This window comes from Sciurus vulgaris (assembly GCF_902686455.1).
Source record: "Sciurus vulgaris genome assembly, chromosome: 3".
NCBI lineage: Eukaryota > Metazoa > Chordata > Mammalia > Rodentia > Sciuridae > Sciurus > Sciurus vulgaris.
The window spans coordinates 126,367,316-127,520,748 of NC_136463.1; the positions used below are offsets into that span (position 1 = coordinate 126,367,316).

Sequence of the window (1,153,433 nt, forward strand, 5' to 3'; positions counted from 1 at the left end):
GAAAACAAATGATTAATGAAATGAAATAGTGACAGGTAATAGATAAATTCAGAGACAAAAAATTGAAGGGTTACCAGCGACTGAGGGTGAGTGCAGAACAGGGTGTTAGTCGTGTGTGCGTGTGTGCGTGTGTGTGTGTGTGTGTGTGTGTGTGTGTGTGTGCTACTAGGGATTAAACCCAGGGGTACCCTACCACTGAGCTACAACCCCAGTCCTTTTTATTTTTTATTTTGAGATCTTATGATCCGCTTGCCTCAGCCTCCCAATTTACTGGGATTAGAGGCCTGTGCCACCACACCTGGCTTGAGTTAGTGTTAATGGGTACAGAGTTTCAGTTTGGAAAGATGAAAAAGTTCTGGAAATGGATTGTAGTGAAGTTGGTATAACAATGTGAATGTACTTCACATTCACATGAGCTATACCATTAAAAATGGTTAATATGGCAAATTTGGTGTATTTTATGTTTTTCTACAATAACAAAAGTTTTAAAAATTATTAGAATAAAGCATTGTCTCAATGAGAAGACACTAAATGTTGTTGACTGTTTAGTTCAAGTGCTATCGGTGTGCACATGAAGAGTAACCAGTTTCCTGAGAACACATAATCCACTGCTGGCCGAAGGGCTCTTTTCCTGTGCTTTCCTGCATCCTGAAGCTGTCTCCATAGTGCCATGGTCAGGAAGTGAGTGACTCATGGGGTCTTTATGACAGATCCCTGAGTCTTACACACACACACACACACACACACACACACACACAGATGTGAGTCACCCCAATGGCTTCTAAGATAGGCGATGATTCAAATGGGGCACGCAGGAGGCAGCCACGAACCCACCCATTACCAGGTGCATTCCTGAGCAGCTTCTCCCTGGCTTAGTAATGAACTAAGCTATGGCTGCAGCTCCCAACTCCAGCCCTGCAACACCTCTCTCTCTGGCTCTCTTTAAGGACAACCTGAATGGCAACTGCACAGGAGAGTAGTAGGTACTGAAGTGTCTGGCCCTGACATGAGGGATACTGGATGTGGGCACATGAAGTGGCTGGTGTATGGTGGCACAGTTGGGTTCATCACAGGACTTGTCTTATGTCCTCCTGGGGGTTGTGAATTGGGTTAGGTATCACTGTTTTATTAACAAATGAACTGACTGAGGTGAGGGGACCTGAGTTTAGATTTGGCTTTGCCACTAGCTTGTTTTGTTAACATACTAAACCACACACACTCTCTGGCCTCAGTTTCTTCATCTTTAAAATAAAGGAGGTGGGCTAGATCAGGAGATCTGTGTCACCCACCCTTCCTATGCCACCCACCACTCCTCCTGTGCCCAGGGCAAACACCGACCCCTGCCTACAGCATTCTCCATTCACGGCACTTACTCCTTCTGAGCCCAGACAACACCTCATGGGTTATACCTCTATTGATGAATTGATATTAGCATCTGAACTGACACTTACTTGCCATCCTAAAAGCTAAAGCATTGGTTCTCAACTCGGGCTATGAATTAGAATCATTGAGGAGCTTTTAAAAAAATATAGATGTCTGAAACCTACTCATGTGGATTCTTATTTAATTGTTCTGAGATGAGACCCAAGCATTGGTAAATTACAAAAGCTCTCCTGGTGATTCTACTGTGAAGCCAGGATGTAGGGTAAGATGACTGCAGAAGAAGACCAACCACTCAGGCCTGATCTGGAGCTAATATAGAATCACACTATGCCCAGCTGTTGTATTTGAGATGGCAGAAATTATTGGGCCAGGTGAGCCAAGCTTCGGCGGCAAGCACATTAGGTTGTATATGGGGAGACCTTTTCAGGATTTTGTGAAGACTCAGAGCACACACAGTACCTTGCATGACATCTGCTTGATGTCCCATGATGTTTGGACATTTTGATGGAGGTTACTGAACTGTTTTGTTAGAACTGGTCCTTTATTTGAGTTTTCTGGAGTAAAAAATTTTGTATATAATGCTTGAAATATCCTTATTATTCAAACATTAAGTAAGCAGAGAAAAATCTGAAAACTCTCTTAACCTCCCCCACTCCACTCTCCAGAAGGAATTAGTGGCAGTGATTGAAGTGTGATTGTGTAAGCCCTTTTCTGTACATTACAGCACACACACACACACACACACTTAACTTTTTTCTAATAAAAATGGGATTATATTTCATATTGTTCTGCAATTTCCTTAACAAAATGTTGTAGGGATGTTTCCACGAGCTCTAGAAAGTTCCTTAACCCCTCACACCTCAGTTTCTTCATCTTTAAATGGGGATAATAATATAAGATCATCATAAGGACTGCTAGTTAATATTTGTAAAATACTGCCCCCCTCAAGTTGAATTCGGTAAAGAGGTTGTTTTGAAAGCATGCGGATCCTTTACTGACCCTCCTTATTTCACTAGATGAGAGATGGATCCTAGGACCCAGGCTTGGAGACCCTCATTCCACTTCTGTGCCTCCGTTTCTCTACAGGAGAAGGAGGTCTGAAATCCTTCAGGCAAGAGGTGCTAAGAGGAACTGGACCAGAAATGTTTATCAGCTCATGAGTGGGCAGCGGATTACATCCCAAAGTGTTGGTTTGTGCCACTAAGGAGCTTAGGTCATGACCTTATCTCCAACCTCTCTCCCTGTTTTCCAAGTGAAGGTACAAGAGAGGTGAACAAGTTGGCATTTTGCCTTTAGAAGAATTTTTATTAAGGATAAACATATTCCAAGATACTGTGAAGTTGAAGTCATATGAATGCTAAGTGATTTCTTGGCATCAAAAATCAATCTCTTTTATGTCAGTCCTAAAAAAATAAACACTTTTACCTTCTTCAGTACCAGAAATAGCCAGAGATACTTCAGCTATTACAGCAAAAGCTTTTAAAATAATTACTTCTAGAATTACGATAATATTAATGATTAGCTTTGTGTGAAAATTGAAAAGATAAGTAGTTAAATACTAGGAATAATAAACCTTGGAAGTGTCATTGTGTAATAAGTTTGCCCTTTAAAAGTATCATTTTTCAATGATTTTGCTCATATTGAATTGTTCAGGAAAAATTAAATCCCTCACTAAATAATCCTGTTTCTATGATTAAGGTGACTTCTGAAAGTGATCTTTGATTTTCATACATTATAGTCAGACTCCTTCAAAACAAGATGTTTTTAAAAAGTAATTGCACTCACTTATGGTGTACTTTCTATGTGCTGGACACTGCATGTATAATCCTGTTAACTCTGGAAACAACCCTACTGAGTATGAGTAATTTCACCCCATTTTAGAGATGAAGAAACTGAGGTTTAAAGAGGTTAAGTAGTTTGTTAAAAAACCAACACAAAAATGGCAGACCTGGGATTTAAAACCTCACCTGCCTATTTGGGAGTCACTTCTAATAGGTTGTTCCATAGTCAAGGAATATGTTATAATGAGACGAATTACTGCAGGGGTCTAGATTTGCCAGAGGTCAAATCAAACCCCTGAAACATCTGAGGTATGAGTAGTAAAAAGTGTGTGTGTGTGTGCGTGTGTGTGTGTGTGCGTGTGTAAAAATGAAGGTTAAATGAGGTAGGAGGAATGGGGATCTGGTAGACCAAATAAAATATAACTATTGGAAAAAGCTGTCTCTCCAAGTGCCTTGCTGCTGTCTGGGCCCAGATTGACTGGCAAAGGGTGGAAGCAGCTGGTGGCTTCCTTGGGCCGACAGACAGGGCTGGCCACCGGGCGGTCTCTGGGAAGAGCAAATCCCTGTCTGTTGGGAATGTTGGTTTTGTAATTAAATTAAGGGTAAAAGAAACCATACTAAAACTTCTGCTTGGTGGCTCAGAACTGAAACTTCATACTACTGCTCTGCTCTATTTTGTTGTTGTTGTTGTTGCAACTACTATAGTAAAAATCAGAATTTCTTTTTCTAAGGATAGTTAGAGATGAATGTGTAAACCCCACGTTTGCCTTCTCTGTCTCCACGTACCCACATGCACACATGAGAGTTAGTGGCCACCAGGCCACGTTTTCACCCTTTAGCATGTATCTCCTAAAAGCAAAGTTATTCTCTCATCATTTCTTACACTTAACACATCCAAGAATTTTAACATTGATCACTGCTAGAATATCATTATCCAATATGTAGTCCATATTGAAAATTTTCAATTGTTGCAACTATGTGCTTTATAGATTTTTAAAAATAATTTCATATCCAGGATCCAATCAAGACTTATACACTGCAATTTTTTTTCAGATCTTTTTAGCTTCCTTTAATCTGGAACAGTTCTCCAGCACCTTTTTTTTTTTTTTTTTTTTCCGGCTGTTGTTCTTTATGTCACTGACATTTTTGAAGTGTCCAAATTAAGAGGTGCTTTGCAGGATGTTTCTTAATTTGGAATTAACTGATTTTTTTTCCCCCTAATAATACCTAGTTGAGAGAATCAAGTAAGCTCACTGATACTTTTTATATTTATATATTAGCTATGTTTATATCAATATATCTAATATATCACAAAAGTCAAAGTACATGATTAGAAAATTTAAATGGTTTTTAAAAGTACAAAATAACAAATGAAATTTCCCTGTTCCTGTCCCTTTCCTCAAGGTGACACTATTGACAGGTTTTTATGTTTCTATTATGCCTGTACCAGCATATCCATCTCCACATTTCACAAAAGGGGCCGTGCAATGACAGGCATAGATCCTTGAATCACTTTGTGGTTCAATGAAGGACAATTCCCTGGGTGAAATAAGTCTTCCAGTTCCCTGGTTTGAAGAACATCTCTGCTCAACTGCTTTGAGAAGTCTTTGTGGGCTTGCATTGAGACTGCAGTCTTTCGATGATTAATACTGACCAAGGTCAAGGAACTTGGAAGTTGTCTGGCATTGGCCTACCTAATCAAATGTTCCCTTCTGGGATTGATTGGGGAAAATTGGCAGTTGATTCTGGGAAGCTTTAACGTATTTATTTATTTTGGAAGTTTAATTCTGGGAAGATTTTAACAAGAAGAAAATTTAAGGCTGAACTCAGGAATGAAGGCCTCAGCTAAAGATGAGAGTGAAGATGGTTCCCCTCCCCCTTCTTTAAAAAGCTTTTTAGTTGTACATGACAGTAGAATGTATTTTGACACATTTTCCCACCTTTTAAAACTCAGATTTAAACAAATTCTCATAATATAAAATTTGATATCAGTAATATTTGTGACAATCATACCATTCTAGTTCCAAACTGTTTTCACTGCCCCAGAGGAAACCCTGTGCCCATTAACGGTCACACATTATTTCTCTATTCTCAGACCTTGTTAACCGCTAATCTGCTTTCTATCTCCATGGATTTGCCAATTTGGATATTTTTATGAAATCATATAATACATGGCCTTTTATGGTTTCTTTCACTTAGCATAAGGTTCTCAAGCTTCATCCATGTTGTTCATATTGTCAGTGCTGAATTTCTTTTTTAAAAAGTATTTTTAGTGTTGTAGATGGAACAAAACATTTTATTTATTTATTTATTTTCATGTGGTGCTGAGGATCAAACCCAGGGCCACACGTGTGCTAGGCAAGCGCTTTGCAACTGAGCTGCAGCTCCAGCACCCCCCTGTATTTCTTTTTATGGTGGAATAATATTCATTGTATGAATAATTACATTGAAAAATCCATTCATCAGTGGATGACCCATTAAAGAAAAATTGCTTCAAACCTTGAATTGAAGGGAGCTTCCTGATTGGGATCTTTTTAAATTGCAAAATCCATGAACTGTGTCAGCAATCTCCTTAAGAGCTGTAGTTTAGGATGCCAAATAAATTGTTTAAAAATCATCAGGTCCCTGCCCACTAACAGCTGATAGTGCTGTGAAAGGTAAAAATAGAATGACTTCTTGACCAGAAAACAGAGCCTCTGAGGCTTGTGACAACAGTAATCTGTCTTCTCATGCCACCCACCCTCCTGTGCTGCACCCCCTGAGTGATAGGCCTGAGACCTCCAAGCCACTGCAGTGACCATCAGTCTCAAGTCAGACGGAGCAAGACGGCCATTCTGCACAGGCAGCTTGGGGGTGAGGTGACCAGGTTCCCTTGCCTTCTTGCCTGTTTATCACTTGAAAATCCCCAGGAAATTCCTCCTCTTTGAACAAAAGATTTCAAAATTACTGCTGTCAATACGGCACTGCCCGCCACTTATTTCAAACTGTTTCAAGCTAAGTCTGTACTGTGGTATGTGCATGTGTGTCTAGAATCACCTAGACAGGGATTAGCGAGAAACTATTTAAGAATTCATTTGATGGCTAATGATGGAAAATCCCAGGATTTAAAAGGAGCAGAAAAAAAAATATGCCTGACTTGTTCTTTAGACAGATGCGAAATATTCACCTTCTCTATAATTAAAGTCTCGAGGCCTATGGTGAGGCTGAGAGTGAAGGAAATACAGGCCCAAGTGCCAGAAGACAATGTCAAATTGCTGATCCGTTGGTGCCACCAAGCACTGTTTAAGAGAAAAAAATCTGAAGAGGAGTCACCAATTTCCCTCTTCCTCTCCAGCCTGTCTCAGTCGTTTCCAGACTTAACATTCTGAAGACTTCAACAAGAAAGGGGAATATCTGGGGACCCGAAATTAGTAGAGGCAATAAGACCAGCGGCATCCTAAAGGGGGCTCCAAGGCCTGTTTCTATGGCATCAATCCTGACGCTCCATGGAGATTGTTGCTTATCTTCCCACTGACCCCTCCTCACCTACTTTCTTTTTTCTTTTCAATTGTTCACCCCTTTTCTTTTTTTCTCCAAATCCCTCTGCAATCCTGACACTTGTTTCTCTCCCTTGCTAAGACATTGGCCAGAAGGCTGAGCTGTCTTTTTTCTCCATGGATCCTGGATTACATCAAGCTCCACATCAGCTGTCTTCCAAGGCCTCTGTGTCAAGGCCAGCCCGCACAGGAGGAGAGGATTTTGCTGATCACCTAGTCTCAGCTTTGAAGGTTCTGGCACATTAAAAACAACCAGCATGGGCTTTCCTACAGCCTGTTTTTAAGACTCACTTGAGAATTCGGGTGGAGTTGGAAGGAACCAAGTGTCTGGCCTATCCCAAGGGATATTAGTCACCCAAATTATGTTTCAGGTTTTAAAAAACATGAGACAAGTTCATACATGGGAGTAGCTGTCAGTGGCCACTCCTTGTTAAAGTTTGAAGTTTTGGAATCCTGACCTGCCTTCTCAAAGACCCACCTCCCCTCCTCCACCACCACCATTTAAAAGGCCAATATAGAAAAATTCTAGGAACTTTTTGGAATGTATACAACATTGTTGTTGTTAACAATGTATAACAACAGAAAAGAAAAGAAAAGATATAAAAACAGTTAAAAATAAGGAAGTGGGGGCAGGAGAAAAAGGCACGATTAAAATAGGTATAGACCCCTTTCTCTACAATCTCTGACTAATCTGTGACCATCTGCAGTTGGAGTCCTGAGTGGGTCCTGGTCTTTGTATGTCAGAAAAGATGGAAAATTGCAGAGAAAGACATGGAGACAAAAGGTCAGGGTCTCCTATATGAATCGCAAGTTCTTGAAAAGTTGAACCTGCTCATGGAACAGAGTCAATAGAGACTATTGAGCAAGTCAGAGACACCCAAGCACTCAGGAAAGGTTGACAGGTTCTTCTTCACCAAATTCCAGGAGACTTAAGCAGGGAAATCCTTGAATCCTAATGGGACTAGCTACAACCAATTAAAAAAAATCCTTCTTCATATACAGACTACTAAAACATAAAATAATTGCACAGGTTGAAAAAGAAGACATTCTATAAGGAAAAACAGAAGGGAAAAAAGCTTCTATCCTCCAAAGTTAGCATTGAGAGACAACTTTGCTTATTGACCCCTACCCTATAGCTAGCTAATCTTCACCTTTCTCTGGGGGTAGTGCTGGGTAGAATAAAGGACTCTAGCCTTACGGGATTACTGAGTACCCCAAATGGAGATGTAAGTAGAAAGTATACACTGGATTTCAAAGACTTACCATGAAGAAAAGAATGTAAGGTGTTTCAATAGTTATTTTTCATGTAGATATGTTAAAATAATATTTTAGGTGTATTGCTTAAGTAAAATATATTGATTAATTTTATCATTGGCATATTTTAATGTGACTACTAGAAAATTTAACAAAATTTGTATGTGGCTTATAATCATGGCTCACATTATACATTTTTTGGATACCTTTGCTAAGCATTGCTTTAGAGTCCTCTGCTAAGAATCATTGCCATGGTCGTGCCTATGAGGGCGATATCTCCTTTGTTAATGTTGGCCTAAGCATGTGTAGCACTTACCTCAGGTATCACTGGAATGTTGAGGAATCAAGGTACTGCAGGTCAGGCGCATGCCACCAGAGCAGAAATACATAGGATCTTGTTGATAAAGAGAAGGTTTAAACCTGCTTTTCCGGAGCTGTTTGGTTGAGACCCACCTCCCCCAACCTAAAGGCATCTCATAATAATAGATACAGTATATAACAGTAGTGTTTGGTTCATTGTTTAAAGGACTTCCAACAGGGCCCATATTAAACACTTTATAAACATTTACTATTATTTATACTTTTCTTGGTGAAAATGCACCTCTTTATAGAAATGGGCTCCCATAGGAGCCCACTTAGCATTTTCCTAAAGGTTATTATTTGTGCCGGGGATTGAACCCAGGGCTTCTTGTATGGTAAGCATGTCCTTTAATACTGAGCTAGACCCGGGTCCTGTTCCCCTAAAGCGTTCTTGCCCCAATAGGGGGGCACTGGTCCCTGCTTTGCCTATTGGCCTGCCATTGGTTGTGCCTACCTCATCTGGAACTTGAACCAATGGTGGAATATAGAACTTCTTTCTAATGACTAAAGTTTGGACACGGTCTACGGTCCATGCCACACACTCTGGGTGTCTGACCTGGACTTTATTTCTGGGCCAATTTAATGTAATCTTCTGTTTCCCCTCCCCTGTGTCCTGCCTGGGATCCTCACTCTTATTTCCCTTGGACATCTTAGTAATGATGTCTGTCATGATTTGGTTCCCCTTTTAACTGAAAGTCCTCCTTACTACCACCACACAGCCTGGCTCAATGAATGTGGGCACATTCAATGCCAACTGCATAAAAATGACAAAGAAATTTGCTTTTTAACCAGCTACTAGTAATTAGGTACTGTGGATCTCAGCTGTTCAGCTGCAATCAAACTCATCTAGATCAGTGCTCTGAATGTGGAGGAAACTTGGCCATGACTTGGGAGCATTTTTAAAGGACACATGCCTGGACCCTGTTCTTAGGAATTCTGATTTTGTAGATCTGAGGTACTAGATAATAATGGGAATAGGCATTACTTTACTATCATTTTAGGTATTAGCCAATTAATTTATTTGATGTCAAGATTAGATGGCTAATATTTTAGCTTGAACTTCAGAACATACTCATTTGTAGACTGTGTATATATATATATATATATATATAAATATGTCTGTGTATGAGATGTTTGTATGTGAGCCTGTATGTGTGAATAGATATAATTTATTATTTTATAATAATACTTAATTATTTTATAACATACAATATAATTATATTTATACTATAAATATAAATTATAGATCATATATATCTTAAATAATAAATTATGTATTGTGTACATAAATATATATCATATATGTTACATTACATTCCCAGCAACTAGCACAGTGCCTGGAATATAGCTGATGATTATTTTAGTCCATTTTTGCTGCTCTAACAAAATACTTGAGAATGGGTAATTTATAAAGAACAGAAATGTGTTTCTCACAGTCCTGAAGACTGAGAAGTCCAAGATCAAGGTGCCAGCAGGTTCATATCTGATGAGGGCAGCTCTCTTCTTTCAAGATGGTGCTTTGTTCTTTTGTCCTTACATCACAGAGGGCAGAAGGACAAAAAGGGCCTAAATTTGTTCCCTCTAGTCTTCTTATAAGGCACTGACTCTTATCCAGTAATGGGGTCCTCCTAACTTAGTCACTTCCCCGAAGGCCTCACCTTAGTATTACCACAATTGAGATTAAATTTTAACAGAGGAATTTGGGGTGAGATCAGACCATAGCAATGATTATGCATATTGAATATATATTTGTACAGAAAATAGCTTTAAAATGTGTTTTATGAAATGTTTTCTAGGTATCCTTAAAGTGCCTTTAAACATGTACTACCTATGCTAACTATAGTTAATAATACTAATGTAAATACGTTTTCAAAATTGCTAAAAGGCAGACTTTTAATGTTCCCACTATATATGTACCAAAGAATGCCAAGTATGCGAGGTGATGGAAATGTTAATTAGTGTGATTTACCCATTTGTAATATATGCATATTATAAATATATGCAATTATTATTTGTCAATTAGAAATAAAATGTACAAACATGTTGACAGTTTCCATCAAATTTCATGGGTTTGTACTGGGGTTGTAGCTCAGTGGTAGAGCGCTTACCTAGCATGTGTGAGGCACTGGGTTCGATTCTCAGCACCACATAAAAATAAACAAAGTAAAGGCATTGTGTTCATATACAACTAAAAAAGAATATTAAAAAAAATTCAAGTGTTTTATATAAATGAGCACTGTGCCTCCAGAGTCTGGCAGGTGGCCTGGTGGAGGAGCTGACTTGGGAGCTGACTCCTTGCAGAAGGAAGACTTGGAAGAGGCAGTTCACTTGTTTTCAGACACGCAGGAGGGGCGCCGCTGCAGGAGTGACCCCTGTTGACACCCAGCCCTTCTCTGCAGCTGTTAATTGCCTCTTCCTGTGCAGCACAGTGGACTGAGGCTGTCTGCACTTTGCGTCCCCAAGCGGCCTACCTTGAGTATGGTTTAGGGTGATAGAAGTTCAAGAAGAAAGAACGGCAAGTGCACCAGTAGAAACCTAGTGTGTGGGTCCCTGTTGGCTCCAGGTTTGATTGCTGCAGGTTAGGCTGACTTCAGGGGGGCCTGTCCTGCCTAGTGTCCCACCTGGGCCTGCAGATGTAGCTGGGGCGTGTTGGTGAGGCTCATCTCCCCGACCTGGGGGCTCCAGCCCCGGATGTTCTTTGATGGTTAAGTCTGGTGTTTCCACAGGCTGCTCAGGGTTGATGATGTACCTCACTCAGCCTTCCATTTCTTAGATTTTTAAAGATGAAACAACCCACAAATCTATCTAAAAACAGTTCAACTGATGCAGAATTCTGAAAAAAATGTCTGAAAAATACCACTTATGGTGCAGGAGTCTGTGTTCAGAGCAGTGTTTTCAAGGCCCACCTGGATGTGGATTTCAGTCACGTGGTGATTTTGTTTCTAAGGTCACAAGAGTTTGTTTAGTGATGTTGTAGTTTCACCACCCCCCCTTCCACCAGAGAAGGAAGAAGGCCATGTTCTCAAATAGTCTGTCTTTGAGAAACAGGCTGCTGTCCCCTTCCTTTCTCCCTTGCTCAGGCACACCTGCCCTCTACCCCAAGCCTTCACAAGTCTTTGTATCTGCAGACAAATTTGTTTGAGTGGGAGGTCAGCAGAGGCAGAGAGAGGAACCATGTTGAGCAAAGTTTTCATAAGTGACTCTGCAAGTCCCTGACTATACCTTGCCCCACTGACCCCCCTCCCCACCCCACCTCACTCCCAGGGACATCAGGTCAATGCAAAATATTCCCACATATGTCTTTCTCAACTGAACATTCTCTGCTGGAAGTCTACAATCATGGATGAAAACATCTTGTCTTAGATTCAGAATCCGAGCAGGATCCAGCAAGAGAGTTCGTGGATACAAAAATATTGGGCTTCTATCTGGAACCTGGAGGTTTCTTCATCTTGTTGCTGGTGTTGCCACTGTGAGGAGGGACACTCTTCAGTTAACATGTATTTATTGGGTACCTGCTATGTGCCAGGCACTATGTAATCTACCGGGGCTCCATTGGTGCGCGAGAGTCCTGCTTTCAAAGAGCTTGTAGCCAAAGCGCAGCAGTTTCGAAACTTTAGTCATGGCATATCCCTGTGGGAAAAAATTAAGCCTCTTTATTCATTTATTTATTTATTTTGCAGTCTGGGGATTCAATCCAGATCCTCACACTTACCAGGCAAGCACTCTACATACTCCCTATCCATTTTATTTATTTATAAATTATATAATGTATTGCTGTGCTATGCCCATCAAATAAAGTGATTTATATACATCACAAGTTAAACAAGCAAGATAAATTAATTCAGATGAGATAAAAGGGGGTATCTAGAGAACTACAGGTTCTGGGGTGCAGACTCCCATGATGGAGACCACAGATGGGATTAAGTGTGTGATCTATTTTCAGATTTTCTGTGTTTAAATCTTGGCTCCAACAGATACTCTTTGTGTGACTGAGGATTTGTTAATTTCCATAAATCTTGGTTTTTCCATCTGTAAAATGGGTTTTATGAGAATACCTTCTTCAGGGTTTTAGCAAAGATTAAATGAAATAATCTCTGTTAAGTGTTTAGAAGTTTTCCTAGTGTTTGGAAAGAACTCAATAAATGTTAATCATTAATATTATAAGTTTTACAGTCTCTTTGGGGAGAAAAACATTAATTAACCAAGTAAGTATTTAATTTTAATTGTGATAAGTATCAGGCAAGGCAAGAATAGGACGCCAGGAAGGTGTATACAAGGGGCCCTTCATTCACCTTGGCAGGTTTGAGCTGTGTTGACTTTAGGCCTGAGGAAGGAAAAAACTTTGCTCACTGCAGGAGGGCCCCCGTGAGGAGAGGACTCTGCCAGGTAGGAGGGGGGAAGTTTGGTGGGCACTGTGTCTGCCAAGGATCTTAGTTACAAGCAACAGAACCACTTCCTGTTATTTAAGCAGTGAAAGAATTTTATTAAAGGATATTAAGAAACTCTTAACATCTCCAGGAGGGTCAGGAGTCAGGCTGGAAGGCCAGGAGGCTCAAAACAACCCCAGCCTGGGAGTGAGTCAGCAAGGGACCTCTGCTGCTTCCACCAGGTCAAGACTCCATAGCACAGCTCCCGTGACATCACTCCCAAGAGCCGCCTACCACCCTTTTTAGGAAATGGATTCCACACAGTTGGCCTCCTCATGGGCTCACTGCCAATGAAGCCGCGTATAAGAATATTTGATTGGCAGTCCTTGGGTCACATGGGTGAGGCCCAGCTGCAAGGGAAGCAGGGAAAGTCAGTTTTCTGGTTTCTACTACGAGGAGGTAACTACCTCAAAGGTGGGAAATTCCCTAAATGTAGGAGCGATGTCAAGAATTTTGGGCTTAACTACTCTCACATCCTCAGATGGTCTGCTGAGGCTGGTAGTATTGGGAAGGGGTTGAACAATCTTCTTTGCAGAAATGAAAGAGGAAAAAACAAACCCCACATAACCAGGCCCCAAACCCAATGATATAGGAAGTGACAAAATTATTGCCTTTCATCCTAAATAAAGCAAATCCTTTCCACAGGTGGCAATGAAAGAAGCTGATGCGGTGATTTTGGATGTACGTGCAAACGATGCTGAACAAACATCACTCTTAAAGGGTGTGTCCTTCCTGTTGACAACTTCTCTCAAGGTCAGCGTAGATCTTCTCCCTCAAAGTCACAAACTGGAAAGGCCTGATTTAGGTGCTGAAGTTAGGTTTGTCTCTGTGGTGGTGGGTCAAGGACTACAAGGACCTAAAGGGACAGAAATGAGATGAAAGTGTTTGGACACTTAAGAGGAAGATGGATCAGGGAGGCAGGATGAAGGTCAAACAGGAGCTACTTTTTAAAGAAAAGTTGGCTTCTTCTTCTTCTTTTTTTTTTTTTTAAGTAATTCCTAATGATATCATAATTTTTGTTGATTCAGGAAGCTGGTTGAGTTGGCAGTGCATTTTGTATTAGCAGAAACAAATGACTGATTTAGTTCAAGTAATAAATAATGCACTTCTAAACATAGAGCAAAATATATTTAAAAAATAACTGCAGAATAGAAGGTCAAAATGAAACTGGGGTAAGATGATTTCCATGCAGCTCAATATTTTCTGTTTCATAGGCTGACTTAGGGCCAAAAATAGAATTTTCACTCAATAGAGTTTTTTAAAATAAAACGACCTAGTATTTTAAAAATGAAAAGCCTGATGAATCCTTTAGCATTATTTAAATAATTTAGGCCATTTTAAGAAAGTAGATCTTTTTTTAAGGTTTTAATTTGTATTTCTCTGATTTTTTTCTGTATATTTTATTGATGCATTATAATTGTACATATGGTGGGATTTGTTACAAATTCATACATGCACACTTAAGGAAGTAAATCTTAAATAATTAATGATTTCATAAAGATTGGAAATCCTTAACTAGTGATCTAACAAATTAAAAACATTACAAACCAGTTAAGTGAACAAACCTTTTCCTAACCACATAGGTACACACACATTATCTGTTACAATTTGACTATGTTTTCGGAAACAGCATCCCTTTGGGATGTTACTAATTTTGTTTCAGTGCTTTTGTTCTAAAACAATGGTTTTTAACCTTCTGGGGGACTCATATAACCCTTCAGTATCTGACTGTTTTTTTTTTTTAAATGCAGTCTCACCTTACACTTGGAACAAGATTGGTTTATAATTTCAAGGAGATTTAGGACTCCACATTAAACTGCCTTAAACCCTGTCTTTGCACTCATAAATCATGGTGAGGGGAGACAGGAAGATCAAACTGGTCATCAGCGATGATGTCCTTAGTGATGGACAGTCCCAACATGGCTGTGGCAGTAGACCTACTTGTATCTATTCCCCTGAAATACTGAATTTGGTGGTGCTGGCTTAATAACCAAGAGGAATTGTGCATCAGAAACTGATCAACTAATTTTGATTTTGATTTTGTCTTGATTTGTGGTACTGTGGATTGAACCCGAGTGCTCTACCATGGAGCTACATCCCCAGTCCTTTTTTTTTTAAGTATTTTTTTATTGAGGTGGGGTCTCACTAAGTCACCTAGGTTGGCCTCAGACTTGTGATCCTCTTGCCTCAGCCTCCAGAGTCACTGGGATTATAGGCATGCACCACTGCACCTAGCTTAAATTAGTTTCTTAAAACTGCAATGTGCTGGGTAGAATGGAAGAGAAAATGGCTACAGCAGTGCTGCCCTCGGGCTACCCAGACGCCTCTATTTCTGAGCCCCATTTAAAACGCAAAACAGACACAGCCAGGACCAATACCCTGCCTTCCCCCAAGGAATCCTGCGGTGTTGGCATTTTTGAATTATATATTCTTGTTAAGTTCTTAATGGCCAAAAATAGCTTCCTTATTGAGTTTCTCTTTCCAAGCAGACATGTGAATTTTGAAAAGATGGGGGCTTTAATGTCGTAACTCAAAGACGTGTCTAATGGCAATGTCTTCTCAGACAGGTCTGTGGTGGGGCAAATCATCGGAGCAGAGTTTGGAGATGGATCCTTGTTATTGCAAATCCTTGAAACTCCTGAATAGAAAACAGTTTTTACTGCAAAATAATACATCAGTGTGAAAATGAAATACCTTTTTGGAGGGTTAATAGGAAATATATATTTCTGCAAGGAGGAAGTAGCCAGTAGCAGTTCTCTTCCAAAGAGGCTGCTCAGACTTCAGGGTCTAGAGTAACGAATGTGGTTCTAATCCTGACCGTGCATTTTACTAACTCAGTGGGGATAGGGGAACTTCAGGCCTCCTTAAAAAGTGTTTCCACCCAAGTACAGCACGGATCTCCTTTTGTGGCACTGAGTTTTGAATATCGTGGGTGAAAGCATGATAATATTAACCCTGAAATCTCAAGTTTGGGAAAACTTCTCAAATTCCTGGACTCAGTTTCTTCATCTGTAAAATAATAATACCTACCTCTTAGTGTTGTAATTATGGAATTAAATGAAATGATATGTTATATATTTGATAAATTCCAAAATATACATTTCTATTCCATATGTTAAAAAGTTCTCTGAAATTGGGATGGCATCCAGGGGTAGGTCTGGGTTTTATGGGGCTTGAACTTCATATTGTTTGGGAGCCTTTGGAAAAAAAAAAAAAAAAAAAAAAAAGAAATACAAATTAATGAATGCAAATTAGGTAAGGATGCGAATATTTGTTTAGATGAAGAATCACAACAAATTTCAAAGTTTAAAAGGCTGATATAAGTCACAAACAGCATAAAATACAAAAACCCCATAATACTTAAAAAATTAACTGCCCCTGATACAGATCTATAATACCTCTTTGTCTTGTTTTGATCAAAGCGTTCCATAAGGCAATGAATCTGTTATTGTCTATGGAGAGAATAGTTAGGCAATTCAGCTTTCTCTACAGTTCATGGAGATTTGTATTTTACTGCTGATAATTTAGGGAAGTGTTTTCCAGGTTTGTAACTGATTTCTGGTAATGTCATGTAAATTTTAAGACTGTCAAATTTGGAAAAGCCTCTATGAAGTGTCTTTGATAGGTGAGTAGGAAGATTTGGAAGACTTTTCCACAGAATTTTCTGGCTCCATATACTTCGACCCTTTTTTCTTTTCTGTAACCCAGGTCATATTCTTCTGCTGAGCTCTCGGAGACATATTTATATTGGATATAACCTTGAGTCCTGCACCTGAGTGTTTCCCTGCCCCCGCCCCCAGCTTGCACCGCACGGGGTAGAAAGAGGTGAAGCAGTTTCTACACTATCATGGCCAGCAATAACTCAACTGCACAGACATGACTTTCACATGGACAGAGCCCACGGAGCCCAGAGTAAATGTCTCCCTAAGGCAACTTCCCCTTAGAGTCCCCAGATTACCCATGGCCCCTCAGTGCCACCTAACACAAGGGGAAGTGTGACAGAAGGGAAGTCAGAGTGGAGAGACAGTGGTCTAACGAATTGCAGCTAAAATATCTTACTTTAGCAGTTTGTTTTTTATAAAAACACATGGCCATGTGAACACATTGCCAGGCCCCTGCTGGACCGTTGAAGGCCTACGTAAGTGAGGAGCCCGGAGATGTAAGTGCTCACAGTGTCACAGGAAATGCACTGTGGATGGCATCCTTTGATGAATTGGAAGTATGTTTGTTTTCCTGGTGGCACATAAAATGTTGGCGTGTTACAGTTGGTGGCAACTTAGATTTGATATAATACATGTAAAGTACCCAAACAGTGGTCTATATTCACTGCTTGCTCTGTAAGTGTTCCCTCCCTACACTCCTTAGTGAAAAAACAAAAGCAGAGCTTCTTCAGTGGCAGAGAATCATGCCCTTCAAGTGCATTATTGAAGAATCAGCTTGGTATGAGTTGATATTCTATTAGTTTGCCTATAAAAATTTTAAATTGCAGTTTTCATGGATCTTAGTTCAAGGTCAATATAAAGTGATTGATGGGTAACCAGTGAGTGTCCAGGGACAGAAGATGTCCTGTTGTTTTGTCAGTGGTCGATGATAATGTACTCATTTCCAGCCAATCACCAACAAGGCAAGTCCTTCACTAAGAAACAGGAAAAAAAGGAACAATAACAATAAAATGGATTAGAACATGTCGAGGACACTATCTTGAATACACCTGAGTTCTGTAGAGCAAAGCAGAATTTTCCCCAGAATCAGTCCGGACATTGCCCCATCACCTTCCTGAAGGGAATATGCAGGGCAACTTGAGTTTGCATCTAGAGTCAGGACACAAAAAGTCATCGTGATTCATTTTCCCCTCACTTCACTCTTCTTCCTTTTCACTGTTTCCTTCCCTCCATCTTGCTCACATTTTCTAGATTGCTTGTAACTTTCTGGAAAAAGAACAGATTCCACATTCAGTTCCTTGCGAATGCTGTTTGACTCCCCACTTTCAAAGCTATTAATATATATGAAGGATTAGGGCATGAAGTGTTGAAATACACAGGGCCTGGGAAGCTGGGTTTTGAGCAGTTAAAAGACATATGTGTTTCCTGTGGTCCCAATTTAAATTTGCTGTCATTCTGAGGCTGCTAACCTGTTTCACTTGAGACTGTAAATGTGGCTGGTCAAGAGAATTGCTCCTTTGGCCCTACACCATGAGTCAAGATGTATTTCAGAATAGGTATACTTTTGCAGGTGTTCTGTGAATAAGAATTGTGAATAGTTAAGATTCATTCTAGAATGAACAGAGAATTAACTGAAATAACAAGGTGTAATGAAAAGGAAGCCCTGAACTTTCAATATCAGATGAGGAGCTTGGAGTGTCTGTAATCTGATTTTGGAACAACAGTTTTCCCTAAAGTAATTTGGATGCTATATTAGTCTTATTATCATGATTTCCTGTTTAGAACACAGATAACTTCTTGATATGTCCCCAATAGTGTATTTCTGGAAATGACATCAACCAATTACATTAACTCTTATTCCCTTGGTCTCTATGTGGTTCACCAGACAGGAACCAGGCCACTTGAGTGTGCAACCCAGATAGCACAGGGCAGCGGTAGAAAGAGTTTAAAATTACCCTGCAATGCTGTGTGGCCTGAAGGGGTGCCTACGTGAAGGCGTGTGGTCAGCTGATTCTCAGCTGATTCTGTGGGGGCGCAAGTTTTCCATGGCAGAAATGTCTGGACCAACTGGCCTTTCAGGGAGGATCCTGATGACTGTATTTCATCAGCATCTACTTCTGGCATTTGACTAATGAAGGTTACAGTGATGACAATGATGACAAATTTATTTTTAAAAAATTCCCCTTAAATGTAGCAGATGTGGCAGCACTGAGCAGAGTCCTCAGAACCTTCTTAATGTCACTGTGATTATAAAATTAATTTAATTGCTTTAATATCCACCTCCCCAGTGATGCCACACTCCATGCAGCTGTGGTGGCAGGGACTCATGGGAGAGCGACAGTCTTCAGCCCCTCTAGTGCACCCCTTTCCCTCTGAATTGCCAGGGGAGCAACACACTCCAAGACTGCTCCTAAGGAGTGCGTAACCTCTCATGGTCTGGTCTACACACTGGCTGTCAGAGGACTGGGGAAATTCCCAGGAGAGGGATCTTCCCAGCATCTGCACTGAGCCGGAAGCACTGTCCAGCTGCAGAAGGTGAGCTGGGATTTAGGGCGTTTCCCATGGAGAAAACACCTGTTTCTCCAGAACCGATTTTACCCATTCTACTCATGTCCAAGTTTTAAAAAGGGGAGCCATCAAGGGGAGCACCCAGTTTGAGCTATGTTAAAGGTGTGCATGTGTGTGTTTTTCCTTTTTCCATTTCTTAAGTCAAATTTAGTGGCCTGTTTGGCAGCTGACCATTGGAAAGCAAATGGTAATGACAAGAACTGTAAACAGGAGACAGCCCTGTGTGGCCTCTTCCTCCAGATACACCTAAGAAACACAAGGGCACTGTGGGAAACTTGAAGATTCAGTCTACGAGAACCAGAGTCAGGAAACAAGATACTGGGAAAGCAGCGACCCCTTAAACTTCATCTGGCAAAACCGATCCTTTAGCTGCTTCCCCACCCCGACTCAGGAGAGGGCTACCTGAGAGGGGAGAAATGTCATTGAGTAAGAAGCGGTTATTTACAGCACAGACAATAGGCCAGGCAGATTTAATTTCCCCTCAGCCCTATAAAAACATGTAATTTGCAACCAGTTTAATGAAGTAACTCCAGATTTCAGAAGCCTGTTGCTCTAGGCCAGAAAGCCCCAAACTGCCAAGGTTCCCAAGGATGTGGCCCATAGGGGCCTGGCAACCCATGAGGCTGTGGTAACTTTGGGCCAAAGCCTCATTCTTTGTCCTTCAGATAATGTCTCAGGCCTGGGAGTGTGGAGGCCTCTGAGAAGGCCAATGAGAGCTGCTGTGAGTCATAACTTCAAGGCCGTCATGTGACTGTTGAGCTAGAACCCCACACGCCTCTATGTGAACCTGGAAGACATGTCTCCTTGTGCTGGGCTTCTGGAGAGGCAAAATGAATATGGATCCAGTTGATTCCAAAGTGGTCACATGAGGGCAAGAAGTTCTCACCCTCTGTAGCTGTAGTCCACAACAATTATTTTATATATTTTATTTTGGGTACTGGGGATTGAACTCAGGAGCACTCGACCACTGAGTGACATCCCTAGCCCCATTTTGTATTTTTATTTAGAGACAGGGTCTCACTGAGTTGCTTAGTTCCTTGCCTTTGCTGGCTTTGAACTTGAGATCTTCCTACCTCAGCTTCCTGAGATGCTGGGATTTATTATATATTTTAAAATAGCTGGAAGAGTCTGGAGGTTTCATCATGTAAAGATGATAAGTGTCTGAGGAGAAGGAAATGCTTAGTACTCTGATTTGATCATTATACATTGTATGCATGTATCAAATTATCCTCTGCCCATGTACAAATATTATCTGTCAGTTGGAAATAGAAGAGTTCTTACCCTTAAATAAACAGAACCTGTGCTGTGCCCTCTCCTGCTTCTCCAGAGGGGGGAAAAACAAACAAAAAACAAAACAAAACAAAACAAAAACAAATGTGGCCACTGTCACATGTGCCATTTGTGGAAAGTAAGATTGGGGAGTATAGAGTCAGATGGGCCATGTTTCCAAAACTGCCCCCCAACCCCACTTTTTCAATGACCTCAGCAAATTAATTTTTTAAACCATCATTTCTTCAACTGAAAATTGGGGGGATACAATACTGATTTTGGAAAACTACTGGGAAGATTAAATAAAATGAAGTTTGAAATATGCCCATTCTATCCCTGGCCAAAACTAGGCAGTTGATTTATTTTGGCCATGGGGAAAGATTGTCTGCTCAGCTGGCTGAAATTTGCCGGAAAAGAGCTTAATACATTAATCTTTGTTAGGGGAAATTGGGGAGCAGAGTGCCAATCTCAAATTTTTCATTACTTTTATTCAGTTCATCTGACATATATCAAATGTCTTATATGCTAGGTGCTAAGGATTCTGAATGAACAATGCAGACCACTACCCTTAGCAAAAGTGACTTCTAGTGCAGCGAATTTCTAACTTTTGACTATGACCAGTGGTAGAAAATACCATGACACTGTACAAACTCACATCTCCAGATGTAAAAAATCTGGAGAAAAACTTTCCTGAAATAATCCTCACCCTTATATGCAAAGCATGCTGCTATTTTCTATTTTATTTTCTTTAATTAAAAAAAAATCCTATTGATGATCCACTAAATTAGTTTCATGCTTGATTATGGATCACAACCTTCCATTTGAGAAATAATAATTCTGATCTGTCCTATGATCTGTCCTATGTCCTCTGGAAAACTGAAGGGGAGTAGAAGGAGAACAAGTCAGAGGAGACAGGAGTGAACCTGGGTCTTGATTATTCTAAGTCAGTCTTACTTCTATCCCCCTTATCTGTGGTTAGGAATGGGCATGTGACACAACTTTTGCCAAAGAGACAAGAAGGGACATCTTCAGTAGGGAACCTGGGAATGGTTTTCCTGTCTAAAAAAGGGCAAGAGGAAGGGGAATTCCTTTTCCCCACCCTGTCACTGCTGTCTTGATGTGCTGTCTGGATGCGGAGCAGCATATTGGATACTATGATAATGTATTATACCAATACCAACCCCCGCCCTGGACATACAGGGTGTGATGGAGAGGAAGAGCCTGGCTTTCTGATGACATGGTGGACTCCCTGAATTGACCAACCTTGCAACTGCCCTACTTCTGGACAAGGTGTAGAAGATAATGCCTTTTTCTTATTGTTTAAGCTTCTCTTAGTGTCTCCACAAATGATAAGTTGCTTTAACCTTAAACCTTGTCTCTGGAACACATGCTATGAATCCCCTGGAAGCCAGAAGAATCAAATTAAGTTCACTTAATTGCTCCCTTAAAGATGATGTTTAATCAGAGTTACATTCTGTAAATAGGACACCTTCCACATCCCTAGCCCTTTTTTATATTTTATTTAGAGACAGGGTCTCTCTGAGTTGCTTAGGTCTCCCTAAGTTGCTGAGACTGGCTTTGAACTCACAATTCTCCTGCCTCAGCCTCCAGAGCCCTTGGGATTACATGCATGCGCTACTGGAGCCGGGCTCACCTTCTGTGTTTTGTAAACTGTGGAGTGACTGAATTGATCTTAAGGTTTCGGATGACCAATGCAATGAGTAATCTAAGTTTACTGTAGCTTTTGTGTTTGAACAGAAAGTTTCATTTGGAATGGGGTGGTGGTCATATTCTGAGAATGGGACCAATAATCAGAAGACCTGGGTTTAGGTCCTGGTTCTACTATTTGGTGGCAATAAAACCTCAGACTACGTTTTCCTCTGTGTATAAAGCTGCCTTGGGTGCTTTTTATTCTGTAGGAGGCTGTTTCCCTTCCATGAAATGGAGATAGCTATCAGTGCCTTATCTGTTGGGTTTTCAAGGTGGTATGAGAATCAGACTAAATACTTAGATAAAAGCTATGCAAAATATTTGTCCTGTTTTTGTAAATCCAAAGTGTACATTTAGCTTGTGAAATTCTGTGTTGTAGTTCTAAGGAACTCTCTGAAACTCCTCAGAGGTTGATCTTATGCTGGAGGAATAAGCATGTTCTTTTGGTGTGCTCTCTGGCTCTCCTCTCCCTTCACTTCTTTTATTTCTGGAGAATTGTTTATGGCTGACTAGCAGGCAGTCCATTGATTTTATTTCAGAAATTTTCTCACTTGCTGATGAATAACTTCCATTGTTTCTATAACCAGGGAACTGAGAAAATGACTTGGGTACAGAGATGAGTTTGGGGTTGGGTATAGACCTGCCTGGAGTTGGTTTTCTCTTAGCAAAATCTTAATTTTCATTCAAAGGCAAGTATTGGCTCAGAAATCAGAACACTGAGTGATCCTTTGCAGGAATCATGAATTAGACATAAGCAAATAAATATGTTAACTTGTTATTCTCTGATAATGTCAGCTGGCTTTTAAACAAAAGAAAAATAATTAGTATTCCAAACTAAATGTATGAAGTCAGACTCTTCCTGCTTTTTTTCCCCCAACATGAAATTCTACAGGACTTACTCATTTTTATTGGTGAACGAATCTGAAGGGCCAAGAGATTAAATGTTTTTCTGCACTGGTGAGTGTCTTTCAAAAATCTGTCACAGAGCTAGGCCCAATCCCTGGGCTCCGCTCCTGATGACCATCCCGTATGTATCTAAAAATAGACCATTATCAAATGCTTATCAGGCTTGGATTGGACAACAACCCCGACTCTCAACTTCCCTTCCTTCCATCTCATCTGCTTTTAAAAGATCTTTGGCAGTCAGGATGTGATAAGTCTACTGTGTTCAGAGTTCAGAGTTCTGAACACAATTTTCCAACATAAGGGGGGCTAGAAATACCTTTTTCAGACAAAGCATGGAAATCCTACCAATTGGTGGTGAATTCCCTCTGAATTTCTCTTCCCTGTCAGGAAACGTGCCTGGGGCTCCTGCCCTTGTCAGCACCAGCTTCACAGGTCATTCTAAGTCATCACCGTGGCAACGCCTCTGCCCCAGGTCCCCAAGCTGTGGGTCGCCAGTCTCTGGCTTGCCTTTGTCTTGTGTAAGTTGACCAATAGGGTCCAGAACTTGTGACCCTGCTCATCCCAGCTTTGTTTTGTCCAAAGTCTTTTGTGCAAAGAGGAAACCCAGCATTTGAAGCGTGCCCTGGGCTGTGCTGGCAAAGTGCCCTGCTAAATAATTACAACTCGTTTCTTTAGAGCAGCTGGAAATGAGCACTTTCAATGGACAGGGGAGTCTGGCTAAAATAGTCCTTGAATAAGACAGGATCATGGTTCTGAGAATGCCCATTCTGGGGAGAACACCTCTTCTCCATTTTTATGTTATCTATTCCCTTCCATTGCAGGTGGCTGCTGGGTTCAAGTGCTCCTTTGGCATGAGTCCTGCTCTTCCCGTGTTGTCTGCCTGGATTGGCAAAGCCTGTCTCTTTCCCTTATGCACAAAAGTCTGATTTGTCGTTAACTCCGCAAAATTCACAAGAGGAGGTTTCATTTAATTAAATGAATCAAAATATGACCCCAAATACAAGTGCATGAGTAAAACTTACTTTCAGGGTCAATTTTATTCTTACAAAGTTGCATTTCCCTCCTCTTTTTATGAATAATCTATATAAAATTCCTTTCTTGTGTTATCTACTACTTAGAGACTTTTAAAAAAATTTTAACTATTTTATTTTATTTGTTCTAATTAGTTGTACATGACAGTAGAATGCATTTATACATTTTGATAGATCATACATAAATGTAATCTCTCATTTTTCTGATTAGACTATTTTTTAAAAATCTACATAATTGGTTAAAGTTCTATGGATTCTGAATAGGATGGATTCAATGGTATTTTCTGTAAAGGAAAATACATTGGATTATAGATTAAACTCAATACCTAAATTTAGAGCAGGATCATTATAATGCATGTAAACTTTTTATTTTTTTGGTAGACTCAGATTTATTATTTAATTCTGATAACTAACCACAAGGAATCATTTTTAATAGATTGTTATTGATAAGGAAATGCCATGTCACTCAAGTCACTAAATTGATGTCTGGTAGGCAAATTCCCTCTTTGCTGGGACTGGCTGGGCTTTATGAGTCCTGCTGGAATTCACCTGGGGTTTGACTGGTCATACATCAGTCTTTCTTATGCCAGTTGTGTAGTAGGTAAGGTTCTTTTGGTGGCAAATATCAGAAACCATCTCCAGCTAGCTTATGCAGAAAAGTAATTTTATTGGGAGGATACAGAGAAATCTCACTGAATCCCAGGAATCATTAAATATCTAGACTTCAGAGGGGCTGGAAAGTTCTGGACCTTAGTGAGTTCCTATGCATTTGTCCTTCCAGCTCCTCTCTCCATCCTTCTCATTCTGTTCTGAGCTGGTTGGGACTGTATCAATGTGCTCCTGTTTCTTTTGACCTCTGGCTGGGTTTGGGCAATGGTGTGTCCCATCAGGAAATCAGAGGAAGAAAGAGAGGCTGTTTACCCTGGCTTGGTCAAGTCCCTTGGCCCACAGTTGAAGGTTACCTGCAGGTGGCCTTGATATAAGTCTTTTCTTCTAAGTTCTAACACCCTCTCCTGCCTTTCATCCCTTTGGCCCTAGATGTGGGGAATAGTCCTGCTTTTACCAGCCCCAGGAGACTGCACTGCCCCTTCCAGCTTCCTTACACCTTGCCTACTTCTGTGCTGGGCCATGTGGGAGCCTGAGGCAGGAGGAAATATCAGAAATACCCATCCTGTCTTTATTAAAATGTTCATACTTTGCTCACTCATAGATTTTTTTGCATTAATTATGATTTAAAAAAACATTGCACTAAAATATTATTTATCTTGATTTCTAAGACTTTGATCCCCCTTATAATTTCACCCAGAGGCAATTGCCTCAGGTTTGTAAATTGTCCCTCTATAAAACCCTCTTCTCTGAACCAACGATTGGTTTCCTTTTAGGTTCCTGACTGATTTAGGAACCATCTCTCCAAAGCATAGATAGTAAATCACTGACTCTCAGAAAGCATTTTGTCAAAGATATGATTTATTTGATCTGGACAGTTCTGAAAGTACGTTGACAATTAAAAAAAATCAGAATATCACATAAAAACCTAGATTTCTATCTTCTCTTGAAAAAAAAAAATCAAACAATGTAGCAACACTAGGTCCCTTTCCTGCATGGATGACAGGTTGGGGCTAAATAGCAACCTCCCCTTTTGAAGAGTGTGTCTCTCCGATTGGTGTTGGGAGGTCCCCACCACTCCTGATTGCCACTTCTCCACCTCGTACTGAGGTACAGTGCCCGTGACCTTCTCCATCATAGTGGCACCTTTGTTCTTATCACACCTGCCTGTGCGCCCAGCTCACTCCAGTATGGGGCCACGTTTGAGACACTAGTTCTAGTTCTTTGCCGTAACTCTACTCCTAACTCCCAACTGCTGCAACTTCCAGTTCAAGGTCTACATCCTCAAGATAGCAGATAAGGTCGGCTCGGCCTAAGGATGATAGCCATCTTAGCACCAAGTCAAATGGCCAGGACACAGGACCTTGTAGTGGAGCCCTTGTGGGGGCCTCTGGCCTGAGGATGGAAAACAGGGGTTTCCAGAGAAGGGGAACTGCTTCTGGAGAAGAGGGGGTCTACTACACTGCAGTGCTGGCTCTTAAACCAAAGTAACATTGTTCTCATTTTCTATTTACATCATCTTTAACTGTACAGAGTAAATACCTAATAATGTCTTCTTTAGTGGATTCTGCAGAGCAAATACTTCCGAGAGCAAAGATGACGGAAACAAATACAATTTAAAATATATTCTTTCTATAAGTAGTGTCTGTGAAAAGGGAGTGGGGACATGTCCCCATTTCAGTTTGGTGCTCCAGACTTCTACACGAGACAGGTCTTTTTTGGTCTAGTGAAGTTAAAGGTCTAACATGGTTCGTGCACATCTTAGGACACCCAGGCCGAAGATGGCAAATAGGTGGGCCCATGACTCTCTCGCCTGGCCCATGCCAGACATTGCTAATATGCTGAAGAACTTTTCTGCTCAGCTTCAGAATCCTTTCCAGCCCAGCCTTCCAGGCCACCAGCACTAACTGAGCAGTGAGTGGGTTTCATGTGTCACTGCTGCCTGAAAGATTTTCTGGGTGACTTATCATGGAGTCTCCTTGAGCCCACGGAGCTGGCATTTTATTAGGATGTGTGAAAGAGGGGGTGGGGACTGCCATGATGAGCAGATAGGGGCATCATCCCGCAAGTCACCAGCTAATTCCCCCTTCTGTAGGTCTTACAAATCCAAAGGAGGACGACTCTCTCCTTCTCCTCCTTCTCCTTTTCCTTCTCCTTTTCCTTCTTTTTCTCCTTCTCCTTCTTCTTTTTTAGTTCCAATGCAGGTAAGTGATTTATTGGGTCATAGTTGGGAAGGTAACTGAACAATTACATGCCTCCGGTATCTGTCCCTAAGGGAACGCTTCAGAGGGTTAAAAAAAAAAAGGCATTTATTTCTGGAAGCATTATTTCTGAGTCCTTGGAAGGGGCCAGCTGAGGAAAACCCACGGGAGAAGGCTGCTTCTCTTCTGCCGGGTTTCCCAGGCCTCCACCCACAGCGGCACAGTGCGGAGTGGCCTGGCCAGCCTCCAGACATGAACACTGCACAATCCATTATGAAGCCAGACCCGATCTCTGTATTCATCCCCTCCTCCCCATCCCTGCTTCCTGATAGTTAAGTAAAATAATCAAATTTGGATGGATTTTGTTTGAATGAGAAGCCTCAGAATTAAATGTTTGGTTGCCCTCAAGGGGTATGTGTGGGAAGATGTCTTATTAGGAACCACCTTTTTGACACATTGATCCTCTCTCATGTAAGCCACTCCCAACTCTCCAGCTTTGAGGAAAGCTCTGGAACAGACCAACGTGAGGGGACCTGGGCTGCCTCTATCAGGTTGGGTGCCCTGTTCAAGAGCCCTTACCTCTCTGGGCCTCAGTCACCTCATTTTTACAATATGGGGGTTGGTGAGGACTAAATTCCCTTGTAGCTCTCAAAACTATCGTTCTAAGATCTGACCCTCTTGATCACCTACTAGTTACAATCAGCAATATTGAGGCTTCCCGTCTGCTTGGAAAGGAGCTAAGAATTTTACATCCATCATCTCACCTAGTTCTCACAAGACATGGTTGGAGCAGTTACTTCATGTTATACCCATGTGTCAGTTAATAAGAAGTTCACTTGCTTAGATAGCAATGCCCTAAAAAAAGAAAGCAAGAAAGAAAACATCTGGAGGTGGGCCAGGCCAGGTATGGTGACTTAGTGGTGTCATCAAGATGTCTATCTGCTGCTCCACCATCCTTGGCGTATAGCTTTAAGGTCACTTCATGGTCCAAAGTAGCTTTCAGAGTTCCAGTCATCATATCTGTTTCAGGAAGTAGTTTAGGAAACAGGAAGAGAGAATAAATGACTGTCACTTTTTATTCCTAGAAATCCCAACAATATTTTCCTCACACTTCATTGGTTAGAACTTACATGTTTACACCTCCCTGCGGGGAAGCTGGGAAATACAGTATTGCTGTTTCCCAGTCAGTAACGTAACCCAGGTGAATATTGGAGTTCTGTTAAAAGGAAGAGGATGAGGGTGGATATTAGAGTAGATGCAAAAATTTTCTCTTAGTCACTGGTGAGGAAACAGGGCATGGAGTGATTAACCAACTTGGCTCTTAGGGATGGGCAGTTGATCAGTGACTGAGGTGGAATTTGGACCCAGTTCTGTGCTCATAAGTGCTGTGCCAGTCCCTCTTCCTGGAGTTCCTTTGCTGCTTCTTTCTCCTTCCTCTTCCTCCTTTTCTTCTCCTCCTCCTCTTTCTCCTTCCTCTTTTTGTGCTGTGGATTGAATGCAGTGGGGGCTTAACCACTGAGCCACATCCTCAGCCTTTTTAGGTTTTATTTAGAAATGGGGTCTCATTAAGTTGCTGAGGCTGACCCTGAACTCATGATCCTCCTGCCTCGGCCACCCAAGCCACTGGGATTACAGGCATGTGCCACCATGCCTGGGTCTTTCTCCTTTTCAGAAGCTTCATGAAGTCTCCTTGGCTTTAAGTTTAGGTCTCCTCTGTATCAGGAAAGCTCCATATTCACCCATTCAGACCAGATGGGCAGGCTGCCCTTCAGTCACTAGTGGGTCATCACTGTGGAGTCTCCTCTGGGCCTCAAGACATCTTTGGTCCTTTCCATTCCTCCATCCCTTAGCTTCCCCAGTTGTGTTCCTACAATGCCCCCGTCCTTCCCCTGAGTCCCCAGTTTATGTCTTAGTTCTTTTAGTGTTTCTATAAAAGAAGACCACAGACTGGGTAAATTATTTTAAAAAGAAATTTATTTCTCACAGTTCTGGAGGCTGGGAAGTCCAGGAGTGAGGCCCTGGCCTCTGGTGAGGGCCTTCATGTGCCATCAGAACATGGCAGAACGGCAAGCACACACAGGTGAGACAAGGGGAGGAGATGGGGAACTCATCATCTTTTTTAGGAACCCATTCATTAATCCATTCATGAGGGCAGAGTCTTCATGACCTAATCACCTCTTAAAAGTCCCACTTCTTGTTTTGTGTTTGTGGTACCCAAGGAGGCTCTGCCACTGAGCTAGACTCCCAGTTCTTTTATTTATTTATTTTTAATTTTGAGACAGAGTCTCACTAAGTTGCCAGGCTGGCCTAGAGCTTGTAATGCTCCTGCCTCAGTCTCCCAAGTCTCTGGGATTACAGGTATATTCTGCAATGCCCAACTTTTTTTGTTATTATTTGGAAGTCCTTCCCTGACAAAGTTCTTAAAATTACGTTACAAGGTGTCACCTTTTTTGACTTCTGCTCAGGTTGGTTTGTATGTTTCCTTATCTCTTCTCATTGATCCAGTGAGGCTTAAGAGATAGACACGCAAAGCATGCTAGGGGACCAGCACCCTTGGAATTACCTTGGAGATTTTAGAAATGAAGGCCCTCAGGCCCTACCTGGACCTCCTGAGTCTGAAACTGCAGTTTAAGAGGGTCCCCAGGTGATTCCCAAGCATGTAAATCACAGGCTTGTAAAACACTGACCTAGGAAACCCGAGTTATAGGGTTTCTAGTGAGTAATTATGAACCGAAGCTATTTGCCTTGGTGTTTGCTTATTAAATCCATCACTTGTTCTAGAAGAAACTGAACTGAGAAAAAGAAAGCAAGTGTGAATCAGGTGCTGAAATAAATAATTGTCATTTATGGCACTCTGGGGTGCATCATCTATCCAGGAAGTCAGGCAAATGTCAACTGTTCATTGACTGATATATTGGAAGAGGGAACCAGATTAGATAAAAATTCTCAAGCTTAGATTTCTTCTTAGATTCTCTGGGAAAAAAAAAAACACCCAAATTAGTGCACTTAAGTCTCCAAATAGCTTTTGCAAACCAGATAAGCTTGGCATTTTCAGTTCACATAATCGGCCAGTTTTGCAATGAGATTGCCAAAAGCAACGTGGTCTAAACAACTATTTTAGTTCAAGGATACAATCTAGGTTTAAAAGCCAGCATGTGACTCACTTGAAATGGTTAAAAGCTCTGAGGAGAAAGCCGTTGTACTTGAAGTCTCTTTATTTTTGTATCCTATAGTAGCTTAGACACCTGAAAGAATAACAGAGCTTTTTATTCCTCTGATCCCAGGCTAAACTGTGGAGCAAGTCAAAGAATTTCATTTGGCATTTAAAAAAAATACTCTGTCCTGTTCCAGGTTCTTGGTGAACAGAAAAATTCACGAAGTGAATTTTTATTTTTTTATTTTTTGTGGTGCTGGGAATTGAACTCAAGGTCATGTGCTTAGGAGCCAAGCACCCTACCAACTGAGCTATCTCCCCAGCCCTGGTTTTATTCTTGAGTGGGCAGCATGGGTAGTGGTTAAAAGCAAGGCCTGTAGCACCTGACCACCTGGATTCAAACCCAGGTGGGGTTTCCAGCTCTCTAAGTGGGAAATGACCTACCCTCCCTACAAGTCTGGCCTGATGGCTGAGGGGGATGCCTCTGGAGACTCAGAGCAATGGAAAGTGCTATGCAGGCACGTGCTAGTTCTGTCTACAACATACCTACACATCTGGCTTGCCTTTTTATTTTACAGTTACAGGCACAGAGACAGAGGTTCAAGGTGTGCCCACTGCATGGCTCAGTGAGGAATCCTGACCTGCTCTCTTGGGAAGGACCTGTGCAGGTCAGCACACACCCAGCTACTCTGGAAATTCTTTCACACAGATGTTCCCCTGGGACCCCGCTGGGATCAATGGCAAGAAGAGAATCTGAGGTCCATTCAGGCCCTACTTTTTTTTTTTTTTTTTGTATATGAATCTCTCTCTCCATCCATGCCCTCACAGAGTTATTTTCACCTTTTCACCCCTTGGGAGTTGCATTATGGTTCGGGATGTTGGGAGAAGCCAAGCTGGTCTGTGACATTAGAGAGACTGGGAAGCTGCCTTAGCAGAACACTTCCAAGGGACTAAACTCAAAGTTACTTCTTCCCCAGGGTTTTGATAATTCCTCCCATCAATTATAGCACTTTGCCAAGATTAACTAATTAATCCTCACCATACACCCCAGAGAGGAAATTAAAGCTAATTCTTTCACATGTGTAAAGCAGCTTTTGTCTAAGGATTACTAACACTGATGCATTTGTCTCCGGGGACGACATTGTAAGTTCTGGAGATGACAAGGAAAGTGTTCATTATCATTTCAAGAACTGGGAATAAAGAAAAGGATCTCCCCCTAGGACACAGGAGAAGACGAGCAGCTAAGCAGGGACATGATGCCAAGATCACCCCAGGAGCACACCTGTGAACTTCCAGGTGGGACTGTGCCCCTCCCAGTCTGGTCATCTCTTCACATTCACGATTCCCAGGGATTGTGCCCGCAGTAAGGAACAAGAGACAGGTCTCGGGGGTGTTCATGAACATGAAGGACCTCTGTTCCTACTCTTCCGTCTGTACCCATAATGCTGGTTCCTTGTCACTTCTATTTGCCAAATTTCTGTCTGGGATTGAGATGAAGTGGAGCCAATAGCCAAACAGGGTGGGAAGGAAAGTACCTGCATAAGACATGATGGACTCTTAAAAAGAAGAGGTGAACAGGAAGAGAGGAAGAGAGAAGTCAGTGTGCTAAAGTTCAGGAACCAGCAAATGGGGTAAAACTGGGGAAAACAGCCATTTGTGCCACACTGGCCAATGTTAGGTTTGCTATGATTCCTTTGTAACTCTCTGGGCAGCAGATTAGTTTTTCTTGACTTGGTGGCACATGTGGCTGTTACTGAGCTGCAGCCAAGGTGGGAACTACACCATCGTGCATTTTATCACGGGTGCTTCGTGAAGTGGGATCTCGGAAATAACCAGGGAGACGCAAATGGTCATTTTGGAGCTACTTCTCTCATAACAGTTAAGCAACCTTTGTTCTCAGCCCCAGGTTATTGTTGTAGACAAAACTCCTGGGTGTTGATTTCCCTTTCTGACCAACAGCTGTATCTCTGGAGCTCCGAGTCTTGGACCTGTAGGATCCTGTGTTTGCTGCTGCTGACAAGCAGGTAGACAGCTGTTCCCTCCAGTCCTCTTGGGAATAGGGGTGTCAGAGGGAAAAGCTCCTGCTGAGCTTTGAAGTCAAGAAAGAAAAGGTAAGAAGTTTACACTTCCTAGGGATTTAATTGTACCATCTCATTTAACTATATGCCAAGCATATTAGGCAGCACAGTAAATAGACGCCTACTTTACCAGTTTGGCACCCCTTTCTTTTGGAAACTGACTTTCCACAACCATTGTATTCTGGGGGATGCCAATCACCAGACTGTCCCATCACTCTGATTTCATCCTTCCCCACTCCCAAGGTCAGGCGTATAGATCTAGTTAGATCATTGCCTCTTTTTGTGGAGATTTGAATCTTATGGGGAGACACTTTCAGGGAGAAAGTATTCTTTGTAGATTCTGGATACCACTTTAATCATTTATACATGTCGCCAACATTTTTTTTTCCCTAGTCAATGCTTATCTTTTTGCTTTTTTGTTGTTGTCTTTGTTGAATGGAATTTTAAAGTTTATGCAATAAAATTTATCAGTCTTTCTCTTATGGTTTAACATGGCAAGATACTATGGTGTCCACAAAATCCTGTTTTCTTTTATAGTAGAGTGTGGTTACTATAGTAGAGCCCAGAGAGGTTAAGAATGTTCATCAAGGCCACTCAGTTAGTTAGTGAATTTGTAGGTTCTACAAAGAACTGGCATTTATAGTATTTTCCCCTAAAGTCCTATGACTCAGGAACTATGGTTAATATCCCAATTTTACATATGAGAAAAACAGAGCTACACTGCCAAGTTATCTCCATGCCTGGCTTCTCTATTGCATTGCCATGCCGTGAGAGAGGATTAAACCTAATCAAATCCAGCAAATCTTTACTAAGTACCTTCCCTACATAGAGCCCCATGATGGGTGCTGCAGGGCAGGCCAAGGGCACTAAGATGTGGCCACACAGACTCTGATCTAGGGACCCGACGATCTGGTCCAGAGGGTGAGACAGAACCACACAAGTGTCCTGAGAAAGGAGAAAGAGCCTCAGGGTTCAGGGTGAACACCTCCAGCTGAGGGTTCCAGGAAAGCCCTTCTGATATCTTAGATGCCATCATGCTATCTGGGGGAAGGGTTTTCTAGGGACAAGGAAGAGTTTGAACAAAAGCACATGAGCTGGAAAGCACAGGGATGTAGCCAGGCTGAGTTCGATTGGAGCCAGGCTGGGTGAGAGGCTGTGGGAGACAGAGCTGGACTGGTCCAGCCTGGGTTCCCCATTCAGTAACTTCCATGAAAGGGCAATAATGGTGACCAGGTGAGTGGCACTGCAGGCTACAGGGCTTCCAGGTGGAAACTTGAGGGAGGCCCTTAAATCTTTCTTGCTTTAACCACCTTTTAAAGTGTTAATGCGAAGTCTGTATCATGGTACTCTGATAGACTTTCTGAACTCTTCAGAACCTCATGCGTAAGGCAGTTGAGGAGGCTGCAAAAACGCTCTTAGCGTAGGAGTTCTTTCCAGAGTTACCTTCCCCTCCTGTGAAGCTAGCAGTGTGTTATCTGTTGTAGACCCGAGGGATCCAGCTACGGAGCTCTACTTGGTGTCAGCTACTTTCAGCAAAATTTCTTAGCTCTCTCTGAATTTCTCCACAAACTCACGCTTCTAAACTTCTTAACTTGACCAGCTTCTTCAACAAAAGGCTTATTCATTGTTAGGTCCTGAAAGCCTGGGTCCCCCCACCAGGCACAGAGCAGGTGCTCCGCATACATTTGGGGAGCGAGTAACTGGACATTGGGTGAAATGAAAGAAAGAATTCTTCAGCACCGTATGCGGTGGCGGCTGTGGCCCAACTGTGCACACAGGGGTCAAGATAAGATGCCTTATGCTGACATGGCAGGGGGCCAGGAAGTGTTCCTGAGACCCTATTAATTCAGATCCAGGCTCAACTGCTGCCACAGACCTGGCTTAAACTGAACTGAGTTGTAATTCTCCTTTGTGTCAAAGTCCAAACCAGGATATGGCCTAGCTCCCTTGAGTTATCAAAGATCTAAACTCTGTCCTTGTGGTTGCTCTGCCATCCTGAGTATTGCCTTAGCCACAAGACCTTCCATTACACCCACATTCCAGGCAGAAAGGAGAAGGAGAGAAGAAAGAGAAGACCTGATCCTTCTGTTAAAGGTGTGCTTTATATTGATAGGATAATTTTATACTGATGATTAATGATAGGATAATTAGTTGACTAAATAGAAAAAAAATGATATATTTATCCCTTAAACAGTATAATTGTTTTTTAAGAGAACTATTTTAAAAATAAAAATATATTAGGTATATATTTATCTGATCTTGGAGTAAGGAAGCAAAGAATAAAATCATAAAAGAAATATTGATTTGACTAAGATTTTTAAAATTTAAGTTAAAAAAACCTATAAATCAACATTAAAGATAATTAGGAAAAAATATCAAATAAGTAAGCAGCTTTAATACCTAAAGAGTTCTTTAAATCAATAAGAAAAACTCCTCCATTGAAAAATGATCAAAGGACCTGATAGGACAATTTGCAATAAACAATAAAAATACAAAAAAACTCTATCTTCAGTAGTGATCAAGTTAGCAATAATTAAAATGTCAATGTAGCATAGGTCTTCATTTATTATACTGCCAAAGATGTTTAAAAGTTGTCATATCTGGTAGTGAAGTGAAGATTCTTATATGTAGTTATAACTGATCAGAGCCTTTCTGGAAAAAGTTGGTAACGTGTATCAAAAACATTTTAAGTACTTACATTCTTTGGTTAAACAATACCCTTCTCAGAATTTATTGTATGTACATAGCTAGGGATCTTGCAAAGATTTATGTGTTAAGCATCTTTATTAATAACAGAGGAAAAAATCAATTTAAGATATTATTTGGACACGGGAATGAATTGGACATAACTATATGGTGTTTCAATATCTGATGATTGTTTCATGTGGCAGAATTTCAGAATTTTATGCTGCCTTGAAAAAATTATATTTTTGAAGTAAATTAAAGGAACTAGGCATGTTAGCTTTCTGTCACTGTGACAAAATATCTAAGATGATCACTTAAAAGGAGGAAAGGTTTATTTTGGCTTACAGTTTTGAAGTTTTCAATCTGTGGTTGGTTGGACCCATTGCTTTTGGGCTTGTGGTGAGGCAGAGTATCATGGTGGAAGTATGTGGCACAGGAAGCCCTCACCTCATGGCAGCTGGGAGGCAAAGTGAGAAAGAGGAAGAGGCCAGGGTCCCAATACCTTCTTCAAGAATATCCTCTTCAAGGGCACAACTCCAGTGACCTAACTTCCTCTCACTAGGCCCCACCTCCTTAAGGTTCTACCACCTCTCAATAGTGCCAACAGGTTGGGGCCTGTGGAGATATTTCATATCCAAACTATAACTCTAGTTAGATATTTCATATCTAAATGATAAGAAGATATCTATAGTTAACATTTCATATCTAAAGGAGGAAATGCCTACAGTGTAACAATAAGAGAAACAAAGCAGGGTATACAGTGACCTCCAGGCCTTCAATGATCCAAATGTCCTCCATTCTACCCCCAACTCTGATCCTATTGCCTACTACTCTGCCTCTTCCTCACCATACCATAGCAACTCTGGACTCTAGAATGTTCTTCCTACCTACTCAGTCTTCGGGCTGTGAAGGACTTTGCACATGCTAGTTTTTCTGCCTGAAACACTCTGCTTTGAGATATTGCATGGCCGTTCCTTCCCTTTCTTTAATCTCTAGTTGAATCTTGCCTTAGCCAGATGGTCCTGAGTACCACATGAAAAGAGTAACTGCTCTGTATTAGTCAGGGTTCTCTAGAGGAACAGAATCAACAGGAAGTATGATTATAACAAGGGATTTATTAGATTGACTTACACAACTAGAAGCTGGATAGTCCACAATGCCTATCTATAGGCTAGACAAAACAGCAACTGCACAGTTCAAGACACAGAAGCCCCAGAACAAGAAAGATCAACAGTGCTACCCTAGTCTAAGACCAAGGCTTCTGGAAACTACCTGGAGTCACTGGCAGAGTCCACTTTGGAAGAGCGAAGAAGCAAGATTCTGAAATCCTCAGATGTTCGAAGCAGTGATCAAGAACCCATTCAAGAAGAGATGAGCTTGTATCTGCATCTGCTTCCTTGTTCTTCTAACTTTTATTCCATCCAAGCCACCATCCTATTGGGCCATGCTGTCCATGCTTAGGGAGGGTCTCCACTTCAGTTCACTATCCCACATTCCAGTCATTCCTAGACACTCCCTCATTGATACACCCAGAGGCCTCTAATCATTGGCATCTCTTAATCCAATCAAGTTGACAATTCAAATTAACCATTACACACTCCTTACCACACACTTCTCCCTTTATTTCCAGTTCCCTTAACCTGCCTTATTTTTCTTAGCACTTATTGCTGCCTGACACATGCCGTTTGTTGTCTATCTCCCCTTAAGTCTCCCTTGAGTACAGGGAATATTTATAAATAAAATAGACCTATAATCAACAATTACTATGACTCTGATATAAAAACCTTAGGTGATGAGTAGATGGAGGTCAGGTGAATGAGGAGGTGATGCCAAATGTTGACTGTGACTACTCTTGGGTGGCCAAATTATTGGTGATTTTGATTTTTTTCATTATTCTTTTCTGCAGTTTTGAAACATTTTGTGAAAAAAATGTATGTTGTAATCAGAAAGAAATCAATGTGTTGTTATAATTTTGTGGTGCTAGGGATTGAACCCAGGGGTATTCTACCACTGAGCTACATTCTCAGCCCTCTTTATTTTTAATTTTTCAGATGGGGTCTCACCAAATTGCTGAGGCTATCCTCAAACTTGCAATCCACCTGCCTCAGCCTCCTGAGTCTCTGGGATTATAGGCACATGCCACCCTACTAGGCACCCTACTTGGAGGAATGAGGGGTGGCCTTTCACAGTCTCTCAGGTCTCCAAGGCAGAAGGGAGGGTTACTTAGGAGAAACTAGTTGAAAACAGGAGAGGGAGCTGGGACCACTGGGATCAGCAGTGGGAAGGATCACCTGCCAGCTCTTTAGGAAACCCCAGCATTGCTGCATCTGAATTCACCTACAGGGGCCTGAGCTGCAAGCTTCTGTCCTTAGGAGGTCTAATACCTTAGGACTCCCCTTATTCATCTCTCCATGCTTCTTCTAGCCTGGAGCACCCAGCTGCACAAGGTGAATGGAAGGTTATTACCCACAGACAGACCCTATTGTTCCACTTGCCACAGCACCTCATTTATTTAAAAATAATTATCTAAGTACAAAGAGTAGCCCTCACAGGGCAACCAGGAGCACATCTGTAATGACCAGTGGGTGCACGGACCTGGGCTGGAAGGAAGGAAATCGTCAGGAACAACAGGATAATGTGCTCCCCCGGGGCACCGACAGTGGGGAGCGTTTTCAAGGTGAGGTAGATGACATTCAGTCATTATTTATAGAACCAGCGTGGAGGGCTTGTGAGCTGCCAGGAAGCCTGGGGCGGTCAGGGACAGCACTGGCTTTGTTTGAGCAAGGATGACTTGTAGTGCTGGTGTGGGAGGGAGCCCTGTCCCAGGGCCAGCAGCTCCAGCCCCACCCAGAAGGAGGGCTTCCTTTGCCTGCCCCTTGACTGTAGCTCACAGTAGCCCTGATTGTGCCTTCTTAGAATTCGTGCAGTGTGTATAGCAGTCCTGCGTATTTCTGAACCACAGATGATCAGTAAAGAACCTCAAAATGTGTCCATTGTCCATAAGCCAATCTGTGCCACCATTTTAAAATCCTCAAACACCAAATTGGGTCCTTTCTCTGCAGTCTGACCATGCTGGGTCACTTACCATATTATATGTGAATGATCTGTAAGCATCTCCAAGAGAACAGAGTGCTCCATGTCTTAACTCATGTTTGTAGGTCCTGTGCCTGGCACCCAGTAGATGCTTAATTAAAATTTCATGTGCCAAATTTTGGAGTCTGTCTTTGAAAAGTGCATTTTAAACATTCTAAACAATGGTGATTCCTCAGAAAAATTTTCTTTTAGGGTGATATTCATGGGAATACTTCTTGGGAATTGCCTATTTCTGAGTTTTCAAATGCCAGAGGGGGAACGGGGTCTCTAAGTCCTTAGGGACACTAGGTGATGCTAAATCTGTCTCAACAATATAGGATTCTTTCCCTGAGCCAGACACTGTTCTGGGTGTTTGCACATATTAACTTGGTTAATCCTAACCACCCTGCAAGGTAGGGGATCTTATTATTTCTGTTTTACAGATGAGAAAATTGAGTCACACAAAGATTTGGTAATTTGCTCAACATTGCACCAATAAGTGGTATTTCTTGGGATTTTGGACTAAATATGGCAATAATAATAGCAACAAAGCACGGGGTCTTCTGCTACTGCCTTGGTTCCCTCCTGAGGTTAAGTCACTAATTTTTTTTTAAAATTATTTGTTCTTTTTAGAAATACCTGAAAGTAGAGTATATTTTGACATATCATACAATCATGAAGTATCACTTCCCATTCTTGTGGTTGGAGATGATGTGGAGTTACACTGGTTGTGTATTTATATATAAGGATAGGAAAGTTATGTCAGATTCATTCTACTATCTTTTCTATTCCCATCCCTTCTCCTTTCCCTACATTCCCCATTACTTATCCAAGGAACTTCTATTCTTCCCCTCCCTACCCTCCCTTGTCATGAGTTAGCATCCACATATCAGAGAGAACATTTGGCCTTTGGTTTTTTGGGGGATTGGCTTATTTCACTTAGCACGATAGTCTCTAGTTCCATCCATTAATTGGGAAATGTCATAATTTCATTTTTCTTTATGGTTGAGTCATATTCCATTGTGTGTGTGTGTGTATATATATATATATATATATATATATATATATATATATATCTCACATTTTCTTTATCCATTCATCTGTTGAAGGGTACTTAGGTTGGTTCCATAGCTTAGCTATTGTGAACTGAGTTTCTATAAACATTGATGTGACTGTGTTGCTGTAGTATACTGATTTTAAGTCCTTTAGGTATATGCCAAGGAGTGGGATAATTGGGTCAAATAGTGGTTCCATTCCAAGTTTTCTGAGGAATCGCCATACTTTCCATAGTGGTTGCACCAATTTAAGCCACTAATTTCTGGAGCCACTCCTTGAACTTGGCAGCATATTGAGGGCTCTTCCTGTCCAGATAATAAGCCTGCCTGATTTGTAACCCTGGCTGATGTTACCCCAAACAGTCTACCCTGGTAATGGTTAAAATAAGGGATTACAAATCTTACAAACTTGGGCTGTCAACTATTAGCTGTGCGACCTCTGCTGCTTATCTTCCTCATCTATAAAAAGAGGGAAATAGCCATTTCTCTGCCTCTAGGGTCTCTGATGCCAGCTACTTCTTGCTTACCCCGGGCCCAGCACACAAGATGAGGCCCCTGAGTCACACAGATGCTGAACATGGGCCAAGCTGGAAGCCTGTGGTGTTCTCTGGCATGATTGAAGCCATTGTTCTGCTGCTGGGGAGGGCCTTCTGGCAGGGAGGGGCAGAGGGCTTCAGCACCTTCAGCAGTCATCTGCCTCAGAGATTTCCTCTGCTTTGCTGTGTGGAGACAGAAGCTCTTCCTTCAGAGGCTGAAGTAAATGTAGTTTAAAGAAACTATTTTGTGGAAAGAACACTTGTGGCTGGCTGGGGGCTGGCACGGGACTGGAAGTGGCTTGGCCTGGGGGTGCGTCCCAGAGCTCAGCTCAGAGACCTTGGGGCCAACAGTGGCTCTCTGTTTACTCAGGGGTTTCCTCACTGGAGTTGCCGAGGAAGCAGCTTTGTTAGGAAAGGGAAAACATGTGGGTTAGACAAGGTCCTCGCGGGCTCAGCAGAGCTCAAGTGGCAGCCTACACCTGGGCTCCTGCCTCCACGTCGAGAAGGGCCGCAGGCTGCAATCCAGTCCCTGTGGACTTCAGGCCTGTTGTATGATGCAGGCCCTTCTGAGGGGCTGGCTTCATGGTCACCATTTCCTGGGTGATCTGCTACCATTAGGGGGACCATTCACTCTTCTGGGCCTTCAGTGATTTCTAGGAGGCATTACTGTCCGTCTGTTCACTCACTTTGTTGTGTTCTTCCTTATACTTGGTGGGAAGAGGTTTATAAAGTAGAATAATGTATGGAAATTATGCTGCGAAAGGTTACCATAGTAGAAGAGAAAGATTTGCTTTTTGAATGAGGCCCTTGCATGGAAAAAAGAATTCATACTTCTCTCCTGGAATGACGGGTGAGTTTCAGAAACCCCTTGACTCTGACTGTCTGGGAGATGCTGGGGATGGGGGAGAGGGGGTGAGTGGGCGCAAGGCAGAGGGTGAAAGGAAGGAGGGAGAGATGGAGGAAGGGGGAGCTTATTTGTATTCAGAGTCTGACTCTGCATGGATTGCAATAAGTCCATACTTACTGGAAGCAAATACGTGATTTTTGCCATCCTCTGGACTCTTGGCCACCTACAATCAGTTACAAGAAAAACTGGATTCTTTCTGGAATTGGACTGTGGTTTCTAGAGGGTGAATAGAACAGCAGGGACCATCTTGGTTCAATAGACTGCGTATCTCCCATGTGCTGGCACCTTGCTTCCTGAAGAGAGGCCAAGGCCCTCGGGGGGCTGAAGGGCTTCTGCTCTTGCCGGGGAGACTTCAGCAATGAACGCCAGAGATAGCAGTCATCGAAAGACAAGTGGGAATCTCTGGTGGGAGGTGATCCAGGGAGGCTTTGTAGAGGAGTCAGGTTTCCCCCTAGCCTTGTGGGGTGGCTGGACAGAAAGTGAGTGGGACTTGAGCTGTAACAGGGAGATCTCGGGGACGTTGCACGTGGAGATGGTCTTCAATCCAGCTATAGCAGGGTCTTCAAAGGAGCACTTGACTGCCTTGAAATCCTCCTCCATGGGTTACTGACCCCGGATGGGCCAGCTCACAGGGCTGGACCCAGGGCTCCAGGACAAATTGAAGGCCTGGGCATGGGGTTTCAGGGAATTCTCTGCACTCTGGGTTCTTTGACACTCTGGAAAATAGGCTTCAGTTATAAATTTACATCAGGAAATAAGGGAAACTGAGGGATATACTAATACCCTCAACAGAAGCTCAGGAAGACTTAGCTTTCTGGAAAACTAAGGCCTACACCCACAATAAGTGCAAATCCTGCCCAAACCCTTTTCTGGGGAAGGCTGCAGCTGAGCACAGGGCAGGTGGCCATAGTGCAGGCCGGGCTGATGGGCTGGTGGACTGGGCTCCTGCGTGTGGCAGTACTCCCAGAGCCTAGATTCTATGGATACCTGGGTGGCTTCACAGTGCCTGGGAAATCAGTCCAGCTTGGATTTTCAGGTCTACAAACCTCCAGGTCCCTCCTTCAAGGACTTATACCAGATGTGGCACAAGGTGACCTGGACCATTCCACCTTGGACCTCAGCTCCTCTGTACCACCCACTTTGTTTATCTGAAGGCTTTCCCCTGGGCACGATAAACTTAGATGTGTGTTTGATTTTGTTCCCTTTGGAACTCTTTCAAAAATGTCCTTCTTTTTGTTTTCTCCAAGAATTTCATAGGAAAGAAGAATCTGGGAAAGATTGGTGCAGAAAATGAGAAAAGCAGAATTGGGTGGGTAGTTAACGTCAGGGGATTTGGAAGAAGAAATATTTCTTTTTCTTTGTCATTGCACCCAGTGGGGAAATAGTCTCAAGCCATTCCAAGAAATGTGAGTATGCAGAGGGATTTATGCCGCTCAGTAGCAAAGTACCTCATACACATACAATTTCTTATATTTGCAAGAAGATTTTATAAATAATCAAGAATAACATTTTAGGGCTGGGGATATGGCTCAGTGATAGAGCACTTGTCTAGGCTCTAGGTTCAATCCCAGTTACTGCAAAAACATTTTTTTTAAACCTGGGAAATGTATAAGAAATAGATCTTGGGCTATTCCAGGTAATATCTGCTATGATGCCTACAGTCTTTGTGACAAATTTGATACCAGAGCTGAAAACACTTTGGCTATAGAATTCAGGAGGAAGGATCCAGAGAGGAAAGATTTTTCACTAGCTGAACCAGGATCATGAGATTTTTACACTTTAATCTGCTTTAATATGATCATCATTGCCACGTTCTCTTATGCTATGGACTGTTTAGAATTTGCAAAGTACACTTTTAGAATGTCATCAAATGAGTGCTCTGATAACACAATGTTTTATTTCTAAGTCTGTTTTCTGAGGTCTGAGATTATTGAACTCAAACCCTCTGCATAGAGTCTAGGTTAAGGTTTTCGATGCTTCTGTTGCCAACTGGAAAAGTGTTAATAGCAGACTCTTTTCCTTTTTTCATTTTAAATTAAAGCAAAGTCCTCTTAGTGAAAACCTCTCAGCAGTACTGCTGCAGTTTCCATTGCTGAGGACACGTGTGCTTTGATCCTGCCTCTACTTTTCAAAGGCACAGCAGCTACCTTAATTCAGGTCTCATCATCTCTTCCTTTAATTATCGTCATTACATAACTGCTTTTCTTACCTCTTCTAGTACTCCCCTTCCCACACGGAACTTTGTAATGTCAAACTGCACTTTGAAAGTACAGGTCGCAGATAGTTGACAACAGGCAGGCAGGGATGCTAGGAAGTCAGTCGTGCCATAAATGCTTTGGGTTGTGGGTACGGCCCAGCCAAGGGCAATATGATGATGTCTATTGAAGCTGGAAGTACAGACACCCTTTGACGCAAAGCTCCACTTCCAGGAATTTATCTTACAGATGTTCTCGTACAAGCAAAGATAGATTGTGAGGGTGTTGATTTTGGCATTGTTTATAATGACAAGATATTGGAAACCAGCTAAAGGACCATTCGTAGGTGTGATTCAAATGGACAATGGGCTGTATAAGGGTCATTCATGGGTTTCTACCCTGGCATCCATTTCCTCTTGCCCCTCTTAATGGTTGGCTGGGGCTGACCCCACTCCCATCTCCAGGTGTGGACACTACTCGTGGAAGCCATCATAGTAACTGTTTCCCGTATAATGAAATCTAGTCTAATCAGAAGACTCAGAATGAATAGGAGGCTTGAAATAGTTGCATCTACAAGGAGGAAGCCTAGAGGTTCCAGAGGCCTGAAGATGGAATCTAACCAGGACTCATGACAAAGGGCAGGACCCACTGATGTAAAACTGTGCAAGCTGTGTGAATTCCCTCTCGGGTTTGGTTGGTTTTAGTTTCATCTGGTCTGAAATAAGTTGTTTTTTCCTCGAAACCATAAAGATCCTAGATGCTGAAAAACTCCAAGTTGTCATGAAAGAGAAATCAGGAAGATTTGCTTGTGCCCATGTGGAATGATCTCTGTGATACCTTGCAAAGTGAAGGTATTATACAATGAATATAGAATATATTCCCTATATGTAAATAAAAATCTATGAGAGTGGGTGAGTGTGTGTGTGTGTGTGTGTGTGTGTGTGTGTGTGAGAGAGAGAGAGAGAGAGAGAGAGAGAGAGAGAGAGAGAGGGAGGGAGAGAGAAGTGTTTCAGTTAGTCCATGGAGTGCCTTTGAACAAATTAGGAAACATGTCCTCCTTGGTGTATGCACCCTCCAGTCAGGAAGCAATTTGGTAAGCCAGCCTGCGATGGATTTTAACTACCTCTGATCTCCTTGACTGGGTGGCCTTGTGCAGTATACAACCAGCACAAAACTATTCTGTGGACCTTTGTGTATAAATATGCATGCTTGTCTATGATACTTCTGGTAGGATTTGTTTATCGGTACTAGAGTGTGAACCTAGCAGTGTTTTACCACTGAGTTATATCCCCAGTCCTTTTTAATTTTTATTTTGAGACATCTTACTAATTGCCTATGCTGGCCTGGAATATTCCATCCTCCTGCCTCAGCTTCCCATGTCACTGGGATTAAGGGCGTGTGCCATCAGCCTGGCATGGTAGGATACATGTAGAAATAGAAAGAGAAGTTGTTTCTGGGAAGGGAGAACTGGGAGTCTGGTGGCATGGGATGGAAAGGAGGCTCATCCTTCTATACCACATTTGGAGAGTAATTTGTTCACAAATTACTTTTCAAATCTAGCTTTTTAAATAAATAAGAAAGCAAAAACAAAACCCACAAGCTTGATTTCAGCTCTTCTCTTGCTTAAGAAAAACTTCAGTGATTCCACATGGAGAAATCCCTGATGCTTGAGCGCTTCCTTCACAGGCCTCTTACAACTGGCCTGAGCCTGCCTGCCCTCCCTTCTCTCTGGCCACACCCTTCCCTACATGGTGCTTTCTGCAGGCAGGACTGTCATGACTCATCTTAGGATCGGGCTTGTTGGCCTCTCTGCCTTCCAAGTGCTGTTCTCTGCTCTGTCCACCCAGGGAACTACCTACCCATCATCCTCCCTGCTTGGGTGCACCCACCGTCCTTTGTGCCTTTCTTTTCCTTGCTTCTTGCCCATTTGATTGTAATTATGTGTTTATAATTGCAATTACAAACCTGCTATTCTATGAGTGAGTTCTTTGAGGGACCAGGGTCTCTCTGGATGTGAGACAGTCAGTGCCTGTAACTTGATAAGAATAGGTGCCTCAGAGCTGTTCTGTGATAGAATGGAGGAGGGTTCAGATTCCCGCTGTCTTTTTACTAAACTGTTCTATTCCTTTAAGATTTCTTTTTTCCTACAGCTCCAAATCCTTATCTATTCTTTGCCTTTCTGCTCAGTAGCAATTAGCCAGGTTGTAGCACATCTAGAGTTTCCATCCAGCCCCGAATGCATGTCCTCACTCACAGTAGCCCCAGGGAGTCCTCTTTCACTTCCCAGAGGATGCATCTGAGATTTAGAGTAGGTCCAATGACCTTTTTATTAACTCTTTTTCTGCCTCAAAACATATATCCTGTCAGGAAGGGTTCATTCCGTTCAGAAAATTTAAAAAGCTTGGGAAGAGAGAAGGAAGAAACGAGAATTTTTTAAGACAAGGTCATCTGTCCTGCCCTGCAGTCTGTCCCTTCCATACGCCTCTTTCCCTGGAGACATATTTAGGAGCTATTCCCATGGAGCATCCATTCTTGTTAAATAACCATCAAGCAGGGTAGAAATCTTCTATCTGTACTAATATCAGTACGGCAGAGTCCAGGAAAGAGACGCAATGAAGCTCACTCCTTCATCCAGAGGAGTAGCCAGGCTGCCTGGGCAGACCCTGACTCCCACTACTACTGCTGACAGCATTGTAGGTGTTCCAGAAAGACCCAGATGGCTATCAACTGGTTAATGATGGATAAATGACGGCCATCAAACCATTTCTGTTTTTTACCTTCAAGAGCAATGATTGGTCACAGGTGCAATGATTGGTCACAATGGTCTGGGAAAATGATACAACCAAGGCTTTGGACAACAGAATCAGGCTTCCTCTAGGCCATCTATTATCTTTGTATGACTCAGAAAGAAAGCACCCATCTGGGCTGAGACTGCACCACCACAGGGCACAAAGCCTACAAGTTTGCATCTCTGTTCAGAGAAAGAATGTTCCTTATTCTGGTTACTCTAGCCCCACACTGGGACCTAAGTCTCAGCTCCCACTTGCCTTTGCAGCTGGGAGCCATTATAGTGGTGCATGAAGTACACAACCGTACCATATCCCAGAAGGCAGAGCTTTTTGGGCAATTTAGAAAGGAGAGGTTAGAGACAAGTGAATTGACAACTGAGGTTTCTATTATTGTTCAGGGTTGTTTTCCTCAAAGTGTGGAACTTCCTATATGAATCACCTAAAGTACTTGATAAGAATGCATACTCCACAGACCTACCTCAGACCGTGTCAACTGGACTCTCTGGAGCTGGGCCCTCGTCTGGATTTTCTGCCAACCTCCAAGTGTTTCTAGTGCACTCTAAAGAACAGCCAGTTTGGCAGCTGTTCCACTGAAGGCCTTGGGATCTAGAACTACGACTGGACCGAGCAAAAACAGGCCATTTATTCCATGAGCTCTGCCGTGTTAGCCCCTCGTGTGTCCTTGAGGCCTTTCCCGAAGGTTTCTTTGCTGGGTTTTGGGACTGAAGTCATTGTTTTTCCTGGCACCAAGGCGTGACTGTTTCTTAAAAGGCACTTTTAAATGTAACAACTTTTCAGATAAAAACTCCAGGAATCTTGAAACAAAGAGTGGGTACGACTCATGATTCCACACTTTGGGCTCCTCAATTTGGCTCCCTTTCTGCCGCCTGGTCTTAAGATAGAGAATGACTTATTTGAAGGAAGCCTCCTGGAGTGGCCATATTGCCATTTTGGTTCCCATTCAAGAGTGTTAAATGGCATTATGTTAAATTCTGTGGGGCTGTGCAGATTGCTTTGCTGAGGTGGTTATTTCTGTCACTTTGAGTAATGCTTGAAATATGAATATGATTGACCATATCTAGCTATCCATTTTTTTTTTTTTTTTGGTACCAGGGATTGAATTCAGAAGCACTCGACCACTGAGCCACATCCCCAGCCCTATTTTGTATTTTATTTAGAGACAGGGTCTCACTGAGTTGCTTAGCACCTCACTTTTGCTGAGGCTGGCTTTGACTAGTGATCCTCCTGCCTTGGCCTCTCAAAAGCTGGGATTACAGGTGTGTGCCACCATGCTCAGCTCCATCTTTTATTTAGAGTTTCTCTGGAACTGAATTTTAGCTGAGCCAACATGTGTGTATATAGATAATTTATAGTAAAGATACCCATTGCTCTGGGCTGGAGTGGTGATTACATTGTACTTAGCCTCCTCCCCTTAGGGGATCAGAATCATTCACAGTCTTTACATTGTTGCCCTCATGCCAAGCATGATGGAAGTTATACTAGTTTGACAGTTCGAACCCATACCCTGCCCTCAAGTTTAATCTAGACCTACACTGTCCAATATGGTAGCCATCAGCTACATGTGGCTTGGGAGCACTTGAAATGTAGGTAGTTCCAGTGGAGATGTTTGGCAAGGGTAAATACACAGTGAGTTTCAGAGACCGAGTAGGGGAATAAATGTTTGTCAAATATCTCATTGACATTTTATTTCCATGTTGAAACAATGGCAATATGGGTATAGTATGTTAAATAAAATATATTGTTAAAATTAATTTTAGCTGGTTTTCCCCTTTTTTTGATGCTACTAGAAACTGGAATAAATGATGCTACTAGATGACTGGAATTATGTTGCTATTGGACCACTTTGCTCTAGAGGTCAAGAAAGATACATCATTGATGATCGAAGGCACATGATTACTGTTGGGATAATGAAAGGACAGGGTAAGCTGGCCATGGTTTGCAAGGGCCCTAACTTGGCCTTGGAAGCCAGGGAAAGACTTTGGGAGGAGGTGGTATCTAAAAGTAGGCATGAGGTACAGAGTGGCAGATGGGAGTGTGGGATGCGCTGTGTATTTGGGGAGCCATGAGCAGTTCAGTGGGACTGTAGTCAAGTGTAGGAGAAGTGGGGAGGAGGAGACTAGAGAACCAAGGAGGGGCCAGGCTGTGGGGAGGGGGACCTGACTCTTGGTGGCAGGGCTAGGACCTCCTTTTGCAGGAAACAGGTTTGGGAGTGTTAGAGATGGATGGATCTTTGGTTTCCTTTCCACCTGCAGCTAGCAGCAGGGGGAAGATGAGATGCTCAGTGGTACTGGCAGCGGAGAAGGAAAGGTTAAATTTTTGCCCCTTTTGCCAAGTTATAGGACTGATGATTAATGCAATTCTTACCAATCAGAGTATATGTAGGAAGGAGTTTTTTTAAATGTAATGTCCCTGTATAAGTATTAGTTAATTTATTATGCATAATTAGACCTTGATCTTACTATAAGAAGATTGAGATTATAAATTCTATCTTTGGGAAAGTTGGAATATTTACTCCAAATTTTAATCTTTTTTAATTTTAGAGGAGGCAATATTCAATAAACAAAACTCTTAATAAAGGTAATGATAACAGTGGTTCCACGCCAAGTTTTCTGAGGAACCACCATTTGACCCAGCTATCCCACTCCTCAGTTTATACCCAAAGGACTTAAAATCAGCATACTACAGTGACACAGCCACATCAGTGTTTATAGCAGCTCAATTCACAATAGCTAAAATATGGAACCAACCTAGATGCCCTTCAACTGATGAATGGATCAAGAAAATTATATATAATATATATATACACACATACATATATATACATACACATATATATGTGAGATATATATATATATCACATTTTATACACACACACACACACACATGATGGAATATTACTCACCTTTAAAGAAGAATGAAATTCTGTCATTTGCGGGTAAATGGATGGAGTTAGAGAATATCTTGCTAAGTGAAATAAACCAATCCCAAAAAGCCAAAGGCCAAATGTTTTCTCTGATATGCAGATGCTAATTCACAATGAGAGTAGGGAAAGGGAAGAATAGAGATACTTTATATTAGGTAGAGGGGAGTGAGGGAGAGGAAGGGGTATAGGGGTAGGAAGGATAGTAGAGTGAAACAGACATTATTACCTCATGTACATATATGACTGCATGACCATGTGATCCTACAATATGTATAATCAGAAAAATGAGAGGTTACACTCCATTTATGTATGATCTATCAAAATGTATAAATGCATTCTACTGTCATATATAACCAATTAGAACAAATAAAATTTAAAAATTTAAAAATATGTAATGATAATCGTAATAATAATAATCCATTTTAAAGCAAAGGAATCCAAAGAGACTGGTAGTGCTGACACGTATGATTCTGAATTTTAAAGGGATGGTTATAAACCAAGGATATTATCCCATGTCACCCTCTTGCAGGGTGCAACACATCCAGAAGTTAAAGGTCCAAAACTTACACCTAAGCCAGCAAAGTTTTTCAGCTCTTGTGGAGTGCATCTTCACTCAGATGGCTGTTGCCATCAAAATTCCAACAGAGTAGTAAACTGCTTGGCGTGGGATGTTCAGGAAGTTTCACTTCTGTGTGGTTTGGCTTCACTCTTAATGCTCAGTCAAAAATGGTCAGCCTCTGAGAGTTCACTTATCTGGAAGTGGTTAGTTTGCACATTGCCTTCTTTGCCCTGGGGCTGCTCTAGGGCTGGGGAAGGGTAGAATTTGTCCAGAGCAGAGTTTCCTGCAGATAAAAGTTCTTCAGTCTCTAGAAGGCTTATGAAGTATGCTACTTTTACCTAAGGAAAAGGAGGTTCTACCACAAAGGGGAAGTGTTTGGAGGTTTGTTCCATTGCTTCTTCCTATTTATTAAGAACCTGCTATGTGCCAGGACTTTATTAGTCACTGAGTATAGATAGATGAATAGCAAAGGAGCTCTTATTCAATGAAGTTCATAATTTGGTCTTGATTGAGTGAGGGGCATATATCAACGTATGTCTGTCATTCAGCTACAGTGTGGTTTAATATACTGTAAAGATATGTCTACAAAGCTATTAAAGCCCAAGAAAGCAAGACATTTGTGTCCTGTCTGGATGAGAGTGGGAAGAGCAGGAGGCCTTCACCTAGGAAGTGACATTCAAGCCTTGAATCTCGAGCAGAAGGTAGAGAAACTATGATGGGCATTCTGGGTGGTCAGAAAGCACTTGGCTTGCCTGGGAGTTGTGGGTGGCCATGTGAGACATATGAAGGAGACACTGTTGAGCGATGGGATTGACAGATAGGTACAAGACCCAGGAAGAAGCTGGAATGGGCCCCAGAGGGTTGTGGGCTTCTTGCAGAAGAAGGTTCAATCAGAGAGTGATAGATTGTCTGTGTTTTAAAGAACTCCAGCAGGGATGACCTGGATTGGAGGGAAAGGGTTTCTCAACAGCCCAGAGTCAGGCAGGCCGGAAAGCTGCAGCTCCTCTCTTCCTCTCTGGAAAATGTCCAAACAGCTCCAGGTGCCACTGGGTAAGAACAGGATTGTCTAAGTGCAGAAGAACCCTCCAGTCCTTAACTAGGGAGCGGATGGCGTTTGCATCACTAGGATTCATAGGCAAATCCCCACTTGTCTGCTCATGCTAGAGCCTTCCTTAGCCCCCACTCGGGGGCTGGAAAGAGCCTTAGTCACCAAGTGGGGCTGGCTTATTGTGTCCAGAGCCCAGCCTACTACAGCAGGATTTGACTGGCTGGTGGTTTGAGGCCCAGCCCTTGCCTGGCAACTATGTCTTCGGCATTGGCTGTGAAGCTGGACTCCCCTGGGGTGTGCTGCTGGACTTCAGGACCACGGCAGAGTGGCAGGAACCTCCGTGAAATGTGAAGTTTCCGCTGGCAGCCTGCCACTGTTCCCACTGCACACTGACGCTCCACCCTGGAGCAGGATGCCCTGCCCTGTGGAGCAGTTGGAAGTGATAAATACATTTGTTTTTACACTAGAACCTTTCCTGGCACGGGGAGGAAATGCATCTGCAGCCTGCTGGCCTTGCTGCTCCTTCCAGGGCCTCCACACAGCCTGGCCTGCCTGGCTCTGGTCTCACACAGTCTGGGTAATGATTACACTTGGCTAGAGCCCAGTCCTCCAAGGGCAGAGGTACCAAGATGAAGGGCCCTCTGACTGCTTATCAACATCAAAGGCGCCCTAATCACACCACTCCAGGTAATCAGAGCCCAGCCCAATCCTGCACCTCATTTCCCTTATTATGGCAATATGCTCTGTTTATCTCCACCCTGTGACTGGCAGGGGGTCATGCTGCCCCCAGAAAATCTTATGGGCATTTACCCAGGTGGAAGCAGCATTTATTTCACTCTTCTATTGCTTAGTAAAGTTGAGCAATTGAGTGCATTTAGACCTTTAGGGTTTCTGTAAACTCCAAGCCCCAAATACAGCCCTGCTAATAGGACTGTGGTTGGCATGAGCAGGCTTGTGAGAGAGATGGACCAGGCAAAAATGGCAGGGTCTCCTCTGGCTGCTGTGCAGTGCAGCTGGCATCCCACATGGTCAGCATCCTTGTGTAACTTGTCCATGGACAGATAGTTGCTGAAGACCTATGAGTGCCAAGTGCCGTGCTCATATGTGAACAGGAAACTATAGTTTTAAGTTAAGTTGCATCATGTGGTATTAACCAGAAATCCATTTAGATAGCCAATACTCTTTTGGTCGGCTAATCTCTGAGGAGCAAAAGCTGAGGTATTAAAAGTCATTTTGCTCTTCATTTTCCCAGCTTGGTAAGATGCAAACAAATAAACAAAAGCCCCCATAAGCTTACCCTTCTTTGTTTTGTTTAAGTGTAACTGAAAGAGGGCCCAAGGGTGCTGGCTTTGCAAGGCAACAAGCAGTACAATGGTACAGTTAAGACAGTTCCCTGCTGAAGACATACCAGCTAAGTTTAGACCTTCCCCAGGCTTTGTGGCCTTGGACAAATTCTCTACTTTCTCTAAGTTTAGTTTCTTTTTTTTTTTTTTTTTATTTTATTTTTTATTGTAAACAAATGGGATACATGTTGTTTGTCTGTTTGTACATGGGTTAAAGACATACCATTTGTATAATCATAAATTTACATATGGTAATGTTGTTTGATTCATTCTATTATTTTTTCCCTTCCCCCCCACCCCTGCCACCCTTCTTTTCCCTCTAAACAGTCCTTTCTTCCTCCATTCTTGTCCCCCTCCCTAACTCTAACCCTAACCCTAACCCTAACCCTAACACTAACTCCCCCCACTCTCCCCCTTATGTGTCATCATCCACTTATCAGCGAGATCATTCGTCCTTTAGTTTTTTGAGATTGGCTTATCTCACTTAGCATGATGGTCTCCAATTTCATCCATTTGCCTGCAAATGCCATAATTTTATCGTTCTTTATGGCAGAGTAATATTCCATTGTATATATATACCACAGTTTCTTTATCCACTCATCAATTGAAGGACATCTAGGTTGGTTCCACAATCTGGCTATTGTGAATTGAGCAGCTATGAACATTGATGTGGCTGTATCTCTGTAGTTTGCTGATTTTAAGTCCTTTGGGTATAGACCAAGGAGTGGGATAGCTGGGTCAAATGGTGGTTCCATTCCAAGTTTTCTAAGGAATCTCCACACTGCTTTCCAGAGTGGCTGCACTAATTTGCAACCCCACCAGCAATGTATGAGTGTACCTTTCTCCCCACATCCTTGCCAACACCTGTTGCTTGTATTTTTGATAATCTAATTGGGGTGAGATGGAATCTTAGGGTGGTTTTGATTTGCATTTCTCTTATTACTAGAGATGTTGAACATTTTTTCATATGTTTGTTGATTGCTTGTACATCTTCTTCTGTGAAGTGTCTGTTCATTTCCTTAGCCCATTTGTCGATTGGATTATTTGTATTCTTGGTGTAGAGTTTTTTGAGTTCTTTATAGATTCTGGAGATTAGTGCTCTATCTGAAGTATGATTGGCAAAGATATTCTCCCACTCTGTAGGCTCTTTCTTCACATTACTGATAGTTTCCTTTGCTGAGAGAAAGCTTTTTAGTTTGAGTCTATCCCAGTTATTGATTCTTGCTTTTATTTCTTGTGCTGTGGGAGTCCTGTTGAGGAAGTCTGGTCCTAGGCCGACATGTTGAAGATCGGGACCTACTTTTTCTTCTATAATCTGCAGAGTCTCTGGTCTGATTCCAAGGTCCTTAATCCATTTTGAGTTGAGTTTTGTGCAGGGTGAGAGATATGGGTTTAGTTTCATTCTGTTGCATATGGATTTCCAATTCTCCCAGCACCATTTGTTGAAGAGGCTATCTTTTCTCCATTGCATATTTTTGGCACCTTTGTCTAGTATGAGAAAGTTGTATTTATTTGGGTTTGTGTCCGTGTCCTCTATTCTTTACCATTGATCTACCTGTCTATTTTGGTACCAATACCATGCCGTCTTTGTTACTATTGCTTTGTAATAAAGTTGAAGTTTGGGTATTGCTATACCCCCTGCTTCATTTTTCCTGCAAAGGATTGCTTTAGCTATTCTGGGTTTCTTATTCTTCCAGAAGAATTTCATGATTGCTTGCTCTATTTCTGTAAGGTACATCATTGGGATTTTAATTGGAATTGCATTGAATTTGTATAGCACTTTTGGTAGTATGGCCATTTTGACAATATTAATTCTTCCTATCCAAGAACATGGGAGATCTTTCCATCTTCTAAGGTTTTCTTTAATTTCTTTTAGTGTTCTGTAGTTCTCATTGTAGAGGTCTTTCACCTCTTAAATTAGTTTCTTCCTTCGTAAAAAAAGAAAATGCAAATATGATCAATCTCATAATGTCATTGTGAAAATTCAAAGGAAACCCAGGTAAAGGAACTGGACAAGTATTCAGTAATATGATTAAGTAACTACTCTGTGCCTGGAGTAGAAGAGAATATGGCCCCTAACACAGGTGCCCAAGTTGGGGGGGAGCAGGTTGGGACACAGTGTGCCGTGCACAGAAATAGAGGCATGTGCAAGGCCTCATCCACTCAGGACGCTCTAACATCTTGGGGAAATCAGGGAAGGCTTCACAGGGGAGGCAAACTTTAGCTGAGTATAAAAGATGTTTAGAAGTTCACCACATAGAAGAGGATGGGGGAGAACATTCTGGATAGTGCCAGCAGCTTGTACAAAGACCTGGAAGCAGACAAGAGCGTGGTCTAATCTGAGAACCACATGAGTTGTTGAAAGACAATTTTGTTTCAAAAGGATCAAATGGGCACCGCTTCAGGACCCTGGCCTGACCATGCCCCGCACGGTCTCGGCGCCTGCAACCAGTGCCTGTGTTGTGTCTCCCCATCTACCAATGCATTTGGAAGCCTGTGAGCCATCTTGGATTATCCTGGAAGCAGAAGCCGCCATCTTTATGTGGGGCAACTCCCGTCCTGAGCTGCTGCTGGAGATTAGATGCTCATTGTCAGGTACCTCTCATGCATCTGGCTATTGAAGACTGGGAGGTTTGAATAGCATATGACTGTTATAGTGTAGATTTTTTTCTTCTTTTTAAAATTTTAATTTCTTTATTTTTCTTACTCTATTTTCTTTTTTTTACCTGTTTCCAAAAGGATCAAATGATGACTGCAATAGAATAAATTGAGGATCTATTAAAGATTGTATTTAACTCATAAAGATTGTATTTAACAATGATGGAAACAGTAAGATGTTACAAATGGTTCAAAGGAATTTATATTTGGGGTCAGAAACACCAAAAGAGGATGGGGTTATAGCTCAGTGATAGAACACCTCCTTAGTATGCACAAGGGCCTGGGCTCAGTTCCCACTGCTCCCCCTGCCCCAAAAAATAGTTGAAAAGAATTAACAAATAGATGTGAAAATGATCAATATCCATAGGGCAACAATTTACTACATCTCCAGGGATGTGATTTGCATCTGTACAGCCACCAATCATTTGAATTACTTCACCAGTCTATGACTTTTCCCTAATCCATTTAGACCCTTGATTCTCCCAAGCGAATGGACGTTCTTTTGCTGGTTTTTCTTCGATTGCCCTTTACTGTTCTTTCTCTCTCTCTTTCTCTCTCTCTCTCTCTCTCTCTCTCTCTCTCACACACACACACACACACGCACACACGCACACACGCACACCATTCCTTCTCCTCCTTTCTCTGCCCTGTGCTAGGTGAAGGTGACGTCCTCACATTCTACCAACTGGCTCCCTTGTCCTCTGTTTTATTGTTGAGTTTGGTACCTGAAAATCAAGATGAGAAAGAGGCAGGGGGTTCCCGTTCCTCCTACCCCCCCCTGCTGCAGTGTGGTACTGGTTCTGCTCTGTCCCTCTGATGACTGCCATTTCCTGACTTCAGTCCACACCTTCATCCTCTATCACCTCTTCAGGCATAGGGGTTTATTATGGGTTGAATTGTGTCTCACCAAAATGTGTAGATTGAAGTCTTACCCCTTAGTACTTCAGAATGTGGATATATTTGGAAATAATTACGTTGCAGATGAAATTAGTTAGGATGGGGTCATGCTGGAGTCAGGTGGGCTCTGCTCCAATCTGACTTGGACACGGACTTGGACACAGATATGGACATGGGAGAACACCATGTGAATATTAGAGTTGTGCTACCATAGGCCAAGAAACTACCAGAAGCTAGGAGACCAGCCTGGAAGAGATCCTGCCCTGGGGCCTGTAGAGAGAACACAGCCCCATGACCCCTTGATTTCAGTTCTAGATGCCAGAACTGTGAGAAAACAGATTTCTGTGTGGGTTTTGTGTGTGTGTGGTGTTGGGGATTGAACCCAGGGCCTTGTGCTTACATGGCAAGCACTATACCAACTGAGCTATATCCCCAGCCCAGATTTCTATTGTTTAAGCAACTTAGTCTGTGGTCCCTTGCTGTGGTGGCCCGAGCAAACTAGTGCAGAGTGGAAACTGCCTTCTATTGATAGTCCTTGGGCCCCTTTCTTGTCCTCTTAGATCCTTAATACTGTCCATAATGGCAGACATGGTTCTTTCAGTAAAAATCTCCTTAAGATTCAGAGCATGTTACTTCTAGTCAGGACCATTATTGATAGACATAGATGTTATTCTCCATCACTCTTTGCCTTCCCTCATAAAAAGTGTTAGATTTCTGGTCTCTATATGTTCTTTTGACTTATTTTGAACTGGAGCTGTTGTTTATGGTAAACTTGGGATAATTGTGGAGAGAAGTTTGCATTTTCTTAGTCTGCTGCATATGGCATCATGCCAGAGGAAAAAATGGTAGCACACACAGAGCTTAATAGGGGTTTTACCTGGAGGCCAAACTCTTGAATGCCGTCATCAGCCGTCTGGGTGACTGTTGCTTCCATCTCTGTACTGGGATCCCGTCCACGCAGAGGTCTTCACCTAAAGCTCAGGACAAGCATCAGTAGACCTAAGGAGACACATGAATCTGTGTGGAGCTCTAGTGTATCAGAAGGGCTCCTTGTGTGCTTGGGGTGTCGCAATGGCCACTGCCAGTTGGAAACACAAATATCTCTTTATCCCGGTGGCCCTTTCCTCTCTCCTTCACACCAGCGTCTGAACAAAGGTTAGCCTGTATTCTTTGGCCGGATTTCCAGATTGCTCCTCTGACCAACACAATGAAAAGATCTCTTCTTAGCCTAGTAGTCTTATTTATTTTCTCCACTCAAGACGAGACACATCAACAGTTATGATGAGGGTGATTAAGTGACACTTGAGTGAAGTTGTCTGATGGCAGATGTCCATTCTGCTAATCTTCTCAGAGTTGAAATGCCAGCATCCATTCTCTTAAGTGTAAATGGTACTTAGGTATTTAAAAGTTTGTTCAGTGTATCCCATTCCAGAACACTCCACATAATTTTGTGCCAAACAGGTAGATTTGTGATGGCCTGAAAATCCTCACAGCAGTGTAATAATAAAATCTAAAATAATAAATTTCTTTCATAGTGAGGAAGACTTAAACCAGTTTTTCTAGTAGTTTTCAGAATAGTCCTATTCATAAGAACTCTCTGGCCTATCAGAGTAGCATGGATCCTGGCCCCATATATCAACCACCCTTTACCTGGCCAAGGTTTCCATAAGAGAAGATAAGCAGGTGAATATTTGTTATTTTAGTATTTTTACTTTCTTTATGGCAGGTGATTCTGGCCTTCCATTATGAAGAGTCATAAACTGATTTTTAAAAAGGTGGAGGTATATGTTAATGTGACACTTTTGAAGGTGGCAGGACCAAAGTGTAGAAAATCCTGGTCTTTGAAAATGCAAATAATGCCTCATTCAGCAATTGGTCCAGTCCTTCTTCAAAAATATTTCAATACAGTTAAAGGAAAAAAAAAAGGTTTTCCCCCTTTGCCCAGCCCTAATGCGTCCTGTGTCCTGTGCTCCTGTGCTCCTGTGCTCCTGTGCTCCTGTGCTCCTGTGCTCCAACTGAACTCAGCACCAGCAGAGTTCCCTTCCCAGAGCTGAGGAGCAAGGAGCAGTTCAGGAAGCTGAGGAGCCCTCTTCTAGTGGCTCCTAAAGTTAACCTGCGCTCAGCTGAGGGTGGAGGGAACGGCAAATTGCATCAGCCTCTTATAAGACCTGCACATATTTATAGTTTTAGTTTTCAGCAGCTGCGGTAACAAGTCATTACACTCTTGGTGACTTAGATACTTGCTCTCTTACAGTTCTGGAGGCCGGACGTCTGAAGTCCAGGTGTAGACAGGGTTGGTTCCTCCTGCAGGTGCTGAGGAAGAAACCACCCATGCCTCTCACAGCTTTGGTGCTGGCCGTGGTCGTGTCCTTGACTGTAGATATGTCACTTTGATCTCTGTCTTCACCTTCACGTGGCCTTCTCTACATGTTGGTTTAAATAGCCATTTTAACAGGACCCTAGTCATTGGATTAAGACCCACTCTAGCCCAGTGTGATCTCATTTTAGCTTTAATCCATTATATTGTGTCTGTGTCTGGGAATGGAACCCAAGGCTTGTTCATACAAAGCACAAGCTTGATTGACTACTGAGTGACACCCTCAGTCCCTCATCTTAGCATGATTACATCATCAAAGATCTTATTTTCAAATAAGTCCATTTTCACATGTATCAACAGCTAGGACTTCAACACACCTTTGGGGAGACACAATTCAACTTAGTAACATTGTAAATAAAAGTCACAACATTGTAGAATTGAAGTATGATTTCAGAGGTAACTGAGAGTCAAATTCTGTCCCTGATAACCCCACCTGTGTTAGGTGCTGATCATGCTCAGTCCCTGTTTCCTTATCGGCCAGGGAAAATGACAGGGGTGTTCACCCCTGAGTTTGTGTGAGGATTAAAGAAGATAATTCTTGTACAACACAGTGCCTGACACAGAGGATACTCCAGTAAATACTATATGATCTTCTAATAGCCTCTGACTGTTTCCAGTTAGCTTCACACATGTGAGTGTGTGCCACATAGTATCCTTGACAAGAAAAAAAAATAGCATTTTCCTGTTGGCCTGGAAAACAGAAGTAAGCTTCTAGGATCAAGAATGAGTGCTCGTGTATGGTTTTATGTGCTTTGTTATACAACCCTGTGGTTTCTTGTATAAACTCTCAGAATGATACCTTATATTTGAATGAGGCTTCTAAGTTTTCAAAAGGTTTTCATTTAATATAAACACTGATATTGGCAGGATAGGTATTGATAATCCCATTTTATAGTTAAGAAAACTGAAACAAGGGTTAAGAGATTGGTTTTAGATCAGCGATTAGGGTCCCTAAGGCTGCTGCCTACCCACTCAATATTTATCAGTATTTGTTCCTTTTCCTTGACAACATGACCCTATATTGTTCAGAAAGCAATATATTCAGGTAAAACAGGACAGTCCCAAATCCCTTTGCTGACAGGGCTGGCTAGTGACATGTTAGCTGCAGAGTGGACGGGGTTGGTGGCTTCCCTTTAAAAGAGACCTATTCATCTGGCAGGGGCTCTTTTGCAACCAACCCACCACTACCACCAGGGTGTGTGTGTGTGTGTGTGTGTGTGTGTGTGTGTGTGTGTGTGTGTGTGTGTGTGATTAGTTCTCATCTAAAACCAGGGCTGGTTGGTTAACAATCAGTCTCTAATTAGGAACCTACACTCTAGGGAATGGTGAGTACATTTGAAGGGTCTGACAAGGGGCCCGCACACCCTAAATATGGCTAAAGACTGCTACTTACTCCACTCTCTATTATTAGAGTCTGTTAATTAGCATAAGGGATTTCAGAAAAGATTTTCATGGGCAAAATGTGAATTGACTACAAATATCATAAAGATACTTTTACCCATGCTTTGATGCTGTATTAAAATGAATACACCAGCTTAAGCCCTTTGAAGACTTTTGAGGGGCCGGACACTGTGAGTGCTGTGCCCTGCCAGGTACCCGAAGTTTCAGCTGCTCATGCAACTGGAAGTTGAATATCTCTGCTGCTGGAACGCTGTCACTTCTCTCTTCCTCTAGGGACATTTCCATGCAGGTGCTTGTTGGTTGCTACCTCTCTGAGTTTGTGCGAGCAGGTGGTGATGCCTTTGTGCCTGTTTCTTTGTACATGTTTGTATGTGTGGCAGAATTCTGAAAGAGACCTGCAACGCCCCCTCTGTCACTGTCGTGTTTGAATGGGTAACTACTTGAAGCAGAGGGAGACAATAGTCCAAGGAGTGCCAATCAGGTCCTTTTTCCTGACAGTTTGGAAGTAAGACTGAAAAATATTAGTCTTGGGTTGTACTTATTGCTACATTGGAGGTAATGTGAGGAGTGGCAAGAGGCCATGAGGATGGACAGGGAAGAAAGGCAGTCTGCTGAGAAGAGGAGGAGGCACATGGGCACATAGGGGCCCCACAGAATGAGGATGTGAGGGAGCAGGAGCTAGACTACAGGAAGCTTCCCTAGCTCCCAGTGACTGTCTGGTTCCAGGTTTCAGTTCCTTAGGACTGTCTGACTATCTTCCTGCCCTGGAGTTCCAGGACATAGTCTTTATCCTTATACTAAATTATTCCTTATTATTGCTTAAGTGAAGTTGAAGTCATTTCTGTTACTTTAAAAAAAAAAAAAAAAAAAAAAAAAAAAAAATCCAATGCAATTAAATATCATACTAAATGTATATAAATATCTTCTAAAATTCTTTGTGTATCTACAGACTCCATTAGTATCTTTTCTTCCCAACCCTGTTAATATACATCTTGGTGACATATGGACACACATGTACATGTGCACATACATGCATGCACACAGACACTACACATATCTTAGTTCAACTGCCAGGTTGTACCTTCTCTCATCCCTAAATGTCTTAGTAGCATGTTTATTTCTCAGACTCCATAGTAACTTGGAGTAGGTTTTAAGCAGACTGAATAAATTGATGAATAGAAAGAAAGTAGTGCTAATCCGTTCTTTGAAGTGCAGTCCCCTTCTTACAACTAAATTAAGTTCAAAGACAAGTTTGCAGCAGACCATACGAAGCATAAGAAAAAGAGTCGTGTGTTATGGTTCCATTCATTCGGTCATCTCTTTCTCCAACAGACGTTTCTTGAGCCTACCAACTGCGCTGCTCTGGGCCAGCTGCTCTGAATCCAAAGGCGAGTAAGGTCGAGGCTCTGGGTTCATCGGAACCGAGGTGGCTACTTGAATCTACTGCTACCTTAATTTCTCAGTTATATTTTCTGGCTTCCCAATGTTCCCACACTACCCTCATAATACCCGTGGTACAGATTCCATACACCCAGACTCTTTATCACTCCTTCTAGAAGGTTTTTTGTTATGGTTGTTGTTTGTTTGTTTGTTTTGGTCTAGAATCAGGGAATGAGTCTTAGAATTCTTGCCCCAAATATGTCAGCCTATCAAGTTATATGACCTTGAACAGATAGACAGTCTCACCTTGGGACCTTTACCCTTGCTGCTCCCTCTGCCAGGAAAGCTCTTGCCCAGATGTCCTATGGCTCTTTTCAAGTCTTTGCCCAAATGTCACCTTCTCCTGATGATCTTCCTTCGACATTCCTGATCCCCTATAGGGCACATTCTACTTCCCCACAGTACTTACTGCCTTCTAGTATACCATATAATGCTTACTTTATTTATGCATTACTAGAAAGTAAGCTCCCCAAGGACAGGATCTTGATTTTGTTCATGCTGTATCTCATGGGCCTGGAACAGGACCTGGCATATAGAAGGCCCTCAATTAACCATTGCTGGGTGAAAGAGTGACTGGTGATATGGGACAATCTGTATGTGTGGGATATAAGGACACAAAACTGGGAGCTCAAATTATTTACCCAGCATCTCCAGGTAAATAATTTTATCTTGTGTGAGCTTGTCAAGATCATCATCAACATAAGGGAGTTTGGCTAGATATACTTTCAGATCTCTTATAATGCCTAAGGTCTGTGACACAGGACATGGTGGGCATCATGCATGTGTTCCAGAGCCAACAGAAGAACCAAAACAATCCCAAAACCTCCTGGAGGTCAATGGGCAGTAGGTAAAATATGCAATCATTTCATTCACAGAGAGGGAAAACACTTCACTTTCTTCAATGAAAAGTCTATTGATTTAAAAATACATCTGGAAAATAAATATAAGACCATTTTAAATTGGAAATTGATCATCTAAGTAAAGAAAAATAAACCAAAGTAAAGGTAAGGTGGCACAAAGGGACCAAGAACATCTCCTCCCATGGTCAGATACAGATGTATTTCTGTATTCCTAAAACAACCAGTCGAACTCTTAATTTTTGTTTTTTTCCCAAATTTAAGTTTTCAAACTAAAGAATCTACTATTTAGTGGAAAGTTTGGAATTCACATGGAAAATGAAACATAATAAGGGGAGAATTAGATCACAGGTCGCCAGATAATATCCACCCCCTTAGAAGGGCCAAGACCACCTTTATGTAGAAATCATCTGAAAAATAGGGGGGCTATGTACCTATCCCTTTTGGTTTTTATGAACATTATCACATTACCTTTAATTTAATAGGCAATTGAATTTTGTGCTAATGATGATTTAACACTTTACCTAAAACATTTTTTTACACAGAAACCTTTCCTGTCCTGAATTTTACATAGGAAATGAGGTTCACTGATTAATCCTAGGCCACACATGCAGTATCTGGCAGGTCAAAGGTTAGAACCTTCTGCCTTTACGAGCTCAGAGAACCCCAGTGGAGTCCTTGGCTTCCGGGTAGGCAGATTTCTACAGAGCAAATGTGAAACCTACACAGTGGAAAAAGGCTTTGGGGTAAAGGTAGCAGACCCAAGCTTCTCTCTCCCAAAACTCCAGCTAAAAATTCCAGAAGAAGAATAAAAAGGATATAAATACACAAAATCAGATGCACCAGAAGAGAAGCTACACAGATTTTGAAGCGGGTACACAGTTTAGGCAGATGGAGAGGTGGTGGCTGCTTTGTCTGCAGAGGGGCATTCCAAGGAGAAGCAAGTATACCCATCTTCCACCTACCCCTCCACCCACCCTCAGCAGAACCCTAGAAAAATTGAGGTTCTGTGACACTAGGTACTGCGGCAGGCTGGGAGGAGCTGAGAAACAGAAGACAGAGGGTTGCCTGGAGGTCTGGGACTAAATGCCCAAGTATCCTCCTCTTCCCCTTCCTCTGTCACCTGACTGCACAGAGCTGGAAGTTTTTCTCGAGAGACGTTGAGCCAAAAAGGCTCTGGACACAGACACAGGATACACAGAGGCAGACAGGAGTGGGTTTGGGGTTGGCACTAGTGGGAATGCAAAGAGCTTGCAACGTCTGAATGGTGATGATTCCACCACGCAGCCCCTCCCCCTCCAGGACGAGAGCCAGTCGAACATCCTCTCCAGTGGAAGAGCTGGGTTTCTGCCCTTGGGAAACTGAGTGCTTGCAGAGAAGAAACCTGCAAAAAAGGTCATTTGGGGCCCCACCCTGAGAAGGCTGCCTCCCCAGTAGGCTTTTGTCAGTGAAATTCACCATCTGACAAGCCTGTCCACATGCCTCTAAGCAACCCAGAATTAGATTTTTGAACTTGATCTTCACTATGAATGGACATCAAGGGATTACCCAATTCTGGAGAAAAACTGTCAACAAGAAAGAGACCCATACTATTCAACCGGGGGATGGGGGGAGATTTTAGGAGGAAATGGAAACAATGCAGGAGAACAGAATAAAACTTTCTAAACACACAAAAAATTTAATATTCTTAGGGAGATAAGAGATGGTGATGTATCCATTAATCAAAAGCAGGATGCTTTAATTCTGGAACCATCAAAGAACAAGAAAGAAGAACTCTTAGAAGTTAAAAATAGAACAGCTAAAAGATAATTTGGCAAATAAAGTGGGAAAAATCTTCCAGAAAAATAAACAAAAAAGATAGCTATGGTCCATAGGGAAGAAATGATTAGCAAATGAAAGAGCTGATCCAGAGAGTCCAACTTTCATCTGATAAGAATTCCAGAAAAAGAGACTAAAGAAAATGAAAGTGAAAGAGTTAGTAAAGAAATGACACCAGAAAGTTTTCTGTGATTTTGAAAAGATCCACACCAGGTTACAGAACTTTGAAATTTCAGAACTGTGAATAAATAGAAGACCCTAAACATTCCCCGAAGGGGTTAAGACAACTTGTGTTCAAAGTAATAGAAATTAAAATGGCACGGGACTTTCTTGTTTGCATTTTAAAAATTTGTTCTAATTAGTTATACATGACAGTAGAATGCACTTTGATACACCATATATAGATGGAACATATAATTTCTTATTCTTCTGGTTGTACATGATGTAAAATCCCACCGGTTGTATAGTTACATGTACTCAGGGTAATAATGTCTAATTCATTCTACTATCTTTTCACCCCCTGACCAGCTCCCCTCCCTTCACTCCCCTCTACCTAATCTAAAGTAACTCTATACTTCCCTAGCCTGGCCCCTCTTATTGTGAATTAGCATCCACATATCAGAGAAAACATTCGACCTTTAGTCTTTTGGGATTGGCTTATCTTACTTAGAATGATATTCTCCATCTCCATTCATTTGCTGGCAAACGCCATAATTTCAATGGCAACCTTGGATGCCAGAAGACAAAGGAAATAAAATTATAGGGCTCTTCTGTCTTCAGTGTTGAATATCATTTAATAATGAAAATATGGACTGTCAATTTAACCAAAAATTACTATCTATCTACATTGAGAGAAAAGGGGGAGAAAAATTAGGGAGGAAGCTATAAGTATTTTCTAGCATTTTAGGAAACCAACAATTATGTCCCAAATGGATAAATCAATAGTAGTATAAGCATATGAATTTAGAAGGTTTAATAATATAAGAATTAGCTGAAACGAGACAAGTCAGGGCAGGGGAGCAGGACTTTTGATGTAAGACTTGGGTTTTGCACTTTCTAAACTACTTGCATGGAGTATATAAGAGATCATGTGAGGGTCTTGGAAAATACTCCTATCGCCTTTCTCTGTTCCCTGATCTCGTTGCGTTGCCTTCACAGAGGAAGCAGGATGACCCTAGCTGTCTCCTAACTTTATCATTGTCAGGGGATCTGGGCTCTCCTTGCTTAAGGGTACGGGGGCTTGTCTCATGGAAAAATGTGTTTATATACTGGCAGAGAAAAATAAGCCTCCAATGTGGCTATGTGGCTGAGCTCACATGGGCAGCTGAAGTACGTGAACACTGCTTTTTTTTTTTTTTTTTTAATGGAGATATTTATGCAAAGTTCTTTTTCCCTTTGGTGTCTATCTTTTGGCCAGGTTTGTAAACCCAACGGACTCAGGTGTGAATAATGGCTGAGCCTATCATTGCCCGTCCCACAGTCACCCCACCCCACTTGATTGACACGTCTGCTGTCTAGTGGGTAAAGCCAGCCTTGCCTTTAATATCCTATTGGTTGTAAGAAATTTTTTTCCTTGACATTAAAATGAATTTGGGTTTGTAAAAATCAACATAAGACGATATCGCGAAGAACGAAAACTTGGAGTTAAACGCAATGGCAATGAATCCACAAAAAACTTGGGGCGAGTGGAGGAGGCTAGATTAGGCAATAGGCTATCCTAGTTCTCCACAGCTGGTGTTTTGTTTTGTTTTGTTGTTTTGGATTCTAAGCTCTGAGAGCCCCTGATTTTGATTTGAATAGACAGATCCCTAGGCAGTATTGTAGCTTGGGGAAAAGAAAGAATTCAAATATGTACTGTAGATCCTCACTCTTTGGGGTTTGTGTTCTCACACCCAGGAGTGGTGTCTTCTTCCTGTTAAGTCAGGAATTCCTGGAGTGCCTCGGGAAGGGGCAGCTTCCTTGGGCCTTCCATCTGGCGGGAGGGCTGTGTGCAGCATTCAGCCACTGGAGGAGGAGAGGCAGAGGCTGCCAGCAGTTGCTGCCAAAGACAGGGACCCTAGGGAGCTGTAGTGAGCCTTGGACCTCCCAGCAACAGGGTGGCCCTCCGCCAGGACTAGGGCTTGCTCCTTCTACCTCTGGCTTCCTTCTCTCCTTGGGCTTCCTTTCTTCTCCCTTCAGGACTTGAGATCTATTGTCACTGGACCACAGGAAGAAGCTCCTACATATGATGTCCCCAGAGGTGGCCTGGGCTCTCTTTCCTAGTCTCTCTTTTTCTTCCTCTCTTCTTCCCCCACTCTCCTCTCCCGCTCCCTCTCTCCTTTATGATCTGATAAATATATTTTTTTCAGTTGAGTGCCAAATCCTTTGGGCAAAATAGATGTGTGCTTCTATGGTTTTGTGGGGGCTGGGGGAGGCAGGAGATTTATATGTCCTAAATTTGTTTTATTTATAATCCTCCTAGTGATCTAAAAGAGAAAAAGACCAAGACTTCCCTTGGATAAGATCCTGGCTGAGTTTAATCAAGAGCACGCCAATGTAGCTCAGCCTCAAACCAGAGTGTGTGGGAGCAGAACTCATGGTGAAAGCCGCATTTATCTGATTAAGAACACTCATTAACATTTGAAAAGCAATCCCATGCCTCCTCCCTGCTTCTACATGTCTGGTTGCAAGAAGCTTGTCCAGGCCCTGATTTTCTTTTCCAGAAGATTCCTCTCATGACTGTGTTTCTGCACCTGCCAATGAGATCAATCACCCTCATCTTTAACTGACTGTCTAGAAGATTCTAGAAGCTGCTGGTGTTTCTGTAGTGTTTACTAACAAACAAAAGTCCCATGTTTTCAGCAGCTGCCCAGCCAGAGGGGATTTGAAATAAATTTCAACATATCCAACTGGAATTACCAACCACCCTCCCTCTTTGGAGCTGCCAAATCTCCCAGTAACTTCAGCTTCTTATGGCAAAGAGGGTATAAAACTGGCAAAAGGCATATTCCTTCCATTAAGGAAAAAAGGAAAACAATATACCACCTTCTAACCTGATGCGGAAAACATTCAGTTTGGGTAAAGTGTTGTAGAATGGAAGAGAAATCTGACATTTTTATGTTGTATTTCTACAGTATTGCCTAGACAAAGTAAAAATGTACTGTTCCCTACTTCATGCAAAGGAATCTAGAACAAGACAAGTGCAGTCCCACTCTGTGTACCAACAACAGAAACAATTGACATCAGGATCACCCATGGTGCCAACCATCCTGATTTCATAGGACCACATTTTGAGAAATCCTGATCCTTAAACTTTGAGGGTCACAAAATTGGACCAGGCCTGAAAGCTCCCAAACGCCAACATCTCATTTTACAGAGGGAAGATTGGTACAGATACCTGGAGAAATTCTCCCCCCTTCTGTAGCTCACAGAGGTCACTGGAGGAGAATCAGGCCCAGATCTTGGTCCTTCCTGGGCCAAGCACTGACCACACTGTATTCAATTAATTTTTCTTTGACATCTAGTGGCTCCTCTCTGAAGGCAGGTAGTCTACTCTAATAGATCACTCTTTGTATTCCTCTGCACATAGCTATTCTGGTTAGCCGCTGTTGTAGGGGGAAAAGTACCCAAACTTAGTGGCCACAGAAACAAAAAATACTCAATATTCACAAATCTACAATAGGTGTTAAGCTTGGCAGGGATAACATATCTCTGCTCTTGCAGCCTTATCTGGGGCAACTCCCATGAGGTTGGTGTAACTCCTTCCAACACGGTTCACTCATGACTGACAGGTTGGTGCAAATTTGTCAGTTTCTATCCACGTGGGCTTCTTCACAGGGCAAACAGGGCTTCTTCACACAGTCGTACCTGAGTTCTAAAAGTGAGAATCCCTGGAAAATCAGGCAGAAGAAACAATCTTGTCTTTTAAAACCTGGATTTGAAAGTTATATAGTGTCACTTCTGTCGTGGTCACAAGTCCACTCATATTCCAAAGAAGGGAACTTAGACCCTTCCTCTTCATGGGAAGAGTGGCAGTCACTCTGTAAAAGGAGTGTGTAGGATGGGAAGTCTTGCTGGAAAAGGCAATCTGCCTCACTGGTCCAGGGCCTCTGTGAAGGGTTGGTAGATGAAGGAAGAGATGCATGAATACATAAGAGGCCAAGTAAAGCCAAAGGCCCCAAGCCTTTGCAACACTGGAAAGAGCCATAGCCCCTGAGGGGTTCTGTGTTAGGTCTCCTGGAGTATCTCTTTTAGGTATAATGTCTATAATTCAATTATTCAATATAATTCAATGTCTATCTTCAATTATTTTGGATACGGAAGTTTTCATATAATTAAGAAAATGGATTTGGAGAATCTCAAGATACATTCCTTTCTGAATTTTAAATTCTCAAACTAAGACACCAGGTGTCTATGGCATAGGGACAGGAGAAAGGCTTATTTTTAACCCTGTTCCTTTTGCACACTTTGTATATTCTACCATGTATGAATCATACGTATACCACATACAGAGGTCTATTTTTTAAGTTTTTCAATTCTGAAATGAAATTTTACATTAAAATTTATCACGACGGGCATGATAGATGCAACTTTCAAAAGATACAGAAAAATATATGTATGTAATAAAAATACATAGATTTTATGCTTATTATTGAGAGAGAGGGAAACAAATGGGCAAATATTAACAATAGGTGAATCTGGCTAACAGGCATACAGGTGTTCTTAGTATTGTTATTCTTTGTCATTGCAACTTTTCTGTAAGTTTGTCAATTTTCAAATTAAAAGTTTTAAAAAATCTTCATGGAAAGAAAGTGGGCCACAGCTGCAGGGCTATCAGCGTTAACAGCTTGTTTTTTAGGAGGAAGAGTCTTCTCAGCCATTTTCTTTGTTGCTTGCCTGGTGTGAATTTAGGCTTTCATTCACAGGCTCTTTTTAAATCATTTCCTGGAATAAATCCTTTGAGGAGTTAAACAATAACAAAAATTAGAGAGAAAATCGTGTTTAATATAATAATTCATTCTCCCCAAATCAGTAGCATCAAGTTTAGCAGGTGACATAAGGGTCAGTTCTGAAAGCTTCGTTAGGTGTTGAATTTTGTCTCCCTAATATTTAAATTGAAAATTCCATCAGAGAGAAAAGGGAAAGAGAACTCACATTTACTTAGGACTTCCTAAGAAGGCACTGTGCAAGGGGTTCTAAATGCATTGTCTCATTTATTACCTTTATTCTACTCTTGAGGAAACAAAGATACATGCAATGGTTGCATCAGTTCTCATGCTCTTGGCAAGTAAGTAACTTCACCTTGACCGGCAAAGACGTTTATTATCTCACAGGAGAAGAGACTGGGGCATAGGTGCCTGGGATTCTGCTAGCCTGGACAATGTGAAGATGAATAAGACCTAACTCCTGCTCACAGGGAACTGGTATAAGATAGGACAGGTAGGCAGAGCTGGTCTGTGAATTTGTTTATTGTTCACCACCAGATGTTATTCTGGTTTTATTTATTTATTTATTTTTTTGTGCTGGAAATTGAACCCATGGCCGTGTGGATGTTTAGTGTGCACTCTACCACTGGGCTACACCCCCAGCCTTCTGCATTTATTTTAATAGGCACATGTGATTATTATTAAATGAACACATGGCTTACAGATAGCTATGAAATAAGTCATTGCTTTTTAAGAGAGATATTTATTCATACTATAAACTAGTGATGTATTTTCTCATCAAGATTAAGTTTCTGTGTATCTACATATGATTTTATTGGCTCACATTTTGTGTAATCTTATGTCATTTTGCTTCTTGGCCTTATTTGAAAATTGGGCAATTTTCTGGTAATAAAAATCACTTTCATGTTAGGTCAAAAACAGTTTGAGTCATTTTAACATCTTCATTATTAAAAATATAAAAAATGAGAATTTCACCAGTTCTTTCCTTTGCGTGAAAACTGTGGTTGGTCTTATGAAAAATAGACCTAAAAATAGAAATATAGCACCGTGATACATTATTGACATTCTTCAGAAGTTCATATCTGATACTCCATTCAAATTCTTGATTTATTTTTCTCATGGTTTTCTGCCAGCCTCCCTTTATTAGATTCTGGCTTCAGTTTCTCTCTATTCCAATTTTATTACAACTTGTGTAGTAGAAAGCACAGTGGACTAGCGATGAGGAAACCTCAATACTATATTTTAGTTTAGTTATAATTTGCTCTGTACTTGGGCCTCAGTTTTATAAAACTAGGTGTTGGTCCTGGGTCAGAGATGAAAAATGGGTTTATCTCAAGATCTAATGCTGATTTGTAATGACTGCCTAGATGTCTGTGAGATAGACTGGCAATGTCTGCTATGGACAGAGAGTGTAGTAGCAGCCCTATAATAATGTGTTTTCTTTCTCAGGTTGCATAAAAAGTGTGTTTTGTTTGTTCATTGTTTTTGTTAAAAACAGCTTTATTGAGGCATATGATATATAACAAACTGCACAAAGTTAATATATAATTTGATGTATTTGTCATATGTATGTACCTATGAAGTCAACCACACTAAGATAATGAACATATTCATCACCCTCAAAAGTTTCCTCACACCCCTTGGGCAATCTCTCCCTTTTCTAGTCCTCAGCTTCTCCACACTCCAGACAACCTCTGATCTTCTTTCTGTCACCTAGTTAGCTTTTTCTAGAAATTTCTATAAATGGAATCATTGAATCCTTTTTGTCTGGCATTGTTCACCCAGGATAGTTATTTGAGTTTCAACCTTGCCAGTGCATGTAGTAATAGTCCATTTCTTTTTATTGCCAACTGGCATTCAGTTACATGAATATACAGTGCACTGAGATTTGATAACTCCTTCACATGTTTGTAGACATTAGTGCTATTTCTTGGTTTTAGTTTTTATAAATAAAGCTCTTATGAACTTTTAGTACATGTCTTTTTTGTAGACGTAAGCTTTCATTTCTCTTAGTAAATATCTAGAAGTAGAATGGCTGGATCAAAAGGTTAGGATGTGTGATTAACTCATTGAGAAACTGCCAAAATGTTTTCCAAAAGGGTTGTACCATTTGACATTCCTACCAGCAGTGTACAAGAGGTCCAGTGTCTCTGTAGTCCTATCAACAGCTGGTCAACAAGTGGTATATTCACTATTTTTAAATTTTAGATGTTCTAAGCTGTGTGATGGTATCTCATTGTGGTTTTAATTTGCACTTCAATATCAGTTATGTTGATAATCTTTTCATGTGCTTTTCCTTTTATTAACGTAGTAAAAAATGTATAATAAGAACTCCCTCTGAACACATTTTTAAGCATCTGATACTATATCTTTAACTATTGCACAATATTGCTTGGTTTTCCTGTGTTTTTTTTTTTTTTTTGCCATGCTCTGTGGGAAAGTGTTCCGATCCTTTGGACATTCTTAAATTGAGTTGTTTGCATTTCTATCATTAAGACATACTTTTATAATTTCTGCATACATGATCAGTTTCCCTTTCTGATACGTAATTTACAAATATTTCCTTCACTTTTCAACTTGTCTTCACATTTAAAATTTTTGTTTTGTAGTTGTAGATGAGCAGCAAGTCTTTATTTTGTTTATTTTTATGTGGTGCTAAGGATTGAATCCAATGCCTCACACATCTAGGCAAATGTTCTGCCCCTGAGCTGCAGCTTCAGTGCTGTCTTCACATTTTCTTGAGAGTATTTTTTGAAGAGGAGGTGTTTTTAATTTTGATGAGACCTAATTTATTAAGTTTGTTTCTAATGAATTGTGGCTTTGTAGTTATATCTAAAAAATCTTCACCTAACTCAAAGTCACAAAGATTCTCTCCCCTTTTCTTCTATAAGTTTTATACTTTGAGACCTCACATTTAAGTTTTCTGTCCAATTTGTAGTTAGTCTTTTACATGGTGCAAGATATTGATCAAAGTTCATTTTTTTTCCCACATAGATATCCTATCATTCCAGCACTATTTGTTGAAAACTTTATCCTTTCTCAGGAAAGACAGTAGCATGAATCTGAAATAATTTTCCTGTATACATATATGAGTACACCATAGTGAATCCCATCATCATATATATCCATAAGAATGGGGTTCTAATTAGAATAAGATATATTCCATGCTTGTATAATTATATCAAAATGAATTCTACTGTCATGTATAACTAAAAAGAACCAATAAAAAATAATAATGAAATAGCAAAAAATTATCTATTCTCTTATGGAATTGCCTTTTCCACCTTTAAAATCATCACATGTGTTTGGTCTATCTTTGGACTTGGTATTGTGTTACACTAATCTATTTGTGTGTCTTGACACCAATGCATACTTGATTAGTCTTGATTAGTATAGCTTTATCACAAATTTTGAAGTTAGGTAGTGGAAATCCTTTAATGTTCTTTTTTTGCCAAATTTGTTTTGACTATCTAGGCCCTTTGCAACCCTATATAAATTTTAGAATCAGTTTTTCATTTTCTCTCAAAAGAATAATGTGTGTGCATGTGGCAGGGAGGCAAGAAAAACTGCTGGTACTCTGAAAGAGGGTGTGGTATACACCCTCTTTCAGAGGGTGTATAGATGTATAGAATCTATACATCTATTTAGGGAGACTTACATGTTCATTTTAAGACTTCTGATGAACAAACATGGTGTCTTTCATTTAGGTCTTCTTTAATTACTGTCCTCATATTTTGTGTTTTTGAATGTACAGTCCTTGTACTTTTGTCAGATTTACCCCAAAGTATTGTATATTTTTGATAATATTATAAATGGCAATGCTTTTTAACTTCTAATTGTTTCTTGTTAGTATCTAGAAGTGTAATAAATTTTTGTAAATTGATCTTGTATATACTGCAGTCTTGCTACATTTACTTTTTAGTGAATGTAATAGCTCTTTTGTAGATTTTCTACAAAGGTGATCTATAGAGATCTTCTATACAGATGATCATGTCATCTGCAAATAAAGTTTTATTTATTCCTTCACTATATGTTGATTTTAAGTTCTTGTAACAGCACTTCCAGTATAATGTTAAATGGAAATGGTAAGGGTGGACATCTTTGTCTTTTTCCTGATTTTGGAGGAAAAACTTTTGTTCTTTCACTATTGAATGTGATATTAGCTATTAAAGTTTGGAATTTTAATGTCTCCCAAAAGCCATGTACTTAAGTCTTGGACCCCAGCTGATGTTGTTATTGGGAGGTGGCAGAAACATTAGGAGGTAGGCCACTGGTGGTATGCCTTTGAAGGGTTAATTTTGCCCCTTCCCCCTTGCTTTCTGGCCACAACAAGGAGAATAGCTCTGCTATGCTATGCCCTCCCTGCTCTGTCACCCCATGGGTACATAGTGATGGAGTCAGTCAACCACAGACTGAAATCTCTGAAACCATGAGCCAAAATAAATCTTTCCTCCTTTAAGTTGATTTTCTCAGGCATTTTGTCATAGCAAGAGAAAGCCAACTAACACATTAGCTATGGGTTTTTGTTTGTTTTGTTTAGATTTTTTAGTGATATCCTTTCACTTCAACTTCTAGTTTCTGAGAGTATTTATCAGAAATAGATGTTCGATTCTTGTCAATTTTTTTTTTTGCATTTCTTTTGAGATGGTCATGTGGCTTTTGTTTTTCAATCTATCAATATGGTGATTTATATTCATGGACTTTTGAATAATGAACCAGGTTTGCTTGCATTCCTAGGATAAACCCTACTTGGACACAGTGCATTATCCTTTTTGTATATTGTTAGATTCAATTTGCTAAAATTTTGTTAAGAATTCCTGCATCTTATTTATGAAGAATGTAGTCTGAGTTTGTTGTTTTATAATGTCTTTGTCTGGGTTTTGCTATCAGACAAATTTTGACCTCATAGAATGTTGGAAGGTATTCCCTCTTTCTTTAATTTGTTGGGTGTGTTTATGTAGAATTGGTATTGTTTCTTCCTTTAGTGCTGGTAAAATTCCCAAGTAAAGGCCTTTGAGTCTTTCATTTTCTTTGTGGGAAGGTTTTTAACTACAAATTCCATTTCTTTAATAGAGTCATTCAGGATATTTGTTTCTTCTTGAGAAAGCTTTGTTAGGTGGGACCAGAGCAGTGTTTAGTCTAGAGTTAATTTTACCCACTACCAAGTTAAAACTCTTCTAAGTCATCTACCAGATTCCCAGTGAATGACAGGGTGCTGCCTTGGGGCTGATAGGAATAGGCCCCCTTCCCAGCCCTGCGTGAGTTCCCTCTGCTCTTAGTCCTCTAATCCTGTCAGGTGGTTCTTCCCTGGAAGTTTCCTCTTATGTATGAATTGAACCATAATAAAGTGAAAAATAAATGGAATACTTATAATCTACCTCTGCAGAGTTCCAGAGTCCTCTCTGTACAGTGTTCTCTGCTTCAGTTTTCCTCCCTGTGGACTCTAGCCACCTTAGCTTTCCCAGGTTCCTCCACTCAGGGAGACAGCTGGACTTCATCTGGGTGCCCCTGCCTTGTGCTGTGGCCAGGAAATTCTCCCAGTGCAGATTTTTGAGGCAACTTTGGGGCTCACATCATCTGCTATTCCATTTTTCAGGGTTCACTGGCCTTTGCTGCCTGTTACCCAATGTCATAAGAAATGTTTCCTATATTTTGCCTGGTCTTCCAGTTGTTTTGAGTAAAAGAAAAAAACAGTTTCTGTTCCTCTATCTTGACCCTTAGTAGATGTCTGTGGGCTAGATAATTTTTACAGGTTTATATATTTTATTTTTATTTTTTCATTTGTTCTTTTTAGATCTACATGACAATAGAGTATATTTTGACATATTATACATACATGGAGTATAACTTTTCTAATTAGGATCTCATGCTTGCAGTTGTACATGGTATGGGGTTTCACTGGTCATGTGTTCATATATGAACATAGGAAAGTAATGTCCAGTTCATTCTACTGTCTGTCCTGTTCCCCTCCTCTCCTTCCCCTTCATTCTCCTTTGTCTAATGCAGTGAACCTCTACTCTTCCCTCCCTTCCCCCTTAGCATCTGCTTATCAGAGAGAATATTTGGTCTTTGATTTTTTGGGATTGACTTATTTCACTTAACATGATAGTTTCCAGTTCCATCTATTTACCAGGAAATGCCATCATTTCATTCTTCTTTTTGGCTGAGTAATATTCCATTGTGTATATATACCACATTTTCTTTATCATTCATCTGCTGAAGGACACCTAGGCTGGTTCTATAGCTTAGCTATTGTGAATTAAGCTGCTATAAACATTGATGTGGTTGCATCACTGTAGAGTGCTGATTTTAAGTCCTTTGGGTATAAACTGAGGAGTGGGATAGGTGGGTCAAATGGTGGTTCCATTTTAAATTTTCTGAGGAAACTCCATATTGCTTTCCAGAGTGGTTGCACCAGTTCGCAGTCCCACCAGCAATGTTTGAGTAAAGGTTTTTCCCAAAATCCTTGCCAACATTTATTGTTACTTGTATTATTGATAATTGCCATTCTGCTTGAAGTGAGATGGCATCTCAGTGTAGTTTTAATTTGCATTTCCCTAATTGCTAGGGATGTTGAACATTTTTTCATAAATTTGTTGACCATTACTATTCCTTTTTCTATAAAGTTCAGTTCCTCTGTCCATTTATTGATTGGGTTATTTGGTTTTTTCATGTTAAGTTTTTTGAGTTCTTTGTACAAGGAAGTGTTCCACCTTGTACACATCATGTACTCCTCTGACAGAGATAAGTGGAAGTGTACTGGAGTCTTCAGGGGCAGACACAAAATATGTGCAGTATGTATTATGGGCTTTTTTTCAGGCTGCAGATCTAAAATTGATTTTTGCCCCTCTATCAATGTGTCAAGAGTCATCTTGTTCATAGGAATAAGATTCTGCTGCCTTACCTTGGAGTTTTGGGCAGCATTTGTTTATTTAAGAAGTAGTGACTTCTGCATTGCTGTGGGCTTCTTCCTGAAAGCCAAAGTAAATACATCCATAGAATCTTTATACTACCTTGTTTTTTTTTTTTTTTTTTTTTGTGGTACTGGGGATCGAACTCAGGGCCTTGTGTTTGCCAGGCAAGCACTCTACCAGCTGAGCTATCTCCCCAGCCCTACCTGGTTTTTTAAACAAGTAAAATGGAGGTCAGTGGTGCCAGAGATACTTGCTACACAAAAAGAAACACCTAGATTCATGCCCCCTGATAGGTCTCTAAACTTTGAAATTGTTTTCCTGGGATGTGGGGAGTAGGGATGAGGGAGAAAATTCTATAGGAAAGGGAGGGGACAGTAAAAGATAATCCCTAAGCCCTTGGTTTTAGTAATTATCCTGTCTACTATCAGGGCTTGATGAGGCAAGGTTAGGGAGAAAGAAATAGACCACTGTCTCCTAGAAATAGTAATCTTAGTAATTAAGTTGACATTTCCAAAGTTCTTGTACTTTTTGTCACAGAAATTCAACAGAGCAAACTCGGAGGACCTGGCGAGCGTCATCATACCACACCTCAAGATGTGGCTGAGCCAGACCCACACTGGGTCTTACAGCTTTAGTGCACATCACCAATCGGCAGGCTTGTTTAAAAAGTCAGATTCCAGCTCCCGCACAGGAGATTCTGACTCAGAATGGCTGCGGTGGGTGGGACCCCAGCCTGTGTCCTTGATAAGCTCCCCGTGTTTCTGACATGGACCTCACTTTTGGAAACCCTGACCTAGATCTTTTAAACTAGAGTCAGGGACTTCACTGGATGCTTCCAGTGTTTCCTTGGAAGAAGGTTTTTCAAAACCTGGGAGGACTGTGAATAACTGAGGCACAAAAGCCAACTGGCAAGGAGCTGGGGGGCCATAATTGTGGAGTGAGAAGCCTGGTTCTGGGACTCGCTGGTGACTGTGCTTCCTCCTTCCCTGTGGCCCTTTGTTCTCAAGCCTCATCCCCTGGGCCCTGGGTGACACAGATAATGTCAAGGCAGCAGAGAAGTTGGGCTTTGCAGTAGGATTTGGAACTTGACCACATTTATCAAACAAAGGCACGACCTGTGACGGAATGCACCACAACTGCTACAATGTCCCACAAAGAGAGGTGGCAGCAAGGCCAGCCAGAAAGTCATGGGAGAACCCTGCCTGTGGATAACGTGCCAGGGCAAGGCCTGAGCTGGCAATGTCTCTGTCGGGCATTTGTGAGGCCTGTTGGCAAAACCTGGCACGCTGGGGCTGGGAGGCTGGCCAGCCTGGCCTGCTCTGTTAAATGGGGAGACAGCCCAATCCGGCCAAGTCCAGGAGGGTTTTCTCTGGATTAGGCAATAACCACCTTAGGAACTCATGTTTAATTTGGAAACTGAAGAGATTGTGTTAGAAGGGAGCCTTCTGAGGTCCCCACAAGCCTCGTTTGGTGACTGAATGAAATAAACTGGACCAAGTCCCTGGAAAGTGGGAAGCTGCTCCTCACGTGCACATTATCAGGGAGTGGACACGATCCCAGGTAACCTTGGTATTTAATAAGTCCATGAACTATTAAGGATGTAGTGTCGGGTAGTGACAAGGGAGCTCTGGGAATAGGCAGCTGAGTACCGAGCGTCAACTCGCAAGTGCATAGATGTGTATCTGTGCGGGTGTCTCTGCGTTTCTATCCTAATCTTACTTGTGAGCAGCTGCCAAGAGGAAGAAGAAAAGATTGTTTTGCTGTGAGGAAAGATTGAGTTCTACAAAGAAATCTCTTTTCAATGCAATCGGTGGGTTCTGTTCCAGGAACACAGACCCTCCCCAGGCCTCGCAATTCTGGTTCCAGTGTTCCCGAGCCCCTGCCCCAGCTTGGCACCCTCTCCTTGCCAGACAAGCATTTGGACAGCCCTGAAACAGTCCTCTTCCCTCCTGTTCCCACAACAGTTTTTATTCCCCTGGCTCCCCAAATAGTGCCTTTCTCCTGGCTCTTCCACTAGATCTGGTGAGACTCTCACTGACCAGGAAGACTCTCACTGACCACCATGACACCCTCACTGACCAGGAAGCCACTCAGTGCTTCTCTCACTTCTCTTTAGGCACCATTTGCTTTATGCATCATCTGGGACACAATGGTAAATTATTTCTAAATGAACTCAGTGCTCTTGTTGCCTCTTCTACCGACCATTTTCTTAGGTTGCTCTCTCTTTTTCTTGTGGCTATCAAGAAGGGCCTTTTAAAAAAAAAACTACCTCTCCAGAAACATGTGCCAAGCTAAGCTTGACATCACTGCAGGTGACTGTGGGCATTCTGGGGAGGTGACGTGGAGCGTGGAGGGTAGTGGCAATGCTGCACATGCCCCATATGGACCAGAGAGCAGAGAGGATCAGAGCCTAAGGCTGAGCGAAGGAATGGACAGACTTTTCAGGTCCCTGCAAATCAGGTGAATGTCATGGTGAGTTTGTCCTTTCATTTGAGGTGTTACAAATTCCAACAACTTGAACATTTCACAATGCCCTCCAGAAGCATTTCTGGATGGTTGGATGAATCACTGTTTTTGGGTGATCAGTTCTTCTAGCTTATCCCCTTCTGTTTTTATTTAAGCAGCAACATCTTAATGTTCAAGTCTTCATCAAGACCGTACTGAATGTAAGTAATAACCATGCACATGAGCCAGCTTAAGGAAGTTTCAGGAAGACCTGTCCAGTGTTGCTGAGACCCTGTGGGAGCTTGGAACCCAAAAGGTAAAAGCATTGGTGACCAGGACAGCCACTTCTCAGGCTCTAGGTTGGGGACACACAGGGTCTGGAGGCTGTTGCTCTCCTGTTTCTCCCCCTCCTTTTCCTTCTCTCCTCCTTACATTTGCATTTATAAGTGCTCTGAATCACAATTCCAAATTCTTAGGAGAGACTGACTCTGTTTGGTCAGGTAGCTACCCCTGATCCAACCAGCTGTGGCTGAGGTAAGGTGATGTTTATGGTATAGACATGGTGCCAGCTGCATTATCTGTGGAAGGAGGTAGTTCTCAGAGAAAACAGGTTATTGTGAGCTGGACAGATTGCCTAGATGTGTCTACCACAGCTGTTTGTATATTATATGTAATCTCTGCATCCCTTTTCCTTTCTCTCTTAATATCTATGTTTATCATATGTTTGTCAAATGACTTCCCCTCCTTTGAAAGTCCCTGAAGACCAGGGACCTGGACCACCCAGCTCTATACAGCAGCAGGTTGTTTCAGACAATGGTCTGATCTCCTGAGAGTTGTAGGGGAACATAAGCAGGATATTTAACATCTCAGACTTGTGCTTCAAGATTAGACACTTTCTTTTGTTTTAAAACTCAGAATTAATATAGAATTTTAAGTGGCTTGTGGTTAACATAAGACTTCTTATCCCTAATCAAAGTAAAAGAGTCTTATAAGAGGGTTTCTTTGATGTAAATCTGAGGAAAGAGGGCAGTCAATAATGATTTCTTCTGGTAGCCATTTTCGTGGACTTACATGTGTCCCTGTCCGTGGAGAAAGTTAAGTACTGGAGAAATTGAGAGACAAACTTTTGAAGTTATTGGTAAAGCTGATCCACAAATGGGACCCTCTGCTTAGATTCTCTGCTTTGGCCTCTGATCTGTCCCTCTGGAGTTGCTACAGACATGATTGTGTCATGCGGTGTTTCTGGGAGATACCGTGACCTCAAGGCACAAAAGAGACCTTGGGGCTGCTGATCTAGCAAACTGCATGACCTTTCCAACTCAATACAACCACTGGGCAATTAGAACTCCATTTTTAGAAAAGAGACCAGAATGACTGCAACTGTTCTTGCTGGGTTGTTTTTAACTTGGCGTTAGTGATAGGTCCCTAAAGTTTACTGAAATTGGTTGACCTTGAGTATCTGTTCCCTGTAACCATTGAAAGAGCAAGATACTGGAAGAACAAGTTAAGTTCCCTGTGTTTAAGAATTAACCAATCAAGTTTTTAATGGCTGTTATTTTTTACTGAATAGTCACCTTGCAAGTGGCTTGTGTCAAAAAGTTTTGCTTCAAACCCTAGTTTTTGAGTTATAGGTTTCGTCCCTTGACGCTGTTCAAGGAAATAAATGCTTATTGGTTTGAGGGAAGGAAATGTAGACTCTCAAGTTTGACCTCACTGATAAGATTCAGACAGATTGAGGTCAGAAGCAACCTCGAAGCATAACCATATATAGCAAAAAAGGCTGACGTGACACCTTTGCTGATAAGGCAGGTGTCTGTCCTATCCCCAGCCCCACTCCTGCATCTGTGGCCCCTTGGCATACAGACCTAGGAAAAGGCTGACCCTTCTCACTCACTCCATTATCCATTCACAGCAGTGACCCCACAGGCGTCTGCTGAGCCTGGGGTGGAACCTGCGCCTGCTTGTCCCTGTGGCATGCTGTAAGGCCACACATAGGTCTTTGCCGCAGCACCAGGCAGAAGAGGAACACCACTGGGATTCGTCATCAGCTCGTGGTGTCACGCTCTGTCCACCCTCACCCCCTCAGTTCAGGACTGGGTCCTTCACACCACTTCTGCAGTTTGGCCTCCCTGGCAGAGCCACAGGCATTGCTGCCTTCACGGAGACCACTTCAAGGCACGTCAAGAACAACGTAGGCTTTCTCTGTTGGCAGCAGATCCTGAGAGAGATGGTGTGACAGGTGCCACAAAGGGCTGACCTTGGCAGTATTTTGCAGAATAGAAATGGTTACAGCATGTGTGCTCAGGCAGCAGGAACAGAGAAGACGAAACAGACATGGAGACGTGGTTGATAAGGGTGCTGTGGCCCTCCCTGACCACCTTCACCTCTTTTGTATCCAATCAACAGCATCTTGAGAAGAAGTGCTTGAAATGTCACATGATCCAATGATCCACCTGTTGGGACTCCATCCCTGTTACGCAATACTTCCACAGCTGGGCATCTCTTTCCCTCCCCTAGCACACCATCTGATCTCTGGTAATGGTGGCTAAAAAGTTCTTCCGTTAAATGGGAAAAAACCTACATGTCCAGGAGTAGAGGAATGGTTAAATGGGGGATGTCAGATGTCGTGTGGAATATTGTGTAGCTGTTGAAAATATTACATTATATTTTAAAATAATTTGACGTGGGGAGACACTCAAAAATGTTAAGAAAAACAGAAACTAAACCATTTGTAATACACAATTCCACATCTGTGATACTCTTTATGTGCATATATGTTTATATAAATATATTTCTGTTAGCATTAAAAAGATGAAGACAAGCTGATTTGGTGGCACATGCCTGTAATTCCAATTATTCAGGAGGCCAAGACAGGAGGATAATGAGATTAAGGCCAGTCTGGGAAATTTAGTGAGACTGTCCCCAAATTGGTTGTATCACAGGTGGTTTTGTCCGTATCCCTTGCTGACCTCCTGTTACACAGGTTGGAAGAGCCAGCTATTCCTGTTTCCGCATCTCTTACCACTAGAACTGGCCATATAACTCAGTATGGTCAGTGAGATAAACCAGGACATCTGAGAAATTATGTCCTTTTTGACAAAAGAATAGCCCCATAAGGAAAAGTTTCTTTTAACTAGGTTGGAGGTCCCCTTATTGTCATCTTCACTCATTTCAAGTGCAGGTCTGTGTTATTTGCAGTTCTAGCAGCCATCTTGTGACCACGAGACAACAGACAGAAGAATGAGGTCAACGCCCTGAGGATGGTAAAAAGAAAGTTGGAGAAAACCTGGGGCCTTACCCACAGACTACTTCTAGGTGCCTTTTTAAGAAGAATTGTTTACATTAAGTCACTATTAATCACATGTTGCTTATAGTGAAACTAACACTAATGGTCATATTCGGTTTTTTCGTTATCCATTGCTCCAGTTTCTCCCTGAAGCATCCACCCACCATCCTGATTTCAGTCCTCAGAGAACACATGACAAGCCCAATCCATCTCCATGTGGCAGAATTTGAGGTATCTGTAGAGAATTCTCACTGTCCCCTGATGCTTCTCCCTGGCTAATCAGTAGTGCCAAGTGGGGTTCCCTGATCCCACTGGCCATTCTGAATGCACTCTGGTCTGCACCTTCTGAATGGCCATGGGCAGGTGGAAGCTGCCACTACAGGGATCTAGCCAGGAGGCATAAGGCTGGTGACCCCCTCCTTCCTTTGCATCCCTTTCCTATGAGAGCAACTTCAGATCCCACCTGTTTTTGAGGTGCGCTCTTCAGAATCAGACCCCCGACCCTTTTCCAGGCACTTGACACCATTCGTTTCATTTCGTTTTGTTTATTTATGTGTCTCAAGTGCAGGACAGGACATCCCCTTCATCCTTATTAAGTTTCCTCTTATTAAATTTGGGCTGGCAGTCCAGCTTGTTGAGACTTTTGTGGATTCTAATTATGCATTGGCTGTTCCTTTCAGTTTCCTGTCCTCCACAAATTTGATAAGCATGTCTCTGTGTCTTCATTTCAACTCCTTGATAACAAGTGTAACCCAGATGTCGGATGACGTCACCCCATCCTTTGAGAGGTAAATAAAATTAGCTCAAGCACCCCCTCACACATCCTACGGGAAGCCAGATGCACTGCCCCCAAAGACCTGTGCAAACTCTGAAGGCTTTCGTGGTCCTTTGTGCTTCCGCCTTCCTTCTGCCAGCCTCAGGCTCCTGTACATCCCACCTCTGTGGCTGCTTCCTATTCCTGAGTTCATGCCAACTGGGCCCTTCCCTCAGTCTCTAAAGAAACAACTGCTAATACAAGACATATGGGGAGGTGGTGGGCTTTGCTCAAGACTGGCAGAGGTGGGTGTGGGAGGCAGAGATTGTGGTTACAGAACACACACTCAAATCACTAGAATTAATAGGTATCCTTTTCTGTCCTTGAAAGCCCCTCAGGATTTCTCTCTTTCTCTCTGGCTTCTTTTCCTCATGGGTTCCCCCTAACTACCCAGAGATGCTGGTTCTAGGGTTGCCCACGGTGGCCCTTGTCCCAACCAGGGTTGGTTAGGATAAGGTGCTGCTCATGGGGAGGACCCTGGGCAAACTATGAAGAAGTCAAAATGCACTTAAGATATCGTCATCCTTCCTTTTTTAAATCAAATTTTAACAATATATTGTATTTAATTTGGTATGACCCAAATATGATTTTACCATGTTATAGGCTGAATTATGTTACTCCAGGATTTATATGCTGAAGCCCTACCCCCCAGGACATCAGAATGGGACTATATTTGGAGATGGGGCCTTTAAAGAGTTAAGGTAAAGCAAGGCCACGAGGGTGGGCTCTGATACAATCTGACTGCTGTACTTCTAAGAAGAAATTCAAACATATGAGAGGGACACCAGGGTGCATGAACACAGAGAAAAAAAATAAACATACTGATATAGTGAGAAGGTGGCCACCTGTAAGACAAGAGAGAGGCCTTGGAAGAAACAACCCAGCCAGGACCTTCAGGTTGAACTTACATCCAGAACTGTGACATGATAAATTCCTACAGCTTAAAACCCAGACGGTCTGTAGTATTTTGCCGTGGCAGCCCTAGCAAACTGCGACACCAGGTAGTCAAATAACTATACAAATCAAGGAGCATAGTGAGTTGAAAGGTCGTCCCTCAAAAGTTAGATCCATGTCCTAACCCCTGGGACCTGTGAATGTGACCTTATCTGAAAAAGGGTCTTTCAAGATGTAAAGTTAAGGGCCTAATGATGAGATCATCCTGGATTACCCAGGTGGGCTCCAAATCCATTAAGTGTCTTTATAAGGAACAGAAGAGGAGAAGACCCTGTGACGATGCAGGCAGAGACTGTAGTGATGGGGTCATCAGCCAGGGAACACCTTGAGTTGAGCACAGACTTGCTAAAATTTTGGTCTCAGACTACTGAGCCCCCAAGCTGTGAAGTTTCTATTGTCTTATATGATCTAACTTGTGGTAATTTGTCATTGGCAGCCCTAGGAAACTAATATAAGGAGGGACTTTTTGTTCTTTTTTCATTCCTGAAAATGTGATGCATATATATACATATATATTTTATTTCTAACTCCACTCAATTTCAGAGTAGCCAAATTTCATGCCAGTTTATTCAGAAAGCGATCCCAGACAGTTGGAGTGAGGGAAGCCAAGTTCAATGTCAAGTCAGCCACCAAGAGCATCCACCTTCCCTAGTATGTCTCACCTTGATGTCCTTGAGCCCATGGTGGCCAGCACTTCCTGGCACGTGGCACTCCTGTGGCTCCCACTTGTGCTGGATTTGCCATTCAGGGCAGCAACTCTCTCTTCCATGTGGAACTCAGATGCTACTAGCGCCATCTCTCTTGGGATGCTGGTGATCCAAGCTGAGTGTAGTTGGGATGCTGTGAAGTTCCTCCAGTGATGCTCACATACTGCCCCTTCCCAGGGGGACGGGGTCTGTGTCCACACTTCCCCATCATCCTTTCCCTCCTTATTAGTTTCTAGGATTGCCATAACAAAGGCCCACCAACCAGGTGTTTCAAGTAACGGAAATTATTCATCTCACAGTTCTGGAGGCTAGAAGTTCAAGATCAAGGTTTTGAAAGCGTTGGCTCTGTCTGAGGGCTGTGAGGTAAGGAACCATTCTAGACCTTTCTCCATGGCTTCTAGATGGCCATCTCTCTGTGTCTCTTCACATTGTCTTTCCTCTAGGGGTGTTTATTTCTGTATCCAAATTCCCCCTTTTTATAACAGCACCAGTCATATTGGATTAGGGTTCAGCCCAATGACTTCACTTTAATGTGGTTACCTCTTTAAAGAGTCTATCTCCAATTAAGATCACATTGTAGGTACTGTGGTTACCGATGTTATTTGGGGAGGGGGTCAGGATTCAACCTATAATGCCTCTTTTTAGATTTTACCTCATTATCAGATCCAATGTCCTGGAATCTATGACCACTTTATTTCTCTAACTCCAGGTTAAGTTTCCTCACTAGTAAAATGGGGACAATGATATTTGTTTTACAGGGTTGTAAGGGTTAACTGTGACAAAATCTGGGAATGTGCTAAGACATGAGCTGATGTTACAGTTCCTACTACTTCTGCCTTCCATATACCTGACCCAGGGGAGGGACAAGGCTAACTTGTTCCTGGGATCTGTCTGCAGCAGTGAAGTAGCCCAAACAGGCAGTATGACGTAAATCTGAGACAAAATTGAAAAATTCCAAAAGGAAACCCAATAAGGAACAAAGAAAAATATACTAAACACTGAATCATAGAAATCGAAGAGTATGTAGGACACCTAATATGGTAGTAATATAGGAAGTGTGAGTTCAGTCTGGCCTGACTGGGTGTGACTTGTCAACTAGTACATGTCAATAGGCTATTCTCGGGCCTCACTGTCCCACCCACCAGAGAAAGGGTCCCTTGGCTGGTGTTCACCACCCAAGATAAACTCAATGCTCCAAATCCTGGGACTCTGTGCCTTGCCTGCTAATTGAGGAGACTCATCTTAGCATGTGTGCCCGGATTGGCCCACTCACCGCATCCTCCCTTGTACTGGGGCCCCTCGAAACCTCATGGCCCAGTCCAAGGGATTTTCAACAGAGCCTATTCTGTTATGATCTACTTAGCCTAAGATCTTTTCTTGGGTGGATGGAGAAAATAAGATCTCATTTTCTTAACCATATTCCCTCACCAGTGTTCTTGAGAAAATACTGTCATAAGCTATCGAGAGTGGGAGATATTAAGAGAGATGATTGAGTTCTAGTAGATGTTTGTAGTATTATTTTCTAATGGAAGCACCGCTCTGCTTTGATTTTATTTTTATTTGTTTATTGGGGTAAAATCACAGAGCATAACATTGACTATTTTAGATGGAATAATTCAGAGGTGTTTAGTATATTCACAATGTTGTACTTAACCATCTCTATCTAGTTTCAAAACATTTTTTTTTAATCACCCCAAAAGGAAACCCTATACTCAATTAAAAAAAAAATCGACCATTGCTGTGATCTGAATGTTTGTGTCTCCCCAAAGTTCATATGTTGAACTAACATATGAACCTAAGGTGCTGCTATTAAGAGGTGGCCATTGTGAGTGATTAGGTCCTGAGGGCAGAGTCCTCATGAATAGGATTAATCTTCTTACAAAGAGAATTGAATGAACTCATTTGTCCCTTCAACTATGTGCTGATACGCTAGAAGGTGCCATTTCTGTGAGCCAAGAAACAGACCCTCATCAGACATGGACTCTGCCAGTGCCTTGATCTTAGACTTCCCAGCCTCCGGAACGCTGAGAAACAAATTTCTGTTGTTCATAAGCTACTCAGTCTACAGTATTTTGTTACAGGAGCCTGAAAGGACTAAGACAGTCATAAAATGAGTCAGCTGGTCTTGAAATTAAATCTTCATTTTAATCCTGTGTATCTGGGCCCACTCTCCCCACCTCACTACCAATATAAAAGACTGGAGTTGAGGGTGTCTTATAAGGCCTTATGTGAGGAACAATCTTTGAAAGTCTTGGATTGTTCACCCCTTTCCCTGAAATGGGATAGAGAAGAAAGAATTGACTTTTCCATTTAGATTAGATCAAAAGGACATTCACTGTAGCACAAAAGCATCAACCTTTGGCCAAAGTGAAGGTTTTCTTAATCTGATTAGGTGCCTGGCATTCAGAATCACTAAATGCCTATTGTACAAAATGAATAAAAATGTGCTGAATTTCAGCTGCTTAACAGAACAAATAAAATTATAATTTACTAAGTTAATACATCATAGAAACAAGGGTATTTCACTTTGGGGAACCTAGGGACCTGTGACTCAGAGCTGGAGACTGGACACTCTTTCCAAAGAATGCTGAAGAATTCAAACAGGGGTTAAGGCACAGGTCAGAATTCAGAATGGCAGCACGCCCTTCCCCACGTTCCTCCTCTACTCTGGTATTTACCACATCTGGGACACACCAGTTCTGATGATGTTTTTATAGGATGAGCTTGAAAGGCAATTACCTTAGACCATTTGACTTTTAGTATCCCAATAATTCCATCTAGAACATATAAAAAGGCAGGCGGAGCGGTGTTCAATCCCACCTTCCAAATCCTAATTTCCTTCCTTTTTAGCCAATTAATAGATCTCAAGAGGGTGATTTAAGACAATTATGTTCAGAAGCTCTCAATTTTTTTTCATTCTGTTTGAAACTTTTTCTTTCTGATTCACAATGCATCTCACCACCAAAAAAGCAACAGTTAAAATACAGCTACAGCTTTTCTTTGAAGAGGAATGGGGTGGGAACGGGGTGGGGCAAAGAGAGGCACATGAGCTTCATATTAAGTGAAGACATGTGTGGCCAATACCAACTCGAGCCTGGTGGAACATTCTCCATGGTACCCAGTCTTTCCCTTCTGCTGCCATCCACCTCCTCACAATGGGAAGAGGCAGAATCCATTATCCTAACGCTCCTGAGAACTACACCTGAAGCATTGCCGTTAAGTGAGAATTGATGTTGGTTTTTGCAAATCGTTCTTTGGCAAAGGAGCTTGGACAAAGAAGACCAAGGATAGAAATGGGTTTGGGTTTTGAGAACCTGATAGCTGAGCACTTACTGGTTAATTCACAGACACCCAGACAAGGATACCACGTACCAATTTCATAGTTATGGAAATCCACTGCTACTTTTGTTAGCTAACCAGGATATAAGGACCCCCAGATGGGTTTCGGCTGTTTTTTGTTGTTGTTGTTTGTTTGTTTGTTTGTTTTGGTTTTTTTGGTGGTGGAGGGTGGGTAAAGCCAACATCCAACGTCACTTTCTACTGCTCTCCAGCTGTGTGTCTTCTTCCAGCCACATGGGCCTCTTGGTTGTCCCTTGAACATACCAGGGGGGCTCCCAGGTTGGGGCCTTTTATTTGACCTTTCCTCTATGCAGAAGCTGTCTCTCAGGAAGCTGCACATTGCCCCATCACCTCCTCAGTCTTTGTTCAAATGTTACCTTCACAGAGTTCCATGACTCTTGACTCTCTGGCTCCTCTGATCACTCTGTTTTATCTTTCACTTATTTAATTTGCGTTTCTCTTTCTCCCATAGATCTGAGCTCCATGAGGCGAGGGAGTTTGCCTCTTTGTTCACTGTTCTATCTTTAACACCTAGTTTGGGCCTGGCACTTGGTAGGCACTAAATAAATATTCATGTAATAACTAAATGAGTGAATGTCTTCCCAAAGCCTCTTTCCTGGAGAGGAATGGCATCTCTTTGTATCATCAATATATTTTGAGGATCTGGGGCCTATATTGTACTTCTATTATTTCCATTATTACCCCAAGCAATGTTTTTTAAACAGGCTTATTTTCCTAGTGAAAGTAATGGAAATATAAGAAATTCATATAATCATTCAGTAAACCTTCACTGAACACTCACTCTACAGTAGATCTGCACTAGATACAAGGGGTTCAAAAATTAATACATAATTGTTGACTTCAAGAAAATCATGGGACTGCAAATTGGTGCAACCACTCTGGAAAGCAGTATGGAGATTTCTCAGAAAACTGGAATGGAACCACCATTTGACCCACCTATCCCACCCTTCAGCATATACCCAAAGGACTTAAAATCAGCACACTACAGTGATGCAGCCATGTCAATGTTCATAGCAGTTCAATTCACAATGGCTAAGCTATGGAACCAACCTAGATACCCTTCAACAGATGAATGGATCAAGAAAACGTGGTATATAAACACAATGGAATATTAGCCATAAAGAAAAATGAAATAATGGCATTTGCTACTAAATGGACAGAACTAGAGACTATCAAGATAAGTGAAATAAGCCAATCCCCAAAATCCGAAGGTCAAATATTCTCTCTGATATGCAGATGGCAACCCACAATGGGGAAGGGGAGAATAGAAGTTCTTCGGATTAGACAAAAGGGAATGAAGGAGAGAGAAGTGGGGTGGAAATAGGAAAGACAATAGAATAAATCGGACATTTCTATGTTCATATATGAATACATGACCATGTAACCCCACATCATGTACAACCACAAGAATGGGACGTACTCCATGTACGTATAATATGTCAAAATACACTCTTCTGTCATGTATGTCTAAAAAGAACAAATAAAAGAAAAAAGAAAGAAACTTCTAATGGGAAAAGAAAAACCAATCAAAGAAAGAATAAATAATACGTGTTACCGTGAAGAGGATGTTACATTACAAAAGTCAGAGCAGCTTTAAGAAAGAGATACAATTCTGTGGCTTAAAAAAAATTAATCCATCTTACACAACAGGGAGGGTGGCTGAACAAGATGCTCTGCTCCACCTACTCATCAAGGAACGTAAGTTGCTCTCTTATTGCTTCTCTTCCATCCTGAGGCTTGTCTTTGTCGCATGCTTGAGGTAGATTAGATTATTGCTCAGAAATACTTACTTCTTCTCTCATGTGGGGGGTATTCTGCTCTTCCCCTTGAATTTGGACTATACTATGTGACTTGCTTTGGCCAAGTCCAGCAGGTGTGACTCAAACAGAAGCTGGAATATGCTGGCACGGTTGGGTTGCCCTCTAATGCCCCTGACATCACAAGTAGATCTTCCCTAAGGAGCTGCTCCCCTTTAGCCTGGGCCTCAAAACAGACACCTGTGAAACAGATCAGTGCTCTACCCCAGCAAGGGGACAGGCCCTGCCAGAACCATAGCTGGAAGCCAACAATGTGAGAGAACAGTGATTGCTGTTTTCATGCTGAGGTTTAGATGGTCGTTACCATGTGATAGCTCACTATCACAGTGGGCAAAGCGGTTCAGGGTGCAACCATGCTCCAGCTCATAGGAAAGGGACAGAGCTTTGAGGTACATTACAGTAGGGCTTAGAGTGGCACAAAATACATCTGCTCACATTTTCCACGTGGTCACACATAGCTGCAAGCTGGGAGTGGGGGTGGGGCTGGGAGAGTTGGTCTCTGGGTGGCCTGAAGTTTAGCTACCACTCTATTGTATGTGAAAAAGGAAGAATGGATTTTAGGGGATGATTTGCAGGATCCGCTACATGTAAGCATGAAAGAAATTCCTTGCTCTGGAGAAGCAAAAGGGACCTTCAGAAGAGATTCCACAGAAAAACAAAATACTTGAGCTGAGTCTGGAAGGGATAAATAGGAATTTTCCAGATAGGAAATGTGGAGGAAAGCATATCTGGCAAAAAAAAAAAAAAAAAAAAAAAAAAGAAAAAGAAAAGGAAAAAGAAAAAAAAATGTATTAATTAATTACAACTTGATCATGGCATGGTGGAGATCCGACTGACTGGCTGAAGTGTCCTAGATGGGACTGGAAGGAGAGAACATGCTCTTGTCTGGCTTTACTTCCTAGCCTGATAGATCTTTATTATTTTTTATCCCATCATAGAAAAAATTTGGGGAACTGATGGTGTGCACCCTTTCTGTTCCGTCTCTTTTCCTCCCAGGGAATGAGGATGTGGGCATGTGCTTTCACCTGGATGCTCCCATAACTTTGTTACGATCCTCACCCCTGTGTCTTTGGGGGACCACTGTGTACCTTTTCCAAACCTCTGCATTCCCAGTTCAAACTTCCCATCTCCCTTCTCCAGATGCTATCTGGGAAGCACACACAGCATTTTCCCCACCTCCCTGGTTTCTCAATTCCATGCAGCAACTAAGTGAAACTGAAAGATGACCCTTAAACCAAGAAACAGGGCTTGTCATTTTCAATGCCTTCACTGTTGAATAGTAGAGATGCCGTAATGCAGACTGTTACAGGGAGTCATAGTTTGAGGGTCACATCCTTGACAACAGAATGAACTGACCCTTCAGTCCATTATCCAGGTAGCAGTCTGAACTCCTGATAGGTCCTTTATAATGGGTCTTGTCTGTTTTGGACTCTGTTTGGCTTGTTCCTCTCCTATTTCTAGCCACAGAAGCTGGAATCCATGTTTTACGTGGTTTCCTGAACTTTATTCCTTTTAAGCATTCCTGGCTGAAGCAGAACTTTATATATAGAGAAAATTTATATGGTATCAGCAGAACTCAGCTCCAGATATCCCAATCTGGAAAGAATTTCACCAGGCAGGTGCTGCTACGTGCCTGCTTCACTTAGGGTCTGATAAATCGCAGATGTCCTAACATTTTCAACCACAAGCATGAACTCCAGATACAATTTTTCAGAATTCCTGAACCCATCTTCTCCACACTCTTGTAAAACTCCCAACCTCCAGTATACTAAACCAGCCAATTAAGCAAATTGGGAAAAGACCCCCCCCCCCTCAAGCCATGAACACATTGTTTCCTACAGTAAGGCTGATTCTCTATCTAAATGATCTTTTTGGAAAAGATCCCCCATGACATAATGTGCCTAAAGCTAAGCCAGGAAGAGAAGGTAGAGAAACAGCCCTTCTGGAACCAAGGTGCGTCCTGCTGCTTCACTGATCCAGTTTTGACACCCAGACTGGTCTGTCTAGGGGAAGGTCCTGACCAGGGCTGCCAGTCTATAGGCTGGTAGGTCAACGGTTCATCCATTTAAGGGGAATAATGGAAATTAACTTGACCAATCAGATTCCTTTGCTCTGAAAATTTGAATATAAAACACAGAGAGTAAGGATCTGGAACAAACCTGAAGAGAAATAGAGACACCGAGCAGGTGACTCTCACGACTGTTAGAGACCTAAAGTAGGAACCAATGAACTCCCACAACTGGACCAAAGCTGTGTCACATTTTGGTTCAGGACTCCATCCACAAAACAGTAGCTAATGCTTGTGCAGCATTGCTGTGTGCCAGGCACCATACTGGTCACTTCACATATATGATCTCATTTAATCCTCGCAATAGTCACGTGAGGTAGGTGCTTGTATTCTTCTCTCCTTAAAGAAGAAAAAAGACACAGGCTAAGAAATGTTGCCTAACATCACACAGTTGGCAAGTGACTGAAGAAATATCTGAGCCTTGCATTTGGACTCTGGAAGTCATATGTTTTACTGTTCCCTGATGCTGTCAGTCAATTCCCAGTGTCTTTCCATTTCACAAACAAAATTTTTCTTATTGAAGAGGTACTACATACCTGCTGAATGGACAGCAATATTTCATTGAAAGCAAAGAAATCAATTCTATTAACATGAACCGAAGGGAACAAAATAGCTCAGAGAACTGAAGTTCAGAGTAGGACTTGGACAGAGTAGAAACCAGAACAGCTCAGATCTTTAGGTGTCAGGACTGAAAGGACTCTGTCACAGTGGGCTGAAGGAGCTCTTACAGTTTTCTGTTCTTGCAAATTCTTGGCAGATGCCTACTGGTCTACTGAAGCTTGAGTCCAACACCACGCTCTTCCTTGGAAGAGCAGGGCCCTGAGAGGATGGTCCTGCCAAGACCAAACATGCCCTGAGCAGAGGTGTCTTGGAAGGACAGCAAGGAGTCTTTCAGGCAAAACAAACCATCCATACAGGATCCATGGTGGTGAATTGAGGCAAAATCCTTGAAATGCTACCATTGGAGATAATAAGTGTGTGACATTTTGATGAGTACCTTCCAGTCCTTTCTCTCCCTGTGGGATCTTATAAAAATGGCATCACTTGGACCTTTCCATTTCCTTCTTCTCTTTTTCCCTCTCTCTCAGGCTCAGAATGTTACAAATACAGCTCATCTCTCCAGTCTTCCCTCCTTCACTGTGTCTAGTTTAGTGTTTTTCCAAAGATCTGAGGTGAAGAGTCAGTTTTGTCCCTTAAAAAAATTTGCAATTTATTCCTATTACTTTTGTAAAATACCATAAAATTACTGAGAAAATGAAACTGTGGAAACAGATATAAAGTACATTCTCAATTTTTTAATTATTAGACATAAAATTACTTGTTATGTGTGTGCATGAGGATAAAATGTGATTGAAGTTTCAAAATTCTGACTCTCAATTTCTCTGCCTACTTTAGTGCAACTGGTAAGAAAAAGCACAGACACTTTGAGTAGAATTGCTCTAGAAAACACTAGCCCTTTCTTTGAATGCCAGTTAAGACATCACCTCTTCCTAGAAGTCTTCCTGATGACCCTCTCCTACCCCACATGCGGACAGGGTGATCTCAGAGACTCCTGTGTGTTCCCCTATTGGAGCACTGACCAAGATGTACTTGAAATGGATTTGTCTTCCTGAGTTGGGGAGGGGTGTCCCACTAGTTACGTCTAAATTGTGTGAACCTTTTGCAAAGCTTCAGGGCTCCAGAAGAATCTCCACACTCTTTTCTGCAAACAGGTTGGACAAAGGAGGTAGGTCTCTGTTGACCTATTGGTGTAAGAGAAAAGAAGTGCCCTTTGTCATAAAATTTAAGATGCCATGGATGATATGAATGATAAGATGCCTTCCTCATTCATCAGTATGAAAACAAGAGTTGTAGGAAACATCCAGTTTTCAGAGATGATAAAATATGGGAACATTTATTTCTTTTTTTAAATTTATTTTTATTGTAAACAAATGGGATACATCTTGTTTCTCTGTTTGTACATGGAATAAAGTCATACCATTTGTGTAATCATTTACATAGGGTAATGATGTTTGATTCATTCTGTTATTTTTTCCTCCCCCCCCACCCCTCCCACCCCTTTTTTCCCTCTATATAGTCCCTCCTTCCTCCATTCTTGCCCCCCTCCCACCCCCCATTATGTGTCATCATCCGCTTATCAGTGAGATCATTCGTCCTTTGGTTTTTTGAGATTGGCTTATCTCACTTAGCATGATATTCTCCAATTTCATCCATTTGCCTGCAAATGCCATAATTTTATTATTCTTTATGGCTGAGTAATATTCCATTGCATATATATATGCCACAGTTTCTTTATCCATTCATCAATTGAAGGACATCTAGGTTGGTTCCACAATCTGGCTGTTGTGAATTGAGCAGCTATGAATATTGATGTGGCTGTATCTCTGTAGTATGCTGATTTTAAATCCTTTGGGTATAGGCCGAGGAGTGGGATAGTTGGGTCAAATGGTGGGTCCATTCCAAGTTTTCTAAGGAATCTCCACACTGCTTTCCAGAGTGGCTGCACTAATTTGCAGTCCCACCAGCAATGTATGAGTGTACCTTTTTCCCCACATCCTCGCCACCACCTATTGTTGCTTGTATTCTTGATAATCACCATTCTAACTGGGGTGAGATGGAATCTTAGAGTAGTTTTGATTTGCATTTCTCTTATTACTAAAGATGGTGAACATTTTTCCATATGTTTGTTGATTGCTTGTAGATCTTCTTCTGTGAAGTGTCTGTTCATATCCTTAGCCCATTTGTTGATTGGGTTATTTGTATTCTTCGTGTAGAGTTTTTTGAGGGGAATATTTATTTCTTTGACCTGATGATATGTAATTGTTAAAATCCCAATTGTCTTTCTTTGCGTGGTCTCAACTGTCTCCATAAAAGAGAATATTTTAGAAAGACAACCTATAGTAAAGCATATTTACATTTCTGTTAATGAATGTTCTTGGCAAAAAAAGGGTTTTTGTGGTTTCTTGTAATCTTCTACAGATATTGTCACTAATCTCTCCTTCACTCCTACAGATTATATATACCCTTGGTATTCTTATTTCCTCACCCACATCTCACCCTTCAAATCAGTAAAGGCCTGGGTGGCTAAATTAATTACCCAAGATGCTGCAGCAAGTGACTCACAGAGGAATGGAATTTCCGTTCTCTTTACCCTCAGGGAGAATTTCCTCGGGCTATGTTAGAACATCCAGGAAACTTAACTAACAGGACAGGTCTGGTCCTGACTCTGAATTTTTTCTTCTTCATATGGACAACTGATGAATAAGAGCTATGGCAGAGCCATCTCTAGTGTCTGGTCTGGGAAGCAGTTTCTTTGAAAAGCCCATAAATTGGCCTATAAAACTGTCACCAATGTTCCAGGACTAAACAAAAGCCACAGCCACAGTCTCCAATGACATATAAACATGAATCTATGTTAATTAGAATTTAAAAGGCCCAGAAATCTCTTGTTGGTCAAATTTGTGTATGTTTTTTGTTCCTCTATAACAATTCATAGCTTTTTTTACTTACTGGGTATCATTGATAATCAGATTTGCCAATCTGATTATGTTAAAATATCTACTAACTAGAATGATTTAGGATTTATCCAACTTGATCCAAAATCAAATTTGGCCCGGACATGGGTACTTCTTGCATTTCAGGGATAGCAATCATATTCGTGTTTAAGAAGGTAACAGACAAATGGTAGTAATATTGCCAAGGCTCCCAGGTAGACTAGTGATGCCAGAGGTAATGCCTGGAGGTAGAGGGCCAAGGGATATTTAGAAAATGGTCGATATAGAAAATGTGCTAGTTCCTTGATACTCGAAAAGCATGCTGCCATAGAAACAGCTTTAAAGTAACTCCTAAAGAGTCCCAAGCCTGTTCACCACCATCGTAGCCTACAGTGAAGCCACCTTCTTATCTTGATAGTAGTGATGATTTCAAGCAACTGCGACCCAGGAACCAGGAGGAAAAAGAAAGAATAAGAAGGTATTTGCCTTGAACTTTCCTTTTTTCTTGCCTTTTCCTCCCCAGAACCCCGTCCAGGCAATAGTACCAACCAGCTGTTTTATCAGGAACCTACCCAGACTGGTTCAGTTTTCCCAAGGGTTCCAAGCTCCTTAGCGACTTCCCTTCTTTTTGCCCTGACAAAACTCCCATTCCCTTTGGGCAACTTGAAAGTAATCTGATTGAATGATTGGCACCAGTTTGTGTTTGACTGATCATCTCTGACACTTGTCTGTTTTCCAGGTCTGCATGTTAGTAACTCTTCAAATCATGTCCAGGGGGTAGTCTTCAGGCATGGAGACACACAGAAGTGAAAAATATTGAGTGTGTGCAAAGGAAGGATGATATTTAAACACATACTCATAAACACAACCTATAAAGAAATGTAATATAGACATAAATATATTTGCACAGTATATCAGCTCTGAGTCTTATGTGTCAAGCAACAGAAACAAATTCTGACTAACTTAAACAGTAAAGCAAGTACTTGATAGGTGAGTTATTATGGAGTAACTCAGATTCAAAAGGAAAGCTGATGAATTAGACTTAGGACAGGTAGGAATTGCCAAGTTTGAGTTGAAGGGGAAGACATGTTTTAAACAGCAGAAGTGATGGATGCAATTTTGACAGAAGCAATCAACTTCAATAGTCATTTTGTCACTTTGTTCATGATTCAGACACCTGAAGAGTCTCCCTTGGATCAGAGACCCTGTTGGCTGCAGGTAGGAGAGACAGTTTGATTGATGGTCTTGACCAAGGGGAGAAAGTAGTTCACCAGTGTAAAAATCAGGGTACTGGCCCAAAAGAACAGACAGCCACAGGTTGGATGGTCCACTCTCTAATCGGTTCTATCGGCATCGACCTCTTTGACCAGTGATGTCTGGGACTATGTCATTGGGTTCAGTCCCCTACTCTGTACTTTTCATAGCTCTACGCTTTCTTATTTTAGAATCCACAAATCAGTTCACACAATAGCTCCCACAATAATAGCAGCTCAGGTAAGGTGCCTGGTTAGACCATTGTGCCCTTGGTCTGTAGTTCTTAGTAGGATATTTAAACACATTACCATAAACACAACATATAAAGAAAAGTCAAGTCATTAGAAAGTCTGACGGCTTCCTATACACTCAGAGGAATGGGTTGGTTTGGTTTGCAGGTATTGCAAGCTTCATTCTGTTCCTCTGGGCAGTGTTGCAGTAAAAATGAGAACCGGGTTAAAGTCTGGTGACAGTCCCATCTCCCCATGGAAATATATAGAGTCCTTTCTCTGTGGCAGCCATGGATCTGGCTTCTTAGAATGTGCAGAGATCCTTGCTTTATTTAAGGTAAACTTTCTGGAAGTTGTTTTTCAGAATTCTATGAACAAGGTCTGAGTAATGCCTAACAGAAGGAACAGTACCACCAATTAATATTTAACCAGTTGGAAGGAGTAGCTGTGTGTTTGGGGTTTAGTAAGGTCTGCAGCACAAGTTGACTTGGTCTCTGCCTGGTTGGCACTCCTTGGGTCACCCTGTTCCCTAAACCATGCCTTCTCCTTGCCTTCATTCTCCACCTCTCTTCCCCAACACATCTGGGAGGAAACATGGAAGGTAAAGCCTCAAGCTGTGACTTGCTAACCAAAGGTGTAGCTGGATTTAAATTTAATATTTGCTCAGCCAAAAAATGCTATAATTAAGACTAGCTCTTTAAGTCTTAAGGCCCCACCCTGGAAGGACAGAAATGACTTTTCCCAGAGGGCTTTGTCCTAGGGGATGAGTAATCCTCTCTGCCCTATACCCAGATGTCTCTAAGCTGGGGTTAGGCAAATACTCCTTCCAAACTCAAAAGAGAATATAACTAAGGTTATGGGTTGAATTCTCATGGGATGCCTGGATGGCTTCCAGAATAAGAACTGACTGAGTGGATCTCCAATCCCAGACCCCCACACCCCAAATAGCCAAATATATGGAGTGAAATGGAGATTTTTTTAATGTAGGGAGACAGTTTAATATACAGGAGTAAAAGCAGCAGTCTAATGTCCTGGGTTGAATTCTGCCTCCATCACTGTTTCCTGTGAGACTTTGGGTGTGACTCAAATATTTACATCTAGTTTCCTCATGAGTAAATTGAAGTAATAGTATCTACCTCATGAGGCTTACCTCATGAGGAGAGATTAAACAAAAATAATCCATGTACAGTGCTTAGTACTTCAAAATTGCTTAGAAAATACCTATCTTCACTTGATCATTCATGTGATCACCCATTCGAAAAATATGCCTCGTGCCCAAAATGTACCAAATAATGTGCAAGATAATAGTCATAAAGCAAAACCATGCTTTTCCTAAAGAAGCTCACAGTTTAGTGAGAAGCTAACATAGAAGTTATTCTTCTATGGTGTAATGACGCAACAAGGTATTATCTAAAAGTGCTATTAACATGCCAAGAGGGAGCTTCTTCCATGGAGAATATTAGGAAAGCTTCGTGGTGACATTTCAACTGGGTCTTTAAGGAAATTTTGGACTTTTGCATTCAGAGAACAGAGAAACATACTCCAGAAAGATGGAACAGTCTGAGCAGAAGCATGACAATTAAAAAAAAAAATCCTTGTATATTTGGAAAACAATTGAAAATTTGGCTGGAGTACCAGAGTATGAGATGGACTTGGTGGATGTTGAGGCTGGAGAGTTGGAGCAAGGGTGTCCTGGGTCGTGTTAAGGTGTTTATATTGGGGCTGGGAATATGGTTCAGTTAGTAGAGTGCTTGCATAGCATGTACAAGGCCCTGCGTTCAATTCCTGGCACCAAAAAAAAAAAAAAAAAAAGAAAAGGTGTTCATATTTATTTTGCATGATTAGGTTTCAATTAAGGAAGATAATTTATGTATTAATCTAAAAATATATATTAATAAAAAATGTAGAACTAAGAAGGACTAAAGGAAGACTGTGGCCACAGTCTACAGAAGAGACAAGGAGGGCCCAACTCAGGACCATGGCACGATAAAGAGAACAGTGAGGGGGATAATTGAGATATTTAGATGAAACTCCATTTAAAAAAAATTTTTTTTAGTTGTAGATGAATGCAATACCTTCATTTTATTTATTTTTTATGTGGTGTTGAGGATCGAACCCAGTGCCTCACGTGCTAGGTGAGTGCTCTAACACCAAGCCACAACCCCAGCCCTAGGAGAAACTCACCTTCAGTGTCTTAGTAATACTATGAACAAATCACTTCTGCTCTGCAACTACTGATCCTGCTTCCTTTATTTACAACTTGTATTAAGAAAAAGTTTGTGGGGGGAAAAATGGGAAATGGTGAATGTTTGAGAAGTATATTACTAATGCTTTTGGTAATTATTCATAAAGTTTTATTCCCAAATAACCAAGAATCTGTTAGGCTTATTGCCCACGTGAATTTCTCTCTTAAATCTGATCTTCCCTTATTTTCCTTTTCCTTCTTTCCCAGTGTTTTGAACTAAAGAGATTTCTGGAGTTTTTAGGGTTTTTTTTTTTTTTTTTTCCTGTTCCAATCTCTTTATTAATGAGGATTCTTGGTTACAAGTGGTAGAAACTAACTGGCCTCATATTGAAGAAAGAGGAGAAGGAGTTGATTAGCTTGTGTAACTGAGAGCTGAGAAGTCCAGAAGTTGATTTTATCTCAGGCAGAGGTAGTTTAAGGGTCAACACAGATTCCGTGGATCACCTGTTGTTCCCAGAGGGATGCAGTATTCTAATTTTCCAGACCAGAATCATATATGCACTCCAGTGGCAGAAGGACTGGATCAGTTATCCAAAAAAGGGTGAGTATGAAGTTTTAGACCAAAAGAAGAAAATGTGACCACAGTCCACTACACCAAAGAATTGGTAAATGAGAATGGTAGCAGCTACTTCTTTTTTGTTCTTTGGTCCCCAAACAAGAATATTTTTAGGCAATAAAAATATAGTTTCTTTGCTGTAGATTCAGATATCCAGAGGGAAAAGGTAGTATTCTTTGAGTGAAAATCTGAAAGGATTTTACTAATCATCTGGGTGGTATTACAGTCCTATGCTGAGGGGTGGGCTTACCCAAGGGGGAAACATCTTTGCATTTGCAGCTTGACATTAATGTTACCTGGCTCATTTTGTTTGTTTTGCTTTGTTTTGGTACTAGGGATTGACACAGAGGGGCTTAACCATTTACCCACACCCCCAGCCCTTTCTGGTTTTTATTTCGAGACAGGGCCTTGCTAAATTGCTGAAGCAGGTTTTGGACTTGGGACCCTCCTGCCTCAGCTTCCCAAGTTGCTGGGATTATAGACGTGTACCACTGTGTCCAGAAATATCACCTTGTTCTACCAAACTCTTGGAAATTCTTGAATTTAGACTATGGATTTGGGGGTTACCCTGGATTCCTGATCATGACCAGTTTTCTGTCTTGCAGACATTGTGTTCTGTTTTACTCTGAAATTCTTTTTAGTGCAAAGGAAAGGGTTCCAGCACTGGAACAATCCTCGACCCAGAAATTTGCTTGTACTTTATCCAGACCTCAGTTACATTCTGTGGGCACGAGTGTTAATTTGTGCATGTGCGCGCCCACACTCATTCACACACTCACACCCATCGGTGTGCTAGATTTGCTTACTGAGAGCTGATATTAATGTATTTTTTAGGAACTTAGCAAGACAATGTTGCATTGATATAAATGTGATGATTAAATTAATTACATTAAAAGCCAATATAATAGTTTTGGAGGCTGAGGCAAGAGGATTGCAAGTTCAAAGCCAGCTTCAGCAACTTATTGAGGTCCTAAGCAACTTAGCAAGACCCTGTCTCTAAACAAAATATTAAAAAGGGCTGGGAATGTAGCTCAGTGGTTAAGTGCCTCTGGGTGCAATCCCTAGCACCAAGCAAACAAACAAATATAATAAATTCTCAAAATTCACCATGTACTAATTATTTACATCTATTAGATTTGTATAGTGGGGATACCATATAGTGTGGTTTGCATTGCTAGCTTGAAATTGGCCACCGTGGGAGTATTTACATCATGGAAATTGGCAAGCACTGTAACAGGGTCTTTTTATTCCACAGAGTCAGTTATTAAACCTTTACCAGCATACCACTGTGTGTAGGCACATGCACACATACTCCAGTGCAGGCTTGCATGTTTTTTAACATAGATGTCCTCCCTTTACTGTAGGTCTCAGCACAGCATATCAAGGAAAACTTTGTCAAACATCAAAATATTATAGACTACACATCATTCACAATTGGAGTCTCATACTAAGATATTTATATGTTTGCTTAGTGCAGTAAATAAAATAACATTACTAGATATCACAGTACTTAGATTTTTTTCCTGAGCTTCCTTTTAGGAATTCCATATTGTGAGAGGACTCACCTAAATAAGAAACTTGCTATACTTAGGTTCCTAGGTGTGGTTATTTTTCCCCTTATTTTAAGATCACATTTAAGAACAAAAACAGAAGTCTTGCCAATATCCCAAGTCCTTGAAAGAGTAATCGCTCAGTAGCCAAGGATAAATTTACATTGGATGACTCTTTTGGCCTTTCTTTCTAACTGAAATGTATTTATGAATTCAGTGGCTTTCAGTATAATATTATTTCCTTGCTTAGTACAATTAAGCCATGTGTAAGCTCAAAATAGAACCAAATCCTGAATAAATACTGTTTTAAGGCTGATGTAATTTCTTGCTTTTTTGCAAGCTGCAATTGAACATGCATATCTAAGAGACCAGCCATACAGGGGGCCAGCCAATGCATTAGACTTTTAATCTGCTTAATGGGATAAAGGTTAGACATAATTAAATATCTTTGAGCTTGAATCTTTCAGTGCAATAAGTAAATGACTTTGAATTAAATCCATCCAGGGAATAAAATAAAAGCACTTATTAAGGTAGCAATTTTGAAGGAATAACTCTCATGCTAATCAAACTTAAGATGGTTTGGCACTTGGGCCAAATGTCTAAAAAAATGTATCAACTTTAGCATCTTTTAGTAATGGCATTCATAAAAAGTGTGGGTAGGAAGATTAATTCCTTCATCTCAGTTTTCTCTAAGCCCCAGGAGTTTCCTTTTGGATTTTTGGTTTCCATGTTGTCCTGTGAGTCTCTGGAAGTGGTGGAAGCAGCAAGTGCCTTGAGTGACAAAGGTCAGGCATCCTGCCTCAGACACTGAGGATTCTCCTGCATCTAAGAGCTAAAGGGCAGCCAAGACTGCTTTGGGAAGATTATATTGTCCTAGAACAAAGAAGCATGTGGCTCCTGAACTGATGATGGATCTTCCTGGCCAATGGAGCAGAATTCCAGTGAGGTGCTCATAAACATGACATGCTACTGCCTAAGGTCCTATCTAGAACTACTGTTCTGAGATCCTGATTCCAGTTCAACATGGAATTCTCAGTGCTGGTGAGAGCTGACCTGTCCCTCCTCTTGGCTCCTTTACCTGAGAAGACTGTGGTCTGAACAACTATCTTTGCAAATGTAGCCTTGCATCTAGGCTCAACACTATTGATCAGAAAACAATTCATCTACCTGCCAGCCACAGGAACAAATTAAATAGACAAGATTCCTGTGGGTAATTGCAGAAAAGAGTCCAGATTATCTCTGTGGAGAGATCTGCACTGCTGTGGGCAGGGATTAGAAGGCCAAAGGAAGGGAGTGAATGAAGGGGAAGGAGAAAAGGGGCTGGGTTACTATGGCCCTGAGTATGTAAAGACAAAATACATGGCATCACGTGAATGTAAGAAGAATATCTACTAGTTGTTCTGATGCCCTTGTCTCTAATGTCCCCTAAGGTCCTTTCTAACCTAAAATTTTCATGTCAGCCATTTCTTTGTTTCTTAGAAATAGATAATGAAAGAGAAAATGGTGGCCAGATCTTTCCCCGCTTCTACTCCTTTTTCTCTCTCTGTCCATATACATGTGTTCACACACACGTGTATGTATACATGTATACATGTGTACATGCACACACAAACCTACATTTGTGTGTGTGTGTGTGTGTGTGTGTGTGTGTGTGTGTGTAAAGCCTGATATGAGAGCTTGTTTCTGATCCTGTTCTGTATTATAAACATTTTTCTGGATCTCTCCTTCAATAACACTATATTGTCCTTTGTAATTGTGACCTGTATTCTGTGATCTTTCACCTCCACATTTATTTTCAGTTGCTGATCCTCAAAGCTAAGTTTCTAATATTCTACATTTTACTTTCTATCAGCGTGTTCTGTATGATGGAACTGGTTTAGGCCCCATACCCATAGAGAGAATGTTTGCTTAACAATAGAGTAGATTTTGTTTCCTCACTGACTCACTTCAAGCCCTGGCAAGTGGAATGCCTTGGCAGAACTCACCACTGATAACCATCAAAGTTGCCTTATTTGATTGGGGGTTGGATGTGAAGAGTGGACAGAACAAGAAGATGGTGTTTAACTGGAATGACCAGGCCCTTCCCTCAGCTCATATTATATGAGACAATTCTCCTTGAGGAATTATAGGAATATAAGTTTCCCTGAGATCCAGAGGAAGGGAGGCAAGTTCATGAATGACAAATACTGGGAAGGGGTAGACAGAGCTGCACCTGGAAAGAGTGTGCCCAGACAAGGGCTCCCCAAGTGGGAACCAAGGGGTGGGCTGTGCCTTTCACCTGCTGGGGAACCCTAGGACTCGACTTTCTGCCCACCCTTGGATCAAGTATTTCCTGTGGCCAGTGCTCTGCAATGGCACCATCTTTAAATTCCTGGACAGCCTACTTCTGAAATGTTGGCCTTGGGTATTTCCTTAGCTTTGCTGGAGAGATAATTCAGTCCAGTCATTCTTTTACAGCATTGTTTTTGAAGAAAGGGAGATGAAACTGGGAAATATGTGTGACAGACTTGATGACAGAGGGTCTCTACTGCCAGGGGTGCCTTAGTACAGACCAGAGGACACTCCTGCTCCTCCCCTGAAGCCCAAGATAGCCATGAAGATCCCCCTGTGTGGGACCCTAAGAGGGTAAGCTAGCACCTTACTTATGAGAACTCAGGCACAAGGACAAACTGAGATTTTTTTGTTAAAATCTACGAGATTTAACTTTAACCTTGACAAATCCTTTTTCTTTTAAAAAACAGACAAAACTCAAACAGCTGAGCCATTTCATGCCAAAGTTCCCCAAACCCACAAAACCCTTCTATGCAACTGTTCCCACTGGCAGGACTGTGCCTGGAGGTGATGCCCCTGAAATTCGCATCATCTGCAATTTCTATTTAGAGGCAATCCCCAGACAGAGAAATATTTGCCATAAATTATTACAGCAATGTGACATATGGCTTTTCTGCCACTAAGGTCACACTGCCATGGGCCTCTCACTTCCTCCTCAGCTGCTTGCTCATTCCACAAGGCTTCCTCAATTTCTGCAGTTCTCCTGGTGTGGAACCGCCTGCCTGGCCATTTATCACTTGTAATAACAAGGAGAGTTGTGATCTTTTACATCTCCGTATAGTGGTCTGATTTTTGGAAGTCTTCCCAAACTCCCTGTCCCCTCTGCGTGACCCAGGTCTCTTTTCCTTTCATAGTGGACATATCCGGAGATCAGATGCAGGGCTGTCCCGCTGCACAGGAGCTTGTAGGTCACAGTGACATCCAACAGATTCATTAGCATAGCAATCGTGGGAGAGAAAAAAGGCTGGGTGATCCTGGTGAATGCCTACTGGCCTTGTTCTAAATCCTCATATAGAATCCTGATAGGCCGAGGAGTGAGCGAGGGATTTGAGGCACTGTTTTGCAAAAGAATTTCAGAGCTACAGCATGGGAATGGAGCCATCAGGATGAAAAACCCTTGCATTGCAAAGCCCTACTGCAAACAAGCTAAGCTCTGGAGAGAGGTCTTAACTAAAATAACAGCATGCTGTGGTCCATGGGCTTCCCGGCTTCCTTGCAACAGGTGAAAGTTTTTTAAATTTTTGAAGAAAACGTAAGGATTGGAAGAATCGATTGCAGATAAAGCCAAGAATTCCTTTTCACTTCTCAATAGCTCTCCTGTGACTTACTCTCTTAGAATACAGAGACTTTTCTCCAGCTGGGTCTTTCAGAACCAGAGAATTTTCCTGCAACCTGCAGACATTTCCATAGATTTTGATGGACCCATGCTGGCTTTCAGGGTGGGAAGAAGAGTGTGTCAATCAAATACAAATCCATTGGAGATGCTCCTCTGGAAGAAGCAAGCCTGATTGTGCCTCCCTCATTTCCATTTTTCTCCCAGATGTGCCCTGCCCGAGTGGCCTTCCAGATGCCACCTATAATTGGCTTATACAGTGACCTGTGATTTTTGTCTGTGGACCCCAGCCAGTGTAGTAGTCCGTAGATAATGGAAAGCCGTAACATGGAAGGCCTGAACAACAGGTCACCTTGAATGCATAGCCACATTTTAGGAAAAAAAGTTGTGCACAGAAATTTAAGAAATTCAAAATTTAGATAAAAGAACTACAATGAGGGGGCACTGCTTTTTTGCTCTATCTACTTATCTGACTGTACATTTCCCAGAACTCATGGAATTGATATTCTAGAAGTGTCAACTAGAAGATAAGACAAAAACATTTTCTCAATAGTATGCTTCTAGATCAGCCACTTTCTACTCAAAGAGCGCACATGGCAAGTACTAGATTTGGAACTTTAGAAACAACAACAACAACAACAAATTACCTTTCCATACTTTGTGACTACATATATTCAAACACCCTAGGAGGTTGCATATTTGCTTTTGAAGTTGCTCTATTTCTTTTTCTTTACAGTTTATTTTGGTGACGAATTGTTGGAGAGAAATGCTAATGATAGCTGTGCCTGCTCCGCACTGGCATTCCTTCCTTAGCACCCACCCTTGCTTCTTTTGATCAAAGAGCAAACCAAATCTCAAGGGAGGAAAGAGGAGCAGCAAATGGCTGCCACTGGCGTGTCCCTAGGAGGCCCCCAATCACATGCTTCTTAATCAAAAGGAGGAGAAGCTTCTCATGGTCTCCTCATGTTATTGATGCAGGAGACAGCAATCCCACAAGAGCCCAGAATCGAAGACGTAGGGAGGGAATCGAGTTCAGGAATTGGAAAGATCTAAAACTGGGGCAGGGATACAGGGTTAAAAGTTGGTGACAGTTAACAGAAAGGCACTACATTTTCTATGCTTAAGATAAATAACAGGGACAGGAGTATAAGGTCAAAGCTTAAGTTGGAGACAGTTAAAAGAAAAGCACCGCATGCTTTATGCTGAAGATGAATGGTAAACGTCTTCCCAACTAAATCCATTGTTTGAGACAGACAAGAAAACATCAAAACCCAGGAAAGCAGGTCTGATCACAAACCTTTGACCCAAAGACCCTCATTTTAATACATTTCCATGTTAAAAGATTCCATGTTTCCAGCTAACACAAATTTAGACACATTTTGAACCAAGCAAGCATTTTTGACTGTGTACAAATTGGCAAAAGGAGCAAAGAGAGATTGCCCCATATCTTATTAATACATTAATTTCTAACTCCGGAAAATGTACATGTGTTGTTAACCCCTTGACTTCCTGGCTACTTTACCTATGAGGCAACCACATTGCAGTTCTAATCAATGCAAAGAGTAATTCTTTTGAAACCTCACTTTTTAAACCATCTTTGATTTCTGTCCTGCATGAACTAAAGGACCCACTGAACTGGTGACAAAACTTCTCCATGGCTTATTTTGTTACTCCCTCAGAGTGACAGCTTTGTATTGCCCTCTTTGTGGGTACCTGAGCTGTTCTCATCTTTCCTTGGCTCTTTTCAGCATCTCCCACCACCTGTGTAAATGCTCACATATCTTTTTTTTCCCTCAGAGAGTCCCATCAGCCCACAGATCAGGGATGCTCATGTCTTCTGCATACTCATAGCTCTGGTTCATTCATGGACTCTCATGCCTCCCTGCCAGCTGGTGCTCTTCTCTCTTATACTCAAACTCAACAGGAGACAGAATCTGACTAGCCAGTTTTGACACCAGTAATCCTCGGGATTTCATGCAGGACTACTCACAAGTCTGTGGAGTTCCTGCCTAGACCTTAGCAGGAAAGGGGGGGTCTTTCCCCTAGAAGAGGGCTGTAGGCTTCTAGCACTTGATGATTCTCTCAGTATGCAAGACAAAGTGTGAAAAGGAAGGAAATTATTTCTATGCCACAACAACCTGAAAGTGCCACTGATCCTGAGGCCCTTGGGAGACCACCCTTAGCAAGGTCCCTGCTATGTGTTCACCCATTGACCACAGAAGAGCCTGTATATTGTTGGCCTGAGAAAACTGCCACCCATTATCTGCCTGCCATTTTGTAAAAAAAAAAAAAAAAAGTAAAATCTAACTTTTGCTTAAGGCTGTGAATACTAAAATTTGCTGAAGGAAGTGGTGGAAGCTGCATTACTTAAATCCTTTCAAAATCCTGAATAAAGCACTTCACTCAGATGCATAGAGAATGGACTGGCGCTGACCCTGCGGGGCATCCAGAGATGACCCCAGAGCTTTTCTCCTGCATCTGGTTTCTATGAAGGAGAAAGGCTAGGGCTGAACCATTGAAACAAAGACGTTAAGTTCACACCCCCACCCGCCCCAAGCCCTTTAATCTTTACTTAGGTTCTGATTCCTGATCATTTCCACCAGAGAAGTTTTAAAAGCATCCACGCAGAATGTCACCCCCAAATATTGTAAAATCATCTTCTTATTTTAAAAGCAAGACCTCATTTCAAAAAGGTTTTCCTGTTTCCATTTCTTCTTCCATAATTGCTATATATGTCATCAGGAATAGACCTGAATAATTCTCCAGTTCCCTCTGGTGCTTCCCCCTTATGGCTGTCAAATACAGTAAAATGTTCCCTTGCATGGCTGCAGTGCCTGTTAGGAGTAAGGGTTGTTGGCTCTTTGGGATCCAAACAATTATATGACAACTTCTCAGGCAAGAGCTAGTGTCCAGAAAAGTAGCAGCCAAAGGAAAATGGGCATCTTTTGCAGGAGGTATAGCTCTGCTTCCTTTTCTTCTTTCATTCATTCTTACTTTAGAAAGCAGATAAGGAGGTATTATTTATTGAGAAGGAAGTGTGTGCATTAGCTACCATGGTAACTTATGTTACTATTGGCACTGTCCAGGCCAATTAAGGCCCTTTCATAATGCTCATGTTCTTTCTCTGGTTTGAGAAAGCCACTCAAGTCAGAGACAGATAAGTATCTTACAAGCACTAAGCATCAGGCTTCATATGTCCCTCTACTGACTTTCCTGGAAATCTTACTGTGAACAATGCAGTTGCATTTACTCCCAACTCTCTGGGAGGACCCTGGGTCCTGGACTAGTGCCAGGGTGGAGAGAGATCTCCTTTACCAAGGGTCAGCTTTGCCACTGTACCCATCTGCACCTGCTTCCTATTCACTCTGCAGTTAGACTCTGAGCCTCCCTTGTTTGGTTCTGTGGATATCATCTTCCCAGGGCTCTTTGCCCAGGCCAATGGTCTCAGCTGTCATATCTCTTTGGTGCTAGATAGATCTCACTGCTTCTCTGTGAGATCTATCCATTTACCTATCTACTATTGATCTATCCATCCATCTATTACCTATTACATACCAGGTGCTGTTTTTGGCTCAGGGATACTGAGATAAATAGGGCATGATTTTTGTCCCTAAGGAATTTACAGTTTAATGGGCAAAGCAGAGAAACCAAAAAGGCCAGTGATTTTATATATGGGCAAATAAAATTTACATGATATATAAGATTCTCAGGAAAACATTTCATTCCCACTTTTATTGTGCAGATTCCCTGTTCTCTTCACCACTAACTTCAACAAATTAATTGAAATTCTCCCAGGGATATGTGCATATGCATGCCCCAGGTGTCTGGGTTGGGTGGATATGTATGTAGTAAATGCCATCTGGACATGAGAACTCTGCTTGAAGTGGTAAGTGTACAGAGTCACTCGAGAAGGACCCTGTGGGGTTATGCCCCAGTCCAGTTATACTAGAAAACACTTTCATTCTTTTCAATTCCCACTTATGCACCTGTGGGTTAACCCTCTTAGTCGCTAAGTTTTTTATGATGGGTATCAAACTCTAATTGCCTTATTTATCTTGATACTTACTGTTTCTTCAGTCACTTCTTTGGAGCTCACACAAGGCACCTTAAAACTTGCATTCCGAAACCTACATGAGTTCTTTCTATTGCTTCTTTGGGCAGGCCCAACCCCATCACTTTACATTTTTTGGGCCATGATGGGTATTGACCATAATGTAAAATAAGGGGCAGGAAGAAAGACTACACCAGATTAAAAGGGTAGTCCTATAATTCCGGGGCATATAGCTGAGTATAGGTATAGGTGGTTGACAGCATAGAGAAAATACACACTCATAGAGAATTTCTAGCAGAGAAAAGCTTGTACGTGTTCAGTGCTTATATTCCTCCAGTATGCTCTAGGACAGCTACATGGGCTGTATATTTCTTATTACTTGGTGTCCATGCCAAACAGATTAGAAACTACTTCAGTGATTGATAGTGTTAACACAAATAAGTACTCATGGGACAACTTTAAATGAAGAGAGCCTATATTTTATATATAATCAAGCCTATATATTAGCCTGTAATTTTAAAAGCATTTTCTGAGCCACTAAAATCTTTCCTTGGGAGTGTCTCATGGGGACTTCCTTGGGTAAGTACTGGGGACAACCAGGTAAAGCCTTGGGTTTCCCTCCTCCTATCTCCTCTTCTTCAGAGCACTTGCTCTTTTTCCATTGATTTTTTTTTAGAATTTAACCTTTATTTTATTTCTTTTTATGTGGTGCTAAGGATTGAACCCAGTGTTTCACCCATGCTAGGCAAGTGCTCGATCATTGAGCTACATCCCCAGCTCTTCCATTGGGTTTTGAGTAATATTTCTTTTGAAGAAAGTACTCCATTAATTAGAAAGAAGATTAAAATCCTATTTAGAAAAAAAAATTTTTAAAAATGAAATCCTATTTCAGTTTCATGTTAAGTATACAATGACAAAACTCTAGTGATATTTCTATGGAGCCACAGGGATGCATAGGAAAGGCACCTAACTATTCATGGGAGTGTGGCAATTTTTAAGAGTTTCCATAAAAAGTGATTTCTGCGTGGGTATAGGATAGGGTGGGGAAATCGTGTACCTTCAAGGCAGAGGTAGCAGCATGTGGAAAGCCCCAGAGGGAAGATAAACTTTAACTCCTTTAGAAAAGTTGTAAGTCATTCAATATGGCTGGAAAGGTAGGCATAAGACAAGCTTGAAGAGGTGAGCTGAGGTCAAACCTACCATCCAGCACATTATGATTTGAATATGAATTGTCCTCCAATAAGCTCATGTGATATACAACATAGGAATGTTCAGAGGTGAAATGATTAGATTATGAGAACTGTGACCTAATCAGTGGATTAATTCATTTGATGAATTAATATAATTTGAAAGTACTAGTCTACTGAATGGTAACTGTAGGCAGGTAGGGTGTGGCTGGAGGAAGTAGGTCATTGTGAGTGTGCCGTTGGGGAATATAATCTTGTCCCTGGCTCCTTGTGCTCGCTCTCCCTTTACCTCTTTGCTTCCCAGCCATCATGAGCTGACAGCTTCTTCCACCATTCCCTTCTGCCATGAGGCCCATAACAGCGGAGTTGATTGTTCATGGACTAAACCTCTGAAATTGTGAGCCCCAGATAAACTTTTCCTCCTCTAAGTTGTTCTTGTGAGGTATTTTGGTCACAGTGACAAATACATGGCTGTCACACTGCCTATTCCCCTTTTCAGTGTTATACCCTTTAATCATTGCTCTGGAACTAGTTGTGCGTCCCAAGTTCTTGAACTTCAAACTCATTGTGGGTACCACATGTTCCTTTCAGTTCATGCAGCATTGCTAAACTTTAACCCCAATCACTTTCTCAGAACACTCTTCCCATATGACCCAGCCAGAGAGACTGGAAGTTGAATCCAGATAGCTTACCTGACATGTGCAGGCCACATTTACTTATCAACTTTCTAGATTGCTGAGGTCTATCAAAACTGAGGTCTAATTTGCATAAACCAAGTGCTGAACTTCTAAGCACTTGGTTTAAAGAATTTTAAATGCCAGAAATTCCCTCTCCTCACATGCTCTTGAGTACCATGATGGCCGCCAGCAAGGGAGATGTGTGCTCATCAAGATCATGGAGCCCAGTTCAAAGTCTTGAAGGAGCTGTCTTTTGTGGTAGAGAAACCATCAAGCCCTTTACTACTTATTATAGTCTCCAAATTGTTGATTGTGACAAAGCAAGTTTTGTGTACAGGAAACAACCATTTCCCTTCTCCTTTAAAGGACCTAAAAAAATTTGATCTTAGATAAGGCCATAAATAATTACATAAACAATTACTCAGCCTTTGCCTTTTTTTTCCTTTTAATCCTACAACGGTACTTTAGCAATAACATCAACATTACTATTTCCCTTCCATTTCCACAGTGAATAAAAATAGGAAGAAAACTTAAATATTATAAATCTTTGGTTTGGGGGATTTTCATTAATTGTGAGAAGATGCTGTTATGAATTCATTGCTGGTTCCTAATTTGCTAACTATACACGACTAGGCAACTAATCACAAAGTTTACACCCCAAGCAGAGAATGTGATCATTTTATAGTATGTCACTGGATTCATAAATTTCCCATCCAAATGAATCCTTAGAATAAAACCATGTTTTCAGATGTGAACTGTAACTCCAATATTTAATTTTGAGTATTTAAATTGAAACTTCTCCCTTGCTATAAGATGTTAAAAGCTTGGCCATTCTCTAAGCAGAGGTGGGCTTTCTAATATACTGTTATTTGGGATAAACGATGGCAATTCTCCATAAATGTCACACTGGCTTATCCTATGTCACTTTTCTATGAAAAATTAGGAATAAAAATAGGACCCATCAATGCGAGCAATAAATAGTTGACAAGTACACAGTGATAGATTTAGACATCCAGGGTTTGGAAATGTGCTGGATAAAAAAAGGCAGGGGGGATCATTTCACCATGGAGAATAAGACTATCATTAACATGGAAAAAAATTCCCGGATTTGAAGTTACTTCAGCAGTTGATTTAAGATGAGCAGTATATGTATTTGTGATATTTTATAATCACAGCAATACATGCTTATAATTTGGGTGTTTAATGCTATAAAATATGCTATGTATAGTAAAGCTTGCTGTACAAAATAATCAAGGCAGAAAGCTTCATTTAATGCCATAAAGCAGTTGTATAATTGTACCTTTTAGTCAATTACACCTATTTGCCTCAAAGTAGTAAATTTGATGGCATAAATGCCATCTCTATGCTTCCCTAGGATGTTTTTGTCATTCATTCCCTAGCTAATATTCATTTATTCTAATATTGGTTGAGCACTTACCTACAAAGAACTAAGCCAATCTGTAAGGCAGTAGGAGTCCAAGATTGGTTAAAGGAGTCTTTGCCCTCCAAGAGGGAAAAACTAGTGGAGTATTTGGTATGCTCTGATCCAAGTGTGCAGAGGAGGAACAGGGGGGAAACGGTTGGGTCTAGATGGACAGAGACCTTGTCTACCAGGTCTTAAAAGATGAGAAGATGTCATGAAGACAGCATCACATTGAGAATCAGAAGACTTGAGTTTGGTTCCTTGTCCAGCTACTTACTAGGTTTATGACCCTGGGCAATTCTCTTCAACCCCCTGAATTTTTCTCATCTATTAAGTAGAAATAATAATATCTGTGCAGCCATTCCACAGAATGAGATATTGCCCATGGAGATCTTGTATAAAGATAGCATATATATATATTTCCACATTATGGGTATTGTAGCCCATTCCAAGTATTATGGTCACTTCAGGGCTTCATAATGGAGACGTAGAATTGGGAAAGGACTCCGAAGAGATAGATAAGAAGATAAAAAAAGAATAAAACGGGACACCCTAGACAACATGTACAATAAACACAGGAAGGGCTCCAGGCGTTTCCTACCGTTACCAAGAACCAAACTAGGAGAAATGGATTTAAATGCCAGGACAAGGAATTTAGATTAGGAATAAGTACGATTTTCTTTCTTCTAAAGAGCTGTTGGAACATTAGAATTCCAGTAAAGGAAGGCTCTGGTTCTCTCCCACTGGGAGAACAAAGCTATCTCATGGTGGGTCACTGTGCAGCGAAGCATATATAAAATAGAATATAAATATGAGAAGCACACAGATGATGCGTGGCACAACTTAAAATTATTCCTTTAGGGGAAAACCTGAATCCTGAGAATCACGTGGGGTTCTACTCATTCTTTTGAGCACAGAACGTGAACAGATATGCTTTCTCTTCAGACCTTCCTTACTCTTTGTTCCTTTGTAATTTCAGATGTTTCGTGGTATGTCTGTATAGCCTGAGGGCCATGAAAGTCATTTGCTTCAGGATCAACCCAACATACAATTGCTTTTTTTTAAGCAGTTGGGTGGATCCCCATTCTTGGTGACATTCCATAACTTCATCCCATGCCATTCAGGCCCAGTGGACAACTGGAATAACACAAGTCTATGAGTGATAGTCCTTACTTCAGAGCGGGTGGTTCAGGGATTCTTGGTACCTGGTTGGCAGGAAGCCTGGAACATTGGGACTATTCGAAGTATCAGGGTATTGCAAGAAATCAGACACATACTCAAAAAGTTACTTGGCAAGGCAAGATTTTACTTCTGCAGAATGGTGTGCTACCAAAGAAAATCTGGCAAGCAAGCACACTGGGCAAGAAGTCTGCTAAGGTTTTTATCCCTAAGGCAGCACTACCCCTTGCTCTGATAGGAGTTCAGGGTTACAATCTATGTGATTGACTAATTTAAAATTGGGGAGGACAAAGGAAAGGGCTCTAGTTTGATTGGATCACCCACTACATTGCAGGCATTATGACTGGAAGACTAAGGACAAAGGGAGATATGTTGTGGGGGGGGGGGGCTCAAAGTGGCTACATTTCAACCACAAGATTTTGTAACTTAAAAATAGCTCCACCTAACTACACATTATGAAATTTAGGTTTTCAATTATAGAAAACACATTTTTGTTACTTATTAGAAAACTCAGACTATAGGTTTAACTTCGACAGAAAAGAGAACATTAATTTTATAGACCCTAAAGAAAACTGTTTGGTTATTTTCCAGATGCTGTATAGTGAACCAGATCCTTCAGAGTGGTGGATACAAACTTCATCCAGGAAGAAGACAAAGGATAGTTGGCACAACCAGTCCAAACTGTTGGACCTGTTCTAGAAAGTTCTTGAACAGACACCATTATTAAAACAGATTTCCATTCCCAAAAGTGATGATAGGTTACAAATGAGCAGAGGCCTACGATGGGTTTGCCAATCTGGCTGGGTATTCCACCATTACTGTTGCCTCTGCCTTCTTTGAGTGTGAGAAGAAGAATTCAGGCCCAGAGACTGCACCGATGGGGCTTCTACTTTCCAGTTGTGATGCTGGGGTCAGACTCATTCCTGAAATGGCACTCTCTTTCTTAAACTTATTTCCCAACATAATTTGGAGTGTGTGCTGCCTTTTTCCACCCTTCATCATTGGGGAGTCTGCCTCTGTATTTGTATAGCCAAGAGGGAAAAATGGCAGTTGTAGGAGGGAGTTTCTGTTGTAACTATCTATTTTTAGTGGCTCATAAACTCAATATTCCTTGGTCTGAAGTTGCACAAGCTTGGTCTCAGCCCAAGGGGAAGTTACTTTGGAAAGTTTGAGCAAAATCCTCTCCATGACTGCTTGAGTAGGTAAAGGAGACAGAAATAAATGAACTTTTGAAAAAAAAGATCTGTAACTTTAGGTAGCGTGGAAATGGCCACTAGAATACACCTACTATATTCTCATCCAGAGTCCCAGTAGAGGAAGAGCCACTGAACTGAACACTTATGATGCTCCTAAGTAGGCTTTCTTTTGGTCTCAGGAGAGTGGCAGCACCATAAGCCTGGGGGGAGGGCTGATAGCAGAGCAGTCAGCCGACTAGAGTGTGCTCAGAAAGGAGAAAGAACTGGATTAGAACTTGGGAAACTCCTGGTCTATTCAGATCACTACCTCTAACTAGTTATGTGACCTCTTTTTATCTATTCCTTCTCTGGGCTTCAGTGGCCTTCTCCGTCAGCTGCAACAGTTAGCTCTCCAATAATGCTTTTTCAAGTTCTAATTCTGATCTGGAATAAGAGGATAGCAATATATTTATTCTTGAGAGGAAACAAATGACAGGAAAATTATCTTTACATAGTATAGACATTGCTGATAAGACCAAAGGGCAGGCTTTTTCTGAAGCCCACATGAGGGAGAATTAAAAACTGGCACTTTAAAAAAGTGATACGAATATATAGATGATTTCTTATTTGTGGAGGGTAGAAGTGCAGGAGAGACCTAAGCACAAATTTGTTATACAAAATTTCCATAAGTTTCCCATAAGTAATGCTATTATTTATCAAAGCAGAGGAATACGAAGCACAACTCTTTATTCCAAAAAAATCCAAAAAATAAAAAATTTGTTATATTGTCTCTATTTCATCAACTAATATTTATTGAATATCTATAATATCTACCTTTCCTCTTGTAATGAGAAAGGAAGAGGTAAAAGAAGAACACTGGTGGGACTTGCAACTAGGGGAGCACACTGAACTTGAACCGATATCCTCCAGGAAGGACCAGAGCATTGCTGAGCAAACAGAGTGACCAGACACCTAGATTACATGTTTATGCTTCCCCTGTGTTTCCGGGTTTCAGAAGCAAATCCCCCTGCCAGGCTGACCAGAGAGATGCTGAGGCTCTGTACTGAGACAATTGGCTGGATGCCATCACACCTACATCAACCTTCCCACTTCCTTGCTCTGTCATCCATTCCCATGGGAAGCTCTGAGTTCCCACATCCTCAGCCAGGAAGGTCAGTGTGGACACATCTGTGGATGGTGGGGTGTGGCTGATAAGCACCAGCTGCTGGACCCTACTTGGCCTGAAGCGCCACATCAGCTCCTGCAGTAAAACCACAGACTCAACCATAGCCCAATCCAAGCAAGCTTTAGAGAAGGAGAAACATGAATAGTGTGGGGAATTTGATTGGGTTTCTTATCAACCAGGTTTTCTAGACCTGGTGTTGGTACTGCTGCTGTCAGAAGCAACGGAAGAATGGCAGCATCCTTCTTCTGAGGTTTGGCATGATACTATCGAAAGGAGTCCTGAACTTTCATCAGTCAGAGAAATCAATAATGGAGATTTTCTAAAAAATAAAAATTGTTTTGACTCAATATTTAAAAATATTTAAAAATGTGCATGTGTCAATCAGGGTTCTCAAGAAGAACAGAATTAACAGGATATATATATATATATATGTATGTATTACATATATATGTAGATATATAGATGTGTGTATATGTATAGATAAAAACATATATGATTATCAAAAGGGGATTTATTAGATTGGCTTACATGACCAGAAGCTATATAGTCCCACAGTGGCTGTCTGCAGGCTGGAGAGCTGGAAGAACCAGTAGCTGCTCAGTCTAAGCTAGAGCCTCAGAACTAGAGGGATCAGTGATGCAGTCCCAGTTCAGGTCTGAAAGCCTGGAAACTCCCTGGAGAGTCACTGATCAGAGTTCACTTTGGAAGAGTGAAGGAGCTGGAGTCTGATATCCTCAGGTGATCGCAAGAACCATCAAAGAACCCACTCAATAAGAATCGAGCTTGAGACTGCTGCTGCTTCCTTGTTCTTCCAACCTGTGTTCCATTCAGGCCATTGGACTGTGCCGCCTGCACTTAGGGTGGCTCTCTGCCTCAGTTTGCTGTCCCACATGCCAATCATTCTAGAAAGACCCTCATTGACATTCCCAGAAGCCTCTTAATTTTAGGCATCTTTTAATCCAATCAAATTGACAATTCAGACTAGTCATCACAGCACACATTTGAATTTCTATTGTTAACCAACTTTTAGGTAACCCCCAAGCTGTTGTCCCATGAACCACACTTTGAATAGCAAGGTTCTACTTTAGTCTCCCCAGTACTCCTCACCAGGGTAGAGTCCTGATCATGAGCCAAGTTGGACCAATGATAATATCTCAACATGGGCCAAGAGCGGTAACATGCCTCTGGGAAAGTCAGACAGCATTTTCACTTTTTTTACAATGAGGGATAGGGGAGTTCAATGTGGAACAGAGAAGGAAAGTTCTGACCTCTCTACCTGATAAAATGTGATCCAGAGCCACATGATTCCCATCTCTCGAAGGGATTGGTCTAAGCAGATGCAGCAGATATGTGGGAGAAGTGGGATAGAGGATGTTGACTGTTTTCGAAGTCCTGGCCTTTCCTGTGCTTTTCCTTTTATTGCTTAAAACAGTGGTTCTCATCCAGGTTGCCATTATTAGGATCTGATGCTGGGGACCCTCATCTGAAGATCCTGATTCAGTTGGTCTTGGATAGGATTTAGGCATGGGTTGATTTTAAAGGTCCACAGGTGAATCTAATGTGCTGCCAAGATAAAGACCTGTTGGATTAAGGTGATTCAAGTTGGTTGTCCATCAGCATCCTACAAGGGGGCCTAAAATGGGTTCTCAGGAACCACTCATCTAGGAGAAAAAGCAGACTAAGCAGGAAGGCTGGAGCCAGCTTCTAAGAAGATAGCATCTAACAAGGGCCTGAAGAGGAAGACTGAGGACAATGCTCCAGCCTTCAGTGACCTCTCTACTCCCTACACTCTGTGCCATGAGATACCATCTCTGGATTATGTGTAGTGCTCAGTCTTGCTTAGGTCTTTATTTTCAAAGGGCTAGTTCTTGCTCCTTAAGTGTAGGAATGCATCTTTTATTTCCTCCAAAGTACCAGCCACAATACCTGCATTTACTGGCATTTCCAAATACAGGAGATTAATTGGTATCCCAGCTCATGCCACCATTGACTGGCCTCATCTTTCAAACCTAAGTTTTCCCAAACTTCCGCCTTGACTGGGAAAGTCAAGAAGACTTTAAGTTTCAAGTGCCTAAAGCAATGTGCTAAGTTCTCAGCATGTTTTGGAGGAGGAGGAGGAGGGACCGTTCATCAAGTGCTTATTTTATAGTTCAGACCCACTTGTTAAGTCAAGAGATGGAACGTGCCAGCAGTGGGGTATCAAGGAGTTTGTGAACTCTATTCCCACTTTAGTTTTAACAGCTTGTTCTCTTGAACTAGAAATAACTGCTAGTAATTTTTTTTTTTTTTTTTTTTTTTGGTCCAAGTTCAGGCCCTTTTCTCAGAAATGCAGTTGCCTGTGGAAAACTGACACTCCCTCACAAGTCCTTAACAGCTGTCAGCCCCAAAGCAATAGTAATTATTCTGTAGCCTTTTTGTTAAATTCCGATGATAGTCTCTGCCAGGGCCCAGGAACAGATGCATATTGGAGTTGGCGGAGCTTCATGGAGCTCTCTGGGTGGTATCCTCTCCCCTGCCCTCAGGGGGATGTGCCCTGGAAAGCTTCTAAGAGAACCTTCTATCGTGGGTGTGTGCCGAGTCCTGGGGAGTGGGTGTAGAGCTCTCTGGGTGAGCCTCAGGGTGGTTCTCCCTGAGCTCAAAGAATCTTAAGCACAATAAGAAGCTGAAATGATGGTCAAACAGACATGGGCCTTGCCAGGAAAAAATGAACCTGAAAGCTCATTGACATGTAGAAAGTCTTTCACAAATGCAAGCACTCTCATTCTTCTTCAGTGTTTTGCATTGATGAAAGTAGTGACACATACAAGATGCCTTCTCTCAAAAGCCCTCTGTGAGGAGTTCAGAGCTTGGCTGTGGTCTTCGAGATTTTATTCTGCCACTAACTTGGCCTGTGACATCTGACAATTTGATTAATTTGTCTGGGCCTCAGATTTCTCATGACTGGATATCTACTGTCCATTCTAGCAACATTTTTATGATTCAGCAAATTATTCATTAACTAATGTCACTAACCTTCAAATAACATGGGGGAAACAAATTACAATTATCAGCAAGAATGGTAAGGGGTGATTTTCAGGTAACTTGAATGTTCAAGAATGTCAACTCATTTCATTCATGGAGACATGACAGAAATAAAAGACTAATTGGAAAGAAATTGTTACCTCCTCCTAGGTGTAGGCTTGGTATATTTAAATGGATCCCCTTTGGCTTAATGAGATAGAGAATTAATTTTTTGAGCTCAGTTAAGAATTTCTGTTGTGCCCTGTCTCTCTCTCCCTCTTTCCTCTAGGCTCAAAATAATCCTGAAGTGGATTCTCCCAGCACACCTGGGAAAGACATGGGTGTAGGGGTAGGGGTCGGTCACTCAAGTCAATGGCTATTCACTGCAGGGGTTAGCAAGGAAATAGGTAAATAGCAAGGGATATCTGCCCTATGTCCCAGGCCATTCTGTAGAGGCAGAATCCAGCCAGGTTTTCCCAGTTGGTTCTGAAATCAGATGCCTCAGTGATCGACATATCATCTGACTCTAAAGGACTGCATGCCAGGGCTAACAGGAACATCTCAAGAGTGTGATAATTCACGCTTCTTGACAAGGTGTCCAAACGCCATCTTCCAGGGTTCTTTCTCATTTGATTGCAGATCTTTCTGCTGATAGGCTGAGACCCCTCAATGTTCTATTGAGGCAAGTTTCTACTTTGCTCATTCCTAGAACATGAAGGATCCAGAATCCATGGTTTGTATATTCCAGGCTCCCATAGTATTTGTGGAGACCTCCCTGTTGCCATGTATCATGGTATTTTTTAATCATAGATGGCCTTGGACTTACAATAGTTCAACTTAGAATTTTCAACTCTGATTGTGTGAAGGCATCCACACACAACAATTCTGTTTCTCACTTCTAGTACAGTATTTGATAAATTATGAGATATCAAACTCTTTATTATATAATGGGCTTTATGTTAGATGAGTTTGTCCAACATTAGTCTAAGTGTTCTGAGCACACTAACCTCGGGTGAGCTAAGTTATCATGTCAGTAGGTTAAGTGTATTAAATCATTTCTGACTTGAGCTTATGATGGGTTTATCAGGACATAGCCCCATCATAAGTAAAGGAGAATCTGTCTCTGTGTGCTTCATCACTTAATAGCCATCTGAATGATAAAGCCTTATTGATCACTGTAGTCAGCAACTAACAGCACAAACTTCTATCACATTGTAGGTGTTCACTACATGTTATTTGAATGACTGCTTTACATCACAGACTTTTGGTGATCTTTCAGAAAGAGTGAGACCAGCAAGAGTAAAAATATAAAGAACTCCATAGTGTTAGGTTTTCAGTAGGGGGAACATACTCCACTCTATGTTCAGAAACTGTGTTTTCAGTAGAGTCAAATTATTGGTTAAATCCGTGTTCTGTCTTGCACATAATACTCCAAGGTCTTCTAAGATGAAGTAATCCTCTGATGCCTTAAATATATAGAAGTAAAAAAAACCCTGTGTGTTCACGATCTACTCGTAAGTACTTGCTAAATGAATGAAAAATGTGTCCCTTAAAAAGAGAATATATAGAAATTCCCTTTAACTTTCTTTGAACTCAGTTAATCAAAACAACACAAAACTGTGTCCTGAAATGAGATAACATATACACCTGATATAGTGTGTAGCACATGAATTGTAGCTATTTTTATTATGTTAATATAGATAAGGAAGTGGAATCCAATACAAGTCATAGTTAATGCCAAGAACTTCCTCACACTTTTGTTAAATCAAATGCAAATAAAAAACAATGTCTGAAAAATTCTCTAACTAAATATGCAGCATAATTTTTTTCCAAAGCACTTTTTATTTTGTAGTCTTTATTCTTCAGCAATTCCTTGATATAGCAAGGTAGGAAATAGAATCTTCAATTTGTAAATGGAAAAATCAGTGGTTTAGGAGCAAGACCTGGGTAGATCCCAGGTCTTCTTGCCCAATCTCTCTTCAGTGACTTCTTTCTGAGCTTGGTAGCCATTAATTCTCCTTTTCAGTCTGCTTCATTTTCTTAGCTTTCCACTAAGCCCGGTGAGGATGATTAACTATGATGCTGGGCCCCAGAAGCCCCTCTAAAATGGGGCTGGATTAAAGAATGAAGAAGAGAGGGTGTCTTGGTCTGTTTGTGCTGCTGTAACAGATTGGGTAGTTTATAATGAACAGAAATGTGTTGGCTTACAGTTTTGGAGTCTGGCAAGCCCAAGGGCTGATTCTGGCAAGGCCCTTTCAAGACACAATATGACAGTAGGCATCATTTGGTAGCAGGGAAAAAAGAGGCTAAGAGAGAACAACAGAAAAGGGAGTCCACTCCCATGGTAGCAACATTTTATAAAGAACCCACTCCCATTATAACAGCATTGTTCCAGTCATCTCTAAAGGTCCCATCTCTTAATATGGTTACATTGGCAATTAAATTTCAACCTGAGTTTGGACGACAAACATTTAAACATAGCAAGAGGGGAAATAGCATACATTTCAGTACTTAATGATGTCTTCAAAATCTTGAAGAGATTTGACCAACGCCCTCAGAGATCCAGAGGGTCTGGCGGTGTTTTTAGCAACCTCGGTGAGTGGGTGGTAGAGGTCTTTTTCCATGGCAGGCATTCCCTCACCATATACCCACCCCTATTCCCACCTCAGAAGTGAGGACCATCCATGCTTAACCCTCCCATCACCCTCCAAGTCTTGGTTGGGTATAGGTGTGCCTTGACCTTCTCATCTCTCAACTGTGGCATTAATTTAGGGGAAAAAACAGGCAAGGGGTGATGGGGGATGAAGAAAAGACAAACAGACACATATATAGAGAAAAAGCTGGGATCAGGTGGGTAGCCAATCTCTGAAGAAGTTTGACCCAGAGTTAGCTAGCTGAGCACTTTTGTTATATAGGGTTCATCAAAAGGTTATTTGTGGGAAAGTTTCAACAAAGCAGTAAGTCTGAAGGACACAGGACTGGCAAAACAATAGGATCATCTTGTTTTGCTTAGAATTTTCTATCCCTGGGTGCTGGTGCCTGAGCTCAAGGATCCAACTGATAGAGCTGTGCACCTTTGCACATAGCCTCCTCTGACCAGCATTGCCATAGCAACTGGGCCATTGGAAGTTTCCAGTGCAAACACAGCCACCAGAAAGTCAAATCACTGCTCTCCACATAGGTGGGTCTCTGTAGATCTCCCCACCTCCCTCTATAGGGATTCACCATAGTTTCTCAAGTCAACATCACCCTGGTGTTCCCAAATATGAGCACAAGAGCCTTGCCGGTTTTAGGGGTTATGCTATTTATGGACAGGAAATGACAATTCTCTTGAAGTGCATACAGTCACTTGGAAGCAGGGTCCAAATGAAGATGAGGCAGAATCACACTTGTGCAGGGCTGGACCCATATTTGTCTTCATTTAAAATGTTGATATTTTGTATTAAAATATTATCTTGCTTTCTGATATTTTTGATGTTCCCTTACATTTTGACTGAGTCAACAGTGTTTGAATCACTGTCAGGTTAGGTCTAGTTGCTGATGGGTGAGAGCTGATGGAGACCCTGGTGTTTGCATAGTACAAGGAGACATCTAGGCACCCACATGCATTTGTCCTTTTTGAGTTAACACAGATCACAGTGCCTGGCACAGGGTCAGAACTCAACAAGCACAGGACACTTTCTTCCACTCTTGAGGGTGGAAACATCTCACAACTTGAGGAAATCTTCTCCATCAGTTAATGTGTTTAAATGGAATGTGAAAGGTGAGTGTGTCTGTGGATCTATTCTCCACCGACATGGAAGGATTGCTTCCACTTCTCATGGAAGGCAGCTGTTTGCCCACCATCAGATCCTCCAGCACCTTACTCCCCCTGGATCACAGCTCTCTTCCGTTAGCATATCTGTTCACACGTGTCTCCCCCAGGGTTGTGAGGTTCTCTGTGCAGGGATGTGGTCTGACTGTTTCTCCTGAGCACTAAGCACAGAGCCTGGCCTGGACCTGCTCAATAAATGTTTATGGAGAGAAGGAATAAATTAGATATATTTTTAGAAATATTTCTAAAAAATTAGAAAAATTTGCAAATGCAAATATTTCTGGGAAATACCTTAGTACAGTGCTTTTTGTTAGTATGAATGTTTTGTACTAGAAATTCTTTAAAAATCAAAACCAAGTGCTTTCTATGAATGCTATCTAGCTCTGTCATCCAGTATTTCCATTTGTGAGAGTTCAGTCCAGGTAGCATCTAGCAATTTAGGGAAGGTAGCTTTGAGCATCTGATAGCTTTGAGCTGGTTTCACAACAAGTATCTTGGTAGAATGCTGGTCACTTGAAACCACTATTTTGGTGACTAAAATCTTTTTTTAATTAATCAGGACCTTCTGAGTTGCAAGTGACAGACTTCAACTCAAATTAGCTCAAGCAAAAAAGTGAATTAACTCAAGTAACAAAGAAGTCCCAGGATTGAATAGCGGCTTCTGGGGAGACCTAATCTTTCACTGCTGAAAATGGTTTTAAGCATCCCAGGGCCCACGTGCCTCCTGCTTAGCAACCCCAGGCAAGGAAGAATATCTTGATATTAACTGCACTAGGAAAGTCCTGAGAAGGGCTGACTGGTGGGGTCCAGATCATGTGCTCTCCATGAACACATCACTAGGGCCCGAGGCAATGGGAGACCTGAGCTGGGTCTGGGTCATCTTTCCACAGGACAGGTAAGGAAGGGTCAGCTCCATCTGCATTGCACAGCCTGGGCCCCTCACAGGAAAGGAAGGCTCCCTCACTGAAGAATGGGGGTGAGCCTTGGGCAAGCAGAATCATCGGATACCCACTACAGATTACACGACACATTACTCTGCACTGTCACATTTGCATATTTTTCATTTAATTTTTATTTTTGCATTCAGTCCCTATAACTTATTTTCACTGAAGTTACTCATTAGAGCAGTGTTATGGTTTGACTTCTATTTCATCCCTTTGGGAAATCTTTTTAGGCCTTTCCTGCGGCAGCCTATTTTCTTATTTTCCACCCTATGTCCCTAACTTACTTTTCTTTATTTACCAATCTCTTCCTTTTCATCCTTAGCACCTGATTGGTCTTTACCATGTGGGGTGTATCTCAGGCTTCTGGTTACTAACAATGACGTAGAGTGTGTGTGGTTCTGAGTCTTGACCATCTTCCCATGTTACATCTGATAGCTTTGAGCTGGTTTCACAAGCAGCTGTCTCCTTCCACTAGATTTGCTTCCGCTAAGCTCCCAGGTGCATGTGGCCTCAAAGCGGGTGTTTGTGAAGGGAAGCTTCATGAGCATTTTGCCTGTGCTGTTATTTCTGTCTGACATACCTTTGCCAGGGCAATTTCTGCTTGTCTTCTACATGTCTAATCAGGCCTCACTTCCTCCAGGAAGCTCCCTGGTCATTCAGGCCAGGCTAAGGACAGGATTCTTTCAAGATCAGCCATTACAGCCACTTATAGTGCCATGTGGACTGCTGGAGTCAGGTTGGATTGGGCAGTCAACTATCACCTGTGCTTGGAGCCCTTCTCTGAATTCCACCGCAGCCTGCATACATCCCTACTTGTCTGCATCCCAGTGTTTGCTATGCACTTGTTTGCTTATCTCACTCTTCTAGTAACCAGGGACTGTCTTTCAACTTTCTAGTATCTGGAACATACTAGGCTTTGTTGAATGTTTGGGGAATGACCTGCCCCTCCACTCAGCTCTTAGGTCCCTGCTGTTCCCAGCATGCACTTCTGTTAGTACACCATTGCCATTGTATGTGCCTCATTTCCCCCATTACATTGTAAAGTTTCTTGCAGTAACTGACTGTGCCTTTATTCATTTCTATTATATGAGAGCTAGTCCGTGCTTGGCATACACAGTAGGTGCTAGATAAGTGTAGAAAATATTTGAAAATCTCTATCTCTTTAAATCCTCCCCACCCACCCACTGAGGATTGAACCCAGGGGTGTCGTACTATTGAACTACATCTCCAGCCCTTTTTATTTTTTATATTGAGACAGGGTCGAGGTAAGTTGCTGAGGCTGACCTCAAACTTATGGTCCTCCTGCCTCCAGGCTCCAGAATATCTGGAATTATAGGCATGCACCACCTCCCCTGCCTGCATTAACTAAAAAATTTAACCCTTAAGTTTTTATCTCCTGAAGTGCTTGCCTAATTTAGTAAGAATGAAATTCATGTGGCTTGTCAGCATTGGTTTGAATATTCCTTAAATGTCCTCGGATATCAGACAATTAAGTAGCATTTTTAGAATTCTGTTACTCTTGAGAGTAGGAGAAGAACGAATCTGGAGACAATGAGCACAATCTGGGCATCTCATGTGTCCCACAGCCCTATTAGATCCTGAGATGTGGTTTATTAGGTCACTGTGGAGGGGCCCAAGACTTTGTACTGGTGTCCCAGTTCATCACCCATCAGATTGGTAAGGCAAGTGAATGGATTGGAATTTGGATCCAAAAATGAGTATCTGGCTGCATCAAGTCCACAGCAGAGAGCTAGAAATGGATTCAAGTAGACTCTAGAAAGAAGCTAGAGAAAACCCTGAAAGGAGGTACTAGAAAGATTTCCAGAGGCACTGGAATGCAAAGGGCCTTGTCACTGCAAACTTGTGATCGAGTCTAAGAGTAGAAGGGGATCGTTCTGGGCAGAAAGCAGCTGGTGACATGCAGTATCATGCTTGAGGGCTACCACAAACACGCCATGAATGTCAGAGCACAATGTGGACAATGCTCAGCCTGCTAGACAGGAGTTGCTGCTGTCTTCACACTGGGTTCTGAATAGCTCAGATTCTGAGAACAACGCTCTTCCTCATCCTAGAATGAGCCTGCCAGCTTCAATAAATCTGATTAATAGTGTGTCTGATGCAGTGTAGATAAAGAGGCACAGAGCAAGCCATGGTGACCCTGTGTTTGATTCACACTCACAGGATGGTGGTACGTGCACAGATAAATGAGGGAAGACCAGACGCTCCAGGGAGGAGAGAAGTAGAATGCCTCCAGGTTTTTACAATTCCAATTGGGTTTAGAAGGATTTTTAAATATGGAGAAAACAGATTTGATCCACTTTCCTCTCGGAAAGGGACACTTTCATTCCCAGCCAGCTTACGTCAGAACCCAAGATGAGGTTTTGATAAAACAATGTCTTTATTTCCTATGTATATTTCTTTGTTCCAAAAAGAGCACTAATGTGTTTTCATGTTGGGTTCAAAGAAGAGATTGTCCTGGAAAAATCACAACTCCTTTGGAAGGGCAACCAGGATGTGAAGTCCTTTCACTAAATCTTCATTCTACTAAACTGAGAACTGAATTTCCTGAGCCAGAGCGAGCTCTCTGGCTCAGGTGGTTTTTAATTAAAGCAATTTATATTCAAAGAACGTGCACATATGCACACTCACACAAAATCAATGAAGAGAGGAAACAGAAAAAAAAAAACTAATGTAACATAGAAGCGCTTATGTGAAAGAGCAAAAACAATTTTTTAAAATTTAATTTTTGTTTAAAATAATTGTGTACATAGCCTCCTCTCATCGAAAACTCAAGATGGACTGCACACTATTTTCTATTGTCCCCTTCCTCCCTGAGCTACTTCTACAAAATAAGGCTGTTTCATCCTAGGTAAGCACTGCTCCTTTTTCTTACATTTAAACAATATGTGGTTTGAGCGCCAAGTAGAATACATGGAATAATCGGCTGCTGCTTTCCTTCAAGCAACTCAGTGGGAATGAGGTATTAATAAGAGTGTCCCTTGAACAAGCTCTGCCGTTGTGTCATTTCCATGAAGTTTGTTGGCGTATAAATATAACCTCACATTCCTTTATGAAATACATAAATGTAATAAAATAGTTTCTTTGGTTCTTTTCTGGAGGCAGAAGGAGAAAAATGTCAAACTCTCATTGTTCAGTGTTCCTAACAGACCCCTTTTGTAAAACTGGTATGACTTTCCAGCACAAAGTTCTGAACTGCAGATAATAGCTTAAAAGGCTATCTGAACTCACTCTGTTATGTAGATGAAAGAAAGTCTTTAAAATTAATCTATGGCATCTCTGAAGAAAAAAGAAAGGCACTTATCCAACTCATTTCCTTGGGCCAAAGCAGTGAGCAAGCAGAACAAAAATGCCAAAATTCTGCTGCTTAAAAACCAAAGTTAGATGTGGCACAAGTACAGCAGATTAGCAACCAGATTTTTGCTTCTGACCTGTCACTGTTTGGAAATAGGCAACAGTATGCTGTTATTTGATGTTATCACTAAATTAAAAGTTAATGTAAGGCATAGGATTAAATACAATGTAAAGATTAGGAATTGTAACATTGCTGTTTTACAACAAAATATTATTTTATGAGATGCAAATATTTAAAGAGGTAAAATAATTATTATTTAAAAATTAGAAAACTACTAGAAAATTGTCTAAACCAAGGGAAGCAACAGAAAAACTATGTCAAAGTAGATGAATATCCTGGGAAACATGAATGACACGTCACCAAAGAGGGTCAATTTTATTGATAAAAATGTATCTCCAAATTTATTTATATTTCAACAAACACTACATTAAGGAACTGATTGCAAGTATCACCAAAAAAGAGAGAGTTAAAATTTCATATTAATAACATCATTTAAAATGGCATCTGCCACTAGTGGTAGTCAAGTGAAAAATTTTGGAAGCACTGGATTATCAGAACTAATAAGCAAAGAGAGAGAGATCAGTTACAAAATCATTATATAAGTTAATACTGTTCCCATATGCAAGCAATAAGCTAAATATAATAAAAATACATATCCCATCCAAAGTAAGATATACATACACCATAAAATATGCAGTGCCTTCAGTGGTAGGGCACCTGCCTAGCCTGTGTAAGGCCCTGGGTCTGATCCCCAGCATCACAAAAAACAGACAACCAAAAAAAAAAAAAAAAAAGCCCACAGGGCTATGGGCTGCCTGTGTCTGCCCCCTCCTCCCCGCTAATCTCCATCTTGATGGTGTGAGAAGGAGAGTGCTCTGGATGACGAGGGTTCCCATCTCATGAATGGGATTAGTGCCTGTTATGGTTTGGAATATGGGGTATCCCCCAAAAGCTCCTGTGATAAGTCAGGAATATTCTGAGGTAAATGATTAGATTATGAGCACTGTGACCTAAGCAGTCCATTGAGTTTGAATGGACTAACTGGGTGGTAACTCTAGGCAGGTTTGGCCTGGCTGAAGGAGGTGGGTCACTGGGGTTGTGCCCTGGACGGGTGCATCTTCCCAGCCCCTTCTCCTCCCTGTCCGATTTCTGGCCTCTGTGAGTGGAGCAGCTTTCCTCCCCTGTGCTCTTCGGCCATTGATGCTCAGCCTCACCTTGGGCCCAGAAAGACGAAGCGGCTGACCATGGGCTAAACCTCTGAAACTATGAACCTAAAATAAACTTTTCCCCTCCAAGTGTCTCTTGTCAGGTATTTTTGCCAGAGTCACGAAAAGCGACCACAGCAGTGCCCTTACAAAAGAGACCCCAGGAGGCTAGGCATTGCGCACCCCTTCTACCGTGTGAGGACACAGCAAGACACTGTCAGGGAGGAGCAGCAAGGAGTATCCGCTCCAGACACTGACTCTTGCTCTTGTGTTTCCTGGCATCTAGAACTCTGAAAAACAAATTTCTACTGTTTGTAAGCCACCTGGTTTATATATATATATATATATTTAACAGCAGTTCAAACAGTAAGACACAGCAATAGAAATAGGCTAGATCTACATTTAGCGGGAAAAACTAATATTTTGTTCATTTATTATTTAATTTGTTTCATTTTGGAGAAATGTAAAAGAGGATTTGAATACCTGGGGGAAAAAACCCCACATTTTCGCCAGTAAAGATGCAGTATTATTAAATCAACCCTCCAAATTAAGCTCTGATTTCTAACACCATGCTAATTAAAATGCCAATAAAATTTTAGAAAGAACTTGACAAAAATATTCTAATGTGTATTTGAAAAAAATTCACATGTAAGTATCTAGGAAAATCCTGACAAAGTTGAATCATGATATCAGACTTTCCCAGGTTTTAAAATGTATCATAAAGTTATTTTGATTAAAACAGTATGGCCTTATAATCCCAGCAGTCTCAGGAGGCTGAAGCAGGAGGATAGCAAGTTCACAGCCAGCCTCAGTAACTTAGCCATACCCTGTCTTGAAATTAAAAATATAAAAATAAAAAGGACTGGGAATGTGGCTCAGTGGCTAAGCGCCCCTAGGTTCAATCCCTGATACTGGCAAAACAAAACAAAACAAACAAAAACACAGTATGGTATCATTACAGGAATTGATTAATAGGATGCTAACCCTAATAAACCACCTGGAAGATAGTAGGGGTTCAATGTTTGATGCATGAGTAAATGAATATGTGAAAAAGTATGCATTTTAAAAGAAAACTTTAAATAATATTAGGAAAATCCATCAATCTTTGGTTGAAAGTTCCTGAAGAGCCACTTTACTGGAGGCACAATAGCACATTCCTCTGGTCCCAGTTATTGAGAGGAGTTCAGGGTCAGCCTGGGCAACCTATCAAGACTTCATCTATTAAAAAAAAAAAAAAAGAATGGAAATTACTGAGACAGTCCCATTATAATAGCTAATATAAGAATGAAAGTTTCTATTTAATAAGACCAAGTCCCAACTAATGCCTTCATTTAGTCTTTCTCAAATTTGATGAATTTATAGACAGGTTTTTAAAAACTATTTTTTAGTTGTAGCTGGACACAGTATATTTATTTTATTTTTATGTGGTGTGGAGGATCAAACCCAGGGCCTCACTCATGCTAGGTGAGTGAGCTACTACTGAGCCACAACCCCAGCCCTATAGATTGCTTTTAAAGCAAAACATTCTGATTAACCCAAATAATGACTCAAATTATTTTTTTGAAGTAGCAATACTTAAATATAAATACAAAATCAGTTATATACTTCTTGGGTCTTTGATTCAAACAAGTATAATACCAAAATATATTTACCAATTAAATATTCATAATAAAAATCATTAAAATTCGAATTGGCAACACTTTATTTTATTCTTTCATAGATTTTAATAATTTTAACTAACTTTTGACATAAAGATGGTGAAATCTCAAGGATAAGGAGGCAATGTATATGTCTCTTCTCTTCATTCTTCAGGATGGAAGGAAATTTCCAAAGGGTACAATGTGTGAAATTTAACACTGGAAAAATATTTATGAGACTTGTTTAACTGGCTGCATTTAGAACCAAGCACAACACGATGAATATAGAACTGCATAAAAATTTTTTAAAAGATTGCTGTGATTTTAACGCATTCTTACTAAAAAATCAGTGAGTAATCTGAAATTCCACAACACATAGGTGAAGGTCATTTACAGTGACCATCTAAGCATAGCTCTTCTAGCATCTTCACACTTATCCATCAACGTTCTTAGAAGGAGGAAGATTGTACATCTCAGTTTCAGGACAACAAAAAACAAACTTGGTCAGCTAGTTTCTTCATGTCATTCATTATGATCACAATCCTAGTTTGCTGATAGGTTTAATAAAAACTTAAATCCTTTTAATTTTCACTAGTCTTAGGGCCTCTGAGCAGGAGATCATATTGGAAGCAAACTGATTAAACAGCCCCATTAAATCCACCTCTCAAAGAATCATTGCATAATTCTTACCTGTCAATATTCTGAAAGGTTCAAAAATAGTCCTAGAGAAGAATATCTTTCCTGAATAGCAGGCCACTGTAAAACATGCAATCTGCAAGGATTTACCCAAAACTATACCTGAATTTTTTACTGAACACATCTTTCCTTTATAAACCAAAAGAAGTGCATTACCTAAAAATTTAAAAAACATACTGAGGCATGACATAAACTATTTATGCAATTACACTGTGTATTCGAGATCATGAGATATGTTCACATACCCTTTCCTTTTCCCAAAAAGGAAGTAGCAGTACCATCACTATGGGTCAGAAAGAGTTAATGGGGACTTGATGAGCAACACTTTTAAACTGTAATAGGAGTTGTTCTACGGAAATTGAATTGCTGGTGTTGGGATTCATAACAGGAAGACATGTTTTGGTGGTTTCACTTTGCACTGGGTGACTGGATTCTTTTGATGTTGAATGTGATGAACCTTTGCTTAAGTCTTCATTGTTATCACTGCTGTTATTTTTTAATTCTTATATTTCTGTTTCTATCCATTGATCCACTGTGTTGATTGGTCCAATCTGTTCAGTACATTGTCTGGAATAGAGTGCCATGTAGAGTGTGGTCTGGAAGGTTCAGCACCAATTCTCTTTGAAACATAGATGCAGATAATGAACTCAAGGCAGTATTTGCTTACAAGTTGGTCATCCTGATGGTCCAGAGCACTCTTCTATTACTTTTCTTAGATCATAAAATTCAAAGGAAAGTTCCAAATTTTAAAAACAATTCTTTAAAAAATTTTTCAGAATTTGTGAATCTTAGTTTGAGAAGCAATGCCCTAGCTTATTTCATGTAGTATTTGATTTTTTTTAATTCCAGGATAATAGAAATTGGAAAATCTTTTGATTTTAACAAATGATTTTGATTTGATCTATATTTCAGCACAATCTTGGGCATGAATCAGCTGCTAACATGGAGACTGCTAACCCTGTTCTGTAAATGCATACTTTGAGAGGTACTCCAGGGGCACAGGGAAACTGATGATGATAATTAGCTTAGAGGTCACAGTCATGCCAGAGAGCATTAGGGGTAACCACCCCCATCTTGGAGTCTTCAGCTTGCTAACAATCATTCAGGCTTTATCTTTCTTTTTCTGGCTGCTCAGGACTTGTTGGCCACAACGCACAGGGCCTTGTCTGGGAGTTGTGCTAAATACACACTCCCCGAGCCTCACCCCATGTGTCCTATTCAGCTGCAAGGGACTGAGAGGAAACTAATGTCTGAGACCATGAGAGCCAGTCAGGCTGCAAGGTGTTATCCCCTTCTAATTACAGGTCTGCAAGGGGTAGATGCTTACCATGAGAAGCTGAGCGCCTTTCCCAAGTACAGGTGTCCCTCCTTGAACAGCTGCCAGGTGCTCAGCAGCCTGGGGAGCCCTTCAGATAAATAGCACCTGAGGTTACATTGCCTCAACTGTGGCGTGTGGAGGCACAACTCTCAGATATCTGGGCGTGAACTTGACTGAGTCATAGGGAGGTTGGAGAGAGTGTGCCTTTCAATCAGACCAAGTTCAAGCCACCTCCCCACATATCAAGAAAACATTACCCTAGCCATAGTTACTATTGCAACCAAGAGAAATCGCCAGAGAATGCAAAGCACCAGAGAGACTGTGCCAAGTAGATTCATAATAAGTGTTAAATAAGAAAACAGTTAATATTAAATACAGCTTTCCTAAGCTCGAGACTTTTCAGCAACTCAGCAGAATAGCATTAGAAAATTATTTTAGCTTTATAGTTCTTATTAGTATCTGTAGTAAGAGCTGGAGTCCTATTTTTAAATGACTGAATTTGACTTGTTAGCATATTTGGGGTAACCTGCCCAAACCAAACCAGGTACTTATATTATCATCCTGTACTTATATTATTGTCTTTACTTTTGGATTCCCAGGGAAGGGTTTAATACATTATAAAGAGGGAGTCTGACTTGGGATCTTTCTAACATTAGTCAAAGTTTGAAAGTCAAATGCTTATAAACATGTTCCTACATGCACAAAAGGGAGGATGTAAACCAAACTGTTAACAATGATTATCTCAAGGGAGTGGTATCGGACAGGGTGGAAAATGTCACTTTCTGTTTTATACCCTACTATTGTCCAAGTTTCTTTGTTTAATAATGAGCATGTGACTCATACTTTAACTTTTTAAAAATATAGTTTATTTAGAATAACTTCATTCATTTATGAAAACTCAAACTGGATTCCTACTCATCCTGTGTACGCACAGAATGATTCAAGGCATATTAGAATAAGATTGTTTGAGCTGACTGAATTTAGGAGGAACTTGTGGAACTAGGCCTACACAGTGTAGAACCTATCCCTTTGAGTAGTTAGGGATGTTATTCTTTCTTTCTTCTTCTTTTCCTTTCTTTCTTTCTCTCTTTTTTTCTTTCTTTGTTTCTTTGTTTCTTTTTGTTTTTAATGGTACTGGGGATTGAACCCAGGGGCACTTAGCCACTGAGCCACATCCACATCCATTTTTGTATTTGATTTAGAGACAGGATCTTGCCGAGTTGCTGAGGCTGGCTTTGAACTCGTAATCCTCCTGCCTTAGCCTCCTGAGCCACTGGGATTATAGGCATACACCACCACAGCCTGCCAAGAGGGGTGTTTTTCAATGTTTGTTTCTCATCCAAATTCCTGGGTTGAGATACTGGGTTGCTTTACTGGGCAGATTGTCAGCCTGTGAATAGAGCCTCAGTGGCAGTGACTGGTGACTGTCATTCCCTATTAAAGCAAAGGACCTAGCCTCAGTGGAAGTATGGCACCAGGACACAGTCACGGAGTAATCTCACCTCTGCTACTGGTTTGCTCTTCAACCTTATGGTTTCTGGGCAGACACATCCATGGTCATGCGCCTGTGCAGATTCTGTGGATCCTAGTGTGTTGGGCTATCATTCAGAAGAGCATGCTACTTCCATTCTAATCTGGTTTCTTATGGGAAATACTTGCTAAGATGAAAGAGATTTGCAGTCTGTTTCTGGGTCTCTTCCTTCTCTTTTATGGGTCTTAGTTTCCACAACTCTATACACACAAGATTGAATTTTGTGTGATCTCTCTTTAGCAAAACACTTCATGACCCCTAAGTGGTCCCTACACTGAAAATTTGAGTCGTGAATACTGTACATTTTCTTTCTCATCCTTTTTTTAAAAGCCCGACTTTTTAAAATCACAGCAACTTTGTCAGATATGTAGTCATATGTGTCTATGTCCAACGTCATATGTACTGCAATATGTCAGTCAGAGACAAGTCAACCCAGCTTGCTCTTCATGGATAGAAGTGGAGAACTGAGAGCGGAATTGTGCTCAAGGTTGCTCTGAAACATATGGATCTGGATAAAGATTTCACCTTCAGTGCTCAGCATGCAAGCAAGGGGCCTTTGAGCTACTCTTCATCAGCACAGTGTTTTAGAAATAAGGACCATGTTACTTATTTTCCTTTAAATTACAACCTTGCTAGGGGACAGAGCTGTGTATGGTACAGAAGGTACAGGGTGGAACCGTAACTAATATTCTTCAAGTCAAATCATTTCTATTCTTGTGAGGGTCAATGGGAAATACCAGGTGGGCTCCTGAAGTGAGTTGTTGACTCATTCTTGGCCCGATTCCCTCAGGTGTGTAAGCTATCCCCAAGGGGGTCTAGATTCATGTGGTACTACTAGGGATTGAACCCAGGGCTTGCATATGCTAGGCAAATGTTCTACCACTGGGCTATACCCTTAGCCTCTTGCATTACTTCGAAGCAGGGATGTGATTTGATGATGATCTCCCTGTTACATACTATAATGTGCAAAGAGAGAGCTCAGAGGGACCTTCAGACATCATCTGAAAGGTGGATAGCACCTTGACGACTTCCTCTGACATACTGCCCTGCTTGGCTGACTTTTTCTGCTGTACTCTTTCTATTTCTTCCTTCAAATCTGACTCGTGACTTTAATGGCAGCCATGGACGCAAGCATTGTGTATTTCTATCTGCAGCTCAGATCCAAAGATGCCACTTAGCCCTATTTGTCAACAATTCCACTTCCAGGTGTTTTCTTTAAATTTCTCCTTGAAGGCCTCCAGGGCTAACAGTCCTTGGCTGTGTTCTGCCGACTGATCACAGATTCTTCCTTATGTTTGACAGAAGAGCTTTGATCAAAGCTCATTCCTACTTCTATGAATACAGGAGATAATTGTGATTTAAAACTTTCCATATTCTTAGAGACAGTAAAAAAAAAAAAGTCATGCCTTAGCTTTCTTCTCTCTGATCACATGGCATCGATTCCTTGTAGCTTTGATTGTATGTCATACTTTAATAATTTTGATTATTATTGGAACCCTTGCCAGGAGCTCTCTATCTCTTTTTAAAAGGGTAGCTAAAATGATGCTGTGTGCTCAAGGAAGATCTGATTTTTCTTTTTCTGGTACTGGAGATTGAACCCAGGGGTGCTCCACCACTGAGCTGCATCCCCAGCTCTTTTCATTATTTATTTTGAGACAGGGTCTCACTAAGTTGCCAAGCTGGTTTTGAACATGTGATCTTCCTGCTTCAACCTCCCGACTTGCTGATATTACAGGTGTATGCCATCACACCCAGCGAAGCATCTGATTTTTTAAAAGTAGGAAAACATGTAGCTCTTTGAAGATATTTATAGAGTACATTCCTTTACATGTACAGCAGCATTGTATCTTTTTTTTTTAAGCAATGCTTCATATAGGTAAATTGTTCTTAATTTGAGATGATTCTTCTTTTTCTTTTTGCACTACTTTCATTGGGAACACAGGGATTCTGCCCAAAAGTAAATGGTTTTTTATTCATCTGAGTTTTGGATTGGACTTTTCTGTTTGTATGGGACTTGTTTTAAGGGTATTTTGAACCAGCTCAGTTTTTGATGCCAGTCTGTGGAATGACTGTGACCCAAGGATGACCCAATACCCTCAGGTCAGGTGTTCACCCATGTCCTTATCTGTACTGGGCATGTGAGGTCATCATTCAAAGAACACAGCCTGGAGTGACAGCTTAGGCACTGATCAATAACCTCTTTGGTGCATCATAAATGAACTGAATAATTTTAATAGAACTGTTCTCCTGATTTTCTAAGAGTTCAAGTTTTCATTATATTGCAGAATATTAATAATTTCACTACACATTAAAATTGGGGCATATTCTCTAACATATTAATCCATCTAATACATGCTGATATTAAATAAGATAGGAAAACTGAACCCCATGTAACTTCCTTCAAAGCATCCCAGGGGGCCAGGTGTGGTGGCACTTGCCTGTAATCCCAGTGGCTTGGGAGGCTGAGGCAGGGGAATCAAGAGTTCAAAGTCAGCCTCAGCAACTTAGCAAGGTACTAAGCAACTCATTGAGACCCAGTCTCTAAATAAAATACAAAAAAGGACTGGGGATGTGGTTCAATGGTTAAGTACCCCTAGGTTCAATCCCAGGTACCAAAAAGAAAAAGAAAAGAAAAGCATCCCGGGTGGACACTGCCAGTGGAATGCTACTACCTTTGAGTTCAACCCATTAGCCTTAACATTAAGGCATACCAAAATGAAGTCAAAGATTAATACTGGTTCTTTATTGGTAGCTTAAAGAGTCACATGTTCTGGGGAGCAGTTGGTGTGGGGGTCATGCACACAGACTCTGGAGCCAGCCTACTTGTGAAAAAAATCCTGGTTCCAACACTTCTGAGCTGTCTGACTTGGGGACTTAAATATCCCTGATGCTCCTCACTTTTCTTGTGTACAAAATGAGACCACTAAGATTATTTAAGGTACAAGTTACTGTGAAGATTTAAAAATTTAATGAAGGGAAAATGTTTTGAACAGTATCTACCACAGGGTAAGTACCCCACAAATGTCAGTTTTTATTTTCATAATTGATTTTATAACCTTTGTTTAATAGCAATTATATAGCTTAAGCTAGTTTCAGGTGGGATTCTGTGGATTTTACAGTCATAATAAGCTTAATTGAGCAAATACAGATGGATTTCCTGTGTCACTTTCTATCAATCTATGTGACCATAATTTCATTATAGAAAGAAATTAGACCAGTTGTTATGCCAAGCTCTCTACAGAATTGCATTGGTAATTTTGTCATCTTCACATATATTACTTCATAAATTTTCTGTTATGAATATTTTCAACTGCCTGGGATCAAACTGGAAAGGATGGCATGGTTCTTGTTGTCTCCCAGAATATTAGAGATTAAATTAATTTATTCCAATTAAACTTTCCTTAATTCCATATGAAATATTTTACAAAGCTAATTCTTTGAATCTTGTAGTGACATTGCTCTTTGGATTTCCACCCTGTATTACCTCTCAATACAGTGACTTGAAGCTGTAAGAAAGTCTGCTGAAAAAGATACAACATGAGCTCTTGGATTCAAGTTAATGAACTGCCAAAAGTCTCCTAAACAATGAAATGTGCTGCTGCTAGTGTTCATCTTAACTAAGTAACAAAAGTTCTGCTCCTGAGTCTGTCACAATAAATATATTCCTCTCACTAAGTATACAGATCAGGTTCACTGCCTCTACACAGGCAGTCTCTCGTAACTACTGGTAAACATTTTGATTAGTGAGAAGTGTTTTTACATCTGCTTATTTCAAACACAAGTACTTTTCTCCTTCTCACAGAAAAATTGGGATAAAGCAAATATCATCAGCCTCATTCACTTCCACTTGCAGTTTCAGCTGGTATGTAAATACAAGGCTCGGAGGACCAGAAAATGTCTTAAATTAACACAGTATTATAACTGCATTGGCCAGTGCCAGGGAGTGATGGGAAATTGGCATTCCTAATGGAGCTGTGGTGAATATTCATTTTTCCATCTGGAGACGAAGCATGTACAACTTAGGAGATTGAAAACTGGTGTGACTTCGGTGCTACAACTGCCTAAACTTTGCAAACTTGAAAGTGAAATGAACATTTTAAATGAATATGTTTCTGGTCCAGAGGTGTAGCTCAGTGATTGAGTGCTTGCCTAGCATGCACAAGGCCCTGGGTTCAACTCCCAGCACTGAAAAAAAACCAAGTGTTTCTGTAAAAATATGTAAATAAGAAATAGAACTGAAACTAAGTCCATTTTTCAGAAGTAATGGGGGGCACAGCTTGTGAAGAAAAAAAAAACATTCTTGGGTAGATGATCCACAACTATATTTTGATCACTATTATAGAGGCCATAGGAATTTGGAGTTCTCCACTCATTTCTTTATAGGCTTCCAATTTCAACAGGAGTTGCCAGGATCTCCATAGAAATACGGAATATTGGGGAAATGGAAGGCAATTCAGTAACTCGGAGACACACCTTATGCCATAAATAAAATCCTGAAGTTAGAGTTTGGATTGAAAACCTCCTGGGGATCAACAGCTCGTTCCTTGGTTGGAACTGCTCTTTGAAAATTAACGGGCTTGGCTTTGTATCTCCAACTGTTCTGCACAAATGAACCAAGCTGGGAATCAGTTGGAGTCACTGAAGCTTAACACAACTCCAGCTATTGTTTACATGGCTCCCATGAAACCCCTGTGCCAAACTGATTAGATTTACAGTTCATTCGATAAGCTTGTCTGCTCCTGGCACATAAGGCAGTGAACCTAGAAACTAGAGCTGGAAAGGGAGAAAAACACACAAAACCTTTAAAGAACAGAGAGGCTAAGAGACTTTGATGGGGATCATTTAAGTTTTTAGAATGCCTCCCTTGTGCAGGGCTCAGTGTTGAAATGACACTTTGGGATTTACCCTCCTGCTTACTAGAAATGCTGCAAGTACCATCTTAAAATTCCTTGTGATCATGGGCGTGTTGAACACCGATGCAACTAAGTACTGGAAAAGACTCTTTCAAATAAAGATGAAGTGGATCTGGGAGCACTGAGTGGATCTGTGGAAGCCATCACCAACCACATAATGACAGAGTTGCTTTTGTCTCTGGTTCCTCCCCACTGACCCTAAACTAGAAGCTGGGCAAAGTGTATAAAACCTACCCCACTGGCACATGCTTTGGACTATTATTAAGTGTTTGAGAATTAGTCATGAAGTCATGAAATCATCACTCCCACTGATGTCGTTTCTCAAAATGAGTCAAAGAGACTCAATAGCTTTGTCAGCCAGGGCTAGTGCAGTGCACTTATTCCCACCATGAAAATGGCAGAGGAGGTGGCCAGTTAACACCAACCAGCAGAGGAGACACCCTTGTGGAAACTGCTTCATCACAAACGGCCCTGAAGCAGTTAAACACAGTTCTGTGGGTCTGGGATTCAGGTAGGGTGTGACCAAGCGATTCCTCTGTTCTATGCAGTGTCAGCAGGAATGACTCCTGACTGGTGGCTGGGAAGGTTCCTGGGGTCTAAGATAACTTCACGCTGGTGTGAACAGCTGGAAGGCTGGGCTCATCTGCAACCCTTCCTCTCCATGTGTTTTCACCATTCCATAGTGGAATTTGGATTTACTAAACAGTGGTTCAGGATCCAAGAATGCGTGTTCCAAGAGTCCCAGGAATAAGCTATAAGGCTTCATATGTTTTAGCCTCGAAAGTCGCAGAATGTCATATTTACTGAATTCAATTGGTCAAGAAAGTCATCAAAGCCAGTTCAGATTCAAAGGTAGACACTGACACTACCTTTCAATGAATGTAAAAAACATCTGCAGTCATCCTGAATCTGCCTCAGATACTTTCTTATAACATGAGAAAAAGAATTCAATATTATAAATCATTTTCAAATCTGTTGCCCAGTAATAGGGAAAAAAATAGAAGAAAATTCTCAAAATACTTTTATCTCACCCCAAATGAAAAAGGGATATTCTTTAATCAGAAATTTTATATTCATTGCCAGGCTTGGTTTTGGTTTCTCTTAGAACATAAATAAACTCTAAGTTTGGTTTTGTTGGTGCCCTCTCTTTTCAACGTGACTTTTAATCCTAGTGTGCTAAAACTGGAGAGATCCACTAAAGAGAACATATGACTGAGAGTAATTATATGGCTTTCAAGTGGATACCTTTTGGCTAGAAATTTTACTATCAACCTTGAATAAATCACAGAGAAAATCAATGTTCGTGCAAAATAGTCAGATCTAAGTGTTGAACTCTGGGACTCACACACTGGCTGCCTGTTCCCTCTTTGCTTCATGGTCTGCCATCTTGTCACAGTGACCATGCTGCATAACTCATCGGACAGGTCCAGTTGTGGCTTTCAATCACATCATATCATCACTGCGGTACAACCAGACGCTTATTTCCTTCAGTTGTTTTATTTTCATTACAATAAAAGATGTGACTTTAATTTTATTTAATACTGTATTATTTTATTTAACACTCTAGTATTCTTCAAGTTCATAGCCTCAGCCATCTTGTTCTAATACTCATACATACTTTCTCCCGGGAGTCTCTTCCTGAAAGCCTACCTAACATTGAGCTTCTTGCCATCTCGGCATGTGCTATTGAAATGGAGAAAGGATAGGGCGCAGAGACCACCCCATTATTTACTGCTGGGTGGGGTGAGCAGTGAGGGAATGGTTAGGGGAGTCTATCATTTGAACCCTTTCTTTCCTACTTTGCGTCTCCAGGTCTTGGTGGCAATAGGATGAGACACACTGAAGGTAGCAACTCTGTGAGCACCTTGCAATAGCAGATCAAAAAGTAAAACAAATATATTTCCAATTTAGGGAAATCAGTCCTCTTCGACCCCTGCTGTTTTGCTGAAAGGAATTCTGGATTTGCAACTGAAAGGCCCCCTCTCCAATACAAACTCACCCTTTCCAGGCTGTTTTAGTCAGCTTTTTCCCTGCTGTGACTAAAAGACCCAACCAGAACAACTGTAGAGGAGGAAAAGTTTATTTAAGGGCTCATAGTTTCAGAGGTCTCAGTCCATAAACAGCCGGCTCCATTCCTCTGGGCTCAAGGTGAGGCTGGACATCATGGCGGAAAAGCGGGGCAAAGGGAAGCAGGGAAGCAGCTCACGTGATGATTAGGAAGCAGAGACTCCATTTGCCAGATACAAAATAAATACCTCAATGGCACGCCCCCAATAACCCACCTCCTCTAGCCACACCCTACCTGCTGTCAGTTACCACTCAGTTAATCCCATCAAAGGATTAATTCCCGATTGGTTTGACTCTCATAACCCAATCATTTCTCCTCTAAACCTTCTGGAATTGTCTCACGCATGAGCTTTTGGGGAAAACTTCACATCCAAACCATAACATACACTCCCTTCAACCTCATCCAGACTCTGTACTAAGAATTTCAACTCTGTATTGTATACTCCACTTCACTTTTTTCTACATGTCTTTTTATTATTGGCAGAATTATAACATTTAAGACCTCAAGTCCCAAATTGTGCTTTGCTAATTGGCCTGGATGCAGGGGTTTTCCATTTCTGTGAGAATGACAGATCTGGGTAGTAACTTAGTGAGACCCTAGCTCAAAATGAAAATAAAAAAAATAAAAAAAAAAAACCTGGGGGTGAGCTCAGTGGTAAAACATCTCTGGGTTTTATCCCCCATAATAATGCCCCCCCAATACAGATTAAAGCTATTTATAAGCACTGAAGACATCGTTAGCTCACTGTAGCCAGCATATAAAGTCTTAGAGAAGTAAATGTAGTTTGGTTATTTAGAGTGTGAATTAGGAAATTCTAAAAGTTCTCCAAAATCAAAGAGATAACTGTATCCCATACTCTCTTCCCTTCTTTCCAACCCATGTGTCATTTACCCAACTGTTTCTGTAACCAACAGCAACTAGAAGTGGTTGGCTACTTTTGGGAATGTAAACTTCTGGAGCAGTTGGGTAAAGGCTCTTTCCTGGGAGGGTCCAAGGCTGTAAAAATTTCCTTTGGTTCGTGGGACTAGAGAGGGACATGAGTGTCCCCTGGCTCTGCTTCCTGAGTTTTCCAACCTTCTCTAGGCAGGAAAAGCAAGAAGCATGTGTTTACCTCTGAACATCCCAACACAACCGACAAAATGTTGCTGGTGGCTTTTTCCTGCCAGAAAACACATGAGATCAAGATCACACTTTGTGAATGGCCACAATTCCTTGTTTGGGAATAAGGAAATTTGGTCTCAGTGGACTATTTGTCTGCCAAGGCTGCAGAGGGGTCTGAAGGAGTGGTCTAGGTTATAAAATCAGAAGTCGGGAAATCCTGAATCTTAATTTGGTCAGAGATACTGGCAAGCTCTCTTACGAAAAGTCCCTGTTTTAGTGTCTTTGGACATAAAATGAGGACAATGTCTTTTGCCTTGTGGAGATGCAGCCAATTTAGAATTCCTATAGATTTTTGAAACTGAAATGTGATATAAGACTCACATTTCTTTCCTCTGTCACCAGCAAATGTCCAGAAACAACTTTTTGTGTGTAGAAATGTTTGGCCCTTCACTTTGGTCATATGGTCTGGGATAGCAAACTCATTGTTATAGGGACATTCTCAGCTATTTGGTGGTCTAAATTTCTGCATTCTTTTTCTCTTTTTTTATTTGTTTTATATAGTTCACAGTGCAGAATTTATTACATCACCTTCAAAGGTTAATGTAATAAATTGTTAATGTATTAATAGAAGAAATCTCTTAAATACCTACAGTGAGTCCTTAAGTAGTCATGTGCAAATGACTTGCTTTCTAGATTCAAACATTCTGGAGAAATTTTAAAGTTCAAGGTCTTGTTTCACTATCCAGTAGCATGTTCTCTTATCTATCCTGTCAATTTCTTTTAAGTAGTATAGGTTGCTTTAATATAGTAGCAAGATGTATTCAATATGATAAAGCTCCAAACAAAATAACAATGATTTTTAAGTTGGCTGTGATTTTGGATCATTCATAGCACGAATTCTCCCCCTGGCTGGACGAGGATAAGTTCAGAAAAGTTCCTCTGCTTTCAACTCTTTCCCCCACCAGGCCTCCTAGCTGACTAGCCCTCTAAATTGTCTCTTCTGAAGTTACAAGGCTGAGTTTGGAACTCCTGGCTGCTTCTCTAAACACTGGCAAGAGAGAAGTTGTTCAGAGCCTGAGGGAAGCACAAAGGTGCTGCTACCCAAATCTCAGGTGCCAAGAAACTGGGACCCAACAGGGACTATTTGCAAGCTATAATCAGAAGGAATGGTTTATTTGGACCATTTAGATAAAGTGAATGTGGGGCACAACTGACCTCACTTCCATTTTCTCTCCTCCTATGTTTAATTCCGATTACCGAAAGCTGTCTTGTTTCATTTTCTAATATGTGCTTTACTCTTGTTTTCACAGCTACTATTTCATTTAGCACATATTTAATAGTAGATACTGTGCTACATACCTCACACACATCATCCCATGGAATTCTTGTAACAACATGGTGTAAGGATTCTGGCCATTTAACATACTAGAAAACCAAGTCCTGGAGAAGTAGGGTAACTTGCTCTGGTCCTCAGCGGGCAAGCAGATGAGGCTAAGTTACTTTCCTTGAGTGCTTGCCGTGACCCAAACTGTCATAAAATCCAGAGATCACTGGTTTAAGACAATTCAAAATCAGTTTGTCTTTTAGTTTTTACAGAAGATTTTTTAAAAATAGAAAGCAAGTAAATGTTTTCCTTAAATAAATTAATTTAAAAATGTAGACTACATGTTTGGCCTTTCAAGATTATATTCTGGGTGGCACAAGATACATATAAACAATCTTCAGGTTTGTTTCTAATGATGGCTGGAATGGAAAACCAAATTTGCCAGGTGGAGATTTTATCCCATCCTTGGGAGCTCAGTTTTAAATTTAACTTGATTGATTTAAGGTTTGAATTTATTTCTGGCTGGCCAAATGTGGCTTCCAGGCTTAGAAAAATTCCCTCAAAACAAACTGGAAAAAAGAATCCCACCTAAAATGGCGAGGTGAAACACTCTACATTTTAATGAGCTCATTGTGAGTGAATTAGAAACATTCAAGTGCAATTTACTTTAAAATAGATCTGGGTGTTAAAATAAGGGACAGCTGGCAGTTTGGTTTCTTCTGATACAAACCAAAGGAAGGTTTGCCCCTATAAATATGCTGGTACTTACAGCACATAAATGTCACCTTTTCTTTCTTTCCTTTTTTTAAACAAAAGCATTAAGGTTCAGTGTGGAAGAGAAAAATCCCTGAACACTTATATAAAGAGACAAATAAAAGAGCAATGTGGGAAAACTTTCTGAAACAAAAACATCTGTCATTGATATGTAAAATCCCTATGTGATACTGTTTACTGTCTTTATCTAGTTCCTAAAACTATAAGTATAGCATAGCTTAAAATGCATAGCTCATAAAAGTCATATTTTGAAAGTCTACCTAGGTGGAAGTTCAGGTTTTGATACAACATTCTGAGTGCTTTATATCACCTTATACTCCTCAAGGCAAGGCAATTCTGGGGGCAGATCATTCCCACTTCATAGCTGGTAAAATAGAGATATAGATGGATTAAATGGTCACACAGTTAATGTAGAGCAGAGGCAGGATTTGAAGCAAGGAACTTGGATCCCACAGACTATGTGCTAACCACTCTAATATGTGGCCTCTCATTGAAAGGCTCCAGAGATATGTAAAACTGTATAATATAACTGTGGGAAAACAAGAGACACTTCATAGAAACTCAGTACGTTTCTATGTTGCATAAAAGCAATAAATATGATGTTCTTTGCTGTTGATGATGATGAAGTCCCAATAACAGTGAACTTAAGAGCACAACAAAATAGAAAATATATCAGATCCGACATGAGTTTGTCAGCCTTCTCCATGAATGACCAATACTTTAAAATCACTTGAAAGTTCCCCTACTGAAGGTAAAATATAGACTACACAATTTTCTTTTGAAAAGTATACTGGATTTTTAGAGCACTTTCTTGCAACAGGCTCCTCCTCCTCTTCCTCCTCCTCTTTTTTCTTCTTCTTCTCCCCCCACCCCACCCCAGAGTATTGGGGATTGAACTCAGGGGTGCTTAGCCACTAAGCCATATCCCCAGTCCTTTTGATTTTTTGTTTTGAGACAAGGTCTTACTAAGTTGCTTAGGGCCTCACTAAGTTGCTGAGGCTGGCTTTGAAATTGAAATCCTCCTGCCTCAGCCTCTATAGCCACTGAGATTACAGGAATGTGCCACTACTATACCGGGCCACACCTTATTATCTACAGCCATATCTGCATGTGTGTACATATACACACACATACCACACTCCATGTCCCTATGTGGCTAGCACATTTTTATTATCTAGCTATCTCTCCCTTTGGTTGCAAACAAGTATCTTCCTGTTTCCGCTTGCTTCCTTTAAAATCTATATCGCCCTACACAGGTTTTTAACCTCATAATTCTTAGGGATTTTGATTCTTCCATTTCTGGCCACAGAGACTGACACATGCTCAGTGGATCCTGAACAACTTCTAAATATCCCTTTTATAACACATTTTTGTAAAATACCCAAATCTGTTTTGCCATGGAAATAACAACTGAGTCACAAAACTTGATTGCAATAGTCAGGAAGAGATGACTATCTTCAAAGAGATTGTGTTAGGAGTCTGAGAGTTTGACTTCAAGTACGTTTGGCAATCTTGGCAGGAGATAGGCAGAAGGTGGGCCTATGGCTGCTGTTTTTCATGTGTGATGGACCCAAGGCATACTCCAAAACTCTTCTTATCCTCATTTTCTTTATCTCATCCTCCTCTCTCCCAAGCGTCATTTGATTCAGTAGCACTATATGTTTATGATATTTAAATTTAATGTGAGAATTTCAATTTCAGCAGAATCAGTGTTTGAGATCAAGTAGATAACACTGGCCATTCATATATCATTTACCAAAAGGAAGTGATGAATACTTCACAGAATTACTCTTAGAAGATACGGATAATTTTTAGGATAGTTAACTGCTGATGTGACATGGGCATACACAATCAAAAGGAGCCCTTCAGTGCTAGGGCTTAAGGTCTTGAGGAAATTGGTGAGTCCTGGGAAAGTGAGCAGGGTGGGGGCCGTTGCACTTGAGGAGCTCGGGGCAAGAGTTTTCTATCAACCAGATAGGAAGTATTTCAGCTACCACTGCAGCCATGTCACTGGCTTCTGACTGGGTAGCACCCTGCAATGAGTTCATTATGCTCAACCATAATAGCATGAACCATGTGTCTGGAATAGCATGTTTAAGAAGAAAGGCTCACTTGTCACTAATTTGCATAAAAAATCATACTGCAGTTATTTCCTAATGTACTAGATGATCATTTCCAGTAGTTTTCCAAACTTATCAGGATGCATTTGTTAAAACAGTGTGATCTCCAAGATCATCTGCTGCATTTAAGGCCATCATATCCCACTGGACATATTTGACTGGAGTTACTGATTGGCAAGGAAGTGGTACACACCCCTCACTTACTGAGGGACTCACACTAGCAGCTGCTACCACCTGTGAGGATTCTTGATGATTTTCACACAGCTTTTCTGAGTGATTCAGGCTGTTCCCTTGGTACACATTCTCCTGGAGGTGAGGAAGAATGCACACATAGCATTAGCTCTTCCCTGGAATTGTGACCTGCTTCTATTTTCAACGCAGGAATGTCAGGTTCCAATGAGGGCCTTCCAGAAGGTTTCAGATCAGCACTTTTCAACCTGTTCATGCCACAGATCCCTATGGCAGGTTGCTGTAAAGGACAGACCCCTCTTGGGACAAGGTTTTAGATGTACAAAATAAAATACATGGGTTTACAAAGGAAACCAATCATATTGTAATACATTTAGCAAAATGTTTAAAAATGTGTGCTATAGATATATATAAGCTTATTTTTTGACATACAAGATTTAGCTGAGGGTTCTTTCTAATAACTATTTACGTGTAACAACTGTAATGTCGAGTAAAAAAACTTACAGTTTCTACTGGCAACTAGGTCATTGATACTTATCCTTTTACCACTGTGCTTTGTTGCCTGTATTCATTAGTGTAAGGCTAAATGTCAGATGTTGGTGAAAATTAAAAAAAGTAATTTTTTTTCTTATTCAAGTTCAGAGCACACCTGAATTAATACTCTTTCCCCTGGTTTTGAACCATTGCTGAATGAAGTCGCCTGAAGTTTGCCTGGGAGAGGCTCTACCCTATGCCCAGGAAGCAGGAACCTTCAGGCCACCCACATTGACCTCGGAGCTGCCCCTTGGCCTAGAAGTTCTCCCCCTAACTAGACCTGGAAATTTAGGGCTATAAGGAGAGGGCAAGGCCTGAGCTCCTAGGCGCCACTTTGAAACACTCATCCTTTACTGCTGAGAGGTTTCTTCCCAGCGACGGAACACCTGGAAACCAAGTTTGAAATTTCTAACCTCAATGTGATTTCTAGATTCCTGGGTGATATGGGGCAAGGCTAACCTTCAGTTATCTCGTCGGCAAAAATAAAATGTCCACCTAATAGACTGTTAGGATTAAACGAGGTAAGGGCCGTGCTTTGTAAATTGTATAGCACACACTTTGATAAAGTGTGTGTACTATTATCATTTTTGACGGTTAGGTTTTCGAAGAGTCAAAAAGTATGCAGCTCCAGTCCTCAAGTGTTGGGACACGTTAAGCCCTCCATAAGCCCTTACAGAATGAATGACTGTGTATACATTTGCACGTGGGTCCACAGCTTCAAGAACAGGCTGCTTGAGGCAAAGAGGCCGGCACACCATCCGCACTTTTCTTTCCTGACAGGTAGTGATATCTTTCTCGCTCAGAGCTACACCGCAACCACAACTCAAGAGCTTCTCTCCAGAGGGGGCGGCCGGGTGGGGCGTCTCGGCCCCGAGCTCCTCTCCAAGCAGCATCGCTGCTTCGGGGCAGGTGAAGGGCAGCGGGAAAGGCAAGGAGGGGCCTGGCGATCGGCAGCCGCGGCTGGTCGGGAAGGTGCCGGCGGCTGGCCGGGCCCAGGGAGCGCGAGGAGGGGCCAGCGGGGTGGGGAGGGGCGGGGCCGGCGTCCTCGTCACTTGATAAAACGCCTGCTAGTCTCCAGAGAACAACGAGCTCATTCAGTGGTCGGGAGCTGCCGGCGAGGGGGAGCGGCAGGACGGAGAGCGCGACCCGTCCCGGGGGTGGGGCCGGGCGAAGTGGCGAGAGGAGGCGAAGGTGGCCGCGGCCGCAGCAGCACGGCAGGCAGCCTCGGACCCGGCCCGGAGCTCCAGGCGGCCGCTGCAGGTCCCTGCTCCCCTCTCCGTGCGCCCGCCCATGGCGGCCGCGGGGCAGCTGTGCCTGCTCTACCTGTCGGCGGGGCTCCTGCCCCGGCTCGGAGCAGCCTTCAACTTGGACACCCGCGAGGACAATGTGATCCGGAAATCTGGGGATCCCGGGAGCCTCTTCGGCTTCTCGCTGGCCATGCACTGGCAGCTACAGCCAGAGGACAAGCGGCTGTGAGTTCCCGGACTCTTCCCACCCCCACCGGGGCGCGGGCCCGCGCGAGGAGGGGCGAGGGCGCGCCCTGTTCCCGCCTGTCGGGAGCCCGCGGGCCGGCCCTATCCTTGCCCCTCCCGGGACTCCGCAGGCCTCAGGGTGCCGCGGGTCCCGGGGGTCGCGAGTAAGCCGCGCCCACCGCCCGCGCGCTCTGCGGCGCACCTCGCGCAGCGCCTCCCCTGTGCAGCCCCGGGAGGAGGAGAACCCGAGGTCGCACCTCGGCGGACGGCGTCCCGGGCCCCGGGGGAGTTTACTTTTTAAAAAGAAAACTTAGTGCCTTCTGCGGGTTCTTCCTCCGGGCCTGTTTGTTGGGACCCCAGCAGGTGGCACGCTTTGCTGAGCTTCACGTGTGTGTTTGGTGAAGGGGGTGGGATGTAGGTCGCAGCATCGCTGCTGCGGGGCTGCCGGGAGCGTCGTTCCGGGAGGATCCAGGCCTTTCCCAAACTCGCTGGACGCCGGGTCCCCTCGCGAACTCGCGCGCTCCGCGGAAGTTGGAAAGCCACTTTTCGTAGCGTCCGGCGTGACTTTCCCTTCAGGGGGTACGCTTCTGTAGGGGTACTTTTACTCGCTTTTTTTTTTCCTTTTGGAAGGTGGGATTAACCAAGCACCTGTTCACAGAACTAGATGAGTTAAGAGAATAAGTCTCTCCGTGTGGAGTGCCTAGCCCCCCACCCGATCCCCTAATCGATTGTTTGCCGACACCCGAGACCCGCTCACCCCTGCATTGGGCGGGCTCAGCCGGCTGAGGGGTTAAAGCAAAATGTCCGATCTGAGTTGGGGCTTGGCAAACAAGGTTCGGAATTGACAACCCCCCACCAGGGCTGTGCTCAAAGGAGAAAGTGGAGACCGCGCTCTTAGCCTCTCTTTTTCTTTTTAAAACTGGTTCCCACATGATCTCTTTAGACCGAAGAAGGTGTTCTGGAGCTTAGCCTCTTTAATCGCTGTGGGGCTGCATTCTTGATCCGTGCTATCAAAAAAACGGACTCTAACAACAAAAGAATCCCCTCCCCACCCAGGCCCTTAGTTGAACCTAGGTCCTTCTAGGACCAACGGACCAGAGAAAGCTAAGTGCAGCCACAGCAATGGAGGAGACTTTACTCTCCCTCTTATAGGACTTTGGAGCTGGTGGGAACCTTGATTTCATTGGTTAACATCATTGGAATTTGTGAACATTGTGTACTTTCGAATCTAAAAGTCGGATTTTTTTTTTTTTTTTTTTTTTTTTTCTTACAACACCTGCTAGGTGAAGCAGACACACTAGCCGAGGGAGGGGCAGCTGCAGGCAGGTGGTCTGAGTTTGCAGGCCTGGCCAGCTGCATATACCCTGCTTTCTCTCAGAAGTAATTGTTAAGCTGTAAATCTGAAATGAAAGGTGGTTTCTGCTAACTCAGTTAATGGATGACGTTTAGTGTCTTGGAATACTGTGTGAAGCTGTGCTTCCACCCACATGATTTGAACTTGTTAGTGCTGAAGTGACTGTGGGCCAGCAGAGGGAATGCATTCCCCTTGGCATTCTGAGATTGGTGGCTTTCTGGGTATATTTGTCCAAGCACATGTTGTGAAGGGGAAGTACTGGGGCAAGAAATGTCCTTGGGGTGGCAATTTGCGCAGTGTGCCTTTAGCCAGGAATCTCTGTCATGAAGGTGAGGGACATGCCTGCTATAACTTGTCACTGCTGCTGGGCTTCCCTGGTATTAGAGCTGCTGCAGGCCCTCCTCAGGGTAAGAAGCCTGTGTCTGGGGCTTGAGGGCTTCTAAGAGAAATGCTTTTCTTTAGGGCTCACTGAGGAGAGTAGCTGGTCAGACCATCAGATGGGGAAAAGCCCATGTAAGGTGACTGTATCTTTCCTTAGAGCCCAGGGGCAGTAACCACACTGTAAGGGGACTATGGTTTATGACTGGTGTTGCCCCACCCTTTCCTAGAGTACTCCAGCTTAAGGAGTAGTAATGGTCCTCCCAAGAGGACCTGCACGGGCATCTCTTATTGTATCCCTTGTCCCCTTTGACAGAAAAGGATGTGGGTAACAGCCAGTGAGATTAAGACAACTTCTGGTCAAGTTTCCTAAACTCCGTAGAAAAGATGAATGGGAATATTTCGGGAAACTTGGTGTAGAATGTCCCTTCTTGGCCAATTAGCAGCTGTTCATTTACTTTGAACTTTAGTTTCTTTATCTGTAAAATAAAGATATAATAATGGAGATATTACTGCTTAATAGGGTAGTTAAGAGGATTAAAGGGACATGCAGAATACTCAGTGCCTCCCCAGCAAGGGTACTTGCCGAACAAATGGTTGATGTTAATGATAGATTTAAAAGCAGTAACTGTGTTCCCACTGTGTGTTAGGTACTGTATAAGGTCTTCTGACATTCTGTGACTGCATTACTACCAAAGGTTGTTGCTTGGGTAATTCATGTCTTAAACTCTCACATTTATGAAACTTAAAGCAGCTTAACATCAATCAATTTAATTAGACTCATAACAAAAGTAAATTTACTGAACAAGTGACTTTGAGATAGAAAATATCACAGATATGTGGGAATATTAGATAAACCCGTTATAGATTTTCATGGTTTAAATTTTCTGCAATGCTATCTCAATATGTAATAACATGCATCTTTATCTCTAGTTAAGATTTTATATCAAAATAATACCATGTCTCAGAACCCTTAAACACATTGGATATTCCTAAAGCTTTGGGAGCTATCAAACTGAACGAAATAGTGTGAAACTTCATCCGGAAGCTTCAGATTCTAAAAGATGATCAGGTGGTCATCTGAGTGACTGAGGTCAAGGTCTGAGCACCTTGAGCTCTTTAATTTCTTGTAGGTAGTTAAGGTTGAGTCATCCACATAGGTGAAAAGTACGTGGTGGTGGGGACTGTGGGTATGTGCGTCCTATGAATCATTCCTCAACTCTTCTGGAGAGGTGGGCCTGTATGACCACAGTGCAGAACTTAGAAGGAGAAAGAAGTGTCAGTGATTTCAGATGGCTCTCAAGTCTCAACTTCTCTCTCTGATCACCACTGTCACTATTCTTCTGACTCCATGATGTTTGTTCTTGGATTTACTCAGACCTGCAATGTCCTAGCTTTTAAATCACATTTTCTGAACAAAATATCATTTAGTCTCATTCCCTTTACAGATGAAAAAACTAGAAGTTGTGAAGACTTTTCCAAAGTCTCACAGCAGCTTACACAGAATCTTAACGGATCTGGATTTGAAGTTGGTATTTCTGACTCATGCTTATGCCATCTCTAGAAGGAAACGTCAGAAATATCCTTCAGACCTGGAGAAGTTGGCAAGCATTTGAGTTTTGGAAATGTACTATATTGTATTAAACTTCCCATATGGGTCAGAGTTGTCTATTTAAATATCGGTGCCTGGACTCTCTTCCTATTGACCCTTATTCCAACTGGCCATGGATCAAGTTCTAGGACCTTACTTCTGAAAAAGTGCAGGAGAGTGGTACAGGGATCACACTGTGTCCAGGATGTGTACCTAAGCACTTGCTTCCTTGCATTCATTCATTCCTCATAGTGTCATGTGGCACAGGGCCATCTTCGAGGAATTGCTGGGTCACCTTAAGTCCTGAGAGCAGAGAAAAAGCCAAAACGGGAAAGGAGATTTGGAGGAAGCTTTACGAATCTGTAAAAAAGCAGAAATAGGTGAGTTTAATTTTAACACCGGCTGGTGTGAGACCATCCAGGTAATGACAGGTTTGGAAGAAAGTTAAAAGTATTTATGTTGTATGAATAATTTGTAGGGAAAGTCAGGTTAAATGTTCATAGAATAAGATTCTCTGACAAAGAAGCAGTTATTCTGTAATGTAGACTATTTAAGCATAACACTATGTTAAGATTTAATTTGTTTTTTTAATCAGAGTACTGCATCTATGGCACAAGGTTCCCCAAAGACCTTGACTTAACATCTTACTTGGTCAATGAACTCTGTGGCATTTCCAGGACGGACACTGGAGACAAATACTCTCATATGCTTGGACGGTGGGGCCAGTTGTGCCTGGAACACTGGTTAGTGCTGAGTGAACCCATCTAAAGAATCTAATCAAATCTCAAGAACCTGTCCTACCCCACAACAACTTTTTCCTTTGATTGTCAAGAGCACGTGTACCTGACAGTTACAGTGTTTAACTATTGTCCTTCATCTTCAGGGGATGATCCCCTCTCTCCCATCTGAATTACGGGTTATGTGAGGACAGGAATCTTAAGCTCATTTTTTTCCTTGATAGCACCTAGCATGTGCTTTGCAAATACAATGGAGTCATATCATACACTCAATTTAACTTGTGAAATCAACTCTTCTGTTGAAGGTAAAGGAAGGGAGAAGTCCCTTTATTTAACCCTTTGCTGTTCCCCACTTGGGCCTTGGTGTCCATTGTCCCTAGGGTAAGGGAAGCTAGAGCTGTAATGTGGAGACACACACAAGAATTGTTGCTTGTTGAGTTTAAGGGTCCTTGTCCCAGCTCAGGAATTTTCATGAGTGATTTTTTTTTTTTTTTTTTTTAATTACACTTGGCTTTTGCCCTAGAGGCAGACGTTAGAACTTAACCCCAGAGACACAGGTTAACCTGTACTGCAGTAGGTATTCAGGATGCCAGGTTGATGGTTAGTGAGTTTAGTTAGAGAAGCAGGGCTGGAGAGTTGCACTCCTGAAAGCAACTTGACTAGGTTATGGGGTCAAATGGAAATAAGCAGGTTAGGGCACTTGTGTATTGATAGTGAACAGTTTAGTTATTCAAGGATAGCAAGGGAATCTTAGATATATTTAACTCTTTAGGTGGAATAGTGGGAGGCTACTCACCCTTCAGTGGGGGGTCCTAAGAGCCACTGAATGGATGTCTGGAGCCCTGTTTGACATCCCACCAATCTCTTGGGAGGATGGTAAAGATTGAATACTGTAGGAGTGGGTAAGGGGCCAATGCCAGTCCCCATTGTCCATTTTTCCCCTTTTGGGTTTGGGTACAACTCTACAATCAAATAACTTTATATCTGGAAGGATCCTTAGAACTTAAGTATCATCAGGGTTGCTACTTGGGGACTCTTTAAGAAAGGTAGGATTCTTGGCTCAGCTCAGATCTGCTCCAAAGTGTGATCCAGGATTCTGTTCCTGCAGTTCAGGTTTGCACTAACCTTTCTGCAGAAGGCAGCACACAGTGTAGTGGGTAAGAACTGAGTCTAGATCAAATCTGATCTGCCATTTGCTGGCTATGATGTTATATAGATACCTAAGCTCTTCATGCCATCTCTCCTCAGCTATAAAGCAAGGATAATCATCCTCAGACTAGTTCTGGCCCACAGTAAACCCCTTGTTCAGTTAAAGAAATGTGGCCATCAAGGCCATAAGAGGGACGTGGCCATGGTGGATTGGGCAGATTTGTTCTTCTATCCATGTCCCCCATGTGCCCAGCCTATGCACTGCATGTGCTTCTTCCTTTGGGTTTGATTTTGATAATGTATAAGTATACAGTTTCCTTTTCTTTAGTTAAGTTACCTTATGTTGGAAAGTACATCTCAGAGGAACTATGCTTATAGCCTTCAGTAGTTACCAAGCAGTAAATCCCAGCGAGGTTTCAGTTTTCAGAGGTGATGAATGGGCAGATGGGTGCACAGGCATGGCGAGATGCCCAGAGGGCCAGAGCCTGGAATACCCTCTGAGGGTGGGTTGGGCAGTCTGGTTTCCAGGACTCCTCAGACCTCTGGCTCTGAAAACACCCCCATTCTACCCTTGGGAGGCTAGGTCATTTGCTCTCTACTCGGGGCAGGGTTGATGATTTCTTTCCTTTGTCCTTTGCTTGTCATTAATGTATGGTAGGGAGGAGCTCACTGAAAATAGATCTGATTGTTGATGGTGAAACTGCCTAAGGTTGGATGATTCGTGGTCAAAGTATAGGAGTAGTATTTTTCTTAGCAGGTTTGTTAAACTGGCATTTAGGATTGTAAACAGTGGTCTCTTGGAACTGAAGTCAGAGGCTAATTGTTAATTTGTCCTGAAGCAGGGCAGGTAGATGAGCCCTTCCCCAGACTCCATTCCTGTCAACCTAATAACAGGGTGGAATGACCACTATCTGATCTATTGCTATCTGGCTTTTCTGTTTGGATAAAGGAGGCAAGGCAGTCCCAAATCAGCATGTCAACATCCTGAGGTTGGCAAGGTTGTAGAACACCACCTACCCTGGAGGAGAGTGGAGCAGACCCCGCCCCGCCCCCGCATTCATGCTGGAGTCGGGTGTTGGTTACTGCCGTCAAGTCGCTGAATCCCAAAGTGGCAAAAAGACCGTTTAAAAAAAACTTGAAGCTTTTAAACCCAATTGGATGATAAAGAAGACTGTTCTGAACTTGGAGGTAGGGGAGAAGTGACACTAAAAGCAGTCACACAGGGGAAAGAAACAAGTGATATGAAGCCATGAGTATCTTCAAGTTTGCCAACCAGCTAGATGTAAGTTGCATGTCATATACTCCAAAGTTCACTTTTGGTGAAAAGCCGTGTCAAATATAGTATAAGAAAAAAACTTTTAGGGGAATAGGCTTTCTAAATCTGGGAGTATAGAAACAAAATTAAAGTGTGGAATAATTTCGAAGGGGCACTTTGGCTTGTGATATAAGGAATAAATGAAACACAGGATAATGCCTGTTTACTCGAGGTCTGTTTGCTTTGCTTGGCGATATCAAGGTCATTCTGGTTTCTTCATTTTGAAAAGCATCTTCATAATGAGGCAGTTTTGTTTATGTGGGTGTCATGAAAATATAATAAACTGTGACATCTTACTCTCTGGGTCTAATGTGAACTGTAAGCCTTCTGAATCAAATACCCACTTGGTTGCAGATCAGAGACCCTTTTCAAATCATGCTGTTGTTGATCAAAGAGTTGGTTTTCTGTGGTCCTGAAAAATACCATGAAATAAAATTAACTGAAGGAGCCTAATTGAATTATAGGCAGAGGTGTGGAATGAGTGGGCTGTCACAGCTCTGAGGGGCTTTCCTGTCCCCCTTTTTTCTTGCTAAGGGGAGGGAGAAGTCTTCCTTCACCTATTCCTGCCATGTATCTATTGGATGATGGCCAGACCTCCCTTCTACTGGCAGTGCAGTTGCTTGTTTCTTTAGAACAAAGGTATTAAAACATCAAAGTAGAGGAATGGAAATGTTTAGAAATCTCTAAGACTCTGGAGAGATTAGAGATAGGTAGGAAAAAGGCATGGAAGACCTGAGGAGAGGGTGAGCTACAGAGAACTTGTGGATAGCGCTTAAGGAATCCAGCTTTGCTGTGACACAAATCAGCTGGAGTTTTCAAAAAAGGGAAAGTTTAAAGAAGTTCAGATGTGATCAGATGGGCATTCAGACATAATTCTAGGTAAATGATATTTGTCACTGAGCCCTTGTGACTGCTAGAGATACTAGACTCAGGTGCCAACTTAAGACAATACTTGGAAAGAAGCTGAGAACTCACTTTAAGATTGGCTGTGTTAAGCAGCTTTCTGTTGCTGTGACAAAATACCTGAGAAAACCAGCTTAAAAGGAGGAAAGGTTTCAGTTTGAGGTCAGTTGGCTCCTTTTATTTATTTTTAAAAATTTACTTATTTTTTAAATTCCCGTGGTGAGGCAGAACACCGTGGCAGGGGGAACTTGGTAAAGCAAAGCGCTCATCCCATGGTAACCAGAAAACTGGGAGAGGCAGGGGTCAGGGTTCCCAGTACCACTTTCAAGGGCACAGTGACTAACTTCTTTCCACTAGGTTCTACCTGCTACCATTGGTGCCACAGGCTGATCACCAAGCCTTTAGTGTATGGGCCTTTGGAGGACATTTATGATCCAAATCATAACAACCAGGGTGATAAGATACCTTAAATGAACTTGCAAGTGCAGAGATAAATCTGGACTCTGCTGGGCTCTTCTAGATGCTCAAGGACCAGGAACTTAAGGAAGGCTGGAGAGATCTGCTGAAGTAGATGCAAAGGCAGAAGGGGATTAGAGAAGCATTTTAATGTTAAAACAAGGGAAGGCCATTTCAATACCTTATCGGATAAACCAGTTTAGAAAGAGAAGTACTTCCTAATGCTTGCATTGTGTTTAGAATGGGCCCAGGGCTGCTACTGAGGATAAACTGAGAAAGGACTTGTGAGGGTACAGGAGAGGCTTTCTAGGGACCCTCCCTGGAATGATCCCAGGAGGTGAGCTCTCATAGATGGTGATTCCTGCCCCCACCAAAAGCTTAGCAGCCAGGAACTGTCTGAGAAGGTTTTTCTATATCTTAGGATAAGAAATTGGTCTCTGTAAGATCATTATTTCTTGATGTGTGCATGTGTATTGACTTGTTTTCCATTTCAATCTAAAAGACATAGGGAGGGCTGGGGGGAGAGCTCAGTTGGTAGAGTGCTTGCCTCACAAGCACAAGGCCCTGGGTTCAATCCCCAGCACCCCAAAAAAAAAAAAAAAAAAAAAAAAAAAAAGACATAGGGAGTTTTATTCCTATTTGAACATGAGAGAGAAGTGAAGACTTTGAAGGGACTGTGCTCTAGATTTGCTTCAGAAATCATAGCCAGTTTTTTTTTCTCTTTGTAGAAATAGTTAATTCAACAGATATTCACTGAGCATGTGCTGGAGGTGTAGCAGCAAACAAAATAGCATCCCTATGTAGGTTCTGACCAGGAAGATAAACAGCAACAAAATAATAGATGCATAATTTCAGATGGCAATAAATAATACAGAGGAAAATAGAGAAAGGGAAGGGTGGTGGAGAATGGCTGGCAATGGGACAGCCAGGAAAGACCTCGATGGGAAGAGCATTCATGGCAAAAAGGCAATTGCGGGGGCCTTGTGGAAATAACATGCATGCCAGGTCTGTTCAGGAAAACGAGGGGGCCACTAGTCGTCTTGAGAGTAGACTCTGCAGGGCCTAGTGGTCATTGTATCTTGAAAGAGATGGGAAGACATTGGCAGGTTCTGAGAAGAGTGACATGTTCTGATTTGGATTTGTCTGACCGCTACATTAATGGTGAACTGAGCAAGAACAGAAGTAATGATACCGATTAAGAGGCTTCTGTAAGCCTCGTAATAAGACAGATAAGAGGGATAGTGTTTGGGACCAAGATAGTAGTGATGACGATAGTAAGTGGTTGGATTCTGGATATGTTGTGAAAGTAGCGTTAGTGGGATTTCCTGTGGACTCCATGGAGGTGAAAGAGGCAGAGAGCAGAAAAGAATGTGTTCAAGGTTTTGGCCTGGGTAGCTAGAAGAATGAAGTCGTATTATGGTTTGGAGAGGGTGGTAAGAGAGAGAGATTTTGGGGGAAGAGCAGGTGTTTCGTTTTAGACAGATTTGAGATGTCTAGACACTCAAGTGGAGTTACTGATGGACAGTTGAATGAGGCTGAAGTTCAGGTGGAAAGGGTGGATTGAGGACAAAAATAGGGGCTTCTATATCTAAAAACAACAAACTGAAAAAAAAAAAGGACTTCTAGGTTGTATTTAGAATGGTGAACTGAGAGCACCAAGGACTGTACCCTGGGGCTCCTATGTGTGGGAGTTAGGAAGAGGAGGGCAGCCAGCCCCAGCAAGGTGAGAGGACTAGAAGTACTATCCTGGAAGCCCCCTGAGGCAGGTGTTTCAGAGGCGATTGTGGGTCACTAGTGTTAAATGACACTTACCTAGGATTAGTGAGGAGGAGGAGGCCCTTAGCAGAGCACTGGAGGAGCCCAGGAGCAAACTGGAGCAGGTTTGTGAGAGGCAGGAGAGGAGACTGCAGGCAAAGAGAGGGAACTCTTGAGTTTGCTGGGGAGGGGAGCAGAGCCAAGGTGCTGGAGGGAAAATGGGGCCAAGATGGGAGAAAGTGCCAGTAAGCTGGCTTGTTGAGGAGGATTCAGTAGAAAAGGAAAAGTGGATGCAGGAGAGAGTAGAATTGCAGGTGGGATGTCTGTACAGAGAAGGGAGGATGCACTGGTGGGACAGTTAGCCTGGGTCCTGATTACAGTCTGAGAAAGGAAGGCTTGTTAAGGCACAGGTCCAGGTAGGGGGATAGATGTCCTGGTGGGAAAATGAGAATTTCTTTGGTCACTTCCAATTTCTCAGTGAAGAATGGGTCAACTACCCTTAAGTTACTCAGTACTTGCATAGAAGTTGGCCTCACAGGACTGAGAGTTTAGTCCTTGAGTCTGACTATGGACTTGAATCCCGACTCCCTCACCTTCTATTGATTTGACATTCTGTTGACTTGTCCTTGTCGGTAAAATGGAGGTGCTGGTTACCCTGCCTCAAGGGTTGTGAAGTAAATGTTGTGGGTTCTTCAGTAAAATATGAATGTAGTTCCTTCACACTAGGGCATTTTTGTAGAACTTGTCTTTACCATCTGGTAGACAGCAGAGGGTTACCCTTTAGGGCCAAGTCAAAGGTTCACTTTCCCTATGGGGGAGTGCAGTTGGAGTTGGGGGCAGTTCACAGCAGATGGGAGCCATACTATTGTCTGCTTGAGGAAAGGAAAGGGAAACGTGGGACTTGCAAGGTGAAGGAGAAGCTGGCAATATGTTAAAATTGTTTGACACATTCCATTTCCTTAAACTATATTTGAGCTACAGAGAATCACAATATTTTGTTGTGCAAAGTTCTTATAAGACTCATTTTGAGGTATGGCAAGAACTTTTCCATGTAGCTGCAGCTGTCTTGACTGGTGCAGTCTCTAAGTGCCCTGCAGAGGGGGTGGACACCAGAGTGTTGATGGTGGACGAGCAATGGGCAGGTGGAAGTGAGCACTGAACCTCCATGGCAGGAGAGCCTAGTCCTTGCTTCCTCTTCTCACCGGCTCAACTGTCTTTGTGATCCAAGTCCAACGGTCAGTGCACTGATTCAATAAAAATGACCTATGGCCTTACTGAGTTCTCAGGGGTGCAGAAAATGAGACCAAGTCAGCATTTTGGGTTCTAAACTACTTCAGTTTTCAGACTCTTCATTCCAGATAAGTGGTATGGACTTGAGGTAAATCTGAATCTGAAAGGAAATGGAATATCTTTGAAATGATGCAAGAGTTTGAATAATCAGGATGTCGGCATCCATTCCCCTGGGTGTGACACAGATCAAATATGGAACATCTTCCTGAGATGATATAGTGGTTAATTTTTGTTTTAAAGTTTACTTCATTCTAGCATAGGATGAAATATGTGTAAGTTTTAATATGAAGCATGAAGTTTTAAAGACATTGCAAGGTAGTCACCCATAAACACCCGCCTCCATCCATCATTGAGTAATTTTTGTGAAAATGAGAAGCACTGACCAGTCTAACCTTATTTCTGTGGAAGGAAGACTGAGACAAAGATGTCCCGGGGCAGCGAGTTAGTGGCAATTTGCAGCCCACTTCCTAGCTATCTGATGCCTATCCCACCCTAAGGCTCTGCCACATCCTTGCACCTTTCAGTAAAGCAGCCCATTCTTAGAAGGAAACCTTGGTCTCCCAACCTTGCCCTTCATGAACAATACGTTTTTAAATGTCTTCCACATAATGGCCTAGGATAGAAAGAGCAAATGTGCAGTCTCTATCACCCCTTCCCCTGCTAATTGGAGGTCCTCCAAATGATTGTAGCACTTTTTTTTTAAGCTGTGTCTCAGAATTCCTCCTGTCTTCAGTGGTCAGCCTCTGCTCACATACGGGTGTTTGCACATGCGGCAGCATCTGCTTGCCCTCTTGGCCCAGCCATACCCCTTGCATGTGGAAGACTTTCTGTAAATTTCTACCTGATGGATAAGACCCCCATTGGTTTATGAACCTCTAAAAGCCAGGCTACCACCTCCCATTTTGGGTTCAGCTCTAATATCCAGAAATAGATATTTGCAGAGCTCTTTCAAGTTGATTTAATTCCTCAAATACATCAAAGACTCCTAGATGATAGGAACTGGGCTAACCACCTTAGAATAATTCTTTACATCCTGATACATTTTTTAAAAAATTGTGGTAAAATATGAAAATTTACAATTGTTACCACTTCTGAGTATACAGTTCAGTAGCGTTAAGCATATTCATATTGTTGCGAGCTCCCCAGTACTACTTACACTTGTTCTGTAGTGCTCAGGAATGATGACCACTGTAAGATACTGGTAGGCCAAACTTTAACTCCGCTTAGAATCGTTCCAAATGGTCTATCATCTGAGGTTGTATCCTAATGTAGGCTAGTTGCAATGGAATTAAGTTTAACAAACATGGTAGAAGTTGAAATTCAGTCTCAGTTTAATGGGTTCTTCCCGATTGATAAAGGACTGCTGCTAGGTGAATTAAATGCTTGTGTTGAATTCCACCTGTGGGTCTTGGGGGGCTCTTCACCAGCATCCTTTGAGAAACCAAAGTACGTTGTCTTAATAAGTTTTTAATTGTGTTAAAGAGGAAATTGCAATGGCTATAAAGCCTGGCCATCTTAGCTTGTTTCTTACCTCTTGCTACTACTTCTTCCTAAATCTTGGTAGCTATAAAATGAAACACAGCAACTTTAGTCACACACTGAATGCTGAAGTTGGGTTTGATGTGACAATGGCACATTTAGGGGTCGAAGTTCAAAAGGAAGTGCCTGTTTGTTCAGGGAACACCAATTGCACTAACAGCTGTCCCTGGTGGTAAGGCCATCTTTAGCTTGTCTTGCAAACACTTTCCTTGTTCACTAACCCTACCCCCACCCTACTTCCTTTGGAGCCATGTTAATCTGTTACCCAGGAGCAGGTTTATATTTTTTTTATTCCTTTTCTGACCTTCATGTCATTGATTTTTTTTCCAAAGACTAATTTCTCTTTTGCTCAGATCCTGTTGAGGAGTTTAATAGGCTCTTTGTTCTTATATTTTCATGATGAAATTTTAAGGTTGTTTGAGAGTGTCAGAATAGAAATTTACTGAGGGTTTTGGATTTTGAGACCTTTGAAGGCAGGGGGTTGGGTCTGGTTGATCCTTGTTTGCCTATTGTAAAAACCCAAACACGGGTGTTCCTATGTGTGTGAAGAGAGTTGGGCATATTTTAGTACTACTACCCAGTGAAACTTACCTGAATTTCTTTATTAAAATAATTTACCAAAGGAAGCCAGAGAATGATCTAGAAAGAGATCAGGAAATAGCAGTCTAGGATTTGTCATAGCCGTGCACCAGCTCCTGATGGCCGTTTGTACAATCCCCTTCATGTCAGTTTTTTCCATTTGGTTTCCAACTCAGACCCCGGACCCACCCTCATTCCTACGCAGGGGTCCTCCTAGCCACTGTCTGTTTCTATAAAATGTCACCAGGAGCTTAAGCAGATCTGTCCAAGTCCCACTAAATTTGTCTGATCTCTCATCCTGAGAGTTGTGAGATAATTATTTCTCAGTGAGGCACTAGACCTGAATTTGCCATAGGACCACAAATGCAGAAGCATCTGTGTATTCCCCATATTGGTCTCTACCCCCTCTTACCTTTCTGAATTGGGAGTCTTGGTTTGCTCCACACCTCTCATTCATGGCTTTAGAGTCTATGGTAGGCGAGGTCCCTGACTCAGGCTGATTCATTCTTCTGGGTAGACCCGGCTCCTCCCTGCAGGAAGTGGTCACTGCAGGCAGGTTGGGCATCCAAGATGAAAGCCTGGGGACCCCACAGCTACTTAGAAGCAGTACTGTCCATGTTTTAGCTTCTAATATTGGAATGTCCCAGAACTAGACTAATTCATTACCTTCCAAAAGGAGGATTTGGGGGTGAGGAGTTCATGCTGGATATTTTTCCATAGCTGAGATGTTTCCCAGAATGCTGTCAGTGCCCCAGACTTTCATTGATGGCACCACATTTTGCACTGCACTTCACTCTTTTGGAAAGCTCGTTTACTCTTTCAGCCACTTGCACTTCCCTTCCTTAATATCTTGCAACCTCTGCCTTGGATTTGCACTTCATTGTCATGCCCAGATTGCCAGCCAGCACAGTGGTGGCGCATAGTAGGTGTGTTTATGTTCCTTAAGTGGGTTGTCATACCTCTCAAATGGGCTATAATTTTTTTTTTTTTTTTTTTGCCTGAAACTGGCTGCACAAGAGTAGCGAGTATGAGCTTGTTTTGTGCAATTATAAGGTTTACTTCAGGACTTCTGGCCACTGATTTTTACCTCTGCGACTATGTCATTTCATTTTCTTGGCAAGACTTCCATTGCATCCATTGTCCATTGACTGATACCATTTTTAAAATTACATTATAAATAGGTGATGCAATTGTATGATACAGATTTAAAAGCCACCAGGAGTTGCAGTGGAAGTCCTCCTCCTTTGCTTGGTCTGTAGTCACCCTGTTATTTCTGGAGACTACCATTGCTTTATCAGTTTGTTGTGAATCCTTCAGGGGTACCTACTGTGGATTGGATATGGGTTGTTCCCCAAAGGTTCATGTGTGGAAGGCTTGATCTTTGGTGTGATTATACTGAGAGATGGTAGGGCCTGCAAGAAGCAGGTCCAGTGGGAGGTCATTAGGTCATGACTTCTGGAGGGATTAATATAGTTCTGTGAGGCTCTGGGTTCAATCCCCGGCTCCACCAAAACACACACACACACACACACACACACACACACACACACACACACACACACGTATATTAGTTCCCTTGGGAGTGAATTGTTATAAAACAAATGAGCCTGCCCCCTTTCTCTCTGGCTATTATTTCTTTAGGACTATATGTACCCCATCACTGTCATGAGTTAGTCATGAATTTTATCAGAGGCCAAACCAAAGGGGCTCCCCCATTTTGGACTTTTAGCCCCTAAAACTGAACTAAATAAACTTCTGTTTTGTAAGTATCCAGCTTCGGGCATTTTATTGTAGCAATAGCAAACAGACAAATACATTGCCTATATATTTATAAGCAAATACATGCATATACATTTTTCACATGTATGGTACGCCAGGCATATTCTTTACCTTATTTTTTTTCTCTTGTCATGTTTTAGAACTTGTTCTATGTTGTATATAGCTTCCCTAGTGTATTTTTTCTTTATTCTTTTTTCTTTGCACTCCTGTGGATTCCACCCAGGGCCTTGTGTATGCTAGGCAAATGCTTACCATTGAGCTACATCCCCAACACCCACCTTGTTTTTTAAATCTTATTTTGAGAGAGGAGTTCATTAAGTTGCTCAGGCTGACCTGGAACTTGGAATCCTCCTATCTTGGCCTCCTGAGTCACTGGGATTACAGGTGCATGCCACTGTGTCCAGCTGCTTCCTTAAATGCATAACATTTAAAGGATGAACCATGATTATTTTAACCAGTCTGGATGTTTGGTAATTTCTGATCCTTAGCTGTTAAAAGCAGTGCTGCAGTGAAGAACTTTGTTCCTTCTGCCTTTCACCTTAGCTAGTGGATCACTTCCTGGTGCTGTGGAGTACCCAGAGTCATTGTTCCAATGACTGTGGCTGATTCTGGAGGAGCAACTGCTCTCATTCCTCTCTGTCACAAACTGTGTCCTAGTCATCTGATATTACCACTGACCACTCTACTGGGGGGTTGGTAGAATCTTTTGGACAATTGGAGCTGATGGTGTTATGCCCAAGCTTTTGAGTTCCTGATGGCTTCACTACCTCTACTTGTTAAAATGTACCTGTTAAATTTGGAGTGGCTTGTGGGAATGCATAAAATCATATATAGTGCCTCAGTACTGTGTTAGAGTTTACAGAGTTATTTAGCATTATTTTCTTTGATCCTTGCAACACCCCTTGAGAAAATTTTTATAGGATGATTTCAGATAACCCATATTAAAACTCCACTAACAGTGAGTACAGCTGGGACTTGAACCCATCTAGTCTTCTTGTAACTTCCTTGTTATTTCTGATTATGGTTTTAGTCTACCAATCTGTTACCAAGCAGATAAGAAGGTGTAAACTTTCTAGAGGTAGTAGTCAATACAAGCAAGTACCACATTATCCCAATAAGAGCAGGCCAAAGGAGGACTAATCCAGTATGTCCCAGTGACATACTAGTATTAGTTGCTAAAATATGGAAATACTTTCATGCAGGCTGGTAAATAACTTTGCCCCCAAATTCTTGCACATCCTTCCCCATTGCCATGGCAACCTTCCCATAGGAACCTCTGCCTCTCCCACCACATAATGTCCCCCACAAACCCAGTAACTTAAAAGGGAAATATCCTACTATGTAAGAAGCCCCTAGGTCATAGCCCTAGTGCCACAACCACCATCCATGCTGATTAATTGGTTCCCAATCTATATTGGTCCCTAAACATTTTTTTTAAATCTAAGTGTAGGAATAGAGTAGTAAAGGGAGTATAAATGTTAACCTCATAACTGTGCAAATTGCATTCTTTTCTTGTTCACAGTGTTCTATTTATAAATCTAACTTTTAAGAAGCCTGAAAGATCTCATTTGGTTTTGATTTTTGCTTTGCACTTTGCTTTTGTCTTCCTGGTCTATAAAAATCTGAGTAGCTGGAGCTGGTCTGAGGTGTCTGGACCCAAGACTCTGTCTTGTTGCTCCATCATTGGAGCCTCAACCTCATGATCCAAGATGACAGCATCTACATTCTAGGCATTTCATGAAAAGAAAGGAGGGTATAGCCAAAGGCACATGTGCACCACCTTTTAAGGAAGATTCTTGGAAGTAGCACTGTGACACTTCGCCATGCATCCCATTCAGCAGGATCAAGTTGTATGGCATGTCCAGCTGGAAAAAAAGGCTGGGATGAGGCCTTTCTCAGGGTGGCCTTATGCCCAGCTGAAAACTTTTACTATGGAAAAAGGAGAGAACCAATATTGGGCAACAGCTAGCAGCCCTGGCACAGCTAAGTCTGTTGTTTCAGTTATCTCATTTAGAAAATAAACTATGCGATCATATTAATTTCCTTTTCAAAACACTGAAAAATTTGGATTTCCTAAGTTATTGGAATAATAAAATGGATATGGCGACCTACCAGGTGTGAGCTTGTTAAACATACCATTTCTCTTCCTGATTTTCAATAAAAATATTTTTGAAAAATGTTAAAACTTAAAAGTCGTGTTTTCCTTTGCAAATGAGCTATGAGCTACTTGATAACAGCTTTTAAGAAATGAGTCTATTTTTTATACTATCAGTGCTTGTATACGTGGCACATAAAAACCTGCTTGATCACTATATAAGCAAAGATAAAATTAAGAATGATGACTAATTACAAAATAAACTTTATTCTCTTAACAGAAATTTGCTAAGCAACTATTGTGTGCCGAGCAGTTCATGAAGGTCAGTCCAGTGTATATAACTTCTTGGAGTTAGTCCCTTGAAAGGAAAATTCACTAGAGATTGAACTACTTTGGACAAATGTGATTTGGCAACTGAAAAGTCAGGTATCTGTTAATTAAGAAGCACAGGAAATGGTTAAATGCCACATTTGATAAGGTGTGGCAGTGACTTTGTGAAACTGAAAGAGCAGGGTTGCTTGGAGACGTCTTCAGAACTTGGGTCCTTGTCCTTTTCTCGCTGCAGTAGACTGCAGCATTTTAAGTGTGATTCTTTGTCTTACTGGTATGAGTTAGTCAGCTGAAAAACCTTTTAGAGCTAATAATGTTTTTTAAATGAACTGGTTATAGATTTATACCTGCACTTCATAAGCTTTTGTCAAAGTGGCCATCTAAAATACAGGCCAGTGGCTGTTGTGATTTTACCTTGTCAGGGATAATGGTATTCCTTTTCCTTGAGATTTGTAAACTTCTTGGAGGGGGAGATCAGTGTTGGTAAACCAAGGTCACACCAAAACTCAATCCCAGAGAGAGGAGTTTTCCCTTCCCATCCCCTCTTCCGTTCTGCTGACTTCACTGGCTCCTGTTGGCACTCCATTTCCGTAGCTGACTTGGATGGTTGCGATTTCACCCCTGAACCCCGTACATGGTAATGATTTCTGAGCTGCAGGAGTCAGAGTGTTGTGGATAATAAAAACAGGTTCTGCCTTGGAGGTTCCTTTTTGCAGGAGTGCCAGTGCCCTTAGTCAGGGACACACCTATAGGAAGGTGCTCTGAGTCAGGCAAGAACTAGAACCTGCAGGCACAAACGTCACACTTTTCATAGCCACTGGAACCTGAGTTTAGTTCTAGCATGCTCTGTCAAGGAGACAGGAAGAAAGGACTCTTGTGAAATTTTGGGAAGACCAAGACAAAATTACTGGTCTTGTGATCTAGCTAAAGGCAACAAGTAATTCTTTGGGCTCATGTGGCATAGATCATAAAGCACGTAATAGATTTTCATTATGACTGACCTCTTATAAATACTTTAAAAAAAAGTGGTTATTCAGGATTCTCTAGTGATGTTATCAAATCAAGCAGAAAGGCAGACTAGGGATATGCATTAGTACAAGATCTGGGAGCCAGGAAGTTCTAGGTATGACTCCTATGTTGTCACTTCCCTGCTGTGTGACCTTGGGCAAAGTACTTGTCCTCTCTGAACTTGGGCCCACGTTTGTAAAATGGGTGATGGTAATAGTGTCTATTTAATGAACTCATAGCAGAGTAAGAGTATGCAAGATGATGACTGTCAGTAGTTCCTTAATAGCTTGTTTGCCCTAATTTTCACGAAGGGTATGTTTCTCTTGGTGGGGGAATTCTGGGAAATAATTAGAAGTTTTGTTTTTTGAACATGAGGTTGTAGTTCATAGAAAAAGGGAGTCTTAGTCTTGTAATCAACATTCTATGTAAACATGAAAACTTCAAGCTTGGAGGTGAATGTCTTTGTTCCACTGTGAGTTTTAGCTCATACTTGCCCAACTGGATCAGCCAGTCAGTGTAGCTAAATAGAGATTTGGTTTTTCTTGACCAAACACCCTTCAGGTTACAAAAACTAGGCCCAGATTCTTGCCTTCAAGGAGTTTGTAGCCTTGTTCAGTGAAAGTGGGAGAAATCCTTGCCAGGGAAGCTCACTTTGGAGAGGGTGAAACTTGAGCTGGGGTCTTGAAGCAGGTTGGTAGGTACAGGTTGTAGTTGGTTGGAGCTTGGGAATCATCAGTGGGGTGGGGTTGGGGTGGCAGGAAACACATGAGCAGAGGCACCTTGGCCTTGGCTCACTTAGGAGGTAAGGGGAGAAGGGGCAGCATGGAGTGAGTGACTGGGCCATAGCCTGGTGTCGCAGGGTTGGCTCCAGCTGACCTGGGGAGAAGATGCCACAGCCCTTCAGGGAAGGGCATGGGGCCTGAAGGACTGCCCATGTCGGAATGCCTGAGCCTCTGCTGCTTCTCTCCAACTGCTGAGACGGACGTGAATAAAAATATATGCGAAGGGCTCTAATTGTAGAATGTCCTGCGAGTGTGAGGAGTTTGTGCACTGCTTGGGTTTGCTGCCTTCCTTGCCAAGAAAATTCCTGTGATGAATGAGTAGTGTCTTCCCAGAGTTGCACTTGTTCCATCTGTAGAAGGCCAAGGATATGCTGCTTTCAGGGGACAAGAGCACCTGCACCCATGGAGCGAGTAGCATCCTCATGGAGGAAGGAAGAGTGCCAGCGTGAATGTGGGGCAGATCTGGGGAGAGCTTTTAGCTAAGCTCATCAGGAGGGGCATCTTCAAGGAGGGGGATGGTTGGGTGAGCCCTGACGGGGACACAGGAGGCAATGCGTGTTGTGAACTGAAGAAAGCAGTCGCAAGATGATGGGAATGTGGTTAGTGTGCTCAAAAGGATGGAAGGTCTGTGTGGCCGGAGTGCACACCTGAGGTGATGAGCCTGCAGAGGCAGGTGCGCAGTTCCCCAAGGGCAGCGGCCTGTGGGAAACCACTGGGGGACGGTAACCAGACAGTGACTGATGTGACTTGAGATATAGGAAGACCGGCATCTGTTGTGTGGAGGATCCTCTGAGGAGGATGTGAGGGTGGCATAGGAGCAGAAGCAGACAGACCTGTTGCTGCCCAGGTGGGAGCTGGTGGTGGCTCAGATGCTCATTGGAGCAGAGGAGCCACCGAGAAGTGGTCAGATCCAGAGAAAAACCTGCAGGTAGAACCCATGGAACACGCTGATGCAAGGGCTGTGGGCGTGAGGGAAAGCGGGGAACCGAGGGCAGTGCTGGGTTTCTGGCCTGAGCACCTGGGCAGATGGTGTATGGGAATCGCAGGGTGGGGCCTGGCATGTTAGGTGTGCACTGCAAGTGCAGCCATCTAGTGGGCAGTGGGGGGTTTGAATGTGGAGGTTGGAGAGAGGTGTGGGCTTGAAAAGGGATGTTTTGAAAGTCGCCAGTGAATGGGTTTCCAGCCTTAGATGGAATAGGAAAGGGGCTAAGATCCAACGGAAGAGGAGCAGCCAGTGAAGATGAGGGTAAATCTGCCAGGCATCGACCAAGCTGCGCATCAGCCTTGCTGTCCTTCCTCCAGCTCTCCAGTCTAATCAGATTAGAAGGTCAAAGCCAAACTAGATGTGGGAAGCCACAGAGACAGACCCTTGGACCCCTCTCCTCTTAAATAAGGGAAGTTTAAATCTCCTCTTGTGGAATGATTACAGTGGTCACAACATCTACCTTGAAGAATATACAGGCACTGGGACACTCCTGAGAGGTTAGAAAGGCCCTGTGTTACCATTTGAAGTGCCAACAGCCAAGAGGCCCTTCCTGGTGCACACTGTTACTGCCAGCTTTACCCGGTTTGCTATTGGCCCAGTATGCTTTGTGTTTTACCTCAGGGTCACCCCTCCATCATTCCGAGCTGCAGCAAACTCCTCTAACAGTCTAACATTTTCCACTCATAAAATTAGACACCGGAGCAGTGATCCCACCCTTCTGCCATCTCACATATTTTTGAAATCACATGGTACTTAAGGCTATGTGTTATCTTGTCTGGTCTTTTCCTCCCTCCATTTTTAGCGTGGTGACTTTATAAAGATAATAAAGGAATGTGACATTCTGGTGATTCTACTTAAATGTTGTAACAAAATTTGGTTTTGGAATTTAAGTTAGTAGAGAAAGAGGTAGAATATAGCTAATTCTTTGTCTAGTGTCTCTCAGCTGTCTGTTTCTTCCTTCCAGGGGGTTAATTGATAAGGCCTTCAGAGGTCTCAAATGCAGGCTCATAGTTGATATGTGACCTGTGTAGGTCCTCTCTGAGCCTTCATCCCTATTTCTGTAAAAATCAGAGCTCAGATGAGATCAAGAATGGAGACCAAGGGGGTGGGGGAAGGTAAGACAGTAGACTGAGAGAGACATCATGACCCTATGTACATGTATGACTACATGAATGGTGTGGATCTACGTTGTCTACTACCATAGAAATGAAAAGTACCCCATTTGTACAGTGAATCAAAATGCAGTCTAAAAATAAACATTAAAAAAATTTAAAAAATTGAACATATGCACAAAGATCTACATAAAAGTGTGTTCATTGAAATATTCTAGTATAGAAGATGGATTAATAGTAAGCATGATGATGTAAATATATGCCTATTATATGGAAAGATTTGTGATATAAATGATAATAGTGTTACTAAAAGACTAGGGATGAGTATTAAATTTTATGAAACATTTTCCCATCACAAGTCAAAACATTCCTATTCCTTTGACCTGTTATTTAAAAGTGTATTAATTTCTTAGCACTGTATCACATTAACATCCCTGAAATAAACTGAAGCAGGACAGATCAGGGACCCTTGTTCAAGGTCGTACCCCACCTTGATTGTTATCCAAGGAGCTAACTTCCCTGAAGTCTAAAAGAGCTAGCAGTTTTTCAAAGAGATTGCCTGACCATCCAGAGGAGCATGAGTAGAGATAACTGATAAGGAAAAGCTTCTGTTCAAGGCCCCATCTTTAAAAAAAAAAAAAAAAAAAAGGAATGGAGATCGGGGGGGCAGGCAGATGGGTAGCAATTTTGCCAAGGGGATGCCGGGTCCAGTTACAGTGCCGACAGTGACATGGGAGGCGTAAATGGCAGGCTTTGCTGCTGGAGGTGGTGCTTGAGTTGAGAGGGGACTTGGGGGCTGGGTGTGTCATTCAGGTGTTCTGTCTGGTGGAGTGTAACTGGGCCCTGGAAGAGAGGTGATGGTAGTGTCACTGGGCCAGCTTCAGATGGTGCTTCTGCTGTATTTTCTCATCTCTGTGTGTCCAAGTGGAGAAACCAAAATAGTCCAGTAAAGACAATCAAAAACATGAAGGGACACGTTAGCTTGGTGGAAGAGCACTTGCCTAGCATACACGAGGCCCTGGGTTTGATGCCCAGCACTGCAAAAAACAAACAACATGAAGGCTGCCAGTTTAAAACCAGAAACAGAGTTCAAGTTTCATTTGACAAATTGGATTTCTTCAGCCTTCTCTTAACCATTCTCTTGGGCTCATTTTGGTGCTGAGCACCACTCACTGTGGCCGGTGAGTTACAGGTTGGGGCATCTGCCTTACTCAGAGCTGCCTTGGGAAACCTCTCAGCCCCTCTTTTGGTTTCCCACACTGTGTGCATTTCGGGGCAAACTAGTGCAAGGTGAAAACGTTCCTAAGCATTCAGTTTTGAGAGACGTTTTTCTCTGTGTCTTTCGAATGCAATTGTTAGCAGGCATTGCTGGAAATTAGAGCTACTAGCACCTATAAGTCCAGGCAGAGTGAGGAGGTGGGTTCAGTCACAGCTAGTGCAGAGCAGGCATTTAGTAAGGAGCTTGGGCAATTTTACCGAATGAATGAGTGCGTGGAGCGTGGAAAGGTTGTGCTCTCAAACTGGGAGCTAGCATCTCTGGGTCCCCTTTACTTAAAGATTTGCAGGCAGAACTTTTTGTTTCAAACAATACTATGTTAACTATAACCTTATGTGAAATTTTAAAAAGTCACAGTACAAATAGAATATACTTTCTAAGGACATGCAAGAGTCTTTGAAGGAGTCTCTGGCTCACTGGTATTGGGCCAAGGATAAGGGCGGGGTGTTGGAAGGTTCTGCCCATTTTCCTGTGCTTTTAGAGATATGTTTTTAAAGTTCCAACCCATTTTGTTACCTTATCCCAGATACATTTAAATATAGTGTATAATTTATATAACATAATTATATAATGGTGTAATATTACATAACATAATATATATACATGAGCCCTAGGTTATGATTTCCAATCTATTTTAATGCATCTGTCATTTCATTGAAATATTCATAGAATTGAAAACTTCAGACTTAATGGGTTAAATCTGCTGGGTTGAAATTATTAAAACTGGATTTTCTTTTATGTGTGTACCCTGCTTGGCTCATTACTCATTGAGCATCCTTTAAGTGTCAGGCACTGAGCTGGATCCTGGGAAAACAACAGTGAACAGAACAGATATAACCTCTGACTCTGTGGAGATGACCTTCTGGTGACACAAGGACATGGAGCATGGCCACCTGTGGTCATTGTGAGGAAGGAAAAGTAAATGAGAAATAAGAGGTGGGGCCTGGTCTGAAAGGCCTAGGAACATTTCAAGCAGAGACCTGGAGGGTGATAGGAGGATTCCATGGGAGAAAAGAGCCTGTGCAAAGGTCCTGGGTCAGGAGAAAGCGGGAGGAGTATGAAGAAAGCCCCGTGTGGTAAGAGAGAGAGGGTGGGTCAACCCAGAGTTTGCCCTTCAGAATATATAGCCTAAAACCTATTTATCAAGGCCATCATCAAATTCAAGTTCTTGGTATTTGAGCAGAATTTAATGTGAATGAGAGATACTATTTAGCTGTCCTACTGTGGTAGGACAGAATGATGCCCACAAAGAAATCTATGTCCTGACCTGCCAGGCTCGTGAATGTTAGGCTAAACAGTACAATGAACAGAACAGATGTAACCTCTGACCCTAGGAGGTGACCTTCTGGTAAGGGATAAGGACAGAGGAATTAAGGTTGCCAATTAGTTGACTTTAATTAGGGAAATTATCCTGAATTCTCCAGGCGGGCCTGACACAGACTCAAGGATCTTCATAATGTTGAAGAGGGTGGCAAGAGAAATTGGAAAGTGTTGTGCTGCTGGCTTTGCAGGTGGAGGGGACCATGAGGCAAGGACATGGGCAGTTTTGAGGCTGGGGAGGACAAGGAAACAGGTTGTTCTCAAACTTACAGCCTCGCTGAACCTTGATTTTTAGTCCCAGAGACCTGTGGGTGGACTTCTGACCTAAGTAACTGTGAGATAAATCAGTGTGTGTTTTAACCCACTGAGTTCGTGGTAACTTGTTCCAGCAGCAATAGAAAATTAACACACCTGCCCAGCGCCACTGCTTATGGCATAGATAGCTGTTATGCCAGGTCACTTGGTCATAAAGGCCCGTGGTACTTTCCTTGCTGCTCCGGGCGTGGAGAGTGCCTTTGCAAATCATACCCTCAAGGTAGCTGACCTGTGATCATTCCTCAGTCGATGTTTCCTGAGGGCCTGCCATGCGCCTGACCCTGCTCTTGGGGCTTGGATTAACTCATGGGTAAAAACAGCAAGAAGTGTGCCCTCAAGGAGCCTCAGGCTAGAAACAGCACACCTGACCCACCCAGAGGGCCTGTGAGGGTAGGAGTTCATGTCTCCACGTGAAAGCCAGCAGTGGAACACAGCAGAGCAGTTGTGACTAGCAGTGACTTTTCCCTGAAAAAGTCTTAACTACTTTTAGTAAAACTAGAACTTAATCCATCTTGTTTATACTTAGGGTCCTTTTAGTTTGTTTTGAAATGACTTTTTAGGACTGTTGGATTAGGACAAACTAATTCAATAAAGTTCACTAAAGCATAGCCCACTACTGCAGGATGTAACTTGGGAATAAGAGTTCTCAGATGTACTTTCTGATCTCCAAATAACTAGTCACCAGAATAAGGGAAATAGTCATTTCATAACTTGAAGACAAATATGTGTGTAGTGACTGGAAAGCCTACCACAGGGGCATTAGTCTGATGGATTGCATAGAGGTAGAGGTGCAAGGCTTAGATAAAAGCACCAACGATGCCACTTCTACTTGTCTCCCCCTACGTCAGGGGAGGAAGATCAAAAGGGGAGGGGAGTAAAGGGCAAACCCCCCCAGCAGTCTAGCCAGGCCATCATGTGTGGTGGTGGTAGTGGCCAGGGAGTGGTGGCAAGGTGGGGACATTCAGTAACCCACTCGACCTTGGAGAACAAAGCACAATCTCTTCCTCTGGAAGAGGGGCAGTACTTCTCTCCGTGGGCTCCAGGAGAGTAGGAGTGTGTGTGTGTGGCAGGGGGCGGGGGATTATAAGGGCAGTGGAGCTTCAGTGACCAGACAGGCTGCCCTCAGGTAACCTGATCATGTGGAGACTGACCACTGGACTCCCAGCCAGAACTCATCAGTGCCAGTGTCGCCACAGCCAGACACAACCACACAGATGCATTTGTGAGCAGGACTCACTGTGAATCGGTCTGCTGTGTCAGTCCCATTCCACAGTCAGCTCTGTATCTGAGGCTGGGGTGACCCTATCATTTGACTTCCAACCTGGAACATTTTTGAATGAATGGAAAGGGGCGGGGTGAGTGCTGAGCTTTAAACAACAGGTGGGACCAGGGGCTGTCCTGGGGAAACCTGAGTAGATGGCCAGTCTGGCTAAGCCCTGGAAGTATTAATCATTTCACTTGACAGTCTGACAACCAAAAATGGCTCAGTAAAGTGTGGGTTTTGTGCAGAAGTGCCCAGGATCCCCAGAAAGAGGATTGGCCCAGGTGCCCTTCCTTCCATGCCTGTCCAAAGCATAGAGAGCTTTCCCATGTTGGGATCCTAAGAAGGTCTTTTCTTCATACCTCTGAATATAAACCAAGATTTATTTTTTTACCCCCAAATTATTGCTTCTTATGTTTGAGTGTTTCACAAAATCCTTCTTAGGGGAGGTACTCTCTTGCTTACTTTATTCCAAATGACCAAGTTCTGTTTGTTATAAATGCTGTCGCAAACAGGGAGAAAGACATGTCTCTTCAAACTTAGAGAAATGAGGCTGGGATGGAAATCTGATTGCTTGAGAAATGACTGAATTTTACTTGTGGGTCCAGATGGCAGACTGGGTGTCCAGGTTTACTTCCAGGATCTTTAATGGCTGAGATTACCAAAGGCAGAAAGCAGATGGAATCTGGCAGATGACCTCAAGGGGACAGAACCACAGTTGGGAGCCCATTGTGTGGGACCTGGGGAGGAGAGGGAGATGGCTGGCTCTGTGATGCTCCCTCTCCCCAGTCGTCCTGTGAGGCAGGGGCTGGGAATGAGGAGTGGGTCTGGAGGCCAGAACATCACGACACCATCATTCCCACCTCTGTAGAGATTGCTAGCATTTATCCTCCTGGCCACAAAAGCTTATAGCCTTTTTTTTTTTTTTTTTTTGTAGTGGGGTGGGTTGAGGGAATGTTCATATGTACATTTTATAAAGTTTAAATTGATTACAATGCACAAGAAGAATGAATTCTTTTAGAGATAGGAAAGACCAACCCATGACACTAAGAAAACAACATAACCAAACCACTCAACCCCACCCCCCACCCAATACTAAGGCTTCTAGTATGAATGATAGCACTGGGAGAATAAAGCCCTCCCTCTGGCATTTGAGGGGTGGTGTGTAGTCTGATGACTGGCTGCCTGTAGTGAATCCCTGGAGCCCAAGGCCCCACCCATAACTCCCTTTCAGAATTCCTGCTTTGGGTGAGACCTACTCAGAAATGGAGTTTTTTGTACAACAGCCAAACAAATAAGGACTGTCAGGCATACAATGAGAGCTAGCAGCATACAGGCAATGGCCAGAGGAACCAGTGGAAAAACTAGAAGAAACTGTGCAGAATCACACAGAACTTCCGGAAAACTTTAAAAATGCTCAGAATTTTGAGAACATGTTGATTGCACAAAAGTAACAGGGTTTGTCATGTAAAAGGCACAATCAGAACAAAGGTGCTTTTATAGTTTACAAATATGACTGCTGAAGTTAAAGTTGTGGGTAAAAACACTGGAAAATAAAGCTGGAAAGAGTATCAGAGCCACAGCGGGGAAGGACAGTGAGACAGAAAGTAGGTTACCCCAGGAGGTCCAACACCTGACATTAACAGAGGTTCCAGAAAGAGAAAATGTAACACTAAGAGGTGTTTCCTGGAAGTTAATGTCCTCAGCCTGCAGCGTGAAGTACATGAAGGCTCACACACCACTGTCAAGCTGTCCAGGACACCCCGAGTAAAGTGGAAAGTCGCCCTCAGAGGAATGCGAAGCAGCAGAAATTTCACTGGTCACACTGGATGCCAGAATACAATAGAGCAGGATCATGGGGTTCAGGAGGAGTGTCTTCCTCCATGATTGCTACTCCAAACTCTCAACCTGGAATGGGTGGAACAGAATGAAGAGTCAGGGATGGAAGTGCAGTTCAGTGGGGGAACCCTTGCCTAGCTAGTACAAGGCTCTGGGTTCTATCCCCCAAATTATAGAGACTTGGTTTACTTATCATATACTGTTAAGATAATATTTAAAACAAATAATTCAAATAAGAGGAAAACATGGGATCCCAGGTCAAAGCAGATTACTCCTTGATAGCAGGGAAGGGGAATTAGCTTGACCCTTACAGCAGGCCTTGAAGAGTAACAGTCCTATGTAGCAGAAGATCCCAAGACTAAGGGGGTCAAGATGAGGTCTCCATTTAATATAAGGTGTGATTGGGAGCAGAGAGAAGTTGAGACTTAGGTAAAGGCAAACAATGAAAGAAAAAAGAACAATGAAAAATACCAAGAAAAGTGGAAGTCATGGTCCAAAGTGAAGCATACCAAGCAGTTGATAAGATGTAAGAGAAACAAGTGTTTGAACTTGACACTAGGAATGATTTCCTTTGAGATCAGGGGTGTCCAGTACTGGTCTTAGATGGAAAGAGGATAATCTAGGTACAATTTGGTTCAACACTGAATAATACTTAACTGGCTATGTAAAAGTAGATGATTGTGATTAGAAGATATAAGGGGCTCATAGTATATAAAAGTAGAGCGGACAGATGGTGGAACTTGGAGAAACCAAGAGGAAAGTGTAGGGGAGAGGGTCAAAATGCTGATAGCTTTAACACACTGGGGAATGGTGATTTTTGTTAAATGTTGAAGGGACAGTAGAAGTTTAAGTATTTAAAACTTAGAGTAACAAATAGAACTAAATATAATTACTAAACAGAGGGTGAAAAGTAACCAGTAAAGTTCTTCCATTTTCTTTTTGTGGGGCAAACCATTATTGCCTAAAGCTAGTAAATCAAGAAATAAACATAATCTAGAGTTAAAAAGAATTAAGTCCAGAATAAAAAGAGATTCACCCAGAAAGTAGAGCTTCACATAATGAGTTTGAAATCTGTTGCTTTCCACCAAGATTTCTTTATTTTTTGTAATTGATGTTTATTACCTAACCAGATATTAAATACTGAGTCTGAAGATGGGTTTAATGCGAGAGGCTGTTACCACAGTAATGCCATCTTCTAATTTTTCAGGTTTTAATTTGGATGAAATAAGGCGACTGTGTTTCATATTATGCAATAATGGTGGCCTTGTTCTAATGAAGTGATATTTCACATTGCCTGGGACAAAGTTGCATAGCTAGAGGCAGAATCTTTAATCCTTGAGGAAATGAATTACTGCCAGACAGTAAAGCAAAGATGCTATTGTCCTTAGAGTTTTAAAAGTGCCCCAGTGTCTAGAACTAATGATTGAAGTAGCTAGGCAAAAATAATCCAGCTCTCCTTGGGGGAGGGCTTGAGTATATGAATAGGAGGCTGGCTGGCTTGGAGATTTGAAATAAATTATTATTAATAGTATGGTGGTGTGTCCTGAACCTTTGTGCCAAGACTTCTAGTCTAGATCCTGAATATCTGATTCATATCATACCTTCAGTTACTGTCAAACTGGTGTAGTTAGACTTCCATGCATTTTGTTCTAAGTTTATTTCTTACCTTTAAAGAAGACATTGTGGTTTTGCAAATCAGGTCTTTTCCTTTAATGTGAATTTCCTATATGTTGAAATCTCTAGGCACTTTTTATTTCAGCACAGCTTTAGTCGGGGCAGTGGACCCTTGACTGTAGGGAAGGCAACCTGGGGAGCGATTTTGGTGTCTGAATTGATCTTCGTTCAAACCCAGATGTTAGCCCTTCATTTTTATAAATTTTCTTCTTTGACCTGGTGTGGGAATGGACTTATTGGTTGCTATTTTGTTAACTTCCACCACTTCCCTACAAAGGCGTGACTCACATCCCTTGGGTGAATGTAGAGCGGGTACTAGCTCTGGCTTCCTCCATCTGCTCAGGGAGGGTCAGTAATGAGTGTGCTGCTTAAGAGGGTGATCTGAACAGAGTGGTCACAGGAGCTGGCTGGATATCTGGTGCTGCCCAGAGAGCACCTGGTTCTCATAGTGAACTACCTGGGCAACCTGGGGCCTAGCACTTGGCATCAAAGGGTACTGATTGGAGAGGGAAGAAAGCCAGGATTTGAACAGAAATGGGCTGAGGGTCCCCCTCTGGTGGGCTGTCCCTTTTGTACCTGTACTCAGCTGGTTCAGGAGGTGAATTATGCTGGACAGCTAGACCAGCACCCAGGTCCCAAGTGACTTAGATTATAGGAAGTGAGTGGTTTATTCCCTGGTGTCACTGTTTAGACACAGCTCTATTTTTGCTTATTTACTTGTTCCTGCCAGAGATAGCTTTAGCTAGTGGACAGTGACCTCCTGCATTTAAGGCTGGTTCCAAACACAATTAAGAGCCCTTGCTTATTGTCTGAGCAGAGAGGGCAGCTTTGGGGTTTAAGGCCCTACAGTTGCTGAGTGTTGTTGGGCTTACCATATTCCATCAAGGTGCTGTTTCGCTTTTCTGTGACTTAGATTCTACAGGGTTTAGTGTGGTGGTCTCTGGCAAGGACTGCTGCAGAGCAGGGCGCCCTCTGCCGTCCGCATCCACTCTTCCTCCTGCCGCCTGCCAGGGGATTTGCCAAGGGCGGTGAAACACTTCTCTTCCTGTATCCCAGGTGGAATGCATGGAAGTGGAGCGAGGATGAGCCAGGACTGTGACAGCTAACATTATTCTCCATGGGACACATTGCCCATACTTTGTGGAGTTGTCTCTGAATTTGTCTCTATCCCCCAAACTGCCCTGATGCTTTCTTATGTGTCTTCTTCTCTCCGCTGTAGTAGCCTCCACATGTAAAACGGGAGGACCTTATCTACAGGAGCTTGGCATTGGCACAGGGGAAGTCTTGTCACTACAGCCCCTGAAACCAACCAGTGAATTTGAGTTAAATCCTGTGCTGCCCCTGTGGCCTCCAGGCTAGAGGGAACACGTTGAGGGTTAGAGGTACCCAGGAGAAAAGGGCCAGAGGAAGCCCGGAAGGACTCTCTCTTGAAGTAGACCAACTTCTACCACTTTTGAAATTGCAGGAAGCCTCAGATCCCTTGGTCCTTGCAGGGTACCAGAAGGGCACAAGAGATAGTGGAAGCCTGGGACTGTGCTGTTTGCCCTCTGACCCTTCTCCACTGGGCCAGAGTTCTGTCCACCAGGCTGCCCATCCCCAATCCTGTTTTGTCATGCTACTGTGTCCCACTTCTCTGTTTCCTCTAGTGCTTTCCCTCAAATCCTTTGCTTGTTCTGTGCCCCTCACCTGGCCACCTGCAGCTCTGCTGTCATCTTGTGGTGACACTCTTCCTCCCAGCAGGTGTTGATGGTGTCCTCTCATTGTCTCTCCCTCCCTGTGGTTCAGTATACTATTTATGGATCCAGTTTCCCCAGACCCAGAGTTTGGGAGGTGGATGCAATTCTGTGTTCGTCCTGGGGGTTCTTGGTGGGTGAGTGTTGAATGAGTAAGTGAATGAGTGAGCAAATGAGGTAAATGGAAATAACCAGCCTCCTGCCTACTGGAGGTAGCCCAGGAGCCTCCTTGGGTGTGGGAAACAAGAGGAAGTGGTTAGAGAAGACACAGTAAAAACACTGGGCCTCCTGGGCTGCTTTTTATAGCCTCCTGCTGGCAGTTGGTTACCTTTACCCCTCCTAGTTACAGTAATGCTCTGATTCTTCCTTCCCTCAACTTGTCAGGATTTAGTTTTAAATCTGTCATTATACAGAACAGTTCTGGTTTCAGTGTTTCATTGGTATATGTTGTACCCTTTCAACTAGGTTGTAAAATCCTTAAAATCCTGAGTTTTGTTTCCTAGGAAGCATTCTAAAGGAATGGAGACATTGCCTCGAGGTAATTTTGTCCCTGGCTACCAATTAGCTGTGAGATCATTCAGGCAGACGGATGAACCTCCCACCAGACCTCTGTTTCCCCCTCTGTAAAATCAGAGGATTGTACACTTACTCAGGGCTTCCAGAGTCAATGTCCCATCTCCTTGCTTACCCCTTTCCATGTATGGCACAGTTTCCATCCCCACATGGGATCAGGAACAACACGAATGGGATACATGTGGGGTGAACCTCTGCAGCCCATTCTTGTTTCCACCCTCCTGTGAGAAGTTTTCAGCACCAAGGGCACTGACTGGTCTCCAAGTTTCTGCCTCAGTTCTATACCTCGGTGTGTGCTGTTTCCTTCTTTCAAACAGGACAGCTTAGAGGTGGAGACTGGGATGTGGGAGGAAGGGCAGCTCTGGGTCTCCTCACTGAGCCTCCCCAGGCAGGATGTGCCCCCACCCTCAACCTGGTTTCCAAGTGTACTTGTCTCCTGCTGCACCAGCTGCATTGTATCAGTTTAAAAAAAAGTACATCAAATCCTTTATTGGGTTTGGATTGTGTTTTGTTTTCCTTTTGCACCTGAGTTTGTGGACTCTTGAAGGCCAGGAGTGGCTTGCTTTCTGTTCTGAGGGTTTGTTGTTTATACATTTCTATTCCCAGCTCCAGTCTTATTTCCAGAACTTTCAACCCTTAGTTTCTGTCTGCTTGGCTGTGTGTTCTTTCTGCTTCATCTCCTAGTTGTTCCATTAGTCAGGCAGACCCCAAAGATTATAAACTGATGATAAGTAAAGAACCCTCTGGCTATGAAACGGTAAAATTGTAAGGATTGTGTGTTTCAATTAGGGACCCTTTTAACAGGAACTCAGGGGGATCGGGGTGAGGAATATCTCTCTGCCTGGCACTACCCAATGAATCTCTGATCCTTTGTGGAAGAACTGATGGTGGTAGAGGAGAGTGCAAGAAGTAACTTAGGAAGACAAAACATCAAGTTTGTACCTGAAATAAATGCAGTTTCTATTTGTTAATTGCACCCCAATAGAGCTGGGAAGGAAAAAAAATTGGAAAGAGGCCAAGGCTGCAAAAGAGTAATTCAGTTGAGTTGTGTCTTAGGCAAAGTCAGTAGATTAATTGAAGGTCTAGAGTCTAGTCACAGTTACCATTGAAAAGTACTTCGGGAAAGCTCAGGGTCAGGAATTGACCTATCATTGCTTGCTAAATGTGGTGGGACTGTTTTCCTCCCAGGGGTTGCTGGTGTCAAGTTGCATGTGCCATCCTTGACTCAGGTGCAGAGGTCATATTCTTGAAAAGTGTCTTAAAAACCAGAATCATACCTGGCAAGAGTTGCTGATACCGTGAGAGACAGGCTTATTTCCCCTTCATTTTGGGCCCTTCTTCCTTTGCCTTACTGTGTTGTCACTTATTTGTGCCGTGTGAACCAGGGCTCTGCTTTTGTTCCCCTCTCTGGCTAAGAATTCATGGAGCCCCCTGACAAAGAATAATCCCAATAGCTCTGGGTTCTGACAAATTGAATTGTTTAATGCATATTCAACTGAGATCGTCAAATGCTGTTTCATCACCAGGTTGCTGGTGGGAGCACCTCGAGCAGAAGCCCTGCCACTGCAGAGGGCCAACAGGACAGGAGGCCTGTACAGCTGTGACATCACCTCCCGAGGACCTTGCACGCGGATTGAATTTGATAATGATGGTGGGTTCTTATGTGCTTGCTTGGTGTTCATTTGGCCAGCCCAGCCTGCACCCTACTTGATCTTTCCATGAGGAGGGAAAGGAGGGGATACAAGCATTTATTCTTACAGAGAGGACTTCTGGTCCTGACTTTATTTGCCATGAAAATACTTACTTTCTAACTCACACCGGGATGAGGCATTTTTGCTACCTCTTCTAACTCTGGTTCCTTAATCGTTATGGTGTATTGCTATTGCCACCTAGTGCTGTATTGAGGTTCTGCAGGAGGCTGGTGGAAAACTGAATTCATAACAGTAAAGAAAATTTGATGCGTCTATCTTGTACTCAAGCAACCAAAAGTTATCACTTGCTGTTGGAATATTTGGGAAAAAGATTTTTTAATTTTTATTATTTTTGGTGGTGCTGGGAATCTAACCCAGGACCTCACACATACTAGACAAGTGCTCTGCCACTAAGCTTCGTCCCCAACCCTGAAAGACTATTTTAAATATCCGACCAATTTGAGAGCTGATGAACACAGGTAAAATATGTCCTACTGTCTCAGAGACTCATTTTATGAGGACTTGGGTGTCTAGAAGCTGCCATAATGTAGGCCATGTTAACATTTAATTGGTTGAGCAGAGCCATGAGTGTACTGAGATGCTCCTGCCAAACCTAATTTAATATGCTCAGTCTAAGTAAATACATAGATTCATGCTTATGTTCTCTTCTTTACCTTATAGGGATAGCATTTTTCTTACTGATTTAAAAATAATTATAGAAAAACTTATAAAATACATAGACATATAAAGCAAAGCAAATTAAAAAACCCCAATAAAATCCACTGGTAACCTCAGTATTTAGATATGATCTTTAACATTTTGGCATTTTTTCTTCTGTCTACTTAATTATTTAGTTTTCATAGTTTTGTAATGATACAGGATTAAAGGTTGTGCGTGTGTTCTCATTGAAGGAGGCAGAAATCTGGATTTAGGATCATACTATGTGGGTTTGAATTGATGCTAAAATGACCACATGGTCATTTGTGCTTTCTCTTTTTTCTGATTGAGTACATCTTTCTTTTTCGGCACTGATGAAAGTTATCACTTATCAAATGTGAGTTAATCTGGTGCCTTATCTCTCTCTCTCCAATAAAGAAAAGGATAGTTCATGCTATTATGTAAAAATGGGAGTACATAGAGAAGCACCCACTTTTTGTTAGTTTGAATGGCAACAGGACTGGACTGTACTGGACTGTACATTGTTGCTTTAAGGACTACTCCTTAGCCATACGATTTTCAACTACCTTTCTATATGAAGGGTCTTGGGTTTCAAGGGAGGCAAAGGGGATTGTTGGATAAAATGTAAAATGGGCCATCATATAGAGAGATTTTTTTTTTTTTTTTTTTTTTTTTTTTGAGATACTGGGAATTGAATCCAGGACCTTCTGCATGCTAGGCAAGCACTCTACCAACTGAGCTATATCCCTAGTCCTAGAGAGATGTCTTTTATGTATAGACTTTTTATTTTTATTATTTTTTGCATTGTGGGGGACCAACCTTGGACCTATGCATTATAGGCTTCCACTTTGCCACTGAGCTACACTCCTAGCTCCATCTGTTGAATCTTATGAAAGCTTCTTACTAGTGACCATTTTTCTGTTTTCTTGAGATGAGAAATCATTTTTCTGCATCAAATAACTGAATTTACTGAATAGCTAGACTTGGAATTAAGGCAATTTGGAAACAGTTTCTTGTATTTTTGATCATCTGTGTTGTTTCATAATCTGTGAATCTGTATAATCTCTGTTGCTTTCCACAGCTGACCCTACCTCAGAAAGCAAGGAAGATCAGTGGATGGGTGTCACTGTCCAGAGTCAAGGTCCAGGGGGCAAAGTGGTGGTAAGTGAAGAGAAATGGTTAATTCCACAGTGTTGGAATGCCTGCTATGTGCCAGCACCCAGCTTACAGCAGTGGAAGACACTGGCAGAGCCCCTACCCCTGGGGCTGCACATTCTAGCAAACTTCCTACATTAAAGCAGGAATTGATTCAGGTAGAAACCAACTCATCATTGTCCCTGTGCTCTCTGATGTGCTTCGATGAAGGTCATACAAACTTTCACATTCAAAGAGCTTATTAATGAACCTTTACTAAAAGTATTCCTAAAACTCTAGATGGTCTTAAAACAAAAAAGCTGAACAAAACAAGACATAGTTTCCATCATAGGAACGGGATAGTTTTCCTCAATGAGTTATAAAAAAAATATGGAAATGATATTGAAAAGTAATATCAGGTCATTTTAAACTCCTGTTTATTCCAAACATGTGATTCAGTATTTTGTTGCTGAGACCCAAATTCTTGACAAGAACAGCTTAAAGGAGGAAGGTTACTTTGGCTCATGATTTCAGAGGTTCAGTCCATAATTGGTTGACTTCATTGCTTTGGGCCTGAGTAAGGTAGAACATCACAGCAGAAGTGTGTGGCAGAGAAATGCTGCTTAGCTCATGGTGGAAGCTGAGAGAGAGGTGGAGAAGCCAGGGTCCAAATATATAACCCCCAAAACCTGCCCCCATCCTCAGGCTACATTCCATGTGCCTATAGTAACCACTGAGTAATTCATTCAAATTAGTAATCCATCAAATGGATTGATCCATTAATTAGGATGCAGCTCTCATAATCTGATCATTTCATCTCCTACATTAGCTTTTATGGGGACATCTCATTTCCAAACCATGTAGTAAAGAAAAGAGGGTCTGTTAGATGGCCTTGGGACTGCTTCCAGGTTAAGACATGATGATCTTTTTGTCTCACTTTCAAAATATGATTGCTATAACAAAATTTATATAGAAACTGAGAAAAATGAGCATTTTAGTGAACACTGAATTTTTCTAGTTAAGGGGTACATTATGGGAAATTGTATTGAATATTTTAAAATATTTTTCAGATACCCAAATCATATTACATAGACTACCCTGTAGAGATTGTAGAAATTATTTCATCTCTTCTGGCAAGGTAATTCTCTCTGCCTTTTTAAAAATAGATACACTCCTGGAAATAATCTCAGAACTCAGAGTGTACTTTAGGACTTATTAGAAGGAAATAGTGTGGGGGGGAAAATGTCTTGTTTTGGCTGTTTGCTTGATTCCTATGAAAACAAATCCATGATTTCTCTCCTCCAGAATGTAATTATTTTCACACTGATGTAGAGGTTTCACAGTTGCTAAAAGTCAATTAAGAAAATGAAGCAGGAAGGTGTTTCTCTTTGTTTATGTGACAGGTAAATTTACAGATAAATTGCCTGTGGATACACTGGCATTCAATATTTGGATTGAAGCATTATTCTCTGAGTGAGAATAAGCAGAAGTCCTGGTTCTTATATTTTTGTTAATAGACTCTTTATTATCATTCGGGGGAAGATTTGCTGGTTTGGGATCAATCCCAGAAAGAGGACATGTTTAATCATCCTATTTAGAATTGACCTCTTTATTATTAACAGTTTTTTCAACTTGTGGTTTGTTCTAAAACAAGGTCTATAGATATGAATGGGCTACTTTATTCCGTGTGTTTGCAGACATGTGCTCATCGATATGAAAAAAGGCAACATGTTAACACAAAGCAGGAGTCTCGAGACATCTTTGGGAGGTGTTATGTCCTGAGTCAGAATCTTAAGATTGAAGATGATATGGATGGAGGAGACTGGAGTTTTTGTGATGGCCGGTTAAGAGGCCATGAAAAATTTGGTTCTTGCCAGCAAGGTGTAGCAGCTACTTTTACTAAAGACTTTCATTACATTGTGTTTGGAGCCCCGGGTACTTATAACTGGAAAGGTATGGTGTTTGTATTTACAGAAACAGAATGTCTGTATGATTCCTATAATGTGCATCACATTTAGTACATTTTAAATTAAAATGTGTTAGAAGGCATTTTTGTAGTATAAAAATGGGTAGGATGTTGAAATCTCTAATACGATTAAGAACAAATAATGAAAATATTTGTTTAAAATTTTTCCCTCTACTAGTTAGTATGTTACATTAATGTAAGTAGTTAACTTTTTTCTATAGGACAATAGTAATTAAGTCACTTTTATTGTTTTATATTTATTTCATGAAATTAGTTTTCATCTTAAGTGATCTGAAAACTTACAAGAATTAAGCCGTAGATATAAATAATAATTTGAAAAGAGGAAATTTCTTTCATTATACAGTATTTCAGAAGACCTTGTTTTACTAATAACAGTAAAGTTCAAGGGTCAGGTAATTGACAGACTGGGGAGTTTTCCTCAGACAATTTGAGGAAAAGTTGTTAAATGATATTGTTTATTATAAGGAGTAAAAGGAGACACTGATAGGAAAAGATAAAAATACCCACATTTTCTGACTGGATATACTTGATTGGTTCCTGTAATAAAGTTTAACTTCTCTGAACAAATTAAGCCACTATAGAAAATTGCTATATAAAAAATGCATGATGAAAAGAAATGCATCTGATTTGGACATTAAACTTTTTTTGAGAAATTTAAAATCATGTAACATTTTTATAGTCAAGAAAAACTTAGGAAAAATTTCCCTTTTCCATTAAAAATGTTTTCCAAATTTTAATTGTTATCGTAAGTGATTCTTGAGCACACTATTCTGTGTGTCAGTCATTGTAACCTCAGGGAGTAGTTCCCTGTGCCCACTCTGTCCCAAGAGTCTTTCATGGGACAGAAATCATTAGGCTGCTTTGAACTAATTGAAATAACATGTTGGATTTAGAAATAGTTTTATTTTGGCAAGAAGAGATGGGGATGTTTCTCCAAGGTAGTGCACTTGCCTACCATGTGTGAAGCCCTGGGTTCAATCCCCAGAAACATCAAATAAACAGTGAAAAATACCTGCCAATTATGTATTTTAATTCATGGTAAATATATCTTATCTGTTTTATCCATTCTGATTTGAAATATTGCCATTCTTAAAAAGTTAAATATTTATTGTATGAAAACTTTGTAATAACTATAAGATTTTTTTAGAGAAATTTCAGTTCAAGCAATTTAAAGAAATAATTCAATATATTACACTTTTACATTATAGAATAGCAAAATTGATTTAGGATTACAAAGAACATAAAATATCATTTATATCAAGCTTATGTTATCTAAAAATTAGTTTTCTGTAGATTTTGTTGACACAAACATTACATTTTCCATCTAATTTCATGGCATTATAAAGATGGTTCATAAAAATGCATGGGGCGTTTTTATCAATTATTAGAACAAATTTCATTCACATAAAAATTTACATGAACATGTTTAACAACCTTGAAAGTCACATCTTTCTTCTTTTTCTTTCTCTAAACTTTTCTTCCTACTCTCCATCATAACATGGGGGATGTTTATTAGGAACCATTTGTTTTATTTTGTTTCATCTTCATTTTTTTGTTGTTATTTCACCATCTCATTCCTTTAGGGATTGTTCGAGTAGAGCAAAAGAATAATACTTTTTTTGACATGAACATCTTTGAAGATGGGCCTTATGAAGTTGGTGGAGAGACTGACCATGATGAAAGTCTCGTTCCTGTTCCTGCTAACAGTTATTTAGGTAGGAATGAGTGTAGGTGGCTTGCCTACCTTTTCAGACACTGCGATTCTCCTCAGTGAGCCTCTGGGCCCCTGCACTTACAGGCTGAGATAGGCCAAGAGGAGCCAGGGGCCTTGGCTGCAGTTGCTGGAGCTTAATAAGTCTTGATGATCTTAAGGTAACCTGACTGCCTGGGAACCTTCTCTTCTGATCAGGGCTCCCTAAAAGTGGGGAGAAAAAACCTGCAATCGCCTAAAATCATCCATTTTCTCACTCGGAAGTCTGTCTCCTGAACTAATGGTGGCCCAAAGAAGGCTGTAGGCTGATCTGCCTTCCCTCTGCCTTTGAAGCCTTTTTCTAGAGATCCTGACTTACAAAGTTACTCTTAAGTGGTAGGTCAAGACCTCCAGGTCCTTCCTCTGTGATTGCCATCCTTTAGGGGTTGGCCCTTGCATCTGGATTGGAGCTCCCATGTCACAGGGCCCTGGCAGGTGGCACAAGGCCTTCTGGGCTGAGGGTGGGCGGGACTGCAAAAGCAACTCGGAGGACCCCCAGATTGTGTCTAAGTGCCAATTCCTTAACTCCTGAAGCTTGTTTGCATTACTAATGGGCGTCCTAAATTATTCCTGTGCATTATGGTAATTACACAAAGGCTTTTAAAAGCTTTAATTCTTGGTATGAGTTGACATAAAGAATAATTACTGTGCATTTCTTGGAAAAAATGTAAAAAAAATCTTCTAAACCTGAATAGTAACCTATTTTGAGAAAGACAAAAAGTACCCATATGCTAGAGATATTATTGAAACAATGGAAGGTTTAAAAAGAGGGGAAAACCTAGGGTATAGATACATAAATAATTTGAAACAATTGTGCTAGTAGACATACCCTAAGTTGTTCTGAATGTGCAAATATGTATGAATGGTACTATTAAATACTTTGATATAAGTCTTACTCTTCCCAAAGAAAAACTTGCTATGAAGGTATGAAAGAGGAAAAAATTATGCTTACTGTTTGTGAAAAACTCCTTGTGTGTTATACTCAGTGCTTTATGTATCTGTAAAATAAGTATTACTGTCCCCTTTTCTCTTAACTGCTGAGTGAAACTGTGGATCAGGAAGCTTATTTTTCTAACTCCAGGCCACACCATAAGTAATCCCTCAGCCAAGACAAGAAACACTCCTGAAAATGATGAAGCTGGGGAGCAACTAGGCATGTACATGGTCTGCTGGCATTTTTGCAGGACAGGAAGGGAGCTGGGGGTCAAGGGTTTGTAGCCTTAAGTATTAAACGTGGGTTTTCAAGGTGAGTAGCAACAAAAATATTTTATTGGAGGCTCTGTTAACCAATAGCCTTTCTTTAGATGCATTATTTAGGGATTATTTATAATGAGGAGCGTTTAATTTTAATCATTCTGGTCAAGAAACCAACATTTTGGCAGTTATGACAGATGCCTATGGATTTTATAAACATAGTTGCTGTTAGACATATGAAAATATGAAGCTTTTTTTTAAACACATTTGCCACTTTTAGAGTGGATTTCCTCCAAAGTGAATGTCTGAGAAAGAAATTATTTCATATTACATTTCACTTGTCTGTGCTGTGTGTGAAGCTGTCATTGAAGAGAAGAGTGGGTTTGGGAATACAGTGATCTGCCTGAGGTCTGGGGAGCTGGCGGGGAGGGCAGCTCACTGGATTTGGTGGCAGCCTCATCAGCCAGCCAGAATGACAGCGGTGCTCCTGCCTCTTACCAAGCATAATGATTTTTTTCTTCAATCTCTTCCGTTCCGTGCATGTGTACAGGCCTGCTGTTTTTGACCAGCATTTCCTATACAGATCCTGATCAGTTTGTTTATAAAACACGGCCTCCCAGGGAGCAGCCTGACACATCCCCCGATGTGATGATGAATAGCTACCTAGGTTTGTGACCTCTGAGATGACAAATAAATTGTCTTGGTCATGGTCATTTAAAAATTTTTTTGATCCATACAGAGCATAAATCTTTTTATTTTCTATTTCATTTCAAGTGAAGCACACACGAAAAGCATGCCATTGGTTGAGGCTCTGCTGCCAGATGGTTTTCAGAGCTGGATTCAATTATATCACCCTATTCTAAACTTGTGGCTCACCATATTTTTCAACTCACAATTTGAGAACTGCAACAGTAGTGGTGAAGCTTTTCAGAACTAAAGTCCTATAGAAAGGGTGAGCTTATATTTTTCAACATCTGCCTCACCCTTATATAGAAAGATTTTCTTATTTTGAAGAATTTTTATATGGGCATTTAGTTTTGCTGTCCAGCAAATCTCTGCTTTTGTAATCTGACATCCTATCTGATGCTTTATAATTGGGTATTTTAATGTTTTCTTCTCTTTGAACGAGAATGGAACTGATACCAGTGACACTTTATTCACCTCTATTGTTTCACACAAGGTTCTCAAATACTGTGTATCATCAGTCATGGTTTTGTTTGCATGTTTGTGTTTGAGAACTAAGTTTGTCCAAAATAATGCAGTGCTATCTATGGTCTATTAATGATGCTGGCATTTGTTCTTGCCTGATTACCAAGGAGACTGATGAACGTGGATTGTGTTCATGTAATGTAGTGATTAATACTTTTACAACAGAACCCTACAGTTTGTGCTCAGCAATGCTACTAGTCAGGTTGTATCCTCTGCATAAGATGTAGTGTTCCTGTGATAGCTCAGTATCTGGGTTGTTCTCCTTCTATCAGTTTTAATATTAAAGTAGGGTTTGAACTGATTCTTAAGATGCATGAATACTTCATAATTCAAATGCTAAATAACATAGGCACTTTTCTTTAAAAGTCTTTAAAACTTACAGAAACCAGAGAAACAGCTCTAGTATTTTGTTCTGTTGTCAAATATCTTAGCTCTATAACTCCCATTATATATATGGTAGCTGGGGAGTGGTCAGGAGGAGCCAAGTGGGAAGCCAGAAGAAAAGGTAATGATGGAATTTACCGGTGCCATGCACCTCCTGAAATACAGAATTGATGTGAGAGGTTCTATTTTGTTTTTCTAGGCTTTTCTTTGGACTCGGGGAAAGGTATTGTTTCTAAAGATGAGATCACTTTTGTATCTGGTGCTCCAAGAGCCAATCACAGTGGAGCTGTGGTTTTGCTAAAAAGAGACATGAAGTCTGCACATCTTCTCCCTGAGCATATATTTGATGGGGAAGGTCTGGCTTCTTCATTTGGCTATGATGTGGCGGTGGTGGACCTCAACAAAGATGGGTAAGGATGTAGGAGGTGATTTTATATTGTGAATCATGGATGCTTTGACCAACTTCTGTTGTTTTTGAGAATAGCTGTCCTTTTAGGTTAGTTGGTATGGAAGATTGTATCTACCATCAGACTTTTTCCATCCCACTCCATCTTCATCATTTGTATTCATTATCCTACCCAGGGCATAAGATTATACTTTTAATGCTCAGTGTTTACCCATGTCTTGGAAACATGGGTTCATAGAATTAAAACTTGAAAAAAATTTAACTCGGAAAATGACATCTACATGATACTGTTCTGTGGTTTCATAAGGGGTCCAAGAACATCCAGAATGTCTCCTAGAAAATGGGGATTGGTGACTGGGTGCAGCTCAGTATTGGAGTGCTCACCGAGCATGTACAGGCCCCTGGGTTTAATTCCCAGTGCCACCTGAAAATTAAAAAAAAAAAAAAAAATAGGAACTAGTGACAAAAGTCAATACCTAAATAATCTATGGTAGCTGGTGCCAGGTAGATAGGTGTGAATATTGGATCTTTGCTGGGAATCCTGCTATAATGTTTTACCTTGAGGAAGTGATTTTGAGTTTTACTCTCAATAATTTTCTTGGGATAATTATTACAGGCTACTTTTTCTTTAAAATGTTTTAACCCATGTTACATACAATCTTGATTTGAGGTCTTATTTTGTCTTTTTGTTTGTCTTTAATACTGGGCTGCTTGTCTTCTTCCCAGGCTTGCAGGTCTATTAGCCAATGGTTTATAGTTCTTTCCCCTCATGTTCTTAGGTGGCAGGATATAGTAATTGGAGCCCCACAGTATTTTGACAGAGATGGAGAAGTTGGAGGTGCAGTGTATGTCTACATTAACCAACAAGGCAGATGGAATAATGTCAAGCCAATTCGTCTTAATGGAACCAAAGATTCTATGTTTGGCATTGCAGTAAAAAATATTGGAGATATTAATCAAGATGGCTATCCAGGTAGATAACAAATTGTGAAACAGTTATGATTTAGTAGGTAGATTATTTGGTTGTTTCAATGAGTGTTTTTATGTCCTCTTATTTTAAAACATTGTATTGGAGTGTTTGTAAAACTGTGGTGTTATCAACAGATATTGCAGTGGGAGCTCCCTATGATGATTTGGGGAAGGTTTTTATCTATCATGGATCCGCAAATGGAATAAATACCAAACCAACCCAGGTAACCTGGATTTCTGTAAGTGGAGTCTCAGCAAAAAGCTGATGCTCCAAGACTTTTGGCCTCATAATATAATATTTAAGTTTAAGTGAATTTTTTTACTTACTAGTCTACAATAGTATGAAATTTTCTTTTTTTTAAAAAAATGTATTACAGTAGGGAGGATTGATTTCAAATGCTCTGATTTAGTATAGTAAAATAGACATAAAAATTTGCTCTTTTATCCTTTGAGATACTATGTAAATCATGAATTTTAAGAAATAAAATGTATGAAATGTTATATGTATATTTGTAATTTATAATTTAATATAACTTACAAGTGAACTCATACGTAAAAAAAAAAAAAAAACTTGGGTGTCTTTTTTCAAAGCATAGATAATCAGCTCATTTTGGTGGCCCAGTATCCATTCTGATGTTCTTTGTATTTCAGGTTCTTGAGGGTACAACACCTTATTTTGGATATTCAATTGCTGGAAATATGGACCTTGATAGAAATTCTTATCCTGATGTTGCTGTTGGTTCCCTCTCAGATTCAGTAGCTATTTTCAGGTTTGTTTTCTTTGACTTTGGTTAAGAATGTTCTGTAATCAGGTTATACTAAAGTTTTGATCTTTTGAATTGAAATTTGTAATATCTATGCTTAAAGGAAATGGTTTGTATGAATTTTAAAGATATTTTCTTTTCTTTTGAGCTGGGTATATAATAATACAATTACTTCTGTAAAACCCTGTTCATTTTGAAGTAATTGGGAAAAGGTAGGTAAGAATTAGTGAAATATTTTTCTCCATAAATACACCTCTGAAACCTTTCTTTTGATGAAAAACAAAACATAATATTTGACAGTACAAAATATGTAAAACAGCTGTTAGGCATCCCATGCGGGGTTCACGGTTTGCTTACCACACTGTCATTGGTCATTGCCATTGCTTCCCACTCACCATCCTTAGGTTTGTTCACACCCTTGATTATTTTCCTGTGACAAACTTCTGAAATTGAAATCACTGTACAGTTGTGAAGACTTGACTCAGTTTCCCCGGCTGACCTCCAGAAAGGCTGTGACTGTGCCATCAGCTGCCTTTGCATCTCCTTTCCCCAGAGCTTTCATTGCTATTGAAAATCACTGTTAAAAATTGATTTTAAAAAAATGTTTTATTATAAAAGCAGATTCTTATTTTTTAAATCTTAACAGAATTATAGCAAGTGTGAGTTCATAAGTATTTCTATCCTCCACAAAACAACTTTTAGCAGTTTTGATTATCTCTGTTTATTTAGAATCTTTAAAGATCACATCACAACTGCTTTTTTCTGGTGTATAAAAATGTCATGTCTTTTGGGCGCTTTTCCTTGTCAATGCAGACACATACACAGACATGTAATGTGACTTAATATTAGTCCATCGTATGCAGTTAGTGAATCAGTCCTCAGTTGATAAAAATTTTAGATAGTCTGTGATTTTTATTATAAACAACATACACACACAGTATATTGTTCATGTCTGAGTCATGGGCTTTTGCTTTTTTAAGAAATTCTTAGAAATAAAACTCCTGGAATACAGGTTAGTATTTTTTTTTTTTTTTTTTTTTTTTTTTTTTGCATTAGTACATATGCTCTCGGATAAGGTGTGACAATTTCAGTTCATAGAGGGCCTGTTTTCTCACAGCCTTACCAGTATTGAACCTAATGCACCTAAGTTTTGCCTGTGTATAAGTGATCTCACCTTTTGATTTAATTTGCATTTTTTGCTAGTGAAAATGAACCATTTGGATGTTTTGTTAACTATTTGTTATTATAGTCATTTTCATTTCTTAAAAAGTAACCTTAGAGAAATGGGTAGTAATGTATGGTGAAACTCAATCTGAAAAGCTGCATCTGTATACTGGGTGCCTTTATTGCCCTGTAGTCTTTTAGAATTCCAGGTGTAGAAACAGCTGCCACACCGAAAAGATGATCCACCAAAACCCTAGAGATTAGAAGCCAACCCCAGGACAGTTTTTGTTTCTTTGAGATGGGGATCTCATTACATTGCCCATGCTGGTCTTGAACTCCTGGCCTCAAGTGATCCTCCTACCTCAGCCTCCGAGTAGCTAGAACTATGGATTTGCAACACAGCATCCAGCTCCCAGGATGCTTCTGAAGAGAGTGTTTTGATACAGTGAAAGAAAAATAATTTTCTGGTTAAATAGTAAGATCTAGGAAAGCCATCTCGTGAAAACTTAAGATAGAAATTAGTTACAGATGGCCAAAGTAGGAGACTTGAAAATAAGTGGAGAAGAATATATGAAGAAGAAACCAAAGTAAACCAAATAAATAAACATGTATGTGACTTGGGAAGGACAGAGCTTGGGGGAGATGATGCTACATTGGTAGTGACTTGTGTTCCTGGTGAGAAAGTCTTGAGAGCCCCTTGACCTTTTGAGCCACCATGCTGGAGAGCAGAGCAGCGTGGCACTGTGTGCTCTCCCAGGTTAATGCACTCGGCAGGGGTTCCCAGCAGTTCTCAGACGTGTCCTTTACAAGCACGTTTCTCTCTGCTTATGCAGGTGTTGGCCTTAAAGTAATTCAACATTTTTAAAAGGTAGACTTTATGACAATCAACTGTTTTAGCAAGCTTGTTTTTAAAGGCAATTCAAAGTTCTAGTTTGAGGTATAGCCCTCAACTACCGAAGAACACTTGACCTCGTATGCCAAAATCTCATTACCAAGTTTTCCCAATAAGTAGATAACCAAACTTTAGATAAGCATTTTCCTGTCTAGGTGTAATTGATATTTTAATATCCTTACTTTGCTGTCCTCATAAGTAGGTTGGTGATTAAATTCTGTTAACATGTTCCTCCTTTCCTCATAGATAATGAGAGTAAATTTCAAAATCCCTTCATAACAAGAGAACCAATCCTCTTATTTTTCAAATGAAGAAACTGAGGCCCAGGACTTGATTGAGAGTTTTAAAGCTGGGTCCTTAGAGAACAGAATAGAGCACCTAAATATTTCCAAACTCAGTCCTGGGCATCTTTCCATTAAATCATACTAGTACTTCAGGGTATTTAAACACTGATTAAACGTGAGGCAGACAAGCCAGTAAGATTTGCCTTATGTGTTAGACACATTTTTTCATCACTTGTATATATGGTGTCCTTAAAACTGTGTTGTATGTTTAAAAAACAGAAGTTAAAGTAGGCCTAAGGCAGAAATGTGTTAAAATATTTTAGAATTCATGCCACAGTAATGCATTAATGCTGTGACATGTAAAGCACTCTACATCTGTGGCAACTGATTTTAAAATACTTACAAGGAAAAAAAGTGTAAGTTTTTGCCTTTTAAATATGTTCTCAAAACTCAAGAATATATTGAATTAGTGTCTTAGAAACCAGTAGCTAGCTAAATATAAAGAAAAAAAGGAAAGGAAAATGGAGAAACAGGAAGTGTAGGCAGTATTTGCCCTTTTAGTGGTCCCTGTCTTTGCCCCAATGGATTTGTGCCCTCTCCAGCCCATACTGTAGATTGAGTCGACCTTGCCATTTGGGGATTGGAACCCATTTCCCTGTAAAAACACTGTTCTTCAGGATGGCTGGGCTTACCACAAGCCCACTAAAAGCAGCCTCGCTGAATCCTCATGAAACCGTTGACCTTCTGAGTTCTGGCTGGGGAGTGATGGATGTGAGGCAGGATCCCCAGATAACCATGGACTGGTATTTTTTGTGGTGGTGACAGCCCTGACTCATGGTGACCTCTTTGACTATCTAGAGCAGGGGAGAATACTTCAGGAGAGAAAAGATGTTTCACATGTTGAGCAGGGCAGAGGTATGATTCCCCGCTGCTGAGTGTTTGTGGGCTGGGAGAGAAGGAGAGATGGGAAAAGGTGGAAGGATTTGAGTGTTTGCTCAGTTATTGTGGAGCTGGAGAAGTTGTGTGACTACGCTTTCTTAAGGCTGGGGTGGGATTTTGGTGGGGAGGATGAGGAAGGGCAAATGTTTATAAGAAGGAGATTTAAAAGTTCAGGATTGGCTCTGTTGCTAAAATTCACATACATACGGGGATAGCAGCCCCGGTTTAGGTGTATGCTGGTGTAAAATGTGGTGGGAGTATATTTTGGCAGGATTACCAGAGTTAAAAATTACTTCACCCCAGGAAGAATGGCTTTTAATAAATCAGAAGAAGAAATGAAGTAGTGCTGGCAAAAAAAAGTAGAGGAAAAGGAATGCTTTCACTGTGGGTAGAAGTGTAAACTAGTGTCGCCATCATGGAAAAACAGTACCGAGGGTTCCTTAAAATAAAAATAGCCTAACAAGGTAGTGCACGCCTGTGATTCCAGTTGTTTGGGAAACTGAATGAAGCAGGAGGATCCAAGTTCGAGGCCAGCCTGGACAATGTAGCAAAAACCCTGCCTCAAAACATAAAAATGCCAGTGGTATAGGCTAGGACTGTAGCTTGTTGTTAGAGTGCTTGCCTAGCATGTGGAAGACCCTGGGTTCAACCTCCAGTACCACACACAGGCACAAAAAAGAGTTACAATATAATCTGCAGTCCTACTATTGGGTGTATATCCAAAGGAAATGAAATCAGTATTTCAAAGAGACATCTGCACTTCCATGTTTATTGCAGCAGTATTCACAAGAGCCAAGAAATGAAAACAACCTGTGTCATCAGCTGATGAATGGATAAAGAAAATGTGGCTAGTATATACAATAGAATACTATTCAGCCAATAAAAAAAAAAGGAAATCCTGTCATTTGCGATTACATGGCTAGAACTGGATATTGTTATGTGTAGTGAAATAAGCCAGGCACAGAAAATTAAGTTCTGCGTGATCCCATTCATGTAGCATCTAAAATAGTTGATCTTATGAAAGTTGAGAGTAGGAGGGTGTTACCAGAGGCTGGGGAGCACAGTGGAGAGGGAGGATGGGGAGAAGTTTCTCAGTAGGGACCAAGTTAGTTAGGAGCAAAGAGTTCACATATGCTCTTGCACTGTAGGTTGACTATAAATAATTAAGGTATATTTTATACAGCTATAAGAAAGGATTTTGAATGTTTTCACCACAAATAAATGATAAATGTTTGAGGAGATTTGTGTACCCTGATTGAAGCATTTCATAGTATACGTGTATCAGAGCATCACACAGGATGCCATGGAATTTTTTATATATTTATGAATTATGTATGTAGAATTATATGTGGAATTTTCATATATTTATGTCAGTTTAAATAAATTTAAATAAAAAGGTTTAAATGTACATATTCTTTGACTAAGAAATTCTAGCATGTGGGAGGCATGCTGGATGAACTCAAGTGGGTGCATGAGTTTGTGCCATGATATTTGTCAGAATAGAAAGCCTAACAAGAATGAAGCCTACAAATTGGGACCGATTAAATAAAGAACATTGCATTGATACAGTACAGTCATTAGCCATGGAAAAACAACGAATGAGATCTAAGTGTATACATTTGAAAAGACCTCTGAGATGTTAGTGAATGAGGCAAATCAATATATAGAACAATAAGCATAAAAAGCTTCCATTTAGTTGACACTTTATGTATTTTTTACACTTGTTAGATATTTGTTACAAACAGACTAATATATGTCTAGAAGAACATTCAAGGCTACTAGGTTTGACTATGTTAGAGGCATAATGTTTGTGCTAAGACTCTGAAACTTGTTGCATGTATTACTTAAGTTTGTAAATTTTAAAATGTATAATATTAAATACTGTATCCTTCAAGTTACTTAAGTTTATATCAACAGCTATTTGTTTTGATGAGGGGGAGGAAGTCATATGTGCAAACTTTTGCTGTGAGTTTTAGGATGTACCAAGGCAGCTAAAGAGGCCATCTAGTATGTGAATGAATCTCGCCTTCAGGGAAACAAAAGACTGAGCTGTTTTTCACTCCTTTGTCTTCAGGTCCCGGCCTGTGATTAATATAGAGAAAACCATCACAGTAACTCCTAACAGAATTGATCTCCGCCAGAAAACAGTGTGTGGGGCGCCAAGCGGGATATGGTAAGAGTTCCTCCAGGTTCCAGGGAGCCTGGCTTAGTTTCCTCTGCTTTATGATGACCTTGTTGCCCTGGGGAGCTGCAGGAAAGATTAAGGGCATGCTGGGCAAAGGAAAGAGAAATCTGCCCAGTGAGTATATAACATTTTACTCATCAGTGGGCAGCGGGGGGACTGGAGAGCGTGTTGTGTTTTTTCCCGCGCTTCAGTAATGCATCTTTTAAGAAATATGTGTTTGATTTTATACAGCCTCAAGGTTAAAGCCTGTTTTGAATATACTGCCAAACCTGCTGGTTATAATCCTTCAATATGTAAGTACCAAGTACATTAAAAAAAATATTCTGTCTCTACCAGATTGAAAGTTCTGCATAAATCACAGAAAAACAAAACTGTGCGGTCCAAAGTGGGTCCATAAATTCTTGTTTAAAGAATCAAGTGTTTCTGTGGTTTCCCCTTTTAATCAAGAGAACGCAGCACAGTGAGGCAGGAAAACTCTCCATTTGGTCCCCATTTGAATTTTCCAGAGCAGATGGTTTGAGACAGAATGCCTTGAAAAAGTACTTATATGCTACCACAACGGTTTCCTCCGTTTCTGTCTTTGAAAAGCAGTGTGGAAAATTGGTTTTGTGGTTATGAGGTGGTGGGTGGTGGTTGTGGAAGGAGCCAGAGCAGGGTGTGGCTTCCTTGCCAGGTTATGCTCTCGCTCTCCTGGTCCCCTCTCAGAGGCCAGGACACACAAGCTGTGTACTCCCCAGGCAGCCCCTGCTGGTCTTGAGGGATCAGAGACTGAGGCTCACTTCTGAGGTTTCAGCAGTGTCCCTGACCCCACAGCCCAGGGCAAGTGCCCTAACCTCTGGGTTTTTGTTTTCTATCGTTAAATAGCAATGCCTCTACTAGAAGTGTGGTGGTGACCAAATGAAAATGTGATGAAAGGCAGCTTGTCCTTTGTATTATTCTGCCTCCTTTCTTTGTAATCCAAATAGGATTTTTTGCCACAAATTTTGAATAGCTAATGATGCTGTAAAGTACCGTTGGTAGCTAAGATTTTCTGTGGTATGGTTTAGTAATAGCTATACCTGTAGTTTTGAGCCACCTGATCCAGCTTTAGAGTTGAGGCAAAGGTGTGGGAATTTAAAGAAAATACTTTTCTGCCAGTGTGGTGACTCCCTCCTGTAATCCCAGCTCTTTGGGAGTCTGAGACAGGAGGACCACAAGTTCAAGGCCAGCTTCAGTAATCTAGCATAACCCTGTCTCAACATAAAAATAAAATAGGCCGGGGATGTAGCTCAGTGCTTGCTTAGCATTTGTGAGGTCCTAGGTTCAATGCCTAGTACCACAGGGGTGGAATCTTTTTTCCAAAGAGGAAAAGAATGAGGAAATTTCCATCTCTGTCAGCTCAGTGTTCTGTAATGTGGACACTATGAGGGAAGCTTTGGGAAGGACAGGGTCAGTCTGTCCTCATGTCTTTTGCCACCTGAAGTAATCAATTCTTTGAAGTTTCTTTTTGTGAGTGAAAATATTACTGTTTATTTTCTTAAAAAAAAAAAAAAAAGTCCCTTCTAATGTGCCAGAATTTAACCTAATTCAAATAAACTAAGGTGGTTCTTTGAAACAGAAACACATAACCACTTTGGGGACTAGGGTGCACAGTAGTGAAGAATCCTCTCGCACAGATCATAACTAGTTTTTTATTTTTTATTTTTTTTGGTACTGGGGATTGAACCCAGGGGTGCTTAACCTCTGATCCACATCCCCAACCCTTTCTATTTCTCATTTTTGAGACAAGGTCTTGCCAAGTCATTTAGGGCCTAAGTTGCTGAGGCTGGGCTCAAACTAGTGATCCTCCAGCCTCAGCCTCCTGAGGCACTGTGTGCACCACCATGCCATTCATAACTGTATACTTAGGGGTACTTTTAATTCTTATTTAAATTTATCATATAAAGTTTCTTGTAACAGTATTGAATATACCCAGTAAGGAAGTAGAATGAAGATAATGACCTATGATAGCATTCAATAAATTATGAGAAGTAACAGTTTAAATAAACATACTGTTTATAACAGTTTTTAGAATGTCTGTCTTTACCCAGTTCTCACTGTCGTAGGCCTGCTTAGCCTTCATCCTTCCAGGTTTTAAGCTGTCCCCAGGTGGTTTCTTCATCTCCCCTTCTGCCTGGTCTCTGAAGAGGGACCTGCGGAACTAGTGAGAAGTGCTCTTGATGTGGCACATCCCACTTGTGTGCAGGGGGAGCTGTGGCCTTTCTCTCCGCTCTGCAGGGCGGTCGGCATTTGTTGCACAACTTTTAACTACAAGAAAACGTACACTGTGACTCCTCTGGATCCCTCATCCTCTTGTTATCATTGGTGTTATTCTACCCAAATGCAGTACCTCACACTTACCCACCTGGAATAATAGGCCTTTTACTTTCTTTGAAATGGATTCAAGAGATAAGAAGCAAGCAATTCTTGGACAGGGAGAGGAAATGGGGAGACATTTTTATTCTGTGCTGACTGTCACCTTTTCTTACCTTCTCAATTTGACTAACAGACATGAAATCTCAACAGAGCACTCCCTCTCTTAATCTTTTATGTAAGAGAAATCACAAGCTTTCTTCTAGCTTTAATGCAATATTTGATGCCCTGTGTTTGCTTTGACTGTTCCATTAACCAGGTGCTTACTAATGTCCTGTTATGTTGGAACTTTTTTTTTGAAGACGTTCAGAGCACACTATTTTTCATTACTTGCACTTCCACATTATTTGGAACTGCTAAGTTAAATAGGACTTGCACAGAGCTGCATAACACAAGACATCTAGAACCTCCTCCCAGCATCCCCAAATGTGAGCTTATTATTTGACCGAGATATTTTAACTCACTGGCAGCCCTCAGATGCAGTATTCCATACATACAGATATTTATAATTGAGCTTTAATGATGAGCATTCTGTTTGGCTTCTCCCTCAAAAAGTCAGCAAAGGTGGCCTGCAGGGATTTTAAGATGATGTGGCTGTCTGGAGGGTTAGAGAAGGTTAGAGTGGGTTTGGTTCATAAACAATTTTAATGCATCCACACCCTCCCGTACTTTTGCTATGGGGGCATTCGGCATGTGAGCCTGTGTCTGGTTCATTGTGAAGGTAGAAGGTCACTGATAAAAGGATGGTGTCAAGGCTACAGAGGGCCTCAAATAGAGGAGCATTCCATTTGGAAGCTGTGACATTTAAGAATTCTTCAGATGGACACAGAAATGACTATTGAAACTGTCAGTGTTTCTAAACTCTGGTCTTATATATCTGAGTAGCTCTCATTTCGGCATAAGAATAATGTCAGTGTGTGTGTAGGTGAGGAGCCAGTTACTGCCACTTCTCTTCTATTGGGTATTGTGCTAGTTGCTTGGAATGCAATGGTGAGCAAGATTGATGTGGTTCCTGCCTCTGCTTGGCCCTGCTGTGGAAGACAGGCCACCGCAGTGCAGTGGGTGGTGGGGTTGGAGACATGGTGTACTCTGGGGTGCTGTAGGAGGTGTCGGCACAGACTAACTGGAGGAAGCGACATCCAGACTGAGGTCCAAAGAAGGAGTAGGTTAAGCCAGGGATGGTAGGAAAGGAGGGAATGCAGCCAACTGAGGAAGGGATGGGACCCATGTAGAAGTCTAGGGAAGATGAATCCTGGGCATCAAAGCGACTAGATAAAACTGCCATCTCTTGTGTTTATGATAGAGTCTTAGAGCTGATGATGCCTCTGTCCCTCACTATATGGCCCCAGCCTCCTTTCTTCATCTGCCAAAAAGACTATTAAAATAAATGCTGTAATAAAGGTTTCTTCCAAGCTGAGCATTACAGTGCACACCTGTAATCCCAGTGATGCAGAAGACTGAGCAGGAAGATCACACGCTCAAGGCCAGCCTAGGTAATTTAGTAAGACCTTTTTCAAAAGAGAAAAATGAAAAGGACTGGGTAAGTCCAAGGTCCCTTGTGGTTCATCCCCAGTACCAAAAAAATTAAAATAAAAAAAAAAAATAGGTTTCTCCCAACCCTGACATGAATATTAGAATGTCAGTTATTCATTTCCTTCATTTTCTGTGGTGGAGTGTTTTCCTCTGCTGCCTCTAGCCCTTTGCACATGTTGGTTTGCTTTCCCTGCCAGTGGTTAGTGAGTGCTTAATGAATGTAAGTAATTTAAATACTAGACCCTGAAAAACATAGTTAGCAACTACATCCAGTGACCAGATGAAGAATGCATTCCGAAGTCCAGAAATGAGATTTTGATAATCCAAATTCTGGCTTGCCTCCTGGCTCCTTTAGTAGAGGTAATCAAGATCAGGCTGTCCTAGACTGGTGAGGTTGGAAACTAGTTGTTTTGTAGGCAAACAGGCCTTCCAGCCTCTACAAGGAAAATCATTTACCATTAATTTTTTTTAAATGAAAAGTGTCACCTGACTCTCAAGACTTTTTATGTCTAATACGTATTATTCTTTTGTTTAGACAACTGTTCTTTATCAGCACGTCTTAAACTTTAATATGTATAAGGTCACCTGGGGATGCTGTTAAAATGCAGGTTCTGGTTGAGCTGGCAGGAGATGCTCTTCCTAGAAACCTTTTTTGAATAGCAAAAGCCTGAGGTCCTTGAAGCACAAACACTTTGAAGGGAAAGAGTCCTGAGGGAGTTTCGGGTGTTTCTAGCTATCCTCAGTATTCTCTGGGTTCCCAAAATCCATCCAGAAGCGATTGATTCTTAGTAGCTGCTGTGGGAAGGTTTTGGCTTATTCTCTAGCTCCCCCAGGTGGCCCAGTGGAAATTTAACTTCAAGACATTGCTGGCAGCAGCAGGGGAAAGGAAAGGACATTTTGATTTGAAACATCACAAATCTTTGAAATGTACCTGACCAGGAAATACGAAGAGCAGCAAAGGCAGTGAGAAAAAGTGTTATTCTATGAGGAATTAAAATATTTTAGAAGGAGCTCAACATCCTTGCGGCTGGATGGTGTGCGAATACCCTTTAAGTTAATATGATTTTGTTAACTTTATCCAGCCATTGTGGGCACGCTGGAAGCTGAAAAAGAAAGAAGAAAATCTGGGCTGTCTTCAAGAGTTCAGTTTCGAAACCAAGCTACTGAACCCAAGTACACTCAAGAACTGACTTTGAACAGGCAGAAGCAGCGGGTGTGCATGGAGGAAACCCTCTGGCTGCAGGTGGGGGCTGGGACCATCACTTTGGCTCTTACAGAGGGCAGCAGTTGGGTTTTATGGCCACACATAGCTTTCGGAAATTGATTCTGGCAACCTAGTAATCAACACACAGTCGTGGTTTAGGAGTCCCCTGCCTGGGTTTTCACCATGGTTAACTGTGTCACTGCATGCTTTGCAGGAAAACATCAGAGACAAACTGCGTCCCATCCCCATAACTGCTTCTGTGGAGATCCAGGAGCCCAGCTCTCGAAGGCGAGTGAATTCACTTCCAGAAGTTCTTCCAATTCTGAATTCAAACGAACCCAAGACAGCCCACACAGATGTAAGTCTCTGACTATGATTTTGCCAGAATTGTTGCCATATCATGATACTAAATGCAGTGGAACCATTGATGACTTTCAAAGTTCCTCCTTTGTATTTAAATCCTTTTTTAATATATGTGAAGTTAATCTCAGAAGACTTGTTTCCCAAATTAGCAAAGAATAGAGAAACCTGTGAAATACAATTGGAGGCAAGAGTATTTGTCTTCATTATTTTTGGCCACTATAATTTTTTTGAGACTAGCATTGGCAGAGCTTTTATTTGCAGATCTTTTTTCCTATAGCTATATGTAGAAAGAAAAACACATTGTGTTTTACCTTTGGGAACAGTAAGACATAGAAAACAAAATATTGTTAGGATATTAAAATCATGGAATATCAAAATTCTGCAAGGCAAAGAAGTATTTGCCATGAAATATTCATTTAGGGCCTAATGTAACCTAAGCCATCTTAGGTACAAAAATTTACATTATATGGCTTGATGGACACCTCATGGGATCCCCATATGAGATGGGATCTGTTTGCCTGGGCTTATACTTTTGAATACGTTGTGTGCTTTGATGTCATTGCTTGTTATCAGTCCATATTTCTGGTGTAAATTCCCAGGTTCGTAGTTCTGTTAAATGTAAAGGAAAGGAGACAGTTTTCCTAATTATTTAGCAGTGCGATTATTGAGTTAATTATCAAATACGATGCTAGGAACCCTGCCATCTGCCTTCCTAACCCTAAACTCTCTCCCCTCATCTCCACCGCGGTGCTCATGATACTGGGACCTTCCTCAGCTATCTTATTGTGAGGATCAAGTTTAAATACATAAACCATTTGTTAGCTGGCACTGTCATTGTTTTTGATAGTTCTTACACGGAGGCTAGAACAGAGAGTGTTGATGTCCCCAGTTGACCCATGATGAAACTTAGATCCTGAAAGATTCCGTATTGGCCTCAAGTCACACAGCTAAGTAAGTGGCCCAGCCAGGTTTTCTGTGGCTCCACTCACTACCCTCCACTCTGCTGCTTCAGGCTGCCTCCCTGCCTGGCCAGTGTTTTGATAAAGGACCTAGTGGGGAATTGAGTATATAGCAAGGTGTGCTTGAATTCTGCCATGGTAATCAGCATGCAGAAAATGGGTTGTATGGGAAACTTTTTCAGACGTCTGTCTGGTTTTGTTTTCCTACAGGTACACTTCCTGAAAGAGGGATGTGGAGATGACAATGTATGTAACAGCAACCTTAAACTAGAATATAAATTTTGTACCCGAGAAGGAAATCAAGACAAATTTTCATATCTCCCAATGTAAGAATCGCTCTAACGAAACCAACTCTGGCTTCTAGGTGGCCTTTTGTTAAGAAAGGGTTACTGGGGCTGGGATTTGGTGGTAGAGTGCTCGCTTAGTATGCGCAAGCCTGGGTTTGTTCAATCTCCAGCACAGTCAAAGAAGAAAATACAAGTTACTGTGCATGTATTGACGACTTTCTCTTTTTCTTTGCTGTTTTTTTAATAGTCAAAAAGGCATACCAGAACTGGTTCTAAAAGATCAGAAGGATATTGCTTTGGAAATAACAGTGACAAATAGTCCTTCCAACCCAAGAGATCCCACAAAAGATGGTGATGATGCCCACGAAGCCAAACTCATTGCAACGTTTCCGGACACTTTGACCTATTCTGCTTATAGAGAACTGAGGGCTTTCCCTGTAAGTATTTTCTGAGACTAACTGGGAGGGAAAACCAACACCATGGGGGCTCTTGATCCTGCTGTGACCTGGGGCATTTTTCTGTTGCAGGAGAAACAGTTGAGTTGTGTTGCCAACCAGAATGGCTCACAGGCCGACTGTGAGCTGGGAAATCCTTTTAAAAGAAATTCCAGTGTATGTGATACCTTTACATATTGCGTTTTACAATTCTAAATACCGTTTAAGTGCCCATGTGCTTGGCCTGCGTTAACAGCTATTTATTTTTTTAGGTAACTTTTTACTTGATTTTAAGTACAACTGAGGTCACCTTCGACACCACAGATCTGGACATTAACCTGCAGTTGGAGACGTAAGTTTTCTTCAACCTTCCCATTCAGAATTATTTTATGGAAACCCTGGCAGTCAATGAATTGGCACTGATCTAAGCCATAAAAGAAGTATAATTGAAATGAGAAAACTGACTGTTAAAATAAAACCCTATTGTTTCCTTTTCATTTTCAGAACAAGCAATCAAGATAATTTGGCTTCAATTACAGCTAAAGCAAAAGTGGTTATTGAACTGCTTTTATCGGTCTCTGGGTAAGTGTTTGTGTTTAGCATAACAAATCAATGTTTAAAAGAACATTTACAATCCTCACTAAAACTGGTGTTTTTTTAATTTAACAGAGTTGCTAAACCTTCCCAGGTGTATTTTGGAGGTACAGTTGTCGGTGAGCAAGCTATGAAATCTGAAGATGAAGTGGGAAGTTTGATAGAATATGAATTCAGGGTAAGTTGGAGCATTTGGGCCTTTTCTTGAACTAGAAGCTAACATATCCTAAATATGGTCCTGAATGTGTAATTTTAATAAGTAGTATTAACAAATACTCAGTTAAAAAATGATCTTGCAAGTTTTTAAATAGCACATTGGCTTATACTAAAAATGTCATCTTCCTGATTGTAAAACAGTGTCACTTAACATAGGCCTTTGGTTCAGAATCGGGTTCAGTTTAGTATTCTTCTTACCAAAGAGTTTGGTTTTTTGTTTTTTGTACTGGGGTGTTGAACCCATGGGTGCTTAACCACTGAGCCACATTCCCAGCCCTTTTTTATATTTTTATTTAGAGACAGGGTCTCACTAAGTTGCTTAGGACCTCATTAAGTTGCAATTCTCCTGGCTCAGCCTCTTGAACTGACTAGAGAGTTTTAATATGTGGTATAAAGTAAAACTTTATCTCCCCCAGAGTCTATAAAAGAGAGAAAAACCTCAGCTGGACGTGGTGGCACATGCCCATAATCCTAGCAATTTGGGAGACTGAGGCAGGAGGATTACAAGTTCGAGACCAGCCTCAGCAATTTAGTGAGATCCTGTCTCCAAAAAAAAAAAAAAAAAAAAGGGCTGGGGAGATAGCTCAGCTGGTAGAGTACTTGCCTTGCAAGCACAAGGCCCTGAAAAAAAAAAAAAAAAAGTAAATAAAAGGGTCTGTGGCTCTAGGCTGGGCATGGTGGTGCGTACCTATAATCCCAGCAGCTCAGAAGGCTGAGGCAGAGGATCTCTAGTTCCAAGCAGCCTCAGCAATGGTGAGGCACTAAGCAACTCAGTGAATCCCTGTCTCTAAACAAAATACAAAATAGGGCTAGGGATGTGGCTCAGTGGTCCAGTGCTCCTGAGTTCAATCCCCGATACCCAAAGAAAAAAAGAAAAGGGGATGTGACTGTAGTTAAGTGACCCTGGGTTCAATTCCTGGTAACCATCCTTCCTCAGCAAAAAAAAAAAAAAAAAGACAAAGAAAATCTCAAAACAGTTTATATTTATCTTTAGAATGTGTTAAAGGATTTATTTCTTCCTCCCTGTTCAGGTCATCTTTCTTATTGCTTATGGTTGAAAGAATATTCATGTTTGCTTACCTCTTATAAGCCCAGTTTTGTGATGACAAGCATAGATTTGGTATATGCTATTAAGGAAAGCTAATGGTTGGCTCTGAACCATTTCAAAGTAGGTGACTCTATGTCCAGTTGCATGAACATAAACACATGGTATGAAGTCCACTCATGAGTCTAACACTGGTTTTTGTCTGCATGCTCAACTCGCGTTCCTGAAAGCATAGTGAATGTTGAGGTGAAAGTCTGGAATAGCAAAAATGAGCCCACCCCTGACTCTAGGAGGACGAAGAGAGTGAATTCTCCACTGGTTTCACTTAGTCTTACATAAATAGCTGAGACAGGACCTGGAGGTGCTCATGATCTCTTTGCAGGTGTGGCTGGAAAAGAAGTCCACAAATGCACGCAGGACTTTACCCTGGGCTTGTTGAGGACATGGCAGACCAGCACCGCTGATGCTGTTGTAGACAGTAGTTGTTCCTGGATTAAATTAGCAATCTCTTTGACATTTTGTCCCCCCACTATTAACAGTAATATTTAAGCACAAATCTGTATTTTGCACACCCTATCAATAGTCCATTTTTGGAACCTTATTATAGTATTATGACAAATGTTTTAGCTTTTTTCTCTTGGCAACAGGAGATGCTCTTAATTTTACATTGAAAGGATTTCATTGGGATAATATGTATTATTTTCTAACAGGTGATTAACTTAGGAAAACCTCTTAAAAACCTTGGCACAGCAACCTTGAATATTCAGTGGCCGAAAGAAATTAGCAATGGCAAATGGTTGCTTTATTTGGTGAAAGTAGAATCCAAAGGATTGGAAAAGATAGTTTGTGAGCCGCAAAGTGAAATAAACCTCCTGAACCTAAAGGTATGTTGGGGGGGTTTATCTAACATCTCCACGTATGTAAATAAGAGAAGCTGACTTTTTAGGGGAAATCATGACTCTCCTTAGGAAACCAGCATTCTAGCATGTTGGCTGTTTCTTTGGTTGTCACAATTTCTCTTTTACAGTAAGGCACCAAGTCAGGCTGAGGCATTTTTGTTGATTAGTGACCATTATGGTGTGTAAGGCACTCAGTGCTTATTAGGACAAACGAGTTTTTAACAACCCAAAATATGATATAAAGAGGATTGGGACATGTTCCTGAGGAGTGGGCCAGCTGGTATTAATCCCACAGAGCATCATTAGGAACTCATCACCAAAGATACTGGCACCTTAGCAAATGACCTGGAAAGCTTTTCATTTTTTTTAAAATCACATCCCACCCTCTTTATCCCTCTCTCTACTGCTGTACACTTATGTAACTGGCATTATTTATGTTCCAGCTTGATGAAGATTGGCATTGTCAGTGCTGCCTGTTTCTTTCATTTTAAATTCTTAGGCAACTGGGTGTAAGTGTTCTTAGTTATAGGATGATAATACACTCCCTTACTCATCAAAACAAAATGGCCCATTATTCCTAATCTTCATTGCAGGTTGAGTATCCCTAATACAAAAATTTATAATCCAAAATGCTCCAAAATCTGAAACACTTCTGGTCTTAAGTATTTCAGATAAGGGAAATCCAGCCTGCATAAGGAAAATCAATTTAAAAAACTGACTCATGGCTTAGTTTTCAGGCTCTTTCCTGAATTGATCATATAATGGGTCTTTTTGCTTTTTCTGTTCTTCAGTTTCATTTAGTCATTCCAGATGTGCTGTCTACCATATGTTAGGTACTGAGCTGGGTGCCAAGGACATGTCAACAGAACTGATCCCTGATCTCAGTAGGTTCAGGGTTTGGTGCCACTTGCTCACATTTTGGTGGGGACACAGAGGAACAAAGGAAGCATCTTTCTTTTCCCTGAGTATAAAGGTCACAGTAAGAATAAAGTACTTAAATAATCCTGTGAATCGTCAGTGAACTTGAAGTTGGGGTGGTCATAACACTAGTTTTACACTTTGGTGGGAGAAGGGTGAATATTAATTGCTGGTTATATGAATTTGGCATTATTTGGGATGTTTGTATGGTGATGAAAAAGAACTACATAAAGTGGAATTGCTTTGGATATAATTCTTTTTAGGAGTCTCACAACTCAAGAAAAAAACGGGAAATTGCTGAAAAACAGATTGATGATAGCAGAAAATTTTCTTTATTTGCTGAAAGAAAATACCAGACCCTGGTGAGTGTTTTTCCAGAGCTGTGAACAGACAGAGGATGGGGGAAGGGCTTTCCAGGATGGTGGACTCTGACCACATCCTCCTCCCTCTCTAGAACTGCAGCGTGAATGTGAGGTGCGTGAACATCAGGTGCCCACTGCGTGGGCTGGACAGCAAGGCCTCTCTTGTTTTGCGCTCAAGGTTATGGAACAGCACGTTTCTAGAGGTATAACCCTGCCATGAGGTTGTCCCTGGGAAGTCATTGCCACCACCCAGGACATCTGTCACTTTCTTAATAATATTCACTGTCCCCCATCAGGAATATGCCAAACTGAACTACTTGGACATTCTCGTGCGGGCTTCTATTGATGTGACTGATGCTGCTGAGAATATTAAGCTGCCGCATGCAGGCACACAGGTAAGATGCTCATGGCTTTGCTCCTGCTCAGAGCCCACAACCCGAGGTCACGTTCTTTGGTTTCGTATCCCTTATAACCCTGTTATCCATTAAGAGAAAAGCAGATCGTCTTAAGGTGCTGCCACCCCACCCTGTATTTGAATAGAGTCATTGAAAAGTTTATTCATCACTCTGCAGGACCTGTGGCAGATTTGAGAGCTTTGGCTGTTGGGTACACTTGCAGCCCTATGGCAACCCAAGTCTGAAGCCATTCCTGATGCTGCAGCCCTTCTTGGAACCCATGCCAACAGTGGCCAGTTGTGGTTACTTGGAAAGGCCTCTTCCTATGAATCCAGAACTGAACGTTGTAAAACAAGGCATTGGTTTTGCCCCTTGCAGCAAGTCTAGAATATGTTCTGTCTCCCATCCATATAACAGCCTTTCCAATAATTGAAAGCAACTTTTCTGCCTCCTTGCACAGGCCACTCTCACTCTGTTCAGAGAGATCCACCCATTTCTTTAGTCATGCAGGACATAGCCAGAAGGGTTCCTAGCCTCTCCCCTTCCTGGCCCACCCTCGTTGGCAGTGTGATCCCACATGGACAGGGCAGCTGAGCTGTGGTCTGCTCTGTTCAGCTTACCCTGGTCCTTTACCTCCCAGCATCTCAACACTACGCTTCTGTCAGTCCAACCTAAAATGTGGTTTTCAAATGTTTGCTGAGCAGTGTGTTTGAATTTCTGGCAGCTGCAGTTTTTATGTTGTGTTCTGAAATTTCCAGGTGGTTTCATCAGAATTTGCTGTCAAGTTATGTTTCCTGTAGCTTGTTTTTGAGCAGTTTGAAACAAATCTAAATGCATGTGTTTAGATGTGTCCTCACATTTTATGTGATTTGCTTCTGGTCCATTGTTTAAATTTGTAATTTTGAATCTTGATCATTTCCTCTCTCAACTTTCTATCCCTGGAAACTATCTTTCAAAACTGAGCTGCATGCCTTCTATGTCTTCATTCGGACAATTAATAAAAATATTGAACAGGACAAGGAACAGAACTCTGGTGAACATCTAATGAGGGGTTCCTTATGGAGTGTCTAGAATCCACATGGACTTCAGATAAATAACTGTGTGCCAGGTGGGAATCACGAAGGGGAATGTTTTGCAAAAGACACCAGAGAAAGGAAGATTGTGAATTACCACTCTTGCATTCATCTGCTGGTTTGCTTATGGAAATGCTCTGGCTTTGGTTATTTAGGTAGCTGAAAATTCAGTGAGTCTCCCCTGATCATTCTGGCTTCTGAGATATAGTAAATATCCTAATAATTTATCATTCAAACCAGAATGCATTTATCTTGGACAAATGCTAAACTGGGAGTTCACTGGGACAAGTGGTATAAACCAGGGCTGATCCAGCTGCACTAGGACATATGGTTACCCTGGCTTTTAGTTACTTCTGCAGGTTGCTCCGGCCTATCTTTCTACATTTTGTCATCAATAAGGCATCTTATGGGAATTTTCAGATAAACCACTTCTCCCTAAGAATTTTTCATCTGCATCTTTGACTGAGGGCAGCTGTTAGTATCCTGCAACTCTAAATCAGCAACTCCAAGAATCATAAGAGTTGTTAGAGCTGGAAAAAGGTGAATACTTGGGAGAAAAGAGACTGACATTAAAATAATGTACTAGACACTTTATTTGTTTAGACTTCAGAAGAATACAAAGGTAGACATTGTGCTTACTTTACAAACAAGGATGCAGACTCGAGGGATGTAACTTCAAGTTCTGGATTAAACCCATGAATGATTTCAGGGCTCCTGTCTTTGGTCTCTGCGACACTTGGTCACTGTTAAGCCCTCAAATCTCAAAATTCAGAAGAGAAAATAATATAAGGAAAGTTATTCCACTCCGAGGTCCCATGGGCAGCAAGTGGAACTGAGTCCAGGTCTCAGATCTCAAGAGTCCTTAAGGTGATGAAATTGTGGGCCTGGTGTCCAGCCCTAATGCTGAGTCCTAAGTGAAAAGGAGACTGCCTTGTGCATTTTATGTTCTTAGAATTTGGAAGACTCTAATGGGAGGTGGAGTCTTGGCATGATACTACTTCGTTGAATAATTGGTAGATTTGTGAATGGATTACTAGTCTCTTTTATCTAAAGCCTATTTCTTTTGAAAATTGAGACATTTTTCTCATCTCTAGTCTTCTGATACCTCTTCTATTTTCTGTGATTTCTGAGATACAATAGCTCAGATATCATGCCTATACTTTTCTTTAGTATTTTAAGGTGGTTTCTGGGCCTGAAGATTTGAGCTTAATTCAAGTGTCAGACTGTACTTCCTTCTTTATTCCCTTACTTATTATGGGATGCGGTTTCATCTTCATCTTGGTTTCATGTATCCTTTCTAGTCTTAAGATCATTTCCTTTGGAGATAGAAGCATAAGAGGTAGTGTATTTGGTCTTCTTTTTGGCATTAACATCAAAACAATTTCTCATCGCTTTTATTTTAATGCTGCTTTAAAAAGTAACAAGAAAAAGTTTTTTCTTTATTACCCAGTTAATTTCAAGAGTTTTGTATATGTGTCAATAAAACATTTTTATATTAATACTGTCATAACAGAATCAGAGCAGAAATTACTCAGTTGAACTAGGTAAGAGCTAGTTGAACTAGGTAAGTTCAGCACCTGTTAAGGACACATGTGCCTTCCCTGTGCTAGATGCTAGGAGCAAAATTCAGTAAGATACAGGGTCAAGAATTTCATGATCTGAACAATTGAGCCAGGAGAGAATTGTTGAAGTAGGCTAAGGAAGGAGGGAGTGTTAGTTATGGGTATGTGTATTTCCACTTCATTCCTAGGGAAGCAGGTAGAGAATATCCAGGCTTCCTGGCTGCCAAATGTAACAGAATATATGATAGATAAAAATAAATACCTCCAACCAGACGTGGTGGCACATGGTTGTAATCCCAGCGGCCTGGGAGGCTGAGGCAGGAGGATTGCAAAGTTCAAAGCCAGCCCCAGCAACTTAGGGAGGACCTAAGCAACTCAGCAAAACCCCGTCTCCAAATAAAATGTTAAAAAAAAAAAAAAAAAAAAAAAAAAAGGGGGCGTGGGGTGGGGATGTGGCTCAGTGGTTAAGCACCCCTGGGTTCAATCCCTGGTACCAAAACAAAAAATAAGTACTCCATTCTTCATGGGAATGAGATTTCCTTTTTTGCCTCTAACTTTAGAGAAGACCTTGAGATATATACCTTTTATAAGGTTGGTTCTTACATGAGGAACATTTACTAAGAGTGGATGGTATCTTTAATAGAGAGCTTTATAAAAGATAAGAAATCACCTGAAGGGTAATTTTTCATATTCTGATGTTCAGTAAGAGTGGAGAGCATTACATTATAGAGTAATTCAGCAAAAGTATTTTGGCAGTTAACAAGCTAGTGTAGTCTTTGCACTGCTCACTGATGTGGAATTTAAAGTACCAATAAAGCTTAAGCCCTTTTCCCCTTATGGGCATACGATGGATGAGGTTCATGTGTGTAGGTTGTCTTACTGAAAATGCATAAATTTTAATGAAACCAAAGGAAAAAAGTTGTTTTCAGAGTTGTAATACGCTGTGTAACTTCTAATTATCTTAAGCTGTCATTGTTCATTAGTAACAGTTATGGTGACAAAACAAGATTTCTCAGAGCTAAGGATCACAGCCCACAGTTGGTCTCCCCTTAACTGGTCCTGCAGCCAGCTCCCCACATCCTCCCCGTCCCAGCTGGAGTGCCTACCATGCCAAAAAAGCAAAAACAAAACAAAAAACCCTTCAGTTGACAAAGTAAACAAACACCACCATCCTGCTGACTGGGCCTCTTACCTTCCCTATCCCAAATCACACATGTCCTTTAAATGTGTAGCCAGCCCAGATCCTGACTTGAATCTCCAGTCTCTGATACCCAGGGAAATGCTTTGTTTTGTTTCTTATAATATTTAAAGCCTCCCAGTTCTGGTTTGAATGGCGGCCAGACCTGGGGCTTAGTGATTCTGCTGGATCGCAGCCCAGGCCACAAAACCAAAAATTACCTTGTTCAACCCTTATGCTATTGGACAACAGCCACTGATGGACATGGTTTCTCCCATCCTGGGCCATTTTAAAGGCACTGGTACACAATGTGATTATCGTAAAGCTGATTCCCTTGTCACAGACCTGTCCCCACTCTCCACTTCCAGATTTACGAGAACTTACTCTTACAAATGAGACTATCCAGTGCCCACCTTGCCCCAAGGACACACTGCACCTTCCCTGTGTTAGGTACTAGGGGAGCAAGGTTAAATGAGGTCCAGCCTAGGCTGGTGGAAGTCATCGTCTTGTGGTCAGCTTGCAGCCCTACCAGTATTTCTTCACCAGTCTCTCTATTTCTTCTTTCTTCCCTCTATGGATGCCCCTGACCTGGACCTGGCAATCTCAAAAAAGGGTTGTTTGGCTTAAACTGAGACATCTGTAAGATGAGAGGAGGGGATGTGAGCCGTAATGTGACCCTGGAGCTGGGAGCTTAGGGGAAACCTCATTTAGCACACCAGGAACATGGCAGCTCATGAAGGTTTTAGGCCAGCCTGTTGTAGACAGTGTGGTTGGCTGCATACTCTACATGTAATCTCCTGCCTATTAAGTGCTTATAAGCAGTTCTGCTGCTTTTAAGTACTTTCTGTAAGCAAATGAGGTTGATGAGCTGTATTCTAGTGGAAGGGAGAAGTACTTTAATGAAGAGGTTTTCAAAAATGAGTTATAGTACATTATAGAAGTATTACAGCCCAGTGTAGACAGACACCCTTTCAGGCAGCATTCAGGGTTCAAGCCTAATACAGAATGCTTGACTTAAAAACGTGTCCTTCAAGCTAAGTACTCCCTGGAGTTTTGTTTACCCTTTGCTTTATAGTTTGGAAATATCAGAAACTTTTAAACCAGCAGCTCTTTAATCATTGTAGCAATTAGAGAATCTTTTGTGGGCTTTGAAAAATCATGCTTGGCATCACAAAAGTCCATTTGAATTTTAATGGACTTCCTTTAGACATAGTGGACGAATGTGAATGAGTAGTTGCAAATTGCCAAAAGCAACTCTTTAGGTTTCTGGGTAAATGCTATGTTTATTTTATTAGTATTTGTCAACTCTCAAATGTTTTAGAGTTTAAGCCAGGTTCGATGACACAGTCCTCAGTAGACTAAAACAGAAGAAATGAAAACTCAAGGCCAGCCTCAGAAACTTAATGAGACCCTGTCTCAAAATAAAATATAAAAAGGGCTGAGGATATAGCTCAATGGTAGAGCTCCCCTATGTCAATCCACAGTAGTGCCAAAAAAACAGTTGAACTTAAACTTTTCATCAGCTATAACTTAATCTCTAAACTGCCTCAAAATGAATCCAAAGTCTAGCTTGTTCACACACGGATTTGTAGGATTTTGTAGCCATTTCAGGAAATTGTATTGTTTAGGAGAACCCTCATTTCAATATCCTAAGAAAAAGATAAAATGCCACCTATTATTCATGCAGCTCCATCTCTTTTTATATTTTACATCTTTAAAATCTGAGGCTTGTATGCTAGTTGTGCACAAGCTGACCCTTTTCTTTTCCTTGCCAAAAGGTAATTAAAAAAAAGTGGGAAACTGCCCACCTGTAATCCCAGCAATTTGGGAGCCTGAGGCAAATTTAAAGCCAACCTCAGCAATTTAGCTTGACCTTGTTTCAAAATAAAAAATTTAAAAAGGGTTGGGGATGTGGCTCAGTAGCTAAGCATCTCTGGGTTCAATCTTGGGTACTAAAAACAACAACAAAAGTGATCTTCCTCAAAAGGGTACCAAGTTAAGAGCTGGAGGTGCAGCTCAGTGGCAGAGCACTTGCCTAGCAAGTGCAAGGTTCAGTTCCTAGCCAGACAAGACTAGGTTATATACTTGAAAGAAGATTAACTGTTTATTGATAATTGTTAAAACAGGGCAATGAATACATGATGGTTCATTATCGTTTTCTCTACCTTTGTTTAAAAAAAGTTTTTAAAAGATAAGTTAGCAAAGAAATAATCACTCTATTAGAGCATAACCCAGCCTTTTTTAGGCGCTAGGGAAAGATCTTCAGGGAATGTCTCTCAACTTCTCTGTCCATAGACTGTGTTGTCCTCAGTGTGTTCAGAATTAGAACTGTAGACCCCTGGCATTAACCCACATGTCAGTTTACAGCAATTTGTTTTCTTTTATACCCTATAGGTTCGTGTAACTGTGTTTCCCTCAAAAACTGCAGCTCAGTACTCGGGAGTACCTTGGTGGATTATTCTTGTGGCCATTCTTGCTGGGATTTTGATGCTTGCTCTATTAGTGTTTTTACTATGGAAGGTAAGTCGTATCCAGCATTTGAGTTTCCTGATACAAACCTTTAAGTTTTAAAATAGGTGAATTAACATCAATAGTAATTTTTTTCTCTTTCTTTGCTTCCTTTTTCCAACATTTTATAATGAAATTTTTCCAATATATAATAAATTTGAGAGGATTTTATAGTGATTACCACACAAGTTTCTTTTTAAATAATAAATTTTGCTGTCTCTTGACTATAATTCAGCATGTTTGGTCAATAACAAATTTAAAATTTACTACGTTAGCATTTTCTTCACTTAAGATCAAAGTCTGTATCTGAGCTAAATTGTCGGATAGAAGATTAATGTGAATCTGTATTCCTGCTAGTTTCAACTTTTATTAAAAAAAAAAAATGTTCACGGCAGCCATTGGGATTGGTTATACTTGCAGCTAGACTACGAATAGAAAACACTAAACAAATGAATACCACCATCTCAAAGGTGTCATCATAGCCTACACCAAACATGAGCGAGGTCTGGGCTCAATGTGATGCTCACTAGAATTTGGCCTCTTGACTACACATATGATATCTTTCCTTTTTCTCCCCACCTATAAACAATCTATATCATGAAAAGAGTGTATGAGATGGATACAAACCAACCTATAGATTTTGTATTATTCTCAGTGAATATCAGAGGTCTCCAGTACCTTATCTGTGATTCCAGATTCCAAAAGGTCTTTAATGACTGATTTACCAGCGAAACATGACGTTTTTATTACAGCAGCATTATGTATATAGCATAGTACATTTCTAAAATGCCCCAAATTCTGAATACCTAAACACATCTGTTCTAGAGGGTTTGGGCTGAATCAGTCACCTTCTAGGATCAAATGGTTCTTTTTTCTTTCCTTAGATCCAAGAGTATAAATGGACAAGGCTTTAAGGATATGCTTGCTTTCAAATATCAGGCATCTCTTTTTTGCTTTATTCTTCCAAGTAACTTCCTTTTGTCAGCCTGAGATAATTTTCTGAGATGCTCTTAACATGTGATTGATGCCAAGATATCAGCTCATACCAAGACGCCTGTTGATGGGGTGTTAGCCAGTTTTATCCCTGATGTTTACCTCAGGCAGTATGTTTCTCTGGCAAGCACAAGTAACCCATGTAGGAGTTGCTATGACAATTATCTCAAAATGAAATTTTGGGTTTGGGGTGGGCTTGTGTTCTCTTGAACAGGTCACAAAGACAATCTTTTCAGAGCAGATCTTAGTGGCAGTCTTTAATCCTCACTGAGACAAAGCAGTAGGTTGAGGGTTAAGAAACCACGCTCTGTATAATCTTGGGCAACTAATTTCACCTCCATGGGACTCTGGTTTGCTTCTGCTGTTTAAGCGGATTGGACTAGATGATCTCATTGGTTGTTTTTTTTGTTTGTTTGTTTTGTTTTGTTTTAGCTCTGAAGCTCAAGGGGACTCTAAAGTAATCAGATAATTTCTCCAAACCCCACGTGAAAGTCATTCTTATTACTCTATATTCTTAAACAATTATTTATTTTTAAAGTCATAGAATGTTAGGGTCAGAAAGAATTCTAGTTCAGTGGCCTTTAATTTTGAGTTTTGTACATCTGCACGGGTGGCAAAACTACTAAGCAAATGAAGATCTCCACTTCAACCAGAGCAGTTCTGGTTTTATCTGCTTTAAATATTGACTTTTGCATAGGATTTTGTTAGGAAATAAAAATCTTCAGCTGATCTATTCACCTTCACTTTTTAGATAGGAGATATTAAGATTATAGCTGGCTATGGTGGCATATACCTGTAATCCCAGAGACTCAGGAGGCCATGGCAGGAGGATCCCAAGTCTAAGGCCAACTCAGCAGCTTAGTGAGACACCGTCTCAAAAATAATAAAATAAAAAGAACTGGGGATGTAACTCAGTGGTAAAGTGTCCCTGGGTTCAATCCCCAGTACCAAAAAAAAAGTTGACATGTTGGAGGTAGGACACAAGAATCTTGGTTCCTCTTCTTCCTACTCTATTTACTAGTACTTAAAAGTTGACTGGGTGTGTTCACTATCTATTACGTTGGAAGTCATAGATGAATCTTAAGTAATCTAGTTCAGTGCTGCCTAACACAACTTTCTGAATGATGGAAATGTTCTGGAATGGTACAGTCCAATGTGCTAGCCATGAGTCACCTGTGGCCGTTGAGCACTTCGAATATGGCTAGTGTAACAGAAGTCCCGAATTTTAAGCTTAAATTTGAATAGTCACATGTAGCTAGTAGCAATCACATCGTGCAGAGTGGATCTAGATTTTTACTTTCATTAGTTGGCAGAATTTTCCAGGAAAGATTTGCTCAGCCAAGTTATATTTCAAAGGGCAGTTCCATGACCTTATGGACTAGATAAAAGTAAACAGAAAAAAGTTCTCCATTCTTGAATGAAGGAAATTATAGTAGAAAGTAGAATTAGACTTTTATACTTGGAGTGCCCTAACCTGAGGAACACCGATTCCTGCCATTTAAGGGTTATGTGGTAGTTCAGAATTTGGGAAAATGATAGCAATCATTCTTTCACGTCAGTTTATTCGAATTTATATTTTGATTCACCCCACAGTTCCAAAGGTCTCATAAAATTTACTGCTAAAGGCAGAAGAGTACAGTGTATCTATATTTTATTTGGATTTGTGCTAAATTTTACTTAGGGGATTTATTTTCTAATCTTTGTCTCAATAGACTGTAAAAGTCAATCTTTTGCCCTTCTGGAGTCTATTCTCCTGTGAGAAGAAATCAGCCAAAACTACAATCAATTGTGCATAGATTTTTTTTTCCTTTTTAGAATGACATTTGTCCTCAGGATTTCATCTACAAATAGAAAAAAATAGTGGATTTGTGTCATCCATGTAACCATTTGACCAGAGACCCACAGTAATAGCACATGTTGAATGCTGTCCCAGGGTAATATGTGCAGTGGCAGCTCACTTCAAAACAGGTTAAAATCTAAGATGTTCTTTTGTTTAGCTCTTATCCACAAAGCTGTAAAATTGACTAAATACCTTGCTTCCTTATAGTGTGGTTTCTTCAAGAGAAATAAGAAAGATCATTATGATGCCACATATCACAAGGCTGAGATCCATGCTCAGCCGTCTGATAAAGAGAGGCTTACTTCTGATGCGTAGTATTGATCTACTTCTGTAATTGGTAATTGATCAATGTTTTTTAATTGCTAGCTGTGGGACCTGCTTATGGTTGTGGTGGCTAACTTAAAGAGCGACAGCTTGCTGTGTGTGTCCCATTAACAGATGTTTCCAAATGTCCACACTGGCTTGCCTTGCTTGGATTTATTTTATTTGTGTCACTTGAAAGTACACAGGTTTTTTTTTTTTTTTTTTTTAAATGCACAAGAATCTTTTGTTGCAGGTGAGTTATTTTGAGTTCTTGTTAAACATCACCCACAGCAATGAAGAAAATTACAATCTTTGCACACTCAAAAGGAGGTTTAGACCTCCATAGTAGCCCAGTTTGCCCGTGTTAATCTGGTGTGTAGCATCCCACTTGGAATTTCAAAGGTGCATAAGAAATCTTCCAGATTTCTTGTCCATTTTGGAATTTCCCAGGGATAGAAGCTTGTGTTGACTGCCTAATAAACCTGTTGCATGTTGGAAACATTGTGTTTCTCTTGACAAAGAGGCTTCCTCACTGTCATCTTTTTGTTCTCCTTGCTATTCAGTGATGGGCAGGCTTGGAATGCTTTTTATGGTTGCTTGGAAATCATTTTATGCTACCTAAGCATGCAACTTCCTTTCCCTGCATATCTCCTTCAGGCCAAAGACCATTACAACAAAGAGCAATTATCAGCCTTAGGGACCTTATGACCAAGTTCAGAAAATGGTCCTCTGCCAAAGTAACTTTCTATATACAAAATTCTAGTACAAAAAAAGTTCTGGGTAGTTTTTATTTCAATATGTTGTAATGGAGTTTGACCATATTTCATGCTTATAGAGATTTTATTCTGCCTTGGGTCTCAGTTGATTTTGATTCATGTTTTGCTTTTCTGATTTGTAAAGCCATGGAAAGAGGAATTGTGGGCAATTCCTTTTTCCATTTCTGTTGGCACAAAAATAAAGGATGATTCCTATAATCCCTTCCCATGGCACTGTCACAGTGAATCCCCAGAGTTGCTCTTTTGACTTTACATTTCACCCTTAATTTCCTTTTTTAAAATGGAGCAGGCAGCAGTCTCATATTTTGTGATAGCTAAGTACACTGACTTTTTTGCACAGAATACTAAACAAGTCCATGTAGGAATGATCTAGAATAAAACCTTTTGGTCCATAGGCACATGATTTTTGTCTCGTCCCATGACATTTTTATAGCATGACATCCTTCAACATAAATGTTCTGTTCCTGTTGCTGTCGTGTAATAAACACATTAGTCAACCATTCTAAGTATCTTCCTCATCCTTCTAAGCTGCATTTTTAACTTGAAAACATACCTTAAAAAAAAATCATTTTATGCATTAAAAAGTTCAATCTGATTCAGAATTTCAGGTATATTCTCCACATGTATTTTGGATCAGATTGAATTTTTAAAAGTAAACAAAATATCTATTCATTATCAATTTAAATGTAAATGCTGTCTTTTTGCAAAAGAAGAAGAAAAGTTAGGAAATGCTCCAAAATTCAGTGTAGGGATACTTTTCTTGAACCCTGTGTGGTTCACAATTGATTTTATTGCAGGACACTATTGCATCATGATTTACTGCAGGAACAGCTTAATTAGAAACAACAGCAAATCCAGGCGATGTAAAATACCTTTCAGATAATGAGAAATGTGATGTGTACTAAAGCCTCAGTGGACAGCAGAACTCTTAAATTGATGTACTGAAACACAATATATTCAAATAGTATTTGTAAAGTGTGACCTGGTTTCCATCTTATTAGTGGGAGAAGGGCATGAAATAATTTTTGCTGTTTGTCTATTAAAAATCGTTCTTAAAGCCATTTAGAAATCTGAAAATTTGATATTTTACATATGATTTCTTTTTAATGGAAGTACTGCTTTACAAACTCTTGTCGAGAGATACCTTGCAGCTTGGCGTGCAAGTGCTCACCTGTAATCCTAGCAACTCAGGAACCTGATGCAGGAGGATCATATGTTCAAGGCCAGTCCAGGCAATTTAGGGAGACTCTACATTTAAAAAAACAAAAACAAAAACAAAACATGTTTTAAAAGAAGGCTGGGGGATATAGCTCAGGGGTAAAGTACCCTTGGGTTCAATTCCTAGTACTAGAAGAGAGGGAAAAAAAACCTATATTGTTGTACAATGTAAAGATCAGATAAAAATGGTCTTTTCTTGGGGCTGGAATTGTGGCTCAATGGTGGAGCACTTGCCTAGCATATGTGAAGCACTGGGTTCGATTCTCAGCACCACATATAAATAAAAAAATTAAAAGTCCATCAACAATTAAAAAAAATTTTAAAAAATATTCCCTTTAAGAAATTTAAATTTTAAAAAATGTACTTTTCTTCCAGTTTTAGAACTGTTCTCTTATTTCCACTGGCTATTATTTCTTTTCAACCTGCCAGTGCTTTGTTGAAAGAATATGGTGTCTTTTTCCTTTAGCCCAAAGGTAGATACAGCTGAACAGAAAGCTTAGCCCATTCCCATTTGATGTAGTTTTCTTGAGACTAATTAATTTGTGTCTGTTTTTCTCTCCCCGCTTCTCCAGTGTGGATTCTTTAAGCGCTCTAGGTACGATGATAGCGTTCCCCGATACCATGCTGTAAGGATCCGTAAAGAAGAGCGAGAGATCAAAGATGAAAAATACAATGATAACCTTGAAAAAAAACAGTGGGTCACAAAGTGGAATGAAAATGAAAGTTATTCCTAGGGGGCCAGAAAAGCTTCACAGTACCCAAAATGCTTTTTTTTTTTTTTTTTTTTTTTTCCTCCTTTCTCCAACTCAAATACAAATGGATTTAAGAGCCTGTTCAGTACCTGAGGATTAATTTCAGACTGACTACACACAGTACGAACCTACAGTTTTAACTGTGGATATTGTTACACAGCCTAAGGCTTCTGTTTTGCACAGCCAAATTTAAGACTGTTGGAATGGATCTTTCTTTAACTGCCTTAATTTAACTTTCTGGGTTGCCTTTGTTTTTGGTGTGACTGACTGACGCGCACTGGGGAAGGGCTTGCCCAGGTGCATTCAGGCAACATCCTCCTGGTAATGTAGCACCCACGATCACCTGCGCTAACAGAATGGCCGTCCTAGCCTGCTGCTGTGAGCATCCTTCCTGTAGGATCGGAGAACCTGCAAGTTAAAACGTGTCCTGCAGCACAAGACTCTGCCAAGAGGGCAGCTGTGTCTCAGTTTAAAGTGCTGTCTAAAATTAAATGTGCAATAGAAAGTGATGTTGCTATCCTGCCCTCTCTCCCTTCCCTAGATAGGACTCCTAGCTCACACCAAATGCACACAGGTTTCCTTCTCACCTTTCACTAAAAACACACAGGTGCAACAGACTTGAATGCTAGTTATACTTGTTTGTGTGTGATATTTATTTTTTCTTCAAACCATTTTGTTATTGACTAACAGGCCAAAGATCCTTCCGGTTGGTTTAAACAATCAGAATTAGAACATGGGAGATCATTGGTTGACCCAAGTTATTTCCTGCAAAAACAAAATAATCCTTTATAAATATACCAGAAAGTTGTTGTAATAACTTATCTGTAAATTATGACATCTCCCCATGACAGCCTCTCCCCCCCAGCTCAAAAGGTTTAAGGAAAAACAATCAACTGTAAGATGTTTAATTCTTATCTGACATCTGATATTATTATGTTTAGTTTAGAGCCCTGTGTGTTATTTCTGAATTTAGTGCTATAACTTTCAGGAACTTGTGGAGAAAATGAGTTTGTTCACTGAACTCTAGGGCTTGTTTACTCACTGCTGCAAATACTGTATATTCAGGACTTGAAATAGTTGGTGAGTGCCTATGGTGGATCCAAACCGATCCAGTGTAAGACTACTGAATGAGTGTCTGCTACCCAAATGGTGAACCAGTCAGATGGAACATCATGGCTCTTAACTTTTTAAATGTTATTGGAAACATTTAATTAGTGAGTCAGTTGTATATTTTGTTTCTTTCCCTATCTAAATTTCCAAGATGACTTTGGGACTACTTTAACAAGATCTTAAAATTGCTTTTTAATTGTAAAAACTGGTGGGGTGGGAGGGGAAAGACAGTTATCACTCTGTACATTCAATAGAGATTGAATATATACGAAAGCTGAATTTAAAAAAAAATTGTGCTTTAAAATGTTAAGTTATATGGGGAGCAAGAGCAAACAGGTGCTAATTCATTTGGCAATAGCATAAACAGTGTTGGGATATTCTAAAAGAACAAAATAGTTATATATGCCATTGTTGCTTTGGAGTTTTAATTTTTTTTTCCATAGATCTTACACCCTGAAGATACTAAGGACTTTTTTCTGGTTGTATTTGGAATTTTCATTCATAAAAATTTTGTAAATGATGTTTTATTTACAAAACTTTCTCTAAAACAGATCATAACAGTGTTTAAAGTCTGTTTCTTATTTGGATAGCATCGAGCCTAACACGCTGGCTGTATAGGATATTAATCCAGTATTTTGACAGTGTTTATAAACCTTTGTTATAAAAATGAATGTCCTGAACAGAGGGGGTGGGAGGGTAGTTCAAAACAAACAAGAATGTTTATGGTATTTAAATTTATAGTTGTTAAAAATGTCATCTCAAGTCAAGTCACTGGTCTGTTTGCATTTGATACCTTTTTATACTAACTAGCATTGTAAAAATTATTTCACGATTAGAAAATACCTGTGGATATTTGTATAAAAGTGTGAAATAAATTTTTTATGAAAATGTTCATTCCTTAGTGACACGACATTGTATGTGAACAAACTCTAAAATTATAAATGACACCTGAATTGCCTTTCTTATTTCATCAAGCCCACCTAAAGTTTTTGATATTTACTCTTAATGGCCCATATAATCCCAGATCAGCCAAAGATACTAGTACCCAAAGGAATTCAATGTCAATTTGATTGAGGTTTTTTTTTTTTTAATCCTCTTGAATCTGCTGTTTTTGATGTTTTTAAATTTTCTTTTTTATAAGTAACAAAATGGCTTTGTAGGTGGTTCATTATACCTATAAATGGGAATTGTTGGCATTGATTGATCTGCTTCAAAGGCTTATGTCTGAAAGGATAAGGTATTACTCAGCAATGAGACCATGGCATCAAAAATAAAAGTTCTTATGGCTTGAGTTACTTCCTTTCTAGAATGCATGTGAAATGTGAAAACAGTCCAGTTGTGGCATGTCATTATATTAATTACTGGGACTGGTTTGGCAAAATCAGTCAGAAAACATGTTCTTCACCAAAGCATTTTACTTAGAGAAGTTCCATAAAATTGTTTGCAATTTTTAGGGATAAGACCAAGCCTTTTACTTAAATGAAAACATCTTAATGAGACACTAACCCACGAAAGGATGTTGTGGAGGACAAAGTAGGAATGTGAGTTTAGTTTTAAAAGGAGGGAAGAGTGAAATGCTGTAGGTGGTTGGATTCTGCATGAGTATATCTTCAGGGCTGAGAAAACAAATGTGGAAGAGTTGTTTGGTTAGCTTGTGTAGCATAAAATGAATGATTAAAAGAAGTTCCTCAAGACTGAAGAATGGGGGCAGACCACTTTCACTGAAGAAAAGATGAGGTCCAAAGAAGTGAGGAAAAGGAACTTGAGAATGACCTCAAAAGAGTGCCTATTGTAAAGCTAGTGGGCACCTGCTCTTCCTAGTCAAGGTCAGTGTCAAGTATGCACTTGTACCTTAAAAATCAGGTTTTGCCAGCCTGGGAAAGGCATTTCATCCAGCTGTTAGAACTGGGGATTGCTCTTTATTAGGAGCTAAAGCAATGTCTGCAGAGGTATGACCAGCAGACTTTATTTAGGAGGAAAGTCATAAAGGGATGCATGGTCAAATCCTCAGAGGATAAACTAAAACACAAAACAGCAATAAAATTGGTCCAACCCAGTGCAAAGGAGGACCAGGCACCACAGAGCGCAAATCTAACCAGGTAAATGGTTGATGATTACATTGGAGTAAGGGAGTCAAGTGCAGTTTTTGTAGCAGTCAGCCAAGCGTAAGTGCCTCAATCTTTTCCCCTCGCCCAGAACCATCTTAGTTATGCTGCTTGTTCCAGGACATGGAAACAGACCCATGTTAGGAGAGATCAGATAATTTCTCACTGTTCAACCTGGAACATCTCCCCCAGATCTCAAACTATAGGGTTAGAGTGTGGTGCTTTAATTATCTTAAAGCCTATTAGGTAAGAATTCAATTCGCCAATGACCAATTCAAGTAGATAGTCTGTCATTGTGAGATGTGGTTTGATCATCGTTTTCCAGTAGGAAGTAAAAAATGCCTAGGAATGTTAAATTAAGCTCTGGGAATACAAATACCAATAAGATACTAGCCCTGACCTTTTATAGGAAACTTACAATCTAAAACAACAGATGGTACTGACAAGCATAAGTGACTTCACTTTTTATAGAATTAAAAACCTTGAATTAAGATATTAATGGTTGTTATATATAAGATGACCTGATCCTTTATGGGTGAAATTTACCCCTGGAAAATTCCTTTTAACATAAGATTTGAAGTAGACCATCTCAACCTGGGCTACATATTTGAATCACCTAAGGAACATATTTCTCTGCTAAATCCCAATGCCCAGAATTCTGTCCACACTAACTATCAGAATCTGAGGGTAAGTCCCAGACTTCAGTGCTATTTGAAGCTCCCAGATGGCTCAAAGTGCAGCCAGGGTTGAGACCTGCTTTAGATCATTGGATGGCCTGTGTATTAAAGGAGCTCTGCCCACGGAGTGGAAATGCCTCACCTCTGTGGTTCTCCCACTGCACAAGTAACAGGAGCTAAGCAGCTAGAGGTGCTTCTGCCATCCAGACATGAATGACGGCACAGAAGAGCATGGAGCATGCTGGGAAATACTAACTTCACCTCTTAAGATATAAACCAGGGGAAGTTATTCAAATCTTTGGTCTCATTCCCTTCATCTGTAAAATATGGTTGATAATATCTCTCATTGGTTCTTGTAAGGAATAAATGAGACGATTTGGAAGTGTTCATGTTACCTATTTTTACTTGTTTATGTAGAATCATAAAATGTTAGGAAGCATGGAAATTAGTTCTTCCTCCTCTCACAGATATGCAAACAGTAATTTTTGTTGTCACTGGAACTCCTCATTCATTAATATGTCAACCCGTGACTTACTGGTAGGTGTTGTAATTACAATCTGCAAGCCCAGATACCCTCTGCTAGCTAAAAATATATCCATAAGGCAGGGGCCATGGTGTTTCAGGTGATATGCACTTACAAGTAGCCACTTGGGAGGCTGAGGTGGGGGGATCTCTTTGAGCCCAGGAGTCCATGACCAGCCTAGGTAATACAGTGTAACCCAACTCCTAAGGTGTTCAACCACACGGGTCAATTCAAACAAGATTGACCTTGTTTCTTGTTAGACACTCAGCCCTTAAGACAATGAGCATATTATGGGTTATGGTCAGGTGGATTAGGATCAGGTCACTCACAGAAATCCAGTGTGTTACAATCATCACGTAGGTATCTGGACATTGCTATGTACTGATGATTCTTGATTTCCCTCCCCCACCTGAAATGGAAGAGTTTAAAAAGAGCAGATTATTCTTTTGGATATTTTCTTGAAGTTCTTTACACACTTTCAGTTCTTTGTTTCCTCTAGTGGGAAGGCAGGTTGCAGTTTCCTTTGCTAGGCAGAAGATGAAATGTTCACACAGCCCATCTCACACTAAAGTTACATCATGTTTGTTAGACCAGATTGAAAAATTCCATGTCTGCCTCCACACCCCAAAATTTATTGATTCAAAGACCTGTTAAGTGCAAAAATCATTTTTTTTTCCTCCAGGAAGACTTGTGGAATGTTTGATTCTAAGGTGTCACCAAATTGCTGGTGAACTGAAGCTCAGGATTCTTACCTGAGGAAGCTAGGGGTGGTTAGGAAGTCTCGATCAACAGGGTGTTTAAGAACAGTTGTTAAAATTTAAGATGTTAAAAATAACCTGAGGATCGCGTTCAGCTACAGGTTCTGGTTCAGGCAATCTGGAATGGGACTCAGCCTCCTATTTTAATAGGCTCCAGGGACTGGGATGCTGCTGACCCATGAATCACATTTCAGGCATCAAGGATCTCTGCAGCTAAGTTTTCATTCAAGTCCCTCTGTGCCACATTTTACCTGTGTGTCCCAGGCAAGTTTAAATAACTGATGCTTTAATATCCTCATCTGTAAAATGGTATGTGACATCAATAAGTTATAACTTGGGCCACCAGGGAATGTACACTATCCTACTTCTAACATCCTCCAGTGTGTGGATGAAGAGCATCAGAGGCACATCGTATTCTTTGTTGTATCTGAGTTTGACAAGATAGGTGACTTTTGTCTTAGGCTACCCTTGTGGGTCATGCCATCATTACAACTGAACAGGAAACCATGTGCCAGTTCTGGTAGCTGACTCACAAAAGCAGTGATCTGTTGATCTAGTTACAGTGACTCCTCAATCAGTTAGCAATAAGGCAAGTAAAGTTCAGGCCTGGCTCAAAGAGTTGAGCTTTTGCAATTTGATATTTCCTTTCCCAAGTGGCAACTATTGTTCCATTTTCCACTTTAAATAATCCAATGACTGTATCCTCTTCTTTGCAACGTTGAGCACTTTCTTAGATAACCTCATCTGTATTTATTATTTGTCTCTTAGAAGTCCCATGAAATGTGTTGGGGGCTGTGCCATGTTGGCGGCGCCAGGATGGCACCTGATCACATCGGCAGCGAGGCGGTTAATTGACATAAGCACACTCAGGTGATTCTCTCCTCCACGCACACAATGTATTGCATGTGTTCTCCAGCACTAATTGCCTGCTCAGAACTACTCGCCTAATCTCTGCGTAAGAGGCGTGACCCTGCTCTCCGCGTCCTGGAGGTGATATAAGCGTAGGCAGAGCGAGACAGACACAGCAGCCATTCCAAGCAGCCAGAGGGAAAAACACGCGGCAGTAGCTAGTAGGGACATACGCAACAGCAGCCATTAGCAGAGAAGCAGTAGCAGAAGACACGCGGCGCGGCATTAGCCAGAGAAGAAGACACGCCACAGCAGCCATTAGCATAAAAGCCAGAAGAAAGAATATAGCAGCGAGTAGGGGCAGGGGCGGAAGGCAGATTGCGGAACAGAGAACTGAGACGCATCACTAGGGCACCTTATGCAGGACTTTAAGGCGTGGCAGGCCTCTCTCCTTCTAAGCTCTAAGAAAAGCCTGTCTTTCTTTCAAAGTTTCTCTCTTAAGGAAAGTTTCTTTCTCTCTGATAAGCGGGGTCTCTCTCTCTCCTCTCAAAGCAAGTAAACCTCATTTCCTCTATCCTCTATGAACAAGCAAGAAAGCAGTGCACTAAAGAGAAACATAGAAGTGCCTCAGTTTCCACTCCACCACCCATAAGACCCGTGCAAGTTGTTGCTGCAGGCAGTGACAAATATCCACGGATCTTGGAACCGCAAAGAGACAGCGACAAAATGGGGACCTGAATATCTGTTCCCTGTTGTATTTCCAATTGCCTAACATGGGGTCTACCCAGCACAGAGCATGGCCTAAAAAAATTATTGAACAAATGAATTCCAGAAAAATAGGCAGCTAAGAACTTAAGACATGAAATAGAAGAAATAAAAGGAAATCTGGGCTGAAACTAGACATCAGACTACCCCCAACAAAAATTTTAAGAGAAAAACCTTATAGCATATGTAGGGAAAAAATAATCTTAGTTGGAATGGACACCTGTTACAAGAACAGATTAATAAAAGAAAAACAAGTTTATTAACATGTAATTTATGTGTACGTGAGAGACCCTGGGAAAATGAGTCATTCTTAAGAGCTACCTTTGAATTTCAGCTTATATAGCATCTTCAACAAAGAACAGTGAATTGAAGTGACAAGGAAAAACACTTTGAGTCAAGGACAGCAAATAAATGGCAGATAAAGGCTAGTTGGTGCTGGGGTTGTGGCTTAGTGTTAAAGCAATTACCTAGCATGTATGAGGCACTGGGTTTGATTCTCAGTACTGCATATAAATTTAAAAGTTCATTAACAACTAAAAAAAAATTAAAACAAAGGCTAGTTAGTAAAACGATGTAGATTCCTCTGGAATCATCTCTAGGCTGTTACGTATCTAAAGTTGGCTTTAATGGTTAACCATTGTTCTCCCTGGTAGAGGGTAGGAAACCTTGTCTTTTGAAATCCATGTCCTGTTTTTAGGCCAATGTACGGAGGGTGGAGAGCTCTCCTGGATCTTTCTTTTTATCGTCAGTTCAACAGTTCTATACATTTTGGGAAAGTGCATTCTGGTCTTGCACACGTGTATAATTCAGACCTTGCCAAGAGATTTCTCGACCTTCAGGCTTAAGCTCAAATCACTATTAAAATAATTAATTTGGAGGCCATTATATGTAAGGAGCCCTAGGCTTTTGGGTTCCTACATAAGCCAAGTAAAACCCAACCCAGTATAAACAGTAAAACAAAATTGAAGCTTAACCAAGCAGTCTGCCAAATAACCTCAACTAAGTATGTTCTTTCCACTGGAATGATCCAGATAAGCCTATTGATGGAGCATCTTCTTTCATGCCCCTTCAGTGGTACCTGGAACCACATGCTGACAGGAGTTGCCCAATGTATGAATTGCTGTCTGTTCAAAATCTTTACATTTTTAATGTCTAAGTTCATTTTTACTGGGGATTAAACCCAGAGCTTTACACATACTAGGCAAGTGCTGTACCACTGAGGTATGTCCCCAGCCCTGAGTTTTATCTTTTAACATCACCAATTCCCATCTGTCTTAAGTCCAGAGTTCTACTTGTCCCTGTCTATAAATTCTTAGGGCTTTACTACTCCATACTCCCCCCAACCTACCCCCATTTAAGCCTTAGGTACAAATGCTGTCCCGATTGGCTCCAATTTTCCCAGAAAAAAAAAAAAAATCCACCTTTTTCCTCCAATTTGCACAAAGGCACAACAGATGCAGTCTTGACAACATTTTACATTTATTTTTTAGTAAACTACTGAATGTGGGCGTTACAAGTAGTGCTCACTGCATGAACCAGCCTTTGCAATCTGCCCCCTCTCCTTCCCCTTTGCTCTGCAAAGTGAATTTCTCCCCTGACTTCCAGCAGAGCTGTTTGTGAGCCTTCCCCTGGGATTGCTCCTTCCACTCCAGCAGCATATCAAAGTACTTACTCCAAATAAAAACCGTGCTTCCCCTAAAACAAATCCTGGTGAATAGATGGCCTCCACACTGGCATGAGTAATGACTCAAATGACTACCCCTTCAAGAAAGCAGGCAAATGTATATAGGAATAAACTGTCCTTTGCTGGAAGGCTAAACATTACATAAAGCAAAACCTTCCAGGGTATCTAACTATCTTGGCAGTTTTACAACTCTGTAAATTGCAGATAACTAATAACAATGCAAATAAATCTGCCAGGTAGAGGGACCACCCTCCTTGGTTCCCCAGGGAAAAGTCAGTTTTGTAGCCTTTGCAAATTCCTTTCTGTATTCCTATTGTTTGACTTCTCCTTTGAACCGATTGTACCTTTTTTTCCCTGGTTCCCTCATTAAATTAATGTGTTAAATAAAAATTTTGGCAGGTGTTCATTTTACAGTTGCATGAGAGTCTTGATTTTACCTTTGTTTTGGAAAGTTATCTTTCTAGTGTATCAAACAGAAGTCTGAGGCAGGAAATGTTAGCACACTGAAAAGGGAAACTGAAGAGTGTTTGATGAAAGAACTATTTATAGGGATGTGGGCTGAGTTAAGCAGCCAGGGTTGATGAAGCACCCCATTAGCAACAGAGGAAAACTAGTACTACACGCTCATTGGGCATAGGGAGGGAACTGGAGCCACACAGAGGAACACAAACTGTGGCCTGGCAGGAAGGGACCAGGGGAATAAACATGACTCTTCTCTCCTTTCCTCTGAACCCCACAAAGCCAGTATGTAATAGGGCAATACAGCCTAACTTGTTTCCCCCCCCCCCCCGCAATCTTTTGAGTCAAACCAGCCCAATATGGATCACAAATTTTCAGTGACTTTAGATAGTCTGGCTATCTAAACAAAAATTTATGAAGTATGAGAGTATGGTTATATATTTATATCTGTATAGATAAGTAATCTATACAGATAGATCTATATAGATAAGTATCTCCTTAATAGAATCCCCTAAGTTTCTTTCCAGCTTCTGGACCTTAAACCTTTCACTAAAAAGCAAAAATCAATGGGGAGGGGGAAGGAAGAAAAGTTTTGACATATCACTTATATATGGTCTTATATAGTCATTTTCTGTGTATCAGGTAGAAGCTGAGAGAATATTTTGGAGGAAAGAAAAAAAACTTTATAAAACAGGTGATTTTCTAGAAGAACCTTGGAAAATTCTTATGACTTCTGCTGGGCCTTTGGACTTCCACACTAGTACAAGTTGCCCATTCAGCTGGGCACCTTGCATGCTCATGTGGAAAGCAACAGATTTGCAGATAGGAGTTGAGAGAACTGGATAATGCTGTGCCTGGGAGAGTAAAAAGAATCTGAGTTCTGGGAGTGATCTAGAAGGAAGGAGAAGAGAAAGAGGAAGGCGGCATGAGAGGTTGAAGTAATGGAAATGGTTGAAGGGCTATTTTAAGGATGTCTAATGTTCAACTTTAAATTGTTTTCTCCCAGAACTTTGGTAAAGTATGCTTCAAGCAAAACATGTATGTGAGTGATTCTTACAAAATCCTAATAAGGCAATAATCAAAAACAGCAATAGTGATAAAAATATGCCATTTATTAAGTATTTAGTATGTCTTATGCTAACAGTGTTATACAATGTCTCTGTAACCCAGTAAGATGGATATGCTCATTCCCCTAACCCCCCACCCCCCAGGGTAAGTAGATTGAGATGGAGAGGTTAAGAAATTCACACCAGAGCACCTAGCCAGCACAATGCAGAGCTAGAATTTGCAACCAGAACCCAGATTCTTTTCATTATGTTATCATTGGGATATCTAGTTGGGGTCCAATGTCCCAAACCAAGAATTCAGCAAGGCACCTAGAAGCAACAGGTAAGGTACAGATTTATTGACAGTGAAAGTGAAAGTAGCACTTCTTAAGGTACAGCAGAGTGGGCCAAGCAAGAGACAGAGAGAGGCTCAAGGGCCTGTTACCTGGAAGTGCTTGTCTTACATGCTGAGCTGTGAGGCATTCTCTTCCCTGTGTGGCCCTGATTGAAAACCTTATCCCACTTGCTCCCACTGGTTGCTTTAGAATACCACACCTGTGGCAGGAGTTGTCATGAGTGATGAGTCCTCAGTGGAGGGAACTGTCATGGTAATGAGACACCATAAACAGGGACATGATGACTCTTCTCCCTGTCTTGTCCTCCAGCAGCATTTTTCTTGTACCCTGCCTCTACCATCTTGGCATCCCTGAATTCCTAACTAACAATTACATCACCCTGCTTCCCCATAATCCTTTCTGTATCATCCTTATAGAGCTCTTGTCCAGACTCTTGACTAAAGGGCATTGACAAGATCAACTTCTTTCTCTAAGGCTGCTGCCCATTTCATTGTCAAATAGCTGCAACCATTGCCAATTCTTCCATGTTGAGTCAGATCTGTCTCCCTACAGTATCCACCCACAGGTCTTCCATCTGCTGTCTAGGCCACCCAGAACAAACCTAACAGAATCCTTCTTTCATGGAGCAGACTCTTTGACATTTGAAGATATGGTGTTGAAGGGTGACAGAATATACTACCCCCCAAATATGCTTCTTCTGGCATATGCATTATTTTGAGCTAAAGGCCACTGAAAAGCCAGCAGACACAGGGAAATCTATAAAAACAGGGCACAAATTGTTCTTCAGTAAAGGAAATTTCCATTTATAAAGGAGACTTCAAGTCCTTTTCCTACATCTTGACATCTCTAAAAATTTACTGTTCTTTGTTGAAGAGGCTCTATTAAGTTGGAATTCAAGATCACTTTTTGAGAATTACTTTCTGGATATCTCCCATCTGTACATGAAATATACATCTTAATAAACAACTGTCTTTCTATGTTATTCATCTATGTTTTGTTTCAGGGGTCTATTCTAACTAAGGGCTTATGAGGCATGAAGAAAAACTCTTCCTCCACTATAAACCCAATCATCTACACTTGTTTCCAGGTGATCCATGTTCCCCTTTGTGCTGAACATAATCTGTTGAACTAAAGGTATCTCATCTCATTCTTCCTATTTTTTACACAACCCAAGACTTGACCACAAATGGAGAAATGAAGTGTTTTTCTGTACTAGCAACTGCTGGACATAGAAATATAATAATAGAAATATAGATATGAATTCTATTTGATATACTTCATGCGAATAGTAAAGTCATTTTGATGCACCTATGACATACCTCGCTGGGATGGTCACAGGGGATAGGAGCAGTGGAGAGGGGACAGAAGTGCTTCTTACGAATAATTGCATCCTTTGCAGCTCTATAAAATAATATAAATTGTTTTGTCGGACATTTACTATTTAGAAATAGTAATTGGAAAGGGTGGAGCACCCATGCTGTGACCCTAAGAAGACAGTCAAGAGGGCAGTGAGAGTGGAGGGATGCTTTAAATACACTGCTGTGTATTTATTTAAATACGCTATTTAAATACACAGGAATTTTTGCAGAAAATTCCTGCAGAGAGCGCTTCCAGTCAGGCTGCCAGTACTTTTCTCCTGGGATAGCAGTCGCTGTGATGTTATTTAGGGACACCTCCTCACACGCATATGAAGGATGAGAGTGCTCATCCTTCGTATTTAGGTACCACTGTTTGGCAAGGGTGCTTCTCCGGGTCTATTTCATCACCGGTAAAATGCGGGGCTTGGCTGAGGGATGTAGCTCAGTGGTAGAATGCTTGCCTAACATGAGCGAGACTCTGAGTTCAATCCCAGGCACTACAAAAATAGATAGATAGATAGATAGATAGATAGATAGATAGATAGATAGATAGATAGATAGATAGATAGATGATAGATAGATAATGGTAAATGTGGGAGTTGTAGAGGAGTATTTGTGGAAGGGGCTCCCAGCCGGACACCGCACAGCCAAGAGTCTTTTGATTGAAAACTGGAAGGAAAGAGGAAGCCGGAAGGTGAGACTTGTTACGAAAGGGCGTGGGAAGGGTGCGCGCCACACACAGCGCTGGATAAGACGGCCCAGGGTGCTAACGGCCACCCGCTGGCTGCCCATGAGCTAGTGGGGTGCTACCCGCCCCCTCGCCTCCGGGTGCCCCCAGCCCTACCCCGACAGCCCGAGTCCGCACTGAGGGGGTTGGCGCGCCTGGCCACGCGCGCCCTCCCCTAACCCCTCCTCCCTTCCCTCCGGCCCCGCCCAGTGGGGCGGGGCTCCAGCGAGGGGGCGGTGGCCCCAGCGGTGACAGCCGCTCCCCGCCCCCGCGGCCCGCCACGTCCCTCACGTAGCGCCTGGCCGCGGCTCGCAGCGGCGAGCTGGCGCGGGGGGCTCCGGCTCCTCCGGCTGGGCTCGGCATGAGGCTGGCGCGGCTGCTGCGCGGGGCCGCCTCGGCCGGCCCGGGCCCCGGGCTACGCGCCTCCGGCCCCAGCGCCAGCCGCAGCCTCGCCTCGGATTCGGGCTCCGGCCCGGCGTCGGAACGCGGCGTTCCGGGCCAAGTGGACTTCTACGCGCGCTTCTCGCCGTCGCCGCTTTCCATGAAGCAGTTCCTGGACTTCGGTGAGCGCGGCCCGGACCTCGGGCCTTTGTGCAGCTCTGGGCGCGGAGCTGAGACCGGGCGCGGCTACCTCTGCCCCCTTTCTCCTCAGGCGCCCCCACCCCATGTTCTTCCTTCCTCTCTTGAGGGTGCTGGTACTAGCAGGCCGGGTAAATAACTGGGGGCGTGCAGCTTTTTACTCTGTGTTGTCGACCACAAACCGGGAGGGTGGTAGGCAGAATGACGTCCCGCCTCTCTGTGCACGTGTGCAGGTGCGCTCTTGGGACCAGGCCCCTTTGGAGGAGCCAGGTTTGGGCGAGAGAGTCCAGAGTGCAGGCACCTCCGGGAATCGCGTTCAGAACCTGCAGTGATGATAAATACAATCATACTATGATTGCATAGAATTGGCGTGAATATAGGGAAAGCAAGTTATGACTGGCCCAGTGTTTAGAATGTTTTCCTTGCTAGTGGCTTAAGACTGTTTCCACCAACAGCACATTCATTTCATCAGTAGCATAAACCTTGAGCGTGTGTGAAGTGCACAAGTGCAAGACTCTGGAGTTTACCACTTTTCATCCAGGTTCTCTGGAATCTGTGCAACAGATTGCAAAATTAATTGCAGTTAGGCATTTGACTTTGACTTCTCATCCGGGGGCATACGGAGAAAAGTGAAAACTCAACACAGACTCTGTTGAAGTCCTAAAGTTTGAGTAGAAAAAAATTATCTTCATTGTGAGGGCTGTGAGGTCACAAATATAGCTAGTGGGCTTGAAAGATAAGAGTATGGCTGCCAGCTTATCTTTTAGACAGTGGTTTCTAAAAACAGGTGGTTTCTTTGTTTTTTGGGTTTTTTTTTTTTTGGGGGGGGTTGTTTTTGGCTCAAAACACACACACTCACTGTCTCTTTTAAAAATGACTGTAATATGGTGAATAGGTGAATATGACCTTATTCACAAGTATGCCATTATTACATTTTCACAAGATATTTTCCTGTAATACCATAATTTCTGCTGTTGACAATGTAAGGGTTCCTTTGCTAAAGCAGAAATTTTCAATTAAAAGTTAAAAATGTGCTGCTGAAATAATATGATTTTTTGGCTTAACTTTAAGTGAAGTGACTTCCTATCCTGATATAGGAGTGGTAGGTGGCTTTCTGTGAATTACACAATTGAATAGGTCCTGCTAGAAGATGGTTGCTGAACAGGCATTGGTGGTTTTGATTTCTGTTGCCTGAAAGTTTTTCACTGTACTTATTCTTTGTTTATGGTAATTATTAATGGTTCTATATGACATCAGTGAATTTTCCCATGCCCAGGTCAAAAAAATCCTTGTTTCTTAGACTGGTATTCACACTATGAATCTAGCATTAGAAATAGATTTTCTTAAATGATAGCAGCAACCAGGTGTATAAGATGGGCTTTTTCCTGGTTCTGTTTTGAGGCTCTGAGCCTTAGTAAGACGTGCTCAGGTTATCTTAGTTCTAAGACAAATTGGAAGGATGACAATAATGGAGACAGAAAAGTACCTTTATTGATGTACAGAGCCATTGGAATATCAGGAATTGGAAGGTCATTCTGGATGCATGAAACTTTATAAATAGGTTTGTCGCATCCTTTGCCTCCCTCAAGCCTGAATTTATTTTTGCCTCCTAGACCCTTCTGTTGTTATGGTGATTCTTCCACTCTAGCCTGACCAGGTAACTCCCCCTGTGTTTCTCCCTACTTCTTGCCTTCTGGTGCCTTTCAATTTCTACTTAACTGTTTTTCCCTCTGTTTGTTTTCAGGATCAGTGAATGCTTGTGAAAAGACCTCATTTATGTTTCTGCGGCAAGAGTTGCCTGTGAGACTGGCAAATATAATGAAAGAAATAAGTCTTCTTCCAGATAATCTTCTCAGGACGCCATCCGTTCAATTGGTTCAAAGCTGGTAAACTTTCCATTATGTGTCTGCAGTTTTGATGAAGTTGTGGACTTTACTGAAGGAAAGCAAATGCATTTTTACTTTTCAGTGGAATCTTAAGATGGTAGCAGTAGTCCTCCTCTGCCTTTTTGGAGGGAAAGGGGACAGTTGTATATGTAGGCTTGTCATCTGAATCCTGGGCTTTACCATGCCTTGCTTTTGAGGTAACCAATCAGACCTGCACAGAAGTACAGATACCAAATTTAAGGTTTATGTTATTAAATTTGCAGAGATGTTATGACCTAATATAAGAAAAATATCTACCATTCGTTGATGGCTAAATTCTTATATACATTACTTTTATTTCCTTCAGTGACCCTGCTTGGTAGTTATTAAGTCCATTTTACAAGGTGAGTTATTCAGTCCATTTTACAAGGTCCGTTTTACAGGTGAAGTCTTTTGCCTAAGGGAATACCACAGACAGTGGAGTTGGGATTCAACCCAGATTCACTAGTCTCTATTATACCCTGCTGCCATCAGAATGATGAAATGTATTAAAGGGTGCATATATATGTATATATATTGTAAACTGCATTTATTTTATTGAATTATAGCTTATAAATCACAAAAGTTAAAACTTAATCTTTTTTTATTAACATGTAGTTAGTGTACACATTCATTGGGTTCAGTGTGATGTTTCAATATGTGCATACAGCATGTACTGATCATACTCTTCCATTTTAAAACTGAAATTATTGGAATTGTATAGAAACTGTGATTTCTCTTCCCAAAAATGATAGTAAAGGTCTTAATGGTGTATATTTATAGGTGGCCACCTATCAGTGGCCCTTGTTGTTGATGTTGCTAATTTTAAGTGTTATTCTCTTAAGAACTATAAATTAAAAAAAAAAAAAAGAAAAAAAGAGCACACAGTGTGAGCATACACAAACTGGCCAGAGTTAAGTCTCAAATAGAAAAGTTTAACTGTAAGACATTTTCCAATTGATTCATAGAAATCCTAATTTCCTTTTAAGGAGTTATAGCTTGAGTGAGACCATGACATCAATTTTAAAAATGAGCAAAAAAAAAAAAAAAAAAAAAAAAAATAGAACTGCTGCATATATGATAATCAGATGTTATCTGGTCCAAGTATGGAGTAGTTATAAATGTGTGTTATAGTGTTATATTTCTTTTCCTTTTTTTTTTTTTTTTTTTGCTAAGGACTGAACCCAAGGCTACTTTACCACTGAACTATATCTTTAGTCCTTTTTATTTATTTTTTTTTATTTTGAGATAAAGTCTTCTAAGTTGCTGAAGCTGACCTTGGACTTGCAATTCTCCTGCCTCAGCCTCCTGAGCCTCTATGCCTGGCATAAATGTGTTTTAAGGAAGAGGCATGTTTTAGAAATCATCGTGGCATTGAATGAGAAATTATAATTTTCCAAAGGAGGTTTTTTCTTAAAATTCTTAGAGAGGAAAAAGGGGGAAAAAGATGGGTGGATCTCCTAAAACTCAAAGGGAGATGAGTAGAGGAATGAGACCAAGAGGTGGGAGGATGGGAAGTTCCAGGGAGTGAAAAAAAAAAGAGTAGCATATACTGCTTTTTGAAAGCTGGTATTACAAGAGGTAGGTATTCAAATATCTTTTAAATAGCATACTTTGTCTTCCCAATGAAGAGAAAATTAAGGGTTAAAACAGAATAGCAGCTTCAGAATGCTGTTCTGCATTTTGGAATTCAGTAAAGCCTATTGCTTTTCAGGATCAGTCTTCTAAACTAACATATGGATTTACAAATTTGAAAAATACTTTCATTGTCCTTGTTGCCTGCTAAGTTAGGGCAGTTGTAGATAAACTGCCCAAGCAGAACTTACACTGTTGAAGAAGGTGATTGAGTGGTTGTGAGGTAATTTTAGCACTGGCCCTGTAGTGCTATTGTAAGTGGCTGCATGACCTTCAGAAAATCATTTGGCCTTTCTCATTTTGCTCATTCATAAACAGGTGTTTTGCTATCTTGAATTATTAAGTAAATTGAAAACTTATATTTAGTTTAGCTCTCTCTAAACCACATGCTGAAAGAACCATATGGTAGATTATAGGTGCTCAATAAATCTTTGTTGACTGCATATAAATATCTAAAATTAAGGTTTTAATATACAAACATTTAAGTTAGATTGTTAGAGCAAGGTAGGCTGACCTCTTCCTTTTACTGAGACTAAAACAAGCCATTTGCCCAGGATCACATAATTAGCATGACAGATTCAGTTCTAATGACAGTCAGTATTTATACTGTAATATACAGTGGAGTTTGAAAGATTTTAAAACTACTTTAGTGTATAAACCTTGAAATAGGAAATCTTAAAATGAAATTTGACCTTTCATTTACCTTTTATTTGCAGTGCTAAGGATTGAACCGAAGGAACTATATCCTATCTCTTTTTTATTATAAAATTTTATTTCATGATTTTTATATGTTTTATTTATTTTTAAATTTAAAATTTTAAGATAGGTTTTAAGCTGATTTTCACAATAATGAACTTTCAGAGGATGTAGAAAACTTTAACCCCTGCCAGGCATGGTGGCACATGCCTGTAATCCCAGCAGCTCAGGAGGCTGAGGCAAAAGGATTGTGAGTTCAACACCAGACTCACCAACTTAGCCAGACCCTAAGCAACTTAGAGAGACCTTGTCTCTAATAAAATATAAAAAAAGGGGCGGCAGGGGATGTGTCTCAGTGATTAAGTGCCCCTGAGTTCAATCCACAGTACCAAAAATAAAAAGAAAACTCTAACCCCTATTTGCATTTTAGGTATATCCAGAGTCTTCAGGAGCTTCTTGAATTTAAGGATAAAAATGCTGAAGATGCTAAAGCCATTTATGAGTAAGTATACTAGTTTGACACTACTTCAAGCACAATTTTTATATCCTTTAAGCATTACATAAAAAACGTAAATGTGTTGCATTTAAACCTGCTATTGGACCACTATAGAGAAATTGATGAACTTTTAGGTTCCCACTACTTTAGAACATAAAAAACGAGGTATGTATGTATTTATAGCATAGGCAAGGCAGGTAATGTCTATCAGTGCTGGGCTGGACAGAATTGCTGTATGTTCTTCACAGTAGGAGAAGACAAAGTTCAAGTGTGATGATCAGTGGAAATCTGGATATTGTCTCAGTGCCACTTGTGTTGTAAACCTGGAGAGTATATGGCCTTCCAGGGGACAGTAACCCCATATCATCATCATGTGGAAAAGCTGCTCAGATTATCCATTTTTCTGTTTTTAAAGAAAAACAAGTCTAGATTTTTAAAGTAAAATCTTCCAATTGTGAAAGACTGGCATCTGATTACAATTCTTTTGCTAAAGGACTATATAAACATGACTGCAGGTCTCTATGACATGTGATCTGTAAGATAATGTAAGTGATGTGACTAATTTCCTAACCAGTATACAAATTGATAAATCTGAGTAGTCACTTCAGCAGATTTCTTCTTATTTCAGTGAATATTGCTCAAAATGTAAGACTACCTCTTGTCCTCAGAATCTGCTATACAGTTTTGGACAGTCTTTAAACTGGATAGCAACTCTTCATATTTTAAACATGATTTGGTCTGAAATAAAATAAAAATTCACTGTGTGCCTGGTTGTATAGCAGACTTTACAAAAGTGATGTCATTTAGTGTTTAATGTTTTCATGCACAAAGAGGGTTAGTGACTTGAGGTCACATAGCTAGCAAATGGTAGGACTTGAATTTGGACCCAGGGAATCTTACTTAAAAGTAAATATTAGAATTTTCTATAGAAGCTGTGGAGCCTTCTGAAAGCAATCACTCAGAGCTGAATAGGATATAAGGTGAACAGTTATGCAGAATAATACTGTTTCATTTTTTTTAATGAACACAATATCTTTATATTATTTATTTATTTATTTTTATGTGGTGCTGAGGATCAAACCTAGTGCCTCATATGTGTGAGGCAAGTGCTCTACCACTGAGTCACAACTTTAGCCCAATACTGTTTTGCTTTTTTGTTTTTGTTTTGTGGTTAGAGGTGTCAAACCCTGGGCCTCATGCATGCTAGGCAGGCGTTCTACAGCTGACCCACAAACCCAGCCCCTATTGTTTTTTTAATAGAGCTATGATTTTATTTTATTTTACCCTAGGTGGTAGACACAAATAAAGTTGACAATTAGCTTGACTCAGAACATTTTTAATAATGCACATTAAAAAAATTATTCATCTTACAAATTGTTCTGCAATTCAAATATACAATAGCTTGGAAAACAACATTAGAAGGCAAAAGGCAATGTAAAAAGACAGATTAAAACAACCAGAATAGTACAGGCTTTATATGGCTCAGATTTTTACAGTTTTCTTACTGCATTATCAATGTCAGAAATCTGTTCCTTCAGCTGGCCCCATTGCCCAGGATTTAAAGAAATACCTTTTCTTCCTGATTTCATTTTACCTTCTGGATCCATACAGTATTCTCTAATATCAATTAGAACCTTCCATTTAAAATCCCGAACACTGACGTACCTCATTTTCCATATCTGAAACATGTTGCTCTGCTTGGAAGATGACATAGCTCTCAGAGTTTCACTAGTCTTTTGATTCTTTACAGGTTTTTCTAGAGCACCTTGCTTTTTCCCTCTTTAACCATTTCTCAACTTCACTATCAGAATCACTGCTAAATGAGCTTGAGGAAACAAGCTCCTTTGATTTAGGCATTGCTCTCCTTCTGCAGTGGACAGCCTTCTACTTGCTGGCTCGAGACTCTTTTATTTGTTGTTTTTGAGGAATCTCATTGTGTTTTGGCTTGATAGTTTCGTTTTAAAACTGATTACAAACAAGGAATTCCAGAAGTGTTTTGAGCAGTAAGAATATCATTGGAATAAGTTAATAATATTCAAGACGATGACTCTGAATGGGAAAGCACTCATTTGGAAGTGTAAATTCTGATGGGTGTGTTAGGAGATTGATTTTGTTATTTCATAATTAAGACCACTTTCCTCTTTTATTTGTTTCCTGAAATTAACCATGCCGTGTCTTCTAAGTGATAGAAATGCAAAAGCAGTATGAGTTGATTTTTCTTTTTATACTTTTCCTCTACTATTTTATAGACTCATGGGATAATGAAACTAGAGGGTTTGTTTTGTTTTGTTTACTTTTCTGTTCTAAGTGGTTCTTTTCCCTTCGAACTCTTGAGAATAGTTTCAATCCAGACAGACTTCATGGTTCATTCATCTTGATTTCATACAGAGCATGTACTCCCTAGAAGCAAGTGCTCTGCCTTTCCTTATGCAGAATGCCCTTGGAATACCATCCTCATAGAGTGCTTAGATGATTTAGTTGATAGTGGCTAAAGAAAACCATTAACAGTTATGATTGTGTTATGTGGCAGCCTTACTCTGAGGAGCTTTAAGAATTAAATTTGAAAGTTTCATTTCAGAGGTCTTATACCTTTTTAGATTCAGTATATTTTATGATCTGAAATTTGTTTAAGTAGGTGTAGGAAAACAGGCACTGAAGATCTTTTTACCGGACTAGGGATTTCTTGTCTATTATAGTTGGCTAAGCTTTTAGTTTATGTTTGTTTCTTTGGTACCCAGGATTAAACCCAGGGGCGCTTAACCACTGAACCACATCCCCAGCCCCTTTTATATTTTATTTTGAGACAGGTTCTCACTAAGTTACTTAGGGCCTTGCTCAATTTCTGAAGCTGGCTTTGAATTTGCAATCTGTTTGACTTAGCCTCCCAAGTCGCTGGGATTACAGGTGTGCACCACTGCACCTGGCAAGCTTATATTTTAGTATTAAATTCACTTGTCAACATATTTGACTGTTTTAACAGACTGGCTTTTTTAGCTTCACAGATACTGTCATACGGATCAGAAACCGACACAATGATGTCATTCCCACAATGGCCCAGGGTGTGGTTGAATACAAGGAGAGCTTTGGGGTGGATCCTGTCACCAGCCAGAATGTGCAGTACTTTTTGGATCGATTCTACATGAGTCGAATTTCAATAAGAATGTTACTCAATCAGCACTGTAAGTGTCCTGAGTTGAGAGAAGTGTCTTGCCGAATAAGTATGTTGGTTATTTTAAATTCATTTAGAAAACTGCCCTTTAGTGAGAGCATTTAGTTTGACATTTTGGCCTTATTTAATAAAAGTAAGTAGACTGCCATATAAAAGAGTATTTTTATTCAATATAAAATGCCAGTTTTATGCCTAAAGAAAATAGCTACTTATTTGGTGTGATTTGGAGAAACAGTATTCAAACCTGGAAAAGGGCATTAGGTGAATTTGCTTACTTGTTTTTTATTTTTGTTAGCTTTATTGTTTGGTGGAAAAGGAAGTCCATCTCATCGAAAACACATTGGTAGCATAAACCCAAACTGCAACGTAGTCGAAGTTATTAAAGGTAAATACGTTTTTCCCTTCAAAAGGTTACAAAAATCAAAATAGTTGAATGTTTTTCTTGCTACTAAAACAGCTATTATTTTATCATGAGACAAAATATTAGGAGCAAATATGTGGGTTTGAAAATCACTTTATAACATTAATTGTGTGTTACGTATAGGGTGAATGTTGTATTAATAGAAGTCTTTTGTTAAGTTTGGTGATATTTTTAAAGGTATCTATCTGTTTCATTTTAAAAACCTCAAATCCCTACTCTCCCCTTCTAATTCTTATTCTAGAAAGCAGTATTCATAACATTTTAGGTTATCATCTTTCACATTCTTTCTTTTGTACCATGTGTACAAAAGGGTTGATCTTACATATTTTTATTGTTTGGGAATATGGGATATACCATATGTGTTTCTACAAGCTTACAGATACCTTATAATATTGATACATATGGATACACCCTAAGTTCTTGAGTGGCTATGTAGAATTCATCAGTATGTATTAATCTGTTTTCCTGTTGATACATACTTCATTGGTTTCTTTTTTTTTTTTTTCCTGTTATCAGCAATATTGCAGTGAACATTCTTAAGTATATGCTGATATTTTCCAGTATTTTATAAGGCAGGATTCCTAGAATTAAAATATTTAAATGCATTTAAACTTTTGATACCTCCAAAAGAAAAAAAGGTATGAAACAGTAGATAAGAGTACCTATTTCTTAAATTCTCACAAAGTCTTAGTTTTTGATATGTGTATTGTAAATATTTTCTTTAGCCTGCTGTTTTCTTTTGCTGTGTTTATGGTATCTTCTTTTATACTGATGTTTTTAATTTTTATAATCAACCCGTCATTCTTCATGGCTTTTAGACTTTGTCATGTTATACTTTAAAAACATCTTCCCCTAAGATTATAGAATTTTATTTTCTTCTATAGAGAGTTTTAAATTTTCATTGTCAGTATTGTTGCCATCTTAATGCATGAAACTTATGGAGATTTATTTAATACTTTTTTTTTGTTTTGATTTATACTAGATGGCTATGAAAATGCTAGGCGTCTCTGTGATTTGTATTATATTAACTCTCCTGAACTAGAACTTGAAGAACTAAATGGTAAGCATGATGTTTTCTTTTCCTCAGTATTAATGTCATGACTACCTGAGAAGGAATCGTAGGAAGAATTTAGATTTATTTTGATTTAAAAAAAAACACTTTCATCAAATATTTCACTGGATATAAAAGCTGAAGAGCAATCATATAAAATATATGCAAGTATCCATACACACACACACACAAAATTTAGTTGGATTCTTTGTGAAAAACATTTTGGTTTCTTTATGTTCTGTTTTCCTTATTTTTAATTGATAATGTTGAGTCTTTGCTTGTATTTTATTTTATGGATAGAGAACAAAATGATGCCAAGAAAATTACATTTGACTTTTTAAAAAAAACATATTTTTTTAATTGTATATAGACATAATACTTTATTTATCTTTATGTGGTGCTAAGGATCGAACCCAGTGCCTCACAGGCAAGCACTCTACTCCTGAGCTGGCAATCCAGCCCTATGTTTGACTTTTATGTCCAGTTTCAGTTTTTTACCTTCCCGAGTTATAATCTTTTTTTTTTTTTTTTTTTTTTTTTTTTTTAATTGAGGAAGTGAAAAGACTGGGCGTATAAGAGAGGAAAGAAAGATGCTCATCTATTAGAGATCCCTTTCTGGATGGTTGTCTTTTCATTCTTTTGGGTAAAAAGGTCTTAGATGTCTTAGAAGATTAATGAGTCTTACTGTTTTTCCTGAAGGTATGGTAGTTTGACATATAATTTTAAGAAGATGGTAGAAAAATAAATAGGCTTTTACTAAGCCATATTCTGGACCCTATAATAGGAGAGTGGTGGGAGAAGTTACACCCAGTTGGAAATTGAATTGCTTGGTGGTTTTCTAAAGCCATGTTGACTCTTCTGAGTCACAACGTGCCATTCACTAAATAAGAATCTCAATGCGCAAATGATAGTTTGGGAACGTGAACTGCTGTGGGCAGTTCCAGATGATCCATTCATATTCCCAAGGGGGAGTTTATTCAGAGGAGAGTCTGATTTATTAGTTGAATTTAAAATTGATTTATTGGAGGAATTATTCTAAAGTGTGGTGTGTCTCATTCCTTCATTCTGCTAACAGTCTATTCTAGGTACATCGAATCCCCCTCCCCCACCTCCAACTGGCTCCTATTAAATGTTCGAATGTAGAATTATTATCCCTTGAGAAACTGATGCTAGCTTTTTAAAAAAATTATTATTATCACCTGGCTATCCATAGAAATGCCTGAAGTAAACAGCATTCCACCCAGATGCAAACTTTTAGAATATGGTTTTAAAAGATGTATTTATGTGAATAAGACTATGGAATCTGTAGACTTGAACATTTCTCTTTGGAAAGTAAAATTCCTGCCTAAAGATTGAGGTCTTTTAAAAAGACTTACCATTATAAAGAAGGATGGGAGGATGGGTTGGTTAAATTGTTAGCCAGATTGTGAAAATGACCAGAGGACTCTTGTCTTTGTCAGTTTTAAATGTTAGTGAGTGTGGGGTTCAAACACTTATACAGTGAAGAAATGTTGTAGCAATTCCTGCCCCAAATAACACTGTCCTCCATAGTGAATGTTTTCTTTTCATCACTACACAGTTTATTCTTAAAAATGCTTTAAGCACATCTCTCTGTACTTTCATATTTTTCTCTTCTGCTCTATAGCAAAATCACCAGGACAACCAATACAAGTGGTTTATGTACCATCCCATCTCTATCACATGGTGTTTGAACTTTTCAAGGTTTGTAAAATAGTATTACATAACCTTTATCAGTACTTTCCTGAGAATAGGAATCTGCTCTGAAAGTCAAATATTCCTCTGGGTTCTATTTCATTAAAAGATGCCATTTCATGTCAGCATTATGCCACATTGCTAGAGAACAGCCATTTGTTAATAAGGTTAGGCACCTCCAGGTAGTGGTATGCTCAGACTTTAGAGTCAGAAAGACCTGGGTTTGAATCCCAGTTCTGTCACTTAGTATGTGTGATGTTGGGCAAGTCACTCAACTCCTTAGTTTCCTCTCCTGTAAAACAAGGATAATACTATCCAGATTAGTTATATTCATGTTTCTGTAAACCAAAATATTTAGAAGCATGATCTTTTTTCTATCCTATGATTCCCATTGGTATGTTGGTAAGTCATATTGACTTAACAGGACTTCTACATTATGTTTGCCCTTTCTAATAAAATTTGAAAACTTAATAAACTTGTGCTTGGTAATGTTGAGGGTATTTATTTTTCCCTTCCAGTGAAACTTATTGGTTGTTAGGAGAGTAGATGAAGAGTGGCATGGTCCCTATGGCTGAAAACAGCTGCCCTAAGTCAGACGCCTATATTTGCCTTACTTTAGTTACCATGTCTTCAGCCAGCAGCAACTAGAAGAGATACGAGGTGGCTTTCTGTCTGATAATGTAAAAGAAAAACTACATTGAAAACACAGAAATTGACTGAATATCTCAGAAAAGCAAGGGTTCAAGAATGCTGTTCTGTTCTGAGACAGGAAGAATGTATCTAATACCTTTCAAAATCTAACAAAGTGGTTAAGTAGTGATGGGCACTTGAAGGATTAAAACATTTTTTCCTTGAAATTTCAGTCACATAAAGACCAATGATGCTTAATAAGAGAAACATTCCATATTCTATATTTTACATAATACCAGTGTGACAATGGCTTTCTGTTGGAACTTCCTCTTGAGCTCACTTCATCAGGGATAATGAAGTCTCTTTCTCAGGCTACTCCGTCCTGAGTGTTGTGCCAGGGCCAACATGCTCTTATTCCAAATTCAGTCCCGACTTTTGCTTTTTTTAGTTGCATTCCCCGCCTCCCCCTAGTACTGGGGTTTGGACCCAGGGCCTCACAGATGCTAGGCAAGTTAGGCAAGTGCTCTATCCCTGAGCTACACCGGCAGCAGTTTGCAGCAAGTCTTTATCAGTTTCTGCTTCAGTGCTCCATGTCATGTTACTCGTGTTCAATGCTCACAGTGTATTGGCTTTGAGTACCTCATATCTTTAGAAGTTGGTCAGTTTTACAATGTAAATATCCTTAGTTTCAAACTTGCAGTAAAGAAAGCTATCATAAGACCATTACCATTACTACTATATGAAAAGAATTTATTTTCTTTTGAATTTATGAAAACTGGTTCTTAAATGTGGAGTTGAAACTTGAGTTTTCAAAACTAAGTTTTGCTTAGTATTTACTAAAATTCTGGAAGTGTTTGGATAGAATCTTCTGCTTTAATGTTAACTAATTAAAAGTATATAGAAATCTACTTTTGGAAAATGTGCAGAATTTAATTGGAATCTTTAAATCAAAGTAGTCCTCAATTTCATCCCAAAATTGACTCAAAAAATTTTAAAAGTAATCCTTAATTATGATTAATAAGATTTATGATTATTTGAGATGTTTCCATGAAATTTTAAAACTTTAAATTCAAATAGTGCATATGTACTTGAAAATTATAATTGGTTTCTCTTTTCTTTAAAGTTTTATTCTTAACATAACCCTAATGTATTTCAGAATGCAATGAGAGCAACTATGGAACACCATGCTGACAAAGGTGTTTACCCCCCTATTCAAGTTCATGTCACACTGGGTAATGAGGATTTGACTGTAAAGGTAATTTTTTTTAATTGATGTACAGGCACGCAAGGGTAAACCATACACATAGTTTCTAATAGACATAATTTATTCTCAGGGGAAAGAAATCTAGTCTCTAATATAATAAGTACATTGCTTCATTTATGTGGCAAATTATAGAATTATCTCAAGTGTATTCCAGTCTGGTCCCTAATTCAGGTAGTTCAAGTTTAAGTAAATCCTAGGGACAGTAGTAACTATGAATATCTACTCTGATAACTAAAATCTAAAGCATTTGGTTATTTATATTTTGATGGAGAGAGTAAATAATTTTTCATTTTTAAACAATGCTTTTCATTCTCCTTTTTGCTTTGATTCATCTGGTTCTTTTTTTAAAATATATTTTTGGTGGTTGATGGGCCTTCATTTTATTTATTTATATGTGGTGCTGAGAATCGAACCCAGTGCCTCACACATGCTAGGCAAGCACTCTACCACTTAGCCACAACCCCAACCCCTCATCTGGTTCTTGTAACAGCTCCTAATTTAGGACACAAGTAATTTTACCTTCAGTTTTACAGATGAAGAAGCTAAGAATGATTATGATCAGCTTAGGATTGCACAGGATACCAGTGTCATGGATGTGAAATCCGGTCTTCTGATCCTAGTGTCTTCAGGCCTTTCCACTATGGTGTTCAGATAATCCAGTTTCTGAAGAGCATGATAGTGTTTCTCTTTTTAAAATAATTAGGTAAAATGTGGAGACTATAAAAAATCCAACAGGTTAGTTCCTGGCCATTTGTGGGCCTCACTATTCAGATAGTCTTTTAGTTATTTCTGTTATTTCTTCTGGTAGTTATTGCTTTATTTCTGAGGAGTATTCTGATAATACAATTTCTGAAGTTTTTTTTTCATTTTAAATGGCAAATGTTATCTTTCTGTGATGGTAGCCAAGGAGTTAGAGCATCAAGACATAAATGGAATACTTGTTCTCTCACCCCCAGCCACAAGTGCCACTCAGCCTGCACTGTATTCAGGTATTGAGTTCATACATGGAAAGGTGGAAATAATCCTGCAGAATTTTGAAGGTGCCTTTTCTTCCTTTTTTAAAGGCATACAATTCATTGACTTTTTTTTTTTTTTTTTTTTTTTTTTAGTATATTCACAAGATTGTGCAATCATCACTACTGACTAGTTTCAGAACGTTTTTTCTTTACTCCCAAGAAAAATCTGAATTCCAATTAATAGTTACTCTCTACTTCGTCTTCTCCCCAGCCCTTGGCAACCACTGTCTACTTTTTCTCTATGGATATCCCTGTTCTGGACATTTTGTATAAATGCAGTATGTGGTCTTCTGTGACTGACTTCTTTCACTTTGTATAAATGTTACAACATGTAACATTTGTTTTATGGATGAACAATGTTAGAGGGGCATGATGCATTTTGACTATCCATTCATTATATGATGGGCATTTTATTTTTTTCATTTTTTGTTTTTTTATGAATAATACTGCTATAAACACTCATGTATCTTAAGTTTTTGTGTGAATGTATGTTTCAGTTGTTCTGTTACAGGTCTGGGGCCTTTTGGGAAACTGAAGCAGCATGAAGGCTGCCCTTCAAACCCTGATTCTTGCACACTTGCTGGAAAGATTTCAGACAGTGACTCAGAGGAATAGGCATGAGTTTATTTAAAGGAATGGGAAAGGGGAAAAGGGGACACTCTCAAAGGAGAGAGTGGCTCCTCTTAGAAGGGGGACAGTGTGTCTCTCCTGCCCTCTGGTTTTATTGAGGGTCCTAGTGAAGTTTCCAGAGAGTCCTTCCCAGGTCCACCTTGAGACTTTTGGCTGATAGCAGGATGACATTAGACATTGAAATTCCTACCATTATGACTACTCTGAGTCACTTTGACCCATGCTGACTGATTCTAATTGAAACCTGTTTTTACAGATTTTATGGTTGGGGAATTATCCTCTCTCTCTGAGTTCTGGGATCTGGTTTGTGTAAGGGGTCACAAAATCCCCTCCTTCAGGGTAACTTGTATTCTTCTTACTTGCATTATTTCAGACCTGCATTTCTTCTGCACATAACAGATTTCTGAGGAATGTAACATATCCAGTCTCCTTAAGCTAGGTAGAGCTGCTTTTCAAAAGTGAAAACGTGTGGGGATCAGCATGGTGGGCCTACTTTAAATAATTATTCCCTTAACCTCATGTTCCCAAAACTCACATCTGTCTGGCCCCTAGCAGTCTTTGGTATATACCTAGGAGTTGAACTGTATAAAGTTTCCACTTTTTCCACCTTCTCACTAATAGTTATTTTTGTCTGTCTTTTCAATTGTTGTTTTTGTGGGTTTGAAGTGGTATGTCATTGAGGTTTTGATTTGCAGTATCCTAATGACAATGAGGCTAAGTATCTTTTCATTTGCTAATTGGACATTTGTATATCTTTGAGAAAATGTTCATAAAGATTCTTTGCCTTCTTATTATGTGGACTATTGGGTTTGTTTTTTTTTTATGGAGATGTAGGAGTTCTTTCTATATACATACTATATATGTGTAATATTATATATATAGGATACTGTTACCTAATGAGATTTGCAAATGTGTTCTCCCATTCAGTGGGGTCCTTTTTACATTTTTTTTTTTTTTTTTTTGGCAGTTTTGGGGATCGAACCTAGGGCCCTGATGCATGCTAGGCAGCCACTTGAGCCACATCCCTAGCCCCGTCTTTCATTTCTGATTTTATTAATTTGAATCTTTTTTCTTGGTCCATATAACGAAAGATTTGTCAATTTTGTTAATCCTTTTGAAGACCAGTTTTTTGGTTTCATTGATTTTTCTCCATCAGTTTTCTGTTTCATTAATTTCTACTTCTACCTTTATTTTTTTTTTTCTTACTTCTACTTGCTTGGTATTAGTTTGCTCTTATTTTTCCAATTTCTTAAGGTAGTAGTCTAGTTTATTTCCTTTGATACATTTTACAGTTACAAATTTTCCTCTCCGCACTGCTTTCTCTGTGTCTTATTAGTTTGTTTTGTTTTGGTGCAGGGATTAAACCCAGGGCCTTGCGTACACTAAGCACCTACTCTACCACTGAGCCTTACCCCAGCCCATTATAAGTTTTTTTCAACATATTGTTTTCATTTTCAATTATTTCAAAGTATTTTCTAATTTCCCTTGTGGTTTCTTCTTTGACCCACTGGTTATTCAGGAGTCTGTTGTTTGCTACTTATTTGTGAATTTCCCCCATTTTCTTCTGTTATTGATTTCTAATTTCATTCCATTGTGGTTGGCAGCATACTTTGTATGATTTCATTACTTTAACATCTATCAAGATATATCAAATGTCCAACATAAAGTCTAAATTGGAGATTGTTCCATGTGTACTTGAGAAAAATCCGTATTCCGCTGTTGTAGGGTGGAGCATTCTGTAGATGGCTGTTAGACCTCATTGGTATAGTGTTGTTCAAGTTCTCCATTTTACTAGATCTTCAGTCTAGTTGTAGCTATTGTTGAAAGTGTGGTATTGACATCTCTTAATATTGTTGAATTATCTATTTTTTCTTTCAGTTTTATCAATTTTTGCCTATGTTCAATGCGTATGTTTTAATTGTTTTTATCTTTTTGGTGTATTGACCTTTTATTATTAAAATGATCCTTTTAACAATTTTGTCTTATAGTATATTTTGTGTGACATTTTCATAACTATTGCAGCTGTCTTTATTCTTTTTTCATGGTGTATCTTTACAGACTTTTAAACTTTCAAACTTTTTCAAACTTTTAAACTTTTTCAATCTAAAGTGTGTCTCTTGTAGATAGCATATTATTTTTAAATTTTAAATCCATTCTGTTAGGGTGTCTTTTTTTTTTTTTTTTTTTTTTGGTACCAGGGACATTTGACCACTAAGCCACATCCCCAGCCTTTTTTTTTTTTTTTTTTTTTTTTTGTATTTTATTTAGCGACAGAGTTTCACTGAGTTGCTTAGTGAGTTGCCTTTGCTGAGCCTGGCTTTGAACTTGTGATCCTCCTGCCTCTGCCTCCCTAGCCACTGATATAGTAGGTGTGCCACCGTTCCTGGCTCAGTGTCTGCTTTTAATTGGAGTTTTCAAGCCAGTTATATTTAATGTAACTACTGTTAATGTAAGATTCATGTTTGCCATTTTGTTGTTTTTTTATGCCTTATATCTTTTTGATCCTTTATATCTCCATCACTGCTGTCTTTTTGTTTTTAAAATGTTATTTTCTAGTGTGCCGTTTGAATTCCCTCCTTGTTCTTTTGTTTCATTCTTTTTTATGGTACTGGAGATCAAACTGCGCATGCTTAGTAAGCTTCAACCACTGGTTATACCCTCAGCCTTGTTTCTTTGAGTTATCTTGTTAGCCGTTATCCTGGAGATTACAGTTAACCACTTAATTTATAACAATCTAATTCAGATTATACCAATTCAATGTTCAACATAATATCGCATACTTTGCTTCTATATAGATCTGTTCCCCCTTCTCAGTCCTTTGACTACTGTTGTCATGTGTTTATACACTGTGTGACCTTTTACACAGATTTGTAATCATTGTTCTGTGCAGTGACTATAAATCAGATGGGAGGAAAAAAAATGGTTACAAAGAAATACATACTATCCTTTATATTTACTTACATAATTACCTTTATTGGTGCTATTTGTCTTTTAATGTGGCTTCAGTTTTTTGTCTAGTGGTCTTCTTTTAGTCCTAGTATTCCCTTTAATATTTCTTTTGTGTGTGTGTGTGTTTCTTTTTAGTTGTATATGGACACGGGTGCCTTTATTTATTTTAATGTGATGCTGAGGATCAAACCCAGTACCTCACACATGTTAGCAAGAGTTCTACCACTGATCCACAACCCCACCTAATTTTTTGTTTTCTGTTTTTGAGTGGTACTGGGAATGGAACCCAGGGCTTGGTGCAAGTTGGTAAGTATTCTACCATTGAGCTACATTCCTCAACCTTTTTAAAAATTTTATGTTGAACAGAGTCTCAGTAAGTTGCTCAAACTGGCTTTGAACGTGTGATCCTCCTGTCTCAGCCTCCCAAGTGACTAGGGTTAAAGGTTGTGTGCCACTGCATCTGGCTTAGTATTTCTCCGATATTGATAAACTCAGTTTTTTGCTTCTTTTGTGAACATCTTCATTTCTTCTTCATTTGTGAAGTGAGAATAGTTTTTGCTGGTTATAAAATCCTTGTTTTGGTAGCTTTTTTTCATTCAGCCATGTTAATATGTCATCCCCACTGCCTCTGGTCACTAGGGTTTTGGTTGAGGAATCAGCTGTTAATCTATTGAGGATCTCTATTTGTGTAATGAGTTGTTTATCTTTCTGTTTCTCAGACTGGATGATTTCAGTCGATCCATCTTCATTATCACTGATTCTTTTTTTTTTTTTTTTTTTCACATAAGGGAGTTTATTAAGCAAAACAGAGTGTCTCCCCTGAAGGGTAAGAGAGAAAATGAGAGCGAAAAAAAGGGAATGAGAAAGGGCGAGTGCTAGAGAGTGAAAAGCGAGGAGAATAGAGAAAGTGAGTAGGCAAGAGAGAAGCATGAGAAAAGATGGCAGGGTAGCTACCATGAATCAGTTGAATTCTGCCGGGCTAACAGGGGACCAATAATGGAGAGGATACTTGCAAGCTGACTGATGACCAATAGCTAGCTAGGATGTTCACAGACTGACAGTAGTTGGGAGGCAGGGAAATGGCTGCAATGGAAAGGGTGGAGGGGAGCAGCTTTGTACATTACATTCTTCCGTTTCTGGTTTTATAAGAAAATCTTTTGTTCTCCAGTTCCTTCCAAAGCCTTCTCTCCCCTTCCTGCCTAAGTGACTGGGGCTGGTTTTGCAGGTGAGATGTAAAAAATCCATTCTCCTTCCAGACTTCCAAAGGCAGATGGTTTTCATGGACTTCATTTCCTCGATTTGACTGATCCCCTATTTCTACATTAACTGCCTGTCCCCAATTCTGGCTTCATTCACCCCTCTAATTTTAGAAACTCCTTCACTGCTGTAGGGAAAGGGGGTGATGACCGATCTGGCTTCTTCAAGCTGGAAGGGGGCAGCATGGGTCAAGCAGTTTGGAGTTCCCTTTTTAGAAATTGGGTTAATCAAGGGGTCCATGGTAGAAGTCTGGTTGGGGAAGAGCAGGTTGTAAAGGTATCAGGGGATGGGTGCTTCTATGAGAGAAGAACAAAAAGACATGAGTACTGAAATGAGATCAATACAATATAAATGTTGCAGAATCTGAAACATGCCAATGAATATCATAAAGATGACAGAAGTCAATAACCTGACAAGGGGGTGGAAGAACTGAGAAGTTGTTCCCATAACAAGGCCTAGCAAAGGCTGGAGAGGACAAGGCCTTTATTTGGGAACTTTAACATTGTCCAGGTTATCAGGAATGTAAATACAACATTAGTAGAGATCTCTATACTTCTGTTACTAGCAAACATAGATTAAGTTACCCGTGTCTGTAGGCCTTAAACTGACTAAAACTTCTGACTCTGGCAGTTTCTCTTGATAGTTATCAGGCACATTTGCCTAAGAATCTCCTCTTTTGTAGCTTTTAGTCTTTACTCTAGTGGGCTAACACAAGTGTACATCTTAAGTTACATTAAGTATTATTTCTTTTAAATGCCCAAGAATGGCTATATTTTGGTTTTAACTGTTTGCTAGGTGTTTAAGATCAAGTTGGTCAAAGTGACCTGTTCCTGTCTGTTAAAGAGTTAGCTGAGTTCCCACAGGGGTTACTCATAGAGAACTTAAGAGCAGCTTCTTAGCTCCATTAGTGCCATTGGTTAGGCAGGGTCTCCTCGATGAGGTGGCTTCCCTTGAAAGCACCAGGGATGTCTCCCTTTTTCCTTGACCCTCCTCTGCAACAGGTGCACTGAGTGGCTTTTCCTCTAGTGGCCTCATCAGTCTCCTTGATCAGGAAGTTGTGTGACCCAGAGTTGCAAACCTCCTTAGAGAAGTCCTCTTGTTCCCTGGGTTCAGGCCGACTTTGAGGGCAAGACCCAAATATGGACTTTTCTTGACCTCTGTATTTAATCTCAATCTCTAAGTTTGATTTTAACCATCAAGCAAGTCAGTCTCACAAGTCATAAAGCAAGAGTACTGGGCTTTAACTTCAATGTCTATGACTTTACAGTTATTTACCCCCTTTTATCTAATTGGGGTTTACATTATCTGTCCTATAGGTGATGGCATACTATTCCAAGTTAATTTACGGTGTTCGCTCCTGAAGCAGTACTTCTGCAAAATATTGATCAGGCAACAATTAGAGTTTACAAGGAAAATACAAAATGGAATCACCAACAGTAAAACATTCAGTTTGTGCAATAGCTGTCTTGAATTTTGGCTGAGTTATTCATTATATCCCCTGTTTGAGATCACAGTAATCTTTACAACAAACATCAAACTTTTGAACAAAACTTTAAATGAGTTAAAGTCTGACTTACTTTGGGGCCATACTAATGTGCAGTAGAGTTGTGAGGCAGAGCCTTATCTCGGGTAAGGCGGGGCTTTTAGTTCTGTTCTCTGATGGAAATGCAGATCTAAAGAGTTATGTCAGCAATCTTTATCCAAAGTTACTGTAAGGTGGGCAGGAACCAGAGAAGGGAGCTGATGAAACACTGGTTATCTAGCAAAAGAATTCCTTCCTGCCCCAGGGCTGTGTGCCTGAGATCAATGTACTGCCACAGCAGTTAGGCATCTTGTGCCCCTGCACAGGAGCACACCCAGGCACCAGGCATGCCACAGTCATGAGGTCAGAGACCCCAATCTCAGTCACTGTTGTCCCATTTTTGCTACTGCACATTACACACTTTCTTAAATGTCATTTTAAGAAATTTACATATATTGACTCCTGAGTCTATATGAACATTAGTTAACACAATTTAACATTATATCTAAAACATAAATTAAAGCAAGGCTGAGAGAGCTTTTAAGTTTCCTTTTGTGTGGCAAAGTGGTAAAATGCCTTCATGCCTAATCTTTAAACAAATCAGGCTCTTAATAACTTTTAGAAATACATTATACCCTATTGATGACAGGTCCTATATAGAACATTAAATGATAGGTTTATCATTACAGACAAGTTTAATTTGAAGAATAGCAGCTTGATAAATTTTCTGCTTTAAAGGCTTGTACACCTGGAAAATATGAACATATTTAATATACAAAGAATAATCTTTAAGTATGTTACCCCATGGATTAACTTTATAAATTAATCAGATGTCTCTAATAAACACGTTTGAGTAATTCCATACATGTCAACTCTAATTCACTCATCTTATTGTAAAAAAACCAAGATATCAGACAAGTGTAAAAAAAAACACAAGATGTCAGACAAGTGTAAACAGTATTTGCCGTCTCTTTCCTGTTGAAGAAAAGTCCTAGAAAAATTGATGTTAGACATTTTATAAACATCAATATTTTATTAGTTTGACCACCTAGAGACTTGTGAGTTAATTTTAAAGACATTTTACTTCTATTAGTTTACCCAATTTAAATTGAACCTTTTTAAATCACGTGAATAAAAATATTTGGATCCATTTTTAAAATTTTAATTTTTATGCGCGCTTATATTTAACACAAAAGCAAAGGCCTTGTAATGTTTATCTCCATTGCAATGTAACAGATGTTCAAAAATAACTCGAGTTGGATAAAAAGAACTGATCAAAAATCATTAACCTAGGTATGTAGGATCAAAATTGTGAGCTCAAAAATATAGCATTTAAGAAAAACAAAAGTCCTAGAAGAAAAATGATAATGGTCATTAATTATAACATGAGAAAATGAGAAAAAAAGAAGAGGTGAAAGGGAGAGAAAAAGTATTCTGAGTTGCAGCCCAGGAGAAATTTTAAATGGACACTTTTTCCTTGGGTTTGAGACTGGTCTCCCACTGAGCGTTCTGGTTTCCTCCATTTACATTTCAATGTAAGCCTTGACTGAGATCTGGATCTGAAAGGGGCTAAAATGTTCTAGCAGAAACTTGATGCCTAGGGCCTTTTAACCCTTTTTCCTGGTTAGTAATCAATTCAGGTTTGGACGCAGAAAATTGTGAAACAATTATCTCCCACTACTTGTGGAAATGGGGCTGCTATATCATACTCCTTACTGGGATATGCCACTGATGGTTGGGCTGGTTACTCCCTCCACACCGGTGTATGCAGGACCTCGTGGCAGGGGGAGTAGGTGGGCTGGGCCGGGGAATGGAAGCAGAAACAGAATGGGTAAAGGAGATGGAGAAGCAGGGGAAGATGGAGAAACGGGCCAGAGGCGCCTGAGCCTGCAGGAAGAGCCAACAAGCAAGAAGAAGAGACTTGAAGATAAGGAATCTCTTTCCATCTGCCCTGCTCACTCACGGAGAGCTGTGTGCCATTACACAAATGAATTTTGATGGCTTAAGCTGGGGGTGGGTCGGGTGAAGGGTTCCCAGGGTTGAATCTGCCAGAGTGGAGGACCCAATCCACCGTGGGGACTGATAAAGCCGAGTCTGTGGCCAGGGCATCCCGAGGCCGAGTACATGGGCTGAGATGAGGGGCAGCACATTGATTGTGTGGTCAACAAGCACCAATGTGTGTGCTGGGCAAAAGGCGAGAAATAGTTGAGGACCTGATATCAGGGTTGCGAGTGCGAGCGCGAGATGAGCCTCAACCCTGAGAGAGAATTCACCATAAAATCAGGAATCCACCTGGCACATAAGACCGACTATAGGGGCCAGCTGTAACTATAAAAGTTGTGGCTGGGGGTACCCCCACCCCTCAGCTGCCTCGAGAGCCCTGGACACTCAACGGTCACTTCTCAGGTCAGCAGAGGTGTGTTTTAAGTGGTCTAGAGTAGGGGACCTGTCTAAGGGAACTCACAATCTGAAGTCCCGTGTTGCACGCAAAAAGCTGAGCGTCCGGGCGAATGGAAGGTGGGGCTGTGTCCGGGGGTCACTGGGGCGTCAGATGGGTTTCCACTTGCTTAAGAGACAGTTTTAAGAGACAGTGGAAGGACCCATCCCGAGTCACAGCACCAATGTAAGGAATCCCACAAAAACCACGCCGGACACGGGAAATCACATAAGGGAGTTTATTAAAGCAGAGTATCTCCCTGCAGGTAAGAGAGAAAATGAGAGGAAAAGAAAGGGAAAGAGAAAGGGCGCACACGCTAGAGGGAGTGGAAAAGCGAGGAGGATAGAGAAAGTGAGTAGGAGAGAAGCATGAGAAAAGATCATCACTGATTCTTTCACCTGCATGTTCAAATCTGCTGTTGAATCCCTCCAGTGAATTTTTCATTTGTTATACTTTTCAACCCCAAAATTTCAATTTCGTTCTCTTATATTATTTTTATCTTTTTTTATTGCTATATAGTAGTCTTCCTTTCTCTTCATTTTTGCTTTCCATAGTTTTAGTTACCCATAGTTAACTGTGGCCTGAAAGTATTAAATGGAAATTTCAAAGTAAACAATTCTTAAGTTTTAAATTACATGTCATTCTGAGTATTGTGATGAAATCTTATACCATCCTGCCCCATTCTGGACCATCTTACCTTATCACTTCCAGTATATGAAATATTCCTTTATCCAGCGTACCCATCCTGTACATGCTGCCCATCTATAGTCATATAGTGTCTGTCTTGTTTATAAGATAGACTGTTGCAGTATGGTGGTGCTTATTTTATCTAATAATGACCCCAAAATGTAAGAGGTAGGGCTGTGGAGGAGTTAGTGGGGCATAAAACATGAAAGGACAGATGAACTGTGACACCGTGTGGCAATGCTGCCGGTCACATAGGAATAATCAAATATGTACTGGATTAGGTGCTTTCTGTAGTTTCTGCTGGGGATCTGGGATATTTATCTTTTATTGTTATTTCTTTTTTACTTTTTTATATTGCAAGACATCATCCTAGTGTTTTCTAATATTGGAATATATTTAAAAGAACTGCTTTAGGGCTGGGATGTGGCTCAGCTGTAGAAGTGCTTGCCTTAGCATGCACAAGGCCCCAGGTTCAATCCCCAGCACCACAAAAATAAATAAAATAAAACAAAATAAAATAAAATAACCACTTTAAGGCCTTGGTTTATTAAGTCTGAGTTCCCTCAGATACAGGTTTCTATTGATTAATTCCTTTTTACCCCTGGTTTATGGGCCATACTTTCTTGTTCCTTTCCATATCTTATAATTTGAACTAATCCTGTAAAGTCCATATTTTTTTTCCAAGTGGCTCCTGAGGACTCTGCTCATTTAGCTTAGTGGTCAGCTAATGACTGGACTGAGATTTCCTTAAATGACTAGAACCAGTAAGTCTCCTAGTCTTTGCCAGGAGACTGTGTTTGGGAACATACCTTCAGCACTCAGCCAAGCAGTTGACAACCCTGCCTTCACATTTAGATCCTGCTTGCATTGAACCTGAAGGTCAGTTTGGATAAAGAGCTTAAGGCCTTCTAAGGTCTTTCCTGAGCTTATGCATGCCCTGGGTATGAATGTGGCCTTCTAGATTCCCAGGCTGTCACTGAGCTTTTCAAAGCCCCATGGCCTTCTCATTTCCTCTTTTTTCCTGTTAAGCAATTTTTTTAGCCTCATTGTTAGCCCTGGCTTGTCCACTGCCTTAGGCAAACCTCACATTAATCTATTACTTATAATTATTTTTGACAGATGTTTTCAGGGATGAGGGGTGTATGCAGGATTTTTGAATTGGGAGCTCAGAGTCGGACCAAATAAAGACAGTGTTCCCACTACTGCCAGGCTGCTGGTTTCACACTGACACCATGTTTTTGAATTGGAAAGGGGAGGGGAGGGGCCAGAACACCTTAAAACACCACAAAACTCACTGTTGTTGCAGAGATTTGGTTGTTTTCCTTAAATAAATGTTCCCCCTGATGACTGAAAGCCTTTGGTTAATTTCTAGAATTCTGACAATTGGTTCTGCTGATTTTTGCCTTTCTTGGCATCTGGTTGGAGGAGAGTTTTTGGAGTTCCTTTTTCTGCTACTTTTGCTGATGACCCTCTGGCTGTTTCTTTTGAGAGAAGACATGTTTATTATAATTCCTCTTCTTTCATATGCAATCAATTTTTGCTGTTTAGTTTTGTATGTTTTAACTGATGTTCTCAAGATCTTTTTTCAGTTGTGTTCTGAAGTCGCACTGATCTGACCCACATGCCTTTTTTCTTACCTACTGAGCTGAACTCTTTGGGCTGTCCATTATTTCCTTGATGCTTTCCTTCCTACTGTTTCTTTTTTCTCTTTCTGTTTGCCATATTCAGAAGATGTGGGGCTTCTTGAAATCATCCTTTGATTTTTCTTATCTTTTTTTCCTCTTTTTTTTTTTTTTGAAAGTATATCTCATCAAAAATTTTTTTCAGTCACCAAAAATTCCAATGTGAATTACAATTACAAAATAAACTAGCTTTTTTTAAAAAGCAAGGCATTTTGTAATTTAACCACTGACCACTTTTTAAATACTGTGCAATGTGATGATATAAAATTGGTGATGTAGCTGTATCTTACAAATCACTTCATAAAGTTTAGGATTATTTGTAGGTCATGTCAACATTTCCTGTTCTTTTTAAATCTTTTCTTCTATGAGATTTTTGTGACTTTAAGTTCCCAGCCCTTCTATTGAATTTTTATTTCTTATTATCTTGTTATAAATGTCTAAAAACTCTCATTTTTATTATTTGTTTTCATAGTATTATGTTCTAGTTTTCTTGTATTGCCCTGAGGATATTAATTGTAGTTTTTTAAAAAGTAATTTGCCTCTGCTCTCTGCATTCTTCCCTCTGACTTTCTTTTTGTCTGTTTATCTTTCTTGGCTGTTCTTTATTAAGGCAAGGCCACAATAAATAAGTACATAGCAATCATTTTGCTCTAAAAATAATATGAATGTTTGGCAATTTTTTTTTTAACCCCAGATGATAATGTTTTTGTTTTTTGTTGTTGTTAATAGTGTCCAGTACTTGCCCACTGAAGTTTATTTGGTTCAGAATATATCCATCTTGTCTTCTGCTCTGGTGCTTATGTTGTACTATGGCAGGTTCCTTCCCATTCCTTTTCTTGTTTATGTTCAGTGCACTTCAGCACACTGTTCTGTGGCTGCCTCCCATTGGTTGAGGTCCTCCATCACCATATGGATCTAGGTTCCCCGAGCTCTTAGACACTTAGAGATTCTTTCTGTGCTGATGGACAGACTTTGCATAGTGACTCTGTTCATTTGATGTAAAGAAATGTATATAATCACCCAGCAATTCCATTCCTACAAATGCTATGAGTTTGATCCCTAGTGCTGCACACACAAAAAATATCGGTAAACTAAATGTGGTATATCTATGTGATAGAATATCATTTGGCAATAAAGGAATGAAGTATTTATACATGCTATATGATAAATGTTACCACATTAAAAAACACTATGCTAAGTGAAAGAAACCAGCTGCAAAAGGCCACATTATAAGTCACACTTATATGGAATGTTCAGAACAGACAAAGTCATAGGGATAGAACGTAGATTAGTGGTTGTCCAGGTGTGTATTAGAAATACTGAGGTGCTGCAGGAAATCAAACACGTGCTCCAAAGTGGGTGGACAAGGCACACTTACTTCTGCCAGAAGAGCATGCTAAGGAACCTGACTAGCACGCACACCTGGATGGGCAGTGTACCTGCTTTTATCCCTAACATAGCACTCTTCCTTGCCCTGGTCAGAGGAACTAAGGGTTACAGTCTACACAATTAGTGAATATTAAATTGGGGTGGGCAGAGGAAAGTTAAAATGGCTACAATTGGATCTTACATCCCATTTAAGGCTAAATATATTCTGAAAATGGACCACTGAACTTTCTATTTCTCACAGGTGTGACAGCTAAAAGTTCTAGGGTTTCTTCTTGAGGTGATGAAAATAATCTAGTATTGACTATGATAATGTTTGGACTCTTTCTGTGAATATATTAAGAACAATTGAAATGTATACTTTAAGTGAGTGTATGATAGGAAAATTATACCTCAGTAGCACTTTTTAAAATAAAATAGCAAGTATCATTAGGGTCTTGAAATGACAGTGCTGGAAGCTGCTGTAGAAGGCCTGCCTATATTAGGCTCTGCCTCCATCCTTTGCTCTTCCTCCTCACATCCAAGGTCACGGAGTGTATCTCCTCCAAAATCTCTCTTTGTATGTTAAGTGGCTGCTGTAATTTTTTTCAATAGAGCTTCATCCCCATTATTTATCCTGTATTTTCAAAATTTAGGCCTGGGTTTGTTTTGTTTTTTCTTCTATTCTTTTAGCAACATTCTGTCCATATTATTGACATTTTCCATATTTTATCCCTCTTGCTAAAAATCTTGTGGATGAGTTGTTTTTTTTTCTGTCTTACAACCCTAGCTACTCTTTCGGATTCTAAGTGTGGTCTGTATTCAGTAAATAAATATAGGAGTTATAGCCACATGTCTCTTCTTTTTTTTTTTTTTTTTAGCCACACATCTTTTCAATTAAAATGTAAATGTCTTGATTCATTCACTCCTGGTGATTTTACACACTTGACAGTGTAAAGGCTGTTTGCTAAGAGACGGCAGGGAATTCTGGCATGTACGGGGCTTGGTAAGTGCCCTGACTTAGAGCTGTCCATCAAGTCAATAGTGGTTACTTTCCTCTGGGTCTGAAATTCACATGAATAGCCCAGGGAGCCTCAATGTATGAGGACAGGAAGTTAGAGATGGCAGCTTAGATTACATTGAGAAGTGGTGATTTTGTTCACTGAAGAGAAAACTTAAAATAATTGGTAAGCTTTTCTTCATCAACCTTCCTGTTGGCATTACTTACCTCTTTCATTGTGCCTTCCTTGACAAAGGCTTATATTCACATCCTAGGTATTTCTTCTCCAAATTATTCTTATTTTATCCTTACTTTATGGTATGAGGATTGAACCCAGGGGCACTCTACCACTGAGCTACATCCCCAGCCCTTTTCCAGTTTTAGTTTGAGACAGCCTTTTTGCTAACTTGCCCAGGCTGACCTCAAATTGGTATCCTCCTGCCTCAGCCTCCTGAGTAGCTGGGATTGCAGGTGTTACCACCGTACCTGGCTTTCAAAGTTCCCATGGCTTAGTTTGCCCCTTTCCCCACTTGGAAATGCTGCTTGTCACAGTCCACTGTCCTTAATGCCTAGCTTCTGTGGTGTTCTCAGGCAGCTGACAGCTGGAATCACTTCTTGTTTTGTACCTGCCACATTGTTGCAGTCTCTCTGACCAAAGGTCAATTAAGGAAAACCAGGAAATATTTAGTCAAGTCTGCCTTTTTATCTTAATATCTATTCTAATATGTTATTTACTTACTTAATATTTACAGAACACCCACACTTCTTACTCATGTTACCAGAAAATATGCAGCAGAACATTGCATTAAAGCACAAATAAAACAAATCAATGGACTTCTGAAAATACCCAGAGCTCTTTGTTCATCTTACGAAAATAAGTCACTTTACAAGGCTTTGAATTCATAGTCAAGAACAATTTCAAGCATAATGCTATAAACAAGTTCTTAATAAAATATTTATCTATTTTTATACTATAATTAGTATTAGGTATATTAGAAGTAGATCTTCAAATGATATTTCAAGACAGATTGTTTTACAATTTAAAAAAGATATTTAAAAAAAGGTTAAAATAGGGCTGGGACTCTAGCTCAGAGGTAAAGTGCTTATCGAGCTTGTGCAAGGCCCTGAGTTTGACCCCTCATATCACAAAATAAAATAAAATTAAATTGTTACATAATTTCTGTTCTAAAATAATATATGCATACTGTAAAGTTTTTAAATAATATATAAAAACTGAACTATAACCTAGTCAGCTAAACTATAAATATACTACCTATATGCATATTTTAAAACATATTTGTTTGCATAAAATAACCACATTAACATGGTAGGTTATAGAATCAATTCTGATTTTGTGACAAATGAAAGTGGCCATAGTAGATTAGAATATTATCTGTATTATAGTTGAGAAAATAAGTTCATATTAACTGTAAAGAAAAACTAAAATAATGTATAAATAAATTACTCAATTCAATCTATGATATGATTATTTGAGTTGAAATGACATAAGAATAATATAAAGACTTACGTACCTTACTACTCACCAGAAAGTTGTCCAGTGTTCTGTTTTGTAAAACTGCTTTTAGATGTGACCACAGTGAGGGCTTCTGTTTTTTCTTCCCTAAAAAATGAAAATTATACTTTTTTAAAAAATATAATAAAAATAATCATGAAAAAAAATTTCAGAATTAAAAGCACAAAGAAGACAATCAGGTCTTCCAAAGCCAAGATTATATATCATTTTACACCTTTTTATGATATGATTTTACAAAATTTAGAATTATAAGTACTATTTCCTAACTTGCGTGTTGCTGCTGCCTAACAATATTCTGTAGACTTCTCTCATGCCAGTACAACTAGTTCTATGGAACATTTAAATGGCTAATAGTATTCTATTTTAGATGTTCTTTCCTTAACTAATCCCCTATTTAGGTTGCTGTCCACTCTTAGCTACTCAGAGCTGTGATGGATATTCTCATACTTTGCATACTTTTCTGTTTTTTCTTAATGTGAATTCTGGAACTGGCATTGTGGGATTACAGTGTACTTGCATTCTATTTGATCCTAGTTATTCTACTGCCTACCAGAAAGGAATAACAACTTGATTGTTAATCCAGGATAGGTTTAGCTTGTGCCCAGGTTTGTTAGTGAGACTTTAGGAATTACACACAGCCACCGCAATGAATTATATGTTAGAATTCACATAGTAGAGGAGTTGTTAGCTACACCATGAGGGAATGCTTGTCTTGCAGCTTGGACTGTGTGGTATTCATTTTCAAAGCAGTAGTCTCCCACCAGCAGTTAAACTGTAACACTGGGTCTGTGTTGTTATTTTGCTGTTGATGGGACTTGGTCACGGAGCATGATCCTTTCTTATCTTAGATGAGTGATCGAGGAGGTGGTGTTCCTTTGAGGAAAAATTGACAGGCTCTTCAACTACATGTATTCAACTGCAACCCCGGCCTCGTGTGGAGACTTCCCGCGCAGCGCCCCTGGTATGTGACCCAGAAATGAATGAAATGTGGTTTTGTGAATTGCCTCCGGCAGCCTCTCACTGCTGGATAAACCAGTTAAACCAATGGTGTAGGCCGTCTTCAGGGAAGAAGGGGAGCTCTTAAAACAAACACCTTTTCTCTAAATTTAAACAGCCTTAGGAATGCTGATTTATTTATTTTTAATTGAAATTGACACAGGACAGATTATTGTTTTGAAGTTCTTGTTGCCCGGACTTGATGGTGATATAATAGCAGATTTCTTGTGATAAACCATATTTTGATATACTATTTCTAATGTAAAAAATAAATTACTGGTTTATTAGTATTTGATCAATACTGATTTAATCTATAATGTTGATTTCTTCCTTCAGATATCTGTAATTAGAAAGAGCTTATGGCTGGAGAGATAGTTCAGTCGGTAGAGTGCTTGCCTTGCAAGCACAAAGCCCTGTGTTCGATCCCCAGCACCGCAAAAAAAAAGAAAGCTTATATTCTAGACATAGAAATAAGACTGAAATTCTGATCTGTTTAATCATCAGTATGAATTAGGCTCAAATTATAATTACTTTAATGGTATTTTTACTGATATTGAGCCCCAAAACAGCCTTTGCCAAATATTTATTCTGTAATTCTGGAAGAATTCTGTTCTCCCAGGCTTTGATACTTCTCTGGCATATATATTGGCATCAGGCTATCATGTATAAGAAGGACCTATTTTAGACCCTTTCCTAGGAAGTTACCAGGAGACTTCATTCTAGTAGTTTTACTTTTCACACAGCAGACATTCTGTGACTACAGTTGTAAAATAGTTTGCTTCTTACTAATTTGAAAGGAATGTGCTTCTCTAACTGAGATCTTGCTCCCAGGAGAAGACATCCATGTGTCAAGGGTCAAATGCAGGTGATAAGCATAGACATTTTAGAATTCTGACTTTAAGAAGGAAGGGAGAGAAGGGAGATGCTGCTTTGGTAAGTTGGAGATATTGGGGAATTTCTGTGGAGCGTGGCATAGTGAATGGGCCCAGACTCTGTATCTGAATTGTCTGGTTCCTGATTGCACCACAGCCTGGAAGTGTGACCTTGGGAATCATTCATTGAACGTTCAATGCCCAGTATTTCCAGCTTAAAAATGGAGTTAATTGTGAGGATTAAGTTAATTAATATGTGTAAAAAAATGCTTTCTGTAGTGCCTAGATAACATGCAAGTATTTATTCAAGATTTATGTGAATTTCTGGGCAAGGCTCCCTCTGTCTCTGCAGTCTTGGACAGGGCATAACTGTTTATTAGACTCTTATGGAGCTTCCCTCCTGCTGCCGTACCACTTTGTCAGTGGACCCAATCAGCAAGCACATGGTTGCTGGAGAAAGGCTGCCTGATAAACACAGGAGTAGCCATCTTGTCCACCTGATTATGCAGAGCTTCCTCCACATGGATGCCTGCTGGTGGGCATTTGCATGGACAGAACATCTTCACACCATAAACCCATTCAGAGAGGAGCATCCATAGATCTGTCTGCCAGGCCAACTTATCAGTTAATAATTTTGTTCTTTCCGAGTTCCTGACAAGCCAGCCAGCCAACCTGCCTGTTTGCCCTTGCCCATATTAGGGATTTCTATCTTTCAGGCCTTCTCTTGCCTCCAAAAGAGTTATAGTGAAGGGCAGCCCACTATGGATTGATACAGTATGCTGGGTAGATCCACTGGAACTAGGCCCATGTTTGTTTTCTTCTCTTACTGCTCATAGGAGACACCTTATGAGTCCTCAGGTGTGGGTCAAAGGAGAAGCAGTGATAAAGTGTATCAGGTACCATGGGAACCTGAGCTACCTCCTGGTGCATTTTCTTGAGGCCACTTCTGGAACCAATTAATGTATCAGCCAGAATCCCAACAGCAAAGACATGTAGCTCACTCATGATAATTCTCAGAAGGACTATTTACAGGGAACTGGGTTCCTGTACATCCTAACTCATGCTTATATGATTAGTCTTTTTGTAAATAGGCTTCTTTATTACAAAAACTGTTGCCACCCTGGATCAAAGGGACTGAAAGATGAAGTTAGCAGAACCCAGAAGGGGAAAGAGCTGCAGAGCCTCTGTTGACTCTGGAGGAAGAGCATCCTACCTAAGGCCCCTCAGAGGAAAGGAACCAGGGGAATGAATACACTTCCTTTTCTTCCTCATACTTCCTGCTAGGTTTCCCATTGATAGGACCCTCTGGAAGCAAAGGGCACAGGAATCCATTGACATAATCTCTTTAGGTCTACTTCCCAGAACAGAGAGAAGTGTGCAAATTAGATAGTTGATTTGGAAGGGTAAACAGTTCTGGTTAGTAAAGTCAACTGATGTTGCTGGAAGGTAAAGCCAGAGCCTGCATTTGTTAACAGATTCCTGAGTCCCCATAAATTTTTAAAGTTTATTTTAGTTATTGATGGACCTTTATTTTATTTTTATGTGGTGCTGAGAATTGAACCCAGTGCCTCACACATGCTAGGCAAACGCTCTACCACTGAGCTACAACCCCAGCCCCCCACCATAAACTCTTAACAACGCTCCCTATGGAATGTCATTGAAAACGAAACTCAATAACAGAAACTGTTTTCTTTTAACCAATATCCATTTTGTGTTGTATTAAAGAGTTAGAGTTAGTAGGGGCTGGGACTGTAGCTCAGGGTAGAGCACTTGCCTCACATCTGTGGGTCACTGGGTTGATCCTTAGCACCACATATAAATAAAATAAATAAAGTTTGTGTCCATCTACAACAATAAAAAATTACAAAAAAAAAAAAAAAAAAAAAGTTAGTAGGATTTTTTGGAGGCCAGTGCAGATACTGGGAACAGGATGAACAGTAAATGTTTAAGTAACACAAGGAGATGTGGTTCTGCTGGATTGGAAAGTGGAAAGCACATCTCCTTAAATTCCTTGAAAGCTCTTGTTAGAAGCTTGCCTTTTTACCTCTAGGCAGGGAGTAAGGAATGGTAGGAGTAGGGTGAAGCTTTGTAAGTAAGGAAGTGGCCTCAGTGAGATTTAAGAAAGTAGACCTATTACAGATGATCTCCAGATTTAGAACACAGGCTGGAAATTCATGGTGTGGCGTCATGAGATATGTATAAAGGCTACAACAAGGCTTTTCTTCTCCTGCCTTTTCAAAAGATAATGAGTTTTTATATAATATTGCCAAAAGTAGTTTGGAGTACCCTAGAGGAGCCTAGCAAAGGAAAGCAAATATGATTTTCCAGACCTCCATAAACCATTTTATAGAAAGAATGAAGAGTTTTAATAACCACAGGGGATTCAACTAAGCTTTCAGCTTAATCATTAATAATACTTACATATTAACAGATCTGTTAGATACATGCTCTGCTAGCCCTGGGGTACTCAGTGGTGTTTATCCTAATTAGAAAAGTATTTCAGTGGTGTGACTGAATAGAATTTTGTTTTTCTCATCAAACAGGCTGGTTTGGTTATGGATTGCCCATATCGCGTCTCTATGCGCAGTACTTTCAAGGAGACTTAAAGCTGTATTCCTTAGAGGGCTACGGAACAGATGCAGTTATTTACATTAAGGTAATGACTATAATCTTCTTGATTTAATAATATTTCTTTGATTATAAAAAAAGGTGCCAACATTTAATGTAATAAAATTTTATTTTACCTCATGCTGTGAAATACAATACAAAGCACCTTTAAATGGGATGTCATCCATTGACAGTTGATCCCCTGGTCTATAGGAAAACGAGCATTCTTATTTGTCATGATCAGGACTGTGCTTATTATTGGGAAAATATTGGGTTAAAGGAGGGAAGCATAAAGTTCTATATCACACAGCATTGATCTTAATATAACAAATTGAACCACCCACCTTTTGACACACTTCCAGGGCCTTTTCTTTCTTGCACAGGGTCTGCAGATTGGATTATCACATTGTCTTTCTCGAACAAGCTATACTTTCGGTTCATCATTTTAGTTCTTTAAACAAAGAAACAACCAATTGCTTAATCTTCTGGATTTTTATGCAGTCCTTTAAAGATAGCATCTCACTCTGAGTTGACTGAAATTTTTTGTGACTTTTCTTCATGAGTCTTTCCAAAATTTGTATCTTTGTTTTCAAAGAACCCTCCCCCTTTTTTTGCACATTGTTTATGTAACACTTGATTAAATTTTGTGATTACAATGACAGATGTAATTGCATAAACAGATTCGGAATAAGCTCAGGTGATTCTTGGTGAGCATATTGCTTACCTGGCAGAACAGCAGTGCTTGGCTTAGTGGCCTTGGGTGTTCAATGTGCTTATTGAAGTTTCAGTAGATTTTACTGGAATGCAGAAACATAGAGACCCATCACTAGTTAAAAAGCACTGGACAGGGTGACTCATGCATATAATCCCAGCATCTTGGGAGGCGGAGACAGGAGGATTGCAAGTTCAAGGCCAGTAATTTAGTAAGGCCCTAAGCAACTTCGTGAGACCTTGTCTCAAAATAAAAAAATAAAAGGAACTGGAAATAAAGCTCCATGGTAAAGTGCCCCCTGGGTTCAATCCCCAGTATCAAAACAAAAAGCACTTGTTAAGTGGCAGGCTGTTGGTGCCTAATTATTTAGTGATGCTACTTGCTCTTATGGCCACTAGATGGCACCTATTTTATAGGAAATGATGAAGAATTTATATGAGAAAAATAAACATTGGTAAAAAGTGTTTAGTTCGATCTTGGAAAAAATGAGAAAATAGTAAATCTTACTGAATCATTAAAATCATCAACATCAAAGACCTTAGTTTGCACTATCAGGCTGAAGTTTCTAGTTCATTATTTTCTACATCTTAGGGGATGCTGGCACCTTGAGTTTGAAATTTTTAAAAATCCTAACTTGAAGAGGATAGCAAGGAATGCCATTTCAGGTTCTAGTGGTTTATAGGAAGCTGAGATAGAACAGTGAATTGATGGTAACCATGTACTGAAACCTCAAATTAAGCATGATCTAGAAATTACTTGTGGTGTGATTGAAACTGGTGGCTTTAATGGCAGAAGAAAACACAAGACCAAAAACCCAGGACCAAGAATTGTTCATGCTGAAGCCAAAATGCCTTAGACATAGTTTTATATTTATTGATACTATTAGGATGAATTTTTTAGTGTACAGTGACTGTGCTGAAAAAAATATTTCTTCCAGTATTAAAATATATCTCATTAAATCTTTGTACATATCTTAAGGTACATATATCAAGGGTTTTTTTTGCTTTTACACTAAACTGACTTTTTCAAGTAGTAACTTCTGGTCTGGCTTGTGTTTTATAAGAAGCATCTACTATATTTGTGTAAAATTTGAATCCATCTGCTTCCAGGCGACTTGGGAAACTCAATCAATATGTACATCAATTGGTGCCACAGTTTAGTAATAACCTGTTTCCAGTGTGAATACTTCAAAATATATACATACATAAAGCAAAATATGTGGATGGTATTATGACTAACAATAGAGTTTTATTGAATTTATAGTAATTTTTTTTCTGTCTTATGTTTTCTCGACGAGAGTTCTCAAAAAAGCCAGACTTAGAGGTCCTGCTTTTTTTTTTAGGCTCTGTCAACAGAATCAATTGAGAGACTCCCTGTGTACAACAAAGCTGCCTGGAAGCATTACAACACCAACCATGAGGCTGATGACTGGTGTGTCCCCAGCAGAGAGCCAAAGGATATGACCACTTTCCGCAGTGCCTAAGGGCACTTGAGACACTTGGAAAGTTCAGTGTGGTTTTTGTGTTACATTTGGAAGGGATGGTGTTCTCAACTCCATTATACCAAATACTTCATGTGTCACTTTTACAATTAACTCTTTGGGTAGAATAAATGGAAACTGAATTCCATTTGTGCCTATTAAATCTCCTGAAGGATAAAACTATACCTATCTTACACATATATTTTCACAGTTATTGAACATATTTTAAACAACTGTAGTTTTGGTCAACTTTCTTCTTACGGTGGACTTCAGAAATGTGGAAGTCTTGATTTCTCACAGGAAGCTGTGTAGTTTTTTAAAAAAATACTTTTCATTTATGTCTGCTAGAGACATTTTTTTTAATAATACTCATTAGCTGGTTAGCCATCTTTCTGTTATTTGGAGGAGTTCTGCCATTCTTTATTGAGTAGTCAAGTAAGATGGTCAAGTTTCCTAGTGACCAACTATAGGTAAAGCAGAACACAGTTGTAGGTGTAGGCACAGCCACCACAGCATCCACATGCATTGTCTTTGCTCTGAAGTTAATTGAGCATTTTATTATAATGGATTGTAATAACTAGTTCCCTGTGAATCTAAGCCAAGATCAAGGATAATCTGTCCTGAGTGTGTTTAGGATTAATGTAAGGAAAAATTGTATACTAAAAACAAACTATCAGCTACTAAAATTACAGCCGTGAGTCCCCAAAACTGAACTCATTAGTTGTTGAAATTACCAGGGGGAGCTTTTTGAAAACATTAGAGTTTTTCTGTGTCCTATTCCACACTTGCTGAATCAGAACCTCTTAGGCTGCAGCCCAGAGATCACACATTTCCAGGGTGAGTCTGAAGCCTGGCCTGTTTAGAACTACTCTTTCAAAGTGAGTAGTGGTGACATTAGATTTGCTAAGGTAACAGAGATCTTTAGATTTGGGTTCCCACTTATTTGAAGGTCAGATTTCTAGACTCTGGGAGAGACATACTGAATCTTGAGCTTGGTGTAATTAAGAGCACGATGAGACACAGAACAGAAGGACTATAGGAGAACAGTCAGGTAACCAGGGAGTCACCTTGTTTTTAGTTTGTTTAAGTGATGACAGAGAATATGTATTTTTCTAAAAATATCCAGATTTTTAGGAAAATCAATTTGGGCTTATTACAACAATCCACCACATTCATGTGGTAATTTGTAATTTACAAATGCTTTATTATAACTTTATGGGTCTTCAGAACAAAGAGCTATATAGCAGGTGGTACCATCCTGTATGACCCAGAGTCAGACAGAATTGGAACCAGAGCCCAAGCTGTCCCCACTTGTCTCCCCATCCACTGGCAGGTCCAGGAGTCTTTGAAGTTCATATCTCATCTTCTTTTAAGGGAACAGGGAAATACATTGAACATAAATTTTGAAGTAAAAATGTAAATATTTAAGCACAGCTTCATCACTTAAATAGGGAGTGTTTATTATCTGCAGAATATATTGAGTTTAAACACCTCATTCTTAAAAGGATTATGTAAGCAATCAGCAATTCTATTTTATAAGTGTATCAAATTATCACATTACATCATTCATTACATGAATGATTTTTTTTTTTTTTTTTTTTTAAAGCCAAGTCCCACGGCACAGAATAGACTTTCTTATACCTGTCAGAAACTAATTACATACCTTTGTGGATTGGGAGTGGTGTCAAAGGGCAGTTAGTCCAGTGCCCTCATTTAAGAGATGAGGATTCTGAGACTTAGAGGACATGTCTTTGGCCCAGGGCTTAGCTAATCTGACCAAATATTGGAAAAAGAGATACTTTACCTAACCTACTGTTCCTTAATCAAGGATTGTATGAGAAGCAATAGGATATGTTAGTGCATGACTTGTGTTAGTTCAATGTATTATAATTTTTTAGTTTTAATTTTTTTTCTTGTAATGAATAGTTAGAATCCTTTGAATTAAAATATTCACTTTCTTTCCTAAATGAAACATTTGTACAACTAACATAAACTTGATGTTTTTACTTAGGAAATTTTTTTCCCTCCCCAAGAAAATTAGTATTTCTCTATTTAAGAGCTAAGGAATGCTGTTTTCAAAGGAAAAGTAAAATTACTTTCCTTTTGCTTCTTTTAATAATGACTTTTTTACTTTGTTATTGTGGTAAGGACAGAAAATTACATATGAAAAATATTTTGGAAGAGCTTTTTCCTAGTTGGTTTTAATCATTGAGCTACCTGAAAGGTTTTTAGATTCTTAAATGAGCTATTTTGTCTACCAGCATTAATGTTGTGCAGTGGGGATATAAAAATATATTGAAGGTCAGGAAGTGGAGACTAAGTAATTTTTATAACCTGGGCAGTTAATGAATGTGCCAACAGTTTTTAGGATGAGATAGCAAAATTATTCTGCCCTCTACTTAGGATATTAAGTAGAATGTGCCAACAGTTTTAAGGATGAGATAGCAAAAATATTCTGCCCTCTACTTAATATCCTGGCTGGCTTTTATGTCTTCATACCTAATAGTGATCTCTTCTTGCATTGTGAGGTTTTTACATAAAAATATTTAAGTGGAAGTCTACCATTTATTTTACAAAATGTTTTCTGTGTGGCAATAAACTGAAAACATGGATCAACTCTTATTTTGGAAATAAACTGAGTCAGTTTAGGTTTTTAAAAATATAATCAATCATGTCTTTTAAATAGGGTTCTCTTCCATTGAGGCTCATCATTCTGTAAACATTCAAAACATTGCAGTGAAGCAGCTTGTACTAAATCTCACTATCTTCAGTAGGAGAACTGTATGGAACTTAGATTTCCAATGTGTATATTGTCATGAAGAAAGCAAGAGAAGTGTGTATGTTTAAGTTTTCGTAGGTTTTTCATTATACAAACTTACCACAGATGACTGACTTATTGCTTCAATGGAGATCTGTTGTGTGATTTTGAAAGCTACAAATAAATTTGAAATTTGAATAACTTTTCACAGTGTAAGTAATTGTAGGAAAGGTCTTAATTTAACCAGCACTACTTTCTGCTTGTACCAGTTGAATGTCAGAACTAAACTTCCTAGTCAAAGACAGATCCTATTCTTCATTGATAAAATATAGGAACCACAAATTCTCTTCAGTGTTGAAACTAGTAAGTTCCATAAAGGACCTCCAAAGGGAGGGGAAACTATTAGTTTTATGAAATCACTGTGGCTCTGTGAATGGTTAATCAGAGAGGAAACCAAGTCAGTCAACCAATTTCAGTTTATGCCTTTAATTGTACATAATGCAAAGCTTCAAAGGATGGCTAATTAGGGTTGTGTTAAGTGGTTTGCAAGCATTGCTTTTGCTGGAAGAACTTTTCATCATATATGATTAACTTGTGGCTCCAGTAATTAATTTTCTTATAGTCAAGTCTTATACCCTTGAAAAATAATATGATCAATGCTGTGTGAAGGATTTTTTTTTTCCATGTTAAAACAGAACACACCACTAGTTTGCTTGGTTCTGACATTCCTTTTTATTTTTTTCCTGGTGCTGAAGATTGAACCCCAAGGCCTTATGCATGCTATGCAAAGTGCTCTAACACTGAGCTACATTCCTGACCCTAGTTTTGGCATTCTTAAACTACTGGGCCATTTATCCAATTTACATGTTTGGAAAGAAGAATTAAATACACTACCTATTTTTGTTCTCGAGCCTTCACATTTCTTTAGCAGTTATTAACTGTAGGTTTTTAATACTAAAAGGCAAAATTGTCAGTTTTGGATGCAAAACTTTACCCTTTTTATTAACTTGAAAAAACTGTTAGGGAATAGAGGTAGCTATTTTTAACTTTTTAAAACCAGACATTCTTGAGCAAAAATACACTGGTTTTGCTCTAGTAAGATAAACTTCCTTGTGAGGATTGTCTTCATTCAGGCATTATTTTCTGATAGTCCAGAAGCACACTCCCTGCAGTCACAGAGAATATTGTCAGAAATTTTGTAGTTGTGATTGAAATGTTGTTGTCTAATTACAATAAATTAAAAATACTGAAAAGTCCCTTTAGGAAACAGCTTATGAGTCTAGAACATTTCAGGTTTAACTCAGGTCTCGTGTACTTAGATGTCTCATTATGGGATTTAGAATATAAGTTATGCTATTACAGTACTGTTTAAAAATACAGGCCAGGGGCAGTAACTAATCCTAGCGGCTCAGGCTGAGACAGGATCATGAGTTCAAAGCCAGCCTCAGCAACTTAACAAATCCCTAAGCAGCTCAGTGAGACATTAAATACAATAAAAGGGCTGAGGATGTGGCTCAGTGGTTGAGGGCAGCTCTGGGTTCAATTCCTGGTGCCAAAAATAAATAAATAAATACAGTTACCAGTTATAGTTTTGTGTGAAAATACAGTATGAAATTGTCTAATACTTTACTTCAAAAATGATTCTTCTGTATTCATATTCTATGATTCTTCTGTAATTGTGAAATACAATAGGAGAATCATTTTTATTTATAGTATGAAAACATCTGATTTAATATGAATCATTTCTTTTTATCTTTTTACTCTTGTATACCTAATGCCCAGCATACAGTAGGCATGTATAATTGTATATTTGGTAAATGCATAATGATAATTTAATAACATTGTCTCTATTCTCAAAATAATATCTTAAGCAAAATTGAAAACTGGATAGTAACTAACAGTAGGAAATAAAGTGAAAGGATAAAATACACACTAAAGAGAACTTAGAGGTGTAGCAAAATAGCACAGCTAAAGCTGTGGGTGTATTTTAAAGTACAAAGAAATAAGTAAGCAAATACTCCCTGTGACAGGGCAGAAACCACAACTGAGGCAGCTAGTAGCTGGTGACGACCCTTGAGCTTTGTGGGCTACGTCAGAAGGGTATTTCAGACAAAGTCCTAGCAAGGAAAGAAAAAGGCCCAAGTGAACAGCATTTAGATTTTTTTTAAAAAAGAGACACAATCACAAATACATATTTTAAATAATTATAATACCATAAACTTGATAATAAAAATGTTGGAAGTATAAGAGAAAGAAATTGACCCATTTCTAGGAAAACAAGTGTTGCCAAGATCCAGCTAAGTCTTGGCAGTTTAAATCAACCAAAAGCCAGTAAGGAAATGGGATTAGTAATTGCAATTCCACCCATCAAAAGATAATTTCAACAGGTGAATTCTTTAAAAATATCAGATAATTCCTGTCATGCAGAAATTCTTAGGGAATAGAAAGAGAAAAACCACACAACCCATTTCCTAAAGTTAGCAGTAAATCTAAAATGGAACAAGGACATTATGAAAAATTAATTTATAGGCCAATCTATAAATTAATTTTTTCTATAGAAAAAATGCCAATAAAATGTTGGTGCATCGAATGTAATAGTCTATAAGAAATAATAAGTCATGCACCAAGGCAGGTGCTTCCCAGGGATGCAAGAATGTTTCAGTATCTAAAAATTGTATAATTTATCATACTTCAGATTAAAGGAAAAAGCCATATGATCAAGTCAATGAAGGCAGTAAATTCAGTATTTATGATTATGGGAATGGTTCAGTTGTAATTACAAGGGCTTCACTCACACAGGCCACTGTTGGGTGTTACAGTAAGCTTTGAATAGTGGCAGCCATATGTAAGGCAGATGTACTGGAATTGTCTATCCGTTCAGATCCATTACATCTTTTTGTAAAATATATTTCTTTAGAACTTTATTTTTATGTGGTGTTGAGGATCGAACCCAGTGCCTCACATGTGCTAGGCAAGTGCTCTACCACTGAGCTACAACCTCAGTCCTGGGTCCATTACATCTTTGCCATGGAAAGTTTGTTTAGTACTATGTCAACAGATGACAACATATGATTTCAATTCAGAAAGTCGGGATGGTGCTCTTTGTGCATGCTGTGACAAGGACACTCAGATCTTCCAGAAGATGATTTTTAAGTGAATTTGGAAAACATCCAAATGGGAAATTCTCTGTCTTTTAATGGGTGAACATAGTGGTGCTTGATCAAGTACCTGTAAACCAACAAGGTAAAAGACAGCTTTTACTACTTTTCAGTGTAAACATCAGACTTTTTTTTCTTTCAAGAAGTCGTGTGCAAATAACAATGTTCCAGTCAATATGGCCCCAAAAGATTATATAACCTGGATACACTGTAGTCATCTTAGTCAATCTATGATAAAAATCACCTAGATTAATTTCTCAGAATTATTCCCATTGTTAAACCATGAATAACTATCATATCAAACCCAATCTGAAATGTTATTTACTGTAAAGGTATGGAAATTGAGCATATAAGTAAAACTATTCTTGTCATACCTATCTTAAAATAATGCTGAGAGGCCATTGGGGGACAAAAGTGCTCAGGTCACAGAAGATTAATTCAGGAACTGCTTTGCTAGGATCATCCAGAAAAACAGCCTGCCGTATCTTTAAGACTGTATGTTTTTTCTTGCAACTGTTCACAGAACTGCCAACTATACCTTAAAACTAATTTTACATGGTAAATGCCACTGTACACCAATCAGAGCTCACCAGCTCACCCAAGCACTGAAAGTCCCAATGTGCTTTCTTCATAATTTGTGTAGATTTCTCTGTCCTGAGGAGACTTGCAGTCTTTTCCTTTTAACTCTGGATGTACCAGAGGCCTCTCCAGCCTGTGCATGTATTCCTGGACTGTATTCCTGCTCTTTATTGTCAAATAAAAATTCATTTATTGGGGATTCTCTGCATGTCTCTTTGGCATTGGCAAAAGGAAATAAGATTGTATTCTTTATTTAATTAACTTTTCTCAACATTCTACGTGAACTGAATTTGACTTATTGCAATTTTAGTATTGCTGCTGTTGAAGCAAAGGTATCCACTACACTCTACTAGACAAGACGATAAGAAATTATTAGGTTCTGAACAACCCAAAGAAATAAAAGGAAACGTTCCTGGATACGAGGTTTATAAAACAGGCAGTTTGTTTTGTTAGATGCTCATTATTACTGGGAGGCAAGACTATCCTGCTGCTTGTATTGGCAATATTGCCATTTAATAAATTCGAGTAGGCCCTGTGCTAACTTCAGTTTCCTGCTATTGAGTAAAAGTCACCGTAGCACTTTTAGTCACCATAGCACCATAGTCACCATAAAAGTCACTTTTAATTTGAATTAAATTCAACTGAATTATTTCTTGTTTGTCTATGTCCTTTGCTGTGAATTTTAAAAATGTATTATTTTAGGTTTGTACTATTCAGTAATGACTCTTCTAGATTTGTCTCTTCCAAAATGGGTCTATTGTGTCACTGGAGAAACAGATATGCAGTGTGTTTAGACACCTCCACCCATTACACCCTTTCAGATGTCCTATGGCTTCCCCTTGTATACAGGTTTTTGTAGCATGATGTCTTCCTTCTGTTTTCCACCCTGGGAGAAGTTTTTTCTCTGAGGTTATTAATCTGTGAGTTGCCTCACAATCACCTTTATTGTTTCTTCAGTTTCTATCATCTGTGTAATTAATTCCCTGTATCAAACTCCTCTACTTGAAATTCTTAATCTGTTTTCCTTCTTGGATCCTTAGTAAAACAGGTTGCCATAAAAATACAGGCTGGAGGGGAGCAACTCAGTGGCAAGTAGGAGCACGCTCAAGGTCCTGAGTTCTGTCCCCAGCACAGGCACACATACACACACGTACACACACGTACACACACACACACACACACACACACACACACAAAGGCAAATATACCTAAAGCATTATTTCAGTAGCAGAGGAAAATTTTATTTTTTTAGACTAAAATATGACTTCAAGTGAAACACATGGTTTTTGGGTCTTGGAATTCAGGTAATATATAGAGCCAAAAAAAAAGAAAAAGAAAGAAAAATCTGAAATTAGGGTGACAGGTGAAAAAAAAATCATCCACACTGCATGCAACAATAGTGTAGACTCATGATTAACAAGTCAAGTCAAATCTTAAATATAAAAAATACTTGACTTTCTATGAATTTTCTCTCAAATTATTTGTAAGATCTTCATATTTTTGTGATCCTCTCATTGAATGTTTTCCTCTTTTTCCCTAAAAATGAGGAGAAAAATCTCAAAACACCAAAACTCAACCACAATGAAACAATGTACATAATCCTTTAACCATTAAAGAAATTCAATTAGTAACTTAAAAACACTAAAAATTCAGACCCAAATGGTTTCACTAAATTATTACCAGTATCCTGATCCTAAAATGAAAGGTAGTAAAAAAAAAGAAAGAAAATTATAGAACAGTATTTCTTGTGAACTTAGATGCAAAAATCCTTAATAAAATACTAAAAAATCAAATATAACAAGAAGTACCTATTGTAGCCTCAGTGCTTTATTCCATACAAGCAAAGCTAATGGTTCAACATTCAAAAAATATCAATGTGGAGACTAAGGGGCAACCAGGGAAGTAGGAAGACCTCTAGAAGTATTCAACTTCGCAGGCTTAGGAGAGAAGAATGGCAACTTGAGAAAACTCGAGCTGAGGCAATCTTGATGTCAGTCTCTGGACGTGCTTCCCATAGAGCAGCAGGAAGGAGCTGGCCAGAAGAGGTGATAGAGACTGCTTCCATGAATCGGGCAGTGGTTCCCACAGGTCTGCCTGGAAGGGCTTTCACGAATCCTGTTGTATCTTTTCCCACCCCCACCCCCAGAACAAAATCCAAGGTATCATCTTTGATTTTGTCACTCAACAAGCCTTTGACATTGTTATCATGATGCTCATCTGCCTTAATATGGTGATAATGATGGTGGAGACAGATACTCAGAGCAAGCAGATGGAGAACATTCTCTACTGGATTAATCTGGTCTTTGTCATCTTCTTCACCTGTGAGTGTGTGCTCAAAATGTTTGCCTTGAGGCACTACTACTTCACCATCGGCTGGAACATCTTTGACTTCGTGGTGGTCATCCTGTCCATTGTGGGAATGTTCCTGGCTGATATCATTGAGAAATACTTTGTTTCCCCAACCCTGTTCCGAGTCATCCGATTGGCTCGTATTGGGCGTATTTTGCGTCTGATCAAAGGCGCCAAAGGGATTCGTACCCTGCTCTTTGCCTTAATGATGTCCTTGCCTGCCCTGTTCAACATTGGCCTTCTGCTCTTCCTGGTCATGTTCATCTTCTCCATTTTTGGGATGTCCAATTTTGCATATGTGAAGCACGAGGCTGCTATTGATGACATGTTCAACTTTGAGACATTTGACAACAGCATGATCTGCCTGTTTCAGATCACAACCTCAGCTGGTTGGGATGGCCTGCTGCTGCCCATCCTAAACCGCCCCCCTGACTGCAGTCTAGTTAAGGAACATCCAGGGAGTGGCTTTAAGGGTGACTGCGGGAACCCCTCAGTGGGCATCTTCTTCTTTGTAAGCTACATCATCATCTCCTTCCTCATTGTTGTGAACATGTACATTGCTATCATCTTGGAGAACTTCAGTGTAGCCACAGAAGAAAGTGCAGACCCTCTGAGTGAGGACGACTTTGAGACCTTCTATGAGATCTGGGAGAAGTTTGATCCTGATGCCACGCAATTCATTGAGTACTGTAAGCTGGCAGACTTTGCAGATGCCTTGGAGCATCCTCTCCGAGTGCCCAAGCCCAACACCATTGAGCTCATTGCCATGGATCTGCAGATGGTGAGCGGGGATCGCATCCACTGCTTGGACATCCTTTTTGCCTTCACCAAGCGGGTCCTGGGAGATAGCGGGGAGTTGGACATCCTGCGGCAGCAGATGGAAGAGAGGTTCGTGGCATCCAATCCTTCCAAAGTGTCTACGAGCCAATCACAACCACACTGCGGCGCAAGCAGGAGGAGGTGTCTGCAGTGGTCCTGCAGCGCGCCTACCGGGGACATTTGGCAAGGCGGGGCTTCATCTGCAAAAAGATGACTTCCAATAAGCTAGAGAATGGAGGCACACACCGGGAGAAAAAGGAGAGCACCCCCTCCACAGCCTCCCTCCCATCCTATGACAGTGTAACTAAACCCGACAAGGAGAAACAGCAGCGGGCAGAGGAAGGAAGAAGGGGAAGAGCCAAAAGACAAAAAGAGGTCAGAGAATCCAAGTGTTAGAGGAGAGCAAAAATGAAATGTTATATCAGTTTAAAACTTGCAAGTGAAAGATTGTTTACAAACTTCCTGAATATTATCAATGCAGAACAGCTGTGGAGACACTGTAACCTGAAGATCTATACCAAACTAGTCTGCTTACCATGTGACACAGTTGCATCTTGAGCAGTGACCTGCCAAGGGCAAAGGACCCTGCTCCCTGGACTCACAGATTTTCTATTGCTTGGGCAGGTGGTTACTGCATGTTCCACATTCAGTCAATGCAACTTAGGACAAATCTAACAGGATACAAAAACAGGAGAGGCTGCCGGGACCAGCATATTTCCGTTGCAGCCAAATGGATTTTATTTTTTCATTTCGTTGATTCTCAGAAGCAGAAAGCATCACTCTAAAAATTCGTTTGTTCATGCAAACTATATTTGCATTCTTACATTAGTTAAGCTAAGCAGCAAAAAGAAAAACACACACACTCACATTTAGCCCATGTCATTTAATTGTCAGTTTCTTTGACATAAACCGCATCTTCTCCACATGGGCTTCACGTGGTTTGGAGATGGGTGGGGGAAAACAATCAGGTTTTTTCAGGCTGAGGAGGACTTGCTCAGGCCAATTCCAAACATTGTGCTCGTTCAATGCGTAGAAATGATTTGCATGATGGCATGCCGTGATCAGAAGTCATGCATGAGATCCATACACCACAGGACACTACTAATCCTGTCCCCTGCATTGGGTCAGCCTTTGAACAGGACCCAGCCCTGCACCGTTCACTGTATTGGAGAAAATGGTAAGAGTTCCATATCGGCTGCAATTCTTTATGAGTTCCTATAAGTCTTTCATACACCTTCTGGGTAGGGAAACATAGTCACCAATTGACCACCACCAACAACAAAAAACAAACCCAATCCAACAAGCAGATGGATCCGTTGTGTGTATATGTTTAACAGACATCTCTAACACAGCCATTGTTGCACATTTTGCAAGACGAACTATTTAATGCTGCTCTGTGTCTAGTACATGGGGAGACTTTGATCCCGAATGGCTTGTACTATTAATGTCACTGTAAAACCAAATCCTAGGGCTAAAAAAAAAAAGTTCATTTGTATTTTGCAATATTTATGATGATTGTTTAGCCTTCATACTGGAGAACTGACACTTATATGGGGTAGAGATAAAAGTGCTATTCAGGATAGCATGTTATCTCTAGGGGGTATTTTGGAGAACTTAAAATGACGTTTTGTTGGGGGTCATGGGGTGCTCACTTCATTTAGTTTCATGTCCTTCTGCATTGTGGCTTTCTCTGGGCTTGGGTCGATATGTTGAAGGGTTCAGATATTCTGAACTGGCCTCTCTCCGCAGAGGGGTTGTCACAAGCTCACACCTGCATGGTTCCTCTCACCTTCATCACATTTCTGCACTGAGCAGGGCTTCCCTTCCCACCCTCAGAGGGCTGGGTGAGGACTGCAGCACTGGGGTGTGGCTGTGGTTTCTTTCGATTGTTATTAGAATAACAGTCACCAATGGGACCTGTGGTATAGATGGGATTATTTTTCTTTTTTTTTATTTAAAAAAAAAAATCAATGTAACCTACCACGTGAACATGCTAAAGAAAAAAATTATATAATACTATTAATTCACACAGAAAAAGCATTTGATAAAATCCAATTCTGTTCTAAATAGCCAGGGGTCCCCACTTGGTGATGAAGTAATACTGATTCTATTCTCTGGCAATTTTTCCCATCCTTGATACTCCCTGACAAGAATAATGTTTTCTGCATCTCATTGTATGAAGTAATGGGTCAGATTTTAAAAGCAATACATGAATGGAAATTATGTAAATCAAACATAGATTAACTATATCATAATTATCAAAGCCACAATTTTAAAAGGTGTTTTCTCATAGAGAAAAGAATGTTTTTATAAATATATAATGTAATTGGAAAGTTCACAACTACTTGTATGGCATACATTCTACTGACATAAATTTATAAGCACTATTCCATTTCTGTTCCCAAGATCCACCTTTATACATTAACATTTGAATGAATACATTCATTATATAGCCAAGATAGCCATTTCCACATCTAGTACTAATGCACTTCCTGGCTCATGCTGAAACTCTTAAAAGCAATTAACTAATTCATGAATTAATATTGTTTAGACATAACACTCTAGAACTGAATGAGATAACTTACATAAAATGCTTAGCACATTTCCTGGTATATAGTAAATACTCAATAAATAATAACCATTAGTATTAATATCATAAACCAAGGAAGTCATGAGATTTTCTACAATGATTACTGCAATAAGTTAATTTAAAAAAATTTTTTCAAGCTTTGGATACATTTCTCAAATTCAAGCCCTAAGGTGATGGGAATAGTTTCATGCTCTCCTAAATCCAAATACCAGTCTACTAACCCAAAGTTCATATTTGAAGACATCCTAATAGTTTTTCTCTGTAGTGGGCTTTAGCCCCATAGGTGCCGTATATGACCATCAGTAAAATCAAATGTTACTGGCCAGTATTTTAATTAGAGCCTAAGATACAGAAAAGTTGTGGCAGCTGAATCCTCTGGGAAGCAAATGCTGAGACAGACGTGTAAAAGGTTTATTGAGGTAACTAGGACAAAATGTAGAGAGGAATTGGGGAGGAAGCAGGATTGGGCAGGGAAACCCTCAGATGATGATGTAGATCCGCCAGTCTCACCAACAAGAATCACAAGTGAAGATTGCTAGTGAGGACACCCACTCAGTGCAGGAATGGCAGGAATCCTCCTGGGGGTCAGTCATTGGCTGGGGGCTACCCTGGGAAGGTGTGGCCTTGACTTGAAAGTTGAAGCAGACACCAAAGGCACCCATAGATGGAGTGGGTGAGCTCATTTGCAGTCCTCAGAGCCAAAAGGGGAATTCCTGAGTCCCACATCTCCATGACTTCTTAAAAACTGCTGGAGAAGATATGAGTCATCACTGTTAGGTGGTAGCTAGTGAGATGAGCAGTGAGATGCATGGCAAGGACACAGTTTAAAATACTTTCAAAGTAGTGAGAATGCAGATGGTGGCAGTTAACTTTTAGGAAATAAACAGAAGTGAAAGGAGCTAATTGGGAAATACGTCAAAAGAAAAGGATTAATGGGACTAACTCTTGACCAGGTCCCTTGAGGTTGGTGTGAAGTTAGGTGTTATGGCTATAGGTATCTCCATATGTCTGAGAAAGAAGATTCCTGTAGTAGCACAGGCACACTAAGGTAACTTCTGACTGACTACCAACTCCATTGCCCACACTAACATGGGTAGATGAAGCCCCTCTAAACAGGACGGCCACCATGACAGTTCCAGAGAGGACCAACTAGGGTCAAAAACTCCACCACTGGACATGAAGGAGGAGTTGAACAACCGATGGGCAAAGAGTATAGAAGGCAGATTCCAGTTTTCAAATCAACCATAAAACAGTAATAAATTTGGAGATAGCACTCTTTCCTTTGTCGTTCTTTGCTTGGAGATGATACACTTTCTTGACCGTGTTCTCTGCTTGATCCTTACTTTACCTTCACCTTATTTCATCTCACTTTCTCCCATACTAAAGTTCTCTTGCATGACTTTTGGTGACTGACTCTAAATTTTCATCAGGACACAAGAACTGAGGTATGGAGTTTTAGTTATCCACTCTCCAGTGACAGTTACTTCAGTGTGTATAAAGAAAATTATTTTTATTACTTTTATTAATCACTTCTAATGCTCATCCACATGAAGGGTACATGGGCCTGGACTTGTTCTGAGTCACTCACCTGTGTTCACACACTTCATGGCTCAGAGGAAAATGGATGTTTTGGTTTGGATGTGAGGTGACCCTCAAAAGTTCACGTGTGAGACAATGCAAGAAGACTCAGAGAAGAAATGCTTGGGTTAGGAGAGCCTTAACCCAATCAGTGAATCAATCACCTTATAGGATTAATTGAGTGGTAACTGGAGGCAGAAGGGGTGTGGCTGGAGGAGGTGGGACATTGGGGGTGTGGCTTTGGGTACATATTTGTATCTGGTGAGTGGAGTCTCTCTCTCTCTCTGCTTTCTGAACACCATGTGAGCTGTTTCCCTCTGCCACACTCTTTCTGTGATGTTCTTCCTCACCTGGAGCCCCAAGGATTGGAGCCAGCCTTCTATGGACCAAGACCTCTGAAACTGTGAGCCCTCAGATAAACTTTCCTCTTCTACAATTGTTCTGGTCAGATCTTTTAGTCACAGCAGCAAAACAGCTGACTAAAACAATGGAGAATCGCTGATCAGAGCTCATATCCAAAGCATCACAGAGCACTGCACCATCATTGTGCCTCCACTAAAAACAAAGTCAGTTAGAAGACTCAGGGAGAGGAACTGGGGTGTGGACAGCCAGAAAAATGGTCCCACCATGTATGACACAAATGGAGCCGATTGTGAGGTAGGAAGGAGGGCTATTGCAAGGGTCCTTCCCTTTGCAAATACATTGACTCTTAGACTCCATGTTCTCTTAAATATGTAGTGCTCCCCACTGAAAATGAAACCTAAAAGATGTCACATATTCATATGTTCTTAACTGAGCAGATTGATCCCTGGGAGTGGTTTGAAAGACAAGTAACCAGAGTTACATCCATACTGCCGGTGACACTGAGGACAGAAGCTGAGAAGCAAGAACGTGCTGCAGCCAGCATCAGTGGCCCATCCAAAGTTGGCTGATGACATTTCTGATGTTGTTAACTAGTTTGTAACCAGACATCCACTTAGCCAACTGCCTTATCAATAGTGGAACTTATCAGTAAAAGCTGACTCAAATATAAGGATTTTGACCATTCAATATAGTTGGTCTCTGTTTGTAAACAGAGGACCTGTGATGTCTGGATATTTGTTAGAGAGCTTCTGCAGCTGCCTTGGGCTTGAATCCACGCAGTGTTTACAGTATGGAGCTGGTTACTTGTTGATGTTTTCTTACTGTATCAGTGAAAGTATATTATCATGTCAGTTCTTGTCAGGAATTTCTCAACAAAATGGAATTTTTTCCAGTATTTCAACAAATATTGATACACCCAGCCTGATAATAATAATAATAATAAAGAAAGAAAAGAAAATGCTGGAGAAGGCAAATACAAGTAAAATCTTTATTGGACCTTTCTGGCTGCCAGTGACTACTTATTCCTTACTGGGTTGTCTTCTATTCAGACTCCTATGAGAAAGGTAGTTTTAAAATCATGGCCTCTATGGAACACCTACCAACTAAAGATGTCTAATTATAATTTATTTCTAATTCAGAAACATTTAGAGAAAATTTTCATTAAAATTAAGGTTATAGATAGAAATTTTCTGAATTTTAAATTCTATTAATTTTTAATAAATTTTGCGCCTTATGACATGTCTGTTTATAAGTATTAGCACGCGAAAGTGACAGGAACATTGGAATAGCTGTTTAGACTTTCTCTTGAATATAATTTTGTGGATATTTTATAGTTTATGCTATATTATAATACTTATTTTTCTGTTAGAAAAAATATTGCTAATTGCTAATTTGTTCATTGTAATTACATCCAACATTTCATGTTTTTTTTTTCCTGTCGTAAAACAGCAGCACTGTTTTTAAGTTGTTCAGCCACTAGAACAAAATATAGGTGCTGGCAATGGAGCTCAATGGCAGAGTTCAGTGGTAGTACTCAGAGCTAGAATATTTGCCTAGCATGTGTGAAACCTGGGGTTCAGTCTTCAGCACCAAAAATAATATTAATAATTTTAAAAATTTAGATCCCTTGCCATTAAAACTATATAGAGCCAGGCACACTGGTGCATGTCTCCCAGCACCAGTGGGAAGCTGAAGCAGGAGGATTGTGAGTTCAAAGCCAGCCTCAGCAACTTAGCAAGGCCCTAAGCAACTCAGTGAGACCCAGTCTCAAAATAAAATAAAAAGGACTGGGGATGTGGCTCAGTGGTTAAGTGCCCCTGAGTTCAATCCGTGGTACTAAACAAACAAACAAACAAACAAACAAACAAAAACTATATAGAAGCAAAATCCTTCTGAAAATAATTTTAACAATCATATGAATGGTTTTAGAAATAGAAAGTCAATTATGCATGTCAATTATCAATCACTTTTACTAAATTGATTATATAATGAAACTTCTTAAACTGCAATGTTAAGAAAGTAGGGCTGTGCTTCCCTGTGGTTAAACATCTTTCTTCAATTAACAAGTCCATCTCCTAAGTCTTTGCTACAGGAGGATTTGTTCGTTTAACAACAAACATTTAGGGAATGCCTACAGTGGATAGCACTGTGGGTATAGAACTAGGAACAGTCACTACACAGAGGAGAAACCACAGGTGGCCAAATCTCATATAAATAAGAGCTCAACGTGTTTAGCACCCAACGAAATGCAAATTATGACCATGCCGAGATACTGTTTTATGTCTTCTTTAGATTAAAATTCTAAGAAAGCCAAGAGTGAGAATATAAGCCAATATGAACTCTCATATATTGTGATGCATGTGTAAATTTACACAATTCCTTTCCAAGCCAAATTGACATTTCCTATAAAGTTATACATTGATATAACCTATGATTTAAAATATTACTCCTAGACTTACATGGTAGAGAAACTTGCATATGAATGGAATGCTTATGGTAGCACTTTTAGTCATAATAAAAACAACTAGATGTATCTCACAAATCCAATGGCAGGACATAAACAAATTTTGATGTATTCTATTTAGTCATTGAAATAATATGCAGCAGTTAAAATCAATGGGCTATACACACATGGATGACTCCTAGGAACATGATTTTGAGTGGTAACGTAATTCTTGGAAGATTCATATGGTCTGATACATCCCTCTAAACTCAAAACAAAGCAAAAGGTAGCTCGGGCATTTGAAAACATACATTTAAAAAAATAAGGGGATGATAATGCAAAACTCAGATTAATTGTTACATGGATGGATTAGAGAAAAGCTCACAGATAAGATTGTTATTAAAGCTGAAGGCTTTGTGCTGGATTGTCTGGTCATCAGGGTTCATCAGATTACATTTCATTGTACTACATAATTTATTTACATGTTATATATGGCTTATAATTGATAAATATTTTTAAATTTTTGAGATAATTTTGAAAGCAATAAGCTTGGATAGCATATTTCTACATCTAATTGGTTAATAGCTAGACTGACAGTGGAACCCATGTTTTCTGTCTCCTAGGATAGAGTTCTTAGAAAGTCCACTTTCAAACAGATAGAAGGACTGGGGTGTGGTTCAGTGGTAGAGCATTTGCCTAGGCCCCAGTTTCCAGACCCAGCACAATCAAAGAAAGAGAAAGAGAGGAAGGAAGGAAGGAAGGAAGGAAGGAAGGAAGGAAGGAAGGAAGGAAGGAAGGAAGGAAGGAAGGAAGGAAGGACAAGATAACATACACTCTCCTTTCTTGTTACTTTTCTTTCTTTTGAATTTATACAAATCATCCGTGGGTGTTTTTTTTTTTTTTTTTTTTTTTAAATCAAGTAATACTTAAGAGTATTAAATAGAAATACTTCCCCTCTGAACCCCTCAACTTCACAGTTCCTCTGACATAATAACTCCTCTGACATAAGAACTGTTAATGTCTATGCATTATTCCTGACATTTTCAAAACATCCATAAACATATATGTGTGTGTGTGTATATATGTATGCATGTATCTGTATTTATATGTATGTGTGTATACACACAGGTTAACCTACCAAATATATATCACATATTTTTTTGAAAATAAAAACATTGAATGGGGGGTGGAGTTCAGTAGTAGAGCACTGGTCTAGCATGCACAAGACCCTGGATTTGATCCCCAGCACCGCAAAAAATTAATTAAGAATTAAAAGCATAAAGCATGTTTGCCTTACCACACCTTGTTCTTTTTGTTACAATAACATTTTTCATGTCAGTACCCAGATATCACCTACAATACTTTTAGGGACTATAAAATTGTCCATTATAATAAATATACTATGATTTCAGCACTCTCTTGATGATAGCTCTTTAGGTTACTGCCAGTGAAGGGGACACTAAATGAGACTCTTTCTAAAATGCCGTTTAGTGGAGGCTTCCGAGTCTTCAATAAACGAAAAGCGCTAGACTACTTAGGTAGGACTTGCAAAGGGGTCTCTACAGACTGGGTTGGGACACTGATGTTGTTGTGCATCTAAGATTAAAAAAAAAAAATTGAAGTTTATAAGTCTGAAAAAGACAACTTAGGACCTTAACATGAAGTGAGATTTTGTGAAAAATGCCGAAGACAAAGTGAAGGATCCTTTTCAATTCACTCAAAAGAAGATGGCCAAGGAGACATCAGTCCAATGTTTAAACAATGTTGTTAAAACAATGTTTAACAAATGATTCAGTAGAGGCTAAGACATCCCATTTCTACTTTTCCCCTATCATTGTCAGATAGGTAAAGGCAGAAGTAAAACTGGGGTGAAAGAACCATAGCCAAAGATGAGTGAAGAAAAGGGGTGTAGGAATTTATCTCTGCATCTCAGAAAGTTAAGACTGAAGTAGAATTAGGAATTCTCAAGTTTTGGGCTCAGGTATACAGAATCTGAGGTTAGAGTCCCTAGAAACAGAAGGAAGTAGAGAACTGAGTTAGGATACTTGTTGGGGAGAGTTCTCAGAGCTACACCTGAGAGGAAGGGACAACAGCAGGATTGGAGGAGCCAGAAGCTTCTGGCAGTGTGGCTGCAACTGAGGGTCCACCAATCCTCCTGGGCACGCTGGAGCTGGGATGGCACTTCTGAGGTGTCCTGAGTTGAGGCAAGAGGGTTTCGTTCCTGCATCAGTCCATCACTGAACACACATCACCCCTGGAATGGGCAGAACTTTAGGTGAAACAAGTATGTGAACCTTATTTTATTTCCTTGGTACTGGGGATCAAACCCAGGACTTGACACCAGGTAAGTGCTGCACCACTAAGCTGCACTCTAGACTTCTTTTAATTTTGAGGCCTGGTCTCACTAAACAACCCAGGCTGGACAGTAATTTATGATCCTCTTGCCTCAGACTCCCGAATAGCTGGGATTACAGGAGTGCGCCAAGATGTCTGCCTATGGGAAGCAATTATGGATTTCAGCTGATATGCCCAGCGGCAGGGAGTAGATGCCTTGACCCTAATGAGGAGCCTGGATAAGGGCCATATATCCACTACGGAAAGGAATCCAGATTTCTTTCTTCCTAGCCCCCAAGAATTTCACTGAGACCCCTGTCTTTGCATTATTTTCACCTTCTGTGCTTCTCTCAAGCTTACGGGAAATTATTCTGCCATCTCCAAAATGCACCAGGGAGAGCAGAGGTGTGTGAGGTTGTCTTGGGCTGCTGGATGCATTTTTAAAAAACACACATCCACTCATTCTGCTCCTTCTGGGCAAGAGAAAACTTTCAAGCCCAGCTTCTTTCACAAGCTGTCCATATCCTCTCCTTGTTCAGATTTCCAAACATACCGAGCATCTCTCTTCTGTCCTCCATCCCAGTATGAGAAAATTTACATGCTCAATAGACCAGAGTGGGATGAAGGGAAGCAGGGGTGTGATAGGTCAAGGAAAAACAGTGTTGCTGGGAACACATGTCTCCCCCCACATAATTTTTATGACACAAGCTCTCTCTGGGTCTAGATTTTTTGTTTTGTTTTAATGTTCAAAGTCACAAGCTTCAAAAATTTAAAAATAATTTTCTTTACTTTCCTTCTATAACAACCTTTCCCTGAGGCAAGGATGCATTGACTAAATGAATAAAGGACAAAAAGTTAAAAAAGATTTCAGAAAGGGAATTTTGGGTAACATCTCAAAATAGTATCCTGTCACAATTATATCCAAGGACACTAACGGGACCTCTGGGTAAGATCAATGAGACCTTGTAACCGTCCTTGATGGTTCATGGATTAGAGAAATGGATTGAATGATCAAAGTCAGGAGAAAGATTCAATTTTTTTTTTTAAACAAAGGAATAGGATGCTACAAATTGTAGACTGGTAACCTTAAAGTTCTACATTGGAATGCCAGAGAAAACTCATCCTGTTTCTTTCTTTGATGGTCTTTCTTTGAGGCAAAGACTGTGGAAGTGACTTGACGGTCTCCTGAGATATCATTATTAATAAGATGCAAAAAGTGGGAACCAGAAAAGAGAAGGCTGGTAGATTTGTAATACAATGAACTACGATGCCCAAGGAGAACTGGAACTCTTTAACAGGAACTCATCGGAACAACTTATTTTGGGGAGTGGAGGCAGACAAGGGATCATTTGTACAGAGGTTGATTCCTTTAACATGCTTAATGATCCTGCTCTGCACCTTCAGTTTTCTTATTAAGCATCATTGGTTCCTGTTTGCTGGTGGCTCAGCTCATCCTCACATTGGAGGCCCCTGAGTGTCTTATTTATCACAGGAGGACCACAATTTTAAAGCTTCTACTTTGTCCCCATTTTTGGAGCATTGCTTCCCTTAAGCCCTATTTCGTTAACTGCTCATTCTGAAAAGCTAGCGGTGAGGAGATTGTGCCTTTCTTCATATGCGCTGTTCTTGAGCTTGCTAAACACACAAGAAACACACAGCCCCACATTTCTGTGTGAATGCAAGACAGGTGGGGCCAGCAGAGTACCCTTCTGGAGAGGGACGGAGGGATAATAGTGCAAATGGCTCAGGGTAAACCAAGCAGCTTTTTGTCTGTCATTTGAGAGCTGATCATCAGGCACAACCACCTTGGGGACAATAGGATGCAAACTCAGATGGTCCCAAAGTTGATCGTAGAGGATCTGAGGCTACCTGCTCATGAATACAATGAGACCCTCCCTGCAGTCCTCCAGTGGCATGTTCCTGTATCAACTCTTACTGTGTCCCACACAGCAAGGGATCAGTAAACTGCATGGAGCTGTGAACCTGCTGAGAAAAATTAATCAGAAATTATAGAAGTAAAAGACTCATTTACTAATTGAAAGTAGGGGCACAGTGGGTGACCAGCTCTGATGGAGCCTGGATCTAACCAAGAACAAGAGCCTGCATTTTTAAGTTTGTAGGTAGGACATCAAAGGGTTTCAGTATGACAGGCTTCTTGAGGAAAAACAAGTTGTTCGGGGCTTGGCAGGTTATGCCCACCTTCTCCACCGCCATTCTGAAATCAAGGCTTTTTGAACTAGTGAGTTCCATGGCAAATGCAGAATTTCCCCCATCAACAGGAATCACCTTGCACATGGGTGATCCTGGGCACCCTTGCACAGCAGGGTTCCAAAGAGCAGGGTTTCACTGTCCAGGGTTTCACATAGTTCAAAACAATGATTTATCAACAACCTAGGACAAGCAACCATTTCCATTTTACCAGAGTCAGCTCTTCCGGGAAACGACTTCTCAGTAGAGTGTTTCCCTGTCATCAAAAGTGCTTCTGGTTTCAAGGTGACTCTGTGTCCTTTGGTCCTAGTGGAAGTTTCAGTTTATTCTTCCAAACAGCAAGATAATAATGTATTCCCACATAAACCATACTGCCCCATCTGGAAATTTTCCCAAATCCCAGCGATCATTCCTAGGCAGCACCCATAAGACTTTGCCATTACCTCTGGTCCACGGAAGTTCAATTTGAAGATACTTCTGAAAACATATCAGAGTATGAACCATAAGGGACCAGTATTGATAGAGCTGTCACTTTTTTGCAGTTCAGACATTGCCTGCTGTTGTGAAGGTTGCTATTCAAATCCAGCCTTTCTCCAGGTAGTCTTAATGGATGGGAGATATTAACTTGTGTCTACTAAGTATAAACAGCCCAACTGGGCACTGTGTCTTTCACTGAGTTTCTGGGTACAGAACAACAGTAGTCTTATTCTGGAAGCTGTGGAATGTCAAAGGTGGTTATGCCTAAGAATTTCACCATTGGGTGGGCTCCAGGATTCTGTGGATTAGTCAACCCTCCTGTTAGTCATGGGTGTCCCTACTGCATGCGAGTGAGTCCTGGCTTGTTCTTCAGTTTCTGATGCTGCCATGGTATCACCAGTACAGTGTGTCATCACAACCATAAGCTGATGATGAATTTAGACAGCCATGTGACAATACGACAAATGTAAATTGGGACCCATGAAGGGAATCTGAGGTGGGCTTTTTTTCTGAGATCATGATCAAGAAAAAAAGCATTTGCAAGATCAGTCACTGGGTTCCAGTCCCCTTTGCCTTGTCATGTTTTGTGTCATGGAAACCACATCAGGGACTGCTCATGCTATAGGTGGCACTATATTCAAGTGCCTCCAAAATACTGTTGGTCTCCAAGAGTCACTTGCCTTTTTGTTGGTCCACATGATAGAAAGTTTGGTGGTACCAGCACTCCAATTTCTAACGTGTCATTTAATTAAAGTGATATTTTCTTTTCATCTGCTACTGTCTATCCAGTAGATAGAAATCTGTCTACTTCAGATTGACAAGTGATGTGAGCTTTGGCAATTCTATAGGTTTCCACTCATAACGACCTTCCATGCCTTTGATTTTACAATACTAGGTCTGGGAAGCATTCCCCAGTCAGACATAAAACCCATCTCAATGACACTTTCAGGTGGAGGAGACGGAAACATTTCTCATAAAATTGGCTCAAACATTGTTCCATAAAGGACAAAACTCATCTTTTTTTTTTTTTTTTTTTTAATAGTTTGACTTGGTCAGACAAAGCCTTTTGAAATAAGGTATTTGCAGCAAATAACTTGATGGGCTTCTAGTGAGATGCCATGGTGAGATGTCATGGTGAATATGATGCAAAAATGGGGACCAGAAAAGAGAGGGCTGGAAGATTTACAATACCAGGAGCCACTGTTCCCCAAGGGAGCTGGAACAAAGAGCAAAGTGTCAAGACAGAACTGGGTACACAAAACCTGGAGAAGAAGTCTCCAGAAATCAGGGAAATCTGGAGACCAGAAGTTTAGGGCTCATCCTATGTTGGTTAATTCTGTGGGTCTCAAAGGAAAAACACTTGGGCAAATTTCTGATCATTGGAATTTGTCACAAAAGCAAATAAAAATAACCAAAATCCCCTGAGAGGTTGTGAGGTAATAAGCTTCCAGTGGGGTGATGTACTCATTCCACAGAGCGCCCACTCTGCACTCATAGTGAATCAGAGAGCCCCGGCGATTGCTTCCCACTCCGAGGGGTCTTATGCTGTCCATCGGAAGAATCAGATAAGTCACAACTGATATGGAACAGGACTCTATTGGGACTTCTTGCTCAAGTGGAAAGGAGACAGCACTGACCAAGAGAGTGTCCAGATGGCTCTCAAGACAAAGGAGAGAGCTAGTTTTATTCAATATGAATGGGTGCTAAGGGTGGGTTAGAGTTTGGGAATGTTAATTGTCTAAAGGTTGGTTTGTTTGTTGGTTGGTTTTGGGTACTGGGAATTGAACACAGGGCACTTAGCCATTGAGCCACATCCCCAGTCCTTTTTCGTGTTTTATTTAGAGACAGCGTCTCAAACAGTTGCTTAGGTTCTTCCTAAGTTGCTGAGGCTGGCTTTGAACTCAATCCTCTTGCTTCATCCTCTGAGTTGCTGATAAGGTACATTTCAAAAGGTGTTTTTCTTTCTTAATTGCATTTTTAGTGCATGATAGATATACACAACGGTGGGATCATTTTGACATATTCATAAATACATAGAGTTTTTTCCACTTAAAAGGTGTTTTTCTTTTCCTGGGAAGGCACTTTATCCTCCAGGAGGGAGTAGTTAGCTGTTCATCCAGATGGCAAATATTACATCCTTCACGTTGACACTGCATCCTGTACAAACATCTCCACATTGTGAGAAGGACGAGTCGCTGCCGCTGGTAAGAGAACACAGGTGGGCCGTGGAAGAAAACACAAAGGATGGCAAGTAGCAAGTGAAGCCTGGGGTCTGCTGTTTTGGCGACTGCTCAGCACTTTTATCCCATACGTTGTTTGTCCTTGGAGAGTCACGCTGAAGGTGCCCTGGCTTTAATGACACACCTGTTTTCTGGGGCTGAGATGACTGTTCCAGGTAGTGAGAGGGCGTGGAAAGGCACACCACGCCCTTCCTAGCTCACAGGCTGCGTGAGGCGGGGACAGGGGACCCACGTGCTAGTTTCATACCTAATGAGCTGGAAGTTAAGGCCTACGAGAGCATTTGCTGTCTGTCCCCATGGAGGCCCCTGATGGTCTCAGAATCTTAAGGGGTGCTGATTTTTGTGGGGATCCCAGACGGTCTCGAGATGACTTTTAAGAGCATCTGCAATTCTGAGCAGCCATGATCCTCCTCTTAGAAAAGGCAAGTGCGAGACCAAAACCCAGTGAGTTGTCACTTCTTTTACAAAAGTGTTTTACATGATTTACAGAAAAATTAGTGATTCAGAAAGAATTTTACAAAAGCCTGTGGATACGCTCAGAGTCAATTTTATGGCTCATGACTGGCAATATTAATGGAAGCACTAATAAAAGTTATGATATGTAGTAATAAAAAAACCCTAAGCATGGACTCATAAATTACATTGCAACAGGATTTGCTAAGGCAGTTAATTTTTCCTTTGTGATTTAAGACGGAGTGGATTTTGCACTCAGCTTAGCTGCCCCTCAGGAGACCTATAAACTTCATTTTAGACTAAAGACTGAGGTGAAACTACACTGTTCCAAACATAAAACACCAGTGAACATATAGACGTAAAAAAATGTCACATTCTAGACTGACAAAATGGAAATGGTTGAGTCATTTCATTTGATAATAGAACATGGAGATGACTCACTGGATACTCCTAACATGAGATTTGGCTATTTTTGCCCCTTTCAGTTCTACCAAAATCGTGGACCAAAGTTTAAGGAGGAAAGGAAAATTTATACTAACTTTGGTGAGAGCTGTTGTTTTTGCACTTTTCCAAGCTTCTGATATTAGAGCCCTTTTTCTCTGTTCCACTTAAGAACAGCTCCAGGTGCAGTGGCACATTGCCTTTAATCCCAGTGACTCAGGAGGCTGAGGCAGGAGGATTGCAAGTTCGAGGCTAGCCTCAGCAACTTAGTGAAGCCCTGTCTCAAATTAAAAATAAAAATAAAAAGGAATGGGGATGTGGATCAGTGGTAAAGCATCTCTGGGTTCAATCCTAAAACCTTCCCTTCCCTCTGGGGTGTGGCTTTATCCAAATTCCCATCCACATGAGCAGTGACTAGCCTAGAGATGGGTTAGGGGAACATCTGATCCAAGGAGGTCCTTTTCCAGGGATTATTGGGGATGCCAGGAGGATGTGAGATCACAAGCACTGTAGACCTTTAGAGTGGAGGTGCTGGGGACCCATCCTTGCCACCACAAGGAAAGCCTCCCTCTGGGTAAACCAGTGCAGAGGAGAGGAGAAAGAGCAAGGGAAGGACAGAGTCTGAGGACATCATCCAGCTGTGGTTAATCCATCTGGAGCCCTAGCCTTTTCAGATTCACAAGAAGATGAATTCTTATCTCCAACTACTATGAGTTCAGTTTCAGAGCTTGTAACCCAGAGTCCTAGCTAATTAACCATGGCAGTTACTTTTATTTGGTAGATAAAATAGCTTGTCTCTAGTACATTTTCTGATAATTATCTTCAAAGAGTAGGAACTCTGAGTAGGAAGAGGTCTTTACAACTTGGAGAAGACTAAATATTTAGTCACTCATTGCATTTATTTATTTGGAAAAGTGACCTACCCAGTCCCACTCCTTGGAAAGGAATAGCACTGAGCATGAAAGTTGTCCTGAAATTGGAGCTTTTCTTTTCCAAGTGAAAGCAAGTTCGTCATTATGACAGATTGCATTTTCCAAAAATGGCTGCACTGACTTATCAATCCCATCCCACATCCTCTTTGCACAATGTGGCTAACACTCCTCCCACAAGAGATGGAATCTAGATTCTCTTTCCTTGGATCAGACAGGGGCTGTGACAAACTGAATTTCTAGGGTATGGTGTGAGTGATGCAACATCCTTCTGAGGCTGGGCTATAAAAGGATGGAACTGCTTGCCTCTCTTGGGATGTTGCCTGGGTGGAAACTCAAGGCATTCCACGGAGTGTCTCATATGAAGAGGAACAAAGGGACCTAAAGACAGCAGCATCACATTCCTAATGTGTGTGAACAAGCCTTCAAATGACTTTGCTCCCAAAACTTGGAAGCTCCCCATAAGGCCCTCCATATAGACATTCCTACTGTTCCCAGGAGCCCCTGTCTGAATTCTGGACCAATAAAAGACATGAGAGACAATAAAATACTATTATTTTGTTAAGCCAGTAGGTTTTGGAGCAATTTACCTAATAGTGGTAGACAATTAATACTGCTTATCTTGGTTGAGATGACATACATTGCTGAAAGAAAAAACATGGAAGTATAATTGTATGGTTAAAAACCTATTTTCTCAGAAAGTTTACAAAATGGTGGCAGAGTTATTTGGGAGGTTTAACCCTCGTGATTGCAGGGACTTCAAAGGAGGATGAGGTCTTCTCAGAAGTGAAAATGCTCAACTGTGAAACAGGGAATCCCCAGATGGCTGTTTAGCATTTGGATTCACTTCGACCTGGAAAAATGGTGAGAACAAATGCTTCAGTATTAGAACTCTGTCTACTTATTTGAAGTTCTGCTTTATTGAGCCAGTTTTGGTTGGTGACCATAGAAGAGATGATGCAATGTGCTTTCCAATCCCATTTCATTTTACTCCTGGGCACACAGCTTATCCTCATTTCTCAGCCGGCCTGCAGTTCAATGGGATGATTGAGCTCTAGCCAATGGATGATGAAAAGAACCAAAGTGTTCTATCTAATGGAAGGCATTTGAAGGCAAATATGCTTTCTTTACATTCTAACCTTTTGTTTGGACCCTAGGGTAGGTATGAATTAAAAGTAGAACAGCCTCAGTCAACCTGGATCCCTGAATGACTGGGTGGAGCAGATCCTACTTCCTCCCCACTCAGCTTTGAACTGTGAGGTAAGCGAGAAATAAAGATTTATTGTGCTAATCCATTGAGATGTTACATTTTAATAGCCAGTATCCATGAATCTATATATTATCCCACCACATAATTACTTATCACTATGTCTAAAATTCAATTAAAACCTGGCTTCAACTGCTTTCCCCCCATCCTACTGCACCCCAACTAATCAACCTGTGGGTTTACCTTTTACAGAAATCCTTTTTCTATCCTTATTGCATTACCGTCGTTCAGTCTTTAGTTGAACTCCTGACAGTCAGTAGTTCTCCATTCCCATTCTCCAGGCAGAGTGATGTTTCTGAAATGTTTATCTAATCACATCATACTTCTATTTGTAACTTTCCCCCTCCAACTTCATCTCCTTCTAGTCCCTGCTATAATTCCCTATGTCTGGAATACACTCCTTTTATGCTGTTCTTTTCATAGGATTGAATCCGATTCATCTTTTGGTGTTCTTCATCCAATAAGCCAGTCTTGAACTTCACTGGTTCATTCTAGTCAGGTGTCTGTGCTATGAGCTCCTTATTTGTCTTAGAGAAGCACTTATGACACCTTATTTACATTGTTTAATTGTCTATTTCTCCTGTCTGGATTGTATATGCTATAAAGACTTTTGTACATTGCACATTTCTGGGTCCCAGGTCTGGCACACAGTAGAAAATGTATAAATTTATGTAATATATATATATATATATATCTATGCCACATACATATCATATGTACACATATATGTGACTGATGGTATGAATCAATGACAAAAAAAAGCAAGCAAACAAAAATAAATACAAAACTCACAAAGACCTTTCTTTCATGTAAGTATATTAAGTGATGTCTAAACTAGAGTTAGCTAGGGTATAAGCAAGTAAAAACAGTTTCTAAAAATCTTTCAAAACAGTCATGTATTGGATTCTTTCCAACATTTTTTTCATTGCTTACTTGAGAGATGTAAATTATCAATTACTAACTGTTATCAATTATCAATTATCAATTACTAACTGTTGATTTGTTTTTTTAATTCTGAATTTGATTAATTGCTAAGATCCATCTAGTCTCTGAAAATGCATGTACTTAAAAAGTTTTAAATAGCCTAAGTCAGATATGTGCTAGATTTTAATTTGAATTTTTGACAGGTAGGGTGACAATTGGTAATAATAGGGTTGAATGAAAAGAAATTTATATATTTAAAATTTTTGTTAACATATCAGTATTTCCAACAATCAGGAAACATCCTTATTTTGGAGGAGAGAAAAGCTTTATAGGGAATGAAATGAAGTTACTATTACTTTTGAAAGAATGAACATTTTTTTAAGCTGTTTTAAAGAGTGAACATTTCTAAGCTGTAAGCTGTTCTAAAGAATGAACATTTTTTATCTTAACTCCCTAAGGTCTCCTGCCCATTGTCTTAACTCTCTGATGTCACCCTCCTGGTTATCTTAACTCCCTGAGGTCACCCTCCCAGTGATGGGAGCAAAAGCCCCTAAAAGCTGTTCCAGGAAATAGCCCCAAACAGAGGGTAAAAGAGTAAATTGGGCTAGATGACTAAATAGTGCTCAAACAGTAGGATTACCAGAAACTATTGACCAGAATCTTACGCCCTGTTGTAAAACATTGTAAAACATGTTGTATGTTATCAGACAACTTAGACCCCCTTTGGAATTTCCCGGCAGCTTTGTTCCCCCATTTTTTTCTTTTCTTTTCCCTTTTCTCCCTTTCATGTGCGACCCCTCCCGATGTGTGGTTTTCTGCCTTTATAAGCTTGTAAGATTTTCTGCTAGGGACTCGACCCTTGCACTCCTGCGTGAGTCACGAGTCGGGTCCCAGCGCGCTGGAATAAACACCTCTTGCGGTTTGCATCAAGTGACGCCTCCTGTGGTTGATTGGGGTTGCCGTCGGTCCGAGGGATAGAGTCGGGGTCTCCTTTTTGGAGGTCCTTCATTTGGGGGCTCGCCCGGGATAAGACGGCCCCCCCTCATCCGCGGAGTCGACCTTGGAGGTAAGAAGGGGTACCCCGAAGTTGTCTGTCGTTGTCTTGTGTTTTGTTTTGTTAGTTGGTCTGGTTCTGCGAGCGCGCTTTCGGTTTCGGTGGCAGCCGTTCGGTGACCCGTGAGGGTGGCCGGACAGTGGCCGGTAGACGTGCCTAGGGGGCCACAGGTTGCAGCCCTGGGGGACGCCCTAAGGGTGGAAGGAGAGCCAGGGACGCCTGGTAGTCTCCGTCGGTAAGGGTGCTGATCGGGTTCAACTGGTGGATCAGAGATTGGCACCCGTCTGGTTCTGGTTCTGTTGTATGTTTGTGGCGGACAAGGTGGAGTAGGTGGGTCCTCGTGTTTGTAGCATTTTTGTTGTTGTTATTTTTGTTGTTTGTGTTTCTAACGACGGACGAACTGACGATGGGACAGACTGTGACAACCCCTCTTAGTCTGACATTAGACCATTGGGCTGAAATTAGGGGAAGAGGTCGCGACCTATCAGTTGAGATCAAGAAAGGCCCATGGCGAACCTTCTGCTCCTCAGAATGGCCTGCTTTTAATGTAGGATGGCCAGCAGAAGGGACCTTTAATCTATCTGTCATTCTTGCTGTTAAAGAGATTGTTTTTCAGAAGGAACCTGGAGACCATCCGAATCAGCAGCCTTATATCGTGGTCTGGCAGGATCTGGTGCAAAATCCACCTCCCTGGATTCGACCTTGGGTGGCAAAACCCAAGCCCCGGCTAGCCGCACAGATCCTAGCCGCCCAATCTCCCAGTTCTGGGGGAAAATCCAGTCACTTAGAACCCCCCAAGAAGATCTATCCCGAAATCCAGGCTGACCACCTTCTCCTTGACTCACCTCCCCCATACCCTCCCGCCTCGGTTCCTGTAGGGGGTCAGGAAGAGCCAGAAGAACCGCTGGCCCCTGCAGTCGCCCCCTCTGCTCCCCTTAACGAGTCTCTGCCGGGGCCCACTCAGGACGCCACAGGACCTGCACGGGGCACCAGGAGCCGCCGCGGAGTAGTTCCCGACACTACCGTTGCCCTTCCCTTAAGGGCTTATGGGCCCCCGCCGGTGGCAACGGATGGTGGACCGGCTCCTCTTCAGCCCCTCCAGTATTGGCCTTTTTCCTCCGCAGATTTGTATAACTGGAAAACTAACCATCCTCCCTTTTCAGAGGACCCCCAGCGCTTAACCGGGCTGGTGGAGTCTTTAATGTTCTCTCATCAGCCCACATGGGATGATTGCCAGCAGCTACTGCAGACCCTTTTCACTACTGAGGAGAGGGAGAGGATTTTATTGGAGGCAAGGAAGAATGTACCAGGAGCAGATGGACGACCCACCCAGCTCCCCAACATCATTGAGACTGCCTTCCCCCTCTCCAGGCCTGACTGGGATTTCAACACGGCAGAAGGTAGGGAGCGACTGACAGTCTATCGCCAGACTCTAGTGGCTGGCCTCCGTGGGGCAGCGAGACGCCCCACTAATTTGGCTAAGGTAAGAGAGGTTATCCAGGGGGCCACGGAACCCCCGTCAGTATTTCTCGAGCGCCTAATGGAAGCTTTCAGGCGCTACACCCCATTTGACCCTACCTCTGAGGGGCAAAGGGCTTCCGTGGCCATGGCTTTTATAGGGCAGTCAGCAATAGATATTAAGAGAAAGTTGCAGAGAATAGAAGGGTTACAAGATTATACCCTACAGGATTTAGTTAAGGAGGCAGAGAAAGTGTATCATAAGAGGGAAACTGAGGAAGAGAAGGAGCAAAGGAAGGAAAAGGAGAGAGAGGAAAGAAAAAACCAAAGGGATCGTAAGCAGGAGAAGAACCTAACACGGATTTTGGCCGCAGTAGTAGGTGAGAGAGGCCAGGAACAAACACAAGGCAGGGCTAAAAAAGGGTCAGGTAACCTGGGCAACCGCACTCCATTAGACAAGGATCAGTGTGCCTACTGCAAGGAGAGAGGTCACTGGGCTAGAGAGTGTCCTAAGAAGATGACCGGGCCCTCCAAGAAAGTATTAGCCCTAGAAGAAGAAGATTAGCGGGGACGGGGCTCGGAACCCCTCCCCGAGCCTAGGGTAACACTAGAAGTGGAGGGGAAGCCAGTTGAGTTCTTAGTGGATACTGGGGCTCAACACTCGGTCCTGCTCGAACCGTCTGGACCCATCTCCCACAAGAAATCGTGGGTCATGGGAGCTACAGGGCACCGGCAGTACTCATGGACTACCCGAAGAACAGTAGACTTAGGAATGGGACGGGTAACCCACTCGTTTCTAGTCATCCCCGAGTGCCCTGCACCTCTACTTGGGAGAGACCTCCTAACCAAAATGGGAGCTCAGATTACCTTCACCCCTGATGGCCCAGAAGTGACCCGGAGCAAGAGAATAACTACTGCCCTGACTATGCGCCTGGATGATGAACATAGACTTTTTGAGAGACAGGGAGCAAAAATATCTCACATAAATAACTGGCTGAACAGGTATCCAGGGGCGTGGGCCGAAACGGCTGGAACAGGACTAGCCACAGAAAGACCACCCATAGTTATAGAGCTTAAGGCCACAGCTACTCCTGTGGCTGTACGTCAATACCCTATGACTAAAGAGGCCCGGGAAGGAATTAGGCCCCATATCCAGCGCCTCCTTCAGCAAGGTATCCTAGTGAAGTGTCAGTCACCATGGAACACTCCCTTGTTACCTGTTAAAAAGCCTGGCACAGGAGACTATCGCCCGGTACAGGACTTAAGAGAAGTAAACAAGCGAGTACAGGACACCCACCCCACTGTACCTAACCCTTACAGCTTGCTGAGCTCTCTTCCCCCGGATCATATTTGGTACACTGTCTTGGACTTAAAGGACGCTTTCTTCTGCCTGCAACTACACCCTTCCAGCCAAAACATCTTCGCATTTGAGTGGAGGGACCCTGACTCTGGGACAACAGGACAATTGACTTGGACCCGACTACCCCAGGGGTTCAAGAATTCCCCAACCCTCTTCGATGAAGCTCTCCACCAAGATTTAGCCCACTTCCGTGCCAGCCATCCCCAGGTAACACTTCTGCAGTATGTAGATGACTTATTACTGGCCGGGGCCACAGAGGAGGAATGCCAACGGGGCACGGGACTGCTGCTAGAAGAACTTGCCCGCTTAGGATATCGAGCCTCCGCCAAGAAGGCCCAGATCTGCCAAAAGGAGGTAACGTACCTGGGGTACGCCCTCAGAGGGGGACAGAGATGGCTGACGGAGGCCAGAAAACAAACTGTGACTCAGATACCCGTTCCTCGCTCGCCCCGCCAGGTGCGAGAATTTTTAGGGACTGCGGGGTTCTGCCGCCTGTGGATCCCCGGGTTTGCTACCCTGGCAGCCCCCCTCTATCCTCTGACTAGAGAAGGTGCCTCATTTGAGTGGGGTAACGACCAACAACAGGCCTTTGATGACATCAAGAAGGCACTACTTTCTGCCCCCGCCCTGGCTTTGCCAGACGTAGCAAAGCCCTTTGTTCTATTTGTGGATGAGAGGAAGGGGGTAGCCCGAGGGGTGCTAACCCAGCCTCTAGGGCCATGGAAGAGGCCGGTAGCCTACCTCTCCAAGAAGCTAGACCCTGTTGCTAGTGGCTGGCCTTCCTGTCTGAGGTCCGTGGCGGCAGTGGCAGTACGCCTTCGCTACTGCCCATGTCCACGGGGCCATCTACCGGCAGCGGGGGCTGCTAACCTCGGCAGGGAAAGAAATCAAAATTCTAAGCCTGTTAGAGGCCATTCACCTTCCTAAGAAAGTAGCGATTATCCACTGCCCCGGACACCAAAAAGTGGGGTCAAAAGTTGCCAGAGGGAACCAAAGGGCTGACAGGGAAGCCAAGCGGGCGGCTCAAGGACTTAACATCCTATCCTTGTCGGGGGAAAAACTGATGTCTCACCCTAAGGAGGCGGTATACCCCTCCATTAGGAACTTTGAATATTCAGAACTAGACCTTGAGGAAATGGACAGATTAGGATTTCGCCTAGAGACTCCAGAGGGGATCCGGGAAACTTCAGAAGGAAAGAGAATTCTCCCTGAAAAACAGGCGATCATATTTCTCAGACACCTTCACAAGTTAACTCATCTGGGCCCAAAACATTTAAAAACTCTTGTCCAGTCTTCACCGTATTACATCATGAAGCTCGGGGAGCTTGCAGATACAACTGTAAAAGAATGCAAGTCTTGCCAGATGGTGAATGCCCAGCCCAGCAAGCTACCTCACGGCAAACGGCTCCGAGGAGACCGTCCTGGGAGTTACTGGGAAGTGGACTTTACTGAGGTAAAACCAGCCAGGTATGGATACAGATACTTATTAGTATTCATAGATACATTTTCAGGATGGGTTGAAGCCTTTCCTACCAAGAAGGAGACTGCTCAGGTTGTGGCCAAAACAATACTAGAAGACATCTTCCCGAGGTTTGGGGTGCCCAAGGTAATCGGGTCAGACAACGGCCCCGCGTTTGTTGCCCAGGTAAGTCAGGGACTGGCCAAAATCCTGGGGCTTAATTGGAAATTACATTGTGCTTATAGGCCCCAAAGCTCAGGGCAGGTAGAAAGAATGAATAGAACTTTAAAAGAGGTCATGACTAAATTATCCTTAGAGACTGGCATAACAGACTGGACAGTCCTCCTTCCATTTGCTTTGTTTCGGGTGCGCAATACCCCTGGCTCCCTCAAGCTAACTCCTTTTGAAATCCTTTATGGAACTCACCCCCCCACTCATTACCATACAACACCTTCCGTCCCCAGAATCTTACTCCTCTCAATCTCTGTACACCAGATTAAAAGCCCTTGAGACTGTGCAGAGGGAGGTGTGGAATCGGTTGGCTGAGGCTTACAAGCCTGGAGACCTTCAGGTACCTCATCAGTTCCAGGTCGGAGACTCAGTGTACATCCGGCGTCACCGTGTGGCCAGTCTGGAACCAAGGTGGAAAGGACCATACATAGTGCTGCTTACAACTCCAACTGCAGTAAAGGTTGATGGCATCGCCGCCTGGATTCACGCTTCGCATGTCAAGCCTGCACCACCACCAGACCCAACGTGGAAAGTGGAAAAATTGGACAACCCCCTCAAGCTCCGCATCCACCGTGTTCCTGCTCCTGTTGATGCACCTCCCGCCGATAAGTAGCCCTAACCCTCATGCCCCCCAACGACTAACATGGCAAGTCCTCTCCCAGACTGGAGATATAATATGGAGCACCACCGGGGAGAAACCCCTTTGGGCTTGGTGGCCATCCCTAACCCCAGACATTTGCGCCTTAGTAGCTGGGTTAGATAATTGGGACATCCCTACCCTGACTTCTGAGGAGGCCCGTAGACATTGGCCAATATCACGCAGGCCTCTCGGGGGATCAGAATACCGCCTAGTTGAAGGGTACGACCCAGGATGTAGCTACCCACGCTCCCGTGACAATCTAAAACAGACCCCTTTCTATGTCTGCCCCCGGGATGGGAGGTCACGGAATAAGGCAAGGAAGTGCGGAGGCATAGACCATTATTATTGTGCTGCATGGGGGTGTGAGACTACTGGCAACACTTATTGGCACCCTACCTCCTCCTGGGATTTAATAACCGTACAGCAAAATCTCACGGCAGCCAAATGTTACAACCAAGGGTGGTGTAACCCTCTGAACATCTCCTTCACGGAAAAAGGAAGGCTATCACGTGAATGGATAAAAGGGAGAACTTGGGGATTCCGTTTCTATATGTCAGGGAGGGACAAAGGATTTACCTTCTCTATCAGGCTTAAGATTGAAACATTAACTACCGTCCAGGTAGGACCTAACCTAGTATTATCTGAACAGCGGTCATCACCCGCCCATATCAGGCCGCCTGTTTTCCGAGCCCCAACAAATAAGCCAGTTACAACCCCCTTGGCCCCCAACCCAGCAAATACACCCAAGGTACTGAACACAGGGCAGAGACTCCTTAATTTGATACAGGGAGCTTTCAGCGCCCTCAACGCTTCCAACCCTAATCTGACTGAGTCTTGCTGGCTATGTCTGGTGTCAAGTCCTCCGTATTATGAAGGCATCGCCTTCTCAGGGACCTTTAACAACACCACCTCCCATGACTCCTGTAGCTGGGAGTCAAACAGAAAGCTCACTCTTACAGAAGTCTCTGGGCAAGGTACTTGCTTAGGTACAGTTCCTGCAGACCATAAACACCTGTGCAACCGGATAATAGAAAGCCCTCAAACAACTACCAACTATTATCTGATCCCCCCCGTAGGCGGATGGTGGGCCTGCAGTACAGGACTGACCCCATGTGTAGCCTCATCAGTGTTCAACACCACCAAAGACTACTGTGTCCTCATACAACTGATACCTAGAGTTATCTACCATGAGGCAGGCTCTTTTGAGGCTGAGTTCGACCTTCAGCCCCGTAGACAGAAGAGGGAACCGGTCTCACTCACTTTAGCTGTCCTGCTGGGCCTAGGAGTAGCGGCCGGAGTAGGGACAGGGACCGCTGCGCTTGTTCAGACTCCCCAGTACATTGAAGAATTACAGGCAGCTGTAGATGAGGATCTGAAGGCTATAGCGCAATCAATCACAAAACTAGAGGAGTCACTGACCTCTCTATCTGAGGTAGTACTACAGAATAGGCGAGGCTTAGATCTCTTATTCCTTAAGGATGGTGGATTATGTGCTTCACTAAAAGAAGAATGTTGTTTTTACATAGATCACTCTGGTGTAATAAAGGATTCCATGTCCAAACTTAGAGAAAGACTGGAAACAAGACAACGAGATCGAGAAGCACATCAAGGGTGGTTTGAAAGCTGGTACAACCGGTCCCCCTGGTTCACCACCCTCATGTCCACCCTGATGGGTCCCCTTGTTATACTGCTTTTACTCCTCACTTTTGGGCCCTGCATCCTAAATCGCCTAGTTACCTTCATCAGGGAAAGAGTAAGTGCTGTACAGGTGCTAATGCTCAGGCAACAATATCAGTCCCTCCGCCAAGGAAACAATTTGGGGGAAGAATATGTAGAGACAGAAGTTCCATGATTAGAACTTTCCGAAAAGAAAATGGGGAAATGAAAGAATGAACATTTTTTTAAGCTGTTTTAAAGAGTGAACATTTCTAAGCTGTAAGCTGTTCTAAAGAATGAACATTTTTTATCTTAACTCCCTAAGGTCTCCTGCCCATTGTCTTAACTCTCTGATGTCACCCTCCTGGTTATCTTAACTCCCTGAGGTCACCCTCCCAGTGATGGGAGCAAAAGCCCCTAAAAGCTGTTCCAGGAAATAGCCCCAAACAGAGGGTAAAAGAGTAAATTGGGCTAGATGACTAAATAGTGCTCAAACAGTAGGATTACCAGAAACTATTGACCAGAATCTTACGCCCTGTTGTAAAACATTGTAAAACATGTTGTATGTTATCAGACAACTTAGACCCCCTTTGGAATTTCCCGGCAGCTTTGTTCCCCCATTTTTTTCTTTTCTTTTCCCTTTTCTCCCTTTCATGTGCGACCCCTCCCGATGTGTGGTTTTCTGCCTTTATAAGCTTGTAAGATTTTCTGCTAGGGACTCGACCCTTGCACTCCTGCGTGAGTCACGAGTCGGGTCCCAGCGCGCTGGAATAAACACCTCTTGCGGTTTGCATCAAGTGACGCCTCCTGTGGTTGATTGGGGTTGCCGTCGGTCCGAGGGATAGAGTCGGGGTCTCCTTTTTGGAGGTCCTTCACTTTGTCCTTAGAAATCCACTTAGACATCAATTTCCATTATTTTAAAGATAAAGTTTTAAAATTAAAGGGTTACACCATGTTTTGGGGAGGTCATAATTTACTTAAAAAACTAGTAACAAAAATAAGGAAGTAAGCTAATTTACAAAGAGATCATGGACAATGTCTTAAGGAAAGTGTAGCAAAATACAATGTTCCATCATTTTCATTCTTATCTCTGGACACTTTCAATTCACAAAAGATTACAAGATCAGTTACTACAGAAAGGAAAATAAAACTTAACAAATTCATTCCTGTAAAATTTTTAAAGTGAAAGAAAGGGCAGGGAGGAGAATGAGATTCTGGAAACAAAACAACAAAAAAACAAAAAAACACCAAAACTTCACAATTGCCATAGGAATTAAATTTCAGGTCCAGGCATGTGTGTGTGCAAATCATTTCTGATGCAGAGGATTGCGTGGTAGACACAGCTGAGAATCTGTCTAAAAGATTTTTTTTTTTTTTGTACAAGGGATTGAACCCAGAGTCACTTAACTGCTGAGCCACATCCCCAGTCTTATTTATTTTTTATTTTGAGTTGCTGAGGTTGTCTTTGAGCTTGCAAATCCTCCTGCTTCTGCCACCTGAGTTGCTGAAAGAATGGTATCTTAACCTGCACTCAGACTTGCTCTGTGAAGCTCTGTACTTCTCCGTTCTTTCATTCTTTAGTTCTTATAGTTTCAGTTCAACATTCAGACATTTTCTGCAATACAAGTTTGACAAAAGCATTATGTTCTCTAAGGAAATAGCTTCCGTGGAACATAAAATAGTCTGTTGTGCAAAAGCAATAGCAGCTGGTGGAGTTTATAGAAACTAGCAGAGCCCAATATGATGAATTATAAACATGCTTATGTTTTAAGCAAGCACTAGCATAAAAGAGGCAACAGAACACAGAGCATGCTTCTAGTTAGCTCAAGGAATATGCACAGTATCAAGGCAATTGTACAGAATGATTTGACGATCTGGAAATTCAGGAACAAAACCATACTTTGCTCTCCTTTTTTTAGACATCAAGTGTAGAGGATTAAGATAATCCTGTTCTTTCATTTATGGTATATTACTATTCTTCTTTGCAGGAACTTTCTCTCTTTTTAAACCTTTCATTCCTGCTCCCAGTTTCTCTTTGACCCTCCAGGTCATAGGTATCAAGAATAACATGTTTGGTATATGGCCTTCAATATGTAAGCATCTTGAAAAATATTGTACTCTTTCTTACGAGTTGATGTTGTAAATATATATTAATAGGATTACACATCTCAACCTGTTTCTTTTCTTATCAAACACTGGCTTTTCAAGTTCAACCCACATTACTTTATATAGTTCTCGTTCATTATTTCCAACAGCAGCAGAGCATTCCACAGCGTATCTCCAATTCCATTTTACTCCTCCATTGCCACCATGATAAACTTCCATTGCCTCTACATCTCTACTGTCATAAACAACATCAAGGCAGACACCTTAGATTAGTTGGTTATTTGATATAGATACTTAATTTCATGAGATTGCTTGTGAAAATCACTACACAAGTCTACTTCAGGAAAAGAACCCAGTGAGAGTGGCTCTTCCTCACATCCTCACTAACCCTTGATATTATATGACTTCCTAACTTTGCTGGAACTCTTCGAATAGTCTAGTTCTGGACTGTCCAGTATGGTAGCCACTAGCCATATATGGCTATTTAGATAGTTCTTCAGTTACATAATCTCCATTCAGTTGTTCAATGATTCAGTGTGGATAGTAGTATTATATTAGAGAGTACAGATAGAGAATATTTCCATCACCACAAAAAGTTCTTTTGAACTGTGCTACTAAATATTGATCTTTTATCAATTTCTTTCTTTTCTTGGTTTTTTTTTTTTTTTTTGAGACTGTCTCACTGTGTTGCCCACATTGACTTCAAACTCCTGGATTCAAGCAGTCCTCTTGTCTCAGTCTCCTGGGACCACAGCATGCATCCCTGCATCCTCTCTTTTCAGTTTTCAATTTTGAAAACATCTTCCAAATGGTCACCCAAATGTAAATATTCCTATTGTGTCATTCATTGTGTTAAAATCTTTGGTGTTTATATAGTCATACTTTTTTTTTTTTTTTTTTCCCCTCTAATGGGATCTCAGGAAGTGCTTTCCCACCCCACATAGTTAAGAAATGTTCTGTATATTCTGCTATTTACTTTATATCTTTACATTTCACATTTGGGTATTTTGTCCATTTGGATGTTATCTTTATAAGTAGGATAAGAAAATTCCAACTTTGTTTTTCTATATGCATTAGGTCTCTTTTCCAAACACCACATGTTAAATAACCTATCCTTTTCTTCCTGATTTGTGGGGCCATCTCAATCAAGTTGCAAATTCCCCTGTCTATTGTGCGGATCTCATCCTATTCTATTCTGATTCTGTCCCATCCCATTGCATCCTGTTGTGTTCCATTCTATGCTCAATTTGTTTGGCTTGTGACAGTTGTACACTGACTTTTGTTGTTTATTTATTTCTAGAAAACTAATCCTTCCTTAAAGCAGACTCTCCTAATTATGTATTCAATATGCATAGTCCCTTCTTTTTTTTAATCAAAAGAACTCCAATTCAGAGGAGACAGCAATGTGCCCCCACCCCCAGATAGTCATTTTCTCAGCCCCTCTTGCCACGGGACTTGGTGATGCAGTACAATTATGAACAATAAGGTGGGGACAAAACTCCCTCAGTATGGTTTTCTTTCCCAAGTTAGAAGGATCCCCATAGGGAGCCATTCATCTCTTCTGTCTTCTCCCCTTTTCTGGCCTAGATTGTAGACATGAGTCTGAAAGTATAATACTCTGAGGTGACAGACACGAGGACAAATGTGCACATAACTAGAAAAACCTTGATCCCCAACAGAACTGCTTAACTGCCATATCAATCCCAGGTGGCCCCTCGGCTTGATGCCCCATCAGGTCATCCTCTGTCTATAGAAGCTCCAATAATAGGGTTCCCTGACATTTGTGTCTGAATCTCTTCCCTACTGATCCAGTCTCCCATTTCTCTTCTCCAAAAATGCTTTATTTAGATTTTTATTTTCTCCTTTAAACCATATAAACTTCATAAACATTTCAAGTCCATTAAAATTTTTCCCTGAAATGTGATTAGAATTGTACTGAACTTATAGATTAAGGCAGCAGTAGCAGATTCTTTATAATATTAACCACCCCAACTACAAATATGGCATATCTTTCTATTTACTTAGGTCTTCCATGAGTTTTAAGAAGTTTTCCTTGTAAAGGTTCTGTGCTTTCTTTGTGATAAAAGGCACAGAATAGTAGCTTATTACATTTTGCCAGTTCAATTATGTACTTAGTTTTGGTTTACTTTAGAGTATCTTTGTATTGTGGATTCATATTTAGATTGATGACATGGGCAATATTTTTCTCCATTTTGTCTCCTTAGTGATACATAAAATTAGTCCATTGAACCAAAGATTTTTTCGTTTAAAGAAAAAGTGTATAAATGTGTATCTATCTATCATCTATCTATCTATCTACATATAGTGTGTGTGTGTGTGTGTGTGTGTGTGTGTTTATTTATTTTTTTCAGCATTAGGGATTGAACCCAGAGGCTCACAGATTAGGCAGGTGCTCTGTTGCTGATCTATACACCCAGCCCCCCCCCCCCTTTTTTTTTTTTTTGAGACAAAGTCTCACTATTTTGCCCAGGTTGGATCTTGAGATCCTCCTCCATCAGCCTCCCATGAAGCTGAGATTACAGGGGTGCACCACCATGCTCAATTTTGTGTTTTCATTTAATATCTTTTATCTATTAATTTTCTTTCCCTTTGATTTCTTTTGTCCACTCCCTTGGCACTTCTAATTGATCAAAATCAAAACTGACCACTATTCAGAAATGCTCATTAACTTTCCAAAAAAAAAAATTTATTTTTGACCAGGCATTAAACCCAGGGGCACTGAGCCACATTCCCATGCCTTTTTATGTTGAGACAGGGCCTTGCTGAGTTGCTGAGGTCCTCACTAAGTTGCTGAGGCTGGTGTTGAGATTGTTATTCTTCTGCCTCAGCCTCCTAGACACTGTGATTATAGTTAATCACCGCTGCATCCAGCAACTTTCCAAATTATTGTATGCACTACTTATTCTATAATTTATAATACTAAAAGCAACATATATTTGTAAATAAACCCAATCTGTTTTCTTATTTTGCTTGTAGTTTTTTTAACTATAGTTTCTTATTTTTTGTATTCTTGATGCTCTGGCATTTGGGGACCTTACAGACCCAAGGGGAGACTGCCCCACCCAGGGGTTGCTCGTTCCTGAAGGTAGAGAGTATTTACTTGGGAGCAAACCAGCCCCACCTTTTATCTAACTCTCATATAACAATCCAATATTACCCCTACCTGAACCATTCTAGGACCAGGTACCAAATTTGAAAAAATTTTTAAAGTGCAATAGATAATATTACACACTCCCATAAGCTAGTCTCCCAAGTGAGGCTTTTAAAAATTTCCTGTGTGTGTTTTTTTCCCAAAGAAGCAAGTACAACCCAATCATTTTATATGTACTTCAATTTTATTGTTTTCTTTTTAATTAATAAAATCATTATTTTATTAATTTATTTTATTTAGTAATGAATTCATTTTTACTGGTCAAGGTCCCTGTTTTTCCCTTCTAGGCTCATTTCTCACCCTCCCCTGGGCAATCATTCTCTTGAGTTTTAGGTGTAACCAATCCACATTTTTTTCTACTTTTACTGTATGCTATTTGATCCATAAGTGATTATATAATATTGTTTTCTGAGCTTTAAAATTTTACTTATATGACATCTTTAATATGTCTTATTTCATCAGTTTTCATTCAATATTGTTTTTAGTTCTTGCCTATCAGTGCATATAAGATTTAATCATTTATTTTGAATTCTGGATAGTATTTTGCCTCATAAATTTCTTTACTGAGAAACATTTGGGGGTTGTCATTGGTTTGTTATCATGGTTGTTGCTGTTATGGACTTTTGAAATGTTTCCTTCTTTATGTTCTGGTGAGAATTTCTTAGTCATATCCAGTCTCTCAATGAGTGCAATCTGTTCTTCAAATGAAAAAAAATAAAAATAAAAATAAAAATAAAACAGGCAAGTCCTTTTATTATTTTCAAGAAGAAAGTTGAAGCTGGGTGCAGTGGCATACATCTGTCATTCCAGTTACCAAAAAGGTTGAGGCAGGAGGATCACAAGTTCAAGGCCAGCCTGGGCAGCATAGTGAGACCCTGTCTTAAAATAGACCGGGACTTGGGATATAGCTCCACAATAGTTTGCCTAGCATGTGCAAGATTCAGTCCCAGTACTGCCAGAAAGAGGAGGAGGAGGAGGATTGATAACAAAACTCTAAGAATGTCTTTTCCCTCACTGTATGAAATAACAGGAGTGCATTTTAATGAAAGGATAATCATTATAATTACATTCCATGAAAGGATTCTTAAAATGTCAGCATTCTCTATTCCATTGAAAACTGATTTTAAAAGAAATCCCTGCATATGTGTGTTTTTTCCCTCAAAAAAAGCATAATTGTTTGCCATATATTTCCTTTGGTAAATGTAGACTTGCATAAATGCTAACATCAGAAATATTGAAATCTTCTTATATGTGCTTAAGTCTACAGTATCACTGCATTTTTCAATATGCAATGAGTAAATCTAGCACTTATCTGAACATCTGTACTACACCCATTTCTATAGCAACAAAATAGGACATTTCATACTTATTTCATAGCAATATTTTTAATTTTCCCCAAAATGATTATGTTTCTCTCATCTTGTGACTATACATTGTGTGTGTGTGTGTGTGTGTGTGTGTGTGTGTGTGTGTGTGTGTGTGTTTGTGTTACTGTGGATGGATCCCAGGGCTCTGTACATGCGAACCATATACTCTAGCACTGAGCTACATGTCTAGGTCCACACACAGACCCACTTTTTAAAGATTTTATTTTGAGACAGGGTCTTGCCAAGTTGCCCAGGCTGGCCTCCAACTCACAGTCCTCCTGCCTCAGCTTCCTGAGTAACTGGGATTACAGATGTGCACCACCATGCTCAGCTGTTTGACTATACTTTTTGCAAGCCTGTATTTTTCTGTTTGGCATCTATTTACCACAGCACCATTTATGTTAACTATAGTTTCTTATTTTTTGTATTCTTGATGCTCTGGCATTTGGGGACCTTACAGACCCAGGGGGAGACTGCCCCACTCAGGGGTTGCTAGTTCCTGAAGGTAGAGAGTATTTACTTGGGAGCAAACCAGCCCCACCTTTTATCTAACTCTCATATAACAACCCATTATTACCCCTACCTGAACCATTCCAGGACCAGGTATCAACTGCAGACCACTCCAATGATCCAAAGCCCACCAGAATTATTCAAACTAGTCAATCCTTAACTGTCCCCCTGCCCTGTCTTGTTGTTCCTACAGAAACCCCAATAAAGGGTGTGGCCTAGGATCTCTCCTTGCTGCCTTCTACCTCCTGATCAAACCTGGTCCTTCTCACGTGACCCTGTATGGTGTGGAGTGTCTCCTTCTTTTGAGAAATACAAGTAATAAATTCTTCTTTCAATGGCATTGGCTTCTCTGTGCCAGCCCCTGGTCACCTGCATAAATTAAAATCCTGTGAGTACAAATCAGATACATCTATAGGAGGTCCACCACAGCACCCCCTACCACCATCAAATAAAAATGAGTGTAGGAAAAAATCAAACCGTATCACAGGGCAAACAGTGAAAAATAAATCTTCTTCCCACTCCAGACCTTAAGTTCCCTAGAATTCCTGGCTTAACTTTAAAATATCAGCTGTTTATATAACTGTATATGACATTGCAGGATTTCGACAACAGGAGATAGAAGAGTTAGGATGAGCTCATGCATCTGCATTAGACCTACTTGAATGATTTCTATGTAAGGCAACGCTGTAGAAAACTTTTAAAATAGTTGGTGTTTCCAAATATTCCTCAGTCCCCAGCTTTGACCAAAATATATATGCCTGTGGTAACTGTGAAATGCAGCCTGTGTGGTTTTGATGCTCCACATCAGTTAAACACTTAACATTTGCTTTTAAAACCAGCATCAACCATATAAAGATGAAAGGAAAAATCCTGCTATTAATCTAAAATTTTTACTTAGAATGGCATCAAATAGCAAATAAAAAAAGATCATCACAAGATGAGATAGGAAGTTCAAATGGAAGGGAAAAGCTTTATATTTTAATACCTATAATGGCATTTTTTTTTCTTGCTTTTGCTTTGGAGGACTCCTCAGTTTCATTTTGCTGGGGTCTAAAAATTATGTAGGCAGCTGCAGAGGGAAGAGGCTTCCAGGGAGTGAGCTCAAGTCACCCAGAGCCAGAAGCCACCTGGATCCTGATAACCTGAATGACCAGCCCCTCAAGGCCTCCTGTTCTTCCTATAGGGCTTGATTACTTGATTGTTCTGCATCCTCATATGTCCTACCTATGTGTCTATTTTGTTATTTCTGCAAGATTTATAATGTTTCCCTAATCTGAGACAGAGTTCTATATTTTTTGCAATTGCAAGCACCTAACATAAAAGGTTTAAGCTATGGCATGATTTTTATTCAGTAAATTATGTATACTTGGGCTGGTGATACAGCTTAGTGGTAGAACACTTGCCTTGCATGTGCAAGGGCCTGGGTTCAATCCCCAGTACCACCAGGATAAAAAAAAATGTATACTTATTTTCATATTAATATAACTTCAGTAAGCAATGCTAACTGAAGTTATGTTAATAAAAGTTTAAATATAATATAAACTTATTTATATTAAAACTATATTATATGAAAACTCTGCATGAAAAACTTTGGGCAAGTGAAATATTTCATAACTGAAATGCTCTAAAAACCAGCAAAAATGAATGCAAGCCTTAGTACCTTTATCAGACTTCTGCCCCAAGGGACTCTTAAGCTTTATGTGGCATTCAGAAAGACATGCCAGGAGTTGCATGAGTGCTGTGACTTTGTTCTAGGCATTGCAGTGACATTTGCCCAGCAACAGATCATTAAATGAAGGGAGAAACAAATGTGAAGCTATGATCAAGGAGGGTAGGACTAGATTGTGGAAATCAGGGGGCAAACCAGAAAACTTGAGCAAATCAAATGTACAGTGTGATAAAGGTCATGAGCTTCTTCAGGGAATTCTATTTTATCTTTAAACTTTATCCCATTTTTTTTTTTCATTTTTCGCTTTGAAGAGGGATAGAAAGAGAATTTAAACATTTTAGTAAAGTATGGGCTTATCTACCTAGTGCACAGTATGTAGAAATTGGGAGAAACTGAAAAGGACGTCTTAGATTTATTTGCAAATGTATGCATAAGGTTGAGGTGAATATAGACTGTATATCTAAATTTGAGGCTTGCCCCCAGACACTGCAGAGAGGTCCTCCGACCAGAACTGCCTGGGAACTTAGCCTACTCAGTGACAATGGGTCAGCAAAGACAAAGGGCTACACGGAAGCCACAAATACAGACTGCAAGGAAAACTTTAAAAAAGATTTATGTATATATTATAGATTGATTGATAGTGTGTTTCCAGAGCTAAATAATCATTTAGAAATTTAATAGCGCTTTACTACCTTGGTTTGTTCAAGGTGCTTTGCTTAAGTACCAGGAGTACATGCATGTAGCAGGTGGCCCTCTGCACATAGCCAACCATGTAAGTCACCAGTCTTTCATGTAGAGAGGTAACCTGTTTTTGTTGACATAAGACTGTGCTAAAAATAGACACAGGAAGCATTTAGAGAACATTACAAATAACATATCCAGAAGAAAGTCATGTCTTGGGTTATTCAGGCTAATTATGAAAGTGGGTATATTTGGAGATTAGACTCCCATAAAACTTTTCCCCACACCACTGCGGCTGAGGAAGAATCTAGGGTTGAATGGAGCATCCATTTTGTTTGTCTGATGATAGCAACAAAGGATAAGAAGACAGATGTTAATTGTCATTAAGACCTTTAGAATTTATCATTACCTTGAAAAATTGCTTGTAGTTTTTCTTTTTTCGGTGCACAAATTGCTCTCACTGTTGATCTTAATCTCCTGTGTGGGTACTTGGTGTGAAATTGACTGTCAGTTATGTGATCAGGAAGGTGGGAGGGGAGCATTTGTAGACAGAAGTTGTACCATGGGCAGTACAGGGAGGGCCCTGGAAGTCCCTGGACCAGCAGCACCAAGGTCTCCCTGGGAATTCGTTAAAAATGCAAACCTTGGGCTGGGGAGATAGCTCAGTCAGTAGAGTGCTTGCCTTGTAAGCACAAGGCCCTGGGTTCGATCCCCAGCACCCAAAAAAAAAAAAAAAAAAAAAAAAAAAAATGCAAACCTCACCCCAGACCTACTGAATCCGAAACTCTCAGGGAGCCCAGCCGGCTGCTGCCTTTTAACAAACCCTACAGCTGAGTGTGACGTGCTAGAAAGTTCAAGAACTTCCAGGCCAGAGAGCATAACTTGGGCCTGGTGTGCTTTGTTGAGATATCCTCAGGTGTGTCTGCTTTTGGGCCCTCACCTCAGGGGCACTTGGTGTCTATGCCTGGGCTCTCACTTCATTCTATTTTTATCTGCTGAAATAGGAAAGTAAAGTGTTGAACCTTTTTTAAAAATTTTTTTGGACTGGGCTGGAGATTGACTCAGGGCCCCTCACTTGTTAGGCAAGAGCTCTACCACTGAGCTACACTTCCAGCCCTCAAACCTGTAATCTCAGGAAATCATCTGCTTTCACATTCCGTGAACTAAATACAGAAAATTTATTCAAATAATTTGCATATTCAAGAGAGGCATTTTGGAAGGAGGTAGCACTGAGTAACTTAAATTGTGTATAGGAAATCATTGGGGAATCTCCTGATCATTAAATTTGAAATTCTTTCTGGAATGTCATAATGTTTATTTTAAGCCATTAGCCAAATGGTACCACATTAACCTTCACATTGATCTTGTTGATATGAGGGGCTGAACATGTGGCTTTTAGCCATTGGCATGAAACTATCACCTCATAATGATGGAATTATAAATATCAGCTTACTACTTCACCTCATTTCATCCATTTGTTGAATACTTGAGTAATTTAAAACTTATGCCCCTGGGTTCAAAGCTGCACTGCAGGAAGAGCATACCCAAGGCTCCAACCATTGGTACCAACCCTACATCTGCACAAGGGGGAAGACAGGCCTTGATCTTGAGCTCTGTGCTTTGGAAGGCTGGACTTGGGTCCTATTCTAGACTCAGGCATCCCTTTTAGCCTCTAAACTCTGGAATTTATCAAACCCCCTGAGTTCACATCTAGGGCCAGTGCTGTCCTCCTCCTTAGGTCTATCTTTCTGGGAACAGCCCACAGCTCCACTGTAGGCACCTCTAGACCCAAGGTGTGGCCAGGGTGTGCTGGAGAGGGGGACCTACCTTGCATGTATGGGCTGAGATATCCACATTCATGTGTGCAAGGACAGAACTGGGGGTGGGAAGAGAAAAGGACAGACCTTGGGTAAGTTAGGGGCCAATTTTCTCTTGCTTCACTGTGAGAAACTCTGAGGAGTTCAGTAATTCTAAATTCAAATCTGGCCTCTGACAGCATTAGAAAGAGCAGAGTATATTTTGTTTAATAGTTTACTAGCTTGATTTATAATTATAAATATTTAGACAAATCATATGTGGGCCTCCACAAGCATTCTTGCCCCAGGGCCTGTAAATATTAGGGGTGGACTTGCCACCCACAGAGACTCATGAATGAACAAGTTTATAGACCCCATTATACGAAATCTGAATCTTCTGTTCCCATTGCTGAGTTCTCTGAGTGCCATCTGAGAACGGTTCATATCACATAGCATGACAGGTTTACAGCAAGGCAGACTTGAAGATGGCCCTGAGATAATAAAGCCGTCCACCTCCTCTGCTCAAGGTAAACACTTGGCTTTAGGTAAGAGGAAGGAGGTGACCATGGTTAGGGCAGGAAGAGAGACTTAAAATGTGCCAGGAAGAAGTTGAGTTGTAGCTCAGTGGAAGAGTGCTTGCCTAGCACGTGTGGGGAACTGGGTTCAATCCTCAGCTCCACATAAATAATTAATTAAATAATTAATTAAATAAAGGTATTGTGTTCATCTACAATGAAAAAAAATTTTTAATGTGCCAGAAAAAAATGTCAAGTAACATGATATGGAGTTGGGCTGCTGGGACAATGGAATCAGCCATCACCTTGGTGTGTTTTGGGACTTCCTCTCTGAAACGTGGACTTGGGGCTTAAATTCTTGCTCTCATGGTTATTAGTTGTGAGAGAACTTTGGGTAAAATTTTTCCCCCTTCCTTCCTTCCTTCCCTTTCCTTCCTTTCTCTTTCCTTCCAGGAGATTGAACCTAGGACCACCCACTAAGCTACATCCCTCCTCCCCACAACCCTTCTCTTATTCTGAGACAAGGCCTCATTAAGGTGCACAAGTTGGCATTGAACTTGTGATCCTCCTGCCTCAACCTCCTCAACCTCCTGAGTAGCTGGGATTACAGGAGTGCCCCCACAGTACCTGGCTTGGATAATTCTTTTTAACCTCCTCTGTGCTTGATGTGCTTAAATTTTTCCTTTCTTTTTTTTCTTTTTGGTACCTGGGATCGAACCAAGGGGTGCCTAACCACTGAGCCACATCCCCAGTCCTTTTTTGTATTTTATTTAGAGTTAGGGTCTCACTGAGTTGTTTAGGGCCTCGATATGTTACTGAGGTTGGCTTCGAACTCATGATCCTCCTGCCTCAGCCTCCGGAGCCACTGGGATTACAGGTTTGTGCCACCACAACTGGCAGTGTACTTGAGTTTCTTGCATGTAAAATGGGAATAACATTTGGACCATTTACAGGATGGGTGTGAGGATTAAATGAAGTGAAACATGTAGATTCCTGGACATTGAGAGCATTCAATAAAAACTACTATTATTAGTTCTCATGGAAAATGTTCACCTCTCTGGAGAGTAAGCAAAATTTCAAGTGAAAAGCAGATCCTTGGATGAAAGAATTCAGCTCTGAGCCACAGGATAAATGCAAATGAGACCCAAGAAGGAAGAGGCTTTTAGGTCTCATGGCCCCAGAGGGTTGGCTTCACATTCCAGTGTGAAGGGTAACTTTAAATTAGCTGTGGGGGGAGCACTTCTAGCTCAGAGATCAGCAAGCACTACACGTGGATATGCATTTAAGAGACAGCATCACAGACAGTTCATAGGAGGGACCTGACGGTGACTCAAGGATGGGGCAAGTAAACGGGCTGTTGCTGTAGCAACGGGGACAAGAGCAGCAGTTACTGCAGCCTTCTCCACCTCTGTCCGAGCCTTGCATTCTTTCCTGGTTCCCTGGAGTCAGCACAGTCCCTCACAGAATGGATATTTGTTGGCTAAGTGGTTGAATAAAACAGTTTGATCGTGCAGTAATAAAATCTCATATGAGACTGGTCACATAGTATCTTTTTAAAATGGAATTTTTAAAGGATGCAAGTGATGGGTTGACTGAGTCAGGCTACTAAGAGTAAATGACCAAAATATCCTTTCCTTCCTCCCTAAGCCTGTGCCTTTAACAATAAAGAAAACAACACCTTATTTAAAAATACTTAAAGTAGCATAATTGCACAGTGTGTACTGACTCACCTGGCTTATAATTTACTGTAGGGTTTCCTATGGTTAGATCGTAATGTGCAAAATCAATGAATTAAGACACAATAGAAGCTGTACACAGTGACACATTCCTGTAATCTCATCTCAGGAGGCTGAGGCAAGAGGATCACAAATTTGAGGCCAGCCTGGGCAACTTAGTAAAACACTCTCTCAAAATAAAAGTTAAAAGGGCTAGGGGTGTAGCTCAGTGGTCGAGCACCTGTGAGTTCAATCCCTAGTACCTCCTCCCCCCACGCTTGACTACTTATATCTATTGGAGAGTGATTTTCATTATACAAGGAGTTCAAGTTAAATGACACCTTAATTAACATGTATGTTCTTTTGGCATAGAAACTAATAAATTTCTCTGTGAGAAACCTAAGGAAAAAAGAAGTGGTGCTCGGTTTTGGAATATCTGTATCACTCTTGGCAAACAAGAATCCAGTTTTTTCCTTTCTGATTTGACAGCTTTACAGAGGCACTGTGACACATTTTTGGAATGGTTCAAATGATACTTGATAAAGGAGAACACTGAATTATGGGAATCTTTAGGTAAGCACATTCAAGAAAAAAAAAATCCCAGTCAACTTGGAGCACTTGGTTTAGGTAGGGTTTAGACTGGAGGGTGAATGGTGTTAGTTGACCTGTAATTTTTACTAACTACAATAAAATATGTTTACAGTGTTTCTCACACTTTAGCACACATAAGATTCCCCAAACATTTATTAAATACTGACTCCTGGGCCTTGCTCACAAAGATTCTGCTTCCCTATGTCTGAAAGAGGCCAAAGAACCGGTTTCTGGCTTCCCCTATGATGCCCATGGTACCTCAGATAGTGGATTTAGAGAACAAGAAGGCCCGTGCTCCCAAAACCTGGGACATAGCAGGGACTTCCAAGCTGAGGTGAGCCTTAGAATTGCCATCAAGTGAGTGTTTTGGTTTTTGTTTAGATACAGGCACACATCAAACTTCTCCTTCCTCTCCCCATTCCTCCTTCTCTCCTTCTTCCCTCTCTCTCCTCCTTCCCCCTTCTTCTTCCTCTTCCTCCCCACCTCCTCCTCTTCTCTGTGTTTTCCAGGCTGATTTCAAACTCAAGCAGTCCTCCCACCTCAGCCTCCTAAGAAATTGGAATCACATGCATGTGCAAAATACTTCTTTAAACAGCATTTTATCGACTACAAATTTCTTAGACAACAGTTTTCACATTTTCCCAAGTTGATCAAAGGGCAATATTGTCACTCATATAATTGTTCCAAGTCTCACTGATTCATTCCCAGGGGTTCCTTCTGGATATTCTTAGGGAAAGTTTACTTACTCCCTTGGTTATTTTACATTTTTTTAAAACTTTCTCTTCCCATGTGAAGGTGGCAAAGTACTAACCTGTGTTTTCCAAGCTATTGGGTCATTTGCTGGGGAGTAGCACTGTGGGGAAACGGCAGAGGTTGTAGTGATGAATTGAATTGGATTTGGTTTCTGGTTCTGACCTTTATGAAGAATGTAACCTCACCAGTCTCTTCATGCTTGAGTCTCAGTGTTCTCAACTACAAAAAAGACAAATGGTGCATAATTGTTATGAGGATTACATGGAATATGTATGTGTAGAATTGGAAAGTAAGTGTCTCAATTATTAGATATAATAAAAATTAAATGGTTCCTTTTTTCCCAGTCTTGGTGAAGAAGGGAATGTACAAGTAAAAGGAATCTTGCCAGAGTGGACGCTGTCCCTAGACCCACAGTACTCTGTGCAAATGGTCTACTGGAAGTAGCCTTTCTTTGAAGGAAAAAGAAACTAAACCAAGAACCAGGTCTCAAGAAGATTAAATTTACTTATGTCCTGTTTTAGATATCAGCTAATAAACTTCCTCTTGCTGTTAGCTTGTTTTTACTAAGAATGTCTTTAGATTTCTGTTGGTTAATCTTTACCCTTTAACTTGGGAATACATGGGAAAGTCATTAAACACACTTTTGTTAAGAAACAGTGGAGCTCAGAAAGTGTATGTTTGAACGATTGGTTCTTCCCTCAAGTTGTATATCACATCACCAATAGGAGTGGTGGGTTTCTGCTTGTTTGTATACTTGTTTTTTATTTGTACTATTTACATAAAAATTGAAAAGTTCTAAGTGAAGAAAAAACCATCCTTGATTTTGTTTTCCTCCTAGTTTTTAAATTTAATTTAATTTTTGGCACTGAGGATTGAACCCAAAGGTACTTTATCACTGAGCTACATGCTGTATCCCCTAATTCCTTTTTTTTTTTTTTTTTTTTTAAGACAGGGTCTCTGCCTGAACATGCCATCCTCCTTTCTCAGCCTCAAGTAGCTGGGATTACAGGAGAGGGCCAATGCCCCCAACTCCCTTTTTACTTTTCATTTTGAGACAGGGTTGCTAAGTTGCTGAGGCTGTCCTGGAACTTAGATCTTCCTGCCTCAGCCTCTGGAGGGGCTGGTATTACAGTCTGGCCTTTCTTGGTTCTTGAAGACGCCTCTTCAGTGTGAGTTTAAATCGCGGGGACTCCAGCGTCGAATGCAAAGCAAGCGTGCGGGACCTGGCGAGCAGGGAATGGAGCAGCAGAGGTCTCTGGGGCCACTGCAGTGACTGAGAGCATATCAGGTGGTGTCCTCCACTCGCAAGGATAGCAGGCACACATTACTTCCCCACAGCCTGGTTTGGATTGGATTGAAAATGCAAAGGGTCACAGAATGACGCAGCCCACTGCATGCCGCGCCCTCCTAGCTGTTATTTTAGACTAGAGTGTCGCTGGCCTGTTTTTGACACAAATCCACCATGAAACTTGGTTTCTTTAGATACACAAACGCTTTAAATGTGAAAGGTATTCGTTGTCTATTAGTTCTCTTTTCCTGGATCTCAGATATCACCTTACTTGTTTTGGAAGCTTTATTGCTCACATTAAAGTCACTCCAGGTTGTTTGTCTTCTCTTTGTGTGCAATCTTGTCCTCAAGTACAATTAGGCAGGTTTATTTTAGAATAGTGGTTTCAGAATTTGTGTTTTAAAAACTAAAACTATTTACCGAGCTGCCATAAGATAGAGGAATCACGCGTTAATACCTGACAATAAGTCATTACCAATTCACCATCACTTTCAGCTGTAAACTGCTGCTATCACACAGAAGCCTGGCTGATGTGTGGCCAGGTGTGGAAAGTACTCAGCAGTAACTGGGTCTCAGACATGCAGTGAGCCTGTGTCCCTGAACTGTGTGACCTTGTCTCTGTTAGGGAAGATTAGAAGACTGGTGCTGGGCGTTTGTGTGTGTGAAGGAGCAACTCTTTTGCTGCCAATGGAACACTTTTGAACACTGGCTACAAGGGACCAGCTAGATTCGGGTGACACTAACATGCGAGGTTGCCATCTAGCAGGAATCAGAGGGAGTGAAACACAGGGTTGAGGATGCTCTGATGCTGCTTGGAACTTCTGCTGGTTAAGGAGTCTGGTAACCATCTTGGGCAACCAGAGGAGCTTTTAGCAGCTTGTAGCTGTTCGGAGACCACAGTGCACTCTAAAAGTTCAATGCTAATGGACCAGGGCCACCCTCTGTGAGCAGGACAGAATTTTTGTTCATCCATCATAAAAACCTATGGTTAAGCAAAAATAAAGTAAAAATCCCTTGTACCCTACCCACTAGAGATAGCACTAACTCATGTATGTACATATTTTCAAACAAGTTTGAGTATTCTCACAATTGTGTGTGCCTGGCACATGTGCGTATGAAAAATAGCATTTGGAGAGCATCTTTCCATGTCATTAAATATTCTTCAAAAGTATAAACCACAATTGTTTCTTAGAAAACCATTGTGCATATTCAGTTTATTTGACCAGCCCTCAATGGTTAAACATTTGCTTAGTGGGCTGGAGATGTAGCCCAGTGATAGAGCACTTTCCGAGCATGTAGTGGGGTCTGGGTTCAGTTCCCAGTACCAAAAATTATTTGGTTCATTGCCAGTTTGTTGCAATTAAGAATCTAACACTAAAGGGAGAAAGAAAAGGAAGCAAGCAAACAAAAAATCCTAGCAAACAACACCACCACCAACAACAACCTTATACAGTTCTGTATAGCTAAATTATATGTCCTTTTTTTAAAGAGAAATTTCTAGATGAAAGGTAAACATACCCCTAAACCTTTGAAATATCTTTCCTACCTGTAGTATAGAGTGTCATGCAGGCTAGTGGTAAGTTAGAACCTAAATGGGTGAATGTCCTTGGAGACTAAAGTGATAGATCTTTAAAGAGAAACGAAAGATGATGGGTTGGTACCAGTGGGGTTAAGGCAGGAAGAGAGCAGTTACACCATTTTGCTGAGTGAAGAATTCATTCTCTAATTGGAATACAGTTTAATTTTAAAAAACTATCAACAACAAAAAAACCTTAGGCTTTGTGTTATTTCTCATATTTCTAGGGACAAATTTCTTTAACTCTTAAAAAATAGGGATTGTGATGCCTGCTTCAATTCCTATATAGGTTTTCTGTAAATCAAAATGAAATAATGGATATGAAAGTGCTTTATAAAATTCCATTAAACTTCCTAATTTTACAGACTTTCATAAATTCTGTGTTTATTCCTAGCATGAATCTTTTTGCTTTAGCAGAAAACAAAACAAAGCCAAAACAACAAACAAATAAAAAACAAAACAACAACAAAATGTTCATGTGACATAGAATTATTCCTATTAGGAGAAAGGAAAGTTACTTTTTAAAGTAAATAAATAAAAGATGAGCTATATGCCATTAAGACTTATTTTATTGGGCGCAGTGGCACACACCTATAATCCCACTCGGGAGGCTAAGGCAGGAGAATTGCAAGTTCAAAGCCTGCCTCAGCAACTTAGTGAGGCTCTAAGCAAGTTAGTGAGAACTTGTCTCAAAATAAAACATAAAAAGGGTGGGGATGTGGCTCAGTGGTTGAATGCCTCTGGGTTCAATCCCTAGTACCATTTAAAAAAATGATTTATTTTATGTATGTTTCTATTTTATTTTGATTTGCATAAACAAATCGAATATTTCTAAATCATACTAGTAATGTGTACATAAGTAGTTGACAACTGAAACAGAGTGTTGTAGTTTAGATTTAAGTAATGGATAAGAAACTGTCTGCATTTATAAGACTATAAACCAAGAGGTCTGCTTCTATACAAGTAGTCATTTAAAATTTTTTTCTTCCTTCTTCTTGGAATGCAAATGACATTAGCCTGACTGGTGGCCAATCAATGAAACAATCTTCGCCAAGGTTGGTTGACATCTGATTGCAGCCTGCAGAGCAAGCAGCCAGTGAGGCCATAATTTCCTATGAGGTGAGAGCAAGACGAGAGGCTAAAATAATTATTAAAGCAACATTTTAGACATATTAATACTGAAGCTACTACCTGTAGCTAAACAGCAAGAGTTCAAAATTAAATCATGAAGGGTGTATACAATTTATTTTGTTGGAGAAAAATAATAATCACAGGCGTGAATCACAAGGTTTATGACTCACAGATAATTACTGCTTGCTTATTCTAGGAGGTAGAGATATGGGTGGTGCATCTAGGAATAATAAGGATGTTGTAAGGGGACAGATAGATCAGGATGGTAGGAACGCGAGGTTAAGAGAATAATTCTATAAAATGAGCCCACTGTACTGACTGTTCACATGCTTTCTTTGCCTGCAGCCCTACCTGGCCTGCCGCCCCACCTGGCCTAAGGGGACAGGATATGTCACATTCCTCAACAAACTGAGGCAGGGGACAGTCTGCACAGGTAATGAATGATGGGCGTCCAGAGGATGAGGACTGGTTGTCAAAGACAATGGGTTGCTGACAGCCAACCTCTGGGATTACCCGCTGTGCTCCTGTTCCTTCCTGTCCTTAGGCACACAGACGAATAAAGAGAAGGTGGGGTGTTCTGGTATCTATAAAAAAGCAAGACACACCCACTCCCACAGCTCTGGCCCAACTTCTCTCCCGAGAAGTTTGCTACTTCTGTCCCTTTCTTAAATAAAACTTGCTTTCTATATTTGCCTTGGTGTTTCTGGATGTTTAATCTCCAACATTGGGGGAACAAGGACCTATTCCTGATCTTCAAAACCAATATCCATATGACTCTGAAGATTTCCTTGGATCTCTTAATTTTGTTTCATTGCCCCAAAGTTGAGTGACTGGTTTGGCTCAGTGTGTTGTAGTTTCCAAATTTCTCTAGCAGTAACTGGTTTGCAGTTATTATGGATGCTGAGGGGGCTACCAGATTTCTGAATTTCAATCAGCTTGCTATGATTCTTCTCTGGGAAGGAATTCAGTAGAACATTGCAAGTGCAGAATGCAGAAGTGGAGAAAAGTCTTCCTGGAACCTCCCTGAAACTCCCTAGAATCAGCCCTTTTGAATAAGCTTTTGGTTTCAGACTAGAAGTGAGACCATTATTACCTAAAATCTATTACTTGAACTTTCTCAAGAGCAGTTTCATACTTTTGCTCTGGTCAAAGTATCATCTTGTTGGATAACACTGTGTAGGGAGCATCATTTTATTTAGATTTACCACCATCTTTAACACTACATAGGGAGCATGAAGCCCAGGGTTGATTCCCAGTTTTGGTACTAATGATCTGTGCTGTCACTGGTTCCATTTAATGTTTTACTGAAACTCTCCATGACATTTATTAAACCTTATTTATGAAGAGGCCATAAGGCAGAAAGCCCAATACCAGAAACTACATTAATATCTAGGGATAATGCAGATTTTAATATTTGTACTTCCTTGAGAGCACTATCAAACAGAGATTCTAGCCGGCTACTTGGGAGACTGAGGCAGGAGGATCACAAGTTCAAGGCTAGACTCAGCAATTTAGAGAGACTCTGTCTCAAAATAAAAATCAAAAAGGCCAGGGGCTTAGTAGATGACTAGCCAGGGTTTAATTCCCAGTGCAAAAAAAAAAAAAAACAAAAAAAAGAAAAAGAAAAAAAAAACTACAGATTGCTTTATGAGTTAGCTTTTATCAACCAAGAATATGTTTTTAGATACTCTTCAGAGAAAACTGAGGTATTTACAGTAATGCATGTGAAAAGTATGTATTCTAGTTTCTGTATTCAATGCTTTGATATCTAGGGCATTGCTGTCATGGAGAGACCGCCTCTCTCAGGGTCAGCTAATTCCTAGAGATAGCAAACAACTCGCCCTTCATGTGCAGACCCACCAATTCAGAACTTGCACTTCACCGGCCGCTTTTCTGGGCTCTTATACTCCAGGCCACTATATCTTCCCCTGATCGACACAAGGCCAGGTACCAGACAAATGAGACAACCCCATATGAGATAAAGCCTGCTGAAACTGCTCAAACTAGCCAATCCTAAACCTGCTTCCCTGCCTGCTCCTTTCCTTAGCAACCACAAAGAAGGGTCTTGCCCATGTTTGTCCCTGTCTGGCTCTGCTTCCCACTGACCCACATGTTTTCCCATGTGGCCCTGAGAGTGTGGCATCTCCTGTTTCAAGGGATCTGTAAGTGCAAAAAAATGTCTTCCTTCAGAACTGAAATTTCTATGTGTGTGTGACTTACCACATGTCTCATTCAAACACTTTCTGGGCACCCTGTTATAACAACATATTTTTTTAAAAACAGAAATTAAGCATAAAGCATTTGGATAGTCCAAGATCATGTAGTCCATTTGAAAAACAATTACTCCTTACCTCCATGTTTATGGGTTCAATTCTTCACTCAAAAGAATCAACCAAAATCCTATTGAATCAGATAGGGTACGTAGGTCGTACAATAGGCAGACAAGGAAATGGGGTCCCCACAAGAGACTTGTCTAAGTGAACAGCCTACTCCACGAAATCAACCTGAGGAAACATTCCAAACATTCCACCCAACACCTTAACACCATTGTTTCAGGCAGCAGCTGTGGAGGTGTTGGGGTGGACAGACCTGAGTGACAGACTCAAGGCTGGCAGCCCTCTCTGTTTACCCACAGTTGCCTTCTCCCTGCCTCCTGACTTCCCGCATCAGCACTGCCGAGTTCTCTCCTCCTCCCCTAGCAGGTGCATAGCACACTGATATGCTTGGCACAAAGCTGCCACACTCACAGCCCTCTTTGCATTCCATCTCACCTGACTCCTGGAAAAGTAAGCTTTGCATTTCACATGGCAAACTAAAATAAAGAAGTGAATAAGAAATTTAGCTAGTGACTTATTTTGGTGGGCGTTTAAACATTGCTTATTTACAACCAAGAGGTGGGATTGTTATCAAATGTTAATACAAAAGAACACAATGAAGAAAAACTCATAGACTATTTAAGGACGGTACCTAGGGAAACGTCTATCACCTTTGTACCCCTCTTATGCTGCATATCTTGAGTCTTTTAAATATAACGTCTATACAAAGAATAGCATGTACGACAGCAAACTGGGTTCTGAAAATGATCATCTTTACTACTCAAAGGAGGAAATGCCTCAACAAATAAAGATATAAGTCATATTTACAGCTTTGGACAGAGACCTGAGAACATAGTACTTTAGTTAGGAAAGGGGCCTATATTTCTTTCATAACCAGAAATCTAGGGAGAGACCATCCAGAGCTGATGCAGATCTTCAAGTCTGCAGGCTCCTGCTCTCTCTTCTCATTTCATGAGAATGAAAATGGCATAAAGGAAGAAGGGCCAGAGGAAGAGTGGCAGACATGGGGGCAGGCTAGAAGGCAATAAGTTTTACCCTGTTAGGGTCCCTGAAGAAGAGAGACAAGTGCTGACACAGACCTGATATTAAAACTACAATCCTGCAGAACATGACACAGGGAGAAAAGACCTATGTGCACCCATTGAGAGAGGTCACCGGGTATTAGTAAAAATTAACCCACAATGAACAGTCTCCAAGACATGGCCTAGTAGAACTTAGATATCAAAGAGAAGTAAGCAACTCTTCAGGCCTCCAGGCAAAAAGACCAAATAGCTTACAAAGGCGAGAGAATTAGACGGGCATCAGACATTTCAAAACGATCATGGCAACACGGAGTGGCGTCTTAAAGCTTCTTGAAAGGAACTGTGAAGCCAGTGTTCTTCAAATCTAAAGCACATAGAAAAATCAACTTACAGGACTGAGGGAGTTAAGCCCCCAGTGGTCCTTTCTGGAGGAACTTACCAGGGAAATCAAATGTCAACTGGATAAACTTTAGCAAAAGGACTGATGTGAACATTTAGAAATGTATAAATGAGCACCTAAGGCTAAAATAGAAGGGTGTGAGAGGAAGAACTAACATACAAATGGTATGTGTTGCTAGAGAATAGAAAAAATTATTTCAAAATTAGAAGTTATAAAATTCATGACTGCTTCATCTATCATTAGTGAACATGAAAGTAATGAGAGATAGGCATTAGAAATATTTCTGAATCCAAAGCTAAATAGCCCTGAAAGTGAAAAACCAGAAATGGAGATGCATCAATGGTATGACCAGAAGAACTGGTCTGAAGACAAATTTAATAAAGTCACAGAATACACTAGAGACCATAGGAACTGGCCTTGAATGCAAACTCCTTGTGACACTCCTTACCTGGTGAGTGATCCAGGCTCACTGTCCACATGTCAGTCCTCCAGGCATAATGAGAGCTGACCCCATGGCAGTGCTGGTCACCCTAAATACTGGGTCCATCTCAATTTCTTCATTACTTGTTCTAACCTGTCCACCTACATATCCTCTCTCCCTGACACCATGAGGTATTTTTCCAAGAGAATTTATCTTGAGATACAGATCAAGAACACAACATGAAGAAACAGTTAAAAGGCAGTATTGTGCTTGAGAGACTGGTACCATGCTTTTGCTTATACAGTATTAATTTTCTAGAGGTGTGAATGAGCTATAGAGGTAGTGTGTAAAGACCACCTCTCACTCTGGCCTCCTTTCCTGGGTGGGTCATAAATTGTGAACAGCTACTACAACTTTTCCCACAGTAGCTTCGAGTACCATCAGCAAAACTTTCAGGGGTTAGCGTTAGGGTTAGGGTTAGGTTTAGGGTTAGGGATAAGGAGGGTGGTAAGAATGGAGGAAGGAAGGACTGTATAGAGGGAAAAGAGGGGTGGGAGGGGTGTGGGGGAAGGGAAAAAATAACAGAATGAATCAAACAACATTGCCCTATGTAAATTTATGATTTTTAATTAAAAAAAACAATATGAAAAAAAAAAAACCTTTCAGGTTTTAGTTTAAAAAAAAATCCTAGTTCTTAAATATGGAGGGTGGCAATTTTGTAATTTCACATCAATATAGTCTGTGTGCTAAAATTATGTATTATTCTGTTAGCCATTTAGATCCAAATAAAATTTTAAGTGTCCTTGTATTTTCTCCCTTGCTATGTTCTATAACTATTTGCACAAACTAAATTATTTCAATTTCCATGATTCATGCTCACTGGGCAGAACTTCTCAGCTTTAATGTCACCAAGCAAAGTATGAAAAGCAAAAAGTATTCCAAGGTGACAGGATTCTTCACATTCATCCACAGGAACCATTTGGTCTGTTTTTATTTTTAGCTGTCATTTTTACTTGATCTGTTACTTTAGTGCCTAAGTCTTAGATTCCAATTTTTTGATTTGTAAACTTTGCACAGGTTTTAAATACAAATCACTATGCCCCCAATTTTTCATCTCTTTGTATCTCTAGGATTGCTCAAGGGAACATTTCTATAATAGGGACTACCTGTGAAAGTGATGGCAGTATGATTAAGCCTTCCAGAACTCTCTTCCCCCATGTCATTGTAGTGGTTCAATATGGATGAACCACCTTCCCTTGTGATATTACATCTTGTGATATTTACATGTTGTACTGGATATTTGCACATTTCTATGATGGAAGTATCTAAGATTCTCATGGGATAGGCAGTTGTAGGAATCCATTTGGGCTTTATATTACTTTACTGGACATCATTGTTTTAGTCAGCTATTTTGCTGCTGTGACTTAAAGTATCTGACCAGCACAACTGTAGAGGAGAAAAGGTTTATTTGTGGGCTCACGGTTTCAGAGGTCTTAGTCTGGCAGAGGGAAGCAGCTCACATCACAGTGATCAGGAAGCAGAGGGAGAGACTCCACCATCCAGATACAAAATATAGACCCCAGAGCCATGTCCCAATTCCCACCTCCTCCAGCCACACCCTACCATTTCAATTAATCCCATCAGGGATTAATTCACAGATTGGGTTAAGACTCTCACAACCCAATCATTTCTCCTCTGAACCTTCCTGCATTGTCTCACATGTGAGTTTCTGGGGGACACCTCACATCCAAACCATAACAATCATCATTGATGACTTCTTTAATGATGGAGGGTTTCTGTGTGAGGAATGTTCACTATTTGTACTTGATCTAAAATTTAATTAATAAACCTTTAGACAATTAACATATCCAAGTATCCACACAATACCAGGAAAGTTTATAAATTAAAACTTCTTAATTTTAAGAAAACTAAATTTTTGTATATAAATATTAAGGGTGAACATCCTTTATTCATTCAATTGAAAGCACGGATGTTTTAAACACTAAAACACAGTAGCTGGGCATGCTGACTCATGTAATCTCAGCTACTAGGGAGACTGAGGCAAGAGGATTTCAAACTCAAGGCTAGCCTGGGTAATTTAGCTAGAACATGTCTCAAGATAAAAAAAAAAAAAATACAAATAAAAATGTTTGGGGATGTAGTGTACTGGTAGAACATTTGCCTAACATGACTTTGATTCCCAGCTCTGGAAAAAAAAAATGGGAACAATATTATAATGATTACAAAACTAATCAGTACACCAGGTTGCAATATAGTGTGTTTGGATTTATTTTTTAATTGCTTTTATTTATAGCTATTCTATTTTCAGGTTTGTCTCTCATGTTCTTTAAGTATAAGAAGGGTTGGTAGTCCATGATTCAGGGCTTGAGAAAAGCCTCATATGTCCTTTCCAAAGAGACTTACCTGGATCCATATCCAATTTGATGAACCTTTTAAAATAGACTTTATACATTGCCTCAGGAGCTACAAAACATTGAAATTATTGACTTGGAACCATTGGATGTTATTTGACTTTGTGATCTAGTCTTTCTCTCAAAATGAGTCATCTTCATTGGACAAATGATAAAAATATAATTTCCCAATCTGTTTTGTCTTTTTTTTAAAAAATAGCTCAGCTTAATATGTCTTTTGTTCTGAGTGCCTTTTTTGTATCCTACAAAAGTATTGAGTTAATCTATTTTGTAGTCATTTTGAATCATCAGGTTTTCTATAGGTAAATCTAAAGACTTTGGGCAAAGTCATTTTCTTTCTTACCAAATATTGAGACCCCCTAAGATTATGTCACCTTGATAATTTATATTATTTAGAATATTGAGATTTGGTCATCAATATGAATACATTATAGCTACATCATTTTGAAGACAGTTTTTGGATTTTTAGGTATTTTAAAGCTAAAATAGTCAAGGTAGATTGGAATATATTTATTAAGACAATGTTTTTTCTTTCATGCTCTTAGGCTGTTTAAGGTCTCAGTTGCTTCCTCAGAGGATTATAAAACTGCTTCTGTTGCCAATTTTTGACCCCAGTATTGGGCCCCTTTTCCCTCTCTGAATCAAGGAACCAATAAATGAGACCAAGTTCCTACTGAGCAGTGCAGGAAGGTTTGGCCAAGAATGAGAGAAGTGGGAGAGAAATTGCAAGTCAACTCAACCGGTGGGGAGTGGACAAGTCAGATAAAGAGGAAAAGAAATGAGAGGGATCGACAGGCTAATAAGGGGAGGAATATTCATGTATTTTCTGGGAATGGGTAAAGATTGTCAGGTGCCACTCTTTTTGCTCCTTTGATCGTTCTTTCTGGTAGTCTCCATGGCAACTGTCAAAAGTCATGAGGTGCATTTAGCAGGTAGATGGGATTATAATGAAGTGAGAGGTTGTCTGGCAGTCACTCTTGGCAGCCACCTTAGATCCAATGGGTTGTGGCTAGCCCACCTCCAGAGGAGCTGTGTCTTCAATGATGAGCAAGATTAGGGAGTGCAGAAGCGCAGCCTCAGCACACAGCCAGTATGCTGGGTAACACGTCCATCCTGGACAGGGGGCAGTTGTTATAAAAAAAAAAAAAAAAACAACTTGCACGAATGGTTGTGAAAACCCTTTGTAGACTGCTATCTGTTTGATTATATTTGGTATAAAGACTATCCCCAATGTGGAACATACTGGTCACGTGATAAATCAATACATCTGGGAATAAGTGAACAGTGTGGGGGTAATTACATCTCTCTGTTTGTGTTTCTATGGTGAAACATGCTACAGAAGATGAAGAGTCCATGTTTCTACCCCAAAGAAAATTTTATCATTACTCTCAGGATAGCCCAGATAGGTGCGGGAAAATCGAAGACAGGTAACACAGCAAGAACTTAAAGACATGTCAGAAAAGGCAAAAACTGAGACTTGGAGAGAGGTGGATCCTTAGTAGATATTTATTCATTGAATGAGTAAAGAAACTGGACAGGTCAGCAGAAGTCTGCAGTTTTGCTTCTTTCACTATTTCTGTCGAAAGCCTTGGGAAAGATGCAGAATGAGTTGGCAGAGGTGGAAGTCTTGAGAGAGAGCTTCCTGGATTTTGAAAGAGATGCAGTGTATTCTTGGAATGCTAGTAGGTTTGCAGAGAGGAAGACAGGGAAGGTTCTTCCCAGAACTGCTGAGCTCATATGTCTCTCTGAATCAGCTGCGGCTTTCATTTTAGTCATGCCCCTGCCCTTTCAAGCTGCTTGAGACTGAAAATTGGCATCATATATCAAAACAAAATCTCTGGCCAAGACATAACTCCCTTTATGCATTCAGTGGTTGTATTTTTAGCCATGAATCACCAGAGTTCTCTGGATGACAGACTTTTCTTTCCTCCACTCTTTGCTAAGTAAATTTGTTTCTGGTTTCAGCGCTTGCTGTCTTCATAATCTGAATGTCAGGCATATTTCCACAACCATCAAGGATTTGTGATTTCAGATCATGAGCTGAAAAGGCTTCTGAGGTCGCCCTATGCTTTGCTTTGGTTCCGAAGTCATGAAAAGTGTCGTTTTTGGAGATCATAGCATGAAACATTTATACTAACTCAGGTACAAAAAGTTCAGGAATTTTACTTTATTATTCAAGGTACAAATTTATCATGCTTCCCTCTTTCTTCCTTATTTTTGTCTGTTTTATGCTGCTGTAACAGAATACTATAATCTGGGTAATTACTTTTTGGTACCAGGAATTGAACCCAGGGGCACCTAATCACTGAATCACATCCCAGTCCTTTTTATGTTTTGTTTGGAGACAGGACCTTGCTAAGTTGCTGAGACTGGCTTTGAACTTGCAATTCCCCCACCTCAGCCTCCCAAACCCCTGGAATTACAGTCCTGTGCCACCACAGTTGGCAACCTGAGTAATTTAGTGGTTCTGGAAGCTGGGAAGTATAAGACTAAAGAATTGCATGTGGTGAGGGTTTTGCCTCCTGTAGTGAAGGCATAAGAGCAAGAGTGTCTTTGTGTGTGTGTGTGTGTGTGAGTGTGTGTGTGTGTGTGTGTGTGTGTGTGTGTGTGTATGAGAGAGAAAATATGCAAAAGGGGTTAAACTTACTTTTATAACAAACCCACTCTCAAAGCAACAAACTCCTTTCTGCAATAAGGACCTTCATGAATCCATCCCTGCCTCTTGGATGTCCCACCTCTCACTGTTGCATTAGGGATTGAAAGTCCAACACATGGATTTGGGGGGACACATTCAAACCCTATCATTCATATACTCCCTCTTGCTCATCTTCTAGTAGTTTTTTGTTTGTTTGTTCATTCTTGTTTTTTTGGTACTGGGGATTGAACACAGAGGTGCTTTACCACTGTTCCACAGCCCCAAACTCTTTTGTTTTGATTTTGAGACAGGGTCGCACTAAGTTGCTTAGGGTCACACCAAGTTGCTGAAGCTGGCCTTGAACTTCTGATTCTCTTGCTACAACCTCCTGAGCTGCTGGGATTACAGGTGTGCACCAACTTACCCGGCTTTCTAGTAGCTTTTTAGGCTATTTGCAAGGTACATATTTTGAGTCCTGAGTGCATTTATTCTGTCCTTAGTTTTGATTAATTAGTTGTCTGGGTTTAGAATTCTCTAGAGTGTAAAGAGAAGTCCCAGAACAAAAGCTGTGCAGGAAGTCCACAGAGCAAACAGGTCTGGATCCCAGCAGGACACAGGGCTCTAGGGACAATGCTGGGAAAAAAAAAATCCTCTGAAGTGTGTGAGTATTTGAGAAAATCAGTGCTCAGGCATTTCACAGCTCTGTCAAAGCATTTTAGAGGAAAAAAAGGTGCTCAAAGGATTAAACATATTTTTCAAAGAGGCAATGATTAACTCCAGAGAAAACAAAAAGTCGTATAAGAATAAAACAACATCATAGTGAAATACTTAGCAGTGAATAATACATGGTCAAAATAGGGTGAATATTGGTTATGAATTTAACTTAAAATTACGTAGCTAAATTGTGAGGATGAATTAAAGGGAAAGTGGAGGACTCAACAACATACCGGAAGTCCATAGATCCTGTGAGAGCAACAGACCATGGGGGCTCATTGTGTCAGCCATGTGATTTATCCTGGAGAGTCAAGGGGTCCATTGGTGATAATTTTGCTGAGACAATAGCTGTAAACTGAAATGATAAGCAAACTAGATATGTGCTCATTTAAATTATAGCATTTTATTTTAAACAGAGGGTTAAGGACCTGATAAGCCAGTTAGTTATTTTGAAAGTGGTTATCTCCAGGGAGTAAATTGGTGATGGGAGAGAATAGGATAGGAGATGACTGATTTTCAGTACAAGTCTTTCAGTATTATTTGATTTAAATAAGTGATTATGCATCATATTAATACAAAAATTAACTTTTATAATATATTACATCAGTCTTGCATTATGCTTTTTAGTATAGACCAAAATGTTCCTTTTATGGCAAGATTCATATATACCCACATGTGGTGGTACATACCTGGAATCCCAGCAACTTGGGAGGATGAGGCAGGAGGATCACAAGTTTGAGGCCAGCCTCAGCAACTTAGTAAGACCCTGTCTAAAAAATAAAAATAAATAAAAATAAAAAAGTGCTGGGAATGTAGCTCAGTGGTAGAGTGTCCCTGGATTCACTCCCCAATACCAAACAAACAAACTATTAAAAAGAAAAAAACCCAAAATTTTTATATCTGAATTACTCATCTAACATTTATCTCTTATTCTATTCATTTGCTGCTTTCCCCCTCTAAGAAAGTCTCAATTTGAGAGTATTAGGTTTTATTGTCTGGTAATAAACCTTGGCACAAAGTAGATGCTTATTAAATATTTGTTTATGAATAAAAACAAGATGCAGTAATATTTTCAAAGGTAAAAGAATCTTCTAGAAACCAGGTTTATCAGAATTTTTTTTTTTTTTTTTTTGAGCACTCTACCACTGAGCTACATCCCCAGTCCATTTTACTTTTAACTTTGAGACAGTCTTACCCAGGCTGACAAAATAACAATCCTTCTTCCTCAGCCTCCCAAATTGCTGGGATTGTAGGCATGCACCACTGTGTGAGGCCTGTTGGATGATATTTCTCAGTACAAATGTAACGGCTAGCCAGGCTTACCTGAGTGTGGGTCACCAGAAGCGGATCCTATAGGCAGCATGGGGCAGGGGGCCTCTTAGAAAATTTAAGCATAGAATGTAAAATTTTGACACTCTTGCAGAGATCCTTGAAAGACAATGGTACCTAAAATGCTTCGATTAAACTTTCAGAAATCGTGGCCTATAATGTATATCTTTATGGATGGTAATGATTGGTGGTCTTTTCTGCTGAATTGATGCTCTTTAGTCTGTTAACTTCCTCAAATTTTCATGACCAAAAATTATTGTATTTCTTGTTATTTCAACAACAAGGTGAAATGGTGAAATGTTGGGGGAAGGGAGAACCATAAGCATTTTCTTTTGAAAAGCATTTTTCTAGCCTAATGCCTTATGTTTACTGGGGTCAGTGATGACCACCTGTCGGTGAAAACCTGGTGAGAGTATTTGCTGGAGAAACACGAGTAGGTTACAAAATTGCAGTTCATTGTCTCTCAACGTATTTGTTCTCCAAGTTGCAATTATTATGGAAAAAATGGGGAGAGAAAGAAAAAAAAATTGAGAATAGAGGCAAAACAGAGACAGAATGGAGATATAGACAAAAACACAAATGCAGCTGTTAGAAACCAGGTTGAACTCAGTGCAACTAACCTGATTTTTATTGTATCTTTTTTATAACAAGAATTTTCTGCCAAAAACAAACACAAAAAATGTCAGAAAACTGGTCTCCTTAATTTGAAACCATTTCTTTCCCAATGCTTGAGATAACATAGCAGGTTATTCTGTGAGGCTTTCTTTGACCCCCAACCTCCAAATCTTAATATGCCAAATTCGAGCCAGGTGCTTCTCCCAGGCAACCTCTGTCATAATCTTTATCACAATTGTACACATACACACATAATTGTCTGTTTATTGGCAGTATCTCTAGCTGAATTGCAAGCTCAGGGAAGAGGCTTCTCTAGTTTATTCACCTTTTGAACATAGTGTTTGCTCAATGATATTTGCTGAAAACATGAATTATACTCTTCTCTTTTTTAAGTTTTGTATCTGCAGGAGCCACTGTCTCTGGAAACAACAGTGCACTCATTGATTCTGACAATAAATTTGTGAATCTGGCAATCAATCAAAGCTCTCTAGCCAGAGGGAACAAGGCAATGGGTATTGTGACAGCTTATAGGCAATTGTCCCAGTTTAGGAGAGTACAAGGCAGGTCTCAGGAGCTGCTGCAGAGGACCTGGCACCAGTTAGACAAAGGAAGAGCCTGGGATGATCTTCAGGTATTGACACTTCTCTTTCTTTTCAGTGACTGTTAGCTCATTGCCTGAATCATGAAGCAACGCATAAGCAATTTAGTAAGTCTGACTTATATCTGAGCTGGTATGTGCTGCCTGGATATTGGGATCTCTATTACTTTGGACTGTAATAACTCTGAGGGGTTTGCATTCTCCTTGGGAGCAACTCTGTAGCAATCATTTAAATCAGTCACTGTATAGTGCAAGTAGTCAGAAGAAGGTAAAATGAGGCTCTGAATCAGAGACAGTGTCCTATTACATAATGTTGCCCCAATCCCAATGAATAGGATCATTCTACTCTCCAAGAATAGACGTGTTCATTATGGAGCTTTATTTTTTAATTTTGAATTTCGTGTTTGCCGTGGGTAGAGATTGGTACCTGTTGGTGTTTCTTTTCTAATTCCCTTGCAAGATTTGGCATGTGTCCTAATGGGATGGAACATAAGTTATTGGCACCTACAAGATCTGGACATCATTCTTAGCTTTTGTCACTCATTGGACAAATATTTATTGAGCACCTAGTATAAATATCCCAGGACAGGCATTCTAAGGACTGGGACAATAACAGTAAATAAAATGCAGATTGTGTTCTAATGAGGAAGATGGACAATATACATAGTAAATAAATCGATTATAAACATTCAAAGGTGATAAGTGGTATAGAAAAGAAAAATCAGGGCAATGGGCATGAGAAGTGTGAGTGGGCCTGGAGGAGATTGCAGTTTTAAATGGGGGAAGTCAGTGTGGACCTTATAGAAAGGTGACATTTGAGGGGGACTTGAAGGTGGTGGGGCATGTGTACTGTCAGTATTTGGAAGAAAAAAGTCTTCTTCCTCTTCCTCTTCTTTTGGAGGGGGAGTATTGGGGATAGAACCCAGGGCTTTGCCCATGTTGGCAAGTGCTCTATCCGTGAGTTACATCCCGAGTTCTTTTACTTTTATTTTGAAACAGACTCAGTTGCCTGGCTAGCCTTGAACTTGCAATCCTCCTGCCTCAGCCTCTCTACTCGCTGAAAGAATACAGATTAGAGCCACCATACCTGGCAAACTTCTTTATCTTTAGGTACTGAGATTTGGTATTACTTTTGTTATAGAAATCTAGACTGCCCTAACTTAGAAAATGGTCAAGAGTGAAATCAAGAAGACCAATAAGGAGGCTATTCCAAGAGGCTAGGTATAAGATTGTGGTGCTTTGGACTTGGGGGTGGCCTCAGGGGTGGCACAAATGAAAAGTGGTTAGATGTTGAATATATATATTTTCCAGTTCTGGGTATTGAAACCAGGGGTGCTTTATCACTAAGTTACACCCACAACCCTTTTTAATATTTTAAGACAAGGTCTCACTAAATTGCCTATGCTGGCTTTGAACTTGGGATTCTTGGACCTCAGCCTCCTGAGTAGCTGGGGTTACAGGTGTGCACCACCACACCTGGCCTGAACATATTTTGAAAGTAGAGCTTAGATATTGATGACAGATTGCATGTGGGATATGAGGGGGAAAAAAGAAGAAGAAGAAGAAGAAGAGTCATTTGCCTTCATGTTTTTGTGCTGATCTTTTATTAAGTTGGGAATGTCAGGTAATGGAACAAGTTTAAGGGACGTCCTTGGCATTGGTTAGAGTTAAGATGTTATTAGTGGGGTTGGGGATATAGCTCAGTTCATAGAGTGCTTGCCTCCCAAGCTCAAGGCTCTGGGTTCAATCCCCAGAAACACCAAAAAAAAAAAAAAAAAAAAAAAAATGTTACTCGTCTTCGAGTGAAGACACGGAATAGATATGTGGATAAAGGTTTGTAGTTCATGGAGATGCCTTCCTAGGAATGTTGATTTGGAGTCATTGATGTGTAGACCGTATTAAAAGTCACAGAACTGGATGAGACTACTGAGGGAGTAATTACTGAAGATTTCAAAGGACTGAGTCCTGGGGCACTTCATCTTTAACAGTTTGGGGAAATAGGGAAAAATCAGCAGAAGTTACTGAGTAGGAGCAACCAGTGAGAAAATAAAAACAAAGAAGCAGATGGGAGGGTGTGGTGTGCAGGAGAAGGAGGGCCCTCTGTACTTAGCTGTCAGTAGCCGGAGCTGCTCGCAGCTGCACACGCAGCCAGGAGGAAGCAGGGCGTGGCTCCTGGCCGCTCAGAGCTCCAGGAAGCCAGGAGACTGCAACCTGGGGGTGATGGGGAGGGCAACCCTGAGGCCTAACGGAGCGGTAGGAAAGCGTTTCCATTGCACAGAATACCCTGGTGGGCCTGGTGGCAGGTTGGAGACATTTGGATTCTATTTCTTGAAGAGGAAAGGAAAGATACATTTTTTTGAGCCACCATAATAATCTGTCAGTTCTGTTTTAGAGAAGGAACTGGTAGCAGGGTGGAGGGCAGATTTAGGGGAGACGATGAAAACTTGGTAGGTATTTAGGAGACCCTCAGTCAAGCTGGAGACTAGTCAGCCACCTCAAGTGGCCGTGGAATCAATACCCCAGAACTTTAATCAAGCTGGGGTTAAGAGTTGGCTGTGAGTGCCATCTTCCCTCCAGACCCCGCCCTTCTCCTGTGTCCTCCGTCTCAGCAAGAGGCACCATTACCTACTCAGCGTTCTTCGAAGAACCTGTCATTTTGAACACCTCTCCCGCTCTCACTCAATGTCAAATCAATCACCAGTTGCTGAATATTTGGGCCTCATAAAGATCTTTGAATTTGCTTGCCCCCTTCCTGTGCTCTACTACCACTGGCCTCTTCAAAATGACTCCTGAAGGCTCCCTCTGCTCATTACACCTGAGGCAGTGGGAAAGTTTAAAAATGGAAATGTCACTGCCCTGTTTTCCCTTCCTCCTGGGTTAGAATCCAGAAACTGACCCTGAAGGTTCTCCGCAGTCTGATTTCTGTATCCCTCACCAGCTGGGACACAAACATTTGCTGAGTGAACGAATGAATGGATGGATGAATGAATGAATGCATAGATCAAGACAAAGTCTCACTTTGGGCATGTCACTTTAATATTCTAAGCTTCAGTTTCCTTATTTGGATAATGAGACTAGTATTTTCCTCACTGGGATGTTGCTAAATTAAGCAATAAGATACCACACTAATAAAAATGTGTTTAGCGTTGCATAATACATCTAATTATTGCAAATGAGCCAAAACAGCACTTAGCACAGAACCCAATAAATATACCCAGTGCACACTTGTTCATGGTAAATCGGCACTTTGGGTTCTAATTATCTTAGATTTTTTTCTATCAAATTACCTACAAAACTCCATACCACTTCATTTAATGCTGAACAGAGAGCTGTACATAGTTATTCTCAGCATCATATTGCTGCTCAAAAAATGTCATTGTTTCCAGTGCCTATGAAATCAAGTTCAAATTCTTCAGCTTGATGTTCACATTTTCAATCTCTTAAATAGATATCCTATGCTCCTGAGTTAATCTCAAACAAAATTTATAGGGTTTCTTCAAAATTCCAGGATCTATATTAGGTGCTGATGTAGTTTCAGTAATCAAGTGCTACTGCATTCAAAGAAACATCATCCAGGGAAGCCAAAATAGCACAAAAAAGGAGTTTCATTCTTTGTGCAAGACTCTCAAAGGATGTCAACAGGGATCACAGCCTGTGGTAGTCATGGAGGTGTATGGCTCAGGCTGCCCCTTCAGGAGAACCTGCTGCAGGGAGCACAGTTGATTGACAGCCGCCAGCTGCCACCGCTGGATTCCACAGGGTGTTCATGCTGTGGCCTGACTTTGGCTGGGTTGCGCTCAGAGGCAGTTTTTGGAGGAGTGTGCTGAGGGGTCAGGCCCACTCCCCTAACCAACCAACCTACCTACCTTCCTTCCTTCTCTACTTTTCTCCTACCCCAGTAGGAGTACTCCTGCATCAGTTCTACAAAGTGGAAATACTATCAGTACCTGTACTTCACAGGTTTGTTGTGAGAATTGAATGGGTTGATGGATGGAACGTGTTTAGGGTGTGCCTAGCATGTGGTGAGTCTTTGCTGTTTCTATAGGACTAGCACAGCTCCTCCCATATGTCCCATATAAGTCCAAATGAGATGGGTTAAGGGCTCAGGCAGAGGACACAGCTGTTATATCTCTTCTAAACCTTGATGAAGGTGTAATTAAGAGTTTGACTCCATTCTCCTCATCTTCTCTTCTTGCCCTCTTGTCCCACTGCTGAGCAAGTGAATAGGAAACCCCACATGCTCCGTCTTCCACTTGAAGAAAATTCAGTGCGCACAAGTATGCTCCCTAAGACTGCTTATTCATGACATTGCAATATTCTTGAAATGTATACAGTTATTCTAAAGTAATGCCACATCCTTGTGATTAAATGCCACAAACTATGAAGGTAGACTCCTGCTATTATTTTCTCCTGTAATTTCCAGTTTTCACAAACCTCTGACGTGAAGAATATTTCTTATGTAGATATTGATTACACCAAATATAGCACAGGCCATGATAATCAGGATGGATCAAGCAACTCTCCTCATCTTTAGAACATGCTTAGCTCTGATGCTCTACAATTCAAGTCAAGCTCAAAATGTCTGTGCTAATTAAAATACAGTCCTCTGAGACATTTAGAAATGATTCACCTTAAATAAGTTGGGTTTGTCCCAAGATAGAGTGTTTTAGTGAACTTTTTCAGTGTTGTGACCAAAAACTTGACAAGAACAATTTGAGAGGAGGAAAAGTTTATTTGGTGCTTGTGGTTTCAGAGGTCTCAGTCCCAGATGGTTGACTCCACTGCTCTGAGCCTGAGATGAGGCAGAACATCAGGGAGAAAGGAGGAAAGCAGTTCAGGCTATGGCAACAAGGAAGCAGAGAGAGCATTCTGCTCACCAGCCCAAAATACATGCTCCAAAGGCTTGCCCCCAGCGACCCACCTCCTCCAGCTGCCCCTGCCTGCCTACGGTTATGGCCCAGTTAGTCCCTGTCAGTGCTTACAATTCTCATAATCTGATCATTCACCTCTGAACTTCTTGCATTGTCTGATACATGAGCTTTGGGGGACATCTTATGCTAAAACACAACATTGAGGATCTACTTAAAAATTATTTTTCAATAAATAGGTATAATCCTTGTCTTGAGGTCCTATGATGGAAGAAATGTCCTCATGCCTAAAGTTCTGCCTCCACACAGCACAAGTCAGCTGCATTGCTCACTCATATCACATGGGACCACAGTTATTATTTTAGGAAAAAAACGCACGGTGTAACCTTGCCATATGCTACTTACTAATGAGCAGCATTAAAAATACTGTTCAAAAGGACTTTACCATGGCAACTACCAGAAGTACCTCATTGGAAAGCTGGAAACCCTACAAAATCAAAATTTCAGCATTTGTTCCTTCTGAAGTACAATCTGGGCATGAGACGAATGAACTCACCTTGGCCTAAAGTGAATCTCGGGCTTCTGTGTGATTTTTATGGTAGAGAAAAAAGTCAACAGGATATCCTTGGAGAGCTACATGAAATATTTCCTAAAATCAACAATTTAATTTTGCACTGTTTATGTGTACCTACATGCGGGTATGCATGTATACTAAGAAATACCCACTTCATTTTACCAAACACTCAGAACCCCTGATTTTCTTTCTTTCTTTCTTTTTTTTTTTTTTTTTTGGAGGGGCGGTAACTGGGGATTAAACTCAGGGGCACTCAACCACTGAGCCACATCCCCAGCCCTATTTTGTATTTTATTTAGAGACAGGGTTGCCCTGAGTTGCTTAGCACCTTGCTTTTGCTGAGGCTGGCTTTGAACTCGCAATCCTCCTGCCTCAGCCTCCTGAGTCACTGGGATTGTGGGAATGCGCCAGTATACTAGGCCTAGAGCTCCCAATTTTGATATGTTTTCCTTTTCTCTTTCCCAAGAATTAAGTTTATCTCATGGAGGAAATATCTATACAGGAAATATGTCTGTGTGTGTATATATATATATATATATATATATATATATACATACACACAGAGAGAGAGAGAGAGAGAGAGAGAGAGAGAGAGAGTGTTTGGGGCAAGGGTGCAAGTATCCCATCATCAAGGTGTGATGGTGTGATGCACATGCTGGGTAAATTTATTATAGAAGAAAAGCATCTTCCTCCATAAGGCTGGCCCGTTCATTCAAACTACTACCACAGAGCTTCCTTCACCCCATCTGTGGGAGTTCCCCATCTGTGTTCTCCCTCATTCATTAATTGCATTTTCCTGAGAATTCCTATTTTTATATTTTTTTAAGTCAATGGTTTGAACTGTAGGGTGCATCAGAATCACCTGGAGGGATAAAAAACGGATTACTGGGCTCCTCCCCCAGAATTTTTGATTCCATAGGCCTGGAGGAAGCAGAGGATTTGCACTGGTAATGAGTTCCCAGGTGATCTTGGTACTGCCTGGTCCAGGCACCACAGTTTGAGAACAACTGTTTTAGGCAGTGGTTCTGAACCCCAATTGCACATTGGAACTAGCCAAAGAGATATTAACACAGATGACCAGACTCCTCCCAAGATCAAAAAATCAGAACCTCTTAGGGGTGTGGGGTGGGTCCCAGAAATTCCCTTTTTTTTTTTTTTTTTTTTTTTAAACGAAGCTCCCCAGATGATTCTAATTTGTGACTGTCTTTTTCTAGACTAGTGCTATATGATCCTCTCATGATGCTGGGTGGCTAGGAATTTAACTATGCAACTTTTTATGGTGAGATAAATGTTACTATTTTCTGTGAAAGAATAAAAATTCGTACAATTTGAGCACATGAGAACTTAATAAATGGCATGGCGAACATAATCTTTATCAAAAGAATAATTCTCAGGAGACTTCCATTGAGTAGAACTAGAACTCTGAATCTGAGCTATAAACAAATTTGGTCTTGGAAACAGATTTCTCAATTCCTGAAAACAGTCAAATGAATTTTTCATATTTTTTCTAAGACACCTGATTTTGAGTACAGACATTGCCTGACTTTTTCATTGTGGTTGTGAAAGTTAAAAGCAGTACATCAGATTTTTATTTCAAGGGACCACCCAAACCCTAAGGAAGGAAGTCAGATGAGCTTGACTTATTTGCTGGACTGACTTCAGTCTTTTCAGATTTGTTTCCTGCTGCTTTGTACAACATTTGGCACATAATAGGTCCTCCACAAATATTTACCAAATCTAACTAGATATGATTGCCCTATTTCAACAGAAATAAGTGTGCTTTTTTCTTTTTCATTTATAATATAATTCTTATTGGTACAAAGCAGTAGATGCACATAGAAAAGTCATGGCTTTGAAGAAAAATCACTGACCATTTGTTCTTCCCACTCACCCCTCAGATTCTGCCCTCTAAACACAAGCACAATCTGCTCTGCCTCATGTTGTTTCTTCTGATATTTCTAGTCATATTTGTGTGTAAAGGTCACCACAAAAGATGGTCTTGATAAAAAAAGGATGTTTTAATTAAAACATCAAGCTGAGTTTAATGAAAATGTGCCAGACAAGTGGCAACTGTCCAAATGAATTTATTCAAATGAATTCTCCTAGTCCCCTGAGTATTTGAGTTTTATAAAGTGGTTGGGATGGAGTTAGTCATGGTGGTTGATGTAGGAGTTAGAGGCAGAATCCTGACAAGAATTAATGGACCTTTGAAAATCAAGGCATATCCAGGATGATTGACGTGTTGCATGGTGTAAGGTTAGTTGTTCAAGCAGTATATATTTCATCTTTCCAGAGCACAAGAGTCTGAAAGAGCTGCTAACTAGCTGCTATCCTGAATGTAGTTTTTTTGTTACAAGAGAGTTCTAATTCATACTTCCGTTTGGTTAAATTTTGCTTTACATATTTTGAGTGTGGACAGTCTCTGACCTACAATGGTTCAGCATAATGGTGTAATTTTTTAATGGTGTGAAATTAATGCAAACTGTACCTCGAAATCAGAATTTCTGTCTTTTTCTGGACTAGTGGTATATGATCCTCTCACGAAGCTGGGCAGTGGCAGTGCGATCACTAGAGGGAACAACCCATGCTCTACAGCCCATGGTCACTAAGTTGCGGTGTTCAGTAGCGTAGGAGCCTTGAATGCAATTTCAACTTACAATCTTTCTAACTTACAATGGGTTATCAGAATGTGAGCGGGGAGCACCTGTATAGCAGTAGATACTTACACAATAAGAACTGTTATGTGTTCCTGGTAAGTTGAGCTCTTTATTTTTGGGAGATGTACCTTTTTATCTCTAGGAATGTTTATTTTAAAGAGACAGTATTCATAATTAGACTTACATAGTTATTCACTGTGTTAACTGAAATCACTTTATTTTGCTAAAGAGTTCCCTTTAGTATTTCCTTTAGTTTATATCTGGTGACAAATATTCTTAATGTGTGTTTGTTGGTATTATTACTATTTCTTCTTCTTTTTTTCTTTTTCTTGAAAATATTTTTTAGTTGTACATGGACACGATATCTGTATTTTATTTACTTATTTTTATGTGGTGCTGTGGATTGAACCCAGTGCCTCACACGTGCGAGGCAAATGCTCCACCACTGATCTACAACCCCAGCCCCTTCTTCATTTTGAAAATACTTTTACTGAGTATGTTACCCTCCCTCTCAAAGAATTCACATTTGCTTCTGGCCAATAGCAACTAGGTTAGGGGCTCCAGTAATATCAATTTACTTTATTTGAATGAAGGACTCAAAGCTGACCTGGCTTATTTTAATTTTCCCCTGCTATGGTGTAGTGCTTCAGGGTTCCATGCTAAAGACAGAGGGGTTTACTGGGGCTCCCTCAATGCTGGATTCTGAATTACAACTGTTGTCTCTCTTACCACATTAGTCTACCAAAAGCTCTGCTCAGCTTCTCTGCTTTTTAACTGCCTTTTTTGAAACTGGCAAATGCCTCTAAGGGAAAAGTAGCCAAAAATATTGGGCTTCTCTCTCTGGGTTTCTTCCTTCTCTTGGATTTTGGCTCTATAATCCTTCACTTCTTTGAATGCACTCAGATTTTTTTTAAAAAAAATTACATTCAGCTTTTTCTAGCTGCTTTCAATGGGATGAATGGTCTAAATCACCTAGACCACCATGATTAAAGGCAAAACTATGGTGTGCTGTCCAGATCTCTTGGCAAAACCCTTTCCATGTCCACTGACCTGATGGTTATTTTATTGCATTGTAGACTGAAGTAAGAAGAAAAGTGTCCCTCCAAACTATCAGATTCTAGGGGGTGGGGTAATGCTCAGTGGTGGAACTTGTGCTTGGCATGCAGGAGGCCCAAGGTTCAATCCCCAGCACAAAAACCAAAACAAAAATATTAGGTTCTAACCCCTGGAATCTTGTGTGTGTGTGTGTGTGTGTGTGTGTGTGTGTGTGTGTGTGTGTGTGTGTGTGTGGTGGGGCACTCTACAAACGGAGCTGTATCCCCAGCCCTCCTGGCATCTTTTAATGTGACCTTGTAAGGAAAAATGCTCTTTGTAGATGTGATTGAATGAAGAATTCTGAAATACAGAGGTTATACTAGATTATGTGGGTGTATTCTAAATAGCATCAAAAATTTCCTATAAGAGAGGAGCAGAGGGAAAACAAGGTGGTGTGAAGACAGACCCAAAGAGTAGAGTCATGCAAGGCAAGGGATTCGGCAACCACCAGGAGGTGGAAAAGTCACGGAATGGACTCTTCCCTAAGTGCCCTGGAAGGGGTGCAGTCCAGGTGCCACCTTCAGGTCAGTTCCAGGATATTGACTTTGGACTTCTGGCCTCCAGAACTGTGAGAGAATACATTTCTGTTGTTTTATGCTACCAAGGTGGTGGTGTTTTGTTACAGCAGCCACAGGAAACTAATATGTACACAGATTGTGTCAATCAAAGTCATTTTTATATCTTTTCCCTCTCTGATTTAGACATTGAAGACTTGGGGGATACAAAGCCTTGAATCTGTGCCCTCCAGAAGCTCACAGCCTACTAACATAAGTAATTCTGACCCAAGCAGATGATGACAGGAGTTGAGACAACTAAAATGAGGATCCATGAAATATAGGGGAGGGAGAAATCCATGTTGGCCCAGGGAACCCAGGACATCACCTTAGATAGGGTAGTATTTGGTGGGAGGGTACCAGGGCTTGAACTCAGGGGCACTCAACCACTGAGCCGCATCCCCAGCCCTATTTTGTATTTTATTTAGAGGTAAGGTCTCACTGAGTTGCTTAGCACCTTGCTTTTGCTGAAGCTGGCTTTGAACTCGTGATCCCCCTGCCTCAGGCCTCCCAAGCTGTTGGAATTATAGACATGCGCCACTGTGCCCAGCAATAGGGTAGTATTTAAAGAACTTCTTTTGCCTTCTAGCTCCTGGTACTTTGCATTTTTATGCAGGGTTTCTTTACTCTTTGTCTCTTCTAGTGATTTTTGGTTCATTTAACAAATGACTGTAAAGTAGAGTTTAAGAGCTGTTATTACTGTTCCACTTCTCCTATGTCTACTCATACCATGCTTGACATGGTTTTAGAGAAATAGATCACTCCAAGAGTCCTAGAATGATACCAACAGTGAGACCTCTATATTCTCTGATACTCCTGAGACTCCCAGGGACCTCCAGTGAAAGAAAGGCAGTTGACAATAGCTGAAAGGGGCTGTTTTCCATAGGGGTATGAAAATCCAGACCCATTAATGCTGCTTGGAGGTCTGTGTCAGAATGACCAAGCTGGAGTAAAAGAGATGCGCCATGCCTTCCAAGAGTGTATGCAGCTGAGTGGGGATCTGAAGAATCAAAGGGAATGCCCAATCAAGTTCAGTCTCTGTAAAAGGCAGTAGCATTTTCAGGGGAAGCCCACAAGTGGACAGCATTATAGGAAGGATCAGTTTCTACATGTAGCAAGAGTGCAGGGGGGGATAAGCGCCAAAGTTTGTCCATAGCTTTGCCCATAGCCAAAACCCCAAAGCCTTCAAAGATGCCATGCTCAGCTGTACAAAACCCACAGGCTTATGTGTTTTATTTTATTTTATTATTTACCCATCTGATGATATATATATATATATATAGGAAAACTCCCCATGTATGTGTATAAAATGATAATCTGTGTAGACAGACTACTTCCCTAGGCTGTCTCCCAGTTTGGGAAGCTGAATAAGGACCTGGTCACAGAATTGCTGCCAGGATTGGGCAGGGGCTGTTCTTTCCCCCTTACTCTCGAGGTAAAAATGAGTGATGGAGTGCTAATATCTACGGAACCAAGAGCCATACATCAAAGTCAGGGATATGCCAGTTCTGTAAGGTCGAGGAGGAGAAGGAGACCAAGGCCTCCTAACAAACAGAGAAAACAGGGACCAGCAAAAGAGTTAACAAGTCTGTGGAACTCCACAACCAGAGAAATAAAGATTAAAAAATATGAATAAATAGACTGAGCAGAAATTGATAATCTCATATACCATTTTGTGTTAATGTTCATTGGTATGCTTGGAAGGGGAAGATTTGTTCAGAACTATTATTATTATTATTAATATTATTATCTTTTTTTTCTCTGTGGTGCTGGGCATTGAACCCAGGGCCTTGTGCTTGCAAGGTAGGCACTCTACCAACTGAGCTATCTCCCTAGCCCTATTATTTTTTTTTAATTGGGACTTGAACCCAGGGGTGCTTTACCACTGAGCTATATCCCTAGTCTTTTTTATTGTTTTATTTTGAGACAGGGTGTCACTTAGTTGTTGTGGGTCTTGATAAGTTGCTGAGGCTAGCCTCGAATTTGTGATCCCTCTGCCTCAGCTACCCGAACTACTGGGATTACAAGTGTATACCACCAGACCCAGCTCTATTAAATGTTCAGATACAATCACGTAAGCTTAATGACAGGATACATTCTGATAAATGTGTTATTAGGCAATTTTGTTATTATACAAACGTCATAGAACGTATTGCACCAGCTAAAACAGCCACAATGATACCATATTCTGGGACCACTGGAGTATATGTAATCCATTATTGATTGAAACATTGGTATGTGGTCCATAACTATTTAAGTCAGCAAGTTTACTTGTGGGGATGCAGCCTTCAAAACATTGCCCACAAAAGTACCCCAAGACATAAGTCCAAGGATTCTTTGGGCCTAAATATTTTCCTACATGTTGATCTTCCTATAGAATGATTCCTATAGGGATTCCGGGTCGTCTATCCCTTTGCATCATTTATTCTTGATGCTGTAACTCTGCACAAATTTTGACCTTTTCCTGTCCCTGAGAATCCTTGAGTGAAATTTTCTCCAGTCTGCTCTATCCTGCTACTGTTACCTAAGTACAGTTCATGCCACTGTACCAATAATTCCAGGACCTCTGAAAGATCTATTAGTCTGATACAAACTTTTACTCAATCCTGGTGTAGAGTAAAATTACCATAAGCTCCTAGTACTGAGATTTAATCTTCATTAGATTTAAATTATGTATTAGGCTGCCAGTTTTAATAGCACTTAATAAGACATGTTGAACAAGAAAGCTATTTATACAAGTAACTTCATGAATATAAAGTACTGGATTAACTATTACCCTTTGTTTGAAAAGGAAGAAAAGGATATTTATGAAGCAGTTCCTATACAATTTAAGTTAAATATACTTATTCTGTATTTTGCCTTCATAAAGTCTATAGAAAAGGGCATAGAATTCATTTATAACAGAGAATTGTGTGGAATTTTTAAAAGAAATATTTTGAGAACATTGTAGATTCACATGAAACTGCAAGATGTAGTATAGAGAGATCCCACAGACCCTTCCTCCAGTTTCCCTCAGTTTAAACATCTTGCAAGACTACAGAGTGATGGTCTTGACCTGCAACCTGTATGTTGATATTGATGCAATCAAGTTACAGAATATTCCGATTGTCACAAGGATCTCTCTTGTCACTCTTTCCATTTTCCTCCCAACTACTTAACCTTTTGCAGCAATGACTCCAATCTCCATTTCTGTAATTTTGTCATTTTCAGATAACAATGGAATTGGTAAAGAGGTGCAATGGGTAACATTTTAGAATTACCTTTTTCCACTCAGCCTAATGCTCCACCAATTCATTAGTTTCAGGTGTGTTTTATGTTACAACACATATTGTAGCATTTTATGTTAAAATCATCTCTGTTGTCCTGTCTTGGTATCTATTGATTGTCTTTTCTCGTCTACTTTGAGTATCGTGTTATATGACTCTAGACTCTGTTTACACCTTCCGTTCTAGCCATCTTCCAATTCCTCTTTGGTAGGGCAAGAGGGCAGGGAAGCTTCCTCATTGCTACAGGTGGGGGTAAGAGTCTGGGTTTCCCAGTTAGCCTCCATTAACACCCTTGAGGAGGGCCTCCTTTTACTGCTGGTGAGGGTTGGAGGCCTCTGCACACCCTGGCTAGCAGCAGGAGTGCCTCATCACTGCTTCCTGTGTGGCCTCCATTGATACTACAGGTGTAGGGAGGTGGCCTTGTGACCTCTGGGAAATGACACGGGTTCTGATTCTCTAGTGGGCCTCCTCTGATGGCACCTCTGGGGAGGTGGGACTTGGGGTGCTTTGGTTTTCTGCGTGAGAGTGCAAATCCAAAGTCCTTGCAAATCTTTGCATGGTCGCTATTGCCACCACAGTGGGTGGAGACTTCCCTACTGCCTGTTAGGGATGAAAATACCCAACCCCAACCTGGTCTTCTCTGATTCCACCCTGGGGAAAGGGAGGGAGGTTGGAACTCTTTGTCATTATAGTTAGAGGTAGACTCCCTGGTTGACCTTTGCTTGCACAGGTGGAAGTGGGACTATGTATTTCCTATGGGTATTTAATTCCATCCTAACTAAAGAAGCATAGATGTTGCCATTGTGGTTGAAATGATAACTATTCTAAAGGGTTGGCTGGGCTGAGGATGTAGCTCAGTGGTAGAGCTTGGTTTAGCATTCTTAAGGCCCTGGGTTCAATCCCTGGCACTATAAAAAAAAAAAAAAAAAAAAAAAAACCTAAAAAGTATTTAAAGAGACAGCTAAGTTAGGCACGTGGTCCAAAAAGTGCTCAAAAGCCATTGAATCCAAAACCAAAGAATGATACCCTAATTTTCAGCATCTATTCCAGAAAAAGACAAATAAATTCCTGTTTATCATTATTGAAACTGTCAAATAAGAGTAAAGTTATTGAGTAACTGAAGAAGAGCTTTTGGTACAGAGTTCAGGTTTTATGTTTAAAATAGAATGTTTAGATTAAATAAATATTAACCTCAAAATGCCTTATTTTAATAGGAGTTTCACTTAGTGGTTAAGAGTGAAGTGAAATGATAACAATAAACACTAACAAGAACACAGTGTCATTTATAAACATCATCAAAGGGTATCACTTTTATGGGGCTTGTAGAAGGCTGTGTCTGTGATTTATATGCCTAATAATTGTGCTTTCCTGTACAAATAAAATTCAGATGGTTAAAGTTAGAATGATTAATTTTCTTCCCCTCTCTCATCCCTCTCTCTACACACACACACACACACACACACACACACACACACACACACGTGCACACACACACATACGCACACACACATACGCGCACACACACGCACGCATACAATAGTCTTTTACATATTACATAACTTTAGATCTTACTTTTATGTGCTTCATTTGTATGAATTTGATAATTTAAATGTTGATAATAAACTTCATTTGGCTGAAACAGAGTGTGATTGTCTAAAAGTCATTGGTTGGTCAGCTGCTCTTTTCCTAGCCCCTAGCTGGAGAGTATGGCTTTGTTGGGGATCTGTTGTCAATACCTAGGGGCGCTGCCAAATGTCTAGCTGCTTGAGCTCCAAATCTGGGATGTATGAACAACAACAACAAAAATCTAAGATCTCGTAATTTTCCTTCCTTAGATCCTGTGGTCCCTGGCCAGTCTGCCTCCTTTATTTCATCTTTCAGAATCTCTTATGTTTATTTTATATCTGATATTCAGAGGTTTGAATTATACATAGTAGGAAGCATAGAAAGATGTATGTCTACTCCATCTTTCCATAAACAAAAGTCTTGAGAAACATGTTAATAATTTCTTTCTCTAAACCATCAGCTGATAACCGCGAAGCATATACATTTATTGTATGGAACTTCATTTGTTAGAAAGCATAGGTCTGTTCACTTTAAGTTCAAATAGGTACATATAAGTAAATAAAATTTCCACAGAAAATGGAATTTATGTCAATGGAATTTACTATCAATATTATGATAACTATTATTTTAATTTTTTTTGAACCCAGGGGTGCTCAACCTCTGAGCTACATCCCTAGTCCCTTTTATATTTTATTTAGAGATAGGGTCTCACTAAATTGCTTAAGACTTCCCTAAGTTGCTGAGGCTGGCTTTGAACTCCTGATCCTCCTCCCTCAGCCTCCTGCTGCTGGGATTACAGGTGTGCACCACTGCACCCAGTGCTAATAACTATGATTTTTACCCAACTAGTATATAAGAACCATGGAATAGGAGAACAGAGTGCTTCAGCAGTGAGGACTCCATGGGGAGAAAACCATTTAGAAAAACTGCCAACAAGACTTAGTGATAGGAACACAGATAACTAAATAAAAACAGTGGCTATTAGTAACTCTAAGGAAAACAAAAGCATTAATAATATTTAAATTGTCATAATAAAGTAAACACCAATCATTGAACTCTGGTGGAGGATACTATTAGGAAGTGTGAGTGAGACTTGGTTCAAGAGAAATCATCAACTACTTTCATAGTTTCTCACTAGATAAAGATGGTAATAGGTAAATTAATAATTAATGCTATGCAGATATTTAGGAACATGGAAATAAACCCTAGAAGAAATAGCTAAGAGTTGATTGCTGAGGCCTGTGGTAAATAAGAGAAGGGATTAAGATATGCCTGGGAAAGAGATTTGTTCCTTTTTTTGAAAACAATTCAGCATGATTTTATTTTTTTTAAACCTTGGCACATACAATGATTTCATAAAAATAAAATTTATAGAAAGTAGTGGAGGATATTTTTTAAATGATGGATGGAGAAACCAATGCATCTACTACCCCACCACCCTAAACTTCCCACAGGCCACCTTCTATCTGGAGCCTGGCCTCCTGCTCTCTTGCTGGACCACCTCTCCTCCCCACTTGCTTTCCTCCACCCCAGCTCCTCTCAGTTTCTCAGCTGCTCGCCATTTTAGAAACTTGAACTTCCTACTTTTCTATTCAGAGGAATACATGTTCTTGTCTTATATTTTATCAAAGACTTGGCCTGAGTGCTGAGTTCAAAGCCAGCTCTCATTTCCCCAGTACAATAAGCTTTGAAGTTGATTATTACTTGATTTTAGTAAACTGTTCATAGAGTAGCCCTCATCTGGCCTGGTTCCAATGCGTACCAATATCATTTACCACAGTTTACTTAAAAAGCATCGGTTCCCAACAGCACAGTTCAAATTTCAGTTGCCGTGGTGCTGTGGTTTGAATTTGTTTCCCATAGTTTGTGTGTTGAAAACTTAATCCCCAGCACAGTTGTCTTTAGAGGTGAGAACTTTAAGAGGTGATTAGGTCATGAGGGCTATGAATGGGTTAAAGTCATTATTGAGGAGGTAGGTTCATTCTCGAAAACGTGGATTTATTGTAAAAGCACGTTTGGCCCTTTCTTGCTTTGTAGGTCTTTCTTGTTATCACCAGATGTAAGCTTCTTGACCTTGGACTCCCCAGCCTCCAGAACTGTAAGAAATAAATTTCTTTATGAATTATCCCATCTCAGGTATTATATTATAGTAACACTGGTATTTTAACTGTGAGAAGCTGCATACTTTACAAACTTCACTGCAAGTTCTTCAGCCCACAAATCACTACGTAAATAACAGATATGCATCATGATCAGTGACTAATCACATCACGTCTTTCAAATTCTCTCTCCACTTGGTCACTGCACATCTCTTATTCCATTTAGTCAAGGACAGTCAAGCATGTAGTGGTGCTATCTGTCTTCTTATCTCCCAGTGGTAAACCCGTGTGACGTTTCACAAAAATGGATAAGTAAAAAAAAGATGAAATTGCAGCAAAGAAACAAAAATGATAATGCTGGGAATCATAATCAAACATAAACGGTTATAGAAGGAATAGCTGCCAAGGGGCACATTGATGTCACCACCACTGGGCAGACTCTCCTCACCCAGAGATGCTCAGTGCAGGTGAACTCACCAACAAAACCAAGAGTAGTGGTTGTGACAAAGGTGTCACAGAGGCAGTGATGCTGACAGGAAACTTCATACAGAACCTTTTGGAGATAAGCGAGCATGAAAAGCACAAGGTGATACAAACCTAACATGGAAAGTGCAACACATAACATGTTAGAAGCTGATGCAGATTTAGAAGACAGGACAACTACTCAAGGCACAGAGGATGCTTGCCTCCTATGGTAAGTGCTGTTCCTGTAAGACTGTGAGCACCATTCAAAGTACTCTTAATTTTTTTTTACAGGGGCTGGGGTTGTGACTCAGTGGTAGAGTGCCTGCCTGGCACGTGTGAGACACTGGGTTTCATCCTCTGCACGGCATATAAATAAATAAATAAATAAATAAATAAAATAAAGGTATTGTGTGCATCTACAACTAAAAATATTTTTTAATTTTACAAATAAATAAAACACTTTAATTCTCAATATTTCTAAAGTTTTCTGTGAAAGCTCGTTTTACTGGTTTTTTTTTTTTTTCATTTCTGCATACATACATAATGAACAGGAGTTTCAGTTTTTGACTGAAAGTGTTAAGGGTCACGACGACTCATAATCTTACCATTCATCATTGAGATTGCTTTGCACAGTTTTAGCTTGCAGTCATTTTTTATGTTCTGCACTGCTGTGCAAATCAAGGACAGCCTGTAAATGAAATCGAGAAATTTATGTTTCCTCTCTTTTCCCTATCCCTGCCTGCCCTCTGCTGGAGCTGCCAGAGATTAGTGAAATTCTCCAGGCTGTCAAGCTACACATGGGTGGTTCTCAACCTTTTCCTCTCCATTGCCCTCCCCACCACTCTGGAGGGATGCGGGGCATTCCCATCCTAAGCACCGATGCGCTAACCCTCCTCAGATTAGTCACTACATCCACACTGTGGAGAGGACTTTGGTGCCAGTAAGCAATCACATCATGTAACTGAGTTCTCTTAATTGAATTCTGTGTTCCTAATGTAATCTGATACAAGCCTATGATTGGAAGGGACACTGGAAGTTATTTAGTCCAACTGCTGGCTAATGTCAATGTTTACTGAAAAACTAAAGATTTTTTTCTGGGTTGTAAATGTGACCTCAGAGATCATCACCATTCAGCCTAGATTGGATTTCTGATTGACTCCAAAGATTTTTTGATACTTTTTTCTTTTGTTGTATTTCTGCAATGGTCCTCACTGACTGGTTAATTACTTCTGGAAATGTTCCATTTTAATAGCTACATAAAGCTATCCCATATATAGTATATATTCTATAGTATATAATATATAGTATATATTCTACTATAAAGAACTATACTGTTTCTAGAACCCCCAGATCTGTTCCCAGACTGTTTGAATTCCAAAATACTGCCTTAATTTCCTTTTACTCTGTCCTTACAGTTTATAGTCTCCAATAATGCAATATGATTCTTTACCCAGTAGTTTATAGAAGCGAGGTCCACCAGAAATGCTTAGTTAATAATTGTTGACTAAACTAACATATGGTCATGGACACACAATGATGGTTCAGTTGATGACAGACTGCATGTGTGATAGTGGTCACCTAAGATTACATTGTCTAATGACATGGTGGCATCTTAGATTGTATAAGAAAACCCTATGATGTTCTCACAATGATGAAGTCACCTAACAATGAATTTCCCAGAAGGAATCTCTCTCTGTCATTAATTTCCCTGAATTTCATTTCCTTAATGGACGTAACAAAGGCTATTACAGAGTAAAGAAAATAGGAATTGGGATACAGGCCAATTGTGCATGCATAAACTTAAACAAGACTGTCAAGAACCTCTCTTTGCTCAAAAGGAGGGGAGATGCTATAGAGCATTTAGGAATATGAACTTTTAAAATTCTTTTATCTGCCTATCTCGTATTTTTGCTGTTTAAAGACTGTAGATTTACATCATGTAAATATATTTACATTTAGTTATGCAGATCATCATATTTATACTTATTTATATAAAATATGTAGTCATATTGACACAGTAAAGGTTATAGGTTTAAAATATAAAGTTAGAGGCTATTGCCTTAAACCTCTGAGATTCTGAATTATCTGTTCTGTTCAAACCCATAGATTTTTAGTTTCTTGTAATAAATTCTGACAAATATAAAAAGAACAAGATAAATGAGTGTTTTTATTTCCAACCTATATTGATAGTTCACATGTAACTTCATATACAATTTGGCATGCTATTAAGTACAATTTTTTTCTTATAAGAATTCCATAGACACTGTTGGCTATAAGGAAAGTTATTATTATGCTCATTTTATATTTGGAAAAATGAAGACAGAGAAATGAAAAGAAATGACTAATACTAGGTCTGGAAACAGAACACTGGGACCATTGATTTATTTGACTTCATTATAGTAGTAATTTTTATTTTTTCTTTTGCTTACATACTCCCTACAATAGTTTTGAAGAGCAATATGCTTTCATATATTTGAATAATTTTCTTAATAAATTTAATAGCAACAAAGCATATAATCATATTGTAAGTTTTGACATTTTTAATAAAAACCTATTACAACACTCTTTTCAATATATATAATAAATATAAATACCAAAACATTTTATATGAACTATCATTAATTTAAAAAATACATGAACAACCTCTTTTCTAACATTAGCTAATTTTACATTGTTTCTGATTTCCCTTGAAGTTATATTTTCATTTTACTTTATCCACAGAATTTTCTCTTTATAGTTGAGAGTTTAAAAATAGTAATGGCTGTATCATACTTTTCTACCACAAAAATGTATATATCAAAATTTAAAATATATGTTTCAGATATTTTCTAAATTTATAAGGCTTTTGATACTCATAAAACAGAGTGGTAAAATTTTCCTCTAGATTGGATTATCACAGTTCTTATAATTGAACATAATATAAATGCAATATTAAATTTGATAATTATTAAACATAAGTTAAATATTACTGGAACTATATCTGTTAAGGAGATGAATGGAACTTTTTCCCTTCTTTAGTTTGTTTAAAATATCAATACATACATTTATATAATTTATTGCTAGAATGTAATTTAATTCTTTGGAAATTGGAAGCAAAAAAAATCATTGACTATTTTTACATACATGGCTTATACAAATTGTATTAATGACTATTTGTAGTAGGAGCCACAATCCATTCTCATTAAGTTAACATACATCTAAATAAGTACATTGTAGGATAGAATGAACTGGAGAAAGTGTTTGGCCAATAAGAGCAAGCAGTAAATACATCCAAGTGAAAAATGAATATAGATTTTCTATAACCAATGATCTGTTTTGTTGTTGTGCATGTGGATAGTGCTGGAAATCAAACCACTCAACTACCTCCCCAGCCCACGTAACCCATTACCTCTATGAAAGAGTTCATTACAAATTTTCTTTTTGAGTCGCACAGAATATACAGGAAACAATAAAACATTAACTCACTTCCAGTATGTAGTCCTGACACTTAAAACTGTAATGCGTGTACCAAAAAAAGAAAAAAGAAAAAAAAAAAAAAAAAGTAATGTTGATCGGTGGGATGATTGTGGTGGTTTTCACTTCTCCTTTCTTGAATTGCACAGCTGAGCCCCAAGCCAGTGTCTGATGGAGGCAGCCTCACCAAGGGCACTTAGACCCAGGGCAGGAGTTCCTGTGGGCGAGAGGATTGCTCTTACTTTGTGAGGTCAGGGAAAGGTGACTGGGCACGTTGCCTTGATGAAACACATGGTCTCAGGCAGATCAGATTTAGGCAGGAGTATGTACAGGAGCTGAGGACCCGGAAGATGATCTCCGGTAAAACCAGCCAAGATTGCGTGCCCTTGAGAGAACTCCCCCAGCTGCCCCAGTTTGAAGGCCACAACTGAGACCTCGGAGACCTGGGTGTTTTAAGTTACTGTCAATCTTTAGAAATCCAGGGATATGAAGTCGGCCTAGGAAGTTTAACCCGCTGTTCAATGAGAGACTGTCACTCGGGCTTGAATCATTGTGACAACTGCCTTGCTCATGGGACTGTGCTGACTGGCTGCTCAACCAGTGGGGTGGGACACAAGCAAACAGCTCAGTGGAAAACTCCCCTGTGCCTTCAGTACCTTTCCATGTTTGAAGGAACATTTATTTCCATGAGGAAAAAAATGAGGTTATACAGTATGAACTGGCTGCTCAATAAGAAAGAGAAAATAGGAAAGAAGCAGGGCTTTAATTTTTTAAAACATTTACTCAACACATTTACCTTCATATTTCTCAGTCTCCACCATTTCTACACACTTAACCAAAATACACACTTAGAAATAAAATATCTGCTGAGGTTGGCCTCATCTTCTGATTAATAATTAATTTTCCTATTGCTAAAATTAACATATACATAGGTATCCAAAAATTGTTTTACAGATTTACTTATACACATGATAATGTTCAACAGACCTTTATTCACATTTAATAAATCCAAAATACAGAGGTAAATATGGAGATTGGATAAACCATGATTCTGCATTTCAGATAATAAAATAATATTGTCATGTTGCTAAGTTTCTATTTAGTAGGAACAAAACTGCAACAGTGTTTTCCATTCCTCTCAGTTTTATGAAACAATTCCTTATAATCCAATAAAATTACAACCTGAAATGGGTTGGAATACTTATTTTTATTTACAAATGCAGAGATCCCTATCTGTTAAACCTACCCAAAGTTACTCCCAGATTCCTGATCCATAGAAACTGTGAGATAATAAGAATTTGTTGTTTTAAGCCTTGAAGTGTTTGGGTAATTCACTGTATAGTACCAAATAACCAGTTAACTACTTCCGATTGAACCTATTACTTAAAACAAACAAACAAAAAAGACATCATTACCCCCTGTACATGTATGATTGCATGAATGGTGTGAATCTACATCGTGTACAACCATAGAAATGAAAAGTTGTACCCCATTTGTGTACGATGAATCAAAATGCAGTCTGCAAAATTTTTAAAAAAATAAAAAAATAAAAAGTTTGTCCTTTAGTCCAAGTTGGTTATGTTTAGCTAGAACATTTCTTACCATTAAGGAAATATGTGCTAGCTTAGCAAGTCTTGTAGGGTGGTTCCACTGTCGTCCTACCCAAGTGGTAACTAGAGCTTTGTGAGGGGGATTTTCGTGGAGTTCACTGGCTTCTAAACCAGGAGAGGGGTGCTAAGGGTGTTAGATATCCTGCAATGCACAAGATACTTCATTTCAAGATAGGAAAACCATTGTGTAACAATTGTTTTAAAAGGAGGGTGTTGCTCCAATCAAGTTGAGAGCTTCTAGCCTAAAGAGAGGACCATCATACTTCTGGGGAAAGGACGATGCATTCTGCTAATGTCTCTTTGAAATGGCCCACAAGAGAAAGATAAAAGAATCCAGGACTTTTTTTTACATGAAATATAATTTGCTCAAAAACTGAAACTTAAGAGTAAAAACTTTGTAATCATAAAAATTCTATTTTAACATTTTTAAAGAGACAGCTATATTTAATTTTGGGTAACAGGATAGTTGGTGACAGACAGAATTATGTGCTAATGGAAGGAAATATGAGGCAAGTGAAATTCAGAGGTGTCAGTTACAACAGCCCCAGTGGTGCGAGCCTGTCTTCCCAGCTACTTGGGAGGCTAAGGTGGTAGGATCACAAGTTTGAGGTCAGCCTCAGCAACTTAGTGAGACCCTGTCTCAAAATAAAACCAAAACAAAGGACTGTGAATGTAGATCAGTGGTAGAGCACTTGCCTAGCATATGCAGGGCTCTGGGTTCAATCTCTAGTTCTGAAAGAATAAAGTGTCAACTGGGCATGGTGGCACATGTAATTCCAGTGACTCAGGAGCTGAAGCAGGAGGATTGGGAGTTTGAGACCAACCTTAGTAATTAAGGAAGAACCTTGGCAACTTAGAAAGACCCTGTCTCAAAATAAAAAAATAAAAAAGATTGGGGATTGTAACTCAGTCGTACAGGGCCCTAGGTTCAATCTCCAGTACCAAAATATAAAAAAGTTGGTGTGTGTGTGTGTGTGTGTGTGTGTGTGTGTGTGTGTGTATGTGTGTGTGTGTGTGTGTGTGTGTATGTGTGTGTGTGTGTGTGTGTGTCAGGTACAGTCTTCTTGTCCTTGTGGCAAGCTAAACTAGGCAAATCCAAAACTACAAAATGAGAGCAAAAACAAAAAGTTATCATGCTGTGATGAAGCTTTATTTTGGCAAAATTTTTATTTTCATGTGGACATTAAAATATGCATGCTATTGAATTGATCAAAGAGTGATTTTGTGGCTCACTAAATACTTGAAATCTGTAAGACATATTTTAGGAAAACTTGAGCATTTCCATATAGCATTCAGAGTAATTTTTTTTGGTAATACATTTTTAATCAAATATAATATGGGCTTATAGGATTTTTTTAAAAAAGTCAACTCTTAGGACATATCAAATGGATTGGGACTGTCTGGATTGCTCCCATTTGGGTAGATAAGGCAAGGTCCTCTAGTGAGGGGACCTAGGAAAAGAGAATATTTTGGATCAAACTATAATTGATCATCACCACCATCTTCTTATAAGGCAATATAATAAAGGATTGAAAAAGGTTAGGGGGGCAGAGTCTCTGCCTTCATTGATTGTATCTTTTATATGGTTACTTAATATTTTTTTAAGTCAAATATATGTTTACATTGAACAAAAAGATCACCTTCATTAGTGTGCAGTTCTATAGGTTTGGAAAAAAGAATAAAGTTGTAAAACTAGCACAACATTTGACATTTTGAATGGTTCCATCCCTATCAAAATTCCTTTTTTAGTAAATACCTCTGCCTACCACCAATCTCTGATCTGCTAACAGGATTTTTTGTTTTCTTTCTCCAAAATGTCCTATAAAAGAAGCCATATAGTATGTAGCTCTTCTTTTCTTCTCACGAGCATAATGCATTTGAGGTTTATCCAAGTTTCTGGGTGATCAGTCCTTCATTCTTTTACTGCTGAGTAGTATTCCTCAGCGCAGACATAGAAGGCTTTATTGAGACATTCACCAATTGAAAGACACAGTTCAGTTGTTTTCAGCTTTTGGTGATGATGAATAAAGTCACTATAAATATTCCTGTATAGGCTTTTGGGTAAATGTAGGTTTTTATTTCTATTGGATAAAAACCTAGGAGAGGATGGTTAGAACATATTTGTAGGTATATGTTAAACTTTCTAAAACGCCGCCTAACAATATTTTAAGGTAACTATATTATTTCTTATTCTCCTCAGTGATGTATGAGAGTTCTAGTTGCTTCATATCCTGACTGTTATGTGGTATAGATTTTTTTAAGTTTAGACATTCTGATAGGTATGTCATTGTGTGTCAGTGGATTTTAATCTGATGTCACATGTAATAAATCTTCATTTATCTCTGTTCTCATCTTGTTTTACTTCCAGAATTTCCATTAACTGTTTTCTTATAGTTTTTCTTTGCTGAAATACCATGTCAATTTATGCATATTGTCTACCTTTTCCACTACAGTCTTTAACATATTAGTAATAGTTATTTTAAATGACTTGCTGGATAATTACAACATCTTATCATCTATGAACCTGGTTCTATTGATGGCTTTATATCATGATGCTAATTTTTTTTCCTTGCCTTCTAGATTGTCTCATCATTTTTGAGACACCAGACATCATCATCATCATCATCATTAGTAGTAGTATTAGTAGCAATTATATCAGGGACTGAACCTAGGGGCACTAAATCACTGAGCCACATTCCTTGTCCTTTTTATTTTTTATTTTGAGATAGGGTCTCAATAAGTTCCTTAGAGTCTCACTAAATTGTCAGACTGGCTTTGAACTTGGGATCCTCCTGCCTCAGCCTCCTGAGCCACTGGTATTATAGGCATGGGCCACAGAACCCATCAGCAGACATTACTTAGAGGAAAAGAGACTGAGATACACAGTGTTTGCACTTGGAAATGAGCATACCTCTTCTGCTGCTAGGCTGTGTGGGGGTTGAGTTGATATAGCTAACAGATAAGCAGGTTTTGTTGTTTCTGTGGTTGGCTTCAATAACCACTGGCTTTACATTCCTATGGCATTAGCTTGTCCTTAGGGTGGGTCTTGGGGGCCAGAGAGTCTTTCTCTGTGTTCCTCCTTTACCCTTTATCTGCACTGCAGAGGGGGGTCTCTCTATATTCTTGCCCATCTCTGAGGTGTAGACTGCTCTGCTTATTTCTCAAGGTTGCCGTCCATTTTCTTTTATTCCTTTATCTTAGGAGTGGGGTTCCTGAGTGATCCTACCTCTCCTTCCCATGGCAGCCAAACTGCCATGTATCTTTGGCAGGGCTTAGGGGACTTTCCTGCACCTACCTGCTTAGTGATAGGATACCAACGGACTCTTCTCTGGCCCCCAACAATGATGGGGATTTTTCCCTTTACCCTTTTCCTAGCTACAGTGGTTCTTCACTTTGCCCGAGGTAAGTAAATTTCCTGCCTCTTCCCAAGTGACTTGAGGAAATTTCCTCAGGGAATCATCTAAATGGGGCTTTGTGACTTTCCCACAGCAACTATATTCCTCTCCTACAGGCCTTTACCACAAAGGAAGATTGCCTCTGGTCCCCTACCCTGACCTTGATCTTTTCCATGAGCACCCAATCAAGGCCTAGAAGAATAGTTAAGTATGAAGCCCCTTGTATTGATGGCTCTCAGACACATTCATTCTGTTGTTGCAGAGCAAGGTCTCTTTGGTCCTGTGGATGTCCCCTGTCATCAGTCCTTGTGATCATGCCAGAAAGATTTCAGATAAGTTGCTCAGAGTAGCAGGCAAGAGTTTATTAGAAGGGATAGGAAAAGGGGAAAAGGTGAAACTCTCAAGGAAGAGAATGGGTCCTTTCAGAAAGGAGAGATATGGCACCCCCTCCTGCCCTCTAGTTTTATTAGGGGGCCCAGGAAAGCTACCCCAGAGTCCTGTCCAGGTCCACCTCTTGACTTTTAACTGACAATAAGATTGCATCAGACTTTCAACTCACCACTCACTTGGTCTGATCCCAGGGAAGGGATATTTTACTATTATAATGACATGCTAAAGATCCAAGGCAACTCTGGTTCACTTTGGCCCATGCAGACTGGTTCTAATTGGAACTTGTTCTTAGAGATTTTACGGTTGAAGGGCTTTGCTTCTAATTATCCTGTCCCCTTGAGTCCTGGAATCTGGTCTGCATAAAGGTCACAAATGTCTCCATTTCAGGGTAACTTCCATTCTTTTCAGCAGAGAGAAGTTTTTGAACCTGCATTTCTCCTGCAGAGAATAGGTTTTTTGCTGAGGAATGTAACATATCCCACTGACTGAAGCCAGGAAAGGGCCACAGGTAAATTGCTTTTTAAAAGAAAGTGTGTGTGTGTCAGCACAGTAGGACCAATCTATAGAGTCATCCCCTGAACCTCAGGTTCCACTGCTCCTGTCTGTCTGTTATATATTATTGTCATGTTAGCTCGAGGTCAGATTTCTGCAATTTGTTAGACATTTCAGATGAATTCTTCTTACTTATTTGATGATAACCAGCATTGCTGCTTCTTGGGTTCTGTCAAAGGTGAGACACAGTTGGCATCTTTATTCTTAGAGGGACTTTGAATTCAGGTTACCTGATTGCTCTAGGATCTCAGATATGTGGTGGGTTCAAAAACAATTATGATTTGTATTTTATCTGTAGTTTTTCTTATTTCTAGGTCAGGAGTAGTGTTCTTGTCCACTATGTCCTTGGTAGGAGCAGAACTTCAATTGTATCTTTAAAAACACCCGAGAGACTAAAATTTTACAAATTCCCTCAATTTCATCTTCACATTTGGGAATATGAAAACACTCAACATTACAAGTGCCATAGTGCTAGGTAAATGAAAGTGTTGTCGTTATTCCCCTGTCCTACAAGAAGCCATGGGGCATCTTTTTGTGGGTAGAAATGGCTGGGTGACCACCAAAATCTTTATGTTACCTTATAACTGTGCTCTGGAAAAGAGAATATTGCAGAATTGAGGTGTTCCATTTTCAAGCTTGACCCATGAAAACCTCTTGTGTGACACTCCCCCATGTTCCTTTCTCTACTACCAGGTGGATACAAATGGCATCCATGGGGGGGGGGGGCGGGGGAAGTCAGATGTGTGAGATGGCAAAGGCTCCATCAGCCCGGATTCCTAATGGCCATGTAACCAGAGCTCACCACTCCTATGCTCCCAACCTGGAACCAACTTGGATTACTTCATGAGTAAGAAATATGATATGTTTTAGCTATTGTCACATTGAGATCAAAATGTCACAGCAAGTGGCCAACCTTAATATCCTTTCCTTTCTTTCTCTTGTCCAGTCATCTTGTCAACAAGCTCTGATAGGAGGTTTTATCAGGCTGACAGTTATCTGTAGGCCATTCATGAGAAATGCTCTTCTAAACCTTTACCATTCATGTGGTGGTGAAGATAAGAAACTAAAACTTAGTCAAAATTGAGAAAAATATTTTTTAAATGTTATAGAGGCTTCATCTGATGTATTGACTTCACATTATTATTAGGGCTGCCTGTAGTGCTATGTTTGAAAATTATTCAAGGCAGTGTCGAAGCTAACAGAAAAGAACATTGTGATTAATTAGCAATAACTGTCATGGGCAAGTGAGGTAAGAATAATGGCATGTGTTCAAAAACTTAGTCATCCCTGGGACTGAAGCCAACCCTTTGGATGTGCACAGTGGGCTGTTCCTAGAAATACAACCCAGATTTGTAAGTCCTGTGTAAGAAGCTCTGATCATGAGGCAACATCCCTGCCATGATTCTTACTTATATAAATTCAGTTCAGATATACACACCTGCGTTCAACTTGTATTGTATGCAAACAAAATTTCAGCCTAATCTCTTTAACAAAAGCATAGAGATTTTCTATTTTCATAGGAAATGGGAAAGAGTAATTCCATTTCAATAAAAAATAAAAACAATGAGTTAGTCAAGGAATTCAGGTAATTTCTAATTGTGAAGAAACAGACTTATCCCAATTGATGGATATTCTGAAAACAAAACAAAACAAAACAAAATCCTGATCTAGAATCTTAAAGAAAGGATCAATGTCACAAAAGGATTAAAAATAAAGTGCTAACATGGTGAATTGCCTTAGATCAAAAGAGACCAAAGAGCACAACTAAATGCAATGTGCCTCTCGAATCAAATAGAACACGCAAAGACAAAAATGGTATGTTTTGGTCTGTTGGAGAATTTGAATATAAACTTTATTTTAGATAATAGGACTCTATCAGGGTAATTCTTGAGTATGATGATTGTAGGATATCCTTGTTCTTTGAACACAGGTGCTGTAGGATTTAAGCCCATGGTGTCAAAGTGTCTGCACTTTCTCAAATGTTACACACAGAGAGGGAAAGCCAATGTGGCAAGAGTGGGTAAAGCTAGGTGAAGGGGAGACAAGCACTTACTGTTCTAGTCTTACAAATTTCCTGTAGGTTTGAATATTTTCAAATAAAGAGTTGATGAAAATAAATAAAGGGGCTGGAACTGTAGCTCAGTGGCAGAGCGCTCACCTAGTACTTGTAAGGCACTGGGTTCGATCCTCAGCATAAAAAAATAAATAAAGGAAAAGTTTTTTTTTTTAAAGAAAAAAAATGAAATGACAAAACATTTAGACAATTTATATTTTATTTTTATTTTATCAAATTAAATGTTTAAGATAGGTATGACTATTAGTAATTTTTAGATATTTTAGTTATAAAAATATAATTATTAAAAACATAGTAAGTAGATGGGAGAATTTACCCATTAACCCATCATTTATCTTTTCTAAAAAACTTATTTTTAATTTTAATTGGCACATGTTTAACAATCAGATCAAGGTACCCATTATCCTATCATTTTTAACATGGGTATTATACTTTTCCTTTCTAGTCTTTTTCTATGTGCATATGTAAGTGACATTACATTGTGATCATTTTCATCTACCCTTTCTACTTCATAGTGGATCTTCCTAAGAATTTACCATAATACTATATCCCAAGTACTCACAATGACTACTTTTGATGATTTCATGGCATAATTTGAGGGGATATATAGTTTCTCTAATGATTCCATATGTTAGATTTATAGTTGCCAATGCTTCAATAAGCATCTTTGTTTGGAACTTTCTCCATATTGTGGATTCTAATCTTGGTATAAAGTTCCATAGATAGGTTTCTAGATCAAATGACCATTTTTAGTAGACTTGAAACTGTACAATGATTTTTTTTTTTTTAACTGCAAGTGAGGAGTGGAAGTTTAATGAAAGTGAACCATTTCAAACAGTTCTATTTCTTTGAGTCTGAATATTTTTTGATTGATAACTTCCTCCCCAAACCCTCCCCAGCTAGTTGTGGGACTTTGGGGGTCTCTCCTTGGCATCCTTTAGATGAGGTTTTTTGCACTGAGAACCTGGATACTGAGAGGTCAATGAGAGTAGTAGAGAGTCTTTAAGCTTTTCAATATTAAATCAGTCTAATACAAGTCAGACATTACTCACCGTGAAACTCAGGTAACTGAGTTTAGAGGTGGGGTCTTGACCCCACGGTCCAGGTTGATATAACTCCAATCCCAGTCAATAGCTCAACTGCAATTGAGATCCTGAGCTAGAAACACCCAACTGAACTCTCCCCAGGTTCCTGACCCACAGGGATAATCGATGTTAGTTGCTTTGAGCTGTCATGTTTTAGAGTAATTTCCTATACAATAGATGACTAATCCAGATTGTGGAAGTGGGATGTGGTCATAACAAAAACATAAAATATGTACAAGAACTTCATAAAACAAGATACCTAAGCAATCCATGAGCATATGCAAAGCAGTTCATCATTAGTCATCAGGGAAATGCACATTAAAACCACAATGAGATACCTCTACACACCTACTAGAAAAGCTAAAATTTACAAGATTGGCAACTCCAGGCTTTGGTAAGTATGTGGAGTGACTGGGCCTCTCATATATTGCTGGCTGGAGAATAAAATGGTGCAGCCACTTTGAAAAACCAATAAACTAACCCAAAGCTATTGCTAGTGACCTAGACATTACACTGGCAGGTTTACACCAAGAGAAATGACTGCATACATCCACAAAGAGTATATAAATATTCCTAGAAGTTTCATTCATGATAGGCCTAAACTGCAAATTACCCAAATATTCATCAGCAGGAGAGTGGATAAAAATTGTAATGTATCCAGGCAATGGAGTACTAGTCCATAATACACACAGCAACTTGGAAGAATCTCAAAAGGATTATTTTGAGCCAAAGTAATATATGCTACATGGTTCTTTATACACTATTCAAGAACAGATGAAACAACTCTATGATGATAAAAGTGTGTAGGAGTTAACTCTGGTAAGTTGTATTGACTAGAAGGTAGCAGGAGGAAATTCTCTGGGGATATGGAAATGTTCTGCATTTTTACATGAATGGTAGTTACACTGGGCTATGGAGATGTTAAAAGAAAAGTCACAAAAACATACCTTTAAGATGTATTCATTTTACAGTCTGATAAAATACAATAAGTTGTCCAAAGTTCTTTCACTATTAGGCCCTAGTGATCATGTCTGTGGCTCCCTCTGACTTCATCTCCTTACATTCTTCCCCTTAGTTACTCCCCCAAAATGCTGGCTTTCTTCCTGGTCCTTGAATACACCAAACAAGCTGCCTCCCCAGGGCCTTTGCATGGACACTTCCCCCACAACTCTCTGTACGCTAATATCTGCTCAAATATCATCCTTCAACCTACCCAGGTCTCTGGTTGTCATAGTGATAGTTCTCTGGAAAATAGCCTCAGGCAAGGATTATGTGCTAGTGCTTTATCTAGGAAGTACACATCCACACAGCTGGTCACTGGTATATTAGTTTCCTAGGGCTGCTGTAATAAAGTCTCACCAACTGGGTCACTTTAAACAACAGAAATTTATTGTGTCATGGTTCTGGAGATGAGCAGTCAAAGTCAAACTGCAGCTAGGCCATGTTCCCTCAGAAATCTCTGGGGAGAGTCCTCCTTGCCTCTGTCTTCCGGCAGCTCTTCCTCATCACTGCAGCCTCTGCCTCCCTGTCCCACAACCATCTTCTCCCTGTCTGTCATTTTTTTCTTGTAAGGACAAGAGATAAGATTAGGGCCCTCCCTGGTGACCTCATCTTAACTTGATTGTACCTGCAAAGACCCTATTTCCCCGTAAAGTCACATTCACAGATACTGGGGTTTAGAACTTCAAAGTATGTTTTTGGGGATCACCATTCAACCCACAGGCTTGATCATACAGACTGGCTGAGTGGAGAATCTGTGAGCTGGAACAGTGCAACAGAGGAAAGAGGGAGAGGCAGTTTATCTGCAGAGTAGCCTACAACCATGACTCTTTGGTCAAAGTCCATTCATGGGGAGTGAAATCCTTTGCATTTAGGTTTGCCGCATTGGCACTTGCCTAGGAAACAAGATCCTACAGTTTGTTCTTTCAGCTGTTTGAAAGTGAAGAAAAGACCCAGATACTCTAGGCCTGAGACTGGCCTGTGTGGCGTCCTGCAGTTGCTGGCTGCTGTAGCAGCAGGTGGTCTGGGAGGGATAGGTGGTGTGGAGATGGGTCCCAGGTTCTCCTGGGAGGCTTCTGACTACCTTACATTTGGGAAATACAGGCCTCCCTCCCTGTCTCTATAATTTCCTATCTTGTTTACTTGTTCTTCATAGCATTTGTCCTCACTGGACATAGTATATGTGTATTTATTTGGTCGCGTTTCCTTTTACCACTACTGAAACATTGCGTGTGAGGAGGAAATTTGTTTTCTGCTCTTTCCTGAATGCCTAACACAGTGCCTGGCACAATGTGGGTGCTCAAGGACTATTTGTTGAATTGAATGACTGGGTGAATTAATGGGTATAGAGAAATGAAAATGCCAGGCCCCCATATCTCTGGGGAGGTGACTGAGTGGGTGGCAGTGGATTATCTTGAGCACAATCAGAACTGTCATAAGCACATCAGGGCCTAGGTTTAGCTGAAGGACAGTTCCATTTCCAGGGTTTAAATATACATCCCCTGAAGGAGCCTGGGTCATATCTGCAACCCCTCTAGGTCTCCAGGCAGAAGAAACTGCAGGCAGAGGGGGTCTCTTTTTTTTTTTTTGGATTTGGGCAGCTAAGTGGGGATGGGTGATCTTGCCCAGAGAGGAGGGTCTTGCACCCTGCAAGGTCAAAGTGGATAAAGAAACTGTCTTTCCACTTTTACCTCTTCCTAAGCCTCCTGAGTTATCATCTACCTCTGAATTGAACTAGTACTTCCAATTGAGAAATGCCAAAAATCCTATTTTCTTTACTAGTTGTGGCACTACCATGTTTTTAAAGCAAAAGTTACTGTCCCCTAGTCAAAAGTGTTCAGCTCCTTATTATTTTAGTCAGTCAAAATTTTATGTCTTACTCTAAATGACAGTTCTCCACTTTATTTCAAGTTCTGTGTGCTCTTGATTTAATGCAATCAATGACTTTCTCTTTCCTGTGCTTATTTTCTTTGTGGAATTCACTGTATAATCTATTTTTGAACTATGTAGGAGCCCGTTTTGGGTTATAGATGAAAAAGAATGATAAATACCAGGTGACTGTAATTCATTTGAAATTGTTTGTATGGTAATTTTCTCTATTAATGTGAAAAATGTATATAACAACACAGAGACTTTTAGAGCTGAAGAATGTACTATGGGACACTTCCACAATATCAAAAAGCAACGGCAGCTTGTTATTTCACCAAGATAGATAAACTCCACTGGAAAGTACACCTAAAACTAAAGCCATGACATGGTGACATTTTCCTTGCCCCAAATCATCTGCCCAGGCTCATTACTGCATCTTTACTGACCTCACTTGAGAAAATGGCACTCTTTCACAAGCCGGTAGGGGGCAGCCATGGTTTTGGTGAGGTGGAGCGCTGAGCTTGATTGGTCCCCTGGACCAGCATGATTCGCTTGTCAATGGCTCACCGTTCTGGGATTCCTGAGAAACTCTCCCTTTTGGGAAGAAGGTCAGGTAGAGCACTCAAGTTCACACAGTTAACTTCCTGAAAGGCAGAGAGTTCATATGCTATATGAACTAACACAATATAACTACCACTTTTCTTTATTTAAGAGATCAGTATGCTTCTCTAGCATACAATTTTACTTCCAGAGGGGGGAAATTTTTTCTTTCTTTTTTTTTTTTTTCTTTTAGAACTTGCTTCCATTGATAACTAAGTCACAAAATTTAACTGATTTATTTTAAAATCCGCAGTTTATGCTTCTTGACTACATCTTTCTATAAAAAAAAGGGACTATAACATTGCTTACCAGAAATACAAAACTGGAATTTTCCATTAATCCTTTATGAATCTGGAGATTGGAAGGCAATCACTGGAGGAGACAAGCCCAAACTGATTATTTTCTTGCTTTCATGATATTTGGTTGCTTTAATTCTAGTGCCCCAGAGTTGGCTCTATCTAAAGTGCATTTAAGACTAAATAGTTATCTACCCTCTGATTTAATTGAATTTTTACATGCCATAATTATACAAATATAAAAAGTAAAGCAACATAAAAAAATCTGCTTCTAAAACTCACAAAAGAACTGTAACAATACATAATTTAATACTGTAAATATTGAGGTTCTAAACATGGGTCTTTTATGACTTTTCCTTATCAATAAGATAAAACAGTAACAGGTTATTGCAAACACAGTTTTAGTCATTTTTATGTCCAATTCATTATCATTTCAAGATTTTAATCCAGTGGCTGGGGTTGTGGCTCAGTGGTAGAGTGCTTGCCTAGCATGTGTGAGGCACTGGGTTTGATCCTCAGCACCACATAAAATAAAATAAAGATATATGAAAAAAGACTTTAATCCAAATATATTCCCCCAAATGGACAAATCATCAAAGTTTTTAATCAAAACCACAACCTTTCTATTATAACTCACTTAATGGGGGATCTCCTCATCAGATAGATAGTTTTAATTACACATTTCTTCTTTAGAAAACCAAGTGCCCACAGAGCTGTATTTTCCTAATGAGTGTGGGATCCTTACTACTCCCATGTGAATAGCCTGCCTGGAGAGGCAATTCCCTTGGTTGAGCAGGAATGAATGTCAAAGATATGGAAAAGGAAGTTGATTGGATTCAATTTTCACCAGCCTAAGTCACAGATGTTAAATTTCAAGTTCATATGAGGCACTGAAGTGGAATAATATGAAATTCCAAAGTAACCATGATGCAGACTATACATAAAAATACCAAAGATCAGATTCATGAACCTAAAACTCTTCACCCAAAGGAGTAAATAAACGTGTTTAGGAAATGGAAATCAAGAACGACTTTGGGAGGAGTACCAATGGTTAGTTTTATCTGTCAACTTGACTGGGTCATGGGGTGCCCACTTTAAACCTGACTTTTGGGTATGTCTACAAGGGCTTTTCTGGATGAGATAGCATTTGAATCAGTGAACTCAAGCAAGTAGATTATTTTCCCTAATAAGTTAGACATCTTCCAATCTGTTGAGGGCCTCCACAGAACAAAAGGTGGAAGAAAGAGGATTTGCTCCATTTTTCCCTGTCTCAGTGCTTCAGATGAGACATCTTATTTCAGCTTCTCCTACCTTTGGACTTGGATTTGTATCATCAGCATTCCTGGTCTTCAGGCCTTCCATCTCAAATTGTACCATCATCTTTTGGGGGGTCTCCATCTTCCAGACAACATATCTTGGGACTCTTCAGCCTTCATGATCATGTAAGCCAGTATGATATAAGCGAAGGTTCAGTCTATGATAGAATTTCCAGGGATTGGGAAAATATGGGGTCTTATTCTTTCTCTATTAATGTGCTATTTATGTTTATATTACAAAAATTATTCAGTGCTATGTATGTGTAGCTCTCATATGAAGAATGGCAGAGATAGGCAGAGAGTAAATGGAATAAAGATTGTGACACCAAATCTGAAGTGGGAAGTTTTAGTGTTTCTCAGGGAAACCCATCTCTGTCATCCTTCACAAATTTGCAATTTACAGATGTTAAGGAAGGCCCTTTAGTGTAAGTGATGCTTGGTCCTTATCATTAGGTCCTTGTGAAATGCCGAGGCCGCATACTATTTATCTGTATTGCACAGAGAATAAAAGCTAAAAGTTAGCACATACTATGTGCTTAGCACTTATGTTAAATATCCTACAAGCATTGTGTTCACGTGTAATATATTAATTTTTCCACTTTACAGATGATGAAACAGTCTTAGGCTAAGTAATTTATTTTAGACAGACACTAAGTGGAAGATGGAGCTGCAATTTGAACTCACTGTCTACCTCCAAATTCCTTACTTAGAACCTCTGCTTAGATGAACAAAACTGTACCTTAAACATTAAGCAACTTAAGGGTTTACATGTTGTTCACAGACATGAGTCTTTTAGCAGCTTGTCCTCAACTCAGAGATTTCCAGTGGAGATCTTCAACTCTCTCATAGTGAGAGAGTTCACTAAAAGTACACACGAGTAAATTATAACTATACATTAGAATATGTGGCAGCCAGTAAAAAATCTCAGTAAGGATTTTAAAAGACATGTGAAGCATTTTTGCATTCCAGGTTGAAAAAGTCTATAAACTATTAATGCTTTCAATTCTGTGTGAATATATTTACATATATATATATATGACTGAATGTAAGCAGTGAGTTCTATGTATGTATTTATAGTTGTACGTATAATTATATCTTTTTAAAATGCAAATGTTTAGAATGAAATGCACTAAAATACTAGCAGTGTTATCTCTATTGATGGAATTATCAGGTCATAACCCAAGTTCCTGCACAACCATCTGGGTGAATTTGATTTTTGGCAGAGTGTAACTGAATAACTTCTAGGCATAACATTTGCTGTGAACACCTATCAGAGACAGGCAGTTATGCCCCCCATTCGACACTCCTGCCAGAGAAAGGATGGCATGCGCAGCCTGTCATCCAAGTCCATACAGTACCTTGTGAACTTGGTCGCTGACCTGAAACCTCAGTTCTGCTGTGGACCGCAATACTCCCCATTCTTAATTGTTTCTTTTCATCGTTCAGGTTGTAGAAGCCCAAGCAAGTTCAAGGTCCAAGGCCAATGACTTGAGTTTGTCATCCCCTCAGTCACCACTGGTCATCTGTTCAGGCCACTCTGGCTCATTGGCCTCCCTCTCCTCCCTGCCTCCCACCAAGCTTGCACGGCCTCCCCATTCCTTCCCAGCCCTTCCTCAACCTTCGGGAGAAATCGTCCTCTGGATTCCACAATCAGAGACCACAGTGTGCCCATCCCACGCCATTATAGTCCCTCCCTCAAAATCTCTTTAAAGAGGAGACAGCAAAGGTGAGCAGGAAGCCGCCAGCAAGTTTTGACAGCTGCTGGGGAAGACTAATGGGTTTCTAAGGAAACCGAGAGGCAGCAGCCATTTTAGTGGCATATGCTGTATGAAAAATATATAGACATTGACGCCCCCCAACCCCCGCCAAGCAGTCCGGTGGTGCCTGTCCTTTCCTTACTTCAGAGGCCCCAAGGTGAGGGTGGGGCCCAGGTCTTCGGGGACTCGGGGCCACCTGTCGCAGGTGGCCATCCCGGGATCTCCACCTCCGCCTCCCCGCACAGCGGGCGGGACCCAGGTGCTCCCCACCCCTGGCGCCGCAGTGCAGCGGCGGGAGGGCGGCTCGGCCCTCCGGGCGCCTGCGTCCCGCCCCTCGGGTCCCCTCCCTCGCCAGCCCCCGCCCCGCAGGACGCGGGAGCCCGCTGGGAGGGCGGCCTGTGGCAACCGCCGGGGAGGAGCAGGGTCGGTGCGGCGGGCGAGGCGGAGGCGGAGGCAGTGCGAGCGCGGGAGGTCGCTGCAGCCGGGGACACCTCGCGCCGCTGCCCAACATGGTCGCTGCGCACGCTGCCCATTCTTCCTCCTCTGCCGAGTGGATCGCCTGCCTGGATAAAAGGTATCTCCGGCAGCGTCCCCAGCCCCGGCCGGGCTCCGAGGCGCTGCTCCTGCCCGGGTCCCGAGACCTCCCGGGCACGGCCGCCCGGAGCCGCAGTCCAGTACCTGGGCGCAGCTGCCGTGCAGCGGGGGCCCGGGTCCCCAAGCGGGGGAGGGGCCGAGGTCCCCCTCCCGGATGCAGGCGGGCACAGACCCCAGCATTTTGGGGATGGCACTTGCTTGAGATTATCACACGTGGTGGGGAGAATGCAGCGCAGCGGGGGACAGAACAGCAGCCCCCCGCCCCTGCGACTCTAGGCTCCACTCTTAGGTGGGGGTTATTTTCTCTTGGCATCACGGGACGGAAGGATGGATACATATGGTCTTCCGGATTTTCAGACTATGGGAATGAACGTAATTTAAGTTTTAAAGAGGGGCGGGGGTTCAGGCAGGTGCAGAGTAATTTTCTTCTTCTTCTTCTTCTTCTTTTTTTTTTTTTTTAATATTCTTGAAAACAAAGTGTTAGGGTCACAGCGGAGCTGTCAAGTCCCTTGCTGAAATTCACAGCACTGTGCCCCCGCAGTCGCTCGCTCAAGGTCTGTGTTAGGAAGGTCACGCGGGAGGCTGCTTTCGTCTTAATACCTGCTTCTCGGGAAAAGACCCTTACTCTTAAAATATTAAAACCGTACAGCATGTAACTCTGGACGACAGCTCTCTTAGGAAGGTGCGGTGTGTAACAACGGACTACAATTGTTTCTAGGCTCTGACAGCATAATTTTCTGTTTGTCCAGATTGCAGGTTTAGCAGTAAACATTACACAGTATGTTAGCAATTATAGTTTATTGCCCTGATTAAAAGGTGATGCATCTGAACTTTTAAGAGCTGAGCAAGAAATCTTGCAGAGTGAACTGTCACTGAATTTTGGAGTTTGATGCGGAAGGGCAATGATTCACATCTTGCAGCTATCTGCGTGACATCTCTATTTGCATTTGTGTGAAATGTTTTTGTGCTCTGCCATATTGAAAAAATTTTCTATTAACAGATTCATAACCAGATCAAACTTGAGAATCTTAAGTGTGACATGCTGTGCATGCTCCACTGTTATAGGCCTCTGATGAAAAAAATTTAAGTGATTAGAGAAAAGCTAAATGTAGCTCATTTGAATAAATTAATATATCTGAGAAATATACTTGACTTTCAATTACCACATAGTAGCAAGATTTTGGGCAGGCAGTATCCTATTTATGTCTAAAACAATATGTACTAAAATTAGAAAAGTTGCATATAATAAATAATAAGACAATTGAACTGATGGTTAAATCACAGAGAATTATGTAGAGGAACTAAGAGCATATTTGATTGTAGAGGCTGCTAATGTGATAAGTGCTCCATACTAGTTCAGGAAAAGTGAATTGTCAAATCTTATTCTTAACTTATAAATAGTAATGCTTCCTTATGAGTGAAATTTTTAGATAATGAATGGCATATTTCTGTTTGTAGAAATGCATGGCATATCATTTTTGAGCAGTCAATAGTGCATTGGAAACCCTTTAGTCAATAAGTACTTATGGTAAAATCATAGAGCAGTACAAGTGGGGCATATTTGACTGTCTTTTCATAATGTGTGCCCACCTAAATGATTTTATTTGGAATGGATTTTTAGAACACAGTTCCACAATTTAATCCACCATTCATAATGGGGAAAAGCCTACTATAAACAAAACAAAACAACATCCACAAATACTGAGCCTAGTACTAGTTGAGTGCAGATGAGTGAATAGATCAATAAGTTGAGGATTTTAGGCCCAGAGCTATCACCAATTCTGATCTTGGACTTAACACTTTTACTTCTTTGAGTGTCTGAAAGAGAAGGCAAGGGCTATCTCAGGCTTATCTCCCAGGGATGAGTGGACGAATAGAAGAGTAGAAAAACTGGAAATGCTTTGAAAACTGTGAGGTACCATGCAAACATTTTATTATATGGTGTTAAGATGATCTTACCTGTTCTGCAGTGTCAATGTCAGAATTCCTATGAAATTTAGTAGTGGTAGTCTCATTGTAAGAGAACCTGAGGGAACATGTTTTGAAGTTGCATTTTTACTTAGATGGATATATCTGTTTATTTTTTCGGCAAGTAGAAAGGTTGAGAGTGCTACTGGAAGTTGACTGGAGAAGCCCCTGAAGTCCCTCAGTGGGATCTGACTGTCCTCAATATGTCTGAGCAATGCAATGTTAATGTCCTCCTGCAGGCACTGTGCTGGGCATTGGGGATGCTTACTGGCTTGGGGCCGGGTGAGGGCTTGGTGCAGGGACAGCTGCATAAGCAACTAACCATAATGTGATGATAAGTACTTTAATGGAGATGTGTAAAGTGTTTTGGGAATAAAGAGGAGAGTCATCAGGTCTGCTGGGGATGCTCCCCGAGAGTTCTTGCTTGGACCTCAGAGGCTAAGGGGCATTTAACCAGGCAGAGGATAGGGAGGGCATGCCAGGCAGAGGAACAACTTGAGCAAAGATACAAAGGTGAGGCAGGGAGTCCACTATTTTTTTCCCTTCCGCAAATTCCACTTGTGACTGAATCTAGAATATAGGAGTGTGTGCTTTCCTTTTTTCTTTATACACACCCTATTTTTATGTAGTTTTTATTATGGACATTTTCTAAGCATGAACAGAAAAAGAAGAAATCATACAATGAACACCTATGTACAATTTGAGGGTATGATGCTTGGAACATTTTAACTGGGAACACAACATAATTGGAAAATATAGTTCAAATATATGCATGATTTCAGTGACAATCATTGTGGATGGCTAGAAGGAGAGGTACCTAGGGGTATAGCAGTAAAAAAGGGAGTGAAAATAGAAAACATTGCAGGAAGAAAAAAGTATGCGATGAAATTGAAACAAAGCACACAAGGAAGGTAAGGCCTTAAAAGTGTTTTGTGAGGCATGCCTAGAAAGTTATTATAAACAGGATGATACTGCATAAACTTGTATGTAGGAAAAGGTGTTGAAAACATGTCAATGTGAGGATTAGATTAAAGAAAGAAAATGCAAAGCTTCTTACATATCAGCTATTCATATAATTGGACTAGGACTGAGGGGATGAGAACCTAAAATTGCTGATCTTGAAATCAGAAAGATAAACACCAGCAGGATGGATAACCAACATTGGAAAAAGTCTCAGTAGACACGTTTTGAAATCAAAGCAAGTTTACTACTGTCTTTTATATGTTCTAACTTCTTTCTTCATCACAGAGACAATTAACTAGGAATAAATTTCATAGTTCCCACTATTGGAGATTTAAGATATATAAGATAGCATTTAATTTTTAATTTTTTTTTGGAAAAGGGAGCAGTATTTTAATAGTTTTTTTAGAAAATTGTGTATCTATTTCTTATAAACAGCACCCAAACTCTCAGATAGCATTTAAAAAAATGTGCTGAACATTGTTTACTTTTAGTGAAAATATTTTTTCCCACAAGATTTTAACTTTTCGGGCTGTGGACTTAAAAATTATTTATAGGTAATAGATCTCATGGTTGATAGGAAGCATTATGTTAGGACAGGGACTGCGTATATTCATCTACGTCTTGGCGAGTCATTGCCAATGGAGCAGGGGTCACAAGCTATGGCCCATGGGCCAGATCTGGCAGCTGCCTGTGTATCTCCTGAGCTAAGAATGGTTTTTACTTTCTTCTTCTCCTTCTCCTTCTCCTTCTCCTTCTCCTTCTCCTTCTCCTTCTCCTTCTCCTTCTCCTTCTCCTTCTCCTTCTCCTTCTTCTTCTTCTTCTTCTTCTTTTTGTGTGTGTGTATGTTACTGAGGATCAAACCCAGGACCTTACTCTGAGCTACATCCCCAATCATTTTAAAATCTTATTTTGAGATAGGATCTTACTAAGTCACCTAGGCTGTCCTCGAGCTTATGATCCTCCTGCCTCAACCTTCCAAGTAGCTGGATTACAGGCACAGGCTTTTGCACCTGGCTCATTCCTGATTGGTTAGAAATAAATAAAAAGGAGTAATATTTTGTGACCTATGAAATTTATATGAAATTCAAATTTCAGTGTTCATAAACAGTTTTATTGAAACACAGTCACACTTACTTGGCTACATATTGCCCGTGACTGCTTTCACGCTACAGTAGCAGAGTTGAGTAGCAACAAGGGAGACTTGTGGTCCATAGAGATTAAAATATTAACTGTGTGAACCTTTACACAAAAAGTTTGCCATCCCTTGCTCTAGATGAAAGAAGCTCACCAAGTGATTGACGAAACCACTGAAGATGAAAGAAATTGTCTTTTTAAGGGAAGGAGTTCACAATGAATTGGTTTTGTTTCCTGTAGTTAGAGTTTGTGCATAGCTTGGAGGGTAGCCCTCAGAGGATTGGCTTACTTGAGGACCACTGGCCGTCACAGCCGTAAAGGAGAAGATGAAGTTAACGTGATCAAATGTAAAATAGGTTGTAATCTTTTAAAAGCAGCTAAGGAATTAATTTTTAAGTATTTGAGTTTCCTTTACAAAATACCTCTTGGACGGTCTCTTTGCATCTGACTTACTCCAAATAGATGTTATGTTAGCTATTTTGATGTGATTGAATGAGAGTGAAAGAAATCAAGGAACAAATTTGTTAAAACTAAAATACTTTGTAGCACACATGGTGTGAGAAGATGACTCAGATATTTCAAGTTTAATATCAAAGAAGCATCAGACATGGGCCCACCCTTGAGCAATGTAGAAGATCAAAGAACCATGCAGAACAGAAGCTCATCTCTGGGAGACATTAGTCTCCCAGGCAGGTCCCCAGGGTGGATATTACCCTGGTAAATTCTCTAGGGCTTAGGGCTGACCTTGCAATCTTACAGTCCTGATTTGTCAGCACATAAAGAATAAATGCATCTATTGGGGATGGATGCACAGGTACCAGACTCTCAGAGGCCTTAAAAATCAGTTCATTAATTTGACAATAAAATCTGTAATGTCAGAGAAGTGGACACTCACATCCTTTGGCTAATGTACTCTTTCTCTAGGCAAGCTGAATGGGAAATCCAGTTGTTACCAGAAGTACATTTCATGCATTCTTAAGAAGCAAAGCTGCCAGCAGGTCAGGTCACTTACATCTTCTGGCCTGCAGAGTGCATTCTTTTCCTAGAGCGATAGAGCCCAGGAATTCAATTTTAATCAGAAAGCAGTTCTGGGAATGCTTCAGGACAGTGCGGCCGTCACCTCTTCCAGTTAGATGACTGTCACAAGTGCTCCCATAGCACACTTTGTCCAACTCTAATAACGCAACACAAGGCAGGCTCCGTGGTAATGGCCTGTTTACTTCTCCTTTTGCATCCCTTGGCATTGGTTCCTGTATTTTACTCATCATTTTATCTCCATCTTCAGTTCAGTATCCTGACTGGAGAAGGTGCTAGTGGGACCAGGGTGAGAGGGCCACATGCATCCTCCTCCTCAAGGACAAAATGACCTCTGCAACCTTGTAGTGAGGTTCTTGCACCTACCCTCTTTACCTGGGAGAGAGCCCAGATGGGCTCTGCCAACATCTGCCTCTGCTGTTCCTTCTGCTTCCTGGCTCTTGTGAATCTTTTTCTTGAAACAAATGACATTTCATAGCTCTATTTTAAAACCCAACCCATTTTTATTATAGAAAATTTCAAAATATACAAAAAGGAGAGAACAATATGCTTTTCTTACCACCCCTCCCCCACTCCAAAAAAATATCAGCTTACTGCCAATCTTACTTCATTTATATGCCATTTGTTCCCCTCTGCCCCCAGGATTATTTTGAAGCAAATCCCACACATAGTGTTATTTCATCTGTCAATATATCAGCATGTATCTCTAAAAGGTAAGGACTATTTATAAAGAAAGCAATAGCATTGTTAAACATTTTTAAAAATGACATTAGTTTCCTACTACAATCAAATATCCAATCAGTTAGATTTCTCCATTAATTTCATAACTCTCTTTCTTGCAGTTTGTTGGTATCAGGACCCAAATAAGTTGTATCAAGTTGTTTCTAGGTCTGGGTTCTCCCTCTTTCTGTCTCTCTCTCTTTTGTGATAAATTTCTTGAAGAAACTGGTGTTTTTTATAGTCTGATTTTTAATTGTATACCATGATGTCTTTTAACATGTCCCATTGTCTCCTCTATTTCCTATAAATTGGTATCTGGGGGGCTGGGGTTGTAGCTCAGTGGTAGAGTGCTTACCTAGCACATGTGAGGCACTGGGTTCCATCCTCAGCAACACATAAAAATAAATAAATAAAATAAAGGTATTGTGTCCATCTACAACTAAAAATTTTTTTTTAAAATTGGTATCTGGGTCTAGAGCTTGATTAAATTCAGATTTGATTTTTTGGCAAGAAAGCTTCAACAGAAGTGTTATGTAGTTCTACCACAAGGCACATAATGTTAAGGGGTCTCTTTTAGTGATGTGAGCAATGTGTTGTCTTTCAAGTTCAATGCTGAACAACTATCTATTTGCAGCTTCTTGGAGGTTATCTCTTTGTGGCCCCAAATCCACAGGAGCATGTGACATCTACCTATATCTATGTAGGTCTACATCTATATCTATCTATCTCCATTGGAGGACAACACAGCCTAATATATAAGTAGGGTTAAATTCTGTGGTGCTGATTTTACTCTCCCTAGGATTTTAGGAAAGGAAAGTTTAGCCAGGCCTCAATTCCCTCAGACTTGGGGTACACACATATGATGGTGTACCCAAGGACCTCTTCACTGTTTCCTGTTGTCAGTCAAAAGACATGATGTCTCTGAATCAGCTTTGTTTTAGAGTTAGCGGATCTGCATTCAATGTCCTCCACCACCACCCACAAACCATGTAATCTCCACCCCTAGCTACCAGGTTATTAATCTTCCTGAACTTCTGACTCCAAATCTTCAGATGAGGCTTCTGATACCTGCTGTGTAGAAGTTTGTGGGCTAACACATTTGTAGCTGCATGGTCATCTTTAAGTAGAGAGGGCGTGGCATAAGGGTTAAGAGTTTGGGAACCAGAATGTGTAGGTTTAAATCGCAGTTTTGATTTTATTAATGATGTAAATTTGGGGAGGTCATTCAATTCTAGTAAGAGATTTGTAGATTCCTCAGGATTTCATGTAGACTACCTGATCTGTGAGTAATGGCAATTCCACTTCTTCTTTCTGATCTTTATATCTTTATTATTTATTTTTCTTACCTTTTAGCATTGACTGGGATTTCTAGGACAATGTTGAAGAAAGGAGATGAGAGTGGACATCCTTTTTGATAATTTTTGATAAGTTCTTTCAAGGAGTTTGTTCATTTAATCTAAGTTATCAAGTTCATTGGTACAAATTTCATAGTATTCTCTTATTGTCCTTTTAATGTCTTCAGTATATGTTGTAATGATACTTTCTTACCTCATACTAATAATTTATATCTGTTCTCCTTTTTGATCATTCTCCCTGGAGTTCCTCAGTTGGGTGAATCAACTTTTAGTTGATTCTCTATGGTTTGAGAAATTCAGTGATTTCTGCTAATTATTATTTACCCTTATTCTCCTTATTTTGGGCTTAACTTGCTTTTCTTTTCTTGGCTTCTTAGAGGGAAAACTCAGACGATCAATTTCAAACCTTTCTTCTTTACTAAAACAAGAACTTAAGCTATAATTTCTCATGGCCAACATAAAGAAAGAAGCACAATGGTTGCATTTTTTAGTGTTTCCAAAGTAAAACTCTTCTTGCTGGAGAAGAATGATTAATGAAGCTGGTGCTGGGACCTGTTGACCCCTTCAGCCTTATGGAGAAGATGCTTTGCAGCGTAATCAACAATATCCTCAACAACATCCCTACGGTGAATTCAGCAGTGGGTTCCAGAAGTCTCTTGCTATGCAGCATAATACTAAAGGGATAGCAAGGAGGACTAATTCTCCTAGGGGCCAGGGTAGTGTGTAGATTCCTAATGGTCTCACTAAGCCAAGGAAAGGTTTTGGGTTATTTTAGGTATAGATGGATTGCTTCTCTTTAGGAAATCCTCTATAGGTAACTTTTTTTTTTTCATATCTGAACCATTGATACTGATTAAAATTTAGTGTCAATGATTTTGAAGTAACATTTTCCAGTAAATACCTGGCACACAGCTAATCTGTGTTATTAGTTAGATGAAGAGTAACATAGCTTTGGAGTTGACCAAACTGAGGGGGAAATGATATCCTCATGTGTTAGCCAAACTGGTATGCCTTACCCATAGTTTTCCTCTTATCTATGGGGATGTGAGGGGAGGGCATAGTCTGAAGGTGGCATGTTGGTGCTACTCTAACACACAGACAAAGGGTGGTAAAGAACCCATAGAGTATGCCGCAGAGTGTGGCCCTCTGTAAGCATTGAACCCAGGAGCGTATGTCAGTTGCTATGGTATAATCTTAAGATGCTTAGTGTGAGTGACATAATTTTCTAAAAATGTTTTATTGAATAAAATTGATAGTAAAATGTAAGCATATCAAATAGGATAAACTGATTTATAGAAATATTGCCTATTAGCTGATTAAAAGTTCAAGATTCTCTGTTTTGGTTAAATAGAGAAATAATTCTTAAAGGCCCTTAGAAAAGCCTTAATAGTTAAGATGTTGATGGCAAGCAAGCATTACTTGCAAGTTAATAATTTGATTCCTAATATTATGTGAAATTTTAATTCTGTCTAAGACCTGAAGGAAGTCATTTATTTCCTACCCTTGTTTGGGCAAACTTATTCTAGTCATTGATTTCTTTCATGTTTATATGGGTACAATTGACAAATAAAAGTTGTACATATTTAAGAAGTATAGCTTGATGTTTTGATATACATATACATTATGAAATAATGTCCTTAGTCAAGCTTATTAACATATTCATCACCTCATAGCATTACCTGTGTGTGTGTGTGTGTGTGTGTGTGTGTGTGTGGTAAGAACACTTAAAAGCCAACGTCTTAGCAAATTTCAAATATATAATATAATACTCTTGACTACAGTCACAATGCTGTACTGACAGAACTTATTCATCACACATAACTGAAACTTTGTATTCCTTGACCAATGTCTCCCCATTTCCCTCGCCCCTGAATTCCTGGCAGCTGCCATTCTGTTTTGCTTTTATGAGTTTGACTGTTTCAAATCCCACATAGAAGCGAGATTGTGCAGTGTCTGTCTTTCTTAGCCAGGATTGTTTCACTTACCTTAATGTTCTCCAGGTTCACCCATGTTTTCACAGGGATGAGGATTTTCTTTCTTTTCAGGGCTGAGTGATATTCCTTTGTGTGTACATATCCCATAATACACATATACACAAGTACACATGCACATTTTGCACGTTCTTTACCCATTTATCTGCTGGTAGACATTTAGGTTGTTTCCAAATCTTTGTTGTCATGTGCTGCAGTAAACGCAGGAGTACAGATATCTGTTCAATATACTCATTTCCATTCCTTTGGCTTTATACACAAAAGAGGGATTGCTGGAACACATGGTAACTTTATTTTTGATATTGAGGAGACTCCGTGCTGTTTTCCATAATGGCTGTACCAATACCATTCCCACCAAGAGTGTACAAAGGTTTTCTTTTTTCCCACATCCTTGTTAACATGTTAGTTCTTTTTTTGTCTTTTTGATAATAGACATTTTAACAAGTGGGAGGTGATAATCTCATGTGCTTTTGATTTTCATTTCCCTGATGATTAGTGATGTTGAACATCTTTTCATTAGCGATGTTGGCCATTTTATATGCCTTCTTTGGAAAAATGTGTATTCAGGTCCTTTGCCCATTTTTTAATCTTTTTTTTTTTTTTTTTTTTTTTTTTTTTTTTGTTATGGGGTTGTATGAATTCCTTAGATATTTTGGACATTCACACCTTATCAGATATGTAGTTTGCAAATCTTTTCTCCCACTTTGTATGTTGCCTTTTCCCTCTATGGATTGTTTCCCTTTTGGGGGAGTTATTGTTTACTTATTGACTATATTACAGGAAAAGTTGCATTCTTGAATTCTGCACATTTTCCTTATGAACTCTTTAAGCAAAGTTGGAATATAAGAAAGCTCGCCTTCAGTGACCCTTGCCATTCCTTTTGACACCTTTCTCCTTGCCTATTTCTCCCTACCTCAGGCTCTGTTCTGTGTTCCTTAGCCCAAATGTGTGGTAGGAAAAGGCTCAGCTTTTAGTTATTACTTTCCTACTGTTCATTTGTTCGTTTATTCATTCATGTATTTTGCTTCCTGCTCTCCTGTGCCAGACAGGCTTGCAGGCTTCTGTTAGTGAGAAACACTGACAGGCTCTTGACCTCATGAGTTGGAATCCTAGAGGAGAAGATAGTCATTCATTCAGTTATTGCAGTTTTTGAGTGCTCGGCATATGATGGATACTGTTCCAGCTGGTAAGGAATACAGTGGTGAAAAAAAAAAAAAAACCACAGGAAAAGCTAAGTGATAATAAATGCCATGAAGCCAGACATAAGACACATGGGGACAGGGAGACAGATGTATGTATGCGGGCAGTCCATACTATTATGCCAGGTAGTGATAAGAACAGCAAGGAAAATAAAGCAGAGAAAAGGGAAAGAGACTGAGGGTATTGTTATTTGAGAGGGGATGACCAGAGAGGTCTTCTGCAGAAGTAACATTTGATCAAAGACCTTAAATGAACCGAGAGGCCACCTCATTTGAATTGAAATTAGTGCAGTCTGGGCTTTCCTCAATAGGTGGGTGAGATATTTTATAGAACAGCCGAAGCCTGGAGCCTGTGGTGAGGACACAGGCTGCATAAATATGGTGCTGCCTTTTTCTTTGATAACAAATAGCCTTATTTTGAGAAAATACCCATACTGTATTAATTACTTTTTTTTTGGTGAAAAATCTGGGCAATTTTATAAAATGGTGATAGTGATAAATGAAGGCTCTTTGGAATTTTGGTTTATTAAATGTTATTAAAGATGTAAACTATACTCTTCATTTAGTTTTTCTTTATAATAATTTTTCAGAGAAAAGGAAGTTACCTTTAGAGAACTGATAAGTACCATTCAGATCAGGAAAAGTACTATTGTTTAAATGAGATTATAAAGATATGGGGGGGCTGGGGAGATAGCTCAGTCGGTAGAGTGCTTGGGTTCGATCCCCAGCACCGCAAAAAAAAAAAAAAAAAAAAAAAAAAAAAAAAAAAGATATGGACTGTGTGCATTTGATTTTTGACTGTGGATGCATGGTGGTCATCATCCCTGACCTAGGCTGGGCTTCTTTTTTGGGGGAAGTGGGGAGCTCTTGTTTCTATATTTAGCCAGTTTATAGTTATCAGGGATGAATTTGTCTAGTTCCTTTGTGGAGTCAGTGTTCTGTTAGGCCTGTCAGACTAATGTGATAGAATAAGGAAATGGTTCCGACACCTAGAAATCCCAACAATTTCTCATTCAAAGACCGTGTTTGCTATCTTAATTTTTTTTTATATTACTATTCCATCATTGGCCTTTTGATGTGTTTTCATATTGAATTCTTATCATATTTTCCTCATCATGATATAGCAATATGTTCTAAATGTTTTTCATGTGAAAAGTTGAAGGCAAATTGAGCATAGTGAGACTCTGATGTAAGGGCACCATATGTACATCAGACTCATAAATATTCTCTGATGATATTTGAAGATCTAAGTTGCAGAGTTAGAACTATCTAGTTAGTAGCTAGATTTTTACTTTATTTTCCTAAAATCATTTTAAAACTTAGACCAGAATTATTCAGGTCATCAGAGCATAAATAAGGGAATCCTCTACTGATATAGCAGGTGCAGATACAGAAAATACCAAAGGAAGAATTTAATAAGTCAGTTTTATCTGTAAGGTAGATCTCCAAAGCATAGCCAAACTTGGATGCCCAACTGAGTGGCTGTGAATGGAATATAATTTTATTGTGCTCTTTCATCTCCTGTGCTGTAACTGTACATTATCAGCTTGTGAATGCACTTCATCTTCCCCTCAATTGGATTTTACATTATCTCTATTGCTTTGCTTCCTACCTTTTTGGCACTTCATTGGATGTTTATCTTAACCACTTTAGAGGTTCATTTTAGAATTCGACTTTGAACACATTATGGATGTCAAAGTAAATTTAATTTTAAAATCTTTTGGGTTTATAGGATTAACATGTTTATTTTTTGTCTCTATCATTAGAAGTTCTAACTCTGAATATCCACAGGAGAAATAAGCAATGAAACTGCTCCTCAGAGGAGCTGATAGAAATCAAAAGTGGACTTTACTTAACCTGGTAGTGTTTTGGATCATCTAAAAGCAGTCAAATGGTGAAATCGAAATAATTAAAAATATGTATATATTATTCATCACTTTTAGGGAAATAGAGGCATTGGTCAGAAGGGAGAGTGAACAGTAACAAAATTAAAAAATAAAAAATACCAGAATGGAATGATTTTTAAAATGGTGGAAAATAACATAAAAGGGAACTTTTTTTCTTTCTGTTTTAGTTGAACTAACCTCAAATTTATTTACTTGCTATTGATTTTTATCTGTCTACAGAGAATTATGCAGTTACATTTTGCCACATAAGAATGTTTCTGGAAACAGAATAACATTTGAATCTATTTTTTTCTGAATTGGGATGAGCGAGATAGGCATCCAACTGATTTCATGTGCTGAATTTTACTTATTTATACTCTTATATAAGAGAAACAATTAATGGGATTGTTATCTCATAGGATTGATGTTGAAGAAATTAAAGAGAGGAACTTAAAAGAATGAAAATAAGGTGAATTATAAGAGAAAAAAAAGAAAAAAAAAAAAAACAGTGACATTTAAATGCTAACTAGGTAGTTGAGACTGCAGTGTGATGTGTGGACCAGCACAGGTGGCATTATGGTGATGAAATTGGTTGCTTGACTAGAAGTTGAGTTTCATATCCTACTGGCCCAGTGCAGAAACTTCTTTAACTCAGGATTCACGAATCTAACGTTAGTCCCTTCAGTAAGGATAAAATCACTAAAGAGGAACAGTTCAGTGATATACTTAAAATCTTACTAAGTTTGGTCTCTTCAGATTTTGTGACTTTTTAAAATCAAAAAGTAAAAAGTAGAGCTAGCAACAATCATTTTAAAAAATGTTTTTGATTTTAAATAATTGCAGATTTACAGGAAGTTGTAAAAATACATACAGAGAGGTCCTATGCAACCCTGCACAATGGTGTCATCTCAGAGAACTATATTATAGGGTAATGTCAAAACCAGGAAACTGACATTAGTCCAACGTATAAAGTTGTTTTAGTCAGCTTTTTTTTTTGCTGCTGTGACTAAAGGATCTGACCAGAACAATTTTATGGAAGAAAAGTTTAATTGAGGGCTCACAGTTTCAGAGGTCTTAGTCCATGGAAGGCCAACTCCTCAGGGCTCGAGGTGAGGCAGAACATCATGGCAGAAAAGTAAGGCAGAGGGAAGCAGCTCACATGGTGATCAGGAAGCGAACAGAGAGATCTCCACTTACTAGATACAAATGTGTACCCCAGAGCCACTCCCCCAATGCCCATGTCCTCCAGCCACACCCTTCCACTTTAGTTACCACTCAGTTTAATTCCTATTAGGGGATTAATTCACTGATTAAGACTCTCACAACCCAATCATTTCTCCTCTGAACCTTCTTGCATTGTCTCACATGTGAGCTTTTGGGGACACTTCACATCCACACCACAAGAGTTTATTCAGGATTTATATGCACTTATATGTGTATGTGCACATATGTGTAATTCTATGCAATCTTATCACTTGTGTAGATTCATGTAAATATCATCATAGTGCAGATACAGAAGGGTTCCATCTCCACCAGACTCCCCCTTGTTGCGCCTTTGTAGCCATGCCTATCCTTCTTCTGTCAGTAATAACTTTTCTTTTTTTTTGTACTGGGGATTGAACTAGGGCATTTGACCACTGAGCAACATCCCCAGCCCTATTTTGCACCTTATTTGGAGACAGGGTCTCACTGAGTTGCTTAGTACCTTGCTTTTTGCTGAGGCTGGCTTTGAACTTGGAATCCTCTTGCCTCAGCCTCCAGAGCTGCTGGGATCACAGGTGTGCGCCACTGTTCCCGGCTAATAATAACTTAAAAAAAACACTAACAAATATATATTAGGAGATAGGTCTGACCCCACTTCATATGCATCATCTATTTCTATAGGACCCTATGTTCATAACTGATAGTTATTGCTTGGTAAGTGATATTAACTAGGACAGTTTAGTTAGCTGGTCCAGTTATGGAAGAATTTTAATGCCCAACAAGGCTGGCTTGAATTCCCAACTGAGGGCTGAACATAAGCAAACGGGAAAAGTGCTCTGTGTACCCAAAGCCCTGTACCTCCAGCCGTCTGCACACTCCCTTCACTTTCCCTCACCTCTCTGCAAACGCCTGGGACACCTGCAGTGCCCTGTGGTAGGTAGGACCACCTCTAGTCCAACTCTTAGCCTTCACTTGGCTCTTCGCAGTGGGAAAGCTTCCAGGGGCCCTGCAAGGAGCCATTCTCGACCCACTTGACCTGCTCAGGTATCCTTGGTTGGTTGATTCTGGTCCCAGATCTTCCAAACTTCTCGGGGTGACCTTTCCCCCATTAGCCCTTGTCTTGTATCTCTCTTGTAACCAATTATTGAAGCAGGAAAAGTAGGTTAGACATTTTGGACTCTTCATGGTGGTGGACTCAGAATGTTGGGTCACTGTGGCTTACTCTTCTTTCCATCTTCATCTATGGTTCAGAGTCTTATAATCCTGAATTTCCTCATGACTTATAAAGTAATCTGAACTAATGTGTAAAAGAGTTTATTGTGCTATCCCTTGTAGAAATGATTATATTTCAAATAAAGAATTCCTAGGGAAGTGAAACTCGTAACCCAAAGAAGATCAAGATGCAGCACACATACAGTAAGAGCCTGGTGGCTCTTTCAAGTCACTTCATCCAGATGTGCACCTTCTAATCTAACCCTAATTCTACTGCACCACCTGGGACATACCATTTCCCACACATATTGACCAATCAAGGATTTCCTTTACATGGTTTCTAGATGATAAGACCCTCAGGTTACCTAGACTTCTGAAAACCTGCTGAAATCTCAAAGTAGATTAATGTAAGATTAATTTGTGGATACACAACAATAAACAAATAACTGAAAGCCAAACGTGGTTATTTATAACGACTCTTCAGTTATCCAGCATTGTAGAGAAGTTAGTTTCATACAAGTGTATCCCAGTTAGTTATCCATATTTAGCACTATTTAATAATTCTGGTAGAAACACTTAAAATTTATTTAGTGTGACTGTTGCTAAGATATCTGAATATCTTTTTCTTTTACTTGATGATTGAGTCTCAGTATATGGAACATTAGTCAATTTTCTGTGTTATATTGTGATTCTGAAGCATGTGGATTATCTGTTTGAACACCAAATGCCCCCAGTGCCTGCATTTGTTTTATTTCTCTGTCTCCTTCCTGCTGCTCAGAAGTTGTTGCTCCTTGCTGGTTGCCCTTTACATTTCTGTCTCATCTCCTTCTCTTGCACAAACATACTACTTCTAATCCTTCAAAATTAGAATGCAAGTAACCAAATTTGTTGGAGCTTTAGATGTAATATGAATACATACTTTTTGCCCCTGAGTATTTCTTCTCTGAGTAAAGTGAATGGATTTCAGATTTTTAGTATTTGGAGCCTTGATTTTGGTTTCTCAAAGCCTTTTAAACTTACATGCCACATGATCTCACTTCTATTATTTTTTCAATAACTAGATTTCTAGATAAATATTCTCTGAATAGTTGAGGCATAACTGTAATGAGATTACTTTCTGCAGTCAATATATGTGTACTGATTGGGAAACATAAGTGCTTAGGATTCATCTGTGAGCAAAACAGGAGACCCTTGCTTTCACAGGACTTATTTTCGACAGAGGAAATAGATAATAAACAGTAAATCTAATGAACAAATTATCTAAATGTTGTGTTTGAAGGTGATATGTGTTATGGAACAAAACCAATGGAACCTGCTAGGAGGTTGGGAGTACTAGTATGGATGGTTAAGATGTGGCATCAATAGTATCAGAATAGGGGTCAGTGGAAGGGTGTTTTCAGCAGAGGCCGGGAGTTAACCAAGCATACATTTAGGGTCAGAATTCCAGGCAATGGGAGTGGCCAGTGGAATGGGTTCACACATAGATTGTTCAAGGACCAATGAGGAAGCTACTATTGTGGCTAAATTTAGGAAGAGAAAGAGTGAGAGAAGAAGTCACACAGGGAATGAGGGCAGATCATGCAGGGACTTGACAGCTATTGTATGGGTCTTGACTTTTCCTCTGAGTGAAATGGGGAATCACTAAAGGATTTTCAGCAGAGGAATGAGCTCTGATTTACATTGAAAAAATGCTACTGTGATTATAATGTTGAGACGATGTTGTGGAGAGGGGGTCAGTGGTGGAAGAAGGGAGGCCTATTAGAAAATCATTGCGATAATGCAGGTAAAAGGTGATGGGGGCTTGGATCACAAGTGGAGATGGTGAGAAGCAGTAGGATACATTTTGCAGGTGGAACCATTAGGAATTGCTCATGAATTGAATGTGGAAATGTGTAAAAGAAGAGTCAAGAGTTATTCTAAGGGTTTTGGACAAGGTAACAGGAAGTATCACAGGATCATCTCGGGGTCATCTGTTATGCTGGAGAAGACTGTAACAAATAAGGCATGTTTGGAGGAAAAGAAGAGCGGGCTGTGGATCTGTTGAGTTTGCATTTTCTAGTAGGCCTTTAACTAGAGATGCCAAGCAGGAAATTTGATACATGACTCTGGAGTTCAGGCAAGAGATCTGAGCTAGAGATATAAATTTGGCTATTATGAATACATAGATGAGCCTTATAAGATTGGCGAACACCAAGGAAGTATGCGTTTGAAAAAGTTCAGGAGGAATATGAGTACCTATCAGAAGAAGCTGAGACCAATGAGGTGGTCACTAAGGAGTGACCAATGAGGCAGGAGAAAAACCAAGAAATGTGGGAGGGGTCCTGAAAAGCAAGAGATGTTTTGAAATATTCAGAAAGATTTTGTTCTATTCATTCAACTGGAATGGAGGTCAAAATGGGGAAGTCCAAGTAAGGTAAGCTGAATAATCAAGGAATAGAGGTGGAGAGGGCAAGAGGGAGGATAACATGGATGCACTTATGAAATCACAGGGTATTACTTCTCTGTAACAGATGGGGAAGAGAACAGAGAATCAACATCACCGAGATAAATACTGAACAGCAAGGAAGCAAACTATCACAGCTGAGGCTTGCGGGCTGCTGTGAAACTCAGAAGTGATATTATCAATAAAGCCAGAGTTGGCAAGTGATTAACAAATAAACAACATATGGCTCATTGGTTGCCATGTCCCTGGGAACATAGCCTCTTAGAAGATATTGTGGCTCTGTAAATGAGTTTCTGGTTTGTGCACACTTGCTTTTGATTCATGTGACAGTTGTAAAAGTGTACTTACCCAGTTCACCTAAGAAAAGCTGTTACCAAAAAGGTAACTAGACATTTCTGGCTCTGGACAAGATGGAGCGGACCCAATCCTCCCTGTTTATCTTCTAAGGACTCCTATAAACCCTCAACATTATATGTAAAAAAAAATAGGAAAAGATTCTAAAAGGTTGAGAGAAAAAGGAAGACTGACTTGGGACTTCTCTATCTGAAGAATGACACAGGGCCAAGTTCTTTGTTTTTGTTTTGCTTCATGTGTCCCAGGATGGGTGCTGGCATGGACAGTGACCCAGAACCTCACTTTCTCTTGATGCCTTCCTCAAGAGTACACACCTCTTTCCCCACCATCACTTCACCATCAACCACTTTCCTTGTCTTGAGTCACATTGAAATAGGAAATAATTTTTGATTGGTGCATTATAATTATACACAATAGTGGGATTTGTTTTTATATATTTGCACATGTACATCAAACTCATTTCCCACTTCCTTCCCTCTCCCTCCTCTCTGGAAACAATTTCCAAAGAATCCTTTATAAAACCTTTGTGTGATGCATTAACTTTATATTGAGCAATGTAATGAAAATATTTTATGTAAGGAAAATGTTGTTTGGTTTGTCCTTTTTAAAAAATTTGTTATATTGGCATATGTTATAAAGTTTTAAATATATACATATTTGTGTCCCCTTTTTTGGGTATTTTTTTATCATGCTAAGAAAGGCAATGCCCCTCAACTTCTAAAAGGTACGACTGACTAATTATCATTTCAGGACTCAAGTCTTTCCTTTTTACCATTAAACATACCTTATCACCTTTCACGATTCTTGTACAAATTAGGTGCCAGGTAAAATTTCATTTGATGCTTGAACAAACATGGACCCTGCAGAAGAACCATTTCAAAATCCTTTAGTCCTACTGTAGGTTGGTAAACTCCCTGCCTTTATTTTGTTTGATTTTTCAATGGAATTTATGTCAAAGGAGAATAGGTGAGGTGGGGATGGCATAATGAGTGGAAGATATGATCTCACCTGTCCAGGTGAAAAGGAAGAAGGGAGTCCAGCCTCTGTGAGGGGCCTCAGGGAGGCTTCAGCTTGGATGCCTATGGAGGGGACACATTATATCTAAAAACATAGGAAAGGATTCTAAAAGGTAGAGAGGAAAAGGAAGACTGGCTTGGGGCCTCTCTGAAGAATGACACAGGGCCAAGTTCTTTGTTTGGTAGCATCTGTGGTTGAACTCTGCAAAGCAATGGCGGCTCCTTTTCTGGGGACTACTTTGGAGAGCCATATTCCACAGTGTGTAGGCACCGTATCTGTCTGAAGAGTCTCTCTTATTGGTGATGGAGACGGACAAAAGACTGTCCAGAGTGCTTTCAGGGTGATTTGTTATTTGAAGAAGTTGTTCGATAAGAGTATCTCTTCAGCTTGTCTGCCTCTTTTGGTGGGGCGTTGGGGGTCCCTATTTAGATTTGGATATAGCTGTTGAGCAATACATCACCAAATTTTCTTCTACCCTTTGAGTTTCACCTTTTAAGACAGTTCTGAAAGTGTCCTTAAGGAATGCTAAGAGCAATTTATGCATTTTCTTGTTTGGTTTTGGTTTTGTTGTCTTGCTTCTAGCCACATCTGCTGCTATTAGCTGCAAAAAATTCTGGCACCTTTCATTCAACATGTGCCTAATTGGCTTTCGGATGTTGTTGTTGGAGTCAAAGTCTTACATCTTTGTGGCTCGCCCAAAGAGAGCAAGTTTGGGTTCATTTGTATCAGACAATATGTTGATCTTAAATAAACACATAAACACATCCTTGGATTTTAGAGCTTTTGCACATACCACCAATGATTGTTTTGAGTGGGTCCACCAGCATCTCTTAAGTTCAACGTGGAAAGCTTAAAGATGACAGGTCCTGGGTTCGATACCCAGTACCGCAGGGGGGAAAAAATGACATGGTCTTGGTAGTTCATGTTGTTTTGATGCATGAGATTCTTATTTATGGAGATGTGCTACTTGTGCACAGTCAGTCCAATTCTCTATCTCATGGAATCATGGGAGTTATTAAAATCTGAGAGCTCAAGGTCATTGAAAAATCATGGGAGTTATTAAAATCTGAGAGCTCAAGGTCATTGAAAAAACGTGTGCACCAATAGATCGTTATCCACATGAAAACTGTATTTTTTATTGCCATTTTAAAATGCAAAAAGGAAACATAAATCTATATTTAAAAAAACCCTTTATTTTGGTTGGTTTTATATTAGTTGTTGCTTTTTTTTTTTTTTTTTTTTTTTTTTTTGGGTGCTGGGGATTGAACCCAGGGCCTTGTGCTTACAAGGCAAGCACTCTACCGACTAAGCTATCTCCCCAGCCCCTTGGTTGGTTTTATATTAAAGGGATAATCACTAAAACAGAAAGTGGAGCTATCTGTAGTCTTGCGCTGTAAATTAAATATTTGATTTTTCATGTTTTTGAGCAATCCCAACAGGAAGTTGTACTAGCTTGTGGGAGCCAGTAGATTTTTGCAGCCAAAAGTCGGGGGGGAGAAACAAACAAACCAAAAACACTTCTGTGGATTCATCAAGAAATCGCACTTCCTGGCATGAATACTCAGCAGAAGCATGCCAGCTGTATGTGCTGGTGACGTAGCATAATCAGTTCTCACCAAAAGCACTGCTCACTGTTTCTGCACCGTAGTGCTTGTTCTGGGGATCCTGTGTCACTCCAAAGGACCACATGTTACAGTCCCTCATGGCACGTAAAATTATTGTGGCCTACTAGTTTTCATGAAAAAAACTTGACTTTGGCCAAATGGAAAGCTGGAATTCTTTTGCATATTCATGTGACGTATTCTTTAAAAAATCCAAAAAATGCAACACTTTCATTCCCAAAAATCTTTCAGCAAAATTGATGCTGTGAGTAGATGCTTCCTTTTTACCAGGCGGCTCTCTTTGCACTCTCCCCCAGAAGTGAATAGTGTCAGGGAGTGGTTGAGCATGTGACCCTGAGAAGCACAAGCGTGGCAATGAGGAGCACAGGCTTTGGGTCGCTCTTTCTATTTCATTATCTGTAAAGGCGGAACAAAGTCTGACACTGGAAGAAGTGGGACCAGCCCTAGGATAAGCGAGGAGACTTCAGGGCAATTGTCTTGGGGCATTCATTTCAAAGAGGTTCTAAAACAGAAATAAGAGATGGAGAAAATGTGGCTTGCCTTGGGTTTCCAGAGAAAATACAAGACAATTAATTTGAATTTCAGATAAACAACAAAATATTTAAAAATATATCTTAGTTATTGCAACAGGACAATAAGCTCTTCATTGTTTATTGAAAATTTAAATTTAAGTGGGCATCCTGCATTAGGATTTAGAAAATCTGGCAACCCTGGTCTTGTCAGAACTCTTCTCACAAAATATACTTCTTAGGAATGAGGTGCCACTTCAATGTGGTGTTCAGAGGGTACATGAGTAAGCGAATAGTGACTAACCACAGACCGTCTGACTCTCTTCTAGAGAGAGCGGGGCTGGTTTTGCTGCTATCCTTGGAGATGAATGTGTTTGTGTGTTTGTTGAGCCGGGTACAGATTTAGGCCTTTCTGAACTGCTTGAGAACGTAGAGGAGATGCTGAGGGCTGCCCTTGGCTAGTCCGCCTGCCCTGCTCAGCTTCTCTGCAAAAATAAATATTGAATCAATAATTAGTGTTTGAAGTGGACTCTAATTATCTGCCTGCCTGGGGCAGTCGCACCTCTCTGGGTGGCCTTGATTAAACAGTTGATGGGTATGAGTGTGGTAAATGGACTGGGCTCCAGTCTGGCTTTTGTCCTGACCTTGAGATTTAAAATTACCAACCATCTCCAAGCTCAGTTTTTCCATCAGCAGGATTATACAAGTAACCTTATGAAGTTATTGTGAGGATTAAAAGAGTTAATGTATATACAGCCACTACTTTGGTCCCTAACAAGAACACAATAAAATGCCTGCTGGTTTTTTTGTTTGTTTGTTTGTTTGTTTTTGTTTTTTTCTTTTTTAAACAATTTCCCCAAATATTGTGCTTGCCTTGTTGTGGTAAAGTTGTTCATCTAATCTCTTTCTTACTTGAACACATGTACCTTGGGGACAGGGAGCCCATCCCGTTCATTATTCACAACAGGTATCATGGTAGCATACAGTAGGCACTAGATGGAAATTTGTTAAGTTGAATGACTGTTGATGTCTATTATCTCAGGGATTTTGCAAACAAATCCCTTGTTGCTTCCTATGAAGTCACATTTACAGAACTGGTTCTCTAGGCTTGAACTGGTTAACAGAGGTATAGTGAGTGTTGTTATGCCTGAGGGTCTGATTCCTGAAGACTTCGGGGTAACCTGAGTCTAGCAGGTGGCTTGAAGACATGCATCAGTGTACCCCAGTATGCCCTGCAAATATAACTTTCTGTGACTCAGTCATGACTTAAGGTTGGAAGACGCTGTTCTAGGTGTGTTATAAAACATTCAATCATTATTAACTATGACTTGGTGCTATAACAAACTGGCATAGAGTGGGAACTTCTGAACAATAGAAATGTGTTGTTCACAGTTCTGGAGGCTGGGAAGTCCCAGATCAAGGTGCCAGCAGATTTGATGTCTGGTGAGGGCCCATTCTGTTTTACAGATGGCACCTCCTTACTGTGTCATCATATGGCGGAAGGGCAGACGAGCTTCCTCAGGCCTCTTTTATAAGGCACATTCTTGAAGGCAGAGCCCTCATGACCTGATCACCTCCCAAAGTCCCCACGTTTAATACCTTCACTTCAGAGACTAGGATTTCAACATGTGGATTTGGGGGCAATACCAACATTCAGACCATAGCAGTACCTTTTTTGTTGTTGTTGTTGGTACTGGGCTCAGGGGCACTCAACCACTGAGCAACATCCCCAGCCCTGGTTTGTATTTTATTTAGAGACAGGGTCTTGCTGAGTTGCTTAGGGACTCACTTTTGCTGAGGCTGGCTTTGAAAAAGATCCTCCTGCCTCAGTCTCCTAAGCCACTGGGATTATAGGTGTGTGCCACTGCACTCAGCTAGTAGTACCATTTTGAAAAATAAGTTTTTGATTGATCTAGCAATCTGGCTAGATCAGAAAGATACGCAGTACACTGAAGTTATTTGAGAGGCTGTAATTGCAACTTTCCCTGATATTTTTCTCCAACTATGTTTCTGTAATTGGGAGAGGACAAACTCTCATAAGTCTTATATTTAACATATTAATGTTATATTAAATGTTAACTTATGTGCCCCTACAAGTAAGTAAACTCTAAACAATGATCAAGTAGATACAGTTTATACATGACACTATAGCAACCTTCAATGGGGGTTAAATACAGCCCACATTTAATCTAAAAGAGAAATGTCTGTTTTTCAAGGAAGAATGAAAAGGTGTCCATCCAGGAGAAAATAATACCTGTTGAATCTTATTGACACAAAGAAAAATTTTAATTCAGAGACTAAAAATAAGTGTATTTAAGATACAGCAAAAGTTATTTTAAAATTAAATGAATTTAATGATCAATGATTCATGAAATATCACATGCATTGAATTAATGTGTGCATAAGTACATACCTACTATGTGCTGGGTGTAATGCTGGGCAACCACGTTGTCAGATGTGGTTGCTGTGCTCAATTTTCTCCCAGCCTACGGGAAGACCAAAGTTTATTTCCTATCAAATATTTTATGTTCATTTATTCATACTAGTTGTGTTCTAGATCCAGGATTGCTAATAGTGAATCGCAGGTGATACTTTCTGAATCTGCTCAGCACCCAGGTCTTCCAGGAGGTATAAGTTATGACTCCTTGATCCCTATCTTTGGTTAAACCCATTAGGTTCACTTCTATGTGAACTTCTGGATTATTCTCTTTTTCTTTAACTAAGCTCAGCTCACCCATACAGGTAGTGCCATTTTTTGCACATTCACATTAGTTTTTTTTTTTTTTTATTGTAAACAAATGGGATACATGTTGTTTCTCTATTTGTACATGGAGTCAAGGCATACCATTTGTGTAATCATAAATTTACATAGGGCAATGTTGTTTGATTCAATCTGTTATTTTTTTCCCTTCCCCCGCACCCCTCCCACCCCTCTTTTCCCTGTATACAGTCCTTCCTTCCTCCATTCGTACCACCCTCCTTATCCCTAACCCTAAACCAAACCCTAACCCTAACGCTAACCCCTCCCACCCCACATTAGTTTTTAAAGATTATTTCTATTGGCTTGGTGTTTTCCTTCTCTTCAAATCTCATGGGTGGCTGAGAAATCCAGGTATTTTAACCTATTGTGTCCCATTTACAGAACACCTAAAAAACTTAATTGAGCAACTTCTGGTAACTTTGAAATAAATATTTATGTTTTTAGAGTTCTATTCTTTTGAGAAAAATAATAGGTGAATGATTAGTGATGATATTCATTATTATTATCATCATTAGCATTATTGATAATAAATTATAACAAACTCTAGATTATGATTTCCAATTTATTTATTTATTTGCAGTACTGGGGATTGAACCTAGAACTTTGTACACGCTAGACAAGCCCTCGGTCACTGAGCCACATCCCCAGGCCCCAACCTATTTTAATGTGGCTATGTCAGTTTCATTGAGGTGTTCCCAGAAATGAAAACGTGGAATCTAGTGGGTTAAGGTATCAGATGATTTAGTAATAATAGAAAGAGGCAGTGTTGTACTCAGATGGTCATGTATAACACACCATAATTATGAACACATACAGTTTACTGTTATAATCAAATAAAGCTATAATAAGAATGAGCTGGCACCTTTCAGGATTTACATAGTTGTTCTTGGGTGGCATTATAATTAGGGACAAATGGTTCATGTGATGTTCAAATAAATGACTATAATTAGTATTACTTTCATGCAGTCAAGCTACATTTTTTATTTTCCTGAAACAATGTACCCTTTCATCATCTTCACACGCCCACTGACACTTGCAGATGAGAAAAGATGAAGGTCTGGCATCTTACTCATCAACAATTGGAGAGTCCTTGTCTTCTACCACGACCTGCTCTGGGCTTAAGAGTCCATGTCTTCTTCTGAACCCCTTCCCCATCCTGGCTCCCACTCCCCAACAACTAGGAACTTTTCAATCAGAGCTGCATCCTTCTCTGCCCCTGTCCTAGAGCTGAGGAACAAGGAGGGAGAAGTTCCAAAGCTGGAAGGTTACCTGGCAACGTGGGGAGGGAGAGAGACTCACTGTGTCATTAACCATGCAAATGGCATGAATCAGCAATGGATCCCTGATACCTAGAGAGTGCCTGCAGAGGCGTAGAAGGAAGAGTTGTTTCTCAGTTAGGTCCATGTAATATTGATTGCCCAAGCCAGGATACTTTTGAGAATGAATGGGGGACTATTAATACTTTCACTGGGACTGTAGGTATAAGCCATGACTATCTTCAGAAAACTTGGACTTACTGTTACACCTCTTCTAAGTGGGCATTGAGAGAGAAAGTGCCTCGTCCAGCGAGTACAATGAAGACTTGGCTCTCAAATGAAGTTTTAAGGTCTTTATTTTCATGGGAGAGCTTCTGAGCCGAGTGCCTGGTTCTTCCTCCTCCTCCACCGCCGCCGTCTTCTTTTTCTTCTCTTGTCGCGCAGTCCTCTCTCTCCTTCTTCTCTTGTCGTGCAGTTTTCTCTCTCCTTCTTTTCTCTCGTGCAGCTGTCACTTCTCTCTTCTTCCTCTCTTGTTGAGCCGCAGCCGCCTCTCCTCTTTTCTCGTCCCACAGTTGCTGCCTGCCCTCCTTGCCTTGCTTGCTCTGCCTTGCTTGCTCTCCCCTCCGCGCAAAATACGCAGCTTTATGGGATATAACAGCCAATCACCTTAATGGGTCAGGCGTTTGGCTCATGGAGACTTAATGGTGGGTAATGAGGACATGTACTGATCACAAGCTAAGCACGGAGATCAGTCAGCCAATAGAAAGCACTTGCAGCTGGGCTTCTCGGCGCCATAGGGCGAGGCCAGCACCACTGCGGGCCCTACAGGGCAGCGGCCTCCAACAAGAAAGAGGTGGGAGTGACTGTATTACACACTGTATGGGCATGTGTGCTCTGTATGTGTCGTGGAAGTGGAGGTCGATGGTATTGGGAAAAGGATGCCATATACAGTCCTGGAAGCTGTTTTAATTAGTGTCCACACCTTTGTTCCTTTCTCCCCTACTTCTTTCCCTGCTAAAAGACTCATTTTCTAAAATAATGGCTCTGATTTTTTTCTGGTATCTCAAGCGCCCTGCCCCTTTTATAGACTAAAGTTTCCTTTGTTCTCCTGCTCTCTCCCCGCTTATCTTTCTCTTGTCTGCCTGTGTGACTAGGCCCAGGAGATGCTGGTAGGATGACCAGGGAGTGAGCAGGTGGGCTAGAAGGGTCAAGGTGGAGTCTGGGCAGGAAAGGAGCGGCAGCCCAGGGGCATTGATTAGTAGCTCCCATCTGCTCAGAAGTTGCTTCATTAATGACCTTTTTGGGAGGGGTGGTTTTAAAGGGCACTGGAGACATGATCATTCCAATCTCCCAGGGGCAGTTTCCAACTTCCCAGACTCAGATTAGCCTCCATTTTCTTGATTTGACCTGATTACCTATTCTACATTAACTGCCTGTGTTTAATTCTGGCTTCAGTTAGCAGAATACAACCTGTACCTGGCTGGCTGGCATCTATGCCCCCCACTCCCTAAATGACTGGAACTTCCAACACTGGGACTTCTTGCTGCTCCTGACCTATGATTTCCTTCCTCCACATCTTTGCTCATGTCTTGTCATCTCACTGCCTGGAGACCCTGATCCTTTGTGCTTACATAATTTCTATCCAATTTCCTTGACCCAGTTAAAAATATCAGCTCTAATGTTGTGGAAAGCTGAGAATTGGAAGAAAAGGGGTTCTCTGTGAAACCTTCTCTACTCACTCTTTACTTAACCCTTTACTTGAACTTCTAGAACTTGTGATACAGACCTCTGTATATGGAGCCATGTGACAGCTTTTATGCTTCATTACCATCATTTAAATAAATGTCTTGATTTCCTACTAGATCAGAAGCTGTTACAGGAACGAATCAAGGCTGGTTCTTCTTTGTAACATTTAAAAGAACTTTTTTTGTGTGTGTGCTTTGTGCTTGGTGGGCATGCAACTGGTTGTGGAAGGAAAGATCAGAGACTGAAATTCATAATTCCATTTCAAAATGCCATTTATCTCTGCTTGGGTGACGAGAAGTTGCATGACAATGCTTTGCTCGCTTAGAGACTTAGAACCAAGGCAGCGGAGGGTGTGGGATTCTTGCTGGCTCTCAGGGGTGGCTTCCTTTCTCTCCCAGGAGGACCAGGGGAGGTGGACCAGCTTTCGACATTTAGGAAGTCTGTTAGGACCTTTCAAACTGGAGCTGCGTCTTTGGCTTGGATGGGTAGTTACTATATTATTCTATTGCTGAATGGCCCATATGACTGTGGCAGGGCCCTTTTCTGATCGCCTGCTTTTCAGGATCTTGGTCTGCAGGCATCTTGTGACATGGCTAGTCATAATTGCTGGAGGTCATCCTTAAATGCAAAAATTTGAACTTTGCCCAAAATTACAAGCAAGGTCAGCCTTCTTTTTTTTTTTTTTTAAATGACAATTCTGGAACTAGCTTTTCTGGTCATTTCAAAAACCAAAATGACTAACAGTTAAAAAAAAAAAAAGAACTGTCAAATTGAATCTTCATCCCTAACGAATCATAATCCCTGCCATATGTCCTTGGCGCAAATCACGTTGCCTGGGGCTTTTCATTCTATGCAGTGAGGCATGCTGGAAATGTGTGTTGGAGAGAAGTGCTCTTGCCATTTCACACCCTGAAGGGGGTCCCAGAAGCTATTTCCCAAAAAGGATGAAATTCAGGGCATCTGTTTTCTCTGACATTTGGAGTTTTAGAACTATGGCAACGATATATATTAGAACTGGCACATATGACCAATCTTCATCTAATCAATGTTTATCAAAAATCACATCAGAAATTTTCTCTACCAGCCAACTGAGATTTTTTTAAGTCTGTTTACTACTAAATCCTGAGCACTGCAACAGAAAAAAATATTGTGGATATTTACTGTGTCTTAAATCTTCTTTATTTTACTAATACACTGATAGGATCCTATTACTGTAGAATCTAGCTTGTAGGCCAGAGCTTATGACACCATAAAAAGAACACCACTCTAAGCAAATATCTAAGTGTATTTTGACTTAGCAATAGATGTAGCCAGACATATTTTGGCTAAGATATTTAGATTATGAGCTGCCAAGTAATTACAGGGTGACACTTTGACATATCCTCCTGACTTGTTTTTATTTATTGACTCAATTTTTAACTACTCTTAGAATATAGACTTTTCAAAAGCTGAACAGAATCTCAGACTAAATTTAGCCTTATGTTTCCCTGTTGGATATGAGAAAAATCAAGACTCAGGGAAATTTAGTAATTACTCAGAGTAAGTAGTACAACTTAATAAAAATAGTGCCAAACCTAAGTGATGTAATATATTTGCTACAACATTATATTGGTCACAGGGTCAGCTTAGATTCACAAGTTAGGGAAATAAAAATAGCTCCTACTATATTTATTTATTTATGGATTGAACCCAGAGGTGCTGTGCCACTGAGCTATAGCCCCAGCCCTTTTTATTTTTTATTTTGAGATGGGATCTTGCTAAGTTGTCCAGGTGACCAGGAACTTGAGATCCTCCTGCCTCAGCCTACTAAATTGCTGGGATTAGGGATATGCCCTGCTGTACCCAGCAATCACATTTCTCCATGGAGATAATGACAAAGCATTTCTGTCAGTTCACCAAACTTATAAAGCAAAAAATTTCAAATATTTTAGACCTTTTGAGGTGTTTACTGCATTTTTAATTGGAAAAAAAAATTAGCCACTATTATGAAATATTTTCCCTCCATTTTACTTTCTCATTTTGTAAGTTAAGTTACATGTATATTAAACTCTCTTGGTTTTTGTCCCATAGACCACTGAGTCTCTGGTTTTCAATTTTTTAAAATTCCTTTTTCTCTGTGTTTCTCTGTCTTTAGTTTGGATAGTTTCTATTGCATTCTATAAGGCTTACTGATCTTTATTTTTTCCTGCAATGCCTACTTTACTCTTAAGTCCATACAGTGAGTTATTTTATTTTCACATTTTGTATTTTTTTAGTTTTAGAATTTCCATTTGCTCCTTTTTTGAATAGTAGTCATTCATTACTGTTTACTCATCATTATCTGATCTTTTCCTTTAAGTCCTTAAATATCTGTATCAAAGTTGTTTTAAAATCCTTTTTGGTATTTTCAACATTTCTGTCATCTCTGGATCTGTTTCTGTTGATATTTTTCCCCTGATAATGGGTCACATTTTCTTGTTTACTTGCATATAGAATAATTTATGATTGTATGTGAGACATTGTGGTGTTATGATATTGATAGTTTGGATTTTTTTTTTTTTTAAAGAAGGTCAGCTTCTTTTCCTAGGCAATTAACTTCTGGTCTATAAACTTGATTTCATTTAAGTTTAAGCTTTGTTGTGAGTCTAGGGCAGCATTTTTGCATTCTCAGTTGGATATCCAGGTGAACAGTGAAGCCTGTCTCCTTTGGCTGATCAGGAGTGCTGTGTCTCTCAGCACTGTGTGACCTGCAGAATCTCCGTTCAGCTGACACTGTCTGTGAGCTGTTGTATGCCAGGCCTCTCCACTGACATTGGCTTGCCTCCATTGCCATTGGCAATGGTGATTCAAGGAGACCCCTGTGCTAACTTTTAGAGGTATTTCTATGTCCTTTTCTATGACTTGCTTCACTTGCAAATTCCAGCTGCCTCACCATCCCTGAATTCTAATTGCTGCCACCAATGAGTGAGACTGCCATGCTCTGTTTGCCATGCTCCCTCTTTGCCTGTGTTCCAGAAGGTGTTTCCTGGCAAAACACCAAGGTTATTGTGTGAAAACCTCTTGTGTTCCCCATCTTTCTGGGATCACAGTTGTGTGTTACCTGTGGTCCAATGTCTGAAGGCAGTTGCTTCATAGATTTTGTTCAATTTTATATTTACTGTGGGGGAATTAGTCTGGTACCAGTTTCTCCATTATAGCCTGAGGTGAAAGTTCTCTTCCTTTTATGGTGACAATGTACTTGTTTTTGTTTTGTTTTGTTTGCAGTGCTGGGGATCAAACTCAGAACCTCATACAGGCTGGCTTGGCATGTGCTCTACCACTGAACTACATTCCCAGTTCTTAGGAATTTTTAATAGACAAAAAATTCTGTGTATTAGGAAAAGAACACATAAATTGCCATTCTACATACTGCATAAGTATCCAATCTGGAGCATCAAATATAAATGCTATCTACAGGGCTTTCTTTGACTTGTGGCTAATATGAGTGGTTCAGTAATTGTGAGCTGACACAGTGAATTCCAACTTAGTATCTGACCCACTTATTCTGTGGGTTCTTCAAGTTGTCACCCACAGGGGGACTGGCAGCAGGTACTAGATGGACATTTGGCGTTAGATGGGGAGGTAGCAAGATGCAAGGGGCATTTCATGAGTAGTTGGGATTAAAACAAATAACTAGAAATCTCTGAGGCTTGTAGCCTCAAAATAAGCCACTCCTCTCTAAAATCTAGAGATTCCCACCAACTGATCCAATTTGAGAAAGTTCTTTTCAAATCTTTCCTACTAAAAATGCATTTCCTCTGCGGCTTCTACTGGGTGTGTGTCCTATGACTCAGGTGAGTTGGGATCATTTTGTGTGTTGTTTGGGGTCCAGTAAGCATAAAAGATTGACAATCACATACCAAGCTAAGGGATGGCAGCCTTATTGGTTCAGTATGAAACTCCCCTCCCCCATGCTCAGTGTGCTTCTTTTTCCCTGCATTCTTTCTCCTTCGGATCTTCCCTTCTTATTGCCCTGGAATGGTCAGAGCTAAGAAAAGATTGTCAGGAGGATCCGACTCAGGGATTCACACCCTCCAACCCTCACAACCCAAGTCCCTTAATGGGCACTCCTAACTTTGGCTGCCGCAGTGCAATGATTTGGACAGGGTCATCTCACGTCCGAGTGCAGCACTAGGTACTGTGCATGATGTTGAGAGTCTCTGCTGCTTACTGTGGTGCACATGACATACAGGAAAAGAGTCATCAGCTCTGATGCCTGCACGCATTTTAAAGAAGCATCAATTATCTGACTCATCCCAGAAACTAAAGTGTAAGAAGTCAAACCAAGTGATTTTTTTACCTTAATGCTAGAATAGCACATATATCATAGAGAGCAAATGATGCTAGTTGTTCATTTTGTGTGTTGGTTGGGGTCCAGTAAGTATTTCTGTTTTGGCTGGGGTCTGAGGGACCTGTGGCTGAGGGTGTGTGAAGATCCTGCACCTAGTCTGGGGATCCTGTACTGACTGTAGATGCTCAGGCACAATCAGAAAAGATTTGGGGAAATGGTCTGCAAAAATTGACAAGGCTATCCTTGGGTTTTGCATTGCATTTTAATTGTAATGAGGCAAATTGCATCATTCTGAGCCTGACCAGAAAGGTTTTCCTCCCCGTCTATTCACTCACCAATGCAGGGCCAAACATTATTTAGACATTAGCAGGGCTGGTCCTGCCCTCTTCCTAACAGGGAGGTTTTCCACAAATAACCCTGGAACTCAGAGCTGCCATCTCTCTACTGTGGGACATGAGTGGTTGTCTGCAAAGGGGAGGTGGAGGTATTTATTTGGACTTTCTTATTTCTTTGTTCGGGACCAAAATGGTGGCCTGCAATGGCCACTGATCCTTCTGTCTCATTTGGGACCTTGAGATGGCACTTCATTGTTCTATGGAGACACAGAAGTAAATAGGCATGATTTCTAAACAGGAATTTATAGATTTCATGTGTGCTGCTTCCTAGTGGCAGGTGTGCAAATTTTGGAAGGGATGCAGAGACCTGAGCATTGCCCAGGTAATGATCAATCTCAGCTGTAAGGATAAAAATTGCAGTCTCCCCTGGCATCTCAAATTCCATCAAGGGGGTTTTCCCGAGGGTAACCCTGAAAGCTGGCAGAATCAAGGGTCTCAGCCAAGAGAGTTTTGGCAGGTGATTGAGTTGAGGGGTTTTTGTATGTAGGTAGGTGTGTGTGTATGTGAGTGCCTATGTATCTGTATGTGTATGTGTGTGTCGTGAGAAGTATAGGAATCTCATAAGGAGAGGGGTAAGGTCCCTAGGGAGAGAGGCTGCAGTGATGCATTGACCTTTTCAGACTAAATGACTAAACAGTGGTGACACTGTATTCATAAAGAGAGAAATGAGAAGGAACCAATTTTAGGGTGCTTTTACAGTGATGCTCTCATGAAGTCTTTGTGGAACTTCCATTCATAAGTGATCTCTCTTTGCTTCTGAATTCCCAGGGCCTCCTTTCCAGTTGTGCTTCTTACCACATTTCATCTTGATAATCCCTGTATGTGTACAACTCCCTCTCACCCATCTTTAGCCTCCTGGGTGAGGGAACCATGATCGTTGGATCACCCAGGTGCTTTATTCACCTCTCATACACTCAGCAAACATCTTCAAATTGAATATGAATGCATTTTCAACTCCTTCTCTCTAAATTTTGTTGACATTGTTGGAAAAACTTGTAATTAAGAAAGAGTAAACAGATCAGTATTCAAAGTGGCTAATAATCATATAATTAAAATGATAACATGATAAGTGGTATACATCTTGAGTTTCAGAGAATTTTGATATATCCATGTCATCGCTGACATTATAAATACACATGATTTTAGCAACTGATATTCGCCTAATCACAGTGTCTAAATGTTTTTGAGTGTAAAACAGGATTCCTAATACCCGCTTCATCTAATAGGTCTGTGATGATCACATTGTTCTAAAGGTATCAAAGCCCTTTGCAAATTTAATAGTGTTATAAAAAGACTGAGATTGTTGAGTACATTTTGTCTAACAGAGAAGAGAAAAAAAAACACATGCACATCTATCTAAAAAGCCTACAAAAACCACGAATGTTCTAGTATATGTTTTCAAGCACTTTATTTGTTGCTTTCACTGGATACATCTTTTAAAAGGGCCCGGTGGTGGCTGCTGCTGCTGCTGGTGGTGGTACTAGAATAATAGATTCTGTATAGCCTTTCATAATTTATAGAGTTTGCATGTATTATCTCAGATTTGATAGTTCCTCATTCATGAGGGAGTAGCTCTTTACATTGCTAACTCACTGTTAAAAAGAGTTGAACTGAACTGCAATGTCATTTTAATTCAGGTACATTTAGTTAAGATTGCAGCTAATGTTCTGAAATACATAGACTGATTTTCAAAAGACATCTGAAAGTAAAAACAATACCACAAAGTTGCTGAGGACACTCGATTTCGTGGGTGTTCCTGTAAGGTGACAGTGCTGTGATGCCAGCTCTGTTGTCTGTTTCTTGGCCAAGCCTTCTGTTTATGATTATGAAAGGCAGCTGGACAGAGACCAGTCCTGCCTCACCCTCCTTCCCCTTCCCTTCCCTTCTTTACCTATCTCCTGCATCTGCACAGGCCTGATATTGGGGTGTTGGAATCCATTATCCCAGGAGGTCCCCCAGAACTTCACAGGGTATACTCAGCTGATTAATGAAGGGGTCTGATCTCTCCACAGCAAAGTGCTTGCAAACACTGACTGTCATAGCCAAACAACAGAAGGCATCAAAGGGGTGATGTTTTGGCCGATTTTATAGTTTCCCACTTGGCCTATGGGGTGTTATTCCGTGCTCTGGCTAACTCAGAAATGCAAAATCTATTCCCTAGATAGTCCAGAATTGACTGAACGAAGATTTAAAAGCATATTAAATTGCACACTGCATGATGCATACGGGCAACACTTGAAATCCAAAACGTCTGCTATTCTTTTTGTATCTGATGGTAGTTCTCATGTTCATCTGCCTTCTGTAGTAAAACAAGGTCCAGTCCAGAGCGTTGTTGGGACTCACATCATGGGTACTTGCTATAGTATGTTCTAATTTTGGTTACATTCCCCTTTAGACTGTGAGCTCCTTGTACTTATCTTTATACTTCCTGGGAGAAGTATCTAATGAACAGCAGGAAAGCAATATGGCTTACTGGATGGATAAGTAAAGTGAAAGCACATTCATGAAGGGATGTGTTCAGTGAATGGAGAGTCATTAAAAATTTCATAGATTTTGATAAATCATATTGCAAGGTTAAGTTTTGTTAATTTGAATGCCAGTTAGAAATTGGTGTTAAACTAATTCTTTTAAGATCATACACACATTCTAATATCATGATCTTTTTGGACACTGCTAATAGGCATTATTTATCATTATGGCTTATAAAGTACTTAAAAGAATTTTATTTCATCAGAAATATTTTTAATCTGCTGACTCAGATTTGTTGCTGTTTGAATTAGGCAATTTTCCATTATTGGCTATGAAATTCATCTTGGAAGAGCTAAAGAACAATGAAAAGAGGAAAAGAAAACAAAATAGAAAACAAAACAAAACAATATAGTAACACATAGTGATTCACTGGTTTACAAGAAATAATCAACTAGTATTTACTATGTGCCTGAGTAGGCAGATGCAGGCATCTTAGTCTCTTTGGGTTGCTATAGCAAATTCTTTAAATGGACTTGTTGCTCACAGTCCTAGATGGAAAAGTCCAAGATCCAGGTGCTGGCAGATTTGATCTCTAGTGAGCGCCCACTCTCTGGCTCAGAGACAGCATTTTTTTGGCTATACCATCGTGTAGCTGAAGGGACTGCTGGTCTCTGGGGTCTCTCTTATGAGGCTACTGGTCCCATTTGTGAAGGTTCTGCCCTCATGACCTAATCATCTCCTATGTCTTCACCTTGGGGCTAGGATTTCAACATATGAATTTTTTTGAGAGGGGGAAGCAAGCATTTGTGCCTTCATAGCGATATCTCCAAGAAGACAAATTTTACATGGATGAAATGTGAAATAATAAAATGTGGGATTAGATGCCAAAGAGAAATGTTGGATTTCAGAGAAGACACAGAACTTTGTAAAGAAAAGTTCGAGGAAGGAAGTAAAATCTCACTGGGCTTGTAAGGAAATTAGTCAGTGTAAGAAAATAACTTTGTGTCTGTGTTCGTTTTCTGTGGTTGTATAACAAATTAGCACAAATTCAGTGGCTTAAAACAGCATATGGGTATTATCTCATCATTTCCATAGAACAGGAGCCTGTCTAGCCACAGTTTATGGGGGGCCCTCTGCTCAGGGTCTGGGAGACTGAAATCAGGCTGTCGACTGGGCTGGTCCTTTGTGAACCTTTGTAAACCTTCCTCAAGGCCCATTTGGTTTTTGGCACAGATCAGTGCTTTGCAGTTTTAGGACTGAGGTCCCTGTTTCTGCATAGACCATCAGCCCAGGCTGCCCACGTCCCTAGCCATGGGGCCTTTTCATGGGCTGTCACTCAGCATGGCAGCTCCTTCAAGGTCAGCAAAAGAATCTGTCACTTCTTTCACTTTTATTTATTTTAGGCAGTTATTTAGCCTTTAATTTTATACATACTTAAATATAGGGGGGAGAACACAAGATTTTAAAAATATAAAACCATGATAAATTTACAACAGTTTTCACATTTGTTCATTTTTAATAGAAACACATCATCAGTTCAAGTAACTTCTCAAAGCCACTCTCACAGCCTGCCAAGATGGCTGCCATCCATTCTCTTTTAAAGGACTCCCTTGCTTAGGTCGGTCCCACCCATTTTGATTAACTTAAAATCATCTGCAAAATCTCCTTACTTTTTCCTACTGTTTTAGTCAGCCTTTTTTTTTTCATCACTATGACCAAAAGCCCTGACTAGAACAACTTAGAGGAGGAAAAGTTTATTTTGGCTCATGGTCTCAGAGGTTCAATCCATGGTCAGCGAACTCCCTAGCTTTGGGTTGGAGGTGAGGCAGAACATCATGGAGGACGGGCATGGCAGAGAAAAGCAGCTCAGGACATGGCAGTATTGGAGAGAGAGCTCCACTCACCAAGGACAAAATGTAAATCCCAAAGGCACACCCCCAGTGAGTTTTTTCCTCCAGGCACATTATACCTGCCTACAGTTACCATCCAGTTAATCATATCCGTGCATTGGTCCACTGATTAGGTCACACCTCTCATAATCTTATCATCTCACCTCTGAAAATTCTTGCATTGTTTCACACATGAGCTTTGGGGGATACCGCACATCTAAACCACACCATGTATATTGTAACCTAATCCTGGAGTGAGCTCCTCCCACACTTGCCATGTTCCACTGGCTAAAAGCAGGTTTGAGCTCCCATGAGCACATAAGGGGCGGGTCACTAGGGGACACTTTAGAACCCTGCCTGTGACAGTGTCTTCTTTTGCAAATAATTCCTCTTTAAATTTGTATTTTATTTTATGTTGGTAAGAACATATAGCACAGGGTCTATGCTATTAGCATAATTTAACAGGTATAAAGGGTTGAATATTGGTACTGTGTTAGACCTCCGATCTCTAGAGAGCTTATGCATCTCGCTTGACTGAAACTTTATTTCAGCATTCCACTCTTTCATTCAGTGGCTTTGATGATTGTAGATATCTCACGTAAGTGGAAACTCGAATCATCTGTCTGTGAGTGGCTCACTTCACTTAGCTTAAAGTCCTCAAGGTTTATCCATGTTGTTGGATATTGCAGAATTTCCTTTTATTCCCCAAGGGTAATTTGTATTCCATTTTGGCGATTTTCTTTGTCTGTTCATCTGCTGATGGATATTTAGATTATTTCCACATTTCGACTACTGTAAATAGTGCTGCACTGAACATGGGAGTGCGACTATTATTTTCAGTATCTTGATTTCAGTTCTTACAGATAAATACCCAGAAATAGGATTGCTGCATCCATGGTAGCTCTATTTTGAAATTTTTGAGGAACCCCTAAGTGGTTTTCCATAGTTGTTGCTCCATTTTAGATTCTTACTGACAGTGTACAGAGATTCCAATTTCCCCATATCTTTGCCAACACTTGTTTTATTTATTTTTCCTTCCTTCTTTTCTTTTCTTTTCTTTTCTTTTCTTTTCTTTTCTTTTCTTTTCTTTTCTTTTCTTTTCTTTTCTTTTCTTTTCTTTTCTTTTCTTTCTTTCTTTCCTTCCTTCCTAATAACAGCCATCCTGACAGATGTGAGATGATAGTTCATTTTGTTTTCATGTGCATATCCCTGATGACTAGTGACAGTGTCCCTCTTTTCATATACTTTTGGTCATTTGTATGTCTTGTTTTTGGAAAATGACTACTCAGGTCTTTAGTCCATTTATATTTTAATTAATTAATAAGTAATTAATTAATTATTTTGGGCATGATGGCACATGCCAGTAATCCCAGTGACATACCTGGGCAATTTTGCAAGACGCTGTTCCATAAATAAAATAGGACTGGGGATGTAGCTCAGTGGTAGAGCACTTGCCTAGCATGTTCAAGGTTCAATCTCTAGTACTTCCAGGAAAAATGAATTATTTTGGTGCTGGGGATCAAACCCAGGGCGTCATGCAAGTACTTCAAGAAAAGTACTGTGCCACTGACCTATATCCCCAGCCCCTAGCCCATTTTAAAATTGGATTATTAGTTTTTGTTTTTGCTATGGAGTTGTAGGATTATAAATGATTCTTTTTGTTGTCATGTGAACATGTTTTTAAATGAATTTTTTTAAAAAGGTGATTTTAAAAATGGACTATGGGTAATAAATGCCAGACTAAGGAAGAGAACTCCTTGTACTTGGAGCTTTTACTTGGGGGACCAGCTGTCCACAGTTTTAAGGAAGAGGAAAGGAGCCTAGAGTGAGTTCTAATTAGAGAAACCACATCATCATCTCGGTACTCCGCAAGAACTTCCCAGCCGGTCTCTTGGCTGCTGGTCTTGCTTGTCTTCCATCTGCCTCTTCTCACAGTCCAGGTGATCTTTCCAAAACGTGCATCCAATCCTATCACTACCCTGCTGAAAATACTTCTGCTGACTCTTAGTCAGAACCCAGCTCTCCAGGCCCCAGGACAGGCCTGCCATGCTGTTCAGCTTCACGCCCCAACACGCGCTTCCAGTGCCCTTTGTTCATGCTCCAGTGAGACAGTAGCAGTGGGGTGAAAAGAGGGAATGGATTTGGGAGATGCTAATAAGTACAATTACCTGGATGTGAGAGAGGGTGTGAGAGGCTACCTGAGCCCATTTTGTGCTTCTGTAATTGAATACCTGAGACTGGGTAATCTATAAAGAACAAATTTATTTCTCACAGTTCTGGGGTCTGGAAAGTCCAAGATCAAGGCTCCAGCATCTGTGAGGGTCTTGTCCTTCCTGAATTACCACCTGGCAGAAGGTGGAACCCACTTCCATGGACCCTTTTCATAGCAGCATCCATCCATTCAGGAGAGCAGAACCCTTATAACTCAAATACTGCCTGGTAGGCCCCACTTCTCAGCACTGTTGAATTAAGCATTGAATTTCCAACATTGGAATTTGGGGGAGCACATTCAGACCACAGCAGAGGGGAAGTCTACTCTATGAATGGAAACAGGGCTTGCAGGTAGGTAGGTATGGGTGAGCAGATGAATTCAGTTTGAGGTCACAGTAGAACATCACACCCAAGGAGTTCTTGCATGCTTGACCTTGACTGGGTACTATAGGATCTATAAAGGAAGTCCCAGATGTGACCTTGACACAGATGAGAATATGTGTACCATTAGGAAATTGGAGATCATGAGAGAAGAGGAGCAACAGCAAGATCATCACCAGTGGTAGATTCCAGAGGTGGAACAATAACTATGTCACTTAATAGCTGAATGAAGTTTTCCCCACTCCATGAAGGACCCAATAAAAGTAATGACAGGTAACATGTTGTTTTTCATAGTTTCTGAGAATCAACCAAGAACAATGGGTGACATTATTAGAACCTAACTTGGGGGTGCACAAGTATATCAGGAGGAGAAGTTTCAACTTTGTCCTGAGTTATTTCAAATTGATTTTATCCAAGTCACTTAACAACCTGGCTATGAATCTTGAAGTTATTTCCTGCTTATTTTGGCCTGTGTGGAAGTTGATTTTTTTTTTTTTTTTTTTTTTTTTCCTTTTGCTTTCTAGCATTCACTTTTTTTCTGGAGAGTCTAGGGTCCAAAATCTTTTTGAGCTATCCTGGTCTGCCTTCCTAATATGGGGACATGCTCTGGGGACAATAAATAAAGAGGGCTGTTGCTTTCTCTCCTGATGCATGATGTATTCTAATCTCTGCTTCTTTCCTGTGTAACTGAGTAGAATCCATCACACTCACATTCAGTCAATTTGCAGGCTCATTTGGTCTTTTGTGCCCTTTGGTCATTTACACGCTGCCCTTGCTTTTGGGCATAAGACTAGTGCCCGTGCTGCTGTGGCAGTGACCTGACCCTGCTGCTACCAACACTGCTTCCCAGGAAGCACCCCCACTGGCTTGGCACCCCCTCCCGGGACTGCTTTGCCAGCTGCTGTTGTCTTCACTGCCTGGGAAGTGTTTCCCCCCAGGCACACAAAGTAAATAAAGCAGTTCTTTATTCATTGCTGAAGTTCTGGTCTCAAAACCCTGAACTCTGAGGATGTTGCCTCTGATCAGGAGTTCAGGAGTTCAGAAAGCCCTCCAAGGGGTGACAGGTGGAAAGAGGCATTGATACTGTTGTGCAGTGCCTTCCAGGTATTTTAGTCCATTTTTCACTGCAATAACAGAATCACCAACTGGGTAACTTATAAAGAAAAAAATTATTTCTTAAGGCTTTGGAGGCTGGGCCATCCCAGATCAAGGAACCCACATTTGGAAATGGCCTTCTTTCTGTATCATCACATGATGGAAGGCAGAAGGGCAAGAGATCACATGTGCATGTGCACAGGAGCAGGGTGGGTGGTGGGGAGAAGGAGAGGATGAGGGTGGGGAAGGGGAAAACTCATCCTTCTATCAGGAACCCACTCCTGAAATAATGGCATAATCTGTTTGTGAGGACAGAGCCCTCATGGGCTCTTAACGTTTCTACCCCTCAACATGGTTTTCAGGGGGATTAACTTTCCAACACATTAGCTTTGGGGATGCATTCAAACTGTAAGACTAGGTAAAGACTGTGAATCTGTCAGCTCTTTCAGGCATGTTGTTATCTAAAAAATGGAACCTTAATCTATCAGAATGTCCCCTCTGCTTCCCCAGGAAACAGAATCTAAAACCATTTTGCAGGAGTTAGTTGGGAGACCAGTGGAGGTCTTAGGCATTTTGCTTGAGTCTAGTTTTCTTGGGCCTTAAAGTGTAATGGGGTGAAAGTTGAGAGGGGAAAGTTTTGTCTTAGATCTTTACCTTTAGTGACAGGTCATTTGCTCATGTCCTCCAAAAATATTCGTTGCTCATGGCAGGATGTGTCTTCCTCTGATAATGTCCCAAGTTCCTCGGAACAAATGACACACCTACCTTTGCCTTGTGTATTAGTCTGGGTAATGCTAGGTGGTGCTGTGGTGACCCCTCCCCCCCCATCTCAGTAGCTTTACACAATGGAGGTTATTTGTCATGTACACAAAACAAAGTTTTTTTGTGGCTGTTCATTGTTCACCATCTTGTGGCTGTAACATCTGAAACACACACCTTCTGTATTAGTTCCCTAGGGCTGTCAAGATACCACAACTGAATGGTTTAAACACAACATACATGTATTCCCTCATGATTTTGAAGGTTAGTAGTCTATAATAAAGGTTTTGGGCATATTTTCTCTGAAGTCTCCAAGGAAGAATCCCTCCTTTTCCCTTCTAGCTTCAGATGCTTATAGATACATTACTTGCTTATAGATACATTACTTCAATCTCTGCCACCACCTTCACATGACAGTCTTTCCTGTGTCCAAATTTCCCTCTTATAAGGTCACCAGTTATTGAATTAGAGCCCATCCTCATCCAGTATGACCTCATCTTAATGTGATTGCATCCACAAAGACCTTATTTCCAAACAAGGCCACCGGCACATATATTGAGTATTAGGGCTTCAATCTATATTTTGGGGGAACACAATTTGACCCATAACACCTTTAGATGTGTGGCCAAGAAAGAGAAGAATGGAAGGGACATCCTCTGGCTATTAATAGTCTCCCTCAGAAGTGATGCATGCTAGTTTCATTCACAGTCTACTGACCAGAACGTGTCCCAACATATCAAGGAAGGCTGATATATTCAGGGGCACACGTGGGTGTTTGCTGAGCATTACCTGTTTTTTTCAAATCCTCACCAAGCTTTTTCCCTTTGACTTAGGAAGGCTCCAGGGCACATATGAAGCTGGGTGGTTCTGTATAATGTGAAATATCTTTCAGGAAACACTGCTAGACTTATAATATTGCTCATGGAAAAGCAAATAGTTTCTATAACTTATAAAACTACTTTTGTTTGGTTCTTTGGTTTATCTTAATCCAGAGATTATAAAATGGTGGTCAACAGGTTGAGTCTTTTCTATAGATTTGTGTGTGTGTGTGTGTGTGTGTGTGTGTGTGTGTGTGTGTGTGTGTGAGTGTGTGTACATGATGTTTAAGAAATGTAAGCTGGCTGGGTGTGGTAATGCATACCTGTAATCCCAGCAACTCTGGAGGCTGAGACAGGAGGATAACAAATTCAAGGCCAGCCTCAGTCATTTACTAAAGCCCTAAACAACTAGTGAGACCCTGTCTCAGAAGAAAAAATAAGGACTGGGATAGAGCTCAGTTGTAAAGCACCCCTGGGTTCAATCCCCAGTACCAAAAAAAAAAAAAAAAAAAAAAAAAGTAAACAAGCATTTAGATTATCTGACTTTCCTTGAACAAATGGAAGCTCTGACAACATCTGAGCCCATGTTTCCACAGAAAACCAGCAACGAGGAAAACAGCCAAAGAAGGGCTGCCCTCTGCAGACAGTTCCATCTCTGCAGCTCTCTGTGATCCTCTCCATTGCCTAAAGTGTTAACCAGCCCTGGGGCGGAGCATCCCTCTAATTGTCTTTGTACTTTCAGCGTTGTTTTCTGACAGTAGATATCCCCGCCTTATATTTATACTTTTTACTCACTTACTTTATCTAACTGGCCCTTGCAGGCATTTTTCTTTGTGACCTCAATTTTCAGTAAAATTCTTCATTTTTATGTATCTCATCACATCCTGGTGCTTCTAAGTATTCCAGCACTTCCCACAAACATCACCTTGAACTCATGACTCAGGGTAACTCCTTGGGTGGCCGTTTGTGATGGTAGCTATTTAAGGTGAATAGTTGACAAAGACCTGGAAATACCTATAATGGGGATAGGTGGATAAATATTGCAGTTGGGGACATTTGCATACATTCAACTGTAATTAGAAAGATGCCTGTTGGCTTGTTTTCAAGTGAATCCTTACTGACACAGCTTTTGTGCCTTTTCTCCCCTGCATAGACCACTGGAACGATCCAGTGAAGATGTGGATATAATCTTCACACGACTGAAGGAAGTTAAAGCTTTTGAGAAATTTCACCCAAATCTCCTTCATCAGATTTGTTTATGTGGTTATTATGAGAATCTGGAAAAAGGAATAACATGTAAGGAAGACAAGTCCAGTGATATATTTTTGTGTGTGTGGTTTGTGCTCATTCTGTGGCTACCCCATGGGGATAGAGAGCATGCAGAGGGTTTATTTATGTGCCAAATATGTAGACTTCAGTCGAAGTTAGGTGGGCCATTCCCCTCTCCGTTCATTCAGTTCCACATAGACATTCCCTTAACTCCTTTGTTCACAGCATGTTAATGAGTTTTGCATTCATTTAGCTGTATCTTTAGAAATTAAAATAATTATCTTCTTTAATTCAAAAGGTATGTGATCAATAGGATATTTAAAAAAATTTTTTTCCTAGTTAATGCTAGTAGTAATGTTTTGAATTTATCCCATCTAGTCCAGGTACAATAAGGGGCAGGGAAAATAAAATGATAAGGTGACATGTTGATTTTCTTTTTGTTTTTTGTAGTACCAGGGATTGAATCCAGAGGTATTTAACCATGGAGTCACATCCCCAACCCTTCCTAAAATATTTTATTTAGATACAGAGTCTGTCTGAGTTGCTGAGGGCCTCGCTAAGTTGCTGAGGCTGGCTTTAAACTCACAATCCTCCTGCCTCAGCCTCCTGAGCTGCTGGGATTGTAGGCGTACACCACCACACCTGGCAACACTTTCATTTTTTAAAAAAGCATTTTTTAATTAAAAGACTAATACTCCTCCATGTGTTGATATGCTTTATGCTGCAGTAACAGAAAACTCCCATCCAACTGCCTTGAATAATCAATTATTCATAGGAGAAGGAAAAAATTGATTTACTCATAAAAAGTCCTGAGGTAAGATGACTTTGGGGTTAATTAATGAAGTGGCTCGATGATATTACTAAGGTCCCAGGTCCTTCCTTCCTTCCTCTCTTGGTTTTTCTCTTTTTGGTAGGTGTCCTCAGCTGCTGACTTTTGCCCTCAGGCTTCTCACAGATGGTCCCTAGACAGCTATAGCAGTTGGAAGCATTTCATGCTACACAAAACATGCCCTGTGGAAGGAACATTTCTTCTCGTGTCTGTTTTTCAGAAGTCCCCAGCAGACTTCCTGTATTATCTGATTAGCCAGTACTGTATCGCATGCCCGAGTCCAAACCATCACTGGCAGAGATAATGGAATGAGCATGACTGATTTAGAGCAGTCATTATTCCACCAGTGAGGCTGAGGAAGGAACTCCCACACTCTGAGCACCTGGCCTATGACGGGTGGAAACTTACACGAAATGTGCTTCAGTTAGCTACGAGGCGTGAATCACTCCGGGGGGAGGAAGCAGCAGGGTCTGTCACAGCATCCTTATGGAAAATACAGAAAATCAACAAAAAAATGACCTACAACTCCAAACTCAGAGATTGTTTTTAACATTTTATATGCATCCTTCAAGATGTTTCCCATGTGTACACAAACTTACTCACATTTCTATTTTTAAAAATCATTTATACATTCCATTTTAAGCATATATATGTATATGCTTTATTAATAACAGAAACTTCATTCTTTTAGGGGCTGAGAATGTCTGTTTCTTGAGGTCATTTTCAAAATGAATCTTCCATCGTATATAACGGGAATTTGATTGACAAACGATAATGTCTTTGGGGGCCGAGAAGTTCATGAAAGGCAGAGCCCTAGCTCTAAAACCAGCCGGGTCCACAGACTGCGAGCAGCAGAGTTGCAGGGAGGCTGGGTATAAACCCATCAGTCCTCATGTTTAAGAGGACAGTTGGGTTGGTATGAGATTTTGAACAAGTGTTTCAGGGTTACTTTCTAAAGTCTGATCTTAACATGATATGGGAACTAAGATTATACCTAAATATCCAAATATTTCCTTTCTGGGATTACAAACTCAAAGAAAAGTCAGGTTCAGAAATTTTTCTAAGAATCATTTTCAAATACCTAAAAGTTGTCAATTTAGAAAACAAACAAGAAAATACACCCTGATGATACATACTTTAAAATATTTAAACAAAGCAGTTTGAAAAATATTTGTCAATCAGCCTAAAAGGAGACATGCTATTCTAGAAAACACATTAATTTTAATATAGTTTTAGGAAATTGGGGTAGTGTAGTCTGTTAAGTCAAATAACCTTGTTACTGTGTATGCCACATAGTATCATAATTTTCCAAGAATCACAATACGGTGAGATGTATCAAGATAAATGGCACAGAACGGCAGTCACTTATTAGATTTAAAGGATCCTATAGCAAGGGTTGTCATCTCATATTATAGATGTATAAATATGGAAGAGCTCTGTTACTAGAGTTCCACTTCGTAGAATGTTGAATAAATAGAATATAGGTTTGTTGATGAATGAGATAAGAAAAACATGCTGTAACTGGTGGAAACAGATACTGGAAGGATGATAAGCTCAGTTAGATTCAAGTCAGGCTTATAATAACTAGTGCAGAGCTATCAGATTATGGAACAAAACAAACCTTTGCTTGGTATATTTATATTACTTTTTTCTTTTTCAGTATTTCGCCAGGGTGATATTGGAACAAACTGGTATGCTGTCCTGGCAGGGTCTTTGGATGTTAAAGTATCTGAGACCAGCAGTCACCAGGTAACATATAACATATTCTTTTTCTTTTTTTTTTAAGTGGAATTTATTTTTTAAAAATACATCATTCCCATATCTTTTATACCATCAAAATCCTATTTTCAAGTCAATTTCCTCTTCCCTGTGGTAAAGTGTTCAACAGCGTTTGCTAAATGCCTACGTGAAGTCACTCGACAAGCATTCACATGAATAGGTAGCATGATGTGCGTAGGTGCCAGGCGCTGGAACACGTACGGCAGGGACACAGTGCCTGCCTTCTAGAAGCTGCTGTCTCTTGGGAAATGCAAACAATTCGTTTGCAAAGCGATGACCATGGTTGTGATGCCCGTGAGATGTGAGCACAGGGGGAAAGGGAGTCTTCCTGGGTTTCCTCTTGGATCTTTCCTCCATCTTATTTCCTGACTTTTCTTCAACCTAGAAGTGACTCCCCTCATCAGTCTTCTAGGAGCCGCAGGGCTGAGGGATCGTGTGGTCAATATGGCTCTTCTAAAACCTCGAACTATGTCTCTGCCTTGTCTTTTCAAATGTAAGAGGGCCAATAATTTGTTGCTTCTAAAATGCGATACCAGCTTCTATCTTCCTTAGTCAGCTCTGAAGAGTGTGGCCCCCTAGTGGATAAAACTCATATTCTTTTTCTTTTTACAATATTGTGAATACTTAAAATTGTCATCTGTAGTGACCCTTGCCCCATGGTTATGACATGTGGCCTAAAAGTACACAACCAAGAACACCTCGAATCTGAAAAATATGGCCCATAGGGTCACCTCTACATAGCAGTATGAAAATCATTCATGTTTACCTTCACTTATATGGAATTCAGATAAAAACTGGGGGAAGAGAACTGGGTAATTATCAAATCAGCAAGAACGATCAAGTAAAATCCAAAAATCATTTAACGAGACCTGCATTCAAATACCATGTTTAAGACAGCATTTCCGAGCCATTTCCACGGGTAGCACACTTCAAATGTGAACAACATTCATGTTACTAAATTTGAGTGTTGAATTTTGTAGGACTCACATGCATATTGGAGGCGTGGGCAGTCACCATCTTGAAAATGGAATGCTGTCCCACAGACTGTGGGTAAGGTGGGCGTTTGGAACTTGGAATATGGTTTCCTGTGTTAGGCCCATTGTGGGTGCTCAGACTCTACTTAGCCCATAGCAAACCCTTCCTGTGCCTCAGTGCATGGAAAGTTCCATTAGACACACTTGGAGCTTTCGTCCCCCAACTGTGATGACTTGGTCCCCTCTTCCCCTCCCTCACAGGATTTTAAAGATGGTCCAAGCGACAGATAGTTTTGATTCTTGTAAGCTGCCTCAGTTTCCCCATGGGATTTAGAACAGCTGGCGTTTCTTGGCCAGTTGCCACATGCCAGGCAGTGCTGTAAGCACGTCACAGGTCTTTATTTACTCCTTTAATTCCCACACAACCCCACGAGGGAGGACATATTACTGTTCTCATTTTACACATGAGAAAACTAAGGCTCTGAGGTTAAATAACTTCCCCCCAGTGATGGATCTAGGAATTGGTGGAATCAGGATTGGAACGCCAGCAGTCAGGCCCTGGACGCATGCTCTTAGTCACGGCTCTGTATAATTTGGCTCAAAAGAAACATGGCAAAACACACAGCTTCCCTCTCGCCACCTCCTGCTTCCTTTCCCAGTGCCCCATCTTCGGCTCCGCACATCTGCTATCTGTAGATCGTGTCCTGTTGGGCACCCTCTGGGTGTGTCTGCCTAGAGCCATTCCCATTCCTGGTGCCTACCCCACCCAGGTGTCACCTGTGTGGCTGTGCCAAGGGAAGGGGGCCTCCAGGAGAGTCCTTCTCCTTGGTCCCTCCTGTTCTCCCAGCTGGTCCTGAAGAAGTCATGATGGGGAGAGGGGAGAAGCTGAGGAGAGAAAGGTGAAGGTAAAGGGAAAAGGGAAGGAGAGAGAGAGAAGAAACCCCTTGGAGGAGAAATGAGAAGAGTGAGGAAGAAAAGGGCTGCTGTCCCCAGGGACCCATCCGCAACACTGGCACCGATGTGCCGACAGAGCAGACGCTGCAGCTGACATGAGATTTTGATGGTATTAAAATAGCATGTGGCCAGAAGCTTCAGGAATACAGCCGGGGATCAGTGATCTCTCCCAGCGAGGTCCTAGCAGACCATCTGAGTCAATCTTTGAGGTTCGCTGTGGATTATAAACTTTGTTTAAATTTTAGTTTTGGATTTTAGCTCTAGCTTTGACCTCAGACTCAATGCACAGAACTCTCCTCAGCTGGACGGGGTTTCTCCTGGGTTGTCAGGAATTATTAGCTTTATTCCAGAACTGGTTTATTGTCCCCTTTATATACTCAATGCCATAATATCCAACCAGAGTTTTCTGGATTGATTCCTATCACCAAGATATAAGGGAGTGGAAGTACATTGACTCCTCCCCACTCCCACCCTCCAGAGTATAGCTGAGGCACACAGAGGGTCTGCCTTCCAGCAGCTCTGGGGGGCAGACATGGTTCTGGCCACACTGCAGAAAGATGCCAAGGGGAACGAGCAAGATGCAAACCTCCACCTACACCAGGTTACTTCAAAGGGAGAAACAAAAATTACCTACCTATCTGTGCTAGCCTTGCAGTGGGCTCTGGGTCTCACCCAGTGACAATGTGACAAATCAGGGTGATGATGGACTGATGGGTTAGCATGGCAGAGTGTTCCCTGGCTAAGTGAGAGTTCTTCTGAGGAACAGAAAAAATAGGAGACAAGGAGACAGGAGAGTTGAGGGGATCGAGGTGGGGGATGTGGGGAGAGGAAGAGAGGTTTTAAGGAATTGGTTCACATGATTGTGGGGGCTGGCAAGTCTGCAATCTACAAGTTAAGCTGTCAGGCAAGAGATTTGGGTAAGAACTGAGGTTGGAGTCTCGCGTACAAAGGCTGGAAGCCCAGGCAGAAGTTCTCTGTCATGGTCTGGAAGCAGAATTCTGTGGGAACCTATTTGCTCTTAAGGCTTTCAGCTGATTGAATGAGGCCCACCTACTTTACAGAGAGCAATCTCCTTTATTTAAACTGTACTGATGTATTAATAACATCTAAAAATTATCTTTATAGCAACATCTAGACTAGTATTTGACAAAACCAGTGGTCACCATCATCTAGCCCAGTTGACAGTAATGGGGTATGGACCGTGGAGGTGGGGGGAAGTAAGGAAAGACCTGAAATTCCTACTCTTGTAGACCAGAAACTGTCTTGAATCCTCACTAAGTGCCTCCGTGTTTCTCGGTGCACTAGGGGCTCTGTGTGCACTGACTTCGTCTCCAGGCATCTTGTGCTGTTTTACCAGTGGGTGGGAAAATGCCCCTCAGCAACAGTGGGTGCAACTGTCCCAGGCCACACAGTATATGGCCAAAGTCAGATCTGAATTCAGGTCTGACATATCCAGACAGTATGTTCTTTCTGCTGTCCATATGTCAATGAAAATAGGTGGGAGGAGGCTGTTTTCGTCAGTTTTTTCACTGCTGCTACCAAAAGACCGGGCAAGAATAATTTTAGAGGAGAAAAAGGTATATTTGGGGGCTCATGGTCTCTAAGGTCTCAGTCCATAGATGGCTGACTCCATTCCTCGAGGCTTGAGTGAGGCAGAACATCCTGGTAGAAGAGTGTAGTGGAGGAAGAGTGGCTCAGGACATGGCACCAGGAAGGACAGAGAGAGAGAGAGAGAGAGAGAGAGAGAGAGAGAGAGAGAGAGAGAGAGAGAGAGAGAGAGAGATTCCCTTCACCATGGACAAAAGATACACCCCAAAGGCACACCCCGCAATGCCCACTTCTTCCACCACACCCCACCTGCCTGTAGTTTCCACTCAGTTAATCCCATCAGGGGGATTAATTCACTGATTGGGTTAAGGCTCTCCTAACCCAATCATTTCACCTTTAAACCTTCTTATAGTGTCTCACCCATGAGCTTTTGGGGGACACCTCTTATCTCAACCATAGCAGGAGGTAATGATAAAAGAGAAAGAAGAAAAATTCTAAGAGACTAAGGAAGACTTGAGGAAAGAGAAAAAGGAGCTTACAGCAGAGTCAGGTCTTTAAGAGGGCAAGGCAGATTTGCTTGCTAGCCTGCACCTCCACTTTCTTTGAGTTCTTCCCTACACTGTGTGTCTGCCATACTCAGAAGGAAGGTAGTGACAAGTTCCCAAACTGTCCCTGAGTGTGCTGAAGCCCCTGGGTGTGCTGATGGCTGCTTTCAGAGGCAGTGGGCGGATCAGAGCAGAAATGGCCCTGAATGCTGGAGTGCCCCCTGCAGGCAGCTGTGTGCGAAGCACTTTACAGGCAGCATGCCCGGGGTCAGACGTGGCTCTGCTCCCTTGAGAGCTATGATGAGTCTCATTTCACAGGACAGATGTTCAATAACTTGCCCACAGTCACACAGCTGTTAGGTGTGTGAACCAGTTCTTTGTGATTCAGAGACCACATTCTTAAACATTATGATGGTCCAGGTGCCAGCAGGAGGTGAAGGGGAAGGACCAGAGGTGAGGACTGAGCTACTTAGAGTAATGTGGGAGAAGCAGCTTTTCCATGCAGCTGCTCCCACTGCTTTCCTGCTCAGCTCTGAGCCCCATGTCTTCCAGGTGCTTGTTCCACCTGCCCCTCCTCCCACCTCCTTCCAGATGTGGAGATACACAGTCAAGTGAGCACAGCCCACCCCTCCAAAGGGCTTCCAGATTAGAGAGGATAGGTCGGTGTAGGTGATGGTGAGGGAGAAGAGGTGCGGCAGGAACAGGGTAGAGGTGAGATTGTTAGAGGGATATTATGGGATGTGTGGACAGCTGGGAGAAAAGGAGGGCCCTGACTTGGATGAAGAGGTTAGTGGGAATGCCACTAATAGAACAGGGAACGTACAAGGAAGAAAACCCCTCTCAGATTCAGGGATGGTATTTTTGTGCTACATGTTTATCTCTATTATTGATTTGGTGGATTTTTTTTTCCTGAAAACAATCACCCTATTTTATACAGTGATAGAAAGAGATAACTCTAGCTTTCAAGAATATACAGGACCTGGAAAGGGAAAGGGGAAGTACTAGGGACTGAAGTGGAGCAAATAATATTCCATGCTTATATGATTATGTCAAAATGAAGCCTGATATTATGTATAACTGTAATGTATTAATAAAAAGAACACATAGGATGGGACATAAAAATTGTTAGACTTATAAATTCATATTCCCTTCCTGCTCATTTCAATATGTTACTTTTTCTCCTTTTCTATCATTCCTATATATATATATATATTTTTTTTTTCTTTTTTTTTGCTCACTAGGTTGAAAAACACAGCTTCTTCCCCTCTGTATGATTGGTTTGGCAGGTTCTTCCTGAATTCTTTGCACCCTGGGATGAGGGTCATGCTCATTTTTCATGGGTGATAGCCTCCAAGCTTATGGTGGGAGTTCTCATCATTTACAAAGCATTTCACCTGCGTGTTTTGGTTTGGTCTCCCCAGTGGGTGGACCCAGCTGTACTGTATCATGCTTGTTCACAGATGAGTGCGTGGTCTGCTCAAGATGACACAGTGGTGAGCCTGCGAGTTGTAAACCCTCAGCCAGCCCGCCTCCCCTGCCGTCCTCAGCTTTAGCCAGTGTGTGGGGCCACGAGCCTGAGGTGTGGGCAAGTGGTCTGCCTGATATCCTGGGGGACGAGATGGTGATATGGATTCACCTTTGCTCGCTGGGTCACTGATGCCAAAGAGTATAACAAAGAAAGCTGCTGGTGACACATTAGAGAGAAGAATTAAAATGTAGACACTGCAGTGAGTGTTTATGTCAACCGCAGGCCCTTTCTTGTGAGGGGAGGATAGAGAAAACCAGCCAAGGGGCTTCTGAGAGCGAGATGGCTCACCTCCGGGTTGCACAGGGTCAGTTCCCCTGGTCAGTTTAGAAGCAAAGGTCTGTTGGTGGCGGGGGTGGGAGGCAGGAGCTGTGGCCCAGCTGCCTCACCCTGACTGGCTCAGGACGACTCCTCTGTTGATAGTGGTACATAATTCTGCTGAATGCTGGCACCACTCCGTGGTCTCTCTGGGGCTCTTTCCAGCAGGGCCCAGAGCTACACCCTGCTTTTACATCCCTGCTTTCCTTGCAACCAAGTCCCCCACCCCCAGGCTTCAAGAGGGACCTGGAGGGAAGAAAGGAAAACCTTGGTTGGGTAGGCTCAACAGCCTTGAGGACCTGGGGCCACACCGCTCTCATTTCTGTTCTTACTACCTTTCCTAAGGATTCTGGGAGCTTTTGTTAAGGAACTTTCAGAGACTTGCAAATCCTTGCACAACTCTTTCCGTAAATTACGTTACTCCATGAAACAAAGCCTACTTCAGAGACTCTGTTAAAGCTGTGTGGGGTTGTCAGAGGCATCTCTCCCAGTTCCTCAGACACTCTCTGATCTTGGCCATTCTTTTTCTACCTCAGGAAACAGAAGGCCCAGCAAGGGGATCTTCCCATAGACCCCTCACCATCCTGACTCACAGGTTCTCATGTCCACTTTGGAAGGGTGAATGCTACCAAGGATTCATCCTTCCAGTTCCCCAGTAATACCTGTCCTCACCCTCAGTGCCCTGCCTAAGCTCTTCCAGGACATGCGTGCCTTCCAATCAACCTGAGTCTCATACACAGGTTCTTCTGTCTTGGAGGCCTGTTTAATTTAGGTGGGTTAAATACTCTCACTCAAACCAATGCGTATATTTTGTCATTAAAATCTTCATGATTTGTGATTAGAACATCGGAGCAAGTCATGAACAATAAACTTGAAAATCATAAGTGAGTTTTTAGACTTTTCTACATCAGACAGTAGCCCTCAACTCTGTGGGGGGTGGGGGAAGAAAAAGAGGGAGAGGAAAAGTGAGGGAACCTTCCTAGCACAATAGATATTTAAATCCTAGAAATTTATTTAAATTGATATTATTCAATAATATTAAATATTATTTTTAATTAAGCTTTATATTGAAATAAGCATGACAATTTTTCTGTCATATAAAAGTAGAATTTCTGAAGGCTGCTGACAGAATAGGACTTCATGATGCAAATCAGAGAATGGGGCAGTTTATTAATTTACTAAAATGCATACATCTCTGTAACAGATGCTTAAAGTGTTATATGCACCTAATGCAAAACACAGCAGTTAAATTTAGACCTCTTTTGGAATTCTCTCTGCCACTCAATTGACTGGGTATGCACATTAAGATTACTTGTAAATTGAGGGAAATAATTCAACCATTCTACCGTAAAAGAGTTAATATATGTAAACCACTTAGGACAGAGCTTGGGATAGAGAAAGTTTTCTGTTTTTTTGTTTTTTGTTTGTTTTTTTTAAATGACTTATTTCAAGAAAGAGAAGTTGGTTGCCTGGAGTGGATGCTGCTGGTTGCAATGCCTGCAATGCTGCCATTCTATCACAAGAGGGCAGTGTTAGAATAGAAAAAGAAGGAAATGTATTTGGAAACCACAAGAAGTTTTAACAATATTGTTCAGCCATTTCATGGGACCAGAGCTTCTGGGCTGTTCTTGGCCTTGGTCCTTACTTAATTCCATCACTTCATCTGTCACTGTGAGGCATTACTTGGCGTATTTTATCCCAGTTTTGCAGAAAGCCCTCTTACTGGTTTTCTTTCTAAACTAATGTGCTTTTGTTTGCCCTCTGATCTTTGCCTTTACAACAAAGACATTTTTAAACACTGCATTTTTGCTTATAAAATTTGAAGGTCAGGCATGTTTTCCCATCAAGTGGACCTCTCTATCTCTGCTGGTCTTTTTGCCTCTGCCTCTCATTCTTCCATCCACTCATTTGACTCCATTATTTTCCAACAGGGAACATCACCATCATTGGAAGACATTTTCCTGAGCACATTTCTGACTGAACACATTCGGTAAACCCATAAAATGCGAACGATGCCAGGTCCACAGAGGTCATTGAAATCTTATTTCTCGTCTGTGCTTAGGTCATGCTCTTGGCTAGGGACTGATTGAGGAATTTCTTTAGCATCGTGTGAGAGGCATCGTTATTTAGTTTTTTTGCCTGTTTGGGTGGATGCAAAATGCACACAGTGCTGGCCAAGCGGGCTCGCCACTGAAGTTGGGTGGCCTCCTGAGTCGGGTATCAGAGGGCCAACCCCAGCCCTTGTGCATTGAGCCTCCCCAGACAGCTTGCCTGATCCTTTTAAGCTGTCTCTAACCCTTACTGATCCCAGGGAAGTGCTCAGTAGTGACAGACCTCAGCTCTGCTGGTTTTTTAGAGAACACATTTGCCTTTCTGCTTGGAAATAAATCCTTTTGACAGCAAATGTCATCTAATGTCTTTGCCTCTCATTCTGAGATTTGGTTCCATCAATTTTATTATTTAAAAGAACTTGGGGGACTCAGTAAATTCTAGTACTAAAGTCAAGCTCATGAACTAAACCCAGGTGACAACAATTGCCCATAGGCCTAAAATGAAAATCGTAAAACTATTTGCTTTGTAAGAATTGGTTTCTGGGCCTAAACATTTAAAGAACTGATTTGTCCCTTAGTGTTAACCCACCACGTATCCAAAACAATAAATCCACCGTGAGACAGTGACCTCTTCTTGAGTCATCTATATAGGATTGAGTTAAATATGAAACATAAAGGGATCTGATGCTCCTTGAAGTTTAGGACTTTTTTTTTTTTTTAAATCTTGATGTACTTATGACTGAGAATTCTGATGTCTATTTTATTGACTGTAAGCTACTTTAAATTTCATCAGAACGTCTGTGAGTTGGGTAAGCTGGATTTCAGTCAATCCTTATAAACATGATTGGCAAGGCACAAGTTTCTTAGCTTGGACAACAGTCTTAATTACCAGTGACATGTAACCACTGGCTTTCTTAACATAGTTTCCATTTTAATACCATACCTGTGTTTACAATGAAACAAACAAATAAAATGTCTCAGATGGGAATGCATGTTCTAAGAAAACTCAGTATACCATAATTCAGATGTACAAAGCAGATAAATTAAGGGGTGATTAGTTGCAGTACAAAAGGATTCTTTGATTTACAGCAGAATTGTCAGAAGGGTTCCTTTGAATACAAGCTCCCCCAGAGAGCTCAAGTGTTTTGCAGATCATTCAAACCACTTGACATCCAGATTGGGGGACAGAGAAACTTGGAATTTAAGTGTTGAAAGCCATCATTAGGTGAAGGTTAATACAAAGTGAATATAGAGATTCTCTGTTATTTAAATAAAAGCAAGAAATATTTGCTGTTTTAGAAACATGAAAAATCTATACATGTGTATAAATATGATTAAGCTAGAAATAATAATTTCCATTATTTATAGAGCATGTACTATGTGCCAGGAACCATCTAGGACTCTGTCTGTATATTGTTTTATTTCTGTTTATTCCTACTACTAATCTTATAAAAAAGAGTATGCCTGTTTCACAAATTAGGATATTGAAGCTCCAGGGAACATTTTGCTCAAAGCCATGGGCTACTAGTAAGCAGAGCTGTTTTGAATCTAGGTGTGCCAAGGCCCCTGCTGTTTACACTCTGCTGCAGGGTGCTCCCCACTAAGCACCGAGTGTCCGCCTCTCGGTCCTTCCATGGGGTGCCCTTTTCCTGACACCGCCCTCCACCTTATGCCAGGGCAGGCCTCGTTGACCTTTGACTTATGTAATACCAGTGTTTGTGAATGGAGGTAGGTGGTCCCTGCCAAGACCCTACTCATGACTTCATTTGATTCCTAGCTGGGTAGAAGATGAGAGCCTGGAGATGGGAACTGAATCACAGTGGAGGTGGGCAAGGCTGGAGGGCGCGTTCGGGCAGTGCTGGGCAGGAGGGCTGGAGGAGGCAGACAGGGGGAAGACAGCCCCAGGTTCCTGTGGTGGAGGCCTAGGTGGGTCTAACAAGTGGTTCATGATGACCTGGTCTCAGTGATGGTGAGGGAGTCAGGAAGTAGGCCCCACAGAGGAGCAGGGTGGTTGGGCAGGCCGAGAGGTACAGAAGGACTTCCAGAGAGGAACTGGGGCTCAGGAAGGCTGTCAGAACTCCCACTTTGGGATGAACTGGGAGTACCATGTTACCAAGGCCGAGACTCAGAAGGAAAGAAACCCAGGTAGGAACTCCATTATTCCGGCTGGGGTACAGGATCAGAGTGGGAAAAGCTGAAATGTGGGTTCTGTTCTTAGTTCCCCACTTAGGATGGTTTACATTTCTCCTAATAAGTAGGAGATTGTTGCCCCTCTCAGGAAAGGCTTTCATACTCTTGGCCTCCCAAGAGGATGGGCCCAATACTGGGATTGGAGGATTAAGGAGAGCAATGCCAAATGTTTCCCATTTCCCTGGTGATTATTCATTGAACTCATAGGTTGGTGATCCTGTGGATTAAATTAATACTATGCCTGACGTTCCATCTGAGCCTTGGCAGACTGAGCAATATATGGGTCAGCGATGGGACTGACTAGTTCCTAGTCTTTGCGCTTTCTCTGACTGAGCCTGGTCTTGGGTAAGTTACTGAACATCCTCGAGTCTGATTTTGCCTAACCTATAAAATAGCAATACTGATACTGACATTGCAGGATTGTCTTAAGGCAAGTTGATAGGCTGGGGTTGTAGCTCAGTGGTGGAGCATTTGCCTAGCATGTGTGAGGCACTGGGTTTGATCCTCAGCCCCATGTAAAAATGAAAAAAATAAAATTAAGGTATTGTGTCTATTTACAACATATATATGTACGTATATATGTATGTATATATGTACAACATATATATGTACAACATACATATATATGTATGTAAAAAGAATACAGGTTGACCATCCCTCCCCCCAGAATCCCAAATCTTAAAATGTTTTAGAATTTGAAACATTTAGGAATTGGGATTCTACTACTGAACTTGTGTAACAGTTTGTAGTTAGTATGTGGTTCCGTGTTCACAAACTTTGTTTCATGTGCAAAATTATTAAGACAGTCTGTGTGTATAATGCATGTACGAAACAAATGAATTCTCTGTTTAGATTTGGGCCCCAACCCCAAGAGAGCTCATGAGGTATGTGCACGTATTTCAGAATCTGAAGAAATAGAAATCTGCATCACTTCTAGGCCCAAGCATTTTAGATAAGGGATGCCCAACCTGCATTGCCAATAAGGTCCAGAATTTATTAAGCATTTGTTTTGAGTCAGGCACTATGCAAAACTTGAGTCACTACACGATCTCATTTAACTGTCTTGAGGAATAAAGAGGCACTGGGGTCCAGATGCGTGACCAGGCCATGACACAGCACTCCACTTGCACGCATGTAGGCCCTGTGCCTGCTGCACAGCAGCACGAGTACCATGAAGCGTCAGTGGGCGATAAGAAAGGAGGTCTGCGCTTCTGAGGGAGGAGGAGTGATCAAGAGGACAGAGAACTCAGGACAGCGGGATTAGACCAGAGGAAGAAATCAGATGACATGTGAGTGACATGTTCTAGGCAATTTTTTTTTTGGAAAACCCATCGTTCCTAGTTATGTAGTGGAATTGACCTTGGGAAGCCAAACTTGTTTCACTAATACAATAAAGTCTTCCCGTGTGTCCCCCAAGGGAGACTGCACTTACGCTACTTCGGATGCAAGTGGTAAATGGTACTCTGATCTCAGTCCCTGCCACAGAACTCTCTCTGGGCATGCTAGTTTGGTCCAGTACCTCCCCCGAGGTCTCAGTGCAGTTAGGACCCACAGCCATCTTGACTGACCTACCCTCTTATTTGAGGTTTCCCAGAAGTAGCTTTGGAGACAGGGATTTAGCTGAGGGTAGTTTTTTGGAGACGACACCAGGGCATGTGGCAAGGGATTGGGGGAAGTGAACAAGAAAGGAAGGACAGCTAGTGGTGTGTTATAAGCATGTTTCCTCAGGGGGCAACTGGGCTTGCTCCTTCAGGGGACCTGAGGGGAAGCTGTGGGATTAACCCCCACTGCCTTGCCTCTGTAGAAAAGGGCGCCCCATCCAGGTGCCGACTGGCTGGCGCTCTGTCCTCAGGCAGAGCTATGATGCAGATGTTCAAGGCAGGACCCTGTAGGTGTGTGTGGAACTGTCCAGAAAGCTACAAATGACTTCTGGGATGGGAGTGGGGGATGGCAGCATCTGTGAAACCCACCTTCAATCTTGAAGACATTCAGGTTTTTAAATTTCCACTTCCCATTTGAAAGTCCTCAAAATAAATTGCACCTTGCAAGATAGAACTGTTGTCCCAGATTTCCCGAGTAGGTACTGGTTTCTTTCTTTAGTGTCACATTTTCTTTCAGATGGCAAATGAGCAAATGTTCTTCTGAATAGTCCCTATTAAATAAGTACTGAGACATGAGCAGACCTCTAGAGTATGTGTAAGCTTAAAAGAAATCACCTCACTACATTTAGCACAGACCCTTCTGGCAACAGGTGAGAGTGAGCATCAAGCACACCTGCAGGTTTTGGGCTTGGATCAGTGTGCACATGAGAGGAGTGCTCCTTCCACGTGGCTCCATTCATCCTGCCCAGGTGTGTCCTGCCTTCCAGCCTACGTACTGAGTGACGTACACTAGTTCTGCTAAATGAGAGAACATTCAAATATGAATTTGTTTGATAATTTCTTTCTAAAGCACATTCAAGGCCCTGCCTGGGATTCCAGTATAAATAGCACCAAGCAGCCATGGACTATAAGTCCCGTGGCTAGTCTTTAGAGTGAAAATGTTTCCTAGCTCTTTCAACTTCCCTGTGGCCACTTGTCCCAGTGCCCAACCTGTACATTTGCAATCCATTCTGATTTCTAAGGAAATTTGTCCTAAAAATGCTCTGAATCCACTGTTAAGTTTGAATTTGCAAACTTAACACCTTTTGGGTGAGGTTTTCCCATGCTCGTTTCAAGATTTTATCTCATATTTGTTTTGCTGTTGGTGGTTTTTTGTTTTGCAGGACTGGAGAGTGAACTCAGGGCCTCCACTATGCTAGAGGAGGGTGCTCTACCACTGAGTTACACCCCCAGTCCTAGACCATATCTTGTCATTTGTGGCTCCCTGTCCTTAAATTTGAGTGGATTGTGTGTGAAGGAGGAGGCAGGGAAAGACTGACCCCATACTCAGTTCTGGTAGGCGAGCTTGGTTTCCTGGATATGAGCTGGGTCCCCGTGGGCATGGGCCCCTCTCTCCTTACAGAGGAAGTTGGAACATGATGAAATACTGTGAGCAGTGCAGTTAGCAAGGCTGCCATAACTAAATTTTGTTCCACCTGATAACGTCTGGGTAAGTTGAACTGTTTGGGGAAATTCCAAGGATGAGTTCCGTCTTCTGTCCTCATGGCAAGAGCTATTCAATGGTAGGAATATAGGCCGGTGTGAGTTTCACAGCCTGTCCTTCTTTGTGGGCCATTTGGTGACAAACTACATGTGTCAGGGAGAAGACTGGTTGATCCATACACCCTACAACTAGCTCATGAATAACTGAGATCTTCGTACCTCTTTGGCATTGTACTTTGCTAATAACCTTAGATAGCTAAGCTATGTAGATCATAGCAGCACTAATACTTATGATCTGACCCTTTCAAGTTTTAAAATAGAATTTAATGCTGGAAAGCACAAATTAGGCAAAAGAATTCTCTCTGAAGTGTTCAGGTTGTATAAAAATGAACTATTTAGTGGGAGCCTCCAGGGAACCTGCTGTTCTAGAAAATCTGTGAAAGCCTGTGATTTATCATAATCTACCTTGTGTTTTTACTAGAATTTGAAATACCCAACTTACTGAATATTGATGTTCAATTCTGGGCATATTTTTCTGAGTGAATTTGTCTGCAACTGCTTTTCTGGAAAGTTTATTAGCAGACTATTCTTGAAATTTCCCCTGATCTTTTATTCTTTTCTGAATTATTATTGATTTTATTTTCCCGAACATAATTTCATATGGTAGTATCTGTGCCGAAGCAATTTGCCATGGTTCAAGAAACTGGATTCTTATGGGCATTTGTCTTAGTGATGTGATTACAGAGGCACTAACTTGATCCTAATAACATTTGCCTATTATTGTGTATCAGATGCATGAAAGAAAAACTGTACCTTCTAACTCAGAGGATTACCCTTGTGTATCTTCCTTAGTTTATAATGCTTTGCAAAATTAATGTCTGGATGATTTTGAGTGGCTATTTGCATTGTTTGAAATGAGTTAGGATTAAATCCAAACATTATCACCAATGTTGCATGTAGAGAGGAAATTTCTTTTTTAGTACTCCTTATGAAACTTTTGAATCATTGATTCATGCACTTTGTGAACTAGCTATACTCTATCAGATGATGTTTTTACTCTATTATGGCTGCAGGAGGCAGCATGATACAAAAAGCTTGTTATCTATAGTCAGACTTGGTTAGAATCTGGCTGTACTACTTATTTACTGTAGGAGCTGAGTCCCTGTGTACCCACCACTGAGACCCACAGTTTCCTCATCTCTTCAAGATAGACAGACATAGTGGCATTCCTATTCCAGTTTCCTATTTAAATACTATAGCTGCACCGTTTCACTGAGAAGGCTGAGTTCATCTTCACTGGGTTTCTCCTCTTTTCTTAAAGCAGATAGTAGTTGCAGAAGATAGCAAGACGATTCCTAGCAGCTTTACTTATAATAACACCAAATTAGAAAGAACCCAAATGCCCAATAGGAGAATGGATAGGCAAGTAGTGATGTGCCCACACAATGGGAAACTACTTACCAATAAAAGGAAAATATCTATTGATTCATGCAAGAACATGGACGAATCTTACAGATACTTTATTGAACAAAAGTCAGACACAGACAACAGTAATTATTTGTCTCCTTCTACATGAAGTTTGGCAACAGGCCAAACTCCTTCAGGTTGATACAAATCAGGTCATGATTTCCTCTGAAGGGAGGATCTCGACTGGAAAGGGGTGACAAGGGAAATTTTAGGGGTCATAGAAATGTTCTGGGTCTTGATTTGGGTGGGGAGTCACACCAGTATACGCATTTGCCAAAATGTGCAGAACTGTACAATAAATGTGGGTGTTTTATTTTGTACAAATTTTATTTCAGTTCAAAGAAAAGATAACTAACTTATCTGCTAAATGTTGAATTTTCTAATGACTGGTTTTGGGGATTCTCAGGACGCGGTGACCATCTGTACCCTGGGGATTGGGACAGCCTTTGGAGAGTCCATTCTGGACAACACGCCCCGCCATGCGACCATTGTTACCAGGGAGAGCAGCGAACTGCTCCGCATCGAGCAGAAGGACTTCAAGGCACTATGGGAGGTGAGCCCCAAGGCTTCTTTGTCAATTAATATAGTTTCAGACAAGAAAGGGAGCCGCCACGTGGATAATGGCATTACAGTCAGGCCTTAATGTGTTCTGCTCTGAGCTGGTAGATGGAATTTAATTTTCAAAACTTGTTTTTGAAATGAGTGAGTGAAAAAACCATTTTGACACAAGACATCTTTTTTTTTTTTTTTTAATTTAGTGCTTGTTCAATTTTCTGTAGTTTGACATACCTTATAATTATTTCTTGAATGACCATAGAGCATTTTATGTATTTTCTCCCTCCTATTCCACAGATGTATTCTTAACCAGGGAACAAAATACTTTGACATTTTCTTTTGCATTTTAAAAATCATTATTGACATGTTCCCTGGGAAAGTGGAATGAATGGGGTTAACATCTGCTTCATTTAAATGCTTTTAAAACTGATGTGCCCTATAATAAGGTCTGGGGAATGGAGGTACATAAAGATGTCTGGTTACTTGCCAACTTCAGGATGCATAGGTGGCTCAGCAGTGGAGCAATGCAACGGGTCCCGGTGGCTTTTGCATTTACTGATGCTTACTGGCATATCTTAGGGTACTGTGCTCATTTACAAGAAGTATGAGGAATAAATCATCTTACATGCAGTCTTGGCAAATAAAGCACTTATAAAGGCCCAGCTAAGCTTTGCATCTTTGACACTCATTCCTTTTCAGTTCTTTTAGCTTCTGATTTTAACCTGTGACTGCTCCTTGTCTTTGTCCGGGGCTCAGTATGTCCAAGAGTTAACCCGTTGAGCTGGCAGGCTTTGCCACTTGTCCCAGTGTGGCTAAGATTTTAAACTTGATCTAAAAAGAATTTTGTGTAATCAAATAGTTTCCTCCAGAGCCAAACAAACGATGGCTGCATTAGGGGAGCCAAGCTGCAGGTGAATGAGTGATGCTGGCCTTGAAAGTCATGCGAAGCCTTGGAAGGCCTTGGTGGTGAAACCTGTTACTTTTATTCTTGGCACTAGTGAATAAATTGCAGGGTTACTTGTTTGAAATGTTTCTCTTAGAAAATATTAAAGAACTCCCATGGCTCTGTAAAGTTCAGAGACAAAAGCTAGTTTTAGGAAGGAAAAGCAAAAGTCGGTTTGCATGAGGTACGTGTGTGGAGAGGTTTTCCGTCAATTAAAAGGGAGCAGGCTTGAGGCAAATAAGCCATTTTGTGAATCTTTCATTTTAAAAGGTAAACTGAAAAGTCTTTTTCAAAAAGGGAATTTGTAAAACTGATTTAAGGACAAAAATGACTTCTACCTGCGATGCGACTCTGTAGTCTCTTTTGTCTGGGATGACTTGCTCAAATTGCTGATAAAGGGTGGTTTGTGGAAATATTTAAAAATATATTTTAATTAGGAGCCCTCAGTGCTGCGAGGAAGTTCTTGAGAAGTTGCTGCCTATGAACACTAAATGTATTAAGAGTCTTTTCAAACAAAATTGCAAAAGAAGAGTGCAGTGGGTTCCGGGGCACCCCACTTAGCTCAGCGGTCGTCACCCTCCAGCTGGCTTCACTTCATCTTGTTTTGTGCTGAGCTGCTTTAATGTGAACGGTAAACATCACGCATTTCATCCTCAGTATTCAGCATGTATTCCTCCCAAATTAGAGTATCCTGCTACATACCCGTAATGCTAGCCTCTATAAAACTAATGATAATATCCTAATATCATTTAATACCCAGTCTATATTTCAAATTTTTTCAATTGATCCCAAAATGTCTTTTATAGCTATTTTTTTTCAAACCAGTCTTCAGTAAAAAAAATCATGCATCGCATTTGATGGTTACATCTAAATCTCTCTTTTCTCTCTGCCTCTCTCCTCCTGTTTCTCTCTACCTTTCTCAATCCCCTTCCACCCTTTGGCACTGAATTGTTTACAAGGCCAGGTCAGTTTCCCCTAAATCCAAGATTCATCTGATAGTTTTCTCTTTTATATCTTTACCCCAGGTTTCCTGTAAATGGAAGTTAGGATTAAAAGCTTAATTAGATCAAGTCAAACATTTTGGGCAAGAAAATGTTAAGGGTAGCTGGGCATGGTGGCGCATGCCTGTAATCCCAGCGACCTGGGAGGCTGAGGCAGGAGGAGGATCATGAGTTCAAATCCAGACTCAGCAACTTAGTGAGGCCCTAAACAACTCAGAAGATCCTGTCTCTAAATAAAATACAAAAAAGGGCTGGGGATGTGGCTTGGTGTTTAAAAGCCTGTAGGTTCAATCCCTGGTACCAAAAAAAAAGAAAGAAAGAAAGAAAGACAATGTCAAGGGTGTTGTTGAGGAGACTCCTAACTTCTAATATCCACTTGGTGGTGATGTTTGATCCCTTGGGGAAGTTGTACCTGAGTATATCTTAGACCATTTTATACATATATTTCCCTTAGAGGAAAATTATTTAATGGGGACATTGATATTGAGGGTTGTCCTTGATCTCTAAAACCTTACCATGTGTTTTGCAGCTCTGTGGGTCCAATCCCTCAACTGTAAACAGAGTGTGATTTCTGATTTCCCCTACCAGTGACTTCAGTGTGCCAGGGGCAAGATTCAGAAAGCCATTTAGTGCTGAAAAGGATGGATAGTTTTCAGGCTGACTTCTTTTACAGGAGGAGGACTGGAATCTCATAGGAAGAGACTAGTTCAGATATTTCATTTCATTTGCCTGTCCTTGCAATGAAGTGCAGAGTGTGAATTAGCTGCTCAGTGTGTTCATTATCTAGTGATCTGTTAATAAAAACTTTTTAATGGCTATGCTTGTGCATATATAATCCCAAGAAGATGTACAATCCTAAAGTACCTTCTGAAAAAAAAAAAGATTTGTATTTATTTTACTGTTCATTTATACAATAAATGCCAAGCACCTCCTATGTGTCAGGTATCAATAAACAAAATTGACAGAATTCTGTTCTCAGGGCAGAGGCTTCTACTATACTTGGAGGAGACAGAAAATAAAACAAAGCCAATAATATAATTTTGAAATATAATATGTTATCATTATGCGAGTCTTACTTCTGTTTTTTGAATATTTGGTGATCTATTGATGGCACCTATAGCACCAACTATAAGCAAAATGTGTGATAGCCAGACCACGTGTTCCTTGATTATGTCAAATAGTAGAGTTTATGATTTAACCATGTATCATATTGGTAAGTGACATCTGTTAGCAAAATCAAAACCCAAGCTCATACCATCAGCCAAAATCTAAGTTAGATTTGCCAGCCACAGAGCAGGAAAGGATTGTGTAGGGAAGAACGATGTAGCTTCCAGATTCAAGTGGAGGCACCATTGACTGTGAGATAGAGAGAGAGAAGACAGCAGCAGAGTGGATCAGGGCTGGATCAGGGTTCTGAATTGTAAAAATAAGACAACATAAATTGATTGTGACCTCAGTTTGCATGTTCATCTCATTTGACTGTTTACTTTTGAGTAATGTCATGGTGAGCCCATTTTATGGCAAGTACCTTATATTTAGCTATATATATATATATATATATATATATATATTTTTATATATATATATATATTTATGTCATCAGGATTCTGAGTTACTTCTTGCTAGAACTTATGGGTCCTAATTATTAACAAGTAGCACAGTCAAAAATAATTCTTTAATAGGCTCAGCAGATGCTGTGTTTGTGTCTTATACCTGAGTTGTAATGGTGGCACAAAGCTGGGGAATTCTCCTTCTTTTCAGGACCAAGGCAGGTTTCCAAGGCTTCCACAGGTTTGAACTCAGAGAACCACACATGAGGTTTGAAATCCTTCTTGGTTCCATCCCAAATACCTCTTGCTTTATATTGTCTATTCTGTCGTAAGTCAAAAAGGCAACACCCAGTTTTTTAAAAAAGTTATTGCCATAAATGTGACCAGATGGGGCTGGGGTTGTGGCTCTGTGGTAAGCACTTGTCTTGCATGTGTAAGGCACTGGGTTTGATTCTCAGCACTGCATATAAATAAATAAATAAAAATCAATAAATAATGGTCCATCAACAACTAAAGAAAGATATTTTTAAAAATGTGACCAGATGCATTTATTCAATTATCTCTTCAAATACATCAAATAACATAAACATTCCCCAAGATATCACTGAGGGGGCAGCTTGATCCTTCTCTTTTATCTGCTATCCTTCCTAGTGAGAACAGCTTTCTTTCCTCCTTCTTTTCTGTATTTTAGTTTTCAATTTATGGTCAGATTCAGAGGTATTGTGTTGGTCCCGCTTCGAGTCAGATCATGCTTTCTTAGCTTGAGTGAATTAAGGTGAATTTATTCAGAGCTGGTCAATGGCGCCTCCCTTTTCTCTCACCTCTTTGGTATTAGAACTTGTAAATATTAACCAGGGTATAAAACATCTCATTTTTCAATAACATCTCAGGAGGGAAGAAGAGACAGGGAGAGAGGGGAGGGGAGAGACTGGAGGTAATGTTTCTGAATTACATCCAGAAGAGAATTAATTTGAAAGTGTTGGAATACCATTTTTAGTTCTCGAGACAATTATAATTTATAATTTAAACTCTTTGACACTGGTGGCATTTTCTACCCTCAGTAAGGAAGCTAAATGGCAAAGCAGTTAAGTGTAGGCTTGGGAATTTAAGCCAGTTATTAATAGTTGATCCAAGATTATGGGTATTTATGATGGATGGTGGCTCTTGGAATAAATATAAAACTGATTTATTATCCAATTCCCTGAATCTCTTCTCAGCATATATAGGACAGGAGGGTTTCTACTGGCTTAGAGCAACAACAGTGAGGGTTTTCTTTCTTCTTTTTTTCTTCCTTAATAGCTCATATGGTCTAAGGGTTCTTTCAGGTTTGCAGCATGTTTTGTTTTACATGAGTCTTCCACATACATGAAATGAAATGATACGAGGGTTCAGTGTACACACGGAAGTAGACGAGAGAGGAAGTTGCAGTCATATCCATAAAAATGTCACTGCCTGGGAACTAGTGTTGTACCACCAGGGTATCAACCATCTCATTCTATCACTGACACCATTTCAATGGTGTGAACATCATTCTGGTAAAAAAAAAAAAAAAAAAAAAAAAAAAAAATTCTGATACAGTGAGTCATGTTTGAACATGTTCAGAACAATATTACATGTTTATGAATAAATTCTTTGAAAATTTAAAGATTGTAGTAAAATGACCTGTGTCAAAATGAAAGTTTCTTAGATGTCATTTTTATTGACATCTCTCAGGACACTGTTGGGATTTTATTTGAATCAAGGCAAAACATGTCACAGAGAACCAGTGCTTGGATGTAATAACTGGTATAGTAGAATTTATTCCCCAAATGTGTCTGTGATTTCTGTAAATATTGTCACTGACTGAAAATCTGTTTCATGCTTTCTGAGATATAAAACTGAAGGGTAAAAATAAAAAGCACACATTTCTATCATAGTGAAAGAAAGCAAATAGTAAACAAATATTTCTAAGAGTAATGAATGCTTTGAAGAAATGTTTACATCTCTCTGTTTCCTTATTTTCAGTGATTTTTTTTTTTCTAGAAGATTCTACCAGATATGTTGGCAGTTGTGAAAAGCTTTTTAGTTATTTCTGTTTATTGCTTCTTTTAGAATAGATAGGAGGAAAAGCCCTTTGTCCATTAATAATCTTTCAAGCCCCTGTGAGAGTCAGAATTGCTGAATGGATGGCAGTTAAGTCTGTGCTGCTTTTAAAAACCTTATTAGAATAATATACCTTCCAGAGGCGTCTGCTCCTGCTTGAATAGGTAGGATGTCCCTCTCTCTGCGGCTGTCAGAAAAATGAAAGCCAGACACCTATAACAAAATCTCAGAACATAAGTATCTCAGAGTCCTTTGGGTGGGCTTTATGGCTTCATTTAGCATGCGAGCCATTTCAGCTTGTTTCTCTTTTGCTTGAGTGGTAGGCTGGCCAGGTGGAATGTGTTTCAGATGAATGTTTAGGGCCAGGGATACTGAGGCAGCACCATCTGGCCTACCTCTTATACCCTGGGACCCACACCTCATCTGAAGAGCATCAGGTCCAGAAAGCCAAGGGGCCTGAATTCTCCCAAGTCAGAAGCCTCTGCTAACTTTTGGCGACTTTAGAACTTGTACTGTAGGGTTACTTCCCAGGCCAGAAATTTGCATCAAAGGGCTAAGAAAAATACATCCAAAAATAAACATGAAAGCCAAGACTTCATGCCAGGAACTCCAGCCACACACATCCTGTTGGCTGATTCTCCCGTCTCTACTCACAGCTCTGATTCTTAAACTCAGCGGAAGCCTGCTCCGATGACTTGGACCTTATGTCAGCACCGGGGGCTGTCCTCAGGCTTTTCTGTGGAGTGGCAAAATGATTCAAATCCAGAGAGAAAAGGAGTGAAACTGTTAGGAGTTAACAAAAGTTAAAAAAAAAAAAAAAAAAAAAAAAAAAAAGGAAGTCTTTTCTTATCACCTTTGACGGCCTCAGCGTTCCTGGAGAACCTGCAGAGCTGTTACTCTCTGTGGACCCAGAGGGGCTCAGTAACAGAAGCGAACGGGACTGCTGGGGATGAAGGCACGTTTGCTGCCCAGATAAAGGATAGCTGTTCGCTGGATGTCTGAGAACTTGGACAGAAAGAAAAAGAGGGACGTATGGTCTACAAGGTGAGACGAGTCTTTCTGTTGTCGTGTGATGGATGGGAGAGTGGGGACGTGGTACCTGTTGCGGTTTGCATTTGGTTTAAGGAATTAGGCTAACATCTCTGGCTTTCCTAATTATTTTTCACCAGACCTAAATATGTACCGTGGCACTGCCATAATTTGATTTCGTCTTTGTTTGTGGTGTCTGTGCTGGGGCTGGGTGAGTGGTGGCTTATCTTTGATAGTGAAGAATGTTTATTTAGCCTCATGATCTTAAATATGTTTCTAGAAGATAAATATAGTTGTTCATAACTAGGCAGAATCATGTCTGTCACATCAATATTAAATAGTTGTATCTATCTAGTGACAATTTGAATGGCATATATTAAAAATGAATTTTGGGCAAGGAAACAGATTGAGAATGATGGTATTTTACCCTCTGGGTGCCCAGGGGGTATCTTGCCTGTAGCTCTCAGACTATATGAAGTCCTTAGTGTTTCTGAGAATTCTGTTACATTATTGATAACTCGAAGTCCCACTGGCTCCCCAAGCTATGATCTCACTATTTCTCAGAAGATGATCAGGGGGTCTGAATAGATCAAGGCCTGGCTGGCAGGTGCCAGGATGCCCAGCTGCTGCTCAGCAGGCTGGTTGGTGCTGTGACCAGTAGTCCTTCCTCTTGCTGAGGCGGCGTGAGCATTCCTTTCAGGAGCGTGCAGTGGATGCTTGGGTCTTTCAGTTGTGCTGAAAGGTTCTGAAATGCGTCCTCATTTGCCACCAGGCTGGGCACTGTGCCCTTCCAATGGCTGCTTGCCTCACTCACTTCTAAAAAGCTTCTGTCACATGCAACAAACATACTTGGTTCCCACCACAGGGAGGTGCAAAACCCACCCTGTCTGCTCCCCTGTGGTTACACTGTAGTGGAGAAGACAGGCCTGCATAGGCACAAATCTAAGATGCACTGAATGTGAGACAATCTGAAAAATACTCTGGGAAAGATGGTGTCTGAAGGTCATGGGGGGAACCAAGGGGGAGGTTTATTTCCACCCAGGGTCTTGTTTCATCTGCAAAGAGCTCTGCTTCTGAATTCTTTTGTGGCAAACAAGGCTGTTTCTTAGCATCCCTAAAGGATTGGGGTCAGTTAACCAAATGATAGTGCTGGCGGCAGCCTCATCCCAAGGGAAGGGGCAGGGCTCCGTCCTCGTGTGTGTCTGCCCTCTGCCTTCTCCCCCTCCTCTGTGGGGCCCCAGGCAGCCTGACCAACCAGGGTGTCATGTGCTGTATTTTCACAGGCTCAGCTTTGTTTGGTGTTTTGGTTTTGGTCATCATCTGGAGAAATCCACAGTGAGGGTTAATGGGACCCCCAGGCAAAGGCAGCTCTAGTGGAAGCCTTTAAGAACCTGGGACTTCCAGAAGGCACTCCTGGGGTGGACTGGTGGCGATCCTTAAGCTCTTTATGTATCGAAAGCCTGTGGTTGTGGGACTTTCCTGCTCTTGTGGGTCCAAATTCCTCTCGTGCAGCAATTCCAGGCTTCTGTGAGAGGTTAGAGTGCTGGGGTGGTGTCTGACACCAAAAGAGAAATAGCAGGAAATTCGGTCACAATGCTGGCCTCTTCGGTTCCTGCAGTCTTGGCCCTGGTTGATCTCCCTGACCTCAGTGTTCTGAGCTGTCTGGCCCAAACCAAGGAATGCACGACAGATCTTCCCCAGGCCATTCACGTGGTTGAGTGATCTGGCCCGAAATGCTGATCTGTTCCTGGTTTAACCCAGCTTTGTGGGATGACTTCCTCCAGAGCTCTCCAGCCTCCTGGGCCACCTTATTGTAAAACAGATACCTTTACTTAAATCTTACCTCACTGATTGGAGGGGTCAAGGTTAATGCTCATCAATTATTTATATGCCTTATGTGTTGAAAAATTTAGTGTCTCCCTCCCCTTTTGGTTTGCAAATGAAATAAGCCACAAATTATGTGAATGAGAAGAATAAAATGTAGGGCAACAGTTCATGTTCTATCAAACTATAGATGGGAAGAAGAACTTTATGGTCTCTTTCATTGTTTATAGTCATAGTTTTTGAACTTAAAATTACCCGGGGACCTTTTTTTTTTCTTTTTCCTCATGCCTATGCCCTACCTAAATGAATGAAATCTGAATCTCTGGAAGATGGGGCCTGGCATCTGTGACCTCTTAAAGCAGCCCAGGTGGGTCTAGAGGGCAGCCAGGGCTGAGAGCCTTGTGTTTCTCCGTGCTTGCTGGTTCAACATATACCTGGCTGGCATCCTTGCCCCTGGCTACGGCTCTGTAATGGAGTGATCTATTTGCTCCTTGCTGGTCTGTGTTGAATTTCCTAGTGTATTTTCCAATTGGGACTTCTGCCAGATTTAAGTGATAATGGCAATCAGTATGGGAGAGACGAGCATGTGGGGTTTATTCAAGGCTTTTTGAATTTCAGCTTGCCTATGTAGTGTGAAAATAAGATGCGAGATCATCCCCAAATTCCACCATCTTCCAGGCACGCTCTCTCTCTGCTGTCAGTGCAATGGTTGGTCTTCCATCGGTAGCTCCTGCCCTTGAGAGACAGTGAGAGTAAGAGAGGCAAATCTTATCTTAGAATTATTTTGGACTCATGGATCTTCTGAGGATCTTGGAAGCCCCCAATGTCCCTGGTCTGTACGTGGAGAATTACTTCTCTAGGATAAGTTCCCAGAATATGTAGAATGTTTTGATAAGCATGGAAACTTTTCTGACTCTCATGGAGTCGGGGGCCTCAGAGCCTCCTGCCGTTTGTGAGAACTGAACTGGGTTTGGACATCCTTCTGTTTTCCCCTGAGCTCCTCTTCAAGCCCCTCCCAAGACCAGCCATGTGCCGACTGGCTCTTTCGCGGCAAAACCTTGTAAGAAGCTCAGCAGTGGTAGCCCAGAGAACTGAAGGTCAGATTCTTGGGAAACATCCCTGCTTCAGGTCTGCTGATTGTTTCTGCTCTGTTTTCCTGGTCCCTTTGTTGAGTCAATCCAAGATCCAACCCGAATGCAATCTGCAGATCAGATGAATAATATCAGGGAGGAGTAATGGCAGCCCATTCACATGCTATTGCGTGTCTGTTTTTAAAAGCAGATCTGCCTATGAAGTAAAGACTGGGAGGAGGCAGAACTTCCTCCTAAGGAGGTGAGGTACACATGATCAAAAAGAAAATGACCAACTGGGCGTGGTGGTGCTGGCCTGTAATTCTTGGGAGGTTGAGGCAGGAGGGTTCCTAGTTTGAGGCTAATCTCAGCAACTTAGTGAGACCCTGTCTCAAAATAAAAAAGGATTGAGGATGTGACTCAATGGTTAAGCACCTCTGGGTTCAATTCTTGGTACCAAAACAATGAGAAGAAGGAAGAAAGGAAGGAAGGAAGGAAAGAAGGAAGGAAGGCAGACAGGTAGGAAGGAAGACAGGTGTTATGGCCTTGAAATCTGATTGGAAGATGGAGATCAGGAAGGCCAACACCTGCAATTGCTAAGGTTCAGGGAAGATTGAAGGTCCTTCCAAACAGGCAAGGAAGCTGGCGGCTAAGGAGTACTGGCCTGAGCAAGAGACTGAAGTGATTTCAGAACTGACCCATAGGGAACTAAGGACTTGTGTAGACATACTTGGAGGATCCATCTGGTTTCTCCCAGATTTACCTCAGGTCTTGATCAATTGGGTCCTCTCATTTTCAGTGGGGCTCTGTGGACGCTGGAAGGCAGGAGTTCACCCTCAGGCCTGGTCCTCAGGTAATGGAGTGCTGTACATACTTATTTTCACTTGTTCCTCCATAACTTGGAGGAGTGTTCTCTGAAGAGCATTTCACTGAGGGACCATGACCCGATCTAAGGGCCAGATTTGACTAAAAAGCATCACAGTCATGTGGATTTTATAATTCATGGTGGGTCTGTGTGTGTGAATAGCAAGTAACTAAGGGTAATAGATGGAACTGATTCACTACTAAATAGATGCCAGAAGCCATTCTTATCTCTTGTGTTAACTCTTATCTCGTGTGTTAACTCTTTAACACACGTAAGTTATTACCACCTTAGTCTAAACAATTGATTTAAGTATCCAGAATGCAGTTACTGGAACTTTTGGAGTGAAAAGAGCTTTTGGTTTAAGAAATATGTTGAATTTAGACTCAATGTTAGCTTTTTTCCCCTTCTTTCCATATATTTTTATTGGTGCATCATAGTTATACATAATGATGGGATTTGCTGTTACATTATTTGTACATGCACAAAATATAACAATATAATTTGGCCAGTGTCACTCTCCAGCACTTCCCTCCTCCCACCCTCAGGTCTCTTTCCTCTATTGATTCCTAAGATTTCCCCACCTCATTTTTTCCCTTTTCCTCTCCTTCACATATGAGAGAAAATGTATGACCCTTGACCTTCTGAGTTTGGCTTATTTTGCTTAACATAATGGTCTTGGGTTCCATCCATTTCCTATAGACCCAGTTTTATCAAATGTTAACTTTCTATCTTCCAGAAATATGATAACTCATTTAGTCCATTGGCAGACAGGTCTATGTGGAGCGTCAGAAAAGAGGATGGATTCACAACAGGTGCTTTTAATTTGGGATTCATGACCCTGCACAGTTCATGGACCATCTATTTAACCTTTGAAATCTTTTACATGTGTGCCCAACTTTCTGCAAAGACGGTCCACAGCCTTTAATCTGATAGGGGTCTGTTATCCCCCAGAAGATTAAGAACCATTTTCTATAGAATTAAAAAGATATAGACCAGATTAGGTAGGTAGCCTATTCCCTCTTCACGTGAGAGAGAACTGAAAACTGACCTTCATTTACACACATCATTAGAGGATTTCTCACCGAGGGAGCAGAAACAGAAAAATAATTGTCAACAGGCTTTAAGGCTCTCATATTGGCATCTCAAAACTCTTTGTAGTAAAATAAGTTAGAAAAAATGTGAACCTTCAGGGATCGAAACACAAACTTTATAGAAAGGTTCTACCAATAAAATAAATATTTCTAATTTATGAATCCACTTCCCCACTAATGCTCATTTAGGCATTTTGTTTTCAGTTTCAAAATGACTGAACTACAATAAGATGTTTTCATGGACGTGTGGATTCGTATTCAGTTCCCTCCTGCCCCCCAAACCTCCTCCCACAACTGTCCACATTTGACAACACCAGTTAAGCTAACTGGACAACCTCAGACAATGGTACTTTAAGAAATTAGCCCATTGTGCAAGAATGTGAAGAATATGCAAGCATTGTGTTTTTATTTTAAAGAAATTATTTAACTTATTGAGACTAGTTAATAAATGTATTTGGTACAAAATTCAAAATCCAACAGAATATATAACAGGAAGTATGCTTTTCCTCCTCTTCTGTCCCATCAGTTCCCCTCACCAGAAGCAGCCCACTGTTATTGGCTTCTTACGTACAGTATTTTTTGCCGAATATTCTCTTATATTGATTTATTGGGCAAGACAACAAATGATTTTCCTCTTGGAAAGGAAAAAAAAGTTAAAAGAGTCAAAACTATTAAGACTTTTCGAGTCATAATTTTCACCCAGATCGACTCTAACATACTTGTAAGGTTTTAGATTGCTTGTTCCTGTTGGTTTATTTTACTAAACAAGTTAAACATTATATCAACATTATCCAGTGTTTTAAATCTGAGAACGTTATTGTAAAATGTGACTATGTTTCAAATAGAAAATTTGAACCAAGCATGTAAGAGTCATTGCAGAGTAATTAATTTTAATTCATAGTTTTTAATAATTAGCCAGGCATGGTGTCGAATGCCCATAATCCCAGCAACTCAGGAGGCTGAGGCAGGAGGATTGCAAACTTGAAGCCAGCCTCAGCAACTTAGTGAGCCCTAAACAACTGAGCAAGATTCTGTCTTAAAAAAGAGCTGGGGATGTGGCTAGTAGTAGAGCACCCCTGGGTTCAACCCCTGGTACAAAAATAAAACCAAACCAAAAGAACCGGAATTAATATAGTTGTTGAAAATTCAAAGCAATGTGCATCGTTAATAATATCAGAGGAGGTAAATATAAAAAATAATACCTCCTCCAGTTTTAATAGAGACACTAGTTCTTATAGCTATAGGATATCATGTTCATACCATGTTAGTAAATGCAACATGAAAAATCCTTTTGCATTAATTTTCTGAGAGGTTATCCCTGTAAATACTTCTCCAGATCATCTATATTTCCTGAGTTGACGTGTATCAAGGCAGGACCGCTTGTGGTGTAGCTGACTTTGCATCTAGGGCCCTTGGGAGAATAAACATTGATGTTGACAGTGCAGCTGTCATGAATTGAATTCATAAAGTGGAGCTCAGGTTTTAAACCCTGGCCTATTCTTCTTGCTTTATCTCATAGATCCTGTGCTATAAATCAGGGAGAATGTTTGCCTGCAAAAGGAGAGCAGGAATAATAGTGTGAAATCATGCCTTGGTGTACTAAAATGTTTCTTCATTTAGCTGTCTATCTTCTTTGGGCTGCCAGCTTCCTGGATGCTATTGTTATTTTATTTTTAAAAACACATCTATGATGATCTGAGTTAAGGGTAACATAAAGCTCATGAAGCTAAGGGGGTAAAAGAGGTGAGGAAAAAGGAAAGCTATTTTTTAAAATGCAAAAGAAAGATATATGCATACAAAATTCAAGCAGTACAGACAAGGCTGACTATATAATTTGTTGGCCCAGTGCAAAATAAAAATATGGGGTCCTTTGATCTTCCCAGAATAAAAAAAAAAAAAAAATGTCATCAGTGGTACTAAAATATTAAGTTTTTTATTTTCCGCTTATCCTCTCTCTCAACTTGTTCTGTATTTGCTATTTAATGTTATTCTAAGTGAAGAAAAATCAAAAATTTAAATTATTAGCATAAATTTACTATTTATCTTTCAATGTTGCAATGCCAGTTTTAAATGCAAATATAGGAACATTTAACTTGTATGCAGAGTCCCTGAAATTACCTATTTATATTTCTTAGCTTGTACATGCATATGTATTTTATTCTCATCAGGACAGTGAAAGCCATGCATAAAACTGATTGAACTGGTTTGTTTCTCTTCTTGAGGCATACCAACACTTTCTCTCAAGTTTACTCATGAGTAAGGAAGAACCTGAAGGAAAAATAGTCGCCCTCTTTCCTTGTCCTTTATGTCATTGTTTTTGGTGTGTTTGGCTAATGCGTGGAAGTAGCGTAACCAGAAAGGATATGACAGCGTTCCTTTGCCAATCCTCTTGCTTTCCATCTGTGTTCAAAGCAAACTCGGGTTAAAACAGAAAATGGCGCCTCTGGGGCTGGCAGCACCTGGATTTACTCATGGAAGAAGTAGCATGCTTACCTTGGACTTGCTTTGAGTCATGCCTCAGAATTCTGGTCTCATTGGGCACTGCCAACATTGTGCGAGATGGAATGGCAGCACGCAATAGGCACACATCTGTGTGTATGTCCCCTGCTCGGGTGCATATCCACTGTTCCGTTGGACTTCACTTACGCAACCAAGTTCCAAAATAAAAGTGTTAAGGGTTTCAAGACAGTGACAGTCCACCCAGCCCTTACCAACCCCCAGCTCACTGCAGCCACCTGAGCAAGTCCAGGTGTCACCAACGCAACTTCACCAGAGCCCTCAGAAAGTCAAACATCATAAACTATTGTTCTAAACTTTGAGATTTCAATACGTTGTTATGAGCAATGACTGCATAATGGTACATACATTAAAAACATGTGAACCTTTACACCCCCATGAATGGGATCACATCATTTGTATGGTCTGTATGAATCCTGCTTTTCTTCATGGAGTGTATATCAGAGAAAATCTTTTTTTTAAATTTGTTGTTGTTGTTGTTGTTGTCAACAGACCTCTATTTTATTTATATGTGGTGCTGAGAATCAAACCCAGTGCCTCACACATGCTAGGCAAGCGCTCTGCCACTGCGCCACAACCCCAGCCCCAGAGAAAATCCTTGTCAGGCAGTTTAGCCACATTATGCCACCGAGTTTTCTTTTCTATTCTTTTAAAAATATTCTTTAGCTGTTGATAGACCTTTATTTTATTCATTTATTTATATGTGGTGCTGAGAATTGAACTCAGTGCCTCCTCACACATGCTAGGTGAGCGCTCTACCACTGAGCCACAACCCCAGCCCCCACCAAGTTTGCTGTTGAAGGGGCTGCTATAATTTATTTAACCTATTCCTATTGTTGAACAGAGTTATGTTGGGTTTCTTTCTTATAAACAGTGATGAAAGGGATGTTCTTATACATATATTTTGATGTACTTTTGTGGCGTAAGTTCTTACCAGTGGAATTGTGTGGACATTATGTGAAATTTAAAATTCAGTAAAGATTTTCTAATTATAACTTAGAAAGCCTGCACCAATTTACATTGCTCACAACAGTGTGTGGCTAAACTTGTTTTGTCAATTTTTCAGCATGGTAATTTCAAACTTTGAAAAATTAGCCAGGAGGAAAAAAGGCATAATTGTTATTTTGTCTGTTGTCTTTTATCTCTCTATCACTAATCTTAATTAATTAATTCCTTAAACTTAATCCCTAATTATTGTAAGAGGTTAAGCATTTAAAAAAATATTTCTTAGTAGTTCTTGTTTTTAATCTGTGAGTGACTAGTTTAAGTCATTTGTCTAGTACTCTTATAGGTTATATCTATAGTTCTAAGATCATAAAAGCCTTTTGTAGATTAAAAAACATACCCCCTCTGTCATATGCATTAAAATATCTTTTCCAAGTTTTTGTTGGAGATGTATTCTGTGAGTAGAAATATTTCCTGGTTTGCTTTATGGTTTTCTTTTTCACTCATTGTTTTTTTCCCTCTCTAATCTCTTTGCTGTGAACTGTGTCCCATTGACACCTCCCCAAGGACATATTGCTATTAAAGAAAAACTTATAAAAAATCATTTGTTGTTTGCCATTCCTCCTGGAAATTATTTTAGTTTACCCATTTAATGTTATTTTTATCCTTTTGCTACTGGAGAGATGGTACTTTGGGAAGCCAATCCCAAATTAGTTGGTTGCCGGATCTGTTGGCTACAAAATGCGGTTCCCAGCAATAACCCATCCTTATCTATTTGGGGGAAATTAAAGGGAAGAATAAATTTTTAAATGATATCACATGCTGTTTTTCTTGGCTAGATCAATGGCTTAGCTGATCAGGACATGGTCTCTTACTCTTTTTACAGAACAGAGACTTAATGAGACTGTTTTGTAGGGTTGAAACTAAAGCATCAAGAAGCACAGACCAGGCAGGCCTGGATCTGACCATTCCCAGGGGCTCAGTGACTCTCCGTTCAATGGTCCTAGGAAGTCCAGATATAATCCTGCTTGGAAAACATCAGAGGTAGCTTCAAAGAACTGAGGAGAAGTAGACTGAGAGGTGGATCTAAGATCAGGTGCAAAGTGTAAAGGTAGAGAAAGAACTGCTCCTGATTTGGAGATTCATGGGACCATGGTGGTCAGAAGTGTGGGTGAACAGCAAAGCAGAGCTGGTGAGCCCTTCCAGAAAAGCTGGAAACCTCCCTCTGTCAACACTAGAGATTCTCTTGTCACTAAATACATGTCTGTTAAAAACAAACAACTTTTAACATCTTTGAAACATGATGAGAGGGTCCTTCTTGACTTGGGTGATGAAATGTTTACTTTGTGATAGTTCATTAAACAATTACAAATTGTATGCTTTTCTGAAAATTGGTTGCACTTTGAAAATGTCTTAAACACTAATAGTAAACATAAAAAGAAAGAAGGAGATTGGTTTTCAATAAAAGAAAGAAATAAACTTCCTTTAAGTATCAAAATATTTTTGGAAGATATATTTATAAATTGTGTTCTGTTTCTCCCCTTTTTTCTTAGGTAAAATTTAAAATTTTATGAGACATATGACTGTGTTATTTTTACAAACTTCAGCACTTGTTTGCGCTTCGGTCAACTGGTGCCCTTTGAGGCTTCAGAGTTGAGCAGGAGTTTGTGCCTCACAGTAAGTGGCAGCAGAGCATCACAGAATTCTGAAGCTTTTGTTTTCCTCCTTGATCCAAGTTGCTGGTTCTTGCTTTATACTGAAGTCAACATTCCTGCTCCTAGACACCCACCCTCCTTTCCCCTTTTAGTGTTTTATCTCTGCTAAAGGCTGGGAAGCTACAAGGCAGGCTTTTGAGCGTGGTATCTAAAGCAAGAGTAAAGAAACCTAAGGAGTGAGTCATGCATGCTCACAGCAGTGTCATCTGCTACCTCTGATGTGTGAAACAAATGCCACATTTATTTAGGTGGCTCAAGGAACTTGCAGCTCTTATGATCAAATCAATGAGGAGATGCCTCTAAGTGGCCTCTGGATTACCAGTATGTTGTTGAGGTGATTTAAGTCCTTATAAAACATTCATAAATTGTTCATTAAATTGCAAACTTTGCAATTCATCCTATACTATGTAAGTTCCTTAATGAATGAAGAGGACATTTCCCTGGTAGCAAGCATATGACCTAGTAGGTCTCCAATGTTCTTGGGTCAAAATGAGATTTTTTGCTTCCTGGCTATGTGATATCAGACCAGAAATTTACACCTCAGTTTTCTTACCTGTAAAATGAGAAACTCAAACATAGCTTGCGTGGTTGTGGAGTATCTAAGTATCTAGCTCTTAGGTAATCATTGACTAAAAGAAATTCATTAAATGATGACAATTTTAGACACATGGAACCTGAAAATAATTTGACTGTTTTATAGATGTAGATCATTAGAATATATTCTCAATATTTCTTTTTTTTTGTTTGACTGCTTTTTATATTTTTTTATTTTTATTTTATTTTTTTTATTTTTATTTTTTTAGTTTTAACTCATGAAGCTAGAGTCTCCTTTATTGAAGTCCTATACATTTTTAATGAACTAAAATCATCACAGTATCATCAGCTATCATAAATTCATCACACTATTTTTTTATATATGTAGTAGTAAAACTGAAGCAGTGCATTTACATAAATCGCATGGTTTATTGTTACCTATGCTTAGTGTAACTTACCATTTTTAGATTTGTTAGGACTGTGTATTTTTTTTTTTCTTTTTTTTTATTGTAAACAAATGGGATACATGTTGTTTGTCTGTTTGTACATGGGTTAAAGGCATACCATTTGTATAATCATAAATTTACATATAGTAATGTTGTTTGATTCATTCTATTATTTTTTCCCTTCCCCCCCACCCCTCCCACCCTTCTGTTCCCTTGAAACAGTCCTTTCTTCCTCCATTCTTGTCCCCCTCCCTAACTCTAACCCTAACCCTAACCCTAACACTAACTCCCCCCACCCTCCCCCTTATGTGTCATCATCCACTTATCAGCGAGATCATTCGTCCTTTAGTTTTTTGAGATTGGCTTATCTCACTTAACATGATGTCTTCAATTTCATCCATTTGCCTGCAAATGCCATAATTTTATCATTCTTTATGGCAGAGTAATATTCCATTGTATATATATACCACAGTTTCTTTATCCACTCATCAATTGAAGGACATCTAGGTTGGTTCCACAATCTGGCTATTTTGAATTGAGCAGCTATGAACATTGATGTGGCTGTATCTCTGTACTATGCTGATTTTAAGTCCTTTGGGTATAGGCCAAGGAGTGGGATAGCTGGGTCAAATGGTGGTTCCATTCCAAGTTTTCTAAGGAATCTCCACACTGCTTTCCAGAGTGGCTGCACTAATTTGCAGCCCCACCAGCAATGTATGAGTGTACCTTTCTCCCCACATCCTCGCCAACACCTGTTGCTTGTATTTTTGATAATCGCCATTCTAATTGGGGTGAGATGGAATCTTAGGGTGGTTTTGATTTGCATTTCTCTTATTACTAGAGATGTTGAACATTTTTTCATGTTTGTTGATTGCTTGTACATCTTCTTCTGTGAAGTGTCTGTTCATTTCCTTAGCCCATTTGTTGATTGGATTATTTGTATTCTTGGTGTAGAGTTTTTTGAGTTCTTTATAGATTCTGGAGATTAGTGCTCTATCTGAAGTATGATTGGCAAAGATATTCTCCCACTCTGTAGGCTCTTTCTTCACATTACTGATAGTTTCCTTTGCTGAGAGAAAGCTTTTTAGTTTGAATCTATCCCAGTTATTGATTCTTGCTTTTATTTCTTGTGCTATGGGAGTCCTGTTGAGGAAGTCTGGTCCTAGGCCGACATGTTGAAGATCAGGACCTACTTTTTCTTCTATAATCTGCAGAGTCTCTGGTCTGATTTCAAGGTCCTTAATCCATTTTGAGTTGAGTTTTGTGCAGGGTGAGAGATATGGGTTTAGTTTCATTCTGTTGCATATGGATTTCCAATTCTCCCAGCACCATTTGTTGAAGAGGCTATCTTTTCTCCATTGCATATTTTTGGCACCTTTGTCTAGTATTAGAAAGTTGTATTTATTTGGGTTTGTGTCCGTGTACCATTGATCTACCTGTCTATTTTGGTACCAATACCATGCCGTCTTTGTTACTATTGCTTTGTAATAAAGTTGAAGTTCGGGTATTGCGATACTCCCTGCTTCATTTTTCCTGCGAAGGATTGCTTTAGCTATTCTGGGTTTCTTATTCTTCCAGATGAATTTCATGATTGCTTGCTCTATTTCTGTACGGTACATCATTGGGATTTTAATTGGAATTGCATTGAATCTGTAGAGCACTTTTGGTAGTATGGCCATTTTGACAATATTAATTCGGCCTATCCAAGAACATGGAAGATCTTTCCATCTTCTAAGGTTTTCTTTAATTTCTTTCTTTAGCGTTCTGTAGTTCTCATTGTAGAGGACTTTCACCTCTTTTGTGAGATAGATTCCCAAGTATTTTATTTTTTTTGATGCTATCGTGAATGGGGTAGTTTTCATAATTTCTTTTTCTGAGGATTCATCACTTATGTATAAAAATGCATTGGATTTATGAGCATTGATCTTGTAACCTGCTACTTTACTGAATTCACTTATGAGTTCTAAAAGTTTTCTGGTGGAATTTCCTGGTTCCTCTAAGTATATAATCATATCATCCACAAATAGGGATAGTTTGAGTTCTTCTTTTCCTATTCTTATTCCTTTAATTTCCTTGGTCTGTCTAATTGCTCTGGCTAGAGTCTCAAGAACGATATTGAATAGGAATGGTGAAAGAGGGCATCCCTGTCTTGTTCCAGTTTTTAGGGGGAATGCTTTCAGTTTTTCACCATTTAGAATGATATTAGCCATGGGCTTAGCATAGATGGCCTTTACAATGTTAAGGAATGTTCCCACTATCCCTATTTTTTCTAGTGTTTTGAGCATGAAGGGGTGCTGTATTTTATCAAATGCTTTTTCTGCATCTATTGAAATAATCATGTGATTCTTGACTTTAAGTCTATTGATATGGTGAATGACATTTATTGATTTCCGGATGTTGAATCAACCTTGCATCCCTGGGATAAAACCCACTTGATCGTGGTGCACTATCTTTTTAATATATTTTTGTATGCGATTTGCTAAAATTTTATTGAGAATTTTTGTGTCAATGTTCATTAATGATATCGGTCTGAAATTTTCTTTCCTCGATTTGTCTCTGTCTGGTTTGGGTATCAGGGTAATATTGGCTTCATAGAATGAGTTTGGGAGGGTTCCCTCCTCTTCTATTTCATGGAATACTTTGAGAAGTATTGGAATGAGCTCTTCTTTAAAGGTTTTGTAGAACTCGGCTGAGAACCCATCTGGTCCTGGACTTTTCTTTGTTGGTAGGCTTTTGATGACCTCTTCTACTTCATTACTTGAAATTGTTCTATTTAAATTGTGTATGTCCTCCTCGTTCAGTTTAGGCATTTCATATGTCTCTAGAAACCTGTTGATGTCTTCGAAATTTTCTATTTTGTTGGAATATAGATTTTCAAAATAGCTTCTAATTATGTTTTGTATTTCAATCGTGTCTGTTGTGATATTTCCTTGTTCATTCCGAATTTTAGTGATTTGGGTTTTCTCTCGTCTTCTCTTTGTTAGAGTGGCTAAGGGTTTATCAATTTTGTTTATTTTTTCAAAGAAACAACTATTTATTTTGTCAATTTTTTGTATTGTTTCTTTTGTTTCAATTTTGTTGATTTCAGCTTTGAGTTTAACTATTTCCTGTCTTCTACTACTTTTGGTGTTGGTCTGTTCTTTTTCTAGGGCTTTGAGCTGTAGTGTTAGGTCGTTTATTTGTTGATTTTTACTTCTTTTATTGAATGCGCTCCATGAAATAAATTTTCCTCTAAGTACTGCTTTCATAGTGTCCCAGAGATTTTGATATGATGTTTCTTTGTTCTCATTTACCTCTAAGAATTTTTTAATTTCCTTCCTAATATCTTCTGTTATCCATTCATCATGTAATAGCATATTGTTTAATCTCCAGGCGTTGGAGTAGCTTCTGTTTTTTACTCTTTCATTTATTTCTAATTTCAATCCATTATGATCTGATAGAATACAAGGTAGTGTCTCTATCTTCTTGTATTTGCTTACATTACCTTTGTGGCATAATATATGGTCTATTTTAGAGAAGGATCCATGTGCTGCTGAGAAGAAAGTGTATTCGCTCTTGGTTGGATGGTATATTCTATAAATGTCCGTTAAGTCTAAATTATTGATTGTGTTATTGAGATCTATGGTTTCTTTGTTTAATTTTTGTTTGGAAGATCTGTCCAGTGGTGAGAGAGGTGTGTTAAAATCACCTAGTATTATTGTGTTGTGGTCTATTTGGTTTCTGAAATTGAGAAGGATTTGTTTGACATACATGGATGATACATGGATGGGCCACTGTTTGGGGCATAGATGTTTATGATTGTTATGTCTTGCTGATTTATGGTTCCCTTAAGCAATATGTAATGTCCTTCTTTGTCCCTTCTGACTAACTTTGACTTGAAGTCCACATTATCTGAAATGAGGATGGATACCCCAGCTTTTTTGCTGAGTCCATGTGCATGGTATGTTTTTCCCCATCCTTTCACCTTTAGTCTATGGGTATCTCTTTCTATGAGGTGAGTCTCTTGCAGGCAACATATTGTTGGATCTTTCTTTTTGATCCAATCTGCCAGTCTATGTCTTTTGATTGATGAGTTCAGGCCATTAATATTCAGGGTTATTATTGAGATATGATTAGTATTCCCGGTCATTTGGTTTATTTTATTTATTTATTTATTTATTTTGACACGACTTGGTTCTTCCTTTATTTGACAATTCCTTTAGGATAGTTCCTCCCATTGCTGATTTGCTTCTTTGCTTTTCATCTCTTCCTCGTGGAATATTTTGCTGAGAATGTTCTGTAATGCTGGCTTTCTTTTTGTAAATTCTTTTAGCTTTTGTTTATCATGGAAGGATTTTATTTCATCATCAAATTTGAAGGTAAGTTTTGCTGGGTATAAGATTCTTGGTTGGCATCCATTTTCTTTCAGGGCTTGAAAAATGTTATTCCAGGCCCTTCTAGCTTTTAGGGTCTGGATTGAAAAAATCTGTTGATATCCGTATTGATTTCCCCCTGAATGTAATTTGATTCCTCTCTCTTGTGGCTTTTAAAATTCTGTCTTTATTTTGCATGTTAGGTATTTTCATTATAATGTGCCTTGGTGTGGGTCTGTTGTAATTTTGTATATTTGGAGTCCTATAAGCCTCTTGTACTTGATCTTCCATTTCATTCTTCAGATTTGGGAAATTTTCTCATAGTATTTCATTGAATAGATTGTTCATTCCTTTGGTCTGTTTCTCTAAACCTTCCTCAATCCCAATAATTCTTAAATTTGGCCTTTTCATGATATCCCATAGTTCTTGGAGATTCTGTTCATGATTTCTTACCATCTTCTCTGTTTGGTCCACTTTGTTTTCAAGGTTAAATATTTTGTCTTCCATATCTGAGGTTCTGTCTTCCAGGTGTTCTATCCTATTGGTTATGCTTTCTATGGAGTTCTTAATTTGGTTTATTGTTTCCTTCATCTCAAGGATTTCTGTTTGTTTTTTTTTTCAATATCTCTAACTCTTTATTGAAATGATCTTTTGCTTCCTATATTTGCTCTTTTAACTGTCGACTGGTGCGATCATTCAGTGACTGCATTTGCTCTTGCATCTTGTCATTTGCTTCCCTGATCATTTTAATTATGTACATTCTGAACTCCCTTTCTGTCATTTCTTCTGCCATGCTGTCGTTGGGTTTCATTGATGTAACATCTAGATTTGTTTGCGGCATTTTCTTTCCTTGTTTTCTCATATTGTTCAGGTATCAGTTGACCGCTGTGATATTGCAGATTTCCTCTATTGACTTATAATATCCCTGAAGATTTCTAGTATATCCCCTCTTAGCCTTCAGTAGCCTGAAGTCTTGGAGGAAGTTGATAATGCGGTGCTCCACAAGGAAGCTGACTCCCTAGGGGTGGTGGCCTTCCGGTGGGGTATATTCCTGCTAGTGGGCAGAGGTACCTTCACTTGCTGACGAATGGTCATCCAAAGGGGAAGTAGGATGTGGGCTGATGCAAGGCCAGTTTGGGCCCGTGTCTCTGGTTTTACAGTCCTTTTGGGAGAACCCCACCCGGCAGGGAGGACTCACCCGGTGGGGAGGTCTCGCTGGTCAGTTACCCTCCTAGAGGTTCTGTTCAATTCGCAACTACCGCCTGGGCTGGGCAGCCTTTTTCTGCAATGTTCCCAGGGACCCAGACCTACCTCCTGGGCCTGGAAGCCTCGCCCTTCGCAATCGAATCTCCTTAGGCTGCCTCTCCTCAGAGAAGCTGCCTGCAGTCCTGGAGCCTTCGCTCCGCCCCTCAGTTTGTCTGTGCGGCTCTTCCACCAAGAAGCCACCTAGGCCCTGGGACCCTGCTCTGCACTTTTCGCCTGGCTATGTGGCCCCTCCTCTGAGCAGCCACCTGGAGCCCCTTACAGTTGCTCCGAGTCCCAGTGACCCGCCACACGCCTTTTCCTCCAGCAGCCACCTGGTGTTCCTTGCAGTCGCTCTAAGTCCAAGTGACCCACCATGCACCTCCTTCTCCACCAGGCAGTCACCCAGAGATCTGGTGCGTTCGTCACGAGTCCCAGGAACTCACTGTGCACCTCCTCGTCCCGACTGCCACCCGTAGCCCTGGTGCAGTCACTCCGAGCCCAAGCACCCCGCCGCACTCCTCCTCCTCCTCCATACAACCCCCCTGTGTTTAGGAGCGGATGCTCTGAGTCCAAATCCCTTACCACGCTGCTCCACCGGATAGCCGCCCGGAGCCCTGGTGCAGCTGCTCCAAGTCCAAGCGACGTGCTGAGTCCGTATTTCTCCTTCTCCTCTGGGCAGCCCCCTGTGTTCAGGGGTGGTCGCTTTCAGTCCAAACAGCTCACCGCACACCCTCTCCTTTGGGCAGCCTCCCAGAGCCCGGGTGGGTTGCGCCGAGTCCAAGAGCTGTGCTGAGCAGCCACCTCTCTGATGCTCCCAGTTGTCCGTGTTCACTGCTCCAGTGGGGGGGAGGGGTGTCTCGCCGGCAGCTCTATTTCTCAAAGATCCCTGCGTTCGGGGCTACCGCCCTGTCCGGAACGCCTCCCCAATGGGAGACACTCACCTGGCTGCTTTGAGTTGGTCCCAAGTCTCTCTATATCTCCTCTTCTTGAGTCCTGAGTCCTGGAGCAACACGAAACGCAGCCACCCTCTCGTCCGCCATCTTGAATCCGCCTGCTTTTTATTTTTTGATAATTTTGAAAAAATTGTTCTTTTTAGTTGTACATGATAGTAGAATTTATTTTGACATACCATACATACATACATGGAATATAACTTCCCATGTTTGTGGTTGAACATGATGTGGAGTTACACTGGCGGTGTATTCATATATGAACGTGGGGAAGTGATGTCCAGTTTATTCTACTGTCTTTTCCATTCCCATCCCTCCTCCTTTCTCCCGACTCCCGTGTCCAATCCAGTGAACCTCCCCCATCCCTATTCTCATTATTTCTGACAATAAAAATCTCTTATCCTTACTGATACATGGTAAAAATACACACAATTGTAAAAACAACTTTTCAATAATAAATATCTCTTAATCATTTCCATTTCCAATTCAGAAGTCAAATTCTCAGTGACAGTAGAAGACTGAAGTCATGAATGAGCTAGGGCTAGCCAATCTTTCATTCCTTTAAAGCCTCCAATTAGAATGTGGGTCTGGGGCAGAAAAAAGGATGAGACTGAGCTTCACGGTGTGTGACTCTTCCTGACTTTCCACCCCCACCCCTTCCCAACTTTCAGTGACATTCCTGGCCACTCCAGACCTTCTGAAAAGAAGTGGGAGATGAGGTAATTTCTGACTCATTAAAATGGAAATGTACCCTCACTTCATAAAAGATGTCACATCTTGGTGTAGACTCAGGCTTATTTTTTAAAATGCAAACTGATTATAAAAATTTAAAAAAAAAAAAAAGATAATCTTGGCAACAAGGATTTTCACAGTAGTTTCCTTTGTGTGCCAAAACTTCTCATGCACGGACATGTGTGCCTGCATAAATATGTGCAAAACACACCCATTGCTTACAGCCGTCTATACACGTGCCACTTCCAAAATAAATGCCACAATACACTGAGAGGGGTTGAGGCCTCTGTGCTTTCAGGTGAAAGGTCTGTTCTTTGAGACCACCAGCTGTCAGCTGGTGTTGGGGAACAGGCTTTTGGTTATAACACAGGATGTCCCTGATGTGAGACTCTGGAGTAAACTCGCAGCCCTGAGCTTCCCCTCTGATGCTGTGATTAAACTGCTGTTTGGGTGTTGCCTGGTAGATGAGAAGAATAACAACACCGCTTGGGTAAGAAGGGTATTGTCCTGAGGCGTGGTGTCCTTTTGACTTCCTCCCCCAAATGGAGTGCTTCCTGCTTTCCCGCTGAGGGATGAGTCATGTGAAGAGACTTGAGGATGTGACACTGGGGACCAGTCAGGCCATAATTATTTGGATGGCACAGATGATAAATCTACTTTGGGCACACTTCCCATCCAGGTAAAGCTGGGAAGTGCAAGCAGGGCTGGAAATAGCTCAGCTGAGCATCTTCAATCCCTAGTCCTAGCGTGGTGTTTTCAACAGCCCAAAGCGCCACAGCATTGTAGTCCTGTTCACCAGGATTCCTACAGCAGATCTGAACGTCCTGATGATGATTTGAACATCTGGTGATTTCTGGCTGTCGGGAAGCATTTTTAGAGTTTATTCAGGGTGAGAGATTGATGAAGCGTTTGGTATATGCTTGAGGTGACCTATGTATGGGCTCTAATGGCACATGGAAACACTTGGCCAGAAGACTCCTGGGTTGGTAAGGAAATGGCTCCTATCTACACTGAATTGTGTTTTTATAGAACCTGAACACTAGCATTTATTACATGTCAAGATCCATGGTAAGGGTGTGTGTAGATATATACATACAACTTGCTGAATGCTAACTGTGACCTTATAAGGTAATACGAGACATAAAAATAGCTATATGCCTAATGCTTACCTTGCTTGTCCTTATACTGAGTAGGCAATTTGTATACCTTGTCTCATATAATCCTTTTAGCAACCCTGGCTATTAGGGATTATAATCCCATTATGTAAGTAAGAAAACTGAGACTTAGAGAAATTAAAGAACTTGCCCACAGTTGTATAGCTAGTAAACTGAAGGAATTAGGATTTAACTAGCCTTGTCTGACTTTGAAACTCATGATTTGTAACATACTTTCTTATTCTCTTGTGATCAACCAGAATCCATAACAAACCAGCCAACCAAACACACTAACAAATCCATAAATAAGTAGACAAAACCTGAGTTTCAACCTCCTTTCATAGAATGTATGTGAGAAAAATCTTCACATTCACTTGGAGAGCAATAGCCCCAATGAGATGTGATGTTCCATTTTTCACTAACACTTATGGAGAAATTATTATCTATAACAATTGAGTGAAATTCAACAAACTCAAAGTGCCTCTGTGTTGATCATGCTTCTTATAAGACCCTGAGGTAGAAAATCAAGATCCTTAAGAAAAGAAGCCCTCTTACACAAGAAGGCCTTTATGGTACAGAGAATCATTTCCCAGGAGGAGCGGCTATTGGAGATTCTTCCTTCTGATTTTCTTAAAGATGAAGTTTGTTTATTTTTCTGAACGTATCACTATGTGAAAGGACATCCTCCTCACAAATGTCTTCACTCTTTCAACCTTGGACTTCCCAGGGAGATCAAAGTCTTGGTGACCAGCTACCACATCAGGATTAGCAGGCAGTCTAAAACGTACTGGGAAATCAGGGCAATAATCCATTTCCCACCTTTGTTTCCCCTGCAGTTTTTTATTCTAAAGTGAATGACTTAGAGACGAATAAAGTAAGGTATTATATGAGCCAGCTTTTGGATATTTGATTTATGAAAAAAGAAAAGAAGAATCCAGAGGCAACTTTGTCTAAGAAAATCTTATGTGTGATATAAAGTTAGTATCTTAAGTAAAAAATGTTGTAAGTATACTGGTGATGAAGTCAATGTTTCATTCTTTTTTTAAAAAACACATGTGTGGTATAAAAAATTAATGTAGGATCTCTTAGTCTGGAGGTGATTTTAGAAAACTTTCTATTAGGACTGGGGTTGTGGCTCAGTGGTGGAGCACTTGCCTGGCATGGGTGAGGCCCTGGGTTCGACCCTCAGCACTACATATGAATAAATTAATTAAATAAAGGTTCATTGATAACTAAAAAATATTTTTAAAAAAGAAAACTTTACGTTACATTTTGGATATAATTTGAAAGTATTATGAATCCCAAACACTTTTTCTGCCTTAGGCATTTAGTTCAATGTGTGTAAAATTCCTTCATTTATTCATTTATAAAATATGAGATAGAAAACTTATGGTTATTTTTTTATTTTTTTTTTTTTTGTGGTGCTGGGAATCGAACCCACGGCTTTGTGCTTGCAAGGCAAGCACTTTACCAACTGAGCTATCTCCCCAGCCCAAAACTTATGGTTATTGGACTCAAGGAGGTGACCATATGATTCAAGAGGTAAATCATATATATATATATATATATATATACACATATATATATATGCATATGCACATATATATGCATATATACACACACAGATATGTAAATATATATATGACTAAGTGTAAATATATAAGTTAAATACTAATGTTAAGGAGAAATTTAATGGAGCAAGAAATGACAATGATTAATGTCTTCTATCTCCTTAAAGTGCTACAAGTTTCTTTTCTCTTTAGTACTTTGGCTTGTGCTTCATTTCTGATTCAAAGCTTTTATAAAAATTTTACTTCCTCCATTGAAATCTTTGAGCATGAGAAGAATTATGGTCAGATCATCCTTGTGTCCAAATTACTCTTGTGACTTCTCTTCCATTAGGCATCTGTGTTTGCTTTTCATTTGTTTCTGGCTTTGTTCCTATGAGAGCTGGTTCTGAGCAGGCGTGCAGCTACTTCTCTATCTTTAAAGAGAGATTTTCCTCCAGGGGAGAAAGCTGTTCTCTTAACTGATCATGTAATTCTGGAAGGCAAAGGAGCAAATGGACACCTACTTAATAGGACAGATTGGCTAAATCAACCTGGTTATCAATAGAGCATTATGTTTCCAGTTGAACACCTGCACAACCCCTAACTCACTTAACGACGAGCCACATGTTTTTAGTCCTGTGTGCCTTTCTCTTAATTTTTGGTATGTTGTCTAGTTTGCCTCCTGGAATTATGTGCAGCGTTGGGGTGAACCACTCTAAAGGCAGGTATTACAGGACTGAGCGAAAAGCTCATAATGGTGACTATTACATTGCAAGACCCATACTATTCAGTAAATAATTGTGAATACTTTGATGTAAATTTCAACCAAGATGAATGATGTAGTATTTTTTTAATAGAAAAGAATATTAATTGGAAGAGCACAAAGTAAGGTAGCACTCTCCTTCTTCTTCAAGTCCTTTCTTAGGGACATTGTCTCCAGAAGTCTTAGTGGCTCTAGAGATCATTCAGTGTATCCCTTTTTTACAATGAATGTCCAGAAGCAGGTCCAGAGACCTCCCCAAAGCCTTCATGGTATGTACTGGTGGAGTCAGGACCAGCTTTGGTTTCCTTGCTGCTGAAGTATGGTTAAAAAATCTCTGAAGAAAGGTTAAAAAACAAATGTGGTATGGTAAAGCCTTTAATTACTAGCTTGAGATTCTAGTGAAAGTAATATCCTACCTTCAGAAAAATGCACATACACATAAAAGCATGAATATAATTTCAGACATGAACTTCACGAAGCTCCTCCAGTGACTACCATCTAGGGTTCATGATCCCCACTTTAAGGAGTCGTGATATGGATGTCATTTGAAACAACCTGCCTGTTGCTGAACCCTACCATAATCTAATTACACGTGAGTGATTACATGATTGTAGAATGGTTACCGCCACTTCTCAAAATGCCCATTTAGAATTTAATTATTAATGAGGGAACAATTCCCAAAACAGACATGCAGATCCACATGTTGACTGAATGCACATACACAAACACACACAATCACTCCTGAACATAGGCTGTTAATTTAAAAAGCATCTACTTTACACAACATAAAGGGAGCAGGGAATTTGTGGATAGAAGCTTGGGAAAAGGGTAGGAGTCTCAGTGAAGGAAGCCAAACATGGTCCTGCTGAACCTAGCAAGTGTTTAGTATTTTTTTTTTTTTTTTAACATCATCACAAAGATCAATGACTCGGATGCTTGGGCTGTGGAGGGCAGGAGTTTGTGGAATTTGGAGGTGGCATAATTAACTGGGAATTTATTATGGTAGTCTAGATATGCCATGATCAGGCCTTCTCTAGGGTCAAACTAGACTGGAACAAAGGGACAGGGATGAAAGACATTCTAGGGACTATGTGATGTTGAGATTATTAAGAGGAATAAAGGCAATAATAGAAAGAGGGGGAAAATAAAAAGGTGGTAATGTCACTGTTTCAAGCTAAGTAAAAATATAGGCTCTATTCTTACAGAGGTTGGCACAAGTTTTTCAACAGAACCTGCCAGGGACAAGTCAAAGTGTGCATACTTGGATAATTAGTATTTCCCAAGCTCTGACAGTGAGTTCTGTGTAGATAAAGAATGTAATTGATTTAAGCACATTTATAAAATTAAGATTTTTTTAAAGTATGATTATATGGTTGTCTCATTTTTGTCTTCAGTGTATTCCTTAGTCGCTTACTACAGCTCTCACAATCTCTCAGCCACAGTTCTGAAAGCCAAACAGTTAAGAAAACCCAAAGTTTTTGTGAGTCCTCTTGTCAACAAACCTGACCTGAAAGGATATTGAAGAGGCTGTGTTCCACTTAGTGGGATTTCATGTGTGTCTTTTATTTTTTAATTACCTTTTATTATTTTTTTAATATTCACATATTTCATTGTAGATGTGTTATGTGTTTGACTTTGAGATTCTGGACAGAATCCCTATTTTATAGATGAGAATACTGACACTCAGGAAACTAAGTGCCTCATCCTACATGAGGACCTCTTATGCGAACAGGCCACTCTGTAAAGGCCTCCTCTGTGAATATAACTCAGTCCCAAAGATGCACATGCAAAATGTTGGCAGACATGACCAGTTTCTGAGACCAGGTGATTGACAGTCTCATCTGATAGGTGCTAGTATTTTTGCCATTAGATGATTAATCCTTTGAAGGCAGGGACAGTGTGGTATTGGTGTCGCTTGCTTTGCATACAGAAGAAGCTTCATCTTTAAGGTTGAATACTCCAAGTTAGGCTGTACACTCTGGCTTGATCAAGTTCTGGGGTCGGTCTCTGTGTTCTGTCAGCGCCAGGACCCGAGACCTGCCCCAGGCACCGTCTCCCGAGGCAGGATGGCCTCATCCTGTCCTTTTTCGGAAACCTCATTTCAGTGTCCTAAACTGGACCTACAAGACCTGGGGGCAGAGGCCAAGATTAAGTCCCTTATGTCTCTGGTGGTGCCACATGGGAAAATGGGCACCAGCAAACACAGAGATACTTCCATCTCAGGCTTTTCTCCTATGAAGGCAGCCTCTGCTTTTTCATGGGGAGAAAATGACTTTGGACTTCTCGCCTCTTCTCATTTGCCTACTTCCTCTCTCATACCCCACAGTGAATCAGCTGGATGCTCTCAAGCATGAGATTCAATTACTTTTATTGTTAGGCTTGGCTATGATTGTCTTTAATGGTCAGAAAATTATCCAGCATCTAAAAAAAACACAATTAAAAAATTCAGCCACAGTGTGTCCCTGTGATTTTTGGCTGGCAGTAAAAGAAGCATTTCCTCAGAGGAGTTCTTTCAGACATTTGGCATTTAGTGCTTGTGCTCTACATTTTATTTCACAAGTGAAAACCTGAGGGCTTGGCGTTTTGTTTTGTTTTAGTCCTTCCAATATCAGGCATGTTTTCAGCCATCCAAAAATGAAAGTATCAGTTTAATGTCATCTTTGGGGTTAGAAACATTTGATAGCAGATAATCTTCATTTTCTGTGTGCTACATCAAGCAAATATATGAATGCTAAATATGTTCAGACCCTGGATCTAGCCTCCAATAAATTGGCATCCTTGTGCAATGTACTAAATGCTGTGCAAGTTGTTTTATTGGGAAGGAGAGAAAATTTTGACCAGCCTTACAGTTTGTTCAGTAGGAATACTAATCCCAATGATATTGGCCAAAAGAAGTACCCTGGGAGTCATCATTGATAACGGTGGCCTTGGGGATTTGCAGCAGGGGTCCTGGGGCAGGGATCCCAGTCCAGGCTGGCACTGCTGTGGGTTATATGGGAGTAGGAAGTCCTTGAGCTTCACGGACCTACAGTATTTCTGGCTGAGCAGCAAGGGTTTCACAAAAAGGCGTGGCTAAATACAAGCCAGATGTTACCACCTCTTACACTCTCAGGGGGCCAGGAAGCCACAGTAGCAACATTTAATGAGATGGCTGACAGTCAGGGAATGTCCCTGCATGTGCTGGTTTGAATAATGCCAGCCAGTTTCTAGTGGGCAGGATTAAAATGCAAACCAAGCCCAGATTTTTTTATTTAATTAATGTCTGATGTTTGCCAACCAGAGGGAAGATTATAGAGTGCTGCAAACAAATAGCTTAGAGCTGTGCTGTCACTTGGACTCAGCCACCCTGACATGATATAGCTGGGTTGGCAGCTGGCAATGAATTTGGCAGATAGGCAAGGGATGTATGTGGAAGTGTTCCCGAGATGTGGTCTATAGACAGGAAAACTTTTAACACAAAATCGAGGTGAGAGACACAAGATTTACCCTTTTAACTATCTTAAAGTGCACAAGTCAGTGGCACTAAGAACTTTCACAGTGTCGTACAGCCGTCGCCACTGTCTACTTCTGGAACTTCCAGCACCCCATGAAGAAACCCTTCACATTTGCAGCCAGTCCTCAATTCCCCATCCTTGCGCTCTCCTGGCCACTGCTCATCTGCTTTCCATCTGCAAGGAGACTTCACAGGATGGCCCTGTAGTTTGGGGGGATAGAAGACACTGGAATTGGGAATCAGGAGATAGGGGGCCTTTCTTAAAATTTGTTCTAATTAGTTATACATGACAGTAGAATGCATTTTGATACACCATACACAAGTGGAGTATAACTTCTCATTCTGGTTGTGCATGATGTAGAATCACACTACTCAAATAATCATATATGTACAAGGGTAATAATGTCCAATTCATCCTACTCTCCTTCCTATCCCCATACCCCTCCCCTCCCTTCACTCTGAGATGGGGGCTCTTTTTTAAAAATATTTTTTAAATTGTAGATGAACACAATACCTTTACTTTATTTGTTTATTTTTTTAATGTGGTGCTGAGGATCGAACCCATGTGCTAGGCAAGCACTTTACCACTGAGCCACAACCCCAGCCCCGGGATGGAGGTTCTTTTTAAATTTGGTTTCTGCCTTTATCAAGCCCTCTTTTCAGAGCATCATGAGGAAAAATTTGTAACTTAGCCTTTCATGAGCTTTTTAAAACAGCTACCTGGTGGTATATTCCATATCACAAAATCCATTCATTTCAAGCGTAATTCAATGATTTTTAGTATCTTTACTGTGTGGTACAACCATCCCCATACTCTCCAGTCTGAGAACTTTTCACACTCCCAATAACATTCTGGATGCCTGTTTATAATTAATTCCATTCCATCCCTACCCCCAGGCAACCATTGATCTACTTTCTAAGTCTTTGCATATTTGCTTTTTCTGGACATTTTATGCAATGAAATCACATGGTATGTGGTCTCTTTCACTGATCATGTGAAACCCATGATGCATTCAAGGTGGGGCACATGCAGTAATTCTCTTTTCACTGCCAAATTGTATTCCTTTGATTGGATATACCCCATTTTATCTCTTCATTTACCCACAAACATTTAAAAAAAAGAATTTCTTTTCTATAAATTCTAGAGTGTTGGATTATTAGATGACTGTTAAGATCCTCTTTTTCCAAGGTTCTATCCAAAAAGAGTCCCAGGGGCAGATCCCAATTCTTAAATCATTCATTTATTCAGAAAATGTTTGTTAGGGCTTCACAGCACACTGAGCTTGCTCTGTGCAAGACCTGGAGGACATGAGCCTCCACTCTTGGAATTTCTGCTCAAACACGGGAGGGTAAGCCTTCTTGTGTTGGGCACAGCTCCTCTTCTGGTGGGTCAAAGGCGGCACAGACACACCAGGGTGGAACGAACACTTGGATACAGGTAGCTTTCTCCCTCTCCTCCCACGACTGTGTCACTCAGGCATGCTCTGTGCTCCTCCCAGGTGCTCCCATTCCAGGCTGAGTTTCCAGCACATTGTTTTAGAATTGCTGGTTTGCATGGCTCTCCTCTCTCTGGAATGTGAGTAACTTGAGAGCTGAATGATGTCTATATGCCGAGCACTGTACAGCGCCTGGTGTGTAGGTCTGAGTGATGATTTGATGAGTGAATGGACGAATGGGTCCCATTCTGGCAAGGATCAGGAGCAAACAGAAGAATTGGGGACTCACAGTCCTCTTCTAGTCTCTTGAGACCCTGACATGCTTCTTCTCCTCTTTCTGGTTACAGAGTTGGTGTCACATGGGTACTTCTTTAGATCATGGCAGGAACACAGAAGAGAAAATGGAGTAAGTTCTTTCTGCTCCTTGGGACATAGGCTTGACCCAGGTTTCGGGCCACTGTCATTAGTGTCTTCACAGTGTTCATAGGGTCACTCTGAGGGCACACTATTTAGGGAAACAGTATGAAAATGATCTTGCATGTGCAGGGTGACTGGGCTCAGATGCCAGAGGTGGTGACAGAGTGGCTTCTCGAGTCTGGGCTCCAGGCCCCTCCCTGTTCAGTCCTGCCACCACCCTGCCTCACACTCCTCCTTGACTTCGGCCCTAGGCCATCCGGCCTGACCAGAACATCAGGAGAGGAGGAAACAGCACGCACCGGGTAGAGTCCATGGGACCCAAGGCTGAAGGTGGAGGCGAGAAGACCAAGGAGGCCAAGCCAGGTGAAGTGCCTCATGCAAGAAGAAAGCAGGTGTCCATGAGGGCTTTATTGGTTGCCCGTGCTGGTGGCTGGGGTCTAATCAGAGTCCCAATAAATCACTGGGACAAAATATTAAAAAGGAAAGAGACTTTAAAATTAGACTGTAACTATATTTAAGATCATGCTAGTTTTTAGGATTAAATATGTTCATCTGCTCTGCTTTAGTAGGATCATGTGTTAGCTTTGTCCGTCTTGGGACAATCTTGGAGATTTTTCTCTTTCTGTGAGCATATTTATTTTCATGGTTATTGATTGGGTCCCATTGGTTTGGTCCATCGTATATATTTATTGCATGGACAGTGGCAGGATACTACCGTGGAGGCTCCACTATAGGTCTCCATGACCCCACCCCTTCCAGAAGGGCTCTGAATCGTTGGGGTGGGCTATAGCCTCCGGGTTCCCTTTCTTAATGGTAGTCAAAGATTGAGATGTTAGTTGGAAAGAAATTACCTTGGGTTTGGGTTGTTCTGTGATTGATGAGCATCTTCATTTAAAATCAATTCATGTCTGAGGTACCTTAGATACATATTACCAATTCTAAATTCATGCACAGATCGCTTTTCTCTGAGCCAGTGTCCTGTGAAAATTAAGTGACACCTGATCCTAATCTTGTGAATCAAAAGCCAAGGTGTCCATATTTTTTCCTTCGTGACACTTCACTTTTTAATTCACTAGATCCCTTCTGTTGAGGTAGTAGTTTCATTTTTAGTATGGAAATCAAGTTTAATGAAAACTTACTTGCCATTTAAAATGATAATTTGTTTGATTTAGCATTCTTAATTACCTTGAGTAAATTGCCGATAGAGGCTCACACAATTCATTTGTTTGTTCAGAGTATTACTGTGTCATTTGCATATTTTGAACGACACCACTTTAATGAAACATGGGGGTGGAGTCAGGGCAAATGCTGAGGGGATGCTCTTTCCGCCCTGCTCTGTTTGTTCAGCTGCAAGATTTTGATCTTCCTACCGAATTTTCACAAAAGATCAAAGTTTTAAAAAGCTTCAGTGTTGGAAAATCATTAGCAATGAAGTGTTTGGGGAAGGGGTGGCAATGCAGTAACGTGAGTGGCATTCAGGACCAGCCAGGGCCTGTCCCCTCGGCATCCCCTTAGCTTTCTATGATGACACTGGTGTGTGCCTCTCTTCAACCCTAGGATAGCTGCCGCCATCTTGAGGGTGTATGAAGTTGTATCTTATTTCTCACACATTAGAGGCACTTACAGTAATTAATTGGAAGGCTTGTGTGTGATATTCATGGAAGGTGTCACATTTATATTAAGTGTGTTACAACCATGAATCAGTGGTCGTTAATAACCATCCATAGGAGAGGGCATAGGAACTTTTATAAATTAAGTAAGAATTATTTCCTATTTTTGCATCAATTATTTTAGGTTTTATGTGTGAGTTTTAGCTCATGACCATTGGGAATGCTATTTTATCTCCTCTTTGGGAGTTTTTCTTTTCCTGAAAGAGAGAAAGGAGGGATTTGTTTATAGTTCTGGACAAGCTTGCAGAATCAATCTCTTATTTATTGATTTTAAGTGATTCCAGAGCCTAATCACTGGTTTACCTCCTAAATTAATGTATAGTTTCCCACTATAAAAAAACATAATAGAAAACAATGCATTAGTTTAAATATTTCCAGCTTTCCAGTGGCCCATAACCAAAATGTGGAAAACATTCTAATAAGAGCCCTTCATTAGTATTAGTTATGTACTAAAAGCATCCCTGAGTGATGTGGCTGGAAGGCACATCTCAAACAGGGAGCATTCTGTCTTTTATACTAAGAGACTATTTGTGGCGAAAGTGTGTGTGTGCATCTTATGGAGCACTAATAATGATGGTTAAAGAATAACAGTCAGTTTTTGATGTTTGCACTACAATTTGGGGATCTATGATAAAGGCCGGAAGATTGCTCCCTTCAGTGCTTTGTTAAGGCTGCATCCTAATGTACTCTTTGTACATGAAGGACTGTCCCTGGTCCAGCATTAGTGGAGCATGCTGTCCTTTCACAGACCTGATGGAAAATGTCTATCTTGAGGCTCAAGAGACCTGCTTTGATCTCTTAATAACACTAAGATCTTGGATTTCTCAGGTCTTAGGTTTTCTTACCTGGGAAGTGATTGTCTATAAATGAATTAGACATGATCTAAAGTTATTCTGAGATGCTGAATTGACTCTGACCCATATGGTTTTCTGGGATCTCTATACATCCAGAGATGGGAGTTGGGAAAACCAGGGCCTGAAGTCGGTGCAGTTCCAAGATGCAAATTAGGGCTAAGCTGATAGTCTCTCTAGGAATCAAGTCCTGGGTTTCAGGGACTCTCAGGTTGTGATGGTAGACGTAACCTTTATCTTGACCTGACCTGTGTTTTCTCCCCTCCCCCAGCTTCTCCACTAGGGATGGGCAGAATGGGGATGCTGAAAAGGATCTTAGAGATAAAAGTACCAGAATATGATCTTGATATCTAAAATAAAACTACCTTTGTTTAAAGTACACAAAGGAAGAATCCTTTTTATCTTATTGACTCAGAAAAGGAAAAGACTAAATATTGTTAAATTTAAAACATTGTTTAAAAATCAACTTATAAATGTAGATTTTTTTGTACTAGTGAGGGGTTTTTCTATTTTTAATTGAAAAGTAAATATGTTAATAAGTATTATTAAAAATTCAAACGGTATGCCAAAGATATAAAATACAAGTTTCTTTCCATTCCCACTGTCAACAGCTGTCCATCATTAACCCATATATGCTTCCAGATATTTTAATATGCACATATTGAAATAGTGACTGTATATACACATCTTTTTGCCTTAAAATGGAATTATACTGTAAATACAGTCTGCAAGGGACATAGTTTTAAACCTTAAATGTCACAACAAGGTATACGCTCATTTAAAATCAACACCTGGATTTGTTTGTATAGTTATATGGATGTGTTAGATCGTATATAAAAGCAGTAACTCTGTGGACAGTGTCACTTTATAACACAGTTCATCTTTCTATTTTAGGAATATCAGTGAGGACTAGACATCTCAGTGTTACTTGCCCTGAACTTATACATAACCTGGGTCCCAGAATGAAGATAACCTTATTCTTTAAGGTAGCATTTTATTAGCTATTTTGATGAATAAATGTATACTCATTGTCAAGAAGCTAACATGTAACCCCTCCCTAATTATATATTCAGATGCATTTTCAACTTAATGCTTACATAGGGAGTTTTTACTGTGTGTTAGGCATAGTGTTATTCATGTTTTAATTTAAACATCTAATTCTTCTAACAACCATATGAAGCAGGTATTATTATTACTGTCCCATTGAGATATTTTATGACTTTTCTATGTAAATAATCACGTCACCTACAACTAATGGGACTCTTATTTATTCTTTTTCAATCCTTATGCCTTTAAATTTTTTTTTTTTCCTGCCTTATTGCACTGGCTAAGACTTCCACTACAAGAGTGAATGGAGTGGTGAGAGGAGACATACTTTCCTTGACATTGATCTTAGAGAAAACACATTCAACATTTTACCATTAAATATGATTTCAGGGACTGAGGGTGTGGCTCAGTGGCAGAGTGCTTGCCTAGTATGTGTGAGGCACTGGGTTCAATCCTCAGCACCACATAAATAAATAAATGAGTAAATAAATAAATGAAAGTTATTAAAAAATATATAATTTCACTTATAGATTGAGGAAACCCCCTTCTATTTTTAATTTGCTGGGAGTTTATTATGTGGTATTGAATATTATAAAATGCTTTTTCTAAATGTATTAGTAAAATTCTATATGGTTTTTCAATTTATTATGGTAATATTTCAAATTAAATTGATTTTTAAATGTTAAAGCAATATAACATTCCTGAGATAAACTTGATTATGATACAAAAAGGCAAAAATGATGATCGCTCTTCTTATATATTGCTAACTTTGATTTGATCATTTTCATTAAGGATGTTCATGTCTATGTTCATAGATACCGATCTGTGATTTTATTTTCTTATAGCATGTTTATAAAATTTTGGTATCAGACTTACACTGGCCTTAAAATGAGTTGGGAATTATTCCATCTTGCTTTATTTTCTAAAAAAGTCATAATATTGATATTATATTTTTCTTAAATGTTTGGTAAAATTCACTATGAAACAGTCTGCACTGGAGTTGTCTTTTTGGGAAGAATTTTGATAACTTTTTCAATTTTTTTTTAAATTGTAAACAAATGGGGTACAACTTGTTTCTCGGGTTGTACATGAAATAGAAGCGTACCATTTGTGTAATAATACATTTACATAGGGTAATGATGTTTGATTCATTCTTTCATTTTTCCTTCCCTCCACCTCTCCCACCCCTTTTTTCCCTCTATAAAGTCCCTCCTTCCTCCATTCTTGCCTCCCTCCCACCCCCCATTATCTATCATGATCTGCTTATCGGCGAGATCATTCGTTCTTTGGTTTTTTGGGATTGGCTTATCTCACTTAGCATGATATTCTCCAGCTTCATCCATTTGCCTGCAAATGCCATAATTTTATTCTTCTTTATGGCTGAGTAATATTCCATTGTGTGTGTGTGTATATATATATATATATATATATATACACCACAGTTTCTTTATCTATTCATCAATTGAAGGGCTATTGTGAATTGAGCAGCTATGAACATTGATGTGGCTGTATCTCTATAGTATGCTGATTTTAAGTCCTTTGGGTATAGGCCAAGGAGTGGGATAGCTGGGTCAAATGGTGGTTCCATTCCAAGTTTTCTAAGGAATCTCCACACTGCTTTCCAGAGTGACTGCACTAATTTGCAACCCCACCAGCAATGTATGAGTGTACCTTTTTCCCCACATCCTCTCCAACACCTATTGTTGCCTGTATTCTTGATAATCGCCATTCTAATTGGGATGAGATAGAATCTTATGGTAGTTTTGATTTGCATTTCTCTTATTACTAGAGATGTTGAACTTTTTTTTTTTTTTTTTTTTTTTTTTTTTTTTGCGGTGCTTGGGATTGAACCCAGGGCCTTGTGCTTATGAGGTAGGCACTCTACCAACTGAGCTATCTCCCCAGCCCAACATTTTTTCATGTATCTGTCAATTGCTTGTAGATCTTCTTCTGCGAAGTGTCTATTCATTTCCTTAGCCTATTTGTAGATTGGATTATTTGTATTCTTGGTGTAATAAGTGATGAATCCTCAGAAAGAGAATTTAAGAAAACTACCCCATTCACAATAGCCTCAAAAAAAAAAAAAAAAAATACTTGGGAATCAATCTAACAAAAGAGGCGAAAGACCTCTACAATGAGAACTATAGAACACTAAAGAAAGAAATTAAAGAAAACCTTAGAAGATGGAAAAATCTCCCATGTTCTTGGATAGGAAGAATTAATATTATCAAAATGACCATACTACCAAAAGTGCTATACAGAGTCAATGCAATTCCAATTAAAATCTCAATGACGTACCTCACAGAAATAGAGCAGGCAATCATGAAATTCATCTGGAAGAATAAGAGACCCAGGATAGCTTAAACAATCCTTAGCAGGAAGAGTGAAGCAGAGGGTATTGCAATACCAGAACTTCAACTATACTACAAAGCAATAGTAACAAAAATGGCATGGTATTGGTACCAAAATAGACAGGTAGATCAATGGTACAGAATAGAGGACACAGACACAAACCCAAATAAATACAGTTTTCTCATACTAGACAAAGGTGCCAAAAACCTGCAATGGAGAAAAGACAGCCTGTTCAACAAATGGTGCTGGGAAAACTGGAAATCCATATGCAGCAGAATGAAGCTAAACCCCTATCGCTCACCCTGCACAAAACTCAACTCAAAATAAATCAAGGACCCTGGAATCAGACCAGACACCCTGCACCTTATGGAAGAAAAAGTAGGTCCAAATCTTCATCATGTCAGCTGAGGATCAGACTTCCTTAATAGGACTCCCATAGCACAAGGAATAAAAGCAAGAATCAATAACTGGGATAGATTCAAACTGAAAAGCTTTCTGTCAGAAAAGGAAACTATCAGCAATGTGAAGAGAGAGCCTACAGAGCAGGAGAAAATCTTTGCCACGCATACTTCAGATAGAGCATTAATCTCCAGAAAATATAAAGAACTCAAAAAACTTTTTCAATTTCTTTAGAAAGTATGCAACTACTACGATTTTCATTTTCATCTTGTACCAGTTTTGGTAAATTGTATTCTTCAAGGAATTTGCCCATTTTATCTAAGTTTTCAAAGGTATTGACATTAAGTTTTTGTTATAGTTACTTATTGTTTTTTCAGTATATTAGGATCTCTAGAGAGCTCTCATTTTTATTCATTATGCTGGTAATTTATATTTTGTTTAAAAATCTTTTCTCTATCAGTCTAGCTAGGAATTTATTAAGATTGTTGGTCTAACAATCAATTTTTTGGCTTTCTTAATTTTTTCTATTTTTCATCAATTTCTTCCTTTTTAAAAAAAACTTCCTTGTGCTTAATTGGATTTAGTTTGCTCTTTTTTTTTCTAGCTTCTAAAGATGTAACCTTGAATCACTGCTTTTAGGCCTTTTTTTTTTTTTTTGAACTATACAGTTTTCTACTATGAACTTTCCCCTAAGAATGGCTTTAACAGTGATTGATAAATTTTTGTATGTTGCATTGTTTTCATTGTCATTCAGTTCAGAAATTTTATATTTCCTCTAATTTCTTCTTTGACCCGTGAGCTATTTAGAAATGTGTTGTCAACTTCCATACAGTTTGAGTTTTCTAAGTTTGCTCCTTCTATTAAGTTGTAGTTGAGTTCAATTATGGTTAGAAAATATATTTTGTAGGATTTCAGTCTTAAAACTTATTGAAGCCTGTTTACAGTACTTTTTTTTTTTTTTCCCCCGTACAAGCAATTGAATTCAGGGGAACTCAACCACTGAGCCACATCTATTTTGTATTTTATTTTGAGACAGGGTCTCACTGAGTTGCTTAGTGCCTCACTGTTGTTGAGGCTGGCTTTGAACTCACAATCCTCCTTCCTCAGCCTCCCTAGCCACTGGGATTACAGGCATGGGCCACTTCTGTTTTGGTGACTGTACCATGTACATTTAAAAAGAAGGTATTCTGCACTTGTGTGTAATGTTCAAAGTGTCAATTAGGTCAATGTATAGTGATGTTCCAGGCTTATATGTCCCTACTGATTTCTTTTTGAGTGTTATTCTATCTATTCTTGAGATAACAATGTGAAAATCTTCAACAAAAATTATGGATTTATCTATTTCTTCAATAATTCTGTCAGGTTTTGCTTTATAACTTTCCATTTTAGGCACATATGAATTTATTATTTTTTATTCTTTTAGATGAATTATCTTTTCATCACTATAAAATGTTTCTCTTTATGTCTGATAATAGTCTTTGCCTTGTAACCTAATTCATATGATTTTGGGAATGGGTACTGAGGAGTTAACCCAGAGGCAATTTACCGCTGAGCTACATCCCCAAGCCTTTTCACTTTTTATTTTGAGATAGGCTCACTAAGTTGCTTAGGGCCTAGCTAAGTTGGCCTCAAACTTGTGATCCTCCTTGTCTCAGCCTCTCCAGCCACTGGGATTATGGGTGTTTGCCTCCATGCCCAGCCCATTCATATGATGTTAACATACCCACTGCCACTTTCTTATACTTTCTCTTTTCATAGTATATATTTTCCCAAGCTTTTATTTTCAATCTTTTTGTTTTTATTTATATAGTATAGAGAACATATGGTTAAGTTTTTTTTATCCATTCTGAAAAATTAGAGTGTTTAGTTTATTTACATTTAATATAATTATTTAACTGAATGTAGTTTTGCTGTCTTGTCATTTGCCTTTTCTTTGTCCCATCTACATTTGGTTCTTTTATCTTCCTTTCTTGTCTTAATTTGGGTTAATCATATTTTTAAAAATATCTTTCTTTAGTTTGGTTTTCCAAGTAGCAAATGCCAAAATGGAGATCAATGTGTAAGACATTTATTTGATGCAATGCCAACAAAAGACAAAAGAGGAGAAAGAGCAAGAGTCTGACATCTATTAAAGAAGGGGCAGAAGAAAGGAAGAGAGTGTAGACTGAGTCTCAGACTACATTGCAATTTTGAGAAAGTCTCTGCCAGCCTAATGAATGATAGTGGTGTCAAGATTGCCAGTAGACGAGCTTTGCATTGGGCAGATATGACCAAGTGCTAGTACCTCTGCTAGCTCAGTCATTGGCTAAGCTTGAAGAACATAGCTTTGATTCATTCGCAATAGATCCTAAAGACACTACAGTTGGATGCGCTCAAATAACTGTACTTCTTACTTATGTACTTACTGATTGGCAGTTTTCCTTTAAAAGGGAGATCTAAGTGGGACAACTTCGTGGCTGCCCCAAATTCCATTCTAATTTTTCTGTTGAATTTTTTTGTATTTCTGCATTAATTTTTAATGGTTGTTCAGGGTGTTATCACATGTATTTGTAACTTTTCACACGGTACTTAGAGTTAATATTATACTGCTTCATGTCAAATGTTGAACCTTACACCAGTATAGTTCCATTTACTGCTCCCCGTTTTCTGTGCTCCTCTTATCCTGTATATTGCTTCTATTTATTTCATAAACTACACAATACAGTGTTCTATATTTATTGGAATAGTTGTATGTCTTTTAAATAATTTTAAAAGAAGTGTGTGTGTGTGTGTGTGTGTCTACCTGCCTGCCTTTTATATTTGCCAATTCCAGTGATCCTCATTTTTTTGTGTGTAGATCCAAATGACCATCTGGTGTCATTTACCTTCATTCTGGAGAACTCACTTCAATATTTCAAGTTAATGGTGATTTGGGCTCTTTTTAAAATGTCTTCATTTAGCCTGCATTGTCTAAGAATATTTTTGCTGGACATAGATTCTAGGTTGATGTTTGTTTTCATGTTGGCACTTTAAATGGGTGGCATATTCCATTATCTTCTAGCCTCCACTACTTTTGATAAGTTAGTGTAGTTTTCTTGTATGAAATAACCCACCCCTCACCCCCAGTTGCTTTCAAAATTCTCTCTGTTATCTTTGAATTTTAGACCTTGAATATGATGTGTCTGGGCATGGATTTATGTTTTGTTTTTTATTTAATCTCCCTTGGGTTTGCTGAGGTTCTTGAATTTGCAAACTTATGTCTTTTTTTAACCACATTTGGAAAATTTGGGTTGCTATTTCGTCAATTTTTTTTTTTTTTTTTTTTTTGCCTATCCTCTCTCCTCCTATCCTTCTGGGATACCAGTTAGTTACATATCTATTAAACCTTGTGCTATATTTCCTACCATCATTAAATTTTTTCTCTGTTCTTCAGATTAGACCATTTCTACAATTTTATCTTCAAGTTCACTTAGACATTTTATTACTATTTTTTCAGTATGCTGTTAGGTTTATCTAATGAATTTTTTCAGATATTATACTTTTTAATTTTAGCATTACCATTTTTCTTTGCATACTTTCTACTTTTCTGCTGAGATTTATTTTATGCCTATAAGCATGGTTATAATAGCTGCTTTACAATCCTTACCTGCTAATTCCTGTTATCTGTATTATTCCACAGTTGGTCCCTATGGACTACTTTCTTGTTTGAGGTCTGTTACATTTTCCTGTTTCTTTGCATATCTAGTAATTTTGAAATTTACCTTGGACATTGTGAATGATACATTATAGAGATTCTGAAATTCATCATGAACTTTAGTTTCAATTTGCTGGTTTTGCAGGCAGTTAACTTTGGCAGAACTCAAATTCCATTTATGTCTTCCCTGTAAAGATGGTAGCAGAAATCTATTAGTTCTTTTCATGATAGCTGGTGTGCTTGGAGTATGCTCCACGCATATATTGTGTGTTAGCTTTTCTTTGTGTGAACAAAGTGCCTGACAATAACAACTTAAAGGAAGAAAGGTTTATTTTGACTCATAGTTTCAGAGGTCTTAGCCCATGATTGACTGGCTCCATTGCTTTGGACCTGAGACTAGAGAGAAGCCAGGGAGAAGATAAAGTTTCCAAGGGCACAAACCTGAGACCCCCATTCCCTTCTACTAGGTCCCACCTCCTTTATTTTTTACCACTTTCCAATAATCCACTTAAATTATTCATCCAGCAAATGGATGAATCCACTGATGATATTAGAACCCTCATGATCTAAGCACTTCCTTAAAAAAAACCAAAAAAAAAAAAACCCACTGTGAGTCTTTTGGGGACACTTCATATCCAAATCATAACATAGAATTGGGATCAGTCAGAGATTTGATCCAATCTTATGTGATGAATTTGTGGCTAACTTTTCTCTGGGATCATCTCCCTCATTTTTTCCCAGTTCCTGTCAGCTCCCTGAACTCTGTTCACTGATTCCTTAGCCAGTAAGACATTAGGTTCCTATCTGAACAGGGCCATCCCAAGTCCCCTGGGACCTGCCACTCGAAAAACTATAAAAACTGGATGATTCATTAAGTGCCATTCATCTAGGCACTATCCCCCCTTTGATTTCTACCTGCTCAGCACCTTCAGATAGGTTTGTTGATATCTACAAGAGGGTCGGTACCATGTAAGTTACTTTCAATACCAGAAATAGAACTCTATTATCGAACTTCATAGGTGAATTTAAAACACACACGCGTGCATGCACTACAGTGAGTTTAAATACCTCACTCAAAATCATACTGTGGCTAAGTGTCACAGCTGTGATTTGAAGACAAATCCAGAGTCCTGGGATTTCTTCTAAAGGGACACTTTTGTGGTCTGTATTTGTGGCAACGAAAGGAAGTATAGGAAATATTGTGAGCCTTGTGGTGGCAGTTCCTTACTCGCTAGACTCATCTCTAGTACTCACTGAATACTTTAGGTGTCTTTAAGGTTTACATTATTTTATACCCATGCTTATATATAAGCTGCATTAAAGGAACATGCTTTTTTGGTTAAATGCAAAGTAGGCCTTTAATTTTGTAAAACCCCATATATTAATGGTCCTGTGATGTTCAACTTCTTAGACCGTCTTACTTAGAAACTGGTGAAGTTTATTAAGTAGCTCATTTAGTGATTAAAATAAAGAAAACTTTTGGAGGAAAGTAATATCAAAAGTAATGTAATTAAAGTATATGAGTGATTTACTGAAGAAACTCAAAACACAGGGGATAAATAGTTGACTTTATATGTAATTAGCTGATGGTAAGCTGTAGATCTTGAAAGGACAACATTAGGACCATTTTGAGCGATACTTGTTTCAGAGTTTCTGCCCTGTTTTGGTGGTTTCCCCTTTTGTCCTCTGATCAAAGCCTGTTTGAATCAACATTTATCAAATGATTAATTCTGTTTTATTCTCGTCCCCTACGATTTCATCTCTACTTTGCATTTTCAGAGTCAAACTTGCTTGGTATTGATTTTGCCATAAGCTGATTTGTAGAGAAGTGAAATCTTGTTCATACATATTGCTTTTTTTTTTTTCTTTTTTTTTTCTCCCCAGTACTAGGGATCAAACTCAGAGGCATCTTATCACTGAGTTATATCACCAGCCCTTTTTTAAAATTTTGAGACAAGGTCTCACTAAGTTGCTGAAACTGGACTTGAACTTGTGATCTTCCTGTTTTAGCTTCCCAAGTAACTGAGATCACAGGCATTTCTGCCCCCAGCTCTGTTACTTTAAAACCAAAAGAGAAGGTCTGTGTTTTTACTTTTGGAATTCTCTTGGCATCCCAGACCAGTGCTCAGATACCATACTTGAGGGACTGGCCAGTAAAGAACAAAGCTTCAATATCCAATTGATTGATAATTCTGAATCCCAGCCAGGCAGTTCTGGGAAGGCGGACTTATCTTCTGAGTGAAATAAAACTGAGTCCTTGAAGGCCATGATAAAGATTTTGGCTTTTATCCTAAGAATAATAGGAAGCTATGCAGAGTTTTAAGCAGTTGAGTGACAAGCCCAGAATTAAATTTTTAAAATAATTTCTCTGGTTGTTTGTGGAACAGTTCAGTATAACCAAGTTCCAGAGTACAGACATTAATAGATATTTTTAAACTTTATCCCAGGGATACAATCTAGAGGAACTGATGCCTGGATAGTCTTCAAGCAGCCCTCCCTAGTTTCCGCTGACTGAAATTTTTAAAAAAGCTGAGAAGCAGAAAGTTTTAGATCAACTGTTTAGAGGGAGGCGGTTGAAATTGACCTTTTTTGGAATTGTGAATATTTTGCATTTCTGATAAGAGACAGTTTTAATGAAAAATTACAGCAATTCAAATGTCAAGAGTTGAATCATATAAAGCCATTTTAAAGGGCAAGTCTAGCACTGGGGATGTAGCTTAGTGGCAGACCCTTTCCTAGCATGTTCTAGGGCCTGGGTTCAGTCCCCAGTACTGAAAAGAATGAGGCAGGTTTGGGGGGGTAATTCTATATTTCACGCCTATAGGGAAATGGATATATGTAATATATTAATTTTAAAAATAAAAATTTGAAATGTAATAAACATGTTAAAATTGCAAAAAAATTATATTTTCTCTTAAAAGTACACAAAAATAAAAATGAAATAAAATTTAATATCCACCAAACTCTGATGCTTAAAATGAAAACACAAGCCTAATATTATTTCAGTAGCTGTCGTAGATCTGAGTTTAAAAGCATTGAGATACTGCTAAGGCATAACATTTTTAAGAGATCAAAAACTTTCATCTGAAAATATATTCTGATTTGCTTCCCCTTCCCAAACATTTGTGGAGACTAAGAAAATTTTAAACATGTCTTGGAGGAATTGACAGCTCACAAATTAAATACAGCCTCTAGCTCTTGTGTCAGCTGCTCTTTGTTGACAGCAGGTTACAGCAAGGTTAATAATGATTTGTTTGATGGATTTCCCCCAAATTTTTATAGGATTTTGTGCATCTTGTGTGCAACTTGCAAAATCTTAGCACTCAAATTCCTCATTAAATTAAGCATTTAAGCCTGCAAATGTACACCAAATATTGGTGGAAAAAGAAGATATTTCTCAGAAAAAATGAATCACTAAAGGTGAACTGCACTCAGGGTAGTAAGTGCAGTATCAAGTTGCTCTGTTTTTGTGAAGTGTTGATTCTGAATTCAAGGCTGAAAATCTGGTAGATGACAGCTCTCAAGTATTTCCCGAGGCCAACTACTGTTTTAGGGCATAAATTGTAAATATACCTTTGAACTAAGGCAGTCTCACTAGACCTATCCCTTTGCCACTCTGACTTCCAGTCTCAATGGGATATTGAAGGGGAGGCTCGATAGAATAAACAGTGGAATCCTTGTCCGGGAATGAGCGCCTGGCAATTGTTTCATGGAAAACAGGGAGGGGTGGGGGACAACAACCCTGCTCTGTTCACTGGCTCTTTAATTTAGATTACCAATGATAAAGCCGGGGCTACGGCTAAAGAAAGGTAGGATGCATACGCAGAAACATTAGTGCTAATATGCTGCAGAAAGACAAGATAAATCAGTCCAGCTCTCATACATCACTAAGGGAGAAGCGGATTGCAACTTGACCATGTGCCTGAGTAGTCCCATCAGTGAGAAGAGCAGAACATGGATTAAAAAAACCTAGAATGTACCCTTAGGGCTACTGCTGTGTTGGACCTGGGAGAAGTGTCTGGTGTAAGTTTCAGTTTGTTTTATCCATGTTTGTACCAGTGTGTTCACACCCAGGGAGCTCGTTTCTCTTCTTGTGTTTTCACGGGAGTCTCAAGCATGTTTGTTTACAGTAGTAGACTTCATTTTGTATAAATGTAATAGCAACCTAATAAAGTTCTTAACAGAGGACAGTTTAGCCCAGTGTTTATCCAGGAAAGAAATGTGAGAAAGTGATGATTGTCATTACTGTCTGTAGGAAGCCTGTGGGAGAGATTTGGTTTTGTTTTGTTTTGTGTTTTATGGTACAGGGAAGCGGGGGCTAGAGGGGGTAGGTTTTTAAGTTAAAAGTCAGTTATTTTGCGAGTCTTTTAAAAAATATCCGTGTAACCCAGTACCTCACTCTTCCTGTGGTCTTTTGTTTTGAAAACTGTGTTTGAATATGTAAGCCAGACTGCTCGAAACGCATTATATTTTATGACTGGGATGTTTGTATTGTTTCATATCTGTTATTAGACAAAATAATCATAAAGGGTGTTTTCTATGGACCTTTTTATATTCCAAAATTAAGTACAGATGGTAATTTCCAGCAGTTTTAAAAATTTGTCAATTATTTAATTTAACATCACTTAAGCATCTGCACAAGGAGAAAGCTGAGATGGTACAGAAACTGAATGAGCATTGATTGCTTGTCTGAATTGCATCTTTAAAGTTTTTGCCTCAAATCTCTGATTTCACAGTTTATTTTTACCAAATTAGATTATCATATTTCACTATCGAGACTGTGAATGGGTGGAACTCTTTCGAATATCCTACATTTCCCGTTAGAACAGAGCTGAACGCGCCTGCTGATTGTTACTGGGAGGGAAATTCTCGTGCCGGCTCACCGAGAAGATTGCTTAAATAATGCATGGGCAAGAGCGAGGCAAGATGGAATTTATGGCCCAGACACTGAGATCAGGCTTTTGTTCAGAGGAGAGACTATTTAAGTGTGAGCATATAACATACACTGAGGCTCCAGGGGAACGGGTGTAACTGAATGAAATGAGTGACCACATGATGTTGTCCACATGTTATTTCAAAAAAAGCCTTAAAACAGCCCAGTGAGCCTATCCTGTGGTTGGAGGGAGGGAGAAGGGGAAACTCGAAGTGCCAATTGGAAACAGAATCCCCTGACTGAAAATTCCATGGGACAGACACAGAAGTGAACATTCTACAGGGAGGGGGGTGGCCCTAGAGAGACCGGATGTGAGACTGATGACATGCATTGTGGCATTCTCCTTAGGAGAGAATAAACCTTGACCAAACAGCAGAATTCTATACGCTATGTCTTCCATCTTGTCCTAATTAGAGGAATATGTCTGCTGAATCCTAATCTCTCTAATTGTTGATAGAGCAGGCATGTGATTTGCTATAAATACACATGAGCATTCATTTCTGAAATAATGGCTGTTGCCAAATATATTAGACCAACAGGAGTGCTGGACTGGGGAAGCTGTGCTGAATAGTTGAGTTTTGGAGGTAATGGACCAGTTGAGAATCATTGCACAGCTGGGCCAGCAGCTGTACCCAGTGCTCTGTCAAGTTTGGCCTCTAATTTCCTTGAACTTGTCCTTGTTTGCCAAAATGATGAACATAGCAAGAACTTGCTTTAAATGAGCCCGCTGCAAGTGAAAAAAAAAAAAAAAAAAAAAAAAAGACCCTTTCCAAGGAGTCTTTGCCAAAGTGTGTAGTCAAGAGCTGCAATGGCCAAATGGGGTATTGATTAGGGAATGGGAAGTTTGAACAATCATAAAAATGAAAACGAAAGGCACTAAGTTGATAGATGAGGTAAGCTGGCAGGAGACCAGAATATATTAAAAGGCAGTATGTTGGGTCATCACTGTCCTAACTAAAGGACATATGGAAAAACCCCATAATAATATCTAGCAATAATTATTTTGTAGTTAGGAAAAAATAAATAGTTCTGTGAATTGGAAGGCAGCCCAGTAATCCCAAAGCCTTTTTTCCTAACAGTGTATTGTTCTGCTGTTCTTTGGGACTGGGTAAGAAGGCAGCATCAGAGTGTTTTATATTAAGAAGCATCCAATGACTAAACAATGCAGTTAGTGGCTAGGAGCAGCAAGGGCTAACTTTCCATTCCCTGGTCCCTGCTTGAGTAAGGATTTATCTAGCACTTACTGTATACTGAGTGTGTTCTAGATACATACTCTAACCAGCTAGAATAAAATCTGAGAGCCTACTCTTGCATTGCTGCTTCTTTCTTATGATTCCTTCTCTTGAAAACCATCAGTCTCTATATGGTTCCCCAATTCTAAAGAAATTAATCATGGAATCCTTGTGAGGTGAATGCTGTATTTTCCTGTCACTCAGGATGCCCTCCCTCTTCATACTTGAGGGTCAGTAACTCCAACACTTGCAAGGTAGGGCATTTGGGACTAAACACTTAACTTTTGGGAAAGCCAGTTTCCTCATTTGTGAAATGGAGAAAGTGATCCTCTTCTTGCAGGCTCACGAGGATTCAGAGGGAAGATGTGCCTGGGTACGAGGAGGTGCTTTCCACCCAGGATGGAAGGAGTACCGTGCACCCTATGGACAGAGCCTGTGCAGAGCACAGGGCGTGGGGTAGGGAGAGAATAAAAGAGCGGGGGGGGGGGGGGTTGGCAGCAAAGCTGGCTTGGCGGGTGTAGCAGCCCTTGATAAGAACATGGCCTGAGATAGGGTGGCACCAGTGGGAAGGAGGAGAAGGATGAACTGAAGCCTGTCTCCAGGGGAAGATCACAGAACATGACCACTGGTCCAGTTCAAGTAGTGAAGAAGAAGGACGAGTAAAGAACAAAGAGCTATGGTGGAGAGGTAAAAAACCAGGTGGTCATGGCAAGGTGTGGTTTGTGTGTATGTGTGTGTGCATGTGTTCCTCAAAAATCAAAAACCAAAAGCAATGCAGTCTTCAGGGACTGATGAGCCAAGGAAATTTAAGAGGGAAGAAGAAATCGGAGTGCTCTAGTTAACGTATGGAAAGGGGATGGGAACAAAATCAATACTAAACCAATAATACAGGGCTGTTGCTGACAATGGAGTGAGAATTCAAAAGCATTGCTTAAAATGGCAAATCTATGTTTGGAGTTTTTCCCAGACAAGACCCACAATCATCAAATAATAAGGCTTCTCTGCAGTCTTGGAGCTTATTTAAGTTTTCCTGAGTTAAAAAAAAAATGCCACTGAAAGGATACAAATAGTGTCAGGGTTGGGAAGAAAAAGAGCACGAGGAATGGAAATTCTCAAAATAGCTTGGTTTTAAGAGGAAACAGGAGCCAAAAGATGACTGGTTGACCCTTTGGAACGTTACCCATTCATTATTATTTGCTGGAAGGTTTAGAAACTGCTATTCCCTAAATAGTTTATTGGGATTTTTAAGGAAATCTAAACAAGAACCAAGAATCTACCAAACCCCCAACTGACAAATAGGTTGTGGTCCCAAAGTCCATTTGTAGGTCCTTCTTAGGAACAATGCTGTAAACATCTTCAATCTACTTTTCAAAGGGCTACTCAACCCATCCTATAGCAGAAGCATCACATACATTTGCCATAAAAATTAATAGCAGAAATACTTTTAATGTTAATAATTAAAATATAAGCCTTAGCAACAGGATAGAAAATGTTTTCAATGCTAGTGTTAAGGAAAACGCAGGCTCATTACAAGATGATGTGGTTTGTGGCTACCTTAAAATTCACGTCTACCTTCTCTGGCTTTGACTTCTTTAATTTTGAAATAAAATGATTTCCTTATCTTTAGTTCAGGCATGTTGTGGATTCTACCTTTAGCAATACCTGCCATGATTAGGATTGTTCTCACAAAAATAGAAAAAGGAAAGGGAATGAGTTTGGGAGGAAAGGGTAGGGAGAGAGAGGGGTACCTGAGGTGGCTAGGGCAAGTTAAAAGCTGCGCTGGTGAAAAGGGTGAAGGGGAAAGAGGCAGACTGATGGGAAATTAAGGGAGCTCTGAGCATTGGAAAGAAGAGTAAATAAGAGAGTATGTGTATGGAAAGAATACTGGGCTTAATGCCTCCTGGACAAGCCACCAGGGGGTGCCTTACCACCCAAAGTTGCTTTGTGAGTCCGTGATGCTGCTTCTGTAGCAGGGTTAGACCTATGGAATCTCCTGGGATCTCTCTTTTTTTAAATTTTTTTTTTATTTATTTTTTTTATTTTCTGGTACCAGGGAATGCTTCACCACTGAGCCACATCCCCAAGCCCCAGCCCTTTTTTAGAAATGGGGTCTCGCTAAGTTGCTGAGGCTACCATTGAAATCCTGATCCTCCTGCCTCAGCCTCCCGCGCTGCTCCTGGGACCTTTTTAACCCCGCTTAGGTCCCCCCTTGTCGACACTTCCTTCCCTATTCATGGTTTAGATACCATAACCTCTCATTTATGGTTTAGATACCATAACCTCTCATTTATGGTTTAGATACCATAACCTCTCATTTCAACCACCCCTTTCCCCAATATTATCAGCTCTCCCATTTATTCACTCAATTAAGATTTATTAAGTGAATCCTACGTCAGGCAACGCAGCACTTAGAAATAAGCCCCACACACCTGTGCTGCTTCTGGCACCATCCGGGTCACATCCAAGCCTTACTCCGTCCAGTTGTGTGCTCTTTCCTCCCTCCAGCCAGGCTGCTGGGGAAACACACACCACTGTCAGCTTGCTGACCTGGTAAATTTACGCCCTCCAACTCCAGAGAACCCCTCAGTTTAACTCATTGATTTTACATGTTTTCCTAGAAGCTCTTCCCATTCTCCCCACCACCCTATTTGAAGATTTTCCTACTTGCTAAGTCCTTGACCAGATCACCTGTCCCCTTATTTTCCCACAGTCAGCCTCTTATGGTGCCACCAAATCATTACTAGGATTACCGGAATAAAACCAGCCACCCCTAGAACATTTCAGCACAGAGAAAGTTAAGACGGACTCAGAAGTCTGGGCTGGCAATGGAGGTCTTTACCAAAAGTTTCTTAAGAAGTCAGCCAAGACCAGGATATCTGAAAATCATCTTTATATATCTTTCTCTCCCAATCTAGCTCCTCCTGGCAGCTGTCTGCGTTTCCTGTCCCCTGTCCACCTCCCCTGGTGCCACACTAATTCACCTCATCTTACTCTCAGTCCTGTCTGGGCAGAACAAACTATCCTGTCTTGGTGCCTGTCAATTTCCTCCACCTCCTACCTCCATCAGCACAAGTCATAGATGGCTGAGCAAACAGATTATCCTTTTTCTGAGTAAGGGGAGGAAGGCATTATGAATATTGGCAATTATAAATATATTTTTAGATGTTTTTCTATTTATATCATAGCTCCCCTTCTCTTGAATTTAAAATAGAAGTTGTTGTTGCTTTTTTGTTTTGTTTTGTTTTGTTTTCTTTCTTCTCCTGAGAGGACTCTGCCTGTGTTCTGGTTGCAACCTTACCCCATCTTCTTGGGGTGCTTGCTGTAGGCACAATTTTTCCTTTTCCTGTGACTTTCACCTTTTTTATCTTAGAGGATCCTTCTCATCAGAGTGCACAGAGCCACCAGGCCACCTCCCATCTTCACTGAAACAAAACAGAGCCTTCATCTTCCTGAGTGCCCTTTTCATCTTCTCTGACTTATCTCCCCCTTCTAACAACTTTCACGGAATCATCTGTATTGGTTTTGGTCCATTTCTTCTCTGCCCAGCCACTCACGGACACTTCATAGTCCTCCTCTGCTCCTCCTCATCTGCAATGGGAAAGAGATTCTCAGTCCTTAACCTTGTTATGGCATTTGAGTTTTCAATCACTCCCACCTTCTGGAAATTCATTTTCCCTAACACTTCTTTGTGTTCTCTTATTTTCTGGTCTCTTTGACTTACCTTCTTTATGTGCTATCAAAATAGAGATGATATGCAGGACCAGTTGTCTTTTCAGGCTCTGGGGCAGTAGGGAGAGTTTCCCATCCATTCCTATGACTTTCTGTTAATATTTCATTCTCTTGATTTCCCACACTGGGGTGACCTCTAGACCTCACTTTGGGAAACAAAGTGAGGCTCTTTTCTGGTCCAGGATTCAAATGGGGAAAATAAGGAGGGTTAGACCTCTTTCTCTGTTTCTTCTTTTTTAAAATATATATATACTATAAACTTCATCCTTCTAATTAAGCCAAAGTTTTTGAATGCTAAAGTCTATCTCAAATTTGATTATTGAAAAGAAAAAGATTATTTGACTTATCTGTACTTTGGATTTTTCTTAAAAAAATCTGTTTAGATACTCTATCTAAAAACACTGGTTTTGTTTCTTTCAGTTGTTTGAGTATCTTTGGGGTAACTGAATGATCCTACAGGTGCTATGGAAAACATACTTTTTAACATTTTACCCTACACTGCAAAGGCAAAGGAAATGAGTTGGTATTATGTGTGGTCAGAGGAATCATCCAAGGGAGGAGATTCTTGACCTTGAACATCAAGTCCAAGAAAACACCTCTTTGCTTATCTAAACAGACCTCTTACTATCTGAAATAGACCCTATGCCTTTGAAACTGGAAAGTGATCGCAAGATTCTTATTTTTCAGTACTTCATGAGTTAATGGGTGAATGACTGAGGCTATATTGGTTTTTTATAAGTAAATTATGATGAAGGCCACATCCTGTTGGCCTTACCCCAGTTTCATTCTGATCAAATAGGCACAGACTAATGTTCATTCAGGCCCAGCCTGTAATGGCAAAGGGCAGTGTTTCAGATTTGTTTTGAACTTTTGAGCCATCACGCATTTTGGAAAAGTCTCCATGAGATGGAAGTGACATAGAAAGAAGTCTAATGATTTAAGTCAGAAAAGGAGGTATCTACACGCTTTTTTAGCACCTTTTGTTGAATATAGAATAGACTTGAACTTCAGGAGGTAACAAACTAGATCATATTTTATAAATTCATATCATTGTAACACCTAAATTAATTCCAAATTTTAACTGTTAATCAATGGCATCAACTGGAAAAGGTGTGACATGCTCAGTTGTTGGACTTCTAGCATCCAGGCATGGCAATTGCATTTTGAAACAGATTGGAATCACACCAACAGATTATTGGCCCACCTAACAAAACAGGCATCTCAGTAATCAATCTCTGAAATGATTAAAGTGTGAATTAAATACTTTTCGAATCAATATACTCACACAGCTCCATATCCTTAATGATCATGCTTAACCTGAAAGAAAGACCTTGCTTCAAGGTTCATTTGCAATCCACAGAGGACTCTAAATTTGTTTTGACATCCCCAGTGCTTCTGGAAAATACAAGCCCTGTATTTTCATTTTGTGTGAATTAGAGTGGACTGCAAAGCACATGCTCTTATACTAGCACCAGAGTATCTCTACTTTTTCATTCTATGTTTTTCTCTTTAACATTTTTTTTATGGTGCTGGGATTGAACCCAAGCTCTTTCATGTACTGAAACAGGCACTCTACCACTGAGTTATTTCTAAGTTTTAACTTTTTTAACCTACATTGCAGCCCCACTCTAAGTTTTAATGATAGAAAATATAATGGGGAAGGATCTCTGGAGTGGAGGGTGGGGAAGAGCCATGTGTATTCTTGGCTGTTAATGTGCTTATGCCTTCTGTAGAGTTGTGTCTATGGAGAGCCAAACAATGGAGACAGAGCTGTTGTCTGAACCTTGACACTACCTGCTCATTCAGAGACAGAATTTCCTTCTCTCAAAGGAGAATGTAGGGAACTCTTAAAACTCTCAGTTCTAAAATGCAGTGGTAGAACAAATATACATCTCTGTACAGTCTCATTTGGAGCCCTGCAGAAGGTAAAGCCAGCCACCATGGTCTTCCTAAAACATAGGTGTCAAGACAGATCCATCACGGGCCTCAGCCCTCTCTGTGGTGAATTGGTGTGTTGAGCTATAAAGTGAGGGACCTCGTCTCCACTATGTACCATTTCCCACAAAATTTATCAAAATTGCAAAATAAAGCCTGTGGTGTTGAGCTCTTTCCAGGCCTCTGGTAAGGATGGCAGTTCTTCCAGAGACCTGAACAATGATGTAATCACCCCACCTGTCATTTTTTCTTTAGAACTAACTGGAATCCTCCACTGCAGTTTCTGAGCTTTGTTCAGAAGTTGGATGGTAGGTTGCTGGTTGACCATTTTGTTGAATCCACACAATGAAGAGCTCATCCTAAATTTGAATAAGCCAGAGGCTATATTATCCTACTCCCAATCAACCATAATTCATGGCGTAAAACTAATGTCTTTAATTTTATTTTGTCATTTTGGAGGCACAAGAAACATGTATATCATTCTCAGCTCATGGTATTAGTCAAGTAAGTTCTCTCTCAGGTGTGAGGTAAGATCACAGAATCTTTGTGCTTTGAGATTTTCCCCAGTCTTGGAGGTATTGGCTTTCCTGAATCCCTCCAAGTTATTCATTTTCTTGTTTCCATTCATTCATTGATTCCTGCTGTGTCCCAGGCACTTTTCTAAGCAGAAGGATTAGGACAGTGTATAAGACAGCCTTAGGACCGTGGTAAGAGGGTGTGTCCAGGGAAGCCTCTTCAAATGGCACTTCACTGGGGCTGGGGGTGTAACCCAATGGTAGAGCACTTGCCTGGCATGCATGAGGCTCCCGGTGCATGCTTGTGCACCCACACAAAACCCAAAAGACACTTTAATTAACACAATGGTTTGATATCATCAATTTATATTGTCCATAGCTATTGTGAAAAGGGAAGTTTTCCTTTGTCTGAATCATGTACCACAGAGGGAGCAGGAAGTTTGGGGTTCTTTGTTTATGTAATCTCAGAAATTCTTTCTCAGCTGGAGATTACACCAGATATTTTAGTGACATAGCTGGATCTCATCCTTGGTACCCATCCTTTAACATCTGACACCAGAGGGAACTTAAAGCAGAGTAGTGTACATGAAGAGGAACAGCTCTCCAGCCAGCGGAGGTACCTAGTTCTGACCCTACTGAATATCATGACCCCTCTGTCACTGAGCTAGGCGGCTTGACTTCCTGCCCAAGTGTTTGCCAAAAGGTGGAAAGAAACTCAGGGAAACACTCTGTCAAGGGCCTGGATCTCCTAGGTGCCTCATAAGTGTTGGCGGTTTTAAAAGAACCTGGAGCCAACCAGAATCTTAATCAGAAGCCAAAGCCTGAGTCAAAGAACAAATCAAATCCCCTCCTCCTGTTAGAATTCAATCTCTAGAATGATTCATTTCCTTATCTATAAAATATGAATACTAATCCTTAGCTCATGGGGTTGTTAGGTGGCCTCAGTGAAATAACACAGGGAAGTTCTTTGTAACAGTCAAGTTCTATTAAAATAGAAAGTTTGTAATGGAAAAAAAAAAAAAAGAAAACCAAAAAACCAAACCCACAAGCCCAAGGCCTTGACAAACTTGCTTATTGTGTTCTTATGAATAGCAAACAGTTAAAAGAAAAAAACAATGATATATATTTTTAACAAATAATTTTGAATATTTTATTTATTCAAAAATATTTTTTAGTTGAAGATGGACACAATGTCCTTTTTTTATTTGTTTATTTTTTTTCTGTGGTGCTGAGAATCGAACCCAGTGCCTGACGTGTGCTAGGCAAGTGCTCTACCACTGAGCCACAACCCCAGCCCAATTTTGGGCATTTTAAAGTAAATGTTCTTTAGAGTAAAGTAACTTTTTGCTACAAGTTATTTCCTGGTGGGTAATTTTATGCCTGTATATTTTGAGGAAAATAGTAGAAAGCACAGGAGGTCCAACGTCTTAAACAGAGATAATGCTAAATTTCATGTATTGAAAAATCACAGATGGAAAATCAACTTCCAATATTTAGGTTTCTTCACGCGTGAGGCTGCGTGGGGAATGTGGGACTGGGCGTGTTTGTTAGCTTAGTCTCCAAGCCACCCAGCCCCTCACTGAATTTGAATGATTTTCATTATGCTGAACCATATAAAACTGCTCAAAGTATGTTTGTTTATCTGCTCTGTCTGAAACAGACATCTGGAGAGCTGGGATTGTATCTGATCTCTAAACTGAAGTCCAGAAGTCTAAGCTCAGACAGTATAAAATATAAAATGTAAACATAAAATGTCTTTTCATGCATGCTGCAGATACTGTGGCTGACATCCTTCATGGAGACCATGGCCAGGACATCACTGGCACTTGGCCCCAAGGCTGGCTCCTCACTCCCAGGGAGTGTTCAGCTTAAACAAGGGGCAAGCAGGGCAAGTGGGTGCCCTGGGTGTGCTGCAAAAGCCCAAGTCACCTCCTCATTCCTGGGCCCCTCTGCTGCTGTTATCACTCTCTGGTTACTGCCACTTTGCCCTACAGATTACCTAGTTTGGGGATCATCCTGGGGTGTTCCTGTTGCACCACTTTTTATGCCTCTTTTATTGTAACCCCTAGTAGGAATATGTTTTATATTATGACTCAAACACTCTCAGTGTTTGACACTGTATTGCATATATACATATATGATATATACATATAAGATACCTACCTGCCTCTGTCTATGTCTTTCCAGACTAGTACCCAGTTTTGAGAAGCTGTCAATCATATCCTTTGGGGAATGAGGACTCACTAAAACTTGTGGGGACTTCTGTGCTTCATGAAAGGAAAAATGCCTGCTCAATCTTTAAGCTTTTTATCCCTCTTAAGCAGCTGCAGCCTGTGTTGGTTTATATCAGGATTTATTTTCCTGTGCATGGTTTTGAGAAGCCACGACCTTGCAGATGAGCCCCAGAATGGAAATGTGGCTTCAGTAGCAAAGTTCTGAAATCCATGCAATTAATTATAGGTGGTCATGGCTTCTTCCAGTTGCTATAGAATGCTTTAGCTTGACCATGAATATCACCAGCAATCTACAGCTATGCACATGGATATAGCCAGGTGAGGTTATTTATCTTTATGTCTGTTTCTTATTCCTAAAATTACTTTATCGTTTAATCCTATCTACAGGTTGAGGTAAGTTTATCAAAAATCCTGTGTAGAGTCATTTAATTGAGTATAGGCAGTGGATTATGTTTGTGGAATCAGCAAGTGGGGACTTTGGGGTATTGATCAAAACTTTGGAAATGTGTTGAAAAAAGTTGTAATACCTATAATTCATTTCTAAAATTTGATGTAAAGCTGCATATTTATTTCTATTAGAACTGAGAAAATAAACACAGTAGGTTATTCAGATAACCTGCTTTAGTGTGACTTCTGTGTTTTTAATTCAGAGATATATTTTTGAGTGGAAAAAAGGAGTCAGTTCCTTTTTCCTACAGGGTTCCATCACATCACCCTACATTGCATCCCTGAAACTGTGCTGATCAGGTAGGAGCCAGAGGGCACGAAGCTTTCTTGTTCAGGTGAATTCAGAATGGATTCAGAGGGCAATTCAAAAGGAAAACTTGTGAATTAGCTTGCCTTAGTCTTTCTCTGATTTTTGAGGTGTAGAGGCCCTTGGCATGTGTTTTGATGGGTGTTGGCAGGCTGTCTGCAGGTGAGAGAGCTGACTTCAGTGAAATGTGGCAATCACAGGAAATGTCCTTCGAGAACTCGGAGAAATGCCTGGCTGAGTCCAGGGTTCAGTGGAGTGCAGCAGAGGACCAGGCACGAAATCTGGATGATTTCTCTTAGATTCTGACCTGTTTTATATCCCTGAGTAAATCACTTAACCCCTCCTTGCAGAGGCTTTCAATTGTCAAATAAAAATAAGGCTGAGGACACAGTGTCCCTCTCCCTAGGACCTTTGATTCCCAAGGGACCCTCTTTAAAAAAAAAAGAAAGAAAAGAAAAAGAAAAGAAGGCCTCCGTTTCCTGGATCTCACTAACAAGGGTAATTATCGTTTTGGCAAAAGGAGACTAATTTGTGTTGTGCTGAAGTTAATTCTAAAGAGGAGTGATGATAATATTTTGAGATGACAGCACTCTTGAAATAAGCAAATGACCATCCAAGGCCAATATATATTAACACCATGGAAGAGTCTGGGTGTAACTCGGTTAGAGCAAGTGCTTATTGGCATGTGTGATGCCTGGCACCAAAACAGACAAACCTACCAACACAAAACCAAAACATCCCCCCAAACTAAGATAAGTTCTTCAGATTGAAAAACTACTCTTCGAGAAGCTTCTATATTCTAGACCTCCTCTTCTTTGCTTTTACCTGGTTATTTAATCCTCCCACTAGTGCTAGGTGGCAGTTGGTTATTGTCCTATTTATAATTCTGTGGATAATGAAACTGAAACTCAGAGAATTTAGCCAACCTGCCAGTTCAGATGGTATCGTTTTGAATCTCATCTGAGAAGATGAAAAGCTGAGCAAATAGCCATGCTGTGTCTCCTTCCAGCCTCACAGACAGCAGCGGTGGGGCAGACCCATCTCACTTCAGAGCTGCTGTGGCTGAGGACAGCTCAGACTGCCTGGAACCATCGACTGCCAGTTACTTGGGTGCATTAGTCAAATGCAATTGATTGTTATAATATACCACCAGCTCAGGAGAGGTAATCAACTTCCTTAATTGAAGATGCTACTTTAGGGGACAGAGTGTAAATCATTGAATACAAAGTACAATCTTTTTTTGTTCATAGTAAATACAGCCTGTCTATGATCATATCCTCAATATATAGCCAGACAAGAGAGACATGGCTAGAATTTTTTTCACAATTCCTACCAAAACCTCAGTACAGGGGATTATTGCTACCGTGTATATGCCTACATGTGCATTTAAGATTAAAATTAAAATATAATATAATTTTTTAAAGAACATTTTAAACTTTTTTATTTATTATTTTTAGATATACGTGACAGCAGAATATATTTTGACACGTTATACATACAATAACTTCCCAATCTTGTGGTTGAACACGATGTGGAGTTACACTGGTTGTGTTTTCATATAAGAACATAGGGAAGTGATGTCCATTCATTCTACTGTCTTTCCTATTCCCACCCTTCTCCCTTCCCTTCATTTCCCTTTGTCTAATCCAATAAACTTCTATTCTTCCCCCCTTATTGTGTGTTAGCATCAGATTATCAGAAAGAACATTTGGTCTTTGGTTTTTTGGGATTGGTTTATTTCACTTAGCATGATAATCTCTAATAACATCCATTTACCAGCAAATGCCGTAATTTCAATCTTCTTTATGACTGAGTAATATTCCACTGTGTATCTATAGTACATTTTCTTTATCCATTCATCTGTTGAAGGGCACTTCGGTTGGTTCCATAGCTTAGCTATCGTGAATTGAACTCCTAAAAACATCAATGTGACTGCATTACTGTAGTGTGCTGATTTTAAGTCCTTTGGGTATATACTGAGAAGCGAGATAGCTAGGTCAAATGGTGGTTCCATTCCAAGTTTCTAAAGAACATTTTGATAGCTAAGATGTCTCAGCTGTCACCCATTGAAACAAACTTGGAAGAGTATTGAGACTGTGTTAAAGGGATAATATAAGAGCAGCTCCAGGTCTTTCTTCCTTGATCCTTCAGCTCCTGTTGTCTTTCCTGATTCAACAGTGACATATAATCATTTTGCACAAATTAAAGATGTGTATAAATGAAATGATTCAGATAATGATTTCCTTGTTGGGGCTGGGATTGTGGTTCAGTGGTAGAGTGCTTACCTAGCATGTGTGAGGCACTGGGTTCAATCCTCAGCACCACATGTAAATAAATGAATAAAGTAAAGGTCCGTCAACATCTAAAAAATATTAAATATTAAAAATATAAAAAATAGATTAAAATATTTTTTTAAAAGATTCCTTGTTGTTGTCATTGTGTTTAAAGAAACAAGTTTGGAGTGTAGTCCAAGACCTTGGTGATAAGCTGTTCCTTGCCAGAGCTGAGCCTGGCTCTCCTCACCTTGCTGAATGGTGGCATTAACCAGAACCCAAGCCCCTCTACACCTGGGCTGACCTCAGATCGGAGAACTCTCCATCTGTCCTTGCCACCTACACCCTGGGAAACACCTCCATTTCTGCTCCTAAGCTCCTGGAGAGCAGTAAATATGAATCTCCTAATTGTTGGAAAGATGGTGCTGTGTAATTTCCATATACCAAAAGTCTGTTATATGAATAGATCCTCAATATTTTTTGTTATTTTCTCAAAGATGATGCTAAGAATAGAGGGAAATAGACTCTAAGAAACTTTGTCTCTGACCCCTCCGTGACTCAGCCAGCATTACTAATTTGCCGTGGGAGTCAGGCTTTGAATCTGTTAGAACAAATTACTGAAGTTAGTGCTCTTTGCTTTAGAATCTGCACTTCACATGAATTAATTCTGCAACCACGTGGTGTGAAAAACAAAGCTTAAGGTTAGGGAGGCGGAGAGCTAAGAACTAGAGTTGAGGGAAGTGATGTGGTTATTTGTCCTCCATCATTTTTGTCTAGCTCTTTCTGACCTCCTTTTCTATTGAGGCTTCCTCCCCAGTCTTTTTCTTCTTTTCCTCCCATTCACCCCCAAAGTGGTGATCCCGGGGTGCTGAGGGACCCATTCACATTCTCACCTCTGCCTCACCTGGAGACATTCTAGTGTCCACATGAGGTTGTATCCAGAGGGATTCTGGGTATGTTACTGTAGGACACCCATTTCCAGCCTGTTCGTTTCTAGAAAGGACTGACACTACAGGTCCAGCTCATGGCAATGATCCAGATTGCAGTGTGATTCTTCCTGTGATGGACATCTGAGGAAGGTGGTTAATAGTTGTGAGGAAGAAAGCTCAAGCAAGGGAGGGTAGATTTTCGTGAGGGTCAACAGAACGTTGTTCTTCTAGTGAGTGATGGCAGATAAAGCAGCTAGACTGATTTAGAAACATCTGGATGAGACTTGTGTACATTCCCTGCTAAAGGAAAAAGAGAAAATATTTTATTAGTCACCAAGGAAAGACTGATAGCTAGAAAAATGGACAAATGATATAAGCAATTTACAATGTAAGAAATACAAATGGCTAATAAATATGCCATTAAATATCACTAGCAGTTGTCAAAACATGAATGAAGACAGCAACTACCATGCATCAGATTGGCAGAAATGGAAGTAGTGATAAATAAGCAGGGTTGGGGCAGCTGTGCAGACATGGCTGTGCACGGGCTCTGGTGGTGGAGTGCAGATATCAATCACATTTTGCAGCTGAGTTGGTACTATTTATCAAAAATTTAAAATGTGCTCACCATTTGTCCAGATACTTCCTAGTTATCTATCCTCTGGAAATGCACACATTCGTGAGGATATATATATGAGAACTGTCTTTGCAGTATTGTGTGTAATAGTAAACTATTGGAAAAACTCTATAAATATCCAACAGAAATGAAGTAATTAAATTGTGATGCATGACTGTTACAGTTTCGGTGTATGCCCCAAAAGTTCATGTGGGAGACAATGCAAGAATGTTCAGAGGTGAAATGATTGAGTTATGAGTGCCTTAACCCAATAAGTGAATTAGTCCCCTAATAGGGACGGAACTGAATTACCCCAATAGGGTAACTGAAGGTGGGTAGGGTGTGGCCGGAAGAGCTGGGTCACTGTGGGCATGTCTTTGGGGTATTTGGTGAACTAAGCTTAGTTTCTCTCTCTCTCTGCTTCCTAATCATCATGTGAGCTGCTTCCTTCCACCATATTCTTCCACCATGTTGTACTGCCTTACCTTGAGCCCCAAGGAATGGAGCTGGCTGTCTATGGACTGAGATCTCTAAAACTGTGAGCCCCTAAATAAACTTTTCCTCCTCTACAATTGTTCTGGTTAGGTCTTTTAGTCACAGCAGTGAAAACACTGACTAAACCAATTACCAACTTGAAATACTATAAAGCTGTTTAAAATGCTGAGAGAGATGTGTGTGTAGGGGTATGGAAAGCTCTCCAAAGTATGTTGCAAATTCAAGAACAGAAAGCTGTGGGACCAAGCATATTAGTATGATTCCATTTATTTAAAAATCAACCTAAAGTCATAGATCTACATATACTTAGATATGTGGGTAAGTGCACAAAGTTATAAGATATTATAAGCTAAACTGATAACTGTGCAAGAGGAAATGGCTTTGGGGGAAGGAGTGAAGAAGGACTTCTAACGTTTTACTCTTCCTATTTCTGACCTTTGACTTTTTTTGCAGTGAGAAGGAATTAACAGCTTATTTGTGTAATTCACTGAATATATACAAAAATAGGAATGTTGCAGCTTATTTTCTGGGAAAAGTGTTCTGAATTGCTTCCCATTGAGACTGTTCAGGAAACCAAAGGTGGGTGTAATGGAAGATTTTCCCTTTTTATTTTGGTAGTGGTTGGTCTATTTATATAATGAAGCTTGAGAGAGTTTTTTTTTTTCTTGTTTTTTTTTTTTTTTTTTTTTTTTTTTTTTTTTCCCATATGCTTTTCTGGAAACATACCTGCATTGCCTGCAGATGAGGTAGACCTGTACACAGCTGGCCAAGGCAGCCACTTACCTCTAGATTGAAGCTGATAAGAGACCTTATGCCCAGTCATGACTGCCCAGAGAGGCCATTATTAAATATGGTTAAGCACAAAATGTTACGGAGGTCCTACCAGTCTGTGCCCCTTCCCTGCTGCCCCCCAGAGCATTGGTGGTTTTAGAGCTTAGTGCTCAGGGAAGGTTAGGGAGGCCCAGGGCTCAGAAACTCTCATTAGTTTCAGTAGAGCTCATGCTGTAAAAATCCCTTCTCAGGGCTTCAAACCACCAGGCATAACATTTGACACCAGAATTACCTGGTGCATATTGTGCAGTGATTATTTGCTTATGTGCCCCCTGACACTTGTTCTAGTATCTATGTTTGGGCAAGGGTTGTATTTTGTTCATCTCTATATTTCCAGAACCCAATACAGTGCCTGACAACACAGTCAATGCTCAAGAAATGACTGTTGAGTGAATAATAAAAAGTCTGAATTTGAAATAACTGATTTTTAAATGAACTTTTGAAAACCAGGAATTTTCTGTGATTGGTTATAAGGGGAAGGCCCAGAAGCATGATAGTTTAAAAAACTGGAACAATGAAAACTTAGCTATATGGTCAGTTTGGTTCAGTGTATAGGCTTTGGAGTTAACAAATGGTGACTTGGCAAGTTCCTTAACGTCCATGGGCCTCAGTGTCCTCCTCTGTAAAGAAGAAGTAACATAAATAATCTACTACAGGGCTGGTTGTTCAGATTCAGTGAGATACAGCAGCTTTCACAACAGGGCCTGGCACACAGACAAGTTCATTCACTGCTATTCTTAGCAACTGTTGTCCAGAACCTTCAGGACATGAGTCACTCTCGAGGTCAGGTTTGCTGAATATCCCTTTAAACAGCAAGTGTATCTTATTTAACTAACTTAGAGATACAAAGTTAAAAATGGATTCTGTGTTCTGAAACAATATAATGAGCACCTTAATTTTTAGCTCAGGAACATTATCATAAACAGCAATTATTGTCCTGTGCATAACACAGAAATACTGCCTGAGCTTACAGAGGTGTGGGCCATTCTAGCACTTTCCTGCTGCTCTAATGTTTGAGTTCTTACATTTTACCTTCCTTAATGGTCAACTGTCAATTTTTATTATTCTCAATGGCCTGCGCCTAGTATCTTCTTCCATCATTATAATTTTCTTTTTAAATATGCTGTGCTCTTGGAAATCAGACAACCACGCATGTTGTAATTGTGGATAGTAAGATTGGCTTGATGAGGATCTTTATGAACTCACTAATGAATAAAGTGAAATATTTTTGCAATTTTCATGTTGGTTAAGTTCTTTCCTATTTGCCATCAATATTCCAAACATTTAAGACACACGAAGGCTTACCATGCACAAAACAGTCTTGTTCTATTTTCTATTCTATAGTTTTAACTCGAACGCAACCTTGTGCCCTGGCCTGGGCTAGCACTTGCTCTAACCAAAGAGAAGCAGCCTGTGCTACCGGGATTAACGCTAGGTTCGAGTCCCGGCTCTGCCACTTGTTATGTGAGTTCAGTTCTTCTCCTACGTGGGAAAGAAGACTGGCTCTTGGTTGTCAGTAGGGCTTAAATGAGTTAGTCTATGTCAATATAAGTGAATGTACTTTGTTAATTAAAAAATGCTAAAATTTTAGTATTAGCATTATATTACTCCAACACGTTTATAGTTTTATTTTTATGGTACTTCTGAGGATCTGAATTGAGAGAGAATTCTATATGAGTCTTATCCGAGAACCTTCATCTGAGACGTTTTATAAACTGTCATGAAGCTGCTGTCTGATGAATGATAGAGTAAGGTGAAGGCATGGGGAATAAAAAATGCTACCCTGTGAGCTTAGAAAAGGGAGGGGGGAAATCCCCTTTCTTACTAGATTTTGCCAGTTAGCTCTTTTATACCCACAGATGGGAAAACATTAAAATGAATATGTGCTATGTGCATGAGTTTTTAATAGGGAACTACTGATAATTGAGTAGAGCCAGTATTTTTCTTCTAAATTTATATTAAATCTTGCAAATTAAATTGTTTATTTCTGCACTAACCATCTGTCCTGGTGTTCACAGTATGAAATATCTTCTGATTATTTAATAATGTTCTTTTTCTCATTTTGAAATTGATTTTGGCAAATACCTTTCCCCTGTGCCCCTCTGTCATCTCTTTCTAACCTCCTTAGACCTCTTTGGGTGTCCACCTGAAATTAATTCCTCTCTGCATCCTGCATCCTCTGGGGTAACTGGCCCTGTGGGTGCCCAGAGTAAGGATCCAGTATTGCCTTCACTACACGGCTAATGGGCTCCACTCAGGAGCTGTTTAACTCTGTTGTTGAATGGAATGCAGGAACTTTAGAGACACGGAGCACAAAAATTCAAGTATCTGAAAGGCAAGGAGGCTGAATTTCAATCACAGAGTTTAAAGTGCAGTATGAGAAGACATGGGCACTGGCAAGGAGGAGGCTGTGCATCATGAGGGAAGCAAGCGGAATTTACAATCTCAGGTTCTGTGTTTCTATCTTGACTTTCAACTGTGTGAGTCACTCGGCACTGGGCAAGTCGCTTCATCCTTGAGACTCAGTTCTTCACTGGTAAAAGTGAGGATAACATCTGTTCTGTCTGCCTCATACAGTTGAATAAAAACACATACAAGATTGCAAGAGCAAGTGCTTTAAAATTGTAAGGTGCCAGGTCCTCATGCTCGTTGGCATCGCCATTGCCATACTAACTATTGTTAGGAAAATATGCCGGATCCAAGAAATCTGTAGTACTGTCTACTTGGAGCATCAAGTGGCTTTCTTATTTTTAATTAATCCCCAGTCAAATCATTGCATTTACTCATGTTTTATCATGAAAATCTAAATTTGTCCGTCACCAATCTTAGAAATCAGTATGGGAGCAGATGATCAGGAACAGGGTTGGAAGACAGGCATGCCAGGTTTAAAGCAGCATGCTCAACACATACAAAAAGAGAAAAGCTAACTCAACCCTGGGGATAGACCTTTTCTGCCAAGAAATAAAAAGCATTCTTATCAGAGGACTTGAAGGAAAGACCAGTTCACTGATCAAACATGGCGGAGGAAAGAAAAAGGGTCCTAATGGACGTTAGCAACCATGTTGCTGGAGAAATGCCAGAAGTAGTTTCCCCCAAATCTTTTACTCTCCGAGAAGATGTTTTCAGGAAAGGCAGGTCACCAATAGTGTCTGAGAGTGGACCTAAGCCACAGTGTCCGCTCTAGTGTGGTCCTCAGGACCTCAGTCTAGCCCAACTTCAAGCAGTGTGACAGTAAGATGCAAAATATGGTTTGGAGGAAGGCCAGAGCATCGAGTCCTTCCTTACCTGGTATTTAGCTTAGTGAAAAGAACAAGCATGCGTCCGAGTCATTTTTGAGTAAGGAAGGGGAGAAATGATACATGTGGTCAGTGAAATAATTGGACTCATGGAGCTGGGACAGCAGCTGTGGTATCCGACCAATTTTTGTCTTCATCGATTAGGTTTCTTCTAGTAACTAAACTGTCGCCACAGCAATTTTGCTACAAGAGTGACCTGTGATCACAGTGTTTAAATTCCACTAAAGCCATGTACCTCCACCCCAGGACCAGGGAGCTGACGGTGAGCTGTTAAAATGTATGAAGTGGTTCCTCACTGGGTGGCCGCTCCAACAGCAGCAGCTCCAAGTTGGAAGCCATGAAATCGGTTTGAAATATTTTACCTTCAGATTCAAAACCTTAATCTCAGGTTGACCTTGGACTGTAATTTGGGTAACCAGTACTTTTATTCCCCATTTACAGGAGGGAGGTAGATTGGTTAGAGAAACCTGTGTTTGCTGTCATTAGTGTTTGTGTGTTAGATCCTGTGAACCTGTCTTGGATGAACATTTCCAATACTGGTACCCTTGGTATCTGCAGAGGATTCAGCTCTTTGTGTAAAATAGCATGCATAGTGTTTATATATAGACTTACCTACCTCCTCCCATGTATTTGAAAGTAAATCATCTCTGGTTTACTTATAATGCCTAACACCAAGTAAATGCTGTGTAAATACTCCTATGCTGTGTCATTTAGAGGATAACAAGAAAAAAGCCCGTATGTCTCCAGTGCAGATGCAGTCTTTTTCTTCCTAGGTTGTTTTGACTATTGGTTGATTAAATCTGCAAATGTCCAACCATGGATACAGAGGATCGACTGTACTGAGTTTGACTGGAAGATTTAGTTTTGCTTGGAGAAACTTATCTGAGATCACTTCTGGCTTTCTTATGCCACATGACAGGTAGTGCTTTCAAATTCATGCTTTATCCAGCTGGAGTTCCAGGAGTAATCTGTCTAATGTGGGAATTCTATGCTTGCCTTTATGCTCCCCCCTCCCCTCTGTCCCTACCATACCCAAAGGAGGCAGGATTGGTTCAGCCAGTTCACATTTGGGTGCCCCAAGGAGTTTTTAAGGTTTGTTCTGGATGATCTTTATCTGTGCTCTTTCAGTTGCTAAATATTTTGAACATGGTTCTTGTGGTATGGTATTAATTTTTTCAGACAAAATACATGTGAAAGAGTTGGGGATGTAGCTTATTGTAAAGTGCTTGCCTAGCACATGTGAGGTCTTGGGTTTAAGCCCCAGTACAGCAAAAAAAAGAAAAATGTGAAACGTACTTCAGCTATGCAAACTTTAGTCTTTGATCATAAAAGGGGGGTTGTTTAAGAAGTTTTGACAAGGTTTGAAAATCATTTGCATTTTTCTTGACTTATTTACTTTCTGATGCTATTAATGCCTCATCACATATGTCTGCACATGTCTGAGTTTATTGGCAGCTCCATGGACTGTCTCCCCTACACCCAGAAAGCCTCCCACCACAAGCCTCAGTGCCTCTACTTCTGCCTGAGGGTTTTCACTATCAAAGGATTTTCACAGCCTGAGAGCCAGTGTGCAAGTGTCAGGGATTGGATATTCCACCTAGTTCCTCTCTGGGTCTCCAGCAGGACAGAGTTCCAGTGGCTGGAATTCTCTTTCTCTCCCCGACTCAGTTTCCCTTCCCTTACATATGCTTCCTGAGATTCCAAATACATTTCCTGCAACTCAAGACTAGGTCACCTAGTCTCCTGTTGGTAGAACCCATCTAAGATGTAATTATTCTTTGAACTGCTGGTTTAGGTTCCCAGCTAGTTTTTCTATATGAATTTTTACCACTGGCATCTCTGAATTTGTTAGAAATGCAGGTTGAGCCGGTGCAGTGATGCACACCTATAGTCCCAGCAGTTTGGGAGGCTGAGGCAGGAGGCTGTGAGTTCAAAGCTAGTCTCAGCAACTTCACAAGGCCCTAAGCAACTTAGTGAGACCCTGTCTCAAAATAACATATTTTTAAAAGGGCTGGGGATGTGGCTCAGTGGTTAAGTGCCTCTGGGTTCAATCCTGGTTTTAAAAAAAAAAAAATTTAGATTGAGGAAGGTTTGAAGACCCCAATGGTCTCCTCTTACCTTAGAATGGAATCCAGGATCCCTAATGCACCCCTTAGTGCCCTTGTGTGACCAGACTGCTTTTGCCCTTCAGTGGCATTGGAGACCTCATAGCAGCCCTGGGGCTTGTCTCCATTCCTCAGTGCCCCTTGCCTCCCCTCCTCTGCTGGCCTTTCTTCTTCTGGGTGTCCCCGACCCCCACCGTCTTACTTACCAGCTCCTTTTTGGACCTTTCAGACATAGTCCAGGCCCTCACACATGTTCCAAGAGAACACTGGGCTTTGCTTCTTAGAGCTTTGCATATTTGAAAGAATGTGACCTATTCTTGATTATGTGTCAACATCTCCCTTTCTTTAGACTTGGGATCCTCAAACAGCTATAGTCTTATTAGAACTCTGCTACACCAGTCATCCTGTGTCACCAATGGCTGCTCTCATGCTACAACTGCAGGGCGGAGTGTTCACAAGAGACCATGTGGCTCATAAAGTCTAAACTATTTGCAATCAAGGCTTTTGCAGAAAAGTTTCCTGACCCCTTCCTAGAGCATGAACTCTTTCAGAGCCACATGTCTGGTTCACTGTTCTGACTGAGCACCCAGCAGTACCATCCCTGACACAAAGTAGACATAATATAAATATTGTTTTTATGAACTTTACCTTTCTTTCCTCCTAATCATTTGCTCCTGTCTTGTGAAATGTGTGTGTGCAGATGGCAGTGCTGCTCATAGCAAGAAAATATTCCCAAATCTGCATGTGAGTATGTCATACCGCCTAACAGTGCTTTATCAGGTGAAGTTCTTACCACCATGGAAATGTTTGCAGGTTTTATTTGAGAGAGATTTTACTTTTTTTGATTTAAAATTTTTGGTCAGATGTTTTAGTCTAAGTGGGATATCATGCACTAGGCAAAATATTTTCCAGATTGAAAAGAATCCCACTTCTACATTTATTTGGAAAAGCATGCCCAAGCTAGATTCAATTTGAGGAAATCAGTATATTGCTATACAGAACGATAACTGCTCTTATTTTAATGATTCAGAGTGAAAATGTTCATGCTCTCTGCTGCTATTACTTTTAGCATTCAAATTGTATCATCTCATTCTTTTACTTAAAAAAAAAAAAAGTCTTAGTATTTCCCAAGGCCCTCTGAAATGCCTGTAGGAATTTCTATACTTTGGTTTCTACTTTGCCTTTATGATCACTTCCTGCTATGCTCAAGGGCAGGGACTGTGAAATTAATTATCACCTCTGGACTAAATCCATACTGCTGCCAGTTTTTGTCAATAAAGTTTTATTGGAACACAGCCACATTTATTTATTCATATATTATTCAAGTCTGATTTTGTGTTATAAGTGTGGAAGTGAATAGCTGCAATAATGCTATTGGCCTACAAAACCTATGATATTTACTTGCTGGCCCTTTACAGAAAATGATACTGATCTCTGGCCTAGAAAAGCTGCTGTGGGGATGATTTGTCCTACAAAGGTTCATGTACTAGATGCTTGGCTCAGAGTAGTGGTGTTGGGGTGATAGAACCTTTAAGAGGTGGGGCCTAGTTGAAGGAAACCAGGTTACTAGGGCTCCACCCTAATGAATGGATTAATGCGTCTCTGGGCAAGAGTGAGGTCTGGCAGGAGTGGATTCATTTCTGAGGGAGCAAGCTGATATAAACAGATTGGCCTGGCCCCTCGCTGCACTCTTGATAGTACGCATGTCCTTTCTGCCTGTGGCTGGTTCCCTTTCTGCTTCTCCATCAAATTCTGAGGCAGCCCAGTGGGTCCTTGCCAAGAGACTTGTTCATGCTGTATGGAACTTTCAGTCCCCAGAACCGTGAGCCAAGTAAACATCTTTTCTTTCTAAAATGCCAGGCTGAAGTATTTTGATATGGTAACACAAAACGGACTAAGACCAAGTCCCTTCTATTGAACCAAGCCCATTTGTTTCCACCTGTTCCTCTCTTGCCAAACCTTTTCATGCACCCGAGCCTTTGTCTGTCCTCTGCCTCAGGCTGGAAAGCCACTCTCCCCTTTCCCCTTAGAAAACACCTCCTGCAGACTCTCAAGGCCCTGCTTGGTTTTCATCTTCTTTGTAAAACGTTTGAATTCCCCCAAATGTGTTTTTCCCCCTTCTCTGGGCTCACACAGCACTTTCAAAGATGTATATCAAAGAGCTTATCATCACTGTTAGTATCATCATGCCTAATTTTGTGTTTATCTCCTACTACTATGTGAGCCATGGAGGATGGGGTTCTACATCTGTAATGTAGCATCTCCAGTTCATCACCCAGGAGCCTGGAACCAGGTAGATGCTCGAGAAGTGGCTGATTAATATTAGAGAGTTGAATGTATTCACCAGAGCCCAAGACAGAGAGTGCATCAGAGAAACATATGGCAATTGGAGGAATTACAGAATTCTTTACTGTAAAGGGCTTAGGAGTGTTTTTGGTTCTACTTCTCCCCTGTCCTGCTGTCCTGCCATCTTCCAGATGGAAAGAAAGCTGAGGCTGAAGGGGGTCTTGGAAGATGCCTGGAAGAGAGGTACTCAGCTCTCCTGAGTCTCAGTCGACTCCCCTTTCCATTGTACAGCACAGAGATTCTTCTGGGGGTCGACTAGGCACTGTGTGTTGACTGGGAAATTATTAGTAAAATTGTTCATCCTCAGTTCCTCAGTGGGGGAAGCAGAGTATTTATTGATGGACTGATCTCCAGTGGTAGGAAGCAGGTCAGAAAATTCTAGCATATGCTGCCTCTTCCATTTGCAGTCAAATAAATAAGCTGATTTTCTATATCCCTCAATTTTTCCTTGTGGAAAATAAGGATAATTCTCAACCCCTGAGAGTATCTCTACCTTACCAGTAAACCTGAATAAATCTGAATCTCTGAAGCTGCTTTGAATCCATAATGGTTTTTTTGATATCAGCCTAGTGACCTGACTTCTTATAACCAACTTAATATTTTTCTCTGTTTTCATGAAAGATTGAATTTAAAAATGGAAAGCAGCATTTGTTCAAGAGTGTCCCATATCCATCAGAGTGGTAGTGATGTCATGTTGCTAGAGCCAGTTAACTGCTGGAAGCTTCACATTCTCCACTTGCCTAATGGGAAGCATTTGACCTGGCAAAGAGCCCAAATGTCCATCTTCCTGGGGCTGGCAGCCACTTACAGGGTCATAAAGATGAGCTTTAATCGACTTCCCAGCCACCTCTCCACTGAGGGAACGGAGTGCAGAAGAGGAAAGGAACATGTGAGTGCTGATGAGCAATGTCTGAGTTTGCTTTGCTAGGTGGTTTGGGTGTAATTTTAAGTGCCAGGAAAATCATATTTATCATCTCGAAGATCAAAGCTTTGAATACAAACTTACAAACTAGACCCTTTCTTTTAATACTTTAAAGTTGCATATTAAGAGTCTCAGAACTCATTTTTTTCCTTATAAAGAGCTGGAAGAGGTCATATGACATTGTGTCCTTTCAAGTTAGTAGGCTTTTAACATCTTTTTGGCATGTTTTATAAAGAAAGAAATCCTTTTTTGCTGGATTTTCATTGTTCAAGTCTTGGCAATAATACTTCTGTAGAGTAATAATGTCAGCAAAGAGGTCTTGTTTGCTTACAAACAGATTTCAATTGTTGAGAGACCAAATTATGCCCTGTTGCTAGAAACATGGGCAGTATTTGGTCTCTGTTCATAGAGCTACTGTGTAATTATGATTGCATCCAAATAACAAATGTCTCTTCTCCCATGGAGGTCATTGCAACTTGCAATTCCTACTGACAGACGATGGTTTTACAAGGTGACATGTCTATACCCAAGGATGACTTTTAATCAAATACATATACTTACACACATGCACACACACACGCACACACATTCAGGCTACATAATGCATCTCTGATTTTGTCTCTGATTTGATACTTTTTAATGTCAGTCAGCAAGGAAAAATTTAAGATATGTGCAGACATTTTTAAAGAATCAGGTCAAAGCCAATATATAAACTTTTAAACAATAAGTGGCTTGTCTAAGCCAGTTTTGCAAAGGAAAACATATTCTGGCATGCCAGACCATTTAAGGTATTCTATATTTCTGGGATTATATCTACTGATCTTTTGCAATATCCTGTGGTGCACAGGTATATTTCTGTAGTTATAGGAGAAGGTAAGATGGCTCTCTCAGTAGCTTAGAGCTGTCAATCTCAGACACCACTATTGCCAACTCCTGCAGGACTGAAAGGCAAGACTCCAACGAGCACCATGGTAGTAAACAGTGCATCCAGAACATGTAACAAGGGGCGATCCAACGCGAACTGAAAGTAACTTAAGGGGTTTTAATTTTATTTTAGCAGCTGAGGTTCTGACGCCAGAACCCTGATTTTGTCTGAGGAAAGCTGGTCGTGATGTTTGTAGCAGCACTATTTAAGGAGAGGAAGTTTGATGACTGATAAGAGCCGAGGCTCAGAGTCAGGACTTGGATGACTGGCGACAGCCATTTCCACAGTTGTCCTTGGGGACTACTCTGTGACCTTTTGTGGCCTCTCCTGTCTTTTTTGTTTTTAGGAAAAGTTTTCTCATTTGGCTTCATTACAGGGAACTCTTAAAGAATTTTCTTCACAAGGATATTAGGCTTTATTTCAGGGAACCTTATTTTGAAGAGTGATCATTGGTTATTTTCTGAAGTGTTATTTCCCTACTTGGTTTTATAAACAAGGAAACGGGTGGATGGGAGGAGTTAGAATCTCATCCATTTGGAACTTCCAAGTTCTCCTGTTCTTGGTGTTAATCAACCAGGCTACTGCTTCCTCCTCCACCCAACATGTCTATAATCTGAAATTCCTAGTATCTTTTCTCCAGGAGCAGGGGCTGCAAATGAATCCGTGGGGAGCAGGGAGTACTTCCTTGCTATGCTAGCCTGCACGGTATGGTTTGCATTCTTTCACTCAGGACTATATACATAATTTGTGGTCATCCAGTGCAAAAATGAAAACTTGGGCCCTTTTTTAAGAATTTCAAGATGGTGGTAGCACAACATTAAAACAAATGTGGGGCCCTGAACATGGAGGTCTGTGTCAGCATACGAGTCACCTCCCCAAAAAGCCAGTCCTGGTTTTACTTTCTTCCCTTTGGTGAATTTCATGACTGGTATTTACCTCATCTTAACAAATGTTACCTTGTGACGTCTGTCAGATATTCAGTTTCAGGTATGTGTCTTGGTGTTGTCTGATTTCTCTCAATCTCTTGATGTGTATATTGTGTCTCCTTTTCCTCCTCTTCATCCTTCTCCCTTTAAAAGACAGTCACTTTAGAAGCCAGCCTTGATTTTTGCTTTTATGTCTTATTTCCTCATCTCACTGCCATGACATCTGTTTATCTCAAAATTCTGGGCCAGTATTAAGCTAAAAGGCTCATGATGGAGAAGTGAGACTGATTGCAAGAAACAAAGATCCAAATTCATGGACAGCTGCTCTTTGTGGTCGGATCAGAGGCAGATGAGAGCATGGGTGGAGGGCGTGTGAGCAGATGCTAAGTGGGCATCTGACATCCTCATCATATAAACAGTGCAGTACAGAGGTTCAGGTATAAAAAGTGGCAAAGGAACAGGAGTTGGTCTGTCAGTTTTCCAGCTGACACAGAAATTTCTGGTAACAATTTCTGTGGTCACCAAATAGACTTGGAAAAACTAAGTAGTATAAGTTTACTGTCACTCATAATAGATTTCTCCAACACTGAGAGGAGCACAAGAGCTGTCTTTAATGATTGAAACTTTCCTTTATACTGCTTCTACGCTCGTATTTGTAAGACCATCAAGACCAGTGTGGTGGGAAGAAGTCAGTGAGTTAGGAAGGAGGTGTGGCCATTTTAGTCTTTTCTAAAATGGTGGGATGGGGGTGATGGAAGAAGTGAAGGGTGCGAGTCAGGACTGGGGTGAGGGGTGTGTAGGTCTTGGGTATCACTAAGCATCAGCTGGCAACATCACCTGTACCCCTGGGAACTCCTCCCTGAACTCTAGCTAGAACATCCTCATGGCTCCACCATTGATTATTGGATTGTGCTTTGGGATCAAGTTTTTTACTTAACTACATAAATATGGTGTAAGACCTTAACTATTTAATCCTGTCACCTTTTCCATATCAACAGTGAAGGTGTGCTCTGCTTGCCTTCGGTTTCAGCCGTACTGTCATGGACAATTCAGGAGCATGCTAGTTCCCCACCTCAGTTTTTCCCAGGCTCTCAGGTTGTCTGCTACAGGCCTTTTTCCTAAACCAAAAGAGCCTAAATTCAAGATGACAGGGAAGTTTGTGGGGGAGTTAGTGCCTCTGGATATATCCCTCAAGTAATTGCAGATGGAAGTCTGTAGTTCCGTGGCCAGACTCCTGAGCTTGGAGGCCCAATTCGGAGATGCATTAGTCCAGGGTGGCTTGTGGGCTAACCAGCTCATTCACACAAATTTCATGTTTTTTCTTCTTTCCCTGTGTTTGCTTTTCCTGCTTACATTTCATGTCTGCTTCCTGGGGTAATCCAAATGCAGTTTCAAGTTCTGACTTTAGAGAAATACAAATTAAGAGATGCCCAGAAAGTGAATAGGATGCAGGGTTGGCCGGGCAAGAGTACATACTTTCTGTAGGTCTTGGTTCAACTCGTGACATTCTTGAAATACAGGTTTTTGCACTTTGAACTGGTGACAAAAGAGAAAGTCAGAAAATTAGGAATGTTCCTGAAGTTTCCCATGTATTTATGGCATCTTCTTAGGTATTCATTTGCACAGTAAATGTTTTTTTTTAATTTTTTTTTTAGTTGTCGATAGACCTTTATTTAATTTATTTATTTATTTGTGATGCTGAGAATCAAACCCAGTGCCTCACATATGCCAGGCAAGTGCTCTACCACTGAGCCACAACCCCAGCCCTGCACAGTAAATCTTTACAGAAGCTGTCCTCTTTGTCAGGCACCATGCTGCCAGATGATGCTAAAGAGAGAAATAAGGTTTTGTCTGATGGAAGTATGGTCTATTAGACAGAGGTGATACTAGAGGGCTCCCTGAGGACAGTGGGGACCTAATGGGGATGGTCAGTGTACATTCATGCTTAGGAATTGTAAAGGTGGAGAGGGTGAAAGCCCACAGGACAGGCAGAGGAAGGACATTACAGACGGGGAATAAGCAAAGGGCAGAAAGGCACATAGTGACCGTCTTGAGGGAGAGCTGCAAGCATTTGGGACATAATGTGACATTACCTTAGAACCAAGAGATGAAAGCATCTATCTAGTGTCCTACGTGAAAGACAGTGAATGTTAGTGAAGGGCCAAGAGGCATTCTGAAGCATCACCAGTGTACCAGTGTCATAACAGTGGCCTTGATATGGCATTTGCACTTTATAAAACAGATCCACAGATTGCTGCCCCAAGTCATGGGAATTGAGCACAAGGTTTTTTAAAAAATAGTTTATTAGTGCATTAAAGTTATACATAATAGTTGGGTTCATTTTGACATAATCATACATATATAAAATATCATATGCTCCATTTCAGTCCCCCATGCTTCCTCTTTCCCTCCCTTCCCCTGTTCCCTTTTCTCTACTGGTTTTCCTTCTATTTACTTATTGCTTTTCTAATTGTTTTATATATGCATAAAGGTGAATTCACTGTTCTCATAACTTTGTCAACTTCATTCTGCATTTCTTCCCCTTTCCTGTTCTTCCTCCCTCCCCCTCAATCCCCTTTTTCTACTCCACTGATCTCCTCTCTATTTTCATGGGAAAATGTCCTTATTTGATCAGGAGGCTTTTGACTCACGATTCTAGGCTCTGTTTGACTTTTTAAAATATTGTAACTCCTTTAATTTCATTTTTGAAAATCACGTGTCATGATTCAGTCAGGACCTCAGGGAGATTTTTAGCCTCTGTCGTTTTGAATATGATACATTTATTCAAGGCATTTACTTTTTTTGTCTTCTTCAGAAGAAAGGGCCCCAGGAATGTCTTACAGTCTTGAAATAATGGCATTCTAAAGCCCCTTTATTGAAACCTGATTCATTGAGCAGGAAGGTCCTGACTGTAGTGGCTCTTCTGTCCTGTTTCCAGCGTCTCTGCTTAAGCAGCATGTGTTCAGTTCCACATGCATGCCTCATGGGCAAGACCTGCTGTGGTTGTCTGTTCTACATAATTTCCAGAACGATCCATCCTCTGTCCTGTAGACCACTGTTCCCCTTTGTTTCCTGCTCACTGCCTGCTTAGTGTGGAGTGGCCCATGGAGCATATTCAAGTCCAATGGCTCCCTATGGAGATCGTGTATATAGGCCTTTTCAAGTTCATTTATAGCTTCATCATGGGTGCTGTCTTGTGAAAATAGTCACCTCACAATAGTACAGGACTATCCAGAGAGCCCAGGCTCTTTGCACTAATGCAGTATTAGTTTCCTATGTTGACTTCCCCAAATTTTAAACTCCTTTTGACTGCAGGGTACACAGTAGAAAGTTGGGGCTAACCTTTCTAAAAGTTCTAATTCTCATTCTTTTAGTTTTCTTTCTTCTCTTTTTATTCTAGGTGAAAGTATTTAGTAGGAGACAGAATTATTTTGTAAAAAGTGAACATTTATTTTGGAAGCAATTGTAAATTGATCTGGAAGCAGGAGAAGAATGGTGCATTCATTTCAATCTGAATAGGAATGTCTACTGACTGTGAGGATGAGGACTTAAGAAGGGAAAACCGATCTGCAGCTTTGTGAGAAGTGGGTGCTGAAATCTGGCTTTGCTTTCAGGGGGCATTTCAGAGAAGCTCAAAAGGACGGTATCAGTGTCTCACCATCTGTTTTCTTCTTCCAGTTTGTACCAACCTTTTAAAAACATGCATACTTATACAGGCACCTGCACACACTATTTCGGCCTTTGAAGTGGGCGATGAGCCTTGCATAGTAATTATCACAACCTTGGACTTGAACTGTCTTGAACATTCTGCATGTTCATTGGCCATCTGATGCTTTATACATTGAGCTTCTTCAAAGAACACCAAACAGAAGAACTGTTCTTGAATTTTCTTTGGCTTCTGGTATGTGAGGGACCAGGAGTGGGGAGGGGGAGTGTTTTGTTATGACTTTCTGGGTCTGTTTTAAATGCTCTCTTGGCGCATCCCTGCAACTATTTTGCTTTAAAGTTTTCTCTTCTTCTTTGTTTTTAATCTTTTGGAGACAACAGCTGGATTCTGCTTTCAGTACTTTTAATAACCTGTTGTGAGCCATGCTGGTGTTTTTTGGTTTATTTTTGTTTTAAAAGGCATGTGGCATCCTGATTTTCCATAATATTTAATTAAGAGTTTGACTTTTTGGAACTTGTCATTAGTAACTGCTAGAGAATGGTACCAAGTGGACATCTCTAAGGAGTTGGAGACCTTTTTCCACCCTTGTAGCCCCGTCTTCTGAGGCTTGAGTACTTCCCACCAACCTGACATAAACTACATGGGTTGATGTGTGCCTTGCATGAACATGCCAAAAAAGGGCAAATTTTCTGTTTATTGTTCCCAAGTGTCTGTGAGTTTAGTTATTGCCAAAATGGTTCAATTTTATATATAGCAAATTGACTTCTAATTTGGTTCTCTGAGATTTTCAAACCTGAAATTTATGCTAACATGGTTTGTCCCCAAAATACATGCTCAGGTCACTGAGTGCATTGTCTTAAGTCCATTTTTTATTGTTGTAACAGAATCCCACAGGCTGGGTAATTGATATAGAATAGATGTTTATTTGGTGCATGGTCTGGAGGCTGAGAAGTTCGAGATTTAGAGACAGCATCTTATGAGGGTCTTCTTGCTGCATCCTAGGTGACATATACAGATGTGACATGACAGAAAGCATCACATGGGTGAGAGAGAACAAGAGAGGGAGAGGGCTGAGTCTCCTTTTATAACAACTCCAATTCAGTGATAACAGCATTAATCCATTAAGCACTTCCTAAAGCTCCATTCCTCAACACTGTTGCGCTCAGGGGCGATGATGCCCACACGTGAATTTGGGGGGAGTCGTTCAAAACATAACAGGCATTCAGAGGTGAATATCCAATATGGAAAGGGGGGAGTTGGGGAGAAGATGGATAAAAATAACCCTTGATCAAAAACAACAGCAGCCGGAATTAGCCCCAGAGCCATTCGGAATGATTGGCTTATGCAGATTATGAATTTATAGGATGAGCTATGTCATTACAACAATTTTTAAAAATTTGATCGGATTCCTCGCACAACCAATTGCCATGATATTCTCTTCTATCACAGCTTTATTTCAGAAAATTATAGTGAAAATGGAGATATTTCTGGGAAATAGACCAGCAGTGAGAGAGATCATTAATATATTCTTTGAGAAATCAGTTTTAAGCATTTTTTAAAAATCCTCCATTCTTATCTTATGCCGGATTATATAAAGTGCTGAAGTTCATTCAGATTAGAAGGACTTAGAAATCAGAACCTTCTGAAGCTGCTGAGATTTATTAACCTTTCTTTGTCCTTAACTGAGATAGGACAGAATGAAATTATCCAGTGAATGAAGCATTTTTAGGATTTACAAGAAAAGTTATCTTAATCAGTTTTTTATCTTTTTTGCGATAACATAATTTTCAGGATACATCATTATGGCAGACTGAATTATAATCTACAAATTAGAATATAATTGTGCAATTTGTGTTTAATTCTCTTGCTCACATTTTATATTAGGCATATTTCTTTGCAGACTTACAGTATTGTGAGTTTTTCATAAACAGCTATTTAAAGCCATTCACATAATCAAAATAATATTTATAGATATTCAGAAAATGATTATTCTTAGGAATTGTGGCAGAGCAGAAAATCTTAACTGTGTGGTTTGCCACTGCCACCCCCTCTACCAAAAAAATTCAAGTTTTGGTTAAGTTCCCTGAATGAGCGTTGGGCAAATTAGTTTCTTTTGGAACAATCATACAATTGAAAGACTAATTTAAATTAAGAGGGCACGCTGGGCTTGGCAGAGGGCATTGTGAGAAAGCAAAGCATAATTTTCCTCCAAACAAAGACAAGCTTGTTGGAGAGCATGCTTTATTGCCTGGAAATTCTATATATATGCAAAGTTGCTCATCAATTCACTGTTGGATTTTGTGTGCTTGGTTTCTCCTTTTGTCTGGAAAAATCAAATACTGAAAAAAGTAAGCATAGCTCTGCGTGCTATAGGCACCAAGAAACCTACACATGCCAATGCTCTTGGTGTGCAGCATTCCTGTGTGGTGAGCTGCCTGTGGGAGAAATGGTCACATTTGGGCTTCATGCAGGTAAAATCAGCATATATGCTTAATCAGATCCCACCTGGAATTTCTGGAAAGTGGCATTCCTGCATCTTTTTCTGATCCCTCCCTCTGACAGCTAAGAGGCTGCATTGGGCAAATTAGTTTCACACCCTGAAGCCTATGCAGTGTCTTGTCTTTTATCCTATGGCTTTATTGAGTTATAATTTCAATGTCATACAATTTGTCTTATGATGTATTATTCAATGGCTTATACAACCAACACCACAAGTTTTAGCACATTTTCATAACCTCAAAATAACCCCAGTTAGTGTTCTCCTGAGACCCAGACTTGGGTACGTTAATTCAGTGAAATGATGGTAGCCATTCTTCAGGATGCTTTTGACTGGGAGGTCTCCTCTTTGGAACCACTTTTACGCCATACCTTGGCTTCTTGACGTGCTGCTACCTTTAGTCCTCAGCGCATGTACAATACTTTGTAGTTTGCAAGTGCTTTCTGACAAACTCCAGGTGAGACCTGGCTGGCAGCATGAGAAGTTGAGCTGAGAGGTTCCCAGGGGATTGGCCTGGAGGAGAAGGGACCATGTTATTTGGCCACATCATCAGCATTGTGTCTTGCACATTGTAACCTGACCCTAGCTGTGTGGGGTCTTGTCTGGGGGTGGAAACAGCAGAAGAGCAATGGATCTGAGCTAAGAAGAAGGATATAAGTAGCAGATGAATTTCCATACAGGAGGGTGGAGGCTTGGGGGATCAAACATCAAGATAAAAGATTCTCATAAGAGGAGCTTAGGATCATGGCAAACATTTAGATGGGTGAGGCCCAAGCCTGAGGAACAAGAAGCTGAAGCAGGGTCAGGAGAGCCAGGAAGAGTCTGGTGACTGTGGATCCTGCACTCAGTGAAGGCATCTCACCCACTCCCCTGCACACTGCCTCATGCCCCTGGTGCCCACCTCCCTCCTCTTTGCTAACTGAGTAGCTCTGGTGCTTGCTTTTGCTTTTCCTTCCCTCCTCCCCCTGCCCGATACCTTTCCCCCAACTCCCCTTCTCCTCACTCTGTGGACCCATTGGACGGGCTGCTCTGGCTGGCATTCTCCCTCCAGATCTAAGTTCCTCCCTTTGGTCGGTACCTGACACCCCTAGTGGAGGCGAAGAAGCATTTGGGAAGCCATCCCTGCTCCTTGGGACACAATCGGGCTGGACCAGACAACTTCTAGTTAGTGCACAGGACAAACCAGAATGTCATCATTCTGGGGGTTGGGGGTGCACAGAGAAGGTTCAGCCAGACTCCCTGGGCTCTGGAGTCTGGCTCAGGGTCCCTCACCTGGGTGCCCTCCTCATGGACTGTCCCCACATCTGTCTTTTCAGCTTCTGTCTGGGTTAGCTGTGTGGCACGTCACACGTGGGAAAGTGATTGGCAATACTTCATTATGGTGAAACTTCTGAGGACTTTCTCATAAGTCCTCTTTTACTTCTGGAAGTTTCCCCCTCTCCAGGTTGTCCGAAACTTTTTCTGCAAAATATATATCTCACTTCACTTAATAGATGTTATTTTAAGGACAGATGGGCAAAATATAATATTTTTAAAACATCAGGAATTTTATAAAACTTGCAATATAATTAAAAATTCATATATTGTAAATATTGAGAACATGCATTCATGTTTTATATGGTGGACTCTGCTAAGCCTGGCACACCTGTGTTACATTGTTTAGCTTTTGTCTTGGCTGATAGAGATCATTTATGAGCCTAAGGTAGCTATTACAGACTAGGGAATTGACTGTTGAAATTGAGTTTCTAGATTTCAACAGAATTCTGCTTTTGTATATGGTCCAAGATTATCTGCACGGGACAGTTAGATCCTTTGATCCTTTGACTCTGTTAACGTGGAGACTGGGTGTGTGGTGTCTTTGGGTCTCAAGACAGTCCAGAGTGGAGAATACAAGGATGTCAGAATGTGCTTCCCAGAAAAACTCATCATAGAAACTGTAAGGCTGACCCATGAGGGCAGTGGCCAAGGATCACAAGGACAGTGCCAAAGGAGGCTGGGAAGTTCAGACTTCATCCACGACAGGAAGGGCTGAAGGGAGCCCTGGATCTGCGGAGTCTGGAGAAAAGGTGGACTGATAGTGAAAGAACAAAAAATCAGACCAGTGGTGACATGGTGACTTTGCATTATCTGCCGACTGTGGGCAGTATTTTAAGCTGGAGATAGAGATTAAAGGGAGAAGAATTACTCTCTAGGAAAGAGGGACAGAGCTCCCCACTCCAGTGAGAACTCACTGTAGAGACAGAGGAAAACTGAATAGGAACGGTAAGAGCCTGGAATTGAGCAGTGACCAGGAAGGCAGAGGTGGACAAAGTCCCTGAATTCATAGTATTCATTTAAAGCTTCAACTCTGGCTGGGGACATAGCTCAGTGGTAGAAAGCTCATCCAGGATGCCCTAGCCCCTGGGATCAATCCCTAGTACCGCCAGAAAACAAACAACAACAACAAAAACAACAACAGCTTCAAGTTTGACTCCTTTTTATTTTTGATAATTTTTAATATTGATATAATTGAAATGTCCACAGCAAAATTTCAGGACTAATACAAAGAACTCCCCTAGACTTTTGGACCCAGATCCTACCAATTACTTACATTTTGCCTCATTTGTCTATCTCCCCACCACTCTTTTTTTTTTCTGAATCATTTGTGAGTACTCTGAGACATTGTGCCTCTTTGCCCCTAAATGCTTCAAGGTGTATTGCCTTGGAACAAAGACATTTTCTTATGTAATCACAGTGCAGTTATCAAAATCAGTAAATCTGATTCCTTTGAACACTAATGATATTCAAACACCATCCATAATGTTTTATAACTCCTGTTCTATTTTTTAAAACTGTCAAAAATTAAAGTTTTCATTTAAACATCATTTGAGGGTTTGTTTGGTTTTTTTGACAGTGTCGAGGGAGAGAGAGTATACGTCCTATTTTTTTCTTTAGATATATTACATGAGAACCCTTTGCCAAGTTTATAAAAAATATATTTGATAGTCACTGAAATTATACACCAATTATAAAAAATTAGCAGATAAAGCAAAGGAATTTTCTGGGTGATATGTTTATCTGTTTGTCTTATAATTAAATTTTTACAGTATTATTTCGTTTTTGAGAATAATACTGAAGTCATGCATGGGTCACACACGGGTCTTTTTCACCCACAAGTGAATTGTTGTATTAGTTCTAGAGAAACATAACAGCACTGTCTCTCTCTCTCTACTTCCTTTTAAATTACACAATTAATATTCATATTTTTGTGTACATGTGAGTGTGTGGGGAGGTACTGGGGATTAGAATGCAGGGATGCTCTTTCACTGAGCTACAAATTTTTAAAATTTATTATATAAAAATTTGAGACAGAGTCTCTCTAAGTTGCTCAAGCTGTCCTCTAACTTTCAATCCTTCTGCCTGAGCCTCCCAGCTACCCAGGATTATAGGCATGAGTATGCACCAATGAGTATGCATGGATTTTGACAAATTAAATTTAGATGTTTATTTTAATCAGTATCAACTGACCATCATGTTTTCCCTATCCCTTGCCTGGAAGCAAGAAGCTTATTCATAAGGAACAAACAAAGATCACAGAAATATTTGACCACATACATCATATGATTTCAAATAGCGTCTTTCATCCTACCTTCAAGTCACTAAATTTCTATTTCTAGATCTTCGTGCATTAGGCTGACTCTTTCAAACATTAGCTTTCTAGATGTGCCCTTTGCAGAACTGGTATAAGAAGAATCGATGATGCAGAAGTAGGATCTAATATTTATTGTGTGCCAGGACTGTGAGGAGCTTTCCTTGAGTTATCCCATTGAGTCCTTCCATCGACTGTGAGGGGTGCCCTGGTAATAATTTTTGCTTATTTTTAAAGGAATCTAAGCCTTCATGTAGCAAAAACATTCCACCAGTGATTCGTTCACTCAACTCTCATTGAAAGCCTCCTAGGTTTCAGGCCCTGTACCAGACTCCCATGCACTGAGAGAGAACACAGGTGTGGGCCCTGCCCTCCCTTAGCCTGTGGAGGAGCAAAGGAGAAAGGCACTAACCAGCATATGCTCAGATACAGGACATAACCACTTGTTGCCTGGGCACACTGATGGTGGAGGTGTGGTGCTGAGAAAGATCAGCACAAGACTTATGTGGACCGGGTGCTCAGGGAAGGCCACCCCAAGGTGGTGATAGGTAAACTCAGATGGGAAGAAATTGGCCCACAGGGCAGGAAGTGTACTCAGGCCACAGGAGGACTTGGGAGCAAAGTCGTTGTGTCAGAGGATCTGAAAGAAGTTGGTGTGGCTGGAAAGAAGTGAACGAGGGAAGAACTGAGGCTGGGGGGACAGGCATGGCTAGGTGCGAGGGCTCCCAGTCCTGTCAGCACCCGCACATGTTAGCAGAGCCGGGATCAGAGCTCACATTTGCCTGGATCTGACAGCTTCTGTCTCAGCTTTTCCCTCTCTCATGCCCACTCCCCTGGACTCATGGCACCCGAGCGTTCTCTTCCACACTATTTTCCAGATGGCTAAAGCATCACTTTTATTATTGGCATCTCCTAGTGTTCATGCTGGGAGAAGTGGGGCCCAATCTATTATTTGATGATCTAAAGAAACATTAGAAAGCATAGGGCCTGGGAGAGGCCTATAAGAAAGTACCCTACAGAGAACACAGTTCAGGTGACCTAGCGTGGAGAGATGATAGAAACCAGTGCATACTCAAAGCACTCAAGGGGTCTCATGTTCCACAATTACACAGGAGCTTCCAAGACCACATGGAGCGAGAACCGTGACTCCCTTGATCCACACAGTAAGGAGGTATCCCAATAGATGAGGATGTACAGGGATGTTCCAGTGTGGTTCGTGGGAACTTGGAACAGAAATAATAGAAATGAGGCTCATGAGAGGAATGAAGAAGCAAGTCAACCAGCATGGGTGGGCAGGACCGCTGCCTGGGTTCTAAGTAGACAAAGCGTCTGAAGGGGAAGAATGATTGAAGGTGAGAAGGAAAGGGGGTGGAGGGTACAAACGGATCCAAGTGACTACATGCTAATGACCAGTGTGGGTGAATATGGCAAAACTGATACCATACAGTATACATCCTGGGGGGTAGGAGAGAAGTTAAGGAGGTAGGACAAATGAGTGATATTTGAGCACTTTTAGAGAAATTTGGTCAGAAAATGCCTGAGAAATGCAGAGTACTTGTGCTCCAGGGGTTAAAGGTTTTGCGGGACCAAGCCAGAAAGTAAGGGGTTATCTCCAAAGTGGGAAATTCAGGTATCAGTTTGAACTGGTGAAATCTTCCAGCATCTGAATCACCTCTACTCAGCCCCTGCCTGCCCAGCAGACTACAGAACATTGGATAGCAAGAAACAAAGTGTTGGTGGTTTCCTCTAAGGGGATGACAATGGACTATTACTTTCTGTGAAGTTATCCAAATTGAAGTTTTCGAGTGATCAGTGTATCCTAATTCGGTATTATCAACACATAAGCACATTTTGGAAATTTTCATCTTTCAATGATTTATCTTGCTGATATTACTGGTAATTTTATAAGAGTGGGACTTTATATATTAATTTAAATTCTGAATAACTACACATAACATCCACCACCTTTTGAGTACTATTATGGTTTAGATAGGAGGTATCCCCCAGAAGCTCATGCGAGAGACAATGCAAAAGAATCTAGAGGAGAAATGATGGGGGTTATGAGAATCTTAACCCAGTCAGTGAATTAATCCCCTGATGGGATTAGTTGAGAGGTAACAGAAGGCAGGTGGGGTGTGGCCTCTGGGGTATATGTTTTGTACCTGAGGAGTAGAGTCTCTCTCTGCTTCCTTATCATCATGTGAGCTGCTTCCCACCGCCACACTCTTCCGCCATGATGTTCTGTCTCACCCGGAGCCCTGAGGAATGGAGCCTTGCTGTCTGTGAATTGAGACCTCTGAAACTGTGAGCCCTCAAAAAACTTTTCCTCTACAGTTGTTCTGGTCAGGTCTTTTAGTCACAGAAGCAAAAAAGCTGACTAAAATAAGTACTAACATGATTACATAAAACGTCAATCAACTGTTTTCCATAAACAAAGAGGCAACAGCTAATTTTTTCACCATTTATAGCCTATGGACTGCAATAGGTTCAGACTTAATGTGATAGTAGGTACTAGGGTTTACTATGCAGTAACAGTTCCAGAGCAAATTATTTTGTGTCTTTGAATTAAGTAGCATTGACCTACTATGTGTCTTGCTTTCAATTTGTGTTTCCCTAAAAGAAACTCAGAGCTAATTAATTACTTAAATGTACCAAGTGTGTGCTAACTTAAATTACACTCATCCCGGGTAGCCCCCTGAAATCTCCAAACCACTTAGTCATGTTAAAGGTACAGATATTTAGCAGGAAATCAGAGACCTTCATGTTGTGGACAGTAAGTAAGTTAGGTTGTTTTGCTTCTGCCTTTAGGAATGTGTCCTTATCTCCCTCCACCTCCTATACCGTGTGTCTCTCTCTTTCCTCTGCACCCCTTTCTTCTTTCCCTTAGGAGGCTACATCCAGGCCCACCATCCTGTCTGCATGAAGTGCCTTCCCTGGTTTCCTATCAAAACCATTCTCCATGGAGTTGCCAGAATAAGCTTTTAAACACACCCTTTTGCTCTCATCCTTTCTCCTTTTGAAATGTTTCCCACTACACTAGGACATGGGCCAGAGTCCTTACCACGACCAGTGTGGCTCTACCTGTCCTGGCCCCACATGCTCAGGTCGCACTGCCACCCTCATCCCCGCCCCCCTCCGCCTTACTGGCCTTCTTTCTTTCTTCTCACCCCAGCCGTTCTCTCTGTACCAAAGGCTCTTTCTCCCTCCTCCCTGCCCCTAGCCTCCTTGGCCTCAGATTCAATGTCATTTTCCTAACTCCCAAACCTGAACGGTCCCACCCTCCACCACCTGGCTGTGCTTTCAGTGCATCCTCTACATTTTTCTTTCTAGCACTGAAAAGGTTAATTTGTGTGAATGGCTGTCCTGCTAGACCACAGGGCCTCCCTCTTCAGGGCTGAGGGGGCCTGCAGAGAGCACTTGCACAGAGTAACTAAATAAACATGTGTTTACTCTCTCATTCCTTCGGGTTACCTGACCACGCTGATGGCGAGAGGCCGGGCTATGCTCTTATTCCTCACAGCACATGGCTCTCCCTTCACTTGAGAGTACTTGAGGTCCCCCACCTGGTGGGGTGGTCTCAGGCAACCCGGGGGGGGGGGGGGGAGGGAGGCAACATTTCAAAGGGTAGGTTTGTCGCCTACCTGTTTGTTTTCTGGAAGCCCGTCCTACTTGGGTGTTAGTCTGGGCTTCTTAAAGGATTCAGGGTTGGAGAAGGTCTTCCATCAGAGCCACTGTTGTGATTGCACTGGGGACTGCGGCCCTCAGCAGGCTGCCTGCCATGAATTAAAAACAGCTGTGAGTTGGCTCGTAGGATTTTGCTTCCATTTGGAAATACCTACAATAGGACCAAAGGGTGTAATTAAACATCACTGCAGAAGAGGCCAGGGAGGTTCTTTGTGCCCTATCCTGCCAGTGCTGTAGAAATCAGGAAACAAGAAGACAGAGTACCTCAGGCCAGCCTGATGCGCTGTGGGAAGAGCAGTATGTGTGACTTGAAGTTGGTAAACAGAAAAACTCTACCTGTAGGTTTCCATTTCTATCTGCTCTGCTTTCTGCCATCTTTTCTACTATTGATGTGTTGAAGAACGCTCTAGCTCTCTGAGGCTTTGGAGCAAAAAGCCACATCCATTTTCACATCATACAGAGATTGTGAAGTAACTCTTAGCAAGAAGCAGAAAAGGTGTGTGGGGGGGGCTGCTAAACATCACATCACTCTTCCAAGCTCTCCGGGTCTGCAATCCTGATGCTTTCAGAGAAAGCACAGACGACTTGATCTTCACATTTACCTTTTATGAACTCAGCTTTAATATGTTGGGAGAATCTAGTAAAACACAGCAAATAGGACATTAGCATGAGCTATGTCCACACACCCCAGAACTGTCTCTATTAATTCTTCCCCAGTCCTGGATGCTGCCACACATACTATCATGTGTCTGTCCCCATTCCAAACACATGCCCACCTGGACCTCCAGCCGTCAGGTGTTCACAGCAATGCCTAGCAGTTGTCTTCTTGATTTCTTATTTTAAATGCTTTTCTAGTTCTTTCTTAGCCATCCCAGCCTGGGGATTTCAGATACAGCATGCTGACTGCCCAGTGGGTCAGGAGGACAGGCAAGGGGACAGTGACTGGGAAGACAGTGGCCAAAGCTCAGGTGTCTGCCTAGCTGCTGGCAGGTAGGAAGGTGATAGCAATCTCTTGCTGCACTGGCCTCCTGCAGGATGACCTGGGTGGGCCTCCTTGACATTGGGCAGCAACTTAGAGAACACCAGAAAAGGCAGCAGAGCTCCAGGAAGACCTTGACCCCTGAAGTGGAGAGTCTTGCCCCGTTAGCACCCTGTCTTCTCCTGCCTTAGACGGCTCAGCTTGAGTTCAAGCTGCCGCCAGCCTTTTTTATTCACTAAGTGCTGTGCTTTGCCACTGTGACCTGCCTCTCAAAGAGCTACGTGACTCAGGCCTCGTGTCTCCTTCCCCAGCAGATGCCACCCAACTTTTTTGAAATATTCCAGTTCCTGAGCTACCCTTGGGCTACAGGGGGCCTATGTAGGAAAAGGTGCCCCCTGCCCTGGGTGGGAGCAGCCTGGGCCAGGGCTTAGGGCTTATGGGACAGAGCTGGATTTAGCCCCAGCACTCACTGAGTTCGTGGCCACTCTGTCAGCCTTCCAGCCAGAGCTCCCCTGTAGCCTGGAAGCAGGCAGTTAATTGGCTGAGAGATGAGCCAGATTTTAACCTTTCTAAGAGTGTCACCACCTTTTGTCTCTTCTTAAAACATTAGCGTCATCAGTGGCCCATCTGCAGCTCAATTTGGGGACAGGCATAGGGCCTACTAGCCTGAGGACTTCATTCTCTTTCTACCCCATTCCCCCACTTATTACGTCCTGCCCTCTCCCCTCTATTTTTTTTTTTTTTTTTTTTTTTTTTTTTTTTTTTGACTTAAAAACTGGCCCCTTGTAATTTACAGATTGATCTGGTAAACAGCCCTGACAGCTGCAGGCTCTGCTTGTGTTGATCTTTCTGGGCTGTCTCTCTGGTTCTCTTCCTCTCCACATCACTTGCTGCTTATTCTATGAACTGTTCCCCATGTGGATATAAAGTAGGTCTCATGTTACAAAATTATATAAGAAGGTCTATTATTTAAGTTCTTATTTTTCCATAGTCCCTTCAACAGACAGATCAATAGGAATGTTGTGGGCTGCCATATTGTGTCCACCCACAGTCTTGGCAATTGTGAAGCTATAATGTGGAAAATGTCCTGTCCCAAAGCTGAAGACTATCTGGTTGGGAAATATCATCAAATATACTGTGATTAGCCTGATTAATCTTTGGTTTATTATTACTATTATCAGTATTACTATTATTATCTGCAAATTTTTATCATGTGGCTAGTGTGCGCTGGGCACTTTCATAGGTTTTATTTCTCATCCTTGCAAGGGTCTTGGAAGATGAGTGCTACTATCCTTGGATCCTTATCTAGGAGACTGAGGCAGATTTACAGGCAGCATGTGACAGTATTAGAATAAGGGCCACAGGCTTGTGTGATCCAATGTCTGCATGCTTTCCATAACATCAGAGGTCCTTGGTTTTTTTCCACTGAAGTTCCCGAATGCAGAGGAAATCAATACATTATGCCTGGGGTCTAGACCCTTTGTAGCTAGAAGTAGCCAGCAGCCAGTTCAGAGTTTCTTTGATGTCTCATGCTTTAATCTTTAAAATTTATGCAAATTTAGCTTTCTACTTCATAATATAAAAGTATAAAATAATCCTTTAAACTACTTGACATAGTATAAAATTTCAACTCCAGGAAGAGCTCCTGTTTATCCTTCTATCCTTCCCTCCTGTCCTGCTGGGTACCACATGGTGGGGGTCTGCATATCCCCACTGTAGAAGGTCAGTGTTGCACCATGGTGCATCTCAGTTGAAGTCTTAGTACCAATTTGTTGACAAACTGTCACTTGCCAAACCACCACCATAGAAGTCTTCTTAATAGAGAAGAGTCCCTAGCACTTCCCAAATTAGCCTTTCTTGATTCTTCATGAAGATATTTGAGTGACATTCATCTGACTAGAAGTTTAGAAATTATTTAATCCTGTGGTTTGCAAAGTTTCATTTTTTAGGATCCAATGTTATTTTTCAAATGCAATTTCTCTTGGAATTCTGGTTTATATAACATGAAAACATGAAGACATTCTAGTTTCCACAGGGGCGAAGGCCATGTTTGTTTGGTGTGTGCCTGCCCCAGGATCCTTCAAGGAACCCCAGGTCTGCAGAACAATGTTTAGATATCCTTGATTGAATTCAGAGCACCCAATTTACTGATGGGAAAACTGAAAGCAGAATTTTAAAGGACTTGTCTGCAGTGACCCAGCTCCTTAGTGAACAGTTAGGAGGAAATCAGTCTAAGAACCAAGCCTGCAAGTTCTTCTGGGACCCCTAATGGCCTTTTTGGCTTTCTTTTCATTGAATAGTTAATTTCCTAACTGCCTTTCCTAACTCCGGAGGGCTGGGAAGTGGAGTTCTACGGCCAGGGACATCCCACAGTCTGGGTCAGCTTCCATGTTAGGATGGTCTCACCAGTAAGGGAGAGACTGACACCCAGGGCCTCAGAGACAGAACCAGATCCAGACTGGCGGTCTTCTGTGCCACACCCCATCCTCACTCTGGGCCATGTAGAAGCTTCTCCTGCCATGAACAGAGTGTCTCTGTAACAGAAAAACCCAGGTCTTCCTGTGTGTCACACATGAGATACTAAGGGACACAGTGCAGGAGTTTGGGGGTAACACCAGAGCTCAGCACCTCCTTCTCCCCCACAGAGCACTGATTCAGAGCCCCACCCTTCTTCATCTGACTATTGGTTTGTCTCTGCTGATTTCAGACTTGAGTGAACAGTATAGCTCTTCGCCAAGTGCATGTGGCCACTTGGAAAATGACCTTGGGAGGCCACGTAACCTACCAAGGTGTTAAGAGTGTGTTTGGATCCAGGGAAAGGATTTGCAGGTGAATATCAACCAGGGTCCCAAAGAAGACATTGACAGAGGGCTCAGTCAGGCTACCACAACCTCAGCAGCGGGTGCGGAAGTGTGAGGAACTAACCCTGAGTAACTGTAGAGTGACTGGGTCACCCCGCACAGACAGCTGACCTCAGTGAACTCCATCCTGTGCTGACTTCCTTCCCACCTCCACCTTTGGACATTCTACCACCGTCACTTGGCTGCCAGGTACTGCACAGACTTTACTGAGTGATGCTGAATGCCTCTGCTGGCTGCCTGCACCGCCCTGCCAGGCAGACATGTTGGTGATCCCATGGCCTGTGTCCACTCAGCTGAGGGCCCAGATTTGACCCCCATAGTTGTACCTGTCCCTTGTCTATTCTAGCCCATGCAGATATAGCACCATATGGTTTAGGTTTGTCCCTGTACAAACGTAGAATCCCTATGCTGCTTTCCTCTCTGGTAACCTCTAGGCAATTGCTCCATTAATCTCAGTAACATAGGCCGTGTGGCCCACCACTTGGAGAGCCCCTGACTCTACAGCTCCCTGTGAAAGGTGGCTCATCAAATTCCAAGGTAATCGTCCAGCCTGCCTATTCATTGTTGAAGTCAGAGCTGCAAATCGGACAACTTTAATTTCCAGTAGAGTACTGTTATTTTTTAATCTGTTGTTGTCTAACAAACCACACCGAATCTAGTGGTTTAGAATAGCCACCATTTCGTTGCCCAGGTGGACTCTCTGACTCAGTGCTAAAAGGGCAATGAGGAGTGACTTCTCTCTGTGCCACCCTGTACTGGTCTCAGCTGGGAAGACTGGAATGGGTGAAATTTGATTCAAGCCCTCGGGGCCGGAATCATTTGTAGATCCCAGAGACCGAGCTCAGTTGGGCTGCTGACCAGAGCACCTCTAGGTGGCCTCTCCATGTAGCTTAGACTTCTCGCAGCATGGGTGATGGCTTCTGAGAGGCAGCACCCTAAGAGAAAGTGTTTGGAGAGTCAGTTGTCCCAGAGACCAAGGTGGACGCTGCAAGGCCTCTGCTGATCTAGTGGGGGACGTCACACCGCATCACATCTGCATTCTGTCGGCTAGAAGTGAACCATGAAGGTCAGTCCAAGTCAAAGGGGAGGGGAACTAGATTCTTCCTTTTAATGAAAGAAGAAGAGATTCACCTCTCAGGATAGCACGTCAGATGAGATAGAGTGTGGTCATGATTAGGAAACATGGTGTGCCTTGGTCTGCTGTCTGGCCATGATTGACACCACTCTAACTCAGAATATGAAATCTGAATCAGGCCTAGAGGAGGATGAAGCTTCTCAGAAGCTCCCTCTCTTTGATACGGCACCCTGAATATGCTTCTTCAATTTGATACCTGTGAATGAGAGACAAGTTACGTGCCTATCAACATCCAACAAATAATGGGTGGGTGGGGGTGATAGGGAGCTGCAATTGACATTTCTGTTGGAAAAGGAAGGTGTGTTGGTCATCGTTTTGTCACTGTGGGCAAAAGATTTGACAGAAACAACTTAGAGAAGGAGAAGTTTATTTTGGCTCATGGTTTCAGAGGCTCAGTCCATGTTGGCAGACTCAGTAGTTTGGGGCCCTAGGTGAGACAGAGCATCATGGTGGAAGGGTGTGGGGGAGGAAGGCTGCTCAGTTCATGACAGCCAGGAAGCAGGAGAGCTTGAGGACAAGGAAGCAGGGGTAATATAACCCTCCAGCCATGCACTACCTGCCTGTAGTTACTGCCCACTAATCCACTCACATTACGAATCCATCAAATGGATTAATCCACTGATCAGGTCACAGCTCTCACACTAATCATCTCACCTCTGAACACTCCTACATCATCTCCCACGTGAACTTTTGGGAGACTTCTCATATCTAAACCATAGCAGAGGGATTGGAATGAGGGTCACATAACAGTCACAGTTCTTAGCGATTTTGAAATACAGCTGAGAAAATGGCATCAGTTCCTTGATGAGAGTCCAGTGCTGCTCCCTGGGAATTTTTCTGTGGCTCCCAGTTTTGCCTTCTGGGCTTTAACTTTTTCACTTAGTCATCTTCCCTTTGCATAAAAAGCAGTCTGTACTGCAGCTGTGTAGTTTTGTCAGCTGATTTCCACTCACATTTCAGGGGTCCAAGGAGTCTTTTTGTCATGCAGTGTCTCTGCAAGTCCAAGAGGGTGTAATTTTTTGAAAACCTTAGTGGGTTTCTTATGTATCAATTTATACTTCACGTGATTAGACAAAAGCCACCCCCACATCTATCTCTGTGTAAACCTTTCTCTACTTTGCACCCTTTTTTGAGGTTCCTATGACTCAACATCTATGAAGCACCACCTTAAATCTTTCTGACGTCTTAAATAGGGGCTTTACAGTCACACTCCTGGCCTCTTCACTCTGAGACTTTGTTTTTCTACTAGTGTCCTATATTAGAGCTTTGTCATGAGGTCCTTTTTTACTCTGAAAATCTTTTGCTGAGAGGTTGGAGATAAGACATGCTTTATTTTTGAACTTTGCAAGTCTTGAATCCTAATATATATTTACTCTAATTCCAATTGCAAACTACATAACTAAGAAAAGAGTTGACCCTTGGCATTCTTCCAAGAACTCTCCTTAGCCAGACCCGTCTGTTCATTAGGTCCATTTCCCGTTTTCCACATTCCCACGAGCATCAATCTTGCTAAACTTTCCACCCCAACATAACAAGGGTCAGTCCTCCATCTTCCATAGTATTTCCCCTGCTCTCCTTTGAGCCCTCCACTTCCATCAGGATTTCTCCCACCTTCCAATCCCAGAATTAACGCCACATGTTTTAGGTTTTGTTAGAACACTACTGTACTTTCAGATACCAAATTCTGTTCTGGGTATCTATTGCTGTGTAATCATTATGCCAAACTGAAGGCATCTGCCAACAACCATTTTATTAAGTCTATAGATTTTTTGGTTCAGGGTCAGGAATTTGAATAGAATACAGTAGAAATGACTTCTCTTTGCTCTGGAAGCTCAGTTGGGAATACTTGAAAAACCAAGATGTTTTGGATGTCTGCAGGTGACTAGAGTGGCTGGGGAATGGAATTGTCTGGAAGTTTCTTCAGTCAAACTCTGGCTGTTGGGTTGGTTGGCTCAAAGGTCAGAGTCAACTGGAGTGGTGGACCACCGCATCACATATGGCCTTTTATTTTTCTAATTCCTTCCTTCTTCTTAAATGTTTTTGATTTTGATTGTATGAGTTTTTTTTTTTCCATTTTATTTTGCTTGTTTTCTTGCTGTTTTAGTTTATTCATATGATAATATAGAAGTGCAATAATAGATGCAAAATAGAGAAGAGTTAACTGTTCTAGAGTCCCAGAGGTAACAGTACCCATGGTATAGAAGTCAGAAGTTCTCGAGAATGTATAGTGAAAACTAAGTCTCTCTCCCACTTGACCTTCAGCCACCCAGAGCTCTTTTCCAGAGGCAGTCTTTATTACTTCTTTCTTGCATATCTGTTCAGAGATGGCCTATGCATTTGCCTATCTTTATGAATAGATATACACACACAGACAGATGTTCTTTCATTCCCACAAAATGGTAGCATATTATACACACCATGCTGCAGTTTGCTTTTTTAATTTTATTTTATATACAAATGTATTGTGGAGATCATTCCTAGGGCTACTTTGTTCTTTGCATTTTAAAATTCAATTAATACTTCCCAACTGCCTCCTACCAGGCTAGATCATTTTACTCACCCATAAGGAATATATGAGAGAACCTATTTTTTCCAGTCTCGTCAGGAGCATGTTAGCAAACTTTTTTCAATGTTGTCAAGTGTTAACAGGTAAGAACGTGATATTGCACTGTAGTTTTAATGTGTCCTGCTGTGAGTGAGGCTCAGCTTCATTTAATAAGTCTTTTTCTTATACAGACTGCTTTGGAACATGAAATGCTGCCCAGTGATCAAGCAATATGCAAATAATGTGGGGATACCATTTTTTTATATGATTTTATTCTAGTTAGCTGTTTCCATTCTGATTTATATACAGTACTCTTCCAGATACTATGAAAGAAATCGATTTCCCAACTTTTTTTTTGGGGGGGGGGTGTACTGGGGATTGAACCCAGGGCCTTGTGCTTGCGAGGCAAGCACTCTACCAACTGAACTATATCCCAGCCCCTCAATTTCCCAACTTTAATGGATGCTTATTTAAAAGTGCTTTTAAAAAGTTGACTTTTTATTTGCAAGTACAAGTGTTTCAACCCTCTTCCCGTAGCCTCCTCTATATCAAAAGATGTTCTACTGGAACCAACATTGTCATAGTAAACTACTTTACAAATTCAATTCAGCAATGACATTTATGAAGCAATTAGAAATTTACACATCAGCCGGATATTTTTAGCTGTGATAATAATATTGTGATTTTGATTGAAAAAAAGAGTCAATCTGTTTTAGCGATTCTTACTGAAATAGTTATGGATTAAACGATATAGTGTCTAGAATTTGCTTCAAAATAATTCTGAAAGGGCTAAGCGAGTAGATGTATAGATGAAATAACACTGGGTAAGTGTTAATAATTACTGAATATGTGCTATTCTGTCTATTTCTAAGTATTATATGAAATTTTCTAGAAAATTTTAGAAATCCAACAGCTCCCCTCATCCATGGTTTCACTGAACATGACTTTAGTTACCTGAGGTCAACTGTGGTCCAGAATTATGCACAGTAGAATAGATATTTTTGAGAGATATTAAGGTAGTTATATTCACCTAGCTTTGATTACAGTGCATTATTATAAGTATTATATATTTTATTGCTGTTAATGTCTTACCATGCCTAAATTATGAATTCAACTTTATCATAGGTATGTGTGAATAGGAAAAAAGATAGTACATGTAGGTTTCCAGTATCCACTGGTGGTCTCAGAATAAGTGCCCCTCAGATAAGGAGAAATTACTGTAGTATAATTATAAGATATGCTACATGCACCATCCTGCAGAAAACAGACACTTCCCAGGTGCAAAGGACCTCATCTATTTATTCGCTGCACTGAGCCTGGGCCTGGGACACTGCCCTTACCTAGCAGCATACACATGCCTCGAAACCCAGCCTGCTCGCTCCTCCCCAGAATGCTACTCTATTTTCTTCTCCCACTATTGGTAGCCCTGATGATGTGCTCCCTGAGGGAAATCAGGACAGGTGCTATGAGGTTCATTCATTTGGGGATCAGAAAGGTACTTCCAGGAAGCTCAGGGGAATTGACATTGAGGCGCCTGAGACAACGAACATCATCCTGTCCAAGACAACATGGCTAAGCAAAGTAAAATGGCTTCTTTGATTAATGCGAACTGTTTCATTTAGGAGCCTATTAGGGACTTGCCCACAGCCAGAGGAATAACTCAAAAGGTTACCAGGGGTCACAGAACCTTCAACCCTAATCAGGAAGCTATGTTTCTCTAATCCTATAATAAATAGTATTATTTAGAGCCCAGAATAATTGAATGCACAGGAATGTGTTTCATGAAAGTCCCCTCATGAAGAAGAAGGGTATATAGTGTCATAAGAAAGACGAGAATCAGCTGGGCACCATGGTGCATGCCTGTAATCCCAGCAGCTCGGGAGGCTGAGGCAGGAGGATCATGAGTTCAAAGTCAGTCTCAGCAAAAAGCAAGGTGCTAAGCAACTCAGTGAGACCCTGACTCTAAATAAAATACAAAACAGAGCCAGGGATGTGGCTCAGTGGTGGGGTGCCCCTGGGTTCAATTCTGGTATCATAAAAACAAACAACAAAAAAGACGAGAATCAGAATTGGAAGGTAATCAAAGGAAATGGCAGGAATACAGGGTGCTGTATTGGCCCCATGAGTTTGTGTGAGTGATTCACTTAGAAGCACAGAAAATTATGATTTTAATGTTTGTGTGCAGGTGTTAGGATGGTTGCTTCCAAATGAGAATAAAAAAAAGATTTAAAAAAAAAAAAAAAAAAAAACTAGTTGCATCTTGCCTTGAAGGCTCTTTTGAGAAATCATCAATGTTGTATTACATATGCCATTCAAATCTACCAAATGGGCCAGATGGCTGCCCGAATACTGTGTGTCGCCAGCTGCCCATTGCTACAGATGAAGTCTTTTCTGCTGACACTTGTGTAACTCATGAGCCCCTTATAGGGCATTGATTCTTTTGATGCTGTCAAACACTTATGTGTCACCGTAATTATAAACCATAAATATACATGACACCCTGTGTTAGAATTGCCCAGCTTTTGTTCTGGAAGGGAGGAGGCTGCATTTACTACCTGAGAAGAGAGGAAAGATGGCTGACTTTCACCTTCTTTGTAAATGTTAATGCTCCTCTCTCATTGGATGCTCAAGGGTTGCTTTGCACTCACCAAACCTCGGCTCTCCCAGACAGCACAGACTCCCAAGGCTAATATATATTGCTAAGCCCCAGGATCAGAGATTGCCTGGCCCAAAAGCCAGGGGAATATAATTCAGGAGAATCCAAATGACTCTAAATTAAGCCAACCTATTTTATTTGACAACAGACCAAAAGTTCTTTGGAGGTCACAGAGCAGGCAGGTGTACCGTATAAAAGGAAGTGAGTGAAAGGAAGCGAATCAGCTTCTTTCAAATAGACATTTTTTTTCTAGAGATGCATTTCTTTTTGCTTTGAAAGAGGCTGATTCAGTGCCATTCACCTATTAAGAAGGAAGCACAGTTATTTGTATTTGCCTCTAAAAACTGAGTGCCGTTTCCCTGTAGCAAAAGCTGAGCATGTGTTTGCAGGGTGGGGAAGAGGGCAGGAAGCCCACCCCATTCAGATGCACCAACTAACAGGCTGAGATGGACCCCCGGGCTGGGGGCACATACATTCCTATCCAGGAAGACCCAGGTAGAATCCAACACCTTTATTTTAGACCAGAGGCCCCAGAGAGCACGTTTCTCGGCTTTATAAACACAAGGCTCAGATGCTTCCTGACACCCAAGGTTTCTGCTTTGTAGCATGTAAATAAATGAATGCTCCAGTAAATATCTGTGTGCTGAGTTTACAATCTTGTCTTTCAGAAATATCGACAGTATATGGCAGGACTTCTGGCTCCTCCTTATGGTGTTATGGAAACGGGCTCTAACAATGACAGTAAGTGAAAAATGTGAACATTTTTATATCTGAAAATTTGTCGTGTGGTGTGTGTTTACATGTGACCAAAAAAAAAAAAAAAAAAAAAAAATGTCCTACACCAGCTTGACAGAAAATCTCCAGACTCTCATGTGGATAAACAGACCTGCCAGCTCACACTCGAGATATTTAAAAATGGTTAATGTAAGATTATTTTGCGGTCTTAGCTCATGGAGTGGGGCGTGCTCTGGTGCCAGCTGCGACATCGGCATGCGTAGAGTACTTTCTCAAAATATCTTTATTCGATAGTGAAATGCAGTGTTGTTTCTCTGCTCTTTTAAAGATGGTTACTGAAGAGCATTTGTCTCTGCAACATCTTACTTATTTTGACTCTGTTGATCAGTCAGAAAAGCAGTGTGATTCATCATTTATTCTTCTTAAATCACAGCCTCTTCAGATGTCAACCCTCACTAGGCGCCGGCTGCTCCTCCAAGCTCATGAGGGTGACCAGGGAAGGTGATGGGCAGGTTAACTGTGGTGTGCTTTCTCTGGGTCTCTGAATGGCCAAGTGGCATGGTGTACACATGAGGTGCAGATGGCCAAAAACTTTCAGGCCTTCTGCAAGAGGCTAGTTTCTGGTTAGTGGTAAAAGAAGGGAAGTTTTTCTGTGTGATTCTCTTTCCTGGCTCCAAGAGTTCATAGACTTGGAGTTCACAAACTCCAAGAAGTCCCCTGTCCCTTCAGTCTGTGTATCTTCATGCCCATCGGAAGCCTCTGTATAGTTCGGTTACTGCTGTTGCTCAGAGTCTCTCCACGTACCTGTGTGTCTCCTTAAGCTGTGTGTGTGTGTGTGTGTGTGTGTGTGTGTGTGTGTGTGTGTGTGTATAAGTGTAACAAGGCACCAAGTACTGTAGTGTTGGAATCTGTGGCACTTTGACCACCAGACACAGTGATATGACGGGCAGCACTTCCTGTCTAAGCGACTTAGGAGCACGGAGTTGCCCTTCATACCTTCTCTCTGGTCCTTGAATTCCTGCCCTCCCTCCCAGTCTTGTCTCTCTGTGTAGGGACCCTCCTCCCTCTTGACCTGAGGCATCTGCAGGGAGCTGCCTTACCTGCTGCTCCTGTATCCCCTTCTGGATGAGCCCCTCGGCTTCTCTCCCTCCTGCAGAGGGACTGGCAGGTGGGGCAGGGTGGGTCTTTCTCTCCTCCTGTGCTGGTTTTTCTCTCTCCTGGCTGAGCAGGGGATAACTGGCCAAGAGGAGTGCTTGGGTGAAATTCCAGCAGTGCTTTCTCCTACTGGTGTAACTTCGAGCTAGACACTCACGTGGTTTCTTCACAGGGTTGTTGTGAGCAGTAAATGAATGAAAGGGTGTCATGTGTGTGGAAGGATGCCAGGCATGTGATGAGCACCCACATGGTGGCCCTTCTTACCTCCTAACCTCCTCACTCCGTGACCCCCACAGTCTGACTTCGGCCCCATCTTCTTCAATGCACTGCTCCAGAGTTACCAGGGACCAACCCATGAAAGAGCCACTTGCTCCCACCCCCCAAACTTACTGACTTCAGTGACTGCCCCCTCCATTCTCCCTGGGCTCCTGGGGCTCCTTTGCCGTGTCCTGATGGCCTCATCTGTCTCTTGCATTTTTGCTTTGTTCACAGGTACTTCTTCCCCTCCCCCAAAAGTTTAGATATTACCCAAGAGTCTGACCTTGGCTGCTTTTCTCTTTGTTTCGCCCTTGGCCATCATGTCTTTGCTGTGACTGATACAGACTTCCTCAACCAGCATCCCTTCACCCACCACTGGGCACCCTAACACTCCAGTGACCACTGGTTCCCCTTCTACCTGGATGTCCTGCTGGCCCCGTAACCTCAAAACGTTCATTAGGGAACACATACTGATTTCTGTAAGACCAGTTCCTTCCCCTCAAAGCCCACCACTGCCCTTCCTCTGTGCTCCTCCCATCCCAAGTTCTAACCCTCAGCCCCTCCGGCTGCTGCTTTATCTCCCGACCCACGGAGGCCGCGCAGTCCCAGCCCTGGCTCCTTTCTCCACAGTCTTCATGGTCTTTAGTTTATTTTTCCCCTGTAGCCACCTGGCCGAGGCCTTGTCCCTCTTGACCCAAGAGCAGAGATGAGTTGACCGCTCTCAGTATCTGACCCTTGGTGTCTGCCTTGCACCTGATTTCCACAAAACCTTTTTTTTTTTTTTTAAATTTTTTTTTACTTTTTATTATGAAAAATTGCAAACATACAGAAAGTAAAAAGAATGGTATAGTTAACACCCTTATTGTCATCATTTTGATCTAATATAAATGTTTTTGTACTTGTGATTTATTTACTATTAATCAGTTAATATGTAGTTTAATGTTAATATTTTGCCAGACTTCCTTCCCTTATCATCTATGCATATTCACCCTCAATGCTTCTGGAGGCATTTTTGAAAAGATTCTTCCATGTATGACCACAACATCACTATGACATCTAATCACGGGCATGATTTTCTTTAAGGACATCCACTATTAAGTCCACACTCAAATTTCCCCAACTGAATATCTTTATTGCTGATTACTCAAACTGGACTCCAATCGAGACCCTTGCCATTGCATCTGGAGTTAGTGTCTTAAGGATCTGTTCATTTTGAATAATCCTCTTCCCTTGTTTCTCTTGATCTTATCACTCTGTTCCCTCAGACCTTGTATGATAGTTCGTTGTCCATGGATGTTTGAATTCCAAGACTATTAATGCCTGTGTTCAACTTTCAAGCTCCTACGTGGCCTCAGATCACCTTTTCAGTAGTATTTCCCTACACCTACCCCGGTTTCCAGCCACTCAGATATGCTGATTTGTGCAACGGTGTCTTTATTTTATTGAATATCCTAGAAAGTGAACTTTTGCTATACCTTGTATCCCCTTGGGCAGTCAAGCCTCCTTCTTTCAAATGGTTGTGGAGTGGCCACGTGGGTGGGTGGGTTCGAGCTGTTGCAGAGTGCTGACACCAGCCCACCCTCGCTCCTCTGACAGACTTGGGAAAGTAATGACAAATATTCCCATGAATGTTCTCCATTTCAGGAGGCTGCTATCTTTGTTCCCATTTTCCTGCCTGAGGTTTCTGTCCTGAGACTATCCCAGTTTGGAGGATAAAGCTTATGTCTCTTCCCTGCCTAGGCTTTTTGCATACTGCCCATTAGGGTGGGCAGTCAGTTCTGTCAATACCAATGTCATAAATTCTGTGTGGCCCCTGTATAAAATAAAGAATGTCCTATTTACTCAGAATGTCCTGTGTACTCACTATTTCTACAATGCAAACCACCACACACTGTTTCCTTGGTTTGAAGTGAGGTACACACCACACATAGAAACAACCCATGCTTCTCCTTCCTCAACATGAGACCACTTGTGCCCACTGTACAGGGTGCATTAAGCTCTGCTGACTCTGGGACCTTCCAATGTGGCCATCGTTACCATGTCTGTCAGCCTAGCAGCCCCAAAGGAAGTGAGAAAAATGGGGCCCACCTGTAGTAGATGCTTATGAAATGTCTACAAATGAATAAGTAAATAAGTAAGTGATGAATAGTTCACTTTTTAGCTAACTAAAAGGTAACTGAGGTACCTCTGGGAGAATCCCTGCCATGCTCAGGCCTGACTAGAAAGAAGCGGGAGGATGCTTTGCTCAAAATGGAAGTTATGTTCTTATGTCCTAGTTGCCCCTAGATTTAAATCATTGGAACAGTATGAGGTGGTTTATGATGTAAAAATGCATTACCTGCAACTGAAAGGTTGGTGTCTGTCCACTGCCCTGAGTGTTCTGGTGCCAGGTCAGTGGAATTAGTTATTTACGTGATGTGAATGAATCAATGATGGATTTTTGCCTCTGGGAAAGTAAAGTATCTGGGAGAGAAGCAAAGTAAGCCTGGGTTTTGTTGCCTGGACATATAGCTCTGCTCCTGTTTCATTGATTTATTGGTTATATATTTTTATCCATGCTGCTATTTTTCCAACCAGGATTATATGAACTTTTATGGAAAACACCAAAATGTTACTTGCCTTTGTTCAGCAAAGGATTTCAGTTGCATTGTACAGGTTGATCAGACAATTTATGGCCTCTCTCTTTCTCTTTTTCTTCCTCTAGGAATTCCTGACAAGGAGAACGTGAGTAGCTATTCTCTCTGCCTACTTCTAAAAACTGTCGTAAGGTAAAAAGTAACCATGGTGACTCTACCAGCAAAAAAGGCTTTTGCTCTACAGTCAACAGAATAATAAATGTTTTTCTAATCTTTGTGCCATCTTTGGTGAGTCACTTTAAAATATCAAGGAGAGAAGGGTGATTGCTCTGACCTGATCAACAGATATCCCAGAGATTTAGTCTGAAGAGAGGTTGTTCTAGGGGCAAATGGTATGATGCTAACTGTTTTGTTTTTCCCATGATGCATACATGTCAGTAGAACAGATCACTAGTTTGACACCATGAAGAATATGAATTGCTTTTCCTTAATAAGAATACAAACCATGAAATTTGGGGTTAGTTGATGAATTCGCCTGGTTATATCTAAATACACTAAAGTCAACATATTTTGGGGAAAACAAGTAGGAAAGCTTTGGGACAAAGCTCCCACCAGCCAACAGTGCCAAAGGTAGTAGTTTAGTGGCACATCTGTGCATATAAATAACAGTAACACTAATTCTGTTACCTAGACTCCAAATGCAGACAACATGGAAGGCTCAGAAGTGTATAGGTATTAATCTGTAGGAGTATTTTCTTGGCACTCAGATGTATCACCTTGGAATTGTGTTCCTTGTCTGTTGTACTTAAGCAACAATGTGACCAAACTGTCATCCTTTCCTTTCTCTACTTTCAGTTTATCTGTGAGCAGATATACCATCTTATTTAAATGCAGATTATTTGTGTATCCTTTTCCAGAGATCTGGCTCTTTCTTTAGGTTATTCCCTTTTAATAATGCTGGTTTTAAAGAGCTGGGTGGAGATTCTGGCCCACTTGTTCTACCCCTACAAGTGTGGCTTCCAAACCTACCAACGCCACTGTAAATGTCACACCGAATATATCTTCATTCGGCTCACCAAAGGATTTCAGTTCCTAGCTGCGTGGCCTTGCACAAGCTCCTTGATTGGTCTAAACATCCGTCTTAGCTTTAAAATGTGGATGTTACTTATGATTACCTTAAAAGGCCGTTATGAACATTGAATGAGAGAATTTGTGGAAAGCATAGAGTGAGAACAATAGAACTTGGTAAATGTTAGGACCGTTAATGTAATTAGTATTTTCTCAAGTCTCCTATCATTTTCTAGCTATCTTTTCTCTTGTGAACAGTATTCTACTCTTTATAAAGTAACTGTCCCTTGGCTTTTTATGGCTCTACTTAAACTACTTTTCTTTGAGGGAACCATGCCTTTGATCTTTTGTTGTTAAAAAGTATCTTGGTGTGTTGAGTAAAGCTGTAGAGAAGTAGAATCATGAAGATTCTAAAGCAACAGGCTTTAGAGTCTAAAGTAAGGAGCTGCTTGCCACCATTTTGGACACAGATGCCCCGGACCATCTCTGCTACCCCAAGTAGCACGCAGATCATTAGCCAAATCCAGTAATAAAAAGGGCCTTGTCCTTCCTCATCAAGGACTACCAGTGATATGGGGAACTCCTTCAAAATGTATAAACCCTGGGAGGGTGAAAATATCCTAAGCTTCAAAAGGAAGCTCCATCCCTGTCAGGCTCCCAGTGACCTTTCCGTTGGGCCCCTGTGGTGGGATGACAGGAGTGAAGCTCTAAGCAGAGGGCCTAACGGCTGTGCTCCTGTGCTCACCTCAGGACAAAATAGGAATTTGAAGCTTGCAGAACGTCAGATACAATGAGTTATGAACACGTTACTCTGAAAGATTAGGGGAGCCGATCAGACGGTGGCCCAGTAGGAGTAGCAGTATGTGTTTATTTGTATTTATTGGGCTACTCTAGGTCACATTCTCCAGCAACCCCAAAAAACACACTTATTCTTTATTAGCAAACGGAGTAGATGTAAGGACACCACATGCTATTTGGAAAGCTCTCCGTTATCAGTCAAGTAAAGCAAATGAGATGAAAGACACTCATGAGTACAGTTGAAGTTCCAGAAAGATAAAAAGAAGCCTAAGAGCCTTAGAGTGGTGTTAATTGAAAATTTTTCCTTTACAAGGGACAGGTCGTGTTATGATGATTTCTTTTATCCTCTGCCTTCTTTAACTACACGCTGAGCAATATTTCCCTTGTGCTTCTAAATAACAATCATGCGCCTGCAGACTGGAAAGAAAGCACTCAGACAATTGTTTCAGTGTCCAAACACATTCTTTGTAGAAAGAGTGCCTTCTCCTTTCCAGCTTCTACTATGGGCTTGTTAATCACCATGGTTAACTTTTAATCAAATATACAGACACCAATATGTGGTGCTTTTAAGTACCTTGCCAGCTATGTTTTGTTTCCAGACTCCACCTTACCTTGCATAAAAAGAAGTTCCTTTGGGATGGAGTTGTAGCTCAGTGGTAGAGCGCTTGCCTGTCATGTGTGAGGTGCTGGGTTCGATCCTCAGCACTGCATATATAGAAATTAATTCATTAAATAAAAGATCCATTGACAACTAAAAAAATATTAAAAAAAAAAAGAAATTTCTTTTCATAAGTTGTACCTTCATAGAAACAAACGGGCTGGCAGTTACTCACTGGATTATTTTGTCTAATTTCTATAAGTGATAGGGACATCATTAACATCAAGTGACACAGGCCACTAGAACCTGAAAAATACTAGAAAAATATCCATGGAACCACTAGTACAAGGAGACAATTTTGACAGGGCTGTGGTTGTATGGGGGATGTTGGTTTTGTCAATAAATTCTTCTCTTTGATCTGTTAAAGTTCTATTTTTTTTTCCCTCTTCTGTATGCGCCATATGACCACGTTTAACACTGATTTTAAAAACCACAATTACAAGTTTTATAGTTGAATGTTACAGTTGCCCTTTGAAGGAATGAGTTTGATTTTTTGCTACTGATGTAAAATTTGTTGTTTTGGGGGCTCAGTCCTCAAGAGGGTAACTGCTGCAGGGTTTTGTGATTTTAGAAGTTTATGTTTTTCCTCTTCATTATGGAAGAAGTCAGAGAAGACTCGGGGCCAGGGGACATTTACAAAATAATCCCATTTATAAATATCTTTTTTCCTAAAGGGCCCCTTGAGATCCTCATTTTTAGGCAGTTAGGGTATGGATAGTGTGATGGTCTGACTGGTTTCTTGCTGACTGCTGAAGAGTGCTCTCCCGGTACAAAGCAGGACCCCTTCAGAACTCAGTGTTTCCCAAGTGCTGGAAGATTTCATGCAAGCAATTAGGAATGAGCAAGTATGGGGATCCTTTCAAAGTGTTTGGCAGGTTTCATTTTAAGATTACTTTAAGCAGGAGTTTCTTAAGCCTTTAAAAATCACAAGTCATTAATTGGAAGACTAGGGTTTTTTTTTTTTTTTAGAAATTATTATAAAGATATAAAGTTTCAAATGGAAACTGGTAGGGAAATAATCTATACCATTTGTGAAAGGTCTCATGAAGGAGAGGGCAATAGAATAATAGGCAAGAAATTATGAGGAATTTAAGGAATGTTCAGGGAATATAATAACATTTTTCTTTATTGCTGCTGTTTTTCAAGGTTAGAGAAAACAAATCAGAATTTTGTCCATCTATTATGTGCTAACATCTTATTTTGCCACTGTGTATGAGCTATGACTGTGATTCTGGGTCAGATAAAGAAAAAGGACATCAGGCATCCTACAAATGTAAAACATAAAAAACTCAGATGCCATAGAACCTGGTAAAACCCTTCAACCCCAGCTTTAGAACACCTACTGAATTCAAACTAACACTTTTCTGCAGAACACAGTTTTAAAATTGACTGCTAGAGGTCCAGACCCTATGAAGACTCTTGGCCAGAGTTCAAGATTTGCCCTGGGCAGCTGTTCTCCTCTGTCCAAGGGTATGAATGGTTGAACTAGCCCAGCACCATTCTGAAGTGAAGGTGTAACTGACCCAGAGTAAGAAGCTTAATCAGAGAGTGAAATAACAAAATGTTAAAGTCGTAGAAACTCCTGAGCCTGCCTGTTCTGATTTTGAAGGACAAATTGCTTATCACCCAAGTGAAGATTAGATTTAGCCCTGCTGCTGCCAGATCCTGTGACTTGTGTAATGTGTAAATACAAATTTCTTGAGCTGGCCTATTAGAGAGTGTGGCCCAATGAGCCAAGACTTCTCTGTCCCTCCCCCTGCCCCGTCCCCTCTCTCAGGCTGAAAATGTCACTGACTTCATGCCCAAGGTGCCAAGGACAACCTCGGCTCTCCAGTCTCTGAGGAAATGTTTGTTTTTGTCTTTGTGAGTTATGCAGAATGTCCTTGCTGAATTTCTTTCCTTGTTTCTTCCATCTGTTCCTCTAGTCTGTTTTAAGAGCTGACTACACCATCTCTCTCTAGTTTCTGCGATTTTTAAGTTTGAGTTTTTAAGATGATGTGTAGTTTCCACTCATCTCAATAGGCAGTAGTCGATGTAGGTAACACTATAAAACCTCGGTCCTTGTCTGTCATCAGTGAGACCAGGCGTTTGTTGCCTCTGACTGTTCTCCACATCACCCACAGGACCTGCTTGCTGTGAGTTTGCTTGGTGAAAAGGCATGGAGTGGGGTGGTGGGTCATCGTTGTATCTTAGAATTATTTTTATGATTTTATGAACTACATTTGATGATTGTTTTAGTGTTTCTAGGTTTTCTGTCTTTACGATTTCTAAATGTCTTTTTCTGAAATAGAACTTTCTGGTGGTGCTGCTGCTGTACTGGAGATTTTCTGGGCATGCAGCTGTGTTAAGCTATCTAACCCTGCTTTGAATATGTTTTCTCAATTTTTTCAGTGATCAGAATTTGGCGTGGGCAAAAGATCACAGAGAAACCAGGGAGAATCATGTTTGATGGTGAATAATGATAATCATAATAAAAGACATGAGATTTCCCCCATCTCTGTAGCCAGCAGCTTCTCCCTGCTCTCATTTTAATAAGTGGCCTAGCCTGGAGATGAGGCTGCTGGATATCAGCTCTGTGTCTGAGAATCAATTCCGCCATTGACAGGGAGTGTGGGACATGATGTCATGTTAATGGTAAAACACTGTACTGCTTATTCCAAAGTTGTGGGAGAGTGCATCGCTGGCTTCAGAAACATTTTATCCTGTCCCGAAGGCAATTATCTTCATCACCAGTTACTCTGGGCTGCTGGCACGTTATCTCAATTAACTGAGGATAAAATATATAGCATCGTTTATGTTTGGTGTATTTGAGTTTCTGTCATTTCTGTTTTGAGGAATTGAGACCAAATTATTTGCAAACTATGTCTTATGGTTAGGAGAGAAAATTGTAGTGTTCTCAGATTGGATAAATTAATCTAGTGTTGACATGTCATTTAGAATTGGAATTCTTTTCTAATAACAATTCTGTGTCAGGCTCCCCTGAGTCCACAGATATTAAAATATTCTGTAGCCATTACATTTAGGTAAAATTACACTGAAGATAGGTGACAGATGGATAAATGTATATGTATGCACACATACACATGTTCTATATAAAGACACATAATATGTAAATTCATATATAACAATTCATATTCTTTAAAATTTCCAGAAAAGAAAATTGCCAAATCTTCTTTAGTGATATGGTTCAGAATTGTTTAGAATTCTTATTGCATCTTTTTATCAATACCTAAACCCTCTTCACTTCAATGTAGTTCTGTTTTCTGTTTTCTCTGGTCAAAAATTTACTCAGAGACACCAATAGAATGTATCATCTACTTGCTTGAAAACCTTTAATTTAATCCACATTTGTTGATCCATCCCAGGCTCTGAAAAGCACTATGAAAAGAAATGAGCATGGCGCCTTCCTTCAGGGAGTAGAGTCCATCAGTGGAGGCGGGGTTCCATGGGTGAGCAGCGGGACCAGCGTGTGGCCCCAGGCGAGTCCTTTGGGAGCTCCTCCACCTCCCGTTACAGCCCCAGCTCTGCCCTTGTAAGCATGCGAACTTGAGCAGTCTCACCCCACTTGTCTCCTCTTCTACAGAATGAGGATAGCAACAGTGCCAGCCGCAGGGGGCGCTAAAGAGCCAGTGCATGTCCAGTGCAGTGCGCACAGGCAAGTGGAGAGGCCCAGAGCTGTCTCGCAGAGAAGTGCCAGTGGATTGTGTGATGCAATATGGCTGTTACCCACATGGAAGGGAAAGGGTGGGCTAGGCTGAGGACATTGCATGCAAAGGAGCAAAGTACCAGAACCTTCACTTTTGAGGCTAATTTTGTCAAATCTAAATCAAAAACTGTTTTCAGTACTCTTACTTTCTAAGGATCCCTTTCAAAGTTATCAAAACCTAGCTTCAAGGTGCAAGCATTTTGAGGGGCTTAACAAAACTCCTTTTCTGCCCCTTCCCAAAGCTTTATCTGTTTTGGATCCAGAGAGGCAATTAGCTTGAATTTTCCCCTATTTGTACTTCCCAAAATCATGCCTTCTTTTTTTTAAATGACAGAACTAAATTGCTGATGCCTTTGAAGCCTATTGTTCACTCTGACCTCCAGCTCCTTTTCTATTATAATTGCTCAGTCAATGCTCCCTCATTTTTGTTGTTCTCCTTTGAATTACTTTGCAAAGCTTCCTATTGAATTTTGCCCTTTTTCCTTTCCTTATTTGTCAAGGTCATTTTAAATTTCAATCCAGTTTTCCTAACTGTCAGCCACCCCCACCCAATTGGGTGTCATTGTTAAATTTGATAAGAATGCTTTTGATTCTATATCCAAAGCATTAATAAGCATGTTAAATCTAGCAGCATTCAGCTGGGGACCTAACCCTGTAGAATTCAATTTGTTTGTGCTAATTTATTTGCATACATTATAAAATAACCCCATCCAGACATGAAAAGAAACTTAGGAAAACATGCCATGAAAATACTGGGTAAAACAAGGGCTAAGTCATTGAATTCACGTCTGTCATGCTTTTTACTCAATTGAGGGAAAAGGAAGATAATAATTTTCTGTCTCGAAAGACATGAGTATGACTGATTCAATATTCATTCACTGTTATGGTTCATGACCCTGGAAGTGTGATCAGAGTTTCTGCCCCTGACATTTTATAGCCAGAGATGCTCAACAAACCACTCACCTCTCTGAGCTTCAGTTTCCTCATCTGTAAGAAGATGACCCCTGATCTACCCTAAGAAAAGGACTAGTAAGATAAAGCATGGGGAAAATTCCAGAACTTGGCACTTTCTCAAATATGAAGCATTGTATTGGACTTCCCTGGGAGCTTAATTCTAAACAAGATCCTGCCCTTGTCTATGTGATCTCAATCCCAAGACATGTTTCTAGTTTATAGGGGAACATTGTGGGACCTGAGAATGGGTTCTGGAAAGACTTTCACAGGTCCTCTTGCATCCTTTTAGGACTTGGTCCAGCTCTGAGTTCTAGAAAGAGTTCAGGATGACAAATGGAAAATCATTCTTCTTAATGCCCTCATAACTTGGCTCAGACAGGAGAATGAAAAAAATCCCAAGTCACACCAAGTGCTGTATGTAATCTGATAGCCGGATCCCAGACAAAGTGAGGAAGCCACACCCAAACCTTCCCCCAAAGTTAACCACAAAGATGGACCAGAATAGAGAGGGAGAACAGGAACATTAAGATAAGCTGGGAAGGCGCCTGACCTGTTGGGGCACAGCGGACAATCATGGATGCTATCACAGCAGTCCTCCCTGGACCTTCTTGCTTTAGGGTATGTGAATTTTTTAAATATTATGTTTAGTTGTTCTCCTTTTACGTATCAAAGCATTGCAGTGTACCACTGCGAGTAAAGAAATTGGTAACATAAATGCAAAAATGGCCCTATCATTCAGTAAGATATTATTTTAAAAGACTGAAACAGGTAATGCCCCCCCCCTACTTTCCAGCTTTATACTTTGTCTTTTTTTTTTTTTAACTTTGCTGTTTATTGTATTCAGAAAACACGTGGGCGCCCTCTGGTGGTCATTCTGTTATTTCCTCATGTTTAACCCTGAAGTTTTGGTTACAGGGCACAAGATGTGTGAATGAAAGGAAAATATAATTGTAACTGTTATTTTCTATTGTAAGATGCCTGCGGCTTGGGAAACTCCCATTCATCCATCTATCCATCCATTCATATGTGCACATACATAGTCTCCTACTTTAACATTGTTGATATTTAGCTTTCCCAAACAGGAAAGTCTGCAATGCAAATCCGTAGAGAGAATCCATAGAGAAATATCAGGTTCCAATTCTGCAAGTCAAACAAACATTCCCAAGGAGTCTATTAATCAGTAAGTTTTTATAGAGTGCTTACTCCATATTAGACCAGAGTTAGGCATTATGAAAAATAATTTGTTACTCGCCATTAAAAAGATATATATATATATATATCCTTAAGATATATATATATATATATATATATATATATCTTTAATAGTGGGCACTGTTATTTCTTTTTCTTTTTAAATTATATTCCCATTGTTTGCCCCATAGAACTTAATCCTATTATAATGCATTTTTTCTAGGCCAGAGGACTTTTTCATTATATCCATATATTCATTAATATGCAGCTTCAGCGGTAGTAATAAAGACCCAGACATAACAGTATCTTAAATAAAATTGAAGGTCATTTTTCATTCATGTTTACCCTCCAAATGTGAACTGTTCAGGATTAATATGGTAGCCTGTGTCATAATGTATTTTTATGATTTGAAAATCTCTTATAGATCACCCTTACACTTAACATATTCAAAAATATGTATACAAGTTTAAATCTTAGTGTTTTAAAATTTCTGGTGGCCATAAGTCTTTCTTACATTTTTTTTTTTTTATTGATTGGGTTATGGTAGTTAGCAGTTGTGTACAATCAGTTCTATTTTATAAATGTCTATAAGTAGTTATTCAACATTAAATTTTCATTGGAAATGCATCACAGAGTGAGTTGGTGGGTGCTTTTTAAAAGTGAATGAGTATAGTGACTGGGGTTGTGGCTCAGTGGTAGAGCATTTGCCTAGCATGTGTGAGGCACTGGATTTGATTCTCAGTACTGCATATAAATAAATGAATAAAATAAAGATATTGTGTCCGTCTGCAATTGCGAAAATATATCTATTTAAAAGTGAATGAGTTAACTAAATGAAATAGGGGTTTCACATGAGTTCTATTTCTCTTCTTGGATTTTACACATATAAGCACTGGGAAAACTCACGTGAGCAGATTGGAATGTAAATCATTTTAAGCAGCAGTGTGACTCAGTTCTTTGACTCCTAGGGAGCTGGGTGACACTCACCGAGGGCAGGAGATGAGGGGATAGTGGCAGTGGAGGTGGTGGAGACTTGCCTTCAGGATGGATTTGGAAGACAGAGTCTGTAGAATTTTCTAGTGGATGAAATATGAGGTGAGTCAGAGAAGCCTAAGGGTGACTTCCAGGTTTGGGGCCTGAACACTCGGAAGGATGCCTTTGCCATCAACTGAGAAGGGGAAGGCTGAGGTTAGAAGGTGTTTGTAGACCAAACTGAAGGTCCCCATACTAGACAGTATCCAGAAATGAGGTGTGATGAGACTTTGATACTGTACCTATGTCCAATCAATAGCTGCCTGTGGCAGATCTTAGATTAGAGAGTGATAATATGATAGATGTCAGGGATTTGAACCCAGTAGCATTTGCCCGGGGCATGAATGAAACTAAATGTGTCTGAAATAAGTAGATAATGAGACAGAAATCAGCAAGAAATTTTATTTTGTTTCACCTCTGTGTTATCTTTTGTAGTTTGTCAGAGAACTTATATTTGTAAGTAAACTCTGCATGTAACGGCAGGTGTCACCTTTCAAATTAATAATGGTTGATTTATGGAATATTTCAAGTACAAATAGTAAATGAGCCAAGCTATCAAAGCGTTACTTAATAGACATCCTCAGGGACCTAATTTAATGAATAGGTAAAGGGATATTATTTGTAACTTAGCCCACAAATTATTTCTATATGAATGGGTGATTTTAAATGGCTATGGCCTGCTTGAAACAATTTATTTTTTTAATTAGTTTAATCATTCTCTGTACAGTTTCTTACACTACAAAATGGGTTAATGACTACTTTTTTCTTAAATAAATTAATTTTTCTAGCCTAGTCACAAATTTCCAATTAATAAAGTTTGAAGAAGTGAGGTAGTGCTGCAATAGTAGGGGAAATGACCCTATTTTATTTAATCCTTTTAACATTATCAAACATGTTTTAAGTGTCTACAATAAGCTGCACAATAGCCTCTGTGCTTTGGCTCTGGAGATGCAAAGTCCAATAAAATATATTTTTGCTTGGAAGGACAAGTAGCCTAATGGGGAAGAAAGATAGGTAAAAGGGTAATTATATCAGAGTGTAGTACTGAGAGAGATTGGAATTAAGAGCAAAAATGCTAAAACTATATTAGAAGAAGCACATCACTTGCAACCTGGAGGAATTCTGAGAAAAGAAAGTCTTATTAGTCATCAGCCAACATTCTTTTCCAAAGAATGGCTAAGTTACTATATAACTCGAGACATTGAGGTATAGGTGGCAGAAACCTATATCAAGCCACCTCAAAAACAAACAAGAAGTTGGAGACCAATGTTCCCAGTCCCTAGAACAAGCAGACTGGCATTAGGCTAACAGGCACCAAGGACTCTACTTCTTGCTGCTTCTCTGTAAGCCTAGGCAGGGCCGCCAACATTCCTGGGTTTTCCTTGGCAACTGTGGGAAAAACTCTGGCAAGGACTCTGGTCTAGTGTGGGTCATGTGGTCCCCTCCACCTGGACTCTGAGCCACTGTGGATGAATAGACTCAGCTCCAGACACGGGAGATGTGTGCCCAGAAGAAGGGAATGTCAGAACTGGTTGCTCTTCACTGCTTCTCCCCTGTGATGTGCATTTAGCTGACTACTACAAAAAACAGCCCCCATTGTCCAGTATACTCAGAACATCATAATGCAATCAGCATCTCATTTGGGGTTAGTCTTCTTCCCTTGCTCATGAAGATTTGGACAGAAGCACTTAGAATATGTTGACATCACATTTTGCAGCAGCTTTGATTGCAATAAGCTTTGTGCTTTAGAAATTCCATGCATTCACCACAATCAGAATCATAATTTCTTTTTCACTGTCTTCTTAACATTACTATGTAGAGATTAACAAGATTTGATGTCGTTAAGTCTTTTAAGCTACTTGCATTGCGGGTATTGAAACAATGTATGACATAAGCAATCCCATTTTTCCTAGAATATTACAGGAATTTTTCCTTTTTATCTGTTTGATTTTAAGTCATTGAAGTCTGTGATCCAAATTTACATTCAGATGAGTCATTGAAGTATACCGTGCGTGCCTAAAGGAAGCAGGACTGCCAAGAGTCTAAAATGAAGTCTAGCAAGACAGCGTTTAAATATAATGGTTATCTTTTCCTGATCATAAATAGCATGCTGCTTATATTGAATATTTGGAAACATAAAAGTATCTTAAATCTCCCATAAATGCTGCCAGCCATTGTATGTTTGTGTTCAACGTACAGAAATATACATAACATATAGAAACAGTTTAGTTCATACTGTACATATACTTATAAATCCTATCTTTTTCATTAAGTTCTTCTAAAGACTTTTTAAAAAGTAGTTAATTTTGTCTCAACCACATTGGGGAATGGAATTCCTCTGTAATCATTTTTTAAAACCTATCTTGTTGAAGTTAGTTCCCACACCATCACTGTTCCGTTTCTAGAGTTATTTTTGGTTACATTGCTGTTGTTCTTCCTTTATTCCAAACGTTTGAAGTTTCCCTCTGGTGCCGTTTCCTTTCTGTCTGAAGAACTTCCTTTAGAAATTCTGGTAGAGCAGGTGCGCTGCCTACAAATTTTCCTACAGTTTCCTTCATCCGAGAACGTCTTTGCTTCATCTTCATTTATCATGAAGGATATTTTCACGGATTAGGGAATTTCAGTTGGCAGGTTTTTCCATTCAGGATTTTTAAATGAACCCACACAGATACACAGTCATTAACTAAAGTCCATAGTTTGGTCAGATTTCCTTCATTTCTACCTCATGTCCATTTTCTGTTCCAGGACATTACATTATATAGAGTCATCCTGTCTTCTTAGGCAACTTTGGCTTTTGGTTTCTTGGACATTTTTGAGGAATACTTGTCAGGTGTTTGGAGACTATGCCTCAGTAGAGATTTGTCTGATATCTTCCTCAGGATTAGACTTGGTTTATGAGTTTTGAGGGTGGAACTACAGAGATCTTCCATTTTTATCTCATCATATCAAGAATGTATGCTATCAGTATGACTTCACTCTGTTGATGTTGGCCTGGACCACCTGTTAAGGCAGTGTTTGCCAAGTTTCTGCTCTGTGAAGTCACTCTCCCCATCCCGGTCCCTTTTGTGTACTGAACTCTTGGGAGGAAGTCATTATACACAGCCCACCCTGAGTTGTGCTTAGCTCCTTAACAACACATAGCTACAAAAATTATGTGGGAATCTTCTTCATGAGAGATTGTCTCTTCTCCCATTTTTATCAATTTATTCAGTCATTTATGGAGATACCTATGCATTCATGAATACTTATTTTATACTTTGGATTATAATCTAATCCTATTATATTTATTTTATTGGTCAAGTTGTTGTAACTTTGGCCATGAGAAGCTCTTTCAGTTGGCTTCTGTATTCTTATACCCCATCACTGAACTTTGTTTTGTTTTGGGCACTGTCTTACTTTTTGGAACAACTAAATGCTTGTACATTCCTTGCCCCAGTCTTATAATCAGCCATTTTGGCTCCTTTTATTGGAGACTGGTGTTAGGAACCAAGAACTGGGTGCCAGGGGTGCTTTTTGCTACTGGGATGTCTAAACCCTCTCAGCTGATACAGCAAGGATGACTCTGTGCATAAATGAACTTGTGCCTATACACGTATCTTAAAAGTAATCACTGTCCTTCAATAGTGGGGACATGTTCTGAGAGACGTGCTGTTAGGTACTTTCATTATTGTGTGGACGTCATAGATCCTACTTACATAAGGAGGGCTACAATGTCACTAGGTGGTATCACAGTGGACCACCATCATAAATGTGATCTGCTGCATTATGCAGCACATGACTACATTTGTATATGTATCTGTCTGTATTTATATTTAGCTAAGCTTGAGTTCATACTGATTTCTCCAACTCCATGACTGCATAGAACATTCTAGCCTTGCCCCCTTACTTTTCTGGAATGTTTCACTCCAGCGGTGAGAAATTTGTCTCCTATCACCTGCCATCCATTTTTTCTTTCATGGGTCATACTTTTGGTACTGTATCAAAGAACTTACCCCCAAATCAAATCTCACTTAAATTTTCTCCTCTATTTTCTTCTAGACATTTTATAGTTTTGTGTTTTATATTTAGGTCTATGATTAATTTTGGGGTCAAGGGGTATGTGTGTGCTTGTGGGGGTGGAGATTGAGAGACAGGTGCAAGAGCTGTGTACAGGTTCCTTTTTTGGTGTATGGACAGTCAATATTTGCAGTTCCATTTGTTGAAAACACAAATCTTTCTCCATTGAATTGTCTTTGCTCATTTGTAAACAAAATCAGATGACTATGCTTCTGTGGGAATATTTCTGGGCTCTCTGTTCTGTTTCATTATCTGTGTGTCTGTTCTTTAACCAATACTCCACTGTCTTAATTAGGGAAGCTTTATTATGAGCCTTGAAATTGGGTAATATGAGTCTTTCAGCCTTGTTCTAAGTCATCTTGATGACTTTAGGTTCTTTGCCTTTTCGTAAAGTATAGAATCAGTTTGTTAATATCTACAAAATAGCTTGCTAGGATTTTAAATATTTTTAAAAATTTTTTGTTGTAGATGGACACAATACCTTTCTTTTATTTATTTATTTTTATGTGGTGTTAAGGATCGAACTCAGTACCTCACATGTGCTAGCTGAGCTTTCTACCACTGAGCTACAACCCTAGCCCCTTGCTAGGATTTTCACTGGGATTTATTTGATCTACATATTAAGTTATATAGTAGTCTAGACCTCAAAAACTGTAATCTTTTGTAACTGATCTCAAAAACTTCTGGTAATATGTTCTTATATTCTCTTAACTCAGATTTAAAACCACCATCTTATTTTTTGCTCACATCAAGATTAAAGGGCACATCCAACCAGGTGTGGTGGTGTGGGCCTGTAATCCCAACAATTTGGGAAGTTGAGGCAGGAGGATCGCAAGTTGAAGCCAGCCTCAGCAACTTAGTGAGAGCCTGTCTCAAAATAGAAAAGGGCTGGAGATGTAGCTCAGTGATAAAGCACCCCTGGGTTAGATCCCCAGTACCAAAAAAAAAAAAAAAAGAAAAAAATGGTACATTCACGTATTTTGCTGTTTCCCCAGTTCCAGCTAATCTCCACCTTTAATTAGCCTTTATTATTTCAGCAACTCAATCTAAGCACACCATGCCAGGTGCTGTTCTCAGCATTGAGGTAACAGGGGCAATGAGGCAAGCTTGGTCCTCCCTCTTAAGAGTTTACAGTCTTTTTTTTTAAAAGTCAAATAGAAAACAAATAGTTAAAACTGTCATGTAGATTGCCAAGGGAAATTCAAAATGCTCTAGAACAACTCTGTTCAGTGGAGATATGATACAAGTCAGTTTTGTAAGTTGAGATTTTTCTAGTAATCACCTTTAGAAAAGTAAAAAGAAAGAGATGAATTAAATTTAATATTTTCCTTAATATATCCAAAATATTCTCATTTTACCATCATAAGCAATAGAAAACATTATTGATGTAATTTACGTACTTTTTTCTCATACTTCATCTTGAAACACTGGTGCATATTGCACATCTCAATTCAGATTCGCCATGTTTCAAGGGCTCAGTGGTCACATCTAGCCAGTGACCCCCTCATTGCAGCTCCAGAAGCACTTTATGGAGGATCCGGGTGTCTCCAAGGAGGGCACATTTTTCTGAGACTTGAACGTGGAAGTCAGAAGATGGGAAGGAAATGCATATTTTAGGCAGAGGGAACAGATTGGGCAAAATCTTCAAAAGAAAAATGTTCAGAATATTCAAGGGACAGAAGAACATTCTGAGCAATTGGAGCAAGGGAGAGGCTGGTGGCAGGCAGGTGAGACTGGAAAGGCAGACAGAGGAGAGTTTATTCAGAGCCCTTAACCAGTGCTAAGGAGTTTGCATTTTTTCCAAGAAGAATGAGGAACCATTGACGGGTTTAAGTAGAAAACTGATTTGATCAGACTGGCTCTCTTTAAATAGCACCCTTACTTAATAGGAAAGACAGACAAGGCATTTTTTTAGAAATGTAGGCAGCACGGGATAGTGGTTAACCAGAGGGTTCATATCCCAGGGCTGCCACCTACTAGCCATGTGACCCTGAGAAGGGATTTAGCCTCAGTTTCCTCATCTGTGAAATGGGAATAATAAGAGTTCCTTCATCAAAGGATTGTTGCTGAAATTCAATAATTGATGTGAAGTACTTAGCACACAGAACTTAATAAATATGTGTGTTCATATCCTCTGCTGAGCCCAAAACAGTCTCTGATTAGATGAATCCACACACCCTCTTGATCCTTCATCACATCCTTCAAGTATTCTGCTTTCCTGTAAGCACCCTACTCAGGGAAAGGCTTCCTCTACACCATAACTTGGATTCCAGCAAGAAAACCACTCTCACTCTCTTGCCCTTTATCCCAGTTTTTGTTTGCATTTGTGTTTGTTTTTTTAATCTGAGGACAACTGTTATATGAACTACATAGTTTCAGAGTTTGTTCTGCTCTGTGTTGTCGTAAGATCCCCACAAGCTCGTTCTTCAAAGTATGGTAAGATTACGAGGAGCAGTGGCGCGTGCCTGTAATCCTGAGGGAGGAGGATTGCAAGCTCAAGGCCAGCCTCAGCAACTTACCCGGACCCTGCCTCAAAATAAAAATAAGAAGGATTGGGGCTGTAGCTCAGTGGTAGAGCACCTCTGGGTTCAATTCCTAAAACTGACCACACCCCCCAAAAGATAAATGGTTCTCAAAGTAGCTACTTGAATAAGAAAAAGCAGTGTTACCAATTAATAAAAAATCAAATATTTATAGTGTTTTCAGAAATAGTGAATCACCTGGGGCATTTGACTTGAGAAGTTTTAAAATTAGAACATTTAATATAAATCACATGCGGAGGGTTTCCCTCACGTCTGGCCTAAGCCCTTGGGCATCCCCACCCCTTCCTGCTCCTTCCTGTTCTTGGGAATGCGCCCTGGAGCTGCCATCTGCCTTCTGAAGGGAACCTCCTAAAAAAAGAAAGGAACTTTCTCAGTGCTCAGTAATTCTTTTAGGTTTAAGTGGTAAGACAATAAAGTATTATTAACAGTTTCATCTTTATCTAAGAGACTTGCTTTACAGTGCAACCTTCCATTTGTAAAACTTTACGTGCCCAAAGCAGAGATTTGCAGTGTTTTCAATGGCAGACAAAGGAAGAGAGGACAACAGGTGGTACCCTGGAGTGTGGGCGTCCTGCCTGCCCTCCCTCCCTCAGGTGCTCTTTCATGACTGCAAAATGTGAGGCTTCCACAATCTGGAACCTTGAGCAAGAAAAGAAGTTGGGAGTGAGATCCCTGTGGTCTCTGAGAAAACAGCCTACTAGTCACCACGTCGGTTTTTAAAAAAATGATTGATCAACTAGCTTTTACTTAAATTGTGCAAAAAATATTTGTGACCAAATCGTCTAAGACTCTTATCAAAAATTACCTAGTGTTTATAGCTTTCTAAGATCTTTTTGACCAAAAAGTTGAGAAATCAGAAAAGCTGTGGGTTAGACCCTTTGGAAGATACTGTCATTTTAACTTCAGGTTATGTAAGGGCCTCCTATGAGTTGATAATCTGGGCTCTTCAAAGTCAGAGGCCTATCGCAGAAATAAACTAGAGCATTTCATATCACCCTCATCAAATGTTGAACAGGCTCTTTGCTATGCAACATTTGTTGCACAGGAAATGTAGCACACAGAACCTCCTCTCTCTACAGATTAAAAGAATGGTGCTTGGTTAAGTGATACTACCATGTGCTACGTAGGGCTGGGCTTGTAGCTCAGTGGTAGAGCACTTGCCTAGCATGTGCGAGGCACTGGGTTCGATCCTTAGCACCACATAAAAATAAACAAAATAAAGGTCCATCAACAACTAAAAAAAATTTTAAAAAAGAGCAAATACCACATTTCCCTTTATTCTAAAAAAAGAAAGTGCTATGTATACCTACCTAATCTTTTGGGATCCTCTAAAAGGGACTCATTCAATTATGTCTTGCTAGATTCATGGTGTTATTATTCCTGAAAGGATTAATAGGTATCCTGGTAATTTCTAAAAAAGTTTATTAGGTATATTAATCTAATAGGTAATTGGGAAGTATAATTTGTATCCTGACATGCATATGGTGGGCTTCCAGAAAAAAATAGATATAAGTGTTACAATTCTGTGAGGAACAAGGTTGAATGTTGAAAGTTTCTCTCTCTCCTTCCAGAAAGCTTCCCGTATTAGGACTTGAGTTATTAAGGTTGGTTGTTTTGATCTCATTTAATAAATCGTATCCTGTTTTGAGATAATTGACTAAAAAACCATTCCTGTTGGTTATTACACATGGGTTTTATCTATCCCAATACACTTGTAAAGAAGCCCCTCTTGGACGCTCGCTATTGATGAAGGGAACTGCCTGAGTAGATGGTTGTAAATGGCCTATGGTTAGCTTACTGATTTTGGCATGTGAAATCCTCCTATATTTAAAAACAAACAAACAAACAAAAAACAACTTACTTTTTCTAACTTTCAACCAGTGGTTTTGTCATAGACTTGTTTCATCATTCTATCCCAGACACAGGTTCCAATGCCTGGCACTTAAAGTGTTTGGAGAATTATTATTATTTATTCATTATTACTTTTATTTATTTATTTATTTATTTATTTATTTATTTATTTATTTATTTATTTATTTTGGCTTCAGGAATTGAACTCAGGGTGCTCAACCACTGAGCCACATCTCCAGCCCTTTTCTATTTCATTTAGAGACAGGGTCTTGCTAAGTTGTTGAGGCTGGCTTTGAACTTCCAATCTTCCTGCTTCAGCCTCCCAAGCCTCTAGGATTATAGACATGCGCCGCCACACCCAGCTCATTATTATTATATATACTGCAGTCCTGTTGTGGGAAAATTTATGTTTGTTTTCTTTAATTACATGGAAAAAAAGATGTTTTCTCTAATTGGGCAGTATATCAGAAACACCACCATTTTGAATTCTAGGAAAGGAAAATAGTGATAACGATGATTTTCTAGAAATTAAATTTACACGTTAGGATAATGCCAAGTGAGAAAGAGTTTTGAAAACAACTATGACCTTCACATTGTTTTATTTCTTGTTCTTTGTTTCCTAATATATTTTGACTTCTTGGGTTGTTCCTCTTGGTTATTCACTATGTGTGAGCTAGCCAGAAGGCTGCCAGACATTGAGAACTGTAGAGAATTTAGGTTCAGCAAATGGGGCATTGAGGAATGGATTTGGTCACACCCAGTGAATAGCCCAGGGAAACAACCCAAGTCACCAGATCTTAAGGCTGTTAACCCCAATCTGGATGGAAGCTTTAATCCAGGGGAGTGGGGGCTTTGTTGTAAGTCCCTGGCATTTCTCCATTCTCCAACAGATAGCCTGAAGATCTGGCCTGAGGGTGAACTCAAGCCCCATCTCACTTCCAAAAGAGATCATGTCCACAGCTTAAGATTCGAATCAATAAAAAATATAATAGCATTTCATCCCTTCTCATTGTACTTGGAGATGTTTCAGGTATTCCTAAATCTTTGCAAATTACTTCAAATAAATACTGTGACCCTGGAATAGAAATATCAGGTTTCTAAAGTGTGCTTTAACCTCTGTCCTATAATAGTAAGGCTTTAAAAATTGGGGAGTTTTATTTTCTTTTTATGCACACTCTTGAAATCAGTACAATACAGAAAGAGGAAGGAAGAAAGATATGAATGAAGTCAAATTTTAAAAGTCTAATGTATCACACTACTTATTACTGTGGCCTTTTAAAATACTTAGTTTCAGTATCTAATTGAGAGTATCATTTGTACTAGTGCAACTTGATGATTTAAAAAAAGAAAAGAATAAAGGACCATGTTTAGGGAATGTGGTTTTTGAGGTAGATCTGAAATGAATTTGGCATTTTGTGCAGTATGTTACTTTTCTGGCATGATTTCATATTTTATATGGTATGCTTTTAGGACCTTAGTTTTGTTTTGAGGAGCTTCATAAAAGCTTAAAAATATTCTTGAAAACACTAACAGGTTTTTGCTATTCCAGGAATTTTGCATAACAGAACAAATATACTGCTCTCAGGTTCCTGAGCCCTTAAAGGTTATCAAAATCACTTGCCTGTGTGTTCTTGTCCTGTGTTTGTATCCAGGCTGTGTTTATTGAAACTTTCACCTACTAGATTGCTCCAGACAGAAAAAAAGTCTTTTAAAATTTCCAGTCAATACAAACAAATACACATACATGCAAAGGACTATTCAAAAGTCAATTGAGTGCCTTATTTTCAATTTAAAGTGCAGGACAAAGAACTCTTTTTTTATGGTAATTATTATACCTTTCCCAACTGGGAGTTACTATGCTATTAAAATAATGGCTCGGGGCATTTTAGAGAGCATGCATTTAAAGAGTAGGAAAATGTATTTGTGTTTTCCTGTTGGAACTTTTTGTCTTAATTGATTAATTTATACCACATTAATATTTATAGTCTTAATAGAGAAGCCAGTGGCTATATTCAAGAAGACTACTTTTCCAAGTGCTTGTCCAGAAGAAACAATCCATCCGGAGGTGTCTTCAGTGAAATTTCCCCAGTTTTGTCAGTACACATGCAGAGCCTCAGTCCATGACTTGGGTGCTCAAATGTGAGAAATAATAGTGAGAAGATAACCCCAAATATGAGTGGGTAAGGGGAAGTTTTGGCCTAAGTTTATAGCACATTTACATTACCAAAATGTTAAAAAAAAAATCAAAGGTACAATGACAAGATAACTTTTAAATTATGCTATATGCGTTTCATGGCATTTTTTATTTGATGATTACAAAGAATCTAGAGTAACGCGAAGTTGCTTAAGATTTGGTGTTATGTGAAAAGGAAGAAATACAAAATTTTATCTGGAATATGGTTATACTTCAGTTATGAAACAAAACCCTCCAGGTGTGGTGGTGCACACGTGTAATCCCAGCACTCGGGAGGCTGAGGCAGGAGGATCATGAGTTCAAAGCCAGCCTCAGCAATCTAGCAAGGCCCTAAGCAACTTAGAAAGACCCTGTCTCTAAATAAAATATATTTTTAATAAAGGAGAAGGGCTGGGGATGTGGTTTAGTGGTTAAGCACCCCTAGATTCAATCCCCAGTACCAAAACCAAAAAACCCACACTTAGGCAAAAGGGGTTATTATGAATATACCACAATGTTAACCATATTTTGTTTCATATGATTAAAATTTTTATGCTTCCCAGTGAGTGTGCGTCATTTTGTAATGAAAACAAGTAAAAATCAATAACTATAAGTATTGCCTTATTACAGTCTGTTCTCAACACTGGTGAATCTATGATGTCTTCATATGTGGTCTTCCTGCACTTTCTCCCGTCTCCCATCTACAGCTCTCTGTTACAGCCAAACTAGGGGACTCTGGATACCTTAAACTCCCACTGTGTGACTTGGGCTCCAGCCTGTTACACCATGCTCTTCCTCTCTTCCCATCAAGCCCTGTTCATTCTACCGACCCCATTCAAATCCCACCTCCTCTGGGAAGGCTTCCATGAGCCACCCCAGGAAACTGTTGCCTTCCCTGTAAGCTTCTTCCAGCACAAACTCTCTGCCTCTATAAAATACTGCGTGTACGTAATAGTGTTCAGCTAGATGTGATTTTTGTCTGTAGTGCCAGCCAGTACCAGTGGGAACATCCCTCTGACCTGGATAGTGAAGTAGTGGTAATGACTGCCTGCAGTAAAGGTTTTCCGACTGTTCATGACCTTAACTTAGCGAACCCACAATAGCTTCCCCAACATGGAATGATAAATGTGTGCCATTTATTTTGAGTTTAATACATTACCTGAAAACACTTGTGAGAATTCCTGAGCCTTCTGACATCTTTAACTTACACCTTCGGGAGCCTAGTTGCCTACAGACACTGCTTGCCACCCTCAAAAGCCAAGTCACTGGGCTTAAGTGTTAAATCTGAGAAGAATGTGACTGTTATATTTACAAAGAAATATATGAATAATAAAATACATTAGTTCTTAATTGTTACTTACTATAGTCTGCTAGAGAATATATGTTTTGCCAGGTATGGCAAAGTCATATGACTATAAATCATTTAATTATATGCCGATGTTAATACTCTTCTTGTTTTCATTTTTCCTGTGTTTACTTTCTCTTGAGGGTGTTACTAGTGTCTTAAGCAGGAGATACTTTACATTTGCAATCAGAACTGTTAAACCTCCCCAGAATCACTGAACAAATGAGTGTTTCTGAAAATATTCCTATGTGGTTGACCAGGCTCATTCTAAGCAGGTGTCCTCCTCCTGAAGTCCACCCTCTGTGGAGGCTGGTGGAGGTAACATTTTTATTGGGTGTTTTTTATGTATACTGGCCTATATGCATTCTCTTTTTTCCTTTCAGTCACTTTCAGATTAAAACTGAGAGTTACAGATTGCTGCGTGTTGGGCAATGTTCAAGATCACTATGACTCAGGGTGAAATTCAAAATCCCAAGATCTCCTTTACTTTTCTCCTTTACTAAACTTCATCAGTTTAGTGGAGACTTAGATACTTTCCTAAACATTTTTTTTTTTTTTTTTTTTTTTTTTTTTTTTTGCTGAGGAAAGGAAGTCAATCTCTTGTTCTAAAACAGACTTTTTCTTTTAACCTTTTATTGGGGCATAGCATATACATACAAACAAGTGCACACCTCATACATTTTCTCACACTCAGGTAAACAGCAATCAGATCAAGAAGCATCAGCATCACCATCACCCCAGGAGCCCACCTCCTGTTTCCTTCTGGCCACTGCCCACTGTCCTGCATTCTGAGAGAATAGTAATTTGTATCAATGAAAATCATCTGGCACATGGCTTTTGTATCTAGTCGCTCATTCAGCAGTATGCTTGTGAGATTTATGCTGTGTTGTTAATGTGCAGTTGTACATTTTTTTTTCAGTCTGCTATGGGAATTGACATTTATTGCCCATTCTGTTGGTGATGGGCTACAGTGAATAGAGCTGCTCTCAGTGCATTAGTATATATCTTTTGGAGAACTTATCTACACTTTCTGTTGGGCTTTCTGTAGCAGTGAATTTCTAGAGTGTTAGGAACATACATGTGCAGACTTCTAGAAGTCTATTAACTCCTAAAATTAAAAGCAGAAACTTGGATGGAGATACATATGCACACATACATCTTGAAGGTCTATCACTTTTATGAAATTCTCAAAAGGGTCCAGAAACCCTTTTGAGAAAAAAGTGACAACTCAAAACTGGTCTCGTGTGTATCAAGGGAAAAATAAGAGGAAGTTGAGATGATAGGTAAGGATGGTTTTCAGATCTTTATGCAATCTGCCTTCTAGAACTGCTTCCACCTAAACTTGAAATCAGTGTTTCTCCTTTCCAACCCCAAACACCACTACCGATTGAAACTGGTAGGAGATGTTATTTCCAAGAAGGAAGACGCATTGGTAAAATGGTGTACTGATTAATTACCAATATCCGATAAACCTAGGTTTTTCCTATCTGCCTGTGAAGAGGAAAACTGGAATTTTAGACACGAAAAGAGGGAAAAATTCTTTCCCTTCTTTTCATACCACTCATTGCCAAGTAAAAACTCCTCAGAGACTTCTCCACATGGTAGTCAAATAAATACTTAATGAATAATCTGTATGCACAACACACCACAGGGTTTCTGAGATAAGAAAGACACAATTTTGGTTTTAAGGAGTTCATGGTGTACCGGTAAATAACTGTGGGACATGCAGTGAAATCCGTGTAGGAAGGAGATTCAGGAAGAGCAGAGGGTTTCACCAGGGCAAGCTCAGGACAAGACTGATATCTAGAGGAAATAAATCCCAAAGAGCCCTTAAAATCAAGGAAACCAGGAAGATCCTTACGTGACCATTAATGTCCCTGATGGTTCTTCCAATTGTTTCATCTACTGCACTGATTATGAATCTTGAAAGCCCCCAGGATGAGAAAAATCACCAGCAGTCAACTGGGTTTTGTTTGTTTCCATAGCTTCTCAGATTGTTCCAGTGTGTGTCTCCAATGGGACCAATCTTATTTTTAAACATTTTGTAACCCAAACCTGGGATTATCACCCAAACCTAGCATCATTTACCAGAATAGTCTCCTGGGAACTCTAAGGAATCAGTTTAGCACAGCACGAACACTATTCTCAGATGTCCATGAAGTAAGTTTATATTCTCACACATTTTAATTCATATTGCACAAAGTGATAAACTATTATATGTTATTAAAGTGTGTTATCATATTACCTAATTTTAAGTACTAATATATATATATATATATTATTTTAATGTTAAGTACTAATTTTAAGTACTTATATATATATAATATAATATATATATATATATCTCCAATGGATTTGTGAAAACAGTACCAAATTTTTAAGAAATGGAACTTCTTTCAGGGTATGTAAGGTAGCAGTAATCTTGATTTTATATTATATAAACATGCATGTTTTTAATATTCAGAAATCTATTTTCTGCATGTGGGTTTTAACTCCCCAGGTTAATAACCATTTCTCCTGCTTCATGGTGGGGTAGGAATGCTACTTTAATGGGTAAAGTAGCATTTTTTCACACTTTAGAAGCCCAGCCTTCCTGAACACAGTTAAATCTCAAGAAGGTGACCCAAATTCTGCCAGTTTTTACAGAATCTGTTTTCTTGGTGAGAGTAGCAGGGGAAGGTCCGGATTTGGGGGGTCCATTGTACATCCTTTGAGAGTCTCAGTGATGTGGTGGCAGAAGCTGTGTGGCTGGGCTGAGGTGTGGTTTGGGTCTTGCTCCTGGCCGTGCCATCCTTCAGCCTCTCTCTGTGGCTCTTCCAGAGATCCTGAGATTTTTATTATCTGTAAATAGATCTCTGTGCTGCCTTAACTACCCAGAATAAGAACATAAAATATTAAAGATATTTATGCAATTGAAATTTTGATTCACATTGTAAACATTTCCCTTCATTTTCAAATTCTAATTTCATAAATATGGAATGTGATTATTTTTGCCTTATTCCTCTAGGATGGTAATGTAAGGATTATGTGTGTTTCACCTATTCTTGGAAGCCTTATTAAATGTTTATATAATGAATTTGGTTGAGATGAGTTATTTGTAATTTAGAAATTTTGAAGTGTGTTATTTGTTAATATTAAGTATATTATTCAAATACTTCTGCAGGTCAAATACATTTTCTTTGATAAATTATAAATATGTGATTTTCGTATTAGGTACTTGAGTATTCAAAAAATAAAAGCACAAGTGCTTGGGAAATTATCTCTTTAACTAGAAAATATATTGATTTATTTGGGTAATGGAAATTTTGTTAGGGTTATCACCTCATGATTTTATCAACTAGACCCAGTCTTCAGGAAACACCCACATTTTAATAGGGGATATGAAGTCATGGACCCACAGTGTGCTTCTGGTTTTCATCAAATTCTCTGATGCTCAAAGTGTGATTCACACACCAGCAGCATCAACACCATTGGCAGAAATGGAGAATCTCAGGTCACATCCCAGACCACTGGAACCAAAATCTTGCCTTTTAAAGAGATCCTCATGTGATTTGTGCAGGTATTAAAATTTGCAAAGCATTGATTGCATGTGTCATTTAATCAGACACACAACCTGGTTTGTTAGAAAAACGAAAGTCAGAGGAAGAGAGGCATTCCTAACAGCCCAGTCAGTGTCTTCTCAGTAGCAACTCTCAGAACTCAGTTCTTCAGACCACAGCAGCAATGCATACAGCCAGTCCTTTTCCACCCAAAGTTCCTGTGTACACCTGAATGCCTAAATTGCTCTCCACTTTTCTCTTTGGTCACCAGTACCTGGGTCTGCTAGAATGAATGAACTAGGGAAGAAGTGCATCCATTCGTTCAGTAGATAACTTGTTGAGTAGTTCTGTGTGCCCAGAACTTGGGGTAACAGTGAGCAAAATGAAGTTGTTTTCCTCATAGAACAACAATTTCAGTGGAGAAGACAGATGAGAAACATACATATATCATGTGTATTAAGTGCTATAGCAAGAGGGATAAAGAGAGCCTGATTTGAAGCAGGGATACTGTCCACTCTGGGATGGGCAGAGCAGCCTTTTCAGGAAGGTATGTTTAAATAGAGACCCAAAGGAATTAAGGATCTGAGCCCTGGGGCCATATGGGAAAGGGTGTCCAGGCTGAGGGATGAGTGGGGACTGAACTGAGCAGGGGAGTTAGAAAGCAGAGATGAGATCAGAGAGGGAGCAAGGAGCCAGATAGATAGATTATCCACTCTAGACTCGGGCTTTCACTCTCTATGGGAGGTGTAGCCACCAAAGGATTTTAGGCAGAGCAACATGATATGACCCATGCTTTTTAGGCTATGGGGTTTGGAGGATAAAAGTAAGCAGACTTCCTAGGACACTATCACAATCTCCAGGCAAGAGATGACCATGATTTGGACAAAGCACATGTGGTTGTTGAGCACTTGAGCTATAGGTAATAAGATTCAGAAACCAAACTTTTTCCATTTTAATTAATGTAAGTGTAGATGCCTACATGAAGGCCAGTGGCTAGGACATTAAACAGCATTGTTCTATGACATCACTGCATCTTTTATTTCCTCTGCAGTACTAGTACAATGCTGGGCTGGCACACAGGCTGTACTTAATAGTAATCAATTGCTTAATGATGAGACCATTTCTCTGGCCCCTTCTGGTCCTAAATATCTGAGACTATGCACCCAAGAGAGGCCTGGTCTTTCCCATTGTCTTCTACGTGGTGGCCACTGCAGTTAGTGATTTAAGGACTTTTGAGTCCTATAGGTCATCCCCTGTATTTTTAGCACATTTCATGAACTCTGAGAAACAGCAGGATGCCAGAAAAATAAGAAACACTCTGATTTCCAGTGTCCTATCTCAATGTACTGCTAGAATCAATCATGTCTCCCAAAATACCTTGATTTTTTACTGTGAGAATGGAATTTCAAGTCAAGATATTCATGGCTATTTGTTTGATCATTGTTGTGAAACTGTATCTATCATTTATCCTATAGTGAGATTCCTGGGTTTTCAAGGACACAGGGATAATAAATTATCCCATAATTTCTTATTGCCTTTATCTTTTCATTACAAATGCACTAGATTCGGGTTAGCAATGTTAAATGTTTATCAGTAAATGGTTGTTAATTAAATTATGGCATAACCATACAATGGCATACCATGCAGCTACCAAAAAGTGCACATAAGTGCAAAAATAGAGCTAGGTAGCTCTTTCTGTTCTTACATATAAGTCTCTAAGATACATCATTAAGTGAAAAAAGCAAGGTTCAGGACAATGCAAATACCACTTGTGTGGGAGAGGAGTAGGGGAGGTATTATGTATTTATATTGGTTTGTATAGGCCAATTAATTTAGCATTTTAGCATAAGAGCATTTTCTAAAATGTATTCTACAAATCACTTGCCATTGGCATATACACAGCAGGGGCTTGACTCCCTGGCTTCAGACAAAGTAGAGCTTCAGCCATAGCTTTTCTTTATTTACTTTACTTTAAAATATTAAATAAATCTCAAAACTCTCAGTATTTGCCATTCCCAGCTTTAAATTTGAGATTGTAAAGGCAAAACATCATGGTGTTCTAGCGTTGTGTTAATAAGCATTAATCCTTAAAAGTGGCAAGCCTTGAACTATGTCTCTAAATCTTACATTCATTTTGTTTTTCTTAAGTGCTAAACAGTATTCCCAAATTTGGGCTTTATTGTCAGAATTGCTTGAAATGGAAATGAGAGTGAATAGTGAAGCCAGAGCTAAGATTTATAAAAAGAGGAGGGAACTTGGATTAATAATTCTTCACAGAGATAGTATTAAAACTTAAAATTGTGAGAGTTGATACTCCAAAGTGGGCGGTGGCCTCTGTGGAATATTATGGTTAACTTCTGTGTACCTCTTAGCTGAAGATTTAGTACTGATACTGGTTTTGCCAGTATGAGAAAGTCTGAGCCTGATCAGGCCAATTTGGAAGAAAAAAATAAACCACTGTGTAAGAACTCAAAGAGAACTATTCCAACAGGTAAGAACCGGTGCCTCTCTAAAGTTACAAGTTCGTTTTTCACCTCTGAATATCTGGCTTTGGATTGTGGGATAAATGTAGATACATCACATAGAAAACGAACTCAGAAGATCCTGTTTATTAAAAATAATAGCAAATGGAGCTGTCTCCCACCTCTAGAAGAAATCAAAAGCAATGTTATGTTGTAAATCAGAGCTTGGCAGGATGGTTCTAAAGACATGCCACCTTCAGTCTTTACACTGGGGTATGTTGGAGGGAAACTCAAAGTATTTACTAGTGCATGCTGGGAGGTAGGACAGTCTTTGTCCAGAAGCACAGCCTGGGACCAAACTGTAGGCTTCAGTTTCTCTGATTTACAACCCACTTCAAAACATATCTGGATATATATATTTCTTTGGTTGTCTTGAGAAGTCTTAACTCAGTAAAATATACAAGTGAAATGATCTCCTTCCACTCCTGCCCACAGGAACTGTGTTATCTTGAAAGTCTTCTTTCCCACTGGTACTTAGCAACCATAAAAACACCTCAGTCTCAATCCATAATTGTTCTGTCACTTCAGGCCCGTAAAGTATTATTGCAGCCATTAAGAATTAGTCATGATCATTTTTTAAACTTGCAGCACTTACTGGATTAGGATCCCTGAAGAGGCTAAAATCCTAGTCCCAGCTTTGGTGAGAGTGTGTGGCCGGCCTTTCCCACTCCTTTTGGTCAAGCTCTAGCATCTCAGATGCTAGTGTCTTGAGGAAAGAGAGGAGGAAGACATTGCTTTTGGGATCAGACAAATGGCTCATCCCTCGCTTGGTGGGTCATTGTTGCTTATTTGTTTGCTTATGGACCGCTGCTGATGTAGATGTGAGTGGAAACCCAGAAGACAGGCTTTGCTGGTGATTAAATAGCCATCAGTTACAGCTATCAAAGGCCCAGCAACAGCTACCTGCAGAGTTCACCAAAAATAGCATTTCTAAACAACATCCCATTTTTGCTAAAATTCTAGTGAAGATTCTGATGGGGATATTTGAAAAGCTTATTGTAATTACCTCTGAGGAGCTTTATTCTGTTTTGCTGCTCCTGAATAATTTTTTTAAAAAGATAAACTTTACTTTTTAGGACTGTTTTGATTTACAAAACAAAACAAAAAAGCAGGTAGGACAGGGCTATTTTCATATACTTCTTCACATCTCGGTTTCTCCATTATTGACATCTTACAACTTGAACCAATATTAATACACTACTGACTAAAATTTGTACTGTGCTGATCATCTTAGTTCTACCTGAAGTCGTTTTTCTGACCTGATTAGCTTCCAGGACAGCTTATTTCATTTGGGCACCATGCCTTCAGGTTTCTCTCGGTTATGCAGTTTCTTAAACTTACTTTGAATAACCTTGATTGTTTGGGTTATTTTGGTTTTGTTTTGTTTTGTTTGTTTTTTGTTTTTTTTAACTGGGGATTTAACCCAGTGGTGCTCCGAACTACTGAGCCACATCCTCAGCCCTTTTTTATGTTTCAGAGACAGGGTCTTGCTAAGTTGGTTAGGACCTCCCTAAATTGCTGAGGCTGCCTTTAAACTTGAGATCCTCCTGCCTCAGCCTCCTGAGCTGCTGGGATTACAGGCATGCACCACCATGCCTGGCCCCAGTTTTAAGGAGTACTAGTACATCTAAGAAACTGTCATATAGCCAAGAAGAAGACTTTGTAGAAGTGTCCCTCAGTTGGGAATCATCAGATGTCTTCTCATTATTAGACTGGGGCTGTGGGTCTGGGGAGAAGAAGAACATAGAGATCAAATGCCATTTCCTTCACATGATCTTGACATGACTTATCACTGTGATGGTGGCCCTGATCGCTGAGGTAGTGTTTGCTATATTTCTCACTGTACTCTGCTGTGTACTCTTAGGAAAGAAGTCATTATGCACAGTCACACTGAAAACTGGGAGTTCTGATCTGTCCCTTTGAGGGCACAGGAGCTACATAAATTATTTGGAATTCTTTTTCATGGGAAATTTGTTTCTTCTCCCACATTTATTTGTTAATTCAGTCATTTATATATGTATCACTGTGGACTCATGGATATTTATTTTATACATTAGATTATAATCCAGTACTGTTTTCTGTATTTTCTTACTCAAGCTATTGTAGCTTTGGTCACTAGAAGTTCTTTCAGTTGGCCCCGTGTCTGTCTGAAATGCTCCCATCTTTATGGGATTTGCTTGATTGTGAGTTTTTAAGCATTTCCTTTCTTTGGGCACAGGGTACACTCAATAGTCTTCTTACTATTTCCCACCCAGGTCCTAGCATCAGCCACTTCTCCAAGGAACCCTAGTTGCTTTTATGGAGAATAGCATAGAAACCATGAACTGGGCCCTCATTGCAGGGGGGTGGGGATGGCCTTGCTTCTGGGCCCTTCTAGTAGCAGAGCAGGGATATACACTCACGTGGATGTCCACTCAGCCTCATGACAGTGGGTTTGTCTCTTGCTCCTGGCAGTTCTCAGTGTTCACCTCACCTATTTTAGAGCTTCTCTGTTGGATGCATGCACATTTAGGATGATTGTGTCTTCAAACTGACCCCTTTATTAGTATGCAATACCCCTCTTTATCCATGGTAACTCTCCCGATTCCAAGATCTTGTCTGAAATTAACGTGCCCGCTCCATTTTCTCACTGTAGAGTTGGCACCACACATCTTCCTCTACCCTTTACAGTTAACCTGTCTGTGCCTTCAAATTTAAAGTGGGTTTCTTGGAGACAGCATCTAGTTGTATCCTCTCTGACAATCTCAGTCTTTCCATTTGTGCATTCAGATAAATCACATTTAAAATGATGATTGAGGGCTGGGGAGATAGCTCAGTTGGTAGAGTGCTTGCCTTGCAAGCACAGGGACCTGGGTTCGATCCCCAGCACCACAAAAAAATAAATAAATAGTAAAATGATGATTGATATAATTGGGTTAATACCTGCTGTTTGTAACAGATAATTAATTTTCTAGTCCTGGAAGTTTTTTGTTTCTTTTCCTGCTGTCATTTTGTTTTTGAGAATTTTATATGATTTTATTTTGTCTCTTCTCTTAGCATATCAGATGTACTGTTAAATTTTAAAATTAAAATTTTAAATGCCTTAGAACTTGTAATCCTTTCTAACTAATCTAAGTTCACCTTGAAATAACCCTGTAGCACTTCACATATAGCACAGGTCACGTACAGCACATTATTCCCAATCCCTCCCTCCCATCAGTATTTTTGATATCCACTTCATTTATTCATATTCTAGGATGGGTGTGGTGGTACATGCCTGTAATCCTAGCCCCAGGAGACTAAGGCAGGAGGATTGTGAGTTCAAAGCCAGTCTCAGTAACTTAGTGAGGCCCTAAGCAACTTAGTGAGACCCTGTCTCTTAATAAAATACGTTAAGGGCTGGGGATGTCACTCAGTGGTTAAGCACCCTGGGTTCAACCCCTGGTACCCCCCAAAATTTTATATATATATATTCTAGAATCATTATGTTGCTATTATTTTTACTTCAAAGTTATCATTTAGATCAATTATGAATGTAAAAATAAAAAAATTTATTTTGTCTTCATTTGTTCCTTTTCTGATTTTCTTCAAGTATTCATGGAACTTTGAATTTCTGACCTCTATCATTTTCCTTTTTTCTGAAGAATTTCTCTTAATATTTCTTGCAGGACTTGTCTATTAGCAATTAATTCCCTCAGTTTTTGTTTGTCGGAAATAGTCTATATTTCCCCCCTTTTTTTAATGGTAAACACATATCCTAAAATCTGCCATCTAAATCATTTTTAAGTTTGTAGTTCAGTTTGTTCTCCTTCACTTCTGAAGGATACTCTTGCTGGATGTAGAATTCTGCATTGCACGTTTGTTTCAACATTTAAGATAGTCCACTCTGCTCTCCTTGTGCTTGCATTGTTTTTGACAAAAATTCCTGTGTAATTTTTGTGCTTGTTCTTCTGTAAGTTGGTGTTTTCTTCTGGCCTCTTTCACAAGGTCCCCTCTCTTAGGTTTTCTGCATTGGAATGTGATATGGTGAGGTATAGGTTTTGGTGTTTATGCTGCTTTGTGCTTTCTGAGCTCCCTGGATATGTGGTTTGGGGCCTATCATTAATTTGGGGAAAATTTCAGCCATTATTGCTTCAATTATTTCTTCTCTTCCATTCCCTCTGTCCCTGTTTCTTCTTGTGTTATTCCATTTACATGTGTGTTTTGCCATTGTCTCAAGGTTCTTGGATATTATGAGTGATTCCCATTTCTTTTTTCTATCTGCATTTCAGCTTGGGAAATTTCTGTCAACCCATCTTCAGGATCATTAAATTTTTCCTTGGCTTTGTCTATTGTACTGATGAGTCCATCAAGATCCTTCTGCTTTTATATTTCAGTGTTTTTGATCTTTAGGATTTCCTTTGATTCTTTCTCAGAGTTTCTGTTTCTCTGCCTACCTTAACAAATAGATTCTTACATATTACCTCAATTTCCCATTAGTATTATCAATGAAATAATATTCCATAGTTAACATAGTCCATTTAAATTTTCTGCCTAACAGTTCCAAAATTTCTGTCACATCTGTCTCATTCTGATGTTTACTTTATGTATTTCGAGTGTGTGTGTGTGTGTGTGTGTGTATTTTACCTTTTAGCCTGCCTTCTAATTTATTTTGTTGAAAGCCAGGTTCTGTGTTAATCTGACTAGGAGACTGGTGGTGTTTAATGTTTGCTATAGTTGTGTCCAAGGCTTCAAATTCTTCTAATGCCATCACTTATCTCTCTGCTTGTCTCTGAGATTCCCTAAGAACTCCTCCTTAGGCAGAGTCTGCATCGTCCAGTCCTCGCAATAAGAACTACTGGTGTCAGGGGGGACCAGACTGTGACTATCACAACTGTTTCTTAGCTTCTTTTTTCCCTTCTTAGTTGATGCAGAAAAACTAGAGAAGGCTAAAGTCAGAGAGATTCCCTTCTCCCAAGTGGGATAAAACTCTAACAAAGTCTTTTCCCTGGGGATTAGGCCTTCACTATGGAGAATGTTCTGGATGTATTTCACAGTGGTTGCACTTCCTGTCCCCTTGCTAGAGCACTAGGAGATCTTTTTGGTTCTTTGCCTTGCAGCTCTGATAAGCCTAGAAGTCATTATTTTCACTTTGTTCAGGCTTTTCTTATTGTAAGGACACAAGTGACAACTTTTAAGCTCTTTACTTATCCAAGATGAAACTGGAAGTCTGTAAGCCAGTTTGAGTTAGGAAAGACTGGGCAGAAAGAAGAACCAACAGAAACCAAACAAGTCTATAGATGATATCTATTACTTCACAAATGGAAAGACTTATGTGGTTATTTCAAAGTGGCAAAATCCGCCTGTGACTCTGACTTAGTCCTTAATTTCATTTCATCTGATCAGTACCAAGGAGTGATAATTATTATAAGACAACTTACATTTCAAAGACCTCAGTAATAGTATTTTGAAATGTCGAAACAAGAGAAACTCCTTAAATTGTAGCATTTTCACTAAAAAAAAAAAAAAAAAAGCTAGATCTTATTCCCACTATTTCCTAGAAATTTTCTCATCTGAAATAAGAAAAGTGGGAATTTGAAATCCACACTACCGTAGCATTCATTAGTGGATTCAGATGCTTGTGCTAATTGTTTAACCCACAGAAGTTCTGCTTTCCCTGCAAGATCACGAGCTCATTTAGACCAGGCACCTCCTCCAAGCCCCGCATTTTGACCGCGTGCGTTGCTCTGCACACCATTGGCCTTCATTAAATCCTCAAATCCAGCTGGTTGTGAACTCTCATGACTTTTTGTTGCTCCGTGTTGCCAGGGTTCTGCCACGAGCTTTGTGTCCCAATCTAGCTTGTTATTCTCCTCTCTTGGCTTAAGATGTTGTGCCTTGCAAAAGGCTTCTGTGAGCAAATACTTGGGTAAAAAGAATTACCCCCCCTTTCAAAAGGGTCTGAATATGATTTTTCACGAAGGTCTATTACAGGGTCTTATGCCTCATTATAATCTACTGGGGAGTTATTGTGCATCTTGTAATGCAGGCTAAATTCATATTTTCCATCACCTGATTAGTATTTCTGAATTGGCTCTGGTGCCAAAAGGAGTATTTTCCCTTCCTGTTTCTCCCTTTCAGTAGTAATATAAACATAACAAAAAGCAGTAGAAAGAGCATCCCCTTTCCAGAAACAAAAACCAATTACGGTCAATCCTGAGGGAAGTCTTCAGGAGAGGCGGCCAAGAAAAGCGGAGCGGAAGCTGAATGCCTCTGCCTTTATCTGTCCTCCCTGCCTAGCTTTCAAGGATCACATTTGCACAGTCCAGTTTGGATTCTTTCATGCCCAGGTAGGAAGGAAAAAATTTTATCAGCACATGATTGATGTGTTGAAATGTATGAAATTTAATCAGAGAGGGGTCCATGGCTTGTAGGGCTCTTTGTGATTTGTGTTTTCTGGCTATAGGTCAAATCTGGGAGTAGCTCTAGGAACAGACAATCACTAATGAAGCCCCTGCTCTGCACTGGCCCCCACCCAAGCTCCAACTACCTTTCTTGCCTGTAGTCAACAGGAGGCATCCCTGGAGGGTCCCTGGAGGGTTCCTGGGGGATATGGGACAGCAAGCTGATTGGAAGCTGGGGTTCTGCAGTGGGGAACCCCTTCCCAGCCTGTGGCTACTGCGACCCTGCTGTGCTGTACTGGGCCTGACCCTCAGGGTGTTTCCTTGCCCTTTCTGTGCTCTGTCATGCACTACAAGGGGCCTGGCCTCTGGAATATCTTTCCTGGGCTCCCCTGTCCTTGGTTTTGCCTTTGGGTTGCTTTTCTTGCTTTGATTCTCACTAATGTCACCATACTCTTTGTTTTCCTCTTCTGTTTAAGCTGATCATTTATAAAATGAAATTTGTTTCCCTATTTCTTTGGTTCTGGCTGGAGAGAAATTGGACACTAGAAGGTCTCACCTTCCTCTTGGCCCAGAGGGCAGCAGCCTCCCTGGCAGTGTCTCTACCTCGAGGCTCCAGTGTCCACTAGAACACCTGGCTCAAACCCTGGTACTGCTTCTTCCTCTCTCTATCCCTTTCCCCACGTACTTCCTGCTTAGCTAACATTGGGGTCCTCTCAGAGCTGTCTGGCTTCCCAACTATTCTACCACCGGTAAACTACTTCCCAACCTTGAATTCCCTCTGTGATCAGTCCTCCAAGTGGCTCCCATTTTCCCAGGTAGACTTTACTGCTGTCCCACTCCTTGGCATATTTACTTTAGCCCTGATGCAACAGCCCCTCAATGCTAAATGCTCCATTATTATGAAGTCGCTTTTTAAAAAGTTGATTCTGACCAAGCATGGTGCCTGATGCTGTGGTGTAATCTCAGAAGGTCAATAGAAATTTTTATTGGTGGAATTCCTAAGATGGCATCTAAAAGCTTAGGTACACTTTTGTCAGTGCACTTGAACTCTTCCAAACCGTGAGCCAAGATGTCTCTAGAGGAAAAGGGCAGGTGAGATGGGGTAATTATACCTGCAGTGTAAACATTGAGTGAGCTAAGCCTGGACTCAGTGCTCAGCAATTCCACTTATTAGCTGTGTGAGCTCAGGCCAGTCCCTGCAAGTCTGTGTCCTCAGTTTTCTCAGTGCAATATGGAAATAATAATAAAATAAGGAGATAGCACAGATAAGGAGCATGACGGATACGTGTACACCTGCTCCTAAGGTGAGTTCCTCACTGAGTTCTCACCACTCTCCCCCATGTTTTTGTCTTTCCTTCCTCTGTTTAACCTAGTCATTCATAAAATGAAATTAATTGCCTTCTTTCTCAATAACACAGCTAAGGTGAAATTCTCAAAAGGAAACTTACTTGAAAGCCAAAGGAAAACAAAAAAGAAATAAACAAATGGATCCAAAAACAAGCGAGGTCCCTGAACAGGCCTTGGCCAGTGATGATTTCCAGTGGACCCAGCTGCCTGTCACAAATGCTGTCTCACAACACAGGGCTATTAGGCACCCATGGGGTCTTAGAATGTAGGATGTTGCCGAACTGAATGTACTGTCCCTTTCAAAGACAGATTCCCATGTCCTGAAAACAACACTTTCCCTGCTTTCACCTGATGTGTCCCTTGGAGGTTTTATTTAAATAATGGGGCATCCCCTCCTCAAAGCATCCATTCATGGCGTCGCCCCTAAGCCTAAAATGCTTGAGCCAGAGAAGGTTCTGAGAACACTGTCTTTCAACAGATGAAATAGCCTCTCGTTCCTGGAGCTGAACTACAGTTGTCTAGCTAAAAGACAACCTTGTGTACATTTTATGTCTTCAGAAGTTGCAGATCAAAAGGAAAATTCTGGTTGAAGCTTGATGCTTCCCCAGCTTTAGTAGTACTTTCTTTTCAAGCTTCCAAGGAACCATCAAGGGAGCTTTCCCACAAAAATCAACTAACCTGGGGACAACTCATGAGCATGTTGTTAAAATACAGCCATGTCTGTAGAAAAAAAAGATGTCGCCTTTACATAATGTTTTATTGAGTCTGCCAGAAAATATTTATGAGCTGTCCTCAAGCATAGGCATCCTGTGGACCCCAAGCTCACCAGCCTCTCGAAGACCATTGTAAAGGAAAGTCAGTTTTTCACAGGAAAGAAAAGGTGACCTGGGAAGCTAAACCCACATCTAGACTACTTTCCTCTAAGACAGGAAGAAAAATGGGCTTCCACTGTTATTTTCAAGAACAACCAGAGGCCTTTACAATTAAAATACAGAACCAGGCACAGTCCTAGACCTGTAAACCAACCTGCCGTAAGGTGGAGGCTGAATGCATGAGAACTGCTGTCAAGTACCCTGCTTGTTTAATAGCTCACTTCCAAGGCCCTGGTGTGTATGATGATGGGCACTTTAAATGTTGTCCCAGGTAATATGCCATCACAGAATTCTCCATCTTCTTTGAGGCTTTGATATAAATCATAATACCTCTCCCATCTTCGGGTCTGCTGTAAGGGAGCCTGGACTTTTTCAGGGCAGAGTTGGTCTCTGTTTAAAGTCACTATTGAATTGGACCACACTGATCTTCCTTGGTCTGTCTGGGTTGTAAACAGTGTGCTGCTAAAGTGCTGTCATAGTACTTAACACTTGGTCTATGGGTGATTTCAGGAAGGGGAAGAAGGTCTACTAGATGTCAGTGGGGTGATTGAAGTATTTAAGTAAGTTCTGTAAGAACCCAGAAACCACTCCAGACATGGGAACTCACATAAGAGAGTTTATTAAGCAGACAGAGTATCTCCCTATAGGGTAAGAGAGAAAATGAGAGGAAAAGAGAGAGCGTGCACACAAAAGAGAGAGTGAAAAGTGAGGAGGAGAGAGAAAGAATGGAAAAATTGGTGGGGGAGCTATCCTTAAGCAGTCGAATTCCAAGGGTTAACAGGGGACCAATAATGGAGGATACTTGCAAGCTGACTGATGAACCAGTAGCTAGCTAGGATGTTCACAGACTGACAAGAAGTTGGGAGGTGGGGAAATGACTGCAGTGTAAAGGGCAGCGGAGCAGCTTTATATTTATTATAAGTTCCATGAGATTTCAGTCATTTTAAATAAATCTGCATATCATCTGTCATTTTTTAAAGTTTAGTGTTTTTTCTCTTTTTCCTTAATGCTATTATAACATTAAAAGCATAACCCACCAGAAATTTACTATTAATAAAAATGAAGGTATGTGTTTACATGTGTATTTCATGTTTAGGCTCATGCATTGTTTTAAACTAATATTGGCCTTTATTTCCTCAATTGATTATATTTTTAAAATTAGGACTAGAGAGAAAAGCTACCAGTTTATTTTTACTGTAAATGGCTTCTATTTGCAAAAAGTCAGGGTTTTTAGTATAAAGTATAATCTCTGTGTTAGTTTTCTGTGACTGCTATAACAAATTACCACAGATGGAATGCATAGAAATAACATAAATTAATCACCTTATCATGCTTGAGTTTGGAAATCTGAAATGGGTCTCACTGGGCTAAAATCAAGATGGCAGCAGGGATGTCCTGGCTCAGTGGCAGAGCACTTGCCCAGCATGTGTGAAATACTGGATTTGATTCTCAGCACAACATATAAATAAAAATCTATCAACATCTAAAAATAATAAAAAAAAAAAAAAAAAAAAAAAGATGGCAGCAGACTCTGTTCCTTCTATAGGCTCGAGGGGAAGTCTGCTTGGCTTTCTGTCCCCTAGAGGCTACTACATTCCTTGATTTTGGCCCCTTTTGTCTTCAAAACCTCCAGAGTGGGGCCTACTCCTCCCCACCCTGCTCTCTCTGCTTCTGACTCTTGCCTCCTTCTTCCATCTTTGAGCACCCTTATGATTACATCAGGCTCTCTGGAAACACTAGGACGGTCTCCCTATTGTGATCATTAACTTAATCACAACCGTAGTGTCCCTTTTGCCACATAACCTAGCATTCACAGGTTCTGGGGATAAGGACATGACCATCTTTGGGGTCATGGTTCTTTGGGGGGGCCATGGTTCTTTCTACCAAAATCTCATTAGAAGTGAACTGCCATCTTATCTTCTGAAGTGGTAAGCAGTGTTGTACTGGAGACTGTTCCACCTCCTTTCACTTGCTTATCTTTCTCCTCCATTTGGAAATGCCATTATCAGATATTTTAGAGAAAGAGCAAAGGAGTCTGGGTGAGACTGGGGGGCTCAATTGTGTAGCTGAGTAGCAAGAAATTGCCCAAAGATTCAGATTCAGCACCTCCATCTAAAGAATACAGATAATAACAAAGTCTTCCTTCAGCCCTAGAGCTGTCAGGACAGTCAAGAAATCCTGAAACCTACACATCTGTGTCAAGATGTGCAGTGGGCTGTAGGAGATGGGGGGCATGGAACCACCAAGGAGTCACATTTGAAAATTAAAACTTACTTTCTAGAAATAAAAATCACTGCATGTAAGAGGATAAAATAGCTCATTTCCATCCCAGATCAGTACTTTATCGCCATCCCCGAGAGAGGTCACTTTAATCACTTGTTTATGTATATCTTGTTTTGCTTTTCCCTGCTCTGATGTTTGGTATGCTTTGAGTGGATATTTATTCCCTTCTCATTAAGCCTACAAACATCTAATCATTCCTATTTGGTTTTTTTTTTTTTTTTTCATTTTAATAATTTATATTTAAATGTTGGCAAATTGAATGGTCTAATTTTGCCCTTTGAATGCCAATGCATTCAAGGCCTTTAGGCAGCTTTTATCTCTTGGTTTTTTTTAAATTCTATTTTGAGTTTTATAAAAAATTGATATTTCTTATTATCCCCCAACCCATAATTTTCCTTACTGAACTTTTTGTTTAATTTTCTTTTGCTTTGACATTTTATTTTTCAGACACCTCTCATTGAACCTCACGTTCCTCTTCGTCCTGCTAACACCATTACCAAGGTAATGGGACGTAGGTGGGTTGATGAGCCGTCTGAGCTCGCTTCTTAAGGACCACTGGAGGTGGTCCCTATGTCAGAGCATCACATCAAGAAACCTCTGATCCATTTTCAAGACAATAAATATTCAGTGCATCTCAGTTCTCAGCATAACACAGTGACATGTCACAGTGAACAATGTAAATATGTATGAGTGGGTTATGTTTTTCTACCAGACTCCAAATTAGAAAGTGATTTAAGGATTCAGCGGGTTTGTTTTCCTTCTATAAACTCTCCTTTCTTTTCTCCTTCTACTTGATTAAAATCCAGGTCCCTTCAGAGAAGATCCTCAGGGCTGGAAAAATTTTACGAAATGCCATTCTCTCTCGAGCCCCTCACATGATAAGAGATAGGAAATACCACCTCAAGACATACAGGTAAGTGTGCTAAGTCTGAAGGCCCTGACCCCTCAGATTCATGTTTAGTAAAATTGAAATAAATATGCCTCTCTCAGTTTCCATCCAGGGGTAGCCCACTTACAATGCTGCCAAGACTTAGAAGGTCTCAGTTTGTCTTGAATCACTACTAAACTATGGGTATTAAATTATCTTTTAATATTCCAAGCAGTTACCCTTTAACTAATTTTCTTAGACATTGATGTACAATGAGAAGAAATTTTTTGCATTTCCCTTTGCTAGTATCTTTTTAGAAACCTATTAAATTTAGATCACATTCAGCCAACATGTACCAAGTACATGTTTATCCTCAAAGACCTCTGCAGGTCCCTTTCTATATGTTATCTCAGTTGATCCTCACTACAGTGCTGCAATACAGCCATATTTCAGACCATAAAACAGAGTCAGCTCAAAGAGATTAAATAGTTTCCTTGTCCAAGTCCCAAGTCTAGGGAGTAGCAGAACCAAGATTGAAAGTGCATTCCCAGATTTAGTGATCTTTTTAGTCATTCACCCCACAAGTTTATTAGGCACCTCTAGAGTAGAAGAGACTATTGTGTTCTAAGCCCTAAAGAGACAGCAGTGAACAAAATAGCCAAGCCCTTAATGCAACTTATTTTCTAATGTAAGATTTCATTCTGTGAATCAGACATAACTTTCCTATGTTCATATATAAACACACAACCAGTGTAACTCCACATCATGTACAACCACAAGAATGGGAAGTGATATTCCATCTATATATAAAATGTCAAAATACATTCTACTGTCATGGATACTAAAAAGAACAAATATAAGACTTAAAAAGATTTCATTCTAGTATGCATATAAGTAAGATACATCACTCTATCATCAGATTAAGTATTCCTCATTAGAACTCTCAATAGAGTTAAGAAATGAGAAAGATAAAGAAAACTGAAGATCTTCGGTTAGTTGAACATTTTGTGATGACTGATCCATGGTGGGCCAACTAAGAATTCACTTCTCTTACTTTTTATGTTATCAGTTCAACAAATGTTAGAAAGTAGAATGGCCAATATGTGGCACATACGCCTTCACTCTTCCTTCCATGGTTCAGGCACGGTCCTTTTTTGACTGAATCAGTCAGGCCCGTTCCCATTTAGCCTAGACATGACTTCAGAACCCATTAACCTTTGCATGAGTCAAACCCCATTTGATTCACATGAACCAAATTCATAAGACACAGCTGGAATATAAATTTTAAATTTTATAATATAAAATATAAATTTTACCATGGATGCGTATCTTTCTAGTGACAACCAACTACAATAGAACCTATAAAATTGTACCTGCTTGACCCTATAACAAACCTACCACATATATGCACCTTAAAATCCAGTCTCTTTCAAGGAAAGAGATGGGAAAACATTGCAAATCCTTGCTCTTTGGATCTCTGTTTGTACACACCATCCAAACTAACATTTTTCTGATGACATGTGATGTGAATTTGTTATAAGATCAAATACAGCATGTCATATTTTAAGTTGGTCTCTTTTTTTATTTTGATTCATTGTACACAAATGGGGTGCAACTATCATTTCTCTTGTTGTATACGAAGTAGAGTCATACAATTTGTGTAATCATACATGTACATAAGGTAATGATATTTGTCTCATTCTATTATCTTTCCTTCCCCACCTCCCCACCCATCATTTTCCTCTTCACAATCCATCCTTCCTTCATCCTTTTCCCTTACTTCCTCCCCCCACCCCATTATGTATCATTATCTACTTACCAGGGAAATCATTCTTCTTTATTCTTCTTTATGACTGAATAATATATATTGTGTATATATATATATATATATATATATATATATATACCACAGTTTCTTTATCCATTCATCTATTGAAGGGCATCTAAGTTGGTTCCATAATCTAGTTATTGTGAATTGAGCTGCTATAAACATTGATACAGCTGCATCACTGTAGTATGCTGCTTTTAAATCCTTTGGGTATAAACCAAGGAGTGGGATAGCTGGGTCAAATGGTGGTTCCATTCCAAGTTTTAGACGGAATCTTCACAGAGTGGCTGCACCAATTTGCAACCCCACCAGCAATGTATGAGTGTACCTTTTTCCCCACATCCACACCAAAAGTTGGCCTCCTCTTGATAAAATTTTGGAAATAAGATGGAATTTTCAAAGCACCTTAGTCTTACGTAGCACATTCCTCTTAGGGGTATTCCATCTCTTGGGACAGATCGGTCATCTAGCTCTTTTCTGTTTTATACTGGAGCTGCTATTTGGGATGATTCCATTTGTAAGTCTTGTTCTCTAACCCTAGAAGCAAATTCTTTTTAGACTCTGGGCCCCTACACACTGCTGTAATTTAAAAGAAAAAGATGGGTTTAAAAAAATTCATGGGGGCTGGAGTTATAGCTCAGTGGTAGAGTGCTTGCCTAGCATGTGTGAGGCACTGGGTTTGATTCTCAGCACCTCATAAAAATTTTAAAAATGAAAGTATTGTGTCCATCTACAACTAAAATATATTTTTAAAAAAATGCACGCATCTAATGTCCTCAGAGTTTGCCTTTTTTAACTCATTATGTAGACCTCAAACTTTCACATGGCTAAAGGATCTTTTTTCCTTTAAAGTTTTTATTATTTTTCTTTAATTTAAGATATGATTATGCTTTCCCAAGTATTGACTTATGTTAGGGAAATTCCATTACATATGCCATGTTTAGTGACAAATAATGGAAACTAGAAGTCAGAAACCATAATCTCTTCTTGCTCCATAGCACTAAGATTTGAAACCCCTGAAATATAGGTGTTAGGCCTGTTCCACACCCTATGACACAAACTGATGGTCTGTCGGTAATGACCAGTGAACTCCCCTGGAAGCCAGAGGCATGATTTCTTTTTTCTGCCATTCAGTTTGAGTTCCTTGTCCCAGATCTTGTGCTTCTGAGTTCCTTTCCCTCTTGTCCTCACTCCATTGTATCATTGCTGCAATATTAGGGGGCTGAAGCCCCTCCAGATACAGTATCACCGCCAGTGTTTTGGTGTGAATGTTACAAGACCAAAATTAATAGTGCTAGAGATCTGCGGTCCATTCTAAAGTGACAAGGGATCATTAATGGAAAGGATACCCAGTGATTCCATTAGCTATAAATGGGACAGCTCTGTGTCTCTGTCCCATATTCTGACTTCAAGATTCTGTATCCCTTATGAAGATCCAGATGCCCTGGAATGATCTCCCTTCCATGTTCTCTTTTCAATAAAAGCGATCATGGACCGAAAAGCCAAATGATTTTTTATACTTTTATAAGAATTCCTCTTAGTAAATTCTCCCACTGTAAGAGGAATATATTGACAGGTTGCATGTTTGGTTGAGACCAGTAGGAAGTTGGTACCTCTTTGCCTCCTGCAGCTCTGCTATACAGGTATAGACTGTAATCACAGCAGCCCTGGAAATCACACAAGCTTCTCAGACATCCTGCCTGTGAAGCACTCTGGGGTCAGGGTCAGTCCCAAGTCAGGACATCCTAGGAGCTCTGATGGATTCCAGAAATTCTATAATATTAGAACTAGAGAAGACCTCAGAGGTCATCTTTTGCTTTTTCTTTCTTTTATAGATGAGAAAAATGAAAACCAGAGATCTGGCCAAAGCCACATAGCTAATGAGTAGCAGACCTGGTGCTATATATCATATTTTCTCCAAGTTCAAGGCTCTTCCTAGTAGAAGTTCATTGGATTAGACAAAGGGGAATGAAGGGAAGGGTGAGGGATGGTAGTAGGAGAGACAGTAGAATGAATCAGACATAACTTTTTTATGTTCATATATGATGCATGACCAGTGTAACTCCACATGATGTACAACCACAAGAATGTGAAGTTATTCTCCTAGTATGTATAATATGTCAAAATACACTCTACTGTCATGTATATCTAAAAAGAACAATTTTAAAAAGATTCTTCCCAAAGTCTCCTTCAGTTTAAACTAGAGGGCAACTCTCTGGGCTTGACCTTGTCTCAGCTCATGCCCAGAGGCAGTGCCATGCTTAGCTAGGGAGGGGAGGCCACCCGTGACTCAGTCCCAGCTTTCGGCAGCCAGCTGCTCTATGACTCCCTGCACTGTTCTGTTGTCCCTCGGGATCCTCTCCTAGGACTTCAGGATACCATTTTCTCCCTTGAACTACCATACCATGAACACCTGCCCTACCCTCTCAGCCCCGAAAGGTTTCAGTGTTTTCTCGTGTGTGTGTATAATTACATTAATAGCTTGCCCATCCACACCAGCTCTTCCACAGACAGCAGCCCATCCACACTGACTTTTTCTGTATGTTCAAACATTAATCTTGGCCATTAATGTTTGAACATACAGGAAGCCAGGGAGGGTTTGGTGTTTTTTTTTTTTTTTTTTTTTTTTTTTTTTGCGGTACTGGGGCTCGAACTCAGGTCCTTGTGCTTGTGAGGTAAGCACTCTACCAGCTAAGCTATCTCCCCAGCCCGGGTTTGGTGTTCTTAAATGACAGACTCCGTAGACGTGCTAATGCTCATTATATAGACCTTTTTTCAGAGAGATTTGCATTGCTAATTGTTTGTTTCTCCCAGTACCCCTCCAGAGGAAGATCAGTAGTATTACTTGAAAACATAAAGTGCTATATAATTTTGCACTTATACGGAGATTTTCATGGAGCATCTCCAAGTACCTTACAAACATTAACTCATTCCCCACACGGCTCAGGTGAAGGGAGCCAGTGTTGTGTTTTGCCTTCATCTTACTTTCTGGAATCAACTTATGATGACTGAGTTTCTGTTCCTGTGATTAGCTCGCTGGCTAATCAGTGCTCCCCCTCAAAGGCCCTGTGGTCTCCCCTGGTGCTGCATGTTATAATTCTTTTATTTAGACAATCTAGCTTCAAAGATTCTCTCATGAGCTGAGTGGTTTTATTGGGTTTTGTCTGACTTTGAGAACCTGAGGCTACCCCATGTGGTGCTTGTTTGCCAGGAGACCTCTTAGGGTAAGAGCACTCTGCTCTTTGGGAGGTTCTCCCTCATAAGCCATCTCCGTCTTCTGTCTCCCATCTCCTCTAGACAATGCTGTGTGGGAACCGAGCTTGTGGATTGGATGATGCAACAGACTCCGTGTGTTCACTCCAGGACTCAAGCTGTTGGCATGTGGCAAGTCCTATTAGAAGATGGTGTCCTCAACCATGGTAAGATGAGCCACAGTCCCTGGAAAACCCTTAAGAAATGCTGAATGCATTTCTCTGGGCAAGCTGTTGCTGAACTCCCAAATGGGCAAGAAAGAATTATGATGCCCTTAGGGAACGCGGAGCTAGCATCTTCATTTAGCAATACAAATGCAGCGAGTGGAAGCTATTGATTGCTGTGTTCCACCATTGTACCTTCCTAACTTCGGAGAACGAAGGAAAGGAAAATGAAATTGCAAGCCGAGTGCATCAGTTTCAATTATGTTTATTAGTTTGCATTCACGGTCCATTGATAGTGTGATTATACTCTGAGCACTGCATAGCAATCCTGATGCAGGGGCAAAAGGAAGAACAATGGGATGTGTGACTGGGCTGATGACATGAAAGTAAGTAATGAATTCAGAAGTTGCCTTTTGCTGGGTACAGTGGCACATGCCTGTCATCGCAGCAGCTTGGGAGGCTGAGGCAGGAGGATCACGAGCTCAAAGCCAGCCTCAGCAATGGTGAGGTGCTAAGCAACTCAGTGAGACCCTGTCTCTAAATAAAATACAAAATAGGGATGGGAATGTGGCTCAGTGGTCAAGTGCCCCTGAGTTCAATCCATGGTACCCCTCTTCAAAAAAAAGAACTTGCTGCTGTGTCTGAGAGAGCCAATGTATATATCCACAGAATGACCATATATAAAATCAGGAATGTGCTCTGTAACTGCAGTGGTTTTCACTGGTGTATAATTGTGGCTGAGCTGCTCATGCTGTCTGTTCAAGACCACTTTTCCAAACAGACAAAACATTTAAATCCTCTATTTCATTTGCCAACAGCTGGGAACCTAATGATAGATTTTCCAGTGTTTAGCATGCTTTAATGTGCATACCAATCACCTGGGACAGGTTCTGAATTTGCAGGCCTGAGATGGATCCTGAACAACCGCATTTCCAACATGTGCTGGTTGAAGCTGATCACCCAGAGCAGCAAGGGTCTACCATTTCTCTTTATCCTTTGAGCGTATTGCTGCCCACCCCAAAAAGGAGCTAAAGACTTTCAGCTATTTAGATGAGGGATGCTGAGCCAAGTTTATTGTCTTTGTCCTACAGAGATCTAAATCCTGTTGTTTACAGGAAGGGGCAGATTGGGGGGTGTAGTTCTGTGGGAGAGCAACTACCCAGCATGTAAGAGGCCTGGGTTTGAGCCCCAGCACTGGGTAAGGGACTTTTGAAAATCAGAACTGGAAGAAAATTATCACAACATTTTTCTAGGAGCATATGACCTAGAAGATTGGTCTGGTCAATTTTGTTAAAATAATAACTCAATTTTCTTCAGACTTCCAAAGTACAGACAGAAATGTTTATAAATAGTAGATGTAGAAAGAAAACCCTAAGTTCTGACCCTGACAAAGGAGATTTTCTTGTTAAGTCTACTTTCAGAAACCATTCTAGGGCATGATTTGGCAGTTGGTTATTTTCCTCTTTGGGACCTATGTCCCATGTCCTCGAAAAGGTCACCAAGGCAATTTTTGCAGGTCAAAGTGCTCATCTCAGAAAAGTTGGCAGGTTCTCAGAGGGAGTCCCACGGAGACCCAGGAGAGGATGGGTGGGGAGGGATCTGGTATGCATGACTGCAACCAGGAGGTCATGTCTGCAGCTGCACCGCCCGGGCAAGGCCTGTGCCGAGGGTGTGGAGTCTCCCGTTCCGCTGCCACTTGGCTCTCCTGCCCGACACCACCCATCTGCTCCGGTGAGCGGAGCTGCGAGCAGCACTCTGGGCCACCACTGATACTAGTCTCCATGTTTCCTGCAGTGGACCAGGAGCACCATTTCCAAGACAAATATTTATTTTATCGATTTCTGGATGACGAGCATGAGGATGCCCCTTTGCCTACTGAGGAGGAGAAGAAGGAGTGTGACGAGGAGCTCCAGGACACCATGCTGCTGCTGTCGCAGATGGGGCCCGATGCCCACATGAGGATGATTCTGCGCAAACCGTGAGTGAGAGCCGCACCGGCCTGCCCGGGATGCCGAGTGCGCAGGCGCGCCTGGGGAGGGCCAGAGACCCATTTTGGAAGCTCTGGCCTTCACCTGGGGCCAAGGCAAGATACGGAAGAGAAGACACAGTGTTTGTCTCTGTTTTATTTTTTATCTTTCTTTTGGGGCTCTATAACTCCGTTTCCTCTAACATGAGTTTAAACTGTAGAAATCCTCAGAGATTGGTTCAGGCTGTCAAGACCAAGCCCCCATAATAAATAACCTTTGGCTAAGAGCAAACAGAAACTGCTGTTTCTGTGCCAGAGGGCGGCAGCCCCTTTCTTCCTAGTGCCAAAGGACAGAGGTCATCAGCCCTCTGACCCTCGTGCCCATGCGTGGACTCGTTCATTCATCACTCAGCATCCTTCCACCCCATCCTGCACTAAGCGTTCTTAACCCCACTGTCCCCTTAGCCTCTCCAAGCCTCCACCAGCCGGTGAGGCAGCCTCTCCCATCTCAGCTGTAAACTGCCTTACCTTCAATAGCTGCCCACCAACCAAATTTGTGGTCTTTGAAATGTGTAATCAAATCAAACCCCAAAAAGCTCATTCTGTTGGATGCTGTGGGGCAGACAAAGACACATACACCAGCCTGATCCTCAGGGAAACCTGTGCAGCTGGGATGCTTAGCACTAGGCTCTGAAATGCCATGCATAGGCTTATGTTTTCTGCTGGAAATGAAATTACCCTTCACCCTGCAACCAGTGCCAACCAAATGTGGATGTCAACTCTGAGTCACTGGCTTGGCCCACTTTCATTTTTTATCAGGTCTCAAAAAGAGCATTAAACTTTACGTGTCTGGTGTGTCCACTGGACACTTTCCAAGAGAGAGTTGTCCCTCAGACCAACTTCCCCAGACCAAGGCCTACCCCTCAGACCAAGGCACAGCAGCCCCTCCTGGTGCAGCTTTGTCTCCTTTCCCCAGGCTTCTTTCCCTTTCACTTGCCCATCCTCAGTGCCTACCCCTCAGACCAAGGCACAGCAGCCCCTCCTGGTGCAGCTTTGTCTCCTTTCCCCAGGCTTCTTTCCCTTTCACTTGCCCATCCTCAGTGCCGCAGAGGCTTTTCAACACATTTCATTTTTGTCACACCATGTCCCCTTTGTCAAAACTTTCTCTTGGGTCTTAATCTCCCGCACTGTGTGTTTCAAAGGCCTTCCCTCATCCCAGTTGGTACCAGCATCCTTAACTCTAGAACCATGGTTTTTAGCTCTTTTAGCCTCAAAACCCTTTCTTCAAACAAAAATTTAACAGGAAAACCCAAAATATCAAACAGAAAAGCCAGAGCTTTGCTGACCTGACAGGAGTAGAGTCCAAGAATCCTGCCCAGCCAATTTATGCTGTTTCTTCCCTGAAGGATTGCAGGGCCGGTGGCCGAGGACACGCTGAGAGAATGCCCTCGGGCATGGGGAGCTTGCATGCCATTCTAAACCTTGCTTCCTCTCCTGGCAGACTGCCTCCCCTCTCTGTTGTCCCATTGTCTGTCATTTGTCCTTCCTCATCATTTCCTGGACCCATCTCTTTTCTGCCTCGTCACCTTCCTTCAGGTCAAGATCATGAGTGCTCTGATGTAGAGGTAGGACATTCCCCGAAGGAGCACTTGGGAACATGTGAAGATGTTTTGGTTGTCAGAGTACATGAGAGGGCACAGTGCTGGCACTCCTTGAGCAAAGGCTAGGACCAAGAGGTGCTCAACAGGATGATGCCCAAAATAAAGAGCAGAGCTGCCCTAAAAATAATGCTCCTGTTGTAAGCAGAACAAATCTCATTTCACTGGATTTAGTTATTTTTTTTTTTCACCAGTGTTTATTGAACACTTACTTTGTTCCAGACACTGTAGTGGGTGCTAAGGCTAATGAAGGTAACCAGAGAACAAGAGGGTTCTTTCTCATACTGAAAGCTTTGTGCAGTGCAGGAGACAGAACTTAAGACCTGGAAGCCATCATTTAATCACAGCTGCATTATATCCTACAAAGGAAAACATAGTGCGTGTTAATACAGCACACTGCAGAGAGGGGTTTAATCTGATGTGGAATAGTAAGACCACATCCCCAACTCTGGGCTTACACCAAGTAAGCCATTGATAAACCTTTGCACAGTGAGTGAATGAGTGAATGAATACTCAGCCCCACCTAATGTTCCCTCAGTCCTTATTCGCTTCAAGGGAGGCAGAAATGCCATTTGATTCATCAGTAGTTTTGAGTGTCTACCAAACAGGTTACAAGCAAAAATAATGATAATAATAAAATGGTTCCTGACTTTGGGGAGTTTGTAATCCATTGGAAGAGGCATTCCCAAATTAGATTCAGATGGAGCAGACACTGAGGGTCGACTCTATGATATGAACACTCTTGCTTTCCCAGACAGCATCGAATTGTACAAATCCTGGCACCCCAAAGATTCTTCAAAGAAAATTACATTTCAAAGCTTAGGTCTCCCAGCACATCACTGGCTGTTAAACTACAGCTTCACCATTATTCCAACATAGATTCATTTTGGGCAGGCCTTGGGATTTTTCTTGTCTTCACAGTTTTGCTTTGTTTTGTTTTAATTTTTCAGTCATTGGGATTAGGCTGGCTGTTCTTCTTTTGGCTCTTAAATTTTCATCCTGCTGGAATACAGCTCCCAAGAGATGGCAAAGTGAAAAATAAGAAATCTAATTTTGTGAGACTGACATTCAAACTCTGCATACACATATACACACACCCTGTTTTTCAGATCTGCTGGTAATCTTTAGAGCTACTACTGCTTTTTTTTTATTTAAGTAGAAAGAAAATAAGCTTAGTTGATCAAGAATTGCCAGTATAACTGCTGTCCTTGAAGAGACAGCTAAGCACTTTGCTCCTGGAAACAGGGCACGTTCAAAGGTCCTGGAAATGTTGAGTCCTTAGTGCCCAAACTGCCAAGTCATTGAGAGGCATAAGATGCATTGGTTCCATGTCGACCAGGGCAAGACCCTTAATTCTTTAACTCAGCACAGCTGCATTTTATAATAGTCACCACTGCCAGAGAGGTTGCAGAACTCTGATAATTACTAGGAAAGAAATAACACAATATTCTTTGATGAGAAGATTACTTTGAGAATTTGATTGTATAATGAAGATGTTGCTTTGAAAGGTACTTCCTATTGTTCTGAATCTGAGACTCCCTAGCCAAAAAAAAAAAAAAAGTGTCACTTGTTTTGACAGGCTACTTAGAAAAATTCTCTGTTTATTACATTAACTGCAGCATTTTAACTGTCAAACTATGAAAGAATGTTCTGTAGTTTAAAAAACAGAATAGAGCTTCAGGGGGAATTTTTTGGCACGCTCTTGTTGCTATTGGTATTGAAAGAAAAACATACATTCTGAATGTGAAATTAGCTTTTTATGTGGTGGCAGACAGAGTGACTCACAATGCCATCCTGGTTGCGCAGGTGCAGACCTGGATGGCATCTGGGGGCAAGTGCTACTGAACAGTGACAGTTTGATGGTGCTGTTGTTGCAGCTCCGAGACAGGACCATCAAGCACTGAATGAGCCCTTGGAGCTTATTGTTTTGATTTTGCTTTGTTTGTAAGTCTAAAAACAAGAGGTTACCCTACAGCAAATAGATACAATAGAGACCCTTACCAGCAGAAATGTGCATTTTGGCTACATTTGAGCAGGTGTTTTGGAGAGGAAGCCATGAGTAAAAAGATGTGGAAAAGATTATCAACTTGAGGTATGCAAAATATTATAAACTTGAGGCCAGCTGGATATAAAGAAGCTTCCAGGCTACAGAATGCTCTTGCCTTGCAAGTTTTTCAGTTCCTTCTCCAAGTAAAGTGAGACATAATGCTCCACTGTTTAGAATATCTAAGACTCACTTACGAAGGGAAATAAAGTAGATGGTATTTCCCAAATCTAATTCTAGGTCTGCAATCTTGAAATCCCTAGAAGCCTAGAAGATTAAGTAGTTGAGAAAGTCTGTTGAACCTGGGCAGAGGAAAAAATAATGAAAAAAATTTATGTTGTTGTAACATGAGAGAATTGTAGTGGGTTCTGGAATCTTCCAAATGGGTCCAGAATTCAGAAATTCTAGTTCGTTTATTTCATGTAACGAATTAATGTTTTTCTAACATACGCTATGGGGCATAAGGTTGAAAGGAAACAATTTAAGATGTATCAAGTGACATAAGAAAATACCATGGGGAGCTGGAAAGATTGTTGAGCCAGATGTTCGCATCCATTGGTTGCCACTCTTCCACACACCTTTAGGGGGCACTTGAGGGGCTATGTATTTTCTCTTAATTAGCAGAACTTGTTTTAATAGGATTTTTATTTGTCCAAACTGTTTTTGAAGGTGTGGAGTTTGAAATCCTGGTAATTATAGGGGGATTTATTTCCTCAGGGGATCTCAGATTAGCACGCCTAAAATCAGTGGTGTCAAGGGTTTTGATTTCTGTTGGGACGTACCCAGAGACTGCTCATAGTCACAGAATCCATCCTCAAGTACTAGTCAGATGAAAAGCAAAACATGAGTGGAAGAGCCTAATCCTAGGAAGCACACCATGAATCTTTCCCTTCACTGCATGGCAGATGCAGTCTTTACTTTTACTGCAAAGATAGCTATGCCTGAAATGAGCTCGTGGAATGTACCTGAATCAGTGATTCCATTAAGTGGGTCATTTCTTGGATCTGGATTTGCATCTCCCCTGTAGAGGCAGTTTGCCACTCTTCCCTCCTGTTTGCGTGCCCAGGAAAGCAGCCATTGGATTGCTGCCAGTATGGTTCAGACTCAGGAGATGGGAGGAGGCAAGCAGCTCCCCATTCAGCTTAGGGTTCATTATAAGATTACCTGGAGGTTTTCATGACTTATTGTTAAAGTCAATCTGTTGCAGAAAATTTAGAAACTACTGAAAAGAGTTAAAGAAGAATAAATAACACCTGCAACCAATCACATGTCTTAGAGTTAACACATATTAGTATTGTGGTGCCTATCCTTCTGGTGATTTTTTGGTTCCTAACTTTTTACACTTAAAGATGTCACTCTCTTTTTTGGGGGGTGGTTGCAGGGGTGTCCTGGGGATTGAACTCAAGGCACCCGACCACTGAGCCCCATCCCCAGCCCTATTTTGTATTTTATTTAGAGACGGGGTCTCACTGAGTTGCCCAGCGCCTCACTTTTGCTCAGGCTGACTTTGAACTTCAATCCTCCTGCCTCAGCATCCCAAGCTGCTGGGATTACAGGCATGCACCACCATGCCTGGCCGACACTCTTTCTTAAATGTAAATATTTTTAAAGGCTGCAATTTTTAAGTAGGTGCAGAATAATCCTCTGAACGTGCCTTATTGCATTCATTTTGTGATGGTTGGGTGTTTAGGCTGATGCTCAAGCCATTTCTTCTTAGAAGGAGCAAGTGATATTATTTTGGTGCTTTTCTTTCCAGAAGAAAGAGCTCTTATCCTGGCAGAAGCACAGGGGTAGGGGTGGGACCAGAAAAAACTAAGAAAGTTCCTGTAGGAAATAATAAACTGATTCACACTGAGGAAATGTCCAGGCCAGGCATGCCTGAATAGTTAGGCCAAGGCAAGATTAAGAGGGGTCTGCCATGTTGTCTGTATACCTTGGATATTATTTTCTAGCCCTTGGGGCACCACTGAAGAGATTTAAAAGGGAGGTGTAGCATGGTCAGATTTGCTGTAGGTCACTTTCTCTGCTGTCTGTGAAGAATGGACTAGAGGGGCCAAGACCAAATACAGCTAGATCTTTTTATGAGATTAAATTAATTATATTTTGAGAATTTAATGACAGTCTTTGAGATGTATACATTTGAGCCAAGAGCCTGCTAAATAAATTGAAAGCAATACTGGGTACGAGAGCCCAGAATTCTATTCTTAACAATTTACCATTAATTCATCCAACATCTCCAGGTTACAAATCTCTTAAGTAAGCTATAAAAATGAATTTAATAATGTCTGCTTACTCTCTCCTTACTTTCCAAGGGAATTGTAAATGGAAACACATATGCAGTTTTATTTAATCATAGCCACATTTATTAAGCACACATGTGCTAAGCACTGGGCTAAACAATCATTTACCTCAATTCTTATCATGAAACTATGAGGTAATTAATTAATATACCCCCCATTTTACAGATTAGGAAACTGAGACTTAGGTTAAGTCAGTTGCTTGTGGTTTTCCAGAAAGTGATGGACTCAGGATTTGACCCAGGTCTGTCTGACTCCAGATCCTGTGTTCTTTACTGTGCTTTGCCACCTACCATGGTGCTAAAGGGGTTCAGAATGACCTCATGGATTTGTGCCTCAAGAACTGATGAGGAAAGATGTCACAGAAATCTTATTTTAGCAGGGTGCAGTGGCGTATGCTTGTAATCCCAGCAGCTGGGGAGACTGAGGTGGGAGGGTCCATTGCAAGTTCAAAGCCAGCCTCAGCAACTTAACGAGGCCCTGAGCAACTCAGCAAGACCCTGTCTCTAAATAAAATATAAAAAAGGCCTGGGGATGTGGCTCAGTGGTTCAATCCCTGGTACAAATAATAATAATAAATATATGAATTTAAAGTAATTATTACAGACTAACCTCATCTCATTAAATTAGCACTGTACAGATTTGGAATACAAGTAAACCATCTACCCATTTAATTATTACCATATGGAATAGACCATATACAATCTATTGTAGAAAAAGAAGTCTTCTGTCTTCTAGTTTGACAGAGACCCAGATGTTCCACTAATACATAATGGGTTATGATAATAATGAAGATTATTCTGTCCTAGGGGAGTATATGCTTCTGGAGCCTATAATTCATTTATTTTTTTCTTGTGTCCTGAGCTTAACTAGGTATTATCTAAGAGAACATGTGGGCCTGAAGTTTTAAAATTCACCACAAAACTGATTCTCTAGAAATGAAGTGCTTTTTGAGTCACGTCACCAGTTAAATTGGGATTTCAGGTGAACAATGAATAATTGTATGTATATGTTTCATGCATTGTTTTTATTTGCTAAATCTGGCACCCACCTTAGGATCATTAATTGGCTTCTCTTCACAGTCTTGAAGAGTCGCCAGAAAACAATTTAAAGGTACCATAGAAGCCTCTGACAACCCACAGCCCCAGGAAAAGTCCATTTACTTCACACCAACCCCTTAGCCAGAACCATAAACAAAACTGTAATTAATATTTGACTAGCACTACGTGGTTCATATGATGATCTCACATCCATTACCTTTTTGAACTACTAAATAACTCTATGAACTAGGCAGGGCTAATTACAGCCCACTGTGTACAGAAGAGGGGATTGAGCTTAATAGATACTAAATCCCTCTCTTCTAATATTTCTTTTATTGACAGTATTCTTTCCTTTCTCCAAGATTGCTTCAGCTTTGCCTCCCTAGTAGATTTATTAAACAAGCAGTGAAATAACAAAAAAAAAAAAAAAAAAAAAAAAGGAAAGACAATCTATCTGTCCCTAATTAATTAAGAATTGACTGCAAGGAAAAAGTAATAATGCTTCCATATACCATCTCCTCAAAACGTTTGCATGTGTATTTCACATGCATCTCACCAAAGGCAGGGTGTGAGCTATACTATGACACCATCTAAATTTGTTTTATCTTCTCAACTTACTGTTTATGTTTTTTTAAAGGAAATTATTTATAGTTGTATCTTTTAAAAGGTTTAATGTTTCACTTCTAGAGTGTCCTATAAAACACTTGGACAGAAGAATATTGGGTATATTTAGTTCCTAAACATGATCAAACTCCATTATCCTAAAACATACTCAAGGCTCAGAGTCCCTGAATGAAGGAACCGTATGCATGTCCTATGGGGATGACTTCATTTCTCACAAATGTCCCTAGAGCTTTTGCCTTTGACTACAGTTGTAGACTGTGTTAACCTCTAGTTTCCCTAAGAATCTCCATGTACACAAACTTTGCTATCAGAACTCAAAAATACATAATTTCATCTAGTAAATTTATAACATCCTTTTCTGGGTTAAAGATAAAGTGAGGGAGTGACAATATGACAGGGAGCTGAGCAGAGCCAGCTGGGCAGGTCACTTCAGTGTCCAGTTACCAGGTTTCTGGAATGTCCCTGACACTTAAGAAGCAGGGTCCTGCAAGGTAAAGAAAAGGGAGAAAAATGCTTTGCTAGAAACCAAACTTTCCTTTAAAGGAAATAGAAGAGTTTGACATCATTAGAATGTCTCAAAAGTGTTAAAAAATGATCCAAGCTTAAGAAGTAACTTATCAGTAGGAGAATCAGGTGGGTTGAGATGAATCTGGCATCAAAAATAAAGCTTTCCCCCACAAAAGATCAATAAAGCATTTTTTTTCTTTATTTTGAAACTTGACTGTGGCTTATGTAGTTATTTATTACCTTGACTTCTCTGGGAATTTCCCCTTTGTACTAGGTTCTACTAGGTGACAGATCTATAGGAATTGGGTTATTTGCTTTCTCACCTGCATATTTTACCCCTGACCATGCCAATGTGCTGCTTGGTGGCTGGATGAATCCCTCATTTTATCTACATTGCAATAACTGAGGAGCTCCGTCTCTGACCTTGATAAATTCCTTGATGAAACGGTATTTACCAGCAGCTTCCAATATCACCTGAGCCCTCCCATCCTTTAATGTATAAACTGCTTCCCCATCCATCCCCATTTATTATCTTGTCTGTAACTAGACATTTCTGCCAGAATGCATCCCCTGCAGAAACTAGGCCTTTCCACAGCAGGATCCTACAAATCCACATCAATGTGGCACCACGCAGATTTGTAAAGAAGCAGGGATGCCTAATATCTCTCCCTGTGACATCTGGAGAAGGACAAGTAAAGACCAGGTACATTCACCAGCTGCCACTCAGAGGAGCCAGTCAATTCACTTCCCCAGCCTTGTAGGTTACTCTTGTGAAGGTACATGGGAGTGATCTCCTCCTGCTCCGGCCCCTACTCCCTTTCCTCTTGAAAGCCAAATTGCCTTCAGTCCTTGGGACCCTTTCATTACTGTTTGAACAGGCTGGGGGCTGATTTGTAGTTCTCTTCTCCATTTTTTCCCTGACACCCCCATAAAGACCAAAGCATGAAAGGTGCTTGATGCTGCCATTTCCCATTGGAAACTCACTTTAAAAATGCAGCTTTGTTCAGTGATTGTGGTAGGGAATGCTCAGGTTTAGATGCTCCAGGTGCTCTTTGAGGTGTGGGGGTGGATCAAGGGAAGAACCTCTGTCCAGAGCGAGAGTTGAGAGACAAGCCTTCTCTGGGACACTAGATGGCACAGCAGCCCTGAGCTGGCAGCCTTGGCAAAGGTAGGGCTGGTTGCTGTTATTGCTGCTGCAAACCCTGAAATCCACCTGGGCAGGGTGAAGGGCTCACATTTTGATTCACTTTGCTGGCCACAGGTTGGACTGCCTGACTTTTGCACCATCTGGCCTCTTCCCTGGGATTTACCTCAATTGTCAATCCTAATGGCACATCCAGGCCCCTGAGGGACAGAGTCCTGACTGTGGCACACCTCTCATGAATGCTTTGTGAATTGTGAATAGACTCATTTTAAAAAGAAGTCTCTTTGCCCCTCGCAGTCCTGACTTCTCTCACCTCATTAAAACATTTGCTGTAGACAGGACTAGATAGTTCTTTGCTACCTGGGTGGATTGCCAGATAGCAGTGTCCCGCCCTGTGGTTACACTGGCCACTTCAGACCACAGGGTTGGTTTTGTGTTGCCGGTGTGTTTTTCTTTTTTTCCCTTTCATTTTGAATGTTGTTTGAGACTCAGAGACTAACCTGTTTTTAGCTGTTATTCCGTTCTGTTTCAAAGGGCTGCTATGGGTTTCTTCATGATATTTAGTGAGTCTTTACATGTCCAGGTTGGTTACTGACAAATGGATGACAGGGGTGGAACAGCCACCTCCCTCTCCAGCCCCCCATAGGTGTCTCTGCAGGCGCAGCTGTTGCACCCCCTAGAGAGCCTCCCCTGAAGGTGGTGGAGGCTGACCCTAGATGAGGCTGTTCCCTGGCAGTCTTTGCTTTCTGAGAGGTCTGTGGAGGGCAGGCAGGTTGAAGCTACCCTCCATTCTTCCCACTAGTTGCTAAAATAAAGAGAATTTCCCAGGAATGGAGCCACTCCGTGCCCTTCCTTCCTGGAAGAGCTGCTGCCCCCTTTCCTCCCTTGTCTCCCAAAGGGCCCAGGGTTTTTATCTGCTCTGTTCCTTGCTCTGTTCTGTGCCTCTCAGGCTCTAGGGCTCCCCTGAGAGTCCTCCCTGGGCATCATCTTGGAGCACAGGGCTCAGGGTTTCTCCCAGCAGTAAACTCTGCCACTGTCCCCTGTTCCGAGGGGCCAAAGCCCAGCTGACCTGGTGAGGAGCCTTTTGATGAGCCGCTGTGACACAGGAGCCCTCCTGCCTCCTGTGCTCATTGCCACTGAGCTTGTCTTCTCAGCGCCACAGTGTGAGCCCCGTCCTGGTCCTCTTGCTGAGCTGCAGGGCTTCTAGTCTCATTTCTCAGGCATTCTACTCCCGTCTGCTTTCTATTGACCAAGAACTCCGAAAGCCAAGCCTTGCCGTTTGCCTAATCCTCACTTGCGGTGTGTGGTGCTGGTGGTACTTGCCTGTTTTCTATTAGACCTTTCTCAGGGCAGCCAAAACTCTGGCCAGTAAAGGGCCCGCCCAACACATGCTGCTGGTTGGTCTTGGGTGGTCAGCTCCATCCAGGCCCCCTCTGACCTTGACTTAGACTGAGTAACTTCAGCTGGCCCAAGATGGTTAACAACTGGATGAAAGAAAACAAAACAAAATTTAGTTTATAAATTAGGCATAGTAAGAGATTAACCTCAACTAGTAATAAAATAGAACAATTATAATAATTTATTATAGTAAAAGTTATTAACTAATAAATTGTTTATTTCTAGAACTTTCCATTTAGTATTTTTGGACCTCAGTTGACTGCAGGTAACTGAAACCCTGAAAAACAAAACCACAGAGAAGGGAGAACTACTGTAACTATTTGCCATGACATTATTCAAAGTGAGTTGTGCCATGGACACCTCATCTTCTCTAATCCTCAGTGGGAAGGATAACAAAACATAAGCCCCTATTTCCCTCAGATCACGAAACAAGAACTGGTCCTTGGTATTGCTGCCATCTCCCCTGAATTCAGTGGGAATCATGAGAACTCTGGTGCTTGCTCAGTTGAGGAGCCATGACGAACACCCACCCTGATAACAATGCTTTCTTCCCTGTGTTCTCTATTTCCGGTGTGTACAGCACTTCATGTACATTAACTAATATGTCCTTTACAACAATACTGTTCAGTATTCCCATTTTACAGATGCAGAAAAAAGCCTTCAGCCAACTGAGCAACTAGAAGTTTCATGACTTGGATCTCAAATACAGTTCTGCCTCTAATGCAGTGCTCTTTGCCCTTTGATACTACTTCTCTTCAGAAGAACAGTTAGGAATATTGAAGCAAGTAAAATCCATCAGGGAATGTTGCAAATTACTATAGCAGTAGGGCTGTGTGTATGGAAGAAGAGAGGTCAGCAGGTCAGTGTTACCTAGGAGCAGACATCTGGGCTGGGCTGGAGGCAGAAGGAAATATCCTAGGCTGAAAGGAGCAAGCAAAAAGTCTTGGACGTGAGAGGCAATGTTTTCGAGGAGCTGGAAGGTGCTCAGAGTGGCTGGAACAGAGACCATGGCTATCAGAAATGTGAAGTCAGGGGAGATAGCTGAGTCTGGAAAAGTAAATCAAGATACTGGCTTTAAAGAGCCTGGTGTGATGGTAAGGGGACTCTCCTGGGTAGATTGAGCTTGGAGTCTTTGTGGGTTATCTGGAAAGAGATGGCCAGGAAGCCACTGGCATTCAGGATAAAGCATTATTTGGAGATAAAGATGTAAGTCTCTTCATTATATGGATTGGCATTGGGGTTTTTTTTCCCAGGGAGAGAAGGTAGAACAGAGCCTCGGGGGCAGAACACAGTATGAGAGGTGAATGTATGTTCAGGAAAACAGGGAGAGAGCAAGAAGGGCAGGCTGCATGGGGGTAGTAGAGTTCCCAGGCAGTGCAGGGTGATGCAGGGCAGCCGGCAAACAGACTGTGTTTCGAAAATGCTTAAATGTTGCCATTGTTACCTCTCTTCCCTGACGCTTTGGTACAGGTCCTAAGACTAACTGGTCAAAAGTCAGCCTTGAACCACTTAAACTTTTAGTATGTTGTATTGAGGATGTGACAGTTCCTCATCATGTTTTAAAACTTAGATGAAGTATAAATATTTTAATATGGGATTGTACATTTTAAGCATACTACTCTTTAAAAAACATTAAGGGAGTAATATGGATTTCATATTGATGTTATACAAACATTCCTTCCAAACACATAGAGACCTGCTTCCAAAATTCCATCTTTGAATTCATCAAGATTTTAGAGCTGAATTCCAAGCCTTTCTTTTCCGTGCTGGGTTTTTCTCCTCCTTTTATCACAGCCCACCCCATGGAGGTAAGAAGGGGACTCGGTGACTGTTTTCTCTTTTAGCCAAGCATCTAGGAGAGTTCCATGCTATTTGCAGCTGATGTCAAGTATCAAGAACAGCAGGGCTACTCCTTGTGCTGAAGAGCCATAATCCTCTTACGCCTACCTTGAGACTGTCACGTTAGCTGCCTCTATGGTAGTAGATGGATGGAGGTGACTCCATTGACTTTTAAATCCCCAAGGGTCCTAGTTTTGAAATCCCCATGTCTAAGTCAAGTAGTAGATTAGGCCTCTTGCCAAGAAGGCCTGGATCCTTTGGAGCCCCCGTGGCCACAGCTTTTCTTCTTGTCTTTCTGGGTCCCATACTTCCTGGGTTACACCACTAAGCACTAGATTGGTATGCAGTTGTGTCCTTCCTTGGTGATCCTTAGCAGGAGGTGACCCTGGTCGCCATCTCCTGGGTCATGGATTTAATGTCTATCTTTGTGCAGCCAGGATTAAGAAATAGATCCTCTCTTGCTTCTATGAGAAGGGTGTCATATTCCTTTATTCACGTCAAAGCTGTCCTTGTGGAGGCAATGTGCAAGTTACGCAGTTTTCATCCTCCTGTTATTCACACCAGATCTGCTCAGCCTCCTGTGTGATAATATGATTGCAAAATTATTTAATCCAGTTAACTGTTTTAGAATATTAACAACGCAGTTCTGATCACACAGAGTACTGATCTAATAATTGACTAAGTTCCAAATGTAATTTGCTGTACCAAATATCATACTTTATTTATAAGTTTGTTTAACTTCCTGTGTAAGGGTTTGAGTTTTTAATATAATGTTGATGGATTTTTTTTTCACTTACACAAATAATATATAGGTGCCTTCACTCTCACTACTTCCTTTAGCTCTTACATCTCCTCAGGAAGGAATTGTCCCCAGTTTTCAGATGAGACTGAGGTTCTCACCTCATGTGGCTGGTGAGTGATGGCACTGAGATTAGAACTTGATCTTCAGATTCTAAATTCAGTGCTGTGCTCAGTATCTCCACCCTCCCTGAGTTTATTTGACTCAAAAACCTTTTTAAAATTACAGTGTAATTCTGATGGAATACCATCAGAAGCTCAATTACAATTAAATGTTTGGTGTAAAATAACATTGAATAGCCAGGTCCAGTGGCACATGCCTGAAATCCCAGCAGTTCAGGAGGCTGAGGCAAGAGGATCATGAGTTCAAAGCCAGCCTTAGCAATTTAGTGAGGCCCTAAGCAACTCAGCAAAACTGTCTCTAAATAAAATACAAAAAAGGGCTGAAGATATGGCTCAGTGATTAAGTGCCCGAGTGTTTTTTTTTTTTTTTAATTAAATAATACGGGCTGGGGTTGTGGCTCAGTGGTAGAGCACCTGCTTAGCACATGTAAGGCACTGGGTTTGATCCCCAGCACCACATTAAAAAACCTAAATAAACAAGATAGAGGTATTGTGTCCATCTATAACTAAAGGTATTTTTAAAAAATTGAATAATACCACAAATTGCTATAATTTTAGAACAAAATGAATAAAAATAGATCAATGATTATGTAATAAGTAATGCTCATGACTATAGCAACTTGCTGAGAGTAAATGATCTCTTTTCTCATTACTATAATTAAATACTATTAGTGATTCCAAAATAATTATAAACACAAAAAGTGTCTTCTCATGACAAAAATGTCCATAAAACCCCATACTCTGTTTCCTAAAAGTTTATTATTGGATACTAGTTTTACAATACATTTAAGAATTAAGAAATAAAAACTTTACACAAGTCGATTAACCTCTTGTGGACAGAGGTGGTCCATGGAATTGGGTTTGAGAAATGTAGACACATCCTTCCCTCTTCCTCTCTTGCTAATCCTAGACACTGCTATTTACCACGTTCTCATCCAAAGCCCTCACCTCCTCGGGGCTTGGTAAGAAAGCATTGTCTGTCTGCATCTTCTATTTCGTCCTCTGGAAGAAGCATAGTGACAGCTTTACTATTTTGTTAAGCTAAAATACCACACAGGATCCCAAGGAATTTGGATCCACTGTCAAGTTGATTTAACAATTGCTTCTAGTGTTAAGAGGAAAACTTTGTCAGTATTGATTAAAGTGGTAATGAAAAGTAGTTCTTCAGATCAATCATCTGCAAAGGGGCAAGATAGCTAACTACAATGTGAGAAGAGGGACTCTTCTCTCTGTGGTTAGAAAAGAAGGGATTCCATGCACATCTTATCCCTCCCCAGTCCTTCCTTCAAGGGACACAATCATTTCAAAATCTCTTTGGGGATTATAATGGCATGATCTTTCCCTCTACCAGTATCTTCTTATGATATCCTGAGCATGTTGCTGACCCCAGAATCATTTCCATGTTGAAGTCCAAATGATAATGTTTTTCTTTTTGTAGACCTGGCCAAAGGACAGTGGATGATCTGGAGATTATCTATGAAGAGCTCCTTCATATTAAAGCCTTATCCCATCTTTCTACCACAGTAAGTTGTATTTTAGTCAAGATGGTCAGAGGCACTTTGGTTAGATGCTCTGCTAGGATTGGATCCTCACCTGGGGAGCCCCTGCATATGGAGGTGTGGTGCAGGCAATGGAGGCTTCGTAACCTCATTAAGGGAAGATCCCTTCTTTCTTCCTGTACTTCAGATACCCAGCATGCCCCTTTTCTGACTTCTTCAGTCTTGGTGTAATTGAGAAGTTATAGGTGGTCTCTTTTTCCTCAAACCCTTGGTGCCAGGGCACTTTGAAAAATTCTCAGGTCTCCTGGTTCTTAGGGAGCTAGACCTATCATTGAGACCATAATTTGGAATTTTTTAAATGATTGGAATTCTAGCTAGGCAGCTAGGAGTAACCTAGAATTTTGGCTTGGAATATACATCTGTTTGCTTAATTATTCAACTTTATGAAACTGATTTTTTTTTTTCAGCACGTTTGCAGTGATGCATTATGTGTGATGCAGAAAAGAGCCTGGAACAGCAAGAGAAGCATAGGATGTTGTAGATGACTCACCTTTTTGCCCAAGGCAAAAGATAGGTGTGTCCATGTGGGATGTTTTAAACAGTTTGCAAGGAGCTTGTCCAGGAACTTTTCCAGTATGACTTGGCTGTAAATAGTTCTTGTACAATCTCTGAGAACCTAGCAGCCAATCTAGTGAAAGTAGTTCTGAATGAGACTGGAAACCAGCGAGGTGACATACAACTGTGAGGGAAACAGGGAGCTAGTCAACATTGTACCCACAAAGAGCAAAGTTCTTCTCCCCCCAAAACCCCAAGCCTGGTCTTTCCATGTTCTTTCTTTCTCTTCTAGGTGAAACGGGAGTTAGCAGGTGTTCTCATTTTTGAGTCTCATGCCAAAGGAGGAACCGTCTGTAAGTGACAGCTGTAATGGAATACTGGGCCGACTCACCCTCTCCAACACTTGCCACGAAAGCCTGATGCAGACCACCGCCCCCTGCCACGCACACAATCCCAGTTTGACTTGACAGGATGTCACATGGCACTTAACCTTTTTCTGACCTGTGGCAGTTAATCTGAAGTATGGTGGTTTTCTGCACCCAACTGAGCAGCGGTTGCCAGCCGGAGTCCTCATTGCCTGCCCTACTGGCTCAAGATGATGTTTAAAAGGGTTGGGGTGAAGTCATTGCTCTTCAGGCAGGGCCCTGGCCACTATCTCTCACAGCGACCTCATTTTACTTTATGACTTCAGAAGAATTAATCTGTTTCTCGAAATTGCTAGATGCAATCATATTTAAGCTATCATGTTGTGTTTCTTCTCTTCCTTCCACGGTAGGCTCCAAGCCTGAAAGAATTTCTTTGCCCCAAATATGGATGCAGTGTTAATATATAGCTTCTCTCCAGAATTCAAGTGGTATTTTAGTTCTGTGATCATATTTGCAAGCAAGAAATTGAAGTTTGATATTAAATAGATGTGAAAAATATTATTACACAGGCATTCCCATTAGTCCTATAAATCTTTTTTATTTTTATTGAAATATTTTGTTTTAGTTGTAGATGGACACCATACCTTTATTTTATTTATTTATTTTTATGTGGTGCTCAGGTTCAAACCCAGTACCTTACACATGCTAGGCAAGCACTCTACCACTGAGCCACAACCCCAGCCCCAGCCCCAAAATCCCTCTTGAAAAACAGAGGTTAATGATCTAGTGACCAGGAGATGCCGCCTTCTCTTATTTCTCTTGCAGAATCATAAGGCACGTCAGCGTGCTGAAGCTTCTCAGAGGTTCTGTAATAAAGAAAAATGATCACCATCTTTAAACCTAGTGGAACATTGAGCATTTTTTAATGAACAACAATTATATTTCCAAGAGACATATTTTGGAAAATCTTACTCTTTCTTCATGCTGTATTCTGATAGTCAAATAAGCAGGGAATGGAAAAGGTCCTAAAAATTATATCTCAGATTGTTTCAGGACTGGGAGTATAGCTCAGTGGTAAATCTCATGCTTAGTAGGTGCAAGGCCCAGAGTTCAGTCCCCAGCACTGCAAAAAAAGGCCTCATTTCCATCCAAAATGGTATTCCTGACACTAATATCAACCTCAGTAAGAATGTTCTTTCTTTACAAGTTATGGTTCACCTTAATATTTTTTTATTTTTGTGGTCACTGATGACTTACAATGGCTCTTTAATTCCAACTTACTAATTGCTTAGATCACGAAATCTTTCAAGGTTTCAAACAAAAAAGAGCATATTTCAAATACTAATTTAATCTTTATCAAACACTGCCATTATACCACACTTTTTTCATATTTTCTAAAAAATAAAAAAAAACTCATATTTTCTAAAAAAAATTAATTCCAGTTGAAGGCCTCTGGTTCCCTCCTGTATCCTGTTCTTTCCCTTCTGAGTGTGATTTCTACCCTGACTGTAGTGGTTATCATTCCAACTCATTTTTAAAAAAATATATGTAGATATATATCTATAAACAAGATGTAGTGCTGATTTTCATGTTTTCAAACTTCACATTACTGGTCAGATTACTTTTAAAAGCCGTTTTCTATGGCATAACGTTTTGATGAATTACGGAAACATGCATTCCTTTAAGAAACGGATTGCTGGCAAATTGATATCTGGTGAAAACCTGTCTTTCAGGGCACAGCAAGTAGTGCAGTGTTTCTCTTCCTTTCATGTTCTAGAGAAAGAAAAATAATATTCCACCTGAATAAGTATTTGCCAGTGATTTTTTTTTAATTTTATGTATGCGTAATTTTGGAGACTTAAAAATGATGATTTGATAAGCTGTAATTTGTATTGATGTGCTTCTATTCTTGTCATAAGTCTTTTCATCTTTTTGTGTCTAGTGTTTAACCAGGGGGAAGAAGGTACCTCCTGGTACATTATTCTAAAAGGATCAGTGAATGTAGTCATTTATGGCAAGGTATATATATTTTTTTTTTTTCTTTTTAAAACTTTATTGTAATCCATTTGCTAGTGTGACCCTAAGTAGTAACAACATACCGCTACAATTAAACTTGCAACAACATTGCATCTTCTACATCTACTCCAGGGAGAAAAAATCTTGTATCTTTAATCAAAAACTTTCTCAGTTATTATATTCAGAGTCATACTTTTGGGGACTCGTCTCCTTATGTATTATAATGTATGCATTTAAGTTAAGCCCTAGACCATCTCATTTAAAAGAAAAACTAAACTTTACAATTTAATTAGATAATCCCACTTTGGCTCACTAGGTACAGCCCATTTATATAGACAGTGTTTTAGGGGAGGGGGGGTTTGGTGAGGGGTGGGTGGGTATTTATTCCATCTCACCTGAATGTCCTGCTCTCTCCAGGGTGTGGTCTGCACCCTGCATGAGGGAGATGACTTTGGCAAGTTAGCGCTAGTGAATGATGCCCCACGAGCTGCCTCCATCGTCTTACGAGAGGATAACTGTCATTTCTTAAGAGTCGACAAGGAGGATTTCAACCGGATCCTGAGGGTGAGTCCAAAGCTGCTTGAGCGCTGCCCATTTTTCCCTTTTCCAGATAAGCAGATATCTCAGTGAAGTACTATGCTGAATGGGTGCTCTAGGAACAAAGGACTCTGTTATGAAATGACTGCATTCTGGGGTCCAGAGGGGACATTCCAGAACAATGCAAACACAGGGTGCTATGCTGGACCAAATACCTCTGTACATGCCTGTACTGGCCATGACGGTAGATACCAATTGCCTTGGCAAAATGTCACAGTCCAAGAAGTTTCTCACTGGCATCCTAGGCGTCCCTTTCTGTGTCCTTCCTCACCCTACTCTCCAACTCAGTGGCAAGCCTTCTGCCCCACATCTTCTTGTATCCTCGACCCTTCTCGTGTCCACCTCCTATGTTTTCCCAAATCTAAGCCTCTCTCATATCATCCCACACTCTCTTGACTTGTTGAGTGAGTGCACATTAGTGGAAATTAAAGACAGTCGTGGTTACTCCAACAAAGCATTTTCATTTCAAGCACTTTATCTCAAATTGTTATAAACTAAAGGAGATTCAGACATTAGTCAGTAGAAGAAGAATTGGGGTGGTAGAGGAAGCTGGGAATTGCACTTAGCATGGCCCTGAAGGTGAGCCCATTCTAAGCTTGGTAAGGTGTTTGTGAGAATAGAGGATGTTTAAAAGAAACAGTCCCTAAATGGTCCCGGATCTTTTCCTACATGCAGTCCCTGGTTCTTTGGAAGGGATGACCCAGCTTTGGCTGGTAGAGACCTGATTGTGGGTGATGGCAGTGTACCATTCTCCCTGGCCCCTATAGCCTGTGATCCTTCCATCCTACCTTGAGTTCACCTGGGAAGCTATTCTCTTTGGATGGCTCTGCTTTCTTCCCTTCTTTCCCTCTTCTGAGACAGCTATCTCTACACTGCCTGAAGCATTTGCCTCTGCCAGCAACATTTCTGACAACAAAGTTTATTTTAAGAAAGCGTTGTCTTGCTGGGCACAGTGGTGCCCACCTATAATCTCAGGGACTCAGAGGCTGAAGCAGAAGATTGCAAGTTTGAGGCTAGCCTCAGCAATTTAGTGAGGCCCTGAGCAACTTAGTAGGACCCTGGGGTGTGGCTCAGTGGTTGAGTGCCCCTGGGTTCAATCCCCAGTACCTCCCCTAGAAAAGCAAACATCGTCTTAATACAAAGAAAGTTAGATTCATTTATACCATTGAACAACACAGGGAAAAATATCCCAAGGAATGTGATTTGGTTCTTATCTGATTTCTTTAAAGATGGAACCCAAATGTTGAGGAAAAGTACATTAAAAAATTAAAATCAATTATTTAAAATGATGTGGAAGTTTACAGATCAACTGTACTAACTCTTGGAAGCTTTACACTCAGCCAAAAAATTCTTTGAAAGAGTCAGCTTAAGACCATATCTCACTGGTATAATTTGTGATGTCATTTAAAATAACCGAAAAAGATTGTTAGCACATTTCAAATTGATTTTTTAAAAGTCTTTTGATTAGAGACAGTGGTGCCATTCCTAAGGAAACTAAATGCACTCAGAAGAAAAGAGAACTTTGCTGAAGCTGAGTGCTGTTTGCCACATATTTTTATGAAGAATAAATACCTTTTTCCCCTGTCTCCCTGCTATACTGCTGTCTCTCAAAGGCTTCTCAGAGCATAGTCACATCACTCTGAACTCTGCTGTTTCTCTGAATCTGGTGTAAAAGCAGAGTTTAAAAAAAAAGAAAAAAAAACATGCCTCAAACCTCATCTGGTCCTCTCTCTGACCGTTTCAGCCCTTGACTTTGAAAATGACTTAATTTGTAGACGCAACAATTAGCATCACAAGCACCAAATGAGTTTCTGAAGCATTTGAAATTTTTTTCATTGTCTGAGTAAATGGCGGCATCTGTATGTGGTGTAATTTGTATTTGCAGGACGTTGAGGCGAACACAGTCAGACTTAAAGAACATGACCAAGATGTCTTGGTGCTGGAGAAGGTCCCAGCAGGGAGCAGAGCTTCTAATCAAGGAAACTCACAGCCTCAGCAAAAGTATGTTTGCATCCAACACTGTAATTGCCAGACTATGATTAACCTTTTCACATGGTATCATCATTTCTACAATAGCATGTTCTCCTTTTTTGTGGAAGATGGCAGTGTATGTGTGACTTTTTTTTCTCTCTCTATTGACTAATCACACATCTTGTGGAGTATAATGTATCCATTTCTGGCACTGCATTGAGCTTGGTGCTGCCTAGAGTCATGCTGGAAAGAATATTCTTCTACTCTAAAAACCTCTCTGTACACACTATTCAACTTAATAGCTTTGGAACAGAAGGCAAGGAGAGAACAATGGGGACAGGAACGCCAGGCAGCTTCAAGGATGCCAGCAGAGGTGACGAGAATCTCTGGTATTTGAATGTCAGATGTCGGATTTCTCAGGAAGTGTTTTCATCTTATTATCAGAATGAGCATTTGATGGAAACCAGGGTTTCAAATACAAAATATTCAGTTGATTGCAGCACAGAAACATCCATCTGGCCTCATTCATACTTATTCCTGCTGATGTCCAAAGGGAATTTGCTTCCTATTTCTCAGGTCTCCTGTTTAACTTGAGTCTTTTTTAGTATATCTGGTTTTCACTTCAGTTCTTACTTGCTACATAAAACTTTTTCATCACCAATGTTTGAGCAGTAAGACACTCAAGTGAGAGCTGGGTCTGTAAGGAATCATAGCAAATTGCAGAATCTGGTTTTTTAAGATGGAGATTAATTTTAAATCTGAGTGCAATAAAAACACAAATTCTGTAGCTAAAGAAATGTTGCCCAAAAAAAAATGTTAAAAGAGAATGCATCCCAAGGAATTTTCCTTGGTTGTCAAATAAGTGGGGATTCCTTCATTAGTACATTCCTCATAACTGATGAATTTTTGTTATTTAGACTAAAAGCCCAAGACTCAGATATTTTCATCTGCATGAATCAATAGATTTGCAAAGAAGGCAGGAAAAAACATTATTAAATAGCTATTGCATATTTTCCAGACTTTATCTAATTCTTATAACAACCTCTTTTAAAAGATGGAAAAATTTAAGCTCAGAGAAGCAAGTGACTTGTCCACGGTCTCAGAGTTTGCATGGGATAGCTTGAATTCAAGTTCAGTTTGACCAACTTTCACTCCTCTGTTCCTTCTGCCTCCCAGCTTACAATAGCAAAATAGTAACATTGACCTTCTGTATCCACAGGTTCCACATTGCAACCCAGAATCAAAAATAATCAGGAAAAAATCTTATGCCTGTATACCGAACATTTACTGACATTTTCCCCCTTGTTGTGATACCCTAAATAATACAGTATAGCAACTATTTACATAACATTGATGGTCTATTAGGGAATATAGGTAATCTGGAGATGATTTTAAGTATGTTGTAGAATGTACATAGATTATATGCAAATGCTGTGAAATTTTATATTGGGGATTTGAGCATCTTTGTATTTTGGTATCCATGGAGGGATCCTGGAACCAATCCCCCACAAATACTGAGGGACAACTATGCATAAATACTATATCTTCAACACTATATAGTAAATCTTGCAAAACCAATTTATTTCAAAAGGGTTGACCATATTTTTAAAAACCATCCTTTCACTTACAGAACTCTAAATTTACCACCTAAATTTCTTTTTTATTTATTTTTTTATTATTATCAATTCTTGAAACTGTTGTACCCAAATGTTTTTAAGTTGTCCTTCCAGCCCACTGAGGAGGATGAGAAAGAAAAAAAATTTTTTTGATGTGAAGATTGGCTTCCCCCAAAGGTTTAGTACCCCTGTATATAACTAGACAATTTCATAGTGGCTATTTGCATTCTCTAATGATGTCTAAGGAAAATCATGCCACCTGAAAAAGTAAGCCTTGAGAATTCTCCTTAACTTTGAAACATTTGATCAAGAGATCGATCCCCTGTCAAAATGTTGAAAGAGAATACATCCCAAGGAGTTTTCCTTGGTTGCCAAATAAGTGGGAATCCCTTCCTTCACCTCTTCATATCATGGGGAAGAATTAAGAGTGTTTGCTTGTTACAACATCAAAATTCAGGGTGTCCTCCAAACACAGGGTTGTTTTTTGTTTTGTTTTTTTAATGGCATCAAACTAGATTTGCATGCCATCAGGGCTCATTTTCAGAATGGGAAAATGGCCCTCAGTTACAGAGGGGATTTTGATTTTATAGGGTACAGTGAAGTTGATGTAATCATTGGAAGCCATGTCCGAGCAGTTTTGACTGTCAGAGGCTAGTCAGGGGCTAGTTGTACAGGTTAGAACTTTAATTTAGGAAGATAGTTGTAAAAAGGTTGAAACTCATTGTTGTCTGGGGAGATAAGAGTCCAGATCCTCAGGGATGATACTCAAACCTTGCCCATTGGTATTTGCTGTGCCTCCATTTAGGACTAATTTGCCATGGGGGAAGGTCAAGGTTTTAGGGTCCAGCATTCAGTATCTGCCCCTTTCCCCAGGGCCCATTGTTATCAGAAAAGGATCTGCTGGGAGCTTAATCCTTGGCTAGTTTCCCCTCCCTCCTCCTGAGCTGCACCTCTCTACATTTTTCTTGGGGGCAGGGGTGGGAGGTGGGGGGGCTATCTTGGAATATTGTTTTCCATAACCCGTCAGATACCATGTGTTTTAGATTTTAGAGCTGTATCTGAGTTTCCATTATATCTACTCTATTTGCGTACTGTCATCCAATCCAAATTTCTTACAGAATTAAAAGACCTGTGCATGTTCATAGTAATCCATTTAACACAGTGCCCTGAAGAATGAAGCTGTTTTCTCTTAAAGGGTTATTTTCCATGTTGAGTTTTCTTAAAGAGACCAAAGTTGAAAAGAGGGTCCATGTAAGTGAATTTTGGGTTGGTATTCTAAAATTTAATAACACGGCAGCAGTTCATCAGTCTATGGATGAACCTAAAACTTAGGAAGCTTTAGGGTCCCTATTCTCCTTAGCAGTTTTTTTTTTTTTTTTTTTAATTTGAAGAGAGTCACCAGTTTGGTTTTGACAATGTTGTTTTCCTGATTCGCTTTTCCGCTGGGAAATCCACAATAGTTTATGTACACATTAAACCACCTTAAAATTTCAAAACCACCTTACTCAACTCTGAGTGTGACATTAAAATGTCAATGAGACAGTGTTTGTCATGATGGACACATTACATGAAGCCCTCAAACATTTACTAAACCCAGAGTTTGTGGGTTTAGTAAAAAAGAAAGAATTTGAAATGACTGTTCATATTTAAGTTTATTGGGTTCCTTTCTCTTTAGATGATTTTCTCATTGCTCACCTCCATCTGGACTGTGGGAAGAGTCTCTTTCCAGTCCCCCTCTCCCTGGCCTTTTTTTGTTGTTGTTCTAGTTGCAGGTAGAAGTTTCCTCATGTGCAGAGTTGGTATTGGAAAAAGCTTTTTCTCTCAAGCCTCACAGCTTGTATAATGTAACCAACTGGAGTGAGGCCTTTAACTTAACTGGAGTATCTCCTTCATGCAGTAAATGAACAAGAGTCATACTGCCTGGTCTCAAGTGGTCTTGACCTCACTTAAACAGAGGTCAAGCAGTAGGCGCCCGGCAGTGTCCAGCATGAAATCAAGCCATAAAGTGAGGTTTTCGTCAAACCAGAGCCACAGATCTGGCCAAAAGCTTCCAGGCCTCGCCCTTCAGAGCTCCCTGCACTATGGAAATGACAGCACCTATCAGCCTTCAGAGGAGCCTAGAAGAGGGGCTGGGGGGCGGGGGGGGCGTCCTTGGGAGCCAAGAAAGATGCTGTGGGATCTCCAGTTGGCCAGGTGGGCAATGCTAGGCCACTTTTTCTCTAGTGAGGTAAAAGGACATCTGAATTGACCCTCAGGCATTTGTTCTTTTTAGCCAGACATAATACTCTTGCTAAGAGATGTCTAAATGAGGAATACTAGACTGTGACCCCCAACCTGCTATCAGAATTAAACTTTAGACAAGTAAACACATTCAAACTGAAAGGGGCAAATAAATAGCAGCAGTGACTCAATGGCAGATTGCTTTCCACATTCAGTTTTCATATTATGTCATGTATTTATACTCTTTTTAAAATAAGAATTATTTTCAAAACCAAGGGGAAAAAAAAAAAACTCTTTGGGGGAAAGTTTTTACATGGAGAATTTCCTGTTCAGAATGAACTCCAGGCAGCTAGAGGTAGTCTCCATGCAAAGCATCTTGCTGTATAGGTAGGAAAGTGCCCTGAAATACATGCTTGTCCTCTGAAGCCAGGCAGACCAGGCTTACGTAAGGGATGACGCGTTTACCACCTCCACAACCTTAGGCTGAATGCCCCGCCAAACCCAGTAATTTTTCCACCTGCAAACCAGAATATTTAACTAGTAGGAGTAAACACGACAACCTTATTCAGTGCCCACCTAGTTGTGTGGGGCACAGTAAATGTTAGGCAAATGGGGAATGCTCTCTCCAACTGTTTCCTGATCAATGGGACCAGATGCTACTTCTCTTGCAGCTCATCTGGTGAGCACTATCAAACTTCACATATTCCATGAACAACTGGGTTGAGCAATGTTCTCCAACTGCAGCAAAAACATTTATAGATATGACCTCCCCTTTGCTCAAGTTCCCCAATCCTCCTCTAGGTTCTAAAGCTAGATTTCCTAAAGATTGAACTCTCCAGCTTCCTTTTGGTCCTGTGCTGCCATTGAGTTGTGGGTGTCTTCCAGGTAGACTGCATTTGTTCCTTACTCCATCTGGGGTTGCTTTTTTCACATGCCCAAAGTTGTATGTTAACACGCCTTGTCTAAAATCCTCTGGCAGAAGCTAAGGCCCTGAGACTTCATACATTGGAGAGATTCTTGGGATCTCAACACAGTTCCACAAAGGTCTCAAATAGGCAAAGAAAAGGTCTTGGTGAGGAGGCAAAGGAAGCAGGACTCTCCCAGAGCTGGGCGTTCCAAACGCAAGAGAATTTCTTTTCATTGTTGCCTTTCTTTCCTGTTGTTTTGCCTTAAGTGAAGGGCCAAGCAGGAAAGCAAAGTCTGAATTTTCCAAGAGGAACATCCATGTCATCTTAACGTTATTTCGCCTACAGTTTTCATTCACTACTTGTCACCATCTGGACTTTGCCTTGAAACATCCCACATTCATAAAAAAAAAAAAAAAAAAAAAATCCTCTTATGTTGACTGGAGAGCACCCTGGATGGCTCTCCTAAAATAAAGACTTAATTCCCCACCAAAAATAATTTGTATATGACATTAAAATAAATTATATAGATTTTCTGTTGTTGATTTATTTCCTTGTCATGGTGCTCCTGGGGTTGGTTTGTTTGTTCATTGGTGTTTAGGGTTTTTTTTTTTCCTCTTGTTTTATTATTAGCTGCATTTCCAAAGCACATACCAGTGTACAGTTGAGAAAGACAGGGCATTCCAGAAATAGGCAGGGGAATCCAGTGTGGGACTGAAATTTTGCTAGGAGTCATCCATATATGGGTAACCTCGTTCACTGTCAATTCCCCTCACCAGTTCCCCTTGCCTGACCTGAGCTGTCCTGGGATTTACATGTTCCTTTTCGTTTCCTTTGGAACAGGCTGAGGTTTCTCTGTTTCCAACCTCCTAGGAGTTTCCAGCCTGCTGGAGCTGCTCTCCAAGAAATTTACCTTAGTTCCATGTAGGCACAGAGGAACCATGTTTCTGATAATCTCTTCAGTTGGTGGTTTTTCTATTGTCTTTCTGTGTGACTTGGGCAGGGTACATGGTCTGTCTTATTGTACCATCCACAAATAAAGTTCATATGGTTCCCTGGGATCTAAAAAAAAAAAAAAAACTTATATAAGTAAAAGCTTTTTTATTAATGATTACCCAATTTTGAAAATTTAATGACATTTTTATTTCTTACCTAGGTATACTGTGATGTCAGGGACACCTGAAAAAATTTTAGAGCATTTTCTAGAAACAATACGCCTCGAGCCAGCTTTAAATGAAGCAACAGGTATGCACGAAGAACCATTTTGTGTGTCCATTAAATCCATGCTAAACATTGTTTTTAAAAAATTTCTGAATTCATTCTTCTTAATATGCATTGCCAAGGCAGTTTTAGGAAGGGGTGATGTGTATTAATATTTGGAGAGCATTCCTATGTGACACAGACAGAGTGCCTGACTATCCTCGCAGATGACTCAGCTTCATTCATACACATTAGGAGTAGCTTTCCACACACATTTCTTATGTTATCATCCAATTCCTCCTTCCAACAATACCTATTAAGTTATAGTGTAAGACTTCCCTACCTCCATAAAGCATCTGGAGCAGCCCATGTAAAGGACAGCCTTGCTCCAATTGAGGATCAACAGTTCTCTCTGGTTGTGGATTCCTGCTCCAGAGTCGAAGTGAGTGCCCTTGTACTGATTTACTGTGGTTGCCATTATAAAGTACCACAAACCAGGGAGCTCAAAGGCTAGCATCTGATTGTCTCATAGTTCTAGAGTCCAAGATGAAAGTGATAGCGTTGATTTTCTTCTGGGGGCCATGTTGGAGAATCTGTCCCATGCTTCTTGTCCTAGCTCCTAGGGGCTGTCTGATAATCTTTGGCACTCTCTGGCTTGAGGATCATCACCCTGATCTCTGCCTTCATGCTGACAGGCATTCTCCTTGTGACTCTACATAGTGTGCCCTCTGTGCATGCTTGCATCTGTGTCCAAATACTCCTATCCCCTTTTCATAAGGACACCAGTCATATTCACTTAAGACCATGCTAATGACCTCACATTGACTTGACCATATCTGCAAAGACCCTATTTCCAAATAAGGTCACATTCTGAGGTACTGGGGCTTAGTACTAAAACATATCTTTTGGGGAGAATAAAATTGAATACATAGCACCTCCTTACAGTGAATCAGTCTTGTTACCTACAACATAAAATTAAGGGTGAAAAAGACTGGTATAATCTCATAAGTGGAGTAAGTGTTCAGAGTTACATTATTTCTTCTTTAAGTTCCATCTTGTGAATGACTTTGGAACAGATAACATTCTTTTTTTCTTTTTTTTTTTTTTGCACTGGGCATTGAACCTAGGGCCTCGTGCATGCTAGGCAAGAGCCCTACCACTGAGTTGCATTTGCCCTGACATTCAACTTAAAAAAAAAAAAAAAAAACTTATGCTGCCAGCCTGTGTCTCAGAATAATGCCATGGGTTATTTTTAAGCACATTAAGTTCCATAGAAGAACATTTCTCTCTAAAAGAAGTTCAAAGCTTTATCTAAAAAACTTAGTTCAAAATCCATTTCTATAATTGATCTTCACAACAATCCTAAAAGTATTTTGCCACTGACTTATTATTTCATCTCCTGTTTCCACTTTCTCATTTTATAAATTGATTATCTGAGATTTTTTTTTTTTTTTTTTTGTACAATGCATGAATTGGGAAGATAGATATAAAAGCCAGGATCCCTGGCTCCAGGCTTCTTCTGTTGTTGAGTGTCTTGTTGGGTAGGCACTAAGTTGGTGGCCTTGGGTGAGACCCAAGGATTACCTTCTTCCCTCAGAAAGCCTAAAATCACTGGAGGACATGAAGAAATGTGCACAGCACTCATATATGAGGTGGAGTGTGGTCAGGACCTCGGGGGAAATTGTCATTGAAAATATAACTTTGAAATAGCACTGGAGAAAGACTGGTTACCAATAACTAGAGGTATAATAAAGGCTTCCAGGACTGATATAGAAAGGAAAGAGGTAGCAGTCTGATATGTGCTGTGCTCTATCATTACATAAATGAGAAAAGAAAGTGAGTGTTGACCCAAAAGGAAGGTTCTGGAACATTTGAGACTATGACATCTAAGGAAGTGTTTTTACTACCCATAAAGAGCAAATACAACTCTTCCTCCATAAGAAGTAGGGACTGGATTTTTAAAAAAATTTAGGACGTGGAAATCAGTGTGTCCTGTGGCTGGCATATGGAATATGACTCCTGATACTTCCTTTTTTATTTATTTATTTTTACTCTTTTGGTACCATGGATTGAACCCAGGGGCACTTAACCACTGAGCCATATCCCCAGCCCTTTTTATTTTTTATCTGAGACAATGTGAAAAATAGAGGGTCTCACTAAGTTGCTTAGGGCCTTGCTAAGTTGCTGAGGCTGACTTTAAACTTGCCATCCTCCTGCCTCAGCCTCCTAAGCTGCTGGCATGTGCTACCACACCAGGCCTAACACTACCATTTTTGGTGTTAGAGACTAGGCTAACAAACATCATAATTTAATGTTGAACTTCATTTTCTGCAATTTTTCTAATTTTTTTCTTATAAGTAATGTTGATAGTTTGGAGATAAAGAAAATCAGTATCTTTCTCATAAATGAAAGATATGAATGTACCCTACTACTCTCCTGGGCACTAAAAATAACCCTAGCACAGGTATAGGAAACATGGATATAATGGAGGTCAAGACCTTTGGCATTCTATTAGTCAGGGTTCTCTAAAGGAACAGAATCAACAGAAAGTATGATTATAAAAAGGGAATTTATTAGATCAACTTATACGACCAGAAGCTGGATAGTCCACAATGACTGTCTGCAGGCTGGAGAGCTGAAAGAGCCAGCAGCTGAGCAGTCCAAGAGACAGAAGCCCCAGAACAAGAGGGATCAACAGTGCTATCCTAGTCTAAGATCAAGGCTTCTGAAAACTCCCTGGAGAATCAATGACAGAGTTCACTTTGGAAGAGTGAAGAAATGAGAGTCCGACATCCTCAGACGATTGAAGCAGCTATCAAGAACCCGTTCAAGAAGAGTTGAGCTTGCATCTGCATCTGCTTCCTTGTTCTTCCAACTTTTATTCCATCCAAGCCACCATCCTATTGGGTGGTGCTGTCCATGCTTAGGGAAGGTCTCCATTTCCGTTCACTATCCCACATTCCGATCATTCCTAGACACTCCCTCAGTGACACACCCAGAAGCCTCTTAATCATCAGTATCTCTTAATTCAATCAAGTTGACAATTCAAATTAACCATTACAGGCATTTATGAATTTCCAATACAAGGAGAAATGTTAGTTACAGTGAAACTTGTTTTCATCATAGAAATAGAAACTGCTGAATATAACTGTGCATTCTTTCAATTTACTAAAGCTTTCTACCTAAGACCTATTAGTTCCCTAGACTTTGGGCTTCTATGAGTGAGCAGGGAATCATTTTCAAGTAGGAAATGCTTGTTTTAAATAAGTTCTCAAGAGCTAATGTACGTGAGTAAAGAATAAGAAAGCCGTATTGAAATGTGAGTTTTGGGTGATTGGCCATGTTAAGTGACCACTCCTCTGCATATATATGTATCCTCAGCCTTGGAACCCAAGTCAAATCTCTACATTAGCAAAAATTATACTATGGTAGGGCTGGGAATGTACTTCAGGGGTAGAGCACCTGCCTGCCATGTGAAAGGCCCTGGGTTTAGCACCAACACCACAAAAATAAAGGAAGGAAGGAAGGAAATTAAAAAAAAATTTAACTACTATAGAACAAAGGCCTTCTGAATGGCATAAAAGCAAACATTATTCCACCTACTTCAAAGAGTATATAAAACATATGAAAGTGACTCTAGATATTAGGCAAGCAACATCTTTTTTAATTGAAAAAATAAGTTCCATTCAGATTCTATCTGGCACCTTCTTACTTGTTCTCTGTCTGGCTCAGTATTGTGGGCCTGGAATGACTGGGCACACTGAGTGATGACAACTGGGGATCACAACAGATTTAAACGAGTATAATGGTTAAACCTTTAGCTGCTGATTCAAACTTTGGTGTGGTGATAAAAGTTCATTAAAGACATGGGCATTGGAAATCTAATTTATAGAGGTAAATGTGCATATTTCTCACCATCTTCTACTGGAAAGATTTCACAAGTCTCAGCTAGTATAGTTCTTTTTTTTTTTTTTTATTTAATTGAAAATTCCCTTGGCATCTGGAGTTCCAGGTTTCAATAGACCTATTCCTGGGAACTTCAGATTGGTGAACCTGTCACTTCCAATCCAGGCTGGCTAGATGGTGTTATCTTTGCAATAAAGAGTCAGCGATGAGGCAAATGAAGCTTATCTTTGGGATGTGCTTTACGTCCCTTGCCAACCCCCTCCTTACCTGCCTGCAAATGCTTCAAACCTGGCCCAATCACTCCTCCCATCTACTAGATAGATTTTGTTTCCCTCTAGTACTACCCTCAGGCTTTATCTCATCTCTTTTTTGCTGTGTTTCCCCCACCTCACCAATTCTCTGCTTTGACCACCTCTTTTTTAAAATGATTTTATCAGTCTCTTGCCTTTCATTTCTCCTTCTGGAAATAGGAGATTAAAAAAAGATTTTTAAAAATGATATTGAAAATAAATGGTGTAATATAGACTAAAACAAAACAAAACAAAAAGAATGATGTGTAAATTCTGCATATGTACTATTCATGTGTGACTTTTTAATTATATATTTTAAAAGTTGAGGTTGGGGTTGTAGCTCAGTTGTAGAGTGCTTGCTTAGTATGCACAAGGCCCTGGGTCCAACCCCCTGAAAAAAAAAAAAAATTATTTGTGGCCAAGGTGACTAGTGCTATTAGTACAAGACTATCTCTTTTTAAAATATTACCTCTTTGTCCAGTATCCCAAGAAATTAGATTTTGGTCTCAAGCTCTGTCAACATCATTATTTTCACATAAAATGCTTCGATGTATAGTAAAACTGTACTCATACAATGGCCAAGAACAAATGAACACTTTACTTTCCTAAAGATTTTCACAAGAACCTAATTTTTTTTTTAACTTTTCTCCCTCCAGATTCTGTTTTAAATGACTTCGTTATGATGCACTGTGTTTTTATGCCAAATACCCAGCTTTGCCCTGCGCTGGTGGCCCAATATCCTTTTGTTGTGGTAAGTCTCTGTTCCCTTGAAGACACTCTACATGTATATGACCTCTGTGTGATTTTGCCCTCTGAAGGTAAGACATGGCCCAGTCAGGGTTCTCCTTTCCATTCTTGTGAAACACTGATATGTCAACATTTTCCCCTGTGCCAACTTTAGCTCTCCCTAGCAGAGGTTTGCCTTGGCATGTTTCAGGATTTCCAACTTATTACCTGGGTAGAAAATTGTGAAACAGCTTACCTGAGACTGCATAACTTATAAAGAAAGGAAGTTTAACTCATGTTTCTGGAGCCTGGAAGTCCCAGATTGGGCAGCTGTCCAATGAGTTTGTTGGTTGCTATGTTGCAGTACAAGAACCTCGCACTATATCAAGCTCATATGGGAGAGACAAAATATAGAGGCACTTTATAACAGCTGGCTGTTGCAGTGATTAATCCAATTTGGAGAGAACAAGAACTCTCATGCCTATGAGAATTAACCCAGTCCCATAGAGAACAGCAATAATCCATTCATGAGGGGGGTACCCCCTTGACCTAATCACATCTTGAAAGTTCCACCACCTCAACACCCTTACTATGGGAATAAAGTTTCAACATGAGTTTCAGAGGGGACATACCATATTCAAGCCATAGCATTTGGGAAAGTGATGCTGACAAGAAATATGCATGCTTAGGAGGAAGGCTGGAGAAGTTAAGAAGTAGAATCTGGGAGTGCTGTTAGGGATAATTCCCTCACCTTGAAGACGACTGTGCCTCTGACAGGCTGCCTGAAGGGTTGAACTGCCATCTGCCATGTTCTTCCTTTAGGCTGTGGTATTAACCAGTTTGCCAACCTGCTGAGATAAATGTAAGTCACGCTTATGAGGTAACTCTTCTTTCCCATTCCTCCTAATATGGCCCATCTTCTCCAGAGACTGACATTTGTTTCTTTGTTGGTATTTTTATTAGCACATTGACTTAAAGACAAAACTTGAAGTCCTAGGGGAAATTCCTCTAGACAACTTGAAGTCTGAGTCTGGAGGCAGGTTTTCAGTAGAGTTTTGAATTGATCAATTGATGTCTGCTCAGGCTTAGAGCAAGCATTTGGAAAATGTAAGTTGAAAAAATAAGTGAATATTATGACCTAGTTTCACCCTCAATTTTGGGAACATTATGAAAGTATATTTTGCTGCTTTATTTTTAAAGCAACAAAAATTTAGATCCTGCTGGGCATGGTGGTACACACCTGTAATCCCAGCAGCTCGGGAGGCTGAGGCAGGAGGATCAAGAGTTCAAACCAGCCTCAGCAAAAGTGAGGTGCCAGGCAATTCAGTGAGACCCTGTCTCTAAACAAAATATAAAATAAGGCTGGGGATGTGGTTCAGTGGCCAAATGCCCCTGAGTTCAATCGCTGCTACAGCCCCCACCCCCCCAAAAAAGTTCAGATCTCAGAACACTCTGGCCTTTTTGAGTAGTTAAACGCATTGAAGGAGAGGGTCTCTTTTTCTTCCATTTTTGAGCAATCCAATCAATGTTGGCATGTTTTTTCTTTCACAGAATTATAATTGCCCTACCTGATTCTCATTTTCTTACCCATAATTCTCTTTGAAGTCAACAGAATGTATGAGGATGGGAAATTTGAATTGAATGTGCTACTTAGAGGGATCTGTGAGAGTGAGATTCGGGTGTTTATTTGCCTGGAAACTATCTTTCCAAGTAATGACAGCTTAATGAGACTTACCTATATTATATATTCTTTCTGGCTCATATTCAATTTTTCTCAAGTAAAATTAACACATTCAGGATCTCTCTGCTTTCTTAACTCCATACATGGTAGTCATTATTAGACCTTTGAGATTTGTTGAAAGGAACAATAAAAACCCCTACTGAGTTCAGACATTTTGTTCAGTGGTCGGCATGTTGATAACCCTAGGGCAGACTAAACCAAAACAAGGGATCGAGCAGGCCCAGTCCTATCACCTCTACAACTCAAAGCCCCAGACACTAAACTTCTATTTTTTTACAAATTCTCATGTCTCTGTTTATTGACTTTTTTCCTTCAAGAGGTGACTGAGAACATTCAGATCATTAACTTCTGTTTTGAAGATAGCAGCTCCTGGGGGGAAGGTCCATGACACACCCTTCCAAATAAGGAAAAGTATGAATAATGCTATTGATGAAGAGGAGGGCAAGACAAGAAAGTGAACAATAGCATCAATCACAAGAGACCAATTCTCTTCTCGGTAGACTGAGGGGATCGAGGATGACCTGATACAATCTACACTACCTGGTGCCCTCAGCTCACCCCTTCACACCTGGCCCTGGGAGAACTTCAATTCTCTTCATCACTTTATTCTGAATCAGCTCCCCTGTGTGTCAGGCACCATCCTAAGAGCACTGACCTATATTATATATACCACTTTACCTCACAGGATCCTGCTGGGTTGATATTAGTTTTATTTTATAAATGTGGATCATGAACCGCCCCCCCCCCAATAGAGTAGCATGCCCAAGGCAAGTGACAGCATCTTCCAAATCAGGAGTCCAAGCCTGAAGTTTATCATTTTTTCCTTTTTATAACTTACTTCTTTAAAAACTTATTAAATTTTGAATAATTATGTTACCTTCAATTAGAATTGAAGAGCACTTCTTGACAGTATATCACATGACACATGTTGATCTATGTTTCAGTTAGCTAAAACCAAAGTAGATGTACTTTGTTACGATAAAATGCCTGGTAAGACTTCTATCAACCCCCCAAATTCTCAGTGTTTTTTCTGAATATATTCCTACAAAAATGTGCATTTAAGTTTCAGTGATTTCCCAATGTGCAAGAGTCTTAGGGAACCTGCTTTGCATATTCATTTGCCCGACAAACCTAGGAATGTCACAAAAGACCAGTGAAGAGGTCTACTGGCAGGTCAGTCCTGTGGGGAGAACTGAGAGGGAGGCTTTGGGTCTAGGGACTAGTCCAACCAGTACCGTCCAGTAGAACATTTTGCAGTAATGGAAATGTTTTATATCTATGCTAGCCCAGTAGACACTAGCCTTAAATTGGTACTGAGAGGAACTGAATTTTTATTTCACTTCCATTAATTTTAATTTAAATATCAGGCTGGTGGCTACCATGTTAGACAGCACAAGTCTAGTCCTTAGATACTAGAAACAAGAGGCTCAAACAAGAGTTACTCTTCTGTAATGGCTGGGGAGGGCGTCCCAAGAGGCCACGAACTCATCCTGCTACACGTGGGCAGAGGGAAGGGCTTTGTCCCCAAATTTATGGATGTGAAAGTGCTTTTGTGTTACACCAGAGACTCAGTTTTCAGTCCCCTTTCCCATCAGGGAGGTGGTATGTGGGCTTCTTATACATTCTGTTTTTCTAGTCATAAATAATATGAGTCAACTGTGACAGACCTGGGGAAAGAAACCTGGGAGGCAGGAACTAAAAAGGGTGCTGTTGGGGCAAATCTACTGCAACTCCCCCTGGGCCCTTAACTCATTCCCACCTCCTCGGGAAGGTGAGTCTGGTTGATCCAGCTTTGGTTACTGCTGACATCTTGGTCAAGTGAAAGCAAAGTACTTAACTACACACTTCCACGGAAACTGCTAGAAAAAAAAGAAGTGGAGAGACTGAGGATGAGGAGGCAAAAACAGCATATATACATGAACTGCTTAGCAATAACCCCCAAGCAGCCGAGATGTAGAATGCAATATTGGACAAGTGGATTAACCCCCATGTTCTCAACGTGGAACGCAGGGACAGTGAAACCCTTAACCATGTTCCATGAATCAGTTGCTTTAGCTGAGTGTTTTTCAAGTACTTAACATTTCTGGCTTTTCATAGCAGCCCTATGAAGAAGCCAGTATTTTTCACTGTGCTTTTTCCAAATCAATAAACTAGGATAATGAAAAATTATGATTTGCTCAGAGAAGGTAATTATTAGTACAGAAAAGATCTGAGCCCTGAGCCACTGACACCTATTTCTGTCCTTAATCCACATTGTGTGACTCTTCCAATTTTGCTTTTAGCATGGAAAAGGATGGTAGAACTCTATTTAACATTAATATATCAGGCTTTTTATGTGCTAATGAGAGAGACTCTATTCATTAGATACAGTTTGGACATGATTTGACCTGATGAATACAAGTGCTTTATAATGAGTTTTTAAATCATATTTGTTCAATTTCTATACTTTTCATCTCTAGTTCTTTAATCTTTTCAAAATCTGCATTTTTGAATTCAATTCATTTTTCCTTTAGTCTTAAAAAGAAAATTAAAACCCTGTCACCTATCAGGTATAACTATGGCTGACATTTTGGTGTGTTTCCTTCTAGTCTTTTTTCTATACACATAGACATACTTTTAAATATGAGAATGGGATCTTACTGTAAATAATTTTGTATGATTTTTCATTAAACAATATTTTGTGAATATTTTCCTATACCATTAAATATTCTATTTATTTCATAAATATAAATGACATTATCATCCTTAATGATAAGAAATTCTCATTTCAAAAAATTTAAAGGACTACAAAAAGAAAAGACAGCAAGTTCACCAGGCATTTCACTACTGTTAATAATTCCACAAAAAACATTCTGGAATGTTTTGGCTGGGGTGATTATTGCCAAATTTCTCTCTTATTGTCTTAATTTTCTGCTTTATGATTAATCTCTGCCATATTCTTGTTTGCACATCTATAGGCTGACCTTTAATTCAAATGATCACAACTAAATTAATATTATTTTTAATTTTAATAACTATCTGCTACATTCTGAGTATATACACATCACTTTATCTTTCCAACACCTGTTCCTCAAGTGTGACGACAAAAGGACTGGTATGTTATGTATTTCATTTGACATACAAGAGAAGTCAAGGCAATGGAGGCCAAATAACTACCTAAAAGCCTATATATACTGGCAGGTGTTGAGAGGAAGTTCATGTAGCACTGATATAATTAGTCTGTAGTGGATATTGTGGTTGACTTCCCAACATGTATGCCATGTCTATCCACTCATAGTAATTGACTACCCTTGACAGTGTTGCTTCTCAAATTGCAGGCCCAAGCTAGACTGGTGCAGTGGAATTCCAGGAGAGGATTCCTAGACTTCTAGGTGAAAACATTTTCAATATTTAAGGCAGAGAAGTAGAAGCCTATGATCCAAATTGCCTCCAACAGCTATCCTGCCACGTGAGGGAAACAAACCTTAGGATAAGCTGAAATGAGCAGAGAGTCATCAAAAAAATAGGGTCTATGATGACATCATCAGCATTTGGATCAGTTCCAAAATTTACCCTGTCAAGATGCTTTTTTCTTATGTCAGTGAATACAGTCTTTGTTGTAAATGGACAGACTCTTAAGTGATAAATGACTTGTCTATAAACTTACAAAACACAGTAATAATTTGGTTAAATATTTTCTAATTAGCAATCTAATTTTCTTTAGCTTAGTATTCAACATATATTTTATGCTTTTGGCATGGAAATTATTTATTTAGTTTCCTAAATTAAAAAGAAAAAATTAGAATATAGACTTGCCCATAGGTTTTGCTAAAACAGCCTTTTATATATATTCGTCCTTAGAAACAAATACAACGGCTTCCCTTTCTGAAAAAGCAGGTTCTCCCTATCACTTACAACTCTGTGAAACTGACTTGAAAATATTGTTTTTGTATGTTGACTTGGGTTCTCAAAGAGGACTATGTATCAAAATAAGCTTTTCTTGTAGTTGAAAGATTTACAAAGCAGCATCGGACTTGTATTTATTAGACAAAGCCAACTTTTTAGGGACATTCTTTAGATTTCTAAGAAAATAAATTTCAGCTTAAATTTGATTGAAGCTGGACTGGGGATATAGCTCAGTTGGTAGAGTGTTTGCCTCGCAAGCACAAAGCCCTGGGTTCAAATCCCCAGCACCGCAAAAAAAAAAAAATAAAAATTTTTTTTGGTTGAAGCCAAATTTGACCTTTGTAGTCCCAGTTTGATTCTGAGTGGTTACTTCTACAGGTCTGCAATTTGAGAGCTTATTTCCAGTAAGGAAATGATATGATATGTTCCTTGGAAGAAGATGACCTTCTCATCAGATGTGCAGCAAAGTATTTCATTTACATTTCCTTGACCTCATAGCAACACTGTGAGGTGTTGCACACTCTTAATTCTGTTTTTTACAATAAGAAGAGCAAAACTGAGCAGCTCAGTAATTTGCCCCTAGTGACACAACTTATAAATGTTGGAAAAAGATTTGAACCCAGGCCAAGTGTATTGCATGAAACCAAGTACAAGCTCCTGGTTTGAGATTTTAAAAGAGAGTACCAAGAGCAAGAAACTTGTAAAATCAGAGAATTCTAAAAATCAATGGGAAAAAAATATTCTGAGCAAGAAAATGAGAGACATGTAAAGAAATTGACAGCACAGAAGGGATTCTGTGAGTTCAGAGTTAACAGGTGCACACATACACAGGAGCAGCCTGTGTTGGTACAAAGCGTCACAGAGTTAAACCCAGAACGGCCAAGTCTTAGAAAAATTCTAAAACCGTCATTGGAAATATTTTCAGAGATTTCCAGAAGGGGGTCAGTAATAACACCAATAACCAAGGTTTACTGAGCAGTTCGTGTGCTGCAGAAGCAGCCTATGTATCTCATTTCATCCTTAACCATGTTCTTGGGACACTGACTGGGGAGGAAGCCTAGACTCTGTGGACTTAGCAAGGATCACACCTTTCAAGTGGAGAAGCAGAATTTGAACTTGCATTCAGAGTAGGAGTAGACTCAGGCAACACGAAGTAAAGGGCAAAAGGCCCCATGTTATGGTGGGAAAGCAAAAGCTCTAAAGTCAGAAGATCATGTTTAAGATCTGTATCTTACAAGCTATGTTACTTGGCAATTATCCCCAAACTCCGTGAGCCCCTTCTGTGTAATAGGGGTAATTAGACTTGCCCTTCCCACTCACCAGCTTGTTGCACAGATCAAATGAGGCTGTGTGTGTGAAAGTACATTATAAACTTTGAAGTCCCACGTAAATATTGCCATGACTATTGTATACCATCATGAGAGGAATAGGGCACAATACAGAGTAGACAAAAGCTTTGTCTTGTCAGTGGGCAGATGACCCCCAAAGTTTGTTTTCAGCTGCAAGCAGAGATCTTGTATGCAAAGCAGGGCTTTCCAAAACAACAACATTGAAGAATATCAGTTTGAATGTTGATAAGTGTTTTATAAATAGCTGCATAATTAGCATGTACTTACTGCAAAAAGTATACATAATATTTTATTCCCTGTTGTAGGCTGTAATGAATCTGCTGCCTCTACATCCTAGGAGGTTTTCACTTACTTTCCCTGTGATAATTTTAATACATGGAACCATTATTAGCTGAATTAAGAATAAGTAAATGAGCAGTTAAAAAAAAATACAGAAAAATTACAGGTGCCTGTGGTGAGTAAGATAATAACTAGGTAAAAATATATGAAATAATTACAGTGTTTGAACGGCAGAACCGGCATGAGGAAAATGACTCAATGGAATATTAAGCCTGCCGTTGCAGGGTAGAAAGACTGTAGCCTGCACCATGGCCTTTACTCTGTTCTCAGCCCTGATACGGCACTGCACACGGATCCGATCTGGCCTCAGCTGAAGGAGCTGGTCCAGTTCAATGAAGACCATCACTCTGAATGCTTGTCCTGTAGACGACATAGTTAGTGAACAGAGTCTGTATGAAAGATGTACCACATGCTTTGGTATTTGCATAGACTTACTGTTTCTGATGACATTGAATTTTTTTCTGAGCATATTTAGGACAAATCTGTGATCTGTATTTGACAATTTGACAAAATAAAATTTCAGGCAATTTCGATAGAGGTATTAAGGAGCTATGACATTTTTGAAGTTTTTTTTTTTTTTTAATCTTCTATATCTTTTAGAAGCCTAGGGAGACTGCCATGGGGTAAATAGAAGTTCCAGCACCTCTCTGTAACCATTTCAGGCAGAATCAATTACATACAAAGTCTTCTCCATGTCCCTTAAGAAACTGATCTAAGAGATAATTCAGGGGAAAAAAATGTATGTGGCCTGCGGAGGGGCAGAAGCTTGGAGCATATGCTGGGATCCAGCTCTAAAGACAGTGTCACCCCACCTCGGTTTAGTAAATGAACATCTGTGAGGAGAAAGGCAAGGCTGTGCAATAAATCTGTTCTTTCTTTTATTTCCCCAGAGGCAAAATGCTTAACTTTCATGAGAAAATAGAGAAAAGCCCTCCTGGTCTTTCTGACTTTGGTCAGTCTTACCTCCCAGAAGACTGTAGGAGGACAGGGCCACTCAGCTCTTGCTTAGATATTCCACAGAATCAGCGCTAGGAAAGTTGAACTTCAGAAAAGGAAAGGGAGGAATGAAGAAGGAAAAGAAGAAGGGACAGATGAAGAGAGGAAATGTCTTGGGATTTTTGCTTCCCAAATGCAATTATTCTTAGTAATTTCATGAAGCCAGTCAGTAACCTCTAGGCACTATGGCCACTGTATGGAATTTGTAAACCCTGCTGTGTGCTCACTGGCAACCTTAGGCAGATATCCTCTCAATGAACCTCGGTTTCCTCATCTGTAAATATTTCCTCTTCGGGTTTGTGATCATTTGAGCATCTTGAAGGTATTTTGTGAACCATAAAGATCTACACACATTAGAAGCATTATCATATTAATCCATCCAGACTTCATCTTTACATTCTGTCTTTTATTGTGGACAATAGATTTCTACATCAGAAGACAAGAATCTTTGTCCTGACCCACAGATACAATTGCAGGTTTAATTACCCTGTCCTGTGACCCTAGAGATTAGCCACAGATGTGCTACTGAAGTATTTGCATTGCTTCCTTAAGTCCAAGACAAGAAAACCTAGAAAAAGATAACTCTGGAAAATAAGGATTATATTCACTTGATGCTAATTTGATGTTTCAAACCATTTCAGTCTCATAAAACTTGGAAACATTTTCTCCCACCCTCCTCCATCCCTTCCCCCCCACCCCTCTCTCTCTTTCTCTCTCTGACACACACATACAAGACATCATCAGTGTAAAATTTCAGGTAGGTCAGAGCTGTGCCAATTATATCACTAGCACCCAGCACTATGTCTTACTCAAAGTAGTCTCTTAATTATTAATTGGTAAATCAATTTGAATGATTTCTTTGCCCAAGTACATTTAAAGCATTTGGGCATATTTTCTTTGAAAAGTGTATTAATTTATTTGAAAATACATTTACCTCGCAAAAACCACACCAACATGTTAATTGTCCTGTCTAGAGGTTATTCTCCTAAATTTAGACTAAGGTTCCAACTCTAAATACCAGTTCAGTGAAAACTTCCATTTCTTCTATATGCTACTACCATCTTTGAGTGATTCATGGATAATGAAATATTTTTAAGAACCTAGTTTGCAAAGTAACTTAAGACACAGTGAGACTGTCTTTTAAAAATGATATGATCAAAAGTTATATTTGTATATTTTTTGTAGTACAAGGTCATCAGAAAGATATCTTTCATAGACATTATCATTTAGATCTGGAAAAGAGGATAGAAGGAAAAAACCCAACCTGAGGGATCAGGGTGAGGAACATGAATGTGACCCACAGTGGCATCAGGGTATTCGCGAAAACTGGCTTAGGAGAGAACTCAAGTGAACTTGGCCTAGTACAGTCTTTAAAATGTTCTGTTTAGAATTCAGAATCTTCACTGCCTCATACTTAATGAGGTTGGCCCCTGCCTGCTTCTTAACCATTCCTACTTTCTCCTGTGGACTCTCATGGTATGGAAATGTAAAAGGCAGTACCTGCCAAGACCTGATGCAATCCAGTTTTCCACGTCTTAATTCATTCTCTGTTATGATACTAGGATGCCAGAAACCAGGTAATTTATAAAGAAGAGAAGTTGATATAGCTCACAGTTCTGGAGACTGGAAGTCCACATGTGCATAGCTTCAGGTGAGGGTTTCATACTGCACTATGTGCATAAAAGCAGAAGGGCAAGCAAACATATGCAAAAAGAGGAGTGAACAAAGGAACTGACCCATTTTATAAGAACCCCCTCTAGTAAGAACTAATCTATTCCCAAGACAACTAATTCAGTCTCTCAAGAAAGACATTAACCCCTCTTAAAGGCCCCATCGCCTGTCAGTACTGCATTGAGCAATTTAACCTTAACATGAGTTTCGGTCAGGAAAAACCATGTCCAAACCACAGCACCACAAAAACACAGTACCATAAAATTGAACAAAAGAGAGCATACTTTCACATTGTTAGTGGTACTTGATTCTCTTTAGATCCACATTGCTTTAGTGTATTTGAACATAATAGCTGAGAAAGAAGTTGGAAATTATTTCTTCTCACCTCCTTATTGCACAGTGAGTACATGCAGGTCTACAGGTGCTAAATGACTCACTCAAAAATCATTTAGCTAGATGATGACATCAAAGGGACTTAAGTCCTGATCCTCCAACTCTTTGGTGAACCAGTACTATATTTCAGTCAATCAAGAATTACTTAGCCAGTATCCACTATGTCCCTGACAGTGCTGCTACCTGCCACAGAAAGCAGCCATCAAATGGGCCCAGCATTGCCATTCTTTGGGAAGAAAATCTGAGTTATGAATGCATACAAGCAAGAGACCAAAGGGTTAATCAGAAAAGAAATAATTTTCACATAAAGTGATCTTTCTTCCTTTTTTATTGTAAGCTCAGAGAGAATTGTAGCAATACAGGTTGAGCAATTTTCTTTTTTATGAATCTCGTGCTCAATTTATGAAAGCCATTTTGCAACCCATTTACATGCAGTAAACCTTTGCTTTAAGGTTCTGTCATTTACCTTGATCATGATTATTTATGGTCCTTTTAGAATAGGCCCTTTACTGGTTTAGCTCACAAGCACAGCACTGCCACAAGGCAGCTTTTGACGGTGCCTTTTAAGTCATGGTAGTGAGCTAAGACATGGCTGGTCTTGCAGTGAGCTATGAGGCTCAGAGTTGATGTGTAATGGGAACAGAACTAGCTGGAATCAGGAGTCTTGGACTCAAAACCGGTTCTGGATTCCCTCAATATAATGTCAGCATTTTATGCTCCTTTCGTGTCTGTTTGCTCACTTGTAGAAAGGAAACGACTCCATCCCAAGATTAGGAAATAGAGCTTAACTGATATACCTTGTGTGAAAGTTGCAATGTAAGTTAAAAATACTGTTTTTTAATGGATTAGTTGTCTATAATACAAACTATTATAAGTCACTGAAAAAGTAATGGTATGTCCCATCTAAAACATTTCTTGATGGCCTACTATGTTCTCCCAACTATAATGCATACAAGAATTTCAACCAAGAGCAGGACCCTTTACTCCTGGCACAGGATGAGCATTCAACCAAGTATTTATTCTGATAATGGATAAATAAAATTTCTAGAAGAAGGTCACTGTGCTTGGCACAGTATAGAATACCAGACAAATAATATGTCATCCAAGCCAGAAGGGGTTCGTAGTTAAGATAGCTAGCCATAAATGCCCAAGTTGACAATGAAGCAGGTTGTGATTCTAGACAAGAGGAGAAGGTCTGGTGTAAAGAGTGTCTGAAGCCCCCACCAGAGGCCATGTTAGCAGGCACCTGTCCTTTCCTAACATGGGTAAGTTTACCAGCCTCCAGCCTTGCTCCCCATCATGCTGTCTCTATCAGCCAGAGTCCCAGGAAGGCTAGACATCCATGTGGAAGGGTTTAAGTGCAGTGCTTGTCATGAGGGTATTAATAATGATGTGGGCAGAATTATAGGAACCATCAAGAGGTAGCCAGGTACCCAGAGACAATCAACAGCAGGTGGAATTACCACTGAAGAGGCAAAGGGCAGTGCAGAGGACAGGCAGGGAATAATAGCTACAGCTGGACACAGCTAGAATCCTGAGAACACATAGGTCCACGTGAAGCCCGATTCCTTGGGCCGTTATCAGGTCAAAGTGAGCAGGAGCTAACCAGGGTGTGTGTGCATGTGGTACAGACACTTTATGTGGGGTTTCTCTCGAGGGCCTACAGGAGGAATTCCTTCAGTCTAAAGTTGGCATCTGTCACTCTGCCTTTGCAAACAGCACAGTGGAATGAGTGTGAAATGGCTAAATGTCTTCCTTGACCCCTCCGCACTTACCATGCACAGCCTTCTCAAGGTACAGAACAGGAGAGAATGGATTATGCCCTCAACAACAAGAGACGAGTCATCCGCCTGGTTCTACAGTGGGCTGCCATGTATGGAGACCTCCTGCAAGAGGATGATGTGGCCATGGCTTTCCTGGAGGTACTCAGGGTTATTCCTTCCAAGAACACACCTTTGTCCTACGATACAGGGACCTACCCACAGGCATGGCAGCCTCCCCAGGTGGACTGTAATTGCCAGTTCTAGACTTGGTTAACATGTGCATTTGTCATAAAGGTACTATAAGTAGAGAAAGGCTTCCTGCATCATTCTGCCACTCTTAATTCAATAAGTGGTAGCACTTTAATGCAGTTCCATCTGGTCTCTTCCTCTTTGTAAATTTGGTAGAGTTGTAATCACATCAGTACCCATCATTTTGCAGGCTGCTTTTTCTTCTTCGTGTAAGGATTTTTTCATGTCAGCACAGTCTTTATGAATAAAAACTTCTAATGACCGTTCAGCAGCTATGCCACAGACATTTGTACCCATACTGTTGAATATTTACATCCTTTCCAGTTTTCAGCTTCCTAGAATCATTGTGCAGTGGATGTTTTTGTGCTAGTATGTCTGTCCTTGGTTGCTTATGTTCCTAGAGGTAGGATTACTAGACCAAATCGTAGGTGTTTTTGAGCGAGGAAGATATTTTTATTGAGGAATTACTAGAACAGGAAGTGGGAGGCAATACAGTATTTCTGAAGGCACATGTTTACTTTGTAAACCCTGCTCAGGCTCAGCTGCTCTTTCCCTTCCCATAGCTCTGGCCCCACATTACAGCATTGGCCTTGCCATTTAGTCCTGGATTACAGTAGTTGTCTCATCCATGGAGGATGTGACCCAAGACCCCCTGTGGAGGCCCAGAACCACAGATAGTACTGAACCCTATTTTTTTTTTAATTTGTTCTAATTGGTTATACATATAGTAGGAACCCTATTTCTACCATGCTTTCTTTCCTATACAACATACATATGAGAAAGTTTATAGATTGTACACAATAAAAGATGAACAACAATAATAAAATAGAACAATTATAACTATATTGTAATAAAAGTTATTTAAAACTTACAATTTTTTTTTAAATTTCTGGAACTTTCCATTTAACATTTCCAGGCTACAGTTGACAACAGGTAATAGAAACCATGGAAAGCAAAACCCTGAATAGGGTCAGGGGCAGGGGTGACTATACTCTCTCCTCCAAAACTTAGTGAGGCTCTTACTTCTATGTAGGTAAAAGACAGTGTGGTTTCTTTCAAAAATTTATGACCTCTGTGTTCTAAAATGAATTCTCCAAAAATAAATAAATAAAACAGCTCCCTCTCTTCTTAAATTCTGTCATTTGGGGTGAGGCAGGGGAAGATGTACTGTGGGAGTCCCTCAAGGCTGTGGATTAAAGTGTTTTGAAAATATAAGGAGTGGAGTGGCCTGTCCCCACGTACAGGGCCATCTTGCTGGTGAACCATAGCGGTGGTGACCCTGTGCTGTGTGGTTCTTTCTCCTGGTCTGCTGTGGAGACCATGGCTCCTGAGCAGCAGGGCACAGCTGGGGCTGCTGGGCGGCCAGCTTGGCTCCCAGGAAGTCAGCAGAATTCCCAGCTGGTGGCACAAACTCAGCATAAACTCAGTACAGTGTTGAGGCCATGCCTGCATTACCACCAACGATTAATCACACGGGCGATAAGTATTAAATAAACAACAAATAACTAAAATAACATTGAAAAATGAATGATAAAATTTCCCTGACAAACACTGAGGTTAAAAAAGTGTTCACAAAATGACCTATTCCAAAACACTGTATTACTTCAGTATTACATAAACAATTCACTTGCAGTTTTTTATTTTAATTTTTATCATGGTAAAATATACTATAAAATTCGCCATTCTAATCATTTTGAGGTAGACTATCCAATGACATTCATTTCATCCCACTTTTGTGCAGTCATCACTGCTATTTCCAAAAATTTTCTCATTTGCAATTTTGAACTGAAACTTACCGCAGTATTTTCTTTTTTCTTCCTTTTTTTCTCTAGTCCATGAAACCACCATGGTCTGGTGATATTAGTTAAGCAGATGACATAGGGACATGTCTTAATTGCTCACTACAGATGTGTGCCTCTTTTGCAGTTCTTGTTAAAAGCCTGTGACCTTTGCCAATTACAGGAGTTTTATGTGTCTGTATCAGATGATGCCCGGATGATCGCTGCCCTCAAGGAGCAACTGCCAGAGTTGGAGAAGATTGTCAAGCAAATGTAAGGAAGGGCTTGGCTTTGGGGGTGTGCTTTCAGCAAGTAAATGCCTGCCTTGCGATCAGAATACCTTCCAAAAGGTCCTTTGCCTGTAAAAAGGTTAAAGCTGGTCTTTCAATAGCCACAGTGTTCTGATTTGAGCAGAGGGGTCCAGGGCTGAGCGACAATCAGGCCAGATGAACACAAAGACTGAAACTATGATCAGCTGCCTTCTGTGCTAGAGGGCTGCTAAGAAGAAGCCTAAGAAGAAAGAGATCCTCATTTGGAAAGTCCAAGTCAATAAATGTGTATCCCTTAGGTTCAAAGCAGCAACGCCAGCAATAAAATGGTCAGTTGCATTTTAAGAAAGTTTGAGAGCAATTACTTATATGGTAAATTCACTTTCTGCTGCCAAAGCTATTGATGGCAAGTATTTGCGTACAGAAGGTTTTCACACGCTGTTACTTCAGCCGTAAATTACATATTGGAAAATGCACTACAACATAGACTTTGAAAGCTATAAATGCTGATATGTAACATCAGTTCTGCCCAGGATCTACCTGTGACGAGAGCTGGTGTCTTTGCTGTGTCTCCCATGCTTTGGTATCTTAGTGTTAAAATGAGGGAGACCCATATTGCCTCCCAAAGGTATTTTGTGATTTTATTTTCTAAATATATAAAAGGTAAAGCAATCTAAAATAATAACAATGTATTAAATAATGTGCTTTCTCTACTTCTCGTAGTTCAGAAGATGCAAAGGCTCCACAAAAGAAGGTAAGATGCATCAGTTCAGATTCTCTCCTTGTCTGTCCCCTATAGAATGATAATTTCCCATTATATGACAATGTAGAAAAGTGATATATTTTTGTAAATACAAATTATACTTGCTTCGTTTCTTAGCTCCACTTGTTTCTCGGATACCTTTCTTCTGAGTTGCTAGCATGGGCTGGTCAGTCTCTCTTATGGCACTCTCTGTGGTTATTGTTTTTATAGCACAAGGTTCTTTTGCAACAATTCAACACAGGCGATGAGAGGGCCCAGAAGCGCCAACCTGTCCGCGGCTCTGATGAGGGTGAGAATTCTCTTCCAGCTGCTGCTTGTGTAGACTATTTAGAGTCAGATTATAATCTCCTGGAATCATCTCCTTGAACCCACAGAAAAGCTGTTCTTGGAGGTGCCCTTTTGCATGCCAGTTATTTATGTTCTTGAAGTCCGTGCTGAGAGCTAAGGTGCTTGTTTATATTTCCCTGACGGACCCAGCTGCCACCTTCATGAGAAGGAAATGCAGATTATCTCAGGGCTGGGCCATCATGCTGCCTCTGGGACTAGCAGGTGGGACGGCAACTGGTCCATTGTAGATGCCTGAAAGAAAGTGGGACACCAGAGCCCTCATCAGTGGAGGGCTCCTGCCCAGGAAGAGCACTCGGGCCTGGAATGCAGCCCTCCAGGAGGTGAAGGTGCTCACATTTGTTGTTTGGTTGTCCAAGATTTCTCCAAAGAATCACAACCATAAATAATAATGATAATAAAATGTTCAAGTCACCAATGAATCTTGTAATCTAGGAGTGCCTCAAAAGAATGACAGGAGCTGGAGTTGCTTCCAGGATTTTTGTGTTCTGAAGTGAGCCCGTGAGTGCCGTATGCCTTCTGCTGTGCTAACTATCATCTGAGCTGTGTGGTCCGGCCCGAAAACAGCAAAGCAGTGAAGCAAAAGAGCAGAATATCAGCATATGCTAATGGCCTCAGGCAAAAGCAGTCCAGCTCAAGAGATGTTAATGCTGGCTCCCCCAGCCATGCTGGGTAGCAGTAATCTAATAATCAGCCCGCAATATAGCACTTCCTCTGCTGTGAAAAAGAAAGCCTGGGAGAAGGGCAAACCCAGAACATTGGCCTAAACATACCTCTCTTTTTTTTCCCATGACCTATCTGTGGGTTTTTAATAAATATCTGCTGCTTTTTAAATTGGGATTGGCAGCCATATGTGCTCCTATTCTTAGACCATAAGGTAAGGTAAGTTTCAGAAGGGCGAAGGCATAGGCATAGATGTATACAAATAAATACCACACAGCAAGGGCAGCCAGATGATTTGGGAGGACATCTTAACATTTTGCTGAAGTCTATGGTTTTCTGAAGAACTCCCAAGACCTTCCCTAGCATGTGCAAGGCCCTGGGTTCCGTCCCCAGTAATTGCCAAAAATAACCCCACGAAACTCCAAAGATCAATTCACCATATTGTTGACTATTCTTGCAGTTTTATTTAAGGTCTATTGCATGGACCACACCTACACTACCATTCGGGTACCTGTGGCTGCCTCAGTGAAGGAAGTCATCACTGCAGTTGCGGACAAACTGGGCTCTGGGGAAGGCCTGATCATAGTCAAGATGAGTTCTGGAGGAGGTAACAGCCTTAATTAGTATTTGGTGCTTTTGCAAAATGGTACATTCCACCCAAACAGAAACATTGTGGCCCAGCATGGTGGTGCATGCCTGTAATCCCAGCAGCTCAATAGGGTGAGACAGGAGGATCGCAAGTTCAAAGCCAGCCTCAGAAAGTGAGGCGCTAAGCAACTCAGTGAGACCCTGTCTCTAAATAAAATACAAAATAGGGCTGGAGATGTGGCTCAGTGGTCGAGTATCCCTGGGTTCAGTCCCCAGTACCAAAAGAAAAAAGACACCATGCATGGCCATTCCAGAGTGACCCAGAAAGATGACTTGGGGCTGTGTGTGCTCCCATGAATAACAAAAATAGTGTAGGTAAAGATGGGATGAGTGAGTGCCTAGCATCCCTTTTCTTGTAGGTACCCACTCTAAAGCAAAAAGAGAGGAAGTGATTTATCTGAGCAGCTGAAAGTACAAGCTCTGGTGTGGATGTCAGCTTGGAGTTCTTTCATTATAAACCCTAACAAAAAAAAAAAAAAAAAAAAAGCTGCAGGTCTTGGAGCCCTGTGAAACAGGGGCCCTCATAGGGAATCTAGCTCAGTGAACTGAAGGCTCCAAATTTCTCCAAGCCTGAGGTTAGAGGTGGTCCAAGACTCAAGACTCATTCCTTTCAGCTGATGATGGATGGTTTCCTCGTTAGCCACCCTCCCCCCAGGTTACCATTTCTTTCGTTGTCCTGGATCACTCTATGCTTTCCTAAAATGTCCTGTATTCATCGTCCTATGTGTATTGGCCACTTAGCATGGCTAAGACGGGACAGAATGAGTTAGACCTAGCCTGTGTCACTGAGTTGCTCCCATGCCAGGGAGGGGTGGATAGTAAATAAACAGTGATGCTCCATGCTGGCAGGAGTCTTTGGAATGGTCAGGCATGTGTAGCAAGAGGCCAAAGGGAGGGAAGGGAAGGGAAGGTTCCCTAGTAATGATTTTATAACCATGCAGGGCGGGGTCCTTCAGGAATAGGGTGAGCCATTTCTACCTTGTACCAAGGTAAAAGAGTCCCCTGATGTAGGATTTTAAAACGTATGTTGGATTTCCAAGATCTCCCCTTCCATTTCTGTCCCCGCCACACAGATCCAGATGTCTGCCCTTGTTAATCCCATCGTCACATTCTTCCTGTACCTATCCTGGCCTCTTCCTTACCTCCTTTAGGTCTTTACCAGATGTCTCACTGAGACTTCTCTCTTTCCTTGCCTTGCCTGTCTGAAATGTTTATGTCTCCCAACAGGTACTTCCTAGTCCTTCCTGGCTATATTTTGTTCCCTTGTCATTTCTCCTCTGTCGTGTTCCTTGTCTGCATCCCCCTCTATGCTGAAGATCTTCCTGGACAGAGCTGTTTTTTTCTGCATTATCTCCTTCTGTATCCCCAGTGCCCAAAGCAGTGTCTGGCATATTGCAAATACTAAATAAATATGTATTTATTAAGAGAATTGATTTTTTAAAAATGTAGCAAGAGGCTTAATCTAGTTAGTGCAAATTGCCCTACAAATTAGGGAATATGTGAAAAAAAAATACTAATACATTTTGCAGCTAAAATCATGTGGGGTTTCTGAAACCCTGTAAGTTTTCTAAAAGTGATCTTTCCATCTCCTAAGTGCTGGTCATTATTACCATCTAGAAACATAACTTGTTATATAAATGGCCAGTGCAGTTTTTATATATAATCACAGCTGTAGCACAGAACTGGGTGAATTGACCCTCAGATATTTCCACTCCTGTTGTGTGGTCATTTCTGATGGCATCCTGAGTGTCGTGTGGCTGTGTGAAAGCCGTGTCTTTTTTATTCAGTGGGTCCTTTCAGTCTTGAATTTTATGCAGTCGCTCTGCGTGTTCCCGTAATTCACAGAGCTGGCAATTTGTTGGTGTGATTAGGGCAGAGCGGCAATTCTCAGATGTATTTAATAGGCAATCTCATGCTTTTTATGTTCACAGAAAAGGTGGTGCTCAAACCTAATGATGTTTCGGTATTTACGACGCTCACCATTAATGGACGCCTGTTTGCTTGCCCGCGAGAGCAATTCGATTCCCTGGTAGGTGTGGATGGCTTCCTTGGAGCCACATCTGCAATCAGAAAAGCCTGTCTGGAGCTTCATTTTACAGTCATGTTGAACCTGGGTGCTAAAATATCTCGAAGGCTACTCGGTTTGTTCTGTACTGAGGCCTGTTGGGAAAGCCTCAGGTCTTCGCTTGCCATACACTCAGCTTTAGATTTTCTTTTGTGGAAATTAGCACTGCTACAGAGGCAGAATGCAGCTTTCTGTACTCTTCATTGTCATTCACTTCATTGAAATGTCCCCAATTTAGATATGAATATAAAATCCTAATATTTAGACCAGGATGGAAATAATCTTTTTAAATTTTTTTATTTGTTCTAATTAGTTATGCATGACAGTAGAATACATTTATGCACTTTGATATATCATTCATAAATGGGGTATAATTTCTCATTTTTCTGATTGTATCTGTTGTATAATCACATTGGTCATGCAATCATAAATGTACATAAGGTAATAATGTCTGTCTCATTCTTCTATCCTTCCTATCCCCATATCCCCCCCTCTTCACTCCAGTCCATCTAATCTAAAGTAACTCTATTCTTCCCTTGCGCCATCCCGCCTCATGTTGAAGTAGCATCCGCATATCAGAGGAAACATTCAGCCTTTGGTTTTTTGGAACTGGCTTATTTTGCTTAGCATGATATTCTCCAGCTCCATCCGTTTATTGGCAAATATCATAATTTCATTCTTCCTTAAAGCTGAGTAATATTCCATCAAATATATGTGCCACATTTTCTTTATTCATTGATCTATTGATGGGCACCTAGACTGGTTCCATAGTTTAGCTATTGTGAACTGAGCCTCCATAAACATTTGGCCGCATCACTGTAGTATGCTGATTTAAGTCAGCATACTGGAGGAGTGGGATAGCTGGGTCAAATGGTGGTTCATTCCAAGTTTTCTGAGGAATCTCCATACTGCTTTCCAGAGTGGTTGCTTCAGTTTTCAGTCCTACCAGCAATGCATGACATCCTCAATACATCCTCAACAAAATTTATTATTGCCTGTATTCTTTGATGATTGCCATTCTGACTAGAATGAGATGAAATCCTAGAGTAGTTTTGATTTGCATTTCTCTAATTGCTAGAGATGTTGAACATTTTTTCATATATTTGTTGATCAATTGTATTTCTTCTGTGAAGTGTCTGTTCCTTAGCCCATCTATTGATTGGGTTATTTGGTTTTTTTGGTGTTAAGTTTTTTGAGATCTTTATCTATCCTAGAGATTAATGCTTTATCTGAGGTGCATGTGATAAAGATTTTCTCCCAATCTGTAAGCTCTCTCTTCACATTATTAATTATTTCTTTTGCTGAGAAGAAGCTTTTTAGTTTTAATCCATTCCATTTATTGATTCTTGATTGTACTTCATGCACTTTAGGGGTCTTGTTAAGGAAGTCAGATCCTAGGCTGACGTGAAGATTTGGGCCTACTTTTTCTTCTAGTAGGTGCAGGGTCTTTGTTCTAGAACCTAAGTCTTTGATCCTCTTTAGTTGAGTTTCGTGCAGGGTGAGGGATAGAGGTTTAATTTCATTTTGTTTCATGTGACTTTCCATTTTTCCTAGCACCATTTATTGAATAGGCTATCTTTTTGGCACTAAAACAGGCACATAGACCAGTGGTACAGAATAGAAGACAAAGAGACAAACCCACACAAATACAGTTATCTCATACTAGACAAAGTGCCAAAAATATTCACTGGAGAAAAGATAGCCTATTCAGCAAACGGTGCTGAGAAAAATGGAAATAACCTTTTTTAAGTGCAAAATATTTATACTTGTGAGACTTAGATTGCCTCTTAGGGGGATATAGAAATGCACTGTGGCAAAGCCACCTTCTACCTAAGAGAAATGCTCTTTCCTGGAAGCGTTCTCTCTGCCTTGTAAAGGGAATGCCAGAGGCCAGAGCCCTTCTCTAAGTCTCTAAAATGTTTGTTCCCAGCCACACATAACTTTCCATGAATAAAGGATGTGTTCATTTCTATTTATCCTATAAAAATTAGGCATGGGAATGAGTAGCTGTTAAAATATCTTAAAAAGTCGATAGGAACAGTTCAGAGAGTAGAGAAACTAGTTTTCTCAACTTTGGACACACAGAGCTTTCCCCTCTAAGGAAAGGACAACATGAGAGATAAACTATGTGGAATTTGGGGGAGACAGTTTAATTCCCTAAACAGTGCACAAATAGGTTTCAAGTTTAACCAAATCAGCTTTCTAGGTAACTAAAGATCCTCGGGCTGGTGGTGTAGTTCAGTGGCAGAGCATTTGCTTAGCATGTGTGAGTCTCTGGGTTCAATCCCCAGCACCAAAAAAAGAAAAAAAAAAAAATAAATTCCCCCCTTGGACTTTTAGTGATTATTTTTCCTGATTGAGATCCAGATTTCTGATTTGGGGAGTCATTTTTATAGTGTCATGTGTTTCTTTGGAGAATAACTTCACAAACATGGGATTTATCCTTCCCAGCCCTTAATGACCACTCCACTGTTCCTCAGCCACCAGCACCAGAAGATCAGAATCAGATCATAGTGCTTTTCCTCTGCATTCATTGCTTTTTAATAAATATCTCCCAGCACTGAGGGATAGAAAAAAATCTCACAAATGAGTTCCTGGAAATGAAAGCCATAAAAACCTGCTCTGGCTGAAGCCCTATGGAAGGTGCTGTGTGACATGTTTACCACGCAGCACATAGGGGCCTTTCTTGCCAACTGGTTCTTGGCCACAGTGACAAACAACGTGGGGGATAGATGGATGTGTGGACTGTCTCCAGCTCTCTGTGGGGCAGATACTAAACTTTTTAAGCTTCTGTTTATTTGCACACAATCCTGCAGCCTTCCAAGTTCTTAGTTCTTGCTTATTTTCCATTTTAAGGCCTGAGTAGTTGAAAGGAATTCACTTTGCAACAAGCATCCTGGACAGGAACTTCTTTGCCGTGGGTGCTCTGCCATTTGCCACACTCACAGTAGTGAACCTTACCGGCCACCCCACCATAGCCGTGGAGTTCCTTTTCTGGCTTGCTGAGGTTTTCCTGGGAGGACAGTATTTCTAGGAAGGTCGTGCAGAGGATGACTCTGCAGTATATAGTATGTCATCCAAACCCTTTGATCTATCAACACACACTTATAAAGTGTCTACTTCTGTGCTCGGGGCTGTGCTAGCTTCCGTGTCCAACAGGATGAGTGCCCTAGCACTACTGTCCTTAGGACAGTTAACAGCCAGATGAGGAAAAGGAGACTCACCCATGCAACCTGAAGAGAACAAGTGTTAGTGTTAAACTGTGTTATCTATAATTAATAAGGGTACCAGCATTTAGCCTAGTGGTTCAGGGTTTGGATTCTCTCTGGAGTTTTCCTTTCTTGACTTTTTATTTAAGTATAAATGTTAGTACAAAGCAGATTATAATAAATCCCATTATACTGTAATTCAGCTCTACTTTTATCCATTCACTGGTTCCTTATAGTACCAACTATATCATCACAGCCATTGTGGATGATTCTGGCTCTGGGATGGTCTCAAAGACAACTGGGTCAGGTACCTTAAAGAGCTCACAGTGTAACCAGTGGGAAGCTGATGTAGAAAATGTCACTGCAGAACTCTCCACAGATGATGTGTGAGCGTGTGGGGAAGCGAGCGCCCAGTGAAACTTCCTTAGCCACTTCTTTGCTACTGACAATTAACACATCCTTTTGATGTCATAATTTCCTCCTCTGGAAAACAGAAAGATAGCAATGCTATTCTTCCAATCACTGCTTTTCAGCCTTAGCAAAGAAGCATCTCTCAAAAATAGTCAGGGGACAATGGGAGCTGTCTGGGTGGGGAGTTTTCAGGTGTCTGTGCTGTGCGGACCCTGACAGAAGCTCTGCTGTGCCTCATGTGTGGGAAATTTCCACAGGAATCTCTACCAAAAAAAAAAAAAAAAAGGCCCATTGAGATGCTTCCTATGGAGCCCAGGGTCAGCATGAAGATCCCCCACTCCTGAGAGAGAAGCAGCTTGCTGCTTGGAGCACCTTGTCAGTGAGCGTGGAAGAAAGGGGTCAGCTCATTTTTGCCAAGGAAGAGGGCGACTTGGTGGGACCTGCCCACTCAAATCAAAGTGGAGAGTCTACAGGACTTTCTATTACTCTGTGAAGGGAGACAGGATGACAGACCAGCATCCATGACTAAAAGACCTTGGCATCTTTCTTAATATTGTAATCTTCTTGGAAGATGTTGGGTTAATTTATCCCCTCCATAAAGCCTCAAGTAGAACCAACAGGCAGCCAGGTAGACTAGTCTCTGCAATCTCAAGGAGAGGGCAAGCCCAAAGTGTGGGTGCTGTACAGAGGAGCAGAGGGCCTGAGTTCACACAGCACTGCTGGAGGGAAGAACCAGTCTCACCAGTCCTAAGGCCTGGAATTTAAACTCTTTCCTGTTGTTTCTACCTAAGGCCTCCTCCAGTTGGGGCCATTCTCCTCATTGGCTTCCAGGAATTAGTTTTCCTTCAGTTTCCAGTTATATTTTCCTGCCTTCCTGTTCTCTGTCCCCTGCATAGAGTGAGTCTTGCACAACTCTCCAGGTGTTGTGCAATCACACTTTCCTGAACATTACTACTGCCGTAGCACTTCTAGAAAGTGAACTAATCCAGGAGGGGGACCTCCTCTCTGCCAGTCACTGTTTGTTTACATATTGCGCTTAAATCATTCCCACCTAAGTCTCTTAAGAAGCCTAGGGATTCTGACCCCAATTTACCAACTAAGGAATTATGACTCCAATTTACTAGAGGTAGTAACAGTCAAGAGATTAAGGGATCAGTCCAAGTCTCTGTAGTTACAGTGGGGTTTATGTTCAGTCAGTCACTCTCTAAAGCCGACATTAACCTGGTCTATGATCTAGTCTATGACAATGTCCAAACTCCTAATCCATTTCTCAAAGACTTTCTAAAAACTGTTCAAGTTGTCCATCTGGTCCTCCTGTGCTCTGCTTCTGCCAAGCAAGTCCCCCTCCTCCATGCCTTCCTTGCCACCCTTCATCCTATAGTGGACCATCCCAAATGCTCAGGGAAAAGCTTGCTCTTCTGATCCACCAGAATGGGTCTGCTACATCTTTTAAAGCCCAGCTTCTTTCTCCAAGAACCTTTTCAAGCCACACATTCATTTCAAATATTCAGTAACTTTAAAAGTCTCATTCATGTTCCTCCACCTGTTTCTCTCTGTACCTGGGAGTTGTGTGTGTGTTTGTATTTCTGTTTCTTTAGATGTGGAAATGAAGCCCAGCAGCTGAGGGTACCCGTGTGCCATGCTGCATTTGCTAGTCAGGACTGAATCTTTTACACTGCGATTTGATTGATGTTCTCTTAGGCTGTAGCCTTTTAAATGCAGGGACCACCTACCTACTGAGCATTTAATTTCTTTAGTGCCAGAGAGTATTTATAGAATATAGTGTTTATGGTGCTAATGATGAAGATGATGAAACTTATATAATATCAGTACTTCTGACATGAATGTTGAATATACAAATATGGTTAGCATCATATTTGGAAATATTCTTTCACTTTTGTTATTTTGCAATGTATCTATTACCTCTTTCACATATAGATATTAATGCATTATATGTACATTTCTTTTGTCTCTGTATCCTTTGTCTTACTAAGGAAAAGCACTTTAGATCATTTCTCACAAAAGAAAACTGAGATAAGTAAGTAGATGGAAATTTTTGACTGAGGGTCTTCCAGAAAGTAGCAGTTTGGTCTGTTGCTATCTAGCCCTGAACAGCACAACCCTGTGAATATCATTCTCAGCCCTGCAAATACCAGGGGGTAGAGAAATGGGACATCGAAGGTGACCTCAGCTCCCAGCACTCTCCACCTCGCTGTCCTCAGGCAGTGTGTTAAAGATGGAAACACAGCAACGTGACCAGTCACCAGCAGCAATAGGGAGCACTGTGGATAAATGTCTGAAATTGCCATAGCAGATCCTTGTTGTATCAGCTTCGGTGGGAAATAGGAGGGAGAAAGTCTCCCAAAACCTCATCTATCTTTACTAGGGAAAGGGGAGAGTTTCCAGGAACTTCCCGGACCCAGCAACAAGAGAACCTCTTCAAGTCATCTTTCACTGAATCTTATTTGCCAGGGTTCACATTTGTCAGTCGTGAAATGACTTATAATGATGGTGATGACCATAGAGACAACACCAAAGCAAGTAGCATTAAGAGTAGTGGCATCTTTCTCTTGAGTAAAAATTTCAAGATATTCCTGGAAACATCTCCAGAATCCTTTCCCCTCAAAAAGCCCTGAAAGCATTCAGTACTACGCTTTTGTCCATTTTAAGATTCTGAGATAGTTTTGCACTATTATCCACAGACTCCCTTACCAGAACAAGAAGGTCCAACTGTTGGAACAGTGGGAACTTTTGAACTGATGAGCTCCAAAGATTTAGCCTACCAGATGACAATTTATGATTGGGAACTCTTCAACTGTGTGCATGAGGTAAGGTGCCCAAGTGGGGACATTAATAGATGCAATAGTGACTCTGAATGAAGCCCATTGGCCTAGCTCAACTCTGTGTGTTAATGTGTGTTGCCATATGGAATCCACATGACAGTTTTTTTTTTTTTTTTTTTTTGGCCATATTGTGTTTATAAATAATGCCTGTTATGAAGTCTTTAAGTATTGAAGAAAAATTTTTTATGGTGCTGTGTTTTGTATGCTGTGTCTTCCTGAGTCTATTAAGCCAGTAACACCTAGTTCATGTTCATGTACTTAACAAACCTCATGGAAGCCCTTCAGATTTGCAGGACATTTCACATCCCAGTCAGTGATTGGATTCACATTTGCTGACCGATAGAACAAATTGGAGAAGCCAGGCTGACTGGTGTTTTGATTTAAAAACAAATAAGTGAAATTGTTTTCCTTTCTGTTCTAGCTGGAGCTAATCTATCACACATTTGGAAGGCATAATTTTAAAAAGACCACAGCAAACTTGGATTTGTTCCTGAGGAGGTTTAATGAAATTCAGTTTTGGGTTGTCACTGAGATTTGCCTTTGTTCCCAACTCAGCAAACGTGTTCAGCTCTTAAAAAAATTTATTAAGATCGCAGCCCAGTAAGTATTATTAACTTGGGAAGAGAGCAAAACCTCTGAGCCATGGTTTTATTTGTTTTCTCTTAGACTACACCTTGAAAAAGAAAAGCAGAACATAGGAACCACTTGTGCCCAAGGACCAGCCATTAGGGGTTCACAAATAACTGAATTTTTGTAAAAAAAAAATTTATAATATTTGACCTCCCTATATAAATTAGAATTGTATAGCACTAATACTGGAGTCAAAACCATGACCTTTTTTTTTTTTTTTTTTTTTTCTTTGCTCTGAACTACTCAGAATTTTTTTTTTATCTCCTTCGGTTCTTCCAAAGTTCCTTTGCCCAAAGTCCTTTAAGAGGCTCTTGAAGTCAATGTCCAGAATGACACATTTTCACCAGGAGAGGGCAGTGGAGCATGCTGGTACAACAGCATATCCAGCTCAGCTAGAATAAAATCAGTAAAATGCATGAAAGCGAGCTAACCTGGTTCAAGAAAGTCATCTCCATAAACATCAGAAAAAGCGAACATCTTATAAATATTCTATTTAACAGCACTTCGTGGGAAACAATTTATTTACCGCAGGGGCCAGTTAGATTTCTCCCTGACATGAATTTAATCTTCCCTTGCTATTTAGATATGCCTGACAACCTCCTGTTTACTTCCATGTTTTTGGTATCACCACAGTGCTAAAAATAAAAAGCTAAATGTGGCCTGTGGCTGTGAGACTCCTCTCCTTTCTAAAAGCAGAGAGAACGCAGGCACGGGGAGGTTGGGAGAGCAAATGACCCAAGCCAGGCAATTTTCTTGAGCCAAACAGTTGAGATCCCATACGGTGTCTGATTCCCAGGGCTAAACAAAGAAATAAAGGCTGCTCGATATTTTATCGACTGCAGCTTGCCAAATGCCTTTGAATTATTTTGCCAGAAATTCAAGGGTTTGACAAAACACCAGATCCCTTGGATTCAAATTCTGCTATCTCTTCATTTGGAAAAACTGGCTGTTTGAAGAAAAAGATTTGGTAAAACGTTGCATATAAATTTCTGGTTCAGAGTGTAGCCACACACCCCAGGAGCATGAACAGCCTCCTTGCAAAGAACAAATGCCTTCACGTGTTTGGAATGAGTGGATTATGGAAACTGTGACAATGTGTGCTTTCCCATCAGGAGGAGCACATTCTCTCTCACCTCAGCCTGGCAGTGTCAAATGCAGAAGACAGAGTCGGTCTATATCCAACTGTGGGGAGGCAGAAAATTGGGGCTCAATCCTGTTATTTTACAGAGGCAACTTAGAAGAGCCCCTCAAAAAACCCAAGAATCTTTTTTTTACATGATTTTGTCTTTATTACCCTGTTTCCTTCTGATTGTGAGTGAGTAGGTGGACCTGGCCTTCAGTATACATTGGCTCGTATTACTTAAACTGTTATAAAGCTCAGTCCTGAGCTTGCTGTCCTATAATGGAGCTGTCCGCAGCCCAGTTGGAGAAGATTGTAGACTTTCATTGCTCCAAGGTCTGCTCCAAAAGGAAACTGAGGTGTGGAGAAATCTTTGTGACATACGTTGGGTGATGAAGCTCCTTGGTAACGGAGCAGTCATGACAGGTCTACAGCCCAGCATTGATTCTTTCAAGATCACAGACACAAGACAAAGGCAAATACAATTGATTACACTCTGCTTTCAGCCCTGGTGTCTCCTAAATAACTTTCAGCCCCTGATTTGGAAGCCACTGCCTCAGCACCTTGAGACCTTCTGGTCTTCTCATGAAGCAGACGCGTTCTAGCTGCTCTGGAATGTTCGTTCCCATTCCCACTCAGACCATTGAAGAATTATTGTTGCTAACTTTCCAAGGAGAAACTGGGTAGCAAATGCAATCATTTAACTTGCCTTTTACAAAAATGTTCATCCAAACAGGATCTAACCAGGAAATAGGCAACTTAGATAACCATATTGGTTTGAGGTGAAGGTTTTGTGCTTATTGCAAAATGAATTATTTCCCTTTTCAGGGACCTCATATGAAGAAGCTGGGATTCCTTTTTTTTTTATAATTAAATGAAGTACCTGGGATAGACATCACTATAAGGATTTCTGGATTTGTTCCACATGTTTCCTTCATAAAGGCTAATAGTATCACAAGTACAGATTCAAAATGCTCAACTTCTTTGATGTCAGGAAAACACACAGAAGAAAAAAGTTTACCTGTCATCAATTGTTTAGGTCACTTCTCACATTCACACTTCTGAGACTTATTCCTTTGGGATCATGCCTCAAAACTTTTCAACACATTAGAAGTATTTTCATGGCAGGTGGAAGCCAGGTGGCTGCAGCATTATGGCTTCTTAGCCCCACTCCAGCTGCCAGGGGAGGGTGTCCACCTTCAGGCTAACGGTCTGGAAGTCTCCAAGGACATTTTGCTTTTTTGCTTTGTGACCCATGGGATGTTTCCCTCAGGTCCATCATGGTGTTTAGCAAATTTGGAATTATAACAACCTCGGTGGGGAAGTGTCTTCAAATTACTTCTCAAAACTCCTCCCTCAATGGCCCAAACCGTCAGCTTCCTAAAATGACAGGGAGAAATCCAACAGCAGGACGCAGTTGCCCAAGTGGAACTTGCAAAGTGCACCAAATCTATCATTGCTCATTTGCATAAAGGAGTCCTAAGGAATATTGATGACTATCAGAAAATAGAACTCTAGTTTTTTTTAATCTCAGTGGCATTTTACTCAAACTCATCCTTTTTGTTTTTCAGCTGTAAGGAATATAGAAATCTGAATTCCTTTTTTGCCATCGTCATGGGACTAAGTAATGTTGCTGTTAGTCGCTTGGCACTAACATGGGAGGTAAGCTTCAGCTGAGACTCAGCTGTGACTTTTGCCTTAAGAATAAAAACACAAGCTCACCAGTGGACTTTTTTCTAGAAATATCACTCAGTCTGGTATAGCAATGTAAAAGGTGGGACATTTGGAGGGAGATGACTTGTCTCCTTTTTCCAGTTGCATCAGAATGAGAATTTTAAAAGAAACTGTCCTTTTCTGGGTGGGAGGGGGCATGGGGGAATCTCAGCTTCCTGATCTACACAATGTAAATAACAGTAAGCCCAGTTCATAGATATAACATGAAGGAATACCATTTGCTTGAAGGACTGCAAAGGTTTTTGCAGTAGATTCCGTTGTTCTCTGAAATGTCTGCTTATTGCTTTTGTACCAAATCTTACCTATGATTGAAGGAAGACAGAAGATCCATTTTCCCAAGTCATCATTTTGCTGCTGGGAGAAACAGCCCAGAGGCCAACTGCTTAGAGCAGCTGAGTACTAAGTGTCTCTTAACCACCTGGCAGACTTCTCTCTCCGTAGAGGAGCAACAGTTGGCTAGGATTCTGTTTGGGGCAAAAGTTATGCAGGTGTGCCATGAATTTCTATAACGAACAGGATGAGTGGTTTGTTGGTATTTTACTATTCAAGCTCAAAAACATCTACATTTATCATTAGCTTAGTGCTCAAAATGTGCTTGACCTCTTACATATGGCATACAGTTGAAGAAATACTTATCTCCAATAGAACATACACACAAAAATAGATTCTTGCTAAAAATAAAAAAAGTATGTGAGACACAAAAAAGAGGGCAAGGAGTCTGCAATAGACTCAATTTGCAATGATGCTTAAAGACAGCTGTCTGTATCTCTAAATGTTTCCTTTGAAATTATTTTTCTCCTCATTTTCCTCTTGAAACTATTTTCTTTCTCTGTCCCTCCTAAATGTTTCCATTGTTTATAGGGCAGGTCCTCACAAGTCCTTCTGTCTTGGGTTTCTCTTAAAATTCCAGGCAGATGCAGCACACAGCAGCTCATGCCCTGAATATAGGAATGAGGGAATTGGTGAGGCCTGCATGCCACGCAGCTGTATCGTCTTCCAGCTAGCAAAAGGACGGAGTTAGAGCTGCCAACACATCTAAGCGATGAAGCCATTGTGCAACACCCGTCTTATAGCCCAAGGCTCTTGGGATCTTTAGAGACCTAGGGTTCCCCTCAGATAGTCTGCTCTCCCCAGCCTGCTTCGCCCAACCTGCTTCCAGCTTCTAATCCCTGCAAGGAGTCCAAAGGAGTTGATTGGGAAAAATAAAGAGGCATAAAGCCTCATGGGGGTCCAGAGGCCTGGTGGAAGTGCCGCATAATAGCAGTCAGAGAGTAAAACCATAGCGTGTGGGAAACACTAACTGAGTCCCTCTCCTGCTCCAAAAAGAAAAATCAGAGGCCTCTGGGGAGGGTGCAGCCAGCAAAAGAACAGAACTAATTGGCCAGTCCATGGTCGGCAAAAGGAGATAGCTAATTGGCTAGTCCTGTAGTTTCCACCAGGGATAGGAGAACTATGCATCTCTGAGCTTCTATTTTCATCATTGTATGTCACTGACAAGAGAAGATAAGGCTTTCATCATTCATAAACCTTTCTTTTTAAGGTGAAATGTGATTGTGTAGTCCTATAGGAAGAGCTTTCATTCATGAGCATCTTTGATTTGGGTTTATCTCCCTGTATTTTGTGAGAATGTCCCAAGGGCTTCCCAGACAACTCTAGTGCATATCTGATGGCCATGCTAGCAATGTGAGGAGCAGCCCCGCACCCCAAGGAGCTTTAGAACACATGCAGAACAGTTGAAGAACAGCACAGAGAGTAGAGCTAAGCCACATGGCAAAGGGAAGGGAGGGGGTCACAGCAGACAGCAAAGAGAGTTGAGATGAAGCCAGTGAGATGATCGTCTAGAGTGGTGTCACAGCCTGGGCTTTATTGACGCTCTGAGCAGGACATACCTTTGTCATGGAGCACTGTTCTATATAACGTATGACGCTTTGCAGTCTCCCTGGCCTCTACCCAACCTATTTCAATAACACTTCTCACCCCAGTTGTGACAACAAAAGTTGTAAACGTTACTAAAGGTCCCCTGTGTTGGCAAAATTGCCCCTGTAGAGACACCGCTCTTGAAGCTCAGAGTGTAGATAATAGTATTGAAAATCCACAAAATGTTATATTAGCATGTCCTACAGCCTTGGACTCAAGTCAGCTAACTAAACCAATAGGATAAGAATGACAGCGGTCTAACCCAAAATGGACTATACACAGACATTTGGGTCTAATCAGAAAAGGTTTTCTTGTTTTTTGGTTTCTTTCTTTTTTTTTTTTTTGGTACAGGGGATTAAACCCAGAAGTGCTTAACCACTGAGCCACATCCCACCCGTTTTTATATTTTATTGAAAGATAGGTTCTCACTAAGTTGCTTAGGGCCTTGCTAAGAGGCTGACTTTGCACTCACGATCCTCCTGCCTCAACCTACCGAGTCTCTGGGATTACCAGAATGCACCACTGCACCTGGCAAAAAGGTCTAATTTTAGGAATGTCCCAATCACTCCACCTGGTGATTGGGATACTTAGCACAGATCCCAGCCCCTCTGTGCCCACAAAGTTTGCAGCCCTCTGAGGAGCCCAAGCAAGGTCATCAGGTTTTCCTGAAACCAAACTTAAATAGTGGTACCAGGAAAATGAGTTTGAACTGTATGAAACAAAATAAGATTTTTATAGGTGTTTAAGTGGGAATATAACCAACTGATTTGGACACAAGAGAGGAAGAGGAAGAGGAACTTTCTGAGGATTGCGGAGGCCTGATTGGTGAATCAGTTTTGAAGGTAGACTTCGCTGGGCAGGGCAGAACTGAGTCAGGAATCTCTGGGCCCAGGATTTATCCATGCTTCCCGTCTCAGGATGGGGAACATGTCAGGCTGCTCCATCTTGGTCTGGCCCTGTTCAAAGACAAAAGTCCAGCTTTACTAAAAACCCAGGACCCAAGCAAAGTGGGAGCCAATGAACTAAAAAAGATGATCCAGTGTTGTACTGGTTAGATCTGCAGGTGCATAAGTGGTATGAGTCATGTGCCAACCAATAAATAGGAGGAATCAACATGTTTATAGCTATCAAATTTTATAGCAAAGCAGAGAAATCGCATGGAAAAAATGTCTATGTGGAAAAGCATAGAGCATAGAAGAGATAAGATAGGAGAGAGATGATGTGAATCCCAGAGGCACTGATGACAATCAGCTGCATGACTTTGGCCCGTCATCTGAATGTGAGTCTTAGTTTCTTCCACCTGTAAAACATAGGCTTAAGCTATTCAGATGAATATTTACTGAGCACCTTCTAAGTAGCCTGTAGTCTTCTAGGCACTGAGGGACTAGCAGTAAACAAAACTGGTAAAGGCCCTGAAGCTTGCTTGGTAAAGGAGGAGGGCTGAGCAGTTTCTAAAGCTTTTTGGATCCTAATATTCTCTGGTCTAAATTTCTGAGTGTGAGAATCAGAGAGTTTCAAAAAGGGAATGAAGGTTCCAGGTCACTTATATGAATCTGGGAATCATTATGAATGATTCAGTTTCATTCAGTTCAGAAAATATTATATGAATCATTCAGTTCAGAAAATATTATAGAAGTATGTTGGACACAGTGGTGCATTTCTGTAATCCTAGCAACTCAGGAGGCTAAAGCAGGAGGATTGCAAGTTTGAGACCAGCCTCAGCAACTTAGCAAGGCCCTATGCAACTTAGCAAAACCCTGTCTCAAAAATTAAAAAGGACTGGGAAATGTGGCTCAGTGGAAAGTACCTCCTGGTTTAATCCCCAGTGTGTGTGTGTGTATATACACACACATTATATATATGTATACACATTATATATATGTATATATGTATACACATTACATGTATATATGTATATATTATATGTATATATAATGCATATATATACACATTATATATGTATATATATGTATATATTATATGTATATATAATGCATATATATACATTATATATGTATATATGTATACATATATACATGTATGTGTATATATACATATACATATATATGTATATATGTATGTGTGTGTATACACACACACACACACACACAAGCAATAAAAGCAGTAAGACTAAATAAAGCATTTGTAGTTACTTTTAGTTCAACTAGATTAATGCCTTGAAAAGGCAAGTCCTCTATATTCCACGAGATTGTTCTCAAATGACAGGAGAGATCATAAACTGGCCTGTCTCAGAGATGTTTGATTAAGAACCAAAAGAAATACATTTCCCCCACCTAGTAATGGTAACACATGATACGTATCTAGATATTGAATCTGACATATGCATGTGGCATTTTCATTTCATTAACAGAAACTTCCAAGCAAGTTCAAGAAGTTCTATGCAGAGTTTGAAAGTTTAATGGTAAGTGACAGTGGCTGCTTTATTCTGTTCACTGTCTGCATTAATCCAATTTCTGATTAACTGAATTGAAGTTCTCATTTCGGAAATTTTATCTGTCCTTGTATGACTTTAAGAAGTTTATGATCCCTTTTAGTGCTGCTAAAACAAGCATGTCTGACTAATGAATGGCACCCTCAGGAACTAACTTAAGGAGGACTTATGTCCCACATAAGGTCAATTTGTGTAACTAAGAAAAGCAGTATAATGGGGTCCTTCCATCCAGCTCAGGTTGGCTATGGATTGGAAGCTGCATATCTCTTGACTTGCCAAAATTATTTTTCCCCATTGGCTGGGAGGTGTTAACAGACAGAAAAAAGAGTGAGTGGGACTTGCTAGGAGCCTTGGGGTGATTTCAGAGGGCACATCAGGACCCGCAGGCAGGGAAGCAGGGAGAGGCAGCCATGAGCCAACCTTTCAGGAAGGAGGTGCGCTTCTGGGGAAGGGACTCTGGTTTCATATTTACTTTTGAAGGAATCTCTCCCCTTCGCACCTCATTAGGCAAATCATTCCTTCAAAGCAGAATGGAAACAGAAAGCAAAAATATCATCATGCCATATGTGAAGTTGTTTTAAAACAGAAACCAATTTCTTTAACTAAGTCTACCTTTTTTTTTTTTTTTTTTTTTTTTTTGGGTGCTGGGGATCAAACTCAGGGCCTTGTGCTTACAAGGCAAGCACTCTACCGACTGAGCTATTTCCCCAGCCCCTACCTTTCTTTTGTAGCTACATTTGATTCAAAAATACCCAATTGTGGGGTGCCTGGTGGGCTAGGAGGTAAAAGGGGGTGTTGTATATTTCACTTGTTGACCAGAATCTCTTTGTCCCCTAAGGACCCTTCAAGAAACCACAGGGCTTATAGGCTGACAGCAGCTAAGCTGGAGCCCCCTCTCATCCCCTTCATGCCTCTGCTCATTAAAGGTAATCCTAAAAACTGTGCAGACCAGGAGTGGTGAGCCCTGGGGGAAGAAAGACAAGCAACACCTGATCAAATCCATCTCTTGGGGAAGTGAGATCCCCTGCTTCCACCTCTTTGTCATTTCCTCTGAGCCTTGACTTTCAGAAGGGGTTGGAAGATGATTGGAAGAGTAGGGATCTATGATTTGGAAGTCTTGTTAGTGAAATAGAAGGTTAGTTTAGAAATTTTACTAATTTCAAGTAAAGTGATTTAGAAAGTTAAACACCTAACATAAAAGGAACTATTATCAGCCCTTTTCTGCAGCAGTGTTATGCAAATCCACCTGCATAATCTAATGGTGCTATTGTACTTTCTTAGTATGACATATTTCGGTTAGTGATTAGAATGTGGCTTTTATTTCTTTACAGATATGACATTTACTCATGAGGGGAACAAGACGTTCATTGACAATCTAGTAAACTTTGAAAAAATGGTATGTGCAGTATTATAACTTTAACCACAATGTTTTTTTAAAATAAAATTTGCATTTGTACTAATAAAGGAAATAATTTCCATATACGCTGCCATGTTAAAAAGGTAGTTTTACACATAAAGGAGTTTTGAAATACTTGGTTCAAATTGGCTACCTATTTTATTCTGTCAGTTCTCTTTTGTGAAATTGAATAGTATTTGTGCTGTGGTTCACAGCAGCAGCCAGCTTTTATGCTGCACGTTTCTGTCCTTGGCTGCCTGTTGCTAAAATGCACAAATGTTCCAGTGACTTCTGTGTGGTTGTTTTGTTGTAAGGTTTGTGGGGCTAGACTGCCCCAGGATGCCTTTGAAATGTTTATCGTTGGAGCCTGACTTTAGTGCACTAGGTAAAAGGCAACTCTATACAGATCTTGATTATGGAGTATTAATCTAAATGCGTCTTACCTATCCCAATAAAGTTCACCCAAGTTCAGAGAGGGAACTTGAAACTTTCCGTTAACAAGAAGAAATTTCAGTAACACATGAGGAACTGGCATATTCAGTACTGCCCAGCCACCCTCCAATAACCAACCCTACTACTCCCCACCCCAAACGCCCATGCCAAAAAAATTGTCTGGCATAGTTACGTTTCTATTTATTTTCTTATTTTCCATGAAGCAATAAAGCAGGTCACACCAAAACCCTTCTTTGGCTACACAGTGCATATTAGCAGCGTGCTCCATTATCTCCGAACCCTTTGGCTGCAGCCTGGATTTCCCCTGGCTTATGATTTGCACTGAGGATGTGACACTGTGGGAAAAGCCCTGGACTTGGAGTTCAGGAGACATGAGGTTCAATTTCATCACGTTGTAGTTGATGCTTAACTTTTCTGTGGGGCTCGTGCCTGCTCCATCCATCTTTGGGTAATAGTAGCTCCATGGTACGTGAGTCTTCGTTTAAGTCATAAAGTGCCATAGAATTCTTAACAGAAACTGCAATTCTTATTGTTTCTTGAAATTGAGCTAGTGTGTACGACTCTAGGAGAACTTGAAACACCCTGCCATAATCCCATAAGGATTGGCACCATTCCGCTTAGAGAATGGGCTTATGGCAAGCCATGCCTGGTAGGGAAGCATGGGTTTTGGTGGGCACCAGGTTCCGTATCTTAAGTTCTTAGGAAATAGCACATGAGTTCACACTGCTCAGATATACTAGACACCAGAGGGCACGAAGCTCCTCAGTGATTTTCCTCCTCAACCCCCACACCAAGGGCAGGCTACAAACATTTTCATTACTGTTGTTGGTTTAATAATTTTTTGATAGAAATAATAAAATTTCTTTGCTTGTTTATTAGTATGGAGAATTAAACAATTGCCCTGCATTCTTTTTTTTTTTTTTTTTAACAACTATTTTTCTGAAAACGGAAGATACAGTAAATGGGTAAAAGTTACCTCCTGAATCACTTCTGCAGAAAGGCAGACTGAGTTGAGGGGTGGCTTAGCCAACCAATGGATTATAAAATAAACATGTGCACGAAAGTGTAGAAGCTAAGGTTTCCTAAAGAGTCGACTGAGCTTTAGAACTTTTGATCACTAAAGTTAACAGAGCAGACAAGAACAGCAAAGTGCACCAGGCCAGTCATCTGTTGGGGGACAGGGGTTGAAAGGTATTTCATGTGGGATTTTAGATCTTGGTACTCCATCCATAACCTGCAAAGGAAAAGTCAAGGTGTAGTATTCAGTGTACTAGTAGAGTTCCCCCTTCCTGTTTTTGTGCTTTTTACCCACAGCAGTGGGTTCCTTTTGCTGAGTGCGGAGCAAAGAGGTCCTTAACCCCTACTCTCAGGGAGTCCACTTTTACTTCACAGCAACTGACTAGCTAAGATCGCATTTCAGCCAGAATAGTAGAAACCAAAATTAATGAGGGGTTGAGCAAAGTAAGTTCATTTCTTTCCCAGTGAAACATCCGAGTGGTCATGGCAGCTCTGCTCTTTAGAAAGCCAAGGTTGCAGGCTTCCTCTCTCTTGCTATTTCATATGATCCAAGATGGTAGACATGTCCCCATCCCATCCCAGCTACGGGGAGGGGAAAGGAGATGATGAAAGCATGCTTCTTCCATGAAAGATAAGGAAGAAGTTGCACTCCTCACTTGTCTCACATTTTATTGGCTAGAAATTTAGAATGAAAGGAAGCCTAGAAAATGTACCCATATTTTGTGTATCCATATACCCCACTAAATGTTACAGGGCTCTGTTACTATGAAAGAGAAGGGAGAAAGGATATTTATTGAAAGAGTACTGTTAGCCCTCTGCTGTAGCAACTTTATGAATTGTATTTCTTTGATAAATCATTTCATGAAAAAATTTGATTTCCTAAATGCCTTTCCATGAGTTAGATGTTGCTAGAAAATGAAACAATTTCAGGAAGCTTTGATTATGTTTTGTAAACCTAGCTTTGATCCATCTGGCACTGTTACTAGTTTTCCAACATTTTCTCCCCATACACCTGCCCACCCCTACCCCTCACCACCACACTGTAGCTAGTGGCTGATGCCATTCCCCTGTGTCTTGAGGAAGGATTCGGCTTTCTTTCCAGGTTGATGTCAGTGCCACTTCCCAGTCACCCATCAGCAAGGCCCCAGTGTTAACAGAGCTGGCAGCCTGTGTGGGGTTGGGGGGCTGTGTCCCCAGAGGGAGGCCCTGCCATGGGCAGAAGTCACCAGGGTGTGTAGAAACACCGATGCCTTTTCTTGGTGGCAGCTTTGCACAGTCACAGCAAATCACCGTGCCAGCCCTAAGTATTTTTATTTTGAACATCTTCACCCTTGAGATCTGAAATGAGGATTAGAGAATTTGTTGCATATTGGTTTTCAGGTTTTGTGAATCTGAACAAAAAAGAATTCACACTCTGATCCTTATGCTTAAAAAAAAAAAGGCAGACATTCTTTCATTTGGGGGGAACATAAAGGAGTATTCAAAAATGTTTGAATAAAGCCCTTCATAGCGTTCTATGGCATATATGAATATTTATAATACTTGGAAGGTAGACTAGCAATGGATTAGAGGAGAATATGCTGGCCAGCTGCCACTGTCTCAGGCTGCATAAACCGTGCTGATAGGCCAAGTGCTGCTGCTGTGGGAGGCTGATTCTGTTTCAGATGTACCCATATTTAGGTGTATGTATTTATGAATATGATTTTTGAAGTAGTCATTTTCTCTGGAATGAGAAGCATGGGGCAAACTTCTAGACTTCTGGAAGCATTAACAGATGCTAATTCAATAAGGGTGATAAATATTTTGAATCCTTTTGTTTTTGTGTCCCTAGACATGCCCTTACATAATGAGCAAGAATATGTTTTCTATCACCAATAATATTATTACAAGACTCACGGAGGGAGCTCTGAACCTCTTACCTCAAGCTGTGGAGAAAAGAAGCTCTAAATAAAAATCTAAATGACCAAATTCACTCAATTCCCAGATCTCTGCAACACAAAGATCTATAGGAGTACATTCAGAGTTTACTCCTTTATATAGCTTCCACAGACTAGGCTCAGGCCAGTTTTCCAAAGGGCATGCTTCAAAGCAACACAACATACATAGAGTGTCTTAGAAAAGAATTTTTACTAGCAAACATAAAGATATCACTCTTTCCGCCATTTTTTCGTGCCGCCATAACACTGTACATGAATGTCCTGGCTGATGCGCTCAAGAGCATCAACAATGCCAAAAAGAGAGGCAAACGCCAGGTCCTTATTAGGCCACGCTCCAACGTCATCGTCTGGTTTCTGACTGTGATGATGAAGCATGGTTACATTGGCAAATTTGAAATCATTGATGATCACAGAGCTGGGAGAATTGTTGTCAACCTTACAGGCAGGTTAAACAAGTGTGGAGTGATCAGCCCCAGACTTGAAGTGCAGCTCAAAGACCTAGAAAAATGGCAGAATAATCTGCCCCCATCCCGTCAGTTGGTTTAATTGTATTGACAACCTCAGCGGGCATCATGGACCACGAAGAAGCAAAACAAAAACACACAGGAGGAAAAATCCTGGGATTCTTTTTCTAGGGATGTAAAACATACATACAATAAAATGCCTTGATGGACTCCACTTCTAAAAAAAACAAAAAAAAAAAAAATAAAGATATCTAGAAAGTCATCCTTGTCCTTCATGAAATTACATGCAGTTGAAAAGATTAAAAAAATGAAATATTAAATATCAATAAAAATTAGAAAAACTAGGTCACAAAAGTAGAAAGACATGTCAAAAAGCAAAATACAGGACAGAAAAGTTCATGCAGATGTGATAGGAAATAAAATCACGTTACATACAGTAACAGATAAAACCCAGATTTGTTGCCCTAAGCACCTATCCAGCCTCATCTCACACCCTGTCTTCTCTGTGTTCAGTCCAAGTTGGAGACTGGCCTTCTTTCTGTCCCTTCCAGCCTCAGGGCTTTGGCACTAGCTGTCACCTTTGCCTGAGATGTTCTTCCCCCAGTCTTTACCTGCCTAACTCCCCATGGTTCAAGCCTCAGCTCATGTCCTCTCCTCTGTCATCTTTCCTGACCACCTTTTTGCCCTGGATCCCCCACACCCAGCAAGCACTCTGATAGATAACCTCACCTTTATAGTTGGTCTCATGATCCAAGATGATCTTCTTTATATCATCTGTTGCCCCCACTAAGAATATAAGTGCTCTGGATCAGTTATCTTACCTGTTTTGTCCACTGAGATTTCTACAGCACCCACAAGTGTGTCTGATATGTTGAAAGTATGCAATAAATATTTGTCAAATACAGGAACAACCTAACGTACACCAGTATCAGGTTTAGGAAGGACAGTGCACTAAACCATTTTTAAGGAATTTTATGTAAAAAAAAAAAAAAAAATAGAATCCAAAACTGCTTTCTATTTTATTAGAAAGTTCTGTTAACCAAGGTGACACAAAGCATTTTGCATATCTGAGATTTGACTCCAGGTAACATTCCCTTAGCCTCTGGTCCTCTCTGGGCATTATTCTCTTTCCCCTCCTCCCCACAATGCTGTGCCTGTCTTTAGTGTCCCTCCTAAATGAATGAAGATACATGCGTATACACCACATGTGACTGGACAAGCACCTAAACTGCCATGTCCCATAGCCATCATATGTATGATATACCATTACCATCATGCCTGTTGCACATGTGTATCTGTGTGTCACACACCTCTTACATATTAAAGATCCATAGCTGGGGACCGGGCTCATGCTTCTTCTTCAATGATGCATACAGTGAGAGCTGGTTTAGCTTCTGGATCCCTTTTATCTCTGCTCCCTATTGTGCACTTCCATTTGGTTGCTATCATGGGCACAATCTTTGTAGAATAGGGACTATATTTTTTTCTATCCTGTGGAAAAAAAAATTCTTGTCTCAAATATGTGAATATGTGAAGTTCGAGTGAAATAATCAGATGTTATAGATGAGGTTTTACACATGCTAAGCTAGGAATAATTGGCAGAGATCCTGTACCTAATAGAAATAGAGATGGAAAGGGACTCAAGTCCATAGGAATAGAAATATAAGAAGAGAAAAAGCAATCTGGCAAACATTAAGAATGAGAATGGTGAAGGTCTTAAAAGGCAACAGAAGGAAAGACAAAAACAATTCAGGGTTGCAGTTAGAAGAGTCCTAAGGTCAAGAAGCAGCTCCTCAGGGGCTGGAGTAGAGAGGCAGAGCAGCCTGAGCAGAGGGAGGCTGTTCTGGCCCTGTCTGGGTGTAGCAGTGTAAGGTGGCGTGGCCTGGAGGGCCGCTGGTCTGACCTTGAAAGCTGAACATAAAAGCCTGCACCTCAGCAGCAGGAGAGTAAGGGGAACCAAGAGCCAGCCCAGAGCAGGGCAGGAAGGCCGAGAGCCTAGAGCTCTGATGCGTTATGGACACATCCCGATGGCAGTGCGGGTGTGACTTGGCCAGCCTGCTCCTGAGGGCTTGTGCTGCAGAAAGGTCACAAAACCCCAGTAGGAGAAGAAGCACTTGTGACACCTCACTGGATTGGGGGGGACTTGTCCACATCAAAGCTCCAGGAATGGAGCCTCAGGCCTGGAGTACAGTCAGCCGTTGGTTTTCCCCACCCTCTTTTTTAAAAATATTTTTAGTCGTAGATGGACGCAATACCTTTATTTTATTCATTTATTTTTATGTGGTGCTGAGGATCAAACCCAGTGCCTCACACGTGCTAGGCATGCACTTTACCACTGAGCTACAATCCCAGCCCCATCTCCCCATTTTTTTGTACTGCATCTTTGAACTGGTCACGCAGCACCTCAGGCCCCAGGAAGGACACCTGCTTCAGAGTCACTGTGTCTTCAACTATAGACATAAATAAACACATGAATGTGGTCACAGAGTTCTTCACTCACTACCGCATTCTCCTCTCTGCACTTCCCTCCGGGAGTGCACGTCCTAAGGGGAATTCATCGGCCATCAGAGGGGCCCACCTCTCACCCCTATAGGCTAGGAACTGTGAAAACATTATTTTTTGCAAAGAAGATCTGAAGACCTATGCTTAGAATTAGTCCCAAGAAAAATCAGTTCAGCGGTGGTGAAGGGGTTCAATCTGCCCTCTACACTGACTGGAAGCACCTTCTAAGGGATTGAGTTCACCCCACGTTCACCCCCGAATTACCAATCGCTTTGGTAATGAGCCAGTTGCTAATGGGAGTGTGTGTCATCAACCTCAGGTTTGCTGGGATGGAAAAAATATGAGAAGCTCTGCTTTGGAGTAACCAGGCATTTCCCCCCTGGCCCAGCATCATAGAGAGTTGCCTGGCCGGCTCCAGGCAGGCCAACCTGCTCTGACAGGACCTCCAAGGCTAGGGTGTAATTTTTGGCTCCATTCCTGTTGTGGCAGTTGGATCATGAAGACTACATCTCTTTCACCTTGGTTTCGGCCAAACTTGATTGAGAACACCAAGGAAGAAACAGCTGTCTGCCATCAAGGATAGAATGTGGGGCTTAAGTCTGCAGAAAGATGCAGAAACTCTAGATAGATTTTAGTGGAGATAAATGTAAGATCTTCTGCTTTGGTCCCCAGAGTCAACTTCAGAGCAGGAAGCTGCATCCACACAGCAGCTGAATGAAGCAGGCTGAGGTTTAATTCCTGTTAGTTCAACAGATCACATGGTGTTTTGGTTTGTTTTGTTTTCTTAGCTATGAACTTAGATCGCATCAGCTAGGTCAAGGAAGGGAGGAAGATCATTTCTCTCCACTCTGCAGTTAGTTCAGTCTGAGGCATCACACTGGAGCCTGTCCAGAGGAGGACTAAAGCTGTCTTAAGAAGAACTGTTAAAGAAATTTGGAATATTGAAGAAAAGACCTAGAGTAGGAAGATATCTCTAAGAGTTGACTTTAAGTATCTGAAGAACTGACTTCTTAAAAAGGGACTAAACTTGTTGTGACTCCAGAGCTCAGAAGTAGGATCAATGAGTGAAAAGTGAAGGGAGAAAGACTTTGACTCAAAATAATGAATTTCTAACAGTAAGAAGTGTCTGCAAACAAAAGAGGCTGTCCTTGGAGGTAATGCAATCCTCATTGTAGGATACGTTCAGTGGTAAGACACAGTTTATACGCAGGCTGTGGAAGGCATTGTGCACCCTGGAGATGGTTCCAGAAGGCAACATCTGAAATTTCATAAGCATATTAGATATTAGATATTGCACGTGTCAATGGGTACAAAAGGGAGTGGAGTTAAAAATATCAGGTTAACCCTTATATGGCCTCCCAAAAGCGTTCTGTAACCCTGCACTGACCAGCAATGCTAATGGGGTTCCTGCTGGCTACTGTAGGTTCACACCATTAAACACTATTGTCTAGACCTCACAAAGGAAAAGAATGGACCTTGTTGTAAAGCCAGATTTGGATTTCGAAGTTAAGCCGAAGTTATCTTTGAGTACAATTAAAAAGGATACGTCAAAATTAAAACCATTGTTAAAATTAATCAAAGATTTAGAAAGGTAGAATGAACTTCGGAGCTGGAAATTACTGATTTAAACAATTGTTCTCACATTTTAAACTACATAATGAGCTAAAAATTATGAAGCCTGGGAGTATAACTATAAAGAGTAGTCTAAAACCGAAGTCAGAATGAAATGTTTTAGCTTTCAAAACTAAAAAGCAGAACAATTACTCCCTACAGAATGGTATAGGAAGAGGTTTCTGACCCCTGCTAATTGTTTTATTATTCTTCAGAGGGGCACACTGGCAGCATTTCCCAGGGTTTTCAGTAATTACACTCCATTCAATATCTGAAGAATTACAATAATTCTACATGGAATATACTTGTGCCCTTCAGATGCAAAGCCTTTAGAGAAGTGAAAAAACAACTTAAAGTAAATTAGTAGGGAAATTATCATAGTTACTGTTTATTTCAGAGCTCCATATATCAGAGGCTAATTATACATTGTATGGTGCATTTTCTTAGAGGTATGTGTAATATATTTCCTCATGCTGATCAACAGACGTTCTGGTTTTTAGGATCCTTTATAAAAGTGAAGTTCAAACTTTTTCGATTGCTTCTTTGTGTGTGAGAAATTATCCAGTGTAGACGTGAGTCACATCATGCTTGCAAAGCAGTGATATTCAGTGAGGTATTTTGATGCTCACTTATATACATTTGTAAGGCCTTGACTCTTCTGTGATTTTTTTTTTTCCTAAGCTACATAAGCTTTCCTTAAAGTCATTTTCTTTTACTTTGATAAGCCAAGAATCTGTGAGAGAAGGAAATTTGAACTAGAATTATACAACCCCTCAGAAGTTGAGGAGTCTCTTCTCCTGGGTGGAGCCTTATCAATTTTCTGCTAATGTTACAATTAATCCACTGTATTTACAGAATTCTCTGTAGAATCTGGACAACGAAAGTGTCCTGAAACAGGCCAGGGATGGAGGGCCCAGCTACCGTTAAAATACTATGAGAGAGAAATATACTTCCTGGTTAAAAAATGGCACTTGGGTCTCACCAGTGTTTTTCCGCAGGGATTGAGGATTCTTTGTTTCTGTCCTTCATTTTCTTTTCTTTTGTTTAATTGAGTTCAAGATAAAGACTCTCCTTTTCCGTCTTTGCTGCAACCAAAATTCTACAAAGAAATTAAGATCACTTAATGACAAAATTAACAAAGGTTAAATAAATTATGATCTGTCCATTCGGTGGAGTGCATGCTTATTTTTAAAATGTTTTGAAATGCAAATGACATGGAAAATAATCACAATGCAATGTGAAAATTTCAAGCCAAAATAATATAATTTTTAAAATATGGTTTATATTTTTTGAAATATGGCTTTATATATTTATTTCTTCAATGCTGGAAGTAAATGTACCAACATATGAATGAGTTTACTCTGTGAAGTGATATTCTAATTGGTTATTACTTTGTCCTGACATTTTCTGATTTTCTAAAATGTGTATGTTTATATTATAATTAGTAAAAGGAAAGAAAAAAGGAGATAAGGGAATCAGGATTAACATTAAAATTAAAATGTACATATTTGCTGGAATACTAGGAAGATCAGAATGCATAGTATGTGACGAAATTTATATGGAGAATACTTTGAGTTACCGTTCAGTGCATATAATCTAATATCTCATTACCAAAGCCTATTTACTATGAAGAACTTGACAAACTCACCCTCTTAACAATCTGCGATAGTTACAAGTTCTCTTACAAATTCACACTAACCACTGTAGGATGATGAAAACTATTTCTGAGCATTAAGTTACAGTCTCAGGAATACTTTTATGTTATAGGGATGAAGCAAACAATAAGAATAGAGTTAGACGATTTATATTCCTTACCTGAAAATGCCCAGTGCATCTGAGTGTGGTTATCCTTTAAAGTCATTAAATAGGGTATCCATCAGCCAGCTCCTTCAGATAGTCAACATCTTAGAACATCCTGTTTCTGGTGGTACCGAGCATGAACAAAATAAATAATGGTGCGTTTTCCTTTTTGGATTAAACACTAAGCTGACTTGCATTTCTGTCTTCTTCTTCATTTTTTTTTTCCCTATTAGCGCATGATTGCAAACACTGCCAGAACAGTGAGGTACTACAGGAGCCAGCCTTTCAGTAAGTTCTGTGCTGCTACACGCCGCAATGGAGATCTTGGTGATTAAGTCCTTTTTAATGAGCCCACTGAGACACTGTAGGAGTCTGGACAGTGTCTGATTGTGTCAGAGGCACTTTGGACCAGGAGTTTCTTACAACATGGGCCTTGAGTTGAAGGACTTTGTTTTGCTGTTGTAAAATTAAAAAATATTTATGCTGTTGTAAAACTAGAAAACAATCATAGGAATATTATTTTATGAATGGATTTAAAGAGAATCAATTTGCTTGTTCCAGAGTGGCTAGAAACAAGCAGGGCACAGTGGCCAACAAACTGCCTCCCAACCAGCTCTCTGTGTGACTCATTACTTGATGTTGAGAAACTCATAGCAACATCAACCCTTGATGACTCAGTTCTTTCATTTATAAACCAGGAAAGATATTATTTATTGTTTCTCAGGGTGTTGCAAGAATGCATTCATGTTTATAGCACTTTTGTAAAAAGTCCCTTGGCAGGATTGTTTATTTGGAGTACCGGGGAAAATTTGAGGTGCTCTTTTTAAAATTTAAACATTTGTCACAAGAACTGGTATATTGCAGTATGTTAATATGCATAAACAGATTAACTAATGATAAGTGACAACTGTCATCTGTTGGGAATTGAGTTGCATCACAGCACCAGAGCTGCGATCTCCTTTGGACTAGGGCTTTGGGTGAGGGGTGGAGCTTTGGCTCCCTCAGTCTTGTTTGGGAGTGAGGCAGTGGATTCTATGAAGATTTTGCTAACATTATTGTATGAGTCATTCAAAGAAATTTGGCTCATTAATACAATATGATAAGATGACAAAGATATGACTATAATCTTACCAGAACCATCCTCTCCCATAGGCCCAATGCCAAGAGACTAGAAGGCTCTTGCTTTATTAAACAAAAGGGTCTGCTCTTTGTAGTACAGGGTTGGTCCAAAGCCAGAGTTTGGTAATGTGGGATGCCAGAACTACTAAATGTTCTTTTTTTTTTTTTTTTTTTTTTTTTAGTGTTCAGTGGGGAGAAATCTGGAAAAATCTTTAAAGAGTTAATTCAAATAATTGTGCCTTCTCTGACTTCCAGAATGAAACTGGTCTTGCATATCATCTGCTATTCCTATGAGAATTCCACCAGATTTAAAATGTCTCATATCTTTTCCTGTAATAATTTACTCTGTCTAAAAACTTGACCTTAAATCTGTTGTACAAGTGATATAAGACTAGATGAGTGCTCCCAAGTATAACAGGAGCTTATCATCTAAAATCCATGGCCCTTCAAGGGGGTCTAGGAAATTTCTAAAATTATATGCAAAATCCTGTGTGCCTAAGAAGGTTCATAAACCTTGAGAGGTTCTCAGTGAGGTTCAAGAACCAAAGAAGAACCACGATAGAATCTGCTTTGTTACATGAGCCCCTTTGGAAATAAATTCTACATTCTCCCATGTCTTCTCTGAGAGAAGTGGAGGAAAGTAATTTTTTTTTTGAATCTCCACTGCATTTGTTGAAGTTATCAGTGACTGCTGGTAAACAACAGCTGCTCAGCTCTGAAGTCAACAATCTATAGATAAAGCTATAGGAATAGATTCATAAACATTGTGGGAATATGTACAATGTAATTATAGTATATTGTACATGTAGAGTATACTGCCACTGAGAAGCAGAGGAAATTAAGCACAATGTGTTCTGCAGCTCACTGTGGTATTATTTCTATGTGATAATTATACTGATGAGTTTCTTCTTACAGCGGGTAGGGGCCTTTGTATTTTCTCTCTGCTTTTCTATGTTCAGACCTGCAGTACTCCCCTTCACTCCATTTGCAGATGGCATTCTAATTGTTTTGGGGAGTGGTAGGTGGATCTAACAGGAGCAACTGGGCTGCAGAAAACAGTGGACTATGGTGGGCAGACCCCTGGTCAGCAGTCCAGACTCCAATTTTGTCATTCTCCGTGTCCAACGAGACCAAAGGTCCCAAGCCAGTGATGCATGGGATGGAGGTGGCCCATGGACCACAGCAGAGAGGTGTTGGATCTAAACAACAGTTTTTCCCTTTTATTAAAGTGTCACCATTTAAGAATGGGGAAATTCACATGGGAAAAAAAATCAGATTTCCTGTTCCTCACAAAAAAAAAGAAGAAAGAAGAAGGAGGAGGAGGAGCAGGAGGAGGAGGAGGAGGAGAGGAAAAAAAGAAAGAAAGAAAGAAAGAAAGAGAGAGAGAGAGAGAGAGAAAGAAAGAAAGATCTAGCAACTCTGGGCACAGATTCCCACAGGGCAGTATCCAGGAGTGAAATAGTCACTTCCCAAGGGACCTGAACTTCCAGTTCAGCACTATTAAGTGTGGCCTTCCTCATTCTTGTACAATATCTGCACAGGGCTGTGAGCATGGGGTTTTCTTGCAGTCCTGGTTTGAGTGGAATCAGTTAACCTCTTTGGTAGCCCAGTAGCTCACACGCTTGGATCACATGCTTGGATCACATGCTTGGAGTGGGAACTGGGTTTTCAGAACAAGTAACCTCGGAGAATTGAAAGTCTGGTAGAAATCATAAGTTGTGGTTTTCTGTGAATCTGGACAGTTTGTAAGAATATATAGTCTGCATAGCATTGCTGTATACTGCCTGCAAGAACCTGATAGTCTCTCTGGCTTCCTTCAATTTAGTCCAGGTGGTAAGTGCTTTTGTGAGGAGCTAATAAAACTGTCTTTTGACATTAGTCCTCATCTGGATCAAAAGAGGAGGAGACAGTGTGAGACATAGGTGGGCTGGTTAGGGGAAACAGTTTTCATCTATCAGCAGGGGCTCTCAGACAGATGCCCCCCCCCCCCCCACTTTTGTGTGCCCTTTCTTCTTTTTCAAAAAACAATATGCAATGCAAAGGAAAATGATCAAAAGAGAAGATTCCAGGGAAGAAAAGAAAATTGGAGGATAGAAGAGAGAAGATGGAACAAGCGAGTAGAAATATTTCCATGAATGTGGTGTGTTGAAAGGTCTTGACAAAACCCAGGAATCTGTGATAAGTATCATAAGTCAATGGGGAAAATAAAGCGGTATCTATATGCATATATTATTCAATGCCAATTCTCCTTCTCTTCCTCCAACAGATCCTGATGCAGCGCAAGCTAATAAGAACCATCAGGATGTTCGGAGTTATGTACGGCAATTAAATGTGATTGACAACCAGAGAACTTTATCACAGATGTCACACAGATTAGAACCGCGTAGGCCATAGACATCTAAAGTGCCCCAAGCAATGATTTGTCTCCAGTCCACAATCGTTCAAAAATGCCTTTTATGCTACCATTGACTGTATTGCCACTAGAGAATTCTACAAAACAAGCAAAAACACATCCTGAGACACCTCAGGGCTGCATTCAGCTTACTGACTACATGAGAAGAGAAGGAATGATTTGACTTGCATAAAGCTTACACACTCTAGCTTAGGAACCCCCAGTGTAGACACCCTGTTTCATTTCCAGTTGTGCTATCTTCATAAGGCCCACATGAAGAGCTCAGTAGAAACACCACTGTCCAGGGGACTCTGAAGCTCCTGACGTTTCTTCTAAGAATGTTTTCAGTGTGCAGTGTGCTACAAATGGGATCCATTTGGACACATCAGTGGTGATGTAGTTTCATCATTGTTAACTCAACATCTCGATTTGGAGCATGGGGTTTGGGCAAAGTGTTGAGGAATCCGTTCAAGTCCACATGCTAGGTTGTATTCTTCCATCCTCATAATCTTACCTCTGAAGGAACAGAACCTGACCACACTACTATAAAACATTATGGCTACTTATGTAATTTAGAGAGGACTGGTCTGTAATTTCTGAATGATAGCTAGAATAATATTTATGTTTACAATGTATCTTTTTTAAATTTACAAATCAGGATTACGTACATAAGAATTCCACTAAGAAACACCAAGGTTCTTAAAATTGCCAGTGTTAAGATAAAAAATAACATTTCTGAAGAGCACAATATGCACAAAATGTTTTTCAAAATTAAAATATTTTCCTGGGCATTAAAAACCTTTCAGCTACAAATTTATTGTTACTGATTTAAAAAAAAAAAAAAACATATTTTCTGGATTTAAATGTTATTACAAATATCTTAATTTTCAACAATTGTTTTGCACTTTCAAATAGATTGTAAATAGTTCATCCAATCAATGGTATAGAGTTATTTATTTGCTACATAATAGATATTGTGCCAAATAATTACTTTTTATTTATTTTATTTAGTATGTAATTTTGGAGTACATTTTTTTCTGTTTTCACAATTAGACTACATTTAATGTGTAGGAATTGTATGTATGTATATCTTCTGTAAATAACATCTAGTATCTTCATTAAATATACTTGTTGACAAGAAATAGTTTTGTTCTTTTCCATTCCTGTAATGTGGGAGATAAACATTTGGTATGGTAGTGTGTTGGATTTCTTTGTTTCTTTTATTCCTGGTGCTGGGAATGGAACCCAGGGTCATACACATACCAAACACATACTCAGTCACTGAGCTACACCCTTAGCCTACATTATTTCTTAATTAAAATATAAAATTTTTGAAAGTGCACAGTCAAGTGGGTTTTTTTAACATATTAACAAGGTCGTAAAGTGATCATCACTGTCTACCTCCCAATTCTCATCCCTGAAAGAAATCCTATACTCCTTAGACTCATTCCTTATTCTCTTCTTCCAATCCCTAGTGACCACCAATCTGCTTTTCTGTATCTGTGAATTTACTGTGGACATTTCAGATCAATGAATCATACAATATGGGGCCTGTTGTATCTTTTCTTTCATTTGACAGTGTTTTCAAAGTTCTTTCACGTTATAGATTGTATCAGTACTTCATTCCTTCTAATGTAATGTTCCGGTGTGTGCGGACCCCCCACGTTGTCCATTCATTATCTGAAGAAGCTTTGGTTATTGCTTCTACTTTGGGGCTATTTGAATTATTGCTGCTGTAACGAGGCTCTGGATTATAGAGCTACTGGTATGGGGCCTCTTGCCATTTCTCAGTGATTTAAGTCCTTAGTGAATATTTCATGAAGAGATTTCTAAGATTCTTTAAATTCAAGACATGCCTCTATTTCTTAATGTCAGCATTTTCCAGAGCAAGTTCCAGGCTATACTAGTTTCACAAGTTCACTTATGATTTCTCCAAAAACAGAAGCACAACTTCAAAGTAAAAACCACAATAACAAACAAAGACACCAAAGATGTCATCTTTGAATGAATTTAGGAACCATTTTGTAACATGCCCCATTCTTAGAAATAATTCTAAGTATTTATTACTATTTTTAAGGTCCTGAGAAGTCCTTTTGGAATTTCTTTTTTTCCTTTTTTTAGTTGTGGATGGACCTTTATTTTTACTTATTTATACGCAGTGGAATTGAACCCAGTGCCTCACCCATGATAGACAAGTGCTCTACCACTGAGCTACAACCCCAGCCCCTTCTGGAATCTCTTAACACCCCACAATGAAAGCCCACCTGAGAAATGCTAAAGCAAGCAAATGCCTTTCTGTGTTCGTTTACATAATATTCAAGGTCCCCAGGAGCAAGGGTGTTAGGTGCAGTATCATCCCTTTTACCCAGAGGCAAGTACAATGCTTGGGATTTACTACAAAAATAATAATAAAAAATAAAGTCAGAACACATTTTCTTGAGGTCCCTTTTGTTCAGCATTTCACTATCTCCATAGACTTCAATCAGCTTCAAAATTTTACCATTACATATTTCTAAATAGTTTACAAAGATGACAAATGACGCTAATAGCCCATTTCTTGGGCCTCCTTGCTCATTTTACTCTTCTTTATTTCTACCTTTCTTAAAAGCTGGTATCTTGTGTACAGCAGCACCTTTCACCAATTCCATGGTGACTGCACTTTGTGACCTTACTTTAATTTACTTTCAATATTATTCAAAATTAATACATATTCTTCTGTGTATATTCCCCTTGGTCTTCCAAATGAGAATGATTACTGTACTTAATAAAGATAAGCGATTTTAATTATGTCTGGCTTCTATGAAAATGCATTAAACTCCTTTATTCAAGGTAGCGATGGTGAAGTAAAAGAATTCACATTCTAAAATGTAGAGTAGTAGCCAAGCAACCTTTCCTCAGGCAGGAGATGCAGTTAATATTTTAAAACTTGCAAACACGCCAAAAGAAAATGAGATGCCTGCAGGGTCACAAGAAGGATAATGAGGTTTGCTGGAAGATGTGAAAAAGAAGAAAGAATGTTTTTACCGAAAGCGCCCGTAGAAAATTATACATTTAAGTGTTTAACATACCTACTTAGCAAGGTCACTGGCAGAGTGTACGGGAGCTAAGCTTTTCCAGCAATTTTTGAATACCATGCAGGTTAAATATACTTCTCCTGAATTCAATGGCATTTCCTCTTAAGATATGAATGCAGATCAATGACTACCAATGTGAGAAAATTAAAAGAAGTGTCATTCCAGTTTCAAACTGCGCTTCTAATAATAATAAAAAAGCATAGAATATGCAGTACAGTTAAAAAAAAACCTGCTACCTTGAATAGCTTTCCTTTTACTGTCAATCTAAAATGTATTACATTTCTTGCTTCTTACTAATCTCAATTTGCCTTACGTAGAGGAGTGTGGTGTTGAACAGGTCACTGCATCCTTTACTTATAAACTGGAGAACCTTTAACTTGGGTATTAGTCATTTGGCATTCTGTCACTCATGGACTCATTAGTAAATAATGACTGAGGTGTACATTTGGGTGAATATCCCCCAAAAGCCAATGTGTTGAAGTCTTGGTCCCCAGCTGTGGTGTTACTAGGAAGTGGGGCCTAGTAGAAGAAAATTAGGTAACTGGGGACATGCCCTTGAAGGGGATATGGGAACCCTAGGTCATTCTCTTTCTGCTTCCCAGCAGCCATGAGGCAAGCAGCTTCTTCTGCTTCTTCTGCCATGGTGGTCTGCCTTGCGTTGCCTTGAACCAAAAGGAATGTGGCCCACCAATCATGAACAGAAACCTCAAAAAACCATGAGCCAAAATAAGTCTTTCTCTCTTAAAAGTTTAGTTTCCTCAGGTATTTTGTTACAGTAACGGAAAACTGACTGATACAAGGTGCATACTGAGTAAGTGTTGGACCCATTATAGACTTATGGTTCAATGGTGAGAAAAACCAGAGAAGGTCCCTGTTCTCCAGTATCTTATCATCCAGTGGGGAAGACAGAAGATTAAGCAAATAAAAGAACAGAAAGGATATGGTGTTAAGAGCATGTGAAGAGTAGACCGAGACAGATATTATTACCCTAAGTACATGTATGATTACAGGAATGGTATGAATCTACATCATGCACAACCATAGAACTGAAAAGGTGTGCCCCATTTGTGTACAATGAATCAAAATGAATCAAAATTTTTACAAGTCTGTAAAAATAAAAATTAAAAAAAAAAAGAGCATGTGAAAAGGGAATTTAGCCTGATCTGAGGTGAGGAAATGTTGCCTACGGAAGTGATAGTTTAGTTGAACTCTGAAGGATGTGAATATTAAGCAGGAGGAGGAGGATGTGTTCAGAGCAGGAAATAACACTGGCAGTGAGGGATAGAAAGCTCACCGAAGGCTGAGATTGTGGCTTAGCGGTGGAGCGCTTGCCTAGCATGCATGAGGCACTGGGTTCAATCCTCAGCACCACACACAAAACTAAATAAAATAAAGTTATTATTTTAAAAATCCACTTAAATTTTAAAAAAGAAAAGAAAGCTCACTGAGGTTGAAAGGGAACATGGGTGAGTTGCTCCAAGACATACTGGTACGACAGGAAGGGCTAAGAGTAAGCAAGAGCTTCGTCTCTTTCCTAAGAGCAGGGTGAAGAGAGGGGAATGATTACAGAAAGGGGCTGCACTCCTGTTGGGAGCCCATGGAGGCCAGGCCTCTATTCTGTTTTTACCACTGTTATGGTTTTGATATGAGGTATCCTCAAAAAGCTCATGTGTGAGACAATGCAAGAAGATTTGGAGTTGAAGTGATCGGGTTAGGAGAGCCCTCACCATCCGTGCATTAATCCCCTGATGCGATTGACTGGGTAACTGCAGGCAGGTTGGGTGTCGAGAAGTTGGGTCCCTGGGGCTGTGCGTTTGGGGATCATATTTTGTTGCTGAAGAGTGAAGTTTTCTCTCTCTGATTCTTGGTGGCCGTGTCCTGACCTGCTCTCCTCCACCACCTACTTCTGCCTTGATGTTCTTCACCTTGAGCCCCAAAGAATGGAGCCAGCTATCAATGCACTGAGACCTCTGAAACTGTGAGCCCCGAAATAAACGTTTCCCCCTCTAAAATTGTTCTTGCCAGATTTTTCAGTCACAGTAATGAAAAAGCTGACTAAAACAACCACAATGCCATGATGCATGTTAAGTGTTACCATAACGCCTTGACCATCATGTAGGCTTAACGGTAGGACAGAGGAAGTTGTGGATAGCAACATTAAAAAGCAGCCACACATACCCATGTTCAAAAATCTCTCTTTTCTCGTCTGTACTTGACCACTTTTAAATTTTTTATCATGGCAAATATACCTAAAATATACCTAAAATTTATCATATCAATCCTCTCTGAAGGAAAAATTCAGGGGCATTAAGTCCTCTCTGAATTGAGCTTGACAGCACTGTAGCCATCTTGAGTTGTGAGAGCCATGATTGCTCCCAAGCAGCCCTCGTTGGTTTTTCCTGCATAGTTTCCCAGCACAGTATAAATAAACAAGACCATTAGAGTGGTATGTGGAGCTTTACCACTGGACCCTGGCACCAGGAATGCGCCTAACTCTTTGATACTAGCTTAAGATAAACCAGGCCCATTCCAGTTAGGATGAAGTCACCTCTGTCCTAACCAATACATATGCCCCTCCTCCCGACCCAAATTGCAGGGACCCACTTGGTATTGCTGCTGCCCAGGACCATGTTCCTCTCTGTAAGTCCCCCTGATAAATGTCATTCTGTGATTCTAGATCCCTCTGCCTCTTTCTTCAGTCTCCTGGCACCTTGGGGCCAGTTCTTACACACTGGGACCAGGTTGCTCCAGAACAAAGGCATTCGCTTTGCTGTGTAATCATTGCCACATCCTGTCTCCAAAACTTTCAACATCCCAAACTGAAATTCTGTACTCATTAAACAGTAACTGCCCTGCTCCCCTCCATTTAGCTCCTGGCAACAACTATTCTACTTTTGTCTCTATGAGTTTGCCTATTTTAGGTAACCACATATAAATGGAATCATTCAATATGTGTCCTTTTGTTTCTGAGTTGTTTCATTTAGCCTGTCTTCAAAGTTCATCCATGTGGTAGGACGTATGAGAATTTTCTGCCTTTTTAAGACTGAATAATATTCCATTTTAAGTATATACTACATTTTATTTATCCACTTATCCATTCAAGGAAGTTTGATTTATTGCCACGTTTTGGCTACTGTGAAAATGCTGATCCAGGAACTTGGGCATTCAAATATCTATTCAAGTCCCAGCTTTTTAATTCTCTTGGGTGTATACCTAGAAGCAGGATTGCTGAATTGTATGGTAAGTTTATTTTAATTTGTTTGAGGTTCTGCCATACTGTCCTCCAAAGTGGCTGCATTGATTTATGGACTACATAGCCCATCATAACCAGTGTCATCTCCTTGGAGACTAAAGCTGCCAGTGTATGGCATGGAGGCTAGAAGCAGCCATGACCAGAGGCCCAGTATGAGGTGCTATGGTTGTGGTCTGAGTGTGTTCCCCAAGGGTTCATGTGCCAGAGGCTTGGTTCTCAGGGTGGCAGTGTTGGGAGGGAATGGGACTTTTAAGAGGTGCAAGGTAACTAGGTCACATGGGTGGTGCTCCAGAAAGAGTAAATGTAGTTCTTGTGGGACGACAGTTAGTTCTTTTAAGAATAAGTTGTTAGGCTGGGCATAGTGGTGCATGCTTATTAACCCAGCAGCTTCGGAGGCTGAGGCAGGAGGATAAGAAGTTCGAGGCCAGCCTCAGCAACTTAGTGAGGCTCTAAGCAACTCAAAAGAGACCTAGAGTTGCTAGGACTGTGGGAACTTGAAAGTCTGATGTCACGCTGCTGCCAAAAGTCAAAAGTCAAGAGATGGACCTGGGAGGGACTCTCTGGAAACTTCTCTGGGATCTCCAATGAGATCTCCCCTTTCCCTTTTCCATCCCTTCAATAAACTCATTTCTGTTACTAGGAGAAAGAAAAAAGGCAATGAAAGAGCCAGAGTTGTGGCTTAGTGGTTATACGCCCCTAGGTTCAATCCCTGGTACAAAAAAAAAAAAAAATGAGTTGTTACAAAAGAGCAAGCCTGGGCCTTCCTCGCTCCGCGGCCTCCCGTCTCACCGCGCCTCTCTCCCTCTCACAGGTGTTCACGCCACAAGGCCACCCACCGTGAAGCCCTCACCAAAACCTGGACAGATGTGGTACTTACTCTGATTTTGGATTTTCAGCCTCTAAAAGTGTAAGTTGATATTTTAAAATATATTTTTTTACACACACACACACACACACACACACACACATATATAAGCACTTTTATATGTATGAAACCAGCCTTGGGTATCTTGGCATAGATACAGAAAATGAACTAATATAGTGAGTATTCAAGCAGGAAGGCTTTATTTGCTGTGTGCCCTCTGTCAAGACATGGCCGCCTACAGTACAGACACGGCTCCAGAACCTTGACCCATCCACTACTGTGCCCTGGTCACATGGATCAGACTCTTGTCGCCTGTGGAAGGAGTAAAGGGAATGTTCCTACCCCAGGAGAACAAGGGCACGAGAACAGGAAAAGTGCCTGCCGTGCTCGGGCTCCTTGCCCATGGTGGGCAGCTAGGGAAAGTCAAGGATGCTGCTCCAGGAAGCCCGGATCTTTGTTCCTGGGGCAAATCACCTTTGGAAAGATTGGGGCCAAAGCCCTTCCATAAAGGGAAGTAAGCCCACAGCACTGTGATCTCACGGCACTGATATTCCTCCGCAGACTTGAGAAGAGAGGGCTGAGGGCCAGGGCATGTGGGAGCTGCCTGATGCTACCCTAGTCTCCTTGCTGCAGCCCAGGAGGGTTCAGTCACTTCCCAGTCAGGAAAGAGTGGGAAGAGTGGACTTATACCATAGGAGGACCAGCACAGGAGAAAACCGACAGCAAACGTGGCACAGAATTCTTCAGAACAGGTTTCTGCAGCACTGAGTCTAAAAGGGAACCAGAAGACCCTCATCAGGTCCCCATCCATTCCCTTGGCCAGGACAGGAGGCAAGAGTCTCCAGGGGATGACATCAGGGAGGCAAATCCATGGCTCCAGGCAGATGTCCTGGTATTTTGGGACAGAGGAACAGACTGATCCACCTCCACAGTAGGCAGAAGGGCTCAAGGTCAGAAGACTCAGCAGCTATGCAGAGTGGGGACAGAACTGGTTCTGTACTAGCTAAGATGTACTAGCTAACTTTAGAAGGCTGAAGAAAGAATTAGTTCAGTACAAAGGTCAACTTTATTAGCAATTCTATCATTTCTTGTGTGTATTAGGATTCTCTAGAAAAAACAATAGAATAAGTCAGTTCTTTATAGTGTATCTTCTTGGAAGGAGACTTATTGAAAGAAATTAGTTCACACAATTATGGAGGCTGGTAAGTACAAATCTGCAGAGTGAACCAGGAGGCTCCAGACTCAGAAGGGCCAATGGTGCACGTTCAGTGTAAAGACTCACAAGCAGAGACCCCAGAGAGTTGATGGTGCAGTTAAAGTTCAAAGGCAGTCTGCTGGAGAATTGGCTCTTGCTGGGGAAAGCTGTTCTTTTTGTTGCCTTCAACTAATTAGATGAGGCCCACCTACAATTGGAGGGCAACCTCTTTTTATCCAAAATTCAGCATTTTAACTGTTAATCTCATCCAAAAACACTCTCCAGGTTGACACATAAATTTAAACACAACACTGTGTAACAAGTTACTCCAAGATTTAATGCCTTAGAAGAATAACCTTGAGTTAGTTCAATCTGCCAATCTCAGCCAGAATGAAAACATCAAGACTGAGCTCAGTCATGCATCCTTGATCAGCTGACCTGGGGTTGCCTCCAGTGGAATGGTTCATCTCTGCTCCAGGTGGTCTCTCATTCTCCAGTAGGCTTTCCAGTGCTTATTTATCTGTTGGCCTGGAAGGTTCCCAGGAAGGAGAGGGATCTGCAGGAGCTCTCAAGGCCCCAGCTCAGCATGGTGCACCAGCACTTCTGCAGCACCCTGCTGGCCACAGTGTGCCACGGGCCCAGTCACGGGTCAGAGGGCGGAGATAATTCTATTCCTTGATGTGTTATTCCAGCTGTGGATACTCGGAAGGGAAATTACCAGCGTTGTCACAAAACTGTCTACTACAGGGAGGTAGCACCTAATAGGAGTGGTGGAGGGTCTACTGCTCTTCTTTGGCGGCAATATTTTCCGGTGCTGCTGCTGGGTGTTTTAAAGTACTTCTGGATGATTCTAGCAGCCCTGAGGGAAGCAGCCAAGACTGGCAGAAAGGAAACAGCCTTGAACATCAGGCGGATCGGGGTTTGACTCAGGACCACTTCAGCCTATGTGGCAGCTTTGTGTGTATTAGGGAAAGGGCGACACTTCTCTCCAGCTGCCACTGCCACTGCAAAGGTCCCTCCAGGGAGCCGACCTGTATGGCACCGCCTGTGCCAAGCTGAGTGTTGGACCTCAGCTGTGAACTTGGGAGGACGTATTGAACCTCCTGGAAGTTCAGTTGCCAATCTGCCAATGGAGGTACAGTCCGTCCTTGTGTAATAGGCTGCGGCCAGTACTAAATGAGTTAAGGTATATAAAGTGCCTGGAACACAGAGTGGTGGCTCTCAAGAAGTATCAGCGCCTTTCCTGCCTGTCTGCTGTAATGAGAGGCCACGGGGAAGGGCACTTTAGAACATTCAAGGATGCCTGAGCGTCTTCAGCCAGACCAATTACCAAAGCGCAGAAAAGGAGAGAAACTCACATGGGATCTCGAAGTCACTGAAATTGGCTTGGGATGGAGAGGAAATTCGGGTGTTCTGTCTGTCAGGAGCTTGTCCTTTGTACCCCAAACTTGCCATGCGCCAATTGTGCAGTTTCTGCCACAATAGTAGAACCTGCATACCACTGGATCTATGTAGAGGCACGACCTAAAAAATTATTGGCAGTAGAATAGAAAGCATTTCAAACTGCTGGTTGAAAAGAGGAGAAAAGTGGAAATAGAATAGAAGACTTATACTACTTACCAACCACTAACATGTTCAAAAATGAAGGAGTAAACCAGAAACCAACTCCAAGTATAATGGCGTCAGACATTCAGAGATGCGGCACCCAGTTCAACCCAGCCGGCGGCTTCATTTCCAGCTCACTCCAAGTAGCCTGGAAACAATTATGCATGGTGATGAGGTTTCTCCTAAGACGGTAGCTCTTCATTAATGGTCCTAATCTTCCTCACCTAATACTCACAAGCCATTATAAGATCCCTTTATATTTCTGGCTTCAGAAATTAAATCGTAGGTATGAACCAAAGTCTACATTAAATTAGAGATTATTGTTGGTGGCACTCTACATGAGCCGGGTGGTACTGGGTCATTTTAATTAAGGATTCATTTTTAATAACAACACAAGCGAATGAATAACACTAAGTCAACATTGACACAGTTGTGGACAGCACGAAGCAACTGAGATACGCAGGTCTGTCGCCATGATGTGCAGAATTCATTTATGCACCAGAAATACACATCAATGGAGCAACTTAATAAAGTTTGTATTGCAAGGTATGGAACTATTTTGATTACCAAGAGATGATTGCTGGGGGGAAAGAGAAATCTGTATTTTGTCTCTAATTAGAAGAAAAGCAAGGGTATAAAGGAATATAGAGTTTTAAATACAAAGTTTTCTGAATATTGACCTTGGCAGAGAATCTTCTAGGCCATATTGATTCAGTAATCAATGCTTTTAGCCTGTCAGCTGTGCCATTTATTGAACACCCGCTCTGGGCTGGTTATACATACACTGTATTTTATTCTCAACACCTAAGAAATGAATAGTCTTACTCTTTTCTGGTGAGGAAACACTGAAAGTGTTTGTTTTGCCCAAGGTCACATGCTTACATTACAGCAGAGTTGAAACTTGAAGCCCAGTTTATGTGATTCCAAAGCATATGTTGTTACCTTCAAGGTTGCACTTTCTGCCTATCTTTCTGCTCCCAAGAGGGCTGATTACTTGGATTTTTTTTTTTTTTTTTTTTTTTCATTTCCCCAAAATTTATTCAGTAAAAGGACAAGTCACTTATTTAGACTTTTTATTAAACAGATGAAAGCAGACTTTAAAAAGAAAAAAAAAAAAAAAAACAGCCTTTATTTTATGTATTTATTTATTTATTTCTATGTGGTACTGAGGATCCAACCCAGTGCCTCACACACATGCTAGGCAAGCGCTGTACCACTGAGTCACACCACCAGCTCCTTATTTAGACTTTTGATGTCACTAAAATAACAGAAAGAGTTTGAAAAACAGAGGATAAGCTTCATTATGCCAAAATATGATAAGTGAGGTTTGGGACAAGTAATTTCGGGACATTTTTCCCTAAAAAGTTTTATCTTTAAAAGAGAAGTGTATGTGCAGAGTCCCTTAAAAAAAGTCCCATCTGTCATAGTTATGTCATATATCAGCTATGGAAAACCTTTATCTTTTCGAGCTGTAGCAGTCTCTGTAACTCCCTGAGGGCTGCACTCACGTTCAGAGAGAATTCCTAATCATGCTGCAGTTGTAGTTGACATGGTTCATCTCTTAAGCGGACAGGTTGGCCCTATGTGTTTTCACATCCTTTACGCCTTGTTTCACTAACAATTGACTCCACCAAAATCAAAGGATTTTGAACTATTTATATTTGCTGAACTTCTGTAGAAAATATGGAGAAGGGCTTTCATCACAGAGTGCCATAGTATTTTATTTTTAAAACGTCCTCATTGGACGTGACTTGAAACCTTGGCTGCCAGCCATATGGTCTTCTCTTTCAGCTCCCAGTTCCCTACAGTCACTCTAGCTTGCATGTCATCCTTGGGGACCCTAAGTCCTGTTCTGTATTATGACCAGTTGGATTTGCTCATAATGTCTAGTTCTAAACTCGAAAACCTCCAACTCGACTAAGATGGAGATGTTGGCTGTATTGAGCAACAGAAAGCACAACTGTTTCCAGGGTTCATTTTCCTTAGAAGGACCTAAATGACAAAAAATGACTATTTTTTTGGTCATTAGCAAATGACAAAAAATAACAAGTAAGTGAACAAATAACAAGAAATGCTATGAGACCAGATGCAGTGGTGCACACCTGTAGTCCCAGCCACTCAGGAGGCTGAGGCAGGAGAATCAGTTGAGATCAGAAGCTCAAGGTCAACCTGAGCAATAGGAGATCCTGCCTGGACAAAACGAAGCGAAAAAAAACAAAACTGGCTAGAGCTCCTTCTCTTTCCAAAGGGTGGGTGTCATAACCATATCAGGAGCAGGAGATCTCCTTCCTGTTACTTTGCATTTCAGAGAACAGGGGCAGAATGGAAGAAGAAAAGACCGAAACTGCGAGCCTTCCCCCAGCTGTGCTGTGCTGTGCCCAAACACGTTTTTAGTGTTGGGACATGTTCGTGGCAACAGGAGCCTCACCATTTGGAGACGAATTCCCAGAATACACACTGACATCACTCTTCCTTTCTCTTAAAAGCCCCTAAGTCATAATAAGCTTACTGGGGATAGTTTTTCCCCCTGCTATTTTTGATAAATCCTCAGAGCCTAGCATGATATTTTTGGTGTCTCTCATAATATCAAAGGACTACTACCAATTCCTGTTCTTTCCCTGATCTTTATCTTCTTGATAACTGGTCATTTCCTTAAAGGTCTCTCAAACTGCAGCAAAATTTCCACTTAAATATCCAGCGAGGTATTCTTCCTGACACTTATATTTTTTGATCACCTCTGGCAGGATCTTGCACAGTTTTTCATTGGCCATATGAGCTATAACTACATAAGAGGAGACCAAAAAAAAAACAAAAGTCCAAGGCAAAATAACATTAACTTACCCATGCAAGCTGAACCAACCATGAAATAAATATCTAAGTAAGTAAATAAATACAAATATGCACATATGAAATAGATACATTTATTTATAAATATATGAATATGCACAAATAAAATATATTTATGTAAAATTATATATAAGTATAAAAACATTCATATGCCAACATACATATTCATTATTTACTAATGTTATATTGTATTAATCTGCTTTCTAATAAAACAAATACTTGAGATAATCAACTTAGTTTTTAAAAAAGGTTTACTTTGGTTCGCAGTTTGCAGATTCGGTTCATGGCTGGCCTTGTCACGGGCCTGTGGTGAGGCAGCACGAGGTGGCAGAAGTACGCAGCAGAGGAAAAGTGCTCCCTTCATGGCTGGGAAGGGAAAATGCAAAAGACGAAAAGGTTGGGGTCCCACCATCTCCTCTAAGGGCAGGCCCTCATGACCAGAGGAGCCCCCACCAGGCCCCACCTCTCAAAGTTTCCACCGCCTCCCAATAGCACCTTGCTGGGGACCAAACCTCCAACTCATGGCCTCTGAGGGACACTTCAGGTCCAAATCATAGCAGTTATCCTAAAGTCATCCTGAAAAAAAAAAAAAAAAAAAGTTTTCATAGAGTAAGCCTGCTGGTCAACATGTCCACCACATATTGGAGATTTCCATTGAGTCTTCCTATTCAGGGAAGGATCCCAGAGGAGAAAAATCTACTTCACAACATAGCAGAGAAAATCCATGCCAGCTACCTAAAATAGTCAATGTAATTCTTCATTCTTATATGTAAACAAGAACAAGCAGTCACAAGAGATGTCTTAGAAAATTAGTACCACAAAAAAGAAATACAAAGAGAAAAGCTGACTCCGGAAGAAACAAATCATTTAGGTAACCGTAAACAACAACTAACATAGCAGATATTTAGCATGTGAAACATGAGTGTTAATAACAACAATAATAACTGGTATTATTGAACACTACCTCTGGACCAGGTTTTATTGTGTTATACATGTATAAACTTAGTTAAGACAAATAAAAACCTGATACGGTCCCCATTTTATGGATGAAGAAACTGAGGTTCAGAGATGCTAAGTAAAATGTGGAAGGTCACATAGCTCATAAGTAGCAAACTCAGGTCCCAGTCCAGTTCTAACTTCAAAGCCATGCTTTTAATCCCTATTGTATAATGCATTCAGTATTAATTTTTCCCTTTAGATACTCGATGCCTTCATTAACATTTGTCCTCAGGGTTCCATCAGGTTATCAAGTTCACTTGTAATAAGATAACGCCAGGTTTAACCTGACTTGCTTAAAAGACTGGCAAAAAGGGTGAAAACATGAATTTGGTTGCCTTTTGCATTTAGAGAGAAAGCTACTAAGAAGCCCAATTCTTCAAAAATATCCAAGAACTTTGTTCTATAATAGGATGTTGACACTTAAACTTACCCAGACCCATCAGGACCAGGAATAATCTAAGCCATCTAAAGATGTGTCTAAGGCAACGTCCTCCAGAGACTGGGAATGTAAATTGTTGCTATCAAGCTATATAATCTAACACACTGAAACTTGTTGCAGGTTTTATGTAAATAATTTTTCATAGCAAAGTGATCCAGATAAACTGGTTGCCTAGACAGACTGAGACTGGCTGAGTGAGGCTGAGTTTTGATTATTCAACTGTGATAGTTCAGGAGAATTTTGCAAATCTGATGATTATTTTAAAATGTCTACCACAAAGATTTGGTAAGGCTTGTGCTACGTTAATGATCTGAACAACTAAGACAGTTATCCAGTATTTTTGAACTCTTTTATTTATCCTTGACATCTGGCCATAAGGAGATTTTGATTAAAATGTTTAAGGAATTGATTAAAAAATGTGTTTGTATGCAGGGGTGTGTGAGCAAGGAAGGGCTTACATCTACATGAACATACTGTATAATTAGCTGCTCCTGACAAGAACCATGTGTTTGGTTTTTCTTCTCCACCAGGAAAAAGCAAAAACTTTATCATTGTCAAAGATGAATATGATTTCAAAAGAAAACATTGAAAGTGGAGAGAACTGTATGGAGATTTATCATAAAATATGACTGGTAATAAAAAGAGTGGAATGGCTCAGGAGGATGGATGGTGAGCCCAGGACAAGCAGTGTCCCCAAAAGTCCACTCTCATAGAATCTCCAAAATTTACATAAGACAAATTGTGCTGGATGGATGAAAAAATTAAACCAATAAATAATCCAGACAATGTCTTTAACAAAATTCCAATTCTTTAAGACTCCGAAACAAAACACACACACAACATGAAAAAGAGTTTTCCGTAGGGAAGCACATTTTGCTTGGTTTTATTATGCTTGCCTTTTTAAACTCAGAGTTCTTCTGTGGGATTATTTAAAAATCTGGTTTATAATATTGTATGTTGTTGAGTTAGGAAAATTCTAAAATGCAAAAACTTTTCAAATCTTAAGATTCAGTGCTCAATTGCATTCAAAGCCAAATATGAGAGGCTAGCATGTCTTTGGACATTTACTGGCAAAACAGACATATACTGAAAGTTCAACATGAAAAAAAATCTAGAAATACAGCTTTTAATTCTCAATTTAAAAAATCTGTATTTGTCTTTATTATGTTTCAAAAAGTCCTATATATTTTGTTTGCTTTTATATAACTTATAAACTCATTCTACTTAAGTTTACTCATTTAAACTTGATAGGAACACCTTGAGATGGCTAGGAGGGTTATGAGGAAACAACTCAGAAGGGGAAACTGAGTCTTAGAGGTCAAATAAACTCAAGGTGGAAGAAAAAAGGTTGCCATGGTATTATATTCAGATGGGGAGAGAGAAGCTTCTATTTTTTATTCTAATTTCGTTCCATTATGATCTGATAGAATGTATGGTATTAGCTCTAATTTTTTGTATTTGCTGAGTTGCTTTGTGAACTAAGATGTAGTCTACTTTAGAGAAGGGTCCGTGTGCTGCTTAGGAGAAAGTATATTTAATCATTGATTGATGAAATATTCTCTATATGTCTGCTAAGTCTAAATTACTAATTGTACTTTTTAGTTCAATAGCTTCTTTAGTTTTTATTCAGAGGATCTATCCAGTGATGAGAGGGGTGTGTTAAAGTCACCCAGTATTATTGTGTTGTGGTCTATTTGATTTTTGAAATTGAGAAGGGTTTGTTTGATGTATGTAGATGCTAACCAGTTCCAAAGGCTGAATGTTCTCTCTGATATGCTGATGCTAACACTCAATGGTGGGGGGGTGGTGATAGAAGTTCACTGGATTAGACAAAGGGGAATGAAGGGAAAGGAGAGGGGATGGAAATAGGAAAGACAGTAGAATGAATTGGACATAATTTTCCTATGTTCCTATATGAATACACAACCCGTGAAATGCCACATCACGTTCAACCACAAGAATGAGATCCTATTTAGAATACGTTTTACTTCATGTATGTATAAGATGTCAAAATACACTCTACTGTCATGTATATCTCAAAAGAATTTAAAAATTTGAAAAACAGATGGAGAAAGAGAGAGAGTAAAGAAAATACTACATAGAAACATGGAGACTAACCTCTGGATAATGATTTAACTAAGCTTATGAGCATAATCATGCAATAAGTGGCAGGTAGGAAGCCTCATCTCACTGGAAATGTAAACCAGCACTATCAAAGACTAATAAGGAAGATGATCAATAACAGAAAGTGAATCGAAGGCCTAACAAGCCTCATTCTCCGATTTGCAGGTGATGGGTCTAAATCTGTCACAAAAAACAAAGTTGCTCCAGATTCTCTAGGAATCAGGGAGTCAGTGGGCAGACCTACTAAAAAAAAACATGCTCACTCACCCCTACTTATATATGTAAATATGTAAGATACTAGATATATTTTATATAAATACATATATCTCTTATGCATGATATTGACTTGCATATAAAAATCTAGAATTTATTTCTTATGAACATTGATACTATGCATAGGAAAATTGGATGATTACAAAATAAAATTTTAACGCAGAACATTTCTTAAATCAGTGGAAGAATATCCACTGAGAAAAAAGGCTTAATTTCCTTTTATAAATAGCTGTGGATTAGAGTATAACAATAGTTCTCACTCTGCTATTGCTGTGCATTTAAAGCCTAGATGATGACTGTATTGAAAAAGAGGGAAGAGAAAATCAATAGATTATGGCTTCAATAGAGCTCACAACAGTGCTGATTAGAGGACACAAATGGATTGCATAATAGTAAAATAACTATAAACTGGGTATGGATTTAAGCCTATGTTAAGACCATTCTTAACTACATTGTGTCTTTAGAAAACATGCATTGAAATTACAACAGCAAATTAAATCTATTCGACCGCAAAATTTAATACATAAGAAATAGCATTTTTTAATGATCTGGAAGAAGGAGTAAATAGCATGTTAATGAAATTTGCAGATACTACTAAATTGGAAGGTGTTACAAACAACAATGTGGACAGGGCCTTAATACAAATGGACCTTGTAAAGTTAGGGAAAAGCCAAAGGTGGCATTGAAAAAAAAAAAAAAAGACAAGTAGAACTTTTGACAATATTAGTTGGATAAATTTCAACTTGAGAAAGAATAATACAAAGCAAAGTAGAAAGAAAAATGACCTTGAGATGTGACTAATGTTTTCTGATGATAGTAAATTGGCAAATCTACTTTTGCATGGACCTAGTCCCAGTCCTAGGAAGTAGCCATACCCTTATTCCCCATCTCCTATTTGGCAGACCAGAGGATATAAATGGCTTATAGTAGACCTTTAGGTGGCAAAAAAAAAAAAGAAGAAAACACAAAGATCCAGCATATCAATAAAAAAAAAAAGGCATATAGAAAAGAATTACTATTTAAGATAGGTCATTATTTATTGACATCATTTCATTTCACTGTGTTTGTAATGAAGAGGCAGATATAATGAAAATTGGACAGATGCCTAAAATTTTTATATAAAAGATGGTTGATATCAACATTATTTATGAGAAATTATTAAATGGAATTAATAATTACCTTATGAAAACAATTATTTTGCCAGATGTCAACTGACAGAAGAACTTCCCTTCCCCTTGGCACCTGCCTAAATCCAGGAAATTGGTGACATAACTCCATCTAAAGTGGGATCATATCATTGGTCTTCTTAGAATGTCTGGAAATTTGGGTCTGAGAATTTGGTTTATCCAGAAGAACAAAAAGGTGTGTCTCCTGAAGCTTTTGAAATGGTAAGAAAATAATTATGTGTCTATGTTTTGCCAGCTCACTTGAGGCTTAGATGAAGTTATCTGGGGATGAAAGATCATCTCTATTTATTGGATCAGTTAACACAGAAGCCTCAACTCAGAACTTGACTATTTTCATAAATCTCAATTAATTATGTTGTTCTTTAGATTTTGGTCGTGTTCGTTTTAGAGTCTGCCACTACTATACCTTTGATGAGGGCCCTGTACTCTTGGTTGCCAGGTGTGATGGCCAGAGTAAGACCTCAGAAGGAAAAGCCCAAGAAGGAGCTAAAGTTGCTGGGGGAAGGGGTACGGGGCATGTGGAGGAACAGAAGGTGGGGCCTTTCACCTGCAGCTTCTCTTTCTCGAATGCTTAAGTCATGTTTGGGGGTTTATATACAGGAAGATATTCTTTACAGAAGACTCTGAGACTCTGGTCTTAATCAATAATTATAACAAAGTAGTGAGAAATCATATATTCAAAATCTTGAAACTCTTATCACCTTTTCTGAACAAATACTCAGCACTTTGCTGTTCAGTTATTTAGTTGATAAATTTCATTTTAATAGGTTAGACCAAAAAGTTTAAAATCTTGCAGAAACATTTTTGCACATGTGGAGACATGTGCTAAGACAGGGAATATTAGAATTTTCCCAAATTGTACACAAAGATCTTAAGGAACATATTAAAATTATGCCAATATTTTTCAATTTCAAGCAATGGCTGCACCCTTTGTTGAGAAAGATTACACAGATAGGTAGGTGCTTCTATAACTCACTACTTTATCAAAAATCTTTAAAAGTATGTTTCCTCTCATATGCAGTACAATAAAAAGAATCAAATGGATCAGGGATTTATTTATATCTCATCTTCATTAGCTATGTGACATTGAGCAAGTTACTTTGCATCTGAGTATTCATTCCCTCTTTTATAGATTAAATAAGTTAAACAAATAATATATTTGCAAAATGCCTAACAGAATCAGCAATCATGCAGTGTTAGTTTTCATCCTTCTTCTTTACCAATAAATTCTGTGATAGCTAAACGTAGCCATTCAAACCATAATCTAATTATAATTCACTTTTTTTCAATTCTTCATTAGATAAGTATTAAGTGCTTGCAAATAATGTCTTATGTTAGTTGAGGTGGGTGTACACAGACATAATAGTATATGTGGATTTTGCTCTTAAAACTCATGAAGACTAGGAAATGGCAGATGTAAGTAATCATAATATGGGGTAAAACCCAAAGGGTAAACAAAAGTACTATGAGATTCCAAGAGGGGAAAGATTACTTCTTGACAGAGAACTAGAAAAAGCTCTGGGGAAAGGAAGGGCTTGAGCTGGGTCTTGAGGATACAGAGGTGCTAGAAAAAGATCATTAGAAGCTAAGAATGGAGATCGGAAGTTTGATGTAAGCACGGAGCTCTTGAATATGGAAGATGATGTATAGCAGGAAAATTTAGGTTAGATAAGGGAAGGCTTTGAATGTGTCCTGAGGACTTAAAGTAGCAGGCAATGAATCATCCATGATGGTTTTGAAGTTTTGCTATAATTCTCATATCAAATTTGTTAGATGTTCCTTCTAAATTCATGCTATTCCTCATAAGATATGCATGCCACCTGGATCTCCTTTCAAGTTGTGGGAAGGTTGAACAGGTCGGGACAGAGCAAAGTTCAGCAACCTACCACTAGAAACACTCCACCAAGGGAACATTGGTCCATTCATCAAGCACTTGTGGCTCAATCTTCTATCAAGTGCAATTCAGTGATGGGTTGTCATTGGTTAAAATCTCCTTCTGATTTATGAAGCCATTGTGAAACGTTTCACTGAAATAAGATCCACATCATCAGCTGGGCGTAGTGCACATGTTTATAATCCCAGCTACTTGGGAGGCGGATGCAAGAGGATTGCAAGTTCGAAGCCAGCCTCAGCAACTTAGTGTCTCAAAACGAAATAAAAAATGTTGTGGGATGTGGCTCAGTGGTAGAGTCCCTCTGGGTTCAATCTGCAGTGCTGGGGAAAAAAGCAATAAACAAACAAAAATACACCATTCTCCATAATTTCAGTAAGGAAACTCTTGATTTCAATGAGTGCCTGCTGTTTCCTAATGTTCATGTTCAGAGTGATGACCAACCCTTCCTTTATTAATATCATTGAATAATACCTTTAGTATTCTGTCACAAAACTACAGCAACCATCATTCTTTTGAGAAGGAAACCATGACTTTCTTGCCATAAGGTAGGGCTAAGGATAAATAGGAGAGATGGCATGACCTGATACTAAATGGATGTGACAATTTTTATACACTGATGGAGTCCAATTTTAGATCTGGGGTTTTAAGAACAGCACAGTAAACCATAGTAAGAGTGAGCAAAAGTGAGCAGTCAATTGGACTCAAGACTCAGGTAGGCAAACATCTTTATCATCCTGCATGACCAAGGGGCGGAATGGTCCCAAATAAGGGGCAGCTGCTTAGAAATAGGGCTGGCACTGCACCTCAAAATTTCTGAAGTTGAGCAAAGCACTCTCTTCCCTACTGATGCAGTTGCCCTGTGATGCTGCATCTAGAAGCAGAGCACAAGGCGACCGACTCTCTTGAGCTCATGGAGCATCCTTAGACTCTATAATAGCATTTTGCAGAATGTATCCCTGAACCCTTTCAGGGGCTTAGCAAGGTCAGAACTTCTTCCACAGATAGACATTGTTTTCACTGGGTTGTCTCATGAGAGTACAGGGGGAATTTCTTTGAGGATCCATGTAGTATGATATTGAAATAGACTAAATGCAGAGGCAGATAGGAGAATCCAGTTGTCTTCTACTAAGTCAAACATTAGGTTTGCTAAAATATAAAACAATGAAACTCTGAACTAAAAAAAATGTGGACAATTATAACTTTTCATTAAAATATGTTATTTATGTTAAAGTAAGTGAACTTTTGTTAGTTTTAAATGAATAAAAATAAATAAATAAAATGTTAGCTTTAATTTGTAATATGATAAATATTGATAGATATAACTCACATAAACAAAAGCTATTTGGGGTCCTCAATAACTTTTTTTTTTTTTTTTTTAAGAGGGAAAGGAATCCTGAGACTAGAAAGTTGTCTAAAAGGACAAGTCCTAAAGTCCACCCCTTACTCCCTGGGGGAAGGCAAGTTGCCTAAGATTCCAAGACCTTTTCTAGCCCTACAGCACAGGATGATGATGTCAACTACCTGATAGACTAGGTGCAAGGCATTTGTAAAACCCTTAGCTGGGTCCCCAGCCCATGAGTATTCAGTAAATCTTAGCTCTTTATGTTATTATTATCACTACTGCTACTACTTTAACTATGACCCAGAGGACTATTACTCCCTCCTGGCAATGTCTCTTTTTGGATATCTAACACACGTATTCCTTGAATTTGTTAATGCTCTTGGCCCTTTGCATATGCTGTTCCCTCTGCCTGGAATACCTTTCCTTCCTTTTCATTCAGCAAATCCTCTTCATTCTTCTTATTCCATGCAGAAATTCTTTGACTTGAAAGCCTTCAGTAACTTCTGCAACCTGTGTCAGGCATCATGCCATAAGCCCTCCTCTGTGCCCCCTAAGAGCACAGCTCAGTATAGCTGCTTGTGTCTTTGCTGGCTCTTCCACTGCACTCTTTTCACTCCGAGAAAAGGGGCTTCATCTGGTTCACTGTTATGATCACCAAGCTCAGTACAATGCTTGATATTCAGAAAATAATTGTTGAATAAATTTTGCAAAAGTCCCCAATATCTCTTCTTGCCCTCTTACTCCTTTCATGCTCCAGAATACCTAATCAAAATCGGTATCCTAAATATCCTTGTGAGTACCTTTGATCGTCTAAAAACTAAGTTGCAACAATGACTTAAGCTTCATTTGTGATTTTAAGGCAATGACTACTTATCTTAAAGAATGTTGGTTGTATGCCTTAATTTCACAGGGAGTCTCAGTTGTACAGGAAGTGAAGCACTCATTTTACATATAAGTTGGTTAAGTCTTAGATATAATACAGACATAGATTATTTATGATCTGAAATGAGGAACTGAGATGGCCTCTGGGTGCAGCTTGCATTATAGCTTTTATCCCTCTAAGGGGAAGGAGGATAAAGAATGCTTTTTTCCTTTTAAGTGGCCTTTCCTTCTGCCCTTAATAGAACTTATGTCTGCATGTCTTTGATACACTGATAACTGGTAGTAGTTCCAGATTTCTACTTAAAAAAGGTTTGAGGGAAACAATCCCAACTGAAATGGAAGGTTAGGAGACTTTTTCATTAAGTTGTATTTAAATAGCAAATACACTCTTTTTACTTAGATGGCATGCTTATTTTGGAGGGTATTCTTAGATGGAAGAGGGTGCTAAGGACTTTCAAGTCACCTCACTGCTGAAAGTACATCTATTTTTAGTGCGGAAATATTTGAAGTAAAGAAATATGAAGATTTGATAAAGAGTTTGACTGGTCTCTTTTGTTATTATTGTTTACATTTGTAAACATACTCTGGTGGGAACCAATAAACTTTGCAAAAGGCATGAACAATTTGAAAAGGCAGGATCAGTGATAGGAAAAAACACTGGACTATATTTATTAGCTCTGGGGCCTAAAGAGATCAATATAGTCATAAGGAAACAGGTGGCTTGATGAAAGAAAAAATAAGAGTTGAGGCAATTCGTTTATGGCACAATTATTATGTGTTCATTTCAGTGATGAACAGATACAGTAGAAAATGAGATATGACCTCAAGGAGGTTACAAGAGAATGCCTACCAAACTATGATTTTAGTGTGTGTGTGAGACTACTGTCTAGGGCTCATTGTTCCCGCTGGTTGTTCTCTGAGCCTAATTTGTGAGGAAAATACAATGAAGAAAAAATGGGTGGGGAAGAAGGGTAATGTGGCGAGAAATATTAAGGCTTTAAAGTCATATATAAAGCTATGCATTCATAGTTTTAAAGCTGGAACCTATAGCTAACGTCTATTTAGGCTCTTTTATTTTGGAGGGAGGAAAGTGAGGTCTATCCTATGAATTGCCCCAGTTGAAACTGGAAGGGCGAAGACCAAAGCCAGGTTCTCTGATTTCCAGTCTAGTGTTATTTCACAATCAAGTGCCTTTAAAGGTGAGGTAAACGACTGAAGTCTCCTTATGTGTAAGTTTGTGCTAATGAGCCCTAGTTTTCTTTTACAGGGGTAGATAGTTTTTAGAATTGATTATAAACATTAGAAAAATTTTAGCGTGAATTTCATCAATTCTAATCTTTCAATTACCAAAATAGGATTTATTAGTCTAAAATCTCCAGTCCTTATGATAACAGACTAGAAAGCGGTTTCTAAACCTACCTTCACACATGGCTTCACATTCTTATCTTTAACCTATATGAATGAGTTACAATTTTTCCTTCTTGGGCTCTTCTCAATTTCAGTTTCATACTTCAACTGCTGCATCTCTACCTGTTTTTCCTCTCATGATCTCACCCTCAGCAGGAAGCCAGCTTCCCCGCCACATATTCCTATTTCTGTCAATGACACCATCATTCTTCCAGTCACCCGGGTTTGAAATCTTGGCATCCTGCTCTTCTTTTTCAATCTAAAGGGTCACCAATTTCTGTGGCTTCCTTCATCAAACCTGTCTCTTAATTCCATTCCTTCTTTTAAATTCCATTTTGCACATTCTAACTCAGTTCCTCATGATCCCACTACTAGCTAGTGACAATAACCATCCCTAGCAACCCTTCCTACAACTACTTTGGGCTACTCTCTAAATTACTATTAAAACAGAAACAGGAAGACCATTTTACCCTGATTCCAACTTTCCATAGTTTGCCAGAGTCCACAGGTGATCAAGTTCAAATTCAAAGCCCTGGACAATGTTGCCCGTACCTTTACAACTTACTCTCACTTTTCTCCACAGAACCATCCTCCCTATCAACAATCTATTTGTTTTCTTCCCAAAGCCCACTGCCACCTTTTGCTTGCATTCACAGTGGACTCTGTGAAGAGGACTCATCTGATGTTGAAGGCACCTGAACTAAAGCAGCGTCCCACGAGCCTTCCTCAATATCCCGGAGATATCTCCTGATGGTCCCACTGAGGCACCGGCAGCCCTGTGTCCCAGAAATCTCTTTTCATGTTTGTCCCTATCTCTTTGTACCCCTGGGGGCCTATGTTCTAAGGGCTGAGTTGACAGAATAGGTGGTGCTAACTTGTCAAAAGATGTTAAGGTAGCAGAGGACGAGGAGCCACGCGCCTCCTGCCTCACGACAGGGCAGGGGCGCCCCGCTCAGCCCCGCTCCGCCGGCTCGCGGACTCTGGGCGGACGGTCCCCGGAGCACGCAGGCCCGGGAGGCCCGAGCTCCTTCCCCACGCCCCGCTAGCCCGGCATCTGAGCTGCGGCCAGCCGCGGGCGTGCCGGGGAGGGCAGGGAGGCCCGGCGGTTCCGCGCTCGGAGGTAGGTGGTGCTGTTGCGGCGACTGTCTTCCTCATTGGCGCCGCGCGGAGAGGCGGAATGTTCAACTCCTGACTCCGGCGGAAGCGTGGGAGCCGCGCGGGCCGCTGTCCCCCGACCCCTGCCGCCGCCCTCGTCGCGCCGGGCCTCTGCGCCCCCGGCAGCTGCTCGCGCCCGGCTGGGGAGCCAGGTAGGGGCCAGGCTGGGGGCCGCGGAGGGAGGCCGCCGGGGAGGCTCCAGGCCCCGCCGCGCTCGCGAGTTGTCCCGGCGCCTCGGGGCAGAGGCCCTGCCGGGGAGACCCCGGCCCGGGGCCTGGCGGGCGCCCCTCCCGCGCCGAGGCCCGCCGGGGCAGCGGCGGGAGCGAGTGTGTCCGGCGCGCGCGGAGTCGGCGTCTGAAACCAGCGGCGGCGCGGCCAAGTGCGGGTCGGGGAAGTTCGGGCAGGTCCCAGCGAGAAGTTGGCGCCCGGAAGAGCGGGGCGCAGACCGGAGCGTGTCGGGCTTCGCCGCCGCGGCGAGGGCGTCCCCGGGCCGGCCTGCCAAGCCCGCGACCCTCGGGGCAGCGCCAAGAGGTGGCCTCGCGGGCGGGACGGGGTACCCCCCGGGGCGAAACGGGAGCCTCCCCAGCCGGGGAGGGTGCCAGCTCCCCCGCGGAGGTCTGCATGCGAGGAGAGAGGACCAACTTCTGCTTTTCTGGGGTACTCTGCCGAGAACGGTGTCCCCCACCCAGCGCGGTCGCTCCCTGCCCTTCCGGCCGAGTCCTTAGGCAGCAGGGACGTCCTCCCCGCCGCGGCCGCCTCCACCTTTCCTTCCGCGGCCGCCCAGGGTGTCTGCTGTGCAGATCCTCCGGCGCCCGGGATGTCGTGGGCTCTGAGACCTGCACCAGGCCGGGCGTGTGTGCCGAGGCCCCCCGCTACGCCTCGCTTGCACATGACAGCTTTCAGAAAAACTTTAATTAAAAACTGGGTAGATGACATCGAATTGCCGAAAAAACAATGGGGGAAACATTGTTAGACTGCAGAAAATGTATGTTTCAGATGCGCCTTGAGATCCCGCATAAGCACTGTTTATGGGGAACTTAATTACTATTTTTGTTAGTTAATAATGAAAGCACACCATTTGGTGGCCCATTCCAACGATTTTACAAAAGCTGACTAATAATGTGCATGAGAATTTTCTTACAGAATGAATTCGGTGGTATTCAAGATAGTGGTCAAAGTATAATCCTATTTTACCTTTGAAGCTTTGGTAGGACAGCCTTCTCGCTTTCCTGACCTTAGGTGAAACGAACCTGCAGGATTCATGGATCCACCCTGTTTAAAGACAAAAATAAACAAGTGATTGGAGACCAGTTAGTGTCTTCTTTACTGTAGGCCCATCTACCATCTCCACAGTGAAATTTCATGTCGTTTCTAATTTTCAAAAAATGGGATGGCTGCATTTTAATTATGGTTTTGGTCATTTGTAGAGCCTTTGTTTTAGATTCCTGCTACAATAGTGAGAGATTTGGGAGATTGTAAATGAATATGAATTTAGTTTGTTTGGAAAGAGAGAATTAAGATAAAGAAACATGGTCTTTTGGAACAGTGTGCACTGTTTATTTTAATCTTCACAATTTAATTTCTACTCTAACTTTTGGGGATTATTTTGGAAGTTTTCTTTTTAAACTGGAAAATGTTTATATAAAATGTTTTAGTGGTAATAATTCCAGAGTAAATGACTATAACACAAAGGTAAGAAGAAAAAAAAATTTTTTTTCTTGCCTAGGAAAACAAATAAATGACTGGTTTCTTTTCCTTATTCCTTTAGGGGATAAATAAGAACACATTAAACAGAGAGTAATATCCAAATATTAAGTCGGAGGATTTGGATCTAAAAATGGATGGTCAAAGATCTTGGGAACTGAGGGACCTTCTTGCCAAATAAGGAAACTTGGCAAGTTGCACTGTGTATTTTAAGTTAGCACAGAGTGAGTGTTATTGGCAATACATTGGCTCAGTGCCTATCTGAAATGAACAGTGAAACTGACTTTGATAGGACTTCAGTATAATAAACAGGAGTTACAAAGGGCCTGGAGTGAATAATCAAATCATCAGAGAAAACTCTCGAGAAATTATGATGTTTCATGAAAAGAGGTCAGACATAAAGTGAAGCTATTAGTGTGGTAGAGAGCAAAAGGGACAGTGGATTTTAGAAATGGACAGATTTAGAACTAAGAGAAGAGAGACTGAGTGTGTGTGTGTGTGTGAGTGTGTTTTGAACCAGAAAAAGGTGTTTGTGGTGATAGAGTAGAGTAGTTCTTGGAATAAGACAGCCTTATATTTGTATCCTGAGATGTGGGAAATAAAAATCAATTTGGATCATTTGTTTTCCATTTTATTCTGCCCAGGACAGATTGACAGGATGGGTGTCTTATCTATCTAAATGTAATAGGAACAGTCAAGACACCTTTAGGTCTTACTGCCGGGAAGATTTAGGCTACTTCTTTTGTGGCTATTAACCTTGCCCCACTACACACAATAAGCAGAGTTCCAACTGTGATCAGAAAACTGTACCTGTTAAGAGAGCCATAAATGCTAGCTCTTAGATTGGTTTGACTGATACATGGGTGATTTTGTGTCAGACCCTCCTACAGACAGCTGAAGCATCGATTATGCCCTAATAGCAGTTAAATAGTCCCAACATGGTAGAAAACTGTGACAACAAAGCAGCCATAGTTGCTAAAAGGGAATTAAAGCCCCAAATTGAAATTTAAGTAGATAGTAAACAATCTGGTATTATTGTAATAAAAAAAATGGTCTGTTTAAAGGAAAAAGGAAAATTAGGAAGAGGTGGCAGAAAGATGTAGCAGAAAAAAGACACAAGATGGAAAAAAATGATATGAATTTGGAGGCAGACCTGAGTTGAATCCCAGTTGTGTCACTTGTAAATTAGGTAGTCAGCTTGGGCAAATTTCCTATCATGAATCCTCAATTTCTTCACATGTAAATTGGGGACAGTAGTACCTGCTTCCTAGGGGTAAGTATATGGGACAGTACATGGAAATGCTTAAGCCCATTTCTGAAACTTTAGTCACCACAACCGAGCGATAGAGGGGGCTTTTTCTACATTTCTCAAGCTGTACCCAAAGAAAGCTGCTTGTACCACCTCTCCCAGCTAAGACTTGCCTTCAATAGCTGGCCCTGTTCTCAAATCACGCTTCAGCGTAATGTTGGGGGTGATAGGCTTTCATAGCTACTCTTCTGCTTTGAGTATAAGGGTTTCTAAAGTGGCTCTGTGTACCTCTGTGCTTGTAAGCTTTTTAATGTTTGGGGGGAGCATTTGAAAATTAATGAATTTAAACATCCATCTGGTAGTTATATGAGCAAGGGAAGTTTATGACTTAGAGGCCAGAACTGAAATCATTTAAAGTCATTTTCACAGCTGTTTTTGAACAAGGTTTGTCTTCTGGGCCCAATATTATTCATTCTTTTTGGACTTACCTCTGAATTTCCATATAGAAAAACCAAAAAGAGAAGGCAAGCATGGTATGGAGATCATAGAGTAAATCTTTGCCTATTTTTTTTGGGGGGGGGTGCTGGGGATTGAACCCACAACCTTGTGTATGCGAGGCAAGCACTCTACCAGCTGAGCTATATCCCCAGCCCCAAATCTTTGCCTATTAAACTTTTCTACCAAAGTGCCCTATTGCGGTGAAGAAGAAATGTATGCCTTAAGGAGTCTGTATATACAGCCGTTAGTACCTTCAACATAAGCATTTTCTTTAAAATCCTGTATTTAATCTTAAAAATCCTTTCCTCTTTTGTTATATTTAATTGAGCAAACCAATACAAAAAAGAAAAAAGCACCTTACACAAAAGCACCCATATATCAGATAAGTTTATTCCTCCAAATTGTAAAATAAAATTGATATTATAGAACATGTGTTTGTTCTTTTATCTTCTGCACAGTGCTGTGTACTCCACACATGGGAATGTGCATATGAGGAACGTGGATTGGTGTTAATAAAGGGTACTGTCTCATTAAGCTTTGCAGCCCAGCCTGCTGCTTGGGGTCATGTGATTCCATTTTGCTGAGAAAAGAATAGGGGCACATCATCATCTGAAGACTTTTTATAGTTTGTGGTTATTCTCTGGCTTTCAAGATGAAGAGAATTCTTTGCTTTGAGAATGTGGGAGAAGGGAGAGGAGAGTCATAGGATGGAAATCTGGAATGTGTCTCTCACCCTCCCAGCCTTGGGAGGAGAGTTTCCATTATTTCCATCCTGATGTTGATCATTGCTCTTCAGGTTTGCTGTCAGGTTCATGACTACATCCTCAGAAGAGGAGGGAGACTCTCAGTACTTCATAGTAGGCTGATTAGTCATCATACGTAGGTACTGGGCTGGAGTGGATCTTGAGAAGAATCCATTCTGCTCACCCAGTTGATGCAGGAATCTCCACTCCATGTCCCCGACTCCCACTGAACACTCAGGGCTAGGTCACTCATGTGGCGTATTTTCTGAGGATGGCATATTTTCTGGTTGGGTAATCCTAGGAACCAGGAATTCTTTCTTAACTTGTATCCACAGGTAGCGTTGCTTCTGGATCAGCAAAGCATAATGCAGGGTCTTGGTATTCTCTAGTTCTAGCATTCCCATTTTTTAGTGTTTCATTTTAATGCAGAGATGATCAGGCTTTAACCTACACATTTAGGTTATTATCTAGGTTATTAGTCTAAAATTGTACCTTGTTTGTCAGCAGCCAGAAAGGTTGGATACTTTCTACTTGACAGAAAAGTAGTTCCTGGGTAGAAACAAGAGCTGATTAAATACAGGGGGAGGCTGGTCCAGGAAGTAGGCCTCACCCTGTGCAACTGTGCATTCCTCTTCCAGCCAACTCCTAGAAATCTGCCCTCTCCCTGCTCCCCAACTTTACTTAACCCTTGCCCCCTCCTCTTCCTCATGCCATGATAAGTCCGTGTGGTGACCCATGACGTGGATGTATCTGCTCCCCTTTGCTAGTTGGACTTGGTTGTAGCACCCACACATTCCACACAGCATTTCTGTGTCATAAGCACCCCCACGACCACTTACCTGGTTTTCCTTTATTTTACTTCCCATGACATTTCCGGCAAGGAAGCATGAAATGGAAGTTGATTTTCATTAATTGCCTTAACTGGAGTTTTATTACTTACATGGTAAAGCACAGAATGGTGGAGGGAGAGATGAAACAACAGCTGTTATGTCTTTTAGACTCTTTTCCATGTTATCCAGTTATCCATGTCTGAAGAAGTTTATTCACTCAGCTCAACATATTCAATGCAAGATATGCTGTTTTTGAGAGCAACCTTGAAGGAAATATTGATGGTAGACACATTGTAGTTATTTTTTTGAACGCCTGGTCTCTTTTAGCTAGTCTTGCAGTTCTTATCTTTTTATTGATTTAAAAAAAAATAACCTAGTAGAACAGCATTCTTGTTCAAAAATAGAATCTTTGAATCCTTGACCCTGACACATTACGAAGAACTACATCAAACCAGAACTTTCCCCCCTCTCTATTTTGGTTATATTGGGTAGAACCCAGGGGCACTTTGCCACTAAGCCACATCCCCAACCCTTTTTTTTTTGAGACAGGGTCTTGCTCAGTTGCTTAGAACCTTGCTAAGTTGCTAAGCCTGTCTTTGAACTTGTGATCTTCCTGCCTCAGCCTCCTGAGCTGTTGCGATTACAGGTATGTGCCACCATGCCTGGCTTCTCTATTTTTTGAACATAACAAGAAAAACCACAATGATTCCAAGTAGTATCATTTTATTATACATGAAGATAAGCACATTTTAATTTATTTACCAACCTCTATGAAGGAGGCTGAAATAACATGAATATTAGGGCAGCAATGTTGGCAAAATAATTTGTCAAAGACTGAGGACTGTTTTTGAAAAGTCTTTTAAAAAACCTTATCCAGGTCATGGTAAAACAAATTAGTTTTTCTTCTCAATTGAATAAGAAATAAACTTATAATTTTATTTTTGTGAAGAAGTGGGAAAGGAAGGTTTAAGTTAGGGATGGTAGAAGAGGAAGGAGCCAGGTGTGGTGGCGCACACTTATAATCCCAGTGACTAGGGGAGGATGAGGCAGAAGGATCCCAAGTTCAAGGGCAGCCTTAGCATAGCAAGACCTTATCTCAAAAAAAAAAAAAAAAAAAAAAAAAAAAAAGAACTGGGAATGTAACTCGGTGGTAGAGCATGCCTGAGTTCTACCCCAGTATGGCCTCCTCTACCCTAAAAAAATCTAAATGCAGAAATCATAGGCCCATATACACGTAAAAGGTAGAAACATCCAGAGAAAGTCCAAAGTCCCCTTTTTTTCTGATAAAATTGATCTTCTTATAAAGTAGATTTAATTATTTTTAAAAATTATGATTGTCAGGCATTTGATGAAGCTGGTTACAGTTTTCCAGAATTAGGTGGCCATGTAATAGGCAGTAGATAAGATTTGAAAGAACAGTGCCACTGTGGAAGGTGTGTACTGTACCATAGTGAGTGCTATGACTGAATAAATAGGTTCTAGAAAAGCTAATATCTAAAAAGTGCAAAAAAATGTATTTTAATAACTACATATTCTCCCTGGGAAAAATAATTTAAAATTATTAATTGCTAATGAAATAGATCTTGCAAAAATGAAAAATGACAAGAAAATAAAGGACAATAAAGAGGAATGAGAAAAAATGAAAACCAAAAAAGCACATGCAAAAGATTTATGGGTCAATAGTACATTTATTTATCAACACTTTCTCTGCAAGTAATGGAGAGATAATAGAAAACAATTCTGAAAATAGGGAGAGGAGAACTATTGAGGAAAGCACCCCTGACCACAATGACTGAAGGATTAGATTGCTAAGTATGTTATTAAAAACAATTAGAAAATGATGATTTCCATTTATTGTGTGTGTACTATGTGCTGGACACTAAGGAAGGCTTTTTCACATCATCTCCCACTTTCTAAACTCTATGCAGAAAAAGTATCATTGCCAGTGAGAAAACTGAGGTCAAAGAGGCCCATTATCTTGCCCAAGGTCTAATAGCTTGTAAATTTGGATTTGCTACTAGATCTAGTCAGGCTCCTTCCCGGATTGTGCTACTTCTGGACCGAAATATGTTATTTGAAACTGAAACTTATCAGGGAAGTCAAGTAATACAGTGCATACTTAATAACTTTTGGACTATCAATCATATGTGGAAGACATATGGAAGGGATTTAGAAGATTGAAACTTTTAAAAAAGTGGAATAATACTCCTTTTAAGTTTTTAAATTTTTATGACTCTTTGATAATTAATGTTGCTATATATGTTTTCATTCATTCAGTTAGTACTTAAAATTTCATTTTGATGTTAATTTAAGAAAAATTATAAATTAAAAAAATTTGGCATACTATATTCAAGTATTCAGATGATTGGACCCAACCACCTTGTTAGGATCTTTAGAGTTGTGACATCTTACTCTTCTTCTATTTTTCTGTATTACTGCTCTAGTTCAGCCTTCATTGTTGCGTGGTATTTAACATTTAAAACAACTTTGCCAATGCTACAAAGTTATTATTGAGAATTGTTACTTAGAGAAAAAATATCTTTTTTTGCATAAAGCAATTGTTTATCATGCGAATTTAAAACATTGTATGTGATTTGGTATCTTATGTAAATAAACCTACACAGATGACTCTCCACTGGTGTACTCAGTGGAGAATACATTCGAAGAACTAGATGTAATTTGATCAGGTAGCAGTCTTCCTCAGGATGCTCTAGGTATGATTAACATGCAACTCAGATTTTTTATTCTTCTGGTCATAAACACAGAAGAATATGTGTATACATACAAACACGTGTAAGTATATGTGTATGTGTATATGTGTGTGTATATAGTGTGTATATATATAGTTTATATATATAAAAACTATATAGTTTTTTATGATATTCATATGTATATGGGAATAGGAGCCTCAACCAAGTTTTTCAGCTAAGTGCACAGTGCTTTACCCAGCTCACTGGAGTTAAAATTTGTACTGAGACACCCTGGAATTGTTAGTTTCTTCAGTAATAAGATGGGACTTAATTTTTTACAGTCTCAATAAAACATTCAAGTAATTGCATGGTTCCACTCATATATAGCCAATTCCTAAATGGCAGGGTGTATCACAATGTGAGTAACTGATTCTGGGAAGAACATGACTAGTTGCCTCATGTGAAGTTGTGCAGATCCTGGAGAAGGTGCTTCTACAGGGGTTAGATTAATTCCTATTGATCTCATCCTGGTTCAGATCTCTACCTTTGTTTTGAAAAGAATTTCTCTACTCCTCAAGACTCAAGGGGACCCAGTTCCTGGGATCCACACACTCTCCTCAGTCTCCCAAGAAGCCTAGGCAGCAGTTTCTAAATCAGGATTTGCTTCTGAATTCTTTGGGGGCACTAGTAAAATCTATAGGTCTCAGATTTTACTTAATTTGATTGAAATCTTTCCAGCTGCAAAAGGTATAATGAAAGACTAACCAGAAACTATTTATTTGTTCAACAAATGTTTTGAATGGAAAAGGTGCGTACTATGTGCCTGGCTATGTACAGGGTGCTGAATATCAGATGTAAATGGGAGTGAATTTGGAAATGTATGTCTGTCGGGAATTTAGTGGGAAGGATGAATGGGTATAGAAAGATGCTATGGTAGAGAAGAGGGAGAGTATAAAGTTTTCTCAATAGGGCTCAAAGAGGTGACTCACACACAAAGTTTGTTGGACGAAGATAGGCATTTGAAGTAGAGACATAGCCTGTGCAAAAAATTGAGGTGTGAGAGAGTTCAGCACAGGTGGGGAACTGCAGTTCTTTAGGTGCATATGTGCAACAAGGAGACATGAAGTAAAAGTGGCTGTAAATGGTAAAGGAACAACACAAGAAAATTTGCTGGAATCAAAGACACAAGTTACAGATTGAAAGAGTTCAAGTGCCCTTACCAGCAAATGAAGACCTGCCTAAGCATGTCCCAATAAACTTGGGGTTCCAGGAATGAATAGAAGATCCTAAAAGCTTTCAGAGAGATAAAATCATGTAAAAGGGATTAGTTATCAGAATAGTATCAAATCACGCAATAACCACATTAGAAACTAAAAGAAAATGAAGTCATACCTTGAAAATTGTATGGAAGTGGTTTTCTACCTAGAATTGCATATTCAGCCTGGCTACCCATGAAGACATTTCAGTACACACAGATTCTCAAAAAGTTATATTCTATGTATTCTTTCCAGGTGCCTAATGGGAATTATGTTGTCAAAACACAGAAATAAACCAAGAAAGAGAAAATAGAAGATCCAAGAACAGGGATTTCCTCAAAAGAAGGTGAAGGAAAAGTCTTAAATGGTAGTGAAGGGAAGTCCTAGTCCTGGTCAGGCCTAGAGAGCAGCCATTCCAGCCAGACTGGAGGTGTACAGAGAAAATGTCTCCAAGAAAAAAATAGAATCCTCACCCGCAACACACACACACACACACACACACACACACACACACACACACACAAAGCTACTGTTTTCACTTTATTGAGAGACATTTTTCAGTTCTTAGAAGAGCTGATAAGGTGAGTAGGTATTAGGAATATAAAAAGTCAAATAAATAACAAAAACAAAAACAGGGCAACTACTAACTTTAGAAGAGACAAAAAGTTACTCAAGAAGAGAAATGTAAGCATTAAATCCTCTATAGCACTGTTGGAAATAATATTTACTTTGTCAGACTACTGTATAATCTGAATATTTACTTAACCAAAATGTTACAGTATGATTGGAAACAGGATTGGGCAAGTGTGACATTTGTATGCACAGAGGTGAATGAAGGATGATATATGAAAACTAAATCCTTATTTTTCATAGGATTAAATTAATAGATAATATCTAAAATGGAAAAATCAAGCAATGGCAATATAAACTTATTCTTTAGAAATGTGGAGCAAAATACTATGAGGAAATACTAAAGAATTTGAAATTAGTTGCCTCTGGAGAGTGAGAATTAGGTGTGGGGAACAGTAGGGCGGAGGACTTATATTTTGTTGTTTTATATTCCTATAGTCATTTTTCATATTTAAAGTTAATTAAGAAAAAATATAGACTCAGCATCTGTAACATGAGAAAATCTTACACATGGCATTTTGCATTTTGTTAGACTTTTTAGCTTATGTGTGCTATGTACTTACCTTTGGCACAATCCTAAATTTTATCCAAACTTTCTTTTGTATAATTAACTGAGTATGAATTGCAGTAAAAGCTGGTAAGTGAATATTATTTATAGGCTGTAACTGGATAGATGGTTCCCCCAAACTCCCAATATTTTTGTGAACTGTAAACTCTGCAAAACTTCAGAGGATAGACAAACAACTCTTCCCCTTTCTTGTCTTCTCACCAAAGTAGACCACAATTTGGCTTTGTGCAAGAAATCAGCTTTTCTTAGTGACCTGATGTTCCTAGTCAGCTGAGCTGACAATGCACATCATTCTGAGCCTGAAGATGTTTATGGAGAAATCTCATGAATTTATATTGATATAAACTGCCCCCTCTACCTTTTCATTTTGAAAAAGAAATCACATCTCACAGAAAAACCTTTTATCTAGATTTTTCAGTTCTTAACATTTTGCCACATTGCTTTTTCTCTCACACACGCACATTTTTTGGGGAGGTGGGGCCAGGTATGGTGCCTGAACCATTTACCTGGTCATTCTTAATGGAGAATAGTAAGTCTCTTTAAACCACAGAAAATATCATTGTAATAATCTCTAGGAAGGATAGTGTGTTACTCTGGAAACAAACATAATATTTTTTAAAACATCCTTGGCAATGTTCTTTGGATGACAATATATTGTAATCAGGGGCAAATTTTTTACTCTTTAATTAAGTTCTGCTACAGTATACAGTTCAGGGAGCCACATTAGAAAAACACTTGGCCAGCTTTTCTATCATCCCTAAACTGGAAATGTGTTTGCGAAGTTTAAACATTGACCGCTCATTTCGTTGGCAGCATTGGTGGGGCTGTTGCGGGACGCTCAGTGGCTTAGGTTATGTATATTTCGTGAGGAGTGAGTGCTGTGTGGAGAGGTGGCCAGCCGCAGCTGCCAGGAGAGCTGTGCAAGCTTGCTGTTGAAAGACGCTTCCCGTCTGTCAGGCTTCCTGATAGGAGACCTGGTGACACAGTAGCCTTTAGGCAGAACTCTCCGGGAGGTGTAGGAAGTGCTGCTACAGGTTTTGTTGGGGGGAAATCCGAGCCATTTCTCTGTGAACAGCTGCATTTCAAAGTCTGGACAAGTTGCTGTTGCATTTTGCACGGGCTGCCAGGGTGAGTGTTTTCATTTTGGTTTGTCTTGCTTTTCTTCTTCCTAAGTGATCATGGCCTTTCTGGAAGTTTCATAGGACTTGCTACTCACCATCTGAAGTAGGATTCAAAGGATCTTTCAAACTGATTTGTAATTCAACTTTTCTTTTTCTTTCTTTCTGCAGATTTTGTGGAAGTATACTACTTTGTCATTATGAGATGTCGTCTCTCGGTACCTCCTTTGTGCAAATTAAATTTGATGACTTGCAGTTTTTTGAAAACTGCGGTGGAGGAAGTTTTGGGAGTGTTTATCGAGCCAAATGGATATCACAGGACAAGGAGGTGGCCGTAAAGAAGCTGCTCAAAATAGAGAAAGAGGTAAAAAGTCTTTTTCTGCTATCAGAAATGATGATGACAGTACTTATATAAGCTCTTCTACCTAGAGGTAGAGGGTCACAGGGCTGCAAGGCCTTTGGGGCTGATCCATGAGGCTGTTTCCCAATTTCCATTCTGGGAGCCCCATAAATAGAAATTATTGCAGCGTGTGCTTTAGGGTTGAGTTCTACTAGGGGTCATCTGAAGTGAAAGGATTTTTTTTTCATGGCATGGAAGAACCTGTGTTCTCTGAGCTGACTCTCCTAGAGGCTGGGTGGGAGTTCAGGGCTTTTCACTTCCAAAGGCAGCCAACAGGGGTCAGTAAAGAGTAATGTGTAATGTTTTCATCCCCCTTTTATATTTTCTTGATTTTGTGGTCCTTGGGAGTTGTCTTTTAAAAAATAAAAATCAGTATTTTTCTACTGAAATAAGCAGTATCAGCTTCTTGTATTTCACCTCTATTAAAGGCTTGACAGAGATCTGCCCTGCTTTGTAAAATTAGAAAAGGGTCTTGGTTTTCAGAGTATGGGATTCCTGCTGATTGCAGATGAGCTCTGGATCCTGAGACCTTTCATCTTTCTTAGGAATGTGGCCCAACATGGTCCCCACATTCAGCTTGGTACTTCAAGAATAAACCTTGCAAAGTTGACCTCTGGGGCTCAACTGCACTGATTTTTGTTTGTTTTTAGTGCTTTTAAAAAATTTGAATGTATTTAAACTGATGCATAAAAACATAAAAATTATACCTATTTGGAGGTACTCTGTAATGCTTTGATACATGTATACAATATGTAATGTTTAAATCAGCTCAAACATATCCATCTCCTTACACATTGTTATTTCTTTATTGTGAAAACATTCAAAATCCTTTCTTCCAGCTTTTTGAAATATATATGACATTATCATTACTGTTATCCTACTAATAACTTTTAATACCTAGCTCTGGAACTTGTTTTAGTCATTTCTATTTATGTCTGGTTTTAGCTAATTATTGTTTTTCCATTATCCTTTTAAAGTGAATTTTCCATAAATATCCTTTAATCTCCTGAGTGATTTTATTATTATTTCTTTTCATTAGTTGCTGCCAGTGAACCATAGCAATTGATTAGAGAAGGAATCTCAAATCGGAGCACTTTCTGGGTTTTCTCCCAATGCCTCTGTCATTGCTGATTACCAGCCATGTTTCCCATTGTTGAAGCCAGGTCAGAAGGACTAAGATACCTGTGTTAGGGTGTGTGTAGGTTTTAGAAGCATTAACAAGTGAGGGCTTTCAAAGCTCGTGTATGCAAAACGGAGGGTCCTGGGTAGAAAAAATTTGTTTTTCCTTTCCTCTCCCTTCTTGATTAAGACAAATTTTTCATAGTAACCAAGTAATAAAACTATTTATTACTCTGAACTAAACTCTCCTATCTAGTAAACTTTGCATTATTGTCCCCATTTTATAGACTGGGATATATAGTTAAGCTGTCCCGGAAGGGCCATTGAAATTCAGGAAGTCAGACCCCCTATTCTTTAGTATTTAACTCTGAAATTTCTGGTTGATCAGGCAAGAATAGAAAATAAACCATTCTATCCACTTGTATTCAAAGAAATTATAAGTATAATATTTTTAAGTGCTATGTCATGGAACTTTAATACAATGAGCCTGCTTTTATATGATTATTGGATTTGAGAAAGAATTTTATAACAGAAAACAGATTTTGGTAGGAAACATCAGTTGCAGTCCATTTATTTTCTACCCTACAAAAATACATATGTAATACTTTTCCTACTATGTTTAGAGAAAAAAAATTCATAGTGAAAGAAGGAATTGGAAACTGCCAAATCTTGCCTATGTGCAGGTATTTAACCTGAGTGTGTATAGTTCAGAAATGGAATTGATTACTATAAACTGCAAGGGCATAATTCGTAGACTTGTAGGTAGGGGCTCAAGCTAGTGATGGAGAGATCATTATCATTATCGTTGTGGTAAAGCGCCACCACACATGCTGAATCAGCATGAGTTTAACATGCCAAGAGTTTTGGCTAGGTGCTGGCAGTTATTGGAAAAGAAGTGTATGTAATTCTTCTGTAAATTGTCATTATACTTTTTGAAATATATATTGGCTGCTGCCAGATGTTTCTAAATGATAAAAGAAAGGTAATAAGCTCTGATTTTTTTCTGATTTATATATTCAATCCCTTGCTGCTTGGTCATTTCTTGCCAATGAGTTTTGGAAGGGACAAAACATTTAGTAAAATATTTATAACTCACTTCATATGACTCTTTAAGAATGACTTGACATCTGATTAAATACATGTTTTGTGAACTTAGTGAAATGTGGAGAAAACATATACTAAATGCTTGACTTTGCTTATGTGGGAGGGTAAAGAAAGATGGTTTACTTTCACTTTGTTTGAAGACCTCTAATGAGTCACTGTTGCTTTCCATTGTTATAGTGAGTATATATTACTTTCCTAGTGAAAAAAAAAAGAAAACCAACATTTACTTAAAATTCTCTTTTAAACTTCATTTTCAAAAGGCTTTTAAACCTAGAGAAAAATGACAGTAATACCATGAACTTCAGTGCGTCCTTTCCCTAAACTCACCTCCTAGTAATATTTTACAACATTTGCTTTTTCTCAGTATATACATTAGTGATTATATATAATAATATTTATTTTTGCTAAACCATAAGAATAAATTTCAGATGTTATATAACTTTATCCATAAATACTTCAACATCTCTCAATAACATAACCACAGTACAATTAACAAATTCTTACTTTATTATCCAATCTATATTCAGGTTTTTCCACTTGTCCCATTAGCTTTTTATGGCAGTTTGTTCCAACCCAGGCTCCAATTCAGGATGACAGATTGCATTTAATTAGCATTATCTATTTAACCTGCTTTAGACTGGAATAGTTTCTCTGCCTTTGTCTTTTAAGACTTTGACATTTTTGAAAAGTTCACCACAACTGTTTTGTAGAATGTCCCTCATTTTGAGTGTATCTGATTTTCCCCTCACCTAGTTCAAGCGTGTAAAGTTTGGCTAGGAAGTGGTCATGTGTCCTTGGCAGTCCTCTGTGCTGCTTCATGGGAATTGCATGATGTCAGTTCATCCCATTATGGGTGATATTAATTTTGAACCCTTGGTTAAGACAAATTCACTCAGGAGAGCCACAGTAAAAATACCTGTTTTCCCTTTGCAATTAATAAGCAAGCTGTGGGTAGAAACTTTGAGGCTATGTAAATATCTTCCTCAGAAATTGAAGTAAGGAGGGGAGGTACCAAAGAAAGACTGTGATCGCAATGTCTTATTTAGTACTGACCTGGAGTAGAACAGCCCCACACAGCAAAGAGTTCACCAGCTCTCCAGAAAGAACTTTCAGAAGAATTAATCACACAGCTTAATTTTACTCTGGCAGTAGATTTGATGATATGTTATATGTTGAAACAGACATGTCTGCATGTTTTTCTTGTTGTTTTTTTTTTTTTGTTTGTTTGTTTGTTTTCTCTGGGAAGGCTTTCTCTGAAAGCCTTTTTGTTAACTTGAAATTTGTTGATATTCAACTTATACTAGGAAACCACAATTAAATATGAGATATGAAAGAAATATTTTTTTTCTTTTTTCTTTCCTCAAAAGAATAGAAAGGAAATAGAATACTCTAGAGGTGAAATATAAAAGACCTTTTCTTCCACTTGCCTTGGCTTATGCAAGATACCACTCCCTTTATTTATTTATTTTTGGGTGCTGGGGATTGAACCCAGGGCCTTGTGCTTACAAGGCAAGTGCTCTACCAACTGAGCTATCTCCCCAGCCCCACCACTCCCTTTATTTTGAGGGGGAAAAAAATCCCACCAAATTAAACTATTGTAGAAATGTTAAAAGCCAGATAAATTTAAGTTTCAAAACCTTTTTTACACTGTAAATATTTATAAATGGAGAGGATCAAAATGTCAATTGGTTACAATAACAGATATTATCAATTTGTCATATAAAGGGGAGTATATCAGTGTCACACATCATCTGGAAACTTGTTAGAAATGGATCCTACCCCAGACCTGTTGAATTAGAAACTCTGTTGGGTGGGGCCTGGCAATCAACTTGAAAGCTTTGCAGTTGCTTCTGAGCCCACTAGAGTTTGACAACCAATGCTTAGGCTGTACCTAGCCAATCCTGTCACATTCAGAACTTCAGTGTGTTAGCTTCAGTTTGGAATTTGAGTTCCCTTGTCAAACTTGTAGTGGAGAACTTTTTGTTCTTAGGCCCTTAAATGCCCCCTGTGTAGATGACCACCTGTGTACAGGCCCTGCTTAGCAATCTCACTGAGCATAAGGAAGTAAGGTTGACTTAGGAATGCAAAGATATGCGAGATCTCAGACAGACACCTTCAGATTTGAGTCCCTCCCTACTTCACTATTACCCTCACTTCCAGCATTATTTTTAAAATTTTCTAACCAATTATAGTGTTCACATCAAATAGAATTGTTAAGAGGATTAAATGAGATAGTTCACATAAAATATATAGAAGAGTGATGGACACATGGGAAGACTTGGGTAACTGTAAACTATCAAGTGTACCTTCACACCTGCCCTCTGAAGTCAGAATAGCAGGTAGGTGTCTTGTGAAATTTTGATTAGTGCATGCCTTGGACCTCATTTGAGAAGGGATCAGGGATGTTTTTAGTCCACTTTTCATCACTGTGACCAAAGTACCTGACAAGAACAGCTTAGAGGAGGAGAAGTTTATCTGGGGCTCAGAATTTCAGAGGTTGAGTTCATAGGTTGCAGACTCCATTGCTCTGAACCCAAGGTGAGGTAGAATATCAAGGGGAAAGGCTCTGCATTTATAGTTACCAGGAAAGGGAGCCATGGTAAGGTGCAGTGTGAATGTGGCTGGGCAAGCATGCGTGCAGTACATCTCACATTGCACATCTGAGAGCAAGGGAATCTTTGTAGCCGATGCTGTCACCATCCTGGTCGTCAACACTACACCAAGTATGGCTGTCACCGTAGCCCAAGTTTTTAAAGGCTTTACATTACTGCCCTCTGCTTCTTCTACAAAATTACAATCTACTTTGACAGATCAGAAATTAAGGCTCAGAGAGGTTAAGCAACCTGGCTAACATAAACAGCATCCTTTGTGTGAATCTTCCTTGCCAATCTTTACCCTAAACACTGAAATATTTGCTCCTTGATACTTGGTATCTTGTTGCAGTGGGGTTCCCTCTCATTCTTGTTTATCTGGAAAAGGTATCTTGTGTTAAGTTCCCTACATTTTCTTCATTTACGGTACAGCTATAGGGTGGCATTCAGCTACCTAGTAGCAGGGCTCTCAGTTTTCACCTTTTCTTTGGGGTACCTCATGTTTGAATTTATAAATTTCCTTTGGTGCCTTTTAGACAGGCATGCCATTACTGCTTAAGGAATTTTAAGCATTTCACAGTGCCTTAACTTTATTCTAAATCATCATTTTGAATTAGGGAATAAGCAATTTAAATAATGAATCATTTTATTTGATAATTAGTGTAGTCATCATCCAGAAATATATATTGAATAGCCATCCATCACTCAGCTCTTTTCTCTGTGATGTTTCTGTTCCTGGGAGCTTGTCATCTAAGACATTCCAAGGTGAACTATAAAAGAGAGAAAATTGGACACATGTTGAACAAATATGTAGCTTATATGAATACACAGGTACTACCAATATATCTATTGATAACATGAACCTCATGGGAGAGGTTGGTGAGGAAAAGCCACTAGAAAGGCTTCTCCTAGAACCAAGAAGAGTTTGGAAAATTACCTGAATTATAAATAATGTTCTTGTTTTGTTGTATGAAATGCAGGTACATTAACACAGATGTTACTATATGGTACTTGGACAGATCAGAAATTAAGGCTGATCATTGAGGTGACCATAAAAATGTTTTATTTACTGGTGAATGACTCTATATTTTTGTTTTTGTTACTCAAGTCTTTTAAAGTCTTACAAATCCTTTCAAAATCTTTGTTAGACTACATATTTACTGTGTGTGGTGGTTATTTTCATTTGCCATAAGAGGAGCATAATTGAAACTGTTTTTTCAGCTTTTCATTAAAGTATTATTAATCTTGGTATATTGAGCAATAAACATCTCAGTTACTGTTTGTTCTCCAGCCATGCTATTAATATTGGGCTGAAATCAAACCAATTAATTTATTCCAGTTAAAAATGTTTTGTCTTGACTAACCAATATGATACAAAGTTGGGCTTTTGCTGCTAGAAGAACAACAAACAATATGCAGCATGACAAACTCAAAGCCTAATAGTGAACAATTGAAAAATTAGAGGAGAAGAAGAGCTGCCCATGGGTATTTCAGATAGTTTCAAAATAGATATGATTGGATCTTAGTCTTCAGAAATAGAATTCTCTCACTTGGGTATTAAAAACTGCCTAGATTTTTCTTCTCTGCTCCCTGCTGAAGACAGGAAGTCACTGTCATGAAATTACCCAAGAACTTGAGTTTCAAGTTTCTAGATTCTTGGGTAATTCAAGGCCATGTTACTAAGTTTTTTTTTCCCCACTGATGCCTGACGCCTGCTGCTGAGTGGGCCATCCAGTTTCTGTTTGAACACCTCCATTGATGGCATGTGAGGTGCAGGCTGCTCACTTGTGCAATGATTAATTTCTCACAGGTGCCTTCCAGTCATTGTTACTGATCCTGCCTCTGGGGCCACAGAGATCAAACCTTGCTCTCAGAGGTCAGCTTCCTGAGGACAGGATCAGTGTCTCATGGGACTGCACATAGCATCTGGCCCATGGCAAACAGTCAGTAAAGAATAAAGTGATAACTGTAGGATCACATTTCGACCTTCTCTTCTTTTGCAGGATTTACAGAAAGGTTGCACTGAATTTCTAGAGAAGAATGCAGCTTGCCACTCATAGTCTACTTCATAGCTTTCTCTGTGTTTAGCTGAATTTCCGAGCTCTTAATAACTTACTTTGACTTTGAATGAGAGATTCTGTTCTACAGCAGCAGGAGGGATTTTCCTGGCCATGCTTCTTATTTGGTTTGTTTTTGGACAAAAAGAATTCAAGATGCTTTTTCTCAGCTCTTCTAATATCAGATGTATGCTGGTTCATGACCTGAAAAAAATTAAGGTGTCCTAAATGAAATGAGACTGTCACAATTTTAATGACTTGAAAATACTCCTATTCCCGTTGCTGTTCTTCAGGAAAAGAGTGCTTGGTAAAATTAGCTGCGTTGGAGAAGCCACACTGATAAGGATGAAAATGTCTACTGAGCGTTCATGCAGTCTCTGCTAAAGAGGGAGGAGCCCATGCGGCTGCTCAGCTTTTCCAGAGAGATTATATTCAGCAATTAATGTACAAAATCAGTTTAACTCAGAACATTTTTAAAACATGCAGACCAGTGCTTCCTTTAGTGGGAACCAAATTGCTTCTGTTATTGGAGTGTAGAGTCTACTTTAAGAAATATGTACTCATTTTGACTTTAATCATTTGGATGTGCATTTTAAAATATAATACAAAGTTTCACTAGCATCAGCTGCTGGCCAAATCTTTAAAGCTGTGAAAGTGAAGAACTTTTCTTCCCTAAAAATCTTAGAATATTTTCTTAACCACAAAGTAAGTGTCATGCCCCTCAGTGTAGCCTACATTTTTTCTTGGGAAAACTTTGCACAAAGAAACTTGGGGATTGCAGCTAAAGTCAGGGCATCTCTCCTGCTTTAATCACGTGATCAAGGTTAACCTCAGTAGTGAAAGTCATGTTGATAGCGTGTATCTGTGATATGATGTGGTGAGAAAAGCACTTCACCTCTGTGGTTTTCTTCTCTAACACCCATAACCCCAGTTTAGTCTTTAGGAAAACATCAGAAAAATTCAAATTTGGTGGACATTCTACAAAATATCTGATGAGTATTCCTCAAGATTGCTATTACTGGGGAATGAGCGTGTTATCTGTTGATGTAACGGTATCTGAGATGATCAGTTTATAAAGAGAACAGGTTTATTTTGGCTTATGGTTTTTGAGGTTTCAGTCCATGGTCAGCCCCATTGTATTTGGGCCTGTGGGGAGGTGACATATCATGGTGAGTACTGTGTGGTGAAGCAAAACCCTTTGCTTCATGCCAGGGTACAAAAGAACAGAAAAAAGATGAGACTGGGGCCCAAGTCCTCTTTGACCCAATGACCTAAAACCTCCCACTAGGTCCCACTTCTTAAAGTTTCTACTACCTCCCTGTAGCACTACAGACTGGAGACATTCCAGGTTCAAACCACATCTCAAGGAGAAGACCAAAACTGTCACAGACCAGAAGAGATTAATGAGACATGATAATGAGTATGATGTGGTATCCTGCATTGGATTCTAGAACAGAAAAGAAGGACATTGGTGGAACAAATGGTGAAATCCACATGAAATCTGGAATCTGAATCATAGTAATGTATCAATGTTGGTTTCTTAGTTTTGACAAATCTGCCCAGGTGATGTGATGTGTTAGGGGAAATAGGGTGAGAGGTACTATCTTTTTATCCTATAACTTTTCTGTAAATCTAAAATTATTTCAGAATAAAAGGTTTATTTTAATGAAAATGAGGGGAAAAGTAGAGTCAAGTAAGGGAATTTAGCAGTGCCAGAAGGTAACATTTGAGAAAAACTTGAAGGAGCGTACATGGGAAGTGAGAGCTTGCATGGTATGTTAGAGGAATAGCGATTGAGGGAAGGAGAAACAGGAAATGAGGCCAGAAAGACAGAAAACCAAATGATCAGAGAAATTAGAAGGAAATGGTGAACAGTCCAGTGATTTTCAAGTAAGGTGGTGGAATGATTTGACTTAGATTTTAACAAGGCCACTCTAGAAACTGTTGAGAAAAGATTCCTAGAGAGAGGCTGGGTCAGGAAGATCAGTGAAAAACTTGCAGTAGTTTGGGTGGAAGATAGTTGTGGTGGGGGCTAGGAATGTTGCAATGAAAGCGGTGAAAAGTGATTGAACTTGGGATGAGTTCTGAGAATAGCTAACCAGATTTACTCACTGATGTGACAGGGACTGTGAAAGTAGAGTCAAGGAAGTCTCAGAGGTTTTGCACTGAGGAGACAGAGTTGTACACATCAAGGGCAAGGAAGATCATGAGTGGAACAGGTCTGTGAGCAGACAGAGTTTATTTTTTATACAAGTGATGAAGGATTAGAATGTGCCATTTAATAATACCATTTACAATGAAAAAAACCCAAACCACTCTTGGAAACAATCCAAATGTCCATCAGTAGATTACTGGATAAACAAAACGTGGTGTGTGTATACAGTGGAAGAGCATTCAGCCTTAGTCACAGCAGCAAAAAAGCTGAGTAACACACTTCCTGTAAAGCTACAGTAATCAAGACAGCGTGGTATTCATGTACAGATACTAGTGGAGTACAACAGAATCCAGGAGTAGACCCACACATATTTGGTCAATAGATTTTTGACAAAGATGCCTAACAACTCATGGAGGAAAGGATAACATATTCAACAAGTGGTGTTGGAACAATTAGTGTCTATGTTCAAAAAATCAGGAACCACCAGACTAGGAAAATGTAGTCTGGGAGCTGAGGAACCATAACGTTGTGTCATCTGTAGCCATATTCAGCTCAGCAGGTAGAGTAGACAGAGAAGTAGATTTCTTCAGGGTTGTGTTTTTCTGAATACAGTGAAATGAAAGCAAATCATGGAGCCTTGTGTATGATTTGCCTTGGAACTTAAGCTAGCTGAGCGGGGAAGGAAACAGTAAAGACAAGGTAGAGGAACCAGTGGTTCCAGGTTGAGGGTTTATGAGTTCAGGTAGGTAGAAATATAGGATATGGTGGTCAGTAGGTGGGCTGCGTGGATTTCGATTATAGAGGGGTGCAAGGTCTAGGGTGTGACCAAAGGAATTTGTGACTGACGTAGGATGAAGGGTTAGATGATAGGTGAAGAGTTCTAAAATTGAAAGCATAAGTGTTAAAGGTTCATTTACATGTGTGTAAAAATTCCCATCCTATAACACAGGAATGATAATTGGAGAAAATGACAATGAGCGAGGGACTAATAAAATCATGGGGACTTGATGGGGAGCTGTCTGAGGATGGGTGTATGGTGGCCACAGTGAAAGGTAATGGTTGACTCAGTCCCACCCGTGACAAAAGATCCAGCTTTTAAGGAGGAGGGAGGGAGTACTGTCTGGAAGTGGCAGCGAGGAGCTCATTTCCAGGCCTAGTGGAGTAAGTGCTGAGAGGGACAGAACAGGAGCCATCAAGAGGGCTGCCCAGGAAGGCCTGGCTTCTGTCAGAGAAGGGGAGGGAAAATTGAAGAAGGGGTTCAGGATGGAGGGGGTGTAGCCAATGATGGAGCTTGACGTCACAGCAAAAGGGTTCCAGGAGTTGGGAAAGGTGGGAGCGGGGTCCACCTGCTCTATAGGTATCATGTAGCATCAGTGCATAGAAAGTTAGGGCCTGGGAGCTGGGCCATTATGGCGATGACATACACAGGGGACTTGTGCACAGGGAGATCATTCCTAAGGCACTCAAGGCAGAGTCGTGGCTGGCTGGGGGTTCAGAAGGACAGGTTAGGCCTCCCCTGGCCTCAGGAACTGGACATGAGATCTGGGGAAGAGTACCTTGATTGTGAAAATCTGTCCAAAGATGGAAGGATTTTCCAGATTCACCTTAACTTGAGGGGCTTTGTGTAATCTGAATTTATCACTAACTCTCTGAGAAAATGGACTCTCTAAGAACAAGATAATTCTTAAAGAACTTGGAACCCTAAACCCAGCAAAAACTTCTCGCTAGCATGTTCTTAGTCTGCTTTCCAAAATAGCAGTCATAGATTTCTGAAAACTCTGGAAAAAATTTTCATTTACATGCTTTAAAATGAAATGCATGTTTTAAATAATATCTTCCTATTTTCATTGAAAATGGAGGCATTTAAATTCTAGGAAGCTGTAGAGCTTAGAGTTTAAGAGCCTGGGCTCTAAAGCTGGACAGAACAGACTCAGATCCTGGCTCCATCTCTTATTAGGTGTACAGGCAAGTCCCTTCACCAAGCCTTCGTTTGTCTTCTATAAAATGCAGGTAATGATAGGCTTCGCTTCATAAGGATGTTGTGAGGACCAAGTGAGGTAATCCGCATGAGTACATGCTCATCGTTCCTGGCACCTTCTCGGTTCCCTGTATTGCTGTTATTACTGTTATTTCAACAACTTACAGGCAGAACACACCCAGTGTTTCTATACTGCTCTGTGACTTGTTAGCACATATTTCAGCGTATCTTTCTTTAAGACTTGTAAATATCTAGTTGTTTACATCATTCTATAGTATAATGGTCCCAACTTAAATTTCACATTCTTGGTGGCATTTTCTCATCCTACTTTTTTCATTTTTTTATGAGCAAACAGTGTTCTGTTATTTATTTACTAAATGTTGTGTCATAAACTGGGATAGTTTATCTCTTTGTAACCTCACATGTTCTTCACCCTCTGGAAATGGAGATCTCCCCCTCCCTGAGTCTCCATCCTGTGGGGTTGTTATGGCTGTCTGGTGGAGCATTGTGGAGGTTTTTTGTTTTGTTTTGTTTTGTTTTGTTTTTTTTATGTGTAAATTTGGTGGAAATGGAAAGGAATGAGAATACTTAGAGCTGCTGAGGGGTGGGACAGCGGCCTGCACACCCACCGTGGCAGTCTGAAATGGCTCAGCCTCTTGGAACACAACTTGAGAGACTGATAAAGTCAACATGAAATGCCATTTGACCCCTCACCCTCACTCTTGGGAATTTGTTTTAAGGACATAATGGGGAAAGTACATATGCATATGTAGTAAGGGTCATTGAATTGAATGCCAACTGGAATCAGTGATCATTTTCCTTTATAATCAGAAAAACAAAGCTAACCAGATTCATGTATTATGACAGGACAGAGATATTAAGAAACATTTTTATAATTGTTTTTTATAACGTCTGTTTTATACAGATTGGCTATTCACCCCTCTGTTCAGTTTTAAATCATGCAAAATACTTTGAAAGTACATTTATATGCTTTTGATATTTTCTGCTTCATCTCTCCTGGAATGCCATTGATGGTCCAGAATTTTAATCTCCTTATTTGTCTTTTTTTTTTCCCTCCAAGTCCTTTGCCATCATGAAGCTTTACATGTTTGCAGTATAAAGTAAACATGAATTCTGCTTAAGAGTTTTTGTAGGGCTTAGTTGATGGCTGAAGAAAACACTGCAGACATTTAAAGTTAAATGTGATTTGCATTTATCTGGGCACTGGACACCTTCTTTTAGAATTCTTTAGAAATACAAATAAAACCTTGGCTTACTTGTCAGTGATACATAAGAATTTTGCCTTTGTTTATAGCTTGTTCCAGAGCTGGTCATTAAACAAGGGGAAAATCCCCTGTTTGCTCTGTAGGTGAAACCTATAAAGAACACATAACTAGTACTTGGGTGGTATTTGAAATGCCCCCTTTCCTTTATTCTGGGGGACTCTCTCCTACCCCATTTATTTTAGCAAACCCATAAAGGTCCTGGAATGTTTATCTACAGGCATTTGTCAGGATGAGTAGGAAGAAATTTTCCTTTTGAAGGACTCTATATAAAGAGAGAAAAGCATTTGGCACCTGTTTATCTTAGCAGGGTCTGCAGAGAGGGAGAGTGAATCTCCATAAACTCTTCCATTCAGAGAGGAGTTTAGAAAAGAAACAGAATCCTGTGACCTTGTCTTCTCTGGGAAAGAGCACTCAGAGCCAGATGGAGGGGTTTTGTCTATGAACAAAACCCTTCCTAGATTTGCTCTTTCTCTGGTGGAGCCCATCTTTATAGCTGTCTTAATTCACCTAACTCAGTTAGCTATAATCATAAGATCTGTCTGTAATACATCTTCAGAAACACACTTTAGGATTTAGATTTTTTAAAAATCAAAACTGTCTTTCATTTTGGTTCCTATTTGGTGGAGTAAATGTCTTTATTATCCTGGTAGGTTAAGAGATTTAGTTGGGGGATGGGGTGTGATATATTTGGCATTTAGTTGTTGTTTAAATAAAAAAGAACACTGAGCAAGGTAATAAACAAAGCCACTATCTTTACTTCAAGGAGCAGAAGACCAAGGAGGCAAGAAGAAAGGGATTTAACAGGATGAAGAACTAAGCACCAGAATAAGTGCATGGTGGGAAATATCCAGGCATGGAGACAGGTGAACCCAGGGAGGGCTGAACTTGGTAATGTCAAGGATGCCTTGTTAAGGATGAAGAAAGCTCAGCCATTGAGCTTTCTCAATGGGTAAGAGCAATCACAGGCTGCAAGGGGAGGCCCAACTTTGCCATTTTGAAGGTAGAGCAATTCTAACTGTTACCAGAAAGTGGCTGAAGGGACTAAAAGTCACCACAGTGGGGGGTGGTAGAAGTCTGCAATGGGTCCAGCAGTCATTCCAGTGACAAGAAGTTCACTCAGGATGATGTCAGGCAGGATGGGATGATGAGAAAGAAATAAGTCAGTTGGCAAAGTAATTTAAGTAGTCATGTGGAAAGAAAGCAGGGATGTAGGCTGGTAGCAAAGAGAAAAACGAGACTAGTATTTCCATGATTAATGAACAGACTCAGCCCACTCATTTTGATTTAGAAGTTGTATAAAACCAACTTTGGGGAGACAGGTCTGGGGAGGATACTTGTCAAAGGATACGTAATTCTACTTAAGACAGGAAGAAAAAGTTCAGAGATCTTTTGTACATCATGTGACTAGTCAATAACAATATATTGTATACTTAAAAATTGCTTACAAATTAGATTTTAAGTGTTCTGATCACAAATGAATGATAAATATGCAAGATAACTCATGGTTAGTTTTAATTTAGCTATTCCACAATGTGTAGACACTTTAAAACATCAAGTTGTTCACAAATATATATAGCTTATACTTGTCAATTAAAATACACAATAAAAATTGCATAAAAATATCTGTCTTTAATGCTGAAAAGATAATAATTTTGCTTATGCCCTACTTATTACTGATCTGAGTTAATGTCTCAGGAAGAGGATCAGCACACATTCCCTTCAGGAGATTGATATCTCATACCCAATCCCCCAACTGAATCTCCTAATCTACCAGGATTATAGGAGCATTTACTCCACCAAATAGGGACTAAAAGGAAAGACAGTTTTCATTAAAAAAAAAAAAAAATTGAAATCCTAAATGTGTTTCTGAAGATGTATTACAAATTGATCTTATGATTATAGCTAACTGGGCTAGGTGAATGAAAACAACTCTACAGAATTAAAACAACCTGTCTATTCACAAGTTTAGTTTCAATAACTTTTGGCTACATCAAAAATTAAACCCAGGGGTTGGGGTTGTGGCTCAGTGGCAGAGGCCCTGGTTTTGATCCTTAGCACCCATAAAAAAATAAATTAATAAAAATAAAGATATTCTGTCCATCTACAACTAAAAAATTTAAAAAAATAAGCCCAACATCAGGAAAAAATTATGACATTGAAGAACACAATGAATGGAATTGTAGAGTCTAAAATTTAAATCAGGGCTACATACTCCAGAGCCTACACTGGTAATCTAAAAAAGTGAGGCCCGCCAAACATTGCCTGATGGCAGGAGGTGAGCACTGCGGGAAAGTGGAATGGGTGCCTGTGCTGTGGATAGCTCTGTGCCTGTCCATCAGGATTGCTGCTGCTGCTCCTTGAAGTTTATGCTGTTTTTGACAAACGGTTGGACACAGGGCTGTCTATCCTTCTGCTATGTTTTATTTGCTCCCCAATGAATATTTTACAATTAGATGGTTTTACAGAAAAATCCAGATTCATGAGCTCATTGAAAAAGCAGCAGACTGGATCCCTGTTCTTAGTGGTGACACTGGTTGTCTCATTGATGGGGTAAGGCTCATTTGAATGAATCAGTTCTGAACGATTTAGGAAAGAGCAGGTCTCTTATTTTATAATTGTGGTTCATGTAGTAAGGTATAATTTCCATAAGTATTTAACAATGCAGAGAGTGAAATAAATAAGAGAACTGGTCCTTTTAACATTTGTCTATGAGGTATATCTGAAAGGTTAGGGAATGTTTAAACTGAATCTCTTAAGAACACCAGAAGAGTTCCTTTTTTGAAGTAGAGATATATCCTAGTAAACTTTTAAACTTCCTCAGTTCTCTCTTTCCCAATAAAACATAATGAAGTTTATTCTTAATTGCACAAAAAGGATTGGCTAATACTTTCCAAGATTACACAATACAGAATAGAACAAATGTTAGGGTACTTGAGAGGAATGCTCATCCAGAAAAAACATCCTAGTGAGGCAAACATATAAATCAGCTTTGGCTACAGAAACGTCTGTTAATCACTGCTGGCACCTAAGAGCCATCCTCTTGCCTCCTAAGATATGTTGAAATATCTAAGTTCTGTAAAGGCCTCCTCTGCCTCAGAATGATGTGCCTGTCACTTATCACAGATAGGAAGGAGGGAAGAAGGAGGTTAATGGAAAGGCGTGATCAGAGTACAAGATCTGAATCTCTGTGATGGTCGAAGACTTCCCCAGAAGGGTTTTTTAGTCTTTATACAATTATAATTGGAAAAGTCTGGACCCAGCTATTATTATTTCTGTCATTTCATGAATGGAGAAATCTAGCATTTGGTAGGCCTTAAAATTGTCTTCTCTCTTTTATCCTTATAATTTCATTTTCTTTCAATCAATTTGGAATATTTCTTATTGTATTTTCTTTTTGACAGGGGGGGATTACTGGGGATTGAACTCAGGGGCACTTGACCACTGAGCCACATTCCTAGCCATATTTTGTATTTTATTTAGAGATAAGGTCTCACTGAATTGTTTAGTGCCTCACTTATGTTGAGGCTGGTCTTGAACAGGCAATCCTCCTGCCTCAGCCCCCTGAGCTGCTGACATTACAGGCATGTGCCACAGTGCCTGGCTTATTTGCATTATCTGGCTTATGGCACATGCCAGAAAGAATGAGATCTGAAATTAGTAACATTAATGAATCTAGTGGGGGAACAAGAGCTATCCACAGAATTTTATAAACCCATTAATTTTTTGAAATTATTTGTAGACACTTATCTCTGTATTCTAAGGTTGAGGTAGAGGATCAATTTAGAAAAGAAGCAGATAAAAAACATTAATATTATAGGTATCAGTTACTAAGGATATGAACACTCAGGAGCCATATCAAGTGCACAGATGGGCGTGCCCACAGGTTTTCTTCCTTGAATTTTCACAAGACTTTGTTCTGAATACAATGATTGTACAGTTAAGGTAACGCATGATCTGGAGAATATATCTGACAGAGAGACTTCCTGAATTCCTTCAAGGTGAGAGAGTCCTTAATGGCAAGACTTGACTTAGATGCTAGTAGTAATTATGATAGTTCACCATCATTTTTGCATTGACATCATCATGGTACATTGGACTTGATTTCTGTCTTCTTTCATTCAGGGAATTACAACCTCTTCCTGTCATTTCCTTAAAATACTATCAAGTTAATGGTTCTAGAAATAGCTGTAATTAAATTTTGAGAAGTGTACTATGTCAATTGTATATTCTGTCAAATGAATAATATCATGATACAGTATTGCTTCAGTACGGAAACAGTAGATTATATTAATCAGGAGACAAAGCCACACCAGTAATTTGAATAGGGATGTGTGTGTGAGTTACTGAGGGTTGAACCCAGGTGAGCTCTCCCACTGAACTATATTTCCATCCCTTTTTATTTTTAAAATTTTTGAGTTTCCTTAAGTTGCTGAGGCTGGCCTGGAACTTGTGATCCTCTTGCTTTAGCCTCTCAGATAATACAGTTACAGGCTTATGGCACACAACTGGTTGTACAGGGAAATTTTGATATTAAAATTATTAACTAGGGCTGGGGATGTAGCTCAGTGGCAGAGTGCTTTTCTAGCATGTGGAAGACCCTAGTTCAATCCCTAGTACTGCAAGCAAAACAAAACACCATAAAAGCATTAACTAGTAAAGGTAATTATAGTGTAAAACATCTATAGTGTTGAAGACAATTGCTATCTCTAGCTGAGAGAGGATACCAGAGGAGGGAGGAGACTAGAAACTTCTACCAGGCTGAAATTTAGGCCTTATTGGAGAGGGTGAGGGTGCAGCCCACTGGATGGTGGAGGCTTTGCTGTGGTATCAGCCTGGAGCTGCTTTTTAAGAACCATCTTCTGGGGTTCCAGAGAAGTTCTCAAATGTGTTTTGGATTGCTGCTGGACTGTGGGAAGCCACCTCCTGAGAGGCTGAAGCTAGTGTTTAAGAATCTTCCCACTGGATGCCAGTCACTGAGGGTGTGTAATACTGGATCTCCTGCAAGCTGCTGGCTGACACAGCCACTGTGGGGAAAAAAAATCAAACAGGACATAAGTGTCTTCCTCAGCCATGCCTTGCAGTGTTGCTCCAGCACCTTTTATTGTCACAGGTTAACATTGTGCCACCTGGCAAAGAAAAACTGTGTGTACATTCTAGCTCCAGGAATCACAAGGAAGGACAAAAAACGATGGATTTGGTGTTAAGATGCAAGGAATTAACTGGCACAGTTCATCTCCTTAGCTGTTCAGCTTCTATACGCAGCCTCCATACACATTTGAACTTAATAACGAAATGACTCTATTTTTCTCACCTAGGAAGATCAGCTACCCTTTGTGTAAATGAATTTCTCTCCCTCCCCCCAACGAGATGCATAGTCTCAACAGTCAGTGTATCCACACTGAAAACACTGAAATTCATTTTTTATAGTACACTGAATATTGTTGCCTAAAGGCTGTATCATAAAGTAAACTTCCAACAACTTGTACATAAGATATTAAGGGAAAGAAGGAGGGGTGAGAAGGAAATGGTCAATATACACAAGGGATGTATACATATAAAAAGAACAAGCAAAGGGAAAATATGCAAAGCTACTCCAGTCCTCATTTCTACTTTTGATCTCTAGATTCCTTCTTCTACTTATTCCCTATCTCCTTTTTCCCTCAGTCAAAAACTTCAGTTGGGTTGGGAATCTCTACCTAGTGGAATTTCCTGAACTTTCATTCCTGAAGGTTCTAAATCCTCAGTAGTCCTGCCTTTAATCATTGTCAGAGTGTTTAATTAATATTCATTATTAATTATAGAAGTACTAGGAGGAACCCACAGAATTCCCTGGGTTTTAGACATAGACTTCTTTTTTAGTTTGGATCTTAAATGTCCCCCAAAGGCCCATGTGCTAAAAGATCAATCACAGCCTTTGGTGCTGCTGGGAGGTAGTGGAACCTGTAGGATGTGGGTCCCAATGCGAGGAAGTTAGGTGTTATGGTTTGGATGTGAGATGCCCCGCAAAAGCTCATGTGTGAGGCAATGCAAGAAGGTTCAGAGAAGTGATTGGGTTGTTAGACTCTTAATCCAATTAGAGAATTAATCTCCTGTTGGGATTAACTGAGTGGTAAATGAAGTCAGGTGGGCTATGTCTGGAGGAGATGGTGCATCAGAGGCATGACTTTGTGGTATAAATTTGTATCTGGTGAGTGGAGTCTCTCTCTGCTTTCTGATCATCTTGTGAGCCACTTGCCTCTGCCATACTCTTCCTCCATGATGTTCTGCCTCACCTTTAGCCTGGGGAATGGAACCAGCATTCTGTGGACTAAGACCTCTGAAACCATGAGCCCTCAAATAAACTTTTCCTCCTCTATAATTGTGTTCGTCAGATCTTTTGGTCACAGCCACCAAAAAGCTGACTAAAACATTAGGTCATTAGGGGCACGCACTTGAAGGGGATATTGGAACCCTGGCCCCTTCCCCCCATCTCTCTTTGTTTCCTGACCACCATGAGATGAACAGCTTTGCTTTGACATGTGCTTCTGCCATGATGCTGTTCCTTGCCACAGGCCCAAAAGCAACAGAGCCAACCAACCAAAGTCTGAAACCTCTGAAACTGTGAGCCAAAAATAAACCTTTTCTCTCTTTAAGTTGGTGTTCTCAGGTATTATGTCCCAGCTATGGAAAGCTGACTAACATAACTTACTTGCAATAGCCCAGTTTTCCACTGGTAATTGGGATCAGTTTCTCCAGTCAGTAGAGGAGTTTTATTTTCTGCCAATTCAGTGACAGTACAAAAAACTAAAATAGTCAAGTGGCTTTCTCATATTCCAATTCAATAAGATCATTATTGTGTCCCCTGATGGAAATATTCCAATCTTGGGGACTAAGACCTCTAACTTAACAGAGCTCATTGTTGCTGGGATAGGAATCAAAAATTCTGTGAGCTGGTTACTAGGTATAAAGATGATAAAAGCCACTCCCACTTTGGTTCCATGATCCCCAAATACGTGTATTCTTTTATAGGGAATACAGTGCTTCTGATTCAGAGTTCTAGTTCATGTTGTAAATCAGAAATGCTTTCAGGTGGTGCCCCTCACTTCTTGCCAACCGAGTCTTCAGTATACCATTCCACCTTTCTCTTAGGCTGTCTGCTTCTTGAGGGAAGGGATACATGGTGTATCTAGTTAATTTCATATGCATGAGCCCATTGCTTCACTTCCTTTTCTGCGAAGTAGTTTCCTTCATTGGAAACTTTGGGATGTGGAATACTAAATGGTGAGTAAGGTGTCCCATGAGGTGTCTAGCAAAGGGACCATCAGAAACATCTTAGGCCAGGAGAACGGATGCATATCCAGGACACTCATCCACGCCAGTGAGGATAAGTCCCTGCTTCGCATCCAGTGCACTCAGCTTGCCCTCCTAGGAGTAGTGACTCTCAGGCTCAGCGCTGCTTTTGTTAGTAGAATAGATACCTACTTGGCAGTAGCAGCAGGCCGTTAGCTTTGCTGAGAGGAAGTCCAGACTACTGAGCCCATGTGTGATCTCCAGCACAACCACATGGCTACTTGTTCTTGGGCACATTGAGCAAGCTTTGGAAAGTCTGAGAAAGAGGCTGAATAACATCCACACTGTGGGTAATTTTGTTCACCTGATTACTTTTTAAAATACTTTTTAGTTGAAGATGGACACACTGCCTTTATTTTATTTATTTTTATGTGGTGCTGAGGATTGAACCCAGTGCCTCACATGTGCTAGGCAAGCACTGCACCAGCCCCAGCCCTCACCTGATTATCCAGCACCTCCTCTACAGATGCCCTGGGGTGAGAGTTCACGTGGGACACAGCCTGGGCCTACATACTTCATCCCCCAGATTCTTGGTACTGATCTTCTAATCCTGTCCCCTTCAAGTCGCTGATAATCCAGCCAAACTGTAAGCAGTCACCATGAATTAATGCAAATTCGTACTTTTGGTCATTTCTCATTCCAGACAAAGTGAATCAGCAAATATCCTGTCAATGTTCTGCCTTCTGAGAGGATTTCCCTTAAATGCTGCCCTTAAGGGTATCCCTGCCTGGGCATGTGGTGCTGCAGACTTCCACATTCATTTAGTTGGTACTAATGTATCACACAGAAATGCTTATAATTTGAGCTTGTGTTTTTTCACTTCTCATTCTACTTGTGGGAAACTTAGTATTGCTTCAAGGCCAGAGGTTAAAAATCCCTGAAATGTCCAAGTATTTCCTTTCCCCAGAGCATTGTCCCTCTAGTAAATGGTAACAGGTCCCTTTGGCAAAGGCCTGAGGAGAATTTGTTGTGTATTCCAGGGGCAAACCTGAGGGTTCTTCCTCAGGGCAAACTGACCTTCCCTTCCATTAAAGTGTTCTAGGTCTGTAGCTAGTCTAAGTCTAGAAACTGGGTATGATATTGTGACTCTCCATTTTAATGACCACCAGCCCTAAAGTTTCTTTTATGTAATAGATCACACAGTATTCTAGATCACACTGATTTCATTCATAGGTCACCAGGATAAATTAACTCCCACCAAAGATTCCTGTGAGCCAGAGAGAGCATTTTAATTAATACAGTTCTTTTGCCATCGATGGTAAGTGCACCAATTTTGTCTCTGGCATTAGGTGCTGCTCCCTGGCCTCTGCTCCTCCTATATACCATCATTCCTAAGGACATCAGGAAGCCCATCTCATTGGTTACATCTCCTACGGTCATGCCTGGCCTACAAAAGAGAATAATTACAGAGTCCTTCAGAGATGCAGCACCCCCTCACACATGTGTTTTCAATATTATCGTTCAGGGAGTCTCGTCCTTTTCAGGAGGTGTAGTTGAGGTGGCAGGTAGGTGGGTGAATGTGTAGTTTACACATACTAAATGACTCCAACATTTCTATCTCCTGAGCCTTTTTAATTCCTTCTTATCATATGAGGGGAGTTCTGGCACCTCCACCTCATTGCATGTAGCCACCACTGAATTCAAGTTTCAGTCAGCCAACCAGATAACAGTTAGAGGCACTTCCAGCCTCATGAGCTGACATATAAACTCTTGAATCTCAGGTGAATGCCTCTGTATTCATGAAACAGTTTGATCTGCTATATATTTCCCATCTTTTTTATCTAACACTATTGATATTTCCTACACTTATTTCTGGGTCTATAGTAACAAAAGCCTTGCACGGTTTTTTGTTTTGTTTTGGTTTTTGTCTGTTTCTCCCTGGGTAATAATGTGCACCCTGAAGCATATGGAATTTGGTCACATGAGCAGTAGATGTCTACTCCAGGTGAGACTGTGCAGCAAAAGAAGACGATTCTTTTGAGACAGCAGCCACTTCCATGGTCAAGGGAGCCTCAGAATTTTTTTGGAGTTTGAAATTGTCAGTTTCATCTTGAATCCAACTAGGTGCTCCCCCTTTCCAGTTTCAAGTCCTGTTCTTTCCCAATCAGTACACAACTCTCACATGAGAGATTTGGTGAGATTATAATTCAATAAATGTTCTAGCAAACACAGAATAAACTTAATTTTTGATTTCTGGAGATATTAGTCCCATGACTATAGGAAATGAAAGGTTCTTCTAAAGCTTTTATAGGAGCTTTCTGGTTTTTAGACCATGACTTGGCTGGGGGTTAAAGTACTTGAACTTGTGGTTTTCGTTGTTGTTGGTTTGTTTTTTGATTTTGGTAAATGCTTCATTATACTGCAAAGAATCCATCCCACCCTACATCCCTTAGATTCACATTGCTGTCATTATGGTCAAGGGCAGCAGCCATTCTGACTCCCTATTCTACTTTCAATTGGTACTTCTTTGCAGTTCATCACAGGTGACAACTTGATAAATTTTGATGCCACTTTAAGCTATAGGTTACTAACATCCTACTTCCTACTGGCAGGGAACTTGCACTGCCCTTCAGTCCAAGCTTAGGAGCAAATAATCCCCACATCCTGTTTTTGAGAGTCTTTAACCTGGGACCACATCTGGGACTGAACCTGTGTCAGTCAGGAAAATCAATAAAAAGAATAATTAAAAAAGATAGTTAACTACTAAAGAGGGTAAAAGAGACTCTAAAGAACCAGGAATAAAAACTCATTTGGAGAGCACTTGCCTAGCATGCACAGGGCCCTGAGTTTAATCCCCAGTACCCCCAAATAAATAAATAAGAGAATGTGGAAATAACATACAGAGAGCAGCTGCTGACTCTAGCATTGAGGAAATGTATCCAAGGAAGGAGCTGACTTTAAAGAGGGTCCTTTCCCAGGCTGTGATTGAGACAGTTGGAGAAATGATAGCTGAAATGGATCATAGAGGAGTTTTTTGAAGTTCTGTGGATTGGAGCTGGTTTAAAAGCTGCCTGCTAGGCTGCTGATGACATTCAATATAATGCCATAGGTTGGAGTTGTTCCTCAAGAAGTCACTTGCTGGGTTGCCTGTGGGCCAGAGCTTATGATCATAAAGTCCCCCTCTTGGGAGCAGTGGGAGAGAGCTGGCCAGCAGGAAGCTGCCATGAGAGTAAGACATGCTGCCGCTTATGCACAGGAGTCCAGCTGCTAGGGTGTTAGAGAAACTTGCTGGAAGATGAACTCAGCTGACTGCTGACAGCCATGTCACAAGAGGAAGAAAAAGCACCAGAAAATAAGGAAGAAAAGCCCCTTCCTCTGTGATGACCCCTCGCATCACTACTAACAAAGCCTGAAACTGTACCAGATGACAAAAGGAGTAATGTTTACAGGGTCCGCAGGTGCCCCATAGGAAGGCAAGCTGTGGATTTGGAACAAGGGCAGGGGATTCACATCTGGCACATTTTACAATGTAGGGGGTTGTTCTGAGAGAAAATGGATGTGTTTTTTATTCCTACATTGAAAGTTCACTGCCTAATCATTAATCTACATATTTTGTGGGCAATATATATGTTTAATCCACCCTTAAAAATTTTCTGTTGTAGAATGTCACATTTATTACCTCCTAAAGGAAAGCACTTTCTTGGTATAGTAATTTTTTGTCTGTGTATTTCAGTCCTCAGATCATTAATGCATGTGTGGGTTCTGGGACTGGGAGTGAAGAACACGTATTGTCTCAGAGTCTTTTAGTTTGGTGAGCACTCACATCATAGCAGAACAAGGATCGCAGGTCACCCCTTCAGCAACCTCACTCTCTTGTGTATTTTTTTTTGCTTAGACATCTCTACCTCACAGTTTGAAAATAGAAAATGAAGTTAAATTTCAGACATGTTCCTTGAAAATAGAACCTTACGTTATTGAATATACTAGTATGTCTTGTCAGACACTAAAAATGTCAGTCCACTGAGCAGTGGCAGGAAGATGCATTTCATTCTCAAGAAGAGACTTCTCAGGAGGCTTTCTTTATTTCCTTTTAATTTTTAAAATCGAAGAATGTGCCGTGTACATATTGTAAACATTTTTTGTGTGATGTTTTTGCCAGTAGCACTTAATAGGATTCATATAAATTGGAGAGGGTATAGAATTTTAAGAGTTTTGTGCCATATTTTTGGAGCAGAGAGAAGAATGGCAGGCATAGGGCAAGAGTAATGCTGTCATATCCCAGCGTGGCATGGGGTAAGGTGATGTCCGAAGTCACAAAGAACTCTGCTTTACAAAGAGGACATGCATTCCCTGTCTTTATTGTTGTTCTAGAGGGAAGGGGAATTGCTTCAACTACAGAATACTCTGACAGGCTCTTTGGGCAGTGAGTTTTATTTAGCAAAGCAGAGTAAGCATTTAGAAAGGCAACGTCTACACTGCCAGCTCCATTGACTACACAACAGGCCCATAACAGGCTCTGGATTTCAGAAGAGGGAGCAGAGTTGCAAAGCTGTTCTAGTTGTGACAGCCATGTGGTTTTAGAATGGGCACTTATTGCCTTGCCAAACCGCAATCCTATTTGGTTTGGTTTTGTGGGTTTTTTCAAACATACAGCAGGAAGTAGAGACTAGCATTATGACCACTCAGTAAACATAAGGATTTCAATTGCAAAATGAATAAAACAAGGAATAAGAAAGCAAGTTTCCATTGCAGAGGACCACCCAGTGGCCACTTCCTTCTAATTGACAATAAGACTGAGTGAATAATTATCATAAATTCTCTGAAGGATGGGGTCCCAGTTCCCACCAGTCCATTTCCTACTTAATGATTTACTGTTTTCTCACCCCTTCTAAGATTTGCTCTGCTATTCTGAATGAGGGAAAGATAGGAGAAAAATACCTTTATAAATAATCCATTCAGAAACAAAATTTTTGCTCTTCTGAGGATTCTGTTAAAAAGATGATTTTTAGGATTAGCAGCATCTCTCTAGTTTAAGATCCCAGCTAAAAGTAAGCATGTTTTCATTTCAAAGAGTTTTTGGCAAGGAGAAAACACAATGGGAAGTAGCTGGTATAAGATATAAGAAAAAACTGAAATGTACTACTTTTCCAGTAAACAAACCAGATCTTGCTTTTTTCTTGAGGAAGCTTTTTTAAGAAACTAATTCCTAAATGAGGTGGGAGTGCTAAATCCAGGGTGTATCTATTGGTTGGGAATATGTTAGTAAAGTTTATCCTAAATAAGGGCAAAAAAAAAAAAGGAAAAAAGAGTGAGAGGTCCTATGATTTATACATATCAATTAATGTTAATGATGCTTGTGATCTTTATTGAACTCTTCCCTTATGTGGGGCATTGGAACTGAATGTTTTGTGTGCATAGGTGACATGCCAGTGAGTTAGGTATTATTTCTGGGACACAGATGAAGAAATGGAGAGAAGTAAACTTGTAGGCCCAGAGTCCTCTGGTCAGTAAGTGGTAGATCTCAAATTTGAATCCAGACCTCCTTACCTCCCTTGCATACATGTTCTTTCACCTCGTACCTCTGTTAACTGAAGCATGTATAGCCTTTTCTCCCATATCATACAAGTTCAAGGCTTCCCACACCGACTTACACATCTCTTTTTAACTTTAACAAGATGAATATAACAATTTCATATTGAAGCAAAAGCATCATGAACATTATCAAAATAATAAGAGAAAGGTATTTTTCCCTCTAATGCTAAGTTCAACTCACACTCCTGCTTGAGGCTTCCTCCAGTATTTCTGATGGTGGTTTTCTTTTTCTTTTTCTTTTCTTTTTTTTTTTTTTTTTAAATATTTTTAGTTGTAGATGGACACAATACCTTTATTTTATTTATTTTTATGTGATGCTGAGGATCAAACCCAGTGCCTCATACATGTGAGGCAAGTGCTTTACCACTGACCCACAACATCAGCCTCTGGTGGTGGTTTTCTAATTGCAGTTTCCAAGAGATGACATTGATTTGAGTTTATACATCTGCATAAGATTCTGTAACAGCAGCACATGGAAAACATTATGGTTAACTTGACCTTAATCAAAAGTGCCCAAAAGTTCCCATGCTGTTCTTTGTATTATTTCTCCCATAGCTATTGGGAGACTTTATTTAAGATCATGTCTTTAGGATGTTGTTGAGTTAATTCTTTCCTGAAAATGCAAAATCATGATCACTTCCTGCTCAAATAGAATTCCCTTTAAATTACATTAAATAAGAACCTGTTTTATTGCTGGTAATTTTAAAATAAAAAATCTTACAACTGCATTACATAAAATATAGGTACTAAAAATAGTCTTCAAATCAGTTTTATAAATCTTTAACATTGAGAACCAAATTATAGAGATATGTAAGACTATAAATAATTAGTAATATTTTTGGAATTCGTTTCATTTTAATCTCCATGCAGTCCTTCAAGGTGGTCACTACCATATCTTATCAAAGCTAAGGTGGCTTTGGGTTTGAATGAATGATTATTGTATGTGCCACTAAGAAAGAAAAAAATGTGCCAGTGAAAACCATATAGTGCCACCAGTTGTCATACAAATCTAATTTCAGTGATATCGGAAGAAATGTGCATCTTAGAATCCAAAATATGTCATTATCACTGTTTTACATCGGAAGAAACTGAAACAGAATTCAGAAGCTTACCTAAGTTTATCTAGCTCATGGGTAGCAGAGCTGGGATCCAAGCCAGGGTCTCTGACTGTGGACCTGTGTTCATTGCAGTCACATTTGTGTTTTCAAAAATACTTTCATTGGGGTAGTGGGGGGTATTTAGAAGTGAAACTTTACTAGATGTCTTATTTATATTTGACCTATTCAGATCACATTGAAATTACCATTTCTAAAATCAGAAATTGTAATTGAAACCCACTTAACTAAAGTGGAGTCAAGAACTTAGGCCAAACATAAGTATTATAAAAATGGAAAAAGGATATGAAGAGACATTTCACAAAAGAATAGACTATTTTCTGTTAATAAAGATAAAAATGAATGCAGATACTCACTACTGGTAAAGCCTGGGGAAACAGATACTCAAATTATTGGTAGTAGCATAAATTCATATCTTTTTGAAGGGCAGCATTGCATTTTGTATCAAAACATGCATACTTTTTGACCTATCCATTTCACAATTAAAAGTATATCCTAAGGTTGTAAAACAAGTACATATGAAAAATGTGTAATGTTGTTCATGTATTTTTATGTGAAAAAAGTGAAACAGCCTAAATGTTCAACAATAGAGGACTAAGTAAATAAAATCGTTTATTCCTATTCAATAAAAATTGAACTGTTATGGAAAACAATAATCTAGATCTATATTTACTGACTTAGAAAAATGTCCACTTTATATATATGAATGTGCATATATATTTATAACAGCTTATAGACATTTGCTTAATGAAGAACTGCTTTGAAATGATACCTATTTGATTTCTGTTATTCTCAAAAACGAACAAACCAGACAAACAGAGCAATGATAATGTCAGTACTTCTAAACTGTCAAGTAGACAGAGGTACTCAAATTTTTGTTCAGGACTCTGGAAAGAATTGTTTTGCCTCTCTGGTTCCATATTCTGTGAAATGAGAGTTAAAAAATAGAATGATTAAAATCTTTCCGGTTCTAAAGTTTAAATGCAAATTCACTAATGCGCAGAATTAAACATGATGTGAGAATGCGCTGGATCCCATCCAAAGTATACTGGTTAACTGAGGATTCTAAAGTGTTAGGGCATGATCAGGCTAGACAAGTGCTAAACACTAGCCGGGAAAGTGCCCCTGCAGTGTGGAGTCCGCGTTTCTGTTCTGGGCAAGAACACTCTCTGGTGTATGAAATGAGACCAGCCTTGAGGAAGAGGGAGAGTCTGGCTGCCGCCTGTTGCTGCTACCAGAGTACCACCATAGCAGAGCAAAACAAGAACTTCAGCTGCACCAGGATTTAGTGTGACAGGGTTTCAGAATCTACCAAAATTGTACCAAAACACGTAGCTATGACCAACACAAGTAAGAAGCTTGTTGTGTTGGCTTGTCTTTCACCAACTTTGGAGACAACATGCATAAAATTTATTAGAGAATGTAATTATTTCTCAAAGTAGCCTTGTGCAGTTTTTGTGTATCTTGATAAAAACAAACAAAACAACTCTGTCTCCTAACTTGCTGACAACAGCAGAAAGAGTGGCTTCAGTCCTCTGCGTGTGCTCTCATTTTGTTTCTCTGTGCTGGCTTTTACCCACTAGAGGGGATAATGCCTTGTCTCCAGGGGATCAAAAATTGTCCATGTGCCTTAAAGAATATAAAGGAGATTAAGTAACGTATACACCTATAAAGTTACGTGTATAATAATCAGTATTAGGTGCTCCATTAAACAACCAAGTGCCACGGTGTACCAGTTCTTTAGGACCTGTTGCCATGGATACCCAGTGTGCTAGAGATGGGGAGTTGCTTAGGAATTCGACAATTTCACTTTGAAAAGGAGTGAAAATAAACTGTCCAGACATAGGAACCATTAAATCTGTTGTGTATAAAGAGCTGTTTTCAAAATTGTCAGTTAAAAGGAAAACATGTTTCAAAATGAGTGTTGATTAATGGCAGTTACTTTACATTGACTCTTATTTTGTAAGCTAAAAGGCTGGGTAGATGTCTTTGCTCTGCTAGTAAATTATGTGACATGTTAGGTATTCTTAGGAGAAATATTTTCATCAAGATTGAATAAAATCCAGCAAATCAGTGTAGAAATATGGAAAGAATGCAGGAGGACTGTAGCCTGCAAGTTCTCCAAGGGTCACTCAGGTGCACCCGGTATTGTGAATCTCAGGTAGGTTTTGGATTGATGATAAAGCAAAAATTTGGAAAAGAAGCAAGTTTTAAGAACAGATGTGATGTGACCAAAGCAGAGGCAAAAAATGGCAGCTAACTGGCTTGATGGGATTTCATGTTTTCCTATTTCTATTGGTAGTTTGTAATTGGGACTAGATGTCTAATTTTTGGATTTCCCAGAAATATCCCTGATCTTGAAGGCCCCCACCTTCTCTGGTGGAATTCACATATCCAATACAGTGGATTCCAAAACAGTCCTGGGAATAGAAGGACAAGATTTCTGAAGAAATGAGTACTTATCTAGCTATTTTCTCAACCATCTAAGCTTTGTTGACAATAGGGAAATTTTAAAAAGAAAATTAGCACTCCCTTATCTCCATCTCTGCCTCCCTTCAATCAAGTCATCATTATCTGCCAGCATGTGGTCATTGTTCCTTTCTGATCTATTTTATGGACCCCAAATTTAAGAAAAAAGAAAAACAGATCAGATCATGTCATCTCTACACTAGAAACTTTGATTGTTCTCCGTTACCTACAGGATAAAATTTCACTCCTTAGGCATTTAGGCCTTTGTCAAAAAAGTTTTCCCTAACAAACCTTTTCAACTTCTGCTACCTGAGAATCAGCTTCAAAAAAGAACAGAACATTCTCTAAGTAGACAGTGCCCTTTCTGGCCTCCAGCTGAAATGCATTTCTGCCCTCTCCTTGCCTGTCAGAAGCCTGTTGTCCTTAAAATACCTCTCCTTCAAAGCTCTCCTGTCCCCTCCCCTCCTTCCAACAGAGTTAAATTTTCCCTCTGTGTTTTCATAGATCTGTTTACTTCTCTACCAAGCCCTTATCTTAGGTTGCTTTCTGTAAACCTTTCCCCTTCCCTTCCCTGGTCAGATGTGTAGATAGTGCAAGAAGTACAGGCTCCAAAGGTGGTGTTCCTGGTTTGAATCTCAGCTGTACTGCTTTTCAGCTTTGTGACCCAAGGCCAGTTACTTAACCACTAGATCTCACTTTCTTCATCTGCAAAATGGACATAATATTTGTAGCCACTTCATAGGCTTGTTGAAGTAGTTAAGAGCACACAAGAAGCATTTAGCACAATGCCTAGCAGGTAATAAGCATTAAATAAATATTAGAAATATGTACCATGTTTGTTTTTCTTTCTCTTTCACTTCTAAGCTTCCAACGGTATCATATTTTGCATATAGTAGGTACTCCAAAGTATTCATTGGTTTTAAAACATGGCTTATTTCTATATAATCCTCAACAAGTATTTCTTTACTAAGTTGGTGGCGGAGATATAAATTTAGGAAGTAAACTTTTAAAATGTGTTCTCTAGATTTTTCTGTTTTTAAAATTTTTTAGTTGTAGATGGACACAATACCTTTATTTTATTTATTTTTATGTGGTACTGAAGATCAAACCCAGTGCCTCATGCTTTACCACTGAGCCACAATCGCAGTCCCCAAAGATTTTTCTATACTTTAAAATGTGAAGTAAAGTATAGTTTTTTTTAAAAAAATTAATTCTAAAATTTTATCAGCAAAGCAATGCAAATTTAAAAAAAAATTTTTAGTTGTAGGTGGACACCTTTATTTTTATTTGTTTATTTTTATGTGGTGCTGAGGATTGAACCCAACAGCTCACATGTGCCAGGTGAACACTCCATTGCTGAGCCATAACCCCAACCCAGCAATGCAAAGTTTTAAGACTTCTTTACACAGTGTTTTATTCGTGGTAATAAAAAGTATATAAGATCTGGAAACAGATTGGGTCATGTGTAAAGATGTAATAACAATTTGAAACTACCTGTTTCCAAATTGATGCTTCCTAGAAGAAACTCTTTCATAATAACTGGATTGAAAAAATGTAGTGAAATGAGAGAAGAGACCAAAGTTTGATGTAGAGGGTGACTCATTCAAGGATTGTAGCATCTACAGTACCTGAGAATTTTAAATATTTTTTTTAGTTGCCAATGGACTTTTATTTTTATTATTTATTTATACGCGATGCTGAGAATCGAACCCAGTTCCTCACACTTGAGGCAAACACTCTACCACTCAGCTACAACCCCAACCCAGTACCTGAGAATTTTAAATGCAATCATAAGATTAAGTGACCGTTGAGAGCACACCTTCCAATTATGTAATTATAGAATCTTTTTTTTTTTTAATAGCCAATGTCCAGGGTGAGTTTATTTCACAGAGAAACTCCTCCTCCCCCAACCAAAACAAAAAACAAAACAAAACAAAACAAACCCCACATGATTTTCCCAGACACAACATCATGATTGGCACTCTTCATTTCTCTTTTATCATGCATACAAAAAAGAAATCAGCAGAAACACACCAAAACATCATGCCCTGGACCCCTTAAATTAGCAGATTTTAAATTTAATCTTGAATCAATATTTTTTATACTTTGATTTAAACTCTATTTACAAATTAAATTGCACTTATAAAGATAGCCACACTTCTATTATAATAATATTTCATTTTATTGTGGTTTTATATCTGAATATAAAACTTTTAAAACTTCAGTAAGAATCATACTTTCTTTTGAAGTACATAATTTGTTTATCCACTGAATTTCTGAATCAGTTTTCTCTTTTTGTGCTTCTCTGCCCTATTATACAAATGACACATACCTTTGGAGTAGGCACAGTGTGACCAGTTTTCCTAATTTTGGCTACACATAAAAATGACCAGGTGGACTAGTTAAAATACAACATGCACTACCAGGATTCTTATTCAGAAGTCCCAAAGTAGAGCCCAGACTCGGGTGTGTGTGTGTTGATTTTTTTTTTTTTTTTCTTTTAAACATTCATGCCTAATGTAGTAAGTCAGGACTGGCGTTTGAGAACCTGAAATGAGAATATTGAAATAAAGTTTACATGAATGTATTAGTTGAATTTGTAGACATTTTCCCTAGTACATAAAAAACACTTAGTCCTTGTGGAAGTAAATAGTTTTACTCAGTGTCCTGTTTGACACTTCCATTGATAATAGGTAGCATCAGATTCACTCTGCAATTACTATGATAACAGGAAAAGTAGTTGACATGTTAAAAGAGACAATAAGAACAAAACCCTGAAAATTTGCCAACAGATAAGAGCAAGAGCCTAATAGGTGGAAATAAAAATCCTGTATGTAGATTCTGGAAAGCAAAGTATAACTAGAGTGTGAGGAAGATATGGCTTAAAAGGACATTTTATATTTGGTTTATGATTCATTAGCATGTGATGTATTAGCCAGAAAAGTTAATGTGATTTTTAAACTGTGATTAAAAATTTAGAATCCTGAACAAGGGGAGTCCTCCCTGGTCTCCTCTTCCAGAATTCTGGATCTGCTCCTACTTTGCTCTTTTTAACCGGATGCTTGGCAAATCAGCTTACCTCTCTGGGACTTTGTTTTTCCATCTGTATCATGGGAATAATTCCTGCCCAATTGTATTCTCTTGCATTGTAAAGGCCAAATACAGTGAATGCAAGTACTACACTATTGTCACTCTAGATAACTTTGTTACATTTATTCATATCATTCAAATTCCTTTTCCTTGATGAAAGTGACAACAGCACTGATTTTTAGCCATATGGAATTTTAAATAACTGAAATTTAAATTAAATAAAATCTTAAGAGATTGTAGCATATAGGTTACTGTTAGACTTTATGTTTCATGGAAATGTGAGCACCAAAGTGGTTGGTAAATGGTGAATTATTATTTTTTTATCTCTTTTAGTTTATACATTCACTGACAAACTAACCATGTGTTAAACTGACCAAGGTATTTTAAATATGATGTACTGAGTATCTTAACAGTATCAGTGCTAAAATTAGCTATAACAAAAGCAGTACAAGCCGCCTCACTGAATAAACCTATGTTCCACTTTTAGGGAAAAAAGGATACCCCAGGAATAAGAAAAGGACATAGTGGTAGTTTCTTTTACACCATTTGCTGATGGCAGCCTGTGGTGGGGTGGAGGTGGGGTGGGACTCCTCTTTCCTCTCTCTCTCTCTCTGCCCTCCTCCTTCACCCTCTTTTCCGAGCGCTCTCTCTCTCTCTCATTCACTTGTTATAACAACAGAAACGTATTATATGGAGATCAAAATCCTCTAGATTACAGTTCTTTCTAATTATGTTTTAAACCCAAACATGAAAATTAGAATCTTTTTACACACAATGTGACCGTTTTCTTTCAGCCTTAAATTGGCATTTTGGCTTGCATGCTCTGTAGCACCTGAAGAGCCTCCAGAGAGAAGGGAAGAGGCAGAGGGTGAGAAAGAAAGGAAGATTCTAAATGACAGTCTTTTGAATAGTGCAAGTTCAATCCCTAAAACAAAAAGCTAGATCTTTTTTCCCCTAAATAATGTGCTCTCCAGCTTCACCTCTCATCCTGAGAAACATGAAAGAGAAAGTAAAAGAGGTGACCCAAATCACAGAGTGCCTTTGATAGGAGAAATTCGGCTGTTTTGAACACTTACAATCAAAGGAAGTGGTTTCCCTAATTACATGAACTATGTGAAATCTCTCAGAATAGCTCTTCCACCCCAGGATTCCTTGCACTTTAGAAGTTTGCATAAAAGCTCACATGGAGAATCAGATGCAAAGTGTTTGATTCAGATTTTATTAGGCAGAAGAGTGCCCACATCCATCCTGCGGTTTGCCAGCTGCTTGGGTTGGGGCCCTCTACCTGGTTTTGATGTGGATAGCTTTCAGGCCTGCAACATTAAGATCTTTGTTCTATCCTTTTCCTGCAAGAAGCACCAGCTTTCAGGGACAGTGGCTATGAAAATGTCCAGAAGATTGTTCTTCCCAATTTCTCTCCCCAACCTGAAAAGGATCAATGACTCTGTGTGTGGACTTTGCATGGAAAAACAGTTTCCTGTGTTTATTGTTGGGGAGTACTCAAGTGTTAGATTTTATCAAGTTCTTTCTTTCTTCCTTTCTCTTCTTTTTTTTTTACATTTTATATATAATAATGACTTACCATAAAATTTATATGTAAAATTCTTCATTCTGCGGGTTAGTACCATGTAAGTCATTCCTAGTCTACATTCTGATAGTAAACAAGCAATAATAGTGATTATGGCTGTAATAAATCTTTTGTACATTGGCAGTCACCTTGTTATGGATGGACAAAATGTCATGCAGATTTGTAAAGAAGAAAATTATGATTACCCTAAGTTCTCTGTTTGGTGAGGCAGGCATCAGTATAAAGGCAGAAGAAGACAAAAGCATCCGTTTTAATTAAAATGTCAGTTTGAGAAGTTTTTTTTCCCTGGAAGAGTAATTTTATGTGTAAGGGAAATTGTCTAGTAATCATATTTAAGAGTCAAAAGGAAGTATATGTGGGTTTTCTTTTGTCTCTCTTCCTTTTCTTCCTCCCTCCCTTGCTGTGAATAAATATGTTGCTATTGCTGTAGTTTGTAAAATATTCTGTTGAAAATCTGTGTGTCCTAAGAAAGAAATAGTAATCCATGAGCAAAAACAGAAGTTTTATTTTATTAATATTCTATTTAAATTACTGACTAAAATCATAATGTACATTAAAATTCTAATGCTAGGGCTATTGGTTCTTAAGTCACAAGATTTAAGTAAAAGAAAATAAAAATGCTGTGCAACCATCCAACCTACATAAAGCTATTTAAATAATTAGCCATTTCTTTCTACCTTAATGAATCATTTATTTCAGGTATGTAGTTTACATTTAGAGATACATAGATTAATAAATTCTTAAGTTTGTTTGTTTTTGGTTTTTATAGTACTGTGTTTAAAACCCAAGACCTTGTGCATGCTAGGCAAGCACTCTTACCACTGAGTTACACCCCCAGCCCTACATTAATAAACATTTGTAATGTAAAGGGAAGATTTAAATATATGAAAGCGTCCATGATTTTGAACTATGTATTTTTTTTTTCTTTTTTGTGTTTTGAATTCCTAATGATGGATGGGTCAAGATATGGCTCTTTTGTATATTGTCACAACAATATAATATTGAAAAGATATAAAGATGATAAAGGATTGATACTGTAGCAAATATTTTGCTTAATGCGTAGGTTTGCACATAATTGTAAGCTTAGAAGTCTAACACAATACTCAAACTGAAATTATAATAGCAATTTTAATCTAACAACTGCAAATCATCATTTAAAAAAATAGTAATTTGAACTTTCATATAGGTTAAGTTGGATGGCAGTAGATTCAGTTCAAGGGCCCAGGTCTTTGGTCTGCCCCTTTGGAGTTCTTCCACAGTCAGGTTCCCATCCACTGTGTCTGTTAAAATGACAGTCAGCTACCTGCTCTGTCCTTGTTATAGGAGAAAAGGTGGAATATTCCTGAATGAGAGGCATTCGATAGTACTTTTTTTAGTCTCAAAAGGTCCTTTGTTTTCCTTCTTTATCTAGTACTTCTAAGAGCTGCGGATATAGTACCACGTAAGTCACAATTTATCTTTTTGTTCTAGATCAAGATCATGTCTAAATCATCCCAGATACTGAGAATTATATATCTATTGTTAAAAATTCCACAGGCTGTCTGGAAAGTGGTTCCCTAATCCTTACCCTTAAAGAGTTCTGCTAAGGTTGACTTAAGTCACTTTTGCTAAGACTTTAACCCACGATCCCTTGCATTATCTTCAAATGATAAACAGTGATATCCCTAGGATAGTGCCTTACCATTTATGTAGTTCTGTTACTTATTTTTTTTTTTTCCTTTATAAGTGAGGAAACAGTCTTAGTATGATCCCCAAAATCACGGTAGAGAAACCAGAGCTTAATCTTAGGTTTTCTGGCCCTGGACCCAGTACTCTTTACCCTTGACAGAATCTCAGCTTTGGAAAGACCTTAATTGACCATATTTTCAATGCTTTAAATGTCCTCTGAAACATTCCTGCCACAAATGGGCATTTAGCTACTGTTTGAATTCTGATTACCAATAATGGGAATTCGCTAACCTCCTGAGACAGTCCATTTTATCTTTGGAAAACCATGACTGTTAGAAAGTTCTCTGTGTTATTTGCGTCTACACCACGTGCTGTCTAACAACCCTTGTTTGGACTAAGATTAACGTGATCAATGTAATACTATAATGCGATTTTTAAAAAGCAAACTTAAAATTATCCCAGAAAACTCTTACAAAATGATATCTGTTAAGTGCCTCTTTGTCCCTGAGTTAATTATGTATGAGTAGAATAACTACACTTACTTAAGCTTTTTGGTTTTCTGTGAATTTTTTTAAAAAATTATTGTTTTTTGGAATTTCCTCTAAGAATTAAAAGTGACCACTGCTTGCTCAATTAAGGGAAGCCAATGGGATGTAATGTATTAATGATATAAAAGCAGATTCCTAAGCTCAAGCAACATGTCTTCTTTTTACAGTTTCTACTTTATCCTTTTGCTCACCTTGACCCTGATGTCCTTACAACCAGATATGTCCATGTTGTATTTATTTTCCAGATTTTTTATGTTAAAAAACTAAACATTGTATCAGTGAAGAACATAGAAAAGCAAAGTTTCTTCTCCCTGCAAACCTGTACTCTAAAACCTAACAAGTTTGTAAGTAATTTTCTGAATTTATTTCCCCTCTCTATTTATAATTGTACTATTACTCTTCCCTGTGGAAGTGAATAGTATGGAAAGGGCAGCCCTAGGGGAGCTCATGATGGACCTGTTCTGTGTCCTGACTGTGCTTGTGATCAGCTGAAGGGGCACTGCCGATGAAATTGTGTAGAAGTAAACATGCTACACAAGCACGTGTAAAATTGTTGAAATCTGATAAAATGGCTGGATTGTAGCCATGTCAGTTTCCTTTTGGGGAAACTGAGTAAAAAACTTATGGGATCTTTTTGTATTATTTCTCATATTAGCATGTTAACCTATAATAATCTCAAAATAAAATGAAAAGAATGTATCATGGTATTTCATATACACATATGTGCAACTTCGGTTTTTAACTTAATATGTTGAGACCCCTTTTCATGTGGCTACAGGTAGAGCCACTTCATTCCTTTTTTTTTTTTTTTTTTTCTGCGGTGCTGGGGATTGAACCCAGGGCCTTGTGTATGCGAGGCAAGTACTCTACCAACTGAGCTATATCCCCAGTCCCCTTTTTTAATAACTTTTGTATTTTTGTTTTTAAATAGTATTTATTTGTTTACAGCACCTTTTACTTTATTATACTAAATTATTCTTTTATTCAGAATGTAATAAAAATTATTAGACACATGCAGTTGTAATTAGCAAAGACTTTACAGCGACTTTTATAAACATGTTCAAGTATTAAAGAAACCATGGCCAGAATGAGAGAATAGAATAGAAAACTAAAAATTCTAGAACTCAAAACTAGAGTCTCTGACATCTAGATTTTACTGGATGGAACTTAACAGTGGATTGGGGAAGGCAAAGGAAAAGATCAGCCTATGTGAAGACAGATTAATAGAATTTACCAAATCTGAAGAGTGTAAGGAGAGAAGATTAAACTTTCAAAGCTGGGTACAGTGGTGCATGCCAACAAGTTCAGCAAATCCAAAGCAGGATAAATTAAAAACAGAGAACAGAAACAAAACCACCATACCCAGTCACATCATAGTTCAGCTACTAAAAGTCAAAGCTAAAGAGAAAAATATTAAAAACAGTGAAAGAAAAATGACACATTATATAAAAGAGAACAGTACAAACCGTTGTTAACATTTCATCAGAAACAGTGGGGACCAGAAGGCAGTGGAAAGAAACTCTTCAATTGCTGAAAGGAAAAATCCTCTGCCAACTTAAAATTCTATATCCAATTAAAATGTTCTTTAAAACTGAAGGTGAGGGGTCTGGGGTTGTGGCTCAGTGGTAGAGTGCTTGCCTAGCACATGTGAGGCACTGGGTTTGATTCTCAGCACCATATAAAAATGAATAAATAAATAAAATAAAGGTTAAAAAAAAGAATGCTTTAAAAAAAAAAAAAAAAAAAAAAACCTGAAGGTGAGGCTGGGTGTGGTGGCACACAGCTGTAATGCCGGCAACCCAGAGGCTGAATCAGGAGGATTGCAAGTTTGAGGCCAGACTCAGCAACTTAGTGAGGTCCTTAGCAACTTAGTGAGACTCTGTCTCAAAAGAAATTATAAAAAGGACTGGAGATGTGGCTCAGTGGTAAAGTGCCTCTGAGTTCAATTAATAAAACAAAACAAAAATGAAGGTGAAATAGAGATTCTCGGATGAATGAAATCTAAAATAATCTGAGATAATTCATTGCCAGAAGATCTTCACTATAAGAAATGATAAAAATTATGGTTAATAAGAGAGTAAATATTAATGGTCTTTCTTTATTCATTCTGTTAATTTCTTTAAAAGATAACTGATTGCCTAAAGAAAAGTTTGAATGTTATAGTATGGATTTATTTTTTAAAGTATAGGCATCAAAATATATAACAGTAATACAAAGAATGAGGAGTGAGCAATCTTACATTTTATGTGTAGCACAAAATTAAATCCAGGTAGATCGTGATAAAGATACACATTGAAGTCCTAGAATCACCACCAGCTGTCCTGCCTCTAAAAAACAAAACAAAACAAAACAAAAATGAAACAAACAAAACCCAAACAAGTAAAACTAAAAAGCAAATAGAGGAATAGTAATGAAATACTAAAAGAAAATACCTCTCTCCCAAGATAATTCATTAATCAAAACAAAGAAAAGAAGAATAAAAGAACAACAAAAACATATGGAACAAATGGGGAAATAAAAACAAGATAGTAAACTTAAACCCAACAGTATACATAATTATATTAAATATTAATGAATTAAGCATTACTAATTAAATGGCAAATATTGCTAGGCTGGAGAAAAAAACAGACCCAACTATATGTCAAGACAAAGTATGAACTTCAAGTACCAAGGGTTTTAGCAGAGAGAGAGAGATATTTAATAAAGAGAAGAGTTGATATCTTAAAAGAAAACAATAAGTATGTGTCTAATAACAGAGCTTCAAAGTATGTGAAGCACAACTCCTAGAACTAAAGAAACGACAAACTCACAATTATATTTGTAATTATATTTGAACACTCGCTCTGAACAAGAGGACATTATCCTTAACATCTGTAAAATATACATCCTCTTCAGGGGCACACGGAGCATTCTCCAAGACAGACCATATGATTGTCCACAAAATGAGTTTCTACCATTTCCAATTATATAAAGGGCATCTACTGAGAAACCATAGCTAACATTTTAACTAAACAGTGAAATATTGAATTGTTTCTCCCTGAGATAAAGAGTAAGGCAAGGATGTTTGCTCTCACCATTTCTGTTCAGAGAGTGGTGGAGGAACTGGACAATGCAGTAAGGCCAGAGAAAGAAACAGAAGGCGAACAGTTTAGAAAAGAATTTAAACCGTCTTTATTTGCAGATTAAATTATTGTGATGATGTGGGAAAATCTTAAGAAGTCTACAGAATAAGTGCTATTATTGGTAAATTAATTTAGCAAAGTTACAGGAAAAATGCTTGATTATATTTCTATACATTAGCAAAAAAATAATTTAAAAAGCAATTTAGAAAACAATTGTATTTACAATACACCAAATACCAAAAAAATACACAGAAATAAATTTAACAAAAAGATACCCAAACCTCTTTTCTGAAAACTACAGAACATTGCTGAGAAATTTTTCTCAAATGCCAAAATAAATGAAGATATACCTTATTCATGTATTTTTTAAAGTTATTCCTTTTTGGGGGCTGGGGATTTAGCTCATTTGGTAGAGTGCTTGCCTTGCACGCATAAGACCCTGGGTTCAATCCCCAGCACTGCAAAAAAAAAAAAAATGTAAACCACAGTGAGGTCCTTTCAAGTGTTGGCAGGAATGTGAATTGTCAGTCTCATTCATTGTTTTGGGGAGTGTGAAATGTGACTACTTTGAGATACTTTTGTAATGCTTCTTCAGAAATAAAACACTCTATGCTTCAGCAATTCAATTCCTACTTGTTCACCCAAGTACAATAAAATATCTGTCCAAAAAAGACTAGTATATTTATGGCAACTTTATTTATAATAACCAAAAATATCAAATATTAACAGCAAGAGGGATAAATAATATTAATCAAATGGAATACTAATTACCAATAAAAACAAATTACTGACATATTCAATCATATAGATGAATCTCAAAATTTTGAGCAAAAGAAAGAGTCAAAAGACCAAATAGAGTATGGTTCCATTTATGTGAAATTCAAGAAAAAGCAAAACTGTGATGATAGAAAGCAGAACAGATCTCATGAGGACTGGCATCACTGGGAAGTACATGGGAAGATGGAAAGGTTCTTCATCTCGCCGGGGACAATATGTGGTTAGGTCTGTGCATTCATCAGGACTTTACATCATTCACTAAGTTCTGTGTATTTTATTATACATAAATTTTACCTCACTTAAAAATCCCCAAAGATTCATATTTTTAAACACACACACATACACACACACAAACAAGTCAGTGAAGTCTGTTGCCTTTTAGAGGGATTCTCTGGAAGCATCAATACGCACACACACACACATACACACACACACACACACACACACACACACACGAGAACATTTGTGTTCACACCACAATCCAGGCCCATTGGCAGTTGTGTGCCATTTCCCCTCAGTTCCCCCTCTTACTTCTCCCAGGCAACAAATAATCTGCTTTTATTCTCTACAGATTTACCTAGTCTGGATATTTCATATAAATAGAAGTATATAATATTTGGCCTTTTCTGACTGCCTTCTTTAACTCACATAGTTTCAAGATTCATTCATGTTCAGTATTTATCTGTTTCATTTTTTTTGTGTTGTTGTTAGCACGTAGGTCACATTGTATAGTTAGTAAGAAAAATATTAATGTTATTTATTATTCATGTATCATAGACTAGATATACTCTGATTTAAAGAAAACACAATATTCTGTTTTATTCTTTTTAATTGCCAACTAATATTCCATTGTATGGATACACCACATTTATCAATTCATCAGTTGGTAGACATTGGATTGTTTCCAATTTTTTTTATTAATATGAATAATGCTGACATGAACATTTGTGTACAAGTTCTTGTGTGAACATGTATTTTCAGTTCTCTTGGGTAGATTCCTAGGAGTGGAATTGCTGAGTCACATAGTAACTCCATTTAATTGTTTGAGTAACTGTCCAACTATTTTCCAAAGCAGGTGTACAACTTCACATTTCTATCAGAAGGGTATGAGGATTCTATTTTCCACACCCTTACCAACACTTGTTTAATTCTCTTTTTATGATTACCATCCTGTGGGTATGAAATGGTATTTCACTGTGGTTTTACTTTGTATTTACCTAATGAGTAATGATGTTGAATGTCTTTTCATGTCTTACTGGCCATTCATATACCTTGTTTGGAGAACCATATTGATTCTGTGTCTTTTTAATTGGGTTATTTATCTTTTTATACCAAGTTGTAGGAGTTTTTAAGTATTTTAGATACAATCAGATTTTTACAAGTCCATTCTGGGGTTTCCTTTTCATTTTATTGACAATGTCTACTGAAGCACAAACATTTTTAAGTTTGTTTAAGTTCAATTTAATTTTTGATTGCTTATACTTTGGGTGTCATATGTAAGAAGATTTTTGGCTAACTCAAGGTCATAAAGATTTATTCCTATATTTTATAGGAATAAAAGAGTTTTATAGTTTTAGCTCATACCTTGATGTCTATGATCCATTTCAGTTAATTTTTATGTTTGAGGAAGGGGTCCAACTCCATTCTTTTGTATGTGGATAATAGATTTTGGGGGGTATTGGGAGGTGAAATTTTTGTTTGGAGATATTGCTACCCTGAACAAAATAGAATGCAGCCATCAGCACCTGCCATACCATTAATGTTTTTAACTCAGAATAGTATACCACCAAGCTTCATGAATTGTCCTAACATTTCTGAAATAAGAATTTGATCAGGAAGCATTATCTATAATAAGCCTCAGAAAGGACTAAAGGAAGAAGTTCTCTAACTTTGTTAATATGATCCTATCCTAACCTCTCTAAACACCCAAAGGAGCATTATCCATAAGTGACCTCACATGGAGACTTTAAGGAAGTCTTCTTAATTTTTTTTGGTGGTAGTTGTTACTATGATTTTCCTGAAGATAATGCTGTAAGCTGAAAGGAATTGCTATTTACTACAATTAGAGAATTTATTTATTTATTCTTATGCTTCCACTCAACTACCTATCCCCTATCGTCTGTCTGTCTGTCTGTCTCTACATACACACACACAGTGTTCTTGTCAGTCTGCTTTTATCCACTAATATTACACAATACTTAATGGGTTCTACAAACATACCCTTAAGTGGGCATGTTGGCTCTCTAACTGAAAAATGACTTAGTATCTTCCCTGACCCTTGCGTCATAAAAAACTTCTGACTACTTTCTGGTAAAATTTTATGCTATAAGAAGCAGGATGTTTAATGGATTTCAGTACAGGTTCCGCTCAGAGCTTTTCCTTTATTTTTACTGTTTTGAAGCCAGTTGGAGTTAATCCCATTATTTCATATTCTTAGGGTGAGTGGGAGTAGCACTGATCCTGGGGGAGGTTTTTCCCAGGTGAATTCACAAGCTGGGTACACTGAGGTAGGAAGAAAAGCAGCACTTCCCTGCCTGCTCTCTTCCCTGGTCATCTTTTCCTAACCTCCTCCTCATAGTGCTCAAAGGTTCTGTGCAGATAGATTACCAAGAAAAGTGTGGGTATTGGTTATTTTGCTGATCTCCTCCAAATGTCCCTTCTTAGATTTCATGGATTGCCAAATTTGACTGAGTTCTTGGCTTCATTGGCTGGGTAACTCTGGGGTGTAAGATTGGTGTTTGGGGGCTGGGGATACAGCTCAATTGGTGGAGAGCTTGCCTGTCAAGCCCAAGGCCCTGGGTTCAATCCCTAGCACTGCAAAAAAAAAAAAAAAAAAAAAAAAAAAAAAAGATTGGTGTTGATGAAATGAAACCTAGGTAACTTCTGAAGTGCCATTAATGGTGCAGCCTGTCTCTTTCTCCCACTCACCTAAATTGAGCAAGATTCTTAGGAAAGTCAGGTGAAGGACTGATTCTCTAAGGTTGAATGCTTGTAGACAAAGTAAAATCTGTAGTCGTAAGAAACTCTGAACTCCAAACAAAAATTGAAGACACATAAAAATGATCACAATGTACAATAGGTATAACATTTATAATGCTAATGCTAATAATCACTACTTGCCAGTTTTCTGGTGCCTGAACTTTATCGAATGTATTCTTAACAGTATTTTTAATTTTACAAAGCGTTTTCACATTTATTTCATTCTTACTAAAACCCTGTGACTATGAGACCAGTAGGGACTGGGAAGACATGACAGTCAAAGGCAGTGTGGTACCCAGGGCTGGATCCTAGAACACAAAAAGGACATTAGTGGAGAAACTGGTAGATCTCAACAAAGTCTGGATTTTAGTTCATGGTAATGTTCAATAGTGATATAAAATCTTAGCAATGTGGGAAACTAGGTAAGGGAATATGGAAATTCTATTGTCTTTTCCTCTTAAATAAAATTATCCCAGAATAAAAGGGATTTATCTATTTAAAAAGCTTATGATGTGGTCAAGCAAGTTTTTATTACCCTCATTTTACAGATTTCTAATGTTTAGAAAGGCTAAGTAACTTGCTCAATATCATACATGGTGGCTGGTGAAAAACCAGGACCCAAACCCTTCAGTACCTGTCATTCAGGGCTGCCTTAGGGAGAATACATTGTGCTCTGTGCCTGTGATCTCCTCGAATCCTCCCTACAGCCTTTGAGTGTTTCCAGAGAGAATATTTTACCTTTATTTTAATTTTTTAAATGTTTAAAATTTAATATTATTTTTAATTGAATTTTTATAGGGTACAATGTGATACATGTATATTTGTTTAATGTTCAAATCAGGGTAATTAGCATTTCATCTCCTTAAACATTTATCATTTCACATTATAGATAAGAGATCATTGTGATTCATGTTCATTAGTGGAAAAATAATTCAAAAATATGTTTCCTATTGAATTCAAGTCAGTAATCTTTCCATATTTGAATAGATAATATAGTACATATTTGGGGACCTATTTGATTAAACCAGTACAACAGAAATCTCATTTAGGAAACATCTAGAGAAGACATGATGAAAGATGGATAAGATCCAAAGACTTTTTTTTTTTTTGGAAAAAGAATGTCAGTGTCGGGTGGTTTTCTGTGACCTCTGACCCAGGAATCTGAGAAGGAGCAGAAAATAGAAACATAGGAACTGCTCCATCAAATTCAGATTTGTTCTGCAAGTGTAGCAATTGTGAGGCTAATGATGGCAAGCCAGATTCCCTGGCCTGGAAGTAGAAAAGAGAAGTATTGCTCAGTTTCTTTAAGCTTAGCAGCTTATTTTTTATATAGTAGGTGACTTTAATAGAGTGACGTAGAAATTTGCAGAACCAGGCTTAAATTGTGGTCATCTTAACTTGGTCTTTGAATTTAGAGATTCTTTTGCTGGTTGTAGGATTGTTACCAGAGCCCTAGGCCAGAGGCCTGACTGGCAAGGGCTCCCAACAAATCAGATCTGACTACGTGCCACAAAAACCAAACAGAAAAGTAATGGTAAAAAGTAGGAAAGGAACTTTAATCAGTATAGCTACATGGGGAAGCAAAAGGGGACCAGCATTTCCAACTGTCTTTGTGGGTAGCAATGTGAACTTTCAGATTATATAGACAGGGGGACCAGAAATATGCAGTCAGGAAGTCTTGGTCACACTGTTGCCTGGTTAATCATTACCTCAAGATTGGTCAGGCTTTTGCCTGAGGGGTAGTTTCAACTCCAAACAAGATGAGCCCTGTTGTTCCTGGAATCCTAGGTGACTCAGAGCAGAGGAGACAGATGCAGGTAGAAATGCCAAGTTATTTATGTTTTTTAATCCTGTTTTTAATTGCCTATTGGATATTTGCGGGTTCAAGTGAAGAGTCTGAGTGCTTGTTACAGTACTACCTGTATAGGCTGACATGTGTCCTAACTCTTCTGATATTGTGTTTTCTAGACACTCTTTGGTTTGTGGTCAGTGCCCTGGACAGACCTGTATTTTGTCCTTTCTCTTTTCTTCATGATTTTTCTCTGTGCTTTTGCTGTCAGTCAGTGGATCTGCTTTCTAGCAATTTCTAGTTCTGACTAGTGTTCTGTATATCTGAGTTCAGTGCTGTGTATCTATCTTTATTGAAATGTTCTTTGTTCACTCTTGGTGCAGTTTCTAGCAGCTAATACTTGAGGAAAAGATGTGCCTGTTATGAGTTTTACGTGTGAGTTTGGTCCATGAATTTGTTTTAAGTTGATATTGTTTTTTCTTATTTTCTGCGTGAAGCGCAAACTCAGTGACATTAACACACCTGCAAGGCCACCCAGCTCACACATGATAGAACTGAAATTCAGCTTCAGGGTTTTCCGACTCAGAAGCAACGAGCAGCTTGTCTGTCAGTCCTGGCTGCAGATTCAGCTCTCCCAGGGAGCTTTTAAGAAGCACCCATTCCTGTGCTCCACCCCGTACCAGTTAAATCAGATTGAACTCAGAATATTAGCTTTGAAGAGACTTTAGATCATTCTGCTGTCCTTTCTACCTCCTCCTTTGGACATTTAATTCGTAGTTAAGCTGAAACCCCATATCACACAACCCTCCAGTGTCAGAAGCAAGACCACAAGTTCTTTCTACACTCAAATCAAATAAATGTGTTAGAGCATTTACTGTGTACAAATTCTTAAACAGGTGAGTTTGTTTATTCATGTGTAATGTTATAGAAATGTGTGGGCATGTACATCTTTGTGATTTTAAGAATTTACATTCATATTTCATAGTTAAAATCATAGGCTTTGCAGCCAGACTGCCTCGTTTGAATCTTGGCTTCACTGTTTCTTAGCTGTCTGACTGGGGGGCAAGTTACTTAACATCTCTGCTTCTTGGTTTCTTAGAGATAAACTGTGGATGAGAATGGTACTTTCTGCATGAATTAAACGAGTTAATGTACGTAAAGTGATGAGCCAGTGTTGATAACACAGGAAGCACTCCATTACTATTGGAGTGCATGAGTAAGAGTGTACTCAGTTTACAACTTCTGAAACTTAAGACGTGCTACATTCATCGATTGCAAAAGAATTATAATAACGAAACTGTTTATGTGGCTGGATTCATATGTGTAAAATTTTATATGCCTTTCTATAGGCTCTCAACAGAGCATTTTCTAAGGCTTCATAGCCTACCATCTTCTTTCTCCTGGAAAACAGGCTGCTGTTTCTAATTTATTTTCTTCTTTGTCTCTGGGTTCACTGTGGGACCGTGACATCTTAGTTCAGCAATGACCTTCTGTGCATTTTGTTAGTAAATGTCTCGTTCTGCCAGAAAGTTGCTCTGGTGCAGGTTGTTGGCATACTGCATCACTCATTTGCCTACATGCGGAATGGCCCCTGTCTTGCGAGAGTCATACGCAGTCAATAAGCAGTATTACAGAGAATCCTGACTCATGAATACGTAAGGAAGAACACCCATGAGGCTCTGTGTATTTTCTAGATGTAGGTCTGCCTTCTTAGCAACCAGCTTGAGACATGTAAGATAATAGGTTGTTAAAATAATCACCGAGGCAGTAGGGTAAAAACAAACTGGTTGCTTAGGAAAAGCACAGATATTCTTTTTAAATAAGACCATTATACATCAGTTATAACTTGGCATGATTGAATTAAAGAACACCAACATTTTTCTTTTAGATGAGCGGAATTTAAAGCTGGTTTTGAAGATAATTCCAGTAACCAAGTCTCTGTCATACAGAAACTTTTTACTAATATCGGGGTAAAAAGTGAATACATTTAGCCAGATGATTTTACCTAAAACCAATTACTTGAATGTATCTTCAGAATGACCAGTGTGTTTTTATAGACACAGTTAAAATAACCAAAAGCCTAAAAACTATGTCAAGAAAAATAAGAATTATAATTTTTAAGTTTAAGAAAAACTAAAATGAATGTAAAACTTAGCCTTCAGGTGTTATTTTTAATTATCTTCATCAAAGACAAATAAAGACTTAGGTAACCACATGAAGTTAGTGAAAGAAAAATGATGGTGCGTGCTGGTGATTGGAAGTATGTTCAAGTGGAGGCTAGCCCTTTTATCAAGCCATTAGTCGGGAGAAATGATCTTTTACTGTTAAGAGTGGAGTCATGGTTGCAGTTGGGGGCTAGGAAGGAAAAGACTGGAAGACTTCAAATCCCTTCCATTTTGGGGAGCAGGTACCAGTGATTGAACTCAGGGGCACTCGACTACTGAGCCTCCTCCCCAACCCTATTTTGTATTTTATTTAGAGACAGGGTCACTGAATTACTTAGCACCTCACTTTTGCTGAGGCTGCCTTTGAATTCGAGATCCTCCTGCCTCAGCCTCCAGAGCCGCTGGGATTATAGGTGTGCATCATTGTGCCCAACTCCCTTCATTCTTAACATTCTGTGATTCCAAATAATCAGGGTTCTGTATTTGTTAGAGTTTGTTACTTTTTTTTTTTTTTTTTTTTGCATTCAACAAACCAAAAATGTCTAGCTGGTGCTTTTGCCTTTAGTTATTGTTTTGAGTATGCTGACAGAAACCCAAAATAGTAAAATCATTGTTTATTTAGCTGAAGAATACAGGTATTCAAGATACTGTCTAATTGGATTTTAAAAGATGTTAAGGGACTTTTCAGACTGTTTTAACATTAAATTTGCCTAAACTCTTCTAAATGATGTTGTAGATTTCCATAATAAATGTGGCAAACATTTCTCTTATGGGATGTAAATAATCAAACTCTGTTGCACTGTAGAGTAATATTATAAAGCACTTAGCTAATCAGATTGTGAGAGTTGCTCAAAATTCCTAACCATGTAATTTTTGCATAGAGAGAGGGTGCTTCATGCTGTGCAATTAACTGGTTTTATTAGCTATAAATTTGGTTGTTGCTAGCTGGCCTAATGGCCCAGGTCCTGTGAAGAATTAGATCCTGGTTTTTGACCAAGATCCTGTGCAGTCAAGTGTCAGGAAGGCATGGAAATTCATAGTGAGGACAGTGACCAGGAGACTCAATGAGGAGTTGTTTCTCATGCTTCTGCAACTAACCCAAGAGGGCTTTGGAATTTTCTAGGCCTCTTGTAATGTTTGGATGTTGCATAAACTAATGTTCCATTCTGTTCTCAAATTAGGTTTGTAAAGTAAAGCAGTATGATTTAGTGATTGTAAGCAGGACTTCAAGAACTGTGTTAAAAACCTGGCTTCCCATTTACTGTGCCCTAGGGCACATTTAAAAAATTCTTCTTGCCTAGGTTTCTTTCTTTATGAATGTTGATAATAGGCCCTCACCTATGCTTTTTTGTGAGAATTTAAAAGTTCAATCTTCATCAAGCACTTATCCTAACTCATAATAGGCATTCAATAAATGTTAGCTACTAATACAGAAGAGTTATATAGTTGGAATTCTGAGCAAGGCAGTTTTTTAAATAAAAAGAATGTCTGAAGACACTCAGGATCACATTGGACTTTTTCTCTTTTAAGAGAGAAAAGACGGGGTGAGAGAAATATACATATATGTTGCAAGAGGTAAGAAATCTGAATTCAGATTTTATTACTGACATTTGACAGGTTGCTAGTAAGTGAGCTTACAACCACCACAGATCCACTTTTCTCAACACTTAAATATGATAAAATATTTTATTGGTGAGATTCAAGTAGGATAAATGCTTTGGAAATGTTTAAGTGCTATATTTAGGTAAAAACATAAGTAAACATGAAAAGTTGGTAATACTCAAGGCTAATTAAATCAAATAAATATGTAAATATAATTTCCATTATTTTAAGAGATGAATTTCCTCAGAAATTTGTCTTGACAGAACAATAAATGGATTACAAAGGAAGGGGATGGATGCCAGAGAAAGGGATTGGCTTTGGTGAAGCACCTGGTATTTTCTGGGCACTGGGGTAGGATTACTGAGCCCATTTGGCTAGGGAAGAAATTGAGTTATCTAAGAGGTTAATTTCCTCAAAGTCACTGTGTTAGTTAACTTTCTGTTACTGAAACAAAAACTGAGATAAATCAACTTAAAAAGAGGAAATTTTTCGTTTTGCTAAAAACTAAGCTAGAGATTTCGGTCCAGGACCAGTTGGCTCCATTACTCTGGGCCTGTGGCACCACAGTACATCATGGCAGGAGCACTTGGCAGAGGAAGCCTGTTCACTGCCTGGCTAGCTATCAAAGAGAGGAAGAGAAAGGGACTGGGATTCCATTTTCCCTTTCAAGTCTATGCTCCCAGTGGTCTAAGACCTCTTGGCCTCTTAGAGATTTTCACCACTTCCCAATATCATCCAGATGGGCACTAGTCTCTACCACACGGGCCTTTGTGGGAGATTTCAGATCCAAGGTACAGCAGTTCCCTTTGCTTATAAGTAGAATAGCAAGACTCACTGAAGCCTTTTTGCAAAGGATATCGTAATACACCAGTTAATTCATCAGATAGTTGTTAAGTTCCTCACGTGTGCAAAGTAATACTAGTAGTGCATTAGTTTTTAAAATACAAATGAATAGCAATTTAAAGCACAAAGGAATCTAGGAGGTAATTTTGTTCATCCAAGTCATTTTCTAGGAAGAAAGCAAGGTCTAGAGTGACCAAGTGCTTTAGGGCCATCCATTTTGGAACAAGAATTGAATTTTTACTTACGTACTTCAGTGTTTAATGATATTTCTTTCTCTCTCCTCTCTCTCTTTTTTTTTTTTTTTTCAGTGCTGGGATTGAACCCAGGGCTTTGTGCTTGCAAGGCAGACACTGTACCAACTGAGCTATATCCCCAACCCTAATGATATTTCTATTCAATTTTTTAGAAGCCTAATAATCTTTCAGTCCTTGAAGCCTTCTTCGAGGACTGTCTTTTGGAGAGATTTTTTGAATAGTTTAGGATCAAGTGGTCATCTCATTGACCAAGTTATGTAACTTGTTTAGTGGAAAACCAGATTCTCATAATACTCCAGTCAGTCAAATTTGAATGCAGGTTGTTTCAATATATTTTGCTTTTTCATATCATCACAGTGACAGCCAGGGTGAGCACAAAGAATACAAACTTTTAGCGTATTTGTGATTTGGTGATATCTCTCCAGTCCTTGGTCTTAACTCTTCACCATTTCATTCAGTTCTAGCTATCCTCCTTTCCTGCCAGATTAGTTAGCACTTCGTCTTAGGTATCTTCTTAACTAAAGAGCAACATGAGCCCTGAAGGGAACCCAGGCCCCTCTCCAAGTGGTGAATCTCCATAACACTCCATGCAGGAAAACCATTGAGCATTGAGCAACCAGAGACTTCCCAGCACTGGTGATGTTTGTGATAAAAATCCCACATGACTCTATCTTGGTGGTTCAAGAAGCATGAGCAGATGCTTGTCATCTGCTCAATGACTGGTTTATTTTAAGAGAACCTGTAGAATTGTGAAGTTTGCTGCTTGTCATGTGTTGGTTATTGAATACATCTCACTTTGAGTTTAATGAGATGTATTCATTTTACCATCCATGTAAGAATGAGTTTTTCAAAAACATTTTAATTTTAGTGGGTTGGAGATATAGCTCAGTGACTAAGTGCTGGTCTAGCATGTGCAAGGTCCTGGGTTTGATCCTCACTTCTGGAAAAAAAAAATTAAGAAAATACTCCTTGCCAACAAACACTCGTGGGAGTAAAATGCAGTGAATTAAACAGTATTTTTGTTTTGTTTTGATGCAGTAAAACCCTGGAAACTTGATTCATGTAAAACTGAGATTGAGAACTCTGCCTCATTTACCTTAATAATCAGATCCTGAAACAATTAGCAGGGAAAGGAAAGAAAGTTCTACCTTCCTCTTTCCTGAAAGAGCTCAATGTTCTGACCTCATAGATTTATAAATACCATTTTAGGAGCTTTTACCTCAATAATTTCCCATTGTCCTTATATTCTGCTAAGTGCAATGATTCTGGGCTCTGTGGTGATAAAGATAAGAGGTGCTCTGTACTGAGAAGACCAGTGCTTTCATATTTTACAACCTGTCCTCTTACATTTGCTTGATTCATCTGTTGTGGGCCTTTATGGTACTGGCTGAGTCTAGAAAGGTAGCCTGTGAGAAATGTAGCCCAGCTGAGAATCAGGGCTCCATCTCTCAGTGCACCTTTGAGGAGCATCTTGCCATAACATTCTTTTATTTATTTATTTATTTATTTATTTATTTATTTATTTATTTATTTATTTTTGTGGTGCTGGGGATTGAACCAAGGGCCTTGTGCTTGTGAGGCAAGCACTCTACCAACTGAGCTACGTCCCCAGCCTGTCATAACATTCTTAATGAATGTAGCAGTTATGGAAAGTGCAGACTTGACCCAAGCCTCTTTACCTGCAGAGACGATTGTGGAAATATCTTGGGTAGATAATTGAAAATGGAATGTTTAAGACTAAACAAACCTCTGCGTTCTTAACCTGAAAAAGTACAATGCCGAAGCATGGACATGCTTGAAGAATCCAAAGCAGGAAGGGACTCAAGAAATCATGTTCATTGTATTTGTCTTGGACACAGAACCTTTGAAAGGCAAAGTGGACCTGTCCAAATCCTCATAAAATTTAAATCAACAAAGAGCTGATGAATATATATTTCAAATATGGCTTCTGCTGTTGTATAATTGATTGACTGTCATGCTTATGAAATCTAAATTAAATTATCCTTCCAGGTATAAAAGAACAGAATGAATACTAAAGCAAATTCATATCTTCTAGCATTTTGCTCTTCTCATTATAGTGTTCAGAGTAAGCATGTACTAACATAGACTTTCTATAAAAAATATTTAATACACTAAATACTTTCATCAATTACTATTGTTCTTTCATCCTTCAAATGTTATTGAGTACGTTCTGTATATAAGGAATCTGACCTTCCCCCCACATGTGCTATTGAACTAGTCATTTTACAAAAGGAATAAAGTAGGGAAGATTTTCCCAAAAGGCAGAGGCCATAGGAGCAGACAGAAGAAGAAAGAGGAGTATCACCAATAAACGTGGGGAGGCTGGTGCTGAGCAGGTAGAAATTCATCTAAAGTGTGCTCATCTCCTGTGCTCATGTCCTCAGCCTTGTGCCTCTCAGGACCCATGGGCTTCTATAGGAGGAACCTGACTGAAATTAGTTTGTTCCAGAAGGAGAAACTGACAGGTCAGAGGTTAACTAACCTAGTTTTTATATGTCTACAGTAGTCCTGGGAAGATACAGTTTTACTTTTTTCATGTCTCAGTGGTAGGGAGAATGTGAATTTCCTTGTAAATCAGTATTTTCAACCCCATATTACTTATAACACATCTGAATTGCTTTTTCTGATTTTAAAAATTACACAGGCTTATTATAGTTTAGGAAATATAAAAAAATAAAATAAAATAAAATCACCTGTGATTATTTCTGCTATCTAAAGGTAGATAACTATATGTTTTGTTTTATTTCTTCCTATTCTTTCTTCTGTACATATCATTTAGTTTATTTTATTGGTACATTATAATTATACATAATAGTAGGATTCATTATACCATATTCTTACATGAGTATAATATAATTTGATCAATCTCATCCCCAGTACTTTCCTCTTTCCTCCCCACCTCTTGTTATATATTTCATAAATATGGGAATCATCTCATATCTTCTTGAATTTGGGCAGAATGTAGTGACCTGGGACCCTTATTGGTATTTTGGAGATGACTGTCTTTGGAGAGGGTCCTTGACCTTGGTTGACTGTGACTGTGTCAGCTGAATGATTGGATGAGCCTCTTTTCTTTCGCTTACTGTCATACTCTGATGGAATGCAGAATCTTGGAATTGATGAGGATCTTAGAGATCAGGGTCTATGGAGTAGTATGTTTAAATGCCACATACAACAGAGAACAAAATGGAGAGGTTGCCATTCATGGGCCATAAGAGTGTACCTTGTGTTTATGCCACATCACAGGTGAAGCATGGACCCTGCTGAGACGTGGTCTAGCTAAGCATAGGGCCATAGCTATTGATACTAGGGAGCAAAGCCTTTTCTAAATACAGATGTAAATGGAGCTTTCCAGCTTAGTGATGTGGGACTTCATACACTATAGTTTTCATTATATCAATAGGTTGTTGTCATATCTTTGCTTTATTTGTATTTCACAAAAAGAAGTGAATTCAGTTTGTTTGTTTGGGTACCAGAGATGCACAACCACTGAGCCACATCTCCTGCCCCCCACCTTTTAAATTTTGAGACAGGGTCTGGCTAAGTTGCTGAGGTTGGCCTGGAACTTGCACTCCTGCCTCAGTCTCCTAAATTGCTGGGATTATAGACATGTGCCACTGTATCTAGTGAATTCAGTTTTATTTTTAATAGTTTTGTCACATAAACACATACAGACTTCTCAATGGACTGTAGAAGATATAAAACAAGTTTTAAAGATATCGGATCGTTAAAAAGTCTGTGGCAGCTTTCCAAAATTAAATAAGTTTAAATTTGGGTTTTGGGTGATAAAAAGTTTTCAGTTTATTGTGATACTAGGGATTAAATCCCAGGGCCTCAAGCATGCTAAGTAAGAGCTCTTCTACTGAGCGACACCCCCATTCCTGAAAAACAATTTTGAATTAAGGAAGAGGAATCACTCTGAAGTTGGAAATACTAAACTTGTCTTAAACTGTTGAAAGTCCTGAAGGAAGGGAATTAAAACTGATATTTAACTTTTCTTACTATCTCCAATGGAATTGGTCTTTGGAACGTGTGTGCTAGTGGACTTCTGGAAACATGGCAAACTGAGCTAATAGCTCATCTCTGCATATAAACACATAGGAATGCCAGATGAAAACTAACAACAAAACACCTACCTCCTCTCTAGATTTGTTAACAAACGGAAACTCTTGTAATTTTTTCCATAAAGAAAAATAATAGGAAGAAGGAACTGGCCTCAGCTGTAAACAGTGAGAGCAGGCACACATTTCACTGCAAACCCAGCATAAGCATTTTTGTCCACTGATAAGTGCATTCCTATTAAACATTTGTATAGGTAGATTTTTGGCTGCTCCATTCATTCATCTGAGAGGGACCCTTCCTTTCTGGAGTATGTTAGAGCTTGAGTTAAAGTTGTTGTAGTCTCAGCTCCTCCTTAGATCCTCAGGTCCTAATCTGAACAGTTACATATTTATTCCAAGTTTATTTAGCCTTAAAGATAATTACTGAATACATAGATTCTGATCGTTCATCTCTGCAAAAGTTATCTTTCAAACTTTTTTATTGTGGTAAGATATATATAGCATAAAATTTGCCCTTTTAACCTTATTTAAGTGTGTAATTCAGAGGCTTTAACTTTACTTACAGTGTTGTGATGTCATAGCCAACATCTATTTTCAAATTTTTTCATCACCCCTAACAGAAACTCTGTAGCCATTAAGAAGTAACTCCCCATCTCCTCCCTGCCCAGCCTCTGGTAACCTGTAATCTGTCTAATCTGCTTTCTCTCTGAATTTACCTATTAAGAACATTTCAGACAAGTAGAAACATACAATATTTGTCTTTTGCATCTGGCTCATTTTACTTAGTATAATGTTTTCAAGGTACATCCGTTTAGTAACATATATCAGAATTATTCCTCTTATGGCTGAAATAATATTTATACATCACATTTTGTTTATCAGTGTATGAACATTTGTTACCACTTTGGCTATTGTGAATAATGCTGTAATTAGGTACAAGTGTCTGTTTGAGTGCCTAGAATAGTGTTTTGCAAAGTATAAAATATGTAGATCCTATATAGGAAAAATTAAGTCTTCTGGATCTCAAGTGTCGACAAAAAGTATTACTTATTGTAACTTAAGAAGACACAAACATGAAGTTGAGAATAGCTTATATACCTATAAAAATCAAAATTAAAATTTCAATTAAATAAAAATAAAAATAAAATCAATGCCATTGAAATTATTAATTTGCATAAAATTGTATTTACTGAAAGCAAATGGTTTATGTTGGTTTTAATAGTGTAAGTTTTTTTGTCATTATTAATTTAGCTTTCATCATTATTATGTTTCCTTTTTAACAGCAAACTTATTTTTAAACCACTAATACATTATTTTGATGGACAGTCCATTTGCTAGTGTACCCAGAAAGTAAATCTAGGAAATGATGGAGAAACACCCTGTTGCAAGCAGGTGCCTGCGGGGCCAACTCACGGAGTTCGCCCACTTACTCTCAGGTGCTGACTGCCACAGCACAGGTTTTCATCTTTCCTTAACTCCATGCTCGTTTCTGTCAGAGCTTGTTTGAATTGCTAGCATCCTGATGTCATTTGACTTTTTTATTTTTTACAAACACATCACTTATTTGTCTGCCATTGATTATTATTAGTCTATTTCCCTGAAACTAGTACAGCACTCTAAAGTATTATGCTGTTTTCATGTTGTTAAATCAGATTCTTGGTTTATTAAATAAGAACCTAAATCCTTATTCCAGGAAAATGTTCTTTACTTGCAAGAGGCACTGCAAAAGGGTAGTTTTGTGTTATGCTTACCAACTCCTGAAAGGAATAAAAATACTACCTTCTTCAAGGTATCACTTGGCAAAACCTTAAATGTAAACATGAAAATGAGCTGGAACACTGAAAATCCCCTGATTTATAGTGGTCATCCAAGGATTAAGAATATTCCCATATTTATTCATTTTTGATGCAGAAATTTTTAATGGTCATAGAATTCAGATACCCCAAAGAATATACCAAAGGGTGGTGGTAGTCCCCCGCTTTGACAAATACCAGTGCAAACATTAACTCTACTGCTTTTCTCATACTGTATTCTAATGCTTTATTCCCAAAGTGTTGATCTGCCACTTAAAATAGGGCAGCTTGTGATTTCCAAACTTCTTCACAATAAAGCTCCTTTATCCTTTCACAATGAGAATTAGAATTGCCTTGTAGATGAATCGTTGTGTTGCCCAAGTAAAGCATTTTCTTCCTGCTTGGGAAACTGAAGTATGTGAAGGCAGTTGCTTGGTGAACACGGAGGCTCTGCACCTAGTAGTCACTCATTGGGGCTAAGGAATTGTTTGGCTAAGCAATGATAGCACCCTTCAACACAAAAGAAACACGGCCTGCTCAGACTTTACAAGTGTCTCCTCTAATCAATGATAATTTTCCTTTCTCTATTCCATATTAACCCCCTGCCAACCCTCAAACCTGTTTTCTACCTATTTGCATCACCCTCAAAAAACAGTTTCACAGATTGTTTTTAATGAAATCTCAACTCTTGCCCTATAAAAAAATAAGTATAGCAAATAACACTAAATCATATGTGCAGGTTCCCAAAGGGCACCACCCATTCTTCCTCTTCCTCCTTGTCTTCCTCCCTCTTTTTTTTTTTTTTTTTAAATTTATTTCATTTTTCTTATTGGTGATACTGAAAATTGAACGCAGGGCCTCACACGTGCTTGGCAAGCATCTAGGGTGCCCCTCTGACCAGGACTTCTCCTTTTTTGTTAATGAAGACATTTTTCTTGACGATCCCCTTTCTGGGACAGAATCTTAAAAATCTCCTATTTTCTTACTGCCAGTAATAAAACTTTCACTTAAAATATAAAATCTTTTCTGTATTTAACTTCCATGATTTTTATGCTTCTTCATATTTATAATTCTTGATTAGCTATATTTTAACTCCATAAAACTAATAAAATTTTAATGAAAATACATGATTTACCTAGAGAATATCTAATGTTCTGTAGACATTATCAAATATGTACTGTGGTATCTCCGTTTTTTTCATTTTAACAATTAAGTGTGATAGCTATTTTTTGCCATGTCACTCTTCAGTGAAGTTTTCTCTACTAATATATTTCAAAGTATACAAATACGGCTTCCTATCAGATCACAGTGAAGGTCAAGAGCCCACTTTTTATGTTACGGTAACTTGCAAATAAAGATCAATACTGTACCTGGAGTGAATTATTAGATAATAATATAAATGGGTATTATCTGAATCTCTTCCATTAACATTTGAATATCTCTACCTTAATTTTGACTCATCCAACCAACAGGAGTTCAGACTTGCTATGGCTTCCCAAAAGAGATATTATGCAGAAAAAATTTTTTTGGTTATTAGGAGAAAGACTTTAACTGTAAATACATATGGCCTCTCACCTCTTGAGTCACCCTCCTCCACTATCAGTCAGCAGACTTTCTAATAACTACCTCTTGGGTTGCCTCTTCAGTCTCATTTCCTTTTTCAATGTTCATAAAGCTTCAAAAGAAATTTTTAAACTTTGAAGCATTTCACTGAAGACAGTGAAATCTCTCAACATCACATGTTGTTGTGTATCTTTGTAAATGTAAGAGAAGAAAATTGAATAGGAGTCCTATTTCATTAGACTGTTATAAATGTGGAATTTTATGTAATTTTGCATTTGATTTTTGTACAGGCAGAAATACTGAGTGTCCTCAGTCACAGAAACATCATCCAGTTTTATGGAGTAATTCTTGAACCTCCCAACTATGGTATCGTCACAGGTAGGAACTCATTATTTGACTTCTTTCTTTCCCTAATTACCTAGCTTTAGATTCCTTAATATGCTAAAATGCTTAATATTAGGCTCAGTCATGAATTGTGTGCTACTGTCAGATGTCACTTTTGTTGCTATAAAGCATTAATAAATCTGATTATATCAATATAATTAAGAATAGTGTTTCCACTTCTACCCATGTTTAATTGTGCTAATTATATCTGCGTAAATGCTATTTAAATGCACTCGCAGCTGCAATGCCAATACTTAAAGGTGCCGTTTAACTAAAATTTCATTTAATTAGTTGAAATGAGAGATGTTTTTTGTAACTCTGTGACCTTTTATAAATTAAGATTTCTTGAGCTATTCATGTTATAATTCTTTGCAAGGCATTTTAATCCCATTAGAGCATTTTTTTCTTCAAGGTCTCTGACGTGAGAACAGTATTTTTCAGGTTTGGTCATCTGATCTGATAATGACCTTGAACTAAATTATCACTTAATTTGGAGCAATGGTTTTTTAACTGACGGAAATACCCTTTCCAAAAATGAGCACATAGAATATTTTGCCACTTGAAAACACAGAAAGACCCATTTTTAATACTCTGTGCTCATATTTGTACAATCCAATGGACAGCTTTAAGTCTACAATAACTATATGTTCAATTTTAAAGTAAATAACTTTGGTCAGGTTCTTTATCATGGCACTTTTTTGATTAAAAGAAAACCAAGAAACCCCTAAAAGAATAGCTCTACTTTCTTCTACCACAGTAGTAAGAACTTGGATTGTCTTTATAGAAAATAGCAATAAAACACCCTCACTGAAAAAAGAATTGTTAATACTTTCTTATAAATTATCTCACCTAATACTTACAATCACTCTTTGAGCAAGGTGAAATAATTTCTGTTTCACAAGTAACAAACTAAAACTCTCACTGAGATGACCCTCCCGAGGTTACCCAGCTAGTGGTAGAAACAGATGGGTTCGCATTTCCCAGACTGAGTTTTCCAGAAGTCCCTCTTGCATGCAAGCCAGGTTCTGGAAGGCTATGAGCTTACTTGTGCTTCAGTTCACAAGGACATTGTTGCTATTACTTCCATCTTCTGGGGATGGGTAGTTTAACATACTTTGCTCTTTAGTAGTATTTTATGTAGGTTCTTAGCAGGAAGGACTTTTTAGACCAAACTGTTATCTTTAGATCTGTACCAGAAATGGGGCATGCTGCAGTTTTCCACTTGAGCCTGTGCTTCCTATTAACATGGATGCCCCAAAATGTGTTTAGTGTTAGGGATAAACCATACCTAACCTTTTATTTCACTGTTCTGACTTAGAATTAGACCTTCCCCTGACTCAATAATCATATGACTCCTTTTCCCCAAGTCCATTTTTTTACTTATAGATCTGAATCCAGTTTTGTGATCCTCATTGGTGGCTGATGCTATTCTTGCCTAGCAGAGGCTATTCCTGTCTACCAAAAAGATTAGAAACTCTGCTCTTTCTATTATACCCTTGATATATAATGCTTTGGAAAAGATTTTAGCTTAACTAGGTCAATGGGCTATTCATGGAATTTTCTAGTATTTTGAGGTGAGGATGAATTGTGGAAATGGGGACTCAAGTCAGGGTGCAAGTCCTTTTCCCAAGAATTTACTGTCAGTTCCAAGGAAGATATGAACAAATTCATTCTTAGCCAGTATATTCAATCTGAGTTACCTCATTCAAAGGAGGGAAAAGGAGTGATACGTTTTATTTTATTTAGTATTTGTATCAAATTAGCCAGTCATTTATTTCATGCATCCTTTTAGCATTTCCTGCTTATACCTGCACCTCCTTAAATTCTTTGGTTAAATTGATTAGTTCTTGATGGATCTGTTTCCCTGCAGAGCCAGTAAGTAAGCAACTGTTAACATTAAACATTTCTTTAAAATAACATTTCAGAATTGTGGCAAAATAACAAATCATATATTTATTTCTTTTATTACCTGTGAAGTTGATTATTAAGGAAACCTATTAAAGAACTTTTGGTGCTTTTAAATGTATTAATTGAATGATTGTCATTATTGCTAGAGATTTAGTTTTAACTAAATGTTTATTTATTCAAACCTTCTCAGTCAACCTTGTATAGCATTAGGATCGAGCAACGCTCTGTGCGTGGGTAGCAGGACATATGCCAGCAGAGCCAAGTGCTGGGGTGAAATGATCCAGTGGACGAGGGATGACAGCACTTACCCTGCCTCTTGAAATGGACACAAGTCTTAGTGTGAGGAGGTGAAGGGAAAAATAAAGATAGGCAGCCAACAGACCTTGCTCACTCAGCTCAGCTAGATACCCCTCTGTGAATCTGGTCATCTGTATCAGATTTTGGAGACTCTGAAGGAGGATGTTTGAATGGCTTGAGTAATTTAACTTGAGTTTGTTAATGAAAAATGTTGTTGCAGCCAGCAGCTATTGTCACTCATACTGAGGGCTTGATAGAATGACTTATCGGAGTAATGGAATGGAATGAGTGCTGAAATGGGAATTAGAAGATCTGAGAGCTTGTCTTGACTCTGCCAAAGCTTCATAGATGGGTCCCTGAGGATCTCTGTATATCTTGTTTTTTTTTTTTTTTCATGTAAATGAATGTACAAGAAGAGAAGAGATGATCTCTGAGAAAGAGTGTTAGTGCCCTCTTATGCATGTGTGTTTGAGGAAACTTTTCATCACAGACTTATAAAACCTAATTATAAGGAGACCTGAGGAAATGTCTAAGAAGCAGCTATTAATTTATTTCCCTTGGAAGGGAAATGAACGTTGTTCCCCTACATTTACAAAGAAATGGAATAACTAGAACCTTAGACTCCAAAGTCGAGAGATAAGATACAATAATAGGTCATCTTTTCTTTCATCTTTGGAAACCTCAGTTCTATACTAGTCCTATTTTTATATATACATACATACATGCATATATACATACATATACACATACTAACATAAATACTTCCCTGTGAGAAGAAAGAAGGGGTTGTTAGATACTAGATCATGTAGTTCTTTTGTAGCAAGCTGATGGGGGAGGAACCCCCACCCAAAGTACTTGATATTCTGAGTGTGAAGAAGGGCTGCCAGACTGGGTTCCAGGGTTCCTGGGAAAGAGATTTGGGATACCAGAGGCTTTGTAGGCTGAATCTTTGTGCTCAGGGGCTGATAGCACCTCTTGTTTGTCACATGTTCCATATCCATACTACCAAAAGTGCTATATAAATTCAATGCAATTCCAATTAAAATCCCAATGACATACCTAATAGAAATAGAGAAAGCAATCATGAAATTCATTTGGAAAAATAAGAGACCCAAAATAGATAAAGCAATCCTTAGCAGGAAGAGCAAAGCAGGTGGTATCACAAAACCAGAACTTCAACTATACTACAGAGCAATAGTAACAAAAATGGCATGGTATTGGTACCAAAATAGGTAGAGAAATGGTACAGAATAGAGGACCCAGAGACAAACCCACATTAATATAGTTATCTCATACTACAAAGAGATGCCAAAAACATACAATAGAGAAAAGATAGCCTCTTCAACAAATGGTGCTGGGAAAACCGAAAATCCATATGCAGGAAAATGAAACTAAACCCCTATCTGTCACCCTGCACAAAAGTCAACTCAAAATGGATCAAGGACCTAGGAATTAGACTAGAGACCCTGCACCTAATAGAAGAAAAAGTAGGTCCAAATCTTCACCATGTCGGCTTAGGACAAGACTTCCTTAACATGACTCACAAAGCACAAGAAATAAAAGCAAGAATCAATAATTGGGATCGAGTCAAACTAAAAAACTTTTTCTCAACAAAGAAAACAATCAACGATGTGAAGAGAGAGCCTACAGAGTGGGAGAAAAATCTTTGCCACTTCACTTCAGATACATAATCTCCAGAATCTATAAAGAGCTGTTTTATTTTTTTCCTGTCAGTGCTGGGGAAAACCCAGGGCCTTACGAATGCCAGACTAGCACTCTACCTCTGAGCCTCATCTCCAGCCCCTCCGTGTTACCTTTAACCACTACATTAAGAGAGGATACTAGTTCTGCATGATTTGTCAGCAAGCCTAAGTTCTCATTAAATTTGACCATGGAAAGCATACTAATTTTTCAGTGCCCAATTTCATTTCCTTTAACTTAATCTTGATTTATTTTAAGCACAGACACATCTAATTTGCATTTTGATATTGTGGTGATCTTTTCTTCTTAGCCAACTAAGGAGAAGTGTCAAATTTTATTATAACAATTTGCAGACATTTGCCTAAATTCATTTGTTCTGCTGGTTGTAATCCAAACTAAGTTTGGTCTTGGTGATATTTTATTATAAAGAGATTTCATAATAATGGTATTTGTTCCAACAGTATTCAGTATGTTTGGCCCTCTATATCTGAAGATTCCCCACCCATGGAACCAACTGAGGGTAAAAAATATTTTAAAAATAATCATAAACAAGACAAATAAATAAACAATACAACTATTCACATAGTTTCTGCATCATATTAGGCATTATAAATAATCTAGAGCTGAATTAAAGCATGGATGCTCCTCTTCTTTTGATGGGTTGTGTCCTGATAAACCCACCAAAAGCTGAAAATACCTCGAGTTGAAAATACCCTAAGTTGAAAATGCACATAATGCACCTAACCTACTGAACATCCTAGCTTAGCAAGGCAGTGCCCCATGGAGTATCAGTTGCTCCCTCTTGTGATCTTGTGCTCTTGTGACCGACTGGGAGCCCTGGCTTGCTGCTGCTGCTCAGCATGGCCAGAAAGTAGAAAAAGTACCCTACTGCATATCACTGGCCTGGGAAAGGTCGAAATTCCAGTGTGTTTTCTACTGAATATGTATCACTTTCACACCATTATAAAGTTGAAAAATTGTAAGCTAAGTTAGGGACCATTATATATGGGAAGATTATATAGGTTATATGCAAATACTATGTCATTTTATATAAAACATGCACCAGGGATATTAGTATCCTGGTGGGGAGAGTCTCGGCTTCACAACTACTGAAATAAGACTGGTGGTGATAGTTTAGTGGATCTGGTAATTTCAAGTTGTTTTCTCAACTATTATCTATAAGACAAAATGGGTTAATTGGTGACTTATGGTGAAATAATAAATTGTTTTATCTCATCATTAGAATAACTTTTAAAGTTATTTTTACATGGTTTTCAGAGTATATGGCCCTCACTATAGTCTAATATGTTTGAAATATAGTAGTTTTTGGATCTCTATATTATACTATCTGTAAATTTATCCCAAGCTACAAGTACCCAATGGCATAGTATTAGGGTTGTTGGATCTTTTGGTCCCTCACTCATTGTTTTTTTTTTTTTTAGGGATGGGTATCAGGGTTTGAACCCAGGGGCACTTAACCCTGAGCTACATCTCAGGCCTTTTTTGTATTTCACTTAGAAACAGAATCTTGTTAAGTTGCTAAGGCTGGCTTTGAACTCACAATTCTCCTGCCTCAGCCTCCTGAGCCGCTGGGATTGCTTTTTAAAGTTATCTTTAGAAAACTTGCTTTGATCACATCCTGAAGTTGTAATTGAGATCTCATAGTTCCAGGCATAATTGCTTAATATGTGTTAAGCTTTGTTGCTCTAGTTCTTTCTTCCTACCCTCTTGCTCCCTCCTTCTTACCTTCCTTTTTTGTGTATTCATATAGGTAACATCCATAAACCTTCAAAAATTAGCTTCCTTTAAGAACGTCTCAGGCTTATGTATTTCCTCCAAAACAATATTTTCTTGTTCAAAATGAATTGAGAGTACTGTACAATATGAAAGATTTTGGAAGTGTCTGAATATAAGACGATTCAACTCTCTTCTGAGAATTTTTTTTTTGTAGTGTCAGAGATGAATCTTTATATTTGGCATGTACAGTTCTTAAAGGTTATAAAACAGTCTTCTATTCTATCAAATACTATTTTAGAATTGCATATACGAATGGTATATCACTAGAGGTGTTTTTATTTATAGGAGGCAATATATTTGTTTAGAATATATAGGCTACTAATGCCCTTATTATTACATTGGGCCAAGCCCTTTAATTATAAAATATAAAGCTTTTCTTGTCTATTCCTTTATTATAATCTTATCCTATTTGACTAATAGCTATTATATAACTTTGGTGTCAAAATAAAAAATTGCACACATAAAAACTAAAATTATGAATCTTATCCACTGAGAGAATTAATGTTTGCTATGAGTATTAGTGTTTTTCTCAAGGAATTATTTGCCATGATAACATACATTTAATTACATGAAAAAACTTTAATTTCAGAGAGTTGTTTCTACCTATGTCTTTAAAAAGCAATACTTGTTGAAGTCTTGAACGTTATCATGATGACGATGATAATTATGATAAATCGTTAAAGCCTGGAGGGAATAATGAGACTCAACTCTTTTCCAAATTGACCTTTAATATAAAAAAGAAATATCTTGGAGGGACTTCAAGAAATGGATGAATTAGGAGTTCAATAGCTCCTGTCTCCAGAAGACACCTATAAATCGAGACAAAATTTTCAGCACTCTAGAAACTGATGAAAGGTATGGAGAAATCTCACAAGTGTTTATACTTGAAAAATCTTCTAAATTTTGAGTAACAGTGGGAATCAGCAGTGTTCTTGCCTGAGGTTCACGTTCTTTTTACCCTACCGCCACCCAGCTGAGGCAGCACAGAGAGCAGGGTATGGCGATTGACAGCTGTATTGCCACAGTCCATGGGTGTTCTTTAGATCAGAAATGGCGAAGAATGCCTACATGCAGCAGCACTGTCAGTGAGAGTGATGTTCTTGGTGATGACAGAGCAGGGATGGCCACCGGCTCCACTAGCTTGAACTAATGGTTGTGATTAGGGTGAATATATTCTGGCTGAGGCCATGCCTATGTAAAAGAGAGTGGAGAGGGCCCTAGTACCTATCTACACACTGCGTGTAGGTCTTGGGACTGTGCACATTTGTGAAAGAGACCAAAAAAAGGCCCATGAAAAGTAAAACCCAGGACAGACTTGGAAACAGCCTAAACTTTGAATGTGCTCTCACTGCTTGCATGCAGACCCATCAGCTGTGGGTATTTGAGCACAACTTCTGGCTTACTATTGGCTGATTATTAACCTAGCAGATGTGGAACAGTCTCTAAAAGGCTAGGCTTATAAATAAAAGCAAGATTGTATTTTTAGGAAAAAAACTGAGTGGAATACATAACTGGGCACACTGTGGGAGAGACAGATTTAATACATTTAGCCCAAGCAAGTTAGTAAACAAGCAAGCAAAATTGGGTAAAATCAGAATTCAGATTTTCTGTAATACATTATATAACCTATCCAATTAAAGAAAATAAGATGTGGGACTGGAGTTGTGGCACAGTGGTAGAGCACTTGCCTGCCATGTGTGAGGCCCTGGGTTTGATCTTCAGTACTGCATATAAATTAATTAATTAATTAATTAATTAAAAGATCCATTGACAACTAAAAAATATTTTTAAAAAATAAGATGTAAAGAAACAGAAATGTATAACTCATGTTCAGGAAGAATAGCCACTTATGGATATAGTCCCTTAATGTCCCCAGATATTAACACACAAAGCTCAGTCATGCTGGTCATGCAATCAAACATGTATATAGGGTAATAATGTCCATCTCATTCCACCATCCTTCCCACCTCACTCACTCCCCTGTGCCCAATCCAAAGTTCCTCCATTCTTCCCTAATACCCTCCCCCATTATGGAGCAGCATCTGCTTATCAGAGAAAACATTCAGCCTTTGGGTTTTTTAGATTTTGGCTTATTTCACTTAGCATGATATTCTCCAGCTTCATCCATTTACCTGCAGATGCCATAATTTCATTCTTCTTTAAGGCTGAGTAATATTCTGTTTCATATATATATATATATATATCACATTTTCTTTATCCATTCATCTGTTGAAAGGCATATATGTTGGTTCCATAATTTAGCTATTGTGAATTGAGCTGCTGTAAACATTGATTTGACTGTGTCACTGTAGTTTGCTGATTTTAAATCCTTTGGGTATAAACTGAGGCATGGGATAGCTGGGTCAAATGGTGGTTCCATTCCAAGTTTTCTGAGAAATCTCTATACTGCTTTCCAGAGTGGCTGTACCAATTTGCAATTCCACCAGCAATGTATGAGTGTACCTTTTTCCCTACATCCTCCCCACACTTGTTATTGCTTGTATTCTTGATAATTGCAATTCTGACTAGAGTAAGATGAAATCTTAGAGTACTTTTGATTTGCATATTTCTAATTGTAAATACCAGACCTTAAACTATACTACAGAGCAATAGTAACAAAAATGGCATGGTATTGGCACTAAAATAGACATATAGACCAATGGTACAGAATAGAAGACACAGAGACAAACCCACATAAATATGGTTATCTCATACTAGACAAAGGTGCCAAAACATACATTTGAGAAAAGATAATCTCTTCAACAAATTGTGCTAGGAAAACTGGAAATCCACACATAGCAAAACAAAATTAAACCCCTATTTCTTACCTTGCACAAAACTCAGTTCAAAGTGGATCAAAGACTTAGGCACTAGAGCAGAGACCCTACACCCCACTATACAACAGAAGAAAAGTAGACCCAAATCTTCATCACGTTGGCTTGGGACCTGACTTCCTTAACAAGAATTCCTAAAGTGTAAGTAGTAAAATCAAGAATCAATAAATGGAATGGATTCAAACTAAAAAAAACTTCTCAGCAAAGGGAATAATAACATGAAGAGAGAGCCTACAGAGTGGGAGAAAATCTTTACCACACACACCTCAGATAGAGCACTAATCTGCAGGATATATAAAGAACTTTAGAAAACTTAACACCAAAACAACAAATAACCCAATCAATAAATGGGCGAAGGAACTGAATAGACACTTCAGAGAAGAAGAAATACAATCAATCAACAAATATATGAAAAATGTTCAACATCTCTAACAATTAGAGAAATGCAAATCAAAACAGACAAAGCTTTTAAAACAGTATGTTCAGCTAGGTGTAGTGGCCCATGACTGTAATCCCAGCAGCTCAGGAGGCTGAGGCAGGAGGAATTTGAGTTCAAAGCCAGCCTCAGCAACTTAGTGAGGCCCTAAGCAACTTGGCAAGACCCTGTCTCTAAATAAATAGATAAATAAATAAATAAATAAGTAAGTAAGTAAGTGCCCCTGGGTTCAAAACAAAACAAAAAACAAACAAAAAAAATTATGTTCAAAGGAGTAAAGGAAATTATATTGAAAGAATTAAAGGAAAGTATGAAAGCAATACTCAACCAATAGAAATTCTTAAGTAAATAGAAATTATTACTTTTTTATAGGGATGCAGTGGAAATACTGGAGGTAGAAAAGAGAATTTAAATGAAAAAATTTCTAGGGTGACATAACAGCAGATTTGATATAGTGGAAGGAAAAAAACAGTGAACTTCAAGCTAGATACATAAATCATCTAATATAGAAAAGAAAAAAAATTTAAAGAAAAATAAATAATGTCAGAGTCTGATAGGACAACATCAAGTGTACCAATGAATGTATAATAGGAAAGAGGAGGGGAGACAGAAAAATATTTAAGGAAGTGATGTCCAAAAGCTTCATAAATTGGATAAAATGTATTAAATCTACATATTTGAGAAGTTCAACAAATCTCACGTAAGATAAATGCAAAAGAACTCACACCTAAAGCATAGTCAAATTGTTAATAAAGACAAAGTAAAACAAATCTTGAAAGTAGCCAGAGAGAAACAACTCCTCACACACAAAGAAACACCAGTATGATCAGTAACTGACTTCTCACCAACAATCTTGGAGATCAGAGGCAACAGAATAACATTTAAAGTGTTAAAAGTAAAAACCGTATCCGGCAAAATGATCTTTTATAAATGGATTAAACATATGCGTGAATAGAGGATGAGGGAGCTTATTGCTATCAGACCTGCTTTATCACAAATCCTGGGCTGGTGGTGAGCTCAGTGGTAGAGCTCATGCTTAGCCTGTACAAGGGTCTGCATTCAATCCCAGCTACAGAAAAGAAAGAAAGATGACAGGCTATCTTTCAGGATGAAAGGAAATGATACCAAATAATAATTAAATCCATAGTGAGAAGTAATGGGTATGGGAAATGGTAAATTTATGAGTTAATATAAGACTCCTTTAATATACACTAATTTCTCCTCATAACATCTTTCCATACACAACATTTTATAAAGCAGTACATTTTTGTTGACTTTAAAACAGATGCAGAAATCATGTTCACAATAATAGTATTGTAATGATGGAGGGAATGGAGTTATGTTGGAGAAGAGGGTATATAAAAAGTTTTGTATTTTAGGTTAGTATTAATTTGAAGTGATTGTACTGTATAGTTCATTTTTCAATCCTTTGTATCATCACTAAAAAAGTCACTCAAGAAATACACCAGGTGTGTGTTGCACACCTGTAATCCTAAGGAGACTTGGGAGGCTGAGGGGCAGGAGGATAATAAGTTTGAGGCCAGCCTCAGCAACTTAGCAATACCTTGTCTCCAAATAAAAAATAAAAAGGAACGCGGATGTAACTCAGTGGTAGAGCACTCACCTAACATGCGTGAGGTCCTGGATTCAATCCAGTATAAAAAATATAATATATCCCTAGTATACATATATATAGATATACATACTTACACAGTAGTATATATATTATATAAATATATATTTATATATGAATTGGTGTAGGGTATGGTAGCACACACCTGTAATCCCAGTGACTCTGAAAGCTGAGAAAGAAAGATCACAAGTTGGAAGCCAACCTTGGCAATTTAGCAAGGCCCTAAACAACCTAGCAAGACCCTGTCTCAAAATAAAAAATAAGCTGAGATGTGGCTCAATGGTTAAGCACTGCAGGGTTCAGTCCCCATAAAAAAAAAAAAAATTGGCCAAGGAATTAAAATGATACATTTAAAAATACTATGACACAAGAGGACAAGAGAGGAGAAAGAGACTACTGAGAAGGACAGGAGACATAGAAAACAGAATAGCAAATGTAAACCCATCTGTATTGATAATTATGGTAAGTGTGAATATTCTTAACATTGAGTTGAAAGGCAGAAATTATCAGACTGAATTAAAAGAAAAAAGCAAGATCCAAATTATACTGTCTACAAGAGACATACTTTAGATTCAGAGACATAAATAGGTTAAAAGCAAGGGAACAGAGAAAGACACCATGTAGACAATAATCATGAGAGAGCTGGAGGAACTCTATCAATTTCAGACAAAATAGACTTAAGAAATATTACTAGAGACAAATAGGTCCATTTTAAATGATAATGATAAAGCAATCAATATATATTGATTTATACTGATTATTAAAAGTATGTGGAGCAATAATTTATACTGATTATAAAAAGTATGTGGGACAAAGGGAGAAAAAGGCCATTAAATAACCAAACTGAATTCTCCTTTCAATAATTGATAGAAAAACTAGACAGACTCAGCAAGAATATAGACTTGAAGAGCATTCTCAACTAACTCTAACACATATAAAGAGCACAGCACCCAACAGAGTACATATTTTTTCAAGTACATATAGAACATTCTCTAAAACATATCATAAGTGAGGCATTAAAATAAGTTACAGTATATCTTAAAGAATTGATGTTGTACAATATATGTTTTCCAGCCACAAAAAAAATTATATTAGAAATCAACAACAGAAAGAAATATGGAAAAACTCCTAATATTTGGAAATTAAACAACATGTTTCTAAATACCCACTGGGACAAAACCAATCAGAATGAATTTTAAAATGTTTAAAATTGAAAGATTATAGAATGTGGATGAAGCAGTATTTATAGGGAAATTTATAGTTTATTCAGATTTGATATTGATAATCTAAGTTTCTTCAACTTGAAGAAACTAGAAGAAAAACAAAGTAGAACTAAAATAAGCCAATGAAAGGAAATAAAGTCTAGAACAGAACTCAATAAAATAGAAAGCAGAAAAATAATGGAGAAAATCAATGAAAACTCCTACAGAAGTTTAAAAAGATTATAAGGGAATGTTATGACCAACTTCATATTAACATATTAGATGATTTAGATTCAATGAATGAATTTCCTAAAAAAATACAAATTGTCAAAACTGACCCAAGAATAAAACAATCTGAATAAGCCTATAAGAAAAATTTTGAATTAATAATTTAAAATATTTCCCTAAGAAAAGCCCAGGCCCAGATGATTTCACTGGTCAATTTTAGCTGCCATTTAGAGAAGAAACAATATCAATTCTTCCCACACTTTCAGAAGACAGAGACCAGTGTTCTCTAAGGCCAGGATTACCCCTGTACCAAAGCCACATAAAGACATATGACAACTACAAACCGATATTCCTCATACAAATAGATGCAAAAATCCTTAATTAATAAATATATGAAAAAGTGTTCAACATCTCTAGTAATTAGAGAAATGCAAATTAAAACAACTCTAAGATTTCATCTCACTCCAATTAGAATGGCTATTATCAAGAACACAAACAACAATAGATGTTGGCATGGATGTGGGGAAAAAGGCACAATTTTACATTGCTGGTGGAGTTGCAAATTGGTACAGCCACTCTGGAAAGCAGTGTGGAGAATTCTCAGAAAATTTGGAATGGACCCACCATTTGACCCAGTTATCCCACTCCTCAGTTTATACCCAAAAGACTTAAAATCAGCATACTACAGTAACACAGCCACATCAGTGTTCATAGCAGATCAGTTCACAATAGCTAGATTATGGACCCAACCTAGATGCCCTTCAACAGATGAATGGATAAAGAAACTGTGGTATATTACACAATGGAATATTATTCACCCATAAAGAAGAATAATAGTATGGCATTTGCAAATAAATGGATGGAATTGGAGAATATCATGCTAAGTGAAATAAGCCAACTCCAAAAAACCAAAGGCCAAATGTTTTCCCTAATAAGTGGAGAATGATATATAATGGGGGTGGGGGTGTGGGGAGTGAGAGAAGAATGGAGGATCTTTAGATTATGTAGAAGGAAATGGGGGGGTATGAAAAATGGTGGAATGAGACAGACATCAGTACCCTATGTACATGTATGATTACACGAATGGTATGAATCTACATTGTGTACAACCATAGAAATGAAATGATGTACCCCTTTGTGTGCAATGAATCAATATGCAGTCTGTAAAAAATTAAAAAATAAATAAATAATTTAAAATTTAAAAAAAAAAGGACTGAACATCAGAACTAAGTGAAATTTTTCCCAGAAATGCAAAGTTGGTTTAACACTTGAAATCATTTAATGTAAGGCACTATAGTTGATAATATAATAAAAGACAAGATCTTTATATGAATATTTCAAGACGCAGAAAAAGCATTTGACAGATTATAATACCCATTGATAAGGAGAATCTCAACAGACTAAGGTAGAAAGCAATTTCCTTGACCTGATAAATAGCATTTACAGAAACCCACAGCTCATATACTACATGGTGAAACGCTTGATGTTTTCCCTGAGACTGAGAACAAAACAACAAGTTTCACTCTCACCACATCTATTCAGCTTGTACTGACGGTTCTAGCTGGTTGGATCAGGTAGGAAAAAGAAATAAATACGTCCAAATTGGAAAGGAAGAAATAAAACCATCTTTCATAACATCCTATTGTAGAAAATCCCAAGGCATCTACAAAAAATAAAAATTTCTAAGTCTAATAAGCATGTTTAGCAAGGTCACAAAGAAACTAATTCTATCATAGTAGTTTCAAAACGAATAAAATAGTTGATTGTAAATTTAACAAAATAAGTTTAAGACCTATACAATGAAAAGTAGGGAACACAACTGAGAGAAATTAAAGATCTAAATAGAAAGATATTTCATGTTCATGGTTGAGACGATTCAGTATTGACAGATGGCAGTTCTCCCCAAGTGATCCACACATTCAATACAATTCCGTCTAAATCTTTGCATTTGTAGAAATTGACAAGACAGTCTTAAAACTTACATGGAAATGCAAAAAACCTAGAAATAGCCAAACCTGTCTTTATAAAGAACTAAGTTTGAGGTCTAAGAGTGCTTTATTTCAAAACTCACTTTAAGTCTGCAGTAATCTGTGCAGTATGATGTTGGCTTAATCTACATAGATTAGTGGAACAAAAGCAAGTCTGGGGGAAAATATATTTGTGTGTTGATTTCCAGCAAAGGGGCCAACACAATTCAATAAGCAAAGGATGGTCTTTCCAGCAAACTATGCTGAGATGATTAGAAATCCATACATAAACCAAACAAACTTGAACCCTTACCTCATACCCTAGACAAAAATGAACTCAAAACACATCATAGACCTAAGTATAAGGGCTAAACCTATGAAATGTTTAGAAGAATAGGAGAAACTCTTTGTGCCTTTGGATTAGGCAAAGAGTACTTAGATATGACACCAAAAGTACAAGGCCATGAAAGAAAAATCTATAAATTGGAATTCATAAAAACTAAGAATTTTGCTCTTTGAGAAATCATGTTCTTAAGAGAATGAAAAGACAAATGACAGATTGAGAGAAGAGATTTGCAAATCATATGTGTGATGAAGGACTTGTACCTAGAATAAAGAACTCTTAGAATTCAATAAAACAACCCAATTTAGAAATGAACAAGAGATTTGAATAGTTTGCTTTAAAATATATATATATATATATATATATATATAGATAGATAGATAGATAGATAGATAGATAGATAGATAGATATAGATAGATATATAGATTCATATATATATGCAGGGGACTGGGGTGTAGCTCAGTGGTACAGCACTTACCTAGTGTGTGTGACCAGGGTTTGATTCCCAGCACAGGGTAGAGAAAAAAAAAAAAAAATCTATGTATAATAAAGAAGCAATAGGAAAATGTGTTCAACTTCATTAGTTACTAGGAGTATGCAAATTAAAACCATTACAAGATACTACTAGTGTAGCATAATCATAAAGATAGTATCAAGTATTGACAGAATGTGGAAAACCAAACCCTCACTCATTGCTTTTGGAAAATAGAAAACGACATGACCTCTTTGGATAGCAGTTTGATAGTTTCTTAAGATAAATTTACCATATAACCCCTACTCCCAGTAATTTACCGAAGAGAAATGTACATATTTCCATACACAGACATGAATGTTCAGAGAAGCATTATTCATAATAACCAAAAACTGGGAACAATCTAAGTATCTCTCAACTAGTAAATGAACGTAGTATATCATACCATGGAAGAGTGTTCCGCAATAAAAAGGAATAAAGCATTGCTACATGCCACAACATGAATGAACCTTAGAAACACTGCTGAGGGAACAAAGTCAGAAACAAATACCACAACTGGTCTGATTCTATTTACCTGAAATTTCCAGAAAAGGCACACAAATAGTGAGAAAAAGCTGACTGTCAGGCTGGGGGTGAGAGTAGTGATTAAAGTGGCACAGGGAATTATTTGGGATTACAGAAAGGCTCTGAGACTGGATTGACATGATTGTTGCCCAGCTCTATAACTTTACTAAAAGTCATCAAAGTGTACACTTACAGGTGGTGAATTTTATGGCATGTAATTTTTCCTCCAGGAAAGCCGTTTTTAAAGGAATCTTCTCACTTTGATCTGTGCTTAGATCTTGAGAGCTTGTCTAAATCCTGATGCAACAAGGATTGATTTATTGATGATTTTTAACAAACTCTAATTTATGTATTTAATAGTATTTATCTCATAAGAATAAGAACTTTTAAAGAAATACCTATTTGCCTGTATGTCTCTGTTTCAGCTATATTTTCCCAACACCTCTTTGTGTTTCTCAGTTCCTTCTAAATAGCTTTTGATTCTCAACTGAAGTTTACTATTCATTTTGTATTAGTGGTCTTGTCTTTCACAGACCCCCCACCCCATAGGAATGATATTAATTTTTAGAAACCACAGTAAAAAACAAATTTTATATACTTTTGATATCTTTTGCTAGTGTAGTTTACTGATAAAAATATAGTCTTATTTATGAAATGCACCTTGGTTTTAATTATGTGCTTATCTTTCCTTTTAAAATAGAATATGCTTCTCTGGGATCACTCTATGATTACATTAACAGCAACAGAAGTGAAGAGATGGACATGGATCACATTATGACCTGGGCCACCGACGTAGCTAAAGGTAACATTGCTTGGTGAATTCTTATATAATTGGTGGGAGCATTTCCCTACTCTGACATGGGGACTTTGGTTAGAAGATTTTTGATTCTGTTTATTAGATATTCTTTTTTCAGAACAAAGTGAATATTAAAAAATTCTGCAATTCACTGTACAAATAGTATTTTAGGTCACTACCTTTCAACTCCTGAATTCCTTTTCTCTTTTTTCTTTCTTCATTTCTTTCCCTAAAATAAAGTTCTGCAAAATCAGTAAACTCAGGGTGGATGTTTTAGCCATGTTTTGTGACATTGTAATTGACCACCTTTATCCACACTTTAAATATTATAATTCTATTGTCATGGAGAATCTCTCCCTAGTATCTAAAAACATGATTTATTATAGGATTAGCGCCAGTCATTTTGTATACATAGTAATATATTAAAAATAGTAACAACTTGCCAAAAAAGTTTTATTTGTCCTGCCTTGTAAGAGCAACTCAGATTTTATTTTATATTCAATGTAAACTTGGACATCATCTTTGGAAATAAAATAGTTTTAATATGCAAAATTCCTAAATAAGGTGCCTACTCCCCCACCCCCTGCTACCCCTACTATAAATTCCTCTAGGGGCTAATGTTTTCTAAAGTAATTCAAATTCCATTTATTTTTATCTTTTTTTTCCATTTTCCTAACTGAACATTTTTTAGTTTTATTTATAACTGTCAGAGTTACTTTGGAAACAACTTAATCTAAGTAATGAATGCTGGCAGTTACATTTGTATTCTACTAACCTCTAGGAAGCAAGTGTGTCCACATTTTACTGGAGGCATTTAACTCTTTACATTTACATAGCAAATGTAAACGGCACATACTTTGCTTTCTCTCCAGGGTCACCCCGTGATGTCCAAAAGCAGTAGTCTTTCCTTTGAGGAATTATCTTAACTGTTTGAAGTGTTATGCATACCTGCCAGATTTTTCAAATACAGAGTTAAAATTTTTCTTAAAGTTTTATGCTAGATGCTGCTACTGAATGATGCTTCATTACCTTTTCAGAATAACAAGCTCTATGTTTAGGATGGAGTATGTAAAGCTTGGGTTATGTTAATGAACTTAATTGTGTATTCATGCATCAAGCATCTCAGATCAATCTTTAAATTTCACATTCTTTAAGATATTTTCAAGTAACATCACAATCACCTCTCTACATGTCAGTGGTATGCAGGGACCACCTGTGTATAAGCAAGATGATGTGCTGCCTGCAGTATTGTAAAATATACTTACACAGATGGAGCTGCATGTATGGGCTGTTCTTGACACTTAACTTTATAGACATTTACATTTAAGGTACTTGACCAATTACATCCATGTTATTACTTCATGGCACTTAACATGGATAGACAGCAACAAATTAACTGACGTCAGCACTCTGCTTCAAGCTGTCCCTGGTTCCTAACCTGTAACACACACACACCCTGCCCCACCCCACTCCTGCCACCTCATCCATATCTGTGGCAAGACTCTTGGTTCTAGAACAGCTGTGACCTTCTGGAGTTTTTCAAGAGTGCCAGACTAGCAGTCTGCTTCAGAAGGGCAAGGAAGAACAGAACAGAATAAAGTAGCAAAGTGGAACATGAGGTAAAGGGTAGGAAAGGAGAGAATGGGAGTAGACACCCTGAATGGAGTCCAAATCTATGAAGTATTAAAATCCCTTCTGCCAGATTGGTGAATTGATCTGAAAGGCAAGTGCTAATGTATTTGGCCTCAGCTGAGAATGTCTTACCTATTTATAATCATAAGTAATTTGTAACTTTTTAAAAATTATTTTAGATGGCCTATAAAATGAAACAGAAACAATGCTTTAAGAATTCAAACCTCTCTAGTAAAGCTAGGAGTAGAACTTGGAGATTAAATAGGAAGACTTGACTTCGTTGATTCTGTTTCAAGTTCAGCTAGGCACCTCTCAGTTTGACTGTGATTGAAATCACTGAAACAACAATATGTTGAGAAATCAGAGACTGAATAATTCATTCCATGAACGAGAGTGGATCCATGCATTTTGTAGTAGTCATTGCTCACCATCATACTGTTGGAAGAGTTATGTCCTCAAAGCTAAAAAAGATTCACTTGTTTCTGGATGGGAGGAGGAATTGGGGTGGAAGCAAGTACATCTGAAATTGTGTCAAGTCAGTCAACAATGCATAAAGGAACAATTAAGCAGATCAGCTTGGATCCAGTCTTGAAATGTCACCATTGATTCCAAATCTCCCCAAAAGTCTCTTCAGTGACACCATCAGGTCTTTTTTTAGGAAACTTTGAATGTTAAGCCTGATTGACATATTTTTTAACCTTCTAAATGGTTTGCAATAAAAATGAGGCTGAATTATAGTTGGTTTTATAAAACAAATTAAATAGAATTTTATGATTGTGACTACTACAGTAGTAATATGTACACTAAATATTATTTAAGTATGTACCACACATTGCACACAAATAATTTATGGTACTTTTCCTTATAATAATTTGCTATGAGGAAGAAATTGCCTGTATTTTAAACTTCTATACTTGAGTCGTGCTTTTTGAAATCTTTGTCAGCAAGTGTAGAAACTGTCATTATTTCTAATAGTAATTAAACAGATTCTACCTGAAAAATTATTCAGGGATTTGATTCTAAAGCAAGAAAGAGGTAACTATGAAATTGGATCATAAGATTATTAAATGTCACCCATGTTGTAACTATTGAATTTTTATGATTTGAAGTCTGTAGAACTTCATATTAAAAGAGATTCCCTTTGTCCCAGTTGCTTCTTTCTTAAGAGCATTTAATTACTAATACTTTTGTTAACTTCCTCCTTTTCAGTGATATCATTGTATGACATTTTTATTTTTTTCTTATTTTCTTTGTTCTTTCATGATTCTTCAATATATAATAATCAGAATGGTAGCAGAATAGTGGATTATTAATAAATTAACCTTTGTAAAATTGAAATATTCTGTATACTTTAAAAAGTGAAAGCCTAGTTATTAAATTGTTTGATAAAAGCAACCTGTTTGATTTGGCAGTGGGAAGGGCTCTTCCTTCATTATTTAGAACAGAGAACTGGAGAAATAAATACTCAGTAGAAAATATTCTTTTTCTTTATCCTAAAGGTATAGATAATACAAAAATATGAGCGTCAAACACTACTAAGGAGATAACCACAAAATTTATCTTTTTAATTCAGAATAATGAATCCATTTAGTTTATACTGAAGTATCTTGATTCATATTATAAATGTGTTGGAGAGAATTTTGTAGTCTGTTTAAACATAGATTATTTCAAATATTTATCCCAGTGAAAATAGTTTACAAAATAAGTATTTTGTAACTACTATATATTTTTCTATCTTAAGATCATTAAATCCTTTACCAGGATAACTAATCAGTCCTTCTGGCTCCCAGTCCTACCCTATCTTCATTCCTAGGTCTTATTGGGATGACTACTGAGAAAATAAACCAAGCTGCACCTGGGTAACTGCAGACCTGAGACATCCAAATGCAAATAAGAAAGCCTGTCACAACTTTGGCAGATACAGAAGGCAATCGGTAGTGGGATACCTTAGTCACAGAGCACTTCTTGCAGTGATTACTGTGCTGTATTCGTGCAAACTCCAGAAAGCTAAGGCGGCCTTATTAGGTATTGTAAGAAGCTAGCCATACCAATCAAATTCCATCCTCTAAGAGATTAAGATATATAAATTTTCTTAAATAAATGTTAGTAATGTAGTCATATCCTATTTCCGTTTTAGCAATCCTGGAAGAATAGAACACATGGATTTACTTTCTGCTATTGAATTCTTTGTAAAATTATGCAAGGTTATACTGATGTAATGTTGAAAATATTAATAGGTCTTTTTTCCTTCTTGTATGAAAAGGAATGCACTATTTACATATGGAGGCTCCTGTCAAGGTGATTCACAGAGATCTCAAGTCAAGAAATGGTAATGTAGTCAAATGCTTTTTTTACACATTTTATTATAGATTACATGCACTTGTATGTAGAAATAAGGATCATGCTTTATATATCTTTTGTGATCTGTTGTTTGACTTACCACTAATACTATGAAAATTTTTCCACTATTAATAAATATTAAAATTCTCTATATTGTTTGAGGAGTCTGCACAGTGTTCCACTGTATGAATGTAGCACAGTCGGAATGAGGACAATTTGGATTGTTTACATTTTTTCTATGATAAGAAAGTTTGGTTTAATACCTTCCAGCCAAATTTTTCAACACATCCTTAATTATTTCCCTGGTGTCATTTCCTAAAAGAGGTATTGCTGGGTCAAAGTGTGTAGTCATGTATTTTTAGTTTTCTATTTTTACATGGTTCTCTGCACTAGCATTTTTGAGTTCTGTTTCTGTTACTTCTTCATTGTATGTTATATTTTTATGTCACCCATGCCAATATTACCTGGAGTAGTGCCCAAAAATGATCAGTATGCTTAGGAGTTTGGAAATAAAGGCCTTTATTTCCCTTCTTTTCTTCTGTACTTTCTATAGTCCATTTATGATTATATGTTTTATATTTTGGAGAGTGAACATTTCAAAATAACTTGCAGGATTAGACATTACCTTCAAGTAGAAATGGTAACAGTGCTTCTTCCATTACATCACTTCAAAGTTATGGGAGAAGGGCAGTAGGGTTATTTAGCTTTAGCAGAACTAGCATCAGAGTTTGCTACTTTAAAAAAGTAGCCGAGAACATCAGAGTTTGCTTCTTTAAAAAAAAATCTTTCTATCAATTACATATTTTGATGACTTCCAAGCAACTTGCAGTAAGGAAGAGAATTATTTATTTTAGAAAATCTTTAGGTCAGTGCAGCAGAAATGAGTGTTTGATAGTAGTGTGATCCTCAGAATGGGTAGTGATAGCAAGTAGAGGAGGAGGTCCAGGGAATGAGGCAGGTCTGTTTGCCCATACTTAGGACTGTGAGGTGTGTCTGGCAGGGGTGGGAGAGATGGGAAGGAAGGGAACTTGTTGGCAGCTGCCACTCATCAGGAGTCCAGGTCGAACTCCCAACCTTGCCCTGCCAGCTGACTCTGCCTGACTATCTTGCCCTCTTCTAAGTCATCACTTATCCTTTGACTCATCTTAGAAGCTTACTGGAACTAAACATTCTTGATACATAGATGACTGATAGGAAAATCATTAGGGAATAAACTAGAATCTATTAGGAAGTATCAGAGTTTTATGACTGCAAGTTTTCAGTTCATGCTCAGAATTTCAATTTCAACAAGTTATTTGATTTCAATATATTCTAAATCTTCCACAAGAGAATAGATTAACTAATTTGTGGGTTTGTCTATGCTATCATTATGAAGACCATATAACAATGGAGAATGTTAACATTTCTTAAAATTATAATCTGTATAGTTACTTGATAGGAGCACAAAACTCACATTGAAAGAATAGAGACTCAATTTTTTGCCTTTTTTCTTGGGAAAAGGAACAAGAATTCCAGTTTCTATGTTACATATTTTTATAATGTTATTTTTTAAAAGCATTCGTTAATCTTACAATGAGATAAAGTAGTAGAGATATTTTCAAAAACAACTGAATATAATATTAGCAATATTTACATTTTTATTTGCAAAGGTTTGTAGCACACATGTAATACCATGTTTACCCTAAGGGTGTTTCTACATATGAGGTCATTCAAAGATTATTTTCTCCACTTATTAAAATCATTAGTAGCAGCTAATAAAACCCCATACTGCTCATCTACTATGTTCAAGGCGTTGAGTGACTAGTGACTTACAAAGAAATACCAGAAGCAGTTCTTCAGGCCTCTGTCCTTGGGTTTCTCTCCTCTTATGGTCTCCCACTCCCACTTACACATTAACACCCCCTTACAGATCTCAACTTCAGAACTGTCTGCTTATTAGACATCTGTGTGGACATTGTACATGACCCTAAAATGTATTTTGTCCAAATTAATCTTTTCATCTTCTCCTTCAACCCTGAAAGACCATTCCTGCATCCCTCTGCAGTGAGTGGCAGTACAGTTGCCCAAGCCGGAGGTTAAATAAAATGGAATTAGCTGTTTGAATCCAGAGCTCCTGTTCTAGCCATTCAGCTGTTTTAGTCCTTTATCTGATTTCATCCTTGAAACCTCCTCCTCTATATTCAGCTATTCATCCAGCCTCACTGCTCCTGTGTCCTGAGTATTTTTTCTTCCTTCTTTTTTTTTACTTTAAAAATCAGAGCATTATAGTTAAACATAACAGCTGGTTTCATCCCAACAAGTCATACATGCATGGAATTCAGTTTCAGTTCACATTCTTACCCCTTTCCTTCCTGTCCTTCCGCTCCCCTTTCTCTTTCCTTGACTCTATCTTGATCTTCCTTTGACTCATCTATTAATTTATTTCTGATTGATTCTCTCTACTTATATATAAAGAAGAAATTGTTGTATTAGCTGGTAAATGGTTGGAAATGGAGAACATTGTGCTAACAGAAATATGTCAGTCTCAGAAAATCAGGGATTGAATCAGGGTTAAATCTCTCATATGTGGAAGCTAGAGCAAAATAAGGGAAAGGAGAAGGAGGGGAGGATTGGCTACTGTAAAGACAGAATGAAGATCAGTTGAGTAGAAGATCATGAGGGAGGGAGAAGGGACAGGAAAAGAGGAGAAATACAGAATGAATTTTTAAAAATCATGCTATGAGCATGTATAAATACACCACAGGGAATTTCTCCTTTATGTCCTTAGTGTTTCTCGACTCACTCTGTTTCTTTCCTGTCCTTTTTTACAGCATTAGTACTGGCATCCTCATTTGTCTCTTGGGCCACAACCTCTTGCATGCCACAGCACCCACTTTACCTCTGGTTCTCTTCTTTAACACGGTCTGCCCTCTGCACATTTGCTCGTTTCCTTCCTTCACTTAAAATTCTCTGTTGGCTTTCCATTTCTCACAAGGGTTCTTCTTAACTTGACTCTACCTCCCAGATTTGCCATGCCTTTTCTTTTGCTCCTGAAGTTTTGCACAGGTTCTTTCTGCCCAGAAAAATACTTTCCTCCTCCAGCACTCCTCATTTCTGGTTAGTGCCTATATTATAGGTCTTTGTGTAAGCATCATTTCTTCCTGGAAATTTCATCTGACCTCTGAAGACTTAGATATCCCTGTAAGTTGGGTCTACAATACTCTTTCTCTCTCATGGATTTTTTTCCCACTTTATTATAGATATTTACTTGTCTCTCTGATTAGACCATAAACTCCACCAGAGCTGAGACAGTGCCAGTCTCATTCACCTTCCTGTTATAGAGCTTATTCATGACTGTTGCCAGAGTATATTCAGCAAATAGCTGTTAAATGAATGGATGTATGAATAAGTAAGTAAATGAACATTGTCTCTGCATTTAAGAAAATTATTTTTCAAATTACAAATGGTCAACAAATATATGAAAAAATGCTCAACACCCTTAGCAAACAGGGAGTTGTAAATCAAAACTACACTGAAATTTCATCTCAACTCACTCAGAATGGCAGTCATCAAGAATATAAATAACAATAATTGCTGGTGAGGATATGGGGGGAAAGTTATACTTATAAACTTGTTGGTGGGACTGCAAATTAGTACAACCACTTTGGAAAGCAGCATGGAGATTCCTCAGAAGAATAGAAATGGAACCACCATGTGACCCAACTATCCCACTCCTTAGTATTTATCCAAAAGATAAAAAAAAAAAAAAAAAAATCAGCATACTGTAGTGATACATGCATACCAGTGTTTATGGCAGCATAATCCATAGTAGCAAAGTTGTGGAACCAGCCTAGGTGCCCCTCAGTAGATGAATGAATTTAAAAAATGTGGTACATATACAATGGAGTTCTACCCAGCCATAAAGAAGAATGAAATTATGTCATTTACTGGTAAATGGATGGAACAGTAAAACATCATGCTAAGTGAATATGCCAGACTCAGAAAGTCAAAGGTCATGTTCTCTCTTATATGCAAAAGCTAGAGAGAAAAAAGTAATAAACAAAAGGGATCTTGCAAAAATAGAAGGGAGAATGATAGAGTAGAATCAGGACCAAGGGTGAGGGAGAAGGAAAGGCAAGGGGGAAGAGCTGGGGAATAAAGTTGACTAAGTTATGCCATGTGCATGTATGAATATATCACAGTGCATCCCAATTTTATATATAACTATAAGGCACCAATTAAAAATAAATAGACGGGAGATCAATAGGATAGAGAGGGATAGGGGAGGAGGCCAGTACTGGGGATTGAAATGGAAAAAATTACGTTCTGTGCATTTATGAGTATGTCAAAGTAAACCTCACTATCATGTTTAACTATAATGCCATATAAGAGGAAATTAAAATAAAGAGAAAATTATTCTTCACTTGGGAGAAAGAACTATATATACCATAAAGTAATGATGCTAATGATTTCCTCAGTATCATATTGGCTTTCAACCAGCAGAACCCAGGTTAAAATTTGGTTCTCCTAACTACTCTAATTTGGTGCCTTTTTTACTGGACAGTACTACATTTATATAAATCAAGTGTCTTAAAAGCCTTTTAAATCAGTACCTCATGGAATTAAACTTTTAATGTCAGCTCCCTTTTGCAAAATCGTTAATACAATAAATATTTTTATTTTACCTTTTGTAACATCAGATAAGTTTGACCATACTGAAGCTAGAAATAGGTTATGCTTTTTTCAGTAGAAGACAACTTAATAGGTAGATGACTGTCATACTTTATCTTTTTTTTTTTTTTTTTTTTTTTTTAGTTGTTATAGCTGCTGATGGAGTATTGAAGGTAGGACTCTTTCTTTTAATCACATTTTTTTTAACTTCAGATAATTCTCTTACTAGTCACTAAGTAGAAAGTTGATCCTGGTTCCTCTGTCCTCAGATCTGTGATTTTGGTGCCTCTCGGTTCCATAACCATACAACACACATGTCCTTGGTGGGAACTTTCCCGTGGATGGCTCCAGAAGTTATACAAAGTCTCCCTGTGTCTGAAACGTGTGACACTTATTCCTATGGTGTGGTGAGTTAATTTCTTGTTTCTTCTTTGCTAAAGGAAATGCAGAGAGCAAACAGCCTAGAGAAGAGAGACCCCGTAATTGAACCTGGTGTTGTTTGAGCAGTTTTGCTTTTTTTGGAGGAATGTCTGAAGCTGAGGCATGGGGAGAACACTTCCCAGTTGTTGAAATGTGTGCTTTTATCACTTTTATGCATCTGAATTATTTATCCTGTGTTGAGAAGAAATCAGCAGCACTTCCAAGAAACAGATGGAACCTGAGTTATATCAGTCGTTAGGCTCTCCTGTGGAGTGCTTATTTGCTAGGTGAAAGTACGACCAAAGACTATCTTTGGTATCCAGGGGAAATATGGATCATTTGGAATAGGACTTCCATATGATGGATTTCTCAAACAGTATAAAATCACCAATAGATCTGCCAAGTGAATTAATTAATAGAAAACTTTTGAGTGTCAACTATTAACCTGATTAGTGAGTTTTTAAAAGTACAGAAGAAAATGTACTTGGCAATTAGCAGATGTGTGCTGCAAGTGTTACAGAATAGTAGTGACATTTGGAACAAGAATCTAAGGCATTACAGGAGAATGAGAATAGAGCAACAAAGAATGGAAGTGAGGGTAGGGTGCTCAGGGGTTAGAGACCACGGGAGGCAGCTGGTCAGGTAACAGGAGCTTCCGCAGGGGTGCAGAGAGGGATCTTCTGGAGGAAGAAGCCCAAGGTGGGAGCACTTCTTGCTGGAGATGAGAATTCACTAATTGCCTTTCGTTGAGAATAAGTGCTATATTCCTTATAAGAAATCCCAAACAGTATTTGGAACTCCCCGTCTTTGCATCTCTTCTCCCTGTATTCATGCTATGTATGCTACCTCTCTGTACCATTACTTCTTAAAAGGACATTTTCATTATAATAGGAAAAGAAGACCAGTTTGGGCCCAAATCAGCATGCTTTTCTTCCTGAACTTGTGTATACTCTCACTGAAGGTACTACTAACAGCATAAGAGGAGGTCAACATGGGCAAACGTGTTCCTTTTCTTTAATCAGTCTCTGGGTATTTACTGCTGGCTTCATTACACTTTGGTCTTTTTCAGTTGGCTAGATCTTTCTAAGTCATAACACAGCCTATGTACCAAATTACTTTAATAGAGATGAATTTTGTTGGCTATTGAAAAAATCATTTCTAGAATGAAATGTGTGTTTTTGGCTGAAGGCTAGAATTTTAAAGGTTAAAAGACAACAGTAACATCAAACTAAATCTCCAATTCCTCTTAGTGTTTCTAAGAATGAAAACTGTACACTATTATAGATAGTGATGAAATAATCCTCACTGAAAAAAGGGAAAAAAATAAAATAAAAGGAAAGTTCCAGAGGAGACTGGATTCTAAAATAGGTCTGTGTCAAAGGTTACTATACCTTAATCATCATACTTTCCTCTTCTGAGGATTCTGAAAATGGGAATCTGTTCTCTTATAAGGTTATGTTCCTTCATTTTTAAGCAAAATTTATTTTTTGAGTTAGGCACTATGCTGGACACCAACTTAGGGTAATTTAAATTGTATGTAGGCTACTCACTGGTACCAAAACAGAAGGTAACAAAACTTTTTTACAAAGGACCATGTAGTACATATTTTTGGCTTTGAGGGCCACTCATAGTCCTCTTTGTTTTTTTACAAACCCTTTAAACATGACAATCCTGCTCATTCATGTTCTTTAGCAGACCATATTTTGCAGGCTCCTCTGTGGAACAAGTAGACTTGGAAAGATAATCAACGTGACTCATCTGCAGCCTATTCCAGCTGACTGTTCAATAGCGATTCAACAGGAGGCCGGTTCTCACTCCTTTCATGTGCATGTGCCTATAAAAATATATAAACATATTTAGATGATCATGGTTTTTAAATTATTTTGCATAGTTACATGAATTAGAAGATTTGAGGTTCATTTTTCTCACTCTACAAGCCCATGTGCAGTGCTTTTACTTTGAAAATTCTCTTCAAGTCTTAGAATTTCCCTGTTAGAAATTTTTGACATAAAGATATAACTATAAGTTATTCTCATATTATTAGTTATTCATAATATTATTTTACTTATGAAAACAAAGCCCATGCTACCTTTTCTCAAAAACCTTTCAGTTGCCAGGCCTCTGATGTGAATGCACCCATCACCCACCTGCTTTCCATTAGCTGAAGTATAGCCTTTTTTACAGGAACGAAGTTTAAATGCCTTTTTGCACATAAACCATAAAAATTGTCAAGAGGTGACTTTGGTTTACAGAGCTTGGGATCTTTCCTGTGTCTTTACAGTCCCTGTCATACCTTGACCACTTCTCTTAAGCACAGTCTTAGTCTACCTTTCTGCAGCTGCAGGTGTTCAGTTTGTTTCATTAAAATCTTTCACTCAGGTGACTGGGCTCCACTTTCCAGAAGGGCCTGTGTGGATCTCTTTGTGGATTAGGCCTTCTATGTACTTGTTTACTGGCCCTATCTTTGCTTGGTTTGATTTGGTTTTGAGGGAGGAATTTAACAAATGCTTATCAAGCCATTCTGTCAAGTAGTTTAACTTACTCCAACCAGTGGTACACTCCGTGGGTTGCTCGACTTTTGCATGCCAGATGTCACTCCACAGAACCTCTTGGTCCCTACCATGTGACAGTATCCACATTCATACTGGAGCCTTCCTTAACTAGGGGGAACAGAAATGCCTCCTTAAGGACTGTTTTAAAACAGCTTCTGTTATTTGTCTCTCTTGAAGTTAGAGAGGTTTGTGCAGGATACTGGTTTGCCTCATTGCAGAGAACTCCCATCAACAGAATTCCATTCAGGAAAATGTACAAATACTAATTTAACTATAAATAAGAATTCAGGATTGTATTTAATTCTGACCCCTTCTCATTCTGTTTGTTCTGAATAAACATCATTAGTGAAAGAAGAAATATAGACATGCTTTCCCAGAACCCTTTGGCTTAAACAATTGCACAATATTTTTTTTCATGAAGGAAGCATTATGGGTTCAAAGTAGAAATTACATCAAAGAGCAAGAAAGGACAGTTGTTAAGGTTGGGGCCATGTTAGTTTTGGACTTGCGTGGTTCACAAACTTTGAAAATAGTACCTATCTAGGAAAACAATGTGATTTAGAAATTTTTGATGTCCTTTTAAAAAGAAGTACATAGCTAGGACTCATTTGTCAGTAGGAGCATCTGTTTGCATAACACATCCCATAGTTCATTAACAGCTTCTTCTGTTGATTGAAACCTCCCCCTTCTGCACAGCAGTCACATGCAGATGCACAGAAAAGAGTTGTCCTTTATTGAAACCTCAAAAATGCAATGTAGTTTTACTTTTGGTTTTTAATTTTTTTCTATCAGAATTTAGCCTCTATTAACTCTCAAAAATACTAGCCCTCCCCAGATTCATAAACTTGTGTTGTTTCTTAACGCCTGGCAAAACTAACTAGCTTTGTATGGCCTTAAAACAAATGTGCCCCCAATGCCAGAAAGGGATCTTGTGATCTTTGTTTCTAAGCTGATAAACATAGTGAGGCAGGCAGTTGTTTCTCTCTCCATTGATGAAAGGAGATGTTTCTACCCTCTTATGATAACTTCTCTTGAAGGACTAAACCGGAAAGTACGTTTGATGTGTAATCCACAAGAAAAGAAAAAGCTTCAGAAAAGCATTGAAAGAATAAGCCTTCTGAGAACACAAGGTCTCACCACCCTATAAAAACAAAGCCATCCTAATGACAATGCAGAAAGGATTAGCTTCCATGTGGCTTCTCAGCCAAAACCAGCTTTGAAAACAGTAGCTCAAGAGACAGCCCCTCTGCCATGCTTGTCTGTGAGCCCTGTTCCAGAACCAGCTAGGCTCAGGTAATGGCTTTTTATTGTTTGTAAGAGAAAAGGCAGGAGAAGTCCACAGCCTCATCCAAGTTTCTGTTCCTAAACTGAAAATAGAAAATTTCCTGTGAGCATAGTTGAAGTATAAGGATGTCCCAATATACAATGAGTTGGAAAATATTTTTAAGGTGAAAGATCACGATAATATTTGGCCTGCATCCTCCTGACTGGTATTTTAAGGCATCATTTAATATATTTTTAAACCTCCAAGTGACTTCCTCAGCATAGTTAGTTTTTTGTGCCAAATGCCATTTTGTTGAGTGTAGGAAAAGCCATCCTGTCTCATACCACCTACTTTTTTGGTACATTCCCAAATATGAAGAATTAATAAAAGGAAATCATGAGATGTGCTGATACTGGAATCAAACTGAAGACCCTGTTTGGGCTTCAGAACGTGGTGGTTCACAGCGGTTCACTCTGCCATCTCCAGTTTTACACCCATAAAGTGCCAACATCAGCTATGGTTGCTTGTCTATGACACCAAGAGAGGGTGAAATGACTGTCCTATTTTTTCAGAGTTAGAGCTCTTATAGAAGTATAACTTGGATCTTACTAGATTTAGGACATTTCCAGCAGCGTATTTTGAAATAAGAAATGAAGAATATATAGCACTGTGATAGTTTTCTCACTCTTGGTGTTGCATTTTACCTTGCAAAATCCAGTTTGTGTGTGTGTGTGTGTGTGTCTGTGTGTGTGTGTGTGCTCATATGTATGCACGCATGTGTGAGTATGTAAGGTGTGTGCAGGACGAACTAAGAAAGGAGGGGGTGCAAGACTGCTCATCTGAACATTTTGGGATCTGGAGCAATGGATTTATTTGAGGCTGACTCCCTGTTCCCATTCTCCTTAGGAATAACAAATTCATTAACTTACTTGCTCCTCATATCCTTCCCCCTCCCATCCCCAACACCAGTGGAGTGGTAATTGTGGTGAATTGAGGGGCTTCATTTCCTGCCAGCTCTCTCGCTGCCACCCCCCCACCATCCCCGGTGCAGGCGGACTGTCAGGGTGATTGCATACCTGTGCTGGCTCCCACCCTTCCTTCCTTACAGCCACCACTAGAATTGTCCCCTTCTGGGATAACCCTTACCTTTTCCTAATCACTTGTGTGACTCAAATAGAATTATTCAGTAGCTCTTCTAAAGAAGTACCTTACACACTTGATTAAAAGCCCAAAGAGGCTTCACTGGATTTTTTTCTCCTGCTTGAGCAGCATCTGCCAATTTCCCTGATTTTCCTGCTAATTATCTTCATATTAGCCAGCATTCGTTTAACATGTTGTGGCTCGAATGAGCCTAAGCACCGGCTGAGGAAATAGTGAATGTACAGCTAAAGGTTTGTAGGTTTGTCCTAATAGAGCACTCGTCATTTATATTCTCATTTTAAATGGGCTTTTGTGTTTTGAATGAAGGAAATCTAAACCTAAACTACTGAATACTCTCCTCACTCACTGCTGCCATGGCTGCATACCTACAGTGTGGCACGTTGCACCCTGTTGAGCACTGCAGATTCCGCTTCCCTAGAATTACCTGGGATTAGAGTTTGACCTTTGGACAGCAAGTTCATATTCTGGCTCAGCCACTTAATAGCTGAGTATCTTTGGGCAAGTTTGCTTAACTTTCTAAATCCTAGTTTCCTCACCTAGAAAATGAGAATAATATCCAACTTATGAGATTGACAATGAACTTTGAACATAGTAAGCACTCAGTAAATGACAGTGGTTGTTATTATTATGCTTATTATTGATAAAATTTGAGTTGATTTTGTACTTTATAAAGTATTGGTAGACTCAAATTTTGGATGTACATTTGTTTAAACAGAGAAAATAACTGTGTTTCCAAATCTTCATTTTTCACTGTTTAGAGAAACCAAATTCAACAACTTTTCTAGCACCAGTTTTCTTACTTTGGGCATTGCAGGTCAGATTTATTCACTGTACTGATCTCGAGGATTGTGTAAGATGAATACACATATAAATGCACATATACACATTCAGCTTATATGTGTCTACAATGTTATTACATTTTAGAATATGATATTATAAATTATAGGTATCTGAGAATGGATCCTTTAGACTGCCTCATTTTGAGAGAAAATTGTCCAAAACACAAAATCTAAATGTTATAATTTTGCATATATTTCCCATTGTGGTGTAGATAGGTTTGCCCATGATTTAGATTGTGGGCTCAGGTTTTTTTTTTTTTTTTTTTTTATGAGACCATTATTGAACTTTTGAAAAACATAGTTGAATTTCCGTTTATTATCTTATACAGAAATGCATCAGAAATTGAAAGTAGGAAAAGTTTTAACTTTTTGTAACAAACATAAAATCTAATCTGTGGGAATATGTGAAAATTCTAGTAACTCGTGAGATTAACTCAAATCACTCAGGCCCATTAATTTCATAAAATTTTAAGTGTGGCTCTATATAGTCTAACTTCTCAACTAAGTTTCTTTATTAAAAAAAAAAGAACATTGAAAGTATATAATATGTGAAAGAAGTCCTATGCATCAATATATATTTTGTCCAAGTTTCTACAGATGGGGTTGGTTGTGTCTGGTAATTGGATACAATTAAATATTAGATAAAGTTTCAGTAATATACCAAAAATATAAAGTACAAGAATAAAATTCCATTTTCTTTTTGTTCCAGGTTCTCTGGGAGATGCTAACAAGGGAGGTCCCCTTTAAAGGTTTGGAAGGATTACAAGTAGCTTGGCTTGTAGTGGAAAAAAACGAGGTAAGACTACGTTTCTCCATTCAGGTACATAGATCAGAAAACAGTATTGGGGTTTTGCAAAAGACTTTTTCATCTTCTTCAAATTGAAAGTAAGTTCACGCTTATGGAAAGATTAGCAGTAGGAGCTAACACAAAGGGTCAAAGTGATGTTATTCCTCATGAATGGACCCTTTACATCTAATTGTTGCAGCTTCACGTCGTGATGCTGTAGATCAAAAATTGTACAAGTACTGTACTAGTTTCTCAGTCTCAATTGTAAAACCTAGGGGTTTGTTCTTAGTGATGAAAGAAGCCATTGCGTCCAAGGTAGGGGAACAGTTTAACTCCATCTCCTGCGTTTAGGACATCTTTTTTACTGGCCGGGAGTTGATATATCTGTAAGAGACCTTCAGCTACTTCAACTTACCTCTCCCAGCAGGAGTCACTATAGTACAAGAAACTGTCGCTTAGATGAGAATTTCAAAAATAAAAGAAGAAAAAATAGTTTCAAAAAAGGGAAAAATTACAGTTTTGCCACCTACGTTGAACACTACATTGAAGATGAGCTCCTCACTGGAATTGGCGAGGCAGTGGCATAACTGTTCGCTTCTTCATGCAGAGCCTTTCCATTTCAAAAGAACTTCAGTGGCGTAAACACCGTTTGTGCTGTGTCCCCAGCCTCGCTTTTCTTCTTCCCACAAATTGAGGCTTTCAGTTAGTTGGACCTATGAGCCTACATCAGAGAACATGGCACATTCATATCAAAGAGAGCAACTACATTTTGAAAGGTTTAAAATTGTGCCTGAAACGCAGAGCCATGGAAATTCTCAGCATAAGGATGAAGCATCCAATATCAAGGTATTATAAGAACTTAGATCATGTAATGGAAGCATGCAGTTGTCTTTGCAAGGTGAAACAACTTTATTTCACAAGACTTCTTCATTTCCCAATCTTATCTTTGCCCTCCACAATGGTAAGAGTGCAGCCTTAAGATAAAATAATTTTCCAAACAGTAAATACATAAAAAGATCCCCTTTTTAATGCTTTAAAAGAATTAGAGTGATCTGCTTCCCATGTGAGTGCAGGAAAAAGCTGGATTAATCAAAAACTGCTATTGACTAGGAGAAACCAAGTTTCCTTCTTTTAGGTCACATAATCCAGTGTTATCTTATTAATTTGTCCTCCTGATTCATTGGGGATGGATGAAATGATGATGATAGCTGAACTTGAGGGAAGAGAGCTGCCTGTTTAAGAAATGAAAGGAGTTGTGTGCAAGAGTGTGCCTTGCTTATGGTTTCACAGGAGCTGCTCAGTTTTAATTAAATGTGATAGCAATTCCCAGTGTGCAGTTAAGACAGAGCTCACACACAGGAGAACTGATGTTTTTAGGATATGAGAGTCCACTTATTTCTGTTCTGTTTCTTTTGCCAATGAGATGATTAGATGTTTGGTTCAGGGCTTACAAATGAAAAGTGAAGAGCATTATTGACCTTCTGTTGACTCTAGAGCAGAGCACCCGTGTGATCTCCCCCACTGCCCTGCACTGAGATAAGCCAGGAGAAAGGGTATTTGAAGCTAACTAGACAATCCAGATACGCTTAAGACAGAATAATTAATATTTTAAAATATAAAATTTAATTCAAGAATGGCAGAATAGGGGTAAATCTAATCTAAAGCATTTTTAAAACATTGAATATCAAAAGCTGAAGAGAAGGGTTGGCAATCACTCATGCAAGACCTTCAGAGCATCTTTAGCATTGTACTTCAGGACGCAGCCTCCCCTCCATCCAAGGAGCACACCATTTAGCGGAGGTCTGTCCTGACGATCAGCTCGTGATGCGTGGAGACCTCCATACTGCATGTATTAAATATAGCAGCAAGTGGAAAGAAACCACATGTGATATGAGTTCTCTCAACTTTCTAATGAATTCAAGTAAAATTTGGTATTATAGAAATTCTTATCTGCTGTTCTCATTCTGCACAGTACTTATTTGTCAAAAATATGGAAATTAAGTTTAAATGCAATTTCCTTTGTCATTCAAGAAGGTATCTGCTTCCCACCTCATAAATGGAGGCACCTGTGTGCAAAACAGATTCTCTTGACATAGCATCAAGGTCATTCCCAAGGGTTGATTTCATTTGATAACAAAATCAAGACTTAAAGAAATATAACTTACAAAGTCTTTTCTGTTTCTAATGATTTTATTTTACTGCTGAGTACCATTGGTTATTGGGTTGAAAAAAGTAACTGTATTTTTAACAGACCTCATTTAAATAAAGAACGATGTGTTTAAACCATCAAGGAGAAATTTTAAATGTGATCTAGTCACCTATAATGTCTATATTCAATTATTAGAGTTGCTTTTCTTCTTAACTTTTATTTTGAAATAATTATAGACTTACGGGGATTGTAAAAATATTGCAAAGAATCATCCCCATCACCTGGATCCTCCCACTGCTGGTATGTTGCACAGCCATAGGACAGAATCAGAATCAGGGAACTGAGACTGGCACATTTCTCTTACTTAGAGGCAAGACCTGATTCGGTCTCACCATTTAGGACTGCTTTTTGTACCTATTGGAAATCGGTACTTTCTAAAAATATATCTGGTGATTTCTGCTTCTAAACTTCTAAATGAAGGACTTTAAACCATCTTTTTTTTCCTGATATTAAATTTTACTAAGGCTAGATGCATAAAGCCCTGCTGAACTTACAAAGTGAACAATGAACTCTTACAGAAGGCCTGGCTTTTTTTTTTTTTTTTTTTTGGTGGTGCTGAGGATTGAACCTAGGGCCTATGTGCTTGCCAGGCAAACACTCTACAACTGAGCTATAGCCCCTGCCAAAAAGCCTGACTTTAAGACAGCATTACAAAGGAGCTTTTAAATTTACAGATGAGTATATTTGCTATAGTCATTTCCATGAAACTTCATCAGTGGGCATTCAGAATGTACTGGGCAGCATAATTACTACACTTATAAATATTTAGATTCTTATGTAAAATGTGTTTTGTTCTAAGTAGAAAAACAATTTGATTAATGTAGAAAACTTCATGAAATAATTCACTACTCTTGACCATACTTTGGAAAGATAAAAACCTGACCTAAAAAATAATTTTTACATCTTATGCAGAATATGGTGCAAAAATAATTTTTACATCTTATGCAGAATATGGTGCAAAACAGGATATGATCTTTTAAAAATGCAATGACTAATTGAGCGATTGGGAAGTATTTTAATTTTAAATTTGAATCTTTATTTTAAAATATTTTTACAATTTTTACAAACCTGGTGCTAATATCTAGTTAATCCAGAATGTGTTAATGCGTTAGGAATGCCCATAGTTATGTAATCAGGACCTGAATGCTTTGGATTCTATTTTAAAGTACTTTTTAATGCACCAAAATAATCCCTTACATAAAGTGTCTTGAGTCTAGATTTAACTGATATTTGACCATGTCAGATTATTTTAAATGATTGTGGGTTTTTGTGTGCTGTGTTAGATGATGTGTCAAAAAAGTTTTTCAATATGGATATATGACAGAAATGATCATCCGTATTCAACCAGTTCACATTTCAGTTCATGGAAAAATATTGAGGCAAGGATATATTGAAAAGTGTTAATTGACCTTTTCTAAAAACTCATTATTTTTAGATACATATGGAGTACGTTCGGTTGCATAAGTGCGATTATAGTCTATTTTTAGTAGTTTACCTCTCTCAACCATCTTATGTTAAAAAAAAAACACTTGATTTTCCTTTTGATGCAAGTCAACATTATAGTAAAATAATAATACAGTTTAATACTACTTGCTCTAATCTGTGAGAGCATTAAGACATTTAAAAGTACTTAGCTTAGCCTTTAATTTGGAGGTTTGTTTTTTCATTGCATTTTGTTTTGAGATTATCCATAATTCTAAATGTAGATTTGTCAGCTTTCTTGCCAAGACAGCTATTTTTCTAGTTTTACACATAACTTCCCCCAAATCCAACAGAGTTCAATTTTAAGTTTTCTCTTCATAAATTTCTTTGGCAGACATGGCTGGGGAATAAATCTTAGGACTTTCTAGGACAACAGTTCTCAACTCCATCACACCCAGCGCTCTCTTTATAACAACTCTACTAACATCCCACACGCCTCTGAAAGGAAATTCAGAGGAACACAGCATCTACACACATAATATTTTAAGTCAATATAGAGTTGTAATATAAAGGAGAAATAACTGAAATACATATTGCAGTGTACAAATGCACAGGCATGACCATACTAGAGGAACTAACTAATGGGACAATTTTAGGTGCTTGCACCTGTGGGTAACTAGAATTCAACAGCTACAAATGCAGTCCCAAAGAGTCAGATTATATTAATGACTCCAAGTACCAAGAGCAGCACTGCTCTTGGTGAGAGTCTTCAAAAATCTTGATAAAGTTACGAATTATGCAAAAATCAATCTGCCTTTGATTTATTTTATTTGGTAGATATGTTCTTGGAAAGTTTGGGGTGTCTTGAAACTGCTCCAAAAATATCTTGTTTATTTTTAATCATTTAGGCTCTAGGCCCAGAAAATTAGAAACCTTGTCGTTTACTTGTTTGTTTGCATGAATGCACATGGGCATTTGAAATTTGATGGGTTGCAAGAGAGTCCTCAGTCATGTTGGACTTGATAGCATATTGGAGGATGTCTAGCACTCATTTATTTTTGTGGTGCTGGGGATCCATCCTAGGGCCTTGCATATGCTACAAAGGTGCTCTACCACTGAACTGCGGCCCCAGCCTCTGCAGTCTGTAAAACAAAACAAAACAAAACAAAAAAAAAAAAAAAAAAAAAAAAAAACCTACCTCCTCAGGATGAGGGTATGGCATGTTCTATGAGAACACTACTGAAGAATGAGAGAATAGAATTGATGTTCACATAATAATTTGTGTTGTATCAGGTCCTTACAGTGGATGGAGTGGGACCAAAGCAAAGCTATGAGTCATACATTCAGCATGTTTTACTTTCCAATGAGAAAATGCAGAGTTCTTAAAAATTATCTTTGTGATTTTCTGTGCCAACAATGTTTTCAGAGTTGTGCACCTCTTGCCAAAAACTAAACTGGTTTCCTAGTTACCTGGCCCGTTTGCATATGTCATAAGTTGCTAATAAAAATATGGACTAAATCTGTGGTTTTAGATTTAGTGCCGAAGTTCCAACTTGCCCATCTCCTACTGTAGTTTCTTTTAAACTTGATCCTGTTTTATTGCATTTGTGCTGCTGAACGTGACTTCTCCATCCAATACGATTCTTCTTTGAAGGAAAAGTGGGAGTCTTTAGAGATCAGATGATACAAATCTGAATGTAAATTCTCCCCTGTAGTATAGAGGAGTATATTAATCCATGGAGCCTTCAAATTTTATATCTTGTTTATGCTCTCAAATTAGCTCTTTTAGGACCCCTCTTCATATAGTCTTTTCTTACCTTAATGAGTAAATCCTATGTTTTATTTTTTGTTTGTTTGTTTGTTTGTTTTACTTATCTCTATTGTAGAGACTAACCATTCCAAGCAGTTGCCCCAGAAGTTTTGCTGATCTGTTACACCAGTGTTGGGAAGCCGACGCCAAGGTATATTTTTTGGTTGTTCAGTATTCTGAATTTTCACTTGTTTGTTTGGTTTTGAGTTTTTTAAAACTTGGGTAATAAAAGCCATTAAAAAGCAAAGTTGGATTGGTGTTTCTGTAAGCCCCAGGCTGACTGCTAAGGCCTTGTGTTGGCATCTGCTTATCTTGATCTCTAGAGACTCATTATTGACTCTTTTTTTTTTTTATTGTATTCTTTGGCATTCTTGACTCCATAAAAATAATTTTGTTCTTTCATTTTTAACCTTCAATAACCACTGCACCTTTATGTTATAAAAATGGCTAATATACCACAGTATGCCAAGGCACTGTTCCAAGCACTTTATGTATATTAACTTGCTTATTTCTCAGAATGTGTCTTTGAAATGGGTATTGTCATTACCCTCATCTTACACGTGAAGAACCAAGGCAAACAGAGTTTAAATAACGAGTCAAGGCCACACTGCTAGTATATGATGGGGCTGGTCATGAACCCGGGCAGTTTGGCATGAGGCCCTGCTGTGTTGCCTGCCTAACCAGAGAGCAGGCACAAATAGCAATTCTAGAGAATGTTGGTATGTCCTCCCTGTCCAGTTTCAGGGATGTTTTTGAGTTATCACAATAGAGTTGGAAAAATTCCAAAACTTGGCCTTTCGTGTGGTTATCACATTTGAACATGAATAGCCTGTTTCCTTTCCCTGCAAAGATCATTTTAAAAGATTCTCACATACATACGGAAATATTTACAGATAAAATGATTGGCCAGTCTTGGATTTGCTTCAAAATGAGGTGAAGGCTAATGGATGCCGGTATAGATTAAACCAGATTGGCCCTGGTAGTTGTTGAAGTTCAGTGATAGGACATGGAGGTTCAGTTTAGAATTTTCCATAGTAAAAAGTTAAAAAATAAAACTCTCACAAATTAAGCATTGGAATAAGAGAGCAATTACACTCAAGAAAGGAACAAAAATCTTCAGGTTCACATTGGTGCCATTTTTCATGGAAATAGAGATATTACAACTGGCCTTTGAAATAGAGGCCTAAAAAGAAAGACTAAAAAGTTAAAGTTTCCTAATTTAAACCCAGTTTCATTCTGACATCCAGGAAGCATGAGTGATCACAACACAAAATCTGTTCTTTTACCACATGCTTCTTTAGTTTGAGTAGCTCAGAAACATTGGTGTGTATCCGACTGTTAGTGTGACACAGAATTCATGTTGATTCATGCAGAATGTTTTCCAGCACATTATTCCACACTGAGAGCAAAATGTAACAATGCAGCCTGCAAGGCAGCCTGGTGCCCTGAAGCGCTTTCACTCCATACCCCCCGCCCTCAGCATGGCATGGCCTGGAAGGTTTGTTGCTGGTTCTCCCCAGCCACAAGCATTTGACCTTTGCCCTGGTGTCCAGCAGTTCAGTCTGCTTTCAGTCCTATTCAAAATTCCTTCACCTTTATTTTATCTGAATCGAGTCCTATATTTACTTAGTATTATTTTATTAAAGATTTTATTATGTTTTTAAACTGTACTAGTATTTCATTTAGGATAGTTATTTTATTAGTACTCTATGACAAAGCTGCATGGGTTTTCAATGCTCTGCCCTGTCCTCGTTTAGGTCCTATTATTTTTTGTGCATGATTTTGCAGAATGTGGGGATTTTTTTTTAAACATTAAGAGAAATGCCTAAGCTGGGCATGGTGGTGCACTCCTGTAATCCCAGTGAACCAGGAGGCTGAGGCAGGAGGATCACGAGTTTAAACTCAGCTTCAGCACTTAACCAGGCCCTAAGCAACTCAGTGAGACTCTAATAAAATATGAAAAAGGGATGGGGATGTTGTTCAGTGGTTAAGCGCCCCTGGGTTCAATCCCTGGTACCAAAAAAGAAAAAAAAAAAAGAGAGAGAAATACCTGAACTTTGCAACTAATCCAGAATATATTTGCAAACTTGCTTTAAAACATGTATTTGAACTGTTTTAGTGGTATACTACCCTTCCCCTACTCTTCCTACTAGTTATATGTCCATTATAATGTATATAGTGATTTTGGTAGTGGTTTTCTCTCTAATACTAAATAGAAATTTTACCTGAAATTATTTGCATTAACTTAGATTACTGCATTTAGATCTGTATAGTTGTAATTATGTTTTAGTATGCAAAACAAGTTTGTAATTTCTTAATCGGAAATTTGGCACTTCATTAATCAAAATTCTAAGAACATATGTTTATTGCACATTAATTAAATGATAGTATAAAAATCTCACACAAGGACATTAGGCCCAGTGTTGAAGCCATGAAGTTGGCATGTCTTTAACATGAAGTAAGTTGACCCTTCTTCAGGACCTTAAGAATCTAGTGTTGAGCTGTGTGAAGTACAAAGGAAATTTAAGATTGATCTTTATTTCCTAAATTCTTTTTTTAGAAAAAGGAAAAAGAAGGTTTATTGCTTTGCTAGCAAAGGAGAAACACAGGGGGACTCCTGTCCCAAAGGCTGTGTCCATCAGCAGGAACAGGGGACTTTTAAAGGGGTGATCCAAAAGCTACATTCCATGTATTTTCTGTTGTAATTCACTTGTTAATTTGGGAGATAGTCAATTCTGAGATCTGGTACTATTCTCAAAGTCTGGATTACTTTGTGTACTGACATCTTATTCTGATCCAGCTTCTCCAAGCCCGCTGTGATGGATTTGATTGCACAGAGGCTGCAGCCCACGTTCCCAACCTCTCATTGCTCATCTCCTCCAGATCACCTCGCACACCTTCTTTTCCTGAGTGTGCTCTCTTCCTTCTTTCTTTCCCTGATGCTTCACTAGGGAGCCTTCCCTAGCTACTCTGTTGTCCCAGCCCAGGCTTAGTCTAAACTCCTATTCCAAAGCACAGTCTGGACTACTGCTCTGCCTTGTATTGTGGCATTTTTTAAAGTATCTTTTTCTTCCTAAATGCATTGCAGACTCTATGAGGGAATAGAACTAATTCTTATGTATTTCCTAAAAACACTTTAATTCAGTTTAGTAGATTTGCTGTTGCCTGAAGAAGCTGGACCACAGCACATTTTCTGAGAGGCAAATTTAGGTTCTCTGGCTAGAAATATGTAGCAGTTAACCAGGAGTTGGTGCCAGTCCTGTGCACATATGGAGAGCCATAATTGGTCACTTCCAGTCCTAGATTTTTAGAGTATATCGACACCTAGATTAAAATGTTCACCCCACATGTAGGGCTGGTATTCTTTTGTAATGAGGAAAGGGAGATGTATATAAAAGAAAGCTGGGATTAAGTAAATGTCAGGTCACTCTAGCTTATGCCAGGTGCTCAAAATATTTTACTGAAGAAAAGAAAGAAGGGAAAGATGAATATTAATTTAAATCGTAAAAGGACATTTCTAAATAAGGAAAAAGAATAGCTGAAGCTGTAAGTTTGATAAGAATACCTTGCCCTTTTGTAATAAAAGATGTCAAGGGGTTAAAAGCATCACCCCTGGTTGTGTAGATTGCTTCCTGGTTGTGTGATGCTGGGCAGTTCAGACTTTTCTGAGACTAGTTCTCCTTATCTATAAAATGGAGATAACAAGTAGAGAAAAAATAAGTGTAGACGCTTAATAAATGTTCCTAGATGTAATATTTCAAAATAAAACCAAGTCTACATAATACCTTAAAGGCTCCTAAGCCCCCTGAGAGAATAGCCATGAGGTCCTCAGATCAAATATATTATTATATAACCAGAACACTCAAAGATACTACCATAAAATTCTACACTGTTGTTGTGTTTTTCTTTCTCCTCCTCATCCTCCTTCTCTTCCTTTCTTCTTTCTCCTTCTTTTTTCTTTTTTGAGGCAGGGTCTCCCTGTGTTGTCCAGGGTGGGCTTAAGTAATCCTCCTACCTCGCCTCACCGGTAGCTGGGGCTGTAGGCATGTGCCACCACACCTGGCTGCTGCTGCATTTTGAATGTTCACTTTGATCATTTCTGTCTGAGAGTAGATGCTAACTATAGAATTAAGATTTTTCTAGGAATGTTCGTCATCCAGCTACAAAAGACCTTCATCTTAGAATCATTAAATATGGGGAGACATGTTTTTCTTTAAAAATTCATTAGCTCTTCCTGCTGCTTTTCCTTCCTAAATGAAAATCCTATATTTATTATGTAATTAATTCCTGTATAAACAAAACTTTTTTTTTCTTTTAAAACATGACACATGGTGGGAGAAATTAGAGTGGAAACAAAGGTAAAGAAGACAAACAATATTTCTAAAATTTCCTCCTTAAGGCAGTTTTGTCTTTATTAGAAGACTTAATGTACATCAGTAACATTTAGCTACTATGCTCTCAAAACATAACTCACACATGCATGTGCACAGACATGTGCCCTTAGAAGAGAACAATAGCGGTGGAACTCAATAAATATTCCAGTTTTATGTTTCTAAGAAATGAAAAAATTGCTTTGCTTAATAATGTAGGAAGTATTCAAGTCCCAAGAGCAAGCCACCTCAACATTGTTCCTTCTTGTTTTTATGCTCCTAAATTAAAATGCATGTTTTAATTGCTGCAACTGTAATTTGTTCAGAAATGGTATAATTATGAAGCCTGATGAAGAGAGAATATGCATCATCCTTTTATTATCTTTCTCCATTTTTGTTTTAACCTTTTGTTTCAACCTTGGCTAGAATCTAAAGCGAAAGACTAGTGTAGTTACTGCTCACTGAAGAAGTACACTTAACCACTGCTTTTTCAGTTTCTGCTGAACAGGATCTTACATTGTCCCAGCACTGAAGCTGGTTCTAATGTGAAATATATATTGAGAGCAATGACATCAAGATAGCTTTAAAATTGGGGTTCCTTCCCAACCAACAGAGTTGGGAAATTTTATTAGTCCAAATAGGTTGATTAGTAGATTTTCCCCCAACATTTTATATAAAATCTTTCAAACATACAAAAAAGTGAAATGGATTTCACAGTGACTAGCATGCCTACCATGTAGACTCCACCATTAACTTTTTACTAGCTTTATCACTTAAATATATAAATGACTTAACTTTATCCTTTTAGGGACCTTGATCATATCTCAGAGAGAATTAGTACACTTCTTACCTAAAGAAAACTACTTATTACCCCAGCATTAGGCCCCATGATAGAAAAACAATATCTGAGTTTGCTTATAAATAGTTAATTGGGCCAGGCATTGTGGTGCACGCCTGTAATCCACCATGCCTGTGATTTGGGAGGCTGAAGCAGGAAGATTGTGAGTTCAAAGCCAGCCTCAGCAACTTAGTGAGGCCCTCAGCAATTTAGCAAGACCCTATCTCAAAACAAAAAGGGTTGGGGATGTCGCTCAGTGGGTGAGCATCCCTGGGTTCAATCCCTGTTACCAAAAACAAAACAAAAATAAAAATAAATAGTTAATTGAAAATAGAAAATACAGTTCCCTAAACCAGAGCAATCTGATGGTTGTAAAATAACTAAACCAGAACTCTGCATCATGTTTCTTTTGTTACATTGGGTTGAGCTTATTACTGTACCGTGAACATCCATATCTTCTCTTAAAGATCTTCCTTCTTAAGTGTCCAAAATTGATTGCTTTTCTTCTCTTCTTCAGAAACGACCATCCTTCAAGCAAATCATTTCTATTCTGGAGTCCATGTCCAATGACACCAACCTTCCTGACCAGTGCAACTCGTTCCTGCACCACAAGGCAGAGTGGAGGTGGGTGGCCCTGGTACCGAGTCCCAGGCCTAGCTTCAAAGGTCCACCACTGGCTTCAGTGGAGAAAAGGACCAGAAAACTGACAACAGTCTGATTTCTAAGCATAGCACAGAATAACCAAAATGGGGGGTGGGGTGGGAGTCATAAGAGTTTGGAGATCTGATTAGTCTTCCATTTCTTAAGTAAGCAAGAAAGTGTGTTTCTCGAAGCTTGTTGCCTTAACATGTTACCCAGTATTTGGGAAGAATATTAAAATCATATCCTCTGAGACAAAAGATGGTTACCAGACATTTCTCTGTATACACTCTGTTAGGAAGCTTTGGCCTCTGACCAGTAAGAAATAAAAATACTGTTAGCCTTGAAGTTTGCAGAACCCTTTATCTGCTAGTGCAGAGAGTAGAAAGACTATAAAAACACTTTTAAAAGAAAACTCTGGATGTTATAAATCCTATTAAAATTTCTTAAGTATAAAACAAATTTAGTAATGAGAAAATCGTATTGTCTGAGTGGAAAAAGTAAGCCAGGGTGAAACATTTGCGACAGGTCACATGATGCAGGAATATAAATAGCGTGTTTGGGAGCTGACACTACTCCTCCCCAAAGGCTACAGAGATTTTAAGTAACTTCATCTCAGCTCCTGACAGCCCTGGCAGTAAATGACACCTTACGCCATCTGCTGATGCCAAGGGAACACTGCACATACTGTGAAAATCTGAGTTATTTACTCCTGTCGTTAGACATTTCTTGGGGCTTTCTGTTGGTGTTTTACAGTACTCTTATTTATTTTTATTCCTTTGAAATAGCTGTGTAGAACCAGTGAATTTAATGAATTTTTATTTAGGAATACAAAAGTAATACAGTAAAAAGTCTAGGCATGGAGGCTGGGGTTGTGGCTCAATGGTAGAGTGCTTGTGAGGCACTGAGTTCCATCCTCAGCACCACAAAAACATAAATTAATTAATTAAATAAAGGCAGTATGTCCATCTATGACTAAAAATAATTTTTTAATTAAAAAAAAGTCTAGGTGTGAGGGACTTTTTTCTGGGTTGAAATAATTAACAAAACAAGAAAGTAATGTAGTTTCCCACATTGAAATGAGTGCACACCTAATCAGTTCACTCCCCTTTAAAATCCATACATGGGTTCCCACTGCTCTTAAGGCAAAGACGAAAATAGTTCCGAGTCAGAAAACCCCCAACTCTGACCTCACTAGTCTCATCTTAAGAGCACCAGCCTACCCCTTAATTTCTGACCCTGCAGTCCCACAACAGAGGAATATTCCTGCCTTACTCAGTATCTCTGCAAGCTTAGTTTCCTCTGTTTAAAGCCATCCCATCTCAGCTATACCACACCTGACCCCACACCCCACCCCAGCTCCACTGGCTTCAGTGGCCGCTGAACTCTAGTGTCTTTCAGGGAGTGTCCCCTGACTCCAGGTCAGATCATTCCCACCTGTGTGCTCTACAGTTTATTGTTTAATGTCTCACTGGCTGAAATGTTGGAGGGGTAGTCATTATCTTTGCTTATCTCTGTCCCTACAGCATCTAGAATGTGCCCTGAACATAGCAGTTGCTCAATAAGTACATGGGGAAGGAAGACAATATCACTGGATAACAAAAGACATTTTGCTCTTACACAAGAGAATATAAATATGTAAGCTAATTTCCCCCATAGAAGTAATGCTTATATCAATCGTCTGTGTGTTCCTTGAATTTCTGCTGTTGGAGACACAGCTAGTGCCATCCTCAGTATTGGGCTATAGTGGTGAGCATGGCCATCCCAAAGCTCACGGTTCATTCCAGCAGGAGAGACCAATGTTAAACTGCTAAATATAAATACACAAATAACTATTTAATTACTGTTTTGACAAGCATTATGACAGAAGTACTGGATGTCTGAGAGCATTAACCATGAAATCCAATCTAGTCTGAGGATATAATAAAAGAGTTCCCCGAGGAAATGCTATTTGATCTGTTATCCAAAGGATTAATAGGATTTTAATACTAGTATTAATACCTTTGAGATTAGGGAGCCTTTTGACGTATGCCAACAAAATCAGAAAACAAATTGATGTTTGTAAATTTAAAGCCTTTAAATATAAAAATTTAAAACATTCATATGGCCAAAAGTAGTGCCCATCATAAATAAATTTCCAAGTACTTCTCAAACATTTTGGTCTCAGGATTCTGTTACAGTCTTAAAAATTATTGAGGACTTCAAAATACTTTGGTCTAAATCATCTGACAATATTTACTATAATCAAAAAAAGAACTGAAAATTTTTAAATGTGTTTATTGATGATTTGTTTCAAAAACAATAATAAATCCTGCTTCTAGATTCAGCCTATGGCCCTTGCACGTAATACCACTAGAATACTCCATACATTTGTGAAAGAATTAGAGTAGAAAAGGCAAATCTGTCTTGGAGCTATTCTGATAACCAGTTTGACCTCGAGAATCCTCTGAAAAGTTTCTTATGTCCCCAGACCACACACTGAAAACGCTGTCTCAAACAAACAAAACAAAACAAAAAATACTTCAAGGTGAAAAATGAGGGAAATAAAGTTGGTAATAGAGAATGGGGAAAAGAACAGGAATATACATCATATATTTTGTAAAATACAATTGGCCAGGGGACATCCTCAGTGACTCTTTTAGGAACTGTTGCCCCTGCTCTTACAACTGGAGAGAGAATGTATATTTTTACCTGAACCAGCAAACTACAGATTGAGAAACTTAGAACTGTTGTAACTGAACTTAGCAATTGGTTAAAAATCTGGGGAATAATATCAATTATAATAATAAACACGGTTCCTGTTCATGAGGTTCCTATCAGATGCCTATACTTCATTTGGATTATCTTTTTATCCCTATGGCAACCCTAATTATATCGCAGATACAAAGACTCTGGCCCAGGCTGGTTGGGTAACTTGCCTGAGATCATACTGTACTGAGATGAAGCCTGTAATCGGACCCAGGGGCTCTGGTACATAGGCTGCTCGGGCATGCATGCTGCCCAGTGCTATTGCTGGGCTATGACCACTGGTTATGCCAGCTCCCTATTAACACGCAGGATTCATTTAACTGGATTCCTGTTTAGCGATGAGTCATATTACAGGGCATGATTGTTTTAGGTTATCATTACAGTAAAAAAGACTGTCTTATTTAATCTGCCAAGTGCTGAAAAGAACAATGTTTTTGTCAGATCATGTCAATATTTCAAAGGACAATATATTCACACTACTTCTTGCTTTCCCTCAACTTTTGTTTGATGCCTAAAACCACATGACCAGGGTCCAAAGACTATTTTAGCAAATGAGAATCACAGTGAAGTCTGCTTCCAATCCTGCTGTGGTGTTTCTGGCAGATGATTGTTTTCTGGTAGAGCTTCCTCTACACATAGACCAGATGGAACATCTATTTTTGGAAAACTAATGATTTTAAAATTCTTTTTAAAGCTAGATTATTAAAAATCCACATTAACTGTGTTCTTCTTGTTGGTCTGATAAATAATAGGAAAGAAATCTAATATCAGCGTTTCCCTGTTCATCAAATCCTCATCTTGATTCTCCTCCTGTTGACATACTAGCAATAATGGCAATGAGCATTAAGAACAGAGAATGTTCCGTTTGTCCTATTTTCAGTTTTTGTTAACCCCTGTGGTTGTCTACAAACCAATGGCAATCTGCGCTGAGTGAGTTATGTGAGGTTGTGAGCGTTCAGACCCATCTCTGGCAAAACGCTGTTGTGTTTTTCCTTGGTGACCAAAGTCCTCTTACCATGACATGGCCTCTTGACAACAAAAAGCAGAGATCAGAAAATGTAATCTTTCCAACTTGGATATTAGCACAAATCATATAATATATAAAACTCACTTTAATATACATTTATCATGTTATATACACACACACACACACACACACACACACACACTATATTGTTGTGTTTGGCAGATAGACCTTTTATTTCAAATTAAGTTTCTTATTTAATGAAAGAAGTTAATTACAGTTCATTGCCTGTTCTTAGGGTAGGGGAAAGTAATACTACTTGAAATCTATCTTGGTTGGGTTTAGTTTAAGAGAAAAACCAAAATTTTCATCAATCCAAGACACTTAAATTTAATTTTAGAACAGGAAGGTTATATAAATACACCAACAAATGCATTTGATGCAGCACAACACACTGACAAAAAGCTAACAGCGAGGGGAGCAGTGTCTGTGTCCTTGGGCTTGGGTCTCTCATGGTACCTAACCTCAGATCCTCAGGCACAGCAGGCAGAACAGAGCTGGGAAGCTGGGCCTGAGGAGCAGATGGAGGAAGAAGATCTTTTCAGTCAGTGTTTGTTTCTGTGTCACAACTTTAGGCTTACTCAACTGTTGATCTCTCTTCCAGAAGGGCTCAAAAAATCGCAGTGGGTTCCCAGAGCTGGAACTTGAGATGAGCCCTTGGGTTCAATTACAAGTGAAACAGAATGTGTTGACCATTTACCCTGATCGAAAGGAACATCAGTAAGATCAGTCTCGCTGGCAGGAGAGTTGGGACTGGGCTTGGCAAAAGAGCTGTTCAGACCAATGGCCCACGCCACTGCCATCTCACCTCTGAGCATGCCCAGCTGTGCAGCCTCTTTGCCACCCTTTGAAGATAGCTTACTTTTTTGTTCTTGTTGTTACAAAAGTTTATCCTAAGATTTTTCCATATTGATTTTTCCCCTCAATCCCTCATTTGAAAAATAAAAGCACACTGTTTATGAATGGGCATAATATTTTTGTCAGAAATATCAAGGGTTCAATTTGAATTTTATAATACAGTCTCAATTCTGAAAGATTGCAGCTTCTGGTCTTTTTTAAGGACTGTGACTGCATTCTTTTTGCATCTTCACATGGCATGAGGGAAAGGGACGAAGTGTTGATATTTGCGAGTGGCACGTACCTGCTGCTGCCCTAGATGAGGAACTTTTCATACAAGCAGGGAAGCAAAGCCGTGGGCCCAAATCTAGACCCATCTCCATAACTGTTCCCTGAGTTGGACTTTGCCAGTTAACACCTAGAAACTTGTTGTTTTCCTTCATCCGGCCCTCGTCTGTAAGAGCATTAGAATAAACCTCCCACCTATTCTGATTTTCCCTGGAAATAAAAAGCAGATTTTGGTTGCACATCTTCATGAACTTTGACCAGGGGGCTCTGCCTTCCACACTTCCCCTCGCTCCTGAGGGTGCAGTCTAAGGCAGGTTTGTCTCGGTGGCACTCTGTCCGGCACAGCTGTTGGCTGCACTCAGGAGCCAATAGACGAATCCCTGATTTCTCACTTGCTGCCTCTTCCTCCTTTTGGTCTTCCTCTCTGTGGGCCTTCCTGGCCTCCCCTTCCCTCTCCCCTCTCTGCTTTCCCCAAACCCATCTTATCCACTCATTACTGTGGCTTTCTTACCATAAACTCAAGGAAAGAACTTCCAGTTCTCCAAGCATAAATTTAGACATTAAAATCATGACAGCCCTGCAGGAGAAAAAAGTTTGTGCCAAGCCATCTTAGCAGTTTCCGTTGCTGTGAAGAACAGGTTTCTATTACTGGAGACATTGTTCCAAGTGTGAGGTTGGTGGGCCCTGAGAGATGAAGCAGAGAACTTCCTTTAAACATTATTAAAGAGATCTTCAGAGCCCCTCTGGCCCACAGTGTCCTATACTTGCCTGATTGTAAAGATTTTCCTGAGTTTTTATTAAATAATGAAGCCCCTCCCAACCCCCAGACTACTCATAGCACCAAGGAAAAGTCTTAGGAATCTGTGCTTTTGTTGCTTTGTTGTTTTCAACAAGCTACCCAGGTTATTCTTAATACCAGGCAAGTTATACAGCCTTGATGTGCTATAACCATCATGGCTTCCAACCAAGAAAGCTGAGCCACAAGTAGGCTAAAGTGCCATCTCAGTCAACGGGATGATACTGATAGCCTAACCTGAGTGTCATTTTCCCATCCACAATACAAATTAGTACCTGTTCATTGGGCTGTTCTAGGAATAAGATGAGATATATAATGGTGCTTTATAAACCCTAAATAGGATTTGGGCAAATAGCTCAGCTTTCAGAGCACTTGTCTTATGTGCGCACGGACCGGGGTTCGAAACAACAATACCTCGGAAAACAACATGGTGGCTTCAAAAAAAAAGGTCTTCGAACTATAAACTCTAAACAGCTAGCTGACTACAGGCGTTCACTAGTGACCAGCCTAGGACACCAGCTCCACAGTTAGGCTGCATCCCATGGCTCTTTGATGTACTGTTGTGATACTTTGAGCATGTTTTTCTAAACCAGAAGTTACCTGTTAATTTTTAAGGACATAAAAAATTCCTGCTTCCCTGGTTATTTCCTGGTGGACTTCAAAACACATGCATTAGTCTTTAACTCTGATGAGCATTCTGATGGACCCTGTAGTAGAGAGGAGACTTACCAGTTGTCCTTGTGCAGGTGCGAAATTGAGGCAACCCTTGAGAGACTAAAGAAGCTAGAGCGTGATCTCAGCTTTAAAGAGCAGGAGCTCAAGGAGCGGGAAAGACGGTTAAAAATGTGGGAGCAAAAACTGACCGAGCAGTCTAACACCCCGGTGAGTACCCCCAACCCGGTGGGCTTCCCAGATGCAGCATTAGACCACAGCTGAGCATGGGCAGCATGGCGCTCTTCTCCCTGTCCTGCTCCTCCTCACTTCCTGCCTCATGCCTGTGTGCGAAGGGTCTGAATTTGTAGCACCTGGTATAAATGATCAAAATGCCAGAAATATAGAAGAAAAGGCCTGTCCTATTTCTGGCTTTTCCCTTAAGAAATGTTATTTGCTCCATGTGCTTGTATATTACACTAACAAAAATAAAATCTGATGTATTTTCACACCATCTGTTAGGTCCCCAGAACATGTACCTAAATGCTGATTAACTCTTTATAGTTCATCAGTAATTAATAACTAACTCCAAGGTAGCTAAGAAAGTCTTGTGTCAGAACTTACCCACATTTTTCTTCTAAAATAGAACTAGACTGATGGTGTTAATATTCCTTGCTCAATCTAGTGTTATGACCATGGCAGCAAAATATTGGGAAAGCTTAGAACATACTTCCAGTATGTTCTTTATCTAGGAAGAGTCTTGGTTTTTCTCAAGTATTGTATTTAGAGAAACAGAAAATTCTTGTTAAGGATTTTACCATGTATACACTAACCTTGAGCTTACATACTAACATGATACGTTAAAGTCTTAAGCAGATTTCAGCATGCTTCTCTATTTTAAATGACTTGTTTCCAGCATCTAAGTATAAATTTATCTATTTTTCCAGGGTTTTTAATGGGCAATAGTTTTCCACTCAAAATCACAATGATAGAGTAAAAGTTAAACGTATATTTTTATTTTTGATAGTTGCTATGACAGTTGTACCAAATAACTTAAATGCCCTTCTTTTTGAGATCTTCATAAAGCTTTCCTCTAAGTCTTAATCTTCATTAAGCAGTCAGTGCCCAGTTGCAAATATTTTCCAATGTCTAAAGAGAAGATAGTTTGTCTCCTTTTCCAACTTGTGTGGAAAAGCAACCTGATATCCAAAAATGAAAACACAATGAAATTAAATGTTCATTATCAGATTTAATCTTTTTAAAAAAGGCTTTGGTAATCCAGGTGATCCCAAAATAAGAATTGAATGACTACACATAAGACTATCTTGGGACATTACAAAGGTACATTTTCCAAATTCCTGGATTTCACTTGGCTCTCAAGAAAGAAGTAGAGGGAAGTTTCCTGATGAGGTTGAATTGGTGCAGCAGGCAAACTAGAAAGCATTACCCCAGGGATCTGAACAGGAGCCCCGCCTTTCCAGGCCAATGAGAGGCAGGAACAGGAATGGGCCCTTGTCCCTACAGCACTTCCTCTGAAGTCTGAGAGAATTTTTTTTGTTTTGTTTCTTAAATGCATTGAAATCTTAAAGCACTGCATGGCTTGACTCTTTCTAAATGTAGTATTTTAAGAAAAAAACTTTAAACCACCTATTAGAGTATGCCTTAGAATCTCTCTTTGGATTATTGGCATCAGTTTTGCTAAGAAATTATGGGCTGCCTTGCACACATTATTGCTATTAGTAACAGTTGTGTAATAAATAATAAAACGCTGTGAGTGCTCAGTAGGATGTATGCTTGCATTTTAACTCCAGAAAACTTTCTGTAAAGGAACTGCTCTGAGGGCCACCATCTAACAATGGACAGCATGAAGCACCATCTCAGTGAGATTTCCTTCCCTTTTCTTACTTATGAGGTCTAAGTTTTCTTTCTTTATAGTACCTGCTTTTAATGTCTCCTCTGCTTAGAGCTGGTGTTTCTGAAGGAAAGAAAGTTTATGCTCAGATATTTTATAAGTAGCTGTTTTCTTTTATCCTCACTTCAGTTTCTAGTTGGCTTTAAATGAGATTACTGAGAGAAAGATAAAATAAACCTTTGAAAAAGGAAGTGGCTGGAGGCTTAGGTTTTCTGTATGCAGTCTTGTCTTAATTATAAAACTTTAACATTTATGTAACTTCAGAAAAACTGTTTTATTAAATTGATTTCAGGGACACCATTTTCTAAAATCGAAAAATTAAAAATATTTGGGAAGATGAGTTCTATGCATAAATAGGGATGATGTTTATTTTTAACTACTGTAACTTATTTTTTAACTACTATAAAATTTTAGGAATAAAATCTTATTTTAGGGACATTTGCAGAAATCTCTGGTGTCTGACATGATGTGAGGAAAGACCTCTGGAATATAAACTAAATAAGCGACCAAGAGTTCCTGAGAGGACCTAATAATTGAAAACAAATTTAAGACGCCAAGAAGGGCGCCTACAAGGGAAATCACATCCCGTTTCCAATATTTAAAGATCAAAAGCAATTTTTTTTCTTCCATAAACCTGGTACTTTTTAGCTGAATTATATGAAATTGTTTCTGAACTGATACTTCTTCCTGATAGAATGGGCTGTTCAAAACAAAACAAATCTCAGATCCAACTTCAATTTAAAAACTAAGAAACTGGTACTAAGTGTTGGGTAACTTTGTATCCAGAAAGTCAAGGTCCTCCTGGAGTTACATGATTGGTACATCATCATAAACTTATTCATATTAAACCATCAAAAATATAGGCCTTCATTTGCTTACTTCTTGAAAGAGGAGGCTATAACATTTTTCATATCCTAACAATTTTATCCCTGATACAAATATGACCAAACATTTATGGGAATAGGTTGGCTGTCCAAAATAATTATGTAAGACTTTTAAAGACGTTTTTTAACCTGTGGGAAAGAAAATTCTTAGAAAAAAATTTCTATTAAAAGGATGACACTTGAATATTTGAGATTAAAGAAAAATAGTAATCTAAATGAATACTTTCCCTCAGTTTTCACATGTGTTTATATACTTGTGTAGAACAGAAAAGTTAGACACAATCTAGAATTCATTCACAAATAAACTATTTAATGATTTGAACAAATAGTACTACATAACGTCAGGCTGAAGTAAATAATAAGTGGAAGCCAATGAATTCCAGGCTCGTTTTTAGTGCGCAGTTTAAAAGGTAATTAACTACCCAACTTCCCCTAGAACTACATGGAGAAGCAGAACTATTTTCACACTTCCTCTGAGCTTTTCTTCCTTGGTACAGAGTTTCTTAATTTTTTACTTGGGATTTGGTCTCTGCTTAATTTCTTCTCCCCCCACCCCACCCGCCACCTTTTGATATAATGGTTTAGTAAATGTTTCTATATGAAAGTGAAATTGGGAAAAATAAGAGAAATCTTAAAAACTATTTTGTTTAAAGCAAAATGAAGGCTGAAGACTTGCCTCTTCCTGTCCATTTGAAATTTGGTTTGCTGTGGTACTTTGCAAACGTTTGTTTATGATTTACTTTGTCATTCATAAATTATGGCAGATATGCTGGAGCTAAATCAGCCATTAATTTAATTCTCACCTAATTCCCTACATTCATGGATTTCACTAATCATTTACTTCCTGTGTAGTACCAACTAATTTTGTGGTATCTATTCCCTTATTTAAATTGGTCCTAATTTCTCTTTTTACTTCTGTCCTTTCTTCCCCTTTGATAGCTTCTCTTGCCTCTTGCTGCAAGAATGTCTGAGGAGTCTTACTTTGAATCTAAAACAGAGGAGTCAAACAGTGCAGAGATGTCATGTCAGATCACAGCAGCAAGTAACGGGGAGGGCCATGGCATGAACCCAAGTCTGCAGGCCATGATGCTGATGGGCTTTGGGGATATCTTCTCAATGAACAAAGCAGGAGCTGTGCTGCATTCTGGGATGCAGATAAACATGCAAGCCAAGCAGAATTCTTCCAAAACCACATCTAAGCGAAGGGGGAAGAAAGTCAACATGGCCCTGGGGTTCAGTGATTTTGACTTGTCAGAAGGTGACGATGATGATGATGACGGTGAGGAGGAGGAGAATGACATGGATAATAATAGTGAATGAAAGCAGAAAGCAAAGTAATAAAGTTGGAAATGTTCAGAAAGAAAAAAACCAAAAGAAAAGCGTTTTCTCAGTCTGCACAAAAAACAGTAAGGAGGCAGAAAACCAAGCACTGCATTGTTAGGCCAATCACATTTACAGGACAGTCATTTCCTTATCTGTTTTACTTTTGATTGATTTTTGCTTCTAGAAAGGGGGCATGATTAAACCAAAAAGATATATTTATGAATCAGCAAATATGGTGCCTGATTATAGAAATTTGTGATTTATATGCAATATAGTATTTTTAAACTAATGACATTCTGGCTTTTTCTTTTTTAATGAATATTTTATAGTTTGTATTTGACTTTATTTTATTCCCTTTATTCATTTGAATAAGAAAACTTGCATTTTGAACAAGCACCTTTCACTCCTAATTCTTTTTTGACACTTGATTCTTCTGTAACATATTACATTTTTTTCTTATGACAATATATTGTAACATCAAAAATGATTGATAGTGACTATAAAATTGAACCACAAAAAGCTCGACATGAAAGAAGATTATAACAAAATGCTTCTTCAGAAATACCTAAATGCCAAGAATCTTCAATACTAAACAGCACAGCTACTCAAAGTACAACCTGGGAGGTGTTCTCAGTAGTCTGCTTGAAGGAGGATACTCTCATCTGAAGCCAACAGTAGGTGCTGCAGGCTTGCATACCACAGTTAACCCAGGAAGCATCTTAGCAACAACACACTGTCATCTAAGGCTTAGCTGGTAGTCTGAGGAGCGGGGGTGGGGGAGACAGAGAGAGAGAGACATCTGTCCCAAAAGGATACTCCCAGGTGAAAGCGTATCAAGCACCAGCCTGCTCTGCACTTCCAGTAAGGGCTCTCTGCATGGCCTTTTCTTCGTTTTCCAGAGGAGTGTAATAATCCTGAATTCAAAATAGATGTATAGATATCTTAAAGAAGAAAGTAAATATTTTAAAATGAAAGCAAAGTTACCCTTATTTAGGTAAAAGCACATTCTGAAGGGTGCTTTCTATATCCAATCTAGTTTCCCAGAGTTTTTTTTTTTTTTTTTTTTTTTTAGCCCTGTTCAGTTTGCTAGTGTTTCAGAGAAATAGACACAGGTGCTGCTCTGAAGACCAGACTACCCATAGATATTCTCAGGATGATGTCATATGTTTGTTAAAGCTTGTTTAAACTATAAAAGGCCATTTTTTAAATTGTAAGTAGATAAAGAAAAGCAAAAGAACAAAGTTTTTCCAGTCTAAATTGAAAAGCAGACAGAGGAGTTTCAGCAGAGGTGTGAGGTCATTCACTTGACTATTGAACAAAAATACTTTTAGCAGTTTATTATATTGAAGTTTAAAGAAAGGATATCATCATGGATATTATCTAATATTATTTCTAAGTATATTTGATCATAAAATGGTCTTTTAGAATTTGAACCATGATGTTCTTCTAATTCCCATTGAGAACTAAAAACACTACCAAATGGTCAGTGTGCTGTGCCAACTTTATATGGGGAGAAATCACTAGAAAATGTTCTAGGTGTCTACTTGCTGTGCAACCATGGGCACATTATTTAATCTCTGTGAGTCTGTTTGCTCGTCATTAACATGAGAATGATAATAACCTACTTCAAAGAAATGTCATGAGGATTAAAAGAAATAACATGTGTAAGGCTCTTAGCTCAGTACTAAGCCCGTGGTAAGTGGCCAGTTAACGTCAGCTCCTATTAATTGTGCCAGTGAAAAAGACACTGAAAAATAAAAGGTTTTAATAACCTTCTGGAAAACTGAACTGTCAGTTTCAAATGTAATACTGCTTAGTATTAAAATAAAATAAAAGTGAATAGCTTTTCTTTCACAAAAGAAAGAATATTCTTAGAATATAAACTATACAAAGTGACTTAACTTGGTTGCTCTTGGGAACTCTGAGCCCTGCCAGGTGCCCGAGTCTGCAGCATTTGCAGATTGTGCCATCACATTGAACACACAAGAATAAGCAGGTAAACCTTCGCACTGCACCTCCTCTGTCTGTGCACATACATGGGCAACCTGTCTGCTCAGAGAGAAGGACTCACTGATGCTGGCCAGGCCCCCCAAGCAGAACATCTTGGAGTGGATCAGAAGGGACACCTTACAGCTCCTTCCTTTGCAGGGTCCCTTGGGGACCTGAAGGAGAGAGCAGAGGCATGAGGTTGTAAAAAGAAAGCCATTCATTCCATAGATATGCACTGAGCCCCTTCTCTGTTCCAGGTAATGTTCTGGGGAAGAGCTAGATGAAGCTCTTTGCCCTCATAGAGCATATGCTAGTGAGTGGAGATCAGTGATCAACAAAATGCATTATGTGATACATGAACATTTACTAGGTGCCTGCTGAACCATGAAGCAGGAAGGAGGAGAAGGCCAGTAGAGGAGGCTGTGGTTTTTAAAGTGTAGTCAGGAATTGCCCAACCTATAGGTGACTTTGAGCAAAGCTGAGGAAGCCAGGGTATCTCTGTGCATTCCAGGATCTTGATTGTAGGTAAGAATGCAAACCTTGCCTCCTACTCAGGAACAACCCAGGGTAAACCTAGAACATATAAACAGAATGAAACTGACATTTTTCTTAATATGTATATAAATCCATATGGTTATATATAGAGTTTTGGTGCATTAAAAGCAACCAAACAGGACCAAAAAAGGAGAGTAATAGGAATCTGTACCTAGACCTAGGTTTACCATTAATTAGATAACATTTGTCCCATTTCTTAACTTCTGTCATTTTCTTCCCAATGTTCCAGAGATGTCATAGCTCAATACTCTGCTTAGTAATATAATGAATTATCATTAAGGAAAAACATGTAGTATGTTACAAAAAAATCAAGTGTCAAAAAGAATTAGGAGAAAAGGATGCTTGTTCAAAATGAAAGTTTTCTTGTCGAATAAAAGTTAAGTGCAAACTATAAAATATTCAGAGTAGTACAAAGTGAACATGTGATGTGCTTTCCAGAGGGGCATAATAATCCTGGATTCTAAACATGTGCCATCAAGAAACTGCAAGGATTTAGGATACGGCAGATTTGGCTCAGAACTGTTCTTCATCTGGAATTGGACTATGACTATGTGACATTGGCTCTTTTACTTTCTGTTCTAAATCAGTGTCCTACTGGTTTTAAAATGATAAAACAGCCCTAAAATCTGAATCACATAAACAGAATTTGCACTGTTCTCATTCTGTCTGGAAAGATTACTTAAAAGACTTTAGATTCTATTAATTTTATTAATTTTCAAAAGAAATTCCTATGAACCATATGCAGAATTTCTAAACATGTTAATTGTACAGCTTCAAACTTCACTTTTCAAATCAGTTTTTGAAATGGCAAATTATCAGTGTTAGATTTAGTTCAGTTTCTTGACTTACAAAAATGTACATTTCTAAAGAGACGAGTTAAAGAAACTGAGAAAAGTAAAGATTCAAAATGAGAATTGAAACTCTAAATGTGGTAATAATAGTCACAGTCATACAATTGAAAATGTTCCACCTTTTATCTTTTTTTCTTTAGTCATAAAGTCGAGCCTGCAGGATTTGATGAGACCCTACTAGTGGCTCTCAACTAGAGCAGTGTGTAACCTAATGGTTTTTGGGGGTACTGGGGCTGGGACACATTTTCAGTTATCACAATGACTAAGGCAGTATATAGTGCCTACTGCCAAGACTGGTAACATCCTGCAGGCCAGGGACAGTCCCTCCCTGTACAGAATTCTGTCTATAATCCCAATAGCATTATCCCTTTCCCACTGAGAAACTCATTAAATCCAGCAGTGTTAGAGTTCCACCTCTTAATTTTTTTTCCCAAAATAAAATTACCTAAATAAAAAAAAAAAGGAAATAAAGCATTTTCAAAGTTATAACATCAAGGGACTGGGGTCGTGGCTCAGTGGTAGAGTGTTTGCCTAGCATGTGTGAGGCACTGGGTTCGATTCTCAGCAACACATAAAAATAAATAAAATAAAGGTTCATCCACAACCAAATATATATATATATATATATATATATATATATATATATATATATATATATATATATATATATATATATTTGAAAAAATTCCAACAGCTACACAAGCTGAATTTTGTGACTTCATCTCAAATCACCATGTGTGAAAATGGTTTCATGGTGGGGCAGGTGGAGGTGGGGGCACTCTCCATTACAGTGATCAATGATGCCACAATACGTAAAAAGAGAAAAATCTTCATTGTGTTAACTACAGTTCTTTAAAAAGTTGCCAGGTTAATTTAAAAGGTCCTTTTCCTAACTGTCATAATTTTTAAAGCAAAATCACATTTTAATGTTTTATGTAAATAATCAACGGAAAGAAATTGAAGGCACATAGCACAACAGTTTTTTGATGTTCTGGAAATATTGAGGGCTGATTTTCAGCTAGTGATTTTTTTAACATGCAGTGGGTTTTTTGGACTTCAACACCAACTGACATACTCAAACTTGATCCTCATTAAAGTCAAAGGAATTGGAGGTAAGAGGGGGGTTTAGGAGAGACCCAGAATGACTTCTCTTAGCCTACTATGTACATAACTTTTTTTTTTTTTTCAGAGTTTTCATTAGAGCAATAAGAGTTTTATAAAGGACAGTTTTAAAACTTAGTCTGAGTTAAATATTGATACTATTTTTCTTTGGATCTTTGTTCCACTACACTTATTGAAGTCTTGTAAAACAAGTAAGAGTCTCACCATACCACATATATAAGACAGCATAATTTTTCTATGATCAGGCACCTTTTGCTGCTTTTGAGTAAGACTGTTTTCCTGTTTAGAGTTTAAACATTGCCAGAGAGGTGAATCTGCTTTATTCATCTGATGGTAGCATAACTGATAGCTCTAGGTACAGCCTTTCTATGATGAAAATGAGTGATCTATCAGAAAATGTGGGGCTGGTCATTTTCTCAGACCCCAGCTTCATGTGCACTCTGTTGCCTGTGAGGAACTTTCTGGCATGTGCTTACTTACTTCAAAGCTAGAGTGTCAGGCACTTGCATTAATTATTTTATATCGTGTGCAGAATAATATATCTTTTAATATTAGATATGATACACTGCACATATTGCTTTTGCACTCTTAAAATTTTTTGTACTGAATAATAGAAAATATTTATATTCTTTGAGTGTGAGCTTTGAATAGATGGCATTCTCACTTTATTGTTTTTTTTTTTAACAAAAACCTTCTCTTAGCTATTCTAATGCATTGTTATTCTGAGCAAGTCCTATGCCAAATATCATGTATAATGTTTGTATGGAAGATTAAATTTTACTCTCGTGTGGTAAGACTATTTGGTTACTGCCTTCGTAGTTGGAATTTGATATTCCAGCACAAAGTCCACAATGTATTCAGAAATCCAAGTTGGTGTCATACATTTCATTTTGATGTGAACTTTTCTTTGCTTTCCTTTGTTCTAAGACTCCATTTTGCAATAAACATTTTGACAGTAAATCCCTTTGTTATGTGTTGCTGTGTATATAAGATCTTTGTTAGATTGGATTCCCAACATCCTTTGAAGGAATCATTGTCACACACATGCACATAAGTGTTAGCTTTTCTCTCCTGAAGTCAGTTGGAGTGTAAATAATGAATTTCTAAAGTGATGGGGCAGTCATGAGGGATTTTTTTTTTTTTTATTCCCAAAGAAAGAAAGGCTTAGAACTCATCCTTCAGCAGATACACTGATATGTTAACAAGGTACAGAAAACATAAAGGAAATGGTAAGCCACTATGTGGCTGGAGATCATTAACTCTTATCCCCTGTCTTGCCAAATTCAAACCGTCTTGAAGCAGCGCCTGGCTCCAGCTTCCTCTCACTGATCTTTGTGAGCATCCTGCAAGGACTCCTGCTGGAGTGAGTCAGACCCAGTCCAGCGTCTTTCCCTGGCACTGTGTGGGCTCAGCCCTCCTCAGAGCACCAGAGAACTCCCCTGTCCTTTGACATTCAAACCAAAGATGTTGGTCATTTCACTTGCAACCTTTATTCTCTTCAAGAAATATTTATTTCTCAATTTCATTTAGCACATTTGGAAATTGTACAAAAATCAAAACATCACACATGCCCCCCCATCCCTGTTTCCTGTAAAAGCTGGCCTTGATGCAGGGAAATATTTCTGCAATGCAGCCTGGTGTTTCTTGAACTAATCAAAAAAGTTCCTTATTTCACATTTGTGTCCGTGATGAGAGAAGGAATGATGTTCCTGCAGCTGTATCCAGCTGCCCTGAGAAGAAATAAAACTTGCTATGTATTTTCTTTGATCAAGTTCAGCTTTAGATTAAATTCCCTGAGTCTTTCTCTTTTCCACATTATTACAGCAGGTGAGTGTGTTGGATGATTCCTACATAACTCCAATGTTTCAGAGAAGGGCAGGGACACAGGTAATCAAAGCATCGAGGAGTAGCAGAGTACATACAGAATAGTTTGGATTTATGTCTTTACAATTTGGCTATACTACTTAAACCCTACACATTCGTATTTATTTTAACTTGCAGAATGAAAAAAAAATTTTCTTTTCTTGTTCTGCACACCACTGCCATCCCTGCCATATGATGCATTTCCCCTTTTCCCTTCAAATGTGAGCTCCCAGAATCCCATGCTCCAGTTAGGGGCACACGCCACGCCCATCCTTCCCCCTTCCCTCCTCCTCCAGCCAGTGTTTTGCCTTGTTATTTCTCATCTGAAATCACTTCTTTTCGCCCGGCAGCACCCAGCTCAAGCCCCTGTGCCTTCCATTCCCCCATAATACGTGTAGAACCCTCTGCAAATACTTTGGCCTTTGTATGCCCACAGACACTGAGCTCCCTATCAGAGAATTTAGCATTTCAGTACACGTAGCCTTCAATTTTATTCATTCTACAAAATGGTTCAACAAAAATGTACCAGGTATGGTATTGTCTTCTAGGAACTGAATAAACCATGATGAAGGTAGCCTTGGACTCTCCCACATATCTTCCACACTTGTTTTACCTTCAGTTGTACTAGAAGCTCCTTTCCTAGCAGAGTTTTGAGTACATGAATACAAAATAAATACCTGCAGGTTAGAAAGATTAACTGACCCATCCCTGGATTGTTACAGTAATAGTAAAAGTGACCCAATTCAGCTTCTTTTCAATTCACCCACAAAAAAATATTATTTGTAATAGGTTAGGTGACACTTTGACATGTTGTCTCATAAACAAGCCAAGCATTCTGCCTTGAGTTCCAATTCAACCCGTAGGACACACAGATTTTTTTAAATTATGTAAACATTTATTACATAGATGATGATCATCAGGCCTACAATGAAGCAGGAAGCTCTTTGGGTTGAAAATGGCATGGGCCAATGTGCCCAGGAGAGTCTCCTTTCGTGCTTGTGCACCTGGCAGCGAGGTGTTTTAGTCTGTGCTAGTGCAGCTCTGCTCCTGGGTTTCTTAGGACAGTAATGGTTTCCGTGTCCTTCTTCCTCCCTGGATTCTGATATTTGGTATTAAGAATATAACACAAGTGATATCATAAATAATATAAAATAATATATAAGAATATAATGCAAGTAAAACACTTAAACCCCTCCCTCCCTGTGAGAGCAGGCATAATAAGTCATCTGGTTACCAAGTGCTTACTTTGGAATTTTCATTGATAAATCAGTCCTCATGTTGACTGAGAATTCTGAGGAAGTCTTGGTATCTGGTAAATGTCAGAAATTTTTTGGGTGCTGAGGCTTTGTTACAGGATATAAAACCATTCCTGGTGTGCCAAGGATCAAGAGAAGAACATACCAAGTTGTAGAAAATCCCCCCAAAACAGCTCACAAAGTGCAGTGGATTGTTACTAGAGATTGATATTCATTATTGGCTTCTGGGGTCTAAATCCCTAGAACAGAGAACTCTCTTGTAAAGTTGAGGAAATTGCTTTCCATTCACCCTGATCTGCAGGAGGAACCACGCCAGAGCAGCCACTGAAAACTGAGTGAGACGAGAGCCTAGACCAAAAAGACGAGGATAATATTACTTTTTTTTTTCATTTCATTCATATTTCCCACGCAGCTGCTGCCTTCCTTTGAGATTGGTGCATGGACTGAAGACGACGTGGTAAGCTACTTCTGTTAATAATTCATTGGACCTGGGCAGGTATCTCATACGTTTGTCCATAAGTTAAAAATGCAGCTAGAGGAATTGGGTCATAGGAAAGTCTAACTAGCAGAAACTGACATTTTTCTCTGTTTTTAATACAATAATAATTGAAAATGAGGCCTCCCTAGAAAAGCAATTATCTCCTCAAATCTTCTAAGCTTCACCTTCCTATTGGTTCTGAAAATACTCTAGAATACAATAATAAATACTAATAACAAAATTAAAGCAGTGATCCAGGAAGCCAAATGAACATGCTTGGAAAAACTTTGACCGTAAACTTTCCTAAGGTGCCAGGTATGGACTTGAGCCATGGTGGAGAAAGATCTAGTAAAGGCAGTGCTGGGCTGGAATTTCCCTGCACTGGGTCTCCTTCCCACCTTAGGCCTGCTGGAAAGTGACAGCTTCATATTTGCCATCCTTGCTCTGGCCTTCCCCAGGAGGAATGGACACAGTGCTCTCAGACATCCTCTGCAGCCGTAGCCAGAGGAGCTCCATGTTGCTGAGAGGACGCGAGCAGAATATTTAAGTCCAAAGGAGGTCCTGCGTGCTCTGCTCCAGATAGAAGCCCTGAGGAACAATCCTACTTAGCCTGTTACATCTCCATATCTGTTTCTTTAGTGACAAAACAGGTATGAGAATTCCTCCTCAGAGCCTCAGGGACTTAGACCTGTCCAGGTCTGTTTTACAAGCTGGAGGGCATCATTAAATGTAGAAAAATATAAAAATGGAGTGTAGCCTTCACAGAATGGGCCCCACATCAGGGAACAGACACAGTGCCTCCAGGAACACTCTCACTGTTAGAACCTCTTCAGAAGCTCTGCTTACCTAGTCCAATCCGATTTGTAGGCCAGGGCATTTCCCTCTGCCCTTTGTGTTCCTCTGAAGTAAAACTTCTTTCAACATTAGGTCGCCTCTGGCTCCTGTAGGGGAGGAAACTTGGCACCAGTTCCTGTGGTTCTGAGCACCAGTAACACAAACTCTCCTGCCAAGCCTGCTTACCACGGAAAGAGGACTTAGGGTCCCCTTTATTCCTGAGCCTGTACATAATCCCTTTATCCCCAGCTGCAAAGTTGGTCCCCTGCTTTGAAAAGAAATTATTTTTAAAGCACTGAGTTCTAACAGTTAGTTTTAGTCTTTGCTTTGAGGTTGAGTGGTTTCTAGGCCATTTAAATAAAATTTCTGACTCTCCCAAGAGTCAGAGGGACTGAATCTGGCCTCCTGTCTACATGCCTTCACCCAGGTAATGTCAGAGGCCACTGTGATCAGGTGCCAAGTGAGATAAAAGGATGAGGGTTCACTGGGTCCAGCTGCCTCACTCCACACAGGAAGCTCCATGCTTAGACTCATCCAGTGCCTCGTGGCTATGTCATGACCAGACAGGCCTAGGACAGAGGACTCATTCTGTCCATCTCTCTGTGCACTGCTGTGCGATCCCAGTTATTCATACAACTCCTGAATATAGTGCCCCTGGGAAGTGCAGAGACCATGGGCACATCTGTGGAAAAATCACTTTAACCACCCACTTGAAAATATTTTAATATCTTTCCCAAGAAGTCCTTCAGCAGCCCCCACAGGGAGGGATATCTCCAATTTGGAAGCTTGAGGTTTTAAAGCCAGAGAAAGTCTTCCATCTTACCTTTGTGCCTGAGCCAGGAATTAGAGAGATTTTCACCTATTAAAAATTCTGTGTTTCACTGTTATGAATGGCCACTGACCATGTGTGAATCGTCCAAACCTTGTATGTCCTCTCTTCACAGTACTTTTGGGTTCAGCAGCTCGTCAGAAAAGGCAAGTGGAATTAAGTGACCTTTTTATTCATGGAGTTAACTTTGTCGGGGACAGGAGGTATTCTAATCTCTTCTTCCACCTCCTCACGTCCCCCAGGTGACTCTTCGGTGGAGATGAGCGGCTACGCAAGTTTGTTTAAGGAAAACAACATCACAGGCAAGCGGCTGCTGCTGCTGGAGGAGGAAGACTTCAAAGACATGGGCATCATCTCCAAAGGACACATCATTCATTTTAAGGTACCTTGCAAGGAAACCATCCCATCCCCAAGTCTTTACTGAGCACCTGCTAGGCCGGTATTGGTGTTACAGACGAAATGCTTCCATATCTGTCCATAATCAGTTGCTGCCCTTCTCCCCTATTCCCATGACACACAGGTCAACCCCTGGCAAATCAGGAGTGACCTGGGTGTACTCTCATATCACTCCTGTGCCCTCAGGAAGTTCCTAGTCTGGCGGGAAAGTCCAACAGTTTTCACGCAATATCATGGTGAAATGACATCTGTGAGCAATGCCACGCGGGAGGTGGGTTGGGATGAAGGTGGCTTCTGGAAAGAAGTGATGAAGGCGTTGGCAGCTGAAGACAAGTAGGTGTTCAGCAGGTGAAAGGTAGGGCAGGACATCTGGGGCGGCACTGCCTGTGGCAAGGCCTGGGTGTGGGAGAAAGCTCAGCGGGCTTGAGGATCTGGGAGCCAAGCAGTATGGCACCTGGAAAACGGCCACCACACCCAGCACTGGCAGGCAGCCACTCACTCCATTTAATGCTGGAGAGGCCAGATATGTGTTAAGAGTCCCTCCAGGCCTGGAACTTGTGCTTTGCCTGAGTGAACCTAAGCCAGTACGGTAACCTGAAGTCATGGGAATGTGTGTTGCTTTTGTAATCTTTATGATTTTCACCTGGAACAGACACCATCAGATGTGAATTTTAATGCCCCACTTAACTCAGGAAATTCTCACGTTTCCCCCAAAACTTCAGTTTGAATAATTTCACACTAAACCTCTGCTTCCAATGTTGTTTTTGTTGCTTTTTTGCTATTTATTAAAGCAGGTCAGGTTTTGTTTGGTTGGTTTTGTGTGTTTTAGTTCCTCAAACCTAATAAGAATTGCAGACTCCCGTGTGGGCAATGTTATTGACCAGAGGACTATTTCCAGAGAGATCTTAACCAGGATAAAATCAAGTCTGCTTTCCCAAGCCTTCAACAGCAGTGTGGGTACATGGAGGGTATGCACAGGTTAGAAAAGACAGAAATCAAATACAGGAGGAAAAGTAGAAAAAGCAACTTCCCATCCAAATCCTCACCTTCATAAAGGCTCTGCCAACATGCCAACTAACTTCCCTTTAACCCACAGCTACTCCCATTGTCTTTTCTAGAGAAGTCACCCAAAAAAATCCATTCATTTCATTCCTACAGACCCAGATCCATGTAAGAAACATCTTAAGTCCCTTGGCACCCTTCAGACAATGGCTTGGCACTAAAAGACCAGGCCATCTAAGACAGAAAGCAGGAACTTGCTGTCATTTCCCTCCTACAAGATGAGCAAGAAGACTCATGCATCAACATGCATCTCAAAAGCTAGCAAAGAATTTAATCTTGACCTCTGGGTATGGCAAGTCTGTCCTGAAAAGCTATGCTGGCTTAGGTGGTCACAGTAGGAAAAATTAGTTTCTGCAGTACAGAGAAGTTCCAGAGTTCCAAAAGAGAAATTTTATATATCTCGTCTATATGTCAAATGCCAAATAAGATGTTCCTACCTCCCCTTTCCCTTCTGCTTTTAAAAAGGACCAGCATTCCTTACATATCAGAGAGGAAAGCCGTGTTAAGCCATGATACCTCAACAAACCTCAAAAAACAAATGATTTAAATGTTCTCAGACTTGGCTGAGAACAACCAAAGTGGCCCATCCATGCTGGTTGTTATCATGGAGACAAGTGATGTTCAAATTTACTGTTTATTGCTCAACAAATTCAGTGAATGCCTACTAATTGCAAGACTGGGCCTGTGAAGAGTCAGAGCATCATCCTGCCCTTAAGGAATTTAAAACATGCACAAGCAACTTCTTACAAGCAGTTGGAAGAAAAGAGGCAATTGGTTACTCCACTTGGAGGAGCAGAAAAGGGAGGGGAATGGGGAAACTTCACAGAATGGGGCTTTGAGCTGGATCTTAGAAGAATAGAATTTGGAATGTAGACAGAAGTGGGAAAAGGAAAAGAGTAAGCAGTTAAAGAGAAGCAGGGAAGAGAGATGAAGAGGAGCAGAACAGATTGGTTGTGATATGAGGGGCAGCTGGCAGCTCTTTCTGTGGGAACCTGGATGGGGACTAGAACTCATCATGGCTGAAGTGTAAGGCAGGTCAGGCCAGGTCCTGGACTGCTCCCAACTTCAGGCCAGAGGTCTGGAATTTGACCAGAACTGGAGAGAATGGACATGTTTAAACTTCACTTCTGGAGTTCTTAAAGTGGATTAGAAAAGAGAGGCTGGATTTTGAAAAACATTGGAAGGTTATACTCTGGAGAGGAATAGGCCTGGTAGCAGGCTGTGAATGGGGGCAGGGGAGGGGGACACGGTAGGAGAGCTGTTCACAGGCTCTTGAAGGAGCCTAGTGAAATCTGGGCCCTGCTGCAAGTGGGTGAGCCTTGAGACCTGATGCTCAGTGAAGGAAGCCAGGCACAAAATGTCACATTTGTATTCCACTTATGGGAAGTATCTGGGATGGGTACCTTCTTCCATACAGACAGAAAACAGATGAATGGCCACCAGGGGCCGGAAGTGAAAACAGGGAATGGGCAGTGGCTGCTTACTGGGTGCAGAATCCCCTTGCAGAGATGGAAATGTGTTGGAACATGTTTTAGAGAGAGTGGTTGCACAACATCACGAAGGTGTAACCACTCGGGGGCACATTTTAACACAGCTAATTTTATGGTACGTGAATTTTACCTCATTAAAAAAATAATAATAAAAAGGAAAGCACAGCTATGCTTAACACCCCTAACCCAGACCAGTCCCCTTCCATCTGGGTAGCTGACTGTCTTTGATGGACCAGGTACCTGCACGTGGCAGGAGGGTCAAAGGAGCCTGGACAGGAGAGAGAAGGAGTGCCTGTCCGGGAAGTGGGGAGTGGGGGACAATGGTGTTACAGAGGCCACTGTTGAAACAGTTGTAAGAGAGAAACAGTGACCAAAGGGGCCTAACCATGCTGCAGAGAAGCCAACAAACATGCAAGGAGAAAAGGCCCTCGGGGGAAATAGTGCGTGAGGTGGGTCAGGGCAGTGGTCTCCCCCATCACCCTGAGGGTCTGACCTTAGTGCCAAAGGAAAGGGTGGCCAGCTCTGTCTCAAGGCCTAGGTGAGTCTGCTCATGCATATATAAACTGTATGCAGGGGTAAGTCTCCACAGTCAGGAACACGCAAAGCCACCTCATCCCCACAGCTGGGCTGCATTAGCATGGCTCCCTGTGGGGGCTTGGCCAACAGATGGCGCTCCATGAAACTCATCTGGAATGTGGGTACTTCTGACACTCTTCTGTGAGAAGGAAAGATGAAGGGAAAAGGTCATGGAAACTTGCTACAAGAGGAGCTGCCGGACATATTCTTGGGGCAGTTAGGATGAATAATGCTTCAAGTGGGCCTTTGGGGATGGGGCTCTGATGAGCATCTCCAGACTAGATGAGCCCTCCTGGTACTTGTCAGGAGCATCTCCTGTATGCACAAAGGTGCACATGCACGCACACATATATACACAGCCCAGGGGTGAGATCGTGACCTTCTTTCTCTGCTCTTTCACCAAGGAAGGAACAATCATTGCATACCTTCTCGAAGAGTCTCTCTGCCCAAGAGTAGGTGATGAAACTGGAAATTGGAGCAACATATCCTGTTTCCTTTTCTACACTTGGCCCTCCCTCTCAGCCTGTCTGGGGCTCCCTTCTCCCCAGAATATGCAAGACTTGATGTGGAGGAGCCAGGTGTAAGGAAGATGACTGAACATCCAATAAATGTTCATTACATTGTCAAGTGTCAACAGTTTCATTTTGGTTTAGAAAAAAAAATACATCTAGTTTTTCTCAGGTTGGCACTTCTTTTTCCTCTATGATCACTTTACAGAAAAAGTGTATATTTTCTGATGAGTATCGAAAAAATCATACTCTAAACTGGCCTACTGTCCCTTAAGATTTCCTTGTGTTTCACCGGGTGTGTGTTGGACACCTGCCATAGGAAAGTCCTTGCAACCAAAACCTGGAGCGAGACTGCAGCCTTCCTGAATGCCTCTGGTGTTCTGTGCCTGCACTTTTTAATTTTTCCCACAGTTACACAGAATGACAACTGTACTCTCTATGCTAGGACATTCATTTGTCACACTTTTTATTTATTACTTAGTCTAAGGTTTGACATCTTTAAAAACTTCCTGTTCCTTTAAATAATTACAACTACCTACACTACTTTGGACAATCAGGTATGTGCTCCATAGATAATGGATATATACAACCCCAAGATATTTTATGAACTATAATAAAGAATGCTTTTTTATGGGACCAATAATTTAATCCTCTCTTGGTATTATTGAACCATTAATAAAATCATGTATTTTTTTTTTTACAGTCGGCCATTGAGAAACTAACACATGATTATCTGAACTTTTTTCATTTCCCACCACTAATTAAGGTAAGTTTTTTTTTTTCTTGCTGAAAGTGTGCCACTTTTATTGACATATGCACCTGCCACATCCACACCCAAATTTGCCAGTGTCGGAAAATGATGTTTGAAGTGAAATTTAATCATATCTGTCCAACAAAAGGCCCTTTGAAGGCTAGAATGTGTATAAATGGCTTATTCTCCACAAGTTAAAATATTAACAAAACATTCATGATAAGAACAACACCTCTCACCTAAGTGGCTAGGAGATGGACGTGCCAGTATTACAGGTGAGGACATTGGCCTCCCACCTGCTCTGGAGACCTTCCTGAAACATGTCAGTCACTGAAGAAAGTCACACCTAGAGCTCTGGGTTGTCACTGCATTGGGGGAAGGGTTATTGTTTGAGTAACATGTTCATACAGCAGTCCCCCTTATCCATGGGGAATGCATTCCAATATCCCCTGTGGATGCCTGAACCTGAAGTTAGTATCGAACTTTATATCGACTGTTTTCCCCTATACAGATTCACCTATGATAAAATAAATTATGAATAGTAGGAAATTAACAGCAATACCCAAGAATAAAATAGAACAATTATAACAATATTCTATAATGAAAGATATTTAAAGCTTATGAATTATTTCTGGAATTTTCCATCTAATACTTTTGGACCACAGTTGACTGCAGGTAACTGAAACCCTGGAAAACAAAACCAAGGATAGGGAGGGACTCCTAACATATTATTCTGAATATAGTTTAAGCCTATAGCATACTTTGTCATAAAATCAGCAAAAACTTTGAATCAATACCCAGACCTCTACTCATTCAGCAGTCACCATGGTTCTCCATCTGCAAATCCTTGGGTCCTCCATCCATATATGCTCTAGGAATTGCAGAATTCCTCTTTGGGAATAGCTTGTGCATACCTTGGGTGTCTTGAAACTCTCAAGTTGAAATGTCACAATGCATCCCCAGGTGCAAAAATGCATTTTAGAATAAAATTGCAAGATACATTGTGAAGGCACAAAATGGTGACATTCAATCCAAAGTACATAAGTCACTTGACAAAGTTCTCCAAGGCCTGTCATTCCTCTTGCTTTGAGCAATTGTAACTATGAGTTATATTGTAACTTATAGCTTAATCCAAAATGACCAAAGTAGATTTTTTTTTTCCAGTAGATAAGAGTGGAAAAAAATAAAGTACTAAGAAATCATCTGCTTTATGTAAGAAATCAAAGAAAAAAGGTCATCAAAAATAAATGGTACTTGGTTTTCTGTTTTAGGACTCAGGAGGTGAACCTGAAGAAAATGAAGAAAAAATAGTGAACCTTGAACTTGTTTTTGGTTTTCACTTGAAACCAGGAACTGGCCCACAGGTAAATCATATTTCAAATCTTTTGGGTGAATTTCAATCTAATTTATTCTTTTGCTGTCCTATAACTCCATGGTTTTATACACCACCTACCAGCCACCTGGTAACTTGATCCTGAGTAACTTACCGACTTTATAAAATAGAATTGAGCTGACAGACAGCTGGCTGCCTCTGTAATCCAAACCAGGAGTCTTATTTTCTAGTCAGTGAAGAATCCTGCAAGAAGCCACCAGACTCTCAAGGTGACTCCCAGCAAAGTATGGATGGGGAGGGAAGGTGATGGATACCAGAGTAATTATTCATTGCTCAGTAACACAGCTTCCTGATCTCTGAGTCTTGAGGGAAATCAGCTCTATAACACTGAGAGTAAAACAACACTGAGAATGTAATTCTAGACAATATGGACACCCAAACTATCAGCTCCAAAAAGGATGCTGGGGCATTAGGTTAGCCCTGGTATTTTCACTTTATGTCATTTTTAGAATCTGGAAAAAAATGATTTGTCTAGGTAGCATGTGAGTTAGAAGTTCAATCGTTTTGTGTTACTTCAGTTTACCAGAAATAGCTAATAATAAAGGTAACTTCTATCATGTACCAGGCATGCAGAACTGAAGCGTAAATGCTACTTTTCCCCACTTGGCAAACGTAGAAACTGAGGCTCTTAGAGGTTAAATAACTTGCCCAGGGGGTACATGGACAGCATGTTGTGGAATAAGGACTCAAACTCAGGCCTCTGTCCCCAGAACTCAAGCTCTTAGCTACTGCATGGCTTGTCCTTTTTCCTTGAGGAGCCAAGGGACCTTATAAATGCAAGTCCTCACACCTGCAGCTGGTTGCCATGGGAGGGCTCACCCAGGGGATATTCATCAATCAAACCGCACTAACCCCAGGCCAGTTCAGAAACTAGTGCTTGGGAGAGACTGGAAGTTGTTGTAAGGGTTGAGTTTCACCTGGGCCCTCAAAAGCTGTCCTTTCTAGACAAGTGACAGAAGGTGTCCTGCCTGCACTGCTGCAGGTGTACCAATGTGTCTAGTGGAAATTTTACCTCCCATATTTTGGCCACACTCTTGGTGGAAGGAAAGCCATCTGAATTCAGATTTCTTGAATATGAATTCTTTTCTCTTCCCTCTGTCTATTCATTCTTATAGTTAGAAGCAGATACAGAAAGGGAAAACCAGAGAGCAAAAGTCCCTCTCTTTCCAACAACAGTGAATGGCCCTGCTACTCTGAAATTCTTAGCTGCAGCCCCAAGTCCATCTGATGGTAGACAGATTAAAGATTTCAATTTGCATCTGTTGGTATCCTCAAGACCACAACACTTAAGATTTGTGAATTCTCTTTGTTTAGGCCTTTTTATGGCTTGTAGGTGGTCAAAAAGGAGAAAAATTTCCTTGAAAGAGATGTGTAAAGAGGGATCTCAAATAAGAAAGTATTTTCAGCTAATGAAAAAATGGCTTACTAATATGGAAAACTAAAAAATACATTTTTAGTAAAAATCAGAAGCTAGAGGCGATATTTGAGACCAATACAGTGGTCTATGTTGGACCATTATCATGCAGGCTTCTTGAGTCACAGTTGATCCAGAAACCTAAAGTTACACAACTTTCCATGTTCTGCAGTATCTGGGGCACCCATCCAGAGTAATTTCATTTGTTCATGCAGAGACATTTACTAAGGACTGTGTGTCTGGCTCTGTGCTTCATGCTCAGAATACAAAGTCAAAAAGTATAGTCCCACTTTGCAAGGAGCCCACAGTATGCTGGGAGAAACAGGAAGTCCAATGAATGGTTATAGTGCAAAAGGCTGAGGTTTTCCAGTGCCACACACTTCACTCTATGAGCATGAAGAGAATGAACATCTAGTGCAGATGGGAAAGGGGTGAGGGAAGGTCTTACAGTCCTCCAAGTAGAAGTGTTAAATGATGATTTTACTAGCCAGGCACGCCTGTAATCCCAGAGGCTCCAGAGACTGAGGCAAGAGAATCGAGAGTCCAAAGCCAACCTCAGCAACTTAGCAAGGACCTAAGCAACTTGGCAAGACCCTGTCTCTAAATAAAATACAAAAAAGGCTAGGGATGTGGCTCTGTGGTTGAGTACCCCTGGGTTCAATCCCCAGTACCCGCCACCAAAAAAAAAGAAGAAGATGCTTAAACTAAAATTTGAAAACCATTAGGATTTGCTGAGTATGGAGTGGATGTTGAAGGCAAAGGAACCGTGTGTTCAGGCATTCAGGCAACGAAGCCAGGGAAATATGGCGAGCTCTTCTTGGGCTTCTTTCCATGGGACCTCACTACTCACCTCCCTCTGGGGAGACTTGGCAGGGAGCAGGGGAAGAGCTTGATAAGAGCAAAGGCTGGAAAAGGGTCTGGTGGAAAAGAACTCTTATGTACTAAGCCAAAGGAGTTTGAAGTGTTTTGAGTAGAGAGTAGACAGGATCCAATTTTTATCTGTTAAGGATCTCTCAGAAGCATAGAGGAGGATGAACTGGGAAGGGTCAGGCTAGAGTGAGAAAGATCCTTGAGTAGGCAGTGCAGAAAAGCAACTGGAAAGTGATAAACAACCAAGGCTATGGCAGTGTCATGGAAATGCCATGTGTCCCAGGATGCACTGCGATGGAACTGATGAGACTTGTCAGTAGCTGGAGATGGTGTAAGTGAGAGGGAGGAGCCAGGATGGTGCCAAAGGTGTCTAGTGTGGGCAACTGGATAGGGTGTTATAAAGCAACAGACCAAAAGTAAACTAGCTGAGCTGGGGGGGTGGGTCAGTGATAGATCCCTTGCCCAGTGTGCACAAAATCTGGGGTTCAATCTGTCTCACCACAAAAAAGAAAAGAAAATTGCAATGCCAAGGTGTTAAATGTATAAAGAAGTGACTGGCATAGGTGATGTTAATCCAGAAAAACTTTTTGGAAGGGGTAAGTATTCAATCGAAGCTTGAAGAGGATGATGGGCAATTGCAAAATAATTGCCTGAATATAATGTTTAAAGCTTATGTTTAGAGAACTCTTCTTTCTAAAGATTTGAAGTATTTTATAAATGGTGTCTCTTTTGACCCCTTGACGTGTGTGAGGTGCCCAAGGCGCAGTATTTTAATCACTTAGGAAAGAGAAAACAAGAGGAAGTGTGTGACCAGCCTCCAGTAAGGCAAGGACAGAGCTGGGACCAGAAAGTCTGACTTTCTTTTTGTCTCTTTATTAAATTCATGCTGGCTCCATACCAGATATTTAACTATCCTCAAACTCCAATGAAACAATCCTAGAACCCATGACTGAACCGTCCAATTAAGCTAATCTATACCTTAGCATTATAAAATACTATCTTATAAATGTGCTTGGAATTGAAATTCTAACTCCATGTGTGGAAATCCTATTTCCTTGACCCTTAAAGTTAGAATCCACTATCCAAAAAAACAAAAAAACAAAGAAGAAAGAAAGAAAAGAAGAGGAGGAGAAGGAGGAGGAGGAGGGGCAGGGGGAGGAGAAAGAAGAAATTAAAAAAGAAGAAAAAGTAAAAGACTTCTTCAAAACCTTAGTGAACTGTGTAATGTACCCATCTCCTTGGAAGAGGTGGAGCCTCACATCCACCCCACTCCATTACTGCTAAATGAGCACTGAGGGTAGCCTGGAACTTTGTAAGTTCTTCCCAAACATGAGTTTGCAGATCAGAGACATTTGCCTGATTTCACCTTTTCTTTCACAAGTAAAATGAGAGATGTGTTCTAATAGGAACCATTGGGAATAATGTATGACAAATGACCTTATCATGCAAATAGGAGCTACATTTCCCCTTTGCCTATGAGAAGGACTGGCAGCTGATACCCCTTGATTATTGCTATGCCATTTCAGTAACTTTTAGCCTATTAAGTGCACACTGAAAATATGACTATATACACAAACAAATAGATGCAGGGGGAAAAATACTTTCATTGTGAGATCTGACAACCTTTTCTTCTAAGAATTCAGACTAGATTATTCTTAACTTCACTTAACAACCAGATGGATCATGGCACAAAATGATGCTGACTTGCATAATCTTGGAAAGTCCTTCAGTGTTTGAGTGCCCTGTGCCCTCTGCAGGCATCAAGGGTCACTGCAGTGACACCTAGCCCATGACCTTAGTCTTTATTGCTGTACCCCCTGGGGAGCCAGGACCTGACCACGCTCCAGCAGCGTACATGCTACAAGCATTCTCTCACAATAAGATGTCCTTTTTCATTTCCTTTTTTTTTTTTTTTTCTGAAACAATCTGGCAAGGGAAAAAAGAAAAAAAAAAAAAAAGATTGAACCAAAAACTTCACAGGCAACTTAAATTAATAAGTGAAGGGCTTGGTGTATAACTCAGTGGTAGCACACTTGTCTAGTATGGTTGAGATTCTGGGTTCCAACGCCAGCGCTGCCAAGAAATTTTAATTAATTAATAAGCAAGAATGAGTTTTACTTACTTGATCTGTTTCTAAAGAGTAAAGTTAATTAGTCATTTAAATAATATTTTATGTTGAGGCAGCCTGGAAGTTATGACAATCAAATTGGCAGAAATAGGGTCATTTTCAGCCTCAATGTCTCCCATGCGAGAGGCAAGAAATGCCTATGATAATTATTATTACCTGTACTTCTGGTGGACACTGCGGAGAGCGTTTAGCAAACATTTTTTCATCATTAGAGATCAACATAATGGGGAGCATCATTCCTATATTAGCATCCTCTTGAAGAAACCAAAGAACAGAGATGTAAAATTCCTCACCCAGTGTCCCCACCTGGTCAGGCGAAGATCCACTTCTCAGGCTTAACCACTGTGTAATTATCACCTCCTTCTGGAAAGTACCATCTTCCCCCAAAGTAGGTACATTGGTAATCAATTTTTTTTTTTTTGTCAGTTAATAATACTACATTACCACAATTTTTGTTTTGTGTAGAAAGTGCCTTGTGTATTATAATCTAAAGCCTTTGACTTGGCACAAAAGGAAAGCAGCTTTCTGAATTTCAGGCAGCTTCGTGTACTCCCCAGGGTAGCAACCACCCTTTTTTATTGAAATATTCAGCTGCATAGAGTTTATTATTATATCTCTTATCAGCTCTCCAGTCAGGAATATTGATTCTCAAATTGCCAAGGGATAAACTATCAAATCACCCAGCAGTTTTCTCACCAAGATCTTTTTGAGACTTTGTGTCATAAAAATTCAAAAGCAGAGGAAGGAACTATTCGGGATTCTTCCATTGCTGGCTAGTGCTGAACAGTCAGACCTGGGTGAGTGTGTATTTCCCACTGTCCCCAGTGAGACAAAGAAACTTGACACAGCCAAGTTCCCCAGAGAAGAGGAGAGTGGGGGAAGACGGCATCCACCTCTCCCAACACTACCCAGCAGTGGACCCTTACATAGGGATCTGCTTCCGGCATCAAGCCACCCCTTCCAAATGGCCATCACTCTGATTTCCTTTTGAGAAGTGTTTTGGGGGGTCAAGAGACCCAAGAAGAGAAAATGAGAGGAACTTTTTGAAGAGGTCGAAACAGACTGATCAAGCCCTTCAAAGTGGACAGTTGTTAGGGGAGGACTTTCCCCTACTACCTTTCTCCCTCTTTCTCTGTCCAGACTCTTCATTGTTAGCACCTGGCCACTTCCCCACCCACCAGATGCCAGAAGAAATTCAATCAATAGTTCTGCTTCTCCATTCGTTTCATCTTTAGGTTAAAAATGCTGCATTTTACAAATGCTTCCCACTTGTATTGTGCTTTCAGGTCTTTATTAGGTTGCTTGTAAAATGTTGCATTTAATAAACTTAATTGAATCTCCAGGCCCTTTCTCAGAGTACTATAAATATCAAAAACTGTCAAATAGAGCTTTTTATCCTATTGTGTAATTTTTGTAAATGGATAGATAAACATGAATAAAATAACAGGGCACAAAGAAAAGGATTTTGTAAGAAAGTATAAAGCCAACACCTTTTTGTAAATTTCAGAACAGCTAAAAGCAGAGCTTTTCTTCACTTCGATATATGTTGGGTTTATTAAAAAAAAAAAAATCAGTGTAAGGAAGTTCATTTCCCATGATCACCTATGCAGAGAGGCAGTGGACAAATGAACAGAGACACATATATATGTGCCAAAGCATATAAGCTTGCAGTAGTAGGGTTTGCGGCCAGCCTCAACAACTAGTGAGACCTTGTCTCAGAATTTTAAAAAGGGCTGGACCGTGGCTCAGTTGTAGAGTGGGTTCAATCTCCCTCTGGGTTCAATCTCCAGTGCTGGAAAAGAAGAAAAAAATAAAAAGAAAGAAAACACAAGTTTCAGGGAAGAAGAAACAGGGAGGTAGTAAGTAGTCAAAGAGTACAAAGCTTGGGTTATACAAGATGGTAAGTCCCCAGGGCCTACTGTACAGCTAGCACCTATAGTTAAAAATACGTATTGTGTGCTTAAGATTTTGCTGAGAAGAAAGATCATAAGTGTTCTTATCACAAAAATAATAAGAACAACAACAATAATAAAAGAACAGGAGGAAACTTTTGGAGGTTAATGGCACATACTGTGGTGATGGTTTCACAAATATTATCTCCAAATTGATCCAGTTGCTCACCTTAAAATATGTCCAGTTTTTTGTATGTCAATCACACCTCTGTGAAGTGGTCTTTTGAAAAGAGAAACAAGTTTTAATTGACAGCAAAGAAACAAATGCAGCTCAGAATTTTACAATTGCATAACTCACCGCTGATTTCTAATTACAGTGTGGTGATACACTCTGTCAGATGGGTTGGACAGCCGCCTATAGCTCTAGAGCAGAGCTGGGCAAAGTGCTCAGCACATGCTTGTGGATGGATTGACAGCCATGTGTATGTGTTAGCATGCCAGGGAACGTCTAATGACCGGAGAAAACAGCCCTGATCTGTAGCATTTGCAGATTTCCATGGTGTAAATATTCCCACCATGGCTAATGTCATTGAACTTGAGGTTGGGAAGAGCTGTGTGCAAGCTGCTGTGAGAACTGACTCCAGCACCCTACTGGATTGCTTTTAGTCTTCTTAATCAAGATTATGAATTCCTTTTAAAATAGTGAATAGTGATGTAGCATAGATGAGAAAACATAGGCTTGAGTAAAATACAAACCCATTACTGCTGGTTTCCAGCTGTACTAAGTATAGTTAACACAAAGAGAGCTCTGGTTTCCTATTGAGTCCACTGCTGCCTTAGGTCTCATTGGGTCTCCGTTGTCTCATCTTCTCACCTTGTCTGACACTGACCAGATTGTGTAAATCAGAAAGTGGGATTTGAGTTTGTGGAATGTAAAACTAGAACTTACGGAGACAAAAACAATTTAAATTTGTAGCTGACTTTTCAAAATGGGGAAACTGTTCTCATTGATAACTCCATGATGACAGGCACAGGTTCTGACATTGATAGACAAGCTCTTTACTTTTAGAAGGTTTTCAGAAGCCTCTGAGGATCATTGTAAGTTCTGCAGACAAAACCTCCATACTCCCAGGGACTTGTGTTTTCTAAACCAAAAATTAGATCTTGAGAATAATGACTGTAAAAGGGACAGGTTATTTGAAGTAAAATTACAAGTGCTATGTTGGGACATCAAGGAGGTGTGACAACTATTTCAGTCCTGGACATCTGAATTGGAACTGAGAGTAGCCTGCGGATAAGCAGCGCTGCTACCTAGACCAGGTAGGAGGCACTGATGTTTTTTGTCGTCACCCCTAGAGTAATGGAGGTGGGAGAAGAACTCAGCAGATAAAACAGCTGTCTTTACCTTTTGACAGTCCTGGGTAAAAGTTTATTTGCAGCAAATTTCCCAGTATTAAAAAAAGAATTTAAGCATCCCTTAGGTAAGTCAGATCACCTTCTGTATTGGTTAAGAAACTCAGACTGAGACAAGTAGATTCTTTGTTATTCACAAATGAACAGCGAGACTTAGTATTCTTGTTTTTGTGAGATGAATATCTAGTACCTTACAATTTCAAATACCGTTTACAAAACAGCCCTTCCCAAAGATGTCAACCAGTGTCTGAACCATTTTCGATAGTCAAGTACATGGTACATCATATGAAAGTATCTCACTTGATTTATTTCACTTTATTTTAATATCATCCCTAAGCCCCCTCTGCATACATAACTCCAATAACAACCCCCAAAAAGGCAACATAACAACCTTATCTCCACTGGTGTCTACTTGGCACCGATCTGCCCTGACCTTAGACATGAGCCATTGTTAAGGGTATAACGCATTTACATATTTTGCAATAAAACATCAGTTATTTGCATTACTGTGTCAAGTTTTATTTGATTCTTTCACCTAAAAATGACTCATTTTCCTTTCTTGTATTTTAAAAACCAACTACTCTAAGCTTGTTTGAGAATAATCAAAAATTGCCCATTTAGCTAGAAGTCATTTTCTTTTCAAAAGGCAAATGTTATTTAATCTTTCAGCTGTTCATTGTGCCATCATAAATACTTTCTTTTCAGCACAGTTGTGGGGACTGAAATGAGCCCACTAATTGCCTCCCATTTCGACTGACATGTGGTGGTTTAGTGGAAAGAGAACACAGCAGGGAGAAGGAAATAGGAGGCTGAGAAAATGAGAGCTAATTATTTTCACTGCCTCATGTCAGGCTCTGTGTCAGCCTTGTTTTTACAAACTGGAAGGTTTTAGCACTAAATAAAACAAACTGGCGTCATGTTTTTATATACTGGCAGTGTCATGGAAGCAGCTGCACATCTCAAAGACAATATAATGCCTGCGTTCGCATGGACACCATCTGACAGACACTGTGAGCCACGGCTAATGAGGATATCACAGTGGTGCCAAAGTGAAAGGTGCTGAATTATGTATGATCCTGCATCGGTGCAGCAATAGTCCTGTACATCATTATGAGACATTGTTTTGCTGAAGAGATTAAAACATTCTTAGTTCCAGACCCTGCAACCTACACGCGCTGAAAGAGGTTATTAATGGAATTTTTAGGGAGAGTTTCTTGTGGATTTCTTTGGGGTTGAAAAACAGATCTCATGGGACAAAGCCGTGGTGGGTCATGACACTGTATAGATAAAGAAGAGAAGCAAATTAACCATACTTGTATTATCTTCCTTTTAAAGGCAGCATAATAAAATATAGTGTAGCGGGGTGATACTTAATGATAAATAACCCAGGTGCTATCACGGGATGCTCCACTCTCGCGCCTTTAACACAGCGGGTTTCGGCAGCTGAGCTAGATAATAGCAACGCATGCAAAGGAGCCTTCCGGGACCTAATCTCAACATCTCCCTACTGCTAACACCAGCCTGACCAATATTTTTATTGTCCTTTTATTTCATCTGCTATTACTTTTTAACATTTCACAACAGTCGGTTGTCCGCTATGACTGTTAACTTTGTTTCCCCCTCTTGAATCTTGAAAAGTTTATTCCGATTGCTCTATTTTGTCTTTAAAAATATCTCCACAGTACAGGCCTTTTTGCTGGAACCCTGGTATTCTCAAGTAAATTTATGTTTTCTCCATTCATGGGAGGAGAGAGGGGGTGGGGATTTTGAAAACCAGTGTCTCTAAGATTAGACGTCCCCAGGACTTGAATTCCAGTTCCATCAAGCTGAATAGTCTTGCTGTAGATCTCCGGTTCCTGAGCCTAAGTGTCATCTGTAAAATGGGGACAGTGTTCTCTAGAGCAGTGTAAGACTGAAGGTTAAATAATGTATATAAGTCTCAAACACTTGATGCCAGACAAGTACATATTGTAAATTTTTAATCTGAGGTGATAGACATTGGAATAGTGGGCCACTCCGGTTGTGGAAGAGGCTTGCCTGAAAAGGTTGAGGGAACTTTCTAGGGCACTGGAAATGACTTGCTTGTTTTGTTGGTTATATAGGTATACACATTTGTCAAAATTCATGCAGGGCGTGGTGGTGCACACCTGTAATCCCAGCAGCTTGGGAGGCTGAGGCAGGAGGATTGCAAGTTCAAAGACAGCCTCAGCCATTTAGCAAGGCCCTTAACAAGTGAGATTCTATCTCTAAATAAAATATTTTTAAAAAGGTCTGGGGATGTGGCTCAGTGGTTAAGCCCCCCTGGGTTCAATCCCTGGTACAAAAACAAAACAAAACAACAACCAAAAAAAAAAAAAAAACTCAGTGAACTGTGCACTTGAAGAGCTGCATGTCTACATGTGACATCACTTGGAATGGCAAAGAATTTTAAACTGCTCACAAACCATGTCATAGTGATTCTCACGAAGAGATAATTTAGCATGAACTGAGTGTTGCTTAGGATTTTATCTTCACAGAGTAAGAGTTTCTGTTTTACTTGGCCAGGAATCAGAATATTTTTTGATGAAATTGGCATTCCTAAAGCAGATCAATAGGGTTGATTCTCATGCTCCATGAATCACACACTTGCTCCTAAAACTATCCAGGTATTTCAACAACTTCCCAGAGAAATATACACAATCTGGCCACCCACCAGAATTGTCCTGTTTTTTCCAGTTGCAAATGCACAATGTCCTTCTCCCCAGCAAAATCCCATTTGTTTCTTGAAGATTTGCATGGAGGGGCGGATTTTCTGGCTAGTGGAAAGTTTCAGGTAACTAGTCTTTGCTACTCAAAGCCTTAATGAAAGCCCTTCCCAGTGCCCAACTCTGCTCCTGGTCCCGGGCTTTTCCCTATGGGTTAGTAATGGCACTTCCTAGAAAGGTACATCAAGATACACATTTGAACAGTGCAAATAAATGTTCACCCTTCTTGGATGAGAATCTTGTTATAAAATGAAAAGCTAAAGTAGTCAGGACTTGTCTTCTGATTTTGCATCTGCAAAAAGACAGGAGCTGGTTATTCCTGGTTTGAACAGTGAAGTCACACCTGGTCACAAAGCCAGTAGGTGGCCTCATGCAGAACTGGAAGAAAGTGTTTGTAATCACAGTAGTGCCGTATGCACTTTTTACAATGATCTTTTTCACAATGGAGGGGAAATTGGCTATGCTAGACTTCACAGAGACTGTATTTCATCCCTGCCATGGAGCCCCAGAAAGGAATTCACCAAGAGAATTTGGACTATTTGTGACTTTTGCCTTTCATGTTAACTTTGGATTCCTGGCACTTTGAATTTCTGGCACTGTTGTTCTTCCTCTTGTTAACCTACAACCAGGGAAAGTTCAGGATTCAAAAAAGTCTGAGGGCAAGTGCCATAGTTCTGGATCTGGAATGCCCAGTGGTCTGTGTATTAGAGGTTTGGTCCCCAGCTTGGAGTTAATGGAGACGGTGTAATCTTTGAGTGGTGGGAGGTCTTCAGCTCATTAGAAATGTGTCTTCACAAGGGATTGTAGGATCCCCATCTCCGTCTTTTGCTAGTGTACTGAATAAGAGGCCAGGGAATGACCAGTGTTGAAGGAAAGAAGGTGCAGCTAAGAAGCAACATAACAATGACTTGTTTTAGGAAATAAATAGAAAGAATACATTTATATCTTCTTACATAGATGGGTCATGTAACACCACTTCTGCCCTTCTCTGCTTAGGTAGATCTCATTGCAGTCCTAATCAGACCATCAGATGTCTGGAGGTATAGTGGCTATTAAATGTGATTAACAGCCAGAACGTCTTATCTTATCTTGGTCAAGGAAGTTGAAGCAGAGAGAGGAGGTAATCTGACAGAGATCACACACATAGCCAATGGCCTCTTATTCAGTACACCAGATTCCTGCCCAAGTAAGATGCCCTGACCCACCTGCCTACTCTGGGCACATCCCTGATTTAGACAGTCTACACCATTCTGCCCATCAAAGCTCTGACATCACTGCTAGATGACAGGCTGGCTAGTCTAGTAAGCTGACTGGAAACAATAATAATTTCTGGTTTTTGAGTTCCTGGTTTGGCTCTGACACAATACCAGGTACTGCTATTGCATTATTTCATTTAATCATCACCCAATACAACAACCCACTTGTGAATAAAAAATAGTGAGATTCAGAACAGCTATATAAGTTCACTATGGCTACAGGGGAAAATGACAAAAACTAGGAGTCAAACCCAGATAAAAGGGCTTCAAACTTGTGACCTTCCACCTTGCCCTCATGTTCCCACAGTAATGGCTAATATATAATCTTTTCCCAGATTGTTCCCATTTTAATAGGACTAACTAATATCTTAAATCAATTGGGTGAATAAGACAGACATTTCAGACTTCCCAGGATGAGGCGGTTTTGGACAACCAATCCTTCTGGGACCCCATGGGCTCTCTCAGAATCCAGAGCTGTCCAATTTTGATTTGTGCCTGTCAGGATAGAGAATTGTTCACAGATATCCAAAGTTACCCTTGAGAACCTCCCATTCCAAAAACCATGTTTTCACTCAGATCAAGCCAAAATCAAAACCAGCTCACCTTGGTGGAAGTGCATGTTTTTTCTATCAGAGCCCACCATCTTGCTACCTGGCCTTTATCACTACCAACAAGCAACTGTGCAAGTAAAACCCTGTGTTAGGCTCATAAACGTGTGGAATTATGACTTTTAGTGACATTGCTGGTGATTTAATCCATCTTACTTGTTTTGAGAGTTTCTCAGTGATGGGTTGGTCAAGAACTTGATAGATGGCATCTGGATGCCTGCAGTGGTGCTCTGTGGAATTCAGTAAACTGTGGACAATCCTCACTGGCAATTTGTGACTCACTGGGTAGTGACGAAAGTGCCAAGGATACCTGAGATTAATTAGAAACTGAGCAGCATTTAAAGAATTCTATTGCTTCATTTGTGGATTACTTTTCTAAGCTAGGCGACAAAGACAACTGAAAATTCCTAGGACTTATGTCAAGTCTTCAGCAAATTAAGTTAGTGATTTAGATGACTGCTGTGTATTCTCTTTCTTCTTCACTCAGCTTTCTAACAAGCATTACCTACTTTTTAATGAAATGGATAATGCCCCCTTGTCTTATAACTTCCTTGATTATAGTTTTATTGCTTCTATAGCTATCCTATGGCTCAATTAAAAAACTTTCTTTGAGATAAGAGAAAAAGAGAGTTTAGAAAAATAAAAGACCTACTACCCTCTTATTTGCATCAATGTCTCTCTGAGTTGGCTTAAGGAACAGAGAAGCAGCTGCTGGCCTCCTGGTTTTTTGTTTTTTTCATTTTTGGTTTTTTCCCTTTTTTTTTTTTTTCATCAGCAAAATTTTCTCTGCCCCTTCTCCCTCCTATCCGTTGGGAATGGCTCATCCCATGAAATGTGGCAAACCACTTATTAAGTCCCGCCCGCCAACCCTCCCAATTGCCTTTCTCCATTTGTGTCTCCTCCAATTTTGGAATCAGGTGGCCTTGGCTGCCCTAATCCCACCTCCACCACTTATTGGCCAAGAAACCCAGGAAAGTTCCTCAGTTTGACTGAGTCTCATTTTTCTCATCATCTAAAGGGGAAATAGGCCTAATTTGAGAGTTCTTATAAATATCAAATAAAATAGCATGGTGGAAGTACCCAGCAACATACACAGAGCATAGTGAGCACTCCAAATGTGAGTGTTCTTCCACCAGCCCCCTCTTAACGGGGTGCTCCTCTGACAGCACATAAGGGGGCTCTGATTTGGAGCATGAGGTCAAGAAAGAGCCCCAGGGTTACAAGATGAGAACAAGGCAGAGGGAGCCCAGGCATTTATACACAGTTCAAAGTCTTTAGAATGTGCTTTTGACTAACGTAATCCCCAAACTTGACACGATAAAGAAACAGAACTAAGTAAACTTAAGGCCTTTTATTCCAGCCCCTTCTTTGAGGAGGCCCTCTCCATTTCAGAGAAGAGCAGTCCTGACACCAAACAGTCATTATCCTTCCCAGTTATCTCAGGGTCCACATTGCCCGGGTAGCAGTGGCTCCACAACAAAGAAACACTGAGAGATTTGTCAATTCTCAGCCACTAATTTGACTTCTGTAAGACGAGAGCTGGGTTTTTATTTTACTGAACTAACCCTTTCCGTCACTAATTGGCTCTCCATCTTGTGAACGTGCCTGAGCAAAAAGGGTCTGTTCCCTCCGACGTGAGACCCACTTGTGCAATTTGTCCAGAGCCTTCCCCAAAACATCAGGCTTCCCCAGCCTCGGTTGGAGTCAACGGGTTTTCAACAGCCTCTTTGTTGATCCTCTTCCATGAGAATGGTGTCTGAGCTTGCTCTAGGAAGCATTCCATTCTTAGGAGAGTGTTTTCTAGTGTCAACTTGTGCAGTGCTTGGTCCAATATCCTTAATCTCTCAGAATTTTTCATTTCTCTAAAACAAAAATGTAAAAGAGAATGCGAATTTATGATTCAGGGGTCAAATTGGGTACAAAGACACTGGTTTATATTTCCTTTGAATTGCATGCAATGTTTACCTTCCAACATTTTTATTACTAAATTCTTCATACAACAAAGCTGAACGAATTTTATAGTGAATCCTCATATACACACGCCCCCCATTCAGTACTTAGCATGTTGCTATTCTTACCTAGCTAACAGTCCTTATTTTTAAAATTCATTTCAAAGTAATTTGCGAACATTAGTACATTTCCTCCTAAATGCTTCAGTGTGCTAGAATTCAGTAAGAAGTGCCCACATCTCAAGTGCACACTCACTAAGTTTTGACCAGTGCGTCCTCCAGCATAACCCTCACATGCATTAACAGTGACCCATCCCAGTCACTCTTCATCTGCAGAGGCAACAAACTCTTCTGATTTCTTTCCATCATAAATTAATTTTGTTCCAAATGTGATACAAATGGAGACATTAACATGTTCTCTTTTGTGCAATACTTGAGTTCACTATATTTCTGAGATGTATCCATGTTGCATACCTCAGTAATTTGTTTCTTTGAATCGCTAAGAAGTAATCCATTCTGTGAATACACCACAGTTTGTCCATTCTGCTTTTGATGGACAGTTAGCTTATTTCCAGTTCTTTGGCAATTGGATAAAGCTGCTAAGAACATATCTAGACAAGTCTTTTTCATTTTGCTTGGGTACATACCTCCTAGAAGTAGAATTCCTGGGTTATAGAATAGGTATGTGTTTTATCATAAATTGCCCAAACTGCAGTTTATTGCACCATTATACATCATTTTATACTCCCACCAGTGATGTATGAGCATTCCAGTAGCTCCAAATCCCCACCAGTGTTTGATGTTATTGACCTTGGCCATTCTGGTGATGTACAGTGGTACCTCATTGTGGTTTTAATTTGTATTCCCCTGGTGACCAATGATGTAAAATGCTTTTTCATTACATTATTGAAAATGTAATTGACATATCATCATTTAAAAATTAAGTTTTATGTAAGAATACAGATTTCCAAGATTGTTGTGAAACATTTAAGGGCCTAGCAAAACTGGTTCCCACTTGGGACAAATCAACAGAAGCTGTAGTGGCTGTGCCTCTCGAGCAACTTCTCTTCAGCTCCCAGAGCCCCTAACCCTGCTCCCCAGTTGTCAGTTCCCAAATGGCATCACTAGCCGTACTATTTTCTTCCCTGTTAAGAGGAAAGTGAGCTGTTTCTTGAACCCATGTCATTATCAATACTGGGAAAGTGAAAAGTAGATCCAGAGGGCCATATGGAAGAAAAACACATTTCTTTGTAGCAATGAGAAAATAGTCCTATGTTTAATGTGTAGGTCAAATGGAGCTAAGTTAGAGAGGGGAAAGGAAAAGACAGGTGATTGGGGTGGGGGTGGGGTCTCACGAGAGCTATAGAGTAGAGGTGGAGAGGAGGGAGGGGGGAATACTGGGAAATGATATTGGCCAAACTGTACTGTTATATTATGTACATGTACAAATATGTAACAACAAATCCCACCATTATATATAACTACAATGCACCAATGAAAATATGAAAAAAAATAAGTGGATCTCTTTTGAAAGGGACATTCTATAATGAAACTGTCTAGCTTCACTCATTTTTATTAGCTGCTTGACCCCTTGAGCATTTGGGGTTTGTAACCCCTAAATAGAACATTTGAACTGATAAATCACGCCTCAAGGCTGCACTAACTGGGGATTATTTAGATATACAAAGGGATTTAATTTCATGTCCTTGTGTTGTAAAAGGAGGAAAACACACACACACACACACACTCCCATAATAATTTATTTAGAATTGTTGAGGTGTTATAAAACATTGAGACTAAAAAATTTTGTTTCACTTTCTCAATTGTATAATTTTGCTTTTTAATTCCAGGATTGTAAGTGGAAAATGTATATGGAGATGGATGGGGATGAAATTGCAATAACCTACATAAAAGATGTGACATTCAACACTAACCTACCTGAGGCAGAGATTTTGAAGATGACAAAGGTAAGGTTCTATTTACAGCTTAAAAGCTTTTTTGAATTCACAGATATCAAACAAAGACATTAAAATACCCAGCAGTGTGCTTTTGTGCATGTCGATGCTCACATCAGCTCAGCCTCAAGCTGGCTCTTGAAAGGCACATTTTATTTAGCAGATTGAGACTATAATAGTTTTTTGTTAAAATTCCACTTATGCCGTGTGAACTAAAAAGCACTGTAAAAAAAATCATTTAATTTTTTAAAAATTTCCTTCTACATTTCTTTATGCTTACTCTATCATTATTAAAAGAAAGGAAATGTTACTGATGAAAATATTTACTTCAAATTGGAATCATTTTAGACTTCAGAAAACTTGTAAGGAGGAAGACTTTTCTTGAAGGACTGAGATAAGGCTATTTCTAGGGCACATGTTGAAGTCTTAATGGCTTCCTTGTGTTCACACCTAGGAAGTGCTGGAGTGATCTGAGAACATGTTACCACTCCGGGGTCACTGGTAGAAGCAAGTCATGGAAAAACAGAAGAAAGACTTGCAGAAATACTTCACTTGCTCCTCAGTAAGGAAAACAATTCTGTTCTGTTCCAATCATATGGAAAAACATACATGTCACACTTCAATTGTAGAAGGGCAACAAGTTCCGGCAGAGAACAGTGGGACAATTGCCCAAACTTCAAGTAACCGTTAAGTCCGGTACACCAGTGATTATATTTGTTTTCAGTGAAGCAAATGGGGCTCGTCACAGAAAACCAGGGTACAAAAACACAAGTAGAACAGAAAAATAAGTCTTCAAAGCCACAGCATTAGACTTGTAAATGTGTTCTGTTCTACACAGGCATGAGATTGCTAAATACCCAAGTCCTTTTAATTGAGGAGCAGACTCATCAAGTACAGTGATTTGATATTTGTTGTTGGATTCCTTTGCATAACTGGGAGTTATTTCGGTGACATTATTTATCTGTAAAGGTTACAATTTGATTTTAACTTTTCCTGATGCTGTCAGGACATATTGTTTTGATGCCTTGAAGAGAGGAAGTATAGATACTTTCTCCTTCTTCCCCACCTATCACCTCTCTGGTTGTGACAGTTAGTTGTTCCTTGCTTCAGTGTACTTTAGAAGTAAGTACAAAGGCATTGTCTACTGGCAGAAGGAAGCTGTTCGCAGCAAAAATAACAGGATAGAATCATAAAACTGAGTAAAGATGTTTCAGTTAGACTACCATATATGCACCATATATGCAAAATCACAGACCAACATTGACAAGGCTTATAGGAAAAATAAAATTGGGCAGACCATTCAAAATGTGTAGAACATTTAACACCAACAGAAGCAATAACAATCCTAATTAAAACAAAACAAAACAAAACAAAAACTAGACAAAGACACCGTAGCACATACCCGTAATACCATCTACTCAAGAGACTCAGGTAGAAAGATTGCAAGATTGAGACCAGCCTGGGCAGTTTCAAGCACCTTTCTGTACCCAATTCATAGGCAGGCATTGTTTGGCACCCTTAAACCTGGAGGGGCAGGAAAATGGGAACAGAAGGCAATTCACTTCTAATAGGAATTATTTTCATCAAAATTAACACAGGATCCAAGGTACAGGTTTCTTCACTAATCTTTTGTTTTAATGTAGTAAGTAAATGTAGCCAGAGTGTCTTTATTTGTATGCACAGTTTTTGCTGACAGAAGGGATGCTCACAACTGTTGATGCCTCTATACCAGCTACTGCCCAGGAAGACACTTCCAGGTCTTCTCATATCATTATGGCTTTCTCTTAATTTTGAGAAAGCTTTCCGCTGATGCTTCAAACATGAGCATGAATGAAGAGCTAATGATAGGACTGAGTGATAGCAAATGTTATATCACAAAAGAGGAGACTGGGAGACCAGGACCAGCCGTTTACTAATGTACAAAAGGATGTTTTATGAAAAACAAAACCCAGAACATTAGTGTGTTTTGAACCAAAGTGACTTTCATGTTAATCTAATACCATATCCCTATTTTCCAATTGTGTTCGGCACAACTGGCCTCCAAGAAACACACTATGGCAGAGCAGTTGTATTGTAGTACCATACGTCCTAACTTATTTTCCAGCCGCCGTTTGTAATGGAGAAGTGGATTGTGGGAATTGTGAAAAACCAGACTGTGGAGTGCACCGTCACGTATGAGGTAAGCTCCTGGAGAGGAAGGCTGGTAGTCAGGATTCATCTGGTCCCTCAGAGTATACATCACTTACTGGAAGAAACATGATTTAACCAGCACAAATATGGAGATCAATATTTACTTCTCTAACAAAGCGTTGGGAAGGAAAGAGAACAGGATAAAGTTACCTAGATAGAGATTGGAGAACCTTTCACTCATTTATTCCTTGACTGAATACCTTCTATACTCACATAGTAAGTTAGGTATATGAAATGCCAAAAAGTGATGAGACAGATCTTGGCCTTCTTGGAACTAAGAATTTGGGGATGAGAGGAGATCAATAATTCTTCAAAAGACCAGAGCACAACTCCTGCTACCACTTGGGGAGAGAGTATATTATCAAAAACAGATGAACAGTTGGGCATGGTGGTGCACATTTGTAATTCCAGCAGCTCAGGAGGCTGAGGCAGGAGGATCGTGAGTTCAAAGCCAGCCTCAGCAACTTTGTAAGACCCTATCTCTGAATAAAGTATTTTGTATTTTTTACTTAAAGACAGGGGAATGTTGCTCAGTGGTTAAGCACCCCTGGGTTCAATCCCCAGTACCAAAAAAAAAAAAAAAAAAAAGAATAGACTCGATCCTTTTAGAAAAAATGCTATTAAAATTAAAACTCATAACATTTAGTACCTGCTGGCCTTGTACTGTTCTATGATTAGGATAGATGAGATCTATCTATAGACCTCTTTAGATTTTTATTGTAAGCAACAGAGGTAGCAAATTGGAAATAACTTGGGGTATTGGATTGGAGGGTCAGAGAGCTCTCCTCTGAGGAGGTGACAGTGGGGAGTGGCACTGGAACAGCAAGTTGAAGTCTCTGAGGCACAGAGTCCATGACAAAGCTAGCCAGTTGGGCCAGACTAGCTCAGCAAGGAGGTCCCAGGAAGGAGTCTGGATTTACTTTAAGCACAGTGGGAAGTCAGTGGGGCATTTTAAGCCATAGAGAGAAAGAACCCAATTTCAATTTTAAAAATCAACAAGATCTTCTCTAAAATACTGTGTATATAGTTAACAATTTCATGTGTTTTACTGTAATTTTTTTTAAAAATCACACTGTTAGAGAATAATCTCTCTATAAACTTGTTTCAATAATCTATGTTCAGTAAATGTATTGAAATGTACAACATCTTCATGGCTAGTGGGATATTGTCCTTACAAATTAGAGGAAACCTACATCGAGCCAGGTGGTGCAGTTATAATCAGAATCTGAGGACACATAAAGATATTAGTATACAGTTGCCATCCATAGGACATGCACTTTCATGGGGATTTATCAGGAACCAGGCACCATAATAGGTGCTGGCACCTGCTCTGTCTCACTAGCCTCACATAAGTACTGAAAGATAGGTATCCTTGTCTGCATTTTTCAGATAGGGAAAGTGGCTCAGAGAGATGAAGGGAAGTCCTGAGTTTCGGGGTACTCAGTGACAGAGCTGGTGGGGTCACATCAGCATCTACTCATCAAAAAAGCATTTTCCCCTCTTGTTAACTTCCCAAAGTCTACTTTAAATTGGACTTTATAAACTGCTGCTTTGAGAAGCTTTCCTGAGCTATCAGGGTTTGATTCTTCCATAGTAGAAATCCAACTCTGGCCAGCCCACTCTGAGCCTGGACTGACAGCAGTAATGACCCTCACCTGCACAGGTTTCCAGGTATGCTGCCCCTGAGAAGTAACATTAGCTGTCAAAATGTGGCTTACAGGGCACAAAAACCAATCAAAGAAGGTTGGTTGATCATGATGATCTTGTCCATTCTGAAGCCTGTTAACAGGTCCTCACTACCCAGGAAAAAATTCTCTTCTTAGTAATAGGATGATTAGAGCAGCCAGATTTCACTCTGCCTGCTGTAGGTGTTTCTGCAGATACATCCCACCCATTCTTTGCTGCTTCTCCCTCTCTCTCCCCTTCCTCTTCCTCCTGCACCTCCCTTTTTTAAAAATATTTTTTTTTTAGTTGTTGATAGACTTTATTTTTATTTATTTATTTATTTATATGCTGCGCTGACTCTATTAGAATAAGTCACTTGTGTCTGTGCTTTTCACCTCTGAGTTTAGTAACTGTATTGAATCTTGGAGACTTTGTTTCTGTGTTTTATTTTGGGGTGCTGAGGATCTAGCTTAGGGCCTCATGCATGCTAAACAAGAGCTCTACCATTGAGCTAAATCCCCAGACCTTGAGACCCTTTAATCTGCATGGATTTGTGATTCCTGGTGATGAGGGAGATTTCAGAACAGGAATGGGTCATGTCTTAGTCTGGTATCCTCTCCTTTTTATGATCCTAATTTTTTACTCTTGACCCATCTCACTTTGCACCTGTTACCTTTTGCCCTCCCTATGGGGACTAGTTCCATCGAGCTCCTCACATGCACCCAAATTCTCTGTGACCAAAGACAGTCTTGCAAAAAGGATGTCAAATGTTCATTTCTTCAACTAAATATGTTTTCAAAAAGGAATTATTTTTTCATTTCTTATCAAACAGGTAAGCTGAGATTGGCCAAATGTTACATGCTATGAGAGAAGATAATTACAAATGTAATTACTACTAGAATCTACTAAGGAATTTTATAATTCATTAAGAAATACAGATGAAACCCACTGGAAGAACATGGGCTTAGCATTTCCAAAGCCTTGAGTTCAATTTCCACACAGAAAGGAAGAGAGGGGGAGAGAAAGAAAGACAGACAGACAGGAGGGAGGGAAGGAGAAGAAAGAAATAAAGAAATGATGTGCTATCCATCCACTAAGGAATAAAGTAATTAAATTTTTCTTTTAATAAAGTTAGCATATTTAGGCAAACTATTCAGAATATTTTGCTTAAGGCATGATAGTGTTTTAAGGAGTAAAATTCAAGTGACAATAACAGCCCAGGTTTCTTTTCTTCCCATTTTTAAAACATTTTTAAATGTGTGTATGTTTGGTCATGAGTTTATTTTTTCTTTTCTATTTTTTTTTTTTTTTTTTTTTAATCAGAGTGATGTGAGAATTCCAAAAAGCACTAAACATGTCCATTCGATTCAGTGGGGTAGAACCAAGCCTCAGGATGAGGTGAAAGCTGTACAGCTCTCTATCCAGACAGCGCTCCCCAACACAGAGGGCAATCCTGGCAGCAGGTCCGACTCAAGTAAGTTAATATGCTGGATTCCAGAAAGCTACAAAATTCTCGTGACAGGGGCTGGGGAGATAGCTCAGTTGGTAGAGTGCTTGCCTCGTAACCACAAGGCCCTGGGTTCGACCCCCAGCACCCAAAAAAAAAAAAAAAAAAAAAAAATTCTCGTGACAGAGGTTAGGTCCAGTCTGTGGATAGACTCAGATTTCCAATATAATGATTCCTTCTTATACTTTTATAAAATTGGTTTTATAAACAGATTGTATGGAGAGTTGCATTTATAGACATAAATGAGCATATTGTAATACATTTCAAAATTTGGATAACTATGATAAGACATAAAAATTTATGATTACATTACATTGGTAAATAAAAATGTGTTTGCAAAGTTAGTTTCCAAAAGTATGTCTAAGCCGGGCACAGTGGTGCACACCTGTAATTCCCAGCTCAAGAGTCAGGGTCTCACTAAGTTGCTCAGGCTGGTTTTGAACCTGTGATGCTCCTGCCTCAGCCTCCCAAACTGCTGGGATTATGAGTATGCACTCCCACGCCCCGCCCAGATATTCTTAGATGTCCAGTAGCCAGTATGCCTAGAATCCTGGTCAATGCTCAAACCCACTAAGCAATTCTCTGACAGCATGCCGAGCCTGTCCACCTTTGTCAACACAGTTGATTTGGTTATATTCTTTTGTATTCTCATAATCATGAGTCCGTTCTGACCACCATGATTGGGCTTGCGTTTTTATCCAGCCTTCTCGTCTACAAGCACGCTGAGAAACATCTTTTAGGGCATGCTATTTCTACAAATGACTATTCTACACAACGGATACTAATTCCCACCAGCTTCCCTCTCAGAGGCACTCTGTTTCTAAGTTATTCTATTTGTTAATTCAAGGAGTCCTGCCTGACACGCCCACTATCATACCTTCAAGGACTTCTTTCTATAATCACTAATGTTTACAGGGCATGTGTTACTTCTACAGGGCTTCAGAGCTTTGATCCCTACCCACCCCTGTGAAACCAGGGGAGGGGGGGGCCTTCTTTCTGCATTTATGCTGTATTTTTCTCGTCCACTAAAAGCTGGTTTTCTGTTTCCCTACACACAGGACACAAAATGTCTGCCAACAGCTTCGAAGTTTTACATAGTTCAAAGTCACCAAATAGATACTTTATCAGTCCCTGATTCCATATTCCTGGGGAATCTTATGGCAGCTCTAGATTATGGGTGCTATTTTTTTTCCTCCAAGCATCCTCCATGGACCAGTGAACTGTGTGATCAGAATGAGGTGGTGGTAGATGGCAGAGTCACAGCAACATGCTGTGACGGGGGATGGAGGCTGGCAGGTCCCCTTCTCAGAACAGTCAGTGACAGACACCCAATGTGTCCTTTATTTCTCTTAAACATAAATCTTTTAAGAGACAGTAAATTGTTCTTTCTCTCAGGATGTATGCAGGAATAGTCAGTGAGTTCCATTCTAGTTTCACTGGAGTTGCTCCAGGTAAATTTCTTCCCTCTGAATATCAACTGGAGAGTTTGCAGCTCTGGTTTCCCTTTGACTTGCTCTAGTTTGGGCCAGTTCACCTCCCTTCCATCCTCCCGGTATCCCTTTTTGTCCCTTTATCCAACACAAATGTGAAGCTCCAGAGGATACCACCCAATCATCTAAGCACTCTTTCAATTGCAAGTAGCAGGAAAACTAGTTTTCACTGGTCTCCTCCAAGGGTGGTCAAGTGTGGTCCCAAGACCAGCATCCAGATCACCCCTATGAACTTGTTAGAAGTGCAAATTCTAGGGCCCAGCCTCAAATCTACTAATTCAGAAATTCTGGGGATAGAACCAGCAATCTACATTTTTAAGAAGCCCTCCAAGTGATTCAGAGGTATTCTGAAGTCCCCCAGCCACTAATTTAAATTATAGTAAAATGCATTGTCTTCCTTAAGATGTCCAGAGGTGACGCAGGCTCCAGCTGCATTAAAGTGAACCAGCTCAGTGATGTTGAGGTCCTTGAGGTTGGGGAACCCTTTTTCCTTCATTCCACTCTACCATACTCACCCTGCTGGCTTTACCCTCAGTCTAGACCCTCTTGTGTTTATACTCACCATGTAAAGATATGACAGAGCCCAGAGGCAATGAAGGGTGAGGTCCCTGCTCCTGTTCTCACATTAAGGAACCGTGAGAGCTTTCCTAGAAGCCCCTGACAAACTACCCCTCCCCAATTCTGCTTTGGCCAGAGGCAAGCTTATCCATTCCTACCATCAGTGTGACTGGCCTAGACTAACCAAAGTCTGACCCTTGAGCCAGAGGTGACTTCCAGGTCTGGAGACCAAACAAAATCAGGACTCTGTGGGAAGCTAAACTTTCAAAGAAGTCAAGGTGAGGGAAAGATGGCATTGTGACACTGTGTGATTGTGTTTGTGTGAAGTTTCTAGAGAAGTCAAAGCCATAGAAACAAAGTCCAGAGGTAGATGCCAAGGGGTGAGAGAAGGCAGGAGGGGAAGGAGGAAATGGTGTTTGGTGGGTACAGAGTTTCCATGTTGCAAGAAGAAACCATTTAGAGATCTGTTGTGCAACAATGTGAATACACTCATCATTTCTGAACTGTACACTTAAAAATGTATGCATTTTGTTGTGGTAAAACACAGGTACACAACAAAAGAAGGCACTGAGGTTGATTGAAGCCTGTGAGGATTTCCTGTGCACAGGCCACCAGTGTCAGCAGAAGTCCCTCAACCCCAGGGTGCTGATTGTCTGTGCCCAGGCAGAGAGGGAGGCCACTTACTGGCAGAGAGAAGGGAGCATGTGCTTCTCCCCTCTAGAGAGTTCCATCAGCATGAGCAGGACAAGAGAAGGGGGAGAAATGTAGCAGGGAGCACCACCTGGAGCTCTGAGCTGTGGCAGCACAGTTCAGGCCCTGGGAAGACAGGAGAGATCCCAGTGTAAGGAACTTGCTTGGTCACTGAAGGACAGCGTACTAAGTGGTCCTTGCTAATTAAGCTTCTTCCTACCCTAATTTCTTTCCACCTGCCATGAAGCTTCATTTCTAATACTGAAAGCTCTCCTCCTTGCTGACCTGCAGGCCGCTCTCTTCCGGAGATGCACTGTCTTGCTTCCCAACACTCCAGTCGTCTGCACCTTTGAACTTTATTGCTTTTATCTGCTTTTGGGTCCTTGAGGGTTTAAAAGCACAGGGTTGGCAAAAAGCCTTTAGTTTATAAAACATGCCCCTGACACCCAAATACAAACAGCAATTTCTAGAAGTGAAAACACAACTCCATAGGAAGAAGATGGGTCTGACATGCAGAAGGAGCTGGGGTTATTCAGTGAGTGAACTTGGGCACGTTACCTGACACTTCAAGCTTCCTCATTTATGGAACAAGAGTATTCGTAATTTTTTTTTTTTTTTTTGATTACTAGTATTTACCTGAGAAACTTTTGAAAGGATCGAACTATGCCAAGTGTGTGACATGTGACCTATACTCAGTGCCAATGTCCTTATTCAAAAAAAAAAAAAAAAAAAAAAAAAGGTACTAATAAAGGAAATGCCCTGTGCCTCAACTAGAATCTCTATGAATGGTAAAACTTAGAGTGTCCCAAACAGCCTTGTGTTTCTCTGAGACAGGCTTGTGAATTAAGCATGCAGCTTTAGGGTGGCTTGGAGGATGCTCATTTCCATTTCTCTTGCAGGTGCTGACTGCCAGTGGTTAGATACGCTGAGGATGCGGCAGATTGCATCCAACACTTCTCTGCAGCGTTCCCAGAGCAATCCTATTCTGGGGTCATCGTTCTTCCCATACTTTGACAACCAAGATTCCTATGCTGCTGCTGTGAGACGGACCCAGGGGCCCATTAAGTATCAACAGATCACTCCTATCAACCAGTCCCGAAGCTCCTCCCCGACTCAGTATGGGCTGACCAAAAACTTCTCCTCTCTGCATCTCAACTCCAGGGACAGTGGCTTCTCCAGTCTCAACACTGACAGCTCTTCAGAGAGGGGCCGCTACTCAGACAGAAACAGGAACAAATACGACCGTGGTAGTTTATCACTCAATTCTTCCCCCAGAGGAAGATACGGTGGGAAAAGTCAACATTCCACTCCTTCAAGAGAAAGATATTCTGGAAAATTCTACGGGTTGTCCCAGTCAGCACTTAGTACTCACCAGTCACCTGACTTCAAGAGAAGCCCAAATGACCGTCATGTACCCAGGACCATCCCAGGGATGCCTTTGCACCCTGAGACTGACTCCAAAGCCAGTGAAGAGGAAAGCAAAGTGAGCGAAGGAGGATGGACTAAAGTGGAATACCGGAAGAAGCCCCACAGGCCCTCTCCTGCCAAGACTAACAAAGAAAGGGCCAGAGGAAACTACCGTGGGCGGAGAAACTTTTGATGAACTGACCAAGGCGAGTTTTTCTGAACAAGTGTTTCCTTTTTTCCTGCAGTGGATTTTCATAACAGGATGGCTTCAGGTTCAATTACCAAACCCACAACCCTTCCACGTTTTAGATTGGGAAAACCTTCTAATTGAAACTACAGCCAAACCAGGGCCAAAATTATGGATGTCGGTGACCTAGTAGTGGTAACTAGTCTTGAAAATAACTATACATCTTTTCTCCCCTGAATGAATCTTGTTGGAGGAGGGGCTCTGCCACCTCTTTACCCTAAGCATTGACATTCTTGTTACCAGGACTGGGACCAAGGCAAGGAGGTGAGGTCAACAAAAAATCAGAGTTCCAGATAAAGACAGGAACAGTAATATTGAATTTTTCTTTCTGTCTAAGGCTCCAGGATGGCTCAGCAAGACACCATTACTGATCCTGTATTTATTTAAACTTTAGATTTTTTGTTCATCTTGAGTTTTTTATATGGTTGCCCAAAGTGTGTGTCTCACTTATCTCACCCGCATCTCAACCCTGCTAGTTAGTATTTATTTGAGTAAAGTATTTGTGTTTCTATCATGGTCACAAATGAACTGGTCTGACTTGTCCATTTTAGGTAATAAAAAGGGTTATTGAATTTAAGGTTGATCTTGATGCATGTCATTCACTACGATTCCTCAGACACCAAAGACCTAAATTGCTTAGGAGGTTTGTAATTCTTTCTGAAGCTCTCAGGGGTTCTTTTGAGTATTGTTTTCTACATTTTGCCAAAGAGGTAAAAACAGCAGTCTCTTGTGATGTCAGAAATCTAAAATCTAAAAGAAAACGGAGCACAGAAAAATAACATCACAAGTTAAAAATCAGAGAAAATTTAAATTACTAGCATCATTGTTAGAACAAAACGGTAAATACCAGCCCTGCTCTAAGTAGTGGGGGATAGAGAGGAAACTGTTTGCAGTTCAAGACAGGAATTCAACTTAAATATGAAGTTCTTCATATTTTACAAATCAAAAAGTCAGGTGGCAACAAACACATCAAATAAACATTGCTTTCAGTATCTGGGATTCTGTTCAGCATTCACTAGCCCTAAACATCAAGTGTCCTCTGCCCTTCCTAGGATTCTCAATGCTCTGTTGAAATCTAGATGACACATGCATAATTCTGTGGGGGTGAGTTCTCGTTTAATAGGAACCTTGTCATTAAAGTACATGGGTGGGTCCTCAGAGGAGTCGCCCTGCTCTAACACAGTACTTGGGACTTGCTGGAGAAAACTGGATTTGGTGGCATCAAAGTCAGGGTTATAGGAAATGACCTTCATTTACAAGGGAAGTTGCCCCAACCTAAACATTGATTCAACAACTTGCCTTTATCTAAGCCTCCTCTCTGCCTTCTCAGTTACGGGCAGAGCAAGGAGAGTGGTGAGATTCCCTGGCCCAGCACTCATTTTTGTCACGGGCAACCAACTTCTTCCAAAATTTCTAAGCCTTCTCCACTGGGATCCTTTCTCACAAAGCTTATTTCTATCAACCACAATCTTTTTTCAATTATTTTCCCCCTTTGTCCTTTGTTCATGTTAAATTTAAAGAAAAGCAGATTAACACAAAGTATGGCATCCTAATATCACGCTGTTTCCAAGTAAGCAATAAAATATTTTCTTCAATTAGAATTGTTGGATAAGTAGTCAAGCACAGTCTTGGCTCAGTCACTCTGAAAGAAGCAGAGTATGGCTTTAATTACTAAATAAAATGTGCATCCTGGGGAACTGCTGATGACTGGTTTAAAAGGTGCTGTTCATTCAGATGATGGTGTGCTTGGTGCCCCTTGCCTCATCTTGCTTTCTGGAGCCAGGGCTTAGAGAATCCAAGCTGATCTTCAAATGACTCCATGGTCTCAGCCATTTTAATGCAGAAGGTGACCACAAAGAAGTTAGTCAAGCAGCCCACAGAACTGACCACTTTGTAATATCTCATGGAAAAATTCTTGTCAGCATCAGTTCTCCCAGTCAAAATCAAAACATGAACATCTGCAGTCTGCTCCTTGATTGTGAAGAAATAATAAGAGTTAGATGTTCTGTCTTTGCTTTTGATTCTAATGATGCTTATTCACCAAAAGTGGCTTGCCAGGTTGAAAGATGAACGTACGTCAAGCACAGAGCAGGAATTTGCAAGCAGATCTCCCTGACACCACCACAAAGAATCAGTTGCCAAAAAAATAAAATAAATTAAATAAATAGGGGCTGGGGACATAGCTCAGTAGGTGAGCATGTGCTTAGCATGTGCAATCCCTAATATTATAAAATAAAATAAAGTAGTCACCAGCAATCAGGAACTATATTAGTTGCAACAGATTGAGGTTAAGACACCCCCCACCAAAGAGAGAGACAAGAGAGAGAGAGAATAGAAAGATAAATTTTAGGAGAAAAACTTATAGTTGGAAAAAATCCAGAGATTATATCTTGGCATCTTCAACAAAGCACCTCCAAATGTAGATATTTGGTGGTCCCTCAATAGGCTTCAGAGTTAATCTAGAACTGCTAAATTTAATGTCAGTTGCTACCATAGAGTTAGTTCTTCTTTTAGTCAAAGCCCAGAGAAAGCAAAGTGTTTTCCTCTTTGCAGAAAATCACTGGATTGGGTCTGGGGATGTGGCTCAGTGGTAGAGTGCTTGCCTAGTGCATGTGAGGCACTGGGCTTGATCCCCAGCACCACATAAAAAAATATAAATAAAGGTATTTTGTCCATCTACAACTTAAAATTTAAAAAAAATAAAATAAAATCACTGGATTAGCAGTACAATAACTTATCCAGAATAATTGAATAATCCTTAAAACTGTAGAACTGTGGTTTTTGTTGCTGTTGTTGTTTGTTTTTTGGTTTTGATTTTTGTTCTTTGTTTTTTAATCGAGAACTTCTTCAAATGGGCTGGGATTTTAGCTCAGTAGTAGAGTACTTGCTTTGCATGTGTGAGGCACTGGGTTCGACCCTCAGCACCACATAAAAATAAAGATATTGTGTCCATCTACAACCAGGGATTGAATTCAGGGGCACTTGACCACTGAGTCACATCCCCAGTCCTATTTTGTGTTTTATTTAAGAGACGGGGTCTCACTGAGTTTTTAAGTGCCTTGCTTTTGCTGAGGCTGGCTTTGAACTTGCAATCCTCCTGTCTCAGCCTCCTGAGCTGCTGGTATTACAGGTGTGCACCACAGTGCTTGGCTCCAAAAAAAAAAAAAAAAAGAACTTCTTTAGAAATAACTATAGGGGCTGGAGATATACCTCACTGGGAGAAAACTTGCCTAACATGTACAAGGCCCTGAATTCGATCCCCAGCACAGGGAGAAAAAAAGAAATACAAACTATCAATTATTTTCAACCAATTTATAATGAATATAGCTCAGAAATTTAAACTGCAGTGTTTAAAACAATTGACAATAAAATTTAGAACAGCAAAATATATCCTGGGAAAATTACTTAAGAAACTAGCTATAAAAGAAAACTCAAAGTAATTGGTCCAATTCAATATGAAACAAAAAAATTGATATATTAAATCTTCATTCTAAAATTTAAGTTGAAGCTGAGCATGGCAACACATGCCTATAATCCTTGCTACTTAGGAAACTGAAACAGGAGGATCACAAGTTCAAGGCCAGCCTGGGCAACTGTCACAAAATAAAATAAAGGGCTAGGGATGTAGTACTTTCCTAGCATACTCAAGGCCCTGGGTTCAATTCCAAGTACTGCTAAAAACAACAACCACCACCAAAAACAAAAAAATAAATAAATAAATAAAACTTGAAAGGGACTGATCCTATGAGGAAAAATAAGTATAATAAAAAACAATACAGATATGGGAAATGACATTTTATTAGATAGTTAAGCAGGAAATTCAGTTCACATAATGACATTCACTTCATGAAGTTCTTGACAAAAATATTCCTCAATACTTTTATACTTTTGATCAAAGTGTTTTATCTGGGCTGAGGCTGTGGCTCAATGAAAGAATACTTGCCTAGCACGTGTGAGGCACTGGGTTCAAGCCTCAGCACCACATGTAAATTTAAAACAAACAAATAAAGGTCCATTGTCACTAAAAAAATTTTTTTTAAATTTTTTATCCACAAATGCAGAGTCAAATATCCTGGGGTCAAAACAGTGAGGTCACAATGTCAAATAGTTCAAAATGGCATGATCAAAAACCCTGGATAGGGCTGAGATTGTGGCTCAGTGGTAGAGTGCTTGCCTAGCACACTTGAGGCCCTGGGTTTAATCCTCAGCACCACATAAAAATAAAATAAATATTGTGTCCACCTATAACTAAAAAATATATTTACTCATGGAAGCATTCTGACTTCACTGTACCTTCTCCAATTCAGACTTGCCAGAATATTTTATAAGCGTCCCAAGGCCCTTCTTTATAATGTTTCCTTTCACCACAACAAGTTGGCACAGGTATGCTATGCTTCTGAAATTCTGACTCTCAGGAATTGCTTGGTTGTAAAGACCTTGAGGTGAACGTGCCAGCTTATTCTGGATGCAGCATCATTGAAATTTGAAATTCTAGAGACTGTACTTAGGAGGCCTCTAAAAGTCTCTTGCCATTGTTAGATTTGAGAAGCTGTGGGGTCAGGTTGTCCTTAGGCAATGAAGGACATCACCCCTGGCCCCAGCTCTTTGCTTTCTTGTATGATATTACTGGGACTGGTTTTGGAGGTTGTTGAGGTAGAAAAAGTGCCAAATCCATGGTCAAAACTTACAAGGCTTAGATGTATCAGATGCCAACGGCTTCTCACTCTCCTGCCTTTTCTCTTTGCTTAATCAGCAGATAAATAAATGCATGACCAAATCCCAGAGTCAAATAATGAAAAGGACTTGTAACCTCACAGTTGGTTCAAAACTCAAGATTTAATATCAATAACCATGTTCCGGTTTCTCCACTCTACCAGAGAACTGTCTTCCCCATGACCTCGCCGCCTCTCACTCAGCTTCAGCATCCAGCCGTGCCATGCAAGCCTTTCACGCAGGACACAACCCACCAGTCACACACGGTGGCTCTGTAAGCAGGACCGGCAAGAACTTCCAAAGTGACATGAGAATGCACTCAGTCTCAAAAATATGAACACGTGTGAAGATGTCACGTGACCCAGGTTCTCCAAACAAATTCTAGGCCACCATTTGCCTTGTCCCCAAGGTGAATCAGTCAAACATCACAGTGCAGCACACTGAAATCCACCCCTCGCTCTCTCTTGCCTTCAGAGCTTGGTTCTCCCCCACAACTGACTTCCCCTGTTGGTCTAAGTTATCCTACCTCCAGGAAAACTTTCCTGATCCCCAGGCCTGAGTCAGCCCTGCCCCTTGTGTTTACATGGATGGAATTTATCTCTCTCTATTATACTTGTCCCCAGACTTGCTTTTCTGTCTTCACTAGACCATTAGCTTCATGAAGGCAGGGATTGTGCCTGCCTTGGTCACCAGTATTTCTCTAAAACATAGTCAGTACTCATCTATTTGTTAAGTAAATGGATTAATTGATTGATGGATTAATCAGGCTTACAAACCATCAAGTTCTCTAAATTCTTGTTCTAATTGGATACTCATTAAATGAACTTCAATAGAAGTGTCCAATTCAACAAGAGGCAGGTCTAATATTAAAATAATTGCCATGCTTATGGGTTTTCAATGTAGCATTATCTATTAAAGAAAAAGAAAAGCCTATCAATCCACAATTGGTCAAATTAGTAATTTAAGACATAAAAAATAATAATTGCCATTCTGATTTTATACATCAGTTTCTTGTGAGCTTTACCAATGTGAGTTGGCCGCTGAGTACAACTCTCAGACAATGATTCCTTTGGATGGTATGTTACTAAGAGCAGGTTCTGGGTGTCCAAAGGCTCCCAAGGAAAAAGGCCAGTCTGTTTTTTCACAAGAAGCTACTCTTTGCATCATAGTGAACCCTGTTCAATTTCCATTTTTAATTTCTACATTCCACATAGCAATATAAATGTAGGCTCTTGATAAACACATCACAGGAACAGAAAATTTTTAAATGTTGAATAAGTTCAAGAAATGTTCACTTAGAGAGATAACTCTTTTAGACATTTACAGAATCTCACTGTATGGCTTTCCTTGCCAGAGGCCCAAGATCTGTCTTTTTAATGAGTCTAGGTTGTTCCTAATCCTTGTGCGCTCTACAGTCCTTCTGTGTCTGCTTCCAAACACAGGCGAAGCCCTTCTGAAAGTCTGACCTGGCAGTTTTCCTTCCTCCTGCCCAGAGGCCCCAGGTCCCCTCATTAGCTGCTTGATGATGGCTGATCTGGCTGAGACTGGGAGAGGCTTTGTGTGTTGGTGTAGGGACAATTCAAGATTTGTCAGCTGGTTGTGGCTGATTATCAAGATGTCCAAACTGGCTCCTTTGCTATGTGTAAGCAATTTAATTTCGAGCCTAATTTTAATCTGCAGTGTACTGTATGTCTGCATCTGCTGTGTTAAAGCATTCATTAGCATTTAAAGGGGGAGCTGATGGTATTGATCACTCTTATTAAAACCCAAAACAATCATGCGGCAGGAACTGATGAGCATTCTCTTCAACCACTGGAGTCACCGCCAAACTTGATGTCCCCAGATCACAGATGAAAACTGAAAATGTGATATTGAAGCAAGGGCATAAGTGACATCTGTTACAGGCACTGATGGAGTTTATGGCATTTATGCCACCTCCAACTCCACCCCCAGCTTCCCAGACTGTGAGCTTCTAGAAAGCAGCAAACTATATTTATTCCTGAATGTCAGCCACCTGGCCAAATGAGTTCTCCATAAATTTTCTGAAGAGTGAATTAAAGAATGAAAGTGAAATATCCAATGTATGTCATACAAATATTCTTCAAGAACAACTATGTTTTTATTACTGACATTGTTAATAGCTATGACTTTCTGTAACAAAACCTCCCCAAGACTTAGTGACCTAGAATAAACACTTCTTTTCTCATGCCATCTTGTGTGGGTCAGGACTTCAAGAGTGGCTTAGCTGGTGGACTCTGACTTGGGTTCCAGTGAAGTGTCAGTCGAGGTATTGACTGAGCCATAGTCATCTGAAGGCTTGACTGGAGCTGGAGGATCTGCCTCCAAAATGGTTCCTGAGATGTGCTGGCTGTTGGCAGGATGTTCAGTTCCTCCCCATATGGATATTTCCACCTGCTCTAGGATCCACATGCGTGGTGGACTCATCGAGAGAGAGTGATCTGAAAGGGTAATAGGAGAGCCACAATATCTCTAATGACCTAGCCTCAGAAGTCACATCCAGTCACTTCTGGAATATCCTCTGGCTTATGCAGGTCAGCCCACTTCAGGGTGGGAGAATGCACGGTTCTTCTGGAAGCCCAGGATTTGCGAACTGCTTAACTGCTTGTGAGACTGGTGATCATGAGATCGGTGGGCTGAGTTAACACTGATGTTAATGATGCAGTTGAAACTTCTTGGGTTGGGAGAGTCTGTGTGGATTTCACAGGTGAGTAAATGATTCTAGACGGCAGAGTGCAAGGGCAGTAGATTTCCTCTTTCTTTCATCAGGCCTGTTTTGGTTTCCTCTGAGTTTTATGCAATATATGTTTCTAATAAAGATGTCTGTACGGTAAGTTTTCACGCTCAGTTCAAACAATTGAGCTGAACATCTGTGTGAGTAAAGGGTTGGCTCTATTTTTTCTCTGATTTCCATTGATTGTGCAAATACAAGTCTCAGAGGTAAGCGGAGTATTTCCCTATAAACTAAATTGGAAATTTGAAGAAAAAAGAGAGAGAGAGAGAGAGAGAGATTGAAACATAAAATGGGAAAAGAAAAATCACTTATTTGTGGGGTAGAAATAATTTTTTTCTGGATAGTCAAAACAGTAGAAATTCCTTGGCTAGTTCTTGGCTTCCTTCTGCATCCCATCTCACTCCCCACTTCCCCTGTCTGCATGTCACCCTTCCCTGAGGTTCTTGAACTTCAAGTTCCCCAATTTCTTTGGACTTGAAGTTCTCAGGACCTAGTTTTATTATCCTGTGTCTTTGTCTGAAACTAAAAGTCATGGGTTCCTGAATTCAATATGGCATACTCAACAATGACCCTTCTTTCAATTTGGGTCATTACAGCAAATCACTGTCTTATTTTTTTCAAATTTTCAAATTCAGTTTACTATGCTAGATGGTTGTTATGGATTTTATGTTTATACCCCTCAAAGTCATATATTGAGACCTTGTCCCTAGTGTGATATTTGAAGATGAGACCTTTCGTAGCAATGAGGTTTCCCCTCATTCTCTCCCCGTCCCTCCTCTCTTCCATAGGAGGTACAGCAGGAAGTTGATAGTTTGCAACCCAGAAGAGGCCCTCGCCAGAAACCAACATGCTGGTACCCTAGTATTGGACTTCCCAACCTCCAGAATTGTGAGAAATGACTTTCTTTTGTTTAGACCACCCCGTCTATGATAATTTCTTATCACAGCCCAAACAGACTAAGACAATGTCAATTTTCGAAATCACATCCTTCTTCTGCAACACAGAGGAAGTTCTAAGGAAGTGAAGTTAAAAAGTAGAACAATAGTGGCTATTTGTTATACTGAAGTTTTACTACAAGAAACAGTCCCAGGCTGAGCATGCATTTGCCTAGCATGCACAAGGCCCTGGGTTCAATCCCCAGTGCTGCCAACAAAAGAAAAGTTCAAGCACATTTGAACTTATTGCATCATGGTATAAAATATATTGTGGAAGGGCTGGGGAAATAGCTTGGTTGGTAGAGTGCTTGCCTGTCAAGGCCCTGGGTTCAATTCCCAGCACCGCAATAAATAAATAAATAAAGTTATAATTGTGAATACAGTTAACATTTATGGAATGCTCACTATGTATGTGCCAAACTGGGTTCTAAATTCCCCAATTAATTGTCACACTAGCCCAACAAAATAGCATTATTATTATCTCCATTTTACCACTGAGGAAACTGAGGCTTAGAGAGTTTAGCTATTTGTTCAAGGTACTCCAAGAAATGGAACCATAATAGGGTAGGACCCATAAAGATAAGCTGGAGCATGGATGAGCTTTGAGGTGTCTTTACAGGCTGGGAGGGTAGCTGGCCCCCTGCCCTCGTGTTCCACCATTAATGTGACTCAGTCACCCCAGCATGCACTGCTTCCCAAGCCTCTGCTTCCCTGGCACAGGTCCCGTGAGCTGTCCCATGCCCCAGGTGCACCAGCAGGGCCTCCTCCCTCATGCTGCCCCTAAACTGAAGGTATAGCTGCTGCTGTCACCTTTAACTGGTAAATTCCTTCCAGACCCATGTCTCAAAGTCCCCAAAGACAGAGAAGATATTTGGTGCAACTTATGTTGTTTAGACAGACCTCAGAAGTCACAGATGGTTCAGTGGACATCGGTTGGTAAGTCCTCTCCCTGGCCTTATGGTTGTGACCTGTGAAGATGAGATAGAGTGGCAAGTGATAAAGCAGGGCCACATAGGCTGCAGGTGCAACGAGTTCTCTTAGAACAGGGTTTAGGCAGAACCTCCTCAGCACATTGTTATTCTCTAGTATTTAATCTGATTTGTGTTTTTAAGCAAATTTTACTGAATTTTAATGTATATTTTTATGTGGCATTCATAAAAACAATACCAAGAAAATTATGCAAATAAAATATTTTTTAAATTATTGGATTGGATAATTTTATAGACCAAGATGTAATCAACTTAAGCCAGTATTAAATTGAGCACCTACTATGCCTGCAGTACCATCAAGGACAAACTTCTTAAAAGTAAGAGAGTTGGGAAGAATTTTGGAATCACTTGGTTCAGTGTTGCTCAGACTAGGGAGAGATAAATTCTGGTGGTCACATATTCTTTAAGAGCTTTTTAAAAAAGTTTTGTGTTTGTCTTCCAAGAGCAATGTGAAAAATGAACATGATCGGAGCACGGTGGCACACGCCTATAATCCCGGCAGCTCGGGAGGCTGAGACAGGAGGACTGCGAGTTCAAAGCCAGCCTCAGCAAAGGCAAGGCACTAAGCAACGCAGTGAGACCCTGTCACTAAATAAAATACAAAATAGAGCTGGGGATGTGGCTCAGTAGTTGAGTGCCCCTGACTTCAATCCCCAGTACAAAAAAATAAATAAATAAGAAAAGAAAATGAACCTATTCTGGGTCAACTGTAGGGCTACCTCAAACCTGGGCACTGCCCTGCAATTTCGGCCTTCAAGTCTGTGTTTTTGTTGTTTGTACCAACATTAGTTTTGTGGTCCAAAAATAAGAGAAGAAACCTTAATGCCAAGAAATATATTTATACCCAAACTCCCAATAGGCAGCAGTTTGTTTTCCCTGTGGTTCAAACAGAGAAAAAAATAGAATTGAAGAGGTGAGGGGCTGCATCCCTAATGAGAAGGGCAGCTTTGTTTTAAAAAGTGTCCTCTTCATGTCCCATTAATTTCAGGATGGATTTGGCTTACATTTAGTTTGTAAATTTGCCAGGGTCGTATAGGTGAAGGGACTCTTAAGGTAAGGGGTCTCTTCAGTGAGTATTTAATGAAGTCACATCATAAACATTGCAATTTAACAATACTCAGAGAACATAATGATTCTTTTTTAAAAAAAATTTTTGTACTTGTAGATGGACACAATACCTTTATTTTATTTATTTATTTTTATGTGGCGCTAAGGATCAAACCCAGTGCCTCACACGTGCTATGCAGGCGCTCTACCACTGAGCCACAATCACAGCCCCGATTCTTTTCATTTAAAAGGATGTCGCTTTAATTTCTTTCTTTAGTGTTGTATAGTTCTCATTGTAGAGGTCTTTCACCTCTTTTGTGAGATTGATTCCCAAGTATTTTATTTTTTTCGAGGCTATTGTGAATGGGGTAGTTTTCCTAACTTCTCTTTCTGAAGATTCATCGCTTATGTATAAAAATGCATTGGATTTATGAGCATTGATCTTGTAACCTGCTACTTTACTGAATTCACTTATGAGTTCTAAAAGTTTTCTGGTGGAATTTCCAGGTTCCTCTAAATATATAATCATGTCATCAGCGAACAGGGATAGTTTGAGTTCTTCTTTTCCTATTCGTATCCCTTTAATTTCTTTAGTTTGTCTAATTGCTCTGGCTAGAGTTTCAAGGACGATGTTGAATAGAAGTGGTGAAAGAGGGCATCCCTGCCTTGTTCCAGTTTTTAGGGAAATGCTTTCAGTTTTTCACCATTTAGAATGATATTGGTCATGGGCTTAGCGTAGATGGTCTTTACAATGTTAAGGAATGTTCCCACTATCCCTATTTTTTCTAGTGTTTTGAGCATGAAGGGGTGCTGTATTTTATCGAATGCTTTTTCTGCATCTATCAAAATAATCATGTGATTCTGAACTTTAAGTCTGTTGATACAGTGAATGACATTTATTGATTTCCAGATGTTGAACCAACCTTGAATCCCTGGGATAAAACCCAGTTGATCGTGGTGCACTATATTTTTAATATATTTTTATATGCGATTTGCTAAAAGCCTGGAATATATTCTCTAGCACAGTCTCAGGCAATAACCACAATAATTAAACAGATACCAGATAGTTTCTTTTCTGTCTTTTTTTCTTTTTTCCTTTACTTTTTTTTTTTTTGGTGAATGCTAATGCAGCGTGAGGAAACTTCCATTGCTTCAGAAAAAAATAAAAAACTTGGTTAATTCTTTGGTATTAGAGCCTTGAGATCTAACTTTGGGGAAATTTTCCAGTCTACTGGAACAAGGGTAAGGCAAAAACACTGTAGCACATGTAAACATCCCTCATTTAATAAAATGATTTGAAAAATAAAAATAAAATAAAATGTTCCCCTATAAGCAAATATACTATGCCTCACAATTTACAATCTGTTTAACTGTTTAAAATTTTAAACACAAATAAAATTCTAATGTTCACATGAAAAATAAATAAATAAATAGATAAATAGATAAATTAATTAATTAATTAATTAATTAATTAATTAATTAAATAAAAGGATGTCGCACCTTGCGAGAGTTTGAGGAACACTAATTCAGGTCAGCCTTGTTGATTTTTACGTGGTAGACAGGCCCTGGAATGTGAAGAAACTCCAAGCTGGTCAGAAACTGTGGTGTCCAACCTAAGTGCCCAGAACTTGGCCCCTGGCCAACTGTGGTGGAGGTCAAGGCCACAGGAAGATAACCATAGACCGGGGACTACATTCCTGGACCCATGTTCTTCCCTAGACTTCTCCCTAGAAGCCTTTTTGTGTATGCTTATCTGGATCACCTAACTAGTCACTTTCTCCCTTCTCTTTTGTGCCTTTCTTCTCTCCTCCGCTTTTAGGACTAGTAATAATTAACTATGGCTCACTCTGTGCCAAGTGCTTTATAAACATGATCTTGTGTAATGTTTCAGTAGAGCCCACAAATCCTGCATTATCTTCAGTTGGGTCTTCTTTACTGTTCTGCTTTTGCCTATTTCTCTGCTGAGCAGCTGAAGGGCTGCTGAAGGCTCCTGATCAGTGTGCCCTTTCCACCTGAATTAGGCCATTGTGTCTATTACTGGAATCAGGAATTAATACACTTGTTGAATTATTATCTTCAGAGCTTTTTGTTATCCCTAAAAGACACAGTTAATTTTGCTTGGTATAGGCCATGGTGATTTGGTTCTCAAAGAGCTAAGTTTACCTCAGCCAGGTTGCCTAAAGGAAAATTCCCTTCCTCTTCTTCCCTCCATCCATCATTTTCACAGAGACAGTTTTCTCAAACAAACAAGAAAACTATCAAATGTAACAATGCTTTTCCTTCACAAGTGCTTGACAAGCAAGCCGCAATTTCTGGGCCCCACAGCAGGACAGACATTCAGCACACTTATCTCTATTTTACAGAGGTGCAAGCATTTCCCTGGTTATATTAGAAAAACTGAGAGCGCTGTCCAAGTTAGAATGCAGCAGAACTTAAGTTTAGTCTTTTAGATTATTGTGGTCCCATTTACAATATTGTCATTGCAAGACTGACTCCAATCATAGCTATGGAAAAATCAGAGTGAACGTCTAGTCGTCTGATAGGAGCTTCATGGGCTGGGTGCCTTGCCTTGGTGCTCCCCAGACAAGGCAGATGGCTTCCCCCAGTGGGGAAAAGGTGTGAACTCCATTCACTTGTATTTTATAATAATGGGAACATTTTCTTCTTTTATTGTATATATATCTTAAGTGAGAATTTCTTAGAGAAGAACTATGCCCTGGACTCCCAATACCAATTATTCTGTTATCTGGGATGGATAGCTAGAATTTTATTAATAATTTACTTTACTAAATGAAGTTTAAGCTTATCTAAGATATATTTGTCCTGCAGATCCCTAGAGTTGATGTTATATAAAGGTTGAAATGAATGACAACATGATTCTCGTTTAAAAACAAATGATTAAGAACACATAAAAAAGCAGTCATTATCGGCACACACTTTTTCTCTTTAAAATTACCATTCCTGAATTTTAATAAGAATTCTGAGATGTCCTAAATTTAGTTACAAGCCGGAGGATGAAAGAGAAGAAAAGATAATAGGAGTTTATTTCACTGATAGCTCTGGGCTAAACCAACAAAGAAAAGAAGAAAAAACAAACACATTCCTTTCCTGTATGTTCAAGATTTGCATCAGACCACATGGCTTTCTGCTTTGGAGAATCAGCCAGACAAGAGGCACCAAGCCTTGTTAGGGGCCCTGTTCCTTTCAGGGACTGTGCCATATAAGGGATTTACGCCTTCTTCTCCCCTAATTTTCATTATAAAGTCCCCTGGCTTCTTAGATCGGGTGGTTGTTTTCCAGATTGATCTCCAGCCATGCTGCTGGAGGCTCAGGGAATTAGTCCAGAACCAGTCCTTTTCTTTTTAGCTAGCCTCTGTCACAGCTCAATAAAACCCTTTTGTTTCAGAGATGTCTTGGTGGCTCAAATTTTAGCAGTTTGCTGATTGTAAAATTTGAAAGCCCGAATGTTACCATTTACAGGTAAGGGAAGAAAACGAATTCCCTGAACTTAGGAGATTGATCTTTAAGGTAAGGAGAAACCCCCGTTAGAGGTTCTGGCTCATTTACCAAAGCTAATAGTTTTTTTTATTTGTTTGTTTATTGTTTTTCGGTTTTTTTAAGGTTTTGGGGTTAAACTGAGAAGACTGAAACCAAACAAAATGAAGATTTGTTTTTGTATAAACAAAAAACAACAACAACAGACAATGCTAGACACAGTGGCACATGCCTGTGATCCCAGCAGCTCCAGAGGCTGAGGCAGGAGGATCACGAGTTCAAAGCCTGCCTCAGCAACTTAGTGAGACCCTAAGCAACTTAGTGAGGCCCTGTCTCTAAATAAAATATTAAAAAGTACTAGGGATGTGACTCAGTGGTTAAGAACACCGGGTTCAATTCCTGAAACAAACAAACAAACAAAAAATCATTTTAGGGATATTTTTCTTGTTCTCGTCTTCAAAATAAGACTTCTTAGGCCTTATTTCACTAAGATTTTCTCCAATCTGGTATTAGTAAATGAAAACGTCACCTTAAGAAGTAAAACAGCAACAAACTTAGTCTGGGGATGTAGCTCAGTGGTAGAGTCCTTGCCTAGCATGTGTGAGGCCCTGGATTCCCCCCAAGTACCAAAAAAGGAGGGGAGAAAAAAAAAAAAGGCTTCCTGGATAGTGTTCAAGAGTCCTCAAAATCTCTGAATCATGTCTTTCTCCAACCTCCCACCTCTGCTGCCAATTATCTTCTAAGTCTGTATCTAAAATTCTTGGGCTGGGGAAGTAGTTCAGTGGTAGACCATGTGCTTTGCATGCACAAGGCCCTGGGTTCAATCTTCAGCACCACACTAAATAAATAAATAAATAAATAAATAAATTTTAAAAACTCTCAAGACTAAAGCCAGAGGTTTCACAACCTAGACTGCCTGAGCTCAAATTCCAGCTCTCTCCACTATCTAGCTATGTAACAATTTACTTAACTGTGTTTCCCTTTCCTCAACAGCATAATAAGATAATAGCAGTACCTCGACTGTCTTACAAGGTAAATTGCTTAGAACGGGGAGAGCCCAGCATACAGCATGTCGCTACTATTATGTGCGATCAATGTTATAAAGGTGAAATGTAGTTCGCTAGCATCTGCAACTCCATCAGTCCATCAGAATGGCACTGCCTATGGGTGTCTTTCTGCTTCATGATGACCACTGTCATAAAACCACTAAATGTGCATACGGTTGTTACAGGCAAGAGAACAGGACATATATGGGCAGTCTCTCCAAAGTAATTTTAGCATGACGGGCATCACCGAAAGTGGAATGGCGGAACATTATTTTCTTCTATGGAGGAACTTGGTTTGGGGGTTTCTGGTGAACAGGAGAAAAAACTTTTTGGTCCCACCATCAGTCATGTGTAGGCAATGACTTCTCATTTTTTTAACACTTGATTTCATGTCCTTCATTCCAGCATCTCCCAGTAGATGTCCCCACATATATGGCAGTACTAGTGGAAGACCAAGAGAATCAGACTTTGTAAGACACATCAACACTATCCCGGTACCGCCCCCTCCCCCCAAAAAAAAAAAAAAAAAAAAAACCAAAACTATTCCCTTGACTGGGCACAGTGGCACATGCCTATAATCCCAGGGAGTCTGAGGCAGAAGGATCTCAAGGTCAAAACCAGCCTTAGCAACTTAGCGAGGCTGAGAGACCCTGTCTCTAAATACATTATTTTAAAAAGAAAAAAAGGCTAGGGATGTGACTCAGTGGTTCAGTGCCCTGGGTTCAATCCCTGGCATCAGAAAAAAAAAAAAAAAAAAAAAAAGTTTTTTAATTAAAAAAAAAAAAAAAATACTGTTCCCTGACCATCTGACCATTATCTGTAGCCTACTGAGTTAACAGCACCACACAACTTTCTTGAAATTTCTTTATTCTTCCCCTTCCTTCTGTGTGCAACCACTCAAAACGAGGATGTTCCTGTGCACCTGCCTTTAGTGACAGCTCTGTCCAGGTTCAAGTGATACTGCTGAAGACCAAACCTTTGCCTTTTAAGCTCAAGTTTTCCACAAACTCCTAAGAATACTGGTGACATGTTTCAGATACTCATTTGAATTTTTACTTCCACAGTGAAATGCCCTATGACCTAATTACTATTATCATTCTGAGCCAGAAAAAGACAAGTTGCTTTATTTGGTAATTGGGAGGAAAAAAACCTGAGCCAGAAAGACCTCCTGACACTTCATATCAATAAATTGGAAGAAAATCACCATGCTCCCACAGAGAAAATGGAGAGCAGCAGAAATATTTTGTAAGGGGCTGCACATGGCATGGAAGTATTTTTCTCTGATTTTTTATTCCAATAAATTTTCAGAGCTCCAAGAGTCACATCCTTGCATGTGACAGGTTGGAGGTTACATAGGAGTTTTACACATCTAAAATTAGTAACAGTCTGTGACGATTATATTTAACTGTGTGTAAATGTCCTCTATGGAAAAACAGAATAGGCCCAATGTTAGACCCCACTGGGAAGTACCAGAATATTTTAGCTGGAGACCAGATGTGCACCTGCTTCTTTTCTGAAATTATCAGAGGCAGCATGTCAGTGACCTGGGTTTCCCTGACGATCTCAGCTCACAGAAAGTTTGAGTTTCCTTTCTCAAAATTCCTAGACCCCTTAATAGTCTGACCTTTATATTTTCACAGTTGAGTTAGCACAGAATATGCAAGCAAGTGTTAAAATGATCAAACTGTCTCCACTGATTGGTCTTTTCTCACTACATAGTATCTCTCTCCTCAGCAGAGTCATTGAAAATCCATTAACTTCAATAATAAAAAGTAAGAGTCACCATTAGGGACTAAATGTTGGTATCACCTCAAAATTCATGTGTTGATATCCTAACCTCCTCTGTGATAGTATTAGGAGGTGAAGCCTTTGGGAGGCAATTAGGTCATGAGGGTGGAGCCCCCAAGAATGGAGTTAGTGCCTTTATGAAAGAGGCCCCAGAAACTCGCTCACCTTCTTCACGCCCTGTGAGGACAGAATGAGAAGCTAGCAGTCTGCAACCCAGAAGAGGGCCCTCACCAGTACCTGACCATGCTGGCACCATTTTGGACTTCCAGCCTCCAGAGCTGTGAGAAATAAATCTCTGATGTATATAAGCTGCCTAGTCCATGGCACTTAGTTCCAGCAGCTAGAAGATAGGCACAGAGTAACTGATGCTATCCATGTGACAGAAGAGGTGGTGGTTCAGGATGAAAACACCAGTGGTCAAATGTCACTTCCAACTCAGCCTACTCTCCTCACTACCATATGTCGAAAGGTAACCCAACATGTGCTCAGTAAAACAAAGTGCATGGCGCACATCTGTAATCCCAGGTGCTTGGCAGGCTGAGGCAGAAGGATTGCAAGTCTAAAGCCAGCCTCTGCAACTTAGTGAGGTCTTACGCAAGTCAGTGAGACTCTATCTCAAAACAAAATATAAAAAGGGCTGGGGATGTGGCTCAGTGGTTAAGCACCCCTGGCTTCAATCCCTGGTACCCACCAAAAAAAAAAAAAAAAAAAGCATGTAATTTTTTTCTCGTACATTTATTGCATTATTCAGGTGTAATAGTTTTTTTAACCAGGTAACCTGGTGTGTATTCCCAGTTGATAGAAAGCTCTGAACACAGGGCCGTGGCTTCCATAGTGGCTTTCAAAATGGTCAGAGTCTGGAAGCCGAAAGGGCAGAAGCCAGTGCCTCCACATTTGACCCATAAACTGACATGCATCACCTGTTCCCAGGTGTGAAGTTCCTCATTTCAGGAATCCTTTGTCCTACCCCCTATGGAAGATAGCCCTTCAGTCCTCTGGGTGACAGGCAGCCACTCAGTGGCTCCCCTGGGGGAAGAGGAGTCTGGCACCACAGCTGCTCCTCAAACCAAATTTCAACTGCTTGTCACTCGAGTGTACCACTGTTCAGAAAGATAAGCCATGTTGCCACTTCCTGCGAGTTTGGGCAATTTTGCCCTATAAAAAGTCTGTTTTATGCTATTAACTCACTGCTAGCTTCAGAATCCATTTTCTCATGTTACTCAGCATTCCACCATTTTTTCCATTTTCTAAAATAATGTTATTGGTATCTCCTAACCTATCCTCTTTGGTCTCTGTGATTTTCTGCATAAAAATGAACAAATAGGGCAGGGCTGTGGCCCCGTAGTAAAATGCTTGCCTAGCTAGTGCATGAGACTCTGGGTTTGATCCCCAGCACTACAAAAAGGGAAGGAAAAGGAAACTAAATGAACAAATAACAAAAGAAATCCCTGTTATTGCGGAGCATAGCTTATTATTGGTATTAAAACTGTTTTGGGTCTCTCTTGCTTTTCTCTCCCCCTGACTCACTTTCTTTCTCCTCCTCGCTTTTCCACTCTCTCTAGCGTGTGCGCCCTTTCTCTTTCCCTTTCTTTTCCTCTCATTTTCTCTCTTACCCTGCAGGGAGACACTCTGTTTGCTTAATAAACTCCCTTATGTGATTTCCTGTGTCCGGCGTGGGTTTTGTGGGATTCCTTACATTGGTGCTGTGACTCGGGATGGGTCCTTCCACTGTCTCTTAAAACTGTCTCTTAAGCAAGTGGAAACCCATCTGACGCCCCAGTGACCCCCGGACACAGCCCCACCTTCCATTCGCCCGGACGCTCAGCTTTTTGTGTGCAACACCGGACTTCAGATTGGTGAGTTCCCTTAGACAGGTCCCCACTCTAGACCACTTAAACACACCTCTGCTGACCTGAGAAGTGACCGTTGAGTGTCCAGGGCTCTCGAGGCGGCTGAGGGGTGGGGGTACCCCCAGCCACAACTTTTATAGTTACAGCTGACCCCTTGGTCTTATCTGCCGGGTGGATTCCTGATTTTATGGTGGAGATTCTCTCTCAGGGTTGAGGCTCATCTTGCGCTCGCACTCACACTCGAAAACCCTGATATCAGGTCCTCAACTCTTCTCGGCTTTTGCCTGGCCCCACATTGACGTTTGTGTGACAAAACAATCTATGTGCCACCTTCTCGTCTCCAGTCAACTACTCTGGCCTCGGGATGCCCTGGTCACAGACTCAGCTGTATCAGTCCCCACCATGGGATCTAGGTCCTCCATTCCAGCAGATTCACCCCTGGGAACCCTTTGCCTGACCCCCGGCTTAAAGCCATCAAAACTTGATTATATTTGGCCACAGTACCCTTCAGATAATCAATCTAAAATGGCCGCATAATGGCACACAACTTCTGTGAGCGAGCGAGCAGATGGAAAGGGATTCTTTATCTTCAAGTCTCTTCTTTCTTGCGCTTCTGTGCTCTTCCTGCAAACTCGAAAGCCTCCTTCTTCTCCTCCTCTTAATCCCTCCTCCAACTTTGACTCAGCTGTTTCTGCTTCCATTCCCCGGCCCAGCCCACCTAGTCCTCCTGCCACGAGGTCCCACATACGCTGGTGTGGAGGGAGTAACCAGCCCAAGCATCAGTGGCATGTCCCAGTAAGGAGTATGATATAGCAGCCCCATTCCCCACAAGTAGTGGGAGATAATGTTTCACAATTTTCTGCATCCAAACCTGAATTAATTACTAAGCAGGAATCCGTTAGCCCCTTTCAGATCTCAGTCAAGACTTAGACCAGTCTCAAACCCAAGAAAAGGAAAAAAGTGTTCATTTTAAATTTCTCCTGGGCTGCAACATAGATCACTTTATCTCTCCTCATCTTTTCTCTCTGCCCTTCTCTTTTTCATTTTCTCATGCTATAATTAATGGCCATTATATTTTTTCTTCTAGGACTCTTGTTTTTCTTAAATGCTTGCTCACAATTTTGATCCTACATACTTAGGTTAATGATTTTTGATCAGTTCTTTTTATCTAACTCTAGAGTTATTTTTGAACATCTGTTACATCGCAATGGAGATAAACATTACAAGGCCTTTACTTTTTTGTTAAATATAAGCATGCATAAAAATTAAAATTAAAAAAATGGATCCAAATAGTTTTAATTCACATAATTTAAAAGGTTCAATTTAAATTGGGTAAACTAATAGAAGCAAAATGTCTTTAAAATTAACTCACAAGTCTCTAGGTGGTCAAACTAATAAAATGTTGATGTTTATAAAATGTCTAACATCAATTTTTCTAGGACTTTTCTTCCACAGGAAAGAGACAGCAAATACTGTTGGTACACTTGTCTGATATCTTGTTTTTTTTACAATAAGATGAGTGAATTAGAGTCAACATGTATGGGATTACTCAAATGTGTTTGTTAGAGACATCTGATTAATTTATAAAGTTATTCCATGGAGTAACATACTTAAAAACATTATTCTTTGTATATTAAATGTGTTCATATTTTTCAGGTATACAAGCCTTTAAAGCAGAAAATTTATCAAGCTGCTATTCTCCAAATTAAACTTGTCTATCATGAAACATGAAAGCATTTTACCACTCTGCCACACAAAAGGAAAGTTAAAAGCTCTCTCAGCCTTTCTTTGATTCATGTTTTAGATATAATGTTAAATTGTGTTAACTAATATTCATATAGATTCAGGAGTCAATATATGTAAACTTCTTAAAATGACATTTAAGAAAGAGTGTAATGCGCAGTAGCAAAAATGGGACAACAGTGACTGAGATTGGGGTCTCTGACCTCATGACTCTGGCATGCCTGGTGCCTGGGAGTGTTCCTGTGCAGGGGCACAAGATGCCCAACTGCTGTGGCAGTACCCTCCCTGGGAAGGCTCTATACAGGAGTCCTATCAGCTCTGACATTGATCTCAGGCACACAGCTCTTGGGCAGGAAGGAATTCTTTTACTAGATAACCAATGTTTCATCAGCTCCCTTCTCTGGTTCCTGCCCACCTAACAGTAACTTTGAACAGTGGACTTCCTTAAGAGCTACACAGAGCTCCTAACATTGCACTTTGCAGCTCTGAAAAAAAAAAAGTTACCTTAATGTCCTAGTCTCTGTAAAGATTGCTGACATAACTCTTTAGATCTGCATTTCCATCAGAGAACAGAGCTCCATCTGATCTCAGCTTAATCTTCAAAATCTGTGTTTATAAACATTTATTTTCTAATACTCCTTTACCCTAATACTCTAATACTCACTGAACTTGAGAATTTGGTCATGCTGGTCGTGGCAAAAGAGGAAAAAATTAGCTTCAGGAAAAGCCCCGCCTTACCTGAGATAAGGCTCTGCCTCACAACCCTGCTGCACGTTAGAATGGCTCCAACATAAGCCAGACCTGAACTCATTTACAGTTGTGTTCAAAAGTTTGACGTTTGTTGTAAATATTACCATGATCTCAAAACAGGGGAAATAATGAATAACTCAGCCAAAATTCAAGATAGCTATTGCACAAACTGAATGTTTTACTGTTGTTGATTCCATTTTGTAGATTAACTTTGAAATAAATAGTAAGCCATCACCTATAGGACTGTAATGTAGACCCCAATTAAATAAAAGGGGGTAAATAACTGTAAAGTTATAGACGTTGAAGTTAAAGCCCAGTACTCTTGCTTTATAACTAGTGAGACTGACTTGCTTGATGGTTAAGATCAAACTTAGAGATTGAGATTACATACAGAGGTCAAGAAAAGTCCATATTTGGGTCTTGCCCTCAAAGTCAGCCTGAACCCTGAGAAAAAGAGGACTTCTCTAAGGAGCTTTGCACCTCTGGGTGGGTCATGCAACCTCCTGATCAAGGAGACTGATGAGGCCACTAGAGGATGAAAAGTCAATCAGTGCACCTGCTACAGAGGAGGGTCATGGAAAAAGGGAGACACCCCTAATACTTCCTAGGGAAGCCACCTCATCAAGGAGACCCTGCCTAACAGACAGCACTAAAACTAAGGCTCTCAAGTTCTCTATGAGTGACCCCTGTGGAAACTCAGCTGACTCTTAACAGACAGGAACAGGTCACTTTGACCAGCTTGATCTTAAACACCTAGCAAAACAGTTAAAACCAAAATATAGCCATTCTTGGGCATTTAAAAGAAATAATAGTTATGTACACTTGTGTTAGCCCACTAGAATAAATTCTAAAAGCTACAAAAGAGTGATTCTTAGGCAAATGTGCCTGATAACTATCAAGAGAAACTGCCAGAGTCAGAAGTTTTTAGTCAGTTTAAGGCCTACAGACACAGATAGGCTTAATCTATGTTTGCTAGTAACAGAAGTATAGAGATCTCTACTAAATGTTGTGTTTACATTCCTAATAACCTGGACAATGTTAAAGTTCCCAAATAAAGGCCTTGTCCTCTCTAGCCTTTGCTAGGCCTTGTTATGGGAACAACTTCTCAGTTCTTCCACCACCTGGTCAGGAATTGTTGACTTCTGTCATCTTTATGATATGCATTGGCATGTTCCAGATTCTGCAACATTTATATTGTATAAATCTCATTTCAGTACTCATGTCTTCTTGTTCTTCTCTCATAGAAGCACCCATCCCCAGATGCCTTTACAACCTGCTCTTCCCAGCCAGACTTCTACCATGGACCCCTTGATTAACCCGATTTCTAAAAAGGGAACTCCAAACTGCTTGACCCATGCTGCCCCCTTCCAGCTCGAAGAAGCCAGATCGGTCATCCCCCCCTTTCCCTAAAGCAGTAAAGGAGTTAAGCCAGAATTGGGTACAGGCAGTTAGTGTAGAAATTGGGGATCAGTTAAATCGAGGAAATGAAGTCCATGAAAGCCATCTGCTTCTGGAAGTCTGAAAGGAGAATGGACTTTTTCATCTCACCTGCAAAACCAGCCCTAGTCACTTAGGCAGGAAGGAGAGATAAGGCGGGAAAGAACTGGAGAGCAAAAGATTTTCTTACAAAAACAGAAATGGGGGAATGTAATACAAAGCTGCTCCCCCACCCTTTCCGTTGCATCACAACCTAGCTTGTCAGTCTGAAAGCTGCTCTCCCCACCCTTTCCGTTGCAGCCATTTTCCCCGCCTCCCAACTACTATCAGTCTGTGAACATCCTAGCTATCTATTGGTTCATCAGTCAGCTTGCAAGTATCCTACTCTGTTATTGGTCCCCTGTCAGCCCGGCAGGATTCTTAAAGATAGCTTCACTGCCATCTTTTCTCTCTCCTGTTTTTCTCTCCCCCTACTCACTTTCTCTTCCTTTCTCTTTTCCTCTCATTTTCTCTCTTACCCTGCAGGGAGACACTCTGTTTGCTTAATAAACTGCCTTATGTGAAAAAAAAAAAAAAAAACTGTTTTGGTTTGGATATGAGATATCTTCCTAAAAGCTTCTGTGTTCAATGCAGGAGGTGAACTGATTAGATTGAGACCTGAGACGCAATCAGACCTTCCTAGTTTGAATGAACTAACTGGGTGGTAATTGTAGGCAGATGGGACATGGCTGGAAGAGGTGGTCTAGGGGTGTGCCCAGGAAGACTCATCTTTCCTGCTACCCCTTCCCTTTCTCATTCTGCTTCCTGGCCACCATAAGCTTCTGCCATAGTGTTCTGCCTCACTTCTGGCTCAGAGCAATGGAGTTATTATCAAGTCCCTATGTGATTAATAACTTGATAAGTATTTTAACTGCTGCTTATATTTCATTGTCCTTTCTGAATGATTTTCCTATCACAAATGTTGGGATTATTTTGAATTTTTCCAAGAATAAATAATACTGCAATGAACATCTTTGCATATGAAATCTTGTCCTCTTTTGGGATTTTTTAAAGGATAAACTTCCAGAGGGATAAATATTATGTGAAAAAAGAGAGAGAATGAAAGATGAAAGAATAAGCAAGTCCTTGAAGGAGCAGATCTACACCTGTAACTCTTTCTCAAACTGAACTGGCTGCTTCAGAAAGTTTGGGTAGGCCTCAATGGGATGTAACAAGGGATTAGTTCCACAAGGATTGTGGGAGGTTACTGTTTTGGACCAAGCTCCTGTACAAGGTCCAAAGTGACCAGAAAGAATCATTCATGCTAAATGTCACATAATTAACTGAAGCTTTAAGCAAGCAGGTAGATCCATGAAATAGATTACTTACTCATGAAAAAGGGAGATTCCAGCTTACTTGAGTTAGTGTAATAAGGAAGTTCCCTCTTCATTAACACTAACAAAAGAGTAATATGAAGTTACCTGGTATTAGCCAAACTTGTTTGTTTGCTTTCTTTTCTTTCTTTCTTTTCCTTCCTTCCTTCTTTCCTTCCTTCCTTCCTTCCTTCCTTCCTTCCTTCTTTCCTTCCTTCCTTCCTTCCTTTCTTTTTCTTTCTTTTTTTTTTTTTTTTTTTTTTTTTTTTTTAAGAGACAGATTTGCTAAATTGCTTAGGGCCTTGCTAAGTTGCTGAGGCTGGCTTTGAATTCATGATTTTCCTGCTTTAGCCTCCTGTTCTGCTGGGATTATAGGCAAGCTCTACCATGCCCAGATGCCAAACTTTTTTTTTTTTTTTTTTTTTTTATTGTTCTGTTTCCTTATTCCTACCTTCCAAAACCCACTGTTAAGGTTTAGATGTGGTGTCCCCCAAAAGCTCACTGTGAGACAATGCGAGAAGGTTTGGAGGAGAAATAATTGGGCTATAGCCTTAACCTAATCAGTGGATCAATCCCTGATGGGATTAACTGAGTGGTGATTGAAGTGGTAGGATGTGGCTGGAGGAGGTGGGAATCAGGCATGGCTTTGGAGTATATATTTTGTATCTGGAGAATTGAGGTCTGTCTGTCTGCTGAAGAATCAACATGTGAGCTGTTCCCTTCTGCCACACTCTTCCTCCATGATGTCCTGCCTCATGCATAGCCCCAAGGAATGAAGACAGCTTTCTATGGAGTAAGACCTCTGAATCTGTGAGCCCTCAAACAAACCTTTCTTCCTTTAAAATTGTTTCAGTCAGATCCTTTGGTCAAAGCAGCGAAATAGCTAAGACCCCTACCATTCTGCCATTGCTCAACGAGAGCGCTCATTCTATGCTGTAGAATGGATGCTGCCCCGTTCATGGATCCCAAATAAAATCAACTAGATCCAGGTGTGGTGGTGCATGCCTGTAATCACAGCTGTTCAGGAGACTGAGTCAGGAGGATTGCAAGTTTGAGGCCAGCCTTAGCACCTTAGCAAAAACCTGTCTCAAAATAAAATTTCAAAAAAGAGAAAAAAATTAAAAGAGCTAGGGATGGAGCTCAGTGCAGCTCAATGGCAGAGCCTTTGCTTAGCATGCTTGAGACCCAAGTTTCCATCCCTACTACTGCTAAACAAAGACAAAAAACCCCACAACTAATTAAATCTTCAAATTGTAATTTTGCCTTTGGGGAACTCTAGTAAGCATTGAATGGAACCATTGAGAAGCCAGTTAAGCATCACAAAAGTGGTGTCTGTCTTCACTGTCGGGTTATTTTTTCCAACAGGCTCAGCTGCAGAAAAGGGACCACAGCATAAGTGGCAGAAGGAGCTGAGCTAGTGGCGAGGGAGAGATTGAAGTGATGTTCCCTGACACCTGGAGCAGAGGCGGATGCTCTTGCAGGCTGGTGCACTTGCCAAGGGGCAAGGTAAAGGTAGCATGGTTTGATTAAATATAAAGCAGACCTAGCAGAGGTCAGGGTGCGAGATCTGGAGGGACAGGAGATTGTTCTTGAGATTCTCCAAATGGGGGAGTTGCTCTGAGCTGCAGGAGGAATTTGGAGATCATTACAGTCAGAACAAGGAAGTCTGAAGGTAAGGTTTTAAATGGGTTGTTTCCTCTAAAATTCCTAATAATGACACAAAGCCTGGGTGACTGGAAGTTTGGTAAGTGAAGACAGTGTGGGGATAGTGGAATTGAAGGTAGAGGCTGCTTTTAAAGGCTTTGGCATTGAAGTGGGAGATGACTGAACTGAAGGGAACCTCAGAGAGCTAGGAGAATCCACACACCAGCTTCCATTCGTGGTGAGTGAGGTACAGAGAGCTGATGGCAACCCTAGAGGCATCCAGTAGTGGCGAAGGGTCCAGACAGATGTGGAGTTATAAGCGCTGAGAACTTCAAGGAAGGTCATTCCTAAAGGGACTTGGAGAATAATTGAAGTTTCCACAAGAAAAGCCTGAAATCCAAAGGTTGTTTTTGGTACACAAGGAACTTAGCAGCCAGGATGAGGGGTCACAAGGAATCAGCAGGTGCATTATTGTGCCATTAATTAATTAATTACATCCCATGGCATTAGAGCTGCTGGGTCCCACCCTATGCTTCATCTCCCCAAGATCATGGTCATTTTCAGGTTGGAGGCAACCAGTTCCAATCTCAGTGTGTTGCCAAAAGCTCGGTTCTTGTTCCCATGACACTCCAATAACAAGGACACAGTTTTGAGAAAAAGGGGAAAAGAAGGTTTATTGCTTTGCTAGCAAAGAAGAAACACTGGGGACTCCTGTCCCAAAAGCTGTGATTCTGCCCATCAGCAGGAACAGGGGACTTTTACAGAGGTGATTCAAACGCTACATTCCACATGTTCTCTGTTGGAGTTGTAATCCACTTGTTAATTTGGGAGATAGTCATTTCTGAGGTCTTCAGGTACCATCCCCAAAGTCTGGGTTACTTCATTCCAGTGGTGGGTATGTACTCAAGGACAGATAAGTCTTCCTAGGATGGGGAAGAAAGGTAATCCTGTTTCCCCTGAGGTTAGGGAGGGGGAGAGATTAGGGAGGAGCAGGGAGAGAGAAAGAGAAAGAAACCTCCATTTACAAAATAAGTTGCAGTGGCAGAGCAGCAAGCATAAAGTGGACACTGTTACAAGTGGTTGTTCTCAAAACTGTTGCCATTTCAAAGCTTGGCATCAGGAATACTAAGTCCTTATTCTCAAGGATCTTAATGGCAGGTGAGGATGGTCTAGGAGACAAAGTACTCTTGATGGGGGCTCAAAAGAGAATTACCTAAGTGTAGAAAGCATGACAGAAAATGCCCTCCCAGGGGCTGGGGTTGTGGCTCAGTGATGGAGCACTTGCCTAGCATGTGTGAGGCACTGGGTTCAATCCTCAGCACTACATAAAAATAAATAAACAAAATAAAGATATTGTGTCCATCTACAACTAAAAAAAAAAAAAAAAGATTTTTTTTTTCTATTAAAGATAATGCCCTCCCAGAGAACTTTCCTATGTCCAAAACTACTTGAACATCAGTATGTCCTGGGAAGAAGTCCTCATAACCTATTTGAGACAAAAGTCCCTATTATCTTTGGCTACTAATTTCTGGCCTACTTTGTGATAAGTGAGTTGAAGACTAAATGAAGGGAGCCAAGGGGGACAGGTAGGTATACCTGTTCCCAGGCTCGAGCCCATGGAGGTACCCCAGAAAGACAAGCCTGGGTGATGAAGCTCATAGGGAAACAAAGGGCTGTTCTGTTCCTGGTAGTCGACTACCCTCACTTCACCTCTGGGATTACCAGTCTTTTTCTTAAAAAAAAAAACAAAAAAAACAAAAAACAAAAAAAAAAAAACAAAAAAAAAAAAAACATTTATATGAGAGCTCTTTGTTTCACATTCTTTTTTTTAATAATAACTTTATTTTATTTAGTTTTTATTTTTTGTATGTGGTGCTGAGATTGAACCCAGTATCTTGTGCATACTAGGCAAGTGCTCCACCACTAAGCCACACTCCCAGCCCGCCAGTCTTTCTCTTAAAGAAAAAACAGAAACACCCTAACTCATAAGACTTGGTCCCAGAAGGCGTAAGCAGCAGGGGAGCCATAAAGGACCAGAGGAACCAGCAGGACTGGCTGTGATCCCTGCGTGTGTGAAGGGAAGAGGGCACCCAGACTGAACCCCAGCTACACAAAAGAAAACCAAAATAATTTCCCTAGAATGTTGGGGCATCTATCCTTCCCTTTTATTTTCCTCATGAGAGAACTGAGATTTACAGAAACTAAAAGTCTACCCCTCCCCGCTTCCTGTCTGAAGCTAAGGACGGCTGTTCCCCTTCACCTGAGGAACCTGGGAACAGATATTAGCATCTTCCCATAAGTTCCCAACTCCTGAAGCCTAAAACTTCATGCTCCTTCATCTTGTCACTCTGAGATATATTGCTCTTTGTTAAAATACTAGTTAAGATAGTCCCAAGCCACTGTTTTGAGAAAGTTGCTCCTTTCCTTCGGCAGACACGGCAAGTGCCATTAAAACAGCTTGTTTCTTTCATGTTAATTTGCCTTTTGAAGGCTGGGGAGATAGCTCAGTTGGTAGAGTGCTTGCCTGTCAAGCACAAGGCCCTGGGTTCAATCTCCAGCACTGTAAAAAAAAAAAAAAAAAAAAAAAAAAAAAAAAATATATATATATATATATATATATATATATATATTACCTTTTGGTTAATAGGAATCTGTCCCTGATAAGAATCTGTGAGGGTAGAGAAAAAAAGAAATCATATTTTTCTCCCTTCAAAATCATGTTTTAGGGTGGGCAGTGAAAATGACATGTAGGGAAGGATAAAAAAAATTTGGTACTACCTTTTTAGATTTTCTGGCATGAGCCCTGTTAATTTTCCTGTCAAAGAAACAATGAACAAGAAAAAAACATTATTGATGCATGCAGCCTTCCTTACCTTGCAGAAACCTCGAGTAAGTCACAGAATTGGTTAGAAGTTGGTCTTGTATGGCATCTTAGCAAAAGGGACGATAGATTTTTAGAAAAAACCAAGGAGCAGACTGTGAGTTTGGGGGGATGGCAAATTATGTGAAGTCCCTGGGTTCAGGTTGTTTGTGCGGATTCATCTTGGTGCCAATTCTGTCTTCCTCACAGCTGTAAACCCTCCCTGGAAGAGGGGATTTATGGCAGGCCTCATTTCTCACAAGCTTTTGCTTTATTCAGACGAGGGAAGCTCCTAGAAGGTGATTTTCTGTGTCTATTGGTTCTTATTTGCCTCCAGCTCAAAATAATTTTATATGTTGGCATACTTAGTGGTGGTATTTTGAGGGAGGGGGTGGTACCAGGAAATGAATTTAGGGGCACTCGACCACTGAGCCACATCCTCAGCCCCCTATTTTGTATTTTATTTAGAGACAGGGTCTCACTAAGTTGCTTAGTGCTTCACTTTTGCTGAGGCTGGCTTTGTACTTGCGATCCTCCTGTCTCAGCCTCCTGAGCCACTGGAATTATAGGCCTGAGCCACCATGTCCAGAGGGGGGTGGCATAATTTGATCTCCTTGAAGTACCCTACATGAGTTGCTGGGGAAGTGTGACCCATTCCCTAATCTTGGAAAAAGGAGAGGAGAACTCCAAGTGATAGGGGATGGCGGGTGGGAGAGCTTTAAGAAGTAAAAAGCAGGCATCATTGGAGGGAACAAAGAACTAAAGATTAACAAATAACTGGGCTGAAATTCTTGACTTTTTATTCAGTAGTAGATAGAGATTCATTGAGAATTTGCAAACAGGGTGAAGGAGAGAAGGCAAAACACACCTCCTGGGTACGTTGATTATTGCAAGGGAATTGTGACTTCAAAGGGCCATTTGGCCCCACTTTTCCTGCAAGCAGAAAGCCATAAAAATTGTCTTCCGAAGGATGTCCTTGACATTCCAAGGCTGGAAAATATCGTTGATCACCAGAAACTGGTAATTGGGGCTGCAGCGAACCTGAATCCACAAACTCTGAAGTCACACTTACTTTCCCTGGCTTCCCCACCCCCTAGCAACATCCCTGGAATTCACTACCTAGACCAGTTATCATCTGTCCTCTTATTCCTTCACAAGTTTATTGCTCTTTGTCTGAAAAGTATAAAAGCATCACACTTTGGTCATTTCTGTGGACTTCACTCTATTGTGAAGATCCCCATGTAGGTGTCAAATTAGTAAAACTTTTACATTCTTCTCTTGTTAATCAGCACTTGTATTAATTGGGTCTGGAGATCCAGCCAAAGAGCTCACCTAAGAACTAAGCAGGTAGGGGAGACCTCTCAGTCCCCTACCAGGGAACTAAGCAGTCACAAGCCTGTGCTACAAACACTTGCTGGCCAGGAATTGGCTGGATTGGGTGGGGCGGTGGTGGTAGTGGGCAGGGAGAGATTGAGCTTCCTCAGCTTCTCCTTTCTTCTCTGTCCATCATTTTGCTCCTCTCTATAAGACCCTTGAAAGGCCTTGTTCAGAGATTTATTTTTATTCCCAGTCTGTGTGGGTTGATTCTTCCTCTTTACAGTTGTCAGAAATGAAATTAACAAGCCAAGTGTTTTTCTCCCTAAGGGAAAAGGATGAGAGGGAGGAGGAGGGGTGAGGAGGTTTTACAAAAAAGGAGACTATTACAAGTACTGTAACTATGAAACTCTCAGTTGGCTTCTCTGGCATCTTAATACATTTAGCACTGATACATTCCAGCTACTATATGAAGGTAATAACCATGGAATTAGGCAGGATCTTTGCTGTCTTGGAGTTTACATTCTAGATAGGTGTGTGTGTGTGGGGGGGGTATAATCAATGAGACAGATTAAAAACACATAGCCATGAAAATTTCAGACTCTAAGACAACTTGTCAAAATAAATAGGATGCTGAGATAGAATAAAATAAGAGTTTGGGGGTAGCCTCTCTGAATTTATTATAGGGCATAGACAGAAGATGACATTTGAACTTAGACTTAAATCCTGAGAAGATATCAGATCATTTAAGGACAAATATCATTTTAATGAAGATAGAAAAAAAAAAAATGAAGATAGAATAGCATAAATAAGACCTCCAGGTATTTACGAGTCTGAGGATCCTGTGGCTGGATCCCACTGAGCAAGGGGCCATGGGTATTGTATCAGATGGAAGAGAGGTAGGTGTAGGATCATGTAGGACCTGGAGTACTGGAAAGCTGGGAGAGAGAAAGAGAGACAGTTGCTGGGTACCGAACCTAGGGCCTTGAACATGCTAGACAAGTACTCTACCACTGAGCTACATTCCCCCATACTCCAAATTGACCCTACCATGTTCCTTTATCTTTGCTTCTTTTGTTTGTTTATTTTGGAGAGTTGTTTTCTTTTTTGAGATGTGATCTTCTTACATTGCCCAGGCTGGTCTTAAACTCTTGGGCTAAAAGGATCATTCCTCCTCAACCTCCAGGGTAGCTGGGATACAGGTTCACACCAGCATACCAATCTTAATTAGTGTGTTCAGTTCACTTACATTTGATGTAATTATTGGTATGTCAAATTCAATTCTATTATTTGTTTGTTTGTTTTAAATCTATCTCAACTGGTTTTTTTTCCTTCTCTTCCTCTTATCCATCCTTATTTTTGGGAAGGCCAATATCTTTTAGTATTTAATTTTGTTTCTCTACTGACTTTTGGGCTATATCTCTTGTTATTTTCAGAGTTGCTTTAGGGATTATAGTATGGATTCTTAATTTATCACAGTCTTTTCCAAGTTAACATTGTACCACTTAACATAAAATTAGGATCCTGATAATAGTATAATTCCATTTATTTCCCTTATCATTTGTACTAGCATTATCCTATATATTATTATATATATGTTACATGATGCAATATGATTTGCTTTAGGCAGTCAGCTATTAAAGAAATTAAGGAAGAAGGAAAAAGATAGCCTACATACTTTTCTACATATTTTTGCCATTTCTTGTGTTCTTCCTTCCTTCAGTAGATTTAAATTTTATGTCTGTCCTTTCAGTCAGAATAACTTTTTAATTTTATTTTTTTGTACCAGAGGTCTATTGTTGATGAATTCTATCATCTCACTAGTATCTGAAAATGTCTTACCTTCCACCTCCTTTTGGAAGGTACTCTCACTGAATATTGGCTATTTGGCAGAGTTCTTTGCCTGGCACATGAAAGACCGTTCCATCGTTCTGTGACCTCCATTGCGTCAGATGAAAAGCCAGCCATCATTCTTAACATTGCTCCCCTGCCCGTGATGTGTCATTTTCTCCTCTTTGGCAACTTTCAAGAATTTCCTTTTCTCTTGAACTTTAGTAGTTTGACTACAGTGTGATTAAGTGTGATTTTCTTTGTATGTATCCGCTAAGGCTTGCTGAACTTCATATATTTGTAAAGTGATATTTCTTGACAAATTGGGAAAAATTTCAGTTAAATTTTTTAAAATTATTATCTGTCTCATTTGCACTCTTCCTCTCCCACCCCCGCCGGGATGTCAATATATATATATATTTTATTATGTGTGATATTATAACATTCCAAAACTGTCAGGGCTGGGGAGATAGCTCAGTCGGTAGAGTGCTTGCCTTGCAAGCACAAGGCCCTGGGTTCAATCCCCAGCACCACAAAAAAAAAAAAAAAAAAAATCTCATAACCAAAACTGTCCATTCTGGAAAGTGGTCCAGAGGAGTCACTTTTCACTGGACTCCTTAGAGTCATTTCTGCACAATTCCAGATCTGAAGTCAAACAACCAAGTATTTGACAGGAGTTTATATGCAGACTTGAGGATTCCTCACCCTATGGCTCATTCTTTTTTGGAATTTCATCCTAGATTTCCAGCCACTCTTGCAGTTCTGAAATCCCAGCTTCTAACATCTCAACCCAATTAAACTGCAGATTTCTCCTTGTGTTCTAACTATTCCAAGTTTCAAAGACAGGAGGACTCTCTGTATAAATGTGGACCTCATCCAGTGAGTGTGATTTCTTTCTTTTCTTTTCTTTTTTTGAATGTTTTTTGTTTTTTAGTTGTAGGTGGACATAATACCTTCATTTTATTTTTATATAGTGCTGGGATTGAACCCAGGGCCTCACACATGCTAGGTGAGCACTCTACCACTGAGCCACAATCCCAGCCCTGGTTCCCTTCTTTTAAGTCTTAAAATTCTCTCTAACCTGTACCCACTTTCATTGTCTCTCCATTGTCTTCAAACGCTTGGTTACATTTTGTCTAGAATTTATTGTTTTTTGTGTACTGATTACATTGACATTGTCAACAAGAGGATCCTTGGTTCTCATCCCCCTGCCCATTTTTAATGAAACAGTAGTGGTATTTTATTTTTTGTAGTGCTAAGGATTTAACCCAAGGCCATGTGCACACTAGGCAAACACTACTGCTGAGCTATGCCTCCAGCCCTGTAACTGTATCTAAGTATGTAGCATTATGTTAGAACATTTGTTCAGTAATAATTTGAGATCTTTAAGCAATTGAACTTCTTCATTTCAACCTCTATGTGCCAGTAAACTTTTAGACTCTATTTTGTTTGCTTTTCTCTGCCCCCCACCCCCGCTCCTGCCTTCTTTTCTCTTTCTTCCTTTCTTTCTTGGGCTTTAATAGCTTTTATTTAGTTCTCTTATTGAATGACTTGCATAAAATCACTTTTAGATTTTGTAAAGTGGAACAAAGATCAACCTAAAGTTAATTGATTATTTGAAGAAATGTCCAGCATTTGTTAGTTTAACCTTAGTAAGTCTACAAAGGTTACATACTCCATTAAAAACTTAAAAGTATGAAGCTTGTCTTCCCTCAAAGTAAATCAAACAAAACTAATTCTACTTTGAGAAAATTAGATTTGGTAAATTGTCAGTCAAATAAAAAAATCAAACTTATCCAGAAGATTAACTTCTAAATATAAGAGCACCTTTTATTACCCTCTACACAATTGTATAGTGTCATTGTTTTGATGATTTTAATTTACTTCATATCATTGCAAATACAATATTTTTTTTCAAAGAATAATCAGAGGCAACTTGAGGGCAAGACAGCATGATTCAAGAAATAGATTTATTTCTTTTACTATCCAATTTTAGGCATGGCTTCATTTTCTTTAATGTTATATTTTTGGTTGATATTTTCATATAACATTTTGAGCTATTCTTATTGTCCTCTTCCATCTTAAAAAAAAAAAAGTGTCATTTCTCTTCTAGTCCTGTAGAAGTCCTTCTAATTACATCGAGAAGAAAGCCTTAGTTTGATGATTTTACTTAACATTAAATACTTTAAATTTCATCAAAGAGAGAGAGGTGCAAGATTCTGGAAGACAATAACATGTAATTAGAGCTTAATAATAAGGTTTTATATTGCATTTATCTATCATTTTTATTGGTGACTATTAATACTACTTTTTTTCCTAATTGTAGCTATGATTTTAAATTTCAAAAAAGTAAAAAATGTAAGTCAACGTAAAGAAAACAAATAAGACATAATAGTACAGGTTTGAACAGTTAAGGCAAAACATGTGTCAATGGTGCAGGAATGACTGAAGTTAGGAAAACAGTGTTTAGTAACATACTTCCTCTACCCATGAAATAGGGGTGCATGGCAATCTAGAGTTAGGAAAAGAAGTCAGGGTAAGAAATATAGATTTGAGAATTCAAAAGCTTAAGACCTTCAGTCCAGTGCCATTGTTAGAATCAGGTTTCTCACTTTAATGTAAAGGTTGTTGAGAATATAGCCATTCTAAGAGGTTCTATCTTTGGTCCCCTGAGATGTTTTTATCCTTATAAGTTGTTACATTTTATAAGAATCAGTATAAAATGCTCAATTCCACTTCTGATTTATGTTTTTTATTTGATTTTTGCTTTATATTTCCAACCATTGTGAAGATAGCTTTAAAATACCTCTATAAGTTCATTTGTTTGAATGTCTCTGATGAAAACTTCAATTTTAGAAGTATCTATTGTTATCTTTCTTTTTCTCTACATTGATCTTGATCCTGAAGAGAGTTATAAAATTTCCTTTTAAGTCATTCGACTCTAGTCCTGGATCAGGTCAATATCACCTGAAAACGGAACACTTCTGTTATCCAAAGAATATAAAGAAAATAAACCCCCAGAGAGACAGCATTGACTAGAGATTAGAAGAAGGGGCTGTAAGGATGATAATCCAATTAAATCAGCTACACGTTTTTCTGATCTCTGCTCCTAGTCCTTCCTACCCTGGCTTTTTAAGAGTATATATGACAACCTGGCGCTAACATTTATTTAACAAAAGCATGATTTTAGTTTCTTAAACAACTAGGTTTTTGTTAGTCTACTGTGGAGTAACTGGTTCTTTTGATCTATTTTGGAAGATGGGACTAAAGAAAAAATGCCAATAATTTTGTTAAGTGTCCAATATCACAGACACATGTTTCACTGCCTTTTCTGACTAATGGTCTCCTAAAGTTTAATTATGCTGAAAACATGGACTGTGGAGTAAACAACAAGTATTTTTGATAAGTTAGTAGTCATTTATGTTACAATTCTCTATATGTGATGTATTGATTTTTTTTAAAAATTGCTTTTATGACCTTTCAACTTTGGTTTTTCATAAAATTTACTAAAATGCCATAGATGTGGTTTCCTTTGTATTTATCCTGCTTGGGGTTCGCTGAGCTTCTTCAATCTTTAAGTTTGGGAAATTTTCAGTTACTATTCCTTCAAATATTTTCTTTGTTCCATTCTCCTTTCCTTCTAGAACTCTTAACTATTTATGCAAGAAATGTTTAGATGGTCCCACAGATCACTTAGCCCCTATTCTATTCACTTTCCTCTCCCCAACCCCCATTTTTTTTTTTCAGATAGAATAATTCCTAATGATTTGTCTTTACATTCATTTATTTTTGCATCAATTCCAATCTTCTCTGTTAATTCCTTCTTAAATATTTTATTTTATTTTTCAGTTCTAAAATTTCCACTTGGTTCTTTTATATATTTTAGTTCTTTCTGCTGATATCTTCTATTTGTCTATTAATTATATTTTCCTATCTTCTCTTGAACATGGTTTTAATAGTTTGACAATCTTTCTTTGCTAACTTCAACATCTTTAAGTCACTCTTCACTGATTGTCAATCAGTTATGTTTTCTCTTTTCTTCTATGTTTAGTAATTTTGGATTTTATTCAAGATATTATAAATGATACATTGTAGAGACTCTGGATTCTGTTCTATTCTCCCAAAGAGTCTCAAGTGTTTGTTTCAATGGGGAGTCAACAAGACCTACCCTCAAACTCCAAAATCAAATATCCTTGCAGTTGGCAGCAGCTGAAAACTGCTTATTTATTTCATCTTTGTCTGAACTACTTGGATCTCTTCCACATGTGTAGTTTAGAGATCAACCAGAGATTTCAGCAGAGTTTGTGGGCAGAATTCTTATATGCAGGTTCTTTTGGAAAATTTGAGGCTGCTTTTGGTGACCACTCCTTTCCGAAATTTCTCCCTCAGCTTGCAGCTGCGATGGTCGCATTAAATTCTTCCATCAGTTTCTTCAAGTCAGTAAGACTGCAGGCTTCTGTTGGAGTTGTAGCCAACCTGTCTGTGCAAACCTAGGACTACTTTCATGTGAAAAGCTAAAATAAAGGAAACACATACTGTTCCCTCCATCCAACTACAGGCTCCTCTGCAGTTCCTGCCTGCTTTCAGTCACTTTCAAGTACCTGTAGATAATTGTTTTTTATATCTTGTTGAGGAGTGTTGGTCACATGGAAGCTTCCACATCATTACTGAAGTAGAATTTCCTAAGTACTTTTTAAAAAATTATATTTGATTTAATGTGTCTGTCTTTGCAAAAAAAGACAGGGCTGTTTTATGGAGAAGATCCTTTAAGCCTTAAAATAAAATTTTTATTAGCTTCATTTTTCAATTTTATTTATTTTTTTCTGTGCCGGAGACTCTAACATGCTAGGCAAGCACTCTATTGCCCATCCACATCCCATCTTCATTTTTTTAGGCTAAAAGTTTTAAGATAATAGGTTTATATGCAGTTATAAGAAATGATAGAGATCCCACATACCCTTTACCCAGCTTCCCACAATGACAAGATTTTGCAAAACTACAGTACAATATCCAGACAGGACATTGACATTAACATAGTCAAGATACAGAACATTTGCATCACAGGATCCGTCAAATTGCCTTTTTGTAGTCACATTCACTTTCCTCCTGCTTTAACCCCCTCCTTAACCCCTAGCAACCACTAGTCGCTTCTCCATTTCTGTAATTTTATTACTTCAAAAACATTAGTTATGGAATTATAGAGCATGTAACTTTTGGGGTTTGGCTCATTTCATGCAGCATAATTCTCAGAACTCATCCAGGTTGCTGTATGTTTCAACTTGTTCCTTTTTATTTATGAGCAGCATTCTAAGGTATGGATGTATCATGATTATTTAACCATTCATCCATTGAGAGTTATCTACTCCCCTCCCCAGTTTTTAACCGTTATAAATTGCTACGAAAACTCACATACAGAATTTTGTGTGAACATGTCTTCATTTGCCTGCAATAAATACACTGAGTGCAAAAGCTGGGTTGTATGGTAATTGCATGCTTTCTATCTTAGGAAAATTTTTGGTTCTGGTTTTATTTATTTATTTTTAAATTTTTAAACTTTATTCTAACTAGTTATACATGACAGTAGAATGCATTCGTACATTTTGATAGATCATACATAAATGGAGGGTAATCTCTAATTTTTCTGCTTATACATATTGTAGTATCACATCAGTCATGCAGTCATATATGGACATGAGGTAATAATGTCTGTTTCACTCTACTATCATGTTTTCCAGAGTGGCTATATCATTTTATATTCCTGCCAACAATGTGCAAGTAATCCAGTGGTCAACATCCTCATTAGTATTGATATTGCTGTATTTTATTTTAGTCATTCTGATAGGTGTGCCACAATGGTTCATTGTGATTTTGTAACAGTGGTCCACTTTATGCTCTGCATATAACCCTTGCTGCTGGCCATTACAACTTATTTTTTAAATGGACATGTTTCTTTCTCTTCCTCTTTCCCTGCTCCTCCCTAATCTCAGGGGAAACAGGATTACCTTTCTTTCCCATCCTAGGTAGACTTATCTGTCCTTGAGTACACATCCACCATAGGAATGAAGTAATCCATACTTTGGGGATGGTACCAAAGATCTCAGAAATGACTAGCTCCCAAATTAACAAATGAATTACGACTCCAACAGAGAACACATGGAATGTAGCCTTTAAATCACCTCTGTGAAAGCCTGCTGTTCCTGTTCCTGTTGATGGGCAGAATCTAGGACAGGATTCACCCGTGTTTCTCCTTTGGGAGCAAAACAATAAATCTTCTTTTTCCCTTTTCTCAAAAACGTGTACTTATTATTGGATTGGCATCAGGGACAAGGACCAAGCTTTCGACAACACTATGTTCCAAAACCTTGTGTTGAAAAGGCTATATTTTCTTCACTGAATTGCTTTTACGCTTTTGTCAACAATCAATTGGGCATATTTTTCGTGGCCTATTTCTGAGTTCTCGACAGAAGTTGATATATATGTCTATCCCTCTACCATACCACCCTGTGATTACTATAACTCTATGATAAGTTTTGGGTATACCAATCCCTCTCACTTTGTTCTTTATTAAAATTGCTTTATTCCATTTATTCCCTCATCTCTCCTCCCTCCCTCCCTTCCTTTCTCTGTCTTGCTGGGGTCAAACCCAGTACTTTGCCAATTCTAGGTAAATGCTCCGGCACTACGCTATATCCCCAGCCTCTTCCTTTTCTTCTCTATACTTACAAAAACCTTGCTGGGATTTTGATAAAAATTATTTTAAACTTTATTGATTTTGGGAAAATTAATATCTTTAGCATATTGTCTTCCAACCTATTAACATAGTATTTCTCTCCATTTATTTATATTTTCTTTGATTTTTTTCAGCAGCATTGTATAGTTTTCAATGTACAACTCCTGTACACGTTTAGTTAGATTTTACTTTTTTTTTTCTTGGTAGTACTGTAAATGACATTGCATATTCAGTTTCAGTGTCTATGTGTTCATTGTTCTTAACATATAGAAATACAATTTTTCCCTGTTTTTCTTTCCTTTTCATTCTTTCTTTTCTCTTTTTTTCAAGTGCTGGGGATCAAAATTAGAGCTTCATACATACTAGGCAAGTGCTGTATGATTCCTTTCTTTTTTTTTTTATTGTAAACAAATGGGATACATGTTGTTTGTCTGTTTGTACATGGGTTAAAGGCATACCATTTGTATAATCATAAATTTACATATGGTAATGTTGTTTGATTCATTCTGTTATTTTTTCCCTTCCCCCCCACCCCTACCACCCTTCTTTTCCCTCTGTACAGTCCTTCCTTCCTCCATTCTTGCCCCCCTCCCTAACCCTAACCCTAACCCTAACACTAACCCCTCCCACCCCCCCTTATGTGTCATCATCCACTTATCAGCGAGATCATTCGTCCTTTAGTTTTTTGAAACTGGCTTATCTCACTTAGCATGATAGTCTCCAATTTCATCCATTTGCCTGCAAATGCCATAATTTTATCATTCTTTATGGCACAGTAATATTCCATTGTATATATATACCACAGTTTCTTTATCCACTCATCAATTGAAGGACATCTAGGTTGGTTCCACACTCTGGCTATTGTGAATTGAGCTGCTATGAACACTGATGTGGCTGTATCTCTGTAGTATGCTGATTTTAAGTCCTTTGGGTATAGGCCAAGGAGTGGGATAGCTGGGTCAAATGGTGGTTCCATTCCAAGTTTTCTGAGGAATCTCCACACTGCTTTCCAGAGTGGCTGCACTAATTTGCAACCCCACCAGCAATGTATGAGTGTACCTTTTCCCCCACATCCTCGCCAACACCTATTGTTGCTTGTGTTCTTGATAATCGCCATTCTAATTGGGGTGAGATGAAATCTTAGGGTAGTTTTGATTTGCATTTCTCTTATTACTAGAGATGTTGAACATTTTTTTATATATCTGTTGATTGCTTGTACATCTTCTTCTGTGAAGTGTCTGTTCATTTCCTTAGCCCATTTGTCGACTGGATTATTTGTATTCTTGGTGTAGAGTTTTTTGAGTTCTTTATAGATTCTGGAGATTAGTGCTCTATCTGAAGTATGAGTGGCAAAGATTTTCTCCCACTCTGTAGGCTCTTTCTTCGCATTGCTGATAGTTTCCTTTGCTGAGAGAAAGCTTTTTAGTTTGAATCTATCCCAGTTATTGACTCTTGCTTTTATTTCTTGTGCTACGGGAGTCCTGTTGAGGAAGTCTGGTCCTAGGCCGACATGTTGAAGATCTGGACCTACTTTTTCTTCTATAATCTGCAGGGTCTCTGGTCTGATTCCAAGGTCCTTGATCCATTGTGAGTTGAGTTTTGTGCAGGGTGAGAGATATGGGTTTAGTTTTATTCTGTTGCATATGGATTTCCAATTTTCCCAGCACCATTTGTTGAAGAGGCTATCTTTTCTCCATTGCATATTTTTGGCACCTTTGTCTAGTATTAGAAAGTTGTATTTATTTGGGTTTGTGTCCATGTCCTCTATTCTGTACCATTGATCTACCTGTCTATTTTGGTGCCAATACCATGCCGTCTTTGTTACTATTGCTTTGTAGTAAAGTTGAAGTTCGGGTATTGCGATACCCCCTGCTTCATTTTTCCTGCGAAGGATTGCTTTAGCTCTTCTGGGTTTCTTATTCTTCCAGATGAATTTCATAATTGCTTGCTCTTGTATGGTTTCTTATGTTGACCTTGTTTCCTGAAATCTTGCTGAGCAACTTATTCCTTTTAGAAGGGGTTTTTTTTTGTGGTTTTTTTTTTTTTTTTTTTTTTAAGATTCCTTGGGATTTTCCAATTACATTCAAGAACAGTTTTGCTTTTCCTTATATGGCTTTTCTTTTCTTTCCCTTATTGCACTGACTGGAACTTCTATTGCTATGTTGAATAAGACTGATGACAGCAGACACCCTTGACTTGTTCCCAGTCATACCGGGTAAGTCAGTCTTTTACCATTAGGTAAAAGGTTAGCTGTAGGTTTTCTATAGACAACATTTATCAAGTTAGGAAATATCCCTCTAATCTTAATTTTCTGAGAGTTTTTTTTTTTTTTCTTTATAATTATAATGTGTGGGTACTTGTAAGGAATCCCAGGAAAACCATGCCAGACACGGGAAATCACATAAGAGAGTTTATTAAGCAAACGGAGTGTCTCCCTGCAGGGTAAGAGAGAAAATGAGAGGAAAAGAAAGGGCACGTGCTAGAGAGAGTGGAAAAGTGAGGAGGAGAAAGAAAGTGAGTTGGGGAAAGAAAAGCAAGAGAGAAAAGATGGTGGGGTAGCTACCCTGAGGCAGTTAAATTCTGCCGGGCTAACAGGGGACCAATAACAGGGAAGGATACTTGCAAGCTGACTGATGAACCAATAGCTAGCTAGGATGTTCACAGATTGACAAGTGGTTGGGAGGTGGAGAAAATGGCTGCACCGGAAAGGGTGGGGAGAGCAGCTTTGTATTACAGTACTGAATTTTGTCAAATGAATTTTCTGCATAATTAATATGATCATGAAATATTTCTTCTTTAGTCTGTTAATATGGTAGATTTTGCTAATTGGTCTTTGCATATGAAACCAGTCTTACATCACTGAAATAAACCCCACTTGGTCATAGTATGTAATTCTTGTTATATGTGGCTGAATTCTACTTGCTAACATTTTGTTAAGGATTTTTGCATCTTTATTCATGAAGAATATCAGCTTGTAGAATTTTTTTGGGTGGGGGTACAGTCTTTATGTAGTTTTTGCATCAGGATAATAGTATCCTTATAAGTTGAGTGGGGAAGTATCTCTTCTATTATCTTGAAAAGTTGTATAGAATTGATATTAATTCTTTAGACATTTGTTAGAATCTCTAGTCAACTATACAGGCCTACATATGATTTTGGGGATGAATTTTGAAATTATATATTGTTTCCTTAATAGTTATAGGGCTATTAAAATTATGTTTCATATTTGTTGAATTGTGGTAATTTGTGTTTTTTTCGAGGATATGGTTCATTTCATCTAAGTTGTCATAATTTATATTTGTAGGGTTGTTAAAGGTATTTCTTTAACATCCTTTTGTTGTCTATAGAGTCTGTAGTAATATCCCTGCTTCATTTATGATATTGGCAATCACGTATTCTCTATTTTTTTGTCCAAGCTTATTAGGGATTTGTTAATTTTATTGATCTTTTCAAAGAATCAGCTCTTTATTTCATTGGTTTTCTCTTTTGTTTTTCTGTTTTAAATTTCATTGACCTATGCTTACATCTTTATTCTTCTAGTTGTTTTGGGTTTAGTTTTCTCCTTCAGGGTAGTTGGGGAAGAGGGAGCTTTAATTAATGATTTGACACTTGCCCTCTTTTCTAATATACTCATTTGTGCTATGAATTTTCCTATCAAGATTGCCTGACCAATGCCTCACATATTTTTATATGTTGTATTTTCATTGTCATTAAGTATCGTATATTTTAAAGCTTCCCTTGGGGCTTCCTTTTTAACAGAGATTAGTTAGAAGGGCAATATTAAGTTTCCAAATGTTTGAAAATTTTCCTCTTAGTTTTCTGCTATTAATTTTAATTTTATTCTATCTTGGTTGGAGACATTCAGTATTATTTACATTCTTTTAAATTTCCTAAAGTTGGTTTTTTCACCCATGATACGGCATATTTGACCATGTTTTCTGGGCACTTGAGAAGAATGAGCCTACTGTTGGTATGGGGTGGAATATTCTGTAAAAGTTAATGAGGATCTATTGATTGATGGTATTGAGTTCCTCCATATCCTTACTGACTTTCTGCCTAGTTGTTCTATTATTGGTGGAGAGTGTTAAAAGCCTCCAATTATATTATTGGATTTATTTATCTCTACTTTGTTTTATCAGCTTTTTCTTCTCACATTTTGAAGCTCCATTGTTAGGAATATAAAAGTAATAGTACCATGTCTTGATTGTAGAATGACTGATTTTCCACTCTATAATGTTCCTTGTTGTCTTTCATATTTTTCTTTCCTCCAAATTCTGTTTTGATATTGATATAATCACTTTCTTCTATTAATGTTTGCATTATCTATGTAATATATACACATATATGTTCTATCCATATATATGTTCTATATGTATTTTATATGTAGTAAATTTCTTGTAGACAGTATATTTTTGGTTCATTTTGAAAATTAACTCTGAAAATCTCTGTTCTTTAGTTAGTATATTTAGACCATTTATATTTAATATATTATTTTTATGTTAAGTCTTAAGTCTGCCACCTTATTGTTTCCCCCCTCATTTTTTTCTCTCCCCCCCCCCCCCCGCTTTCCTGTGGATTATTTGAACATGCAAACTTATATTTCAAATGTAATCTCTGGACAATTTAATTTTATGGTCTTAGTAGCTGATTAACATCGTATAGCTCTATATTTACTGACTATCTCAAAGTAATGCTCAGAGTTTATTTTTAATTACAAGGGAGTATGTTTTGAAGAATTATTCAAAACTTAGAAATAAGGCAAAAAGATGATAATGTGACAATATTTTGATTATGTGTCTTAAGGATCACCTAAGTCTCTAGGAGAATGGGCTTTGTTCACAGGATTACGTACTAGACATTCTATAATTGTGTAAAATAGGTAAGCAAGGATAATTTTCTATTAGTGGAAAAGATAATTCTAAAGGATACGGTTTGGTGGTCCACTGGAACATTAACCAGTTATGGACAAAGATTATTATAGTTTCTGAGAATAATGTTTGAGATCAGGAGAAAGAAAAACAGTGGAGCATAGGCCAATCATGTTATTGGTAGAGAATCAGGTGAAGATCCATGAACTCTTGGGCTTCTGTGAATCTAAACCCCATTCCCCACATGAACCAGACATGTTATAGCCTATATTTGATCCTGAATTCTGATAAGTGCCTTTTATTCCTCATGTGTCTCTTTTTTCCCTGTAACCTGAACTGTCTCCTAGACACCACCAGCTTGTGATCTCTAAAGTGACCAGATAAGTATCTGCTACTGGTCAAATGACAAGATTTCAGCCTTTTCTCTGTGTCTTTCTGGGAATCTCCAGAGGTAACCCTGTGATTGACAATGGCTCATTCTAACCAAACTGTTTTTATTTTTTTGTGTGTTTCAATTTTTTTCTTGAGATAAGTCTTGGTATGTTGTCCAGGTTGGTCTTGAACTGGTCATGGACTCAAGTGATCCTCCCACTTCAGCTTCCTGAGTAGTTGGAACTATCAACATGTGCCACCACACCCAGCTCAAATTGTATTTAAAAGTCACTCTCCGGGCTGGGGATGGTTGTGGCTTAGTGGCAGAACACTTGCCTAGAATGCTTGAGGCCCTGGGATCAATCTCCATCACTGGGGAGCGGGAAAGCTACTTTCTCTATTCTTCAGACATAAAACATGGACTGCTGTGGGATGACATTTTCTCTATCAGTCACTCTGGAATTACATGAACCCCAACTCACAGAGTTCATTAAACAAACACTGATAGAAACCTGAAAGCCTTTTGCTCTCCTTTATCTTTCCTAGGTGTTCAGAAAAACAGTGGAACCACACTATACCCAGGACCTGTGGTAGACTGAATGGTGGCCCTCCAAAATGTATGTTCATGTCCTATTACCTTAACTTCTATGGATGTGACTGTGTTTGGAAAAGGAGTCTTGGGCATATAATTAAATTAAGGATCTCGAGATGAGATCATTCCAAAATCCAATGAGCCCCAAATCTCATGGCAAATGTCCTCATAAGAGACACTAGAAGAGAAGACACAGACACAGAGAAGGTCATGTGAAGACTGGAGTGAACAGCCTCCTGGCAGGGAATGGGGACAGCTACTGGGAACAGGAAGAGGCAAGGAGCAGAATCCCTCCTGGAGCCTCTGGACAGACAACAGGCCTGATGATACCTCGACTTCAGACTTCTCATTTCCAGAATTCTAAGGGAATAAATTTGTATTGCTTTGAACACTAAGATTATGGTAATTTGTTATAGCAAGCCTAGGAAACTAATATAACATTATGCCAGCTTTCTTATCTCTTCTCTGAAAAAGAAGAGTCAAAATAGACCAGGCTCAGACAGCATGTAGTCCTGGACATAGAAATTGCCTTCATATCACTGGTGACAAACTAGACTTTTCAAACCCTTACTCTGAATGACAATATCTGAATAACCAGACCTTCCTGATTTCCAAAGTGGAAACCCATTTTAGAGTTTCTAATTTTTCCAAGTTTTGGATGATTCTTTTATGTTATACAAAGCAACCCAGCTTCCCTTACTGGACACTCTGTGTTCTTCGCTTCCTAACACTGGCTTACAGCAAGCTTCCATCTGCCTTGGACTCAGAGTATGGTTTTTACCTTCAGTCTTAAGGTCCATCTGCACTATCTCTTGGTACTAACAAAGTGATTAAGATGAGGGAGAAAAATGATGGCTTCATTCATCCTGTGTATGTGCATGTGGTGACATTAAGGTATTGGGCATTGGCAGTCCCTTGAGATGTCAGGATCAAGTGTCCAGTCTTTAGTGGTATGGTACCAAACATAGGGAAAAAGCTAGGGTTGAGTGTTCAGCCATCATCTGGCTCAAAGAATGGTCAAGAGTGAGGATCCTGCCTCAATTCAAAAAGTAGTCTGACATCTCATGTTTTGTGACCTTGAGCAAGTTAATCTTTCTGTATCTCAGCTTATTTATCTATAGAATGGAGACAATAGTTCAAACTTGCCAAGCATGGTGGTACACACCTGTAATTTCAGTGACTTGGGAAGCTGAGGCCAGAGGATTGCAAGTTCAAAGCCAGTCTCAGCAACTTAGTGAAACTCTATCTCGAAACAAAATATTGCTTTTTCCACGGGGCAATCCAAGATGGCAGACTAGAGGGTGACTGCATCTCCAGTCACTCCAGAACCCAGGATTCAAGAAGGGGAGGCATTGAGAGACTCGGACGAAAATAGAGCCTTGGGGTGAGTCTCCCCCAGCGGTGAAGCGCTGCCCGGGCGGCAGGCCCGGATTAGGTGGCTTATTAGAATAGGGTAGGGCAGCTAGAGTCTTCCCCAGGCAGCCCTGCGCACTCCGGTGGTGGGCTACTCCCACAGGGCCAGATTCTCCAGCATCTCGGAGCAGGCCCCCCAGTGAGAGCCTTCCTGCACAGAACCAAGCTTCAAGTCCCTGAACCAGGGCGGCGAGTTCCTGCCCGCAGGTTGCTTCAGGGACCAGGACAGGGCAGCCAGGGACTTCCCCAAACAGCCTGCAGCCTGGCCCCCTCCGGCAGGAAGCGCCTTTCCAGGCTAGCTTCTCGGAGCAGGCCCCCAGTGAGAGCCTTTCCACACAAAGCCAGCTCCAAGTCCTGGAACCAGTAGAGGGCTACGGGCAGCTTTCCTTGGAAGCACTGCATTATCAGGTTACTCCAAGACTTCAGGCTACTGAAGGCAGGAAGGTGATACACTGGAAATCTACAGGACACTATAAGCCAATAGAAGAATTCTGTAATATCACAAAGTCCCACTGACATCTGACCAATATGAGAAAACAAGGGAAGAAAATGTCCCAAACAAACCTAGATACTATATCAATAAAACCCAATGACAAAATAGCAGAAGAAATGTCAGAAAGGGAGTTTAGAATGTACATAATTAAAACAATCAGGGAAGCAAACGAGGAGATGAAAGAGCAAATGCAGGCATTTAAGGAGGAGATGAAAGAGCAAATGCAGGCATTAAATGATTGCACCAATCAACAGTTAAAAGAGCAAATACGGGAAGCAAGAGATCATTTCAATAAAGAGTTAGAGATACTGAAAAAAAACCAAACAGAAATCCTTGAAATGAAGGAAACAATAAACCAAGTTAAAAACTCCATAGAAAGCATAACCAATAGGATAGAACACCTGGAAGACAGAACCTCAGATATTGAAGACAAAATATTTAATCTCGAAAACAAAATTACCAAACAGAGAAGATGGTAAGAAATCATGAACAGAATCTACAAGAATTATGGGATATCATGAAAAGGCCAAATTTAAGAATTATTGGGATTGAGGAAGGCTTAGAGAAACAAACCAAAGGAATGGAACAATCTATTCAATGAAATAATATCAGAAAATTTCCCAAATCTGAAGAATGAAATGGAAAACCAAGTACAAGAGGCTTATAGGACTCCAAATATACAAAATTACAATGGACCCACACCAAGACACACTATTATGAAAATACCTAACATACAAAATAAAGACAGAATTTTAAAGGCCACGAGAGAAAAGAATCAAATTACATTCAGGGGGAAACCAATAAGAATATCAGCAGATTTTTCAATCCAGACCCTAAAAGCTAGAAGGGCCTGGAACAACATTTACAAGGCCTGAAAGAAAATGGATGCCAACCAAGAATCTTATACCCAGCAAAACTTACTTTCAGATTTGACGATGAAATAAGATCCTTCCATGATAAACAAAAGCTAAAGGAATTTACAAAAAGAAAGCCAGCATTGCAGAACATTCTCAGAAAATATTCCATGAGGAAGAGATGAAAAAACAATGATGCAAATCAACAACGGGAGGAACTAGCCTAAAGGAATAGCCAAATAAAGGGGAAACCAAATCATGTCAAAAAATAAAAATGAGTCAAATGACTGGGAATACAAATCATATCATAATAATAACCCTGAATGTTAATGGCCTGAACTCATCAATCAAAAGACATAGACTGGCAGAATGGATTAAAAAGAAAAATCCAACAATTTGCTGCCTGCAAGAGACTCATCTCATAGAAAGAGATACCCATAGACTAAAGGTGAAAGGATGGGAAAAAACATACCATGCTCACGGACACAGCAAAAAAGCTGGAGTATCCATCCTCATTTCAGATAATGTGGACTTCAAGCCAAAACTAGTCAGAAGGGATAAAGAAGGACATTACATACTGCTTAAGGGAAGCATAAATCAGCAAGACATAACAATCATAAATATCTATGTCCCGAACATTGGCTCATCCATGTACGTCAAACACATCCTTCTCAATTCCAGAAATCAAATAGACTACAACACAATCGCCTAGTATTAGGCGATTTTAACACACCTCACTCACCACTGGATAGATCGTCCAAACAAAAATTGAATAAAGAAACCATAGATCTCAATAACACAATCAACAATTTAGACTTAACTGACTTATATAGAATATACCATCCAATAAAGAATGAATACACTTTCTTCTCAGCAGCACATGTATCCTTCTCTAAAATAGACCATGTCTTATACCACAAAGCTACTGTTAGCAAATATAAGAAGATAGAGATACTACCTTGTACTCTATCAGATCATAATGGATTGAAATTAGAAATAAATGACAGAATAAAAAACAGAAACTTCTCCAATACCTGGAGATTAAATAATACACTATTATATGATGAATGGATAACAGAAGACATCATGAGGGAAATAAAAAAATTTTTAGAAGTAAATGAGAACAATGACATCATATAAAAATCTCTGGGACACTATGAAAGCGGTACTTAGAGGAAGATTTATTTCATGAGGTGAATTCAACAAAAGAAGTAGAAATCAACAAATAAATGACTTAACACTACAGCTCAAAGCCCTAGAAAAAGAAAAGCAGACCAACACCAAAAGTAGTAGAAGACAGGAAATAGTTAAAATCAGAGCCGAAATCAATGAAATTGAAACAAAAGAAACAATCGGAAAAATTAACAAAATAAATAGTTGGTTCTTTGAAAAAATAAACAAAATTGATAAACCCTTAGCCACGCTAACAAAGAGAAAAAGGGAGAAAACTCAAATTACTAAAATTTGGAATGAACAAGGAAATATCACAACAGACACAAGTGAAATACAAAACATAATTAGAAGCTATTTTGAAAATCTATACTCCAACAAAATAGAAAACCTCGAAGACATCAACAAGTTTCAAGAGACATATGAATTACCTAAACTGAACGAGGAAGACATACACAACTTAAATAAATCAATTTCAAGCAATGAAATAGAAGAGGTTATCAAAAGCCTACCAACAAAGAACAGTCCAGGGCCAGATGGGTTCTCAGCCGAGTTCTACAAAAACTTTAAAGAAGAGCTCATTCCAATACTTCTCAAAGTATTCCATAAAATAGAAGAGGAGGGAACCCTCCCAAACTCATTCTATGAAGGCAATATCACCCTGATACCTAAACCAGACAGAGATACATCGAGGAAAGAAAACTTCAGACCAATATCCTTAATGAACATCGACGCAAAAATTCTCAACAAAATTTTAGCAAATCGCATACAAAAATATATTAAAAAGATAGTGCACCACGATCAAGTGGGTTTTATCCCAGGGATGCAAGGTTGGTTCAACATCAGGAAATCAATAAATGTCATTCACCATATCAACAGACTAAAAGTTAAGAATCACATGATTATTTCAATAGATGCAGAAAAAGCATTCGATAAAATACAGCATCCCTTCATGCTCAAAACACTAGAGAAAATTGGGGTAGTGGGAACATTCCTTAACATTGTAAAGGCCATCTACGCTAAGCCCATGACCAATATCATTCTAAATGGTGAAAAACTGAAAGCATTCCCCCTAAAAACTGGAACAAGGCAGGGATGCCCTCTTTCACCACTTCTATTCAATATCGTTCTTGAGGCTCTAGCCAGAGCAATTAGACAAACCAAAGAAATTAAAGGGATACAAATTGGAAAAGAGGAACTCAAACTATCCCTGTACACTGATGACATAATTATATATTTAGAGGAACCTGGAAATTCCACCAGAAAACTCTTAGAACTCATAAGTGAATTCAGTAAAGTAGCAGGTTACAAGATCAATGCTCATAAATCCAATGCATTTTTATACATAAGTGATGAATCTTCAGAAAGAGAAATTAGGAAAACTACCCCATTCACAATAGCATCAAAAAAAAAATAAAATACTTGGGAATCAATCTCACAAAAGAGGTGAAAGACCTCTACAATGAGAACTACAGAACACTAAAGAAAGAAATTAAAGAAAACCTTAGAAGATGGAAAGATCTCCCATGTTCTTGGATAGGCAGAATTAATACTGTCAAAATGGCCATACTACCAAAAGTGCTATATAGATTCAATGCTATTCCAATGAAAATCCCAATGATGTACCTTACAGAAATAGAGCAAGCAATTATGAAATTCATCTGGAAGACTAAGAAACCCAGAAGAGCTAAAGCAATCCTCAGTAGAAAGAGCGAAGCAGGGGGTATCGCAATACCAGATCTTCAACTCTATTACAAAGCAATAGTAACAAAAACGGCATGGTATTGGTACCAAAATAGAAAGGTAGATCAATGGTACAGAATAGAGGACATGGACACAAACCCAAATAAATACAATTTTCTCATACTAGACAAAGGGACCAAAAATATGCAATGGAGAAAAGATAGCCTCTTCAACAAATGGTGCTGGGACAACTGGAAAATCATATGCAACAGAATGAAATTAAACCCCTATCTCTCACCCTGCACAAAACTCAACTCACAATGGATCAAGGACCTCGGAATCAGACCAGAGACCCTGCATCTTATAGAAGAAAAAGTAGGTTCAAACCTTCAACTTGTTGGCTTAGGATCAAACTTCCTTAACAGGACTCCCGTAGCACAAGAAATAAAAGCAAGATTCAATAACTGGGATAGATTCAAACTAAAAAGCTTTCTCTCGGCAAAGGAAACTATCAATAATGTGAAGAGAGAGCCTACAGAGTGGGAGAATATCTTTGCCACTCATACTTCAGATAGAGCACTAATTTCCAGAATCTATAAAGAACTCAAAAAACTCTACACCAAGAATACAAATAATCCAATCAACAAATGGGCTAAGGAAATGAACAGACACTTCACAGAAGAAGATGTACAAGCAATCAACAGATATATGAAAAAATGTTCAACATCTCTAGTAATAAGAGAAATGCAAATCAAAACTACCCTAAGATTTCATCTAACCCCAATTAGAATGGCGATTATCAAGAACACAAGCAACAATAGGTGTTGGCGAGGATGTGGGGGAAAAGGTACACTCATACATTGCTGGTGGGGTTGCAAATTAGTGCAGCCACTCTGGAAAGCAGAATGGCGATTCCTCAGAAAGCTTGGAATGGAACCACCATTTGACCCAGCTATCCCACTCCTTGGCCTATATCCAAAGGACTTAAAATCAGCATAGTACAAAGCTACAGCCACATAATGTTCATAGCTGCTTAATTCACCATAGCCAGATTGTGGAACCAACCTAGATGCCCTTCTGTTGATGAATAGATAAAGAAACTGTGGCATATATACAGAATGGAATATTACTCCACCATGAAGAATGATAATTTATGGCATTTGCAGGCAAATGGATGAAATTGGAGGATATCATCCTAAGTTTGATAAGCCAATCTCAAAAAACTAAAGGACGAATGATCTCGCTGATAAGCAGATGAGGACATATAAGGGGGGGTAGGAGGGGTTAGCGTTAGGGTTAGGGTTAGGTTTAGGGTTAGGGATAAGGAGGGTGGTAAGAATGGAGGAAGGAAGGACTGTATAGAGGGAAAAGAGGGGTGGCAGGGGTGGGGGGGAAGGTAAAAAATAACAGAATGAATCAAACAATATTATCCTATGTAAATTTATGATTTTTAATTAAAATAAATAAACAAAATATTTTAAAAATGTGGATCAATGGTTAAGTACCTCCAAGTACAGCACCCCCCTCCCCACCAATAATCCAAGCCTGCCTCATAAATTGTCTTTAGAATTAAATGAGTACATGTCTGGCATATATAAAGTGTTTGATATACTTTAGCTATTGTTCTTGAGCCTGACAAACACATAACTTTTCCCATCTTAATTTACTTCTCTAATCATAAGCGTACATTACTGATCCCCCTTTAAAAAATGGCAACTCAAATTGTATCCAACTACTGTATCTAGAGTGATATCTCAGGGCGACATTAAGGGGTGCTTTTCAATCTTAAGAGTTAATAGTCTTCTGGCTTGGAGGCTCTAGTTCTGCTACAATCCTTCTATCCATTCTACAACCTATGAACTAAATGGAACTTTTACCACCATCAACATTGTCAATATATTAAAATATTTATTACTTATTAAAGTAGCAAAGTATATTAAGTGTATAGTCTAAGTATGTATAAAATGAGTGAGCAAATTTAAAAGATAAATTTCTAAGAATTGAAGTATTAAAGAGAAGAACTCTGCTCACTGTGAGTTGTGTCCCAAGAAAACCAGAACCATTTTCTCCTGTTTAATGTAATGTACTTTAGCATAGTACTGCACTGGGCATACAGTATATTGCTATAGACAGCTCTATCCTGGAATCATTCTTTCTTTTATTTTTATCTTTTTTTTTTTTAACTTTTAGCATTCTATACACTGATACAGAAGTGACTGAAACTTAAATGTGAAAACTCTTTACAAGTCGATCCACAATTTTATACATTTATCTTACATGTCACTGAAACATCACTGACTACTATGAAATCAGAACAACTTGTAGCACAAAAGAATCCAAAAATAGAAAAAAAAATATTAAAAAATACATCCAACTATGAAAAGAATTGGTCCCTCGGCGTCTTCACATCTTTCTCTTCTGTGTACTTACATACAATGCATCGTTTCCCTGGATAAGTGCATCCCCATGCTTGTTCTTCAGTTGTCCATGAACACATTCTGTCTGTTCCAGGGTTATATTCGTGCAGTCATCCAGGTAAACCAGGACCCTCGATAATCCACTCCAGGGATTTGCTTCTGCAGAGTCATTTTAACAATCCTGGGAGGCCCGAAACCTGAGTTCTAATCCCAGCTCTGATACTTAATCAGCTGTGTGACCTGGGTGACTTGTCACTCCACCACTCTTGGCCCCGGTTTCCTCATCTAGCAGTGAAAATCCAGAACTCTCACTCTAGCTTAGAGTCTTTCTTGTGCTTTGTCACCCTAGCAATTGTATAATTCCAACGGAGACTGGTGTTATACTTTTACTTATAACTCCTATTTGATTTTTTAGAACATTAATCACAGTTTTGTTTTTCACATAATTTTCAAAATATATCCCCAAACTTACATAGTACTATGAATGTTCACTGGCATGTTCTTCCCCCCCACCCCACCCCCAAAGGCAGAGACAGAGGCTTTTTTAGGAAGGGAGAATTCAGGTTTTCTCCAGAGTGAGAAGCAGCCCTGACTTGGGCTGGGCGTCTCATATTTATAGAAGCGCTCTGTTGGGGGCCAGACTGAAGGCGGATCCAGGGTGAAGCTGCACAATTTCACACCAGTTTTCCTGGGCTTGCATATTTCCCTCATTTTACAAGGTCATGAGCCAAGGTTGTGGGCCAAGGTTTACAACTGTGTTTTCTGCATCTCAATGGCTTGATTCTGCATTTCGAAGGCTTGAGGGTATTTCATTTCTCTCTCCCTATCATAAATCCCTATCTCACCCCCTACCCCCAGAGTTTGATCCCTTAATCTTAAGCACTGGTGATGGGTAAAGATCCATCTTCTATGGCTGCTTCAGGCTGGCAAGGGTGTTGAAAGGGACAGCAGTCAGGGTCCTTCCACAGAGGCCTGTCTAAGGGCCCCCAGTACAATGGGAGCTTGGTTTTGGGGTCCATGTGTAAGACCATTCAGAGATAGGGCCTCTGGCACATCAGGGAGTCCACTGGTCCATCTTGGCGACTGGCAGGTAATCATGGCAGGTAAAGGACAAGGCGGTCATAGCGCACAGGCCCATAGTCGATGCCTCTGAAGTCCCACATTTGGGTGCCAAAAGATGTTACGGGAGACCAGATGTCTCTAGAGAGTTCTGAGGAGTTCCCAGAGGAGGGGGGTACTTCACTCAGGACTAGCGGGGTTTTTGGCATACATGACAGAAAAGAATTTCAGCACAAGCCAGACAAAGGCATAGACCGAGGTTTATTTAGAAGGTAGACACACATTCAAGGGAGAATGCTGGCTGTCTTGAGTGGGAAGCAGCCCACAGGCATGTTTTTTGAGGACAGCAGTGAGAGTCTTCTGACTTCACTCTGGATCTTTTTGTTAATGCTCCATTTCATGCTTCTCTCACTGGTTATGTTCTTATTTACACTGACCTTGTAAATATCTCTTATATTCAGTTTTGTGCTCATCCCTCCCTCTAATCCCATTTGAAGAATATTAATGTAGGTGCTTATCACTCATCATTTCCTGTCTGAATTGCTCATGTAGCTTCCTAATACTCCCCAGCATCCTGTCTTGCCTTTTTCCAGTGCATTCATCATCTGCTTGCCAGAGGTTTTGCTTTGTTTTGTTTTGTCTTTTTGATACCAGGGATTGAACCCAGGGGCACTTAACCACTAAGCTACATCCCCAGCCCTTTTTATGTTTTATTTTTGAAACAGGGTCTTGCTCAGTTGCTTAGGGCCTCCCCAAGTTGCTGAGGCTGGCTTTGAACTCATGACCCTCCTGCCTCAGTCTCCCAAGCTACTGGGACTACAGTCATGTGCCACCATATTTGGCCAGAGTTACTTTTCTAAAATGCAAATTTTATTTTATTTCTCCTAGCTTAAAACTATTTGCCTTCAGGATAAAACCCAAACTCTTTAAGACTTCAAATGCTAGCCCAAGCTGCCTGTGATTTCCTTTGTTGCCATTAACTCAGGGCCTCTTTTCTGATCTACTGCCTGGTGGTCCCAATCAGCAAAGCATCAGTGATTGCCAATCATTTCATCTCATCACACTGTCCATCATGAATCAGAGTCTGTTTGGTAATGCTTTGGATCTGGAACATCTCACAAAGGCCCATGTTTGGTCCTCAGCTTGGTGCTATTTAAGAGGTGAGCCTACTGGGCAATTTCAGGTCACTGAGGGTGGGTGGACCCTTCAAAAGAATTGTTTGAGGCCAGTCTCCTCCTCTTTTGTCTTGCTTCCTGGGCACAATAAAGGGAGTAGCTTCCTCCACTACAAGTTCTTACCATGATGACTACTGCTCCACAGGTCTCAAAAATAATAGGGTTTACCTGATCATGAACTGAAAGCTCCAAAACTGTGAGCCAAAACAAGCCTTTCCTCTTTGAAAGTTGATTTATCTTAGGCATTTGTTACAGTATCAGAAAGGAGGTTAACACATGCTTATTATGCAGGTCTTGCTAAGAGAGGAAAAGCCTTTCCCCCATTTTTATGGGGCATTCCTTCGGCATTTTATTTAATGCCTAAGGAAGTAGCCTATTCTCAATTACAATTCCAGGAAGGATAAGTTCCAAGATTTGGAGAACATTTGAGTAGAAAAATTCTATGTACCTCTCAAAAACATTCCTTTGGACCAAATATCCCTAAGTGCTCCAAGAAATCTAACTCAGACTGAGCATCCTATCAAGTTCATTTTCCTTCATCCTAAGTGACACCAAGGGAGAAGGATGCCTGTCTTCCCTAAGCTTGATTTCTATACACCTGGGCCAGATTGATAATTCTGGATGTTTTCTTCACATTTCTTCCTGATGGCCCATATGTAAATACATATTTGTGGATGTAGAGATTTTGTGCTATGATGGTGAAACAATTACCTTTATTTAAAAAAATTATGATCTTCATAGTGCTACAGTAATATGAAACTATGAATTATGATGATTTTAAAAGATGTTAATAATTACATCACATTTCTAAGAGTAATTTCTTCTCCTCTCTGGAAAGCTGGAAGAGGGTGGGGTTAAAATGTGGTTCTCTTCTTTACTGTCACCATCTTTAACCAGACCCCACAAATCTTTAAGGAAAAGGTTTTCCGGTAGGTTTTAAGAAATACTGTGGTAAAATTCACATATCATAAAAATGACCATTTTACCTTTTTAGGTAAGCAATTCAGTAACAGGAAGTATTCACAAGGTTGTAGACCATATCACTATCCATTTCCAGAACTTTTTCATGATCCCAAACAGGACTCTGTATGCATTAGACAATAACTCGCAATTCCTCTTCCCCTACACCCAGCCCGTGGTAACCTCTATTCTATTTTCTATCTCTATGAATTTACCCATTCTAGGCACCTAATATAAGTGGACTCATACAATAGTTGTCCCTCTCTGTCTGGCTTATTTTATTCAGCATAAATATTTTCAAGTTTCACCCACATTATATCATGCATCAGAACTTCATGCATTTTTATGTCCATCATATGCATATTCTAAATTTATTTTTATTAATTTATGTGCTGATGAACACTTGGATTGTTTCTTTTAGCTATTATGAAAAATGCTGCTACGAACACTGGTATACAAGTATCTGCTTGAGTTCCTGCCTTCAATCATATTGAGTACATACCTAAAGAAAGAATTGCTTTTCCCTGGGGCCCCTCACCAATATTTTGCATTTCATTCAGTCCAGAAATTAAACAATCTTCAAGTGATTCTAAATTTCCTTTTGGTTAATAGTTAAATTTCCTTTCTCTGCAAAGATTCTTTTCCCAAAGAGTTGCTTAAAAGGAAAAATATTTGAGGAAGAAATCAATGATTTGGATAAGCTACGACTAAGACAAATGAGAATAAGTTACTTATGTAAAGGACAGAGATTTTTTTTCACAACTTGTTTTGGATTTACTCCAGTTGTTCCTAAAGGGTGAAATGATCAGATTAAAAATAAACAAATAACTCTTAGGTAAATACAAACAAAAACTCTGCCAAGTGCAAATTAAAAAAAAAAGTTAGAGGGGAATTATAGATGATTTAAAAAAAAAAGCAGAATTTGGTTTTAGTTGTAATTCATCTTCTATAATGTTAAAACTGACTGATTCAGTAATTAAAGCTTGACTTAACTTTATCCAAGGTATTGAACAGGGCTTGGATTATAACTCAATGGTAGAGCTCTTGCCTAATATGCACGAGGCCATGCACAAGCCCTGGGTTCCATCCCAGGCACCACAGGGAGAGAAAAAAGTCTTAAAAGTCTTTAACACCTGCAGTTAGGTACTTCACAATAGATAATGCTCATCCAAGAAAAAAGCAAATATTTTCTCTTGCTAAAGATGGCCAGATTTGCATTCATTTTCCCATAGTCCTCTCTCTAATCAGATATTGGATGTCAGCAAACTGACCTACCTAAGACACTGTTTTTGTTTTTGTTTTGTTTTTTTTGCGGTGCTGGGGATTGAAACCAGGGCCTTGTGCTTGCGAGGCAGGCACTCTACCAACTGAGCTACATCCCCAGCCCTAGACACTGTTGACATACAATCAGAAGCAAACATGCAGATATGGTTCTTGGGCTAGTTCTTGTAAACTGATTCTGGGTGGTAATGGACTGGGCCCTCCCAGAGTGGCTTCTGGCAATGGAAGCAAAACTTGCGGCCTTTTAGGTTTCCTGCCTTTATGCATCCTGAAAGCAGGCACAGCAGAGGTAAATCTATAATTAGGGGGTTATTTAAAATAGAGATTTGTGACCTGACAAACTGCCACCTGTCTGTACATGCACACAATGAAAATTCTTTTCAGATCCTTGTCTCCAGGTGTGTCTAGTCTATTCTAAGTCTCTGGTTTCCAGGGCTGCCTGGGTTCATGTTATTCCGCCTAAGAAGGGTGTGTGGACTGAGGTGCATGCATAGCTACCTGGACATTAGCATTGTGTTGAAATGTCATTTAAAAATGATACCTCTTACTCCTTGTTGCATTCTTTGTCCTAAAACCAATCATCCTGATAAAGTTTGACTTCAGCTCACCTCACTACACAAGTATTGAGTGTTCAGAACCTCAGGGTAGAGTTTCAAACAACAGAAAATAGAATTCTTTGTGCAAGGTGAATAAAAGCTACAGGATAATACGTGGCAATCCTTAAAATTTGTAACAGCTCAAGGAATTCAAAGTTCTGTAACAGGAGACTGATATTTTAGAATGCTTAACAGATTTAAGAGTTCTTACAAGTAGCACTTGGTGGCACACACCTGGAATCCCAGCAACTTGGGAGACTGTGGCAGGTGGATTGCAAGTTCAAGGCCAGCTTGGGCAAGTTAGGAAACTATCTCAAAATAAAACATGAAGAGGGCTGGGGGCTGGGGTAGCACCCCTGGGTTTAATCTCCAGTACTGGAAAAAAAAATCACAATGTTTTTAATTGGTAGTATTTACTAAGTACCCATTGTATTTACAACCCTTATATCAGATTCTGTCTATATAGATCAGGCATGTGCTTATGAAATGTATTCTATGTTATCTGCTGCCGAAGCATGGACCCTCACTCTTTACCCACACAATGATTTTCCATCCATGCTTGCTCATTGTGTGTCTTTCATTCAAAGTGAAAACATATACCAGTGTATGATTAATATGGTGACTTAAAACCTTGAATTCCCATTTATTGGACCCTGTATATAAAAGTGCATATTTAACACAACCTACATATTTGCAGGACACATTTGTTTCAAGACTTAAAGTTTTGTTTTTTTTTTTAAACTACATAATGCTTCAGATACAAAAGAAGCAAAAAGCACAGAAACTAAAAGTATAAGATACCCAGGTGCTCATATTTACCACCTTTTTATATTTGCTTCATACTGTTTTAATTTTAATGAAATTTGCTTCTTACTGTTTTAATTTTAATGAAAACATTCATGATATAGTCGAAGGTCCCACTCTCCCCTCCTTCCTCTTTGTTTTCTTAGTTAACCTCTCTCCTCTCCTCTGTGTCCATGTTTTTAAACTTTCACAACTTACCTTTTATGGTTTTTTTTTTTTTTATTTGCACATGGGATACACTTTACAGAAGTGTTTGCAATTTGCTTTTTCACTCAATTTTGTTATGTCATTCATTTGAATTACTGTTCAAATGCCACTGCATGCGTATACCACTGTTTGTTTCCCTTTTGAGGAACATTTCGGTTGTTTTCAATATTTTACTATGATACACAGTGTCAGTAGGACTGAACCTCAGCTCCAATTAGCTCCAACTTCAAAATAATTACATCTTAAATCTGGCAACTTCTTCCTACTGGACTGAGGACCTCAGTCCAAGCTATCAGTTTTTCCTCCAGGAACTGAAACTGCCTCCAGCTTTCACTCCTGTCCCTGCTTCAGGCTACGGTGCTCATAGCCCAGGAGGTCAGATTGGGTCTTTCATCAAAATCCTTCAGTGTTTTCCCATCATACCTGGAATAAATCCAAAGCTCTTTCCATGGCCAAGAAGACCCGAAGAGATCTATCTTCTTTTTCTTTCTTCCTAGCTCCCTATTGTCAGGAGTGGGGACTCTTCAAGGTACACTGCCTGGAGTCTTTGAACCAGAGGTCACTCTGCTGGAAACTTTCTTCTCCTTCCTGTGACTTTCTCGCTGACTTTCTTCAGATTCCTGTTCAGATATCACCTCCTCAGAGAAGTCTTTCTTGTTTCTCTTATTCGCATATTTTTTTAACTACCTCTTTATCTTGCTTCTGCTTTTTACCTTACTTTTACTTTTCTGCTCTGAAGTTATCACACTTGAAACTCATATTTGTTTATTTCTTTTCCAACAGACTGCAAATGGTCTGGACTTTGCCATCTGAGCACTGAGAATAGTGTCTGGTTTACTAGCCTTCAACAACACTTGACTGAAAATGCAGGTCCCATCTGTACAAGACTCACCATGCACATTCTTTAAGGCAGTAACTTGAAAATCCTTCAAAGCACAATAGGAGATACATTTTATATAAGTCAAACACCGATATGCAAAAGTGAAACAAAAGTTTCAGGACACAACACTCATATTACTCTCACATTCTATTTCACTGGAAAAGACAGAATCACAGAAATATAAATGCTGCACTATTCCACTTATGTGAAGTATCTGAAATAGTCAATTTCACAGAATTGAGATGGAATAGTAGTTACCTAGAGCTGGAGTGCGAGGGAAGTGAGGAGTTGCTACTAATCAACAGGCATACACTTTTAGTTAAGTAAGATGAATAAATTCTAGAGATCTGCTTTTCAACACTACTTATAGTCAACAACAGTATGCTTACAAATTTCTCAAGAGGATAGATTTCATGTTAAGTGTTTCTTACCAACCACAATAAAGTAAAACTACTAAGGTAAATGTACACACAGAGACAGAATGATATAGGAAAACATGCTAGTTGCAAACCACTGAATTGATGTCACAATCCACCAAATGGTTCAGACCTGCTCTAGAAAACAGTTCTAGTTATATATCTTGAAATGGTGTTGCTGGGTTTTACTAAATATTTCTGAATTGCTCTCTAATGTAAAAAAGATTACACTACTAACATTATTGTGGGAGTTACTTGAATCCTTACCCAAACTTGGTCTTACCAGGATTTTATAATTTTGCCAAAGCAAAATTATATCTCTTTGTTTTAATTTTTAATTTTCCTGATTACTAAAAATAGTGTAAGTCTTTTTAAAATAGATCAGAGAGCTTATCCTTAAAAAAAGCATGTAAGTCATACTATTTTCTAGTGCCCCAGGAGGGCTAAGAATTTTATCAGAACTTTTCACAGGCAAAGTGACTTAATCTTCCCTAGTTTATTTGTGATTGGCTCATGTATTTAGTTTTAATGGCAGAAAACTATATTCCTAGGACACAGCACTAAGGACAATTGTAGTTCATTCAGTTATTCATTCATTCAACAAATATTTATTATTACCAGTAATTTCACCAGACAGACCAACAGATCTTTGTCCTTCCAGATCTTTGGCCCTTGCACAGTGGAAAAGTGATCTTTGGGCAGGAGTGTTTAAGAAAAGCTCCAAGACTCCTTACAATCCATTGTTCTTATGTATTTTTTATTTATAGATTTTTATATTCCATACATACAGAGAGGTTCGCAGTGGATCTACCTATGCTCTCTTAACTACCATGGAATTAGTCCCTAAAGAAAAACTTTGAAACACTGGGGACATGCGAATGATTTTATTTCGAGCACTTTTTAAAATTTAAGGTTATAATTAGGGCCTTTTAAAATAACACAATTTCTTGATTTTCTTCTAAAAGCAAGTTTTTTGCTCTTTACAAAAAAACAAAAAAATCTTTATATTTTATTTCGATTATTTTTTATTTACACCAGGTTTGATTCAAGGGCCTTGAAAAATATCTGACCCAGGTAATCCTAATTCGGACGGAAGAAAATATCACCATGTTAATAGAGTTCGCAGCTTCTATCTCCAACAGATAATCTCTAAAACCTTTTCTATTTATTTATTTTTATTATTTTTTTATCCCATAGATGGTCTTTACTAAATTACAGAGGCTCTTCTGAACTTTGAAAACCAAGTCTTATGTAAAACAAGTCAACTTCCTGTGCTTTCCGGGAAGATCGGGATTTAACTCACTGAACTGCTTCAGATAATGGTGTGGTTACCAGATAAAGAGGTGCTACATCTAAGGATTGTACTTTGGCTTATAAAGGGTGGTTCCTGCTGGATTCTTTGATATAAATATATTTTAATTATGTAAACCGCAAGCCGCAATGGAAGTGCCAAGTGCCAGAACGCGAAACCCGGTCCTCCCGCGCGGATCTCCACAAATCCCAGTCTCCACTTTTCCTTTTCGCCCGGGAGTTCATGCAAATCAGCCTTCTAACCCCGGGGCAATACGAACTACTTTCGCGCCACTAGCTCAGGACCGTGTAGCTCTGTAAAGAGCAGAGTTCTTGCAGCTCCCAAGAGTCACTTTTTCAAAGAGAATTTTAGGAGTTGCCAAGGCTACTCTTTGAGCTCAGAATATGTGGGGTGCCAAGTTTTTTCCGCGGCTTGAGCAAGTCTCGCGCCAGGTTGAGCTGTTAGCTAACCTTGCAGGACCTGCACCACAACGCGGGAAAGCCGGCCCGAGCCCCGCCCCTCGGAGCCCAGGTTTGCGCGCCCCTCCTGCCCGCCGTGCGGCTCGCGCTGCAGCTCCTCTGTGGGACCACGGCGCGCGGCTGCTCCGCTCATCCCGCTCGGAGCACAGCCCGGGCGCCCGTCGCCAGCATGGATGCTCGCCGCGTGCCGGTGAGGGCTGGGTGGGTGAACCCGAGGGGTGGGCGCGGTGGGTGCTGGACGCGGGCGGGCTAGAGGCAACTCCCTCGGACTCCGTCGCGGAGCGCGCTTATCAACTGGTGGTCGCCCTGGGCGTCGCCCATTTGGGCAAGTCCCAGATTTTGTGCTCCTGGAATAACTCAGGGCCACTGGCAAACCCTCCGGCAAGCGCACCGGCGTGTGGGCGGTTGTGGAGAAGTGAGCTGTTTGCAGGATGATTGGCAACGCCGGGGAGCATCGGCACGTGTGCCGGAGATGCACGTGCGCTGGCCGGAGGCCGGGGACTGGCCAGACTCTGGGCAGACGCTCGGTAGCCGCCAGCCTAGCCCTTTCCCATGTGCAGCTCTTGGGCCAGTGGGTGGCCCTGGGATGCCCATCCCCTGTGGCGGCTTCTAACTATTGAGCGTCTTGCAGACGCATCTCTTTAGAACTTGGGTTTTACACATGAGAGGAGGGTTTTTTGTTTTGTTTTGTTTTTGTTTTTTGTCCCATGTAGTGGTTAACTGCAGTTGAAGGACTTGGTGATCCAAACCATTTGCGACCACTTACTCATTCCCCACCCCTTCCCCACCTTCCAACCTCACTTCGCAGTAGCGAGTTGCACTGAATGGAACGTTACTGTTTGCTGTAACGGAAGCCAGCACTTAGGCCTGCCCAGGAAGCGGGTAGTAGAGTGGGGGCTGGGTGGAAAGGAAGAGAATGACGTGCTTAAAATAAATAGCCGGGGGCTAAAGACCCACGTGGGGGAGACCGGGTTGGGTTGGAGGGGGCGTGGTTTCAGCCTGGCCATCGCTCAGGTGGCACTAGGCATGGGCTTCCAGAATGAATAAAGCCACATGTTAGCTGGGCTTTGAATCCGACTTAACGGGTTCATGTTTGGGCCACCGTGTGATTTGAGTAATATCTTCTGAGTCGTAGCTTCATTTGTTAAGTGAAAGTAATGATAGCACCTTTGCTACAAAGACATCATAGTGTCTGGCATGAAAAGAAAAAAAAACAAAAAACAAAAAAACCTCCCAATCTAAATGGTTTTAGTTGTTATGCCTGCCAGAAAAGTTCATGTCTGCCGTGACCATTTGCTCTGCCTTTTTTTGTCTTTTCCTCCAAAGATGTATTTGCCTGGTAAATAACTTGGCATGTGCTGACTTGTTCAATCTCCAAATCTCCACCAGTCTTTCCCTGACAGCTCCAATAGAATGTATCCCTTGAGGCTGTCTTGGGTCTCTCGTTGCTTGCAGGAAGATTGATGAGGATTGATGAGAATTCCTGAAGTTATGCATAGAGCACTAGTTTTAGGAGATTGCAGACTTCAAGTTCTTCCAGCCCTGTGATCTTGTGCAGTCTTTCCCATCTTCCTGGGGCCTTGAATTGTCTCAACTGGAAATTGGGGGAGGGTTCTGAGATACCTTTCAGCTCCTAACATGTGTTGTATCACATTTACATATAACCTTTACATTTTGTAATTCTACCTTTTACCATGTTTTCCTCCCTTTCTAAAAAGTCAAAAGACAAAATTCCTAAGATGATTGAATGACATCCTCTTAGGGGCATAGGGAAACTAGGGTACCATCTTCTTGCCAGTAGTTTTCAAGAGACTGAAATGTGGAATGTTGGGTGAAGGAGATCAACAATGCGCTTTCCATTCACCTGACACCTCACATCTTAGCATTTTTTTTGTGAGACAGCAGAATTTGACTTTCAAAGATTTGGGTGTAAGGATTCAACTGCTATTCCATGACCTTATTTAAGAAAATAAAAGCATAAAAACTTAAGCATTAAGAAATCTCAGACTAAAGACTAAGAAATGGTAGAAACTGCTATTATTTTACAAAAGATAGATCCCGCTTGTTTTCTGATGAGCAGTGCAAGACTGTTCACTGAATGAATGAAGCATTTTCATATCTAGAAATAATTTGCATGTTATGAAAGGACTTTTAAAAAAAAAAAACTCAAGTCCTCTTCCCCACCAGGCTATCCAACCCAGGACCTCCTGCTTGCCAGGCTAAATGCTCTACCACTGCGCTATATACCCTAAAGTACTTAAGTCTTACAGAGTAAGGGGCCTGCAGAAAAAGCTGAATGATAAGAATGCTAAAATGGAATCAGGTACTCTTCCTGGTTTGGAGTGTTAGTTGATCTATAAACTTATTTCTTATACCATTGATTTGTAAGGACATGTGCTGAAACCGTACCCCTCCTGATGGGAACATGGCTTGTTGGGAAGCCTGCCATCTTCAAGTAGAGGTCCTGCCCAATTTCCACAGTTTGGAAAATTAGCATCACAGTACAGAGGCTAAAGCTTACATAAAAAGATCTCATTAGCTTGATTTTGGCTAAAGGAGAAAAATCGCTCAGCTATTTTTTACTTTTGAAATTTTCTTTTAGTAGTACAGTTTAAGTTTTAAAAGTGAGGTTGGATTTTAAAAGTTTAGTGTTAAACTCCTGTGGGGCCCATTATCATGCTAAGAACTTGGGCACTTTTAAGGTTGGAAGAGAGGTAGCTCAGAAGATGTTTGAATAAACTGATAAATATCACTAAAATTTTCTCCAAAGGATCACTTAGAATTTGACCTGGTTTTGAAGATATTTATAGCAAATCTTCCTTTTTCTCTGTACTTTATGAGAAATGGACATACCTACTTTGCTGTTTAAACTTACTAAACTAAAAAATGATGTCTTTAGTTTGATACTGTAGTGGGCATCCTCTTAATAGTATTGCCATTTCCATTTGTAGCAAAAGGATCTCAGAGTAAAGAACTTAAAGAAATTCAGATATATGAAGTTGATTTCCATGGAAACCTTGTCATCCTCTGATGACAGTTGTGACAGCTTTGCTTCTGATAATTTTGCAAACACGGTAAGTGCTGCCTGAGAATAAACAGAATTGAGTCTGCAGTGCTCAAAATGCCCCAGATGCTTTGTGCGTGATTAAAACTGCTTGCTTTTTGCCTACATTTCTATACAGCCGTTATGAAAATACAGTATGCACTGTAATTTCATTTCACTTTTTGCTGTGGTTCTAGGTAGTAATTGTTGGAGATAGATTAGCTACTTATTCTATCCTTTTGAAATGTCGCCTAACCTAACATGCCTGATGATTTGCCATAACAACTCAGAAATCATTTGTAAACCTCAGAACCATTTTTCTTTGTAACAAAAGCTATTCTCTTGTAGTGCACTTGTAAATGTGATTTGCTCTCTGCACGGTTTATGGAAAATTGGTTCTTGAAAAAGAAAAAAATGTACAACCACATTTATTTATTTATTTATTTTACAGAAACCTAAATTCAGGTCAGATATCAGTGAAGAACTGGCAAATGTTTTTTATGAGGACTCTGATAATGAATCTTTCTGCGGCTTTTCAGAAAGTGAGGTGCAAGATGTGTTAGACCATTGTGGATTTTTACAGAAACCAAGGCCAGATGTCACTAACGAACTGGCCAAAATTTTTCATGCTGACTCTGATGATGAATCATTTTGCGGTTTCTCAGAGGGTGAGATACAAGATGGAATGGTGAGTTTGAGAGTTTCACCAATATGAAGAAGTAAGGTTTTAGAGGCATGACACACTTGATTTTTTGAAAGAAAAATTTTTAATGATTTTTCATTTAGTCATGCCAGAAGATTTTGTTGACCTTTTTAAAATTTTGAGTATTTTGTGTCTTAAAGCAGTTTTTACTAATGTAGTCCTACTTTTAAGTCTTAAAACATTTTGTAGGGCCTGAAAATCTCGGAAACTTATATGAAGTTGGCCAACCTCCAGATTCTCATTTTCACAGAGATCCAGCCTAATCAGAGGAAATACATACATCCTAAAGATTATACGTTCACATTTACATGCAGGTGCCCAGCCTTGGGCCTGGCATGGATCAGGCCTTTGCTAATAACTACTTTCCATAGTTAGAGCATTACCTGCATCCCGAGGATGTGTGACAACTCCTACACAGGAGCTCAAGTGCATACAAGTGCAAGTAGGATCCTTCCTGCTTCCATATTTGCACCCTGGTAGGCTTTTCCTGTGCTTGCTCTGTCACTTTGCTCAGGCTGCTGCTGCTTCTTAACCTCATACCCTGAATGCACTGAGTCATTCTGCAAACATTTTCTTGTCCCAGAGACTTTCTCCAAAGGAAGCGGTTTGTTATTAGAATCGGGTGCATGCTCTTCAGCTCCCTGTGGTCTGACATGGGGCCACTGCCTATCTATCACCACTTAAGTAGCACTGAGTGACAGCACCTGCCCATGAGTATTTTATCATTGCCTAGTCATCCTAGTGTGCTTTTGCTCTAATAAGTGATGTTGAGCCACCTTGGCACTTAGGAACATTTTATTGCAGGGGCCATTCTGCAAATCTGGATATGAACCATCCTTAATGCCCTGAATAATTTCTGCCCAGTGTTTTGTTTTTTTATAAATACTACCTATTGTGATTAATATAACGTCCATTGATTAAAAGTGCTAAGACTTCATGAAAGACCTGTGGACACTAAAAGTACATGAACAGTACTAAGAACTGCTTGTTGAGATTTAAGGAACATTTATTTGTTGGTGCTGGGGATTGAACCCAGGACCTCTTACATGCTGAGCATGCACCACTGAGTTATGTCCCTAGCTCATTAAGAAATTTTTGAGCCAGGTGGGGTGATGCAAGACCTCCTGTCTCAAAATAAAAGAAGACAGCTGCATACCTGTAATCCCAGTGATTTGGGAGGCTGAGGCAGGAGGATAGCAAGTTCAAAGCCAGCCTCATTAGCTTAGTAAGACCATGTTTTAAAGCTGAACAACAACAACAAGCTGGGAATGTAGCTCAGTGTTGAAGTGTCCCTAGTTCAAGCCCCAGTATCAAACAAATAAATAAAAATGGACTGGGGATGTATCTCAGTGGTAGAGCACACCTGTGTTCGATCCCCAGTACAGCCACAAAAAAAACAGTGGACGGAGAATTGAGACATTTTAAAATAGTTTAATATATTGCCATAAGGATTGAAACCATGTTTATGAGAGAACAGAATTATTTTCCAAAGAATTCTATTTAAATATAGAAAGAGCTGTTTTTTAAAGAAATGAAAAAGAGAGCAGAAGTTTTCACATTTTAAAAACTGACTAAATGAACCACATACCTATAAACCACAGACTCAGAACAGTATGTCCAAGGTAAACTACATGTAGCTAGCTATACTCAGATTATTCTATTTACTTGAGCAGTTCTTGATTTTGTTACCCAGTGCTGTCAATCTGTTCATTTAAATTTCATTTGCTTAAGTGTCTTTTGTTCAAAAGGGATTTTGTAGTCACAGTAATGCAACTTGTAACTTGTCTGCCCATCAAGTCATTAAATGACTCAATTGCTCTGATTCACTAGAGACTGCAGGCAAATCGCGAAGGCTGTAGGACCCGAAGCCAGTACAGACATTCTGGACCTCTCAGGGTGGCGATGAAGTTCCCAGCACGAAATACCAGGGGGGCAGCCAACAAAAAAGCAGCACCCCCCAAGCTCTCAGAGAATTTTGTGACCGATTCCAATTCTGATTCAGAAGATGAAAGCGGCATGAACTTTCTTGAGAAAAGGGCTTTAAATATAAAGCAAAACAAAGCAATGGTATGTAACATCTTCAAATGTATCAGAACTAACTTCCCAACTTTTCTGCAAGCAATTTGTTACTTAGACTTGTATCTTTATTTTCCTTGTAGCTGTGAAGTCCTCATGATGGGAGATGTAGCTCAGTGGTAGAGCACATACTTGGCAGGTGCATGGCCCTGGGTTCTATATCTATTAGGCATAGAGGAGAAATCAGAATTTGTTGACTTACTATTAAAATTTAAGTCGAGAGATGTGCTAGTGTAATTTTCACAAGTTGCTCATTTTCAGCAGTTATTTTAACCAAGAATTTCTGTTTAATTTCTTCCCTTTTTAGCTTGCAAAACTCATGTCAGAATTAGAAAGCTTCCCTGGTTCTCTCCCTGGAAGACGTTCCTTCCCAGGCCCAAGATCAGTAAATGTAAGTCCTCGTTGGTATAGTATTGTTTTGGGCAAGCCTAGGACAGATTGGTGTGAGATTTTAAAATTTTTTCCTGTCTCATCTTCTAGATGGTCAAAGGGGATCTAGAAGACATTTCTTGGTAGCTCTGGATGATCCGGCCTCCTTACTTTGCTCTCTCCCTACTGCCTGTACAGCTCACAACCTTTTATAGTACCCATCTCTGTCCTTTTCACTCAGGCATAGCCCTTCAGGGAGGGGAGGATTGAAGACTTGTTTGATTTTTAGCACATTCTCCTTTGTGGTAGATGTGTGATCGTTGTATTTAAAACCTGAGAACTTTTTAAAATCAGAGAATGAGAAAAAAAGCTATCAGCTCATGGCCTAATATCACATATGGTGTATTCTGAAAATGAAGCTGGTACAACTGAGGGGAATTTGTTATGTCTGCCATAACAAATGGCTATGTACAAAAGAAAAGTCTGCTTTACGCTGCCTCCCATGAGGAGGAGGAGTGGTAGCCAACAGGAAGGGGAGAAGGAGATCAGGCACTCTTGTACATACTGTAGAAAGAGAGCATGTGTTCAGAGCTCAGGCGGCGTAAGAGAAGTTTTTGTTGGAATAGGAGATCAGATTTTTTTTGTTTTTAATTAAGTAGGGCAATAAGTAGACTGATTTGAGAGAAAATGTGCTTGAAATTTCAAAGACCTCTTTATCTATGCAGTATGAAAATGAAACCCTCTTTTTACTTAAAACACCCTAAGAAAAAGGTGTGACTGTTTTTCCAAAGTGCTGCTTCTCTTTGTTATGAAACAAATGGATGCCTCCTGTTATCTATTTTTCAGCAATCAAAGACGCCCCGAAGGCGTACATTTCCAGGTGTGGCTTCCAGGAGGAACCCTGACCGGAGAGCTCGACCTCTGACTAGGTCAAGGTCCCGGATCCTGGGGTCCCTTAGTGCTCTTCCCACAGAAGAGGAGGAGGAAGAAGAGGAAGAGGATAAGTTCATGCTTGTGAGGAAGAGGAAGACTGTGGACAGCTACATGAATGTGAGTTCTCCACATTGGTACTTACTCTTCTGTTTTTCTTTCTGCATTGGATATATACACACAGCCTTCACACCAAATGATCCAACTTAAATGTTTTTTGCAAACCATTCATAATCGTTAATGTCATATAAACTTAACTTGTGTTAGCAGATGAGAGGTAATTCCATTTTTCTCAAGTGAGGTAACATTTCCATAATGTTGTCCAGTTATCCTTATAGTAAACTTACGACTTGCCTGTTCTCCATAAGCAAGATTTCCCAGGTTGAATTTTCTGCAAAAAAATTACAAATCCAAATGTTTGAAGATTCAAAAGTAGAGAGAGCCAGTAAGGAACTCTGTTTCATGCTTCTTGTTACTCAGGATGATGATATGCCCAGAAGTCGGCGCCCAGGATCCATGACCCTTCCGCATATCATTCGCCCAGTGGAAGAAATCACAGAGGAAGATTTGGAGAATATCTGCAGCAACTCTCGAGAGAAGATATATAACCGTTCCCTGGTGAGAGCCCTCTCTAAATTACATTTGGAAATGTAAATATCCATGAGAGAGGAGGGACAGCTGTCCCTAGAGTGGTGCTCATGTTATAAAGGTCTGGACACAAGGGATGCCCTCCGTCACTTATCTTCTTAGTAAATCTGAAGTAGTGGTAAATCTTTTAATTTAGAAATTGATTCATTCAGCACATTTATTGTGTATCTTATGTGTGTACATGGATACAGTGGTGGGTGTGCTAAAGATAAAAATATATTTGAGCTGGATTTATATATATATTTTTAGCAGGGTTAGGGATTAAACCCAGGGCCTTGTGCATATTAGGCAAGAGTTATAATGCTAAGCTACACCTCTGACTCCAAAAAAAAAATGAAGTTAATTATAAGAACTTTTGCTCTGACCAATTAAGTAAAATCATCTTGCTTGAGATAACTTTTTGTGCCCTGGCATATAGCTGTGTATAGAGATATGAAATGAGATTCAAAGACAAAATGTTAGCTCATCTGCCGACAGATATTTTTTAAATACCCCATTCTCTCTACACAAAGCTGTGTTTTCATGTCTTTTCTTATTTGATCTTTATTGGTAGGGATCTACTTGTCATCAGTGCCGACAGAAAACGATAGATACTAAAACGAACTGCAGAAACCCAGACTGCTGGGGCATTCGAGGCCAGTTCTGTGGTCCCTGCCTTCGAAACCGTTATGGTGAAGAGGTCAAGGATGCTCTGCTAAATCCAGTAGGTGCCTTGGAGAAGGGGGTTGGTTGTGGGGCTTGAAGGTCGGCCACAAGCTGATTAAGCCAGAAGGCTACTGGGAAGGGATTGAGGCCCTAGAGTTTTGAGATCCTCTTCTGGGGGAGTCAGATTAATTCAGTGTTAGTGCTGCACAGGTATGGACCCGGTCCAGAGTGCTCAGACCCAGCTGTTCAGAGAAAGTTGACTCTCCATTTATCCCTGGCAGTGGTTTTGTGACTGTCTTTCCTGAATTTCCTAAGGAAACATTGGACATGACTAATGCATATTAGCTATTCCATGACTTTTTTTAATCCAAAAAAAAAAAAAGAAAAGAAAAGGTTTAAACAGATTGATCATTCCCACATTAAATAAAAAGATTAAGTAAAAAGGAGTAGATGAATAGGGGGGAAGTAAGGTTTAGTTTCATGGTACTTTTTCATCATGCTCTTTCAGAACTGGCATTGTCCACCTTGTCGAGGAATCTGCAACTGCAGTTTCTGCCGCCAGCGAGATGGGCGGTGTGCAACTGGGGTCCTTGTGTATTTAGCCAAGTATCACGGCTTTGGGAATGTGCATGATTACTTGAAAAGGTAATGGCAGCTATTTGTGTCTTTTCCATACCTGAATCTTGGATTCATGTATGGATCTTAATACAAAGATGAACCAAGTGGAGCTGGGGAATGTAGTTCAGGGGGAGATTGCTTACCTCATGTTCAATACCCTGGGTTTGATCCCCAGCAGCATCAAAATCAAAAACTAGAATGGGCACATGGGGAGTGTTGGAATTCCGAGTATGTCTTAATCTAGGTCTTGGTGATTGGGTTGGCAGGTGTTTAAAGTTCAGGTTGAACACTTGATGTATGCATTTGACCATATATGTGTTATGATCAAAAAATGCTTTAAAAATTAGATTTGACTTTCAAAAGGAAATTCTTAGGTTGAAAACTGTATCATGATGTGTTCCTTTTTCTCTTTCACAGCCTGAAACAGGAATTTGAAATGCAAGCATAATACCCACAAACCTTCCGCTTCTCACACTATCCTTGAAGTTCTCAGTTTTGTCATTGATTGGAACCTGAGTTAAGAGTCTTGATGATCAGTCTGTTTTATAGGAAACTTGAATCAAGTTCATCTTGTTCTGGAACATCACAGGAGGCATTTGGCGGGTTATACTTCACCCTCCTGTAGTTTGTCCTCTGTTTCCCCTGTCCCCCATTTCAGAGCCTCCTTGTCTTTTTCCAGTGGTCCGCTCTGGTCACTTAAGTTTCAGAATTCTTTTTAAATGACAATTGTATAAAAGCATATATGATTTAATTGGTATTGAAATAGCCCTGAAATCTACCCATAAAACCTGAGCACTTAGAAACACAGTACAAGAGTGTTAGCTGTTCCATCGAATTCCAGAGAATAGCCCTCTAACTTGTTTACACAAAAACAATGGTTATGATTTTAATGTTCACACTAGTTAACATTTTAACAGAATCAAGGCATGAAAATCTTAGAACCATGTGGAAAAATTAGGTAATTGTTGTGAAATGGAGTATATTACTTTGGATGCCTCTCATGAGAATACCCCATGTGTTGTGGTAACTATATAACTTGTCACAGTTGAGACTTTGTTGTTGCTGATTTCTTCTACCCTAAAGTTAAGTGGTGCATCCTGTTTACAGTCATTCAAAGGTTTGTGGACAACATTATACTGCACTACTTAAAACTATTGTCTAAGAGACATTCTGGGAAGTTAGGATGGAGAGACCTCAGAGTAGCCTGATTTAAATTCTTGCTATAAAAGTTTTTAGAAACTTGATAATACCTGGTCTATCATTCTTTGCCATTTCTTATGTTATCCCTGGGTGTTGCTATGTACAGAGACTTTGTTTTGGTTTTAAGCACTTTTATAACAATGAGAAGTGCCTGTTTAGAGATGAGTAACTTTTAGTGGTTTTTTAACTTGGTGTCTCTGCTATTTTAGTTTCTGGGCAGATTTCATGTGTCATTCCTTCCCTTTTTCCGTAAATCATTCTTTGGTAGAAGTGGAATTTTAAGTGTTTGTGTGTTTTAAGTTTTAAGTTTATTTGCATGTATAGCTTGTTGCTGTACCCATTCAGAGTTTGATGCTTAAATTGGACTTTGAATCAATAAGTGTAAATACTGCTTTTGATCTGTAATGCTTTTATACAAAGGTTTTTATTTTAATAATAAAACATTTTGTTGTAAAATGTCTGCTTTTTTTTTAAATACCCAGTCTTACTGTACTTAATCCTAATTTGTTTTCCTCATATTCAAACAAATGCTCATTTAGACTTCCCTCTGGAAGTTTCCCTCTTGGCTTGTTTCTGAAGGTTCAGGGCCATCCTCTTTTGAGCAGTGTCTTTCTTGGTGATGTGACTAGTACCTGTGATCAGAAAATGGACCAAGGCAGCCACGTTGCCTGATAGAACACAACATGCTCTCAGGAAGTTACACAGTATTATTTTCCTTTATTATTTGCTGTCCCAAGAACTAATGGTGATTTTGCAATACTTGGCTGCTTTTATTAATTATTTGAATATTAAATGCTTGCTGTTCCCTAAGGCCTGTTTCAAGACTGAGAACCAAAAGACACAAAAGGCCTGATCTAAAAACTTGAAATAATCCAATTCCTTAGATCAGGGATTGGCAAACCACAGCCTGGGTCATATCTTGCTGCAGCCTACATTCTTATGGTGCATGTAATTTTTTTCCCACGTTTTTAAAGGGTTGTTGCCTTTTTAAAAAAAAGCACATGACAGCAGGGTCCTCAAAACCTAAAATATTTACACCTGAATCTTTACATAAAAAGATTATCTTGCCCTACACCACACTTGTGTGAGAAGCCATGTTTACCTTATACACACCAGGAGAAGACCAAGCTAAAAGAAGTTGTACCACGGGAATACTTTACAGAGCCAAAGAAAATCAGTATCTCTTAGTAAATTCTTAGAATCAAATTGTAACTCAGCCTTATTAAGTATGTAATTGGGAAGCTTTAAATGTTTAGAGGTCATATAAATTGGCACTTATTTGGAGTGTGTGTCTGTGTCTAGGTGGTGCTGGGGGTTTGAACCCAGAACCTTGTTGCCCATATTCCACTGAACTATATTTCCAGCCTATTTGGAAAATTTTTAGTGTTAGTTGAACTAATATTTTCCATGAAAATATTGATGGGAATAGTCAGTTCATTGTGATGCCTCATCTTTAAAAGATTTAGTCTGTCCAGAGGAGGAACTAAGATAAAAACCAAGAAGTAATGTCCGCAGGGTAAATAAAGGAAAACAGTTACTTTCTTATCAGACATTTTAAATCTTGGATGAATACATGGGTTTCTTTGTGGGATTTTTCTTTTGTTTTAAAGATGTGGTCTCTCTGTTGCTCAGGTTGACCTTGAAATCCTGGGCTCAAGTGATTCTCCAGCCTCAGCCTCAGGTAGGTGGGACTGGCTCTGAGCCAGTGGATTTTGTGGTACTGCCCACTTTACAATAAAGAACCCTCAGGTCGATTACTCAGTCCGGGCCTTGACTGCATGGGAGCCCGCAGCAAAACTCCACACCATTAGAATTGCAAAAATGGAGTTTGAACAAGTGGATGTGAAGAGAAGCATGTGACCGCTATGCTCCAGGAGCTCTCTACCCAGGACCCTGAGGTAGAGGTGGTGGCTACCATTTTTATCCCCACTTACCATGAAGAGACTAAGGAAACTTGCATGGTGCAGAAAGGCTGAGGCAGTGGTTAGAGAGCTGGAGGGGCTTAGTTTATTTTGCTTTTACAAGAAAGGGAGCTCCTCCCCCTAGGAAAGTAGGAAATTGGGTCCTTTCTAACAGAATGAAATTAGAGTTCAGTGCTTTGGGGGAAGGAAGAGACTATTAGGTACTATAAGAGAGCAAGTCCTAAAGGGAATAAAAGGTGAGCACAGGTTATTTTATGTCAGTGTTAACCAAACATTTATCAGGTATCTGCAGGATGAGGAAGTAAATCTAGAAAAGTTGAGAAAAATGCCCAATGTCACACAACTGAAGTGGCAGAGTGGAATTGGAAATCAGAGAGAGGACTTTCTCTTATTTATTTTTTTTAAAGCAAACTGAACTTGCCTTAGGAGTGGAAAACACAGAGGAGGATAGTGAATGGGGTTGTGTTGGAGAGCAAGGTCACCTGGGTGCTAGGTCAAGCCTGACTGAGAAACCCCACTGTGTAGGAATTAGGTGGCCAAGGAGGGCTCATGAGGACCAAGGGGTTGTGCTGGAGGAAAAGGTGGATGGAGAACAGGCTCAGGAATGAGGGAGTGGGATGGATGGAAACTAGGCTATAGGATCATCCAGGAAAGATGCTGGAAGCCCCTGAGGTTTGTAACTGCAGCATGGCCTTCCAGGAGAGGACTCTTTAGAGACCTACAAGATTGGAGAAAGAGGAGGGAAAGCAGAGGGCAAGAGTGATTAGGAGCTGTTGCTATGAGACCAAGGAAGATGGCACCAGCTTGGAAAGGCAGTAGGGAATCTTTGGGAATGCATAAGGAGTGGACTTGATTGTAGAGAAATGGATGTGTTCCGGGAGAGGCCTTTGCCCAGTAAGATATCCAGGTAACCAAACACTTGGAGAGAAAGAGCAAGGAACAAAGGAGATGACAAAGTGAAAAATCAATTTCTTTATCTAAAAAATAAATAAATAAAATCTTGCTTTTAAAAAAATTTATTGTTTTGCAGTTTTGGGGATTGAACTCAGAGCCTCATACATGCTAGGAAAGCACTCTACCACTAAATTAGCATCTACAGCCCTCCTTACATTTTGTTTTATATGGTGGCATTTGTGCTATGCATACAACTTCTTCAGCACTAAGATTTGGTCCCAGAGGTCTTTGATAGCTTTTTTGTTTGTTTTCTGGTTCCAGGCAAGAAAATCTTATGTACTATCTGCCCAAACCTCAAGTCAGCTATTTCTCCAAAGTTCTTTGTTTTCAAAACCTATTCCTCACTGGGTGCAGTGTTGCTGGGTGCAGTAATCCCAGGAATTTGGGAAGCTGAGGTAAGGAGGATTGCAAGCTGGAGATCAGCTTTAGCGATTCAGCAAGAACCTGTCTCAGTATTTTAAAAAAATTTTAAAGGGCTGGGGACATAGTGGTAGAGTGTCTCTGGGTTCAATTCACAGTACTGCAAAATAAAACAAGCAAAAAACTATTCCTTTCTATTTATTTATTTGTATATTCATGTGCATCTGGTTATAAGTATGTTTACATAAATACATTAATAACAGTAATATGGCTATATATACATATACATGATTTTCAAATGGTAATACCATTCATTGTTATTACTAAAGAGATTAATATTTTTACTGAAAACAGGTTTTTTTTTTTTTTTCAGTCCTTGGTGTAAATTTTAGATACCGTCAACTTATTATATGTTAAAATCATTTAAATAGTCCCTCTTTTATATAGTTAAGCCAAGTTTATATATGTTTAGACTAACTTGTTGGCTTTTGATTTTAAAGATTTAATTTTTTAAATGTTAGGTTTATTTTTAAAATTTTTTAAATTTTTGGTCTTCTAATGTAAAGCATCTTAAACAGATACACATTTCTGAAGTCAAGTTTATAAAATAAGTTGGTTTTTGTTTTTGTGGTACTGGGAATTGAACCCAGGGGTACTCAACCACTGAGTTATATCTCCAGCCCTTTTTATTTTTTATTTAGTAACAGGGACTCACTTCATTACCCAGGCTGGCCTGTAATTTGTGATCCTACTGCCTCAGCCTCCCCAGAAGCTGGGATTACTGATATGTGGCACGGTGCCCGGCTGGAAAAAAAAGTGTTTTTAGACTAGTCTAAATTATACCCTGAGCATTCTCTCATCCTATAGGGTAACCCTTTTTAAAATTTTTATGATTTGTATTTTGATTTTGTAAAATCTAAGCAAAAACACAGGTATGGTTGTACCCTCCTCCTGCCTTTCAGATGCATGGTGGCATAGCACTCATGCCTCTTTTACTTCATATGTATAGGAGAGATAAGCATAATAAAGTTTATTGTACAAAGAATATTGCAGAAAGAATTCTGAATACACTTCCTTATATGAACATGGAATTAAGCTTCAAAGTTACAAAGGAAATACACTGTGGAGACTGCTTTTCTCTCTCCCTTGGCCACCCAACGGCAGTCGGCTTTCTAAGCTTCTGCTAAGGAAGGTAAGTTCGTGCTTCATGGGCAAGCCATAGCAACATGAATCCATGTTTTGGCTATCTCTTATTTTTATTTGATTACTTTAATAGACTGACCCTCAAGTTTGTCTTTTAAATTGAATAGCTGTAAATGTTTTTCACTTCTTAATGACCTTCTGCATATTAGCAAAGTAATAATCACCACTGGAGCTTGCCTGAGTTTCCAAGACATGGCCATTTTGAGTATCCAAATGCTTAAGGAGGAAAATATGTAAATAAAATTCCTTTATGCAAATGCATTCTGCAACTCTCATTGCCAGCCAAATTCTTGTAAATCATGATAAACAGATGCTACTGAACTAAATGACTAAGTAAAATTATGGAGATAGATTCTATTTATCTTATTTTTCAATGTTGGGGAGGGAGAAAAGGCTATTAACTAAATTTTATCTGTCTGCCTGATGATTAGGACAGACATGAAGAACTCTATTAATTGATTTCAGCAGGCGAGATGTGGGACTCTTAGGAAAGGGAGAGCTTAGGAAATGGTAAGGCAGAGGTTCTATTGCAACTTAGTTTCATCAGAGAACTGGGCTTTGGAAACAGTATCAAGCTTGCTAGGTCTCTACCTATTGTTTTTCTTTTGTTTTTTACTTATTATTTTTCCTTAACTTTTTAAAAACTAAAGCAAAGTACTGGGGTTGTAGCTTAGCGGTAGAGCACTTGCCTAGCATGTGTGAAGCTCTGGGTTCAATTCTCAGCACCACATGTAAATAAATAAGATAAAGGTTCATTGACAACTACAAAGAATATTAAAAAAAAAAAAAAAACTAAAGCAAATCTCATAACATAAAATTTGCCATTTTAACCATTTTGAAATGTACAAAATTGTACATTTTTTACAGGTAATTGAGAGGTTCAGAACTATAATTTCCTGATAATCCTTTTTTCCCTGTTTTTATTGATGCTCTATAATTATACATAATAGTGGGATTCATTGTAACATATTCATGCATGTGTAAAACAATGCAATTTCATCAATATCATTCCCTAGAAATTTGTCTTTTCCTTCTCTCCTCTCTCCCTGTGGTCCCTTTCCTCTATTTTACGTGTCTCTTTTATTTTCATGAGATTCCCCTGGCAACTTTTTCCTCTCTGGCTTCCACATAGAAAACATACAACTTTTGACTTTCTGAGTTTGGCTTATTTTGCTTAACATAATTAACAAGTTCCATCCATTTTCCTGCAAAAGACATAATTTAATTTTTACTTTATGGCTGAATAAAACTCCATTCTGTATAAATATCACATTTTCTTTAGCCATTTGTCTATCAACCCAGGTTGATACCATAATTTGGCTATTATAAATTGTGCTGCTATAAACATGGGTATGCATATATAAGTATATTATGATAACTAATTCTTTTGGAAAAATACCAAGGAGTGGTATAGTTGGATCATATGTGCTTCTATTCCTACTCTTGAGGAAGCTTTATTCTTATTTCTGTAGCAGTTGTACTAATTTACAGTTCCACCAACAGTGTAAATGAGTTCCTTTCCCCCCATATCTTCTCCAGCATTTATTATTGTATTCTTGGAGGCTGCCATACTAACAGGATTGAGATGAAATACCAGTATAGTTTTGATTTGCTTTTTTCTGATTGCTAAAGATGTTGAACATTTTTTCATGTATTTGTTGGCCATTTGTATGTCTTCTTTGGGTAAGTGTTTGTTTACTTGCTTTGCCCATTTATTGCCTGGACTATTTGTTTTTTTGTGGTAAGTTTTTTTAGTTTTTTACATATTCTGGATATTAATCCTCTGTCAGAAGAGCAGCTAGCAAAGATTTTCTTGCATTCTTTAAGTTCTTTCTTCATATCCTTATTGCTTCCTTTGTTGTACAGAAGCCTTTTAATTTGTTACCACACCATTATTAATTCTTGGTACTATTTCCTAAACTTTAGGGATCCTATTGAGGGAGTTGTTGCCTGCACCTAAATGTTGGGAGTGTTGGTCCTACATTCTCTTCCAGCAGTTACAGTTTCTGGTCTAAATCCTAGGTCTTTGATCCATTTAGAATTGACTTTGGGGCAGGGTGAGAGATAAGAATGTAGTCTCATTCTTCTATAAAGGGATTAGCAGTTGATCCAGCACCATTTGTTTAAAAGCCTTCTCCAATGTATTTGTTTTGGTTAGCTTTTTCACTGCTGTGACTAAAAAGATGCTACCAGAACAACTGTAAAGGAGGCAAAGTTTATTTGAGGGCTCACGGTTTCCATAAAAAGCCGGTTCCATTCCTCAGTGTTCCAGGTGAAGCAGAACATAATGGCAGAAGAGTGTGGCAGAGGGAAGCAGCTCACATCATGATAAAGAAGCAGAGAGAGACTCCACTGGCCAGATAAAACAAATACCCCCCAAGCCATACCCCGATTCCTACCTCCTCCAGTCATACCCTAGCACTTCAGTTACCACTCATTAGGGGATTAATTCATTGTTTGGGTTAAGACCCTTACAACCCAGTCATTTCTCCTCTGAACCTTTTTGCATTGTTTTACATTTGAGGAACACTGCATCTAAACCATAGCAGTATGTTTTTAGCACTTCTGTCAAGGATCAGATGACTGCATTTGTGTGGGTTTGCTCTGTGTCTTCTATTCTGTACCATTGGTCTATGTGTCTGTTTATATGCCAATACCAAGTTTTTGTCACTATAGCTGTACAGTAAAATTTGAATTTGGTATTGTGATGCCTGCAATATTACTTTTTTTGGTTTTAGAATTGCTCTGGTCTTCTGTTCTTTGAAGTGAATTTTAGGACTGTCTTTTCTAGTTCTGTGAAGAATATCATTGATATTTTGATGGGGATTGCATTGAATCTGTAGGTGACCCTTTTAACAATATTCATTCTGCCTATGTATGAACATGGAGGTCTTTTCATCTTCTAGTGTCTCCTTTAGTTTCTTTCTTCAGTGTTATATCATTTTCATTGTAGAGGTCTTTCACTTCCTTGGTTGGATTTATTCCTAGGTTTTTGTTTTTTTTTTTGTTTTTTATTTTTTTTAGGTTACTGTGAATGGGATTGTTTTCTTGATTTCTTTTTCAACAAATTCATTATTGATGTATAGGAAAGCTGCTGATATTTGTATGTTGATTTTGCATCCTGTTTTGAGTTAACTTTTGTATATTGTGTGAGGAGGGATTGAACTTCATTCTTGTGTATATGAATAGCCAATTGTTCCAGCACTATTTTTTAAAATGTTTATTCTTTCCCCCATTGAATGATCTTGGCACTCTTGGTGAAAATTAATTGAACATTGATAAAATAATTTTTTACTGGATTCCCAATTCTATTCCATTAATATTTATGTCTATCCTTATACCAGTACCAGTATTATTATTATTTTTTTTTTAGTGCATTGTAGATACACATGAAGGTAAAATTCATTATGGTATATTCATTGATGTATATAGGATAGTTTGGCCTATAGTTTTGTAGTAAGTTATAAAATTCGGAAGTGTGAGCCACCCAATTTTCTTCTTTTCAAAATTGTTTTGGCTATTTGGAGTCCTTTGCAACACCATAAAAATTTTAAGATCAATTTGTCCTTTTCTACAAAAAATGGAAATTGGAGTTTGATAGAGAGTGTACCAAATCTGTAGTTCCATAGGGGAAATATTGCTTTCTTGATAACATTAAATTTTCCAGTCCCTGAACACAGGATGTCTTCACATTTATGTAGGTCTTCTTTAATTTCCTTCAGCAATGCTTTATAGTTTCCACTATGCATGTCTTGAATGTATTTGGTTAAATTTATTCCTAAAGATTTTATTCTTTTTGATGCTGGAATTATTTTCCTAATTTCACTTTCAGATTGTTCATTGCTTATTTCTAAACATATAGTTCATTTTGCATATTGATATTACTATTATTTTTGAGGAACTGTTTTCCCACCAGTGCATTCTTTTTGCTAATTCTTTGGGTTTATCAGATACTCAGTGACCCTCAGTCTTTCTAAATGCTGAAGACTATTACTACCCTACTTAGTTTCACCCATAGTGATATTAGCACTGCAACACTGCCAAGAAACTGACCACAGATAGAATTTCATTTGACCATGCTGACTGAAATGTTGAGGAAGAGGAAAAAGAGAAATAGGGGAAATAAGCCTATATTCATTGCATGTTATTAAATTTATCATTATTCTATTTTTGTTCAATATATTTTGAAGGTTATAAAATATCTTTTAATTATTTGTTATAGAAAATTGGAATTTAACCATTAAAATCACCCACAATTCTGCCACTCACACATCAACACAGTTAAGAATCCAGTTACTCATGGATACTAAACATGAGTATTGTTACTATTATTAAGATTATATTCAGTATAATTTTTATCATGCCTCCCATTTATTTACATCTAAATTGTGTAATAATGACTCACTATTAGGAAAATCAATTTAAATATACTATAAAATAAGAGGCAATAGTAATTTATTTAATTTTATTTGAATAGTCACTTTGGGCATGTCTTTCTCATGGATCCTTTTTCAGGGTTGTTTTTTTTAAATTAAAGAAATACACATATTTGGTGAAAACAATCAAGTGTGCATGTATGAATAAATAACAACAAATTCAAATAGTTCTAAAGGATTTATCACGAAATTATACTAATTTCTCTAGAATCCCAATCCTACTATCCTGAGGGTGAGCTCTTTTTACTTATTTATTTTGCAGTGCTAGAGATCCAACCCAGGACTTCAAGCACATTAGACAAGTGTTCTACTCCTGAGCTACATCCCTACCCCTGGCAACCACACTTAGCTTCACTTTTTATCTTTCAAAGAGTAATCTCTGTATCTCAAAAATATTTCTTTCCAATATTTCTTGAGTTCTCAACTTGAGAAACTATCCATTCATCTCCTGACCTCTCTTGCCCACTTCTGCAACCAAATTCTGACAACTCTCTTTATTTTTCTGTAATCAAGGGTGATAATATTCACATTTTATCCTATAAACATAGTCTTTGGAGCCCTATCTCTGGGATAGTTTTAAAGATCAAGAGAAAATAAATAGCATTTACATTAATAAAACGATGTAGCCTCTTTATTCCAGTTCCGAGTGGTGTTCATAATTACACTTCCTTCCTGTCCGGATCACAGCCTTTGGTCTCTCAAAGGAAAATGTTCCCAGTGTCACCATCACTGGGATTCTCTATTGTGATTATTCAAAAAAATTTTTTTTTCGATACTAGGGCCTGAACTCAGGATCTCACACATGCCAGGCAAGTGCTCTACCATTTACCATTCACCTGCACCCTCAAACCCCAAATTTTGTTCTTCTCTTTCTTACAGAATTTTATCCTTTCTCCGATTTCCAAATTGCCTTTTTTATTTCTTGAAAGGAAATTGAAATATGTGCCTTCTTTATCATGCATTTAATCTCTTTCATCTTCTCATTCATGCTTCCTCACTCTACCTGTTCCCTGGTACCTCTTTGTCCTTCTCAGAAGGCATCAAATCACTCTTCCACCTGGCTACACCATTGTTTTCCTAGGACGGGTAAGTAAGAGCCATCACTTGTAGCCCACATTTGCCCCCATTTCCTAGCTGCTTATCATTCCATCTGTAGGGTGAAGGCAGAAGGACTGGTCGACTGATTCATATACATGGTTCTAATATTTTCCCACATTTATCTCACACTCTTATCATTGTCCCATATCAATAGTGGGACATTGGTTTCTTCACTGTCCTGCTGGGTAGTGTAACTCCCTACCCTCTGTGTTCCTTCATCTTGGAGTGAAGGGGGACACATTCATATTTATATTTCCCTCTTAACAAATTTTACTTAAACTTGGATTCTCTAGGAATATCCCATTAATGATCTGACTGCAGATGAATGCACATAACATCTTGTGCTCCAGCTTGAGAATTGAGGGTCTAATATTTTGAAAATGTGGGAGACTTTTAAAGATTTTCAAAAACCAGGGAAGTAAACATGATTAGATGTGATCCTACTGGATTCACTTGATGAGGAGAACCAATGATCCCAAAGACCCACCCCCTACCACAATGAAAATTCTACTATGCATTTCCTGATAGGAAAATCCCCCAAAACTACATTTTTTTTCCTGATTACAAAGTCAAACCATGTTTATTGTAGAAAATGTGGGAAATGCTGAAAGCACAAAAGACAAAATAAAGATAATTTTAATCTCATCACTCTGAGATGAGATAAACATTTAACATTTAGCATTTAAAATATTCTGTGTCTGGTTACATATAAATTTTACTTAACAAAAATGAGATTTCATTGTAGATATTGTTTTGCAGCTTGCTTTTTTTCAAATTGGTTTTTTGCCCTGAATTTTTTTTTTTTTTTTTAATATATATATATACAAGCAGATAGTCCTGAGAGGTTGAAGCTTAGATAACTCCATTAGGCTCCACCGGCAGTTTGTGAAGACTCCTGTGCTAATTTCCTAGAAGAAAGTATCACATGATGGGTATGCTAATTATCAAGATTTGATCATGGTGTAATTGATACATGTATTGAAGTCAGCACAATGTATCCCATAAATATGTAAATTAAAAATAATTTTAAAAATCCAAAAAGCAAAGTATCACAAACTGGGTGACTTAAACAACAGAAATATATTTTCTCATAGTTCTAGAGACTAGAAGTCTAAGATCGAGGTGCTAGTAGCTAGGTGAGGTAGTGCAAAACTGTAATCTCAGCTTCTGGGGAGCCTGAGGCAGGAGGATCAAGAATTTGAGGCAATCCTTAGCAAGTTATCAAGATGCTGTTTCAAAAGAAAAAAGAGGTTGAGGATGTAGCTAAGTGGCAGAGTACTTACCTAGCATGCATCTAGGCCCTGAGTTCCATCCCCAATGCAAAAAAAAAAAAAGTCCCAGGGTGAGTTTCTTCTGAGGCCTCTTGGCTTGTAAATGGCTGTCTTCTCCTCCCTGTGTCCTCACATGGTCTTCCCTCCATGCCTCTGTGTCCTAATCTCCATCTCTTAAAAGAGACATCAGTCCTATTGGAGTAGAGTCCACCCACATGAGCTCATTTTACCTTAATCACCTCTTGAAAGAGGCCCTATCTCCCAACTGGACCACTTAAGTAGAAGGGGTTAGGACTTCAACATACAAGTTTTGAAAGGGAACAGCTGAGCCCACAGCAGTGACTCCAGGCACTCTGGATGTCTGTAGGCTAAAGCTCTGTTTCCTCTCCTACTTATCCAGCCTGAGACCTTCATCCTTTCCCTTCTAGGGCAGAGGACCTGGCTGCACATTAGAATTATCTGGTGAGTTCTGACAACTGGCCTGCAGGCCAATTAAATCAGGATCTCTGGGGAAGGGACTGGGTGTCAGCATGTTTTAGAAGTTCCTTGGTGATTCTAATGTGGCACCAGTGTTGAGGCTCACCCTTCTATAGGGGTAGAGAGGTATGAGCAGTAAGCCAGAGAAATAACTGCTTCTTGGATTAGAGAAAGAGAAATCAAAACCAGGAGAATCCTAACCCATTTCTCAGTGGCTTATGATATGAAAAGGACAGGGTATTAGATGAAATAAAAACTCAAAGAGATAAAGAAATATCCATCCCACTAGTGAAAATGTGAAATTCCATTACGCAGAAAAAGGGTAGGTTGGGGGAGAAGAAGAAGGAAGTAGGAGAGCACAAGACAGTGACCGAAAGGTGAAGAAAAACAGACGAATACCTAAGGTTTGGTGCGAGCCTCCTCTTATGGCCATTTTACTTGGGAAATTTCTAACCGAGCAGAATTTATTGACTCTTTTGTAAAATGGGAAAATCGACTGCTGGTTTTATTGTTCAGCCCAGGAGCTTGCTACCCAACCCGTCAAAAACCTCCATCCCTGATCTGAAGTCCCCAGCACCAGGCCAGTGCTCAGGGAGCCCTGTCCTTGGCCACCTGCACCCCACACACCTCTCTGCTGGCCGATTTTCTTTCCCTCTGCCTCCCAGTCGTGCCCTTTTACTGTTTCTGGGATAGATGTTGCTAGCAAATTGACACAGGGGATGCCGCCTATTCCTGAAGTCATTTATATTGGTATTACTACAGTAAATTCTTTATGAAATAAAAATCAATAGTCACCGACATCCTGAGTAGTGAGGAAAATAATTGTTTATGGCACTCAGCTTAAGCTGTTCTGGTAATCACGTTGAAAAATACAATATTTATTCATTAGATCAAATTTAATGAGGCCTCCTGGCAGTAATTATAAAAATTACTGTAGCAGTAAATTACTAATGAGTTGTGATGTGCTTCCTACCTGTGAAGAAGGACTGGGGGTTGAAAAAAGCCTGCTACCCAGATGAGGAGGCGAGGGAGGGAGCCCCGCGGGCCGCGCTGCTCTCTCACCCAGGCAGGAAAGGATCAGTGTACCCAGACCACAAAAGCAAACAAGAAAAAAGACCGAGGACACACAACCAGGGGCATTCTTGCAGCCGTGGGAACAGGATCAAGATTAGAGCATTCTTTTCCCCCAAAGGTGAGCATCCTCTCAGAGCCGGTGTTGCTGCGTGCTGGGGTCACGGAGGGGCACTCGTCTGCTGCCTGGGAAGGACAGAGCTTCTTATTAAGGCTGGGAAATGATTCCAGACACGCGCCGCGCGGTCCTGCAAGTGCGAAGCCTCGACTCTGACCGCCGAGGTGCAGGTTCCGCTTGGCTCTTTCAAAACCAGCTGCGGAGCATGGCGCCTGCTCCGAGGCGAGCGCAGTGGATGGTTTTACAAGCACCCTGGGGTTCTTCCTCCTCATAGGGATCAGAACTGGGCTAGAATTTTTGCTATTCTATTTATAACACGGAGTTAAGTATTTCTTTCCTTTTTCCAAGAATGCAAGCAATTAATTTTGATTGGGAGCTTATATGTAAAAAAGGCAGAAAATATCTGAGAGCAGGCATAGTTTTAAAAAATACACAGAGTTAAATGGACGTGTTCAGTTTTGGGGAGGCAAGGTTGGACACAGCTTTGTGGTTTTTTGGATTAATATAGCCTTACCACATAACCAGGCTACCTCAGTTCTTCCCTGGCAGCCTTTGTTCCCCAGACTCAGGGATCCCTGCAATGAGGGACCCACCATGCCAGGTGAAGACTCTCCACCCCATCGACTGCTGGAGTCTGGTTCCCAGTGGAAACACCCTCTGAAGGCCCAGCCTAGCTCCCCTCAAAAGCATCGTCTCTGAATAGCCCGCAGGCTGTCTTCTGGAGTGACAGCTATCTATTCAGGTAGTGGCTGCTATTGTCTTCTCACTTGTAACACCAAGAGGGTTTTTGTTTAACTTTAAAAATTCTGACAGCATCTCAGAATGTCGTACTCCAAGTGGGTCCAACCCCTCCTCTAATGGGGAGGGCACAATGACATTAGAGTGTACATTTTTTTTTTCTTTAAATTGCAGATGCCTTAAAATGAGATTGTCAGGTTTGTTGGCTTGTCAGACAAGAGTATCAAGATTGTCACAGTGTATTATATCACTATAATATGATCATTGTACATGAAACTAATGAGTAATATTGTACTTAGTGGTGGGACGGAGTCACAGTAACATTAAAAAGCAGTGAGCAGCCTGTGTTTTATGCAAGAGAATCTAGGGAAGATAGCTACCCTGTAAGATGGAAGGCCAGGATTTCCTCATCCAGGGAAAGTCAAGAAAACCTATTTGGAGAGGGAGGTGAGGAGGTAGCCAGCTGAGGGCTGTCCTGGGGAGGCTAGTGCGGAAGGGAGACTGACTGAAGTGTTTGCACCCTGATAGGCACCCAGAAAACTGTTCCTAAAGGAGGGAATGAATGGATTTTCTTTACAGTGAGGATCCCAAGCCACTAGGCTAGAAGCAATCCGATGAGTACTCAATTGAAGCTGCAGTGTCACTTCAGTATCTGCCCTGCTCAGACCCTCTTGGCCACTCATCCACTCACTCGTTCATTCATCAGATGCTGATACACCCGACTACGTGCACGGGACGTAGGCACCCAGTGGTCCATACGATGGGTACAGCCCTGCCTGCATAAGGCTCTCAGTGCAGCAGGGCAGACTCCGGATGAGGGCACGCAGAAAACAGCATACCATGCTCTGGGGAAGGAGGGAAACAGGAGGGATGCTGACCTGTTCTGAGGAAGCAATGCTGAAGCTAAGAACTCATTAGGATGAGGAGGAGGTTAGGCTGGTAAAGCATGCTCGAGGCAAAGTAGCAGAGGTTCAGAGCCCTTGGGAACTGACAGAAGGTCAGAGGAACTAGAGGGAAGCAGTGGCCCCCTGGTCACTGAATAGGGAGTATGGCTCCCAGGCTCAGGAAGACCTGAGTTTGCATTTGGGCCACTTACCTCTTTAAATTGTACAGAACTTAACAATATAATCTATCAGGCCCTCAGCACAGCAGGCCCTCGCTTCTGGTAGAAATTTAATGCATGGAAACACTCATTATTGTTACTGAGAGGCAGGCTGGTGAACTGTGGCTCCATGGCAGTGTAAAGACTCATCCTTGTTGTGTGGGAGATAGGCTTTGGGGGCATAGGACAGACAAAGGGACAGCCATGTGCAGGCCTGCCACTGTCATTTTACCTGAGTTACCATGCAGAAGAGGACAGAAGAGCAAGTACTAACATGGATTCGAGATAACAACATCCCTCAGTACACATTCATTTACTTTGGTAGCCTCAAGCAATACATCTTTGTATTGCCATAGAGATTAGACTGCCCATCACGGTCTCTCTGAGAGTTGCTCCCTAGGTTGGTTCAGGACATAAACTGTGCAGCCGTGCTCAGAGGCCCTGATCCAATACCCCACTCTTTTGCATGCCTGAAAAGCAGTGGTAAATTTGAAGTCTGCATTTTATTTTCTGAGGCATTTTTTGCTCTTACGCCTGTTATTCCAGAGAGCCTTTTTCTGGAAGAAAGCAGACGGGATTTACAGTGTTTATCTTTTCTACAAGATGCGAGTACATTCCTCTCACTGATGTTATTGCAAACTGTGCTCAAATTTGAAGAAGGAAAACGTCCCCCACGAACTTCAAGAAAAGGTAAACATCAATGTTACAGTCTGTAGTTAGCTCGCCGCCGCCCACAGCTCTGTTTCTCCCAGCTCAAGAGCAGCGTGGTACAATGAAGCATTCGAGTCCCCTCATCTCTCCCACCTCAGGAGCACAGTGAAGGCTGGTGGGAATGCATTTCATGGGGTGGGTTGTGAGCATCTGGATAAAGGACAAATGTGGGCCTGGAATTCCAGGAGAACGATTTGGTTAAAGCATGCATTTCATTCCACTTCTCCTCCTCATCTGTTGCTTCCCTAGTTCTTCTTGATATTAGTCATTGTCACAGGGTGGGTAAATGCACCCCATTAGCATTCCTGGCAGCTGTGGTGCAGCTTTTTCCTGCTTGGACTTCCAGAACACCACAAGCTCTTATTTTCCGAGGACGGTTGTCTACGGGAAAAGCGTTCTCCGATGGGTTGAGTGAGCTTGGTGACCACAATGGCTGAACAAATGAGATGTGGGAATTCTAAACTGGCTTATCACTTCAAAATGCATAAAGTGGGGAGTGCTGGGGGGACAGGACAGGGAAGAGGAGGAAGAGAGCAGAAACAGGCTGGAGACTCACCAGTCCTGCCAGGTGGCGCTTTGTTTGGCCCGCACTGTCTCTGGTACGTGAGGGCACAGGCACATTATCACGCAGCTCCACTCTCCCTTGCCTGCAAGCCTGCTGCCCCCGAACTCTTTTTAGAGTGCCAGCTCTGAGTGTGGCTTAAAGAGCCATCTGCAGAGCCTGCTCGGTGCACATGGTCAGCGCTTTGTGGAAGCTGCTTTCTGGGGGTGCTTTAGAACTCGGCCTCTTTGTCCGGCAGACCGCATACTTCTGTTGGTTTTTTCCCCCTAAATTGAACCACTCCTGTCCCTAATTGTGTCACTCCTGCTGTCCCCTCTAGCCATCAGAGCCGGTGGCATGGTTCTGATTGTGTTGCAATGCGTCCTTGAAGCATTCTTTTTGTTTGTGTTCAATGGCTCTCCTTCAGCTCACAACACAGTGGTGGCAGTGGTTTCCTAGGGTCACCCATTCTCCTCTGAGGACCAGCCCAGAAAAGCTCCGTTGTAATGAACGGGGCTTCAGACGGACGGACACACACACGGGCTTGAGAGGCCTCCTGGCTTTGGCCACTCTAACAAGATTTTGTCATTTGTGGCTTTTGCGCATTGGAAAAACTTTCATCTCTGAGTTTCTATGGGCTATAAATACTTGGTAGGTTAAAAAGGAATCATTCAGAACATGAAATAAACAGAGCCTGGCACGTACACAGCAACACACCTCTACGGAGCCCTTCAACTTCTAGGCCAGAGCGGCAGGAATCTGAGACAGGGCTTCCTTCATCCTCTCTCTCATTCACTTCCCTCCAGGGCTGGACACTGCTCTGGTTTATGACCTCTTTGGGCTGGATATTTTCCTAATGAGGCAGGAGGATTAGGTCTCCATGTTACTTACACACCTTTTAACCGCCAAGTGAAAACTTGATTTCATTGGGGCTGGGAACATTTTTAGAATGTATGGAAAACATGATATTGATATTATATACCCACCACTAATTTGAGAAAAGAGTCTGGCAGAGAGAAATTATATCTTGATTCTGAAGTCATGATGATCCTGTTTTTTATTGCTTGACCTTTTCCCCACAATAATTGCTGTATTATTATTATTTTTTCAGAGCCTAAAAGAAATAGCTGGGTGCCATTGTGTATGCCTGTAATCCCAGTGACTCAGGAGGCTGAGGCAGGAGGATCACAAGTTCAAGGTCAGTTTCAGAAATTTAGCGAGGCCTTATGCAACTTAGCAAAACCCTCTCTCAAAACAAAAAGGACTGGGGATGTGGCTCAGTGGCAAAGTACCCCTGGGTTCAATCCTTGATATCAAAAAAAAAAAAAGAAGAAGAAGAAGAAGAAGAAATGCATGTAATGATTGTTGTAAGACATTTAAGTAGACAGGCTGATAAAAGATGAAAATCTACTATGTTTTCCAAAGAGGGCATTCTTAGCATCTAGGTCCTATGGATTTGTTTTGCTTTGGGATTGGGGATTGAACCCAGGGGCACTTTAATCACTGAGTTACATCCCCAGTCCTTTTTATTTTTCATTTTGAGATAGGTTCTCCCTAAGTTGCCCAGGCTGGCCTCTAACTTGAGATCCTCCTGCCTCAGCCTCCTGAGTTGCTGGAATTACAGGTATGTGCAAACTATATTTGATTTTTTCTAAAATATAGGAGTATAATATACACATAAAAAGGTACACAAATCATAAGTGGACATCTCAACATTTAAATATTATACATACTCATGTCACCACCATCCATATCAAAATGTTTCTTGTACCCAAGCAAATTGTATCTAGTCTCTTAGTAATAATCTCTGATGTCCCTCCCCAAGACATAACCACCTTCTGATTTCATGCTTATCCTTTATACTTTGTATACTTTGTAATATGTATGTGTATTTATGCAAAATATATGACAAATAATACAGATTACATTTTTGTTGTTTTGTACCTTTTAAGATTTGTTTTATGTATATTACACATTTGTACAAAATGGATTAGATCTTCATTCAGTACTGCGGTCTGATTTCTATCACTCTATATAGTATCATACTAGACATGCATTTTTCTTATATAATATCAACAAAATATTTGTCATTAGAAGTGTATAATTTATGTAATCACTTTATATCATACCTTTCTATGAATAAATATAAAACTAAACTCTCACCTTTTTTTTTTTTTTTTGATGGTGCTGTGGATGGAACCCAGGGCCTCACAGGTGCCAGGTAAATGCTCTACAACTGAGTTATATTCCCAATCCCCAAACTATCACTTTTAGTGGCTGCATCTCATTGTTAGGTGTAGCATAATTTGTAAATTACTTCTGTTTGACATTTAGTGTTGTTCCCTCATGATTATATTTAAACAGTTCCCTTAGGGTAACATCTAAGAACAAACTTATTCCAAAGGCTTTGTAATCCTGTAATTAATTATGAGTATTCCAGTATTCCTTTATTTATTTATGTTGTTGGAGATGATGTCTTGCTCTGTTAGCCAGGCTGCTAGCCTTAGGCTCTCCTGTGCTCAAGGAATTCTCTTGCCTTTGGTTTCTGCGTAACTGAGACCACAGGCATGTGCCACTGAGCCTGGCAATTATGAATGTTCTGAAATACTATATTTGAGAATCTCCATTTATTTTGTTCCATGTTGTTTTTAAAAATAACTTGCTCCCATCTTGTAGCCAGTGGTAGAGGACAGTGTGCGTGTGTGTGTGTGTGTGTGTGTGTGTGTGTGTGTGTTACCATCTATAGTCCTGTTATTCTAGCCCTCCCAATCCAGTACAATCTGGGATCAGGAGACATAAAGTATGCTTAGAGCCACACACTGTGTGTGTCACTTAAAAATTCTCACCAGATTTCATTTCTAGCTGTTGGAGAATTTCTTCACAGATCATTCAATTCCTTCAATTCCCAGGGGAGAAAAAACAAAAAATGAAAAGAGAAAAAAAAAAAAAAAAAAAAAAAGAACAAAAAAAAAGTATCTGGCTCCAGCACCCTGGTTGAGTGAAGTTGTTGTAATGTCACCTCTTCCACTTGACTGCAAAGTACCTCTGAGCACACACACGCACCGCTTTCCTCCCTCATCCGTGAATATCACTGCCCTGTTTCTCGGCCCTGGCCCAGGCTTTCCGTGTAATGCTCCATGCTTTTCATTAGGAGCGAGATTCTCTTTCAAAACCCCAGCGCTATGAGTTGGCATGTCTGCTGAATTTTCATTCAGGGGTTCATTTTCCTGGTCAGTCACTTAATTTATTTTGAAAGACTTTTTCTTTTTTTTTAAATTTCAGTCAAAAAGACAAGTAAAAATAATTTTCAGAGATATGTATTTAAAGAAGAAGGGGTTTTTTATTAGGATGTTTGTTTACATCAATGCTACAGAATTCTTTTTAGTCCAGAAGCCACGGGGATTATTATTTCTTTGTCATGGAATCCCTAGATCTTTGTGGGAGGCCTAGAAGCACCAGTTTCTCTTCCATTTAAACAAATTCAATTCAATTCACTTGCATTGGCAGAGCACACCAAAATCTTAATTTTCTCAGCCAAGGAGAGCTAAGTTGGCCTGGGAGCTTTTTGAACATGAATTTTTTCCTTTTCCCCCATCCTAACACATGCCCAGAAAACAACACCAAAACCAAACCAAACCAAACCACTCTCTTCTCTAAAGCAGTGAAGGCACACAAAGTTTCTCTCCTAAAACACTTCCTGGCCAGGATATTGAGTGTGAGTTAAAGTAAGAAGTAAGTAAATCTTTCTTATTGTCTTAAATAACCAAGCAAATCAACACTTATTTTTAAAACATTTGAAGACATTTTTTAAAAATGTAATTAGGTTTCTCATGGTTCCATTACCCCCAGTGGCATGGGCCATGATTTAGAAATAGAAGATGGGATGCTGCTGTCCTGCAGAAAGCTGCTCCCCTCTGCGCTACGTTGGACACTCCTCCATGGTAGAATGCAAAAACCTGCCTTGTGCTTGAATGCAGAGGACCCCAGAGCACAGAGTCCTATGATACATTAACCTAGACGACTAGGTTTTCTACTTTTTTTTTTTTTTTTTTCTATTTAAAAGCCTACATTTTGAATCTAAATGTGTCAGGGGTCTCGTTATAATGCTAGCCACAGATCTTAGCCAGTTTGGGAGACAGTCACAATTGGAGATTGGTGGCTGCTTTTGTCTATTTCTATTTCCAGAAAAGAAGGAATGGGGCAATCCACGACTAGTGACTGGCTTACCTGCCCAGGGTACAAATGTAAATATGAAACCTCTTCTCTTTTTCCATCCCCATCTCCCTGAACCCTTCTTCATATAGGATTTGCTTCCCCTGTCACATGGAAAAAGAAAAGTTTCCAAGAAAAATTTTGGGGCTTGATCTGGCTGATCTACACAAACTTATCCAGAGGAATGACTTCATTGTATTTTTATGGCTCTTTATTTCTAATGTTCTTCTACAAGTTCTCTGGATTGTTCTGCACATGGAAAGATTTTCAGTGGCTGGAAGGTTATGGCTGATGAAGTAACTTGGTAGCAATTTCACAGTAAGCTCAGCATTCTTAATTCCAACAAGGTCCTCTTGATCCAAACTTACAGCATTTGGAGTCTCCATGTTCATAGCTCCCCCTCCTTCACCACTGAAAATAACAGTACATCAGTACACTGAAATCCGCACAAAGACGACAGCTTTCAGACGTGCATGTTAAAAGGGCAGAGTTCTGTGTGTTGTGTTTGTACTGTCAGCCCACGAAAACCAGACAAGATTTAGGGAGAAAGGAAGGCTATTTACTAGAACAAAATACATGATAGTTCACATTACATATTTTCTTGATGGACACAAAGTGACATCCACACTGATTGACTGTCGGCATGTACCTCTCCCGGAGCTGGGTTCTGTGTGATGGATAAGCCAGTCTCAGGCAAGTGTCAGGAAGATTATCAAAAGAAAGAGCTGTCTCTAGTTGTTCCCTCTCTGAGGAGATTGACAACTCACCCTAACAAAAGGAAACATTAGTGTGCTATTTGCGTCTCCCAAAGAGACTGTGATAAGATGACGTGATAAATGGTGGGGTGGGGTGGGAGGGAGGTTGCCATAAAAACACATAAGGTAGCTGAATCGTGAAATGCAAAGAAAACCTCGGCTGGCACAATTGATGAGGCTTGTTTATTTTAAAAAGGTGAGTTGGTCTGAACAACGAATGTGCCTGCAAAAATCTTAGATGACAGCATAAGTCCTCTAACGGAGAGCTTCGAGAGACATCTGAAATACTGCAAGCTCCCCACCCCCACTTCGTGGTTTACCCTGGCTGTTCTAATAGACTGCAGGTAGCTTGCACAGGCAGACAAGTCCCACACAGAGCTCGAAAGCAGTCAGCGAGTGATGAACCTTTGCTCCTGCGTGTGATCCAGAGTGGGGTCCAGGTCTGGCAGAGCCCCAAGAACAAGGGTTTGTGTACCAGAGCCAGAGGGTGTTTATTATGATTTAGACACAAACAGAATGAACTAGAGTGTATCCAAATAGGAAATTGTCCCCCAGAGAGACTTTACCCATAACTGCAGCCACTGTCACCCCTCATTAATTGCAAGGATGGCACCAATTTCAAGTGATTTCAGGTCATCTTGGCAGGCTTGATTCTTAAGTGACTATGTGGAAGTCAATGTGCTGTGAACAAGTCGCACTTGGAGCTGCAAAGCGCTTTGACAGATGGCCGATGTCTGCGAGCATCTTCAGGGAGCATTCCCTTTTCTCCTTGCTGACCCTGGGTTTCCACAGCTTTCCCAGTTGCTTTGGTGCTATTGGGGGTGGGGGCGGGTCTCTGGCACATGGCAAACCAGACCACATCTAACAGGTGGCAGGGCTCCTTTGGCCTGAGCTGATGTGGCTCCGGATCCAAAGGGTTCTCTGCAGAACCCAGCCTGGGGACAGGCAGTCTCTCCTGAATACCCTCAGGGTCTGACCTCAACAAATGTGCCCTGAACTAGGTTGGTCAGTGCTGAGGGCTCCAAGGGGAGCTCGTGAATAGCTATGGATTTGGACTGAGCTCGAGTCTCTCCTTGATATGCCTCTGCTCAATCCGCAGATCTCTACCCACTGGCCTAAGTGAACTTTGGCTTTTACAGTTCAGGATGGGATTTTCCCAGGCTTTTGCATTGCACATGTAGGAGCCTAAGCAAGATCCTGTGGAGCAGACAAGTCAGCAAGCATTTATTGAGGACACGTGCTTGGTTCGGACCCTGAGGATTCCCCGCGGGGGACAGTCTGATCCAAGCCTGGGCTCTCAGAGTTATAGAAATCCCAAACCACCTTGGCTTGGGCCATAAAATCCCTCCCATCTGCTACAATCAAGATAGGTTTTTACATGTGCCAGGGAAAAGCCAGGTATTGGCAGGGGTGGGGAAGAGTCTCCTGAGGTTGATGCAAGCAAGCATTGAACAGGTGAAGGATATCACACTCGGTGAACAAGTTAGTGTTCTTAGAAAACTTGGTCAACAAATTTAAAAAGAACAAACAGTAGTAACAAGGGGAAACCCTTCTGATCCTTCTGATCACTGTTTCCTCCTATTCTGAGGGATGTCACTTTCTTCTCTTACATCCTTACCTCCTTATGTTTACATAATGCCTTAATTTCTACTGAGATTTAAGCAGTTTGAATCTTCATGTGGTTAACCTTGGATTCCTGTGTGGTTTGCACTTCATGTAAAGCTTTTTGTAAAGCTGTTTCCTTGAGGATGACTGGGTGAAAGACTGGTGACCCCTCCATTTGTTCCCACTGGCATTTGGAGGCCTATAGAGAACAATAAGACATGCCCATTAGTGTGCTTTTCTTGGTCAATGGGAATGACCCGATCCAGTTATGAAAGTCACTAATTTGGTGCTATAAAGACCATGTGAAGCCCTCACCTGGCCCATGGGAGAGAACCAGATACAGATATGGACCCTGCCATATTCAGGGGCCCACCAAGAAATTAACTGCTTTCTGAGGCCAACCTTTGTCTATTTTTTATTTTTACAGACTGCATTTTGATTCACTGTACACAAATGGGGTACGACTTTTTATTTCTATGGTTGTATGCAATGTAGATTCACACCATTTGTGTAATCACACATGTGCAGAGGGTAATGATGTTTGTCTCAGTCCACCGTCTTTCATACCCCTGCAACCTTTGTCTTTTGAAGGCCTTGGACCTGACTGAGACCCTAGAGAATCCACGTCACTGTAATATTTTTTTTTTTTTTTTTTTTGGTCTCCTCTTGATCTTCTGTTTCATGTTTCTGAGAAATCCCATTCTTTAAATAGAATAAACCTGAAGGCTAGAGATGTAGTTCAGTGGTACAGCGCTTGCCTGACATGTGTGAGGCTCTGGGTTGGATTCCCAGCATCCAAAAACCAAATAAAAATAAATAAACCCGATTCCAACAGGTTACGGGATCCTCTGAGCCCTAGGAGTACTGGGACATACTGATCATCATTGAAGCCTGGATCCGAAGTGACTTAGAATCAAGTCGTTGGGGAAAATGGCAAAGTGAACAAAAGTCAGAGAAGGAAACATTTGCAAGGACTAGGAAGGGAGACAAGCCATGGAGCCAGAGAGGCTGCAGGTGTGTGTTGGGGGAGGCGGGAGGTAGGGAGAGAGAACAAATAGGAAGCCGTGCCTAGTTTCCTACATAGCATGGAAAAGAAAGCAAGGAAATCAGATTATTTGAGCACAAAACAACAGAGAACAGCTAGACCCACAGAGTCCCGTCCCAGTTCTCTAAGGTAAGCGACATCCAGCAGGTGAGCTGACAGTGACACCAGGTGGCTGATGAGACCACACAAGAGTTATCTCAAAGCCCTTCACCCCCCAAAGTCAAGGTTTGTTTGATAAACTGATCCTTAAATGGACATGCAATTGAATCAATCTAGAAATCACGTTTTCCAACTGCCTTATTTTTTTAGTTGAGGACACTGAATCCTCCAGTGATCCATATCACTAACCTACCCACCCACCAAAAAACAAAAATCCCAATCCAAGAGGGCAGACACAGAGCTTCGTCTGGACCAGTTCCACAACTCCAGCTCCTGCGTTATTAATGGATAAAGAAGAATTTGCATTGGCTGTCTTTGAGAATTAGTTGTCAATAATGGGCAACCGATATTAAAACTCAAATTGCAATGGCTGAGCACTGATTAATTTGATTAATTTAGATGTAACCAGGGGATTACTATATAGACTTAATCATGGGGAAAATAATTGGGAATACATATAGAGTATCTGTTGACTTAAAGCAGATTATTGAAAAGAAAGCATGACTTAATTAATACTGTCTTTCCTCCATATTCTTGAAAACTTATCAAAAATGATAAAGAACAAGCTGCTGTTCCAGGAGTAATGGCAGGTACAGATCATCCATCTTTGTCAGTTTTTAATGAGTATCATATCATAGGATCATTATGTGTAAGGGACAACAGAGAAGTTCCAAATATTTTTGATGTTTTACAAGAAAGTAGAACGCAAGGGTCTAGTTCTCCTGGTTATGTCTGAATATGAATCAATCTAAATTGTACACCAAAAGAAGCATTTGAATTTTAAAAAACTACAATTCAATATTAGTATGGGAATCAGCAAATATTAGGCACGAGAAATATTATCCTGGACCTTTCCAAAGCAATTTGGCTCTGACAGGGGAAATTCTTACAGGGAGAAAAATGAAGAAATGAAAATACTTGGGGATAGTTACAGCCGATAATGTACATTGAGAACTAGATCTCTAGCTTAACAAAATATCTTACATGGCCAATTCTTATAAATTATTGAAAGTAAAGGAAAAAATCTTTATGATTTCAAAGAGTGGTTTAAGTAATTTGATTCGTTTTATTGGCTTTTTTTTTTTTAAACTGCAGAGCCATTTCTTGCTTTGCTTTCTCAAATTAAAGGGAAAAGAAAAATCAAACCAGAAAATAGCTATGTTAAGTGAAATCGATGAGCATACAGAAGAACACACACACACTTTTGTGAACAATTTTCTACCTCTGTAAGTTTACGGCCCTTCCCTCTGAGCAACTCTGTATTTACTGACTATAGGTGACGTTGCTGTTATCAGTGATGGGTGCCCAGGCTGCAGAACAGGCTGCTCAAAGTCACTGCCAGCACTTCGGTCTGGACGGCAGAGTGCGGGGCACAGGGGCAGGCCCTCCTGAGGCCATCTTTTATTCCCCCACCTAGGTCACTCCTGGAAATAAGAACCCTTTGCTTCTCTAGCTCTCCTAACAAAACTCCAGTTATTTTCATCATTGCTCACAGGAGGTGCCTTGATCAGAAGTGCAAAGAAAGATTCCGCAGGAGCCGTCATGTTGAAAAAGACCCCACATTTATAAGGCATCCATCCCTGCCTTAAATGGATCCACATCATAAAGCAACCTGTGCAGAATGCAATCACGGATTTTCCATTGACACGCATTTGAAGGAGGCTGCTGCACAGTCTCAGAATTGTCTTTTAGCTCAATTGTTTTTAAATACAAACATAGTCTTTATTTATTTATTTATTAAAGGAGCACATGTTCCCCATGTCCCCTCTCTAATTTCTGAAGCACTGTCTTGGGGCAAAACATTATTATTCCATTTGTCCCAAATTAAACAATTTCATATTTTAGAAAAGTACTTTTTCTTATTTAAATGAAAATAAGTAATGTAGTTTGCAAAGTAAAAGGCAGGGTTTCATCTTTTAGACAAAAAAAAAATTAAAAGGGAGAGAGGAAGAAAGACATGTATTGTCTATTTAACAATCAAAACACTACAATGAAATAAAATAAAATCGTGGTATCATAATAATGAGTTCTCTTTCAAAGGGTTTGCTCTGAACTAAATTGTGTTCTTTATGTAATAGAATGACAAATTGTTTAATTCAGTATCAAATATTCATGAGCTGCAAATGTGCTGCATCACCAGAACTGATGTAAGATCATAAACAAATACTGTAGCACGAACAGAAATGGAATCTGCCGGAAGTGGACGTGTGCACAGGTTTCTAGAATTGTAGCCGCCTTGAGTCTGTAAGAAGAGAGCAGGAGAGAGAGAAATAGAAGATCCCCTTCTCTTACAACTTCAAGTGCTGCTGTGGGGAGAATAAAAGGGTGAGACAGGAACCTGAGTGTGGATTCTCATAGCTCCTTTTCTCCTGCAGATCGGAAAGCACAAAGCAAATCAGGACTTAGACCACAATATGACAAAAATTCCTAGACATTTCAAAGTGGAGTAGGGGAGAATTTCCTCATTAGAAAGGAGAGTATGTGAATTCTTTTTCTAAAAGGTTAGAAGAGACAATTATCCTGAATCTGTATTTCAATATAAATTGAATTCCAAGCTGGGTGTGTACATGTGTGATTCCAGCAACTCAGGAGTCTGAGGCAGGAGGACCCACAAGGTCAAGGCCAACCTCAGCAACTTAGTGAAACCCTGTCTTAAAATAGGGCAGGAAATGTAGAATGTAGTTCAGTGACAAATCACCCCTGAGTTCAGTCCCCAGTATCCTCCCCAGAATACACACACACACACACACACACACACACACACACACACTCACACGCAGGTTTGCTGGATTTTGACCAGAGAGAGTGAAATGAGAAATCATGATACATATTGTCTACATGGCCATTTGGCAGAGCTTCGCAGGAAAGAGAGGCCTATGGAAATAGTAGAAATTGCAACTAGAAACCCAGCTTTATTCATTCTGTAGGCTCAGAGAGTCTTCTTCATCCTCCCTGGAACAAATTTATTAATTTAAAATGATAGATTTCTTCTTTTAACCTCAGCCAAATGTTCTCGATGGCACCTGGAGTTTTTTCCTCTCTGCCTATGGCATTTTGCCTCATAGCAGTGGAAGACCTTGTGGTCCTGAGACAGGAATACCTTTACTCTACAGGGTCCCTTTACCCTACAGGAGACAGTCCTCACCATTTCCCAGCTGGCACATTCGGTCTCATTGGGATTTTTCTAGAGCTCACAAGTTAGGGAAGGTCAACACCCACTTCATGAAGTGAGGAGCTCCAGTCCCATCCCTGTAAGTCGTTCACTGGGACTTGCCTGAGAAATCTTCAAGAGCTCCCCAAAACTGAAACCAATTCTGTCAGATGGCAAGAAGAGTTCCTGACTATTAACTCTACCATCGCCTGTTAACTCAGCTCGTTTTCCCCTCTGGGATGAGCTCTTCTTGCATCTAATCACAGCTAATCTTTCCTCAAAGATGTTTTCCTCAAAAAACGGTGTAAATCAAGTTTTTGTAAATCTAATCATATGTTTTATGCATCAGAGGAACTTGGAATGTAAAGAAATCCCATGGTGCATCCTTCTGGAAAATGAAGATTTGCTCCCTTATTATTCATTTTTGTAAATCTGAATAATTATTCACTGGTTTGAAGGAGGTATGCCTTTATTTAGGTTTTTCATTTGGTGTCTTTCTGTTTCTTATTTTCAATGGGCACATATTTCATCCTCAGAGGAGGAAAACAGCAGATATACCCCTCTACTTCTAAGATCCTAAAGAGCCTCCAAATTCAGTGCCAACGGATCATAAGGAGTCTTCATCTGGTGGAGAAAAACAGCAGAATTCCTTGCCCCTATTCCACATGATAAAACCAAACACCCATTTCAGACGTATCAGCTCTATTTCTTCCTTCTTTACCTTCATCTTCCCTGTTGGTAAATGAAAGATGTACAGAATTCTTAATTCTGTAGTGGTGTCTATTCAGGTTTTATCTAGGGGAATTCTCCATATTGAGGGGCATGAAATTTCTCAGTCACCAGAGATTCTGGAGACTCTGGTCTCTTAATATGATGTTAGAATTGAGAGAAGGATATATTTATTCTTCTGCTCGGCAGACACCATAGGCCCCTACAGCAAGGACAGGCTTGCAGAGCAAGGCAGAACAGGGTCCCTGGCATGTGTGCCGTTTGTCCTCACTCCAAAGGGGGACTTACCTGAGCTATTTTTTTTTTTTTTCACCCCCCATCATGCCCTGGTTCCCAGTTAAGGAAAACAGTTTTTTTAGGCATTTTTCAAAGTCACCATACAAAAGCAGGTCTCTCTTCCTCCAGATGAGCAATACCAAGAGTCTGATATTTTTAAAACGTATTTTGTATTTTGTGATTGAGAAGCTCGTCCTATAAGGATCTCCTTATTTTAACTTTGGAAATCCTCTAAACCTAAATTCCCAGCCTAGGGGGGAGTCTGATTTGACGTGGGCGGGGCAAGCTGAAGCATCCTTCAGTAAAGGGGACAGAGCCAAGGAGAAGAGTAGCAAATGGCTGAACAGCGATGTCAGCTCAAGTCCTTGGAAAAAGCCTCTGTATGAGGGTAAAGTGGCTGGCTGAAAGCTCGCTCAATCAGGGCTCCGGGTCCTCTGGCTGGGATAAAATCCATCCTGGCCGGGCTACGAAGTGCCTCGGATTCCAGCAGGGGGAGCTCTGACTCTGGAAACCCGACGGCGGTCACCGAACGCTGGTTAACCCGGTCCGACCTTTCAGCGTTCTCCGGTCACGGAGGTTGGAAGCAAGGTCCATAGATGGTGTCGCTGAACCAGAAACAGAGGTCTCCCTTCCCACGGTCTCTGGATAAGGAAAACAGTTAATACCTTTATAGAAACAGCTGGAAAGGCATTTTAGGAGCAAGTGACCGAAGTCTTACAAAGGCAGGGGGGAAAAAATGAGAGACGTGGAAATAAGGCTCTTACTTCCTCCACTTCCCTTCCTCCACCTCGAGGTGCAACTCGGTTTTCTATCCGGACTCTGATGTGACATCTGCTAAGGTACATTCGGCAGGGTACCACGCCCCGGGTTATAAGAGCTGCCTGTGGCTGGGATGGACTAGATTTCCTGGTGCCATCAATCAGCTCTGGGTCACTGCTGGGTCTCCGCTCCTCTCACTCTGGGTTCTAGGAAGGAAAAACAGAAAACCCTTCTGCCATAGCTACATCAGTGCCAAGAGACACCACTCCCTGTGTGTTCCATGCTCAGCTGAGAAGAGTCTATAAGGAGAAGTAGGAAGCGTCACAAAATGCGGACACTTAATATGAAAATCATTCAGTCAGTGAAATACCTGAGAAGCAGTGTGCTTGGCCAGCACTTTCAAAGCTGTGTTGCGGTGGATCATTCCTGTCCCTGGGGAGCTCCCAGTTATTTCTGTGGTCATAGTTAAAGAAGCTGTACACATTATCCAGGGATCCCAACTTTGTGGAAAGAAAGCTTAGTACAAGTCCTGTAAGTTCTACAATTCAAAGAAGGACACGAAATGACAACAACAGCAAACTAAACACAAAACACTCAATTTTATCTAATTTAGTATTTCCCAAACTTTTCTGATCTTTGATTTTTTTCCTTCCATCCACAGAGATCCCATGTTCCAGGCACCTGTGTTCCATGCAGCATCTTTGAGAAATGCTGAATATGGATGAAAGAGTAGAGTTCAAGGTGTGAAGAAAATTGTGCATTTCTGTAGCTTGGTCCTGACCCTAATGGCTGCTGTGAGCTTTGACGAGTCAGGTAACCTCTGAGGGCTTCAGTTTTCTCTCCTGTAAAATGATGATTCCTTCATTTCTACATGCCTGTGTGGCTCCCGGCTGGAAGGGAAATGGCAGTGGCCCCACTATGCTCAGAGTTCCTAAAACTTGTGCTTCTGAAGATGGAAACTGACCACACATTTATGCTGAAAATAGATTGTAGACTTTTGTCAACAGGAAGCAATATTCCCCTCTCGTTGTGTTTGGTTTATATATCACCAGTCACACCAGTCCTGTGGCTACTGTGTCTTTGCCTTGCTTAATCTATGGAATAGTTGCCTGATGGTTATCTTTGCTTTTCATGTGGATGACTACAAAGGCTTTTGTTTGGTTTTAACTTTGGTAATAAAGAAATTTTAATTGCTGAGGACATTTATTCAGAACTTTAAAGGGAGATTCCAGAGATTGCAGAGATTGCAAGGGCAGATGGTCTCCTCTGAAGAGCAGAGTGCATGAATTAGGGAACCACGCTAATAAATGGTGCAAGTTGTAAAGTGTAGACCTGAAGGTTTATTTCTAAATAGTTAGAAAGGGCAGTGGCTGAGATGGTCAAGTTCTCTGTATTATCGGGGCACTTTTTCTTTTCTCCCCAATCCCTATCACTTGGAGCAGAAATAAATGGATTTACTATAGATACCCCCCCCTACTATGTGCCAGAGGTTTATTCCCATCAAATGCAAAGTCCTTTTTCCAAGCTCTGAAGCTCAAGTTTTGTCTACTCTGTGCAGCCTTCAAGGATATTTCCAGCCTTAATTGATTACCTGGCAAATTCTAAATTGGTATAGCTGGGGTTACACAATTTAGCATTCATTATGTACTGCTCTGTTGCTGTGGTTTCATATGAATGCTAACTAATCCATGAGCCTCAGGGTTTATGTCCTAACAATCTTTCCTTTGCCCATGGTGCACCTACGTATACACCAAATGGGAGCAAATAACCAGAGTCTGGGGAGTCCTTCAGGCAACAGGTCTGTTTTTGAGCCAATAGTGTATGTGGTGCCCAAGCACCTTGGCGTCTATCCGTAATATCTCTCTTTCACTTAGTTTTTGTTTGTTTCAGAGTTAGAGGGTCTGATTTGGGGTTTACATCAATTCGTTATTGATGAAGTTGTGCATTAGGATTTGTTGAACTATATAGATTTGAGTGCCTTTCTGGGTGGTCTGAATTCATCTCCAAAGGCAAGTTGCTCTGATGTGGTCTTTCCCCATGGCTTTCTGTTTCACCAGCTTGTGGCTAATTATGTGGACTTGGATTAGATGATGCAGCCACAGATGAAACCAGCACTTCAGATTGCCCAGAGATTTGTGGGGCTAACATGTCTGGGCTCCTCAGAGAGTCTCACAGGGAAATACACAATTTGGTTGTGGACTGGTCTCTGTCCTTCTTTCTCTCTTCCTGTTGGCATCCCCCCACCTCAGAAGTGCTGCCTCTACCTCTCCCAGAGTCTCATCTAGGGATTCCCTGCTGCAAAGTCATTGTTTAAAGGGCTGATGAAGTATTTAGACTAGGACCCTACCCAGGTGCAGACTTACCTGAAAAATTGATTATAAATACATACCCGAAACTGTTTTACAAAACTGAACTTGACCGATTTTCCCAAAGGGTGCAAATTGCAATCTTTGTACACATATTTTTACAGTCTAGAAAACTTTCATGCACAGGACCAGGTGAACTATAAAACAACCCCAGGAAGTGGGAGTAGCTGTGGAGAGGCAGGAGTAGATGATTTACCCAATCATCATGTGGAAGTGGTGGCAGGGCCTGGATCTACCCAGTCCTTCTGACTTGACTCTGCTCTGTGTTTTGCCTTGAAGTGTGGTTATTGGTGTCCTCAGACACTGTCGTCAGTCTGACATCCTGACCCTAAAGCCAGGTCTGCAAGCAGGTGGATACTAAAAATAAGGATGCCAATAGCCTGGGCGGAGTCAGCCCTCACTATGTGCCAAGAGTGTTCTTGTGTCACCTCAGTACTCACACCAACCCTGGAAACATGTTTTACCACAGCAATCTCACAAAGGAGTCTCCATCAATTTCGCCATCATAACTACTGCTCCTTGGATCGGTGGTCACGTTTTGTTTGTTTTAAGCTCATGATCATCCACGGTTTCTGCGTTGGTCCTTGAGTGGGTTCACAGGTAACTTGAACCAGTGACTCAAGTGGTGCCAAACAGATGCATGGTAAGCTCACAATAAGAGCTAGGTTTTTCTCTCCTTCCCCTTGAGGCTAGGGACCTACCCACACCCCTCCTGGTGCCGATTAATCTTTCTCATTGCTTAGGGTGGTCCTCAGCAAGTGCTCATTGAGCTAACTGGAAGTCAAAGCTAAGAGGGAGACAATCTGTTGCTTTCCTAGGCAAATATGGGAAATAATGAAGACCCAGGCAGTCACATGGCAAAGGTCACTGGCATCTAGGTTAGAGCATAATGACACCAGGTCTAAGGCTTCAGTCTCCAACCACTGTGTCCTGGTTCTTCACCCATGTGTCTGGCTGCCCCTTCTCATCCTCCTCTACAAGCTGTGTCTTCGTCTGCCTTCATGTTACTGTCTATACTGAAACCTTACAAAAGTCATGCATAGCACTGATTCTGCTCCTATAGGTGCATATATATCCTCACACCCACTTAGCTCACTTAGCTTGGAGCCTTGTCTTAAAGTTGGCACACCTTGTACTGAATTCATTATTTCCTCATCCACTTAGATGCTCTTCCTTTTAAGATCATGTGAATAATTTTCCAGGAAGGATGGTTTTATTATAAGGTACATATGTAGAACATAGAACTAAGAACACAAAAATCAAATCAGATCTTTAGGGAAGGGAAACCATAGGAGGTCAGGAAAAGCGGGACCCCAGAGTGTCTTGGAAGGTTAGCAGGAGGAGTGTGGGTCTCTTAGTCTGGGTGCCTTTGCTAACTTTCCCAGCTTTCCTCCAGGGTCTGGCCCACCTCTCACTGCAGAGTGGCTGGTCCCCTGGTCACCCATAGGGCATACATTTTTGTCTTTACCTCAAAGCTTCTGCTAATGGGTAGGCTCTTCTTTCTCATCTTGCTCATGGCTGGGTCTGCTTCTGAATAATTCAGCTTGCCTCCCTACCTGGCCAGGGCAACTCTAGCTCAGGGAATCTCGAAGCAGCTTTAGATTTTACTGAAGGCTGCCTCATTCTGTTAGTATTTTTGAAACTCAAATGAGAGAGAATCTGATCACCTAGCACAGATTTTTCCTGCCAGATCACCTCCTTGGTTGTTGCATAGCATATGGATCGGCTACTCTTGAGTCAAGTTGGCTAATCTTGAGTTAAGAGCACACTGGTCCAATCTGTCAGCTGTGGCCAAGGGTAGGACCATGGGCTGCCTTTTTCCAGAATGTTTCAATTACCCTAATATCTTCATTAGGTGAAGTAAACCAGTCACAGTATATGATTGTATTTACATGAAATGCTCAGAATAGGCAAATCTCTAGATAGAGAACATAATTAGTGGTTGCCTAGGGCTAGGAGTGGGAGTCGGGGACTGGAGAGGGACAGCTAAAGAGTATGGTGTTTTCTTCTGCCGTGATGAAAAGTGTTCTAAAATTGATTGTGGTGAGAGTTGTGCAACTTTGTGAATATATTAAAAGTCATTGACCTCTACCCTTGTATGATAAATGAATTATTTCTCAACAAAGTTTTTTTTAAAAAGGATTTCATGAAAGTAATTTTTTCAGAAGTAGCTGAGGACACAGCAGATACCACATAGTCCTTAGTCTTTTATCTTATAAATGCCTTTGCTTCTTAGCCCATTTTGCCAAACTGAAACCTTAGATTCACTCTGACATCCTCTGCTTTTTCAGTTCAGTGGCTGCCTCCTTCCTTGATTTCAGCTTTTAGTGTAGTAGTTGGGCCTCTGTTGGGATCAGCTGCCTCTCTGTGCTCCAGAAACATGATACCTGAGTCTGACACCACTTATCTGTATTATAGCTGGTGCATTGCCAGCAAGCCCTGCTACTGGACTCTAACCTACGTAGCAGCAGCTTTCACCTCCACCTCCTTGCCTACTGCTTGCTCCAGAGAGGCCTGAGAGCTTCTAGCATGACTGGGATGGATCGATGGGATAGACTGACGGGATGGAGGGAAGGAGAGGGTCCCTTACTATCTCTGTCCATGACTACTACCTGCTCTTAGAAATCTTACCTATTGCATAAAAGATGTGTGCCCAGGACAGAATGAACGACTGGGTGACTTAGTGGCTCCATCACTGTTTCCTATTCAAGAATCCAAAACACAAATGAGACTCATGTGGTTTAGCCATGACTGCTGGAGTAGTTGGGTACAGCTGGCACACTCCTGGAGACTCAGTTTCTGCTCACCGTGATGACTTATGTCTGATGTGCCTATGGCAGGACGTACTCTTTAGGGGAAGGGCTGACCCCGTGCTCAGCAACACTATATAGACCTGGTGTTTCTTATTTATTTTCTGTGCTGAACCTATTGGCTGAAGAATTTGGGGCAAGCAGAGGGCAGAAGGGTAGAAGACAGAGAGGTGGGGAGAAGAATAGCCTTCTCAGAACAACGATTGATTTGAAATATGAAGCATCTTATTGATAAAAGCAAAGCCCAGACAGAAGGAAGCAGTTTGACATAGCACACTATTTGAAAAAAATCATGTGCATCTGTTTAGCACAATATACAACATAATGACAGCAATCTTCCCTGTTTGTATCTATTCATCTGATTATACAGAGTAACAATTCTTTTAGTTATACATCTATTTACCCAGGGATTTTTTTTTTAATGGATAATAAGTTAGTAAATCAGATAGCATGTGTTCTGGATAATACTTTAGTAAACTGTCTACCACACAAGACAGTTGTAATTCACATTTTATATAATATCCAATGTGCCATTAATACACAAGCATAATGTGAAGCTATGAGCAACAATTCAAGAAGGACAAAGCAGATTTTAATGATTATTTAATACTGTTTGATCTAGACACATATTATGTTGAAAAGCTAGATTTCAGTCCTGCAATGTACCACAGATGCAATGAGAAATGTGGCCTTATTTGAAGTATAATCCAGTGACCTTCTTTTGATGCAGTTGCCATGGCTGTTGGTGCCAAAGTTTCTTGCCTTTGATGCAAGGATACATCATGAGTTTTTTCTGACTGGTAAAAATCCACACTTGAACCCCCAAAGCATATATATTGTTTCATATCAAAATCATGAACACTAAGGGAGGATAGTATTTAGCTTAGGCTATTGAAATATGATAAAAATAAAATTGTTCTTCTTCTCCTTCTGAAGTGATGATAGAAGTCAACAAAATTCTTAGTCCTTTCTGGAATGTGGAATGGGAAGGGCAGTCTCGTGGTTTAAGACTTGAGAACACTGCTAAAGAGGAGGGCCCAGCACATGGTAACTCCTCACCCTCCACTGGGTAGGCTACCAGGAAATTGCATCAGCTTCTATGCAAGACCCACTACGTGCACCAGCAACCTCTGATTTATCCAGCACATCCACTTGGAAAATATTCACTTCCTTTGTGCCTCCTGGTGAAGATCCTGGCCTTTCTCAAGGTCATTAAGGTGAGATTTATGTGGCCTTATGATCACATTATGCACCCCATCTTAAAGAAAATTCCCTTGTCAGATTCCTGTTACATGCCAACAGTAGGATACTATTGGAAATGAAAGTCAGAATTTTATTATTTAGTGAGTCATGAATAAGGAACTTTTGCAGGCATGCTCTGGGCTGCTTCAAGGGTGGAATCTACATGTTAAGTTAGAGACAACAGGGAGACTTTTCTATCCCTTTCATGGCATGGCCTGCGACAGTGTTGTTAAGTAGGGACTCATTGCTCCCTAACATGGTGCTCACACTTCGCTGATCCTGCACAGGTGGTTGATTAGCCAGGGGACTCCAAGCGTTTTGGAAAGTCAGTTCCTTGGAATGGAATGAAAAGACATTGGATATGTGAGCAACTCTCTTGAAATAACTTACCAAAATTAGATTTGTTTCAGAGCACAAAAAACATTAACGAGTAAAGGGAAGGAAACTAATGTTCATATCTACAATTACCAAACATTTTCCACATATATTCTCATCTAACAGTTACTTACATTTGAATGAACCCGGGCCTTGTGCCTACTAGGCAAGTGCTCTTCCATCCTCAATGTGCACAATTAATCAGGGGTAGAGCCGCTATCTGGATCCAAAGACTGTGCTTCACAAACTGTACAATGCTGTTGTTTTGGGGTTAAGTATACACTGTTGCCAGTCAGACACAGTGGTGCATGCCTGTAATCCCAGCAGCTCAGGAGGCTAGATAGAAGGGTCGCGAGTTCTAAGTCAGCCTCAGCAAAAGTGAGGTGCTAGGCAGCTCAGTGAGACCCTGTCACTAAATAAAATACAAAATGGGGCTGGGGATGTTGCTCAGTGGTCCAGTGCCCCTGAGTGCAATCACCCGTGCCCAAAATACAAAAAAACAAAATAACAACAACAACAAAAAACACTGTTGCCCTTGCTCCACACTCAGAGATTGTGAAGCAATTGGTCTGAGCTGGGGCCAGACCACCAATATATTTAAGAAAATCCCTTAATGATTCTAACCAACAGCCAGGTTAAGAAACCCTGGGTTAGTACATTTCAAATTAAAAGTGTGCTTTTTTTTGGTACTAGGGATTGAACCCAGGGACATTTAACCACTGAGCCACATCCCCAGCCCTTTTAAAATCTTTTATTTAGAGACAGAGTCTTGCTAAGTTGCAGAGGCCGGCTTTGAATTTGTGATCCTCCTACCTCAACCTCCCAGGTTGCTGGGATTACAGGCGCATGCCGCTGTGTCCAGCTCACATTAAATGTGTTTTTTGACTTGATATTTTCAGCTTACCAGGGGTTTATCAGGACCCAGCCCCATCTTATGTTGAGGAACATCTGTATAAGTCATGTGCTTTTACCTGAACCACGTAATTCCTAATCAATGAATATTCTGCCATCTACACTGCAGGGCATACCACAGAAAGTGGATGTCCTTGGACAGAATTCATAGGTGATCCTTTCTATGACCTTCTCATGCTTTAGAATGTCATGGCGGATTGTATTGGCCTCTTTCTGTTTTCTCATTCCAATTCAACATCTTAAGACATTTTAAACAAGTTCATTGAACTATATTCTGGTAGTGGTTACATCATACCAAGCACATGAAAATAACTCAAGAAAGGAAATGATCAAACGGGGCTATATCTCTACAGGGTCAAACCTGAGGTTAAAAGTTTACAACTCAGAAATGTGCAGTGGTTAATTTCCTTTGTTCATTTTCCGGACCTCGAAATTCTTGCTGGATTAGATTTTCATTTGGTTTATTTCAATAACTAGGCTCTAGCTTTTTCCCTGGCAAATTGTTCTGGGGCTGCAGTGGCCCTTGCTGTGGAAGAGAAACGGTGAGATGCTAAATTCAGACTTGCACTGAAATCAGAGCTGATTTCTTCAAGGAAACTTCTGCTCTTTTGGTGCCGTGGATATTCTCTTTTGACATATTAATGCAACCACTTTCTCCCAAGGCTATGAGGGCTATTTATAAGGCACAGAGTCCTTAAACAAACAAAGAACAGACAACCAAAACAACCAACCCCCAAACAACATCCATAGTCCAGGAGTTAAATTATGTAAGCAATGTGGTTGTGGTTAGAAATATTAATGTTTACTGGAAGAAGTGCTTCAGAACACTCCCAGTGGCTATCCCTGTTGATTAGAGATACATGTGGAAAATATCCAAACTAAACCCAAAACCTGTTTTTTTAAGATTTTAAAAACTGCTTATATCTGTGTGCTACTTATCATTCTCTTCTGAGACGATGGCGCTGGGTCATTTTTAGAAGCCTTTTTTTTCTTTTTCTTTTTTTTTTCAAACGATTTGCATCTTAGTTCAATGACTTGCTCTAATAGAAGCGTTTTATTTTAAACATGTGGGAGTAGAGATTAAAAACACTAGCATTTTTGCTGAAAATCCTTTAAAATGAACAAATATGTTTCCAAAGCTTTCTCAGACTTGAAGTTCTTTGAACTGCTCTGTATGTCTGCGTGTATGTGTGTGTATGGATATATAATATATATATATATATCTCTTCTGACTTTTTTTTTTTTTTTACCTGATTCTGATTCCAGTTTTCATTGAAGAAATAAAAGTAGAAGCATTACATGTGGTTTATTGAGGAAGAATTTAAACTAAAATAAAGAGACTTAGTTCCAGCAAAAAGTCTTCCACATCACACAGTGTGAGGATTAAGGAGCCAGATGCTGGCGCCAGAATGCCTGAGACTGATTCCGGTCATGTGGCCAGGGAATCACTTAACTTCATTTGCCTCATTTCTTTCTTCTGTAAAATGGGGCTAATAGTAAGCAACTTCCTGAAAGAGTTACTATGAGGATTAAAAATTTTAATATGTGTAAAATGCTTAGACTACTACCCAGAAAGTGCTCAAGACATGACGGTAATTATTATTCTAGACAGAATAGATACTTGGAGCAGTAACAGAGCAAACAAAATTGTATGAATTCTAAGGTGGGTAGCTTCTTTTTCTTTTTCTTAATACTGGGGATTGAACCCAGTGCCTCACACATGCTAAGCAAGTACTGTACCACTGAGTTGCATCCCTGGCTTTTACTATCTTTTATTTTGAGACAAGGTCTCAATAAGTAGCTGAGGCTGGCCCCAAATGTGATCCTCCTGCCTCAGCATCACAATTATCTGGGATTAGAGGAGTGTACCGCAGTGCCCGACCTTTATTAAGTTTTTATAAGGAAGAAGGGGATTCACAGGGCAGAGGGAGAGGAGTAGGAGGAGAATCACTATTTCATGTCACTCTTTAGTGCCATGTGAAGACTCAGTCATTTTGTTTGGTTTTCATTCCTGGATACTGCCTCAGGATCTTCAACAGGTAATGAAGACAGGTGCAGAATTATGTCCTGATGACCAGCAGTGAGCTCTTTTGGCCTGAATTTTAGCAACAGACCATGCACTGAGCCTGAACTTAGAAAATACAAAGGTTTTCTTGCTCAAGGGTCCAGAAGGGGTGTGTTGCATAGCCTCCCTTTCCTTCCCTCTCTCCCTTTCTTCTTTCCTTTCTTATTCTTTTCCTTTCATATTTTAAATATATGTGTATATATATATATATATATATATATTTTTTTTTTTTTTTTTTTTTTTTTTTTTTGCAATACTAAGAATTGAACCCAGAGGCATTTTACCATTGAGCTACTTCCTGGTAAAATTATTTATTTATTTTATTTATTATTTATTATTATATTATTTATTTATTATTATTTATTTTGAGGAGGCTGGCCTTGAATTTACAATCCTTCTGCCTTGGCCTCCCAAGTAGCTGGGATTACTGGTATGCACCTATTTCTTTCTTTTTTAATCAATTCTTTTTTTAAAAATCACTTATATAAACTTACTTAACTTTGCCTTCTGATCAAGAAAAATCACAGAATAAAAACAGAAGAAGTTAACTAATAGCAACTTAAAAGTTAACTGTGACTAATATAGTCAATAGCACACACTGCTTGCTGCTGCATGCATACTAATACAGGGATACTCCCTGGGCAGGTGAGCCTCCTTTCCTCCCCAGTCTCCTGCATATGCTTGTCCACAGAGCTCATTTCCTGGTCTCCTTGTCTCCTGCTCCTTAGTCCTGAGGAAACTCCACCTCAGCCTGTGTGGGCCAAGACTGCTGAGGGAGAGGCTGTGGCGCTGTTGCCTGTGGTCTCTCACCTCTTCCTCAGCAGAGCTCATGCCGTGTGAAGGAATGCATTTCTTCTATCTCTGTCAGCTCTTACTTATCTCCTGAATGAGATTATAATACTCTTTCCAGCACAATTAAATATGAGAATCAAAAAATATTTTCCGAAATACTTCTGTCTTCTCAGTTGGACCACATTTTGAGTGCATGCAGTTAACTACAAGGCATTCTTTCTTTGACTATAAGTTCAGATGCCTTTTTTTCATTATAAAACAACCCTGTGCAAGTCCCAAATTTCTCATATTTCACTTTGACATTTTTTGATTCACTTAATATATTATTCTTAAACCATTTATTCAAACTCTTAACTAAGTGTTCTTTAACTTTTGCCTCTGCAACTTGGAATCTCCTCTGCCCTAAAAATAATACTCCTTTTCTCCTTAAAGAATGCCAATAGGTCTAAATCTGTTTCTGTAACATCCCCCTGACCCACCCCAGGGAAAGATTGTGTTTTTAGTGACTTCTGGCTCTGGGCTTGCCATCTACATAGGGTAGAGAAACTTAGGTGCCATTGCCCATGTTTGCTTAGAGGACTGGTCAATCTGGTTAGTCACAAAGAAGTCACTGGCCTAGGAGCCAAGGAAAGGAAGGCGTTACAAGCATTGGACAAAGCCCCTCTTTTATTGGACAGAAGAGTTGGATGATCTCAGAAATAAATTAGTTTGTCCAGACACTTTCTAGATGAAGAAACCAAAGGCTCAGAAGCTGACTTTTCTTGGCCGAGTGCCTCACAACCAGGTCACAGTAAAGTTAGAATGAAGTTTAAGCCTTGTGACTCCGGTGTTCCCTCCCCCCTGACTTCTTTCCTTCCTTTTCCTCAATATTTATTCATGCTTACTGTGTGTACTTGTTTTATAATAAACGACAACCTTTTCTGATTTATTTTTGGCATCAAAAACCTGGGTGACATATGGTCTGACAAGTACTAATAGGCCCGGAAACAGAACATTCAAAATGGGAACTACTCTGGAAAATCTAATTTGCGGGCTTGTTGTCACCATAGCCTGCCACGTCCATTGTAACATGTACCACACCATTTTACTCTAGACCCTAGATCCAAATCTGGATCCAAAACAAGGCTGAGAAGACCAGAGTACAGTAAGAAAGTAAACATTCCACATTCAAACCCATACAGAGACGGAGCCGCCTCAGATGTGATTCAGCAGACAATTAGAACACTGACATTTGGCAAAATTTCCAGGCATTTCCATAAATCCTTTTTAGATTCTTCTTCCCTCCAGCTCAGCAAGGACAGTCGTGTTTTTTTTTTTTTTTCCAGGCCCTTAGACAACAATAGCATCCAAATGATATTTCAGAGCAACCCCCCAGCATGACAACCAAGGCTCAACCCATCACAGAGAGAGGACGGTCACCATATGCCCTGTGCCTCTTTGTGTCTGGCCTCGCTGCACATTTTACAGCTTGCCCTGCCCTCTTTATTTTACTTTGGGAGACAAGAGCCTCTACTAACACGCACAAAGGGGATTTAGGATTTAGGATTAAGCCTTGTCTTTCTGTCTCTCTAACCTATAGCATCTTTCATCCTCACAAAGGTGGGAGGAGCTGAGGAGAAAGATGGGGCTCACAGGAGGAGGCTGAGGAGGAAGCCTGGCAGACAGGGGGCAGGGAAGAGAGCCATCTTTTTCACTGGCAGTCCCTCTCACCCTCATTTTTTTCTTCATCATACAGAAGCACATCTGTTCCGGACTTAAACTCACTTGCATTTGTTTTCCATTCAGGATCAGCTTATGGAGGAAGCAAGATTATGAAGTGAGCAAAGATGCTGCTGACTGGCTCAGCAACTCTACGCTGTCCAGCCCTTAAACTTAGGGTAACTGGGGCCCACTCTGTGCTGCCCTGCCCAGCTTCCCCCACGCTGACTTCGTCAGCCCTGGTGAGCGCCATTGCTCTGGTTATCCCTGCACTCCCTCCTCTTGGCTTTGGTGCATTTTATTTCATTTATAGAATATTTTAATGAACTCTTAAATTATGTTTTCAAAAATCTTTTCTAGAATATGAGCTAGTGAGAGCACCAATGAACCGAGAAAGAGGAATTAACTGGGTTGTTTCTTGTCATATACCCTTTTCTCAAGTCGACCTGAGTCTCTTAAATATCTACTGACTTGACCACACTTTCACAGCTTCCAAGTGAGACTGAATCACAGGAGATTGTTATACATGTCAAAATATCATCTTTTGCTCTATCTCTAAAAAAAAAAAAAAAGGAAAAGAAAAAGAAAAATTATCTGGCCTTTGACTTTTTAGGCATCCTGAAGCTGTGATACCAAGCTCTTCACATTTCACACATCACTTTGTGGAGGTGTGTGAACTCAAGATTACATTCCTATTCTGTTGGACATTTTGGGTTACTTTAAAATTTTCAGTGATAGATAATGCTGAGGTCACCATCTTTGAACATGAGGTTTTTCTATTTCTAGAATTATTTTCTTGGTCTGTATTGTGAGAAGTAGAATAATAGAATAAAGTTAACTATATCTTGAATTTAATCTGCAAACCCTACCATTTGGAAAAAATTCCAATCTTTTGAGTAGGATATAAAGGCAGTCATGAATGTAAACATTTTCCCCAGACTTTATTCAGTAGCCTTGACTGTCAACAATCACTAGGGTTTTCATCAAATAGACACCTTATTTTTTCATAGTACTGGGGGAATTGAACTCAAGGCCTGGTGCATGCTAAGCAAGTGCTCTACCTCTGAGCCACACCCCCAGCCCAAAGAGAAAAGTGAATGTTTACTTACTGAAATACCTTATGATCTAGGAATAGTGATAACCTTTAAACAACTTCATTGTTTTTCTTAGGGACTCAATGAACCATTTTAAACCACCCTAGTATAGAAGATGAACGACTAGATTAGATACTTTAACTTAAACTATAGTATCCTATTCTGGTATTATGATACACTCTGTATATTCTATAAATGGCCTAAGCATCAAAACTACAGAAGAGTAATACATATCAAAGTTAAGCTCTAACGTCATAGATTAATATATCCACTGATTTTCTGAATAGCTGAGTTTAACATGTGATATAATATTTTATCCCACTTCATAATTTCCTTGGAAAATTTTTGTTTTAAAAATTAAGTTAAATTAGTAGAAAAGACCTCAGAATGCCTATTTTAAATTGAAATTGTCAAGTATGCTTTAGAGTTATGACTTGACCTACTTGTGACACTGAAGCTTCTTCTTTGGTTTATGCTCCTAATTGCCTTATTTTAAAAGTGCATACTTCTTGACCATAGCCGTGAACAGTGTTGGGGACGGGATTGTACCCACATGAAGTCCAAGTTCAAACAATGCTTCAGTTGCTGTTTTGCTGAGAAGTCCTCAAGGGAGACAGCTCTAGGGACCTGTGCACGGAACTCTAAAAGTGCTACTAGCAGAGTGTTCATAAAGCAATGGAGGAGAAAGAGATTCCACTGAAGAACTGGAGTTCATGGGCATGGCCAAAAAAGAGCCTGAAAGATCTTCTTGATCTTGACTGTCACCTTGAAAATGGACTCTGGGGCTACAGTTGTATCTTAGTGGTAGAGTGTTTGCTTAGCATGTGTGAGGCACTGGGTTTGATCCTTAGCACCACATACAAAATAAATAAATAAAAGTATTATATCTATCTAAAGAAAGAAAGAAAGGAAGAAGATAAATGAATTCTTATATTAGGAAATCGAGGGCTGTGGGTTTGTCCACCTAAGCCTGTGAAGATAGCTGAGGGATTTGATAAATTTCAGAGGGAGTTGTTTCATTTCTTCCTTCTTGATGTTGTCCTCTCACTTTTAAAGATGATGAACCACTCCCTTCTTTGAGACAATTTCCTTATTTGCTCTGGTATCTTGCAGAACCTCAGTGTGCTAAAATTGAACAGTTTCTTGGGATTATGGTTGCAATAAGTGGTCTGGAATCAACTTTAGATATATCTTGTATGTAAATAATAATAAAGTATTCAAGATGATCAGAGTTGTCTGACTTCTTGGTGTTTTCTGCAAAGGACATTAGGTACACTATACTGGGGTCCTTATTCATGAGACCAATTTGTTAGGACTTCTTTTTTCTCTCAAGAGCTAATGCTTTAAAAAGGGATCCAGGCACAAACATTTCATCCAGTTTATTTTTACCTAGTAACTAACAGTTAAGATTGCTGGTGGCCTGGGTTATCAAAGAGGAAGGCAGGGTTCAATGGCCAGCTCCCTGTCTTAACAGAGGTGTTGGATTAAGACATGAATACTTCAAGAATGTTGACGTGAACACCATTTCAGATCACAGCATAGTTCAGGAATTGTGTTATTTGGAGTTGCTGTGGAAAAAGAAATTACAAAGATTTGCTATTGCCAGTTTTCCACCCCAGTTAATAAGTCAACCTGCATATCATAAAAAAGTCAAAATGTGGCATCTGGTTGAATGGAGGGAAAGGCACTTGCTTCATTTGCCTTGCTGGCTCACCCTGCCCTGGAAAGTGTAAACATGATGCTGGAATAAGTTTCAACATTAGTTTCGATCATTAAAAAAAGTGTATTCTCTTGGTTAATTGCTTGTCTCTCTCTTTCTCTCTCTCTCTTTTTTTTTTTTTTTTTTTTTTTTTTTTTTTTTGGTACTGGGGATTGAACTCAGGGGCACTAGACCACTGAGCCACATCCCCAGCCCCTATTTTGTGTTTTATTTAGAGACAGGGTCTTAGTGAGTTGCTTAGTGCCTTGCTTTTGCTGAGACTGACTTTGAACTTGTGATCCTCCTGCCTCAGCCTTCTGAACTGCTGGTATTAAAGGCTAATTGCTTCTCTTTTACTCCTTTTGTGCATGAACATTCTTTGGTTCAAATGAAACTTTTATTTTTCACTATAGCCAGGCCTGACCACAAACACATGGTTGCATTGTTGGATCTGAATTCCAATGTGTGCTGTTGGTACAAGTACAGCTATGACAATCTACTGATATGCACAAAAATCCTTTAACTTCCCATAAATAGCTTCAGTCCTGCCCATGTAAAACTTATACTCACTAATGATGGGCCCTGGAGGGATTGTGAATTTTCATTAAAATTTGTCTTTTCCCATATTTTTGTTGGTGCATTATAATACATAATACATAATAGTAGGATTTGTTGTTACATATTTGTACATGTATAGAACAATATAATTTGGTCAACATCATTCCCCAGTATCTCTTCTTCCCTCCCCTTCTCTCTTTCCCTGGTCCCTATACTTTATTAGTCTCCCTTCTACTTTCATGAGATCACCTCCACCTTTTTTTCCACCATGACCCTTGACCTCATGAGTTGGCTTAGTTTGCTTGACATAATGTTCTCAAGTTTCCATCCATCTTCCTGCAAATGACACGATTTCATTCTTCTTTATGACTGAATAAAACTCTATTTTGTATATATACCACATTTTCTTTATCCATCCATCCATTGATAGACACCTAGGCTGATACCATAGTTAGGCTATTGTGAATCGGGCTGCTATAAACGTGGGTATGCACCTATCACTACAGTACGTTGACTTTAATTTTTAGGATAAGTTCTGAGGAGTGGTATGACTGGGTCATATTGTGGTTTCATAAATTTTGTATTTTCCATACTTAACTCTTCTTGCATCTGAATTTCTTTCAATTCTGAGTCCATGTTAGTATGTATGGCCAAGATATACAGAGCTGTAAGTATGTATGACCTTAAGAGTGTTGTCTACCTTAGGTGAGGACGTGCAGATATTTTCAACTCTTTCTGCCAACAGTTAAGAGTTGTAGTGCCTAACGGTGGGAGGGGTCAGATATTTCCCTTCAAAAATTCTTTTCCTCACAGGACAGCAGGATGACAAACCTCCTCTTCTTCGCTGGACTCTGCACAAGCACATTGCCTAAAGCAGAACACCATTCTCTCATTTTCCCTCTCTTTGCAAAGGTAAGATCCTAACCAAAAAAATTCCTCAGGAAATTAAATGAGATCCTAAACCCTACACTTCTCTGTTGCCTGCTTTCAGTCAACTCCACCTCTCATTTGTATCTTCGCTTTCCAGGTGTGATAACAATAAGCAGAAATAAGCAGAAGATGGGAAAGACAGAAAGCAGGAACTCGGTGCCCTTAAATGAAGGTCTGACATTGGTCTGGTGGACTCTTTTGGGAAGTCTGGTCTCTGCAGAGGGGAGCTCATGCTATCGTCTGTGCAAAGGTCCTTTTCCTTGCCTACAACTTCTGAATCACTATGTCCACAGTTCCACCTGTATGGGATCTGGGTGTTATCCAGTAGTGTGATGGTAACTAACAGCCACCTCTTCCAAAAAAAGAATCCCCGACAGATAGCATGTGTCCATTTCCAGGTCTAAATATTTCCACCCATTTGCTGGTTTCCTGCTACCAATGTTGGTAAGAGAAGTGCAAATGTAACTCTTGTGAGTTGGTGTCCACTGGCTCCAGATCATTCTAACATGGAGGAGCTTCTGCTTTTACTCCACTAGTGAATCTGTAGATTCTCTCTGTGATCCTGACTCCATGGTTTGACCTGTCCCTCTCTTCTTCTGCCTTTTCTCCATCCTCAAACACAGCACCAAGGCATTGTGGATATAAGGTTAACTAATTCAGGGGACCCTTCTTAAGGAGTGTATCATTTGTGTGGACACAGATAGATCATCAGGTCAGCCAGGGAGACCAGGTCAGTGTGTCCTCACTTGCCGAGTGTCACCAACTCTCACAATTTGCTGGAGACTGGGTAGGACTATCAGGACTCTAGAACTAACAGTCCCCAGCAAACCTGATGAGGGGTCAGCCTAAACCTTCACTTAGATCCATTTTGTGACATCCCTAACAGTCCACCACTCATGGCCATTTGGGTCAACTGTCATTGCATTAAGACTAAGACCAAGCTCATCCCCCCCTTTTTCCTTCTCCATCTCTGCTTCCATTCCTTCTCACTTCTGCTACAGATCAGAGGAGGACCTGGGAAAGGCAACCATTCCTGCGTGGCTTGGTTTCTGCATCTCTAAAATGGGAATAATAATAGCTCCCATGTTATGGGTTTTCGAGTTTTGAGTGAATGATAATGTAAGCAATAGAATAGCACCACAATGGTAAGAACCCAGCAACAGCTAACTATTAATAATATGGATTAGCATTTGTTCATATTCATGGGAACATCATTATCCGAATTCCCAGTGCCAAAACACTGTGAATGAATCATTGATTCCATTCATCTCTTCCTTTCACCATTTCTGGGCACTGGCTGAGGTGCCTGGATCGTTAGTTATGGCTTCACATCTACCCGCTCTCTCCTTTCCTTCTCCACTTCCAGGCCCTTGCACTTGCCACCTGTGCACCTGTTAGAGCTTGCCGGTCACATTTCCTGCTTCCTGTCCCCATGTTTCGATTCATCCTTCTCATGATCACTGTATTAATCTCCCTGCAAAACTCCTTCCGGGGAGACAGGAAAGAGGGTACCCCTATACAGAGCCTCACTGCCCCATTTCCTGCCTCCCCACGGGTCCGCTGTTGTGATGATGTGTGTGAGATCAGGCAGCTGAGCGCACTTCTAGAACAGCAGAGCTGTACACACCGTCCAGAGTCGTTGGTAACTCTACTATGAGGTGAATTCTGCACATAGCAGGTGCCTTACCTCACTTCCTTTAGCTGTTTCCCAGAAATAATCCTCTGCTCCAGCCAAGCTGATGCCCTTCTGTGCCACTAATGGGTCTGCCGGTCCTCAGGCTTAGATCGGATTTCAGTTCTGCAGAAACTTCTCACCATCTCCTTGGCTCACAGCACTGTCATGGCTTCCTCTAAACTCCAGCAGGGTCCTCCATTGCGGGATGGTGTGTGGATTGACTCAGAGGTTCCCCTACAAATCCCCTTCAGGACCTGGAGGGATTTGCCCTTGGCCGAGGTGACTTTTCTCTGTCTGGTGGCCTTCACATTCAGTAACTTGTCATAGAGGAGGAAGGGCCCAGGGCCAGTCACAGCCAGTTCCAGAGTCCATGTGGGACTGGCCCAGGCTGCTCTGCCTCGAAGTTCAACTCCTCCTCTCTCTTTGCCTCTGAAAGCGTCTCCCCAAACCTCTTGCCTGCAAACTGCAGCATCTTAAGGTCTGTTTTCTCTGGGACGGATTTGCAGCAGGGCAGGCATCCTGTGATGTTTTGAAGCAGCCCATTCTTACTACTCATGGTATTACGAGGTGGAGGGAGAACTCAACGGGGAGCAATAAACAGTTTTGAACCAATAGAGAAATAAAACAAGAGTTAGCCAAGTATGGGATCCAAATATCCTGTTGGCTAGTAGCCAGACTGGCACTGGGAATAGGATTTATCTGCAGGAGATAGAAGGAAGCGTTCCTGCCAGCAGCCCCAGCAAGGCTGCCCAAATTCTGCCCCACTAGACACACAAGGGAGTTTGCAGCAGAGCTGGAGTGCTTCCTGCAGGCAGCTGTTCTTGAGGATGACCAAAGACCCCGATTTTGTCCTCAGCCCATCAGTTTGTACATCACTATAACCTCCCAGGGCAGGAATGAAGGGGAGAGGAGAGCTCAGGGTGCTGCGCTGGAAATAGTCTCTCTCTTACAGATGGCAATCCCTTTGAAATTGTGTCTCCTTCTTGTGCATTTAGTCCATCAATAAATTAATGTCACAAAAATTATGGGGTACCAGTTTTATGACAGGTACTTTTTTAGGGGATTCAGGAGTAAAAAACTTGGGCAAAAATCCCTGTCCTCATGGAGGTTTACAATTTAGTGAGTGACACAAAGTGTAAACAAGGGAAATAAGTAAAAGTGCAGTGGTAAGACAGTTACGAGGGGTCAAGAGGCAGTCCCAGGTGAGAAGAGCGAGAGAGAGATCTTGAAGAATGGTATCTGCTGTAGGTTAGATCTTGAGTGTCCCCCAGAGACCCATGTGTTAAGGTTTTATCCCCAGGGAGTGCTACTGGGAGGTGGTGGAACCTTTGGAGGTGGGGCCTGGTGGGACGTCCTCGGGTCACTCTGGGCATGCCTTAAAGGGGACAGTGGGGGTCTGGCCCTGCTTCTTTCTCTCTTTGATTTCTGTTAACAAGATGTGTACCTCTGCCATGTGCTCCCTGCCTTCGCCCACTGCCCACCAGAGGCTAGAGTAATGGGACTGCTCCATCTTGGACTGGAACTTTTGAAACTGTGAGCCCAGATAAACCTTTTCTCTTTGTAAGTCGTCTCAGATATCTTGTGATAGTGATGGAAAGTCGTCTAATACAGCATCCAAAGGGACATAGAGAAATCCCCACTCTTTTCGGGTAAAACAGAGATGAGGGAATTCCTATTTGCCACTTCAACCATGCTTGCCCATTTCAGTGCCCATCACCACCAACATCTCCAATGCTCTCCTATCTCACAGCCCCCAACACCTACCCCATAAAATGCTCACTGCTTCTGCAAACTCGGGCACTCACTGTGTCCCCTAGTCCATCCTCCTTAGGCTCAGCTAGGTCAGTGGCCTTGACTGCAGCTTTGAAGACACAAGCAATCCAGGGCTCATTTCTGGTGGAGCTCAGCTTTGCTTCTCTGCCTTCAGGTTTCCTCTTTGCTCTACTTCAGAGCTGCTGTAGCAGGCTGTGACTCATGAATAGACTGAAGGGACCCGCACTGTTGGCATCCAGTTAGAAGTTGCTGGCACAGCTAGGCCTGTGAAATGATCCCCGAACCAGAAGAATCCATGGACACTCGGGAACTTGAGATGGTTTGGGGGAGACCTGACCTGGTGTGTCTTTATTGCTTTGTGTTCCTAGGACTCCTCCCATCTTCTGGAAATAGCACCCCTTTTCTCTGGGGAGTTGTTCTGTTCCATGTGGGTCATATGGGGAGTTCATGCTTTTGCAGGACACCCCCACTTGGTCTGTGTGAAGTATTTGATCATAAAGCAGGCCCTGGCCAAGCTGTGCTCATCATGGAAGCCACTGCCCTGCCACTGTGATGTGTTCCTAACAGGCAACTAAAGTTGCACCAATTAGAAATTCCTCAGGTACTTCAGAAACTAAACCTGGAGGGAAGTTTTTTTCTCTTGAGGAAAATCTGGGCTTGAGGTGAGGCAGAGCATCATGGTGGGGAGCACATGAACCAGCAAATGACTGTCCCCATAACGGCAGAGCAGTAGAGAGAGAAAGAGAGCACAAGATACACCCTGCAAGGACATGCCCTAGTGACTCACTTCCTCCAACAATAGGCCCCAACTCCTAAAGTTTCTACCATCTCCCAGTGCCACCAGCTGGGGACCAAGTCTGCCACACATGGACCTTGAGGGAACATTTCAGATCCAAACTTTAATGCTGTTGTTGCTAGTTAATCATCTGTTCCCATAAAGAGAGTAGAGTTTAGCTTTTCTTTACATTCCCAGAGCTATACGTGGGTGTTTAGTGCATGGCTATTGAATGAATGACTAATGGGTAGACAAATACCATCACCATTAAGCAGATGCCTGTCAATCCTTTACTCAAGATGTCAAAAATCTAAAGAATCTCTGGGGACTTGCCAGAAGTTCTGAGGTTTTGGGAAGGTCTGAGGAAAATTGGTTCTGCTGGAATTACTCTGGAATCACCACAGGGCGATCAGCTGAGGTTGAAGCCTGCATAGGACTCTTGGTTTTGCTCAGAGTTTGAGACTTGTGAGTCTGCACAGAGAGCTCCTGTCCTGGGCAAGATGTTTTATGGCAAAGCATTCAGATCCACAGAGATACCCGACCTCGGCACAGCAAGGTAGACACAGTTGGGGACCTGGGTCCTCCCTGCTTTACTGCTGCCCTCTTACTTCCTTCCTCCAACGCCAGGTAGGGACTGAGCCTCCGTTAGCTGGGGGTCTACAGGGACATACTTTTCCTCAGGTGTTTTCTCTCAGTAGAGTCATTTTTATTGATATAAGTTTATTTCCCCCTGAACGGTTCCTTAATTTCTCTCTCAAACACATGCTCATGAGCGTGTGCATGCACACACACATACACACACACACACACACACACACACACACACCACATACACATACACTCCTCATTTATGGTGTTTTCTTCATTCTTTTTTTATTTTTAAATTTTGGTACCCAGGGGGGTGCTTAACCACTGAGCCACATCCCCAGCCCTTCTAATATTTTATTAGAGACAGTGTCTCGCTGAGTTGGGTTAGGCCCTGGCTAAGCTGCTGAGGCTGGCTTTGAACTTGTGATCTTCCTGCCTCAGTCTCTGGAGCCACTGGATTACAGGTGTGCGCCACTGTGCCCAGCTGTGGCTCCTTCTTTCTACCAAGTGTCTTAGTCAGTGTTTTGTATGGGGACATGTACATCTTAAGAGCAAGGGTCAGATTTATTCATTTTTGCACCCCTGAGGGTTTCCAGCACACTGCCTAGAAGAAGGTGTGTTTTTTGAATAAACTCTGTTCTCACATTTTGATTTCTCTAATTTCTTTCTTTTTTTTCTTTCTTTTCTTTTTTTTTTTTTTTTGTTACTGGGGATTGACTCAGGGGGCACATAACCACTGAGCCATATCCCCAAGCTTTTTTTTGTATTTTATTTAGAGACAGGGTCTCACTGAATTGCTTAGTGCCTCCTTAGTTGCTGAGGTCTGGCTTTGAACTCAGGAGTCCCCCTGCTTCAGCCTACCGAGGTTGTGGGATTGAGGTGTGAGCCACCACACCTGGCTCCAATTTCTTTAATTCAGGTTATTTACAAGAGGCTTCTTTTAGGGATTCATATGACCAGATAATTGATTCTTTCATTTTCAGAGAAACTGCATAGGCATAGCATTAATAAAAGTGTGTGAAAAAGGAATCTACCACACAACATTACTATATTACATGTCACGCATGTCCCCACTACTCACGTGAAGGGACCCAAACACCAATCAGGGACCTGTACAAAGATGCAGGAAAAATTTTTCATGTTGAAGACTAGAAAACCCCCTAGAGACCCTTACAGGGATGCCATAGTGGAGTGTAATGTCTCTTTTAAGATGCTATTTTAATGCTACTTATTATTACTTAAGATGTAATAACTCATTCTAGGTCAAAATACTGCAGGTTAGTGGCTTCCAACCTCAGTGCTCATGTACTGCTCTTCAAGTGTGTGACACCCGTTGCTGTTCACTGTGCTCCGTGGCTGGCAAGTCTGAAGCAGCCAAGGCCACGTGTTGTAGCTCCTGGCCTGTGTGCCCTCCCTCCGGGGCACTTCTGCAGTGCAGCTGTGGAGGGTGAGCCCTGGACGTGAAGTCCCAAGCTTGGCTGACTCAGAGTGCTCATCTCTACATGAGGTCGAAACACAAATGCCAAAATTCCACTTTCCCCCATTTTCTATGTTTGCTAATTGCACTCACCTTGTTTTTTCCCTTTATATTCTACACTTTTGGTGGTTTAAAAAGGTGTTTTAGCCTCCGAATATAAACAAATTGGTCCCCAGATCTCCCCATCAAGGCACATACTCTGAGCTAATCTTCCTGAGGTCATGGGTGATAATGCTGCTTGGCTCTGCCCTGCTGCCTTTGTGCTGGCTCTGGCGTTTTAAATTGAGCTTACTAAGTGTGACTTCTCCTCCTCCTCCCCCCTTCTTCTTCCTCCTCCTCTTCTTCTCCGTCTCCTCCTCCTCCTTCTTCTTCCTTTTCTTTTTAAAGAGTTAGAATATTTTGTTCAGTTGGATATTGGTCTGATATTGAACTTGTATTCATTACTACTCTTCAAATAGGACAGTTAAATGACAATGACAATTTTCAAAACAGAGAATCCATAGCAGGTTTGTGTTTGGACAGGGGAACACTTTCTTGCTGGCGGTGAGGAACTTCAGGGTCTTTTGTCCTAGAAAACCTTCTTTAGTTAAAGAAGAGGAAGCTCATCTTGTAATTGTTGGGAACACTCGTTTGAGTTTGTAAAATGTATGCTGTACCTGTAAACAAAAAGGCAAGGAGGATTCTCAAATAACATCGAGAAGACAGGTCACCAAGGGTCCAGCACACTCTTGACTTTAAGGTGATTCTGAAAACTTAGGCAATGATTTCATGGTCAGTGTCCTGCCCTGTTGTTCTCTCTGACCTGCTTCGTCTTCAATATGGACTCAAATGCTTCCCACGATTCCCCAGTGGAAGCTGACGCGAGGCTGCAACATTGGAGAATTTGGGAGTTCAGGAAGTGAATTAAATCCCAGGGGCCAGGGCTGCAGGCAGGACTGCTCTGTTTCTGGCACCCATGGGTCACAGGCATACCCACCCTCCCGGGGACCCTCCTTTTCAGGTTCTGTCTGCAGCTGTGTTGCAGGACCTCCTTAGCTTCCGTCAGTGCGAAGATAAGTGGGTCCTGCTTCTCACACGTAGCATGGTTGTGTCTCCCTCCCTGGAGTGCCCAGTATCCAACAGACGGGGGGAATGGAAAGCTTCCTCCTTCAGCTAGATTTACTTCCACTTTTCTCTGCATAAGATTTGCTCTCTTTCTAGGATTATGTTATGGGAGAATATTAATTTCTCTTAGGAGCAGCCTCATCCCTGTGACCTTGTCCTTTGCCACATAATGGGCTTCAGAATTCAATGGTCTGATGTATTTCTCAAAGTTTGGGTTAGTCACTCTGGTTTGGGGTATTTTTGCAAAGGGTCCAGGTTGGCTTCTGCAATTCCTTTCCCCCAGTGTGAGGGCACGTCTCACAGTTCATCTGGAATCTCTGTTGTCTAAGTTCGTATTTAGTAAGGAAACCTAATCTGCAGAAGCAAAGTTCCCATTAAAAACTGTACCCAGGGCTGGGGGTACCCAGTTACTGGAAAAGACAGTTTACTTCCCAGTCAGAATCATTTGCCTTTGGTCTTTCCCAGGAACATGGGCAGGTCCTTGCTTTACATTTGCACATCTCTGAGTGACGAGGTCTGGAAGCACGTGGGGGCCCCACTAGAACAGAGGCCTAATCTCCCATCGCTGCACAGCAACATTTTCCCAATGTAAGCTTAAAAAATGTCTGTGATTCAAATAAATCACAAGATTAAACAAGATTTTTCCCCTCTCAAATGAAATATGTCTCATGGCCTTTCAATTACCCTTCACATTATACATCTCCCAGAGAGGGATGGTGTAATGTGTTTCTCAGAATTTTTGACCATTCATCCCTCTTCTGCCCACCAAGAGACATTTTTCTAGAATTTTAGTCAAGGTTGGATGGATAAGTGGAGACCCTTGCCTCCCTTGGTCAAGGAGACACAGTTTACATCCCAAGATAAAAATAACCACTAGGACTATGCTTAAAATCAGATCTGTGGCCTGCTCAGGGGAATAGAGAAAAATCCCAGAAATCCTGTGACCTGGCAGCTCTTGCAGCATGAAGCAATCTGTCGTGCTCCAGATGGTTTTTGTCCAGTGAGTCCATATGGCGCGGCCGACCCAAGCATCATGCTCCCTGCTGCCCGACTTTGCACTTTTGTTCTTCCTTTTCTCATCCTGAAAGGTTCAGGCATGACCCCTTGAAGATACCTGTGCACATGCATTTAGGTTCCCCTTTACCTCTTGCTTTAGCCCCTTCCTGATGGTTCACCACATTAAAAATCTACATTTTCCAGGAACTTTTTGAAGGACAACTCTGTTATAACTCACCAGGTTTGAGGAAATTCGAAATTTTTTTTTCAGGCAACAATTGTGTAATGTCTAGTCTGAGGCAACAATCACACAGTCATTTATTAGTAGTTAATAGATCATTCATGCAAACAAAATATAAAAAAGGGGGGAGGGAGGGAAATAAAGTGGTGTTTACTAAGCACTTACTATGTTCAAGCATTGGTCTCATACCTGCCTGGACCCCCCTGGACTGGTTCAGGGAAGAGCAGGTGGGGAAAGTATTTCAGGCAGAGGAATCAAACCCAGGGCAAGGGTAAACGTGAGTAGATCTACAGTTTCCTACAAATAGTACCAGGAACTAGTTCAAAGTCTATATTGGACCATGAATCAGGGCATCTGCATTGCTTTTCCATTAACTAATTGTGGATAATCAGGTGAGACATTTAGTGTCTTTGGGTCCCAGTTAGAAATAATAGAGGGAAGGGACCAAGGGGAGGGAGTCAGGGAGGAAAAGGGAAATTACTGAGGAATGATATAGATCAGATTATATTGTACACATGAATGAATATGAAACAATTATGTGTAATTATAATGCACCAGTAAAAATATGGAAAACAATTTAAAAACATAAAATGAAATATGACACTGATATATTATAAATGTTAATATATAATACTTGGTTCAGATTTCCTGGGTTATCCCTTATCTTTAGATGGTGACTTTTGCATCATGCCTATAAACTATCTTTCTTAATGAAAAACAGATATTTTGTCATATAGCTCAAGGAATTCTATATTGAGAAAACATCCTACTCAAAGTGCTATTTCTGATCATGGAAAGCTCACTTTCGCCCCTGGGAAACCTGTGGAATGTCCTGTCTTCCAGAAATATGAATACAGGAGCAATTCTGGAGAGTCCATGCAGATCAAAAAGCTGGGGTGCAGTGTTCTAGTTTACTGTGAAGCACCAGCTCCCAAATGTGTGCATATTCACCCACAGGTAATTATTTAAAGATGTGAGAAAACGGGACACCTGCCAGGAAAGCTGAGTGAGGTATTATTTGTCTCAGGTGACCATGGTGGACAAAAATGAAAGTCAAATGGATAACTCATCAATGAGATTACAGACAGTCCCTGGCGAATGTTAGAGAGTCCCATCTACACCCCTGGTTGGGGGGAGATTCAGTAGGAAGAGTTGTGGGGAGACGGAGGAAGGTCATAGGAAAGGCAGTGAGTCTGTTTCCCCTGGAGGAAATGAGCTGCTCATATGAAACTTTGATCCACTCTGAGATAGTCAACTTGGATAATAATTATTTTTGTCTGAAATGTATAAAATGATTTCACAAGGAAATAGAACAATGAAGACTTTACTTATTTGTATTACCTCAGTGGTTTTTATTTCCAAAACTTGGAGTGACAAAGACCTAGTGAGAGAGTTTAGCCCCGACTGCTGAATATTTTATCCAGACCTCCAATATACAGCACATATCACATTGCAATAAAACATTTTATTTGTGTCACTCAGATACATTGTGAACAACTAGATTATACCAGAAGACTTATTGCAGACATTTATAGATCTAGAAAAATCTCAAGTGTTCTCTCCATGGAACTATGAGATCTCTCAATACTATGAGATGCATCCATAGGAGAGGGTGGTCTGAACACAGTATGACAGCAACAATGAAAAGAATATGACCTCTGTAGAGTTCAGAAGGCTTTTGATTGCAAGTAACCAAAAAAAAAAAAAAAAAAAAAAAAAGACTAATGGTATTTAAATCAATAGGGGTTTGTTTTTCTCATAACATGAAGTTTAGATGAATGGCTGAGGTCTGTTCAGCAACACAATATATATCTAGGATGCTCAGTCTTTCTTCTTGGTAGCAAAATGTCTCCCACAGCACCAACCATCACATCCACGTTCATGGCAGTCTTTGGGTTTTACTTGCAGGTCTTGCCCCTGTACTTATTCATTCACACATGTCACTCATCAAATACCACCTGAACACCTGCTTTGTGCCAGATACTAACTTGGCACTGGAAATAGAAAACTGCCTAAGACAAAGAATAGAAAGGAGGCATTGTGTGTTTCTGCTTCTTAGGAAAGCAAAAACCTTCCTAGGGTCTTCAGAGTCGATCCTTATGAGTCATGACAAGCTGTGGATACATGCTCCCTTCTAGTTCAATCACTAGTAAACCAGAGTTAAGATTTTAGCCTCAGGCCAGTTGTAACTCATTTTTGAGGCTAGTGAAGGGACTACTCTTCTTTAGAATTTATTACAGGCATCATCCCTGGATTTTACTGTAATTGCTGCCTCTAATGCTCATTTATTTGTTCACCTGTTTAATCAGTATTTATTGAGCACCTGCTCTGTGCCAGGTATAAGTTAGGCAAGGGAATAGAAAGTGCATAAGACCAGGAACTCCTGGTCTGATAGAAGATAAAAGCCATGAAAACAAATAATCACAATGCAATGTAATCAGATGGAGTAAGGTGATACCGGGAGAGAAGAAGAGCCCAGGAGGAGTTATGAATTTCCTAAGCAGAGAATAAGGGATGGACTGAGATAAACGGAGACTTCATAGAAGTGGGGATGGTACAGCAGACCCTTGAGGAGAAGCAGGGTTCCACAAAGCATGGAAGGTTTCGACCTGGAAGGGAGATGGTGGGGCACTGAGGAGGCTCTGAGCTAGCTGCAGGGATGATGGGCTTCTCAGGGTCTTTGCCACCCCATGGATTTCAGCCTTTTGTCTGGGTGGTGTGTTAATTATGCCACTGGTTCCGGGAGTGAATCCGGAAGGCTGATTTTGCTCTGGACGGAGAAGTCTTGTATTAAAGTTGTAATCTCTTTACCCTTTCCTTTGTCCTGCCAAATGAAGACGTAGGAGGGTTGAAGTTCTCCATTTTGGCACAGAAGGATCAAACCTTTCAAAGAATCAGAGGAAGAGGGGGCACACTTGCCCTCATTGTTCCTGATGCATTCCTAACCTGTCACAACGCCTCCTCCCGTAACTGTTATTGGCATGACGAGGCATACGGGGAGCACAGTCTGTTCACACAAAGAACATCCAGCTGCAAGTGCTGCTGCTGGCAATAAAGGGGAGGGGCTATGGTTCCCCAGAGCATGCATGGCAGGGCTTCAGAGGAGGTGGCCAGGGCTGTTTGCATTTTAGAGAAGTCCCAACAGTGCCAGAGGAGGAAGACGTCCGTGCTTCTGCAACTGCTAACCCACGAAGACCTAGTTGGTCTTTTTTATAAGCAGAACCCTTCTGTCCAATTGTCTTTAGGGTCACAGGCTTCCAAAGCAAGGGGTTCTATGTGTCTTTTTCTGTTTTTGATTTTTTTCTTTTTGTGCTGGGAGTCGAACCTAGAGCCTCACACATGCTAAGCACATGCTCTTCCACTGAGCCACACCCCAACCTGAGTCTCCTTGCTTTTTTAATGCTTTCAATAGTGCATGATATTTATACACAATAGTTGGGTTCATTTGATATGATCATGCATGCACAGAATTTGATTTACCTCCATTTTAGTCCTTGGTGCCCCCTCTTTTCCTCTCCTCCTCCTTTTTCCTACTCCCCTTTCCCTACTGGTCTTCCTTCCACTATTTATTTATTTATTTATTTATTTATTTATTTATTTATTTATTTATTTATTTATTTATAATTGGTGCTCTATGGATATACATAAAGGTGGAATTCACTGTGGTATATTTATACGTGCACATAGTGTTACTTGGTCAAATTCACTCTGCATTTCCTTCCCTTTCCGTCCCTCCTCCTCCTGCTCAATCTCCTTCCACTCCACTGATCTTCCCTTTATCCTTATGATAGCTGGCTCCCCCCTTTTCTCCCTTACTTTGTTGAGTCCTCTTTTTATAATGAGTCGAGGAGACTGTACTTGGCAAGTCCTTTAGAAGGTTATGACATCAGACTTTAGAGAAGCCAAGTGACATAATCTGTCCCTACACAACTCTATTTGGTTTCTGACTAATCAAAATCCTCTCTTGAAGGAGAAGGCTCTATAATCCTAGGGTGCGTTTAAGAGGATGGGAGGAGATTACCAATAAACAGTTGTATTTTGTGCTAAAGATATTGTAACTTAAACATATTCTTAATGCCTTTAAAAGGTACATTAATTGCGATTTGGGGAGCATTAGTACTGAATGCTACAGCCTGAAGAGACAAGTCTCCCGTATACCTTGTCTAAGAGAAGGAAGACCAAGCTCACCAGTGATGGTCCTCAGCACCTGAGGTTGTAGATACTTAGCAACTGGTGGGCAGGAGAGTTCCTTGGAGACCTGAAGATTCAGAGGCATTAACTCTGCCCTCCACTACATAAATGACATTTGTGAATATGAAACATAAAGATAAATAAAATCCTATACAGCTCTCAAATCTACAGTCTTCTTTTTCCAAATTTAATGGGAAAGATGAAAATCACAATAAATGAGACTATCTAGAAATCACATTTACAAATCACAAGGAAGAACATTATTTTAATAATATTCCTATAAATTAAGCTATTTTGTACTTACATATTTTGTAGAAAAAATCTAGAAATATATTTCATGTATTTAAATTTTTCCCATTTTACTGTCTAATTATATACATTTGGCATATTATGAATAGTAATTTTTAAAATAAATTTTAATTTTAGAATAGTTTTAGATTTGCAAAATGATTGCAAAGATAGTACGAGGAGTTCTTGTATATCCCCTTCCAGTTAGTGTGGTATATTTATCACAACTAATGAACCAACACTGACACATTATTATTAACTATGTTCATACTTTCTTTGGAGTTTCTTAGTTTTTCATTAATGTCCATTTTCTCTTCCAGGAACCCATCCTGGACACCATGTTATGTTTAATCACTGAGACTCCTTAAGGCCCCTCTGGCCTTCCTTCTCAGACTTTCCTTGTTTTGCTGATGACCTTGACACTTGTGAGGAGTACTTGTCAGGTATTTAGTGGAATACCCTCAATTAAAAAAAAAAAATCTTTCTCATGATTAGACTGACTTTGGGGCACAGGGGAAGACCACATAGGTAAAGTGCTGTTCTCATTATATCATTTTAAGGGCACATACTCTGAGCATGACCTGTCACTGTTAAGGTTGGCCTTGGACACACGGCTGGGGAAGTACTTGGTTAGATTTCTCTGCTGCAGAGCCACCCCTTCTTCCACTTCTTGGCATATTCTCCTAGGTTTTGTCTCATTTTTAATGTTATATTTCTTCCTTCAACTCAGTTTTTAGCCATGTAGTTGAAGTAGGGAGTTGGTATTCAGTGCAAGAATAGAAGAAATGCCTGCCTTTTTTTTAATCCTTCTACTTAGAAATTATAAAAAATAGAACTGGGGAGATAGCTCAGTTGGTAGAGTGCTTGCCTTGCAAGCACAAGGCTCTGGGTTCAATCCCCAGCACCGTAAAAAAAAAAAAAAAAAATATATATATATATATATATAAAAAATAAAGAGAAAAATTTTATCACTTTCTAGAAGATTATTTTAGTCCACTTTTTCACAACTGTGACCAAAAGACCTGACAAGAACAATAAGAGGAAGACAGGTTTATTTTGGGTCTCATGGTTTCAGAGGTCTCAGTCCATAGATGGCTGACTCCATTGCTCTGGGCCTGAGATGAGGCAGAACAACGTGGCAAAGGATAGCTGCTCTGGACATGGTACCAGAAAGGAGAGAGAGACTAAGCTCAGTTCACAAAATATATATGTCAAAAGCACTCCCGCAGAGAGCCACCTCTTTCAGCCACACCCTACCTGCTACAGTCACCACCCAGTTCATTCCTGTCGGGGGTGAATGCACACATTAGGTCCAGGCTCTCACAACCCAATCATTTGAGCTCTAACCTTTATTGCATTGTCTCACATAAGAGCGTTTGGGGGATACCTCACATCTAAACCATAAGAAAGATCATACAGTTAGTCTATTTTAAAACGTTTAAAAATTTCTCTGCACATGCAGGAGGATCCGTGGACTTTACTCCTAGACCGGCAATGGGAGTACCATGGGGGAAGGTGTTCATGGGAGAGGCAAGGGCAGGTGTGAGTTGTCACCTTCCCTCTGAGAGCTGGACCTTGACCATGGTGCTGGGGTGATGTTTTCTGGTACTCTCCCACTATTTGATCATCAGCCCTTCACTGTGCCAAGAGCTGACTGCAAAACCATTACACCCTTTCAAAACCTCGCTCCTTCATTTTCAGAGGGAGAATTAACACATTTTTCCCACTAATCTTAGTGCATCATTGACTGATGCTCAGGAAATTTGCATGTGATGCTGCATTGGAAAGAGGAGTACAGGGGCATGATCCCCCAGCCTCAGTTCTGAAATTAAAAAAAAAAATCTGAAGCTGGAAATCATTGCATAATTCTCTTGGCAGCAAAACATAGCATGACCAGATATGAGGCCACTGATCACTCTTGTTTATCCCATTTGGTATAAATGTTTATATATTTAGCTGCAGAAATGTGAATGTTTGATTATGGAGTGCTGCCCAGACTCCAATGGGGCATTACATAATATATGACATGTGTTTGAATTACAATTCTAAATGCCTAGCAGTTCTCATTTTTGAATCGAATTTGGTGCAAAGGAGTTGAGATAAGAGATTATGGATCTTTGTTTCTGGGTACATAATTTTCCTTGCCATTCTCTCAAACTTTCTAAACTACAACCACTTACTTTTCTCCCTTATATTAGAGAGTCACAAAAATTTCCTTATTTATGTTTTTACTTATGGTATAATCTCAAAATTCTTCAATGTCAAAGCTAAGAGGTGTACGGGAAACATTGTTCTATGCTGTGAGGTGGTAAACTAGAGACCCAGGCATGTGCACAGGAAGCTGCCTGGTGACAGGTGTCCAGATGTCTTAAAAACTCATCCCACCCCCACACCCACTTCCTATCTTCTAGATTGCACAGCCTCCATTCCTAGTTGGTAATCTCTTCCCTGTGATTAAATCCATTTGATGGTGCATTTTAAATCAGCTTAATTGAACACTTGCTGTGTTTTAAAAATACTACTCTTCCTTATCTATGTAATTTTTTTCTTTCCACCCTATCACTCTTTAAAGAAGCTTTTTTTTTTTTTTTGTATGGTGAGTATGTGGAAATTGTATGTAAAATTTGACTGGCCCATTATTATCTGGAGGTGATTTTTTTTTTCCAGTTGTTTGGTTAACTTCACCTGTTGATAGCCTGTGAAGCATTATAAATATTTTTAAACCCTATGTAAAGAACTATCTTAATTAAATGCAGTGCATCCCTTAGAACTTCAATGAGCTGTAAAATCAGCTTTTCACCTTCAAATGCCTGATAGCTAATTTCACATGATATGCTAGCAACAGGCAGCCAGAAGGTTGAAACCTGAGCAGACTCCTAGAAGTAAGTAGATGGGGAAAAGTTTCATCTTCTTTATCCCCCTCTTTCAATCTTATATGGCAAAATGGGCATCCTTTGACCTCTGAGTTTTATTACTCTTGTTTTGTACTCCAGATGATCCTGGGTACAAATAACAGAAGAAGCACATAAATGGCTACTCTGATTAGTAATTTGTGCTTTCTGGTGAACGTATGCATCAAAATGTGGGTGGAAATTTAAAGGCCACAGTAGACCTATTAGCACTGTGTGTTCACAGGAAGGGGACTGATCAGAACTAACTGCATGAGTTATGGGCAGAACATTATCCTTGAGTGGAGTTATATGTATGTCCTGATCATTACACTTTGTAACAGTTTATTGGCCCTGATCCTACTTAGGAGACAAGAGTAAATTGCTCTCTTTTAGGGCAGCATTAACTATTTCAACCTGTCCTGATGAGTCATAAAGCCAGGAAATATACAGCACTGTATTTTTCTGGATTTTTACATGCACATCAGTACCCACTGCTTGATTCTCTAGGGGCCTTTATGTATATTCAGAAATTCCCAAATGACAGGCAAAATAATACATAGGTGAGAGTAACCAATGGCCCTAGACAAATCTTTAATCAATACATTCAGATGAAAACTTCTCAAATATTTCCTGCTAAGTTCTGAGTCAAGAAGAAAATCTGATTCGAACTAGGATGCATCATCCCTCATGTTTTGTAAGGTTACTTCCATTTTCCACAGATTCAAAGAAGAAAATTGCTTTAACAAACTCAGGTATTCTATCCAGGGAAACCTGGGGAGTGGATGTCGTGCCGGCTAGAAGCATGCTCTCGGAATGGCTTCTGCTATAGTGGGAAGGGGTTTCTCTAATTTGTCCACACCTTTTCCTCCCTTTCCCTGACCTACAGAAGGTTCTCCGGAAGACTGGGGAAGTCAAATGACATCATGTTGAAGAGGTTCCTGGGGCAGAAGCGTGGGTGGTTCTCAAAAAATAACGGAATGATAAAGGAAGAAAAATTCAGAAGAAACTGAGGTTGGTAAGAAGTTGCCCAGTCTTTACTCATCCAAGTACTGGGAATGATCATACATCTTAAACCTACTCTCCTCTCTAGTAGGAATTTTATTTTTTGTCTCTGTGAAGTGTCCATTTTGCATTTTGCTGAAGGCACCCTGATTTTACTTCATACATTTGTTACTCCTTTGTACTGGAAACTGGAGGATCAGGCAGAATGAATTCAGGCAGACCAAGAGTCTGAGAAACCTGAGATCACAACATAAGCACAAGACCCATTCTGTTTCTGGTTGGTCCACCCACTCTCCTTTGTAAGTTGGCACTATGGCAATCTTAAGAGCATAATAATAATAATATGAGGTGAATTGTATCCCTTTTCAAGTCTGTTGTGAATAATGAAAAGGAAAGCTACACTTTTCTATGTCCTCCTAAAAGTTTAACTTCCTTCTGAAATATAGAAGTAGTATCTTAAAATGGAAGGTAGGATTCCTGTAGTTAAAATGAAGGATAACTTGCATGTACTTTGTATATATTTGCATAAAACTGCATGCTAAGATCAAGCGACATTAATTCCATGTGTAGAATAAAATTAAACAAATTAATACCATAGCCAACCACAATGTACTCAAGAATCAATGTCAGAAAAAATATACAAAATGTGGGCTGGGGAGATGCCTCAGCTGGTAGAGTGCTTGCCTTGCAAGCATAAGGCCCTGGGTTCGATCCCCAGCACCACCAAAAAAAAAAAAAAAAAAAAAAAAAAAAAAAAATGCCCAGCAAACTTTTAAAAGAGTTAATTTGATGATATCACCACAAAGTTCTTTGCTCAGAAAGAAAAAAAAAACTGAGGAATTTGACAGTTGTGATTCAAAATGGGGAGTTGCTAAAAATAACATAGATGTCCCCAAAATGGGTAAGAGAAATAAAGTGTTCAGAAACTATATTTAGGTAACTGTGAGAAACATATAGTTTGAAAAATAGTTTTAACATATTTGCTTTTTTATATTTTATGCTGGAAAAATGTGAAATCCTCACTTCCTAGTGAACAAGTTTCATTGTTTTAAAAAATGTACACACGCATGCAATCACTTGCAGAAACCAATGATCTTCTCCAGATGAATACCATGTGGCTCCTCTGCTGGCTCCATCCACTTCAGTGGAATAGGACCTCAGGTTGTTATGTATGGGGGCAGTGGCTCTTCAGCTCAGTGACCATGGTGCGATGGTGATGGTGAGGGACCCCATTTCTGGGTTGTGCAGAAATCAGTCTGGGCAGCATCACCCAGAGATCTCTGGTTTGCTCCTGGGTCAATCAATAGGCATTGGGAGGTCCTGCCCCTTCTTCCCGTTTCAACCCTTCTGTAATTGGAAACGAATTTAAGGACCAGAAGGATGGACTGCTCACCAAGGGCATTTAGTTAAAAAGCCACAAAGGGACAATCAGTATCCTCATTATTAGTTTCCTAAGAAACAGAGGGTCACAACCCGGGAATCTTGGACAAACAGAAATTTGTTGTCTCGTGATTCTGGAGGCCGGAAGTCTGAAATTGAGGTGTTGCAGGTCTTACTTCCTCTGAAGACCCCAGGGCATCTCTGCTCAGGCCTCCCTCCTAGCTCCTGACATTTTCTTGACTTGGGGCAGTATGACCTTGAGTCTTCACATGGAGTTCTTCCTGCGTCAGAGTCTCTGTCCCATATTTCCTGATGAGGGGTCCACAGTACTCCAGGGTGCACTCACCTTATCCAGTGACATCTGTAATGACCTGCCACATTCTGAAGTCTGTGGCTAAAACTTAAACATATACATTTTGGGGGACATGATTCCACCCATAACACTCATTGCATAGATTTCCTGCAGGTTTAATTTCTATTCTGACTCACGTGACCACCTTTGGTTGTTTCCAGCTTCTCCACTACAGAAAGAAGTCCCCCAGTGTAGAGGAAAAGTCAGCGGTGAAGAGCTCATCTCCAACTCGGTTTTGAGATTTTTTTTTCACTTCTCAGTGAGCGTGGACTGAAATGGCAATAAGAACTCTTCAGACGCATAATGTCGGTCTTGTCAACAGAGGAAACATGCATGGCTACCCTTCCCACTTGATCCTCTCACAGGGCTTCACTGTGATTTCACGGCTTCTGTGGTTCAATTCCCAGTCAACTATTGAAAGGGAAATAAAGTGTTATTTTGCCTTCTTCTTGACATGGCCATAGGAAACTAGAGAAATAACTGTTTGTAAAGGCATTCAGAATTAGTGGACCAGGATTAATACTTATCAAGCAACTGGAATAAAAGCAGCTCTGAGTGCAGAGGAAGCCTGCTGGTGGGTGGAGGGGCCCCAGCAACTCCTACAGAAAGGGAGCAATTTCTTCACTCTGGTGACATCATCTGAGTTCAAAGTGACAGACTTCTCTTCAGGACTCTCCCAAATCACTATCCTCTGTTAGGAGCTCAGTCTTCCTTCTTCCCTCCCTTTTTCTCTCTTCCTCTTCCTCTTCCTCCCTCTCTCCCTCCCCCCCCTTCAAAACCAAATTTCAAAATCTCATGATGGGTTTGAAAGTTGAGAGGCAAAATCACTTGAAGTTTTTTTATTACATTTATACATTTTATTCCTACCCTTGTATAACAAAAATAAGAGCTTTTTTAGTCAGCTTTTTCACACTATGCCAAATACCTGAGAAAAACAACTTAGAAGAAGAAAGATTTTGGCTCCTGGTTTCAGAGATTCAGTCCATAGTTGGCTGACTCCAAGGCAGAACCATCATGGCAGAAGGGCATGGTGGAGAGAAGATACTCAGCTCTTGCAGAGAGACAGACAGGAAGGGGCTGGGCCCCTGTGATCTACTTCCTTCAACGAGGTCCCATCTCCTACAGTTTATATCACCTCCCATTAGTCCAAATTATTCATTCATCAAATGGATTAATCCACTGATGAGGTTAAAACCCTCATGATCTAATCATTTTCTAAAAACCCCACCTCTGAACATTATTGTATTGGGGTCAAAGCCTTCAACCCAGGAGTCTTTGGGGGACACTTCATACCTAAACCATAACAGAGGGAGAGTCAATAGCACACACTAATAATAAGAGGAAAAAGCAACAAATTAGAAAAATTATACTAGGAAGATAATGGTGAGAAGGACCAGGAGAAGGGAGGGGGTGGTATGGGACAGGGAATAGCTAAAAGATTAACAGGACTAGAAAACAGAGACCTATTCTGATTAGAAGACTATTTAATTCGAAAACTGTAGCCCCAACTTGTGAAGTATTATAGTTTCCGAGTCTTTGCCTTCCATGAAGTCACCCTTGGTAAGCAGATCCTTGAGGGATATGAATAAGGAAAGGCAATCCAGTAATCCAGTAATTGGTCTATTGGCTCTAAATTCCAGAACATCAATCCCTAATCCAGAACAGCTTGCATATATTGGGAGTGTAGGAGGCTTACTCTACAAGGACACCACACTGACGTGTGAGAGTCAGGGTCAAAATCCGAGGCATCTGTGGTCCTTTCAAGGGACTGTGTCATTGAATCCTTAATTATTGAGATGGCAATAAGATACAATCTGTTTACTGTCTAGTTTCTGTTCTCCATTGGAGGTTCTGGGCTTCTAATTTGGTTCAGGTTATTGGCAGAATTCACTTCTTTGTGGACACGGAACTGGGGTCTGTTTTTCCTCTGTAGCTATCAACCGCTGGGGTGCTGCTTTCACCTCCCAGAGACTGTGCTCCTTGCCACTTGGCCCTCTCATCTTCAATGTCAGGAGTGGAGAAATTCTCCATGTTGAATCCCCTCTGTGCTTCCAAGCTCTTGACTTTATCCTAGTTTGCAACCAGTTAGACAAAATCCTCTATTGCTAAAGAGCTCATAGAATCCAGTTTGGTCCACTGAGCCAGGCTTCCTAGTTCAAGGTCAGTTGATTTGGGACCTTGATTATCCTTTCACTGAGGAGTGTGTACAGCAAGGGTGTGAGTCTTGGGGTCCTACCACACCATCCTTCTTGCATTTGTGCTACTTCTGCTACAGTGACAGCCAGTCAGTTTGCTGTTTCTCTAGACTCATCTCTCTAAATAACAGAAAATTGCTTGGTACATTTTCAAGATTGCTACAGTATTTAAAAAAATTATCTTACTATTTACAAAAGCAATTCTTCACACCTTTGCATCAGTCATCACACAAAGGGTGGGGGAGAGAAGAATAGAAGTTCAGTGGATTAGACTAAGGGGAGTGAAGGGAGTAGGATGGGAATAGGAAAGGCAGTGGAATGAATGGACATCACTTCCCCATGTTCATATATGAATACACCGCCAGTGTAACTCCACATCATGTTCAACCACAAACATGGGAAGTTATACTCCGTGAATGTATGATACATCCAAATACACTCTACTTCATGTGCAGCTAAAAAGAACAAATAAGTTTAAAAAAAAAATCATACTCAGAGCAAAAAAAAAAAAAAAAAAACATAAAGAAAACAAAGTCAGAGTCATAAGGGACCCCCATGGTTTTGGAAACTGGGAGTGGATGGTCACTATACATAGGTCAGTTTTTGTAGGAATTACAGGGCTTCATGTAGTCCCAACATCATGCAAGCTACCTACCATTTGTTGGCTGACAATGTACTCTCATATCATCGTTTTGGTGTTGAATCTGAATTTTGTAGCAAGAACATAAACTATCAAGGTTTAACTTTTGCTTGCATAACAATGAATTTTAGAAATAGAAACTAAAACAAACAAATAAATGAAAGCTCCTTGCAGAATATTTGGGAAAATATTATAAATCACAAAGAACAAAATTAAAACAACCTATAATCACACCACCAGAGTTAACCACTGTTAAGTTTTTGACCTTTTGTCTGCCTTTTATCTTTCTTCCCATATATGAACATGTTTATTAGTCTAACCAGCATACAGAAACCATGTAGTAATTTGAACAGGGAAAATTTATCATAAAGCACTATCAACTATATCATTGGCAAAAGTAGGAAGGTTAAAAGAAAATGCTAACGAACATCCTATGGCTAAGGAAGAACATCTGAGGAAAAAGCAGCTTTGAAGGAGGACCCCTCCTCAAGACAGGGTCAGTCCACACTGGAGAGGATGTTCAAAACTGCAGTGGATGGTGACGTTCTCCATTATTTTAATGGGTATATGATATCCATATTACAGATGACCCATGGCTTTTTTTAGTCTGAGCCAAGACTGGTCCTTAGTTTCTGGGCAAGTAGGGAACATACCTCTGCAGAGCAGGTGCTAAGAGGCAGCTGGAACACCAAGAGTTAGCTTGGTGGAATAACAGGTGGAGGCCTGGGGTGAGTGGTGTCCCTTTGGAGAGGGCAGCTGCAGGTGGTCACTGAGCTGGTCACTGACTGGGGTGGGTTGAGTGCTTGCAGAGGGACTGCAGCTGTGGCTACGTGGCTGGCAATGGTGCAGTGAAAGCAAGAAGAAAAACAAAAGGAGACATTCAAGCTTAACATCACGCTCTCTGCAAAGGGAGAATGCTTAAAGTATCTAGCCCACTAAGGTGGGACAAATAATGGAAGTAGTTGGAGCTGAGAGGCAATATATTGCCAAACAGAGATTGCGATACATATCTCATTTAGTAATTAACATTGTTTACTTCAAAACATACTAAAAACACTTTCCCATATGATAAAAACATTCTTTTATAACAGTATTTTTTTTTGCAGTGCTGGGGATTGAACCCAGGGCTTTGTGCATATGAGCCAAGCACTGTACCAACTGACCTATAGCCCCAGCCCACATAATAGTATATTTAATGGGTATATGATATTCCTTCTTATGGAATATCCTTAAATTTTTAAAATCAACATCCAGTTTTAGAATACTGAGGTTGTTTCTAATTTATAGCTCTTATAAACTGCTATCATAAATGTTCTAGTAATAAATGTCTGTCATATTCTAATTTCCTTAGAATAAAGTCTTAGCAATGGGATTCCTGGATCAAAGAGCATATATAATCTTATTTTTTTTTTTATGTATGCTCTGAAATTTCCCTTTAGAAAGGTAACAGTATATTTGAAAGCAACAAGTCTTAGTAAAATTTCTGCATTTCATTATTTTAATGTGTACTAATTTTCAAAACTTGCTAATTAAATGAATTTTATGATGATAATGAAATGGTCTTGGAGAAAACAATTCTTATAACTACATTTCATAATGAGTGATGCCAAAGAATTGTTTAAAATGATAATGAAGTGGCTCTTAGTACAGTATCAAAGAGAGAGACATGCTCAGAACTTACAAATGATTATTCCAAACACAAATTTCAAACTGTAAACACTGCACTTGTAATAGGGCACTTTTGTATTTTACAAAGGAAGAGACAAAAATTTAATAAGTCTACTTCAAAAAAGTGTCTTTTGAAAAAAAAATCACTAATAATTAGATTTACTCTTCACCCAGAAAAATACAGTGAAAAACAAAATACCTGAAAAGAAAACAGTAGGAAAAGAAGAGGAAAGGAAGAAGGAAAGAAAAAGAACAAGAAGAGAGAAAGATTTTTTTCCTTTTTTTTTTTTACAATAAGATTGGAAGGACAGAATATTGCAGAAGGGAGGAAAAATAAAAGGAGAGAAAATTTGAAAGAATACATAAGTGAAACAGAGGCAAGAGAAACATTTTGAGGCAAACTCTATCCTGAAGATGGTAATGTTTAATGGGTTCAATATCAAAACATTTTTAAGTGCTAGGAATACACAACTTAAGAAAGACATACTTGCAGGAAATAAGCCTTAATTGCCCAATTTGCTAGAGAAGCAGAGATGGCAGTGTTTTTGTGACACTAGTGAGGCTGGGTCCTGTCATCCTGGAAGTGAGCACAGAACTGCACGTCTTTCCGCACCGCTACACAGTCTCCCACGCTTTCATTTGCACTAAAATGGCTCAGAATAAATGGCCAAGTATTTCAGCAGAGATTTGGAGTAGACATGGGGAGTATTTCCACCATGGGGTGGTAGAATTTTCTTGCTGACAGGCTAGTTATGACAATATGGATTCTCAACCGCCAGCCTGTGAGTCTGAATGGCGAAGGACCAACCTTCAAAGCCAAAGCTGCTGAGCTGCTGAGGGGAGACAGGTGTTCCCACTCACATCCTATGTCCCTAGTCCTGGGAGAATGTTCTCCAGAGACCAGAGATTCTTTGTCAGAAAGGGCAGAGGGAAGGACATGGGAGATGTTGAAAGAGGTCCCATACTCTGGGTTTAGAGTGGCAATTGCTTGGCGCTTGTTCAGACAGGTATTTTTTTTTTTTGCATCAAGAGCTCCATTAAATGGAGCGGAAGTCAGACAGGAACGACAGTCTTTTCACAGTCTTGGTTTGCACTACTTTTTTGAAAGGAAGAAATCCACTGGTACTCCTCTACTATTTCCCCTGATCTATTTGGGAGCTGGCAAAGTGATTTGATCAAAAGTGATAGATTTGTCAGATTAAGATAGTAATTTACTTCCATTAATTTGAGAGACACCAATATCGCCCAGTGAGAAGAAATATGGCTGCCCTGGTGGGATACATTTAAATTCATTAGATTTTCCGGCTTTCATCCAAGACACTGAGACTTTTTCTTCTCAGCCGATAAATCCTTTCAGTTTTTACTTCAAATGGCACTAAACAAGCACTCATCAATTTTTATTTTAACAATATCCAGTTGGATTAATCTGTTTAATTAGCAGTAGGTTGATGCTTTCTTGGCCCACTGTAAGTCCGGTTACCAAAATGAAAGAAAGCCATGGAAAGCGGCTGGTTGCAAAACACATGCCTCCTCCAAAGGCGGGGAACAAGAAGAGACATTCTCCCAACAAATGTTAACCCAGGGAAAAAATTTGAATATATACAAAAGATTAAATTAACAATTGATGAATGGCAAATGAGAAAGCTGCCAGTGACCAGACTTTCTCAGGAGCCAACCTTTAACAATATGGATTATTTCGGATAATTCATGGTTTGCCACTCTTCATTCTTTGTCTCCTCTGTAATATCCAGGGCACATCTTAGACAGATAATTAGGGCATTATCATATTCCTTAACTAAGTCGGACAAATTGCATTGCGCTTCGTGGTAAACCAACCTAGGGCTCTGTCATTAGCATTGTCTAATTGTTCCAAATAAAGTCTTTTTTTCTTTTTTTTTTTTTTTATTGCATCAACTTTATTTGTCAATACTCAGGCAAGAGCAACTGTTCTCTTTCCTGGAGGGCTTCTTGAATATGCTAGTCACTAGGTAATCTTACAGTTAATACAGGCCGCAGCATGGTAAAATGTAAGAAAATGTAAAGGTCAAAAACATGTTTCTATTATGAAAAAAATGAATGATAATGACATAATTTTTTCAGCTCATCAGGCTCTTTGCTAAGTGCTGCTGTTATTGCCAGATCAGTAGTGTCTAACAAAGAAGTGCTTTCTGCAGCCTGCTTCATTAGTCTGCCCTGTAGGACCTCACCTCCAGACCTTTCACTAATCTGTTGGCCAGCTCAATAGTCTTGTTAGTTCTATTCACTTCTTCCTGACAGAGGATTTTCTCAGCTGTAGCCCTCCCAGAGGCCGGTGGTAAAAGCAGCCAGGTTTGTGTCTAGTTCCTTTAAATAAAAACAGTGAGAGACAACTTTGGACATTGTCAGAACAAGTAAAAATATCGCCACGGACTTATTTTATATTGCAGAAAGTTAAATTATACAGTGTGCCCAGAAGTAAACACAACTGCGTCAGGAGACTGTGCCAATTCGCACAATGAGAAGGTGCAGGAGGGAAAATGGAAGAAAAGGATATTTGATAGTTTATGTAATTTTTGTTGTTTTGTTCAAAACAGCGCTGAGGGGGAAGAAAAGAACATACAGACAAATTCAAAATCCTAGGGGGAAATGGAGAATGTTATTTTCCCAGACGAATTACCTGAAGTCATGAAGATTTAATACAATTGATTTGTGTGTACCATTAGTCCAATAACACACTTAATACAAAGTGTCCCAAAACATTTTGCATTGAGAGCTGACGGCAAAATCAAACCTGGGGGAAGCTTTTAAGGTGAGATTTGAAAAGCTGTGATGAATCAACAGCTCAGAAGGAGGGAGCCGGGGCTAGGGAGCCGGGGCAGTGCCAACCAGGGGAGAACTTCCAGCTGTGGATGTAATGGAGAAAGGAAGCCAAGAAGATTGGGGGTCCTCACTGAGCTGGCGGCAATGACAGGGAGCATACCGAGGATAAGTGGAAGGAATGAGTAGGAAAATGAAGGCCTCCGTGTGTCCCAGAGGGGCTGTTTTCTTTAGGCGAGGGGGAAGGTGAGAAGAGGGAAATTTGGAAGAGAAAGGCAGTGCTCAAGAAGAGTCAGACGTTGTTCAGGCAGCGAAAGAATACTTTATTTTCTTTCTTTTTTTCTGCGTGTGTGTTTCTGACTTGGTGTTTTTTCCAACAAATCATTCAACAAATCATTTCAACTATTCGTTGAAAGTTCATAAAGAACTTCCAATGGAGAAGGGAAACAGTTGGTGCTCTGACACAGCATATTGGGACAGCATTTGCAGATATAGCATTATGTAAAATGTTGCTCATGATGTATTTATAGAAAAATATTAACACCAGAAATAATTAGATATGTAACTTATGTGAGACACTTAAAGTCCTTCTGGGGACTATTGAGCTAGTATCAGTCTATATCACACATAGGTAAACTGAGGCCAAATGCCTGAGAGGTAGTGGGAAAAATTGTTTACATAACCTTAGGAAAGTACCTTAGAATTTCTTGGGCTTGTAGAATTATTTCTTAGACTGAACCTGATCTTTTTACAACGTAACATTCCTGAACCTCCTCCAACTCTCTGGGTTTTCTACATCCCTCCCTTCTTCACAAACAATTGTCTCACAGATGTGCTCCACCAAGCCAGTTTGAACCATTAAACTGAATTTGGAGGAAAGACCTGATATTACGAAGTCTGTTGAGAATGTTGATAGTAGCATGTCTGGTGAAGTCAATTTTTCCCCAATAAGGAAAGATCCCTGCTCTTTCTAGAACTATCTGATTAAACCAACTATTGGACAAAAAGTCTGCAGTTTTAGTTTTCTAGGGTTGCTGTAACAAAGTACCACAAACGTTGGCTCCCACAACAAAAATTTATTGTGTCACAGTTGCAAATTAAGTCCAATATCCGTGCTTCTCCCTTAGCTTTTGGTGGCCATTATCAATCTTTGCTATTCCTTGGCTGGTAGAGCTTCCCCTCATTTCATACCTGTGTACCTGTCTGTCTCTAAAAGTCCTTTTTCTTTTATTTTCTTTTTTTGGGGTGGGGGTACAAGGGATTGAACTCAGGGACACTGGACAACCTAGCCACTTCCTCAACACTATTTTGTATTTTATTTAGAGACAGGGTCTCACTGAGTTGCTTAGCACCTCACTTTTGCTGAGGCTGGCTTTGAACTTGGGGTCCTCCTGCTGGAGCCTCCTGATATGCTGCGGTTACAGGTGTGTGCCACTGCACCTGGCCACACATCCTTTTTCTTAAGGATACTCGTCATATTGGATCAGAGCTCACTCTAATGACCTCATTTTAACTTCTGCCACAATGTGAAGGTCTGTATAAACTTACTCTCCAAATACAGTTAGATTTTGAGATCCTGGAATTTTGATGTAGAATCTTGGTGGGATACTATGCAACCTACAACAGCCCAGGTACTAAACACTGTCCTATAAACTAGAGGGGGAGGGCAGTACAAAGATGAGTGACACTTGGCCTCTGGCCTCACGTACTTAATGATTTTATGAAAGAGGCAGGAGGATATGCAAGGAGAACAAATAATAGAAGGGAATCTGTAGCTAGTTGAGGTCATTCTGAGCTCGAGGGACTGAGGACCCTGATACCTCATTCTGTGGAGAGGCAGGGAGGAGGTAGGGACCCAGGCATTTCCTGAAATTCTCTCTGTATTATCAGACCTGAGGGGAGTGCTGTCCCTAATCTTCCTGGAAGTTGTTGCAGTGGGTGTCCCAGCAAAGGGAGAGTCCAGGAGGGCCTGCAATGCCTGTGGCTTCTGAGTCAGGTGGGTGAGGTGACACCCTGGCACTGTGACTAGGGTAGACCACTGTGCAGAGCTTTGGTTCAGGAGGAAGGGTGAGCACCAAGGGCAGACGCTTTACATGAATGGGCTCTGTCTTCAGCCTGGTGCCTCAGGAGCCATGGAGATCCAGGCTGGAGGCTAGGATGTCCCCCTCAGCAGTCCCCATGGCTCCATAGCCTTGGGGGAAGAGCAGCCCAGAACGTTCCTTCAACTGCCTTCCTAGTCTCTAACCTCAATCCCTGCTGCTTGAGGCTCTCCTCCTCCTGCCCTGTCCCCAGTACCAATGGAGAACTCTTGTTGGAATGGCAGCATAATCTAGGGACATGTACCCTTTTCCCGATCAGATTCCAAAGGCCCATGGCTCAGAAATGCTTTGGGAGATCAATTGAGTTCATTTTGGATGGAAAGTAGAGAAAGAAAAGAAGAGAAAAGAAAGAAAAAGGAAGGAAGGCTGGAAGGGCCAGGGAAGAGAGGGGAGGGTGGAGGAGGGGCTGACACCAGGACACCAGGAACCTCACACTCAAACCCATGCCTCACTCCTGATGTCAGTTACATTTCTAAAACACAGGCTGATCCCCCACGGAAAACTCTTCCCTGCCCCACATCTCTAGAAAAGACAGTCCCCTTGGTGTACCACACAGAAACCTCCATAGCCTGGCTCTGTCTACCTTTCAAACTTCCCTGGAGCTCTGCCCCACCCCCTGCTTTGCAGAATTACTTTCCATTCCTAAAATAAGCCATGTGATTTCACACCCTAGAATCTTGTAAATGCTGTTTTCTCTGCTTAACCTTCTAGGCTTCCAAACCAACTCCTCATTCAAATATGTCACCTCCTTCGCAGAAGCTTCTCTGAGCCCCAGGCAAAAGAAGGCACACTCCCCAACCCCCCCGCTTAGTTGGCACAGTCTGTTACTCATCATAGTATAATACAAATAACGTTATATTATAATTACATATTTCTCATCTCTCTCCCCCACGAGACTGTGAAGTGCCACAAAAGGAAAGCTTTGTCTTATTTGTCTCGGAGGCCCCAGCACCCAGCACCCAGCCTGGCATGAGCTCATGCTACTAAAGCTCTGTTGAAAGAATATGTATTTGCAAGCCTGAGCAAAGAGAAAGGAAGGGCTGCAGGAGAAAAAGATAGAGAAAGAAGGCAGAAAGTCAAGGTGAAGGGAAGGAAAAAAATAGGAGTTGCACAGTATCTCTGTCCTTAACTCTAAAACTGGCCCTCCCCACTCCCATCCCCTGGATAATTATGGAGGGGCTGGGTGAGCCCATAGGCACCAGCCCAGGAACTGAGGACACAGCAATGAAGGTTATGAGTATCCTTAAGAAGCCCCCAATTTGTGTAGTATTGGGGTGGGGGCATGAGGAGTAGGTGATGAGAGTAAGATCAATTCATGAGTGAACCAATATCCACCATCAGCAGCATAGGAGAGGGGCTGGGATACCACCCACCAGGCCTGCCAGAGTGGAGGTGCCTGGTCTGCAATTGAACAGGTTTGCCCAATGAAAAGCAAAGCAACAATCCTGAGGAAACTTGGGATGTTTGATTTGTAGTGGAAAGTCTTTCAAGAGGAGTCTTCAACATTTTTTGCCTCCAAATCTGAAACTAACAGTACTCACACAAGGTTCTCTCTAGAACATTCACACAATTGAGGCATCTGAGGGTGGTCAAGGAATAGAAGATTTAGTTCCCTGAGTAATTTTCTAAGTTTTGATATGGTTTCTTTTATGAGAAGGAAAAGGTTTATAATTTAATTTAGGAAACTTTTCTTTTTTCCCCCCTGGATTCATCTGGGGTTTTGTAAGTGAAGCAAAGAAAAAGAAAGAGAATACTCTCCAGTCCTATCTTCTGTTCTCTCTCAAACCTGGGGTCTGTATCCCCTGGTGCCTGTTGGGCTCTGGTGGACTGAACCACCCACTCTCTGGGCCAAGGAACCAGCTCTCCCTGTACAGGTAGTGAGCCTCCTAGAGCTGGCACACACTGCATTTCCTCTGGAAGGACTGGAGACTCCAAGCTAGCATGGTTTTCTTTTAGGACTTCTTTCCTGAGTCTGTCTTGTTTGACTATAGTCTTTTCTGACACTCAGAAGAGAAATGTGTTAAATAGATAAAAGATAATGTCATTATTTCCCCATTTTCCATGTGGCTGATAACAAGACATACCCCTTCCTTTATGGGATGTGCATATCAATGTGATTAATATGAAAAAAAATTAAGAGTCCAAGTCCCTTTCTTTTCCAGCCTCCCTCTCTTTTCCCCCCTTCTTTCCATCTTTCTTTCTTTTTTTAAAGCATTGCCCTTTTCAAAACAAGGGGAGATTCAGTATAGTTCCTGTGCCACAGCGATCCAGTAGTGTCACATCACTATGGCAATTGCTGCCCAGGGCAGGAATGCAGAGCAGCTGTAATTGTGCAACGCCTTATTGCTGGTGCATGTCAATCAGAACCTATGAATTGAGAAAAATTTGCTCTGTTCATTCTGTTAAATGATGTATCCAATTAAACCTGTTAGAATTCATGATCTTCAGTCAAGGTTAAATGAAAGTAGTTACTCCTGTCAGCTAGGTGATTAAATGCTGCCTACATCAGGCACATTTATGTGCAAAATTAAAATTTTGGTATAAAGCATGAATCTTTATGCATGCCAGTTAATTATCTTGCGGTTTCTCCACTTATTAAATGCCCACTGCATTTCTTCTTAATCATCAGCTTCTTTTCAAAACTTATTTCATACTTCACATTACACCACATTTCAATGTTTAAATGAAATGCCTTACCAATGAAAACTTCCTCTTTTTGAGGGCTTGGCTGTACTATGCTACTGAAAATAATCACTATGAACATTTTCTCATTATTATGTGCAAGCATTTCTAGAAGCCAGAACGACTAATGCCAAGGCATTTTGGAAGTGAGTCCCAGCTTGGGTTCAACCAAGGCTTGGTTTTCACCTGAGTGTCAGCTCCCCAGTGGCCCCTCTCCTTCACCCACTGCAGGCTGTTGGTCTGCAGTGATTCTTGCTGATTGTATTGTTTCTTTTTCCTTCCTGTTATACCTTGGGTAAATAGAAAAAGTCCAAATGGAAGAATGAAATGATGTACTAAACTGCATCCAAAATACATGAAAATAGATGGGGAAAAATAGTGCTTTTTCTTTTTTAAAAATAAGACAGAGACCTACCCTTGTCAGGTCTCAGACGTACACAAACATTGCCTCCTCTGTTGGGTTTTAAAATGAATGAAAAGTGCAACATAGAAACGATGTCATTCCATGGTTCCGAAATGCAGCACTTGGTAGGTAAGATGCCACAAAAACACTCCATCAAATTCTTCTCTCAAAAGCATCTCACGCCAGAGGATCCACCTCCACTTGACCTTTATTTTTCTGAGGAAAAACTCCACAACAGTTGCATAGAAATAAAAATTTGCAGCCAACTTTATTCTATGGATGCTATTATTTCAGACATTTATTTCATTCCTTATGGGGAAAATGATAACCCTTAAAGATTTTAAACAAAAATAAATCTCCACTATTTAATTGACTTACTGTCAACAATACCACTGGAGCCAGTTATTGAAATTAATTTCCATTTTGTTTAATTCTCTGTGTCATGTTTTACAGTTTCACACAATCTTTTATAACCATAAAGCATTCAAGAACTATGAGGAAAATATCTTTAAAGATGAAAGGTTTAAGTTCTCAATTTAGTTGTTGCAAATATTTAAATAAAATACTTCCCACACTAGAAAGTTATGAAATACTCCTCTTAAATGAACTTGAAAGGGACTGATTTCCATGAAAATGAAAATAGATTTATTAACAAATGAAGTGGAAGAAATGTTTTTCACTGAATAATATTAATGAATTAGCCAGTGGTTGGTGGCACTGAGCAGTCGCCCAGGCGGGAATGTATTAAGAGATTAATTTTTATTTCGAATGTGCTCTTAGACACGCCCAGTGTCAATAATGATGCCCTGTTATCCTACTTGATTTTATGGCTCTTGATAATACATTTGGATATCCAAATGTCAACTTGCTTTTAAATGAGAACTCCAGCACCAGCGAGTAGAAGAAATGATGAGACTTGAACTCCAGCAAGTGCAGGTCCTATTATTTGTTTCGAAGACCAGATGCACAGCGGTGGGTGGATTGCTTGACCCTGTGGGTGGGGAGTGAGGCACTGTGTCTGAGGTAGCTCCTGGAGCCCGGGGATGTGAGCCCACGCCCCTCGAGGGCCTACAGTGCATATCCCAGCCACCAGTAAGGTGCAGGCTTAGCTGGGGCTTCTTATCCTGTTAGGCCTCTTGCTTTGGATCCTATTCCCTGTTCTCACCTGCTCCTGTTATGTCTACTGAGATCGCTTAGTGCCTCCCCACTGCATCCACTCGTGGGGCAGATCTCAGGAATATTCAGAGGTAAGCAGGATAGGATGTTGGAGTTGGATTTAGGGCTGAGCCAAGCAGATGGTACTGCGGGTTCCCACTTATTTTACACAAAATGGAAATGGAAGGGTTGGAGAATATTGTACTATGGATGCATTTCAGGGAGAATAAGACATCCAGGTGGAAGGAATCTACTGATACACCCCTCAGGGTAGGGGTAAAGTGCAAGGAGCATACTTGAGTAACAGCAAGTGGCAACCAAGGTGCCCCCCGAGCCAATCGCATGTGTCCTCTACGTGTTCTTTGTTTGTACAATGGGCAACTTCTTTTTACTAAAGCAATGCTGAATGCTTCTTTAAAGGATCCTGATTTAAAGGAGACCCAAATGGTTACCTAGGTGTCTCATTTTGGCTCCAAGGAGGTGGGTCAGGATTCGGTAAAGGAAGGAGTAAGCCAGAGCTCTCCTGAGTTCATGGGAGGGCTAAGAGGTGGGGAAATTGTGTATACAACTGGCAGACAAAAACAAGGTGTGGGGCCGAAGCAGCAGCAGGTGAAGGCAGAGCAGGCAAGCATCTCTTTGAGGCAATTCTTACAAATGGTCTCTTTTCGTGTGGCCAGGTGTATATACTACAGGTTAGATGTCAGAAAAGCAGCATCTTTCCTGAAAGCTTTTCTTTCTTTCTTTCCTTTTTTTTTTTTTTCCTTTAATCATTTAGAAACAGGAACAATTTTCTGTTCAAATGGTTGCTGTCCCCAAGTGGCTTAAAAACTCTCAGTGGGAAGGACAACAGCCCTCTCAGAGACAGAGTGGCCTCTGTCTGTGAGAAATATTCACCTAGGGGATGCTTTTCTGGCTGGCTTTATCGCTCGCTTTGCAACTTGGAGATGTAACGTGGCTTGAAATCAACCGTGTGTTTAGCCCTGCTTTGTCAGCCCACCTGGCGACAGATTGGGCTGTTTTGTGGCCCCGCTGCTTTCCCCAGGTCACACAATGCCATGGCAAGTAGAAGGACTGGGTCCTATTTAATCAAAGGCTTTTGATTGTACAAAGCTCAGAGCCTCATTCCAACAGGGAAGCCTCTTCTGGGCTGGGGGAAGAAAGGGTTTGGTGTGTGGCGTACACACTGGTTTAAAGCTCCATGCAGAGAGACTGATTTCACCTAAATCCTCCTGGGGACGACATCCGCAGACCACCGCCGCTGCGGATGGCTCACACTGGGAATGGCAGGAAACCAGAGGAAGGGTCACCACAGCTTCCCTACAGCCAACCACTGCCCAGGTTGTGGTTGCTGCTTTTGACATCTTATGCTGCTACCATCCATCTAGTTAACCTTCAGGTGGGAGTGAGTTAAACGAGAGCAGGTGGCATTACACCTTGGAGCTGGTATGCAGGTTGGCAGAGTCTGGCTGGTACAGCCTTTTGCACTGGGTAGGTGGGGGAGAATTTTAGAGGTGCTCTGGTGATAGGGACATCTCTGTTTTGACCCTGATAGTCTCCTGACCTGCAGTCAGAAAGGTGATTCAATCAATAGGTGCCTCCCCTTTTTCTCTACTTAAAATAGATATGAGATATTTTCTACTTTTTAGTCTCTTGGGGTATAGAGTCTCCAAAATAAAAACACCAAGACTCCCAGGGCCTTTACTGATTTACTGCAAATAATCGTCCAGAGAGTAAGAAGTTCACTGAGAATGTAATTGGAGAAGGAAATGCAAAGTCTACATGTAACAAAGCAGACACTCTGAGGCCTGGGGCTTGCAGCTGCCTCTGGTGGCCTTTGATTTATCTCATGGGCTCATGGTAACCTGCAATGGTACTTACGTGTGGGATTATGTGATTTTGTGGGCCAATACTTGTAAGACCAGCTGTACTCTAGTCATGTGCAAGAGTCTTGGCAGTGCTCTTGAATTTGCTGTATTCGGAGGCACTCGCTCTGTGGCAACATAAGGAACAAATCAAATATGGCTTGGGTTTGAAATAATTTATTTTATCAAAAAATTTATTTTTACTAAAATATCTCCTTTCATTTGATTTTTTGTTTGTTTAGTGATACTGGGGATTGAACCCAGGACCTTGCACATGACATACAAGTATTCTACCACTGAGCTGTATTCCCAGGCCTCTCCTTTCACTTACAACATGTACAGTATGGTTATACCCACAGAGTTTATCTCCACATTTTACTTGCATTAACATGAAGTAAAATCATAGATTGCCTGAGTTTCTTGAGGTACTTCTAAAGGTACTTCTAAATCAGCATGGGGAAACTATCTGAAAATAAATCGAGTAACAAGGGAAGGTAGAGAGTTGTTTCAAAGGAAAGGAAGACAGCCAGGGTAGCTTCATGGTAAATGACATATACTGGAAACATGCAGCATGTGCTGAGGGCGGCCTATTACACATCTGTTTAATGGCCCAGGTACTTCTTTCTATATGCTACTGTGACAGGGATAACACGGAAGAAAAATATTTCCTTTGGGAATTCTCTCACATCCATGGAGCCATTAGGAATGAGGTCCTGTTTGATCCTACAGGGTGGTTAAGGTCTGAGCCATGAAAGTCTAAGCCATTGTTCATGTGTGAGACAGGAATATTTGGAAGATGAGGTTTGGCGGAAGCAACCTCAGTAGCTACCTGCATGTCCCTGAAGAAGAAAAATCTCCTGTAGGATGAGAGAGAAAAAGGGTCCAAGGGAAGACCAAAATAGTTACATGGCATGGCCTCTGGGGCCAGCGAGCAGCAGGCGTGTGTTCATGGTCGGCAGAAGGCCCTGTGGGATGGCGCTGGCTTCTAACCGTATTACCTCCTAGGCACTATGATGATGTAAACTCTTGGGAACATAGATGACATGCCTCCCCTGGAAGAAGGGGAGACCCTAAATAGACCACACTGACCAGGAATCACTTTGGCAGACCCTGAGTTGACTTTCTTTCTTTCTTATTATTTATTTATTTATTTATTTCTGTAGTTGTAGATGGACAGCATGCCTTTATTTTATTTAGGTATTTTATGTGGTGCTGAGGATCGAACCCAATGCCCCACACGTGCTAGGCAAGTGCTCTACACTGAGCTAAGACCCCAGCCCCAGGTGACTGTTTCTGATGAATTGGAAAATGTTACCCTTTGCAGGGCAGAGTGAGGGATCGTGTTTCCATTGAGACAGAGACTCAGTTCAGTTACAGAAGAGCAAGAGAGAATTAGAGGTTTTGAAAACCTGAGTTATAGATTGAAAAAATGTTGTGCCTGTTTCAATACCAAGTACCCATATTCTAAGAAAGGCACCAATGTTTTATTAAATTTTAATCTTGAGCATTTGAAGTGGAAAAGACACAGTTTGATGCTTGAATTCCAATTGAAAACCTTTGAGATATATGATTAGTAGAACCTTCAAATTGGAATCTATCCGAGGCCCAAACTTACCTCATGGTTCACTCATGGTTCTTTGAAACTTAAATTTTAAAAACTCATTTATTCATTAAAATATTTACTGATCACCTTATGTACAGATATTTGTCCAGATCCAGGAGGATAAACGCACTTAAAATGTCTTCTTCCCTGACCTCAAGAAGATTAAAGCCCATTGTTTTACAAATAGTACATAGAGATTTCACTTAGTACACTTATGCCATTAAAGTAAAATCAGAGTAAAGCGATGAAAAAAATAATCTTTGAATATGACTAAATTCAGAACCTTAGCTTAGACTTCATGCATATTTAATGCACTGTCATTAAATGCTGAAGTTCATTAGGAACTATGAAGATGAGAGGCAGCGCGACAGGATTAAGTGCATAGCTCTGCAGTCAGGCCGCCTGAGCTCCTAACCCCACTCCATCACTCACTAGCTGTGTGGCATTGGCCCAGTTACTCAACTTCTCTGTTTCATTAGCTGTAAAATAAGGGCGGGGGGGACTTATCTTATAGGAATTGTCTAAGGATTAAAAGAATTATCATATATAACATCTGGTGGAGAGAACACTAGATATATGCATGCATTTATGCATTTGTGCAATATTAATGAGACATGCATTTTTTAAAAAAGTGCTATTTCCTTCCTGTGTCTAAGAAATACTTCTATTTAGTTGATGTCATAGTTCACAATATAAGAATATCTACTTTTAAGTTAGCAAATGAATGACATCAATCTCACACAGTTGAAAAAAAAAGGCCAAATATTTTCTTGTACGTTGTTTTTGTAGTACTTTCAATATGAAGTCCTGCAGCATGGAAACCACAAACATTAAGAAACATACATGGATGAAATGCTTTAACATGGAGTTGCCAGGTTTGGCAAAAAATGTGCTTTTTGAATTAGCTGTGTGATAAGAGGAGCCAGTTGATAAAGGACAAGAGAAATGCTAAATATGCATAGTGACAAACAGTGAAAAATTAAAGATTATAACTAACATTAATTACATTCTAGTAAGATGAATAGGCTGCTCATCATTAATGAGAACATACACCTTTGTCTAAGTTTCACATCCACCTGTGATGAATGTGCTAATGGGGATAAAATACATCATAGTAACATTTGAATTAACAGCACACTAATAGATTGACATATGAGGATGAGGAAAGCATTTAATCATACAAACTATACCACACCCAAGAGCAAATTTTTATATTGCCTACACCACATCCAAGTGAGTGTAGAAAACATTTGAGTCTTAAAATTTAAACAGTACATTTAGGATACTGTCCATATTGTATAATGTCCTAGAAAAAAAACTTTATTTATTACATTCCAGTACACTTAACTAAGGTGGATGGAAAGATTCAACCTCTGATGTGTTAAAGGGAATTCAAATACCATCTCACTCAAGTACAGCACCTGTCTCATCTTTTAACTCCAATTCCTAGTGTGTGCTCTGTGGATGAAATGTTACTGGTTTAACATCAAATGTCAGGTAATGAGGTAAGGCCAAGCTGCTGTTTCAGGCAGAGTTCTATGAAAGTCAAATATATCCTTTTGTTGATGTCTGATCTTAAGACTGTAGCAATAGATTAGTGACTCATAAATAAGGCAGGACCATGTTATTTCAATGGATGTTGAGTATATGAAATATTATTTAAAGCTGCACCTACTGTGATTAAATATTCTTAGAGAAGAGCAATGATGTGTCTATCACAAGGATGGGGAAAACAAGTGTATGTTTATAGTCTAGATCCATTCCTGTTAAAGAAAATACATGTGCCATGCAATATTTTCAATCAAACCCGAGATAACATATGAATCAGTGTTGTCCTTATATAAAAATTGGGAGTTAGAACCATTTGATTATGAAACAATAATAACTAGAGGTCTTTTGAATAATATTGTAAGTCAATAATTATGAATTCAGTCACTGAGCTCCTAATAGGTGTCAGGTACAATGGCAGTGCTCAGATAGGTATGTGGACCCTAAAGACAGGGTTTGGCTCCTCAGAGAACTAACAGATGAATTATGGGAAGGCAGAAGTACCAGCAAGAACTGAAGATCTGAGCCACAGGCCTAAGCTATGTAGATCCCAGCATGGTGGGTGGAGCTGCTTGGGAGTAGGGTAATCACTATGAGCAGACGGAAGAATCTCTTGGCAAAAAAAGGGGGAGGGAGGGGAATTTAAAATTATTTTAATTGATATATAAAAATTATGTGTATTTTCTATAAAACATGATATTTTGACACATGTGCAGGGTGGAATGGCTAACTGAGCAAATTAACGTTATCTATTTCCTCATATACTTATCATTTTTTGTGGTGATTATACTTGAAATGCTTAAAATCCACTCTAATTTTTGAGGATGTGTTATTACCTATACTCACTGTGTTGCATAATACAACTCTTGAACTTATTCCTCCTATCTAAATGAAATCATGTATACTTAGACCTCTATTTCCCCAACCCCCACCTCTCCAGCCCTTGATAATCACCATTTTATGCTCAACTTCTACGAAAGCAACTGTTTTAGATTCTGAAATCTAAAACAACTAATACAACTGAAATTGCCTTGTGTCTGCCTTTCTGTTCCTGGTTTATTTCACTTAACATAATGATCTCCAGTTCCATCCATGTTGTTGCAAATGGCAATTCTTTATTATGGATGAATAGGATTCCATTTTGTATATGTGCCATTCATTAGTTCATGGGCACTTAGGTTGTTTCCATATTTTGGCTATTGTGAATAGAGCTGCAATAAATATGGCCAGGCAGATGCTTCCTTGATGTACTGTTCTATTTCCTTTGGAAATCTACTGAGTAGTCAGATTGCTGGATCATACGGTATTTCTAGTTTAAATTTTTTTGAGGAGACCCCATACTGATTTCCATCGTAAATGTACCTGTCCACCAACAGTGTGCAAGTGATCCCTTTTCTCCACATCCTCACCATCGCTTGTTATTATTTTTTTTTTAATAATAAACATTCTTACTGGAGTGAAGAGAGATCTCCCTGTGGTTGTGATTCACATTTTCCTGAAGATGAGTGATATTTAGTACTTTTTCATATATATGTTGGCATTTTTGTAAGCTTACTTGTGAGAAATGTCTATTTAGGTCTACTGGCCATTTTTAAATTTTTTTTTTTTTTTCTTTTTTGCTACTGAGTTTTGGAGTTCCTTACATATTCTGGCTATTAACCCCTTGTCAGATGTATGGTTGCAAATATTTTCTCAGCACTCTGAAGATTGTTTCCTTTACTGTGTGCAGAAGTCTTTTAGTTTGATGTAATCCTATTTGTCTATTTTAACCTTTGCTACCTACTTTTTTGGACATATAAAAAAATATCATTGCCCAGACCAGTGCCTTGGAACTTTTCTAGGAAGGGAGAATTTGAGTCCATCACTCAGCTTTTCTTTTTGGTAGATTCCTTCAGACGTGTGTCTAAGGTGCTAGACAAAGACCAATCTTAAAATTCTGAAAGTCTTGACCTCAGAAACTGAGTGCACCAGAGCACGCTCTCTATTGGTACTACAGGTGGTGCTCATGGTAGTATAGAATGAGCATAGTGGAAAATTGAATGTAATACTCCAGTTTACACAAAAAATTACGATGAACACACTGAAGCAACAGATACACAATGCCATGGGGAGAGAAGAGAGGAAGAAGTCCCATTCTGAACAGGTGTGGGGACCCAAAGGAGGTAATGTGAGTTGCATCTTGTAAAAGGAACATGAGTTTTTCAGCTGGGGGGAAGAGGAGTCAGCCTGTTCTCTTCTAACAATCCATTCTGTGCTATAACTAGCACTGTGAGACGACTGCTAATCCCTCTCAAGGGCACGTCCCTAGTGACCTAGCTTCCTTCCACTCGGCCCATCTCTTAAAGGTCCTGGCACCTCTTGATACTGCCACATCGGGAACCAAGCTTCCAACTATGAACACTCAAACCACAGCCCCACTCACACTTGCGACTTCTTCATGAGTGGCGTGCTCACTCCCATTCTTGATGTCTCAGCGTTAGAAAGGAACCCGGAGAATGCAAAGTCTCGTTTCTGTGCCCTTTACCCACTCTGCCCCTAGAGACACGGAATGACTTCTTGGATTGGTAAACTTGGGGACGATAACTGGGTCCACTTGGTTTTGTGACCCCTTTCTTCCTTTGGGGAGCTACCTGTCCTCTGAAGAGGCCCTTTGCTCTGCTCTGCTCCCTCCTAGATGTGAGTCCCAATGGGAGGGTCCCTCCCTGTGCTGCCTGGGGAACAGGACTGGACTGCCAGAGCTGAGCTGGATGTTAACAAGTCTGTTCTCCAGGGATCCCTAATGCCACATCTTCCAACCTGGCCTCTTTCAGTAATAAAGATCACATTCAATCTCTCTTTCTGTCATTTTGTTTTAATTCTCACATTGTTCAGACCTAGCCTGGGAAGAGGGTTGATGCTTTTTGAGGAAGCCACCTGAGAGACTGAGCATAGTATCTGTACTCAAACTTTTGTCCTCTTTCTTGTTAGCATGGTGACTTTGGGCAAGTGACAACTTCTCTGGGACTCAGTTTCCTCCACTGTAAAAATGCAATAATAATATCACTTAGCTATTAGGTTATTTGGGGTAGGAAAAGGATTGACAATACTGTAACATAGTAAATTTTGTCATTATGTATTCATTTATTCATCTACTCATCAATTTACATTGTGTGTGGATTTTTCTGCGTGCTGTGGATAATAAGATCTAGAGGTGGCTACTTTTGTGTCACTTAGAACTTAGTAGGGGAGATAGGCAGCGAACAAATAAATAAATACATATGCAGGGTAATTTCAGAGATTGGTAAGTGTTATGAAATAAAAAATCAGGGGATAGAGTCGGGCGTGGAAAAGGCCAGCTTTTGCCAGGGTGGCCGCTGACTCTTTCTCATGGCCAGGAGCCGGGTGTGGGCAGAGAGCATGAGCAGAGGACCGAGAGGAGAATGGACTATTAGTAGCAGGAACCACAAGGGCACCAGCAAAGGCGATTCACAAAGCCTACGGTAAGAAGAAAGGTGGTCTTCCTACTCCTGGAGGACTGACTGGTGACATTCAATCCTTTCATTTCAGAAAGACATTCTGGAGGCGGTCACCACTCGACAGTGGTGGCTTTGAACTTGACTCCTTGACACACTACACTTCATGTTCACTGACCGTTTTCATTGTCCATCAGAAATAAGTAAAAGTGAGGGCTGAAGGTCGGCAGGAGCCTGAGACCTTGTTCACTCTTTGCTACCCTCACACCCACTCGTGGGCTGTCAGCAGTTCTTGTTAGTATGAAGAGGACCTAGGAATACATCTCTGAATTCAAGCACTTTTCACCACAGCCTACCCTACTGCCACCAACCTGTCAAAGTCACATCATCTCTCACCTGGATTACTATAACAATAGGCAACACAATCTCACCATTACTGGATTCCTCACTGTAATAGATTACTTCTGACAGGCTCCCTGCTGTCCCCTTACTATCTGTAATCTATTCTCCACCACAGCAGAATGGTCCTGTTAAAGACAGGCCGGATCCTGTCACTCCTCCCGTCAAAACTCTTCAGTGGCTCCCATCTCACTCCGATCAAAGTCCTTCCATGACCCATCAGGCCTTGCAGTCTGGCTGCAGTTCTTGCCTGGTGACCACTCTGACCACATCTCTCTCTCACTCTCCAACTGCCCCAACTCACCTGTCTCCTGTTGTTCCTTGAATGTACCAGTCACGTCTCATCTCTGAGCCTGAGGCCACCTTACTTAAAATTTCAACCCCCTCAATTCAAAACTTCCTAACCTATATCCTCGCTTTAATTTTCTCCTTCATTCTTATCTGAAGGAGATATTCTTACCTGACTGATTTTTCTTGTTGGTTGCTCTTAGAGTGGTCCAAGGGAGAGAAGATGACAGCTGAGACCAGGGTGGTTGCAGTGGAGATGGGGACGAGACACTGGATTCAGGATAAATTTTAGAAGTCCTGCAGACAGGACTCGCTACAGGACTGAATGTGGCGCTGAGAGAGAGAGAGAGAGAATTCCAAGGTGGTGCCTTTTGGGTTTTGATGTGAGCAATTGGGTGGATGTTGGTACTACTGTTTTCTGGGATGGGAAATTTTATTAGGAATGATTTATGGATAGGGGAAAATCAATAATTCAGTTTTAGCCATGTTAGTTTAATATGCATATTAAACATACAGAGGTGTAATATAGATGTATTTATACATACAAGGCTAGACTGCAGGGAAGAAATCTAGACTAGAAAAAATTAAATTGAGGCATCATTACATATGACTGATATTTGAAGACATGAGACTAGAAGGGGAAGGATAGCCAGAGGAGACTTACAAGATTCCTGGAGCAGTCATCACTTAGAGGTTTAGTTTAGGAAGGAACAGATGATGCTGGAAAGAGGAAAATGTTTTGGGGCTCAAGTCCATGAGAATAGCAGGATTAGATACAATTTACCAGGGCATGTGACTACAGATATAGGAAAGCTTATGGAATGGAAGGTGGGAAGCAGAAATGGCTTTCACCTGATTGCATCTATATTTCTCTATGAAATATATGACAAAGACTTCAGCTGAGAGTTGGGTGGGAGGGGATGCTGGAGATTTGAGGATTGAGGAGAAAGTGTATAATAGGCATCTTGGGAGTAGGCTAATGAATTTACTAGGGAAGGTTAGTTGTCAGGTAGTGTTGAGTGCTCACTGAAGATTTTTGGTCATAAATTTGAAATGAGTCCTGATAGGATGGTTGTATGATTTTTCCTCCAGCACCATTCAGCTGCTTAGGTTTAGGATATAGTAAACAGTTAATTAAGTTTAGAAGGACTTGGGGTGAACAGAGAGGGAAATGGGGAATTGTTAGTCAGTGGGTATAGTTTCAGTCATGCAAGATGAGTAAGTTCTAGAAATCTGTTGTACAACTTTGTGCCTGTGGTGAGCATTACTGTGCTGTACACTAAAATGGGTTAAGAGGGTAGATCTCATGTTACGACTCTTCCCACAATTGTAAGAAAAACACATAAACACAGATTCCATATGATGCCAAATAACACTAGATTTGGATGCAGGGATCAGAGTAAATTCATGACCCTGAGTACATATGTACTATAAGAAATAAATATATTATAACAATCTATGCATACTGTAAAACAATAAAAAGTCCAGATAAAGAGGCTACAAAAAACAAAAACAAAATAAAGCTCTGGAAAGGAGAAAAAGGAATTCATAGACTTCATAAATTAGGAAATAGAAGAAAATGTAGAAAAGACAATTATAGTAAATTGAAAAGTTGGGTTTGAGAGCAGGAGAGGAGAAATGCTGAAACAGAAAAAATCATCTGAACTAAAAAAATGTATTTTTATACATATGCATATGTATGTATGTGTATATATATGTATCGTAGGTTGACTTACTCAGAATATCTTCCTTTGTTGGAAACTAACTGACTAACTAACAGCCATGATCTGCAATTTCTAGATCTCTTTGCCCTAAGAATAAGAATAGTAGGTGCACTCATACCACATCTGGGAGGGACAACGCTGCTGTCTTCTACCCACCACCTTTGGCTGACTTCTTTCCTTCCCACAAGGTCACAAATGAGTGTGTGGTTACTCTGCATGATTTCCTAGTCTCCAGGCTCCAATTTTATGAACCTGAAGTGTAGCTACCATTAACGGTGGTGGTTTCTTGGTCAGAGCTTCCTGGAATCTGAATTCATCTGCAGGCGTAAATTTGTAAGTAATGGTTAATGGTGGCCTTAATGGTAATTGGTTTCCCTGTGTATTCATTCTTTATTGTTCTTCAATGAAATCACCTTCAAGTGCTTTCCTCTAATAATTCAATAATTGCGAGAACACCAAATTACAATTTTCCTTTTTAAAAATTCCATGCCCCAAAGGGTTTCTGCTTGTGCACCGAACTCTGACTGGTAGAGTATGCACTTCTATACCAGGTTGCAAACAACAGACCATCAAGAGGCCCCGGAGGGCTCAGATTTTATGCTGTTTTGGAAGCCCAAAATGATTCCACTACTGATAAAAGGTAAGATATTAATAATCCATGATATACAATAGGAAAACAATTGACTCTCTCCTATGATCTTCTAGAACTATCTGCCTCAGGATGAAAAGGAGTCAGGAGACTGAATGATTACCTTGGGAGCCATCCTGTGGAGTTTTGGAATGTGAAGGTCATCTGGCCGCAGAGTCTAAGAAAAGGCTCAGGGTTTCAGTTTTTGACTCCAATCATGGTCAGTGGTCCAAGCCCTAAAAATATTGTGCATGCATGTGTGTGTGTGTGTGTGTGTGTGTAAATAAATAAATAAACAAATAAACAAATATACACACATGATGATGCAGGTGGTTGAGAATGTTTGAAATCGAGCTGGGCCATGGAGTCAGGGGCAGGCAGTTAGGGCTGTGAGGAAGGGGAGGTGAGTGAACACGTGCTGTTGCTAATGAATCAGACGTCTCAAAGATGGGTGCTGGATGTGGGGGTGTGACAATCAGTGACTGGGACTGAGCTTTCAGAGGTGTTTCTATATATCAGGTGTCTAGCACTGTCATATTGGGCATAGTGAATGAAATAGACATTCATGATACAAGATATTGGGAAAATGACAATAAACAGGTAATTAAATGACAATGTGTCAGACTGTGACAAATGCTATGGAGAAAAGTAAGGCAGGAAAGAAAAATAGGGAGTACTGAGCAAGGCCATTGCAAGGCTGAACGGGTGGTCATGGAAGGCCTCGGTATGAAGGCGATTTTGAGCAGAGGTTGGAAGGAAGGGGTGAGTTGACCTAGAAAAATCTCATGAGTGCAGTCCAGGCAGAATGATAACAGATGCGAGGTGACCCTGAGGTCAGGCCGAGGGGAGAGCGGTAGGACAGGAGTCAGAGAGACACTGGTGGTGGTGACGGGGGTCGGGTGGCATGGAGCCAGGTGCCAGGGCTATGCAGGTCATTAAAGGGTTCGGCACTTACTTTGAGGAGAAAAGGAAGCCACTGGAGGATTTGGAGCAGACATACACTTCAAAGGGCCACAATGCCTGCGGTGTTGAGAGGAGACCAAAGGGTGACAGGATGGAGGGAAGGGAACAATCACAGAAGGAGGGAGATCATCTAGTCCAGGTGAAAGAGGATAGGTAGGACATGCAATAGTCCAGGTGAAAGACAATAAGTAGGACCTACATAGTGTTGTTGGACATGATGAAGAGTGGTCACAGTCCAGGTACCTGGTGAAGGTGGAACAAAATGGGTTTGCAATGGGCTGGATGTGGGATGGAAGACAGAAAGAGGCCAGAAGCCTCTAAGAATGTTGACCTGAGCAACAGGAAGGCTGGAATAAATATTTGCTGAGGTGGAGAAAAAACTGAGAGAGAGTTAGATTTGGTTGAAGATCAGGTTTCAGTTTTGTTCATGCCAGGGTTGAGATTCCTCTCAGACTTGAAAGTAGAGATGTGGAATAGGCAGTTGGATGCATAAGACTAGAGTTCAGAATTCTGAATTTTAGTTCAGTTCTATTTTATAGTGAAGCTAAAAATTTGGAAGTCATTCCAACCCATGAGTCTGCAGCAGACCTCTCAAGGAATGTATGTAGATGGAGGAGATGCCTAATACTCCCAAGGACTTTGCAGGGTTTAGAGATCAGAGGGGTGAAAAGGAAACAGCAAAGGTTATTGAGTGGAAAGTAAGGAGATCGTGGTGTCTGGGAGACAGGGTTGCCATGATACAATGGTGAAGACGAGGATATGACCATGTGTTTTAGTCAGCTTTTCGTTGCTGTGACTGAAGGTCCTGAACAATTTTAAAAGGAGAAAAAGTTTATTTGGGGGTTCATGGTTTCAGAGGTCTTAGTCTATAGAAGGCTGGCTCCATCCTCAGGGTTCGAGGTGAAGCAGAACATCATGGTGAAAGAGTGGCTTCACATTCACCTTCATTTTCAGGCTTCACTCACGGTTTTTAGGATGGTATCACTCATGAAGGGCACAGGTGTCCTCTGAATTCAATGTTGAGTTGCAGAAGGGCCCTGGCCTGGCAGTTAGGAGATAGGTGCTCACCTGAGTCATTCCTCCTCTCCATCACAGTCTCTTTATCTGAGGTCCTTTCCACTCTAATATCCTATGCTTGCATGCTCTTAAATCTGCAGATCTACTGTGATATCTTGGCACAGCCTAAGGAGAGTCCAGAGTTCTGATTTCAGAATATGAAACTCGTTTTTCACTCTATAGTGTTGATCATTTTTTAGGAACTTGACTAAGTGAGATCACTTCTCTGGGTCCATTTAATAATGGTACAAAAGAAGTTGGTGTTTGTATCTATCCAAGGATGAAGAAGGATTTTGATACTATAAATAAGATATTAGCAGGTACAAATATGGAGCCAGGCATGGTGGCCCTTTCTATAATTCCAGCAACTCAGAAGGCTAAGGCAGGAGGATGGGAAGTTCAAAGCCAGCTTCAGCAATTTAGTGAGGCCCTAAGCAACTCAGTTAGACCCTATCTCAAAATAGAAAATATAAAGGGGCTGGGGAAGTGGCTCAGTGATTGAGCACCCCTGAATTCAATGTCTGGTACCAAAACGAACAAAACAAAAAATATGGAAAGATAAAGTTGCTTCCACAGTTCTTTCAGGTGCTGTTAATTGGTGTGACACCACTGATTATTGATTGAATTGGCAATGTGTCTGTTCTGAGGGACAGGGATACCATGGGGGACACAGATGAAGGAAAGTAACATAGTACTTGATAGCAATGAGATTACAATCTAATGGGACATAAAATTAACCCAGATAAAGAGATGAGAGAGAATTTAAACTCACATTGTGTAGCCTACAAGTAAAACGAGTTCAGAGGAAAAAAAAAAGCACCTCAGTTCAAAAAGAAACTCATGGAAAAGAATCCCATCTTTTACTGCAAAAATAGGAGAATGTTGAGAAAATCATTTATTTACTATTCACCAATAAAGGAAGAGGTGGGAGGACACTGACATTAGTTGGGTGTAGAGAGCAAGCCGGGCTCTGCTCTGAGTTACTCCATGATGAATAGAAGAGTAGTTTTCAGGCAGGGCCTAACCCGGAGCTACTCCATTTTATACAGCAGAAGTTTGCCATAAGCGACTCCATTTTGAGTATCAGTGCCAAGATACAAAGACTCTACAGCTTATTTGTGCAAGTAAGTGGCCATCTGCCTAGCACAACCACCAGGCACAAACTGATAGATAAATGAATCATACTAATAAAAACGACCACCTGTGAGCTTATTGAATTAACCAGAAGCACATGGATGCATGGACGTATCAACTCCATATCAGAAAAACTAGGATCTTGAACTCATCATGAGCCACTGAATGAAGCAATCCCTTCACCCCGAGACCCATAAAGGAGGAGCATCCCAAGAGGACACTGTGGAAACCTGGCGCTGTAACCTGGTGGCTCCTCATAAGCCATGCCCAGCTAAACCACACAGAGAAAAACCTCCATCCTCTGTCCTCAGGCTTCAGCACAAGGCGGTTTCTCCTCCCTGTGACGACCATGCACAGGCCCACTCCAAGCTGGCAATCCAAGCTGACACCCTGAAAGTGCCAACCTTCGGTCGGGACCCTAGGACCCTGCCTAGAATAAGTTCTGCTTTGACAGCTTTGCGTCCGCGCACGTTTGTGATCTTATCTGACCACCTTCACCTTCAGTGACTGCATTCCTTCCTGCTCTGTGACTTTGTTTCTCAGATCAGCCTGATCCCTTTCTTAGATTTCTGTGTAAGTGTGTATGTGTGTTATTTATTTGTGTTAAGAGTAATGTATGCATTGTTATAAATATTAATAATTAATATTAGAATAAAATAACTTGTGATTGTCTGGCTTGTGACGATCAGGGGACCCAAAAGTATTGGTGAACTGCCACTGTGAAAGTGGTGTAGAAATGTGAATTTATTATTATTCAATAAATTCTGACATTGTGGAAAAGACACAAATGTGTTTGTCTGTGTTAATAGCATAGCTCACTCATGACATTGAACATCTAGCTTTCTGGGTGCTTAGACTGTTCATCAAGCTCTATAAAATAGGTATCGGGGTACCTCCCTTCTGTGGATGGAACAGCTGGGGTGCAATAAGATGAGATCAATAGTTGAAGATCTGGTGGCTACTAAGAAGTTAAGTTAGGATTTGAGACTTGATTGTCTGACCCAAGGTCTGTGGTCTTTCGTCACCCCCCTGTGCTTTCTTGTGTTTATGATGTTAGGTATTGTGGCAGGACTCTGTGCCTAGGGACTACTATTGTTCGGGTGGCGTTCAACCCTGAAAAGGGCACATTGTGCAGCCAATCATATGTCCCATGAAACTGAAAACACTTTGATTCTGGTTTAGTCTTGGAGTCTCAGAATAAGCATGGGAAGCTTGACGTGGCAACTATGGTGGTTGTTCACTTCCTGCAATAAAATGCAACAAAATGTTCACTTCCCTGTTCTCATGCAGAGGCTTCTTTTTTCAGTTGGCGTATGGCATTCCACATGTTCTTCTCTCTGACAGTTGTAAGAACGTGGAAGTTAGCAGGGTGAGGAGTGAGAGTCAAGGCAGAGGAAAATCAGAACCCATGAAGTCAGCTGCAGGAAGTCTTTTCCATCCTAAATCTACCCTTTTAAGGAACGTGTGTATCTAAAGCCTCCCTATAGATAATGCTGGTGTCATCATGCTTTTCCTTTTAAGGGAATAAGAATCACTGTGCTTCTTACTGCAAGCCACACGTGTCCACATAAAACCCACACTATAATTGGTTAAATGACCAGCTGCCCAACCTTCCTTTGACAGATTGCAAAGCGAAATCCAAAGATTTACTGCCTTGTAGAGAGCTTCAATTGGTATTAAATATGGGCTTTGTGGCCTCAAATTCACAGGTTTATTTCAGGCAGGACTGTTCTTTTTCATCAGTAAGAAAGTAGAAAAACAGTCCAGTGTAGATGTTTAGACTCTAGTATCTGAGGGCGCTCTGGATTTAAATGCTGATCCGGTGATCTTGGGCAAGTTATTTAACATTTATAACTAGTATCAGAAACAACATGGTAGACTTCTTTGGAGAATCAAATGGGATAACGCATATAATCACTTAGCACAAAGGCTAAGCTGGTTGTAATTATTATTTTTTATATTACTTTTCTGTATCTTCAAAAGAATAAGTGGCTCAATGAGTTGGAGTGAATCAGTTTAAGAAATTAGTTGTCTCTCCCATTAACTATGGATTTTATGGGGGCAAGCTTTTGTCTTGGTACTTTCAGTGTCTAGGCAGGGTTAGTTGCTTAGCGCCACAGTAGGCCTGGCCTGGGATGAACTAGACACCCTGCTTCTAATGCCCACACTGCTTTCCAAATAAGTTCCCAAACAAGTTGGAAAGAGATCTTAGAGTCAATGACCTACACATTTCACAATTACATGCAGAGCAGGAAAAAAGCCTCTAGACACAGGTCTTCAATGAGTTGGCAGTTATTTCAACATCAGATGATGGAGAAGAATGTGCTTATGCTTCAGAAAGCGATGCTGAGGTATTAGAGGTGAAGCATCATCCAGTTTGCAGATTACTGCGAGGCCATAGGACATGTAGCAAGCAAGCAAATATGATCACCATCTTTTAGACTGTAGCTCTTATAACTTTTTAATATGTTAAAAATCTCATGACTAAAAAGTTAGGGGGGAAATGTGCTTGAAATTGGTTCAGACAGATACCTGGACAGGAGACACGTACCTCTCTTATGTATTTTCTTTCTCCTTTTTTTTTTTTTTTTTTTTTTTTTTGGTACTTTAGAATTGAATATAGGGGAGCTTTACCACTGGGGATTGAACCAGGGGTACTTTACCATTTCCAGTCCTTTTTTATTTTTCTTTTGAGGACAGGGTCTCACTAACTTGCTGAAGTTCTTGCTAAGTTGCTGAGGCTGGTCACAAACTTGTGATCCTCCTGTCTCAGCTTCCTGAGTAGCTGGATTATAGTTGTGCACCACCAAGCCAACCTTTCTTGTCTATTTTGTCAGGATTTGGTGACTGCAGTGATCAAGTTAGCTGGGCAACATCTCTGACAGAAACATTAGAACATTAGCTACAAAGGGTTATTTATGTTGATTTCATTTATTCAATAAGTATCGTGGAGTGCTACTAGTGTGGGGCACAATTCTAGGCCCTAGCTATTTAGAAGAGGGAAAAAAAATATATGTTTATTTTCTCCTGTGCATTTATGTTAACTACTCAATGAAAATATTCTTTAGAGAAAATAAGTATTTTGGAATGTAGGTAAGATTTATTTAAATAATATCTTCCTTTAAAAATTTTTCAGCTGGGCACAGTGGGTCATGTCTGTAATCCCAGCAGCTCAGGGGGCTGAGGCAGGAGGAATGAGGCTTCAAAGTCAGCCTCAGAAAAGAAAGGCACTAAGTAACCAGTGAGGTCCTATCTCTAAATAAAATACAAAATAGGGCTGGGGATGTGGCTCAGTGGTCGAGTGCCCCTGAGTTCAATCCCTGGTACAATAAATAAACAAACAAACAAAACTCCCAAAAAACAGGTCCTCCCAATGTCCTTACTAAACCTATGTGTTATAAGAAAAATGACGTGAGTTCCTCTGGAAGAGCATTGCAAAATATGCTTTATTCTTCTGGACTGCTGTAATTTAAGATATTACCCCTGGGAGACAGAAAGAACCAAACGTTCCAGCTGTTGAGATCAAAGGCAGGAAAATAGGAAAAAAAATCTTTAGTCAGTCAAGTTTAATGAGAAATTATTTTAACCGGAATAATGGGGTAACCTGAGAGTAAGAAAGAACCTATTCACACTTCCTACCGCACTTATCAAGAACCAGCCGTGGGCTCTGTGCAGAGGTATAGAGCCACATCTGTGCCACGCAGGGTAGGCTATTCTGGGCGAGGTCATTTTCAGATACTTGTGACTGTTGTGTCATTTACTCTGAAGAGCAGCAATCCAGAAAACTTGACATCTGACTGTTTTTAAGCCTGTTGTAATGTCAATCATAGGGGGCAAACAAATGCCATTCCAAATGTCTTTGGTTTGGCCAGATTTCAGAACCCAAAGGAAGCTTCTAAAAGTGCGACCGACACACCACACTGCTGTTCTATGCCTTGTTCCTATGATGACCCAGGCGTGGGTCTGTCCTCGACCATGAACTGTAGTTTTTAATAGAAGAATATGGGAAATCATGATTGCTATGTTGGGGTTATATGTTTTGTTTGCAAAATAATGGGTTTTTAGGTTAAATTAAGGCATGTGTGCACATGTTATGGTCCAGTCCAGGCAAGCTTTCCCTGATAAGCAAACTGCAAAAATACTCCAAGAATAGCTGTCACCATTATCAATAATTGTAACAAGGGTCTGGAATATCAATCAAAGGAAAGACAAGCATTTTGATAGCATTAATCAGAGCTGGTTTCCTCCTGCACATCATTGCCAGAGCTCTTGGATTGCTGGCCGGTTCCCATTGTTTCCTGTCCGCTGGTTTGGACTCAGATCCTTTTCCCTAGCCCCAGTGTGGCCATAATGAAATGGAGAATTAACTCAGAGCAGAGTTGTCCTAGTCTGGATGTGAAGGTAAAACACAAATGGAGGAAAGTTCAAATTATTCAGAAGAACAAACAGCCCTTGTTACGAAACATTAGCTGGCAACTGCAACAGACATGTGTAATGGGCACAGATCATGGATGGTTCCCGACACAGGCCAGAAGGAAATGGCTGCAGCTATCAGGCTTGTGTGGAATATCTGTAGAAAGAGTTTTTGGGGTTCTTCCATTTAAGCAGTCAAGGCAATATATTTAGTTTTTAAAGAGTTCGTTTGTAGGTTTTTTGTTTTTGTTGTTGCGCCCAGGGCCTCACACATGCTCTGGGCCAGATACAAATGCCAGCCAAGAGCAGGACTTAGAGATTTTTAAACACTTCAAGAGGGGAATTTCCAGTAGGAATTCACTGGGGGAGAGAAAGAAGATTCTAGGGAGATGGAAACTTACGTTAGCTTCTAAAAGAACAATTTGTTAGGCTTGGAAATTAAAATTTCTATTCATACATTTACAAATCTCCAACTGAATAAAAATCATACTTTTTAAGGAAAGTACCATCTTAAAATGTCAAGACAATATTGAAATGATTCCTCTCATTTGATAGGCAAATGATCTGTTATAGTTACCTGGGACAAATTTCTGGGTCATTCATTCAGCCTAGAAAGTCTAAGGGGTCCTGCGCGAGTGTCTGAACAGGAAGGCTGGCTGCATGATGGCTTCTTCACACCCCTTAGAGTTGCATTTCCTTGATGGTTCTGGCAATAGGTTTTTGAGTCAGATTTCTAAAAAATGTGAAATTCTTCCTAATTAAAGGGATTGGGATTCTATATGTAAATGAAAAAAGGAATTAATTTCAAATATTTGAAAAAAAAGAGGGGAATTTCCCCAAACCACAAAGGGCTTCAATACTGCCTGAATTAGGTGATGACAAAATTTTATGTTAAAAGGAGGAAATGGAACAATTCAAATAATTTTTCAGAGGCTCACATATTGGTGAAAGAAGATAAATTAGAAAAGAAAAATCTGCCCATTCTGTTGGAAGCTTCATTACAACTCTGTCAAAGTGATACTTTCCCTGGATCCATTCAAAGGAGATGTTTAGAAGAGACTTTAAACCCAAGAAGCCAGAGGAAAGCCTTTTACCCCATACATCAAGTATATTAGGCATTAAACTTTTAGTATCACATATATCTTCATGGGATTAAAGTCATTGAAAGAAGAAGAAAAATCCATATACTATTAGCACACGTACATATTTATATGTATATATAACTATATAAATAAAGTAAATGATTGAAAAATAAAAATTCCAACTGACCAATTTGTCTAAATGCTGTCATATAATCATTTTGGATTAATATTTCTTTCTTCTAAATTGACTGATATTTTGTAGGGACTAGAATGACTTGTGACATTGCATAGACATCTCCTATATAGAACTGCTACAGCGCCTTAGAAAATTAATTGGACAGCTTCTGCTATAATGGATAACAACCTATGTTAGTGATATCCACACATAAACAAATTATTATCCTTTATAGCATAAGGTGACTAATTAATTTTCCAGGGAGCTTAAGTCCTGGAAACTAATTATTAACTTGTGGTAAATGAAAGTGTGTTTGAATTTCAAGTGCTTGAGTTTCTTGTGCCTTTTATTTCATAATAAGGGGCCCATTTTCTTTAACGGCTAATAAATAACCACCTTTAGAAGAGTGTATAAATTGGACCATTGCTCATAACTCTGCTCATTGTTCTTTTCCACACTAACATAAACCATTGAGATATGAAGTGCACACACACACACACACACACATTCTGTCTAGACTTTAGAAAGGGTAATTAAATTGTAATGAAAACATTGCCCCCAAACTTATACTTACCTTGATTTGAAAAATACACTGAAAGTATAGAAAACTAAAGCAAAGGTAGAAATGACTACCTCTGCTTTAAGATAATGATCCTAATATATATCTTGTCTTTCCAAGAAATCATAGGTTAAAAAATTTAAAAAATTAACACGTCTGGTGAGTCGAATGTTAATGCCTTCCCTTAGCAAGCTTCTTTATCTCAGCAGCCAACATGGCTCCGTCTTCGGAGTGTCTTCTGTTCTCCTGTTTGGGCCCTGTGCCTCCGTGTCTTTGTTTCTCTGATGAGGTTCTATTTCTGAATGGCAAGTTTAGACTTTAAATCTTCCACCTGAATTATTACTAGAGAGATTTGGTAATTAAGTTCTAACAAGATTTAAATGATATTAAAAACAGTCAGTTAAAAGGAAACACAGCCTTGGGCTTTGTTTGTAATCTGTATAATTATTTTTAGTCCTCTAGAGGATGCATAATTATGTTTCCGTATTTATAAAAATACTGCCTCTGAGGCACCAAAATGAATTTTACAGTATGCTAATTTGCATATTAATGTACTCTTTGTATGTCAAAATTTCTTTGGGAAAAAAAAAGATTTTCTAGGAGAATTTCAAAGTAACCATGAAGACTGTAAAGGCCTTTGGTGATTCTGGAAAAGCACTGCTCAGGGAGAAAATTTGATTGAGAAAAAAAAAGAAACTTAAGAAGGCAAACAACATAACCTAAACCTCAAGTATAACTTTATCTGAACTTGGAAAGGAGTAAAGGAAGTAGTCATATAAATATTACCCAATAGCAATATTGAATACTATGTGCTGAGATCTAGTCACTTCACATGTGTGTTAGTAATCTTTCTATTACTGTAACAAAATACCTGAGATAATCAACTTAAAAAGAGGAAAGCTTTATTTTGCCTCACAATTTCAGCAGTTTTAGTTCATGGTTGATTGAACCTGATTGCTGATTGCTTTGGGCCTGTGGTGAGGCAGCTCATCATGGCTGGGAGCTTATGAAAGAGGGAAACTGCTCTTTCTCCTGGTGACCAAGAAGCAAAGAAAGAGGAAAGGCTGGCTTTTGACTCTCTCCTTTTGAGGGCACAACCCCAGTGACTAAGATCTCCCAGTAGGCCACACCTCTTAAAGGTTTTATCACTTCCCTCATAGTGCCAACCTGGCTTGCAGCAGGCATCACGCAATAATCACCACTATTATTCACTTCTCCCATTTCAAACATGGGGGATCTGAGGCAGAGAGATTACATTAATGGCTCAAGATCACATGTCTGACATTTTTTGGAGGGGGAGGGGGGCGCTGGGGATTGAACCCAGACCCTCGTGCTTACAAGGCAAGCACTCTACCGACTGAGCTATCTCCCCAGCCCCCATGTCTGACATTTTTAACCTAGGCAGTTTGATGCTGGGACCTTACCTCTATTGACTAATTAATAGTGACTAATGCGTTCTGGGACTGAAGCTTAAGGAAGCACCAAGACCCTCTGGGTGATGATGGAGGAACTGCTTTCCCGTGACATGTACTAGCTGCCACTGCTGTCCTCACACTGGGGCCACGTGTCGCACGGGGAGCCCACACAGCCCTGCCTGGGTTCTTACCCGTTTTCCAGGCAAATACTCTGCACCAGTCGAGCTCCTCAAGCTGAGTCTGGAACTGTGCCCACTGTTTCCTTCTCTACTTCTCCCTGCACTCAAGAGTCACAGTTAGAGTGGCTGCTTGTTCAAATGCAATCAGTGCATAGGTCTTGGGAAATCCAAGGTCTATCTTTCTGACTATCTACATAGGTTAGTTGTTGTTGGGTGGGGTTGTTTTGTTTTAGCGATGATAAAATATCCATAGCATTTATCATTTTTAACCACATTTAAGTGTACTGTTCAGTGGGATCAAGTATATATGCATTGTTGGGCAACAATCACCACCATTCATCTCCAGAACTTTTCTTGTTTCTCAAACTAAAACTTTATGTCTACTAAATAACTCTCTATTTCTCCTCTTCCAGATCCTGGCAACCACCATTCTGCTTTCTGTTTCTATATACTTAACTACTCTAGGTTCCTCACGTCAGTGGAATGGTTAATTTTAACTTGAAGGAGGTTTTCTTGAGATGGAATCTGGAGTATTCTTCAGGAGTCATGCTTGCATCCTCTGGAACCCTGTGAGGCCCATGGAAAGGAAGTGGTTGGAGACAGGAAGGTCAGCAGAGCTGAGCGAGGGGTGGGGATGGGGTGTGGTCCCTTTTGGTACACCACTCTTTGTTCTGGGTAAGGGGCACACTGCATGGGGAGCAGCAAGTGAGCCCCTGGCTCCTCCTGAAGAACCCTCTGTGTGGAGATGCTTAGCAGTGCAGGCTGCATCTGCTGTGCTTCCTACAACTGCCGTGCTGGGAGACAAGTTTCTGAGAACTAGGTAGAAATGGGAGGGATGTGTTTACCACACATGGACCTTGGATCTTGGTTTATGCATGTTTTAAGGTGACTCTGGGTGAAATGCAGAATAGAAACGATAGTATCATCATGGTGATACACCAGGAACCTTCAACTGTAGGATGTTACCAAGGACCAATGAACAGGGACTTTGGGAAAGATTCAGAGGTTGGCAGTAGCCCAGAGCTAGATCTCACCTCATGGAAGTCCTTTCCACTCAGGAGAAGGAATACCCCATTCTTCTGCTAAGAGGCTGCTCCAGAGCTGAAAGGAACCTCAGGGGGAGGTGTCAGGCAGCTAAGGAAGGGTGCAGTCTTTCCTTTCTGCAAGACCAGAAGTCACTGGTCCAGATCCCTGGGCAGGGAGAGGCCTGGAGTTTTCTAGCCTTATGGGAGTAAATTGGCATCAGGATCAGGATGGGCAGTGAGGGGTCCCATACAAGATCTCAGCATGGGCCTGAGGAACATTTCGATGTTCTTAGGAGTAGAACTTCCTTTCCATTGATCCTTTTCACTAACCTGTCAAGTTACTCAAGACAAACATTATGGTCTGGAGTCCACAGTGTCCTTCAGGGAAAAGAGAAGGGCTGGACCAGGATTGGGATCAGGTTGTCAAGAAGAAAGCCATTTCTTCTCTTCTGTGACAGAGAAAGAAGAGTGAAGGCCACTGGCCGTGAACAGGAGGGCTGTTGACAGCGGAGATGGCAGTGGGTGTGGGACAGGAAGGCCAATGTGCTGGGCTCTGGGTGCAGGGCAGGTTGTAAGCTGGGGCTCTGCTAGGAATTCTGGAAAGAGCTACTGAGGGGCCAATGCCTAGCCAAATGGCTTCAGGGCCCCATGCCTCTGTAATTCTTCATCATTAATGCTCCCAATGAAACCATGGATTGGTCAGTTTACTGCTGTCTTACAGATGAGAATAATATGATTTAAAGAGCTCAGAAAACTTGCCTGAAGTTACAGCTTCAAATATCAGAGCAAGGGTCTTAACCCAGGTCTGACTGCAACTTCCTGTTCTTTTCATTCAGTCACTTCATTGCTGCCAGACTTAACAGGAGGCTGCAAATTCTCTGTCACACCAACTTTTTAAGTTGAGGTGAAAACTATAAAACTGGTCCTTGAGAAAGCACCCTGAGAAATCTAAAGTCCAATTCCACTGCTCTAGAAGTATAGTGCTCTAGACCAGAAGGGACTGCTCAGAGCCGTAGTTCCATCCCTTCCCCTCGTGTCATGGTTGAGAAAACGCACCTGGCCAAAGACACCAAGAAGTTGGTTCCAGAACTATAATGAGAACTCTGGTCCTAGGTCCTTGATTGTGCCGCCTTCTTTTGTAGTAAAGGAAGATCATTCAATACTGATTTCTACATCTTTGAGGTCCTTCGTTTCCACCAGCACCCTACTCTCACAGGGACATCCCAGCATCCTGCTAGCCACTGGTTGTCATGTAACACCTACAAGATCAGCCAACAGGGAAAATGTCCACTTATGATTCTTTTGAGCCCTTCAATGTACCTTCAAGGAAAAAGTTCCCTATCAGGAACTTTTGCCTTTTAATTGAACATTCTGGATGAAAGGAGAATCTTCTCTCCAAAGAGTGTGGTGGTCTATTTGGGCAGGAGTTCTCCTGGAACTGCTCTGCCTGTCTACTTCTAAGGTTGTGCTAAGCAGTAGAAAGGATCCTTGGCTCAAATCCTGAAGTGCTACCTGTTACCTACTTGATCCTTGGAAGGTTACTCCACCTCTGAGTCTCAGTAATCTACTGTGTAGAAAATAGTATTAGCATTTACCTTGGGGTAGTGAGAATCACAGGAATGTGGTAGGCAAAGTGAGTAGCTGTGCAATAAATGTTCTCTCTTTTCTCCCTTAGAACCGGTATGAAGAAGGCCCTTCGAGAAGACTTGTGTCTAGTACCAACCCATTTCTTAACCTAGTTCCAATTGTATCTTTTATCACATCACATTTTATTATTTGTACAGGAAGAAATAGAAGTCTAGGATTAGCTAGAATGGCCTGGATTTTGGCTTAGTTACACTGCCCCCAAGTGTGAGTTCCTGAGGACCTCCTGCTAGGGTGACTGTCCCAGTTTGCCTTGGACAGAGGGATTTCCAGGACAAGAGACTGCAATGTTAAAACAGGGCAAGTCTCAGGCAAACTGGGACAAACTGTTCACTGTCCCTACTTTGTACACTGCAACTTCCTTATGGTAAAGTCTTCCTTGCTTTTCTAAAGGTAAATGCCCTGGGAATCTCATGCTGCCTCTCATGATGGGGAGGTAAGAACAGTAGGTATTTGATGCCTCTATGAACAAGGGGACCTCACTTCAAATGGTAGGGACAGGGAGACAGAATGGGATGCTAAATTGCTGACTGGACATTTTAATCCCATTAAGGTACCAACAATTTTATTTCGGGATATTTTCTCCACCCCCCTTTAACTATGAATGCTGTTTTATTTCAATATTCACAGGAAAATCCTTACAAAATACATTACTCATTCCCTATGTTTGATAAAATAGTTTCTGATAAAAGTAATGCAAATATTTTAAAACTTTGGGAAAAGAAACAAAAGAATATTAAAAATAAAAATCAATCCCAATCTCCTCCACTTAGAGATTAACTAGATTAAAATTTTTATATATTTCTTTTTTTCCTGTGGTGTTTTTTTTTTCATGGTTGAGGTTATAACTATTACTTTATAACATAACCTTTCTTTTTGGCTTGAGTTGCCCAGGGATATATTCTGAATAAAGATTTAAGGCTCAGTAATTGTTTTTTATTTCATTTTAATCGATACATAATAATTGTATGTGTGAGGTACATTGGAATTTTTCTCATACTTTTTTTGTTGGTAGGATTCATTGTTATGTATTTGTACATGCACACAATATAATAATATAATTTGGCCAATATCATTCTTGGTTTTTTTATGGAGATATTAATCATGATTTTTTTTTTTTTTTTTTTTTTTGTTTTTATAAAATAAAGCAAAGAGTGAAGGATTTCTGAGTCAAACTTTTCTGTATATTTGGCTACCTTTATCTTTGTGCAAAATTAAATTTTTTGTTAAAATAGGTAAGATTGCTGGGTGTTATGGCACATGCTGTAATCTCAGCAGTTCAGGAGGCTGAGACCAAAGGATTGCAAGTTCAAAGCCAGCCTCAGCAAATTAGTGAGGTACTGAGCAATTCAATGAGACCCTACTTCAAAATAAAAAATACTGAAAAGGGCTGGGGATGTGGCTCAATGGTTAAGCACCCCTGGGTTCAATCCCTGGTACCAATAAAATAAAATAAGTAGGATGATTATATCACTAATTTTAGGAAGTCATCTCTTTGTGCTCACTACAGTCGTGAACAGCTTCCCATGTCGCAGATGGGGAAGTTCAAGCACAAAAGGGTCCACTTAGTGCCAATAGAGAGAGTCACAGACAAGAAAACAATCTTACTACACTTATGGCTTATTAAAGATCCTGGAGAAACTGATGATTTGCTTAGAAATATTTGACCTCTTTATAAGTGAGGTATAAAATTATCTGCTCAGTCAATAGTTAAAGAGTTTTTATAACTCATTTTCAAATCCGTCCACTTTCTGGGTCAACTCCACCTTCAGACAGGAAAGGACCAGTAAGTTTGGGCAAGTGAGAGAGCTTGAGGGGGAGTAGCTATCCACCCTAGGTATTTACGCCAGTGTTTTAGGTCATCTTTTTTCCTGCTGTTGTGGATCAAGACAGTGCAGATACTGATGAAAGTGTTCATCTCAGGAACAAAAAGCAAACTGGAAGATGATTCCAGCAAATTCTCAATGGTCAATATTTAAACAGTTCCTGCATACACATATCTAACTGGGGGCCCCAGTGTTGGCCTAGTGGCCTATATTATTTGCTGACTTGAAAGATTTGTGTGAAGATAATTCTAGGTATCAACAATAAAGATTAAGATACATAAAATTCTGTCAGGGAAGGCTTTGATTTTTTTTTTCAGAGATATATTATGAAGAAATTGATGTCCTGAGTTTGATCAATAACAGCAGTACATGTATAGCCTCCTTACCCCTTATTAAACTTGCTGAGCTGGGTCTAGAAAACCAATCTATTTCAAACCACTCAGTGTTAGAAAGGTCTTTCTTTCCAGTCCCAAGTAGCTCTGTCAAGCCTGCACAGTGCTCCTTGTGCCCCAGGACTATCTCTATTCTGGACAGGGCCACCGTGGGGTAATAGATCACAGGAGCTCTAGGCTTAGCGATGCATTGCTCCAGGGCGTCAGAACAACAGCTGGCCCAGTTTCTCTATTCTGGGAGCCCAGCAACAGCTGACTGCGATGATGGATTACTAGCATGGTGCAGCCCATCGCTGTAATACATCAAGACACAGCACGTACGTGAAGGTGAATTAGTCAAAAGATGGAGTTCTTGCAGGCTCCAAAACCAAGGAAAGGAATCTGGTTTAATTATAAGACTAAATAGCTGGTGTAAGGTTTAGTATGGGGCTATTTCTAATATATAATTCATATGAAGCGTGCATCATTACCAGTTGAGGCTTTATTGTTGTTTTGCTTATTTGGAGGAGTGATTCACATCTTCCAAGAGTACACCACCCACACCAGAGCAGCTGGACCACACTCTGGACAGACATTTTCCATGTGCCTTTATGGAGACTTGCTAAATCCATCCCTACTATAAACAACCAGACTCCCTCTTCCTAAATTCAGGTCCCAGTCTGAGCCACTCCGACTCACATGAGGTGGTTGAGCTCCTTAGCATTAATTCATTCAACTATTCATTAAGTATTTATTGAGTACTGAATTTGTTGAGGTTTCAATTGCATATAATTTTAAAAATACAGTGGTTAAAAAGTAAGAACATTTATTACCTCATATAGTAGTAGGACATCAAGAAGAGGCAATTCCATGGTGGAGGAATGCCGTGGCTCAATGACACCATCAAAGATTCAGGTTCTTTCCATCTTAATGTTTTGTCATTTGGCTTTCATCTTTAGGCATATGTTTTCATGGTTATAAAATGGCTGCTGCAGTTCCGACCATCACATGTAGACATAATAACACTGATCAGATGAAGAGACAGAAGAAAGGACATTGCCTGGTGTTCTTCAGAGTGAAGAAAACTTTCTCAGAAACCCGTAACAAACCTCCTTTCAAGTCTCACTGTCCAGAATGGTGTTCTTTTACCATGTCTAAACCATCTTCCATAAGAATGGATGCTATGAATAGCAGGATAGAGCCTACCTGCTCCAAATATCCACTCCCAAGGATGTGGCTAATTTCTTGAGGGTGAATAAAATTGAGATCTTTGAAAACAAAGAAGAGGGGTGAACATTTGCTGCCTGGAATGGGATGGTGTCTGTCACAGGTTTCTAGCTCTGAAGACAAGGAGAAGCCTTTCTTTAGCTCCTTGGGAATCACTGGAAGGTAGGTTGTGGTGGACAGAGTGATACACCAACCAGATCCCCCTTCAAGAATAAAGGATACCTGGACATCCCACCTGTGAGCCCTCTGCAGAAGAAAACTGCCTTGCCCAAGGTCAGGCTCTTTCCAGGGTCGGCCTGTAACCAATGATAGGTCGACATAGGCAAAGAAAGGCCTGGTTCTCCAGCTCCATTTGGGGCAACTCTGAAGAGCCCCCCCAGCTTCAGGGCTCCTGATGACTAAAGCCTGCATCGCAGTTCAGTGTCTCCTCTCTCAATCCTGCCCCTCTCCCCTCTCCTCCCAGGTGTTGATCCCATGTGCAGTTGGCATTCATCATTCTGCCTGCTGGTCTCCACCTCAGAGCCTGTTTTTTAGGAAAATCTGCCATGTCGAGCTTCTGACTTTAATAGTTCCTTCAGATTCTTGTAACATGGAACTCCCCAGAGAAGTGGCCATTTTTTCCGAGCCAGGAGTTCAGCAATTTTTCCATTTCTCAAATAGATAGAGGAGTCCTGAAACCAGTGAACATTCTAATCTGCTGAGAAGACTCTCCCCAGCCCTAACCCAACAATAATTTCTAACTTCCTTTAACTTCATGAGGAGGTAGAAAAAGTAAGAACTCATCTGAGCTTAGAGATCGTTCAGAAGCATAGCTTTGTTTCTGCTGTGTTATGAGCAGAAGTGATCCAACAAACAGGATGTTGCCCACATACTATGTCATGACAGTGCTGTGGACCTTGGTACTCACAGCAGGGTCTATGGTCCCTATGGAGGAACGTGCAGCATCAGGATTGATAGACAGGAACATCCATATTACCTTGAAGTTTGTTGGAAATGCAGAATCCAGGCTACCTTTAGACCCACAGAAATAAAAATAAAAATATAAATCTGCATTTGAACAGGTTACTGTGTTCCCTGACATATATATATATATATATATATATATATATATCTTTATATATATGCATCTATATCCATATATACTATATGTGGATATATTACATATAAAATAGAATATATTATAAATATGTTATTTATAATATAATATAAATATGGATATATTATATATAAATATATATTAAATATATAAAAGTGTATATTAAATATACATAAATATGTATATTTTACTATTACTCTTGGATTTGATGCTTTAAAAATATTATAAATGCTTGCAGAGTTAGGGTGCATTCACTACCACTTTAATCTGAGTTAGTTCATCCAAGTAGTCTAGCCTCATGAAGTCTTACAGTCTGTCAGACTTTTCTCTTCAGCAACATTGAAAGAGAACTGACCACCTAACAGAGGAGGAAGAGCCACGCAAGAGACCAGAGGACTGCAAGGTACGATTACAATGGGAGGCTCCAAAGTCAAATTTCACAACTTCCCTTGAGGACAGGAAAATGTGACGCTTCTCATTGGTTAAGTCTGTGGTGTGAACTCCTAGCCATAGCACCTCTTGGCCCACGAAAGCATTCAGCTTTCTGCTTGTTTGGCCATTGAGACATTGAAGGAAGTAGATCATAGGCCGAGTATTTCAGGGACGGCATCCAGGGGTGTCTGTCCTGGGAAAGAGGTAAAGGGATTCCTGCTCTGCTCTGCAGGGATAGCAGACATTCAATACAGAAGTGGACTGATCCTGTTGCTGGCAGTTGTTTATCAGGAATGGTGGCCACTGGCATAGTGCCTCCACCCTACCCAACGGCAATGACTGGGAAGGGTGCTAGTGCAGGGCGCATAGGGTATGGCTTTGGTCATTTACCAGAGGGAGGTAGTAGCTGGGAGGCTGCTGGGGCATCTCCAGGATCCTCAGCAGTGGTCAGTGAGGACACATGCAGTCACAGCTGCCAGGGAACTCCTGAAGGGCCTCTGGGACACAAGCAATTGTGAAAAGCATTTCTGGGGCCCCCTTATTCCTTGGGATCCTGGTTCTTCAAGGTCTCAATTCTTGGATCATTTTCTGCACCCTTCAAAAAATGCCCTTCCGTCTCATCGTGTGACACAGGACTTTTGTGTAGTGTGCTAATGTCATTGGTGTGGTCTAGGATGGACAGCTACCACATCCAGCCAATGGGAAGGAAGCAGAAAGGCCATGCTCCTTCTTCTTAAGGGCTACTCTATAAATTCCATTCATCAGCTTCTCTCACTTCACATTGGCCAGAACTTTCATACGTCGCCATCCTTCCCTGAAAGAGAGGATGGGGAATATAGTCAGTTCTTTTTCCTTTGTGGCCATCATCCCACCAAAATGTAAATGTTCTAGATCTTTGAAACAGAAAGGTAAAAGTGATGCTGGGTGACAGCTAGCTGCCATACCTAGTGCAAGTGCAAATAATGAGAGCAGGTGAGAAACATCTCAAGAGAGTGTGAAAACACAGCCTCTTCTCCTCTGTCTCTTTCAGTAGCTCCTGAGCTGCACACAAACCTGGATGACAGGATTCTTTTTCATCTTGAGTCCAAATAAAGTCCTCTGCAGAAATCATTCTGTTCTGTATTTAGAATGAGGGGGAAATTCCTACTCTTCTAACATGATGTTAATGTCCAAGTAAGATTATTTCTAACTGGTAAGAGTCCAATATTCCCCAGGGGGCAGGACAAAATGCTCTTGGAACTGAGTTGCCAGTAAAAGAGGGCGTTTGAGCAATGGGAAACAAGTGCGACCCCTTCCTCTTTTAATTGATGTCAGGAGGGGAGAAATGGAAGTTAGTGTTCCTCCAAGATCATGGGTAAGCAATCATCCTGCCTCAAGGCCAAGGGGGCACCATTCTCGAGTCACAGAACTCTAAAGTTCAAGTATGATTTGTGCTCTGCAGAAGAGACCCCGTAAATACTTGCTCGGGAGTGGCACTTTGGGGAATCTGACACTTGCTCACCAGTGAAGGCGGCAGGCTCTAAAGAAGATATTGACAGTCAGCTTTGAGACAGATGTCACTTACATTGCTTTGCACAACAGGAAGAATGATACAAAACAACATGATTAATAGCCAGTGGGGTCCGAAACACTAGGGGCCCTTACAGACACTTCGTAGAGATGAACAAAAGCTTTTGCTGTAAATAATGCAGATTTAGCTGTGAATGTCGCTTGGCATGTCCTTAGCTGTGGCAACACATTGCTTTATTGTTGTTGGAGATCTTGCAGAGGACATGAAGCAGGGGGAGAGACAAAGGAGATGCAGAATAAGGCTGATGGATATTAGAGTTGTTATGTTCGGCTGATAAAGACGCGGCGTATGGGTCAAGCCTGGAAGTATGCAAAGTAAGGATGAAGACGCTGGGTTATTGGCAGGGAGGGAGAGAAGATGGCAATTATTGAAGCGATTTCATCCTCTCTGGCTATATTTTAGGGCACCCTTATGAATACTAAATGAATTTCCTTAAGACACCCATAGTTTTTCCCTATTCTCATCAGCTTATACTTTACTCAGGGACTCATGAAGAATAAATATTATGTCAAGGTAAGAAATAATTATCGTGGGGGGAAAAAAACCCTCCGCTGTAGGTCATTTGACGTGTTTCTAGAGGAAGGGTGTCAATGGGCTGGGCATCAGCATTTACACAGGCCTGCTGGTGGATTCCCCTCACGGCCTTGTCTGGCTTGAGGGTCAGTCCCTCCTGTTCCAGGCCACAGACGAAATTTAACAGAAGCAGAAAGATTCTTGGAAGATGAGAGCATGTGCTACTACTGTTGCTTCCAGAGGAGAAAAATAGGCTGATAAATTTGAGGTGAACCTTCTCAAGTGCTCTTCCTCTCTTTACCCCTCTGCTGCCGCCCATATTTAAAGGGCACTGACGGGTGTCAGACACTGGAGAGATGGAGCGGAATAAGGTGTGGTTATGTCCTTAGTGCGTGCCGTCAAATGGAGAAGAAAGACTTAAGAGGAAACAAATGACAACATATTGAGCATGGGTAGAAGCGGCTGTGTGTGGAATGTCCTGAAGCCACAGAGGGTGGAGAGGATGGCTGAACTAACTGTCCCCTGGGAGGGACGATTGATCAGGATCTGATAGTACAAGTAGGAATCTTCTGGGTAACCAAAGAGTGAGAGTCCCCTTCTGGGGAGAAGGAATAGCAAGTAAAAATGTTTAAAGTCTTGAAAGAGTAAGAGGTGTTTAGGGAATGTTGAGTAGGTGACTGTGAACCCAGGCAGGACGTGAATGGAGGAGAAATTGGACATGAGATTGGAAAGGGAATTTGAGGATCTACTAAAAATCTGGTTACTATTATCTTTATCATCTTATAGGTGATGGGATTGTGGAGAAGGGAGTCTGAGGGCTGACATTGTCCCTGAACAGAGGCAGGGGTGGGCTGTTAGCTCATTTCCGACCTCATCCCTGAGGTGATCCTAGCAAACCTAAATGGGGTCTTAGAAGACAGACCAGTGTGATAGGGACACGACTCTTTCTAGACAAAAAAATCTAAATCTAAACTGGGTACTGGTAGGTGGCCACTGGCCTGGTGATCCAGAAGGCAGTTGCTATGCCAACATCATATACTGGGGGACGTTGAGGCATTCGGAGACCAGCAACAGTAGGAACCTCTTGTTAAGCTGAAGAAGAGGGGAAGGACATCATTAGCAGAGTCCAGTGAGAGCAGTAGCTGCCTGAAAGGGCTGTAGTTGTGGAGGGACATTGTTTCGTTGGTAGTGCCGAAGACCTGGCCCAGGGCAAGTGGGAAGTGAGGGGAGAGAAACCCCTCCACTCTCTTCTCCAGGCTCCTTCTTCTCCCCACCTCCTCTTCTCTCTTCTCCCCCTCCTCCTTTTCTCTTTTCTTTCTTTTCTTTGTTTTGCAGTGCCAACGATGGAACCCAGGGCCTTTAAATATGCTAGACAGAGGCTCTACCACTAGGCTACACACCCTCAGCACTTGGATCTGCTCCTGGTGCCTCCTCTGGTCAAACCCAACCAGAGTGAACTGATAAGAAAGTCCAGACGATACAGCTCCCAACGCCCAGAACACTGAAAGTAGAGCAGATGGAGAATAGCCTGTTCATTGTATGACTACTCTTTTTCTTAAAGACCCACAGGGATGAGGAATTGACTGCTATAGTCATCTGACCTTCTTCTTCGGTTGGCAATTAATTCCATGCAATATCCATTTTAAATCTTTTCGTTTGGCTGTCTTGTCTGATGAAAACTGTGGGCCCTCTCTCCAGAACAAAACCCATATGGACAAAATTTGCATTCAGTGTTTGCATCCTCTTACCTCTCAGACTGGACCATAGAGCAACAGAATCAGTCTCACTTGAGGACTTAGAAAGACAGGCTCTTTTAATTCAATTCCCAAAGTGATTGATTCACACACTGAAGTTTGAGAACTCTGGCTAAAAGTCAGTGGAGCCCAGCTTCATGGTAGCAGGTTGAGGGAAAGTGGGTACATCTGTTTGGATATAGGTACAGCTGACAATCGAAGAAAACCCTACCCAACAGTAGCTTCAGTAAAACAGGGGTTTTATTTTTCTCACGTAATGTGAAATCTAGCGGTAAACTAATCCACAACTGGTGTCACCACGGCCCCTTCCTCAGCTGTATTTCCACTCAGCTATCTTTAGTCTGTGACTTTTGGCCTCATGTTTGCCCAGTGGGTTCTAGAACTCTAGACCTTGTCTTTACATTCTGGGTAAAGGGGAAAAGGACAAAATGAGCAAACCACTGAGCCCTTGTAAAGATCATTTCGAGGTCTTCCTCCCAGAAACTTTCACTGCCATGATTTGATAGCTGCTTCTAGCTGCAAGCGAGGCTGTAGGACACAGTGCTTTTTTTTCAAACCCAAACAACATACAGGATATGTTAGCAAGGAATAAGAGGGAAATTGATAATTGGGGAAGCAATTATCTGAATCTGCCATCATATATAAAATGAAAATTGTTAGTTTTGCAAAAAGTCTCTCTCCCTCTCACATTACTGATGAGAACCTACTACATGTATTCTGCACTTTGGATTTATGTTTTGTAAGATAAGGTGAATTCAGAACCTCTTAGCAGGGGCAAAACAGAATGATAGAAACAGAGAAGTGGGAGATAAAAATTAAAAATGGATGAATTGGGGCTTCCATTATACATAATTGGTAGTGATTTCTTTTGTATTTGAACTGAAGCATACTATTTTTTCCAAAGAAATATCTGCCTAAACAAAATAAAAATACACATAAAAAGACAATTAAAGAACACTTTAGATTTCTTAAAGAAATTGTGCCCAGATTTCATTTGTATGAGCATTTGTGTATTTTCTGGAAAGAAGGTCTATAGCTTTCACCACACCCCCTCAGTTAAAACACACTGCTTTAAGTAAATGACATGCTAATTTCATGTCAGCGTTACCAGGTTTTGCTTTGTTTTGGTACTAGGGATTGAACCCAGGGGTGCTTAACCACTGAGCCACATCCCCGGTCTTTTTTTATGTTTTATTTAGAAACTGGGTAGTGCTGAGTTGCACAGGGCCTCACTAAGTTGCTGAGGCTGGCTTTGAACTTGGAATCCTTCTGCCTCAGCCTCCCAAGCTGCTGGGATTACAGGTGTGCACCACTACACCCAGCAATTACCAGCTTTTTAATGTGGACACTCTTAGTTCTTGTAGCCCGTTCAGATAAGTGCATACTGTTTGAAAAGAATACAACTTTGATCTTAAAAATATATATTCTGTATTTCATATTCTATACTAATTCAGAGATTTCCCAATTAATCTAAATTAGCAATTTTTACTGAATTCAGGTAGCCGGTTTCTCCATGATCTTTGAGTGATCCTCATAGTATTGAGGTATAGTGTGCTGTCTTAAAATGTCAACCAGCTAAAGAGAGCTGAGTTCTAAGAAGATGTGAGACTTAGATTAATGTTTTGGATTCTGAAAAAAAAAAAAAAAAAAAAAAAAAAAAGCTGTTACAAAAAGCCCTCAAAATACCTTCAGCCTATCATGGACATTTCAGAGTAGCTACCGTCTTGGTTGAAGGTTTTTCTTCTCCACAGAGCCAGAACTCCCAGCTGGACCCCAGGGCAATCCTGAGCATGAGAGTCAAGTTCAGATGATGGACACTCTCAGAACACGACTTTGTACCCAGGCCAACAGTTTTCAGATCACTGGATCTTAGGGCTACAAGGACCATCTTTACAATATTATAAGACATTGGGCAACACGTGTGTTCAAAAGATATGCATGTGGTTTGTCATCCTTCAGTTTTTTTTGCCATCTTCTCAGACTAAGAATATATTTTTAAAAATGCTTGATTGGGTTACTCCACCTTGCTTAGTTTATTCATTCCACCAATGTTCATTTAGTACCAACTATGCTTGCTGTCACAGTTTAAAACTGGTGGGAGAAAGAGGAAATACAAAGATGAATGACACCCAGCTCCTGCCTTCCAGTGATACATGTATACAGAATGGATCGTCACAGCAGGTATGGACCAAATGCTGAAGATTTGCAGATCTATGACTGTTTCCCACACTTCCCTGCAAACCTGATCTGATGCGGAATACCTAAAATTCAAAACTGTGAGATTCTGATTTAGCTTTCTCGTTTGTAGATATGTTGAAAAGGATATATCCATTATCACCCCTATAAATAACTTCAACTTTTAAAGAATCTGTACCTATTTATGGAGCTGCCTTTTCAAACCAGGCAAGATGTTGACACCAAGTATGTGGTGCTCATGGAAGGCTGCGGTGTCAATGCCTGCTTCAACTGTGTTTAGACAGTTGGATTATAATTTTTGTGAACTGTGCCATTAGTTTCTATAAAAACCACCTCTTATATTGGCCAAACAGTCTCATTTCCATGCGTCGGTGTGTGCTCATCAGTATTACTAATACCCACATGATGTTATCCTCACCGCACTTGGGGGAAGCAGCCCTTCTAACCTGCAAGGGTTGCCATGTTCCATGCTGTTCAGACATTCGGGCATGATCCGTCCTGTTTCCAAGGCTTCTGTGGTGTTATTGGCATGTTAATTATTACAGCAAATGATAAAATGTGCAAAATGGTACCCCCCTTCTTAATGACATAAATAAATGAAGCAATTAATTTTACACAATAAAAACAAGCAATACAATAACTTACAAATTTGGAGTTTCTTCATTATTACATCAAATTGCAAAATGGAAACATGTAATTTCAAAAGGCTCATAAGTAAAAATGGAAACACAGCTGACGCCGCGTCAGCTTGTGGGCTGCAAAATAATGTGGGGCTTGCACAGTGTGGAGCAGTCAACATCTTTTAGATACACCAGGCCAGAGATGATTCAGAAACTATAAATCTTCCTAGAGCTGAGCCATCCCAACGATCTAAGTCATTTATGTGCTGTAATGAAAAACAAAACAACTTTTTCTTGTTGCCCTTCGATATTAGTTTGGAATTCCAGAAGTTACTTTGCCTAGGACACTCATCTCCACTTATGTGCAGTTGCAGAAACTGGAAGCCTATGATTGATCTTGTAACTTCAATATCTGGAGAGAGATAAGTAGGAAAGCAAATTTCCTGGGAGAGCTGACAACAGTTTTTAAAATGAAATGTGTGTACACCAAGGCTGACATACTCTATTGCCCACCATCTTTGAAACCGTCAGTTTCAGGGCTGACATTTGGTTCTGTGTGTTTGTTTTGGTGAGTGAGAAAGTAACACATATTTTCTTTGACATCTTGTGCAATTTTACAAGTATTCAGGGCACATTCCCTACTTTGCATGGAAAATGTATTTGCGCAGTTGTCAGAATGATGGACAGGGGAGCGAATCATAGGACAGAGCGCTGATCTTTGCTTGTTATTACATACAATAGCCTGGTAGGAATCGTGATGTGTTGGTGAGACAAACTGTGTCCCATTCTGGAACATATTAAGTTTGTCTCCAGGACACACATGACTTCGCGAGGGTGACGAACCTCATTCATAATAGATGCTAATCTTTTCAGGGCTGACTGATGACAGCACTTCCTGCCCTTCACGGAATTAGAGCTGGGTTTTATCAAAGGACTCAAACTGCCTGCTAATTAGACTAATTCCCTTCATCATGAATTATTTATTTCCATTGGTAACCGATCACTGTGACATTAATGGGTTCTGCTCAACTTAGTTTCATACTAATATACACTAGGAGTTAAATGTTTAAAAATTCCTGATACTTCACTCTAGGTCAAGTGTATCTCTTTCTAATATTTGACAGTTTCGACGAAGCTTCCATGATGATGCTGAGGGGCAAATTAAATGGGGTGAATTCCAGATTTTGTTTAGATCAAAAAATAAATCCATTTCTCTCTCTGCTCAGATGTCTCCTGACTTAGTTAGAACATGTCATCTTATTCTGGGGCTTGCTGTCTGAGCTGCAAGGTATTTTGTCAAGGTCAAACCATCGTGTAAAAGTGCTGGTGATCCTCCTCAGGAAAATTGCATTTCAAAGGTAGAAAAGTTGAAGTGATAATTCATTCAAACACTGATATCTATTGATAAAAGTCAGAGTTTGTTTGCATCTAAAATGCACTTTTAAAAATAGAACTTACAGATGCAGCCCCATGGTATGCTTGCTAACTTCTGAGGTTGTGCAGAGGTCAGCATTTCTCAAAGTATAGCTCCTGCTCTGCCTGGAAGAGGTGTTCAAAGGGCATTTTGCCAGGCCCATAGGATGCCCGTGAGAATCTCTGAGAATGGAGTCTCAGAATTTGCATTACTAATAAGTATCCCACCTGATTCTTAAGCCATGTGAGAATTATTGACATTGGTTATCCAGAAAAACCCTGAAATAAATCAATATTTTATCAGAAATGCTGAAGCAGCTTTTCCAACAGGGACAGGATGCTACCAGAAGGTTAGCGTTCACTTCTGGAATTGGCGTCTGCAGCAGTTTCATCAACACATGTGCAACTTTGTACCAACTGATCATTACAATCAGATCGCCAAGGAGGTCTGTGAATGGCAGACCTAAGTGTCAGGCGTCACACTTTCGCTTTCTGAGAAAAGTGGTAATATTGCATAATAGGATTTTTTTTTTTTTTAATAGTTAAAGACACATAAGATCTCTGTCACCAATAGAGTTTGAATCTGTGGATTTGATTTATAGTTACATGGCACACTGTATTATTGTTCTTGGGAACATATATTCATACATCAAAAAAGATGTTTGTGAAGAACTTACTAGGGTCCTGGCTAAAAACTGATAAAACTAGACTTCCAAAAATATACATGAAGAAATTATAGATTCACAACAGTGTATAGGTATTTTCTGCACTATTTATGTATGTAAGTGGCTCATTCTACCTGAAATCACAGTTATTATTTTTCAACTTAAGAGAAAATTGGTAGCCATAAAGCTACTAGGGAGGTGGGCAAGAGTTTTTTATTTTGTTTGGTTTTCTTTTCTCTCTTGGGCATACTCAGATGACTTTGGCACACCCACACCCACACTTACCCACGTTGAGGTAAATCTTGGATCTCATCTCACTGTCTTATATCCCTTAAGTCATTGGTTTTTAATTCGTTTCATTGATCTGAATTTGTTTTCCTCTTTCCTCTGCTTCCTTTTATCCCCTCTACAAATCACATTGCAGCTGGATTAATTTTATCATGAGTGGTTCACTCAGGTGTTAATACTTGGTATTTTGGGTGGATCTCACTCGCAAAGCTTCTACAAGGCAGATCATCAGTTAATAAATCACAGAAACAAAGATTTTTCTTAAAAAAAAAAAGCTATCAGGAGGAGGTGGGAATTGGAGTGTGGCTATGGGGTATATATTTGTATTTGGTGGGTGAAGTCCCTCTCTGCTTTCTGATCATCATATGAGCTGCTTCCCTCTGCCACATTCTTCTGCCATGATGTCCTACCTCATCTTGAGCCCCAAGAAATGGAGCTGGCTATCCATGGACTGAGACCTCTGAAACTGTGAGCCCTCAAATAAATTTTTCCTCCTCTACAATTGTTCTGGTTGGATCATTCACAGCATTGAGAAAAGCTGACTAGAGCACTGTGGGAAGGGGAATCCCAAGCAAATTAAAATGGGTTTGCTGAATGGAGGAGGACATCAGAGAGGCTAAGGAGCCTGGAAGATATAGGTTAGAATTCTGAAGAGAAGGGCACTATGTAGAAACAGAATCCCAAAGATCATTATGAAAGACCCTTCCAGTCTTTGCTGAGTATTAGGCTGTGCATGGGGTAAAGCTCTATGAGGCAGGGCAAAGTACAATCAGGGACTTGAAAGTTAAACTCCAAGCATTCAGAGTAGAAAGTTCTCATGGGTCACCCAAGATATTGGGTAGAGACTGCAGGGGATCATGCCTTAATAGGAAGGCTGAACAACCCCTGGAATGAAACTACCCTAGATAGCTGAAATAAGAGCTAAGGAAATAGGCCTAGAAGGGATCAAGTTGAAAAAGCACGTAGTTATTGCTTGCCAAAACAAAGCTGAATACCCTTTAAAGGAAAACAAACAAGCAAAAATGCAGGTACTCAACAGAATAACATTCATAATGTCTAGAATAAAAAAAAAAATCACAAGACATGCCACAAAGCAGAAAAATGTAACCCATAACCAGAAAAATCAGTCAATCAGTACAAACTAGTTATTCAGACAGAACCAGCAAAAAAGGATGTTAAAATATTTATTATAAATATGTTCAAGCAGCTAAAGAAAAGCAAGAGCCTGATGAAGAGAATAGTCGAAGATAAAAAGAGTCAAAGCTAACTAGAGATTAAAAAAACATAATATTTGAAAAGAAAATTTTGCTGAATAAAATTTAAAAAAGGTTATGCATCAAAGAACAAAAGATCAGCAAATCTGAAGACACACTAAAGGAATCTGTACAAAATAAAGTACAGAGAGGGCTGGGGATACTCAGTTGGTAGAGTGCTTGCTTTGCAAGCACAAGGCCCTGGGTTCAATCCCCAGTACCCACCCCCCAAAAAAAAAGTACAGAGAGAAAAATCACTAAAAGCAAAACAACAAAAAACTAGAGCAGTGGTGACCTGTAGGCCAATATTAAGTGACTCACCACCATGTGTGCAATTATAGTCCCAAAAAAAGAGGATAGAAAAGAAGGGAACACCTATGTGAAGAAATAGTGGTTGAATATTCCAAATTCAATGAAAATTATAAACTTTGATAAAAGAAACTCAATGGACTCAAAGCAGGAGAAACAGACACGCACACCATAGCATATCAGTTCTTGAAAATCAGTGATTATGAGGAAATCTTAAAAGCACACAGAGAACAAAGATTTACAAATAATGAACAAAACTAAGACATTTCAGAGATCCCCCCCTCCCCCAGAAATGAGACAGAAGATAGAATTGCTTTTCTAAAGCACTGGGAAAACAAGAGTAAAAACAACTATCCACTTTGAACTTTATATGCAGCAAAAAGTATCCTTCAAAATTAAATGCAAAAATAAAACATTGTCAAACAAAAGCAGAAGGAATTCATTGCTTGTGGGTTCACTGTAAGAAATGTTGAAGGAAATTCTTCAGGTGCAAGGAAAATTGTGCCACATGGAAACTTGGATCAAGTAAAGGGATGGAGAGTTTCAGAAGTGGTAAATGTTGAGTAAATAAAAAATGGATTTCCCTAATTTTTATATTTCTTCCAAAATATTAATAATTAGATGATCTGAATACTCCACTTAAAGCAGAGATTGTTGGACTGGGTTTAAAAAGAAAAAGAAAACCACTTTGTAAAGAGAGGGATCAAAGGTTAAAGGATGGAGAAAGTTCTGATATTCAAAAGTCAATCATAAGAATGCTGGGATGACTTTTAAATACTGGATATAGTAAACTTCAGGACAGAGTCTTTTTTTTAACTCTTTGTTCTATTTAGTTATGCATGTCAGCAAAAATGCATTTTGATTCATTATACACAAATGGAGTACAACTTTTCATTTCTCTGTTATACACGATGTAGAGTCACACCATTTGTGTAATCATACACATACATAGGGGAATGATGCTTGTCTCATTCCACCCTCTTTCCTTCCCCCTCCCTTCTCCTCTCCCCTCATTTCCTTCTACACAATCCAATGTTCCTCCATTCTTCCCTTACCCACCCCACTCCCCGTTATGTAACAGCATCCACTTATCAGAGAAAACATTTGGCCTTTGGTTTTTTGGGATTGGCTTATTTCACTTAGCATGATATTCTTCAATTTCATCCATTTACCTGCAAATATCATAATTTTATTCTCCTTTATGGCTGAATAATATTCATATATATATATATATATCTCACAGTTTCTTTATCCATTCATCTGTTGAAGGGCATCTAGGTTGTTTTTCACAATCTAGCTATTATAAATTGAGCTGCTATAAACATTGATGTGGCTGTGTCACTGTAGTATGCTGATTTTAAGTCCTTTGGTATAGACCAAGGAGTGGGATGGATGGGTCAAATGGTGGTTCCATTCCAAGCTTTCTGAGGAATCTCCATACTGCTTTCCAGAGTGGCTGCACCAATTTGCAACTCTATCAGCAATGTATGAGTGTGCCCTTTCCCCCACATCCATGCCAACACCTATTGTTGTTTGTATTCTTGATAACAGCCATTCTAGTTAAGTGAGATGAAATCTTAGGGTGGTTTTGATTTGTATTTCTCTAATTACTAGAGATGTTGAACATTTTTTCATATATTTGTATGAATATATATAGTATAATATATATAGTATAACATATAGTATATAGTATAGTATAATATATAGAGTATATTTGATCATTTGTTCATCTTCTTCTGTGAAGTGTCTGCTCAGTTCCTTAGCCCATTTATTTATTTATTTATTTATTATTATTATTATTTTTTTTTTTTTTTGCGGTACTGGGGATCAAACTCAGGGCCTTGTGCTTGTGAGGCAAGCACTCTACCAGCTGAGCTATCTCCCCAGTCCCCTTAGCCCATTTATTGATTGGGTTATTTGGTTTTTTGGTGTTAAATTTTTTGAGTTTTTTACACATTCTTGAGATTAGTGTTCTATCTGAAGTGTGTGGTAAAGATTTTCTCCCACTCTATAAGCTCTCTCTTCACTTTATTGATTATTTCCTTTGCTGAGAAAAAGCTTTTTAGTTTGAATTCATCCCATTTATTGATTCTTGCTTTTATTTCTTGTTCTTTGGGAGTCTTGTTAAGGAAGTCTGGTCCCAAGTTGACATGATGAAGATTTGGACCTACTTTTTCTTCTATAAGGTACAGGGTCTCTGGTCTGATTCCGAGGTCCTTGATCCATTTTGAGTTGAGTTTTGTGCAGGGTGAAAGATAGGGATTTAATTTCATTTTGTTACAAATGGATTTCCAGTTTCCCCAGAACCATTTGTTAAAGAGGCTATTTTTCTCCAATAAATATTTTTGGAGTCTTTGTCTAGTATGAGATAACTATTTTTGTGGGTTTGTCTCTGTGTCCTCTATTCTGTACCATTGGTCTGCCTGTCTATTTTGGTGCCAATTCCATGCCATTTTTGTTACTATTGCTCTGTAGTATAGTTTAAGTTCTGGTGTTGTGATACCTCCTGCTTTACTCTTAGGACAGAGAATCTTAACAAAGATAAAATGGGACAGTTGTGATGATTAAGGAAAAGATTTGTCAAGAAAACTATATGACCGGTAGGATTCTACATCTACCAGAAGAATGAGAAATTATACTTCATTATATATGACGTATCAAAGTGCATTCTACTGCCATGCATAACTAATTAAAACAAATAAAAATTTTTAAAAAAGAAAACGAAAAGCTGGGCATGGTGGTGCATGCCTGTAATCCCAGCATCTTGGGAGTCTGAGGCAGGAGGATCATGAGTTCAAAGCCAGCCTCAGCAATTTAGTATGACCCTAAGCAACTTTGTGAGACTCTGTCTCTAAATAAAATACAACAGTGACTGAGGATGTGGTTCATTTGTTTAAGCACTCCGGGATTCAATCCCTGGGAAAGAAAGAAAGGAAAAAAAAGAAAAGGAAGGAAGGAAGGAAGGAAGGAAGGAAGGAAGGAAGGAAGGGAGGGAGGGAGGGAGGGAGGGAGGGAGGGAGGGAGGGAGGGAAAGATAAAAAGAAAAAGTAAACACAAAACCCCAAATGTGTGTGCCTGCAATAACAAAGCTCCAAAATGCATGAAGCAGAGAATGACAACTAAAGGGGAAAAGAAACAAATCTACAATTATAATTGAGCACTGCAACAGTCTGTCTTCAGAAGTCAGAAAAACAGAAAATCTGCAAAGATACAGACCAGTAGAACATCACTGTTCACAATTCAACCAAATTGATGAGCATGATATTCCATCCAACAGCAGCAGAACACAGACTCTTTTCAACTGGACAAGGCAGACCATGTGCTAGGGCCATAACACGAGAGTCAATCTATTTAAATGGACTGAAATCATAAAGAGTAAGTTCTCTGACCACAGGGGATTAAATCAGGAATCAAGAGCAGACAGATCTAGAACATATTGCCAGTTTTACACCCCTGAATAGACACTGTATTGGCTTTACAGGTCCTCTCTGTGTCCTGGACAAATATTTTGTGTATTATCACTACTTCTTTCAAACAACCTTTTTGAAATCACTATCCTGTGCCTACCAAGTTCACTTTCCCTGCCCCTGCGGAGTTTCCAGCATCTCATCTCTCTAAGGTAGAGTCATGAGGCCCGTTCTCCTGCTGACCACAGAGCAGACCTCAGGTATAAAAGAAAGCCTGGAAGTCTGATGTGTAAACTTGATGTGTGGTGTCCCCAGCCCCAGCCCTGGCTGCCTGCACTCTCCTCACTCCTTCCTGCAAGCAGTTCTTAGAAGCAGAATATCCTAAAGTCTTTTTTCCACAGTGGAGGGCTGGAGTCCAGCAGGAAAAGAAGCAGGTCCTCAGGGCCAACGGGACTCAGCAAATCAGGACAGACCCGCTGGAATCAGGCCGTGGCAGACTCTGTCTCATCATCTGTCATTCTTCTCATCCTTTTTATTAATTTCCACGAACCTCTGTGTGTTCCTTTTAGAGGGCTTAGGACATCTGAAAGCAGCTGCTCTATTTTATCCATTTCCACAGGCAGCAGTGGAAGGAAGGAGGCCGGAGGACTCTGAAGATCCAGGACAGAGGACGTGGATTACCATAAGAAGGGCAAGGTCAAAAGAAGATTGAATTATTTAGGAGGCAGCTATGGGAGCCAGACCAAGCTTGTCTTTTGCTTGCTGTGAGATGTTTGGCAAATGTCTTATATCTCTGAGCATTGATTTCCTTACTTATAAAACAGGAACAAAAATATAGACCTTGTACCCATATCCTAAGCTCAATCAACACTACAATACACTTTCTTTTTTTTTTTTTTATTTTATTGTAAACAAATGGGATACATGTTGCCTATTTGTACATGGCGCAAAGGCATACCATTTGTGTAATCATAAGTTCACATACAATAATGTTGTTTGATTCATTCTGTTATTTTTCCCCTTCCCCCCACCCCTCCCACCCCTCTTTACCCTCTATACAGTACTTTCTTCCTCCATACTTGCCCCCCTCCCTAACCCTAACTCTAACCCTAACACTAACCCTTCCCTCCCCCCCATTATGTGTCATCCTCCACTTATTAGCGATATCATTCGTCCCTTGTCTTTTTGAGATTGGCTTATCTCACTTAGCATGATATTCTCCAATTTCATCCATTTGCCTGCAAATGCCATAATTTTGTCATTCTTTATGGCTGAGTAATATTCCATTGTGTATATATACCACAGTTTCTTTATCCACTTGTCAATTGAAGGGCATCTAGGTTGGTTCCATAGTCTGGCTATTGTGAATTGAGCAGCTATGAACATTGATGTGGCTGTATCATTAATGAACATTGACGCAAAAATTCTCAATAAAATTTTAGCAAATCGCATACAAAAATATATTAAAAAGATAGTGCACCACGATCAAGTGGGTTTTATCCCAGGGATGCAAGGTTGGTTCAACATCCGGAAATCAATAAATGTAATTCACCATATCAATAGACTTAAAGTCAAGAACCACATGATTATTTCAATAGATGCAGAAAAAGCATTTGATAAAATACAACACCCCTTCATGCTCAAAACACTAGAAAAAATAGGGATAGTGGGAACATTCCTTAACATTGTAAAGGCCATCTATGCTAAGCCCATGGCCAATATCATTCTAAATGGTGAAAAACTGAAAGCATTCCCCCTAAAAACTGGGACAAGACAGGGATGCCCTCTTTCACCACTCCTATTCAATATCGTTCTTGAGACTCTAGCCAGAGCAATTAGACAGACCAAGGAAATTAAAGGAATACGAATAGGAAAAGAAGAACTCAAACTATCCCTATTTGCGGATGATATGATTATATACTTAGAGGAACCAGGAAATTCCACCAGAAAACTGTTAGAACTCATAAGTGAATTCAGTAAAGTGGCAGGTTACAAGATCAATGCTCATAAATCCAATGCATTTTTATATATAAATGAGGAATCCTCAGAAAGAGAAATTATGAAAACTACCCCATTCACCATAGCACCGAAAAAAATAAAATACTTGGGAATCAATCTCACAAAAGAGGTAAAAGACCTCTACAATGAGAACTACAGAACACTAAAGAAAGAAATCGAAGAAAACCTTAGAAGATGGAAAGATCTCCCATGTTCTTGGATAGGCCGAATTAATATTGTCAAAATGGCCATACTACCAAAAGTGCTATACAGATTCAATGCAATCCCAATTAAAATCCCAATGACGTACCTTACAGAAATAGAGCAAGCAATCATGAAATTCATCTGGAAGAATAAGAAACCCAGAATAGCTAAAGCAATCCTTCGCAGGAAAAATGAAGCAGGGGGTATCGCAATACCCGAACTTCAACTCTATTACAAAGCAATAGTAACAAAGACGGCATGGTACTGGTACCAAAATAGACAGGTAGATCAATGGTACAGAATAGAGCACATGGACACAAACCCAAATAAATACAACTTTCTAATACTAGACAAAGGCGCCAAAAATATGCAATGGAGAAAAGATAGCCTCTTCAACAAATGGTGCTGGGAGAATTGGAAATCCATATGCAACAGAATGAAACTAAACCCATATCTCTCACCATGCACGAAACTAAACTCAAAATGGATTAAGGACCTTGGAATCAGACCAGAGACTCTGCAGATTACAATACACTTTCATCTCATTTATTGAATCAAATATTATTCGTAAAATGCCTGCTATTTCGAGGACATAGTAAGTGCACAATAAACAGGAGTAGCCATCGTTGTTTCCAAAACCCATGTTAATGGTTTAAAATAGTGAATCCCTGACTTGAGAGAATAGAGTGCCTTCTACATAAGGAGGGGGACTGAAAGAATCCTGGCAGAGACTCTTAAAATTTTTGCTTCAGACTGAGGTAAGAAGAAGAAAGAAGTTTTAGTTAACAGAGCTCTGTTAAGAAAAACCAAAGATATGCGGCATTATTTTCATCGGCAACTGGATGGTCCAATCCACCTGAATCTTCTGGTAGCGTCAGTAACTTCTTCACAGTGTTCTTACAGTGACGTGGTTCTAATAGAAAGCCTATTTTCTCTTCAAAGCAGATGATTCTCTTCTTCTTTGGAATGGTGTTCCCTGAAGATAAACGCACCATTTTCGAGCTCGCTATACGTTCTGTAGCCTGCACATGCTTTCTAAATATAGTAGCCAGATGATTACTTAATTTAGCTAGAAATGGCAGATTGTTGACAAAGAATCCCTGCTGGGTTCCAATGCCTTGAAATGCAGCTTTTATAAAGCAAATCATATCTGAAGAAATGACTAACAATGCCATTTGCTTCATATAGTGACATAATATTTAGCTCTGTCACCAGAGCATAATTGCCTTATTTTTACAATGTTAGCACTCTATTGATAAATATAGATTACCTGGGACAAGCCAGTCCTCCTGCAGCGGGCACAGCAGTTGCAAAGAGTGGCACTCTTCTGTGAGGAAACACTCTTGTCCTCAGAGGTACCATCTGCTCTTCGACCCTGGGTCACCTAGATGGTGTATGTTCAGTTCATAAATAGGATCAATCATGTAGGCTCATTTAGTTGACTCACGATTTAATAAATACTAAAGAAACATAAGCAATTAGTTTCACATCACAACCAGAGCTATAAAGAGACCTGGGAATATAAATCCTGCTGCCATTTTGCTTCTTAGTCAGAGTATACCGGAGGGTTGCGTGTATTAGAATTAACATTGCCCCACCTTCTCACTTGCCTAGCTATGTCTTCCTCTTCCTGGACTTAGCCATTGTTTTGATGAGAGTGTGCATCATCCCTCAAGCACATGGGGAATAGAGTAGTTTAAGAGAACCCCACCCCAGTCAGCTTAAGCATTAAACAGAATTACTGGCTCATAAAGCGCATAGTCCAGGTGTTCAGACCATAGAATCCATCGGTGTGTCTCTCTCCATCTCTCAAGTCTGCTTTCCTCATAGACAGTCCATGGGTACAAGATGACAGTGTGCAGCAGCTGTACAGTGTGAGGTCCAGTGAAGAGGAAACTTACTTCCTGTAGAAGTTTAGGGAACCCTCTGATGGGTCTAGTTTGGGGCATGGGATAAAGTGCTTGGCTTGGCCAGGCCTGGCCTCCCTGCTCACTCCTCACCTGGGGTGCATGAGTGGATGGAGGAAGTTAGCCATCCAAAGGCACAGGGATGGAGTCATTAGGGATGAAAGGAGTTGGATCCCTAAGGAAGGCAAAGGAGCAGCAAGTAAAGGAAGCACACTGAGTGGGTAGGAGAGGCACAGAGCGCTGTGGGGTTACCTAAGGAAGAGTTATCTTGGATGCAGAAATGCTACAGGAGGAAAGAGCATCTGAGCTGAGGCTTAAAGGGGCATAGGATTTACCTGGTTGAAGAATTTCTCTTTATGAACTTTTCTTTTATAAAAATAACTTCCTCTGCATCTATACAATATATGCATGATTGAAAAACAAGTTAGTCTGTTCAACACTGGCCCTCTAGAATTACTTTATGAATCAGACCTTGTCTCTCTGAACTCTCAAAGTCAGGGATTGAATCGTATCGATGGTTTTGGGGGCTCTTCTGACACTTGGGCTGTGTGTGCTCATGCCCCTGTGTGCATGTCAGGGTGAGCTCTGCCCTGAGCATTTCAGGGCCCTTCGCAGGAGGCTTTGATGATGTCAGTTCTTTGCTTTGCTCTAGTTGTCACTGCCTATGACTTTGTTCTTAATTAAACAAAAACAGAAACAAAAACAAAAAACAAACAATGAGCTGGGCATGGTAGCTCCTGTCTGGTATCCCAATGACTCAGGAGGCTGAGGCAGGAGGATCTCAAGTTTGAGGCCAGCCTCAGCAACTTAGCAAGACCTTAAGCAACTTGGCAAGATCCTGTTTCAAAATAAAAGACTGGGGATGTGACTCAGTGGTTAAGCACCCCTGGGTTAAATCCCTGGTACAAAGGGTGGGGGGTCAGGGAGAAAAGAATATTTACACTTCAGATTATTACCAGAAAATAGAATCTCAAACTACCCAGCTCTAGTAAAATCCCAGTCGTGCAACTCTATCATCAGAGGATTCCCTGAAGTTACAAGTAGTCCTGATATCTCAATAGACACTTGGTGAAACCAGGGCAGATAAATAGCTGTGTGCTCCAACCAGAGAGTGTCCCATTCTTCCCCTAGAACTGCTTTTGCTGACAGAGCTTTGAGAATATACTGGCAGCTACTGCATTAGTCAGCTTCCCATTGCAATAATAAAATACCAGAGATAATTAACTTAAAAAGAGGAAAGTTTCTTTAGCTCATAATTTTGGAGGCTTTAGTCTGAGATCAAGTGTATCCATTGTTTTGGGCTTTTGGTGAGGGCACTGGATGACATTGATAGGGAGCATGTGGTGGAGCAGACTGCTTTCCTCATGGTCAGGAAGCAAAGAGAATGAGGAAATAGTCAAGGTCCCATGATTCCCTTCAAGGACATGTTCCCAGTAACCTTAGGAATTCCCATGAGGTCTCACCTCCTAAAGGTTCTATTGTCTCCCAATAGCACCATCCCAGGACCACGTCTTAACCACATGGGCCTTTAGGGGACGCTGGCCTAAACCACAGCAGCTGCTCCGCGGTGCTTCCCAGCATTTGCTCTGAGAGCACTCTGCAGCACAGGGTTCATACATTATCGTGGAAGAAGGTTTCTCAGGAAAACTGTGCTTTTTAGGAAAGAGGCTACTTTTGTTTGCCTCTTTTATTTTCTTTCTATTTTAAAAATATGTCGGACTTTTTGAATCTCTTAGAGGCACATTTCCTTCTTTGATTTGGCTAATTTGGAAGGACAGGGACAAATTTTTTTTACCTATAGCAACTGCAGAAAATATCATGAAACCACTTTATACACTAATTTTATCCAGTAATTATTTACTTTCTCCACATTTACTTTTAATAGATTTGTTCTATTTTCTTAATCCTATTTATCTTTCTTTTTTTTTTTTTTTTTTTTTTTTTGTATGGAGGATTGAACCCAGGGGTGCTCAACCACTGAACCACATCCCCAGCTCTTTTTTTATATTTTATTTAGAGACAGGGTCTTGCTAAGTTGCTTTGGGCATCACTCAGTTGCTGAGGCTGGGTTTGAACTATCAATCCTCCTGCCTCAGGCTCCTGAGTCACTGGGATTATGATGGTGCACCACCATGTCAGGCTATCCTAAGTATTTTTAAAGCCACCTCATTTTTGTTGGGGAGGTATAATAAGCAAATTTATTCATTAAAGCAATATTCCTAATATCCATTTAAATTTATTAAAAAAAAATCTTTTGTTCACAGACTGACCCTAAAGGAACATTTTGTCTGATCCCTCTGTTTCTTAAGGCAGAAGTGGTGAAACCAAGGAACTTCTAAGGTAAATTGTTTTAACTGGCTGATTTGCAAATGCTCTTCCATCACCTCTAGGGGGCAGTAGTGCAAAGACAAGGAGGTGAGCTGCTGCATAGGAAGTTGTCCTTTTTCTGGTCAAACCCTGGTGTGACCAAGACCTCTCATTGGCAGAGGATGGTACTCATCTTTGGGTCCAAAAACTCTAGGGAAGCTGGGGTTTTCCCTGGGTCACCCTTCCCCTCAGGTGGTTGAGGCATCACTCAGTAAACACCAAGGAGATTGCAGATTTATCTAGAACTCAAATCCTGACAAAAATTCTTGTAACTAAGTTCCTGAAAACGTCTTAGGGTCCCGAGTAATTAGAGTCAGTTAGGGGTGACCCAACATTTCATTCTTATTGTTCGGAAAAAATAAAAAATAAAAAAACCCTAGGGGTTTTCACGGAAAGTAGCTAAGCATCCACAGGTCTCACTTAATTTTGTGTTGGTCTCTACATCAATTAGGACACTTCTGGTTGTATGTATGAGCCAAACTCTAATTGTCTTACACAATTAAAGAGAAGTTACTGGTAGGAAAATCCAGAGTTGGGAGAGTTTTGTGTGTTTCAGTCTGTCTCCTCTCTTACCTCACACTCTGCCGGCTTCTTCCTAAGGCTGGTTTTCCTCTTTGTTGCAAAACAGTTGCCGGAAACAACTGGAGTTGTGAGTCCTCATCTCTGGGAAGAAAGCAGCAACTGTTTCTCTCTTATCAATTAGAGATTCCTTTTGCTTAGACGGGTGTCACATACTTACCTCCGAACCAATCAGGAGACATGTGACAAAGACCATCAGGTTCCCACTGGGGTAAGGTCAAGGACACCACAACTACACAGATAGAAATTGAGGTTCTAGTCCTTCCTGCTAGGAAGATGGAAAGAAAGGAAGAAATGAATATTTTAAGAGAGCTTGTGTGTTTGGGGGTGGAAACAAACAGATAAAACGCTCACCATCACATTAGCATCTTAGTGAAGCATCTGGGTTTGTTTATTGATTCTTGACAACCTTCTATTGTCACCTATAGGATATCACAATGCTAGAACTGACTGGATCATTGCTAGTTTTGAATTTCCTGACTGACGTTATACAATAAGAAAATCTAGGCTGGGGATATATCTCAGTTAGTAGAGTGCCTGCCTTACATGCACAAGGCCCTAGGTTCAATCCCTAGCACCACAGGAAAAAAAAAAAAAGAAAAGAAAAGAAAAGAAAATCTGTAGTTACAATCTGGACAATGTATTTTAGGGGAATGCTAAACAGATTGTGTTAATGTGAAAGGGAAAATATCTGTCTTACAAAGTACATTCAGCTTCTCATTGAATGGCCAGGGTAAGACTAGAGATGCTGATAACCAGCTCAGAACCAGGGTGTGGTTAAGTGGAGGCAAGCATGCTGCCTGGCAGGACCTCTCAGTAGCCTCTATTCACGCAGTTGGATTCAGAGCCCCCCTGCAGAGTACAATTCTCTGGTCTGGAAGGGCCTATTAGACTTGAGTTTATACTGGGGGTGTCCCAGAGCCTGGAAGTTTCTGGTGGTGCACACAGTACACCCCATTCTAAGAGGGACAACAACATAAACCTCCTTCTTCCCATTTCTGCCTGATCACAAAGATCCTGACCAGGCTTCACCTTGCTCCATGTTTGGAATAAATACTTATACATTTTAAACACCTGCCTTTTAATCTAAGGATAAGAATTCTTCAAATTGATTTTGTAAAATTGTTTCTACTGAATATCTTTCCTTGGGGTCTTTCTGGCTCATAAATGATTCCCCCAAGTATATTATAGCCTTTGTATTTGATTAAGAGTTTGCACGAATAATAAAATCTTCCAGGAGTAAACAAGCTCATATTTTTGCCATTTGTAAACTTTATTGCTATTATAAAATCAATGTTTTGCAACCAGAACTCTTGGCAGATCCTGTGGTGCTGGGGATGTCAACAAGGTGCTGTGAACTTTTCTCCTTTTCAGTGTGATTTTCTTTTCATATAAAACATTAGTGTGGTTTTATATATGTAAAAATCATTCCTCGCCATAAATATGTCAGGATGCCACTTAGCAAGGCAATCAGTGGCATAAATAGTGGTATGTGAAGCAGCGTCTTTACTCATGGGTGAATGGTCCTCCCAACTCAGACTTCAGACCTTAGCAAAATGTGCCTATCTCAGGAGTGATGAAATCTTTATTTCAATTTTTAAAAAATTTTTGTACCAGGAATTGAACCCAGTGGGTGCTTAGATACTGAGTCAAAACCCAAGCTCTTTTTAAAATTTTTTTAAAAATTTTGAGACAGGGTATCGCCAAGTTGCTCAGAGTCTAAGTTTCTGAGGCTGGCCTTGAACCTGCAATCCTACTGTCTTAGCCTCCTGAACTGCTGGGATGCTGGTGCACTACAGCACCCTGTACCGATGAAGACTTTAAATATGCTGCAACTTAAAAACAGATGAAACTTAAGTAACCTCTGGTGAAGGCTCTTCTCAGATACTTGACCTTTCTTCCTTGACCCCCTGATGAATTGTCTAGGTTAGAAACCCCCAGAACTGCCTTGAGCAGACTTTTTGGGAAGCTTTTTGCCTGTTTGCTAAGCCAGGTATTCAAAAAATATGTCTGTTTATCAGAATTACCTGGTGTTTCTTTTTTCTTAGTGATTCAAAAAATAACATAAAAGGAAAAGAATTCATGTACATAGAAATAAAACTTCGAACAGTACAGAGGAGACTAAAAATAAAAAGAAATAGCTCTTCCTGCATGGCCTGGCCTTAACTCCTAACAGCACTGAGAGAATGAAGGGGTTCCAGGGAGAAACAGATGTCACTTTCTGCTCATCCTCCTTGTCTCTGCTCTCTGGCTGGACACCCATCTTCCCATGGTGCTGGCAGCCCTGCTGACTTCCGGTCCACCATCGGCCACAGGGAGGGCAGGCTTGCCTAAACTGCTTAACTTACTCCAACAATTGGGCAAGTTCCTAAAAACAATTCATACTGATTCTTCTGCTTCTCTTGTCATCCCACTGATACAGAATGAGGATGGAATTTTGGTTGTTCTGAGTCTTGAAGGAATTAATTTCAAGTACTTAATTTCCCTCTCTTTATAAGTGGAACCAGAGGCATGTAGGGAAAAAAGGGACAATTTGTTTTGAAAGAGGGAGCCTGTCACATCCCCCAAGTACCCTGCTGCCCTTTCCAGCCATGCCTTTCTTGGCTCTTTTCCATCTTGACCATCTGACCCTTCATCACTTCTTTTTATTGTGTATCTACTTCTGCTTCCAATTGACACCCACGCAGGCCAGTCCCCAGCAAGTGACATGCCTCACTGCCACTTTTTCTGCACCCACTTTCTCACTGCCAAGCTGTTTGGGATGGCTGCTCACATGGGCTGTCTCCATTTTCTCTTTTCTGACACCTTTTTGACCTGTGACCATCTCTCTTGCATTTCGGAAGACCAGAGGATTGATTTCCTAACCCTAAAATCCAATGCACCATGGCTACCCCACTTTACTCAAACAGCTTGTTTTCCTGCTCTTCCAGGGTACCATGTTTCCTTCTCTCATGTCTAAATATCCCTACTCTGAACTATTTACAAGTATTTGTTGTTATTTTGGTCATTCGTAGGCCCTCAAAGCTGGCATTCCCATGGGAAGCACACTTGACCAATGGTATTCCTTATTTTTCTTTTTCCCTTTTTTGGTACATGGGATTGAACCCAGGGGACTTAACCACTGATCCACATCCCCAGCTCTTTTTCATATTTTATTTAGAGACAGGTTCTTGCTTTAAAGTTGCTTAGGATATCACTAAGTTGCTGAGGCTGGCTTTGAACTCATGATCCTCCTGCCTCAGCCTCCTGAACAGTGGGGTTTATAGGCATATGCCACTGTGTCTGGCTTCCTTATTTTTCTAAACCAACCGATTGTCCCCTCAATTTTGTACCTTGCTTAAAATCTTATAGATTCTTCCAAGTTCAGCTAAATAAAGTCCCATTGTATGATGGATTCCTTATTCAGTGCCCCTAGTTGAAAACTCTCTTGTCTACCTTCAGAGTTATTCATTCTTTTCTCTCTGATGGCACTAACATGTGATTATTTTCATTCTTGTCTTCAATCCTCTACTTTCCAAGTTTCTTGATGTCCAGGTCAATAGTTCATCTTTTTTGGAGGGTGGAATTTCTCTAGTTTTCTCTAGTTTCTCTAGTTTGTCCTATACTTTGCATGTCTTAGAGGTCTCTGATATATTTTTTCTTTAAGATCGAGGGTCTTATTAAGTTGCCCAGGCTGGATTCAAACTCATGGCTTAAGTGATCCTCCCACCTGATCCTTACAAGTGACTGGGACTATAGTTGCATACCACTATGCCTGGCTCTGATAAGTGTCCTAAACTTTTCATCAAATGGACCAATTTTGAAGGTCAGGCTATAGATTGAACCATAATTTGGAAAGGAGTGACTAAGTGCAACACCAAAGCCACCTACAGAAGATAGGATGGAAAAGACCATTTCTGGGCAGAATCTGCTGCGTCTTTTCTCCCTCCTGGGACTAAAAGCTCAGGTACAAGACTCTTGAGAAGGAGTAGCCCCAGGAAAGCTTTTAAGAATTTCAGCTTGGGGGTCTCATTTGAGTACCCAAATGCATTCCCAGCTATTTCTTGAAATCTCAGTGCATCCTGAGTCTGGAAGAAAAAGCCAGAAAATAATATGGTGAGAACTCTTCAAAAAGACATTTAAAAGTTGTGCTTATGGACCTACTTTAAGACCCAGGTCCACACCTACACTGGGGTATAAACAAAATTAAAAGAAAGATAATCTATTAACAGCTCTTCAAAGACCTCTTAGAACAAAAAAGAATCAAATTCCCTCTTTTCTTTCAGTCTGATCAAAAGATTTTCCTTCTTGTTTGAAACAGAGAGGATCATCCATCTTTCCTTAAAATATGGACACTTTTTTAAGGCTCTCAGGCTGAAGGTCAGTTTGAAGTATCAGATGGAGACAGCAAGCCAACTGAGATAAGAGTTTCCTAAGCTATCCATCACTTGAATAAAAGCCCAGCAGCAGGTATTGATCCTAATCCGGAGGACAGGTTGAAAAGAGGAGGTAAGGTCACAGCATAGCAGTTACTCAGGAATATGAAAGAGGTGAGATGGTGACGAAGTGGCAGATGCACGGGGGAAAGCAACCATTATGGGCCAGCTGGAAAAGACACTCATGACAAAAGTCAAGTATGACCTGAAAAGCCCTGTAGGTGCCTTTCTATCACCCAAATCAAGGAACTCAAAATGGAAACCAGTGGGCTTGGATTTCCAGGCAGAGAAGACAGGATTGATCTTCCCCAGGGTGAGTCAGAGAAGAGGGTTACACTCTGAGACCACAGAAGTGATACTGCTCTGACCACCGGCCGGGCCAGACGACAGGTCTGTGAATGTGCAGGTCCATGTTCACCAGGCTGCTACTGTCTCCTGGTTCTCCCCCTATCCGTCAGGGTCTTTATCTCCTTTGTAGATGCTTCTACTTCCCGCTCACAAAATTTTAAAGTTTCCACTTGTCTCACTACCCTTCTTTACATGCTTTCCTGAAACTCACCCAAATATAAAGTAAGCGCAAATATGAGTACCCAAACTCACATGTGGAAATAGCACCTGTTGCTTTCTTGATTTTTTTGGACTCAATTATTAATTTGCGTCACTATTGTGGAGATGGCAGATTTCATCTCCATCTTTTGTTCTCAGTGTCCAGAACTTTTCCTTCCCAGACAGAAATCTCTGCAAAGCTGTCCCACAACAGGCCTCTAACTCTCCACGCAGCCCCTTGGCCCTCCGGACTGCCGTGGAAGGCCTGCTCTAGGGCCAAACCACAACTATATCCGCTTCCCCCCACCATTACTCAGACGACACTGCCCAGGCAAGTCGCTGTTGATCTTCACGTCGTTTGGGAAAGGTGATCATGCTCCTTAAACTCTCAAATATTCCAACAATCACCTTGATTTGCTCATGTTCCTTTTAGTACATAGGCTAAGGAAATATAACATTCAAGAAGAAACTCCAAGGACAGTGGCTTTCTGTCTTGTCTGAAGCCATGAGCCCAGGGAAAGGATCAGATGGGGCAAGAGCCAAAGGGAAAAGAAAACAGCTGGGAGGCTTGCTCGGGGTGGGGTGTGAAGGAGCAAGTTCCTTAATCTTCCAAAATGGTATGCTGTAGCGACAACTCAAGGCCAAGGGTCTCTGAAGCCACCCACCGATCTGGATGTGACTGACTCCGGTCATGCTGTAATTCACTCCTTTTGTTTTTATTAAGGACAATCTACCTTCTTTTATGGTTCTCCTTTCTAACTTCCCTGAGAGAAGCCACCCATTGTCTAGCTCTTCAGTCAATCCTACGTTCTCTTGCTGTAATGAGACAAGGAAATAATAGGAATTGCTATAGTTGTGTGTTATGTAGTAATTTGTATTTGGTATTTGCCTGGACTTGTAAAACTAAAATCATAAAAGGCAACTGGTGACAAACTTACTGTGTGGCAGGATGACACTCCTGAACAATGCCGACATGAACCCTTATCTATGATTTGAGTGGTGGCTCCTAGTCTAGTCATGTTCTGGTCATGGAGAAAATCACTACTTAAACCCCTGGACTTTAGGAACAAACTCTCAGCAGCACTGTGACCAGAGGACTCCAATATGGCTCTGTCTCTTGACTGCCCTGGCTGCTGTCCACCCTATCACTGATTGCTGGTTGACCGTTGTCACGGAGGCCAGACAACTAACCGTCTCTCCCATGACGATGACTGCCACCCAGCCTCTGGCTTATCGGACACCCGAGGACATCCAAAGACATCTGAGGAGCTGATAGAGGCCATGGCTGAGAAGAATCCCCTCGGTCTTGCTGACTGACTTCTTGACTAAGAGACATTGCATTGAGTAAATCCATGGGGATTGGACTCTAGGTGAACAAGGGAGTGAATCTTCAATGTATTTGTGACTTGCTATTATTAGGAATGTTAAGTTGAGTGTGCACTGCATGAATAAAATCCACTTGTTGGAACCAAACTTGATTCCTCTCTTACTGCTCAAGACACTTCCTCCTTTCAGAAACTTCCGCAAAGACTGTACCCATCTTTATGTTGATCATTACGTTTACCTTAGAGCAATAGAGTATGTCATTGTTGATGGCTACACACACGTTTAACCAACAAATCACACATTTTTTACAGTGGTAAAACATACATAAAATTCATTGTTTTGATTTTAAATGTGCAATTTTGTTGCATTAAGAATAGTTACATTGTTGTGTGAGGACTGTCACCACTCCCCATCTCCACAACTTTTCAACAGCCCAAACTGAAATTCTGTTGTTTGAACAATATCTCCATACCCCTCGCCCTGTCCTCCCTGCCCATGAGCCACTATCCTACTTTCCGTCTATATATTTGACTATGCATCTCATACAAGTGGAATCATGTAATTTATTTTCATCCTTTTCATTTCTGGCTCATTTCACTTAGCATAATGTTTTCAAGGTTCATCCATGTTGTAGCATCCGCCAGAATTTTCTCTTCTTTAAAAAGGAACAAGATGCTGGTATGGTGGTGCAAGCCCGTAATCCCAGCAGCTCAGGAGGCTGACACAGGGGGATCGTGAGTTCAAAGTCAACCTCAGCGATTTAGCGAGGCCCTAGGCAACTCATCAAAACTCTGTCTATAAATAAAAAATATATATATATAAAAGAACTTGGGTTAAGGCCCCTAGGTTCAATCCCCAGTACCAGGAAAATAAAGAGAGAGAGAGAGAGAGAGAGAGAGAAGGAAGAAGAAGAAACAAGATTCTACTGTAAATATATCACATTTTGTTCATCCATCAGTGGGTGTTTGGGTTGTTTCTACCTTTTTGACTATTGGCAATAATTCTGCGGTCAGCATGAGAGTACATTTATCTGTTCGAGTCCTGCTTTTGGTTCTTTTGAGTATACGCCTAGAAGTGGAACTGCCATGTCATATAGTAATTCTGTTTAATTTGGGGAGGAACTGCTGCACTGTCTTCCATAGACACTATAGCATTTTACAATAACACCAGCAATGCACGAGGGTTCTAATTTCTCTACATCCTCAGCAATGCTTGTCATTTTCTTTTTGTTTTGTTTTATAATAGCTATGCTAATGGGTGTGAAATGATATTTCATTGTGGCTTGCATTTGTATTTCCCTAGTGAGAGTGATATTAAGTGTCTTTTCTTACTTTTATTGGTCATTTATATCTTCTCTGGAGAAAGTCCTAATGAAATCCTTCACCCAATTTTTAATTTTTTGTTGTTATTGAGTTGTAGAAATTCTTTATATGCTCAAGATATTAATTTCTTATCAGATCTATTCTATGGGTTGCCTTCTCATTTTCTTGATAGCATCCTTGGATGCACAAAAACTTCTAATTCTGATCAAGTCCAATATGTGTAGTTTTTCTTTTGGTGCCTGTGTTTTTGGTGTCTAATGAAAGAAATCATTGTTAAATCCAATGTCATGAAAATTTCCCCATGTTTTCTTCTAGGGGTTTTAACAGTTTTAGCTCTCACATTTTGGTCTTTGATACATTTTGAGTTAATTTCTTGTATATGCTTTAAGGGAAGGATCCAACTCCATTCTTTTGCATATGGGCATTTAATTTTCCCAGCAACATTTGTTGAAAACCATTTGTTGATATTTGAAATGCTTATTACACAGTATTTTGCTTTCTTCAACAGAATCTAGAAAACAGCAAACTTTCTCTTGATAGTTCTGGGACACCACTAGGATGGTTATCTCTTGTTCTATGATGTATTGCAGCAACTCTCAGGGCCCTGCTAAGTTAGCCCCCTCAGACGGCTTGAATTTATTTGTTCTTGACTAGGCATTCTGTGCTTTATTTGTCCTTCTTTGTAATCGCGCTGTTGACTGATGAGCTCTTAGCTGTTATGTCTCCCTCTTAGAAAGATGCCCTCCTCATTTATTTCTGTAGATTAACAGGAATTGTGTATAAGCTTAAAGTCAGAGTTCTCTAAAGAAACATCTGGAGAACTCATGAATAGAACAAAGGGAACGGATGTTCTGTTAAAGAACTTTATGAGAGCTATTGACTTTGCTAAGAAATTGCTATCATTTACGTTGAGGTCTTTATGTCTGATGTCTACACAATTGGGTATTAGTCTTTGGCATGATGGTAAATGTTTAAACCCCAGCTCTCCAGGGTGGTGATGGAAAGCTTGATTTATAGCAGTTGCTAACTTCCATGGTAAAGCACTCTCAGTATGGCCAATTTCAAACTCCAGTGTGATGATACTGAATGTAGAATTGGGAATAAATATGCAGTCATTATTACAGCATTTTTACCATTCAGAAACAATACTCATAAATAAGTGCCTGGACAATGGTGAAATAATTAGAAAGTGAAGCATTTTGAATACTCATTACCTTTATTATCATTATTTTAATAGTTCGGTTTATACAGTTTAATTTTCTTTTCTTTTGCAGTACTGGAGATTGAACCCAGGGGTGCTCTACCACTGAGCTATATCCCCAGTGCTTTTTTTTTTTTTTAATTTTAAAAATTAAATTTTTTAAAAACAATTTGGGTCTCACTAAGTTGCAGACAGAAAACATTCTATTAGGTGGTATGCTTTATTTTCTAATATATATTTCAAAAAATTTTTTGTGTGTGGTGCTGAAGATTGAACCCAGGGCTTTTGCATGTGAGGCAAACACTCTACCAACTGAGCTATATCCTCTGCCCTCTAAGATATTTTTGTCCTCTGATAATTCTTTTCTCATCGTATCTTAGATTTGTTTTATGAATGCACTGTCTTAATCAGATGTTGGCTTTTTTCTTCTTGAGTTTCATTTTGTTTTCCTGACCTCTCATGCCCTCTGCTTCTTTTTTTCTGTTTGTTTATTTTGGTCTCTGTTCTGGGATATTTTCCTTAACTGTCTGCTGCACTTGGCTTCCTATTAGAGACTGAGGCACTAGCAACTGTTTGGAAAGTCTGGGATTTGAGCGCACAGGGCTTGCTGTGTGGTGGTTTCACCATGGGATGGTTCAGGTTTTTAAGGGCTTGTTCTCATGGGATCTTCCTCAGTCAGAAGCTGAGGTCTTTTCTCTGAGAGTATCCAGTTTTCTGGAAAAGTCTTCTGGCTTCCTGCTGAAAAGAACTGGCACCTGGCATTCCAGTGGCAGGAGAAGACCAGGGTTGAGCGCCTCACAAGCCCACATCCCGAGTTCTACGCCATCCCTCTGTTTGAACTCAACCTCACTCCTCATCCAAAATCTCTTGGGTTCAATTTTTCCAAAATGACCCTCGACCCTCACATAGGATTGGTGGTGGGAGATGGGATGGAGATAGCTCTCCGGATTCTTATTTAAAACTTCCTCTACCCCCGTGTCCGTTACCAGCTTTGCAACCCAGTTTTCATCTTGGAAAACCTTGTTCACGCTTTCTTCTGCTTCTGTCTCCTTTTCTGTCCTTTCTATTCTTGTATGTCAACACCTTTTTCATTCCTTCACTGTCATGATCGGGAAGTTTGTGGAGGAAGAGAAGACAGATGCATGTTATAATTTTGCCATATTTAATGTAAAGCATCTTTTTCTGTTTTAAGATTTAAAATCTACACAAGCTTTTAGAAAGATTATTAACTCAGTACTAACAATTGATTATCAGAATGGGATAATGTCTCAGTCTTATGAAACACAATTACCAAAAACAAGGGAAATTTAGGATTTTTCCAAGACTCCAATTATACCACTATAAAAGAAGTTCTCTTAATCAATCAGATACTGTATATATTTGTAGATAGAAATAAACTCTAAGAAATAAATCTACCTGAAAAAAAAAAAAAAAAAAAAAAAAAAAAAAAACCTCATGTAATATGAGCTTTTCAGTATCTGAAGTGGCAAATTCCCATGACCATTTTGTGAGTTTATCTGAAGTCTTTGTGATCAAGTGACGCATCCCCATCATATATATCCCCATTGATTGACACTTGGTAGCATGCTTTCCTGCGAGTCAGGGGGTTGAGCAGCACTCTTGTTGGCATTTGAGGTGAGGTACTCATCTGAGGCCTCCTGAAAATGGCAAAAGAGATGGGGTTGCAGGGAAAAGCCCAGGGTCCCTACCGTGCCGTGCCAGATAAAAGCAAGAAATTAGCTGTCACCCAGGTCAAAGGGCTGAGTAACTCAGAGTAAGCACACCATCGTTCTGATTGAAGTGGGAAAGGAGGCAGGAAAAGAGCTTCTCCTCGGCATCTGAGTACCAGGCAAGTAAAGGAGGAAGGAAAAAGCTTTCAGTGCCTCAAGAGCAGTTAACAAACCCTGAAAGGGAAAGAGAAGTGGGCAAAGCAGCACTGCTTGAAAGTTTTATTGGGAAAAAAAAAAAAAAAAAAAAAAGAGAGAGAGAGAGAGAGAGAGTCTCATACACAGGGTGAAGAAATGTGCTTTCTGTGTTCAGAAAAGATGATGATGTAAGCTACAGGTAAGAACTGGGTGAAAAGAGGATTTACTATTCACAAAATTTTCTAAAAAACTACCTGTATCATTCAATATGTAATAAAATACAATGGATTTCGAAATACAAAGCAGCAGTAGCCTTGGGATTGGAGGATGTTGGTCAAAGGAAACAAAATTTCAGTTAGATAGGAGAAATAAGAAAAAAAAAAGTATGTATAGCCAATACAGGAAAGAAATTTCATTGTAACATTCATTTAAAAAAAAAAAATCTGATCTTGAGAAATACCAGGTGTAGCTGATGAGGAAGAGATGGGCAAGCTAATTCTGTCTATCAAGGACCCAGGGAAGTCAGTTCCAGAAAGAAGTGTGGACAGGTTTTTATTGACAAAAATTGCCAAGTGGCAAAGATGTCAAGAAACGTATCAACTATGTAAACTTTATTTTCTTCCAATTGACAAATAAATACACCAATTCTAATAACAGTATTTGTGGTAAATTATTTTTATCAGTAAAGGTGGAAAATTTATCTATTGATTTTTTATGGTCAATAGCTATCTGAGGCTTTAAAAACTCATTTGTTTAATCTAAAAATACCTTGAATAAGAAGAGTAAATGAGAGAATGATGAAATTCTACAAAATGAGTAGTTTAATGCTACTTTTCCATATGGTTGGTATGAAAGAGAAGCCACATCAATGCTTATAGCACCTCAATTCACCATAGCTAAAATATGGAACCAACCTCTATACCCTTCAACGGATGAATGAATAAAGAAATGGACTATTACTCAGTTTTAAAGAAGAATGGGGAATTATGGCATTTGCTGGTTAAAGGATGGAGGTGAAGAATATCATACTGAAATAAGCAAAACCCAAAAAAACCAAAGGTCAAATGTTTTCTCAGATATGTGGATTCTAATTCACAATTAGCAGGGATGGGGGGATAGGGAAGAATAGAGTAACTTTATATTAGGTAGAGGGGAGTGAAGGGAGGGGAAGGGGTATGGAGGTAGGAAGGATAGGAGAGTGAAACAGACATTATTACCTCATGTACATATATGACTGTGTGACTGATGTGGTACTACAATATGTATAATCAGAAAAATGAGAGGTTATACTCCACTTATGTATGATTTATCAAAATGTATAAATGCATTTTACTCTTATACAATAAATTAGAACAAATAAAATTTTTAAAAATTAAAAAAAATATAATCGAGACTATTAATTAACTACTATAGTAAAAGCAGATTTACTCTCCATTCTGACACCCATCTCCAAATTCCCCATTAATTGAAACTTCTCTATACCTGGACAGCAATGCTAATTAGGGCTTGGAAAAAAGACCTTGAGCTGGGATGAGCTCCCAAAGCATTCCCAAATGATTAGTTTAGATTCTATACAAACTCAGAATTGGAATGTTCTCTTACCTTCATGTCCCTGAAAAATGGTGCTGCTAGAGAAAACAATGTAAGTCACCTCTGCCTTAACTTGTAAGCAAGGTATAACTATCCTGCTCAAGGAGTCCCTATCCCAGACTTTTCAGAAATGTCCTTAATTGCTATATGAGTGAGCTATAAATGAGATGCCTGGACACCAGAAAGCTTCCTAAAGTATACATGGTGCTTTGACAAGATCACACTGTACCAATCCCCTGATGACATCCTGGAGCAGGAAGATCTCTATCTTGATGATGTCTGCTGATTTTTCCAGAAACAAAGCAGAAGGTGAAAGAAGAGCTTCTTCAGATCCATGAATACAGAAGGGTGTCTTTAAGGAGGATTCTCAGTTTTCTGTAAAAGGATTTGGTGGGTCAGCTGGGTAGCACACACCTATAATCCTAATGACTGGGGAGGCTGAAGCAGGAGGATTGTAAATTCAATGCCAATCTCCAGGGGTCCCTAACCCTCTCAGTCACAAGACCCTGTCTCAAACAAACAAACTAACAAGGGCTAGCTAGGGAGATAGCTCAGTGGTAAAATGGCCCTGAATTCAATTCTCAGTAATGAGAAAGAAAGGAAGGAAGGGAGGGAGGAAAAGATAAAAAAGAAAATCAGCATTGGTGGGAGGGGGGAGTATTTTGGGGTCCTCTTTGTAAAACAGGTATCAGTGTTTGCTACACTATCATCTTCTTTCCATTCTCATCCCCCTCCCTGTCTCTGTCTTTGTCTACGTATGTCTCCTACCTTCTTATTTCTTCTCATGAATGTCCTTAATTGAATGTGTTCCAATTATATAATGCTGCATCACAAATCATCCCAAAACCTAGGGACTTAAAATAACAATGCAGCCAGGTGTGGGGCACATGCTTATAATCCCAGCAGCTCAGGAGGCTGAGTCAGGAAAATTGTTAGTTCAAAGCCAGCCTCAGCAATTTAGCAAGGCCCTAAGCAGCATAGCAAGACCCCATCTCTAAATAAAATATTAGAAAATGGACTGGGAGAACTGGGGATGTGGCTCAGTGGTAAAGTACTCTGGGTTCAATCCCTGGTGCCAAAAAAACGAAAAAAAGGAAAAGCATTGTATACAAGTTAGGTAGAGAACCCAAAGGGAGGACTGAGGTCTTGGGACCACGTGCAGGCTGTGGCTTCTATTAAGTTAATGCTCATAAGCAAATCTATTCCCTTCCGCAAGCATTTCCAAGTCAGGGTCCTCTCCTGCTACCCTCAATCCTGCCAGCCTTTTTCAATCCAGTTGTTGAGTTGTTGAGCACTCTGCTTCTTCAAAATGGAACATCTTCCCCTAACCTTGAGTGCTGTCCTATCAGACAGTTAGAGGCTGGCTTTAAAATATATGACCCAATCCTGATGTGCACTGGATAGTTCATCCTTTGATCTGTCACCACATTTTTACAGAGGCAAAAGGGCTTGAGTGATGGCCCCTTACAGAACTGCAGAATCTTACAGCTGGAAGGGGATATAAAAGCCCGTAATGCCTAATTTGATCCTAAATCCATAAAATTAAAAACCATCCTTTCTGTACATTTACTTTCTTAAGATAGAAGATTGCAACCATCCTTAAATACTGATCCCACGACCCTCTCCCCATCCCGTTTATTGCTATATTTAAAGTTTGAATAAAATGTGTGGGTATAAAATTTGAAACCAATCTTATTTCACTTTTAATGAAATTTATCCTTGAAAGGAATCTCTTTAGGAGGCTAACCACTTAGAATGTTTTGCTTATTCAAAACACTTGGAAGACTCTACTCTTTGAATTGCTTTCAGAACCTTTTGCCAAATCAGCTCTTTATACATGATCATCCACTTGCTGTTTTCTGTTCTCTTTGGGTATCACTGGTGAGCCCTGTTTTCCCCTGCCCTACCACTTTGGTGCTATCGCTTAAGTCTACAACTTTGTTGAGTTAGCAAAGGTAAGAGAGACTCCAGGACAGACTCGGAGGGCCTTGGAGGAGGTAGGGCATTGTCTAAGAATGGGAATCAAGAGGAGTGTTTTTGCTAAGCAAATAAAAAACAGGTGGTCTAGAAAAAGTCCATTTCGAAATGTTCATTACTACTTTAGGAATTGCACATACTTTGGTGCAACTGACTTCCAGAAGTGGGAGCCACCTAATAATAAAGTTCTTATTTGTTCAGCTTAATTCTAGGTACTGAGTGTATGTCAGTAGTTAAAGACAGAGTAGGTCCCTGCTATTTTGGGGGAAAGAAAGACAATAAGCAAATAAAAGGGAAATACAAAATAAAGATAAGTGGTAAGGAAAGAATTTTAAATGAGTTATAATAACAGGGAGTGACTGAGCAATGAGTGACTTTGGATTGAAGTCAGGGAGAGCTCTGCTGAGGGAGGGGAATGGAAACCAAAATCTGAATGACAGGAAGTGAATCACTGGGTCACCATGGGCTAAGCATACCAGGGGACACAGGAACAGGAAGAAGGACGAGTGACAACAGGTGAGGAGATGGAGAAGAGCAGGCAGGGCCAGATCATGAGGCCACTGAAAGGCCAATAAGCGATGTTTTGGGGTGTGATGATTAGAGGGTCATGTTCTGACTTCTGCGTTAAGTCATTGGAATTTGGAAGCAAGGAAGATGTCTTTCAACAAGTGAACTGATCAACAAACTGTGGGGATATTTGATTAAAATGAAATAAGCAATATCAAGTCAAGAAAAGACCTAGAAGAATGTGAAGTGCATTGGGCTAAGTGAGAGAAGCTGGTCCCAAAAGTCTACATACTGTATAATTCCACATACATGACATTCTGGAAGAGGCACACCTAAAGAGACAATAGGAAGATTAGTGCTTGCCAGGGTTTTGGACAGAATGAAGGTGAGACAAATAGGTGGAGCCCAGAGGTTATTTTAGAGTGGTAAAACTATTCTGTTTGATACTGTAATTGTGGATACAAGTCATTATATATTTGTCAAAATCCACAGACAATAGGAGTGAACCTTGGTATAGTGAACTCTAGCTCATTGTTATATGTCAACATTGACTCATCAATTCTAACAAATGTACCACACTAATAATAGGGGAAGGCATGGGGGAGAAGGGAGATGGTGAGGGGTATTCGGGAACTCTCTCTGTACTTCACCGTTCAATTTTTCTGTAAATGTAAAACTGCTAAAAAGCAAAAACAAAACAAACAAAAAACAAAAACAGATTTTAAAAAATTTTCTTTTCCCTTTTTTGCCATGGATGGGGTTGGAACAGGGCCTTGTGCCTGCTAGGCAAGGCTGCTACCACATCTCAGTTCTAGCTTTTGTCTTTGTATTTTGTTTCATCACTGGAGCTAATATTTAGAAACTGAATGACAGAGGGAAGAGTGGTTGCAGGAAAACCTGTCTAGAGGCTTTGCCAATCAGATAAGTGGTATGTGACTGGTCTTTGGGACAAAGAGGAGGGAGAAGGAAGAGATGGGAAAGCGTCCAGAGATGTTTTGGAAATCAGACTAATGGGATTTACTGATAGCCAGATCAGGAGGGTGAAAGGCAGGATTTGGTTCTAAACAACTGGGTGAATGGTGATTCTCTACTGAGTTGGGGACAGGTAAGAAATTTCTATTTGACATACCTGTTCAGATGTCAAGTGGATGGTTGGAGATACAAATGTGAATTTTTGGGGTCAAGACTGAGGATAGAGTTTGGGGGTGTCTGAACATGGATGATGCTTAAACCCACAGAACTGGATCGAATCAACTAGGACAGGATGGCAGATAGAGGGTCCAGTACAAACTGGAAGCATTTCAACACAGGAAGGTGGAGCAGGCAGGAATCCATGGAGGAGGGTGGGAGGAGCTGCTGGGGTAGGAAACACCCAGGAGAGCGTGGTGTCAAAGAGCCAAGAGAAGAAGGAATTGCTCCCACCTGAAGAATGGTCCTGGGTTCAGGTGAGTTCCCCAGCTCAGCAGGCTCTCCACCTTTCTCAGGTGAATTCAATTTGTCAACAGAGGGGCCACAGGTATCTCTGTCATGATGGTCTCACCCCCTCCTGACAAGTAGCTTTCCTTTTCAGGGGACACACAAGAGCATTGGCATAGAGCAGGGATGGCCAAGAACAGTACAACAAAGGAATTGTCCTGCCTCTTGAATTAATGCAGTCCACCAGCTATGAATGGTTTTTACATTTTTTAGATATTTGAAAAAGAAATAAAAGGAAGAATATTTTGTGACATGGAAAAATATAAGAAATTCAAATGTCAGTGTCTACAAATAAAGTTTTATTTAAACATAGCAGTGCTTATTCAATCAGTATGGCTCATTCCACAACTGCTTTTGCATTCCGGTGGCAGAACTGAGCAGCAGTGTCAGGGATCTGCAAAACCTAAGATATTTAAAGTCTATCTCTTTGTAGGAAAAGCTTTCTGATCCATGGTTTACAGCACAAAGCTCCACCACCACGTGTGCAAAAGGTCAGGATGCTAGCTCACTTCAGGATTCTACCAGAATCCTAAAAGTCCTTCTTTTACAATGCCACCCTATTTCACACATCCTTATGCTGCTTACCAGGACTAAACACTTCGTTCAAATAATAACTTCTGAATTTCTGCTTCCAATCTGACCCTACCCTTGAGCTTCTCTTTTTGCCCACCAACTACCTGCTGCTATATCCACTTGAGTAATCCTTACACTCACCACTTTCAAAATGGAACTAGCTACCTTCCCCCGAAAACCTGTTTTACTTATTCCTTGGTGTGGTATTTTTTAAAAAAGCACTTGATATGATCTTTTAAAAGATGTGTTTGGTTGTTACCCCCATTCCTGGCACAGAGATTAAAAAATGTGGAACTTCCTGGGTGATGGGAGAGTGTTTTTATTTGTCCCTTTCAATAATACCTGAGTTTATGCCCACTCCTGGTGGGCCCTTGGATGGTTTCAGGAGAAGGGTTGGCCATGCCATACACCAGGTATGCAATTAGGGGACTGGAACTTTCAGTCCCAAGCCCACTCCAGGGAAGGGAGACTGCATTTGGTCATGTAGCCAGTGCTTTCACTAATCCTGCTGACCTGACGAAACCTCAGATCAGGAAAATTCTGAAGCAAGGAGGCTGGGGGAATTTCCTGGTTATACCACCAGAAGGGTGGCACACCCTGACTCCATGGAGCAGAGCCTCCTGTGCCCAGGACTCGGCCAACTTTGCTCTAAGTGCCTCTTCATCTGGCTATGCATTTGTACCCTGTATCGTCGTTCTTTCCGTAAGTTCTATGAGTCATTCTAGCGAATTATTAAACCTGAGGTGAGTCACGGGAATCCCCAAATCTACAGCCAAGTCAAACCAGAGCATGGGTAGCACAGGGGCTCCACTCGTGGTTGGCATATGAAATGGAGGTGGTCTTGGGGGACTGAATGTCCCAATCCATGGAGTCTGCACTAGCTCTGGATAGCTAGCGTCAGGATTGAATTGCATTGGCAGGTACCAGTTGGTGTTGGAAAACTAGAGTTAGAACATATTTAGTTAAAAGCTTCATTTTCCAACCAGTCACTCAAGGTAGAAACCTAATAGTTACATCTGACTTGTTCACCCACCACATTCAATCCCCACATAATGCTCACTTTGTCTTCAAATGTATATTGACTCAGCCTCTCTATCCCTAGCCCTTCATCTTCCTCTGCAACTTCCACTGTCCTAATTTAGACAGTGACTCTCACAGGGCTGTTAGAGTAGCATCCAAGGGCACTCCCTAACACCAGTCTTGCCTCATCGTAAGTTGATCCACTGTTTCAATTAGTACCTAATGGAAAATGGAGATCCAACTTGGTCTTAAAACCATTAAAAAACTGTCTCCTCTCTGAGCAATGGTCTCAGGCCCAATCTAGGTCACAATGCCCTCTGAGGTATTTGAGCAATGCAGATGTCTGGGCCACACCCCCATGGATTCTGAGATCTAGCTAAGGACCTACTGCAGGCAATATGAAAGTGCTCATCTATACTTTTTGCATTAGACATTTTAAGTATTTGTTCCCGATTATTTGGAATTCATGCTAATGAAAAATTAAGTCATGGACTTTTTATTTGTTACAGAGAAAAATTAATAAAATCTTTCATGCCATCACTTAAATAACACTTCATGGAATAGAAATGTTCAAAGTACAGGTATTTTGCAAATTCTCTACATCAATTTGTAAAATTCAGGCTGTAATTTGATAACTGATTGGAGTTTACACAAGTTGGGTTCAAATTTCCAAATCTGGTTGGGTGTGGTGGTGCACATTCATAATCCCAGTGACTGGGGAGCCTGAGACAAAAGGATCATAAGTTCAAAGCCAGCCTCAGCATCTTAGGGAAGCCCTAAACAACCCAGTGAGACTCTGTCTCTGAATAAAGTATTAAACAGGGCTGAGAACGTGGCTCAGGGTAAAGCACTCCTGGGTTTAATCACTGGTACAAAAAAAAAAAAAATCTAAATGTGACTGCATCTTACCTGGGGTAAACCCTGTTCCAAGACAACCATGTCTTTACAGTGCCAAATGAGTACATATCTTAGGTAAAGGGCCACCCTTTATCAAAGAGGGAACATGGGCTGGGGAATATATTCCCAGGCTTCTGTTAGAATACAGCAGATGCGGTAGGATTCAGTGCCATTATTTACCAGGGATGTGCTCTGAAAGATGAGGATAATTCTGTAATATCGCACCCACATGGATTATCTATCCCCATAACATTGTGGGTGATGTAAGAGCTATTTCTATTTTAAAAGAAATCATTCACTTTATCAGCAATACACAGGTGACTTGACCTTAAACTTGGGTAATTATACTAATGAAAGAGCCAGCACCACATCCACAAGCATGTGCAGACCCTCTCCCATTGCCTATTGTCTAGAAACCATTATGCACTGTGTAGCACTCTTTCTGTTCCTGTTTCCTTGGACCCCTTCCAAGATTCAGTCTGTTATTATTTAAACTCTCTCTGAATGTTGGTATGTTGGTATTTTTGTGCTCTGCCTCGTATGACTTATGGATTTTTTTCCCTTCTTGGTGAGATATTTTCCATATCTATTCACAACCATTATTCATTCCACATGCTGCAAATGCTGCAAATATAATGCCCACCTAATCAATCACCACTTTTGCATTTGAAAATAAAACCATCCCTTCTTTATTATATTAGGCAAATTAGTCAAATGAGTGTTTTCTAAAACTTGCTGCCTTTTTAGGGCCCTTGGCTCTCAGCCTGCCTTCTCGGCTGCTGCCTCCCTCTTTCTCCTGTTTGCAAACAGCATCCCTTCCCTTCGCTGGTATTCAGGGGACTCGATCCTCCCAACTTTGTCATCTGCTTTGATGACCACGTGTCCTCCTTTGGAAGCAACCCCTTTCCAGAGAGGCTGAGTGGGTGGTCCACACTGTCAGAGGCAGAAGCCTCCATGTCCTCCCTTGTGACCAAGCTGTGAAGTCCCTTGGATTGAAACAAGGAAACCCTCCTCTCTGGCAGATTTGATTTTTAGTAAGCACAGCTACCATATAATTGATATTAATCACAGAACATCACAAAAAGCTATCCCAATGGTTTGCTTTAGACAGGGTAGTAAAAAATAAAAACAAGCCAAAAAAAAAAAAAAAATGGTGCAGTTTACATATTTAATTCTTTCCTTACCAGTTTTTCCCCAGTCCACATTTTCCTCAATTTTTCCATTTTAGTTTAATTTTAAGAGGGATTCCTTTGTTTTCAGAAACCAGGGTCCTTTTGTGCCAGTCCCAACATTTTTGTCTATTAAGCCTCTTTAAGAGAGAGAGAGAGAGCAAGCACAGTGGAGCATCTGCCACCACAAGGAATATTTTGGCCAAAGCCTGTTATAGGAAACTCTGTCTAACTATTGTCCCGATGAAGCAAATGGCTCTTAGAATTGTGGGTTTTTTTCTAATGTATGTGTTTATAAGCAATTAAACTCCAGTTTTAGGGAAGACTCACTAACAGCATACATTATTTTAATAGACATACAGTACTACTTTAAACCGTCTTCGCCATCTGCTCATCATGATTATAAATGCAAAAAGAACATATTTTACATTAGCATCAGAAACTAGTGCGATATTAGGGATTGAAATGCCCATATATGCTCTTTGTACAATACCGAATGCATCTGTGCTATTTTCCTTTTCTTTCCACAATGCAAATCAGAGAAAGAAGATGTTTGTTCCTTGTCGAACATTTCCTGACATGGAAGATAATTTTCAGGAGGGAAATTCATTAGGAGGGGATTTTGACTTACTATTCAACCAAATATGCTTTTAAAACTCCATGAGCTCATGTGTCTGGCTCTTGTGGGCCCTGTCTAATGAGGGAGAAAAAACAATACACCAAGAGCAGTAAATGGACTGTAATCTCTAACATCCAGAGATACAATGTAAAATGTATAATGGGTAAGTGTCTCTTCTCTGTAAATAAAATCTGAAATACGTGGGATGCACATGCAATGGTGGAACACTTAATATAGAGTTGAAAAAGCATCTGGATAGGCATATGCTCTGGTTTTCATGTGCATCTTCATGGATGGATGATCTTTCTAGATGGAGAATAATACGGTCCTCATGTTAGAGGAAGCGGCGTGAAGCATCGAGTTCTATTTGCTTAGTTAGGTTGGTTAAAGCCACCACATAAACATATCTGTATCATAAGAAATGGTAGCGACTCCCTACTATGTAGGATTTTTGCTAGAGTCTGGAAAAGGAGGCCAAAGGAAAAGATACTCAGAACGAACAAAAAGAAATTCAGGAGTGGAATCCCCTTGAAAGACTCGATCCCCTTCCTCAGCAGCAATCTTGATGTATCACTTGCTTACAGAGCTTAATTCACACTGCATTTCCAGTTCAACAGATTTAAGATCAAAGGGCCATGACTGTTACCCCAGGGCTTATTAACTGCATTTCTGGGGGTTTTGTTTTGTTTTGCATTTTGGTCATGTTGGTCACTACTGAATGATTAAGTCCTACATTTTAGGATGGAAAATGTGACATGCAAGTGAAGATGAGCTGTACTTGCTCCTTAGAGTGGCCACGATCGACTCTATGCCACCAGGCAAACATCACCTGGGGCAGGTGCCCCCATCCAGGAAGATCAAGACCTACAGTGATCCCAGACAGCTCCCACAGGCAGAAAACCATCACTATTCTCCTCCATTCTATGTGAAAATAGCAAAACATTTAAAATAAGAGATGCTACAAAAAAAAAAAAAAAAAAAAAAAAAAAAAACTTCTAGCATCCCTTGGAGTAGCTCAACCATGCAATTTTCTGGAAAACTGCCACCTGACCCTTTTATGTAAGGGCTGAACTTCTCAAGACCTATCTTCTTAAGTATGTACAATAAGCCATCCAATGTCAAGACCAATTTCTAGAAAATAGCACATTCTCCATGTCACTCCCTGCTCAGAAGTACTTAGTGGCACCCACAGCTGAAGCCCTTTCAGAGGCCTCTGTTCGCAGGATCCACCATCTTTTCATTTTAACTTCAAGATCTGCCTGGTATCTCCTATTTCTCAGCCCTTCTGCTCTCCCAGTCAGTCTGTGAGGTTCTGGGAGACTCCATTTCATGTCTGCTCTGGTTAAATACACTCTCCTGCCACATTCTCCTGCAGCAATGCTTGCTGGTTTAGGGACCGGCCAGGTTGTCTCTTCCCTAAATTCCAACAGAAAGCAAAACCCAAGCCAAGATGTTTCTATTATCTTGCACTCTGTCCAGCCAAGGGCCAGGACTAGGAGACACTGGGTCCTTACTCAGGAGTCTAGTTCGTGCTTTAACCCCAGGCTTGTCTCCTTCAAACCTCTCCTGCCCTTCCTTGATCCTCCCCTCCTAGTCCTTTTTGTGGGCATCTTTGTTCTTCCATAGTTTCAGGAACATTCTTTATATCATACCCTGTGTTCTCCCATCATCCTGTGGCTAATTGTAAGTGCTCTGCTCCTCTAACTCTGTGTCCCTGAAGTTCATCAACCCTTTCTTCCTTCAACAAAACATGGCTCTCAAGTGAAAGTAGCGGTCCACTTGTTTGTTTGGTATTTGCACAATCTCAGAGGGATGGGGACTCGAACCTGGGTCTCCAGCATGAGAGTAAGGCACTCGACGAGAGGAGCTATACGGCCAGCACTTCAAGTGAAAGTAGCTTTCACACCTTTGGTCCTGCAACTGGAAGGAAGAAATAGTGTCCTTCCCACATTCAAGACTGGATTCTGCCCTTCCCTAAAGGGGAAATGCTCCAAGGGATTAAGGAGTACAAAGCAGCAAGAATTTGGAGCAATAAAAATTACACAGGATGTAACACTTTAAAATAATATTTACTTCACAGGCATTAAGACCTAACCAAATCCCATCATTGCTAATCACACTGATTAGAAGTGATTTCTACTATCTCTAAATTTCTACAGTATGTATCTCTCATTCAGAGCCTGGAGTTTTGTCTGTAGCTATTTCTCCCTTATTCTCTTTAAAGAGAGTATAATCTTATTATGTTTAACCCTGCCTGATACAGTACTTTTGTTCAATGGAAATAGATGCTTCCTACCGTATCCACAAGCCAGGAGGAGATACAGAGCAGTAAGCATTGTCTCCTTGTTCCTCACACATAGCCTCCTGGCATCTGCCTGGGGTCATTCCCATTTGTCACCTGGTATGCAGGTGATGCTGATGATAGGGGTTGGGGTGAGAGCAAGTCTGTGACTGGTCCTATCTTTCACACTTCACCCTGCTCTTTAGACTTGCCCATAACCTGAGGTTCAGTGCCACATCAGTGTTTCACTGTCTGCCAGCCTGTGAACTTGGGTTTGGGCACTGAGTAGAATTACTAAAAGAAAAGTATTTGACAATGAGCAAAATGGACCCCTAATCAATGTAGTCTTCAATGCTCCCAAATTTGAAATTGGATGAACGATCGATTGAATGAATGAATACAGTGCACTCGCTGGTCACAACATAAAGGTGAGCAGTTCTTTCTCTAAGAGATTGTTTAGTGTTTAGAAAAACACTGTAAGTAAAATTTTGTTCAAAATGCTTTAAATTGCTATTTCAATTTGAAAAATAATTCCTGCACCTGACCATTAGAAATTGAGCAATACAAAAGATTAGATGCAAAGGCCAATCTCCTTCTCACTCTCAATTCCTTTCTAGTTCTTCCCCCAAGACAATTACTATTATCAGTTTCTTGTTAACACTTCCAGAAAATTCCTGGGCATATACCAGGTATACACACATATGTATATACATATACATAACATGTATATACATATACATATAAGTATGTACATATATATACACATATATATACATATATATACACATATACATAAGTATATTTATATACACATACACACACAACTCCTTTTCCCCATAAAAGGGAGCATTCTCTATACAATGCTGAGAACCATTCAAAAGTGAATCTTGCAATTTTCCTAAAATGTGTATAGCTCTCACTTGTTCTTTTTAATAGGTGCTTCCTATTGCATTACTTGATTGTTCCATAAGTGATTTAACCAAATAAGAACATTTAGATCAATTTTTTATTGACAAGAATTTCTATCATAAAATTTCCTAAGCAATATGATGCTGAGAAAGCCAGGTCTCAGGGTATGCTAAATTTCAGGGGTTCAAACCAATACACACTGTAACTCTTCAGGACCCTTGGAGAGGGATGGTCTGTGGGCCTCCTCTGTGCAAAAGGAAAACTGTGGGAGGTGGGTAGCTCTACCCAAGCTACAGAGGCACTTGCAGCTGAAGTCTTGTTTTGTCTGTGTTCCTTTGTCTAGTGCTGGCTTAACTGGGTCCTACCACCTGTCCTCCTCTGACCCAGCCTTGTGCTTGCCAGGCCTATTGAATCAGTGTGACTCTGCCCTCCAACCACCCGGTTGCTCTGCTCACTGCCTACACTGCCTTCTCAACCCACTTCCAGTGTATCACATTTGTGCACCCACAAGGCTTACTTGACCTCTAGGAGTTGGCCACTCTCCCTGTTGGGAGACAATTTCTTCTCTAGGCTTCTTGAGGACCCCAGGGTTTCTAGCAATCTCTTCCCCCACCCCCCACTCCTTTGTTGGCCCCTCCTACTGTCCAGCCTCATGGTGCTGTAAGTCCCCAAGGCTCTGAAATCAGCAATACCTGCTCTTCTATCCAGACTCTCTCCCTAGGTGATGGCGCCAATACCACCATCTAACATGACGAACAAGACAAAACCCAGGAATCATCCTGGAATCCCCTTTCTCACATTAGGCATCTTCAAGTCCCATCAGCTCTATTGTTACCACTCTAGACAAAAGCACACTTGTCTCTGGTCTGAGCCTTTCCATGAGCCAGACTGACTTAAAAACAAGGAAAAGCAACAAATGAACAACTATCCCAAGGATTAAAAATGGAGTCGGCACTGGTAATATGAAATCTGGTTTGCTTCACAAGATTTTGAAGTTCTAATGTGAACAAAATTCCATTGTATCACCAGTCTCTTTGCTTTGACTGGAGAGAAAAGGGCAAATAAAGCAGAGAAGTGACCACTCAGGGGACATACAGTCATTGCCTGTTGCTGCCCCCTGCAGTCCACCCAAAAAGGTATCAGTCCCAAGAAGGCACTGGCCAAAGGGCCATCAGGCAGACCTGGACCTGTGCTAACATGGAAGCTTCTTAGCCACTTGTGGCTATTGAGCACTTGAACTAGGGCTGCTCCCTGCAAATGAAGATCTGCTGGAAGAATAAAATACACACCAAATCTTAATAACTTAGGATAACAACAATAAAGAAGAATGTAAAATACCTCAATAATTTTAAGTTGATTGTTTTTGTTTGATATATTGGGTTAAGTAAAACACATTGTTAATATTTAATCAAGATGAATTTCACCTACTTTGCCTTTTTTAATTATCATACTTCTAACAAACTGGAAATTTTTTCTATAAGTGGCCTGCATTATATTTCTATTAGATAACACTCATCTAGAAAGTCAATGACTGGGGAGGTTTTGCAGTTCATTGACATGCTGGCCCATGGACATTAATTCCTGAGAAGTTTTCATTGTTTAAGGAATAGTCTAGAAACCCATTATTATATGCGTGTGATTATAATTCATTAATAAAAGCATAATAAAAAGTTAATAAATGTTCAAGAAATGAAAAATCCTGTATTAGAATAGTCTTCAGAGTCCAGAGCCTTAATGGAGGTACAACTTGTCCTAAGGATGAATTTAAATTCTGGAAAATATACACTCATTTATTCAATAAACATAGATTGAGCACCCACTATGTGTCTGATAGCTAGACAGTGGTATGTATAGAAGTGAAAATGAAAATTTATGACCTCAATAAGTTTATTATATACCCACAAGTATTATTCTAATATTAATTATATCATTCTAACAGAGGGGTATACCAAGTAAGAGGACTGTCCATTTATCTGGAGCCAGGCCTAATGAATAAAACAGATACTAAGCTGGGATTCCAAAAAACTATCAGGTAATGAAACTGATTATCTTTTGTGGCCTCTAAAGGAAATGGGCCCCAAAATGTGAGAATTCGCAGTATTGCTGCTACTTTGAATAAGTATATCTTTTAGCCTGCCAAGGTGACCACTTTGGAAAGGACAATGCTTGCTTTTGTTTATTTGTGATACTGGAGGTCAAACCCAGGACCTCACACATGCCAGGCAAGCACTGTACTGCTGAGTCTCATCCCAGTCTGATGATGCTCATTTTACCTCTTAAGTATTAGCCTGTTTGTGCAAATAAAATCCTATGCCTACGTACTGCCCTAGTTCTTCCTCCTCAGTCCAGCATTCCCAAAGCAGGCAGGCTGGCTTTGGGTAGGAGGGAGGGGTGACCAGGGAGAACCTTCCAGGGATTGGATGAGATCATCAATGACCTGGAACAGGACCTGCCTCTGTACCTCCTCCTACTCCTTAGATAAGCATGGGGAGAATATCTAAGTGTCCTCTAAGCTAGACCACTGCAACCTGTCCTACTGAGTAGTTGGGATATTTCTCTTATCCTAATAGCTGGTATATGAAACTCAAGGGAATTCTATGCTGACTCCTATTATGTACCTCATCATCAGTTCTATTGATATGAAAATGTTTCAAAAGAAGAATTACTTCAGTGATTAGGACAGGTGAGGAAATACTTCTGCTAATTTTTATTCTGGTATGAGACACACCTATAAGGAGAGTCTCACCAAATGGATAAGGGTAAGTAGAGACAAGCTTCATGGCCCCGAATTATAGACTTGTCTGCTTGATATCCGGTCACACAAACATTGTCTCAGGCCAGTAAATGGTCACAACATTGTACAGAGAGTGGCTGGTCAACTCCAGTGCAAACCATTAACCACATTAGAGAAAATAGCTCTGGAGAGGTATCGCTCGCCGGTTTTAACTTCAAAAGATGTCACGAGAAGAGCCACAAATTATTATTGCTGACAATTTGTACAATTTGTCCCTGGTGAAATGTGTGTGTCCCTACACTGCAGCATTTTACATAACAATATGAAATATTAAAAGGGAAAAACGTTTTGTAATAAACAGCAGTTTTGCTGATTGCGGCTGATTATGTTAAGCAGCTTGTACTGTGGGTGTCAGAGGAGACTTAATAGCTCCTATAACTAATCTCCACGACTGACCTCTCCCCTCTGCTGATGAAGCCTATTCAAAACCTGCTGCCCTCTGCTCATTTGCAGATCGTATATTTCTGAACTGTTTTGATCATGCATATATTTGCTAAAGTTGTTGTGTACAGGATTTGTGTGTGTGTGTGTTAAAAAAAAAAAAATATATATATATATATATATACTGCATGCAGAAAGAGTCCCACCAGGTCTGGCTAGTGCATTATTAGGAGAAGAAATAAACTACACAAAAAGGAAAAATGATGTGTATTTCCAACGTTCCTCTCAGACCCCAACATGTCTTTAATTATAGCTGGAGACCTTTCCTCTATGGAGAGAACCCGTGTGGAGGAACATGGTGCCGAAATTTTTTACTCCAACTTTAAAATAAAGGGCAAGGATGTCTTTCTGGGGAAGAGCGTCCTCTTGGTCATTTCATCAGCCTCGATGGCTGGTACTTAGAAGCAAAGTGCTATTCAATCACGAAGCAATTTCATTTTTCTGATAAAAGTTTTTGATTTAAATGGGATTTCATAGAGCACATTTCAGAGTGTAGAGAAATCCTCCATGGGTAAGTGCAGATAAATATGTAAGTGCCTGTGTGTAAGTGTCTATAATTCACAGTTTGCTCGTCCTCTCTCCCCCCAATCCAGAGATGTTTACAAAACCGCAGGGGAAATGTGGTGGAGGGGAAAGCAACGCTTTTAGAGCACAGAGGGATCGGCTATCCCAGATTATGCAAATGTAGCCATCCTGGGGAAATAAAACAAAATAAAGACAAAGAGGGAGGGGGAAAAAATCAACAATTCCAAAAGTAGAGTGTTTGAATACGACTTACTGGGGAAAGGGGTGGACTGCATACAACAAGGTCACAAAAAGGTGCAGCTTTCTATGCTACAAATGCTGGCTGAGGCAGGCTGATAAATATTTCCTGTAGGATTTGAAGCAGGTTGCCACCAGCAAAACAAAAATCCCTAGGGGGCAGTACATAATTAACAATTTGAAGATGTGGCCGCATGTCATTGTCTCAAAGGGAGCCAGGGAATCCTGCCCCCCAAAAGCATAAAAACCCAGGTTCCCATATCAATCTCACGACGCGCCCCCATAAATGAACGTCCGTTTTTCCCCAGAGACTGGTGAATGTGTCCAGGCTGATGGTGTCATTTTCCTTGATTTTATATCAGCACCACCAAACCCGTTTCTCTAGTCTTAGGGAAAGCTCTTGGCATGTTCCGAAAGCAAAGGAATATTTTTTTCTATTAACAAAGAAACAAATGAAATCAGGACGGAGAGAAGAAAGCTCTTAGGACAGGTGCCTATCTGAGTGTGTTAAAGACTTTTAGAACAGTGACTATTTCTGAAGACAAATGACCTTCAATTAAATTGGACCCACAAACTAAAACAAAAACTCAAGAGAGAGAACCATGCCCGGAAAGAAGTCAGAAAGAGGTTTAAGCATGGTTCTAAAATGTCTCTGGTTTGAGGCAAGACAGGTTGGATTTTGGAAAGAAGTTCATTGCCAGTGGGAATGGATAACAAGAGGAAACATTAGATTTTTAATCTTGGGGTGGTGCTGGCATTTTTTTTTTTTTTTCAAGAGAAGCCAGGAATGTTTTCCAAGAGATAGATCCAGGACAGCACCAATTTTGAGTTTGTTCTGCTTCTAAATCTCAGAAGAAATGTGGACCACGACTCAGAGTCACAGACTTGAGGAAAGGACACCCAGGCAACGTTTCCCACGGTGAACAGAAACCATGTACTCCTTGGGAAGTTGCTTAGCGTCTCTGTCTCGGTTCCTTCAATTGCAAACTGACTTCAGATCACTTGCCACCTGCCTACCTAATCAGAATATTGTGAGGGTTAATGAGATTGCGCTTGCAAAGTGATTGCTTCATCATATAACTCCAAAGTATTATTATTCATCATAAAGACACAGCTGCAATATTGTATATTGTTACATACCAGACGCCATGCTTCTATTTTTAGCAACTTTGAAATGAGGGTGTCTTAGAATTATACAGTGGAAGGAATCTGGCGATATTACCTGCCCCAGCTATGCTCTGGGGCAGGTGAACGTCTGCCAGAGAAGAGCTGGCTGTTCAGTCTCCTCTCTGCATCCAAAGCAGCAAACTCCGCAGTTCTCCTGCCTGAATAAACTCCAGGGCTGCCATTCTGATGGTTGAGTTACTGCTGAAGTCTGAATTCTCCCTTCTGTTTTAACTAAAGTCTCTTTCTTTTATTGATATACATATTGGTCTCCATCTTGTGACCATGAGAGGCAGAAACCTCATCCAACACTCTCTTGTTTTCTCTAAAGCACCTCCTGGTAAGGCAGCACATAGTACATACTCAAAAAAATGCATGCCGGATCTAAGCCAGTTGTGACCACACGGACAAGAACATCCCGCAGCACCGGAGAGACTGAGCAGCTCACCCAAGTTCATACTAAGAGGTAGACTGAAAATGGAAACTCAGGATCTGGTTCTCTTTCAGTAGGATTAAGTTTTTATAATTCCTAGGTCATAAGGTCCAGATCTTCCATGGACCTCATTGTACAGTCGCAGGGTTGCCTAACAAGCTGAGCCACACCACCTGGCTTCGGAGTGGACCCTTGCCCACCTGTTCCCTTGAGTTTTGTGTGAACACTTGAATCCTATGTGCATGGCCAGGTCTCACATTCTAGCTCCTCCATCACTCTCTAAGACAGGGAAGGAGGGAGGAGGCGCTGGATGGGGCACTGAGGCTAAGGAACCAGAGCTTGGTCTCAGGAGACCTCTGGGTGTCCGAGGCTGGTTTGAGTTACTTCCTTCTTTCTTGGAGTTCTGTGACTATATCCTCAAACCTGCCAACAGGGAGCGACAGGAGGAGGGAGAGTGCTGACCCTGGCGCTGGTCACTGGAATCTCAGAATAGCTTGTCTTTGCAAATTCTGGGTCTGTGCATGGGAAGAGATTGCAAACAAGAAATATAGGTGCCTTCACTTATAACCCTGGATTCTTGGAAGAGCCACCAGAGTTCTGAAAGCAGTCTCATCCTGGCCCAGCAAATCTCATTTTCTTTACAGTAGAGTAAAGGATGGCTTTTCATCTCCCTTCTTTTCCATTTGAAATTAACCTCCCCTCCTGAGGCCTGAAGGCTCCGATGCCACACCACTGGAAGGACCAAGAGTTCCTAAATTCCAGGCTCCCTTGCCAGAGCTTTGCTATCTACCTGGGCATCAGTGCCAAAGGGTTTGGGGACAAGTAGAGCTCAGTCTGAACTCACTGACAGACCGTATGAATAACATTAACGTTGTATAAGTTGACAGACAAGAATCATGAGCACTTTGTGAGTGCTTTCTCAGAAGCAGGCAGGGTATTGGTACTAAACTGTTCATCAGGCCACTGTTATTTCCATTTTCTAAATTAGCAACACTGATGCTCAGAAAGGGTAAAACAAGGACTCGCTGCTGGTATGTGGTTGGAGAGATGATTCTCAGCCCACTGAAAGGTGCTGTGATCTCCAGCAGGAGCTGTAGCTGCCAAAGGATGAAAGTCACAGGGGTGAAACCAGAGGATGACATCATCGGCACCGATGGTCTGGGTGCTCTTCTAGAACAGCAGTGACTCTATGCCAGTGGTTCTAGACACACACCAGATCCAAGGTCACCCCAGAGCGGGTGTTTTACTCAGCTTTTTTGTTGCTGTTGCTGTACCAAAGTACCTGACAAGAAAAATTTTAGAGAAGGAAAAATGTATTTGTTGCTCAGGGTTCAGAGGTCTCAGTCCACAGACAGCTGACTCCAATGTTTCATGGCTGAGGTGAGGCAGAACATTATGGCAGAAGGGTATGGCAGAGGAAAGCAGGTGGGAACATGGTACCAGGAAGCAGAGAGTCAGCTTCATTCTCCAGGGAAAAAATATATACCCCAAGGCACACCCCCAATGACCCACTTCCTCCAGCCACACCCTACCTACCTGCAGCTACCACCCAGTTAATCCCTGTTAGTGCACTGATTAGGTTAAGGCTCTTGTAACCCAATCATTTCACCTCTGAACTTTTTTGCATTGTCTTATACATGAGGTTTTGGGGGGCACCTTGCATCTAAACCACAACAGTAGGCCACACCTTCCTGAGCCTTGAGGTATTCCTAACCTTATTTTGGGTGTCCTAGGCTGTAGACTGCCTCTGAAACTGAGTACTTGCAACTGCTATCCAATGTTGACCTCAGCTATGCTCAGCAGAGGGTGTCCCCCATCAACCCCTCTGGTCCCACAAGGTAAGCCTAGGGCTGTTTAGGGGTGGACATGTGGGAGGATGGTGAGGAATTGCTTGTAAATCACCTTGCCCTTCTTTACTGGGGCCTCTGTCATTGCCCTTCGCTCTAATCAACGAGATGTCTTGATGCCTCAGGGAGCCTAGACCTCTTGGGGACACTGGTCTACTCTAAATGGCTAGGACAGAAACCAGTCAGGCATGCAGGTCAATTCAGGGCTGCCCCTGCATCAGCGTACGACAAATGAGCTCACACTTCTCGGGCATGCTCAGTGCAATCTGCTCTCTTGTGAAAAGGAGACATGTAAAGATCACAATTAAGTGAGGTCTTCTTTCAAGTCCTCTAAGTGCTACTGTTTCAGTGACACTAAGGGTCAGAATGTGACAGTAATTAATATTAGAACAAAATCAGAGGACTGGGGGTATAAGTTAGTGGTAGGGCACCTGCTTAGTATCCTATGAGGCCCTGGGTTCCACCACCAGCACCGGGGGAAAAAATAGAGAGAGTGCAGGCCTCTGAACCCGACTTACACCCCACAGAGAACTGAATTAAAAGTACTCTCTTGCCAGGGCTTCATACAGAGTCCCTGCCTGGAGTTACTGGTAAAAAGGGACAGGAGGATCCAAGACCAAAAGCTGTGGGGATCCAAAGAAAACCAGAGATTCACTCAGGAACCAGACGATTCATCACTGGAACATTGGCCCTTTGCTCAGCTCCCTGGGGGTCCTGTGGGTACTGGTGGAGGTTCTCTGTGCACTGATCAAGAGGGGGACAAGATGAAAAGGAAATGCCATGCAGGCCACCAGGACGGAATACGTTCTCTGCTCTTTCAGCTCTTTGTATTTCAGTATCTTTCTTTGTATCCTTTCAGAGCTTTCTAGTCTAGTAAGAGATGTGCTAGGCCTTCTGTGCAGGCCACGCGGTTACTGAATGTGTGCTTTATCTTCTCTTGTAGATATGATCACAGCGAGAGGGGCCTTTTTGTCTTTTGTCTTTAAAATGAAGTGACACACAGCCATGAATCACTTAATGACCAGGGTACTTGTGAGAACTCGTCATTAAGTGATTTGATGGTGTGTGAACATCATGGGCTATATTTGTACAAACCCTGACTGTACAGGTCAATCCCTTGACCGAGGCTCTTGATGCAATCAACAGGCATTGGAGGAAGGACTGATTTTAATAAACAGTGCTGGGGAAACTGGGTATCCACACACAGAAGGAAGCTAGCCCCTATCTCTGACCAGCTTGAAAGAGCAACTCAAAACAGATTAAAGACATAAATGAAAGACCTGAAATAATGAAACCAGAGGAAGAAAACAGGGGAAACACTATCTGACATTGGAATGGTCAAGGATGTTTCCCTAAAACTCCAAAACTGCAGGAAAACAAACAAAAATAAACAAATGGGTTTACATCAAACTAAAAATCTTCTGCACTGCCAAAGAAAGAATCATCAAAGTGATGACACAATTTACGGAAGGGGAGAAAATATACACAAACTAGACATATGACAAAGGATTAATATCTAAAATAAATAAGGAACCGCAAAAGTCAATAGAAAGCCACAAAAACAAAATAAACAAACAAAAACAATCCACAACCAAACGACCAGATTAAAAACTGGGCAGTAGATACAAATAAACATTTCTCAAAAGAAAACACTCAACTGGTCAACATAGGACTGGGGACATAGCTCAGTTGGTAGAATGCTTGCCTAGCCCTAGGTTCAATCCCCAGCAGCACTAAAAAAAAAGAAAAAATGGTCAACATCACCAATTATCAGAGAAGTGCAATTCAAAACCACAAACTCACGCCAGTAAAAACAGTTATTATCAAAAAGGCAAAAAAGAATAAGTGCTGGTGAGAATACAAAGAAACGGGATCCCTGGCACACACTCAATGGGAATGTAAATTTGTGTAATTATTATGGAAAATACTATAATAATCCCTCAAAAAATTCCAGCAATCCTACTGCTGGATATATAGACAAAGAAAATGAAATCAGTATGTTGAAGAGACATCTGCACTCCCGTATGTATTGCAGCACTATTCATAATAATCAAGATATGGAATCAACCTAAGTGTCCATCAACTGATGAGAATAAAGAACATGAAAATATGGTATATGTACAAAGTGGAATACTATTCAGCCATAAAAAAGAATTGACATTTTCGACAATATGTGGAACTGGAGATCATTATGTTAAGTGAAATAAGCCAGGAACAGAAGGGCAAGTACAACACGATCTCACTTACATGTGAAATCTAAAAAAAGTCGATCTCATAGAAGTTGAGAATAGAGGGATGGGAGGTTTTGTGAAAGGTAGATATCATATTTTCCCTGGCCTTAAATTGATAAAAGTTAGAATCAATCTTCAATTCATTGAGCATTTATTGAGTAATATCTATATGCAGTCACTGGCACAAAGAAAAGAGTCCAGTTCTTGTCCTCACCCATCTTACAATCTAATAAGAAGGATCAGACAGATGCACAAATAAACACAATGTGTGGCTGAAAATGATGAGCTCTTCCACTGGAGCAATCTCAACCAAGTACCAGAAAGGCAGAGAAGAGAGCAGCCACGTTTTACAGGGAAGACTGGGACAGGTATGGTTTTTCAGATGAGCCATGAATGATGCATAGATGTGGGGCGTGTTGGGATTCTGGAATTATGGGAATGATGTGAGAGAAGGCATGGAAGAGGGATGTTCAGGGACCCCCAAACTGGTGAATTCAAGCTAGTTCAGGGTCATCTCATGACCGCTGAGAATGCTGGGTAATTGATTTTGTATTGAATATAATTCACATATAAAATTCAAACTTACAGAATATACAATTCACCATTTTTAGGATATTCACAGACTTGGGCAATCCTCAACACAATCTAATTTCAGATTATTTGCATCACTCTTCAAAAACCCGTGTCTATTAGCAATCATTCCCATTATCCTCTCCCCTGCCCCTAGCAATCACTAATCTACTTTCTAACTGTGTGGACTGGACAGATGATTTGGGCATAATTAAACAGGGAGTAGGGAACTACTAATGATTTTAATTGAGGCAACAGTCACAAAGTGTGAAATGCAGAAATCCTTTTCTTGACAAGGCTGGGAATAGAACCCTGGGCCTTGAGCATTCCAGGCAAGTGCTCTACCACTGAGCCACACCCCCAGCAAAAAATGCAGAAATCCAAAGTGTGTAATTCAATGAATTCTGGCAGTGGTTCATTCATATTTTTGCTAAATCGTGTGAGTGTGCCACTTTTTGTTTTATGTATCCTTCTGTTGATGGACATTTGGGTCCTTTCCAGTTTATGAACAAACAATTATGAAGAAAGCAGCTGTACACTTTCTCATAATGTCTTTTTGTGGACATATGCTTTCAAGTAACTATCTTGGAATGGAATTGATGGTCAGGGAGCTACAGATTTTTTTTTTTTTTTTTTTTTTTCCTTGCAAGAATGTGATTCACCAGGACTGAACTTGGGGAAAATGAATGAAACAGGAGCATGCAGGAAAATCAGGACAGAGGATGTGCTTTGTGACTGACAGTCAGGATATACGGAACCTAGAAAATGAGTCCATATTTTCCACTCAGACAGTAGAAGCAGAAGTTTCTACTTTTTGTCAATTCATCGGCATTCCTGGGTTCCAGGCAGAAGACTGGTGTGATAGAGTCGTCCTTATTTATTGTGAGGCTTTGGTTTTGGACAAGTTGAATCACTGACCCCAAAGCGCATTTCCTTGCACTTTCCAAAGTGCCTGGCACAGAGCATTGGTTGAAGAAATGAAGTGCTGGCAGTCATTTGATACTTGGGAAGAGTGAAAGGGCATCAGGGAGAGTGGGTGGGCCGAGGCAGAAGCTCATACACTGGGAATTAGCCCACTTACTGGACTGGTTGATTAGATTAGTTACTTGTGTAATGAGGTGGAGAATTTTATTCAACAGAAATTCTCCTCCAGAATTGCTCCCAAGAAAAGCCGTGGGCCATGCCCTGTGGTTCTCCCTCCCACCCCCACCACCTCAGGGACTCTCCTGGAACTCCCGGGACATGTTTATTCAAAGAGGATAGTTATGGACACACAGAGGGTAAGAAAGTTGTTGAATCAAATTTAAGAAATGTAGGGTGGGATTTCTTTTCAGTTACTATGCTGATAAACAACTTTGATCATCTGTTTCTTAGTTTTCTTTACTATAAAATGGGAATTCTAATAATACCCGTTTCATTTCCCTTCTAAGTAAATCCATTGCAAAATCAAAAGACTAAACTGGTTTGAAAAACAAAGAAGAAACCTACCACGCTCTCAGCTTGTCTTTCAAGGTTTGCTATGCTCCAATGGTACAAGTTATCTTCTAGCTTATTCTCCCACTACTACTCTTGCCACAGCTAGCCTCTGGACAGCAGTTAAGGCTGACCCGGGTCCTGTGCTTGCCACAGCCACATCAAGCCTAGCTTCTGCCTGGACCATGAATCCCTTCTCTAGGCCTGTCTCCACACCAACTCCCTCACAGACTCTCTCCTACAACACCCTGCTGTTCTGCTTCAGCATCCCAGGGTTGCAGAAGCTACTTGTCCTTGAGATTTAAATAAAATTATCTTTAGCCAATCCTATGGGATGCGTAACATCTCCCCCTACCCATTTCTACAGATTCCTAGGCTACCACAAACTCTGGGCACTGCTGGCTCCAAGTTCCTTCTCTCTAAATATTTAACCTGTGTCTTATGTTCTGTGGCTTTTCCCTCTCTCAGCAGACACAGGACACACCCCACCCTCCTTTTTTATAATCTCCACCACACAAACCAGCTAGAGGAGACTGTGAAGTTTATCTGGGAGGTGGGGCAAGGGAGGGAGGTTTGTATTACTGCTACATTTCTGTATAATAGTTGACCATATCTATCCTTCATCTTCAAAATTCTTTGGCCTCTCTGTTCCAACAACATCTCACAGGTTACTTTTCTCCATGGGCAGAGGCTCTGCCCTTCTCTCTCTTTCTTTCTCCTTCCCTCTTTACTCCTCTTTTCTCAACCCCTAAATTCCTCTAGCCAGTTCTCTGTTTTGCCCTCTCCTTCCAGACTTCAGCTCTGGGGCCTCACCTTCATTCCTAGAAGGGCGTGTTATGCCTTTGGTTGTTTGTTGCTTTGTGTTTAAAGAAAAATGGTTCCCTCTTTAAAACATATTTGCCAGCTTTTAAAATATGTTTTTCTCTGTTACATTGATCAACGTTATTTATGATCATGTCCTAGAGCCCCTTCTGCGTTATACGCTGCCCTCTCGGTAGACCTTATATGTAGTTCATGTCCAAGTTTACAGCAATGCTTTGCACATGGTGTTGAAGAAAAGCAGAGTGGAAGGAAGAGAAGCACCAGGCTTCCACGTTAGGATACTAACATGATTCGTCATCACCACAAGAGATCAATACCAGGCTCAGAGAGCTGCTCCTGACCCTGACCCTAATGAGCAGAGGAACGCCGGGCTTGGGTCGATGTAGGCTGTGTGCTGTGCCTGTTCCCAGGAAATATGTGTGCTGCACCCACTTTCTCAAAGAGGCTGCTGACCTCCAGCTGAATGGCAGCAATTTATGATCATTACCAATGAGAACTGGGACTGCTGCTGTGACCCACAAGATTTGTCCTCTCCATCCTGCATGTGACCCTTCTGACCAGATTTCTTCCAGTGCAATCAGAGTTGTCCCAAGAGTACAAACTCAGGGCTGAATCACAAACACCGTTAGGCCCCCGAATTGGAAGCATGTATTTTATTATAAACACTCTGCCATTCAGCTTAGTGAATATGGGGAAAGAGAAAGAAGACTATGGCTTGACCATCAACAAGAGGCCGTATCACAAAGACAAACGCTGGAAATTGTCACTGGACGTGGCAGTTGTTCAGATCCTGAAAGTAACAGCAACTAATGTTCACAGAGCTCTGTAGTTCACTAATGAGCTCAAGAGGTGCATGACCTTGCTAAATGACAATATGCCTATATGATAAAAATCAGTACCATTCCCCCTTCATACATGAGGGGATGAGACCCCCAGAGGTCAGTTCTCCCAATGTCACAAACCTAGCAAAAGGCAAGTCTGAAATTAGAAACCTGTCTTCTGACCCTCAGTCTCACTTATTTTTCATCCCATCATGCCACCATGCCTGAGAGGCTACCACAGAGCCTGTCCACACATTGAATATTCAGAGTTCTGGGACACAGATATCCAGAATGCATACAATTATTAACCTAATGAGTGAGGCAGCAAGGTTAGTTGTCAATAATAAAGGTTATATTCTTAAGAGGAGTAATCATTTAAGTCAGTAAATCATTTTGCTGTTCTTTAGCTCAGTTACTACCCATTATTTGGAGGGAGCAAAGCCAGAGTGTGTAGTACCTAATCCAAAAGAAGCACACAGGGTTTTAGAAAGTTGGAAGAGAATAAAGTGGAGTCTGCTTTCTCTGCTGGCTTCAGGCTGGTCTTCCTTGGTCACCTTGCTGTGACCATCAGCACAGCACTGTGGTTATTACCTGTGCTTTGAGTCTGACTGGCAAGTGTTCTGACCTGTTCTGAAGTGGGAACAAGTCACTTTGGTGGCAAGCAACAGAAGCAGATTCACTACTGTCAAAAAGAGTAATGTACTGGAATGATCTCAGTTCTTTCCCAGAATCAAAAAGAAAGGCCTTGCAAAGAACAGAAACTGGGCAACTTCATGGATCTAGGTGGCAGAAGAAATGCATTGTCATCAGCACTTGGACATCAGAATGAATCCACCCCAATTCTTCTGTACACTGGTGTCACTTGGGGCAAGTCTGATGACCTGCCTCTAGTTTGGTGCTTACATTGCCACAAGGAGAAGAGGTGGGGACCATGATTGACAGTCTCTTCCTCCAGGACCACATGAAATGGGGCAGGGGTAGTGACTCAAAGAAACACTGGAAAAGGGGGAAGGCAAAAACAGGTTTACTCTAGGAACAACAACAAAAATAGTGCTTCATAGGATTGTTTTGGGGATTAAAATATGATAAATTTAAAGGGCTTGTCATGATGTCTGACACAGTGGGGGTGCTTGATAAATATTTGTTGCTGTAAGACTGGAGCAGAAGTGATCGAGGGGAATATGAATAATCCAAGGAGGAAATACATCAAAAGAGAAAAGGATCTAACAGGTGGTTTGGAAGAGCAAAGAGGGGACCTCCCCCCCACACCATGACCACCCCTAAAATACCATGAAATCTGTAGTGAATGCTTTTAATTATTTGAACATTCTCTTTTGTATAAAGAATGCAAGGAATGCTAAGGACACAGGCACCAGTAAATTGACAACAACCAGAGACTGTTCCACTGACTAAACTGAGTAACAGAGAGAGGCACATCTGTCTAGAAGGCAAATGGCAATAGAGGTGAAGTATAAATGATTCATTTTCAGAATCCCTGGTTTTAACAATCTAAGAAATGGAAAGAATATTTTATAATTATTATGATGGAATCACTTTTAAATTACAGTAAAATGGTTTTCACTTATTCCTCTGTAACCTGAATAAAATGTATTGGCAATTAACAATTATACTCTGATATTTCTGCATACCACACTAACTACAATGAACATTAATATTTATGTGTTACCTATGCTGTTACTGACTGGGCCAGATCTGGTCCCTGGATCCTCATTTCTCTATTCCTAGGGACATAAATGGGAGTTGCAAGTGAGTATCTGAAGACACATTTCCAACTGCTGTAGTTTGTCATTCTTATAGTTTATATCCTGAAAGCTTCATAACCGTAGCAAATCAGCTCTCACTCTGGGAATGGTTTTAAACAAGTTGGAGGCCATAAACCTATAGACAGTGCTGAATATTCCTCCACAATCACTCACCTTAATGGTGAAAACGTGGCTCTATTATTTCAAAAATCACTAAGTATTTAAATTAGGATTTTGAAGAAAACAATGAGCCCTACTTATCTATCAGATCAAATGGACAGAGCCTCAGGCGTTTACTCCATGTGGTACTAGAGAACATAGATCCCTCTGGCTCTCCGGTCTGCAGCTAACCTTTGACATTTCTCTAGACTCCTTGCACAAAAGAAACTTCATGCATCTCAGTTATAAACCTTCTCCTTGGAAGTGCCCCATCCTGCTACCGTCAGAACTTGCCTTCACAGAAATTTGCTAATACCTACAAAATTTGAAAGCACTCAGAATTCAGAAATGTATTTTGTATCCTTGTTTACTTCTTTTATACAAATAACGAAATGGAAAACCATAAACCTCTGGTATTCTCACAATCCCTGAATGATCCCAGTGATTGAAGGACCCTTTTCCTTTTCAAGTATTGTTAGCTTGACATGCTTTTTAAGTGATATTTCTTAACATCCTTCTAGATTAGCAAATTGCACCACTGTTTTTTCGGAAGAAGTAGGACCTAAATAAATGGGCTTAATAAATTTTTAAAAAAAGGGAAATATGTTTACTTGTTATCTAAAATTTTAATGTATGTCTTAGTGTTTCTTTTATACTTTGAAAGTGGTGAGGATTTTTTTTAAAAGCTAATTCTTAATGACTTTTCCAATGAATTTGCCACTGAGTGATTATCTTTGTTGGGTCCTACCACATATTGCTGTGCCGGACACTGACACGTACCCCGCAACATCCTTACAGAAAATATGGTTCCCCCAGCAACCAGGTCATGCCTCTGCACCAGCGCACCTCTTAAAATTCTGGTCAGCATCTCCCAATCAGATCCTGAAAAGTAACGAGGCGTCTTGGCTAAGTGGCAGCAAATTAGGAACTTATAAATACATACTCATCATTACCTGAAAGTAATAATATATGGGGTAAACAAACAGTACATCAAACTCTTTAACCCATTGATTATGTAAAATTTTGCAGGTAATCTTTTCTTTTGAAATTAACATTTAGATCTCTTGTTTCTGGAGAATAAATATACAGAAAATCTAAATACATGGATAAAATTTTCCCTACTTTTTTTTTTTTAATAAAAAGTATCCAATGGTTCAAGTATCCACTCTGAAGAATCATGGTTATATCCCTTAATGGAGCTTGCCTGGATTTCTCAATATTTAACATTTCCAATGATCAATGCCAGAGTACCAATCAGCTCAGTTCATAGGCAGCAAATGTTTCCTTTATCTTCTGCAGTTTTAACAATTTGATGACATCTTTAGCAAAAGGTCACACTGAGTATATGATCTCTTGTACCCATATTGTGTGGTGATTAGTTATTCTAACAAAAGTTTATACTAGAACAATAGAAAACAGCAGATCAAGAGAGGAGAATTTAGGAAATAAAACCACTATTTGCCAGACTTGGATCATGTTCATACTGGTGAAACATAATTTTTAGAAATGATCAAAATGAAAACATAAAATTTTAAAGTTCTTTAGACCCCACAGATTTAGTTTGATAAACAATGATTTAAACTATTCCAAGTAGATTGATTGATCTCTGTCACTATGTTTTATCCTAAAAGAGAAGCATGTAGAATATGTAGTTAATTCATTCCAAAGTTAAAGTATTCATACAGCATGAAAATTATTTCTTTATTCCTATATTGCAACTTCTTTCCTTTTAATGTCTTTGGTGGCTATGTATGGCTTTCACCTTCTAATTAGTAAGCTATTCACATATTCCAAAATAATTAGATTTTCTCAGGTTTAACTATTCTAGGAAATACTGTCATATCCCATAATCTTACTTATGTTTTTACTCCTTATTGTTTTTCTTCCATACCAGGGATTGAACTCAGGGATGCCTAACCACCAAGTTACATCCCCAGCCCTTTTTAGTTTTTTTTTTTTTTTTTTTTTAATTTTGAGACAGGCTCTCACTAAGTTGCTTAGGGCCTGACTAAATTGCTGAGGTTGGCTTTGAACTCAAGATCCTTCTGCCTCAGCCTCCCAAGTCACTGGAATTACAGATATGCAACACCACACCTGGTTTCTATTCCTCTTTTTAAAATCCATCCCTACCCATTTCACTAAAACTCAATTCCCACTTCCCACTTCCCACCTTCCAAGTCCTAAAGTAGATACAAAGTCTGACAGGAGTAGGCAACTATCCAGGTTATTGTAATGAAATCCACATGTTCTTAGAATGTTTTTATTGGTATTTTCAAGTGGGAGAAAAGTGATCCCATAAAATACTTTTGTGGAGAATCAAGAAGTGCTACATAAAAACAACTCTTTCCTTTTAAACGTAAGATAGTCAAATAAATGGTGGTGGGATGGTTCTTGGAGCCATCCCTGGTTATCCCTGATGGATAAACCAAATCAGTGGGGCACTGTTTGGCAGGGTTCCAGAATCCCACCTTGTGCATTCTCTGCTATCTCATTTTCATTGCTCATTTGTGTACTGAATGTTCTGAACAGCTCATTGCCATGGTCTGGTTAGACAAAGATGTTTCATAGAAGTTAATGATTGCTTGATTTGTGAAAACTTGTGTGTTTTGCTTTCTTAACTTGTATAGTTAATGACCAACAGAGCAGAAAACTTTATATAATGAGGCACTGTTATTGCCCAGAAAACATTGATCTCTTTCCTCCCTGAATCATTGTGTAACTTTCACATTAGTTGAGATGCCCTTTCCTGTTTTTTTTTTTTTTTCTTTTTTTCTGTGATGCTCCCCTAAGCTCTTCAACTGAGCATCAACTCACCCCATCCATCCTTATCCATCCATCCTCGTTATACTAATGGGCCCCTGTACCTCAGTTCCACAACCAGCATCTCTGTCCATGTCAAGCATGCATTTCTAAGAGCATGGAGGCCTGTCACTTTTACTTGCCTACCTGATTGGCCTGTCTGTAGTCCTGTGACAGCTACAGAGCAACCTGGCTCTTACCCCACCCCATGCTGTTGAAGCCAGAATTAAGGACAGGTAGTTAGTGTAGAAATAGGGGATCGGTCAAATCGAGGAAATGAAGCCTTGGAAGTTGGAGACTGCCCCTGGAAGAATGGAATGTCAAGGAGCTCCACAGCCCATTGATAATCAAATTTACCTGCCTTTATCAAGGACTGCAAGCATGGAGCTGCTAATTAATGCCCCCTGAGCCCTCACCTGCCTGAATCATCTTGGCCCTCCCCCTGCTCATGGCTTCTCACTTAATGCAAAACCAGGCCTAGTCATGTAGGTAGGAAGGAGAAATAAGTGGGGAGAGAACTGGAGAACAAAAGAGACTTTAACCTATAAAAGAGTAGGGTGCACTCACTTCTTGGAACTTCAGAACATCAGCCAAGGCCCCCTTCTTCCTGCCGGGAGAAGTCTGTATTATTAGCTTTAAATAAAACCTGCTTAATATGCTTGCCTTGGCGTGCTTGTCTAGTGTTCAATCTTCAACATTAGAAGGAGCAGAACTCGTCACTGGTAAACAGCGGTATCACTGTCATGCAGAATTTGAGGTGAGCACTCTAGGCTGAGGACATGTTTCTAGCCGAGCTACCTAGGAAACATTTTAACCCTTAAACCAGTATGACTATAACTTTGTCACCTGTGCTTTAAACACTGGATTCAGATTCCTGAGGACATCCTCAAACAGCCCAAATAAGTGTTTTTGGTGTTTCTGTCATTCTCCTACTATGTATAACGATTAATTTTGCTTACTCCTTGTTCAAAGCAATATGTGATCAAAACAAGTTTTAAAACGTACAGAATAGCCTTATCTTTGCATTTAAGTATCAATTCAAAGTTTCCTTGGAAAAGTATGCCACTCTGAAAGATTTGACTTAAGCAGTTAACTTTGTCATCAGAGTGGGCTCAAATTGTGGCTCCACAGCTTCCTAACTCTGTGGCCTTAGTCAAGTTCCTTTGATACCTTTTCTGTTCCCCTGCAGGGGTAAACAGGTACTTTTCCCACAAGGAAACTAGGAAGATTGAATGAGATCAACTTGACAAGCTCTTAGAGTAGTTTTGGTCACAGAGCAAGCACTCTGTGATGTGGGTTATTACCAGATACTATTTCCGTCTACCTCATGCAAGGTTGATTTCTGCATGATGAGGATCTATATAGTTTTTAAAAAGTATTTCTTCTTTAGAGAAAAAATATTCTTTAGGGGAAATGTGCATCATTTGGGGATTTTATTGGAGATCCCTTTGCTTGCTGGAGCTGTTCCGTATTCATGGATTTGAAGGCTGACTTCCAACACATGCTGCATCTAATCAGGGAAGAAGGAAGAGGACAGCTGTCCAGAAGTGAAATCCATGTCATGTTCCTCTGCAAATAGAGTTTTTCAAAAAAATACAGCAGTAGTATTTGAAATACATGGCAAGTCTTGCTTGCCACTCGGGGCAGGATTTTCCACTTCAAACTGGAATTTTCTCTATCAATAGCATGCTTTGCAGCTGCCATTTCTTACTCCCCATGGGTCCACATCCCATCCAAACATAAAACCCCTGGGCCAATTTCTAGCCTGGGAGGGCAGTTGTAGTGGGTGAGGGAACTGTTCTTTTAAGGGCGCTGCCACTTGAGTGCAAATGCATTGTTCCCACCCCAGCTGTACTTCATCAGGGTAATGACTGCAGACCAAGAGGAAGGCTCCCTGCCAAAGGTGACTCTGTGGAGAGTCAGATGGTCCTCCAAGAGAATGCAGCTCCACAGAGGGCTGCTTAACCTGGACCCTGGCTTTCAGAGGCCCAGGAGGGAAATCTGAGTTTCAAGTACTTCAATTGTTTTCACAGACCCATGAAGGGGATCTTTGTCAGAACCTAATCATTATCCTAACGTTTGAGTGGCCACATCGTTCCATTCAGTTCTGCAAATAACCAATGGTGTCAGTTATGTATAGGACATGGAGACGGGTCTTGAGGGAATTCAGAAAAGTAAGGAAAGGTTCAAGCCCTCTAGTGGCTTACAATTTAGGAAGGAAGCTAAGAAGCACAATCTCCAATTATCCTTACAAGTATTCATTGGCTTTCTCTTACGTGCTTGGAAACAGGCCAGGCTAGGGGAGCAGGTGCCGGGATGCAAGATCTGCCCCAGAAGAGTGAAATAAAATATGAGTCACAGTGACTCATGTGAACATTATAAACTTTTTATTTTGAAACAATTTTAAACTGAAAAATGGAAGAAGAGTACACTTTACCCAACTTTCAGCTGTTAAGATTCCACAGTTGCCTGATCATTCTTTTCCTATATATACATTTCTTTCCTCTGTCAACTTTCCTGTAAGTTGAAACTCCTCAATGTTTCACTATGCATTTCCTAAAAGACAAAAGTAGATACTCTTCTACCTAATCACAGAACCACCAAAATTAAAGTTTTCACAAAATCATTCTCTAGTCCTAGAATCTCATTTAAATTTTATCATTTGCCCCAGGAATGGTCTTTGTAGCAGAAAAAAAAAGGAAAGAAAGAAACTTTGTGGTCTTTTTTTCAATCAAGGATAGCCTACTGTATTTTTTTTTTTTTTCTGTCACATCTTTTTCTGCATCTCTTTATACTCCTAAATCTGGTACACTTCTTCACTCTTGTCTTTTTTGACCTTGCTACTTTTTAAATTTTTTTATTTTTTTATTTTTTGGTACTGGGGATTAAACTCAGGGGCCCTTAACCACTGAACTACATCCCCAGTCCTATTTTGTATTTTATTTAGAGACTGGGTCTTGCTAAGTTGCTTAGGACCTTGCTAAATTGCTGGGGCTGGCTTTGAACTTGTGATCCTCCTGCTTTAGCCTCCCCAGTTGCTGGGATTATAAGTATGAACCACCACACCCAGCCTTGCTACTTTTTGAAGTGCATTGGACAGTAATTTATTAGAATGTCTCTCAGTCTGAGTTGGTTTGATGCTTCCTCATGATTAGATTCAGGTTATGTATTTTTGACATATCAAGTCTCAAAAGAGAGATGTCTTTCTCAGCATATTATAGTAGAAAGGATGTGAAATCAATGTCTCATCACTGAGGATGTTAACCCTGATCATTTGGCTAGGTGATGTTTGCCAGATTTTTTCACTGTGAAGTTGCTATAGTTTTTTTCCTTTGTAATTTATAAGCATCTATGGGATGCTACCTTGAAATCATATAAGTATCTTATTCTCAGCAGCTCTCAATTCGTTTTATGATCTTGGGTGATTCTTGTCTGAATTTCAAGTTTATTCGATGGGTTACATTATTATTTGTTTATTTGTTTTGATGTTCTTGTCCTGTATCTGGTTGCTGGGAACCTCTTTAGGCTGCTTCCAATGTGATTTTATTTTATTTATTTATTTATTTATTTATTTTTTTTGTGGTGCTGGGGACTGAACTCAGGGTCATGCGTATGCTAGACAAATGCTGTACCACTGAGCTACACACCCAGCCTACCTGTTTGATTTTTGTCAGGTCCCGAAAACTTTTTTAGACTTCTTTGTTTTCTGGAACAACAAAATATTCCAGGTTCATCTTGTAATCTCCCCCTGGCTTAGCCATTTCTCCAAAGAGCCCTGAATCCTGATTGTGGAGAATGGTATTTAGAAACCAAGATCTAGTCATTAGGTGTGCTCACTGCTTCTAAGGTTTCTCAGTGGACAGAGTTAGGAAATGCACATATGCTTATGCAAATATATATACACACACATCTATATCTATTTCTATATCTACCTAAACATAAAAAGTTGTGCATTCACACCAATACTTTTTATTCCAACCCAACACCATAAGGTTCATTTAATGTTTCCCTGCTCTGATTTATAATTCCTTTCTTAAACTCTGAGAATGCTGCTTCCCATTATCCTTTCATACTTTTGTCTGCTTATTTTCCTGGTACGACAGCAGCTACCTCCTTCACTCTGGCCCTGCAGACCTCAAGAGACTCAGCAGTTTCCTGATCTCTGACTGATTCCTTAACCCCAGCCCCGCTGGACCACCAGCCTGGATGGCCCTGCCACCTCAAGTTACAGGAAGGGAACTAATAAATATTTTTTAAAGAAGGAAAAAAAAAGAAAGAAAGAAAAAAATAAAAAGGAAGAAGAGGAGAAATGAAGTGAAGGAGAAGAAAAAGGAACTATAGTTTTAAAGGAAATTAATAGAGTATCAAAAGTTTATACCCCACTCTACCAATTCCTCTTTTATTAGTATTAAATTTTTTATAAATTTAACATTTACTATTTTAAACCCTAACAAACTATTATATTCTTTTAATTTTAAGTATCATTATTATTATTATTATTTATTTATTTATTTATTTTTGGTACCACAGATTGAACTCAGGGGTACTTGATCACTGAGCCACATCCCCAGCCCCATTTTGTATTTTATTTGGAGACCGGGTCTCACGGAGTTGCTTAGTGCCTTGCTATTGCTGAGACTGACTTTGAACTCAAGATTCTCCTGTCTCAGCCTCTTCAGTCGCTGAAATTACAGGCATGCACCACCAGGCCCAGCTAGTATTATATTTTTAAATTTAAGACTCAAAGCAAAGCAAGTAACTTTATAATGTCTTAAAGTAGCACCTATGTTTTTCTCATTTGCCTACAAGAAACTTTACAACTTTTCCTCTTTCTCATTCTTATTTGTGACCTTGGTTTTTCCCTAATGATTAGTGTGAGAACTTAGTGCCAAAACCCCTGGCCTTATCCAAGAGAAATCACAGCAAATTTCCTCAAAACAGAAAAAAAAAAAAACTGATGAATATAAAATTTCACAAAAGGATTAAAATTATAAGAATAAATATAATATTATTTTTTGACATAAATATGAGGATATACTGGTGAATGATTTAACACAATGTCCAATGGGAATTTGTTTTTTCTCAACCTAAGTTTGGAGGACTATTCTCAAATGGAGCTTGGCACCTCCATCCTGTAGGCAGGGCTTAAAGAAAATGAGACACTCTTTGGAAAAGAGAAATGTTGGGGACTTTAGTCTTTGTGGGACAAAAGAGGAAGAAGGGCTATTTTCTGCCTTACCCAAAGCCAATAGACAAGGGTCCTCCAATAGAATTTTGAAAAGATTAGGGTTATCTATCAGATACAGGGCTATATGGCATTTCACTCCTTAGTTGGATGACCACTTAGCAGATTTGCTGATCTACCCCTATAACATCAGAGCAGAAGGAAAAAGAATGGGTGAATTGTTGGACACATTCCTGGACAGAGGTCAACAAGGGTCCCTCACTTGTCTGGGGTTCCAGAGTTTGCCACAAATTATAGATAATCTTGGGAGTTATGGTTCTGTTGGAACTGCACTTCGCAGAGGGCAAAGAGGTGTAGAGAGATGTGGTTTGAGATTCCAGATCAGGGTAAGATGGTGGATAAGACTAAATGTGACAAGAAGCTGCTCAGGGCTGGTTAACTGCATAAGAATGAACCCTTGCCAGGGGAGCTCTTGAGGGGTCTCACCTGTTTATCCCAACCCAACCCACGGGGAACAGTAGTTGTAGCTAACCAAGTACAGGACTGCAGACCATTCAGTTAAATAAGATGGCTCTCCTGTTCAGTTCCCACTTCCCCACCCCCTCTTCTGTGCACCATGAGGAACCAGAATCTAGAAGGAGGAGGAGGTAAGTGAGAACCAGGCTCCTTCCCCACCCATATAATTCTATCGTGTACTTAAAGAAGGGAAGGAGACAATTTTAATTCAAATTTTGGAGATAATATTAAGTCAAATTTCCAGTCCTGTTTAACTCGACTGGAAGAGGGTTATTTTAATAACCAAAAATGGCTAAAAACATATGTAATCTAGCCTGGTAGTCATTAAGAAGCCATTACTCATCAGTAAGAAGAGGATGGGTGGGGAGAATGTAGCATAGTTAGTATAATCACATATGCACAGAGGGTAATAATGTCCCACTCATTCTACTATCTTTTCTACCCCCATGCCCCCACACCTCCCTTTTCTCCCCTCTGCCTAATCCAAAGTAACTCTAGTCTTCCCTAGCACACCCCCCACCACCACTTATTGTGAATTAACACTGAAAAAAGATAAAATTCTTAAATGTTTACATGCCAAAGAATTGAGATTCTCAAATTGTTTACACTGACATCTGTTAAAAATGATATTTCAGAATGCCTTTCTGGCTTGCATAATTCTGCAAAGGAGTTTCAAGATGCATCTAATACAGATCTCTGCCATTAAATGCAAGAAGCATGTTACCATCCGAGTGTCATGGGAATACAGAAAAAGAGGAGAGATGACTTCCACATGGAGGTTCCCCTGGGCTCTCTTGACAATACGAAAGTTGCCACATTGAACCCAGATGAACTGACAACTTCCTCTCACTTTGATCACTATAGAAGCGAAATTCCTTAGCTTCCTCTTCCAAATTCAATTGAGTTCTGCACTTATTCTTTTCCCAACCCCTAAGAGGCACTTCTGATATTGAAAACTAAGACACTACATTTGTTGTCCTTAGTTGGCTAGTTAGAGTGGCAGAGAAGAGTCTGACTCTCTTTGGGTCTGTTGTTCTAATCTTGCATACAAGTCTCTGAATGTATTGTGGGTAATTTAAAGAGTTAGAGCTACTGCATGCATATTTTCATGTGTGTAACCCTGAGCACACTTTTTAAAGAAGCTTGAGACTAAAAGTTGTATAAATTTGAAATAAAATTTTGTCATTTCTGGGAAAATCAATTAATCCCTTTAAGCCTTCATGTCTTTACCTATGAACATGGGATAATAAGATTGGTGTGATAGGATTACTGTGAAGTTTAAATGAGATGATGTATGTTAGTGCCAGGCTTTACCTGATACCCTGAGGATCTCAATAAATGTAAATTCTTTTCAGTCCCTTCTCACAGTCAGCATTTGGCCCAGTGGTGAGGTAATAGGAAGTACTTAATAATTATTTTCTAGCACCAGTTCCAGCACAGTTTCAGCACTGCTAGGAACAATAACATACTTACACTAGCCTCAGTGAGAAGGGGATTTACTATAAGGGTAGGGGACAATCTCATGGACTGGCCTCTGTACATGGCTCTTGGTGTGTGTTCTCCCATACCAGAGATTGACCTGTGATTTCCTCTTATGATGATGCTCCAGCTCTGATTCTATATGATCTTGAACCTCTGCTTCCCAAAATTAGCTCCATCCCTGTCATTTTCACAGAAATAGACAAAAGAATCCTAAAATTCATAGGGAGCAAGATAAAATAAGAACAAAGATTCCTTCTTTGGGAAAAAAATATCCATAGGGAGCTGCAAAAGACTCCAAATTGTCAAAGCAATCTTGAGCAAAAAGAAGAAAATCAGAGATATCACACTACCTGATTTCAAAACCTATCACAAAACTATGGTAATCAAAACAGCATGGTACAGGCTGACCAATGAAACACATAGAGAGTCAAAAATGCACCCACACATTTACAGTCAATTGATTTTCAACAATGGCACCAAGAACACACAATGAAAAAAGGATAGCACCATCAATAAATGGTGTTGGGAAAACTGGATATCCCATATGCAGAAGAATATAATTGCATGCTTATCTCCTACCATATACAAAAAAATGACCTAGAATGGATTAAAGACTTAAATGTAAGATCTGAACTGGTAGAATTACTAGAAGAAAACATAGAAAAAATGTTCCACAACTTTGGTTTGGGCAAAGATTTCTTGGGTATGATCCTAAAAACACAAGCAATGAAAACAAAAAGAAACAAAGAGACATAAAATTAAAAAGCTTTTGCACAGCAAAGCAAATAACCCACAGACTGGGAGAAAACATTTACAAAGCACATAGCTGATAAGGAACTGATATCCAAACCATAAAAGGAACTCAAATAAATCAACAGAAGGATAACAAAGAACCCAATATATGTTCAAAGGAACTTAACAGATATTTCTCAAAAGAAGACATAAATATATATGAATATATATATATATGTATGAAATGCCTATATATATGAAGAAATACATATCATCACTAATCATCGGAAAATGTAAATTAAAACCACAATTCTATCTCATACCTGTAGAATGACTATTATCAAAAAGAAAACAGATAACAAGTGTTGGCAAGGGTTTGGAGAAAAGGGACCCCTTGTGCATTATTGGTGGGAAGGCAAATTAGTACTGTCATTATGGAAATAGCATGGAGGTTCCTCAGAAAACTAAAAATAAAATACCATATGATCCAGCAATCCTTTTTCTGGGTACTTATCCAGAGGAATTAAAATCAGTGCACTGAAGAAATATTGGCACTCCTATCTTCATTTACAACAGCTAAGATAAATAAGCAACCTAGGTGTCTATCAATGGATGAATGGATAAAGAAAATGTGGTGTGTACACACAGTGGGATATCATTCAACCTTGATAAAGAAGGAAATACAATCATTTACAACAACATGGATAAATGTGGAGAGCATTATACTCAATGAAATAAGCTAGGTACAAAAGTACACATACTGCATGATCTTATTTCTATGTAGAATCGAAATGTGTGAAGAGTTCTTTTGCACCAGATGATGATGACGATGGTAATAATAATACATTGCATGTATTTTTAAGTTAGCTTGATCTATGTTTCCTTTTTCCTTCTTTAAATTTCTTGGAGGGGGAATCCTTCTGTTCAGATTTAGCTAAAATTTTGTCTCTGGCCTAATAAGCTGGGGTCAGAACTGTAGATGTGGCTGTGTGGTCTAACCCTGTCCACAAAAGTGTAGGTGAAATAACTTTCCCTATTCAAGGGTGTAATTGACCGTAATAAACTCCTATCTCTTCTATCTCCACTACAGTCACTGTGACGGATCAGAATTCTTTCTGAGCTCTATAACTAAGGGGACCTCTCAGAGGACCAGACTAGCTTATATTAACCACAAAAACACCGTGTGTGTGTGTGTGTGTGTATTAGTGCATTATAATTTATATAATATAAATAACCCCATTTATAGTGGGGTTCATTTTGGCATAATCATACAACTATGGGATATAATTGGCTCCATTTCAGTCCCCAGCATTCCCCTTTCCTTCTGCTCCTCCCTCCCCCTGTTCCCCTTGTCTACTCTACTGGCCTTCCTTCTATTTATCTATAGAATTTTTAAAATCAATTAAACAATTTTTATTTAAGAAATGTATGTACCATTGGCTATGTGCTCAGCACTGTCCCAAGAGTTTTACGATGTTTACTTACAATTAGCAGAATATGGGTACAATTCATGACCCATATTTAAGAAATTAAGAAACTAAGATGGAGTGAGGTGCAGTGATTTGTCCAGAGGCACACAGCCAGCCAGAAGAGCAGGATTTGAACTTAGGCAGTAGGGCGTGCGGAGTCCATGCTCCAGACCGCTGTATCACACTGGAGCTCCCCATGAGAGCCACTTTGTCACTATGCTAGGCTTCCTCTTGGACCAAGGATGCAAACCTATTTCCTGTGACCTAACAACGTGAGGATACCACAACAAGCAGCCACCCTCTCCTGCACTTTCAGAGCTGGCCTACCAGAGGCTAATGCTCACCTCCTTCATCCTTGTCCTGGTCAAGGGTGGTCGGAAGAGCTCTGGGCTTGCTTCCTATCACCTTGAAAGGGTTACAAGTGCTAATGGTTTGCTTTTGCATTCATGTTTTTTAAGTCTTTTCACCTCAGTAACGTTTTCCATTTTCTAACAACACTTTAAATTCCATTTCTATTACTTGAACATCAAGCACAATTATGCCATTTTGAGTTTCTCCTTTGCAATTAATGCAATCATATGACGCATCACTAATGCCAACCAGGAGTCTTATCACAAAATAGTATAAATTATCATATTTCTATATACATTTGCAAGTGTCTTATTAACATTTCAATCTTGCCTGTATACATTTTTATTAAAAAACACTCTCTGTGTTGGATTTCTGGAACTATTACTATCAGTCCAACTAGATCAGTTTACATGACAACCTCTCTCAGAGGAAAGCTGACTGAAGTTGGAGAGTTACTCAATTTGCTCAAGATTTCTAATCCAATCACAGAAGCTCTTTGGGTTGCCAAAATTGCTCATGTAAGGTCATAAGACCTTTTTCCCATGTGGATAATATTTATTTATCAATATACAGATACATACATTGAACAACTCTTATGTATAAATTCTGGTATTAAATAATGTGAACATTGGGTTAATTCTTTACATAATGATCTGGAAAAGGTTTTGGTCAAAAGTTGCCCAAGTGCCTTGGATCGTTGATTGTGCTTAGATTTACATAAAAATGAGTAAATAATTACAAAATTTGTCCCAGACAATCAGTATCATTTTAACTTTGGGAAGTCGTAGTTCCTTTGCTTCAAAGCATCTGCCTGGTAAACAAAGATAAAAATACCTCCTATAAACAGGGTGGTTGAGAAAGTAAAACAAAAGCAGAGGCTGTCTCGCTTTTTAGTTGAAAAGACAAGAAGTCACCTGTGTGTTGTAGCTAGGACTTTTGCATCTATAACTGTGTTTGATGGGGAGGCCTTGCAGAAATGATCAGATATAAAATCTTATGTATTTTGAGTTCAGTATATTGTTAACTGTATAGACAAGAAATATAGCTATCTTTTTCTTTAATATTTTAAAGAAAGGAAGTTTATTTAACTCACAATTCTAGAGGTTGGAGGGTCTGCATCAGTGATAGCCTGGCAGAAGTACAAGGTATCACAGGACCTCATATCACCTTTTTTCCCCTAATCGCTTCATTGAAATATATTAACACACAGTAAAATTCACCAATTTTAAGAGTAAAATTTGGTGTCAACAAAAGTACATAATCATGTAATCACCACCATCATAATATATGTATTTTTAGAACTTCCAAAATTTCTCCTCCTCCCCTTGGCTCTTAGCAACTACCGATCTGTTTTCCATCCTATAGTTTCAACATTTCTAGATTTTTAAATAAATGGATTCCTATAATAGGCAGCCTTTTTGTTCTGGTTCCTTCCATTAAGGATAATACTTTTGAGATTCATCAACACTGGTGGGCAGATCAATAGTGCATGCCCTCTTATTGCTGAGTGGTCTACCACTATATGGCTATACTATAATTTGTGCATTCACCTATTGATGGACATCTGTGTTCTTTGCAAATTTGATGAATAAAAATACTATGAATTTTTGAGTACAAGTCTTGCTTGCCCAAATGTTTCTGGGAAGAAATTGCTGAGTCATATAGCAATTACATGTTCAACTTTAAAAGTAACTCCCAAACTTTTCCAAAATGGTTCTTCCATGTTGAGTTCCCATCAGGAATGCAGGAGGACTTCAGTTTCCCCACATTCTCATTGATAAATAATATTATCATTGTTTTAAAAACTTTAGCTATTCCAGTGAATATACAGTGAAGCCTTAAAGTGGCTTAACTCACATTTCCCTAATAACTAATGGCAATAAACACCTTGTTAATGTGCATTTACCACTTACTTACCTTCTGGGGTGAAATGTTCTACACATTTGGTCCATGGGGGAAAATGTTTACCTCCTTGATTTTGTACTAGAAGAGTTCTTTGTATATCCTGGATACTAGTCCTTTTTCAGATTTGTGTTTTGCAAATATTTGGTCCCAGCCTAAAGCTTGTCTTTTTATTTTCTTAACAGAATCTACTGAAAATTAAAAGTCCAATAAAGATTTTTTAAAGCTTTTTTTCCTTATTTTGTTTTACTGTGTGTGTGTGTGTGTGTGTGTGTGTGTGTGTGTGTGTGGTACTTGGGATTAAACCCAGGACCTTGTACATGCTAGGCAAATCCTCTACCAATGAGCTACATCCCCAGCCAATCTTTTTTACTTCTGTGTCCTAAAGCAAATCTATCAATCTCACAATTGTGAATATTTTCTTCAATATTTTTATCTAGAAATTTTATATTTATAGCCCTTTAATTAGGTCCATGATATATTCTAATTAATTAGCTCATATGGTGTAGGGTAATGGTTGAGGATCTTTTTGCATACAAAAAATAGTGCTTTTTCTAGCACTATTTATTGAAAATATTATGCTCTTCTCCATTGAACTGCCTAGAACCTTTGTTGACAATCAACTGACCATATACATGGTTTTATTTCTGGATTTTCTGTTAGGTCTCATTTAGCTCTCAAGATCACTATTGCCAATTTCAAATCCTAGTCCATTAACAAGAATTTGGTTCAGAAGGGCAGCCATGGAACATCAGAAGCTTTGGCTAAAAATTTGCCTTGGGCTGGCTTGGGCTGGCTTGGGCAGGAGCTTACTAACTTCTATTTTGATGAAACTGCACAGTCCCTATATAAAAGAGGAGCCTCTTAGTTGGTCACCTACCTAATCTTTCTTGCTTCCTCAGTTGCTAACTCATTCTTGCTTGGGGCATCACCTTTTTGTTCCCTTTCTGGTTCTTATTTCATGAACCAGCCCCACTTCTGTCCCCGTAAAGCAAAACCCAGGCCTCTTGCTTATGAGAAGATAGCTTAAGATGTATTGCAAGAAATTTCATATTTGGCTCTATCCTCTCCTGATTTTAGTGTCATCCTTTACTTCTAATGAAATACCCATTCCTTAACCCTGATCCTACATGTACCTGGGTGACCAATAAAACATTAAATGCATGGAATGGCCCACTCAAGACTTATTTTGTGATTTGTTATTTGACATTTTTCAGTAAGATACCAGAAAGTACCTCCTGCTCAGTTTTTGGACTAGAAACTCATTGGGAGGAATGGAACGTATTTCCAACAGTTCCTATCTTTCCTTACTTTCTCCCAACTGGGAAGTGTTAATGGGACTTTTTATTTCTAAATTATTAGGCCATTCCTGTAAGCCACTGAATTCTATTCTATTGTTACAGAAAGGGGCAGATGACTGTGCATATAGTTCAGAAAATAAGGGGAGGGGAGGAAGGAAAACTGAAGAAAAAAAGGGGTTCTGAGGGCTGCCTCAGTCATTCTGGAATCATTTCTAAGGTTGTTATATGAGCTACAATGTTCTGAGGCTCAAGGTCCAGTTCAGGATGACTGAGGGGACACTGATGAGTTTGGGGTCACTGGTCAGATGAGTAAATCCATCCCGGCACTGAAGCCCAGGAGGGAGCACCAGGAATTCTGTCCCCCTTTTTAAGAAGAATTCTTGCTGTCCTTATACTATAGGGTTTTTGTTTACTATCCTCTAGTCACAGTAGTATTAGATCCTCTGATTTCAGGATGCCACAGGGCAAGTCCTAGATGCATAACAGCATGTACCCCAGGTAGGGTCAGCTTTGTGGATGTGCCACCTGGGAAGATGCACAGTATTCCCACTCAGAAGCGTCCTGTGTTTGGTTTAATGCTCTACTACTGTCATCTTGAAGTTCATAATTACTTTATTTTTGAACTTGTGTTTTGTCAATGAAGACCATGAAATGTATGTCAGCAGGGGATATCACAATATTCAAGTCTACTGTTCCCTGATGCACCATTTGCATACAGCATTCACAATACTCCATGAGCACAAAATTCCCAGGACCTATGACACCTAGTCATTCACCAAGACTCAAGAGAGAATGAAGAACATTAATTGGGGGTATCAACTTTCCTGAGAGGTCACACTTTCTATTTAAATCATAACTTGGTTCCAACACACACACACAGAGAAATGGTCTTTTAAGAAATATGAATAACTAAGGACTGCTATCAAAGTCTTTCTTACTCATGTTACTTCTCTATATTAGCCAACCAGTGATGCTGAAAATGATGACATTGAAGGATTGAAGGAGAGAGAGAGAGGACAATATGTCATTCTTTTTCCTTTCAGTCCTTTTTACTTATCAGTAAGCTGGAGATAGAGTGTGTTGGTAGAATGTGCATGTATCAAACAAGAAGCAAAATAAAAAGAATCGAGGTGGTTTTGTGTATTACACGCACTGTTTCTACCATTCAGGTAGGAACAAAATACATATGCATGTAATAGCTACAAAATACAAATTGTGTAATTTCAGTGATTCCCCATCAAAGTTAAATGATCTGATATTTGCATTTAAAAGTGACATTGACAATATAAAGATGAACAGTAAAATTCATGTCAATAATTTGAAATTTAAATTTTCTCTTTCCCTAGAATGACATTAAATAAAAAAAAAACAAAAAACAAAAAAAACAAAAAACATAGTGAGTTGAGACCATAGAAGAAAGGAAAACAGCCTTATATTTTAGTATATTTTACAGCATTTTCATTTTGCACTTAGGTAATTGCACATTAGGTAATTGTCCCTGAACTTGGGTCTGTCTAAGGTACTCAATTGTGTTGGAAGGCACATGAGTATTGGTATTTGGGGGACAGTTGCCAGGGAGGGTTCTGTGAGCTAATATCAAAGGGAAGAAGACACAGACCCCACTCAAGAGGACAAGACCTCCTGCTCAAGAGAAAGACTTTGAATAAGAGGGGGAACTTGACAGAATGGGTGGGTGTTTTAGTGAGCTTTTTCGCTGCTATGACCAAAAGACTGGATCAAAACAACTGTAGAGGAGGGAAGGTTTATTTGGGGTTCACAGTTTCAGAGGTCTTAGTCCACAGAAGGTAGCCTCTGGGGCACCTCCTCCAGGCTCAAGGTGAGGTTGAACATCATGGCGGAAGAGTGTGGCAGAGGGAAGCAGCTCACATGGTGATCAGAAAGCAGAGAGAGACTCCACTCTCCAGACACAAAATATATACCCCATAGCCACACCCCCAATGAACCACTTCCTCCAGCCACACCCCTCCTTCCTCCAGTTACCACTCAATTAATCCCATCAGGCATTGTTTTGCTGATTAGGTTAAGGCTATGACCCAATCATTTCTCCTCCACACCTGCACTGCCTCACACCTGAGCTTTTGGGGTACACCACATCCAAATCATAACAGTGGGGTAAGACTCAACAATCTTTACCCAAGGCCAACAGTTACTGTGCCAAGGTATTTGTGCTCTGAAAACTGGGAATGTTCTGCCAGGATGGCAAAGTTATGGTTTTGATGCCCAGCCTGCCGTGCCTCCCGCGTCAGACTGATGCTGGCGTGGAGCCTTTCTCAGTCTAGGAGATCAGAGCATTGGAGAGCTGGGAGGGATCTCCCGAGGGATTACCTGGCTCAGCCCTTGCATTTTATACATGAGAAAACTAAGACTCTAGTTGAAGGTGAGAGGAAGCCTAGTTCTGATCTGCTCCTACTTTTCTTTCTAAATAGCGGTGCAGCCTTGGATAAGTCACCTGACCTTTCTAAGTTTCAGCTTTCTTAAAATTGAGGAAGTTTAATCATAAATCCTCTAAGAAGATGGGTCTGTCTCTAAGAGCTAATATTTAAATGTGCCACCCTGACCCTAGGTGTTTATATTCATCTCTAATTGATATACTGTCCCATTAAAATTAGACCTTACCAAGTAGGATGCTGCTGCCTTCTTGAAGTCTTAAGATAAAAGGTGTCACTGATAGGATTGTGTGCTGAAAGTCCTGAAGCTTTGTGACCTATTTCAGGAAAAAACCAGGCATAATCCAATGTCATTTGATATAACTTTGGGGTTATAATTTGGTGGTTCTCTTGGACCGAATAATGAGAAACTGTGAACTTGGCCTTGTAAACTTAAATGTGTAAGATTAGAGCAATGTCTTATGCAGATGGTATGCAGATTTATTGCAATGCTTCTTAACTCCCAGGAGAATAAGAAAACATTAATTTCTACAGGAAATGAGGCAATTACAGTGATTTGGTCAAACATAAGAAGAGTATTAGGGATTCTGTTGATCTCTCTGAGAAACTGGATACTGAGCTTTAGAGATCATCCTCAGACATGCTATGGTGAGTGAGGGTAGAAGGAGAGGCCTGGAATTGATGAGTAATTTGTGTAAATGACCAATTAACAAATATGACTTTTATGCTAAAAAAAAAAAAAAAAAAAAAGAGGAAATAGTTTGGAGATATGAAGGAATTTTTTCAGAGAACTGGCACCTCTAAGACCCCATTTTTGATCCAGGATGACCAAGGAAGCATCAGGTAGTATATCTGCCACCAGGCCTTACTTCTGGTCCTTGGATTCTTTGGAGTTCTTGGATTTGGCTTTGTCCTGAGGTTATGGTTTTCTAAACTGAAAAGTTGCTGCTACTTGATTTAGATGTGGTGGCTCAGACTCTCTGGCATATGTGCAGCCACGGCCTCATCCAGCTGTGGTTCCCATCACATTTGAGCCAATGTCACCCTAAGCTAACAGGATGGCCACCTCTAGTCCTTACAAACCCTACACAGAAGTTTATGAATAAAAAGCTCTCAGCTTTTATAATTCTTCTTGAATGGTGCTTTTCATGCAAAACAGGTTTGGGAAAAGTAATTTGTTCTCTTTAAGCTCTTAGCACTCTCAAACATTTCTTTTTCCTTTTTAAAAATAGGGTCTAGGTCATCCATCAGGATTGGCAGTTTGAGAACCAATACTATAAAAGACAGACAAAGACCTCAAGGCCTGCAGAGGTTGCCCTGTTCCAGGCACCATGGTCTGCAAAGCTTGGTGCAGAACCACAGCTTCTTCACCTTCCTTTGCTGACTTACACTCCCTGCCAATTTGTGGATTTGTCTGTAAATTCTGTTTCTTGCATTAACCCCTCATCAGTATTGATTTCTCATCTGGCTGCTGCACTTACCTGGTGTCTTTCCCAGGCTACTCCTGGCAGGCTAAATTTTAGCATTGAGCTCTCTTGGCCTTCAAGACTGGCCTATTCCCAGTTTGGATTTCAATCACTTCCAGCTTGTCATGTGATATTCTAGTTGTTAGAACCACAGTCTCTACTTTTCCCTGTAATAGCCTTTTCTTTTCAAATCATTGATAGTAGTGCAAGTGCTAGTAGGGAATACTGGAGGGGAAAAAGTTGTGTTTTGCCTTCCTGGTCTCATGGACCTTAGAACAAACTTCTTAGATAAGATTTAGTTATTGGAATAGCTGCGTTTTTTTATTCCATGAAGACCTCATGAATGTGCTATACTTAGGTTTAATTTACAAGTGAGTGTTCTTTGCCTCTTTCTACTGTGAAATGAATGAAGGTTGGTACAAATCAAGTAATTCTACAGAAATAAGTTAATAAACCAATGAAAAATCACTTTACATAAAACACAGAAGTGTTATACTATTAAAACTACAGTTAAGTATGTGAGTGGTATTGCACACCTATTGTATCAAATCTTTCAGAGCAAAAACATAATTGAATCTAATGAGTATTCTTTTTTTTTTGCAAATGACTTGCTATGTGGGCAAGTGTGATCAGTCTCTCTTAGTGTGAAAATGTATATTTATGATCCATTGTAGTGGTTAAGAGCATGGTGTCAGGAGTTGAAAGCCCAGGTCCTGAACCTGGCTCTACCACTTACCAGCCACAGATCTTGGACTGAAAAATGTCCTTATCTGGAAAATGGAAATAATAGCCATACTGACCTCATAGGGCAATTGTAAGTTTTAAATGAATTAATATGTGCAAATTGCTTAGTTCTATGCCTTCCATATAGTAACTACTTAATAAATACCAACTATCATCATCATCATCATCACTACATACAGGAAGAAAAAGATAAAAGTCAAAACTCAGAAACATGGAAAAAGACTTTGAAAAGTAATGGAAAGTCTTTGTGAGATTAAGAAGAGGAAAACAACACAATCAGATAGAATAAATAAATGTATTTCTATTTATCTTTTTAAAATCAACAAATAATCTCAATCTTTGAAATAGTCATCCTCAGTCAAGCATAGAGTGCTAACTGTTGTATTCACTGAGTCCTTCACCCTATAAAGTGTGATCACTAGTGTAATCACTATTAAGTTGGCTTTAAGCCCATCAAATGAGCCTGACCTACCAGTCATACATTGCTTTTCAATGTCATGTTCTTAAAATTGAAAAAGGCTCCTAATTTATGGTAACCTCCTATGTGCACAGTGCTCTGGGAAGTCTATGAATCTGGCACAGTAAAACCCCAAAATGGCCAGCATCCTGGGACCTGTCGCATCGGCCAGCCTAGGGCAGTGACTAAAAGGTGCAGGAGGGACAAAAAGGAAAAGAACAGAATGCTTTATAATAGTGGACCATTATTTCCTTTGTCATATTTTGGTTTCTTTAAAATTGTTCACTTGCATTTAAGTCCCCAAGAGCCACGAAAATTACGTTGAACAATAGCATGGATTTGTGAAAAGATTCCTTAGATAACATTTGAAATACACAAGCAGCCCTTGAACCTTTTTGCATCCAGTAACATCTGACAGGCTTTGTGAGCTGCAGCCACCTGCAAGAGTTCTAAAATAGATGCTTTCAGAAAACAGAGAATTCTCAGAATTGATGTGTTAATATCATTCTCTTAATTACTTGACATCTGACCTAAGTAGCGGTAACAAGCCGATTCAGGCCAGAGTAAAAGGGAGAGCTGAGACTGTCATTCATATATTTTTGGCTGCAAGAAAGAAAAAAAGGACAGCCACTGAGAAAAAAAAAAAAAAACATTTTATGGTATCAGTTAGGCAGATTGTCTACCCAGCTGAAGTTCACTAAATAATTACTTAATCTACCACTTCATTTTTCCTATGTATGTCAGCTTAAATTTTCAACAATACAAAGAGTTTACTTACTGTTGGGGGTGGTGAGATGGGGGTAGCTGAACTCAGGGGCATGGACTCCTCAAAGGAAAATGTATATTAGAGTGATTTTGTTTATGGAGGTTTCGCAAAGCATGAAATAAAACATATAGAAGTAAATATTGGCTTAAAAAAAATTTAGAAGCTCGGCGGGTGGGGTTCCAAATAATGGAAACCTCATTAAAAGATAGAAATTATAGGTCTGAAATTCAAGTTAAATCAGTAACTTCTAGTAATCAAACCAAGGCTCCCTGTGTGGGTCACATCCCAGCTGCTTATTTCCCAGCCTGAGACAAGGTTTTATTTCCTATTTGTCTTTCTTTTTTTTCAAACTGTCAACACTGCAAAGCCAATACAGCTGTGGCGAAGGCAGCTGTGATGTTCTGCCTCCCACTTCGTCAGCCAAATTGTCGGCTCGCTTTTTCTCTATTGCTGGTACTGATGGGATAGTGTGCTGTGGGCTGAGGACTGGCTATGTCAGTACGCTCTGTGTTTAGAGGCATCTCTCCTGGGCCTCCCTGATCATCTTTCCCTCCACCTGTATTCTTTCGGCCTTTTTTTCCCCTCTGTCATTTTTTTAGTTACAGAAAGATCATACTCAGGAGGCAGTTCTGATCCCCATTAAGTCCTTTATCTGTAGTTATAAGCAAGATCATGCACTTCACATCTCCCCTTCCCCTGCTCCTCTGGTCCCTCTCTTCCCCTTCCCTCTTTTTTGACAGCTACATTAGTACCACCATATGCAAGACCCACACTTATCCACAAGCAACCACATGATGACTATCTGTACAGAACCCTTATCTTTATTTCTGATCATTTTCATCAGGATGCCTTTAAGTGGTATTGCTGGCTAAAAGGTTATGAGCTTTCTAAAGATTTTTGATGCATGATTCCAAATTGCTTTCCTTTCTGGATCTCCCACATGGAGAGCTGTGTTTTGAACTGTGCCCGATACAACCATTGCCCAGGTGCTGGTTACGGTGCAGATCCCTGGGTGCCCTCACCTTGGGCCTCCAATGCAGTGGCTGTGACCAGGGCTCAGGACTCCAGATGCACCCTGGGAACTGGGGCTGCATGGTTTGGGGAGAGGAACAGCAAATCATATAAGTTGCTCAGGCTTATGCCTCTGAGACACAAACTTTGCATGAAATGTGGGGTAGTATCTTTTTCAGGGATCTATAAAGCTGAACTGCAAAGACTCTGGAGAGGGAAATGTGGTGAGGAGAGAGATGGTATTGAGGGCAGGCATTTGAGGAGGGCAAGGTCAGTGGGAGTGAGCGGAGCTTGCTGGCAGGTTGCCTAAGGACCACTCACGATTGCCGAGTGTTACTCATCTGAAATTTCTCCCATTATACTGCCAAGTCTTCTTCCCACAAAGGCATTGTTTGTGTTTGTGCACACATGCACATGGATAATAACTACATAAGTTTTGTCCTAAAATTTCATATGTGTAAATTTTATGATTTCATTAGGCAAAAAAAAATATGAATTCCTTCCTGAAAGCATTGTGTATAGTTCTAAAATTAACTTTAACCCTCATCAGCCAGCCCATACTTCTTAATCCCTGATGGAACTGTTGTCAGATTGGTGTCCATGCTTCCATAGCTTTTTCTGGAAACTTACATTCATTTGTATGCCCATAGAAAATATACAGAATAGTTGCTAAGTGTGGACACATTTTATATAAATCATGCCATACTGTATGCATTGTTTTGCAACTTGTGGGGACAAAGCCACATTTTGGCTCATTATAATTGTTTTTTAATTGCAGATAAATCTAAAATCTGTCACCCAATCCACTTTTCTTTCCAGAGGTAAGTTCTCTCACCCTTTTGGAGGTCATCTTTGGTAGTGGTATTGTTTTGCACCTCCTCTGTATCTCTATTCATTCTTCAACATCTTGACTACAGTCAGAGAATCTTTAAACAACAAGGATTTTCTATAGATTCTCTGGTCCCACCCCCTTATTGGATGGATGCAGAAACAGTGCAGGTCATGCTTATTTCCTGGGTCTTGGTATGTGTGACACTTAGCGAGATATGTTCCTTTCCTTACTGATGTATATTGCTTCCAGCAACTTCCACTCATATAGCTTGCATGGAAAACGACCTTAATAGAATCATCATTCACAAAGAGTCTGTGTGTGATGTTCTCTCCTTTACCAAGAAGGAGGCTTCGGAAGGAGAGAATTGGACAGCAAATGCCAGGTATGATCTCTGTAAGGAGCCATATTCCCTTAAGCAACCGAGAGCACTGTGAAAAAGATGGTCTTTGGTGTGACCTCCTGATACCAGAGGTGAGACAAGGCCTTGGTTCTGACTCTCTGGAACACTGAGTAGAGTAAGATTTCATATTGAGGCTGACAGTTTGAAGGCCAGCTGCCACCTTTTGGGTTTCTAATGATGTCAGAGGCAGAAAGAGCACAGCTTGACTCTTGAATTTCAGGTTCAGTCCATTTCAGGGATAGCAGAAAGAAAAAAAAGAAAAAAAAAAAGGAAAGAAAAGAAAAGGAAAAAAAAAAAAAAAACCCTTTGGCTCACAAAGTAAGAATCTTTGAAATGAAAGTTGTGCAGAGAGTAAATATGGAGCCTCACAATGCCATCTCTAGAGCCGCGTTTCAGAACACAAGGGCATTTCCTCTCTGTAACAGAAAGCCAAGAGATGTCATGTTCCTTAATTAAAACGTATCTCAAGAGTCAGTGGGAGGCTCCCGCACAGCCCCTACCTGAAGATGCCGATTTACAGAAAAATTCCAGCCGTGGGATTCATACAAGGGACACGCTGGCAATTGTGAGTTTCTTTTAAAATCGGCTTCTGTCTGTCATACCTATGTAGTTACAAAATCAAAGGGGATAATAAAGTTCAATTGTATATTCACAGTTTGATATTTCTATTGACAGGTCTTACACAAAAAACACCATTTCAGGAAACTCTGATTCTGTGTCCCTCTATGAAAGGCACTGAAAGCCTCTCCTGGGTTGCAAATCCCCACCCAGCAATCCCTCTAAATCTGAATCTATGTAGTGGCCCCATCAAGGTTCAAAGGTGTCAAATTGGGCCTCCTCTCCCCAGGTTCTGTTTGTGATTTTTAAAATACCCCTCTGATGGTGAGGGAAAAAGGAAACCACCCAGACCAAGCTACAACTGAGTGGAAATCCAGCTCCTGAGTAGGGAAGAGGAGTTAACCCAACCCTTCCCACACCACAGAGGGAGAGGAGAGCCACTGCCGGGCACTGAGATCTGCTTAGACCAGGAACCACCCTCCTCTCTACCCAGCTGCCCCCACCTCACCCACACAGGGAGCGCCTATCAACTCTGAAGAGTTCTTAGGTTTTAAAACTGTCTCTATATTTCACCACTATGGAAATATTCTTCAGGGCCACTAGAAAACCAACATGCAGGTGCCTCTAATTTTTTGAGAAGATTTTTCTTGGAAAATAGGAGTGGGTGTTCCACTAGATTCAAAACCAGCAAGTCTGTTCTTGTAATAGTGTATGGGACTAGGCTTACGCAAGAGCGGAGCACATCTGAATGCAAAAATTAAATGGAGGAATTGGGGGGGGGGGGAGAACAGGTGCTCTTTTATAAAGGCTAAATTCCATATTTACCAAACTGATTTGCATGAGGCATGTTTTCAATGAAAATATTGCTACTCATTTTGCTGCATTTGTGCAACAGAAACATAAGGATGGAGCAGAAGAGGGGCGCGGTGCTCAAGCTGTCTTCTTGCACCTACCCTTCAGACGACAGCTAAGTGGCACATTTAGATTAGCTCTCAGAACTTCTTGGTTTCCCACAGCCAAGTCCGCAGGACTTGAGGTTTCCTGGGACCCCATTATATATAGCCTCTGGGTAAGGAGAAGGATGAAAACCTAAAAGGGATAGGGAAAAGTCATGTGTTCCATTGACCATCACCAAGAAAGACCAACTGAATCACCTCCAGAGAGGAATTCTATTCCAGGTTAGTCCCTGCCTCGTCTTAGTAACCCCAGGCAGCATTCATTCTTGCTACCAAGTCATAAACCTTTTACTTGAGCTTCACTTCCTCTTCTTGTAGATCCAGAATGAAAAGTGCTGTCATCTTATTTACATTCTTAAATCAACCCTATGATAAAGGTACTATTACATCCTTGTTTTAGAGATGAAGAAACAAAGGTAGAGAGAGATGAAGGAACTGGTCCTGGACCACCCCACAAATACATGAAGACCTAAACTGCACACAGGGGTTTCTTACTCCACAAAATGCTACCTGGTTGTAAATGGAGTTACTAACAACACACCAAGGAAGCACCAGAGAAATGGACCCATACCAGAAATGAAGCAGAAATTGGAATAAAGTCAGATGGACAGGTGGCCAATGGAAGGTACTAGGGAATGGCTGGCAGGCTGCCTTGTGAATATACGCAGATCAACTCAGAGAAGGAAAGATGGCAAGATGACTTCAAGGAGCCCGGCCAGGCCCTTGGGTATTGATTGTCCACCCTCCCCCAGACTCCAGAGAGGGCTGTAATGATAAATCCAATGGAGGCATGTGCTTTAGCTATTCTCTAAGTGATTCAAAAGTTCCAGAGTCACCATGAAGTTTCTAATTTTCTCTGAAACTTTGCTTAGAAAAGGTCTTTGAGGAACATCTTATAAAAGAACTGAGCTTCACTTTTTTTTTTGGAGTCAATTTCAGAACCAGTCCAGGCCTGCAGGTGTTGGGGGTTTTCATCTCCTCAGGGACTTGGAGGTTCTATTATCAAAGAAAAACTTAAACAAATCCAGTAGCTTCACTTGCTCTTGGTTGACTTAAAAATCACCAATTTTGGAGGTCACAGAGCTGCACACTACGTTATTCCTCTCCCACCAACTCTGCCATAGATCATACCTCCAGCATGTGTGTTATGATGCTAACGGTTGCCTAGGTTACTTTTCAGAGACTTGAAGGCCGCTTTTGCTGGAGACACTAACTCCACACTTGGGCCTGTCGATGTCAGATAGGAGACTGGAAGCAATGAAAAGGCTTGGCATTTCTGCCTTTATACCATATCTGTCTCTTTTGCTTCCTTAACCTCTGGGTCAGATTTCTACTCAGCTCTGCACATAGACATGTTGAACATTTGAGAAATGTTTTGTCCAGAACTATCATACAGAGTTAACCTGACCTAGACTGGCATAGCCTCTCTCCTTCCCCTTCGAGCCTAAAGACACACCTCCCAGCTGCCATGATAAGACACACCAGACCATGAAAGGAGTGAATAGAGGTGACACCAAGTTCCTGCAGGATCTTGGCCTATTCCCAGGAACCACGTGAATATTCCTTCTTTTATTAGCCTCTCTTTCTCTCTCATTATTCTTGTCTTATGTCTGTAACCCCTCAACTCCCTGGAGTTGAGAAGCTGATTTGCAAGCATAGCTCCCACTTCATTCTTAGGCCACTGAATAAAGCCTTTCTTCTTCTCATCTCTCTTACCTTCGGATGAGCTTTCAGACCTGTGTTTGGTGACAGTTCCATTCAGAGCCTCGAGGTTCAGAATGAGGGTTATGACCACACCTGCTGCTGATGGAGCCCAACTATTGGAGAAAGAACCCAGGCAACACCTCTTGCCAGCCTGTGGCTTAAATGGAACACTTTGGATTGCTGCACACAGAGCAAACACATTCTAAAGGAAGCTAGTGGCTTCCTTGTTAAGGTCTGTGGTCCAAGAGAACTGGGATCCTCCCAACTCAATGGGCTTGAAACAGTTGTCTCCCCTTTCCCCGGGACTACTGACTCAACTGGTTTTCCCTGCAATTCCTTTGGCTAGCTGTGGAAACTCCTATCAGGTTGCATTTGCTTAGGTAAATGGCTTAACAGTTTAGCATTTCTGCTTATAGAAGCACCAAAGCTTAAAATGGGTAAAACGGACATTGGCTAAAACCAGTGCTTCCAAACCCACCCACAATGGCCTCGAACACTCCCTGTAAATGCCTCTGAACCTCAGGAAATTACTCTCTGGGATTCTCATGATGAATTTGGGGTGCACCTGAGGAATACGAATAGAAAAATGCTCTATGCCTAAAAATAAATGTCTCACTTGCCAGGGGAAAACTGAGCAAATAAAATAGGGATCTTCTAACTGTCCACAATTGTGATAAACAGTCCTAATTATTTCTATAAAATCCCTGATTTTTAACAAAGTAGGAATTCAAGTGTGGTTATATGAAATCTTTGCATCCCTGCAGCCGACCTCAGAGACACGCCTAATTCTGTGGGACCTACACAGCACAGATTGTGACCTGTTGTGATGGTTGTTGTCTGATTGTTGGTCTATTTTTGAGTGGAAGAGGTGGATAGGGGAACATTTCATGTACCCACATAAAAATTTTGAAGAGTGAAATAAAATTCAAATTTCTCCCTCTCACTGATCGGCAGATGCTAGTCTGTCATTCCAAAAGCTACCCCAGTTCTTTTCTTGTTTTCACATTTGTCCTGTGGAAGAGATTCTCTGCATACATAGGCAACTCAGTGAGACCATGTCTCTAAATAAAAATGCAAAATAGGGCTGGTGATGTGGCTCAGTGGTCGAATGCTCCTGAGTTCAATCCCCTGGTACCCTTCCACACCAAAATAAATAAATAAATAAAAAAGGATCACAAATTTAACTCTCTGGAGTTTGGGTTCCAATCCTGACTCTGCTGTATAGGAGCTTTATGACCTTGGGCTAGTTTTTTAACCTCTCTGGATCTTGTTTCCTTAAAATTGAAACAACCAAGTTCAATGGCACATGCCTGTAATCCTAGAAACTCAGGAAGCTGAGGCAGGAAGATTACAAGTTTGAGATCAGCCTGGGCAACTTAGTGAGACCTTTTCACGAAAAAAAAAAAAAAAAAAAAAAAAAAAGATATAAGTCAGTGGTAGAGCATTCCCGAGTTCAATCCCCAGTATCAGAAAAAATAAACAAAACCCTGAAACTAAGATAGTAATGGTACCTACTTCAATCGCTTAATAATTGATTGGCAAATATCAAAGATCTGGAATAGTGTGTGCAAGATAAATAGAAACTTTTTTGTCCACCACTTAACTATACATCTTAGAACTTTTTCTACACTAATTTCTATATTAATTTTAGATGTATTTCTTTGGTTTTAGTGGCTGAATACTGTTCTGTCACATGAAAATAAAAAAAAGAACTATTTAACCAGTAGCCTTGTGTGATGGGCATTTGGATTGTTCCCATTTATTATAAACAGTGCCTCAACAATTATCACTGCACATATGTACTACAGAATAAAGCATTCCTAAAAGTAAAATTGCCGAGTCTATTTTATTCTATTTTATCACACTTAAACTTTAGATAGATATTGACACACTTTCTTCCAAAAAACTTTTAAATTTATATTCTCAGCAACAACACACCAGACTTGCCTATCACACTTCTTGACTTTACCAACCTGTGAGGTTAAAAATGACCTCTGGAAATTTGTGTTTCTTTATTATGAGAGAAGTTGAGCTAGTTTTTTTTTTTTCCCCCTAAATGTTTGCTCGATTTTCTATAGGGTTGTTGGCCTTTTTCTCATTGAAGCAGTCTGTTTTTTAAACCAGAGAGCCCTGAGTTACTCACTAAGCCTTATGTGAGCATTTGGATCTGCCTCTTGGTTGATCTCACTTAAAGTCTCATTAGCCTGTGCAAAAAGGTTTCACTATGGTAATTTTATTCAAAATGATGAACAGTACAAATTTGATCACTGCAAGGATCCGTTAACACTCATACAACCTTATCTGCCATACTGGGAATGAGAGTTTATTGCATCATAAAAATGTTACCCTCTGCTTGTGTTAGGCAAGTATTGAAATTTTTATGAGCTCTTCCTAACTAAAGTTATCAATAAATAACACACTATTCTTGACTGGGCTAATCCTAGATTGATGTGACTTATTTGATAAACCAACACCATAAAGAAACTCTTGGCTCAATGGCCTGATTGTTCAAGGAGAGATGGCAGATTCTAACTCTGAATTACTAAATCAGAACTTCCCAGTAAAAAACAGACCAGTGTTTTTCCTTCTAAGGGTTGAGCCCACTGGTCAGGGATATGGAGGAAGCACTGTAATGGGGATCCCTCTGCACCCAGGTTGTTATTCAGGATGGTTCCCTTATCACCTTGTTGCCTATTGAATCTGCTCCAGAAGAGACCAGGCTTGAAAGATCTTTTTCCAGCAATTCTCATATCTAAATGTTCATCCGCCTCCTTCAGAAAGGTGCGCTTTTAAACAAAGCCCCAGGTGATTTTGAAGTGGTGGTCAAGGGCACACTCAGCAAAGGAACTCAGCAAAGGTCGAGGGGCTCTGTCCAGGCACGCCATTTTACAGACGCACCTGCTGCTCATGCTCCCTAAATAGAAGGATCTGTGTGTTAAGGCAGGTGATTGTTATGTCTGAGAGGCTGATGGAGTTGGAAGGGGGTTTTTGGAATGTGCTCCATCCCCACCCCATAAATTTAGAATCACTGTGACTGGAAGAGACTTCGAAGTTTCGCTCGTCCCCACAGCTACTCTCTGCGAATCCAGCCTGCACTTTCCTCCCCTCCCCATCACCCCATGAAATTACAAGGTGAGCAACTGGCAGGAGATCTGCTGACACCTCTGCCATCCTCCCTTCCTTGGGAACACACGATATGAAACCTTACCTGAACGGGTGCTCCCTTGCTGCCTCCACTCCCACAAGCCCTCACTAAGGAAGAGGTCCCTTTGCAGAATCATCTAGTGGGAAGATTGCCATGATGTAGTGATAGCATTGAAGTAAGAGTACAGAGCTAAATGCTTTTATACATATCACTATAACCATCCCGAGAAGCACTGTGGCTGTTATTCCCATTTTGCAGGTGATAAAACTGAGACTTGGGAGGTAAGAGGACTTCATACAAGTCACACAACAGGTAATGGCAAAAGAGTTCAACCCTGGTTGTCTGACTCCGGAGTACCTATTCTTAACTAAGGAGGATGTGCTGCCTGCTTGGAGTTCCTTTCTTTTTTTAAAAAAGAAATATATTCAAAAATGTCTTTATTGGGATAGTTTCCCAATGCTGCTTCCTCCTGAAGGAGCATCCTTCTGTAAGCCTCGCTTTTTCTTGCAGGCTGGCAGAGAGCACAGTGGGGCAGCCAACAAACAAAGCTACCATTTGTGTGTGGCTAAGAAGACTGAGGTGCTTTTCTTCTGTCCTTGCATTTTGTATCCATGACATAGGAGCTGAGGCTCTGCACCAGGAGCTTCCTCTTGTGCTTCCTGGTCTCCTCTTCTGGAGAAGGATGAAAGAGGTCATATAGAGAGACGTGTCCTCGTGGGGAGGCGCTCTGCCAGAAAGGCCCACACATAGTTTTTGATCCTCACCAGTTACATTTTGGAGCACCTACTCACAATGAACAGCAGCACAATTTGGTAGAAAAAGAAGAGTTCAAAACTCACAAACTCTAGATGCCTCTGGCCCTGAAATCCTGTGGGAATTAGTTCCTTTGACACCCTCCTTCTGACCATACTTAAGAAGTGGCGATGATGTTATGACGTCATAACCTTTGTAACCGATTTAGCCTGTATAACTGTTATGTGTGTGCACACAAAATGCAACTAGTATTTAAAATGTGCCTGGCAGAGGGATCATCCTCAAGAGTGGTTAAGATCTTCAACCAGGTCAGAGTGCCACAGGGCACTGGAAGGAGCATGGGGGTTGTGCCAGGGCAGGATGAGCAGGGGACATGCTTCATGTCTCAGGTCTGTCAGTCATTTGTGTGACTTGGACAATGAAGGGACATCTCCAAGATTATTTCCCCAACTGTAAAATGAGAAGAAGCAACTGGATAGTAGTTAAAATGTTTAACACAGTAAATAATGTCTAATATAGTCTCATTATTTTACAAATTCAATGTGGAATCCAATGTGGACAGTAAAAGCCCTCTGTGCTCCTCACCCAATTCCAGCGATCCGTTGAGTGGTAACTACTGTAAACAGCATGTGGCAGTGTCTCTTTCCCATTATTTTTATCAAGCATGCACATTCCTTTACAAATATGTGCAAATTCTTTTATTCTTATTTTACATAAATGACATCAGAGTATTTCTCATTCACTTTTTGGATTTTAAGAACCCAGTGAGAGGTAAGGATCTCTTCCCTCCCCAAGAACATATGTGCACACAATGTTTTATAGAGAAAGCCTTCAAGAATAGTCAAGGATCCCTTGCAGCTCACCATGGATTCCTTAGTCTAGACGAAGAGACTTGGAGAAGGCTGTGCAGCTCAAAATTTGCTCCATGATTTTATGTACAGCACCATATTTTGTCTCTGCACTTTCCACACCAATGTTTTCTCCCACAACTTCCACATAAAAACATGGACTTTGTTTAAGTAAGTGTTATTTTTATCAGGCTCATATGTAACACAGTTTTAAAAACCACTTAGCACCACAAAGCTCAGAGTGGAGAAAATAATTCTCCAATGCCAAGTCTTGCTCCCCAGAAGGGAACTCTTTCTTGCCTTCTAGCGGTTTCTTTTGAGACTTTCCTGTGTGTCTAAATAATACACTTATAACTGGCTTGTTGAAAAGTCTCAACTCAATGATGCACAAACAGAAAATGGTTTTATTTTTCTCTAACCACAGCTTTCATAATGTCCCAGCCTTAGTGCCACCCCGGCACATCCCTAGGTTTTCAAGATAGAAGACTCACTTAGAAATCATCGTTTTCAGGAATTAGTTGGTGTAGACACCAGTCACATCTAGCTTGAAGGTCCTGCCTTCTCTCAGCTCAGTTCCCCTGCCCATGGCTGAGGGAGGAGGGTGAGGCGGATGAGTGTGATGGTGACTCAGAGGGGAATGCACCCAGCCCAATGAGCAGCTGCTTCCTTTACCTGCTGCTTTCCCAAAGTCACCCAGTGGTAGTCACAACCCTAAGTTCCCTGGAACCCTTCCTGCGCCCCTTGGTACCAGAGTGGCTCAGCACAGGCCTGCTAGTGTCCCCAGGAGCCATGCCATTCATTTGGTTGTTAGCAGCCCCTCGGTGACGGCGCTCAAAGACCATAGGCTCATTCATCAACCTCGGCTACAGTTGGCCGTGTCTCCGATATTGCAGGTTTATTCCTCACAGCTACCATCCACTCACGCAGTTGATTGATGGGATCCCAGTACAACCTCCCCTCATGAGAAGTGAACAGCCACGCACACTGCTGGAAGCCCCAGTGTTTTGAAAACCATCCCTTCCTCACTGTCCTTCAGAACCATGTGGCCTAAGTCCTTTCTCTTCCTTCATTTGGCCAAAAGGGTTCTGAAAAGCACACAGGCAAGCCTTTGATGTGTGATGTGGGAGTCTGGGCCCTCTTTCCAGGTCACTTACTTGGGTCTCCAGTCCTCCTTAGGCTTAAGCCCAAGAATCACTTCAGATTCACCATGGATGCTGCTATGCTCCATTTTCCAGCTGCTCTACTATAACTTCAACCTGATTTTTAGTTTTCTTAAATACCATAACATGGGGCAAATACTTTGCAGAAAATTGATGTAGGAAGTTTGTGCAAGAGAAAACATCTGAACATTCTGAACCTGTAACACAGGATCAGGCAAGTTCTGGGCAATTCCATCCTGCAAAGTTCATTCGTGTACGCTCCACCACAGATGCCTTCCCCTTTTCCTAAATGGATGTGGAACCTTGGCCTAACAGCCTCTATGCTTCTGCCCCAGCATGTCCTGGGACTTCTTCCACACACTAGAATGTGAACTTGGTTAAGGTTTTGCTCTCTGCTTCTATCAAACTGTGGTCTCATGTCCTTCCAGATCTGTGAAGGCCACTGGTCTGGTCATAGCTTCTGCTTCCTCACCCACTCTCCCCCAAAGCTGGATCATTGTATAAGACAGTCCCAGGCACCTTCCCAGGTTTGAACTTGAACTTCCAGGAGAGGGCCCTTGCTGGCCTGTTTGACTCCGTCACAGCTTTCTCTTGACCAGGGAGATACTTCCTTTTCCAGATGACTCCTCCACCAAGTGCTTCCCTCTTCTCCAGTCTCTATGGTACATCTTTCTAGTACACTCATATTCTAAGTATTGTAAGCTCTCACCCCATTGATCAGAGTATAAAGAGACATTGCTTTCTAGTTCTTAAGAAGCAGAAAGCCAGTGTGTAAGATATTTCTGAGACTTCTTGCTCTTAATATTTCTTTTCTCCTGCTCTGACTTGGGACACTGAGTGGTGATTATAATTACTTTATAACACAATAGAATGGATTATTATAGTAGGAAAAAATGTTCCAAAGGAGTACTTAAATCCATCAAAGCACCCCTTATCCAAGTTTGCTAACTTAAATGAAGAATTGTTAACAACATATTCTCTTTCATTTGTCAAATGCCCTTCCAGACCTTTTATTGTTTCACACTTTGAAAGGAAATTAAGGTAAAATTGTCTGCGCTACCCTCCTCTGGATCCATAGTCTACTTAGCATACTATCACGGTCCTCCCCTGGGCTGGGGATGTCTGCACCAGCCAGATCCTCTTTCAGCAAGGGACCTGCCAGCGCACTTGCAGGGGCACAGAGGGCCCCCCCAGGGGTGTGTCCATCTTCCTGGACCATGAAGAACTCCTGAGTGAAACTGCTCTGTTCAGAGTGCCTGAGGGCCTGCCACTGTGAGCCTTTCCTACCATGTTCATGGAGGTTTTATTAGGCTTTTCAAACATAAAAGTCATGAAACTGATAAGAATGAGAAAAGAACAAACAAAGTAGAGGACGGGAATAGGTTCTGTGAAAAAAATATCTGCAGAATTATGGGATTTATCCTGGGGAATGGAAAAGTTCTGAGTAACCGTGCTGTTCTATGAAGCCCCCTTCCCTACTGGCATGAGAGGCTCAGAAAGGCTTCCTGAAAAGGCAGGATTGCAGTGGAGGGCTGGGTCCTTGTGATGGGTAAGAACAGAGGCAAATGGGGTTTTCCAGCCTAGGAAGCTGGGGGCAAGCGCGTGGGGCTGGAATACTACAGGTTGGTGTGAAGGAGCTAGGTCCACAGGGCTGGGGAAGAGAGCCTGTGAGGAAGGGACTGGGAAAGAGGGGACGTGGACAGATTGGGGAGTGAGGAGGTCCTAGAACGCCACAGGAAGTGGGTGGGAGCATTTCCTGGAGCTTGGGGTTCCTGGGAGGTTTCTGAATTGTGGAGTGATAAAGGGAAGTTCTGAGATGAGTCTGTGGAGGGGTAGAATATGAACTAGAGTTAATACAGATGGGAGGCAAAAAGACTGGTCCAGGCATGGAGGCCATAGCAGTTGGAGTGGAAAGGCAGAGGAGAGTCTGAGTCACTGCTGTGGTGTTCTGTACAGCACCCTCAGTTCCTCCGTGGACAGGCCCAACCCCACTTTAATGGCACAGGGATTGTGTCCACAGCAAGGGCATAGGACTTGAGCCAAGCCCACAGAGTCTGAGTCTAGAAGAAGAGGAATGGAATCCCTGTGATCTAGGCCACCCAGATGGAAGATAATGGCTGCCATCTTCAGCGCAAGAAGGTCTATCTGTGGTAGGTGGGAACAAGGCCAACCCACAGGCAGAAGTGGAACCAAGGAGAGAACTATCAACCTCACAACCGCATCTGAGGTTCTGGATCCAGTGGTGCCACCCCACTTTTCCAAGTTTTGCCAATGAATAAATCATGACACTTGCAGTTGTAAGACTACAGATTAATACAGACATTATTTTTTGAAGTCTCAATAGTACTTTCTGGAAATGGAGAAAATCAGTGTTATGGTTTGGATCTTGAATGTTCGTCTGAGGCTCATGTGTTGAAGGCTTGGTCCCCAATGCAGCAATGTGCAGAGGAGGGGCTTTTGGGAAATAAGGGCATCATGATGGCGTTGACCTCATCAGTGGATTAATCCATGGAGGGTCCATAGTTGATGGCATGATTGGGAGGTGGTGGGAACTACAGGCAGTGGGGCTTAGCTGCAGGAAATAGGCCAATGGGGGTGCACCCTAGAGGGTTTATCTTGCCCTTGGCCCCTCCTTCCCCTCCCCCCTCCCTCTCTCTCTCTTCCTGGCCTCCGTGTTGTGAGAAGCTTTGCCCTGCTATACCCTATGCCACAAAATACTGCCTTACCACAAGCCCAGAATGAATGGAGCTCACTGACTATGGGCTGAAGCCTCTGAAACAGGGAGCCAAAATAAATCTTTTCTCCTCAAGGTGTTTATGTCAGGTATTTTAGTCAAAATGATGGAAAACTGACTAACACAGTCAGGAATCAGACAACTCCAACAGTTTTATCCTGGGCAACCAGGGGTATCAAACATGATGACTAGCGTACAGATACATACACTCATATTTCTGATGAATGAATGAAGGGAAAGTATCAGAGTATTGATGTTAGTTGTTTTCAAATATAATCTATTTAATTTTTACATAATTTTATGAGTAAATCTCTAACTTATAGCACACAATTAGATTTAACTCACTGCTATAGGTCAGCATCCATCATTCATAGAGGAAAAGACCCTACTAATAGCGAAGAAAAACAGGGAAGAGGGTGAGGTATGTGAAATGTCTGTGGAAAAAACACAATTTTTCCTTATGTATACCACTAGAAAATAACTGAAGATATATTTCAGCCCCATTAAAAGATGGCACCACACCATGCCATCTGGGATCCCTGGTGTTAGCAGCGTCCTAGTCTTTTGTCCAAGATAGGAAACGGTCTGAGGTCCTCTTCCCCATGCCTTCATTTCTGGATGCACTAATGCACTAGGCTGGGGTAGAGCAGCAGGAGAAAGCACAGGCCCTGTGGGAAAGCAGCAGGCAAGGCGGACTGTGGTCGGGTGCCAAAGCACACAGCCCGGGTCATCAATTCTCCTCCCATGGAGAAGTATGGTTTACATCCCTTCCCCTAGAACTTGGGTGATCATTTGGTTCCAGCCAGTAGAATGAGGCACAAGTGACTTGGTGTTATTTCTGAGGCCAGTTGGAAAAGGTAGGCAACTTCGACCTCATTCCTACAACAGTAACTACAAGAACCTCAGCTGTGGTGGAAGCAGTCGAATTGCTCCAAGGCCATCACACTAGTCCACAGAGAGACAGCCTGTGAAGAAGCCCAAGACCACAAGAACAGAGAGAAATGCCTGTCCAGCCTTTGGCTGTTCCAGACACTCCACTAGGAGTGGGTGGCTTCAGTTACTGTCTGATGGTACTTACAGAGAGAAGGGCCCAATCAAGCCCTTCCTGAATTCCTAACCCAGAGAACTCATGGGGTAACTTGTTACTCCATAATAATAGCCAGAAAAATCATGTAGTCTTTAGGAGGGGATCTGAGCTACGTAGAATCTTCTGATATCCTGGAAATTTTATCAAATCCCAGATCTATTTTGCCAACTCCAGAATGGACCCTCCTTCAGCATAACTGTCTGTCTGCTCCAAAGAGCAAATGTGTAGACTTTCTTCACACAGACGGTTGGAGCTGCCTGTAATATGGCACTCTGCCTCCAAAAGGAGATATAAAAATATATGTTAAACCTCTATTGAAAGAGATGGTTCTTACAATTAGCAGAACTCAAATACTAATGGAAACTGCCTCGATTTGTTTTTAATCATTCCTCTAACAGAGGCAGAAAAAATGAATTATTTATTGCATTAGTTTTAACTACTGGAAATGTAAAACAGTTATATATATACCAATGTGAGGCTTGTTATAGTCTTAATTTTCCAATAACAATGAAAAATTTTTGACAGTGCACAGATTAGGCACTGAATAAATGTTCCAGTAAGATTACATTATGTAGCTTTTGTAACTCAATGTGGTGGAATATTGCATTTTCCTGCCACTGAAAATAGAGTGAAACGCAGTTATTAGGATCATTGCAATATCTATATGCACATTTTCAAATATAAATGGCATACTATAAACATAAATCATTCAACTCCAGTGTGATTATGTTGAAATAATACAACATGGACATAAATGAAGAGAAATGATTTTGAACTGTCTTTCCAGCTACAAGATTTCAACTTCTGCCACAAAGATCAGAATTATAATTGGAAAACTGAGTAAATACAGTGGCAATAGTTTAAACTGAGAAAAGCACCAATTTCTTTGAAACTGAAATTGTAGATATACATTCCTATTCATCTCACCAGGCGCTTCCTCTGTACTGCACAAAATAGTCAAATCACCAGCAGAAATGAGGTAAGACGCTAGCTTAAATTGGCAATAAAATTTAAATCTGGCAAGGTGGTTAAAACTAAAAAGAAGCAATGGTTTTATCTGAATGCACCAAATAAGGCAAAATATAGGGGTCCCTTAACATACCATTATCTCTATCAGCCCACAGGAAATGGAGAGGCAGTGGTAGCTTCTATGTCAAATAGATAGATTTTCTACATTTTTCGAAGTGGGTGAACTTAGTGGCCATGGCTGCACTCCAGCTGTCTGACCCTGCACGCACAGCACAGGGGGGTGAAATGGAGACTAAGAAAGTGTGGAAATTGCTTCTTGTCGTGAAGGGACCGATTCCAACAAGGCCATTTACAGAGTGGCCAAAGCTCCTCACCTGTTTTGCCACAGTGGCAGCAACAAAGATTCAGGATGGGGGAGGAGGGGGAGAGGAGAGAGAGACGGAAAAGAGTCAAAGCCTGTCTGTAACCCTCTTGTTCTCACTGATAAGGCAAGTCATTTTCATCTGTGAAGACCCCTGAGGAGCCTTCTGGAGCATCTGGACCTGCTGATCGCAACCCTCAAACCAGGCCTGCGCTGTTTCTTCTGAGGGATCTTATAATGTGCCCTTCTCGACCTTATAATGTGACCTTCAATCACAGTGAAGCTGATTTCAAAGAAATTTCCAGTTTCCTTCTCATCGTAGATGGCCGTTAGCCACTTTTCCATCATTGTAACAAATCCCTGACATAAATCAACGTAAAAGGTGGAGAGGTTTACTTTGGCTTATAGTTTCAGAGGTTTCAGGTCCTGGTTGTGTGGCCCTGAGGCAAGGCAGAGAATCCTGGCAAGGAGGGCAGGCAGGACAGCAGTGGCTGCAGGAGGCGGGTGGAATCTCACTATGTCCCCACAAGGGCAACCGCCCATGACCTAACTTCCTTCCCCGGGGCCTACCTCCTGTTCTAGTGCCATAGGCTAGTGACCAAGCCTTTAACACATGGGCCTGGGGTGCCATTCCAAATCCAAACTATAGCAATGGTTGTTCCAAGGTCTATCACAGCCTGTGCTGGTCTATCTGAGGTCCTTTGTATCCCAAGAGGCATGTATCCCTGGCTCAGTCATAAGGTGAGTGGTTTATACCAAGATGGGCCTGTGTACTGTCCCCAGTGCTGAACCTACTGGATGGACATCAGATATACCTCAGTGTTGACTGAAGTCACCCTGCCCTTATGCTATAAAACTAAACCCCATATGGACAGTACAAGAACTTTTGAAATGCTGGCAAATCTCAAAGGGCTCAAATCCTCATACTGGGTTCTCTCTCCGAGCTCCTGCTAACACTAAATGAGCTCAATAGATGGTTTGCTTTATCAACTTGTGAGTTCTGTTTCTCCCAGGTGGGAATCTCAGCTTTTTCCCTGATACATGTACAATGCACAAATTCATTCACTGATCCAATCGTGCATAAAACATGCGTGTCCTCATGGAGCTTACATTTTACTGGAGGAAGATGTGTACTAAAGCAAAACAAAAATAAACAAGTAAATATATGGCCTGTCAGATAAGAGACTCACAGAGAATTTCAGGAAAATGCCAGCTCCACAAGTTTGCAGAATTCTGTTTTTTAATGTTTTGTCCATTGGCCTATTTCTAACACATAGAATAGGGCCTGTGCATGGTGTTGAATATTTATTGGGTAAAAGAAAAAGAGAAGAGAATAAGGTAGCACTGTGTTGGTAAATGTTTTAACAACTAGGCCTTTGGATAAGAGCATTTGCATATACTCTGAGTACATTATAAATTTTACATTTCACTTAAAAATATTTAATATATGATGTTTATGATGTAATACATGATATATGATGTAATAGTTATGATATTTTATACTTACAGATTTTACTACTTAAAGAATTGTAACATGCAATTTATGAAGAACAATATTGTTCATTATAAATTCCATATAGTTTATGGATTCTCTGATTTTTGCCAAACTCTTTTATCCATAGCTAGGCTCTGGTGGCAATGGACAAATGAGATTCTAACATGAATACTAACTGATAATCCTTTTTATGTTAAGAGAAAACAGAAGTGAAGTGCTATCATAAAGATGTATGTCAGACTTCACTCATTCATCAACAACATGAGTGACTTCATTGCTGAGTCTAAAAATAATTTTTGACTACTGGAAGGATGTTTTCTCTCTTTTTTGTGGTTTTCACAATGTCATTGCTACAGTCATGACAGTTTCTAAGTTTAATCTGTGTTATTAACATTGAATTTAGGCCATAAACAAAACAACCTACTTTGCATTTGCAGATTTTGGTGATGTCAATATTCCTACCGATTCAAGTTGATTTCAAGACATAACCTAATGTTACTAACCACAGGGTTGGGAAGTGAGTCACTAGCACATCATTATACAGTATCTCAGCCAAATGAATTAGTAGTGTTCAACAGGGGGCAATTTTGTTCCTGAGGGGGTATTTGGCAAAGTCTGGATACCTTTTTGGTTGTCACAAATGTGGGAGGAAGGGCGCAGTATTGGCATCTACTGGGTGGTGCCCAAGAGACCCCAAACAAAAACTTATGGCCCAAAATTTCAATAGTGTCCAGCTTCTCAAGAGCATAGGGAATGGTGAGATGTAGCCAAATAATTAGGAAGTGATGAGTTTTGAATATTTATAGTTTGTGAGTTTATATAACTCAGTTTTTAATAATGCCATGTTTAACAACCAGTTTGCAAAATTCTTGAAAGTTCAGCTATCAGTTTTTATATATTCCTCGAGCCAGACCAACCTACCACTAGGATAAGACACGGAGGGAGGTAGTCGCTATTTTATGTGGAATAGTCAAGGAAGGTCTTATTTAAACCTGAAATGAGTGAGGGGTCAGGTCTGTGGGCATCCAGGCAGGTGGCATGGCATCCAAAGAGCTCTATGAATTCAGAATCTGCTTGCCACATTCCAGAAGCGCCAGGAGGCCAAGGTGGCTGGATACAGTGGGCTCAGATGTGAGCAGAACCAGCATCATGGATGGTACATAGGAGAGAAATTCCTTCAAGGTGTTGGGTGAGAGAGGAGTCACACAACACCTTGATGTGGAATGCTGGGTTCCTCTGGTCTTAAAAGACCTTTGAGCTACTCCACCAACTGGATTTAGCCCAGGCTGCAGCACTACCCAGAAGGCAGAGCGGATACTTGGTGCCGACTCCTCTTCCCATCTCTCCTCCCACTTCTTCTCAACACCACCCCTCTGCTGGGTCTTCATCATGCAGAGAGGACTTCCCCTTCCACTCGTCCCACCCTCAGGCTCAACTCCAGACCCACTGTGAGCGAGGGTCAGTGGAACAAAAGGACCTTCTCCCTCACTACCAAGAGCCTGCAGAACTGAACACCCTTGATCCTTGCACCTACCCAGAACATAGCTGAGTCTGGTGGCACTTTCCCTGCCATATATTAATAGGCAAGTCACTTGCCAGTAATTCCACTGATGGTACCAAAAGAAAGAAAGTACGTTCACATTGCTACGAAGAGGCATATCAATGCATCCCTTTGTCACCTTACTTATAGTAGGTAGCATTTCATCCAGCACTTTCTCTGAGCCCAGGGATAGAAAAGTACTCACACATATAAGGTGACCATAATCCTGGGCACATGATGTCATCAAGGGCATCTTCAGTCTGCAAAAAAGAAAATCATCTATATTTCTAGCCTTTATATTGTCCTATGTTACAGATAAAGAAACAGAGGTTTCAATAGATTAAGTGGCTGTGCAAGGCTACAATGCTATAATTCCAAAGACAGCTCTGACCCATCCCCCTCAACTCCCAGACCATTCCAATCTACAGTCCCACTGCATCGCAGACTGACTGTTCCAGAACCTCCCATCCCACAAGTGTGCACGTCTTTAGTTCAGATTTTTTAAAAATGCATCCAATGCTTTCGCACCATTTGTTACAGATGTAAATAAAATAAGAACCTCTCTTCTCATTATAACCACTAAAGCAATTTAAAGTCTTACGATATAGCTCCTGTACGTACAGAACAGTTTGTTTTTCTTAATGTTTAAAAGGAAAGAAGCAATTAGCCTGAGTTGCAATATTATCTTTTGCTAGTGGACTTACAAATTCCATTTCCAGAGAAGCTGCCTGTGAGCGAGGCCCCACCATCAATCCTTCATTCCAGGATTTTTCCACTTGTTTTTTTCTCTGAGTGACTCTTGATCTCCTTTTTTTTTTTGGTAACAGCTGTCAAGAATTCAGAATTCATTCTTTCCCCCAGTGGGAGAGAGGCATGAGCCTCTTGTAGGTTTCTCTGTCTCACCAGAGACTTACATTATGAAACCTAGTCATAGCACATTTTAGAGAGAGAAAAGACTCACAGAAAAAAGAAAAAACCCATCACTCCATCGAGTCTGCTTCTGATGCACGAAGCACTGGCCCTCTCATGCTCCAGTGTCTTGCACTCTCTAGAAATATCAGTCGCCCCCCTGTTTTCCCAGGGTGACATTTTTCTTCAGCTAAGCCATAAAGCCTGAACTTGGAAAGGAGAACCGTGGGAGAGTGGATGGCCGTGAGCAAACACCAGCTGGGGACAGCAGGCTCTCGAAACAAGCTCGCCACAGTTCTGGGGCCATGAAAGCAGGTTAAAGAATGCTGTATTTTCAATCTACATGACTTGCCCTTCCTTCTGTGAGAAAACAAAACTTGTAGGATTTTGTAAGAAAGTGCAGCGGGTAGTAAAAAATCAAGGAAAAGACCAAACCAGAGGAGAGAGAGAAGGACGAACCAGCAAATGAGCAAGGAAATGAGTAAAATAAAACAAGAGCCTCGCAAACCTTCTGGAACCTTCTGGAAGAATGGTTAGCCAAGTAGGCAAAATCCATCAAAGATATATATAACTTTTACCCAAGATATCCATTTGTAGAAATTTCTCTGAAGGAAGTTGGTAGGGAAGTTCACAGATATCTTGCTTCAGGAATGTTTATCTTAACATTGTTTATAATGACAAACAATCAAAATAAATGTCCAATAACTAGGGACATTTTAGAAAGTTTTAGAAAGTCTGGTCTGCCCAAAGGGTGGAATTCTATGCAGTCATTTAAATAATATGGTATAGGACTGGGCTGCAGCTCAGGGGTAGAGCACTTCCCTAGCATGCTTCCTGGGTTCAGTTCCCAGAACTACAAAAAGAAGAAAAGAGAGAAGGAGGAGAAAAATAACCCCGAGGAAGTTATTTATTGATGTCAAAATAAATTGTTTAAATATTTTAGAGATTTTAGAGTGAAAAAATCAGATTATAAAAATAGTATGAGAGATCTTCCACTTCTGACTGAGGTGGAGTAACATCGACCAGATTTAGCCTCCTGACAAAAACCACCAAACGGTAGATGAAATAGATGGAAATGATTTTAAGGTAGTGTGTGTGCAGCAGTCAACAAGGAGGAGTGATCTCTTGGGAATGGAAAATAAATAAATGGGGTGAGCCCTCCCTAGTTTACTGCCTTGGGAGTTTCTGGACTCAATGTGAGGAGACACTTAGGCAGAGACCAGTGTGTTTCCTGAGTCACAGAGGAGGAAGAGAGGGTTCAGGGACAGTAAACTGGATTTGCAGGACACAGTATCCAAAAAGAGGAACCTCCACAGAGAGAGAACTCTGGAAATGGGCAGAGTTCAGTAGAGTACAGATTGGCGCAGGTATGTGAGGAAACTACCTGAAGCCAGGGAAAGAACCAATAATTGGAGAACAGTGCCTGACACAGCAGAGGCTGGGTTCTGCCTGCCCCACAACCCAGACTGTAAAACCTCATGCCTGGGTAGGTGCATAGGGCTTTGGGGCAGTGCACAAATGGGCCTTGCCTCAGTAATGCAGAATACTGAGCACTGCTCCAATTCTGCCTGCCGAACCTTAAAAGCACGTCCCAAAAAGATCCAGCTGTTTCCAAGTAACTTAACTATGTCACAATCAAAGCTCAACAATATTTATAGGAATACAAAAATACCTAGCACAGCAGATAAAACTCAGTGTCTGGCATCTAATCAAAATTACCAGGCAGGCAAAGAAGGGAATTGCCACCCATAATGAGGAGAGAAATCAATCAATCAATTAAAACTGATCTCCTAAGAATACCATCTTCTTCACTTCTAATGTACACAAAACTAGATTTTTTAAAAAATAGATTTTTTTAAAATTAGATTTTTTAAAAAAATAGATTCTTTTTAAAAAAATCAGATTTCTTTAAAAATTTAAACTTTTTAGAAATTTTAATACCTGGCACATACTAAAATTGACGTACAAGGACACTAAAAGAGTTGTAATTGTGCTTCATATATATTTAAAGAGTTAAGACGTGGACTATATAAAAAGACCCCAGTAAAACTTTGGGGGATGAAATAAATAACATAAAAATAAACAAATGACATTAGATGGGATTAATGACAGATTATACACTGATACAGAAAAACTGAATTTGAAAGCACAGCAATACAAACTATAGAAAATGAAACACAGAATGAAAAGGTGAGCTTTGAGACAACTTCAAGCAATCAGCGTTCCTCAGGAGACACAGATAGGTATATATATATAGGTATATATATAATCTGAAGAACCAAGAAGCTCAGCAAACCCAAGCTCTCAAAAAAAAAAAAAAAATACTCATAACAAGAAGGAAACAGCACCAAAGTACATCATAGTCATATTGCTGAAAACCAGTGACAACTATAAAGTCTTAAAGGGAGTCAGTAAAAGAAAAAAAGACACATTGCAGACAGAGAAGCAAAGACAGGGTGACAGCAGATTTCTTGCAGGAGCCATGCACACAGGACTGTGGAGCAGAATTCTTAAGTACCCAAAGGGAAAAAACCATCATCAACTTTGGTTCTATAGGCAGCAACAGTATCTTTTAAAAATTAAGACAAAAACATTTTCAAACATACAAAATCCAAAAGAATTCATTACCAGTAGATTCGTACTATAAAAAAAAAAAAGTCCTGCAAAAAAAAGAAAATGATTGTAGATGGAAATATGGATCTATGTGAGGCAATGAGAAGTGCCAGAACGATAATTAGAATAAATAGGGTATTTTTTCTTATTATTTAAATCTCTGTAAAAGAACTTAAAAAGTTTACTTGACAATGTAGTGGGGGATATCATGCATGTGAAGGCACCATGTGTAATGACAGCATGAAGTTTGGGAGAGAGAAACAGAAATATACAATGGCAAGATATTCACAGTATACATGAAATGGTTTAATATCACTTGAAGTTGGACTTTGATAAGTTAAAGATATATACTATAAACCAAAAGCAAACATTAAAATGAAAAAATGTTATCGCTCATAAGCTAACAAAGGTAATAAAATGTCATCATAAAAAAATCAATTAATCCATAAAAGGGCAAAAAGAATTAAGGGGAGAACAAGGAATGTATAGGACAAATAGGAAAGAAATAGCAAGTTGAAGCCTAATGATATCAACAAACACGTTAAATGCAAAGGTCACAATTCCCCATTTAAAGGGAGAGGTTGTCTGAATGTTTGCTGAGTGTATGTGTGTGTGTGTGTGTGTGTGTGTGTGTGTGTGTGCATGTGTATAAAGCAAGACCTAACTATATCCTGACTAAGGGTATGTTAGTCCATTTTCTGTTACTATAACAAAAGACCTGAGGCAGGCTACTTTTAAGAAGAGAAAATTAATTAGTTCACAGTTTTGGAGGTGGAAAGTCCAAAGAGCATAGCACTAGCTCTGGTGATGACCTTGCCAGCAGAGTCCCAAGGAGGTGCAAGCCATCACATGGTAAGGACAAGAAGTGCACACCTGTGTGGCTATTCTGGTCTTTCTCCCTCTTCTTATAAAGCCACCAGTACTCAGTCTGGGGGTTCCTCCCTGAGGACCTTGTCTAATTCTAATCACCTCCCAAAGGACCCACCTATAACACCATAGCTGGTTTTAATGCCTCACAACACAGATTAACATCAACATAAGAACCCTTGGGAGAAACACTCAAACCATATCCAACTACAACAAGAGGACACACATTTTAAAAATAAAAGCACAAATGAGCTAAAAGTTGGAGGGTAAGAAAAGACCCCCCTGCTAACACAACTTAAATGGAAGCTTCAGTGGCTATCTTTCATATTAGATAGTGTAGATTTCAGAGCAAAGAATATTGTCAGGGGGAAAAAAAGGGCATTCCTAAGAATCAGGGGTTCATCAGTGGGCATAAATTCTAAATGTTTATACTCTTCATCACATATTTGCAAAAAACATAAAGCGAAGACCGGAAGAATTTCAGAAGAAAGAGACAAATCAACAATTATACTCAGAAATTTCAGTTGCTTTGTCTGAATAATTGATAGACCAAGTAGACAGGAAATCAATAAGTACATAAAATTGTTTAACAACACTCTCAACCAACTAGACCTAATTAACATTTAGAAAATACTCAACCAGCAGCAGTAGAATATGTATTCTTTGAAAGTACATCAGAAACAGTGATGAAGATGGACTGCCTCAGTCTGCTTCAGTGGCTCTAAAAACATACCATAAACTGAGTGGCTTATAAACAACAGAAATCCACTTCTTACAGATCTGGAGATTGGGAGATCTAAGGCCAGGATGCTGGCATATGCATTGCTGGTGAGGCCTGCTCCCTGTCTTCATAGGAGGGAAGGTACCAGGGTTTCCCTGAGTTCTCTTGTATAAAAGCATTAACTCCATTCATGTGGGTTCTACCTTCAAGGCCTAATCACCTCTAAAGATTCATTTTCTTTTCTTTCTTTTTCTTTTTGGTGCTGGGGAATGAACCCAAAGGCACTTAACCACTGAGTCACATCCCCAGTCCTTTTTTATATTTTATTTTCAGACAGGATCTCACTGAGTTGCTCAGAGCTTCACTAAGTTGCTGAGGCTGGCTTTGAACTTGTGAGTCTGCTGCCTCAGCCTCCCGAGCCACTGTGATTATAGGCATGTGCCACCACACCTGGCTAAAGGCTCATTTTCTAATGCCAACATGCTAGGGGTTAGAATGTTTAGCACATGAATTTGGTGGGGGAGGCATAAATATTCAGACTACAGCATGGACCATATGCAGGGTTATAAAAGTAGTCTTAATAGATTTAAAGTCATATCAGTCATAGAAGTTTTGATCTCTATGTTGTAATTAAATTAGAAATCAATAACAAAAAGGTTTCTGGAAAATCTACAATTATTTGGCAATTAATAACACTTCTAACTAATCTATGGGTCAAAAAAGAAATAGAAAATGAGTCTACAAATATTTTGGACTACTCAGGACTACTCAGGAGTATATATATATGAAAATGAAAACACAACACAATAATCTATGAGATGGTGTTAAAGCAGTACTTGGGGGATTTTGTAGAGCTACATGATGCCTATTGTAGAGAGGAAAAAAGGTCTTAAATCAATGATTTCAGATTCCAGCTTAAGAAACTATAGTCAGGGGTTGGCGATACTGCTTGGTAGGTTGCGTGCTTGCCAGTGATGAACAGGGTGCTGGGTTCGGAAGGAAGGAAGGAAGGAAGGAAGGGAGGGAGGGAGGGAGGGGGGAGAGGGAGGGAGGGAGGGGAGAGGGAGGGAGAGAGGGAGAGAGGAGAGAGAGGAGAGAGAGAGAGAGAGAGAGGAGAGAGAGAGAGAGAGAGAGAGAGAGAGAGAGAGAGAGAAGGAAGGAAGGAAGGAAGGAAGGAAGAAGGAAGGAAGGAAGGAAGGAAGGAAGGAAGGAAGGAAGGAAGAAAGGAAGGAGGGAAGTAGGTAAGTAAGTATGAGTCAGGTGTGGTGGCACACACTTGTAATCCCAGCTACCAAGGAGGCTGAGGCAGGAGGATCTCAAGTTCTGGCAATTTAGGGAGACTCTGTCTCAAAAAAATAAAAGTGGCCTGGGGATGGAGCTCAGTGGCAGAGCACGTGCCCAAAATGCATGAAACCTTGAGCTCAAATAAAAAAAGGAAAAGAAACTGTGAAAATAATAGCAAATTAGTAAGAAGAAGAAAAACATAGTAAGGGGATTGGGGGGGGGGGGAGAAGAGGAGACAGAGAAGATGGAAGGATCGTGAACATCAGCAAAGCATAATGGATAAATGCATGCACAGAAACCCATTAAATTAAACAATGTGTCTATAATAATAAAAAGGAAAAATTATAAAGACTGCTTTAGTCAGCTGTTTCGCTGCTGTGTCTAAAAGGACCTGGCCAGAACAACTGTAGAGGAGGAAGTTTAGGGACTCACGGTTTCAGAGGTCTCAATTCATTGACAGCCAGCTTTATTCCTCAGGTCTCCAGGTGAGGCAGAACAACATGGCTGAAGAGTGTGGCGGAGGGAAGCAGCTCACAAGGTGATCAGAAAGCAGAAAGAGACTTCACCCTCCAGATACAAACTATATACCCCAAAGCCACTCCCCCAGTGCGCCACTTCCTCCAGCCACACCCCACCTGCTTCCAGTAACCACTTAGTTAATCCCACCAGGGATTAATTGACTGATTAGGTGAAGGCTCATTTCTTCTCCAAACCTTCTTGCATTTTCTCACAGTTGAGCTTTTCAGGGACACCTCACATCCAAACCGTAATAAGACCAAAGCAGGAAAAAAATATATATATATATATTTTTTTTTAATATATATTAAATATATATATATTTTGTTTCTGTTATATATATATATATAACAGAAACAAAAAGAAAAAGCAGTGAATCCAAAATCTTTTTCTTTGAAAAGATAAATAAAATTGATAACACCCCACTTAGGTAATATGCTCGAAGCCCTGGGTTTGATCTCCCGTACCGCAGGGTGGGGGGAGAAAAAAAGGAAAAGGAAAGAAAATTGTCATCCTCCACCTAGATTGATGGGGTAGGGGGAGAGTAAAGACAGAAATCACCAAAATCTATAGTAAAGTGGTGACTCCACTACTTATTAAAAGATATAATAATAAAATATTGCCAACGACTTCATGCCAATAAATTCAACAACCCAAAAGAAACAGGAATATTTACTGTAAGCATGAACAACCAGATTTCATTCAAGAAGAAATACATAACTTGAATAGCCCTGCATCTATTAAAGATACGGAAATTCAGAATTTAAAATCTTCCAACAAAGAAAATGGCAGGTTCAGATTGCTTTATTGGTAAATTCTACCAAATATTTAAAGAAAAAATAAAAACAATTCTACAGAAAGTTCCAGATAATTAAAAAGACTTCCAAACACATCCTATGAGACTGGCATTATCTTGATACCAAAATGAGACAAAATTATTGTCAGAAAACTACAAATAAATAGTCCTGTGAAACACAGATACAAAAAGGAACAAACTACTAGCAAGTCAATGTCAATAACAGAAAAATATAATAGTATATCACAACCCAGGCATGAAAATCTACTAATATAATTTATGATATTAATAACCTACAAAAAGAAAACTTTAAGTTTGTCTCAATGATGCAGACAAAACACTGGACCAAATCTAATACCACTTCCTGAGAAAAATTCTCAGCAAACTAGGAATCGAAGAGAAATATCTCAATCTGATAAGGGGCATCTGTGTTAGACCTATGACTGATTTTATAGTTAATAGTAAAAGACTGAACATTTTCCTCTTAAGATCAAGAACAAAACAAGGATACCCAACCCCTATACCTGCATCCAAAAGTGCACTGCAGATTCCACCAGTGCAGAAAAGCAAGAAAAAGAAAGAAAAGACCTCCAAATTAGAAAGACAGGAGTAAAGTTGTCTTTTTCGTAGTCAATATAGACTATAACTAAATCTAAAAGATAGTAGAATGATTCAGAAATCATTGTCCTATGTGCATATATGATTACACAACCATTGTAATTCTACATCATGTGTAACCAGAAGAATGAGAAATTAGACTCCATATATATAATATATATCAAAATATGTTCTGCTATCATGTACAGGAACAAATAAAAATTAAAAAGAAAAATTACCAGAATAAATGAATTTAACACAACTGCAAGATACAAATCAGTATACAAAAATTTGTACTTCTATATACCAACAAAAAACAATTAGAAATTGAAAACTCGTAAGCATAACATTTATTTATTTATTTTATTTTATTTTTTACTTTAGATGAATTTATTTAAACAATGAAAATAACTTTGTCATTTAATTTTACATATGCAAATATGCCAATGAAATATTCAGGTGCAGTTATAAGTGTTTTGTATATAGAAATTTTTAAGTTATTATTTATGTTATTATGCATTAGGGAATATTCTCAAATCAGAGTCTCATGAATTTACATAAAGTACATATATAATGCAGGCTATTGCTGAAGTCAAATTTGAAACTAAACCATTAATTTTGTTCTAAAAATAAAAAACATAATGAATGGATATTGTGTATATGGTTTTTTTTATTAAAAATCATAAATTTACATAGGGCAATGTTGTTTGATTCATTCTGTTATTTTTTCCCTTCCCCCCCACCCCTCCCACCCCTCTTTTCCCTCTGTACAGTCCTTCCTTCCTCCATTCTTACCACCCTCCTTATCCCTAACCCTAAACTAACCCTAACCCTAACGCTAACCCCTCCTACCCCCCATTATATGTCCTCATCCGCTTATTAGCGAGATCATTCATCCTTTAGTTTTTTGAGATTAGCTTATCTCACTTAGCGTGATATTCTCCAATTTCATCCATTTGCCTGCAAACATCATAATTTTATCATTCTTCATGGAAGAGTAATATTCCATTGTATATATATGCCACAGTTTCTTTATCCATTCATCAACTGAAGGGCATCTAGGTTGGTTCCACAATCTGGCTATGGTGAATTGAGCAGCTATGAACATTGATGTGGCTGTATCTCTGTAGTATGCTGATTTTAAGTCCTTTGGGTATAGGACAAGGAGTGGGATAGCTGGGTCAAATGGTGGTTCCATTCCAAGCTTTCTGAGGAATCTCCATACTGCTTTCCAGAGTGGCTGCACTAATTTGCAGGCCCACCAGCAATGTATGAGTGTACCTTTTTCCCCACATCCTCGCCAACACCTATTGTTGCTTGTGTTCTTGATAATCACCATTCTAATTGGGGTGAGATGAAATCTTAGGGTAGTTTTGATTTGCATTTCTCTTATTACTAGAGATGTTGAACATTTTTTCATATATCTGTTGATTGCTTGTACATCTTCTTCTGTGAAGTGTCTGTTCATTTCCTTAGCCCATTTGTTGATTGGATTATTTGTATTCTTGGTATAGAGTTTTTTGAGTTCTTTATAGATTCTGGAAATTAGTGCTCTATCTGAAGTATGAGTGGCAAAGATATTCTCCCACTCTGTAGGCTCTCTCTTCACATTACTGATAGTTTCCTTTGCTGAGAGAAAGCTTTTTAGTTTGAATCTATCCCAGTGGTTGACTCTTGCCTTTATTTCTTGTGCTATGGGAGTCCCATTAAGGAAGTCTGAACCTAAGCCAACAAGTTGAAGGTTTGGACCTACTTTTTCTTCTATAAGATGCAGGGTCTCTGGTCTGATTCTGAGGTCCTTGATCCATTTTGAGTTGAGTTTTGTGCAGAGTGAGAGATAGGGGTTTAATTTCATTCTGTTGCATATGGTTTTCCAGTTTTCCCAGCACCATTTGTTGAAGAGGCTATCTTTTCTCCATTGCATATTTTTGGCACCTTTGTCTAATATGAGAAAATTGTATTTATTTGGGTTTGTGTCCATGTGCTCTATTCTGTACCATTGATCTACCTGTCTATTTTGGTACCAATACCATGCCGTTTTTGTTACTATTGCTTTGTAATAGAGTTGAAGATCTGGTATTGCAAAACCCCCTGCTTCGCTATTTCTACTAAGGATTGCTTTAGCTCTTCTGGGTTTCTTATTCTTCCAGATGAATTTCATAATTGCTTGCTCTATTTCTGTGAGGTACGTCATTGGGATTTTAATTGGAATTGCATTGAATCTGTATAGCACTTTTGGTAGTATGGCCATTTTGACAATATTAATTCTGCCTACCCAAGAACATGGGAGATCTTTCTGTAGTTCTCATTGTAGAGGTCTTTCACCTCTTTTGTGAGATTGATTCCCAAGTATTTTATTTTTTTCGATGCTATTGTGAATGGGGTAGTTTTCCTAATTTCTCTTTCTGTAGATTCATCACTTATGTATAAAAATGCATTGGATTTATGAGCATTGATCTTGTAACCTGCTACTTTACTGAATTCACTTATGAGTTCTAAGAGTTTTCTGGTGGAATTTCCAGGTTCCTCTAAATATATAATCATGTCATCAGCGAACAGGGAGAGTTTGAGTTCTTCTTTTCCAATTCGTATCCCTTTAATTTCTTTGGTTTGTCTAATTGCTCTGGCTAGAGTCTCAAGGACGATGTTGAATAGAAGTGGTGAAAGAGGGCATCCCTGCCTTGTTCCAGTTTTTAGGGGGAATGCTTTCAGTTTTTCACCATTTAGAATGATATTGGTCATGGGCTTAGCGTAGATGGTCTTTACAATGTTAAGGAATGTTCCCACTACCACAATTTTTTCTAGAGTTTTGAGCATGAAGGGATGCTGTATTTTATCAAATGCTTTTTCTGCATCTATTCAAATAATCATGTGATTCTTAACTTTTAGTCTGTTGATATGGTGAATGACATTTATTGATTTCCGGATGTTGAACCAAGCTTGCATCCCTGGGATAAAACCCACTTGATTGTGGTGCACTATCTTTTTAATATATTTTTGTATGCAATTTGCTAAAATTTTGTTGAGAATTTTTGTGTCGATGTTCATTAAGGATATTGGTCTGAAATTTTCTTTTCTCGAAGTGTCTCTGTCTGATTTAGGTATCAGGGTGATATTGGCTTCATAGAATGAGTTTGGGAGGGTTCCTTCCTCTTCTATTTCATGGAATACTTTGAGGAGTGTTGGAATGAGCTCTTCTTTAAAGGTTTTGTAGAACTCAGCTGAAAACCCATCTGGTCCCAGACTTTTCTTTGTTGGTAGGCTTTTGATGACCTCTTCTATTTCATTGCTTGAAATTGATTTATTTAAGTTGTGTGTGCCCTCCTCATTCAGTTTAGGTAATTCATGTCTCTGGAAACTTGTTGATGTCTTCGAGGTTTTCTGTTTTGTTGGAGTATAGATTTTCAAAATAGCTTCTAATTATGTTTTGTATTTCACTCGTGTCTGTTGTGATATTTCCTTGTTCATTCCAAATTTTAGTAATTTGAGTTTTCTCCCTCTTTCTCTTTGTTAGTGTGGCTAAGGGTTTATCAATTTTGTTTATTTTTTCAAAGAACTAACTATTTATTTTGTTAATTTTTCCGATTGTTTCTTTTGTTTCAATTTCGTTGATTTCGGCTCTGATTTTAACTATTTCCTGTCTTCTAGTACTTTTGGTGTTGGTCTGCTCTTCTTTTTCTAGGGCTTTGAGCTGTAGTGTTAAGTCGTTTATTTGTTGATTTCTACTTCTTTTGTTGAATTCACCTCATGAAATAAATCTTCCTCTAAGTACTGCTTTCATAGTGTCCCAGAGATTTTGATATGATGTGTCTTTGTTCTCGTTTACTTCTAAGAATTTTTTTATTTCCCTCCTGATGTCTTCTGTTATCCAGTCATCATATAATAGAGTATTATTTAATCTCCAGGTATTGGAGAAGTTTCTGTTTTTTATTCTGTCATTTATTTCTAATTTCAATCCATTATGATCTGATAGAGTACAAGGTAGTATCTCTATCTTCTTGTATTTGCTAACAGTAGCTTTGTGACATAAAACATGGTCTATTTTAGAGAAGGATCCATGTGCTGCTGAGAAGAAAGTGTATTCGTTCTTTGTTGGATGGTATATTCTATGTAAGTCGGTTAAGTCTAAATTGTTGATTGTATTATTGAGATCTGTGGTTTCTTTATTCAATTTTTGTTTGGACGATCTATCCAGCAGTGAGAGAGGTGTGTTAAAATTGCCTAGTATTATTGTGTTGTGGTCTATTTGATTTCTGGAATTGAGAAGGATTTGTTTGACGTACATGGATGAGCCAATGTTCGGGGCATAGATATTTATGATTGTTATGTCTTGCTGATTTATGCTTCCCTTCAGCAGTATGTAATGTCCATCTTTATCCCTTCTGACTAGTTTTGGCTTGAAGTCCACATTATCTGAAATGAGGATGGATACTCCAGCTTTTTTGCTGTGTCCGTGTGCATGGATGTTTTTTCCCATCCTTTCACCTTTAGTCTATGGGTATCTCTTTCTATGAGATGAGTCTCTTGCAGGCAGCATATTGTTGGATTTTTCTTTTTAATCCAATCTGCCAGTCTATGTCTTTTGATTGATGAGTTCAGGCCATTAACAAGGGTTATTATTGTGATATGATTTGTATTCCCAGTCATTTGACTCATTTTTGTTTTTTGACATGATTTGGTTTCTCCTTTATTTGGCTATTCCTTTAGGCTAGTTCCTCCCGTTGCCGATTTGCATTATTGTTTTTCATCTCTTCCTCATGGAATATTTTGCTGAGAATGTTCTGTAATGCCGGCTTTCTTTTTGTAAATTCCTTTAGCTTTTGTTTATCATGTAAGGATCTTATTTCATCGTCAAATCTGAAAGTAAGTTTTGCTGGGTATAAGATTCTTGGTTGGCATCCATTTTCTTTCAGGGCATAGTAAATGTTGTTCCAGGCCCTTCTAGCTTTTAGGGTCTGGATTGAAAAATCTGCTGATATTCTTATTGGTTTCCCCCTGAATGTAATTTGGTTCTTTTCTCTCGCGGCCTTTCAAATTCTGTCTTTATTTTGTATGTTAGGTATTTTCATAATAATGTGCCTGGGTGTGGTTCTGTTGTAATTTTGTATATTTGGAGTCCTATAAGCCTCTTGTACTTGGTTTTCCATTTCATTCTTCAGATTTGGGAAATTTTTTGATATTATTTCATTGAATAGATTGTTCATTCCTTTGGTTTGTTTCTCTAAGCCTTCCTCAATCCCAATAATTCTTAAATTTGGCCTTTTCATGATATCCCATAATTCTTGTCGTTTCTGTTCATGATTTCTTACCATCTTTTCTGTTTGGTCAACTTTGTTTTCAAGATTAAATATTTTGTCTTCAATATCTGAGGTTCTGTCTTCCAGGTGTTCTATCCTATTGGTTATGCTTTCTATGGAGTTTTTAACTTGGTTTATTGTTTCCTTCATTTCAAGGATTTCTGTTTGGTTTTTTTTCAGTATCTCTAACTCTTTATTGAAATGATCTCTTGCTTCCCGTATTTGCTCTTTTAACTGTTGATTGGTGCAATCATTTAATGCCTGCATTTGCTCTTTCATCTCCTCGTTTGCTTCCCTGATTGTTTTAATTATGTACATTCTGAACTCCCTTTCTGACATTTCTTCTGCTATTTTGTCATTGGGTTTTATTGATATAGTATCTAGGTTTGTTTGGGACATTTTCTTCCCTTGTTTTCTCATATTGGTCAAATGTCAGTGGGACTTTGTGATATTACAGAATTCTTCTATTGGCTTATAGTGCCCCTGTAGATTTCCAGTGTATCACCTCCCAGGCTTCAGTAGCCTGAAGTCTTGGAGTAACTTGATAATGCAGTGCTTCCAAGGAAAGCTGCCCCTAGCCTGCTACTGGTTCCAGGGCTTGGAGCTGGCTCTGTGTGGAAAGGCTCTCACTGGGGGGCCTGCTCCGAGAAGCTGGCTGTGTGGGAGAAGTCCACCACCGCCACAGGCGCAGAGCTGCCTAGAGAAGACTCTAGCTGCCCTGCCCTATTCTAATAAGCCACCCGAATCCAGGCCTGCCGCCCGGGCCGACATTCACCGGGTGGGAGAGACTCACTCCGTGGCTCTATTTTAGTCTGAGTCTCTCAATGCCTCCCCTTCTTGAATCCTGGGTTCCGGAGCGACTGGAGATGCAGTCACCCTCTAGTCTGCCATCTTGGATTGCCCCGTGGAAAAAGCCTGCGGCCAGAAGGGGCAGGGTCACCTGGAGAGGTCTCTGGCTGCCCTGCCCTGGTCCCAGAGGCTGCTTGCGGGTCGGAGGTCTCCGCTGGCTTGGGGACTTGTGGCTGGCTCTGTGTAGAAAGGCTCTCACTGGGTGGTCTGCTCCGAGAAGCTAGCCTAGAAAGGTGCTTCCCGCTGGAGGGAGCCGGGCTGCTTGGGGAAGTCCCTGGCTGCCCTGTCCTGGTCTCTGAAGCAAGCTGCGGGCTGGAGCTTGCTGTGCACTGGCTCAGGGACCTGGAGCTGGTTCTGTGCAGAAAGGCTCTCACTGGGGGGCCTGCTCCAAGATGCTGGAGAATCTGGCCCTGTGGGAGGAATCCATCGCCGGAGTGCACAGAGCTGCCTGGGGAAGACTCTATCTGCCCTGCCCTACTCTAATAAGCCGCCCGAATCCGGGTCTGCTGCCCGGGCCGAGCTTCACCGGGTGGGGGAGACTCACCCCGTGGCTCTATTTTAGTCTGAGTCTCTCAATGCCTCCCTTTCTTAAATCCTGGGTTCTGGAGCGACTGGAGATGCAGTCAATCCTCTAGTCCGCCATCTTGGATCGCCAGCATAACATTTATGATACCTAAAAGCAAGCCTGACTAAAACATGAAAGACCTGTGTGCTACACACTGCCCAACACTGCTGAGAGAAATTAAAGCCCACCTAAATAATTGAGAGAAATACCATGTTCATGGCTCAGAAGACTCAATATTGTTAAGATGTCAATTCCCTGAAATTCATCTGAAGGCTCAAAGTAATCTCAGCAGCATTTTTAATAGAAATTGACAAGCTGAAATCTTCTCCACACACTTCAAATAGAACACTAATCTCCAAAATGTATAAAGAACTTAACAAAACTTTACACCAAAAATACAAAGAACCCAGTCAACAAAAGGGCTAAGGAACTGGCAGACACTTCACAGAAGATATATAAGCAATCAACAAGTATAAAAGTGTTCAACATCTCTAGTAATTAGAGTAATGCAAATCAAAAACACTCTAAGATTTCATCTCATTCCAATCAGAATGGCTATTATCAAGAGCACAAGCAATAATAGGTATTGGCAAGGATATGTGGGGGAAAAGGCACACTCATACATTGCTGGTGGAGTTGCAAAAAAAATTGGTGCAGCCAGTCAAGAAAGCTGTATGGAGATTCCTCAGAAAACTTGGAATGGACCCACCATTTGACCCAGTTATCCCACTCCTCAATCTATACCCAAACGACTTAATATCCGCATACTACAGTAAGGCAGTCACATCAATATTTATAGCAGTTCAATTCACAATAGCTAGATTGTGGAACCAACCTAGATGCCCCTCAATAGATGAATGGATAAAGAAACTGTGGTATGTATACACAATGGAATATTATTGAGCCATAAAGAAGAATAAAATTATGGCATTTGCAGGTAAATGAATGGAGTTGGAGAATATCATGCTAAGTGAAATAAGCCAATCTCCAAAACCCAAAGACCAAATGTTTTCCCCGATAAGTGGATACTGATACATAGGGGGTCGGGGCAGGGGTAAGGGAAGAATGGAGGAGCTTTGGATTGTGTAAAGAGAAATGAGGGGAGGGGAGGGGGCAGGAAAAGGAAAGATGATGGAATGAGACAAACAGCATTCCCCTATGTGCATGTATGATTACATGAATGGTGTGACTCTACAGCATGTACACCCATACAAATGAAAGTTATACCCCATTTGTGTAATGAATCAGAATGCATTCTGTAAAAATAAAAATAAAAAATAGAACTTTTATTCATAAAAAGACTTGCACATGAATGTTCATGGTAGCTTTATTTATAACAGCCATAAAAGAAAGAAAGAAAGAATGAATGAAAGAAAACAAACCCAATGTCCTTAACAAGTGAAAAGGATGAACAAACTGTAGTATATCCATACAGTGAAATTCTATGCTACAATGAAAAGAAGTAAACTATTGACTAAATAAACTATTGCTGTGACATGTACCAATCTCAAGACAATTTTGCTAAGTGAAAGAGTCAGATTTGTAAGAGTGTATAATATATGATAGCATTAATATAAATTCTGTAAAACTGAAAAATCCATAAATGGAAAGCAGATATGTAGTTACCTGAAGAAGGGACAGTTGCAGGAAGGCTGGAGAGGCCAAAGTCGGGATTGTAACTGGTAATATCTCCATTACTTTGGAGGCAATGGGTATGTTCATTATCTTAATTGTGATGTTTCACAGGTATATACCCATGTCAAAACACTGAATTGTACACTTTAAATGTGTAATTTGTGGTATGTCAACTATTCAGCAGTAAAGATATTACAAATAGTATGACTTCATTTTGGTAAAAATACTTGTGCCAATTTAGGCAATCAGGAGAGGTCATTTACACACACCTCATTTTTCTTTTCTCTCCTTTTTTCCTTTCTTCTTTCTTGTCCTCCTCATCTGCTTCTTTACATTTCCAATTTTCAAAAATGACATGTATTATATGTGTAACAAAGAAAAATAATACAAAGAAAAAGAGGAGAACAATGTGGAACAAAGAAACAGAGAGAAAAAGAAGGAAAACTAGTGATTTTGTGAAGAACAGGAGCAGGAGGCACAGTTTGGAGGAATTATAAAGAACATCCTTCATCCTAAAACAAAGATTTTTTACAAAAATTCCTCAGGAACAAAAACTTCAGGATCAAAATGATGGACTTTCAAGCAAACCAAGTTGTCAGAAATTTTCAAGGCACGTTGACTTGATTATTATAGTTTCAGAACTATGCATATAAATAAATAAATATGGTTGGTTATTTTCCAAGCAGCAACTTTAATAACATATGCAGATGTAGAAATAAACTCAAGCAGTGACTGAAGGTTAGGAAAGAACAAAACCATTTTCTACGTAATGATGAATTTCCAGCTAAGAGGATAGGTGGTCTAGGTCAAGTTTATCACCAAGAGCAATTCTGATACATAGTTTTCTGCTTCTGGAAGAATTCGTGGCTGCAATATTATAGCTGACATATTTAGCAACCTAAATAATCTTCAGGAATCAAAAGGGTTATGCAAATGATATTCTTGAGTTAGAACTGATGGCTAGTGAAAGCGTTGACAGGGAGGTACTGGAAGATCAAAAGTAAATACCAAGTCCCAAAGCCCTGAGATAGAGTAGCATCCCAAGACAGGGCACTTCAACTATCTATTGTTATGATAGATGAAACCTCTATGGGTAGGGGAAAGGGGAGACAGTACAACTCAGTGGTCATGTTCACGTCTCTGGAGATCCCAACTCCATCATTTATTAAGCAGCCAATGCTACCTCATTTTTATATATAGATATACTTATATATCTCTCTCTATATATATATGTATTTATATTTATACACATATATACATATATATACATATATTGCCTAATAAGAATTCCAACTGTTATCTATGCATTGTCAAGGAGGATGAAAGGAAATAATACATGAATTATGTTTAAAATATCATACTTTACAATGATGCTCTTGACTAATTTTAGAATTTTTTGGTTCATTCATAAATGAAAGCTAAAATAATAAATTAGAATAATAGAATATTTTAGTTGAAGGGGCGTTAGAGATCATGGTTGGATTCCCCAAATTGAGGCCCAAGGAAATCAAGTTAAGCAGAGGTAGAGAGAGTTCTCCCTGCTGAAGTTTGTCCCATGCATCAAGCAGATCACAGCTGCTTGGCATTCCTCATCTGGATTCACTGTCAGTTCTTCATCAGCTCATAAGCTTCTACTGAGCAATGATTAGGATGTTTTAAGTAAGAACAAAATGGTCAGCAGAGCTGAGCTCACCAGGGTGCTCAGTAAGTATTACCTGGTGATGGTAATTACATGACAACGCAGAGACAAGGCGAGAGACTAGTGCCAGAAGCTCCCTAGTGTGAAAATGAGTCCCATTCTTTCTCGCTCTTCCCTCTCTCTCTCTCCCTCCCCTTCTTCACACACACACACACACACACACACACACACACACACACACACACACGCACACAATGCACTGTCTATTCCTCTTTGTCTTCTTTGCCTGGTTCAATAAAACCAACTCCTACTCATGCCAAAATGTTGAGAAATACGCCTTACACTTAAAATAAACTGCCATGTAAGTTCATTGTCCCCCCATTCATCTATACTACAAATAAGCAAAATAGTGTTAGGTGGGTAGGGGTGTCAGATTCTATCCTTCTCTTCCAGAACACGAGAAGGGAGGGTGAGGAACCTAAGTATTGAGACGGATGGGATTCCTGGCAAGGAGTATGGCTTGGCATTCTTTCTTCTGCGTTTCCTGTGACAGGGTTCAGGATGCCTCTGTTTATTCCCTAAAGGACTTACTCACTGTGATACTACTCTTCAGCAAACAAGCCACTCTTTCTGGATTTCTGTACATTTACCTATCAAGAAATAGGGTAGCAGGGCGTCTCAGTCAACCAGAGAACATCTGCATTCACTTCCCGCTGGACTAGCGGACTCTGACACCTGGACACATTATCTCAGAGTCAGACTGTCTCTACTTATTATATAATGCTTGCTCAGCACACTGATTATAAGACAGAAGAGAAGTCAGGTCCCTAAGAACTCCTCGCCTCTTTCACAGCAGCTTGGTTTAAACTCCTGTTTGGCTTGGATCTGAGATACAGCACCTTCAATTCCAGCATGCAGTGGAATACAGGGAGGGGTGAAGCCAAGCCAAAATGGGAAAAATAGACAGTCTTCCACCTTCTGCTGAGTGATTTCTATATGTGTGACTTCGTTATTTTAAAAGCAAATTTCTCTCAATTTAAAATCTGCATCAAAATATGTTCCAAACCCAAATACACATTTTTTTCAGACTCTCTGTCATTTAGGTCCATCCGCACATCAGCTCCTCTCTCTACTACACAGACATCACCAAAAGTTGACCCTTTGTCATTCTACAGAATTTTCCTTTGTTTGTCCCAAATTCTGCCTCCTCTTCTTGCTGTATTTTCACAGGGCGATGGAGAACAACGTGAAACAGACGTGAAGAAGTTCTGGCTCTGAGTGAGAAGCTGATTGAATCCTCCCCAGGCAGTTGCCAACGGCGCCCTGACCCTCGCTGGGATTGTTCAATATTGCCATGAAAAGTGCAAATTGTAGTTCAAATATGTCTTCACTCTAAGTGCATTGGGTCATTTACCTTAACAACGTGAATGTGCGCTCATTATCACGTTCAACTTGATTAGTGTATGGTCTAACATTTAAAAGTGCACTTCAGAGAAAAGAATGTATAAATGCATGATTGGTTCCTAATAAATTGAGCAACCCCTTAATGAACTGTGAGCGATCTAGAGAGGAACTATTACATCCCAGTCACAGAAATGGCATACCAGACAAAAATGGATTTTGTGTATGTGTGTGTGTGTGGGGGGGGGGTAAGAGGGAGAGAAGATCTTTCTCCATTCCCCGTGATACACTGACTGCTAACTTTGTTGGAAAAATAACTGGAGATTCAACGCAAACATGGAAATTAGGTCATTTAGAATCCAAACATACATGAGCACCATCTTTTGGCAAATGTTTGGCATGGCTTACCTAGCACATCTACATAGAAAAGTTCCAGAGGCATGTAGAGAAATCTCCTATGTGAACTTTCCTGTTGTTTTCTTCCAGATATGAGAGATCCAGTGTAGAATGTAGGGTTTTCTTAATCAGTTAAGTCAAATTCAGTTCTGTCCCTCTATTTCCATTTTTCTCATTATTCCTGTCCTTTATCCTTGGATTTTACTTGCCAAACATATTTTATAGTGTTGGAATAGGCAAAGGTATGGCCAAGAAAATAAAAGCGAGTATCTTATTTATGAAATATGTCTTACATTTACTACTGATTAGAATCCAAAATTTTTCAGATGAATGAGGCAACTTCCTCTCTATTAGGTAAACCCAGGTGAGTTTTAAATGTCAGCTGGAAGAGTTTATATACTTATTTAGCATCAGGTTCACTTTTAAGAAACTTTAGAAAAAAAAATGTACTGTGCAAATTGACATCAAGAAACCTTAACTTGTATTGATTAAGTGCAAGAGGAAGACAGATACGTAAGCACAAGTCGGCACTGCTGGTTAAGAACAAGGTGGCACTTCCCTGGGCCACATTTCTGCTACTGGCAGTATGCACAAAGGGAATGTCCACTTGACACAGGATAGTTGTGAAGGGCTTGCAGAAGAGAGAAATTTTGAGCTTGGCCTTAAAAGATGTGAATGGGCAAAGATAAATTCAGAAAAGGGCAGAGGACACTGGGGCAGGAGATGCTAATTGGCAAAGAATGTCATGTGTCATGGGTCTATGGAGGAACCCAATGGAGCTGGCAGGGAAGCCCTCAGGCAATGTGATGCTCTGAGTGGTAGGGGGAAGCCCAGAGACCGAGGACCGTGATGACTGGCTCAGAATGGAGAAGTGTCCAGAGCTTCAGAAGAAGGCAGGGGCTCCTGCAGAGGAAGCTGGACCTGGCCTGCAGTGTCTACCAGCTGTAAGGGGCAAGTGCCTGTAGGCAGAGTGTCCAGGAAAGGATGTCTCCAACTGGGCATGTAACAAAAGAAGGAGAATGATGGAAACTCAGCTGCCTGAACACAGAGATTCTCTGGGTCTTAGCCCACGTGGTAGATTTTTCAAAGACAGAGATAAACACATACATGTAACTCCCATGAACTCTTCTTCAATGAGACGTTAACCTTCCTCTATGGAGAATTAGGGTCTAGTTATCTCTTCTTGAAACTGGGGGCCAGTTTGTAACTATTGCAACCAACACAATCTAACAGAACAGTTCCGTGCGTTTCATATCCGTCCCCCCTCACACACACACACACACACACACACACACACACACCTCTGGAGCCCTGAGCCAACAGGTGAGAATACTGGGGAGCTCACTCAGAGATGCCTGCAGAGGCCTGCCTCATGGGCCCCTGCCTGCCTGAGTCTTCCAGGTCCCTTGCACATCATGAAGAGACAAGACATCCCTGCTGTGTCCCATTCTGCCTGGTGTATCAATAAACAAGGAGTTGGCTGTTTTCTGCCACCTCCTAAGCTTTGGGGTAATTTGTTCCTCTTTAAATCTGCTAAGCACACCTTGTCCTTCACAACCCCTATTCCAGTGTTCAGCCAATGTTTTCTATAAAGAGCCAAAGAGCAAGTGTTTGGGGCTTGCACCTGCCTTGTCGCTGTAATGCGAAAGCAGCCGCAGGTAACATCGAGACAAACAAGGCTGGCTGTGTTCCAATACCGTTTCACTCAGAAAACCTGGCAGCAGGCAGGATGTGGCCTGTGGGCCCAGTTTGATGACCTCTGTCCTACAATGAGAGGTCATTAGCAATAAGTCTCACAATCAAACTGGTACCAGGAAGACAGCGATGGAACCTATTGGCCATTTCCAGGACTGTGTCACACAAGGCAGAATGAATAACAAGTCTGGGATGGCAGCCCACCCCTTGAACAACCCCAGCCATTTCCACCCCCAGGTAGACAGACGGGCCCTCAGAACTATCCTAAGCTGGAATCCCTCCTCCTTCCTCCTACTTTACTTTATTCCTAATTGCTCCATATTGACTGTGTTCAACGCTGTAATCCTGAGGGGTTTCCTACTGACTCAAAGCACAACTGATTTGTAAAACCCAGTTCCCTGTTACTAAGTGCTCAGAATTCATCTCAGAAACCAAAAGGGTTCTCTTCACCCATGCTACATGGAACTCAAGGATGGGTAAGAATGCATCCCATAGTCCAATTCCTATTCCTTGAAATGCCATCCACTGTGAGCCGCAAAAAGGGCCAAGTAGACAGGAGAGCACAATGGGGCTGGGCTTTTGTTCCTGCCTCCTGAGAGCCGGGTTGCTGTCGGGGCCTTGATATCTTTAAGTGCTGATTTTGCAATGGTGGTGAAGTAAGCTGTACCAAGTTCACAGGTTCACATCACAGAACACGCCGAGCAAGAGGCCTTAATGAGAGACACAGGGACTGTCAGGAGCCAGAAAGCTCGCCTCTCCTTCCTCCTGGTTTTACAGAATTCTCTAATAAGGAGATAACTTGGGGAAAAAGGAAAGAAACTCAACTAAGTGTAACAGCAGGAGTCTCCCAGAGATCTTCTAAGCAGCTTCCTGAGAAGGCCTCCAGCCATTCAGCAGAGACCGGAAGACTTAATGAGAGCAGCCTTACACGTGGGACCTGTTCACAGTTGCTCAGAGGCTGCTTCCCCTGGGCTTTTGCCCTCTGGAGATCAGCTGGCCACTCAGGAAAAGTAGGATGGGGAGGGATTCGCAGTCCTGATCCAGCTGTTATTTTATTATATATATATATATATATATATGGTTTGCCTTATATAATGGGGTCACTAAAATGTAGGTGGTAAAGGGTGCTTAGAAAATGAACTTGCGATTTCATTTCTAAGATAAATGGAGAGTGAGAACAGACTTAGGAAGAAAGTTGCTATTTCATCAGTCCAAGAAATTACAAGCACAGGCTGGCTAAAGAGAAGAGGTGTCGCCCTTAGAAGGCAGACAAATACCTACCAGACTGACCTGAAGAGCTCTCAGGCATTGCAGCCGGTGCATCTGGCAAGCTCAAACAACCGCAGGAGGAGGGTTTGGGGATCTGAATGGGGAAGACTTTCTTCCTCTCCTCCCTGTTCTCTAAATTGTGACAACTTTATAAGGAAGCAGGACAGCAATGGCAGTGAACCATCACCTCAGGTCTCAGAGGAACTGACATATTCTTTCAGAAAGCACTTGATAAAACCACTGTTTGTGTGAGGGTGAGTTTGAAGCTTCTGGGAAAATCGTGTTCAAAAGAATTGCTTTGATTTGTGAAAGATAGCAGACTGAATTTGTTCCACAAAATCACAGAAAGGGCTTACACAGGATCAGATCATGGTTTCCAGCACAGATTTCTATACTGGTGTCAGGTGGGGAACATGAATAGGCGACCTGGAGTGCCTCAGCTGGTCCTGAGTCAGCCATGGCCTAGCTGGGAGACCAGGGCCAGCCACTGACTAGCCCTCAGTCTTCTCATCTGCAAAATGGGCCCAATAAACCAATGTAGCTCACCCAGCTGTTAGGGATTCCAAATGAGATTGCATATGGGAAAGCAATTTGTAAGCTCTTAAGTGCTTTGTAAAATTAAGTTATGGTTTGCATAACATTCTGTATAACAATAAGCAATATTTGGTGAGGAAAGAGAGAGAAAGAAAATAGGGATAATCTGGCATCCAAGGTGTTTTTAATCATTAAGCCTTTATATGGAACTTTATATTTTCACAGTATAGCAACCTCTTCTCCTGAGTTATTCCCACAGGTTAACATCACACTTTCTGACCTTAGAACGATTGCCAGTATCGAAACATGACCAAAAAGGTAGAAGATGAGAAAGGTAAGGGTGGAGCTACTTCCTTGCTGAAGACACAGAGCCGTCAGCCAGCAAAAAGTTGCTCCCTCCCCCTCACATCTAAACTACAGACAACATAAAACGGAGCTCAAGACTGTATTTTAGCCACAAACTATATATATATTTCTCTTTTTCTTAAAATCAGGCTAGAAGCCTAAAATTCTGCATGGATGAAACCCACCTACCTAAGTCTTGATTTTTTTTCAAAAAAGCACAGAAAAAGTCAGACTCCTGGGGTTTGATCTGGAGAAGTCAGATATGATTTCTGAAGTGCCACCATGTGCTCTAACCAGAGCTAGGTTCTCAAAGGTCCTCAGGTCAAATCCTGATTCCGTGACCTCTGATCCCTTGCAACAAACTCACCCTGCAATCTCTGATATCTTAAAAACAAACAAAGCTTTGGTGATTCTTTTTATTGCTGGAGATGGAGGCTTACATTGAGGGTCAGGATGCCTTTATATTTAGGGAATAGTAAATTTTTTAAAAAGACAAAATGAAGCATTCCATGGACTATTCCATCATAGAGCTGAAATCCTGTTTTGAAAGGAGACATTCAGGGTCAGGAGGAACCAAGAAGCAAGAGTGGCCCGTGAGGCCTCATCAGGGAGAGCCATGACTGTTCCCTGCGAAGAAGTTCTAGCTAATATTGAGTTTTAAGTTGTTCTTGTCTGGTTGTAAA

At 40.1% G+C, this 1,153,433-nt stretch overlaps 5 protein-coding genes, 2 long non-coding RNA genes and 2 pseudogenes across 15 annotated transcripts; 6 read left to right on the top strand and 3 right to left on the bottom strand.

Moving 5' to 3' along the window:
• The first annotated feature begins 145,281 nt into the window (after nucleotides 1-145,281).
• ITGA6 (integrin subunit alpha 6) lies at nucleotides 145,282-220,243 on the top strand. 3 transcript variants are annotated; one of them, XM_079135010.1, is made up of 26 exons: nucleotides 145,282-145,681; nucleotides 178,336-178,460; nucleotides 180,260-180,339; nucleotides 182,010-182,265; nucleotides 183,883-184,014; nucleotides 185,794-185,910; nucleotides 187,036-187,246; nucleotides 188,022-188,215; nucleotides 188,347-188,435; nucleotides 188,863-188,981; nucleotides 194,329-194,427; nucleotides 194,671-194,732; nucleotides 199,446-199,606; nucleotides 199,782-199,925; nucleotides 201,100-201,215; nucleotides 201,424-201,613; nucleotides 201,704-201,787; nucleotides 201,883-201,962; nucleotides 202,115-202,192; nucleotides 202,280-202,382; nucleotides 204,176-204,349; nucleotides 205,546-205,644; nucleotides 205,737-205,847; nucleotides 205,941-206,039; nucleotides 212,246-212,371; nucleotides 218,062-220,243. In XM_079135010.1, the coding sequence occupies exons 1-26, from the start codon at nucleotides 145,500-145,502 to the stop codon at nucleotides 218,221-218,223; spliced, it is 3,393 nt and encodes a 1,130-aa protein (XP_078991136.1). In that variant the 5' UTR covers nucleotides 145,282-145,499; the 3' UTR covers nucleotides 218,224-220,243. The 3 variants fall into 3 exon arrangements, with proteins under 3 accessions (XP_078991136.1, XP_078991135.1, XP_078991134.1); XM_079135009.1 differs by lacking the exon at nucleotides 185,794-185,910 and adding an exon at nucleotides 215,400-215,529 and having other exon boundaries at nucleotides 145,283-145,681; nucleotides 218,062-218,280; XM_079135008.1 differs by lacking the exon at nucleotides 185,794-185,910 and having other exon boundaries at nucleotides 145,283-145,681.
• A 10,681-nt stretch (nucleotides 220,244-230,924) lies between these two features.
• PDK1 (pyruvate dehydrogenase kinase 1) lies at nucleotides 230,925-267,963 on the top strand. Its single transcript, XM_079135073.1, is given in 13 exon segments — nucleotides 230,925-231,221; nucleotides 232,982-233,123; nucleotides 235,903-235,974; nucleotides 238,963-239,147; nucleotides 239,433-239,522; nucleotides 240,541-240,618; nucleotides 242,255-242,331; nucleotides 244,109-244,207; nucleotides 261,144-261,176; nucleotides 261,178-261,216; nucleotides 261,218-261,260; nucleotides 264,707-264,819; nucleotides 266,825-267,963. Coding segments are annotated over 13 exon segments (1,314 nt in total). The 5' UTR covers nucleotides 230,925-231,019; the 3' UTR covers nucleotides 266,966-267,963.
• On the bottom strand, nucleotides 235,983-238,950 carry LOC306658275 (activated RNA polymerase II transcriptional coactivator p15-like; annotated as a pseudogene). The gene has a single exon. The product of its transcript is annotated as an activated RNA polymerase II transcriptional coactivator p15-like (transcript).
• Nucleotides 267,964-371,049: 103,086 nt separating the features above from the next.
• Nucleotides 371,050-661,472, top strand: RAPGEF4 (Rap guanine nucleotide exchange factor 4). 2 transcript variants are annotated; one of them, XM_079135069.1, is made up of 31 exons: nucleotides 371,050-371,216; nucleotides 413,090-413,232; nucleotides 415,695-415,783; nucleotides 430,875-431,021; nucleotides 530,036-530,108; nucleotides 534,220-534,239; nucleotides 572,839-572,892; nucleotides 573,198-573,304; nucleotides 578,385-578,506; nucleotides 580,298-580,481; nucleotides 595,380-595,464; nucleotides 596,288-596,348; nucleotides 598,303-598,379; nucleotides 598,794-598,940; nucleotides 600,859-600,974; nucleotides 606,842-606,930; nucleotides 611,738-611,829; nucleotides 623,966-624,103; nucleotides 626,156-626,244; nucleotides 626,964-626,994; nucleotides 627,214-627,292; nucleotides 628,472-628,618; nucleotides 630,591-630,688; nucleotides 637,047-637,172; nucleotides 637,609-637,787; nucleotides 640,509-640,599; nucleotides 644,960-645,010; nucleotides 645,879-645,966; nucleotides 646,372-646,436; nucleotides 656,454-656,508; nucleotides 659,606-661,471. In XM_079135069.1, exons 1-31 carry the CDS (start codon nucleotides 371,152-371,154, stop codon nucleotides 659,731-659,733), a joined length of 3,036 nt encoding a protein of 1,011 aa, XP_078991195.1. In that variant the 5' UTR covers nucleotides 371,050-371,151; the 3' UTR covers nucleotides 659,734-661,471. The 2 variants fall into 2 exon arrangements, with proteins under 2 accessions (XP_078991195.1, XP_078991196.1); XM_079135070.1 differs by lacking the exon at nucleotides 572,839-572,892 and having other exon boundaries at nucleotides 659,606-661,472.
• Nucleotides 445,459-456,882, bottom strand: LOC306658283. The gene is made up of 2 exons (XR_013763010.1): nucleotides 455,284-456,882; nucleotides 445,459-448,403 (listed from the first exon to the last, which is right to left on the bottom strand). It is a non-coding gene; the product is annotated as an uncharacterized lncRNA (long non-coding RNA).
• Nucleotides 646,443-650,516, top strand: LOC306658273 (small ribosomal subunit protein uS8-like; annotated as a pseudogene). The gene has a single exon. The product of its transcript is annotated as a small ribosomal subunit protein uS8-like (transcript).
• An 11,347-nt stretch (nucleotides 661,473-672,819) lies between the features above and the next one.
• LOC306655960 lies at nucleotides 672,820-674,053 on the bottom strand. Its single transcript, XR_013762368.1, has 3 exons — nucleotides 674,000-674,053; nucleotides 673,083-673,146; nucleotides 672,820-672,936 (listed from the first exon to the last, which is right to left on the bottom strand). It is a non-coding gene; the product is annotated as an uncharacterized lncRNA (long non-coding RNA).
• Nucleotides 674,054-684,264: 10,211 nt separating this feature from the next.
• MAP3K20 (mitogen-activated protein kinase kinase kinase 20) lies at nucleotides 684,265-856,176 on the top strand. Of its 3 annotated transcripts, XM_079135021.1 has the most exons (20): nucleotides 684,265-684,424; nucleotides 695,730-695,922; nucleotides 752,847-752,934; nucleotides 769,024-769,125; nucleotides 773,015-773,080; nucleotides 777,886-777,914; nucleotides 778,011-778,148; nucleotides 784,687-784,773; nucleotides 790,282-790,356; nucleotides 795,931-796,037; nucleotides 802,492-802,627; nucleotides 814,564-814,608; nucleotides 816,408-816,438; nucleotides 816,535-816,674; nucleotides 821,029-821,091; nucleotides 822,348-822,440; nucleotides 838,594-838,710; nucleotides 840,803-840,877; nucleotides 843,877-844,027; nucleotides 847,698-856,176. In XM_079135021.1, exons 2-20 carry the CDS (start codon nucleotides 695,764-695,766, stop codon nucleotides 848,396-848,398), a joined length of 2,403 nt encoding a protein of 800 aa, XP_078991147.1. In that variant the 5' UTR covers nucleotides 684,265-684,424; nucleotides 695,730-695,763; the 3' UTR covers nucleotides 848,399-856,176. The 3 variants fall into 3 exon arrangements, 2 of the variants coding, with proteins under 2 accessions (XP_078991147.1, XP_078991148.1); XR_013762996.1 differs by lacking the exon at nucleotides 847,698-856,176 and having other exon boundaries at nucleotides 684,290-684,424; nucleotides 840,744-840,877; nucleotides 843,877-844,015; XM_079135022.1 differs by lacking the exons at nucleotides 814,564-814,608; nucleotides 816,408-816,438; nucleotides 816,535-816,674; ... (4 more) ...; nucleotides 843,877-844,027; nucleotides 847,698-856,176 and adding an exon at nucleotides 806,132-806,621 and having other exon boundaries at nucleotides 684,290-684,424.
• Nucleotides 856,177-909,792: 53,616 nt separating this feature from the next.
• Nucleotides 909,793-920,253, top strand: CDCA7 (cell division cycle associated 7). 2 transcript variants are annotated; one of them, XM_079135573.1, is made up of 10 exons: nucleotides 909,793-909,927; nucleotides 912,689-912,811; nucleotides 913,232-913,468; nucleotides 915,314-915,550; nucleotides 915,867-915,950; nucleotides 916,775-916,978; nucleotides 917,339-917,476; nucleotides 918,060-918,209; nucleotides 918,660-918,796; nucleotides 919,187-920,253. In XM_079135573.1, the coding sequence occupies exons 1-10, from the start codon at nucleotides 909,907-909,909 to the stop codon at nucleotides 919,215-919,217; spliced, it is 1,362 nt and encodes a 453-aa protein (XP_078991699.1). In that variant the 5' UTR covers nucleotides 909,793-909,906; the 3' UTR covers nucleotides 919,218-920,253. The 2 variants fall into 2 exon arrangements, with proteins under 2 accessions (XP_078991699.1, XP_078991700.1); XM_079135574.1 differs by lacking the exon at nucleotides 913,232-913,468.
• The last annotated feature ends 233,180 nt before the right edge of the window (nucleotides 920,254-1,153,433 follow it).

Bases quoted from the DNA above. Each gene is read 5' to 3' on its own strand.
- ITGA6 (XM_079135010.1), top strand. From the start codon at position 145,500: ATGGCGGCCGCGGGGCAGCTGTGCCTGCTCTACCTGTCGGCGGGGCTC. The intron at 187,247-188,021 runs GTAAGGATGTAG...TCATGTTCTTAG, and splicing joins GTGGACCTCAACAAAGATGG to GTGGCAGGATATAGTAATTG. The intron at 212,372-218,061 runs GTAAGTCGTATC...CCGCTTCTCCAG, and splicing joins TAGTGTTTTTACTATGGAAG to TGTGGATTCTTTAAGCGCTC.
- CDCA7 (XM_079135573.1), top strand. From the start codon at position 909,907: ATGGATGCTCGCCGCGTGCCG. The intron at 909,928-912,688 runs GTGAGGGCTGGG...TTCCATTTGTAG, and splicing joins TGGATGCTCGCCGCGTGCCG to CAAAAGGATCTCAGAGTAAA. The intron at 915,551-915,866 runs GTATGTAACATC...TTCCCTTTTTAG, and splicing joins TAAAGCAAAACAAAGCAATG to CTTGCAAAACTCATGTCAGA.
- RAPGEF4 (XM_079135069.1), top strand. From the start codon at position 371,152: ATGGTCGCTGCGCACGCTGCCCATTCTTCCTCCTCTGCCGAGTGGATC. The intron at 580,482-595,379 runs GTGAGTGAGAGC...TTCTTTTTGTAG, and splicing joins AGGATGATTCTGCGCAAACC to ACCTGGCCAAAGGACAGTGG. The intron at 630,689-637,046 runs GTAGGTGTGGAT...TATTATCCACAG, and splicing joins GAGAGCAATTCGATTCCCTG to ACTCCCTTACCAGAACAAGA.
- MAP3K20 (XM_079135021.1), top strand. From the start codon at position 695,764: ATGTCGTCTCTCGGTACCTCCTTTGTGCAAATTAAATTTGATGACTTG. The intron at 796,038-802,491 runs GTGGGTGGCCCT...GTCCTTGTGCAG, and splicing joins CACCACAAGGCAGAGTGGAG to GTGCGAAATTGAGGCAACCC. The intron at 822,441-838,593 runs GTAAATCATATT...TTTTAATTCCAG, and splicing joins AACCAGGAACTGGCCCACAG to GATTGTAAGTGGAAAATGTA.